The sequence below is a fragment of the Onychomys torridus genome, chromosome 1, assembly GCF_903995425.1.
Source record: "Onychomys torridus chromosome 1, mOncTor1.1, whole genome shotgun sequence".
Classification (NCBI taxonomy): domain Eukaryota; kingdom Metazoa; phylum Chordata; class Mammalia; order Rodentia; family Cricetidae; genus Onychomys; species Onychomys torridus.
This window is the reverse complement of record NC_050443.1, coordinates 168,503,168-169,567,905: the sequence shown is the minus strand read 5'-3', so window position 1 is coordinate 169,567,905 and position 1,064,738 is coordinate 168,503,168. Positions and strand designations below refer to the sequence as shown.

Here is a 1,064,738-nt window from a genome sequence, read left to right as displayed (position 1 = left end):
GCTTAATACTCTACATATATATTGTCTATCCTGTGACTAATTATTAATTTCTGTATTAAATGTCATCCACTGTAAAAATAAACTTTTCTGATGAGTTCTGAGAGATGCACTAACCTATAGGTATAGAGATAAGAATTTAGGAAGACATATGATACTATATCTATTTAGCAAAATAATAGTAGTAGGTTCATCCTGGGATTCTGTGTTACAGTTTCTATTGCTTTGAAGAGACACCATAGCCACAGCTACACTTACAAAGGAAAACATTTAATTGTGGTGGATTACTTACACTTTCAGAGGTTTAATCCATTATCATCATGGTGGGACATGGTGACATACAGGCACACATGGTGCTAGAGCTGAGAGTTCTTACATTTGGATATGTAGGCAACAGAAAGTTCAAAGTATCTTTTGAGATTCATGCAGTATCTTAGTTGAAATTCCCTACAAAATTAAAATAAAAAAGCAGATCACATACTTCCAACATATAATGGCACAAGATATACATTACCATTCTAAAACACAAGAGAAAGAAAATAGTAAGAAATACTGGATCAAAGTAAGACCAAAACCAAGCTGGACAAACTTGAAACTATGTATCTACATGTCTTTAGTGAGTCTTTTTCTGTCTCATCAGCCAGCACCCAAATCACTACACAGACTTGTTATTAATTATGAAACCTCAGTTGATAGCTTAGGCTTGTTCCTAACTAGTTCTTGTAAGTTAAATTAACCCACTTCTTTTAATTTACATTCTTTTATGTGGCTTGGTTACCCTTACTGTACTCTCCATCCTGTTTTGTCTCTGACTGGCTGGTGATTCTTCCCTTCTCCTCCCAGAATCCCCTGTGCTTGGAAATCCTTCTTAGCTGTTGGTCATTCAGCTTTTTATTAAACCAACCAGAGTGACATGTATAAAAAGATTATTCCACAACATTTCCCCCTTTCTATCTTCTCTTGATGAATTTAAAGTTTTATACCTAAACAATTTTTCATTATAATTTGTATCACCATCTTAAAACTATCTTTTTAGACCGAAATATTTTTTTAATAAAGAATTTAAGTTCTTATGTCTCTCAACCTTATAAACTTTACATATGCAAACTGTATTTTTTAAAAATTTGGTAACAAGGAAAACTGTAATACTATAACTACCTAGTCTTTGACCTCCATCAGAGACCCAAGAAGGATAAAATATTACCTGAGCAAGCAACTTCTAAAACTATGAAATGACAGAGACATTTGGCAATGTGGACAGTCATCCCATGGTTTCTCTGTAATGCTGGGACATCCATCTTCAGCCAACTGGCCTAGAATATCTGTCAGACTTTTTGTAAAGCAGGAATTTTAAAGGAGTGTCCCACTTTGTTTAGGCAAAATTAAGCAGTCACTTTCCTGTGTATCCTGCATCCTCCTTTGGCCTACAAGCCTAGGATATCTGACAGACTTTTCTATGAAGCAGGAATTTTGAAGGACTGTCACACCTTATCTTGGCAAAGTTCAATAGCCTTTTTTTCTTTTTGTCTTGCTTTTCCAATTTGCATAGAATACTGTCTCAGCAGTCAAGACAAGAGCAATTTCTTGCCCAAATTGCTAGTTTTGCCACATTGAAAGGAAACTCCATATGGCATTTCTTTGATGCCCATCATCTCTGAAGTAAATTGGTGCTGCCAATAGCATATATGTCTCATTGTCATGAAAAGCCCTGTGTTAACAAAACATTTTGAATGACATGTTCTGTGGGTCTTTAAAATGTTTGAACACCATCTCTATATCTAAACTATATTTGTTTGACTTTGAAAACATACCTAACATGACTACAAGTTTGATTATCATACATGACTACTAACCTGCATTTCTTTATGATCTTAAATAGTTTATAATAATAACTTTCAAGGACTAGAAATTTATATTACATTGTTAAATGAGCTGCATAAGCACAATACCTTGAACAAGAGTAGAAACATATGTACAGTATGTCCTAACAAAAATAACCTTAAATTTTTATCAATATACAAAAATACACACCAACGTAAAATATTTGAGACTAGTAGTTGTTCAAAAGTAGACTCAACAATCCACCCTTTTATCTCATCACTTCTGTACTGTATCCCCTCCTTTTCTCTTCAGAAAGAGATCCTTAGATCTAATATTTTTTAGCTTTTTTTCCTGACCATGACTAGTAATAATTTGTAACCAGCTCCCCTAAATGATGATGAACATCAATAACCTACCAACCCCAAAACCATTCACCCCATCTGGGGAGAATGTGGGCATCACATTCTCTAGACTGCTTCCTGTTGTCTGGTGTAACATCTTTAATGAATCCTGAAAAAAATGAGATAATTGTCAAGTCCTGGGGAAGCTAGCTGTTCAGTCTTTGTGTGATGGGATAATGCAAGGCTTATCTAAAGTTTGGTTGGAGTAGTCTGTGAGGTTTGCTCATCTCAGCCAGCTGTCTTGAAGCTGTTGTGGATGCAGAACTCCTACAGCTACACTACACAGCAAGCCATGGAGTAAGATGTAAAGAAAGGTGTATAGAATAGAAAAAGATAAAAGCACAGAGGCAGATGGTAGATGGGATAATTTAAGAAAAGCTGGTAGAAACAAGCCAAGTTAGTTCAGGATTTCATAAGAAAGAATAAGCCTCTGTGTGTTTATTTTGGATCTGGGTGGCAGGCCCCCTAAAGGGCAAAGAGTAAAAACAACCAAATATACCTAAGGACTAACTGAAAGAACAAGCAGTCTTCACAAAGTGGAGGAGATCTTGTAAACGAGAAAAGAAAGAATGCTGTGTGTGAAAGCAGAGGTGTGAGGAAGAGCAGAGGTGTGCATCAGTGAATAATCAATATTTCATGACACTCAAGTACAGGCTTCAGGGAAGTAGACAATGGAGGAATGAAGTTAGCAGCAAGGTCAGATATCAAGCTCACAAACCTATGTACTTGGTACTATTCCACAGTGAATATTTACACACACACACTAACACAGACATAGAGACACCTATATCTCTATAGAATCCATATGCTTACATATTTTCAATAAAAAAATAACCAATTAAATAATGCCCAGAAATAAGGAAAATACACAAGATGAGTGAAACATTAATTTTGCCTCTTTTTTGAGTAAATGTATCTATTTTCAATATACAAAACAGATCTCCCTTTTTTAGCAACCATTAATTGCTCGTTATCTCTTCAGCTAGAGAAGGGGCCTTCTCCATATCTATGTTGTGTGTCAACTGATATTATCACAGTGTAGGCTTGTTTATTCTTTATTCTTATAAGAGATACAGTCATAGAGAAACAACTCTCTACCCAAGCCTGAATGCAAAATTATCAAAAATTGAATAATTGCCACATGTTTTTAAAGTTAAGAAACCATGGGACCCATCACAAATTATAAGAGAAGCAATGAAAACTCAAATTGCTGCTATTAGCAATCACTTAGTGCTGAAGAGACAATAGCTGGAATTCTAATATTGCCAAGACAGGCGGCATACACTCCCTGAGGTTTCAGCTGATAAGATAGAGGGGCTTGTCCTTTTAACTGAGGAGCATTCACTAGGATTAAGTGAAACGGATCTACAGAAGATGAAGCTGAACCAGAGAGGATAAAACTTATCTGCTGCAATATGAACCAACTGACCAACAAATGCAAGCATCTCTGAAGGAAGAAAACATCACCAAGATCTCTGACTTTTGGTTTATAACTCGAGCAGAAATGGATACATATTGCTATATGAGAAAACTGGGTACCAGTTGGCATGTTACCAGTGAACAGTAGATGGAAACATGAGAAGAAAGTGGACTTTTCAGATATTAGCTTCAAAATAACAGAATGAGTACATTCAAGAAAGTAAGAAGGGAAAAAGTTTTAGAAAATACTGAATAAATGAAAATGTGTTAAATTAAAATTTATACAAATAAAATAATAATGCCTAAGTTTAAACATTGTGGATGACAGAAAATTATACTATAAAACATGAGCTGTATTTATAAGATTTATAATGTATATTCAGTCAAAAGAAAAGTAATAAGAATTAGCTATCTTTCTTTTCCTAATATGCAAGATGCATTGAGCTAGAAAAGCCTCAAACAGTTTAAAAAAAACAAACAAACTCCATCTAGTTAAATTGTATATAAATGATTAAAAATCAAAGAACATGATAATAAGTTAAGAGCACCCAGAAACAATAAGCTATGGCTTGTGGGGAGCCCATTACCTTCATAAAATAATAACAAGCTTATGGCTAATCTAATTGTGTAAATGATTAAAAAGACAGGCCAATTTAACCACATATATGGGAGAAGGAAAAGATAATAATATGCCATCTTAGAATTTCATTCCAGAGAAAACATAACCCCTGTCCCACAGAAAATCATAGGTATTTCAGATTAAGGTTTCAGTAGATCTTCCAGGTTTTTCTTTCAATCATAGGTGAAGTTCCCGCTGGGCATAGGTTTAGACAAGAGGGCTCCCTTCAGCTAGTCCGAAGGCTGTGAAGAGAAACCAAATTTCAAGGTGTTGGCTGTTGGTACTCCCAGCATCTGAGAAAACAAGTGTTGCATCCCTATAGCAATTGGATCTTGGCAATGTAGTAGTGTTTCTTATAATCTAACTTCTGGGCTATTGGTTCCATGGTAACTTACTGGTCTTCAAATGACTTATAATGGCTTATAAGCTTGAACAAAGGTTTAAGGAGATTTGAAATATTAATTCTCCTTCACGGTTGCAGCTGCTTCCTAGCCATAAAATATCTTGTGGTCATCTGCCACAGGTTTGAGAGTTCCTGGTGGTGTACAGGTAATTTCTGGGAGAGCAGGTGATTCTGAAGCAAACTCTCTTCATTGGGCCTTTCTCCAGGTAGAGTTTGAGTATTTAGGAAGCAAAGAAGCTCTTCTGCCACCATTTTATCCCAGCATCCTTAGCTTCTCCTGGTCATAATAGGCCCTGACACTACTCCTTGCCTGATAATTTCAGGTGATCCAAGTTTTGGACAGAAGGTATAGTTCGTTCTTCCCTGGATATTTTGATGTTTAGAAGTTAAGACACCTGAACTTACACACAAACATGGACTTCCTCAGAAGGTTCTGGGCATTGTGAAGTGGTCATGAAGGAAGCCAGTTTTCTAGATACTCCAGCAGTATGTGCTTATTCCACATGATCATGGAAACACCTGCTACAGCCTTCTCCCAGGAAGAAAATGCCCTGGCTTTCTCTCTTCTCTGACTTTGAGCATTAGAAACTACAGGCAGGAAGCTGCAGTGTTTGCAATTCTTCCCAGAATGCCAGAACCAGTTATTTTCTCTCATCTAACAAGCTGCACACAAGGGACTCAGAGACGTGAGATGTTTGCCACATGAATCAGCCTTCCATGCAAGGCCTTGCCTCTTCTTGATGTTGCTGGGTTCCAGCCTGGCTCCCAAGACATGATCTGCTATTTACCAACGGACATCATTGAGACTAAAGTGAAAAGAAAATCAATAAGCTGTCTGTGAAACATCTCATGCTAATGATATTTGTCTCTTGGTTCACCCACCTCCTCTTACTGCAGGCTCTGTAGACTTGTTTCCACTCCTGTAACCTCCTCAGTGCTCTCAGTATGTGGTAAAGAAAGCCACCAAACTTGCCTGTTCTGACTCACTGTGTATTTCCTCATCCTCGCTGTGCATTGTGTGCAGCATGGAACTGATAGCCACAGGAATACTACAAGGAGATAGAATTTAGAAAGTGGTAACATAATCCTTGCATCTTCCAATGTAGCTTTTGGCAAGACATTTTATACTTCAAAACATCAGCTCTAACTAGAAGGAGTTAAATTAAAATATATTCAATTTCCCTTCCAGCTATCTAATTTTGTTATACTGTGATCAAAGATATTTCAGGGATTTTAATTTGCTTGAGATGTTTCAAAGAGAAATAGATTTCTTATCTGACCTTGAAGCAGTCTAAGAGTGAGTGACTCTGGTTTCATTGTACCACTTTGTCCCATCATGTGCATGGACCAGATTTTAACTGCTGATGTGTGAATGAATTTGGGTAAGTTTAGTCAGCTCATTTCCCCAGCCTTATATAATGAAAAAACATTGAATCAGGTCAATTTTGGATCAAATACAAGGTGAGAGCTATAACAGGTAAGTGGTCCTAGTTAAAATTTACTTCAGTCCCTATAAGTTAAGGATTTCATCTACCTTGTAAGGTTTTCATAAGGATTATATGAGATTATATGAGTTAATTGCATAGCACAGTGTCTAAGCAAATTATATTTTTCACATAAGTAGATGCCTCCCTGGCGTTTTAAACATTGCTGCATTTGCAAGGTCAGCAATTTAAGAATACAAAACTATACCCATGTTTGCCAAGCTTAGTAAGATTTACATGTTCTTGCTCTCTTTCAGTAACCAACCATCATAAATGGGACTATCACAACACAAATTTCTGAGTTTCCCCACATGTGGTAAGATAAATGGACTTTTAATGTTCAGTTCTATCATCACTGTAAAAGTATTGTGAAGAATTGGAATTCAAAGAGTTTTAATATTTTGTGAACTGTTCTTTGGAACAATGGGACCAATAAAACCACCATAGAAGCCTCTACCTTTTGTTCCTTATGTAAAAACACACATCTTCAGTATATCACTTATCTTTTCTCCAGGAGGAAGGTTTTGGTGTCCCTTTGACATCTTACAGAATATGTTAAGCCTGCTTGCTCTTGTCTCCTTTGCAGTTCTTGTTGCTTAGGACCTGTCCCTGACTATAATTCACTGGGGATTTTTCTCCAGTACTTTGTTAAAATTGTGTAGTTCTACTTTAGTTACATGATCCAGCTTGAGAAAATGGTTGGACATCATGTAAGGAACAAAGATGTTCCAGATAGATAGCCAGTTGTTTCTGCTTTATTTATGTAAAGATTGCTTATTAAACTTTGAATTATCTTGTAAATTTCACTTAAACATAGACACACAATCTGGTGACTTTGTTCTATTAAATTCATATATATAAATAATTTTATTTCCTCTGTGTATGTGCGTGTGCACTTGCATGCACATTATGTGCATGCATGGGTACAAGCATGTGAGTACCACTGCTGGCAGTTGAATTTCACCTCCTTCTGTGGGACTGAGGAACCAAACTCAGGTATTCAGGCTTTCAAAGTGAGTGTCTTTACCTCCTAACCCAATTGTCCAGTCCTGTAAATGTAAATTTACTAACTTCTTTACTATTGTATGTTTATAGAAATATTGAAATAGGGCAGTGCATGTACTCCAAAATATTCTTTTAAAAAATATTTTTATGCATCTAAAATCTTTCATACCTTTAGACCACATGAGAAAAGGAAGAATCAAAGTGCTAAAGAGGTCCCCAAAAATCCACAATGATACATCCATTGTAGACTACTGGCAATGGTGGTGAGAAAGCCTGATCTGACCTGGTCTGGTAATTGGATGGCCAAACACCCTAACTGTCATGCTGGAACTCTCATCCAATAACTGATGGAAGTGGATGCAGAGATCCTAGGCCAGGCCCGAGGTGGAGCTCCAGGAGTCCAATTGTCGAGAAAGAGGAAGGACTGTAACAGTGTGAATTGTTGAGACCAAGATTGGAAAAGCACAGGGACAAATAGCCAAACGAATGGAAGCACATGAATTAGGAACCAAAAGCTGTGGAGCCCCCAACTGTATCAGCCCCCCTAGATAAGTGAGACAATTGAATAGTTTGAACTGTTTGGGAGGCACTCAGGCAGGGGGATCCGGACTGGCCTTAGTGCATGAACTGGCTGTTTGGAACCTTGGGCTTACACAGGGACACTTTGCTCAGCCTGGAAGGAGGGGACTGGACCTGCCTGTACTGAATCTACCAGTTTGAGCTGAATCCCCAGGAGAGTCTTGACCCTGGAGGAGATGGGAATGGAAGGGAGGGGCTGAGGCAAAGGTGGAGGCAGGGGTGGAGGACAGGGGAACCCATGGCTGACACGTAAAATTAAAACACAAATATACTAAAAAAAAAAAAAAAAAAAAAAAAAATCCTTCATACTTTTATAAAATATATTATCAGGTTGCATTTGTTTTATTCTCAAATGCTGCTCAGATATTTTCAAGAACTTATGCTGACTCTATTCACACATTGTAACAGACTGATCATTTATAGAATAAAGTCTTCCAACTCATGAGTATTTCATAGAGCTCCATTTATTTCAGGTTTTTTCGATGTGTCACAGGAACTGTAGTTTTAGCTTTTAGTTTTATGCCTATGTGACGTGCAGTATTTTCTATTTAATCTGTTTGTGTCTAAGTACTTTGTATTCTGATGTTCTTATAAAGGCTATTGTTTTTATAATTTTATTCCTAAATGCTCATTATCAAATGTGGAAATTAACTAGCTAGCACTTACATTCATTATAATATTAAATGGAAGAGTTCAGAATATATAAACTTGTACTATTCCCACTTAAAGGCAGATGGCATTCACTCTTCTTTTGTGAAGTATGACGTTAAATTTGAGGTATTACTATGTGTGTGTTTTTTTTTGGGGCAGTCATGCAGTTGGAATCAAGTATCTTCGACATACTAGGCAAGCACCTTACCACTCAGTACCTCCCCAGCCCACCTGTGTTATTCACACTTGCTTTTTTATCCATTTAAGGAAGATGATTTCTATTCCTTTTTTGTTTTGTTTGTATACTGAATGCATATGATTTTCTCAAATTCTATTTCATCATTTACTGAATTAATCATATGACTTTTCTCCTTATTTTGTCAACATAGTAAATTAAATTGATTTTATTCAAATATTAAAACAATCCAATAAGTTTGTTATAAATTTTAGTCATCATACATTATTAATTTTACATGTTTTCTGTTTGATTTTCTAATATTATCTTAAAGATATTTTGTTCAAATTCATAAATAAATGATTGGAAAATTTTATTTCTCTGGCTAATTTGCTTTTCAAGAAAATTTGGTCTCATACAAAGCTTTTGAGAATATGTACTTGTACATTGTGATGAGTTGGTATAGGGCTCGTGTTATTTTATCCTGATGTACTGGACATGATTAATTAATAAAGCCATCTTCACCTACAGGAGATCTTAAAGTAAATAATTAATTTTGTATATTTATTATATACTGGACTAGCTAGAATTTATTATATCTTGCCTTAGTTTTCTTGCTTGTAAGTTAACTTCTTATCTAAACATTTGCTCTATTATGTTGGTGCTCAGGTGGATACTTCCAACAGAATGTACCTTGAATAATGAAAACTCACAGAAAGTTGGACTAAAAGACAAAAAAAATACCTATTATAGAAATATCAAAACCAGAAGTTTCTTACCTACTTTGTTAGGTCTATAGTGATCAGAGAATACATTTGAATTATTCTAAAATTACCATTCCTGAGGCTGGTTCATCAACTAAGAGTGCTGTGGGATGTCTTTCTGTACTCTGAATATGTGTTGCTCTGATTGGTTGATAAATAAAGCTGCATTGGCCTATGACAGGGCAGGATGGAATAAAAGCAGGGAAGAAAATCAACCGGTGATTTGAGGGTGTGATCTGCCTGTATTTTAATACATGTTCTCCCACCACAGTCACCCCAGCTTTTCTTCAGCTTGACGAAATGATGCAGCTTTTTTGCCCTCTCTGCTCCTACTTGCTTTATAAAACTTGATTATGATTTCTCTCTCTGCCCTTTTGAGATGGAAATATCCTGCTAACCTTTGGCTGGTTTTACAATCACAAACTTAGTTAAGGAACTCAAAGTTTTACATGTGTAATGTAACCATGAAGAAAAATAAGATAGAGCCTCTGACTGCATGAATCCATGAGAAAGTAGGTGCCTAGTTTCAATTAAAAAAAAAAAAAGCATATACAGATGGCCTGATCACGTCGATAGACCAACCTCTTCCAGTGCTCTGTATCAGTTAGATGTGTGCTGCTATCATAAAGCACCATGAGCAAGGCAACTCAAAGAAAAAATAGTTTAATTTGGCTGCATTTCCAGAAGATTAAGGTCCATAGTAGGACAGCAAGGCATAGCAACAGAAAAAGGAAACTGAGAGCTCACATCTTGAGCAACAAGAATGAATCAGAGAGAATAAACTGAAAGTGGTGAAGACATTAATCTCAAAGCCTGACCCCAGTGACATTCTCCCTCCATGTAGGCTATACCTCACCCTCCCCAGACAGCAGTACCAACTGGAGACCAAGTTTTCCAATGCCCAAGTTTATGGAGGACATTTCTTATAGAACAACCAGGCCCTCCAACAAATTTCCACATGCTCACTACAGGGTTTAGAGTCTCACCTGTCTTATAACAGTGAAATTGATTTCCATTTCTTAATTGTGCATATTTTGTTTAAAGGTATTATTATACATGTATACATATATGTGTGTAAAATTGTAAGATTCAGTTTGCAAGTTTGCATCCTGACTACTCCTGCCTCCCAACTCACTACCAATCTATCCATGATACTCTCTACCCACAGATTTCTCTCATCTGTTCATTTTATTTTGTGACCCATAGGATTAGTAGTGCCAAGAGTATGATTGTGGGTTTGGAGCTGTTAGAACCCAGTGAGCAGAGCACACCATATGAAAATAGATACAGTGACCCTTCCTCTCCCAGAATCTACTGATAGCCAATAGTTCAAAGGTAAGTGATAGGATTTCATGAACTCCTCTACCTTCCTTCACTGGTTGTAGGTAAATCCAGTCTCATGACAGCCAAGTAATTACAGTTGATGTGAGTTCATGATCCCAAAAGTTACATGAAATCTGGGATTTCCAGACATTTTAGCTCATCTTCCTGACCTACATACTTGCTTATTCCCTTAACCTTAGAGGATGTGGTAGAACTGACTTATTTAGAGCTGGATACATGCCCATCACTTAGCATCTGCATGTTGGGCAAAGGTGAATCTTTGCATTCACCACTATCCATTGTAAGAAGAGGCTTCTTGGATTAAGGCTGGGAACTGCTTGTGCCTGCTGGTATAAGCACAGATGTTTAGAAGGTTGTTTGACTCTATGTCAGTTTAGTTAATCATCAGAAAGAAGTATGTTCCCACACTTAGGTTGTTAGATAGCTTTACAGTACTGGGCACCAGTCTCCTGTGACCTATGATGTGGGTCCTGAATCCATTAAGAGAGCAGTTACCACAACAGCAGTGACACTTATACTGCACCAGTGGGCATCTCTTGCTTTCCAAATTGCTTTATATTCCTTTTACCCCAGTTAATACTTCTTCCTCTCATACTCCCACCTCTAGAGTCTCCCCTCACTTCCCTCACCACCTGACCTTCCCACCCACAGTATTCCCTTTTTTTTTGGGGGGGGGGGACTATGCTACTATCTTCTTCCCTTAAGATAATTATCTCCCCTGTTTTCTGGTTTGCACAGGTCTCCTTGTTAGAAACCATTGTAATGAGTTGACATCAGGATCTTCATATGAGAGAGCACATGTGGTGTTTGTCCATTGATTTCTGGGACTTGGAGTAATTTTTCCATCAATTTCACTACTATCTTATATCTCTGTATGACTGAGTATCCATTCATTGTATATGTGTACCATATGCTCATTATCCATTCAATGACTCTTAGGCATCTAAGCTGCTTCCATTTCCTAGCTATTGTGAATGAGGAAACAATGAAAACAAATATATAAGTATCCTTGTTGTAGAATAGAGAGTCCTTTGGGTATATGTCCAGGAGTGATATAGTTGAATCATATGGTAATTGTATTTTCAGATTTTTGAGAAACCTCCAAACTGATTTACTAAGTGGACACAGACAGTATAGAAAGTTGGTCAAAAACAGTGTATAAAGGTTTCTCTTTTCTCTATATCCCTGATAGTATTTGGTGGTAGTTATATTCTTGATAATAGCCATTGTGTTTATAGCAGTGAGGTGGAATCTTCAAGTGGTTTTAATCTACATTTTCCTAACAGCTAAGGGTGTTGAACACTTTTTAAAATATTTCCTAGCCATTTGAGTTTCTTCTTTGGATAATGCTATGTATTGTTTTATAGTCTATTTTTTTATTTAGTCATTTATTTTCTTGGTGTTTCATTCTTTGAGTTCTTTGTAGGTTCTACAATTGGGAAAGAGTTGTTCTTTCATTGTGTGTTGCCTGTTTGTATAATTTATTATTTTTTTGTCGTAGGGAAGCTTTTAAATTCCACAAGATCTCATTTGTTGATTTGGGGTCTTATTTTTTTGTATTGCTGGAGTCTAATTCAGAAATCATTACATCTACCTATCTGTTAAAGTTTACTCTCTAATATTTTCTCTAAGAAGTTTTAGAGTATCAGATCTTATGTTGATGATTTGATCCATTTATAACTAAAGTTTTACAAGTAAAGATAAGGTGATGTAGCTCCATTCTTCCACTCTTCTGTGTGATAATGTTCATTATTTGCAGTGTCACTTGTTGAAAATTCTATGTATGTTTTTGTTTATCTCTTTTACTTCCTGAGGGGGTTGTTTGCTTGTAGACACAAAGTCTTATATTGTAGACCATGCTAGCCTTGTAACTCATTACAGTTATCCTACTTTTGTTTGCTAATGATGTCATTACAGGCATAAGTTACTATGCCTAGTATGATACAATTTTTCATCAACATATTAGTTCAGTCTTTCCCAAAATTGGGGTTTAACTAATTATTTTTGTTTTATAATATATCAACCACATACTTATAAAATGCATTAAAGCACTATTTATAATGAACAAAAAATTTCAAATGACAATGAACAATAGAAATGAATAATATACTTACAAAATAAATATTATATACAAGTAAACCACAACTGTATGAAGAACCTTGGTGGAATCTCCTAAACATAATTTTAAGATAATATAAGCAGAAGAAAGCTTTAGAATATAAGCAATAGAAGAAAGCATTCTAGAGTTCATTCACTAACAGAGAACATAAACATAAGGGTGGCCTTAGACTAGTAAGAACAGAGGGAATTTCTGGTGGGATTCTGGTGTGGCCCAGATCTCAGCTTTGTTTGGGACAGTAACCTGTATGTTTCAGACATGAACCTACTTTCCCTCATGTGACTGTTGAGAAGACAATCCATGTTCACTGTTTCTCAGCTTGTGATACAGTCTAGTGATACAGAATATTCATGAACACCATCAACATGACATAAAAGTATTAATCACTGTAGTAAAGAACAAAAGAAAATGAGGACTCATCACCAGCCAGTTCCTATGGTCTCAGAGCACTCATGACACAGAAAAACCTTTCTATCTTCTAGTACTCTATTTGAAGGACTGTGGTGATATTTTATTTGTGCTGAAATGTGATTTTATTTGTATGTTAATAAATAAAGTTTGCTTGGAGATTAGAGGTCATAGCTAGCCATAAACAGAAGTCAGGAGGTGGTAGTACAAGCCCTTAATCCAATTATATGGCAGGCAGAATCTCTGTCTGGTCAAAGACACAGCCAAGCCTGGTGACACATGCCTTTAATCCCAATACCAACTATAGAGACCTGGAGGTCTGTATAGACAGGCAGTGATGAAGAAGTGATGTGGCTGGGCTTAGATCCAATGAGAAGGCAATAAAAGTGCAGGTTAGACAGGAAGAAGCTCTCTCTTGGGAAGCTATGGTGTGGTGGTAAGCTAAGGTTAGTCAGTGGCTCTTGGCTATTTTTCTGATCTCTTCAGCTATTACACTTGTATTTGGCTCATTTTTCTTATTTAATAAGACTGTTTAGAAATTCATCTACAGGGTTGGGGATTTAGCTCAGTGGTAGAGCCCTTGCCTAGCAAGCACAAGGCCCTGGGTTCGATCCTCAGCTCAAAAAAAAAATGAAATTCATCTACAAAGGACAGATGCAGTCGATATATCCTTGAAGTCATCTCTCATGAATATTACTTGTGGCCTTAAATGACATCCAGTTTCTAAAAGAGACAGAAATTAAGTGAAGGCTGTTGAAATCAGTTCCTTATTATCTTATTATAAGATTTATTACAAATACAACTTGTAAACTGTTATTGTAACTGTAAGAGATGGGAAGGCTAGATCAATTCAAGAGCACAAGTCTCCTACATAGACATAGACATTATATACATATACATATACATATACAGGCATATGTAACTATGTTGTAACTATGTAACAGATGTAGGTATATCCTACAGATCAATATATCATACATACCTCATAATGAATTGTATAAGTAAAACATAAGGATGTAGTTCAGTTAGTAGATTATTTGGCTAGCATGCAAAAAGACCTGGCTTTGATCTCACCAAAGAAAGCAGGAGTGACAGTGCATGCCTGTAATACTAACAATTGGGTGATGGGGATGAGGGGATCAGAAGTACAATACCATCCTCAGATGCAGTTCACAGCTATATTGGGCTACATTTGATTCTGCCTTCTGCCTAAAAAAATAAAATGCAGAGACAGAGAGAGAGAGGCCTTTCAGTACGTCTACCTGCAGATTAGGGCAACTTTTGCTTTGTAAATTCAGAACAGCATTAATTCAATCTCTCTCCATCTTCCTCTCCATCTCCCTCCTCCTCCTGCTGCTACTGACACTTTCTTCTCCCTCTTCTTCCAACTCATTTCAACAATTATCACAAAATAATAAAATATTATTTCCTTTTTAACATTTTTTGTATACTGGTAATATTTGAAAAGTCAATATTAGCACATATGCAATACTTACCCTATTACATGTATATTGAATACAAAATGTTGTGGAATATTATTTTAAGATGGGTTATTTTTGTTAATGTTGTGGAACATTTGTTTAATTGTGCGAAAATATGTTTGATCCTTTTATGTTGCATTTGTTTAACTCTGTGAAACTGTGTTACTTTGCCTGTCTAAAACACCTGATTGGTCTAATAAAGAGCTGAATGGCTAATAATGAGGCATGAGAAAGGATAGGCAGGGCTGGCAGGCAGAGAGAATAAATAGAAGGAGAAATATAGGAAGAGAGATCAAGGAATGAGAAAAGGGGGAGGAAAGGAGGACATCAGGGGCCAGCTACCCAGCCACACAGTCAGCAAGCTACAGAGTAAGAAGTACAGAAAAGATATACAGTAAAAGGGAAAAGTAAATGCCCAGAGGCAAAAGAGAGAGAATAATTTAAGTTAAGAAAAGCTGGTTAGAAACAAAACAAACAAAGACCAGGCATTTATACATGAGAATGTCTCCATGTGTATTTATTTGGGAGCTGAATGGCAGGATCCCCAAAGAGCCAAAGAGTAAAAGTTAAAACAACCAACTACAACAAAATAGATATATGCCTGCCTTACGTGCAATATTTAAAGATCCTTACTATAGTCAGAAGCAAGTGATTTCCTTCTTGAAGTGTTGTTCACTCTTCTTGTTTATCAATTTCTGATTCAAAACTGTAATTAAAAATGCTTATAGTTTAAAAGTCACTATAACTAAAACGATGTCTCCACTTTCTACAGATTCATTTCTAGATATGATTTTCAACTGTTTTAGTGAGCAATATCTGATAATCATCTCACGTCTTTACTTTCCTTTAACTTGAGCAAACAATGAATTTTGCTTCAAAGATAATTGGAAGATATTGTTCAGTTCAGCAGTGGAGAGTCTTCTCATGTAGCTAGATGTGATGGAAAAGCAACTAACGACAAAGAGCAACTATTGTCACATGAGAAACCAACTGGTTTCAGTAGTCTGTTTCAGTGTGTATAATTATAGGAGGCACTCTGAAATGCAAATGTAGAATCATTTAAAAGTCAACACTACATTTACCCATCTCCAATTAATTCACACTTCATATGTGAATTGTTTCTCTATATAAAAAAATAAAGCAGCATAATGATAGCATGTCCTTCTGGAGTTGAAAAAAATACTTTCCTGTAACTGCAGTTATCATCTACAATGTCAGAGAGATGTGCCCTTGAGATGGTCTTTCAAACTGGAGATGTGTCCTTATTATTAATAAATTTTAGAAAATTCACTTGCTTGGTATTGGGGATCCTCCGTTCCTGTCAGAATTAGAGATAGTGTGTGATTTAATGATGCTGTAACCTCTTCCTATCATTATAAAATATTTTCTCAAGGGCTGAAAACTGGAGAGAGTTTCTCTTTTGCCAGCAGTAAGATTCTTCTGAGGGCAAGATGGCAGGGGAGTAAGTTGGCAGAGCTCTCCAGCTACTTTAGGATTAGGATGTATTATTTTGCTACTTAATCCTGGCACTTGTCATCATCTATTAATCCTTGGGAACACAAATACTTTTCTTAAATGGGAAACACAGTTGTTTACCACTGCCAAAGCAACTCTTGCAATTATAAATCTAGTTCTAAGGAAAAAAAGTAATGGGTAAAAACTACAAATGAAGTTCTTCAACAGCTTATTGTCAGTAAGCATTTGGACATGAGCACTAATGGATACTTATGACATTATATTTTAAATACCATTAGTAAAACACTTCATGAAATGATATCCACCTAACTCCAGATAATTTTGATATTTAAGCATCATAAAGGTATGACTTTAATCAATTAAACAAAGATGTTTCTATAATTTAAGAATACAATGAGGAAATTTACATGTTTGCTTGACTAAATTACTAATAAAATTACTTCTATCAGTTTTTTTCTCTGATTGTTGTTTGTTTTATGAAAAATATAGTTTTGTTCTACCTAAGTAATTTGTCTACTTTAAGGATAACTGGCCCTTAGTTCATAAACATCCACAATATCTGATGTTAATTCTAAGGGACATTGCTCACAGCTTAAGCAATTTCTTAGAGTGGCTTCTATTACTTTTGAAAGCTTTGTAAATAAAATTTATTTCACATTAAATATATTGGTGTACTATAAATCCAGCTGCAACATGAGAAATTCAGATAATTTTTAAAAATAAATGTTGGTATTGTTATTTTACTGGTTAGCATAAGCCTCATCCCCAGATCCTTTATGTCCTTATCCTTTGCCATTAGAAAATCCAAAGAACTCAATTTCAGAAGCTAAGTTAGCTCAAGTTCTTTTAAGCTAATTTTGAGAGATGTGCTCATGAGTTTCAGTGTGCTTCATAACTAAAACAAAGCTTTAAATAATGACAAGGTTAGGTTAAGATGTTTTTGTTAATGGCTTTGAGGTAGAAAATCTTGGAAAACAATTTAAAGTTTAGAAAGGCACACAGTTGAGTGAGGGACTTGTTGAGGTCAAGGATCAAGAACAAAGCAGTTAATTATTATTAGCTGATGCATCTTGATGGGATGGGTTGATGATCAAAGGGTGATGATTAATTCCTTGTACCCATTTCTGCCCTCAGCTTCCTGATATAAAAATCTGTTGATGAGTGGGTATGTATCCTGAGGGTTTAAAATAGAGGTAACTGATTCTTTTTCATATATAAACATTTAGATTTGTGATTCTTTGAAGATTTCTTGTGAGGTTACCTTTTGAGACAAATAGTAAAATAAATGGTCCTTTCCTTGTAACCACAAAATGCAGCCTGCCAGTAAAAGAACTGACTGAGAAAAAAATACAAAGAAGAGCAGAGAAATGACACAAAGGGGACTCTGTAAACATACTATGGTGGCTGGTATTTCTCCTTTCTCTTCCTACAAGCACCTCTACACCTTTTTCTCCCTCACCAGAGTCACATGAGAACACAGGGGCTTCACCTGTGGTGACTGGACAAACCCATGCTGGATGATTCTCTCTGATCGCACTTGCTCTGGATCTGAGAGGAGAGAACATCACTAGATTTTTTTTTCTGGGCTGAAATCAGCCATTGGTTTACTAGTTCTAAGACTTCTATGAGCCAGGACCCTCTACTTGCTGAATCCACCCTTTCCCAAAACTCTTCTCTCCACAGAAGTCACGATAATGGATATAAAAACCAAGTTGTCCAGGAGAAATACATACTAGCATTTGGCAGTCCTGAAGAGGGAATGCAGGTTTTAAAATCTGTTGTTAGTTAGAAAAAGGAAGAGATGGAGGGATAAAAGGAAGAGGGAATTTTTTTTAATGAATTAATTTATTATTTTGCACCCCAGCCACAGTTTCCCCTCCCTCCTCTTCTCCAAGTCCTGCCTCTCCAGCTCCCCTTTGTTCCCATCCTCCAATCTACTCCTCATCTGTTTCTGTTTAAAAAAGGACAGGTCTCCTGTGAATATCAACAAAACATGGTATATCAAGTTACAGTAAGACCAAGCACCTCCCCATGTATTAATGCTGGGCAAGGTAACCCAGTAAGAGGAGTAGGGCCCCAAAGGCCAGTAAAGAGTCAGAGACAGCCCCTCTTCCCACTGTTAAGAGTTTCACAAGAGGCCTAAACTACACAACTGTCACATATATACAAGTGGCCTAGGTCAGTCCCATGCAGGCTCCCTGGTTATCACTTTAGTCTCTGTGAGCCCCTAGGAACCCAGGTTAGTTGATTCTGTGAATTTTCTTGTGGTGCCCTTGACTCCTCAGATTTCTCCAATCCTTTATCCCTCTCTTCTGCAGGATTCTCCAAGCTCCATCTAATGTTTGAGTGGGTCTGGATCTTTTTCCATCAGTTGCTAGATGAAGCCTCTCTGGTGACAATTGGGCTAGGTGCCAATCTCTAAGTATAGCAGAATAGCATTAGGATTCATTATACTGACATTTTCCCCTATAGTCCTGTTAGGTTATGTCCTAGTTCTCTGGGTCATCTATCCTGCGTGGGCTAGTGCTTCAGACAGTGTCAGGGATGAGATAACTCTCCTGGCATGGGTTTTAAGCAAGAGTGGTTGACCACTACTTCAGACAGGTAGATCAATGAGATGGAATTGAAGACCCAAACATAAATCCACACACATATGGATACCTGGTTTTTTTTTTTGACAAAGAAGTCAAAACTATACAATAAGAAATGAAAGCACCAACAAATGATGATGCTCTAACTAGATGTCAGCATGTAGAAGAATGCCCAAAACTCAAGTCCAAGTATATCAAAGACTTCAACATAAATCCAGATACACTAAACCTGATAGAAAAGACAGTGGGAAATACCCTGAAACACATTGACACGGGAGATAACTTCCTTAACACCAATAGTGCAGATACAAAGATCAACACTTAGTAAATGGGAGGAACCTCATGAAACTGAGATGATTCTATAAGCCATAAGACAATGTCAGTAAGACAAAACAGCAGCCTAGAGAATGAGGAAAGACCTTCACCAACCTCATATCCAAAAGAGAGCTGATCTCCAAAAGATATAAAGAACTAGAGAAACCAGACATCAACCCAAGTAATCCAATTTAAAAATCAGCACACAGATCTGAACAAAGAATTCTCAACAAAAGAATCTCAAATGGCAGAGAAACACTTAAGGAGATGTTCAACATCCTTAGCCTTCAGGGAAAAGCAAATTAAAATGACTCTGAGATTTCATTTTATACCTCTCAGAATGGCTAAAATCAAAAACACGTGACAACTCATGTTGGAAAGGATGTGGAGCAAGGGGAACACTCCTCCATTGCTGGTGGGAGTGTAAATTTGTTCAGCCACTTTGGAAATCAGTGTGGTGGTTTCTCAGAAAACTGAAAACAATCTACCAAAAGACTCATCTATATCACTCTTGGACATATACCTAAAAGATATGCAATCATACCACAAAGACAGTTGCTCAACTATGTTCATAGCAGCTTTATTCATAATATCCAGAACCTATAAACAACCTAGATGTCTCTCATCCAAGGAATAGGTAAAGGAAGCATGGTACATTTACATAATGAAATATTCAAGGGTTAAAAACAGTGACATCAGAAAATTTGAAGGCAAGTGGAAGGGACTAGAAAAATAATCATCCTGAATAAGGTAACTCGGACCCAGAAAGACAAACATGGTATGCATTCACTCATAAGAGGCTATTATCTGTAAAATAAAAGATAACTCTGCTACAATCTACAAACCCAGAGAGAACAGGCAACAAGTAGGGTATAAGGGCAATGGTCACCTGGGAATTGGAACATGGGTACTAAGTTTTGGGGAGGAATGGAGGAGGAGAGTACTGAAAAAGACTATGGGGAAGGGGGTGCATTTCAGGATAAAAACCTGACACAAGAGAGTCTCTCAGGAATCTATAAGGATGATCCCAGCTAAGACTCCTAGCAATAGCAGATATGTGGCCTAAATGAGCTATCTCCTGTGACTAGGCAACATTTCAAGTGTAGGGAGTGGTAAATCAACCTAGTCACATAACCTTCAATATATAGTCTGTCCTGCCTATGGGATGTGTTGGGGTGAGGGAGATGTAAGGAAGGGGGGCTTGAAATGAAAAGTTCAATTGCCTAACATGATTATCACACATTGCACACATGTAATTATTACAGGTACCATATACATTTGTACAAATATAATGTCAATTAAAAAGAAAAGTAATTAACATTTTTTCAAAGAGTGGCATTCTATTCTATCTTCATATGCTCACAGGTTGTCTAAAAGATTATTTAATTACTTATTTCCTCTTACGTTTCAGTTAACAATTGGTCATTAATATATGATTGTGTGACATACATTTTTCTCCTGCTTAGTACATATCCAATAAATGTAACCATGTAAGACCACAAGGGATGTATAAATTACGTTCACGGCAGCTTTATTCAGCTGAGAATGGTGATAATGAGAGTGCCGTGGATGTAGAGGTCAGACTTATTAATGTCAACTCCATTGACAGCATTTCAAAATGTATTTCTATCAAAGAATGAACACTGTGACAGAGATGTGGAGCTAAGTATTCAGCCACTATATCTTTCTCCTAGAGGCATCCAGGATATGCTAAGAGAATGAAGTCAGCATACCTTCATAGTTCACACATCTTCTCTATTAACACATGTCCCTCCACAGGAGTTTTCCTCCCTTTATTTTGTTGAATGTTTTCCTGAGGAAGTGCATGAATGAGGAACTATGTGAATTTAAAATGCATAGACCAATAATTACTTAAACCCATACACATTTCCAGGTTTTACATCCTTTTTCTCGCTAAGACTCACCCACAATTAGTCATCACTCTATTTCCTGTCAGTAGTATTGCTTTTGCTTATTCTTTAACTTTGTTTGTGTGGAGTCACAAGACACTAATTTCTTGCTTATTATTATGTCTGTGTGAGTTAAGTCATATCACTGGTGAGCTTCGATTTTCATTGCTGAACAGTGAGCAGTTTCACATACGTACTGAAAGCTGGTTGTTACTCACAGCAGGAAGCATTTAGGATAAAGTACATTGTGTTATTGGTGTCAGTATCATGAAGCATTTTCTTCTTCAGCTTTATCCTTCAGAAGATAAGACCCTGTGTTTCAGAAGCAGACCTAGTCAGTAACATATATATATATATATATGTTTAGTAGAATATTTTATTCAAAAATTACCTAGCTACATCCCACACCATTCCACACAATGTAACGCACTTATAAAAACTCCAAAACATACATCTTCCTCTTTCTAAGACAGAATGTTTGTATTTTCTCCTCCTTGTTGAGAAGCTAAGGAAAGAAACTGTTTTCACCACATCTAGCTCCCAGCTGTATCAACAAGCAAGCATCATTTGTCCACTTTGGAGTTCCACACGACTTATATACACACAAGGTGCATAGTAGTTGGCCCCAAGTATTCATATGTATTATTTCACTTGGGTCTTAGAAAAGCCCCAAAGCAGAAATACTATTATGCCCATTGCTGTGCAAAATACTGCAAAGGTAATGTTGAGCAAAGCACATTCTTCTGTGAGAGAAATTAATAGTCTCTTGCTAAGTGTACATTATAAACATAAGAATTAAATTCATAGCATTATAAGAACCTTAATAGCACTATACAATTTTATGTGCAGGAGAATAGTAAATGTTAAAAAATATCATTATTATTCATAGATTTTTTTTATAATCAACTTTACATGGGTTATCAAAAGGACTGTATATCAAAGGTAAAGCTTGAAGGGAAAAGAATTTATCAAGGAGAACTTGGGAGAGTGGAATGGAGGCCTCTTCAACAGAGGAGGATACCACAGAATGATAACCGCAAAACACTGCAATATACAAAGTTCCATGTCATAAACCATCCCACAGCCATGTTACTATTCAAGAACAAAGTTTGGGCCCACAGGATAACTCAGTGGGTAATGATGCCTACTTCCAAGCCTAAATTCTATGCCTGGGGCCTACATAGTAGAAAGAAATAGCTGACTCCCTCAAGTGGTCCTCTGACCTCCATGTATATGCCACATATGTACACATATAAATATATGCATGCAAAAAAAAAAGGTAAAGAGAAATCTTAGGGTAAACTTCAGTGCTCTTAATGCAGAATCTTTCTACCCAGCTAAGTGATCAAGCACTGATGAAAGTGCCTTGATCTTCCCAAATGAAATAATACCTAATAAATTGCCTCTGACCTAGGTATCCAGAGGAAGCCATTGATAGTGTTCTTAATTTTAAGGCATACTAATTTTAAGAAGAAATATTTCTGAACTGACAATTCCCGGCAGTTATAAATACAGCAATAACAAACCAAATAATAAAATGAACTTAAAATGGAAGTGCCTTAATTCAAGCCAGATTTCATTCAAGTTTAATGACCTCCATGACTTTTCTGAAAGCTGTGATAGCCTAGCATATACAATTTTCTTTGGTTGGCAATTGATGTTTTCAATCTTATTTATCTGCTGATTACAAAAGGAAAACCAGTCTCCATATTGTTATGTGGTCAGCTAGAAGATGGTGGTGAAAGTTGAACAATTCATAATTCTGTTCATTATATTATCATAAGACTCAATCTGAATTATATGTATATATATGTAATCTTTGAGAAGAAGTCTGTTCAGTGGCTGGGTTCCTTTGTTGCTTTCCTCAGAATAGTGAGAGATTATTGAATTTTTGCTAGGGTCAATGATGATTCCATTCTGGTTGTTAGAGCCATGTTTATATTTTTAGTTTGTAACACCTTCTGTCATACTTTGGGCCATGTTGATATTTTTAGTTGGTAACATTTTCTGTCATATTTTTAAAGAAAGAATATGGTTGAAAACAGGGACTACCAGACAGATTTTAACAAAAAAAAAGTTCATGTGGTGTTACCCTATAAGGAGGCAATACTGCCCTACCAGATACCAGAGACTGACAAAAAGCTCAATAATAAGAAAATGTTACTTTTGAGGTGGTAGCTGTCCAATAAGAGCCCATAGACATTGTATGTCATTGTCATTGTCCTGATTAAGGCCCCATTGCTTAAAATATCACATATTTGAGTCATAGAATATGATTGATACTGATCTAAAAGCTTCATTCCTACTTGCTAGGTTCCACAGTGATTGAAGGTGTTTTGCAAACTATTGGAGAAGAAAGACAATCATCAATCACACACAGCTATGAACTGTACAATGTTTAATAATGACTGGTCTGGAAAGATACGCCCACTGATGTAATAGTGGCATAAGCATTGTGGGGGTAGCCAACTATTTTAGGATTATTTTTAACATCTGTTCTAAAAGATGAAAAACTTATACCATCATTGGGATAAGAATCTCTCCCTTTATGGGTCATGGACTGCAGAGAAGCTATTACTATTATTCTGCTAAATGGACATAGTATTAAACTGAGTTCTAATGATTTATTGTTATAGCCCTGGGTGTATGAGAAACTTCTACTTGCAGGAGATGGTGATTAACACAGAGATCTGTAACTGGCTAAGGAGAGCTACAGAATGAGATTGTGGAATGCTCAGCCTTAAGGAAACCATATATATCACACATCTCCTTCCAAGGCTAAGGTATCATTGGGGAAAGGGAAGTGGAAAGAATATAAGAGCCAGAAGAAGTGGATGACCACAAGGAAACAATGTCTTCTGGACACAGGATAGCTGCTGACACACAAACTAACAGAGATTTTGTGACAGAATGCACAATATCTGTGGGAACCCAAGACAGACTCAATCCCATCACAGAGATGAGTGGTGGACACAAAATCTCACCACTAGTCATAGAGATATTGACAATTACTAGCTGCTGGAAGAGGAAGAGAGTGTTTTCTCTAAGAGAGTAGGTTCTGGCAAATTAACAAGGCTCCAGTGGAAGATAACACACACAAATATATCTAGCAAGCACTCACTTGTCTTGATGGGATAAAAACCAAAAGGACACAAAGTTGAGTAGAAAGGAAAATGGAAGTACATATGAAAAGAGTTGGGAAAGCAAATGAATGGAATGAAAACATTGTACAAGACTTTCAAAGAACTAATACATTTTTTAAGACAGAAGGAGAACATAAGGAACTTTGGTGGTAGTGCCAGAAATTCCACAAGTCACCAGTCAAGTACCACCACTGTCTGGATCCAGATTTCTGTGTCTTAAACTGTGAGTGGAACCAACTCATCCAGTGGCTGACTTGTGGCATAATAACTATGGACACATTCTATAAATAACCCCATGAAGAAAGACGTTGAAGCTGAAGAAAATGATAGCATTCCCTTCTGTAGCTTCTCTTTCATTATTTGTGTGCATAAAAATAGCAGTAAATTCCTTTTCTCCTTTCTTTTGAAGACCCAGTGCATACCAGCAGAAAGACTGCTACTGCAACTGAGTTCCTAGCCCACTGTTTTTTCATTGTTTTTTGTTTGTTTGTTGGTTTTTGCTGACAAAGAAACAAATGTGAAAACACTAGATTGGCAAATTGCAGTTAGTTATTGGACCCTTTTAATCTGGCTAAAGTTCTAGGAGGCCTTTGAAATTTATGACTCATTAACCTTTGTATCAAGGATGTGTCTTTTGATATAACTAAGTCACTGTTGTGTAAGGAATGGCCAGGTCTCTCTAGAGACCTATCTATTTCACTTCATGGATATAATAATGAATCTATCATGACTCATCTACTCTACTATGGCTGAATGCTAATGATGCCCTAAGGAACAAATCCATCCAAGCATCTGGACAAGAAGGAATAGATCCTATAGGGTGTTAGGGTATGTGTGTGTGTGTGTGTGTGTGTGTGTGTGTGTGTGCTGACATTTTACTCTTCCATCAAGCAAGAATGCATAGTTTACTATAAGATAGTGTGTCATAGATGATAGCTGAAACATAAGTGTCTGAAAGGCATTCAAATAAGACATTCATTAATGGTGAATCTCACTAACACAATCTTCTCTTGTTTCAACTGATACAGTTCACTTTCTGATTTTTAATAAAATTGTTCTGGAATAGAGTCCATGACAGAGTGAAAAGTTATGACATGTGACACCTATGGTCATCAATACCATAAAAACTGTCTGATCCTTTACCCCCTATCTCCCTAAAAAAATTGGCTCCATCTTCATTCTAGTAAGATTCATAGACAATAATTTCATTCCCCTTTGAGTTGTTTATAGAACAAACTGATAATGGGAGCTATACTATTAGAAATTCTATTTTTCTTGCATTTCTAAGGAACCAGAGAAGTGATGTAGGATGAAACCACTAACCTAATCCTAAACTCACAGTCCTGAGAGAGCAAAAAGGATAGTGAGCCTTATTGGTTTCATTGTTATTAACAGTGTTGATATGGTAATTACACACATACTTGTAAGTTATTCTGAATTACTTATCAGCTAGATAGTGAAATTACATCCATTTTACAAATGAGGACATTTAAATTCATATCTGTTCTATAAGTTTCTCAAAAAGAACATACCCCTAACTATTCACTAGGCCAAACCAGGGGATCTTATAACCATTGGGCCCAGGACTTATCACTCAAACTACAAAGAGAAAGCACAAAGTGCAGTATATCTCATGGAATGACATTTCATAACTTTAAACTCATTTGATTGCAGTTAATCAGAACTTTACTTGAATTTTCACCTACTCTAGGCCCTACAGTAAATACTGGGGCATACAGAAACTTTAATAAGAAAGAGTTACATCTTCTGGGAGCTCAGCATTGGTTATACTTACATTCCTATAAAAAGTAAATATTTCATAACTAGTAAAGCTTCATTCTTTCCTCCAGCTGATTCTCCTTCACTAGTTTTCTTTTATCTCAGAGATAAAGTCCTTCCTGTAAACATACAGTTGGAAGATAGCAATAGCACTTTCTGAAGACATTTAGAGAATAATAATATGGTTATTAGGACACAGAGGATGTGGATGAAAGGCACAGTACTAGAAGAAAAGATGTGATTCTGCTTTACAGAAGGCAGCTTGAATGCCCAGGAGATCTATGGAAATGGATAAGTGAGAAATAAGAAAAGGCCAAGACATGGACTGGGTAGCAAGTAGAAAACTTGCTAACTAGCTGTTGTAATGTAGATCAAGCTGGATGGGTGTCTTGGAGTGGGATGAGTGAGTGCTACGTCAGCTTCAACGTTTCAATACTCCTAGTATATTGGGAAAGTTTAAAGCTTTACAAGCCTAGGTAATATTCAGATTCTATGAAACACACTCTGATCTAGATTGGGGCACTAAAATATGAAGAGTGACATGATGCTGCCTTCAGAGATGCCACTGGTAAAGGAGATTTGGGGAGTTCACCACTTGAGTAATTGAATACTCACCTTGCCTAGTATATTTGATGGAAAAGTCTCTTCTCTTTGGTTTGTTTGAGACTATTATGGATGTAGCTCAGGGATCTACTCTACATTTGTAGACCCCTCACCCTACCTCAGTAATGATGAAACAATCCATGGACATGGCACTCATCCAAGGTTTGTACTTAGAGAGTTTCAACAGCGGTGGACAAAATTCTTTCTTTTTCTGTTATGCTGTCAAGCTTCATTTACACTGATGTCTGCATCCAGTATCTTGGGTCTCATCTCAAGATGTCAATCTGAAAATAAAGGCTATGAATTCACCAAGTACTTCTTTCAAATTAATGAAAAGAAAAGGGGGAAAGCCTCTTAGTTAGAAATGGGTACTGTACTGAAGCCATCAGAAAAAATGAAGACCGACAGTTTAATTTTGCTAAATACTATAAGAGAAAAGATGTCAGATGGGATGAGTGGTAGCCCTGCCCTAGGTGACAGTAATAGAGTATGCTGAAGAACATCATAGTCATTTCCTTTAAAAGTATTTTCAAAAATTTACATGAGAAGAGCTGGGAGTAATCCCTCTAAATGGGGACTAAATGTCATGCTTCATCTTTTCTCCCCTATATTCCTCAAAGAAGCTGGAGTGGGCTTATTTATTTAAAATTCATAATTCCAAAATGCCTCTTCATGTTCATTTCACTTGATGGGAAGCTCTCTATGCATCCTCAGCTCATGCAGTCTTTGGGAATGATGTCTCAGCAGTGACAGCTACATTTACCTGGCTCAAGTCTTCTCCACTCAGATGCTTCTCAATTTAGAAACTGTCAAGCACATCAGGTGCAAGAGAGTTGGTATTATTGAAATAGGCAGATATATGTACTGTGTTCTTAACTTTACTTGGACACAGGGACTGTAACCTTAGAATTAATTGCAAAGGGTAAGTTTACTAAACTGGCTGAACAAGACCAGCATCCCAGATAGAAAGTCTACCTCCAAGTGGTGGAGGTCAGTTTAAAATTAGGAATTACACATAATTCGATCTGCATGCAAGCACATTAGAGAAATGGAAGACAGTTTTGAGGTAGGAATGATGCAATTTTTGGAAGAACAGTTTTCAAAAGAAAAAATAGCTCACCTAAGGAGGGTACCCAAGAAGAGACTCCAAATGATCTTTTAAAAAAGAGTCTAAAGTTTCAGCATATAAGGAAGAAGGAAAGGAAACAGCATTGTTGGCAGAAATACAGTTTGAAGACGATATAATTAAGAGTTCAAAGGGTTTCTTTGGAACCCCTAGGACTGGAATTTCTCTATAGAAATCTTCCAAACTGGGATGAGAGCTAAGCCTTTTTGTCTCCCACGCTTACCACCAGGGCAAAGTGAATGCTTTGGATGAGATGTTTCTAAGCAGTCACAAGATCCAGAGGATATGTGGCTGAAAAGTCTTAGCTTACAAAACTATAATCAACTACAGCTATGAGGGATTGGGTCTTGCAGTGGGGGAATCACAGATTTCAATGCAGAAGATAACTGCATTGCTATTAGTCCCTCAGATTCACTTGCATATAAGTTCTATTAGCCATTTTTAAGATTCTGGGGTTTTCTTTATTAAAGTATATTATAAGAAAAAAAACTACAGTATATTCAGTTTGTATACACCACACATACCAACTATCTAAGAACTAATCTTGGATTTCAGACTCCTTTAGCATATTATCGTGGAAAACTCACCATATTGACACAAAGGGTACTTGTAACAGGCATTGATGGAATGACTGTGGGTGGTCAGAGAGACTGCTACATTTGCTCACTAATATTATTTAATCCTCTAACCTGTTCATGTCCAAGTTCATATAATCTGCTTTAATTTTTTTAATGCATTGTTGATTGCATTGTTGTCTTTCCTGTTTCTTGTTGGAGCTGACTTCACTTAGTTCATGATGAGCATCCCTACCTAAAATGACTTGAAGATCCAATAAAATACAAAATCTCAGTAAAATCCCAGCATCCTTCCTAGGGTTGTTTTTTAAAGTTTATTATATTGCTGTTGGATTAGATGGTTTTGCTACTTTGAGTTGCTAGAAATTCCTCATGTATTTTTCCCCACTATGTTATTTCTGATGCATAGAGTTGTTTGCATCAGTGCCCAAGACGATTACAGGATCCTTTTCTAATTTTATTAATATGGCTCAATTCATGTGTCTACTCAGTAATTCCAAGTAGAGAGCATCAGAAAGAGATAAGACAGGCATTATGCTTCCTCCTTCATGGCAGTCATTGTATGATGCTATAGTGTCCTTCACGTTGGAGGTGATGTTCTGACATGGCTCATTGAATTCCTAAATAATTTACTTGTATTGTAATTTCTTGAATATTCATGGATTTTTTTGTCCTTGACTCTGAAGTTCATGTCCTTAACTAAATCCTCTAGTAAAGTTGTCACTTTTCTTTTATCAGTCTGATTAGCATGATGTCACAAGAAAGTTCAATACTGCAATGTTGTGTTGGACATCCAGATGTTCAGTCTCTTCAGGGTATCTAATTGTAGAGGTTAGGAGAGCATAGTGGCCTCAGAACTTGTCAGAGATGCAGATCTCCTACCCTCTATTACATATCTTGCCAGTTTGATTAGTGGATGGTCATTCAAGTTTCCCCATGGAAAAATACTCACAGGATGGACTTTTAAGGTTTTGATGGTGTAACAGTCTAACAAGTCCACTTCTTTTGACATTATTTTTTTTTTACTTAGCTACTCCCATAAAATGTTAGTCATTTCTTCTTCATTGACTTAGATATTGTTGCCTTCTTTACTCCAAGCAGAGTATTCCATATCAATAAAGTTCTCAAAACCCATCTCTGTATGTCCAGAATCTCATTTTAGTTCATATATACTCTTTAAACTGTATATGCTTATTAAGGCCTTCAACTCACTTAAACAGTGTGATAACTGCTCTTGATTGTCACTTTGAGAAGACTTGGGATTATCTAGAACACATGTCTCTGGGCACTTCTGTGACTGTATTTGAGAATGGGATGGGAGACACACTTCAAATAAGTGACAGCTTCACATAGACTGAGATCCAAGATTGAATATAAAGGGAAAGAGAAGAAGTTAGCTACTCAACAGCATTTATCTCCCTCTGACTGCTAAAATGTGGCAAGCCCGCTGGCACAACCTTCTTGCTATGATGGACCCTCAAACTGGAAGACAAGGCAAAACAAACCCTTCCTCATTTGTTTTATCAGGCACTTCTCACAGCACCGAGAAAACTAATACAACCAGACCTTTCAATAATCACAGAGTTTTCAGTGTGAGTCACCAAACTAGATACTGATCAATAGAGAAAAAGGGAGGAGAGAGAGAGAGAGAGAGAGAGAGAGAGAGAGAGAGAGAGAGAGAGAGTTTATGGAGAGATAGAAAGAGGGCACACTATGTGGAATTGTAAAGATCTCTATATTAATTTTAAGAAAGAAAATAAGTGAACTTTGTAGGCATAGAAATTCATGGGTATCTAAACAGTTAATGATTTTAAATTAATCAACTAAATCCTATGTCTGAGCATCCTATTCCTTCCAAAATAGGATGTTGATTATTGGCTTTGTTGACCTATAAGATGTGAGAAACCCTAAACCCTCTGAAATTCAGTGGGTCTTAGGAGTAATTCATGAGGATCAACCTCTCCTCCTTCTCCCTTTTGGTCCTCCCTCCCCCAATTCTTTCATTGAAAAAAGTGAATCTCCTAAATGCCTAGAAGGAAGTCCTCTGGCTTTCTTTCTTTTCTTCTTTCTTTCCTTCCTTCCTTCCATCCTCCCTTTTCTTTGTTTACTTGGGTTTTTTGTTTGATTGATTGATTGATTGATTGATTGATTGATTTTTACATCCCAAACAAAGTTTTCCATCTCTCCTCCCCTCCCAACTTCATCCACTCTTTTTCTGTTTCTATTCAGATACAGGTAGACCTCCCATGGATATCAGCTAGCCATAATATATCAAGTTGCAGTGAGACTAGGCAACTCCTCTTCTATTAAGGCTGGATGAGGCAATCAAGTAGGAGGAATAGATCCCAAAAGCAGGTCACAGAGTCAGAGATAGCCCCTGCTCTCACTGTTGGGAGTCTCAAAAGAAGCCCAAGTTATGCAATTGTAACATATACGCAGAGGGCCTAGGTAAGTCACATGAAGGCTCCTGGTTGTTGGTTCAGTCTCTGTGAGCCCCCATGAGCCCAGGTTAGTTGATTCAGTGGATTTTCTTGTGGTGTCCTTAACCCCTCTAGCTCCTATAATCCTTCCTCCTCCTCTTCCTCAAGATTACCCAACCTCCACCTAAAGTTTGGGTATGGGTCTCTCCATCTGTTTCTATCAGATGCTGGGAGAAGTTTCTCAGATGAGAGTTGGGATAAACACCAACCTATGGGTAAAGTAGAATATTGTTAGGAATCATTTCATTGACTTTTTTGCCATTCATATCTAGTTCTATCCTAGATCTCTGGGGTACCCCACCTCTGGGTCCTGGCCCTCAGTGGTAGGCTCCCTTTCAAAGTATGAGTCTCAAGTTGGGCCAGTCATTAGCTGATCACTCCCACAATTTCTGCACCATCATTTTCTTGGCATATCTTGTAGGCAGGAGAAACTGTAGATCAAAGGGTTTGTAGCTGGGTTGGTATCCCAGTCTCCCCACTAGAAGTCTTGCCAGGTTACAGGAGATAGCTGTTTCATATCCTCTATAGCTTGGAGTCTTATCTAAGTTCACCTTTATAGATTTCTGGGAATTCCCATTACGAACTGAAGACCCACAAATAAATCCATACACCTATGGACACTTGATTATTGACAAAGATGCCAAAATCATACAGTGGTAAACAGAGCATCTTCAACAAATGCTGCTAGGCTAACTGGGTGTGGGCATGTAGAAGAACGCAAATGGATCCCTACCTATCACCCTGCACAAAACTCATGTCCAAGTGGATAAAAAACCTCAACATAAAACCAATTACACTAAATCTGATAGAAAAGAAAGTGGTAAATAGCCTTGAACTCATTGGCACCGGAGGCAACTTCATGAACAGAACACCAATATAACACAGGCACTAAGACTGATAATCAACAAATGGAACCTCATGAAATTGAAAAGCTTCTTTAAGGTAAAGGACACTGCCAAAAGGACAAAACAGCAGCCTACAGAATGGGAAGAGATCTTCAACAAACCCACATTTGACAGAGGATTGATTCCCAAAATATATAAAGAACTCAAGAAACTAGGTAGCAAAAACCCAAATAATCCAATTAAAAAATGATACAGACCAAAACAGAATTCTCAACAAAGAAATCTCAAATGCCCAAGAATCACTTGAAGAAATGTTCAACATCCTTAGACATCAGGGAAATACAAATCCCAATGACATAGATATTCCATCTTATACCAGTCAGAATGGTTAAGATAGAAAACACAAGTCCTCTGGCTTTCATACACAGATTTAGTAAAAGTAAGTAGCCTTCAGCATATTATCTATTGTTCAAAGTTACTGTGTCCATTAACAGCTTTCTCCCATTTCCTGTCTCCCCTTATTTCTCTCAAATAATTGATATGTGGTCCCTGCTAATTAATTTCCTTTCATAATACACCTGATTAGATCTCCACCTTAAATCTTAAGTTGCTCTGTTGTCTGAGACAGTCTCTCAATGCTCAAACAGGACCAGTGATTAGTCCTCATGGGCAGTCTGCTGGTGGGTGCATCAGCTACAAAACCAATCTTAGCATTTGCCCTGCTCAAAGAACTGAAGAGCACTGAAGTCTCCAATTTTGCCTCTGGAAATCAGATTCTAGAAATGATTTAGGGTGCAGGAAGAACTGTGAGCTATTGTTAGAATCAACTCTTCTGGGGAAGTGAAGGACATACAAAAGAGAGAAGAACTTGCTGAGAGGCTGTCATAGCAAAGCGTAAGACACTTCTCCAGCCTTTCAACATTTCCTAAAACTAGAGCTGGAGGGCTGAAATGTTTGTTTGTTTGTTTGTTTGTTTGTTTGTTTTCACAGTAAAAGAATTCCTTTACTTGAAGGGAAAGCATGGTGTTGGTAAAAACTGGAATGACCAGAACAGGATGCTCTCATACTTATCCAATAAATACACAGCTATTCTGACCTCTAAGCAGTTCCTTTATAGTATGTGGAGCTTTTCCTTAGCTACAGAAACAACTTGTCTTAAATTTTTTAAATTTATTTATTTTATATCCTGACCACACTGTCCCCTCTCTCCTCTCTTCTCATTCCCTTGCCCACCTCCTGTCTGCCCCCCAATCCATTCTTTCTCTGTTTCTGTTCAGAAAGGGGCAGGCCTCCCATGGGTATCAGTGAAGTATGGCATATAAGTAAGACTAAGCACCTCATCTTGTATTGAGGCTAGGCAAGGCAATCCAGTACTAGGAACAGGCTCCCAAAAGCCAGCCAAAGCCTTAGGGACAGCCCCTGCTCCCATTCTTAGGAGTTCCACAAGTAGACCAAGCTACACAACTGTCATATATATGAAGAGAGCCTAGGTCAATCTAATGCAGGCTCCCTAGTTGTTGGTTCAGACTCTGTAAGTTCCGATGAGCCAGGTTGGTTGTTTCTGGGGTGGAGGGTTGTGATGTCCTTGAACCCTCTAGCTTCTACAATCCTTCCTCCCTCTTCTCAGCAGGACTCCCCAAGCACAGGCTAATGTTCAGGTGTGGTCTCTGCATCTGCTTCCGTCAGTTACTGGATGAAGGCTCTCTGATGACAATTGGAGTAGTCGCAAAGCTGATCACAGGAGAGGACCAGTTCAAGCTACAGATCCACTATTGTTAGGAGTCTTAGCTGGGGTCATCCCTGTAGATTTGTGTGAATTTCCCTTGCATTGGATTTCTACCTGACCCTGAGATGCACACCCTTTCCGGTCATCTCTTTCAGTACTTTTCCCCTACATTCACCCCCTAAACCAGTCCCACAGTTTCCAATTCTTACCCACCCTCAGTCCAGACAATATAAAATACCTTTGAGTAACTCTAACCAAGCAAGTGAAAGACCTGTATGACAATAATTTCAAGTTTTTGAAGAAAGAAATTGGAAAAGCTATCAGAAGATGAAAAGATCTCTCATGCTCATGGATCAATAGAACTAACATTGTAAAAATGGCCATCTTACCAAAAGCAATTTATAGATTCAATGTCATCCCCATCAAAATCCCAACACAATTCTTTACAGACATTAAAAGAATAATACTCAAGTTCATATGGAAACACAAAAAACTCAAGACAATGAAAGAGCTTTCAGAGGGATCATCATCCCTGATTTTAAACTCTACTACAGAGCTATAGTAATGAAAACCAAATGGTATTGGCATTAAAACAGATACTTAGATCAATGAAATTGACTCAAAATCCCAGACATAAATCCACACACATACGGACACCTGATTGACAAAGAAGCCAAAATTATACAATGGAAACAGAAAGCATCTTCAATAAATAGTGCTGATCTAACTGGAAAATGGCATGTAGAAGAATTCAAATAGATCTCTATCTATCACTGTGCACAAAACTCAAGTCCAAGTGGACCAAAGAACTCAACATAAATCTAGTTACACTGAACTTGATGGAAAAGAAAGTGGGAAATAGCCTTGAACTCATTGGCACAGTAGGCAGCTTTCTGAACAGAACACCAATAGCACAGGCCCTAAGATAGACAATTAACAAATGGGACATCATGAAACTGAAAAGCTTCTGTAAGGCAAAGTACACTGCCAAGAGTACAAAATGGTAGCTTACAGACAGGAAAGATCGTCATCAGCCCCATATGTGACATGGGGCTAATCTCCAAAATATATTAAAAACTCAAGAAACTAGACATCAAAAAGCCAAATAATTCAATTTAAAAATGGGGTACAGACCTAGAGAGAATTCTTAACAGAAGACTCTCTAATGGCAGAGAAACACCTAAAGAAATGTTCAATATCCTTAGCCATCAGGGAAATACAAATCAAAATGACATTGACATTCTATCTTATATCTGTCAGAATGGTTTTAAAAAAAGAAAAGAAAAAGAAAAACATGACATCTTATGCTGGAGAGGATGTGTTTCAAGATGAACAATCCTCTATTTTGTTGGTAGTACAAACTGTACAGCCAGTTTGGAAATCAAGGTGGTGGTTTCTTTTTTTTTTTTTTTTATAGGTTTCTCTGTGTTACAGCCCTGATTGACTTGGAACTCGCTTGGTAGACCAGGCTGGCCTCAAATTCATAAAAGATCCATCTGCCTCTGACTCCTGAGTGATGAGATTAAAAGTGTGTGCTGCCACACCTGGCTTATATGACAGTTTCTTAAAAAGTTATATTCGTGTCTGTCAAGGTCAGAGGTCATATCCTAAGTCTTCTATCACTTCCTACCTTTGAGACATGGTTTATGATTGATGGATTGGCAAGACTAATAAGACTAATTTGTCAGTAAGCTCTAGAGATCCTCCATTCTCAGCTTTAACAGTGGTACAGTTCCGGGTCCATTGTACCATACCCAGATAATCTAGATGCTGGAGAACAAAATTCAGATCCCCATGCTTCCACAGCAAGCACTTTACTAGCTGAACCAACTACGTCTCTAGAACTCAGATATGTATAGCACTTGTGTCAGTTATGAGATACGGCTATACCTAGGAAGGACAATGCAATCTAGACAAATGCCTTGCATTAATCAAGGATGGTCTCTGTAGGACACTTGGGAATAAGCTACTTGTAGCTCTCAGCCTCTAAGTGAATGGTTGCTACACCCCTTAAAAGGAAGTTCTAGGCATAAGAGTACAATGCCCAAAATAAGAATAGAAATATTGGTAAAATAGCATGACTATGTTCTGTTCTGCCAACTAACATGAGGTAGATCAAGGCATTTAACTCAACAGAAAAATTATATCTTAACTCAGTCTTAAAAGTAACATTAATGCAAGCACAGTCTATGGTAGGAGGTATATCAAATTTTAAATAAATACGGAGTTGTTTTTATTTTGTATGAGGCTCTTATGTAGCTTAGTATAGTACTGATGTACATGACTGGTTTTGTTTTATTTGTAGATAATTCTTTCTTAAAATATACCCAACCATTCATTAACCCTGGAAATGGTGCAAATAATAATGAAAATACAATAAAATTTTACTGAGGACATTTTTATGCAGAGGTTTTTAAGCAAAGCACAGTCTTTGAAATTCTCAAATTAGTATTGTAGTCCCCATTTTACAAAGGAGGCAAGGACAGTTCATGATTTACAGATTATTGTCCACAATATGTACCCCCTTTTCACAGGAATTATACCATAGCATTTAATAAATCAATGTCATTAATTCATAGTCACTTTCTAAATTACTCAAAAACCTTGATCAAACTTTGCACCAGCTACTGAAAATTCTGCAAATAGGAGCTCAGCAAAAGATTTTTTTTCTTGACACGTGATGCATTTAAATCCACAGCTATTGAGATGTTTTACGTGTTTTCTGCTAGAATTATGCTTTAAGGTTCAAGGTCTATATCACATTGCAAATTCCCAGTGGGCTTTCAAGAATGAAACAACCCCAATTCCTCGATCATCTCCCGCAATGAAGATGGAACGCTCATCTTTCCCCCAGCACTCCTCATGGAGGGCCCTGTATGAAAATTACTAAAGGTCAGATCTTGAGTTTTCAAAAAGTACATATAGTGACTTACTCATCATCACCCCACAGATGCATCAAATAGACAGTGGACATACATTGAAATGCATTAAATAATTATCTATGTCTTCTGTGTTTTTATGTGTGTGTAGATATTTGGACAGAAATAAAATCTTACATGACATTCCTTCAGAAGCATATTTTAATCAAGCATATTTTAATCAATTCCAAACATTCTATCTACACAAGCTATCTGCATGTGTATTGTTCAAAATAAAGAACAAAATAATATCTATCTTCAAAGGATCATGTCTCTAAGTTATTTTTTTTTTTAAATTTAAGTCCTATCTTGTATTGTAAAGCATAGAATATAGACGTCTCACAGGTAGCCTCAACTAAAGATAAGTGAAAAATTTAAAATAGGCATTGCACATATGTTGGCCTGTGCTGCACTCTGTTCCCAGTAGTCCATGGAATGAAGATTCATACCTACATCTATTAAGGATGTGTTCTCAAAAGAAATGGAACAAAAATGCAGTATAACAGCATTTAGGAAAGAAAAGAAAGTCAGAAAAGATTGTGACTACAGACTAAATAAATAAATGATAGATAGATAGATAGATAGATAGATGAATTAATGAATGAATGAATAAATAAATGAATGAATGAATAAATAAATAAATGAATGAATGAATGAATGAATAAATAAATAAATAAATAAATAAATAAATAAATAAATAAATAAATAAATAAATGCCAATCTCAATATAATCCCATAGGAGAAGCTGGAACATAAATACATGATTCAGAATGTGTTCCACTTCCAGGCAAGAAAGTTTTTATTCCTACACCTGTCAGCCAGAGACTAAAGGCTGCTCATTACATAAAACTCTCTGGGTCAGAGCCTGCAGGTGAAGATGCTCCAAAGGCCCAAAGCAGACCCTCTGAAGAAAGACACAAGGTGAGCCATTATGAAGCAAAACACACAAAAACTTGGAATTGCTGTGTGAACCACGATACTGGTAAGCCACGAGCCATGTGGCAACTTATAGATTAATAGAAATGGGTTAATTTAAGATATAAGAACAATTAGCAGGAAGCCTGCTGCGGCCATACAGTTTGTAAGAAATATGTGTGTGTTTACTTGGTTGGGTCTGAGCGGCTGTGGGACTGGGGGGTGAGAGAGATTTGTCCTGACTGTGGACCAGGCAGGAAAACTCTAGCTACATGGAATAGGTTCAGAGAATCAGGAACCTGCCTCCGAGGCAGCTAGATCAGCTTCTCCTAAGTTCACCATTGCCATGGCTAAAATGTACTTGAATTCTATGTAGGCTTCGTTGCATCTTGTGACAGGTTTTCAAAATTATCTTTGGAAACAGTTTCTGAGAAAAAAAAATTAAGAGGAAATTTAGCAAGAGGAAGGATAACCCCAGTTCTAGAAGTTAATCTCTAGGTTGTACCTAATAGTCATATTCCCCTCCCCCAAATAGTAGACTCACATTGTACCATTTCTCTGCATATACTTCTATAGGTGACATCTGAATCCTAAGTGAAAAGCACCTTTTGGGAAGTGTCTAATTTAATACTCGTCACCTGAGTTGTAAATTCTACCCTACCCTCTGATATAGCAGCAACATCAACACCTCACAATGAGAAGCAGATTCTTTCACCAGCATGCTACTCCTCAGTTGACATTCTGGCCTGTCTTGAGGAGACTAAACAGAATGGGCGGCAGCAACAGTCTTAAATTCACTGATACTCATAATGTATATTCTGGTTCAACTATTCCATTGACATGGAATCAGGACCTAGATTAACCACCTGTGCCTTCTCAGTACCTGAGATAAAGTTAATGTAATTGATGAGCAAATTTTAGTAAGAATTAATTTAAACTGAACGACAAATTTAAAAGATAAAACAAAGTAATTTTATGTATTTAGATATTTACTTACTTTTGTTGTTCTTAAACACAATCAGATTATTTTGGATGGTTCAATTCCAATTTTGTACTATACTAGAATATTTTGTTGTTATTTTCTTTTGTGTTAATGCTCACCTAAGGCATCCATATATTTTCTTGTACATTGCCACTCTAGGCAGTATCAACAAGTTGTTTCATATAGGACCATTTCCCTATACTGATGTAAGTTTGCAATGTGCTTACTTGACTATTTTATGCAGACACTTTGAATTATAGGAATGCCTATATGAAAGAAAATCAACACTTAATTTAAAATACTAGTTTTAAGAGGAAATTTTAATTAGTTTTCAAGTATAAAAAAGTATCTGAAAAGTATTTTGCATTTTAAATGTAAACATATAACTATTGCATAATATAATAGGAATAATATAGAACTACAATCAGTATTTTCTACAAAAGTATTTACAAGTTTTTATAGGGAAAAAGACTGGAAGTGTGCCATAAATTTTATATTGAACCATTATTGCATTTTTCCTTTTTTACTTAATTTATTTTATATCCTGACCACCGTTTCCCCTCTCTCCTCTCCTCCCATTCGCTCCCCTCCCCCCTCTCCACTACTCCTCTGTTTCTGTTCAAAAAGGGGCAAGCCTTCCATGGATGTCAACAAAGCATGACATATAGAGTTGCAATAAGACTATGCACCTCCCCACGTATTCAAGCTGTACAAGGCAATCCAGTTTGAGGAATAGGTTCCCAAGAACTAGCCAAGGCATTAGGGACAGCCCCTGCATCTATTGTTAAGAGTCGCACAAATAGAACAAGATAGATAACTGTCACATATTATTGAGATGGAGCAAAATGAAATTGCTGTTTGTTCCTTGAGTAAGAATTAACATAATAATGTAAGTATGAAAATAGCAGAAATGTAGTATATCTACTACATGATACAGTGTATTACAGAAGCAGTGCAGCCTATGGTCACTGCCTACAATTTACTTTCCTCACCATAAAACCAGTAAGTAATGGTATTCAGTGTATGGTGTTGTTAACTCAAATACTGCAATAACTCTGAGAATGATATGAGATATCACAACCAAGAAATGTACATGTATTCTCACAGTGCATATGAATCCTATGTAGCAAAAGCTCTCATTTCTTCCCTCACAAGTTTTTGTGATATTTGCTGGAAATATTATAAGATGCTATCATTTCAGTTGCTAGAGATTTGCCTTTTATCCTAACAAGTTGAATTTCCACCAACAGCAGTGCAACTCAGCTTCAGGAAGGTAGCCTAGCCTGGGATGTTGGCAATTGGAAGTAGATGCTAATCACAGGGGTGGTGTTCCAAAGTATCTTGTGATGAAGATTCTCACTTCCACCAAGAAAGAAGCAATGATTTAAATGACCTCATCAAAATCCATGTTGAAAGTTAGTCTCCATTGTGAGCTATTAAAAAAAAAAAAGAGTCAGATAAGGCCTTTAAGATAAAGGAGGCATGAGGGCCCTGAACCTATGATGAGTTAATCACTTCAGGGACCAAAAGGCTAATGAGTAGAAGGATTATCTTGAAAATGATTTTTTTTTTTTTATAAAAGCCAAATTGGATACACTCCTTACTTGTAGGGATGCCCTCCATTACCTTAGGAATGTTCATGGAGTTCTCATGAGAAAGAAAACCCTTATCATCTATGACCTTTGGTCTTTCAAGAGCTTGAAATAAACAAATCTCTATTCTTTGTTTCTATTAGTTTAATTAATTCACTTTATTTTTATTTATGTGTAGTGTGCATGTATGTGTTTGTGTATGTTTATCTGCCTGTGTGCAAGTACCTTTGAAGTCCAGAAAAGGGTGTTTGATGTCCTTGAACTAAAATTACAAAAATTACAGGCAGTTCTAAGTTACACGATGTGGGTGTTGGGAACTGAACTCAGGATCTCTGCAAATTCAATATGCACTCTTAACACTGAGCCATATAACCCCCACAGACCTTTATTCTTTATAAATACTTAGTCTTTTGTATTTGGTTACAGTAAAAGAACGGCAGCTGAAATAAGGGAATTGGCCTGTTTTGCATATGCTTAGCATTCCTGGAGATACAGCAGTCCAAGATTCCAAGTGCATTTACCTTTACATCTTTATCTCAGATTTCATTTTTACTACCCTGTTTTATAATGGGACCAACTTTAAAACTGCATATTGTAGATAATGAAAATTCACCTTCTCTTAGAATATCCTTGCAATTAAGCTCTGGGCATGACCTTCAACACAAAAGGCCCTTCAGCTGAAGAGATAAATGCCTGCTTTGTGAATTTCAAATCCAAGCGAAACAAGATGTTCTAACACAGAGACAAAATTTGAAAGGCAAATACTCATGGAACTAGGATTCAGATGACCCTCATTCATGCTAATATGCAACTGATAATTCAATAACTCAATTTTAAACACACCTCTGGGAAAATTCTCATATGATTAGAAATTAGGATTTTCTGAAGAAAAAAAAAATAACTTCTGTAGAATGAAAACTCTGACCCAGTCTTTACTCTAATGGCTCAGACATTGTGGTGAGATTTTGGTAGACTCTGTGGCCATGGCCCATCTACCAGCAGTTCGTCTGACCAGAGTACCAACTGGGAAACTTCAGTACTACATTTGTGAGGTTAATCTTGACTGTCAACTTGATGCGATTTATAATCACCTTGAAAACAAATTTCTGTCCCTGTCTGTGAAGTGAGAAGACTCATCTTAAATGTGGATAGGACCACAACCTTGGCTGGGACCTCTGAGGGAATAAAATGGAGATAATGAACTTTAAGCATTTATAGCTCTTTGCTTTCTGACTATAGATGACACATGACCAAACAGCTCCTATTCTTGACATTACATCCCGACTCCCATGATAGCCTGTGTCCTCTGGAACTGTAAGATAAAAGAAACTCTTCCTTTCTAATGTTCCTTTTGTTGGGTAGTTTGCTTAAAACAAATAAACAAACAAAAAAAAAAAAAGAGTAATCAATAATCAATCCATTTTATTACCTGTTCACAAAGGTTGTGGTGATATATTGTGCACCCCAATAAAACTTCTCTGGGGATCAGAGGACAAAGCCAGCCACTAGATTAGACATAGAGGTCAGGCAGTGGTGGTACACACCTTTAATCCTATCACTAGGGAGGCAGAGATCCATCTGGATCTCTGTGAGTTCAAGGCCTCACTGGGAACAGAGACAGGTATAATGGCTCACACCTTTAATCCCAACATTTGAGATCTCATGCATTTGCTTGGGAAAAACACACACCTTTAGTCCCAGGAAGTAAGATGGCAGGGCAGAAAAAGGTATATAAGGAGTGAGGAAACAGGAACTCACTTTCTTGCGGCTGCTTGATTTCATAGAGGTAAAGACGCAGCTGGCTTGCTGTTTCTCTGATCTTTCAGCTTTCACCCCAATATCTGGCTCCATTGTTTTTTATTAATAAGACTTTTTGAGATTCATGTTAAAAGGTGAAAAGGCTCTCTTTCTCTGAAAGTGTTGTATTTTCTCCCTTTGTCAATGTGAACAGTTCAGTCTACTTTCTGTTCTGAGTCTCACTATGTCCTGTGTTCACACCAGCATCTCCTTGTGAACAAAGACTCTCATTTTTGCAGAAGCTCTATGCTGTATATATTACAATATTAGGCCACATATTTTTCCTCTGCTATAAAATAAAAATGCTTCTGTAGTGGTTTGAGAGAAAATGGTCTCCAAAGGGAGTGGCACTATTAGGGAGTATGGCCTTGCTGTAGTAGGTGTGGCCTTGTTGGAGGAAGTTTGTCACTATGGGGGTGGGCTTTGAGGTCTCCTATGCTGAAGCTACATCCAGTGTCACAATTCACTTCCTCTTGCCTGTGGATCAAGGTGTAGAACTCTCAGCTCCTTCTCTAGTACCACGTTTGCCTACCATATCCCACCATGATGATAATGGACTAAACCTCTTAACTGTAAGCCACCCTAATTAATTTTTTTCCTTTATAATAGTTGTTGTGGTCATAATGTCTCTTCATAGCAGTAAAAACCCTAAATAAGACAGTCTCTAAACTTCTCTTCATCCAAATTATCCATAAACTTTCTGATTTTAGAATGTCACACTCTATTTTAAAAGTAGAAAAAATAAAAATAATGTTTTTCCCATGGTAAAGGTTAATATTTTTTTTAATAAAGTTAATACTAGTTACTTTACTTAATGTGATTTGGGTCCTATTGAATTGTTCTGTCTAATGAAAGAAATGACCTACTGAGGAAGCATGACTCCACAGTGCTCTGACATAGAATTTATAACATAACTGTTCAGTGAACAACTACAGACAAACACAGAATGAGGGACCATTTATTAATTAAGGGAGAAGGCGATGCTATTATTGTAAGATGGAAATAGTATACACCACAACAGCAGTAGTATAACTGGCTGTGGATGTATTTTGGTTTAGAAACCACTAAGAAGTTTGGTCAATTGAGGGCAATAACTGACTCTTGTGGAAGGGAAAAATTCTCTGAAGCATATTCTTCAGATAAACTGACAAAATTGGAAAGTAAACAGTATTGGAAAATAATATTGAGCTACTATTAAATTTGCTAAAATGGGTAGCTTTTGTGGTTGTTAAAAATAATTAAAATCATCATTGCATGCATCATTATTATTCTTAGCATGATCACTGCTATTTATTGAACACACATTTTGCTAAAAGATTTTTATGTTATTTCCCTCAATCCATGCAAATCCCAAGAGAAAGACAACCCAGTGGAGACTTGTCTTTGTAAAGATTTTCCAATATAGATGTCCCTGGGATGGCAGCCAGCTGATTATCGAATCTGGACAAGTGGAAGTGTTTCTGTTGTGTTGTGTAGTTTAATTCTGCCTAAAAACAAATCCTGCCCCTCATCAAACCCAACTGCATCAGAGTGGATTTAATGAAACCTCCATGAGAAACACTGGAAGATGTACTCTGCTCTCATGTGAAGTGGAAGTCTGAGAGGGTCTAATGATCACAAGAAGATGGTGCCAGTAAGTACAATAGGGGCAAAAGAAAAATAAGGTAGCCATGGTTAAAATGCTTCTGCACAAACAATAAACTCTATAGTGGTCAGAATAAGCTTGGTTGTTAATCTCATTTTACTCCTTTCCTATGTCCTTTGACTCTCAAGGCTAATTTTTCTGTAATAACTAATATAATGGGCTAGGGAGATGGTTAAATGGTTAAAATCACTTGTTTATGCAGAGGACCTGAATTCTATTGCCAGCACCCACATGGTGGTACATAATTTTCCATGATTGCAGATCTAGGGAAACTACCAGCCTCCAAAGGCTCTAGACATGGACCAAGACACATACATACACATATATACACATATATACAAAACACCCACACATCTCAAATAAATAAACAGATAGATAGATAGATAGATAGATAGATAGATAGATAGATAGATGATAGATAGATAGATAGATGATAGATAGATAGATAGATAGATAGAAAGAAAGAAAGAAAGATGAAACAATTCATATAACACGTGACTCAACTCTGGGTGCAGACTTCCCTCAACCAAGGGTTGTTTCCAATCTTATATAGCATCCAGGCCCAAAGAAGAACAATTCAGATATGCTCTGAATAGTAAAAGCTAAGGATACTTTCATACAGCAAATGTAATATCTCTTAGGTAATTTTATATACAATTTATTTGATTATATCATTTATGAAGAGTCCTGATGTGATTTTTTTTTTTAGTTTTATTAAGTCAAAACATACATGCAATAAAATGGACAAAACTTAGGGCTTCAGTACAAAGACATTTTATCATGTGTACACTTGTGTGACTACATTGTAGGAAAAAATATAGTAGATTAATCCCATTATTCTAGAACAGTCTCAGCTTGGATCTCAGTCTATACTCCCCACATTAAATGAGTCACAGGATGGTTTCCAATACTGTGCTTGCTTTAACTTTATGAAACTGTAAGTTTATGTTGTGCGGTAATACTTTTACCAATTATTAAATAGACACAGTTTAACTAACATATTTTTTGTAGCTTATTCATTTATCACCAATGATCATATTCCATTATACAAAGATAATATAATTTTAAATCCATATTATTGATAATAGATATTGTGTTTCTTTTCAAATTTTCCATTATTATAAATGGTAGTACTTCCTCCCTTCCCACAAGCAGATCCAGAGATCCACATCTAAGCACTGGGCCAACCTCCTGGTGTTGGAGGAGAGGAAGGAAGGATTATATGACAAGGGGGGGGGGTCAAGATCATGATGAAGAAACCCTCTGAACTGACAGCTGGGGAACCTGCATGGGACTAAACTAGGCCCTCTGAATGTGAGTGACAGTTGTGTGGCTTAGGCAGTTTGTGGAGTCCCTGGCAGCGGGATCAGGATTTATCCCTAGTGCATGACCTGGCTTTTTGGAGCCCATTCCCTGTGGAGGGATACCTTGCTCAGCCTTGATGAATTGGGGAAGAGCTTGGTCCTGCCTCAACTTGATATGCCCAGATTTTGTAGATTCCCCATGGGAGGCCTTACCCTCTCTGAGGAGTGGATGGGGGTTGGGTTGAGGGGGTGTGGAAGGAGTAGGAGGAGGGGAGGGAGGAGGAACTGTGGTTGGTATATAAAATGAAAAAATAACTTTAAATATAAATAAATAAATGATAGTACTACAAATATCCTCATCAACATTATTTGGAAAGTAAACACTGTTTAATTTGAGCTATACCTCCTGTGGTGTGTGTCAGAAGGAAAGATGTATAATTACCATTAGTGCATAATACAAACTTTTCCAAAATAGTAAAACAACTTTCCCTCTCATCAGCAATATGTAAGTAATTCCAGATACGCTGTATCATTGCTGATACTTTTCAATGTCAACTACTATGATTTTAGGTTTTCTACTAAATGAATGGTGTCATCACCTTGTTTTGTTTTTATCTGTTGATTTGGAATTTCATTGAGGAGTAGATAATAGACTATGATAGTATGTTTATACCTGTCCTATCTAAAGTAAGTTAGTTCTCAATTTTGAATTGGTTGATCATAAATCTGTTGAGTTTCTTTATTCTAGATGCAGAACCAATTCCAGATACCTCTCTTGAAAAAAAAATCTTCCACGTAATATTTGCATTTTGCTTTCTTCCTCTATTGATGAATATACTTTGAATTCGAATGATCTCTGAACAGTTTGGGCTTTTCAGACAAGAGACTAGAGTTTAGTGTTTGTGATGTCTATAAATGCCTATGGATAGGAACAGAATAAATAAGTAGAGAAATAAGAAAACAATGCAAGCCAAGCCATCCAAGAAAGATTCTGGAACACACATACACACATGCACAAACACACACACATGTACACGCACACAGGCAAAGAGTTATCCAGTTGGATCCCGTATTGTAGAATGCAGAATGTTATTTAACTTTCCCACCCTTTCTTCAAAAGTTTTAAATTAATCTTTCATATACAGATCTTATAATATGTTTAACTTTTGTGTACAGTATGAAGAAAAGGTCAAAATTTCTTCATTTTTGGTATGTAATTAAACCAGCACTGCTAAATAAAAGACCATTGTTTGCTTGAGGTATTTCAATGCTACTTTCAATATTTTAACATACCAACAATGATTCTACATATAAAATGTCAAGAATTTAGATATAGGTAAAGAAAAGTTATTAGCTTAACATGTGGTCAGTGGTAGAGACATGTAATACATAGATGCTATGGCAACCTACAATATTTATGGAAATGTGAAATTATTTCCAAACTGGTAACATGCTGAGTGTGAAAGTGCAAAACAGAATCAATAACAGAAGATTCACTCACTGAGTGCAAGTTTCAAAGTACAGGAAAACAAAAAGGAGATGTGGATGCTACTGATAGCATCCTTCTGGGCTACTGGAATAAATGTCCATTTGCAAAAGAACATTACTAATATTTTCCTTTGGATAGTAGGAAACAGTTTTTCAAGTAGACACTACTTTAATAAATAGTCAGGAAAGAATGTATGAGAATTTCAGTTGTGAAGAATTAAGACTCTTGATATAGAAGGAACTTCAGCAGTTCTATCCTCTACCAGGCAGCACTGGTCTCTCCATACTTTGAACAAATATTTTATTAAATCAATCCCTTCTTTAAGAATTGTCTCCTCTGTGGAGATTATTACTTCTCCTGCTCTCAGGATTTCTTAGTTACCTATAGTTCTTTTTCCAGGGTTGAAGCCTCCCGAGCTTCCCCTATTCACATTACATGTCTATTGCTGTCATCCTTGTGTAGGTCATGCTTAGGTAGTCATGGGTGCAGCTTCTGAAATTTCTAGGAGACACAATTTCACAGGAAACTCCCTACTTCTCTGGCTTTTACAGCCTTTCCTCATGGCTACTGCCTGTGGGAAACCATTTCTTCTCAGTCTCTCTTCAAACCCACCTCTATCAGTTACTCTTCTATTGCTATGATAAAACACAATGAACAAGATAACTTACAGAAAAGGAGTTTATTTAATCTTATAGTTCCTGAAGGATATGAGTCCATATTTGTTGAGTAGGGACACAGCTAGAAGCTGAGAACATACATTTTAGATGTGTTTCAGAAGCAAAGTGTCTGAATGCAACAATGGCATGAGTCTTTAGACTCTCAACACTGCCTCTTCTAACACACTTCTTCCAACAAGAAAATACCTCCTGAGCTCCCCAAAATAGCAATATCAACTAGGGAAGAAGTGTTCAAAAGACTGAGACTATGGGGAAATAAGTGTGTGGAAAATGACAACTCACACAATTTGATTAATTTGACGTGCTTGTGAATTACAAAAACAAGGTAAATGGCCAAATTTGTGTATTACCAAATCATAGAGGAAGAATCTGTCCTTAAATATCAAATGGCTATATTTGCTATTGGGATTTTGTATTTCTAAGGAAAAATGTTATATACACACACATACATGCACACACATATATTATATATATGTATATATATATACATATATAATATGTGAGATAGATTCTTATAAAGTTTAAGAACTATCTAATTTTTTTCCAGAAATTTTTCTTTCAGAAGAAAGTCAGGTCTTCTTCAAAACCCTTTATAACCAAAAAATGAATTAGCTGTGGCTTGGCATTTTAGCTATCAAAATTTCAAATATACAAATAAGTGAGGAGAATTTGTTTATCCAAAAGTGACATACTCAAAAGCTTTCACTTTCTACAAAAGATAAAATATCTGGGCATGGTGGTGCTCATCTGTAATTCCAGCACTCTAGCAGGTAAGGTAAGAGAGTAAGTTTTGCAACATAGCAAAACAGTGTGTGTGTGTGTGTGTGTGTGTGTGTGTGCGCGCGCGCACGCAGGTGTGCACATGCATGTACCACACACACCATATTTCAACAGCCACTGATTTTAAAACATCTTAGAATTAAAGTCATAGAAATATATAGAAAGATGATTTCTTTTCCTGACTTTATGAAGTTTCTATCCTTCTTTATAAACTTCAAGCAAGTTATTTTCCTAGATTTAGGCACTGACACATTAAAGACACCTTGCCAGGAATACAAATTGGGGAATTCCCAGCAACACTCACTGGTGGAGCTGGGGGCGGCCTGGTTCCACAAGGAAGACAACAAAACAACCAGACATAGAGATTTGTCCGAGTTCAGCCAACTCAATGAGTGACTCACATAAAATGTTTGTAATTCTTGTTTGCCATTAAGAAGAGAAAGAAGAAGGGTTTAAAGTGAGCCTCAAAATCTGAGCAGTTGAAATGCCCAGTCCTGAAATCAAGAGATCTAGACGATCTTTCATATCCAACTCCTGAGTCTCATGACACTGGGTGAGTCAGTTGTTTGAATCCCTGGGCCTCAGAAGCATTTTATTTTATTGTTTGGGAAAGGTAGATTTTAATTTTGTTTGGCTGCATTCACTTTTTGTTTTTTTCTAATATGTGAACTAACAAAAATTAGGAAAATAATTTATAAAAGTCTTGCTTTTTCAGTGTCTCTAACATCAAACCTTAATAGTTGTGACATATTTGGTGATACCAGTTGACCATGCATAACTTGAGAATGAAGAATGGATTATGATTATCCCATTTTATAAGTGAGTCAATTAAAGCTCTTCTCAGCCAAATGAAATATGACTGGCAAAATAATTAATTAATTAAAGTATGGCTTGATTCCAGGCTTTATGAACTATGAGATTTTTTTTACTCATAATTATAGAAAAGCAAAAAGTAATTGCCCTTCTAGTAAGTGATTTAATCAAAGTCCTCTGTTACTACAAACCAGAGAGAGGCTGACAAAAGGAAGTGGCATCAAAATGACAATTTCAGCTTATTTCCTATTATAGACTGGGAGTGTTCACAAGCTGCATGTTTTTGAACCCAGAGTAGATGATGGATCTGCTCTCTCTTCAGCAAGTCCTTCTCCAAGTTACCCTAAACAGGGATCCTATCCAGCCACTCAGAGCAATAGTGCCTACAGGAGAAGCTAGGAGAGTTTCTTATGGAGACCATTTTTAGAAGTACATCACATTCTTGTTCATACTTCATAACTAAAAATTGGCAGCACATAAAGCAAGATGTGGGTTACAGTCTTAAGCCACACTCATTATCAATACATTCTCCTTTCTGTCTAGTAATAAAGCCCCAAAGGACTGAAGAAATATCTCTACCTATTCAGATATTTATTTTCACAATGGACTAATTGTTTTCTCTTCAGAAGCATGCATGCTACTCCCAAGTTTTACAGATCTGTTCTTTTTGTTCTATTGCAATAGAGTGTTCCAAATTGTAAGATACTGAAGAGAGTACTCAGAAATTACTGGGTTTTTCTCCTTTATGGTTCCCTCCTGGAAATCAGAAGTATTTGGGTTTTTTTGTTTGCTTGTTTGTTTGTTTTTTTAAATAAATATTTTTCTTTATTATTATGTGTTTTAAATTTTATACATTAGCCATGGGTTCCCCTGTCCTCCCCCCTCCCGCTCCCACCCCCACCTTCCCCCCAGCCCCTCCCCTCCATTCCCATGTCCTCCAGGATCAAGGCACCCCTGGGGATTCATTTAAACCTGGTAGATTCAGTACAGGCAGGTCCTGTCACCTCCTTCCAGACTGAGCAAAGTGTCCCTGTGTAAGCCCAAGCTTTCAAACAGCCAGCTCATACACTAAGGACAGATCCTGGTCCCACAGACTGATGCCTCCCAAACAGATCAAGCTATTCAATGGTCTCACTTATCCAGAGAAAGAGGGGAAAAAATGACTTCAGAGAATTTCTCCTTGCTCACAAAATATAAGAGATACAATCCTAATCTTGACTTTCTGGTGCGTCCAACTTGTTTTGTAGTGCTTTATCAGTTTTATCCCAACAATTATACAAGTTAATGTTTCTGCCTCATAGTGGTCCAACATCATGTTTTTGCTCACACTGTTTGCTTTGTCTAAATAGTATCCAACTGTGCATGTCAAAAATTACAGTCTGGGGTTAGCAAGATGGCTCAGTGGGTAAATGCACATGCTGTGAAATTCTGGAGACCTAATTTTAATCCCCAGAACCAATGCAAAAGTGGATGGAGAGGACCAACTCGAAGAGCATGCCATAGCACATACAACCACACACATATGTCACACAGTCACACTCATTCACAGTAATAATAACCTGATAGTCTGAATGAGAATGGCTCCTATAGACTCATACATTTGAGTGATTAGTCATCAGGGAATGGAACTGTTTGGGAAGGATTGAGCAGTGTGGCCTTGATGGAGTAGACATGGTCTTGTTAGAGGGGGTATATCACTGGGAATGAGCTTTGAGATTTCAAAGTCTTATGCCAGTCTCAATCTCTTGCTTTCTGCCTGCTGCCTGCAGATAAAGATACAGCTCTCAGATACTCCTCCAGCACCATGCTTGCCTTCTGCCATGCTCCCTGATGACAATGGATTAACATTTGAGGACACTTTGAACTAGTTTAATAGTTATTAATGATTAAAACTAAATTCTCAGTATTAAATATGTATCACTTAATAATTGAATATGTTTCATATTACTATAGTCAACAATTACCATAAATTTAGAGGCTTTTATATAAAAACAAAATTAGGTTGGCAGGATGACTCAGTGGATGAAGGTGCTTTGCCGTCAAGCCCTAAAGGCTGATGACCTGAATTTGACCCCTGGGACCCACATGGTGGAAGAAGAGAATCAAGTATACAAGTTGTCCTCTGGCCTCCATTTGTGTAAGTAGCATATTTATTCAAACACACACATACACACATAAATAAACAAACAAAAAAATAAGAGATGCCGCGGGTCTGAAATGGTTTTTTTCTGATTTAAAACCAAGTGGTTAGCAGAACTGTGTTCCTTCTCTAGGTCCCAGAACAGCCCATTCCTTGAATTGGACACCTTCTGGAACTTTTCTAAATTGTTAGCCTGGCTTCTGCTTCTGTTTTGGGGCAAGTTGTATGTCACCTGACCAGCTGAGAATGATCCAGGGTCTACTGTCATCCCATCCCATGCCACAATCTTTAATTTAATCACACATGAAACTATTTTTATGATATAAATAGCATAGTCACAGGTCTAGAGATTGAAATATGGATACCCTTAAGGGCTTTTGCACTGGATACCTCAGATATCAAAACAAGTGTGTCACTTAGGAGATAATTTGTGGTCAAAATTTTTACAGAGATAGAAATTATAATTTTTAATGCTGAATGGGGAAAACTGTAGATCAAGACTTGGGACTCTTGGGGCTGACAAAATGACTCAGTATATAAAGGGACTTTCCGGAAAAACTTTGCTGAGGTCTATTCCTGAAACCCACATAAAGGAAGAATGAAAGATGTAACTCTATTAAATTTTCATTGGATCTTTGACCATGGCAAAGATGATTACTATCATATGCATACACAAACATAAGTAAATATATATAGAATTGAAAATAATAATACAAGTTAAAAATTTAAAAATGCTTTTAACTTGGGACTCCCTTTCTATCTTTGGTATCATGTAAAGAATTGTGATGATTTGAGCCTTAATGTATAAGAAATGAAAGGAACTTTATGACCTACTTTTAGAAGTCCCAGATAAAGCCAAGAAAAGTAAACTTTTCTTTTTCTTTTTGATGCTACAAAATATCATTCAGTTAACTACTAAAATATACTTACTCATGGACCATTTATAAAGCTGTGAAGTTTATAATCCAATGACTCAGGCAGATTTCATATAGTGTTAGCATTGGTTCCACTGTGCCATAAATTGTGGCTACAAATACCCCCAATTGATGCTTTAAAGCATGTTAGTGTAAACAAACCTTTACATAAAAATCATTTTTTATTGAAAGTTTTTATTTTTCCTTCTGAAGCATTCTGTTTCTAGATGCTCCTAAAATGACACCAACAACTTAGCCCAAGGACTCTCCTTTCAGATAGTCAGCGTTTCAGCTGCAGCATTTCCCTGCAGCCCAGGTAAGCTGATGGTTTGTTATCTGCTGTGGGATATCTTTCTGTATGTTGTGAATATGTGTTGCTCTGACTGGTTGATAAGTAAAGCGTCATTGCCTATTGCAGGGCAGGATAAGGTTAGGCAGTATATTCAAACTAAAGACCAGCCAAAGATGGGTGGAGTCAGGGGAGACACCGGCCCACTCCCTAAGGAGAAACAAGATGCCAGTAAACCAGTAATGTCACGGCCACATGGCAATATATAGATTAATAGAAATGGGTTGAGTTAAATTATAAAAGCTAGCTAACAAGAAGCCTGACCCATAGGCCATACAGTTTGTAAATAATATATGCCTCTGTGTGTTTATTTGGACCAAGTGGCTGTGGGATGTTGGTGAAAAGAGATTCCTCCTAACCACAGACCTGGCAGGACTAGGCAAACTTCCAGTGACAGTTATTTGCCCTGGTTACTCTGTGGCACATGGTTTAAGCAGGTAAGCAAACTTTCACATATATGCCTATAATTATTCTGAATTTATATAATCCCTAGTCTCATTTTCTCAAAGTTATGAATCACATTCCACTATCATTCTAGTGTTTTAGAAATAATTCTGGATACCTGAGTCTTGTGGGACAAGGGTGTTGTACACTGGTTCAATAAAACACTGACTGGCCAGTAGCCAGGCAGGAAGTATAGGCAGGATAAGCAGACAAGGAGAATTCTGGGAAGAGGAAGGCTGAGTCAGTCTACATCCAAGGAGCAGCACATAATGGTACACAGGTAAAGCCACAGAATGTGTGGTATCATACAGATTAACAGAAGTAGGCTTAGTTTAGGTGTAGAAGCTAGTCAGTGCTAGGCCTGAACTAATGGCCAAGCAGTTTTAATTAATATAAGTCTCTGTGTGTTTACTTGAGTCTGAGCAGCTACAGGACTGGTGGGTGAGAGAGATTTGTCCTGACTGCAGGCAAGGCGGGACACAGGAAAACTTCAGCTATGAATGGCACAAAAATATGGGATCTAAAACCAGAGAAAGCTTTTTTAAAAAAATTCTAAAATGTAGCTAAAAACAGCTTCCTAATTGTGTCTCTCAGGCCAACCATGAGCTACAGTATGGCAGATTTCCACCAAGGTACACAGTGGCATCTCCAGGCTGCACAGTGCACTGTGTCATGACCGATTTAGCTTTTTCTAGTTAAAAAAAAAAAAAAAAAAAAAGAGGTTTCTGGGCTACACGCTGCTGGATGGAAGCATAGACCCACTGCTTCCCATAGGTTCCCAGAGCTGGCTGTATACATAGTTTTGTCATGTTAGGAAGCTGAGGTGGGTGGAGCCAGCAACTGAAGTTGCCATTTCAATCCTAGTAATGCTGCAATTTAAAACAAAAGATTCACAATAAGGTAGATTCAGATGGAACAAGACTTTAAATGGTTTACAATGGGTGTAAAAATGTATGTAGGCTTGGAAGAGAGAAGAAAATGAATATAAAAAATAGTTTTAAAAAGACAATAAAAGTTGTATAAAAAATAAGCCATGTAAAGATGGTTATTAAACAGAGAATATGAATTGTGTTGTCTTTGATATTTTTAACTGCAGAAAGACATTTGATTGTAAAGGCTGCTAAATTAAGTCAAAATATATATTTTAAAGGTATCTTGACTTCAAAATTTGGAACTAAGGACATGTTGCTTTGAAAAGGAGGCTCTGCTTTGTTTCCACAGGAAGCAAGAGTCTATGGATTTGTTCCAGATTAAGATACATCAGGTTTGACCATCCAAGAATACCTGAAAAGTCTCCAATGACACCATGGCCCAGATGATCCATCATCCAGAATGGTTTCAAGGTAACTGGCTCAGACAATGCAGCTTCACAGACTACTCCAGTCAGGACTTGACCATAATTCTTAATTTTCTAAGGATCCCCATTAGATTGCAATTGCCCTTTTCCAGCAGGAAGTACTTTGATAAGCCACTCCCAAATTCCCAAAATATTGTTTATGAATGTTTATTTTTATTTAAAGCAGGTTGATCATAAATGCAATCTCTTTCTAAAGAAGAAAAGTGGATGGTGCAGATATGATAGGATGAAAGGGTAGATTAATGAACCTACTTTTAAAGAGCAATAACCTGTTTAGAAATGTTTTACATTGGTATAGATTTTAGTTTATTGATACAAATTTAAAGTTAATTTTGTTATTCTGTATATATATTTCTACGCTTGTTTAAGGTATTATGTTTGTGCAGCTCATTTAAATTGCAATGGATAATTAAAAAGTACAGATCAATAATTAGTCTTCTATGATACTCAAACTTATAGTCATGTTAAGTTTTCTAGGTATACATAGATCTAATTCAATCAGGTAGGTAATCTTCAAACACTTCAAAGACCTATAGAATATGGCATTTAAAATGTTTTAAAAACTTAGACTTTTCTGGACATTGAGATCTGTCTGCTCCTGGCAGCACCCATTTACTTCAAAGAGAAAGATGGGCATTAAAGACACTCTATATGGAGTTTATCTTCTTCTTGGCAAAAAGAGCTTTAGACAAGAAAATGTTCTTACCTGGACTGCTTGACAAAATGTGGTATTGATTGGACATGCAGGACCCACAGGAAGGCGACCACTGAACTTAGTAAGGGGAGATGGTCCTTCAGGTTCCTGCTTTGCAGAAGAAAGTGCCAGACATTCTATATGACACCATAAAAAGCTATTGAGAGACTCTAGGCCTGTGGGTTGAAGATGGATGCCCCAACTTTGCAGAACATTGGGTGACTGTCCAGGCTGACAGCTGTCTGTCATTATAGATTTTTGGATGTTGCTTACAATGCTCTTCTTATTTACTTGGATAATATTGTATCCTTCTGATGTCTTGGATGTAGTGAAAGACTAGATAGTTATAATTTTCCTTAGTTATGATAAAAGACAAGTTAGATATGAAACCTTACACTCACAAATATATGATAAATAGAACATTTTCTTTGAATTTTCCAAATATAAATAGACTATATATTGTGATTGTAGTACTTGCTTGATAACTCCTTTGTTATATATAATTTTACACTGTTAAAGTTAAAACTTTCCTTTTTAATTAAACAGAAAAGGGGAAATGTTGTGGGATAATGCTTTTGTACACTGGTTTAATAAAATGCTGATTGGCCAGTAGCCAGGTAGGAAGTATAGGTGAGATAAGCAGACAAGGAGAATTCTGGGAAGAGGAAGGCTGAGTCAGGAGACACCAGCCTGCCATCCAGGGAATAGCATGTAATGGCACACAGGTAAAGCCATGGAACATGTAGCAATGTATAGATGAACAGAAATGGGCTGAGTTTAAGTATAGGAGCTAGTCAGTGTTAGGCCTGAAGTAATGGCCAAGCTATTTTAATTAATATAAGTCTCTGTGTGTTTCCTTGGGTCTGAGCAGCTGAGGGACTGGTGGGTGAGCAAGATTTGTCCTGACTGCAGGCCAGGAGGAACACAGGAAAACTTGAGCTATACCTGAATACCTGAATAATGCTGGATACCTAAATATCTATATAGTGCTTGGGTTAGTGAATGTCTTTGCCAATAAATACACATTGGAGGGAGAAATCATCCTGTAAATTAAACAGAGTCCAACTGAGAATGCAGTATGTTTGGTTACCTCCACTATCTCCCTCTCACTGTTTTCCCTCCACTTTCCAGACTCTAGCAACCTCAAGTCCACTTCCACTTTTACATGGTCAATGTTTTTGGCTTGCATAATGAATGAGAGATAATGTGAGCTTCTTGTTTTTCTCTAAAAAAATAATTGCACTTATATACTTACATTCATGTAGTCTTAAATACTTAGTTACTTGTCGTCACAAATCTTAAGAGTTCTTCATTGTTATGGTTGCATAGTAATCACATTTGTGTGTGTGTGTGTGTGTGTGTGTGTGTGTGTGATCTTTTCTATATGTGATATATAAAAAATGAATACCAGTTGGGGTGTTTGGCCATCCAATCACCAGACTAGGTCAGTTCAGGCTTTCTCTCAACCATTGCCAGTAATCTACAGTGGAGGTATGTTTGTGGATTTCTGGGGACCTCTCTAGCACTTTGCTTCTTCCTATTCTTATGTGGTCTTCATTTATCATGGTCTGTTATTCCTTGTTCTCCCTCTCTGTTCTTGATCCAGCTGGCATCTCCCGCTCCCCTACCCTCTCTTTCCCTCGAACCTTGCCCTTCAGTACCCCTACTCATGTCCAGGTTGTTCATGTAGATCTCATCCACTTCTCTGTCATCAGGCAATCCCTGTGTCTTTCTTAGGGTCTTGTTTTCTAGGTATCCTCCCTGGAGTTGTGAGTAGCAGTCTAGTCATCTTTGATTTACATCTAGTATCCTCCTATAAGTGAGTACATACCATGTTTGTCTTTCTGAGTCTGGATTACCTCACTCAGGATGATTTTTTCTAGATCCATCCATTTGCCTGTTTTTCTCTGCTGAGTAGTACTCCATTGTGTATATGTACCACATTTTCTTTATCCATTCTTCAGTTGAAGAATGTAGACTACTAGCAATGGTCAAGAGAAAGCCTGAACTGACCTAGTCTTGTGATCAGATGGCCAAACACCCTAACTGGGGTGCTAGAACTCTCATCCAATAATTGATGGAAGTGGATGCAGAGATCCCCAACCAGGCCCCAGGTGGAGCTCCAGGAGTCCAATTGTCAAGAAAGAGGAGGGATTGTATGAGCGAGAATTGTTGAGACCAAGATTGGAAAAAGCACAGGGACAAATAGCCAAACTAATGGAAACACATGAACTGTGAACCAAAAGCTGAGGAACCCCCAACTGGATCAGACCCTCTGGATAAGTGAGACAATTGAATAGCTTGAAGTGTTTGGGAGGCACCCAGGCAGTGGGACCCAGACCTGTTCTTAGTGCATGAGCTGGCTGTTTGGAACCTGGGGCTTATGCGGGGACACTTTGCTCACCCTGGGAGTAGGGGACTGGACTTGCCTGGACTGAATCTACCAGGTTGAGCTGAATCCCCAAGGGACTCTTTTCCTGGGAGGAGATGGGAATGGGGGGTGGGCTGGGGCGAAGGTGGAGGTGGGGGCAGGAGCGGGGAAGACAGGGAAACCCATGGCTGATATGTAAAATCAAATTAAAATATAAAGAAAATGAATAACATGATACAAAATGAGGAAGGTGACAGAACTACATAATCAGGGAAAAGAAGTATTAATTGAAGTATGTTACCAATGTACTAGTTACTTTTCTTGTTTCAGTGACAAAATACTGAAGAAGAAATTTGAAAGAGGAAAGTGTCTTTTGAATCAGTGTTTGAGAAGCAGTCTCTCATGAGGAAGAAAGCTTGGTGGCAGCGATGGCTCATTGCTGTGATTTTGGAAACATGGCAGCTAGATTGCTACTGGGCAAATCAGGAAGCAAGGATGGCATACGTAGGAAGTCAAATTAGAAACCTCAAGGTCCATCCTACAATAACCTACTTCCTCCATCTAGACACCACTTATCTGAGGGTCCACAACCTCCCAAAACAGTACCACTAGCTGTGGACAAAGTAGGCTCCAGGCTCCAACACATAAACCTGTAGGAGACATTTAATTTCCAAGTCTGTCTTCCATGGGCTTCTAGCCACCCTATGACACAAAATGCATTCAGTCCAACTTCAGAGCCCCCACAATCTTAACTGCCTTGATCTTGTTGAAAAGTCCAGAGTCTTTTCTGAGAATCAAAGCTACCATTTAACAGTGAGCAAAACTGTCTTAGTTAGGGTTTCTATCATTGTGGAAAAACATCATGACCATTTAATTGAAGTAGCAGCTTACAGTTTCAGAGGTTTTGTCTATTATCCTCATGGTGTGGAGAATGGTGGCATGCAGGAAGACATGGTGCTGAAGAAGGTGTTGCTCCATGTTGATATTCAGGCTACAGGAAGTAGACTGAGATACTAGCTGGTATCCTGAGCCTAAGAGACCTCAAAGCCTGCTTTCACAGTGACACACTTCCTCCAATAAGACCATAGCTACTCCAACAAAGCCACACCTCCTAATAATGCCACTCTCTATGAGCTTATGGGGACCAATTACATTCAAACTGCCACAACAAAATAAAAAATAGAAGTTGCACACTTCCACTATTCAGTAACACAGTAGCCATACCCATTCTGAGAGTGAAGAATAGGAAAGCAAAGAAAAATCAGACCAAATCCCGAATCTCTATGTTTGCCATCCAGGGTTCAAAGGGACATCATCAGGACTCCTACAGACTTGGGGTCTCACTTTTCTAATAATGTGGCTTGTAGCACACATGCTTTCTCTCTTGAGCTGCCTCTACTTGGTGCTTATAGATTTCCTTGAGAGATTATCTAAGTTCCTGACATCTGCAGTGTCCTGGGATCTACAGTGCAGCTCGTGTTTCATCTTTTCTTTCACCCAGAGCCCACAAGGAGCTTCATGCCAGGATTCTGATCTTCCTTCAAGTTACCTAGGCTCTGCAGCTTAATGGAGCCTTGGTGCAAACCACCATGGTCCCATAACTCTTTCATTTTACATGCCTGCCTACAAAACTAGTGCCATACAGAGCATGCCCAACACTGTAATCAGCTTAAGATACAGCCTGACTCTCTTGGAACACAATTGCAGCTCCCTAGGTGTACCTTCACTGCTGAATCTTAGAAACACTTCCTTGGGCAGCAATTTCCAAGAAGGAAATCCAGTAGGCTTTAATGAACCTATTCTCTGTGATGGCGTTCTGAGGATTTGAACTCAGGTCCTCATATTTGAACAGCAAGCACTCTTACTGAACCAATTCCCAAGCCAGATACTTTTCTTTTTAGTGAATTTCATATAGAATATCATGTAGTATTAATATTGGTTCTACTGTGCAGTAAAATGTGTATATAAATATTCAAATTGATGCTTTAAAGCATGTTAGTGAAAATAAACTTTTATATCAAAATCACTTTTATTTGAAAGTTTTTATTTTTCCTTCTTCAGCATGCTGTTTTCTAGATGTTCATAAATTACATCAATAACGTAGCCCACATAGGCTCTCCTTTTAGATAGCCAGCCTCGGCTAAAGAATTTCCATGCAACCCAGGTAATTTATGTTGGTTGATTTGGTCTTTGGTCTTTGGGGGCCCAACACTCAACCCCCAAATAAATCACACACAGAGGCTTATTCTTAATTAAAAATGCCCAGCCTTAGCGTGGCTTGTTTCTTGACAGCTTTTCTTAACTTTAAATGATCCCATCTACCTTTTGCCTCCAGGGTTTTTCCTTCCCTTACTTCTCTGCATCTTACTCCATGGCTATCTGGGTGGCTGGGTGGCTGGGTGGCTGGGTGGCTGGGTGGCTGGGTGGCTGGTCCCAGGTGTCTTCCTTACCTTGTTCTCTTCCTCATTCTTGTTCTTCCTGCTCCTCCCAGATTTCTCCTTCTATTTATTCTCTCTGCCTGCCAGCCTAGTCTATCCTTTCTCCTACCTCACTACAGGCCATGCAGTTCTTTATTAAACCATCAGGTGGTTTAGAAAGACAAAGTAACACAGCTTCGAACAGTTAAACAAATGTAACATAAAAGAATGCAACACATCTTTACATCATTAGACAAATATTCCACAGTATAAACAAATGTAACACATCTTAAAATAATATTCCACATAATTATTATATCCAAATTTCTTGATGGATAGAATTATGCCTATTTCCCAAATCAAAGTCCCATGTTTCTTCTTAATGACATTATTCTCCTTAACAATTACAGCCAATTTGGTTGATCCTATTTGCTCTCAGTTTCAAACAGGTTCAATTTCCTTTCCTCCTCAAACTACACATTTCTGTGTACAACTTTAACTCAGACCATAATTCTTTCTTTCCTAACATTGTTTGAATCTTTCTGCTTCACTCTTTTTTTTTCTTTCACCTCCAATCTAGATAAAGAGACTAAATGGAAACTATGCCATAGCCTGTATGTTATATAATCTTAAAACTTCTTTCACCAAATAATTGATTTTTTCTTTTTAATATTTATTTATTTAATTTTATGTATATGAGTGTTTTGCTTGCATGTATATCTGTGTACCATGTGCATACCTTGGAGGTTACCAAATAATTTAATCGATTACTTTTTAATTCAGTCCTACTCAAATTGTCAAGACAAAAACACAAACATACTTTGCTAGCATATGACATTGATTAAATTGGTTAGTTCCTGGTAGAGTCCTTTTTCCCCTTTGAAACTTCATGCCCTCAGTGGCATTTCCACTGGCCACCTTCTGTTCTTCAGAGCGCCCATCACAATGGCCCAGTAAACTCTATTTACAGAATTACAGGGCTTTGTTAGCATGCAACTGTAAACTCTTTTACATTTCTCTTGTAAATCAGCACCAAAGCCTTTTAAACAACACTGTTAGGTTTATCACAGAATTGGCACTACTTATCAGTAGCAATTTTCTGTGGTTCTGTAAATGCCTCATGTGGCTGTGATGACTGTCCTCTTTGGATCTTCAGACTTTTCTATGGATTATGTCATAGATTGTTCTCTCTGACAATTATCCACATGTTTTTCACAGCAGGTTAATAAAGGCAGAGATTTCAGTTCCACAAATACTTAGCACAACATCCTTTACACTCTTTATGCAGTAAATTTAGCCAATTTCAAGAGACTCTCAAGTTTTAAGCAGGGACCTCCTGTACTGACTTGCCTTTATGGGAAGGCACACCTCTCTTGTTAAAACTGAGCCAGGTCCCCTTTCTGCTCCATTTAGAATTAACTTGAACTCCAACCTTTTAATTTAAAAACTATATTTAGTAGAAAATATTTGAATCCATGTATCTGTATGTAAAATAGCTCAAAATAACAAACAATACAAATTATTGTGTATAAGAGATTTATTTTCTATTTTATTTTTAAAATGCACTCTTTGTGGAATTAACCTTCTTTTATTCTAAGAACATGACAGGAGAGGCAGTGGAAAGATTGTAAGTAACATATATCTGCTTAGAGATAGCCATGATGTAAGATAGTGAAGTTGCACCCAAGAAATTTCAACAATACAGTTGCCTAAACAAAGTAGCACAATGACAAGATCAGCTGGCATGTCAACACAGACAGAAAAAAAAAGTTCTTTCTTCCTCTTTTAAAAGTAGCAAGGCAATTGCCAACCTAGGGTATGAACAGGACTGAACACATAAATATACAGTCATGGATGGAGAAGGGGTTCGAGGGGTACAGATCTATTTAGAAAATCTATTAGCAAGCATAGTTGAGAGCTTCTGGGAGAGGGGAAGTCATAGTCTTTTATATAAAATAAAAGATACATAAAATAAAAAATAAGAATTGTTTATAAACAATTGCCTTACTACTCTTAAATAAATCCCTAGGAAAGCAGGAGGGCTTGCTCTTGATTGTTGTTTGACAGATGGATTGTTTGTTTCACCACTTATCTATTTATTTTTGGTTTTGGGACACAGGGTTTCTCAGTGTAGTTTTGGTGCCTGTCCAGGATCTTGCTCTGTAGACCAGGCTGGCCTCGAACTCACAAAGATCTACCTGTCTCTGCCTCCCAAGTGCTAGTGCCACCGCCACCGCCACCACACTTGTCTCACTACTTTAATAATAATGTGCTTAATTCTTTAGTAAAATAGTCATGATTAAAAGCTTATATAAAAAGATTGTGATGTACAATTTAATATTTATCAACGTGTTGGCAAGAGTTTCCACCTAAGACCTGAGAAAAAAGATTCTAAAACAGAGCTAAAAACAGCTTCCTAGTTGTCTCTCTCAAGTTAGTGGCAACCTGCCAGTTTTGGCTACTATGGCAGGTTCCTGGCATGTGCGTCTGACCTGCAGTGTGGCAGAAATGAGGTGTCTACAAGTAGCACTTTACTCTGCTGCATGGTGGATTTAGTGTTTGCTAGTTTAAAAAAAAAAAAAAAAAGTTTCTGGGCTATGCACTGCTTTGATAGAACTGCTTCTGATAGTTGATGGTATACATGGCTCCAGACCCAGAGCTGGTGGTAAACTGTACCACCGCCATGTAGAGAAGCTGAGGTGGGCAGAGCCAACAGCCACAGCGGCGTTTAAGTCTTACTAAGATGGATATTACACAGAGAATCTGGTTTGTCTTGTCTTTGGGATTTTTAACTGCAGAAAAAGATTTGATCATAAAAGCTGTTGAGTTAAACAAATATGTAAATTTTAAGATACCTTGACTTCAAAATTTGGATATAAGGATATGTCACTTTGGAAAAGAGTCTCTGCTTTTGTTTCCACAGAAAGCCAGAGGCTATGGATTTGTTCCAGATTAAGATACATCAGGTTTGATCAGCCAAGACCACCTGAAAGGTCTCCAATGACACCATGGCCCAGATGATTTGACATCCAGAATTGTTTCAAGGCAACTGGCTCAGAGGTTCACCCTCCCGGACTACTTCATAATCCTAAAATTTTCTTTGTGTCCCCATAAGATACAGCGCCCCCCTCCAGCAGGAAGTAGTAAGAAAAACTATGCCCAAATTCCCAGCTGGCTTTGGAGATGGAATTGACTCACTCCTTCTCTAAACCCAAACATACTGCTAAAAGAAAAGGTTAAGAGATTTTTGTGTCCCAAATCAGAAGAGCCCTCTGGTGTGGGACAGAAAAAAACAGTATTTTTATTCAAAGCAAGTTGATTATAAATGTGATCTCTTTCTAAAGAAGAAAAGGGGATATGATATAGATATAATAGGAAAAAAGGGTAGATTAAAAACTTACTTCTAAAGAGCAACAACTTGTTTAAAATGTTTTACATTGGTATAGATTTTAGTCTATTGATACAAACTTAAAGTTAATTTTGTTATACTGTGTGTGTATTTCTACTCTTCTTTAAGGTTTTATGTTTATATAGCTCATTTAAAATTGTAATGGATAATTAAAAATAGGTTAATAATTATTGATAATCATACTCATAGCCGTGTTAGTTAAGTCTTCTAGGTATACATAGAGATATTTCAGATAGATAGGTAATCTTCAAATACTTCAAAGACCTACAGGATATGACATTTAAAATATTTTTAAAATTTAGACTTTCTGGACAGTGAGACATGTCTGCTCCTGGCAGCCCCAATTTACTTCAAAGAGGAGGATGGGTGTTGAAGACACTCCATACCTTATCTTCACCTTGGCAAAAATAGCCATTTGGGCAAGAAACTGTTCTTGCCTGGACTGCTTGCAGGACCCATAGAAAGGTGACCACTAAACTTTGCTTGACAAAATGGTCCTTCAGGTACCTGCTTCGCAGAGGAAACTGCCAGACATTCTACAGAACACTGAAAAAAGTGACCAAGAGACTCTAGCCCTGTGGGCTAAAGACAAATGCCCCTACTTTACAAAGGAACATTAGGTGACTGTCTAGGCTGCCAGCTGTCTCTGTCTACCCTGCAAGACTCCCAAAAGTTACTTACATCCTTCTCCCGTTTCTCAGGTAATAATATATCCTTCTGAGGTCTTTGATGTGGTTGAAGACTAGATAGTTATAACTTCCTCAGTTATGATAAAAGATAAGTTAGATATAAAAACCTTAGACTCACAAATATAGGATAGATAAAATATTATGTTTAATTTTGCCAAAACAAATAGACTAGATATTGTAACTATAATTCTTGCTTGGTAATTGTTTTGTTATATGTAATTTTATTATGTAAAAGTTAAAATCTTCCTTTTAAAAAAAAAAAAGAAAAGGGGAAGTGCTGTGGATATCACTCTGTATAAATAAAATGCTGTTTGGCCAGTGTCCAGGCAGGAAGTATAGGCGGGACAAGAAAGAAGAGAATTCTGGGAAGTGGAAGGCTTGGGGAGAGACACTGACAGCCGCTTCCATGAGAAGCAACATGTAAAAACATTGGTAAGCCACAAGCCATGTGGCATAGTATAGACTAACAGAAATGGGTTAATTTAAGATAGAAGAAGTAGATAACAAGAAGCCTGCCACAGCCATACAGTTTGTAAGCAATATAAGTTTCTGTGTGCTTACTTGGTTGGGTCTGAGTGACTGTGGGACTGGTGGGTAAGAGAGATTTGTCCTGACCATGGGCCAGGCAGAAAAGCAGTGAATGGTAAGGTTTTCTGCTCTTGCTCTGACCTCGTGGTTTTTAACTCTGCAATTGGTTCTGTGTTTCTTATTTAACAAGCCGGTTACATCTACAAATATGGAGGAAAAATAAAATTAACTTCACCAACCAATCAAAAAGTATATAATGGACATTTCTTTCCTGCATCACTATGGGATGGCTTAAAGTACAAGCAATTCTATAGAGATACTATTTGGCACTGTTTGAAGTCCTTTAATATCTATTTGCCTCCTACATCCTGTTTAATCATTCAACAATATTGTGAGTCCTAGTCAATCTTTACCCCATTTTTTAAGATGTTCTTTAATGTGTATGAGTGCATTGCCTGCTGAGTTTAACCAAGGTCACCAGCACAGACATAAGTATAAAGCTCTCTGATGGACCTGAATAACTAACTCACTAGTGGCAACATAAGTGAAGACTGTGACTTCCCCTCTCCCAGAAGCTCTCAACTACACCTGCTAATAGATTTCCTGAATAGATCTATGCCCCTCAAACCCTTTCTCCATCTGTGACTGTATGTTTATGTGTTCAGTCTTGTTTATACCCTAGGTAGGCAACTGCAGATCTGTGAGTTCATGAGGGTCATGGCAATGTTTTGCCCATAGGCAGCATTTCACAACTTCCTCCTCATTGTCTTGATCTTCCTCTGTGCTATTCTCAGAGTACTGAAGGAGCAATGTGGTTGTCCTGTTTCAGATAAAGCACTCAGCAGTCACTTGTTCTCAGCTCTTTGACCAGCCATGAATCTCTACATTAACTGTTATTTTTTTGATACCTGAAGTATAGACTATAACACTGGTGATCTGTAGTAGATTATTGGAAACGCCCCTTAGCTAGCCTCAATAATATATAAACAAATTTGGCTTTGAAAACAAATATTTGAACTATGGATGGGTCCAGTCATATGCAAGTCTTCTGTAGATGCACACAACTGTAGTGAGTTCATGAGTGCAAAGACCAAGTTTTATCCAGAAGATGCCTTTTCACTTCACATGCCCCCATATTCTGGTTTATATAGTCTGTATACACTCTATTCTGTGATGTTGCCTGAGCCTTTGGAAGTGGTATTGCTATCCCATTTAGGGTAAACATACTCAAGCACTCCACCATCACAACTTTGTTATCTTTAAGGGTATACCATGGAAATTGCTAAATTCCATTTTCCTATATATTTCCCAGGTATCTTCAGGTGGTTAGCAAAATTATGAAAAATTGTTAGAGTATTAACCATTTTCTTCTCCTGTGAATTTTCAGTTATTTTTCTCCCAGGTGATTGTAAGATATATTCATTGGATTCTGAATTATAACTACATTGAAGAATAGGTATAAGTTGGGAAATCAGGATGGGCATGCTCCTTTATGAAGTCTTCCAAGCTAAAGTTATCATAAGACTTTTCTTTCAAGCAAGAGCCATCTAGATTTTGGTGTCTCCATAATCAAGAGGGATATACTGTTTCCCTCAGTAAAATGTGTTAAAAATAACTTCAGAACCTATGGCTCTGTCTCATCTAAAATCCTCCAAGCTATTTTTCCTCCTAAATCAAAGGATCAATACTTTTCTCAAAATGTATTATATTTCTCCTGAGACACTTGGTAATGATTTAAATCCAATACAAATTGAAATTCTCTAACTATCACAATTAGTGGGCATGTCTAGATTAAATTTAACTCTGTGATATGAGTAACAAAATTTTCTTCTACAACAGTTTTTTAGTTGTGATGGGAACTTATGAAGTTTTCTCCAGTCTTGCCCAGGCCTGCAGCCGCTCAGGCCCAAATAAACACACAGAGGCTTGTATTAATTATAAACTGTATGGCCTAATGGCTCAGGCTTCTTTCTAACTAGATCTTACATCTTAAATTAACCCATTTCTATAAATATACACTGTGCCACGTGGCTCATGGCTTACCGGTATCTTTACATCTTGCTTCTCTTGGCTGTGGCTGGCAGCGTCTCCTGATTCCCAGAATTCTCCTCTCTGCTTGTCCACCTATACTATACTTCCTACCAGTCTACTGGCCAGTCAGCATTTTATTTATCAACCAAATCAGAGCAACACACATTCACAGCATACAGAAGAACTTCCCCAGCAATCATTTCTTCCTGGAAGCTTTCTGCAGCACCCAGGAGCCATTACTTCACACAAAATCTTTACCATCTATCAATGTCATGATCAAATACAAGCATTTCCACTCCCCCAAAGGCCTTGACTAGCCACAAACCACCATTAGACACAAAAGCTCAGTATCATTCTCTAAATGCCATGGAGAGCATTGCAGCTTCATCTCAATAAATATAGTAATATAAATCTTAGCCTTACAAGTGCTAAATCATTTCTCTATAGCACATGTTGCTTCCCATAACGCATCGGATTGAGATTATATGAACCCACAATTATATACACATAAGATGATATATAAGGGGTTCTCTTTTAAAGGCTACTATAGGACACATTATTATGCATGTACTCTTAACCATTTCAGATCAGACTGACCCTTCCATTACTCATAACTAAACATGTTGGGAATATACTTCAATAGAAACTATCTAAATAAGATTGTAATGAGGAGTAGAGAAATTCATACTGTTGGTCAAGAATGGGAATTCATGTAGCTTGATGCAGGTGAGGGTTCAAGTTGTTCAAAGAATGCTAGGCATATTGTTTGGAGATAGATTAGTATGCATAGTATATAAGATACACCATTTTAACAAAGCAAATTGAATGTAACACATTTATCCACAGTACATGACAGGGCAGCAGTCATTTCTAATGCAGTCGTCTCAGCAAGTAGCTGCAACCCTAGGGGCTGTGATAATAGAAAGAAGATGGAAGAACAGAGTACCTCAGAGTAAAGACTACCCAGAGGTAAATGCAACCAAACCGATGCTCTTGAATCACCCTGCAAAGATCTAACTCAAATCTCCAAGGACAAATATGTCCATAGTGTTCACATTTCTGACAGACACAAGGGTGCTATCAATAGCAAGTTGAGCCCCAAGGTATTGATGTTCACATCTAGAATCCCAACACCAAGTGAAGAAAATACCTGCAAGTTGAAGGCTAACTTAGGCTACATTGTAAGCTCAAGGTCCACCTGGGATACGTGGCTGGACTATGACTCAAAATGTCAAAGAAAGAGTGGGAGGGGTGAAGAAGAACTAAGAGAAGAAAAGAGGAAAGGAAGAATAAAAGACCAGATCCAAAATAAACTACTGTCACAGAACTAACCACAGGTCAGTCACCATAGCCAGGAGCAATTGCTGTAGTAGCACATAGAAACAGCAAGTCTGCCTGTCATTCTTACCCATTTCCAGAGTCAATTTTACTTTCATTATAAGTTGAATCCAACAAAAAGCCAGGCACCTAAGGACAAATAAAATTTGCATCACTATTGACTGTAGTTGGACTTTCTTTGAATCACCAGCTCCTGAATAATGAAGTAGAGAGTTTTTCTTTTTTTATTATTAAGAAATTTTCTATTCGTTTTACATACCAACCACAAATCCTCCTCCCTTGACTAACACCTCCCAGCCTCCCCAACCCCACAACCCACACCCCAATTTTACATCCTCCAAGGCAAGGCCTCCCATGAGTAGTCAGCAGAGCCTGATATACTCAGTTGAGGCAGGTTCAAGCCCCTCCCCCTGCATCAAGGCTGTATAAACTGTCCTTCCACAGGCAGTGGGCTCCAAAAAGCCCACTCATACACCAGGGATGGATCCTGATCCCACTGCCAGGGGGCCCCTTAAGCAGATCAAACTACATAACTGTCTTGCTTATGCAGAGGGCCTAGTCCAGTCCCAGGGAGGGTCCACAGGTATTGATCCATGAGTTCCCATTAGTTTGGTTTGGTTGTCTCTATATGTTTCTCCATCATGATCTTGATATTCCTTGATCATAGAATCCTTCTTCACTGTCTTCAACTGGACTTCCAGAAATGAAGGCTTTTTATTAATTATTTGGGCTTAGCTTAGGCTTTTTCCAACTAGCTCTTAAAACTCAAATTAACCTGTTTACATTAATCTATGTCCTGCCATTACCTCTCTTCAGTACCATATGTCCAACTTCCTCTGAGTCTACCTGGTCAACTCCCTACCTCATATTCTTTCTCTGAGTTTCTTTCTCTCCCCAGAAATCATCTCCTGCCTAGTTATTGGCAGTTCAGCTCTTTATTAAACTAATCAGAAGATGCCTTAAAGCAGGTGAGGTAAAACAGACACATCTCCACACATTGTGTTGAAATATCCCACAACACTTAACTGAGCATTGTAGAGCAGAGTACAAAGAGGTATAGCTGTAATCTCTTTTTTTCCTTTCTTTCTTTTCTTTTATTTTTTCTTCCTTTCTCTTTCTTCCCTTCCTTTTTCTTTTGTTCTTTTGTCTGTCTCTCTCTTCTTCCTTCCTTCGTTCTCTCTCCCTTCCTTTCCTTCTTTCTTATGCTATTTGAATTTGTATTAAAGTTATTTTTCACTAGTGCATAAAAACAAAAACTACACACATCCATAGTGCCCCAGGCATTGTTTTGTTACAGGTTTACATTATATAAAGCTTAATTAGGTTAATCTTCCCAATGTCCTACAAAATTGTTGGAACACTCTTAAAAGAATGATGCCTAGTGAACGATACCTTGAGAAACTGTGAGAGAGGCTACAGGAAAAAAGGCAGAGGGCCTATTGCCTCAAGTGCATTTTGTTTCCTGGATTATTCTTGGACATGATATCAGACCTCCTGTGACAAACACTTGCATTGAATTTATAAGATATATTTATTCTTGCTGGATGTCAGAACATAACTATAGAACCAATCTGGTCAGTGTACCCAAAATCTGGATATGGCCTTCTGTCTTGTTTTCATGCCTTCCCAGATATAATCTATAGTATGGGCCAGGCAATTGCTCTGTCCTGAGAAAGTTCTGGGAAAGGACTGCTCTGTTAGTACTTACTATGTGCTTACTAATGTTTTTCTGAACTCAAACAATCTCCCATGGATCATTGCTTTCACTGTTACATCTGTGTATAAATACACTAAAACTGAAGTTAGGTTGTCTATAGCGTTAGACTGTAGTCTGCTCCATTCATTCAGGTTCTGAGATCCCAGATCTTGCAGACCCAGATCTGCATGGGTTGGCAAAAGTCAACAAACACAAATCATTTAGAAATATAAAGACATTCAGAAACCTTTTCTTTAACTTTTTATTATTTTGATATTACATATAGTTGCCCTACTGTGGAACAGTGTACCAATTCTTTTTGTTCCTAATTGTAATTTAGTAAGGAGGTTGGATTTTAAGAGAGGCAGCACCTTAATATTCACCACAAAGTAAATAATCTAAATGGACAAATACACAAAAAAAAAATTGGGTGTTATTAGTTGACATGTTATTTAATGTGGGAAAAGTTGTCCATATAAATGTTTAGATACGATCTTTTCTGCATAGTAACACATCTATGAATAAATAATTATGTGTTTGTTTTTTAACTGTATTAATGAAATAAATTTTTTGTAATAGAAGTGTACTATTTCAGAATTGGTGACTAAGACTATTTGAAGGATTTATGAGCATGAAACATTGAAGAAAAGAATGTACTATCAGAATAAGAAGAGTGAGACCTGGAGGAAGGAACAATTTCTCTAGACAGCATTTGGAATTTCTTTCTATTCTTGGTAGCATTCTGGCATGCATTCCTTAAAAAAAAAATCAGTGTTCTATTTGTATCATTTGAAGATATCTGTCTTAAACCCCAGGGAAGCCTGAATTTATATGGAATTCACCAGATGTATCAACTTCCTTTGTCTGTCATTATAAATTAGCACGCAGAGACTTAGGCATCATACATTTATTATCAGTCAGACGGCTGGGCTAACCTCACTATACAAAAATCAAAGCATTGAAGAGCTGTGCTCTGTCTTGGAGACTCTAGGGAAATTTCTTTTCTCACATTTTCTTTCCCTAGAGGTTACATGCTGTTTGCCATGTGGATCTTCTCCTCTGTTTCACTATCTTTAAAGCATCATCTTAGCATCTCTCTGGCCTAGCATTCTCCCTGCACTGAAGAGTTACTTTAATTCAAGAGAATGTGTAATTAGATTAGACCCAAGTAGATAATCTAGGGTACTGCACTACTCTCTAGGTACTTAATCAGTGAAAAAAAATCTCTCATTCTATGTATAGTAATGTATTAATAACTTTTAAGTACTGTAGCATGAACTTTGGGTCTATCATTATGACTATAAAAACACTATTTTAGCTTTTTGAGTATCTTGTAGAAAAGCAAGGCAAGTTTTACGAGTAAGGCAATAGCAACATAAGTTTATGACTTACATATAAAATGTCCCTCTGAAGGCTTAAGAATTGAAGTCCTGGCCACAGCTAATAGATCTAATCACTGAGATATGATTTGATCTTGAAACCTCTCAATTCAGTATTGGATGGTTTTACTGAGAGGTTTTTTGTGAAATGAACATCTGTGCTTCACCATGCTAATGTATCTCTTTCGTGATTCTCTGCCTCAGCATAGGCTCAGAACAATACAGCCAGAAATTATGGATGGAACCCTCAATGTTCTGTGCCCAAACAAATCCTTCTACTTTTAAAACTGTTTGTCTTAGTGAGGGAATAATCGAGGGCTTCACATACCACGCAACTGCTACATCACCAAGCCACACCCTCTGCTCACTAATATTTTAGTTAGATGGTAATTTCAGCCAGTTTTCTGCTCTCTGAACTGGGCAATTGCTGACAACAGATTTGTTTTCTTTGGATACAGGCAGCCACTATCTGGAATTTTTTTTCCTGGTGATGTCTGTCTGTAGAGACCAGGCTCTGGATATTATGCCATAGATAGTGGTTTGCCCTGATTGCAGGAACATCTATTTATCCAGGGATGCACATTCCTTCTAAATGGTAAAACCTAAAACTCTTGATTTTTGAAATCTCTTAGTTATTGAACTAGACTAATTAGATATTCTCCCTCATGGTCCACTTCTAGTCCAAGAGAAAGATCCAGAATTCTTTGTAGTAACCAATTCTCATACTGTGGGTTTCTTGCAAGATCATAACAAATCTTTCAGAATTCTCTTTTTCATGAGGGTAAGACTGCAACAGTTAATGACAACAGTCATGTTTTCTTACTTGTTTCAGAACAGCCTAATTATCAAAGATTGGTGCAAAAAAAAATGAGAAACCCTATTTTCCAGAGTTTTTAGATCTATCTTACAATCCTCATTTGATACAGTTATACCTATATGAAAAAAAAATACATGCACAACAAACACTCACAAATACACATGCATATACAGCTAGAGAGAGAAAGAGAGAGAGAGAGAGAGAGAGAGAGAGAGAGAGATCTAGATGAACTGTTCAAGTTTGATAAATACTAACTTAAACAGTTTCATTTGAAATTTAATTTTTGTTTTATCTGGAAAGTGAGCATTTCAGACACTCATACTTTGGCAGCACTTGGTGTACCACCTTTAACTAGCTTTGTCATATGAAACACTGCCAACTTACAAATACATCTTAGACAAATACATTGTCTAAGATGTCTCTGAAATTGACATTTCTATGTGTGTGAGACTCCCTGGAAAGTCTATGTTTTCTGACTCAATGTGCTTAGATGATTACAGATAGTTTTCATTCCTGATATTTGTACAGAGTCCTATTGCCTGTTGAGAAGACCACTAACCAACACTGCTCCATGGCAGCATAATGGAAGGACAAGTCTCCTAGAGTACAATTTTGGAGTTGTTCAGTATTGGAAACTAGAGAACACTTGTATATATATGAAGTTACACAAGACTTAATAAAATTAATCCATCATCCCATTATTTGTGATAAAACTACTTACTATATTTAGAGATAGGAATCTAGCTTCCAAATGAGGAACAATTATAAATAAAAGCAGAAATAATCTTGTTAATTATTCACATCTATCTATTGTTCAGTAAACACCAGCTGACTATTTACTGCATGGCTGGTGTTGTTTCTCTTGGACAGTGTTTCTCAAAGGTGGACTCTGGAGTAGCAGCACAGCATGTGTTTCTCAGTCTTCAGCCATCATCAGCATCAAATGAAAGAGTGTAAATCACTGATGCTCGACTCAGTCCTGAGAGACTCTTATCCAGCAAGTACTCCATGGGTTTTAACAGTTTCTACCCCTAAATGATACATGGTTGTTGCTGAACAAATATACTTCTAAAGACACTTACTGTATTTGTGTCTGCTCTTCCTAGGTTGTAAAAGAACTAACACTATTTTTATTTAAAATAAAAGTTTCCAAATGAATTGTTTTGAAATCATTGAAAAAATTAAAGAAAAAGTAGGATCACTTGTAGGTGCAAACCAGATCATCTTTAGTGACAAGATACTTCAAAGAGAGTTTATAAATAAGGACATGCTCTGTGGTGAGCCAAAAGAATATGTTATGAGGAGTCCAGCTATGTATTAAAGCTATACCTTGACCAGGCCAAGGGTCAGTCAAGTGGTAAGCCATCTAGCATGGACTATTTGGTGTTGAACAGCTTAATATTCAGCTGTGCCTTGTTATGAATTTTTTGTGCTCACAATTCCCATAGAATGTGTGTGTGTGAACTTCTTTGCTCCAGCCAGTACATGGATAAGATCATGTTGGCTGGTTGGAGACATAGCTTTGTTTCTTGTGCAAATGAAGCTCAGACCATCCCCTGACCTTGAGGCCTACTGACTCTCCAGAGCAAGTGACTGAGAACAAAAGAGGTTTTTACATATCAAGTTGTGAGGTAGGGTGGAGCAACTTTCCTGAGAAGACAGAGAACAAGAATGCATGGCTAGGGGAAGAAGGAACAGGTATTTTCTGTAGAGGTAGACAGAATGGCATGACCAGGGAGAAGGGAAGAACACAGAGGTTTTGTAGATGGTAAGGCAGAACTCTTGCAGAATTCATCAGAGGCAGGAGTAGAGAGCAAGAAGAGATAGAGGGCAAAGAAACAGAGGATGAAGATGAGGCTGAAAGCATAAGAGTTTAGCTGTTAGCAGGACTAGGAGAGGGCAGTAAATGAGGGGACAAAGAGGAACTGAGTGTCAGAATGGAATTGAAGCTATGTAGACAGGATTTCATCCCAGAGAAATAAAGTAGACAGTCAAAGAGCTTGGTGTATCTAGATTTATTTCTGCCCTGAATGCCTGACAGAGCTGAACTGTAAAGACAAAATTTTGTCTTAGAGGAATAAAGTTAACAGACATAAGAGCATAGTGTATGCAGATTTTTTCCCTCAGATATCCCACGTGTCTTTCCCAGACTCTGGGCAATCCATAATGGTCAATCTCCTTTTCTTCATTATTTCTTTACTCCAATTAGTTATTTCAAAATCAAGTCAAGGGCTATAGGTGACAGTGACAGGAAAGAATTTCCACTACTTTGTTAATATAAATAAATCCCACCATAAAAATGTCACACTACTGTTGGCATTGACTAAACTCCAGTGAAGTACTTAGAAGGGTCAGTGGAGACATAAAAACTAGAGAGCATTACAATAGTTTGGACTTCTGGTTATAACCAAGAAGTAATAGCTTGAATCAGAAGAATCCCCATGTTGAAAACAACTATAAAACTTAGGTTATAACATAAAATAACTGTTTAAAAGGCCTTGGAAATAAACTATGCATAGAGCACTCCAGGGGTTACAATTCACACAATGAATTGAGCTCCAAATTCCCAGGGTTTTTATTCTTGAGTTCATTTGTCAATTCTTCCTTAGGGGAATATTTTCATAACAAAAAAAATAGCAATCACATTGGGCCAAAGAAAGCAGGAGATGGGTATAGGTAAAAGCAGCTAGGGCTTTAAGGGCATATAGCATCCATAATAAAGAAATCATATAAATTGAAACAAAATAAGTACTCATAAAATTTCCCCTTCGGTTGTTTGCACCTCTAGATTTGTACAGAGCAGGGTAAAATTTCAAAGAAGCAATGGAAAGGAACAGATTCTGGAATTAAAGACCGGAGCTATGTCAGGATACCAGATACCACCTAGTAACAAGGAAGGAAACAATTGGAATTCAAACCCACCAAGGTGCAGCACTGCTTTCTAGGGCTGGAAAGCAGACCCTCAAAGTCACTGTGTCTTATTTGTAAAAGCTAAGGTGACACAGAGTAGATAACCAATGCTAAGACCAAATATCACCAGGTAAGGGTCATGTATTCTATTATCCAAGCCAAAGATACATGTGTGTATTTATAGCATCACCTAAAGGGGTGACACACTTGTGTTTTTGTGAGATTGAAATGAAAGAAGGTAGCATGTAACAAATTAAAGCCAAAGAGTGAGAGATAATAGAAACAGACCAATGAGTCATATTTAATAGACAAGCACTGTAAAATAATTATAATTGATATGTACTAGGAAACAGTGGAAAGGGTAAAAAATGCCAGAAGAATCCTATAAACCGTTGTAGTCTATTGCAACTTCTACAAGCACAAGAATGCAATTTTGAACCCCACAATTCAATAAAAAGTTTTAATAGAAGAAAATGATGCTGTTTAACTAGAAATTATGTTAGAATAACGTTATCCAATTAATAGTCTGAGAGAATAAGGATGAAAATAAAAGAGGGAAGCACAATGATTTTAACATTCTTTTCATAATAAGCAGCAAAAGCTAGCAAACAATGAAATGAGACATCAAGAACAATGCAAGACCTGGGGACCAGGAGCTTCGAGAGAGATGGCTCAGCTGTTAAAAGCACTTATTCTTGTAGAGGCTCTGCATCAGTTGCTAGCATCCATGTGTTGTTTCACAACCACCCTTAATTAACAGTTTCATGCAATCTGATGCCCTCTTCTGACCCCTGAAGGCACCAGGTATATACATAGTGCAGATACATGCATGCAGACAGAATACACACACACACACACACACACACACACACACACACACACACACACACACATGTGCTCCTTTATAGCATCATTACTAAATTAAAATGTGAGAGTCTTAAGTTAGCTACATGAGTTCCTTTGATTCATTCAAGACAGAGGAATCCTTCTTCGTCCTCTATTAGGACTCAGTCATGCAACTTGGTTAGTCTTATGAGAAGACAATATACAGAGCCTAGAAACTTGAAATATAATTTCACAGTTGGATTTACTTGCTGATTCTTCTGACATAAACGTAAGAACAGAATTATGAAAGCCTAAAGGCCCCAAAGATATGATGTACATGTGTCTACCTAGTGTAATAAAAAAATGCTTCTTTTATTAATTCACCAGGTATCAGCCATCCTCAATCTATCAATTATGATTATGAACAAGAAAGACTGGTCTTAAGGTTTTAAATTTTGGTTAATGATTTGAAGGATTTATTACACAGCACTTATGCATTAGAAAATGTTATAAAATCATGGCTATGAGAGGCATGATGAAAAGTCAGGCTAAGCTTGGTTTTGAGGAGGATAGGTAGGCATACCTTTTTCCATTCCTGTTAGTAATGCATTTAAAAGTCCAGGTTTCTATACATTGATTATTCAACCATAAAATGCATCCACAGGTAAAACAATGATGGTGGTTAAGTTGACAATCTTGGGACCCAATTTATGTTTTGATTCCTGGTTTCATTTTTTGCCTCATGCACTAATATGTAGATGAAAATCTAGAAATTCCCACAAACATGAACCAAATAAAAACAAATGATACCACAAGCCAAGTTCTTTCACAAAGAACTAGATAATATGCAGATCAACCTAAATACAAATCCTTCACTGAAGAGCAGCAGAACTTCAAGCCCAAATTGTGGTCCTCATTTTGTTTATACCAGAGAGAAGATGGCAACACTTTTGTCAGGCTATATGGAGCTGCCAAGACTCATACCAGAGAAGACAGTAAGGACAGGATAAAAGCTTACCATGTTATAAAAGACAGTGAGCGGAGCCAGGAATTTAATCTCCAGCATTTAGTGTTTCAGAGACCACGTGGGCATCCTGGACTAGAAAAGTCTAGAGCTTTTGGACTTATATCACCTTCCAGTGTGATCAGGCTATTCTCACTAGGGAGTAACAAAAAGCAGTGAAAGGAGTATGACAAAGATGATCCATAGTAGACATCAACATATATTTCCATGAGCAATTTATGAACAAACCTGAAACAAAAGTCAGAAGCAAAATGCCTCAATAAAAAATAGAAAGAGCAAAGAAATAAAAGATACAAAGAACAAACACATGTTGTTGCTGAAATAATAACCAAAATTTAATTAACAGATTCAATCAAGGAATTCTGGGAGTGGGATGAAAAGGCAATAACTAAAGAGAAGCAGAGAAAGTGAATATCTGAACAGGATAAAAAGATAAAATGCACTGGTTACAGCCATAGTGACTTGGAGTCTGAAACTAAAACATTAAGGAACTGAATTTTCAGAAACAGAATTAGAGGAAGATTGGGGAAGGACTAAAAAATCACCAAAAAATGACTGTAAAATACATATGCAAGATCTGAAAAAAATAGAGAACAATGAATAATAAATACACTCAATCTTCTTCAAATGAATATGCTCAACTATCTACCTTTAAATTTTCTTCTCTTATATTCTTTTTTTATAACAAGAAGACAAGGTGTTATCTACAGTAGATATACTTTAAATGTATGGTACAGCATGACTGACGATGGGCATAATATTTACACCACGTGATAGAATTTACTCATTCATGTATCTGAAATTTTTTACCCACTGAATAGTAATTAAGACCCCACCTTCGTCTTTTCTCAGACCCTGTGAACCACCACCCTATTCTCTGCTACTTTATGAGTTTAATTATATGTCCTATGTGTGAGTTAATAAAGTATTTGTCCTTTGATAGGCTGATTGAACTTTGAAAAATGTCTTCAAGGGTGAACAGTGTTGAGTTACAAGTAACAAGATTCCCTTGTTTCAAAGCTGAGTAATATTCTATTTCATGTTCATATTCATTGGAGACATTTATATTCATGTCTTTTGTCCACTTACAAACTAGGTTACTTTATTTTGCTAATGACATGCATGATAAACATACGTCTTTAGAATTTACCTGTTTTCACATATATAGTTTGCAAACATTTTATCAAATGTTTTACATTTTCTTTTCCCTTTGTTATCATTATGTCTGCAATCAGTGATGTTTAGTGTGTGTAGTTCTACTTATCTATTTCTTGTCTTGATTTTTGGTGCCAATTCTAAGTATTTATGATCTTTTAATAAACTTTTCTTCTATGATAATTAAGTGTTAAAGTCTCCTGTTTAATTCTTTTACCTATTTTTCAATTTATTGTATAGGGTATGAATCCTCTTTAATTCTGCCATAGCTCATAATTTTCCCAACACAATTTATTAATTTATAAGTTGATATTAGGCTAAAATCCACAGACCCAGAGAAATTAGGTAAAGAGAAGGGCTCTAGGATGGATCCATGGATCTCACTGGGAAGGGGAAATAGAATAAATTTTGCAGGTAGACTGGGGTAGGTGGGACCTGGAGTGGGAAGTATTTTTAGAAACTAGGAACAGTATGAGTGTTTACTAAAGGTAACATGGGATAGCAATAAAATAGTCAAGGCAGACCAATTAGCATATCTAACACCTTAGATGCTTATGCTTTCTTAGGAGTAAGACTATCACTAAGCAATTAACATCTTAAAAAGTAACAGTATACTGTTTTTAACATAGTTACCATGCTGTAAAGTTGAAACCATTCACATAATCATTAACTAATTAAAATTGAAACTGATCAAAACTATACTAACAGGTGGCACACATGTATAATCATAGCACTTAACAGGCTAAGGCAGATGAGTCAAGAGTTTGAGGACAGGCTGAACTAAATAAATGGTGTCTGAGGGATAAGAATCTCCGTGCTGGTCACACAAACAGTACTTTGATCTTACCAACTATATCCTCATTGTAATGGTATACTATTAATTAAATAGACCAGTGCAATTTGGAAAAATTAACCAGGGTACATGGGAATTCTTTCATAAATGTATTTTATAAATGCTTAAAAAAATTAACAGAATCTAGAATTACCAGAGAGATGTGATAGGCCTGTAGAAGGTTACCAAGATTGACTTAATGGATGTGAGAAGACTTGTGTATTATATGTGAGACTATTCTCTGGCTGGGAGGGATCCTTAGCTGAATAAATGAAGGGAGCTGAGCAGTGAGCAGCCATCTCTGTCCCTGGGTATGGTTGTGATGTGGCCACCTGCTTCCAGTTCCTACCACTGTGACTTCCTTGTCATGAGGAATCATATCCTTGAATTGTAAAACCAGAACAAATTCTTTCTTCCTTAATTTTTTCACAAAATTCCATCGTAGAAAAGGGAAAATACTTGGTGAATCTACACTTATCTCAAAATAAAAGGCTTAATTTTCAAAAAACAAATGACAGGCAGAACACAAAATATTACTTTAAAAGGCAGGTCATTGGTGTATTGTTAGCTTAGTATTTTTGTGGAAGAGAAATACTCTTAACAGTAGGAGCAGGTGTTTCTCTGACTCTTTTGCCTACTGAAACTATTTTCCTTCCATTGGGTTGCACTGTCCAACCTCAGTATGAGGACTTTCGCTTGGTCTTAATGTGCCTTTTGTCCTGTTTGGCTTTCATCGCTTGGAAGCCTGCTCTCTTCTAAATAAATAAATACAGGCAAACTTCAAGATAGTAAAAACAAAAAAGATAGGAATGTAGTGAATTTACCCAAAGACATATTGCTGGCTAACACAAAAATTTAATTTTAAGCAAAGAAATAATCTTGGAGACTGAGGTAATTATTTTATAATGATAAAATATGAACATAAAAAGATATGACAATTTAAAAGTATTCTTAATAATACATCTTAAGAATATTCATAATACATTGATTTTAAAGTTAAAGAGAAATATGCAATCATAACTATTTTATCTACTTCTAACAATTAAAACTTAAGCAAAAAATTAATAAAATCATGAAGTATTTGAACAGCTTGATTAATAAACTTAACCCAATGAATATAAATACAATACAAACTATAAATATGGTGTAATATAACTTTTATGTTAAGTTTATTAGAACATTTATGTCTATTGATCACATAATAGATCACCAAACACATTTCAAAATAATTTCAAAGATGAATTGAAATGATCCAATAATTTTTCTGATTGCAATTAAAGTATACTAGCAATTATTTTTAAAAGTAATTAGTTCAAATACTTTACAATTAAATAGAATGCTTTTAAATGAGCTCACAAATCAAAGAAAAATTTATAAAGGACATTTAAAAATTCAATTAAATGATAATCAATAAACTGTATTAAAATTTGTGGGAAACAGCTGAGCAGTGAATAAATAGGAACATAAAATAGCAAAGATATGCATATTTATATATATGCATAGCAAACAGTTTTAAATTGAAGCAAAGTATGCAAAACCAGAGTAACTAAAGATCACATTTAACAATTAATAAAATTTGTAAACTTCTGGTAAGACTTATGAATAAAAATGAGAGAAAAAATGACCAATATCAATGATCTAAAGAAGACATGAGTCTAGGTTTAACATATGCCAAAATGAAAATAAAAGTAGTGTAAAAGGATTATTAAACAAACATACGTCAATAGACTTGAAGGTTTGGCTTAAATGGATAAGTAATTTCATAAACCTTTTATTAAATGAATATAACAGTAAGTGAGGAGCCTAAACAGAGATGGTATTGATTGATGTGACTGTGTATGTGAGTAATATTTCCCACAAACTCCAGTGGAAAGTGACTTGAATCTTTTGTTGTTGTTTGTTTGTTCGTCTGTTTGTTTTTCAGAAGGATAAAGAAGAGTTAATACTGGTTTTACAAGAACTCTTTCAGATCATAAAGAAAGTGTATTGAGAGTGGCTGAAAAGTCCATGAGAGTATACAGCAGTGACAACTAGTGTTCAGAAGGTCAACCTATCAGAACTAAGTGTTCTGTTAGAGGAAACCATCGCTCAAGACATTATGGAATTACTGCCTTTTGAATGAACTGGCTGTGTCTTGTTGAAAACTTCTTGTGCAATAACAGCTATGATTCTCCCCATTTACTGTGCATCACCATGTTATGTGTACATGTAATCTCATGATTGCATCTCAATCTTGGGCACAACTTTCCCTATACATTTGGGGTAATTGGACAACTGTCCCCAGCTGTGTTTATTTTTCATTAACATATATCTGGCTAGGGCCATTCTCTAGACAAAAGTATTTCAGCAAAGATACCTTTTTCCAAGGACAAAACTGCATATAAACATTAGCTCATCTCACCCACAGATAGAGAAAAGAACCACTAACAATTAAATCCTCAACCCCTTACCTTCACCCTGGGTTATTTACACAAGACCCTAACTTAAGAGATTTTCTGCTCACATTCCTGGGATGCTGTTTTAGCCATTTGCTAGATACTGAGTTAAGGCAGTTACTTCCCACTGACCCAAGGAGATTGCCTCCTGGCCAGGCAGGCAATAGGTGCCAAGCTTCTTTCTTGTGCAAACTAAGTTTTGATTCCTCCTCAGCCAGGTGCTATTCCTAGATTTTCTCCTCAGCAATTACTCTGAGTGAAAGAGCTTTTACTAACCAAATACTACATGGCTCTGACACAGGTTGCTTAGCCACCTAACATGTGTTCCCCTCCCTATCAGAAAGCAGCTGCAGCAGGGATGAGCAGGAAAAATGGCGCCAAAGACAGTTTACTTTCTTGTGACCTACTGACCCCTAACATTCTACCTAGCCATTTCTAGATTATAGTTTGAGCACATAGATTACTCTTTAGAATTCCCCAATTTCTCTTAGCCTTTAGTTGATCCTACCAGAGAACTCCCCTTTAGTCACTCCCCTTTTGGGTTGTAATTGGAAGCTGACAATTAATTGCTTTATGTGTGGATCCTTATCACCTCTCTCTGAGACCCTGAAAACTTCAAGCCTCACATTGCTTTACCAAAAAAGTACTGCATGTGTGTATGTACTGGTTCTCTGAGAGCACTGGGAGGCTTGATGGAGAAGAACAAAGATGAGGACGGAGATGGAAAGCACTAGGTAGAATGAGGAGAGAAGAGCAGGAGGACTGAGGGGAGCGAAGTAAGAGAGCAGACAAGAAACTGTGCAGATAGAATCACCATAGAAGAATAAAGTGAATGGACTAAAGAACTCAGTGTGCTTAGTTAGCTTCACTGAACATCCCTCAGATTAGAATGCTCAGCTGGTTAGCAGACTCTTGCGAGGACCTTGGGAGCAAACAATATAGGCTGAACCTATTATTGTTGGCATTAAAAGTGTGACTCTTTACAAAATTCTTTATGAAGCTGACATAACCTTGAGTTTAAAACCTGACAAAGACAGCACACCAAGCAAATGAAAGAGATTGGGCCTGGCATCTGGTAGCCCACACCTTTAATCCAGGCACTTAGCAGGCAGAGGCTTAGTCCATGTAGTGAGTTCCAAGCCAGTCAAGGCTACATAGAGAGACTCTATCTCAAAAAAAAAAGAAGACAAAGCATCTCATGGCTCTGCCTGCATAAACCTCAAAGAAAATGTAAGCCAATCAGACTCTCTAATTTCAAATAGTTTCTCCAGGAATGCAAGAGTACCTTAATATTTAATAATCAATATTTACAAAACAATAGAATATATGAAAAGATGCACAACAATCATAAAATAAAACTCACAACTCTTCATATTTTTTAAAAGTCAGGAAGTTAACAATAAAGGAAAACTAAGGCTTATGATTTATTCGTTTTCAAGGGAATTCCCAAAAAGCACCATATTCATACTTCATAGAGAAATAATGAAACATTTCTCGCACATGGGGGGTGGTGCTGCCACCACATATGCTTGATCATTGCCACATTTCTATAAAACATACTTTTTTTCCTAGGTGAACTCAGGGCAATTTATCAAGCAATAATAGATAGACAAATTTGAAAGAAATGGAAGTTTAATTTACAGAGGCCAGGATTAGATATATAGAAATTCTTTTAAAATGAAATTTTTTGTAATTAATATGTGTATTTCTTTTTTAAAGTAACTATATTTAAAATCAAAGTAAAATAAGTTTGATTTTACATACTAAAAAAGTCATTGGAAAGTAAGATAAAGTAACAATAGTCACAATGCCATCAAAAATATCAAATCCCTAGGATTCGCTGAATGATTGAAAACTAATAAATACAGCTGAAAGAACCCGAAGATTAAATAAGTGCAGAAGACTAGCACATCCATCAATAATAGGGTGAAATCATTTCAGATGTTATTTTCTCCCTAATTGATCTATAGGCACAGTGCAATTCTGTCTTAAAGTCCGGGTGGTTTTAGAAATTGACAAGATGATGCCAAACAAAGCAGGAAAACTAAGTAGGGACATCATGCTAGATTTCATAATTTTCTGTAATACTGCCATAATTAGAACCTATTTGGGACTAGGGCTGTAGCTCAGTGGAAGAAGGTTGCTTAGAGTACATGAGATCCCAGGTTCAATCCCTAGAGCTGCAAGAGAAATCAACAGTAACAGCATGGATATTTTGCAATCAAAACATTTGACAACTGCTCTAACAATAAAGAAAATTCAGAAACAAAACACACATTGTTAGTGATTTCTAATAAACATTCCAGGGCATGTAAAGAAAGAAAGAGAGTCTTCTCAATGAAAGGTGTGTCCATAGGATACAATTTTCACCTTCAATTTCATATACACATAAGGCAATTCCAGATGCACTGCAGATATCTCTATAAGTAAAGACAAGGGTTATTAAGAAAAAGTACATTATGATTAGTTTAAGAAAAAAACCTTGGAACTGAAAATAAAAAGTATATATCCATAGAAAAGACTTTTGAAGTTATTGGCAAAGCCTATTATTTAATGATATATTATTAAGAGCTTCATATTTAAGATAAACAAGATAGTGCTTTGATATACATAAATGTTTATTACAGCCAAGCAAATAAATGTTACTTTACCTGTGTGTGTGTGTGTGTGTGTGTGTGTGTGTGTGTGTGTGTGTGTTGGTAAAGCACCTAAAATCTATTTTCCTCAAAAGTCTTGATAACATAATGTATTATTGATAAGTATGATGTAGTATTAGGTATCTCTGAACTTACTTCTCTTATATAACTTGAAGTTTATTCCTCTGGGCTACATTTCCCAATTAACACCTTTGTTACCCCTAGACATGTGTGTAAATTGTTGATTCTATCTCAATAAAATTTCAGTTATTGTTATAGAAATCCCAGTCAGGATTATTTTTGTGGGCCAGAATGGGTGAATACTGTCAGGAAGTTATGTTCTCAGGACTGGAGATTTGTGTGTGAAACACAGTGAATAACCAAATCTATCAGAATTTGAATAATTTAGTAAAATTAAATTTCAATGTAATTTTTCAATATTTAAAAAAATATGAACAAATGTCATTCATGTGATTGAACAGGGTTCCCTAGAAAAGCTCCATGTGATGACAATAGATTGGAGGAAGTAAGTATTTTCAGTTAATGACAGTTTGCATTAAATTTCTTTATTCATTAATTCAGCTTTTCTTGTAGGTATAAATTTAGCTTTGCATGACATCCCTGGTGGGTGTCTTTAATTCATCCTAATGTTGAATATCTGACCATATAAAGAAACACGATCAAAGATGTAAGAGCATTAGTTGTGTCATTCACTCGATCAACCAACACTTATTGAATGTCATCATGTGCCTCACCTGGATTAAGAGCGGAGTCCAAGAGACATTTATATGACAGAGTCCCTAACCTACAAGAGTTCATATTCTAATGAGCAAGATAGGTAAGTGAAGACAAATGACTGGAATAATAGAAGGGCACTATCTAAGTAGCTGCAGAGAGCTAAGAGAATGTAGAAAATAGATAAGGCTTACCTATTTAGCACTTATGAAGAAAACCTGTTAAATTATATGAATAAATTAAAATGTCCCCTCATATCATGCCAGGATGTAAAATATGATGTATTAAGACATGACAGGTAAGAACCAAGAATTACGTTTCAGGGGACAGAGATGGATAGGTATCAGAAGTTTGGGATCTTAGGATCAGAGTCATGCAGAAGGTACCAAGGAATTGAAAATTGATAATGTCAGTTTAAATGGCAGCATGAAAACTTGGAACCATCAGGGAGGTTTATGAAACATGGAAATGGTTGGAGACTGTGACTTAAGGCTTCTATGAACCTTTAGGCAGCAAGGACGGGGTTTCAACCTTACAATAAACCCTTACTTTTTAGACCGGCATGCTGTTGAAGATATCTGCACAGGAGAGCAACAGAGCATACACTTGGTCCAGATCAAATAGAGACATGTGACACAGTAGAACTCTGAGTGTGCTGCCCAGGTGTGCTGTGCATCCTTCTAGTTGCTTCTTCTTTGCAAGATCCACCATGTGCTCTGATTGAACAGTCTCTAAAATCGTGATATTTAGTGGATGCTGTGCACAATACAGTAGAATTTACTGTGCCCCAGAAACCTACAGAATTTGGTGCCAGAACTAAGCCCATTTGTCTTTGGATCAATTCTTTGTAAAACAGACCTCCATCTTCTTGTGAGATGGAAACATTGATTAATCTATCACTGGCCCTGAATGAATCCATAGTACCACCTTCCTGTTCTCTTACATCACCCTCTAGTCCAGAGGTTCTCAAATGTTCCTAATGTTTCAACACTTTAATACAGTTCCTCCTGTTGTGGTGATGCCAACCATAAAATTACTTTCACTGCTATGTCATAGCTGTAATTTTGCTACTGTCATGAATAGCAATATAAATATTTTTATAAATAGAAGTCTTTGAAAGGGGTCATGATTCTTCGGTTGAGAGCTACTTTTGTAATCAGTATTCCTGAAGAAACCAAAGGAAATGTAGTTACAACTTTTGATACCTACATTTATTTATTGTTATTTGTAGTTTTAAGGAAATTGGACTAAAAGAAGTGTACAATGTTGATTTTGTAACATAAGGCATCCGAGCCTTTATTATGCATTGGATTGATAAGCTAGAGGATTTCAGGAAAGAGAGATCTTAAATGTTACTCGGGATAAGTGAGACAGTTGAGTGCCTTGGACTGTTTGGGAGGCATCCAGGCTGTGGGACCTGGACCTGTCCTTAGTGCATGAGCTGGCTGTTTGGAACCTGGGGCTTACACAGGGACACTTTGCTCAGCCTGGAAGGAGGGGACTGGACCTGCCTGTACTGAATCCACCAAGTTTAAATGAATCCCTAGGGGAGTCTTGGCCCTGGAGGAGATGGGAATGGAGGGGAAGGGATGGGGGGAAGGTGGGGAGTGGGAGTGGGAGGGGGGAGGACAGGGGAACCCATGGCTGATGTGTAAAATTAAAACACAAATATAATAAAAAAGGGAAAAATATAAATGCTATCCCTTTAAAATAGAGAAAAATGTTACTTGTGAAGGTTTTAGAGCATTTGAAGATTAAAAAGAAGTTATATTAGTGCATTTTTAGGCTTTTGGTAAAGATATACTTTTTAAACCTAATGATATCACCTCTAAACAAACTCACTTTGTCATATGTTCTTTTATTTATTTTAGATTAAGCCTGAGTAAATAGGTTAATATATGCTTACATGAGTTCACAAGATGACAGTGATGTTATTTCATGCCTCTCTTTTCCTAAATAATTATACAAATCAGTCTTCAAAGCTTGAAATGATTGTGTAAGCTATGCCTGATAGCCAAATAAAAATAATGTGGGGTTTTAATTCATGTATGTACCAAATGGATGTGACAAAATAGGAATGAGTTGGGAAATAGATAATAAGATTCTCTGTTAAGTTTGTTTCTAACTCCATGACCTTGGATAAATGTATATTTATTCTGTAAGATGCAGGCAGAACCTGCCCCCTACCTATCTTCTGGAGCTGCTGCAAGATTTATTGAACTAGAAGAAAAAAAGTGGTTTATAGGTCTGGAGAGACTGAAGTCACATAAATGCAAAGCAGTAGGATTCATTCCATGAGATATACAAAGATAAGCTGGCTTTCATAACATCCCTATGTGTCAAGAGATAATCTTAGCTCTCCTTTCCCAAATATGAGGGTTTAAGTACTTCTGCTAAAACAACCTAGATTGGGTGTCTGAGAAGAGACACAATGACTGTATTAAGACTGTGCCCAGTATTTATCTGATACCTGAAAGTGCTTTAAAGGGCAGCTTAAACTGTCCCCAACAGTCTCTTGGCAGGATATGGAAACAGTCTGTATATTTTTCTACCTGGTTTTCCTCTGCAGTTCTTCATAACATTCATCTGAAATGGAAAAACACCTGTCTCAATGGTATTCCAGGAGAACCAAGTATTTGGGAGCTATTAAGAGACATTGTTCCAGTGATGAAGCATATAATATTTAATGCAAGCCCAAGTCAAGGTATCCATCAGAAAAGGAGCAATGGAAGACAGATGAAAGAATGTAAGAATTGACCTGAAAGCTGGGAGTAGTGGCACTGCTTATAATGCCATAAATGGTAGGCTGAAGAAGGGAGACCACAAGGGTGAGGGCAGCTCGATCTGTATAGTGAGACCTTGCCTTGAAAAACCAAACCAAAGAAGAGTTGGTTAACTGTGGCTCTTGCAGTATTGTTGTGGCAGTGATGAATATTCCACCCTACTTAGCATCACCTCCTCATGCAGAGCAAATAAAGGTAAGCAGATGTAGACTACTGATACACTTGCCTCCTCTCCCTCCACAAAATAGCCCCTTACTTACTTTTTACAGCATTATTTGTTCAATGTTACTGATATAGACTAAGCTTGAACTGAGTGCCTAATCCATAGAAACTCCCCACCAAGTGTGGTCTGCCAGCTGAATTTAGAGTAGGAAGTACTCCAAGAGGAATGGAATGCAGAAGCCTTGCCTTGGGCACTAAATGGCAGTGTGACCCTGGGTGGCAGTTGTTTAATATCATCTGCAAAGTGGATAAAATGGTAATATTTAGCTGAAAGAAAGTTCAGAGGAACCATGTAAACTGGAATATTTAAAGTCTGGAACACAGGTTCTCACAGAGAGGATACATCTGATTTACAGTGTTCCCTGCCAGCTGAGATGTGGGTAGTGTTTCTATAGAGCTAGGCAGTTGTTCTTTATTGAGCTCTTAATGAAAAGGCACTGAGGGAGACACTGAGGAAAGAGCAGATTAATAAGGCTTCTATCATCCTTATCCTCACGTTTTGAGGGGTGTTACTAGCAAAGAAAGCAACCACAGGATTAAGTAACACCAAGAAGTCACTATTAAGAGAATGATACAGGACAGAGACCATAACACTATTCCTAATGAAACATTTGATGGTGACCTAGACAGCAGTGGCATATTTTCCATGTGCAAATCAAAAACCCTCCTCATAGGAATCATCAATGTATAATCCCTTCAGTCTGTGACATTAGTTTTCTAATAACAATTTCACAGTACAATAATAATAACACCTATTAGGGCCAGTGAGATGGCTCAGCATACAGGCAATAGCTGGGTTGGTAACCTAAGGACATGAATTTCATCTCCCAAATTTGACATGGTGGAAGGAAACAATCCTCTATCCACATTGGTCCTCTGAACTCTACACTCACACCATGGCAAGTATACCCACACACATATACACACAAAAATGCTAAAATAAATGTAAAAATGTAATAACTTATAGCATATTGATGAACTGAACATAATGTGAAACAGAGTTCCCTGTGATTCACCTGTTGCTGTGGACTTTTGACAATGAGGAATGCATGGCTTAGGGGATTCTGCTACTTTTTCCTACTACTTGTTGAGAAAAGTCATTTGGGAAATAAAATGAACACATACATACATACAGTATTACATGGGGCCAATTTTATCCACAATTGTGTAATTTTATCTTCACCAAAGGATAACGAAAATTGGGGCTTAAAATTTTTACCTATCCACAATGAAGTCTCAGTGAGTGAACTGTAGTCACCACTTTAGAGTGATTATTCTTGAGATATTTTTTGTTTTTGTTGTTGTTGAGATATTCTATTATTTTTTTCTGAGACAAGATTGTACTCTGTATCCCAGACAGCCCTAGAACCTATTATATAGCACAGGCTGGCTTCAAACTTGGGGCAATGCTCAGCTTCTCCATTGATAGAATTACAGACATAAGTCCCACACCTGGCTTTCCTGGGATCATCTTTTTTTCTTATTAAATTTTTTTTATTCATTTACATACCAAACAGAGAACCCCCTCCCTTCCCTCTTCTTGCCCCCCAGCATGCCTCCCCCAATTCCTCCCCCATCTCCTTTTCAGACAAAGTAAGGTCTCCCATGGGGAGTCAGCAGAACCTGGTACATTTAGCTGAGGCAGATCAAAACCCCTCCCCCTGCATGAAGGTGGTGTAAGGTGTCTCCCCCCATAGGCAGTGGGCTCCAAAAAGCCAGCTCATACACTAGGGATGGATCCTGATCCTACTGCCACGGGGGCCCTTAAGCAGATCAAGGTACATAACTGTCTCGATTATGCAGAGGGCCTAGTCCAGTCCCATGGAGGCTCCACAGCGAATAGTCTAAAGTTCATGAGTTCCCACTAGTTGGCTCAGTTGTCTCTGTAGGTTCCCCCATCATGATCTTGATGCCCCTTACTCATTGAATCCCTCTTCTCTCCCTTTGACTGGACACCTGGAGCTTGGCCTGATGCTTGGCTGAGGATCTCTGCATCTGCTTCCTTCAGTGACTGCATGAAGGCTCTGTGATGACAGTTAGGGGATCATCTTAACACATGTTTGTGGAAAAGATGGAATGTGCATGTTCTAGGAAGAAAATTCCACTCCATTTGTTTTTAATTCTTTCAGGAAGAGATCTATTTTAAACCTAAAATTTTAGTGAAGCAACATCCAAGGCCAGGAAACTCAAGCTAATTTTTGTTTCCCCATTTTGCTCTTTTTTTCCGGTCCTCTTTTTTGGATGGGAATTTATTGGGTTCTGATTCTTTACTCTGTGTTTTCTCTTTCCTGGGGTAACTCCTACTCATTTATCCAGATTGCAAAGAAGGTTAGCAGAGTATAGAAACAAAGCATTAAGCAAAGAGTAGCCCTGCCTTGCTCTAAAATTCTTTCTAAGGGGAGGAACAAGGCCATCCAGGACTTCGGAAGAGTGGACTGGAAGCCTAGGGAGGAGAAAAGATTCCTGACTCTAGCCTCTCTGTAGAGGCTACAATCTGCCGAATGTGTTTCTCTTTCAGGTCTGTAGTTGTAGAATGATGGTATTTTTCAAAGAGTCCTTGTCTTTAATATCAAGAGGACATGTGTAGGTGATTCCTGATATAAGTGGTCCCTATGAGCTTACTTCCTTGCTGCTTTGGTCTTAAGAACAACTTAGACCCGTTATTTTATTTGTTTGTCCCACTCGGTAGCCTAGACACATCTGTAGCTCTGCTAGGTCCTCTCCTAGGCTTGAATCAGCAGAGATCATCCCAGCTCAGTATCCCAGGTGTTCGGATTACAGGCTCGAGCTGTAGGAGCCATCACTATGAGACATCTCTCTGGAATACATTTTTATCAAAAAAGTTGTCCTCTGGAGCATGGTTAGAAAAGTTTCATTAACTGAAGATTAATTATCACTGTGTATCACTTTCAAGTGGGGTTCATTACAAACTTAGACTTCTATAGAGTAATATGATGATTCTAAGAGTGAACCAACGAAAATCAAATTGAAACTGAAATTGACACTATTTTACAGCATGTTTATCCAATCCATAAATATTCATTCAATAATCTCATACTCTCATGTGCTTAAGAGGATATCATCTGGTACATGAAAACTCTAAAGGGATTCGAAGGCATTTCAAACCTTAGAAATAACTATCAGTTTGAAAAGGGCTTGGTTTTTGAGAAACTCTGTAATTTTCAAAGCCCTCTCACCTACTATAAATCCTTATCTGAACTTCTGAACAGTATCAGGGGATTTGGGGTAGGTTGATATTACAATCATAGAATTACAGAATTTTAGGATCAGAAAGGATTTTAAAGGTCAACTAATGAACTACTTAATTTAACATGTAGGAAGCTCAATTGCCTGATGTCCCACAGCAAACACCATTAAGCACTGAGTTGCTCAGGGGGTTCTGAATGAGTGTGTTAGCAACCCTGGGCGTGACACCGGTGACACCAGGTACATATAAATCCTTCCCTATATTTGTTGGATATACAGATCTGTAACAAACTCACACTGGCTAAGTCAATCCTACCATTCAGTCCACTGTTGCCAAGCACCGAGAATAAAACAGCAAACAGGTTACTTCTTCCAACTTTAGTTTCCCTTTATAGCTACAAAATATTTGGGGAACCTTAACTTTAAAAATGTGTTGTTAAGTGCAACTATTTTCGATGACTGGGGATGCTAAAAGAGGCCAGAAAAGGAACCTTAGGAGGGATCACAGAGAGGGGAAAAAGGAAAAATCTTCCCAGCTATAGACACATGCTTAGACTACGAGGACACACACACACACACACACACACACACACACACACACACACACACACACACACACACACACACACACACACACAGGAGGCACACACAGAGGCAGTTAATTACATCGCTCTCTGGGATCTTCCGCAAGCCAGAACACCCAAGCTCTGCTCAGAGTAAGGACTAGATGCCAACTCACCCAGTTTAAGAGGGGAAAAGAGCAAGAGCTCACACATCCTCATCTCCTAAACTGGAAAAGACCAGAAAAAGGAGAGGGCGAGAGAGAAAGAGAGGAAACAGCCACAGAGAAGAGAAAAAGAAAACAGAAATAGGAAACCCGTTACAGCGCCTGCTCGGGAAGGCTGGAGCTGGCCGCCCCCAGGGGACGAGTGCGCGGGCTGCTTGCTGGGACTCCGCGCACCTAGGGGAGGGTCGTTGTCTGCAGAGCCGGTTCCCGCAGCCCTGTGCGCAGCGCTCGGAGCCCCGGCAGCGCCCGCCCTCCCTGCCGCGTCGCCAGCCAGCGCACGGCGCCCGCTCCGCCCGTGACTTTCAGTTCGGCTCCACCCCCGCGCGGCGGAGGCTCGCAGCTCGGTCCCAGCCCGCGCGCTCCACACTAGACCAGCCCGGGCGAGCGGCAGCCACCTGCCCGGCGCCGCCTCAGCGCGCCCCGCCGCGGCCCAACTTGCATGGAGTTGGGGTCCTGAGCGCACAACCTTCCGCCGTCATCCCGGAGCCCGGCGCCGCCGCCTGCCTTCGGTTTGGGATCCCCTCTCCGTTTCTTTCTGCTCCCGCGATGGGAAAAGTTGGCGCCGGCGGCGGCTCCCCGGTCCAGCTGAGCGCGCTCCTGGCCGGCGTGGGGCTTCTGGTGCTCTTAGCTCCCGGAGTCTGCAGCAGCCGCTCCTGCTGCCCCTCGCAGCACCCTGGCTCGACCCCACGCTGGACCCTGACGCCAAGAGGTTTTCCTCACCCGGGACCGCTAGGTCGGGCTCCTGCCACGCCCCCGCCCCTTCTCATGAGACCCCTGTTCGAAGTGGCCCCCGGGGACCGGGCGCTGTCTCTGGAGCGAGCCGGGGGCAGCAGGGTGTCAGTGGCCACCGCTGCACGCTCTAGCCGAAGGAGACGGAGTGGAGCGGATCCTGAGAAGACTGAACCCGGAGAGGGTGCGAGTCGGAGCCGCCCGGGCATGCTAAGGGATGGAGGGCAGAAGGGGCCTGGGACTGGCGCGCGGGACCCGGACAAAGCCACCCGCTTCCGGATGGAGGAGCTGAGACTGACCAGCACCACGTTTGCGCTGACTGGAGACTCAGCACACAACCAAGCTATGGTCCACTGGTCTGGCCACAACAGCAGCGTGAGTAGAATGGAATTGTGGGGTAAGGGGTGAGAGAAGGAAAGGGTTACTGTCCACTAGGAGATCTGATGGAGAATTTGGGGGAAAGAGGTTTCTGGACTTGGGAGATTGCTGCACTATGAAGTCTTTCCAGCGGGGGCCTCCCTCAGGAGTTAATGGTGCCTACTAGGGAGCCCTCCCGCTCTCACCATCGGAGTCTTCTCCAAATCACAAGGTTCATACTGGAACTGAACAGGCAGATCTTTTTTTTTTTTTTTTTCTTCAGTACCACTGGAAGGTGGAACTGAAGACCAAGAACCATGGTGGGGGAGTGATAAAGAGTTTTAAGGCAGATCTCAAAGGGTTAATATCCAAGCCCACTGAAATTCCTTAAGGGACTTTTCCTTACCTGGATAGACTTATGGAGTGCACGGAGAAGTCGTGTGTGGGCTTTTTATTTTATTTTTATACAGAACGCATAGCCCCTTGTTCCGCCCAAGAGAAGCGAACTGCAGTGCGATATAAGGTGCCCTTTAGTATTATTATCTTTTTGTGGACCAAATGGATGCAAGTTTCAGTGCATAGCCTCCCCAGCATCTTCCGACAGTATTAGCAAGTGCGTTTTGAGAGCGAGGGCTTTTCTAGCCCATGAAAGGGCAGTTGTTCTCAGGCATGGTCAGCCTGGGGACGATCAGATAGATAGATCTCAGTGACAACAACTCCCTGTTTTCCCACGACTGACCTCCTCTACAGAGGAGCTCAAATAAAGATTTGAATTTCCCTTATGAAGCCAGGGAAGAGATTTCAGTCCCTGAGAGATTTAGGGTGAAAGCCGCTGATTCTATCAGGAGCTTCAGACTTTCAGAAAACCCTGGATGTTTGAAATCTGAGGCAACTGTACAGTTTAACCCAAATGTAGAAACTTCAATACTCTGAAACAGTAAAGAGCCAGTTTTGACGGTGATAATTGAAGACGATTTAAAAGAGTGTAAAGTTCTCTAGGCTGCTGTGAAGCCCACACGAAAAGTTAAAGGTTTGTGAAAGGGGGAGCGTCTCAGTTGCAGCTTCCATTGGATGATGGAGATCGTGTCTACACTGTGCACAGTCTATGCAACCTGGTACCTTTGAAAATGTTTCGTGTTTGTGGTGCGCATGCCAGGAACTGTGCCAACAAGTGCCACCTCACTGAGCTATGTTCATCGTTGGGTTTTTAATGAGAGCTGAGAAGGTTTTGAAATATATGGTGTCATGCATTTGGCGATCTAGCCTATCCTGTACTGAGGACGGCCCCTGGGGTTCTTTCCAGTGCAGCCTTCGTGACAGAGTGAAGGAGGCTGCTGTTCAAGCTGGTTCTCAGGAGTGGCTTTAATAACTAAAAAAAAAAAAAAAAAAAAAAAACTAAAGCTAAAATTCTTTCTACTCAAGTTCTGGACACTATTATCCTGGTGCATTGCTTTAACTACCTCATCTTTTTGTATCATAGCTACTAAAATTGATCCTTTAATTTTAACTAGAATCTTCCTATGATGGCTGATTAACTCAGGCTCCCTTAAGTGATTAACTCAAAGCTCTGGCTTTAGGAGGAGATTTTGTATACAACAAATGCATGAGCTCTTGTTGTATTAAAAAGAAAAAAGAAAGATAAAACTTTGGACTCCAAATATTTCTGGCTTTTAGTGTAATTCAAGTTGTAAAATATTACTTACCCATTAGACCTCTACTTTAGTTCATCTCTTAAAAGATCTTGGAGAGTACATCTTTGGCAAATTATAACCTCCATTTAAGAAATGGTGCCAAGCATTGCCAGCTTTCCTTCTTGTTCTTGTTCTTGTTCTTGTTCTTGTTCTTGTTCCTGTTCCTGTTCCTGTTCCTCTTCCTCTTCCTCTTCTTCTTCTTCCTCCTCCTCTTCTTCTTCTTCTTCTTCTTCTTCTTCTTCTTCTTCTTCTTCTTCTTCTTCCTCCTCCTCCTCCTCTTCCTCCTCCTCCTCTTCTTCTTCTTCTTCTTCTTCTTCTTCTTCTTCTTCTTCTTCTTCCTCTTCTTCTTCTTCTTCTAGATGCATATGAGTTGAGTTGGGCTTACTAGGGGTAGGACTTAGACAGGAACCTAAGAAAATGTAGGAAATAATGAAGACGGTGAGTGTTAAAGGTTTGAACACTCAAATCATGTTAACCACAGGGTGAGATTTTGATCCTCTGAAGTCTCATATTCCACAGTTACCTCCACTCCCCTCCCAAGTCCTGACCTGAGTATCTCACAAGTAATTTTTCTGTCATATCATGTATTTATGTAGATGATGAAGAAAGAGAAACAGTGTTTATCCAGGTTCATTAAATAAAGACAGTCCTGCTTATCTGGATCAGACTCCTTGGAGATAGAAAGATTAAAATATTTTGTAAAGAGAAAGGTTTCAGAAAGATACTTTTGGACAACATTGTGCAATGAAATTAGAGGGAGACCTGAATTCCAGATCAGCTCACTAGTGTTTTACCACAGTATGTTGTTCATGCTGTGGGTGTGGAATCCGTTTAAGGTGAGGGATACTTCTTGATTACTGTCCAAGAATTATATGTCAAGTTACTCATAAATAGGTACTATGACTAGAAATCTTTTGGACTTACTTTCAATTTTATCATATTTCTCCAGAGTGAGAAATCTACTTATTTAAACCTGAGGGCAATATTAGGAATTCCCATGTTTTCACACTTAGATATTCCCACTGTCCCATGAGTCTTTTTTCCAGTTCTCAGGGACACATGTGACACAGTGTCTAAAATCTTGTGCTAAACGGAGCCTTTGATTACAATAACACCTGAGTTCAAGGTGCAAATGCATGATAATTAGGGGCTGCCCCTCAAACCGGTGAGCAACTCTGGATTGGTCTCTCATCTCCTTCCCTTCTTTTTCCTGCCCTGTCAGCTGTTGGATTTGTGCAGTTGTGTAGAGACAATGACTGTTGTGCCTCATCTGTGGGAGGGATGTACTTCCTCCACACTGTAGTCTTCTCCCTTGATGGAAACGGTTGCTAGAGTTGGTGGAACACCTGGGGGGAATCTTCTGGCATGAAAGGTGCTGGGTATGAATCATTTGTCATAAGCTTAGTGTCATAAGCAAGAACATATTGTCCCTATCCTACTCATTCCAGGCATGCTGTGCCCTGATCTAAATTTATATAGTAATCCTTGGAGTGTTACAAAATGTATTTGTCTATATATGTGTTCATGGTGTTGTATGTGTTGATACTTTCATCCCAAGGGATTTTAAAGTGCTATATTCACTAATCTATAAAATCACTCGTAGATGGTAAGTAGGAGACAAGTGTTAATATCTCCCTTTCATATCTTTATGCTGAAGTGAATTTGAATATTTCAATTCATCACCCAGGCTCTTTCTCACTGGCAATAGTGTTAAGTGATTTGTTAACAGAACTTTTTACTTAGATTTTGCACCATGAGATCTTTGATTTGTACTCATCAGAGAATATGATGGCCTGATCAGCCTTCCTGTGTCGCTTTGTGTGGTGATATATTGTGTACCCTAATAAAGCTTGCCTTGAGGACCAGAGAAGCAGAACAGCCAGCCACTAGCTTACCTCTATGAAATCCTCATCCTCAAGAGAGCGAGTTCCTGTTTTCTCATGCCTTATATACCTTTCTGTGTCCTGCCATATTACTTCCTGGGATTAAAGGTGTGTGTCACTACTGCCTGACCTCTATGTTTAATTTAGTGGCTGGCTCTGTCCTCTGATCCTCAAGGCAAGCTTTATTAGGATACAATATCACCACATCTTTCCCTTTAATGGTTGCTAGAGTTAACATTTATACCCAACCTTACTGAATAAATTGAGTTCCCACTGGGGCATGGCAGGTACCTTCCATTCACTATCCCCCCTAATCCTCTTGAGTAGAATCTTACATAGACGAGGAAACTAAGGCTCCAAGAGCAAAGGTTGCCAAGAGAAAATCATTCATGAGTGCACAGAGCAGGAATGGGGTGTCTGTAGTCACATGTTCTGACACCCCCAAAACAGCTTGCCTTAGGAGATTTTAGGTAGACAGAATACTCAAGCTTTTGGACTCTTTATAATTCATAATCCCAGTTTGAGTTGGTGTCTGATGGTAATAGGAAGGCATCTTCTGGGCTAAAGGCTTCCTCTTCTAGCCTTTACTGTATGCCTATCATCACACAAGTCACTGTGAGTAGGGAGTTGGTTGTTCTCTCATCCACCCACATCTTCATCTTTTGTGAGAGGTGGAATCTGCACCTGGTGATTCAAGAAGGGTAACCTAAGATCATTCAGTTCTGTGCTTATCTTTAGGAATAGACTTTTTTCTTTTGTCTTATTTAATGACACATCAGATCTTATAAAGGGGTAGAGTGTCAGTAATTTGGCAAAATGTTTTGATACGGTGCCCCCCTTCTTTCTTTTCTGACCTGACTCATTTTTATTTTTAAATAAAGTGAAAAAAGACTTTCAGTTTTTCTTAGGAAGCTCACATTCTTACTTCTCCAGTGGGTCCTTTATGCTTTTAACGAACACTGATTTGACGTAATATGGTGGTGCTTAGCAGGCAGCTGTATTAGAAATAGATGGATCTCAGTTCCTTTCTTAACTCTCCTGATTTTGACCACATTGCCTTGAGAAATCACGTGAGCTCTTTGGGGCTTAGGTGCCTCATCTGAGACACTGGAGTGATATGTCTTCAATAGTTTAATTTTTCCTTGAAGATTTAATGTCAAATATATTAAGTACTTTGCATTAGCAAGTACTTGATAAGCAATGCTTCTTTAGATGAAAAGAAAACTTTTCTACTGGTAATTAAGAATGACAAAATAGAGAGTTAGTTACTTGTATGCAGTTACATCATGCTGTAATTTCATATCCTCGATTTCATCCTCTGCGATGATTTGAATAAATTAGAATATTCCTTACGGTGAACTCCATGTGGCATGCAACATGCAGACCTCTGACACCCACCACATTTAACTAGAGTGAAGTCAGAGAGGCTGAGATATGGACCTGACACAATGACCTACATCTCTCACCAAGGAAACAGACAGAGCTCTTATTTCACGTGGTTCTCTTTCCCCCCAACACCCATGTACAAATTTGTTTCTGAGTTATCACATACTTTTTGAGCTCTACAGAAACATTCATTTCAATCTGTGCTTATAGATTCACAGTAGCATATGGTTTACTGGATTTGTTTTAATCACATCTTTGTGTTAATAAATGTGCTATTTTTGTATTGAAGGCCAGAAAACATGGTAAAATTGGAAAATAAAAACCTCTTAGATGTTTGATGGGCATTTTTTAGAGGAAATTAACTCTAGGGAGTCCATCCATATTCTTTTAAAGTAGTTCCTTAGACATCCATAGGCTGGGCTGAGAAGGCAGGTGAGATAATGAATTTACTAAGGAGAAGAATAACTACTCACATGCTAGGACTGATTGACACATGTCAACATTATGATGAGAGCCTCACATGAATTTTATTTACTTTTAATTCTACAAATACTTGCTGAACTCCAAATACTCATCATTCCCTGGCATGGGGATGTCTGTGAAGTGGAACACAAAAATAAAAAGAAGGAATTCTTACCCTCACAGAGCTTTCAGTCTTGTACTCAGAGTTCTCACAAGAGACTAGAGCAGATCCGTGGTCTTTGGAGCAGAGGAGCTTACAGTAGGATTTTAAAGGTGGACTCAATATCTTCAAGCTTTATTATAGGGCAAATGCTCCCTTGGAGCCGAATAAATGGAAAAATTCAAGTAATTAGAGAGTATAATAAAGGCATTTTGAGTTGAACAGATTGCATAAAAAACAGTTGAGAAGAGGCAGGCCCATTACTACCTGTATCTAGGAAATCTAACTAACTGTATTAAATCCTGTGTTGCAAGTTTATGTAGAGGGTAGCCATTCCAGCCTTGGCCTGGAAGTTCCAATCCCCATTGAGGCTTCAGTAATGGTCATGCCTACAAGGCGGGTCTGAGAGAGGAGCTGAAGACCCCGGATCAAAAGGAGAGGGATCTCTTGGTTCCAGGACCCTGGATGCTGGGGGTAGACTGAGCAGAGTTCTCCAGAGAATAATGCCAGACTGTGCCATACCTTTCCCAGACCCTGCAACCTATCCCTTCATTTGTAAGCTACCCCACAAAATAAACCTCCCTTTTAACTACGTGGAGCGGCCTTAATAATTTCACCAATAAGTTTAAATCCTAACAATAGTCTTAAAAGAATAATGGAAGAAAAGAGTATTCATATCAATCTTGCAGTGAGTTTGTTTGTATTCCATGGCTAGTAAATGAGCAGAAACTGCCATGGTCACTGAAAGCCATAACAACTCTTACATTACATATCAGTTGGAGTCATCACTCTTTCATTTTTATTTTGACATATTTTTCTCTATATACTACGACTGCCACCACAAAGTGACTTGCCATTGTTTAGGTTTTTAGTCAAATATATCCTCAGCTCTGCCATGTGGAAAATTAATTTGCCCCTTACTACCGGCCAGCTTATGTGAGTCACTAAATATATGTTAAAAGATTTGTCTTGTCTAACTGTATATCTCAATGCACCCTGCAGTTCTTCATGGAGAGTGTGGATACTGCACCTCCTACTCCTGATAGCAAAAACTGTCCAAATAGCCTCTCTGCTGTGTCTGTGTCTGCAGTCAATGCCAGAGAAGAGATGTGATCAGGGTGAGGCAAGGCCAAGATCCATGAAAACTTAAAGATTGTTCTTGTGGAGCTCAAACTCTGCTCAGATGGGATTCTTGGACTAGTCAAGTAACTGATGGCACAAAGGTGGGACCTTACTGTACAACACTGATAGTAGGAAAGCAGCCTGTTCTAAGATGTAGGTGTGGAACAAAGAAAGGATGTGAATACTCCTATTTCTTCCTGCTATTCTACATGTATCTAAAGATATTGTTTCTGTTTCTGTAGCATGTCTGAATGTTGCTTTAACACTTGAGATGAGTTACAGCCCATTTTTCCTTTTACAAAATGCTTCAGTTCTCAAAGACTAGAACATTACTTCTGTTACCCTACTTTTATTCTAAGCACAATCCTGTGAGGTGGGAGAGACTACTTTAGTCTACATTTCTGAGAGAGGGAAACCATGGCCTTGCTGTTAAACAGGTCATTTTTGTATACTAAGAAATCCAGAAACATTTGGCTACACTGTGTAGCTACACTGCTTGCAGCCCCTTGCCAGACAGGTGTTAGAATATAGTTACATCCTAGCCTCAGGGGTAGGTAAAGACTGTGCACCTGTAGCCATTGTGTTGAGAAGTGTGCATGTGGCCACGGGACTCCAAATTCTATGCTCTCAACTTTAGCTGAGCTCAGCTGTTCAGGTTATTTGCTTTGGCTTCAGAGAATGAGACTTCATCTAAAGTCATGTTCTTTGTATGCTTTAAACCTTGAAATAGTGATTTTAAAAAGAGATGAAGGGACATTCTGGCAGTGAGCTTCCTGACAGTACCCCATGTGAAATCTACATTCCACTGTTAATGTACTGCAGAGAAGCCATTACATAGGACTGGGGTTACATTAGCTGGGGTGGGAGGGTGAGGAGTAGAATACTGCTACCACTTCTCTCCATAACTGTTTTACACAATTGAGTTCTAATTAAAAATAATACTAAAAGTTGCCTCAGTTCAGGGAACCTAGAGTGTCAATGTGAATTAATACTAATGGATTTTATTTGCCTATGAATTAAACTGAGTCACCAGTTATTACTTTCTTTTTTTCTTTGTACAACTTATAGGGGAGAAGAATCGAGGTGAGTTTGCTGACTATTGGGGGCAGTGGTCTATATCCAGTGAAGACAAATTAATGGACAGCCCAGAGACCTCTCTTGATAATATAAATAGCCATCAAGTTAGTGGGCAGCTGCTCACTGAGAACATGCTATGGGCCATCAGTTTGTGACATTCGGTCTTCATGGTGCCTTTACAAACTAGTTGCCACTGTTTTGTCTCTAAATCTGTGACTATCCCAGCCTAAAGAACTCTCACAAGGTTGCCCAGCTGAAGTATATCCAAGAAAATATTTGCCTTTTGCCATATTTGAATTCAAAGCTTTAATTGCTAGATGGGGCTACCTCTCTTAGGGGTTTGTTTTTGATATTTCTGAAAGTGAGAGCTCCAGAAGTCAAGGAAGAGGACTTAAAAGGAAACTCTTGGTACAAATGACACATTTTGGGGCACCCTCTTTGGCCTTACTCCATTCTCAGGTCACTGACATATGATGCTTTGCTGAGAAGTCAGTTGCTTCAGGGCACAGATTGATCAAATCCCTAACCTCTGCAAAAATCCATGACAGCCTCCCTGGGTTCAGCTATGCCTCATCATGCTATCAAGAGAAGATGTGTAGGATGTGTGCTTTGCTTACTCTCTGCTGGCTAATGACCCTAGAGTGACAGTATGGACAATTGTATCTTTTTTTTTTTTTTTTTAAGAAATACTAATAAGAATCATGTTATCAGACAACCAGCTATCATGTTATACCCTGGAGCAAATGGATTGATTCCTTTAGTCATCCCTTCCTAATAGAGTAACTTGGGCTATCGAGGAACCAAATCCTGTACCATCAGTCCTGCTCCAGGACTTATATGTATGTGTGTGGGTGGCATGTGGGGTATTCAAGGAAGAGTGTTGTTGGGCATGAAAAGCCTGTCTGCTTTCAGCAGTTCCACCACGGACTCTCCATTAGCATCTTTAAAGGGCTTTAAAGGCTATTTTAGACATGCCCAGCACTCTGGTTTAGAAATGCCTCTGCAGCCTGCTTGCTCTAACTTACATTTTGCTGAAGTGATGGAGAGATTCTAGCTGCGTGGGCACATACTCATTACAGGTGCCTCCATCAACATTTTCCAAAGGACTGTCCTCCTGTGATTCACTCTTGAATTCACAGGTGAGAAGTAGATGCTGGAATCTTTGCATTTGGAAAAAATCTCTTGGAAACTGATGGGATTATTCAGTTTGAACATTGTTCACATTAGATACACAGGAGTGAGCTTTAGGATTCATGAAGCTTTTCCCTGTTTACATGATTGTAATTTTTGTTAACATGTTATGTTTTCCCATGAAGAGCTGAGGCACATAGATTTTGCCAGCTTCTTAGAGGAAACTCTCAGTGCTTGAGACATGGTAGAAGGTCTTATTGATCACATGGGATAGCACATTCTCCTCAAGCAGTGTTTCTGTCCTCCAGTATATGCTAGAAAATTATCTTCCCTTCTGGACAGATCCTGGGTCAAAATGTATTGAAAGTGGCAAAAGCGTATATAGTCTAGCACTTAGAGACTGCTTCAGTTTCCTTCTTCATTATCTGGTACATATGTAAATTTGGCCAACTGTACAGTCAATGCTTCAATTTCCCTTTTAAAATGTGGATAATTATGTATTTGTTACATTTTTAAATAAGTGTTTTTGAGAATAATATAATTACACTATTTCCTCCTTTATAGGTAGGTGATTAAACGTGATGATAAATATTAAAATGTGTAAAGCAGCCCCTAGTATACATTATGCAACGAGTGAGGGTTTCTATTGCTGCTGTAATTATCATTGTTGTTCTGTTAATATTACTTCTGTTGTTAATAGTACCCAAGTATAGCCTACTTGAAGATGTTTATAATATGTTGCTTACAACATTGCCTCTCTCTACATTAATCATTTAATTGCATTTGAGTGTCTATGAAAACATACGTAAGTATGTGTAGGTCAGGGAACAACTTAAAGAAGTCAGTTTTCTCTTTCTACCACTGAACACGGGAACTGAATTGGGTTATTAGGCTTGGCAGTGGGCATCTTTACCTGCTGAGATGTCTTGCTAGCTCCATGTTTTATAACTCCAGTTCTTTTACTCTGTGATGAAGTCTGAGATGCTGACATTTATTTTGGGAAATTGAGGAGGCATCCTTCTCAACTTCTTTACATCTTTCCATGTGATACTTACTTCTTATAATAGTTCCTGTTTTATTTGTTGTTACTTAGCAAAACAAAAAACAAAAAAATAGCTTTCTGGGTAGAATAGTGGTTCTTAACCTATGGGTTGCAACCCCCACAGGGGTCACTTATTAGATATCCTGCATATCAGATATTTACATTAGGATTCATAATAGCAGAAAATTACAGTTATGAAGTAGCAACAAAATAATTTTATGGTTGAGGGTCACCACAACATGAGGAACTGTATTAGGAAGATAAAGAACCACTGGTGTAGAACAAATAACTTATGACCTTGTACAAGTATTATCAGAGACTATTAAAGCTTACAAGTATGTCAGAGACTATTAAAGCTGTGAAAAGACTGGTTTCATAGGCACATATTTTGAATTGTGATACCTCATAGAAGGCAAGAAAGAGAGAAACAGATTATAAAACAGTACCAAGGAAGTCAAGGGAATCTGGGCTTTGCTGTTCCCACATGTATACCAAGTTCTATAAATGTACTTGTATGCAGTAAGGGTTTGAAACCCTTTCAATTACTGTATACACAACATGACTATGTTTTTATTAAAAAACTATTTATGACTCAAAATATTTGCTGTGGTTATGATGAACATTGGGATTATATGTGGTTTTTTTGCTGTTTCTCAACAAACATGAATTGCTTGAGTTCTTTTTAAAAGTTACTTTAAAAAGAAAAATAAAACAAAAAAGGGCAAGCATGCTTGTGAACTTGGCCTCATTAGAACTGACTTCAGGCACTGAGCTGGACAAAGCACTCACATCCTGTTGCCTGTTTGTGTTCTAATCACTGCTGTCAGGAGACAGTTCAGTGCCCAGGGTTTTTTCAATAACAAGAAGACTCCTTGTCTCTCTCCTGACAATGCAGCAGCTGGTATTACTGGGCTCCTTTTCTGCCATACCCATGCTTATTCAAAGGAAAAAGAATCCAGAGGTAGTTTGTCATCTGACAGCAATTCCCAGAAATTATGGAGATCTCAATTTTCTCAATAAGTCACCACATATTTTAGTTGATATATCATTTTCTATCTGGATCTTGGTTCCTACCTTACAGCATAGCTAGCTAGACACATAAGCACATTCATAATCAATGGGTACAACTGTGTCTGTGTGTGTGCAATGTGTACCTGCATGTGTGTGTGTATGTGAGATTCAAAGTAGCATACATATTACTTGACAATATTAATGTCTCTGTTCTTAAAGGTGAAATAGGTAGACTTGTATGTCAATGGAATAGATTTTTAGAGACTGCTGGTCAGAACTCAGTATGGTGGTCTCTAGAGAAAGGAGAGAGGAAGAGAAACAATCAGAAAGAGAGGGGTAATGAAAACAGAAAATGGAGAATGAAGGTCCACACAACAGAGATAGAGAGAGAGACAGATACACAGACAGAGGTATCACCAACATATATGCTCTCCTGTTTTATGTTTCATTTTCAAGTAACTTAAAAATAACTCAAGCACTCAAGAGATGTGTGTTTATTAAGAAGCAGATAAAAGTCACATATAATCCTGATATTCATCACAGCCATAGGCAAACATTTTTAGTCATGAATATTCTTTGTACAGAAACATAATGATATTTTTGTAGTATATAATAGGTGAAAATGTTTTAAGCAAGAAAGAGAAAAGAGGGCAGGGAAAACAAGTAAAAAAGAGACAGAGTTATAAACGGACAAAACAGGGAGACTGGAAAAGAGAAGGAAAAGAAGTGAGAAAGAGACACAGAAAGGCCATAGATTAGCGAAGGCATTTTGAAAGCTGAGTTGTAGTAGGGTCATGTAGACTCATGGAGAGTAGGAGATAAAAATAAGAAAAGGGAAGTGGCAGTGAGTGGTGAAGACTTGGAATATAATCAGACCATCAAAAGTGCATAGCATTCCTGGTCCACGGAAAACTGCACTCTTCATGCTCTGCAGGGTTTCTCCAGCCTCTTGTTTGACAGCATTTAGCACCCAGCCCTGCAAAGTAGCTAATCCAGGTCTGGAAGCCCTGCATGTGTTTGTTGTAGGTTTGAGAGCCACATGTGTGCTGAGCTCTCTGTGGTTGAAGCGGTGTGTGCAGTATTTACACGCAGCTAAGAACCTCTTGAGAGTGTTTGTTTGGAGAAGTGGGCCTGATCGGTTGGTGTAGAGACAGCATTTTAACCTTTTCTGTTGTAACTAGTCAGTGTTACTTTGGACACTTAACATGGATATGCATTTTATAATACTGAAAACAGTAAAGCACTTTTTCAGTGGCTGTCACGTCAGTGCTGAGTGCTAGAAAACACAAATACCTGATCTTTGGCCCGGAGGGTGCACATCCAGGTAGAAACAGACAGACATATAACAGGATGGAATACAGTTTAGTGTGGTAAGTGCATAATGGCTTAATAGAGCTTTATGCAAAGTACTCTCAGAGCAAAGAGGGCAGGGACTATGATTTTGCCTGAGAGTAGGAGGCTGTGTTTTAAAGGGAAGTGACATTGATCTGGGACTTTATTCAAAGTTAAAAGAACTATAGATGGAATATATTGTGGTGGGAGAAAAGGCTGTTTGAGCCCACTCTTAACCCCCTGGATCTTGGATCTTGAGTTCACCATACATTGTTAGCAGTCAACAAGCTGTCATTGGTTTGACTCCTCATTCTTTATTATTTGCCATTTTAATGTATGAAATACTTGAGACAAGGGATAATAGGCTTTACAATAACAAATTAGATTCCGTGTTTTATAGTTTTGCATTAGATTATTGACCACAAGCCAGACAAAGGAATTTGATTTTCCAAAGGAAACAAACTCATAAAAATTTCCCCGACCTTTAATGCACACGTACATGTCCTCATCACCACACCTGCAGACACACAAAAGTCTCCAGAATATAATTTGATTAGCTGAGCAGTGATGCTAATTTGTTTCTGGTTATTCTGTGTTTCTGGTTTTAAAAGTTTAAGGTGAAGGTTTGTGTCATCTTAATGCCTGCCCTATCAATGTGGAGGGTGAAATACATCAGGGCTCGATGTCCATACTTTCTTATCATCAACTCGTATAACAAGATTGTGATTTTAAAGATAGTGAGAGTACACAGAGAGTTATGCACCAGTGTTACCCACTCTTAATTGCTTATTCCTTGGAAAGAGGAGTCAGCATATGTAAGTTAAATTTAAAAACAAACAAACAAACAAACAAACAAAAAACTCCCAGAAAGCAGACTTAGCTTTTTTCTTCCTGTTTACTTTCTAGGTAATGGGGGGAATAGATACTAGGAGGATGGAACTGATGAGGAAAGTTCAGCTGGTGGGGATGGAGTACCTCTAGGTTGAAAGTGGGCACTCACAGGCTGTGAGAAGTTGATGACCAAGAGAATTTGCATGTAACTCCCAGACTAAGTGTGACTTGTGAGGATGTTGCAAAGTCCAGATCTGTACCTTGGGTGACGTGGGAAATTTTGCCTGATAATTTGCACTTCTACATTCAAAGACTGAATGCTAGGTTTATATCATTAGAAAACAAAAACGGCTTGAGCAGAGGTTTTCCAAGTGATGTCAGATATGCCCTAAATTGGGAGTGAGTTCCCTTTCTTCAACTTAAGCTTTGACTTCATTTCATATATGAAACTCTTTTTTTTAAAAAAAATATGCATTTAAGTTATATTAAAAATCTTAGGGAAAGAAAAAGAAAGTTGAAGTTGACTTTAAAGTTCACTAGGTTTACAAGCAAGCACCCTAGTATCTCTTATTCAGCTTAATTTGGGTCTGTAAAGAATATGAAGGGAGACTGAGGTGTAAGAGTATGGCTGTCAAGCCTGATGACCTAAGTTCAATTCCCACGACTGCACACTGTAAGGAGAGATCCAACTCTCCAAATTGTTCTCTGACACACACAAGTACCTGTACACACGTATCCAAGCACACACACATACACACACATTTGCTTGCTAAATAATGTTTTAAAGAATATGTAGGAAACAGTATTTGTCTGTTGCTGAAGAAATTTTAGAAATAGTAGGACAAACTTGCTTTCTCATCATCTGTTTATATAACTTACAAGTTACTAATGGTTTCAGTATTTTAAAGTGACTTGAGAAATTAAAAGAATACTTTGTGACATATGACTGCTTCTTGATACAGTTGGAATGTGGGTAATTCATTCACCTGATGTCTGTGCAGTGTTGGATGACAACCACAAAGCTGAGTAGTTGTGACAGTGACTGTAAGTCCATCAACCCCAAATATTTATTCTCTGACTCTCTATAGAGGAAAATTTGCTAACTACTCATTTGAGGGCTTGGGGAGAACATAAATGGTCAAGCACAATTGAGAGCCGGATGTTAGCTGAATGGCATGTTTTGAGAGTGGTCAAGTGTATCATCCATTCTCTGTGCAGTCTGTCTGTTCAGCTCCTTCTTCTTTCTGGAAACTTCGTCTGCATGTTAAATCCTTTGCATTTGGAAATCATCTCTTTGCTGACATTTTCTCCAATACTCCAGGAAGAAGGAATACATGACCCTTATGAACTAAAAGTCTGATATTATGTGCTGGTTCAGTCTGCCTCCATCCAAGCAAGCAGAGCTGTCTTGTGAGAGCTCCTGGAGGGAAAAGCTCCATTTTCTTCATTTTTATATGCTTCTGTGTGGCATATAGAAGATTCCTAATAAGCACATACTTATATATGGCATAGGATTTGTAGATGTAACTGGCTTGTTAAATAAGAAACACAGAACCAATTGCAGAGTTAAAAACCACGAGGTCAGAGCTAGAGTGGAAAACCTTACCCTTCACTGCTTTTGCTGTTCTTCCTCTCCACAAGAGAGCTACCTCTGTGTGTCCTGTCTTTTTTATAGATTTTCTGTTCTGTTTTCTCATTGGTTGTAAACCCAGCCACATGACCTCCTCGTCACTGCCTGTTTGTACAGACCTCTAGGTCTTCTATGGTTGAGATTAAAGGCGTGTGTCTGCCATGCTGGCTGTGTCCTTAAACACACAGAGATCTACCTAGCTCTGCCTCCCAAGTGCTGGGATTAAAGGTGTGCACCACTACCGCTCAGCTTCTGCTCTGGCTTGATCTGACCTCAAGGCAACTTTATTAACATACAAATAAAATCACATTTCAATACAAATAAAATATCACTATAAGGATTGTTTCATTTTCCTTTTATTGTATCATCAGCATTTAGATAACATAAACATAGACCATTTGGATATTTTCATTATCTTGATTCAAGCAGTGTAGGATACCTGATGTGTCTTGTTGAAATGGGTGAAAAATGGCCCAAGATGAAACAAAAGGGAACAGGTACAAGAGAAGGAAAGGGAGGGAGAGAAGCCTAGATATGAACCAAATCAAATTGCCTTTGAAGCTACAGCTTTCCTGTAGCAGGAGTGGGTAGGATACAATCTAGCCGCCAGGACAAGCTGCTGGCAGGTAGGGGCTAGCATTACCATGAGCCCCAGGGAGAAAGTAACAACATGTTCCTCATCTAAGGAGCTAAGCTAAGAACCAGCCCCCATGCTACAACGTCTCAACCAGGCAATGTTTGAGAATGGATGAGGACATGTTACATTTTGTGTGAGAGAAAACTGCATTTGTGGTAATGGAGTGACAATGAGGAAACAACTATGGGTTTCACCTGCATTTTCTTCCTGGCAATGTACCTGAAGGGAAAAATTGAGTTTCTGGGAGTTTCTCAAGTGATTTGGGCAGGACAGAACTTCAAGTAAAGGTGGGGAATGACTACTTTTTTGAGAACTCAGTAATAATCTATAACAACAAATATTTACTGATTGCTTAGTATCTTCCAGACATTATTAAAATTGATTTATATACCATCATCAATAGGAAAGAGGTAATACTATTCTCTATAAATTACTACTATGAATTGTACTACTGTTAGTATAACAAAAAGTAGGTATGGTTATTATTCTCTATAAAAATCTAAATGTAGTTGACCTACAATGAGAAATTTAGTAGCTTTCACCCAAGGTCACATGAATAGCAGGTGTTAGAAATTAGAAGTAGGAAGATGGGATTTAAAACTGCAGACAGTTAGGGATCTACAAGCTTATTTTTAGATCACTGTATTTTACTATATTTCAATATTATGGCATTATCTTCAAATGACCACAAGGTTTTCCTGCATTTAAAATTATTAATTGACTGCTTAACCAGGAAGAGATGATTTCCAAATGCAAAGGATTTGACACAGGCAGGAACTGAGAATGTATTAAGTAAGTATCAAAGCCAATAGTTGCCTGTAGCCCTGACTCTCTCTGACTGGACCCTTCTTCCACTGACTGTCTATGGGATTTGGGAAGTTGTGATGTATGTATGTCCCCTTCATGATGTAAGACTCTTTCAGAATCCAAAAGATTATTTGTTCTTCAGAAGAAAATGGACAAAATTTAGAGGTAACATTTTTGTTTTGTTTACAGTATGATAGACACCTTTTGACAACAGGTAAAGTATCAGGTATCATGATTATAATAGCATAAAATGCATTCCTAGCAGGGCTGGAGAAATGGTTCAGTGGTTAAGAGAACACAGGTTCAACTTCTAGCATCCACATGGCAGCTCACAACTGTCTGTTACTCTTATTCCATGGGATCTGATACACTCACACAAATACACATGTCAGCAAAAAACAATGTATATAAAATACAAATAAATTATTTTTAAAAATTCATTAATAAAAACCCACATTCAAAGAAATAAATGCTTTGATTTTTGTTTACAGTGGAGATTAGTGAATTAGTGTTTGTGGGTGTGAAGATGTATGAAGGATATTTTATACACACACACACACACACATACACACACACATTATATGTATCTCTGCTTTGTCTTAATGTTGGTATCATCAGCTGTACAAGCACCTGTAATTGAAGAGTTGCGTTCAATGTTTCTATTTTGTGTTTGTATCTGAGGGAATTTCTACTTTCATGTGAAAATGAGGATGCTTGCCCACTAAATGACTAAGGAAAGATTTTATATGTACATGAAAGCATTATAAAATTATTTAACATCCAGCAGTAGTTTATGCACCAAATTAAAAATAGAAACTAAAGTTTTAACTATCTGGAGAAAAATCAGGGTCTTCAATTTTTGCAACACCTTTACCTTGTCTTTGGAAACTGTCCACTTCTAAGGAGGGTTTTTTTTTGTATTTTAAACTAGAGACTATTTAGCTTAGACTGCGTGTGTGTAATCTGCTGTATTTCACTCTGAGAGCTAAGTTGCCTTAATTTAATCACAATAAACTTTAAAAGTTTGACCTTGATTTATTATTTAAACTGCCCTATAGCCAATTTGTTTGTATTTTTAATGGACTTTTTTCTTATTTTTAGGCCTCCTTAAAATGTATTTATGGTAGCTCATTTGAAAAATCATGAGTATATAATTAAGACCTATTCTTTTTCTTCATTTAAACACTTCATGCCCGCAGGTAAATTTTCCTGCACAGTGATTTAGTGTAGGATGCAGTTTCTTAAAATGTAATAGTTGGCCCAATGTCAAGACATAAAGACTGCTTAAAAAATGGCTTTGAATCCTTTAGACAAGATTATTTCTGTGATCTGCCATTCTGGGATAACATGAAATATTTCTTTCCCAGAAGTCTCTGGGCTCTGGCCCTTCTCCACATGCCACAATTTCTTCAGCAGCAGTTACTTTTTCTTGTATTCCTGGTAGTTTACATAACTGGTACCATTAAGAAATTTTTGATATGTCTGCTGAGACTTGATTATCATGCCATTTGTTATACCATTATTAGGTCATCAGATGCCATTTACATTGATTCAGTGTTTATTTCACTGGTAGATACAATGAGAAATCTGAGTGCTTCCACACCCCTTCCTGTGTTGGTGTCCAGCCCTAACCTGTGGAAGGGTTCTTGGAGGGAGGAGTGAGGAACTGAGAAATAATAGGAAGAAATATAGATGTAGGCAGAAAGACAGAGACACAGGATAGCTTTGGGAGGGCCCTGGATCAATACCCAGTAGGCTCAAGTTTGTTCAGGATGGGCTTTTTATATATCAGCAAGGGGAGGGGCAAAAGACCTCCCCCTTTATAGGTCAAGGTGTAAAGTACCAACAAGTGTAGACCCTTCAAAACACCTGGTAATCATGTCTTTGGCCAAATCATCGTATTATGCAGCCCTGCTAGGTAAAGCAAGCTCAGACTTTCTGACCTTACTAGGGAGCCTCTGTGGGCCCCCACATTCCGGCATGGGGAAGATGAGCATGATTGAAACTTTACTAAAAATGGAGACAGATTAAACAGCACCACATATACTGATGACTTAATTTCTCAAAGGAGGCACTGCAGGAATCTGTGGTATATTGACAAAGCTATTCTTTTCTTTTTCTTTTTGGAAAGATAGTGTGGAATTTGTTACTCACATATCCTTACAGCGCTTCATGAAAAGCAGGCAAAGGAATGAGAAACCCTTCCCTGTCCCCACAGTCATCCTGCTGTTTCTAAGTGATTGTGACAGCTTTTGTGTAGGAAAGAAGAAAAGTCACCAAAGAGTGTCAAGGAAGTCACCAGGTGGAGCTGTTTCCTGTGTGATGGTACTGAACCAGGCTCTCCAACTGGGATTTAACATCTCACTGTAGAATAAGGACTAGGACAAAGCCAAGTGGTCTTGCTTATTTGTGGGACTTTTAAGTGCAGAATTGTGCTTTGGTTGGAAAGCCAGGTGATTTTCTATGAGCATGCCTGAGATGGAGTGACGGTGTGCTCACCTCTGTGGCAGCATCACCTCTCATGAGTAGCGAAGCCCTAATGGTATTTTAAGTGCTGTTTCCCAAACCTGTACCTCTTGCTAGTAATTGTACTGCCATCATGCTCTTAACTTTTGTTAGGAGTAGGGATACAGAAATATTCCTCTTCTTAACTTCACAGATTAAAGGGGGACTTTAGGGGCAAATAGGGGGAATATTGATAAGTGCAGTATATATATTCTTATAGAGGAGAGATATCTAGCCAGAGGGGTGAGATAAAGTATTAACAAAGATTTGTAAGAAGAAGTTGTGCATGAAGTTGCTAATGAATCAGTCATAGCAAGAATTTATTTAGATGAAGAGCTGAAGTGGAGAGAATGCCATGTGTAAGAACATAGCAGATATGTCAGCCCATGAAAGGAAGGATGTAATAGGGTGGACATGAGGATGGAGATCTGGCTTGAGAGAAATGAGCTTCTGGCATAAAGGGCCTTGCAGTACAGACTGAAGAGTATGGACTTCATCATGAAGGTGTGGAGACTGACATGATCAGCATGGCAACAGTGAACTAGATGGAAAGGCAGTGAATTGTGAAAGACACAAGCTAGGAAGCTGCTTATAAAGTCCATTCATCTATTGAGCCCACTGTCTGTGTGACCAGCTGAATGACAGACCATGGATACTGACACTGCCTTTGATTCCAAGACATGTTCTTTCAAGATAACACCAGAGAGGGCAGGGCCAATGCAGCTTGACACAAAATGTGTATATTTAGTTCTGATAGCTTTGGTGTGTTAAATGTTCCATCTTTCTTTTTATAAATTTCTGAATACCTCAGTTTACCTGAACCTACTAGAAGAAGACTTGGCCTGAGGTCTGAGCACTTGGGGTTTCCCCCCCAGGTTTTCAGTGACTCTTGTGTAGTGATTTCAGTTTTCTTCACTTCAAAATGAAAATGCTATCATTGACTACAGCTGAGATGTTGCCAATTCTAAGTTCTTTAATGGTGATCCTGTTTATCATCTGGCGATGAGTGGGATATGAAATAGAATTTAAGAGAATCTGAGAGAAGAACCTCATAAGAAACTGGGCATTAGACTGAGCTACTAACAGCTGAGAATCATTTGTAAAATGAGATAGTGCAGATCATCCTGGATATTTTAATATAGACCAGTGCATAAATAAATTATATAAATAGGGTTTAAGGTATGTGAGAAATCTATTGAGTATACCTGAGGTACTTAATAAATCCTTGACCTGACATTAAGCAGCTGTTAGGAGCAGGTAACATCTGTTTTCTTGTACTAACCATGCCTAACAAAGTGCCTTTCTCACACTAGTGTTTGAGAGGTATCAGTTAATGAGAGAGATTTAAGTATCTTTTGAGCATAGTGAACATTTATGCAAGAACAGAACCTGTGGTTTTAGCTTCATTTTGTAGCCGAGGTTTCTGTTCCACAAAATCCAAGTTCCCACCCCAAAGTGACACTCATAAAATCAGTCACCAGTAGGAATTCTGCTAGAATTCATATCTGCAGGGCACACTTTAATATCTTTCCTGCTCTTAGCCTCTGCCAAAGGCTTCACTTGGAAGCCACGAGAAAATGGAGAATGGCCCATGGGAAACAGCAAATGAGAGTACTAACCTGCGTTCCATTTTGCTAGAATTGAATAGGAAAGCAGTAGGAGACTGAAGCAGTTAAAGTGCTGGGGTAGGGTAGAAAAAGGTGCTCCATCTTCTTTCCTCCCACATCACGTGTTCCCTCTCTAAAGTATGCTGGAGTTCTGTGGACTTCGGGTTAAGTACTACTTCACATGGCATTGCGTTTCATGGGGGATAACGGGGCTGTTTTACATGAAGATGAAGACTACAGCTTCAGTAGAATAAGTAGGAACTGTGAGGGATGGTGTTGCAGATAGAGAATGGCACTGCTGTCTCAGCATCGTTCTGAGAGTGCAGGACTCTGCCTCCGGGACTGTGGTAGGGAGGCTCTGTGTTCAGCATGAGGCCAAGCATCTGGGGAGTTGTGATCAAAGGCAAAACTCCTCTCTGCAACAACCAGTCTTTAAAATAGATCCAATTAGTCCTTAACTAGGAACCCAAGGGATTCCTCTGCCCCCTGCTTGTCACTATTCCACACCACCCAGGACGTCTGAATGCACAAAGCGAAGCCACAGTAATAATAACTTCTTTGTATCATAAGACAGAGTCAGGAATGATTTTTAATCACCGAGCTGAGTTCCTCCCCAGCATGTCTGTGTTATGTAACTCCCACCCCCTTTGAAAATAGTCCTATAATCCCTCCTGGTCACATCTCATGCTTTCAGTTTAGAGGAGATTCAGTGTTAACAGCTGGGTCTAAACGAAAATGTCAGTGTTTATGTTAAGCTGGAGGAAAGAGTAATATATTATAAATTTCCAGTGTGAATAGTGTGTTCATATTGCAGCATTTTACAATTTCCATCTCTGGAAAAATGACCAAAGTTTAACTTCATCTAGGGGTTCTCAATGCAATTTCTTAGTTCCACAATTTGAGTGAACAAGGGATTTTGTTGAAGTCTTTAGCACTTTAGCTCTCTGATTTTGATCATTGTACATGGTTGACTACTGTGTCTCTTATGAAGCAGGAAGATTTCTGAGATCTTTCCCTCCAGTGCCCTCACTTTTCAGATGAGGAACCCAAGAGCTGTAGATACAAAACTAAAGGACTTGCCCCATGGATACCCTGGTTATTCACAAAGGGCTTAATACTCTGGTGTTGTAATATAGGGGTTAAAGACTGAGTTTGAGTTCCTAGCTGGGAAATATAATAAATGTCTCAGAATTTCTGCAGCATAGATTCTTATTGCATGGAATGACAACTAATACTCTATCTGTCTAGAACAGTTAACTTGAGTGTGACAAGGGGCTTGGGTATGAAACCTTTTGGCCCATATACAACCCAAGTTAACTACTAGGGATCATTTGATCTGTCTATTAATTGATCTATCTATCTATCTATCTATCTATCTACCTACCTACCTACCTGTCTGTATCTTCTAACATCTATCACTTGTCTATATCTCTTTTGCTGGCTTTTGTAACACAGGAATTTTCTACCAGATGCAAATTAAAGAATACATTTCACTTAAGAAAAAAACCCATTATAGACATTCACTGGAAACGTTCAGAGACTTATTTCAGTCTGTGACAACATGATCCAGTATAAAAGAATGTTTGCTCATTTATTTGAAAACTCAACACTTACAAGCCAGCAAAGCATCCAAGTGTAAAGATGACAGTGTGGAAGTACTGCTAACAGTAGAGCCACGCCTGTCATGACATTAGAAGTTTCAGTTTTACCAAAATACTCTGAAGCATAGAATTGCTAGAATCATTATATTGGAAATAAAATGTTGATGGAAAATGCTGCAGATAATGTAAATAAAATTTATTTGTCCAAGTTTGAAATGTTTATTACATGTTCAGGTTTATATATATATATATACTTTCTTCTTAAGTGATAGGCACAAAAAGGATGAAACAACGTAAGATTTTTTTTTTGAAACTGTGCCTCTCTGTATAATTCAGGCTGCCATGGAAATCGCTACACACTTTGGACAGGCCTAAAGCTCTTGATTATCTTCCTGCTTAAGCTTCTTCAGTACAGAAATTATAGGCATGGACTACCTTGCCTGGCTGAGAATGTTTAATTACTCCATTTGACAATATTGATGCTTCATTGTTGCTCAGGTGGAGGACCACAGCCTGACATGTATAACCTTTTGATATCACATCAAATCTTGTCATTAGCTTGAGAACAACACAATCAAGTTACTGAAAATACCTCATATGTTTTAAGTAGTTTACAATTTTGTATTGGTCAACATTGTGGCTCACAGGCCACTGGATGAACGTCTGTCCCTCTACATTTTAACAAACAGATAGTCTTGGAAATTTTACTTAAATAAATTGGATGCCTCATGTATGTAGTCTTCACTCAACTGTATGTTTGTGTGTTTGTGGGGAGGGTGACTGAGACTGAGACTATACCTTATTAATTTTTAAAAGTCTACTCATCACTTTGCTCCCACTATCATTGATTTGTTGTGTTTTTCTTTCTTCTCTCTCTTCAAAATCTTTTGGTACCTCCTTGCCTGGAATTCAAGGCTAACTAACCAGCTAATTTCAGACCAGACAATTGGCTAAGGGAGTAGCAACCTTATTTCATTTGGAGAGATTTTAGCATCTGAGCAATAGTGAAAATTGCATTTTAGTTAGCCTTTATTCTTCCTTCAGATTTCCTAAATAGACTGGATATGCAGTCAACAAAGCTGAATCCAAGGGTGTTCCTTAGCCTCTTACTAGCTTGGTGATTTTAAAACTTGTAAGTATGTTTCTGAAAACTGGGCACTTAAATATCCTATTTCCATCTGGAATTGCATTATGAAGAAAGAACCAACATGCAGATGATTTAGGCAAATAGGAATTTAATTCATCAGATTTAATCTTATTTCTGTGCTTAGATTCATAGCTTTAATCTGTAAACAAGCTCATCACTAGAGAGATAGGTAATTGCACAAATTAGACTAGAGAATCTTTGTTAGGGGAGACGGATTGTGTTTACTCTCATGTGTTTGGCAGTACAGGAATTTCCCTCATGCACAAGCTTCCATTTTGTGTGACTGTGGGAGCACATGTTAGGAAAGGAACTTCTTTGTCCCTGCATCTAAGTCTTCCAACCAGCACTGTAGCATCCTGTTTAAGGGTCATACTACAGACAAGGACAACATAGTCGTGTAACTCACTAAGGCATTAAGGGTCTCCCTTCCCAGGAACTTGCAATACTTTTCTTGCTCATGGTTCTCTGGCTTAACTGGAAAATCTGAAACTTTAAGCTGTGTTCTGCAAATGTGAGCACTCACCTTTGAACAGCCAAGGAAATTACCCGAGAGTCTTTACTTTTAAAAGCCATTTCCAAGTTAAGAGAAGATGTGATGACCTCAGAATCACATGAAAAATAAAATCTAAATGTGAACTGATGTCTCTATCTTAAAAGTAGGACTGGTAAAAGATTGATGAATGGTGTAGACTGTCAGCAGTTGAAAAAGTTTACAAGATGTGAGGATTACTGAACATTGGAGCTGACAGAAAGAATAGGAGTAGCAAAACATGTAAAAAGGGCATAGTGAAGAAAGGCGTGGACAGATGAAGAGTTACAAAAACTTAGTAGGAAGCATGCAAAAACAGTTCTGACCCTGGGCAGATCTCTTATAGGTCTTTTATGGGCTTATATCAAGAAGTTAGTAAGTATATCTTTCAGTTATGATCCAAGGAAAATCATTTGCTCATAGGAATGGCCAGGCTGATAGATTGGAAAGAATTTGGTGGTTTTATTTAAAACACTTATTTAACTATCTACCATGGGCTAAGCAACACACCAGAAATGTAGACTTAGCAGTAATATGAGATATGAAATTGGGGCGTGGGGGAAAAAGATATGAAATTTACTCTCAAGAAATTTATATTCATGAAAAGAAAGGCCCAAGAGGGAGGAAAATAAGCAGCTGGTCAATGAGTCTCAAATATCTTATTGCCTCAGTCTCTGCAGCCCTGGGCAATGGGTACATGTTATTGTGCCTGGCCCTTATGCTTGGGGGCATGGATCTGAAACCAGGTCCTCACGCTTGTGCAGCAGGCACTTGACTGATTGAGCCATCTTCCCAGCCTCCCAAACTATGTGAGTTAATGTAATCCAGCCAGAAGGAATGGTGTGTACTGAAATCTAGGATGGGAGGGGTTTGTTTTACAGTCTTCCTTTAGAGCAATGGTTCTCAACCTGTGGGATGCGACCCTTTGGGGTCAAATGATTCTTTCACAGAGGTTGTCAGTTATGAAGTAGCAATGAACATAATTCTATGGTTGGGCAGCCATCATAACATGAGGAACAGTATTAAAGGGCTGCAGCATTCAGAAGGTTGAGAACCACTGCTTTAGAGCAAGAATGGCTGGAACTGAGAGGAACAGTATAGGTTCAGAACCTCTGTATAGGTTTAGAACCTGTATAGTCTGCTCCTGATATAATGTCCAGCATCTGCACTATCCTTCCTGCCATTCCTGCTGCCTCCTGCCTATACATCTCCTCCTGTGCCTGTTCCTGGACTGGAGGAATGACTGTTCTCCATGCTGATGAGGAGGGTATGGAAACCCATGACCAGGAAGCACCAAGTACATCTGCTGGCAAAGCACTTCCCTTTCCAAACACAGCAGTGGTCCTTATTATGGGAGAGTTAGATCATGGTCTTGAATTGTTAATGTGGAGAGATATGAAGAGAATTTGTTCTGCATTGAAGTTAGTTGGAGTTTATTTCCTGCAAGTGATTTTGTAAGTTGATAAACGGGAAGGAGAGAATAGTCAAATGAGGTATAGCATGACTGTTATTCTGTACTAGGTGAGCTGAGAATATGAGTCCAGAAGTCAAATGGCCTGATTCTGAAATTTCTCACACTTTTTCTCACTGGCTGAAGAATCATTGGTATGGTATTTACTTCTTCCATTTTACATTTACTGGTATTTAACTTTGACATAATAATCAAGTGGTTGTGAGTATCAGCCAAACCATGAGGCATTTTGAACATTTGTCATATCTAAGCATCTTGCAAATGTTGGATATTGTTATTAATTGGACATCGTAACACAGCTGTTATTTCGGACAAGTCATTTCCCCTGTCAGAGTCTCCATTTCTTCCACATTCAAGCTCTTCTACTTCTCCATCTGTGTAATGTAGGATTCTTCAAAGCAAAGTGAAGAAACAATCTGGAACAGAAATACTTTTAAAAATTATTCACACATTTAAATTTCAATTTTTATCGTTTGAGAATTTCATATATTTATATAATGTACTTTGATCAAATCCATCCTCATTCCATCCCCTTCACATCCTCCCCAGCACCTCATGTTTTCCTCTAAACATCATGTGTTCTTCCTTCCTTCCTTCCTTCCTTCCTTCCTTCCTTCCTTCCTTCCTTCCTTCCTTCCTTCCTTCCCTTCTTCCCTTCTTCTTCTTCTTCTTCTTCTTCTTCTTCTTCTTCTTCTTCTTCTTCTTCTTCTTCTTCTTCTCTCTCTCTCTCTCTCTCTCTCTCTCTCTCTCTCTCTCCCTCTCTCTCTCTTTCTTTCTTTTTTAAAGCCATGTAGTCCAATTAGTACCACCTCCAGGTAATGTATCTCTGATAGAAAATGACTCTGACTCTCCTAGAAGCCATCAATGCCAGTACCACCTCAGATACGGGTGGACCTTCATGCTCCTCCCTTATCATACTGGAATTTTATATGGCTTCACCTTGTGTAGGTCTTACCCATGCAGCCATAGCTGCTATTAGTCCCTGTGTTTAACGTCATTGTCATGTTCAGCAAATACTTTTTATTGCAGACATCTGTTCCCTTGGCTCTTGTCATCTTTCTATCTTCTCCTCCATGATGATACCTGAGCCTTTTGCAAGGGGTTGATAACAGATATCCTTTTTAGGGTTCAAGACTCCATAGTTTCTTATTCACAGAACCCTGACCAGTTGTGGGTCTCTGTGTTCGTTGCCACTTACTGCTAAAGAAGCTTCTCTGATGAGGACTGAGAGATACACAAATCTGTGGGTGTATAAAGATAAGAGCTTAGGGGGCAATTTAATATATGTCCCATTTAGTAGAAAACTGTTATCAGGTTCATCCCTAAGGCTTATAACCTAGCCATCTGTGGAATGTTGGCCTAGATGATGGTACTGGGCATAAATTTTGTCATATGGAATGGCCTTTAAATTCGAGCAGAAAGGGATTGGTTATTCTCATGATGTTTACTATTCTACCAGTGAGCATAGAATGCTGTGCCAGATTTTGTTGAAGCTTTTATGGTTCAGCACTGGGTAATATTGTTAATTATTTTTCTTCCTGGTAACATAAATGGTACCTCTCAGCACTATACAATTTAGCTAGTAAGGATAAAGCTTCTAGTTTAATACATGCTTGATTTTTCCATGTTCTAGGCTCAAATATGTACTGTCCTACGCAACAGGGTCTTACCATCAAGTTTGTAAGGGTAGCCAAGAGCAATGGCAATAGTCTATAATGTTTAGAGATCTATAGAAACCCAACCCACTGACCAATGACTGGAAAAGAAGTAGCCCATCTCTGGCACTGGGCTTTTGATTTGACAGCCTATGGTTCCTGGGAGAGTCACTATTACTCTGTTTAAGGTAACTCCAGTTAAACTTCTTTTATATATGTAGATTGTGTTAGTTTTATGTCAAGTTGGAACTAGCTATAGTAATCTGAGGGGAGGGAACCTTAACTGAAAAATAATCCAAATAATCTAGGTGTATGCAAGCCTATAGAGCATTCTCTTAATTGGTGATTGATGGGGGAGCATCTGTAAGAAAGCAGGGTAAGGAAGCTGTGGTGAGCAAGCCAGTTAGCAGTATTTCCCCCATGGCTTCTGCATCAGCTGCTGCCTCCAGGTTCCTGCTCTCTTTGAGTTCCTGTCCTAACTTCCTTCAATGATGAATACATGGAAGCATAAACCAAATAAACCCTTTTCTCCCCAAGTTGTTTTTGGTCATCGTGTTTTATTGCAGCAGTGGAAACCCTAAGGCAGCTATTAATATGTTTAAGAAGCTTATACAGTAGGAACTTCCCATATGACATGTTCTTTGGTGTTGGTTATTCTTCACTATCCTCTTTTCTTTTCTCTGCCCTCCCTACCTTGAGAAGTGCCTTTTGTATGATACATTGCTAGGAATTATTGCCCCAAGTTTGTCTAGCAAACTGAACTGCTTCCAAACTTAGATAACATGTAATCTGAATGTCATCCTTTTCTTTTCTTTCTTTTTAAAATTTCTTTTTTGTCATGGGCTGTGTAGAACCCTAGCATGGCTCAGAAAACAGGGATTTATTGTTTCTATATCATTCCCTTGTTCCCACTGAATCTTTAAGATTTCTATAGAACATATTGTAAAAGGGGTTATGATCTCCTACTTTGTGTGTGTGTCTTTGTGTTGTGTGTCTGTCTGTCTGTGTCAGTCTCTGTCTTTCTGACATGCCTTTGAAACTCACTACTGTGTGAAGAATTTTTCATAAAAATACTCCCATCACTTTTGCATAAATGATTGCTTGATGTCCTTTCAAGTTATCTTTTTTCATTTTCAGCCCATTTGAGAAAAAAAATACTACTTCCCTGGTGACTACAGTTTTCACTACTAAGGAGGAATCACCATTTTCTTTCATCTTGATGAATAACTTAAAGGATTGCCAGAGGTTATTAATTTGAAAACATGATAATAGCGAAAGTTGGGAAAGAATGAGAGGGAGATCTGGACATGCATTTGGTTGCTATAACAACCATACATAGTGTCTCTATTTCTTTCCTCTTTGCTTTGAGCAGCTTCTCTAATCTATCTTCTGCTTTCTGATTCTAAAAATCACCTGGGATCATCTGTGAAAGGCTGTGTAATTTTAACAATACTTGAAAAGAAGACATAAATGCAGCAGGGGCTATCAGGAATGCTGGGTCTCATATCTGCCAAGCTCCTCACTCTTCAGGAGATATTTATTATATGTAATTTCTTTGTTACTTTGTCTTTCTTCTGTTGCAAATATTGCTAGCACATAATTGTTTTCTAGATAACACTGTGTAAACTGGAAACTAGTGAGTAGCTGGAACCACTGGGAAACAACTACAGTTGTTCTCCATCAGAATTTGTTATACACATATGAGGGTTTTTTCCCCCTTCTCTTGTTCTGCTTACCCTGACAGTGAGAGTATGGCAGGGCCTTTGCCAGTAAAACCCTCCAGCCTTTGCATACTGTCATCGACAGTAATAATAACAATAGCAGCAGCGGCATGAGAATGAGAATTAAGGTGACTTGCAGCAGTGTTTGTAATTGTAGTAAAGGCTGTTGAAACCTACAATGCAGAATTCTTTTCCTTCTTTCAGCAACCCCTTGGTGCTTAACTGAAGTGTTTCTTAAGTCAGATACTTGTGTTTGCTAGAGAGACAGAAGATTGTTGAAATGAAATGTAAAGCTGAGAATCCATTAAAAATCATGTTATTTTTCAAGAATGTGTCTGGATCCTAATTCAATGTGCAGGTTTTTGGATTTCTGATACTTAATGTTACAGGATTTTGCCAATGCTAGGAACTACCCAGGTCAATGAAAAGAAAATAAAAAAAAATAAGGACTTTGAGAACAATGGTGCTGAACTGAGTGGTTTCTCCTACAGTATCCTTCCTGCAATAAAAATGTCATAATGCATTAAGGACAAGAGGAGTAAAACCCAAAACTCCCCCAACTATGGATATTGATTTAAGGCAAAAAACAATGCTTAAGTATATGAGGAGGTGAGATGTTCAAGGACTCATTTATTGTGACTTGATTATTAAAATACTTACATAAAGTAATATAAGAAATGTCTTTGGAATCATAGACCATCCACAGGGCTTTCAAGGATGCTGATCCTAGTGACTCTTATTATTGCTCTAACAAGCACACAATGTTTACAGTCAGCCACTGAATCTTCCGATAGAGGCAGGCACAAAAATACTGTTTTGATTTTCACATTAAAGTGGGCCGGACTCTCTTTGTTTACCGCAATAATTTTCTTAGCCAGCCATTTATGTCATTGGCAGTACAGAGATAAGGTTCAACTCAGCTATGACTGAATTATCAGTCAAAAATAAGTATTTGTGGCCTACTGTCTGCAAAAGATTGCCAGATATTAGGACAGAAACAGAATATAAATAACATATAACAACCATAGTTTTCTTCATTGTTAAAGATTTACTTTTGTTTTTAAATATTCTGTATGTGTATATGTCTCTGTATGATTATATGCATATGATTGAAGTTGCCAGTGGAGGCCAGAAGAGGGCATTGAATACCCTGGTGATAGAATTGCCAGTGGTTGTGAGCTGCCTGCTGTGGGTGTTGGGAACCTACATTTGGTCTTCTGTAAGAGTAATACATGAATTTAACTGCTGAGCCATCTTTTCTACCCCATAGCTAGTCTTCAAGGATTTTGAGTCTAGAACTAAAGAGACCATGTTAATTAATTCTAAAAATATGTGCTACATTGTTTAAATGAGCACATACAATAAGAATGGAGGGGCAAAATTGTGGCATAGTACTTTCAAGAACTAAGGGAGTTCTCCCAGGATGCTAGCTTTTGGTAAAGACAAGAAATATAAAGTTCTAGAGTTAGAATAAGAATTAGCAAAGGCATTGCTTAGGACGTTTGGAAATTTGACTCTGTTGAGATAAACTGAGGATGACTGTCATGAGAAAGAGAAGGGAGAGAGAGGATAGGGAAGAGTCAGAGAATGACTAGAATTGAGAGCCTTTATGTTAGGCAAAAGAGAATTGTCACAATTCTAACTCAACTGAGTTGAAGAGATTTAATTTTAGGTTTTATTTGAGAACATCTCTTGCATAGAATAGGATGCTAAGAAGGATCTCAATAGAAAAACTAAGAAGTCTTTCCTAAAAATGCCATAGTTCCTAAAAAAGGCCATATCAGGGAAGCAACAGCTTTTAGAAAGGAGCTGATCAGTAATTAGATCAGTTACAAGAGAGAAGAATAGGCAGAGGAGAGTGGAAGCTTTCAAAGAATAAGGCAGAAAACAGACCCAAAAGCTTAGTAAGAGACTGAGGTAGGAGATGCTGATAGTATTATTGGCTGGGACAACACTCATCCATAGGAGCATGTGTATTGTCAACTGCTTTTTATTTTTACAGTGGCAGCTCCTTAAGCGACTGCTGTCCTAATCTGAGAGGAAACTCCATCACTACCAGCAGCAATTCACTGCAAGGGCCACAGCCTGAGGGAATTCTGTTCCCTCAGGCACCAACTCTTCAAAGCTATCAAGGGAAACTTTATACAGATCTCCATCCCTCCAAAGAACTAACAATTCAAAGGTTGAAGTGGAATTCTGCTTGCTCACAGGGGCTCAATATCAAGTAGTTAGTTAACCTTCTCTCTTTGCTGGTGTCTTCCAAAAAACTCAACCATTCTGCTTATCCCCACTTAAGAACCCTTGCTACACAAGGTTTCTCCCTACCACTTCCTGTCAGCTACTTACTGACTCATCCTCTGCCTCTCAAGTTAATTTTATTTAATCAAACAAATGTAACACATCGTTGCATTGCTAACAAAAGCAGTAGGAGTTTAAAATAGTATCCCACAACACACATCTCCATCTGTATGTATGTGAAGGGCAGAAAGTGTGAGTGAAAACTGGTGTTAGTAGGATCTGTGCCTTCCTGCTCTCAGGGGCAGCATGGAAGCCCCATCAGTACGGCACTGTCATCTTTTAGTATTGAATTATTCTTGGGACTCTAATCAGCCATAGCTGTATCTGGAGATACAGAAAATTTTCTTCTGAGAAAGTTTTGTTAACTTTTGAGTTCCACATTAATACATGGTTTGAGTCTCAAAAATGTTGTAACTTTGTGTAATGCTTTGAAAATAATTATTTTTTAAATTTAATTATGAGTATGTGTGTGATAGTGTTCTGTACCTGCCTGCCAGTATCGTATTCATGCAGAAGAGACAAAAGGGTTGAATCTTGGACTGAAGTTACAGACTTGGGAGCTGTCAAGGTGAGTGCTGAGAACTGAACTTGGGTCATCTGGAAGCACAGTGCCTGTTCTTTACTGCTGATCCGTCTCTCCAGCCCTATAATTTTTATTTTAAAGATATAAATATCAAGCTTGACTTCAAGGAATACGAATGCTAGGGATACTATTCACTCTCTAAACCTAGCTAGGCTAAGGGCTTGTTTTATAGTTAAAATCACTCATAAGATGATAGCTTAGCTCTTTTGATAAATGTCTTCTACATGCAAAGGCCTCCACTGTTTGGTTTTGAAGATTTGTTCACTAGTTTTGTATCTTATTTGAGTTCCCTAACTTGCAACAAAAATTTAATGTTAGAATTGCAAATCAGCACTTCAAGTTGGACAGTCCTTTATTTATTTTATTATTATTATTATTATTATTATTATTATTATTATTATTATTGTTATTTGTGTGAAACTTGACTTTCCTTCCCCGAGAATCTGGTCTTTTTTCTAGAATACATAGGAATCTTCAATGTTTAATGATTAAGTCTACATTTGTTTCTGGTATAGAGCCTCTTCTATCATGCAGAATCACATAATTCCCTCCTCTGGTAAACAGGCTTATATTGACACACTCAGAAAGTCCCAATTGAACAAGACAAAGCTTTTGTGAAGTTAAGAAAATGATCAATGGTTTCTGACATAGACTCCATTGATAGCATTGGTGAGTGATGGGGAAACTAAGATCATTCAATAAAAGAGGTTTGGGCCAAACCATCAAAGAGGTTGTCAGTTCTACAAGAAAGGAGTATTAAAAAGAACATGTGGAAAGGGACTTAGAGATTTTCCCTTTGAAGGCCTATGTTCAGAGATGAGATCACACTCCCATTTCTAACTAAATGGAAAGTAAGGAAGAATGGTTAAAATCTGAAAATCAAACCATGATCACATGAATCATTCTCCTAACTAATAAGTTAAATTCTCCCACCTGCCTTCTGCCCAATGGACAAAGATACTCCTATTGTTGTTCAGGCTTGTGGAACCTTTGATTACGAGAGAATTATCTGTAGATTATTTTTTATCATTCTTTCTTTTTATGTCAGTGAGAAATTGAGCCCAAGTCATTGCATTTCTCTTAACTGGCAATCTTACTTGAGCCTGACTGATTTATTCCATCTTCCTTCATCCCATGGCAACTAAACTCTAGTTAAATTTATTTTTGAGCAAAGATAGTCAGCCTCTGAAAGTCCTCTTTTAAATGAATGACAGCCGATGGTTCTAAGAACATTAATTTGCTTATATCTATTTGCTGTATCTAGACAGCTATTATCATGCCTGTGGTACTTTAGAAGAATTTCAGTGATCTGCTCTCAGTAGCAACCAACTGAAGCACCCTGCCTCACATACTGAATCTGCACCCAAAATTTTCAAAATTACCTTGATAGTTATGCCCAGAGACTACTATTGTGAGGATTTTATTTGCAAAATAATATATTAGATGAAAGGGACTGAGTGTGTGTGTGTGTGTGTGTGTGTGTGTGTGTGTGTGTGTGTGTGTGTGTGTCTGTGTACATATGTACATGTATGCAGAGGCCAGGGTTCAATGTCAGGTTTCATTCTCTGTCATTAGTAATGATAATTTATATGTTGAATATCTTGAATGTGTATAACTATATCAGTGTTTCCCTAACTATCATTTTTATTTTGGAGGGTATCTAGCATGAATTTAGTATTATTGTAGTAATCATGGAATTTAGAGGATGCAGTCACTCTAATTCATTGTCAGTTTATAATCAAGCTGATGTAGTAAGCTCACATGAAGACCAATTATTAGTGTCTATGTAGTTCATAATTGATAACCAGAGAGGTGGATCCTACTAAGGAAAATTCTAGGCAGGCAGAATGCTTCAAGTTGGTATCAACTTTTCTTTGTGAAGCTTCAGCAATTTTCATGTTGCGATAGGGAAGTTTCACTGTAATTCGTGAGACTTCTAGCTGAGCAAATTGGTGAGGCTTGCAAGCCTTTCTGAAATAAAGAAAATTGGCATATTTTAAAAAGAAAGTTGGCAGATTTCTTAACAACTGCTTTTTACTGAACAAAAGGCAGATATTTTCCTTGATCAAGTTGCAGAAATGCTGTCTGCTCTGTGAGTTTTTTAGAGAGGAAAAATTACACATTTCATCAACCTGGTTTTCTGTTTTGATTTTGGTTTCTGATTCTGCTCTGATAAGACCTGGCTAATGAACTTGATGGATCATTGACCCATAGTCTCAGATTCTGCTCTTTGTCCTTCTCCTCCTTACCCCATCCTGCAATCACTGTGCTAATGTTAATGCCTAGATGATCTTGATCACAAGTTCCTAAGCAGAGGCACATAGGGTGGAGCTGAGGACATTAATAGTTCGCTTCCTTCTCTTCCTTTTCAGTTTTCTTATTAGATACACAATGCTGGTGCTGACATTAGAGTTCCCGAAGAAACAAGATTGAGGGTATTGCAGATACTACATCAGAGTTGGGGGACTAGATTTGGAACATGCCAAGGATTTGGGGGCTAGACACACACCTCTTTTCTCTTCTTGAAGATGCAGTGCTCAGCAAGAATTGTGAGAAAACATGTGCCATGGAGTCAGTAGCACTAAAGCATGGTGTAATGTAGGCTTCATACATTATTTAATTGTTATTTTGACCTTCAAACTAGAACTCTGGAGCTTCAGCATGGATAATGTATTTAAATAAGCCAGCTGGTCCAAAGTAAAGCATGGACTGACCACAGATTTCTATCATCTGAGACCAGAAGTTTAATCAGGAAGGTAAATCATGTCGACCAAAGAAAATTATGCTTTAAGTTAAATTAAGTGGTCTAAAAATTGTCTAGTAATCTCATCTTCACTTTTCAACACATGTCAAATTTGTGTTGGTACTCTCAAAATTAATTTGCCATATGTGTCTATCTCTTGTGCTAGACACTGGAGCAACTGTTAGAGTTTAAGAAACAAATTTTGACATATTTTATACTCTCATGGAGTTCTGCCTTTGACTCAATCTCCCTACTTCAAGTTTCTGAACTTGAACTTCTTTTCAAGAATTAATTAAATAATCTCACTCCAGTTTAGCTTCTGCCTACTTGTAGATTAGTATGGTGCTCCATGTCTTCTTAACTTTGTCATATGCATGTAGAGTTTTCTATTCAAAATGTTTGACATCAGTTGTGGACCACACTACAAAAACAAGTACATACCCTTGCTTAATGTACAACAAACATTCCTTCAGAATATTTGCTAAGCATCCCTTACAAATTTGGAACTCTTTTTCATTGACCAAAACTTTGGGACTCATTCAATTCTCATTTTTTTTTATTGTTCCCCCTGTATCTCTGCCCCATATTTTTTATATGTTAGAAGAAAGGGAAAAAGAGAATGGAAACAGTGAGTGGGGTAGTAGGTGTTTCTTATCTCAAAGTGAAAGAAGCTGTTGCTGGGGAAAAAAATCAGAGCAAAATGACTGACACTCTAATACCATCTATGAGTAGTACATAGTCAGCAGCACTGGGCAGTACTTAACACTACTCCTCTTGGAATTCTCTTTCTCCTTTGTGTCCAATTCATAGATAATCCCTAGTAAAGAACTCAGACTACAGGAGAAGGGATAAATAGATAATTTGTTTTGAATTAAGAAACAAAATATATTTATAGTTTACTTATTTATAGTCCCTGGAGTAGTGGTCCTCAACCTGTGGGTCATGACCCCCTTTGGGTCAAGCGACCCTTTCATAGGGGTCTCCTAAGACCATTGGGAAATACAGAGATTTACGTTATGACTCATGACAGTAGCAAAATTACAGTTATGAAGTAACAATGAAAATATTTTATGGTTTGTGGTCACTACAACCTGAGGAACTAACTGTATTAAAGCAAAGAAGCATTAGGAGAGTTGAGAACCCCTGCCTTAGACACTAGGAAACAGCACAGATATGTTGCTTGAGTGCTGTTGTAGCATTAATACAGATCTAAAGAAATTCAATAAAAATGTTTTATCCATAAAACTAGCAATGCTTTAGCAATTCATTATGTATCATTTAAAATGAGAGTTTTATGCTTTGTTCAGTCAGACAGAAACACACACACACACACACACACACACACACACACACACACACACACACACTCAAATGCTGCACTATTTTTACCTGTAACTAATCCGGTAGTGTCTGTCTACCCTCCATGGTTTAACCAACAGAGAGGAGTCAGAAGAGTGGAACCTGATATTAGAATGGACCTTATATGACTTTCTGCTCAGCATTTCTTTCTTTTGACTGCAAGAAAGAAAACAAAAGTGAAAGGAATGAAAGTTTTGATGATTTTACTTGAAGAAAAGAAAATGTAGAAAAAATATCAAGGTTGCATAGGGCCAGAAAGGGCAGGCACATTGGTTGTTGGGAGTCAAGAGGTGAGAACAGAAAGATGGAAATAAGATGTCATTTGGAAGGGTATTTTCCCTCGTGAGATAACCTCTCTGTGGCCTCTAGAAAAGATGATGCCAGAATCAGGATCCACAGCACTTCTTGGGTTAGGCAAGAAACATGGACAGACATATTTTACATTCATAGGGTCAGTGCTTGTCCTTCCCCTGGATACATGCCATGCCCACCAGCTGTTCGAATCTTAGATGGTCTTTTAATAAAAATCCAGAGCCAAATATCAGGGTGAAAGCTGCAAGATCAAGGAAACAGATCAGCCAGCTACTAGTTCTTAACTCTGTGCACTCCTCAGCCTAAAGAGAGTGAGTTCCTGTTTTCTTACGCCTTATATACCTTTCTCTGTCTTGACATATTACTCTGGTATTAAGGTGTATGTGCTTTCCAAGTAAAGGCATGAGATCTCAATTGCTGGGATTAAAAGTATGTGCTACTACTGCCTGACTGTTTCTCTCCTATATTGGATCAATCTCATGTGGCCTTGAACTCACAGAGATCCACATGGATCTCTGCCTCCCAAGCAATAGGATTAAAGGTGTGTGCAACCATTGCTCTACACCTATGTCTAATCTTGTGGCTGGTTCTGCCCTCTGATCCTCAGGCAAGTTTATTAGGATACACAATATAATACTATACCCACCCACCAGTCATTGACTGTAGACTTCATTTTATTTTATTATTTACTTAATATAGGAGTATATTATACTTCGTAGTATTCAATAAATAATGCATAAAAACACTTCTTTCAGGTGATGATCCCTCCCCCATATTCCAAACATGGTCCTGATACTCTGTGTGCTCTGCTGTTTTTTTTTTTTTTTTTAATTTTTTGTTCTTGTTGGTATATATATATATATATATATATATATATATATATATATATATATTTAAAACCATGCATTTTCATATCTGTCTCCAAACTGTCCATACCACTAGGTAGTCTTTTTTTTCCTCTGAGTGATACTTTCTTGGCAATTGCTGTGATTTCACCTAAATGAATAGCCCTGTGGCTTTCCCTCTAAACTGCCATTAAATTACAGTTAGCTGCTTAACTTTTAATGTCTTTCTCTCCAATCTTACAATAATGTGATAACAAGCACCTTCCAACTTTCTCTGTTGTACTTTTCTTTAAATAACTTAAAAGCTACATAGAATAGCCTTAAATATGCCTTTGAATGGATTTTACATTTGAAAGCCTAAGTCCCTGATTAAGAGCAGGGAGGGTACTTACATCTTTATGTCATTTCTGGGTGCTCCTGCTTTGCCAGTATTGGGGTAACTTTTATGTTTCTTTCTTTCTTTTTTTTTTTTTACAACATTTTATGTATTTTTCTTTTATGAACAATGGCTCTTAGGATAAAGATGAAGCGATTTTATTTTATGAGTGCCTACTGTGCTACACAAACATGTACATGTCATCTTACATCCTCTGAGAAGCAGGGGATACTGCATTCAGTTTGTAAGTGAAAGTGAAGCTCAGAGATAGGACAGAGACTGCTTGAGATTACACGGTAAGGAAGCGTGCATTGTACATTTAGACTTCTGGCTCTTTACTCTGCCTTGTTACTGTCTAAATCGAATCCTGTCTTCAGTGTTGTTTATTTTTTCTCTGTCCTCTTCATTTTGACACATATGCCATAAACAAACCCAGTAATCCCATCCCTCCTGTTCTCTTGCATAGAGCGAAGCCTCCTACTTTTTGTACTTAAGATGTGGAATATGGAAACGAAGGATTTCTTTGCTGTGACCTCCCCTACAAGAAGTTTTCTATGAAAAATTAAATGAGTTTGCTTGAATGTGGTTAGCCTGCTTCCCGCATTTTCAGTTGTATCAATTTGATACCAGTGATGCATGGCTGGTTTGGGTGTCCGTGCTTTGCTTCCCAAATCAGCAATCTCTGGATGGAAAGAATCATCTCTGAGAGAAAAGCAGGTGGGAAGGACCTGTTAGTCTACCTTGTGCATTATTAGATACTTGCTAGGTCTTTGTTTGATCCCAATTCTGAATGTCTTATGTTATGAGCTTTGGCCTCTTTTGATAAACTAAATAAGTATTATTCCTGTGGTTTGTTTGCTGAGTCTGAATATCTTTTTGCTTATTTTGAATCTGCTAGCCTAAATTACATTTGCACAATCAGATAATAAAGTTGTATTATATAGTCATTTCTTCCAGGCACTTACTTATAGCCACTGATTTTTTTATATTAGTTTCTTTATTTGTTCATGTGTTTATTCATTCAACAAATATGAGCTCCCTGTGTGTTCTATCCATAGCACTGTAGAGGATGTGTTCAGATGCACCAATGCATGATGTATGATGACACAAGACACTTTCTCTTTACTACCTACTCTATAAAACCATGATGTCTAATTGTATCAGACCTTGGATGTATTCATCTGCAAAGAGAGCCCCAAATTAAATAGTAAACATGATAGTAACACAGATATACAAGTCAGACTATGATAACAGTGTGATAATCACCTTCTATGACCTGCATTTTTGCTCTGAAAAGAGTTTCCAGAAGCTTTGATATGTGAGAACAGAATTCACTTAACCCTGATTACTATTTTCTCCACACACAGAGATACTGTCCTCCTTTATTTTCTGTCTTCCTATGTGTATGTGTGAGTGTGTGTTTGTGTGTGTGTGTGTATACTTGCAGGGGTGCAGGTGTGGATCAGAGCCCAGCATAGGATGACTTCCTGTACCATCCATCTCTACCTTATTTTTGAGACAGGATCCTACTTTACATGGGTGGCTGGCAAGCTCCTTATATCTGCTTGCTTATGCCCCCATCAGCATTAAGGTTACAGGTATGTGATACCACACAAAGTTTTATCTATGGGTATTGGGCTTGCACTCTAAGGATTTTATACATAGAGCCACCTCCCCATTGCCCACCACTATATTTTATTAATTATTAATATAATAACTTTTTAATGCAACTTAACCTACTTTGACTTAATTTGTTGAAAATCTGCTCTTCTGGTGACCAAGTAATGTATACTATAACAAAATCCTGTAGGTAATTAGAATACTTTCTTTGGAATTTTGCATGTTGTCCCAAGCATTAAGGATCTGTGGTAGCTTCTTTTTTAAAAATTTATTATACTTGTTTTTTAATTTTACACATCAGCCATGGGTTCCCCTGTACTCCCCCCTCTCGCCCCCAATCCCTCCCTCCTCTCTCCCCTTCCCCCTCCCTTCCATTCCCATCTCCTCCAGGGCCAAGACTCCCCTGGGGATTCATTTAAACCTGGTGGATTCAGTATAGGCAGCTCCAGATCCCTCCTTCCAGACTGAGCATGTGTCCCTGTGTAAGCCCAAGGTTCCAAACAGCCAGCTCATGCACTAAGGACAGGTCCCAATGCCCGGGTGCCTCCCAAACAGTTCAAGCTAACCAACTGTCTCACTTATCCAGAGGGCCTGATCCAGCTGGGGGCTCCACAGCCTTTGGTTCATAATTCATGTGTTTCCATTTGTTTGGCTATTTGTCCCTGTGCTTTTCCAATCATGGTCTCAACAATTCATGCTCTTACAGTCCCTCCTCTTTCTTGACAACTGGACTCCTGGAGCTCCACCTAGGGCCTGGCCAAGGATCTCTGCATCCATTTCCATCAGTTATTGGATGAGAGTTCCAGCACGATAGTTAGGGTGTTTGGCCATTTGATCACCTTATAACACATTCCACATGTAGATGGGATTACTGTGGCAGGAAAATACTTCTTATTGAGATAAATAAATGTAGGTTAATAAGCAGCTTTCAAATTTGTTTTTATCCAAAATGAAATGGATTTTGCATTCATCTCTCCAGAGAATCCATTCAACAAAAATATTACATGCCAGGCAGCGGGCTATGTTTGCGAAATCACAGAATTAGGAAGTCCAAATGAAGCTGGATTGGTTGACCTACTACACGATTACTTTTGGAAAAATGTTTTGCTCCTATAAATAGTGAGATGTTCAAGTTTATCCAGTGCAATGCTATCTTTATTATTATTACTGTTGTTATTATTGTTGAAAATAGAATCTTCTCTCACACAATGTACAGTTTCCCTTCCCTCTACTCCTTCCAGCTCCCCCTACTTTTGCTCTTCCACAGATTCATTTCCCCTTACTTTCCCTTCAGAAAAGAGAAGGTCTCCATGGGACAACAACCAAACACAACAAAACAAGATACAATAAGACAAGGCAAAAGCCCTTATGTTGAGGCTAGACAAGGGAACCCAATAAGAGGAAAAGAGTCCTAAGAGCAGACAAAAGATTCAGAGACACACATGTCTTCATGTTGTTTAAGTTTTCTAGAATTTGGCTTCTGTCAGTTGTGTCTGAAAGGTTTCTGATTCATAAGGCAGAGAAAGACCTTGTCTGTAATCTTTTGTCCAAATAGAAAAGTAGCTTTTGAGTTGATTTTCAGTGAAAAGATCACCAGCTGTACTTGGCGATTGCATTCTTCTGAGAGAAGGCCCATGGCAATGGCCACAGGTGGTTGCAAGAATTTGGCCTTTGAGTCATGCATGAAGTTGCACAATGAGACATTATAATGACTGACTCTCTGGGATTTCCTTTTTGCCTCCTACCAAAATGCAAAAGCCTACACACACAGATGGCATATTTCATTAATACAAACAAACGTCCAGGCAACAGATGCTTCAGGGACCAGGGGAAAAGAGATCTCTATATTTCTCCAACAGCAACAACTTCAATGACAAATTTTTCCCACTGAGCATATTGAACCAAGAGCAGAGAACCATGTAGTTTTCAAGCCTTAGGCACTCCATGGTATTTAAAAGATGGAATATCAGAGTCATTATTTTCGTACAAAGAATGCTAATGCATAAGAAGCTGTTGTTGAAGAAAAGAAGAAAAAGAAGAGAGAGAGAGAGGAGAATGCCCAAGAGAAGCTGAAATATGCTATGTGGATTACATAGACTGCTACTCCTGGAGTTCAGTGATTGTCAAAAGTGCATACATTAATAAAAGCTCATCAGGGATATTGACCTCTGCAGTAGCAAAAACGCAGCCTGGCCAGTTGTTTGCACATCGAGAGCAGTGTTAGGATGACTGTGTTCTTTTCTTTCTTATGTTATTGACTGCAAAATACAGTGTAGCGATAATTACTAGCAAGCAAGAACTAATTCTCTGTCTACCTGTGATTAGTTTACATCAAAATTCTCTTCTAAATCTCTAAGCTAGTTCAAGGAATAGTACTAAATCATAAAAATCACACAAGGCTTTCTGATCATACTCTCCTATGATGAGCTTGGCTTTGAAAAAGCACCTGGGCAGGAGTGTAGACAGGAGACATGACGGAAAACAAAAAAAGCAGACAATGGCTTTGTACCATTTTGATGCTGTGCTGAAAGACTGAGAGCCAACCATAGTAGGCAATATTAAGCAGAAATTTTTATGAGTAATAAAATATTTTCAGTAGTGGTTACAGAGTATTTTTCTGTTCACAGACATGAAAAAATTGCATTACTTTTCATACTTTTTAACTTGCTCACTTTGGTAGTGTGCGCGTTTGATGCTGATTCAGTTGTCAGTATTTAAAGGTCTGAGTTAGGCTGAAGAACCACAGTCCTTTTGCATGTAATAGGAAGCTGCCTGGATTCCACTGGCTTTGCAAGGCTTTTCCTTTCTTTCGTTTTCCTTTTTATGCTGAAGGAAAACACTAATGAAATGTCCACTGTTCTGTAGGAAGCAAAACAACAGAACCTTTAACAAATCCTGCTTAGGTTTCCTTTTTGTGTGTGTGTGTGTAATTCAAATACTGATTTATTAGAAGCATCAAACCCTGGTGATCTAAGACTTGTCCTCCATTTGGAAAATGGTCCCAGTGCATAAAACTTGCTTGTCCCATATGTCCTGACCCAGATCCTCAGCTATTATTCCAAATTTCCTACAGTTAGAAGTCCCCTTAAATGCAGCTCTGGTAAGGTTAGGCATGCAGTTGAGTTTGCATGAGATGGGCCACAGTTTATTTTTTTCCTTTCTGTCTTAAATTTTCTTATAGAAACAATCCATGGTCTCATTGAATAGATTAAGATAATAATTTGTCAACAATTATAAGTGTCAAAACTTCAATCATGTCTTACCAACTAGACATTCATTCCTCCTTTATGATTAAATAAACATAAGTTGTACTACACTTCTCTTTGAGAAAAAGTAGGGAACAACCAAGAGTCCCTTAAGGTGCTCTAGACCTAAGCATTCTACTTAATACTTTCTAATTTGAAGTTATAGCTTTCAGTTAAGAAAATTTTGTTATTTCGCAGCTGAGGAGAGAGGAAAGTACATTCCTAATAGAGGGTTTTAAAATCATGGTAAGAATTTTGGCAAATAAACTTTTGATCTTATGTGCTATTTCTTTGTTCCTTTCCCCAGTGTTTCTGTAGGAATGAGATCTTAAAATAATGTCAGAAGAGAGTAATATGGATACAGTCTACTAACTGCTGAAGTCCCGGGTTAGGCTGGCGCTCACTGCTTTGTGCAGTGTTCAGCTTGAATAGTTCAAGAACAGAACTGCTCTCCCACCAAGGAGGGTGACTTTTAAATCAACCTAACCAAAGGCTAATTTTAGACTTCTTGCTTGAGAGTTGTGCTAAATGATGCTTTTTCTGGTGTCTGTAGATATGGGGTAGCTTTGACTGTGGCATAAAGATCACCTAAGACATTATTTACCTGTGTACAATCGCATTTATGCAACATAACTCAGTTTGAAAAATTAATATTAGACACTGAGATAAAAACAACAAAACAAAACAAAATCCAACACATTTAAATATATTGGCATTATGTTCACATCCCCGAAACCCACAGATTTCTTAAGGAAATCTCTCATATTTATCTTATTGGTCTGCAAGTCATTGAATGCTGTGGCTGCCGAGGTAATAGAAAGTTCTGTTCTCTTTGCATATGCAAATGTGAAGACTTGTCTTGTACTGTGGTTGCAAGGAAGCTAGTCGAAGGAGTAGACAACCAACCCCTTTGTCTGAAGTTGTCAGTGTGCTATGTGTGCCCTATCTAAATTTTATGATGAATGAGGTCAGAAACCATGTCTGTTTTGCTCGTATGTCTCCTTCTTCAAGTCGATGCCTAGAACATAGTAGGCACTCAATACACATTTGTTAAATTCATCTAAAACAAAGAGCAAATCTCAGTCATTTCAACTCTACTACTATGTATCTTCAAGACTTCACTCTGAGTGCATGGTTCCTTTAGTAGAGAAATTTAGAGTTTGCAGATTCCAGTGGAGTGGCATAGCTCATCCGTGGCCTGATTGACAGGCAGGATTGAAAGAAGGGTGGGATGAGTGTGAAGTATTTGCTTTTTCAGCACTTGCTATCCTCAGAACATGTGCCTGTTCCTCCTATGACCATAACCTGTGGCCTTGTGGACTGTGTTTTCAGTCTCAGTGTATGCATTTTAAGACACAGGTTATGGGCTAGGAGTGTGGGAAAGGATCTGGAGGGAAAAATGGAAATGACCCTTGGTTTTATGACATTGTATTGCAGACATGAAATTGGAACTAGAATAAATGAATGATTTGCTTAAAGGCCTGCAAGAGAGGAATTATAAAAAGATTTCTGATTTAAAAGATTGAGTTTGTAACTCCTTCCTGTCTGTTTTCCTTCCTAAAATAAAGGAAAAGTTGGGCTAGGCTGCTCACTTCCATCCTCTGAGTGTAGAGAGTTTTACTCAGGTTATTGATTGATGAGTGTGTTGTAATCCTGGGCAATCTCCTCCCCAAACTACTTCATGACAAGTATGCACAAAGATATTTCTGTGTCTTATGAAAAGATACTACTGAAGAATGGGGAGTATTTTAAAGGTGCATTAATTGTTGTGTAATAGAGTATGAAGGCATGGGGGGTTGTGGTTGTGATGCAATTGAAAAGTGAATATGGGGAATGATATATCTAAATGAGAAGTGGGGAAAAGGGCATACTTGGGTTGAAATGAGTTTATAGCTGATGATATTAGGAGTTTGACTTTCAGGGACAGTTTTCCAAACCTTTACGGAGTGTACATTATTTGGCAAGATGTTTTGTTAAAGCCAGATCCTTTTGGAAAAACAGGACACTTCAGTAGTGTATGAAGAAAGACAGAATTTGAAGTTGATTGCATAGCTTACCAAAAAGCCAATCTCATCTACACTTGTTTAAGCAAAATGCAGTACCTTCAAGGCATTATTCTCCATTCCATAAATGCAGATGAAACATAACTTTATCTGCTTATTGTATTTAGGGTGACTGCAGTACTGGGACAGAGGAAGTTAGTTGCAAAGCATGCCAATTTAGTAAAGTTTGTGGAGGATATGGTTGTTTCTAGTTGGATGGGAATGGGAATGAGCCAGCTAGAGTTCCATAAACATAAGAGGAAAATTCCTGGGCAAGTTATGAAGTATCTTTATCCTTGAGATTTTATGTTGAATCCCACACACAATTTGAAAATAACTGTTCGAATTATATGTTTCATTATATGAAGAACATTGAGTATTTTCATATTTGGCTTTATAATATTTTAGTTGAATCACTTTTTAGCATGCTTTTCCTTGGTAGAGAGGCTAACATTTTATTCATCTAGTGATTTCTGCCCTGTACTTAGCTATTTGGTAACTTTAAAATGTTTCTTTCTACTGTAAAACTTAACACTGTTAAATCACTGGCCTTACATGGAGAGTGGATTTAGAATTTATACCCTGTGACTTAGGTAGGTAGAAATATAACTTTATTTCCTTATAACTAAATTCTGCTTGCTCACCAGCAACCATTTCTGTTTGAAGGGGAGACACTCATAGGACATTTGAATTTATCTTACTCACTCCCAGTTAAAATCTATCACTTTTAGCTTAAACTCTATTCTCTAGAACAGACAATCTATCAAGATTATTTCCTGACATCTTCTTTGCTCTGGTGCTTGAGTTTGGGAGAACTATGACGTTAGGGGCTACCTATGGCAGGATAAAGTGGGGACATGTCAATATATGCCCTCTGGTTCTGGCAGACCTGCACTTGAAAGTGTTTCTTCTTGTTCATACTGACTGGTCACTGCATCAGTCACAAGTGAGGCCAATTGTGATTTGTTTCTTCGTGTTACGGATTGAAATCACTCTGCTGGGAGGCAGAACCCCTATCATAATGCTTGCTGGTGCTGCATTTTATTTATTTATCTATTTTTCCCTAAAACCTGGTGTGTTTGCATTTTAATCCCTCGCTTGGGTACTGATGCTAATTCTCTCTTCCACTCGCACTCCACCTGATCTCGGTGATATCAGCACCACATATGGTAACTGCCCAGGTAGGAAGAGACCCTGAAATACTGACTTCTTCCCTGTTCCACAAGGAATCAGGTAAAGGAGTCTTTCCTGCTCACTCTCTGTGAAGCTCCCATTGCACACAGGACTGAAGGTTTTCGGTTCACAGATGGCAGGGTTGACCATTCTCAGGTCACTATAAATTTCTTAGGACCATTTGCCTTCAAGATTCTTAATCTTCCCACCTCTTCCAATGTTGTTTGTTCATCACTCAGCTGGTTATCTGTGCCATTTTCTGCACATAGCTCCTTATGCTCTCCGATTCTACCAAACACTGGTAAGTGAAATCAAAACAAAAACCACTTATATATTTCATGTATCCAATTATTGATAATCAAAATATTTCTATTTCAAATTTCTTTTGTCGCCAGTCATTTAAAAAAAAAATAAGAGAATTCTGGAAATCATATCTAGATGATCCCTCTCCCCCACCTTGTGCTCTATTATCTGTTGTGCCCTCTTTTGAGACTATCTGCCTCATTCCCAGGTTTTTTTTCTGTATGTGTGTGGGGGGGGGGCACGCATGTGTGCATACTCATGCATATTTGTGTGCATATTCATGTGAAGGCCAAAATCAACATTATGTGTCTTCTTTGGTAGTTCTTCATCTTAGTTCTTGAGACTGGTTCTCTCACTGAGCCTGTCGTTCATCCATTCTGATATGCTGCTGGTTAATGAACTCCACTAATCCACATGTGTCCACCTGCCCTATGCTGGGATTTCAGATGTGTGTCACTGTACCTGGCTAATGGGTGATAGAGATCCAAACTCAATTCCCCATGCTTGGGAGGCAAGCCGTCTTTCCACCCTTCCTTTTTCCGATTCCTCATGACACTTTGAGTCTTCTTAAGGGGAAGATAGCATATTTCTACTAAGTAAGAACATGACTTAGGCAATATGAAAACATCACCTGGAATAATAGATTGGCCTGATTAATGTTAATTTAAAAGAAAAGTTGATGGAAAGGATTTTTTTTTTTTTTTGACAGTTTGACATGACACGATGTAGTGGGTAGCCATCCCAGCTTTGGCCTGGAAGTTCCAACTATTGAGGCTTCAGTAGTGGTCATGCCCACAAGGTGGGGCTGAGGGAGGAAGCTGAAGACCCAGGATCAAGAGGAGAGGCTTCTCTTGGTTCCAGGACCCTGGATGCTGGAGGTAGACCCAGCAGAGTTCTCCAGAGAACACTGCCGGACTGCGCCATACCTTTCCCAGACCCTACAACCTATCCCTTCATTTGTAAATTATTCCACAAAATAAACATCCCTTTTAACTATGTGGAGTGGCCTTAATAATTTCACCAATAACACAAATCTTAACAGGTCTTATTAAAATATCAAACCTGAGGCCAGTTATTGGGGTGAATGCTGGAAGATCAGAGAAGCAGAACAAGCCACAGCTACCTCACCTTGCCAGTTCCTCAGCTGATCCTGTTTCCTCAGACTAGAAGCCTCTGAGTCCTTATCCAAATGAATCTCAGCTGAACTGCTTCTCGAAAGCCTGAATGATTAACCAGGCTAGTTCCTGGTTTTCACGCCTTATATAACTTTCTGCTTTCTGCCTTTACTTTCTGGGATTAAAGGCGTGTGTCACCAGGCCTGGCTGTTTCCAATATGGCCTTGAACTCACAGAAATCCAGGTGGATTTCTGCCTCTGGAATGCTAGGATTAAAGGTGTGAGTGCCACCATTTTCTAGCCTCAGTAACTAGTGGCTGTTCTGTTAACTGACCCTAGATAAGTTCAATAGGATGCACAATATTTTGGAGAACACAATACCACCACAGTTTGGGTTTTGTATAATTGAAAGCTATTCCTTAGAAGACTAAAACTATGTATTTTGCACCCATACAGTAAATATTTACCGTGTGTTACTGTGTGAATGTGTTACTGGGATGTAACAAGAATGAGAGAAATAAAAAGATTTTTTTTTTTAATGATACAACTTATATCCTAGTGGTAAACAAAGTATACACACACACACACACACACACACACAGCATGTATTACATCTATCCAAAGAACTAGTTTAAGATTATATATGTATATATGTATGGATGCAATGTATGAAAGATTATATAGTCATCACTGTTGTGGAAAAATAAAGTAAGGAACAACGATGGATAGTTTGGTAGAAGCAGGATTTTGCAGTTGTATAAAGGATGAACAGAACTAACACATTTTTTTCAGATGCAAAATAGTTAGCCATCTGTACTGCCTGGTAGACAGTGGAGCAGTAGGTGAAAATTTCTGGGGCTGGAAAGTACATACTCTTTTCAAAAAGAAGCAAGGAGGTGCGGTGATTGCTACTGAAGCAGAACTAGTATGGAAGAAAAGAGGAAGGATGACTATGTAAATGCCAGGATGACATATCAAGGCTAGGCAGACTGTGTAAGACCTTGTTGCCATCACTGACTGTGGCATTTTGTCTGAGTGAGATGGGGATGTATTGGAAGATTTTAATTTGGTAGGGACATGCACACAAAACTTTCTTTAACAGAGTAATTATGCTTGATTAAAGAGTGAAGGGAGAGATGCCATGCCAGAGGCTGTTTCAGAGATGGAGACAGTTGATATTCATAGCTTTTCAACCCGTAGATGCTCCAGAGAAAATAGAGAAAGTGCATAGATGCTGGATGTATGTGTGTGTGTGTGTGTGTGTGTGTGTGTGTGTGTGTGTGTGTGTGTGTGTGTAAATCACATATACACATAGAACCAGTAGAAAAATGTATCACCATTTGGGTTCATGTTTTTAGTTCCAGCACTTAGTAGCTATGGACCTTGGAGAATTCAATGAAAGCCTAACTCATATGAGGCTTGTAAGAATTAAATGAGGACTGAAAAGCATCAATGACAGTTTCTAAAGCTGAAGTCATGGGTGGGCATTATTCAAAATAATTGTCATTTCATTTCTGTTCTTGTCTTCTTTTGTTGTTGTTGTTCTTAAACTGCAGAAATGAAAGTTTGAATCAGATAGCATTTGGTGGGGTTTTTTTTTTTGTTGTTGTTGTTGTTTTGTTTGTTTGTTTTAGGGGAAAGAGGGTTAGTTTGTTGATTTTATTATTGCCTTGTTTCAACCTTTGAATCTGGAGATTCATTCCAACAAGATGAAAGTGTCTTTAAGAGTTGTCTGCCATAGGCGCTTAGAAGTAAAATAGAGGACCACTTGATTCTCAAATCCTACTTATTGGCTTTCCAATCAAAATCCTCGAAAAAATTCCCTTGGCACTGTATGGTATTGAGAAAGGAGGTATAAAATCAAAGCTGTGATAGCTCTCTGTTGTTGTAGCACGCTACCACCACCCATTCACCATGTCCGGGGGTGGGGTGGGGGGGTTGGGAGGGCTGTGGATAGAAAAACGGAGACAAAAGACAGCAGGTCATTGGTGCTAGAAGATGCCAAACCGTTTATTGAAGAAAGGAGGAAACCTTAAATACAGGCTTACAGCACAATTGAAGAACCCCTGGAGGGCAGAAGTATGCTATTGAATGTTCTACATTCTTGCATCTAAGCTGTTTACACAAACAAAGAACCTCTGGGGAGCATTCAGGAGGGTGGAGACAGGCAGGGAATCACCATAGGGAGGACATCTGGTCCAGATCGTCAAGCGGGGAGGCAGTTACCCAACTTGGGAGTTCCAGCTCACTACAGCTCTCTTATCTCAAGTTGCTTAGTTCTTCAGTCTGGGTACTTGTATGTATCACTTGATCATTTTCTGAAGGGAAGCTCAATGAGAAACAAGGTGTACTGGACCACAACTTAATGTCCAAGATGTATAGCTGAAGTTTTTTTGGTTCCGCCCAGCTCCTGTGGTCCTGCAGTCCCTCAGTCCTGCTGCAGCCTTTCAGACCCAAATGAATATACAGAAGCTTATATTAATTAAAACTGCTCAGCCATTAGCTCAGGCCTACTACAGACTAGCTTTTACACTTAAATTCAGCCCATTTTTTGTTAATCTATATGTTGTCACATGTTTTGTGGCTTTACCTGTGTGCCGTTACATGCTGTTCCCTAGATGGCAGGCTGGCTTCTCCCGATGCCTTCCTTTTTCCAGCATTTCCTTGTCTGGTATCTCCACCTCTACTTCCTGCCTGGCTATTGGCCAATCAGCGTTTTATTTATCTACCAATCAGAGTAACACATTCACAGCATACAAAATGACATTTCCCCATCAAAGATGGGAGAACAGTACTACTGCAAACAGATCAGAAGTAGTTGCCCTGTGTTCAGAGCTGAATATGTATCAAGCCTTTGCTATTTCATCACCTTTCATACTGTGATACAGGTACTGTATCAGTTTTCCAGATAACAGAGACTCAACATCCCCCATTTTCACAGTGTTGTCATTCTGATAAACTTTTGCCTCACATCCTGGTTTTTACTGTAGAGATAACCCACTTTAAAATTGGGGAAAGTCACTTTCTGGAATGTCTTTGTCATTGTACAAGATGGCAGAGGATGTATTTGACAGTCAGAGAGTCTGTTTCCTAACCTCACATATTTCCATTTACATGTAATATAGCTAGTAATCTTCCTACTTGATTATGCACAGACTTCAGAAATATGCACATGCCGGCTTTGCCACAGTTCTACAGTTGGCTTAAGTAAGAGGCATTTTGATCTTACTTCATCCATCAACTTTCAATATTCTTAAATCACCTTTGCAGCTCTTCTCGGAACTGTCTTGAATTTACTGGCATCTTTTGGTCCTTCAAGAGCTCCAAGATGTTCTGATGCACTTTGATGGCATTACTTAAAGGTCCACTCATACACAAAGACAGGATTTTCAGACAGTGAGTGATGGGTCATAAGACTATACGTTAGCTACTTGGAATTAGAGGATGCTAAGATTTTTTCCTTTTCACCATCTGAAGAGGGAGATGAGTTGAAGTAAAGGAAATAGTTATATGAAGCATTTAGGATTTCACAGAAGAACGTCCAGCTGCTGGAGACAGGTGGTCTCTGGTGGTTATTATATCTGCTGCATTCAGAAGCTTTTAGGCAAAAGCCTCTCAGGTAGACATTACTGCGGAAGGCAATTGAATCCTGGTGACTTATTCTCCACCTGGCTCCCTTAATGTAGCAGCAAATGAACTTAGTCAGTCTCTAGAATTTCAAGTCCATGCCCACGCATAAACTGTTTTAGATGACTTTAAAACCGACACTCCATTCATCTTCCTGAGTTTATGGGACTGTCAGAAGTTCAGAGGCACAGGCTTAGAAACAGCAGAATTATCCTGCAGGAACTAGAAGTTGGTGTTTTATCTTAATCTCACCATTCTAGTCTGGATCATATAACCACACTAAATGATAGAACAAGAAGAGGTTAGCACCAGATGACTGATTTCATAAACAAGGGGGTAAAGACAGTAGCGTTCCCTCAGCCAAAGGTGTCGGTCCTCTTTGATACCAGGATGTCACAAGCAGATATTGAGGACAGTTCTGTTTATCAGGAAATGTTCAGATACAAAGCTCCCCAGCTCCACTGCTCTGACAGGATGGCTTATAAAAGAGTTCATGCCACCAGCAGCCAAAAGGAAAGATTTATGACAAAATGTAGCAAAGCAGAGTTGAAGTAACTAATCTCATTGGTGTTTTCCCTCACTGAGCTTTGAGAAGGCTTGGATTTCCTTTGCTTTACACTTTAGGAAGCTCACAGAGAATACTTTGTCATGTGAATATTCTCTTTTAGGTAGCCAAGTCTTGTTTCTTTTTGTATACTTTCTAGATTGCTGTTTTAGGAAAACTATGTGTTTGTATACAACATACAAGAGTCTGACAATGTAGTTTGGGCCTGTGAAAGTAGACCCAGCATTGCTGCTGCTGATTTCTTTCCTTCTATTACTTCAGTCATGAAATCCCTGTGTGGCAAAGAAAAGGAACACGGAACCAAAAGGCATGGCTGTTGTGTCCTACAGACCTGGATTCTGCATGCTGTTCCAGCTGCTTCCTGTCTAACCTTTCCACAGTCACATTCATAAAGATGATAAAACTGGTTGTTCATGTTGTAGGTGCAGTTAATGTAGCTATCATTTGCTATCATTTTTATCACCTTTCTCATGTCAAGAATTTTCCATCCTTTTAAAAAAATATTTATTTATTTATTTGTTTGCTTGTTTATTTATCTATCTATCTATCTATCTATCATCGGCTTGATACAGTACAAATTCATATCCTAATAGTGAAATGTTTCACTGAAGCTTGCCCAGTAATTGAGTAAAACCAAAGCTCATTATAAGCCACAGTCATCCTAGGGTCCCCCCTGCTATATAGCCTCCCTGGTTCTGTGGGTTGTAGTCTGATTGTTCTTTGCTTTATATCTAGAATCCACTTATGAGTGAGTACATACCATGTTTGTCCTTTTGGGTTTGGGTTACCTCATTCAGGTTGATATTTTCTAGTTTCATGCATTTACTTGCAAATTTCATGCTGTCATTGCTTTTCTCTGCTGAGTAGTACTCCACTGTACATATGTAGAAGGAACTCGGTTGGCTTTGGCTTACATGGTGATGAAGGAGAATGATTAAATTCCACAAGAGGGCTGAAAATGCTCTTGCTAGGCTTCTCATCAAACTGGCAGTGAGTCCCTCCAATATAAAGTGGGGATCACTGGTAAATTACCATCATTAGTATGACCATTTATGCATGAGAAAGAAGAGGTTATGGTAAGTGATGATCCAAGCCAGATTACAAATGCTAGCCATTCTGCTCTATTCCTACGTGACAGTGCTGAAATGATTAGTCACACTAGGGTAATGAATCTGCCCCCCCCCCCCCCCACACACACACAGCCTACATGAAGACTTCAGGGTGGTACCTCTCTCTACATATACTCCCCTCCTGTACTTCTTTCCTCATGGGCCATTGGGCCCATTCTCTTATGGCAGAGTAGATACTGGCCAGCCACTGCAGGGTAATGTATTCCCTGCCCTCCTAACAGGAGGCATAGAACCTTAAATGGGTGGGAGGAGATCAAAGAGGCCTCTTCATCTCAAAAAAAGGAAAGCTGCAGGGGTTGGAGTAAGCCTCTGTGTGCAGCCATTTTAACTCCCCACTGCCTTTGCTCTGTGCCACTGTCCCTTGAGTAATGAAGTCAAATAAACACAGTTTTAAGGGATTGGAAGGATCTACAGACAATTCTTTTCCTTCCTAGCTTCCTCTTTTAGGTCTGAAAGGAGCTTTAGCAATCTTAAAGCCCCTCTAAAAAACTGTAAAGATAGATGGGATGAGTATTTCTAGGCTTTGGTGGTTTTACTTTAAGACCATAAATAAATCACAAAAACTTGAATTGAGGGTGGGTTTGTGGGTTGTTTTTTTTTTTTTTCTTTTGCCATTTTTCTTGAGTTCAGTGCTTTATGTGAACAGAGAAAGGATTTTGAATGACGGAAAGATAACAGAAAGCTGTGATGCCAGTTGTATCCTCAGGTAAACTGAGTTTCTTTCACCTCAGAGCATCACACTGAAACTCTGCTGCCTTTTGAAATAGCATTTACCTTTCCCTCTCACACATTTGTTCACCTCTCCATTCCTCTTTCCTTTCCTTCCTTCTTTCCTTTCTCTCTCCCTCCCTCCCTCCCTCCCTCCCTTCCTTCCCTTTCCTTTCTTTCCATACCTCTTTCCTTCCCCCCTTCTTTGTATAAGAAAACTAATTTGTTTTATTTCTAGAAAGTATTTTAAGTAAGATCAGTTCTTATGTATTCATGATAGTTTTAACACTGGTGCGGAAGGTCCAAAGAAAAAAGACAGGGATAAAAGTTAATATGTTTCTGCTACTTTTTATTCACCCCAGTAAATCTTCATAGCTTGTGTCAAGTAAGATTTGCTTTCCTATTTGCTAGTTCTGTGAAACATTGACCTTGTTGGGTTTCTTTGTTTTGTTTTGTTTTTGTTTTTGTTTTGTGCTTCAGGAAACTTGTTAACAAAACAAAGTCATCAAATTAAAAGACTAAAAATTTTATCATATGCTTCAATAAAAATTATATAATTTGATTCTAGAAAATCATGATTATTGGTGTTTTGAAGTTTAGCTGTTGGCTGGTTTCACATACTTTTCAGGAGTAACTTTCGCCTATTACAAGAGTCCAAGATTCTAAATGCAACTTAAGGAAAATTAATAGTCAGAACAGCAATTAAGAATAAAAAATTACTAGTGCAAACTGGTAGTAATTTGTTCTATTAACTTATATAAATGAATACTATTTGAAAAGACGTCTCTAATCCTAAACAACCCTAATTACAAAGTTTCCAGAGAAACTAAAACTAAAACTATGATAACTTCAAGAATTTCAGTAGAAATCATCATTGTAATTTTATTCTAAGGCTTTACCATGAGTGTAGCCAAAACTGCATCCAAGTCCCAAATGAATATGTGTGATTGATTGGACCACCTGATTTCAGGTGTCTCATATCTGCATTCAGAGGGGCAGAGAAAACACTTGAATGAATACTCAGCTGTGGATATAAGAGTTGACGTGAGAACAGGTGGATTGGACAGTCAACCAACAGGCCTATTTCACTATTCCTCAGGTCTCACCATAACCAAGGCTACCACATTTCACATGCATTAAATACAGTCTAATTTCCATAAACCAAACAGCAGCCAGGATGTCTGGCACCCAAGCAAGAAAACACCACCGTAGCACTACGAGGTACTTGTCCAGGTGCTGAGCAATGAGCAAAAGCTGCTCTTTGGGGTCTGGCTTTTCCAAAGCATACATTTGCCCCTCTCATGTTTATCTTAATTGAGCTTTTCAGTTCTGAGCTTTATAGGTAAAATGGTGAATGTAAATACCACTATTGCAACCAGAACACAGTATTTTGGAGAATCAAGTAGAAAACAACAATACAAACTTAAATCATTTAGACAAACAAAGAATTCATTTGGTCAGACAATTACATAATTTGCATCAAGTGAGAAACGGTAGCATCTGAAAGGAAACTGGCTGAGGCTGGCAGAAGGTGTCTATAGATAAGTAGGAGGTCTTATTTAATGTTTCTTTTTCCCCTCACCTCTTCTTTTTATTTTGATTTTGCCATATCTTCACAAGAAATGACACTATTATCCTATGGTTGAATATTTGATGGCCATCCATCAAAGAAGGGTCCTGTAATCTTCCATTTAAACTCATTGCCTGTCATTTTATAACCATTGTTACTAAGTGTTGAGTGTCCAGAGGCCTTGAGTTGAGATTGGAGTGCTGTATGTGTGTCCTTATATATACACTTGCAGGTGATCAGTTCAGTTTGGAGAGGAGTTAGTAGATATTGAAGGATGTCAAATGCCCAGTAGTGTTTTTTAAGAAGTAACAAGCTCAAGCTACATAGATCTGTTAAGGTCTTTGCATTACACTACATTGCCTTTTTGCTTAATTAAAACATCTTTCTCTAGAAAAATTGCTCAGAGGGTTCAAAGATAAAGCTACTTAATAAGTCCAGACTGGCTAGTGTCTGTATGAGATGGAATATTTTTTAGAAAAATCATGGGCTGACACAAACTTCTAATACGCTTCTATACTTGAGGGGCTAGCCATCCACACTGTAGCAGGTTAAATGTACTGGCCTTTTTCCTTTTTGTGGTGAACAGTTATTTGGTTTCATAAAAGTCTAGGTTAAGACTCACTTAAAGTAGAAAAGATTAAACCATGGAAAAATAAAAATAGCCTGCAAATTTTAGAACCCTCCTGCTGATGTTTTATTTTTTCTTATTTTCCTTTATCTGGTAGTGTTTTCTAAGTAGAATTGAGTACTGCAAAGGATTGCTGCAATCCAAGCCCAGTGGAGACCACCTCACCACCCAGTATTAATTCTGATGGTATTACTTCACTCTCCTCCTTTTAAAAAGGTGCTGGATATAGACCTTGCAGCCTCCATGAACTTGGGTATGTGCTTTGTCCAGCAAGCCACACTCCCAGCTAAGTCACTTTTCTTAAAGCTGCTCTAAAAGCACATCAGTGTCAGTGGCAAAGTCAGATACTGAACATGATGAGTGCACACTTGTCTGAATCCTTATTCATGCTTTTTGACTTTCTAATGCTTTCTGTGGTTTGATAACTTAGCTGTTGGAAGAGCTAAAGCATCTAAAATAAGAATTCCAAAATGTTCAAACAATTTAAGCTTCTCTATATAAACTTCTCAGCTATTAAAAACTAATATCTTAGTGGGTTTGGATATGCCAGTGCCACCCTCCCAAATAATCATCTGTGGCATGAGATGATGGCTGCATCATCGGCTCACACAGGAGGTCTGAGAAGTGCATTAACTTGGGGTCCGCCTGCGCTCACACCTGGGAGCCTTTGTGGCTATAGCCAGGTTTTTCAATGTTTCACAGTGGATTAGGACTTCTGTGTGAATTGTGAGACTATGAAATGACTTGTCTCTGCAAAGCAGTGAGCCCGGCAGGTATTGTGCTTAGCTGGGCTTATGTAGATGCTTCTCAGCTGCCTGAATCCTCTTCCCAGTGAACACAGGCTTTGCAAATCCTTATTTTGACAGCATTTGTGAGAGTGCTTTGGCTCTAAGTCACTTCCAGCCTTTGGACTTCTTTATTCAGCCATATTCTTCTTCTGAACAATAGGGCTTAGAAATCTGTTTGGTAGTAGGGAGAAGGCCTTGGTTTGTTTTATTGTCAATTCCAATTGCTTTGAGAGTGATTATAAAATATAGGGCTAGTGTCTGTGCTGTTTCTGAGGCATAATACAAAATGCTCATTGTCGACGCCTCTTGAGAACAGCCTTGCATAGCTGTAAGAAGATTCTGTTTATACTTACACTGTGTTCAGCCAAGTAGGATCTTCAAAGACTCATCTTAATTGTGTGACATACTTTTGGGTGCCACCGAACTTCCGTATTTCCCAGACTGGGAAATGGAGAAAATGCTCTTGGGAACTTGTTTTTGTTGTCCTATTTCTCTTCAAAAGAGCCCTTAGCATTTTTCTCACTCCTGTAGTCATGTTGTGTGTCCCTTCCTGTAACCTCTAATGAGGGCGGCCTTTGATAAGAAATGAATTATTTAAGAGCTTAAAAAGAAATGCTGCTTAAGTTGTCCAGAAAAGACAAGTTACCAAATGTGCTTTAATCAAGTTCTAGTGCTTTGCAAACAGATTCCACTTTTGTTTGTAGTATGATCATTTAAGTTTCCATGATGCCACTTTGATAGAGGAGACCCATGTTCAGTCAGCTCAGATGCTATATGCTGATTCTACAGCACGTTGTTGCTTTGGAGTTACCTAAAGGCTCCTTGGGCTTTCTTCAATTTGGAGTATAGTTTTAGAGTTCCTTTACATCTAATGGTTTTTTTAAGCCTAAGAGCAGAAAGGTTGTTAAACTTTAATCTCCACTGCCCCTCCTCCCGTGTGTGTGCACGCATGCATCCATGCTTGCATCTGTCTGTCTGTCTGTCTCTCTTGTCGCTCTGTGTGTTTATGTCTTTGTCCTGCCCACTCCCCCAAGTCTGAATAGATTTGGGCATTTGCTGCTAGACTTTTGTGGACTTGGATCTCTTCAATAAAGCAAAGCCTTTGAGGCCTTCATACCATCCAAACTCTCACCATGATCCAACATTAATCCAGAAGCTGAGCTTCTGAAATTGAACATTCCCTGGCATTTATATGTGGTGGATAGCTAATGTTTTAATAAGCTTGGAATCAAGAGTCTCATAAACGATTGATTCTAGAGCTCCCCAGGAAGTGGAATAGATTTTGGAAGTGTTAGTTCTGTTTAGAAAATCCTAGTTTTTGAAAAAAAGTGTTAATGCTTTTGTAGCATTTATTTTCTATCACTCAAGCAAGAAGTTATTTGATAAATACATCAAATTCTTGCATTACTGTACTTATATTTGCAATAAGTGAGTTTACATGTAAAATTTTCATATCCTTTACACTGAAAAAATTCAGTTTCTTCTGTCTGTTTCTCTCTCTAATTCCCCATGCATACTTCTTTCTACTCTTCTCTTCCCATGTATATACATACACACACATGCTAATATTTGTGGCCATTATATACATTGTGGCTTAAATGGTTTGGCTTTAGATTAACAAACAGTATTGTACTTATTCCTTTTAGAACAATTTTCCCCCTACTTTGATCATTGGGTTTATTTTAGATAAGATTTCTTATAGTTTTAACTATGTTTACTTTAAGTTTCTCTTACCTGGATTGTAGGACAATTTATCATAATCACCCTGTCCTGGGTGGCTGGGTGGACATTCAACATTTTTCTTTTTTTTTTAATTAACATTTTCTTTTATTTAAAAATTCCTTTTCATTTTACATACAAACCACATTTACCCCTCCTTCCCCTTCTCCTGCCCCTCACCTCTCCTGTCCCTACTCCCCATCCACTCCTCATAGGGAATAAGGCTTCCCTTGGGTAGTCAACATAGGCTGGTATACTAAGTTAGAAGGAAGGGGAAATGGCTAAGTCCTTCTGCGTAAATTGGGAGAGGGGCAGAAGGGAGAAGATGGGGTTGGGAACACGAGGGGTTGAGATGGCCAAGTTGGGAAGGAGGTGGAGAAGGACAGTAATGAAAGAGTTTTCTTGACAGAGGGAGCCATTAGGGTGTTAGGAGGAACCTGGTGCTAGAGAAAGCCCGGGGATCCACAAGGATGATCCCAGCCAAGACTCCTAGCAATAGTAGAGAGAGTGCCTGAACTGGCCTTCCCTGTAGTCAGATTGGTGACTACCCTAACTATTATCATAGAACCTACACCTGGTGACTGATACAGAGACCCACAGCGAAGGACTTGGCCATCCTCTTGGAGTTCATTTGAAGAGAGGGAGGAAAAATTATAGGAGCAAGGACGGTCAACATCTTTCTTAAGTTGTCAATGTCCTGAAAGCCAAGCCAAGAAGCCACATGCAAGGCTCTTCAAGTCATGCCCACAAGTCCTTTCTAATCAGAATGAAGATTGGATGACAAAAGTCCATTATTCCACTCAAAGGTTTCATGTTGAAATGCTTATTTATAATTTGAATTGTTCTTAAAATGCTTTAGCATTCCTGTGACAAGAGAAAGAAAACCGTGCATATTACATCTAACATCCCTGTACTTTAGGAGTTTGTATCTTAGTACTAAAGGGTATTAATTAAAAATATACTCATCAAAATGAGATTTAGTATACCAATTAAAGAAAAATTTTTTAGAAATGAAAGGAAAGTAAAATCACTTGAAAATGTAGCTGAACAAAGAAATACTAAAGAAAAGTCAATCTCCCTTGAAATGAGTTACAAGATTGACAACCTTCCGAGAGCCAAAGGATGTTGTTTGGATTTACCTTTTCCTGTTGGTATACTCTCCCATTCCTAGCCCCCCTTGGTGATGGAGGCCATCAGCTGAGGAGCATCTCCCTTCGCTTTTAGTGTAAGCCAAGGCAGCCTTGGCTCTTGTCTGTGCTTCTGCAATGCTCGTCCTTTCAGGTGTACAAGTCACTGGATGCCGTAGAGCCTAGCTCACATCTGCAGTACAGCTCTTACATTCTGCCCTTCAGGATTCCTGCTGGAAAACAAAGGACAAATGGCTCTCTGTCATAAAACTAAATAAGCCACACACCAAAACACCCACTGCTCTTCACTTCTGGATGGGACTTCTCTAAGAATAAAATGTTAATAAAAGAGAGAAACCCAACAGAAGTGTTTTAAAGTTTTTTTGTTTTGTTTTTTGTTTTTGTTTTTGTTTTTTGTTTGTTTTTTTGTTTTTTAAACAGACTGTGTTTTAAAGCTTATCTCATTGAGGCTGTTTCTTTTTTGCCACAAAGCTCCAGAGGGCCAAAGAGGCTCTCTTCGGACAGGGACAGCTGTAACACCAAGCTTTGAGGACAGGCAGCTATTTGCTTTGAGAGTTTCTGTAGTGCAGATGATATTTATTAAAACACAACGCGACCCTGCAATTAAAACGAAGGAAAACGGTGCAGTTCCACAACTAATTGGGTGATTTAGAAATGGTGCCACTGCCTCTAACATGACAAACAGGAAAGAGCTCTTGTGGGATGCTTTTCTCAGCTTTAAAGGGATTTTCTTTCCTTGCAAACACAGAATTACAATGCGTTGCATGTGATCTTTTGTGAGTTGAGAAGCATTTCAAGGGATTTTTTAGCATTTTTCTCCTAGTATGTGTAGATCATGGAAATGTTTTATTTTGTGATTTTTTTTCTTTTTCTCTATGGCATTTTGCATCTTATTAATAGCCTCTGATACAGCCAGCCACAGAAAGGCCAATGGTCATTGGGCAGATCTTGTTTGATACTATTGATATGATTCTTTTATTTAAAATTTCTGGCTTGTTATATGTCAGCTTTTCCCCTGTTTCTTGTGTCCCTTCCATATCTGTATTTACACCCATAAACACAATAGGTGATGGCTGTGCACAGGCACTACATGAGGTATGATTCAAGGTGAGAATCAATTGGTCTACACTACAAAAAGAGAAAGCAGCTTTGAAGGGCTTGTACTCAGGTCTTCCACCCACAAGATGAAAACTTGAGCTAAAAGTATTTGATCACTGTCCTCCGGATGGAGGATCTTGTGAGTGAATGTCACAGTGCTTCCTTCAGTATAGTGATCAGTTTATTTGCTTCACATATAACTATATAACTATATAACTATCTAACTATATAACTATATAACTATATAACTATATAACTATATAACTATATAACTATATAACTATATATATATATAAAACTATATATATATATATATACATACATATATACCTTACTTATAAATGTATACCTTACTTATAAATGAATGATAATCAGGTCAACCTTCAATGAAAGTTCCACTGGAAAGAAATTCACAATGAATTTCTCCTAAGTAAGTCAATTGTATTTACTTTCTGTCTGTGACTTGGTGACCTGAAATATTTTTCAGAAAAATTCCAGATATTTTCTTTTACTTCACTGAATTTACAGAGCTGATGGGATAGGATTCTATAGGAGAGATGAGTAAAGGTAAGCAGGATACTTAGCTGTGCAGGTTTTACAGTTACACTTGAACTTAAATAGTAGCTGTGATTCCAGCTTTGTATTCAAGATTATTGACTTCTAAATCTCCATTGGCTTATTGATCAGATGGAAATATCAGTTATAACTCTTAATAGAGTTGTTTGACTAAACAGTAATGGTTTGGTAAATGTGATCTACTTAATATGTTATATCATGGAAGAAAAATATGTCATAATAAGAGGCTTTGAATGATACCTAACTTAGTGAGGACCAAAGGGATTTTCTGAATTTCCTGTATGAATACATTTAAAAGGCAACATTTAAAAGCCTTTGAGATCAACCAGCATCTTCAGGTTAAAACTGAAAGGAGATTGGGTGTTACATCTCATGTGTTGATAATAAAGTTTCAGGCATGGATAAAGACAGGAATTTGGTACTCTTTACTTTTCTTTGTATCATAGCAGAGGAACAACATTAGCTCCTTTCTATGAATGCTTCTGATGGAAGTACTCATTTCTCTCTGTGTTTTTTCTTGTAGAATATCTGAAGGCCTTTCCCATGCAAAGCATCTTATAAAATGATGCACTATTAAGTATGCAATACTCAAACCTAAGCTCTTATCAATACATATGTTGTTAACAGACCACACAGGAAGTTGGGTAAGGAAGTTGCTCAAAGAATACAACATCTTTTGATCTGAGGAAGTAAGAAGGTTTTAAATCACAGGCATTGATTGGTAGTAAAAAATCCCTCTAGCTAATGCTGCTGTGATTTGGGGTCTAGAGTCATAATCTCATTTTACTTGTTTCCTATAGCTAGAAGAAGAAATTTCAGGGGGAGATTTAGTACAGGGGAACCTCATAGGAAGCTCTGGCTTGGCAATGGTAAGACTCCACACTGAAAAAACCACATTATGTTTAATGTTAGCTACTTAGACAAAGCACCGGGGGTTCCCTCATTCATAGGAAGACTTTGAGGGAGCTCATAAAATACATTAGAAGCAGGTTGTTCAAAATGATTCTAAAAATGGAAAAGAACTCAAATGTTTATTGCAGTAATTTCATTGCCAAAAAACATGGGCTTTACGACCAGAGGGTTGGTAATATATTCACTCGGGTCTCTGAGGAATTTCAGACCAATGAGAGTTATTTGGATTGCATGAGCATAATTATCTTAGAATTTGAAAGCTGAATCTCTTTGTTGTTGTTGTTTTTACCATACATTTTATTTTATTAATCTTTTAGATGTGAGCGACTCAGGAGGAAAATTGTCAGCCTGCCAAAGGCAAGAGCTGGGGGCTGTCCAGGATGGCTTCATTGTTGATGGGTAAATCCAACTTCCTAAATATTCAAAGACCTGCTGTTGGTGGTTGAGAGGTCTTAGTTAGATGGTCAGGTGGAAAGAATTTTTGAAGAATGGCCTTGCAACCTGCTTCTGAAGAATTTCATCACTCGAATCTTTCATTATTCATATTCTAGAATTGCAGAAAATTTCTTCATCAGGCTAGCTAACAGGTATATGAGGGTCTAGCAAGCTTTTCCTCTCCTGGCTCTTTGTTTTATACTGGCAAGATGGAACAAATACTACACATCAGATGTGATGAGTATGGTAATAGGTGATTTTCACTTTTTTGCTGTTTATTTTTCAAGAATAAGAACTCTGTTTGGAAGAAGCATCAATGTCAATCCTACAGTACATCAGTCTTGTACAGCACAGTTATTTAAAAGGTGAAGTTTTGGTGGCTTAACATTGATGACTCAGTTCTAGATAAAATCTTTAGTGACAAGCTCAAACAGCTCTTCAAAAACAAAAACAAAAACAAACAAACAAAAAACAAAGATAAAGATCCTATATTCAGTGAGAGGTTTGTCCTTTAGAATATTTTCTCATGATCTTATTATTATTTTATATAGATTGATAGCTGGAGTATGTTTTGTGTAATGTGTGAGGTTGTGGTGGATACAATACAGCAGTTACCTTCACTGGGTTTCAAATAGTTATAGAGTGCACTCAACAAACACAATTACAATGAACATATTGATTTCTTTACTGTTAATTTCTTAGCTTATTGTTAAATGCTCAATTATGAAATATGGGGTGTGGTGGCCTTAAAAACTTATGAAAAAGGAATGTCAGTTACTTAGTCTCATTCATTGATGGTCCCCAAAGACAGCCAACTACAAGAATTCCTAGATACAGATGTGGGGGGTGGGGTGAAGAAAGTAACTTCCGCATGAGGATATGGTGCTGAAGGGATGCTTAGGAACTGCGATGAATGGAAATGTGTTTAGACTAGAAAGTGTTTGCCATTGGAGAATGCTTTAGTCTAGACAAAGCTGCTATGCAGGAAGAGCTCACATCTGATGTCCATATTCCATAATTCAGTGTTGAAGACAGTCTCCTTTCTCTTCTTGATAAATTACCTTTGTGCCTCTAGTCTTGTGAATTATTTGCAAGTTGAGCTAGAACTGGCTAGATTGAATGTCTTCTTAATTTTCCTTTGAAAAAAGTTGTAAACATGTCTTACCCAAGGTGGAATCCCCCTTCATTAGTTGCATGTTATTTCATACATGGTCTCCTCAGAAATCTGGCATAGTTACACTGAAGGATTTTGTTGGAGACTGAATGAAGAGGTAATCCTAAATCCTTTACAATAGTATTTAATGTCATGTACCTCATAGGGAAGACATTTGAAAATTAATATTGGATATTAATTGCTCTAATTTCCCTTTGCTCCATTTATAATTTATATTGATTATAAGTGATTGAAAAACAGTAGCTCCACTGGACAGATGCAGCCTTGAGTTTCTTAGACCTTAAATGATTGCTTACAACTTCAGGGTCAATAAAGATATATTTCTAAATTTCTCATTTTGTGCCCTAATGCCCTTCTTTAAAATTTACTTAACTTTCTTAAACAATATTTGCTTATTCTATAGTTACTGTATCTCCTTAAAATCTTTGTTTTTCCTATGAGAAGGGCATGTGGACTAGAGTGTTATTTTCTGGAATCCGAAAAGCATAGCCGTGAGGAGGGAAAGGTCTGGACCCAGAAAGACCAAGTGTGCAGACATAGTCTTGTATTCTGCATAGCCTTGGCCTTTTCTTCATTTCTTCTCTTATCCAGCTCTCCCTTTATTGACTTTTGAGATTACGTTTATTCATTTATGTGTATGTGTGTGTATGAGTATGGGTATAAGGAGGTCAGAGAAAAACTTATAGGAGTCAGTTTTTCCACCATATGTGGACGGGGATAAACTCAGGTCATGAGGTTGGCTGTGCGTACATTTAACTCTTGAGCTATCTCTCCATGCCTTGTTCAGTTTTCTTATCTGTAAATTGGTTATAGTAATGGCACTTACATAAGACATGGATTGAGATTTGTTCTGTGAAATGCTTAATATGATGCTTACTATGAAATGTGCTGAATAAACATTACCAATTAGCAATAACTGACTGTATGAGGCTCTCTATATAGTAAACATCCAGTTAGATTATAAATTTGACAATTGGTAGTAGGTAGATAGTAGCAGTTTGTAATAACTGTATGATTTAATAGTATTTCTTAAACATTTCTGAGACTGAGTTTACAGTGTATACTATAAGTAGGCATAAATATGCCACCCAATTGAACTAAAATATTAATATGAATGGTGCTCAGTGTTGGAGATTTGATTACTCAAATATTTGCTATAAAACTACAAAAATAAGTAAACCATATACAGGCTCTCAAAGACATTGTAAAAGAAAATAGTAACAAAGACTAGAAGGGAAAATAAGAGAATACAGGATGCTCTGGGTCAGTGGAGACAGTGGAAGAAGCAAGTGAATGAAACAGAGCAAAACCCTCTGAGTCTTTCAGAGTTACCATTGCATGCCATGGAGCAGCTGCTTCCATCCTGAAAATGTGCACCATGTGAAGGACAAACATCACATATGAGCTCTGCAGCATATGCTTTGCACAGAAGGGCCAGGTATACTAAATAAAGATGCTGTTCTCATGATGAAATAGTTTCATTCCTTTCTATTTCAAGATACCTACAGAGCTGTGAAAAATGACTTCAGGGATATGGGTGGAATAATACCACCAAAAGAACAATCAGTACACAAACCAGCCCTGAGGAAGGGCTTGAGGGATTTATCCGACTGTGATGGTCATCTCAGTGAGAGACAGGTGAAGAGCCTTCCAGCAATACTAGTCTGTGGCTGCAGTCCCAGCCACTTAGAAGCAGGTGATTATGGGAGGCCAGGAGTTTGAATCCAGCCTGGATAGTTTAGGGAGCTAGTCTCTGAAACAAAGTTTACCTCAGATATTGTACTCCAAAAATCTCCATCTGTAGATCTGAGCACTGGAGAGTAAGTTGTGTATAGATGTAGTCATGTGAGTAAGCAACTTACCCTTATGTATGAGGAGTGCATTAAAGTTTGTTCAGACATAATGTGTTAGTCTGTGTCCAGACTGCTGAATGTGATCCTTGCTATGATGAGATTGCAGTGAGGAAAATTCCCATAATATATTAGTAATTGTTATTAACAATGTTAAAAAGTCGTCCTTAATCAGGTAGGTTTGGAATATTCTGCCTCAGGAAATATTAAGTTGATCTCTTGATCTGAGAGACTTTCATATGCTGCTGTGCTCTGTGACTCAGGAAGAAGATTATATTGCTAATTAATTTTACAATGGCTTAAATATTTAAGGAACATCTCATGGTCTTGAAGTTCCACCAAGCATGATGCTGAAAACTTAGCAACAGGCTGGTATTTTCATTGTCCCTTGTTACAGGCAGATTCTGGAGGGACGTGATCTGAGACAGTTTGTAAATTTGTCAAGTTAGTGTCTGAATTTCAGGAACTCTGAAGAAGTAAGCTAATTAGGGGCAGCTAGTCCTCAGAGCCTCCACCTTTCTCCCCAGTGCTGTCACCCACTGGAAATAATGAAGCTTTTATATAATTCTGTATTCTAACCAAAGGGGCATCAGAAGAAACTCAGTTCATGTGTTTTATGAAAATAATAAATCTCCTTAAGAAATCTTGGCCATTCAATAAAATTGTAGAGCTACTGAAGAGGGGAATTCAGTTCGGCTATGGCTTTTCTTGATACCATCTGATCAGTGGGGAAACAAGTAAGAATGACTCAAGAATAGATTTTACTAAGTAATCTATCGGGTGAAATAAACAAACAAAACCTGTCTCTTCACTTAAAACAATAACTACTGAAGGGACAAAGGGAAGTAAGTGTGTTTTGTTTTGTTTTGTTTGTTTGTTTGCTTTGTTAATCAGAGCATAGAAGCTCGTAATGTTAGAGAGAGATGGACCAGGAAATTTATCACACTGGCACAGTGCCTGTGTACTGTGAATTCAAGGATTCCTGACAGCCTAATATCCTGTTTAGGAATTAATATCTGTTGTCTGTGGGCATACTAGCCTGACCCACCTGATCTCATCTGCTTCTTGAAGCTGGGAGGGATACAATTGATCCTTAGTGGGAGAGCATATCCAGTCCTACTTTCGTAGGGGAACGCTTATTGAAGACTTCTTGTCTTCTTCTATGACAAGATATTTTGTTCTAAAGAAAGTATTGATGTCCAGAAATTGAGATCCAGAGAGGCTGACACACTTAAGCACCTTCTGAGACCCAGGCATTTAAAGCCAAATCTGCCACTCTCATGTTGTCATCTGCACCATCCTGTTCTTTGGTACATAATGGCTTTCTGAATTGAGATCAATGTCAGAACCCAGGTTTATAGCTTGCGGAATCAATACTTCCATTCTTCTATTTTTAACATAAATAATTAAACATGTTCTTATTCCTGATAAATGGAATTGTCTAGTTTGCAAAATTCCCAATGATTATCCTGTGCATTTTCTATGTCAGTGTAGTTAATGAGACAAATCAATGGGGCTGAATTGTGTAGAGGTAGGAAATTTCATTTGCTGTGAGATGCTTTGAACATCTGCAGAGAACATTCAGTGGAGATGAAGAACTGGCATCCATAAAAGCTGTTATACATACATCTCAATTAAAGGTGTACTAATAGCATCATGAACAATAACAATAGTTTCTTCAAAATAATATAATTAATTGAAGAGGAAGTAAGGAATATCCTTGAACTCATTGGCACAGAAAAAGATTTCTGAACAGAACACTTTTGCACAGGCACTAAGATCAACCATTATTTATGAAGCTTCTTCATGGCAAAGGACACTGTTATTCAGACAAAGGGGCAGCCTACAGAATGGGAAAATTTTTCAGCAACTAAATATCCCAAAGAGGGCAAATATCTAAAATATATAAAGAACTAAAAAACTAGACATCAATAGAACAAATACCCAAATTAAAAATGGGGTACAGAATTCTCAAAAGTGGAAACAAATGGCTGAGAAACAGTTTAAGAAATGTTTAACATCCTGAGCCATGAGGGAAATGCAAATCAAAACTACCTTGAGATTTTTTTTTTTTTACACCCATCATAATGGTTAAGATAAATAAAACAAGTGACACCTCATGCTGGCAAAGATGTGAGTAAGGAGAAACCTCACTCATTACTAGTGGACCTGCAAAGTTATAGAGCCACTGTTGAAATCAGTGTGTGGCAGTTCCTTGGGAAGATGAAAATCAAACTATCTCAACATCCAGCTGTGTGCCCAAAAGGTGGGCATATATGCAAAAGATACTTCATCTTACCAAGGAAACACTTACTCAACCATATTCATTGTTGCTCAATTCATAAAACCAGAAAATGGAAAAAAAATAGATGTTCTTCAACAGGTAAATGGATAAAGAAAATGTGGTACATTTACACAATGGAATATTACTCAGCCACTAAAAAATAAAATTATGAAATTTTCAGATAAATAGATGGAACTAGAAAACAATCATTCCGAGGTATCCCAGACCCAGAAATACAAATATTATATGTATTCACTTTTATGTGGACATTAATTGTCAATCAGTGATAACCAAGCTACAATTTGTAGAACCACAGAGGCTAGGTAAAGGGTAAGGGACTTGGAGGTGGGCAGGGGAAGAGGGGGACAAATAGATCTCATTAAGAAATGGGAATAGAATAGATAGTTGTGGATGGATGATAGGGGTGTAGAACAGGAGGGGCAAATGAGGAGAGGGAGGAAAGAGAGGGATGATGGAGGGAATATAAGAATAAACAGCTAAAATTAAGGGCCATTTGAAGGATGGTATAGCAACCTAATACAATAGCAGCTTCCTAAAATATGAAGCATATATAAATGAAATCACAAAATAATGGGGAGGGGGACAGAACTGGCATCTATTGTCATCTAATAAAGCTTCCAGTACTGGGAATGAGTTCATCTAATTGAGTTGTTGGCCAAATGGGTCCCATGGGAGCCCCCAAACTATTCAGGATGTTGCCGAGACTGTAGGTTGCTTTCCACATACTGACAGCAAGGCCCTATTGCTGACAACATCACCTACACAACTAATTGAACATGGAGAAACCAGGCTGGTGCCGACATAAAGCTTTCACCCCTATGTGCTAGTGTCTTGTACAGGAGGATACTATGCATGCAAACAAAAGAGAAGTGTAAACAGCAACCTAGTCACCGAATCTTGATATAGAATGGTATGCTAGTGCAATGGTGGTACAAAGCTTATGGGAGTAACCAACCAGTATGTTATTTGACTTAAGGTCCACTCTAAGAGATGGAACTCATACCCAGCATTGCTTGGGTGACCTATAACCTGAGACTAAGTAGCTGAGGGACCTAGAGTAAAATGAAATATTACTGTTCAACTAAAGGAACACAGCAATAAAATGATTTGCAATAACACTATGCTATACTCATAGATCAGTGCCTTGCTCAACAACCATCAAAGAAGCTTCCTCCTGTAGGAGATAGAAAAAAAATACTGAGACTCACATGCAGACAGTAATGGACTTTGGAACATACCCCTAAATGGGATGTCTTCATAAAATTCCTCCCTTCAGGACACAGAGAACCCAGGGAGAGAGGAGGTAAGAAAAGTTAAGAGCCAGAGAGGCTGAAGGGCACCAAGGAAACAAGGCCTTCTAAGTCAACAGGACTGACAGACATGTAAACTCACAGTGACTGGGGCTCACAGTGACATGGATAGGACCTATACAGGTCTGCAAAGGTCTGCAGTTTAGCTCCTAAAGCTGAAAGGAGAACTGGACACATGTCCCCAACCCTGGTTCAGAAGCGATCTCAAGTGATAACCACTTGCAAATGAAAATTTGGTTTTCTTGAAGGGAATCACACTGGGAAAACAAACTACTCTTAAGGGTAGGCTGCATGCCCATCAGAAGATGGTCAACAGAAAAAACTCAAGTGCATCTTTAGAGGTTCCTTGTCTTATGTCTTATAATGGCCTTTCAGTGCTTTGTTTGTTTACTTGTTTTAATTTTTAAAATTTATTTTGGTGTATGTGTGTGTATTCTTTTTCTTTTTGTCCTGCAGGTCCTTTGCATATATATTAATGGCTTCCAGTTTAGTATTTTTATGGAATTCCCAAGTTTATGAACTCATATCTCTGCAACTATATCTGTTTCTTTTGCCTTTACTCAGGTTGTCTTCTGTTAGTTCTTTGTCCTTTTTGATGTGAGTTTTTGTTCTATCTCATTTTATTTTACTATTTTCTCTTAGAAGCTTGTCAGTTTTCTGAGAGACATAAATGTGGTGGATCTGGATAGGAGGAGAGTCAGGGAAGAACTGGGAGAAGTAGAGGGAGGGGAAACAGTAATCATCAGGAGATACATACATGTGTGTGTGTGTGTGTGTGTGTGTGTGTGTGTGTGTGTGTGTGTATGTGTGTAAAAAATACTATGTTCAATAAAAGGGAAAATGGCAGTTAATAATTGCACCAGAGATGTTAATGGATTTCTTACCACAGATGAAATACAGAGGGCAAGTGAGCACATAAAAGAAACTTCACATCTTTGGCCTAAGGAAAATTGAAATTAAAGCAGAATATATTTAAGTACATATCTGAGTAGCTAGAATCTGCAACCCAAATAGCCCAAATTCTATCAAAAGTGTGAATAACAGTATAGTTATTTTAAAAACAGTTTGGTGGTTTCTTTTTTCTTTTTTTCAAAGAGCAAGAAACATTTTAATGCAGATGGAGTAAGGCATGTCAAGTTGCTTCTCACTTTCACTAACTGATACAAACACCGTATATAATTATTGAGAGGAAGTTTGTGCTTGAGACAGGAGTGAAAATGGGGGGAAAAGAGTGAGGAGAGGCAGAAGGAGATGAGGGAGAATTAATATTCATAGGACCAGTATGTAGTTGGAGAGCTTCTCTCCAGGATCCACCAAGTCCCCGCGGTCCCACAACCTACGTATAAAACAATCATACAGACACTTATATTATTTAAACTGTTTGGCCATTAGCTCAGACCTACCATTGTCTAGCTCTTAATTTTATATTTAGCCCATTTCTGTTAGTCTATACTTTGCCACATGGCTTGTGGCTTACCGGTGTCTTTACATGTTGCTTTTCATGGCAGTGGCTGGCAGTGTCTCTTCCCAGCCTTCCCTTCCCTGCCTTTTCCTCTTCCTTGTCCCGCCTACCCTATGCTTCCTGTCTGGCTACTGGCCAATCAGCACTTTATTTATTTTAACCAATCAGAGCAACACATTTGACATATAGAACATCCCACAGCACTTCCCCTTTTCTTTCTTTATTTTTTTTAAAGCAAGGTTTTAACTTTTACATAGTACAATTACATATAACAAAACAATTATCAAGCAAGAATTACAGTTACAATATTAAAGAAGATATCCTATCTATCTTATATTTGTGAGTCTAAGGTTTTATATCTAACTTACCTTTTATCATAACTGAGGAAATTATAACTATCTAGTCTTCAACCACATAAAAGACCTCAGAGGATATAATATTACCTGAGAACCGGGAGAAGGATGTAAGCAACTTTTGGGAGTCTTGTAGGGTAGACAGAGACAGCTGGCAGCCTGGACAGTCACCTAATGTTCCTTTGTAAAGTTGGGGCATTTGTCTTTAGCCCACAGGGCTAGAGTCTCTTGGTCACTTTTTTCAGTGTTCTGCAGAATGTCTGGCAGTTTCCTCTGCGAAGCAGGAACCTGAAGGACCATTTTGTCAAGCAAAGTTCAGTGGTCACCTTTCTATGGGTCCTCCATGTCCAGTTGATCGAGCAGTCCAGGCAAGAACAGTTTTTTGTCCAAATGGCTATTTTTGTCAAGGTGAAGATAAACTCCATATGAAGTGTCTTTGATGCCCATCCTCCTTCTGAAGTAAATCAGTGCTGCCAGGAGCAGACATGTCTCACTCTCTAGAAAGTCTAAATTTTAAAAATATTTTAAATGCCATATTCTGTAGGTCTTTGAAGTATTTGAAGGTTACCTATCTATCTGAAATATCTCTGTGTATACCTAGAAGACTTAACTAACATGGCTACAAGTATGATTATCATAGATGACTAATTATTAATCTATTTTTAATTATCCATTATAATTTTAAATGAGCTGTACAAACATAATACCTTAAACAAGAGTAGAAATATACACTCAGTATAACAAAATTAACTTTAAGTTTATATCAATAGACTAAAATCTATAGCAATGTAAAACATCTTAAACAAGGTGTTGCTCTTTAGATGTAAGTTCCTTATTCTACCCTTTCAGACTATTATATCTATATCATATCCCCTTTTCTTCTTTAGAAAGAGATCGCATTCATAATCAACATGCTTTAAATAAAAATATTGGTTTTTCTCTGTCCAACACCAGAGGGCTCTTCTGATTTGGGACATAAGAAACTCTTAACCTTTTCTTTTAACAGTATGTCTGGATTTAGAGAAGGAGTGAGCCAATTCCATCTCCAAAGCCAACTTGATAATTTTGGGAATGTGGGCATAGTTTTTCTTACTATTTCCTGCTGGAGGCGGGCGCTGTATCTTATGGGGACACAAAGAAAATTTTAGGATTATGGAGTAGTCCATGAGGGTGAACCTCTGAGCCAGTTGCTTTGAATCCATTCTGGATGTTGGATCATCTGGGCCATGGTGTCATCGGAGACCTTTCAGGCAGTCTTGGCTGATCAAACCAGATGTATCTTAATCTGGAACAAATCCACAGCCTCTGGCTTTCTGTGGAAACAAAAGCAGAGACTCCTTTCCAAAGCAACATATCCTTATATCCAAATTTTGAAGTCAAGGTACCTTAAAATTTACGTATTTGTTTAACTCAACAGCTTTTACCTTTATGATCAAATTTTTTTTTTTTTTTTGTAGTTAAAAATCCCAAAGACAACATAAACCAGATTCTCTGTGTAAAATCCATCTTTGTAAGACTGAAACACAGCTGTGGCTGCTGGCTCCGCCCACCTCAGCTTCCCAAAGTGGTGGTGGTACAGTTTACCGCCAGGTCTGGGTCTGGAGCCATGTGTACCATCAACTATCAGAAGCAGTTCTATCAAAGCAATTCATAGCCCAGAAACCTGTTGTTGTTGTTGTTTTTAACTAGCAAAGCCTAATCTACCACGCAGCAGAGTAAAGTGCCGCTTGTAGATTCTTCATTCCTGCCACACTGCAGGTCAGACACACACACACCAGGAACCCGCCAGGAGCCCGCCATAGTAGCTCAAACAGGCAGGCTGCCATTAACTTGGGAGAGACAACTAGGAAGCTGTTTTTAGCTCTGTTTTAGAATCTTTGTTGTTTTTTTTTTTTTTTTCAGGTTTTAGGTGGAAACTCTTGCCAACACGTTGGGCGCCACCAGTATACCTTTTTCTACCCTAATAATCATAGGAATTCTCCCTCAAGTATAGATTACCATCCTCAGCTGTGCATATGAGAAACAGACACTTGTGTCCTTAATGGACTCAGACATTTTCATGAATGAACATGTTTTACGAACAGAGAAACTAATGCTAGAACAAATGATTAGACCTTGTGGAATCTTTGAAGATGAAAAGCTTAAAGGGAGAAGTGATGCTTAGTTAACAAACACATAAACACAGTATCATCAGATAACTATACAAAATCTTATGGCATGCAAATTCTCCTGGTCTATTTGGGCCCTTACAAGTTCACAAAGTTTACTTCCAACAGGATCAGGATGTTATTTTATGTGTTTGTGCAACTCATTCCTTCTGACACCACACTTTATTTTAAAAGGAAAATCTTAGCAAGCTCCATCTACTGAAGGTTTAAACATGATACTACCTAGCCTGTGTTATGAAAATCATGAAGAACATTACTATGTGCCTTCAGTGTGACCACTGGCATGCCAGTTGGTCATGGATTTAATAATGTATTTGTAGATAGTTTGGTGGTTTCTTACAAAACTAAACCACACTCATCACCTGATTCATGAATTATGTTCCCTGGGATCTATATAAAGAATTGAAATTTATATATGCACTAAAACTTGCACATGGATACCTATAGATCAGATTTAAATTTGGCAACTATTAGAAGCACTGAAGCAGTTATATGCTAAGTTAATGAACAAATAGAGCTCTGTCCAGACTGTGGAGGACTGTACAGTACTGAACAGAAATGAACAGAATTATGTCAGGCAAAAAATAAAGGAAAATGAAAGGCGTTTTAAAGAAAATATCTGTAAAGGCTGCATAATGTTTCATGCTAAGTACATATGGTGCTCTTGGAAGGGAAAATTACAGAGATAATAAAAACAACCAGCCAGAGTCTGGGAGTGTGAATGGTGTGTACAAGATCGCGCAGCTATCCTATAGGAGTCTCATACAGGATAGAAACATGACTCTAGGAACTTTTCCAGAAATATAGAATATGAAATATCAAGAGTGAACATTAGCATTGGCTATGTTTTGGGGGTAATAATGATGTGTCAATGTGGACTTGCTCATTGTAGCAAGGTTATCATTCCCATGGGGAGATTGATAGTGAGGAAAGCTGTAACTGTGTGGGACAGACATTTTATGGATTGCCATATTACCTGCTTCTCAATTTTACTGTTAACTTCAAATGGATGTAAAAGATAAAGTGTGTGTCTGTGAGGTATCCAAGGCTTTAATGTCTCTCTTTTCTTATCTTACATGATATCTCTTAGAACTCTAATAAATGAAAGTGCACACAGCTATTTGGCATGTAGCATTTCTTGCTATTACTGTGATAGGCAATGTGAGCTAGGTGAGTCCATGGAATTGGAAATCAGAATGCCTAGATTTAAATCTGTTGTACCTTGTGACTTAAGCAGAGTAGCTTAAGTTCTGTGTGCCTCAATTTCCCTTTCTACAGAACAGGAATGCTAAGAATGTCTGTCCCTCAGGTTGGTGTATTTATTGATTTATTTCTTATTATGATTGTTCATTGATAGTGTCTATCACATGGCAGCTATTATTGAACCAATATCTTTACCCCAAGGTGGACTGGAGGCTCTGTGAGGACAGGGATTCTGTCCCATTTCTGTTTAGTAAAATGTATGCACCAATAAATATTTTGTTAATAAAATATACTGAACAGATGTCTAGTTAGATTTTTCTCACAGAGTTTTACTGTATTTTTTTAATCTTCTTAAAGTAATGTAAAAGTCATGTGAACACTTCTTAGGAAATTGCTTGCGTGTCTCTTTACCCTTTTATTAATGGCCTTTGCACCTTGGCTGATGCTATCTCTTCAAAGTTTTCCCTCTGTAAAAGTGCTGTCCTTGGGGAAGAAGTATATGAGAATATCTGTGTTATATGCAATTGAAGCAATAGCTCACTGTAATTAAATGTAATTGAAACCAGGTAGTGAACAGATCGTAGTGAGAGTATGGCAGGTAACAGCTGGGGCAGTGTCTGAATACATTCCTAGCCCAGTGAATTCCAATGGCCCCAGCATTACCATACAAAGAGCTTTTATATCTTTGTCATCCTGCCTTTTAGATGAGATCTAGTGTCTCTCACTGGCTAAACAGAATACAGAGAATTTAAAGGGAAAAGGCTTGACGTATTGTCTAAATGTAGGTGCTGGACAATTTATTCAAATCATTCCTTTTGAAAAAAGATTTCCCCCCTTTTCTTTTTTTTTCTACGTATTTCTATACATGTACACTATTTTTGTGTACATGTAGGTATATGCATAGATAAACATTCATGGCATTTATCTGTGTGTATGGATTCACCTTAATGAGGTTAAATTTAGTAGAGATTATATTAACTATGTCATCACAATATTTAGCACACAGCAAGTGTCCAGTGCACACATAAGTGCTACTGGACATTCTAAGACAATTGCATGGACTATACAGATGGGAAGTTTTTCAGCTGTTGATTTCAGAGTTCTCTTGTTATAGCAAGAATCTGTGATACAGTTATTATTCTCTCCAAATCCATCCTTCTGCACTCTGCCTTGAGAGCAGCGGGTGGTATTCTGCTGCCTGTGTGCTGGTCAGGTTAATTCAGTGTTGAATTTTGCCAATCAAGGGTGCTGGTGGGAAGCTGCCAGGTTGGAGGAGGTAGGGATGACTGGTCCTTCCTCCACTCTCTGTCTTTTCTTCCTGTTACCTTAAACATCACCCCAGCAGTGCTTCTTCACCAGGTCTGTAGGAGTTCTTGACTATCATTCTAGCTGAATCCTATCTGCCCTCAGAGGCTCAGCCTCATTGTACTCTATTAAGGATCCCACAGGGACTGTGCATCACCTCCTTTACGGAAGTTTATGTTTACCATCATGGGTTGCTCTTCCAGCTTACATTTGGACTATTCCCAGTTTATTTGCACTTTTCCATTAGCCCTTAGATAGTAGCTTTCTGTAGTACTTTTGCAATTGTCTAGCAACTTCATAAGAGTTAATTCTATTTAAATTCTCTCCGTTTGAGTAGGTGATGTGATATCTTTCTGAGGACTAGACTGACTGATGGTGGCCCTAGGCTCAGGCTTTGTTAATGGTGTCAGATTGCTCACTAGTTGGCAAGATGTCATTTAACTGGTAGTTTGCTAAGTATAGGTCTTAGGTCTAAGGAAGTGGATTAACCTACAGGGACATTCTTCCAGATTTGTGTCATTCTCGGTGGTACTAAGCAAAGAAATGACAGAATTTGTCATCTGCACAATTGTTAGGTGGCATTCTTTTTCACAGAGCAGGTACTCCAGGGGTGAAATCATTTCTTACAAAGCAGATGATTGTCCTTGAAGAGATTCATAGGCTGATTTCCGAGGCTGATAAGCTGAGTGACAACAGGAGTGTACCAAAAGCAGAGTGCACAGAAAGTTTTTGCAGAAGTAAATCTTCAGTGGAGTCTTGATCCATTAAAGGGGACATTCTTGTAGCGGAACTCACTGGAAAGAAAATAAAGATGGATTGCAAAATGAGCCTGGGAATTATGTGGGGGAATGAATAAAAATAAAAATAAGCACTTAAAATATCAATGCTTTTCTTTGCTCTGGAGGCTGATGTTAGAGAGGACAGCTAGCTACTTACCCTGCCAAGGCCTAGCTCCTGTTTTGGCAACATGGTTTTGAGACAGATGGGCTGTGCTTCTGACTCCTGTGGACATTGCAGTGTGTCCAGCCTCATGCTGGAGGCAGCCAAAGCAAATGTTTGTGTTTTGCATCTTTGTGTTATTCAGTGTTAAGTCCCCAGTAAACGGGAAATGAAAACTTCCTGGTCACTGGAATATAGTCAGTGGTACCTCATGGGGCTGTTTGTTTGTGCTTGGGCATTTTCTGTTGCTGTGTGAGTGTGTGTGTGTGTGTGTGTGTGTGTGTGTGTGTGTGTGTGTGTGTGTGTGTCTGTCTGTCTGTCTGTCTGTCTGTCCATCTTTATCTGTGTGTCTGTGTCTGTCTGTCTGTCTGTCCGTCTTTGTCTGTGTATCTGTGTTTTGATTGGTTGGTGCTCTTTGATATCTTTCTGTTCTTTTTAAAAGATATATTTAATTTTATTTTAGTTATGTGCATGTGTATATGTCTCTGTGGTTTGTGAACAGAAGTGAAGGTTCCAACAGTTGGCAGAAGAAGGCTCTGGTGCTAGAGTTAAGGCAATTATGACCTGCCTGATATCAGTGTTGAGAACTAACCTTGAGTCTTCTGTAAAAGGAATAGGTACTCTTTGAACCAATTAGCCATTTCTCCAGCTACTTACATTCTATTCTTTATATAACATGTGTATAACATATAAAATGATGTTTATGTGTGTATCTATAAATTAATTATTCACAAACATTCAGTAACATTAATTAGCGATTTTTATTTTGAACTGTTTACTTCAGCCATATGCAGTCCTTATATACAATGTACTATTTTTTTTGTATTATCACCTTTGTGAAAGCCAGAAGAGTGGGTTAAAATAGCTTTGTAAAAAATGAGAGAAAAAAGTAAATTATTTGTCTTTCTTGAATCTTTGCTTTTTGTCATTGGCAAAATGTGACCACAGTAGGAGGCTTGGAGAAAGTACTCTAAGTGAGGCATAAGTGTTTGAAATTGGGGTTTGGGATTCTGCAGTTCTCCTCTTATTTCTCATTAACTCTTATTTCTCAGAGTCAGGAAAAGTCAGATGAGAGAGTAGAAAATTGTTTCTCTGTTTCCCAAGATTTGAAAATAGAGTTAACTTGTGATCCAGCTATTCCTCTCCCATGAATGTACCAGAAAGACTTGGAAACATGTGTCTATGTATAATGCTATATAAGAGTAATATCCACAGCATCATTCCTACCAGGAACTTGTAAGAACTGAATCAAATACAAGTATCTGATGAACAGGTAAACAGACTATTCCCTATACATAGATAGGATATTATGTAAGCATAGAAAGGCATGGAATACTGTTGAATATTCAAAGTAGTATGTCTTGTGCACAAAAGTCAACAAGGTCCTGTACTAGATTATTCCAGTTATGGAAAATATCCAGAATAGATGACTCCACAAAGAATGTGTGTAGAAGGTAGATAACTGATTTGCAGGGCTACCACTGGGTAAAAAAATGAGTGACTGCTAAAGGGAAGAGCTTTCTTAAAGTTGATAAAAATTTTTGTGATGTTGGTTTATGAGGACAGTATCTGTCAGTATACTAAAAGTCACTGACTTTTATGTTTTTTTTTTTAAAATGGTCAGTTTTAGTCTATGTGTGAATTCTCTCATTTTATTTAAAAGTTAAAGATGCAATTGATAAAAATTAGTGTTTAGCCTTGAAAGGAATACTTATTATACAAACATTGTTTGGGTTCTACATTCTTTTCAAAGGAACATAAATTTGCTTAATTCAAAAGCAATGCTATGAATAGGCCCAGGTGCTCAAAATCTAAACTGCAATATGGTTTTAGAAACATGAAAAGCATAGAGATATGCATTGGTTAAGCATGGCTGTTGTATACTTTTGTTACCACACCCCCTTCCCCAGGTCATAGATCTCTGTGCACAGACTGGAGGTTCACTTTACCTGGAGAAAGCCGAACAACTGTAGGAGTGCTCATTCGATTAATAGCTACTTCTATAATGTAAAGCAAAATTCAGGATACTATTTGGATTAAGGACACAGTAATAGCCATAGAAATAATGAGATTACCATCTGCAACCACAAAATAGCAAGGGTGTTCCTTAGAGCTGAAGAATGTATCAGCCATGAGCTTGCTCTGCAGCTGCGTTTTGAATATCATTGCTTGTCAGGTGGTGGTGCTGCCGTTGCTCTTTAAGGAGACTCCTAAGTTGGAAATAACCCATGGAATTTAGGTTCAGGCAAGTTCTTTGGTGGAACTAATACTTATTCAAACACTAGTCCTTCAGTGCTCAGAAAATTACTAAACGCAGTAGTAGTTGATTGTTTGTACTGTTGCCACATCTAACTGGTATAGCAAATGGGTGGGTTTATAATATTCAGGTGGGAATATTCTCTGTTGATCCTCTGTGTTTCCATTCACTGACCCAACAAATTCAAACAAGAACTGTGCCTTTTGTTTTTTCGAATTCTTAGGGTGTTTGAGTTTCCCAGTTATTAAGTAACAATGATTAGTGCAGTGGGTACTGGGACTTCTCTGTTAGCTTCTCTTCCAGTCTTAGGTGAGGCAGGCTTCTGCTAGAGAAAGTCTAGCTACAGCCACAGAAAACACTTTTTGTCAGCGCCTGTCAGTTCTCCTTTCCCTCCACTGAGATGGTTGAGAACACACTATTTATTCTCCCTCTTTTTATATCTCAGCCTTTTTTTAGAGGACCCAGTCCTGTTTTAAATTTCTTCCCTAGAGAGATTTGAACAATGTTCAAAAACCATAATAGAAGTGATTGAATTATTACAACATACCAAGCATTTGACATTAACAGTGTATGGGCCAAGACTTACTCAGGATTAACTACATGCCTCTTGATGGTTGCACTTCGTTCCTTGTTAGCCCTGGGTCTCCAGTGTCTAGTGCAATAGGTTCATTTGTGGAGTCTTGTAGCAGATGGCTGGTTTTTCACTTCCAGACAGACATTATCTTTGAAAAGGAATACTAAAGATACTAAGTAATACTTCCAGATTTCCTTTCAGTTTGCATAACACATTCTCATTTCCCTCAAAAACATTTTTATTTGGTAAAGAAACTGAAGGATAATGAGCATGGTTGCAGCTCACAGGGTGGTTTTCTGCCTGGAGGGATGTGAGGCTCTTAAATCATAGCAGAGCCCAGGACTCCAGAATGCTGGGTGGAGACTACTTCATGGCTAACTGGCAATGGAGAATACTTTTGGTGTCTGAGACTTGAGGAGTAGACTTAGGTTACAAATCTCTCCACACTGCAGAACAAAGGAGCAATGAAGTCATCTAGACTGACTTGCTACAACCTTAGGACCTGAAAAAAAATATCAAAAGCCATTAATAAGAATTAGAGTTCTTACTTCTCTTAAAGATTCAGCCCCTGACTAGGAACTGAAGTCTTCTTTGATGAAAACTGAAAAAGATGTTTTGTTTTGTTTTTATTTGATTTTTTTATGTGTATGTATGTGTGTGATATGTGTATATGTATGTGTGTTGGTCTAGGTGTTGGTCTGGGCTCTGCTATGATTTAAGATCCTCAAATATGTCTAAGGAGAAAACTACCATGTGAGCCACTACCATATCCATTGTCCTTCTGTCCACATTCCACAATGTGTGGAGACCAGAAGATAATCTTGGGTGTCACTTATTGCCTTCTGCCTTGCTTGAGATAGGGTACTTGCTTGAGATAGGGCACTTGTTTGCCAATGCATATGGCAGGCTAGCTGCTCCACAATCTTTTGTCTCCTAGAACTAAACACTTTGGTTTTGAATTCTATCTTTTGCATTACTAAGCAGGGGCCCTTAGGCATCAGGTTTTAATTCCAACCAATATTAAGGGGAATAATACTAATCAATAACATTTTGGCATTGAAGGAGATCACGAGAAGCTTTGAAATACACACTGAATGTTGACATTGACTCAAAGTGTCCTTTGCCACATTCATATGACAGTGTCTGAGAATATCCTGAAGAATGCTGACTATGTGAGAGCTCTCCTCAGATCTGAGAGGTATCTAGGGACAGAACACTCACTGAAATTACATGCATTTCTCAAATAATAAAGAAGATCATATTACCTCTGTCTAGAATCTGTTCTCTGTCAGTATAGAGGTAGTGTCTTTAGGCAAGAACCATGAGTTAAGTTTCAATTTCTTACTCTGTAAAATGGGAAGCACATTTATTGATCCATTGAGGGTCCTGTGCAAATGGATGGGCTCATAGGGATGAAGGCCATTTGGAAAAGTAATACTATAAAACACTACTGTCTTTCATTTGAACTACATTGAAGTGTATAATAAAATCTGTAGACAGAGCTTAGGGATACTATAAAAGCAGAAAGTGCCAGTGCACCTCTGAAACAGGTTGCTATGAACAGAAGAAGAGAAAACCCATTGGTGTTTGCTGAAGCTGGGTGGGACTAGGAAAGTAGATCCACCTCTGGATAGAGTGTTTTAGTAGGCACAATTTTGGAGGATTAGGTATGAATCAAATTCCAACATATATTGGAATTGGATGGCAGCTAACCTGGAGGGAAACTTCAGAGAACAGTCTCTGAAAGTCAGTTCTTTTTCCCCGGCTGTTTTCTTAGTAACTTGTTGCTTTCACTGTTTTCCTAGTGTAGGGAATGTCTATTTTTAACAGGATAGTAACACATTTAGAATTATTCAAAGCAAATGTATTGACTGATTATTAGGGGTATGACATATAAAGTTAAATTATTTCTCAATATCTCTCCCAGAGTGGGATTTAACTTTCTCAAGTGGCAGGATCTAGCTGCTGGTACCATAGTCAACCTTTTTTTCTATTCTTAACTAATTGTTTGAATGTTAAAACAGAAATGGCTTTAACTCTACAGGAAAGTGGAATTTAAAACCATAGTTTTCTGTTTAAAAATATTTTAAATATTTGTGTGAACACAAACTCTTAGTAAAGGGATTGAGGATGGGGGATGGGTATCAATCATGAAATCAGTGGGTGTGGATGTCTTTCAAGCCCAGTGAAGTTCATCAAATGTTGAATTCCACTCAATATTTTAAATATGATATCTTTATTGCTGTCTACATTCTATATTCATTTTAACTTACTTTAAAATTTACCCAGACTTCATTCTAACCAGAGAGTTACTGTGATGAACTTGTAGAAAATGCCAGTAAGTTTCCATTTTTAGTCATGAATGTTAGGAGTGAAGAAGTTACAAATTCATTGAGCTATTGAACTGTAGTGGAATAAAGCAAAGTGATAATAGATATTAAAATGTTATTTTCTGTACATACATGCCCTCACACAAACTACAAGCTAACAAACATACAAAGCCAAGTCTTTTTTAAATAAGGAATAAAAAAAAATGAAAGCCCAAACACTCAAGCATACTGTGTACTCATGATCACTCAGGATTTATGCTTATTATGACCATGAGGAACCATAATATTTTGAATTGCCTTTCAAATAATCAAAAGGGTATTAAATCATCTTAAACATATTTTAGTGTCACAGAGCATAGTGTTTGAGAATTGATTTTCTAGATATGGTACACATGGCTACTTTTTATTACCCAGAATTGGAAAACCTGCTAGCTTTTAAGTGGTTTTATTTGTTCTACAGAATTTCGTCATTGAAGCATAAGTCTGGAACTATCTTGTCTCAGAAAAATAATAATATAGAAATGTTTGTAATCCTGATTTCCTGCAAAAGCTCTTCTAAAACATATATACAGTGAAAATATCTATTTATTTTGTAAAATAAGAGACCAGAGAATCAAATAGAAAAGAAGAAATAAATCATTTACTTCCATGAATGAAAATGAGAAATAGCTTGCATGTAAATTCATTCCTTACATATTCATTGTTACCTTGGCATTTATGATAAATTGATTACTGATTTGCGTGTGTATGTGTATGGTACAACTATGCATGATTACAGACTCACAGGCACACACCCTATGCCAACTGATTTTTCTCTGTCCAGCAGTCATTCCTCTAGTAATATCCTCTTTTTAAAGGAAATGATTTTATGTGTGTGTGGTGTTCCTGTGTGTGAGATGTGTGTGTTTGTGCAGGTGCACAGAGGCCAAAAAAAAAAAAAAAAAAAATGGTATCAGGTGTCCTGTGCTATTGTAATCTGCTTGTTCCTTTGAGTCAGGGTCTCTTACAGAACCTGGAGCTCAAGTGTTTTCTTGGGATTGTTGGTTGGCAACCACAAAGCCTCAGAATCCTCTAGTCAGCTCCTCTTTGGTACTGCAGTTATAGGTGTATACAGGACAGTGTTAGACTTTCATGTGGCTGTTGGGATCTGATCTTCCAAATCTAGTAAGATTCATGAGCCAAGGAAAAGCCCAGTTACTTTCACTGTCTGATTATTTGGCTTTGTGGGATGTAGTTTTTAGTGGGTCATGTAATACAAGCATTGTAGGTGCTTTCTCCATGGTGCAGATAACTTTGAGAAAAAAAAAAAATCAGGAACAAAGCCACTGAAAACAAACAAACAAACAAACAAAAACCCTGTCGTAGCCACATCTTTACCACTGAATTAACATGTCAGCATGCAATATCTCTGACTTTGTTGAGTTATAAGAGAAAAGTGATTTTTAGTGGAAGGAGGAAGGAAATCTTAAACTCATAGCAAAAATCCAGATGCTCTGCTAATCTGCCACAATACAATGGTCCATACTCTTTGTGTTAAAACCCCCTTGAGATGCTAATGAGTGACTTCTACTTTCTTGGCTATTAAAGCATGAACTCATACCCCAGCCAGGTTGTATTAATTATATTTAGCTATACCAGTTGGGTTATCAATAGCTTTAGTTTCATGCAATGTTTGAACATTATATCTTCTGTTTTTCAGGAATTTTTGATGACAATTGTGGCTTTTGGTAACTCTGAGTACAATCTAAATGTAATTTAACCAGCTTAATTCACCCAGCCTCATTCATATTCACAGTTGTATTTGATGTAATAAAAAGGACTAAAGCAGTATTAATAAACTTCACAATATTGATGTTAATAAAAATATGCTTACTTGAAAGGAATGGCTTTTAATTTTTCCATTGACTTTAGAAAAAGTTAGAATCAATGTTCCTTCCTCTTACAATAAATATTGCTGTCAGTGGAAGCTCTCTTAGGTTAAATAAATAACTGCATATTAAATTATATGCATGTTGCTTGCTAGTCATTTGGGTTTGGGTAGGTGACCTCTTTATGTTCTACTTAGCTTTAACTGTCAAGTTGACCCAACCTAGAGTTATCTGAGAATGGTATGATTACTGTTTGTTTGTTTTCAACTTGATACAAGCAGGGTCATCTGGGAAGAGGGAACCTCAGTGGAGAAAATGCATCCACAAGATCAGTGTTCGGGAGAATCTGTGGGGCATTTTGTTGATTGATGATCAGTGTGGACACTGTGGGTGGGGCCACTCCTGGGCAGGTGTCTGTGTTTTATATAAGAAAACAGGCTGAGCAAGCCACAGAGAGAAAGCCAGTAAACAGTGTTCCTCCATGGACTCTGCTTTGGTTCCTGCTCCCATGTTCCTGCCCTCACTTGCTCAGTGATGGACTGTGAACCTGGGCTTGTAAGCCAAATAAACCACTTTCCCTTACAAGGGGCTTTTTGTCCAAAGGTAGTCCTACAGTAACAAACGAAACGAAAACACTATGCCTCATCTAACGATGGTTAATTTGATGCTTAGTCTTGGTTGTCAACTGGATCAGGAATTGAGTAAAAAATGTGGAAGACCAAAAGTTAAGTTAAAGGCCAGCCTAGGCTGTACCTTTTAGTTGATTCCCACCGCTAATCAAACTGACATGCAGGAATGCTGACACATTAAAGGGCTTGTGTGGGGACTCATTGACTTAAATGTAAAATACATTTAATCATGCCTGGGACAGGGTGAAACTTTCAGTCAAGGTGAGCTACTGATCTTATCACTCACTCAGATCAGCACCTGATGTTTGCTTCCCTTAGGTTATCCTTCTAAATGTACTCTTAGGTATATCACTATTAGGATTATTTCTCTAATACAATCAGCACATTCATAGTTTTAATGCTTCATTGATGTATCTGTTATGCTTTACTTATTTTCAAAAATATATTTGGGACATTTCAATACATATAAAATAAAGTAGAAGTTATATGAGTGATATTTAGTAAGTAAATAATTAAAAGGGTAAAAGAATGATTTTGCCAGCACCTATGTTGAGGAAAGCTTTGAATTTGTTCTGATTGGTCCACAACAAAAGGAACAACAACAACAAAAATAGAAGGAATTATACAGATTTACATTTTTAAGGAACATGTTCATTTTTGAATATATTTTTCTTTTGTATTGGCATCTAAAAGAGATGTCTTGCCATTGCACAAGGCTAGTAAAATCCCTAAGAGATAATGTCTTCATTATCAACTTTACAAAATACAGTAAATGTCTTATGTTTTTAACTTTTACTATAAGGTAGGTTCTTTTCACTGGCTCTTATAAACTGAAAGTAACTTTAATTTGATCGACACTGGTATTTTTTTTGCAAAATTATTCATTTCATTGTTACCTTTATAAGCATTGATTATGGTCATTTTTTGATCAAATTATCATTTCCTTGGCCCTTTGATCTATTATTTCAGTATGATCTTCCCTAAGATAGATTAGTAATACTAGACTACTTGGCAGACAGTTTGAACTGGTTCATTTTTATGTCTAATTTTCTTTAAAGTTATCTTTCCTTTCTCTTGATGGAACGTATCACTGGAACAGCTCTTAAACTTATCAAGTAAAATTACTGTTATTTTTTACTCATAGATGTATCTGGCTTGAATGGAGGCAGAAGATAAATTTTCCTGATTTAACTTAGAGGAAAGGGTTATTTGGAAATGTGGGGACTTGCATAACTGCATTTATTGAGAAGTTTAAAGACATTGGTTTAGATGTTGATGGTTCTATAAAAATATTAAAAACTTGATTTTTAATATGTTTATTTTTATTTTTTAGTTGTCTTCAAGTTTAAAACAGGATTTGCATGCCTGTATGTCTGTGTAGGGGAACATGCATGTGACTGGTTGCCAGTGGAGGCAAGATGGCTTGGTTCTTCCTGGAGCTATATAGGTGGTCCTCAGCTATATGGTGTGGGTGCTGGAAATTTAAGTTTGCATCCTCTGCAAGAGTAATATGTGCTGTTCTCTAACAGAGCCATGCCTCCAACACCAAAATTTGTTGTTGTTTTTTTAAATACTTCTCTCATATAATTTATCTCAACTTCAGCCTCCACGCCTACTAGCCCCCAGATCCATTCCTCTTGTTTCCCTTCAGAAAAGAGCACGCTTCCCATTGATATCAACTGAACATGGAATAACAAGATGCAATAAGACTAGGCATAAGCCCTCACTCATATCAAGGTTAGATGAGGCACCCAGTAGGAGTAAGAGTCCCAAGAGCAAAAGAGTCAGAGTCACCCCTTCTCCCACTGTTAGGAGTCTCACAAACAGCCTAAGCTAACCAACCACAGCATGTATGTAGAGGATCAAGTGCAGACCCACGCAGGTTCCATGATTGCCACTTCAATCTCTGTGAGCCCCAGTGAACCCTGCTTAGTTGATTCTGTGAGCTGTGTTCTTGTGGTATCTCAATCTCTCTAGCTCCTACACTCCTTTCCCCTCTCTGGCAGGGTTTCCCGAACTCCATTTATTCTTCATCTGTTCCCATCAGCTGCTGCAGGAAGCCTCTCTGATGACAATTGAGCTAGGTACTGATCTATGAGTATAGCAGAATATGAAATTCAATTTCTTAGTCTGAAAAACTATGATAGAAAACAACAACAACAACAAAAAATAACACAGGTCAATAAAGAAATTAGGAAATGGCAGTGGATTTGGTGTTATTCCATGTAAAATGGTATTAATTGTTAGAATAATGAGATTGCCAGTATTAAAAAATGAGAAAATTGTGAACTGGGAACTCATGGATGCAAGTATATGACACAGAGGAGTTCTTGGGAGAAATACAGAGTGGACAGCTCCTCCGTATAACAGGATCTACTATCAGTCAAACAGAGGTGTTGGAAGGCTAGGGGCATGTTTGGGACATTAGGACTGACCATTATTTTCCAAGCTGAGGGCAGAAAGATCTAATGATCTCAATTTTGGGGTTTACTACATCTGAGACCTCACTAAGCACAGGGCAATAAAAACGATGGCAGAGGAACTTGCTCCACTGTAAATTTGCCATCTTCAAAGGTTTTCCCCATCTATTAATTAATTTTAATTTCACTAGAGCCCAACTCATTACTGTTATCCCACTTTTATGGATGAGGAAAGCATGATGGTTGGATGGGTTGTAAATTGTAAGGACTACAATAGATAAAATGTGCAGAAGATGTATAGAATGCAGACTTAAATTTTATTGCCTATTCCATCTACATTTTAATATTCCAGTGGGGTGTGTGTGTGTGTGTGTGTGTGTGTGTGTGTGTGTGTTTGCACACTCGTGTGCACATGCACACATTTATGTGTAGTGATTTCTGGCAGATTTGTTAACTACACAGGAACTGGATGCTAGTACCAGGAAGACATCTGTAATGAGGACACATGACTGTCTGTCAGTACCATACCTCGATCTTCATAATAATCAAGCCTCTGGCATGCTGATGCACTAACAATTGAATTTTATTTCATTTGGTAGAGCATTAGATCTTGAGTATGTTGCTGAGTTTTGTAAACTACTATTTTTGAGCATCCAAAAGACCTAAAATATTATAAATGATCTGTTATCTGTATTGTGGAATGTAGTCCCTCTTGGGCCAGATGGACTTCTGTGTCTTTTTCATTTCACAGAATTCTTTATTGTTTTGTCTCCCATTGCTACAAATTTCTCTCAAAGCTCACTGCTGAGGTACTAAGCAGGCCCATTTTCCATGCATATTCCCCTGAGTTCTGTAGAGCATTACAATGACAGTCCTCCTTTCTGACATTGCTAGCTATGTTCTCAAAGTGAACTTCTTGTTATACTAAATTTTGTACATATCTTTAGTTATCTGAACAGTTACAAGGCAGTACCATAGCCTTTGTTTTGACCAGAGATAATGCCTCTAAGTAGCATTAAACATATCAAAGTAATTGCATTTGTTTTAAGGTCATTATCTAGAATAGAGCACATTACAAAACAAGGTTGTATGGGACACTGTAGCCATATCATATCAGCTTTAGTAAAACTGGTCTGTTGGAATTTGTCCTGTTTTCTGAAAGAGTGTCTTTATAATATATGCCTGGGATTTGCTTTTGCCCTCGTTGTACGAGCCAGCTCTGTGCAGGAGAGTTCCTTGTTGTGACCTTATGGCTGGTCTGCCTGATTTCCTATGTTCCAAATGGAAGACCACAAACCCAAGCTTTATATTCCATATTAGAGATGAGTTATATTATGATAAGAGTTTTTTTTATATAGACACTGATCATAGAAAACAAATGCAGGTCAATGAAAATATAAACAGCATATTGATTTTCCAATTATGTGATATGGAGGAGTTTTAGTCTATGATAAAAACCCAGCTCAGTGCCATTAGCAATGCTCTTTTATGCTTGGTAATTTTTCTTGTTCTAAAAAGTTGCAACTATCCTTTTTATCTCACTGCATTTGACATTAAACATATATAAATTTTCAACTGTGTTAAATTTAAATTTAAACAGATACAAATTTAAATTGTGTTAAAAGTAAATTCCTAGACAATTGGAACTATCAGCCCAAACTCCCAACCAGTGCCTTATATAATGGTATATTTGCTAGTGTGAATTTTCTGGGTGCAGTCTACCAGACACAGTTCTACATATACTAACTCCTCATGCAGTGAGGCTAGTATGATTGCTGTCATCTTAATGAAAAGTAAACTCAAGAAAAGAAGTGCTGAGTAACTTGCTTAAGACCACACTGGTAAGTAACAGGGATAGGATTCACACTCAGGTATTTTGAAATGGTTGATCTTACTTCCTGAGTCAATACAACCTGGTGTGCCTTATTCATTAAGACACAATTACAGTCCAAGAAACTCCATTTTTAATGATACTCTAAGACATCGTAATTTCTGAAAGACAAGCACGTTAACTATTCTTAATTCTCTATTACAATACATATTTATTACTCAGAAATCTCCTTGTCTTTGTTGTATTGAATGAAAGTTGACTTTATATCTCAGATATGCTCTTAAAATTGGGCCAATAGATGCATTTCCACTGCAGCAAAGTTGTTGCTCTTGTCTCACTTGAAGATCTAATTCTGTGGTGGGTGTGGATTCAAGACAAGGTCTCACATAGCTGAGGTGTGCCGGCAACTGACATAGAGCAAGGTGACTTTGGAGCCCTGGTCCTCCTGTTCAGGAGTTATGAGGCTATCAAACCTAGGTCCTTTGGTGTGGTCTATTAGCAATGAGCCCACAGAGCTACATCTTGTCTTATGATTGTCACATTGTAGAATGATATATATGTTTTTTTTTTTTTCCCTAGCAATAACAAGAACAAAAGCTCTGTCAATATAACAAGTTTCTTTTAATGTAAGTTGTACTGAGGAGGTTCTGGGTTAGGGGAGTTCACTGAGGTGGATCAGCTTTGGACATAAGTGCTACAAGGAACTCAAGGAATTCAGTGAAATTAGTGAAGGAACAAACTATGAAATCCGCTATTTCAGCTGTTATAAATTTTCTCACTTTGCATTGCACCCTTAATTTAGAGAGAATAATTAGTATTGATATGTTCATTGCAATACATTGCTACTTTCATGCCTCAGGTAAGTGTGGCACTTAGAAGCTGACTGACTACACCGAGTGTGTTGATTAGTTTTTTGTCAACTTGACACAAACTAGAGTCACCTGAGAAAAGGGAACATCATATGAAGAATTGTTTCTATCAGATTGGGTAATGAATCTGTCTGTGAGGAATTTTCTTGAATAATGATTGGTATGAGTCTAGTCCACTGTGGACAGTGCCAACCTTGGGCAGGGGATCATAGGCTCTATAAGAAAGGAAGGCTAATCTATGGAAAGTGAGCCAATAGGCATCTTTCTTGAATAGTCTCTGCTCAGTTTCTGCCTTGGCTTGCCTTGATAGTGGACAATGAACTTTAGGATGAAATAAACCCTTTCCTCCATAAGTTGCTCCTCATCATTGTTTATCACAACAATGAAAAGCAAATGAGGACACTGGGCTTGGAATTTCCAAATTCAAATAAAATTTTGGCCTTACTTCAGCATTACCCACATTATTGCTTTTTTTTTTTTTAAAGCAGAATCTATTGATAAATAAGACAGTACAGTTCAGTTTCATTACACACTGTAGGAAATGGCTTGAGGCTGAATAGGAAAAGAAAATAGGGAAAGGAATGAAGAATAATTGAAGAGAGAGTAGAGACGTATATAGCTACTCTGTACCTGACTCTAGTTTAACATAAAGAAGTGCTTTGCTCACACACGAGTCAGGCTCTTGATGGATGAGATACAAAACAGGAAAGGTAAGCCCTTGATTTGAGAATATCATCTCTAAAAAGCAGACTGAGTAATATATATATATATATATATATATATATATATATATATAATCAAATTTTCTATAGGAACTAATCCTATTTATGGGCTTATGTGTCTGTGTATATATAAGAAATAATATGGTTGCTAAGTTTATTAATGAAGATTGCTTACAAAGAATATTTCGTTTTCAATAATAATCAGTTATTTTCAGTAGATACTCTCTTAGAATTATTGGCTATTCACTTATGTTTAAGAATACATAATGTAGTCTTTACACTTTTCTTGTATTCTCTTAGGGGAGGTTGCTCAGTCAGTGATGATAATTCAGAAAGTACTTAAGGCAGTGGAGACTTTAGTTAAGGGAGATTGGATGTTAGAACAATAAGGAAAATCTTAATATGTGTGCTGACAAAGACACCAGCCTGTCCTGCATTTGACAAAATAAAAGCAGAAGGTAAAGACAAACACAGTTTCAGAGATCTCATTTGAGGGGACATCCACAACATCTACCTTCTTGGTACAATGGAACTTCCCCCACTCTGAGAGTGGGGACATTAACTACAAAACTACAGTAACATCCGAAATAGAATGCTAATCTCACCCATTCACTGGGAGTATATTTAGATCAGCAGAGAGTAAATGTTATTACTGTATCAGCTACTAGTTCAATTTGATTCCTTGTCCTTGCCCTTCATCACCTACAAATGGTATGGTATAAAAGATAATCCTTACTCTGTTCCAAACCTTGAAATTAGCTATCAGTGGTAATATGGTACTTATATAACAAAGGAGCACCTTCTCTTGTCTTTAAAAGCTAGTTTGTTCTACAAAACAATGTTTTGGTACATTAAAATATATGACACATTGTTCACTTTCCTTTAAATCTGCCAAAAAACAGTTAAAATGGAAATAAAGACAGTGGAAAATATCTCTGTTATACGTGAAGACTGAAAGCCTATAATTCTACTTGTGTGCCACCCTGTGAGGTGGGGCTGTAGTCATGCCCCATGCTTCATCAATGAGGCAAGAGAGAAGAGTGCAAAAAATGACTTGTTCTCTGAGGACACGACAGTGGTTTGGAATCTCTTGAGTCCTGGCTCATTGGTGGGCTCATTGAAGCAAACCAGCACATTCCTTCATTGAGGCTGCTTTATTAGGTCCTCTTTCATTCCTGGGCACATCTTGTATAATGTTGGCTACAGTGTTCACCCTGATTAGAGCCCCCTGGACATCTGTTCTCTGTAACAACTAATGTTTCTCTGCAAGGAGCTCATTCTACAACTTTTCACATTCTCTTTCAGCCAAATTTACTGGGTCCTGAAATTAAATAGATTTGCTTCTCCATTGCTAGAGTGAAGATTATTAGGAAGGTAACCTTTCTAAGAGAGTCCCCTCAAATGACTAGTTTTCAAAGGAGAGAGGTTGTTGTTCACTGGGTCTGAGTCAAAGCAACTCTCTTGAACAGCATTGTTCCCTTTGTTTCTGTCCTGACATGGCCTGTGATGAAGTAGGCCATTCTCTTGGCACACTGCTCCCTACTATGTCCAGAAAGCATCTGCATTTTTGAAGCACCCACAATGTAACTGTGGGGTTTAATTAGAACTATTTACCTGTGTTCTCTTTCTGGTATTTAACACTCAATGAGTCTCCCTTACCTTTGGCATAAACTGCTGTTGCCTCTGCCTGGTATCTAGAAAGCACAGAAATCTGTGTACTTATAGACACGTTCTCTCACTTGTTAAGACCACCCTGCAAAGTCTAGTCCCAGGATGTTCTTATACTCAGAACAATCTTCCCTGCTCCCATGAATGAAATTGTACCAATCGAATTGCTTTAAATTAATATTTTTTTTTTTTACAAATATTTCTTGATAAATCATGTAAATTTGCTACAGTCATCTCCGTCACAAGTACTAGATGACAGCTTTGGATGTGAATGGAGCACTTGAAGGTATAATCATGCCTGTGTGATTTTATTTAGTTAACTATTACCTTTTATTGTATCTCCATCCTGTGTTTACTTAGTAAGCCATGGTAGAAGAGTCCACTATTTATTTCCTTTTACAGATTAAGGGAATAGATGGTAGATAAGTCCCTCAACTCAGACAGGGACTAGGAGCTGGCACTGCATTTGAAAACTCAGAACTCACTCTGGCCAGCACCTAGCATAGCTCATGCCATACAGTTACAGCTTGGCTATTGACTAATAAATGTCCTGGGGAGCAAGGTTCTAAGCAGTTAGCCAACCCATTTCACTTTCTGCCCCTAGCCATCAAGTTAGCCTCTCAGTAATGGTCTGAATGTGACACTTCCTGGATTACCCTTAGCTCTCATGTAAAATCCCTCTGATTGCACTCAGTCCCAGCTAGATTCTTTTTCTTCCACCTGTGGCACACGCATGGTACTTTTCTACCATACAGGTAATGTACACATCTGATTTCTGTGCCTCATTCTAATTTCTCTACCTGGCTCATTTCTTCTCATTTTCCATAGGTTCACTGACTCTCCCTCAGGAACCCCCCAGCAAAGCTCTCAATTGCATGCTGTCTTTCTCTTGAAAATGTTACTGCAGCAGGAAATTTTAATTGTTCATTGTCCGTGTCTATTTTTGCTAATTGCTGAATCCTCATTGCCTCTCAGAGTGAAAATATTAAAACCAAAAGTATCCATGCTGTTGGTCACATTTCCACTTGCATCTGAACTCTCTGAAGATTTTTACTTTACCTCCTATCTTATTGCATGTTGTACCGAAGCCCTTTATTGGGGAGGCATCTCAAAAAATGACAATAATGATCAAATACTATGTCTTTAATACTTATTGCCAATTAGATTATTTTAAGGCATCTCTAACATTTTTGGTGTCTGGGACTTTCTTTCTGAGCAATTAAATCTGAATCTGTTTGAGATGGATCCCCTGTATCTGCATATTTTTTATTCTGGAATTAAATGTGCAGTTAACATTGAGAACTAGTTACTTCAGTGGTGAATGTAACAAGGAAGGACTTTATGTAAGTGCTGTTTGCCAAACAGATATGTGGGTTTCAGAAATGCAAGCATAGTGTGCATGTCAACAGGTGACTTATTGGACTAAACCTCTTTGGAGGTTGAAAACGTTTTCACTGTGAGTCTCAAATACTGTGGCTTTCAAAGTTACAGGTAAACTTCCTTTTCTATGTATAGAGTCAGTTTTCCAATTGACTAAACAAGTCTTTTCTGACTCAAGGAACATCCACGGTTTGTAGGAAATCAGCATTCACATTTGGTTCACTCTGCAGTTGGTGCTCCAGGAGTCACCTAACCTCACTCTGCCTAACCTCATTTACCTGTGGCTAATGTGACTGGGAATTGTAAAAATAAAGATTTATAAAGTCTTCTGGTAATGGCAAAAGCCCACTAAAAGCTGTTCTTATTTCAATGTGATAAATCATGAGTGTGTAAAGTGGATTTCTCTGGGAGTATGCTTTCTAAAATCTCTCAGTGGGGGCTAGATATTTAGAGAGGCTAATGTATCAGAACTCTACTATTGAAAACCCCAATTAGAGTTTAAATAAGAGAATTTAACTTGGGTGTTGTGAATGGCTGAGTGATGAGTTAAGTGAGGAAAAAGCAATGGTTTGCCTGAAGGCTTTTAATTTACGTATTGAAAGTGTGCTCTGTAGTCTGTACCATTGACCCATCATAGTTTGTATCCAGGAAATAGGTGATAGTTGCTTTCCACAAATTTGTCTTTAACAGTGAAGCACATGACTATCAGTAAAAATGCTCAGAGGAGGGTGAGTAGACTTTCTCTCCTTGGTATGAGTTTTCTTAGACAACAAGAAAATAAGGACACCTCTTTCATTTACTGATTTCAAGTTTTTCCTGCCATTGATGATCTGATCAGAGCCCATTTTACTAGACTGTAACATAACTTCCAATTCCCATTAGGGAAGTTGACAGGTAACTGAAGATGAGTTCATGGAAACAAGTGAGAGGAACACAGTAATAAATGCCTGAGAGTCAGGGAGCAGGGTTAAGGCTTCTGTCATGCTGCTGCTCTGATAGGATTGCATAACCAGAATGACTGGAGTTTAACCTGTGTCTTTGTGTTCATTCTCCTTTCAAGAAGTAGTGACATAAGTAACCTACAAGCCAGGTGCTCAGTTAAGCAGTATTCAAATCAGAGGAGCACATTTACTGGTGTTTTCTGTGGATTTTCCGTGTACATCTGTACACAGGGTTTTTTTTTTTATAGTGCTCTTTTGGTTTTCAAAAGCATCCTTATAACTTGGTAATTTATGTGGTTACTTTCCTGGGAATAAATATATCATCCTCTTAATGCTGTGGGATGTAGTTATTTGGACAAGTTGTGGCACTTGAATGAGCTTCTTGATTTGGACTGGAGTATCATCTCTATGACGGGCTATCCAGCAGTTCCCACTGGTGAGAAATGATGTATAAGTCTCACCTTAGTAAGCAGTATGCTTTCTTTTGGAGGTCTAGAAAGAGACCTGGAAGAACTGTATCATCAGCTTGCAAGTTAAATCTAGAAATGTCTATAAATTCTAAGTTCTTTGGAAACCAAAAGTTCAAGAATGTGTAACATATGACCTGGGACAAAGCAGAAGTGTCACACAATCCATTTAGGGAGACTTCATGAATCAGTTATGTGAAGCCTCAATAATCCACAAGATGAAGGAGGACAGTGTTTAAAGATGATGTATACTATTTAAAATTTCTTACAATAATAGTCTAGCATCCAAGTCAAGGAAAGAATGAAGGGTAAGACAGGATTAGCATCACTTTTTATGGTATTACATTCTTTGCCATGATTTAGCATGTCTTGAGCAATCCACTGAATCCCAGAGATTCTGTTTCTTTTTGTAAATATTGGATTAGTAATATACCTGAAAATTTTTGCCACAGCATGCATTTCTATGTGAATTCCTCCAATCTGCTATTAAGAACAGCATCATGACACCAAAATTCAGTCTATTTTCTGCTGTGGATATCGCTCTGTGTAAATAAAGTTCTGATTGGCCAGTGGCCAGGCAGGAAGTATAGGTGGGACAAGAGAGTAGAGAATTCTGGGAAGTAGAAGACTGGAGGGAGACACCACCAGCCACTGCCATGGAAAGCAACATGTAAAGACACTGGTGAGCCACAAGCCATGTGGCAAAGTATAGACTAACAGAAATGGGTTAATTTAAGATAGAAAAGGTAGATAACAAACAGCCTGCCATGGCCATACACTTTGTAAACAATGTAAGTTTCTGTGTGCTTTCTTGGTTGGGTCTGAGCGACTATGGGACTGGCAGGCAAGAGAGATTTGTCCTGACTGGGCCAGGCAGGAAAACTCTAACTACAAATGGCGTCCAACGTGTTGGCAAGAGTTTCCACCTAAAACCTGAGAAAAAAGATTCTAAGACGGAGCTAAAAACAGCTTCCTAGTTGTCTCCCTCAAGTTAGCAGCAGCCTGCCAGTTTGAGCTACTATGGCTGGTTTCTGGCTTGTGTGTCTGACCTGCAGTGTGGCGGAAATTAGGAGTCTACAAGCAACACTTTGCTCTGCTGCATGGTGGATTTAGCCTTTGCGAGTTAAAAAAAAAAAAAAAAAAAAAAAAAAAAGCAAAAAAGGGTTTCTGGACTATGCACTGCTTTGATAGAATTGCTTCTGATAGTTGATGGTACACATGGCTCCAGACCCAGAGCTGGCAGTAAACTGTACCACCGCCATGTTGGGAAGCAGAGGTGGGTGGAGCCAGCAGCCACAGCAGCATTTCAGTCTTACAAAGATGGATATTACACAGAGAATCTGGTTTATGTTGTCTTTGGGATTTTTAACTGCAGAAAAAGATTTGATCATAAAAGCTGTTGAGTTAAACAAATATGTAAATTTTCAAGGTACCTTGACTTCGAAATTTGGATATAAGGATATGTTGCTTTGGAAAGGAGTCTCTGCTTTTGTTTCCACAGAAAGCCAGAGGCTATGGATTTGTTCCAGATTAAGATACATCAGGTTTGATCAGCCAAGACCACCTGAAAGGTCTCCGATCACACCATGGCCCAGATGATCCGACATCCAGAATGGTTTCAAGACACCTGGCTCAGAGGTTCACTCTAATGGACTACTCCATAATCCTAAAATTTTCTTTGTGTCCCCATAAGATACAGCGCCCCCCTCCAGCAGGAAGTAGTAAGAAAAACTACGCCCACATTCCCAAAATTATCAAGCTGGCTTTGGAGATGGAATTGGCTCACTCCTTCTCTAAACCCAGACATATTGCTAAAGAAAAGGTTAAGAGATTCTTATGTCCCAAATCAGAAGAGCCCTCTGGTGTGGGACAGAGAAAAACCAATATTTTTCTTTAAAGTAGATTGATTATAAACACGATCTCTTTCTAAAGAAAAAAAGGGGATATGATATAGATATAATAGTATAAAAAGGTAGTTTGAGGAACTTACTTCTAAAGAGCAACAACTTGTTTAAAATGTTTTACATTGGTATAGACTTTAGTCTATTGATACAAACTTAAAGTTAATTTTGTTATACTGTGTGCATATTTCTACTCATGTTTAAGGTATTATGTTTGTATACCTCATTTTAAATTGAAATGGATAATTAAAAATAGATTAATAATTAGTCATCTAGGATAATCATACTTGTATCCATGTTAGTTAAGTCTTCTAGGTATACAATAGATATTTCAGATGGATAGGTAATCTTCAAATACTTCAAAGACCTACAGAATATGGCATTTAAAATACTTTTAAAATTTAGACTTTCTGGACAGTGAGACATGTCTGCTCCTGGCAGCACCAATTTACTTCAGAGAGGAGGATGGGCATTGAAGACACTTCATATCTTATCTTCACCTTGGCAAAAATAGCCATTTGGGCAAGAAACTGTTCTTGCCTGGACTGCTTGATCGACTGGACATGCAGGACCCATAGAAAGGTGACCACTAAACTTTGACAAAATGGTTCTTCAGGTTCCTGCTTCACAGAGGAAACTGCCAGACATTCTGCAGAACACTGAAAAAAGTGACCAAGAGACTCTAGCCCTGTGGGCTGAAGACAAATGCCCCAACTTTACAAAGGAACATTAGGTGACTGTTCAGGCTGCCAGCTGTCTCTGTCTACTCTTGCAAGACTCCCGAAAAATGTTTGCATCCTTCTCCTGGTTCTCAGGTAATATTATATCCTTCTGAGGTCTTTGATGTGGTTGAAGACTAGATAGTTATAATTTCCTCAATTATGATAAAAGATAAGTTAGATATAAAACCTTAGACTCACAAATATAAGATAGATAGGATATCTTCTTTAATATTATAACTGTAATTCTTGCTTGATAATTGTTTTGTTATATGTAACTGTACTATGTAAAAGTTAAAACCTTCCTTAAAAAAAAAAGAAAAGGGGAAGTGCTGTGGATATCGCTCTGTGTAAATAAAGTTCTGATTGGCCAGTGGCCAGGCAGGAAGTATAGGCGGGACAAGAGAGTAGAGAATTCTGGGAAGTAGAAGACTGGAGGGAGACACCACCAGGCACTGCCATGGAAAGCAACATGTAAAGACACTGGTAAGCCACAAGCCATGTGGCAAAGTATAGACTAACAGAAATGGGTTAATTTAAGATAGAAAAGGTAGATAACAAACAGCCTGCCATGGCCATAACAGTTTGTAAACAATGTAAGTTTCTGTGTGCTTTCTTGGTTGGGTCTGAGCGACTATGGGACTGGCGAGTAAGAGAGATTTGTCCTGACTGGGCCAGGCAGGAAAACTCTAACTACAATTTTCCACTTTAACCAAGGCACCATCAATCTTCAGTTAATATACAAATGAGTTTCAAGAGACCCTCTGAGAAACCAAGTATTGGTTGTGTTCTTAGCATCAGCATTAGATGTTTCTCTTGGTAAGTGTCAACTTTCAGAGCATATCCAATGATATTGATACCTCTGTGTACATTTATAGTCTCTACACCAGACTGTGAATGTTTTCCAAGTTTCTACTCTGTACTCCAGGTTGACAGTTAGCTTTGTGTGCATTCAGCATCCCAGATAGCACTGAGCTCGGGGCCCAAAATCATTGGCTAGATATTTTAATGGCCTGTGGCATTATACAACTCATAGGGCCTTTACTGTTATCTTCATTAAAATATGAAGATTAGAAATGTGAAATTTTCTGACTTTCCCCCCCTCATTTATGTATTATCATCAAACATGTAAATTTCCTGAACATAGTATTCTAGCATTTCTTTCCTGTTGCTCTGTCTAATATCTAAAGCAATTTCTGGTGCCTGTTAGGTAGTGTTCAGTTTTTATTTGTGAAAGGAAAGAAAATTAGGGGCTGATGATTAAGTGGAGGAATGGGTGGAAGGAAGGATGAGGTAAAAAGGAGCTTTATTGCCTATGTAACCTGGTAAATGATTTGAAGAATCAAAGACTGAAAGGAAGTATAAAAAACAAGTAAGATTCAGGTAGGTGTTCAAAAGTCTTAGAAGGATGAATGCTGGTTGAATACTAGGAAAAGTCTCTGAATTATCGCCTGGCACCACAGAGCCTCACTGTGTACCCTACAATGCCTTTGCTAGTGTGTACTTCTGTAGTTAGAGTTTTCCTACCTGGCCCAGTCAGGACAAATCTCTCTTGCCTGCCAGTCCCACAGTCGCTCAGACCCAACCAAGAAAGCACACAGAAACTTACATTGTTTAGAAACTGTATGGCTGTGGCAGGCTTCTTGTTATCTCCTTCTTCTATCTTAAATTAACCCATTTCTGTTAGTCTATACTTTGCCACATGGCTTGTGGCTTACCAGTGTCTTTGCATGTTGCTTTTCATTGCGGCGGTGGTTGGCGGTGTCTCTCCCCAGCCTTCTACTTCCCAGAATTCTCTTCTTTCTTGTCCCGCCTATACTTCCTGCCTGGCCACTGGCCAATCAGAACTTTATTTACACAGAGCGATATCCACAGCACTTCCCCTTTTCTTTTTTTTCTTTTTCAAAGGAAGGTTTTAACTTTTACATAGTACAATTACATATAACAAAACAATTATCAAGCAAGAATTACAGTTACAATATTAAAGAAGATATCCTATCTATCTTATATTTGTGAGTCTAAAGTTTTATATCTTTTATCTTGTATAATAACTGAGGAAATTATAACTATCTAGTCTTCAACCACATCAAAGACCTCAGAAGGACGTAATATTACCTGAGAACCGGGAGAAGGATGCAAGCAACTTTTGGGAGTCTTGCAGGGTAGACAGAGACAGCTGGCAGCCTGAACAGTCACCTAATGTTCCTTTGTAAAGTTGGGGCATTTGTCTTCAGCCCACAGGGCTAGAGTCTCTTGGTCACTTCTCTCAGTGTCCTGTAGAATGTCTGGCAATTTCCTCTGTGAAGCAGGAACCTGAAGGACCATTTTGTCAAGCAAAGTTTAGTGGTCACCTTTCTATGGGTCCTGCATGTCCAGTCGATCAAGCAGTACAGGCAAGAACAGTTTCTTGTCCAAATGGCTATTTTTGTCAAGGTGAAGATAAACTCCATATGAAGTGTCTTCAATGCCCATCCTCCTCTCTGAAGTAAATTGGTGCTTCCAGGAGCAGACATGTCTCACTGTCCCGAAAGTCCAAATTTTAAAAATATTTTAAATGCCATATTCTGTAGGTCTTTGAAGTATTTGAAGATTACCTATCTATCTAAAATATCTCTATGTATATCTACAAGACTTAAATAACACGGCTATGAGTATGATTATCATAGATGACTAATTATTGATCTATTTTAATTATCCATTACAATTTAAAATGAGCTATACAAACATAATACCTTAAACATGAGTAGAAATATGCGCACAGTATAACAAAATTAACTTTAAGTTTGTATCAATAGACTAAAGTCTATACCAATGAAAACATTTTAAACAAGTTGTTGCTCTTTAGAAGTAAGTTCCTTAATCTATCCTTTTGTCCTATTATATCTATATCATATCCCCTTTTCTTCTTTAGAAAGAGATCGCATTTATAATCAATCCGATTTAAATAAAAATATTGGTTTTTCTCTGCCCCACCAGAGGGCTCTTCTGATTTGGGACACAAGAATCTCTTAACCTTTACTTTTAACAATACGTCTGGGTTTAGAGAAGGAGTGAGCCAATTCCATCTCCAAAGCCAGCTTGATAATTTTGGGAATGTGGGCGTAGTTTTTCTTATTACTTCCTGCTGGAGGGGGGCGCTGTATCTTATGGGGACACAAAGAAAATTTTAGGATTATGGAGTAGTCCATTAGAGTGAACCTCTGAGCCAGGTGTCTTGAAACCATTCTGGATGTCGGATCATCTGGGCCATGGTGTGATCGGAGACCTTTCAGGTGGTCTTGGCTGATCAAACCAGATGTATCTTAATCTGGAACAAATCCATAGCCTCTGGCTTTCTGTGGAAACAAAAGCAGAGACTCCTTTCCAAAGCAACATATCCTTATATCCAAATTTCGAAGTCAAGGTACCTTTAAAATTTACATATTTGTTTAACTCAACAGCTTTTATGATCAAATCTTTTTTTGCAGTTAAAAATCCCAAAGACAACATAAACCAGATTCTCTGTGTAATATCCATCTTTGTAAGACTGAAACACCACTGTGGCTGCTGGCTCCGCCCACCTCAGCTATCCAACATGGCGGTGGTACAGTTTACTGCCAGCTCTGGGTCTGGAGCCATGTGTACCACCAACTATCAGAAGCAGTTCTATCAAAGCAGTGCATAGCCCAGAACCTTTTTTTTTTTTTTAAACTAGCAAAGGCTAAATCTACCACGCAGCAGAGTAAAGGGCCGCTTGTAGACTCCTCATTCCCGCCACACTGCAGGTCAGACACACATGCCAGGAACCCGCCATAGTAGCTGAAACCGGCAGGCTGCCACTAACTTGAGAGAGACAATTAGGAAGCTGTTTTTAGCTCCGTCTTAGAATCTTTTTTCTCAGGTTTTAGGTGGAAATTCTTGCCAACACGTTGGACGCCATTTGTAGTTAGAGTTTTCCTACCTGGCCCAGTCAGGACAAATCTCTCTTGCCTGCCAGTCCCACAGTCGCTCAGACCCAACCAAGAAAGCACACAGAAACTTACATTGTTTAGAAACTGTATGGCTGTGGCAGGCTTCTTGTTATCTCCTTCTTCTATCTTAAATTAACCCATTTCTGTTAGTCTATACTTTGCCACATGGCTTGTGGCTCACCAGTGTCTTTACATGTTGCTTTTCATGGCGGCGGTTGGCGGTGTCTCTCCCCAGCCTTCTACTTCCCAGAATTCTCTCCTCTCTTGTCCTGCCTATACTTCCTGCCCGGCCACTGGCCAATCAGAACTTTATTTACACAGAGCGATATCCACAGCATACTTCTGAGTAGTTCTGGGACTTAGATATTGGCTCCAGACTATTTTCTCTGTGCAGGAGGAATGGACAGCCTCTTTCTTGGAAATTTGTCCAACCAAGGCTTTGGCTCCACTGTGGACATGTTTAACTTCTGTCTAGGGTTCAGTTTTGAGGAAAGGCTCCACTAAAACCATTTTTTTTTTTTTTTTGCCTACTTTTAGTATGACTGGAAGGTTCCAGAAATAAAGCGCTTAAATGGAGTGGCATTCTTGTCACTGGGGTTTCTATTCAATTGCTCTACAATCAAAATACATTTTCCAAAATCAAAAGCAGTATTGTAGATTCTTCTCACAGAAATCAACTTCTTCTGATTGTAGAAAAAGGGAATTTTCCTTATGGTGGAGTCCCACCCTCCTGTTCTTAATTGATTGACTCATTTCTTACACTTGAATTTCTCTGTAAAGTGTTCAAAATTAACTGTTTTCTGTGAATGCCTGTCAGCTGTAGAGAGTGGCAGAAGGAAAGTGAAGGAAGGAACAAGGGAGAGATGGAGGGAGGGAAGAAGGGAAGGGAGGAAGGAAAGAGGAGGCAGATAAAGAAGGGAGAGGGGAAAAAAGGAAGGGAGCCAGAGAAAGGAAAGGAAACAAGAATGAATAAAGAGAGTGGGAGGCAAGAAATGAAGCAAATAGAAAAGGGAGGGAAGATGGAAAGAAGGAGATAAGAACAAAGAAAGGATGGAAGGAGTTTCTCATTCATACATAAGCATCGGTGCAGAGTCAAACCTGCCAATATCAAGGCCATAGAGAGATTAACAAATGTATTTGTTTTGGCTGAATCTCTCCTTCAGGCTAGTTTTTTAAAATTACATTTTCTGGCTGATTAGATGTCTTACTGCAGGATCAGGTGTCAGTGGGCCAGGTTCCTTGAAACACTTGGGATCTGCATATGTACTCGTGGAAAACAAGTCAATTTAATATACTGATATCCCTTATTAAAGCCTGAAGCCAAAACTCTGAGCTGAGGCATATTACATTTGTTTATTGCTTATTCCCCTCTTCACATGAGACACTGGCCATCACTAGAATTGTACCAACACTGTATGTGCCCGAGGGACTGGAAACTTTTCTATATTTCTCAAAAATCTATATTCATTTCTTTTAGACTCTTGTAATTTTAATGCATAATTAACAATGATTCTCAACACTGTCATCCTCTTGACGGGATCTAACTTGGAGCATCTGGTGTTATTTAGCCGAGAGCCTAGTTCTATTCTCCCAGTACAAAAGGGTTCTGATTAATTCATCAGACCTCAACCTGAATAATACATTAAAGATAAACTTCAATGCTTAGTTAAAAACAAAGAGAAAGGTTTTCTTGGTTTTAGAATATGGAGTTCCCCAGTAATAGAAATGTTAAAAACAAGAAAGTTTCACTACCATGAGTCAAGGAAGTTCAATATGTAGAATAGCCTATTAAAAGGCTGTAATTCAGGTTTAAGTCACAGAGCCCTGGTTCACACCTTGTGGACCTCCTCCCTGTTCCTCTGTCAGACTTCCGCTCTTGCACTGATTGACTTTGTGGTGTCCTGTTCCATCCCTTGGTCACTTGCTCTGCATGATCACAAAGACTCAAGGAAACAACAGGCCAGTGAGAATCTGGATTGTAAATTCTGTGTGAAGCTCATGTGTTGCTTTCTCTGTCATGCACATATTTCCAGATGGAGTCCCTGATGCTAGTTGAAACTTGCTAGTATTTGTTCAGAGAGCTGGACAGTAGCAGCTGCCCAGAAAAGGGCATGGGCCCAGGTGCAGATGGTATTCTAATCTCAGGGGAGATCATGAAAAAGGACAAGGTGAAGGAAAGAAAGTGTAAGTATGGTGAATTAACAAAATGCCCACATTGAGTGAAATGTGTGGAAGAATAGGATACCATTGAGAGAGATGAATGCAAAGGGAGCCAGAGGCAAAATGTTGCAGGTTTTAGTGTCAAAGGATAAATGTGAATATAAGAGCAAGATCAATTGCTTTTCATTTTAAAAATGTATGTGTTTTTGTCTGTGCATGTGTGCCCACACATGCGCGCATGAATGTAGGGGTTCATACATCCTTAAGTCCACATGCAGAGGACTACGAAGGAATTCAGATGTCTTCCTCTGTTGCTTTCTACTTTATTCTTGAGAAGCAAGGTTTCTCCATCGAAGCAGAAACTTAATGTTTTAGCTAGGCTAGCTGGCAAGCAAGTCCAGAGACTCTTCCTGTCTCTACCTTTTAGTGCAAGGTTACAGGTGCCCACAGCTATGTTATGCTCAGCTTTTTCCATGGGTGCCAGGGTTTTGAACGCTGATATTCATGCCTACAAAGGAAGTGTTTTTTCTCACTTGGCCATCTCCCCAGCTCTATGAGCAATTTGTGTAAAACTGTTTGAAGGATAATTTTCTAATTATAAAAGAATGCACTGTCATTGTATGAAGTTAATACAATTTCAGGTGGAAAGGTACAAGTAAATTAAGGCCACATTCTAACCTATAAGGCATATATAGACAGTCTTTCATTGAAAGAGTTACACTACACGATAAAAACTTCTTGACATCACCTACAGAAGTTCTGTTTTGCTTTTAATTACTTCTTCTTATGACTTCTGGAATCCTCATAATACAGAACCAGATGGCCTTGTCTCTGAAACCTTATAAAATCCAAATGTGGAATCACCATCATAATTTAGGGATCATTTGAGAGAGATCACATCTTCTTTCCTTTATGATCTTTCTGGTGCTTTTTCCTAATAGTAGACCCAGAGTGTTGTAGATCTTCAAGGGAATCTGATCCTAGTTAATGATTGCATTTCCTGCCAGGTTCATAAATCCCAGCAGGTAATACAGGAATTCAGAAACCCAAATGACCTCTTCCCTGGAATTAAAGTCCTTTCTCTATTCTAGTCCTTTGCTTCCTGTTGCTGTGATGTATGTTTCTCCGTTTGCACACTCTGACATGCATAGAACAGACAGCAGTGCCCAGTATACAACATTTCAGTCATTTGTATTTTTCACCAATCCCTTCTGAACTGCAAGTTGACTACTATAGACCATTGGCCCTTTGGCCCTTGAATCTTCTTTGACTAGGAAAGTACAATGAAAATACATTTGTGAATGCATTGCTATTGGAATAAATAAATAAATAAATAAATAAATAAATAAACAAAGAAAGAAAGAAAGAAAGAAAGAATGTGATTTATTTAAACATTTTTTTTTTCAAAATTAATTTTCTTTTCTGGTTTTGAAATAAACCAAAAGATTGGTATGGCTTCTCGGACTGTTGACCCTCAGGAACTCAGAATAATGTGTCTGGTGAGTTATGTTGGCTCTTTTCCCTCCCTGTGGAGAATTGAGGGTAAGCTGAATTGAAAACTAGAATGCATGGCTAGGTCCAAAGTTGGTCATGCCTTGTAAGATTCTATAGATACCGACTTCAAGTCAGATATTATAGACTTTGAAATTACCTCCCAGTTGTATAGTAAGAATATTGGGAAAGGTCAGATCCATTTAACTAACCTTTTTATTATGCTTAGTGTTGGCCGCTGGAATTTCCTACTTGCAGTGAATGTAAGTGGGAAGGGGGCGGGGAGCAAAAACTTCACAGTCTTCCTATGAGAACAACAGCAATCAATTAAATTCAGTGTCCCAGGACCTTTCTAATGACATCAGGTGTTTTGAATCAGAATCTCAGTGTTGGAGCCATGCATATCTTATACACATTTATGTTTGTAGCTATTCTCAAACAAATCTGATTAATTCCTTTCCTCTAGTAGTTGTCATTGCAGGATAAAGTCCAGTGCTTGTGACTAGTAGCCAATGTCCATGATGTGGTCCTGTCCATGATGTTCAAAGCCCAACATCCATTCCTCATCCAGGCTTCAAGAGCTAAAGCCCTTTAAACATTCATGTGTCTCTCACTACCATGAACACCTTCTTTCATGGTGTATCAGCTTTACATGCATTCCTAGGACCCAATGGCATCCCCGTGTCTGTGTGGACCCCTCCATGCAAACTGGCTCCTCTTTCTTTGAGGCCAATCTATGTATGTGTTTTCTCACCTATAGGACATGGCTATACTTGTGTTTAGTTGCTGTGTTTCCCTTAAAAATAAGAATGAAAATTTCTTTAAAGTGGGGCCTGATTCACATTTATTTATTTGAAAAATTGTCATGATCTTTTCCTAAAAGAAGCATACATTTTATATCTATATCCATATCATATATTGATCTGTATCATGTCTGTCTACCTACCTTCATTTGTAGGTGGGCTGAATGCAGAAATGTTTATCTGCATCCCCACTTGTTTCCTTCTCTTTTCTGTTTTCTCTGTAATGACTTATTGCTGTGGGATGTTCTGTGTGTTACATGTGTTGCTCTGATTGGTTAATAAATAAAACACTGATTGGCCAGTAGCCAGGCAGGAAGTATATGTGAGACAAGGAGAAAAGAGAATTCTGGGAACAGAAAGGCTGAGGCAGAGAGACACTGCCAGCTGCCACCATGACAAGTAAGATAAGGTACTGGTAAACCATGAGCCACATGGCAACTTATGGACTAATAGAAATGGGTTAATTTAAGATATAAGAACTAGATAACAAGAAGCCTGCTGCAGCCATACAGTTTGTAAGCAATATAAGTCTCTGTATGTTTACTTGGTTGGATCTAAATGGCTGCGGGACTGGTGGGCGAGAGAGATTTGTCCTGACCGTGGGGCCAGACAGGACTAGAGAAAACTCCAGCTACAACTGATGACTAAGTCAGCATTGAGTTAGATAAGATTGAAGTTGAGAGACATTTTGTAAAGCACTGGGAAAATACTGAAAACAAAGGGTCAAATATGAAAGATTGAATAATTTCATTATGTATAGTTTTCCATGTCAGATATCTCCTCCTCCTCCTCCTCTTCCTCCTCCCCCTCCTCCTCCCCCTCCTCCTCCTCCTCCTCCTAGTCCTGCTCCTTGTCCTCCTCCCCTTCTTCTCTTCCTTCTCTTATATTTCATAGGATGGGAAAAAAATAAGAAAACAGTCAATGATTATCCACTGCAGGTAACCTACTGGTGTTGGTGACCCACTGGTGTCAATGTCTGAAGCTGACATTGGAAAGAGAATATAAAAATGGCCAACCTGTGGAATCCCTACATTTTTGGAACATTTGTGGTAAATGAAAAGGTACTATTACTAAAAACCCAGAAACAAGGAGTATCACACTTTTGGAGAAAAAGTTTAGTTTGTTTCAATGAATATTTATTGGCCAAAGACATGTCTTTGACTTTCATCATTAGGATTTTTAATCTGGAGAATCTTTGTGAGGACTTTTACTGTACTAGGGAAGACATACATTGAATAAAATCATTGTTGAGCCCAGAGTTGCAAAGCATAGCAAGAATTATAGGCACCTTTCCTATAGAAGTTACGGGACAGAAGTGCCTGATGGGAATGGAGATCAGCTAGTACTGGGTTAGGACACAAGGGAGGGAGTCTGAAAGGCTGTGATAACTAGAAAGATTGGAAGCCAATGAGAAAATAAATACCTCTTATGTTTTAGAGCCATGAAAGGAAAGAGTGAAACAGCATAGTGACTGCTAGGAAAGACGAGTTAGGTAGTTTTAAAAAAAAAAAAATTAGGAACACTGTATTGTTTTGTGTTCTCCACAGTTCTTATCATTACAGTGACACATTTTCTATTTCCCTCAAGCCTCTGTGAAAAGAACATCATTTCTGCCCATAAGACAAATGAATCATTTAATGGCAAAACTAACATAGAAATCTTCCAACAGAAAACTAGCACAGTGGTTGAAAATTGTATCAGGGAACACCCGTTAAAATACCATTCCTAATTCCTCCTTCCTGAGGACATGGTGACCATTCCTAATTCCTCCTTTCTGAGGACATGGTGATTTTTTTTCTCCTTCCCCTTGATGCTTTTTCTGCCTGGCCTAGATTTTAATGACTGAATGCTAGAAATATTTTCTTGGTATCAAATTGGCTTGTCTCAAAGGATTTTCCTCTTTTTTTTTTCTTTCTTTTCTTTTTCTCCTACTGACAAGGATTTCTTTGCTTGATTTAATTCTATATTTAAAGGGTGACAGAAGATGAAGAGGACCAGATTAGAAGAGTAGATTCTTTGAGAGAAGTTCTGAAATCTATTTCAAATATTTTAACAAGTTTTTTGTTGGAAAAACCACAAAATCCGTAACATCAGAGTTCTTGCCCATGCTGGTTGCACCAGTGTTTAAGAGTCTGTCATCATTGCCCCGTGGGGAAAATGGAAATCTGAGCTAATGTGGGGACTTGTTGTTTTTTTAGAGACAGGGTTTCTGGGTGTAGCCCTGGCTGTCCTGGAACTATCTTTGTAGACCAGGCTGGCCTCAAATTCATAGAGATTCATCTGCTTCTGCCTCCCAAGTGCTGGGATTAAAGAGATTAAAGAGGTACACTTGATATGGACAACTCTGCCTTCCTTTGCTGCAGAAAAACATCACTGTGCCTCAGGACCCACACAAGTGGAACTAGGGTGGCCTCAAAAACCTCACTAACAGAAGACTCAAATTAGCATAAGAGAGGAAGCTCCCTGGGTCTAGAGAGATGACTCCTTCAGTCAAGTGTTCAAAATGAAAACCTCAGTTCAGTCCCCTGAGGACACATAATAAAAAGAGCCTTGTATGGTGGCATGTAATTGCAATCCCAGTGTTAAAGAGGCAGGAATATGTAGGTCCCTGAGGCTTGAGTTTACTGGCCAGTTAGGGGAATGAGTGAACACTAGGTATAAGTAGAAGAGCATATCTGAAAAAAAATTCAAGTACAAAGTTACTGAAGAAGATACCTGAGGTCCATCTCTAGTGTCCACATGGGCACATACTCACACACTCACACATACATGCACTTGCACACATACAGTAAGAGGGGCAATGGAGGAGGAGGAAGACAGAGGAGAAGCTTGTCAACCTGGTCCTGGATGTTAGCTGTTCCTCAGTATTCTTTTGACTTTGGTGGGCTCTTGTTTAAGAATTTATTAAATTCTTTGTCTTGTTCAGGTAGAGAAACATATTATTATTTTTCACACTTCTAGGCTTTGTGGCGATATGGACGTTTTTTCCCAGGACCAGGCTAGAAATGATTTCACCATATCACAGATAGAGTAAATGTTATGTGTAGAGGTTTTATAATATAACAGGAGGTCCATAACTGCCTGGTTTGTCTGCACCTTTTACTTTCTTTGCTCATTCCAAGCACTATAATTATGGTGGATGTGCTTAAGAGTTCACTGTAGTTTTGGCTTGATGGGATAGGGAGTTGTGGAGACTGTTTTTCACTTTGTTTGAGATGGTGTGTTTTAGGGTTATGCATCATTGTTATGGACTCAGATTTGAAACTAGAGCAAAGAATTTTAATTTAGAAAGCTTTATATTTTCCCAAATGCCTTAAGAGCTATTCTTCTCTGTTTTAGCAAAGTCTAGAAGATAGACAGAGAAGATAAAGACACTGAGATGCTGAGGGGGTGAGTGATTTGTCTAGAGAGAATCAAATACAAACTGTGGAAACACTTAACCCTCCCTCTCCCCAAGGCTGTTTGGTGTGATCTTGTCCTCTTTAGTTTGTACAGCTGGGTTTACATACCTGGCTTCTGCAGAAAATCTTCTTCACAGGGTAGAGCTGAAAGTATTTAAAAACCATATGTGTAGTGGAAGGAGAATTGAACTGAGTTAAGTGCATCTCTTTTGCAAGTGAAAAATCCCAAGTCAAGTGAAATTGACTCTTTAAACAGCCAGGAATCCTTGCTTTACAACTAAAAGTCAAAAGATAGGGCTGGGGTGTTGCTCTTGTGGAGGATCACTTACAGGGCACCTGTAAGGTCCTAAATTTCATCCCCAGAAACACAAAAAGATGCATAAGAGGAAGAAGACTGAGGGGAAGAGGGCGAAGGGAGGGAGGGAGGAACACATCAGCGATACGCATCAAGAAGTAGACCCTGTCTTTAGATGCCTTTTGACTTGGATCTTAAGTCATCAGAAATGCTCTGTGTCAGCTTCATCTTTGTTCCTATGTTTGTCTTTCATTTTGTCCTGGATGCTTCAGAAAGGTGCCAGAGGTACCTAAAAGTGACGGAGCACTTGATCTAAATAGCAGAATGGAAGACCCTATTTCCTGTGACTTTAGTCTCAAGTCTCTGAGTGCATTGATTAAGGCCACATGCTACCTCCTAGGTAACTCTATCTGTGAGAATATGCTCAATTGGCTATATTGTATTTCTTTTTCCTAAGTGTAAATTATTTCATCCCACACATTTGTTCTGAGTTTGTGTTTTCTTTCCACTTAACAATGACCAAATATGTGTGTGTTCTTTTCAAATATCAGAAAATCTTGCATTAAATAAATAAAATATTTGATTTTTTCAATAACATATTTTAAGTTGATTTATCAGTATATTACACCAAACCAGATATTTTATTGAAAATTTTTTACATACTTCCTGGATTTTTATGAGACTATTTCTCCAGAGCAGGTTGATAGAAAATATGTCTTCTGGAATAAATATCATAGGCATTTCTGACTTTTTTGAATACCATTTGACCTCCAAAGAGACTTACTAGTGTCCTTAGTTTTTCAGAGTACAAGGATGCTGCTTTTCCCAAAGGCTTATTCTCGTCACCCTTGGTTAGGAGCTATGCTCCGTGTTCCATAGACCAGATCTCATCTAATCCTTTACCACTCACATGCCTTTACCCTGTAATGCTTCTACATTAGAAGTCATTGAGATCTTAATAATGTTAGTTACTTGTCTAAATTTTGAAAGGATTTGTCTTGTCTTTACTAAAGGTGGGTTTCCTATACTCACGTGGAAAGATACTTGTTTTTTTAGACCATCTCAGCTGCTCAAGCATGGATTTTGTCCTTGAGTCTTAGATCAGATTTGAAATGTTACATCCCAGTCTTCTTGCTGTCTGCGTTGGATTCTATACAGCTTTCTGCACTTATTATTTGGGATAATTAAGTGTGCAATAAAAGCTCAAGTGTATAAAAAAAATTACTTCTGAGCTTCTTACTGATCTGAGTGTGACCACCCAGAGAAAAATAACATGACAAGAAGAAAAGTAACACTCTGACTATTGGTTAAAAGTAGCACACATATCTCATGAAAATGGGCACATCTCTCACTGGAGTCATTAATTCTTGCATCAAAATGATCCTTGTGAAGTCCATCATTTGGGAACTCTGTAAGGTTGCAAGCATTACCATTCTGTTTGGGGCTTACGAGATTCATCTGGTGATAAGGAATCTTACTTTATTTAACCCTGTGAAGAATTATGTTTGTTTAGCCTTCAATTATTGTGGTCAGATGTTTAGCTCTATTTAACTTAGTTTATAGTGGTGGAAGTTTGTCCTTTTAAAGTATAGGTCAGCTGTTGGGCTCTTAGGGGGTGCTTAATCCCTAGAAACTGAAGTAGGAAAGAGCCCATCCTTTCTGATGAAGCTAGGGGGCATCCAGGAAGATTGCTACCATCCCATCCAGAAAGAATGGAGCTCAGTCAACTGGAGAGACAGGAAAGGACCAAACCAGTTAAGTCATGATTAAAAACTATGAATATATTTTTGGCTCATTTGAAATTGTAAAATTTTTATGGGACAGAGAACATCATTATATTGGACCAGAATTCCCAGTCAGCTTGAGATGTTTATAGAAGTTTTGTGTTTTAAAACAATTTACCCTTTCAGCCTCACCTTCACACTGTTTCACTGTATTGTGCTTAGTAGTTTATCTATGTCTGAGTTTATGCAGACCCCTTCAATGTTTTTCATAAATTCATAAGTCATTTCCTTGACATCTTTTCTAGTGTTTTGGGTTCTAGATTGAATGTCTAGAGAGCTTTCACTTTCATGAAAGCTATCCAAAAAAGAAAAAGAAAGAGAAGAACAGATTACTGCTGACTTGTTATCAGAGATTAGAAGACAAGACATCATATTAATTAGCTTCTTCATTCAGTAAAAAGCTGATTTTTCCTTTAATGTGTGCTTCAGGTTTAGTGGGACCATGCTTGTCAGTAGCTTTCATGCAAGTGTTTACCCATATTTAATGAGTACTAGCATTAATAGTCATTGTCATACTTAAAATGTGTGCTGTGCACAGAATGATATTGTGTGTGCTTTATTCCACTTTATAATCACTTTCTCTAACAGGGAGACTCCATCATACTTTTTTCCCTTTCCTACCTGTGGAAAACAAAGAGAAATGAAGCCATTTGCCTGAGAATCTTTGTTGTAAGGAAGTCAATTCAGACCTAAGAGACACTTCAAATAACACAAGAGACTATGGTATTGGGTCTTTGCCCAGGCCATTTTTTCTCTGAGTTATATTTTTATCTAGAAAATTTTATAAAGTCCCAAGTTCAATATTCTTTGATGACTCCTCTGTTTCCTTCTCTAGCTTTGGTAATAATTTAACAGGAGAATTTGGAAAGGAAAAGAGTCTTCAAGTTGAAACAAATATACAAAATTCTTTCAAGTCCTGTTTGGGACACATTTCTTTTAACTTCTCTAGCTAAAGCAATTAGGACTAATTATCGTTCAGGGATATTTATCTCAAAGGAATTTTTATAAGCATTGGATGAATCATTTGCAGAAAAGATACAATGTTCAATATTTACAGCATTGTAAGTTTTTCCTAGATTTTGCCTCAGATTTCATCTGAAAGACACTTGGTTTCCCGACTCCCATAGCTCATTTATAAAACATGCCAATATTTATTCATGCCTTTGTAAGCCTGGGAGCCAGATTGCAATGCAAACAGATTATAGTTGTTTAATACATCTAGCCCTACCATCAAGGTTGTATCTAGTCTTGAAATGAGCAGCAGCCCTATCCCTCTTCCTTGTGAATTTATATATTAATGGAACATCATTTACTATATAATTGCTTATATAACTCACAACACATGGGACCATGCTATACACATTCAGCATTTTGAAAGACTAGCTTAGTATCTTTGGGTTCCAATTTTAAACATAAATGACCAGATAGAGAACAGCAAGAATCAGCCTTCTTTATAAATAGAACCTTCCTGATTAAGAGCAGATGTGCCAGAACTTGAAATACTCTTAACCAGTAATTTCCTTGACCAAAATGAGACATGAGTTGGTGTCCAGATATTTTACCTGGGAACATTCAGGACATGTAGAAAGGGGGAAGGCCATTACCTAAGGAGCTCTTTGTCACTTTGAATTGGAAGCTATAGCTGATTCTAGCAGCTGTATTTCTTTCTTAAAATTATTCATTCTTTTGAGATTATATTATAATTACACCATTTTCCTCTTCCCTTTCCTTCCTTCAAGCATTACCATATTCCCTACCTTAGTCTTTTTCAAATACATTCATTGCCTCGCAAGTGCACATGTGTATTTTTACATAACTATAACTTATCAACCCATATAATATTATTTGATTGTATGTATGTTTTCAGGACTGACCATTCTGTATTGGATAATCAACTGGCATGCTCTTGTTTGGGGAAGACTATTTATCCCACACTCAGCATTCCTTAGCTGCTTGTGGTGGCTTGTGTGGGACTGAGGTCTCATGGTCTTTCCCCTCCCTGCAGCCCACTTTAGCATATCTATTGTCTTTGTTCAGCTCCTGTTCAGGAAGTAACTTTGATGAAACTTTAAGAGTGTAGCTTCTGAAACTCCTCAAAACACAATCTGACAGCAAATTTCCTGATGCTCTGGCTCAGGGAATCTTTTTATCCACCTCTTCAGAAATGTTCTCTTAGCCTTAAATCTGGGAGTTATTTTGTAGGTGTATCTGCTTGGACTGGGTTCCACGACTCTGCATTTTGATTGTTTGTGCATCTCTGTAATGGTGTCTGTCTGTTATGAAGAGAAGTAAGTTTCCCTGATGAGGGGTGAAAATTATCTCATTGTTTGTGGGTATAAGGATAAATGTTTATAGAATGTTGTTAGAGATTATGCTAGTCTAGTAAAATTGTGGTTCTCCAATAACAATGACTTCACTCACAGTGAGTAGTTATCCAGGTTTCCCATTAGACTAGTCTTAAGTTCAGTTAGAGAGCTTATCACTAAAGTATTTATGTCACTACTGCATCCTTAGAGTTATCATGCCATGCTGGCCATTGTCATGGTTCATAGGTGTCATACTTCTGGAGGACTGTGGGTTTCTTCTCTTCAATAGTAGGTGTTTGCATGGCACCATCTGTTGCCATGGAAGCTAATTCACAGAGAGAAGGATGTCAGATCACTTCCAGCTCAAGGGCCTCTTTAGCTATATATCGTACAACTATTGAAATATCCTTTGAGAACAAATCATGCAGATGAAGTTTTCTAAACAATGAATCTCTGTGCCAGATGCCAAAAATCTCAAAAATGTTACCTCCCAACATTTTGGGGCAAAATATTTAAATTCACTTATTTGGATTTAGTTGCGCTTTGATCATTTCACCCCCTGTGGTGCTTTGAGTAAAATGGCCCCTATAGGCCCATAGGGGATAGAACTATTAGGAGGTGTAACCTTCTTGTTGTAGGTGTGGCTTTGTTGGAGGAGGTGCATCACTGGGGGTGGTCTTCAAGGTCTCAGTAGTTCAAACCAGGCTTAGTGGCCCACAGTCTCTTCCTGCTGCCTAAGGATCAAGATGTAGGTTCTCAGTTCCTTCTCTAGCACCATGTCTGCCTGCATGTCACCATGTTTCACACCATGATGATAATGGACTAAACCTCTGAACTATAAGTAAGCCAACCACAAATAAGTGTTTTTCTTTATAAGAGTTGCCATTAGTGTCTCTTCACATCAATAAAACCCTAACACAGCCCCCATGAGATGTCTGGGTTTTTTTGTATGTTTGTTTTTGGGGTGTGTGTGTGTGTGTGTGTGTGTGTGTGTGTGTGTGTACAAGAGAGGTATTGACATTAATTCAAAGTTCCTCATTTTACTTCAAAATTATACCTTTCATAACAAGACCTTCCCAGTAAAGCACCTAGCTTGTTAATGTTCTTGAAGTGCTATTCTTTCACCTATTTGTCTGTTCTATTCCTTTACCTATTTGTGTATCCTAAAAGACATTAGAGGTTTAATGATCCTCAAATGTGAAATAGTTATATAAGAGAGATAAGTCTTTCCATTGACAAGGAAAACAAGTTAGAGGAGTGAGAGCCAATATTGCAAGTGACTCTCACAATCAATGAACCCTTTCTTTGCATATAGAAACCTTCTGGACCCTGGAACTCCAAATGATGTAACACTATAAGTAGTGTCCCTATTAAATTTTAATCTGTTAAAATGGCTCATATGATGGCTTTTTTTTTTCATTCTTCTGCTAAATTCTAGCTGTACTAGCATGGTGGTTGCTGAATGGTGTAGCTGTTTTTATGAGCTACTGGGTCCATGCTAAAGTACTCCCTCTTAATTAGGAGGACATAACACATTGCTTTTTCCTTTCAAGTAACTCCATCTTGTTGTGTGGAAAGATTTATATTCAAGCTTCACCAAAACATGGATACCTAAGTTACTTTTAGATAGGGAATGAGATTCAATATGTACATCTGGAAAGAATATAGAGATAGTTTGCATTCTTGTCTTCTGTTCAGTATGCAGATTAGCTCAAATGAAACTCAGTTGCAGTAACCACCCTGAGCTTTTCCTGATATTCTGTTGATGTCCAATGGGAGCTGTGCATGCATCTTAGTTCTTGTCTGTATAGAATACCTAAGTCACAGCATTTTACCTATGCATTCTTTCAACTCAATGATAATTTCACTGGCTATGTCAAGATGATCTGGTGATCATATTTTCAGATTACATTGAAATATAAAATGGAAATCAAAACGACTCTGAGATACCACCTTACACTTGTCAGAATGGCTAAGATCAAAAACACAGAAGACAGACAGCTTATGCTAGGGAAGATGTGGAGCAAGGGGGACTCTCCTCCACTGCTGGTGGGAATGCAAGCTTGTACAGCCACTTTGGAAATCAATATGGTGCTTCCTTAGAAAATTGGGAATCCATCTCCCCCAAGACCCAGCTGTAGCACTTTTGGGCATATACCCAAGGAATGCTCAATCGTACCACAAGGGCATTTGCTCAGCTATGTTCATATCAGCATTGTGTGTAATAGCCAGAACCTGGAAACAACCTAGATGCCCTTCAACTGAAGAATGGATAAAGAAAATATAGTACATATACACAATGGAGTACTACTCAGCAGAGAAAAACAATGACATCATGAGGTTTGCAGGCAAATGGATGGATCTAGAAAAAAATCATCCTGAGTGAGGTAACCCAGACTCAGAAGGACAAACATGGTATGTACTCACTCATAGGAGGATACTAGATGCAAAACAAAGATGACTAGACTGCTACACAACTCCAGGGAGGCTACCTAGAAAACAGGACCCTAGGAAAGACCCAAGGATCACCCAATGACAGAGAAATGGATGAAATCTACATGAACAACCTGGACGAGAGTGGGAGAAATGAAGGGCAAGGTTTGAGGGAAGGGAGGCTTGGGGGAGCAGGAGATCCCAGCTAGATCAGGAACAGAAGGGAGAACAAGGAATGGTAGACCATGATGGAGGAGGACCACATGAGAACAGGAGTGGGCAGAGTGCTGGAGAAGTCCCCTGAGGTCCACAGTGATGCATCAACTGTAGACTGCTAGCAGTGGTCAAGAGAAAGCCTGATCTGACCTAGTCTGGTGATCAGATGGCCAAACACCCTGACAGTCCGGCTGGAACTCTCATCTAGTGACTGATGGAAGTGGATTCAGAGATCCTCAGCCAGGTCCCAGATGGATCTCTGTGTGTTCAGTTGTCAAGAAGGAGGAGGGACTGTAAAAGTGTGAATTGTTGAGCCCAGGATTGGAAAAAGCATGGGGACGAAAGCCCAGACGAATGGAAGCACATGAATTGTGAACCAAGGGCTGTGGAGCCCCCAGCTGGATCAGGCCCTCTGGATAAGTGAGACAATTGAATAGCTTGAACTGTTTGGGATGCACCCAGTCTGTGGGACCAGGACCTGTCCTTAGTGCATGAGCTGGCTGTTTGGAACCTGGGGCTTACACAGGGATACTTTGCTTAGCCTGGAAGGAGGGGACTGGACCTGCCTGTACTGAATCCACCAAGTTTAAATGAATCCCCAGGGGAGTCTTGGCCCTGGAGGAGATGGGAATGGAGAAGAGGGGATGGGAAGAAGGTGGAGGTGGGGGGGAAGGGGTGGGGAAGGTGGAGGTGGGGGCGGGAGCGGGGAGGACAGGGGAACCCATGGCTGATGTGTGAAATTAAAACACAAATATAATTTTAAAAAAAGGGGAAAAAAGAAATATAAAATGGGTAGATAGATCAAATCATTCTTATATTTGAGTTTTCAAGTAGAATATGATATCTACTTGAGAAATCATGAAAGGAATTTTTGTAGAAAGAAAGCTGGGAGTCATTGGCTGAGTAACTCTTCCATCAGGTTTTGGCTGAAACTGCCAAGCACTCTTATTTCTTAGAATCATAGTTAGCGCTTGATCGATCAACCATTGTTCAACTTCATTTGTCACTCTTATAGTGGGGACAGTGGCATGTATACCATAGAAATCATGCTTTGATTTTTGAATTTTAAAGATTTATTTTAACTATGTGTCAATAGACAGGATGTGTACTGATGAGTGTAGGTGCTTTTGGAGACCAGACGTGTAGGGTCCCCTGGAACTAGAGTTACAGTTGGTTGTAAGGTAACCATAGAGGGTGGCTGGGAACTGAACTTGGGTCCTCTACAAGAGCAGTGCACATTCTTAACAGTTGAGTCATCTTTCCAATGTCATGGACATAGAATCCTTTCCCAGCTAATAGTACAATGCAGCATGCTTTCCTGCTATGCTAGAAGGAGGCAGTTCAGCCAGGTGTTTATGAGGATATCCAGCCAGTACTGTATCCTCCAGAACTTAGCTGTATTTTAAGCATTTTTAACCTAGGATATTTTCAACATATTATAGGTTTCTCATGACATAGTCACATATGCCAAGATAAATATCTGTAGTCTGTTGGCTATTCATTGAATATGACAGAGAAAATGTATCAAGTTCACTAAAGATTTTACTCCCTACTCCTTTCCTCTAACAGTTTGTTTTCCCGACCTTCAGCTCTTATAATGGCACATGACCAACAGTATTGCCTCAGCAGTCCTGAACTCTCCACCTTATTTGCTATTTCTGTACATGATCTCTTCTTTACTACCCAGTCTAATTAAGACATAATCTGGGTACTTCCAGATGTGACAAATAAGAGATTTCCTGCGAAATTGATTTGCCCATATTTGTTCCTCCAAGTTCTCTACTGGAAACCTCTTTCCAAATGTGTTTACAATTCCAATTAACCATCTCTCCACCTCAGTGCCAATAAAGCAGAGGATGAACTGATTTATAATGTTATCTCACTTCTTCCAGAATATTGAGGTGGTTTATATGTCTCATGGAGCTGTTTCCCTAACTCTGTATTTCATTGTCAGAAGCCTCACTGGCTCAGACTCCCTCCTTGCATGGCTGGAATGATCTCCTCCATTCAGTAACTTATAAACTATACACAAGTCCGAAAATATGGAAATGGGAATTAAGATTTCAGGAGAAGTAAAAGGAATTTGTAAACTCAAAAGAGGCAGAAATAACCCAACAGGATAATCCCTAACAGCTTTGGGTTTATTCTCTTTGAGCTGTTGTTTCATCTTCAGCATGAAGAAATTTTTGGATTTGTAGAATTGTTATATGGACTTTTGTCAATGTAATTGGAGTAAGAGCTGAGCATAGTTCCTAGCATATAGAAATGGCTGTTTTGTTCAAAGTTTTCATCATCACCTCTTTAATATAGAGTCAGAACCTTTACAGACCCCATGTGATGACCAATTTAAGAATTGTTGAATGGTCTTTGAACTTTTCATACTGATGCTCAGTGGAAAGTAAGAACTGGGAAGGTATGGTATACTGTAGTAGTTCTTAGAAGCATGTATTCCATTAAAAAGGCAGATAGTAAGCTTGTTCTGCACACAGACTTTGGTACTGGCAGATTTTACTATGCTTGGGGCAAGATTTGTCCCATTAACCATCTCTTTATTTCCAGAGCAATGAGTGTGGTGGTGATTGGTAGAGATTTCATAGTTTGAGGTGAGCTGAGTGGCTAAGTGGGGGTGGTGGTGGAGTTATGGTGTGTCCTTTCAGCAGCAATAGCTCTCTTCTTTTATCACTAGACATTGTTAATTATATCCAGTTGACAACAGGTCCGTGTTCTGGTTGCATATCAACATATGGGTGGGACAACCAGGGAAGGATCCTAGCAAGCTTCTTTAAAAGGAACTGCTTCCCCTCTCCTAACTCCTTATTGATTGAGTCCAGTCTGATTTCTAGGTGCTGGAAAATTGAATTGCAATAGAAGGAAAGTGGACGTGTTTTTATCTAAAGGAAATTCAAGGAAGACCACTATCTACCACCGTGTGGGCTGAAAGCAGAAGAGGAAAATGCAGATACAAAAGAAAAACCAAGGAAAGACAAAAATGAGTGTTACTCTTGGGACTTGTTTGTGTTTTTGTCCTGATTTCAGTTGACCAGTCATTTAACTTATGTATGCCCTTTTAGGCAAATAACAACTTCCCTTTATTTTTCCTTTCTTGCTTGAACTAATCTCAGCTTTTTGATTACTGCAACCACAAGAGTCTTTAGCAGTAAACATATTACTCCATGTGTTTGATGTTATTTTATGTATCTGAAATGTAGTTTATGACAAAAAATACTGTTTAAATGATATCCCTCAGATTACTGTAGGCTCTTTTCCCCCAAGACATCATTAGACCGTACAGATACATGATAGTCTCAAAATAGAATGTCATGTAGGGAAGAAGCATATTTTAGAGTTCAGGTTTCTGATTAGGAACATTGGTTTCTTATAGATAGGAACTGGGAAAGGGGAACAGAGGATTAACTAGGCTTAAGACTGAACAAAAATAAGGCTTGAAATAGCTAAAGGAAGCTCAGTAAGGATGACAGATAAGTAGTCAAAAATAATGACCAAGGAAAGTAGAAGGGCAACTATAGACTTGGTGTCACTCATGCTTTAAGGCTGCCTTCAATTTTTTTCTGTGCTTTTTTTCTCTACAAATATTTCAGAAACCATCAAGAAAATCCAGCCATTTCAATGAGAATAGAAATAAAGACATTCCAGGCAATTTGCCAAATGATGTTACTCTGTGTCTACCAGCACTGAGCATTGAGTCCTAAAATGATTATAGATATGATCAACTGCTTTCAGATTGCTAATTTGATGGATGTTATGGGATAAGCTTAAAATGATGTCTTAGAAATGAAAAAAAAAATCTGGGAGAGTTTGGAAAGGGTCACAGAAAAGTTGCTTTTTGGTGAAACAAAATGAAGCAGAAGAGAGTATGGACCCATGATCACTCTTATGATTTCCAAGTTTACAAGGGGAAGGTGAGGGAGAGATCATTTTCTGTGTATAAATGAGCATGCATGTACATGTGGTGTGCATATTCAAGCATGTTCATTTTACTATCCTCCAAGCATACCTTCAGAGACTTCATAGCCCTATTATTCTCTCTGCATCAAAGATGTCCTCACTGCTGTCCTTCTGTCTTGACTGTGGCTCACGTTTGCAACATCAGTAAATATCTAGTACAGAAAAGATAAAAAGCGAACTTATGTAAGTGGGAGATAGAAACAGGATAACTTTTAGGTATATGTGTACATGTCAGTGGGTGTGCATGGTATTAATTAGTGTCTGATTTTCACTCTTATAACATTATAACATTGGGAAAACCAATGACCTAATTCTTTACCTCCTCCAGTCTTCAGAGAACTTAGTTTTGGCCTGACATATATAGTAAGGTTTCAGCACATCTGTTGAGAATTTACATGTTCATTTAAAAGGAGTCTTCTCCACCCACTTTGAAATTTGGCTAGAATTTGTAGTACTATTTGTTATATGTTTACTATATACCATGGTTTCAGAGAATTCAGCAAGGAAAACAACAGGCAGGTCTAACTTCTGCTGCTAACCCCTTGAGTGTAAAGGATATAGAGTATGGATGATGTGAGTCTCTCTGTAGGGAGGTGTAGTGGAATTTTTGTAACTAATGTGCTCCCAATTTCTGAGCTTATTGGCCTGACTCAAGATAGAAAATATTTACAGCAACACAAGTATTCCTATGGGTCTTCTAAGTATTACAGAAAGTTATCAGTTTCTCAGTAATGACCCTTGTCCTCTTATAACAACAAGTAGAAAGTCAAGCTTGCCTTAGGGACTTGATTTAATGGTGTATAACCATTGATTGAAGCCACATAGGAGTTTATACATATATTCAGTGCAAGAACATCCTATGGGTTTAGTAGATATTAATCTTCTCATTAGAGCAAAGTTAAGAAAATCATTGCACTTCATTTAGTTTAGTAGCTTCAGCTGAGTTGACTTCTTGACTTGGTATCCAGAAACCAGAATATTCTTTTTCTAGAATCACAGATCATTGATCTGAAAAGACTTCACAGGTTGTTTTGTTCAACCAATTCAATATTTTAATCATAAGCAAATAGATGCAGAGAGAGGCAAAGTGATTTGTAAAGCTCTCAAATCAGGCAGCTTTCTTGATTCAGAAGTATTTTGTTATGAACTTGGTGAAAGGAGAATAGGAAGAGAGTTTATTAGTTATTCTTCTTATTGCTAAGACTTATTTCCTGACAAGGAACTTAAGGGAGGAAGGGCTTAATATGGCTCACAGTTAGAAGGTACACAATCAGTCATGCTGACAGGAAGCACGAAACTGCTGGACACATTGCATATGCAGCAGGAAATAGCCAGTGAATGGGAAATATGGTTAGACTCTAAAACTTTAGGCTCCCTCTCACTGACCCACTTCTTTCAGCATTTCTGGAATTTTCCATAGCTTCCCAAACAAGTACTACCAACTGGGCCCAAGTATTCAAACAATTGAAACTACAGGGGACGTTTTACACCCAAACACAAGCCAAATATGTGTTCTTGAGAATTTCGGCAGTATAGCCAACTAGTTGCACAAGAAAAATTTTGTTGTTTTGTCAAGAAAATGGGGTGATGAGCAATGTCATCTTCTACATAATAGGGTTCTACTAAGTCCCAGGCAATATTTTAAAAACTTTAAAGTTAGCATTTCATCTACAGTATATAGCAGTAATTCCTGTTGCCTGTGATCTGTATTGGTGCTGTGACTTTCTCAACCTCCCTAATGCTGTGACACTTTCATACGGTTCCTCATGTTGTGGTGACCCTCCAACCATAAAATTATCTCCATTACTGCTTCATAACTGTAATTTTCCTACTGTTACGAATAGTAATATAAATATATGTTTTCCTTTGGTCTTAGGTGACTCCTGTGAAAGAGTCATTCAAACCTCTTCAAAGGGGTTGCAACCTAGATGTTGAGAACCTCGGTTTTATTGCCTCCTTCCAGGATTTGTTCCTGAGAACTCTGGGTTTTCTTTTGAACCATCAAAGATACAGTATATAGCGACCTACTGTCAGTGCATCTCTGACACATTCCCTTTCCATGAAATCATGTTAATTTTTCTCAGTTATGAGGATAAAATAAGAAAATGAGAGAAGAAGAAAATTCATCTCCAAAGTCCTGCCTTTACTGACAAATAGCCATTGTGATATCTAGCAAATTCACAGAGCTGTCTCTCTTCCACTTAACAAACATCTCTTAAGGATAACTTTTGGGGGGAAAAAAGAAAAAGAAAAAAACCAGCAGGTGGAAGATTTAGGATACAAATGAAAGGTCTTTGTTCTTTTGATCAGGAGTTGCCATTATCTCAGGGGTGCCAGACAGGCTCCAAAGTCACACATCTTTACAGAAATTCTTTGGCCAAAGATTATTGTGACTGGGGAAGTTCGGCATAGAACACCTGCAAGAGAGGCCAAGATCTTTCCCTGCAGCACCTGCTGATTGAAACATCTGTGGTGTCCTTGCAGATCCTGTTCATAAGTCTCAGGCTAGATCCACAGTGTGGCTTTCCCTGCCTGTCCTTGAGGAAAAGTGTCACACAGCTGTTGGAGGATGAGGGTAATGGTTTATGACTTCCGCACCTGAAGTCCTATCACATGCGAGTTCCCTGGAGATGGTGATCATACAGAACAAATATTGCTTAGCTAGTGATAATGTCACGCTGCCATGCTGAGTTACACGGCTTGCCTGGTACCTGCAGCTGAGAAAAAAAACAAACAAACAAACAAAAAAATCTCCTGGCTGATTAATCCCAGTGCCATGTAAATAGACCCTGTGTCAAAGAGATCATAAATGAGAAAACGGATGCCCCAGTGGGAACATTAGTAAGGAAGAGAGTCACTATTCCCCTCACTCATCCTCCAGTCGGTCCCTGACAGCATCATTATCCAGGTGAGGGAAGGTACATCACTCAGCAGGATTCTGGAAGGCTTCCCATACCTTCCTTCCCACACATGCCCCAGCCTTTTTCAAGCTGTAAACATCTTCCAAATTGTGTCACTGGGCTTCCTTTTTCCATTCATGCCTTCAGGAAGTGGTTATGGGACAATACTAATGTGAGAACCCATAGTTGAACACCTTAATTATCAACTAGATAAATTGGGGCATGATTTATTAATATTGTCAAGGAACTCAGGAAAGAATCTAAGAAATGATCTGGTTGACTTATAGAAATTTAATTGCATGCAAAAGCCAGATTTGAAGTTTGCTGACACTCAGTTCTTTAATTGGATTTTACCCAGAGACACAAAAGTGCATGTCAGTTATCTCATAAGTATGGTAATTAATTGCACTGCCTGTTTGAAGGGTCCTAGTGCGGCTTCACCTCACACTTGGCTTGGCCTTCTGTCCTCACATTTGCTCACCTCTTTTGCTTTCATGGTTCTTTTGTTCTCTCCCTTTCTCCACACCTGTCACCCCTTCTATTCTTTGTCTCGCTAGCCCCCCTGCCTCTTTCCCCTCTGTCCCCTCCCTCTTTCATCCCATCCAGTCCCATCTTTACTCTCCCCACCACGTCCTTCCCTCTCTTTATGCTGCGTCTCTGGCATGATTGATCAAGGCATCCCTTCAAAATTAAGCTATTGCTTTCTCTCATGAACTTTCATTCTCACTTCACAGGAGTAACACTTTTTTGTCCATTTTGTAATACTTCGACTTCAGTAACATCCTGGCATGTGAAAGAAGTTGAACTGAATTTTGTTTTGCAAAATGTGGAGGTCTAGAGTCATGTCTTCCTTCTCATGAAGTCTGAGATTTCTGCTTCGTGTGGATTGTCTCTTTTCTTTAGCAGATGGTGATTTTTCAGGGTGACAAACATGGGGTCGTGATGGGAGAGAGAGGAGCACTTTGAGAGGGATGTTATGACTCTCAAGACTGACATTCACTTGACCTTCTTCAGGCATTCCAGGGCTTATCTCTTCGGGCCAGGATTATTTCAGCATCCCTTCCCTGGTCCTCCCACCTGTGAGATCTCACTCTTGCTGACTGCTGTTGTCACAGGTACCTTCCCAAAGGGCTGTTCTTATCGAATCAAAGACTGGGTGGATTTCTCCTGCCTGTGGAGTTAAGTTCTTGCTCCTTAGACTGACATCTGGGGCCCTCCAGAGATTAACCTTCATCTGACTACCTGACTTTTTCTTCCTGAAACTGCTACAGTCGTTAGATTCCACTTTTAGTACCCTTTCCATTCAGAAATTGACCATTTCACTAATATTCCATTTTCAGCTGATTTAGTTTTGAGCTGTGTGCCTTGTGAAGCCAGGAGTCTTCATTTTCTCTATATCCAAATGCACTGAACATTATAAACTTAATGCCACTATTTTTTTTTAACCTCAGTGTCCTAAATAGCTTCTGATATATTATTTCAGGCTTACACAGTAGTTTTGGCCATCTGACTTATGACAAGGAGACTCCCTTGATAGTGCCTGAGGTTAGAAGTTTTCCCTGGGGCTTCTTAATCCCTCAATAACTATTTAAACCCAGTTTGCTCTTTCTTAGTTCTGATCTTTTCTTTTGCTAGAACATCAATTCTAAATTTCTAATTTGTAGCCTTATTTTTTTCAGGAGGGGTTATAAAATCCATATTTGCAGACCATTCCCCATGTTTTTATTGTGTGTTTGTGCTTTAACTTTCAGTAACTTATCTGGAAAACTATTTACATAAATGAACTTATTGTTTTATGGAAGGATTTGGCTGTGTTCTTCTCACATAATGCCTGAAAAAGTTATTTGACCTATTATTGATAGAGCACAATGCTTTATATTAGGAAATGTTGGGTTCTAAATTCCCTCCTGCTAAGAGGACTTTCATTGCTATGTTGGTTATAGATCTCTACTAATTATTCTCCAAACACAATACACTTCTTTACCTGTGCAAGTCAGTGCAGACCCACTTAGTCAGGAATTGTATTTTTAGATGTGGTAAATGCCTTGCAGCTATTTTAAAGTGACTATTATTTTTGAAGATGCACTCTGTGAAAAAAAATTACCATTTGCATGACTGAGCCTATGGGGGTTACTTTAAACTAAGTTTTAAAGGAGGGGTGGAGTTGGGCGGTGTTACAAATTAAGCATGTGTTGAAAGCTGTTAAACTGGGTGTTAGGTCTCCTGTTCTTAATGCTCTTTATTGTCTCAAACACACATCCCCCCCTCCCCCAGGTGGGCTGGGCATGAAATTCTGCCCTTTTGAAAGCTTGCAGATGGCATTGATTTGGCCGAACTTATAACTTTAATTTTTTTAAAAATTTGTGTGTATCCTTGTTTGTCTATGTGTATATATGTGAACTTTGGGTATGCTTGATTCCTGTGGAGGTCAGAAGAGTATGTTGGATGCCCTGGACCTAGAGTTGCAGATGATTATAAGCTCCCATGTGAGGGCTGGGAAATGAACCTGGTTCCTCTGCAAGAGCAGCAAGTGCTCTCAATCACAGAGACATCTCTACAGCTCCCTTATCATTTTGAAAACTTTAGACACCATATTATTTTAATCAACCTTTTTCATTTGTAAATATTTAGAATTTCCTTATGTGACCACGGATTCCTCCATCCTTCTTAACAAATACAGTGTCCATGGCCTTTCCCAAACCTTTTCTTCCATTCCTAGACAGATTGCATGTGGAATTGTTTTTCCTTTTATCACTGTTTTTGTTTCAAGCTTCACTAGAGTCCCTGATCTTTACTACATATCGATATATTAACAGTAGACTGGCTTGAATTGGTAGTTTAAGTTTACACGTTTTGTTTCTGAGACTACAACAATTTTCATGTCACAAGCTACAACTCATGTTTTTTATATGCTTATCTATGGTGGCACATGTTTATGGGTTTAGATTTGACTCATGAAAAAAAAAATAAGGGTAGATATGTGCTAAACTTTGTTGCTAAAATAGAATATGGCCAATTTAAACTTGGAGGTTGTTTGAGGACACAAGATGACAGGAACTGTAAGAAAACTTCTTGTTAATATGAGCAGAAGGCACTTGGCCATTTCTGTTTGATGTAGGTATATCAAAAAGGGAACCGTTACGTGAGGAGAAATGATCAATGTAAGGGGAATGGAGATACCTGAGGGTGAGGTCCTTATTCAGGATAATGAATGATGTCTTCTGAAGCTGATGGCAAAGCTTAATAGATAGATGGTGCTAACATTACCTACCAGGCCCTGGACTCAGCCGGATGGGTGGGTAATCCAGTAAAATTCTCAGGGCAGCACTCAACAGTTATGATAACTTTCTTTCTTCTGAATGCACACCTCACTGTAGATTTGTCCAGGCAAAATTAACCTTTCCAATATGTGTCCCAGTAGGATTCAGGTGTAGCTCTCCCATTCTGTGTCCCAAACCTTTCATTACTTGGGTCTCAGTAGTAACACTTGACTGATGTATGGTCCTCTGTACTAAAAGAATGGCAAACTGAATTAAATAGCTTCCTTATTCTCTGAATATGAGTTGGATCCAGAAGTCTTCATTTTGGTTTATTCAGGTGGATATGACACAATTAAATATGAGACATGGCTTTGTTGTTCTTGCAATTCATTTGCCGTGTGTTACTATAGGCTTCTGATATCCTGTTAGCAAAGTGAATGTGATGTTGAACTATTTAATTAACAAGGTGTAACTTGCACTACTTCGGGTGGATTAATTTTCTTCATTCCATAGTGATAAAATGCCGGAACCAAAGAGCAACTTAAGTGGTAAAGTGTTTATTTTGGATTATGGGTCCAGCATCCATCAAAGCAGGGGTGGTATGGCTCGGCAGGAGGAGCAGAGAGCCACATTTCAGTCACAAAAAAAGAGAAAAGGACCAAAAAGCTGAGTAAGGCAGTGAGCTCTAAAATCCTATACCCAGTGATGTAATTTCTTCAGAAAGACTCTACCTCCTAAAGATGTGGTAACCTCTCAAACAGTGCCACCAAAAGAAGAGCAAGTGTCCAAGTGCCAGAACACATGGAGCCTATTTTCTCATTTAAAATACCATATTAGGCAAGTTAAGTAAGCCAGTCTGCTATTTGCCATCTAATTCCCTGAAGCTATGAGACCTGTATGTTAAGTAGGTGATCTGTGAACTCACTGGGTGGGGAATGACTTTCATGCAAGGATACCACCCTTAAGGAGCTCCAGAAGCTCTGCACCTGTAACCTAAAGCCTAAGGGACTTCTTCTTCAAGCTAGCATTTGGAATGCTGGTGATTCACCTCTCACCTGTCCTTCACAGCTGAAGCTGAGACTCAGGCATGATATATTCTAAAGTCTTAGCCACCCTTTGATACAGACCATGGAAGAAAGAGTATCATCATTTGTAGTGTTATTTATGAAAACCTTCAGTGAAGAAACATCCTTAAAACAAAGTAGACAAAGCCCACCTACTTTGTAGTCAGAGTTCTTTCTACTCCTTCCCTTCTGTTTCTTTGTTTCTCCTTCAAGAAAACAGAGAGATAGAGAGGTATATCAAATGTTGCTGCACCTTCAAGTGGTAACTGGACAAATATTGGAGATCAGTATCGTTTCCGTAAATTTGTTTGGCAGAGCTGTTGCCCTTCTTTCTCATGAAAACGCCACTCTTTTAAATAACTACATTTCATGAAAAGTCTTCTCATAAAACATTTTTTAAAATATTATTCCTGAATCATGCCAATTTCATTATTTTTTCTTAAGACAAAGGGAAAAGTGGTAAATATGGATCCTGAGGAAGCCATATAAATAACTTCATGAGGCTAACAAAAGAGTTTGAAAATTCATTCCTGAACATTTTTTTTTAACTTTTAGGTAAGATACTACCTCACTTGATCGATTATCCATCACAAGATTGATGGGGGAAAATTGGGTGTCAAGTCTAAACCTACCTTTCTGACACTTTCGCTTTCAACCAATTTTTTTTAGATCAAAAAGATTACAAAGAAAAATGAAATTTCTAAACTTCAACATCTTTGGCAGAGGAATTGTGCTTAAAAAAATTATCTTTAAATCCACAGAGTTCTCCTGCAGAGGATGCATTCTGTAGCACCATGGGGCTATTTTCTCATCTTCCTCTAAAACACAAGGCTGTTGGTTCATGGTGTACAGTCCGTGAGCACATAAAGGGCATTCTTTCCTCCCCCATGCTCCATAAAACACACATACACACACACACACACACACACACACACACACACACACACACACACGCGTGCACACACATGCACACACACGCACGCACACACACGCACACACATATGCACACACACGCATGCACACACACATACGCACACATGCACACACACACACACACACACACGCACGTGCACACATGCACACACACACACACACACACACACACACACACACACACACGCACACACATGCACACACACATCCCTCAGCATTAATTTGTAATCCAATCCCGAGAATTGTAAGCATGCTCTCTATGTCTGTCTCCTTATTTCACTTTCCTGTATATGTTTCCTGTATATATATCGGTATAATTTTAATCAAGGTTTTCTATGCAAAATATCTGTCACAGAGTGGGCACTCAATAAATACTAAAAATGTCTATTTTTTTTACTTTTAATGAATTTTGTAGAGAGAGTTAAATTGTGAAAACTTCAGTTGAGAATTTTGTTGTTGTAGGGGGAAATGTATATATGGAAGTTTAGGAATTGCTGGGATATGATGTCTAAAATTCTTTAAAGTGGCTTTTCTAGTGAAATTGTGCATACGCTCCAAATACGTAGAAAAATCTGCCTTTGACATGGGGGAAAGGTTATAACTGAAAGAGAAACAAGACACAAAAATTTAGTGCAATTTCCAAACATTCTAATGGTTTAGGTTGAAAGCATACATCCCAGAAGAGAATTACCTTGAAGTACATTGTGAGGGATTTTGATTTGATAAGTGTTGATATATTATGTTAATAAAACAGCATCCAGGTATGTTAAGTGGGTTTCTTCATTGAAGGATATCACTGTTCCTTTTTCTATTTTCTTTCTTTCTTTTTTTATTAAATGTGCTAACAGCTAGCTAGTCTATAGCAACAGAAGTTAAATTCCCAAAGCATATGCTGTGCAGACATCCCCCTCCCAGTTTCTTAAAGGATCTCAAAAAATAGTTATTCCAGAAAACACTTTCAAGTATCACTTTGGAACAAAATTCTATGGGCCAAAGCATCTTGAGATTATTCTGATTCAGTACTACAGTCCATTTACTACATGCAAGTCTAAAGAAAGTAGTATTGGCTTTTTTTCCCCCCAAAGCCCATTAGTACAGTTCTGAGATTAGAGACTGTACATTTAGCTAGCATAAAAGGTAAAGGCTTTTGTCCTAGCCCTATCTTATTTCCTCCATTCTGTCTCAGTAAAGTGACTTGGATAATTTGAAGTAAAAGCTCTTGTCCAGAACTGACTTCAATTCATTGGTCATCACCATTAGGGACCTGAGATGCCTTTGCCTAGGAAGAGGCAGCAGGATATCCTTGGCTCACTGAATTTTAGGTCAACATCTTCAATGATTTGATTGCTTTTAAAAAGCCTCCTCAGATTTTCTGTAGTTTAGTGATTGTTCCTTTCTGGGAACCCCAGAATACTTGCTTTGTTGGCAACTCTTATTCTGGCCTTTGCTTCTCTTGTCTGCCCAGCAGACTCTTGTACTGGAGCTGTCTCCCAAAGTACCAAAAGGGTGGATATAGACATGCTGCAGAGGACTCAGCATAGTACCACACACAGTGCACATCTGAGAGATAGCTGCTATTGGCATGGAAAGCTTGGCCCATCTGCACTTGCCTTTGATATTTGCAAAGTTCCTGCAACACATTTGATAGAACAATACTCTCTAGCTGGGCAGTTTGTTAGAGCCTTCCCCGGGTGCTCTGCTAAAGGGACATGCAGAAACTAAAGGGAAGTGGAGTAAGTGGCTTCCTCCTTTCCTTCCTCCCTGAACTGAGGATTTAGTCAAGAGCTGTATAGTGTGTGTCTGTGTGTCTGGGTGTGTGTCTCTGTGTGTCTGTCTGTGTGTATTTTAATCTTAGAAATAATATGTATTAATCTCAAGCTCTTATTGATATCATAACTATCCTGTTAATAAAATGAATGATGAGGGAGAGATTCTGAGGGAAGAACGGGGTTGACAGGATTGGGAGGGAGATAGGAGAGGATGTGTGTGTGGGAGAATAATCAGAATATATTATATACATGTTTAAAATTGTTAAAAGTGAATTTAATTTTATAAGGACCAAAAAGAAATGAAAGTTGTGGGCAGTCATGAGACAAAGAACATATGTTCCCATGAGAAGGGAACAGTTAGTATTCAATTGTTGCTATCAGGAACTGCTACCAAAGATAGCAAGATCTTAAATATTAGAAGGTAAAATAACTGATAGAAGTGGATGCAGAGATCCTTGGCCAGGCCCCAGGTGGAGCTCCAGGGGTCCAATTGTTGAGAAAGAGGCGGGACTGTAAGAGCGTGAATTGTTGAGACCAAGATTGGAAAAAGCACAGGGACAAATAGCCAAAAGAATGGAAGCACATGAATTATGAACCAAAGGCTGTGGAGGCCCCAGCTGGATCAGGCCCTCTGGATAAGTGAGACAATTGAATAGCTTGAACTGTTTGGGAGGCACCCAGGCTGTGCGACCAAGACCTGTCCTTGGTGCATGAACTGGCTGTTTAGAACCTTGGGCTTACACAGGGACACTTTGCTCAGCCTGGGAGGAGGGGACTGGACCTGCCTGCACTGAATCCACCAGGTTTAAATGAATCCCCAGGGGAGTCTTGGCTGGAGATGGGAGTCTGGAGGAGATGGGAATGGAGGGGAGGGGCTGGGGGGAAGGTGGGGGTGGGGGTGGGAGGGGGGAGGACAGGGGAACCCATGGCTGATGTGTAAAATTAAAACACAAATATAATAATAATAATAATAATAATAATAATAATAATAATAAAAATTGGAAGGCAAACAATATGTATATATAACGACAAATATTCTTCTTTTTTAAAAAGTGTTTAATTTAAAAGTACAGACCATGAATAATGCCCACAGCTAATACTTGTAGTCCACATCTGTAATTTACTTGACTTCATCATCTAATTATGTGATATTTGGGAGAATTATCTTCAGTTAGTAATTGAAGCTGCCATGTGAAATGGACTGAGATTTCCTTCATGGCTGAGATGCCTATCACAAAAATCAGACTACTGAGTGAAAAGCATGGAAATTCATTTACTATCTGTTTCATGAGGAAGCATTCAGAAATGAAGAAGCAGGAATCCGGGAATGCTGCCTGCCTAGGCACGCTGACGATGAATAGTTACAGAGAAGGAGAGTTAGATAAACTGGATAAATGGAGGTATAGTCTGATAGTAATAATTGAAGGGGATATTGAGCAAGACTTGTTTTCTGTATTCTTCTCAGTACCCAGAACTTCAGAGATAAGTGCATTCATGATTTTTGCCATATGTTTGCATGTCTCACTGAGGATCTTGTGAAGAACTTCAGAGAAAAGTCCGCAGATTCCTTTATGTAGCTTTTCAGAGAAGAGTGACAGAAGATCAGAAAGTGAGCACCCCACTTCTGGGGTTTCCTCTGGTGCCAAGCTCCCTGCCATATTATGGGATAGCATATCACACAACCTATTGCTATTTTAGTTTTCAAAGATGATATTCTAACTCCAACTCAATATATTGATTTTGCCTGTTTTATTTAAATAAAATATTACATGTAAAATTATTTTCTGTCTTTGTATTTGCCCAGAACTGCTATTCTGAGGTTTATTAACATTGATTACTCCTTGTAACAGAATTAGGCTTATTTCATTCATCGTCATTGTTGTCCTCCTCCTCCTCTTCTTCCTTGATTGGAATTTATTGTGTCTCTCTGGCTATCCTGGAACCTGCTTCATAAGATCCATCTGCTTGTTGGTATTAAATTATGTTTTTATTTTTAGATTAAAATATAATTACATTATTTCTCTGCTGTGGAATGTTGTTCTGTATGCTGTGAATATGTGTTGCTCCCACAGGCTAGTAAATAAAGCCACATTGGCCTATGGCAGGGCAGGATGGAGCCAGGAGGGAAAATCCAAGAGAGTCAGTGAGAGGAGAAAGGGGAGTAGGGGGAGATGCCAACCCACCGTCCAAGGAGCAACATGTAATGGGATGCAGGTAAAGCCACATACATAGATTAATACTTATGGATTGATTTAAGTTATACGAGCTAGTCAGTAAGAAGCCTGTGCCATAGGCCATATAATTTGCAATTAATATTAAGCCTCTGAATGATTATTTTATAAGCACCTGTGGGGCTGCGGGGACCATGGGGCTGGGCGGGACAGGAGAAACTTCCCTTTAAATTTCTCCCTCATTTTCTTTCCTGGAAAATAATTTGTATACCACTTTGCTTGCTTTCAAATTCATGACCTGTTTCACTTTAATCATATATATATATATATATATATATATATATATATATATATATATATATATGTGGAAATAGATAGACAGATAGATGATAGATAGATAGATGATAGATAGATAGATAGATAGATAGATAGATGATAGATAGATAGATAGATGATAGATAGATAGATAGATAGATAGATAGATAGATAGATAGATAGATAGGCAGTTTGGCACCAGAGGAAACCCCAGAAGTGGGGTGCTCACTTTCTGATCTTCTGTCACTCTTCTCTGAAAAGCTACATAAAGAAAACCTTACCCTTCACTGCTGCTCTGTCTTTCCTCTCCACAAGAGAGCTACTTCCAGTGTCCTGTCTTTTATATAGACTTTCTGTTCTGCCTTCTTATTGGTTGTAAACCCAGCCACATGACCTCTTTGTCACTGCCTGTCTGTACAGACCTCCAGGTCTTCTATGGTTGGTATTGAGATTAAAGGCGTGTGTCGCCATGCTGGCTGTATCCTTGAACGCACAGAGATCCTGCCTAGCTCTGCTTCCCAAGTGCTGGGACTAAAGGCGTGCACCACCACCACCCAGCTAATGCTCTGGCTTGCTCTGACCTCAAAGCAACTTTATTAATATACAAATAAAAATCACATTTCAGTACAAATAAAATATTACCACACTGCTTAGTCTATATAAAGTTACCTGAATATGTATATTTTCAGAATTGACCATTTGTTATTAGATAACCAATTGTGCTTTCCCTTTGGGAAAACTATTTCTCCCATTCTCACTCTTCCTTAGATACTTGTAATTCTTTGTCTAGGATTGAGGTCTCTTGCACATTCCCCCTTTCACTTTAGCATGTTTATTGATCTAATCCTTGTTGAGGTCATGTTTAGGCATCCATGTTGATGAGACTTTGTGAGCGTAGCTTCTGACACTTTTAGGAGATACGGTCTCACAGTAAGCTCCGTGTTCATTTGGCTCTTATAGTCTTTCTTCTCCTTCATCTGAAATGAACCCTAAGTGTTAGGTGCAGGAATTTTGTTGTAGATGTTTCAGGTACAACTGAGCTCTACAACTCTGTGTTTTATTTAGTTGTGGTTTTTGTAATGGTCTCCTATAGGAAGACTTTCTCTGTCCCGCCAACTAACTCCCAAATAACGACATGGAAACTTCTTATTAATTATGAATGTTTGGCTTTAACTTAGGCTTGTTTCTAATTAGCTCTTATAACTTAAATTAACCCATTTCTATTAATATACATGTTGCCACTTGGCTCATGGCTTTTACCTCTCCTCCTGTATGTCCTGCTACCTCTGCATCTGCCTAGTGAATCCCCCACCCTTTCTCTTCCCAGAGATCTATCTGTCTGGACATCCCGCCTATATCTCCTGCCTAGGTATTAGCCATTTAACTTTTTATTAAACCATACAGGATCCAGGCACCATGTATATTTCCCATTCTTATATGGCTTATTTTTTTAATTATTACCTTACTCTTTCTTTGAAGACTTCACCTTATTATTTTTAAAGTATTTTTGACTGTCTATACCCATTTTTAAAAAATTTCTTCAGCATTTAAGCACATTTTAAAGCATTCTGTACCTATTTAGAGATTTGTTTTTGTTTTTGTTTTTGTTTTGTTTTGTTGTTGTTTTGGCCTGGACCTGGTTTTACTAAGTGCTCATCATGTTCTTTGAATGCTTGAGCCAAAGCTTAAACTGCTAGGTAATGGCTAGGGCCTCCATTGCTTGATTCTGTCAGCTGCCTCCACATCCCTCCATTCCCTGAGAGCCTAGCCTCATGCTGCTGGATACTGGCAGGAGCCATGTATCACCCCAGCTCTAGGAAGTTGCTGAGCCCATTTTTCCAGCGTCCCCCTATCTTCTTCCCAGAGATCTCTCTGTCCAGAAGTCCCATCTATAGCTCCTGCCTAGCTATTGGCTATTTAGGTTTTTATTAAACCAATTAAGTGATAGATCTTTACACAGTGTAATCAAATATCTCACAACAAGAAAAGTTTCCTTGCTGAGGGGTGAGAACTGCACATATCTGCGGCCATAAGGACAGAAATTTAGAATGTAATGAGGGATTACGCTTGTTTAGTAAAGTGTAGTTGTGGGTTTTCCTCAAGGATTTATGATTTCCTCAAAGATCTATGATTTTCCTCTAATATCTATGATTTCACTAGCCCTGTGTGTTTGAATACTCTTTTCAAGGCAGGTGAACACCAACAAACCAGGGATAGAGAATACCAGTGACTCCACATGATATTTTTATTTATTTCTATTTTTTATTTTGTATTAGACCAGTTTAAACATTTTACTATGGATTTCACTGGTATTCCCTTAAAGAATTATGAAATTAAAATGTATCAGTTATCCATTTAGCTTCTTTTGTTGCCATACTCCTTTCTTTCTTTTCTCCTTCATCTTTTCTTTCAATCGAGAAGTTATTCCTTGGTGGCCTTTGAGATCGTCTTGTCTTTTTATGTAGCATTGGATGGCATTGAACTCACAGCCATCTTCCTGCCTCTGTCCCCAAGTGCCATGACTTCCCAAAGCATTCTTTATGTCCTTGAATTTGAGTACTCTATCAATTATATGTATTACAGGTATTGCCTCCATTTGATGTTATAAGTTACGGCTTGACAAAATCAATTTACCTCTTTTCCTTCATGTGTAGTTCTGTTTGTGTGCCATTTAAAAAAAAAAAAAACAAAAAAAACAAAAAAAAAACACTTGTCTCTAAGGTCACAGTCATGTTGTCTTATAGAAAAACATTTTATTGTTTTTCACATTTAGATTTACAATCCATGTAAAACTGATTTTTGTGTATTTTTGTGTAGTGTTAAGTTAAGGATGAGGATTTATTTTTCCCTATGGATATCTCTAGTTGATTCAGAGACTTTTATTGAAAAGGCAATTCTTTATCCACTATTCTGTGGATAAAACACACCTTTTTCCCCTGTAAATCATAAATCTATGTCTGGTGAACCTTCTTCTGAATTGTCTGTTACTTTATTATTTGATATTATTCTGTTTTTGTATCCTTTCATGCTGTCATAGCCATTAGATTCACAAGATATCAGTTTTATAATGGGTAGCACAATTTCCTTAAATTGTTTACGTGTGATTCTTTTAGATATTCTTAGATTCTTAGAAGGATATTTTTATATTAATTTATATTTGGAGCTGCTAGTATTTTTGACACATGTGTTTTGTAGTTTTTCAGATGCTTTTTTGGTTTGAGAACATAGTTCAGTGGTAAAATGTTTGTATAGCATGTGCAAGGAACTGGCTAAATCCATAACATATCACACACACACTCCCACACTATAAATAAACCTTTATAAATATATAAATATTATATCTTGAATCAGAAATTATAGAAATTAAATCTTTACTCTTAACTGAGGAAAATAGTCTCAATTAATTATTGCAGCTACTCTTTGCAAAACATCTTTCTTTATTCATTAAAACCATGGCTCATTTGGATAGCTAAGAATCCATTAACTTCATGTTACTGTATCATTTTTATGTGCTTTTAGGAAATTTTGTCTAAATAATGTTTTCAGACATAACACATCTATTCACTGTCTATGATTTTGGGATCGACTCTTTGTCCTCAGCTTCAAGTGCTGTTCTCCCAAATACTGGCATCACTAAATCTCCATCTTGTCAGTAGCTTGATCAAATAGCACTTTCTCAATGAAACCTTTAGAGGTAACTTCATTGAACTTCATTGTTTTGCTCTACTTTGGGGTGTATAATCACATTTTCCTGCTCTGCTTTGGAGTGTATAATCACAAACTATACACACACTCACACACACACACACACACACACACACACACACACACACACAAACATGTATATATATATGTATATACATATATATATGTATGTATATATATTTATGTATGTATAGTTCTCTTTGGTGACAGAGATCTTTGTGATTGATATGTTTTCACTGAAGGACAATTCTTTGCATATGGTGGATGTTCAACAAATATTTGTTGAGTGGATTTAGTTGTGGCAAGATTCCTTTCATAGAATAACAAAATTGAGCACAGTCCACTTCTGCATGTGTTTTTAGACACATGGGAGATATTTTGTTAAAAGGGTGTGAATGTTCTGTAGGAATCAGTTGATGGGCATAGGCGACTATGGAGCCTTGTAGAAAGAACTCATCCTCTTCTTAAGTTCGAGACCATGATTTAATTATTTATTCTCCTATTGCCTGCAGGGGAAGGTGATTCTGATAGCATTTTGATGTTGGCTATTATTTGTGTCAGGATTCAGACGGACATGTTCCTGTAAGGGGAAAAGACAAATTAAATCTACCTGTGCCTTACTTACAAAATTATGTATAATAAGTATGTGTGTGGTTAAAAATAGTGATCCTCAGTTTTAATTGTGTATTAGAATAATTTGGTGCAGCCTATGAAATATACACTAAAGAGGATAACCTGAAATATATTCGCTATTTTTTTTTTTATACAGGGCAATAGTCATCTGCCTTTCTTCCAAGTTCCAAGGTCATATAGGCTTTACTCTTCCTGAACCACACTCTAAGATCAATGCTGTAAAATAACTCAAAGCATGGGAGTTATGCTTCAGTGTTCTTTTGGATATGACCACTAAGAGACAAGAAAAAATTAGCATTTCCTCCTTATTTTCGCACTTTGACACAGAAAACACAACACAAGTTGATACTTTTAAATGTTCTATGAGTTTGGAGGCATCCACAGAATGGACAGTGATTCCCTCAAGAGGCACAGGGCTCTATAGCTCGAAGCAAAGGGCATACAAGGGAGGAAGTGTCTCTTTAACCTCCTTTATTCTACAATAATTTATATATTCATATCCTCTCTCTCCTTGTCTCTCCCTGCCCTCCTCTCTCCTCTTTTCCTCTCCTTCCTCTCCCCTCCATTCTTCTAAGTGACAGTAATAAGGTGAGTAGTTTGGCTATCTTCTTTGCTCTTTCTGGATATCTTAACATCATTAGTGAATAGAAGTGAGATTCCTGGTTAATTCACACAGGTTATTTGTTTTTACACACCTTTCCCCCTGACAAGCATGTTGAAAACAAATCTTCAGCAAGCTGGACCTGCATCTTTGAAGCATGAGGCTTTCAGACTCACTGGCAGGAGGCCTGGAGGGAATTTATAGTGTCATTGTGCTGCCAAAGTTTTATTTAATTCTGTTTTCAGTGACTGGCCAGAGGTATCCTGTAAGCTGAGGTGGCTCTGCATGCTAATAAATATCCCAAAGGAGCTCTTAAGGTTTCACCTAGGCTTAATTACAATGTGTAAATATGAAGACAGCCCCGTTATTGATGTTAATCATACTGCTAATGCAGGAGGGGAGAGGCTAGCAATAAAATAAAATTTGATCAAGGAATGGCCTATTAGCCTATCCAAAGTGAAAGAGTCTTCTGCTGGCCACACATGATTCTAGATTACCTCAGATCTAATTACTGTCTTCTTCATGCCAAATTCCATCCCAGTGCTCTGTGATGTTCTGGGCTGGGTTTGAAACTTTTTCATGCCATTTATTTTAAATTCTGTGAGGTATCTTATGAGTTTCATAGAGGTGTTGGCTTCGATGAAATGTGATCCAAGTTACTCAATGGTTTTTAGTGACTGCATTCCTTGTGCTCCATCCTTCAAACATACTTTGGGTAGATATGCTGTAGTTCTATGCGAAAGCATGTTGAAACCTTCAGGGCAATACTTGCTTTTTTATTTATTTATATTTTTTTGAGATAGGGTTTCTCTCTGTTGTTGTCCTGGAACTTTCTCTACAGACCCATCTGGCCTCAACTCCTGAGTGCTGAGATTAAAGGTATTCACTAAAATGTCCATGTCCAGCCTTAGATTTCTCTATGGTATCCATTCAACGTCCACTATCCTACCTACTTTGTTGTAACTCTGTGAGAGTCACAGTACATTTTGTTAAAGGATCTCAATCAGGGGAGGCAATTAGATGCTCAGAGGAAGAAGCTGGGGGCTTGGAAGAGGTGATACGATGATGTGCTACTGACAGAGGCATGAAGGAGTACTAGGAAATAAAGAAGAGTAACAACCTATTCAACATAGAAAGGATAGACAACAGAATTCTTAATGGACATAATAACCCAGATATAGCACCCATATTTAGGATGGCTTAGAGAATTAGTTAGAAGAGTTTATCAGGTACAAACAGGATGACACAGCTGGTACACAAAGGTAATCCCCACCTGGTGTCTGTGGAGACTGTTGGGAAAGTAAACATGTCCTAGGTTCTGCGCATGATATGTTGGTGTTACACAGAGAAGAGGCAGATTACATGGGTTCAAATCTTGGTCCTTCTATGAACTTGTTCTCAGACTCTAGACAGGTAATTTAACTCTTCAGTTTTATGTGGCGTAACCTTTCTGTGTTTCCTTGTCACATGAAGAATGGGAATGATATTATTTTTCTCAGAGCCATTTCCAAGCAAAAATAATTTATTATGAAGAAAGTGTTTCATATAATAAGTGAATACTACCAGCTACTTTCATTTTATCACTAAATTCTTAACAATCATTTCCATTCGTTTTGCTTACAATCATCAACTATAAATATGTATCCCAGATGTTTTCATATCACTTTCAAATCTATCCAACTCTAGGACTTGGAGTGTTCACAATTATGGTACATTTCTCTTATGCAAAACATCTCTCAGTCTAGTGAAAAAGTGGGACAGGGTACAAGAGGAGTAATTGGATTAAAACTCAATGATGTTCCTTGGGGAAGGCAGGTATGAAATTGTGGGCAACTAAGTTTTCTTATTTTTGCTTTAGACATGGCTTCATAAGAACTCATGAAATCAAAGACTGTTGCAAGCTACACAGTGAATATGTTATCCTCATACAATTGCTTCTCATGTTAAGCTTTATCACAGAGGATGACACAGTGGGCATATTTACAGTTGTGTTTGTGCTTCCCTTTAGAGGTTAATAATGAAGATCTCACCACTTTGATTCATATACACATAAAATCTCCATATCTTAATATTTGAACACTCAAGTTTTCAATCCAGTGCCTTCCAGCTGTGAGAGATTATCGAGGTCATTATTTTAGACCACTGTGGGATAGGATGAATGAGTCAGAAGAGAGAAGTCAAGGACTTGGTGTTTGGAAGAGTAAATAAAAAACCCAGTAGCAGTTAATGGAATTTTGTAAGGGCTTGTGGGTTACAAAGCAAACCTCTGGGTGTGAATTTTGCATAAGAGTCCACACAGTATCTGAGATATGGATTACCAGGTGGCTTGCAGGACAGAGATAATGAAGGCAGCATTCAGACGAGCAGAGGGTTCTTAGAAATGGGCATGGATTTGTAGAAAGAATACAAAACCATGCATTCCACTCTTTCACACTAAGAGCACCATTTCTCATAAATCTGCTGCTGCAAGTTTACCCTTCTCTTCCCTGGAAGATATCTTCCCTTAAGAGGCAGTATTGGAATGTGGGGAAAATAGCTTGAGAAATGGGAACCAGCAATTTTTCCTTCCACTGCAAATGATGCGCTGTGAGGTGACAGTGCCACTAAAACATGCCTAAGAAGGTTTTATTTTTTTCACGACTGAAAACCTTGCAAAGTCAATAACTGGGGCTACTGCTGTTCACTAGTCAGCTGTCATGAAATGCCAGTTCAGGCAGTATTAGTATTTCTTCTTTTGCCCCAGAGTTACCATCCCTTTCCTTAGCTCAGCATGTGAGAATCACCCTTGTCAGTCTAAACAGACCTCATAGTGTTTTGAAGAATAGCAGGCTCAGCCCCATATGGCTCAGTTGATTTGTGCATTTTCTGGTTGTGTGTGTGTGTGTGTGTGTGTGTGTGTGTGTGTAAAGTCATTGTTTTCCTATCTCTGTTGGGGATATTCTGATTAGAGAGCTCCAATATGAGAGCAGTTAAAATTATCTGCAAGGTATGTTCGATAAAGTGGGGAGAAAACTCCTATACATGGCATTTCTGCCAATAAATACTGCCATGGCCAGTTATCTCCATCTGAAGCCTCTGTGAGCTCTGCCTTGGGGAAGGAAAGGGGCAGTGGGCTCTGTCACTGATGTGCCTACTCCTTAACTGATGATGTCTCCAAGGTGAACTCAGTTATTCTATCCCCTCCCATTCCACTTTCTCTAACAGAGGCCTGGTTTTCCATGCTTCAAGCTCTGTGTTTCACAGAGAAAACAGGATGGAGATAATTCCTGTCTTCTTGACATCAAGGGCTGTGGATAAACACATTCGTAGGAGAGACGAGCAGAATGAGGAATGTTCACCGAAGCATGGTATTTAACTGAATGCCATTTTCTTAGAACTACTCGGAGAGTATAAAGGAAAGAAATTCTCTGCCTTGTGAGCAAGTAAGAATGTCTCGGATCACTGGAGCAGGAGCAAGCATGGCTGGAACTTCCGCTCAGACACAGTTCTGCAGAGTAACTGTGGGAACGTTTTTCTGGCCCAGTGAATTTTTAGACTTAGTTAGTAGAGAACTAATTTGATATGTGAAACCGCCCTTACACCACACATTAAAAGATAATCTCATTTAACAAGTTGTAAGTTCAGATGTGCAGATACTTACAAAGTCTTTAACTACAGACACTTTGCTTAAAAAATATTGGAAAACTGATGTGATAAATAGGTATTATTGATGTGTGAAATACATTGGATCTGTATTTTAGGTTATTTTTTCCAGAATTGAGAAAAACTGGCTCATATCCCTGTCATACACCATAACATATTGTCTTCAACTGTGTAAACCACAATACCAATATCTACTGATAATTTGTATTTATCTTTCCAAATTAAGTTACTAAAACATTTAATATTTATTTGCGGGTTGGGGAAGTGATTCATAGTGGGTAAAGTTCTTGCAGAAATAAGCATGAGAATCTGTGTTCAGATCCCCCACACATACCAAAATGCTAGGCATGGTGGAGTACAGCTGTAATCCCCGCCATAGAGCGGGAAGACTGGAGGGCTCCTACTGCCTCCTGGTCACTATTCCAGCAAACTTAGTGAGCTGTTTAGCTGCTTCAGTTAAAGCCCTTTCTAGAAAAAATGTAAAGGGACAGCAACAGAAAAAGACACCAGTGTCGGTCAGATCATGTTATATAGTACACACATCCACACCCATAAAAATAAGATTACATGATCAAGTGATCTTTGTGTCCTTAGTAGGGGAAATTCTAATTAACAGAAGTTAGACAACAGGCTTGTTTGCAAGTTTAAAACTTAGAGAACACTTTTGGTGTATTATGAGATTATATTATTCAGTCATATATGTTTTATTACTTTTTATTTTTAAATTTCTTCATACTATATATTTTGATTCTATTAATTTCCCTCTTTAAGTCCTCCTTGATCCTCCTCATATACCTATCCTCCCAACTGCATGTTCTTTCTCTCTCTCAAAAAAATAAAATCCAAGGAAACATACAACCCCCCCTAAAAAAGACAAAAAAAAAAAACAAAACAAAACAAAAACAAAAACAAAAACCCAACCAAACCCAAACCAAACCAACCAAACAAACAAAAAAAGAAACTACAGGCCATAGTCAAAGAAAGCATACGAGAGTGTAGTCTGTTGTATTAGCCCACTTCTCCTGAACTGAGGCCTGCTGTGGAGTATGTTTGGTATAGGCAGTGTCGATCCTTGGGGAAAATTGATTTTCCAGTTCCCAGCCAGTATCAATTGTAAGTAACTTCATTTAAATTTTTATTAAAGTTTTTAATGTAAGGTATTCTGTTCACCATTTCCCTTCTCCAAACTGCTCCCAGATCCTCCCCAACTCCCCACCCATCCAACTCCACCCAAGTTCTTTCTTTTTCTTTAGAAACCAAACAGGCAAACAGACACACAAAAATTAAGAAAAAACACAAGAAACACACACTTAAACAAACAAAACAATAAAAACAAAAGATCAAAAATGATTGTATACATGCAGAAAGATGGGCGGGGGCTGAGAACAATGACGGGACACACACACACACACACACACACACACACACACACACACACTCTCTCACACAAAATATGACCAAACAAAGCAAAATGAAACAAAACATTTACACAAGTACCATTGAGTTCCTTTTGTGGTCATGGGGCCTAACCTAGAGTGTGGTTTAATATACCCATTGAGACTCCATTGGAGAAAACTGACTTTTCCTTTGCAATCAGATGTCAGTTGGAGCAGGCTTTTTAGTTAACATTGGAAGCTCCATCTCTGTCTCTGCATCTCCGTCTCTGCTTCTTGGCACGAGGACCCCATCTAGCTTGATCCTGTGCATGTCTTCTGCATGTTGCCAACGACTCAGTGAGTTCCCATGTGCATCAGTAATGTTGTGTCTTGAAGATCGTGTTTCGCTGGAGTCACTCATCTCCCCTGGGTCTTACAAATTCCTGCCCTCTCTTTCTTATAGTTCCCTGAACACTGAGGGGAAGGATTTGATGAAGACATCCCATTTAGGACCGAGTGTTCCCAAAATCTCTCCTCTCTGTGTATCTCCACTTGTGGGGCTCTGTGTTAGTCCCATCTACTGCAAGAGGAAGCTTCTCTGATGGTGGCTGAGTGAATGCATGGTGACATCATCTGAGCAGCTGTGACAGATTTTTGTAATATAGAATTGTTTTTATTATAGAAATGCTGGGAATATTGACAAACCTCTTTAAACCTGACATTCTGAAGGTTGGTACAGAAGGATGGTTAGTTTGAGCCCAGCCTTGGCTACATTGTGAGACCTTGTTTGAAAACATAGAAAAACACAAAGAAACCAAAAAGAGGATTTATTGTTATAAAAATGTAAGATGACTTATTCAAATAAATCTTATCTTTTATATGACTATGTTTTTTCCAAGCAAAAGTATGGACTCACAGTAACCACTTTCATGTTCAGTTTCACAGAACGTAAGCTCTGGCAACTGCCGTTGGTGTGTGGAATTCACTGTGTCAGTTCATCTTTGCACTGGTCCACCAATATTATTTCTAGTCAAACTTTTTAATCCAGCCTATTCACCTGTGCATTCTTTGTGATGGCAACAGAAGCATGAACTGTTTGCTGTGGTTTTGGCTTCTTTCCTTATAAGAAAGCAATTTCCCTTGAACAAAGCGTTGACTGTGTTATCTCTAGCATATTTGAATTAACTTTGTTTGCATCTTTCTATAACATTCCCATGCTTAATTGCCCCAGATAAAATCTGGGTTATGTGTTTGTATTTTATAGAAAAAAATGACCTTGTGAAAATTGGCTGGAACATAATTGTATGTACTCCCTCTTGAGGGCTTCTATTATCTTAAGAAAATAAAAGTAATGACTAATACACACTGTGCTATCTCTTTTGAGTGACTTTAGGAGAAATAGAAGGATGCCCCTCTTCATGTTTTAAATGCCAGTGAAGTAGCCATCTGTAATTGTTGAAAAACTGCAATGCCCACATTGTGTAATTTCCTGCATAGGTTTGAAGCTGGTGAGTGACATCATAGTCATTTTTATTATTTTAATTCTCAATAAAAACCCAGGGGTCATTTCTAACATGATTATTTAACCTTCAATGAATTATTGCTGAGTTAACAGAAGAGATATTGCAACTCATACTCAAAAGTCCTAATATAATATGTTCCAGGCTTTCATCTGGTATTGTAGCTGCTGTAACATACCCCTGCCCCTATAAATAATCCCTCACCCCTGATCCTATACCAACCCTCATTAAATTCAGTGGAAATAAAAGTTCATTAAAGGAGATGAAAGGGGAAGGAGAGCTAGCTGCCTCGAAGTGTATCAGTGAGAAAGGGACAGGGGTGAGTAATGACAGGTGGACATGAATAAATATGCCTTGCACCCATAATAGTGAAATCTTAATCATATACAGCTATATAGGCTAATGAACACTTAGTAAGAAAAAGAATGTGTTCTGGATTTGTTACTGAACAGTTACCAACTGATCATGCAACAGGTCTGATACATACAACATCAGCTGGATGTAGCATAGAGGGCTTTAGGGGGAAAAGTATATTCACTGTGAACATTGGACACATTGGATTCAGAAGGCTCTGTATTTTTAAAATATGTTAAAACATTCCTCCAAATGCACCCTGTCTTATGTGAGCAAGCACTGAAAGTTCTTATGCCTACCACACTAGTTCTTTCTTTCCATTTTCTTTTTAGTCATGGCCTGTAATTCGTGCAGGGCTCATTAGCCATGGTTTTCACAAGGTGTTAGTTTTTGCTTTCATGAGGTATTAGTGAGGCTTCCTGGGGCTGGATGATGCACCTTAAAGTTGCTTCTCTTACCTGACCAGTGCTGTTACCTGGTCTAGAAACTCTGCCAAGGTTTGAAACTGGCAGGCTTCTTCCTTTGTCCTGGGGGCTTCTGCACAGTATTTCTTGGGCTTCCTCGTAGCATGGAGGTTCTTTCTCAAAGACAGAAGATGAATACTGACAGTCTGAAATGCCTCTTACTGAATATGATACAGTATCTTTTCTGTCACATTTCATTTGTCAGAGCAAAGAAAACCTCCACCAGTCCACAGTGGGAAACACAAAGACTTTCGTTTTTCTTGGGAGGATAGTGAAAGACTGAGTCCTTCTTAGTGGTCACCACAGAGTCATGACCTCAGTGGGCAGAGCAACTGGAAAACAATTTCCAAGTACAGGGGAATTGTGGGAAAATGAGTTCAAGGCTTACCAAAACTAGCCACCACAAACTAATCTAATGTTCATAGGAGTGAGTAGGTTGGATGCAGAGCCATAGGGAAACAGTTTAGCCTACTAGGAAAATTGACATACTAATTATCCCCGGAATGCTAATATTTGCTACAGAACACATTTCTGTATATGGGGGGGTGGGGAGAATGGGTGTTAAATACAAATCATTAGAAAGAAATAGTACAGGGGAAGAATCTAGAATTCTGTAGAGCATAATTTTAAAGTTAGTTTCCATATAGCCCTGCTGGGGTCCCTTCATTTTTCATGGCTTATGGTTCATTTTGTCAGCTCACCTTCCCCTGTCTTCCTTCTTTCTTTCTTTCCTTCCTTCCTTCCTATTTCCTCTTCCTTCCCTCTTGTTTCTCTTCCTCTCCCTCCCTCTTTCGTACTTTTCCTTCCTTATTCCTCTTCTCCCTCCCTCCTTGGCTCTTTCCCTCCCTCCCCATCTTTCTTCCCTTCTTTTATCCCTCAGTCTTTCTTCATCCTCCCTTCTTCTCTTCCTCTTTCCCTCCTTGCTCCCTTCTCTCCTTTCTTTATTATTTCCTTCCTCAGTTCCCTTCGCCTTTCCTCATCTAACCAAGGCTTATTTAGTATCTGCTACTTTTCCAGCACAGAGTCAGCTGGTACACAGTCTGTTTGCTCCCACTGCTGCTACCTAGATATAAAACAGGTCAGGCCTTACGTTCACCGATTCTCCTGTCTCAGCTTCTTGAATAACAGATTACAGCCTGTGCCACTGCCCCCACAGTACTTATGGACTGCTTTTGAATTGTGGTTTTTAGAGTGATAGTTTTCACCCCCTTCCTTTCCACAATGATTCGGGGCTGTGGTAATTATATAACAATAAGCAAGATGGCATTTATCCAAAGGTCAGATCTGTGAGGTAGTCTCTGTCTGTAACAGCCTTCTTCACAATATGCAGGAGACTCCCTGTGGGACCACAGAGATACTGAAGAAAAGTCATTACCCAGAGGATTTTACTTTCTTATGTCATTCATTAAAAACATTAAGAAAACATTGGATTGACTATTCTCCTTTAGGCATCAATTTAAATAATTGATATCAACTATTGATATTCAAGTAATTTATACAAGTAGTGACTGTTCAGATTATTATCATCATTCCCTCTTTCTCTCTCTCTCTCATTCTTTCTCACACACACAGACAGTTCACAATGAATACTTGTATATTATTATTTTATTTGGAAATGCAAATATAAGGTGAAAATCTTTTATTTGTACATTAAAGTATGTTTTATAGAACAACATCTTTACAATAGTGAGGGGCTGAGTGCTACAACCCACCTATGATTTCTGTCCATATGTCAGTCCTCTAGTGGAACCTTTTCAGAAAAGCCCATTCTCATGCATGTCTGTAACACAAGGGCAAAAGGAACATGGCACCTTTGTCCTGCCTGTGCTAGCTCCTACAGGAGTAAAGAGTCAGACATTCTGAGGAGCCAGCAGTGGAAACCTACTGGTTGAGCTCTTGATGGAAAGAGATGAGATTCTCTGGACAGAATGAAGCCTGGATCTGCTAGCCCTAATGGTCTTAGTTTGTGAGAAGGCATGTCCCCTTTACATATAATCTGTACAATATGTATGATTTGGGGTTACTGTGCTGTGTTTTCTTAAACTCTCCCAGGTTTTTCACAGCTGTAGAAATGAAAGCTCATTAGCTCTAGTTTGTGCTTCACTGTGCTGTGTAGGTTGCCTGAAGCTGTTCACCATGAGAGAGGAGGCTTCTAATGATTCCCACAGTGAATTCATCTCAGGGTTCCCCAAATGAGTCTCTAGTAGGAGTAACTTAGGCTCCTAGTCTGACACAGTAATTAAAGGAAACCGGGGAGATTCATTCAATTCATAATTATTTTTAGGTCCAATATAGCTTGACCTTACTAATTCAGAATTATGGAGAAAGATATTAGTTTGGCTTAATGAGAAGCATGAAAAATGTAACATTTTAAATTGAAACAGAGCTTTATTACTTGAGGCCATATTCAAAAACCACAGACTAATAGCTCAACACCTTTTGTGGATGCTTCTGGGCCTGCTTTAATGATGAGATAAGAATGAGTCTTAATTTGCTCCCAGCCATTCTTCTCCTTGGCATGCAAACCCAGTGGCCTTCATTGTGTTGATTTGCAATGGAACAAATTATTTTAAATTTATATATTCATGAATCTTTTCCCCTTTAAAATCATAAAAGTGACATATCACCACCACAAGAAACCAAAGCAAAAAAGTCCATGAAGGAAAAGGATAATAAATTTCTCCTTTCTCCTTGGATCTGCTCTGTATCTGGTGGTAACAGCTTGTTGTGAATCTGTTCAGAGCCAGTTTAGCTGCCTTAGTGAGAGTATGCAGGAGATGGTCACCAAGCATCAGTCAAGTTGACTTGGAACAAACCCCAGCTCATAAACAGCTGGATTTTTATCTCACAATGACTGACTTATTTTCATTACTACTTCCTTGTACATTTGATTGTACCTTTGTGGCTTTGCTTCTAAGAGACTATGATATTGGCTTCTATAAGACTTGCCCATCAGCAGATTCCTCATCTCTCTTTTCACAAATGAGGTGGAGTTATCAGCCTAAATTGTGCTTCATTCTGTATTTCCTCAATGAGAATTACCCCACTGTATTTTCCATGGCCTAAAACAGATGATGAAAATCTGTTTTATAACACTTTGGTGCTATATATGTGGCTCAACTGTATAGTGTTTGTTTAGGACATACACACCTTCAGTTCAGTCTCTAGCACTGCATAAACCAAGTGTAGTGTCCTATGCCTGTAATCCTAGCACTTTGGAGGTGGCAGTAAGGTCATTCTCAGCTACTTAGAAAGTTGGAGGTCAGTCAGCCCTGAGAGAGACTCTGGCTCAAAACAAAAACAAAACAAAACAAAACCACCCAAAACTAACAAACAAAAAGAGATCCTTCCATGTGACTCTAGTCCAACATAACTATTACTAATCAGATGACCTGGGTCCTTTACCTCTATAGACATAGAAATCATGGGCAAGCAAAGAGAAGTGCTGGTCCTTGGCAGTGTTTGTGACTCCTGCATGCTGACAACAATGAGTGGCAACAGTAGATATTGAGAGTACAGGAAGTGGTGCCATGTAGTGTCAGCAGCTCTTGACTGGGCCTTGGGTGCTGAGATGTTCAGCCCTGCAGTGACAAACTGTATCATTTTGGTGTAGGTCTAAGAAGTCAGGAATCCCCAGTACCTGACAGAAGCTAATGTCATAGCCCCTGCATTTGTCTAAGGTCCTTGGTCCTTGAAGCTGCTGCTGCTCCCTTCACTGTTGTGCTGATGGCATAGCTATCACTGCTGTCTTTGCTACTGCTCTGTGGCTGCCTTCTGCCACCATTGCCACTGCTGCTTCTCTCCAGTGTCACTGCTCTCCTGTGCGTCTGCAGCTGTACCTGCACTGATGTCAAGACTGCAGCTGCTCGTGTGGATCTACCACTTCTAAAGCTCTGCCTCAGGCATACATTTTTACCATGTCTCCTGGCACTCTGTGACCACCATACTGCAGCTTCTTTCCTTCTGGTACCAGCTGACTTAACTTTACTAAAGACAGATGTCAAAAGTAGACAACAAAAGGCTCCATGAAAGAATCCTTTTAGGGGGTTAATGTTGCAGCACTACAGGCCGTATTGCAGGAAGTGTCTCATAGCTGGCTCATAAAATAAGGAAAACAGTCTACTTAGATAGCCAGAAAATGGATATTGATGCATATGAAGGGTTGTAGTTACACTGATTAAAGCGCTGTTGCTTTTATACCAATCACAGCTGTCCCCCTATTAGGCCACTAGGGGAAGTGGTACCCTATGGTCTTTGTGGAAAGGGCTAGAATGCCACTGAGAGTTCATCAATGTTACTGATGGCAAAAATGTGAAGTCTCTTGGCCCTGGAGGAGATGGGAATAGAGGGGAGGGGATGGGGGGAAGGTGGGAGTGGGGGCGGGAGGGGGGAGGACAGGGGAACCCATGGCTGATGTGTAAAATTAAAACACAAATATAATAATTTTAAAAAATGTTAAGCAAACAAAAAAATTGTTAAACAAAAACAAACAAACAAAAAAAGATGTAATCATCTGGACTGTAAAAAAAAAATGTGAAGTCTTTACACAAACTCTAAGGTAGCCATGACTGGGGTAACACCTATAGTACATGCAGCTGTGTTTTAGCAGCAAGAAGATTGTCAAGTAACTTCAGGATACCTATGGAGTGTTCAAAATGGCGAGTCTTGGCATAAATTCAGTCTACCTATTTTCCTGAGTAGTAGTCTTTCTCAAGGGAACCAAGGCACCAGAGAAGAGTCTAACAGCTTTTAGTTATGGAATCAAATATCTCATCACCCAGGGTATTCACTTATTTTACATAGAAAACAAGCATCAGAAGTAGTAAATGGAACAACAGGGATGATAAATATTAACAATGATTAATAATGCTTTAGCAGTGCATAACATCTACCCCAGACCACAGAGAGTATTAAGGTCCCCAAAGTTGCATCATAGCCACATTTTACTTGTAGTTTCTGCCTTCACAAATTTAATATTCCAGGTAAGTTAGCCTGTTTGAAATTCCTGGTTTGCTTTTCATCCTCATTTTGCCTCTCTGCTTATATTTGTCCTGAGTATCATCTTAGGATTCAATTAAACAATAACTTTAAGTAATTCCTTTTCTTGGGACATTGAATTTGACATTCTAGAGACATAGCTAGCAGAGATTAAGAAAGTATTCTTATTATACTTGTATCTAAGATGGAAGATGTCAAGTTCATACAAAGAATTCTTATAAAATTATTTCTGTCCTACCTCCCACTGTTTGCATCCACAAATAAATGGATCTTCCATCTTCATCTCAAAATGGTTATTGACATCTTCTTTCCCTAACCCATACTTTCTCCCTTTCTATGTTCAACTCCCACACTTTATATTATACAAGGCATTATAGTGTATCTAGTTTACTTGATACTCTCTCTCCTACATAATATTGTATCTTCCCCCACTAGATTGTACATTCCTCAAGGACAAGAACTATGTGTTCTTTGCTTAAAGCCTCTGAAACACAGTACTGGAAAGAACCTTAAAATACAAGCATAGTTTATGCACACTCTTCAATTGTGTATATGCAAACTTTTAGAAACATTTACTTTGGATGAACTGGGTGTTAGCTTGAATCTTCTGCAAACTGAAGTTTGAGGTAAAAATGTCCATTACAGTTAAAGATGGTCTTTCTTTCAATTTTCTGAGGAGCTGGGAGCATTGTCTTACATATGTGACCACATTAGATGACCAGTGTAGTAGCCCATGAGATAAAACACAATATAGAAACCTATAGTTTCTCCAGTAACAAATTAAAATAAAAAAGAAGTCAACTTCCAACCTTTATAGTTTTTTGCTCACAAGTAGATTCGTTGTTCTTCCTTTCGTCCCTCCTCATTTCTCCTCTTTTCTTCCTTTCTCTTTTCTTCTTCCTGAATGGCCCAGATACTCCAGCTTTTCTCTCCCAAAATGTCTGATTCAGCTCTTGCCTCCTAAATCTTATCCTAGCTAACGGAGCACTGTGTTCCAGGTGCATTTCACTCAAAGCCAGTTGTTTTCTGAGGAGGAATTTTGATGTCATCTCTTGACATAAAAATGTTCCTATCTTGTCACACTTGAACAATCCCATTTTTGTCTTGTAGAAGTAAATATGAGCTCGGCTTCTGGCTGAGTTTGTAAGACCTAAATGAATGAGGTATAATCTCAAAGCTACAGCCTGATTTGAAGGAAAAAAAAAAAAAGAATGGTTCAGAAGTCCCTGAAGCTAAGTTAATGTTTGCAAGAGCCAAGCATCTGCTGGTGCAAATGGAAACAGTTCATCTTGTAAGTTGTCTCAGAGTGATTTCTCTCTGACAAAGCAAAGAGATGGGAAAGGAAATATGGACCATGAACTCTGGAGTCTTATTCTTGCTATGTAATTTAAGGTCATGGGCTAAGCACATTTTCTTAAATGAAACAAGTAGTGCAATAAATGGTAATGGAAACAATACATCTTCACTTTTGGATGTGGATCTAATGAGATACTATTGATGACAAAGGAAACAGCTGATGCAAAATTGTTACAAGTATAAGATGGGAGATGGGATTCTACATGAAATACAGACTCTAGTTGCTGGACGTCTGTATGATAGAAAAGAAATACCTCTGAATCTCAATGTTTTGGTCTTTTCCAATCTCCCTCCTTCCCTCCCTCCCTTTCTCTCTCCATCCCTTCCTTCCCTGTATGTGTGTTTAAAGTACATGTTTTGTAGTTCATGTGTATACATGCCTTCATATGTATATTATTTAAAGATGCTGAGCATCACCTAAGCATTTCTGTTGAATCTCAACCCCTTAAATGTGCAGCTATACCTTGACAAAGCCTCTTGAGAAAGTATTTTTATACCTTCATTCATTTGACCAAATACATTGCTTCAGCAGTGTTTTGTTGGTGTAGACATATTTGTTTTTATAAGTAAGAAACTATCACTGCATGTATATATGTGCACCCCACATATGACCAGTGTGCTCAACAGGCTAGAAGAGACACACAGATGGTTGTGAGCCACCATGTGGGTTCTGAGAACTAGGCAGCAAGTGTTCTTAATTGCTGATCCATCTCCCTGGCACCATATTTGGGAGTTTTATTATTAGTTATCATTACAGATTTTACTTAGTTTCATCCCTTGCTAACTTGATATCCCAAGAGTTATTTAGTACTAAAGTTCTACAGTCAGTGACAAATGGGAGGGATGAAAAACAATGCCAGTAGACGCCTTTTAATTGCTTATTTATTGTCTTTGCAGTCTGATTCGAATTCAGAGATTGTTAGTTTTCTAACCACAGAAATTAACTTTTGCAAATTCTAAAGTTTTAGAAGCTCAGTGTATCAGAGAGGTTATTTTTAGAAGAGATAAAACCAATCCTTGTTTAAGATGAGGTAATGGCATGTGGAGAGAGGGGGCCGTTTGGAAACATTCAGTGCTAATGAATAATGCAATTTGATTTACTGGAGAAATGAAAGGGGATGGCATTCTGCCCTCTGTTAATGTACAAAAGATAATGGCTTTAACAGTGTATCTGCAAGTATCTAATACAGCATTTTAAAAAAAAAATCCAGGTCAAGTTGTCATCCTTTAAAACTCATTTAAGACTAGCTGTCATATTAAAGTGCATTTTTGGAAAATAAAGAAAATCTAACATGAAATTGTGCTCAGTTGCTCCTTCTCATTCCTACCTAAGACTCTACACCAAAGCCAAATGTGTTTCTTAAGTGAATGTTTAAGACATTAACAATTGAGTATCTTGGTGACAAGAAGATCCAAGATTAATGACTCTAGTAGTTCAGGCAACAGTGCTATCCTACCACTGCTGTTAGGTTGATGCTACAATGACTTGGGTTTTCACAAGTGGAGTTTGTATTTGAGAGCTCTTACAATGTACATAGAGCTTTGTTATCTCCTGGCTCAGGTATGTTTCAATAAAAGAATCACAAATTATGTGAAATTGAGAGATATGAAATATGCATGAGTGTTAATGTATGAGAAGAAGCTTATGAAAGTGTGGAGCCTGAAGTCTTCATAAAAGAGATTTCTTGCATTAAGCTTCAGGTCTTCTGTCTGCAAGAGTGTGCATCTGTCATATTCAACAGAGGTCTTCTTAAGAAGGAATAGACAGTAAAAGTATCTATTAGAGTTCTGAAAAGCAACCTGAATAACTTGTTTGCAATACAAATGCCTCCCTCTGCTGCTATGGGATAATGCTCTTATACACGGGTTTAATAAAATATTGATTGGCCAGTAGCTAGGCAGGGAGTTTAGGGAGCAGAGCATACTAGGAGAATGCTGCAAAGAGGAAAAGGTGGGGTCTAGAGAGTCACCAACCACACAAAGAGGAAGCAAGATGACAAAACAGAACTGAGAAAAGGTACCAATCCACGTGACTAAATATAGATAAGAATTAGGGGTTAATTTAAGTGTAAGAGCTAGTCAGTAATATGCCTGAGCTAATGGCTGAGCAGTATAAGTCTCTGAGTGATTATTTTATAAGCAGCTGCAGGACTGCAGGGCTGGGTGGGGACAGGAGAAACCTTCTGAACATACATTGTCTTCTCCATACATGCATAGTTGTGAGTACTGCAGTTGGGAGTGGGAAAGGATCTTGGGAGGAAGTGGAAGAGAAGCTTGGCCACAGTTGGAAGATTGTTGTTTAGTATTATGGAGAAAGAGAGGCAGGTCACCAATGAGAAGTATAGTTGTGACTTCACTCCCTGATTCTTTATCTGTAAAGTAGCCAGTTATACTCTCACGTGTTAACCCACAGTTTATATTGTAGACTTTGGGAAAGTCATTAACAGGGTATCACATCTTTATTTTCTAATTTTTGAGGTCTTTTAGGAGGGTTATTGAGTAAGGGGAATCTCTCAGTTATAACTTTTCTTCAGGTGACTTCGAACTCAGTTCCTCCTTGCATGAGTGTAGAGTGCTTAGATATGAGAAAAACTGATAGCTGATGGCTTGAGAGCTTGAGTTGGAGAATTGTTTTGTGACAACAGAAATAAGGCATACAGTTCAGTTTCAGTCCAAAAGAAAAGCAGTGGGTCAAAGTCAAAGAATGCATAGCCAGCTGCAGAGCTTTGTGAATGAACCAAAACTGCAGGTATGGAAATGTGAGGTGCAAGATCAGGAGCAGAGGCAAGGCAAGGGCAAGCACAAGAGGAATGATTCAGCTCAAGTTCACTAACCATGATAGCACATCTGCCGTGTGCCAGGCACAATGCTGAGGGTGAAGATAATGCCCAGAGCTTATGCTTAGGTAAGTGAAGTTCCTGAGAGAAAAAGTAATGGAGGATAATTTTACATGAAACCAGTTTTGTGGTTTCATGTAATGTTCAGCAGATGAAAAGAAACAGACTATTCTGGTACAGTCTTATAAAGAAAAAAAAAAAAAGGATGTAAGAAGAACATTATTCATTCCTCCCACCTCTTTCCTTTTCCCTAAACGAGGCAACAAAAAATCCAAGAAAAAAATAGCAATGGAAATTGAGTCCCATATGTTTCTCTTGTGGTTTTAAACATATTTTCTTTCATTTTTAGAAAACATTATGGACATTCCTTTATACTTCCATACAGGCTCTAGGCAAGCTTCCTTGGATATTAGAACCAAGATTGAGTGCCTTACAAACAAGGTACATCATTTCGCCAGCAAGTATAGGTACTAATCGAATTATGTTGCTGACACACTGGAATTGAAACATCCAGAATGATCAGCACATGCCTGATGTTATATCATTTTGACACCTCATTTGCAAATGGGAAAATTCTACCTCAAGTCTGATTTCTGATACAAAAAAAAAAAGGGACAACTGGTAGCCAGGGTAATGCCTGAGACAAGATGTACAAGTGAGTCGCTTTGTAATTCATACATATCCTAAGGAAACTAAGGGTATACAGATTGGGTTCAATAATTGACTGATGTAGAGGGGAAATTGTATGTCATGGAAAGATTAGGTATTGTCTATAATTTCAGCAGTTACTTGACTCTATAATTTTGATAATTACCTGATTCTCATCTAAAGGGAGTTATTTTGTAGCTTTATACTATGGAAGAATGATAGTGTAGAAAAATAATTCTTGTCTGTGGAGAAGCAAATTTCACCCCATGTTGTAGAGCCCTCGCTGACTCCCTTCCAACTCTTCCATCCCAAGATAGATTTGCCTACATTTCCACATTCATATTCACTTTTTCTTTCTTTCTTACTTCTTTTGAAATGGGTTCACTTATTGTCTTGTAACTCAGAAAGTAGGCTTAATTGACTACCAAGTGAGTGCCAATGGTTTGCATGTCTCCATCTGCCCAGTGCATGTCACAGTGCCCAGGTTTTATTACAAGGGTTTTAGGATTAAACTCTGGTCCTCATGCTTGTAAGACAAACAATTTACAGACTGGGCTATCTCCTCATGCCCCCATATTCACAGTTTAAAAACTCTGCATGAAGTGAAGCCTTTTGGAATATTCTTTTGACTGCTCAAGTCATCGGCCAGGTTTCCTGTGTTATAAGTAAAATAAAATATTTGGCCCATGCCTTTTTATGCCCACCTGAGAGTCATAACTGAGGCTTTGCTTGAAGATGATCTTTAAAGCCCTGTGCTACCTACGGTTGCTACCATTGTGGGTGTCACTGCCACGGTGACGGCATTCCATTTCTCCTGTGACTCATGATTTTGTACCTTGTCAGGGTCCAACTTAGCCTTAAAGTAGGAAAAAAGAGCAATGCGATACCCAGAAGAGCAATATGTTAAGTGGCTTTGATTGACATACTCCACCTGGAGAAGCAAAGGCAAAATACCATGCCCATACAGCCCTTTTCTCCCAACCCCTTTTAGGACAACCAGAGTTAGATTCACTTTGATACTCCACAGCAGAACACAGTAGAAAAACGTTTCTTATGCAGCACATCCCATTAATTTTCCAGCCCACCCAGACAGATGTGATATTTGAAGAAGCAGTGCCATTTGATTCAAATTCTTGCTTCATTTCTAAAGCTTTTCCACAGGCTGTGATTTTGCTTTTTAACCACTAATACCTTTTCCTTTAGCATGTATGCCCCCTCTTCTGTTAGCTGTCACGAGTAGCCACTCTGCTGGTGAGATTTTTCAGATAATTTTTGCAAGAAAAGCTTATGGGTTCACTCTGTTGTCCTGGAGATGAGAAAGCAAAACACATTTTAGTGTTTGCTAATAAGATATCTGCCAACTTCTAGGCAGATTGTGATCAAGGAGTTATTGCCTCTTTATCTTTCCTTTCTCTTCAGAAAAATATTCAGCAGTTTCAGAATATTATGCCTGGAGTTTTTAAACCATCACAGTATCTTCATGTTGAAATGATGCTAAATAGCATATTTGCCAGGAAATTTTAAATTTAGTCTGAGCCATTACTTTTACTTCAAGGTAAAACCAGCCCAGTGGCATATATTTATGACTGCAATCATTTTAATCAGCTGCTAAAATCAAAATCACTCCCTTAATTGATAGCATTTTCAATGATTTCTGCATCTATGACTCTGCTGTCTGATGGCTTTCATAAGAATCAGTTGCTGCCTTTGTGTTCCTGCAATGTCCATTTACCACTTAGGTAGGTATTCTTAGTCTTTTAACTTCCTGGTTACTTATAACAGAATCATGTAGTGAATACAAATATATGCTAGGATATGTTTCTCATGACTTCTGAATTTAAGTCATTCAGAATATCCCCAAACTCTTTCTAGTATGCTGTGGTCCTTCACATAAAGAGCTGACTTCCAGAATTGTAAGTTTCATAAGTAAAACAACAACAAAAATCAGTACCATGCTCGTACCAGAAAATCTTTGGGATTTGAATTAGTTATTTAAAAGATTTTATTAGTTCTTTGTGACAGCTTCATACAACCTGTTTTGATCATATTTATTCCCACTCCCTCAGTCTTCCTAGATCCACCCACTAACCCTACTCACCCAACCCCGTGTCTTTTTCTAATGTACAAAAGCTAATTTGTGCTGCCCAGATATTCTTGGATATGTGATCTTCCACTGGGGCTACAAGCTTAGAGAAAATTGGCTGTGTTCAAAACACACTTTTTGTTTGTATTCATTCAGTGCCTCTGCTTCTTACACTTTTTCTCACTGTACCTCCAAAATGATGCCTGAGCTTTGGGAGGATGCAGTGCAGTATGTATGTTTTATTTAGTTTAGGCCTGGATATTCTATACCTTAGTCAGTTGTAGGTCTTTGTGTTAATCATCATCAACTACAAATAAAAGCTTTTCAGATAAGATTGAGAGAGGCATTGATTTAGAAGTAGTTTATATCATAGTAGGAGTAGGTTTAATATTCAGTCCCATTTGGGAGAATAATAGTAGTAGGTATTTTCTCAGAGCCTATGACAGGTCTAGCTATAAGTTCTTGGCCCAATAATAGTGTAAGGTATGGCTTTCATATTGTGGAGCAGGACTTAAATCCAATCAGAAAGTGGTTGGTTACTTCGTGATGTTTGCACCAGTATCATACCAGTTTGCTTATCTTGCAAGGCCAGTCACCATTATAGTTTCCAGGCATTGTAGGTAGTCAAAATTGGCTTCTCCTCAGGTCGCATACATAGCTCCCTCTAGCACTATGAACACCAGCTAGTAATAGTAAAAAAATGGTTTATTCTCCTTTTAAGGACTATGAACAAGAAGACTATTTCTTAGTTTCCTTTCCACATATCAAAATCCCCAACCTCTCCCTTTTTTTAGGCTGTATTTCTCTGTGTAGTCTTGGATGTTTTAGAACTTGCTCTGTAGACCAGGCTAGTCTGGAACTCAGAGATCTGCCTGCCTTGCCTTCAGAGTACTGGGATTAAAGGTATGAGCCACCACATCTGACATAATTTCCTGTCTTTATAACACATCCTTAAAGACACTAACATTCTTTTATCTGGCTGATTCTTAGGCCATAAAACATTGTTTATTCTCATACATATATATATAAATATATATTCAAATAAAATGCTGATAGTTTCAACTGTGGATACAGGGACATGGTCCCATGCAGACTTGAACATGTTTTATTACAGAAAGAGATGAGAATGCTCTCCAGTGCTCAACTTTTAAAAACTGTTTGTTTAAAATAAAAATTCATCTGTACTCCTCCATTAGTTCAAAAATTGTCTTCAGGATGGGCGTCCACCATTCCCCTTGGAGCTTTGATGGACAGTTACATCAGATTTCTTGGTTAGCTTCAGTGTTTTCATCTGTAAAACGAGAATGACAAATAGCATCAGGGCTGCTTTAAAGATTAAATTGACTGGGGAATGTGTTCACACTATAATGTATAACACGAGTGTCACACAGAAGCATGTGAAAGTTTATTGTCAGCATCAACGTAGATAGACACCTCCCACCTGTGCAAGAAGAAATACATGGGTAATTTGTCTGAGCCACTGGGTATATGAAGAATAGTGTAGAGTAATGGCCTGAGATATAGCATCTACATTTGAGATAAAAGCCCTAAAATAAATTGATTGTGTTTTGAACTTGAGAAAGAAGCATAGTAAGTCTGCAATATAGGTTTTTATTGTTGGCTGAAGTAAATGCATGCTATTTTCACTCTCTTATACTATATTGATAATAAGTCCAAAATTGGCTACCATTTTCCTAGTTTGAGTCTATACAGAAGTCCACTCTGGTTCCTTGTTATCATGACAAGGAAAGGAAGTTTGTGTGTCCTGCATGTAGGGGAAGCATGTATGGAAGCTGGGACATCTTTGTCACTGTTGCTGCCTTTAAGCCTTTTGCAGACTCCAGCTCTTGAGAGACAAACAGAGTAGCTTGTCACAAACAGGAATCCAGCAGCCAGGCATTGTGCCCTGTGCTGATTGCTCAGCCTTTGCTTTTTGCTTCTTTCTCTTCACTCTAAGTTGCCAAGTCGTTGTTCACACCAAGACACATAGTAACATACAATGCTTAATTGTATGAAATATTTCATCTCTTTCAGTTCTGTCACTGGTAGAGGTGTAGATAAAAGACCCAAAAGAGTCATTTACTTTTGCACTCAGAATCAGATTCTAAATGTAGAAATTAATGAGACATTTGGTTAGTTCTGAGATGAATCTGCAAAGGGGAAGTGAAAAAAAAAATGACTTCATACTACATCAACCTTCTGCTCTTTCTTCCTCTTTCTCCCTTCTCTCCTGTTTTCCTACTTATTATTTCTCTCTCTCCCCTGTAATTTTTTTTTATATCGCATTTGGGAATTAAAACCCATCTCTGCTTCAGAGGTAATGATTTTGTAATCAAAGACAGCTAATTATTAATGAAAACTGTGCATTCATCCTCTGCTTCTGTTGTGTCTTTCCTAAAACCTATAAATGCGTTTGTCAGTGAGTCTGTCAGGCATATGCTGAAGAATCAAGCAGAGAGGCTGTGCTCAGAAAAAAAATCAATTTTTCAGTAAGAATTGCCCACTAACATTGAAATCAGTGTCCCTTCAAACACTGCGACCCAGCTCACAGTGAAAGACAAGGAAAAGTTTTCTTACTGTTTCAGGTTTTAATTTCATACATGTGAGGAATGGAAAGGCCAGGATGTGGGTGTCATCCCTGTCTTCAGCTTGTCAAACATATCACCATGGAATGAATGATTGAGCCATTTGGCTTCTGCAACCAAGAAACATGAGAACTGAAATGTTCTCAATCCTAGAACGCGTGCTGAATAGGCATTGGTTAAGGCAGCAAGCTCTCGTACATCCCCAGGGCTTACATGTCAAATACAAAATGTAAGTTGGAGGCAATGGGACATAAAGTTCTGTGCTGTACCTGGTACTTGACAAATGGCTGAACATAAGCATAAGTCAGATTAGCTAGTCTCAGGGAATACTGATCAGGTGACCGAGTGACAGCTTGCTTTTTGTCATGAGGTAGAACTGAGCTGCAGCAATCCCTGGCTGTGGATAACAGACCCTTAAGCAAAATCATCTAACAATTGCAACTTTGAAAAACACATTTTTGCAAAGAAGCTGATATTTTAATTGTGAACATATTACAGTGCCATAATTTACACATCACTGAGTGCTACAATTATAATTATAGAGTTCAGTGCTTTTTCTTTATTTTTTAAAATTTTTAGTGGAAAGGTAAGTTTATTTATTTTCCCCACATGTAGAAATTTCCATGTAATTATTTCTTTCTTTGAGAATTTTACACAACATATTTTGATCATATTCAACCCATTAGTAACCCCCATCTCCTCCTAGATGTATTCCTACACCCCGGCCCCCAACTTCACATCCTCTTTTGTTTATTTTTTGAGTGATATATAAAGTCCAATTATATGAAATATACATTTTAAAATTCATTGTGTGGGCTAGGGAAAATGGTTCAGTGAGTAAAGTACTTGTCCCACAAGTGTGAGGACCCAAATTCAGATCCCTAGAATGCACTTAAGACCTGAATGAATCTAGAGGTCTGCCTGTAACCTGAGAACAGGAAGCAGAGAAAGAATTCCCAGAATCAGTTTGATGGCCAGACAAGCCAAACCCACAAGTGAGAGACCCTGTTGCAATAGGTAAAAGAGAGCAATTAAAAAGACACCTATCATTAACTTCTTAACACACATGTGCACATGTGTACTACATACACAGGTGAGCACATACATGGACACAGTTGCCCACATGCTATACACATGCCCATATGCAAAAATGTCCATCATTCATTTTATAACAGTTTTTAGCATAAACTTCTTTCAATTTTAAACTTGTTACAAATATTCCTTTTTTCATTTTACTAATGTTTGTTTCTGACCATTGAATGTCAGCTGTGTACCTCACGGTTTAAGCAAGTGCAAGTATGTAAAGTGCATAGGATAAAAGTAGAAATGGGAATAGACAGATGGGGACTTAAGCTTTCTCCAGTTTTCCTAAAGGCTGTCATTCCTGATCACATCCCTTTGATTTCTATTTGTCCTTGCAATTTGTACTCTTACACACTTTTATGCATGTAGTAGCATTCACTTTGAATAATGGACTACACTCCCAAAGCTGTGCAGGCTGAGGAAGACTGTTTTTAGGATAGGATGAGCATTTGAGGTCGAGGCTTGACAGATATGAACTTTGGAAAGATCTGGCAAGATTTTTTCTTTCTGAACTTTCTAATAGGTTCTTTCTTTCTTTTTTGGGGTGTGTGTGTGTGTGGTTCCAAGACAGAGTTTTTCTGTGTAATTTTGGTGCCTGTCCTGAATCTCACTTTGTAGACCAGGCTGGCCTCGAACTCATAAAGACTTTTCTAGCTCTTTCTCCTGAGTGCTGGGATTAAAGGTGTGTGCCACCGCTGCCGCCCAGCTCTAATATGTTCTTTAGAAGATGGGAACTGGGTGGGGCTTTACATTATTTCAAAGGATGTCTTCATCACAAGAGAAATTTTGCAAGGCCACACCTTTATACCTGTTTAAGAAATGGCAGAATCTTGATGAGGTTTGAATGAGGAAAATATGGGCACATGAGGAGGAAGCTTGCCTTAGAATGGTTATATAAATGAAGAACTACTTAGGACCAGTGATGCAGCCAGGAAGCCTTACCCAATAAAGAAAAGAGGATGGTGATGGTGGATAATTAGAAGCTCTGCTGGGGAAAATTGCATCAGGAGTGAACCTTCAAGTGCCAGGGATGTCCTCCTCGATGCAAGCAAGGAACAGACCATGCTTCAAGAAGGGCAGTAGGGAAAAGAAGGGAGAGCATTAACTTCCCATATGTCAAGGTTACTGCTGACTATCAGTAAACTTGACAGAATGAGGGTACCACCGAGGGAGATAGACAGCCTTGAGGAGGGTGTTTGGGAGCTCACTTGAGATTGTCTAGCGTCATTTCAATTAGAGGAAAAAGCCCCTCCTGGGGAGATTTGAGCCTCGTCTCATCAGTGCAGCTTGTGTTTTATAGAATACTTCTAGGCACTCTGCTTTGTATGCTGCTGTTTTAAGTGATGGGACTTTGGGCTGTTTCCCTGGGGAGGTTATTACAAGTTGTAAGGATATTTCTATGTGACAATTGTCTTCAATAGGAACATTTTGAGACTCGATTTTATTTACTGTAGAGCACTGCAACCATTTGTAGTGTTGTAGGAATGTTAAATATTAATGATGTTTCTGGCTCTGCTGAAGCCCCAAATCATGTGAGTGTTTAATTACAGAAAAGTAGTCCAAAAATGCTGCTGCTCTACTACACCCTTAAAACATTATCCTCTTGCAAATATTTCTAATCAAAAGAATTATCTTTGTTTGGGAGAAGGCTCAGTTGGTAATGTGCTTCCTGTGTAAGCATGAGGACACACATTTGTATCCTCAGCCCCCATGTAAAAAGTCACATGTGGCAGTGCACACACTGAGAAGGGAGGAAAAGGAGTATCCCTGAGGCTTGTGGGCTTGCCAAATCAGTGAGCTTAAAAAGCAATGCTGAAATTGACCTCTAGCTTCTATAAACATACCCACATATGTGCTTATTCATTTGCATACACACAGAAACATGTACACATGCATAAGTTATGCACAAGAAAACAGTAGCAGTTAACGACCTGCTTTTATATACAGTGACACCATGTAATTTCCTTTAAAAAATTAGACAGATTGTCTTGGATACTGGAGTTGGAGATAGTTGGGGCAAATATACTATTCCACCCTAGTTCCAAATTAACTGGTTGTACCCTAGCCTGTAGCATCCACAGATCATATTTTTTCATCTATTGCCATTCTTATTAGGCAATATACAGTGATTTCTCTCTCTCATTCATCCCTATTAAAAATTATAGTTTTGAATACACTCCATTTTAGAACTTCAGAGCAGGTAAGTAGATCCCTTTACTCTAAGAGAAAATGTGTACAGTGATCTCTGATTTTAGGTGAATTTCAGCATTGATGAGTAATAGAAATCAATTTCTGCTTTTCTCATTACTTCCTTTTAAATTTTTTATTATTTTGAAATTAAAATACAGTTATGTCATTTTTCCTTTCCCTTTCCTTCCTCTAACCACTTTCATGTACCCCAATTCATGTGTTCTCAAATTCATAATTTCTTTAGTTTACCTGTTACATTATATATTCCTAAATATACAAATAAAACCTGCTTAGTCTGTATAATGTTGCTTTTACATATAAGTTTTCAGGACCAACCACTTGGTATTGGATAACCAACTAGGGAACTCTTTGCTGGGGAAAACGGTTTCTCTTGTTCTCAATATCCCTTAGTTGCCTGTGGTACTTTGTCTATGGTTGGATTCCCATGAAATTGCCTTAATCAGACACAACAGAGTAAGCTTATGGAGCATGCAAAAATGGCAGACTGATAACTGCCTATATTTGTGACAGAGGAGAGAAAAGGATGGTCCTGGTGAGTTGGTCTTTTTCCATTAGTATCACTATATTTTCCCTTTAATCATTTTCTATGGACATTGATTTAGAAAGAAGTTATCTTGGATAACATCAGGAAAAATTAAAAGAAATTTTAACAAAAATAAAGAAATTATTTTTAGTATAGTAATGGAAAAGATGATGATAATTATATTCCAAAAGTAATTTAAAATTGAGTTAAGAATATAGATTGCACTTTGGAAAGGAGTTATTGTAGTCTAAAAGAGGACATGAAGTTGATAGCAGATCACTGGTAGGCTAGCCTTTCTATAGATGATAAATATAAGTTCTGGAGAAAAAAATATTGGAGGATCAGGAGATGAATAACAATAGGAAGACGTGGAAGGAGACTCAAACCTTGAAAAGAGAATAATACTGAAATGTGTAGTTCCGCAAACATACTGTATTCCATTGGTCTGCGTCTGTTTTGTGACAATATCACACAGATTGTGTTACCATGGATCTGTAGCTTAATTCAAACTCAAGTTTTGCTCTTTCTGTTTGAAACTGCTTACACTACCCAGAGTCTTTAGTGCTTCCATTTGAATTTTGAAAATTTTTGTCTAGGTTTGTAACTAATACCTCTGGAATACCTGTGGGGTTTCATCTCTCCCTTTTCATATATGACACTAAGAATGTGTGTTTCTTGAACTCCCTGAATTTTGAGATGTTTGATTAATTTCTTCTCTTTATATAGTATAAACTGACTCCTCTTACTCAGCACCATCTCCAATCAACTTGTCTCTGAAAACTCTCTCCTTCCCTACAAATCTCTTTCTTACCTTCAGATCTCTTTATTTTGTTTCAGGACTTGAGTTTAACCAGGGCTGTCTGTGTGACTGTGAGCTTAGAACTATCTATCCATTGCAGCTTGATAGGTTCCACAGAGGAATCTCAACTGAAGACATGATTCTTCCTTTCCTAAAATCTATTGCATCAAGTGGTTAATAGTAAGGGACAGAGACTCCTGTGGGCCCTGTGCTGCCAACTACAGATATAAGTTCATGACTGAAATGGTTTTATCAAGACCAGAAAATGATACTTTGCAATCCTTCACCTTATTGCTTGGCTCTTAATATGTCTGTCTTTCAAAATGAAGACTTTGTTTTACTATGTCTAAAAGGTTTTGGTACTTTCATTTGAATCTAGGATTAAAAGCCTTTTTACTCCCTGATTTTTTTTTTCAATGACACACTTTGCATTCTCAGGTGTATTGTTCTATCTCCCAACATTAGTGTAGATTCTCTCTCTCTCTCTCTCTCTCTCTCTCTCTCCCTCTCTCTCTTCATGTCAGGGTTTCTCTGTGCCTTTCCTGGATCTCACTTTGTAGACCAGGCTGGCCTCTAACTCACAAAGATCTGCCTCCCGAGTGCTGGGATTAAAGATGTGCTCCACTGCCTGGCTAGCATAGATTCTTTAATTTTTGTTACTATTGATTTCCAATCTTATTCTGCTGTGATTTTTTTAAGGCATGAGAAATTATTTGATTGTTTTGAATTTGTTAAGACACGTTTTGTGACCTAGAATGTGACATATTTTAGAGAATATTCCATATTTATTGATGGATTATACCATATGAATCTTTTAAATCCATGTCACCTGTGTGGTAGTTTAATTCTGAAGTTTATGTGTTGGCTTTTAGTTAGGATTTATCAAAATAGGAAATTATGGTACTAGCACCACCTAGTATCATTGGTTCAGTATTTATGTCATCTAGTATGTCCAGTAGTGTTTGTTTTATGAAATTTGGAGCCCTACCATTTGATTTACATCTGTTATTGCTTCAGAAATTTGTTTTGTTTCTTGTGCCCCCTGGGTCTAGACTGTCTTCCTTACTCCTTTGTATGTAATATTCCTCTGAGGATCTGCTGCAGTTCCGGTTTTGTAGTCATGAACTGTCTCAGTCTGTGCTTGCTTGAATTTTCTTCATGTTTTTTTTTTTAACTGACAGAAAAATAATCTTGGTTGGTAGTTATTTATTTTCAGGGCTTGAAATATCATTCCATCCATTCCTGGCTTTGGGGTTTGCTGATCAAATAGCTGTTGTTATTCTGATATGTCTACCTTTGCAGGAGAACAGGTGTTGTTCTCTTTCAGGTTTTAATATAATATTGCTCTGTAGTTTTGACATCTTGACTACAATTTGTTGTGGAAAGGGTCTTTTCTAGTCATTTCTATTTGGACTTCTAAAGGCCTCTGTGTTTGAATATCCATTTCTTTCTCTAAGTATGTATAATGTCCTGATAATATCTCATTGAAAGTTTGTTCTAACCTAAAGCATTAACTCCTCTTTTCTATGCCATATATTCTTATACTTAATCTGTTGATTATGTTTCAGAGTTCTTTGACATTATGGTAGGGCTTGTTTAAAAATTTTATTTTTTTAATTTATTTTTTATTGAAAATAAATTCTTCTCTTATACAATACATCCCAACTACAGTTTCCCCTCCTGTCACCGCTAGCTCCTCCCCTATCCTCCAGATGTCTCTCTTTTCTGTCAGAAAGGAAGAGGTCTCCAGGAGGCAACAACTAAACCTGACAAGACAAGATATGATAAGACAATGCAAAAGCCCACATATTGAGGCTGGACAAGGTAACCAAACAGGAGGGAAAGAGTCCTGAGAGCAGGCCAAAGATCCTGAAATAAGCTTGCTCCCACTGTTAGGATTCCCACAAATGTACCAAGCTAACAGCCATAACTTTTATGCAGAGGACCTGGTGAGTATTTTTCTTTTTTATAGCATTTGAATTTGGTATTTCCTCAAGCTTCTCCTGTGTCCTTAGTGTTTCTTCTGCCTCTGTTAGTCTACTGGTGATTGCTTCTACTGTGATTTATTCTGTCATCTTTTTATTTTTTTTAAGCACTCCATTTACTTGCCTAAATTTTCTTCTATGTTGCTGACCTTTTTATCCATATTGTTGATTTTTCTGATGCCTTTTCTATTATTTTTCTTCTATGTTACTAACTTCCATCTTTGCTTTGTGGATTGAAATTCTGTACTTGTTTGTATCCTATTTGAGTAATTGATCACTTTTGCTAGTAAACTTTTGAAATCTTTGACCAACATTTTATCTTTGCTATATTTTTGAATTCAGTCAGTACGTGGTGAGCTGTGATCTTACAGAAGAATTGTTGTCTTGCTTCTCCACATTTCTCTTGTTGTGACATTTATATCTATTTATTTTAATGTCCCCTCTAGTTTTATTTCTGGATCTCTTTATTGAACAATCCACTCTTGAGTACTCAGTCCTCAGTATTACTCAGAAAGGAGAAATAAAACTTTTGTAATAGCAAGACCAATACACACCAGATATGAAAGCCACTTAAAAAGAATTCAAGACAACTAATACGTCACCAGTGACCATGAAACAGAAAGTGAAAAAAGTTCAAGTGCAATATGAAGCTAAAATCTGTTTATGACCAACATGGACACAGGAAGTGGATTGGGTAAAGGAAGGAGAATGAGAAAGGAGGAAAATAGAAGAGATTCAGGGCTAAGTAAAGGAAGGACAAAAGCGTAATGAAGAATATTATAGAGAGGAAGAGAATAAAGCAAAAGATAAAATAGAATTATAAAGGAATACAAAAGTGATTACTCAATAGTGAAAAGCTCAAAATTAAAATTAGTTAAATGTAAAAAGAGGATAAAATAAAAATAAGAATTTTTTAAAATTTAAAATAATAGTTAAAGTAAGGAAAGGGGAAAGGAGCATGAACACAAGGTGCTAAAGCAAAGTGGAAACAAATGAAAAGGAAGGGCAAAAGTAGAAGGGCTGGAGCAGCTGCTTCACCTTCTGCTGACCAGACCTTGGCTTTGCAAGTCTTTGATGTCAGCAAATTCTTCCTGTCTTCAAAGACTCCTTACATTATCCCCTCCCCTACAAGAAGGGTGAGATGTGTGATGGAGAAACCATCACAGCGATGGGCTCTTTGCAGGAGGAGGATGTACCTTCCTAGATCACAAACCTGAGCATGAATTTCTGTTCTAGAAGAATGCAGTGTTGGATGTCAAGAATGCCAGGGTTCTTAAGCTCTGTAGCTGTGACTGTTCCGCTTGAAGGCCTCTGGTTCAGGGCTGTCAGATTCCAGAGTGATACCTAGTTGGATGAGGCATGATGCCAGCTCTTGAACTTGGAGCAACCTTTCCCTGACTTCCTCCGCTGAGCCTCCTGCCTACTGCCTGCACTTCCCAGCATTATCAGCATCTGCCCTCTCAGTCATTATGATTCCATATGACAGGCTGTCTTCACCTGGGACATGTGGCAGTGCATTCAGACTTCCTGATTTGGAGTATGTTTCCTGATTTCAGGTAAATGGAGCAGTCCAGTTTTAAGAAGTAGAATCTTCTGTAGATGGCAACCAGTATTTACCCTCTGAGTTATTTAGAGTGAAAAAGTGGGAGTGTACTCCATTGCTTCCCAATCCAGAAGAGGAACACCTACCTCATGACAACCTGTAACTGGGATCCAGGCCTGTGTCGGCTGTGCGCTTGTCCTGAAGCTAATATTACTGGTCCCTTTGAGCACTGCTCTACCTTTTAGAGAAGGATTCCAGTTTCTCTGCAACATCCAACCACTGCCCTTCCAGCCCCAGAAGCTGCATGGCTAGAGCTCCCTTTGGCTTGGCTCACTTCTCCTCAGTTAGAAATTTGTCTTTTCAGCTGTCCTATTGCAAGAATGCCAGAGTTCTTATTCTGGATTTCCAGAGCTCTTCCTCCTTGGTTTGGAATAGACTGCATTCTTTCCCATACTGATTCTTCTTTTTCATTTTTTTATTAGACATTTTCGTCATATAGTATAATTTGATCACACTCCCCAAAATTTCTCCCAGATCTTACCCACCTTCACTTCCACATTGCTTCTTAACCAGGCCACAGGAAATAAACTTCTATTCCACCATTTTACCTGGAAGTCCTAAATTATGGCTTGTGTGCTCAATAAATAAACCTGGGAATGGGACACTGTGTGTGACATTTTCATCACTTGTGAGACTATCAATAGCCAAAAACTGTTGTGAAGCATATGTGAGGTAATACAAATACTTTCAACATAATATCTAACATAGAGGGAGTGCTCTGTAATGCTTCCTTTTCTGTCTTCTTTCTTGGGCATTTAGAACATTTGAATATAAATGATCCTTAACATAGAACAGAAGGGAATATTTTATGAGAGTAAAAAGAAACTAGTTTCTGATTTTTAAGTCAAAGTCCTCTGGCAATTTCAATTCAGAGTTTAATATGTTTTACATAATTCTTCAAAGTTCAAGACTGTGCAAGCCATGTGTAAGAAGCAGTGGTCACTGAGGATATGGCTATGTATCTCTATGTTTTTATACAGATGGTAAAAAGGAGAGTTATGCTTACAAGTGTTTATAAATCATTCAGGTTGTCTAAAGGATTGTAAGATTGAATCTGTCACAAAATTATAAATATTTGTTCCTAGAGATAAAATTCACTTTGAGATGTCTTCATGTAAATGATACAGTTCTATGTCTCACTAATTTGAGTCTGTACAAGTCCAGATCAAAGGTCCTGAAGATTTAATGTCTGATAAAGTTTGACGCCTCCCAGACCTTGCATTTCTGAGGCAATTTCACAAGGTCCCTCCCAGATATTTGCTAACAGTTCTCTTGCTACTGTGTGGAGAACAGGAATTCTTTTTTTTTTCTCTTATTTATTTATTTATTTATTTATTTATTTATTTATTTATTTATATGTGCTTTAATTTTATACATCAGCCATGGGTTCCCCTGTCCTCCCCCCTCCCGCCCCCACCCCAACCTTACCCTCCAGCCCCTCCCCTCCATTCCCATGTCCTCCAGGACCAAGACACCCCTGGGGATTCATTTAAACCTGATGGATTAAGTACAGGCAGGTCCTGTCCCCTCCTTCCAGGCTGAGCATGTGTCCCTGTGTAAGCCCCAGATTCCAAACAGCCAGCTCATGCACTAAGGACAGGTCCTGGTCCCACAGCCTGGGGGCCTCCCAAACAGATCAAGCTATTCAATTGTCTCACTTATCCAGAAGGTCTGATCTAGTTGGGGGCTCCACAGCCTTTGGCTCATAATTCATGTGCTTCCATTCGATTGCCTATTTGTCCCTCTGCTTTTTGCAATCTTGGATTCAACAATTCACGCTCTTGCGGTCCCTCCTCTTTCTCGACAGTTGGACACCTGGAGCTCCACCTGGGGCCTGGCTGAGGATCTCTGCATCCACTTCCATCAGTTATTGGATGAGAGTTCCAAGACGCCTTTTAGAGTGTTTAGTCATCTGATCACCAGACTAGGTCAGATCAGGCTTTCTCATGACCATTGCCAGCAGTCTACAGAGGATATATCATTGTGGATTTCTGGGGACCTCTCCAGCACTCTGCCTATTCCTGTTCTCATGTGGTCTTCATTTATCATGGTCTGTTATTCTTTGTTCTCCCTTTCTGTTCTTGATCCACCTGGGATCTCTTGCTCCCCTAAGCTTTCTTTCCTTCAAATCTTGCCCTTCATCACTCCCACTGTCATCCAGGTAGTTCATGTAGATCTCATCCATTTCTCTGTCATTGGGTGATCCCTGGGTCTTTCCTAGGGACCTGTTTTCTAGGTAACCTACCTAGAGTTGTGTAGCAGTCTAGTCATCTTGAGAACAGGAATTCTTATTAATTGAATGGCTAATATTGGGGATGGAGAGATGGTTCCAAAGCCTGTCACACTTGCTGTTCTTATAAAGGACCTGGGTTAGGTACCTAGAACCCATGTAATGGCTTACATCCTTCCATAAATCCAATGTGAGGGGATCTTGCACCTTTTTTTAAACCTTCCTCTGTACCAGGCATCCACACAGTGTGCATGCAGACATAGAGGGAAAGCACTCATTATACATGAAATAAAAATAATAAGCAAGTCGTTTTAAATATTAAGAATGGTAAATACTATTTATTATATATTTATTTGGCTATGTCTGGAGCTTTGCATTGCAACCTGAAGAACACTTCAGTCATTGCTTAGGCAATTGCCATGTTAGTGAATAAGTTTGTGCCGCTGTAAATTTGCTTGTTGCACTTCAAATATTTTTAACTGGTCGCTAAGATAAATGAATTGGGTTTCATCAATCAGCTGTCACTCTACCCTCTTGGAATCTCAATTTTCTAGAAAAAGTAAATTATTGAAATCACATTTCCTTAAGACTTCCTATCTTTATGGCTCTCTTTTCTAATTGAATAAAATATCACAACCTTCTTAAATTAAGTGGTCTGGGTTGTGGGTTAGAGTGACAATTTCCATTAACCGAGGAATTGGCGAAAGCCATTAAATCCTGTGTTTGCAATTTCTTAATAAGTGTCTTTTTAAAAAGGCACTTGCTTTCTTATTAATTATTGCTCCACTGTGAACACGCAGTAAGATGTGGCCTCTAGAAATTGCCTTTGGGGCCCTGGATAACTTTAAAACACTTCATGGCATCTCTTCTCCTTGATGGACAATACACATGATGCCTCCTGTTTAGGTGACATAGCCTTCCTTCTCTCTGTTGCTGCTGCTCTTTTGTACTGAGTTCTTCATTTCAGCATTTTCAGTAGAACCAGATACAGAGATGATGATATGCTACATGAACTTAAATGCTAATCAGGGTAAACTCTTACTAAGAACTGCTACTGAACTGAGCCGAGTCTTCTCTTGCAGACCATGGGTATCGTTACCCATGGAGCTCGAAGTGGTGGCAGAAGGGCAAGCAGACCCTTCAGAACGAAGGATCACTTACTTGTCCTCCCCACTCCATCAGCTTTGTGTCAGAGAAAGAAACCCAGTATTTTGGTTTGGTCTCCATTGTTACATAGAAAGAGAAGAAATGCTGCTTCTCATTTTTTTTTCAGAATTCTATTAATGAGGCTTTCTTTTGCTATCTACAGTGCAGATAAAATAAGAAAAGCATACCAGAATGCAACTTCACATATAGTTTTGATGAAATGAAGCAATAACTTGCATACTGATGCCAAAATAAGTATTTGAGTATCAGCAATGATCTGCAGATCTAATAGTATCTCTTATATTTCACTCGTTTGAATGAGTTGTATTCAATTCATCCTGTATCTGATGATATAGGGTGGCTATTATGTGATCTTTGGCATTAGAGTCTTGTTGATCTGTCTTTGGGAACAATCAAGTGTTCTTCTTTTCATTATTTCTACTAACACTAAGTAGAAATCATAGAAATTGGTGAATTTTAACCAAACTCTGATGCAGTTAAAGTATAGAAACATAGTTCTGTTGAACTTAATCTAGCACCCAGAGCCTTATCTTTGGTAGAATATTTGTTAAGTGTTCTTCTATGGATCTTTTCTAAGTGTTATTGACCTCATGAAGAATCAGAGACCAAATCAACCCATTAGATGATGACAAAACACAGTGTTTGTTCTAACCCAGACAGAAAGTTTTTCTCTTAAACATTGAGTTCAGATGGATTTCTGGAAATGCAATAGTTTTATGAAAGATGTGTGTCTACCCACCCTTGAAAGCTAAACTAGTTTGCTCATCCATGGAACTAGGCACAGTTCTCTGTTTACATTTCCACATTCCATGGACTAACTTACTGTTAAATCTCAAGCAAAGCTGTCTTGGATAATAAATATACAATACATTGAAAAAGGATCATCTTTACCTTAGAAGGAAGAAACACAATTCTGTTAGTAATTTCTCTGTCAGTATTTATTTACCTCTATGTGTATATGCATATTGGAATTTTTCTTCTAAATAAACACAGTGATAACCAGAGACATTATGCCATGATTGAATCAAAATATTGTATTTTCCTTGACTATATTTTAGTAATAGCCTTTTTGTGCTTTCAAAATCCAATTCAAGCTCTTATAACAATGCAATACAAGAATATGCTGCAACTCTTAGTTAAATGTGACCACTTCCACTTACCTAAAGCCTTATGGAAATGAATTCTGTGTCTTGGCTTATATATTGATATTTAATTCTTGGTGACGTGAGGTTTGGAACTCTACAGAAATGTTTGGGCCAGTATGCTTCAATGAGTCTTGGGACAAAAATTGCTTTGGGTGGTTGGGTTTTAGTATATTTTTTTCAAAAATTAAAGTTCTTGTCATATAGGTCCTTCACATGCTTAGTTAGAGTAACCCCAAAGTATTTCATATCATTTGTGGCTATTATAAAGGGTGATGTATCTCTGATTTCCTTCTCAGCCTATTTGTCTATTGTATATAGGAGGGCTACTGATTCTTTTGAGTTGATCTTGTATTCTGCTATGTTGCTGAAGGTTTTTATTAGCTGTATCAGTTCCTTGGTTTAATTTTGGGAGTCATTCATGTATACTATCATGTCATCTGCAAATAGAGAAAGCTTGACTTCTTCCTTTCCAATTTGTATCCCCTTAATCTCCTTATGTTGTCTTATTGCTCTGTCTAGAACTTTAAGTACTATATTGAATAAGTATGGGGAGAGGGGACAGCCTTGTCTTGTTTCTGATTTTAGTGGTATTGCTTTGAGTTTCTCTCCATTTAATTTGATGTTGGCTGCTGGCTTGCTGTAAATTGCCTTTATTATGTTTAGGTATGTTCCCTGTATTCGTGATCTCTCCAAGACCTTTATCATGAAGGGGTATTGGATTTTGTCAAATGCCTTTTATACATCTAGTGAGATGCTCATGTATTTTTTTTTCTTTGAGTTTGTTCATATGGTGTATATTACATTGACAGACTTTCGTATGTTGAACCACCCTTGCATCCCTGGGATGAAGCCTACTTGATCCTGGTGGATAATTGTTTTGATGTGTTCTTGGAGTCTGTTTGCCAGTATTTTATTGAGTATTTTTGCATCAATCTTCATGAGGGAGATTGGTCTGTAGTTCTCTTTCTTTGTTACATCTTTGTTTGGTTTAGGAATCAGGGTAATTGTAGCCACATAGAAGGAGTTTGGTAATATTCCTTCTGCTTCTATTGTGGGAAACAATTTAAAGAGTATTGGTATTAAGTCTTCTTTGAAGATCTGGTAGAATTTTGCACAGAAGAATTCAGTTGTTGGAGAGTGGTAATTTATGTGGAGGAAGAGACAGTCAGAACAAATAAACATTAAAACACATTTTGAGTTACACACTTCCTGATACTATAATGGGGAGCCCTGAGCCACAGTTATTCTGGTGGTTTTGCCATTTCCCTGAGCACTGGCATTTTTATATAGCACAGTCCAGTGTTAGGAATAGGAATTTAATTCTCCAAGATGAAAATGTGAGCTAGTCTTTCAGAATTGCCTATGATCCTAAGTACACAAGTGGAGTGATTTTGTTCCTCTTATCTCTTTTGTATATTTTTTGAACATGCATTGCTTGTATTAGGAAAATCACCTGCATCTCTGTAACATAATTTTCCTAACTAAAAATTAAATACATTGGAATGTCACCCTGTGTTTTATTTATACTTATTCACTAATTGCGATATAGGTAGCATAGTCATTAAGTATTCAAATAAGTTCATAATTTCCCCCAAAGACTTAAGTGCAACAAACTCAGTAGCTAGAATTGTATTCAAATTTCAACTTAATTATTTTTCTGAATAAAATATTTGGGACAAAAATAGGCATTGCTTAGTAGTCACAAGTTCATACTTGTTTGTGGATAAGAACTCCTTTTATTTCCAGTATTCAGTGCTTCTCAGAAACTTCTCCACCTTGTTTATTTATGTTCAGGAGTAAAGGTAGCTCTTAAGCCTTCAAATGCTGAAAATATATGCATTTCCTAGAACACTGGACTCCAGGTTTTTTTTTAGTCATCCCTTTCTAAATCATGGTATTATGATTGGTGCCACCCCTTGACCCTTGTTAAGGAATTACTTATATTTTTATCACCATGGATTTCTACCCCTTCTCATAAACAAATGAAACCTTTAGCTCAAAGTTCAATGAATCAAGTTCAAATGAAATAAATTAAAACTCTTAGGAGAATGAGTGATAAGAAGAATGAAGCATTAATGACCTCTTAGCAGTTGTAATTCTCCACATTGAATTATTGACAGCATGTGACACCATAACCTCACAAATTGCAATCTATAAACAGCTTAGAGAATATGACCTTTGGATTACTGTGGATCTTGAGAGGGCTTAAGCTTATTACAAGCAGCTGCCCACATTGTATTTCCTTGTAGGTTGCAGGAGAGAATGCATTTATCTAGAGCACTGGATACTATTTAGACAGACCTCAACAATGCCATATCCAGGCAGAAGTGATAGACAGCGAATGTCAGAAATCTCCTCAGCTAGGGTGGAAGTGTTGGAAGTTTCCTCATCATTGATTTGCAGTCACTTAGTACAAAGAACTAATTAGTTGAACTTTCTGTCTTAGGCACTTTTCTCCACTTTTGCAAGAGTAGAGATAGAGAATTCATAAATAGGATGTCGATGCTTTGCCACATTTTTGTTGGTCTTTCTCCCTTTCATTATTTTCCAATAAGCTATAGCTAAAAGTCTCAAATCTCAGGTCTTGCACTCTATTACCAATGATAAAGTCATCTTTGTGTTAATTTACATTATTTTGGCACAAAATAAGAAGATATAAAATCTTTACATATTTATTCTTGTGTGCTGAATTTGGGTAACACTCATGGAAATGGTTCATTCTATTAGCCCATCATTATTTCTGACTTGTTTCTTCCACATCCTCCTCCTAGTTTAGGTCATGCTTTTATTGGGTTTCCACCATTGTATTTGTAGTGAAACACATCCGAAATGTTGAAAATAGGCCTGGAGTCTTGAGAAAAGTTATTTTACTGGTTCTTTTGTGAATGGGCAGTGTGGGTTTGGGCAATTCATCTAATGTTCCTGGGCTCCAACCTCCCTTCATGGTAATTATTACATAAAAAAAAAAAATGTTTGAGCCAATACTATCGGCAGAAATTTAAATATACTGTCTCACTTTATCCTCAGGATAACCCTATTAAATAAAATCAGGCAATATTCTAAACTTTGGCTTGAGGTTACTAAAGGTTGCAGAGGTTATGAACTGTAAAAGTGGCAGAGTTAGGACACCAGGTTGGGAAAGTTGAGTTTCAAAGTCAGGATGTTAAAAACAGGGTATGCAAATACAGCTGCTGACAGAACCTTGCAAGTGATACCAGTGAGTTTGCTTGAATAAATGGAGACAATATCTCTAAGTGGAGATAGCTTGCTGCTGCACTTCAGCTGACTGTGTGACTTCGGGGCGCGGGTGGGGGGCCCTATAATGTTTCATTTTTAATATAGCTTATTATAAGAAATAAGTTTTTCTCAGTATACTAATTGATGGCAATTGATCTACTTTGTTTTGAAAACATGTCAAGAGTCTAGAGTGTGTAGGATGAACAAAACATTTGGGTTATTTTGGTTTTCTTCTCATAGCATCTGCTTCCTGATCTCTTCCTCAAATCTTAAAAGTTAACATACATTCTTCCTTAGTTTTCCCTGTGCTATCCAACTGGCCATCTTTTCTGTCATATTTTGGTATTTTCTCTCCATTTATACTCTGATCACTCTGTAAAGAAAGTTCAAACTTCCCACTACAAATAAATAGATTGCTGAATGTCTGTTTTGCTTGTTTGCTTTCACTATCAGAAACTTAATATGCTAATAGTTGGCAAATTACAGCAAGATGTCCAAACAAAGACAACATGCTGTTTTTGAAAATGAAGTTTTATTGAAATAAATGTGAGCTAATTGTCTATATGTTGCTTTTGCAACAGAATTGAGGAACTAAAATAGTTATCACAAACATTTGGTAGCCTACAAACCTAAAATGTTTACTATTTGATCTTTTAAGAAAGGAGTTTTATAATACTTGCTAATTCCTTACTTTCAGAACTATCAAATTAAGCTCTGTATTTCCAGTTATCACATTTATCATCCCTAACTCAAAACTCGCTAATTGTGCTTATTGACCATACAAATCTACACAAAGACTTCTAAGGCTTTTTCAGCCTGACGTTAAAGAACATCAAAACTAATTTTCCTCAGTCTTCCTATTCATTTTTTTTTTTTGAAATGACAATATATTCTCTAGACTGGATTAAATGACAAATCCCAACTGTACCATGCCAACACCAACTGTGACATTTGAGAATACAGCACCATTGTACAACACAATTTGGAACCCACCACTATATGACCTAAACTATTCAGTAGGCATTTATAATTCTGATTAAAATTATTGCTAAAGAATTATCACATGACAAGGTTGATGGTAAAATTGTACAAATAAACTCATTTTTCTCATATACATTCATATTTTAAAACATGAATGTCTTTTTGTATAATCATTCATTTATTAACAATATCCTGGCAAATTCTTTAATTAGATTTTGAGCTAACTGGCAAAGGCTTATTTTCATTTTTAATTTAACAGCAAACAAATTTACAATTGAAAGAAGTACACAAGCAACATTTCATGAAAATAATGTGCCCTAGACTTAACATCTAGAAGCATCTTGCTAAATTTAAGATAGGGCAGGAACCTAATCCAGGGAAATTAGAGAGGCTTCCTGGAGGAGCTGAGACTTGAGCAGGTTATTGAAATTTTACAAGACCCCATGGCTCAAAAATTTCATAATGGTTCTGAAAGATGAATTGCTAAATGATCTTATTAACAAAAAACCCATAGCCAGATATTGGGGTGAAAACTGGGAGATCAGAGGAATAGGACAAACCACAGCCAACCTCACCTCACCAACTCCTCAGCCTCTAGAGAGAGCTACTTCCTATATGCTCATGCCTATATGCCTTTCTGTCCCTGCCCTCTTACTTCCTCTCTCTGACCAGCTACACCACTTTCTCTTTCTACTCAACTCTATCACTTCCTGTCTGTCTGAACAGACCTCCAGACCTCTATGGTTAACTAGTACTGGGAATTAAAGACATGTGCCACTACGCCTGGCTCTGTTCCCAGTGTGGCCTTGAATTCATAGAGATCTGAATGAACCTCTGCCTCTTGAATGCTAGGATTAAAGGCATGTGCTACCATTGCCTGACCTCTATGTTTAATATAGTGGCTGGCTTTTTCCTCTGATCCCCAGTTAAGCTTTACTGGGGTGCACAACTAAAATATCACCACCTTTCCCCTTATTTGTCTAAAATAAAAGTTATAACTAATATAAGTAAAAGTATATACAGTAAGTACAATAACTATATATAATATATACAGGAAATAAATACATCACCAATGTCTAGTCCATTTGCATTTGACAAATTAAGTGAAAATATTCCATTATCTATCCTATTTTTGGTGAGTCCAAAATGTACCTAATTCACTTTCTATCCTAACTTGTATTACCAACAGAAAAATATCTTTTGATGTCTTTCAAAATAACACAATTTATACCTCTTAGTGAGTTTCTTTTCTGAGTTTATTAACAAGGAAAACTATAACTATCCATTCTTCAACTCCCTCAGACACCAAGAAGGAAATAATATTACCTAGTAAAATAGGAAGTACAAACAAAAAAACTTCCAAAATATGTGATTTATGACAGAAACAATCAGCTTCCTGGACACTCACCCAAGTTTCCTCTACAACACTGGGGCATCCATTCTTTGGCCTACAGGCTTAGCATATCTGACAGACTCATATGTGAAGCAGGATTTTCTAAAGTGCCTTCCTACCTTGCTTGGCAAGGATTGGCAGTCCTTTCTTTTGTGTCCTGCTTGTCCATTTTGTACAGACAGCATACTGTCAGCAGTCAAAGTAAGGGCATTTTCTTGCCCATTGGCTAACTTTAGCCACAGTGAAAGTAAACTCCATATGGAGTTTCTTCAATGCCCATCATTTTTTCTGAAGTTGACTGGTGCTGCCAGGAGCAGACATGTCTCATTGTCATAAAAAGAAAAGAAAAAATATGCTATTAAAACATCTTAAATGCCATATTGTGCAGATCTCTGAAGTGTTTGAAGATGACTTGTCTATCTAAAATGTATTTTTACTTGACCTTGAAAACATATCTAATATGACTACAAGTTTTATTGCAATGACTAACTACTAACTTACATTTCTTTATATCCTAATTAGTTGGTAATAATAACTTTAAAGGACTAGCAATTTGCATTACATTGTTAAAAGAACTGTATTGGTACAATACTTTGAACAAGATTAGAAACATATGTACAGTATTTTCTAACAAAATCGATCTCAAATTTTTTATCAATACACATAATTTGTATACAATATACAGAAATCCAATCCACTGTAAAATATTTAAAACTAGTAGTTGCTTTTTAAAAGTAGGTTCAATAATCTACTATTTATCCATCATAGTTCTAAGATTAGACGGAAGTTAAAATTGCAGGATTCAGGACTATAAGAATTGTGAACAGGTAAAACTGGGGAGAAGAAATTTGTTATTAAAAAAGAAAGAAAGAAGAATGCTGGAATCCTGGCTTCCATATTGAATGGGGAGTTAATCCTGCACTGTTTCTAAGTAGGAGAGTAACAATTAGATTATACCTAAATCGTAAATTCCAAAGGGTCAGAAATGACATTGCCTGCATCTGTTTTCCTCCCACAGGGATTGCTAGCTCTCCCTTGAACATAGTAAGCATTTAATAGATACTTGTCCTTTGATTAATTTCTCCATTGGGTGAAACATTTCTCCTTGACTGGTAGCCAACAGAATCTTGATTTTTTTTTCCTTTGAGCTTGAAAAAATGCTTATGCCATGAGAATTTAAAAAATAACTGCAAGTAACATCAAAGTGATGTAAAGTACAAAACTCATGGCACTTCTAATTCCATGTCCTCTTCATTCTATGAGCTAAAAGTTTTGTTTTCAGCTTCAAGCATGAGTTTGGCAAGTTCAAAACTACCCAAGGTAGAAATGCTATTCTCACATAAACCCTTTAAGATAACATTGGAAAATGTTGGTTCTTTAAACTCCTTGAGGGTGATATACTCTTGTTGCTGTTGTTTGGACCAATGGTAAATGGAATGATCTTTCATCTTTCCAATGTTGTCAATAGAATGGGGTATTTTGCTCTTACTCCTGAGTTTGAAACCAAGAAATCACCAGCTCACCAGCTTGTAATAGTTGTTTGTCATTATCAAGAATGATGACATAATATCTCAAATTATGTGTGTGTCATTGCAGCATAAAAAGAAGAGACATTTTAGAATTCATGCTCTGTAGACCTTTTTTCCTATGGGTACCGTTTTGTTTCCTTCTTTGAGGAGACCTAATATGGAATTTCACCTTAGGAATTTTTCATAGCTATTTCCCTGTTTGACATTATTATAAGAGGGTCAAGGTCATTCCCTCTTTGACATAATTCAGTTTCCCTCACTATTGTTTTGATGTTTAGCTATTAGCAATGTCTACAAGTAGCAGTTTCAACAGTCTTATTTTGGAGACCAACTACTACTACTTTGGATTCTGGAGTCTGGGGCTTATCCAGTTCACAGTGTCTGGGGCCCATAGGAGTCATGCTGGATCTCTGCATCTCTGCTAATCCTCTTTATTTCTCTAATGGCTAATCTCCTGCCATTCTTCTCTCACTTCATGTCCAACTTCAAACTGACTTGTCCAATGTCAACATAGTTATTCTATGCCCACAATTAATATGATTCTGCTGAGTAGCCATTTCTTCAGAACTGAACTGGTCCTTTAACAGGGAAGCTCCTGAAACAAGATTCACAAGGCCCTTTCCCAGGGTAACATCAGCAGTGATAATTGCTACAAAGAGAGACTTGCCCACCAGTAGAGCCGCTTGCAAGCAAGTTGTACGAGGAGTTTCAGGGATGCAGCTTTGTGGCTTCTTACCCATGTTTGAGTGAGCTTTTTTGGTAATACATGTATGTTTAAGTTGTCCATGCTCCTGTAAGTTCCTCTTCACACAAACTCCAGTAAGTAACCTCAATAAACTCACTTTTTTAGTAAGTTAGTATTGGTGGAGTAATTTCTTTGGCCTACCATTGTTGCCTCTCTGTGGTAAATAGACAAGCATTCATGTCTTCCCAGGAAAAGAGCATGACAGCTTCACATTTGTAGTCTCCCATGCATACTTCTATGGAGAATCTTGCCTCTTTTTTCCTTGACTGAGTAACACTGGATGCAATGATACCATCCAAGTGAAACATTTTATATTCCCACTGAGCAAATATTACATCATTTTCTATGCATTGCCCTCATACTATGCTCATCAAAATACCAGATACGATCTCACAAGTGTTAGGGTTTATGTGGCAGAGTACCTTGGCAGGTCAGGGCCAAGGTATTTCACAGAGATCACAACATGCAACAAAATTTCACTCAAGACATTTATTGCAGGTGAGGTAGGATGAAAGGCCATCTTGGAACAAGGATGAGAGAGAGAGAGAGAGAGAGAGAGAGAGAGAGAGAGAGAGAGAGAGAGAAGCAAAAGGACAGACAAGACAGACAGACAGAGCAAAAGTGAGCCCTGATGGTGGAACCTTTTAAAGGGTATATGAGTTGCATTTGCTGCTGGTGATGACACTTAGTCCTTGAAGGCAGGCTGGGAGAACACCTGGTTTCTACCAGGTAATAGTTGCTCAGTTAGCCCTTTAGTGGAAAGGAAAGGGTCTCACACTCTATAGCCTATCTTCCTCCTTCACATACAAGTGAAATCTGTCATATAAGGACTTAACCTTTATCTATATTGTACCTGCCACTCTGCCAGGCACTGCCATTCAATAATTCTGCCAACTGGTATCTTTTCCTCATGACAGTGTGCTAAAGAGTGATTTATTGCTTGAATACACATTGCCTTCATGGAAGTGATTTGTTTAAAACAACAGTAAAGAGCTAAATAAATTATTCATTCCATGCTAATTCTTCACTTTTATGTGCTGTAGTAAGTGTCAAAATAAGCAGCCTGTAGGGCATTTTATTTTTGCCACATTAATCTTGGACAGTTTAAAAGAAGGGTGGGGAGGCAAGGTGGAAACGTAAAGAAGTCCCATTTTCAAGAGAATAGATTTCGTTTTCCCCTACAGCCTCCTGCAGAGGTTCTAGCAGATCTGCCTGCTTCCTCTGCCCATAGTCACTTTGTGAGCCACTTACTGGCACCCTCCAACTGAAGACAAGGACCCCTTGGTGCACCTGTTCAATATGAAGAATCCTGCTGCTCCTCTTCCCAATTTTCTTTCACTGTGGCCAAGTCCCTGTCACAGGTCCAGGAAGCAAGTGAGTTCTTTCCCAAGAGATTTGCATTTCCAGGAGCAGACAGAATGTTGGGTTTGTAAATTTCACTGATGTTTATTTTGAATTGAAGGCTTATGAAGTGTGAGAAGCAGTGGTGACATAGTTCTCTGCTTCTGCAGCTGATCTCCAGGGCAGCATGGAGGTGCTCCCTTGACTCTCCTTCCAGAAACATTGTCCTCTGTGTTTGAGCCAGAGACTGAGGGTTGATATTCAATGCATGAAATCTCATGTTAGCAGAGGAGCAAATGGATGGCTGGGTTGTGGATTCTCAGCAGGTTTCACACTGTTTTTGTTTGTTTGTTTGTTTGTTTGTTGTTTTGTTTTGTTTTGTTTTTTTCTAAGTAGGACTCCTCCATAGACCGTGCTTGCTGATGGGCACTGCAGGAGGTGGGATGTTTCCTGTCACATCTACAGAGGTCACAAAGAATGCAATGCAGAGATATACCTCTATTAAGGTCTTCTAACTCATAACACAGCCCGTTGTCTGCTTCCACATCAGAAGTCAAGAAAATCGAGGTTTAAATATGTACCACCTGAGCCCCAAACCCATGCATACCTCTCAGATTCATAGCTTATAGAATGGATCTAAAGATATGTTGTGAGTAAAGTTCCAAGACTGTTGAAAGAGCTGAGCATGAAAGAGCTCTACCCACATTTACCCGAGGACTGTTCCTTTGTCTTTATTTCCTTGGTGCTGAAGACTTGCACAGTCTCTAAATCGTTCATGTTATAACTGTGTAACTGTGCCCTGGGGTTCCACCTGGCTAGAATGTGTTAGGAGAACAGGTATCTTTTTCATTTGCATTCCTGATAGCACTTATCAGGACAAAGAGTATGGGGTGGTCAGTGAACCTAAGAAGTTAGATCAACATTAGAGGGCCAGGGGTTAATTTGAATCAAAAGGGAAAGAACAAAAGACCAGAAAAGAAAGAACAGAGAGAGAGAGAGAGAGAGAGAGAGAGAGAGAGAGAGAGAGAGAGAGAGAGAGAGTCCAGCATTTTGTTGTTTGAAAGCAAATATACTTAAAACTTTCAAGCTCTTGCTTTTCTCCCCTCAAAAAGATGAACATAGTTTGACCCATACACATTTGAAGTTAGAGTCTGATTGTGGAAGTTCAAACCCCACTTTTCCCATCTATGTTCTACCTAGCAAATCTAGATGAAGGAAGGAGGGAGTAAGAAACAAAATCTTAGTAGCTGAGGAATAACAATACAGATTATTACTCAAAAAGTTTAAGATACAAAAATACTGAATGAATTAATGATACAATTCAGATAGTAAATGGGACTCTAATTTCATCAATGAGTATTTAATAAGAAGTGATGAAGGTTAGGTGAATTAACTAAGGTCTTAGCCAGGGTACCAAGGTTTATTCTGTTATCAATTCAGTTCTGTCAACCACTGAAAAGTGCCACATGGGCACTATACACACGTTTTGGCTGTCTCCCCATTACACAGAGCAGGAGATTTTGAGGATTTCATAGAAAAAAAGATGAAAGACTCCAGATTGAGGTTTAATTCCACATCTGGACCCTGAGGTTTTTTTTTTATTGTTCAAAAACAATTTAATAAAAATTGGTACAAGGCTCAAACTAAGCACCACATAATCAACTTGGATTTGTCCTTAGATCTGTAGCTAATTTACAGAGTCTACTAAAACATAACCGTTACTCACAATGGTAAAACTTCCAATGGAAGTTTCATAATTTATGAACAAAGATAAACATGTAGAAATTCCACTCAAATTTGATGATTCTATGAATATTGCAAGTCACATGAAGGTCTAGTTAGATGGTTCAGTGGGTAAGGTGTTCACCACACAAACCTGGAGACTCTTTCAAACCTGAAGGAGAGAACCAACTCTACAATTTATCTCTGATGGTCACACATACTTCATAGCAACCTTACTCATGCACATGTGCACACATACACACACACACACTAATAATGATCACAATTTCAGAAAAAAGAATCATATGAACTTTTATTGTAATGATGAGCTATATCATCACTATACCTTTATATAATCAGGTTTAAACATCCCAATGTCCCATTAGGAACTATGGCATTCAAGATAATCTCCAAACCTTATGACTCATGCTCAAGTAGATTGAAAAAGGTCAGAGCAAATAACTTATTTTCCTTTTTTTAATAATTTAGTTTACTTTTACATATCAGCCACGGATTCTCCTGATCCCCCTCCTCCAGCCCTCCCCCCCCCCCCAGCCCATCCCCATTCCCATCTCCTCCAGGGCCAAGACTCCCCTGGGGATTCATTGAAACCTGGTGGATTCAGTACAGGCAGGTCCAGTCCCCTCCTCCTAGGCTGAGCAAAGTGTCCCTGCATAAGACCCAGGTTCCAAACAGCTAGCTCACACACTAAGGACAGGTCTGAGTCCCACTGCATGGGTTTCCTCCTGAACAGTTCAGGCTATTCAACTGTCTCACTTATCCAGAAGGCCTGATTCAGTTGGGGGCTACTCAGCTTTTCGTTCATAGTTCATGTGTTTCCATTAGTTTGGCTATTTGTCCCTGTGCTTTTTCCAATCTTGGTGTCAACAATTCTTGCTCATACAATTTCTCCTCTTTCTTGCCAATTGGACTCCTGGAGCTCCACCTGGGGCATGGCTGAGGATCTCTGCATCCACTTCCATCAGTTATTGGATAAGAGTTCTAGAATGACAGTTATGGTATTTGGCCATCCGATCACCAGACTAGGTCAGTTCGGGATTTCTCTCGACCATTGCCAGGAGTCTATAGTGGAGGTATCTCTGTGGATTTCTGGGAACCTCCTAGCACTTTGTTTCTTCCTATTCTCATGTGGTCTTCATTTATCATGGTCTGTTATTCCTTGTTCTTGATCCAGCTGGGATCTCCCACTCCCCTAAGCACTCTTTCCCTTGAAACTTACCCTTCATTACTCCCACTCACATCAAGGTTGTTCATGTAGATCTCATTCATTTCTCTGTCATTGGCGATCCCTGTGTCTTTCTTAGGGTCCTGTTTTCTAGGTAGCCTCCCTGGAGTTGTGTAGCAGTCTAGTCATCTTTGTTTTACATCTAGTATCCTACTATGAGTGAGTATATACCATGTTTGTCTTCCTGAGCCTGGGTTACCTCACTCAGGATGATTTCTTCTAGATCCATCCATTTGCCTCCAAACCTCATGATGTCATTGTTTTTTCTCTGCTGAGTAGTACTCCATTGTGTATATGTACCATATTTTCTTTATCCATTCTTCAGTTGAAGGGCATCTAGGTTGTTTCCAGGTTCTGGCTATTACAAACAATGCTGATATGAACATAGCTGAGCAAATGCCCTTGTGGTATGATTGAGCATTCCTTGAGTATATACCCAAGAGTGCTGTAGTTGAGTCTTGGGGGAGATGGATTCCCAGTTTTCTAAGAAAACACTATATTGATTTCCAAAGTGGCTATTCAAGCTTGCATTCCCACCAGCAGTGGAGGAGAGTTCCCCTTGCTCCACAGCCTCTCCAGCATAAGCTATCTTCTGTGTTTTTTATCTTAGCCACTCTGACAGGTGTAAGGTGGTATCTCAGAGTCGTTTTGATTTGCATTTCCCAGATAATTAGGGATGTTGAGCAATCCCTTAAATGTCTTTCAGCCATTTGAGCTTCCTCTGTTGAGAATTCTCTTTTTAGTTCTATAGCCCATTTCTTAATTGGACTGTTGGGCATTTTGATGTCTAATTTCTGTAGTTCTTTATATATTCTAGATATCAGCCCTCTGTCAGATGTAGGGTTAGTGAAGACCTTTTCCCATTCTGTAGGCTGTCCCTTTGTCTTGTTGACAGTGTCCTTTGCTCTACAAAAGCTTCTCAGTTTCAACGGGTCCCATTGTTTGTTTCTCTCAGTGTCTGTGCTACTGGTGTTATGTTTAGGAAGTGATTTCCAATGACAGTGCATTCAAGGCTACTTCCTACTTTCTCTTCTATCAGGTTCAGAGTAACTGGATTTATGTTGAGGTCTTTGATCCACTTGGACTTAAGTTTTGTGCATGGTGACAGATATGAATCAATTTGCAGCCTTCTACATGTTGACATCCGGTTATGCCAGCACCATTTGTTGAAGATGCTTTCTTTTTTCCATTGTACAGTTTTGGCTTTTTTGTTAAAAATTCTATGTTTGTAGGTATGTGGATTAATGTCAGGGTCTTCAATTTGATTCCATTGGTCCACGTGTCAGTTTTCATGCCTGTACCAAGCTGTTTTTATTACTGTAGCTCTATAGTAGAGCTTGAGGTCAGGGATCATGATGCTTCCAGAGGTTGTTTTATTGTACAGGATTCTTTTGACTATCCTGGGTTTTTTGTTTTTCCATATGAAGTTGAGTATTATTCTTTCCAGATCTGTGAAGAATTGTGTTGGTAATGTGATGGGGATTTTGTTGAATCTATAGATTGCTTTTGGTAAGATTGCCATTTTTACTATGTTAATCCTGCCTATCTATGAGTATGGGAGATCTTTCCATTTTCTGACATCTTCTTCAATTTCTTTTTTCAGGGATTTAAAGTTCTTGTCATATAGCTCCTTCCCATGCTTAGTTAGAGTAACCTTAAGGTATTTTATATTATTTGTGGCTATTGTAAAGGGTGATGTATCTCTGATTTCCTTCTCAACCTGTTTGTCTATTGTATATAGGAGGGGTACTGATTTTTTGAGTTGACCTTGTATCCTGCTATGTTGCTGAAGGTGTTTATAAGCTGTATCAGTTCCTTGGTTGAATTTTTGGGGTCACTCATGTATACTATCATGTCATCTGCAAATAGAGAAAGCTTGACTTCTTCCTTTCCAATTTGCAACCCCTTACCTCCTTATGCTGTCTTATAGCTCTGGCTAGAACTTCAAGTACTGTATTTAATAAGTATGGGGAGATCGGACATCCTTGCCTCGTTCCTGATTTAGTGGAATTGCTTTAAATTCCTCTCCATTTAATTTAATGTTGGCTGTTGGCTTGCTGTAAATTGCCTTTATTGCATATAGGTATGTTCCCTGTATTCGTGATCTCTCTAAGACCTTTATCATGAAGAGGTGTTGGATTTTGTCAAATGCATTTTCTGCGTCTAGTGAGATGATCATGTAGTTTTTTTCTTTGAGTTTGTTTATATGCTGCATTACATTGACAGACTTTCATATGTTGAACCACCCTTGCATCCCTGGGATGAAGCCTACTTGATCCTGGTGGATAATTGTTTTGATATGTTCTTGGAGTCTGTTTGCCAGTATTTTATTGAGTATTTTTGCATCAATGTTCATGAGGGAGATCGGTCTGTAGTTCTCTTTCTTTGCTACATCTTTGTTTGGTTTAGGAATCAGGGTAATTGTAGCCACATAGAAGGAGTTTGGTAATATTCCTTCTGCTTCTATTGTGGGAAACAATTTAAAGAGTATTGGTATTAACTCTTCTTTGAAGATCTGGTAGAATTCTGCACTGAAAGCATCTGGTCCGGGGCTTTTATTTTTATTTTTGTTTTTGGTTGGGAGACTTTTAATGACTGATTCTATTTTCCAGGGGGTTATTGGACTATTTAAATGGTTTATCTGGTCTTGATTTAAGTTAGGTATGTGGTACCTATCCAGAAAATTATCCATTTGTTTTAGATTTTCCAGTTTTGTGGAGTAGAATTTTTTGAAGTATGACCTGATGATTCTCTGGATGTCCTCATTGTCTGTTGTTATATCCCCCTTTTCACTTCTGATTTTGTTAATTTGGATGCTCCCTCTCTGTCTTTTGGTTAGTTTGGATAAAGGCTTGCCTATCTTGTTGATTTTTTCAAAGAACCAACTCTTTGTTTCATTAATTTTTTGTATTGTACTCTTTGTTTATATTTTATTGATTTCACCTCTCAATTTGATAATTTCCTGTCATTATTCTTCCTTGGAGTTTTTGCTTCTTCTTGTTCTAGAGCTTTCAGGTGTGCTGTTAAGTCACTAGTGTGAGATTTCTCCAACTTCTTTATGTGGGCATTTAGTGCTATGAATTTCCCTCTTAGCACTGCTTTCATAGTATCCCATAAGTTTGGGTATGTGGTGTATTAATTTTTGTTGAACTCTAGGAAGTCTTTAATTTCTTTCTTTATTTCTTCCTTAACCCATTGGTGATTCAATTGAGCATTATTCAGTTTCATGAGATGGTAGGTTTTCTGTAGTTTTTGTTGTTGAAATCTAACTTTAAACCATGGTGGTCTGATAGAACACAGGAGGTTATTCCAAGTGTTTTATATCTGTTGAGATTTGCTTTGTGGCCATGTATGTGGTCAATTTTAGAGAAGGTTCCATGGGGTGCTGAGACGAAAGTATATTCTTTTTTGTTAGGATGGAATGTTCTATAGATATCGATTAAGTCCATTTGAGTCATAACATCGGTTAAGTCCTTTATTTCTCTGTTAAGTTTCAATTTGGCAGATCTGTCCAGAGGTGAAAGTGGGGTATTGAAGTCTCCCACTATTAATGTGTGGGGTTTTATATGTGATTTAAGCTTTAGTAATGTTTCTTTTGGGGCATAAATGTTCAGAATTAAAACTTCATCTTGGTGGATCTTTCCTGAGATGAGTATTTTATGTCCTTCTTGATCTCTTTTGATTGATTTTAGTTTGAAGTCTATTTTTCTGGATATTAGGATGGCTATACCCACTTGCTTCTTAAGACCATTTGATTAGAAAGTCTTTTCCCAGCCTTTTATTCTTTGGTAGTGTCTATCTTTGAATTTGAGGTGTGTTTTTGGTATGCAGCAGAAAGATGGGTCCTGCTTTCATATCCATTCTGTTAGCCTGTGTCTTTTTATAGGTGAATTAATTCCATTGATGTTAAGGGATATTAATGCCCAGTGATTGTTCATTCCTGTTATTATTTATTTATTTATTTATTTATTTATTTATTTTTGGTGGTAGTGTATGTGTACTTCTCTTCTTTGTTGTTTACTGCTGTGGTGTTATCTATTGCTTGTGTTTTCGAGAGTGTATCTGAGGTCCTTAGGTTGGAATTTTCCTTCTAGTGCTTTCTGTAGGGCTGCGTTTGTGGATAAGTATTGTTTAAATCTGGCTTTGTCTTTGAATGTCTTGTTCACTCTGTCTATGATGATTGAAAGTTTTGCTGGGTATATTAGTCTAGGCTGGCATCCATGGTTTCTTAGTGTCTGCATTACATCTTTCTAGGTCCTTTGGCTTTCAAAGTCTCCATTGAGAAATTGCGAGTTATTCTGATGGGTTCGCCTTTATAAGTCACTTGGCCTTTTTCCTTTGCTGCTCTTAATATCCTTTCTTTATTCTGTATGTTTATTTGTTTAATTATTATGTGGCAAAGGGACTTTTTTGGGGGTCTAGTCTGTTAGGTGTTCTATAGGCTTCTTGTATCTTCATAGGCATTTCCTTCTTTAAGTTGGGAAAGTTTTCTTCTATGATCTTGTTAAATATATATTTTTTGTGCCTTTGAGTTGGTATTCTCCTTCCTCTATCCCTATTATTCATAGGTTTGGTCTTTTCATGGTGTCCCAAATTTCTTGGAAATTTGACTTTGTTAGCTTTAGTGTTTTCTTTTACTGATGAATCTATTTTTTCTACCATATCTTCCACACTAGAGATCCTCTCTTCCATCTCTTGCATTCTGTTGGTTATACTTGCATCTGAAGTTCCTGGTAGTTTACTCAGATTTTCTATTTCCAGCATTTCCTCTGCTTGTGTCTTCTTCATTTTTTCTATTTCCCTTTTCAGGTCTTGGACTGTTTCCCTCATTTGTTTCATTGCTTTTTCATGATTTTCTTTCAGGGATTTATTGTTTTCTTTGTCCTTTCCTCTAGTTTTTTATAGTGTTCTTCCCAGTTTTTGTTTGTCTGTTCCTCCACTTCATTTTTTTATTTCTTCTATATAAAGCTCTAGCCTCTTCATGATGTTATTCATAAGGTTGTGTTCTTCTGTTTCTTCCATTTTGTGATGTTCACATCGAGCTGTTGGAGGAGGACTAGGTTCTGGTGATGCTGTATTGCTCTTTATTTTGTTGTATGTACTTCTGCCTTGACGTCTGCCCATCTCCTTGTGGATTCGTTCTTGGTCTTATCAGAGTACTTGGTCCAGACAGAGCTGACAGATTCAGGAAGCCTCTCTCTGCTCTAGATGGAACCTCTGATTCAGATGGGAGCTCTGGTCCAGATGGGACTGCTGGCTGGATGGGAGCTGGGGGCTGGTCTCTGAGTCTCAAGAAGTGGGTAGGGTCTCCGGCAGATCGGTGTGGGGGCAGGGTGTGGAGATTGCAAGGTCTGCCTGCAGTCTTGGAAAAGGGGAACCTTCCCCAGGGCCACCGGATGGCCAGAAACTGGGGCCAACTTGGGCAGGTCTTCCCTGGCATGGCTGGTGCCCAGGGGTGGGACCTAGGGGCAGGCCTCTCTGGATGTGACCCCAGGCACTCACCTCTGGTCCAGAAGGGAGTTCCAGGGAAGGATGAAAGCTGGGGGCTGGTTTCTAAGCCTCAGGAAGTGGCTGGAGTCTTGGGCAGATGGGTGTGGGGGCATGGCATGGAGATTATAGGGGCCCCCGAGAGTCTTGGAGAAGGGGAACCTTCCCGGTAGGGTTGGGTGGTCCTGCCCTATGGCCAGAACCTGGGGCCAAGTTGGGCAGGTCTTCCCTGGAATGGCTGGTGCCCAGGGCTGGGACCTAGGGGCAGGCCTCTGTGGGTATGACCCCAGGCACTCACCTCTGGTCCAGATGAGAGTTCCAGGGTGGATGGAAGCTGGGGGCTGGTCTTGGAGTCTCAGGACGTGGCTGGGATCTCCATATCTTGTCCAGATGCTAGCTCCAGCACAGGATGAGAGCTGGGGTCTCTGGTCCAGATTGGAGTTCCAGGGCAGATGGGACCTGGGGGCTGGTCCCCTTGATGTGTTTTTATTCATCCAAGGCTGTCTTTTCCTACATAGAAGAAACTCACTGAATGATTACAGTTCTCAGCAGTGTCCCTGCCAACCTTCAGGTACCTTGCAGATTTGTGCATGAAAGCTAACACTCTTGAATTAAAGGACAGAGAAATCAATAAACCTTTGGATAGGATCATAGACATGTTTTACAACCACTTGTCCCTCACAAAAGAGACACATGGCATTGAATTATCTGTGGCATTTAATCTTTTAATCAGTCTCAGCTTTCGAGAGGAAATCCTAGGCGTTTGAAGTACCATTCCTGAAGTTGAAATTTGATGAAACAGCAATGGTCTTGTCATGCATTTACCGGATGTTTCCTAATTCCACTCAACTCTAGAGGTTGGCTGCAGCAACTGCTGTGTAATTGGAACATGTTGTGAATTCCTCAAAAAGTTCAGCCCTGATAGAAAAGCCTTCGGCCTGTCAGATCTTTGACAAACACTGACACTCAAGGGCAGGGGGGAGATATTTTAAGTTCACCTGTAATAGAGACAGTAAGGGGGATTTTGGCCTGATGCTGATTTAAACACGAGGGTAGGCAACAGATTGTGTCTGAGTCAGCTGTTTTCTAAAATTTGAAACATGGCATTAGTGTAAAGCCCCAATCATTTGAAAAGACGGAGAAATGTAATATTTCATTTTTTTTTTAAACTGGTGGGAGCAGCATAAAGGGAGAAGCAAGTAGACCTATGGGCACTGTGCTCAGAGCATCCTGAAAACTGGTGTTTCTAAAGCTTGAGTGAAGTTAGATCAGCATGGAACTTAAGGATTGGTGATATTTGGAGGGGACAAGGGGGTTATAGAGTTAAGGAAGACACAGAGTACTCAGCAGGATGAATACTAAGAACTCTGAAGATTAGAGCAAGTCGAGGCATTTTAGCACTGACTGCTTTTCCAGGAAGAAGAGGTCCCAGCGAGCACAATGTAACCATGGAGAAAATGCAAGCCTGAAAAGGCACATTGACTTTGTCAGTGCCATGGTGTTTACAGCCGAGTCTGGGCTCAAGTCCATGTTGCCTGATTCATAGCATAGGACTGCAAAAGGCTTAATGAGCATCGAATGGGAAATCCTGTCTGAAGGTGAATTTACAGTGGAACTAATGAAGTTTAAGGTTCAGAGTCTCCATGGGCAATGCTGGAGTTTGGGAGCTGTAGATTGTTCCAGGTGGGACAGGGAAGCTGCCAGCCATCAGAGTATTTTTATTTAATCACTTCTGCTAATCCTTCTGAAGGCTTTTCATAAGAGAAAATATGAATTATTAAAGACCTATGATCACTTCTGGTCTAACAATTGTTGAAGTAAATATTCATTCTGGGAATTCATTTTATTCTTCATTTTGTATCATTTTCTTAGGAGTCCTAAAACACTATCACTGTGTCCCCAGAAAATCTCTTGTCTATGAGTGATGCTATACAGTGTTGTTGTAGACCTATCTGTTTCTCCCAATGTCATAAATCATATCTGTTCCCAATCTTATACATATAATCCCCTGATTTATGTACCAAATCAGCACATAGTATATGAGGATTATCCTTTAGATATCCCTCATTCAGTTGCTGGATCTTTCTAAAATATGACCTGCATCATTTGCCAAACATCACACTTAGGTAGTCTTTTCAATCTTTTCTTAAAAAAAAAATTAGTTTGTGTTTTTTGAAAGAATAAAAACATGCCAATCTTTATACCAACCATTACCCATGCCATTATAAAAGTTTAGAATTAGAATCTTATGTATTTTGGTTCTGTGACTAAAGGATGAAGAATATGTTAGAATTGCTTCACTTCTATGAGTTTTTTTTTTTTTTAATATACTTTACTTGACATGTCAAGCTGTTATTTAAGGAGCTGAAGAGATAGCTCCTCAATGAAAAGCAACTCCTATTCTTGCAGAGGACTCAGTATTGGTTCCAGTATCCAGATGGTGGCTCACAACCATCTTTTTTTTTTTTAAAGACAGGAATTGAGAAGTTTATTTAATATATAAACATCCATGAAATAGAAGAGGAGTTAAAATTACTTAAAAATTTATGTCAAAATTAAAATACAAAAATAAGGGTTCCTTTCTTATTTTCATTTATACTTTTAGCAATTATCTTAGAATAATTTTTTCAAGATTTTGTTATTAAGAAAATCTTTATTTATTTTACATACAAATCACAGACCCCTCCTCTTCCCTCCTCCCACCCTTCCAGCCTCCCCCCACAACTCACCCCTTAGTCCCTCCTACAAGAAGGTAAGACCTCCCATAGGGAGTCAGTAAAGCCTGGTACATTCAGTAGAAGCAAGTCCAAGCCCCTCCCTGTATCTCAAGCCAGGTCATGCACCAGGGGTGGATCCTGATCCTACTGCCAGGGGGCCCCTTAAGCAGATCAAGCTTCACAACTGTCTTGCTTATGCAGAGGTCCTAGTCCAGCCCTGTGGAAGCTCCATAGATATTGGTTTAAATTGCATGAGTTCCCACTAGTTTGGTTTCAACCATCTTCAACTCCAGTTCCAGGGGATCCTGTGCCATCTTTGGCCTCTGTGGAAACTGCACGGACCTATTATACATACATACATTTATGCAAACACTCATATAGATAAAGTGATTTTGTTTTAATTTCAGTTTCATGCCAAACATTTTAATCTAGGAACTTTCCTTTAGACTAACTGTGTCCCACAATACGTATGTACTCAGAAAAAGTAAACAAAATATCTAGTGAACAAATCAGTTGCTATTGTATTGAGTATTGTTTATAAGTGTGTGTGCATTGTTTTCTGCCTTTCTCACCTTCAGGTTTTCCTGTATGAAAGGGATTGTGGTGACTACATCTGATTTGACTAATCTCTGATGTTTTATTCTTGATGCTTTTCTTTTCATTCTCTGTGGCAAATAGAAGTACATTTAGAAGTACAAGTATGGCATTATGTGTGTGTATATATACATATATATGATGCATATACACATATACATATGATCTAGTATTATTTTCATTTTTATTTCAATATCCTAATGCCATTCATATTCTGATACTTGGATCATCATAATATACATGTTTTGTTTACTTCTTGCACTATTTTTGGAAAATTATATCTTTTAGAATTGACTCCTTAGAACCATGAATGACAGTGTAAAACCAAGATGGGGAGGAGAGAAGGAAGGCTTGCTGCATCCTGAGGTGTTAAATGTTAGTAACAGGAAGCACGGGAACAGAGTGCCCCTTCATCATTAACATGTAGTTTGCTGCCTAATAGCGTGTTCACTTTGTGTATGAGCTACACAACAAGAGGATTAATATTTAGAGTACGATTCTGTTGGAGAATGATTTAAGAACCAGGAAATCTGTCTTTCTCAGACCATTGCATCAGGAAGTTGTGAGGATATGCCCATTGCTCACATCTCTTCTGTCTTCTCCTATCAAGTGCAGTGTATACCCCTCTGACTTAAACAACTGGCCTTTCTCTTTCCCTGTGTTTCTGTCTCTCTTTACTTAATGACTCTCAGAGAGGAAAGGATTCAAGGAATATTCTCTTATTGTCTTGAGAATAAAATGATCTGTATTCTCTGGTTTGTGCTGATGTGCCAAGTGAATCAAGTTTTATAAAATTTATTCATTTCTTAAAGTTTCATAAAAATTCATGTTGTATGTTGAGTATCATTTTCCCCTCACCTCAAGAGCAGGAACTGACTTAAAGGAGGATACTTTGAATATGATTTCCCTTCCCTCCTAGCAGTCAAGGAACAGAGGAACAAGGATATGATGTGTAGTTTGTAGTTTAGGGCAGACTAGTCCACATAGCTTTTAGGAACTACAGTCCCCAAACAGTACATTAACTTGCCTACTTTTGTCTTTGTTCTTTAGACCAAATTATCTTTATGTCTTCAAGATTTGGCTTTGGATATCTCTAGCTATTCAATTATTTTTCATATTATTATCCATGTGTAGAGAAACCTTGTTATAAAAATACATTTTCTTCATATTCAGTGTAATTGCTTCATTTGACCACATTTTTTACTTTGTTCTTGTGGAAATATTTGATTCTTTTTTAAGACAAATATCTGTTTTAGCATTTCCCTTTTCCCAGCTCAAGGTAGAAGATGCTACATAGAAAATCATTTGAGTAGAATGAGTCACAAAGAGAAGAAAGGAGAATATAAGGCAGTTAACATTATTGTAGCATGAATCTTAAAATATCTTAAATGAATGGAAGCACATGAATTATGAACCAATGGCTATGGAGCCCCCAGCTGGATCAGGCCCTCTGGATAAGTGAGACAATTGAATAGCTTGAACTGTTTGGGAGGCATCCAGGCTGTGGGACCTGGACCTGTCCCTGGTGCATGAGCTGGCTGTTTGGAACCTTGGGCTTACACAGGGACACTTTGCTCAGCCTGGAAGGAGGGGACTGGACTTGCCTGTAGTGAATCCACCAGGTTTAAATGAATCCCCAGTGGAGTCTTGGCCCTGGAGGAGATGGGAATGGAGGGGAGGGGAGGGGGGGGAAGGTCGGGGTGAGGGCAGGAGTGGGGAGGACAGGGTAACCCATGGCTGATGTGTAACATTAAAACACAAATATAATAATAATTTAAAAAAGAAAAAATATGTTATTAATAAAAACAAACCTGGAGCCAGGTATTGGTGTGATAGCTGAGAGATCAGAGAAACAGAACAAGCCACAGCCAACCTCATTTTGCCAGTTCCTCAGCTGATCTTGTCTCCTCAAACTGAAAGCTTCTGAGACCTCACCTGAGTTGATCTCAGCTGAACTGCTGCTAAAAGCTAAAAGCTTAAAAAGACTCTAGTTCCGAGTCCTCATGCCTTATATACCTTTCTGCTTCCTCCCATCACTTCCTAAGATTAGAGGCGTATGTCACCATGCCTGGCTGTTCCTAGTGTGGTTTTGAACTCACAGAGATCCAGACCGATCTCTGCCTCCTAAATGCTAGGTAAAAGGCATGTGCTACCACTGCCTAAACCTATATTGTCTATTGTGGCTGGTCTGTTCTCTGACACCCAGATAAATTTATTAGTGTGCACAATATATCAACCACACATAGTTCCCTTGACATGTACATACGGTTTTGACATTGTGTCTCATTATTCGAAAGCAGAAAAGGAGGAGGGAGAAATGCAGTGCTTAAGTACCATCAGATTGCCTTGCTTGGTACTGTAACATCGATAGATTTTGGAGGGAAAGTATGCTTTTGAGTTATCCCTCAATGTGGGGAACATCATTAATGTTCTGTTTTGAAAGATTTCTTTGAAAAAGCAACTTAGGTCAAACAGATTTGATAAGCTTGGGTTTGTTTGCTAATATAAAGATCTTATTTTAGGAGTAGGTTCTAATTGTCAGTTATTAAAAATCTTCTCTTGCTAGTCAACAGGCTGGAAGAGGTGTGTAAGACCTGAGCAAGGGCTTATTTTTCTCATGTGATACCATCTGGGATCCTCCATAGCTGTTGGGGATGGGACTATTGCCTTAAGTCTTAGCTACAGATGACCTCTAGTTCAGCAGGGGAACAAATTCATATAAAGAACACAGAAAATTTACTGATAAAATTTCTGCACTTCCTCCATGGGCTATTCACATACTGTGGCTTGCTCCGTGTCTTGTGTTCATTCAGCTAGCTGCACATCCCTGTCTCCACAGCATCACTGTGGGTTGTCTTGTCTCTTAAGTTCCCTAGAGGAGATGTTGTAGTGGTTTGACTCGCTTAATTTTAGAGTCATGCAGAGGATATCACATAGATAAACATTACACTAAATCATGTGGGCCTGCCACAAAACATGAAGGTCATTTGGGGATTAAATAATTTCTAGAGGCCAAAAAAAAAAAAAAAAAAAAAAAAGTGCTTTTACATTCAGTTCACTTTTTATACTGATTTTTAGTTCTCTAATTGTGTTTCATATGCTAGATTACTTTTGACTGAGTCGTGTGTGTGTGTGTGTGTGTGTGTGTGTGTGTGTGTGTGTGTGTGACAACCTTTTTGTCCTCTTTGGGGCACCTTAATGCTGTTTAGCCATTATTGATCCCTATTCCTTTTAATGAGTCAAAAGATGTGCAATTACACATTCACTTACATCTTCCAAGATAATGATAGCACAAAATAATCTCTTGGAATCTTCAAAAGAGACTATGTTCATTCACCATTGGGAGTCCTTGTTCTGCTGTCAGCCAAGTTCTCCAGGAAGTTAAATGGAAAGATCAACAACTCCTGAGGGGACTTAATTAGGGTTCCAAAAGTTTAAAGATAAAATTATGTTTAAAATGACCCAAAGCATTGGGGTTGTAGCTAAGTAATACAATATGTGCGAGATCCTGTCATTGATCCTCATGGTCAAAAACACACAGAGACATACACAACAGTGATAAAATAAAACAAAAGACCCTAAAATACTATTATCTTGAAGTCAATAAAGATATAATCTTATACCTTTCTATTAAAGAAATACGTTTTCCATAACTGAGTAAAGGAAAGCACATGCAAATTAGATGGAAATTATGACTACCACCATGTGTGACAATGCATGGTTTTACAAAAATTATTTTGACACAGCAGACAGTGAGGGCACATCAGTGATTCACACTTAGCTCCACCAGTGGTCATACTCTGTGGACAGTTGCACACAGTAGTTAGGACCATGAATATCATCTTAAACATGTTCTCCAATTACTGGTTTAGATTAAGGTTACTAAGCTTTTCTGGGCCTCAGTTTCCTCATCAAGAAGAAGTGAGATAATAACTTCAAATATTACAGATATTGAAATTTGTATGCACATAGGATAAACATTCAATATTGATGATATTGATAAGAGAATTCAGTTTGGCATTCAAGTGACTCACCAAAGATCACATCCTAGATGTTGCGCAGAAAGTGGCTACTTCTGTTAATTTCTTTGTTGGCAGAATCCACTTCATACCACAGAACTATAGACTGAAACTACCTGGTGCTCATTTTCCAAGTCTCCATCACATCCATGGTTTGGGTTTGCAGTTTTATCTTCACCAATGAAGGTAAAAGGAATTTGCTAGAAGGAAGTTGGGTGAAAGAGGTTTCCTTTCTCTAATGGCTTGGATCCCCAAAGGCACATATATGACAGGCTTGATCTCAGCCTTTTTTGCTACAGAAAGTGGTATAGCCTTTAAGAGATGGGGCTTAGTTGGAAGGATGGTGGATCAAGGTTCTTGTCTCTGAAGGGAGTATTGAGATGCGGGCCACTTCTCTCTTTTTACTTCCTGATTACCATGAGGTAAACAGCTTTGTTCCACCATGAATTCACTGCCATGATAGTATTCCTTGCCACTGGCCTCACAACATTGAGACCAACTGACCATGGAATGAAACCTCAGAACCTATGAGCAGAACCAAATTTGTCTGCATTACAGTAATCACTTTGGGCATTTTGTCAGAGTGATAGAAATCTAGTCAGCTCCATACATAAAAACCAATAAAACAACAAAAGGAAAATGTATTATGGAATACTAAAGGCCCTGTTTTAATCTGTTGCGTATGGTGAAATCTAAGAGTGAGGAAGTATTGTGGCTGCCTCCAGATATGAAAATAAAGAGTACAGAACATTGACCTTGTTGGAGAGGACAAGTGGTCATCACTTGGGTCTGATGTCACTGACATGCTCAGTTACTTCTGGAATTGCACCAAATCTGGGCATCCTTCTATAAGAATAACAAAACCTCCTTTGGGGGAATTGTAGGGATCTGGATTTTGTGCTAAAGGCGATCTCTTGGATGTTGTGGCTAGCTCAGAACTCCAAAGCTGGTGTACTGATTCATAAACTCTTTCTCTTTCCAGTAAAGAGCACATCCAAGCTAATGCTTAAGGATCCCCAAAAGGAGTCAAAGCCTGTCTTCCAGTTCTGATATTCTGTGCACTCCTACCCAAAGCTATAGGTAAACCAGAGTTTTCTGCCAAAGCTTTGTTGACTTCAAAGCCTCTGTGCTGTCATATTCAGGTTCCTTTTCCTTAAAATATAGTATCTCTATCCTTTCATCTCTGACCATATTACATGCACTCAGGGAATGCCTCCTCTTCTATAAGTTCATCACTGATGACACCTCTCTTGATTGCTTTCTGAAAGGTATGGGTGTGTTTTGCTGCATTTTCAACTTTTTTCTCTTCTGGTTTCCAGGTTGTGAGTCTCTAGGGATTGGTAACAACCCTATTTCCTCTCCTGCTTTTTCACACTACATTTTTTTGTTCCCAGCTTTTAGCAAGCCTCACGGAATGTTGATTGAATTAAATGCGCAAAATTTTCAAGCTGAATGTTCTTTCTTCTGAACAAAGCTCTTATGTTCCTGAAATTACATAAGTTCTCATTCTTGAATTTCTTACCCTTTAGGATTCAGAAAAGATCAATGACATCATTAAACTTCTATTCATTATTTTATGCCCATAGATTTTTATCAGGTCAGATTCTCAAAGGATTCACAACTCCTCCAATGAATAAAAATGTCTAAGTTGAAAAGTTGGATAAATACTTGCTGAACCAAAGACACAATCTGGAACATGTATATTTCAAAGGAAGGCAGTATGGCTAGTTTGCTTCTTTTACTAAATTTGGAGTACAAAGAAAGTAATCCAAACCAGAACACCTATTTTTTATCTAGCCGTTCAAACTCCAGATCTCTTGAGACTCTTTATAGCTCTTTGTCCCTGTATTGGTTTCAGTCTTGCACCCACCCAAATGTTCTGTAGCAAGCTGTTAGAGTAAGCAGATAGATAGCCTTTTTCGATAGATGACAAAGAAACCTCTAGACCTACTAGAAGCTGATGAGGGAGAGGGAACTCGCTAACTTTAATCTTGTTCCAGCCTGCTGTCTTCTTCATTTAGGCCTGTTCCTGCTTACTAGAGGCATACAATGGCCCACCTCAGGAGACGGAGATTATGAGCATTAGCTTGGTTGAGCTCTGTAAGTTCTCCTCAGGTACCACAATTACAGAAACACCTGCCTATCCAAGTCTGAGTTATGTTACTCTATAGACTAAGATCCTGCCATCATCTGCATTATTCAGATATCGAGCTACTGAGCATTGGGGGAGAGACTTCAGGATCTTGTGGCACAGATTGCTCACTCTTTAGGAGCCTGAGACACAGTTCATTTGAGATTAGTTTCCATAGTTGGATCCATAGAGAGAGAGAGAAAAAAGAATACAGATTATTGGCAATTGAAAAAAAATAAATAGGTATATCCCCATTTTCTTTTCTGATGTTTTTATTTTTATTAATTTTTAATAAATATTGTACTACTTCTTTCAGAATTTAATACAACTCATTTTGATCATATTTGCCATTCTATCCCCAACTCTCCATCCACCCCTGTTTTTCTACCCCTCCAACTTTGTCATCTTTCCCCTTCACCTCCACCACCATGGCCAATATATGCTTCCCAGATTTTTATAGATATATGGCCTTCTACTGGCAGGTAGTTGGCTTATCATGGGCTATACTCAGATAAAACTACCCCTCTCCCAGCAGCCCACGACTGTCAATAGCTTCTTTGCTAGGGGTAAAACTTTATGCTTATCTCCCCTCTTCATGTTGAGCTTTTGGTCTAGCTTAGGTTTGGACACATTTTGTGCATACTGTTCCAACTGCGGGGAGTTCACATGTGCAAGGGTCCTGTGTTGTTGGTTTTTCTTTACTCTTACTCTTTGGGTCCTACCACCCAACTCCCAAATAAATTCATGGAGTCTTGTTTCTAGCCAGCTTTTCTTAACTAATTATCCCATCTATTTTTTGCTTCTGGGTTTTTAACTTTCTCTATTCTATATACCTTTCTTTACTTCTTACTTTGTGGCTTGCTGTGCAGCTGGGTTGCTGGCCCCTGATTTCACCCTCTCCTTCTTTTCTTGTTCCTCAATCTTCTCTTCCCAGAATTATATTTCTCACTCCTCAATCTTCACTTCCCAGGTTTCTCCAATTTATTCTATCTGCCAGCCATCCCCGCCTATCTTTTCTCTTGCCTTGGTATTGACTGTTCAGTTCTTTAGACCAATCAGGTGTTTTAGACAGGCAAAGTAACAAAGCTTCACAGAGTTAAACAAATGCAACATAAAAGATTGCAACACATCTTTGCATCATTAAACAAATTTTCCAGAGCATAAACAAATGTAAAACATCTTCAACTAATATTCCACAATAGTTCTGGTATGTCTATGGTCATTTCCCTAAATACATCACTCTTTCCCATACAGATGAATAAGGAATGGATGACTGCCACGCAACAGCTCAGTAGATGAGTGCTATAGTTTCTTTAAGTATGAACAAAGTAAGGTTTTGTAAGGCAAGAATGTGACCAAGGGGAAAAAAAAGGAGTCATAACAAGAGACAGATTTCATGTGGTAACAGGAGTTCTGAGACTGGTTAGGAAGGACACTTCTGATATGCTACTGTGGAAAAGTTCCAGATATGACTTCATGCTAAAAATGTAGATATTTTGTTAAGTGGAGGTTACTAGCCCACAATTATTTGGATTATTATTATTATATAGTTTGAATAGCCATAGACGTTTGAAAATATCCTGTGATTTGGAGTGGAACATAAGAATGTTGTCATTTGGATTATGAAATCAAGATATAGTAATAAATAGGAAGTTTATAGACATTATTTCATATAGATGTATGCTTGTCAAAATAACCTTCAAAGAGTCTGGGGAGATGGTCCCATCAGTAATGTTCTGGTTATTTAAGCCTGAGGACCTCAGTTTTGATTCCCAACACCCAGGACAAAACGAGGTGTAGTGGCTTGCATCTGTAACCTCAGCACATGGAAGCAGAGATTAACACATCACTGGAGGTCATTGTTCAGCCAATCCAGCAGAATCAGTGAGTTACAGCTTTAGTGAGGAACCCTATCTCAGAATATTAGGTGGAAAATGATAGAGCAAGAAACCTGATATTGCATATTTGCAGGAAAAACCTCCTCTCTCATATACACACATCTACATGAACACATGCATATAACACACACAGACACACACATAACTGACAATATTCTTGCTTACACTGAATTTATAGGTAAGTATTATATACTTAAACTAATAAAATCTATACATGAAAATCATTTATGGAGTGAAAATAAATGATCAGTCATATATTATTTAAATAAATTTTACCACAGTTTTGCTGATTTCTTTAACATCTGAAAATATAAAAGCCGTTAAGATGATATATTACCAGGATAGGCAGACAATTAGGTTTTTCAGCTTATCCTTACTTTGGAGCAGTGATTTGGGCTGTGACCCTTTTAACACGTGAAAATGTTATTAAATAGCACTACTAATCAGAAGACAGCAATAACTCACCAATAAGCAATTTAGCACCTCCACATAGTATCGCATCAGTTAACTGTCCAGGAGCGAGGCGGTGAGTAATGCATACACCCAAAGGTGAGAATGAAGGGAAGAGAGACCTTAGATAATCGATTGAACACATCACTGAAGGCTGGAAGTTCGCCTTTCCTTTTCTCTCTTGTTCTAAAAACAGAAAGGTTAGATTGGTTTGAACAACTATGCTGCGAAACGTTAGAAAGGACGCCTCTTCTGTGTGGTGCTGATAAACTGCTGGACTGTATTACTGGCGTTTTCAGTTTTCTTAGGCCAGCAAGGGGAAGCAGAGAATAGATTTCCACTTTTGTGCCTTCCTGCCCTGAGAAACTCTTAAACAATCACCGTGTGTGTGGGCGGGCTGGCTTACACCGTTTCACACTGGGTTAAAGGGCTCCTACTCCTGAGCACCTCTGAAGTCCCTTGTCACCTGAGTGGGAGATATAGCCCCTAACCATCTCAACTTCATTATTTAGTTTATTGCTATATTGTGTCATAAGAGTAGCTACCTAGAAATACTTTCTGCCCATACCCCCATTTTCTTGGTAGGGGATTTATAGACCTATTTGGCAAAATCACAGTGAGGTGGAGTTGCAACATCATTCTCTGTCTTCAAACAAACAGCCACCCTGCTGCCACTGATCAGCATTCCTGGGTTGGCTGTGATTGAAATTTAGCACTTAGAGTGACTTAATTGGCACAAGGATCTGTTAAGCATATGCCCCACCACAGGCTTGCCATCTGATATACCCATAGGGTGCCCCACACCTCACACATGCTTATGTCTTGCTGAAGAAGGGAGTTTTGAAGAGATCATTGATGGCAGCTCACACTGTGGGTTGGGAGAGAGTAGCCTTAGAAGACAGGTCTTCAGGAATCTCTGTTGATCTTCTGGGTAATATAGCTCTTCATTTCCTAGAAAGGAGTCCTACTTGGCTTTCTGTGAAGTGTTAAGGATCACTGATGCTCCTGTCTTCTAAATGAGGCACTGTGCCAGTAACCTGAAATTTGGAAGGATTTAGCACGCTTGGGCAGCCACTGCCTCAGAATTCAAGGTTAGAACATTGTGTGCTTGCTGTGGCTATAATTGATCCCAAAGCCTTCAGAGAAAATCCAGGACATTGATGTAAATGGATTTTTGCTGGGTTGAAACATTATAGCAGGGATAAAAGTTCTAGTGCTAGGCCATGTATACCAACCTGAACAGAACCACAAATAGGCCCAGAACATTCCTCCCTCTTGTCCAAAAAGTTAACAGGCAGAGGAAGAGCAGTGGTTGGGAGCAGGTGCCCTGGAGCTTGGGTACTCCATAAAATCAGGTGGAGCCTATTCATGGTTACAGGTACCAGCGATGCTCGTTCTCATCTCCATGTGTTGTGATGGCCAAGCCTGGCAGGAGCACTGAAAAGCAAGGCTCGGGTCTCTGAAACTCCCCTTTTCTTTTGAGTTTTTTGTTTGTTTGTTTGTTTGTTTTTGTTTTGTTTTGTTTTGTGTTATATTGTTTGGATCACAGACCCCAAGCTTTACTGTCCTGTTTGGGTTCTCCTCTGGCATGGCGGAAAATTCTGGATAGTCAATTAATGTTTCCTACATTCTGATCAAATGAACTAAATAGTTCGATTTCCTCTAAGTGAGGCTGGAAACAGGTAACAAACCAAAGGAGCCTTTGCTGTGAAGCTAAGGGAAATTTGTTTGGGGTACATTCTTTCCCAGAACCTGTTCCTAATTTGAAGGCCTCTCCAAACCCAACTTTGTAAGTCTCAGGGATCATGTGTTCCAGAACTGCTCCGTTACAATTACAATGCCATTGCCTTGCCCATCTGTGGTGTGGTAGCTCCTATCTGACTGTGAAGTCTTAAGAAATAATTAGTCAAAATCACAAAGAAAGGCATGGAGCTAATGCTGAGGATACCTATACTAATTCATATGTGATTTGTACTTATGATCCATTTTTATTCTTCACAGCAATGGTTCCTGGGAGTTAACATCTTGCTCTCTACTGCCAATATCAGTTAGGCATACTGAGGTTCAGGAATCAAGGACAGTGCTTGGGAGGTGGGAACTTTACCACTGACATTTCAGTAATATTTACTCAGGAGATAAATTGAAGTGTACATATGTGACAGTTTTGTAAACTTCCTGGAAAACAGTAAGTCCACCAGGGCAAGACATTCATGGACAAAACAGTCATGTATGGGACAAAACTGGCTGTGGGGTAGCACTGAGAAAGGTGGGCAGGGAAGCTGGCCAGAGAAGATCAGTACCAGGCTGCCAGCCCTTTGCAACAGAAAAGCAGTAACAATTTATTCAATTATGTTAAGCGCCCATTAAATGAATCCTAAGCCCTCCCTTGGGCCATTTCATTTCTAAGAGATTGTAATTGTTTGAGACTAACCATGATTTCTTCTTCTGCCTTCAGGTGATTCTCATTTTGACAAAGCTGTATGACTATAACCTTGGGAGCATCACTGAGAGCTCACTTTGGAGGTACGTAGATAAATTAGCCCATAATTACTCTGTTGTTTAAGCTTAGTGTCTGCTAGTGCTGTCTCTTGAAGTCTCATTTCCTGGTGGGAAGGTTTCTGGTTATATGCATGCTTTTCTTTCTTTTCATTCTGTTTCCTCTAAAGACTCAATGGACTTTGTCTATTGGCAGGCAGGAGAAATGCCTTCTTTTCTTGGTCAATAAGATTGTTGTGTTCTGCTCTTCCTGAAGTGCTAATGTATTTTGAATCCTATAGTTCTCACTGATCTGGGAACTCATGAAAAGAAAAGGATTCGGCTTCCTGCTGTAGAAGCCTTACCTCAGCCTCTAAATCTGCAGGAGCCAGCCTCCCCTAGGCTCAAGTTTCACAGTTTGCTGTCCATGGTCCTGCAGCTCCCTAGCCGCACACAAGTGAGCACACAACATTTGTTATGCATATACACTTTTATCTCAGGGCTGCGTGTTGTACTTTATACACATACAAATTGTGTGGAAAAAAATACTGTGTCAAATGGATGTATACAAATCATTTAGGGAAGAATTTCTCATGAACAAATATGTTTTTGAGGTGTTATTAGTCTGAATAAAAAAAAAATCCTCAGTAAACCAATGCAGTCTATTTTACTGTATATTAGGTTTTTTAAATAGTGCCTGATTCTTGTTAATCTAAATTCTGTCCTTCCCACCGGCCTATTTCAGATGGCCATGCCCCCACCAGCCTCTGGAATCCAGGAGAGCACTGTCTCTGAATGGCTATTGCTATCTCATCTGGTAATCCCAGAGAGACTATGGATGGAGCTTTGTTTAGATGCAGTTGAGAGGTGGGCCAGGGCTAGTACTCAGCAGTGTGCTGAAAGCATGAGCATTTTGGTTGGTGACTTGATAATCATGAAGTTCTTTACCACATTAAGTGCCCAGTGCCTAGTGCATTATTTAAATTCAGTAAATAAAACCTTGATCAGAATGTTCATGACTCAGTAAGTTTATATCTCCTGACAGTTTTTTCTAGTGTATGTGCATCACAAGAATAAAAGTCCATACCATGCATCTGTCATAAACAGTGCAGACTGTACATTAGACAATTAAGAGACATGCAGCCTTGTCTCAGAGAGGCAGAGGGCATTAGCAGACAAAGGCCTACCTACACTGTGGGAAATACACAGAACTACATGGGAGAAGGTGGTAATAGACCACTAAAATCCAGTGTCAGCATGCTTCTTTTTCTCTAATGAGACATATTAAGAGTGTTTTCCAATCTTAGGGAGGGAGGTTAATGAAATAAAAATGGCACCCACCATCACAGTGTTGGAGGGGCAGAGACAGGAGCATTACCGGAGCTTGGTAGCCACCCAGACTAGCCATGTAAGTCAGCTCCAGATACAGTGAAAAACTATCTTAAAAAATAAGGTGGAAAGTGACAAGGATGCATCCAGTAAGTTGACCTCTGTTGTCCACACAGCACAGGCATACATGTTCATATTCATCCCCTACCACACATAGAATCAAACACACACACACACACACACACACACAAAAAAAAAAAAAAAATTAATATATATGTAATACTATATAAATGAGTAGAATTTTTTTAAGTACTGAGATACTTATCAGCATATTTTTCTACTTAAAAAAACTAAGCAGCTGAGAAATGTCCAAAAGATCCAAACCCTCAGTTGAGCCTTATTGTTTGAAGGTTCTACCAGCTGAATAATCAAAAGAGTCAAGTGTCAGATGCCCTCTGGGTATTGGAGTAGGTGGAGGCCAAGAGGCAGTTGACCTTGTACTAAAGTCCTTAGGACTTATAGCTCTTTGGATCTATGAGATAGGGATGACAAACTACTATTGTACCCAATTAATGAGATTTACTCCCTGTTTGGGCTGCTATCGATTGCTCCTTAATCCTACAGCAAGTTGCTGATTTTGTTTTGTGTTGTGTCGCTGTTCACTCTGGGAGTCAAACTGAGAGGGCAGGGTGATCTGACACAGAACAATTAAGTGCTCCTGAATACCAACTCTAACTGATAGTGGATTAAGCTTTGAGACTTGTGGGGAAGCTGGTTTTACCATTTGAAGCAAGATAAGCTTAAAGGTTTAGATAAATAAAAATGTCAAATCAAGAGGCAGTATCTCCAAGAAGAAATATGTTCATCTTTCCACTCTCTTGTCCAGGGTAATCAGCACTCAGCTGAGAGAAGCTTAGCTGGTGAGAAAGCCCTAGGCAGTTCTGAGGGAGATACAGGAATGTGCTTTTAAAGGCACATGCACCAGCAGTGCCTTTGCCTGTAACACAGATTTCTAAGTGGTCTTATTAAATAAAAACTCAGGGGAGCCAGGTAAGGGGGTGAATTCTGAAAGATCAGAGAAGCAGAACAAGCCACAGCCAACCTGACCTGGACAACTCCTTAGTTGATCTTGTTTTTTCTGAGTCCTTATCCGGAATGGATCTCAGCTGAACTGCTGCTAAAAAGGCCCTAGTTCCTGGTTTTCACGCCTTTTATACTTTTCTGCTTCCTGCCATCACTTCCTGGGATTAAAGGTATGGGCCACCACTGCCTGGCTCAGTTTCCAATGTGGCCTTAAAAATCACAGAAATACAGATGGATCTCTGCCTCCAGAATGCTAGGATTAAAGGCAGGCATGTGCTACCACTGCCTAATCTCTTTGTTTAATATTGTGGCTGTTCTGTTCTCTGACCCCAGATAAGTTTATTGGGATACACAATATATCAACATTTCTCCTTTTTTTTTTTTTTGGTTTAAAATAAAAAAGTTATAACTAATATAAGAAAAAGTACATACAATAAGTATATACAATATATACAGTCAAGAATTACATTAACAATGTCTAGTCCGTTAACATTTGACAGGTTCAGACAAAAAACAAAACAACAACAACAACAACAAAAAAACTCCATTATATACATTAACAATGTCCAGTCCATTAACATTTGACAGATTTAGACAAAAAATTTCATTACTTATCCTATTTAAAACAAATAGTTCCTTTTAAAAAGTAGATTCAATAATTGACCTTTTATCTTATTATATCCATATTCTCTCTTTTTTCTTTTCTGAGTAGATTAAAAAAAAATCTGCCTTTTATTGTATCATTTCTGTATCTTCCCTTTTTCTTTTCAGAGTAGATTCAATAATCTACCCTTTTATTCTATTATTTCTATATCTTTTTTTCAGAGTAGATTCTATAATCTACCTCATCTATATCCTCTTTTTTTCTTTTTCTTCTTCCTTTTCTAAACAAAAACCCTGAATCTAATCTCCTTTGTTTAGCTTTTATTTGACAATTAACAATTAAAAACTTGCAATTAACCATCATAAACAATTACAATATCCATAACTCTTTAAATGACCCTAAAACACCCACCCCACCTCTTGAGAACGTAGGCATAGTGTTCTTTTTTGTTGTTATTTATTATATTTGTGTTTTAATTTTACACATCAGCCATGGGTTCCCCTGTCCTCCCCCCTCCCATCCCCGCCCCCACCTCCCCCTATCCCTTCCCCTCCATTCCCATCTCCTCCAGGGCCAAGACTCCACTGGGGATTCATTTAAACCTGGTAGATTCAGTACAGGCAGGTCCTGTCCCCTCCTTCCAGGCTGAGCAAAGTGTCCATGTGTAAGCCCAAGGTTCTAAACAGCCAGCTCATGCACTAAGGACAGGTCCGGGTCCCACAGCCTGGGTGCCTCCCAAACAGTTCAAGCTATTCAATTGTCTCACTTATCCAGAGGTCCTGATCCTGCTGGGGGCTCCATAGCCATTGGTTCATAATGCATGTGCTTCCATTCGATTGGCTATCTGTCCTTGTGCTCTTCCAATCTTGGTCTCAACAATTTATGCTCTTACAGTCCCTCCTCTTTCTCGATAATTGGACTCCTGGAGCTCTACCTGGGGCCTGGCTGAGGATCTCTGCATCCACTTCCATCAGTTATTGTATGAGAGTTCCAGCATGACCTATAGGGTGTTTGGCCATCTGATCACCAGACTAGGTCAGATCAGGCTTTCTCATGACCATTGCCAGCAGTCTACAGAGGATGTATCATTGTGGATTTCTGGGGACCTCTCCAGCACTCTGCCTATTCCTGTTCTTATGTGGTCTTCATTAATCATGGTCTGTTATTCCTAATTCTCCCTTTTTGTTCTTGATCCAGCTGGGATCTCCTGCTCCCCTAAGCTTTCTTTCCCTCAAACCTTTCCCTTCATTACTCCCACTGTTGTCCAGGTTGTTCATGTAGATCTCATCCATTTCTCTGTCATTGGGCGATCCCTGTGTCTTTCCTAGGGTCCCATTTTCTAGGTAGCCTCCCTGGAGTTGTGTAGCAGTCTAGTCATCTTTGTTTTACATCTAGTATCCTCCTATGAGTGAGTACATACCATGTTTGTCCTTCTGAGTCTGGGTTACCTCACTCAGGATGACTTTTTCTAGATCCATCCATTTGCCTGCAAACCTCATGATGTCATTATTTTTCTCTGCTGAGTAGTACTCCATTGTGTATATGTACTATATTTTCTTTATCCATTCTTCAGTTGAAGGGCATCTAGGTTGTTTCCAGGTTCTGGCTATTACACACAATGCTGATATGAACATAGCTGAGCAAATGCCCTTGTGGTATGATTGGGCATTCCTTGGGTATAGCGGGCATCGTTTTCTTAAAATTACTTCTTGTTGTCTGGGGGTGAAGGCATCTTTAGGGGATCCTGGAAAGACAATTTTGAGGTTAATTGTCAAGTCCTGAGAGAGTTGGTTATATCACTTGTCCACTATTGCATAATGGGAAAGTGCAGGGCTTGTCTCAATTTTTTGTTCGAGTAGTCTGTGAATCTGGATCGTCTCAGCTAGCCATCTCAAAATTGTCCTGAGCAGTTTGTAGTACAAAGCCAATCTTGGGGTGGTGTTAATCAGCTTAATGGCTTTATCATAGTTTGTGTTGAATCCTTGTTGTGGGAATCCAATCCTCCCCTTTTTCCAGATTATAAAGTCGCTGTTAGGCATAGTCATGGTTCCCGCAGAATTTTTTTTTTTTTTTTTTTTTTTTTTTTTACTTTTTAAAATTTTTATTAGACAAAAAAGTGAAAATATGGCGATATATATTATTTGTATGTTAATAAATAAAGTTTGCCTGGAGATCAGAGGAAATAGCAAGCCATTTTAAGTAAACACAAAAGTCAGGCAATGGTAGCACACACCCTTAATCCAATCACTTAGCAGGCAGGGTCTCTGTGTGTTCAAGGCCACACTAGGGAACACAGCCAAGTGTGATGACATAAGCCTTTAATCCCAGTACCAACCATAGAGACCTGGAGGTCTGTACAAATAGACAGAAAGTGACAGAGCTGCGTGGGAAGAGTAGGTAAGGTAGCTGGTAAGAGAGTCAATGAAAGGGCAGAACAAGAAGGCAGTAAAAGCCTCGGTAGATAGTAAGTCAAGTTGTGGCATTTGGAAGCTGCAGAGCTGGTGACGTAGGTTGGCTGGTGGCTCTCACTATTTCCCTGATCTAAGGCTTTCATGCCTATATTTGGCTGCGTGTTTTTTTATTTAATAAGACCATTTAGAAATTCATCTACAATTGTCAGAGAGGTTTACTGTTGAGGGTGACTGGTCAAAATCATTGTTTACCAAATCCCACCACTTGGATGGCATGATCTTTCCTCTTCCCACTCCAGAAGCGCCAGGGGGACAGCAAAGAGTGCCTTGGGCCAGATTGTTAACTTGCTGTGCTGAAGAGTATTTTCCTGCAAAACTCAGTTTGTACTCAGGTGTAAATAAAAGGCTATGAAATGGAAGTACATATTCTAAAAATGATGTGTGAAAATGGGAATTTCTCATAGTATCACACACCCAATCATATAGTTCATTTCTGTGTTTGCTGCCATGTACCACCGCTGCCCTAAAGACCTGCAGGCTGCCATTGCACACATGGTCTCTATCACTATCCTTTGCATTCAGGATTCATCTGAGTGTTTTATCTTCTACTTTTCAGGCCGTATCTATATCACATGACAGTAGTTTTGGTTTCCAGACTTCCATATTTATTTTATTAAGGTTAAATTGCTAAGTTTCTAAATCAAGGAAGTAGTATGTGTTTGTTATAATGAGCCAGTCAATGCAGCAATGTATAAAAACAACTTTCAATACTTGTTCACTTTCCACACAGGTCTAGGTTTCTTGAGGGTGGTGTTATTAACAGTTATGGATGATTTTGTTCAATGTTTAGGGCCCAATTTAAGTGTTAATCTATATACTCAACAAGGAATAATTGTGTGTGTGTGTGTGCTTGTTTAAGACACAGGAGTACTCTATTTACTCAACTCTGGCAGCCTATTTTGTTTCACTTGAGAGTAAATCATGGGTATGTATCTAAAGTAATACATTTAAAAATAATTCTCAGTTATATGTTCCCCAATATGTATAATACCCATATTGAATTCAACTAACTCAAGAAGTGCCTTCCAAGGAACAGGAAATGTTCTCTGTATTTATTCTTAAACCAACCCTATAAAATCAGCCCTGTTAATATCTCCAGTTTCCAGAGGAGAGAAATGAAACATAGGGAAATTAAAGAGCTTGTTCAGTGACTGTATGATTGTACAGAGATGGCACTCCTCAGTCTGTTTTCTTAATGTGCATGCACCTGGCTCTTGTTTACCTTTTTGATGTATCTTTAGGGTCATTAGTCAATATTAGATATGATGTACAGTACTTTAAAAACATATTTGTAGACTTGTCCTTATATTTTAATAGCTTGATCTATGTAAAGTACCAAGGAGTTCTAAAAATGCCATCACTATACTAAAACCTGCATTATAATGCAAGTAACTATCTGAAATACATTCTAAGAAGGTTGGAATAATATATTCAGTAACAATAATTGAATGCAAAGCTCTTTAGGATTTCACTAGGATTGAATGGTCTCAATACTTGTTTCCCCACTGTTTTTCTCACAGTATATTCTAATGAATATGATATACAGTATCTTCAAATTTTTGATATTGCAGTCTTGTGGACTGCCCTTCTGAACATACAAAGATACTTGCTTGTTCTTCGTTAATGCCATGCTGCATCATGTATCTTTGTCTTCTAGTTGATCAATGTTTGCTTACTCCATTAAATTAAACAAACAAATACCCACTTCTTTACACCAGGCACCATACTCAGTAGTCAGGGGAAATAAACCTTCTTTCCAGAAATTCAAAATCTGATGAAAAGCAGCAATTCTATGTAGATGTAAGTATGGTAAGTTCAAGATAAAGTTGTGTGCAAGATACTTTCTTTCCACTAGAGTTTAGAGAAAAAGACTGTGATCATGCATGACAGTGTGTAGTATATAAAATGTCTCCACAGCCTCAGGTGATGAAGGATTGCTCCAGCTAGTGCTGGTACTGAAAGGCATTTGTATCATGCAGACTCTGGGTTAATCCTTTGAAAGGGTCAAAGCAGAATGAACTATGAGGAGATGGCATGTAGTTGAGTAGAGAAGTCACTGATGACATGTCTTTAAAGGTTGTTATATATTGTCCCTGTTCCTTTTTCCTCTCTCCCTGATCCCTGGGCACTACAAAGAGATCAGCTTCATTTCACCACATACTCTTAACATGATGTCCTAAAAGCAATGCAGCCAGCTAAACATGGACTCAAATATCTGAAACCATGAAGCAAAGTAAATCCTTCAGTTAAATTGTTTATCTAGATATTTGTCAGAGAGACTTAATGATGAATCATATCATTATGTCTTAGTTTCCTCTTTGTTACCCTCTCCACAAAAAGAAAAGGACTCATACTAAGTATCAATGAACTCTTTTTTTTTTTAAACAATATATTGAGAAATGGCTTAGATGAAGAGCTATTAGGGGAGTGAGAGGGAGTTTTCTTTAGGGGTGTGATCCCTTGTAGATCAACCATGCTCTAGTAAATGACCCCACATTTATGTGGAGCTGGGGAGCAAATTGAACTAAGGAGGTTATTAAATGTAAAAAGGGCTTGGGGAATGGGATGAAATGTGGATATGGGGAGAGTTATAGGAAGTATTGGGAATGGGATAAATATTCTCAAGTGTATTATATGTGTAATGTATACATATGAACTCACATAGACAGTGACAGTAACCACAAGGACAGGTTTAAACCAGATACAATCACAGAACTGAGCAGAGGAGGTGAACATAAAATTCTAACCCTAACAAATTAGCTATTTGCAATAGATATCTGCTGGGACAGTAAAATTAAGTTTTCTCCAACTGAGTGTCATGTCACTAGGTATATGAGCCATACTCCAGGACAGTCACCAACACAAAACAGACTCTGTATTCCTCTTGTGTGCACTTTGTCTTGTCTTGTCTTAGTGGTTTTCTGTATCATTGATTTTTTTTTTCATGACAGGGTTTTTCTGTGTAACATTCCTGGCTATCCTGGAACTCACTTTGTATACTTGGCTGCCCTCAAACTCACAGAAATCCATCTGCCTCTGCTTCCCAGGTGCTGGGATTAAAGGCATGCTGCTACCAGCCTGGCTCATTGATTTTTTTTTTTTTTTTTGTAGTTTTTGTTTTGTTTTGTTTTGAGGGAAGGAATGAGGGAGACAGAGGAAGAGAGAGAGAGACAGAGAGAGAGAGAGAGAGAGAGAGAGAGAGAGAGAGAGAGATTGAACATGAATTTGGGTGGATAGGGAAGTAGGGAGGACCTAGAAGGAGTTGGAGAAATGTAAAGAATATGATGAAAATATATTGTATGAAAATGTATTTATTTGCTTTTTCTTTCTTTTCTTTTTGAGATAGGACCTCTCTATGTAGCCTTGGCTGTCTTGAACTCACTGTTTAGATCTGGTTGGCTTCTAACTTGAAGAGATCTGCCTGCCTCCTAGGTGCTGGGATTAAAGTGTGTGCTACCACACCCATACCATTTATTTTTGTTTTTGTTTTTTAAATAAAAAATTTAAAATATAAAAGTGTGTGAATTTCTCAAAAAACTTCTAAAAATATTTTGAAGAAAATAGAAGGAATGGTTTAGGGTTGTTAAAATCTATGTTTGTATCTTAAAATTATTTACATCCTAAAATTTTTATATTCTAAAATTTAAAGTAATATCTTGTATATAAGAAAAACAGTTTTGAAGACAATGCAACATGATCTCGTGAAATTCAAACATGTTTCACTCCAAGAAGAAGAACATACCCAGAGCTAAGTGTGAAGATCCCAGGTTCATGTAGAGGATATGGTCACATGTAGCTTTAGGGCTCAGAGAACTGATGTGAATCTTAAAACGTCTTAATAGAAAACACTCAGAAGTCAGGTATTAGGGTGAATTCTGAAAGATCAGAGAATCAGAACAAGCTACAGCCAACCTCACCTTGACAACTCCTCAGCCAATTCTGTTTCCACAAGTTCTCAGACTGAAAGCATCTAAGTCCTCACACAAATAGATCTCAGCTGAACTGCTACTAAAAGCCTAAAGGCTTAAAAGCCTCTGGTTCCTGGTCCTTATGCCTTATATACCTTTCTGCTTCCTGCCATCACTTCCTGGGATTAAAGGTATGTGTGTTTTCTGGGTAAGATATGAGATCTCAAATGCTAGGATTAAAGGTGTGTGTCATCATGCCTGGCTGTTTCCAGTGTGGCTTTGAACTCACAGAGATCCATCTGGATCTCTGCCTCCAGAATGCTAGGATTAAAGGCATCTGCTACCACTGCCTAATATCTATGTTTAATATAGTGGCTGTTCTGTCCTCTGACCACCAGATAAGTTTATTTGGGTCCACAATATATCAATCACAGAGACCTTATTACACACTCCATTTAGGTGATTTTGGTGATGCTCTGGCTGTGTTCTACTGAGCTCTGAGAGACTGAGGGTTGGATCTAGAATCAGTATAGAGCCTGTACTCTTCAGTGATTGGCACTGTGCTGAGTTCTCCTTTTATCCTTTTAGCAAGTAATAGATAAGATACACAGCCAGGCAAGCAGTATCCTGATGAGATAATAGCTTTATCAATGGAAGCCAAGGAAGTATGTGCAGAACATTCTGATACAGGAAGCAAAGCAAATGGCATTCTGATGTCAAACACAGTTATAGACTCAGGAAATGTGCAGGGAATTAATTTCCTTTCCTTACGTAGTCCCCGTGCAAGAGTTTTCACACTGTGAGGTTAAATATTAGATCCATGGAGTCCTTGAGATACAGATTACCACCCTCCATCCCTTCGCAGGCAAATGAACATGCATCCTCCTAGGCTCTCAGAGGCTTTTCTCCTCATGGCGTGACCCCTTTGATTATGTATAATCTTGAACATACTATGAATTGGAAATTAAACATGGAAATGAATATATAATAAAATATGAATATATAATATAATATAATGAATATATGTATATAAGATTGAGACACAAAAGATATCAAGAGTACCGGGACATGATTTATTAACTTGTAGGAAAATTGAATCTAATTATTTGTCAAGAATAATTAACAGCCCATTTTTTCTCAGATTTTAAATGTGAATTACCAGCTTATTGTTAAAAGGCCATTCTTGTCTGCAATTCTACCATAGCTTTTTGCTGCTTTCATTTACTATACACCACAGTTTGTAACTGTCTTATCATTTTCTGTTGTCTGATAACACCTTTAAAATATTTCCTGGTACAAGAAATGTTTGTATCTTCTGGAAGCCAAGAAAAATGTTTAACAAATGGAATTTCAAGTGAGATTTAGCAAATTAATTGAATATACAAATAAATGCATACCCAGATCCATGCCAAATGGTATTACCCAGATGTGAATAATCTGACCATTTCCTGTAAGCTTTTAACAATTTGATGGGGGAGAGTGACAGCTAATGAGAAGTTCTTTTAATATCAATAACAGTGACTAATAATAATAGTGATGATAATTAACATTAATTGATGTGTCCTGGTGTTCTGGCAGAGGAAGGAAAACTTCTAGAGGACATGTGAACTGAATCATACAGAGGAAGTGGGGATAGCCTGAGAAAGATATCTGTACAATTCTTGAGTACATACTCAGTTCTAGACACCTTCAGGTGTTGTTAGCATAGTAGGTGGAGAAAACCATACTATATTCACATTTCAGTTCTGCAAAATCAGTTTGTTCAAATTATTCTCTAGTATATACCCTAAAATGTAACTCAGAGCTAAAAAAAGCATCTTTTTAAAAGTTGAGACAATGGGAAGAGTGGATGAAACAAATTTCAAGGAAATACAGTGATGGCATATATAGAGTATTACATTATATTCAGAAACATAAAAGTACAATAACAAAAATAATGGTAATCAGTGAAGTGAGGAATAAGAAAAGTCTGAATTTTTAAGACAAGAAAGAATGGACTATGGAAGGTGGAAAAAGCATTATTTAAATGTTTATATTTATTTTGTATGTGTATATGTAGGCATGAGTGCCATAGTGCATTTGTGGATTAAAGTATAACTTGTGGGAGTTGTTTCTCTCTTTCCACTGTGTAGGTTCTGGTGACTTGAACTCAGATAATCAGTCTTAGCAGCAAGGACCTTTACCCAGTGAGCTATCCCCAAGCCCTTAGCATGTTCTATATTATGGATTGTAAATGACAGATCCTATTAGATAGTAAGAATTCGGTAGAAAGGGAAAGCAATAAAAAGTGACTTTCTCATTTTTGTCTTGGGATGGTGGGTGGGTTGAGTTGAGGAGGCTATGATTTCTTTTCTTACATGTTGAAGCTGTGTGTTTTAACAGTTCCAATGGAAAATTCAATGGGTTGTGGTATGTATGTCTTTGGATCATAGGCAAGAGGACTATTGTGAAGACATATATTTGGAGGATTCCTTTATAAATGTTTGAAGTTTCATTAATAGGTAAAAGGCAGTGAAAGGAAGAGTGGAAGAGATCAGTGCTGAGTCGTACTTGAGAGCCTGAGGATTTGAAACAATTGAACTTGAAAGTCAGAATAAAAATGATGCTGACACACTCACATTGAAAACAACAGAACAGGAATTGGAGAGAGTGCTCAGTGGTGAAGAGTAGGTACTGCTCTTGGAGAGGACCAAAATTCAGTTCCCAGTACCCACATTGGGTGGCTCACAATCTCCATAGGTCTAGCTGCAGGGAATCTACCACCCTCTTCTAGTCTGCTCGGACAACTCTACTCATGGGCACATACTCACATTCACACACGAACACACATATACACATAATTCCCATAATTTTAAAATGAAAAAAGGTGAGATTTAAATACACACACACACACACACACACACACACACACACACACAGTATTTGTAAAATTAGTACTAGATTGTTCAATGTGGAGGGCAATGGCTCAACAGAAGTAGTGGAGGGAAAGATACATTCCACTGGGCTGAGAATGTGCACATGACTGTGAATGTCAAGTGAATTCTACTACTGATAAATAAGTAGTAAATTAATGAGAAAGATTATGGGGACTACTATATCAAGGAAGAAGTTGTCTAGAAAATAAAATGAAGAGATGATTGTTTCACTCTATTGTATGTATAAATGTAAACATGTCTGTATTTTCAATTGATACCAGTGGGGAGAGATTGAAATCCTGGGACAACAGATATTTGAATTGTCAAGAGGGGTCTGAAAGATGATTGGCAGACATTGGAGCAATGTGTATTAGACATTCCCTGCTGTTGGGTGCATACTGCATGGGAAAGCCACTGGAGAGGAATGGATGGAAACTTCCTTGGGGCAGGCAATTATTGTGATGAATTCCTCTGCCCCAGATGGGCTTCTGCCTGGGTAGGTGGGACTGAGCTTTCCTTCATTGATTTCCATGAAGCATATAAGATGGCAGTTGGCTTTATAGCCCTGGGATGTTTAGAGAAAAATAATGATGTGTGTTGCCCAGGCTGAAGAGTTTGGGGTAGTAAAGGATTTGTGGTAGAAGTAGGAAGAAAAAAAACAGTGGAACAATGAGACCCCCACCCAGAACCAAACATTTTTAAAAGCCAGAGAAAACTTAAGGAATAACATCCAAATGATCATTTTTTTTTTCTTTCTGTAAAACTTAGAACAGATCTTAGTTCCCTAGGGACTATGGGAAAGGGAAATGGGTAGATTGGGTAGAATTATTTACAAAAGCTTTGCTTGGAGCTACTGTGAATCTGCTGTTCTATGGAGAAAGGTGCTGCTGTTTTCCCATATCTATATCTGAGCATCAGCATCTGCTTGTCAGATGCCTCCAGACTCCTGAAATGACAGTGAGGGACAGCCAGTCTCTTCATCAGTCAGAGACTACACTGCTTTTCTAATTCTGGTTAAAGTACTTTTTGTCAGTTACCTCTCAGCTTAAGATGTAAAACTTGCCTATTGCCCACAGTTCTGGCACATTAACACCGTTTAAAAATGGAACTTCTGGCCTAGATGACATGCTGACATACCATTAGACTCCCTCTGCCACTACATTAATTTCCTCCTGAACTCTCTTTGGCCCAAGACAAACATTTGCTTGCTTGTCACTCACCGCCTGTGTGTGTGTGTGTGTGTGTGTGTGTGTGTGTGTGTGTGTGTGTGTGTGAGAGAGAGAGAGAGAGAGAGAGAGAGAGAGAGAGAGAGAGAGAGATTGGTTTCGATTGCCCTTCTATTACATGCCTACCTTTCTTTACCATCATTACCCCATTTACTAAAACTCTCCAGAAAGGAAGACCAATGTGTATTCCATCTTATAGCAGCAATAATGTTCGTAGGTCGTACCAAAATGACAGGTGGTCTTGGAAGGCCACTTCATCTATGGAGCCTGTCCTTGGGTTTTAGTCTTAATCAGGATGAATGTAAATCCAAGTCCTATTGACTTACTAGTTTTAAGAAAAGGGGAATTTATTTAAATCCCCTTTTATTTTTTTCTCATCCAAAAATGTGTTTTTGTCTCACAGGATTCTGGTTGCACTGTGATGAGCACATATATCCTACTCAACACACAACAAACAATGGAAACAATCAGACAAAAAGAGGGCTTTTACACTTACTTGGTCATTACTTGAAATAGTTCTTCCCTTATATAATTTCCCTAATAAATGGTACTAATAGCCATCTATGGTAGTTTGAATGAGAAAGGCACTATCAGTTCATATATTTGAATGCTTGTTTCAAAGCTTGTGGAACTTTTTGGGAAGGATTAAGAAGTTTTACCTTATTAGAGGAGGTGTGTCACCAGGCATGTCAAAAGTCCATTGAATTCTCAGTTTTCCCCTGCTTTCTCTGCCTTGTGACTATGGAACTGAATGTAATCTTTCAGCAACCACTCCAGTTCTATGCATGCTTGTAGCAGGAATCTTAACAAGTCTTATTAGTAAAACTAAACCTAAGCCAAGTATTGGGGTCAACACTGGAAGATCAGAGAAGCAGAACAAGCCATAGCTTCCTCAACTTGCCAGTTCCTCAGCTGATCCTGTTTCCTCAGACTGGAAGCTTCTGTGTTCTCATCCCAATGGCTCTCAGTTGAACTGTTGCTTCAAAGCCTGAAAGCTAAACCAGCCAAATGATTCTAATTTCTGGTCCTCATGCCTTATATATCTTTGTGATTTCTGCCATCACTCCCTGGGATTAAACGTGTGAGTCACCATGCCTGGCTGTTTCCAACGTGGCCTTGAACTCACAGAGATCCGCCAGGCTCTGCCTCCCAAATGCTGGGATTAAAAGCGTGTGCTACCACTGCCTAACCTCTATGTTTAATATCATGGCTGTTCTATTCTCTGACCCCAGAGAATGTTTATTAGAGTGCACAATATTTTAGGGAACACAATACCACCACACAGGCTTGCTTGTATGCCTGCTTGCTTGCTGCCATATTCCTTGCCATGGTGATCATGGACTCTAATCTCTAGAGTTATGAGCCCCAATAAATGTTTTTTGTTTATTGTTTTTTTAAATGTTCCCTTGGTCCTTGTATCTTATTATGTCACTAAAGTAACTAAAACACTGTGTTTTGTTAATTCAAACTCTCCTGAAAGAGTTATCAATGTATGCATTTAACTCATTCTCAAAAGAACTCAGAAGATTGGCTCTAGCCTTATACTATTCGCATATATGAGTAAACTGATGGACAGAGAATTAGCCAGCATCAGGTCATCAGGAGGTTAAACAATAGCACAAATATCTGACTCAGGCATACTAGCTCCTGAGCCCAGGCTTAGAACGCACAGGAACCATCTCTTGTCATAGCTCTCCCCTAACCACAGACAATGAAGTACTGGTTATTTGAAAACTCATTCTTATTCCACATCTAATTTCCTTTAGAATATTATTTTCTGAACATTTCTTAGCCTTACTGGGAGTTGGGAGGTTACATATTACCTCATTCACCATTGTATCCTAGCACCAAGTACCACTCATCTTTTATAGCAGATAATTGGCATATTGATGAATTTATTGTGGAAATTTTTCATTGAAAATTATTTTTGTCATGTGTGGATTTAATTAACTGATATCAAACTTGCTCCATCCTATATATCATTGGAAATCAAAGGTTTACAGTAGTTTGTTTATTCAAATGTCAAGTTGTTTTAATTCATTGTCAGTGCACATGTATGAGCTGACAGATATTAATTTAATCTCAGCATGTAATTGACACTGTCATGCTGTGTGGCTGCACCTACACCCCCATGTGCTAGAAGCTAATACAATGTGAAGGGAAGGCAAGTATACGCAACTAGCATTCAAGGGTTGTTTAAGTACCATTGTAACAAATGTCCATTGGTTTCTTATTCCAACCCCACCATACTATACTGTTACTTGAGATCATAGAATACAACTGTAGACAGTGTTCATCTGTGAACAGTCAGGCCAGCAATGGAGCCTTCATGCAGGGAGGCCCGGTTAGGCTGTGTGTATCACAGGGTGTCAGGAATGAAGGCCGAGGTATTGGAGAACTTTAGAAAACCTCTTTTCTTATTTCAGGTGAAGTTTCTGATATACTGTTCAGCCATAAATCATGCAGAGCACTTTTAGCTCTGTTCTTCTCTTTCCAGAGAGAAATGGTGCACTGAAGAGTTATTCCTCAGCACGACTTTCTTTCTCCTGCTGGGATGTGTTAGCAAGGTCGTCACCTTTGGTTTATTGGCTTCAAACAATCTGTGATGGTATGGGATTATGACTTCTTAGCTTGCAGAAGCAGGAGATGCAATCAATTCATGAAAGGCACAGGGCTTTTTTTTTTTTTCTTTAAAAAAAATATCTGTATTTATTTCTGCCAGCATTTCTAGGGACCAAGACTTAAAAAAATGGCTTTTGATAAGAATTTGTCTTTGAATGTCTTGCTTCATCACACTTTCAAATGCGAAAGCTGAAGTGGGCCAATGTGAGCTCTGCTCTAACTGTTGGTAAGATGACATCACAAAAGTCTGTCTTTGTCATATTCAACCCTTAGCCAGAGCAACTTGGAAGTTTGTACTCAGTATATATCCAAACATATATCTCTTGAAATGACCACACACTTGTATTAACCATGATTTCGGGTAGAGAATAAAGCTGTTCTCATTGGAACAAGAAATTTTTTTGTCTGGAAACTTTTGGAATTTATTGCAATATAAATTTTCTTACACAATTTTGCATCATTTCACAATTTCCTACTCCATCCCTGCTCACTTTGTTACCATTCTCCTCCAATTGGAAATCTGTCATTTCTGACCTCCAAAAAAAAGTTAGAATTCAAACTACCTTCTTCTTTCTAAATTGAATGGGGACATTTTCTACTTAGGGTTGCAGAAAGCATAGACATGCCACACCTTCTGTCAGGCAGCAGTGGCCATGGCTCATAGTACAGCCTTGTCAATTGTAATTTTGCTGACACAGGGTACCTGTGGTGGCAGCTGCTTTTTTGTCAGCTCTCCAGAGATTACAGGCTGGTGCTGTGGGTCTGAGGTTACATATGAACCCATGGACTCCGCTTGTCCTGGTTGCTTTGTTTTCATTAGCTTTACAGTATTTGCAGAGCTGGTAGAATCCTACCCCCGGTTCAGTTCCTTCATGGAGTGGTTGAAGCATAGGTTAAAATTCTTCAGTCAGTCACAAGGAAGCATGTAGGGTTGGGGCTGGGGTGTAGAAGTCAGCTCCTTCCTGAACTCTAGGTAGTAGGGAGCATCTGAGGCAGCTGCTGTTATAACTGCTGATTGGCTCCTCTGCCCTCACCAACATGAGGGTCCCAGGTCTTTGGAGCTAGAAGATTAATTGTTATACAGGTGTCTCATGTCCTCTAGATACAACTCTGTGGGAAATAATCAGATTGAAAATTGGGGACATTTCTTTTATTGAGCCCACTATAGTGTGGTAAGGGTCAAGGTAGAGTTAGCAAAGGAGCTCTAAATGTCCTGTTATGGGTTAGGTCTGGAATAGACCTTTGTAGACCAGAGTAGAAAAAGCCTGGTCCTTGTCTCTAACACTCTAAGCCTACTTTTTTGTTTATTTGATGTTATCTGTCACCTCCTAGTCCCTAGGCACACAAGAAACAATGCTGCCCAGAAGGATCCATATGGAGTCTTTTTTTTTTTTTTTGTCCCTTTGTTTTAGAACACTAAGTTTGAATGCAGAACTTTGTATATTCTGTATAGGCACTCTACCCCTAAACTATCTCCCTAGCTCTTTCTGTTGCTATTTTCGTTGTTTCTTTTTTGCTTATTTAACATTTATCATTCAAAAATCTATACGAAATACTTTCTTCCTAAATTGACAAGAGTAGTATTGAAATCATTCCATAGCCCAACAAACTGTATCCCCATACCTCTGCCTTCTAAGCTATTGAAACTCCAGGCCTTCACCATCCAACATGATTTCCTTATGGATTCTTTGTCAGTATGACAAAAATAGTTTGAGATAGTTATTAAATTTAATCAAACATTGGTTAATATTTCCATTCTTGGGCATCTTTTTCCTTGTCTAGCAAATTAGTTTGTGGATAATTCAACTTATTTCAGTTAGAGAGATACAATGTGGTCATTTAAGATTTGATGGAACTTCTGTGTATTAAGCCAGGAGGTTAATTTATGAGAACAGTTGTGGTCATAAAGAATAGTTGTTGAATTATTTTGTGATCAGTAGTTTCCTACTGAATCTGAGAAGTCCATTTTAGGTTCCCATGGTGTTTGGGGCATTGAGTCTTACACCATAGTCAATGACCATTCTACTGTTGCTGCTTCTTCCCAACAGTACGAAGGTGCAGCTGTCTTCTGGGGCTTATGTTTAAATTCCATCACAGAGACATATCTGATACGTGAAGGGAATCAGTGTTAAGGAAATCCCTAAATGAGACCTATGCTTTCAGCTTCCTTTTGCTCATGAAGACGTTTCCCCAGAATATAGGCTTCCTCCATGAGAAAAAAAAATACTCCAAGTTCCAGATGAATAGCAGGAGCTCATTAAATGTGACCATTCTCCATTTCTAGTATTCTCCACAGGTTCTTCTTTTCATGACCACAGTATTAGTAACTTGCCTCATTGCTGTGACACAATACCCAAAAAAGGAACATGACAAAAGCAGAGTGTTTGTGTGGCTTACAATTTCAGAGTTTAGTCCGTAGGTGCAAGAAAGTCATGGTGACAAGAGATTGGGATCATAGTGCAGCTGCAACCGAGTAGTGGAGAGTGATTATTGCTGAGATCATTCCCTTTCTACTTTGTATTTAATTTGGTACCCCAACCCATGAATTGGTACTGCTCACATTTAGATTCTACCTCCCCATTTTAGTTAACTTGAATTAGGAAACCTGTCACAGGTGTACCCATGGGCTTTTTTCCGTGACAATTCTAAATTCTGTCAAAGGTTTGATCTTCACAGTCCCTGAAAACATGTGTGCCAACCCATTGTGAAACTGACTGAGTTAAAGAAAAAAGTTGCCCTTTGACTTTCTAACAAATCCAAACTCCTGTCTTGACTCAAGTGCCTCTTTTCTATGTTTCATCTCAGATTTCTACTGTTTATTGGGTATACAAATCTAGTGAAATGAGTGAGCAACCATTTTGTTGCTTTGCCTTAGAAAATCATGAAACTGAACACCCATGAGATTCCTATTGGGACCCAGGTGGAAACAAGAAGGCGAAATCTCTGTGAAGAGCTATGTGCCAAATGCAAAACACAGTGTCGGCTTGAGGCCAAGTCAAAGATTGGAGCGGGAGCAAGTGTGATTTTCAGCACTGAATCAATATTCAAGAGTAGTTATTTCTCTATACCCTATTGCAAAGATCACTTTGCAGCTTTTCAGATGGTAAGACATAATGGCTGGCATTCAGATACACTCCAGTCTCATGGCAATAAGGGACGTTTATTCAAAAGAATTGAGTTTACAGGCTGCTAGTTCTTCAGTTTAATTTTTACATTTTAAAGTATGTTGCAGAAAGGTTAGAAATTGGAAATGGAAATTGCTTTACCTACTTGAGTTTCCTGCATACTCTTGCAAATAAAATCTAAACAGTCAACCTCCTGAAATGATCACTACACTGATGAGTCCTTTGAAATGGCATAATCTGCGCATACCGAGGCTGTGTGAATAGAACAAGAGATCCAATCTTAATACTACCCCTACTTGTCTAACCTCAGAAAAGTTGTCTTACACTTAGAACCTTGGGTTCCTCATTTCTAGGAAAAATACTGTACTAGATCAGTGGTCCTCAGACTTCTTATGCAGTGACCCTTTAATATAGTTCCTCATATTGTAATGAATTCCCAACCATGAAATTACTTTTATTGCAACATCATAACTGTAATTTTGCTACTGTAATGAATCATAATGTAAATATGCAGCATATATGATATGTGAACTCAAAAAGGGTTGAGACTCACAGGTTGAGAACCACTGTACTAGATGAACTTGGATTAGATAAACTGATTCAACCTAGCTTCAACATTCCAAATTAGTAATTGTTACCCCAAGGTATGCCTTCTTCACAACACATGCCTTGGTATATTTTGCAGTGTCAATGGAAAAAGCAGGAGTGTTCCTACTTCTTTGGAATTTCCACATTACATGCATCAAACATGTAATCTTAACATGCATATGTTAAGAGATGATTGAACGATACTGAGGCAGGTAACCTGATCCACTGTGGCTTTCTAGGTCAAAGCATGGCATTTCAGAGCCATCAGAATGGTATACAGTAGAGTTGTCTCCACTGAATTAGCTTATCTCTTTGAACCATGAATTCCAAATATACTGGAAATAATAATTTCACTACTCAGGTTATAGCTGTTAAAATGTGTTAGAAACATGATAATTTATTCAAGATAGAAACAACCAAAATGTGAGACCTCTGATTATAGAGGTAAAGAGGAGTAAATATCAGCTGCCATCCTTTGAAAAGCCTCTGTAAGCCTCAGTTTCACTTGTAAATAGACATTACAGAAAAATTTTCCTCACTTTGAGCTGTTACAGATCTCTGGTATGTGTGTACGGTCAACATGCTGAAAGATATAAAGGCAGTCTCAGATATTAGTTATCATTAGAAGGACAGAGAATATATATGCTTGGCAGTTTATTCTATTATAGCTACAGTGGGGCCCATCAATGTCTGTTTCAGTGTCTCTGTAAATCACTGGAATTTAGGATCGCTGAGAGTGTTTAGCTTGCAATTTCTTTGCTAAGTATAATCAGAGCAAAGAATAGTGCTGATCATATATAATGGTACTCAATAACTCACTTTAATGAATCAACACACTAATAACCAGTTTTTACCTTATCTGATCATCTATTGATCATATACCTGACAGTAGGCTAAGGACATTTTTATACTCAGTGGCTTTCCATCTTGGATACAATAGAATCTCCTGAGTATCATTTTAAGTGTATGTGACCCTACCCAAAACTAACCAACTCAGATCTTTTAGACTAAGCCAAGTAATACAGATAGTTTACAAGCAAGACTTGTGATTTTAATATGCAAAAGACACAGAAAACCAATGAACATTTGTCCACTGTTTTTGTGGTGTTTGTTCACCTTAGCTGCTCATTAATATGGCTGGCTGATAATTTGCATCTGGGCATCCAAATTTCCATGAACATCTTCTACTATCTTGCCATTTGCCATGACTAAGACATTATACATTAACAAGGCTGTCAATTTATTACTCACAATAAGAGTCCAATTTCTTTTGTATCTACGCCTAAAACACAAATGTGTTGTCCATGTAAATCATAAACTTAGATTCCTTTGTGGTGATGGAATCAAGATAGATAAAAATTACTGATGAAAAAGATTTCAGAAGCTCCAGTTTAGACTGTTTCAGTCACAACTCTCTGTACTTGTGCCATGGCTTCTGGGGTGTAGAGGCAGTGTCTAAACAGTAGCTTGAATTGTTGATTAATAATGATGCATTCTTTCCAGGTATTTCAAAGAACATCATACAGTTTTCAAAATAATAATAAACTTTTAGAATATAATAATATGATACTACATCTTTATCAATGAAGATAAAGGTGGATGAAATTTCCTGCTCTTATAAATCAGGGACCTAAAGGCTACTGATCTGTTTGACACATCATTTCAGTGTGAGATTACTCCCAGTGTATAACTGTCAGATTGCCACCCCTGTGCTTTGTAGAGACTGCTGGAAACAGGTCTTATGAGCATTCCTGTGGCTTGGGAAGAATCCAACCCCTCCCCATTCTTTCCCATCTTACTGGTAAATAGGACCAGAATTTGTAGTGTGTTTATCTTCTATCAACTGTTTCTTTGTCTTCTTGCTCTTACCTTAGATTGTAGAGCTGTTTGTAAAGTAATTGATGTTAGTTAATAAATAGAAAGGCAAACAGGAGAAAACTATCAGTTAGGAGCCCATTTTGATGGACTGTGCTTAAAAAATTTGCTGCGGCAGAATGTGACAGCTCCAAAAAATGTCTTATCCTTATTTTCTAGCCAAAATCATTCTTGAAAGTTTCCATTATTCTCAACGTACTATCCGTGAAAATAGCAGGAGGATGTCCTATGATAATGCCTCTGAACTGGTGACTATTCAGTTCAAGAGCAAAAAACAAGCAAACATCTGTATTTGTGCACTTGGAAAGATCCCCAGCTTTCAGAGAAAGAACTTTACATTGGAGGCCAGTTCAGTGAAGCCGAGTTTTCTGCCCTCATTCTACGTCCTTCCACACTCTTCTTGGTGCATTCTCAGTCCTTGCTCTTGCAGCTGCTTTCTGATCCATCAAATTGAATATATTTCATTACTTGCTTGTCTTGTTGTTCCTGTAAACACCATGATGGTAAGACAAGTTTTGCTTTGTATGTCCCTAGCCTTGTGGAGTGCCTGGCACATTAAGCGGGCTCATTAAAATTAATTAAAAGAATGAAGGAATCAGTGAGTGAATAAGGAGCTAAAGATATGTTTCTAGAATTTTCTAAATGATATCTAAGTAAATCACTTCAGTATTATTTACTCAGGAAGTTCTACTAAGGGAATACATGAAGAACGAGGACTTTCACACTTATTTTCAACATTAAGGAAGGAGGCATCTTGGGTCTATGACCCAGGATTTCATTCCACAGCATGTGGGGTTTCTAGATTCATATTCACATTGTATTTATGCCATTTCTGCATCAACACAGCTCAGTCCTGGTTCTACAACAGTTGCACCTTAGAAAATCCTAATTGCAAATGTCATTGAGGTCTGTTGAAATGATCTTATATTTGAGTGGCAGACTCCTTCCCTTCTTGCTTGCAGAAGGCTTTTGAGCAAATGTGGCTTCAGCAGAACACCATGCTGCCTGAACTTTTGATGGAAATTTGACTAGAAGACTTGCTTGACAAGCTGTATGATTAAAAAATAACTGTTCCTGATTCCTAAGTGCCACAGCGCCTTCCCAGATTCTAATAAGGAAGAAATAAAGCAAAACATGAAATACGATGCACCCAGTTCAAACACATGAATCTGTAAAATGCTTTATGTAATAAAAAGACAATAAGTTATGATGAGATACACAAGCACACACACACACACACACACACATGCACACACACACATCAGCTTCTGTGCATCCCTTGTAGCAGAAGGAGATGAGGCTAGCAGAAAGCCCTGCCCAGAATTTGTATTCAGATATACACCAGCTCTGCCACTTATCTGCAGGGTAAGCAGATGACTGTTTGCTCTACGCATAATGACTCTCTGAGGAGTGACCTTTCCCGGTGATTTTCTAACCAATTAGTCTGAGCCCTTTAATTAATTAATTTCCTTAAGCAGAAGTGTTCCTCCCACCCTTTCTCCCTTAGCAATCATTCATTTCACACTATCCTGAAAATTATTAGCTTGGGAATTTTAATGACCCTGCACCATTTATATTTATCTTCCTTGCTGCCATCTCAGCAAGTGACTACTAAGATCTACACTGTGCGTGTGTGTGTGTGTGTGTGTGTGTGTGTGTGTGTCTGTCTGTCTGTCTGTATGTATGTATGTATGTCTGTCTGTCTGTCTGTGTAAGGCAGGCACACACAAGCATGGATGCACATGCCCTCAAAATTCTGTGTGTCCATTTATTTGTTATAGGGACCTTGCTGACTTCTCTAAAATTAGACAAGACCAGCAGTCTAAGTGACAAAGTCTGATTTTCTACCAGGCTACTAAAGCAACTGATGGCAGATGGACCAGAAAGTCTGCAGTATAGACTTTTTGGGGGGTGGGGGTGATCTGCTTTTCCTCAAGCTGACTCTATTGTGTCCCAGCATGACTTCATTAATAGGGAGCAGGGGATGGGATGAGACTATGTCATTTTTTTTAATATAGCAAGCCCATTTTAATGGGGGGGGTATAAACATAAGCCTTATTTCTGTCTGTCTGTCTTCCCCACTGTTCCTCTTCCTGTTTGTTTCTGTTCTCAAACTCCAGGGCTCAATTTACTTCCTTTTCATATCTTTCATTTGTGATTTGAAATTCTATACTAACTCTACAGGGAGACCTGTAATATATAATGGCAAAGAGAGAGGAGAATGAGCAATGCAAGTTTCTAAGGATTTCAGAAATCATTTGTTCTGGAAAAATTCATTTTCATCAGACCTCCTAGTATAATCCCTACGAATTCCCTCCTGCAAGGCTTAAACACCCTTTTACATGAGCAGTTCTTAATCAGAGAAACATATTATGGAGACAAAGTGACCCAGAGGGAGCCATTGATTTACCTTAAGAGACTGTGCCTTCCTTATGTGATCATTAATTAATGTGTATCCTTATCAGTATATTTTCCTGTCATGCTTCAATGAATGCAACTCAATTAAAAAAAGAGTAGGGGTGCGGAGAGATGTGTAAGTACACTTGCCATCATTTCTAAGGACCTGTGTTCCATCCCCAGGACTCATAGAAGAAGGAAAGAAACAAATCCACCAAGTTGTCCTCAACACTCCACACTGCACCTTGGCATATACACCCCCTTCCACATGGAAATAAATAAAATACTAAACAATCTTTGAAAAATTCTTTATTCTTTATGTATATATGGTTTTGAAATTATATAAAAATTCTAACAATTTATAGTTTATATTGATTGTATATTCATATAGAAGGTAGTATGCAGCAGGAATCTTAAAGAGTCTTATTAATAAAATCAAACCTGAGGCTAGTTATTGGAGTGAATGCTGGAAGATCAGAGAAGCAGAACAAGCCACAGCTTCCTCACCTCTCCAGTTCCTCAGCAGGTCTTGTTTCCTCAGACTGGAAGCTTCTGAGTCCTCATCCAAATGAATCTCAACTGAACTGTGCTGCTCAAAACCTAAAAGCTTAACCAGCCAAATGCTTCTAGTTTCTGGTCTTTACGCCTTATATATCTTTCTGGTTTCTGCTATCACTCTATGGAATTAAAGGCTCACTTTTTGGGATTAAAGACGTGTGTCACCATGCCTGGCTGTTTCCAATGTGGCCTTGAACTCACAGAGATTCCAGAGAGATTTCTGCCTCTAGACTGCTAGGATTAAAGGCGTGTGCTACCACTGCCTATCCTTGTGTTTAATATTGTGGCTGTTCTGTCTCTGACCCCAGATAAGTTTATTAGGGTACACATTATTTTGGGGAACACAATACCACCACAGTAGTATGAATTAAGTTTAAAATTTATGTATATTAATATATACATATACAAATATAACTCTGAGGAAAGAGAATTAATGGATTTCTATGCACCAGCTCTAATGTGTGGGAAATCAGTTATGGTTTAGACAGGATCATGTGTCTGACCAGTATTTCCTATCTGGGCACTTGGCTCCAGAGAACTCTGGCTACAACTTAAGGCATTTGTTTTTTTTTTTTTTTTCTCTTTATGCTCCTCTCGTAGTAGCTAGGCGGATAGAATATGTCATGATTGAAATAAGTAATTGTCATTGTCTCTCTCATACATATATAAGGATATATACATATATATATATGTATATATATGTATGTGTGTGTATAAGTGTGTGTGTGTGTGTGTGTGTGTGTGTGTGTGTGTGTGTGTGTGCTTCATGTACACATCCTTTAGAAATTTAGGAGAAAAAACTGCTGTGATTTGATACCCTCCATCTAATACCATAATAATATTGAAATCCATTATCAATTCTCTTTTGGTAGTTTTAACACCATTGTATCTGTGCCAATGTATCTCTCTGAAATGAGATTTTGTACTCTATTTTCTAATCTGATTTTTTCTTAATGTTTTACTATGTTAATATTTACCATATGAGATTTTAAGATTGACTGTTTTTTAACTAGAAGAATAACAAATATAGTCTAAAATAATTTCAAAATGAATGTGTTCTATAAAATAAGTGTTTTTCTTTCATATAAACCCATTTTGAGTAAGAAAATTGATTTTAAATTTGTGTGTAAGAAATTATATGAAGCTTATTAAAAACAGAACAAAAGTACTAGAAGATTTACCTATTTACTGAAGTCGTGCAAAATGAAAAAAAAATCTTCATTTTAAAATATAAAGACCAATAAATAAATATCTGCAAAGAGGGAAGTCAACTCCTGTGTTTCTCATACTTCCAGTTATATCCTTGACATTTTCAAAAATACACAGAAAAGATGCTGGGTAATGATTTTGAGCGTGTCTTTCCTTGTATACTGTCTATCCCTGGTGCTTTTCCTCCATATCTTCAGGGACAATCCCTGCCTAAAGTATGTTAAATAAATAGGTAAAGATATAGGGTCTTTATAATATGTTCAAATGTCATTTTTTTTTTATTTCTTTCCCTTTTATTCTTTCCATCTTCTGTTATTTTATCACAGCCAATAGACTTTCCATCATTGAGCATTTCATCAGACTCTTATTTCTCACTAAAGCAAATTATCTTTGTGATACCTAATTGTTAATGCGACATCTATAAGACAAGCCTCCAGGCATGCCTGTGAGGAATTGGGTAGATTTAGATTGTCCTCCAAAATTTTTCTGTGAGGGACCTTCTTAACTGTTTTAGTTGCTATGGAAAGGCTTGTCTTAATTGTGGTCTGGACCATTCCCATAGTAGGAGATCCTGGACTCCATAAAATGGGGAAGTGAAGCTGAGAACCAGTGTGTGGGCATCAGTTAATGGCTCTCAGCTATTTAAAATTCTGGATGTCACAAGACACATTTTTCCAAACTCCTGATGCTGTAACTTCCCTCCATGAAGGACTATAGCCTATAGTTGTGAGGCACATGAATGTCTTTTTCCATAATTTGCTTCTGTCATGGTATTGTTTCACAGAAACAGAAAAAGAAACCATAACCTTAATTAAAAGGTAGATGTTGCTGCTGTAAGTCTTTGTCTCCACAGAGAAGACAAGTGAAAGATGAGGGAAAATACTGCATCAAAGACATACCTGGCAAACGACTCTCATCCAAACACAAAAAAAGCTGTTAGAACTCAGTAATAGGAAAGCAGATCTCTTTAAATAAGGGTGGGGAAAAGAAAAGATAATTTTTCAAAGAGGATGAATTATGGCAAATCAGAATGTGAAAAATGTTCAGGATCATATTCCAGGAAGGTATTATAATTAAGCAATAATGATACACAACTAATACTTGCCATACTAGCTAGTCTCTAAATGTAACTAATACCAAATGCTGGCAATACAGTGGAGCAGTGATAGTTTGTGTTCATCTTTGATGGTGATGCAGAATGGAACAGCAAATTGCAAGGCATTTTGGCAGTTTCTTTCAAAGCTAAACATAATCGTCTGATAAGATACAGCAGTCATGCTGCCTGGCATTTACCCAGTGAATTCAGAATGTATGCCCACAGTAAAACCTGCCCAAGAATATGAGTAGCAGTGTTATTTATAGTTGCGAAATTTGGATGCAACCAAGATGTCCTTTAGTAGATAAGAGGTAAACAAACTTTAGCATATCCATACAGTGGGATAGTATTCAACTAAAAAGCATTGAGCTATGAAGCCAGAACAGACCTGGAGAAGGTTTAAGTGCATGTTACTAAGCAAAGGAAACCAATGTGAAAGGACTGTATAACGAGTGATATGATGTGTGCCACACAACAAATCGGAGAGAGAGCCACTATTATCATGGGCAGAAGGAACAAAGGAATGTACATCACACAGAGTCTTTCTAGGAGTGAAATAATTCTGTAAGACACCAACAAAGTGTGCATACACCTCATTAGACATTTGAAGAAGCCTCTATAACATACAACACCAATACATAAAAATGTACTTTTTAGGTTTAGGGGATAGTGGTGTGTCAATATATATTCCCCAGTTCGAAAACTACTCCAGGGCAGATGTTGACAGTAGAGAGATTGAGAGGAGCTACAGGAAATAGATGGGAACTCTGACCCTCTGTTTTGTCTTGCTGTGAGCCTAAAGATGTACTAAAAAATAATAAAGCCTTTGAATAATAATTATATTTGATGTTCTCAGTGATTTGATTCTGATCAACAGTTGGTTAGTTATTGTGTTTTGTTCTGATTGTTAACTTTGCAGAGGAGGATGAAGGATGTAAGCAGAGTACGAAGCCTGCCATGTTGAAGCTAAACAATCTTATCTTTTACATTCTTAATGATGCAATACTGTACTTTCCTACTCTGTTGAACTTCTGAATTAGGACTCATTGGTGGTCATATGTTTAGCACACATCAATGACAAGTCATAACTTGGTCCTTGGCCCAGGTGTCCAAAGGAACTTACTCATTTCATTCTTTCTTTAGCCTTAATGCAAGCTTTGTTTGCTGCCTCAGAAAATTGTGTCTACCCAATAAGACTGTCCATTTACAAGTGGCATTTTCAGATTCTTGACCTTTTAATATATTTCTTAGTGTTTCCTCCTTCTGGGATTTGGAAAGTTCAGCAGATCTGAGGGGATTTCTCAACTCAGTATGAGACATAGCACACAGGAAAGCAATTTCTTAGATTTCCCTTGTGGGAGTAAGGTGCTCAAATTGTATGAGAAGGGACCCTAGAGATACCTTTATGGAAACCCAGGTAATGCAAGAAAGAAATAATCATTGCATGAGTTGAATTTGTAATGGGTAAGGAATGGGTCTCATCTGACTTACCTGGAATCCAGGACATAGTAACATTAGTATTCACAGAAGGTTCCTGGTTTCTTAGAGTTTCCACTCAGTCCTTATGGATACTTTTTATTGAGGCCTCTGCTATGGTTGAATAAGAGATATCTCCAAAGGCTCAGGTATTGAAGGTTTAATACTACACTGGTTTTCAGAGACAGTTGGGTCACAATGAGCTCATTTCATGAATCCACTGGTATGTTCAGGGTTGAAGGAACTATGAGGGGGCACTGACTAAACCTCTGAAAGAACGAGTTAAAATAAGTAATTGCTCTCTTTAAGTTATCTTTGTTGTTTAAATGTGGTAATGGAAAACTAACTAACATGTCTGCCTGCCAATGCAGCAGAGCAGAGAGACAGATGCCTGCTATAGGGCTTGTACATTGGAGCTCCATGAAGATCACTGTTAGTTTTTCTTACTCTCAGGGCTGACTTGCTCAAGGAAGGCAGGGAAGGGAAGAGGGCAAGGAGTTAAGGCTGTTCCCTTTCTCCATCATATGGAGCTTTGAAGAACTCTTCCTGCTACATTGATCCAAGTAAGGAGTTGGATATCAACCTGTATTCCCTCAAATTTAGATATATAATGTCCGGAATTTAACCCTAGGCTGAGGCAAGTGAAGTGATTTACACCTCAGGGTCTTATTCTTGTAGGAAATCTAACAGGAGAAGTAAACACTGAGTTACCTCCTAGGTCACAGGTCAGGAAGGAAACCGGGACTGGTATGTTGCAGCTGGGGAAATGAGGACATGGAATACAATTCTGCTGGGGTTCTCTCTGGTTTTATACGAAGATATCTCAAGACCCCGTGAAAGACCAGGTGCTAGGAACAGAGTGGTAAAAATCATCCACTTCATAGAAAACCCTACCCTCTTCTCTCCCTCCTGCCTTCCTGGAGCCAGACAGCATGGGAATGTGAGAAACTCATTAGAATCAAGACCTTACATTCTGTTCATAATACCCATGTCAGCCTAACTAGGTTGGGGAATTCAGAAACAGAGTGGGTAGAGAAGGTAGAATTAAGAAGCAAGCCTGATGAAGTTAATACAGTCAAATACAGGCTGTTTGTTATTATCTTCAATGGGGCATTTATTTCCTGAATTAAGACAGTCCGTGTGATTTAAAGTGACTGTGGGACTATCTATTACATAAGATTAAACAGAAAGTCAGATACCTGCCAGAAATTATACATAGAAGCAAGGGATGATTGCTCCCAAAGAATATACTTTTAAGGAATACAGAAACAAAGACCATGTTTCAAGCTACCACTCATGCTTGTCCATCACAATGGTTACAGGTACACACACACACACACACACACACACACCAGAGTTCCTGGACAAATGTCACTATAGCCCCTATAGACCATACTGAAAGTTAAGAGAGAAAATGGAGCACCAATGGCAACTAAGGGAACGAGGGATGCAGTATTAGGTGTGATTTTTGTTAGCAGTTGGTAAAATGTAGGGAGGGGTTAGGTATAAAAAATTTAAATCCAAAAACTTGAATCTAAATATGAGGTTTTGTAAATATTTTATTTTTCTCCATTGAAAAAGACAAAATATCCCATCAATATCTCTTCATAAAGAATGTTTAAGTATCTCCACCTCCGGATAATGACTCTTCTGCTGAATTATATAATTTGTTTTGTACTTCATTGACTCCTGTGCTCTTTCACTGACCCCTGTGTTCCTCCCCTCTCTCCCCCCCTTCTCTCTCTCGTGTGTGTGTGTGTGTGTGTGTGTGTGTGTGTATGTGTGTGTATACCTTTCTTGGGTCAGTGCACATATACACACTGATTGATGAGATAATGCATGTATGTGTGATTAGCAAATGCCCAGGTTTGACCAGGGCTATTCATCTGCCCAGTTCCCTCAGTTCTCCAAGGATATTCAGAAGGAATTGTGGCTATTGATAAAAGTTACCAAGGAAGAAGTTAGCACTGGGTACTGGCCAGTTTGGTTGCAATTCCTAACAACTGAATTAAGTACCACTCATAAGAGCTATCAAGTAATTTTAGATGTTTATTCTGCACATTGGCTGGAAATATTCCTCTATGAGATTTTGGGACATGAGAACATGGTCAAGGCCACCTGCAATCCATTAATCAGCATCAATTAGATTAAGATGTTAAATCCATTGATTTGTAGCAGACTGTTGGAAGATGGACAGATTTGGCTTGTGGAAATTATTTCGAATGGCCAGAGACATTTTGTGTTATCATAGTGGGGCATATTGTACACACTTAGCATGTGGCAACCCAGAAATTCGTAGAGTACTACATAGGGTAGCTATGCATGAAAAAAGCTATCTGGCCTCTTGATTTAAGAAGCCTCTGCCTTTTCTAACTCTAGATTTAATACTCTAGGTGTATGCCAAACAGACAAGATATATGATCTCTGTCTTTAGAAGTTGTAGAGCCACTATGTTGAAGGAGACCAGAATAATATGGTCATTAGTTGAAATAATTCCTTTCACATTTATTTATTAAGGAACTACTGTATGTTAGGGGCTAGGGAGATGGCTCAGCAGCCAAGAGCACTAACTGTTCTTCCAGAAGATTGGGTTCAGTTCCCAGCACCCACATGGAAGCCCACAATTGTCTGTAACTTCAGTTCCAGGGAATCTTACACAGACATATGTGCATGCAAAGCAGCAATGCGCATAAAATAAAAATAAATAGATCTTTTTAAAAAAAAAAAGGAAAAAAGGACCTACTTTATGTCAAATGCTCTGCAAAGCTTGATGTTGATCATAATTATGACATGATAGATGAACTCCTTTCTCCAGTAAGCTTAGAGTATGCTGAGGAAGACATTTAAAAAGGTAAACAAAGACAAAATTCACCTTGTGTTGGAATAATGATATTTGAAGGCAGACGTCAGAACTGGCTTGATGTAGACTGATGAAAGTCTTTCATGAGATTTGATGGGAAAAGGACCATTTTTGAAAACAGGACATTTTAGTTGAGAAATAACTAAGTGAAAATTTTGCTTTTTTCTTTCTTCAAAGTATTAATATGTGAAATTTTATGGGAAAGATATCTCAAATTCAGAACATAATCATGTGTTAGAAACAGAATTGGATCTTGAATGATGAGCAGGATGCCAGGAGAAGCAATAATACTGAAATCAACAACTGTCAACCTATTCATTCCATAATTATGCCTGAGTGTCTTCTGCCTGAAAACATTTTAGTCAGCAAAACTGGAAATAGTTTCAGGTCTAAATATATTTATGTTTTACTAGAAGAGGGTCCATATAAATAAGAAAAATTAGAAACAACTCAACATAAACATAAGTACTCAAAGGAACAGATCTGTTTTGTGAGAACCTATGGTGAGAGAATTCTACCTAGACAGATGTGACAGGGAAGACTTTCAATAAAGCACTGCAAAAGTGTATTGTTTGATGTTGTGAAGTAGGACATAAAGAAAAGTGTGAGTTGGACAGTAGCTCAGTAGTAGAGCCCTTACCTAGTATGTACAAGACCCTGGGTGTGATCCCCAACACAAAAATACACACAGAGTCATACCAAAAGAAAAAAAAAAAGCACCCAGAAATGAAGGTACAAGGAGAGTTCTAGAAAAAGGAATAGGCATGGGAGCTAAGAAGCATGACAAGATAGAGAAACTGAAATGACTCTGCCATGACTAGAATGGACACAAGAAAGAGTATGTGCAATGAAGCCACATGTGCAGGGAGAAAAGATAGGCCAACTGTAGGGGAGTATGCTGGAAAGAGGAAAGAGGGGACAAATATTCATGTTGGAAAGTCTAAGGAGAAATACTTTTAAATTAGGAGATTAAATATTACAGAAGCATGAGCAGGACAATGAATATATTAGAGTGGTGTTACGGACTAAAATATTTATTTAACTATGTAAAGTTGTGATGTATTTGTTTATTTGGCATTTGTTAAACTATGTAAAGATGTGTTACTGTTTTAATTTGACTGCCAAATTGGTCTAATAAAAAGCTTAACCAATAACTAGTCAGAAGAAAGCTAGGCAGGGCGGGCTTGTGGGCAGAGAGAAAAAGTGACCCAGTCAGCCAGCTGGAGGCTGGCCAGTCAGACATGGAAGAAGCAGGAAAGCATTATGGACAGTATGTAGATGAGATAAATGAGCCTCAGGGCAGGATATAGATGAATAGAAATGGGTTCATTTTAGTTAAAAAAGAGCTAACTAGAAACAAGCCTAAGCTAAGGCCAAACATTCATAATTAATAATAAATCTCTGTGTCATGTTTTGGGGGCTGGAATCCTAAGAAATGTCCACTGCATATGGATCATAACCATCCAGTTCTAGGATACTCAGTGTCCTCTTCTGAACTCCTCAGGCTCCAGGCATGAATGTGGTACATAATCATGCATGTAAGCAAAACACTCATGCATATAAAATAAATAAGTTTAAGAATTAAAAAATAGAATTAGAAATCGTTTTTTGAGAAAGATATTCCTGAGCATGAGTGTTTACTCAAAAGCAATGTGCCAGGCAGCTCAAGATCCTTTATAATTGTTTATACAGTTTCTGATTTCTTTCCTGTCTGGATAGCATGGGTTTGTTGTACATGCTGTTTGTTATATGTAGCCCAGATGTGCAAAGGTTTCCAGTCTGTTTTTGTCATACATTTATTCTGCTACTGTTCTTTGGTCCCCATTCCCCTGTGACAGGGGTCTCTCAGTAGTCATTCGTATACATGCTGAGATAACTAACTGGTTAATATTGTACTGGCCAATGGGTAGCCCAGATGATAAGCCTGTGGCAGAGAAAGAGACCCTTAATATTACCTAGATCAGTCATTTTTTGTCTTACATCAAGACTTTTTATTCATTGATAAAAAAAGAAAAATAAAGGAGAACAGTCACTTTCTTCTCCTGGATCAGAACTGAAATACAATGTAAGAATCTGGAATCATGGTGTTTTCCATTTAGATTCGACATCATTTTTGCTTCCGGTCTAGTGAACACAATTCTTCTCAACAGTAATCACAGTGGAAGGGATCAGATAGTCATGATACAGAAATGTGAAGCTGATTTGTAAATGCTTCCAACCGTCACATGCCTTTAGTCCCAGCACTCGGGAGGCAGAGCCAAGTGGATCTCTGTGAGTTTGTGGGCAGCCTGGTCTACAGAGTGAGTTCCAGGAAAGGTGCAAAGCTACACTGAGAAACCCTGTCTCAAAACAAACAAACAAACAAAAAAACCCAAACAACAACAACAAAAAAAAACCCTTTAATTAATGCACATCCCTCACCTTGAAGTCTCCCATGAGACTGTCATGGGTTTTTAAAGTGATCATTTGAGATTACAATATAATTATATTATCATTTCCCCCTTTCCTCCCTCCAAATTCTCCTGTGTACCCTGTCCCCCTTGATCTCTTTAAATTTCATGGCCTCTTTTCCTCTTTAATTGTGTGTGTGTGTGTGTGTGTGTGTGTGCATGCGTGCACACACACACACACACACACACACACACACACACACACACAGGAGCCCACTTGGGTAATTCTAGATATAAAAATACAACTTGCTCAGTCCATATAATGTTACCTCTATGTAAATGTTTTCAGGGCTGACTGGAGACCATTAAAGCCATAATCCTGTCCCAACTGATACACCTACAACACAACTCCTTCACCTAAAACTCAGGGTTTGAAGTAGAGGAGAGTCCAGTAGTATTAAAAGTGCCAGAGGAGCAAGGAGTTTGCCATGAGGCTGGGTTTCCTGGAAATGACATCCCATGTATTTTACAGTTGAAGCTACAGTCTGGACTTTATAAAGGGCTTATCCAAGGTCATCCTAGATAATGACAGAGCTTGATTGTCAGGTGCCCTAGTTTATTTCCCTGTCCTATTTGGCTCTCTCCTTCAGCATTTCAAATGTGAAGGCAGTGGTGTGCGGTTTTATTTTACTGCTGGCATCCCAAGTACATCTATTGGTCAAATAGCCTCAGGCCCCTTTACTTAAACAGGGAAGTTTTTCCTGAGTTTTCACTAGCACATCCTTATAAATCACTCCACTGAAATCTAGAATAGCTTCGATAATGATATGAAACTTAACTAGGAGCTTAGCAGTGCGTCACGACATCCAGCAGTTTTAGTTTATCGCTTCCCAGGGGAAGAAAAAAACAGCATAAGAAACAAGCTAATAAATTCATTTTTAAACCTAGCACCCTCCTCCCTCTCCCTGGTAAATGTTGTAAATTCTAGCCCTTTATGGTTTGCTTGAGGAAGCAAGCTCAAGTCAGACTATTTTAATAGCCTTTGATTTACCTTTTAAGTGCTTATTAGAGTGATGAATGACAGTGTTTTGAAGCCAATTACAGTCTTGAGACAGGTGGGAGCTTCATGGCCTTTCTCCCAGGGACTGGGGTTTGTTTAGGTTTGGGGCAGACACACATGCTGAGCAGAAACCCACTCTGCATTTCCTTCCTTCTGTGAGTGGCAGGTGGCTCTTTATTTTCCCCTGCTGTCACTTAAAAGAATATGGTGACACAGGACATTTTAGAGTCTCCTGTTCTCCAACGCAAGTTCTAGTAGCCACCAATGAGTGGGAAATAGAGTGACTGTTCTGGGAGTCATCCACCCTACTTTCAACACATGCAGGAAGAGAAATCCTCCAGTGTTAAGACAGGGCCTCAAATAAGTATGCAGAGTTCTTTTAGCATATCTCTAAGTTCTGCTAAAAAGCAAACCAGGTGGTTGCGGTGGTAATTGGCTTGCCTTGGCATTTGTTCACATAATAACTGCCTCACCATGCACAGCACCCAGCAGGGTGAACTCTGAAACCCCTCTCCTCAGCAGACAGAATTAAGTTGCATTTCATCCTGTGCTCATTCAGGAATCCTCAATAGTCAGGCTCACTGAGAGGGATGCAGAGTGGCCTTTTGAGATGTAAATACTATCGCCTGCACATGAAAATCCGTGAAGTCAGTTCCTGGGTCTTTACTTACAAGAGTTTTCAATGAAGAATCAGTGGATTTCAGTTCCCGCAGCATTTTTCTTGCCTTTAAATCCAGCCTCAGTGTTCATCAATTTGTTTAATAATGCCTGGGGAGCCTTTGGTCCCTGAACTGAATAATGAACATTTAGAGTGCCCACTGCCTCAAATGCTTTCTCAATGTGTGCTCCCTTCTGTGTGCAAAAGAGAAACTGACAGGGAAAGGCTCCTCTTTCCTCACTGACAAGCATTGACATGGAAGAATTTGTTTAGGAAATGATGCTTGGCCAAAGCAAAGATTCTTTAGCACTTCAGTTCTTGAATCTTTATCACCTCTTTATCACTATTATTATTTTTACAGCCCAGTAACAGCACCAGCCCTCCATGTGATTGGTTTTAGAATCCCATATGAAGCTTTTCAAAAACTTAGCAAAGTGGGTACCGCAATCAAAGGCCTGGATTGCAACCTCAGAAAGGATAGCTTATATCTCTCTTTGTTGTGCAACCAGGTGGAGAACTCCAAGCATATTACATTGCCAAAAGAAAATGATTTTGCCGTTCTCTAATTAATGCAATCTCTTAGAAAGCTGTGGTGCCACACTTTTGTGTTCTTATATGCTCTGGGAGGCCTGTTGAAATGCAAATTTTCTGGTCAATAGGAGCTCTGATTCCCGAGGTTGGGGTAAAGATCAGGAAGCTACATTTTAACCAGATCTTCCTGTGCAAAAAAGTAAAAGGGCCATCTCAAAAGAAAGAGCTGTGCGGGCAGCCTGTCAGGGGTTGCTGCCATTGCTTTGTTTCTTGTTGAGTTGCTCTGATTTAAGGGAATTGTTCAAATTAAGCACACTGATTGTATTTTATTCTCAAGTCTCTCTGTGTTCAGGAGGTGTAGTCTGCCTGTCAGACAAGGTTCACCTAAAACAGGCAGAAAACTCCCAAGGCATTATTATATTTCCAAAACGATTCCATGAGGTTTAAAACAAGCTCTGCATTTGAGAAGCTTTTAATGTAACTTGACACCCCCATCTTACCACCACCAGGAGATCCAATTAAATTGGCATGAGATGACCACAGATTGGCATCTTTTAACATTTCTCCATGTAAGCATGATAAACAACAAGGTTGAGAGCCACTGGTATAAGCATTGTGCAAAGCCACAGGATTCTCAGCCTGGCTGTGGAATGTCAAGTAATGTGCTGTGTCGAAACCACAGGGACTGGAAGAGCTGAGTCCCTCAGGTGTTCTGTCTGCTGTGACCACACAGCCCCAAACTGAGCTCAGGACTGCAGTTTCCTGGCACTGATGGTAGGAGATGAAATAGAGGTTTTATGTTCGTCCTGTCTGGGTTAGATTTTCTATTGTTCTACTGTCTATTGCTGTTATGAAATACTAAAATACCCTGATCAAAAGCAACTTGGCAAGGTAAGAATTTATTTAATTTTACTCATCCATATCAAAAAAGAGGAGTCAGGACAGGTACTCAAGGCAGGAACTTCTAGGCATGCACTGAAGCAGAGACCATGTTGGGACTCTTCTTTTTTTTTTTTTTCTCCTCTCTGTGTAACTGCCATCACTGTCCTGGAACTTGCTCTTCTTAATGCCTTCACTCTGCCTGCTTTCTTCCAACTCAGGACTCACCTGCTCTGGCTTAGTGTCACCCAACAGTTGTTCCTGTTAATATTAAAACAAACAAACAAACAAACAAACAAACAAACAAACAGTTCTCACTTTAAAGTGATTAAAAGTTTATCCTGGGGCAATTTTGAATGCATATATAGACTAGCGAGAGAGATTTAGTTTACTCCAAATTCCATGTTCTGATGTAGAAGCAGATCTGTGAAATCTTAGAATTTATAGAACAAAGAAAGTTGTAAATTTAAAGTTTAAAGTACACTGGTGATAACATGGGGGAGGAATGTACAGTAAGATGGGGAGAGCGCTCTTATAGGCCTCCAGTGCAATAACATGGCATTCATAGCATTCAGGTTTGAGGAAGCTAGTGGTCTGCTTGGTTAATAGATTCCAAAAGTTTTTTTATCTTACAGGATGCTAGCTTACACACAGAAGTGGGGAAGGAATAACTAACTATTCTAGGGGCTAAATCTAGCCCTAGGTAAGATTACTAGTTTCTGGACCTACAACCTTCCAACCTCTCTACACCTCTGCAATTCTAAACCCCCTACAGCTTCTCTCCACATTACTTTGATCTGTGTAAAAACTATGCACCACAACAAATGAATTTAAGTGATTTTTATCTACTGAAAAACATCAAGAATATATATATATATATTCAGAACTGGAGCAATAATTCCAAGTTGCCTCTCCAAAACTAGTTATTTTTTTGTATTTTAAATATCAAAATACATATTTTAAAAGTTACTGCTACTTTCTAATGCACATTAAACAATTTTGTTACATTAACACATTAACCACATATTAGTACTAAGAGGTCAAGGTTATTATCTTAAAGTCAAACAAAGAAAACAACAGTACAATTGCCATAGCTGGGACAGTGCAGCTCCAGTCAGATGTGTGCCTGTGTGTGCACATGCATGTGTGTGCATGTACATGTTTTTATCCAAGACATAATAGTTTGATAATAGTAATAGTTTGTACTAATGGAAAACACTGAACTCCAGCTACCTTGACCTTCCAAAGCAGACAATTACATTAACGGATATCATTGGTGATATTTTTTGTCTAGTATACATTTCTTAGCTACTGATGAGATAGATCTTCTGTGTGACCCTGTGCATCTCAGGGGAACACTTTAAGGGGGTTGAGTCTGTACCAGTTAAAGGTGAGTGCCTTCCCTGTGTCTTCTTTTAAGCTTCCCCATAATTTGCTACTGCTGTTACCCATATTATCTATTCCAGCCATGTGTTATCTGAAGTCTGCATATTTCTATCATCTATCGATTGTCTGTCTATCATCTATCTAGCTTCATTATCTATCACATATCATCTGTGTAAATGAAGAAACCAAGATAAAAATGTATTGAATTGCTTACCTGAATTTCACAGTATGAGAAAATTGTGTTTCATGTATACAGAGCTCAGTTTTCTATTTCTTACCTTAAGTTTGACCACATTTGAAGCTGTTTACATTTGCATACATACCAGAGTCAGATATGGGCTTATAGATAGCAGCCACAGAACACAAAATTTTTCTGGTTTATATATGTGTAGAAGTTGTTCTCTGCTAAAGTAAAGAGGTATTGCTGAAAAAAAAAATACCCTAAAGTAGGAAGAAGTGAGTAAAAATTGCTAGAAAAGTTTAACAATTACTATTCCTGCAGTGATTGATAACCTCAACTCCTCTTCAGTGTGCTACCGTCTAGAGACTTAGCCCTCTCCCCATGTCAGTAACTACATGCAAAATGCCCAGGAAAAAATTGTGTCAATATTTTTTTCAGTATTGTATAGCCATATACCCTAGAGTTTTATGTACACACACACACACACACACACACACACACACACACACACACATTTATATGTATACATATATATATATATATATATATATATATATATATATATTACATACACATATATGCAGATATGTAGGTCTATAGAGATATATCAAGGACTCGATAGAAGATTATAGCTAAAGGAAGTAATTTGTAAAGAACTTTAGATAAATCACATTAGAGCTGGAAGTAATTTTTAGGATTAAGATATTCTTGTAATACACAAAAAACTTCAGAAGTACATGGGCTAAAGAAAATTTAAAGTAATCAACTTGGATAATAGCACACATTGCCACTCCACACAGTAATTCATAACAACCAAGAAGAACATGTGCAAATGCTATTTGTCAGAGGTAAAGTGGGAGAATGACTATGTGGATTTCAGAAAGGAAGCGCTCTCTCTCTCTCTCTCTCTCTCTCTCTCTCTCTCTCTCTCTCTCTTGCTGTCTCTCACTGTCATACACATATGCACACACACACACACACACACACACACACACTGTGTATGAACATTTCTGCTGTACTTTCTGTTTTGGGGAATATTGCCTTGATTTCATTTGTAGTCCCCTTGTGCCCTATGGCTACAGCCAATTTGCAAGTGAAGGTTGGTGACTTGTCAAAAGAAAATGCATCCTTTTCAGACCAGTGAAATCAGCAAGGATCCTCAGCAAGAGAGAGATGGATTGAGGGCAAGTGAGGCATCCAGGCAGCCAGTATAAAATTACATGAGGTCCTTAAGGAATATGGATTCTGCAGCCTTCCAAGAAGCTGTACCATAACCTTCTTCTCATTGAACAAAGGGCTAAAACTCTGCTGCCAGGAAGGAGGGTGGTGTAAAGCTCAAGCCACTGCCTCCCTGCTGACTATTGCATAGGTAGCAGGAATGCACATCTTGAGGACACTGTGATCACAAAAATAGAGGTGCATTTCTTCTAGAATATCTGAAGGAGTGAAGTTGGAGGAACTGAAATTGAGAGCAGAGTTATACTTCCCAGGGAAGATTTTAGTGTTGTCCCTAGAATTGGATAGTTGTTGAAGTCATAAATGGACACAGATCCGTAGGCAAAGCAGACCAGTGCAGCCCACACACCTAAGATCGCTTCCACTGCCAAGAAAAGCAGATCTCTTATGAAATCCTTAAGCACCCCTGTTCTGGGGAGCTGTGTTTAAGGGCTCAGGAGAATTGAGCAATGTGGACAGAAGACTCTGCTGCAAATGCATCCAGGTTAGACCTTGAAGGGACACATTTTTACAATCAATGGACTTCCTTAACTATACAGTCAAGACAGAGACACTCTAAGAGTCTAAATCCATAGAGGAGACACAACTAGCCATTGGAATGAAAGATGGTATGGCTTAAGATTCTAGGAAACAGAGCAGTAGTATATAGTACTTAGGTTTGCATGTTAATCAAAATCAATTTACATCATTTTTTTAACATGGTGATATTCACAATGTAAATGTCATGCAATATTTATCAATTCCTTCACTATTAGTATTACATGAATATTAGTGTTATGCAGTGCTGTGAAAGGAGGGTAAAATAGCAGTAAGAATATCTTGAAAGTCACAAGAAATCATACTATTAACTACTTACCTAAAGACAAGAACCTATAACATGTATACATCTGTGTATAACTATACACATATGCTTTAAATTAAAATGTCATATCTAGGTGGACAATGCTCCTTCCAAGAGCCAAAGACTGATGAACCAAAGCCCCAATGCCTTGTGTGAGAAGCCCTCTTTTGAGTTGATGGTTAGGGTTATCTACGAGCTAGACTATTGCTATAGCCCTTGGTTACCTCCTCCCCCTCCCCTGCCCATAAGTGGAAGGTAAATCCCTACTGCTTAGGACACCATCCACATCAAACACAGGGCCTAAAGGCCCTTGAGCTCAAACTGACCTGAATGCCTCTGCCATGAGAACTAGCTTTTATGTTACCAGAAGGTATGATGTATACTTCCAAAGTGGAATCAACCAGCAGTTCTACTCAGCTGTGAAACATGTGAACCACTATCCAACAAGCATTTCTCAATAACCCTAAGGGTTCAATAATGGAAGAAATAGTAACTAAACTCTCTAATGGGACTTAAGACCTACTTATCAAGAGGGAAATTATGCCCAGTGCTAGAAATCTATTCAGCTCTCCAGGGCTAATGAAAACGTGGATCTTGGAGGAGAACTTACAACTGCCACTTTATTAAACCAGCATAATCCCTAACAACATTCTAAATGTTTGTCCTTACACCCACTGATGACTGCAGTTCTCATCTCTCATCAAATAAACTTATCTTTTCAGCAGTTGGAGACCATTACAGAAAATCACAACCAATCAAAATTCAGAATTGTGAAAGACAATGCCAAAAGGTACATCTATAAAATACCTCTACACCTAGGGCTCAGGTAAAATTGCTGAAGAGGGGGTGGAAAGAACCCCTCCCTTGATAAGAGTCAGAGTATCAGGGAGTTTACTGAGAGTTTGTGTTTCTTAGTAATGTCAGAAGCTACACCCATACAGTCTTAGCAATATAACTGCCTAAGGAACAAGGACCAGGACAATAGATGTGGCAAAATGAATGGAGGCAGCAACCCTACACCAAGTTCCACAGCAATTAAAGGATACTGAGAGTGGGATCAATAGTCTCCCCCAGGGAAGAGCACACCAATAATTATCAGTCCTGAAAAAATACATACATGTAACATACAGAGTGAGAAGGGTATATATTCCTAAATATAAATGCATGCAACAATAATGAAAGAAGAGGCTGTTAATTTGAACAAGAATAAGGGAGGGTAAATGAGAGTCTTTAGAGGGAGGAAATGAAAGGGAGAAATGATGTAATTATATTAAAACTCTAAAATGAAAGAAAAATTTCTATGAAAATTAAAACAAGGTCATAGCTGGGAAATATTGAAAATATTTTGTAAAGACTCAAGCCATATTTTCTGCATGGATGCTCTCCAGATAGTTAGTTTAAACACAAATGTGGCAAGTTACTCAAATGCCTGTTGCCACATACACTTCACAGCTTCTGTTGATATTGTGCATTTTTTTCTTGTCAGTCTCTTAGCTTGAAGAAATAAGGTAATAAATCTGTTGTGATTATTTAAGAGAAAATGAAATGACCTTTAAGTGTGTCTGGCTGGCAGAATTTTAAGGTGTTCTTCTGCAGACTGATCCTTTCATATTATGTCAAGGTAGTCCCTTGGCATACCCTCAACTGCCCACTCAACCCTATCCCCAATTGTTTGTTAGACATAGATACTCCTATTATATATACATTAGAGATGTTTTAGGATCCAAGGAGTCTCGTGTTTGTATTTTAACCAACTGTTACTATAACATACAGATGTTGTATGAGCTAGATAGAACTTCCCTCATAAGAGGATAGAGATTGAGTTAGTTATTATCTCAGACATAGTACAAAGAATTGTTCATTGGTCTTAGGAGAGCCTGATAATAAATTGTGAGATTGTTTTTTTTTAAAGCATTTTAGAGCCGTCTGACTAAAATACATAGTCTTTCAGTAGTTGATAGTAGAGATAGCAAACATCTGATATAATTCATCCTTCTAGAGGACACATAAGTGCACACATATTTCCAACAACTGTGTTACAGAAGAAGAAAGAAAATCAGAGAAGTCAGACTACCACCACCTTGTTTGTATATGTGCTTCACTCTCTCAGAGAAGTGACCATTTTAAGGTAACATGCACTGGGATGAAAATGTCACATTACATTTTCGTGCATCTGTTTGTTCTTTTATAAACCATTTAAGTCACTAACCAAATATATCATAATCTTATAGCTTTATATCAGGGAAGAAATAAGAAAAAAGGAAATAATGTTGTTATATTTCATAATCTGGCTCTATAATTCTGATAAGATTTAATGTTTCTTCCTTTAAATATGGACCAATTATTTTTTTCATTTTAATATCTATTTGATTAGGACAGTATTTGTTTCCCCTAGATTTTGAAATGCATTAACATTAAAGAATGTAATTTATTTTTATTTTAAAGTTATATATTTATATTTTATTTGTTTTATTAATAAATTTCTCAGAACCACATTCTAATCTTATTGCTAATTACTAATTGTGCTTCTCTTAGAAATAACTCAAGTTTACCAAGCATTTTAATGTTTCTCTTTTTATTTCTTCTCACAGTCCATTTTTTTTCTGCCTCTGTTGTCATTTACTTCTCTCTGTTTTTGTTGGGACTATAGTTATCTTTCTACTTTTCAAAATTTATCATTTTATAAACTTGCATTTTACTTAGGAAAGTTTTTAAATTAAATATGTTTTATCTACAGAGTGGATTTGTGGTGTCTTCCATGTTTAGGTATAGAGGCTCCCATTTTCATTATTTTCAAATTAAACTGTGATTATAGTTTTTATTTCTCATGTAGTCAATGCTGTTCTTTGAAGAGTGGTTTTGCCTTATCATCACATTGTCTTATTTAAAAACTTATCTAGTTGTTTAATTCTGCTTCTTGAAGCTAGTGTTAATCCCACCAGTTGAGAATAAGACCACTACCACAGTTTAAAGACAAATTTGAAGCAAGCTTTAATTAAACACTGGCTAAGTGAAAGGACTCTGGCCAGGTCCATACCCAGGTTCCCAGGAAATGGTTCAAAATCAAGTATGGCAAGGGCTTAAGGAGGGAAATCAATAATTCATTTTACTTCCCATCAGATCCAATCAGAGGCAAGCCTACATCCTGACATATTTTCTGCCTAAGTACCTCCAGCCCACATGTGGTCAATCATATCCAGTGCAGATGGGCCAAGCAAATTTGTTTAGGGGACTGAATAAATGTGGCTTGTTATCTTCCATAAACAATAGCCTCTAGCATTTCAGAAACCATCTGTCCTTGAGCAAGAGGCTTACAGATCAAAGACATTTTGTGTCATAGATCTCTGTGGCATAATAATGAAAACTTAAAGTGTAACTTTACCTATCACATTAGCAGGCCTAGTTCTTGAAAGAGAGGGTTCAACCCATTCCCTTGTTCTGGTACCAGATGTCTCAACCCAGATTGTGCAGCAGAAATCAGTTAACCAGGCCCTTCTTGTGGAACAGAGAGGTAGGAATTTTCCAAACTTGACATAGTTGAACTAGAATCTTATCTGTGACTGTGTGTCATCCTGTGGTTCATAAACTGTCCTTGGCAGAATGTGTTTTATTTTAAGTTCTTGCTTAAGCAAGAAGCTACCTCTGCCCAATGCTCCTAGGCTCATGAGTCTAGTTCTACTCTTTGTCATCTCCTGAGGAATTCGGGCAGATTCCTCTCACTTGTCCCTTTACCTTTCCCTTGAACTGATGCATTAATATGATAATGTGTTCTTTGTTATTGGAGAATGAAAAAAAAAAACAAAACTCTTGCACATTTTTATATATTTTGGTATGGAACTGGTCATATATCCTTGAAGCATTAACTACTAATGAGGCTCTTGAGAAAATGTTGAAATCAAGCATACATTTTAAAGTTCCTCTAAATTTGGCTGATTTGACAAACTCTTTGCCTAACTATGAGGCTGTTGGGAGTATTGAAAATTGTGCCTTTATTGGATGAAGGATTTCTCTGGCAGAAAAAAATATTGAAAGTATTCTGGAGATAAATGTGAAGCAGCTGGATTTACATCCATGATTCCAGTAGCAGCAGCGTAATGATAGACAATGTCGTTAACTTCTCTGCTTCGTCTGTGATCACAAGGAAACTCTATTTCTAGAGCAAAGTTCCCTGAGTTCAGGTCTCTAGAACTGAGGATGGAAGGAGATGGATGAAGAAGAAGGAGTTATTACAAGGCAAGTGATGGCAGCGACACAACCCATCACTTGTTTGAGAGAGACAACAATAAACTGACCAGAAACCATCCAGCCCCATGCACATCCACATATATCACCAGGGTTGTGGTGATCTACAGTTGGTTATCAAAGATAAATTCTACAAAAGGAAGGAAATTTCACAAGCCAAGGTGAAATGTCACATCTGATTTCTGTTCCCACTGATAATGTTTTTGTTAGTTTTGTGGTTTAAAGGAGATTAAAATACATTTGCCTTTCTTATTGCTTTCCTTCAAATTTTCCACTTTTTCTTCTTACTGAGATGGTCCTTCTGAGTCAGTTATATCTTCCCAAACAAACAATATCTATGCATCTACAGCATTCTGGGCAGAATTGTTAAAAGGACCACAGCATAGGGAAGCATTGTAAAGCCAAGTCACAATAGGACTGCCTTGGACTGTAGTTTTCTATTTTGTAACATGTACTCTGCTGCAACTCTTAGAGATGACAAAAGGCAACTGGCACCCACAGCGTACCTCATTCTTCTCAATCCAGGAAGGCAGTTCATTACCAGAAATGTGGCACCAACTTCTCTATTGTATGAATGTGAGTTACACCGTAATTGAAACCACAAACCAAATACTTTTATGTTCTCTCATAAGGTCCTAGGTTTAGCACATACTCATCAACCACACCACTCCAAAGTTTCCTATGAAATTGGAGGTTTTGAAATGGGAAGACAGAGGAGGTATGGTCCATAGGACTTTAGAGGATGAATTGGGCAATTCATTGAGGATGAATACTGCACACACATTTTTGCTTATCTTACCTCCTAGTATCTTTTCTTTTAGTTTATGCCTAGGATCTATGTAGCAATAAAAACTTATATTTTTACCTCATTGGCATAGTTAACACATATTTTAAAATAGGTTTGCATAACCATAGAATGTGAACATATGTAGCAGACAGTGTGGAAATTTCAAAATGTAAATAATAAAACACGTTACACATAAAGCTATCATCAGTTATAATCACTGATCACTTTCTGTATCTTTTTTTGTCCTTTCTTAAATTTATTGATACAGTTGATACATGTATTATCAATCATATATCTTTTAGTACTTTGTGTGTTCTTACCTCATTTGATGCTATAGCTTTCAGAATCTCAAACCTCAAAGTTTACTGTATTTTAATTAATGGCTAATTTTTCTTATCTTAATGGACTTCTGGGTAACTACTTTTTAATTGGTTATAATAATTAATATTGGGATTATTTTCAGCATACTATTTTGTTTATATACAAATATATGTGTGTGTGAGGGAGTGAGTTATACCCTTTACTCACTTCATAGGGGGAAGTGCTAGATTAAAGTTTAAAGTTTCATTACTTACTTTGTACTTAATATATGATAATAAAGTTTCATAAAAGATTGTGAGGAAAAATTAGGATCTGAGATAAGTCACCTGTTATAAAATGTCAAATAATTTTCAGATAAATTTCCTGCCAATTTATACTCCCATTCATATTGTACCTAGGTACTTGATTTACTAGGGTTCTAGAGCATCATAACTTAATCTATGTTAATATTGTAGCCATAAAATCTTATTCTTAGCACTAGTCTATCTTGTGAAGTTGTTCACTTTAATATGCTCTGTCTTTCATTTTCTGCATGAACTTCTGTCTTTTGCACATCTTACCCTCTCTCACTTAAATGAAATACATGAAAAGGAATGGAATTTTGTTTGATGTATTGTTTGGGGCTGCGTTCTGAATGCTATCATAGAATAACATTTATGGTGGTCAGCAGGCTGGTAGCACTGCACTTGTGCTCCCATGGGTGAGTTCATACTCCCTCAGGGAGAAACTTATCTGAAGTCTGACAGAGCTGGCTTTGGAACCAAAGTCTCCATCCAGAGCTGATGGGAGAGCTTCCTCATCGCCAGTGTTAAGAAAGAAGAATTAAATGTGTAGGGAAAGAGGGAAACAGAACCTAACATGTGTCCAGTTTTCGATAGATTATCTTTTCAGTTTCCCACTCTGAAATGATAGAATTTGAACTCATCTGTCCCTTAGTTTCCTTACCTGTGTGGTAAAGAAAATAGAGGTATATAAAATGAGTATTTCTAGACAATGTCTTAATTGAATTTTCCTAGGAAGAAAACAGTGTAGGATTCTGGTTGAATGTGTTATTTGGAGATGATCCCTAGGAACAAACTTTGGAGAATGAGAAAGTTAGGCAGGATGTCAGCTAGTTAGGAAGTTAGTTAGAATGTTGGAAGTTAGAATGTCAGTTAGTTAAGAAGTTAGTTAGAATGTCAGTTACTTTGGAAGTTAAGAAGAATGTCCGATAGTCAGGAAGTTAGTTAGAATGCCAGTCTAACAAAGGGAAAGTTCAGAGCTGGCTGTCACCAGGAGGACTGGAGCTTGATGTCCCCATGGAAACTGGGAGTAAGAAACTTCTGATTCATTCTGTAAAAGGGGTGACAGCTAAGGTGGAGGGAAGTTCCCCATGCCAGGGAAGAGCTATACACAGAAGGAAGGTTATTGAAACGTTATAGAACTAAGGCAAGACTTTATGATTAAACGACAGGCAATATGACTCCAGTTCCAACACCAGAGGGAATAAAGATCATGGGACAGTCCATCTCTGTGATCCTCACACTCTATTTTCAAAGCCAAATAACAATGATTTTGATCAATTATTTTAACAATATTGTCAGAAACCTTGAATGGCAGTGACTAAGGAAAACAAAAAACAAAAACCAAAAAACCTTTGAACCCAATACTCACAGTTTTGCGTGCGCGCGCGCGTGTGTATATATATGTATGTGTGTGTGTGTGTGTGTGTGTGTGTGTGTGTGTGTGTGTGTGTGATAGTCAGTTAGTCAGTCATACATGTAAACATGTATCTAGAGAAGAAGCATAAAAGGATGGACAAATCCAGGAATAATGGAGCATGCCTATAAGCCTAACACTAGTGAGGACAGCAGTTTAAGTCTACTTTGAACTTCACAGTCCCACACACAGATGTGTGTGTGTGTGTGTATGTGTGTGTGTGTGTGTGTGCGTGTGTGTGTGTGTGTGTGTGTGTGTGTGTGTGTGTGTGTGTGTGTATGTTTGTAGAACAAAGTAATGAAATGATAGGATTTACTATGATTCCTATATACTACAATTAAGAGTTCATTTGGTCAAGACAGCCAGATTATGATAGATCGGTGCAAAAGAAATTTAAATTTACTCTGAAGTATTAGAACAGACTCTTTAAATTTTACTTATTTGTTTGCTTCTTTATTTATTTTACATGCATGGATTTTTTGTTTGTTTGTTTGTTTTTTGTTTGTTTGTTTTGCCTGCATATGAGTCACCACATAGGTGCCTAGTGGCAGAGGAAGTCAGAAGAGGGAGTTGGATGTTGTGGAATTAGAATTACAGATATTTATGATCTGCAGTGTGGGTGCTGGGAATTGGGTGTGGGTCCTCTACAAGATTAGTCAGTGTTTTTAATCATTAAGCCATCTCTTCTGCCCTAGAATAGATTCTTAATGTGGCTATGCTATACAGTACTTAAATTCACATTTTTCTCCTTATTTATTATTGCTAATTACTTATTATTTGCTGATTATTTTATACAAAGGAAATGATGTTATACAAAAAATAAGTTTGAGGGATATTCTATTTTTTATATCAAAATTGGTTGTAATGTGGTGGCAGCAACTGGCAACATTGTCATATTTGGCTTAGGAATTGCCAATGAACAAAAGTATAGTAGTCATTCAAAATGTTTTGTTGGGTTTTGAGAGATGGCTCAGTGCTTAAGAGTTCTTGCTTTTTTTTGTAGAGGATTGTGGTTTAATACCCAGCACACACATGGTAGCTGACATCCATCATTCACTTCAGTTTTAGGGGTCCAGAACCTTTCTCTGGCCTCCACAGGCATGGTACACACACACACTACCCGTATATACATGCAGGCAAACCACTCATTCAAACAAAATGAAAACAATGGATACATCTTACAAACAAACAAACAAACAAACAAAACCAGAGCCTTACTGATAAGGAGTACAGTAGTTGGCCTTTGGAAGTTGATAATGAACAATCGAAAGCTGTTCCTCTTACAATGACATAAGAAGGAACATTTGAAACAAACTGGAAAAGTGAAAAGTTTCAACGAGAAAAATAGTAATTTTCCCTCTCTTCTATTACTCTATACAACTCACTTCTTGGGGTTGGGGATTTAGCTCAGTGGTAGAGCACTTGCCTAGCAAGAGCAAGGCCCTGGGTTCAGTCCTCAGCTCCGGGGGGGGGGGGGGGGGGGGAAGACAAAATAACAACTCACTTCTTTTTATTTTTAATTACAATAGATTTATCTTATTATATAACTTTTTTACACTTATGTGTATGTGTGTGGGTGGATGTGTGAAAGCCACATGTGTGTGTGAATGCTTGTGGATGCCAGAAGAGGGTATCAGATCATTTAGAATTATAGGCAAGTGTGGGTACTGATCATGGGTACTGGAAGCTAAACTTGGGTCCTCAGGCAGTATGCATTTTAACCTCTAAGCCATCTCTCTAGGCCCAAGCAAATCATTGCTTGATCGGACTGAGACATGATGAAAAAGTCCAGCTCAATAGTTAGTCTCAGAAGAATCTCCCAAGTACTTCCCCAAATCAAACTTGCACCAGGAAAAGGTGGGGTGGGAGGCATGGTAACTGATTTGATCCACTACAGTTGTTAAAATCCCATCAAAATCTTTATGAGAAGTATGCTCAGAAAATAGATGAGCTACAACAAAAACTGTAATGCTTGCAGCTATACCAGGTCAAAAAAGGAATCAACTTTCTCCATGACAACACCCAACTACACATCCCACAAGCAGTGCTTCACAACTTGTGTTAATCACACTGAGAAGTTTTGCCTAATTCACCATATTCACCAACTGACTGCTACTTCTTTAAGTATCTTGATAAGTATTTTTGAAGGTGGGGGTGGGGCAGGGAAAACACTTTCACAACTAGCACATAAGAAAATCCTTTTCAAGAGTCCATTATATCCTGAAGCACAGATTTTTATGCTATAGGAAAAATTCAACTTGTCTTGTTAGTAAAAATATATAGATTCTAAGGGTTCTTGATTAGTAAAGATATGAACCTAGTCTTAATGATCTAAATTGAGTCTAAGACTTCAATTGCTTTTGCTCCTCGGTAATAACATGATGGAAAGTCTGCCTTGAAAGAGTTGATGTGTTGTTGAATGACTTCACAAATGCTGTTTGTAAGATACTCTGTCAAAATGCAAAAGAGAAAGTATGGAAGACAGTTCAGAGGCTATTGTAGAAGGTACTGTAAAATCCTGTCATCTGTTGACACAGAGAATGCTAAACAGAACCACACCTTTCTTCCAGAAGGACCTTAGAAAGAGTTCTCATCACTTGTAGAGGTTGTTGTGCGCAATGAAGAACACCCAGAATAAGAATCAATCTGCCTGGTGTCATCTAAAAGTAATCCACATGTAAAGTAAGGAGAGATTATGTAAAAATCTTGCTCTACTATCACAAGAGGAGCAGGTCCCTGTGCCTGTGAGTTGGGAACAGAATAAAAGTGAATTTTGCTTCAAGAATAGGCAATGATAACAAAAGGTCCTGATGCATGATTTAGAGCAGGACAAAAAAAAAGTATCAGAATTGACAACTGAAATCAGCAGCTATTGCTTTGGGAATAAATAAGAAAGAAAAGACAATTAAAAAAAAGAAAAAAGAAAAAAAGAAGAAAAATGATGTCATGGGGCTGGCAGCCCTGTGTGTCTTCCACTCCCCCACAAGTCTGGCTCTGACTCCTGTCAGCTGTACCACCTACATCTTCTCAGCAATGTAACCTAGATTTGCACCCACTTAGGCACCCCTTCCTCCCCCATAACAATGTGTCTCTTAATCAATGATGATGCCCATGTGTTTGGCACTGTCAGGGCTGTTTCCTGTGCAGAGTGGATGTAATGGCTGCAGTGGCTTTCCTTTTCAGGTATAGAGATGATAAATGTGGATAGCTACCCTATTTCCAATCTATCTGTGAAACATAGGGAAATACACACACAGGTGCACACACTATTTCACACTTAGCAGAAGGACAGAAATCCTGCAGAAGAACTTGGCTGTCAGACATGTAATTAGGTAGGAGGCTGATTAGCGGGCTCAGTGCTGTAGGTGGGTTTATTTTAATAGTGTTTGGGACATCTTTGGGAAGAACAGAAGATGATTAGCATGGCTTTACAGAAATCTACACACAAAATGACAAGAATGTAAGTAGAAACAGGAGATATTCCTAAAAAAACCTTTGCAAAGACAAACAATGCAACAAGAGGATTTCTCGTTGCTCTGGGGACTTGGTTGCAAGCTTCAAGCATCAGGCTTTTGAAAGGTTGTGCAAATAAACATTGTCAGGTAATGCTTTCTGCTTGAAAGCAACAGCAACCAACTGGCTAATTAAATTGAAGGGGAATTCCCTTTGCAACGGATATCCAGTGTTCACAGAAACAACGAAAATGGAATCTCATCTTAAAAACCACTAGTGGCAAAAACTGGAGTTAGAGGGTTAGGAAACAGTAATGTCCACAGAAATTGATTAACAGTCTTACTGGCAGTGTGCCAAAACTCCCGCAGTCTGTTCCATTCTTATGTTTACAACTTGTAGGTAAAAGCTTTCCTGGGCTAATGTGTCCCATTGGCCAACCTGTGGTTCCAGGTTTAAGCTGTGGCTTTGAAGAATAGGAGGAAAGTCTATTGACTCATTGGCTGGCTGACCTTCCACAGTGAGGGGCAGCTCCTTTTGTTTTTGGTTTTTTTTTTAATTTTTATTTATTTATTTATTTTTTTATTTTAGACAGAGCCTCTCTCTTTAGACCTGGCTGTGCTGGAACTCACTATGTAGACCAGGCCAGCCTCAAATTCACAGAGCTCCTCCTGACCCAGGCTCTGGAGTGCTGGATTAAAGGTGTGGGTCTCCATGCCTGGTCAGAAAGCTCTTTTTAAAGTACCCAATCTAACACATTTTCTTCTTAGAAAGAGATAATCTCTGAGAAACATTTGGATATTGGGGAGAAAAAAATTGATTTTGAATTGTTCCTGTGTGTGTGCATACACACACATTTCCATTTGGTAAATAGTATAAGGCCATTATAATCAACTCAACCAGAAGCTAATTTTTGAATGGTCGTATTATAAAATAATAAGATTTAGGTCAAGGAGGAGTGAACGTAAGTGCTACATCTCTTTTTCTGTAGGATGTACTTAAGAACACAATGAAACATAAGGTAAGACTGTGATTGTAATTGGAAGCTGATCATAGACAGCTACCTCCCCTCTGATCCACAGGCATTTATGTGTTCAAGCAAATAAATAAAACTGCATTTGTAGCATGGGCCATGGAAGTAGTGTGGGCAGTATACAAAATGACCTTAATCTGTTACTTTGAGTTGGTTTGACTCCATGAACTCCAATGACTGTGGTCCAGCTACAATATGCAAATATCATCAGTCTCTTCTGGTTGGTGCTTTAGAGAAAGTTTCCATATTAGGAAAATAGAGTGTGTCTGCCATGTCCATGTTCATTTTAATCCTTTTTTAAAAAAATTCATTAAAACCACCTCACACAACATAAAATTTGTTGTCTTAACTATTTCTAACAGTCCAGTTTGGTGATGTTCAGTATATTCACAGTGTTCTGAGGCAAAAAACCAGGAAGATGTCTCATACACATCTCAAACTCATATTCATCAAGCAACAACCATTTCCTTCTGCATGAAAACTGTGAAAACTGCTCTTCTACTTTCTATTTCTATGGATTGACTGCTGTAGGTCTCTTAAATATGTAGAATAAGGCAACACTAGTCGTTTTACTGCCACATTATTCTTAGCACTTTATTCTTATAAAGTTCAATCTTACTATAGCATGCCATGATTTCCTTCCTGTTTAGCAGGGATCATAGATGGTCCCCTACTTAACAGTGATTAGACTTGCATTTTTGTTTATCATTATGATGTCATGGGAGCACTTTGAATTCAGTAGAGATCATACTGAGATTTTAAAATTTGAATATTTTTCTGTGGCAGCAGTACCTAGTTTTACTCTCTCAGCTGCAGGCATACATAAGCTTTAGAAGCATATCTAAGTTCTGCAGGGCTGAGCTATGATGTTTAGGAGCTTAGGTGAATTAAGTATGTATGCAATTTATGATGTTTTCATCTTATGATGGGCTTATGGGCACATAACCTCATCTTAAATTGAAGAGTATCTGTAGATATGCATGTAAATGTGTCTATATAGTCACATTTTCTTTATTCACTCATCCATCAGTGGCTATTTGGGTTAATTCAACAGTTAGACTTCTTCAGATACTGCTACTGTGAATATGGGTATGCAAATTGGTTTGAGAACCAGCTTTCACTTTTCTAGGATATTCACCCAAAAGCAGGATTGCCAGATTACATATTCTATTTTAAAAACATTTTTGAGGAAATTCTGTGCTATTTTCCAGTATATATATATATATATATATATATATATATATATATATATATATATATGAAACATTTTTCAACATTGTCCACAGTCTAGGGTTGCTTCCACTCTCCATATTCTCTCTAACTCCATATTCATCTTTAAAAAAAAATCTACCTGACCTAAAAGTCACAGGCCATGTACAGAAGAACTATTAGGTGCCTGGTAAAGGTGTGGTGGGGTACTCTGAGAATGGATGTGCCATATGATTTCCTGGGATTTGCAAATGTTTCAAAACCCTAGCTGAAAATGAGAAGACAGAGTAAACACACAGGAACTTGAGGAAAGTGATCAAGAAGCATCCCATCTTTGGGAATAACAAGGAGAAAATTAATGAAATCAAGTACATGCAATCTAAACCTGAACTAAGAAGGGAATAGACAACCTCAGCTCAGTTTATATAAAAATATTATGAAGAAATATGTTACTTTCTAAGATAATTAGAAAATAAAACATAAGACAGATGAGATAAAACATACCATGATAATTTCTCTAGAATTTCTCCCAGTTGACACTGGAGCTATATGTAGTGTGAGGAAAGGAAATGTTTCAAAATTTTCTCCAAACCAGACTGATGTAACTCACTTCTCTGCCTCCAAATATCACACTGACTATTACAATTTTATAGTTTAAGAAGTCTGAGGCTCAGAATATAGTTTAAGAAGTCTAAGGCCCAGACCAAAACAATTTGCCAATATTTCAGTAAAAATAATTTTGCACCTGGTCAGACCACTTGACTTTTTTTCCAGTTTGATATGTTTTATAATGTCCACAATGATACCTTTGAAAGATTTGCCTGTTGCTCTTGTCCATAATTTAAAATTAGACAAAACTTTTTTTGAAACTCAGAACCAACTGTTTTGATGATGGTGATTAATGATTCCTCTGATTCCTATTTACCTTCACAGGCTACACCAATTTTTCCCATACAGCCCTGGTCACTAAGGCATGGAGGTCTCCTTTATTGCCTGTCAGTTTGGAGGTTAATTATGAAAATATCTTTCTTTAAGGTCTTAGGTCAAAATCACCACATCTCATTCAATGAAGATGATATCTCTATTCCTTACAATTGCTGTCAGTATAGATTCAATCAATGACTTCAAATCAAAGGTTCCTGTATAGACCTGACAATAGTAATATCCTTCTTGAATAACCTTTATAAGAAAAGTCTTGTGGTATTCTCCCTATACCTGCTCACATGCATGAGTACACACACACACACACACACACACACACACACCCTGCACGCATGCACGTACCACCACACACACCAAATATCCACATGCCCCACTAACTTAACTACATAGTGCTGTTTCTTCCCAATTTGCTGTTTATTGAGTTATATCAACCATGGAAGTAAAATACGTCACGTGATCAAATGTTGCTAGATTAAAATGAATTTGCCACCTGCTGCCTCCACCCACCAATCTGGAAGATAAAAGGAATTGAATTTACTGGGGAAAAAAAATCATCTTGACATTTTTTTTTCTTTTAAGAAACTCCATATGGTAGAGACAAAACCACAGCTGTACTAGGTAGCTGCAAGTCCACCACTATTATTAATAAAGAAGTGTCTATAAAAATAAAATAATGTTTTGTAATAGAAACTTCCTGTTTACATGCAAACTTATGTTTTCTGTAAAAATTGATGATGTATTCAATCTCATGCTTCTGGCTTGAAAATCTGGCTAATTACTCGTTTTTGAAGAGTATGAAACATTGAATAAAAATTTTTTGTGTGTCATTCAGGCTGTACTCCTCAACTCTTTCTCCTATTTTTTTTTCTACTCAGAATTTTCCTCCATAATCTTGAAGGAAATAAAGACTGAAATTAATTGTCCTTTCTCTCTGAAGTTATCAGAAGTATTTCTATTTTTTCACTAGACAGGGTGTGTTATGAGACAGTAGAATCTCAGAATTTTAAGGCCAATTAGACATTTATAACTCAAGTTTATATGATTAAATTGCGTGAGTTTTAATTATTAGCTTCTTTTATTCATCCTATACCTTACTACTGAGTAAAGAACATGCCATAATACATGCTAGTACATTGAACGCAAATTTATAAAGCTTTTGTCATTACTATGCTTAGTAATGACTAAGGATGATCCAGAAAATGTTTATATAAATCTGTATAATGTATATAAATGTTTACATACATATACACACACACACACACACACACACACACACACACACATATATATATATATATATATATACCTATCTATAATGTATATGTCTTCCTTGGAACTGAGATATATTAAATAATTTAGATCACAAGAAGTGGTACACATTCATTTTATTGGCCTAGGCCATTACACTTTTAAATGCATCTATTAAAGGTATCCAAATTAGATATCTGATGACAAAGATCATCATTGGCTGAGGGTAGGGGAATGAAAGCTCATTTTAATTTTCAAATAACAGTCTTTAATTTGTTTTTATTAAAGTAGTTTTTAAAAACACATGCTCTATGTTTGGAACCTTGGGCTTACACAGGGACACGTTGCTCAGCCTGGAAGGAGGGGACTGGACCTGCCTGTACTGAATCTACCAGGTTTAAATGAATCCCCAGGGGAGTCTTGGCCCTGGAGGAGATGGGAATGGAGGGGAGGGGCTGGGGGGAAGGTGGGGGGCGGGGACGGGAGGGGGGAGGACAGGGGAACTCATGGCTGATGTGTAAAATTAAAACACAATTATAATAAATAACAACAAAAATAACACACATGTTCTAAACTCTGCACAGGTTGAGCCTCTGTATTTATATATGCATCTTTATTCAGGGAAGTTTTGTAAAAACCATGAAGAAATTTGAATGAATGTATAGATAAATGGCTAAATGAACAGATGAACCTAGGCCTCCATATATATCATGGGGATGGTTCTGTTATCTTGGGTACTTAGATGCAAAGGCTTTGAACTATGAAGATGTTTGGTAAATGCTTCTCTGCAATAGTGAGGTATGCTAGGTGTTTTATAGTAGGAAAGATGACATATTTTCTGAGCTTCCTAATGAATAATATACTGTGATTGTAGGTAGTGTTCTGTGTCTATCAGGAACATGGAAAATAAACATGTCTGTGTAAAGTAAGTAAAATTAAATGTGATTCATTATAAAAGAATGTTTGCAAGTCAGAGAAATCACATGAAGTTTTAATCTTATTTGAAGTGTTGTTTAAGTCTAGAGTCTCCAAAAGTGAAGGTAACCTGCTGACAGGTATCACAGGTGGTTTCACTATATAGGAAGTCTTAGACCATGGTATTCAGTTTCACATGTATAAGACAATGTAAGTAGAAGTGGCCTGTTGATAGGTAGCACAGGTGATTAGCTGTAGAGGAAGGCTAAGACTATGACATTGAGTTTCATATCTGTCTTAGTTCTGGTTTCTATTGCTGTGGAGAAACACTATGACCACAGCAACTCTTATAAAGAGAAATATTTAATTGGGGTGGCACATTTACAGTTTCAGAGGTTCAGTACATTATCATGGTGGGATATGGTGGCATGCAGGCAGACATGGTTCTACAGAAGTAGCTGAGAGTCCTACATCTCAGGCAACAGAAAACAGTCCGTGACTCTGGGTGATATCTTGAGACTAGGAGACCTCAAAGCCCACCCCCACAGTAACACACTTCCTCCTACAAGGCCATACCTACTTCAACAAGGACAGGTCTCCTAAATAGTGCCACTCCCTGTGAGATTATGGAGCCAATTACATTCAAGCTACCACAATATCTAAAGAAAGCCTAACATATCACAGAGGATCTAAAAATTCAGAAGTTTTGCCTAAGGATATGGAGGTTTTTTGCCAGCACATTTCATGTTATATGAAGAACATAGTCTGCTGTAGAATATTGCAGCTGGAATGTATTGGTCAGGAGAAAAGAGATGCTGACACTGAATTAGGAGAGCTAGAGTTGAAGGGATGCTTGCAACAGATGAGACTAAAATCATAACACATCTTCACTGAGATGGCATGAAGATATAGCAGGAATCTTAAAAGTTCTTATTAATAAAATCAAACCTGAGGCCAGTTATTGGGGTGAATGCTGGAAGATCAGAGAAGCAGAACAAGACACAGCCACCTCACCTTGCCAGTTCCTCAGCTGATCCTGTTTCCTCAGACTGGAAGCTTCTGTGTCCTCAACTGAATGGGTCTCAGCTGAACTGCTGCTGAAAAGCCTAAAAGCTTAACTAGCCTAGTTCCTGGTTTTCGTGCCTTATATACTTTTCTGCTTTCTGCCATTACTTCCTGCGATTAAAGGTGTGAGTCACCATGCCTGACTGTTTCCAGTGTGGCCTTGAACTCACAGAGACCCAAATGGATTTCTGCCTCTGGAATGCTAGGATTAGGTAGGTGTAAGTGCCACCATTTTCTGACCTCTATTTCTAGTGGCTGTTCTGTTCTCTGACCCCAGATAAGTTTATTAGAGTGCATGATATTTTGGGGAACACAATACCACTACATGAATAATTATTGTCAAATATACCTGGAGGTCTTCATTCTTCTTTGTGATTTTTTGGTAAAAAAAAAAGTTGAATTGGTTTATGGATTAGTTTACTTAAAGCACTACTTTAGAGCAAAGGTCTTAATGGTGATTTCTTTCTTTCTTTTTTTTTTTTTTTGTTTAGTTGTAATCTGCTAATCAATGTATTTTAAAGATGGTCACTATACTCAATAAATATTGTTTGTCTATTCATGAAGCCATTTGACAATTGCTATATGCAAGGGATTAGCATTCTTCTAAATTCACTATAAACTTTGTACTAACTCATTTATCTTTCTTTTAAAAAATTCCTTTCCTTTAAATTTATAAGGGGCCATTGGTTAATAGCGCAATTTACCAGGTGCACTGTGAGAACAGCTTCCTACTCCCTTCAGACCAATCATCAACTTGATTAATTAATTTGATCAAATACTCCAGTGTGACAGTTCATACTAATTAGCTAATAATGTTCTATTTCTTTGTACCTTTGGGACCTAGATGTTATTGTTGCATGCAGTTACAAAGTTACCATTTTCCCTCCTATTTTTGAAGGCCTGGGGTGGGGTACCAGTTATAGATCAATTTTGAACTGCTCTCCACAGGCTCCTGTGTACAAACACTTATTCCCTAGCTGCTGCTGCTGTTGTGGGAAGTTGTGAAAACATTGATATATATGAGTAGCTATAGGAGATAGATTTTCTCTGTAGGTGGACTTTTGAAGGTTACACTGGAATCTGTTTCCAATCTGAACTCTCTGGTTGGTTTAGTTACCATGGTATGAAAAGCTAGGCATAGAAAACCTCCTTGGAGATGTTGGTCAAGGGAGTTGAAGATTCTCAAAATAATCTAAGCTATTGCCATTTCCCTTGGTTGCCTCTCAACTTGAAGATAAGATACTATTGTTGATACCACACCCTTCAGACACAGGATTGGAAAAATGGAGCTGGAAAGGAACTGGAAATCTTCTTTCTTAGGACTATCTCTCATAGTATCCAAAGATGCTCTGAAAGATGTCAAGGAAGAAAAACAATCTATTGTCCTTCCCCTCTATAAAGCCTCCAAACCATAACAATGAGCCACAAAATGCAAAATATCCACAAGGGTGTCACTTGTGTCTTGGAGATAACTTTCCTACACCAGTATAATTTCTATCTATATTCCAAATACTTATACCTACATATATGTGTAGTTTTCACGCTTCATCAGAGAAACCTCTTTTTACAGCAGATACAACCCATTGCATCAGTCTGTAACTGGTCAAAATATAGAGAACTAGTGACCATGTAGTACCAATGCCAACTGATGCATTCACAGCACTACCCTTACACCTCAGGCTCAGAAGACATCCAAAAGAGGAGGCAGGAAGGTTGTAAGAGCCAGAGGACCAGGGTATCACCCGCAATAGTGTGTCTTCTATTTATGACACCTATGAAATCTTAAAAATACAATTATATAATCACTTCAACAGGACCTATACAATGACAACACCAGTTTACATACAATTGTAGATGGAGAAATCCCTTAAGGCCTCACCTCTAGCTTCAGAACTATAAGCAATCAATAGTTGCTAAGAGAGAATCTATCTTCTCTCAGGACAAGACCAATGCTAGGTTATCCAGTCCCAGGGCTTTGTGACATTGTGTTGATGCTTTGGACTTTGTTTTCCCCAGGGCGATTTATTAAATTCCTCTCTCTGTTTAGACTCAGCATTCTGTTTTCAGTGCTGGTGTCCCCAAAGAAGCATAAAACCCCATATAACAAGCAGTGGCACTGGTGCTGGTATTGGACCTGGGTTCATGGCGCCAGGGATGTAGCTAGTGATCTATTCTCTCCCATCGCAAACCAAGGATGGCTTTTCATGAACACAAAACTGTTGGTGAGGCAGCAACCAAGACAAAGCTCTGGTGGCTCTCCTCAGTATTCTCAGGATACTTCCCTAGTCTCTTGCTGATTTCTGTGGCAACAGTGCTTGCCTTTCTAGAATATCACTTAAAAAAGTTTTGCCTTCACTGATGCCTCTCAGGCCAGATTCACATTTTAATTACATGGGTCTTTGTTTTCTTCCTCTTAATAAGGGTCTGCTGAGGAAATCAGCCCCTCTCTGGGTCTAATCAGGTTGTCAAGTCAATTAGAGTAATTGACAGCAGGCTTTATCACATTGCTCAATCAAGAATGTAACCGTTTTATTAGAGGAAAACAATCCGCAGTTGATTTTGAGACACAGAAAAGACAAAGGTTAGATATGTGTAAATAGTGAGGGCAAGATAGACAACCTGAAATGAGAGAGTTTGTTCTCATGATGGGAGGAGCTGGGTAGAAAGTATAGCAGAGACCTTCAGAGCAGGCTTCATGGGAGGATGGTGTGGCGGGTCCAGGAAAAACATTTGTCAGAAGCGATTGCTTAAACTCTAGATTTCAAAAAGTTCAGTAGAGAGTGGAGTCCAGCTGTCTTTATTTTTCCAACTCTGTGTTGATTTATTCTAATAGGTTGCCTGTTGGTTATTATTACATTTTTAAGAATGTTGATGTTATTGGGAAAGCTGAATACCCAAATATCAAGTTTGGCTTAGGACTGTGCTGTGCTGTATTTGCTTTTATGAACACACATCACCTATGATCATTGTTCTTATGGTCTGCTTTCAAGTCAAGAACCTGTTCTATTTTCATTGGTTCCTTTGTAGTTTGATGAATGGAAAGTTGTCAGGAACAGTGGCCAGATTGTCCATTTAGAGCTAATAAATATCATGAGGCAAGGAGATGAGACTTTCTGCCAATGTCTGGGCTGTCTGGAGAATAAGAGAACAGCATGTCTCCTCTTACTGTCTCAGAATATACTGAGTCTTCCCCACAGTTATCTAAAGCTATAGAAGACTACAACTAATTTTTTAATATATAACACAAAGATGTTATACCAAACTTTTAAAGCTTTATTGTAATGGTCTTGGTGGCAAGGAAAGAAAAAAAAAGAAAAAGAAATTCATTTCTCTAGCTATTGTGCCATGCAAACCTCTCTAAAAATAGCACTGAATAAATGCAAAATATTTCTGATGGTTTATATCATTGCATATTCATAGTTAATTAACTTGTTATCATAAGCTCTCTCTTACTCTTTCAGTGGCATGTATACTGCTTAGAGCAGCTGCTTAGATATCAATTCTACTACCCCTAAACAGCTTACAATTTATTTTAACAGATAGGAGATCATCTGATTCCTTGTATTGTTGGTTATATTCTTTTTTTCTATATTTTTCTCATGATATATAAATAGCATATTCAGTACTATTGAGACTAGGTTATGTCTATTTGAGATGGCTGTTAAAGTAAGATTTGAATTGGTTATGGTATAAAACCTTGAGAGGCCAACAGGAAAAATATTACATGTTTCATGTTATGGGATGTAGCCAGGGATAATTGATTCCCTAAGAGTACCATAGGACTGAGTACTTTAGTTCAATGCTAAGTGTTACCCATCTTGCACTTCTGTGTACTCAACAAAACCACCCACCTTTTTTCCATGTGCTAAACAGGACAGTGTTGGTTTTTCTCTTATGATGAACTAGATATTTTGCCTTTTATTTTTAATGCTGTTTTCACACTAGTTATTTAATTAAAAATGTTAAGTAATTTAAAAGATTCTGCCTACTTAATGAACAGGTACTAACCTCAAATATCTTCTCATTTTTTGATGGGGCCTTGGTTAATTAGATCTAATTAGAGAAGCTATGAAGGTAAAGGGCGACAGGTATGGTCTCTTTCTTAGGTGACTGACAAATTACTTCTTCCTTTTCACACATTTCATATCCTATGTGCTACCTCAGGCTAGCTTCTGAAGAACTGAAAACTAGTTGGTGTTCTGGGTGTTCTCTTTGAAGCATCTAAAGATCATTCTCAAATTATGTTGCTTTTCCTGCTGCAACTTTGTGGGAGGCAGGAGTAGGGGAGCCTGCTCCCATTAATACTCCATAAAACCAACCCAAGAACAAGGAGATGGAGACTGGCTGCAAGAGAGACAGAAGGAAGAGCAGGAACCTTTTTTTGAGTTAGTTTGCAGCTTTTAGCTTTTTATGTTTAGCCAACCCGTTGTTAAATAGAGTATATCTATCTGTATGCAAGCTAAAGACCACAAGCAATGGGGCATATCATGGAATTGTGCATCACATAAGAAACAAAGCATTTGTAATGAAAATTATAGTTTATGTAAACAAAATTCAGCTTTAAAAAGCAAACCCCTGAACTAGTCAATGCTAGATTTGTTTGTTTGTTTGTTTGTTTTGGATTCTTTAGTATTCAAAGGAATATTTTTTTTACACAATATATATTATCTTTTTTAAAATTTTATACTTTAGTTTAATTTTACTTATCAGCCATGGATTACCCTGTCCTCCATCTTCCCGCACCCCCACCCTCTCCCCAGCCCCCACCCCCAGACCCCATTCCCATCTCCTCCAGGGCAAGCACTCCCCTGGGGATTCAGCTCAACCTGGTAGATTTGGTCCAGGCAGGACCCTCTTCCCAGGCTGAGTGAAGTGTCCCTGCATAGACCCCAGGTTTCAAACAGCCAGCTCATGCACTAAGGACAGGTCCTGGTCCCATTGCTTGGGGAATATTTTGTGAGCAGAATAGTTTTCCTACTACTAATAACTTACTTTTTGAAAGCCCACTATGTTCTGAGCACAAAATATGTTTCTTTATTGGAAGGTTTATTTACTATCATGGTTCAGCACCAAAATAATAATATTTTTCATTTTCTAACAGCCCTCTAAGTCTACTGAATGACAGATGGATTTTGCCATTTTGATATCTCTTTTTAACACATCATGCAATAAATGTAGTGCTATAAATTATTGTTATATTGGAACTGTTATTTTTGGAAAGTAGTATGAATCAACATAATCTCTGATTTTCTCTTTATGTAAACTTCAATTCGATGATTGTTGGACTTCCTGGAGTACTATAGTTGTGATCAGTTAGTTGTTAATACTGCATTACACTAACTAGTATAAATGCCATCTTATATGTCTACTGGAGCCGGTAGATATCTGGGAATATTTCTGAGACTAGTTGTAATTGTCTACAGTAATATTCAGAATATATTCTGTGTCATCTATAAAGACCCTGTACCCCTCACCTTCTAAATGTTCTGTTTCATGCCTGGTGTGACACATGATACTCTAATACATGCTGATTATTGAGTCCAGCAACTCTGGTTCTTGCTTTGCTGAGTTATTTTCAATATCTAGTAAATCTGAACTTCATGCTACATACTTTGACAACAAGTATTTCTACTTTGAGCTATGAAAATTTATGGCAGTAGGTTCTGGGCTCTGGAAAGTCTGTGTCTGCTACACAACCTTTCTGTATGCCTGAACATTGGTATTTTTAGTTCATTCCTAATGACTGATACCTGCAGAGGAGGAATTCAGGATCTTTAATAACATCCATTCTTCTTTCATGACCAGCCAGGTAAGGCTGAGTTGCAATGAGCTGAACAGATCAATAGTAATCACAGGGTACTTCGAAAGGACAGCCTCCTCAATAATCTTAGGACAGCTCAGTTAGCATTGTCACTCAACCCAAAATACAGTGTGTGTGTGTGTGTGTGTGTGTGTGTGTGTGTGTGTGTGTGTGTGTGTGTGTGTGTGTGTGTGTGATATCTGACTATAAGAATCTCTAAGGAACACATCCTCATATTCCAGGATATTTGTAGATCAGCACGTTAGTGGTATGCTGAGCACCCTTGCTCAATGAGGCTATTACCTGTCCCTCCACTTTGCCCTAGTTTTTCTCAGCAATATCTCTGTTACTTAGATTAACAGGAATATCAGAATAATAGCAGTTTTCTTGGAAGAGACCTGTCAGAGGCTTTACCACTGACCTCATGGGCAAATCAGTTTTAGACATTTGACCTATGAATCTTTTTCCTCAGAGTAAATTATCAGAGATTTAATAATTGAGGACAAAGTGGGAAGAATCCAGGTCATTCAGTCCTGTTTGATCTTACGTTGACTAAAGGAAATTGAAAAGTAACATTTTCTCTTTTCTCAAATGCTCTCTGTCCCCTCTAAAATTCTATTCCATTTTAGTGAAATAATTCTTGTCTGATACAGAAAATTATAAAATATGATAAATACAGTACCAACTATGTATTTGTCTAAACTAATAGTTCATGATACCTATTCACTCCATAAAACTTTTCCCAGAACTCTAAAATAGCATAAACTTTGTTCTTTTCAAAATGCATACATCTCAGCATACCATATGCTATGATTTCCCTAAACTTTGCCCTTGGTGATTACATACTAATTTCTCATTGTTGAGGTGATTTTTCTCCCTAATGAGAATCATAGGCTGCCATAAAGGCTTAAAAGCAAAGCTAGGCATTGTTGGGAAGACATGTAGTTTGAGTATTTTGGAAGGTAAGACAAAGGAGGCTAAGGGGAATTCAAGTTCAAAGCTAGTTTAGACTAGGTGGAAAAACCATGTCTCAAAAGTACAGAAAAAATAGAAATTCCTTTATCTCTTTCCTCTCTAATGTGTGTTCAAATAGTTGAACTGATTTAATTTTAATTGTATTTATTTTCTATTTTTATACCTATGAGTGCTTTGCCTGCATGCATGTCTGTGTACTGTGTGCATGCATTGCCTGCAGCAGCTAGATAATGGCATCAGATACCCTGGATGATGGAGTTACAGATGTTTGTCAGCCTCCATGTGTGTGCAGGGAACCAAACCCTGGTCCTCTGGAAGAGTAGCCAGTGGCCTTAACTATTGAACCATCTTTCTAGCCCCATGAACTGATTATTAATTATCCAGTAAAATAATGCTTTGCTTTACACCCACCATCATGAGATTAGCTGTTTCTAGAGGAACAAGTATCCTCACTGTTGAATAAATAAGTAGTTCTGTCTTCTTTAAAAACAAAAATAAAACCCTTCCCATTGTCATTTTGTTTTGGGTGCTTGTTCTAATTGACAGCCACTAGGGATGTTAGTGTGGAAAATGTTTGCACTGTGGACAAGTGGAGGTGAGTCTAATTTGCCTTGTGCGGACTTTAACTGACAAATGTTAGAAATTGACCTTTCAAACAGAAATTTACTTGAAAGTCCTAAGTAAAGCTCTAATTTAAGCTAAATTTGCCACCAAGACATGATTAAATTCTCTTAGATGTAGATAGATCAGTTGCTCATATTGTTAATGGGATTTGAAACCTCACTAAATGCTGTCCATAAATTTAAAAGGGAAAAAAATTAAAAAAAGAGAAAGATGTGAAGGTCAAAGTACCTCATCTGTGTAGTGGAAAACTTTCCCCAGAATGTAATGTTAGGCTGTGTTTATGTTCCTAAGGTGGATATAGCTGAGGTAAGCTTGTATTACCTGAGAACCCTCTTTGAAATAAAATCCCTTCCATGGTAAAGAGTATTTGAAATATTCTGTAATGAGTTTGAATGCTACACTTTTCATCTCATTAGTAACCAAGAGTCTAGCTAATATAGCAAGAGTGTCATAGATATATTTAGGATGAGCAAGAGAATAAGAGTGAATAGGAGAGAAGTGAATGGGGGAAAAGGAAGGAGCTTTGCCAATGTCTCTAGAGGCATAGTGGTTCACAGAACCAGGGGTAACCGGCAACACTGTGGAGATATATTGCTGCCTGAGAAGTGACTGATGCTTTCAGCAGGGAACAAAACCATTTATTGGCTCAGAACTCCAGCTATGATCTATTACGAAGTTTGAACAAGACTTTGTGCCTTGATTACAGATGCCAACATATAAAAAGCCAGGTCTTTCCTGCTATGCCACTGTGTGAAAGGTCAACATATCTCTGCGAGCTTGGGAGTGTTATCATTTTCTTTCCTGGAACTAGAAAAGCTATAGTCAAAGAAGTGAGTGGAGCTGATGGCAGAGAGACAACCAGAAGCACTGGTTTAGATATTTTTTTTTTTATGATTTTGCATACCAGCTTCTGTATTTCTCACACAGTTTTTGAGCATGGCAAAGATTTGATGATCTACAAGATAAAAGAGACATAAAAGCCAGTCAGAATTCTGAAGAAAGGGATATAAAGGTATCATTAACACTGCTGAAACATATCCTCAACTCAGGGGCCCAACTCCTCATACAGAGACATTCAAAGCATCATAGCATCCTTATGTCACTGAGATGCATATCTTAGGCTGGTTTTAAGTAGCTCTTTTCAAATCAAACCAAATTGAAAGGCATTTTTACACTGAAATGTCAAGGGCTTTCTACACATAGTAAGGCAAGCAGGCTGGGTATGCTGCCACAGACACTTGGGGTCCTTGATACTGGATCTCTCTTGTGTGCATATGGCTTTTGTGGTTCAAGAGTTATAAATTCTAATGCTTATGTACTATATATGGTAACCTATATATTTACTATAATCAGAAAGAAGCTACCCTATAAATATTTTATGAGGTGTGTATGTGTGTGTGTGTGTGTGTGTGTGTGTGTGTGTGTGTGTGTGTTATTTTGATTCATTAAGTTTTCTACCTCAGCAACGACAGATTGCATACCTCTGATACAGCCTGGGGCAACAACTCCATCCAGTGTAGATTGTTGCTTATCTCACTCAGGAAGTTTCTTAAGAGAAACTCTTTCCTTATAACAGCTATCTATCTATCTATCTACCTATCTACCTATCTATCTATCTATCTATCTATTTATTTGGGTTTTCACCTACCACATTTGTGTGTGTGTGTGTGTGTGTGTGTGTGTGTGTGTGTGTGTGTGTGAAAGAGAGAGAGAGAGAGAGAGAGAGAGAGAGAGAGAGAGAGAGAGAGAGAGAATACTCCAAGATAAAACTTAAAGGGTCATCAATGAGACATTCTAGTTAAAAAGGCTTAGACTAAGATCAATAAACCAAAGCTGAATTCTTAACCACCATCTTTTCTTTTTTTTTTAAATAAAGCTTTATTGGAGCACAGCTTCATCCATCTCTTTACATATTGGCTATAGCTGCCATTGTGCTTTAATAGCAGAGTTGTATAATTCCACAAAAAACTCTGATACTCATAAACAAACAAACAAACAAACAAACAAACAGAACAATAAAAAATTCAGTTTACAAAGTTTGTTAAATACTGATCTAGACCATCACCCCCTATTTTGGCAAATGTTTATCTGTCAAACCTGGAGAATTAGTTGCAAGCATTTCTATAGGTATATTAGGAGAATGAGGATGAGACACTATTGGTGAAACTATTAAGGCCTCTCCACGTAGTTAAAAGGGAGGTTTATTTTGTGGGGTAACTTACAAATGAAGGGATAGGTTGTAGGGTCTGGCAAAGGTATGGTGCAGTCCGGCGGTGTTCTCTGGAGAACTCTGCTCGGTCTACCTCCTGCATCCAGGGTCCCAAAACCAAGAGAGACCTCTCCTCTCTCGATCCTGGGTCTTCAGCTTCCTCCCTCAGCCCCGCCTTGTGGGAGTGACCATTACCGAAGCCCAAAGGGGGTTGAAACTTCCAGGCCAATGCTGGGGTGGCTATCCACTACAAGACACTGATGACCCAGAAGCATCTGTAGCAAATCCAGAGTCAGAGGATCTGGGAGAGGGAGTAACACTGACCTCTGCAGATGAACTTGTCCTCAGAGATTACAGAAGTGGTTATGTGACTAACATAACATCATCTTTTCATTCCTATGACAAAATACTTGAGGGGGTGTGAAGATAACTAAAAGGAGAAAGTGCTTCTTTTTTTCTTTGACTTGGGAGAGATGCCCCTCCATGGTCAGCTAACTCCACTGCTCTTAGGACTGTGTCAGGCAGAAACATCAGAGATGAAGGGCATGACCAAGGACAGCTGATCATCTCATGAAAGCCAGGAAACAGTGTGAGAAGAAACTTCCTGGGACAAGATAAAATATCAGTCAGACTATCATCAAGCTATCACCTCTATCAAAGCCCCATTATCCATGCAACCACAGTTCTGATGAAACTATGGCCCCTATAATCCTGTTAATCCTCAGTGGTACCACTGGCAGGCAACCAAGCCTTCAGTATGTGTGTCTTTTTACAGGGCCACTTTATGTCCAATACAAAGCACCAGTCCACCAATTTCTATTTGTGTTTTTGCCTCCTATATTTATGCCAGTTGCATGAAGAGGAGCCACTTAGGACAAGTTGAGCAAATGGATATAGCAATGTCAGAGGAAGATTATTATCATAAATATTATCAGTTTACCCCAGGGAGACAGGAGACCTGGGGGCGGGACGTAGTCTGTTGATGGAGTCTGAGTAGAGTGGCTGTGATTGTAATTGTGTCGGCTCCTGTTGCTAAGCCCTCTTGTCTATGACTACTATAGTTGTGGCATTTCTATCCCCTCTCTTCTCCATGAGTACATTCATAGACGATAGAGTCAAGCTTTACTAGGTGGGGTCTGAAAACGTCATTCTAGGTGTAAATGATGTTACTGGAACAAATGACTAAGAGATGTTAATGAATTTCCTTTTCTGGCCTTTCAAAAAAAAAAAAAAAAAAAAAAAAGGGATGCGAGCTGTTCTCTCTGAAAAGGTTAAAGACCAGGCCTGGGATTAGCCAATCTGGAATATATTTATCACCCTTGGGGCTTTTGTCTCAGAGAGCAGATAGGAGAATAGATTTTATTAAATAGCTACACTGTGCCAAAATCATGATGGCACTCTTACGCTTCAGTGTTTCACTAGATGTCAGGGACTTCTGTTCCCATTTTGGAAAGAAAGACACCAAGTCCTAGAGAAGATGGAGTAGTGTCTTTAAATCACATTGTAAGTGAGCCATCTAGGATGCTAATATAGGTCTAATTAACTCCAAAGCCAAGGTCTTTTTCCAACCCGTGTATCCTTTCTGTTTGAAAGAATTCAGCTTTATTGTATCATTTATTTCAGGGGTCTCATTTCACATTTAAAACTGTCATTGATGTTTGGACCTCAGAGTACCAGCTGATGCTGCAAGTTCCCATACAATCTATTCTGATATTTTTGTTTCATTTTCTTTTTCTGTTTTGTTATTTATTTGTAGACTATTCCTTATTCATATTTTATATTCCAAAAACCCTTCCCATAATTCTCTTACATGAATTGTTTCACAAAATAAACTGTTATAATTCTAGGAAGCTTTAAGTTGTAGGTATTTAGTTAAAGATGAGTGATAAGTATAAATGAACATTTGGATACCAGTTGGATTACAGGCTCTAAGAAAATCTTCAAAAATTTGAATCTCTCATAGATTTTTATCCTCATTTTTCCTCTCCATAACTGTTGGACAGACTTCAGTTAAGAGAAATGTTTCTTTAATGCCTCTCAGTGACATCATATTGAAGAACTGAGGCATGTTGTCCTTCCAAGTCTATCTGTAAGTACTTTCCTTTTTGTAACATAAGAATATTAATTTGTGAATCTGCAACTACACAGCTTGCCTCAATTTTACATTTTTAAGTGTGATATGGCTGAGGTGCGTTCACTTTTCAAAATGCTAATGGTCAGGAAGAACAGAGCATGCCTTCATGATAAAGAGAATGGGATTTCATGCACAAAGACTTTGGGAGGCTGTGCTTGGAGCCAGGTCAACATCCGACCCAGGATCCAAATGGGGAAAGTGACACACTTTGCATTCCAACTGTTCTAGCCTTTGCCTGTCCAATGCTGTCATTGTCATACTTACTAGAGCTAATATCTCCCATGGGGCAGAGTTAGGTTTCTATTGCTGCTGAGCAAATTACCATGCACTAAGCAACTTTAAAAAATTTCCATAGATAACCTCACAATCCTACAGACCAGAAGACCAGAGAGCACAGTTTGCTGTGTAGAACTTCAGAAGACCTAGTTATCAACTGTCATTCTTCCCACTGGGAAGAGGTGCATTTCATGCTCTTTCAGAATATTGGTGAATCACAGTTCTGACAGCATAGGTCTGAGGTCTCTGTGTCTTATCTGCTGTCATTTCCAGCCAGTTCCCTACTCCTTCATAGTGGATAACTACCCTCACCCACTCCACTCTGTTTCTAATATAGCAGTTCTAAGCAGTCATTGCTTGCACTTGGAATTCAACTTCCTCTTCTGCCTTGAAAGCACATACAGTCAAATTACATCTGTACATAGACTCTGGGAAAAAGTAATGATTTTAAAGGTCACAGATTAGTAACCATAGTTATACCTGCAAAGGACCACCTGCCCTGTCTGGTAATATAACATATTCATTAGGGATGATTGTCTTTTAGGTTGCAAGCACCAAAATTCTGACCTACATATATAATTAAAATATATTTAGAAATCAGAACGTTGTATCTTTATTATAAGGGTTAAATGAGTATAAAAGGTATTGTTATGAAATATTTTAGTATGGGACTGTTGTAGCATTATATTTTTAAAATTAACAATGTAAGATAAAATAGGGTGTGTTTAGACTGATAATTGAATGACTTCTGATGTTGTGAGCACTGTATAAACATGAAGATATGGTTTTTAGAAATGGTTGCTCACTACTATTTACTATTACCAGCATGCACTTAAAAATCATTATATAAAAGAGATATTCAATGAAATTCAATATATCTTAAGATAAAAAATTATGTTTATATATAAAATGTTGTTTGGATCAAGAGATATTTTCACCCACATGAAAGCACTTGGTTGGACATTTGATAATTATGCTACCCTATCTAGTTCCTTGTCCTAGATTGTTTAGGCTGATAAAAATATCTTATGAACAATAATCATGGTTCTGATGAGTAACCCTTTCCTGGGAAGCATTCTCTAAGTTCCTCCCACCCCTCTGTATGTTCTGTGTGTATAAATATATATGCCTTTCTCCCCCCCCCCGATGTGTGTGTGTGTGTGTGTGTGTGTGTGTGTGTGTGTGTGTGTGTGTGTGTTCATGCCTATATGTACCTGGAGACCAGAGGAGCATGCTGAGTGTCTTGATCCTTGATCTACATTCTCCTTATTCCTGAAACACAGTCTCCCACTGACCTTTTACCTATAGTGCCAGTCAGTAAGCCCAGTAGTCTTCTTGTTTCCACTCCACTGCACTGAGATTGCAGGTTTCTGTTTCTATATTAGTCCTGGAGTTCTGAACTTGGGTACCCATGTGTGTGTGTGTAGCAAACATTGCTCTCCATTGATCTTTGGGGGAATGGATTGCATGTACTCAGGTGTACATGTGGAGGTCAGAGGACAGTGTTTAGGGGTTCCTTCTGTCCTTTCACCATAGATTCTGGGTCTTAAACTAGACAAGAGCTTATGCCCACAGAGGCTTCTTTCCAGCCCTCAAACATGTTTTAAAACGAATAGCAGAAGTATGTCAGAGGTTCAGAGAGGTCCCTCATCATCCCTTGATTTTCAGAAACATGATGTCAATTCTGAGAACACTAGGCCTTTAAGTAGGCACTGACCAAAGGAGACAAAGAACATATTATAAGGCCAACCTTTCCCCCAGGATGCTTGCTCTAGGGAAAAACTCTTCATGACATGAAAATATCTACTTCTTTGTGTGTCTAGATGGAAAGACTGATTTAGTTGGTGTTCATGGTGGTTTATCTCCCAGGTTCATAAGAAATGGCCCTGTAAATGAGGAGAGAACTTTAGGGCAGAGCCATCCCCATCAATTATACTCAGTGAAGAATTAAAGATCAAGTGAGTTAATGAAGGAATCTTGAAGAATTTTCTCCAGGTAATCTCTGTACAGGACACTGTGAGATCATAACTTTCCTTGAGAAAATTAGGCTTATGGTCTCATGCTGAAAGATGTGGGATCCTTCTGTCATCCCTCTGCCCACCCCTGGGTAATTTTGATGAACTACCCGCATTACTGACCATATTTCTTCTGAGAAGCATCCAGAGAGGGCATTCCCTTGAGTGTCTGGACTGGCATTAATCTCCAGCTATGTGCTTTGATTTTACTTCTTGCAAAAATCCATCTCTAGATCCTGTACCTGACCTAAGGTTAGATGTCAGGGGAGGAAATACTGATTCTCATTTCACAACACAATTGTTGTCATTAATAGCAAATTTTATAGCCCTGTAGATGCAAGGGATACACAGTAATGGATGAGCTTTCTGCTGATTAAAAAAAAAAAAAGGAGTCCATAACTTTGAAACTATAGTTCAAACTGAAGTAAATGATAATAATAAAGTATAACTGATACACTGATGAATTATTCATGCTAATTATAAAGAGCACCCTCAATGTCAGAGGAGCCACACTTTGTAGAGTGCATGTACAGCCAGCTGTCCCTGGGACTTCCAAGTTTCTCAGAGAAAACCCAGGGCCAGAAATGGAATTTGGGTTATAATAAAGAAGAACAGAAATTGAAGACATTATTCTAAGTTATAAGTGGAAATTAGTATAAATTATAAATAGAAAATTTTAGGACTTAGAAATTATATATATGTGTGTTTTACATTTAAAGGCAAGTGAGAACTTGATCATACCTTTTATATACTAAGAAAAAAAGTTACAAATTAAGCTCAAGAATTATGGCTGGCACAGTTCCCTAGTCTCAGGCATCTTTATCACTTGACTGATCTCCCCACTTCTTTGTTTCTGCCACTCTGTAATCTTGTCATAGCAGCCAAATGACCCTTTAAAAATAGTGTCAATTCCTGACACCCTGTCATTTCCTCCTGTGTTTTCCTAGCTCATGCACAATTAAATCCAGACTCTTGTTCCACACTCCACAGATCTAGCCCCAGCCTGCCTCTTTCTATTTGCTGATAGCAGAGCTATGAGAAGATGAGTCTCTTGGGGGTTATTCCAATGTACTGGAAGGCTTCTGCACTGCAGGTTCCCCTATGTGGATGTAGTCATACTCTCCTGATAGGGTCCACTCAGGTACAAACTCCAAAGACATCCACAGTAGCTGCCACACTGTCATGTTTTCTTTTTAATGTGTCTATAGTGTGTGTATGTGTGTGAGTGTGTATGTGTGTATGTGTGTTCATATATTTTAGATGCAGATGTGTATGTGTGTATTTGTGTACATATCTGCTCTTTGGAGGTCCAGACTGGCATCAGCTGCCTGCCTTCCTTGATTGCTTTGTTGTCTTCTTCACTGAGGCAGGTTTCATCTGTTAAACCCAGAGCTCACTGATATAATTAGTCTAGTTAGGAAGCTTACTCTGGAAATCTCTGCCACTGCCTTCCCAGGGATGGAATCACAGGTGGGCGACCAAGTCTACCCAGATATGTTTCCATGGGTGCTGAGGATCTGAACTCTAGTACTTACACTGGCATGGCTACTGTTTTGCTCACCGAGCCATTTCCCAGATCCCACAATGTCATTTGAATGCAACACTGTTTTGTTTTCATCTGGTTCCCTGTGTAATAAGAAATACAGGAGTTCTATTACTGAGTCTCTATTTTTTTATGCTATGTAGGCTCCCAAGAGTAATATAGTTGCTTATTGAATATCTTACAGTACCTACAGTACTGACTATCTTATAGTATATTTTGTTCATCTGGTTTTTTAAATGATTTATTTTATGTGTATTGGTGTTTTGCCTGCATGTATGCCTGTATGAGGGTGTCGGGTCCCCTGGAACTAGAGTTACAGACAGTTGTCAGCTGACATTTACGTTGATGGGAATTGAACTCAGGTCCTCTAGAAGAGCAACCAGTGTTCTTAACTACTGAGCTGTCTCTCTAGCCCCATTAATATTTTTTTTGATAAATGATATGTCTGTGTACACACATTATCATAGGAATGTGCCCATGCTGTTTTCTTTCCTCTACATACACTTTCACCACATTGATGGAGTAGAATCTTTGTTTGCTTTGCCTAGTGGGTGGCACTGAAGCTTCACTGATGTGATTCATTTCCTTCACTTACAATAAGAAAATGAAAGTATACTACAATGTTGGGCATCTTTAAGAGGAAAGGTCCATTTCAAGCATAGTGTCAACAATTATCCCATCTTTCAGAATTTTTATTGATTGTACACCTCTCTCTTCTCTCAAATGTGGTGAGATCATTGTATATTAGTAAATATTTATAAAGTGTTCTATATCCACTAAGCCTTTCACAATCAGGTTCATTAGTGATTCCTCCTAGCAACTCTGTGAGGTCAATCAGTATTATTAAAAAACAGCCCAGAGAGGCTGGGCAAGTTGCCCAAGGTCACCCAACAGGTCTTTGGCACAGCCTGTATTGGCAATGTCAGAGAGTATTAATATGACAAGCCCTGGAACAGACATCTTTGGAAGGATGATTCTTAATCATTTTTCTTGTACACTCGGCATATAAACACTAACTGTCCTAAAGCGAAGGCAGTACAAAGGCCTTGAGTTGAGGGAGTTATTGGTGCAAGTAAAAATTGGAACCAGCTGCTGAAAAAATGAATATTGCTCAATGGAGAGATGAACTGGATGATATATTTTTTGAGAGTGTGAATGTCAAGATCAGGGATGCATATGATTGATATATGTAAACAATCAGTGTAGGTGACTTGGAGGGAAAGTAAGAAATGTTAAGTTATAAAACCAAAATATTTTAGGAAGAAAGTAGGTAGGTCATGATGTTGAACATATGAGCTCTCCAGAACAGGGTGCTGCCATTCAGACCCACCAGACAACTCTCATGATGTTTCCTATAGATAGAGTTTGATTTCTAGGTGTGTACTGTGTTCATCCTCAAGAACAACATGTGAATTACATAGACCTCACTTCATAAACAAATTCTTATAAAGATTCTACAGGAATGTCTGACAGAAATTACATCAATTATAAGAAATCTCAACATACCTTCATTTTATATTTATCTGTTTTTCCTATGTGTTTGTGTCTTCCTTTGGGATCTAAGATTGCAAAGTTGATCCTGGTAAGTGATGTTCCATATAGTTTTGGTTTCTGGTATGTTCATCCTGCCAGTGTTCTATTGAGACAGATTATTATGAGCTAGACATTTCAAATGTAGAATTACACTCTCAGCTATAACCATACCACCTTGCAGTAGTCTGATCAATGCCATAGTAACTGCTTATACTATAGATGCTGACCAAAGGCTTGCAGCTTCTCAAGGAGTCATCTTATATAGCCCTATCAAGAATCTTGTAGGGCAGATATCATTGTCCCCATTTTGCAATAGAATAAGCTCCAAGTGTGACTCTACAACTTCCAGCCACTTCAAACCTAGTGTGATACTGTTTTCCCAATTCTCAGAACCCTGCTATGACTTCATGTAGCCAAGGCTCAGTGTGATCATGGGATGCTTATCAAGGCAGGGTTGGCACCTGGGTTACATCTCTATTCCTTTTTTTAAACCTTTGATGGAGACATGTCCATCTTACCATGTCACATGTCCTGTGTATCAATCTCTACTTTTGTCTTTGTGTGTGCTGTCCTTATCCTGCCACACTCTTGTTTGGCATACAGACATGGTCTATGTGTATCTTTCATGTTTATTCACAATTGCCTAATCAGAGAGTGCTTGTTTTATTGTATCCAATAAAATACTGCACCTCTCTATTTTGCTTTCTTCTGCTTTGTACTTAACTATACCCTGAAAAATATTCACTCATGTGTTCATATTCTGTCTCTTCAGAATTTAATCTTCATGAGAACACTAATTATGTGTTCTGTTTGTTTCACTGACAGTGCCAGTTCTAGCTTGGAACATGGGATTCATTCCATGAATAATTGTTGAGTGAATGAATAAAGGGACCATCTCCCAACATTGGTACACTGAATTTTTAATGATTAGATTGACCCCAATACGCTGCATGTATGCCTGGTTGCACAGAGTCAAAGTCTTGCACTTGGGTTAGTGTTTTGAACTATGTGATATCAACTCTTCAGATTCTTCTGGTGCCCCAGAATGAACCAAACCAAGGAAGAATATGAGTACTTTATTTTATATTATGTCCATCTTGAAGCAATAAGAATCCAAGGTAGGCATTGGAGACATGAGTTAGCTATTAATAATGCTTGCTCTTCTTCCACTTGACCCAAGTTCAGTACCTAAAACCTACATCAGATGGCTCACAACCACCTGTAACTCTGGCTACAGGGAATATAACCCTCTTTTGGCTCCCATAGACACCTGTGCACATGAACACACACACACACACACACACACACACACACACACACACACACGAATAATTTTTTAAGAAAAAAGAATGTATTGATAGTCTTTTAAGCTCTTCTTGAATCCTTTTTTCTTACATTCTCATATTAAATTGGAAATTCTGTGGCAATGGGCTTAACAAGGCTCTTGATTAATAACAACCCCAGTTCACGTAAATGTGCTTTAGATAGATTTGCCTTTTCAAGTGGGCAGAGGTAAAGATCGGTGATTAAAAGAAAACTGGACTTCAGAATATTTTCATTTCATTACACAGTATGGATTCATTCTCTCAACAGTATACACATTTGATTTGAAGTATCTTCACTAATGGCCAAGAATACTCTCTGCCCTTTCCCATATATGATTATAATTTTCAGTTTGATGTGGGTCTGTGATGGAAGCAGACAAAACATTTTTATGTGTCCAGATCTGCTGCTTTTTGTGTGTTTATGTGAAGGTTGACTTCTTCATGCATAGTGCACCTTCCATTTGTATTCCATCAACAGATTCTGAAATGTTTAGACTTCATGTAATGTTTTGCCATGATGAGTTGAGTGTACTTTTGTGTATTTGATACTCTGTGATTCTGAAAAATATTTTGGCATGAGAAATAGGAAAAACTGAGCTCTCTTTATGTTTTGGTTCTGAAATACATGCTTGACTGTGGAAACAGAATGTTGGACTTAGCATGTCATGTAGACACTATATTTTATTAATCTTAAAAGTGTGTGATGGGCCAGGCAGTGGTGGCACACACCTGTAATCCCAGCACTTGGGAGTCAGAGGCAGGTGGATCTCTGTGAGTTCGAGGCCAGCCTGGTCTACAGAGCTAGTCCAGGACAGACTCCAAAGCTATAGAGAAACCCTGTCTCTAAAAAACATAAAAAACAAAACAAAACAAAAAAAAGTGTGTGATAGAGTTAAGAATTACTGAGAGAGGTAAACTAGTAGATGAGAGAAGACTGGGCTCTATGACGAATGTTTTGGTGAGCACAACCTTATGCAGTGCTTGGCCAGACTTCTATTTTCATTCTTTTACTACTCATCAAAAGGGAAAACATCAGCCATAAATCAAGATTATGCTTGTTAATTATGCAAGTTCTTTACTTTGTAGTTTTAGTCCCTAACTGCAAAATATGGGTCTTGCCACTACTTCAGTCAGAATATTTATAATTATGTATAAAGGTCAAGCTTATAAATCTATAGCTCAGAATTTAGTGCTTGGGCCTCAATATATATTCACTATTACTATTCACAGTCTATTTAGAATAGTAGTTACATATAGAGGATCATATTGGTTGTGAAGACCTGACCTCAGTATGATAATTGGTCTTTCCAGTTAGATGAGTAATGCCTGAATATTAGACATCTATCATATGATATAATATTTTATAAAACTAAACAGATATATCTATCCACTCTCTAATGTATTTTACCAGTGGAGTTAATGGATACATGTATTATCCCTAACGATATATGCATGTTCATGCAAGTATTTGTACATGTCCATGCATATGTATGTGGAGACCAAAGGTCAAATTCAGGTGTCGTTCCTCAAGCCTGTTTTGGTTTCGGGACAGGATTTCTCACTCCTTTGGAGTTTGCCAAATTGTGTGAGGTTGGCTAGTCAGTGATCCCAGTATTTGCCTGTCCTACCTCTTCAGCTCTGAAGTTACCAGCACATACCACCATACCCTGCATTGTCACATGGGTTCTGAAGACTCACATCAGATCTTCATTCTTACAAGCTTTCCTCTGAGCTATATCCCCAGCTCTCATAGATATATTTTAAGGTACTGTAATATGTAATATATTCAAAATGTATATTGTATATAGTATTCCTTAGTGTGTCACTAATTCCTGCAGTATTTGCAGCACATAGTTATCCTTACCTCATCATCAACATCTCCAGAAGATACTTTCTCTCCCTTTTCTATATCTCCAAATGCAAAAATCAAAGGTAAAATTTCTCAAATTAGATTTCCTAGTGACAGCAGACTTTTTAGGGTAGTTTGTTCAACTCAGATTAGCAGCATTGTTTAGATATATGTTAGTTCTTATGAAGTAGTTACGATGGAGTAGAGAGATGGAGAAAAGTAAGCATACACCATGCTTTCTAATAGAGGATGGAGAGCTCAGACTTGTAGAATGACATATTTCGTAGACTAGATAAAGGAATAAGGAGAAGTTTGAGTGAGTTACTAGGGAACAACAGAGAGTGTCATTCAGCAGAGCAGAGGGATGTGAAAGAGTTCAATGAAGGAAGAGATATGTAAGTCCAGCTTTGAAGTACATAAATGAGTTATGATATAAAGAAGTGTGAAAGTGTAAACATAGACCTACTTTTGAAGAAGGGTGTCCATTAATACAGTAAACTGCAGATAGTGGCAGCACACTGTGGAAGATCCTGAAGTGTCCCAGACAAGCAAAGACCACTGCTTAATTGACAGGGTCAGGAAAGGCATGACAAGGAAAAGAGCCATAAAATGGAAACTCCAAAGGTGAGAAGGAATACAGGTCCCCTGCCTCTGAAAAAAGTATTAGTTTGTCTGCTTAGTAGTGGGTTTCACATTCCCAAAGATATAGCTATGAGAGAGGCCACATCTATGAAAAGAAATCAGTAGTCACTTTACCAAGACTAATACAAAAAATTCTATGTAAGTAGAAACAGCATCTGCCTGCCCTGGGGGTGCAAATAGACCTAGATTGGAGGGCACAGGTAGAGGGGTCAACAGGTATATATTTGTGTGTGTTTGTGTTTATGTGTATGTGTGTAAGTCAGAAGTAATGATCATTGACCTAACTAACAATAATATTTCTAAAGGCCTAGGGACATGGCTCTGTGTTTAAGAGCTCATACAGTTCTTGCAGAGTACCAGATTCAGTTTGCACCACCCACACCAGGAGGGACACAACTGCCTATAACTCAAGCTCCAAGGGATCCAATGCCCTCTTCTGGAATCCAAGATCACTTGTATATACACATATACACACAAAATGAAAAGAAAGTAAATCCTGCAAAAAGAACAATGCTTCTTCCTTTAATGCTGAATTAGAGATGTCTACTAAAATTCCTTCGATTTTTGTTTTGTTTTGTTTTAAACCTATATAGTCGGGTATCAATATAAATTTTGTTGATTTTCTTACACTAAAAAAATAGACTGTCGGTTAGGCTAAAGATATGAGTAACACTTATCTTCAATATTCTCTGCATCCTGGAAAATCTACAGAGAAAGAATTGTCACTATTTTTTACTATATACTGTAGGGCCATATTTTCTTCAGAGCAATGCACTTTTAACCCTAATCAAGTGCTCCAGCTAACTTATCTAACCTACTCTAAATCACCAGAAACATCAATAGCACAACATGAAGATACATCTAGAAGGATATGGCATAGGAAACCCAGATAGATGAGAAAGTTTAGAATGTATTAGCATATAAGCACCCCTTTCTTTCACCTAGTAAATTAAACACCTTTTTATGAGCTACTACAAATTCTGTAAAATGTAGTTTAGCAGGAATATCTTCATTTTGGAATATATGTAACTTCCCATAAACTCAATATTTAACCCCCTGAGCTAAGTCTGCAAGTTAACTTAAGAAGCTTAGTGAGTCCAAGGAAATTTGTTCAGTTGAGAATGCACCATAACGTCTGAACAAAACATTTAAATTATACGTTTAGGCTGACAGCAACTGTATTTCAGGGAAGAATCCTTAGAAAGCAGGAGACAATTTCCTTCAGCTTCACGTCATCATTTGATGTAGATTGCCTATTATATTCTTGAGGTATTATGAAAATGGATTTGGAGGTATTTTTTGACAGTGGGTAGGCTAATGGAATCTGGTGACTGTATTTAAAATGTGCAGGGGTTTGTTATATCATGGTAATAGAAATATCAATTGCACTGACAGGTTAAAAAAATCTGTCAATGAATGATAATGAAGTTATTTAAATGTCGACTCACTTGCAAACATTTTCAAAACCCTAAATTATTCTCACTGCTTTAACCTCATGCATCCTAAGTTATTAAGAAGCAGAGTCTGCAAGGCAGCCAATGAGCCTTTGGCTTTGCAAGCTATTTTTATGCCGCCAAATGCACAAGGAGCAATGAAAGTGGCTGTTCTTAATGATTTTAGGAAAGAAACAAAATACAGATGTCACAGCTGCATGATTTAGAGGTGAACACTGTTCCGCTCTCAGGACATCTTATTGGCAATGATTTGAGTAATGTCCGGATGCTTCCTTTCCCCAAGCCTCATTTGGTAGCCCTAGTCCTTGCTTTGTGACCTTGACACTATTACTCTGTGTATCTTCCTTCTTCAGAGATTGTGCTGAAGAGAAGTCAGGGTTCTTTGGATATTTCTTAAGTTTGTTGACAGAACAGCTCAGCTCATTGTAGGTTCAACGTTTGTCCATAAGACTTCATGCATCATTCATTTCTCACTTGAGGAAGGCACCTGACATATGTCCACACTGCCCTTGAGATCAAGAACTTATGGTTGAACAAAAAGAAGTCGACCACCCTTCAAGAGCTTAGAAAGTGTGTGTGTGTGTGTGTGTGTGTGTGTGTGTGTGTGTGTACTTCATTTTTAATTGCAAAGCTCAGAAGTTGCCACCCTCCTAAAAACAAATGAGGAGAATCAGAAAACTTCACTCTTTAGATACTCTTCATAGAAGTTAGGGCACAGGGCAAATATTATCCCCTTCAATGGCAGGTCAGTTAGATAGGCCTGGGGAATTACAGTTTGCTAGTATATAGATACACAGGCAGTGACTTTTGCAGGAAAAATAGTGAATGTTTGGAAATTGATTGAACTGAAGAATTGTAGACACTCAAGTGGCCCAGTATGAGAGTGATGAGGAAGAGAAGATTCCACTCTTGTGAATTTTACTTTCACAGACTCTAGCACCTTCTTAACAATGAACAGTGGAGAAAGGTCTTTGTGCTTTTGCATTTCAAGAAATGGAAGAGAAAATATCAATCTCAAAATTGACCAGCACATTCTGTTCTTTTGTTTTAAATCTTTGTACAGAATTTATTGTTTGTCTCATTTCTCTTTTAAGCATTTTATCAGAGTATATTAGTTGTATATTATAATGGTTTTCACTGTGAAATTTGTTTTTAAAATAAAGTTTTATTTATTCTTTGAGAATTTCATATGTGCATACAATACTTGATAGTATATACCTCTTACTCTCACCTCCAACTCCTAGACCCTCCCTTAACTGCAGTTTCAATTTCATGATTTCATGTGATTTTATAAAATGCATAAACTCATCGAGTCCAGCTAGTGCTGCCTGTGTGCCTATGGGTATAAGGGCCATCCCCTCAAATACAAACAACATTATAGGAACCATATCTTGGCAGAAAATGACTTTCCCTCTTCTAGGAGCCATCAGCTTCCAATAACCCTTAGCTAAAGGGAGAGCCTGGTAAGCTTTTCTTCCATGCATGCTAAGACTTTGATGGGCTTGACCTTGTGCAAGTCTTGTGCAGACAAGCACAGCTACTGTGAACTTATGAATACAATGACCCTGTTGTGCCTCAAGTAGTGTCCTCATCATGACTTCCATAGATGTATGGCTTTCTCCTCTCAGGAAGACCTGACCTCAGGAATAGCTATTTAAGTTTAGGCCAACCAGATGAGAATATATAAGACCTAAACAGTCTGTGTCAGAGAGATAGACCATTCTGTCTTACTCTTGCTGTCTTGTCAGATATAAACACAGGAAAAGACCAAGACACAGTGGTAAGTTCACAGTGTAAGCACAGGCTACCCAAATCCTAAGAATCATAGTCTAGCTTATATCCATTCTTTCCCACATTATATTGCGTAAGGCCTACGGACTACAGTGCCTTTAATCCATACTGCCTATCAGAGTGAAATGCAGAAAGAGCTAAAACAAAAATGAAGATAAGAATTAAAACCAAGAGAATTTTGGAAAAATGCATATACTCTTTACACCTACCCATCTGAGTTTTGTATATTTAGTAAATTGTTCTAAAAGTCACTGTTAAAACCTGTCACAGGGATTGAAGATCAAAAGTAAAATTAGGCAAGATTTTATTTCATCAAGTGCCACAGTTGTTTTCCAGTAATTAATTTTTAAGCACTTGGCTTCTTTGGTGCTGGTTATTGAAAGAAGCTATGTTGTGTGTGTGTGTGTGTGTGTGTGTGTGTGTGTGTGTGTGTGTGTTATTTTTAATCTACCACAGATAGACAAATCTGTGAACAATCCTACAGAGGAAAATGCTTGCTTCATAATATATCTTGGAAATGATACAACCTGAAAATCCAGGGCCACATATATTCTGTCTTAGATAGATCTCTGTATGATCCACATTTAAAATCCTTTCTTTTTATTTGTTTAAATCAAATCACCTCTTTATCCTTATATTCACATTGTGGTTAGCACAAGTTGAAATTTCTGTTTTCAAATTTTACTTGTTTAAATTTTGTTGCTATCTTTCTTTCATTATGAAACCAAGTTTACAGTCTTTTTTTTTCTTTGTTGTCAAGAATATTGTGTTTCTCAGCTGGGCAGTGGTGGCATATGTCTCTAATCCCAGCACTTGAGAGGCAGAGCCAAGTGGATCTCTGTGAGTTCAAGGCCAGTCTGGTCTACCGAGCAAGATCCAGGACAGGAACCAAAAACACACGGAGAAACCCTGTTTTGAAAAAACAAAAAACAAAACAAAACAAAAAACAAACAAACAAAAAAGAATATTGTGTTTCCCAAAGTGTGGTGCTTAGAACACTAATCACATTTTATAACACTTAAGAAAGTATTCTGTAATCAAATAGATTTTTAAAAGGCTACATGTACTAGACAGGCAAAGGGGTTAGTGTATAGTAGACTAATAAAATCCGTGAAAAATTTTAATGTAAAGGAACATTAAATTTTGCCTACTCAAGCATTTCTCAACATTTTGAAAACTATTCCCTTTTCCCATTTTTAGAGACACCATTTCACAAGTTTAACAACTGCTGCATTGGTTCCTAGTCAGCTTGTTGCTGAGCCTGTCTGTCTCCTCTATCAATCCAAGTCCATCTTTTCGGGGTACTCCCACTTTTATGTCTCTGTCAAGAAAACATCATTGGGAAGCTTATGGGGACCAGGGATTTTCTTCTGGGACATAGAGCCAGGCAGACACTCTCTCTCTACTTGGATGCAAGCTGCTCTATATAGACATTGATCCTGTACCACCTGTTGTAATCTTTCTGCTTGAAGAAGGTTTTTGAGACCTTAGCTGTGTCCACCCTAAATCTTTCCTGACTTGGGAGGAAAATGGGAGTGTGATTAGCACAGAAGCCATGGTGGTGGTGGTGGTAAAGCAATAGGAACACCTGATTCCAGCACTAGTGCAGTGACAAGATGCCAGTAGGATTACAAGTGGTTAGTGCTTTCACCTCTGTGCTGCCACACCATTGTTAGCTCCACCCATGATACCTACCAATACTTCCATTACATTTGCAAAACACATGGTAAAACGCTATACACTTGGGTATGAAAATGTATTATCATTTATTTTTTAGATCAATTCATTGTTATAAGAGCCATGGTATTTAGACATCTGAACTTCTATGAATGGAAAATTGGTAAGTGTTGGATCTGTCTTTGAGCTTTGGATAAACAAGATAATAGAACTGACACAAAAATAATAGCAGATACCTTAGAAGATCCAGGCCTATGAGGAAGAGATACAATAAGGGAAATGTGCCCAGTAAAGCAGTATAAACCCTGAAAATTTTTTGCTAATGTAAATATGTGCTGCTCATTCCATTACATCATGCCATGTTAGGATAGCAGTTAAACACATACTTTCACACATTTCCACACCCATGCTCATGCACACACATGTACAAACAAGCACCAAGCAGGAATGTGAGTATGCATACCCAGACACATGCACACACCCACACATAGAGGAACTCATGCACTCATACACATGTGCACACAGATAAGCACCTGCATGTGCTTTGCTAGAGGAACTTTATAACAACAATTCTTACTTGCTATTTTAGAATGTTTTGGTTCAGAAATTATTTTAAAAATGACTCTTCATTCCACCCATTATGTACTGTCTACCACCTCTCTAAGCTCCGATTTTAGTATTTTGCTAGAATATTTGAGTCTCCTGTACATCTTCCGTGAAGTATTATATTTTCACCTGTCATTACATGATACTTACTAATGTACTAACATTGGCACATTTCATCTTTCTCTCACCAGCACCCAGAGAGAGTCTGTATGTTTGTTTTTTCTTGAACATGAAGTATTGTTCAGGCAATAAAGTAGTAACATGAATATCTATATTTTTCCTGAATTTTGCCAATGTAAATCTGAGTTATATCTCCATTATATCTCATGTTAGGATAATAGTTAAACATGGACACACTCATGCATACTTGCATGTACACACACAGGCATGCACACACGCAGTTGAACACTAGATTGTGATATAACACCATCTAGCAGACAAGGAAGTCCTAGCAGAGAAATGCCCATTAAGGATGACTAAGGAAAGAACTGAAAAATCCAAACATCAATCATGGTCTGAGTGAGGAAAGAAATCTTAAACATTTCTTTGAAAAGAGCAGCATGTCTCCTCACACATAGTGGGAATTTGAGGAGAAAAATGATTGGTGTGAGAGGACTATACCAAGAAACATTCTTTTGAATGAATTCTGAAGCCTGTTGTGGCATTCTTTGCTGTCAGGGGATGCCTGTCTGACTGTGGAGGTCCAGACACTGGTCCTGGGTAAACCCAGTTATGCACTGTGTTCCCACAGGCTAATTGCTAGTGCCTAAGATTTTGCCGACTTCTCCTTTCTAAATTGTCTCCTCTGAAAACATCCAAATTATCTCAAGCAGTTTCCTTTAATGCTCTTTCTTCCATGCTGTGGGATGCTATGTAAGCCTTGTAAATTCCTGGCTTTTTGGTACTTATCATTTGTGTAACATTTTCAGGTGAACTATCCTAAATACCAAGTCAGAAAAATTCTTATTTCTAGTAATACCTTTATACAGCTTTGTGGATCCAATGTCTAGTTTGGAGTACATCTTCGTGTATGGTGTGTGTACACATGTGTGTGTGTGTGTGTGTGTGTGTGTGTGTGTGTGTGTGTGTGTGTACACCTGAAGGCCAGACTTCAACACCTTGTGTCTTCTCAATTGCTTTCTATCTTGTTTTTTTGTGCGGGTTTGTGTGGTCTATGTGTGTGCATACATGTGTGAGTGTGTAGAAGCCGGAAGTTAGTTAACACTAGGTGTTTTCTTTTGTCTTTCTCCACCTTATATTTTGAGGCAGGGTCTCTTACTGAATGTGGAGGGAGCTAATTCCATCTATGCCAGACAGACAGAAAATCCTTGGACCTGCCTGTCACCTTCCACCTTATTTTGCATGGGTGCTGGAGTTAATATTTGTGCCATCATGGTTGTGTGGTAAGCACTTGGGTGGCGGAGCATCTCCCTAATGCCCAGAGTTGGCTCTGAATGTAAGCGAGTAAGAGAGTTAATCCATCTGTCTCTCACTTTCACTTGTTGTGTCCTATAGATGTTTGTGAGTCTTCAACATAAAAAAAAAAAAAAAAAACCATTTGAAATGCTATTGTTTTGCTTTTCAAATTAAACCAATTTTATTCTCTAAGTATTATTAATATGTTTCTTGATCATTGTGCACAGCACACTATACCCATTATTTTTTTTGTTTTGTTTTGTTATTTGGGTGAGCTAGCTGTAAGGTACTTGAGAAGGCCCTGTGTGTTGCATCCTGCAACTTAGCACAGAGTCTGGTCCATTTTATTAACTCCACAAAGATAGATGACACAGTGGATTTCACTGTAAACTTCCTTTGTGAGAAAAAGAGGCTGAGAGGAAATTATAGAGCTGCATTCTTCCATAATGATTTTTTAAAAGCTGAAGTAAAATTAAAACAACCTACAGCAAAGGGACAGAACCTGGATTAATTTTTTTTGATAGCCTATTTTTCAGCTGTTCTCTTTGCATAGGTCATTTGAGTCTTATTGATCACTTTATTCCAACTCTGATAGCCTCTCCTGTGCTGTACTGTCTATGATGATGCCATGGAATTAAAACTTTAGTCTACAAAGTAGACCTTCATTAAAAAGTTGATCAAGCCTACTTTATTTAACTGAATTAATAGTTCGTTGATAAGTGGTTAAATCCTGACAGTACTTTACAAGAACCTCAGAGCCGAGAGTTTATGCCCTTCAAACTCGTGCAGCTTAGGATAGAAAAGGGCATCAGGAAGGTTGTGAAATTTTACTTGTTCTGAAGACATTTTCCTCGCTCTTAAAAAGGGGACAGAGACCAAGACAAAAGACCTTGGACAGAACTAGTAATCTATATTTTCTATGACCAAGGATGAAACATCGTTTTTAGACGAATCAGGACACCCTGATTTTTATACTGTGTCAGAGATAAAGCAAAAGTTTAGAAATGTATCTACTAAAAGTGCTTTTATTTTTGTGGTCAACTCAAAGGATGTCCTCAAATATTAATCTTTTTAAATTAATCTCATCCATTATACAAAGTGCATACTTTAAGGAGCAGTTGAGGGATGGTGTTTTAATTTCTACCAATTCAATTTAAATGCAAATGTTAACCACTCACATGATGCTACTGTGTACATAATTAAGCATCATTATATACTGCATGAATCATTTAGAAGCCTCCTGAGAGCCATTCTACTATGTAAAACATGCATCACACTGACAAGCAGCCAAATGACGTACACTTCTATGCTCATTAAAGCATTTTTTGAATTACAGGTCAACCGATTATGGGACAACCTATGAAAAGCTGAATGATAAAGTGGGGTTGAAGACAATTTTAAGCTATCTCTATGTGTGTCCGACCAATAAGCGTAAGGTAAGACATGGATATATAGCTTGCTACTGATTCATGATGTGACTTTTGTTTTGCTTTGAATAACCACTCTTGCTACCAAAAATTCCATTAAAGTAAAGCTAGGATAGGAAACGTAAAATTAAGTTGATGGTGTTAAGGTAGCAACATGCCTGACGTCTCATAATTTTCTTATCAGAAGCTGTGAAATTGAAGGGTCGGGGCCAGCCCTGTTGTTTCCATTTAAGAAAGGCATTTAGTATCCTCCAGTGAGTGAGTACATATCATGTTTGTCTTTCAGAGTCTGGGTTACAGGGTGAATTTTTTCTAGATCTATCCATTTGCCTTCAAACCTCATGATGTCATTGTTTTTCTCTGCTGAGTAGTACTCCATTGTGTATATGTACCACATTTTATTTATCCATTCTTCAGTTGAAAGGCATCTAGGTTGTTCCCAGGTTCTGGGTATTACAAATAATGCTGCTGAAAGACAAACACGGTATGTACTCACTCATAGGAGGATACTAGATGTAAAACAAAGGATGACTAGACTGCTGCTCACAACTCCAGGGAGGCTGCCTAGAAAACAGGACCCTAAGAAAGACACAGGGATTGCCCAATGACAGAGAAATGGATAAGATGAGCAAACTGGACGTGGGGGGAGTAATGAAGGGCAAGGGTTGGGGGAAAGAGAGCTTAGGGGAGCAGGAGATCCCAGCTGGTTCAAGAACAGAGAGGGAGAACAAGGCAAAGAGACCATGATAAATGAAGACCCCATAGGAACAGGATGAAGCAAAGTGCTAGAAAGGTCCCCAGAAATCCACAAAGATACCTCCACTGTAGACTACTGGCAATGGTCAAGAGAGAGCCGGAACTGATCTACTCTGTTGATCTGATGGCCAAACACTCTGTCATGCTAGAACTGTCATCCAATGACTGATGGAAGAGGATGCAGAGATCCATGGCCATGCCCCAGGTGGAGCTCCAGGAGTCCACTCGGCAAGAAAGAGGAGGGATTGTATGAACAAGGGTTGTTGAGACAATGATTGGAAAAAGCACAGGGACAAATAGCCACACTAATGGAAACACATGAACTATGAACCAAAAGCTGAGCAGCCTCCAAATGGATCAGGCCCTCTGGATAAGCAAGACAGTTGATTAACTTGAAAGGTTTGGAAGGCCCCCAGGCAATGGGACCCAGACCTGTCCTTAGTGCACGAGCTGGCTGTTTGGAACCAGGGACTTATGCAGGGATACTTTGCTCAGCCTGGGATGAGGGGACTGGAGGCTGAGCTGAATCCCCAGGGGAGTCCTTGCCCTGGATGAGATGGGAATGGAGATGGGTGGGGGAAGGGGGGGTAGAGTGGGGAGGACAAGGGAATCCATGGCTGATATGTAAAATTAAATTATAAAATAAATTTTAAAAAAGAAAGGCATTTGCTGAGACAAGCCTTACCAAGAAGAGGCTGCTGACTGTCCTGCAAACCTTGGCTTGCCGGTCTCGAGACTTAGAAAAAGTCTTAATGAGGCAAATAAAAGGCAAGCTTTCAAACACACATCCTTGTTTTCTCTTGACATGGCATATGTAAATTAGCTAGAGTTCCAGGGAAGGCATAGTCCCATAACAATCAGGGAATTATAGAAGTTTAGTTTATCAGGTTTGTTCAGGTTGCACCTAGTGTCAGGATGGAGGTACAGCATGTCAAAGAGAGTGAAATTTAGTGAAGAGGTGGCTTTAATCTCTTCATAGATCCTAACTGTGAACTGCCTTAGGAATTATCCTCATTATTTAAAATGATGAAACAGGTTCAGAGAAAATAAATATCTTGCTTTTATCTGAGAGTTACAGCTAGCAATCAACTATATAGTCTGTACTTCCTCCTTGGTAATCATAAATATTCTACTATATTAGTCTTCTCTGTTTTCTCCTACCAAGTGGGGTGAACTTATCTTCAGAAAGCTTTGTTCTCAGAAGAAAATCTTTGACTGTAATTGACAAATGTCTCAAAGGTAGAGAAATGTTATATCTACATATTTGTTTTATAAATTTATATTATCACATCCTGAATCCTGTCATGAGAAGCAGAAGCATACCAGCCTTAGGAGAACAGATAATATCCACCAAGAACCAGCAGAGAGCCACCCATCATTGTTTCCTAAACTGGTTCTGTTACCCTGACAACATTGTTACCTAGTCTCTCCTCTTAGAGTCACCATTGGATACTGTTAGCATAATTCAGCATTTCCTGTCTTCTGGTCTGCCATCCTCAACTTGAGTATAATATCAAAAGTACTAGGTGGATGTCAAAAGTGCCATTCTGCTTCTGCCAGCCTCTGTTGCTCTGGATAAGGTCTCAAGTACCTTATGATGCAATTCACATACTTTGGATGTGCATGTGGTATTAGACACACTGATGTAAAGTTACTATTCCCACTGGCTCTAATCATGTTAAGTTCTCTAGTAATTGCTGCTTCACAGATGGATGTGGACTCTGCATTTGAGTGGTGGGAGTGGGGACCCATCTAAGCTCAACGCTGAACAGATAACTGTGATGACTTACTCTATCTACCCAAGCACAGTATCCTTAGACTAAAAGTGGGCATAATGATAGCACTTGTCTTGTGACTACAGTTGTAAAGCATGTGTGACATTAGACGTTTTAAGTGCTTAGCACAGAACAATACAGGCTTAATCAATGTTTGTACTTCATTTTTCTTTCTTACCACCCTGTTCCTTCTGCTTCATAAAATTATAGGGAGCAATAGTAGTGATTATCCCCTATAATTAAGAGTGTCCAGGAGAACATTGTGTGATAATCAGAATGTTCTTCAAAGATGTCTAGTGCTTTAGATACTAGCAACCCATGGCTACTGGATATTTTAAAGATGACTTAAATTATTGAGGAACTGAATTTTAAACCCCATTTAACTTTTATTTACATAACTATATTTGGTGAGGATCACAGCATGGGACAGCACAGTATGAGAGCTATACTCTCAGCATTGCTTATTGACTAGTTACTTGGTCTTCATCAATAATTTTATCTAACAGTTTTGGTCTGCTGTATACAGCCTTGGGATGTGGAGCTGAACTTCTAGCCTTCAGTTTCATAATGAGATTTAGTTGTTTTCTGGCTTTAAATTGATTCTATCTTCTCTATTGATTTTAGTTCTAGTTCACATTATTAGTAAATTTGATTTAACAATCAATAAACTGTATGCTAGGCAATGGAGGTTGAAGTGAGAAATAAAGGCAGTGAGACAGCTTAGTGGGTAGAGGTGCTTACTGTCAAGCTTGACAACTGGAACATATGTGCTGGAGGGGAGAACAGCTTGTCCTCTCACCTCCACACTAGCAGGATGCCATGAGTGCAACAAACAAATGAACACAAAAGCCAGCGCCCCAAATTCCAAGACCCCATACCACAATGGTAAAAGCCAAAGTGATGTCTAATTGAAAACACCTTGAACTGAGATTCAGAAATCACTGCCCCTGCCTTGAATATGTTTCTACTTGGCAGTTGATTTGGGCAAATCATTTATATTTGTAACATGTTATGTGGAAGATGTAAATTTATAGCTGAAAGAGCCCTTAGAACTGATCTTTTCCAGTGATAGTTTCTGCTTTAAAGATAGTGTTTGAAATGAACATGATTTTTTAAGACTGCAATGCCTAATATTGATTGCAGGAATTTCTATATATGCTGGATGCATGGTGATGGTCCCCAAACCAATACTTTTTTAGGAACTGGATTCAGTGTGGCTTTCAGGCACAGATAGGCTACTGGAGACAAGGAAACCTGAAGGGAGGACACAAAGAGCTATATAAAAGGCTAATAATACAAAATCCATTCTGCCAGATGCATTCGTACCAACGGGGGCGTGCATGGTTAACCTGTACTGACCATTCACTTTACACTAAACATCTGGCCAGGGACATTTAGATGTTCTGAATTGATGCTTGGAAAAGCATTTTTCTAAAAAAAAAAAAAAAAAAAAGGAACAGGCTCCCCTTGGCTGTGAGAGAATAGCTTCTCCAGGACTGATGCTTCCCACATGCAGAGTTGGCCCTGTGATGTTTGGGATACAATGTTCCTGAGTAAACCTAAACCAAGGCATCCCAAGGTAAATGGAACCTTCAGGGCCACTGAGGTTCTGACAGACTTAAGATATACTGGAGCATGATGAATGCTTTTCACAGTGGTTCAAAAAAATCAATAAAGTTGGCATAGCAATGTATTTGTATACAGTTTTTTTGCTTTTGAAGAAAATTTATCACTATGAAATATATACCTACTGAAATAAGACATTTGAACCAAAGAGATAATACCTCTGCAACACCTTAAATGAGAATATGCTTTCCACAGAATATAAAACTGATGTAAAACGAGGAGGAAGAGACATAACACATCATCAGGCTTTACTAATTATGAAAGACAAAGGCTCTCAAGCTTACTTCAGTTCAGGATTTCTGAAATTCTCTAGTGAAAAGGAGAATCCTATAAAGGATGTTATTAAGTCTTTTAGCTCTCTAGTGTGTTATCTGACAAGTTAGCTTCTCACGTCCAGATCTTCCTTTCTGTGTTTTGCATCAGTTGAACAATTGAAATAAAGCAGACAAATTCCGCATAGCTGTCTGTGTTCCCAGAAACCTGTTTGTCTTCACATTCTTGTGCTATTTTTAGCTGTTTGTGAGAACAAGAGCGGGTCTTTAATCATTGAGTCTCAAACAGTGGGCACTAAGCCCTTGCTTTGCAGGCAGCTTGTTAAGGACATCACTGGGATCAGAGTCCAGAATAAAACAGACCCTATTTACACTTTAAATTGATGATCAAACACTGTCTGTTTCTTTGTTGTTTGAGATAAATGACAACAGATTCCTTCGATATGTTTGATAGAGTAAACATTGTCCCCACATTGTATGTTAGTCTAGCATATCTTGACTAAGAGACACAGAAAGCCTGCCCCTAAGTATTATGTTGGCTCACTCATTTGTTCTTGTAGAAAGAACCCTACCCCTTCTCTCTGATATATGAGATGGTCTCAAGGGACAAGGCTGAGTGGGCCCCAGTGCCAGAGGAGAGTCAGGGTAGCTACCTGTTATCATGTCTATACAGGAGAACAGTTCCACACGTCCAGTTCAAAGTACATCTCTGTAGTCTATGTCTGCAGAGTTTTCTAGGCTGCACATACAGTCTCCTCTGAGAATGGATGATTTAACTCATACCTGAAAAGAACAGCTGTGGTCCAGAGAGTGAAGAGGAGAGCTAACATTCATGAATACAAGGCAACCCCAAAGCAATGTTGAAATCTCCATTCCATTTTCAAATTCTTTCCAGCATTTATTTGCATTGTGTTTAAAAAGAAAAGGTCTTTGTACTCTGCCTTATTTATCAGTGATACTTGTCTTATTGTTCCCAACCAACTCTAGCTGCCCTCCCTTCAAAGGTGCGTAAAACATCCTCGGGGATTAAAGCTACAAAACTACATGGAAGAGAAAAGGGAAAAAAAATCTAGTTTAATTTTATCTTGCTGCAGTCAATTCATTTAGTTGCTATAATCTTGTGATCTCTGCACAGTGTTCCTCACAGAGAGATTAAAAAAAAAAAACAAAAACCTAGACAGTGTTAGATTTTTATTTCTTGTGTCACTTTTCCATCCTTGCTCCTTCTCTTTTCTGTTATCACATCTTAATTAATATTATGCCTGCTGAGAGATGCGTCTAAGACTTTCACCCTATAAATAGGACCCTTGTTCGCCAGAACACATTGATCATCCTTGCTCGTCTCCTGGTACCTGCCAGCATTAAACACTGTTTGCATTTTCTCCAGATGTTTAGGTTTTAATCACCATGCTGCATGAGGCACTTTCTAAATTGGTGTTTGATGACTGACTCTCTGAGTCTCCCCCACCCCAGCCTGCTTAATTATTTATATCATGTGTTTAGATAGTCCACATGCCACTCGTGTGACTTGGGGGTCAGGAAAGAGGTAGGACTGATAAGATCTCGAAATTTGTTGAGGAAGAACTCTGTCATTGAATCAGATCTTAAAAGAAGGTGATTTACAATAGCTATTCATTTATTTAATGGTTACAAAAACAGAATTTATAATAAATAGTTTAGAGACTTACATGCATCGGGCAAAAGAGTAGCAAAGATTGTGGGACCTTGAAAGAAGATGTTAAATGCCACTTACTCTGTGTGGTAATAGTGCACTGGAGAGTCTGTGCTGTGTCCAATCCTCCCTTTAGAAGGTGAGATCCTGAAAGACACAAATAGCGCTAATCAGTCTCTACTCTCCCACATGACATCATTCTTGGTGTATAGAGTAGGTGTTCAGCACATGGCTAAGTAAATGTCTTGAACTTGTGTTAAATGCTGGATTCCAGTTGTAACAAGCAGTACCCTGTGAAGACAACCTCCACTCATTTCCCTTTGAAGTGACTAAACAAGGGCCGCAGAGAATCCCCATAGGTTTCACCCATTTCTAGGCCATGCTGGATAATTGTATGTTCCCTAAGAAGAAGAGCATGATTAATCTTTAAAATGCCAGGACTTTGCATAGCACTCACTCCACATTATCTGGAGAGGCCAAGAGGAACTAGAGCATTGTATAATACATCAAAGTGCTTCTGTGACATTTCCCTTGGTGGGCACGCAACACTTGCTCACTTTACCCTACCCCTTTTATCTGTCCCTTTGTACACAAGCTCATCCGTTTTCCTCTAATCTTCTGAAAAGAGTATGTATTTCATTCATAGAGAAGTGCTGTGGTGCATGAACTCCAAGTAGAATGGAAGTGGCATTTTCAAAACTTCAATGAAAGTGACTTTATTTTAGTGAATAAGGGCTTGCTAGCCTCCACCTAATCCGAGTTACTATCGCTGAAGGCAAAGACCATCTCTTTTGATTCCTCCTAGTTACATCTGATTGTTTATACTGTTCTGGTCCATTTAACAGTGTCCAACTTTCTTCCTGGACACTAAAAATATAAAATCCAAGAAAATATGTTTTTGTTTGTTTGTTTTTATGTGTGTGTGTGTGTGTGTGTGTGTGTGTGTGTGTGTGTCTTTTTCCTGTGAGTGATTTTCTAACAGTTTTCCATACCTTTGGCTTTTAAACAATCTGCGTTATATTTGCAAGGTGTACTCTTTGAAGCAGAGGCAGAGTTTCAGGAATCTTATCACTCCAAGGTGGCCCTAGGGAGCTCCTGGACTCTGGAGAGCATAGATTGAAAGGGACACTAATAAATGTATACGCAAGCACAAGCACACATGTACACACACACACACACACACACACACACACACACCTGATTGCGGATACTCCTGTCTCCGTGTACCTGCAAAAGCCACTATTTTGTATAAATTAAAGGACTTTATTGACATTCAAAAATAATGGTTCATAAAACCACTCTTTTCAAAAGTTAAAAATTGTTTCTAAAACTGATGTCTAGAATTTCCTAAATATAAACTATATCTTAAGGTGTTCTAGTTTCATTTGATCATTGTGCCAAATACCAAAACCAAGAGAAATGTAGGGGACTAATAGGATTTCATTAAGCTTCAAGGTTAGAGTCTATTACTAAGGAATGTTAAGGCTAGAAATCAAGGTCAGAAGCTGAAGAAACAACTGTCTATAAACTTAAGAAGGAACATCAAGCAGAAACCCTGAAACAATGTTACTTATTTGCTCACTTTGAAAACTGTGTTTAGCTAGCTTTATTGTACAGCCCAGGACCACAAGCCCAGGGAATGGTGCCGCTCACAGTGGGCTGAGCGCCCCCACTTCAACTGACAGTCAAGGTGGGCCTCTGCTAGTGTACTCACGTGACAGTCTGACATGTGCAGTCTCTCATCTGAGACTCTCTTCTCAAATAATGCTAGACTGTGTCGTGGTGAAGGTTAAACCAAACTAGGAAGTCAGGTTCAAAACTGAATTGGGATGTTGGGGCATAAAACTCACTTCCTTCTTTCTTCTGCCTTTATCCCCCCATGTCACCTAATTATTCAAAGTTCACAGAATTGATCATACAAACTTACATTTTATAGTTTTAATTTATACACCATTAAAAGTAGTATTTAGTAGTTTTGGTGGGATTTTCTTTCATAATTAGCATTCCCTGTTTGTTATTCCCCATTGTAAGATACAATGTCTATCACATTCATTTTATGCCTACTACACTACCATATTAAAAAATAACCATGAATCACAGATTCAAAACACTAAGTTCCATGTATATGAAGATCATAAATATGACTATGATTATTGAGAATTTACAGTCAATACTTTAGTAACCACATTTGTGCTTAAATAATATATATTATACATGTATGTAGCTAACTAGAGAAATAAATATAAAGATGATAGTTAAACAGAGTAATCTTTTCTAAGTTAAAAGATCTTTATAAAACTTAAAAAATTCTGTTTTTATGTTACTTTTAACAAATGACCTTAGTGAAAATAATGAAACATAAGTAAGCCTTCTGCAAACTTTATGAAGTAAGATTTTCCTGGAAACTACAAAGTTGTTTTTTTTTTTTTTTCCCCCCGACTGGATCTTAGAAGTTAGGTGGCACAAGGTGACCAGATTGTCACGGTGAAAAGATAGATACACTGCAGATTCTGACTGTTTTCCATGTCTACAGCAAACTCTGTTGTTCTTTTGTGAAGCAGATGTTATCTACTTCTCTATCTTGCTTCTTATTTATTTATTTTTGCCTCCTCATCTGTCCTTATTAGAGCTCTTGTTTGCTGTAGTCTGGCTGCCCTACTGTTAAAAGTCCATCCATTACCCTTTTATGAAGGTCAGATGCATTATTTCAGGTTAGGCCCAAGTCATGCTCTGCTGTGGAAAATGGTTAGACTTCCTTTCAACATTCTGATCTGTTTGCTTCCTGCACACTCCCTGTGGCTTCTCAGGGGTTTCCATCATCTGGTGTTTGACATATTGTTTCTGGAACATTTGTTCCTAGTGAGTACCCTGGGCTGCTCTCATGATGGATGGCAGTGAAAGCCTACCATGGTAGGAAATCTGCCATATTTACCCAGGTGGGGATGCCTCCCTCTTAATGTATGAGAGCTGCCCTGAGCATTGTCATGACGCTGTCAATCAAAGCGAGTCAATGTGGAAGAATCTTTTATGAAACCACTTCTTCTGCCCTGGAGAAATTAAGTGACTACCTGCAGCCTCAGGGACTAAATGGATTTTCTATAGAAACATTTCTGTTGCTGCTGTTGACTTGTCCTTTCTCTTGAGGAAGTCTTCCTTTGAAAGTTTATCTCACTGTTCCTCTAGACTTGCGTTTTCCTGACTTACTGGCCCCTCACCTCTAATGTGCATCTTGTCTCCTAATATTTCAAGTATTTGAAATAAATTTGGCAGAATGAAAGTACTATAGCTTGTAGAATAATAAAGCAGGCTTACATATTCAGAGGTAGAAGGCCTTCATGGGAGAGTATATGATGTACTGGTTAGTAGAGATATCTACTTTGATTGATTACAGCTATGTTTATTTTGAGGGGGGACTAGACTACCACACATTGCCATGGTGCCTGTAGTGGAGAAAAGGACAGTGTGGATGAATCTGAAAAATAAAGAGTAAGGTAAAGAAAACATTCTGATTACGCACACCTCTCACAGAGAAGAGGTGTGGCCAGTAAGGTGCGGATGGGGAAGCCAAGACGGAAGGAAGCAGAGGTTGCTGCATGAACTGGAGGTAGCCCTATAGCAGTGAAAGTGAACACAAAATGCACGGAGGACAATGAGCAGAAGAAAAAGAAGTAATAAAGCAGTAAATATTTTCAGCAATAGAAATGAAGGAATCCCTTGAGCTGTCTCAGAGAAAGGAGAGCTAATTTAGCGGAAACTTATGAAGGCTTTCAGAGGGAGCACAACCCACCCTTATCTATCTGTCCTCCCCGATTGGTTTCAAATGTGGGTGGCTGTTTCTGAAACTGGTTAACGAGGCAATTACGCTTCAAGTATGGGGCTGCTGCAGGCCTAGATGTAGGCTCCCCAGTGGCCCCCTAGCAGCAGATTCAAATATAACTGGGGCCCTTCCCTTCAAACTTCTGTCCTTTGAGTGCTGTCTCCTTAATGTGCACACCGTTTCCCCCAGTGGCTTCTCTCGTTTCCACACACAGCTTGCGTTTTTTGTATGTGTTCCATCACTGTGAAGTTATGCTTTATTTGAATTTAGCCATGTGTCTGAACTCAATGCTTTTATTAGTCTTGAGACAATGCATAATTAGAACGGACTGTGAGGACACGTTCTGGTTTTGTATTGCACTTAAGCCAATATTCTAGCTGGATACTCTTGGACCAGGCTTTGTTTGTTGACTGGTTTCCTTTGAGTCTTTTTGTAATATTTCCCTTCCTCTTTAAAGTAAACTGCAGTAATTGTGTCAACATCATAAGGCAGACAGAACAAGAATCAAAACAAGCCATATACCTGAACACAAGCGTCTAGAAAATGTTAGTTTTGTTGAACTTTTTCTTTATTTCAATTTACATGGCGTGCCTTATCTTGCCATTTGTCAATCAGTAGTTAAAACGTATCTATTTTGTACCCTTTCTAAAGAATTAGGATCTAGAAAAGAAACATATGACATTATTCTAACTCTTAAAGATCATACAGACTGGTAAAGAAAACAAACACACAGTCAATGCCAGTGCAGAACTTACATATTGTAATAGCTGTGTACACACAGCACTGTCCCTGGGGACTCCATGAATCTTTCTCAGCGATGCAAATATTTGTCAAAGGAGAAAGGAAAAAGACGATGAAAACTGTCTTTTAGTGCATGTGCTGCAAGAAAATGATGCTCGCAGAACACCACAGATAAATTGGAGTGATTTACAATTTTCAGTGTCTATTTTCAGACTTAAAGCATACGAATTTGCATTACTATTTAACCATTACAACTAATTGGACCTCCCCAACATATCTTCATGAGCATTTAAATTGTAAGTCTAATGTGATAATGAAATTTACTTCTAATTTTGCAAATTTTTGTATTATCTTGAATATAAAATCAGGAAACAGATAATGCTCACATGATTTATATTAAACTAATAGATCTAAAAAACCATCCTCTTATGGATTTTATGTATTTACCATTTATCCTAAGCAATTCCTCAGTTAGAACCATTGATGAGCTTTGGAAGTAAAGTATTAAGGACAAAAAATTAGCACACATTTATGCATAATTCTTTCCAGATTTTTTGAAAGATTAAATGAATGTAAATGTAAGATATGTGGACCTTCACCCCCCAGTGACCTTATGGAGTTTACCATCCCATTACAAGAATGCAATAACATTGTATAAGATGGTGGATGCAATGATAAGGGCCCTAATAATTTGCAGGGGACTGTATGCTAGAATTGTCACAAAGTCATCATGAGAAGGCTTCACTCGTTCAGTGGAGAAGATGACTGTGAAGTGGTATCTTAGTTATTAGTTTTAAGTACCACAGCACAGGGTCATCTATGAAAAGAAACTTAAAGAATTGCTTAGATTGGATTAGCTTGTTGAAATATCTGTGGGGGATTTTCTTGTTTACTAATTAGTTAATAATCAAATGATTATTAAAAATATGAAGTTATTAACAATAATCACCATGGGACAGCACCATTTCCTGGGCAGGTAGTCCTGGGCTGTATAAAAAAAAGCTGGTTAAACACTGAGAAAGCCAACAAGCAGCTATCCTCTGTTTTTCACTTTCCAATTTCTGCCCTAATTTCCCTCAGTGATGGAATATACAATGTCAAAGATAAAATAAGCCCTTTACTCCCCTGAGTGAGGATGGCTTTTGGCCATAATGATCCTCAAAGCAACAGAAAAACTAGAACACGTGTGATCATTGACAGTAGAAGGAATATAATTTGGTGAAAGCAACATTTTGACTACTCGACTGTAAAGATTCTGAAGTGTATTAAAAGGGCTCCATGCATACATAGACTCTTTACAGATTGAGATACAAAGGTAGATGTGAGCATGGGGTTTGTATAGATACAGATTCTATATTTTTTATATCCTGGAATCTTAATTATTTTGTAGGATGTCTTCCATATCTTGCTCTTTTCTTAGAAGACACTCTTTGGCAGGTCATTTTTATGCTTATGGTTGTTTTAGAAGATATAGTCTTTGCCAACATATTAAATGATGAGGAGGCATGCTGGGTCAGGGCTGTGGGTAAACACTGGGAAAGGGAGAAAATGAAAATGATGGATGGAAACACAGCAGTGAAAGAGCCACACATTTTTGGGGGATTGAGAGGGTCTATGGTGTGGCAGTGTATAGTACTTGATCTTCCTTTCCAGTGCTTTCCAAAACGAGCCCATATTTCCTGAAAATGACAATAGTTACAACTTAAATGCTTGTGTTTTCTCCCTACATCAGCAAATACACTTTTCACTGCATAGGGCAGCTTTTCTTAGGAATTAAGCCCATCCAACTTAACCCGCAGCATTGCACTATTTCAGTTCCAGAAAAAGAATAAAATTTGTCCTGGGGAAAGAGATGCTGGATCTTGAGAAAGTTACCTGGAAGCTGTCTACTTTTACCTGGGTTTATGTTACATAGTTTAACAGTGTACAGTGTGCTTGTGTATGCTGACCTTGCATGCTTTACTGGTGCATTATTTAACCAAAAGATTAAAGTGGAGAAACCCGCTGCCTAATGTTGCCTTTGTTCCTTTGGCCCACAGCCTCTGTTCTTGCATTTGAAAGTTCATTGCTGACATTTACACACTCCCACAGAAGACTCAGTCACTTTTGACCATAGATGCCCATTGTTCCGAGAGAGGTGACCTTCACCCCTAGGCACCAATTAAAATCTATTGCTTCTCGCCCCTGCAGTGCTTGGTACTCCATGTAATTCTGGCTCAAAGCCCAGGGAAACTGGTGGGATGCATTCTTCTCAGTCCTGTTCTTACTTTTATTCTCCAAACAAGAAACGAAGAAGGGTATTTCTCTGGAGGAAGAAGGGGCAGACCACCATAGTAGTGATCAAAAGATTTTGGTTAAATACCCTCACTTTAATAAGGCCTTAAATAAATGAAAGAAATGGGGGGAAATGGGATATTACCAGTAGGTTTATTCTAGACTCAAGCGTCCCAGCTCTCCAGTTACTTCATGATAATGTGTAGCTATTTGCAGGGCCATTTGCTGCTAGGCATGGCTAGGCATACTCTATAGAAAGTTGGCAAAGGGCAAAGACCCTGAGTACTGGAAACGAGACATAGATCCTTCTATTTGTCAAATTCTGTGAGTGTCTAGCACCTCTTTTGGCTGGTAGGCTTTGGAGTAAAATTAAGTTCTTCCCTATCATCCTATTTAGGATAAAAATATTTAGAGCTTGAAGTCATTTGTTTAAGATCTTCAACATCGTGGTAGGAAGATTGAAGTTTCTGACAAACCAGAGCCTTAAAATGGTAATCTACGGATCCCAAAAGGGATGTGTTACCCTTCATCATTTCTCCACTCCTTAGCATTTTCTCTTTCATTTTATGTTCCTGGAGGTATGATGCTGCTGATATTTTAATTGGGTTTGAAATTAAATTCTAGCAACTAACTTATGTTGGTATACATAGCCATAGGATAAACACAGTGGTCCACAAACAAATCTGACTGACTACGCTTGGATGGAGTCAAGAAAGTCCCAATTTACTAAACTTAAATGGAGCTTGAAATTGGTCTTTCCCTATTCAGTTTTGCTTCGTAAGTCTAAGCAAAGCTAAAGCCGGATGAAAGATACTGTCCTCTTCTGTGGAGAGAAGCTCTTCTTCCACCTTTTACCACAGCCATCACAACCATAAGCAGTTCTTAGATCTGCATAGGAATTGCTGCCTGCAGTTATGTTCTCCAAGCTTCACTATTTGAAATTTCATAGACTTGCAAAGATTATATTTCCAGGAGAGTTTAAAATTTCCTAGGGACCACAAACATTCAGTTTTTCTCATCTCATGAACTTTGGTGATAGACACTGGGAGTCTAACACAATGAGGAGGAAGCTGGCCAGCTCCCTGGAGAGTCTTGGTCAGCATTCTATTACCCAGTAACTAGTGAAACTAGTGACACACTTGTGGTAAAGCTGAGATTATGGAGCCCAAACTAGGATTCTTATGTTCTTCTTATACAAACCTAACTCAGGGGACTCACAAAAATATTTAAAATAAATATGGGGGGTGAAAGCAAGCTGTATGAAAATTGGCTATTACCCATCTGCAACTGTTTAGTCTATGGCTTCATTGTTTACCTTTCTTTCTTCTCTCCTTTCCTGATTTTCCTCTCCTAACATCATTTATGTCAAAGGGACAATAAATGGCAAGACTACCTAATTTGCTATAGAAATAATGAGACCACCTCATGTGCTTACAATATCATAAAAAATTAAAATAATCTTAGAAGTTTGTGTGTGTGTGTGTGTGTTCAATGATCTCATCCTTGCAAAACTACTGTGAGGTAAGAAGATGTTTTGATACTGCTTGGTATACCCAAGACTTCATGGGTAACTGTAACACAAATTGCTAAATGGCCTTATTAATAAAAAATTCTGGAGCCAGCTATTGGGGTGAAAACTGAGAGATCAGTGGAATAGAAGAAGCCTCAGCCAACCTCACTGTACCAACTCCTCAGATGATCCTGTTTCCTCAGACGGGAAGCCTCTGAGTCCTCACCCCTGAGGGTCTCATGTAGCAGGAATCTTAAAAGTTCTTATTAATAAAATCAAACCCGAGGCCAGTTATTGGGGTGAATGCTGGAAGATCAGAGAGACAGAACAAGCCACAGCTACCTCACCTTGCCAGTTCCTCATCTGATTCTGTTTCCTCAGACTGGAAGCTTCTGAGTCCTCATCCAAATCCATCTCAGCTGAACTTTGCTGTTCCAAAACCTAAAAGCTTAACCAGCCAAATGCTTCTAGTTTCTGGTCTTCACGCCTTATATAATCTTTCTCTTTCCGCCCCCACTCCCTGGGATTAAAGGCTTGCTTTCTGGGATTAAAAGCTTGTGTCACCATGCCTGGCTGTTTCCAGTGTGGCCTTGAACACACAGAGATCCGCCTGGCTCTGCCTCCCAAGTGCTGGGATTAAAGGCGTGCTTCACCACCGCCCAGCTTCTGCTGTGGCTTGCTCTGACCCATTTTCTAGCCACCATTTCTGGCTCTGTTCTAGTGGCTGTCTGTTCTCTGACCCCAGATAAATTTACTAGGGTGAACAATATTTTAGGGAACACAATACCGCCACAGTCTCAGTTGAACTTCTTAACAGCCTCTAGTTCCTGGTCCTTATACTTTATATACCTTTATGCTTCCTGCCATGACTTCCTGGGATTAAAGGTTTGTGTTCTCCCCAAGCAAAGACAAGAGATTTTAAGTCCTAGGATTAAAGGTGTGTGCCACCAGTGCCTGGCTCTTTTTTCTAGTGAGGCCTTGAACTCACAGAGATCCAGACGGATCTCTGCCTCCCAAATGATAGGATTAGGATTGTGCATCACCACAATCTGGTCTCTATGTCTAATCTAGTGGCTGGCTCTGTCCTCTGATCACTAGATAAGTTTCATTTGTTAGAACACAAATAAAATATCTTGCCAGGTAATCAGTCTTGAACTAGAACCAAGGTCTTTTCATTTCTGGCCAATGTTTCTATAGTTGTAATTAATAGTTTTCTAAACGTATTCTAGTTTGCATGTCTGAGACAACCTCTTTTCACTAGTATTTTTAAAGCAAAGACCTGGTTCCTCCAGAGACCACTGCCACGACCGCCTCGACCAGCAAGGAAGATGCAACACTGAGCTCTTCTTTCAGCAGTTTACTCAGGAACCTTGAACAATCTTCTGACCCCGGGGAAAGCCCGCCCACGACCTAAATAGTCCCTGGGTGGCCAACCACAGCCTGCCACTTGGGCACTGCAGATAGGTCCAGGTTCACGGAAGCAAGCCAGATCCTAGGACTAAGCCAAATATGGAGTTGTTTACTCCCGAGAGCACTCACCATTGGGAAGGTGGGGGCAGAAGCCAGCGCCATCTTATGGGTGCGGCTGTGCACAGCTCTCTACAGACCACTAATAATTTTGTTTTAGATATAAGTTGTAGAATGGCAGTGCATATGTTGTGTTTTAAGTCTGCTTGTGTGAAGCCATTGAGCCTCCTGCCCATCACTTCAAAAGAGCAACCTTGACAGCTTCATGGGATGAGACTGATGCTTTTCAGAGGTCTGAAAAGGATTCCATACACATCTTTACTCCAAACCCTGTACTGACCTATTGTAAGAACTCACTAAACATTGTGGTACAGATATGTATGAGTAAACCAGTGAAAAAGTCAAAGGACTCTGCTGGACATCTTTGTTCTTTATTTCTGAGTTGACAGTTGCAAACAATGACCACAGTAGACTTTCCATGGCAGGAAGATGAGCAGAATGAGACTTCTCTAACTCACCATCTTTATAACTGGGCACAATTCCTTGTTCTGGCTTGGTGTTCAACTGATAGGCCAAGAAGATATCTCTCTTCATGCACAGTATTTCCCTGTGCCCAGAGGCAAGAGGAGTGATGTTCCTGGCAAATGGAAGTATCTTCTTCAAAGCAGCCTCTATTGTTGGATGGATGTTGCTTAGTGGAGTCACAGCTGAGTAATGGCCTTTTCATTTTTGTATGGACATACTGGGTCCTCAGAAGTTATTCTTTCCTGGTCTAGCTTTGTTCCTTGACTCTGATTAGAACTTCTGGCCCCACTGTTATCTTTAATCTTTGAGCTGTAGCATCGTCATGGGCCATAATGAATAAATTAGCCCACCTTTCTCCTTTTATCTTTTATAAAATGTTTAAGTAAAACTATTAAAATCAAGGGAAAAGAAGTATAGAGAGAAGTAAAAGGAGTTGTTTGGAGTAGACTTAAGCCATGACAGGAAATATCTATACCTCTTCTACTGAGCAGCATTTTGAGTGGCTATGACTCATGCTTCTCAGTGAAGGAGGAAAGCAGTAAAGGTTTTTGCTCCTCAAAGCAGTGATTGTAATGAATTTCAAACTGTAAAGTGTATCTGCAAGATGTTCTGTGAGTGTTGACACAAGGATAAGAGCTAACACCAAAACAAGAAACCCTGAAAGTATGAGGGTAGTCTTAAAACTCCACTACAAAGTGGAGGAAAATGAACCCACAGGAAGTGTATTTGTGGAGGCATGTCTCTAAAAAGCATTCTTTTTGGTAAACACGTTATACACACATTACCAAAAGTTATCATTTCTGTTAGGCCACAGTCATTTTGCTGGAGTGCATTGGCAGTGTCAGGGAGGGTACCTTTCTCGGTATGCAGAAAAATGCTCAGTATATGCCAACCTCCCTTTGAGGAAATTGATGGAATAAAGAGGCCAAATTGCTGCAAAGTTTTTAAACCATAGCACATTCAAACACCACCATAGTTACTTGTAAAGATGTAGATTCCAAGGTTCTAATTCTCAGGAATTCTAATAGAATAACTCTGGGAACCTGCATTCTACCATTTCCCCACGTCCTTCATTTCTGCTGCATGTTCACAAAGAACTACATTTTCCTGTACCCAGATGGCAGGCACACTGAATTCACAGGAAGACATTGCTTTACGTGAAAATTTGAGTTTCATTTTTTTTAAAATGTAAATAAAGGAAATAGGTAAGGTTCCTGATTTCTGAAGTTACGATTTTAGAGCCAGCTGCCCTCTGCTGGACAACATAGGATTTGACTTGAACTGCTATTTGTACTTATGACAAATTCTTAGGCTCATTATTTTTCTTCAAGAAAGACAACTCTATTTAATATTTGACTTCTGGGTAGGACAAAAGTCAGGGAGCCCACAGATGTGCCCAGCTGTGAGGAAATGGGATTCACAACCTGTAGGAATGAAGTAGGACAGTGCTGGGCTTCAGGCAGACATTGCCCCTTTGCTCTTCTTACCCAGTAAGGAAGGGTGTAGCGGCAGCTGGGATGAATAACTCTTAGTCACTTCATGGCAAAGAATGCTTACAAGCAATTGAACTGTGCAGAGCCCTGGGAGGGTACAGCTACAGTGTTGTCAAAGCCATTTGTTCAGCCCAGGGAGGAGGGCCTCTTGGAATGCTGTACTCTGAAAGTTCTGCTCCATTATTTCAGGGCACTCACTTCATTCCTTTGCACAGCAAGAGGCTCTGGCTTGGTGTGTACCACAGGCATCCCACACAGGCTTATCAGAGGCAGCTATTCAGAGAGGCCTTGAGAGAGAAACTTGAACAATGTAAAGCACTTGCAGAAATTTAAAAAAAAAAAAAAAAAAAAAAAAAAAACAGATTTGGGAACAAAACTCTAAACTTTGGCATTGGATGATTAGTAAAAGGAGTTATCATTGCTTTAAGTTCAGACTGTTAAGAATAGGGTTTTATATGGTTGTTGTATTTCTGTTTATTTTTTATTATTAAATTTGGCTTGGGGTTTGCCTCTGGGCACCAAACCCAGGACTTCAGTCCCAGCTCCAGAAAAGATTGACTTTTTTAAATTAACGTTTTTTAAAATGAGTATACAAAATACTGGGTTCCATTGTAACCTTTTCTTTCTTTCTTTCTTTTTTTTTTTTTTTAAGGAGGAAACCTCCTTTTTTTTTTTACTGATTTTTTAAAATTCATTTTACATTATCAAACACAGAGTCCCTCCTCCTCTCTCCTCCCACTCTCCCCACCCTTGCCTTCCTTCCCAGCCCCTCATGCCCTCCTTCAACAGGCTAAGTTCTCCTATGGGGGGACAGCTAAGCCTGGTACATTCAGTTGAGGCAGGGCCAAGCCCCTCCCTGCATCAAGGGTGAGCAAAGTGTCTGACCACGGGTAATGGGATCCAGAAAGACAGCTCATACGCCAGGGATAGATCCTGATCACACTGCCAGGGGCCCCTCAAACAGACTCAGCTACACAGATGTCTCAAATATGCAGAGGGTCTAGTCCAGTCCCATGCAGGTTCCACAGCTGTTGGTCTGAAGTTCTTGAGTGAGTTCCTTTGAGCTTGGTTCAGTTGTCTCTGTAGATTTCCTCATCATGATCTTGACTGCCCCTTGCTCATATAATCCCTCTTCCCTCTCTTCACTGGACTCCTGGAGCTCAGCCTGATGCTTGGTTGTGGATCTCTGGTTCTGCTTCCATCAGTTACTGGATGAAGGCTCTATGATGACAATTAAGGTATTCACCAATCTGATTACTAGGGTAGGCCAGTTCAGGCACCTTTTCCACTATTGCTAATAGTCTAATCTGGGGTCATCCTTGTGGGTTCCTGAGAATTTTCCTAGTACCAGCATTCTCCCTTACCCCATAATGTCTCCTTCTATCAAGAAATATCTTTCATTGCTCTCCTACTCCATCCTTCCCCAAGCTGGACCATCCCATTCCCTCATGTTTTCATCCCTTATCCCCTCCCCAAGCTCTGAGAATGGAGAGAGAAGCATTGATGGCTGAGGTGGGTGTGGCTGTCCGGGAGGATGATGATACTATGGGTGTCTTCTTTCCAAAAAGGACTCCCCACCTGGTAAATCTGAATGAAGACCCCTTGATGTCTGAGTGTCTTCTCTACCACATCAAAGATGGTGTCACCAGGGTTGGCCAGGTAGATGTGGACATCAAATTGACTGGACAGTTCATCCAGGAGCAACACCGTCTCTTCCACAGCATCCCCCAGCCTGATGGAAAAGTGACAGTTACATTGGAGCCTTGTGAAGGAGCTGAGACATATGTTAGTGGGAAGCTTGTGATGGAGCCATTGGGACTGAAGTCAGAAAACAGGATTTTAATGGGCAAGAAACACGTGTTCTGTTTCAATCATCTGGAGCAAGCATGGCTCAAAGGAGAAAAAGGGGTTCCCCCCACCCCCAGGACCTCCCTCTGAACCTTTGCTTAAAAGGAGCAGCAAGGCATAGATAAAGCTGGAGATGGTGAAGAGGCTGCAAGACCTGGAAAATCAATACTGGAAAGAAAGGAAGAGGCTGAGTTTCTGCAGGAGCAGCAGAGGCTGTATGCAGACTCTGACAGCGGGAAAGATTCTGACATTATAACTTTCATCTGTTGCCCCTGCTCCATGACCCTCTTCTGCACCCTCTTGTTGGTCACCTTCCTCCCTGAAGTCGCTTCAGCCTCTGCTGTCACTTCATGTCATGTTACTATTCTGTTACACGCCCTACCCCTGCCCCTTTTTGAGGAAGGTAGGGAAGATTCAAATTCACCTTAATATTTCTTTCTTTTATTATTTGAGATAAGTTCTAGTTGTCTAGCCCTTGCTGGTCTGGAACTTCCTGTGTTAACCAGGCTAGCCTCCAACTCACAGAGTTCTACCTGCCTTTCCTTGCCAAACGCTTGGATTAAAGACATGTGTCACCATGCTTGGCTTAAAATTTCATTTTAATGAATTATGAGTGAAGAAAAAATTATGATTGAGTTCGGATTTTCCCACCCCCTTCAAATAAAACAAACATGACATTCAACATAGTCACTTTTTAGTCTACACCCTGTTGTTCTCCTAGCCCACCCACAAGCAGGAGATGTGCCTGGAAGTAATGAAAATAACCAACACCAACAAAAGCACCTCATACATGAGAACACTGAGACATGAATGTACAGAGGAAATTTCTCTTCCCTTTTCAGAGAACCAAATGTCCAGATCAGCACACCAGACTCTAGAGGTATTTTTGGTGGAACAGAGTCCATGAATTCATAGATCCATTGGAAAATTCATGGCATGATATCACCCCATGTCCCTGTTCAATTTCTTCCTTTGTACTCAGTGGCTCAGCCTTTCTCTGCCCTAGTGCTGCCAGAGCTAGGCTGTCACTCATTTACAGTTCGAAATTTTGGCTGCTGTGTCTCAAGGTCCTGCAGTGACAAGTGGAATTAAATAGGGCTAGCAGAGATATCCTGGCATCATGAGAAGGCCTTTCTGGGAGACCAGTGCAGGCTAGATTATGCGGTCTTCTCAAAAGAGCAGTCTGGCTGCAGAGCATCTCAGCCAAGAGAAAAGCAAGTTCCTTCCTCTCTGACGTTTCCTGCCCCTGTACACAAAGGTTCCAATGTCTGTGAACCTGGCAAAGCCATTTTGTCTAGGACTCTCTATCTGAAGGAAGATATTTGTAGTTTGTTTTTATTTTGCTTAATTTTTGGTATTTTGGTTATTGATCTTCCATTCTTTTTTTGAATATTAGGCAAGCAATGTAACCACTGAACTTTATTCTAACCCCATTATTTTCTTTTGTTCTTACGACAGAAGAGAGAGAAGTAGGGAGGGAGAGCAGCGTGGGAGCTAAGGCAAGAGTATGCACTGGCAGTAAGAGAGTCAGAGACAGAGAGGGAGGGAGGGAAAGAGGGGAGAGACAGACAGACAGACAGAGACACACACAGGGCGAGAGAGACAGAGATAGACAGATAGATACACAGAGGGAGGAGAGAGAGACAGAGAGAGAGAGAGAGAGAGAGAGAGAGAGAGAGAGAGAGAGAGAGAATATTTGGGATAGGTGGGTTAGAAAAAAGAAAGACTAGGCAGTCAGTCTAATTCACACAAGGCTGGAACATCACTTCTTTTTTTTCTTTATGACTGGCAGTAAAGTGGACAACAGCTTTGAGACCCTCTTGGCTTTTCTCTGAACAAGTTCGCTATCTTTCTTATTTCCTTTTTGTCTTCTGGCCAGCTTTAAAATTTTGCAACAAACAGACCAAAAGCAGAGTGAACAATGTTATTTGGCAAAGAAAAGGGACTGAATGGAAGGAGGAAGAGGAACACATCCTCCTCCCTGCACTGGGGCAAAGGGTAAGGTCTGTTGAGGTGATGCTCCTCCATGCAGATCCCAGAGAGTGGACCTGGAGAGTGTACCTCTCTGTGTTGTAGGGAAGACATCATGGCGGGAATGATGACCATGAAATAAAGTAATGCATACAACTATATTTCCATATACTTTTTGAACAAAACAGAGTGAAGTCATTTAGTGCATACAGTGAGTTGGATCACCACAGACTATGTTGTCACCTACAAACATCTCCATTGATTTGCAAAGTGAACATATTCTTTTATGTCTTCTGAAACTCAAAGGTCAAGCTTAAGTTCTGATGTGCCAGAGTCTTTCAAATTTCTGTCGTGTTAGGGCAAATCATATCATAGCTAAACCCTTGATGTACTGTGAGATTTCTTACTAGCACAAAATTTTGCTTTTCTGGAATTAAAAGTCAACTGGATATTTATTCTGGTATGTCTTATGAAGAAACGGTCATAGCACAACTTCCAAGAAGGATAATTCCACAGAACTTATCTTATCCATGTTATTATAGGAAAAGAATCACTGTTTCTGGGGATAGATGGCCGTATGTTAGGCTAAAATGAACTTAAGAGTGTATGCTGCACTGTCTAAGCAATGTTAACCAGGCTGGCCTCCAACTGACAAAGGGACATTTGCAGGAATTTGAGTTATTTTTTTTTCCCTCAATTGCATAGTAGGTTGTATTTCATTTCAGAACCGGTGCAAGGATCTAAAAATCATGCTATCTATAAAATGGTAAAGTGCAGACTTTCTTGTCTCTCATGATTATTAAAATAGTAATAGGCAACCACCTATGAAAAGACAGTTCACTACTTGGGAAATAAGGGCCAGGGTTGCTCAGTTGATGCCTTGGTTTCTCCAGCAAGCTTGGAGAAGGAAGCTATGTCCTTCTATATTAACAAAAAAGTCATTGATTAAGATATGGAAAAAAACATGAAAATGGAGAAAACAATATAGCAGGAAGTTATTATTCTGAAGTTGTTCCTCCAAAAATGTACTAGGAAATTACCACCCATAGAGCAAAGGGAGTTTCACAATAAGAGCAGAGATTTCCATATACTTTTGGGTGCCATGCTTTATTTTTATCATGCATATTCATGATAATGCATATCCTATTAGCTCCTTGCAAGGGTACAGAATCCAAGAAATCACAAACACAAAATCATGTGTATTTATTCAACTGATTTTAATATTTACAAATGACATTAACTTCATATAGAGAAAGCTTTGGGAGAATGTGTTTTACCCCATTGGAGTAGGCATTTAAAGGATGCTGGAAGATATGTTAAGACTGGACCTTTGAAATTAGGAAGACTAAAGAGTGTATTGACTTTGCAAACCAATCAAGACTTTTCCAGATGACAAAGTAGACAGAGAGTGGCAGTCCAGACTCACAGCATTCTCCAAATTACTTCAGTGCAGAAACTGTTTTGACCCAAAAGTAGTTGGAGCTAAGCTGCCCAGTCAGTGTATTCCTGGCAGAGATGCTGAAGAAGACTGCATGGAAAGAGGCTTTTGTTACAAACTGTCTAGTGGAATGCAATTACTCGGAATGGAATCCAGCCAGGGCAATCGCTGTTAATATCAGTACTCTTGCAGAAAGTTTCCAGGGAGCCATAATGACTCTGAGTGGTCAGGACCTCTGTTTTATATCTCAGTGAAAAGCCTGCAAAAGCACAGCCAAGAATCACCAGCCAAGAGAAATCACTTTTCTTGCATAGATCTGCAAACTCAACATCTGAGCTGAAAAGGAAGGGACACGCAATAGGACCTTGGGGCTCTTGGAGGAGAGATGTAACCCAGAATCCCAGTGCTTAGTCAATGAATCTGTTTATTGTATCATGTCTAAGTGCTATTAAAGGGGAAGTTCACATTTTCAACGGAAACAGCTTAACATTTACTGTTGCTACTTGGTTCCCATCCAGACACAAACATTAGGAGGAGAAAGTTCTTTATCTGGAGTCTGCATTTTCCTACTGGCGGAAATACTCTTCTCTTGCCTCTCACTCCTCCCTCCTTTCTTCAAAGGAGACTGTTATTCTAGCAGAATCCTTTTGATGGTAATGTTGTTGTATATTGTAGGACAAGCTAAGCAGTTGGAGAAGTGACCTAAAGAAAAGAAAAGAAAAGGAACAAGGCTGGGCAGTGGTGGCACACGCCTTTAATCCCAGCACTTGGGAGGCAGAGCCAGGTGAATCTTTGTGAGCTCGAGGCCAGCCTGGTCTACAGAGTGAGATCTAGGACAGGCACCAAAACTACACAGAGAAACCCTGTCTTGAAAAAATAAATAAATAAAAAGAAGAAGAAGAAAAGAAACAAGAAAAGGACAGCTAGTTGGGTATCCTTGCGTTAGTCAGAAAGGAGTGGCAAATGTTCTTCTCTGATGCCTTTATTGGTTTTCTATTCAAGACTACTCAAGTTAAAACACAGGGTCTCAGCTTCAGTTATAGCACGATAAAAAAAAAAGTGAGGGAGAGAGGGCTTGAAATGAACCAAGTAGTTACACATGTGTGGTGGGTAGCTAGGAAGATGGAGTTTCCTCATTCTTTGAAAAGCCTCTTCTCAGATTAGATGTTAATCCTAAAGTACTACTATAGTCAGTGTTCAATTTACAGTTTTGCATTATTTTAAACACCCAATGTTACAAACTTTTCCATGAAGCTCTTTTTTTGTTTCCTTTAGGTCATTGAGACACATAGGTACATACCTGGAACTAATAAATGCTATGCGTAGATGCTGCATGGACCTATACTAGTCTTTTCCCTGTGAGCCAGAGCTCAGGATTAGGGTCTACAAATGGCAAACCAGTCCACAGACTGAGTGCCCTTGGGCAACTTGTCACTTCTTCCTAGAATGTGGGAATAAAATACTTAGCATCTTAGAATCCTTTTTAAATGACTTAAATGGGTAGTAACCTTAAGATTGCACATAAATGCCACAGGGTCCTTTCTACTTAACATATTTTAGTTCTTTTGATGTCTACTGCAATTTGCTCTCTTTCCTTGACCTTTACTTTGTAAAACTAAGTAGTAATTTGCAGCTGTTCTCTTTCTGCATAGCAGCCCTGAAGGCAGTGGAATCCAAGCCTTACAGGAGCCAAGCTTTCTTTGCAAGGAGTGAGTTAATCCTTTCAGATCTCCCTAGCTAATTCCTAATTACCTTTATCAGGCTGTCCAATGCTTGCTTGGAAACACCCTTTAATCTAACAAGTTTATTTGTTATCTTTAAATCTTTAAAAACCCTTTTAGTTTAATTTTTGGCTATCGTGTCTATTAGCAACTGAACACAGTGAATGATCTTAAATTTGTATATTCAGATTAAAATATCTTCTCATGTTCTTTGGAAGGCTTGGAAAATGATATAATTTGTAATACAAAAGCTTCATAGGTTCAGACAATTGAATCACAATCACAATTGAATCATATAAATAGTTTTGCAATTCCATTTCTCATACTCTTTGTTTTTGTGTAATCTTAGTATATCCCTGAAAGGTCAAAACAACGAAATAACCAAGAGTTGGTGTGCAGATGTCTATATAAATGAATACCATTTTATAATGAACTTATTTCCCATGTAATGGATCAGCATCTCTGGAAAGATGACTTTTTTTCTGTTACATCTTTTCTGAGTACAATTCAGTGCTAGGGGCTACTGTGATGCATGTCATTAAGCAGTAAATATACTTGAGACTGGAATAATGGCAGTCAATTGGCAAGGACCTGCATTGAAATTTCAGCACCCATATACAAACTCAAAAAGCCTAAAGCACTGCACGAGTGAGTGTAATGCCTCTGCTGTGCAATGTAGAGACAGGAGGATGGCCTGGGCTTGCTGACCACCAGCTTATTTCCAGATGCAGTGAGTATTTTATCTCAGAAGAAAGTAGCATAAAATGATACCCCTTGATATCTGATATCTTCTTCTGACCTATATGGATGTGTGTGCATGGGGGTGTACAGTTATGAACCCTCCTTTGTCACTCACACACACACTCACACATGCATATATTGCTTGGTGTACATAATGTTTAGGGATTTTTGTGCTTTAACTATATTTTCTAGGCTGCTGAAATTTATCTTGTATTTTTAAAATCTTTAAAATAATATTCATACTTTCTCACTACATATTTCTATATGTGGTATTTCTTTCATTTATATATATTTTAAATGTTCTCTTGTAGGAGCTAATTAAAGATGAGGATATGTAATTATATATTTATTTTTTGAATGAATTTAAGACATGTTTAACATTTTGTGAGTAACTTATTTTCAGCTTTTATTTGTGAAGTTTAAGAACTTATCCTTGACCAAATACTTGAAATTAGTTACATTATCAAGGGTCTTTTTTTCATTATCAAGGTTTTAATGTGATAAAATTGTAGTTAGATTTGGCTGCTTGAGACAATGAAAGGCTTCTATTGGCCAATAAAATAGAGCAAGGCATGTATCTCTCTTCCTGAAAACTTTTTTTCTTACCGAACGTGTTAACTTCCTCTGTCCATTTGCCCTTTAACCTGCAATACTTTCAAAAAGTGGTATTTGCTCAACATCTGTTGTCACACCATTAAAATTCTAGCTGGATTTATTCAGATCTTCACAATATTATTTTGCTAATGTGGTTTCCATATTGGAAGTTCTATTTTGAATCTTCAGAGTAGATCTACCTACTGTGCCTGAAGAAAAAATCTGATGGCATGTTTCTGTACCTAATTTCATGCTCCTTGTTATTTCTAAAGTTGATGACATATGAATCTTCCTTCTATCTCTATATATATTACTATGTTAGGCAAAGAGTTTCTATTTTTTCTTAATTAATTAATCAATCAATCAGTTAATTAATTGTCTGTGCATAATGTATGTGAACCCACTTGCCGTAGAGCACAGTGGAGATCAGAGGACAACTATGTAGAATCAATTCTCTTATAGCACCTTTTGTGTGGATCCTGAGAATTGAACACATCTGATCCTGGTTGCACAGAAATGGCCATCTCTTAGCCCTAAGAGTTTTCTCTTGAAGAAAGAATGACCTAAAGTCACACATGGTCCTTCCTCTGTGACAAGGAACTATGTGACTTTGTTTTCTCCTCTGAAGTAGCAGGAAAGGGGAGAGTCAGATTCCCATTAATATCTTTAAATTGTATTTAGACTATTGAACAGTCTTCATCAGTGTTCCATGGTCCTCATTTCTGTCTTCAATGAGGCCACACTAATTAGTTAATTCAGCCAGAATTTATTGAATATTTTCAATATATAGGGTAATATTCTAAAAATAGGATATGATGAGCAAGGTACATCTTCTCTATAGTTTCCAAACTATTGGAAAACACTTATAGAAAAAGTTTGTTATTTTAAGGTTTTATAGAAAAGAGACAGAGTTTCTCAGAGCTTCTGATCAGAGTCCAGTTCTCACCATTGGCTATAAGTTAAATAAAAATCATTATACAAGAGATAACCTCTAAATAGGATCATGGAAAATCAGCTAGTGTCTTCTTAGTGGACAATGCAAAAAGTATGTCTACATGAGCAAGAGACAGTGAGAATCAAAACCTTTGAGACACATGATGATCTCTTTGGGACCCAAGATGATTCCTGCTTGCATAGCAATGGCCATCTCTTAGCCATAAGAGTTTCTCTTGAAGAAAGAATGACCTAAAGTCATCAAGACCTGTAAGCTGTGAGTAAGAGAAATTGAGTTCATGAGCTTGAGGAAGAAGTCAGGCATCAGATCATAAAAACCTTTTGTGGAAAATGTGGAAAAGTTTGGATATTATATAGACACAAACAGGAATCCATTAGAAATTTGTGCAGCAAATGCACATGATCATTGGTTCATTCTGGAGAGCCAGGGATGATCAGATGTGGAGGCACTGCATTGTTTACAGGCTTGATAAAGCATGTACTGACAGAGAGGAAGGCACATTTCTGTTTAACCAGGTAATTCTGAGAAAAAGAGATCAGCAAATAAAACTACTCTTTTGTGGAAGCACTAGGTCTACCCCACTCATAGTTAAAACATAAATAACTCCTGTAATGGAAGACATAGGATTAGAACCAAGGAGTTAATGGACTATTATGAGTCCAAGCATTTTTAAAATCTGAGAATTTCAGGTTAAGGAAAATTAGAAAGATAATTGCTATTGTGTTCAAAGGAATAAGAGACAAGTGGAATCTGCATCCCTTATTCATACATTGTCTCTCAGCCCCAAAAGACAAATACATCCTTTTCCATGACCAAATTTCTAAATACCTAGAGTTCACTTTGAGACTTCAGGGGTAGGATTTTGCTTTAGTGATTTATACTCACAGTCTACTGAATATGTGAATAACTTTACTAGGCTCTGTATTTTTATAATGTTATGGAATCTGTGGATATTTTGCCTCCACGGATTGAGGGTAGGATAGCTAGTTTATCTTCTGCTTATTGTCATAACAGAAATGTGAGAAGCATGGCAACCAGCTCCATATCAATGACCTAGAACTTTCTCCTTCAGAAGGAATGTTTACAGATGTCTAAATTCCAAAACAATCCCCCATTGTCTCTTCTGACAAATAGCATTTCACTGAAATTTTCCCCAAGAGCAAGAGATTAATTATTTCCATTCACAGTTGTTAATTATGTTTCCAAACTGAAGTTGATAGAGCAACTAGCCAAATTAGTCCTCAAGCACAATATCTTCATTTAAAAAAATAAAATAAAATAAAATACTTTTGTTTGTTTGTTTGTTTGTTTTTCAAGACAGAGTTTCTCTGTGTAGTTTTGGTGCCTGTCCTGGATCTTGCTCTGTAGACCAGGCTGGTATCAAACTCACAGAGATCTGCCTGACTTTGCCTCCTGAATGCTGAAATTAAAGATATGTGCCACCATCGCCTGGCCATACTTTCTTAAATGCAACAATTATTACCTATCTCCTTTCCCTCTTTCTTTTCCATCCACTTGTTTAGATTTTCTTTATCTTGTTCAACACAGAGGTTTAAAAATATTTCCCTAAAAATAGTTTTTATTTTTGGTGCTACTCCTACATGTTAGCTCCATATCCACCTCACATTCAGCTTGTAAGGTAAGCTGACTGTTAAATGGTTGTAATGCCATTTTCTCTAACAGTAGTCATCTGTACTTCAGATGTTTGGAGATTTTGATATGAAAAATGTCCTTGCAGAAATCAACTGTAATAGGAAACTTTCTCCAGCAATTCTTTACTGCAAACCTATATTGGGAGCTGAGAAGATCTCCTCATCTATCTCATGGTAACTTATCTCATGGCATCACTGTGATATTTGGAACCTTTTTTTAATCAATGGCTTATAAGTTTAGAGAATGATCTACTCTGCCTTCATCCTTCAAGTCAGTCAATAAATAGTATACAATCTGGAGAGAAGTCAAGATGTGTCATTGAGATAACAAGACCTAAAGAGCTGATAGATTGGGAGAAGACATAATGAGCATCACCCAGACCCAGAGCAGCTTGAACTCTAACCACATTCAGCCATGCTAGTAGAATACAATCTAATCATTTAGACGTACAGTGTACTGGGATCTGCAAACTATCACCAAGCCTCAAAAGAACTGTGCATGCTTCTGTGTGTGCCTTTGTACACAAGTGGATTTGAGTTAAAAACTAGCATCAATAAATGAGATTTAGGTGTTCTGTTTTGTGTATATCCTCATTGTTTTTTATTATCTAAATTAACATGTTTCTTTCTTAATATAAAATATACTTCCTAGATGAAAGGTTTATTATCATACATCTGTTATATTGAGAGCTCTTCTTTCTGTGGGTTAGATATGATCAAATACACTGTATATGTTATAAAACTATCAAAGATCTGATTAAATAATAAAAAAGACTCAGTTGATCATTGAACCATGAATTTGATCTTTTGGTGCGTTGGGTTAAATTCCTCCTATTAAATTGTTCAAGCTGATTGATTCTGCTCTAGTGAGTGGGGTTGTGGGCCTATGGTCTGTGCTCTAGATTGGTTTCATATTATGCTGCAGGCAGTGAGGAACAATGTCTGTGATCAGTGGGAAAGAATTCTCCCACTCTTCCTAATCAGAAGCCAGAATATCATCTTTGGGTGAAGGATAAAATTTATTTTCTTGTCATCACCAGAATCAAAGTGGCACTTTATTTTTCTACTATTTTAGAGTCAAAACTTTTAAGCCATTCAAATTTATTTTACATGTTTGTGGTGGTTACTTTTAACTGCCAACTTGGCACAACATGAAATCACCTGAGAAGGGAGTCTCAGTTGCAGAATTGCCAAGATCAGTATAGAAGTAAAGTATTATAGGACATGATCAGCTATAGGTCAATCTCAAATAAGACAATATATGCAATTGCAAATGAGTCAGTATCTGCTGTCCCATTGCTGTATTGAAATCAGAATCCCCACCTCTCTATATTGCAGCCAAGTAGGACAGCAGATGATTTTGAGTCTTGTAATAAGCACTGCTTGGTTCTTTAGCTAAATACGACATTTGTGAAACATGTGCAGCAGTTCTGCCTTCCCATGCATAGATCCATTCTTGAATTTAAGAATCCAAGGGCATAGTGAGATGGCCCAGTAGGTAAAGAGCTTGCTGTACAAGCTTGTTAGACCGAGTTCAATCTCAGGTACCCACATGGAAAGAATGAAGCAACCTTGACATGTTGTCCTCTGGCCTCCATGTGTCTGTTGTGATACAAACATGCTCATATTCTCTCCCTTCCTCCCAACCTCTCACCCTCTCTCTCACCCACACATATACACACAAAGAATCCTAGACTTTTTGTAGGCCATAGTTGACCAAAGGGACACAAAGCAGTTCCCCCAGTAGTATCAAGGAATGGCACCTTGTATCTCAAATAGGTCAAGTACAGATTAGATACCTTTACTTCTTAGTTCAGTGCACCTACTATTCTTTTATAAAACTTTCTTCTGAAGGATTTTATGAGTCAGCTTTGTGATGGAGGAGTGTCTTTTTTGTATCCTGTGAAAATATGTTATTCTGATTGGTTGATAAATAAAGCCATTTGGCCTACAGCAAGGTAGTTTAGGGGCAGGCAGAAAATACAAACAGATAGAGAGGAAGGAGAAAGACAGAGCAGGAGAGATGCTTCTAGCTGCTGCCAGAAGAAGCAAGATGTAAAGGTACCTACAGGTAAGCCACAAGCCATGTGGCAAAGTATAGATTTATAGAAATGGGTTAATTTAAGATATAAGAACTAGATAGCAAGACGCCTGCCATAGTCATAGTTTAAAAATAATATTAGCCTGTGTGTGTTTATTTGGGTCCTAGCAGATGTGGAGCTGGTAGATGAAAGAGATTTGTCCTGACTGCGGGCCAGGCAGGACGCAGGAAAACTTTTAGCTACAGGTTTGCTTTCTATACCCAGTGCTACTCAGACACGATGGTCTCCATATACTCAGATTTACAAGTACACTGAGAAAGCCATTAGCTGGTAGTGGTTGAGTACATGGATAAAAAGTGTGAAAAGCAAATCAGCCTCCTGTCCATGGCTAGTGTAGACACATAACAGAGATGATGCTTTGTAGTATTTGGATTGACATTTTATCCCAAAAGTTGCTAAAGAGTTTTGTTTTGCATGTATTTTTTTCTAGCAAATATGGTTAAAAAATTCATGGGTGCACCTGGCTGTTTGTCGCTAACAAATCCTCAATGCTATACTTAATTGGAAAATGGTTGTATTTGGAGCTAGAGGAAGGAGGAAGAAGAGGAGGAGGAGGAAGAGAAAGAGGAAGAGGAAGAAGAAGGACAAGGAGAAGGAGGAGAAGGAGAAGGAGAAGAAGAAGAAGAAGAAACTGTGCAGTACAGTATTTCAGGGAAATTGTGGAGGAAGAGATACTGAACTGAGAAAAGAGAGGGTGCTTGTGAGGTCAAGTTAACTATCACAAGTTAGCAGCTTCACATGGGAAGGATGCTAGTCAGTCAGTCTCAGAGGAAAAGGATATCTCTGGCAGTGAAATGGTATGTTGGGGTTGGAGGATGGACATTTAGCTTAGTTTCCCTTGTCTATGCATTTAAGATGTTGGACGGCACTCTAAGTGCTCAGCTTGGACAAAGATTCAGAGCCAAATGGCATTGTTTCTCCTAGTAGATAATCCAGCTGTGTCTCCTAGAGTAAGGATGGTCAAGTGTGAAAAGTGGTTTGTTATCCTAGTTGAGAATACTGCTGCTTCTGGGTAAAACTTATTCTTGGTTTAAAGTGAAAACTCCATTTTAACTATGGATAAGCCAAATTAATTTAATTTGAATCCAGTTTCATATCAATTAATCAATGAGTTTCCATTTGCAAGCAACTCCTCCTCCCTCTCTTCACCCTCTCCCTTCATCGGGAACAGTGAGAAAGATATTTAGCTTCAAGGCTTAGCTTTAATAAACAGAGTGACCTTTACATTTTAGCTCAAAGAAGTAAATATAATCTTAGAGATGCCATTGGCAATTGAGCTTTGGTTAGAAGGGAATTAGAGTCCACTGTAGCACTAACAGACTTTACCTTCAGGGAAACACAAATTGGATAAAGAGACTGGTGAGAAACACGGGGTGTCAAGAAAAGCCACATCATGAAAATGTGTGATTGTGGATTTAGAAACATCATAAAGTTTGTATAATTTGGAAACTCTCATTTATCCTAGACTGCCGTTCCCCTGTCACTTGTTCACCCAGACTTCAGGAAATCTAAACTGTCAAGATATAAATTAAGAAATACCTGGGGTTGGGGATTTAGCTCAGTGGTAGAGTGCTTGCCTAGTAAAGGCAAGGCTCTGGGTTCAGGCCTCAGCTCTGAAAAAAAAAAAAAAAAGATAAGAAAGAGAAAAAGAGAAAAAAATCCTCCTCACTTTACACAAAGAAAAACCATGGATTTATTTAACTAGCAAGCAGTCTTTGTATACATTGCTGAATAGAGACAGAATATAGGATCTGAACACTATGATCTACCATCACACGATTATTAGTGGAAGTATTAAGGCAGCTCCATGTAGTTAAAGGGAGGTTTATTTTGTGGTGTAACTTACAAATGAAGGGATAGGTTACAGGGTCCAGGAGAGGTGAGGTGCAGTCCAGCAGTGTTCTCTGGAGAATTCTGGTCTATCTCCAGCGTCTAGGATCCAGGAACCAAGCGAGCTGGCACATCTGGGTCTCAGGTCTTAAGGGCTCCTATCTCAGCCTTGTCTCATAGGCATGACAGTTACAGGAAGCCTCAATGGGGTTAGTACCTCCAGGTCAAAGATGGAATAGCTACCCACTACACATGATGGTAAAGAATGACTTTCTGTGAGATGTAATATTTGGTATATGGGGTGTAATACACTAAAGTTTAATTTTCCTACAACCTGAGTAGAATGTATCTTTTAACCCAGGAAATGTCATACAATGCTTGAGTTGAGAGGGAGACTAGAACCTATCTTTGTTTAAATATAGAATTTTAAAATGTTAAAATTTGGGCTCAGGGTTGAGGATTTAGCTCAGTGGTAGAGCGCTTGCCTAGCAAGTGCAAGGCCCTGAGTACGGTCCTCAGGGGGGAAAAAAAAATTGGGCTCTTGAATATTAAGCGAATTCCATTGACCCTCTGCTGTGCAAGAGCAGTGTTGGATCCTGTTCCCTGTTCACCAACCATTGCCCTCTCCCACTACCTCTCTGGATGTTGACTCACCTTTTTCTGTATTCCCATTTAGACTACTTTGTAAGTGTTGGAGTTGCAGCATGTGTTCTTAATTTAATCTTGTTGGATAACTTTAACAAACTCAGCAGACATCTTGTTCCACCTCCACCCCCAAGAACCACAGATAATGGCATAATCCATGATTATAAGGATGTTACCACATGTTGTAGAATATTATTTCAAGGTGTGTTGCTTGTGTTTATGTTTTATTTGTTTAACTCTGTGAAGCTGTATTACTGTACTTGTCTAAAACACCTGATGGTTTCATAAAGTATTGGCCAGTAGCAAGGCAGGAAGAGAAATAGGTGGGGCTGGCAGGCAGAGAGAATCTGGGAGGAAAGAGAAAAGAAGAGATGGAGGAGAGAAAAAAAGGAAGTAGCTGGAGAAGGAAGAGGACTCCATGGGCCAGCCACCAAGTTATATAACAGGCGATGGAGTTAAGAGTAAGATTTATAAAAGAGAATGGAAAAAGCCCAGAGGCAAAAGGTAAATGGAATAATTTAAGTTAAGAAAAGTTGGCAAAGGCAGAGCTCCAGGAGTCTAGTGAAAGAGAGAGAAGAGGGATTCTATGAGCAAATGCATCAAAATCATGATGGGGAAACCTGCAGAGATGACGAACCAAACTAGTGGGAACTCATGAAAGTTGGATCAATGGCTATGGAGCTTGCATGGGATTGGGCTAGGCTCCCTGCATGGCAAGACAGTTGTGTAACCTGATCTGCTTGGGGGGCCCCCTGGCAGTAGGTCAGAATCCATCTCTGGTGCATGAGGTAGCTTTTTGGAGCCCACTACCCATGATGGGACACCTCATGCAGCCTTGAGGCAGGGGGAGGGGTTTGGATGTGTCTCCTCAGGGGAGGCCTTGCCTTCTTGTGGGGAGGAGGTGTGCTGGGTTGGGAGGGGGAGGCTATTGGGGCAGAAGAAGGGAAGAGGGGGAATCTTTGATTGGTGTGTAAAATGAATGGAAAAATTTTCTTAATTAAAAAAAGAAAGAAAGAAAGAAACACTGGCTAGAACTAAGTCAAGTTAAGACCAGGTATTCATAAGTAATAATGAGACTCCATGTGTAATTTATTTGGGAGCTAGGTGGTGAGCCCCCTCGCCCCCAGAGTAAAACCTTCCAACAACAACCACATGTCATTGTCATCATGTTATCACAGAGAGGAGCTCTTGTTATTTCTCTACACAAGACGGTCCATTAGCATCAGAGCTTCTCACTACTGGAAAGCAAGGGACACCATGTGATGTTAAAATCACTCATTGTACTTAGGGAAATGCTATCTCTGCACCTTGTTTTGGCTCCATTTAATATCAACACAGCTTACTTTATGAGTTGTGCGTTGTTATCATTCCACAGTTGCCTGCAGATAAATGATTGGCATAATAAATGATTCTAAATGTCACATGACTGGGCAGGAGTGGAGCTCATGTGCATTTCAACTGAAAAAAAATCAATTAACAGGTACGTTCATCTGAGCCAGTTAACTAGGGATTCTTTGAGCACTGACTTTTCATATCAAGGAAAAAACAAAATACAAGTGAGCATACCAGTTGAAAAAGTAAGAGAAATTGCCAGTGATTAAGATTTGCTGTCTCCCTTTTCACTTGACCATTGACTATCCCATCTTGACTATAGTAAGAGTATGACAAAGAAGTGAAAAAAGCCTGTGTATTTATCTATAGTTTAGAGTAAATGGTCTTTACAATCAGTCATACCCATATCTCTTTGCATGGTTAAAAAATCTCATTAAATTGGCTGCAAACTGCTTTGTCTTACCTTTGCCATAGTGAGGAACTTCCTACCTATTCATGCAATGTATGCATGTATCTCATGCCTTCCCCATCTCTGTTCTCTAACATGAAATCATTGCCACTCATACACACACACACACACACACACACACACACACACACACACACACACCACAAACACACACAAACACTCACATACAAGTACTCATCTTCAAACTTCAAAATTCACGGAAGTTTCAAATGGTCTATTGTTCATCCTCTCTTACAGCAGGAAAACTTTTCTATGCTCTATAGAACTTAAATGTCAATAATTACAGCTTTCTACATTCTTTTGAATAGTGTTTTTCATATCTGTGTCACTTGTCACCTGTATACCAGTTGTTGTAAATCATAGTGTCTCCTTCACTCTCTGATTTCTGTCAATTCGGCATGAAGATTGTCACTTGGTGCTAAAGATGACTGAAGTAAATTGTAGTAAAAAGAAGAAATGAATAGTCAAATGGTGAACATCTAGCTATTCTACAAGAAACTAAACCTTTCTCCCCAAAATATCCATATTCCAAAAATCATATTTCCTCTAAAAACTGAATGGATTAAAATGTTTTAATATTTAAGGGATATTTCTATTTTTCATAAAAATGTTTTTGCAGGTAAAGCAGCTAATAAGGATTGATTATTCTATAATTTATTAAATAAATGCAAAACATATATATGAGTGAATCTATGTTTATTTATGTTTATTTTACATATTCTTTAGTGATTTCTAATGAGTAGGCTAGTAACCACATGGACTCCATGATCATTTGGCAAAAGACCTTCTTACTGTGTGATGTGAGAAGCAAGATCCTGAGTGTGAGCTCTGGAAATGACAAGGATGTACTGTAATATTCTTAGAGAAAAGATGGCACCCCTGTACCTAATTTCACTATCTTGAGGATTCTATTTTCAGATAGAACATGCTCATTAATGTTTATAAAGGGCTGTGTAATACTTAAATGAAAAATGTCATATTGGTATAAAATATTCTTAAATGTCAATTAAACAAATTTTAATTTTTATGCAACACTTAATGATAAATGGAGGAAAAGATGTTTGTGGATTGGTGGATGGTGGTGGCACATGCCTTTAATCCAAGCACTTGGGAGATAGAGGCAGGTGGATCTCTGAGTTCCAGGCCAGCCTGGTCTACATAGTGAGTTCCAGGCCAGCCTGGTCTACAGAGTGAGTTCCAGGCCAGGCTCCAATGCTACACAGCAAAATGCTATCTTGAAAAACCAAAACGAACAGAGAGAGAGAGAGAGAGAGAGAGAGAGAGAGAGAGAGAGAGAGAGAGAGAGAAAGAAAGAAAATTTGTAGATTGATGATATAGTAGATAGTGGAGAAAATATATGGCCACGTTCCTCAGCCCACAGCCTCTGAAATGCTATGTACATGAGAATTTCTAGTATTTTCATTGTTTCTAGCTTGAAATAGGCAGATGGGGTCTCCTGTGTGTATATGGGAATAGTAGATACAAAGCATTAGTTTATGGAGTTTTTCCCCAAGGTGTAATTGAAAATAGAAACTGCATAAACAGCAGTATAAGTAAATAAACAAAAATGCCTATAATTTTTACTGGACAAAGCATATGATTGACAACCTATCTATCTGTCTTAGCTAAGGTTTCTATTGCTGTGAAAGAACATGACCATGCCAACTCTTATAAAGGAAAGCATTTATTAAAATAATAGATATCAATATAATAATATTAATAATAATATTAAAACACAGAGCTGGCTTACAGTTCAGAGGTTTAGTCCATTGTCATCATGGTAGGAAGCATGGTGGCACACAGGCAGGAATGGTGCTGGAGAGGTGGTTGAAAATTCTACATGTGGATCCACAGGGAGCAGAAAGTGAGAGTGAGCCACTGGGCCTGGCTTAAGCTTCTGAAGCCTCAAAGCTCACTCCCTGTCACACACTTCCTCCAATAAGGCCACACCTACTCTAACAAGGCCACACCTCCTAATAGTGCCACTCTCTATAGGCCATGTGGACCATTTTCATTCCAACCACCACACTGTCAGATGGCTGTATTTGAGAGATGATAACCAAATGACCAAAACATAAAAAGGAGGAGAGAAGGAAGATAAAGCTTCTCTATCATGAATGAAGCCAATATGTACTCATATAAAGTGCACAGTTTCCTGTAGTTACCTAGAAGTTTTATTTCAAAAGAGATGGAACCCCAGGACATGTGTTTTAAAGTTCTGGATAAAAACATATACATTTGTAATTTCTTTCCTTCCTATAAATGAGATGGTATATCTCAAAAGAGGTTACAAAATCCATACTCTTTTAAACATTAATTCTACTTCCATAACTTGAAAAAATAACAGTTGATGTGCAAAAATATTAATCTATACTGAGTCATAATATATGAGTGACCATCAGAAAATGAGTGATTGATGAATTATATACTGGCATGTTTATGAAATTAAATTATATAGAGACCTTTAAAATAATATGAGAGAATATGTAATAACCTGGAAAATGTTTGCAGTGTTATTTTATATATGTATAAGAAAAAATAAGGAAACAAGGAAACCAAGCATTGAAAGTATTAATGATTATTTTTTTCTGCTTAGTTATATTATAGTGAATTTTGTTTTTCCTGTCCCAGGAAGCATTATCATGAAATAGTAGAAGGAATTATTTAAAATGTAGTCTCACAATCTTAAGTTTTGAGGAAAGGTGAACACTTAAGAAAGATCATAGATTTATACATTTTTCCTTAATGAAACATGGTTACTATTTCTTAAACATTTACTCAATTTATCTGAAAAATTAACTTTGGGAAGCAATTTTATAAGGCTGACATATAAGGAATGTTTTGTTTGTTTGTTTTCACAGGGCTCAGGCTGACCTCCAGTTCTCTAGTTGAGTATTATCTCTTTGACTTGTGATGACTCTGCCTCCAGTTCCTAAGTGCTGGGATTACAGGCTCAAATTACCATATCTAGTTCATGTGGTTCTGGGATCAAACTAGGGCTCTGTGTATAGTAGTTAAGCACTCTACAAACAGAGCTACATCAGAGCCAGTAGACTTTCCTAACATCAGTATGAATAGATAATTTTTTTCTCTGAACCATAAATATCAGCATAGTAGTGTATTAATTACTTTTGTGTCAGTGAGACTAAATACCTTACAAAAATAATTTAAAGGAAGAAAGGTTTATATTTTAAGTTACAGTTTGAAAGGGGAAGTCATGGTGAAGTCCATCGGCAGCTGGAGGGTATACTAGAGAGCCTGGGACCCTGCGAGGGACCCACTTTCTTAGAGGTTCCATAACTTCCCCAAATAGTACGTGCTAGCTGGGGACCAAGTGTTCAAACACAGAAGCCAAACCCTACACCAATGATAGTATTTATGACTGTATGAAAGGGATGCCTTAGTTTCATTTCCTGTATCTTTGGTAAAAATACACTATCAAGAAACTAAAGTAATGGTGAAAGAGTTTGTTTGGCTCATGGCTCTGAATACCAATTCATCCTAGCAATAAAACCCCAGTGGCAGGAACTTAGAGAGCTGGTCAGATGGCCTCTGTAATTAGCAACAGAGAGCATAGATGCTAGTATCCAGCTCACTTTCTCCACTCTTACACAGTTCAAAATTCCCTGCCTAAGGAATGGTGCTGCCCACAGTAAGCAGGTCTTTCCACCACAATTGAGGTTAATCAAGTCAATCTTCCATTGAGAAGCAGACAGCCAAGCCTACTCTATACTATTCTTCATTGAGACTTCTTTCCCTAGTAACTCTACATCATGTCAAGTTGATAATAAAGTGACTACCACAGGAGTAAGCCAGAAATTCCCAAAGCAATATGTGATATACCGTGTTTGTAATGCAATGAAACAAGTCAAACTGTGAAGTGTCTTTTGTACACTCACAGCAGCACCTAAATAAAGATCAACTAACTTTCAGGTCATATCTTTTTTTTTTTAAAGATTTATTTATTTATTATGTATACAGAAGAGGGCGCCAGATCGCATTACAGATGGTTGTGAGCCACCATGTGGTTGCTGGGAATTGAACTCAGGACCTCTGGAAGAACAGACATTGCTCTTAACCTCTGAGCCATCTCTCCAGCCCAGAAGGTCATATCTTTATAGACTTATTCTTTCCATCATGACAGTGAACCTTGTCCTGAAAACACTTCTGTACAAGCTTAAAACAGATTGGAACTCTTAGAATTTAATTGCACTGCCAGCACCTTCATGAAGAATCATTCAGGTTCTTAAGAACCTTGACCACCAAGTAACTCTATCTGTATGAGGAAATCATGTCAGAAAGTAGAGTATCACCATGGCTGATGGTATGTAGGTCTGAAATTTTACTGCCCAGTTGGACTCCTCCTAGATTCTTGAACCAGAGACCTGATCCAGGAGGTAAACTAAATGCTTGCTTTTAAACCACTAGGCTGAAGTACTGCATTACAAAACAATGCATTTATACAACAGATATTCCCCTCTTTTAAAATATTCTACACCATTTGTGCTGCTTCTGAAAGATGAAATTAGCCCAAGACACAGACATATTTTAGTAATGCAATCACAGAACATAACTTCTTCAGATAAGTTTTACATAGTTACCGGCTGCTTCTCTAAAGAAAAGAAGAAAGGAGAATGGAAAAATCAGCAGAAAATGTGTGATTATGCTCAGCAACATGGCCATTAAGCACATTCCCTCTTTATTTCCTCTCAACAACAACTTGAGATGATCAAATGCCTGTCATTAAATATTTGAAGGATAAGAAAAATTTCATATGATCTAGACCTCCTCCTTAGCAGGAGGCTCTTCTTCCTGGATGATCTGCCATTGCCATATCATCTAAGGAGTCCTACTGAGGAGCAGCAGAAGGGATTCTCACTCCACTAATCCTGGGATCCTCTCTGAGAGAAACCCCTGGTGGTCTATATAATCTTTTCAGAAAAGCTTTAATAGTCAAATACATTAGCAAGGCCTCATGCAGCTGAAGCCTCATTAATCTTTTCCAATACACCCTGGTATGTCTGCTAGGTTACCATAGTGTGTTAATATAAGTAAAACTAAAACACACTTATCAGGACATTGATGCAACCAGAGTGGATGAAGAATGTAGGTACATTCCAGTGACTCATTTTCAGAACTGATTTATTAGTATGGGTTTTTTTTTTTTCAGTTTCTTGACTTTCAACTTGACATTTACTCAAACTAAAATTAAGCACACACCTTGAGAGTTTACCAAAAATATTGTTGTCCTCACCTAACTCAGTGTTAAAGTATACAGATAGCTTTCCTTTCTTGTTCTCCCCTCCTTCACCCACCTTTATCATTTCTAGTGGAATAAGGAGATTTCTCATCATCAAGTGAACATCAATCCTAGTAAAGTTTCCTATGAGTGAAGAAGACAAATGCTTGTCTCTTCCATCACTGTGGCTTACTCTGAGCACAGCTAACATTTGTAAATGATGCAGCCTGTTGTCATTTATGGATCTTTGGGGATTTAAAGGAGAGTTTACTCTGAGGTTTGTAATGACCATGGAAGTGTGTTCTGTTTGCATCTGGGGAAAAGAGGCAATCAGTAATCCTGGAAATTTTAAGGTAGCTCAGATATTCCCAAGGTATAATTGGTTTCTTTACTGACAGTAATAAAAATGTCCCCTTAACTTGTACATTTTCATTTAAAATACTATGCTTAGGTTTTTGTAAACTAGATAATACAATCTTAACCATTAATCGATAGTACATATTACCTATTACCTGGTATTTGTTGTAGAATAATAGCCATGTCTCCAGCAAAATGAGACTATATTTTTCATATGTAAATTACACACAGAATACATCTATTTGGAAACCAGTTATACCACAATGATTCTTACCAGTTTTAGCATCTGCTTCTTAAGAGCGAGACTGTGGGAATGTATTTCTTTTGTTACCTAAGCTGTTATTTGACCAAAGCTTTTTATGTCTGTTTCTATTGTTTCTTTCTTACCCATTTTCATGAGAAAACATAAAATCATTCATGAGAAGAAAAATGCTTAAAAGACAAGAAGGAAAGAGACCAGGGCCATTATGGGAATTCTGACATGAGTGAAGATTGGGTCTTTAGCTTTATGTTGAAGATCCCATTTCCTTTCTTCAGGGATATCTTGTTTTGGTTGTAATACCATGCAATAGTTAACACCTTGTTATTGAATGCCCTTTGACCTTGTTCACACTTTATTGTTGTCCCCTCTGTGTCCCACTAGGGAATATTATTCCCCTCTCTTCCTTCTTTCCATTTCTTCTTCCTCCTTCCTGCTCTCTTTTCTAAGAATCTGTTCTTTCTTTTCTTCCTTCCTTCCTTTCTTCCTTCCTTCCTTCCTTTCTTTTCTTTCTTTCTTTCTTCCTTCCTTTCTTTCTTTCTTTCTTTCTTTCTTTCTTTCTTTCTTTCTTTCTTTCTTTCTTTCATCAGAATATGTACCTGTAAATGTGTGATTAATTAATTAAGACTCACACAAATAAGAGCAGTGTATGCCTTAGGCTACATTACTGCTGACTATTTGTGTGACATTGAGTGAAATACTTCATTGCTCTGAGCCTTATCTCCTTACCTGTCAAATGGGCATAATAAGGTCTATTAGAGTTAGTATTTGTTTTAGTACAAGTGACTGGAATACTTGTTTTCTGTTGTAGCATGGTACCCCATGTGAAGTACATACATGCTTAGTAAATACCAACTTGCTTATTGTCACTGCCCTTGTAGAGGCAAGAGGCTCCAAAATATTCAAAGAGCTACACCTTCAGAGCACCACAGGGACAGAAAAATTATAAATCTATGTCTCTGGACTCAGGTCTTATGACATTAACTGTTACTGGAGTATACACGACAGAATTCCCAATTTTTCAGAGTATCAATATCCTTTCTTAAAATCTCTCTTTTTCTCCTCAGCAAGTAGGGCATACATCCATGATGATTGGTGATAGAATTAGACTTAGTCCTGGATCTTTTTTAAGACAAGCCCCTGGTGCATGCATGCTCAGCCCTGCTCATTACCCTGCTGGTATATGCACATGCATCCCCTTAATAGAGGACCAGCAGAGCCCCTGGTAGGGACCAGTAGGAGCAGAGCCTCATGATGACTTCTTCTTCTAGAATCAGGATTCTGTAAGAGTCTCAAGGGATAGGATTGTGTACAGTTATCTCACGGGACCTAAACTAGGTGTCCTATATAATTCTCTCCCTTGAATTGTCTTCCCAAGAGTGTAACCCATTTCTTGTGAACTTACATATGTCTTGTGTATGTTGGAAGGTTTCACTAATGAGCTTTTATAGAAAGAATTCTCATTTTTGTTACATGTAGAGATAATGGGAAGGGTCTTCTGATAAGCAATGAAGACATATAAAGAGGACTAAACTTGTATGCTGCTTGAAATTTTTTTTACTAAACATTTCAAATTTTACTAAAAATGAGAAAATAAGTGATGAAAGAAACTCACAGAATAAACTTCAGAGTATAATGCCAAAGTTTTCCAGCAGTTTCTCAGGTCACAAGTAGACAGATAGCCTATTGAAAAAAAAAATGTTGTCTTCATCACTTAGCATTGATTCTCACTGTTTTGTGTTAACAAACAAAGATGGTGCATTATGCAAGCTTCACTGGGCTGAGAGAATAAAATGTAGGGCAAGTGGTTGTATTGCTGCTGTTTTACCACAGACTCTCTTCTATCAAAGCATATGTGGTTTAAATTTTCTTCCTTTAATCACCCACCTCCCTTTCTTTCACTATTATTTCAGCTTCAGTGACTTTTCTTTCCTTGGTCATTCTGGGATCTGGTATAACATTCACTAATGCTGTTCAACAAAGAGCTGTCAACTGATAAACACTTACTGCCCTCACCCACAGCTATTGAGGAGGATGGTATTCATCCCACACTGGGAATAGGCAGTTTTCCCACCCACATTGGTCAGCAAATTACTTCCTTGCTCTGATTACATTTTGCTTAATTTGTTTTTAATTTCCAGGCCAGAGGCTTGCAAGTGGCCTCTTGTTTCATGTGTAGAGAAAGTATTTGTGCTTGAACAAAACAGTGTGTCCATTGGCTGTCTTTACCACTTTGTCATTTTCAGGATCATTATGAAATTCATTTGTTAATGCACCGTGATGTGGCCATTTGTAGCTGAGCTAAGTCTTGAGAGAAGCAAGACTGATATCACCTAGAAGCAACTGTATTACCCCTGCTTGAGTCTAACCTGTAAATGACAAACAACAGACAAAGGAACAAACAAGTCATGCATAACACATAAACTGAAACTGTTTACATTAAGATTAAACAAATGATGGAAAAATATACCCAGAAGTCGTGATATTCTCCTTATTAGCCCTGCTTTATCTAAGCAGGAAGGTGGTCAAATTCCAAAGCAGTATGCCTAGGATAAGAATTGTAAAACTAAATATAGTAGTATTTCTTTGGCAACAAGGACCACAGTAGATACCTAGAAGGATCATAAAGTTGTCTGCCAAGTTTTGAAAATTGTGTCATGGAGCCATATGGTGATTCTAGAGCAAATCAAAAAGTGAAGATGCATTTAATTTTATGACAGTTTTTGTATTTGCATGCATGTGCTTATGGACATGCACATGCACATAATATATGTTATGGTATTCAGAGGGTATCTTTAGGAATCAATGGTCTCTTTCCACTCAGGGATCAATTTCATGTAGTCAGGCATAATGGCAAGCACCTTTGCCCAATGAGCAATCTTCCTGGACCACATTCAGTTTTTGACTATACTAAGCTGTCAGAAGGAATACTACCAAGAGAAGAGAGAAGTGATATATTTGAAATCTATGAATTGTATTTCATGTTCATTTGTCACCTCCAGGAAAAGCAAATAAAGTCCCTTTCTTCTCCTGACGTAGATGATGAATGATTGCTTATAGCTAGATTGCAGAAGCCTGCGTTGCAGTATTGACTTCCTATGGAAAACAATTCATCCACAGATGCAGTCAGTGCCATGTCTGCACACCCCGCAAGGCATAGGTAAACGGGTGCTAATCACCCCGAGTCCATCTGAACAGAGAGTAATTACTCCTGTTCAGAGCAATCACTTCCTCTTGTCTACCCCTTTCCTATCCAAGCAGAACAGCAGAGACTGTAAGATGACTGAACTCCCAAGGCTGCAGGGATCCCTGGGTTATGTTCAGTGTAAGGTCCTTACTAAATGATTCATTCATTCATTTATAGATCATTTTGTTCACAAAGGTATATGGACCTAAGCTTTGTCTCAGGTAGAGTCTATTCCCCAGAAAGCTACTCTTGAGAGTGAGAAATAGTAAGATTCATGACTTTTGAAAAGTTCTCCTGAAAGCCTATTTATCTCATTAGTCAGGATGAAGATTAAACATACTACTCATTGGAAAACATATGGGGAGTCAGAAAAGGGTAGAGTCATTGTGACCTAGTTGAAAACAAGAATCACTGGACATTTTAAAGAAATGCAGCCTAAGGGAAAGATAGCTATGTGGATAAATTGCTTGCTGCATGGGCATAAGGATCTGAGTTCAGATCCCTGGCACTCACCTTAAAAGCTGGATTCAGCAATGTGTAGCTGCAGTGACAGCATAACAAAGTGATGACCTAGTTGGTTAACTCCAGGTTGAATGTAAGACAATGCCTCAAAAAATATAGTAGAGAACAATAGATACACTTATCATTGTCCTGTGGCCTGTACATATGCACACACTTACACACACACACACACACACACACACACACACACACACACACACCATATAAATAAACAAATCTAGATAGATACATAATTAAACAGATAACAGATAGATAAATAGATAAGTAAAAATGAGAAATGAAATCTGGTATTTTGGAAAATTATTCATTGGTTTGAATGTAACCATTTTGAAAATATTAAATTTAGAACACTTTCTTGAGAAGACAGAACTTATTTTTGGACCAGCAACACCACCTATGTCTGAAGACTGAATTATATTAATTATGTGTTTTTCCATATATGTTAAACCTTTTCTCTATAGATCTTGATTACTTACTTACTTACTTATTTATTTAGTGTTTGTAATTGACAAAATAGGAAAACAAAGCTCAGTTCATTTAGACAAAATCATGGAAGAATTTAAGGCCAAAATAACAAGGTTTCCTTAATCATCTAGCAACTCATTAACGTTGCACTATATCCCAATCACTACACTAAGTACAGCCTAATTATTTGAAGGTTATGATTAAAGAATTAAAAAATGTTGTACATGTCTTTGTCTTTCAGAATTGTGCAATGACTTGTATGTTTGCAACTCTTTACAAAATTACACTGGTTGTGTGGCTGAAAACCATCTGTACTGAGATCTGGTTCCCTCTTGGGGCCTGCAGGGATACATGTACGCAGAATACTGGATACATAATAAATGAAAAAAAAAGAAAGAAAAAATTTACATGGGTTGTAATTTTAAATAAAAAGATGAATATAAATCAAACTTCATGATGCACTATGTAGCTTTGGATCAAGAAATCAAAGGAACAAGTACATATTAAGATCTTATTTAATTGTTAGGTTGATTAAAACAAAAGTGGGTAAACAAAGATAGATCCATACTAACCTGTTTATTTTGGGGAGATTGGGCACAAACTGGCCTGTGTGGTCCAGACTTGCTAGCTTTACAGGGTGATCACCTACTCTTCTAACAGTTCCAGTATGCAATTTCCCAAGTATAAAGTTTCAGGTGAATACTAAATAGAGAAGATGGGGTTTTGCTCAGCTTACTTTGGCTTTGCAGGGTCAATAAGAAGAGCCCTAATCTCTAGTCATTTTATTTACATGATAACAAATATCCATGTATTAAAAATTATTTGAAATATTTCAGCTTATTTCTAATGTTACAAGGGGATACAACATAATTTCATATAGCCTGGTGAATTATATTAAACTAGTTTTGGTAAACAATAAATAAAAATCACATTAATTTGTGGATATTTTGTAGTCTTAGGTTAAGGTTTTTTTATTTTATTTTTTTTTTTAAATTTTCATGTTAGGGGAAGCAAGTTGTGAAATCAGAAGACAGAGCATATTCTAGTTAACCTGGAGCTAGGAAATGAGAAAATGGGGGAGCATCACCTGGCTTGAAACAATGATGACTGTTAAGCGGGGCCTCCTCATATTACGAAAATCATGTTTTGGCAGTAGGACAAGTGGTAGTTATACTCTATAGTTAATTGTGGTTAGGAACAAAAAGCAGTATAACCATTGGATGGCATAGTTGTGTTTTGAAATACAACAGCCTTTTTTATGTTGCAATAAATATGAAATCACCTGGAAATATTTCTTTCCATTTAGGAGCCATCTAAATGTCCTTGTTTATTACATGCACTAGATTTTAATGAATCCATGTAAGTTTGTATTTAGCAAATTACCTGATGGCCCCATGGCATTCATCAAACAGAGGAAGCTGTCTGTTTCATGAACATGTGGTGAACAAACCCATAACTTCTGTCAGAATTTATGTGCTGTGGGATGTCATTCTGTATGCTGTTAATATGTGTTCCTCTAAATGGTTGATAAATAAAATGTTGATTGGCCAGTAGCCAGGCAGGAAGTATAGGCAGGATAAGCAGACAAGAAGAATTCTGGAAAGAGGAAGGCTGAGTCAGGAAATGCCAGCCAGATATAGAGAAGGCAAGATGTGAAGGCAGAGCTGAGAAAAGGTACCAAGCCATGTAAAGAAGAATTATGGGTTAATTTAAGTATAAGAGCTAGTCAGTAATAAGTCTGAGCTAATGGCTGAGCTGTTATAATGATTATAAGCCTCTGTGTGTTTACATGAGGGGCACGAGTGGGAGATGTTTGTCTTGACCACTAGCCAGCCAGGACACAGGAAAACTTCCAACTACATTTATGGACAGTGGCAGGGTTTCATGCTATGTGAGAGACATCAGACTCCAGTTTTGCATATGTTTTCCACCCTTCTTTCTTGTCTGGAGTGCAGCTGACAACCACAGCATTCCTTGTCTTCTCCAAGAAAAAGAATGACAAAGAACCTTGTTCATCCCAAATAATGGAAACAATCCAACAGGGTGTCTGTTATGCACCATATCACTTGCAAAGGTGGCATGAACTGCTATGAAGTTTCAAAATGAGTGCCTTCAAATTGATAGGGAGTTTGCTTTTACCTAGTATTCTTCCCTTTTATATCATAATTCAATATATCTCCCTGTTTCTTTGTCTCTCTCTTCTTTCATCCATCCTTTCCCACCTTCTTTTTTCTTTCCCTCCTCCCACCTTTTCTTTCTCCACCCCTACTGATAAATCTAGGCTGCAGTGATCTTTCATCACATACCCATACATTGAGCACATCTTTCAAACTGAACCAGACTCCAAGAGTTCCAAGTAGTAAGTTGACAGGGAAGAAGTCAATGGGTAGCATTAAGGCAGGCTGTCTGAAAATGTTAGATGCACACTTTGATGGAGTCAAGGAGACCTATAGAGAGTTAGGAATGAGGTACTTCATCACATATTCCTGGAGGCAGAAAATTAGAGGAAACAAGCAGTTCTCAAGGCAGCTCATTCATCTTGCATCTATTGCGGTTATTCAGAACACTCTGGCCAAGGGTAGGCATCCCAATGAGAGTGCAAAACAAGCACCTGAAGCTATGAGTTTACATGGATTTATAGCCCATGGGTGAAACATGGAGAAGCACATCCAGCTATGCTTTCTATGGAGCTTACATTCATATCTTGGCAAAATTCAAAACATATTTCTAACTCTACATGACTGCTTTTAAAACCTACCTTCCTTCCTTCTTGCCTTTCTTCTTTTCTCCCTCCTTCCTTCCTCATTCTCCTCTCTTACTCCCTTCCTCACTCCTTCCTTTGCTTCCATTCATTCATTCATTTGGCAGGTATTTGTTAAGTGTATAATACATGCTGACCTTAGTCTAGCTGCTAGGTGTACCCCTGTGAGCAAAAGATGTACACTGACTTTTGTAAAGCTTATGTTATAGTAAAATGTACATAGAAAGAAGCAAAATAAATGAGTAAATGATACAGTAGACTAGAAAGTGAAAATGACAGTGGAGTTAAGTAATGTATGCATTAATACTGCTAAGAAAATTTTCAAGGGCCCAGACTTTGACTCATATAATCAAGCTAAAGGTAGAATGACAGGGAACTGTTGATGTGAAATAGGAGTATAAGGCAAGAAAGAAAAGAATTGGGCTCATGCTCATATGTCTTCTTTTCCTATACAGAAAACAACCAGACCAGTGCTTTTGTTTCCCCTAGGTGGAGTGTGAGCAAGTTACATCATGAGGGAGGGCTAAGATTAAGGGGAAAGGAGGAAAGTTTCAGGTTAAGAAGATCACTTTATAGCTGAGGAGATGGCTCAACAGCTAAAGGTGCTTAATGCCAGGCCTGATAATCTGAGTTCAATGCTCAGACCCACATAGTGGAACAAGAGAACCAAAACCCTCAAGTTGTCCTCCAACCTCCACCTGTGTGCTATAGCACTTGCATGGGTGCATATAAATAAGTAAGCAAGCAAGTAAGTAAGTAAATAAATAAATAATACAATTTTTATTAGAAAAGAAGAAAAATAACTGAAAAAGAGACAACTTTCTCCTGAACAGGCCTATAGATGGGAAGAGAGTATGATCTTCTGATTTTATTTCCTTTTTCTGACCAGCTCCTCTGTGTCTTCAAATAATACAAGTGGTTTTATGACGTTGTCTGAGGTAGGAGATTCAGCACTGCAGAGCTCAGGTGCTTGTCTGGCTGATCACTCTGCCTGCTCTTACGCGCTTCTTGTGTCCATGTGGCAGTTTGGTACCATGCATTGTGAGTTTATAAGCCTTGCTCTCTCTTGCTTTACTGCAGATTATGTTACTCACAGACCCAGAGATTGAGAGCAGCTTATTGATCAGTTCGGATGAAGGGGCAACCTATCAAAAGTATCGGCTCAACTTTTACATCCAGAGTTTGCTTTTCCACCCGAAGCAAGAAGACTGGATCCTGGCATACAGTCAAGACCAAAAGGTGAGCACACTTACCTTGCTTCACACAATGGTGCACAGCTACCAGAGAAAAGACCACTGGTTACCCATCTGTGACTTTCACCTCAGTGATCATTTCTTTTTCTTTTTTCTTGTTTTCTTTTCTGTACAGTAGCCTGAACTCAATGCCACTGAGAACATCTCAGGTTGCTTGCTGTAACTATGCAAATCTATGAAAAAGCATACAAAAGAATGCTGAGATACCAAGTGGGATAGTATAGAAAGACAGTATGTAGCTTGGATGCCATGTTGGCCACCTTTCCATCAAATAAGTGAACTGCCACACTTAAGATTTGACAATACATGATTTAGTTCATAGAACTGAAGGTTCCAGTTTGCGGGTGAATGATCTTCACTTTGGGCCTCTAGAGAGCCGGCACATCACAGTGGGGGTATAGGCCAAATTCTGCTACTCCCTATCAACTAGGGCAAAAATGTAAGACTTACTGTGGTCCAGAATACCACAGGAACTATGTAACCTAAGGGCACCATGGTGAATGCCACCTGCTAAAGTTCCACAGCACCAAGAAAGAAAACTTTAATACAACTTGCTCAACTTCCAGCATCTGTACTGCAGTAGATGCTGAAGCATTTAGGATGCACCAATTTTCATGGAATTTGAGGCTGTTTTGGGAGTGTAGATAGATGATAATTTTTTTAGTTCAAGACCTTCAAAAAGAAGCTACTTCACTAAGGTTTAAAAATACCAGGGGATGATTTTTAAAAGTGAGAAAGATATTCAGAGTTCAGTATAATCTTAAGGCTTTTATCTTACAGATTTTGTTCACTTGGTGACAACATTGAAGAAGTCCACTTCTTCTAAAGCATTAGATTAAGTTGTACTGCACATGTGTTCAGCTGCATGTATATGCCCCATAAACATTATACTAATCTTAAGTGTTCTCTACTATCTATATTGTGTAGGTACTATATAAAAATACATGGATTTTGCCTTTAAGTAACTTACACAGCAATGCAGAGTGTAAGGCTTGCAAAATGGAAAGTAAAAATGTAATTAAAAATGATAATAAGTGTAGGCAAACATAAGAGAAATCTGAGCCATAAAATTTCAAGGGAAAATAGGTGAGACACTGGCATACCCTTTATGCAATCTGTCAATCCACAGAGTCATTCTGAAAATCTTCTTGAGAGGAATCATAACTTACATATTACATGTGTTTGAAGACATGTTGGGTTTCCATTAGTTGGAGGAGATACTAAATGTGCTGACTAGATTTATTGTCAACTAGACATAAGCTAAAGTCACCTAGGAAGAAGGAACCCCAGTTAAGGGTTTGTCCTGATTATATTTGCCCGTGTCTGTGTCTGTGAGAGAGCGTCTTGATTGTTTATTGATGTGGGAAAGCCACACCTGAGCGGGGTGAGCCTGAGCTCTTTAAGAAAGTTAGCTAAGCATGAGCCAGTGAATGAGCCAAAAGGTAAAACAGCAAGCATTATTCCTCCATGGTTCCTGTCTTGACTTCCTTCAGGGATGAATTGTGACTTGGAAACGTAGGCCAAAATAAATTGATTCTTCCTTAAGTCATTATTTTGTCAGAAAGAAAACTAGAACATTGGGGTTTTCTTTGTCTGAGTTGGTCTCAATATGTGGGGTTCTCTCTGAAGGCAAAGGGAGGCTGTAAGCAATTTCCCAAAGTCTCTAGTGACACTAACATTTTGAAGTAAGCAAATTAAAATCATAGAATTGGAGTTTTATTCATGCTACCCTTACTGACAAGTAAAAGCTGCATTAAACCCGAAAATGGAAAAAGTTTACCATTAGTAGTGTTTTTTTCCTCCTGAGCAGCCTGGCTACCCTTTCACAGAATGAACAATTTTGCTCCTGCAGTTGAGTCACCATGTATTTGATGCAATTAACAGGTGAAGACGGAGTTGCCCAGGACATGGGGTACCTCTCATTTAATCCATTGTTACTGTATTTTATTCAGCTCTAGGCTAATTTCCTCCCTGCCTCCCATGCCTGAGGCATAGTGAACAGCGGGCTCACTTGGATAAGTGAAAACTAAACACCTTTGCAATTATGCTAGAGGAAATGCTCTGAAATGTAACCCTTGAGGTCCCAGTACTTCATGCTTTTTATATTCACTATGAAAAAGTAAATAGCCCTTTAGGAGTGAGGACACATAGGCAGTGGTCCTAACTCAGACACTTACAATGAACAGTAGTCTTAAATGTGTTTGTATGGCTAGTTATTTTTTTGCAGGTGCACTTTCCATAGGAAAATGTGGTTTTTGTCTCCCTAGTTTAAAAGCTTTGAAAAGTTGAAACAGGACTGATAAATTATGAGCCATGGATTATGGGGTTAAACAGTAGAAATAGAAGGATGAATAGAAGTTTGTGAGAGTCTAGACTAAAGGTTTATGTTTTGAGCACAGGTTTGATAAATCCTTTGATTTCAGAGCTTAGAGAATCCTAATCAATCTTTATTCTATATAATGTGAAGAATTCAAATTCATCCGATAATTCAGCAAATATTATAGGAAAAATTCAGTTGATCTCATGTGTAGGAATAAGTGAAAAAAATTGCATATAATTTGGTGGGACTCTCACTTTTGATGGTGATATTTTGAAGGGAACATGTGACTAGAAATAGTCTTTCTACTTTTGTCTTGGGTTTCTCAAGAGAGAATTAAGGATAAATCCATTATGTGGTGGGAAAAGACAATCTGCTGATGTGTGTTGAGAACTGAAGAGACCTCAGTGTCTCAAGACTTACATCAAGGTTTGAGGAGCATGGCATTATCTGGAAGGGAAGTGGTCTGCCACCATCAGGGAAGCCAATGGTATTCTCCAGAGTTAAGTGAGTGATACTGGTATCAGAGCTCTCATTTACAAACCATGGAATTTTTAGAACTTAGAAGACTCAACTCTGGGCACCAAGGAGAGCTCAGTGTTGGCACTGGTTGGCCAGCATCTGTGTATTTTAGGAAAGAGGAACATTTGTTCTTGTGTATAACTATTGTTCATCAGTTTTTCTCTATGACAGCTGCTAGTGCTGCTGTTGCCAAGCTCTCGCTAAGATCTTAGCCCCAGAGCAAGCTTTCCATCTGCTGGATGCAGTTTCATGTCCAACTCAGGCAAACATAAAGGAACTGACTCTTATAAAACACCGTGGTGAGGTGCTGGCACCTACACAACTTATCTAGGAGCAGCATCCTTGCCCTCCCCGCTCCCTTACTTCCTATCTTCTTTGTACTTGAGGGCCGACTTTCCGGCTTCTAAACATACAGGGATTTTGTGTTTCTCATTTCTCTGACATTGATTGTTTTCTCTACTTTAAGAAATGATACTTTTAAAACCTGGAAAAAAGAATTTGGATCCATGGTCTGAAGAATGCCCCAAAGGTCTGAGATGCCTTTTTGTGCTTCATATCGTGTGTACAAACACCTTGTGGATGCTGTCTGATATGAGCATTAGAAGGCACTCAAAGACTTCTGTTGACTACCTTTCTTTCTTTCTGAGACATGAGAGATTTACTGGCCACCAATTCAATGGAAATTTTAAACATAAATAACTTAGTTATTTTTTGAGAAATTTTCATGCCCAAATGTCCTCTTCAGAATTAAGAGGATTATACTGTTTTCATAGCTTAGAATTTCTTTTACTTAGATGGTAAAATCTATTGAGGATATTCAGTATCTCAGTGACTGTGTAGTTGTTTGCAAAAATAAACTGAAGAAAAAAGAAAATAATGAGTATGAATGGGATTTTATAAGGATTTTCCTGTACAAGAATAGGACCAGGAATCTTAGATCTGCCATTTGCCAGCTGGAACACCCAAAAAACCAGTGCTATGATTTGATCTAAGTCTGAATTGTTGAGAATTGCATCGTGGTGAGTGTTAGAGGAGTATCCCTGGTGTCTATCCTATTCAAAGTTCAGCAGTTGAGAACTAGGGGTGTTGACTGATACCTTGAAACCTTAGGAGATAGGTGTTTCATCTCAAAGGAGAGAAAGAGCACATTCATACCCCAGAGCACTCCCTATCCTCACTGGGGAGGGCAAATTTCTAACAGAAGATTTTAGGTTGAAAGTCTGGTCTCCAGGAGATCCCCAAAGTTAGGCTCACTCTTTGTTTCACAGATTAAAGTGAAGAGTAACTGTAGAAAGCAGCATAGAGCTGAGGATTTATTCAATGAGGCCAAATTGGTAAAGGAACCAAATAAATGGGTTTAGTGACCCCAGATCCATATTTGGGTACTGATATTGACTTTAGGTTGACACAGAAGAAGGGTTAGGGTGAGAGGTAAGACATATACAGAGTTAAGCATAGTCAAGGTGCAGGTTGTTAGATCAATGTCTCAGTTGTGATTCAGCCAGGTGGTCACAAAAAGCTGAATTTGTCACAAGGGACCATTGTGACTCTCAAGATGTCACTTCTGATCTGTGTTGTAGCTTCATCATAATGGATGATAACTATCCTCACTGAGAGGAAGCTGTCTGTCCCTTCATGTTATGCTGTTTCTGGAATACAAAGTGACTGCAGGTTTAGGGTGGTGACTTTCCTGTACCTTCAACCTTGAAGGAAAATGAGATAATTAAACAAGCACTCTTTGAGAGATTAACATGCCCAAGTGCAGAAGTTAACAGGTTATCCACAGTAGAAGAGGGACAGGAAATGGAGACAAAGATGTCAGAGTAATCTTGTTTTGATTAGTCTGTGGGACAAAGTGAAAAATCAATGTTGTTTTGTTATTGTTGTCCTATATTTATTTATCTTTATGTGTGTGTACTTGTGTGTCTGTATGTGTGCATGTGTGTGTCTGTGTGTGTGTGCATGTGTGTGTGCATGTGTGTGTGCATGTGTGTGTGTGTGCATGTGTGTGTGTGCATGTGTGTGTGCATGTGTGTGTGTGTGTGTGTGCATGTGTATGTGCGTGTGTGTGTGTGTGTGTGTGTGTGTGTGTGTGTGTGTGTGTATGTGCGCGCGCGCGTGCGTGCATGCCATGGCAGGTCCTAGAAGTCAGAGGACAAATTGTGGGTTTTGCTTCTCTTCTTTTGCCAAATTGAACTTGGGTCAGGTTTGGTACAAGCATTTACCTTTAGTTGTACCTAATAAGATAGCCAGTACTTTATTTTATTTATTTTGAGTTAATGCTTTTTAATAGCATAAGCTTCCAGGTACCTCTTTCAGATCTTCTTAGACCACTGCTTCGAATGCTAATATATTTGTTCTAGAAACAGTATAATGGATGGATCCACAGATAATGTTTCTCAGCTATTTCATCCCTTAGTCCAGATTGGTTGACATATAAACTTAATGTGGTTGCCTAAATAATGCTCTACTGAATAGACACGCACATTTCTGAGCACCCACAAATTATTGACAAGGAAAAAAGATGCAAATTCAAGATGTTAAGGAAATAATCTGAATTCTTAGAAAACCCATGTTGAAACAGGATAAGCTTCCTCAGCTTCTCAAGGGTCTATGAGATGATGTACCCTTGGGAAACCCTGTGGTTCCTAAAACAGCATTAGATTTTAGTTATTAGAGTCCTGTGGAAATGGGCAGAAGCCCTGTCCCTTAGATGTCTTACAACATCAAATCACTGTGGGCAACACGGAGAAGCCACTTGCATTTACTATAGGGATTTAAGAATGCTGTTCTATACCGTTAGTTTATTTCTGCAGCTTAAACAGGAAGCACATTTTGTCCACTTCTTTGTATTTGAAAACAGGACAGACAGGAGAATGGACATGCATTCCCTTAATTCATTCCTGTTTCCCCTGACTTTCTTTCCTTAATACAGGAAACCTCCAAAGGAAGCCTTGGCAGCAGGCTGAGGCTGCCAGATTACATCTTTATTTTAATTTGGCAATAAACTAGTGTACAAACTGTGCTATAAAACATTGCCTCCAACTGCATCTCTCAGTCTGTCTTAAACACCTCACTAAACATGATGTGTTGGGAAACATTCGAAATGAGAGAAAACAAAGAGCAGATGTGACTGTAAGAAAAAAAGAAAAAGAGGAACCACAGCAAATCAGAGGAATGTGTGCATACCTCAGCCACATGGAACAAACCAGGTATTGGGCTCAGTGAGGGCTTATGCTGTCGGAGCGATTTGCTAAGTGGACAATGCCCATCATAGTGCCACAAAGCCACCATGAATGCTGCCAGGACTTGGCTACTACATAACTTTTGTGGGAGGCTCCTGACCTCTTCACCTGGCTGGCAAGGCTCCTTCCTCAGGGGGTTGCAGAAAAGGGCCTTCTGCCACTGACCTTCATTCAGTCCAAGCAGCTTCCTGGCTCTCCCTTCTCTGTACATGTCCAAAAACATGTAAGCCATAGACTCCCTTCCTTCTCTGTTGGGAAAGTAGCGAAACTGAAGAGAACAGGCAGGGGCTGGGCAGTATTCATGTGGAGAGCAGGTGTCAATTTACAGAGAGGCCCAGGCAACATGCAGCATCCAGTTGCAGCCTCTGCTTTGTTTCACAGGATGACAGTGTCAGTATCCAGACCTCCTGGTTATTTGGGAGAAGCAATCAGGCTTCATTTGTCATATTAATATATATTTTTAAATGTACATGTGTTTACAACTAACTCAGAATTTTAAAAAGGTGTCTTATGGTCACTAAAGAAACCTCATCAACTACCCTGAATTGCTCCCTCCCCAAGCCACTTTCTATTTCTTCTTTTTTATTTTGTTTTCTTTTATTTCTGTAACATTTCTTTAGAAGATGTTAATTTAAGGTTTTTAAACATTAAATTGAAAAGGGGAATCACTTGGGAAGAGGAGGGGCCAATAGGAGGATTGAAGCAAGAGCAACTAACAATGAAGTTAATTAGGTCAAAGGCTCGCCTTCGAATATATGAAAATGTATGAATGAAACCGATTATTTTTACAATTAACACATGCTTATCCAAACAAAAATATTTGCATTCAAATGGCTGATCTATTCAGTACCTGAAAGACAAACCCTTTAAGGTAGTTTTGGGGTACATAACTTATTTTGTTCTAGAACATTCATAAGTTTATATTGTACCACTTTTCCTTTTAGGAATTTTAATATATAGTTTAGTATATAAAATAATGGGTTTCATAACTGCATTGTCAGACAAATGTGACATTATATTTTGTTCTCAGTTATATACTTGCCCCATTCCCTTCTCCAGTATCTCTCCCTCACTCTCCCTGCTTCTCTTTCTTCCCCAGTTGGTCCAGTCTTCTACCCTCTTACGGAGAGGACCAGCTACTCCTTATATCCAATCCAGTCTCTTCCCTAAGCTGTGAAGCCAGAATATAACATCCCCAAAGCGGGATGTGACAACATGACTAACATCTTAGGTCCTGGCCTTATGTCTTCCCTAGTACTTTCTCTGATCTTCTAGACTCAGAGCTCTCTCCCTCAATGTTCTCTAAATGCAAGGACTTCCTTTGTTCTGCACAATGTTGTTGGATCTCCTACCCACCTTCCCCTGGTGCAAGTGGCTGATGCTACTAAAGGATATTCCACCTCAAATACATCTCAGGGCTTCTCTATAGAACTAAGAAAGACCTTCATTATTTGCAACACCCTGTTTCCTTCTTGCCTTGTGATCTTTACTGGTTTGAGTGAGAGACCTTGGAACACTCAGCCACAAGTGGAATGTCTCCATCAAGCCCTCCCCTCAGAGCTCAGAAAACCCATGGAGGAGGAGGTGGAAAGGGTATAAGAGACATAGAGGAAGGAGGGTACAAAGAAAACAGAAGCCTCTACAGCAGCATGGGAAAAGCTCATATGAACTCACAGAGGCTAACTCAGCATGCGCAGGGACTACATTGGTCTACACCAGATCATCATATATTATGACTTCCTGCTTTCAGTGTTTTTATGGTATCCCACAGTGTGTGAACTAGTGAGTCTCTGACTCTTGTTCCTTCTCTTGGGATCTTTTCCTTCTGTTGGTTTGCCTTGTATATTTAAATGAATGTATGACTATATGAAAACCTAGCTACTGGGTTAAAGGTTAACAACTGAACTGTTGCTGGGCAGTGGTGGCACACGCCTTTAATCCCAGTACTCGGGAGGCAGAGGCAAGTGGATCTCTGTGAGTTCGAGGCCAGCCTGGGCTACAGAGTGAGTTCTAGGAAAGGTGCAAAGCTACACAGAGAAACCCTGTCTTGAAAAACCAAAACAAACAAACAAACAAACAAACAAACAAAACAAACAAACAAAAACCCTGAACTGTCACTTACACCTGCTGGGAGAAGGAAAATCAGCTTCCTCCAATGGAGTGACACTGGGTATATCAACCATTATAGGACAGACCTCATGGTCAAGAATAATTGACAAAGATACAATGGACTCCATAGGTTTTTGTTTTTTGTTTTTTGTTTTTTTTTGTCTATGCTTTTATATGGTTACAGTTTAGTGGGTTTTTTTTTTTTCTTTTTTCTTTTGCTTTCTTTGTTTTGTTGCTGTGTAGGGTTTTTGTTTGTTTTTTGAGGTAGAACTTAAAGTTGCGTGGGTAGAGGATCTGGAGGGACTTAGGAGAAGAGAAGAATATGATCAAAATACACTTAAATTTTGCTCTCTCTCTCTCTCTCTCTCTCTCTCTCTCACACACACACACACACACACACACACTCACTCACTCACTCACTCACACTCATATAAATGCACACATATAATTTGAAACCTGAGTTCCACATATGAAGGATGCCCTGAAGCATTTGTTTATCTGAGTCTGGCTTGTTTCAGATAACATCATGATTTTCTTTCTTTTTTATAAAATAAATTTATTTTAATTTCCCTTCCCTCCTCTCTTCCCAGTCCCTTCCCTCACCCCTCCCCCATTTCCACCTCCCAATCCACTCCTCCTCCTTTTCTGTTTAGGAAAGGGTAGATCTCCCATTGAATATCAGCAAAACATGTCATATTAAGCTGCAGTAAGGCTAAGCATCTTCCCAGGTATTAAAGCTGGGCAAGGCAACCAAGTATGAAGAGTAGGGTCCCAAAAGTCAGTAAAAGAGTCAGAGACAGTCCTTGTCCCCTCTGTTTGTAGTCCCATAGGAGGACCAAGCTACACAACTGTAACATACATGCAGAGGGCCTAAGTCAGTCCCATGCAGGCTCCCTGGTTGTCAGTTCAGTCTCTGTGAGGCCAAGGAGCCCAGGTTAGTTGATTCTGTGGGTTTTCTTATGGTATCCTTGACCTCTCTGGATCCTACAATCCTTCCCCCCTTCTCTTCTGTTGGATCCTTGGAACTCTGCTTATGGTTGGCTGTGGGTCTGCATCTGTTTCCATCAGTTTCTGGATGAAGCCTCTCTGATGACAATCAGGCTAGGCACCAATCTGGTCACAGGAGATGACCAGTTTTACTATATATAAGCTATTGCTAGGAGTCTTAGCTAGAGTCATCCTTGAAGATTCCTTGGAGATTACTTTGGGCTAGGTTTTACATAACCCGGAAATGCTTCCCACTCCCATTTCCAGTAGTCTTTTTCAGTACTTTCCCACCCACCTCCCCCAACCTGATCACTCATGTTTCCATCCATCCACTCACAGCATACTCATGAAATCCCTTCCATTTCCCCTTCCCAGGGAGATCCAGGCATTCCCTCATGAACCCTCTTTGTTCCTTATTCTCTCTGGGTCTGTGCACTATAGCATAGTTATCCTTTATTTTATAGCTAATATCCATTTTTATTTATATCTATTTTCCTGCAAATGTCATGATTTTTGTATCACTTGATTTGAAGCTATTACAGCCAGAAATCCACATAATAACATGAGAAATCTACTTCATTCTCAACCTCTTACAGGTGCCAAAAGATTACAATTTAAGTCAGTATAGGAAATCCTAATTCTATACATTGGCTGAACTTTTAACATTTGGTTTTAGAGGGAGGAAGCAGGCTATTGGTAACATAACAGAAATGCTAAACATTAACAGTTGACTTTGTATGTATATATATGAAGGTTGATTTTAACTTAAAATCATTTGTTGATAAAAAAGGAAAAATGTACTTGTAACATATTTGATAGGCAACAACAGAATTTTAGTCACAAATGGATATTTAAGAACTGCTTTACCCTCCCCTCATTTCTTCAGGTTTTATTAATCAGTTGTCTCTTTTTTTCATGTATTTGTGTATGTTTGTATGTTGTTTTCATGTGTACAGGTGAGTGTGTGTGTGTGTGTGTGTGTGTGTGTGTGTGTGTGTGTGTGTGTGTTAGTTGTCTATGAATGCTTGAAGTTGATATCTGGTGTTTTCTTCTCTAACTCAGGTTATACTTTATTCCTTATGGCAAGGTTGTTCCCTGGTCCCAATGCTAGTCAATTCTTACTAGTCTAGCTATTCAGCGTGCTCCGGAGACCCTTTCTCAATGCCTCTCAAGTATTGAGATTATAAGCACCTGCTAGACAGTCTCTGCTTTTACATATACAATGGGGATGCAACCTGAGGTCCTCATGCACTTTCTTCAGTCAGCCATCTCCCTGCCCCAGGAACATTTTATATTCCTTTAAAAATTAAACATTCACTGTTTCATTTCCTGACTTCTCAGAATATAGGGATCATACTTATCATGGTTCTTTCAAGTGTTGTGTCTTCTTTGGGAAATACCACTATTTGATATGAAAATAGATGAGCTTTTGCACTTTAGGAGCCTCAGTGATAAAGTTTTCTCAACATTGATGAGCAATGGAGGAAACAGATGAGATTCCAGACCCTGGCACTGGCTGGGTGATGAACATCATCAGAGCCACTAATTTTGTCATTTCTTCAGTCAAAAAGCAGAAGTAATGATGGTAGAACCTGCCTTGTGGACCAGGTTGAAGAGGTAAAATAATGTAAAAAGTGCACCCCAAGTCTGGCACATAGCAAGCATTGCCTAGCTGACAGTGTATTATATAAAGATCTAGGAGAAAGCAGATCCAGTGAGCTGTAACTGGAATTATCCCCAGGCAGAACCTACCTCCAACCACCTTCTAGTGTGTGTGGTATGGACAGTTCTTTAGTCAACCAGGAAAAGCACCCATGCACCCAGAATGAATAGAACTCAGATGAAGCAGTGCAAAGGGCTTGGAAAATAGTATTGATTATAATAACATTAAACCACTCAATATTAAACTATTGATATACACAGTAATGCTACTTCTTTTTTAATAGAGTGGGCATCCTCTTAATGTCATAGGATAAGATGAAGATAAAAGACCAATGGAGCTTGAACTCAACAAGTTTTCCAATGATTTCTGTACAAGCAGTTACAAAACTGATATCCACCTAATGCCATTGCTTTAAAGAAAAAGGACACATGCTTATTTCTATGAAGTAAGTTATATACGCTATACCAAGCAGATTTGGCAGGATTTCCATGTGCTTGAAATTTCCCAATGTCAGAGCTGATTTCTAATCTCATGAATATGTAAATAATTTAAGTATCCAAGTTAAAAACTGGCAATTAGGGTGGAAACCAGGGAGCTCAGTAAATGTCAACCCTTATCCTTGTTTATAAAACAAATTCTCAGGCTGAAATGCCATCATATGCAAACAAGGATGGTGTGTGTTCAATGAGGATACCTTGTTTAACAGGTTGTATCATCATTTGCAATTGCTACACAGAACAGTTTGATCTAACTGTTCCTAAGGATTTGAACGAAATTGACCACAGGAAGAAAGGTAAATGGAAATTTCAAAGCAGTTAATTTGGAATTAACATTTGAATAGATATCATCCTATTTAGTGGCTGCATGGGCTTTGAAATACAGGAAATAAGTTTGCAACTTTTTAGTCAGTTCTTATCTGTCCTATGTAAACCCTTACTTGTCTTTAAGAACTTTTAATGCACAAATTCTACTTTTCTTCCTCCCTCCCTCCTCTCTTTCCCTCTGCTTCTGTGTGTGTGTATGTGTGCATGTGTGTGTGTGTGTGTGTCTGTGTGTCTGTGTTTAAAGTACCTTAAGATGACAGTGCATAGCAAAATCTCCAAATCAAAATAACTGATGGCCACACATTGACCTTTCCTTCCTTGACAGCTTTCATTTCCCCATGTCTAATCCCCAGTCCTCTGAGTGTCAATCCCAACCGTGGAGCCTTTGACAGATTTCAGAGACAGCCCAGGAATGACCAGTGACAGACTTGATAAATCCTGCCACAGGAGAGATTGATGGAGCCTGCAGCATATGTCATCTTTTCCACTCACTCTTCATCAGAAAATCCTGACTGTTCATCCTCCATGCTCTGTCCTTTAACTTCACTTATATTTGGATCTAGTCACCATTAGCCCCCATAAGTTGTTAAGTGATGGTACCAACTTGTCAGATTCCATCTGTAGCTCCAGTTCCCATCTCATTTTAATTTGGGCATCCAGTAACAGTGAACCTCTTGATGGAGACCAAGGAAGAGAAATACTATTCTTAACTTTGCTGCTCTTTTTATTTTCCCAGGGTGACCCGTTCTCCAGAAGCATTCCCTTCCCCCAACATCCTCAATGCTTAGCAACATTAATTACCCTCAAAAGCCCACCATTAAAGACTTTATAAATTAAAATTTTTCCCTCCTAAATAAGCTACCCTAGCACTCTGAACAAATATATAATACATTGTTTGTGGTGACCCAGAAAATAGTCTATTTTGAGAAACATCTGCTCAGATAGGAAGGTAAAGGAGTTTTGGGTGACAGTTGAGGTTCTGTCCTTGGAGACTCTTGGTATCACCCAGAGAGAGTTAAGTTTCCCCAGTCTAAGCAATGCTTTGTGGATGGAATTTATGCACTACAGACTTTGGTTTGCTCCTAGGCTAAGTTCAGGACCTCTGACACTATGGAAAACCAGAGCATCATTATTGATCTCTGAAGCCTACATCTATAAATGGACTCATTTTGCTCTTGTTAAATATGGTAGGGAAAAGGAACTTGATATTTGTAATACCTCTGGTCTGGCATCAGGAATTTATTTTAAGTCCTTGAGGTGCTATCTCTTTATTGCTGAAGAACAACAAGAATTGGAGAGCTAAGAGGTGGATGAGTGCTTTGTACTGAGGCCACCCCCAGGGCAGTATTAGGATGAGGCAAATAAATAGAATTGGTAGGCTTTTCTTGCAGCCTTCTCAAGAAGTGCATTTTGCAGGCCCCCTGCCTCCAAAACATCAAGGGTGTATTAAGAAAGAGAAGAATGAGCCCCTGAAAAGAGCTCCACTGCAGGAAGCATGCCACCAACTTAAGCCTTTGAAGAGCTGTGTGAGAGAAGCCCAGGAAACTGCCCCTTGGCTGTGGAAGTCACTCTAAGGGGCTTGTGGTGAACAGTCTTAAAACCCTTAGCTTCCCTAAGCTGATTGTCCTTGCACCACTTTCTATGGAATTGGCCTCCTTCCACCACATTCCTAGTGACAAAGGACAATCCCAAATGTGCACTCGTCTATTCATCTTAAAGGGGAGATAACTCATCCGATTTAGGAATACTGAAAGACATTCCAGGGCAGTGGTAGCTGCAAACATGTGTGCAAGAAAGTTGAATTTCCCTTCTACCAACTGAGAGGATCACTTGATTTTGATTGAGCCAATATGAAAAATGAGAAATAACATTAGAAAGTGGCCACCCTTATTCTCTTCTTCTCTGGCCACATTTTTGTGTATTTTAGGAAGCCATTGTAAAGCCAGTGCAGCTCATTCCTTTTCATGGTCAAGCTCTTGTATCTTCCTTTGGCAATCTGCTCTGTCACACTTGTCCATCATCTAACTCACAGTTCCCGAGACTTACAAGGGGTGACTCTATAGATAGCTGACAGTTGGTTCCAGATCACAAGAAAACTAAACCTTGGTACTGTTTCCTTGCCTTTTTACCATCTCCTTTCCCACAACAGACAAAAACAGACATGAAAACAAGCCAATGTGAGAATTCTTCCCCCTAAACCCTCAGAAGATGAGTGTGACAGAAAAGAGAAGTGTTGACAGCCCAGACCAGCTGACAATAAGCCTTGAGCTTGGAGGAACGATGGGCTCTTGATTGTTATGTTTGCTGAAGCAGGGAAGTGATCTCAGATACTGTGCACTGGTTTTTAGAAAAGAAAGGTTTTCTGCCTCACATTCTTGTTAACCAGCCTCTCTCCCTACTGCTCCTTCTACTCTTTCCCCATATTTCATCTCATACAATGTTAGTGGAATCAATTCAAAGACTACATAAGCATTATTTCTGAGCCCAGGACAGAAGGTTAGTATGTGAACAATGCTCTCCTGAAAGCAGCTTAAATGCTCTTCCTTTCTCTTCCAAGTCCCTCTTCCCTCTTTTTTCTGGAGGCTTGGCATTGTTGGAGAAAGCAGCTGCTGTTTCCTTGCATGTGACAGATAGTAATGATACTTCTCAGTTCTGTGTACTGATGGTCAAAGAAACCTTGGAGCTGGAGAAAGGCGGGGAGGGAAATAAATCTTATTTAGGTTCTGTCAACACTATGAATTTTATTAGGGGCACTGACTTCTTCAGCAAAAGCCATTGCACTAGTAGCTGAGCCCTAGTCAGGGCATAAGATTTTTCAATACTGTTCTCTTCCCTTCTTTGCATAGAACTTAGCTGTCAGACTCTGTAGGTTTAATTAACATATTAACACAAATGGCTGAGAGCTGTTGTTTTCCTCCTTTCTTGCTGTAACACCAGGCTGGACAATTAACTTCCCAGGGAGAAAATGTTTAGAGTATTCACAGTATAGAAGGCAGCAAGGACCCACATGAAAATCCTTAGGACTTCCAAATGTACTGAAAGAGATTTTTCTTTGAAGATACTGACCTTGGACTTTATATCCACTTAAACAAAATGTGTTTCCCTATATAGATTATAATTGTCCAAGAACTGAAATCTGAGCCTTTTATTATGCATTATTATGCCTCCACTGTAAAACATCAATACTTTTTGCCTTGAATATCCACTATGTTCTAGAAATCTGTGGATGTAGAAATGTAGGACTGGTAAGATTTGAAATTTTTCTGTCTCTTTAAAAAGTGGAGAATATTCTCAGACATTTAAAAGTATTTTTTTATGTAGACAAGACTCCCACTTTTCACTGTTAGAAGGCCACTGAAAAGTCATTGGGGACTACTGAAACAGTTAGTACTGATATATATCCAGTAGGTGGAATGTATATTGCTAGAACACAGATCTTTGGAGAAGGAGGCCAAAGGGAACCTTGGTGTATAAGAGAAGGCTTACAGAGAAGGTACCTTTAGAGGAAGATCAGCACTAAAGGACAGAAGTCCTAAAGCAAACTTTGACAACATAGCAATGTTGAAGGCATAGCAGGCCAAATGTGGCCAGATGTGTGGGAAAGGTGAGAAGACCCACCCACTAAGACTAAAGGGTGAAGAGTGGCTTCCCAAAATGGAACTTTGAAGGATGCCACTGAGCTGCATAAGACACAATTGGTTTATTGGATTGCTGTGTATGCCTGATATTTGTGGGCCCTCTAAATGCTCACAAATAACAAAGCAGCAATTTGATAGCACATACCAATATCAGGAGACATAAGTGACTGTTCCATGGGATCTGAGTCCAGGCTGAGTAGGTGAAGTTTAAAAGTCAAAGACAAAGAACAAACAAACAAAGATGGTAGCACCCAACAATTCTTCACAGAGATGAGTTATATTTAAGAACTTACCTGGTGATGCCTGATGTCCTACATGGGCCTTCAAAGCTTATATGTTATTATAGAGAATCTGCGTGAGTCCAGCTTTCATGCAGAGAACTATTATTTTAAGTCATCTTGGTTCTTCTACTACTGAAGTACAGATATCAATATATATTTAAATATAGACCACAGTTGCATGAATTATGTTCAATTTAAGTCATTGAGAGAGAGAGAGACAGAGAGAGAGAGAGAGAGAGAGAGAGAGAGAGAGAGAGAGAGAGAGAGAGAGAGAGAAGGAACTTGGTATTGTGGTATTGTTCTACTCTGTATCAAAGTGCAAGATGTTCAGAGCATGATTGGAACAGGAACTGAGCTGTGCATTCACAGGATCTTTGGGTTCTGAAAATAGAAAGAGTAAGTTGTCTTGCCCTTTCTTAATTCTGTGAGGAAAGCTGTCTTTCCATCTTGCTATGGTATTCTTAAAATGTATCTAGCATGGGGTGATGGCTCAATGCAAAAAACATTTGCCATCTAAGTATGAAGACTTGAGTTCAGATACACAGACCCCACACAATGGCAGACACAGTAGCACACACCTATAATCCTAGCTTTCCATTGGAAAGCTGAGGAACTGAAAGGAGAATCCACAGGAGCTTACAGCCCAGGTATTCTGGCATGGAAAGTATGAACAAGAGGCCTCATTTTAAACAAGGTGAAAGGAGAGGGCTGATACTCAGTTACCCTCTGACCTCCATGTAAGCACTGTAGCATGTACATGCCTGTAATTAATCACACACAGAAACATTTTTACAACTATGCACAAAAGAGAGAGAGAGAGAGAGAGAGAGAGAGAGAGAGAGAGAGAGAGAGAGAGTGTTTGTAGCATGAAGTATCCCAATAACCCAGTTTTTTGCCTTGCCTTGCATGGCTGAAAACATTGCTCATCACCGTAGTAAAATACATGACTTAATCAGTTTATCAAGAGAAAAGATTCTTTGACTCAGTTTCAGCCTATCATGAGAAGCTGAGCAACACTGCTAACTTTATGGACTGACATCACAATAGAGAAAGAAGAAGCCACTATGGTGACACAGTAACATTTAGGATATGCCCCCAGTGACTAATGGTCTTTCTATGATGCTCCCCTATTCAAAGATTCCACTACCTCCCACTGGTATCACTGAGGGACGCTACCTTTTACAGGTGAGCCTACTAGGAACACTCAACATCTTTGGCAATGAACGATAGAAGTAAAGTTATACAAGACTTTGAAACAAAATGTCATACTTTCTTTTGTTAGAGGATCAAATACTATACAGTGGAGCCAATGAGTAGCTTGCTTTAACAGCCAGGTATCTCATCCTTTCTAGATTGCAGGATGTATCTTGAACAAGTGAACAGTGTCATGACCAGTTCTTCCAAGAGCCAGTAAATACTCAGTTGAAGTAAGTTATTCTTTGGGCATGCTTGGTGCATCAACAGCTTTGTTGAGTCACCTGGTGAGTCATTTGACCTTTTTTATTGTTGTACAGTCTGTGTGGCTGGAAAAAGAAGAGGAGGCAGGTAATGCCTCTACTCAGTACAATGACTCACCATCCATTTAGTGTGGGAGACAGCAAATGCAGAGATTAGATGTTGAGGGTCAGGTGTATCATACACCAGGTGTAGACAGGAAAGAGATATCCTACCTGTTGTTTTCCTAATAAGTAGCTGACCACTCTGGACACATATACCTAGAGACAAAAAGATTCTTCAAACTTCCATAAGAGGACAGTTGGGTACACAGGGTCCTGGGATGACATGGAGACTATCAGAGCAGAAATGAGAAGTAGAAATGAAGTGCAAGTCATAAGAGAAAGAAATAAAAGACACTTGTGTCATTGAATGTGTATGGAGAGTTAACCAATGCCTCATGAGCAGTGACTCACAATGCAGTTGCCCTTGCAGAGTGTGGCAGTGTGAAATGTTACCCCCTGTGTAGCCATCTATAGAATGGTCACAACAACTTTATACATCACAGCAATGAAGTGACAAGCGGTAAATGTGATAATGTATGGAAAAACTTGAATTACAGTAAGAGCCTGGTCTGTGTGGTCTAGGGTCTGATAACCTGCCTTTCCTTTGTTTGCTCCTATAAAGCCTAGCAGAACTTGTGAGAGTAGCCACTCAATGCCTGTTTTGACTTAAGGCCCACTCCACAAGAAAGAATTCATACCTGGCTGTGCTAGGGTAACAAGAACCAGAGACTAGATAGTCCAGAGACCTTGGGTAAAACGAAACACTACTGGTTTAAAAAAAAAAAAAAGAATCAATTCAACAGCTCCTAATGATATTCTGCTATACTCATAGATCAATGCCTTATTTAGTCATCATCAGAGAAACTTCCTTCTGCACCAGATGGGAACAGATGCAGAGACCCACAGCCAGACATTAAGCAGAGAGAGATAAAGAGAGTCTAAATGTGATGTCTCCATAAAATACCTCCCCTCGGAGCTCAGGGAAGCCTACTGAAGAGAAGGTAGAAAGAGCAAAAGAGCCAGAGGGGATGAAGGACATCAAGAGAACAAGATCCTCTGTATCAACTGAGCAAGGCACACATGCACTCAGAGATTGAAGCAGAAAGCTCAGGGCATGCATGGATTTGCACCAGGTCCTCTACATATATATTATAGCTTTCAGTTTTATATTTTTACAGGACTCCTGACAGTGAGAACAAGTAAGTTTATGATCATTGGGCTTGCTTTTGGGACTCCTTTTCTCCTGTTGGTCTACCATGTCCAACTTTGCTATAATAGTTTTTGCTTTATATTATTTGGTTGTGTTTGGTTGCTATCTCTTAGAAGCCTGTTATTTTCTAGTGAGAGACAGAAAGAGAGTAGATCTGGAGGGGAGGGAAGATGGGGAAGAAATTAGGAGGAGTAGAAGGAGAGGAAACCATAATCAGGATATATTGTATGAAAAAAGAATCTATTTTTGATAAAAGAAATAAAACAAAAACAAACAAACAAAAAGCAAAGACTAGTATTAGTTCATTGCCTCTGGGATTGAATGTGTTCTCCTTGAATTGATATTCTGCCAGAGTCCAGCTCTGGATGAGGGCAAGGTCTGAGGATGGATGGATTCAGGAGTAGCAATGGAGAACTCAGACATGGGACACTTCTGCGTTTTGTGCTTTGGGAGATGGACAGAGAGAAAGCACATCTCAGCATGGCTTTTCCTACTCTGATCAGAGCCATCCCTGGAGGGACAGGTCCCAGCATGGGATGTGAGGAGTTGAGTAGGATGATGGAGTGAGGTAGGCCATGGTGGTGGGGAGAATCTTGCAGCCTGACTGACTAGCAGCCAGAGTGCCTTTTTATTTATACAGAATTTAGTAAGCAGTGATACATTCATGAAGTTCCAAAACATAGATCATATCATGTTTGTCCTTGGACATACGTTTCACTTCTTATTGCCCATCTTTTAGTCATCATTATTAAATGATAACAGAACAGAGTTATCATTTCCAATTATTCTCCCTGAAGTTTTGACATCATTATAAACAAAGTTATCATTTTTACTCATTAACCCTGTAACCTAACTTTTTTTGTAGAATTCTTTTTCATTTTATTTTTATTTTTATTATAAATTTTCTATTCATTTTACATACCAACCACAGATTCCTCTCTCCTCCTGTTCCCCAGCCTTCACCCCAACCCACCCTCCATTCCCACCTCCTCCAAGCAAGTTCTCCCATAGGGAGTCAGCAGAGCCTGGTACATTCTACTGAGGCAAGACCAAGCCCCTCCCTACTGCACCAAGGCTGCTCAAAGTATCTCACCATAGGCACTGGGCTCCAAAAAAACAGCTTATGCACCAGGGACACAGATCCCAATCCCACTGCCTGGGGGCCCCCTAAACAGTTCAAGCTCCAGAGCGCCTAGTCTAGTACCATAGGGGTTCCACAGTTATTGATATGGAGTTCATTCATTTCCACTAGTTTGGCTGGCTTTCTCTGTACATTTTCCCATCATGATCTCAATGTCCCTTGCTCATAGAATCCCTCCTTTCTCTCATCAGTTGGATTTCTGGAGCTCCACCTGGCGCCCGGCCATGAATCTCTGCTTTTGCTTCCATCAGTTACTGGATAAAGGCTCTATGATGACAATTAGGGTATTCACTAACCTGATTACCATAGAGGCCAGTTCAGGCACTCAATTGACTATTGCTAGTTTTCTAAGGTGGGGTTATCCTTGTGGATTCCTGGGAAATTCACTAGCACTGTTTCTCCCTATTCCCATAATGTCTTCATTTATCTTGGTATCTGTTTCCTTGCCTTCCCGCTCTGTCCCTGTTCCAGCTGAAACTTCCCATTCCCTTATGTTCTCATCTCCCATCCCTTCCCCTCTATTACTCCCCTCACCCCCAGTTTGCTCATGTAGATCTCATCTATTTCTCTATTGCTGGGTGATATATACGTCCTTTTTCGGGTCCTCCTTGTTAGCTAGCCTCTGTGGAGCTGTGGGTTGTAGTCAGGTTATCCTTTGCTTTACATCTAATATCCACTTATCAGTGTGTACATACCATGTTTGTCCTTCTGAGTCTGGGTTGCCTCACTCAGGATGATATTTTCTAGTTCCATCCATTTGCCTGCAAACTTCATGGTGTCATTGTTTTTCTCTGCTGAGTAGTACTCATTGTGTATATGTGCCACATTTTCTTTAGTCTTTGGTTGAGGGGCATTTAGGTTGTTTCCAGGTTATGGCTATTATGAATAATGCTGCTATGAACATACAACCCCAGATATAACAGAGGGCTGATCTCCAAAATATATAAAGAATTCAAGAAGCTAGACATCAAAACACTGAACAATCCTATTTAAAAATGGGCTATAGAACTAAACAGAGATTTCTCAACAGAAGAATTTAAAACAGCTGAAAGACATTTAAGGAATTGCTCAACATCCTTAGTCATCAGGGAAATGCAAATCAAAATGACTCTGAGATACCATCTTACACCTGTCAGAATGGCTATGATAAAAAAACACTGATGACAGCTTATGGTGGAGAGGATGTGGAGCAAAGGGAACACTCCTACACTGTTGGTGGGAGTGCAAACTTGTACAGCCACTTTGGAAATCAGTATGGCAATTTCTCAGAAAATTGGGAATCAATCTACCTTAAGACCCAGGTATACCACTCTTGGGCATATATACCCAAGGAATGCTCAATTATACCTTAAGAACACATGCTTAACTATGTTCATGGCAGCATTATTCATAACATCCAACTTTTAAAAGTCTAGAGGTATATGACATCCTGTTCTCAGCCTAGTAGCTTTTGTGACTACAAAAACACTACACCAAAACAAAATCTTCAAACCATCCCAGGCATATTGCCATGTCCCAAGCAGTGTATTATTAACTTTTAATGGTCAGAGTGCCCAAGAAAAATCCTCAGGTCAAAGCTGCTGCAGTTATTATTCATAATACAAAGTTTATATTTTATGTCTTTATAGAATTTGTTTATATGTGTAATCCTGGCATTCTGTCATTCCTTGATTATGTGACACCACAGTGGTTCTGCATGTGTTAAATTTTCTAAGAAAGAGAGGTCCTGGCATCTCTTTCTCTTATCACCTTTCCACTCTATACTTTGCTCATCAATATAAGTCTCTGTGTAGGGCTGAGGTAATTTCAACTAATCTAACATTGTTGCTGTATATGCCACATAATTGCCTGAGTGTATAAAGGGAATAGGCTTGCAATCTGAACTGTGGCCAACTCCTCTAGCCCACTGAATCTTGTTGACCTTTTAAATTTTGTATTGAATATCTTGTTCCTGTATAAGTACAGTGACAGATGTTTCAAGAATGTCTCATAGCCTCATAATGAGACCCCTGGCTTCTTTATGTGTGTCACAACATCCAAGGCATAAGGAAGACCTTCAAGTAGATAAGGATATTACCCTAAAAGTGGGAGGGGTAGTATGTTCAGGACTTTCCTGGGGAAGCTTAGAAGCAGTACTTCTGGGAGAAGGGATAAAGGAATCACATGAAATTTCCCATCAATCCAATATCCCCAAATTGTGCAAATATTAAAAGTCCCTCAAGTATGCAACAGGTGGAGATAAAAAATCAAAAGTGGTATGGAAAACATCATGTGACTCAGCTTTGTTCAATCTTTGTCCAGCAGCTCTGCTGGCTTTATGACTTTTGCCATTCCCATCAGATATGGCTGTGCCATTATTCTGTTTCCCATCATTGGCTCATCCAAATGTATAGAGATAGACTCTATTTATTCATATGTTGGCCCTATGTATCTTACAACTTTGACTCCCTGCTCACCCTTTTGTAATCAATGTGGATTTTGTCAATTTGAATCCCCATTTGTTTCTCCAGACCTCTATAAGTACCGTCTGCATTCCTTCATCTTTAGTTGTTTAAAGAATCCCACAGTTTCCATAAGGATCAGGTGTCATAGTGGGCTCTTCAGAAACTAAGTACTGATTTTACCCTAGATACTTCCAGTTATATGTTGCTAATGCTATCAATGGGGGCAGAAGACATTGCCACCAGGCAGAACACTGTATGAATCCCAGTTTGCTTCACTGTTTACTGAACCTATGATTCACAACACATCATATAACCCCTTAGTCCCTCTCCCCTTAAGTGTTAAAATAAGATGTTGCTATCTGACTTGCAGAATTGACATGAAAAACAGAGATGATGTCTTTACCTGGAAATTACAAGCATTGGTACTGATGAATTCAAGAACAAGAGCAAGGTGGCATAATGCTGATCTATTTCTTCTCTCTCTCTCTCTCTCTCTCTCTCTCTCTCCCAGTTGTATAGCTCTGCTGAATTTGGCAGAAGATGGCAGCTTATCCAGGAATCAGTGGTTCCAAATAGGTTCTACTGGTAAGTCTGACTCCATTTTCAGGCCAATTAAGGTATCATCACCTTTATGAGCACAGGATAAGACCCTGGAATAATAAACATCTTCAGATAATCTTAAAAGTTGTGTCACCATTTTTTTCATAAACCTGTAGTGGATCATTAATATTAGTGAACTGCAGGGACTTTGTAAGTATTGCTTTGGTATTTAGTAGTGTTCAACCTATCTTTTTTTTTTTTTTTTTTTGAGTTGAGGACTGAACCCAGGGCCTTGCATTTGCTAGGCAAGTGCTCTACCACTAAGCTAAATTCCCAAGCCCAGTTTTCAACCTTCCTAATGCTGTGACCTTTTAATACTGTTCCTCATGTTGTGTGAGCCTCAACCATAAAATTATTTTAACTTCAATTTTGATACTGTTGTGAATAGTAATGTAAGTATTTTTGGAGATAAAGGTTTGCCAAAAAGGTTGTGACCCGCAGAACGAGAACTACTTGTTTAGATGACCTAATGAGACATTTTGAAGTCACTGTAATTGTTATTGATTAAAGCATCTTATACACATTTTACATATTCAAATAAAGGTTTCCAGTATATGTAAGTAGATCTGAATTAGTGTAACAGCAGATCTTGTCCCTCTTCCTTATTTATGGTCTTCTAGGCATGCTTTTTATCTTGTGAGATATAACCAGCAGTCCTGTTTTCTCAAATAGCATTCCCTGTAGACCTTCTCTCCAGCTCCCACCAAGCCCTGGCAGTCCTGCAGCCCACTTATAAAATAATCACACAGACTCTTATATTATTAAACGGTTTGGCCTAATGGCTCAGGCTTCTAGCTATCTAGTTCTTACATCTAAAATTAACCCATTTCTATAAATCTATACCTTGCCACATGGCCCGTGACTTACCAGTATCTTACATGTTGGTACTCATGGCGGCGCTGGCAGCATCTCTCTTCCCCAGCCCTCACTTCCCAGAATTCTCTTCTCTGCTTGTCCCACCTATACTTCCTGCCTGGCTACTGGCCAATCAGCAATTTATTTATACAGAACGATATCTGCAGAAATTCCCACTGTGTTCTATGAATTGTCAAACACATAAAGTCACAAGGCTATACTCTGCTCAGGCTGTTGGGACAGAATGCTATGGATTGGTGACATAAACAGCAAATGTTTCTATGTGCCGTCCTGAAGACTGGAAAGACCAAGGTGAAGGTGCAATCAGATTTACTCTCCAGTTTTGGGACTCCTCCTGACCTGCATATGGCTGTACCCTCATGTAGCAGAAAGAAGAAGGGCCCTGATCTCTCTTCTAATTGTTACATGGACTCAAATTCAGCCATTGTTACCTCACCCTCATGATCTCATCTAAAATGAGTTATCTTCCAACTTCAAATGCTATCACAACTTCAGTTTAGGACTTTAATTTTGATGTTGGTGAGAGCATAGACATTTAGTCCATGACTATAATTATAGATATAGATGATATAAGTATTTACATTTGCATGAGTGTTAGCTATAGCTACTGCCCTATGCCTTGTCTTTAATACTGTGCTGAAATTATGCATATAACTTCATATTTTCAATAGTTACAAATAAGTTTACAGTAAGAATTCACATACAGATATATCATAATGTCTATTGGACATAAACAGTAAACTACATGTTATAAAGAGTTATGCATATGAAAAAAGAAATAACAGAATGGGAGGAGAAGGAGAGAGACAATATAGAACAGAAATGAAGCCAAGAAAATGATAATCTTGGTTTTCTTAACTGTGCTCCCAATTCTGTTAGAGGTAGCCTCCTCCATGGCAATAGAGCTCCATTTGAAAATCAAGCAAATGACAAAAGTTAATTTTGGCTTTTGTGTTCCCAATCCAAAATCCAGGAAAAGAACAAGGTCTGGAACTTTCTGGTGTGATTTTTATATCTAATTGAGTTAGAGTTAGAATCTATATCCTAATGAGGTGGAAGAGCAAACCCAGATCATCCTGAGCTTCCCATGGAACAGAGACGTCACCTATCTCCAGGCTTTTGCCTCTAGAAGTAGTGTTAGAGAAACTAACTCCCAGGAGAGTTAATGTATTCCTTATTTAAAGAACACAGAATCACCAGGACAGTGGTGTTCAGGAGCCAATGAGCGCTACAAGGGCTGGAAAAGTATCTCTCTCTGTTATCATGAAGAATCTTCTGAAATCACATTGCCTCTCATAAGCCTCTGGGATGACATGATGGAGGGATACCTGGCTGGTCATGGGCCTCTGGAATGACACCATGGAGGGACGCTCAGCCGGTTCACTCCAGCTGCCCACTGCCTTTCTGCTTCCTTCACGTCTACCCTTACTTCAGAGAAGAGTACATGTTTACCTGTTGCCTCCTCTTTGTTAAGGGTTCTTTGTTTATTTATTTAGATGAGGTCTCATGAAAGTCAGAGTGGCCTCACAATACTTATGAAGCTGTGGCTGCCCTTGAACTCATGATCCTCCTGCATCTACCTTCGAAGCACTGGAAGTATATATATATGCCACCACATCCAGCCCTTTCCCTTCATATTTCCAAATACTTCCCTAAAGTCCTTGTGGTCTTTGAAAGCTGGAGAGCTGTGACAGAGAAATTTCCTTTCCTGCTGTGGATATCACTCTGTATAAATAAAATGCTGATTGGCCAGTAGCCAGGCAGGAAGTATAGGCGGGACAGCAGAGAAGAGAATTCTGGGAAGTAGAAGGCTGGAGGAGACACCACCAGCTGCTGCCATGAGAAGCAACATGTAAAGACACTGGTAAGCCACAAGCCATGTGGCAAAGTATAAACTAACAGAAATGGGTTAATTTAAGATAGAAGAAGTAGATACCTAGAAGCCTGCCATTGCCATACAGTTTGTAAGTCATATAAGTCTCTGTGTGCTTTCTTGGTTGGGTCTAAGAGACTGTGGGACTGGTGGGTGAGAGAGATTTGTCCTGACTCTGGGCCAGGTAGGAAAACTCTAACTACACTTTCCTTTTTGAAAAATGTCATACCTGTGCACTGTTTTTACATCATTACCCCTCTCTCCACTCTAACTCCTCCTGTGACCCCCAACTCCCTCTTAAATTCATGGCCTCATAGCCTTTTAGTTTAATTATTATTTATGAATTATTATGTAACTAAATATATAAATACAACCTGATGAGTCCATTTAGTGTCACTTTGTAGTGAGGCAGAATGACTGTTCCCCAGAGTTGAGCCCCCTAATTGACTACCCAATACCAATGGTAAGCCCTAGAGAATTTTTTCACAAAGCTAACACAGTGGCTGGGGATTTGGCCCAGTAAGTAGAATGGTTACTTAGCAAACACAAGGCCCGAGTTCAGTCCTCAGCACTACATAAATTGGGTATGTGATACATGTCTGTAATTTCAGAACTAAGGAAGCTGATCACAGAGTAAGACTGTGTCTCAAAAGAAGGGTGGGGAGGAGAAAGGAGCAAGAAGGAGAAGGAAGGGGAGAAGGAGCGGAGGCCCTGAAAAAGTTTCAGGCACGTAATATAGAAATGTCTACTTGGAGTGAGGCCACTTACTTTTCTTCCTTTCCTTCCTTTGTTTTGTGTTTCTGTGAAATGTGTGTGTGTGTGTGTGTGTGTGTGTGTGTGTGTGTGTTTGTGTGTGTGTGTGTGTGTGTGTGTAGGAGTGCACAGTAGGACATCAAGTGGGGTGTCTGTTCTATCACTCTGCTTCATTTTCTTGAGAGAAAAATCTCTCACTGAACCTGCAGCCAGGCTAACAGTCAGCTAGCCCCATAAATTCTTCTGTTTTTGCCCCAACACACACACAGTACTGAGGCTACACACATTCATGGCTTTTTACACAAGTTCTGAGAATTTGAATTCTTGTCTCCTGGAACATCTCCCCAAACCCAAATAACAACCTTTATTTCTCTATCATAATGAGCCACTTCTGACTAACCAGTTGCACTGAAGCTTGTTTATGCTTTGCCTTGCTAGAGACACCCTGTTAAAAACCAAGTTGACCCCTCTCAGGTCTGGGAATCCAGCTATATATCTTCTTCAGTCTCCCTCTCTGGTCAACATGTTTAAAGATTTGTTTATTCTTATTTTATGTGTACAACTGTTTTTGCCTGCATTGTGTATGTGTATCATGTGCATGCAGTGCATGCAGAGGCCAGAAGAGATCAACCCATAGCTTGGAACTGTAATCACAGATGTGGGTGCTACAAATCCAGCTGTGTCTTCTGTGAGAGCAGCTCTTATCTGATGAGTCATTGCTCCAGACCTTTATCAACAATTTTACTCATTTTGTCCCCTATTCATGAGTAATGATCATCTCTATGTGTTTATCTAAAAATTATAGTTTTTTTTTCTTCTTTTTTTTTTTTTTAAAGAAGAATCATCTTTTATCCCCACTATTTTCTGTCTTCTTTTTGTTGGTTTGCTGTTGCTGCTGTCATTGTTTTTTGCGTGTGAGTGTGTGTGTGTGTGTGTGTGTGTGTGTGTGTGTGTGTTTTCTGTATATAGAAAGGACTCAGATAAGTAACTAAAATAAATATAGTCCTCCCACTTTATCATGGAGATGATGGTGATGATATGTGCCAATAGAAAGCTCTGAGGAACACATCTTTCCCTAAATAAGGCTTACCACAGGCTGCAGGTATATGCACATGGACTAAAGCACTAGAATGTGCATAGTAGAATCCAGGAGACCTGACAGGAGGTTTGGTGTTTTGTTTTTGTTCTTTAGTGAAATAAATAAGGGAAAATGTTGCTTAAAAGGATAGACAAGAAAGAGTATAGGGATGAAGGTATGTCTAGGTAACTGATGTTTGACTTACCATATTTTCAAGCTGACGTGAGATCTTATTTTCCTATGACATTGTTGTAAGAAAGACAGACCCCATTTCTATGTTACCCATGCTAATCTGTCCTTTCTTATTAATCATTTGAAGGAGAGTTCTATTTTAAAAATAGATTTCCAAAGCTCTGTCCACCAAATGTCACAAAAAGCATTACCTTTTAAAAGCATTGCACACAAAATTGTTTGTGAATTCTAGCTTGTCCATCCAGTAAGTAAAATAAATAGAGCCATATTGTAGTTGGAGAGCTTCTCTCCAGGTGCCACCAAGCCTCCATGGTACCACAACCCACATATAAAATAATCATTCAGATGCTTATATTACTTATAAACTGTATGGCCGTGGCAGGCTTCTTGTTATCTATTTCTTCTATCTTAAATTAACCCATTTCTATTAATCTATACTTTGCTGCATGGCTTATGCCTTACCAGTACCTTACATTTCGATTGTCATGGCAGTGGCTGGCAGTATCTCTCCACCCAGCCTTCCACTTCCCACAATTCTCCTCCTCCTTGTCCCGCCTACCCTATCCTTCCTGCCTGACTACTGGACAATTAGCACTTTATTTATTTTAACCAATCAGAGCAACACATTTGACATACAGAACATCCCACAGCACCATATTGTTTTTTCTGTTATGAGCATGGGAACATATCTTCCCCAATCAAGCATTAGCAGTGTGAGCATGTTATTTAAAATTAAAGCTCTTCAATTCTCATAACAAGCTTCTAAGTGAAGCTACTTAATATCATCATTAATAGATGAGAAGACTATGACACAGGATGGTTAACTGAAGGGACCAAGGTCACATAGCAGGAAAGTAACAAGGCCATTATTTAAGTGATGGGAATCTCCAAAGTTCAATTATACTCAATCTATTGATGTTATTGCCTCTGCTGCTCACCCTGTAGCTGGAAATCTAATGCCTTAGACAGATAAATAATAACAACTCAAAGGTCTTTTAGACAAAGTGTTTGTTTTTGCTTCTCTTCAAATATATGTGGCATTTGGCCTCTATGAGTCTCAATCTGCCTCACTTTTCCACAGAGGACACGAGACCCTTTGCAATGCACAACACCATAGCTACTGGTGAAAAATCTCTTGATCTTTGGCCACATGGTCTGTTTACTGATACTAAGCTACTTCCAGAGTCCAGGAAGAAATCTGTCAATCAAAGCAATATGTGTTATTACATTCACTCCTGGAAACAAGTTGCTTCAAATTGCATAGAAACTGTTGGGGAGTTTTCAGCCTGCTTTAATTAAAAGAAAAGTCCTTTAATCATTGCTTCTCCAGCCTAGTAGGAGAGTGCGACTAGTTCTCAGGTGGTTTTCTCCAGTGTTAAATTGAATCATTAAATGACCATGGGTAATAACATAGCATTTTCCACAGGGGTGGAAACATGAAGAGGAAATCATAGGTTTTACACATCATCAAGCTCTCTTCAGAATTATCTGTGAGAGGCAATAGTCACACCACTCCTGGAAGCAATCAATGTCAATTGTAAATAATTATGGGATGTAACATCTTATTCTTGCCTTATCTAGTGATTGCTAGTAACACCACCATAACTACTATAAATAGAAACTTTCATCCCAGGATATTATATTGATTCCAGAAGTAACTTAAGACCTCATATAAAACATGTCTATGCTCACCACTATACCACCAACACTGCACACTCAAAGCAATACCACTAAAATCAGGAACAAGGCAAGGCTGTCCCCTCTCCCCATACTTATTCAATATAGTACTTGAAGTTCTAGACAGAGCTATAAGACAACATAAGGAAATTAAGGGGATACAAATTGGAAAGGAAGAAGTCAAGCTTTCCCTATTTGCACATGACATGATAGTATATATGCGTGACCCCAAAAATTCAATCAAGGAACTGATACAGCTTATAAAAACCTTCAGCAACATAGCAGGATACAAGATCAACTCAAAAAAGAAAAATAAGTAGCCCTCCTATATACAATAGACAAACAGGCTGAGAAGGAAATCAGAGATACATCACCCTTTACAATAGCCACAAATGATATAAAATACCTTAGGGTTACTCTAACTAAGCATGTGAGTGACCTATATGACAAGAACTTTAAGTCCCAGAAAAAAGAAATTGAAGAAGATGTCAGAAAATGGAAAGCTCTCCCATGCTCATGGACAGGCAGGATTAACATAGTAAAAATGGCGATCTTACCAAAAGCAATCTACAGATTCAACACAATCCCCATCAAATTACCAACACAATTCTTCACAGACCTGGAAAGAATAATTCTCAACTTCATATGAAAATACAAAAAACCCAGGGTAGCCGAAAGAATCCTGTACAATAAAACAACTTCTGGAGGCATCACAATCTCCTACCTCAAGCTCTACTATAGAGCTACTGTAATAAAAACAGCTTGGTACTGGCATAAAACCCAACATGTGGACCAATGGAATCGAATTGAAGACCCTGACATTAACCCACACACCTATGAACAAATAATTTTTGACAAATAAGCCAAAACTGTACAATGGAAAAAAGAAAGCATCTTCAACAAATGGTGCTGGCATAACTGGATGTCAACTTGTAGAAGGCTGCAAATAGATCCATATCTGTCACTGTGCACAAAACTTAAGTCCAAGTGGATCAAAGACCTCAACATAAATCCAGTTACTCTGAACCTGATAGAAGAGAAAGTAGGAAGTAGTGTTGAATGCATTGGCACCAAAGAGCATTTTCTAAATTTAACACCAGTAGCACAGACACTAAGAGAAACAATCAATCAATGGGACCTGTTGAAACTGAGAAGCTTTTGTAGAGCAAAGGACACAGTGAACAAGACAAAGCAACAGCCTACAGAATGGGAAAAGGTCTTCACCAACCCCACATCTGACAGAGGATTGATATCCAGAATACAAAAAGAACTCAAGAAATTAAACATCAAAATGCCCAACAGTCCAATTAAGAAATGGGCTATAGAACTGTACAGAGAATTCTCAACAGAAGAAGCTCAAATGGCTGAAAGACATTTAAGGAATTGCTCAACAGCCCTAATTATCTAGGAAATGCAAATCAAAATGACTCTGAGATATCACCTTACACCTGTCAGAATGGCTAAGATCAAAAACACAGAAGACAGCTTATTTATGCTGGAGAGAATGTGGAGCAAGGGGAACTCTCCTCCACTGATGGTGGGAATCCAAGCTTGTACAGCCACTTTGGAAATCAATATGGCACTTCCTTAGAAAATTGGGAATCCATCTCCCCCAAGACCCAGCTGTAGCACTCTTGGGCATATACCCAAGAAATGCTCAATCATACCACAAGGGTATTTGCTCAGCTATGTTCATATCAGCATTGTTTGTAATAGCCAGAACCTGGAAACAACCTAGATGCCCTTCAACTGAAGAATGAATAAAGAAATTATGGTACATATACACAATGAAGTACTACTCAGCATAGAAAAACAATGACATACTGAGGTTTGCAGGGAAATGGATGGATCTAGAAAAAATTATCCTGAGTGAGGTAACCCAGACTCAGAAAGACAAACATGGTATGTACTCACTCATAGGAGAATACTAGATGTAAAACAAATATGACTAGACTGCTACTCACAACACCAGGGAGGCTACCTAGAAAACAGGACCCTAGGAAAGACACAGGGATCACCCAATGACAGAGAAGTGGATGAGATCTACATGAACAACCTGGACAACAGTGGGAGTAATGAAGGGCAAGGTTTGAGGGAAATAGAGCTTAGGGGAGCAAGAGATCCCAGCTAGATCAAGAACAGAAAGGGAGGACAAGGAATAACAGACAATGATAAATGAAGACCACATGAGAACAGGAAGAAGCAAAGTGCTAGAGAGGTCTCCAGAAATCCACAACGATACATCCACTGTAGACTACTGGCAATGGTCGAGAGAAAGCCTGATCTGACCTAGTCTGGTGATCAGATGGCCAAACACCTAATGGTCATGCTGGAACTCTTATCCAATAACTGATGGAAGTGGATGCAGAGATCCTTGGCCAGGACCCAGGTGGAGCTCCAGGAGTCCAATTGTTGAGAAAGAGGAGGGATTGTAAGAATGTGAATTGTTGAGACCAAGATTGGAAAAGCACAGGGACAAATAGCCAAACTAATGGAAACACATGTATTATGAACCAAAAGCTGTGGACCCCCAGCTGGATCAGGCCCTCTGGATAAGTGAGACAATTGAATAGCTTGAACTGTTTAGGAGGCACCCAGGCAGTGGGACCCAGACCTATTCTTAGTGCATGAGCTGGCTGTTTGAAACCTTGGGCTTACACAGGGATACTTTGCTCAGCCTGGAAGGAGGGGACTGGACCTGCCTGTACTGAATACACCAGGTTGAATTGAATCCCCAGGGGAGTCTTGGCCCTGGAGGAGATGGGAATGGAGGGGAGGGGATGGGGGGAAGGTGGGGTTGGGGGCAGGAGGGGGGAGGACAGGGGAACCCATGGCTGATGTGTAAAATTAAAACACAAATATAATAAATAAATAAAAAAACATGTCTAAGCACAGTGTTTCCTTTAATGGATTAGTCTTTCTTCTTGCATCACTGAGGATTGTCATGAGTATGTCCTCTCCTATGTGAGAAATCCATATCATTGTGGTGATACAGTTGATGGTTAAGAACCTTAGGAACACCAAGGTTTGAGTTCAAACTCTAACATCTACTAAGACAGGGACTATTGGAACTTAAGTCATTTCTATATCCCTGAGAATTTTTTCCAGATTCCACATACCAGCAGTAATTCTATTATTGATAATGGCTGACTTTATATATGTTGGCTCTATTTCCCCAGTGTTGCCTTTAGTCTTAGATTGGTCTTCTCTGCTTTGGGGATATGGAATGGGCATTTTCAGCTTTAGGCTTGCAGCCTAACAGTTTATAAATTTCATCACCTGGCCTACATGTTCCTTCCCTGTTTTCAGAGATCAATGTGAATGGCCTGACTATGGTTATAGACATATAAAGTGAAAAATAATATTATACATGAAGATAAATTATTTTTCCTGGGAACTGAACTGGGTTTCAGTCAAATGATATGATTTATAGCCAAAGGGAGATGTGACATTTAACAAGGAAAATAAAACCTTTATGAAGATTCTGCTACTAAGGAAGGAAGGATTGATTCTCTCTCTTTTCTTAAAAAGATACTTATTTATCTATTATTTATGGAGTCTTCTAACTGCGTCAGATCTCCTTATAGATTGTTGTGAGCCACCATGTGGTTGCTCTGAATTAAACTCAGAATCTCTGGAAAAGTAGCCAGTGCTCTTAAACTTTGAGCCATTTCTCCAGCACCTAGGATTGATTCTCTTTAAGGAAAAAAAAAACAGATTGGAGTCCTGAGTGTCATTTAAGGCCATAAACAGGTTTTTATTTAAGTACTTGTAGTTGTATAGGCACACAACAAACCATGGTCTTTGATCCTCATGATACCATTGGGAGGTAGTAGCTGATGCCCCATTTTAATGAAAGAAAAAAGCTGTATAACTTATCCACCAGAACAATGATGATATGTAACAGCCTTGAAATTTAAATTCATATGGCTTTATGGCTCTTACTTGTGGTACTAGAGATTAACCTCACAGTAAAAGTGTATTTCCATTCTTCATCCCCCAATTAAAGAAGATTGAAAAATTGTTAAACTTATAAAATTGTATATTCTTCATTTTAGTCTAAAGTAAGAGCCAAGTTCTTGCATTAAACATTGAAAAACAACACGGACTTGGAGACATCATACCCAATGCCCTTTAAACTGCATTTTTTCAACAGCCTGATTATTTAGAAGAGTTTGAAAATGTGGTTTATTGGGATCTGAATAAAGTTTAGGATTTAAAAAATGGAGAATTGTAGTTAGAGTTTTCCTGCCTGGCCCACGGTCAGGACAAATCTCTCTCACTGGCCAAGCTCATAGATGCTCAGAACCAACCAAGTAAACACACAGAAACTTATATTGCTTACAAACTGTATGGCCATGGCAGGCTTCTTGTTATCTACTTCTTCTATCTTAAATTAACCCATTTCTGTTAGTCTATACTTTGCCACATGGCTTGTGGCTTACCCGTGTCTTTACATGTTGCTTCTCATGGCAGCAGTTGGCAGTGTCTCTCCCCCAGCCTTCCATTTCCCAGAATTCTCTTCTCTCTTGTCCGGCCTATACTTCCTCCTTGGCCACTGGCCAAACAGCATTTTATTTATACAGAGTGATATCCACAGCAGAGAATAGTTCTCATTACAAAAGATGGAAGTTTATTAAGTTAAAAAAAGATAAAAATGTTAAGAAAATTCCACTTAACTGAAAAATTTTTTAAGCTTACTTTGTTATATTTGTTTATATACATGGACTGGCTCTAACAAGATCAGCTCAATAGTTATTGAGTTTAAATGATTAATTAACATGAAAATTAGGAATTGTTAAAAAATTAGCCTTTGAGTTAGCGAGATGGCTCAGTGAGTAAAAGCACTTTATTCAAACCTGACGATTTGAGTCTAGTCCCCAAAACCCATAGAGGAAGGGGATAGTGAAACTCTGTACACAGCATGTACTAAATTATAAAGAGTCTCATTGTTTTCCATAGCTCAATGCAATAAGCATGATTGACCTTCTATGTCAATCTTAGACAACAGGTAACAAATCCTACCTGTATGTTGATTGTGTTTCAGGCTTATTAAGTATTTGCATTAATTGCTTAAATTGACCAAGGCTTTTAAGGTATAATAAAAATACAGCCTGCATAAGTAATAAAACAACAGATGTTTGGTCGTAGTTCTAAAACAGAGGGTCTAACAGTATATTCCTCTTATCAACAGGCTTATTAATGCATCAGATTATGTCCTCTCTCTATCAACCCCACTCTCCACTGTGTTTCCAGCTCTGTCTTTGAAGTACCCTCTGGATAGCTTATGTCTCCCTATGAAAAACTTGGTCTAGCCAAAGTTCTATAATTAAATCTTATGGGCCTGATTAGGGGATATGCCCTTAGTTAGACCTAGGGGTAGAGTCAACTATAGCAAGTGACATGAAAAGAGAGGGTAGAATAGCCACGAAACAAAAATGCCTTAATGGCTTTTAGCAACTTAAGGGGAGAAGATAATGAAAAGTCATCCATAAAAGATGCTCATTATGCATACATTTTCATACTCATTTCACACAAGGAATAAACAGAAAGCTAAATAGAAAACCCTCATAGATACTTTACCTTAAGATACACATTGGTAAGCAATGGTGATGGATTTTAAAACTAGTAGTGCTTGACTAAGGACATGCTCACTGAACCTTATACTGTAACCCTATCTCCAATATACCTCCATGTCCTCCATGATGCTATGGGTCAGAAAAGCTTTTAATCTTAGACTTCTTATAGCCTGTATTCTACATATGTGGACTCTTATCCTAATTCAGGATTCTCCTTCTCTAGTCTTAGCTACCAAGTGTATACACAGATCATGTGCAAAGACCCTTTCCACAGTTGGATGAGGATGTTGACACTTGAGCTAAGATCATTCATTATCAGTAGAAAACCTGGAGCCAGATATTAGGATGAAAGCTGAAAGATCAGAGGAATAGAACAAGCCAGTCATAAGTTCTTACCACTAGGAAATCCTCAGCCCAGGAGAGAGCTACTTCCTGTATACTCACAGCTATATACCATCCTGTGCCCTGCCATCTGACTTCCTCTCTCCACCCAGCTACATCACTTTCTCGTTCTGCACAGCTCTATCACTTCCTGTCTGTCTGTACAGACATCTAGACTTCTATGGTTAACTAGTGCTGGGATTAAAGGTGTGTGCTGCCATGCCTGACTCTGTTATGTGGCCTTGAACTCACAGAGATCCATACGAATCTCTGCCTCCCAAATGCTAGGATCAAAGGCATGTGCTACCACTGCCTGACCTCTATGTTTAATATAGCAGCTGGCTTTTTCCTTTTCTCCCCAGGCAAGCTTTATTTGTTAGAGCACAAATAAAATATCACCACAATTATCTGCCTCTTTCATGGTGTTCTGTTTAGTTCTTCAAATTTATGTGTAATTTCTGTTATGCCTAGACCCCCAAAAGACCACCATGGTGACCAAATCCCTCATGTGAAAGCAAAGAGCCTTTATTTTTCAAGCTCCAGGGCTTGATCTCTCTGTCTGCCAGATGCAGCTGTGAGGGCAGAGAGCCCTGAGCTCAGGCAGGGTGGGGTTTTTAATCATAGCAGAGGTTGAGGTGAGGGGATTTCCAGGGTTCAAGACCCTGATTGGCTGACATTTGTCTAGGCCTCTAAGCCTGTCTTGGCAGCTGTGTGGTCAAGCTGTTTTGGGACCCCCCCCCCAATTTTTGTCCTCCCAAAAATATAATACAGCCTAGCATGAACTACAATGGAGGTCTGTTTGGTTGTTGGTTAGAGAAGTCTAAGTTTAGGATCAACATGTCCAAGTTCAATCTCAGATTCAGTTCTGTGGGAACCAATGAAGTTTGCCCAAATGTCAGTTTTCTTCTACAAAATCTTATTTTGCAGACTAAAAATGCCATAGTATTTTTATCAGCAAGTAAATTAGTATTTAGTATAGTCTACAAATATGTCTTTTTATTTCCTTCTTTCCAGTTCCTGCTAAAAGATAAGTTCATTAACAGACGAATTTCTGTCTTTCACATTTCTGTCCACCTTGTATATACTACTCTAACTGCAGCAGAATGTACACGTATGTGTGTACGTGCATGCACACAAGTAATGATACCCCTCACACCTTCTTGATACAGTATCTTGAGAAGTCAGAATTATCAGAAGCCATCTTCTTGGACTTCAGACTTTCCCATCTCTTCCTCCTCTCTCATCATTGTTGACTACCTCTCCTGCATGTGCCCCCCACCCTGTGACCTGACAGGTGGGCAGTTAGGTAAGGAGCATGGTGCAGTGACAGGAAGGTGTTCTGAGACTCATCCCAGGAGCTGTGCTGGGATGTTAACTGCACCTGCACTAAGAGAGCTAGATAAGAGCATTTCATTATCCTGGAGAGGCTTGTGTTTTATCTCTTTTCTAGAAGTTAATGATCTCCACATGAGTGCTGTTTTCCAAGCCTCTTGCACCTTCCTTCACTCCATAATCTTTTCCTGTGATTAGCATGTGTTCCTTGCAAATTAAAATGAATGTACCTTTGTGCTATGAGCTCATCACTTCTCCTGTAGCCTTCTTTCACTAATGGTCATTGTTGATCCCTGTCCCTATATCTTGATGGTTTCCTGTCTCTCTAGGCAGCAGCTTTTCTATCTTTGCCAAATAGAGATTCAATCACATCTCCAGATTTCCACTAAGAATCCTTCTGATGCTGAAGGACCCACCATCGCCATGAATGAGAGGGAAAGAGGGAAGGGACATGATCATAAATCCGGCTTCCTAATTTTTAATGATGTTAGAGGAAATTAACTTAATGATAGTGACCATACCTCACTTAAAACTCAAAGGCTCCTAAGATTACCCCATGTGTTTGCACATAACTGTGCTTATTGATTCAGTCTTGAGTGCTTCAATGCAGTCACAATGCCTTTTCTGGAATTTTGCTTAAAAGGGCATGGCATAAAGCTACACAATTACATTAATTCTAAAAGTGTTCCTCAGTAAAATAAACAAAATTATGCTTCAACCTGACGGAGATTTCCCCTCATGTAATGTAAAGCATTTATAAGTATATAAAATATGAGAGCATTTGCATATGTCACATTATCCATTTTTGATGATGTTTAATTCTCCTTGAGTCATACTTCTTTTCCTGTTTCCTGTAACAAACTACTGAGGTATAGGGTAACCAGTATGACCTTGTATGTAAACACCAGAGGGGGGGGGGCATACAGAAGAGCAGAATAGATTCTTATATGCACTCAAGCACACAACACACACACACACACACACACACACACACACGATTTAAACAAAAGCTTAGTACACTGAAGTGCTTGGAACACTGAACAATGCCCGGCAAGTACCACATATCCTCCATTACTATTGAATCTAATATTTAAATAAATAAATATGTACTATTATTTTGTGAATCAGTTAAAAAAATGTCTTCACCTGAACATTATGATCATCATGAGACACCTACTGGTTTAAAAGGTATTAAAATTAAAGAAAAACTAAGTATTTGAGGGATAGATGAAACAGGCTTTCTATTGCTGTTTGATGAGTGACCATGAGGAGTGGATTTGGGGATGAGTTACCTCTAGATATTTGTTTTTTCTATTAAAGGTTAGATGAGGCTCTCTTAGTACCTACTCAGTAAGATGAAGAGGGTATAGGGTAGAGAAGATACAGCACTGAACAGTTGATAATTCGTCAGGATAGGTCAGGTGACCATCCCTGACACAGTTATACATCAGAATCTCAGCACTCAAGGAGAATTTAGAGGGCATCCAGACTGACCTCCTTTGACTTGCAGGGATCTCATCTACAAAGTGCTAGAGAAATGGTTGCCAAAAGCCTTTTAAAATGAGAACAGAACTTCACTGTCTATCAAGATCTATCTTCCTCTAAGTAGAATAACAAGAGGAAATGGACCTGTCCTGGTGTTCTTTATTGTTGGCCCTGGCACTTAAGACATCAACACCTCTAAGCCAAACAATCCCATAATTTAGAGAAAAGTGTCAAGGCTTCACAGGCATGGCAAGATGTGCCCCAGGGTGTGTACAGAACCTGCATTCATAAGATTTATGGTAAAGGGTTTTACATGAGCACCCACATTTGAGGCAGATAAATCCTAGAAGACATTACTATTACCAATAATTGAATTACAAAGCCATTATCATGTGCCGAGCAGAGCAACTTTAGGACTCCATGGTGACGGGATGAAACTTGTTAGAATATTTATGCCTGTATAGTTTCTGAATTGCCAACATATAGAACAAACTGACTAGCTCATGTCCCTCCTCTGAGAAAATACATTCCCAAGCAATTTTGTAGCCATGGAAAACAGGATACCTAGGAAAGGGGAATATAGTTCATTAGCATTCAGCCCCATTCAAAAATTTCTTATATGTAAGCATCCACTTCCATAGCCTTTGTGCTTAAAATAATGCAGTATGTGAAAATTGGGCTTTTTCTGTGTTAAACATGAGTAAATAAGAACATGGTTATCAGTGCTATTTTCTACAGAAAAAAAAAAACTTATGTATAATAGCCTTATAGAAAAAAGCATTATTACAAGGCCAGAGAAATTGTTCAGTGTATAAGAGTATGTGCTGCTCTTGTAGAGGATCTGAGTTCAGTTTCTGGGATCCACATCAGGCCACTCACAACTACCTGCAATTAGAGCTCCAGGGAACTCAACATACTCTTTGGATCTCTGCAGATACCTGCACTCCATAGCAGACACACATGCATACCATACACACACACACACACACACACACACACAAAAAAAAAAAAAAGGAAAGAAAAAAGAAAAAACATACACTTTTAAAAAATCTCTTTGAAAAGGACAATTCTGTAATTGTATCACTTACAATTACAGCTTTATTTCTGTTATTCTGAAACCCATGAATCATGAATTTTTTTAAAAGCTGAAATAGTGCAGCTATTTCCATTTACTGTCATTACAAGATGAATGGCAAAAATGACCCACATATACCAAGTGATCATGCTGAGTTTCTAAGGTGAAGGTTGTTTTCTTATTTAGTTCCTTTACAATTATGTCCTTATAAGCTTTGGATGCAGTTTTCCTTCTCACAATATTTAATTTTTAAATAATTTCAGAATTAAAGAACAATGTGGTGATATTTTATTTGTGCTGCAGTGGGGTTGATATTTTATTTATGTTTTAATAAATAAAGCTTTCCTAGAGATCAGAGGAGTAGGAATAGCCATTATAAGTAAACAAAGAAGTCATGCAGTGTTAGCACACGCCTTTAATGCTATCACTTGGCAGGCAGGAATCTGTCTGGATCTCTGTGTGTTCAAGGCTACACTGGAAACAGCCAGGTATGGTGGCACATGCCTGAAATGCCAACACTAGTTAACCATGGTTAACTAGTCTGGAGGTCTGTACAGACAGACAGAAAGTGACAGAGCTAGGCAGGAAGAGGAAGTGATGTAGCTGGACAAAGAGAGCAAAGCAGATGGCAGAATAGCAAGACACACACACAATTAAATAAAAAAGATTTTTTAAAAAGATTCTAGGAGATTTCCACATACACTTCAACTAGTTCCAACAAGTGTTAAAATAATTTACATAGCTATGGTACAGTTTTTACAATTAAGAAATTTGCATATTATCAACTTGAGACCTTATTTTGATTTACCCTGGCTTTCTTACAGATACCTTCTTTCTTCTAATGCAGAATCCTATATCTAACACACTATTTCAGTTTCCTGAAGTCCAGTTTTCTTTATCTCTAAGGGTCTGCACAATTTGTGTGTGTGTGTGTGTGTGTGTGTGTAGCATTAAGTGTTTAATCTTTAGATTTAGAAATAGGAAGGAAAAATCAAAGCAAACAGGTATTATTAGTAAGCTATCATATGACAGACTTTTTGAGAAGATATAGCTGAAGTTTTCCTGTGTCTCAGCCTGCCTATGGTCAAGACAAATCTTTCTCACCCTCCAGTCCCGCAGCCGCTCGGACCCAAGTAAACACACAGAAGCTTATATTATTTACAAACTGTATGGCCATTAGCTCAAGCTTATTACTGACTAGTTCTTACACTTAAATTAACCCATAATTCTTATTTATGTTTAGCCATGTGGCTTGGTACATTTTCTCAGTTCTGCCTTCACGTCTTGCTTCTTATGGTGGTAGTTGGCGGCATCCCTTAACTCAGCCTTCTATTTCCCAGAATTATCCTCTCTCTTTATTCCACCTATACTTCCTGCCTGGCTCCTGGCCAATCAGCACTTTATTTATTAACCAATCAGAGCAACATATTCACAGCATATGATTAATATCCACAGCAAGTAGATATATAGACTTATTGATGCGGCGAGCTCCTCGACCAGCGAGGAAGAACGACCACCATTCGAGTATTCTTCTCAGATCACACTTTATTGGAGCGCTTCTTGATTGAGGGAGAGCAGGAGGTGAGGGGCCCCAAGAACCAAAAGGCAGCTGCTTATATAGGGAACCAAGCGAACGGGTCAATCTGTGATTGGATCCCACCAGAATGCAAGCACGGGGAGCCACGGGATAGGCTGAGGACATAAGGCCAAATTACCATATACGCGCATGCGCAAACCTCGAGGCTCACAGCCCAGCAAGCATAGCCAAATATGGAGTTGTTTACAGCAAAGCTGTCAGGAAGTCGGTGCCATCTTAGAATGGTGACTCCCTACATATTGAGATTTCAGGAAATAGAGACTATTGCATGTTATTCCTGGGAATGTAATTTGTATAAACCAACCAACCAAACAAACAAACAAAAAATCCCCAGATATTTTATACTTTGGAGGAATGAGAAACAAGTATGATCAGGGTGTAACTGAAAGTTTTCCTGTGCCCACATAGCTCCTGTGTCCTTGTGGTCCCACAGGCACTTAGGCCCAAATGAACACACAGAGGCTTATATTAATTATAACTGAATGGCCATGACTCAAGCCTTTTGCTAGCTAACTCATATCTTAAATTAGTCCATAACTATTAGTCTATTTATCACCACACATGTTCCATGGCTTCACCTGCATCCTATTACATGTTGCTCCTTGGGCAGCTCTTTGGCATCTCTCTCTGCCCTCTTCCTTCCTGTCCCTAACTTTGAATTTCCCACCTGTCTCTAAGCTGCCTTGCCATAGGCCAAACAGCTTTATTTATCAACCAATCAGAGAAACATATATCCGCAGCATACAGAAAGACATTCCCCGATCACTTCTCGTTTTCTGTCTAAACAAAAGGAAGGTTTTAACTTTAACATTAAAATTAAATGTAACAAAACAGTTATCAATCAAGAATTACAGTTACAATTTCTAGTCTATCTGTATTTTGTAAAATTAAAGAAAAATATTTTTATCTATCCTTTATTTGTGAGTCTAAGGTTTCATATCTAATTTATCTTTTATCATAACCAAGGAAAATTATGGTTGTAACTATCTAGTCTTCAACTAAATCAAAGACCTCTGAAGAATACAATATTATCTAAGCAAACAGGAAATGCATTGTAAGCAACTTCCAAAAATCTAGAATGATAGAGACAGCTGGCTTTTTGGACTGCCATCCAAAGTTCCTCTGCAACGTTGGGGCATCCATCTTCATCCTATAGGCTTAGAGTCTCTCAGTTACTTCTCTCTGTGTCCTGTAGAATGTTTGGCAGTCTCTTCTGTGAAGCAGGAACCTGAAGAACAGCCTAATCTTGCAAAGTTCAGTGGTCACCTTCCTATGGGTCCTACATGTCAGCATTATAAAACATACTGTCAAGCAATCATTGCAAGGGCACTTTTTTGTCCAGTGGCTAATTTTTGCCACAAAGAAAGCAAATTCCATAATGAGTTTCTTCAATGCTCATTATTTTCTCTGAAGTAGGTTGGTGTTGCCAGGAGTAGACATGTCTCAATGCCCAGAAAGTCAATGTTCTTAAAACATTTTAAATGCCATATTTTGTAGGTCTTTGAAGTATTTGAAGATTACCTACCCAATTGAATTATATCTATGTATACCTAGAAAACTTAACCTGATTATAAGTTTGACCATCATAGAATACTAATTATTCTACTAAAATTTCAAATGATCTGCACAAACATAATACCTTAAACAAGAGTAGAAATATACATACAGTATAACAAAATTAACTTTAAATTTGCATCAATAAGCTAAAATCCATAGCAATGTAAAAACATTTCAAGCAAGTTATTGCTCTTTAAAAGTAGGTTCAACAATCCACCTTTTATCCTATCATATCTGTATTCTATATTTCCATATCATATCCCTTTTCTACTTTTAGAAAGGGATTGACTATGACCAATAACAATTTGTAACCAACAACATAAACAAAGACAAATATCTGTAATCTGTATTTTGGAATGTGGGCTTAGTTTTCTGGGCTACTTACTGCTGATTAAGGGTATTGTATTCTTATGAAGATCTTGAGAAAATTTGAGATAATGGTTGAGTCCTGAGAAGACCAGCTATAACCTTTGTTTATAGGTACATGTGTTAAGGTTCAGGAGGTCTGGCTTGTTCAAATCTGATCTATCTTAACCTGGAACAAATCCATAGCATTTTGCTTCCTGTGGAAACAAAAGCAGAACTTACTTTCCAAAGCAACATATCCTTAGATCCAAATTTTGAAGTCAAGATACCTTTAAAATATACATATTGGTTTAACTAGCCTTTATAATCAAATGTCTCTCTCCAATTAAAAATCCCAAAGACAATATAATCCAAAATCTCTGTGTGATTTCCATCTTTATGTGGCTTACTTTTCATATTACCTTTATGGTCTCTTAAAGACTTTATCTATCTATCTATCTATCTATCTATCTATCTATCTATTTTATTTTTTGGTTCTTCAAGACAGGGTTTCTCTCTGTAGCTTTGTGCCTTTCTTGGATCTAATTCTGTACACCAGGTAGGGCTCAAACTCACAGAGATCCACCTAGCTCTGCCTCCCAAGTGCTGGAATTAAAGGCGTGCGCCACCACCACCCAGCAAGACTTTGTTTTTTAAAACTATTTTTTAATATAACTGTCTATATTCATTTTCTTCTCTCTTCCAAGCCTACATACATTTTTACACACACTGTAAACCATTTAAAGTCTTGTTCCATCTGAATCTGTCTTATTGTTAATCTATTGCTTTAAACCGCAGCATTACTGGGACTGAAATGGCAGCTTTAGCTGCTGGCCCTGCCCACTCCAGTTTTCCAACATGGCAGTGGTACATTTACAGCAAGCTCTGGGGGAATCATGCCTTTCAAAGTGGGCCTATGCTTCTATCAAGTAGCGTGTAGCTCAAAACAACTTTCTTTCTCTTTCCTTTTTTCTTTCTTTCTTTCTTTCTTTCTTTCTTTCTTTCTTTCTTTCTGTCTGTCTGTCTCTGTCTCTGTCTCTGTCTCTGTCTCTCTCTCTCTCTCTTTCTTTCTTTCTTTTGTTTGTCTGTATTAGCAAAGACTGAATCCACCATGCAGTGTAATCTGTAGCTTGGAGATGCCTCATTCCTGCCATGCTGCAGGTCAAGCCTGCAGGCCATGAACCTGCCATAAAGTAAATAAAGCCCACATGCTATGGCTAGCCTGAGAGAGACAACTAGGAAGCTGCTCTTGGCTCCATTTGAGGACCTTTTTTAAATATTTCTCAGGTTTTAGGTAGGAAATTTCACCCCACGTCTTGAAGCCATTTGTAACTGGAAGTTTTCTTGTGTCCTGCCCGGTCTGCAGTCACTCAGATCCAAGTAAACACACAGAGGCTTATATTAATTAAAACTGCTTGGCCATTAGCTCAGGCTTGCAATTGACTAGCTCGTACACATAAACTCAGCCCAATTCTGTTAATTTATATGTTGCCACATGTTCCATGGCTTTGCCTGTGTGCCATTACGTGCTGTTTCCTGGACAGTGGACTAGTGTCTCCTGGATCAGCCTTCCCCTTCCTAGAATTCTCCTTGTCTGTTTATCTTGCCTATACTTCCTACCTGACTACTAGCTAATCAGCATTTTATTTATCAACCAATCAGAGCAAAAATTCACAGCATACAGAACATCTCACAGCACCTCCCCTTTTCTGTCTAATCAAAAAGGAAGGGTTTAACTTTAACATAGTAAAATTGTATGAAAATTGTATAAAACTCCTAAATAATTAGTAAAAATGTTATATTGGGCAACATGTACATTCTTTACAATCCATTGTTCTGTCATTTCATAATACTAGAGACATCAAGCATGTGCATGTAAAAGTAATCATTGCCACAACATTTGTAACACAAAGACTCGGACACCACCAACACCCCATGATGAATTAGGGCTGACTACATGATGTATTCCTTAATAGTTGTCAAAGAACTTATCAAGTGTTCTGTTTTAACATATTCTATTAATGACATTAATGGTACAATAACTTTATAAGAAGGAAAGAATGCCTATACAAGAATAGACACATTACTATAGAATCAGTAATGATGTGCTAAAGGTGATGCTTTCCAGGAGGAGATGAGTCCACGTTCTGTGGAATTTGGCAGCACATAGCATCATCTCCTCCTTGTGCTTCCTCTCCATCTGTCATCCTCATCAGGGTCTTCACTCTCTCTTGCCTCTTGTGTTCTCCCATCTCATCATCTCCATGCCTCCCTTTCACTTGTTCTTCTTCTGTATGTTCTTTATTGCTATCATACTATAAGGTACAATCACATCCTTAAGAATTCACATCTATGGCGAAATATTAGCTTAAAAACAAACTACAAATCAAGTGATGAATAAAAAGGTGTGCTTTTCATTTCCTGTTATCACACTGGTCTTTACTGCCAAGCATTGGATAGAGGTTCAGAAAGCAAATTAGTAGGGCTTTTAAAGTCTTTTCACAGAAGAAAGTCAGTGCCTTCACCTGGCGCCAAATCCCTCACACTGTGCTTAGAACTCAAGAAATTCTTCATAAACAAAGTTCTTTTCCCCCCATTTATCTTTATTAAGAAATTTCTACACACTCTACATACCACCCACAGACCCCCCTCCTCCCATCTCTCATCCCTCCCTCCCAAGACACCCCATATCCTCACATCCCCCAAATCAAGGTCTCCCATGGGGAGTCAGCAAAGTTATAAGAAGAATAGCTGCATTAAAGGCTGCAGGAACCTTTGTCTCTGTGATGAGGATAAATGTAATTTCTTCCTGTCTTACCTAATTCTATTCTTCTTGCCCTCTAGACCTTACCAAATGGATCTCTTTTTCTCTCATTTAGGTACATTTGCACAATAATTTCTTAAAGCATTTTTCCAGAGGTTTGTACACCAGACAATAAAGCCATAGGACATCCTCATGTCAGTAGGCTAATAAAGTATGGAGGAGTGGCTACATGGATGTTCAAGCCAATCTTCCTGGGGTCCTGGCCCTACTGTTCTAGTTCAGTCTGACCCTGTGTTACTGTGAATTCTTGTATTTGAAAATCATTTTGCTATTGTTATTGTTGCTCCTGCTGCTGCTGCTTGATACAGGATCTTGCTTTACAACCCAGGCTAGCCTTCTACCCATGATCATCTGCCTGATTACAGACATACATATCTGACTTATTTGAAGGTCTGAACTGAAGATAGTATGCAGGCTGCTTCCAAACTCTTGAAACTGCATTGTATGCCTAGGAATAAATTGTACAAATCCTGAGATAAATGACTCTAGAACAGTTGTTCTCAACTTTTCTAATACTGCAACCCTTTAATGCAGTTCTTCCTCATGTTGTGGTGACCTCCAACCATAAAATTATTTCCATTGCTACTTCATAACTGAAATTTTGCGAATGTTATGAATCATAATTTTAATATTTGTGTATTCAGATGGTCTTAGGTGACCCCTGTCAAAGGGTTGTTTAAACCCCAAGGGGGATGCAACCTACAGATTGAGAATTGCTATTCTAGAAGACAGACAAAGCTTCAATTGTTTATATATATGTGTGTGTGTGTGTGTGTGTGTGTGTGTGTGTGTGTGTGTGTGTATATGTACATATACACACATACATATACATACACACACACACACACTCACACACACACAAACACACACACACACACACACATATATACCTTCCAAGATGCACTGTCTTTTTGGAGATGCAAAATGACAAAACAAAAAAGGAAATATTTTTATTTATTCACATTCATCTCTGCTCCAAGCCCTCTGTCTGTATTTCTTTCTGTCTGTCACCGGGCCTAGACTGAAAATTCCAACTTTTGAGGAGAAGGTGTTTGTTGTTCAGAAGCCTTAGCTTCCTAAACTATAATATGAAGAATCTGGACTTCTTCATCTCTAATGTACTTTCCATTTTCAAGGGATCCTGTGTTGAGCATAGTGCTGCTGTTCATAGTTCCTGTACTTTTCACACAATTTTATTATTTATTATTGGCACTGAAGATTGAAATTAGGGCCTTCCAATCTTAGGCAAACACTCTACCATTGACCTATATCTCTAGTCCTCTTATTATTAAAAACTCTTACTAACATTATTCTTTTTACTCCTGATATATGGAGCCATGAAGAAATTAGAAACACTAGGTTCTGGTCTGATTGTACCATTTGTTAGCTAGGCAAGTGAATTGCTTTCAGAATTAAAACTGCCTCTTTGGTTTTCATTATTTACCCCATTTGTGCTCTGTGTGGATTTTGAAAGGAAACAACATGCATTCTCATCTAAATTGTTGACAGATGATGAACAGACCACTGACAAGGGCACAGCCTCACTGCCCTATCTGACATCACTCTCACATTAAATAGATAAACACCAGCTATGATGAATAGTATATGACAAGAGGCTGATTTTTCTGATATAGTTAAATCTCATGGTTTCTATATTTTATCTACAATTCATCCCTCTGGAAATGTTCTTACCACTTGTAGCTAGAGTTTTTCTGCCTGGCCCACAATCCGGACAAATCTCTCACCTGCCAGTCCCACAGCCACTCAGACCCAACCAAGTAAACACACAGAGACTTATATTGCTTACAAATTATATGGCCTTGGCAGCCTTCTTGCTAACTGTTCTTATATCTTAAATCAACCCATTAGTTTATAAGTTGCCACGTAGTTCATGGCTTACCGGTACCTTACATCTTACATTTCATGGTGGCGGCAGGCAGTGTTTCTCTGCCTCAGCCTTCTACTTCCCAGAATTCTCCTCTCTGCTTGTCCCTCCTATTCTCCCTGCCTGGCTACTGGCCAATCAATGTTTTATTTATGAACCAATCAGAGCAACACATTTGACATATAGAACATCCCACAGCACTTTCCACTCTTCTTTCTTTCAAAAAAGGAAGGTTTTAACTTTCACAGTAAAATTGCAGATAACAAAATAATTATCAAGCAAGAATTATAGTTACAATATCTATTCAATTTGTGTTTGGCAAAAATTAAAGAAGATATCCTATCTATCCTATATCTGTGAGTCTAAGGTTACATATACATCTTATCTTTTATCATAACTAAGGAAATTATAACTATTTGGAAATAACTGTTTCTAAACATCAGAGTTGTGTTTGCTTATGAGACGTAATTTCTGCTGGTTAGGTTATTTCCAGGAGACAGATGCTCAGGTTTCGATGCCTTTAAACTTCTGGCTGTGCTGGCCTCTCATCTGCAGTTCATGATCCCTACACAGAGATTGAAAGAAAGGAGGGTACAAAGGTCATTTTCCTTTTGCTCCTAGGTTAACATGGCCTTTTTTGCCCTAGCAGGACCATTGGCTTCTGCTCTCACTCTGAGCTCAACATCAGCACAGCCACTGTCCTAGTGAGTCACCTAGTTATTTTCCAGCCACAATTTGTCCATAGGTTCAGTGATCCATCCTAGCTTTGATAGTAAGATGGTCAGCATTTATGTCTGAGATATGTGGAATTTCTTGTCTGTCATCTACTCCAAGAAAACCTTGTCTCTCTCTACATTTGTTATTAATATACATACTCAGTTTACATAGAGACTTCAGTTTCTGTACTGAAACAACTCTTATTTTTATTCATACTTAACACTTAATAATTATAAGAATGTTGCATAAATATATCTCCATTATTGACACTTGATGGTCATTCATAAGGTAGGGATCTAATTGTCACCCCAATGCCAGAATTTTCCCCAAAATGCTGGCCATTATTTTCATGTGTCTTCCCAGTGGATTTTCCCCTATCAATGTACACCTTTACTTTGGGTCCCTTATTAGACAATAGCTCAGTAAATTGGAGATTTTCATTTGATACATTGTAATAAAATACTTAGAGATGTACCCCATTAGTTTTATGAACAGATAAGAAACTGTCTCCTAGATACATTATTAGGCAAAATTAACATGTAGCTAAAAATATAAAGAGAATGACACCACTAAAGTTTAAAAATGATTAAAAAAGAAATGTTAATAAAACAGCAAAGCTCTTCTTTAACTGTACTCACTGATTATTTTGGATTTATATCTCTGAATCTCACTGGCCTTATGATTTCTCTTAGGGAATCAGATGTGTTGTCCACTGAAAATCTTTCTTCTGTATGTCATTGCTCTATAATTTTTATTTGGGACTTAGGTCCATTGACCTGGCCATGTCAATGGTATATAGACTCTCATATTCCTGTCTATTCCACACACATTTAGGAAACCATAGAGACAAAGAGGAGTAGGAAATTGGGAAGTATGGAGAACACATGAAATGTTTATCATAACTTAAGAAGCATATGGAAGGCAACTGACATACGTGGAGCAGCTAGGTTTGTCCTGGGCTGCTCACACCACTCAAGTCAGCCTCCAGAGTAGACATGAAAATGTATCCATTATTTGACCAAGAAATATTTACCTGACTCCAGGTATGTATGTTTGTAAAATAAGTATAGAAAGCAAATATTTATTGATAACAAATAATAGGTAAAGGAATTTATATTGAAAAAATTATATATATATTATTAAAGACAAAGGAGAGAAAATTCATGCTAAGGGTAGATCTGTTTATTTAAGTCTTCACTGAGTATTTGATACTTCAGGACAATATCAGGTAGATTTGTAAGACAAAAAGTAACAAGTATATTTCTGATCACTTGAAGACTGATTATATATTTTATCCTAATCCTAAGCCAAAATTTATTTAATTTTTTTTTTGTTGTTGGTCTGTATGGAATTCTTGTCAGCAACTCACAAATAGAGAAATTTTAAATCAATAAGTATATTAATTTAATACTTACATGATGAAGAATGATGATAGAAAAATATTAAAAGCCTTTGTTTTCTCGAATCAGACTGTTACATTTCCATCAGAGCAGAAAGCAAACAGTAAAGACACTGTGACTATAACAGGCTGTAATCTGGAACCTAAACTGGTGTTGGAAGTGGCGTTCACTGGCAGGCTTAATGACACACACAGTGTAAAGTACATGTCTTGTATATTCAGAAAGCCAGCAGTGAACCTGCATGGTATCTCACTTGTGAGTGCTTTCCAGAGCACCTGAGATCCACCTCCCATTTGGTTTTGAATTGGTTTTTGGTTGTTCTTCATTAAGAAACCCTTTGTGGTTGCCACTCTTTGTGCCTTCACCTTCAGTTATGCAGTGTCATGTACAGCCAAGACACACAACAGGAGGCTCTTGAAGCAAGCTGCTTTACTTCTACAAAGCAGTTTGTACAAAGAGTGTCTTCACATTGTCATTACCATTCTGAGCTCTATGAATTCCTCACTCTTCATCAGAAACCCATTCCTCACTTTGCGCGCACACACACACACACACACACACACACGCACGCACGCACGCACACACACACACACACGCACACACACACCACACAATTTATGTAAATCAGCCTTTGTGTGAATAGTTAGGCTTTTGGCTTGAGGAATATGGATGACAAGATGCAGACTTTGAACTTGCGAAGCTTAAGGTTGCTGCCCATGCTGACTACTCAGTAGGTCATTACACACAGGAAACTATCAATAATTTTTATTTGTCTTGTCTACTTATTGGCTTCTTTATTTGTTGTTCATAGGAGGTAGCTTTGTTAATGGGAAAACAATGTGGCAGAATGAGATCCAGACTAAAAGAAATAAGAAGAAAGTATGTCTCTCTGGATAAAGAGAGAGGGTAAAAGGACTTCAGGCATCCTTGCTTTCACACAGCTTGTTTTTCCTGGTTGTGCAGCAGATGAGACCTCAGCCTAAGTTTCCTTGTTCAAGAGTTAAAGTTGTAGTTTGCTTTAGAAACTATCATGGCAGGTGAAGAGCCAACCCTGGCTGTACAGAAGGAAATCAAGGAGTCCAACTGTTAATATCTTCCAGGCACGCCACTGCCTCTGTCTATAGCAGAAAGGATTACTTGCTTCTGATGAAGTGTTTATGGAGAGGTCCAGGGAGTACATGAATACACCATTAAAATAAAGAAAAGGAAAGCAGAGGTCTCCTTCCCTAGCAGCCTCTGTCCCTCTGCAGATACCAGTTCCTTGGAGGCTGTAACTGCATTTCTAAATCTGAATAAGTAGGTGCTATCCAGTCGCAGTATTTATTTTTTAATACTTGCTCTGTAGTTATCTACTTCAGGACATTTTGTGGCTCTGCAGCATTTATTGAGAACTATATTAAAGTGGGATAAACTCAGACAAAATGCCAGGAGAATGATAAACTAGTGACATTTCTGAGTTCCTCTGTAGAAAATGTCTACAAAGGTTGCATTGGGCTGATTGTATTTCACAGGGCTGACATCGCACTGCCAGGATTCGTGGTGTACTCTGTCAGGTTGGATTTAGTTTTCTTCATATCCTTGGCTCTGGTGATCCTTAGAGTTTTGTTCTAAAATAGCTCTCAACGGGAACACCATCTTGAGATACCAGAAGCACAGAGGTGCTGTGCTACTGTAGGCTTGATTGTGCTTTTATTGGTGGAAGAGCTCTAGAATGGCCAGTCAGCTTTAACTTCAGTTTCCCTCAAGGTCCACACAGCGGCAGGGATGCCATTCTTCCATGTGAGGGATTATGTATTTTATTTATTCCATTTTTTCTCAATGCTGAGGATTACACCCAGAGATAAATGCATGCTAGCCAAGTGCTGTATCTCTCAGCCACATCTTCACCCATACTTCCTCAACTTCCTTCCATGCCATCTAATGGCCCTAAGGGTCGAATGCAAAGCCTTACCATTGTACAATGGTGCTTACTGATAATATCTAACAACATTTCATCATATTTTTATTATTCTACTTACAAAACCCCAAATCTCTTGACTCACTAACAGATGGCCCAAGTGGATAACTCTCTTTTTTATCTCATAGATTAGGGCTGTATCTGCTACTTTTATTTAAATGGAATGTGCTTCCCCTACCACTATTTACCAATCAGCTACCTGAATATTCCTGGAGATTTGATTCCGTTTCATTCACAATCAGCCTGGGCCTGCTGCTTCCTGAGGTTCTAGCTACAGGAAAAACAAAACCAAACCATTTTTCCTAGGTATCCCAACGGCACCCCAAAAGTTATTCATCATTAACTTGGAATCCTGAATGAGTAAATAAGTGATTTTCACTTTTCCTATAGCTGTTGTCTGGTCCATGGACTATTATAGATAGACTTTATTATTTTTTGACTATTGACATGTGAAAACAAATAATTTTTTATATATCATTTCTGTTAGTAGGCAACCATGATAAACCAAAGAATATATTGTGCCAATATCGATTTTAATTTCATGGGTGATTACTAACTTCACTACTCATCTCTTCAAATAAAATTAGATGATAGAAAAGAACAAAATCAGCAACATTTACTGAGCCCTTGCTCTATAACAAGAGTATATTTTGAGTAGGGTTCTAAGAATTAAACCTATGACCTCAATATCTACCAGAGTTGGGCTCAGTTGGATATTAGCTAACCTTCCTTATCACTCACAGCATTGACCAGGCTAGCTTGGATCATTTTGGCCTTAGGCTCTCCGGAGGCTATGATGATAGGCCTGTACTACTATCCAATTGTGCCAGGAATTTTTCCTGTGAGTGTGTGTATTCCCAGAAATCTTACTTTTCCATTAAAAATTTCTGAAGTATATGCATGTCTTTTTGTTGTTGTTTTTGTTTTTTTCGAGACAGGGTTTCTCTGTGTAGCTTTGCACCTTTCCTGGAACTCACTCTAAAGACCAGGCTGGCCTCGAACTCACAAAGATCTGCCTGCCTCTGCCTCCTGAGTGCTGGGATTAAAGGCATGCGCCACCAACACCCGGATGGTTCTAGAAGTCTTGAAGGCCTAACTGACTCTCTTAAATGACACCTGAACTAGGAAAGGTATGTTTAAATTCAGTCATCTGTAGCTGAGTCTCAGAAATGAAGACAGAAGGGTGAGGTTGGGGGATCCCAGGCAGATATACCAACATGGTCATAGGTCTGAAGAATTTAATTCAAAAAGGAAAAAAGTTTCACATTAGACTTGCAGACAAGGTAAATAAAATCTTCAATTGAACAATCCTAGGCCAGTGTTTTTCATCATTTATTGAAGAATTCTTTTGGAGTCTCAAAATGGAGAAACATCATATATTTGAAATAATAGAAAATACTATCTACCAGTACTTTCCATGTCTTTACTATTACTGCATGCACAAACATTTGCACAATCACACATGAGGTATCTGTGAGTGTGGTACAGGCATATGAGTACGTAATGTTCATAACCATGAATGTGCATGAAGGTGCTAGAACAGACAGGACATCTTGTATATTTTCTGTCATTCTCAGTCATATTGACTTGAGGCAGGGTCTCTTACTAACCCAGAAGCTTGGCCATTTTAGCCTAGGCTAGCCTTGCCACAGGGCTGTCTGGTTCTTATTTTCTCCCTCCCAATGCTGTGCATGTTACATGCATATGAAGCTGAACTTAACTTTTTATGGGAGTGATTGGAACTCAAACTGAGTTCCTCCTGCTTCAAAACAAAGTCCCTTACCTATTGAGTCATTTTATCAGCTCCTCTTGTTAATTTTTAATGCTTGTGGCTGGAGATCTTGTCTGAAGAAGAGACCTGTGGATTGGCGCTCTGTCTCAATGTTGCGAGATGGAGAACCATGCTTATGGACCAGTAGTTCTTGAAATAAATAATGGTCGAGGGGTCACCTTCTGCATTTGTTCAAGCTATTTCTAGTGATGCAAAATGTTCAAATTCATGTTACAGGTTTCTTTGAGTGAAATGATAAAAGCCTTATTAGGAAATGTCTGCTTCCTGGGAGAAGAAAGCAGGATTTAATGTTTAGAGCATAGATTTTGAATTTCAGGCCATGTATCAATCAGAGAATCTTACTGACAGTGATGATAATAGGTCCATAAGGAGCCTGCTTTTGTAAAAGTGAAGAACAGCTAAGCTGGTGAGGCCTCAGACTCTCTGAGATGGGAAAATGAATTCAGATGAAAAAAGAGTTCTGAGAATGCCCTTAAGACATTGATTAATTTACTTCTTTCAAAGAATCTGCAGGTCTTTGTATTTCTTCATTCTCCCTTCCCCTCCCTCTTCTAATCATTTTTTTCTTGTTTCTTCTCCTGCTTTGTTTGCATTCCACAATTTACAATTTTACTATTATAGGACAAGTAAATGCTTTAAGACAAAATTCCTCCAGTAGCTTTATTTGTTGTGTTCACCTGTGTGTGTGTGTGTGTGTGTGTGTGTGTGTGTGTGTGTGTGTGTGTGGTGGGGGGACATGCATGTGTTTGTGCTTGCTTTCCTGTGTTTGGTGCATGGATGTGATTGTTGAGGTAACAGGCTAGTGTCACATTTGGGAAAACACACAAAGAATTATTTTTGAGAAAATATGAGTGATATTTTAGGGTATGTACATAAACATGAATATTTGTTTATAGGAAATGCTATCATTGCTATAAGTAGGGTATATTTAGCAGAAGTGGCCTTTCCATAATGTCTTTGAAAGGAGTTCGTGAGACTACAAGGAAGCTTGAGCAGAGCATTCTAAACTGCAGGGAGAGCCATTGAGAGGCTCACAGAGGAGTGTGTAATGGATGTGACACTTCAGAATTGGCAAAATCTTTTTGTGTGTCTGATGATGAGGTGGTGAAAGTGAGATAAGGCCTGTCGTTTGCAGTCTGAAGCTCCATGTGAAGTCCTGAGGTGATGTGCACTTTTGAACTCCACATCTTCAAGGATGCTACGTTGTTGAATGGCTGGGGGCATACTGCATTACAGCATATGACTCTTTGCTTTATAGAAATTGAACCAATTAAATTTCTGTGAATCATGCTTAAAATGAAGCACAAATGTTCTTATGCTTAAGTGATCTTGTTCTATAAAAATTCTGGGGCTAAAGTGTGATTGCCTGTCTTATTTATATAACAGACTAATCCTTTCTATTCAGTATGGTCTCTGAGGAGTATAAAATAGATTTTCTTTTTACATCAATACATGTATTTAGGACATATTAGATCTACATTTCTTTTTAGTTACATTGGTCCAATATTGCTGAGAATGGTTACAGGTGTTTTTGAACTGGTTGGGTCCCATAATGTAAACAAAAGTTCATAGACTTTTCAAGTGACAAACTTTAATTAGATCAGTTTGCTCTGTAAATCCCTCTGCAAGTCAGTCATCTGAAGCATATACCTGACATCTTCCTGCCCATCAAGTCTGATGTGAAGTTGATGATGTGATGATATGGGTGCGCGAATTCCATGTGTAGGACATATTTTGAAGCCTGAGCTAAAGGACACACAGTATCCTTGCTAGAGTTCAGCCTGGCCTTAGTCAAATAAAAGATACATTGTTGTTTTATTTTGAGTAGAAATTTCCCTGTCAAGCTCTGTACGTAGAGTGGTTATGTTCCCAGAATTATGGTCTTTTTAGAAACCTGTGGGCATTAACAGTCTGTGGGCTTTAGTAAGATAGATGTGAAGTTATTAATGTCAAGTGTTCCTTCTTATGTTTCTCCATTTTTTAGGTCTGTGATGGGGTCGAACAAAGAACCAGACCTTGTGCATCTTGAGGCCAGGACCATAGATGGACGTAAGTAAATCAACCGTGTTCATGTTCATATTGGTATTATTTCTGTCATTTGGTCCTTAACCAAGTCTACAGCCACAGTAGTGATCATCAAGGCCATTTGGGGATGTAGATGTTTCCTGTGTCCAGCAATCTATTTGATTAATAATTTTCATAAACACATGAATTTATGTAGATTATGCCCTGGTAGAAAATTCTAGTACTCTGGATTCCCCTGGGACAGAGTGACATGCCTGTGGACACAGAGGACAAACTCAGAGTTACTCATTGCTATCCACCTTTTCAATTCGATTTCCAAAAGATCTGTCTTATTTTCTGGGTGTGAGTGTTTTGCTTTCATGAACGTGTGTGTGCCATGTGTGTGCCTGGTGCATATGGAGGTCAGAAGGAAGCATTAGATTCACCAGAATTAAGAATGGCTGTCAGCCAGTGCACTTGCTATCTGCATGTCAACTTGACACAAGCTAGGCAAGCTAAGACAGCTGCAGTGTGGGTTCCTGGAATCAAAGTCCGGGTCTTTTGCAAGAGCAAACAATTATCTATACCACTGAGCCATCTTTACATCCCCCCCCAAACATTTTTTATGAGACAAGATGTTTCACTGTCCTGGAAGTGCTCAAGTAGGCTCAACCAGCTGGCAAGCAAAGTCCAGGGATCTACGCATCACTACTTCCCAGCACTAGGACTGCAAGTCTGAGACTACCCATGCCCAGCTTTTGTTAAAATGTGAGTCTGGGGATCAAAATCATGTCCTCAAGCTTGCAAGGTAAGCACTTTGTCAACGGAACCGTTTTCCCAGTCCTGGGTTGCTTGTTTCTAAAGAGTTTTGTTGTTCCCATTACTGTTTTGTTTTATTTTTCTCAGTTCCCTCATTTTGTCAGATACCATCCAGGTAATACGTCACTGTTGTGTTTAGGGATTCTCACAAAATGCTCTGAAAGAAAGGAAAAATGGATTATCCCCTTGTGAGCCTCATCACAAGCATTAGACTAGATTGCCACCCTCTGCTAGGTCATGTCAGTTAGGCTACAGTGAAGAGCTTTAGTTAGTGAGGACAGTGGTGTTAGATACATGATATCCACGAAAATAATGTGAAAATCCAGAATTCAAACCCATGTATAAAAATTTCTCAAAATACTAGTCACTGTATCACCTTTAAATGCCATTTTAACCTTTTATTCATTCATTCATTCATTCATTCATTCATTCATTAATCTAATTTTATTTTGTTATTTATTTAAAATTATTTTATTGTTTTCCTGAAAATTCATACTAATGGTTCTAAGTTAGCTTGACTGAAAAATTACTTTGTGACACTTGTGCCAAGTATTTTATATAATTTACACTATTATTCCTCCTGACAGTTTTTTAGACTGTTAGTCACATTATATATGAGAAAAATAAAAGAGAAATTTAGGTAATCATATCCACAGGATATTTGGAGATTTGCAAAGGCCATTTAGGTGAGAATAGGAAAGCCAATACATATGAATCACTGTGCACAGAGACTTTCCTGTCCAACATTTAAGCAATGTTTCCTTCACCTGGTCTGGTCCTGAGGATCCTCTGCTGAGATACTTTGTACAATGCATAAGAGCACAAAACAAGTGAATGAGATGGATAGAATGAAGAAGGAAAAACGGTGTAGTAGGAGAGGATTAAGGGAGAAGAGATAGGGAGAAAGAAGACTTCATATGTAAAAGATAGTGAAATGGAACATCCAACTACTACCAAGTCGCATCCTCAGCACTAATCCAGAGGGTGAACACCCTTTGCTCCTAGAATGTTTCTCAGAGTTGGAAAGACACTGCCTCACTTCCCAAAATACCCATCTCACTCTCCTCAGCTCTTATGTTTGCAAAGATAGAGATAATAACTGCACTTTGTAACCTCATGCCAGAAAAGTATTTCACCTAAGGAATCCAAATACCAGAAGCCAAACATCTTCCAGGAATATTGTTTGCACTTTTCATGGCATATTTCCTGTCTAGAGACGTTACTTCTCCTTTGGAGCATGCATATCTTCTTGGGTATAGTTACTGGGAGAACAAAACTAGGTCCAAGATAGACCCTGCCTTACTCCTGTGCATCCAAGCAGGGCTGACATGCATGATATGCCCAGCATGAACCTGACACAGAGGCCTTAGCAGTTGGAACGTCTTTCTCTCTCATCTGGGCCTCCTTTTTCCCTACAGCAGGTGATATTATCTTGGACTCAAGGTTCAGGTTTAGACTGTTAGTCTCATTATAGATGAGGAAAATAAAAGAGAAATTTAGGTAATAATATCCATAGTATATGTGGAGGATCTACTGAAAACAGTGGTATCTATTTGCAAAGCACACTGAGGTGAGGATAGGAAAGCCAATACATAGGAATCACTGTGCACAGAGACTTTCCTGTCCAACATTTAAGCATACAGGGAAATCTTTTCCTGAGGAAAGACGGGCAGCCAACTGCTCTAAAGATCTCATGGACTCCTCTTGTGTTAGTGAGAGAAGTCCTTCCTTCCTAAGGGAGCTCAGCATAGCTTGGTGCCTACCCATTGCCTCAAGCTAGTCTCACCTTGTACCTTTCACAAGCCCTGACTGTAGGCATTTGACTTTTCTTTGAGCTGTTGGAACAGAACTTACCAGGTTGTATGTTTTGCTGATACATGACTTTTGCTGTCCCCTGGATACCTTCTTCTCTCCCTCCTACTCTGAACAACTGAGCACAGTTAATCATTGTGGATGGCCGAGGCTATGGGTGAAACATCTATTTATTTGGGGAGCTGGCCTTAAACTCCCAACTTTAACCAGCATATTTGATATTATCTAAGTATTTTCCTTCATCTTGAAATTTTATATTTCACATATAGAATTGTGGAATCATTTTTTCTGCCCATCATTCTGTAAGTACTGTCAGAGCAGGGAATCTGTCTGTTCATTCTTCTGTCTCCAGCACACGCTACCTCTATGTACATTAGGAGTTTACAAAGGCCATGTGAAGGAATGGGTGTGTAGGAAAATGATTGTCAGGGTCGCTAGATATCTATTTCACCTCACGTACTAGATAGCTTGGAAATGTTGAAGCATTACCGCTCAAACTTTGCATTCGTGTATGGCTCATCTAGGGATCTTATTAAGATCTGAACTCTGGTTCAGCAGGAGCCCACGATTCTGCAACCTCAGTGACACCAGTGGTGCTGGGCTGTGCAATAACATACTTTAGTAGCAAAGTTTCAGAGTAGAAAACTAATAAAAGAAACACTACACAGAACTTTCGAGTTGTGGGAGGATAATGCTCTTTTCCTGTTTGTGATTCTCTAGTCCACATAACCCTGTATCCTAGAAATAGCAAGGCCATCCCTTATTGCCATCTGCACACATTCTTACACTTAACATTATTCCTATGCTAATGGGGCACGGGGCTCATGATGGCAAAATGCCACCCGGGCTCCACTTTCACAAGGCATGGTAAATATCTCTTCCAATTTATTTATCTGTATTTACCTTATCTTTTCTTTATTTTTGCAAAGGCAACATTCACAGAAGCTACCCCAAAGTGAGAAAGACATTCAGATAAAGGTATTCAGTAAAGGTATTGAATTGGAGAAGATACCCACGTCAAAAGAAAACAGGAAAGAGTAATGCCTACCAATTGAAATAAAAGACTGAAGCACAACATCTGACCTGCCTCAGTAGGAAAAAAAAAGAAACTTTATTGATATTATAATCTCTCTGGTCCTCTCAGACTCTCTGTTGCTTACTGCTTCCCACGCTTCCCCTCCTCCATTTCCTTTCTCCAGATAGTCAGTAACCTTGGCTCCAGGTAACAGAAACAGAAGGGAAGACAGAAGGAAGGCACAGAGTTCAGAGTAGCCAAATAGAAAGCACATTTATCAAAACCAGGCTGCAGGCTGGTCAGGTGTTCCAAAAATTCAATTCTGTGTTATCTCTTCACATCCCTTGTCTGAAATACCTCTTTGTTTTTTCATTGTACTGTGGGAAATCCCAAGGTTAGCATTCCAGGTCATATATTCTGGGTTGTATCTCATATTTCAAGGTAATATATTTTTATACTTTAAGAAGGAATTTGTTTTTATTTTAATGAACTCAGAAATTTTGTTGCCAAGGCATTGAGATATTTGACATGGGAAAAATGCTTCGCTTGTCAATTCGGCTCATCTCTGTGCGGGTGGCCAAGGCTTCTCTGGGTTTGTTAATCTGAGTTTCATCTTGGTGTCATGTCAGCTGTCCTTAGATTATAATATAATTCATTTCATTTTTGAAGGAACATGAGTGCTGGTATGCTTCATTCTAGGACAGATAGAGATATCAATTACGTACATGTTTATAATTTACATATGTGACTAGGATGGTACTGTCTGCACACTCCTTCTTGCCTTGGCAAACTAAACTGAAAAGAACAAGCATAATTAGAATCTGTCATACAAAGTGTTACTGGGAAACCATGAACATGTTCAGTAGACATAGCTTTTGTTATTGCCCTCCATGTTCAGCTGTGGACAAATTGACAGACCTCCATCCAGGATGCAAAAATTTCACTGTTTTAATATCTATGTGTATTGGTGTGTGTGTGTGTGTGTGAGTGTGTGTGTGTGTGTGTGTGTGTGTGTGTGTGGTGTGTATGTAGGTGTGTTTACCTTATATGTACCCAGAACAGTAAAAAACAAAAAGGAAAATCTACATTCTATAATCATCATCTGTATATATATAAAATAAGTGCCATCAGAGAGAAAATGCTGGCCAGACCATTGTACTAAAAGCTTTGTGAAAAGTTATGTTTCATTTACTCCTTGCTTTCTATCTGAAACATAGCTCAGAGCTTGAAATATTCAAGATTTCCTGCACGAATGAGCAATGACATATAAGTATTATCATTGTCTTAGAGAAGGGTGTGATTACAGGGTCTTTGAGTCCATATGCATGAACCCAATCTTGCTAATAACTACCTGAAGTTGAATGTCATATTTCATGATTTTGGCAGGAAACAACATACCATTTAATGCTTCACATGACAAACATACATGTATGCACAGTTAAGCATGTGTGATGACCTGTAAGCACACATTGTGTATAGAGATCTACAGTAGCAAGTTTTGCCATCATTGTTTCCCTCTCTTTTACTTCTGACATTGAAACCTCAGTTGTTGAATTGAATATTTCTGTCCTAGTGGTGATCCGTGCCAGTAGGAACAGAGGACAAGGGACAATTACTAGTCTCGCAGTCATTATGCATGGCTAAGTAACCTTGTAACAACTTTCTCAAGGACTAATCTCCTTCACTGGGGAAAGCAGACCTTGGTCCTCTAGTGGAGTATGAAAAGGACTGCCCCCAAACTCTGTGAAATGAACCTCAAACTAGTTCATTCATTATAAATGTAAGTGAAGTAAAGTGAATCTCACAACTTTATTTCATTATTGAGCCCATTAATTCTATCTTGGGTGAAGCCTGGAAATCTCTCATATATTTCCTATCCTTTACCATTACAGTCTTTTGTTCACATTGAAGTATATGCATACTGGTGACTGGATGAGATGGGCTACATAAATGTCCTGGCAAGGGAATCCAGAGCCTAGCCCTGAAGGTCGTTGGTATCCAAGTTGTTGATCTGGTTTCATTAGAAGCACAAATTACTTATATTGCAGTGACAAGGACTTTATTAAGAAAACTAGAAATACAACAGAACCATGGTTGTCAGTATTCACACATTCACAAAGCAAATCCACTTAATGGCCATCATTCTGATTGCTCAGAAGTGGCAGTCATCATGGGAGAATTAAAAGGCAGGTTAATCACCTGGTTTTTAGGGAAATCTTTCCTCAACTCAGAGTCAAAAATGGTTTCGTAGTTTTCTTGCCTTTATCCTACTATTTACAGATGTTTCTTTTATGTTATTATCCCAGTTTGAAATTTTAAATGCTATTCCTGTAATTACCTGTTCTCAGCTTAATCGCTGTGAATTCTGTGAAAGCAGGGAATGCGAATCATGTGTGTGTCAGGGTGGGAGAATAAATTTGTATGTATATTCACAGACATACATCACACGAATATTCCCTTTGTAAACTTTGGGGCCACAATTAGTATTGGTGAACAGAAAGGCAAGTATGGAAATCTCAATATTTGCATACTGGTCTTCAGTGACTTATGGTTTATCATTACATGGAAACACATTACACAATGGACTATAATCTAATAATCACTATCTCAGTAAAAGATGGGTCTTTGCTTACTTTAGACAACTCTGATATGCACACATCTTTATTCTATTCAGTCCATAAGCACTCATTTTAGGCAAGAGTAACAACAAAAGGGTAGTTGCTGAATGTATATCCATAAGCCAGAGACACATGCATTTTAAATTCCTAAACATTGTCAGCTTATGTCCTGAAATGCACGCAGCCAGAGTCCCAAAATCAGCAGACCTCTGTGTTGGTTTTTAGACTCTTGGCAATCAAGGATGCTGTGAATGAGTTTTTAAACATAACCCGTCTGATGAGCAATAGGATATGACATGTTCTTATTGTTTAAATCTGTGTTCAATTTAGAATGAACAGAAGGATTTTCATTTGATCCACTTGGTGATTTTGAGTTCTTCTTCAATGAACTTCAAAAACAGCAATTCTCTGTAATGTTTTAGAGACTATTAACACTTCATTTTTTTGGACAAAGTATGATATGTGTCTATCATATCTACCCACTTTCCACAATCAGCGACACTTGGTGCTATTGCTTCCCACAGTGAGACTTTATGTTTTTCCTCTTTCAGTTTATGAGTAGTGACTAGGGTGAAACCTTGGAAGGGGTTAAAGGGTTCAATTCGTACTGAGCTTATGATTGTGATAGGTTCCCACCATTTTACAACAACTGAACAAATTCATCCTCATCTCTCTTCCACTCTCAAATGGAACATCAAGTGTTAGATAGGACAGAGGGGCTGGAATCAGTTACACTTCTTCTTGGTGATGTCAATTTGACCCATTTCCCATTGCAAATGTCTAGATTTGAGGTAATACTTATCTGGAATGAGGATCTCTGATGTAGTCTTCAAGATTCAGCCCCTAAAACTTATCAGGAAGCTATGAACTAGGGAAATGCAGGCCTCTCTCATAATGCAGTGAACACCTTATGATGACATCACCCTCAGAGGCTCAACTCATATTGGATGCTTCAGAGCCATTTTGTACCACTTCTCGATTTCCTATATGCCACCCATTTGCCAGGAAGTCTGCATTTCGTGAGTACAGATGCCCAGAGATGCTTAGAAAACCTATGCCCTGATTTGAGACCTCCATTTGTATTGGGTCCTTAGAATCTCTCAGGATTCAGCAGCAGCAGCAGTCCATAGACATCTGTGTGATGACTTCTAAGGAGGAGAAAATTATAGGGTTTTGACTCTAGCTCTCAGGAATCCAGGGTCATAAAGATGTTGGCAAGTCCACATGAATCTCTTTTTATCCTGAACATTTGAAAGAGAGAGGAAAAAGCACCATGCATTTTGTTTCTTGCTACTGTTGCCCTTAGCTTGTTTTTAGTCCTTGGAGGTAAGTGCTCTTGTTATATCCCTCATTATAATGGTAAAGGGAATAAGGCTTACAATGATTAAATGCTTTTCCTGTGGTCGCTATGCTAAGATTTAAGGCCAGGTCTGGTTTATTCCAGATCTTGTATTTATTTATCTAACAAATATTGTTGGTTACCTTTGCTGTGCTGAGTCCTCTTCTAGGCAGGATTGAGGAATGGAGGGATGCTGCAAAGGGCCTGCTCTCATAGAGGCTAACTTCTAGCTGGAATGACAAATTATAAATGAGCACATAATGTGTTTATATGAGAAATGTGTACACAGGTGTGTAAAAAAAAAAAGCAAAGCAGAGTGGAAGCACAGTCAGGGATTGGAAGAAGCTGACAAGGAAGACATCTTTGATAAGGTGGTATCTGATATTTGAGCCAAAACATTAAAGTAAAGCAGTGAGTGGTGTGGAGGAAGAACATTCCACAGAGATGGAACCACAAATACAAAGGATACTTAGTTTGTGTGTGTTAGTCAATGACTAGACTTATTAAGCGAAAAGTAAGTATGCCCTTTGTCTTTGTGCAGTCCATAATGGAAGATAGGAATAGTACTATGTTGCCCCTTATTGGACATCTGCCATGTTCCAAGTATGATATTTAGTATAGAGAGCAGTAGCAACCCAATATCGCTAAGTGAAGAATGGTTGATTGAATGTATGCATATCTCAGAGCTGTTCCTTGAATTACATCTCTTCTAGAATTAATCTTATGGCATGCAGATATATAAATATACATAAACATACTATACTCATTTCTCTAGTGAAACAAACAAACAAACAAGGTTATAGGAAAGAAACTCTGTGACTGATGCATTGGCTCAGCAGGTAAAGGCACTTGCCATCAAGAATGATAACCTGAATGGAATGCCATGCCCTGGAATTAACATGAAGTGGAGAACTGACTCTTACAAATTGTAACCTCTGCACACAGACCAACACACTAAAAATGAATTAAATACAATGTGGTTATAAAAATAAAGAAACTTTAGATATTTTCTTACCTATGCACTGAAATGTTTTCATTGTTTCTTGCTTCTTCTCATCCTTTCTAATTTCATTCTGGCTTTCCTTCCTGTGTCTACCTTTTCCTCTCTACCTCTTGCCCTCTCCTTTCTCCCACTTTCTTTGTAAGATTAATTTGGGAAGTTAAATGAACAATGTACTTACCACTTTGTCAGGGTTGAGTATGACCTATAAACATGACTGGTATCTGCTGAACTGGAGCTGTTTCCGATGTGGGCATCTGGTTGGCCGGATGGCTAGATGGTTCCGCATACACACAGACTGCTCTTTCTCTAACATGGCTTACATTCTATCTTGACTTTTTGCTCTTGGCTAGAAATCATTGTTTTTGGGGGGTGATGATGGCTTACCTTTGTCACCATGCCATGCTATCTTGCACATTTTATTGGACTTTTCTATGGCTATCCTTACCTGGAAAAGGTATTTTTCCCTCTTCACAATAGAGCAAATTATAAATGAGCCTTTGTCTTCAGGAGTCTAGATTGTAAAAGACATAAGCACAACATTCTGTGTGATATTAAGTGAAACAAATGCAGCATACCAGTCAAACTTTCTTTCCCTCAGGATAACATCTATGCAGAGACCTGAAGGTTGGAAGTTTCTCACTTGTGGACCTCAATAACTCACAAGATATACCCAGCACACTATTTCCAGAGATTTTAATTTTCTTTATTTCCCTTATTGTTTATTTTTCCTGATCTCTTCTATCCCTGGTCTCATGTTTGGCAATTTTTTTTTTTAATTCTAGAACATTCTCTGTTGTGTTCACAGCTTCTGAATGCCAATGGAGAGTATGAAAGACATCATTTGGTTTAGTAATACATTGCAGTGATAGAAGATGTGCATAGCATTTTCTAGGCCATTGCATTATTCTCCTACAATACAAGGAAAGGAAAAAGGAAAGGAAAAAATAATTCATACCTGTCACAAATAAAAATTTTAAACAATAAAGAAGGTTGAGTCACAAGGTCATCATGTCAAAACAGAACATGTCTCAACTTCAATGTACACATTCATGACTGATGTTGCTAACTTTTGAAGATGTCAGTGTTTAACTGGCACATAACATGAGGACAGAGAAGACAATTAAAAGTGCAGAGAAAACGGTGTGCTGCTGTTAATCTCTCTCTCTCTCTCTCTCTCTCTCTCTCTCTCTCTCTGTTTTGTGTATGTGTGTATGTTGGATAAGAACATTAATATAAAGATTTTAAAACAAGTAATAAAGCATCAACAAGTACATAAGAAGATTTTCTACATGGATATTTGGGTTTAAAATTTGTTCTGCTTTAAAGTTGAACATTAACAGAGAATAGGAAGGCATATTGCTTGTGCTTGCCTGCATAGTTTACAGTTCTGTTGACAGTTAATCTTTTACAATCCTAAGGCATAGGCAAGTCCTTGGTGATGAATACATATTTTTAAATAATAGAAGGAATGTGTACAGTCCCATAGGTGTGTGATATGTATTTTAGTTTTTGTTCTGTCATTTACTAGCATATGAACTTGCAGAAACCCCACTTCTAAATCTTGGTTTCTTCACCTGTAAAAGGAAAAAAAAAACAAAAAACAAAACAAAACAAAACAAAAAAAACCTCTGTAACTTTTGCAAAGTTTAAAAGAGGAAAAGCCCTTGTGATCCACTTGGCACAGTTCTGACCCAGAGGAGAGGCTGCTCTGGTGATTTTGGAGGTTAATGCTGCAGTTGCTGTCAATGGAGACATTCCGAGCTCTGCCTGAGCCTCAGGAAAAATGTCTATTAAAGCCCAAGGAGAATTTGAATGGAGAAACAGGAGAGGAAAAAGCAGCTCAGCCAGCAGAACTCTGAATGAATATAGGGTGTCTGCCCACTGGGAGAGTAATAACACTATTTTAAAATAGTAGAGGTCCTGAATACACAAGCTGCCCAGGAACATCAGAAATCTTAGTTTTGTCTTGGCATGAGTAGGAAAGAAACAGATAAAGACCTATCAGACCTTACAGTAAGAGTTTGAGTTTTATCATTGATTTGGGTTCTAAAATTCTAAAAGCCCTCCTCACAGAATCTGCAGACAAGCTTATGAAATGACCTAACAGTAACATGGCTTTTGGGTATGAAGCGAGGGCTGTGGTAGGGGGGAGGATCACTCAAGTGGAAGGAAAGACCATTTACACAACAAGAAGGCTCATATATTGAGTATAACAGTGATTTCCATGTTACTACCCATGGTTATTGATGTTTCAGGCTCAGCCTGCTGACTAATTTTTCACATTGCCCACACAAAGTATCTATTATCAATTAATAGTGCAAGAATAATATTTTTCATGGTGTATTTAAAATAACTTTTGTGTATTTTACTTTCAGCTGGCAAATAATAATTATATGTATTTGTAGAATACAATGTGGTATCTTTTTTAATTCTATTTTTTATTTTATTTACATCTGTATGTATGTAAGTGTATGCACATGTATGTGCATTCCAATCTGTGTGCACAGATCAGAAGCAGATATTATGGGGAACACAGCTTGTTACATGAATGCTAGGATTCTAACTTGTGTTTTCATGATTATGTACCAAATACTCTTAACCACAAATCATTTCTCCTAGCCCAGAATTTTTATATATGTATCTGTAATATAGAATCATTAAATAAGGCTAAGTGATCCCATTGCCTCCCATAAGTTTCATGTTTGTTGTGAAAATGGTTGAACTATATACTTACAGCAATTTTGAAACATTAGTAGTTACTGTGGCTGTCATTCTATGTAAGAGGTTACTGAATCTTCCTCCTGATAAGAATTTTGTATTCTTTGACAGTAATTCTGTAGCATGAATCTTAAAGAGTCTTATTAATAAAAATAAACCTGAAGCCAGGTATTGGGGTGAATACTGGAAGATCAGAGAAGCAGAACAAGCCACAGCTACCTCATCTTACCAGTTCCTCAGGTGATCCTGTTTTCTTAGACTGGAAGCCTTTGAGTCCTTATCCAAATGGATCTCAGCTGAACTGCTTCTTGAAAGCCTGAATGCTTAACCAGCCAAAAGCTGCTAGTTTCTGATCTTCATGCCTTATATATCTTTCTGCTTTCTGCCATTACTCCCTGTGATTAAAGGCTCACTTCTTGAGATTAAAGGCATGTGTCTCCATGCCTAGCTGTTTCCAATGTGGCCTTGTACTCACAGAGATCCAGAGGGATTTCTGCCTCTGGAATGCTAGGATTAAAGGCCTGTACTATCACTGCCTATTCTCTATGTTTAATATTGTGGCTGTTCTGTCTCTGACTCCAGATAAGTTTATCAGAGTGCACAATATTTCAGGGAACACACTACCACCACATTATTTCCCTGTGATAGTTAATTGTCAACTTGATGGGATTTGGAATTACCCAGAAGCATGGCTGTGGGATACTGTCCTAATTAGGTTAATTGAGGTTGAAGACTGGGTCACTTTGGTTGACACTGTTCCCTGACTGGAATCCCATACTTCATAAAAAGGAGAAAGCAAGTTAAGTACAGGAATCCATTGATGCCTCCTTCTTGACTGTGGATAGACTATGATCAGCTACCTCAAGCACTTACCACTATGACTTTCTTGGAGTCATGGACTGAAGGGAACAGAAGTTATAAGGATTAGTTCATGTTAAAATAGTGCCACACCTAACTGTTTTATTCCTAGGAGTCACCATGATCAAGGCAAAATATAAAATAAAGCATATAATTGGGGGCTTATGTATACTGTTGTGGACTTTCAAAAACAATGACTGCAGTTAAGAGACAAGTTCAAGACTAAAGGAAAATATTTTTAAACCACACATCTGATAAAGGGTAATTACCCCAAATCTGTAAAGATGTTACTTCAGTAATGAGAAAATAGCCTAGTTCTTAGGAAGAGGTGCATAAATGATCAACAGTTATATGACAGCATGCTCATAACCACTAATCATGAAGGAGATCTAAGGGAAACCCACAATGAGATAAGGTCAGCCCAACAGAATATCCATTATCAAAATGGGGTCCAATACATGTCAGTAACCATTAAGGGAAAATGGAGCCTTTGTATACTACTGGTAGGGATATAAATTAACATGTGTAATATAGAAAATAATGTGAATGTTCCTCAGATTATATCATTTGATTAATCAATTCCACTTCTGGTATATACATTAGGAAACTAAAAAGGTATACTGAAGAGATAATCAGCATTCTCATGTTCATTAGGGTGTTATTCACAATAGCCAAAGCATATATTTGAAGTAAGTGACTGTCAGATCAATGAGTAAAGAAAATGGCATAATTACCCAGTGAGTTACTCTTCAGCCTTTAAAATTGAAAAGTTCTGACATGAAAAAACCTGAAGGCCATGATAGTAAGTGAAATAAGCCAGGGAAAGAATGAACCACCTTATGCATCTCACTCATATGTGGAGTCTAAAATACTTGAATTCACAGAAGCCTAGAATGGAACCATGGTTATAAATAGCTTTGGGAAGAGTACCCTGACCAAGAAATTTGAGGAAGGAAGGTTTTATGTTGGAATACTGCTTTAGAAACAGTCCATGTGAGGTCTAAACTCCAAGGCCAAGAAAGGAAGACACTGCAAGGAGTCTATAGCAGATAAGATATACTTTATTCAGTACACACAGGCCTATATAGGATGGCTGTTTGCCAAAGATAAAGGCCAAGGTGGAGGCCTTTGTTCATAAAGCCGTATTTATACAGAATTATACAAAAATGATTTTCAGCTAGGGATGCTTACAAAGCTAATTATTTTTGGGTTCTTTGGACATCCAGTGTCTGCCATCATTAGCTAACTTGTGGTCCCCTAGATGCTGCATACTGGTCACGTTTTAGCCTACTTATACCAATGCCATGCTGTCTGTGCTGGATTGAATGAGAATGGCCCCCATAGGCTCATATATTTGAAAGTTTGGTCCTAGTTGGTGGAACTGTTTTGGAAGGATTAAGAAGGTTAGCCTAGTTTTGGGGGGTGTCTCCATGATCATCATGGTGGGAAGCATGGTGTCAGGAAGGCAGACATGATGGTGGGCAATAACTGAGAGTTTACATCTGATTCAAAAGAGGAGGCTGAAGGAGGGAGGGAGGGAGGGAGGAAGGGAGGAAGGGAGAGAGAGAGAGAGAGAGAGAGAGAGAGAGAGAGAGAGAGAGAGAGAGAGAGAGAGAGACCCTGACACTTGACTGGAATCCCATACTATATAAAAAGAAAGTGAGCTTAGCACAGCACTCCACTGGTGCCTCCTTCTTGACTGTTTACTGAAGCGACATCTCTACAGATTTCGAGTACTCACTCTTTATCAGATTGTTGTTTGCAAATATTTTAACTCATCTCTTACTGTAGTCATTGTTTTCTCTACCATATAAATGCTTTCTGGTTTTCTTTAATAGCATGATGATTTTGGCTTTGGTGGCCTGTGCTTTGGGTACCATTACTCTGAAATCTTTACTCAGACCAATGATATAAAAAATATTCCCTGTAGTTTCTTCTAGTAGTTTTCCTGTTTCAGGAATAACATTAAAATCTTTAATCAATTTTGAGTTGATATTTATATATGATGTAAGATAAAAATCTGATTTTGTCTTTCTGAGTTTGAATATACAGCTCTCCCACTACTTAATGAAGAGACCATCCATTCTCTGTTGTCTATTCTTGGGTTCTTTGTTGAAAATCATTGACTATGAGTGTTTAGTATTATCTCAGGTGGGGCCTGTATTTTGTATCATTATTTACTGCAAGTATACCCCAATACAGTGCTTCTTTGATTACAATGAATTTAAAAGTCAAATAATAGGATGATTCTTGCTTTGTTCTATCTGCTCAATATTGCTTTGGCTACTGGAGAAATTTCATGGTCCCATATGGAGGGAAAGCAATGCCAACCACAAGCAAACAAAATAGTAAATCCAACCCAAAAACTGAATATGAAGGAGAAACTGCCACAGAAACACCCATATGGGTAGTTTTTGTTTCACAAGTGGTGACCTCAGAAGCAGTAAGCAATACTGGCAATTAAACAGAGAAGATTGAAATAACAATTACAGACAGCTCCTGTCACCTGAGCACAGTCACCAGGCACCAGTGGGAGACCAGAATCTGGTTTTTGTTTTTTCACAAATAGTGTCTAGAGGGATAGTGTCTATTCCCATGATATGGATTAGAGCTTCCAGGGGCTCAATAGTCTACTTAGGTTTACCAAGACAACAGCCTTTGGCCTGCACTTAACTTTCCATTCCTTGATGCAGAGACTGGCTTTTAAAGGCAACATCTCCTCTCTGTATCAGCACAGGTTTGTAGTGGATGAGGAACACATTATTCCAAACAGCAGCTGTTCCAGAGTGAGGATATTTGAAAAGAACAGTGCAGTATCCTAATTACCTGTGGCAAGAAAAACATCTGTGTAAGAGAGGTAATGAAATTAATTCTAACATCTAGCAGTTCCATACATTAATTGACATTAATTAATGCCAAATTACATGAGACTTCCTATGGAATCGCATCACACACTCACCAGAACAGAATATGAAAAGAATTCATCATACTTAATGCTATTACAGCGAACCCTGAGGGGAATAAGAGTGATTGGTCCCTCATTATGAACTGCAGCCAATTTCTTTCTGTTTCATTAGAAGGAGAAAAGGAGCAAACTGAAACTTCACTAGGCTGAGAGCTCAAAACTGATCACTTCCCTTCAGCTTGCAAATTTCACTTTTAGCCATCCTGAGCAGAAACAGAAGACTAATTTTGAGGCTTTCCTCGTGTTACCTAGCTAAATGCATTATAATTCTCAGCTCAAAAATAGGCTTACTGTACAGGAAAATCAGAGTACACAGAATCAGAAAGTGGAAGGGATCAGAATGTTCAGAGGTGTCTGTGGAAACTGCTTATCTCTCAAGCCCACTGTGACTCCCCACTCACCCAGGTGAGAAGTGCTGGGTCAGCAATATGACTTCCCAGTGTCCGATTCTTTCACTGACTGTCTATGACTGTTGACATCTCATGTATGTTTTATACACTTTTCCTGCTCAAGCACACATAGATTGGTGTCTATACATACAACTTGCCAAAAAGTGGGTCCATATTATAATATTGTCTCATCCTATTTTTAAAAGCAATAATTTTAGGAAGACTGAAAAGTTACCAAAATTGTTCAGAATATGTGAACTCTACACAGTTTTATATGGTTTGAGCATTTTTATAGCCAAGCCATAGTTTTCAAAACAAAAAAAAAATCAAATATTATTCATTGGCAACTTCTTTTTATCATACATACTTTAAATGTTTACTTCCAGAAGCAAGAATTTAGTACTGAATTGAATGTTTCACACTTTACTTATTCCCTTTTTGTTTCTTCTGTTTATTAAAGTATCATTAAACATTCCTGTGGCTGGAGAGATGGCTGAATGATTAAGAGCACTCGCTGCTATTAGAGGACCAGAGTTAAGTTCCCAGACACATGTACTGGAGGCTCACTGCTACATGTAACTTTAACTCTAGGGGATCCAACTTTCTTTTCTGGCCTCCTTGGTCACTTTCACAACTTTACTCTAGGGAATCCAACTTTCTCTTCTGGCCTTCTTGGTCACTTTCACATGTACACACACACACACACACACACACACACACACACACAATTAAAACTTTTTAAGCACTTGGAAATTAATGATAGGGGTCCTGTGTGCCAGCAGCACATGTGAATATCAGAGGAAATTTCATGGATTATCTTATCTCCTTATACCTTTATGTTCCTCCAAGCATCTTAATCAGGTATCTAGGTTTGCATGTGGCTCCTTTTATCTGTTGAGTCACCTTGCTAGTCCTCATTAAACAGTTTTGAGTATATACTTGAGTGACCGAATCTTCTTATATCTCATAATTTTCTTAAATGAAATCCTTAGATATGAACCTGAGTTCCAAGGATACGACTTTATGCATCTTGCTCCACATTACTAAAGTACTCTATAACAGCATGATTTTCTGAGTATGTTCATTTTGTGTATAGATGTACTCACTGATACTTAAGTAGAAGAAGCCAAAGTCTAGTTCATAAAAGTTGGCCCCATACACATGGAGGTTTTCATGTAGTATAGTGAAATAAAAGTGAAGCAAATTTGGATTCAAGCAACTAAATCAATGCCACCCCTCTTGTGTGCTGCAGTTCTATAAACCACCATCTTTACTCTCTGTACCTCTAAATCAGTTGATGCATCATCCTCTTTAGTGTTGTGATCATTAACTGTACTGCATACTTGTGAACATCCATTAGAATGTCTAGTTTATAGACCAGTGGCTCTCAACCTGGAGGTTGAATGACCGTTTCACAGGAGTCTTTTAAGACCCTTAGAAAACACAGATATTTACATTGTGATTCATGACTGTAGGAAAATTACAGTTATAAAGTAGCAACGAGAATAATTTTATGGTTGGGGGTCACCACACTTTATACAAAAATGACCTATAGATATCATGTATATTTTATTTTCCATCTGGTGTTAGCTTAGGATCTTCAAAGAGGAGATTGTCATATAAAAGAACATGACCAGACATTATTATAAATAAAACAATGAAGCTTACTTATCCAGGAGTCTTCATTAAGTGTTACCTCTAAATCACAATGGAAATTATGCTTATCCCTAGAAGCCCAGGAAATTCTAATCTTTACATTTGATTGAATTCACTTTAGACATGGTTCTTTATTTATCATCTCATGTAGCAGTAGTAGGACAATGGTAGACGCAGCACACCCAATAGTTCAATGATGTCTTTAGGGACCAAATTCTTTCAGTCTGGTCATAATTGTTAAGTAAGGTTTTTGTTTGTTTGTTTTGTTTTTGTTTATTTTTACTTAACCCCTGGCTCCTTTAGATAAGAAGTCTATTAGAATAGTCTGCATGCATCAAATCGAGAATCGAGACCATATTGTACAGAGGTAGAGAAGACCCCTTCTATATCTCTGGTAACACCCCTCACTTCTCATTTAGCAGTATTAGATGTATAAATGTCCTGCTCTAAGCCAACAATGTGAAGGGGATTAGGAAGATCCAGAGTGGACTTAGTCCTAACATGTAGGAGCTTATGAGTCACATAGAGGAAGGATGACATAGCAAATGCAGTGCTGGCTTCTCTAGCAAATAGAAGAGAATGACATGTGGCAGAGTATGTATATAACCTCATGCTGGCATTTTCTGGAATAACAAAGGCCAGTTTAACTAGTCTTTTAAATGACTGATTATATTCCTCAAATTGACCCTATCTTTATGGGCAAAAAAACAAAACAAAAACAAATGAAATCAAGAAAATGATGAGTCATAATAATTGACATCTACATAGGTTTAAATTTCAAAACATGCAGCATGTTTATTATTTAATTACATCTTAATTAATTCTGTGTAGTAGCTAATAGACTAAATGGCTGATGTTATCACTGCTTAATAGCTGAAGCGATTTCCTCTGAGTGATGTACCTGGTACATGACTTTAGCTAGAAAGAAACCTGCTTTTCTTCTGTGGCCCCAGGCAACCTTTCAAAACTATGGGGCCACTCAAAGGCTACAAGAGAGAACTGTGAAATTGTGAGGTAAAGATTTGTGTGCTACAGATAGAGATGAACATTTTGAGAAAAGACAAGTCTCAAAGATTATTTTTAAGGTGAAAGATCTTAATTTGTGGTAAAAAAAAATGAAACTATGGGATGTCTGAAAAAAGGAGATGGAAAAGGTAGGTATAGGTTTTTCCTTTAATTTAACTTTGGATTTCACAAATACTCAATGTAGTTTTAGAATGGAGAGCTTCCTATGCTGGCAAAAGGTCCTCTACTGAAGGAAGGTTGGAAGTAGAATTCTTTTTTTATTAAGAGATTTTCTATTCATTTTACATATCAATCACAGATTACCCCGTCATCCCTCCTTCCACACCCCCCCAGCCGTCCCACCCAACCTACCCCCCATTCCCACCTCCTCCAAGGCCAAGTCTCCCATGGGGAGTCAGCAAAGCCAGGTACCCTCCTCCCTGTACCAAGGCTGCATAAAGTGTATCACCATAGAAACCAGGCTCCAAAAAGCCAGCTCATGCACCAGGGACAGGTCCTGGTCCCACTCCTGGGGGGCCCCCAAACAGTTCAAGCCAAACAACTGCCTTGCTTATCCAGATGGCCTAGTGTAGACTCAGTAAATGATGAATCAAGAGTTCTACTTTCAGAGCCCCCATGGTACTGGAAACTCTTGATTCACCATTTAGTTAGTCTACTAGAGTTTACATCAGTCAAGGGTCAGCTGGTATAAATGTGCATGCTGCCCCCTACTGACCCTTCTTGCAGAGTTTGGGAATACTCAAGCTTCTCATATGTTCTTGGGAAGTTCTTTGCTAATTTTAAGATAAGTCTTTCATGAACCCTTGTATCCACCTTAGTCCAACATTGCCCATCCTCACTTCCTGTCAATGATCAAGTTCTAATGTTTCATTTGGGAAAGATGTCTGTAAGCACCAAAGGTAAGTATAATAACCTCACTTTCATACAAAAACATACATTGAAATAAGCAGATGTGTTTCTAAGAATATTCAGATTTTTGCTTACAGTGTACTGGGATTACTGTTGTGACTTAGCAGTATAACAGAAGAAAACACACACACACCATCATGGGGATTGTATTTTAATTGGAGCAGTGTATAGAAATAGATAGTGATGAATCATTGGTATAGCATCTAAATTTTATTCAGGGAGTAATCATGGAAGGTCTTCAGAAGTAGCAGTGGGCCAAAATTGAAAACTTCATTGGTAACTTGGTAAAATTCTCCTTGAAGGAGAATTGGAAACTTGGTAACATTGATGAAATTCTCTGGGAAGGAGGGAGTATGGATAGAAAGTCTTTAAAACCATGGGGAGGTTGGGAATGCTTATCAACATAAATTAGGAGATTAGAAAACTCATTGGCAGAGCAAGAGAAACAGATACGTAAACAGGAGAGGAACGTAGGTATGGAGGCCAGAGGAGGGTTTGAATGTATTCCAGTGTGGGTTTATGTTTTAATGTGGCATTTTAAATAACTACTGCCATAAAAGGATTTCATGAAGGCCAGAGACTCTCTAATACAACATCCCTCCAGCAATAGAGCATGAACTGACCTGAGTCATCAGTACGATGTTGTGTTTATTGGCCACTGTGCTGCCTCAGCCGAAAACCTCGAGTTTCAATTTACTCACCTAAAATGAGAACAAAGATTTTGAATTGGAGATGTTGCTATCTTGTTTCATTTCCAATCCACAAAGAACCAACCTTTATCTTATTAAGGATCATAGTGTTCATTCTAGTGGAACTTCCATCAGAGATTTTAAAATACTGCATGCAAGTGTGTTTCCCTGCTTTTCAGTCAAAGATCGAAGTGTGGAGGTTAATTCTAATAAAGATGAAAATATGGTCACAAAATTTCAAGTCTTATGTCAGTTTTTGAAAATCTTTTGGTTCAGAAGAGGAAAGCTAAATAAGAATTTTTTTTGGTGTAGGATTATAAGACTTATTTGATATATCAGGTAGCAACGTAATAAAATAACAATGGAATTTGAGCAGTAGGGTGATATTGAGTGATCACTTGGAGAGGCTATGAGTCTTGTGTGAACACTTTCAGATTCCAAGGGAAATGTTCATTGACTCTGAAGGTTCTATCTTCTTCCGTTTTAGACTCACAATACCTAACTTGTCGGATGCAAAACTGCACAGATGCCAACAGAAAGAAGCCTTTCCCAGGCTACATTGACCCTGACTCCTTGATTGTTCAGGATGACTATGTGTTTGTTCAGGTAAGAAACCCCTACTTCTGTTTATTGGCTCAAGGCATTTCTAGTTTCTGTCTTGCTCTATATGCCTGCCTGCATAGCCTCAAAGGGAAGAAAGACATGGATCAGAAAGGGCAGACTAAGAGGATAAAGAGAAAGGAGAAGGTGGAAGGGGAAGGAGAGGAGGAGGGAAGAGACTAAAGGAGAGTGGAAGGGAGGAGGGAGACTTAAGGCTGTTCTTGAGCCTACTGTCTGTAGTAATTTACCAACCTATCTAAAAAGAGCTGCATTGACCCAGGAGTGATATACACTTCTATTTATCTGTTTCCCAACAAACCCAAGTCATTAAATAAACTGTGAAGCTATGTCCATTTCTCCATATCAGGGAAATGATCATTTCTCCAGCCCCATCCTCAGTGCCATTTTAAAAGAACAAAAGGTGAAAGGAAAATGGTATGATGAATGGAGATAGGACTAGGCAGAGGCCAACTAAGAATGATCCCTAGTGTGGTCAGAAACCACTGCAACTCCCAGGGAAATGTGGAATAAATAATTTCCTTCTCCTGCAAAAATGGGAAACCGTTTGAGAAGTTGAGATTTGATGAGTAGTGACAGGAACAGCTTCATTTAGCTCTTGAGGACAATTTTAGTTTCCTTTAGTTAATTCATCTAAAAACCATGTTATTACTTTTCAGGGGAAGAATGGAAAAGGTGTAATTGCTGAATAGGTGGATAAATGTATGTGTTTACAGCAAATCAAGTGTATACATCATATCGTATTTATATAATACATAAGGCTATACACACACTATAGTTAAGGTACATTCTAGTCAAAGTTTATTTGAAGAATAAATTGATATCTAATCCTATGTATTGAAATTAGACTGCCTAGCATCAGCCTATATAATTTTGAAATGTTTCACAAGTAATGATACACACATCCCTGTTCCTTTTTCTTCAGGGAAGTGTGTAATGAACACTGGGATAATTTCAAGTTATATTCAAATGGTTGCATGTGTTAGTCCCATCCCATCCATTTCTCTACCAGTAATGCTGTCAGGCATATTTCTCTTATTTCTGGCAACAGTTTATATTCCACATATCTGGCATACAAATCAAAGTCAGAATTTATATTTAGAATTATGAAAATAACCTCCTGTAACCTATTACTTCCACACATAACACTGAAGAATGTCTCTTTCCAGGCACTCCCCTGTGTTTGATGATCATTTACCACAGGCTTTGTTGACATTCCAAGTATGCAAACTCCAGTGACATTCAAACTGCAGATACTTACATAGGTCATGATTGCCTCTAAAGAGAAACACATTGTCAGAGGTGCCTTCCATTCTGCCTAGAGTAGTATTCAAGTGTGGATAGAAACCACAGCTCTTCTTCCTATTCTGCAAGCGCTTCAGGATTCATTGACCTGCTTTGGACAAAACAGTGCCAGTTTCCATGGTTTTCTTCCAAAAGATAGAGACGTAGAATTAATTTGGAATCCAAACCTAAAGTGGCATTCTGCTAACATTCATGGACCTACCCTTAGGCATCAGTGTGATGCCATCAAATAGGAACTTTGTGAGGAGATGAGAAGGCTTCTCTGTACTGTTGAACCTGGGTCATTTCCTTCTAGGCCAATATGGTCACTTGTATGGCATGGACTTGAGGCTGGAAAGCTAGACTGATGAAGGACTGTGAGCTAATCTCCTAAGGCTTCTAGCATTGGGAAGAACAGAGTTAATACAGTTTCTTAGCTGTAGAGTCACATTGCAATTTTATATCTAGTATACACAATATAGATATCTAGATATACATATATAGATATATTAAACATGCATATAATTTACATATGTATATATGTAAGATAATATATTATATGATTATATTGTATATATATTATATGATTATACACACACACACACACACAACACACACACACACACACACATATATGTGTGTGTGTGTGTGTGTTGTGTGTGTGTGTGTGTGTGTGTGTTACTTTAATTTACTTTTCTGTGTCAGTGTTTTTCCTTCTGCTTTGATGTCTGTGCACCAAAAGCCTGGCTGAGGCTAGACGAGGAGGAAGTCAGATCTCTTGGAACTGGAGTTACAGATGGTTGGGAGCTGCACTCTGGGTGCTGGGAATCAAACTCCACTCCTCTGGAAGTGGAACAAATGCTCATCACTATTGAGTCATTTCTCCAGACCCATTGTGCAAATTTTTAGATTACATTTTTGTCTATTAAATGGTTTTTGTTGGTCTTCTAAGCACCCCTATACAGTGAGTAAGTTGCTTTTCTGGTAAATACCAACCATTGGTAGCTGTCCTCCATAGGCATTTTTGGTGCTGTGTGGCAGCTTGATTCAGGCAGCTGTTCTTCTGTGACCCCAATGTTTTCAGTAGCTCCTCTCACCACCTTGTTTCTGTGACCCAGCTGACATCTGGAGGAAGACCACATTACTACGTATCCTACCGAAGAAGCACGTTTGCACAAATGAAGCTCCCAAAATACGCTTTGCCCAAGGTACACACTGGGTTGCTGTTTTGACCGTTCTCCTCTCAGGTACAGACCACCTCCACCATATTCTCAGGGTCGTTGCCAGTAATGTGTTCCCAGCTTCATCAGCCCTACTTCTGCATCTAGACTTCCCAGTTCCTCTTGGGTAATTCTGTCTCTCTTTATCTACCGGTCATTCCCCTCTGATTGTTTTCTTCTTTTGGAATTATTTGTGGGCATCTGAATAAATTAATAATACTCTTGTTTTTGCCTTTCAATATTAATTTTTTTCCAGGAAGTATGTTTGTTTTTAAATCAGAACAGAAAAAAAAAAAACAACCAAAAACAAAAACAAAAAAACAAAAACAAAAAAAACAAACAAACCCAAAAACATGTTCACTTTATGTTATTGCATGGCAGTTATTCTTAGTGGATGTTGGGAAACTGGTTATCTTCAGAGACCTGAGGCGCAGCTAAGTGTTCTGACGACCTCTCTAGCCACTCCCTTTTGAAAACAGTGGAAAAGAGAAGTGAGAGACCGTCCTCCTTGGCATTCTCATGTTCTCTCCACAATTCTGAAAAACTGTGTTAATATGGAGCGCCATCTAGTGGAAAACAGATGATGTGGCCTTTCAAAAATGCCTATTAGAAATCTCACGGTTTTCTGTGTTGTATTTTAAGTGGCCAAAATTTAGTCGATTATTGCTTAATTTTCAAGCAAATGAGATGTATGTGTTTGGGGGGAAGGGGTAAGAAAGTGATTTCTTTGATCTAAATAGAATTGTAACTCAACTTTGAAAGATTTAAATTGAACAAAGTATATAATGAGATTTATTTTGAGCCAAGTCTTGTCGTTTAATGAAATTCAAATGTAGGAGGAAGGCTGAGAATTGTTAAAAATTGTCCATGATAGTCTCCTAGTAGAGACCCTGAGGAAAATATCAATTCAGGGGGAAAAACAGAGTACCCTCCCTGGGCTGAGTACTGAGTACGGAAATGAATTGTGATTCATTCACTAAAATTTGAAGAAGACAACTTGAAAGATTTGTACTTTTAAGAACAAGATTTATACCCAGTACGGTGAGATGCCCTGGTTCAAGAGGCATGCAGAATTGAGCCTAAATCAGAGGACTTCAAATTTCATTCATTCATCACATGCTCAATCTTGGGTCTGCATATTCTTAGCAGAATAATTTCAGTCAAAACCAAATCCTATTTGCCGCACAGGGAAGGTTAGAACCCAAATTTACTGGTATCCATTCCTGTGATTTTTATGATTTTATTCCCTGGCAAGTAAATTAGTGACTCTAATTGTTAAAATGTAGCATGCTCCCCAAATTTCTTGTGCTACCAAAAAAATGGAGGAGGGCCTCACTGGTCTAGGAACCCAAGAAAGGTAGTTTAAACTCAAAGAGGCTTTTGTGGATAGACTGATGCAGACTGGGGGACAGGTATTTTATATTGTTTGTTCATAGTCATCACAAAGATCACTGTTGACAGCTCTCTTCAGTGGCCTCTAGACAATCTAGAAGGCAATATTTCCTTTGGAGCTGAATTGGCCATCTGCCCCACCCCCACCCTGCCACCAAGATGATCATATTCCATGATTTAGCTTCATTTGAGTTCTCAGGGTAAATGCAGTGATTAATTTGGCTTGTTACAAAAAAAAAGTGAGTGTAGCAAATAAATAGATTATTTGGTCCAGGCGGGTGTTTATTATGTAAAGCAAAGAGAAGCTTCATTATAATCCCATTATAGCTTCAAAGAGAAGTCCCAGCATGGGTGGAGTGATCTGCCTCAAAGGTGCTGTATTACATGGCCTTCTGTCAGAACCAGGGCAGCACCTACAGGTAAACAAAGCTTCACTGAAGGAATGGAGACACATCAACTCTCTCCTGATCAAATGTTTTTAATCACCTACTGCCGTTGTATCAGATGTTGAAAGAGCAGAATGTTGCCTTGAGCTGTGTTTAAACAATTAATAATGGAGAAGAAAAACCAACAAAGAGTGATGGCTAAATGTTGTCATTGCAAGTAAGAGTATGTGGATTGTTAGGCAGAGTGAAACAGTGTCAGTTCTTCCTTCCCCTAACTTACTTGGAGCCTATTCTTAGCAACTCCAGTGAGATAGATGAGGTAATACATACCAAAGTGCCTCAAGTGTTTTTGAGGACAGATACTCTATAAAAGCAAGGTAATATTATTATTACTATGGATCTAGTTGTCTCTATAGTGGAAGATGGATGGGTACCAGGATGCAGGAGGTACAAAGGATGCTCAATTTTAACAGGAGACCTGACTTCAGACCTGAGTCTGTCACTAACCTTGGCTATCTGGGTTTTATTACTTTTTCCTTTACTCATTTTTTAAAAAATAAAGAGCTTAGATTCAAAACAATATTTTCCCAAATTTGTCATTCAGCATAAAATATCCTTAGTGATATATTGGAAAAATTGGGTTCTGTAGTCAAATAAGTTTAAAAAGAAAGTAAACTTCAATTCATATGACTTCCTTAGAGACTAGGAGGAGGCCACTAATTTGAATGGTTTATGAATGAATGTTCTATGAGCAATGAAACTCTTTAGTTCAGCATTAATTCGATAGCTTAGCACCATACAAGATGGAATAAACCAATAATAACTCCAGCTTCCTGGATTATCAGTAGTTTGACTCCAGGAGCTGGAGACATGGTTCAGTATTTAAGAGTTTGTGCTGCTTTTCTAGAGGACCTGAGCTAAGTCTCCGCACCTGTATCAATTACCTCATGACCATCTCTAGCCCTAGCTTCAGGGTATCTGACACCCTGTTCTGGCCTCCAAGGGTACCCACCCATCCACTTAAATGAAATAAAAATAGATCTTAAAAAGAAAAACAGTTTGAGGCCAGCTTAGATGACATAGTGATTTCAAGGCTAACTTGGTTGTAGAGCTGACTATATAGCATGATTCTATTTTATAAGCAAACAGACAAACAAACTCAGATGAATAAATCACCACCACTAATAAGAGCAAAGTGTTCTAACAAAGAAGCTTCCACTCCCACTGAAAAATATATGAAAATCCAGTAATGCTAGTATCCTATAGAACAGACTCTGCAGGGTGTTCCAGTAGAACTCCAAATAAGAGTCTGTATTGGATCAGAATCTTGGGGATCAGTGAAACAGTAAGAACACATTTTCTTAATAAGGGGTTAAGGAAAGGTGAAATAAATTACAGGTGTATCAAATTTTTATGACCAGCATCATTGTGTAAAGTCTGTTTAGTGAAATTACATAAAGATAGAGATTGGTTTGCAATCTTTATCTAGACATGGTCATTTTACCCTGTTAACATCACATGAAAAGTTCTCCTCGCGACCTTGTTCAAGCCATTTAGAAGACCTGTGTTTTCAATACCACCTTAATTACTTGTCCTGTTGCTGTGATAAAATACCCTGACCAAAACAACTGAAGGAAGAAAGGGTTTATCTTGACTTACAGTTCAAGGCTACTCAGGGTTGAATCCTTTGGGGGGGGGGGGGGGTGGGGGGGGCTTTAAGCATCTGCTTTCAAGAAGCAGAGAGAAGATGAATTTTGTGCTTAGCCACCTTCCCCATTTTTATTTAGTCCAGGACAGAGCCCTTAATGTTATTCCTACTCAGGGTGGGTCTTCTCAAGTCAATTAATGCAATCTAGAGAATTATGGTATCCCTAAGGTAATTCTGGTCAAGTTGATAATTAATGTTAGCTGTTAACTACAAGTACCAAATCTACACAATGAATTATGAAGTGTGATCTGTAGAAGAATGACCATAGTCTCCCAGGATTATGTTCTCAATTCTGTTATGTGAGCCAATCAAAAGTTCACTGCTACTGAAATTCACACTGAAACCCATGGGTGGGAATTGACTGTGCTAGGCTCAGCTTTCACTTGAAACAATTTAACAGAAATCCAGGACTACAACATTCTTGAAGAGAGGAAACAAAAATAGTAGGTAGTTGTTCAACAATTTTAAAGATTTTCGGTTCTGTCCTATTATGAATTAGAAACCATGGAAGGTTTGTCCACATGGAGAAACTAGTGAACTTACGGATAATTTCCATAGCCAATTTCCTCCATCAGACAGGAAACAGTTGGATGAACCCTTTCTTGAGTATATCTGTGAGTGAATATTCAAATATTTCAAAAGCAGAGAAGCCAAGTTGATTATTTGTAGTCAACAAAAGGGAGAGACAGACTCCCCTAAGCAAAATACCACGTATAAAACATACCCTAAATGGTGAACACTATTATTATGGTATTTAAGACTTGCTGATTTTATCTTCACTCTCATGTGAAGGACATGTTCTTGCTATCTTGAGTTCACAGACACAATGTCTGAGCATGAAGTTCCACTCAGATGACTATATCACAAGCCAAGACTGAACTCAGATTATGAGAACTTGAGGTTAGTAGTATGACTCAAGTTACACTGAACAGTGTAAGTCAAGCTGGTTACCAGGAAGATTATAGTATCTAAAGCTTTGCAAGCATATAGACAGCATGTATTATGTTACATAAAAGCTAAGGGCCAACTGTGGTTGTAGCAGAAAGCAGGCTGAATAAGCCTTGGAGAGCCACATATTCTTCCATGGTTTCTTCTTCACTTCCTGTTTCCAGGTTCCTGCCTTGAGTTCCTGTCCCAATTTCCCTCAGTGAAGGAGTGTTACATGGATGAATAACCAATATTATTCTTTTGCTATGTATTGTTGGGTACCTTTGTTTATTTTGGGCCTTTTAAGTTTTAACTGCTTTACTCTGAGTTCTTTGAGAGTGCTTCTGTGTAGTCTCATTTGGCCACAGGATTAAAAAGCAGGCCAAAGCACACCAACAGGCTTTCTTTAAGGAAACAATAAGCCTTGGCTGGAGATAGCCACTTTAGAATAATGTTAGACAGTGGCTAGAGTCCTGAATGGGAAATGCAGAATTTGGAATTCTTGCCAGAGGTCAGAGAACAAGGCCTCCATGTTTCATTCACGTTATTTCTATATGTGTTAAACTTGGAGTTTGGGAACAACATCCTTTATGAAGACTCTTTTTCTCTCCTGTAGTTTTCTTAGAGAACTTAGCAGATGAAAATAATGGATTAGTAGTTGAATCTTTACATTAATTACTCATACAAACATTAATGCTTTGGAATTTTTCTGGTAGAAATTTTTCCCCGCTGGGGAATTTCAATAGTGTTACTGAACCTTTGGCAGTGTGTGTCAAGCTTTAATGTGCATATTATTCATGGAGGGACCTCATTAAAAATCATATTGTGATTCATTGAGTAGGGTCTAAGATTCTGTGTCTAAGGAACTTGCCAGGTGTACCATTTATGCTAATCCACAGACCATGGTGGAATCTGGTGCTTGTCTGGCTTCTTTCTGTCACTGCAGATTCTCCTTATGTTTGCCTTGTATAAGTCTTCTGAGCTAGTAGTGCTTGAATTTGTCATCATATAAGAATGACTTGTTCTCTAAATTCATACATTTTTAAGAATATTACTTTCAAATTGTCTAATAAGGCAATTAAATTACAATTAGGTTGCTATATATCCTTCTATCTCATATTGACATGGCCATACTGCTTCATTCCAAAGTGACAAAGAAAATGCACAATTAACACTCAGCCATTTTCACATATGTGAAAGGAAAGTTTCTTTGTCTCTCCTTTGCATTCCATCAAAGCTCTTCATCATCCACAGTCTTTCAATGCATGCCGGGTTAATGTATAAAACCCTTCTTCCCTCTTCACTCGCCTGTGTTCTTCTTTAGGATATGCATGTCATTAGCACAGATGAGAATCAAGTGTTTGCAGCTGTTCAAGAATGGAACCAGAATGACACCTACAACCTCTACATCTCAGACACCCGCGGTGTCTACTTCACTCTGGCCTTGGAGAACGTCCAGAGTAGCAGAGGCCCTGAAGGCAATGTTATGATCGACCTCTATGAGGTATGTCACCAAGTATATGTGGTTCTGGAGTACAGCAGCATCCAGACCAACTGGAGAAATATGGGTCATTTGATCATCTTTTTATTATTTAAAGTTTTTATTCATTTTTCATACCAACCACAGATCTCCCTCTCATCCCTCCTCCCTGCTGCCCTCAGCCTCTCAAAACCCAACTCCCATCCCCTCCTCCAAAAGGAAAATCAGATTGGTGACTGCCCAAACTGTCATCATAGAGTCTTCATCCAGTAACTGAGGGAAACAAATGCAGAGATCCACAGCCAAGCACCAGTATTTGATATATGATAAGATATTTTAAAATAGTTTCAGATGACTGACAGGGTTTTGTGTAATGAATCAGTGGGCAGCACTCTCTTACCTGACTCTGAAGTGTATGCTATGAGAATGCATCCTGTAGAACTTCCCTACACAGCTGCCTAGTGACCCACCAATACATGAGATAATATTCAAAAGATTTTTTTTTTTTTTTTTACAAAATCCTGAGAAATTAGATGAACAGAAAAACACAACAATCCAGTGCTTACCAAACTTCCCTTGGAGTTTGGTGGCTCTTTGCTTTTCTAATAAGCAATATTGAAAGTAAAATCATCTAATTTGGATCAATCAGTTGTAATGAAAAGCAGTACCAAAGATTTCATTATCTAACTTAGTTATGAACTGCAGTTGGTATTATTATGGTTACAAAGATTTCTACTCTAATAGAAACATAATGGATTAGTTACAGACTTAGTATTTTTCCAGATAGAATATGGTATATCACTCCATTTCTTTAGAAAACAGAATTAATATGTTCACATCCTTTTCTTCCAAGGCTCAGGGATCATCCAGAGGCAGTGGATAATTACAGGCAAACAGTGTTTTCTGGACATGATAGGACAGTTGTACACAGGAACTCACAGTGGCTGTTGACTGCATGCATAAGACCTGCACAATATCAAGCCAGGGAAATCTTAGCGTGGATAAGGAAGGGACTTGTGAAGTCCCACCCCTAACTGAGAAGCTACAGCTACTAAAGGCTACAGGAGCAGTAAGGAGAGTTAGTCTTCTTCAGGGTGGAATTGTCTTTACAGGAACAATAGATAGAAAATAAGCTACTCCTTGGGGATGAGTTTCATCTCTTGGTCAGTCTGGATGTGCGGTGATGGATTTAGAATGAGTTAGAATGGGTTATTTAAGAACATATTGAGGGTTAGTGAAATGCAGTAACAGACCTATATTCTATCTGAAAAAATTCTGAAATGGGTTCAAATATATGCAGTCATAAAGACACTGTCATTTTGTTAGGCTGAGGGATTCATAAGAAGCATCAGTGTTACATCCAGTGACAAAGAAACCAACTTCACTTAAGAAACTTAAGCCCAAATGTACATGCTTCTAATGTGTTGTTTCCTCTTTCCTTCAGAAGTCTAGAGCAACATTTTTCCTAGTAGCTAAACGTCTTTTTGTGTGCATAAAACCAGGTTCATAGATTGGTATGTCCCCAAAAATAAAAAATAAAATGAATTGCTTTCTTAATTGAGAATTTGACAGACTGCTATAGGATATAGTTTTTATATATATATATATATATATATATATATATATATATATATATATATATAAAACTTTTCATTTCATGTTTCAGCTACATATAGTGTCCAATATTTCATCCTCCAACTAAACATTTATTCTAGAAAACATTTACATAGTTTAAAGATTTAGTGTCAAGAATGTTCTAGATAAAATTCGATTTATATTATGACATTTTTAAAATCCATGCTCTCTGAATTTGCGTTCTAGTTTACTGCTATTCCTGTTGAAATGTATTCTCAAGACAAGTGTATACCTTCTATGCCACTTGTTTTATTGAGCGTATAGAGATGAACATAGTACCCAGTAAATTGCTCCAAGGATGAAATCAGTTAAACTTTATTAACTACTACCATAATGCCTGAAATACAATGTCTTTAACAAAGCATAGAATTATTAATATCATCTTGCAGTGTGCCTAGACCCCACTTAGCATTCTATTCTGATTATCTTAAATCATATCCACATTTTTAAATGCCCAGCACATCTCCAGCACTGAGGATTTCTGCTTCTTTCCATATTGCAATTGTCCTGACAATTTTAACACTGGGTACTTGTCTTACAAATAAGAATAAACTTCGGCACTCCTTTCCTCATTTGTAAATGCCCTATGAACATTTAAACTTGAAGTATATTTTGTTGAAATGTCCTGAATTCTCTTGCCTTGAGCCAGCCGCACAATAGACACATCTGTGAGTGTATAGCCCATGTAAAGTCCTAGGGGCTGTGCCTGCTTAAAGATCCAGTTCAGTTTCCTGAGCCTAGTTCTATCCTTTGCCTCACAGCCAAGCTTTAATATATGAGAAGGTGCTTAATCTTATTGCAACTTGATATGCCATGCTTGGTTGATACTCATGGGAAAGCTGCCCCTTCCTAAACAGAAGTGGAGGGGGGGGTGTGAATTGCAGGGCTGGGAACAGAGGGCTGTTGGGGGAGAGACTGGGAGAAAAGGAACCAGGGGAGAATCAGACTGGGATGCGAAATAAATAAATTAATTAAAAAAATAGAAAATAAGGAAGAGGAACGAGTAGATAAAAAACAATCAAACAAAAAAACCTGAAGAATATATATCCACTACTCCAGGAAAATCAGGTAAGTCACCCAAAGTGTCTTGCTGGGTATTTGTGGCCATATTTGACTGGAGAAGTAAATGGTAAATTTTAGTAAGATGCTAATGTCAGTCATGTTTTGATTTATACAAATCAATAAACATCTCTGGAACACTAAAAACAAATGAAACATAACACACTTTTAGGTTTTTTCTTCTTCCTGATTACCCCTTTCCCTTTTAATTCAAATGGGTTCTTCCCAAATCAATTAAAAAACAGATTCTCTTGATTAATTTTATTTTCTGTCAGAAATCAAGACCATATTCAATATTGGTCCCTTGATGATGGAACAGATGAATAAGCCAGGCAGGAGTGACTTTGTTATAAACTATTCACAACCATTTTAACACATGGCTTTATGAAGTCAGACATTGCAGGGGTATGGGTGAGCAGCAGCAGCAGCATGACTTCTGGACAAAAGACCCATTTGTCATCAGTCCTGCATTTGCCCTCCTGCCTCGTGCTGTTGACTACCTGTAAGGAAACTGCTGGCTCCTGTTAACATCACTCTGAGCAGTGGTGTGACTTGCATTATGTAAAGGTGTTCTGCATCCCGGGGCAGGAAGAGTCTTTGTTTGATTAGCTTGACAGTTCAGAGCAACTTGAATTGAAATTGATGTGAGCAGGACAGCAGTACCATATCTGCTGATTTCCTAGACAGAAAGAATATTGGCAGACTTGAGGCCTGGCCCAAGTGTTCCCTTAAATCTGATTGCTCTGGCTAGCAGGAAGCTGACATTCAGCCAGTGTGAATTTTCCTGTAGAACTGCAATGAATGATGAGCGCTTAGAGATAAATGAAAAGCAAGAGAATCCATAAATGAATTCATAAGTATCAGAAATGAACATCATATGAGGTGAGTGTGACAGAGATAGGATTCATGGAGTACGTGTCTGTTCACATTTGGGGTGCTGGAGGAGAATGCCATTCCTTTCTATGCTCCTGCATTCCAGTAACTTGTTATTCCTGAATGTGTGTGCTCATGAAGCCATTTTAGCAAATGCAAACTGTATAAGGGCATAGATGGGACTGTAGCTCAAGTATACAAACACATGGGGAGCTTTGTGGAAAACAGAAAAATAACTCAGTTCCTGTTAAATTCAATCATTTCTTTCACACACAGTGTCACTTGGGTGCAACTGCTATTGAGAATTGAGAATGCTCTCAATTCTACAACTTTGTGTGTATATGTAATATGATATGAAAGTGATGAAAACAAAAAATTAGAGACAATACTGTGGCTTAGTTAATGAAATAACAGAATTTTCTCATAGTATGAGTTACCTATTTGACATGTTCTCTATTCAAGGAGGAGTAGAAATGTGAGCTCAGAAATTTGGTTATGGGCCAAATATCCCAGAAATGGATTTTAAAAGAAAGTTTCGTGATAATAGTTAATATTTTGGGATGTCATGTACAAAACAATGTACAAAGAACTTTCCATAGTTCTTTTATTTGACCGGTAAATGAACTTTGGATGATTACACTCAATTTCTCCTTGTAAATTAAATAGAGGTGAGAAGGCCCAGGCACTCCCACAAGGTGACAGAGCAAACTTAGGGCTTAAATCTAAGGGTATGTAGATTTTCAGCTACAATGTACCATATCTCCCCTGAAAGGTTAGCATGTTGTGTTTGATTGTGGATGTTCAATAGTATAAAGATTGAAGGATAAATTAAGTCTAGAGAAATAGCTTTAGTCTTACCAGATGTGTGAAAAAAAAAAAAAACAGGAAGAAGAAAGCAGTGAGAAACACAATCAGTTGCTTCAGTCCTGTGTCCAGACTTTCAGAATCAAGTCCAAAGTTAGAAACAAATACAGATAATAATTGCATATAGCTGCCAACTTTGTCTTGTAGAAGGAAGTCTATATGTATGGAAATTATGGAATCAAATGTTCTAAAATTCCATTATTCCCAAAGAACATGAGTGCTTCAGTGACCATGTGGGTTGAATAACACAAGAGAACATGTTTCATTCGACCAGAGCAGAAGAGATGTAATAGGTGTGTCTAGGAACTGTGGTTTCCAGCATAGGTGTGTGTATGGGTGATGAAAGGGATTTGGACAGCTTTGGACAATGCCACTCCTCCTTTGGGAAGGGAAAATTAATTAATGATGATGAAGAGCACTTTGGCTTACTGGAAAATGATGGCTCAGGGCAGCTGAGTGCGAAGGACTGTGGTTGGGGGTGAAACTACTTGGCTGATAAGTGCAGAGTGCATAAAATGTGAGGCATGCCATGCACCATAAAAGTTATGCAGCAGGCAGGCTGTGTCTTCTGCACATGATATGCAACTCTTCTTTAAAAGAGAAAACTCAACCATCATGATGATAGCAGTATACCATAATTTCTTAAGAAAAGCTGCCTCTTAAAATCTTAGATCAGAGGCAGAAAATACAAACCCTGTCCCATCCAAGTCAGAATTATTACAAAATGTATAATAGGCTACTGTCTTTCTAGAAGAGTACTATTTGATCAGGTATTAGAAGAATAAATAATATTTATCTAGGGGTGTAGCTCCATGGTAGAATACTTGAAACAGTATGCACAAAGTCCCAGGTTCAATCACCAGTAGCAGTGGGGCAGTGGTGTGGGCAGGGCATGAGATGGAGGATCAGAATTTTCTTTTCCTTTTTTTTTTTTTTTTTTTTTTGTCAAGTAAGTACTTTGATTATAGTGGCATACCTAACTCCTTCAGAACACACATCTTTTCTGTCTAGGATATTGTACTTAGAGGATGGAAACAGCCCACCCTCCAACACAAGGAAAAATGACCATGAAAATGTCTCTTTCTCGCCACAGCTCTTTTATTTACTTTCTTCAAATTTGACACTTAAGATTTGCAATTTAAGTCTGAGAAGGTAGATATCATGGTTTGCCAATCAGCATCAGAGGAAGAAATAAGCAAACACTCCAGCACAAGAGGCCTCCCATTTTTACCTCCACTTGGAACACATGAAAATTTGACACAGGAGAAGATTTGCTAGACAATAAATGTTAAAAAGGAAGATGTCTGATATCCTTCCTTTAAATCATCAACGAATTGCCCAGCATCTAGCATATTTTAAATCTCAAAGACCATTTGATAGATGAAGAGACAAGTGCTTAAAATATTCAGGTTATTAGATCTTCAGTGGTGAAAGGAATGAAGCATACGTTCAGGAATTTCCTGAATGACTACAGAGTAAAGGCATCAAAGAATGATTACTGAAATGTCCCTATAAGCATGATATGCTAGTGTGATATTTCTCTCACAATACTCTAGAATAACAGGAAAATTTGTGTAAACAAGACAACCATGAGACATGCTCAGTAGTTGGATGGACTGATGGACAGTCTAGGTCTGTGGATGAATGGCATTGGGCAGGTGATTTACATTTGAATATTTACTTATTCACCTGCAAAGTGATCACAATTTTTAATTTACAGAATACAGTAAGTTGATTCATGTATTGAAGTTTTTAAAAGGCCTCTCACACCTAGCATTTATTTACTCAATAAATTTAAGTAAATTAATTGTTATAGTCTTTGTTTCATTTGATTTTTTGGAGACTATGTCATAGTTTATAGATATGGCTTGACTCAATTTATGGTAGTCCTTCTTCCCTATGCCTTCCAAAGTTATTGTTTTAACTAGTAAAGAACTCTTACTATCTATCTTGATAAAACAAAACTAGGATCCCTTATACAAAGTGATTGTACAATTAATTATTTTTAAGGAAGTTGTAGTGAATTATCATAGTTTATATTGTCTTTAAAGATCATGATGGTAGATGTCACTTTAACTTCCAATAAAGAGTTTAAAGACTACTAGAGAAACTTTTGGGCAGGTTATTACCTCTTAGATGAGTCCAAAGTACTGAAACCAAGACATGGTACTATATTTATGAGAGGCAAAATGAAGAACACCGAAGTGCTGGGGCAGTGAATGAGGATGGAGACATCCTGACTTCTGGAAGAGGTGTACTGAGCTGTCTCTGAGGAGCAAAGAGGGAGAAGTACACTAGTACATTGTCTGTGAAATTTCAGGGTGACCAGCATGAACAGAGAACAAGGCGGGAAAAGGAATACAGCACTTTGAAGACAATAAGTGTGCTGTTCAGCTTGGTGTTTGAGCTGTAGCACTTCACATTTAAAGTCAAATCAAAATGATATCTTGGCTTGAGATGTTAAACGGCAATAAATAACTTTGGATTGCTTTTGGGAGTTCTGGAATCAAACTCCTTTGTATGAGAAGCCAGAAGCGAAAAGTCGCTTCCGGCATTGTCAGCATTCTCAGAGATTATTCCGCCGAATTCAATAGGTATGAAATTTAACAGGTCTTTTTCCAGAAGAAGATACACTCCCAGTGTCAGGATGTTTCACAGAATATTTCTTGGTTAATTCTGTGTCTGTGTGAAGCTGTAACTTTGGATATTCTTTCCTGTATCTTCTGCGATTCCTCCACTCCATTCCATCCTAAGTATGCATGTAGTATAAGTACAGAGAAAGGTAATGTGGCAAAGTAAATATACTGTACTATTCCCAATATGATCCCATACATCTCTCTCTCTCTCTCTCTCTCTCTCTCTCTCTCTCTCTCTCTCTCTCTCACACACACACACACACACACACACACACACAAAAAAAAAAATAAAGGTACACACATGGATACCCACATGCACATACTTTGAGCACTAACTCTGCCCCTCTAATAAGAATTGATGGATAGTCTAAGTAAGATATGACAAACCCTTATTTGAATTTGTTGGAATAAGGAGCATAATTCAAAGGATTTCAGTGAGCAACATAGAAAAACAATGCCTTAATCACCCCACAGTGAGCAGTAAAAGACAGAGTTGACCATCTTTGCAGGCCAAGGTAAAGAAGCAAAAACAATTAAAACGAAAAACAACTCAAACGAGTCACCTTGGTTACAAGAGAAAAATAAGCCGACTCTCTTCAGCTTTTATCCCCATTGACACATGTTCCCTCTTCTTTGCCAAGTTTTTATTTCTCAAGATAAACCTGAAGGCCACACTTTCAGAGATGAATAACACAGCCCAGCTCTCTGCTCAAGTGGCATTTGATAATGCCAAGCAGTCAGGGGTCAATAAAGTCACCACTTCTACAAATCAATGAACCAGCTCCTAAACACATAGTCCTTTGCTCTGTGACTCTTGTCAAATAAGAAGAGAAGGCAGGTGCGGCGTGGGGGTGGGTGGGGAAGAAGCAGATAATGAAATAGCTAGAATAGGTAACATTAAAAAAAATCCTTTTGCATTTATTTTTGAAACCCTATAGAGGACTGAATGACTAAATCATTTCTCACATCTGGCTAGATACTGGTTGAGAGGGAAGACCAGCAGGGCCTTCTGAAAATTCTGATTTATACAATTTAATTCTTAAAGAACTGGCAGTGTGGTCATATTTAAGTATGTAACAGCCTCTTGAACATATGCAAAACTAACATTGGGTTTCCTGGGAAGCAGCCCTTATGGAGCTGTTACAGTGAATAACTAAATATCATTGGTAATTAACACTGAGTTGTCAGGAAGTAGAATGCTCCTGGAGTTTATGCCTTCAACAATGCACAGAAATTGTTCTGGCTGTTTGTTGCCCAGAATGTGGCTTCTTTCCCATGTAGTTAAAAGTATTCCTTTCAACAACTCATTTACACCATTTATTTGTTAAACAATCTTGTTCCAAAAAAGTACAGATTTGGCCCATCTCTAAATTATTACAGATGCCAATCCACAGGTAAAGGCTAATGAGATCTGCCTGTGTCAAAAACAGAATTGAAATGCATGTCTACTGTGGGTTGAGACCCAGCCTTTTAGAACTGCCAAACTCTGAGCTGTCTGCTGAAAGAATTTTGGAAGTCAAATAGAATATGAAACCCTGTTCTCTGTGATCAAAAAACAATTAAAATTTGTCAACACCCGTTTCCTTCTGCAGAGACTTGGAATGAAAGCTGTTACACAGGTTTGTAGCAATCCTTGTAAGGCGTCTATGCAAAAGAATGAGCATAGCGCTCTGTATTAACAAGGACAGGCAAAGCAACAACTTCTGCATATTTCTTCCACTTAAAATTAATCACATTACAGTATAAAAGGTCTAAGCTCAGTTAAACTACTCCAAAATTTCATTTAACTGCTTTTTTTATTCCCTGTGTATGCTGCAGCTAGCTCCAAATGTAATCTAAGTCTCCATTTTCTCATCCTGAAAATGTGGTTATTGACCACTGTGGTAATGATGGGCATTAAATGAGTGAATGTGTGTATACATGGGATGTATCATTCAACACATTTTGGACCTTTCCCTCACTGACCTCCAGTTTCACTGGATTGTAATCATTTCACAGGGATCAACATGTATTTGGTAAAGCTAAAATTCCTGAAAAGATAATCTACCAGTGATCTTTGACTGATAGTTTGCTAATTCTTATCCTTAGCACAGAGAATGAGGAAGCATTTCCATAGTTAATTGTTAGCAACATTTTTGTTTATTTATTTGTTATTTTTATTTTTTTGTTTATGGGTGTTTTGCCCAAGTCTGTGTGCCAAACATGCATGGTACCCAGGGACTGTAGAAGAGGGCATCAGAACCCCTGGAATTAGAGTGGCAAATGGTTGTGAGCTGCCATGCTGATGCTAGGAACCAAACTATGTCCTCTGGGAGAGAAATTGGTACTCTTAGTCAGTGAGCCATTTCTCCACCTCTGATATCAACTGGTTTTGATAAGAAGACAACATCACAAAACTGAAAGAATGGTTATTTGATAAGAAAACAGTTACATTTTTAAAATTTAATTGTTTTCTCTAATGTCCAGTACATTTGGTGAATTGAAAGAAAAAAAGAAATAATAATAATTAAGTAAGGAGCCTTTTGCTGGCCAGTGGTGGCACATGCCTTTAATCCCAGCACTCAAGAGGCATAAGCAAAGGATCTTTCTGAGTTGGAGACCAGCCAGGTCTACAGAGAGAATTTCAGGACAGCCAGGAGTGTTATATACAGGGAAACCCTGTCTTGGAAAAAAAAGAAGAAGAAAAGAAAGAAAATGAGTCCTTCAACTGCCTTTTTTCAATTGCTTGGTGCAGAAAATACCTCAATAGTTTAGATAGTCATTATAACCATGCACTCTGAAACTGTAGCATTCTGGGTTACAATCCCAGGTCTGACACTTACTCTGTGTCATTGACAGTGTGACCTGGATGTGAAATAGAATTAGCAATTATTTCCCAAACAGACTATTACAAAGATTAAATGCGAGATAAAATATATAATACCTGGCATGCTATCTAGCATACAATACAAACTGTCCCTATTTACTTATTGCTTGTCAAGCAACAGGCTTGAAAGTGTTGAGGTTTGTCTTTTGGAGACTGATGGCTTCAGCCATCCTAACATCAGATGATAAACCTATGAAAGTCACAGTTTACAGAAAGGACCACAGTTTCAGTTTTACATTTCATGGATTTGACAAATATCCTATAACATACATACACCATTACGTGATCATAACATGATGATTTCATTGTCTTTAGAATCCTCGGTGCTCCACCCAGTCACCCCCCCCACAGTAGACCCTCGCAACTGCTGATCTTTTTGTGCCTCCATAGCTTTGCCTTTACAGGATGCCATGCAGTTGCCATCCTTCACTTATTAGTGTTGTTTGGGTATTGCAGCCCCCTCGTCATGTTATGGCTTGATGGTATATTTTAGTGTCAAATAATATCCTGCTGTTTGTACATGCCACTCTTTATTTTACTTTCCTCCTCATAGTGAAATTCTTGATTATTTACCATTTTGGGTAATTGAATAAAGCTATTATAAGCATCATCAATAACAGCAAAACAGACAAAAGATGATAAACTTCTATCAAACTTGTGTTATGATTCACATATTGCAGGGGGCACAAGACTATTGGTTTGTGTCAAGCAAACTTGGGAGGTATATCTAAGCATTTACCCCTATCCTGCCTTTCCACTAAGATAAAAATTTGACAGTCAGTTGTTATTTTAATGTAAAAAAAAAATCCTTTCTCAAAATAATGTATTTTTCAGCCATGTCAATTTTTCCCAGGTAGCAGGGATAAAGGGAATGTTCTTGGCTAACAAGAAGATTGACAACCAAGTGAAGACTTTCATCACTTACAACAAAGGCAGAGACTGGCGTTTGCTGCAGGCTCCAGATGCAGACCTAAGGGGGGACCCTGTGCACTGTTTACTGGTGAGTCCTGCATGCTGGAGCAGCATACCCCACATGATGAAGAACTAGAGTTGGTGTCCAACATGATGTTGAAGATAGTTTTGGGACTTCTGTTCAGCTGATGAAAAAGATGAGCAGAATCCAAAGAAAAGAATGATTAGGCCTATCGTTTGTGATGGTCAGAGATGGGAACATGTCCCAGACTCTTGTTCCACTACATGATTCTTGTTTCTAGCCTGAATCACTTCTGTTTGATGTTTTGGGTGGTGGTGTTGGTGGCAATGGAATTTTCTGTTTTGTTTTTGTGCTAAATTGTTCTGTCTGCCACTGAGCTGTATCCCTAGCCTTCCATCTCAGCTTCTGATAGTACCTCCAGTTTGAGGGAAATACCGTGTTTTTCATCTCTGAGGCTGTGCCCTGAGTTTTCTTTTATTTTATTTTTTTCTTTTTCAAGACAGGTTTTACCTGTGTTAACAGTCCTAGCTTTCCTGGAACTCTTTGTAGACTATGCTGGCCTCGAACTCACAGAGATCCACCTGCCTCTGCCTGCCAAGTACTGGGATTAAAGGTGTGCACCACCAATGCCTGCAGGCTCCCTGAGCTTTCTGATAATTCAAGATAAATTACCAGTTACAGAACTAATAGTACATACATTTATCTGTAGAATTTGTGAAGTGAATGCCAATTGAGTGTATTTTCTTGCAGATACTTTTCATATAATTTTGAAAGAAGTTTATAATTCAACAAATGGTCAAGAATCATTGATTTCAGCATCCATTTCCTCCTTCTATATTCTGTTCAGTTTATCTGCTTGAGTCTATAATGCCTGGGCTGGCAAAAATCTGTGACATGTAGGGAAAACGTAGCCCAGTACTTGTTTTGCTGCACAATGCTTTGTTGGAACACAGTCACACTTACATGGTTATTTATTGTCCATAGCCATTTTCATTTTAAAAAGGTAGAATCAGTAGCCATATGCAGTCGAAGCAAGCCTAAGATACTTATTTTATTACCACTGAAAGGAAAGTTTGCTATCCATATCCGTGTTTTGAATCATGGCTTTCTTTCAGTGACCTTTCTTAATCAGATATGTTGGCAAGAAATTATTTGTATATTAAATGATATGATGGATACAAGGGAAAGAAGACAGATGGAGAGTGCTATCAACGAGTTTTCAGCTTACTTCTCTGAGTGAGACTAGATTTATAAACAAAACATTCCTTAGTTGTATCATATTGGCTCTGATGACCATGACATACTCAGCGCATCAATGGATACAGAAACAGAGGAGGAAGAGATAAATTTTCAATCTAAATATATTGTTAATACATACAATGTTCTATAAAACAACTCAGGAGTTATGTTTAAGATCATATAAAAGAGCTATCAGTGTGGGAAAGATTGCTTAATTTTATAGTAAAGTCTTGAGATATGCATATATGTGTCTCTGTCTAAATCTATCTCATCGAAATGTACATCTATTATCGTTACACTCTAGTTTTGATGTAATCTTCACTCTGCTTCATTCTGTTCCACTATTCTGGGGCACCCATTTCTCGGGTTCATCTCACATAGCAGTAGGCAGGTCAACATCTTTCTCAAAAGGATGCCAGCAGCTATAGCTTGACCTTATATTTAACTTGTCATTGTGCATCAGGAAAGCAGTCCTAAATTTCAACTCCAACTCAGACCCCATCGTTATTACTGGCTACTTACCGGGAGAAAAAATAGTCAGTTATGGTAGAATGTCCACAGATCCAGTGATTGACTAAGTAAAGGTAACAGGTATTTATTGAATATCTATATTAGTCAAGGTGTGGGTCAGTAACATTAAAATAGGTCAGCTTCCTACCCAACTATTACAGGTTATGGAACTATGTTGTTCAAAGATTATGGAGAAAAAAGAGTTCACATCTTTCTACAGTTTATAATGTATAATGTATAATGGGATTTCCTATTATTTCTTTTAAAACACCCCATTTTCAAAACAGGTCTTTTCTTTCCACTCAGATCTTTGCTTTTTAAGTGGTTTTCGTGAGTATACAGTGATGTCAAGTCTGTTTATTATCCTTTTTCTTTATAATTTTAGCTATCTTAAATCAGCACACTTACATGCTGACTTTCTTTCCCAGCTTCCTGCATTAAATGTATACTTCAGCAATATAAACACTATGGCCATTTTTGACAATTCTAAAAATTTGGATCAAGAATCATACAAACTTGCCTCATGAAGAATTCAACATATATGCTGTATTTGTATGTTTTGTGTGGTGGATGTAGTCACTTCATTGAAAGGTGTTTGACTTTCATATTTGATTTTAGCAAAAGCTGTGCATTTCCTGTCAGTTATACTGAGGGCTTTGCTGTAATATCCTCCTTCTGAACTCAAGTTGACTCCAGTGTTAACAAAATCAAGAGGTTCATTGAGATTAAGGACACATGAACTATTGGGATGTAGATGTACAGGACCAAAGAGTCTTTGGACATTCCTCCTTTATTTATCCTTTTGCACAAAGCAGTTCAACATAAGCTTCAAAAACCAGGAAACAGAGTAAAGAGGGGAAACTGACAAAGAAAATGGGAAAGAGAGGCCAAAATCACTTCACAAAATCATGCCAAAGGCACAAAATAGGAGAGAAAAATCTTTGAACTACAGGATACCTAGACGGAAAAAAAAAAAGAAAAAGAAAAGAAAAGAGAAAAGAAAGCTTCTAAGGCTTAGGAGGCAGAGAGGAGATAAAAGGTGATTTTAGATTGTGAGTACGTGGAAAGTGACAGTGCCACTGAAAGCAGAGACCGGTGATTAGAAAAGAGATTTTCCAGCAGGGCTGTTACAAACGTGGAACAAGTCCCGAATAACAGCCCCAAATGGAATGTCCCTGGCAAGATGTATTCTATAGAATGAGACATCCAGAGTAATTTGGGGCTGTATTTTTAGGACTTTCAGACTGATTGCCTAGAGTCTCAGCTGGGATTTCTTTCTTCAGAAGACTGTTGTATAATTAGATGTGGTATTAACAGGTCTTGGTTCACCTTCCCCCAAAGCCTCAGAATTGGACTCCTAAGAGGCAATATGTGAGCAACTTGAGCCTGTGGCAAATACTTGGGCCTCTGGGGAAAAGCACAGGGTTTTATGGAGAGAGACCCTGACTTCTTTGTCGATTCATTTCACCCTTATTAAAAACAACAACAAAAACAAAAAACAAAAAACTGGAGCTGAGTAGAGAGCTGCTGTGAGAGATTCTCAACTCTGTAGACTCTAGGACTCCACATATTGTGCTAAACTGAAGTGGTACTGGGTACCCCATATTCAAACAACTCCTTTTAGGATGTCCCTCTTTGTGTTTGAATCTTTACTGAACACAAAATGAATTATTTGCTTTAATTTAGAATAAGGAATGTACAAAATCATGTATGCTTGGGGAAGTGTTAGAGAGTGCTGTCGGGGACTTAGTAGCTGCCTTGTGCCTGCCAGAAGTACTGACTTGTGTTTATAGAATACCATTCATATTAGTAGCTAAAGGGATGGGTTGCCATAAGTATACGGTATAAAGGCTATTATTACAGAGGATGTGTCTTTTAGCAGCAGGTGATTCTCCATTGTACTTGAAAGGCAGAAGATAATGAACGGATCACTGGAAAACACTGTGCTAAGTATAGTAAGCAACAACCAAAAGACAAATATGATTTGCTACTTACCTATGAAATGCAAGTAGTGTGCTCTCAACGTCAAAGAGCAAAATATCCCTTAACAGAGGCTAGGAAGTTCTATAAAGGGGAAGATGTTAGTCAAAGGATGCCTATGCCTAAACAGGGGCTACAACTGAGACTCTGTCTCAGAAAACCAACCATCAACAAAGAAAATAAACAAAAAAAGATGGAAAGGCATAGTGTTTCAGTTAGACAGGGGTATTGAATGATAGTTATCTAAGATGAAGGAATAAAGCTTTGATTTAGCCCTGATGGGTATTTATGGAGCACTTACACTGGTCAAAATACTTTTGTTGGATAAAAGAAAAGACCAGGATAGGCAAAGAATGATAATTTGATCTTGAAGTTCACTAATGGGCTTCAGGGTTTGGGGACTCCCTGAAATCAATTGAAACTCTGCATGTGCCTTTCTTCCCTTTGTGTCGTCTTTTATGACATGCAATTCTCAAGGTCCCTTGTACCTCAGTAGGATAATGTTAGAAACTAAGAAGCTAGTATCTCAGAGACACTGGGAAGATTCATAATATGTCAAAGCTGATGAATCGATTAATGACACAAAGAACAGTTTCTGACTGTGGATGCTGGTGACCCCATCTATGAGTCAGCTGTCAGACCTCGGTTGGTATCAGTGTGCATTCTCATGTTTGCTTTGTATTGAAGGAAGGGGGAAATATCAGGAAGCACCCTTGAAACATCTCATTCTTTTGGGGTTGGAGATGATCCTGGAAAAATCACTATTGCAACTGGAGCTGTGAGCATAATGTTTGACAATGATCAAAATAAAGACAGGAAGGCAAAAAGAAAAGAAGTAAAAAGGAAAACTAAGTGCCCTTTTCTGGTGGAAATGTACATGGGAATTCAGAATACTCTTCCCATGTCTTCCACAAACTTGGAACAGCATGAGGTCCTTACAATATACCCTCATATTAGTTACTCATGGAATCATTTTTGACACAGCAGACTGGATACAAAATATTAACTAAAGCACAATCACTTGCTCATGGTTTTCTTGAGACATTGGTGTCAGCCATATAAACTCTTTGATAAATAAAATGAAAGAAACAGAAAAAATGGCATAGAAAATTCTTGAAGCACCAGATGGGGGCAATCCAGTACTGCAAATGTGAGAGAGAACAATTACAGAGATCATTTCTAAACCTTGCTACAGCTTAAACTGCTGCCTTTTCTTCTCAGATGAATGTGTTGGCCCTATGAAAGCCAGGGACAGAGAGCAATTCTGAGATAGCTGATTGAAACACCCCCTTCTCTTCATTATCACATGTTTCCATACCAAATAATCACTGGTTCAGATGCCAACTGAGCCTCACAATCTTCCAATTTTTGCAAGCAGCTGGCTTAAGACTGTGACCTGGATACTCCCCTGTATATGAACGCAGTGCTCTGTTGAGTGATTTAAATGGCCCTCCATGAAATCTCTATATCTAGGGATAATGCCCATGCACTCCTTTGAACACTATAAAGATTATGACAACAATACTCAGATTGATTTATACTCAGGTTCATGCTCAGTAAACCAATAATATATTCCATGTAACAACATAAAAAGCATCCTTGCTGTACATTATAAGCCTTTATTATCCTGTTAAAATTATATGTAAGATTCCATAGGAGATGCAATGTAGAACTTGATTTGTTTTCATTTCTAGATTATCTGAGCAAGATAAAATTGTACCATACCTGAAATAGATCATACAGGATTATTCATAGTAAAATAAATGTTGATAAATCAGGCAAAGGAAGATCTATAAGTTACAGGTGACAGGAAAGCTCCCATGGTGTGATTGCTCCATTTATCCTGTCTGAGCATGGTCTAGGTGGCTCACATCTTTATCCTTGGTTGTCTTCCTGATGGGCATAAAAAATCAAGTGTTTGGTATTTTCTCCTTCAGAGCTATCTTCTCTTTTTCAGAGCTTTATGAACATGAAACTTTCCTTGAAAGCTTTTCATGAAATTTTCATGCAAAACAAGTAATTCATTGTTCCTTAAAGGCTTCACTTTCTGTGTTGTTCGTGAGAATTCTGCTACCATATTGTGATCTGTGATTTCATTTTGTAGTGTTTGGCTGTTTTATTCCTGAGTTTCATTTTTGCTTTGTCATTTACTCCATCCTCTATAAATTTAATCATCGCAATCCTGAAGCTCCCTGAATATTTACACTGGCTGAGACTTACAGAGTAGAATAAAAGTAATAACTGAGACATACTGGTGGTTCCCAAAACTCAATTAAATAATACTAGGAAGTAATCTTCCTGAGAGATGAAAGGAAGTGAGGGTTCAGACACAAGCTTGTATTTTTGACAGTTCAGTATATGGACTATTTTAAACAAAATTCATATAAGAAATACTATACATTTTTTGGAAAATGTTGATATCTTAATCAGAGAATTTGATCAAGGCCTCTAAGCACAGAAAAATAAATTTCAAAAATTTTAATTTAAAATTATATTACTACTGCATTTTGCCTATAAGAATGACTTTTGTAATGAACAAAACCAAAAAGGAAATAAGAGAAGGGATAAATGTGATTAAAGTATGTTGTGTGTGTGTATGAAAATGTCAGTGATGAAACTCATTAGTTTACATAGTTAACATGCATTCATTAAAAAAGAAACAGAATCTGGTGACAATACCGTGTCAATTGTTTTAAGATGTTAGGCCGCTTAGACAGAATTTCCTATGCTGAGACCATGCACTGAGGTATTAATAGCTGAGCTGCCAACTGATTTCTTGCAAGTCCTCCTAGGTCAACTCACCCCCATTTCTTAGCTTCATGTCCCACTGTCCCTTTAGTCTTTCCTGGCTACATACTGTGATACTCAATCCACCCCCCTCTTTCTCTTTGTTATTGGTATTGCTCATGTCCCAAATGTCCTCTCAAATACCTTGATCATATTACCCGAATCCATAACCTACCCATCCTTCTTCATGTTTTACTTTCTCTTAGGAGCCAGTCTTAATTCCAAACTGGTCTTTGTTTCTTCACCATCTAGAGTTTTATAATATTTTGTTTCTATCTTCATTAGGAGGGCTAAAATACTTTCTTTACCCAGTAGCCAATGAAAAGATCTCATGTCCTCTTAAAAAATCTGTAATGGCAGAAATAACATTTTGGTCCATAATTGTTTTATGAGTTCTACCTAGTATTTTACAGTTGTTAAAATACTTATCTTACTACATATAACTTAGGTAAATTATGGCTATAATGGAGGTGTTTTCTTTTCATCAACCTAAAAGCTGCCACATGCTTGGTTCACACTAGACATTTGTGAACATAATAATGATGGGTTGGTGGATGGATGAGCACAATGGGTAGATGAAGATGTTCATAGATGGAAGACAGATTGGATAAGTAAATGGATGAATAGAGAGATTAGTTGCTCTGAATCTAAGCCTTTTTGTTTTCTATTTTTTTTTTTTAAATAAGATAGAGTCCCTCTAGGAATCTCTGGAACTTAATCTGTAGACCAGGTTGACTTTGAATTTGTAGCAGTGTTCCTGACTGTAGAATCTGGGCTTTAAGTGGTCATGTTGATTATGTGCCTATATGACATTCAGTTCTCTTCTTCCTAGCCTTATTGTTCACTACACCTCCATCTCAAGGTCTCTGAGAATCCTTACACATCTGGGATCATTGCCAGTAGAGACACAGCCCCAAGTATTATAGTTGCTTCAGGTAAGAAATATGCATGCTATGCTTGCTATTGTACCTGTGCTTATTTTAAGAAACAAGACATCTGTGTTGGAACTTAATGAGCAAGCTAAAAATATTTTTGAAAGCCACCTAAAGCATTGACCTGAAGCAAGTCTACTGAAAATCCCGGCTTAGATGGAAGTTTGCAGTTGATACCCATCTCAGGCGGTACAGACTGATGATGGGATCTGTTCCTGGCTCTTTCAGAACCCTCCTCCCACTAATGGCCGTGCCTTCTTTCTAGGTAATATAGGGTCTGCATTGTCAGACAGCGACATCAGCATGTTTGTCTCCTCAGATGCAGGGAACACTTGGAGGCAGGTAAGAAGACACCCTCGGTCTGGGTTTTCCTACTCAAGTTCTAAGTCACAGTTCAATTTATTTCAAATCTAGAAACCTAAAGACAGCATTGTACATAAATCCTGACACGAATAATGTGTTTCTTTTTCTCCTTTTAATGAAAGTTTGAATGAACCAATGCAGGTTGATGCTTTTATCCTCTGACAAAGATATTTCTTATCAAGGGTCTATACAAAAACACATCTGAAATCAAGTGGGAAAGGATTTTTATGTAAAAGAAAATGGAAACACCAAGTCTATTATGTAAGAAATTTGGATCCTTCTGGGTGGATTGCACACATAAAGCTTAGTTGTCTTTTTAAATTCTCCTTCCTCAAAGAGAGACAAAAATAGCCATTACCAAGGTGGTGTTCTGAGATGTTTAAATCTCATGTGTAAATGACAGAGTAATAACTATCAGCCTGCATATGGTCAATAAATACAAATGGAGCCACTTCAAAGCAATGCACTTAGCTTAACTGCTTCCTACCTTTCTTCTGAATGAAAATTAGATTCTGACAGCTGATAAAGCAGGCATTTAATGAGGCTTAGCTATCCCAACAAGGTATGAGCCTAATGTATGACTGTTACACCTCAATAAATATGTTTTAATAAGCCTCTGGTGCTTAATTATCATACAATAGCTAGCACTGTGAATTGAAATATAATGCACAGATAATCATACTTAACAAGGAACTCACTTTGCTTGAAATTTCATGAGAAGAGAGGGGAGGACATGATAACCAAGTGCTCTGTCTTAGCTTTAAGCCCTCAATGGTACTTTAATGTTTTGAGAAAAGAGGACATAGGAGAAATTTTGGGGGTTTGAAAGAAGATGGACAATCTTAAAGAAAATTTGGGGGAACAATGTTAGGATTCCATTTTTTTCTTCTGACACTAAGCAAGGCATAGAACTCTCTCCTTATACAGGCTAGGGTCATATATTGGGCATAAGAATTAATGAGGTGGGGAGTAGATGTGTGGGTAAGCTCCTTTCTACACTTTAGGGGTCCCAAGTTTCGTTCTTAACACCCACATCCAGATATTCATGACCACTTCTAACTCCAGCTTCAAGTAGTTCAGTGCCCTCTTCTGGCCGCATGCATTTATCTCACACACACACACACACACACACACACACACACACACACACACAGAGAGAGAGAGAGAGAGAGAGACAGAGACAGAGACAGAGACAGAGAGAGACAGAGACTCACAGAGAGACTTACTAAAAATAATTAAACAAGAGAGAGATTATATCTGTAGTACAACTTCAGATGAGTCCATTATAACATTTTAACTGAGAACCTAGAATGCATTTTATATAGAAAAATTTAGAGACTCTTTCCAGAATTTCTCCATTTGATTCGTTTCTCCACATCTTGTAAAAGACTCAATTTTTAAATGTGACCAAAGTTAATGATTTTATCTTAATTAGAACTATTTGTCACTTGGAAGGATATCCATGAGTCAAATGAGAAAACATCTCTGTGATCAAGTATGGGAATTTGGAGGTAATTAGATAATTATATCTGAAGAGGGCAATGCAGTGCAGTGAGCCTCACTTTTACCCATTGTTATCTGTGCATTCTCCATCTACAAATCTTAGCATACGAGTAAGAATATTGTACTAAACTGTCTCCAAGTTTCCTTTCATCTGTATATGTACACTATTTACAGTTTCCCAGTGTTCTGACATCATCTTCTGAAATAGGCATTGATAAGTACTACCACAAATATAAGAGAATAAAAAGATGAATATATGCTGTTCATGCTTAAAATTTATTTTGTGGAATATAAGATTATTTTATATAGTAACAGTGGTAGATGTAGTCCATGTTGAGAAGCATTGTTTTTTGGCTTACATTTTCTCAAAGATTTAGGGAAACCCATTTCTATGAGAGATTTTAATCTTCCTACATAGACTGATTCTCTGTACCTGGGACACCAGATGTAGATGTAGTTGTGTGCCTGTGTGTTGTTTTTCTCATGCAGATCTTTGAAGAAGAGCACAGTATTTTGTACCTAGATCAAGGTGGAGTTCTGGTTGCTATGAAGCATACGTCTCTCCCAATTCGACACCTTTGGTAAGGGTACTTCTTACTTAGGAAAATGCATATGGCGTTTATCTGGGCCAGCCTTTGAATCAGCCTTCACACTATTACTGTGTTTATTCTAACTACCATCATCTACTATCACATTATTTTATGTTTGTTCTGTTTAAATAAGATTGTGGCCTATGTTTTTGGAAAGGGGAAGTTGGGAGCAAACAGAAGGATAGGCAAGTGTTTCTACTCCTAAGAGAACAACTGTATTATGTTTTTCAAATGTGACAATGCCTGCATCAGTTCCTTAGTTCCTCAGTGCCATCACCTGCACAGCCTCATTCACACTCTCCCCTAATCTCTGAGCATCCTGTATTATTTGCAATCACTCCTCCCTAACAACATTTCATGAAGTTTAGTATCTGCACAGGTTTGTACATCCCACACAGAGACTTACAGTTCATGACTATTCTGCTCTTACCCTGTTTCACCTGTGTGACTTCCTTAGTTTCCTTTAATAAGGTGACAGTTCTCAAATCTACCTGTGTCTTGTACTGATGAATGTGCAAGGCCTAATGTCTACAGGGGTTTCCAACAGGCTTCTTCATCCGTATTTGGAAGTGGTCCACTGTTTAATGAGCTTGTGCAAAGTCAAAAACATGATTTTCCTTCCATCTTTGACTATATTAATGACTCTAGGAGAAAACTGCAGAAGACTAACAAAGGTTGATTTGAGGAAAGGCATGCACAGAAAAAGACAGAGTGAAACACACCCTCCTGTTCAGTTGTCTCAACAGTGCTCAGGCTGCTGTTACCAAATGCCATAGCAAGTTAACACATGAACATCAGAAATTGATTTCTCACAGTTTTGTGAGCTAGTAGTATAAGACAAAAGTGCTGGCCAAGTCCATTTCCCCTGGACAACCACTTTCACTTTCAGATTCCTAAATGGTGCCTGTTTCCACATAGCAAAAAGGACAGGGCAGTCTAAGACTTATTCTATAAGACAACAGTTCCATTGCTGAGAACTCTACCCTTTGGATCTTACTTTTACCCAAATATCTATTTCCTAATATCATTAGTGATTTAATCTTTAGCACATGTATTTTGAAGAGAACATAGGCGTTTATGTTATAACAGACCAGCAGAAATGCAGACTTCTCTTGCTCTAATCAGCCCATCCTTCCATATGTATTCATTCAGTGAGGTCAGCGAGGATGCATGTAATGTAAGTGGGACTTGCTTATGAGTTGGTCACTTAGAGATAGATTTGCTTGATTTTTGTCAAATTTGCAAAGCTACCTATGCTCAGCACCACCAATAGGACATTGCAGATTTGGAGACAGTCCCATGAAGTGTCAGAACTTATAAAATCTCTAAATTATTTCCTGCTATTAGATTATTACCATTTCATTTGACTCCCCCTTATTTATACCCCAACACATCTTTTCATAGTAGCTTGAGTACATCAATTTGTAATGAAGTCTCAATGTGTTACTATTTTTTTTTTCTTTGGGTAACTAACATCTTTCCTTACACAGAGATATCATCTTTTCCTTTTGAGATGTGAATACTGTTAAAACTGTTCTGCCATTAGGTTGAGTTTTGATGAAGGGAGATCTTGGAGCAAATACAGTTTCACATCCATTCCACTTTTTGTGGATGGAGTTCTGGGGGAGCCTGGAGAAGAGACACTGATCATGACGTAAGTGGTATGGTGTAATCCCATCTTACTATCACCTAGAGAGGTCTTTTGCAGCTAGGCCTGTTGGATTTGTTACTATTTGGAAGTTGTTAGCCATGTTAGTACATCATACTTCAACAACCTCCAGCAAAGAAGAAAAAGAATGAGAAGCATTTTTGAAGATTCAGGCTGAGGGATGGTAGGGAAAGGCTGTGATCTTTTCTTTCTGTACTCAGTCAGTTTAGGTAAATTAATAAGAACTGTTTTAATAGAAAATAGAACTATGCATTTTAGAAGTGTAATAATGCTGTGCAACCCGGATTTGTAGAAAATTCTAGACATTTAAGACCATGGCATTTCATTTATCTCTGACTGTTTGTGTTACATAATTGTGAGGCATGTTAAGGAAACCATAAGAGTAACTGGCTTTGGAAAATTGAATTTATGTTCATTCTTGTCTGGAAAGTAATAATCATTAATTAATGAAAGACTTGGTTAATGACCTAACTGCCTACTGGTTTCAAAACTTGGACTTTGAATTTGAAGTATGAAACTGTGATATTCCCTGCTCTTAGAAAATTGACCATGGAAAACCTGGAAAGATAGATAATTCCAAAGTAATTGAACCAGAAATCAATAAAAATGTCAAACTCAAAGTGAAAAATTGATATACATTTAAGCCTCCTCACTTTTAACATTGAGAAAAGACAAGAAAAATCTATTATGCTCAGTAGCCACACTTCCACTTTTGTACATGGCAAACACAGCTAGACTAGAAGTTTATTGAGTAGCTCACTTTTATTCAATCTTTAGGTTTTCAAAATGTTGTTTTGCACACAGAAAAGGTGGTCTGAAAGGCTACTTTGCAGCCTTTGTCTACATTAAGTCTAGTGACTAAATCCTGTACCAATTGAATCCCTTCATGAGATCAGGATTTATATGGTAAGAGGGGTTGTAATTACTTGGTCTTATTGTCCACTTTCTGTAAGGCCTGATGAGAAGGTAAAAGAATATGAAAGCCATTGGACCAGATATATTAGCAAAAGAATCTAGAAGTTTATGCTGGACTACCTAAAATACAATATTTGTGGTCATTTCTTTAGTCATTTTCTAAACCATTCTTGTGATTTAGAATAAAATATTTTGGGATCTGGCTTTCCTAGCTGCTAGTGATATGACTGTCATATCCACATTGAGAAAAAACTTTGAGCCCCAATTTATCCATCTGCAAAGTGAAGTCAGTGATAGTCTCTTCTTCATAAATGTGCTCCACAGTTAGGAGATGTGATCTGTGTAATGTGGCTCGCAGTACACCATCTTCACTGCAGACAATTTAATACAAACTTTTGTTATACTGTTGTCTTTATGGTTGTGACCCTTATCTATCACTGTAAACCCTATAGCGTATTTGGACACTTCAGCCACCGCTCCGAATGGCAGCTGGTCAAAGTGGATTACAAGTCCATTTTTGATAGACGCTGTGCTGAAGAAGACTACAGACCCTGGCAGTTACACAGCCAGGTAAGAGTTAGAGAGATGATCCTGAACCCTGGGAAGGAAACAGGGAAGGTATGGAAAAACAACTACTCCTTATGGCTTAGGAAGTGGAGTTCTCAAGTCCACAATGTCCACTTTATTCTTCCATGTTTTACGTCTCACAGAATAATTTAGCTCAATATTTATATCCTGTTGTGAAGTAGCTTCTGTTTATTTTATGCTAAGATATAATGATATAAAAATTCAAATGTGCTTAGCTTAGATTTACACCTCAAAATGAAATATCAACTCAGCACTGAGTTGCAAACACAATTTGTCTGAGCATATCATAGGGCTGCATGATAGAAGTGGAATAAGGGATGGTTCTTCAGTTTCAGTGAATAATGCATACAGAGCTAAGTCATAAAATAGTCAACCAATGCTAGATGAGTGATGCCAAAGAAGTCCTTCCACATCTCTGGCTCTTGCCTCCTTCAAGATACTCATAGCATAAGAATGTGAAATTGCTACTAGGAAACTGTCCTACATCACCCCTCTCAGTTATTCATCTCAGATCAAAATCCTTAGATGAGAGTTTCTCTTTTCGATTTACCAAGATAGACATCAATCTGCAGGCTATTCAAAGGATATGGTAGAAATGCCTGCTAAGAAGTTGTGCCAGTATTCAGGAAGTGAAACACCTTATACCCCATACACTGAGTAATGTATTTATTCATGATGTGAAATGGAGTCAGATAAAGTAAATTTCCTCAGTAAAGAGAGAGGATAATACATTTTAAAAATTCTGCTTTGATTTTTCAGAAACAAGAAGGTGCTATATTTGATAGTGGGTGCAGCATTAGCAAGGAACACACACTCTATTTAGAGGCAAACCAATGGAATTCTCACTCAGTTGCTGCTGTTTTTCTCTTTGGAATGCATACATGTTGTGATACTTGCAGCTTTTATTTGTTTATTGGAAAAAGACTGAACTGGGCTTTCTTATTTGTATGGTAGATGGTCATACAATTAGTGATATAAAGTCATGGAGAAAAAACAAATTGAGATAAAATAGGTATTTATATTTCTTAACTATGTTTTTTCATGTGCTCATGAATGACCAACTATATAAATATTTTGTTATAGGAAAACTGAACTTAATCATTACAGGTTAGTAGTCAATTTACTAGTAACAGGCTACCTTACATTCTTGTATACCCTTCATTGCACTAAGCCTAACACTTTGCAAAAAAAAATAGTTTACTGACTATATAAGATATTATGGCTATCGTTAGAAAAATATGCATTGATTACTGGAGCTGCCTTTGTGGTAATACTTCATAATAGACATCAAAAGGAAAATACCAATATCAAAAATTGGATTTCAAAACATCTTATTTATATTAAAGTTTGTGAATATCTTCCCAAACCACAGTGTTGTACAATAGGAAAAGTCTATGTGCTCAAATTTTGCATCATATTTCTCTCCTTACAGGGTGAAGCATGCATCATGGGAGCAAAAAGGATATATAAGAAGCGAAAATCTGAGCGAAAGTGTATGCAAGGAAAATATGCAGGAGCGATGGAGTCTGAGCCTTGTGTTTGTACAGAGGCAGATTTTGACTGGTGAGCTTCCATTCTATTTCACAAAGCTGTTCAGTAGTATGACATCCATGAAGCCTCAATAAAAGCTTAGATTTGAGAAAGTGATAATATACCTAAGGCTAAGTGGTAGCTCTCATTTTTTTAATAAAATAAAATTCTCTCTTGGCAGCATCTTGGTTTTTATTAGCTATGTGGTTGCATCTTTTAAAAACCAGCAGTTTTGTCTTTGGATTTTAAGAGGCCTTACAAGATGGTTGGCAATTATCTTCATATTGATGATATGTTCTCAGAAAGAAAAAGGAGAGGTCAGCTCCATCTTGAGGTGCTTTAGATAGCTACATGGGAAATAGTAATTGGAGTTCTCAGGAGCAAATATATTTATGTGCTACATAATATCTTCCTAGAATCTAGCAACCTTCGTAGGCATAATAACCTCAAAAGACATAAATCCTCTGTCCCTGAAAGTTTTCAATCTGTGGTGGTCAACCAACACCAGCTTATGAGAGCTTAAGAGAGTGACATTTATAAACTCAATGCAGGAGTGGACTCGATTTGGCCCTGTAATCTAAGTGGTTATAGAGCTAAATTTAGACTGGAGAAACAGAGAGACTGTGGAAGGTATCAACTAAAGAGAACTGTAGTGTTCTTCCCAGACATTAGCTAAGCACAAATCTATATTGTAGAGCCAACAATGTTCTTGACTTATTCTTGGTCAGTGTTTAATGTTCAGGTGAAATTGAAAAATTATTGATGAAGAATAATAATCAATCACATTTTCTGTTGCTCTTTCCCTCTTACATTTTTCTTATCTATCACAGAATATATACCAGAGGAAGCAATATATATTTATATAAATGCTAAACACTCAAAACTTGAACCATATATAAATTATTCATTCTTATCATTCTTTAGTTGTGTACCTATAACAGCTCATATATATAGTCATCAAAATGAGTGATTTATGTGAGACAGTGTCCACACATGTATCTCACATCACAGAAAAGTTAGTTTCCTCTAAAGGCAGACTACTAGAAATGTTCCCTGAATTAGTGTTACCGAGAAAGTCTGCCAGTTGTTAAACCAATAACCCACCATTGCTTTCTCTTTTGGTGTAGTGAACAAGGAAAACCAAGAAACAGTACTGTAACTCTATGCACTTAGCTCAAGGGCATCAGAGCTCATCAACAGTGGAACTCACAGGAGTTCTAGAGGGGCTTCCCCAACCTGGACTTCTGCAACGCTCCATAACTGCAAGAGCAAAAGTTCTTTATCTCTGCCCTGCCCTTGGGACTTACCCTCAGAAAGATACTCACAAGAATACCTACCTTGAGATTTTTTTAAAATTCCTTTTGTTTATCTTATATAGTGATTGTAAAGAACAATTAGCATGAGTGAAAATGAGTTTCTTTCTTTTGGTAACAATGGCAGTTTAAAACCATTGCCATCATAACAACAAAACATCCTGGAACATGTGGTCATTTTAAAATAGCTTAGATGCTTCTGAATATTTAAACTAAACATGGTTTAAATATGGTTTGAAGTGGCATAATTTATTATGAAATTATTTTTAAACCAACTTAATATTATTGCATCTTAACAAACTAAACCAAAGCAACAGCAAAAACAAACACTGGGCATAAAATGGGGGTTAGTGGTGGAGAGAAGTATCCAGAGTGGTTAAGAGAAGTAAACAAACCAGACACAGTGTTTAGTTGTCTGAGTTCTGTAGTTAATACCAGTTACACACATGGTTTTGGTAAATGTAGGGTACATACATACATGAGAACTATTGCTGGAGAAACAATTTTCAAAGCCTCCTGTTGAGTCAGTCTCTCTTAAGACAGCTCCGGAAACCTAACACCAAGCCCACTTTAGAGTCTAGAATTATCTCCACCAAGGATAAATAAATATGCTGATCTTCATGTCTGGAGAAAACTAAGAGATATTGTTGACGTCCAGAGGGGACACTTTATAGGGATTCAGACAAGGACTAAATCTTCTGCTACTCAGAGAGGCAACCCTCTTCCCTAAACAGCTAAGTTATAAGCTTTTATACATGCACCCTTAAAATATGCTGGTTTATAAATAGTTCTCATGTATGTATGTAACCTACCTTGAGATTTTAAGTCACCCATCACATCCCTCTTTCTGAAGTCTAACCAATTCATGATCACCTATTATATTGAAGGAGAATTCACAAAGGAGGTCAGCATAGTACATCAGAGCTATGGCACTGTGAAGCAGCCGATCTTCAAAAAGAGCAAAAATTTCCTCTGATGAAAAATCTAGGCAGGGCAGTGGTGGTGCACACCTTTAATCCCAGCATTTGGGAGGCAGAGGCAGGTGGATCTCCATAAGTTTGAGGCCAGCCTAGTATACAGAGTGAGTTCCAGGATGCCCAGGGCTGTTACACAGAGAAACCCTTTCTCAAACAACAAGTGTCCTAGTTGTTTTGTTTTGTTTTTTGTTTTTTTCATGAAAACATTTTCTACTTTGAATTTTTTCTTACAATATTTCAAAATAAGCCAACATTTTGGTTTTGTTCAAGGCAAAACAACATAAGGTAAGGAAATTAACCAGGCTTCCCTTCTTGACTAACCCCTATGTCCATCTTGTTCAGATCCTTGAATTCAATGGTTACTGGAGTCGGTTACCAATTCCTCAGGAATAGCGCTCTAAAGAGTAGAACATGAGTCTTACATAGTACTACTGTAAGGTTTACTGCTCAAATGGAAGTTTTGTGACTGCATGGTGTCTGAAAATATTTTGGAAGGTTCATCATGCCCTTGTTGGGCTTCTGTTAGTTGCTGGATTTTCTACAAATCTTATCTGACAGTAATCTAATGAAAGATACTGTCATTGGATGCTCCTTGTCATTCTCAGCTTTTTAAAGATATTTCCCTGGAGAGAACACTGGGTGTTCTAGAAGAGGCTCTTCTGTAGTCTTCTTATTCATGCTGTGTTGAACCAGGCCCTAATCCAGAGGGTATGTACAGAATTCTCAGTTCCAGCTGCCTAATGACAGACCCCTGAGGCTGAGCCCATTTCTCCCTCCATGCTCACCATGTGCCAGTATCTCACCTCTATTACAAAGATGGGCCAATTCATACTAATGCTTGCCCATTGCTGCCTGTGGTTTGTCTGTGCATGTGGAGGTACAATTTGTTGTCCTTTTCTATGCCCAGTTTTATCTTCCAGAAGCCAAGAATATTAAAGCCCTCAGAAGCAAGAATGAATAGAGACTGAGAGAAAATTCTTTTGAGCATTTTTAATGCAGAAGCAAGATTTTAGGCAGTTAGTACCAACTGGCACTGCTAACTGCAGAGGACAAAACTTTTCCTTGGGGAAGTGCTTGAGATATTCCTGAAGGGCATTTTCTTTTTGGCTGTAACTCTGAAGCATATGGCTTGTACACAGAGAAACCTGGCTATGCTCTACTTGTTACAACCAGATGTTTTAGAAGAACATCCCAAAGACATCACTGGTAATGAGGACTGTGCCACATGTGGCTGTGTTAACCTCCGCAATGATGTTTTCAAGCTTCCGACACTGTCAGGTTCCTAATTACTGGTCCTAATTACACGAGAACTAATCATTCCTATATCTTAAAGGTATTTAAGTGGGAATATTGGTTCTATGAGATTTTTTCTCAAGTAACAGATAATGTCTAGAAAAAATGTTTAGTTTTTAGAAAACATTGGTTTAGAAAATGCTCATTTTATTGACTGATTAGAAGTTGGTTATAGTCTAAAATGAAATAGTTCTGAGTAAGTTTGCCTCTGACTAAAAGTTTTATCTTGGGTATTTCCCAAACAGTGACTATGGCTATGAGAGACATAGTAATGGGCAATGCCTGCCAGCTTTTTGGTTCAACCCATCCTCACTATCAAAAGACTGCAGCTTGGGACAGAGCTACCTCAACAGCACTGGGTGAGTTTCTGTGGTAGTGGCCTTCCGGGGCTAAACTCTTCTGTTAATGAGCAAGTATTATGCAACATATTTCCTTCTAATCAAAGACCAGACTTTTTCCCATAACACAATACATTTCTTGATAGAACATTGTTTCTTGCCACTGTATTGCTGCCATTAAAGCATGCATTTAGCATGCATGTGTCTGTGTGTTTCTGTGACATGTATGTGTGTATATGCAGGTGGTAGGATTACATGCTTTTGGAAGCCAGGAGTTGAACTCATGTGTCTTCCTCAATTGCTTCTCACTGAATTTTTTGAAATAGTATCTCTCACTGAATATAGAACTCACCAAGTCAGCTTTACTGGTTGGCAAATGAGATTCTGGGATTCGTCTGACCCAACCTTGCAGAGCTGGGCTTAAAGATAGGTGTCACTGTGCTTAGCTTTCCACATATGTGCTAGGAATTTGAACTCTGGTAGTACATCATGCTTGTGTAGCATGCTGTCTTTCCAGTCCAGATAGTTAAGCTTTTTGTTTCACATATTTAATTTCAAAAGATATATACAGATATGTTTTCTATATTTACAAATATGATTTAGTTCATCACCTCACTCCTGGTCCCATAGCCCATTTAGCTGTGATCTGTATATTATGTAGGTTTCCAAACACTTCTTTGCATTTTTTTCCATGATTAATTGCTTCAAAAATACATAAAATCAACTTGGAATGTTGTTGTCTTATAATTCGCTATTAGGTATGGTGTTCTTTAATTTTCCTTTTTCATTCAAAAATGTATCTTAACCATCTTTTAAATCTGAATAGATTAGGATGCTAATTTATGCTTTTTATTACTTTATAATTTAATTTAACTTTACATATCAGCCATGGGTTCCCCTCTACTCCCCAGTTCCGACCCCGCCCCTGCCTTCCCTCCAGCCCACCCCCCATTCCCATCCTCCAGGGTAAAGACTCCCCTGGGGATTCAGCTCAACCTGGTGGATTCAGTACAGGCAGGTCCAATCCCCTCCTCCCAAGCTGAGCAAAATGTCGCTGCATAAGCCCCAGGTTCCAAACAGCCAGCTCATACACTAAGGACAGGTCCAGTTCCCACTGCCTGGGTGCCTCCCAAACAGATCAAGCTAATCAACTGTCTCACTTATCCAGAGGGCCTGATCAGTTGTGTGCTCCTCAGCTTTTTTGGTTCATAGTTCATGTGTTTCCATTAGTTTGGCTATTTGTCCCTGTGCTTTTCCAATCTTGGGCTCAACAATTCTTGCTCATACAATCCCTCCTTGCCAATTGGACTCCTGGAGCTCCACCTGGGGCATGGCTGAGGATCTCTGCATCCACTTCCATCAGTCATTGGGTAAGAGTTATAGCATGACAGTTAGGGTGTTTGGCCATCTGATCACCAGACTAGGTCAGTTCGGGCTTTCTCTTGACCATTGCCAGTAGTCTACAGTGGAGGTATCTTTGTGGATTTCTTAGGACCTCTCTAGCACTTTGTTTCTTCCTATTCTCATGTGGTCTTCATTTATCATGGTCTGTTATTCCTTGTTCTCCCTCTCTGTTCTTGACCCAGCTGGGATCTCCTGCTTCCCTAAGCTCTCTTTTCCTTGAACCTTGACCTTCATTACCCCTCCCCCGCCATGTCCAGGTTGTTCATGTAGATCTCATCCATTTCTCTGTCATTAGACAATCTCTGTGTCTTTCTTAGGGTCCTGTTTTCTAGGTAGCCTCCCTGGAGTTGTGTAGCAGTCCAGTCATCTTTGTTTTACATCTAGTATTCTCCTATGAGTGAGTACATACCATGTTTGTCCTTCTGAGTCTGGGTTACCTCACTCAGGATGATTTTTTCTAGATCATTTGCCTGCAAACCTCATGATGTCATTGTTTTTCTCTGCTGAGTAGTACTCCATTGTGTATATGTACCATATTTTATTTATCCATTTTTCAGTTGAAGGGCATCTAGTTTGTTTCCAGGTTCTGGATATTACAAAAAATGCTGATGTGAACACAGCTAAGCAAATGCCCTTGTGGAATGATTGAGCCTTCCTTGGGTATATGCCCAAGAGTGTTATAGCTGGGTCTTGGGGGAGATGGATTCCCAATTTTCTAAGAAAGCACCATATTAATTTCCAAAGTGGCTGCACAAGCTTGCATTCCTACCAGCAGTGGAGGAGAGTTCCCCTTGCTCCACATCCTCTCCAGCATAAGCTGTCTTCAGTGTTTTTGATCTTAGCCATTCTAACAGGTGTAAGGTGGTATCTCAGAGTTGTTTTGATTTGCATTTCCTGGATAATTAGGGATGTTGAGCAATTCCTTAAATGTCTTTCAGCCATTTGAGCTTCCTCTGTTGAGAATTCTCTGTACAGTTCTATAGCCCATTTCTTAACTGGACTGTTGGTCTTTTTGATGTCTAATTTCTGGAGTTCTTTATATATTCTGGATATCAGCCCTCTGTCAGATGTGGGGTTGGTGAAGACCTTTTCCCATTATGTAGGCTGTTGCTTTGTCTTGTTGACCATGTCCTTTGCTCTACAAAAGCTTCTCAGTTTCAACAGGTCCCATTGATTGATTGTTTCTCTCAGTGTCTGTGCTACTGGTGTTATATTTATGAAGTGATCATCTCCTATGCCAATGCGTTCAAGACTATTTCATACTTTCTCTTCTATGAGGTTCAGACTAACTGGACTTATGTTAAGGTCTTTGATCCACTTGGACTTAAGTTTTGTGAACAGTGACAGATATGGATCTATTTGCAACCTTCTACATGTTGACATCCAGTTATGCCATTACCTGTAGATGTATCCGGCTTGTTAAATAAGAAACACAGAACTGATTGCAGTTAAAAACCATGAGGTCAGAGCAAGAGCGGAAAACCTTACCCTTCACTGCTTCTGCGGTTCTTCTTCTCTGCAAGAGACCTACTTCTCTGCATCCTGTCTCTTTAAAAACTTTCTGTTCTCCTCTCTCATTGGTTGTAAACCCAGCCACATGACCTCCTCGTCACTGCCTGTTTGTACAGACTTCCAGGTCTTCTATGGTTGGTATTGAGATTAAAGGCGTGTGTCTGCCATGCTGGCTGTGTCCTTGAACACACAGAGATCCGCCTAGCTCTGCCTCCCAAGTGCTGGGATTAAAGGCGTGCTCCACTACTGCTCAGCTTCTTCTCTGGCTTGCTCTGACCTCAAGGCAACTTTATTGACATACAAATAAAATCACATTTCAATACAAATAAACTATCACTATAAGTACCATTTGTTGAAGATGCTTTCTTAAGGGGAAACAAATTGGAAAGGAAGAATTCAAGCTTTCCCTGTTTGCAGATGACATAATAGTATACATGAGTGACCTGAAAAATTCAGCCAAGGAACTGATACAGCTTATAAACACCTTCAGCAACATAGCAGGATACAAGATCAACTCAAAAAAATCAGTAGCCCTCCTATATACAATAGACAAATAGGCTGAGAAGGAAATCAGAGATATATCACCCTTTACAATAGTCACAAATGATATAAAATACCTTGGGGTAACTCTAACTAAGCAAGTGAAGGACCTATATAACAAGAACTTTAAGTCTATGAAAAAAGAAATTGAAGAAGATCTCAGAAAATGGATAGATCTCCCATGTTCATGGATAGGCAGGATTAACATAGTAAAAATGTCAATCTTACCAAAGCAATCTACAGATTCAACGCAGTCCCCATCAAAATACCAACACAATTCTTCACAGACCTGGAGAGAATAATACTCAACTTCATATGGAAAAATAAAAAACCCAGGATAGCCAAAAGAATCCTGTACAATAAAACAACCTCTGGAGGCAACACAATCCCCCACCTCAAGCTATACTATAGAGCTACAGTAATAAAAACAGCTTGGTACTGGCATAAAAACTGACATGTGGAGCAATGGAATTGAATTGAAGATGCTGACATTCATCCGCACACCTATGAACATATAATTTTTGAAAAAGAAGCCAAAAATGTACAATTGAAAAAAGAAAGCATCTTCAACAAATGGTGCTGGCATAACTGGATGTCAACATGTAGAAGGCCACAAATAGATCCACATCTGTCACTGTGCACAAAACTTAAGTCCAAGTGGATCAAAGACCTCAACATAAACCCAGTTACTCTGAATCTGATAGGAGAAAAAGTAGGAAGTAGTCTTGAATGCATTGGCATAGGAGATCACTTTTTAAATATAACACCAGTAGCACAGACACTGAGAGAAACAATCAATCAATGGGACCTGTTGAAACTTGGAAGCTTTTGTAGAGCAAAGGACATGGTCAACAAGACAAAGCAACAGGCTACAGAATGGGAAAAGGTCTTTACCAACCCCACATCTGACAAAGGGCTAATATCCAGAATATAGAATAAGCTTTTTATTCTGTGTATAGAACAATGATCCAAGGTTTATTCAATTCACCAGGATGGAAAATTTCAGCATAGTATATTATTATGCCCACTAAAAATGTTATTTTGAGGAGATACTAACTTTTTTTTTAAATCAACTTGACTGTGTAGAGGTGAATGGCTTCACATTTTTTTTCAGCTGATAGCCAGGATATAGAAGACATGGTTGTAATGTGAAATAAATGAGTGAAACTGAACCTAGGTGTCCTCCATCTTTGTGGTTTGGTCCAGTGATGTCAGGATTTCTAATGTCCACACGTATAGCAGCCCATCAGCAATTCTCTGCTGTGTTTCCTACTGTTGGCTCCCTGTATCTTTCTTCTTTTGTTCTTACAACTTTCACACATTATCACAGCCAGAATTCAAGCAATGAGGCTGAAACAGGTTCTCTGCCTAAAATGCACTGAGAGTTAAATATGATCAAGAGTTTTGATTAAGTTCAAAGGAGGGGTGTCTTGTTATTTGTTGTGATCTTTAGCATATGGTTTGTTTCTGTATGCCTCGGTTTCTTAACCTATGGGAATTTCCTATTTACATTGTGATTAAATGCAGTGCTATACAATGAACATATTGTCTAAAGCCCTAGAGAAATTCATTACAAAGTGCAGATCACACCTATAGCTACCAGCTAATCATTTCTCTAGACTAGAAGATTAAAAGAAGAAGAAAAAAAAACCTTTTATTTATTGTGAGTGGTTAGTCTAGACATGCATGATCCTTAATGGTCACTATAGTGTTTGTGTCAGTGACACATTTAATCTACATTGCAGTTTCTCATCTGTTAAACCAGAAATAGGGATCTCCAAAGGCCAATAAAGTCATGTGATTAGGAAGTAAAGTGCCACCACACTGTCATAAAGTCACCTGATTAGGACATGATGAAACACTCACTGTAAACCAGAAGCAGCACCACACAGAGCAGATAACCAGCTTGCTTGATTTTTAGAAAGGTTCTTTTGTCTCAAATAAAATGAAATCCACACTCATCAGTTTCTTTTGTGGCATGTAAATAATCAGATAGCCCTAAAGCCTCCTCTGACCTTTTTTATTTTCCCTCCAGCAAAGTTTCTATGCATTCCACATTGTGAATGCACAAGCTTATTTGGTTATAAATGTGTTTATACTCTTGGAACCAGGAAGGGAAGCATACTGAAAATTTAAGTTGTTAAATTTACTAAGACATTGCTTATTCCATGTTACAGTGGAGATGGGATGTTTTTTTCTAAGCTAGGCAACTTTCTTAAGGGACAGTTTTCTTCTTGATATTAAGTTGGAGATATTTCAAGCTGTGTTCAAAATAATGTGTATAGAAATCTCTATCTATGGAGCCATTAATCCCTCATGGAATGAACACTGTTGCTCCCGGTTAGTTGCTTAATGTATAATAAGGTTGTTTACTCAAGAGGATAACTTAAAAAATAATGTAAGTGAAGTATCTACATAAAAAATATTTAATAGGTCCATAGATAAAACACCATATATACATTCAAGTAAAAGAATCATTTTCATATCATTACCGTATACTGAGATATTTTTAAAATATTGTGTTTCTAAATATAATCCTCTTTCCACCAGCCATAGACACAGACCTTGAGTAATGTGCTGTTCCCATGTAATTTCTATTTCCAGTATAATTGTGGGGAAATTGTGGGTGTCCCAACTGACCATTCCAGGTGACCAGTGGGGATCCTGATGTTGTAAGATTTGCCAGTGTGCATCAAGGAGAATAATTAGCCTTACAAGTGGTGCATGCGTTGAAAGTGCACAGAAAGGAAATCACTTGCATTGTTTACAGACTGATCCCTGCAGGAGCCTGTCTAGCTGTTTTCTAGCCAAGACTCCTGTAGACTCACAGTGGTTACAAAATAATTGTTACCTGCTATGAAGTTGTCTCTTGAATGTGGTGTTTCATCTTTTCATGGGATAGCATAGCAGTTGGGAGATGGATAAGAGTCATGTTGCCATTGTGGAGGCCCACTTTTTCATGTGACTGCTCCTATCCACACTGATAACCTTGGAATAGCAGATTCCTTCATAGATGTTATGACACTGTGGCTTTGCTAGTTCATTGTGTGACCTTTGGGCAACTCCATAATCTGTCTCTCCTTTCCCTGTTAGGAAAAAAAAGGTACGATAGCAGATATTTTGAGATGCTTTCATTACTGGCATTTCATTAACTGGTTGGGATGATTCAAAAGTAAAATTTGGTCTGTTTAGGCTCAAGAGGAAGGAAAACATAATCAGAGTTAGTTGGACTAATTGACTCAGATGGTGAATTTGGGGAGTCCCACTCAAGACTGTTTCCAGGAAGTCATTTAGTTAAGTGTGTCCATAAAAACTATTTCATCAAACCTTTCTTCAAAATTAAGCTGTATTATTTTTACTTCCCAAATAGAGATCTGCTTCTATACTATTTAATAAAAATAAAACTAACTGTCAACCTAGACCTGGCTATGGCTTATATCAAGCCCTCAATTCCTATGTCTGAATGCTTGGTTTAAAGGAAAAGTCATGAGAGTTATTGTATTGAAAAATAAACAAAGGCAAAAAAACAAATAGGCCTCTGTCAGACACAGAAATCCATTCTTTCTAAATAGACATGTCATGGCTGCTATGAATGATCATTGTTAACTTGTGGACACCTTTCCACTACTAGTAAAGCATTGTCACATCACATCCTAATTAAAGCATAAATGCCCATTTTTGGTTGCATATGCATATTGAAAATAGCTGCCAAAAAGTTCTGCCACCCCGGGTACCAGGTACATTCCATACTCTCAGAGAAAGAAACAGTCTGTGTCCTCACCACACTGCCTTTCTTCAGTCTCTCGAGACGTGAGGATGAAATAAACAGCACAGTCAGTCATGCTTACTAAGCCACACTACTGTAGCTTCAGCTCCCTGATGCCAATGATCTGTGAGTATATAGATCCTTTCATTTACACTCATGAACATGTACATGTTGCTGTTTTCTTTTTGTGTACCTACCATCCTAATGTCTGGGAATATTTCAAGCCTTTGTCAAAGACTCCACTCAGCACTAGCCTTCATGACCTCTCCCTAACGCTTGCTGTTTTCCCTGCTGTAATAAGTCTAGAGTCACCCTTCAAGGAAAGGCACAAAGTACATTCCAATCATTGGAACTGCTTTATTTTTGTACTGCATTGTAGCTATCATTGTTTAGTGGCAGTATAGTCCACCTGGGGGACAACAAGACCTACAGCTGTACTTTTACCTTGGTCCTTACATGAATTAAATACTTCGAATGAAAAGAAGTGAGTTCGCAGAAAAGCATAACATTAGAGCTGAAGTTTAAAAGATGAGTCACATAATGACAGGAGGATAGAGCATCGTGCTCAGAATGAATGGCAGGGGGATCAAGCATCCTGCTCAGAGTGATCAACACAGGTAAAAGGAGTCAGGTAGCACTCTCACTGCCTAGCATAGGAAGTCCTCTGCAACAGAAAAAGCTGAAGCAAGGAAAACCAAGGATAGGATCAAGTTATGGACCTTTATTTTGAACCTCGACTTTTTTTTGAATGTGAACATCTTGAATAGAAATTTTGATTTTTTGAAATATAGACATGATTGGATTTGATCTTAAGATGGTCTTTACAATAAAGACTTCCATTTTAAAAAAGAATAGCTAATATTATATATATATATATATATATATAACCTTTTACTAGCTTTTGATATTTTTATATTGATAATTCCCAAAACAATATTGCTATGGTGTGTGTGTGCGTGCCTGTGGGTGTGTGTGGGTATATTATATTCACACGAGTGTGTAGTTTATCTACTTATGCAAATGCATGTGGAGGCCAGAGCAAGACATTGGGCATCTTCGTTCTGTTTCTCTCTCCTCTATTGCATTGAGACAGGGTCTACACTGAACTGGAATCACTTCATTACAGCTAATCTGTCTCTACTGCGCTCTTAGACCCAGTTGTCTGTGAGCCCCTGTCAGTGGGGTAGCAGACTGAGTAGGTGAACTCGTGCCTGTTTTTGGCATGGGTGCTTAAGATTCTAACTCAAGTCCTCATGCTTACAGAAAATGCTCTGCCCACTGAGCCATCCAGCCTGCCTCTGTGCTAAGAATGTTTAAAGTACACCTTCTTAGTTATTTCATTCTTTCAGAAATTTACCAAAATATTCTGCAATTGTCTGTCCCTATGTCATAGGAAAAAGTGCTAAAGATTTAGAGAGGTTATGTAAATTTTTCATGTTTAAGTTCATGAGAGCTTTCATTTTAAATGCAACAATTTGATTTTAAAACACTAGTCTTCGCCTCTGCAAGTTAAAATCATCAGGGAAAGTTAAAATTAAAACAAACAGCTGTCTAAAGTTTTCAGATTAGAATTTCCTATGGTCACTTTATGGATAGTCATAAATTATAAAATCTCCCCCAAGTAATTCAAGTATACATAGAAATGGTATTACTGCATTGTGGGATACTAAAGGGAAAATTGTGTTCTCATGATTACTTAAAGCATAAATCACAATTGACCTAAATAGAGAAACAAGCTAAACACTCATCAGTAGATGAGTTAATAAACAAATTGTGAGCTACACAAAAACTCTCAATTCATCAAGAGACTGAACCCCTACCATTTTCAACAGTATATTATGCCAAGTGAAACAGTTCAGAAACAGAAACAGAAACACTATATGATCTGCTTCACCTGTGACATCTTAAGACCTTGATCTCATGGCAGCTGAGAGCAGAAAGTTAGTTACCAGAGGCTATGAGAACATATAGGGATAGTTAAAAAGCAAATGTTTATTATTATTATTATTATTATTATTATTATTATTATTATTATATTTGTGTTTTAATTTTACATATCAGCCATGGGTTCCCCTGTCCTCTCCCCTCCTGCCTCCGCCCCCACCTTTCCCCCAGCCCCTCCTCTCCATTCCCATCTCCTCTAGGGTCAAGACTCCCCTGGGGATTCATTTAAACCTGGTGGATTCAGCACAGGCAGGTCCAGTCCCCTCCTTCCAGCCTGAGCAAAGTGTCCCTGTGTAAGCCCAAGGTTCCAAACAGGGGTTGGGGATTTAGCTCAGTGGTAGAGCACTTGCCTAGCAAGTGCAAGGACCTGGGTTCAATCCTCAGCTCTGGGGTAAAAAAAAAGTTGTACAAAAAGCAAATGTTAATCAAAGCACCCAAAGTTTTAAATAGTTTGAAGAAACAAGTTGTAGCGATCCATTGCACTGCATGTTGACCATAGTTAGTAATTACATATTACAGATTTAAAATATTCTTGAAACTAGTTTTTCACTGATTAATTTTGTTCTTAAACCGTCCCATACATATATACATTTTATATATTACTCTCTCCTTCCACCTTCCCTTCCCTTTATCAAAACCTTACCAATCTTGCTTACAATCTCCATCAACTCCCTTCTCAAATCCATGAGTTTTGGGTTTTATTTATGACCCATTTAGTTTGACCAGGATCATCTATCTGACTGGCCACTGGATTAGAACTATCCATTAGAGTTACATATTATTATTATTGTTGTTGTTGTTATCTATCCATAGAGTCAGTAGGTATTTATTGCAAAGCAATGGTGCCCTCTTTTCCTGAATCTATTAGACATAATTAGAGCTAGGGCCTTCAATGTCCCTCTTCCATCCATACCCAAGTGTTGAATGCACACAGTGCAGACACCAGAAGCTAATGTGAGTTAGTGATTTAGGTGGGTTTATTTTGCATGAAGACAGCATTTTGAAGTCCTGTTTTCTAGCTCTTACATTCCTTCAGACTTCTACAGTGTTCTATGAGACTTACAGGGATATCACAAAGGTCTACTTTAGAGTCAAGCACTCATTTGCCACTTATTCCTAGCACCTAGTACATCTATGAGTCTGCCTCACAATCACTTGAGTTCAATGGGGAAAAGGGGAGCGGCTTCTCTGATTAAAGGTAAGAGTAAGGTTTGTCCATGGATATAAACATTAAAAAGAAAATCCTCAATTTTGACATTCTTGCTACAAAAGATTAGATATGTTGGTGAAATACTGGACTTAGCTATTATCTTGGTTATATTTCTACTACGTCTCCATAGATCAAAGCATGATATTATAGCCCACAAATATAAAGTTTTTTCTATCAATTAAAAATAGATTCAAAGAATAAAGACACACCAAATTGAGATATGCTAAGATTAGGCAATAATGTCATGTTATTATATAGGCTCTAAACATCTGCAGTTCACTAATGTAACCACAAACATACAGGACAAATATTAAATTGAAAAATTGTGGACTGTAGCTGCTTTTGCTGTTTCTTTCCAGTTTTAGTTTCACAAAGAAAATATATGACCTTATTCTTCTAAGACTGTCAGGCAACATAGAAAGTAAAAATCGAGGAAAGTGTGAGTGCAAAGTAGAAGGTTAGAGAGGCATTTCAAGATGGGAAGGAAGAGAATAGCTGGAACTGGGGTTGTTGGAGTAATAAGACACTGTCTACTGATGAGCCACAGGTAATATCAAAGGCACATTTACAGAATGTTTCCTTTTCAGTAATTGTAAAAAAGACTCCCTTGCCATTACAAAGCACTTTTCTTTGTGGCAGATTAAAGAATGCTTTACCAACTAAATGCATCCCTGTAATATTCAGACCTCAGGTCCAACATAATCATAAGTTGCCTTGTTATTATGGAGATAGCAGCCCCATTTAATAACATATTAAATGCATTATTCATTTATGTAACTCAGAGCCAGGGACAGCTGCTGAGATCAAAATAGAACCATTCTATGATGCAAAAAGCAGGTGTGTGCTTACTTGAGTAAATTAACTCTGTATTTCTACACAATTTTCTTCTAAATTTCAGGGACAGGTCTGGTAGGGCTAATGTGATGCCATTTTCATCCAAGATATATAATGGTTTCAGAATGGATTTTAATGAGCATTAAAAAAAAATCGCCAATAGTCTTCTCTGTGGCAGATTCCCAGAGGGATAGATTCATGCTTTGGATTTAAGCAGAGTCCTGTAGTTACAGGATTTGGGAAAGCCTGAGTGATGATTGGTCAAAATAGCAGCAAACAAAAGGAGAGTTTTGTCCTTGATGATGCCAGTGATGATGAAGAGCCCAGGCTTCTATAGCTGCTTGCCAAGGCAGAGCCACAGGTGTGTTTAAAAACTAAGTAATTAAAAATCCTCACCACCTTCCATTTGCACAGAGCTTTGCTGGTGAAACATGGAGGAAGCTTTGATGCTGTTAAACACACTGAGGTGTCATAATTATCTCAGAAGACATTGCTGATCAATTTCTTCCCACCTTTGCTGGTACCAGAATGCTCCCATTTTCTAATACTTACACTGGAGTTTCTTTCCTTACTCCATTTTTTCAATCTTTCTCACCTGCCCTGATTTTCTTTCTCTCTTATTTTTAATGCCAACCTATATTCATGAATACCTAAACTGGTGTTCAAAACCCTCAGACATGACAATACACCATGACAACGGACAGGGACAGTGATCTTAATGCTAGTGAAAGGGTTGGAGGTCCCCTGTTGCTCCAGATGTATCTTCAACTGCTTATTAACATAGTGACACTAAAGACCATGTCTTTCACCTCTGTGCATATTTCACAGCTCCCAATGAAGAAATGATTCATCTTTTGAGTAGATGACTGAAAGAAGCTTATGGCAAGCTAGAAAGGTGGCTCACAACGAGCTGTGACTCCAGTTCCAGGAGATTAGGTACCCTCTTCTGGTCTCCACAGGTGCTTGCTTGTGGTGCACATACATACACTCATGTACACACACACACACACACACACACACACACACACACACACAAGAAACAAACAAACAAATAAATAAAGCTATAGTTTTTAAAAGTCCATGAAAATGCTAATTGGAGGTAGAATTTTTCTTGGTCTGTTTTTCCTGATGTTGGGTGTCATGTCCATTATTTTCTTTGTCTTTGTAACAAAATATATAATAAAAACAGCTTAAGGTAAGAGAGCATTGTTTTTGTTATCAGGTTGAGAGATATAGTTCCTCGTGTCAGGGAATAAATGGCAGTAGGATCAAGTAGCAGCTTGTTCACACCTTGATTGATCAAGAAACAAAGAATTCCATCAGCTTTAAGGCTCACCCTCAGTGAGAGTTTTCCAACTAGGCAGCCTGAAAAAGAGTTCCACCTCCCAAAGCAGGACCACCTGCGGGGACCATATATTCATACAAATAGCCTATGGAGGACATTCTACATTTAAACAATAACAGGGGCTTTCTATGAATCATCCCAAGTCCGGCTAGCAACATAAATTGTGGGCATTTAGGAAGTTATTGATCCTCATGCTACAATATAGGTCTAGTTTAAAATTTCAGTAATATGAGTTATATGAACTGATGTATGACTTGTGACTTTTTTTTTTTAAATTTAGGTATAGGAAGGTGGTCTCCAATAACTGTACTGATGGGGTGAGAGAACAGTATACTGCCAAACCACAGAAGTGTCCAGGGAAGGCGCCTCGTGGGCTCCGGATCGTCACAGCAGATGGAAAACTGACAGCAGAACAAGGACACAATGTCACTCTCATGGTGCAACTAGAAGAGGTAAGGCTGACTCCTGTCTGTTCTCTGCTTGGTAGGGCAAGTGATATTCTGAGCAAATCATGGCTTTGTTTAAATATCCTTGTTCACATTCTCAAGTTCTAGTTGCAAGTAGTTTTGTTGTTTTGTTCTACTTTCAGCTTCATGTCTGATGTTATCATCTCTCTTTCCCTGACACTTTCTCCAATTTCTTTCCATTACTGCAAATTGGTTTTCACTCCTTTACATCCTTGGCTCTCTTTGGATCTAACTCTCTTATCGGCATTGTTAAGAGAGTACATTCTCAAAGTGTGTGAATGGTTTCCACAGAAAGTTTTAGCACAGACTTAACCAAGTGAAAAAAGGATGTGCTTTTGCCTCTCTCAGCCTACCATCATTGCTTTTCTTTCCTAAGGCAACAGGATAGTTAAATATACTGATCAAATGCAGCACTGTTATAAATTAGTATAATGTCTTTCACAGTTGAGACTTTGTGTCTTGGTATCACAACGAGGATATCATTATGAGCACTGATTACTCTTTGACAAATGTGTTTGTCTGAAATTTCTGACTATGTAGGTGGTGAATAAAAGAAAAATGTGTTCTATGTACTTAGACTTTACAAAGGCACACTTGTCATCTTGGAACTAGGTAGATCGTTTCTAAGAATAAATGTATTAAATAAATTACGTCAGTTGTTAAACTTGGCTATCATCATGTCTTCAACCACATTTTTCTGCATACTAAAATTCAGGTAGCATCCTACTGACCTTGATGAAGATAACAGGATTTAAAATGAATTAATGAAATCAGCACCGAAGTATACAAGGTTGACTTCCAGCTTACTCTTCTGACAGCCAGTGCCCTCTGTCTTTAATATGCAAAGTTGCTTAGCACACACATGGCCATTTATGCACATTCTCATTAAGTTGATTGTGTTGGAACTTAAGAATACTCATTCATAAGTAATTTACAGTTACACACAGTCTTTCCAAAAAGTGAGCAATTAATACCAGGACAAGGAGTAAGAGTTGGAAAAGTGAATTCAGAGGATTTGGAGTGTGACTGGAGGGGAAGATGAAGAATTTAGGATTGTTTTGTTATGTTTAATCAAAACCATATGTATTTTTCTTATAATTCCTGTTATTTTTGAGATTGTAATTACATCATTTCACCCTTCCATTTTCTCTCTCCAACCCACCTCATATACCTCCGTTACTCATATTCAAATGTGTGGCCTTTGTTTCTTTGTTTCTTTAATTGTACATACAAGTAATGTACAGATTGAGTAGATTCTATGTATATATTTAGGGTGATATATGTATGTGTGTGTGTGTGTGTGTGTGTGTGTGTGTAGCAAAATCATCAGTATTTTATTTTAATTTAATCTTTCAAGTCATTGCCTTGGACTTTTCCCAGGCTTTTATGAACTGATTCTTAAAAATTCCTTATTAAAATTAGGAAGTCACAAGTCATTCTAGGCCAAGTAGCATTATTCCTATCAATGTAAACTATCTGGGATCCTCTGCTTCTGGCTGAGATTGATTAGCTTGTAGCAAACCAAACACACAGAGAGAATGAGATAGAAAAAGGGAGAAGAGAAGCAAACTTTAGGAGAGAGGAGGGGTAAAGAAAGAACTTTCCAAAAAGGCTGGGAAGCTGTGGTCTTTTCTGGAGAGATGGAAAAAATCATCAGGATGAATTCATTCATTATCTGTTTCACACTGAGTTTTCCCTGATAATTTTGATAGTTCATATGCCACATTATAATATATATTCTAATATATCAGATATTAAGTATTAGATCCCTCATCTGAAAATAGGCTGAGTAGATAGAAATAAGAGAAACAGTTTAGGTCACAAAAAAGAGACAATGATTGAGAAAACCTAATATTTTTAATTTTTAATGTATACCATGATTTTATTATGTATTCTATTGGGGAAATTATTAAGGCCACTCCATGTAGTTAAAAGGGAGGTTTATTTTGTGGGCTAACTTACAAATGAAGGGGTAGGTTGCAGGGTCTGGCAAAGGTACAGCGCAGTCTGGCAGTGTTCTCTGGCGAACTCTGCTCAGTCTACCTCCAGCGTCCAGGGTCCGGGAACCAAGGGCCAGACCTCTTCCCCATCCTTCGACTTCCGCTTCCTCCTCTGCCCTGCCTTGTGGGCGTGACCATTACCGAAGCCTCAATGGGGGTTGGAACTTCCAGGCCAATGCTGGGATGGCTATCCACTACAGTATTCCATTTTTATTTAATATATTTTTTTGCATTTTACGTACCAACCACTGTTTCTCCTCCCTCCCCTTTTCCCACTCCCCCTCACCTCCCGCCACCCCCCCCATCCACTCCTCATAGGAGGTAAGGCCTCCCTTGGGTAGTCAGAAAATGGAAAGATCTCCCTATGGTGGGAAGCCTTACACAAATCTAATCTTATGGGTAATTTATAGTGGCATCAAAATTCAACAAATATTTGCAGACAAATATGACAGTTTATTTTCAATTAGTTCTACCCTGGAAATTGCAATGCATCTGAAAAGTTTTAAAATAACCCTAAATGAACAATGAACTGTATCATGACCATGGATGAAGAGGTTCAATATTAAGATGTCAATTTTCTCCATATTAACCTCAGTACAAGGCAATCCTAATAAAAGTTTCCAATACTTTTTTGTGTTAATATTAAGCAGTTATCATGAAATATGTAAGAATTCAATAGCTAAACAATAAAGAATAGCAAAAATAATCTGAAAGATGCTTCATGAATTTGCATGATTTAGGGATGGATGATTTGTTTGGCTAATAAAGGTGCTTGCTACCAAGCCTGATGACTTAATTCAATCCTTGGGATTTTTGTGGTAAAACAAGAGAATCAACATCGGCAAGTTGTCTTTTGACCTTCACAAACAGGTTGTGGTATGTGTATGCACATGTGTATATACATACCACTAAATAGTAAATTAAAAAACTGAAGTCAGATGAGTTATGAATAGATTTATTATATAAATATCCACGCAAAAACCAAGTAGGAAATGAACAGATAAGAACACAAACACATGTTTGTAGTATATAAGTGTATATATGTGTGTGTATAATTTCAACAGACTGTAATATTTGCAATAAATTGTGTATATATTATGTAATCATATAGGAATGCACGGATTTTTATTCTCATATAATACACAAAATAATTCTAATTATATTATCAATATAATTTTGAAACATAAAACCAACTGTGGTAAAATACAAAGGAAAGTATCTTCATGATTCAGGTCAAGGTTTGTAAAGCAGCAAACAAAATCTACTAAGTGTGATGGAAAATGTAATTGTGTTAGACTCCATTCCAGTAAAAAATTCTGTACTTTATAACCTTATGCAGAAAATAAAAAGGAAATTCCCTAGTGGGTAAATATATGCTAACACATAGTTGAAATAAAAGACTTGTGACTAGAAAAGTGTAAATAATACTACAAATAAATAAGAACACTATGAACAGTTTAGTTAAAATGAAAAAATGCTAGTTTAGAAAGTTTTCAAAGATGGTGTCCTAGTAGGCAATAGGCTTGTAAGTATTGTCGTTATTGGAGGCTGGAGAGATGGCTGTGGTGAAGAGCATGTACTGCTCTTGCCTCGGATTCAGTCCTCAGGATTATGATGGCTCAAAAACAACTGAAACTCTAGTTCCAGAGGATCTGATGCCACCTTCTTGACTCTGTGGGTACCAGACACATATATGGTGTGCAGATATAAATGCAAGGAAAACACTCATACACAAAAAGTAAAAAATTTAAAATGTCTTAATATCAGTGCATATCAATGAAATGCAAATTAAAGCTGTAATAACTATAATAAAATTACTGCATACTCTCAGAAAAGTCTATGTTAAAAGACTGACAATTAAGCTGCAGAGAATGTAAAGTAACCAATCATCTTTGCAATGCTTGATGGCAGGTGAATTTGCATTGCCACTTTGGAGACATGTTAAACAGCAAGTTCTTCAGGTTACCTCTGACTCACAGCTTTCTACTTTTTCATGGTTTGAATTAGCTACAACTGAATAAGATCTAGAAATATGAAACTATTAATTTTCAGAAATAAGTACTCAGCTTTGAATAGCTTTTACTACAGTATATTATTATAGCTGTTCTATTTTAGTACGGGTCAATTTCTGATTGTGTTACTATGCCTGATTTAGAAATTAACTACTATAAATTACATATATAGTATCTTGTGTAGAATTTTATATATATATTACATTGTGCACACACATTTTGCATATGTGTCGAGAAGGTTCTATTTGTGGTTTCAGGCATTCACTAGAGAATTTGAAAGCTAATCTTGTCAGATAATGGGAAGCTATTGTATAAATCATCAGTGCATTTACATATGCACCAGAAAATATGTAAAATTGTCTATATACTATGTATAAGAGACCTAAGCTAGAAACAACATAAGCACAGGTAATAGATAATAGAATATTTATAGCATACTTAAAGAGTGGAATATTGTACCATAGTAAAAAAGAACAAACTCAAGCTATGAGCACATACTTGGAGATGAATCCCATTCCAATAATTAGCTATAGAAGTAAGGCTGGAAAAAATAATACATGTATGAATATGATTGCAAGTGGAGTTTTCTGTCCCACTAGCCAGCTTCCAAATAACTACACTGAGACATATTATTAGACATATTATTATAAATGCTTGACCAGTAGCTTAGACTTGTTATTAACTAGCTCTTACAACTTAAATTAACCCCCATTTCTTATCTATGTTCTACCACATGGTGGTACCTTTTATTCAGCAAGACATATTCATCTTGCTTCTTTCTGCCTCTCTTGGCAATTCTGCCTTCTCTCTCCAAACTCTCTTTTTGTCTGCAAGCACCACCTAACCTTTTCCTTCCTAGCTATCAGCCAGTTAGCTCTTTACTAACCAATCAGAGTAGTAGATATTCACATTATATGAAAAGATTGTTCCACAGCATATGACTTCAGGGTTGACCTCTTGGTTTAAATATCCATTTTGGGTGGGTGGGCTCTTCCCTGAGGAAGACTATTTTTCCTGCTGTTAATATTCCTTAATTTCTTGTAGTTCTTTGTTGAGGATTGGGTGTCACTTTCACACTTCCATTTTAGCTTGTCTGTTGGTGTCATTCTGAGCTGATTGTTTTTAAGAGTCGTGTGTGTGTGTGTGTGTGTGTGTGTGTGTGTGTGTGTGAACAATTAAAGAAAAAGAGACCATGAATTCCAGAAAGAACAAGAGAGGATGCATGGTAAGAGTTGGAAAGAGGAAAGGGAAGGGGGAAAATGATATATTTTAATTTCAAAAACAATAAGTAATAAATGTAGCATCATTCCACTTAATGAGACTGAAGAGAAAGCTAAGGCTAACTGCTGATAAAATAAGAGTAATTATTACTTCTGTTTGGGTGTGGGGGGGTTAACCAGCAGAAGGGATTTGGGCAATATAGGCAATTTTCAGTTACTTGATCTGTTGTTACTGAATACATATGCCCATATTGTCAAAATTAATTTGCAATTTAATATTTTATATTTAAATACATATTTTATTCTTAAAAACACTTTAGAAATTCACATAAAATACAATAATTTATGCTTTGGTCTTAGTATTGGCAAAGAAAACCTATCTTGGATTTTTGGAAGGTTCATCTTCCATACCAGTACTCTAACCTAAACTTATCTATATGTTACGTGTGGGTGAATTCTCCTCCTCAAATGCAGAAAAAACAAGCTTTGACTTTAGAAGAACAGCCTCTTAAAGTATCAGGTGCTTATGCCAGCATAGAATTTGGAGTGCATTCCATTATAAGAGCATAATACAGCCAAGCTCAGGGAGTATAACATTCTATCTAGGTAAGTTCTGTACTTTTCATCGTGATAGAGAATGCAGTTCAGAGACAAGAGCAAGGCTCTGCTTCCTCTCCATGTAACAAGAGCATCATGCATCTCATACTGGGATGAAGGTGTGGAAACATTAGAAAATATGTTTTTTAGGTATAGGAAAAACAATATCAAGTCAGTCCATTCCAGCTGAGTGCCCAGACCAAGCACAGCAGGGATGAAATGTGCTACCTTCTACTGCCAGACACAGCTTCTTCACCCTCTTTTTTTCTGGGGCAGAAAACACGGTGAAGATTACTCCTGTCAAATCAACAGAGCCAGGGATCTCACACGTGATTATAGGATTCTGTACTAATTAACGACAGCCTCGGGATTTACTTTTTCTCTGTTGGTTTTGTGCATCTGCATGGGTGATTTGTGGGATGAACAATGAAGAATAAATGAAAAGCCAATGAGCATTAACATCTACACAAATGATAACAATTCAGGTGTCAGAAACTTAGTGAATACTAACTATTCTGGTTTGTAAGAGTTTTCCCACAGAGTTTCTCACATGAGCCTTAAACACAGAGTCACAGAAAGGTGCAGTTACTTACCTGAGGTCATACATCTACTAAATGGTACAGCAATAGTCAAACTCAAGCTTTGGAGTATTTTGCCATTTTACCACTTCCCTGAGGTTCAAAGAATTAATTTTGTTGCTAGGACCTCATGTATTTTCCAAGCCTTTTTCAACATCATAAGCATTGGCTGATGATGGATGGCAACAGTGACTGGGCAAGAAAAGCTGAGCTCTCATGCACCAGAGCCAAACTGGCCTGTGACTGCCCACTGTGTTCTTACATGGTATTTAGCAAAGCTATCAAAGAGATTATTCTGGATTTTCTAAAAGTCTTCATAGTTTATGGAAGATGCCTACAAATCCAGACACTTTCTTCTCTTGCGTTTCCCCACTTTGTGTAAATTTACCTTTATTACTGCACACTTTATCCTAAAGGGTATTGTTAAAGAAGATAAGAAAGCAATACCCAAGGACTTTAATGTTCATTTACTATGTATTAAAAGTTATTCTAAATGAACTATCATTTAATAAATGAGTATTACCAGGCATAGTGGCACATACCTTTAATATCTGTATTTGGGAGAGAGACAGGTGGAGGTTTCCAGGTCAGCCTGGTCTAAAGCATGAGTTACAGGCCAGCTAGTGCTTTGCAGTGAGACATTATCTAAAACAAACCAAAACAAAAAAAGACTCCTAAATATTAAAAATGGCCTGTAAATAGTGCCTTCCTCTTGCTCCATACCTTGTACTATGTTTTATAACAAGAGAGATATTCATGTCATGCCTCTGATATTGAGAAAACAATAAGACTTTCAGGTGCTGCAGAGATCCAGATGTCCCTGCTACTTTCAGATACAGCATTACAGTTATGCAGAAGTGAGTGAAAGATTTGCCTCCTCATGTTGTATTGAAATTATTTTGTGTAACCCAAAACTTATGCTTCTGTCCCATGATTAATTTATGCTTCACCTTTTTTGTTTTCCCTCTGTAGAGCTAGGTGAGGCTGAAGGCTACTGTAGTCTACCTTTGTGCTTAGTGCCTTGCATATGAACTTCCTCCATGTTTCTGTGCATATCAACCAAACCACTGGACCTAAGGAACCAAGTGTCTTCCCAGATAGTTGCATATGTGTATATATTTGTTTTCAATAAATATTTTTCTAAGTGCGAATTTTTTATCATATACTTTCCATTAATTATTGACTTTGCTATGTGAATATATACTTTGAGTTTACCAGGAGCTCCATAAGATAGCAGTACAATTATAAAAAGAATAAAGCAGTAAAAACCCACAGAAACAAATCTAATCTGTTGCATAATATTGTAATAACATTTTGCATTCTTTCATTAAGGCATGAATATCACTGAAGTAGAAGCCATGATAACATGAGTTGCAACTTCAGTGTCTGTCCTCCAAATGCCTAATACATCAGTAGGAAAATAAAAAAATACAATAAGCATGCATGTATTTGGATCATTTGCCCTGGAGGAATAGAGATAATGCCCAAACTTGAAAGAAAAAGATTCTTAAACTCAAGTTGTATCCAAAACATCTTAAAACCTTCATCTGAAAGCAAAATCCTGCTAGTACATGTCCTAATTCTAACATAAGTGTGTCGATGCAAACACTGCTGAAAAAAAAAAGAGAGAGAATGTCTTTCTGACAGAAGGAATTCAATGGCAGGAAGTACTCATGCACTCATGTGTTACAGTATATACCCAAGTCAGAATGTTGGTGAGTTTGATATATGAATTAAAACCTCTTCATGCATATAGCATATGACATTGTCCTCAAAACCTAGAAGACTGAACATTTTAGTAACATAATTCAAACAGAGTCCCACAACATTCTTATCTGGAATTACTCAACTCTATAACTGTAACTTTGTTATAGTTTATTAGAAGTCCTACTGTGTTATCTATCCCATCCCTTTTGCTCTTAAAGTTATTTCACATACAAAGAAAGACCCTCATAAGGAACTATATTGCAGAGAAATGAGGATACTTTCACTTGTGACTCACTGTGGCAGATCCAAGAATAGTTTATACAAGCACACATACACAATAATTCATTAATAAAAATTATTGTTATTAATGACTGAAACAATGCATTATTATTTCATTAAAGACATGAAGGAATTGTTCAAGGAACCAACCCAGGAAGGAAATGGAAAAATTCATGATTTTTTATCTAAAAAGTCAAACATTTCCAGCTATGCCCGAATACTAAGAAGCCAGTCAAAAGTATTTTGCACTGAAATCCAAGCATGTCATTAGAGGTGGCATCACTGTTTGTAGACTCATTCAAGATAGATAGTCTCTGGACACTAATGAACACCTAATGAGCCCAAAGACTTCTACTACCATCTCTCAGCTCTGTAGAGAGATCCGGTGTAAGCACTGGCAGGCATGCAGTGACCAGGAAGGACCTAATCAGTCTTAGGAACTCAACAACACTAATTTGGAAGGCATTTATTTGAGAGTGCTACTAGCCAGAAGTGGTATCTGTGTGCTACAGAGGATAATTAAATCTATTGAAAACAGCTGTAAGAGTATGGAGAAGCAATTCTCTGCATATTTTAAGGCTTCAAAATTAAGTCTGAGACAAGGAACTAAAATTAAAAATTTGATCTGTTGTATCCCATTGTTTTAATACTTCAATTAATATACAAAGACTAGAACTCAATAAGCAAAATTTTTAGTTATAGGTTCCATGAGATTTAACTCAAAAGCTTGAGGACAGAGGACTGTCCTTATTAGACGGATTAATACCAACTGTAATCTTGGATTCTTTAAAGAGTTACAGGGACATAAAAGTCTCCAAAATGTAACAACACACACACAAATACTGTAGAATGCTTCTAGTCCTCAGATGATAGAGACCATTTTGTATGAAACTTCCCAAGAGACCCTCCTTTGTTTGGACATGTAACAGTATCTGACTTAATGCTTCCTCCACAGGAAGGCCTATTTGAAGCCGTAAGAAGTAGAGCAAAGAAACAGCAGAATGAACTAAGTTGGGGCAGGTGTCAGAGCTTCTGCCACTCAGTTCAGTCCTAGAAGCTCTCGTCATTTTTTCCTTCTGCACAAAGGAGTGGAAGCTGATCTCAATGAGCCATGAGATTGGAGATTTTCTCGTGTCTTATCCCTTGTTCCATTCTGCTTTATTCTCTGCCTCTGAGAATTAATTGAGTCATTTCATTTCTTTTCTCTTCTTGCCCAAGGCTAAAAGGAGAGAAATAAATGAGTCAGGCAATATGGGCTGATTTCAGGGAGTAGTCTAGTGTCTGCTGTTCATGTTGCATTGGTTAGTAGCTTTTTCTTGGGTTCCATTTATCTCCCCTCTCAAAACTGGGCCACACACATCAGATTGTTTATATTTATTAGAGTCAGAGATGGCAGATGCTTATAGTCTACCTAGAGAAGAAAAGAGAGAAACAGGTTTTTAGTGATAGTTCCAGTTCAGTGAACATTCCATAGTCTAGTAGTATGTGATAGTTTTCAGTTTGGATTTTTAATGTCCTACTATGCTGATTTAAGCCATCCCACTGCACCTTCATGGAAAGCAACCACCCCAGGATCAGAGCCTCAGTACACCATGTAATCCTTGTCTGCAAACAAGTCTCCTTTTGCAGTTTTCCACTATTACTTCATTTATCTGCCCCAGGTGCTCAGTCTTAAATCTCACCCACTGCTGATGTGAAACTAAATAAATATCTTCCATGTGACAACAGCATTTGAATGCACAGCACCTAAACATTGGTGCTACTCCAACATCCTGAAGAGATGTTGACATACCTATTTACAATATGACAAATTTTAAGAATAATGTCACAACCCCAGCTTATCTGAAATAGAAATGACAAGAGGGACATTCCCTACCCAGCTGGAATTTACAAGAGAAAAATTTGAGAGACATTTGAACAAAGTGTGGTATGAGTGTGACCTAACTGTGACATCTGTCACACCACTGGTCACCAGGGATGATTCAGCACATCTGACTGCATAAGAGGATGTTTCCATCCACCCTCTCTTCCCCACATCTATCTCTTCAATAGCTGCATGTTCATTTAAATAGGACAACATTCCATAGTACAGAATCATTCTTCAACCGAGGTTATAGGAATCTCCCCTGTTAGAAGGTTTAAACAGGGTTTCTAACCAGTATACTTTAAAGGATATTTATAATTGGCCTTCATAACAGAAGGTTGCATGTGGAGAATTTTAGGACACATTTTCTCCTAAGGTGGACCTCTACAGAACTCTGTAAACTCACTTCTATTTCACTACAACCTAATGATTTGGAAAAGGAGTTTAGTAACTTCCCAATGAAGAATTTACACATCTGTTCAGAGTATGGGTAACTTAGTTAAGTCTGACCACTGATGGTAGGTGCAAAATGCTGAAAGCTAATTTAAAACACTAGTAACAAAGTGAGAAAACAGCAAGGTTCTGATGCTATTATAGTTGTGTGTATGTGTGTATATCCGTGTGAATTCTTGCTAGTGAAAATGGTATTATCAACAACAAATTACATCAGCAACATAATTTGTATGTATAATTTTAGCTTTATTTTTCATCATTATATGCATTTCCACACACCCCCAGTGAATACTCCATACCTCTTCTCACTCTCTCCATTTTACTTTTAATAAAGCTGACACATTTCCAGTATATATCTTACTACTAGGAAAAGCTGGTTGTACAGGTTTATTCCTAAAGGAATCTTCCCACTACTCATTTTTTAAAATGTAATTTTGTTCTTATTACATAGCTGAGTGTTTTGCTTTATGACTGATTTTAAAATGTCATTCAAAAGCATTTATAAGATTTATGCCATTTAGTAGTCCCAGGGTTTTTCTTCTAAAGCCTATGGAGGTAAATCCTAAAGCCACTGTGCAGTGGTAATAATACAGCAAAAAGTCTCTAATTGCCTAAAGTATATGGATAGATTAAAGAAGCCTCAACTTACAGGCATCTGTCTGCTCACATCAGCCGTGTGCTTTTCTTGCCCTGTGTTCTGATCACTTTAAGTCTGGCCCAGAGCACAAAACACTTAAAAAGTAAATTAGGATAAATGGGTTATTAAACAAAAGATATGGTGCTTTAGACCATTCACAAGTGAAGAATTGACCCATTTTGTGAGGGAATTATTGGAAACTCTTCATCTGGACATTATATCTAGAAGCATTTGCATGTTTACATGAGCAAATTTCCAAAATCAGAGTCCTTGGAAGCAAGCCTGGAAAGCCAGGCCTCTACATTCTGTCCTCAGAGGTAAAATATATATGTTTTGGTGGTCCTGGTCTGATTTCTCTGGCATTCTAGCATAGGCATACCTGAATTTTCTGGTGAAATAATAAAATATGATGTCCTTTTTGTTGTGGTATCTGTTCACCTTTTGAGTCAAGCCATTATTGAGCTCATTATCACCTTGCCTACAGAGAGGCACAGGAAGTCTATATATTTGGAAAGATACCTGTGCTTTTGCAAAACATCTCTGAACTGGCAATGGAGAGACATTGACTATCTTTAGCCTCTACATTGGTGTTTTTTTCCTTTTAATAACTCATCTCTGAGGTGTCCATAGTTCTGTTTCTAAATGGAAAAGCCTATAAGGCATGATGCTAATGAGATCTGTCAGGAACAACCTCTGTTGTTTTGGGAGGTCATCTGAGATTTCAGTCCTGGCAGCACCTCTTGAAAAGAAGGCCCACAAACTGAAAATATGCTTGAGAAAAGAAGTGAGGGCAAGTATAAGTGCCCCTTATCCAGGACAGGTGTGTTTTGTATAAGAAGGGCTTGGTTTACACTTGCAAATTACCACATGTGTACATCCAACGTATCTTTCCTTCATCAAAGTTCCTTAGTGTCAGACACATATGCTCCTCTTGTATTTTAAAGTACATGGTATATGACACTGGGATACCCTTAGATCTCTAATCTCTGACGAATTGGATCTGTGTTCACAGGCTGCAACAGGCTTTAGTCTTTCTCAATCTTGTACTGTTATTAACAGAGTAGGTAACTTAGGCTAGGTAATTTCTATGTAACAGATATTATTTTATGCAGTTCTAGAGGTGGGGGAGTTTAAGACCCAGATGCTCACATCTGGTGAGAGCCTTCTTGACTCATTATTCTATGGTAGAGCATAGAAACAGGGAATCCCATCAAGCATGATGCGCCTCAGAGCTGCTGAACACTGGCACACTCAAGAGCATGCCTCCCTGCAATAGGCACACAGGCCAAGTTCACCATTTTGTAGGAATCCAGTTTTGTAACAAGTGACCTACTCCTGCAATAGCTATACTGATCCATTCATAAAGTCAAGGCCCTGCCTCTCAACACTTGAACTTTGAAAGGCACTTGCAAAGCCCAAAATTTAGTCAGTTTATGACTTTTTCCTATAGAGTTGTGCTTACTTTTTGCCACCCATCTTGGAGGAGTACAAGAGAGAGGTTTTCACATCTTCTTTGAATGAGTAGTAAGAGGGCTGAAGCTAAGTTAAGAACAGCCTGGCTCAAATTTGTGATTTCAGAAAAATTTGGACAGGTTTCAGTTTTTTAGGGTTAACATTTAAGTAGATAAATATAGGAAGGTATTGCTGTTACTTCTCACACAGTAAATATTCTAGAATTCCTCTGTTTTCTCCTCTAGTAAGCAGTAGTGGGTATCTTCATGGGGGCATATGTGCATTCCCATTTGTACACTCAAGCTTGATGATATGTCACCCATGTAGAATAAGTATAATTCTCCGCATTCTCTCATTCAGCAGTTATTAGCATACCCCATTTGAAGGTAAGGACCCATTGTACTACTGTACTAGGTTTTTCAAGCTATCATAGGTGACTTTATTTTGCATAAATATCTTCAGCAATAGGAAGAAAGGGATAAAACATCACATTATTCTGATTCACATTATTTTGTACCTTAATTAAGGTCTCACCACTATATTAACTAGAATCACAGCAGATTCCAAAACAAAAGATTTATTTTAGCTCCACTACCAATCAATATGATATCTGTGTTATCTTCTGGGTTTTGCCCATAATTTATTCCATATTTAAGTATGCACAGTAATAATAGATAAAGTCAATTCATTTTGCAATGCTTGTTGTATTAATATGACTTCTATCCCCTTTAAATGATAATATTTCATAATTTTCTCTCATCTATTCCTCTCTTCTCCCTCTTGCTGGTGTCCTTCTGCCCTTTGCTCTCACCTACAAAAGTCATCAGGCATTCTATATTCTCACTCCAATGCTCAGACCTATGAAGTAGATCCTGTGCTATTTTTGCTTATTTTGAATAAAACTTGGTGACACTAGTTATTTTTCTACATTGCATTTTGTTTTAGGATCTACAAGTTGCTGCCTCTAAATGAAGGGCTGCAGGATGTAAGTGTTACAGCTCAGATAGGAAAGATACCTTGGCGGTCAGTCAAAGACAAGGAATACCACAAAGTCACATTACACAACAAACCTCACACAAGAGATTATTGGGAGGGAAAAGCGCAGGAGAGTGGCTGCTTTTGCTTGGACAAGAAACAGCAGAGAACTGAGCAGAAAACCAGGTTTATATAGGGTTTCTTGCAGAGGAGGGGATCAGAGCTTTCCATGGTGGCCTGGAGTTGGAGAGATTATGTGGCCTGATCATGGGGCAAGATCAGGGATTAGTGGGCTATTCTTCTGTAGGGCAGGTTGTGGACACTCTGGCCTCAAGGGAGAGGGAGGAAAGGCTGTAATGCAATCAGAGAACTCTGGGGGTGGGGCCTGGCCATTGGAACTCCTTAGGTGGGGACCTAGATGCTGTGCACCTTGAGGGATCAGGCCTGGCCACCAGAGTAGTCTAGGAAGTCTCCAGGGGCAAGATTTAACAAGGGGGGTCTGTACACTACACGACAGGGAAAGCTGCATCTGCCCAGTGGCTTGAACAGCCAACATAGTTGGTCCAAGGCTGCTGACAGAGGGAAAATGGATTTCTTCCAGGAGTGAGCCTCCAACATTAGTTGTCCAATCCCAGGTAGTCAATGCTGTATACATGTACATATGGACAATGATAAATAGATTCTGTATGTTTTATATATGTACATATATATATATATATATATATATATATATATATATATATGTATGTATAGCATATATGCACATGTAAAATTAAAGATGAAGAGTTCTTGAGTTTGGGAGTAAGAGAGGGCATGGGAGTGCTGGAGGGAGAACAAGCAGTAGTGATGTAGGTGCAATATTCATATTTGAAAATCTCAAATTAAATTTTTATAAATGCAAGTACAGAGAAATGTACACTATTCAAATTGCATTGAACACAGAAGAATTTTCTGCAGGAATTGTGTTAAGCATTCTTGATACTGGAAATAGTAAAAAAAAAATCACAGCATTTAAGAGTTACAAAAATTTCCTCAGTACCTTCCCAATGCACAGTTTTCCTAGAACAGGTGGTGTTTCCTCTTCAGTTTTTGAGCATCAGTTTACTGTGTGCTCTAGGCTGGCCTGGAGCTTAGTATGCACCCAGAATGACCTCAAAATCATGGTAATCCTTGGGCCCTACACTCCCACTTGCTGAGGTTGAAGGTGTGAGCCACCATACCTAGCTAGGCAGCTGCTAATTCTGACTATGTGCCTCACAGAACTTAGGGACTGAGTTCCAGTCCACTAAAGCTGAGATTAGTTCTATGCAGTTTTATGGAAGCATATTTACCATCTACACTCCTTTTCACAATTAAATTAAAAGTTTAAAAAGCTTATGTTGTAGTCAGTTCATCCTTGAACAAACCCAAACCCAAGGAAAACTAGCATCCCCGCAGAGGGCATCAACATTTGGTACAGACCCAACACCTATGAATAATCTTAGACTATAGCAGGACTGAGCATCCTCCTGAGGGATCCTGAAACACATGAGTCTTGGAAAGCAGTAGGGTATCTGCATTAAAGGGAACATTAGTGCCAGGGATACCAGAGTTATTTTTCAGAGGAACACATGCTTTCATGATGAAGCTCTTTCCCATCTACCATCGTCTACTTTTGGATATCCCTTATTGGCTTCCCAGAACACTAGGATGCTTTTCAGCTCATATGTAGGTTGTGTACAGAGTGATTGTTTTGAATGAAAAATATAATTGTGTTGTTTCCCCAATACTCTTCCTTAAAAAAAAAAAAATGCTGTCTTGTTCTTCAAGGGAAGATTGAAATCAAAAACTTGGCCCACCAGGCCTAAAGGGCTTTTTCTTTTTCTAGTTATTGTATGGGTATTCTTATAGCCTTCCTTTTCATTCTCCTATTCTTATCACCTTTCTTCTTATTCTCCTTTAATCTATTCAATTTTACCATCTCCTTATGCTCCTGGACCCTTTAGCATTTGTTTCTCCATGTCTCATTGCCTGGGTTACATAATCTCCACATTACTTACAACTCTGAATTGTTTTTTTGTTTTTTTTTTTTTCCTTCAGGTCTTAGCTCACTTCCTGTAGGAGTCCTTCCTAGAAGTTTCCAATCAGAGTAACTTTTCATTTCTCTCCATGGCACAAGCTTATGACACCACATAGGAGTCCTTATTACTCCTATATTAGTATTTTAAATTTTGTGTGGTTATTTCATGTGCATATATGTCAATAGTGGTCCATAAAGTCTTCAAAGCTCTGACTAACATTTGCAATGTTATTGCAGTTATTTACTTAGCCACATTTTTCCATTTAGTATCTTTCATGAGATACTTTATCATATCTATATTTGATTGATTGATTGAATGAATGAATGAATGAATGAATGAATGAATGAATGAACCAGCTTGTCCAGGTAAGGGACTATCTAGGACTAAGCCTGTTATTGTAGTGGGTAGCCATTCCAGCCTTGGCCTGGAAGTTCATACCCCCATTGAGGCTTCTGTAATGGTCACGCCTACAAGGCTGTGCTAAGAGAGGATGCTGAAGACCCAGGATCAAAAGGAGAGGCCTCTCTTGATTCCAGGACCCTGGATGCTGGAGGTAGACTGAGCAGAGTTTTCCAGAGAACACCGCCGGACTGCACCATACCTTCCCCAGACCCTGCAACCTATCCCTTCATTTGTAAGCTACCCCACAAAATAAACCTCCCTTTTAACTATGTGGAATGGCCTTGATAATTTCACCAATATGTTATCGCCTTTGCTTGTATTACTATTATCTAAAGAGGGTTGTCATATCTGCCTCATGTGGTCATTAGAGTTTAGGAAAACGAAAGAAATAAATGGTAGCTGATGAATCCCCAAGTCATCATTGATCATAGTCTGTTTATCCACTATGTTGAGAGTTCCTGAAGGCTGGAACTTGGGGCCCAATTTGCCTATTCCACTGAATAGGCAAAGCTGCACCTACAGTGATTTTATCTGTTGCCTTTAACAGTAAGACATAGCACTTTGACATTCTTATCTCCTCATACAGAATTCAGACACAAAGGCCAGCCACTATACCCAGGGGCCTTTCTGGGGACTTCCTATTTAATTGGAATATGCCATGCTATTTCCTTCAGAGTTCTCAGTAATAGAAAGCTGACCTTTATTACTAATAGTAATAAGTGTGAACTAATATCACTAGTGTGAACACTGAGTCACTTCTTTCACACACAGGGACAACATTATCATGAGCAGAGAATTAAGAATGTTATTAAGCCCAAAAGCCAGCATAATGACTAGACAGACAGAGAATGGTAAGAGGTAGGGGTGTGTGTGTGTGTGTGTGTGTGTGTGTGTGTGTGTGTGTGTGTATTTGACTATAGAAATGTAAGGTATCATCCTCTATTGCTTTCTACCTTACTTTTGAGACTGGATTTCTTATTGGACTCAGAGCTTGCCAATTGACTAAGCTGGATTGTCATCAAACTCTGAGATCCCCTTGTCCTCCGACCCTCAGTGCTTAAGTTTAGGACATGTGGCAGTGCCTGGCTTTTACATGCTAGGGATCCAAACTCAGGTCTCATGATTCCATGGAAAGCACTTTACCTATAAGCCATCTCTTCTGTCCCTTCAGAGAAGATTCTTGTACGTGACAAGGTCCAAATGAAGTGAGTAATAGGAAGGTCAAAGAATTGTAGAATCAGGTAGTTGCTGTGGGTTGTTCTGTATGTTAAATGTGTTGCTCTGTTTGGGTAAAAATAAATAAAGTGCTGATTGACCAGTAGCTAGGCAGGAGGGATAGGGTAGGCAGGACAAGGAGGAGGAGAATTCTGGGAAGTAAAGGCTGGGGGAGTGACACTGCTAGCTGCTGCCATGACAAAAAAGATGTAAGGTACTGGTAAGCCATGAGCCACGTGGCAAAGTATAGATTAATAGAAATGGGCTAAATATAAGAGTAAGAGCTAGACAATGGTAGGCCTAAGCTACTGGCCAAACAATTTAAATAATGTAAATGTCTGTATGTTTATTTTATAAGTGGGTTGTTGGACTAACAGGGCTTGGCAGGGGCTGGGGGGTAGGTAGAGAGAAGGTCTCCAACTACAGGTAGTGGCAGCAGGAAAAAATCTTACTCTTCTGAGTTGTGTAGGTGACTACCCTCTCTTAGTCTCTTAGTAGAGGCTAAAGCACAGTTAGATGAAGATTCAGTCTCTCCATGTCATCTTACAAATGTGGACCCTGCTTGTTTCCTCCTATGTAATCCTGCCTCATACGGTCCCTTTGTCTCCAGTGAAATTTCTCTTGCTTGTCTTAAGCCAGAAACAACTCTATCTACCTCTGATATTTACCTCAGACACTTGCTTTAAAGTTTGGATTCCTTTTCCTCACCCACACCTGTAGTTGACTTCTCAATGACTCTGAAACCTGAGAAAATGTGGAAGTAGAAATGTACAAGGAACAGAAGGAAATGATGGATCAATCCACTAGAGCTGTCCACATACCAGACACGTTAGCAAGATTGCTGGCGTTTGTATTTATTAGATGAGGGAATTCAAATAACTACATAATATGTGAGCCTGTGGATATTTGTGTAATAGCTTAAATGGAGGTTTTTGTTATTGTTGTTTTGTTTTGTTTTATGTTTTTCTTTTTCTTTTTTCACCCAGAGAAAGATTTCAGCCTGTGATGCTCCTGAAAGCCCTACTCCCTCTGCCTGAGCATTGGCTACTATGCATGCCACACCATGCTACTGGGCATAGATTGAAGCTGTAGGTCACAGACACTCGTAGGGTTTGAACTGCTTTGCCTTTTTCTGTGTATTAATCCTTTAAATGTCAGCATTTTAAAGTTGGCCTTTTCAAAAGATATGATACTACATAAACCTTACTTAATCAAAAATACATTTCAAGTTCAAAGGTTTTTGGTGATTTAGTTTGTGATTTGTTTTGTTGTTTGCCTGAAACTGTGGAAGGCTATCAAAAAAGAAGGTATTAAAGGAAGGAAGCTTGATTTTGCCAGTTGGGTCTACACAATGTTGTTCCTTGAAAGTCTAAACCGTCATTCCAAAGGTCCTTTCTTTTTATGGGCCTTTGTAAATGCAGACTTCATTGCCTGACTACACAGGAGAAATTTAGAACAATAGATTAAAGTAAGATTTGAAGGAATATTGTGTGTCCTTTACAGCCTCATTTTAATATTTATTCAGCAGTTATTTTTTCCATATCACTGTATAAACTGCCATTTATATAGCTTTTATAGAAACCCATTGAGTTAAAATGGAAAGGTGCTCATATGCCCATTTCATAGGTTTAGTAACTAACACAGAGGGAAGCTGAATGATTTATATGAAGTCATATAACTTGTTAATGGTGACTAAGATTCAAAGCTGAGTGAGACCTTCAATGCCTTAGCCACAGTGCTAAGTCTCATTAACAAAAATGAATAAGAAATCAAGAGACAATGGTTTAGGATCCCAGAACTATAGCTTCCTCGTTGAGTTAACCTTCAGTAAATGATGAAATTTTCTAGACTTCATGTTCATTAATGAAGATGATGAATATTGCCTACTCTTCTCTCCAGGCTAATATTCTTTGATAGAGCAACATACTGAGATAGAAATCTATTTTCAATAAAAGAAAGCAAATGACCAAAAAAAATAATGATCATTATCATAAATAATTCTTAGTCTCATGTCATATCAGGTGTCAGGCAAGGTAGATTTCATTCTTTCTCCAACTTAGTTAAGGAACCAGAAATAAATAAGACAATTCATGGTTCTTGAAGACCTAGGAAGTGGTCTTCATGCCAGATAAGACCATTAATAAAGCCTTTCAATTAACTGAGTATTACAGTAACTGAAACTGGTAATCAAACACTTATTCCAAGACTTGAAAATTTGATTGTTGGTACCTCTTTGCCTTGGAGAGTATTCTAAGAAAACTATTCAAGTGTTACAGAGATGCTAATATAGCAGACACATGTTCTCAACTGTAGGAGGAAGGCAAGTGAGCCTAACCTCCAAGGCAAGAACAGCTAAGCACTAACTTCCTCCATTTAACACTGCCCCTTTTTTGCAGGGTGATGTGCAGCGAACACTCATCCAGGTGGACTTCGGAGATGGCATTGCAGTGTCTTATGTCAACCTCAGCTCCATGGAAGATGGAATCAAGCATGTTTATCAGAATGTGGGCATTTTCCGAGTGACCGTGCAGGTGGACAACAGTCTGGGGTCTGACAGCGCCGTCCTGTACTTACATGTAACTTGTATGTTATTACTGTTATTGACTTATGACATATCTAGAATATTGTGAGCTTTTAAAAATTCCTATGTATAGTGTCCTATCTAGAGGAAGTGTAGAGATATCTTTTAGGAAGGGGAATTGAAAGTAAGAGAATAGCAGAAAAAAAGAAGAAAGTCAAAAAGTGTGAGAGATAAAATCTTAGATAAAGCCAAATTATTCTCAATTCACCTCCTATGTATCTTCCAGGGCCCTCAGAGATACACAATCTGCCTTTGATAGGTGCTCAAGTACTTGCTTGAAACCTATGTGTTTCCATTTTTAAGGCAGGAATGATTGAAATCAATGCAAATGCCAGCTCAATCATTACAATGAAGTATTCCTCTCCCATAAAATTCGGGACAGAAATGGTCCTTTTAGTCTTTTAGTCTTTTTCGCCTTTAAAAAATGTGTTTCCAGGGTTTTGATCTATAAGTGATCTTTTATTTGAGAGAAGATGATCTAAGGGAAAGATTATATAATGTAAAGCATTCGCTATATTAGGAATAAGGTTCAAGACTCCTAAGTGCCCTCCACCATAAAGAATTTAAAGTTGTGAGTCACAAGGTAAAATAATAACTTCTAAATTTAATTGAGTAGGTTGGTGTCATTAGAATTTATAGATGTGAGGTTCTAGGATTTGCATTGTTATTACAAAAAATAGTTTATGCTAAAATGGAATGTACTGTTTTGTATAAATGGCCTTGTTCAAATTTCAAGTTCAAGGGCCAAAGTGTTAAGGATGGGCATTACTTCTCTCCTCTCCCTTGCACTTGGCCCACAGAATGAAACTGAATGTAGAACATCTCAACAAGAACATCTTTCTGTAGTGGTTCAGTGAAAGGATGGGACTCTTTAGGGGTGGCCAGCAGACTGTGCGACTGGATGATGACATCTCTGTGTATCTTACACAGGCGTGAATGTGCTTTAAAGAACACATTCCCTTCTCTGGTTCTAAAGGAAGTTAGACCTGATTTCCTGTTTGCTTATCCAACCTTTCTCATTTTGGTTACATTTTATTAAGCTCTTACTATGTATTCCAGTCAGACCTTTTTCTGTACATTACCTCAATTCTAAAAACCACCCATGAGGGAGGTATGGTTAGAAACTGTACTTTCCTAAGTTTCACAGAGCTAAACAAATGATTTAAAAGAGTCAACTCACTCCCTCATGCTGCCAGCCTCTATAGTCAGGTGTTCCTGTCTCAGCTCCTGATCAATAAGGTGTGTGTCAGTGATGAAGTTGACTTTAGTAGCCCCCATAAGCAATCCTGTCCTTTCACATATTTTCTGAAACAAAAGGAGTTTTAGGCCCATGACTTATTACATAGACTCCTATCACTCTTACTGCCTATAGGACCTTAAGCTTCCCAATACAGCCTAAGACACAATATCCTCTACCTACTGTGCTTATGAGAATAAAAATGATGGCAGGCTTGAAATAATCTGAAAATCTTTAAAAATATACTACAAAAAATATTAGTAAAAAACAATTTGCCAGTGAAATAACAGTATATTTGTTAAGAATGGCTGTGTATCTCATCTTACCACTTCTCATAGTGAGGCTATGATTGTTGCTGGAAGGCTACCATCCCTAGGAATTACAACTGCATTCTATGTCCCACAAATTTCACATCCATTTTCTATACTAAATTGTCAGCATGACGTTAAAATTTAGTCACAGCTTCTTGTCCACATTTCCAAGGATCTCACATCTAGTCTTGTTACTCAACCTTCTTGTACCTGGTAGATGCTTAGTCATTCTCCCACTTGGTCATGTGCATCGTGGTACCCACCACCTCTCCTCAGGGCCCTAGGTTTACATGTCTTAGAGAGGAAATGTAGACTTTACCTCTATTCAGGAAATTAAAACTGGGCAGCAGTGGCATATGCCTTTAATCCCAGTACTCAGGAGGCAGAGCCAGGAGGATCTCTGTGAGTTCAAGGCCAGCCTGGTCTACAGAATGAGATCCAGGAGAGGCACCAAAGCTACAAAGAGAAACTCTGTCTTGAAAAACAAACAAACAAACAAACAAAAAACCCCAAAAACAAAAAAAAAGAAAGAAAGAAAAGAAATTAAGGATTGCTAAAGCATTTACTTTTAAAAGGAAGGAGTTTTTTTGTTTATATGCAATTTTCTCATTTTATCAGAGTAGATAATTGGATAAAATAGTTTGCCTTAACCTTCATGGGAGATGATTACCATGGAGTGTTTATATTCTGAATTTAACTGTTTAGACTCATGTTGGTTGAATGGTGGGGTAGGCATTTCTTATATACTGTACCACTTTCTAAGCCTGGCATTGGGGCATAAGAACTAACTATTTTATGCTAATTATAGTGAAGCAGGCTATGTTTTAAATAGTTAGTGTGCATGCACTTAAATGCCATTCCATTAGTCTCATTTCAGCAGTTCTCAGGCTTCTCCCTAAAGGACCCATGTTCTGATCCATGCATGTAAACTCACTTTGCTCGTCTTTTCATATACACTACAAGAGATGGCATGGGTCACAGAAGCCCCTTATCTCAGAGGCAGAAAACAATGATTGGAAAAATTAGAATTATATATATATTTACATTGACAGTCACACTCCATGCATCTTGAGCACCAGGGTTGTTGTGACTGTTTTTTGGTGCCAGTGACCCAGGATATATAGGTAAAGAATGGACTGGCATTGCAGATGGAACACAAAGGCACTGGGCAGTCACGTTGTGGTTGTATTAGTTGCCTTGTGCAGTGCTGTGGCAAAGGAAGGGAAGGTCATTTTAGGTCACAATTGAAGGTGCATACACCATTGGCAGCAAGAATATGACAAAGCCGCTCACATTGCACGCACAGTAAGGAAACAGTGTGACAAAAGCTTGTGCTTGGCATGTATTTCCTTGTAGTCCAGTACTGAGCCTATGGAATGGTGGTTCCCACACTCAGGGTGGGTCTTTCTCCCTCAGTTATCCCAACCCAGAAGCTCCCTGGTCAATTATAATTTTTGAGTGTTGATGGGCACTGGTTATTTTAGTTGCTGGTTTCCTGAAACTTTGTGGAATTTATCTAGTTTTGACCCTTGGATGATTCTAGATCCTGTTGAGTTGACAATCAGTATAGCCATCACAGTGATATCTTTGGTTGGGTGAGTACTCTTTCTCTCTAAGCCTAAATTCTTTCCTTTGTCAAAAGATGCACATTTTGCACCCAGCGATTCTATCAAGCAAAATATGAGACATTCTGCCACTTCATAAAATTTGATTTTTCCTTCACTACAGGGTAGCAGATGTATTTGGACGTAGTGAGCTATGAGTTAGCTGAGAATTAGCAGCAATTCTTAGCTGTCACTGTTCTTCTCTGTTCCTGATTCCCCGTCCTCCTAAGGCTCTCCTAGGAATCACAGTGCTCGCTTGACCACACATTTCCCCCACTCACCAGAACAGAAAGGCGATTTAATTCCAAATCAGAGGTTTTTCAATGTGAGTTTGCAAAGGTCATCAGAAACAAATGGAGCTGATGTTTCCACTGTCGTATAGCCAGGAGTGAGTATGCAGCTCTTGCAGGATGCCAGGGTAATCTATTGAATCCTGACAGTTGGAAATTCCTTGGGGATAGTATTCACCGTGTTCTGCTACTTTGCAAACTAATGAGACACTTGGTGCAGACTTTCAGGCCTTCAGCTGGATGGGGCAGAAAATTTAGAGGGCATGAGGATTTCAGCTCAGAAAACTGCCTCATCATGACCATGTTTCAGGGGTGGTGATGGGGCTGGAGTGTCTGCAAATCTATAGTAGGAAAAGTAAACAATGACAGCAAAAAATGAACTGGGTGCTTTAATCCATCCTTGATCCTTATCTTTCACTCTCCCCACACAGGAGCAATGAGCCTATGTCTTTCTCACACCATCCTCTGATTTGCATGCCTTGAAAAATCACGAGACCTGCAATTACTATCCCGTGGTTATGTTGGCCTGGAAATGGTAGAGCAGAATCACATGATGTGTGGTTTAGTAGGTCACCTGCCCCAGAAGTAAATGATGTAAATGTAGTGATCTGGTTTCTAGCTTGGATCTAGTGAACTATCAAGTCTGGAAACATGACAACATAATATCCTTCAAACATACTTGCTCTATTTCTATGTACACTGAAGTCTTAGGAGTTTGGCTTTATCGTATCCTCCTTATAGTTTGAGTAATGTTCACTTCTAGTGGAATTTTCCTTTTTTTTTTTTAGCTGTTTAAACAAATAGCAATATGATATATACATGCAAGATTTAATTAGATAATTGCATACCTTTAAAACATAAGTCTAAGAGGTAGGCCACAGTAGTCATTAAACACACACATACACACACACACACACATACACACACATATACACACATACACACAGAGTGTTCATTCTCACAGACATCAGCTGTTTTGTGCATTCTAGAAAGTCTAATCAAAAGAAGGAAAATACAGTTCACTTAAGAAAGTCTCTAGTTTTTCAATGATAGGAAGTGATGCATCGCCACCTGCTGTCCCTTTTCTGTATCACAAGTGCTTGTATATCAAAAAACTGAACAGGCTTCCTTCTTCAACACATAACTGGGGACCTCAGAACAAGAAGTTTTACTTTCTGTTCATGACACATTCTTAAATGCTGGCTGACAAGGTTCAGGTGTTTTAAAACACTAAAAAGTAAACAAATGCAAGAGGCCATAGAAAATTGCAGTATGAATTTCATACCTGTACTTAGATACACACACACACACACACACACACACACACACACACACACAGAGAGAGAGAGAGAGAGAGAGAGAGAGAGAGAGAGAGAGAGAGAGATAAAGACACATACATATCTACTTCAGGGCCTACAAAGTCAGCATGCACTGGGTCCTCAGCACTGCTTGGATCTCCTTGGTTAGATCCCCACCCACCATCCTTTCACTGTCCTGTTGTTTTCTTGCTCTCCAGCTAGCATGGCAGGCACGTCTTCTCAGAGTGTTTCCACTGACTCTGTTCTCATCCTGGAACATTCCAAGTAGGTTCTCGGTACAATCCTTCTCTTCACTCATTGCTGCCTGACGCCATTTCTGAGGAGCTCTCCTTGAGCACTCTCCACAGCAGCCCCTCTTTCCCACTCTGCTTTGGATGTTCACTGCCTTCTTCCTTCAACTACCTACGCACCACCAAGCACCAGGTGTTCCCAGCACCTGAAACGACACCCAGTGCCCAGCAGCACTCAAACAATCGAATGAGTGCTTGGCCACAGTTCAGTAATGAATCTACCTCATCATTGCCACAGTGACAGCAGGACATTGTCCTCATGCTGATGTTCTGACTCGAAATCAAAAACAAAACTGAATGCTCAGCTGTGACATAGAGAAAATGAAAATTCCTATTGAATGAACCTGGGATTTCTAGAGTAGACTATCTCGTTCTTATGTTCCTTTTAAATTGACTCTCTCTCTCTCTCTCTCTCTCTCTCTCTCTCTCTCTCTCTCTCTCTGTGTGTGTGTGTGTGTGTGCTTGCATGTGAGTATGTGTGTGTCTTTGTGTGTGTGTGCATGTCTGTATGTGCCTATGCAAGGTGAGTTGTGAATATGCATGTTACAGCACATGTGTAGAAGACAGAGAACAACTTTGTGGAGTCTTCTCCCTTTCCACCTTTACAAAGGTTCCAAGGAACCTAACCCAGGTCACTAGACTGGCCTAACAAGCAACTTTACTCATTGAGCTGCCTCACCAGGTGTTTGTCTTCTGGCTCATTTAGCCCAGAGTAGGTAAATCAGAGTGTCAAAGAGGAAGGCCTGCTTGGTATAAGGGTCACAAACATCTGAGAGAGCTGTAAACAGAAGGTCCTGGGAAGACCAAGGCATGGCATGCTAGGAGAAAACTATGGGGTTAAGGGAGCCCAAGAGCTATGTCGTAAGTGAATACAAGAGTAAAGTGTATTGTCTAATGCCTGGAACCCATTTACATGGAACTTACTTTTCATATGTATGCAGCTCAGTTCTAGGCAAGCCTAACTCAACTCCAAATACCAGTGTGTTCTAGCCTAAGCAGATGGCTTTCTCTCAGGTGTAGACACAACCACATTTATACACATCATATCTTTAACACCTTAAACTGTAAGAATAATTATTGATGAGGAGTTTATGGCTTTGTGCATCCTCATCACCAAGAGCATTTCAAGAGACCCCTGGATCCTGTTTGTTTCCAAGAATATTGCCATGTGGGGAGAATTTATGTGTCCCTGTGAAATCTTACATTTTAGCTGTTGATGTGTGGACTTCATGAGTTACTTAACTTTTCCTTTTCCACATACATAACTTAGACCCAGTAGATGAATCAGTAAATTGAATTGGAACAGGTAGTTGCTGATGGACTTTTCTCCGAGTAGGGAAAGCAGCAAGCACTTCCCTTTGAGGCAATGTATGGGGGTTTCCAGGCTGAATGTGTGTCCTCTCACAGCAGAGAAGGTGGAGCTGAGGCAGCTCTTCCCTCTCTATGGCCCGTCTTTCTCTGTGTCCCAGGTCCGCTGGAGCATGTGCACCTGTCGCTTCCTTTTGTCACAACAAAGAACAAAGAGGTGAATGCAACTGCGGTGCTCTGGCCCAGCCAAGTGGGCACCCTCACTTATGTGTGGTGGTACGGAAACAACACGGAGGTGAGCCGGCCCTCCAGGTGGTGGCCACTGACAGAGGGGTGACTGGTGCTTGCTAAAGTCAAGCAGAATGAGATGGCCCATGGCTTTGAGTCTGAGTGTAGCCTGAGCTTCCTGGTCATCTGCACTCAAAATCCTCATTGGGTTCATCCCTTTCCTCTGCTTCCATCTATCTTTTCTAGCACCCTCTCCTATATCTCTACTTTCCTCCTCCATTATGTCCTCTAGATGAACCTTCCCTGATATAACCCTTAGTGGAGACACTGGAGATATTCCTTAAAAGTTCCAACAGAAAGTCTGCAGCTGGACCTCACTACCCAGACCTTCTATCATTGATATTAGGATGGGATTGTTATTTGTCTAAAAATTATCACTAGAAAATAAAAGAACCAAACAAAGTTCTTCTGTTTGTTTTCTCTACCTTAAAAATTAAAACAAAATTTCTAATAGATTGCTGATAAGACCTCTTAGACAGGACGTTAATGCTTTCTTTACCAAATATTGTGAATCTTGATTTTAAAACTAACCAAGAAAGACAGAAAAGAAGTATTTGTGAGGAATCAGTCAAAGGAGCTCAGTAGACTAATATTTATTTTTCTTATAGGACATGACTCTCTGATTGTGTTTTAGCACCACTCTTCCAACTCATTTTTTTCTTTAGAGTCCTTAAACTGCTATCCAATTAGAGCTTGTTTCTGTAGCAGTAACTTCCAAGAAACAGGTGAGAGTGCTGCTAACAGGATGGCATCACTCAGGCCACTCCTATCTAATCAGAGTTCAGTTCTGTGTTCTGGACTGCTGTAGTCCATATAATGCTCTATAAATGGTTTATTCTGCAGATGAATACCATAAAGCTTAGAAATTCTCACTGTTTGTTGATACAGTTGAGCCTCTGTTCTTCATTTACCCAAGTGGTTCATTGGATCAAAAGTTCTGCTGGGTAGGAGATGATGAAAGCTGAGACATATGTATCCTGCCAATAGGCAAGGCCTATCACACATATTGATTTCCCCAGTCCTGACTCAGGATGATAACAAGAGACAGGTGTTAATTTCTACGAAAGATACAGAATCCTTTAAGGTTACTTCTGCATTAGCCTTCACATGGACTTCAGCTGATGGGGAAGCATAGACAATTACAGAGTGGAGCACCAGGGTGAATCTGTGTCCATTCAGCACATGGGAAATGGGCGACACTTAGAGACAGAGGCTGTTTCAACTATAATTCAGACTTTCCCTTCACTCTTTGTCCTTGTTTATTTCAGCCCTTGATTACCTTGGAGGGAAGCATATCGTTCAAGTTTACTTCAGAAGGAATGAATACCATCACAGTGCAGGTCTCAGCTGGGAATGCCATCCTGCAAGACACAAAGACCATAGCGGTGTATGGTGAGTGCCCAGCTTTGCTGATGCAGCTCTGTCCTTACCCTCAGATGTGATTGGTCCAATGATACTAAAGACTCCCCTGAATTAGAGATGGCAGTACTTGAGAGAGAGAGAGTGATCTAGGATGGTCCTAGAGAATGCCATTCACTAGCAGAGCAGTGGCCATGTACACAACATTTCTGGGGCACAGAAGGAGAATCTTAGCTCCATCAGCATGGGTAGGATAGAATGGACCTCATCGTAAATAAGGCTAACTCGTTGATTTCATTTGGATTTTTTTCTGCTATTTGAGTAGCTAAAGCTGCTTGTTAGGAAATGGCTAATTGAGAGATATTTTGCTTTTAAATTCCATTTTAAGAAAACCTTTCCATTATCCAAAACTTTTAAACTTCTTTCAGAAATCTGTATTTGAAACAACAAAAAGAAAAACTTATGACACCATCAACAACAGGAAACCTTCTACTAGACTAAAAGCATTAGAGATTTTACAATAATCAGAGGCCAGGCATGGGCTGAATGCCAGTTGGAGAAATAATCGTAGAGTACAGTTTTGTGATCAGCTGGGGAAACTAATACATTCCAAGTATTAGATGAGATAAAATTTACTAAAATGGAAAGGTAGGATTATTGCTTAAAATGAGATTAAAAATAGTTTTTTTTACAGATTGATCCCACTTCGGTAATATTTTTCTATATAAAAAGCTAATCAGTTGGATATGAAGTGTTACCAACAGATAGAAAAAATGTAAATGTTTATTATTAATATGAATGTAGTACATATGTATCATGGGAAATTGAAATTTAAAAAACAATATTTTAAGACCAGATAAAAAATATATTTGCTGGAGAAGAAGAAATAATGCAAAAGTAAGAGAAAGAACTTCGACTTTTTTTTTTTTTTCAAATATCAATTTAACCTAGTTCCAGAATCAATTGATTCCAATAATATAATGTAGGTCTAGATTTTCTTTTGGGGCATACAGCTCTTTCTTTCAATTCCTTGTTGTTTCTCTGTGACCTTCAAAACCAGAGAGTAATTTGTAAGCAACTTTGAATGTCAAAAAATGAAAAGGCCTAAGGATGTTGTTCTAGAAATAGCTTGCTTCACGTTAGATCTCATAGTTTTGACCCTCCCTCCTCTTCGAAGAAGTTTGAATAGCTTAGACAGCAAGAGGAAATAACCCTAGATATGAGGGATTCACAACCAGAGGGCTACAGCATGAGCAGGCACAGTAGGGAGAGCTGTTGATTCACCTGTACCTATCTCCTTTCTATGTGCTTGGGATGTATTACATCTTTACAGAAACCCTGGCATAAGGGAAGTGATTGTGCTATTTGTACATTACATTTGTAATGGTTGGAATTAGGCCTCTACCCCACCTCACCTCAACCCTGGCCCATGGTCTGACATTCCCCTCTGTATTAGTTTATTTTCTGTTTCTGTGCCAAAATGCCCTGGAAATATCCTGGCTCAAAGTCCACTGTGTCAGGTAAGGGAAGTTGCCTTATAACATCACATTCCCATTCAGGAAGCATTCAGAGCAACAGACATGAGGTCAGTGGCGCATTTCCTCCAGTGAGGTTTCACCTAAAGCAGTGGCTCCCAAGCTGTGGGTCGCATCGAATGACCTGTTCACAATGGTCACCTGAGACCATCGCAGAGCACAGATGTTGACATTATGATTCATAACAGTAGCAAAATTACAGTTATGAATTAGTAAGAAAAATAATTTTATGGTTGGGGGAGGTCACCACAACAAGAGGAGCTGTATTAAAGGGTCACAGCATTAGGAAGGTTGAGAATCAGCGTTCTAAAGGTTTCATAACCTGTACAAACAGTGCTACCAGTTGAGGACCAAGTGTTCAAAAACATAAACATGTGCAGGGCATTTCACATTCAAACCATAAGACCCTAAATAACTTGCCTCGGATCCTTATCCATGGACGCTCTTCCCCTCCTAGATGATGGATCTGCCTCCCTCCTGTGTGGGATCCCATTTTCAGGTTCCTTGTGGCTTTACCCAGCAAGTCTGCATAGAGAGGATGATTGGACCACCAGCCTGGTGCAGGTGTCTGAGATGGTCTGCACTTGGCTGTGCTGGGGGTGAGATCTTTTGCTCCACCCCTTGGCATTTCTATAAATGCCTTAGGGCATAGGCAATCAGGGCCTGTTGGAATAGGTTCCAGGCCCCCTTGAGGCTATCCTGCATTTTCTGTTTATCTCCACACTCTAAATCCTTCTATCTAATATTTCCTGCTGCTCACACTCAAGAAAACTCTGGGGAACTGTGGGGTTGGTGGGTAAACACCTCGCACTCCTAGATGTAACAAGTTGCCCCTTTTGTCAGGTGTGTGGATGACCTTATTAGAATCTTGGAGAGATTCTTAAATCTAGAAGGTCTCTGTGTTGTTCTTATCCAAACCATCGTTTACTGCTGGGAAATTATGGACAGACATGGGAAATTGCTGGCTTAAAATCATTCTGCTACTTTGTGACAGCTCCATTAATAGCAGTGGTGTCAGTGACAGAGGCTAACATTGATGCCGCCTCTTCTAATCACCAGCATCTGTCCCCAGCACTGGAGATATGAACTGCCTTATTAAATCTTGTGAAAAGACTTGAGAGAAAAAGTCTATAATTATCCCTGTTTTACAAATGAGAATACGTGGCATAAGTTTAATGAACAAACACAGCCTAAGAATTCTGTCTAGAAGGGTAATTTCCATACCAGTGTACCCTTCTTATGCTTTGCCCCCACTCTCAGTCTCTTTGAAGGCATCTTCTAAAGGTAGTCAACCTGCATACAGTGTCGGGGGTCCATCTCCCTCTTCATTAAAAGCATTAGTAGAGCAAATGGACTGCTCTAACTATCCTTCATTTATTTTCAGACAGGTTATCCAGGGAGTCATATACATGGTTTGAAATGTTTTGTTTGTTTGTTTGTTAGGGCAGTGCTAGGACTGAACCTGAGTGTCACACCTGTGTGCCAAGTGTTAGATCACTGAGAAATAGCGTCTGCCCAGGGATCTGAAACCTTTATTACATTGTGACTTCTTCTTAAATAAAGATTATACTGGCCAGGGTTAAACAGGCAGCCTTGAACTCAACTGAGAAAAAAAGGAAGAGTGGGTTTTCTAATCCTGGAGTTAGCTGGCAGGAGAGGATTGGAGAGCCTTGGAGAGTCTGTGGGGTCATTAGTGTGGTTAAACTATCTGAAGCAACTACTGTCACCTAGAGAATTTAGTCTCCACCTTCCTATAGAGGTAGGAAGAGAGGAGCTCTGTCTTTTTTGGTTATGGCTCTATTTCAAAGGACTATCTCCCCCATGGTCATAGGAAAACATGTTTCTAAGTTATTCAAGATTTACTTCTTAAAAAGACAGAGACAGAATCAACAGCTGCAAGTTTTCTGACTGAATATCCTAAGAGGCCAGCAGCTGCACCCACAGGATACCTGCACAGAACTTAGCAAAATAGAGGGGAAACAGTAGGAGGCAGCCGATTGAGGCATGATGGAGGAAGGCTGGTCTACCCAAGGCCACCAAACAGACTGAAAGGAAGGTACTCTGCCTTGTGTTGTTTCCCTTCAAATGCTCTGGGGCACAGGTCTGCCTTTACAAATGGTAAGTGTATCCAATTCATCTGCTTTAACAGCTTCAAAAATGCCATTTAATTGGCATTTTATTTTTTTCTATCCCTCCTTCATGTATTTGAATACTTAGGAAGAACATTTCTAAGCCATTCTATCCTCACCTCTCATGCTGGTTCATGTGTTAAGTGATAATGAGGAAGTTACACCATTTATGTCCTTTCACAAGGCTAGATACCTTTCTTTATAGATGAAGTCACTGCCCTGTGATGGGAGGTAAGGAGAAAGTGAGAATGACATAAACCCTTGACTTCAGAGGGAAGTTATAACTCAGCGGGTGACTCTTTAATGCTGTCATTTGTCACACAGCAAATTCATATTCTTGTAATTATTCTCCACCAGAAATGAATTAGTGATGTTCACATGGATGACCAATGACTCACAAAATAGTCAAACTTTGAAAAAAATATCTTTGGAACAAAGCCACTGTCATAAATACACATTTTATTATGTAAGAGTTTTCAAAGCATGTGTTTGAAAGCTCATTAGCATTGTTAGGAAATGCACAAGAGGGTTTTTATGCTTCCTAGATGTATAATTCACATCACTGGTGTCACTTAGGCCCCACTGAAGCACAAGGACATGCTTGAAACAAGAAATGATTATCAAATAAGTAAATGCATAATAATAAAACCTTCATGGAAATGGAATCATTTATATATTGAATACATATCCACAAATTACATGGTCCATACATGGTCTTTAAAAACCTACAGTTGCTAAATACGGTCCCAAGGCCAAGAGCACAGAGCCTCTATCCTATTGGATATATATATATATCCAATGAATATAAATAAGACAAGAAATATCAGATGATGGAGTCAATTAAAAGAGAATGGGATGTTCTCTGTGTTTGGTGATCAGAACAACCTTTCTTATGATAGACTGAGGGAAATAGCCAGGTATGCTGTGATATGGGGCAAGTAGAAACCGCAGCTATAGAAAGTGGATGACATGATAGAGAAGCCATGGGATAGACAGAGCCTAGGAGTACAAGGTGTGCAGGCAGGAAAGCCCTGCAGGACATGAGGTTGCTGAGGTAGGCTACAATGTGTCATGTGGGATGAAAAGAATGGGGTAAGAAAATGCATTTTTTTCTATGTGCAGTGTAGAGCAACTAGCAGATTGGGGGAGAGAGTACTATGTTTTGCATGTTCTGTGTCCCAAGCACTGTGAGGTAGGGGTATTGAAGACATAAAAATACACCCTGACACTGTGTTCTCAAGCTCATACCAGCCTGGGGTCTTAGCTTCACTTTCTGGGTACAGATGCCAGCCAATGACAAAATGTCACAGAGCACTAAAGCTGACCCTTTTTTTTGGAGCACAGAGCTTCCTCTAACAGCTGAATCTTGTCCTGCCTGCCTTGGTCCAAATGTTCTCCATGCCTCCTCTGAGCACCTCCCCATTTCCTCCCAGAAAGTTCTTCTAATAAGGTCAATGTTACTTGAATCACCATCCCACTTCCTGGAGGATCAAAACTAACTCAGGAACTACAGAGAAAACTAAAATATCCCTGATGTTAGGAACAACATGAAATTCCATCCTATGAAACTTATGAGTAACCACCCTCAACAGTAGAATAATTATATTAATAAATATAAGTATGTAATACCATAATTACTATGCCTTCATAAAATGATAAAAGCATGTGTTCAATATAATAGTATTATTTAAAAACTGAAATTACAACATCAATGATAAGGAAGAATGGTCAGTCAAGAAAAACTTTAAATAGCTTTAGAACATTTATGTAGTTAGGTACTGGAAGGAGTGGGTATTCCTGTTAGAGGAACAGTATAGCATGAATCTTAAAGGTACTTACTAATAAAAACAAACCCAGAGCTAGGTACTGGGTTAAAACATGAAGATCAGAGAAGCAGAACAAGCCACAGCCACCTCACCTTCCCAGTTCCTCAGCTGATCCTGTTTCCTTAGACTGGAAGCCTCTGTGTCCTCATCTAGAATGAATCTCAGCTGAACTGTGCTGCTCAAAAGCCTAAAAGCTTAACCAGCTTAGTTCCTGGTCCTCACACCTTATATACCTTTCTGCTTTCTGCCATCTCTTCCTGGGATTAAACGTGTGTCACTGTGCCTGGCTGTTTCCAGTGTGGCCTTGAACTCACAGAGATCCAGATGGATCTCTGCCTCTGGAATGCCAGGATTAAAGGCATGTGTGCCACCATTTTCTGGCCTCTATAGCTAGTGGCTGTTCTGTTCTCTGACCCCAGATGTTTTTTAGGGTGCACAATATTTTGGGGAACATAATATCACCATAGAACCGGGTGTTCATATGTTCTGGCATCATAATATTGCCATTTATCCACAACCCTTGAATCATTTAATGTCCAAGATTTCAATGCCTAGAGCTGGGGATAGTGGGCAAAGGCTTTACAGCTAGGTAAACCAATGCCATGGTTTCAATTTAGCAAAGGAAGAGTTAGAGAGTAACAGGGACAGGGTAGTCATTTTCTTCTCTAGAAGGATCACTATAGTGAGTGTGAAAGGCTTTATATGAAAAACAATGTTTTGACTGTTTTGTGGAGCTATTTAACTTGTAGTAATGGACTTACTGTTATATCCACAGAGGAATTCCGGTCTCTTCGCTTGGCCTTTTCTCCAAACTTGGATGACTACAATCCTGACATCCCAGAATGGAGGAGGGACATCAGCAGAGTCATCAAAAAGTCTCTGGTGGAAGTGAGTAAAAGCATTGCCTTCTCCCCATAAGATATAGTCCTTCCCTGTCCTTGAATGGCTTCATGGAGAACAGACCCTTTGCAAAGGAAGAAGACAGAGCTGGAGATATCAGTTTGGTATCTTAATATTTGTCATAGATATATGCATGCCTGTCTTCATTATTGGGTAAGTACAGCCCTCAGAAACATATGGCCCTTGCCTCCTATAAAGCTAATTGTTCTTCAAGAAGGACATGGACATCTGTGGGAGTTATGTAGCTGAGTTTGGGATTTGGTAAATTTTTCATTAGTAAATGAAAAATCAATGACTGCATAACCCAGGGGAATGCTGGCTAAGTGTCTTCAAGGGTGAATGGAATGAATAAAAGAAGCCCAGGTTGCAGTTCTACATCTGTTAGCACCGAGTGTCAAGAGCACATGGTACAGGACACCTACCCCTATTTCAGTGTCTTAATTCTTTTAAAGATATTTCTTTTCCTTCCCACAAGAAGGTGATTAGTATCCTCCTTTTGTAGAAAAAGCAACTAAGGTACCTCCTCCAGATTCATGAATAATAGGTGACAAACTCCAAAACTGACCTGAATGTCCTGTTTCTCATGTTTGTGGTCTTATAATAAAACACAGCCTCTAATCCCCCTAAGCTTTCAGGAAGAGTAGCAAGGTGATGTGACTTATTCTTCAGTGGGCACAGGGTTGCTGAAAACTGGAGGAGACATATTTCTTAAACACCTCTTCTATCTGTCTCACTTGCATCAGCGGGCCAAAGAGTGAGGTATCTGCTCATGGGTTGGTCAATACAGTGTCCAAACAGGGGAAATCAGAAATATCCCCACAGTATGTTTGTATTAGGTAGGATTTGCTAGATAAACAGAGCTGTTAGAATTAATATATTTAAAGGAGATTTATTAGAGTGGCTTATAGGCTGTGGTCCAGCTAGCCCAACAATGGCTATCTCCCAACATAAAGACCCCAAATCTGACAGTTTTTCAGTCCATGAGACTGGCTATCTCACCTGATCATCCATATACCTTGGGATCCCAAAAAACTAGGTTCTAATACCAGTGAAAGAATGCCTTAGCAGCAGGCTAAATTAACTTGCCAGTAAGAGTAATGGCAAGCAGGCAAAAAAGCAAAAGCATCCTTCTTTCATGTCCCTTTCTATAGGCTGCTAACAAAAGGTATGCCCCAGATTTAGTGTGGATCTTCCGACCTTAACTGATCCAGATTTAGGTCAGATCTTCCCAGGTTAAAGTGGTCAAACTTAGAGTGATTCTTCCCATCTCAAATGATCCAATCAAGAAAAATCCCTCTAGGTCTACCCAGCTGCCTGGGTTTTAGTTAATTGCAGATGTAGATAAGTTGACAACCAAGATAATCCATCATTTGTTCCTAGCACAATATGGAGCAGAAAAGAACATATACAAATGATATATTGATATTTCCTATTGTGCATATCATTTGTATATGTTCTTTTCTGCTCCAAATACATGCTGGAGCTTGATGCAAAACAAAGATGGAGTAAAGACACTAAGATAATCTCTGATTAGAAAGGCGATTGCATATGCTGCCTGTTAGTATCTACCTTCTCACCTGTGAAAATACTTCAGTTTTCTTGATGCTTCATACTATTTAACTACATTTAGTAGCAAAAATAAGCCAATATTTATTTTATGCTCATTTCTAGTTTATAGGTGAGGAAGTTCAGCAAGGAGGCAAAAGCCATGGAATTAAAAGTCAGGGTTTGAAGTCAGACTCTCAGAGGTAGATTCTTAACTCTATGTAGTGCTAGTACTCTAGTCTTTGCCTTTTCTTAATAGAAAACAAGGATAAAGAGAGTATTTGAGTGGAGAAGGGAAAATTTTGGGTACCTCTGAGTAACTGTCATTTCATCTCTGTTTGCATTACTCTTAGCAAGTACCACATTAATGGTTCTATATCCTCGCCACCAGAAGGCTCAATTGATAGACTATTGGCCTGACAGAATTTAGGATTACTGTCTTTGGAGTTGCCTGTCACCAGGACCACAGCTGACTTATTTCTTTTATATCCAAGAAGATAGGTTATCCCCTTCAATGAGCCCTTTACCAGACCCTTACATCTATAATTTTCTAAGCACCTTGGTTCCCTGGAAACTGTGTGATTACCCCCAGTAATTCATCAACAAGGAATTAACTCAGCAATGCCGAGATTTCTGACACTTATTTCTATCCACACCAACTTTCTATGCATCAGAAATTGTAAACATCTACCTTACAACTAGCTTCCCAGTGGTCTAGAAACACTGCTCATTAGTATTTCCAGTCTGCTGCATATAATAGCCAACAGGATGCAGAATAACTGTGTTGGATCAACATCCCCCAGGACAGAGTGGTAGTGATCTAGAGACAAGAAATAATTAATGCTGTTTGATTTCCCAAGACACAACTGATCTGTTCTCTTGTCCCAGTTGTTACTTCCCCCATCTTTGAGATCAGTAATTACACTTGGCCACTTCATTAAGTCCTAAGGGACCTCATTAATTGTGCTGTTCCAACATGAAGGACAGCTTGAGTCATCTTGTTTACAGTTTATTATGTTGCTATGTGACAGAGTCCTCTATAAAATTGGTTACTATTTATTCTCCAAATTGGCTTTTGATATGGACATAGCATAATGGAATCTTTAAATGAATTTCTGTCAATAGATAATTTTTTGCATATGGGGATGCTTTGAACTTAATCTCAGAGTTTGAAACTTAGTAGGCACATACAATAGTATGTTGTCAGCTGTAATCAGTTATATTGTGGCATCAGGATAAAGGAATCACAGAAGACAGATTATATTTATATGCTTCACAGCTAGTTCAAAGCTCACAGTATTACAACCAACCCTTCCCAGATGATTTTGATCCATTGCTTGACCTTGCTGAGTTACTATCTGCCCTGGGCCCTAGATACCTATTATTAGCTGGAATCAGTATCTTAGCTGGAGTGGTATTGTGGGCTGCCTTGTTCTGATATACCTCAGAGTAGGTAATGCTGAGTAAATGTGAGTCTATAGAGTTAGTTTGAGACATCTCTGAAGAGCCTGTCTATCTCCTTTTGAGACTCCCATAGGGTCTCCATGACAGCCTAGCTCCTTCAGCCCATACCTGCTCCATTTCCTTCATTCTCATAGGAAATGAAGAGAAGATTTCTTCAGCATACTAGGGTCACTGAGTCAGCTTCCTGAGTACTCAACCTGTAGTGTATCTTCACTTGCAAAGTAGGGCATAATCATGCTTCAAGGGCTTATGGTGAAAAGCTGCATATAACTTTGCTAAGTTACTCAGCACACCTGGGTAAATCAAAAAGTACTAATATATTGGATTTACTGCCAATTTGGCAAAAACAGTTAAGAAATAATTGCTACAGTTGGAAATCATGAAAAAATGTTCTAAAATACATAGCCCTTTTGATAACTTATAGGAGATAGGTAGAAACATACCAGCAAAATATATTAAAAAAGACATTCTAAGAAGCATTGTAGGCATGCACAAATAAACCTATAGGAAAAGCTAAAAATGTGGAAAAATTGTTCAGAATTCCATTTGGCTAGAGCAATAAAAGCCCATGTGAGCTATAGGTAATTGGCTTGAAAAGGAAGAGTGGAACCACTTTATACAACTCCTTGAGCATATGCTTAATTCAGTAGCAATGGGATTGATTGCAAGCACTTTAAACAGAAGAACATGGCTGAAGTTGGACTATGGTAAGAGTAATGTGAACAGAGGAGCCTACCTCTTTGAGATGAAGATACCATTGCAGTACTCTAGGGTTATGACCTAAACAGCTGATTTGAGATCATCAACAGTAGATGGATACCCACAAGAAGGAATGAGATCATTCATGCAGAAGGCAACAGGTTAAATTATCACAAAGCAGGAAAAAAGAGGAGGGCAAATGTCAGAGGTGAATGGGTGATGATCCCAAACTAACATAACTGGAAAAAATGCCTACTTTAGGCCACAGAAATGTAGAATGAAGATATAAGAGTGATGAGAAGTTATTATTAATATAATTATTAAAATCCTAGTGAAAGAAACATATAGTATTTTGAGTGGTCCCAAGGGAAAAAGTTGATTCTATAACCAACTGTCTTGGGAATGGGCTCAGAGTGAAACCTAGTGTATCAGTATGAGAGCAAATGATTAAACAAGGAGGAAGTTTTTGAATGCTATTTGAATGTTTTATCTTTATGTTAATTTATATGAGTATGTATCAATTATATATAATGGCTTCATTGTGACATTTTTATTTCATGTATGTATGTAATGTTTGCTGATCAATTTCATCCCCTTTTAGCATTTGGATTCCAGCAGAAGTACTTCATGTGATTAAAGTCATTAGTTAGAAAGTCAGCTATTACTCTTAAAATTTTTCTACTTAAAGAAATATAAGTACAGGCATAAACAACTAAAAAGACAGTCACTGTGATGGCTCTCAGATTGGGTCTGAATCAAACATTCTGCTCTGAACCTAACTGATGACCCAAGGATGACCATTCTATCCCCTACTGCCTGCCGTACCCAAGTGTCTGCTCCTAAGTCACCACTTCTCACATTCCAGTATAGCTTCTGTCTGTATTAGTGCCTAATACCTGCCTCTTTGTCTTCCTTCTCCATAGGACTCATGCCCTCTTTGTGTCTCCCATAGGCCACAGGGATTCCCAGCCAGCACATCCTAGTGGCAGTGTTGCCCGGCTTACCCACCGCTGCTGAGCTCTTCATTTTGCCCTATCAAGATGCAACCAGGGAAAACAAAAGGTCACCAGAGGACCTGGAGCAGGTGAGTTGCCCAGAAGACATTTCCAACTTCTCCCTGAAATTTCTCCCACAATCTGAGAACAAGAGACTTATATGAAGGCTGTGCCACTTAGAATTTAGGGAAGTCTACATTTTGGTGAAGAGATGACAGTTTAGAGAGATCTATGCTAATTTTGTAGTTTTTGTTGCTGATATTCATGGATCTATCAGACAAAGAAATCAAAGACAATAAATTCTTATTAGTAATTTAGTTAAAGTCACAACAATCCCATAGGTATTTTTGTTGATTAAATAAATAATAAAAGAAAACACTTGGCCAATATAATTATAATAGGTGCTCATTAAATGTAACAATTATATATGTGGAAATAAGAAAACTTAGTTCTTTAGATTATTAAATAGACTGGGATACTGAAAGACATTTTTGGAACAAAGAATGTTGATAGTTAGAAAGTAAAATGATTAATGACTTGACTTTCACAAAGTTGAGAATCAAATGAAGACAATAAGAAAATGGAAGAATATATAGTGACAAAGTGGCTAGTATCAGTTATGAGGGTTTATAGTAAAAGAGGTAATTCTATAATTTCAGTGAAAAGCAAGCTACCAAGCTAGATGTCAAAACATTGACTAAGGAAGTTGTTATATTTTAGCCTGTCCAGAATTGTAGTCAAAGTAAACCCAGCATTATATAAAGCTCATGAGAAATTAATGACTTAGTTATGGAGAGCATTATTATCCTGATTGAAAAATACAATGGTGAAATTACCTTATAAGGCCAGGGTAGGCTGCCTACAAGTAACCTGTAGTTTTCATTCTATGTAAAGTCTGTTGATTGTTTTCTCAATCACTTAAACAACTGAGAAAATGGTAAGAGTGAGATTAGAAACTCTTTTAATTTAAAGGTCCAGAGATCCAGTTCAGAGAGCAATAAATTCTTGCAGTCATGTAGATATAGTACCACTGCTAAAATTTCGTATGTTTTTGCCCCATTGCAGATCAGAGGGTTAGATTGGTTCTTCCCAAACTGTTAATAAATGTGAAAGCAGAAGACAAGGTGCTTCATTGAAAAATGTGAAGGAGGAAGGAACATTGGGAAAGCTAAAACAGCTTCCAACCTAATAACATATGCAGACTTTTCAGACAAATACAAAAGATATAAGCAACAAAAGCCAGCCTATTGTGTGAGAGCTGACTCAGCAATGCTTCTCTGGTCCCCTCCTTCTAGACATTGTACTAAATGCCCTGTAGGATAAGAGCATGGATCCTGTCCAGTGGTTCCTGAAGAGTGGGAAAGAAAAACCACAGTGAAGTATCCCTAGCTCCTTTCCCTGAGCCTCTTCTGAGAGGACTCCCCAGGGAACAGAAAAGCTAGTTGAATGGAACTATCTTGTCAGCAAAATAAATTGAGAATTCTTCACAGCAAGAAGCACTTGACCCTTTATCAGGATGCCACCACTAGGTTAATCAAGTGCCCTCTATCTGGGAGAGCTCCACCAACCTTGCTTTCAGATCCTCAGAGAGTGGGAAAAGGGTCTCTTGCCCTCGGTGGCCTCATCAAGAAGAGCATATTGTGCTATCCTAAAAGCAGCTGCTCAAGTGAGCAAGCTCTGCCCTCTGGGCCCTTTATCCCATGCTTCTCTCTGAGTCTTCTGGGATGACAGGTGTGGATCTTCCACTCCTGGAAGGAAGAGAGACCGCCATGCTCTGAGAAGGCTGTGATGTCTTGCTGGAGAGAGAGGGGCTTATACTTGTAGTCTTTCAAACTCCTTAAATGTCATTATGGGAAGAACATACCAACTAGTTATCCAAAACCAAGTGCTCAACCATGAAAACATATATACAAATGACAATATATAGACTGAGCAGGTCATTTTTAGAAACATATATGTATGTACGTAAACATATATACATGACAATGAAAAAAAACATAAATTCAGATGACAGCTAAGAGAGTTATATGAGAGGGTTTACAGGCAGTAAAAGAAAAGGAGAAATATTACAATTGTGTTATAATCTCAAAAATAAAATAAAATTAAAAGGCATTTAGAAGAAACAAAAGGGACAGTAGAGAAATACCAAACACAAATAATGCATTTTCTGCTTAATCTGTGTCACTCCTTACAGATACAAACTGCAAATTTTGAGGGCAAAAAAAATGAAAGACATCTGCAAAAATAGATTAATCTATTGGTGACATTTAATAGGCTTACTATTCACTATTAAATATGTTCAAATAAGCACAGCTTCTTTATTTTGTGCACTTATGCTATTCTCCGTCAACTCTGAATTTGAAACATGAAGATCTGAGTTATAAAGATAATATTATATTGATTAGGAAGGTCATTAAAATAGGAAAGCTGTAATCAGTATAAGGCTAAAAAGAGGTGAATCAAAGGTATATGGCTAAAGGACAGAGAAGCTTAAAGCTGGAAATGAACCATCCAAAGAACTAGGTGAAGAAGCCTCAATTTGAATTTAGAATTTGGCTCCACAGCCTCTCCACCGTGTAGTTGTGTTGTATGTATTGGGGAAAAGTTTTCTCTGTTAAAAACAAAAACTTCCTCAATTAGTAGTTAAAGGGAACACCGGTTCAGGCTTTATCAACTGGGTCTTCTCCAAAGTCACCTTAGCTTGTATTTTCTCTAAAGATGGCACCAGAGTAGTATTTATATTCAGCAAGTTTTACGTTCCTCAGACCAACTTTATGAACAAGTGTTACTACTTGACATTGACAAATTTGCTAAAGACATTTTAAAAAGTATTTACTATTTGGGAATTTCAGAAAATGTGTATAAGAGCACCACATATCTGTGCTATAACCACAGCTCCTGCCACATAAGGGCCATTTAGGACTATATGTGCTTTCATAGACTTCTGAGGCTCTGCAGTGAAAACCTTTTAGCTTTCAGTGGGGGAGGGGTGTGCTCAGGAGCTGCACCTAGCCATAGCTGAGCTAGGACATTTCAGATAAACCATCTGCATTCAGTGTTCCTAAGAACAAACTGCAAGTTGATCCAAAACCTAACAAGTTGGGGTACCAGCAAATAGAGATCCAAATGCCCACTCGACAAAGGTGGGACAGATACCCATATCAAACAACACTACTAATATTGTAACTGCAGAAGCCTAGGTTTCAAAATAAAACCACAAATAACACTAAACACCAAGACAAAATGTGTCCTCCAAAGTAAAATATTATTTCCCCAGTGATGTTCACTGAAGGAAGCAACTCAGATTATGCACAGGTAATAAATTCAAAATAACAATTATAAACATGTTCAAGAAACATAAAGAGAAGGTGAATAAATTCTGGGATGAAGACCAAAAAAAAAAAAAAATACACAAACTTTCAAATAAAATAAGGAAAGCGATTCAACATTTTGCTTTATTTAAATAAGATATTTATTATTTGAAAATTCCATACATGTAAACAATGAATTTTGATCATATCCTATTTCCACATCCCCCTCCCAACTTCATGTGGTCTTTTCTGAGTCTACATCACCACTTTGTACCACCTGTTTGGACTGTTTCAAAAACTGACTAACTCATCTCTTCAGCTTCCCTTTTGTTCATGTTTCAATGATTGACATTTTTATTCCTGTTTGTGAATGTGTTTTCTCCAAATAATTTTATTAAAGATGGTCTAAATGTTGAATATGTTCCTAGTATGGTGGCCATCACCATGTGGACCAAATATTGACAGCCCACTCACTGTCTTTGGAGGCATGTAGAGTGGTAACGATGATTCTCTACTCTCTGGGGATAGCCTCATCACTTATTTAAGACAATTGAGTTGGAAGAAGAAATTCCATGTGTCTCTTCCAACCTGAAGAAATTCAATGGTTGCAAGTTCTTTTCCTCCTGTGCGATGGTAATGGAAACATTTGAAATGGCTTTTTTTTTTCCAGTCTGGTTCCCCATGTGATAGGAAGCATCTGCCCACCTGTGGTGGATATTGTGCATGAGGGGGAAAATGCCTCTTTTGTTCACATCCCTGAGGGTTTTCCTTTGTTACTTTACTCAAGCTGAGCTGATTCTGATTGCTACACTCAATCTTCATCTTTAGAGATAAAGATAAGGAGAATTGAATTGCTGTATTTCCTATAGTAAGGGTCTTCCAAGACATCCCTCTCTAGTGTCTGTACTACGTCACCATTGCCTTTTCAAGTAGTAATTTAAATGAAGTGTGAACTTCATCTGAACCATAGGCATATCCTACCAAACAGGCGGATACCAAGAATAATAGGGTGTTTCTTGAGCTGTGATTGTGTAGCTGAAGTAGGGTAGGAAATGGTCTGTGTGGGAAAGCGGCAGAAGAGGAATGCGGGTATGAATTACAACTGCAATTCACTTAGGAGGCACACTTTTCACTGGACAGCAAGAGAAGTAATTCATCTCACTTCAGCAAGTCTGCTCTCTGAGGGATCACATACAATTCCACTTGAGTCTTTATCAGGCAGTGCACTTGCCCTTCTCATCTAGGCTCTTGCTATGCTTCCTGTAGATTGTAGTTTATTATACTCTTTCTATTGTCCACACTTTCAAACATTACAATCTGTATAGACTAGTGGAATGAACACTTTCATGAGGAAAGTGTGTGTGTGTGTGTGTGTGTGTGTGTGTGTGTGTGTGTGTTACAGGTGGATTAGAAATGACAGTGTAGTGAATTAAATACTGTGCCATTTTTATCTCCTAAACTCAATTACCCAGATATATAACTAGACATCTTCCTTTCTTCCTCTTGGTCAAATAGTTCAGGAAATCTTTTTTTTTTTATTTTTAGTAGTGCTGAACTAGGATAAGGAGTCAAACAAAACTGAAGTCTAGTCTCAACTCCTCAAATATTAACTTGGATATGTCCTTTGAGCTCTATGCTCTTACATGGGGATGCCATCATAAACACAAGGAAAAATAGACAGACATAAGCAACATTATCAAAATAAACTGTTCAATGCATATACCATATATTTAAATAATAAATAACATCTCATGATCTCATAAAGACAATACAGAGTAAGAACTTCTGTAATTAACCTGGTAAGAGGTTTAAAGAGTTGTTGAAATTTGTAAACTATTTACTACTAATTTTTTGACTAGCAAAACGCCTGGTTCTAATTAAGGTTATACTTGTAAGGAATGTGAATTACATTAACTTTTGCTTCTTATGCATAATTTCTTTCCCACAGAGTACAGATTATTTATCAAATATCTTTTGATGCAAGATAAATAACATGAAACATATTCTGTTACTTGATTAATTTTTCATACCTGGTTTAGTTTTGTAAATGATATAGACAAATCCAATAAAGCAATGATAGAAACCAGCACACCTCTAATTATTTTCATGAGGGGCTCTACTGGAGATAATAAATTAAAAGTATGTTGTTCTGATAAATTATATTTTTTGATTTAGTTATTTATATGTCTCATTTGAATATAAACATGTTCAGGACTAAGAAGTAGTATCATTTCACCTGGTGAAAATGAGAAGTCCCTCTGTTGGAGATACATAGTTTGGTTTTATGTTTCTGATATTCTCTAGGAAACAGGCCAGTTTTCTAATTGCTTCTGAGACATCTTTCATGTTTGGACTAGAATGTTTTTTCATTATATATCTACATATGCCTGTTTTTGGATGTTTGCATGTATATGTATGTTAATAATCTATATGCATTTATAAGTTTCAAAGCCAAAACCTTTGTAATAGACATTTACTAAAAATCCATTGTTTATTTCCTTTCTAGACCCCACTAACTGAGTAGTAATCAGAGATTTCAGAGAAAACACCTATGATGAATTTGCTTGGAAATCTATTCTTTCTATAAACCTGGACTGCTAAGGAAAATTTCCCATGCTCATAAGAAAGGATCTTCACAGAGGGACCAAGTTGTTTGCAGCAAGGTTTTAACACAGCCTTGCTTTTTTTCATCGTTTCAAAAATGACAGCGTTTGAGAGAAGGGCCCCAGGTGCTATCCATGGGGCATGGAGGATTACCTCACACTCCTCTTGTTCATAGCACTGTAGTTACATTACCAACTAGTGACTTCTATATGGACTCCAGACTAAACCACCAGGCCTACTTAATTATTAAGGCTCCACAAGTTGCCATTTTGGCAACTTAGTAGAGAAGATGAAACTCAGCAAATAAAAAAAAAAAAGGAAAGCAGAAGAATTTAACTAGAAGAACAATGGTCAGCATCCATCTAATTAGACTTAATAGCATACTAAATAATATATTAACTTGAGGCTTAAAATAGTATATTAAAAATAAGGCAAGGATAGAAGATAAAAATAAGTAGTATGATTACTCTTCAGAGCCTTTCAGAAATTCCCCAAAATGTGTGAGCCAAGCATAATAAATTTCTATGCTAAACAAAAAAGAGCTTTTATCCTATCTATAATACCTTATGGTATGCAATTTCTGCCGAAACACCTTGCCTGGGCCAAATAGTCCATGGTCTAGAATTCCACGTCTTCTACCAACATGTAACAGCCTCAGAAATGGTTTAGCAAATGCCTACATGCATGAAACAAAGATTAACTAACTCATTGCTGAAACTGTGGCTGCATTGTGTTTAACAGTATTGTTCATTATATTATTGACATTTATTATCCAACAGTCATAACTTGCTTATCCATGAAAGCCACTAGATGGTTTAGAGAAAGTGAAGGAAGCAAAGTGAATCACACTCAGAATGTGTGGATTGTACCAACCCACTACTTTTCAGGTCTTATATATAATAGACTTTCCCTTTCTGTCATTTGCAGTATAATGTTAGCAGGCCTTGGTGAACATTCAAAGTATTTCTCAGTGTGGCTGTTCACACTCAATATGACTATTTTGGTGGAACTAACTATAACACTTCTTTCAGATATCTGAAGTTCTAATCCACAAACTCAATCAAAACTTGGTGCACTTCGAGCTGAAGCCTGGGGTCCAAGTTCTTGTTCATGCAGCTCACCTAACAGCAGGTCAGTTTTCATGTTTGGGGCTTCTTACCAGCTACTGTACTGAAGAGAAATCATATCCATTGTAATCAGGGATACATGACAAGTATAAATTGAACACAGTTCTTGAAAATCTACTTAAATGATGGTTCTGCCACAGTGAGGAACCAGTTTGGCAAGAGAATAAGATATTGCTTTCACTTAGTCTCTAGAAAACAGTTTAATAAATCATTTAGGTGCATGCTCTCATCTGATAGCATGCTTTGTTTCAACATACCTATAAATAGAGCATTAACTTTCAAATATTTCCATAAAGCCTTATTTTCAATCAATTCATTGCACAAAGAATTTTATTTCCTTATGTTCCAGGCTATGGTAGTACAGGTGAAGTAGAGGTGTGGGGAAGATAGAGAGGCAACCTTCATTTGGTCCTAATTTTGTAAATAAATATTCTTGATCTTCTGTCTCTTTACTTATAAAAAGTAGATAAGGAAATCCTCCTTCTAACCATAGAGAAAGCTTTTAATAAAAAATAAATAATCTCAAGCATTTATAAATAGATATCACTATGTATGTTAATAATTAATTAGATGAACAATAATTATCAATTACTTGTTTTGGCAGAGTATTACACTGATGCTTCATGGAGTACAAATGACAACTGGAAATAGTTTGTATACTGATGAAACTTACAATATGGGTTAGGGTAGGAATGTATAGTGGTGGCATTTGTTGGAGGTGGGCTATAGGATGGGGAGAAGATGTAGGCAGTTGGGGTGATCTCTCAACAGGTACATGTATGAGCGTTTGTGTAGAGAGTAAACACATTATATATAAGCATTTAACTTTTAAAGGCATTTTTGTTTTGTTTTGATTTCTTTTTTTTTTTATCCAGATCTTTAGTTTCCATCATTTTTCTAGAACTCACTGTGCACACCTAGAAAACAGATTTACATTCTGTGTACCATAGAGATGGCTATGGAATGTAAGGCAGTGGGAGAATTACCTTAATTTGGATGATACACTTAGAAGAATACATGACATGTAAAAGGCTGTTTTTCTTTCAATTCTTTTGTATTATTAACAATTGAAGCAATTTAAAAAATTAAAGGCAGAGATGAGTTTTATTTGTTCCAAATTAGATTGAATATTTTATTAAAGGAGGTAGTATTTGGGGAGATTCTTGAAGGATGGATAAGACAGAACTCATGAGATATTACAAAGACCAAAGCACTGAAAGTCAAATGCCTTAGGGTTGCTGAGGAAGCCAAACACATGAGGATGGAGGACAGAAGATGCCATCTCAATGCTTTATTGTCTTGGAGATTCCAGAAGGTTTCCAGGTCTAGAAGCAGGCTAAGCATATTGTCACTGTCTCCTATTTTTCTCCCACTGTCTTAAAAACTAAGTAGTCAGATTCAACTTTTATAGAACACAGGGAAGGGACCTAGATTATGGAACATGCCATATGAGCCATCTGTACTTTAGTGGACCCTGCCAAGCCATAAGAGCCTTTGAAAAGGGGTGTGAAATTTACTTAATCATTAATTAATTAAACTTACTTAGAAGACATACTGTGCAACATCATCTTCTCCCACAGTACATAGAGCTACTTGCTCATGTATAAATTTAGAGACTAATTATATTAGAGCCTGATATTCTATAAAGAATTCTTCATTTGAAAGAATATGTTTCATCTCTTGTAATTTAAGGATGAATTCAGAAAATGATAAATTCTGTTGTAGTGAGACTTGATCAGAGAATGTCCCTTTTCTATGTACATAGAGACTCTATTGGAATGGGGGTGGGGGGGAATAGCCCAAGGCAAGCTAAACAGAGAACTAGCTATATTTCTCCAGTTCCCCTCTTCTGGAAGCCAACTATATTTTGGCCCTCTACTTTTCCACACAGCTTTCTTTTCAGTTATTCTGTGTGTCAGCTTTTCATTTCACCTGTCATATTATACTTCCGATATGTCTCACACTATTTTGGTAAATTTGACATGCAGTAATACCAGCACTCAAGAGGTGGCCAGGAGAATCAAGGCAAGACTGATTAAAGACCCTGTCTCAAATACAAGAAGAATAGAAAAAGGAGTGAGTAGGTGGGTGGATTTCTTGTGAGAACTAGTTTAGAATGAAAACTAAGCTTAGCCATGAGAAACTGATGCATCAATGAAGTCCTAAGAAATGTGTGGATTCACAGCTCACATGGAAACTTCATTGTTGATAGCTAGGAGATATTCATTCCAGTGGAGCAAGTTTAGATGGCCAGGAAAAATACACAGTTGAAAAAAACCTGAGAATTTCCTCTATTTCATGCTTACAGTTCTTTCACAGGTTGGTGTTTGGGAGCAGAAATCAGGTTTCTAGGAAGAAAGGCTGGCAGAAAGAATATATGTAATTGGAAATCCACATAGCTATAACATTTGAAAGACAGATGCTATATCAAAGACATGTATGACCCAAGGTTGCCAAGACAACACGAAAAAAGATACAACTGAAGGCCAGGTGGGAGGGGAAACCTCTTATACTCAGTCAGCTTGATGAGAAAAAGAAAAATCTTTATCTCCCTATTATTATGGCTGTTTACATTCCTTTATATTAGACTTATTAGTAACATCTTCTGTTAGTCTGACTGCAAACTTTATCAGTCAATGTTATAAAGTTTGCATCATGAATAACTCAGCAGCTATATTGATGTAGACTTAATGTGGAACATTAGTTTCTGTACAGGAATAAAATGACCAAGACTGAAAGAATAACTAAACTTAAAATGCTGTTTGTTCACATAAGAGTATAGAACTGGCCATATGTGTAGGTACAGACATTCTGGATTGAACTTTCACTATAACAAGAACATCAAAAGATTTGTGTCAAGAATGACACTTGAATAATTATAATGATGAAGTATCAGTTTCTTATTTAAAATTGATCCTAAGGTAGCTAGAGCTACCTTATTTAGAAAAATAAAAATAGCTATCTGAATATCAGCATATTGGACCACATGTCTACCAAATAGAGTAGAGGGTAATTTCCTTTTATGTGTGGAAAACAGGGCATGATCAGTGAAGGGTAGGTGGCTTGAGGTGCTTGTAATGGTGTTTATTTAATTGAAATAAACATTTTCACATATAGGTGAAGAAGATTGTTTGATGTAGATATGGCATTTGGTTCCCGTTCTCTTCTCATCCTCTTATATCCCTTACAAAAAGGAAAGTCCTTTTGTAAAGGACCACTGTCTGCAGCATTTCATGTCTCCAAGCATGACTACTGAAACCTTTATGGGGACCATTATCACACACTGCTGCTTCCATTAATTGCTCAGCAGATGTTCAGAAGTCTCCTTTCAAGCCAGAGTATGTTGCTGGTGAGAGGCAGTGCATTATTTGGTTATTCTCCCAGGGAAATGCACTGTCTCCTTTCAGGAATTTACTAGCCTGATTTTGGTTTTCAAATTCAGTTCCCTATTTGCTTTCATGGGAATACAAGGTAAGCATTTGCAGAAATCTGGGTGTCATTAGAGACTGGATTTTGCTTATCTCCTCCTGTATTCTCTCTTTGGGAATTCATTAATTTCTGTAGCTAAGCCAAGCTAAACTTTGAATGCAGTGTTTATTTTGTTCATAGTCTTCCCTGTGCTTCTTGGAAACTGTGATTTCTCTTGAGGGTCTAGCCATACCTGACAGATATATTTCTAGAATTCTCTTTGCAGAAATAAGAGATTTGGTATTATGTGAGAATAGAGGGGAAATAAAGAACATGTTGTTATGAAGGTGGAGCCAAGGTCTCAGCTTGGACAAATGCTTTTGGCTTTTAGAACTTTGTTTAGCAGACAGAGGCTAAAGCATTGCAGAACCAGCCAGAGGGTTAGAAAAGGGTATATAAATCAGTCACATTTGGCATTGTACTAATAATACTGATGTTTGGGGAAAAGAGTAACTGTGTTCAGACTACCCACCTACCCCTGGCTTCTTTGGCTTTCTGTATTCCTAACTCTATTTGTAATTTAAGACTTAGCTATTATATGCCACCATGTGCTTGACATCTTTCTAAAGCCTTTGCCTCATTATCACCACCCTTGTCTGAAATTATTGATTTTTAAATCTCTATCTGGTGATGGTGATTATGGCTATCTTCATTTTCATCCTCCTCACACATACTTATTTCTTATGAGCAGAGTTCTTAACATCATCTTGTTGTCACTATTACTGAACCCAGCAGACAACTTGCAAGTCAGTTGCTCAACTAACTTTACTTTTACAAATATCAGTTGCATAATGCATAATGTATAGAACTATAGATATGCATATGAACCAATCTTCATGACCATTCTAGCTGAACACCTGGCTAGTGGAGCCTTTCATTATTTTATCCAATAGGCATCTAGAGAAAACCATTTTCTCTATTTTTTATTCCATATTATGGATATGAACATGAATGGACAGTTAGAAGGAAAATAAAGCCCTTTCTCCTTGGAGTCCTGTGTTTCAGAAAAAGAGAAGGCAAAAAGGATGGGCAGGAGAGCAAGAGTCTGTTACTAAAAAAAAGGCCGAGTCAAGTATAACTTCTTGCCCCTTGCTTAGTGATCAGTATCATATATTTTTAGAATCAAGATTGCATTGTGAGGAGTGTTTGCTGGCCACTTACAAAGGCTCAAAATCTGATGCCAGTCATTTGATTTCTATTGGTTACTATTGAAGAATAAACCTGATCCATTAATTAAAAAATCTATAAAAGATATATTTTTGCTTTTGTTTTTTCATTACTAACTTGGAATGTACTCAGGAGCAGTATCACTTTCAGATTCATCATTTTATTCCTCAATGCTTCTATTTTCTATGCCTCATTTTGCAATAATTCCTTTAAATTTATGGCTCTTGGGGAGGATATAAGACAAATTAGGACCCTCATTACTTCTACACAGGACAGAGCTGAACAACAAATACTCATGAATGAATACAGTGGACAGGGCAGTAACAATGGATAAGACAGTAGCAGGGAAGCCACCTACTGAAATGATTCCTCAAGTAGTAAATTTGAATAGTAGTTCACAATTCATTCTTTTTATAACACAGAATTTTTAAGGAACATTGCAAAAATTATGATTTCTTGTTTATCAAAAAAGGAAAGTTTAGTGGCTTGCATTGGATTTGGTGTCATTAAGAATAAAATCTACAAGCAAGCTGGAATAGGAGGTTCAATCTCAGGAGGGAAGATTAAGTCACTAAACTGTGAGCTTTAAGTTTCTGATCCTGTCAGATGTTATATTCTTAGGTAGGAGAAGTCCACTGCCAGGTGGACAAATTCTACTTGTTGGTGCAAATATTTCAGGCGCCATCAAATGTTCCATCTTTGCTCCTATGAGCATTCATCATCAGAATTAAAATGTCCTCACATGTGGCTGGCACGGGGACTATCAGGAAGTTACTGGGTTATTGGTTGTTCTATGATAGAATAGACAAGAGCCTACATTAAGATAGACAGTAAGAGGAAGAAGCCAAGGGGATAATCTGGCATATTCCATTTGAGAACACAATCCCAAATAGAATATTCCACATTCAAATGAAAAAAATTCAGAGCTATTCATATTTCATCAGTTTAGTTTATTGTGTAAATAAACTGAAATTTGGATAATGGGATCCCCTTAGAGGAGCTGAGATTGACTGGTTCTTCAGAACTTTGAGTAAATAAAGCTGTCTTTCTTTTGTTCTTTTTTTAAAAACATTTTTATTTTATAATTAATTTAATTTTTCATATCAGCCACAGATTCCCCTGTCCTCCCTCCTCCTACCCCCCAGCCTTCCTCCCCAATACACTCCCCATTCCCACCTCCTCCAGGGCAAGGTCTCCCCTGGGGGGTCAGCCCAACCTGGTACATTCAGTTGAGGCAGGTCCAGTCCCCTCCTCCCTATACCAAGCCTGAGCAAAGTGTCTCAGTATAGGCCCTAGGTTCCAAAAAGTCAGTTCATGCACCAAGGACAGGTCCTAGTTCCACAGCCTGGGGGCCTTCTAAAGAGTTCAAGCTAATCAACTGTTTCATTTATCCAGAGGTCCTGATCCAGTTCCATGGGGGCTCCTCAGCTATTGGTTCATAGTTCATGTGTTTCTACTAGTTTGGCTATTTATCCCATGCTTTTTTCCAATCATGGACTCAATATCTCTTGCTCATATAATGCCACCTCTCTCTCGCCAATTGGACTCCTAGAGCTCCACCTGGGGTTTGGCCATGGATCTCTGCATCTGCTTCCAAGAGTTCTATCATGACAGGGTGTTCAGCCATCTCATCACCAGAGTAGGTCAGCTCAGGCACTCTCTTGACCATTGTCAGTAGTCTATAGTGGAGGTATCTTTGTGGATTTCTGGGGACCTCTCTAGCAAAGCTGTCTTTCATGGTTGGAAAACCTGTGTCCAAGCCAAGGTAGGAGATCTTTGCTACAGACTACCTGATCCCCAGCCTGACCACATGGCAGTTAAACTAAGAAACACCACAAAAATAGAAAACAGAGGGTGTTTATTGTCTCAAGTGAGAAATTATATGGGGTAACCAAGAAACTGCAAATCCAGATCTTACTTTTGGATCAATAAGCATGATTTTGAGATATTGATCCAAAAGTAAGATCTGGATTTGCAGTTTCTTGAAATCATGCTTATATACCCAGCCCCTTTGCCAGTCTCCAGAATACTGTAGAAAGCACTCCATAAACATAAATCCTTCTTCAATGAGGGATGGTACAAGACACTTTCCTCCAGCATTAAGTCTGATTTACAGCTCTGGGCCTTCACTAAAACAGAGAAGGGCTTGTAACACTAATATAGTCATAAACATTAAAATCTAATTTCTTGGCATGGGTGGAGGCAGCCTAATAGTCAGAATAGGCAGATAACAGTGAGAGAAAGTAGGTAATAAATGAGACATACCTCTAAATATGGGATATACTATTTTCATAATCAAGATAAGTGGCCAAGGGCAGCCAAGAGGTGTGGCTGGGAAGCTTTTGAAAAATGATTAAAATGTGAATTAAAATCTAAGTGGCAGTGGAAATTGAAGAGCTGGGAGCTTTATGAGAGTTAAACAAATGATATTATCTACATGCAGTTCATATGCTTCTATGGGTAAAAATGCTGCATTCACCTTCCACTATTTCCACCTACATTTCAGTAATTCAGGGCTTTTAGTTTTCCTGCAGGTTCTTGGTCTCATAGAGTGTGGGGCACATATGATTAAAATGAAAAGGTATAAAGCTAACATTTTTGGAGAGGAAGAGCTTCAAAGCTCATATTGAATAAAAGCATAAAAATACACACTGAGAATATTGTTCCCACCCCTTCTTGTCCATTAGTGCCTTGTTCAAGAAGCAGCATTTAGGAAGACTGTCCTTTGTCAAGGGCATGTGTGGGTTTTGTAATAAAACTGTTATCTTGGCCTCTATGCTGTTGCCAACTGATTTAACTTCTTTTGCAGGTGCAATAAAAAGCTATCACAGGCACATTAGAAGATTGATATTTCCAGACTTCAGTTGCTAACACTGGAGAGGTTAAGAGTAAAAGATGGGGGTGGCGAAGAAAGTGTAACATTCAACCTCATTGTGACACAAAGTGAATTCTGCTCTCCAGCTCCATCTTGGTAAAGATGCTTTCCATGTGAGGTAGCAGAAGCCCCAGGTGGGATGTTGTAGAAACTACAATGTGTAATCGAAGCCACAGTATAATCGATGCAGATGCCAAAGAGTTGCTGTGGAGCGCTCAACTGTAAAGTGAAATAAATTGTTGCAATAACATTTTCCAGTTAGAGATGAAATTAGCACTAGTGAAGATCTTCCACAGTCAATAAATTTTTTCACCTCTTTACTATATGACCACCCAGCTATTATTTACAAGTAAGTCCTTTATAAGAAAGCCATGATGATAGTATTTTTATTTCCTTCTATTTTTCCTAGAGTTAAATATATTTTCCTCTTTAAATAACCAGATTGTTTCAGAGTAGCTTTCAACAGACATTAAATTGTTGTGATACTATAATGGATAATAATAGGTGCCAAGAGATATAAATATATCTTTTCCTCCAATGTGATTAAATGAATGTGACACCTTCATATACATCCATATATATGTATATATATATGAATACATACATACACACACACACACACACATATATATATACATATTACATACACACACATACTTTTATACACACATACCAAAGATGAAGTAACATTTCAGCTTGCAATAAACTCTTGATTCTATTCTCTTAAGAAGGCAATCTGCCCTTCAGATAACTAAGTGCTTTCCTGGCACACACAGAGCCCTGCCTATAATTGATTCCAGCACATAAGCCAGGTTGGGTGGCACACACCAGTAATCTCAGCACTCAGTGGTTGAAGGCAAAATCACTGGGCTGCTCCAAGGGAATAAGAAACTATTTAACTGGCTGGAGTGGAGTCAGTAGTTTACTGCATCGTTTCTGAGAAAGCTCTCAGGTAGAAATTGGTTGGTCGCTTTGGATATGCTACTATCTTTAAGGGTTCTTTTTTTCTTTTCCATTAGAATATGACCGTTTACAATAATCAGTGGTCTGGTAGTTTATATGGAAACTCAGGGTGCTGGAGATGCCTCAGTCTGATGCTTCCCAATTAGCTCTCAGAGGCAGACCAAGCATTGTGAAGCTCATGACTGGGACTGTATATGAACTGGAGGCAGAGATGTTATCCAAACTAGGGTGCACAGCAAATGGAAGTTCCTCTGTCCACTCTTCATTTAAACATCTTTTCTGTACCATTGCCATGTCACTAAAATCCCTCTGTACTGAGTTTCAACCCGACAGGTTCTAGAATCCCTCAGGAGACAAGCTTCTGGCCATGCCTGTGGTGGATTGTGTAGGTTGGGTTAGTGACTGGCACGTCTGTGGGGAATTTTACAGACAGGTTAACTGAGGGCTGAAGATCCACCTTCACAGTGCACAGTGCCTTTCTGTGGGCTGCATGGAACTCCAGACTGAATGAAAATGATGAAGTGTCTGACCACCAGGATTCATGGCTCTCATTTGAGGACTGTGGACACACTGTGATCAGCAACCTATGTTCTTGTCACCATGCCTTCCCCACCGTGTCCGACTCTCCCTGGCACAGGTAGCCAAAATAAACCCTTTCATCAAGGGGCACTGGTCAAGTATTTTGTTCCAGCAATGTACCAAGTAACTAATATGCCCCCACACATGTTCTTCCAAATGTTTGGGTTACCCAGTTTTTATTTTTGAAGTATTTAATATGAAGCCATGGGTCTGTTCAGAGACAGGAGAGAAAAAACTGAAAATTGAAACAAACTGTGCTGCTGCAGCTTCATGACCACATTGCTGAGCAGGACCTAAACTTACAAAAGGTCTGTGACTGAATGAGTGTGTGAAATGCTGTGGTGTGACTACATGTGTTTTCATCTCGCAAGACTGGACACTTTTCATATACTGATGTGCACCAAGAATCTTAAGGTGGGGAAATGTCAAGGGTCAAATTGACCTAACTTAGAAACTCTTCATCTTTCAGAACTCTTTAGGATGTCCTTTCAGGAATATGGGATATTAATATGACAGCATAAAGAATTGGCCATGTCTGTTGTGTTAGAGACCATCACGGGCAATTGCATCTCTTTTGACTTTTTGACTTTCATAACTTTACTAAAGCAAAGATTATTTTTCATTTGACTTCTTTTTTTCTTCTTCTTATTTATTCTTTGCATCTCCATCTCATTTATTTCCCCATCCCTTCATATCCACTCTCTTCCCTTGCAACCTCCCCAAAGTTGTCATTTGAATTATTCAAATAAAGAATTGGAGCTTCCATTAATTGAGTTATATCAAAAAGGCAGACCCAGAATCTGATCTATAGAGAATATATGAAATCCTGAACACCAACTATGGAGTTTTGATTTTACTTTCATGTACACAGCTATAACTGTTTGCTTAGGATTTCCTATATGTCTGTCACTCTTTTATGGATGTGGTAACATTTCTATTACTATAATCAACTCAGATCCTTGTGAATAGAATACAATAATTCAGAGCATAGCCTAGTAGTTCCTTGCAGGATTTTAGAAATGATGTGTGAGCAGAGTTGTGGGGTGTCCAGTTACCTGGAGCAGTGTTTATATCCATGTTATACACTATGCATTTATAATGCAAAAACCTTCTCAGCCCTTTTCTTCCTCATATCTACCTTGTTGAAGCTGCAACTAGAGAGGGATTAATTTATGCTAATTCCACACAATGAGCTCAAATCCATTTATCAGCAGTTTCCATTCCTTAGCAATGCATGCAAACACACCTAAATATTGAGAAAATTAAGATATTTGACTGCTACTGTGTGAAGCATTAATAGACACCTTTATTTGCAGGCACAGATCAGTAATCAGAGGCCAAACAAGGAACACAGAGCAGTGCCACTCAATCTCCCCACTGCTGTTGGCTCTATGCTGCTCCCCTGACTCCAAGAAGTGGCTAAGAGATTCAGAACCAGGAGATGGAATAGATAGTGCATTTTACACCTCAAAATGCAGAAACTCATATTCTCCAAAGACTGTGATAATTGCCCAGCAGTATTAATATGCTTCTTTAAGAATGATGATCTGAGTTTGAATGATGTCAGATTGAAAAATTCAACCTAGAAAAGAGGAAAGCTAAGTGAAATGGTGCCCAGTTGTGTCTGAGTATATGCACACATATGCATGTGTGTTTCCTTCATATGAGTAAGAACATAGTTAAGGTAATTTCTTCTTCTTATTTTCCATGTATTCCAAATGTTGTACCAGGTATAGTGGTGTACACCTTTAATCCCTGCATTCAGAAAGTAGGCAGAGGCAGTAAGAGCTCTGTGAATTAAAGACTAGCATGGTCTGCATAGTAAATTTCAAGGCAGCCAGTGAAATATGTAAAGACCCTGTTTCAAAAGAAAAAGAATAACAACAAAAAATTTCAAATGTTGTCCTTTCAAGTAAGTTTTGTGGTTTTCTTAGCTGCACCTCCCTTCTATTCTGCTTGTGCTACAGGGACCTTCTGATTAATATGTGGACTTTAACTTTATTCATGCCTCTGACTGTCCTCATTGTCTATGGCTCCTCTGGACCTCTGTTTGTTCACTGAAAATTAATGGTTTACATTAGATTACTTTTACATCATATTCTCATTCCTTTCATATGATAACGATATTGTGATAAAGAATGATGGGGGCAGAGTTATTTCAAAACAATGCAGTGGTTGAGCTTGTGTGGATTGTATGCAGATACAGAGAATAGGATTGGTTGTGAGAGAACAGTTGTTCTGTCATCTGTCTGTCTGTCTATCCATGGCTCACCTCTTCACATACACATGTCACCAAAGTTTAAAAGTGTGTGATCTAGGATCCTAAGCGCTCCTTTTAAAGCATAATGTTTAACTCCTGTCACTTGTGAATTTTTTCCTATGCTATCTATCACATTTGCCTTAACACCTTTCCTGATAAATGTCATTTTTAATTTTTTGGTCCTTTACACCAGGTGGGGCATATAGAATTGTGGGTATTTGTATGTGTTTGAATGGCTCACACTCAAGTATCCTTTCTTCTGTTAACTAGGTGAAGTCCTGTAGGGTGGCATTCAGCATTGAGCAATTACCTGCTTTTGTTTGTGTCATGTGGCTGATGGTCCTTGCCTTCCATCTGTTAAAAACAGCCAAGATAATATCTGTAACAATGGAAAGTGCTCTTTTCTTCTGTGATATTCTACCAATAGCAGCATACACTCAGATGCATTTCTGGGCTTTGCTGATGGCACCAAGAGCTTCATTTTCTTTCTTTTTTTTTTTTAAGTTTGGAAATTTTTTTCTTTTTTGTTTTTTAATTATTATGTGTTTTAATTTAGTAAGTCAGCCATGGGTTTCCCTGTCCTTCCCCCTCCCACCCCCACCACCATCTTCCCCCCAGCCCCTCCCCTCCATTCCCATGTCCTCCAGGATCAAGGCACCCCCGGGGATTCATTTAAACCTGGTGGATTCAGTACAGGCAGGTCCTGTCACCTCCTTCCAGTGCTCGAGAGGTCCCCAGAAATCCACAATGATACATCCTCTGTAGTCTGTTGGCAATGGTCAAGAGAAAGCCTGATCTGACCTAGTCTGATTATCAGATGACTAAACACCCTAACATTTTCTTTGTTTAAATATGAAGCACCTTGGCTTTGGGTGTTCAACTATACTGAGACTACCCAACCAGCTCTCACACAAGGACATGCTCTTGCTGCACAAAATTGAGAGACTTACAACAGAGACAAAGCAAGAGGGTTGCTTATATTCAGTGCCTGCTAAAAGCGGATCCTCCTGCATAAATTAAGTCCATTTCCAGAGAAAGGAACTTAGACTTTTACTTTGCACCAACTTTATGGTCATATGAAATATGGTCTCTAATAGTAGCTGAAATATAATCTTGCAAAAATCAGACAGAGCAGATGCAACCATGGGTATTGTCTGAGACTATTAATATTGTAGTCATTTACTCCTGAACTTTTCTGCTTGGATGACCAGAGCATCACCCTGTTGGCTCTCAATGGAGAAAAATCATAAAAAGGGTGCTTAAAGGTCACCTACATTTCTGGGTATTGGGCTTTGCTTAAATTGATGGAAGGTAAAGGTCACTATCCATGCTTCTGCAAGGTACAGGTGGATTGTTTTCAGGCTTGAGCTATACCACATTTGCCAATTGTCAGTTTTTGACATGGTAAAAATTAATTGCAAACAGTCACTGCAAGTACAGAAGGCTTGACTTTGAGGATGAGATTTGGAGTTGGGGGAGAGACGTTTCATAGAACTGCTATGTAAAGAAAACTTAGAGACAGAACCTTGTGCATGCAGATATTTCAGCTTTGTCTGTGAGGAATTTCATGTACTTGAGGTGCTGAAGTTCCTGGGGTGGGGTACCACTAAGCTCTTCTCCCCCAAAATCAGGGTATTGACCTTCCCAAGTATTCACTTGACCATCAGCTTCCTGGGTGAAAACAAAACAAAACAAAAACAAAAACAAAAAAACGTTAGCATACTCTATAGCTTTCCAATTCTTTGTCTTGCAACTGCCAAAGTAGTGATATGAGTAATTCATAATCCTCACACACACACACACACACACACACACACACACACACACACATCGTGTTTATGGTTTGACTGCTTTTCCATTGTGCTTAGTGGGGAAAGCTTACATACAATGCATAGGAAATAATTAATAATGATGATAATAATAATAATAATAATAATAATGCATACTATTCCTGACATAGATATTTAGCCTTACCAGGTGTCTACCCTATAAGAGTGTGGAAGCATACCTGCAGAGCCATTCTCCCACACCTTTTAGTATACTACTGGTAAATTACATAAAGCATTGAATGTTTTATTATAAAATAAGTTTTAAAATGATTTTACCCAACCAGGTGTAAGCTCAGGTAAGGGCTCTGAGCACAATGAAAGTGGGCATCACTGAGCTATATGGAGTAGGTTCCATGTTTGATAGTTTCATCTTACAGTGAGTGGCTTTTGATCAGGATGTAAGCCCATCAGTAACACGTATTGGTTAATTAATAATAATGACAGCAGCAATGCTAGAATGAAAGGAAATACGAAGAGATTGATAACTATATGTAACAACTCAGTCCTCACAGCCAGCCAGTGAGGTATGTACTATTATTGTTTAGCTACATTAGACACATTAAGGTGAAGCAACCAGGCCAAGTCTGTACAGCAGGCAATTGTGTGAATAGAACTAGGAGCTCTTCTGTTTTCCCTTGATCCACTGTAGGGCTTGTATAGACCAGCTGGAGCATTTTCAGGGCAGGGACCCACTTAGATGCATGCTTCACTGTGGACCATGCATTGGGCCTGTATATCCCACCTGGTTTCCTGGGATTTACCAATCTTGTGTGTGAACCTTATGGACCTGCTCAAGACTCTGCTGATGTTTGTCCTTTGTATATTCCCCCAGCCCCACTGGTGGACCTCACTCCAACCCATAGTGGATCTGCCATGCTGATGTTGCTCTCAGTGGTGTTTGTGGGGCTGGCCGTATTCGTCATCTACAAGTTTAAAAGGTGCGTGTCCCCCACCCCTTCCATTCCCCTGACCCCAGTCTCTTCCCTCCTTCTGACAGGTTCAGAAGCAATAAATCACAGCGAAACTCATCTCTGGAACAGAGCAGTGATGCTTTCTGTTAATGTTTTAGGAAGATCCCGGGGATTAATGTTTATGCCCAGATGCAAAATGAGAAAGAACAAGAGCTGATCAGTCCAGTCAGTCACACTGAAAGCAGGCCCAGTGTCCCTCACCCTGACCTCAGCTTGTAGATGAGAAGGTGGAATCACAGCTCCTAGGTAAATGATGCCCAGGGGCCATCAGCTGCCCAGGCTGAGTAGTCAACACTAACCGACCTTCTAACCCCTTTTTGGCTTTATATAACCACTTTTTTTTCTGCTCTAACACTCATGAGAGAAACAGCTAAAATGCCCCTTTCTTGCTCCTTTCTAGCTTTTTTTTCTCTCATTAAGATTCTCTCCCTTTAAAAAAATGTTTCTAAAACACTAAGCTTCAAAGTGTGTGAACATTGAGCATATAGTCTCTTAACTATTGCTACTTAAGGAGACAGAGCTTTAGAGTCTGGGGGAGGTAGGTAGAAAGGCAGGCAGTAAACAGGGCATGAACAGAACACAGCAATCTGTACTACAGATAGCTCTCAGACCAAATTGTTTTAGAACACCAGAAGAGCCCAATGTAAGAATATTGGCTAATCTGACCATTAGAAAGGGTTTTTATTGTTGTTTTGTTTTTGTTTTTGTTTTTTGTTTGTTGTTGTTGTTGTTGTTGTTGTTGTTCCCTTTTAGTCCAGTGGCTGTCTTGAAACTACTGCCCTGGAAATGAGGGATCTTAGAACAAGGAAGGACATGTAGTTGTAGAGTACTTAGGATATGGGGATGCTAAGATACCAGTTGGAGAATTAGGCTAGAGAGGAGCCCACAGATACCTTTTTCTGCGTTGACTACAAGTTTTGGCATTAGATGACAATGGAGCTTGTTTTCCTGGGGCCTAAGCATGGGAGTCTGAGACATAGCTGGAGGAGGCCTGAAGTTCTGTTGCTAAATCTTACTATGAATTATAGAAAATGTTTTTGAGGAACTAAGACAAACTCATGGAAATACCATCGCTGATCCCCATCTCTTCTTGGGTCCTGGGGCCTATAGCTGACTAAGATGGAGAAATTATATGATAGTTCATGCTTCAGGCTAAAGTTGTGGTGCCAGATCACTTAGAATGCCTTTACAGAAAAGATTTTTAATCTGTTACTTGGAAAAAATGAGTTTAAGTGGACATGAGAAAGGTCTGCGGCTGTATTACAGGAAATTTAAATGCAATGAGTAGCACTAGCCAGAGATAATAATAACAACTGCAGCCACATCTGGTGTCCAATTTTCACAATTAATTTTCTTTCATTTGGTGGAGACAGGGTGATAAAAAGACACAATAGCATTGGGATAAAAAGTACAGAAGCTTTTCTGTCTTACTGTCCAGTGTAGTACCACATACTCTGTCTATTCACTTCTAACGCATCTCAAATGCTGCTTTATTTAAGGGGTCGTTTGGTTCTTTGTCTCCGTTTCTGTGGTATGAATCACAGTGGCTGTTTATTAAAGTGGCAGTTCCCCCTTTGCTAGAGACATCTTTCAGCACATTACAGTTTCTGACACCGTTTCCTTTTCCAGTGTCATTAAATGAGTAAGTGTTACACGTTTTCTCTTAGGAGAGTAGCTTTACCCTCCCCTCCCTCCCCTTCTTCTCAACCTGGTGACTCATCTCTCCGGTTGCAAAGATCAAGACAAGCCACTCCACCTTCATCGCCAAAGCGGGGATCTGCTGGGGCACAATTTGCCATTTAAGGAAAACCCCCAAAGACTACAGGAGACCTGCTGATCAGAAAAGAATTTCGCTCTTGTCAAGTACATCATTCTTCATGACCACTAACTTTATGTTTCTTTTTTTCTTCTGTTGTTCTGTTTCCTATTTTGCCAGGAAGTATTTCCATAGTTGCTGAGAATCAAAGCACAAAAGAAATCCCTACCTATGTAAATGTTTGAATGGAGGACGCCAGTAAAACAAACAAAAATAAAATAAAAACAATCAAAATCTAAGCTAACAAATAAACACTCACTGCATCGGGACTTTTAAATTCTTCAGACACAGACAACAAGGGTTTTAGCTTTAAGCCTGTGCATGTGGACAATACCTTGAGAACACGTTTGGAGGGGCAGTGTACAGGTGCTCTATTTTAATGGAAAACACTCCCCTCCCTCTTTCTTCCCTTTTTCTGATCGGTCATGTTTGTAGAACATTCATAACATATAGGCCAAGGAAATCTGCATGTATTTTTGGAAGTATTCTTGGCTCTAGATTGAACAGCTACTTTAGCACTATAGGCTGAGGGTGGATTAGCCATCTCCAGCCTTTTCACAGGATACAAAGACATGCACAGGAGTTTGAAACCCTGAGCTGCTTCTCTGTTTTATTTATTGTTACTTTTCCTTCCTAAGTTAGTGTTAGTGGCTCTGTTGGTCAGCAGTGACCACAGGCTGATTTCTCTCCATTTTCTGTGGCCACAGGGACAACGATCCTAGTTAAAGATCCATACCCATGTAGGCAGGTTCAACAGGAACAGAAGGGAGACTAGGAAGCAAAGCATATCAGAAATGGACCTTTATTTCCTGCTCAAATTTTCTCCTTGCCCCAAGTAATGTAAAAACAAACAAAGACAAAAAAGTGGAAATTTTTTTCCAGTAGATACTTACTATTCTACCTTCCCATTTGTTTGCTATCTCTGTGTGGACATATTTCTCTTGATATCTTTCAATTTTTTCCTCCTTGTCCCCCCCCGATCATCTTTTGACTGCTCTCACTTTTTCTCCTCAAATGTGTTGCTAGAGTTTGGACTTTTAACCTGGTATTTCCTAACCCTGGCCCAGCCTAGGCCAACCCTGACTCCTCTCACAGGTTTTCATCTTTATCAATTTTCTACACTCCCACGCATGCCGGCTTCACTGCTCTCTGGCCAGCTTGCATTCTGCCCAGCTGGATTCAGTTACATTTCCCCTTTGTCTCTTCCTCTGGAACCCTCTTTTGTCAAATATCTCCATCTTTCCCACCTGGAAACTTATGCTGTGTGTGAAAAAGTTGATACATGCAAAGCAACCCAAATCTGGCCCTATACTTTGGAAAGTAAAACATAGATGAACAGTGGGGTTTTGCGCATTAACAAAAATCTTATGTGGTCTGAATCTAGAAGATTCTCTTGAGGAATGTTTTGAATGTGTGACTATACTGCAGGGTAATATGTTCTATGATAGTTGCTGTTATCTGATATTTCCTCTATAGAATAACCATATTTGTAAAATAAAATTGATTTTTAACCAGAAGAAGAAAGCAGGTTAATGAACTTAATATATGGAAATATTGAAAAAACTACAGAAAGCAATCTTCTCTTATATTTGGATGAGGCTTAGATTGTTTAAGATGATCTTGCTGATTTCATGTGTGCATTCCTGTCTTTGAGTGTCATGGTATTTATAAAGAAAAAATAAGTTAATATAAAGGAAGACTAAAAGCTGCTTACAGAAAAGTAAGGCTCACAACCCTCGGGGCCTCAAAGCAAAAGAAAATCAGTTTCCTCAAAGGAATTATGAAAGAAGGCCCACAGAAAAGAGCAGAGCTTGTACCCCTGCTGAAGTGCTTCTATATGATTGAAGTCTCTTTACTTTTCTGGACAGGAAAAATCCACTATCAAGTGAGGATGACAGATGTTCTGGTAAACCACTTCCAGAACCCAGCCTCCTTTTCGGGTGTGTCCTAAACCTAACAACAGGGTATTGTCAAGGGTCTTGTTGTATCCCAGTGATCAGTATGACTCCTGCCCTTTTGTGGCTGTATTAGTGATCACATGACCCCTACACATGGATGGTCAAGGAAAGGGGAGAGTAGGAAAGTTGCTGCCAGAGGTTACTCAAGCAGAAAGCTTTGTGGTAGATGTCCCATGTGAACCTGTGCAATAAATTATGCCTGGGGACATAATCAATCTATTCTTATTGATTCTGTTCAATTGGAGTCTTCCATATTTAGTCTGGAAGACAAAGGTTTTGAAATCCAAAATAGGTTCACTCAAACCAGTGCAGGGAATCCTCAGAGTTGCAGTTCAAATTATTCTAACTTGAAAGTCATTATTAAAAATGGAAGGGTTGGGGATTTAGCTCAGTGGTAGAGCACTTGCCTAGCAAGTGCAAGGCCCTGGGTTCGATCCTCAGCTCCAAAAAAAGAAAAAAAATAAAATAAAAATGGAAGACCACTCTTGATTTATCCCAGTGCCTTGCCTAGAATAATATTTTGAAAATTATTTGTCAATGAAATGATATGAATGAATGAAGAGACACAGGAAAGAAGGGGCTGTAAGTCTTCATTTAAAATAGAGATGGGCTTGAGAGACCTGGTATCCCAGAAAGTGAGCAAAAGTTGCTGGCGATATATTCAGCTTCTCCAGTGTCCTCATGTGCCTCTCCTCAAAGCTCCCTCCCACCTATAGGTGATTGGTGAAGCAAGCTGCTGCTCAGAGGAGAACTCAGGGTCCCTGTAACCTTGGCCAGTGGCTCTCAAATTGTAAATCTTTGGACAACACTATCAGTGTCACCTACACTTGTTGGAAATGCAGATTCAAACTAGGCTAAAACAGAACCTGCTATTTTGGAAATTTTAGGGGATCAACAGTATTGTTTTCTGTTCATGGGTCATGGTGGCCCAAACAGTCTGTTTCAATACCAATCCAGGTGATTATGATATATGCTCAAGTTTGAGAACCTCCATACCAGGCCTTGCAGTAGAATACCAAGGAAAAAGTAACCTTGTGAACCTTAAGTGGCAGGGACCCAAGTGCCTACTTCTCACTAATAGCAGGTACAAATACAATGAGGAGTCTGGCAAAGTTAAGGCCAAAAGAGTGTGGGGAGGAATACATAGAAGGGAAGATTCAGGGCAAGCTAAAAATTGGATACTGCAACATTTCTTAAAAGCCCAGAGGGAAAACTGTGCATGCTCTACCCTGAACTACCCATCAACATTTCCCCTTTGCCTTATTCCTAATTGGATTCACTGTCCAAATTGCAGAGGTTTGCTTTGATTTTTTTCCAGAAGTTCCAAACAGCAACTTTGAAAGCAATGGGGTGCTTGGCAGCTGTTCTGTGTTTTCCAGGATTCCAACTGAGCATTGAAACCCCTCATTTGCCAACTTATTTTTATAGGAAGCCAATTTAAAAAAAAAAAAATGAACATTTTCTTATAGTATTGGAACTACTTCTAATTTTAAAATGACTTTTTTGATGTATTTTTTGTTAAATACTATGTAGTGTAATGTATAATTGCTCTTGTTTATTGCTTTTACAATCATATTTATTAAACAGATAATGTCTCTAAAGTCTTGGCCTCAATGTGTTTATTTAATATCAAAACATGGTCTAGATTTTTATATAAAAATGATGCAGTTACAAGACTTCATAAATGCTAATTTTGTGAAAATACCTTTAACTCTGTATGCTTGAGTTTTTAACTCACAATGTGCTTTATTCTCTGAATTCTATTTGCATCCCAGTCGACTGTACAATACCTATCACTTTATTCAAGTACAGTATTACATTTAAAGATCACACCAAAATGGTTACTTTGGAATGAGCAATATATTTGTTCCTATTAGTTCAATTTTTATGCTATTAATAAGGAACAAAGATATTAAATCCTTGTAGTTACCAAAGGACAGAACCTGGATGCAGTGAGATGGAACTTGGGTCAGCTAAGGGCTCCTAGGGTAGGACAGAAAGAGCTTTGCATTTAGAACTGGAGAAGGGGCTTCTACATATGTTGTGCAGAGGTGCAAACTTGAGCAAATTGTTTTAACGTACACAATCTGCAGTGTCTTCTTATATATAATGAGGAGGAAGATGACCCCCTCCTAGCTTTGGTATTCTCTGGGAGTCATTCCCAAAAGAGCTAGATAGGTGGTTTAAAATTAGTAGAAGATAAAAACGTGGGCTAGATTCAAATATTTTCAGTCAGGTGGCTTGCCTACATAATGGAAATCTCATTAGATACATGTTGTTCCTCATATTGGGTCTACAAACACTAAACCATGCCTTGTCTTCCCAAAGGTCTATTGGGGTTAGGATATTGCTGCTAATTAGCCCAGTTTCAGAATGAGAATAAATATCCTGACTATTTTTAGCCTCCCTTTCACCTCAAAAATTAAGTGCTCTGATCCTTCATTCTTTTCCAGGCCAGAATGTATGCTGTTCTGTCTTATGGTGGGCCATTTCATGTGTCAGTCAGGGTGAAGTAAAAAAACAGAAAATGTCCATAGGTAATTCATACAGAAGTGATTAAACATGGGATTTGTTGCTTAATAACAAAAGCCAACTTGCCAACAAAGAACACATAAGCCTCAAGAGGAAGCCTTTGCAAACTGGAGGGACATGGGTATTTCAGAATCCTTGGGCCAGGACAACTAGGCTGAAGCTGAAGACACAGCACTACATCTGGCCAGAGGCTCATGCCATAGAGGAGACACAGCGAAGGCCAGTGATGCTGCCCAGGTAGAGGAGACTGGAAGAGATGGTCTTTTTTTTTTTTTTTTTTTTTTTTTTTTTTTTTTTTTTTTTTTTTTTTTTTTTTTTTACTCTTGCCCTTGTGAGCACTAGAGGCTATGAGATGCCATTTAATGAGACAGAAATTAGAAAAGAGAATGTGGAGAATGAATTCAAAAGAACAGACTAGAAAGTGAAACAATATCCCAAATCCTGTGTTCCTTTAGGCAAGGATTATTTTTGCTTATTCTTCACATTCCTTCAGCATCTAGCACTGGACATTGCCATTAGGGGGCACTAGATAAATGTTTGATGAAACTCAAACCTTGATTTTCAGCTTAGCATGTCAATAAGTCCATTTTATTTAGCCCTGATCTCTGAGGTGGCTTTATGGGGCAAGCCTAACCCAGCAAGCACCTCTAATTACATGTCCAATTGCTCTTTGTCAAGAATCAACACCTCCCTGCCCTTCTTCTTTGCTAGTGCTCAAACTGCTGTGTTCAAGGATCTATTCTTAGACATTAATTTAAGTAAAATAATTGCTGTTTAGATAAAAATGAAGGAAGGAAGAATGCTAGCTAGGAAGTAGAATAAAAATAAGAGCCCTAAATTTGGTTTCTGAATCATCAGTAATTTGTTTGCTTCTTTCCTAAAGAAATAATAAAATGGGCGTTTGAAAAATTCATATTTGAGACTGGTAAGGTAACTTTAGAGGGTAGAGATGTTTGTGCATAGCCTGGCAATGACCTGAACTCAATCCAGATCCCACAAGGTGGCAGAAGTGAACTGACTCCCAAGAGCAGTCATTTTACCTCTACATGTTCACTCCCATGTGCATGTACTTGCACACACACACACACACACACACACACACACACACACACACTTAATTAAAAAAGAAAAATGAATATTTAAAGAAAAATGCATGTTTGGATGTCTCTTTCATAATAAGAGAATTCAAAAATGATTCCAGGTGGGAAAACTGCAAGAAAATGGCTATTATAAATGTTGCACCCAATGATTAGAATCTGTGGTTTACAGAACATAGATATAAATTGATTTATATGTGTGTGTCAACATACCTATGTGATAACAGCAATAATACAACTGCTAGTAAGGCAGATATCTTATAGCTGCCTTCATAAAATATACATACTAGTAGGGAAAATTAAAGAAATCATATAATTCACTATAACATATATTGCTATTGTATATATCAGATAGTTTCAAGACACCAAGAGGTAAAAATAAACACAGTAGGCATTAGAGTGATAGGAGCAAGAGTAAGGGAGAGGGGAATTTGTCTTCAGAAGCAAAAATTTTTAGATGTCCAGGGAATGCTTCTCTTGGATCTGAAAGGCAGAAAAGCAACCATCTGTTTGGAGACAAAGTGCATTGCCCCAGTTTTCAAAGTTAGCCTTAGGACCACATCACCCAGAAATTAAAAAAAACATTGGGGATGCTTCTGAGCATATGGGAGAGTAGACTTCACATGCTCAAGAGGCAAGTGTGTTCCAAAAAATCACCACACTATACACTACAGCACAATAAAAAGTCCCCCAAATCACAGAGCATCACAAGGAAAGCCCAGCAAACACCTTCTCATACCTCAAGAGTCATATTTCTGGAAGTACAGAAAGATGTGAAACCTAATTAATAGGTATCAAACACATAAAATGGTAGGGACGACTGATGTTTTTGTTGTTTCATTTTACACAAAATAACACCAGTTGGTAGTTTAAAAGTAATTTGATCTGGCTTTGGTGCAGAGGCAGGAGGATCACCATTTAGTTGCCCTAGCTACTTAAGGATGCCATCCTAAAAGCAAAGCAAAGATGAAGTATTTGAATATAGTAGTAGAAGGAAGAAGTCCTCTCTGGCAGGAAAGAGGAAAGGTAAAAGAATAAGACAACCTTCATTTATCATCATTTCAGCCTGAGGCCCCTCAATAAGACTGGTAGCCTCACCCACTTCCCCACATCCAGAAGCAACACACAGTTCATAAATTTCCCAGGGACTCATATTTGACAACCTGATTCTGCTTCCAAGAATGTTGAACTTTTGTCAGACTCTGCCCTACAGAGCATTGTGTGAAGCCAACATTTGAGGTTCTCTATGACAAGACAGGTGAAGGGATTTTAAAGATAGACATACATTTCCAGATCATAAAAGCATCATGAATAACTATGGTATTTAAATATGTGAATATGTATGTGCCTGCTTAAAAATCGTGTGTGTGTGTGTGTGTGTGTGTGTGTGTGTATAAAACAGCTTTTATGCATAGAAAAAGACTTAATGAGTACATATAAACTATTTAAAGACATCGTAACAAAATTGTATTTAACATAGATGGTTTCCATTAAAATTATTTTTCTAGAGGCTGGAGAGATGGCTCAGCAGTTAAGAACAATGGCTGCTCTTGCAGAGGACCCGGGTTCAGTACTCAGCACCAACAAGGTGGCTCACAATCATCCGTATCTCAAGTTCCAAGAGATCCGACACTCTCTTCTGATCTCCACGGGCACCAGGAACACATGTGGTGCACAGATATACATCAAGTCAAAACACCCATACACATAAAATAGAAATAAAATTATTTTTCCCAAGCAAATGCATAAGAAAAATTCTGTGAGCTGTGAAGAGCTGAATTTAAAATGTCACAGGATGGAATAATAGTTTGAACAGAAACCACAGGGCGAGGAACCTCCTCAGTGGTAGAGCTCTTACTTGCCTAACATGCAGCGTCCTGGATTCAATCATCACTACTTGCCACAAATGTGAATATGTACACACATATAAATAAGGAGGACTGAATAAATATCTAAAAAATAATTGCCCTTTGTTATTTCCAATTTCTAAGACCATGGATGTTTTAGTTCCCTTCATCTTTGAAATGAACATGTAGTCCTCAAACATTTGAATGAAACCTACTTTAAATCAGGTATGAAAGAAATTATTATAAGGAACTCAATATGCCTATTAAACTATTAATATAATTGTAAACTGTATATAAAGGTCCCAGGAGCATCACAATTATTGAAGTGTGCAGTTATTCTCTTTAAGAACTAAAAATTAAACAACACTGAATGTCATTTTTATCAATTGAAATTCATATTGAGATTAAAACATTACTATTCTGTTTTTGTAACTATAATCCATGAACTTTCTGGATATATTTTATTAATTTTTAATTAAATTTTTAGGTTATCATGCAAAGTAATGAGTTTCACTTTGACATTTTCTTACATATATGTCCTTATTCTTTGCTATCATTTGTTTCCCCATTCACTATAATGAACTTTCAAAGTTTCAAAATACTTAAAAATGTAATGTTACTATCTATGTACACACATATATATACTTATTCATATAGAATGTGAATAACAAATTTTGCAGCATAATGGTGTGGTAAATAGATTAAATAAAATTTTATAGCATATAGGTAGATGTAAGTGCACACTTATACGTTATTTAGGTATATTCATACATATGTAAAAGTTAATTCATATGTTACATATGAAAGACAGTAACAGTGATCTGTTATGGGTCATAAACACACAGGAAGGTATGCTACAATGAGACCTAGACCTGTTGCTTACTCTGTTTTCTCTATCCAAACCAATGCATTTTGAAGACTGCCATTCTTCAATCACAATGATGAGCTCCAATGATAGGAAAAATGCAGGCAAAGTTATTTTGAGGTAGGATGTTGAAGTTGCTGCAGATGTCCTTCACTTCACCTTTCTTTGTCATCTTGTTGATTATCTAACCAGCCAGCTATTGCCTTTAGCCTGTTTCAGCATAAAAAGGATGCCAACACTACTTAATAATAGTACCAATGTGTTTATAGTACCTCCCATGTCTGAACAAGCATACAGACTCTACAAGTGGCTGGGACTGGCCTTGCCAAGTAAGTACTGAACAGTTAGGGGGAGGAAGTTCTCATTGGCTGGTGACAAGACACAGAGGTAGTACTGACAGTCCAGACAGAAGTGCATTTATTTATTAGTGGAAATCACAGATGCAAATGAAAGTGGGAATGTGTTAGAACACTAAGCTCTCTGCCAAAATACTATCAAGATTTTAATTCCCAGCACAGGACTTCTCGTTGACGTGAAAATAAAGAGATGAAACACAGATGTAGAAGGAAGAAATTGTGAATGGAGACTATAATAATGATAGTAAAGCAACTCTCATTTTTTCAAATTGTATATATCACTGTGTACTCATTATGTTATTTAATCATTGTGAGGACTCCAAAGAAGAGTGGTTGTTTTCTCTTGCATTAAGTGAAAGTGAAGGAAGCAGTGGGGACTTACTGTGATCATTGTTACATCAATAGAATCCCCAGAAGACCTGCTCCATCAGGGCTCAGCTGTGTGCTGGATTAAATGAGCTGCTCAAAACCATGCAAACCATTTTCCAACTTCTTCATGTGCCACATTTCATATGGCTCAAAAGGAGGGCAGATACAGTTGTCCTCAGCAATATGCCTGGCCAAGTTTCTGTCTGGAAGAGTGCCCAGAAAAGATTGAATTCACCCTTTTCCTCTTTGGATCATTGCTACTGTTGGAACCTTAATGGATCTTGCTAGGGACTATGGATACATATCCTCTCAGCATCCAGAGAAGAAGAGGTAGATGTAATCTCTCTCTCTCTCTCTCTCTCTCTCTCTCTCTCTCTCTCTCTCTCTCTCTCTCCTTTATTCCCTCCTTCCCCCCTCATCTCCTAAACTAGCAGCACAATGGGACTGGGTATAATTTTTCCCAAAGAAATAACCAAGAGAACTACTGAGAGACAAAGGGAAGATAACTTTTGTTTACTAATTTCTCGTAATTCAGAAGGCTATCTATTACATCATTCTTGAGTTCTACATGTGTTTATAAATTCACTACAAATATCATTTTTCCATTTCAATCCTCTTGAATTTATGTAAAAATAATCCAAAACATGTATGATGTGATTCAAGAAAATGCAAAGGGTTTGATAAAAACAGGGGCCAATGAGCCATCAGAAAGTAGAGCTAAAAGTGGTTGTCTGGAGGATACTTACCATGTGATAAAACAGAATATTTGATTAAATATGTACATATTGAGGTAGGTATGTTAATTTAATAATGAGGGACATAACACTAGAAACTTTAACCACACCTCAAATATCACACAATCTTTTCAAAATATGGCACAATATTTACACAAGGGAAAAAATTTTCATCCTTCTGAATGCAGCATCAAATTATTTGTCAGCCCTTGCTGTTGAGTTACACACATAAAGTGTTATTTCATTTGACCTACCTCTACATGAAACACAGGAGAAGTGGGCTATCTAAGCTCTCCAGGAAGAAAGCATTGGTCTTTGCTTCTGTCTTCAGGAAACAAGTGGATATACAGGAAGTGTGTTTCAAATAACAACAATAAACAATTTGACACCTAGCAGGACATACCACTTATCTAAAACACACACACACACACACACAGTCACTCACTCACTCACTCACTCACTCACTCACTCACTCACCTTTACTTGCTAGAAATGATTGCATTGGTCTGACATTCATGTTCATGCAGGAGGCTATTCTTTTATGACCACATTGCAGGGAAAGACTTTCCTTCCTCAGTTTTGCACATGGTGTAGAAAATTGCTCATAAGAACTCAGTATTAAGTCTTGTGGTTTTGTTGCAGGTGAAACACTTTTGATTGAGCATTTTCCTGTTTATTTGGCTTTGTTCTATTTTGTATTTGTTTAAATATATTTTATTTTTCTTTGAACATTTCATATTCAAAATATGTATTTTAATTATATCCAAACCTATATTTCCATATTTTCCCCCTCCAACTCCTTCCAGACTTCCTCCATTTGTCTTCCTCTTAACTTCATGTCTTTTAAATTTAACCACTGAGATTAGTTATTGCCATCCATATGTGCATGAGTGTAAGGACAATCATGGAAGCATGGGTAGTTTTCCAGGGATCACAACTCTAACTAAAAGTAGTATTTCCTCCCCAAGCAGCCATCAGCTGCCAATAGAACCTTCACTGGTGGTGGGGATGTGAGATCCCTTCTTTTCCACATGCTGAGATGTTAATTGGATTGAACTTGTACAGGTCCTGTGCAGATAGCCACAACTACTGTGAGTTTATGTGTGCAATGATGACCCTGTCATGTCCAGAAGATACTGTCTCACAGCAGTTCTTCCCAATATCTGGCTTTAGCAATCCTTGAATACTGGGGAGAAGGGTTGTAATATAGATGTCCCATTTTGTGTAAACCAATATGCCTTGCAAATAGGAAAAACCTAGTTTGAGATAGCTTGCTGTGTCATGGAGTATCTTGCACAGAAATGGGAAGAAATGAAGAAGACTATAAAAGAATGGTGAATTGGGATGGGCACAGCTGACATATTTTCTTAATTTAATATATTATACAGAAACTTTTCAAACACTTCTATTTTGCTAGAACAAATCCCAAAGGCAAAATATTTGTACAATCAATAATAACATCACAAGTCATGCTGGTAATGGCAATTCAGGTTGTGGTTGTTTAACTAAGGATGTCACTCATGGGATCATACATTTGAACACTTGGTCCCCAATTGATAGTGCTTTGGGGGAGGTGTAGGGGAGTGCTTTGCTGGAGGAGGTGTACCAATGAAGGCAGGCTTTGGGAGATAAAACACTCATGCCATTTTGAGTACACTCTCTGCTTTCTCCTTGTGGTTCAAGATGTATGCTCTCAGTTTCTGTCTCTAGCCACCAGCCACCACTGTGCCAGTATGGACTCATCTCTCTCTTGAACCATATGCCAAAACAAACTTCTATAAGTTGCCTGGGTCATGGTGTTGTATCTTCATAGCAACAGAAAAGTAATAAATACACAGATGGTTCTTAGGATTCCACACAAATTAATATTTACCTTTACAGGGCTTCTACTACAGGAACGACACTATCAGAAACAAATCATGATATCCTATTTACTGTTATGTTGGAGAGAATCTCAAAAGATTCCATTAAAATCAAGAACAATACAAGGCTGTCCATTCTCTCCATATCTATTCAATATAGTACTCTAAGTTCTAGCTAGACCAATAAGCCAGCAAAAGGAGATCAAGGGAATACAAATTGGAAAGGAAGAGGTCAAACTTTCCCTATTTGCAGTTGAAATAGTAGTAAACATAAGTGACACCAAAAACTCTACCAGGGAACTCCTACCGCTGATAAACAACTTCAGTAATGTGGCAGGATACAAGATTAACTAAAAAAAAAAAAACAACAAACAAACAAAAAAGAAACAATAGCCCTCCTCTATACAAATGATAAAAGGGCTGAGAAAGAAATCAGAGAAACATCACCCTTTAAAATAACCACAAATAATATAAAATACCTTGGGGTAACTCTAACTAAGCAAGTGAAAGACCTGTATGATAAGAACTTTAAGTCTCTGAAGAAAGAAATTGAAGAAGATAACAGAAAATGGAAAGATCACCCATGCTCAGAGATAGGCAGGATTACCATCGTAAAAATGGCAATCTTATCAAAAGCAATCTACAGATTCAATTCAATCCCTATCAAAATCCCAACACAATTCTTCACAGACCTGGAAAGAGCAATACTTAACTTCATATGGAAAAACAAAAACCCAGGAGAGCATGCCTTTCTTACACCACTTCCTTTGTGACAAGTGCATGGTAGCTTTAGGAGACAACATAGCAAATGTACTTGTAACTAACTCTGTTTTGTCTCGTAGCCAAACTTTTTATCATGTCTGAAGTCCTGTGTATTTTATATGGAAGCAAAACTGTTTTTTCTAGTCGAATATTCAGTAAGTAGTTTATAGGAGCAAAGCTAAAGTGTTGCCAACATTGATTATAAAACCTACAACAGTGGGCACACTTGAATTTCAGAATGGCTCCACCTGCCATGCACTCCTGGGAAACAGAGATAGGAAGCAACTTAGCAGAAGAACTTTCAGAGTTCATGGCACATTATTGTGAAGAATCAAACCTGCCAAATTTGTCTACTAGAATCATATCCTTGGAGAATTGTAGATTTTAACTGGACATTAACAATCATGTGTGTGTGTGTGTGTGTGTGTGTGTGTGTGTGTGTGTGTGTGTGTGTGTGTTGAAGATGTGTGAGTGTGTTCTTGGTCATGTGCATATTTATGAGCATCCACATGCCCAGGAATAAATGGATGGAAGACAGAGGTTGATGGCTGGCGTTTTCCTTTGTCACTTTTCATATTATTTTTTGAGATGGGAACTGAACCTGGGGCTCACCAATTGGCAGGGATTGAACATACACACAAAATGCTTGGAGCATTCTCTTAGACATCCCAATCTCTAAAACCATAAGCTTAATAGAAATCTTTCTTTATTAATTACACAATGTGAGGTAGTTTTCTATAACAATGAAAAAAATGATGGAAACACTTTCCTCAGAAAAGAAGTATAAAGAATAGCATTTAAGGGCTAGGTGTGGTGGTGAATGCCTTCAATCCAAGCATTTGGAGGCAGATGTAATCTCTCAGTTCAAGACCAGCATAGTTAACACAAAGTTCCAGGGTACCTAGGGACAGATATAAGAAAGATTAAGCCTTAAACCTAAAGAGAAGTAAGATACATAATGTAAAACATAAATCAAGAGCAAGTAGAAAAGAAGAAAGAAAAGAAGTATTACTTTTTTCTAGGCAAAATATACATAACACAGAGCAGTTTTATAAAGTGGAGGGGAATAGAAAGTTTTAAGACAAACATTGTGGTTGAGTAGAAGCCAGGGCAGTGAACCTTCCAACAAGGTGCTCCATAACCTGCATCTCTGAAGGAAAGAGCCCGCAAGTCATCAGAAGAGCTAGCCCCTCTCCTGTTGAAGCAAAGCAAAGTGACAGGAGTAGCCTCACCAGCAGAAATATCAGACTGCAGGAATCATATTCCTATTTCTATCATTGTGAAGTTATAGATAATGTCCTACTACCCTTTAAAATTTTTCCATGCTAACATTTCTTTAAGGATGATGATTGGAGATGGCGCTGAAAATAAAAGTCTCCATGATCACCATTAAAAAGCTCACTACATTTTTCTTTATGAACAAATAAAATCTCGGACACACTGAACATAACCTACAGAAAATAAAATCTTCCCTATTGGCTGAAACATCAACTACAGTGGAGTATTCCAGGCTGTGAAATGGAAGAGATGTGTTGGTAATATACTGTATAAAATGTTGAATACTTGACTGAAATGTTATGCCTTTTCTGAGTACAAAATTCAATTGTAGTTCCTCTGGAGAATTTTTGCATCTAGATGGAATGATCAAAACTTCATTGTCAGAATTCATTTTACAGCAGATATAAAATACACGTGTTATAGTAGTTATCTATTGCTGCTTTAAGCATTAAGCCAAAAATTTCCAGCTTTAAATAATAAGCACTTTTAAAATACAGTTTCTAAATGGGGAGAGTTCAAGAGTGAGGACAAGAAGCAGTCTGACTCAGGGTTCCTCATGAGACTGTATTTTAGCTGTCAACCATGATTACATCAATGCCATGGAATTCCCTAGAACCTTTATCCTCGCTTGGGCTACTAATCGATACTTACACACTTTTATGATGAGAGAAAGTGGATGGGGAGGTACCTTGGTGCTCTCAATGTCCAACCCTCTGAAGCTGCACACTTTGCTGTCACTTCTGCTCTTTCTGATTTATTACCCGGGGCTCTCCAAATCCAGCCTGCACTGAAATGTGAAGAAGGGCACATTGTACTCCACACCAGCAAGGGAGAAACAACACAGACATTGAAAACCTGAATTAAAATAGCCAGACATATTTACTTAGAGCCTTCTTCTATACTAGGAATAAAAACAGTGATAAAGGATATTAACTGCTCTTCTAGAGACCCAGATTTTGCTTCCCAGCATCCATCACTCACTACTCCAGCTCCCATGGCATCAATACCTCTCACCTCTACAGGCACCCACTCTCATATGTACATTTTTATACTCAGACACACATATTCACACAATTTTAAAAATTTGTAAAAAGTGAGGAAAGAAAATGTCAACAGTATAAGATAATCAACCTTTATACATTCAGCCTTGGAATATTCTAGGGATATTTTAACTCTCATGTGTCTCTAAAACCAACAGACATTTGAGGTATAGAAATAAGTTGAAGTGTACTGCCATGGTGAAGAGAAGCAAACAAGGTATTGATTGGGGCTTTGCTAGCACTTTCTAGATTCATGCATTTAAACTTTTTCCCAGATGACTAATTTTAAGCTTACAGTGATGTATTAATTAGAACATAAGTTTTTTGAATAAAATGCTAATATATTATATTTAAGTCATTCTTCGAATGATTTGCAAATAAACGTACTATCTCATGCCTCTCTGCCTTATGAACATATGAAGGTATGACATCCTCTCATAATATCCAGAGGTCATGGAAAATTTTAAATAATATTTTTATTAATTCTTGGAAAGTTTCATGCTTGTATATAATGTATCTTGGTCATATCCATCTACATTCCCTATTCCCAACCTCTAGCCACTCACACCACATCTCTCTTCTACTTGGTATATATTTAATCCAACTAATTTAATTAGTGCTGCCCATATGCACATAGCTGTGGGGCAGTCCACCAGGGCACATGCGACTGACTTATCTGTTGCTTGAACACTAAATGGTATAATAATAATAATAATAATAATAATAATAATAATAATAATAATAAAACAGAGCCAGATATTGGGGTAAGTGCTGAAAGATCAGAGAGACAAAAGAACAAGATACTAGAGAAACTTCTCACCACTACTGAATCCTCAGGCCAAATGGAAGCCAAATCCTATCTCCACAAATCCTCTGACTGAAAGCTTCTGAGTCTTCAGCTGAAAAAGCTTTTGAGTTCCTGTCCCCTCATGCCTTATATGCCTTTCTCTGCCAAACCATATCACTTCCTTCATAGTGCTAGGATTAATGGTGTATATGCTTCCCAAATAATGGTAGCCAAGGCATGAGATCTCAAGTGCTGGGATTAAAGGCATGTGCCACCACTGTCTGCCTCTGTTTCTCTCCTAGACTGAAACAATCTCATGTAGTCCAGGGTAACTTTGAACTCACAGAGAGATCTCTGCTTCCTGAGCGCTAGGATTAAAGGTGTGTGCCACAGCTGCCTCTATGTTTAATCTAGTGGCTTATTCTGTCCTGTGCTCCTCAGGCAAGCTTTATTTGATACACAAATATATCATCGCACCTCTCAGTGTCCATATTCCTAAAGAGAAGCAATTCTTTTCCTCCCAAGCCATCAACCCAACAGCTTCTCAGGTTGGAATCTCATGAGATTCCTCCATCTTTATCATCTGGGAATCTGCAGATATGTGGCACCTCAAGTTTACTATCTCTTCTTCCTTCCCATTAACCTTCCATATAGGATGACTTTACCTCAAAGGAGCAACATTTGCTGGCATGAATCTTTTGTATTAAAATCTCCACACTTTTCACGGATGAAATATCTCAAAAACAAGCCACCATGTCTCAGAAGCATTTGATAGGCCTTGCTTAATATTTAAAGCCTTTTTTTCACATCAGAGATTAAAATAGCAATGAAGAAAGTTACAAGGGCAGAAAAACTGTGCAAATGAGATTTTGTAGAAAAATAAAACTAGGGCCTGGAGTGGTGATGCATGCCTTTATTCCAGTACTTGGGAGGCAGAGCCAGGTGGATCTCTGTGAGTTCAATGTCCAGCCCTGTCTATAGAGTGAGATCCAGGACAGGCACCCAAACTACACAGAGAATCCCTGTCTTGAAACCCATCCCCCAAAAAAAGAAAGAAAAGAAAAAGAAAACTAGTACAGAATAATAAAGCTAGGGATACATTTCCCAGGACCTATGTCTGACAGAACAGTGGTATATTTCACCACCTTTCTGATTTTAGAGAGCTCTGCCCTTTGTGCTGTACTTCTATCTCTGCAAAGAATCCCTTTAAAGACAATTCAAAGACAGAAAGATTGATCTTCTAACCTGTACATTTTCTGTGCCAGGAGATAGTGGGCTTATTTGGGAACTCCAGATGAAAATGAGTGGCAACATTTATTCATGACATGTTCTTCTAAGCTCAAAAGTATTAAATTTGAAAGCTGTGTGATTTTAACGCAAATTGAGCAAGGCCACAATTGTTAATAAAATGTAAAACTGTATATTAACTAAGATTTCTCATGAACTATACTTGGGAAACACACACTGGTATTATACTTTTTAGTAAAGAATTATCTGATTTTAAATTCGACTTTATTGTGATTATTAACCTGTAGAAATTTTAATTATCCTTCAAATGCTTGAAGATTTATAATGGAGAAGTGCCAGAAAAACCCCAGTGCTAATTAAATCCAGTGAAATGTTTCCTTTACCTGAAGACAGGGAGGCTCTTGTTTGTCAAATCCCCTTCAGCCAAATAACCACTTAACTAATCTCAAATTGAATATCTTATTTAAGATTTCGAATTATCCCTTCTCACCAGGGAGGTGCAGTTGAATATTATAATAGCATCATCCAGGGAAATGTTTCTTACTCTCCTGACTGCAGGAATGAAAAAAAAAAAGTTTCTTTGTATCACTGAGTAGATTGAACTCTGGGAGAATGAGCCAACTGATATTTTTAAGGAAAAGAACATTAGTAAGAGCAGATTTGGTTTTCACTGATACATACAAATCCTGGTGCAGAGAACAAAAGAGGAGCTGGATATCTTCATGTGCAGAAAGACCTGTCTTTTCTTGCTGAGCATGCAAAGCTATGGCTTTGCAGTCATATCATGGTCATCAAATAATGGTATGAAGTCGCAGGGAAGAAGGTTGTGATAACCTATGTGACAGCATTACAAAGGGGAAAAGTGGGTCTGGTAGAGCATCTTTGCTTGTGTGTTTGTGGACAACTCACTTTAATACTTTGGATGCCAGCTGCAAAGACACCTCAGATACACCTGAAATTATTCTTGCATTTTTCACTATTTAGGATTATTTCAATTGGAATAATATTAATAATAACATATTGCCAGGTAACTTCTAGTTTTGTCTTCATAGCACAGAATGTCTTAACACGTTATGTAGATTAAAATCCAGTGGCATTTTACTGTGTTTTCAACTCCCAAGCAGAAGGAGTGCTACTCTTACTCTCTGTCCTTGGCAGGTTCCCTGCTTTGGAGAGACAGAGACTTCCACAGGGGAGGCTTGCTATCCTGCCACCTCTTCTTTGGATGTTTTACTAACTTTCCATGAGGTCTGTCTTCTCTTTTGTTTCAGCAAGGTCTTCAGAACTGCTGTACTTCAAAGCTTTCTGCACCTCTTGTTCCCCCTGTTAAGTGGTGATATATTTAAAATCTCCAAGTATCATAGACACATCAGTAATGTTTAATTTGATGTGGTGACTTGGTATGGTGGTTTGAATAAGAATGGGAACCATAGATTCATGTATTTGAATGATTGGGGAGAAGCATTATTAGAAAGGATTAGGAATTGTGGCTTTATTGGATTCAATACGGCCTTGTTGGTGTAGGTGCAGCCTTGTTGGAAGAAGCCCACACCAGGTCCTATAGTGGTATTTGCTCCACCCATGACTTTGAGCTATAGGCCCTGAAGGAGGTGATGCTTCCTGCTGTTGTACACAACCTCTTAAAAGAAGAGGGAGAAAAGTCACATGCCCCTTCTCCCTGCTGCTTGCAAGGTGGATTTACTTCTGGTCAGATGAGAGGATGACTTCAGCTGTGTACTCTGTTCTGTATTTGTGTGTGTATTTCTTCAATTTATATCTTAATAACTCTCTATCACCCATTAAATAGACTCACATGGATAGATCTTAATAAGTCGTGCCCAGCATGAAGCATGAACTCACAAGCCTGAGATTAAGAGTCTATCTCATGCTCTACTTACTGTTACATGTATCCCACCCAATCCCACAGGCCAAGCAGTCTCAGAAAGATCCAATCAAACTTTAAAGGATATGCTAAATAAGCTAAAACAGGTAAAAATGACTTCTAGGAATAGATTACATAATGGTTTATTAACCTTGAATTTTCTCAATGCTGATGAAAAAGGAACTACAGCTGCAGAGAGGCATTGGACAACAAAATAAACTGGAGCTAAGCCAACTGGTTTACTTCAAAGATGTGTTGACTTCAGAATGGAAACCAGGATACATTCTACATTGGGGAAGAGGTTTTGCTTTTGTTTCTGCAGGAGAGGAAAAGCTATGGATACCAACAAAATTAATAAAAAAAATTGTTTCAAATATAAGAAACCCATTGATGAGGAGAAGTAATAGCTCATCCACCAATCTGACAACACTACAAGTTGTAAGAAAAACTCAACAAACAATGGTCAAGGCAGAGTTCTATATTTTTGTCTTTACAGGATAATAGAAATACCCATCTTCAAAAAATCATAAAGCCTTGGACACCTAGATGTCTAACACATAAAGGAAGGACCTATTGGTGCCAATATACAGTACAGGGTAATATCTCAATGCCTAACTTCTATGTCTCTTTAACTCTAGAATAGTATAAATCAAACTGGCTTTGGAGTTAGAATGTGGCTCTCTCCTTCTCTAAACGCAAGCATATTGCTAAAAGAAAAAGTAGGAGATTCTGTTTCATATCAGAAGAGCTAACTAGTATGAGACAGAAGAAACCAGTAATCTAGGGACCATTGTTGTCAATATTCTATTTTTTCCATGATTATCCTTGATTTCTGGAAATCTTTTCTCAAATCACCTTAAATCCAACATTTCCATTTTGATATTAATTATATTCAAGTTTTCTACACTAAAAAATACATCTTTCCAATAACAATCTCTGACATCTCCAGAAGGAAGATGGGCCCTCACAACAGTGACTCTACCCAGTCCAGAAAGATGCCATTGTAACTGAGAACATTACTCAATGATCAACTTTGGACTGAAAATTCTTTAGGACAGTTCTAAGATGAGATGGTCCATCATACTACATTTTTAGACAGAATCTCAGATAAACTTACTCAGTAGTCGGAGACTGGCTGTAGACTCTATGTATATCCCTATTGAGACCTAACTATCTAAGCTTTCTTACAGGACGCCATAGAGATACCATTGTTCCTGAAGATTTCCTGTGTCCCAGCCTGTTGGTGGTCTGGACAAATCTCTGCCACACACATGCCCCAAGTAAGCACACAGAGGCTTATATTAATTAAAACTGCTTGGCCATTAGCTCAGGCTTACTACTCACTAGCACTTACACTTAAACTCAGACAATTTCTATTAAACTATATGTTGCCATGTGTTCCATGGCTTTACCTGTGTGTCATTACATGCTGCTCCCTGGACGGTGGGCTGGCATCTCCTCACTCAGCCTTCCTCTTCCCAGAATTCTCCTTGTCTGTTTATCCCACCTATACTTCCTGCCTGGCTGCTGGCCAATCAGTGTTTTATTAAACCTGTGTGCAAAAGCATTATCCTACAGCATTTCCCCTTTTCTGTTTAATTAGAAAGGAAGGTTTTAACTTTAACATAGTAAAATTACATATAACAAAGAGTTATCAAGCAACATTTATAATTGCAATATCTAGTCTATTTGTATTTTGTAAATTAAAATATTTTCTATCCTATATTTGTGAGTCTAAAGTTTCATATCTAATATTTATCATAACCAAGGAAAACCATAATTATAACTATCTAGTTTTCAACTATATCAGAGACTTCAGAAGGATATTACCTAAGTAAACAGGAAGAACATTGTAAGCAACTTCCAAAATTCTGGAAACGACAGAGACAGCTGCCTGCCTGGACAGTTATCCAAAGTTCCTCTGCAGCATTAGGGCATCCATCTTCAGCCCATAGGTCTAGTCACTCAGTTACTTTTCTCTGTGTCCTGTGGAATGTCTGGCAGTTTCTTCTGTGAAGCAGGAACCTGAAGGACCATTTTGCCATACGTCCTGCATGTCCAGTTGATGCAACATTTTGTCAAACAGTCCAGGTAAGAATAGCTTCTTGCCTAAATGGCTATTTTTTACAAGAAAAAGATAAACTCCATATGGTGTGTCTTCAATGCCCATCCTCCTCTCTGAAGTAAATTGTTCCTGCGAGGAGCAGACATGTTTCTCTTTTAAAACATTATAAATGCCATATTTTGTAGGTCTTTGAAGCGTTTCAAGATTATCTAACTACTTGAATTTATATCTATGTATACCTAGAAAACTTAACATGAATATAAGTTTGACTATCAGAGAAGACATTATTAATCTGTATTTCTTAATTATTCATTACAATTTAAATGAGTTACATAAACATAATATCTTAAATAAGAGTAGATATATATATATATATATATATATATAATAGCAAAATTAACTCTAAGTTGGTACCAATAAACTAAAATCTATAGCAATGTAAACTATTTTTCTTATATTTCTATATCATATCCCCCTTTCTTCTTTTAGAAAGCAATTGACTATGACCAATAACAATTTGTAACCAATAACCTAAACAAGGACAAATATTCATAATCCAGTTATTTGGAATTTGGGCATAATTTTCTAAGCTACTTCCTGATGATAGAGGGTGCTGTATTCTTATGGGGATCCTGAGAAAATTAAGAATTATGGTCAAGTCCTGACTGAAATAGTCTGTGAGGCTGCATTGACTGGGCCAATTGCCTTGAAGTTGATTTTAGATGTTGGATGATCTAGGTCATTGTGTTGCTGGAGACCTTTCAGGGAATCTTGGCTGGTCAAATCTGTTTTATCTTAATCTGTAACAAATCCATAACCTCTTGTTTCCTGTGGGGGAAAAATACAGAACTTCCTTCCAAAGTAACATATCCTTAAATCTAAATTTTGAAGTAAGATACCTTTAAAATACATACATAGTACACACACACACACACACACACACACACACACACACACACACACAGACACATACATGCTTAATTTAGCAGCCTTTATAATCAAATATCTTTCTCCAGTTAAAAATATAAAAGACAAAACAATCCAGATTCTTTGTGTAATATTCATCTTTACATGGCTTATTTTTAATACTACCTCTACTGTCTTTTTAAAGACTATTTTTTTAAAACTATTTCTTTATATAACTGTATATTCATTTTCTTCTCTCTTCCAAGCCTACGTACATTTTTACACATATTGTGAATCCTTTAAAGTCTTATTTCATCTGAATTTGGCCTTATTGTGAATTTATTGCATTAAACTGCAGGGGCTAGTACTGAAATGGCAGCTTTGTCTGATGGCTCTGCCCACCTCAGCTTCCCAACATGGTGGAACTAAGTTTACAGCCAGCTCTGGGAACCAGGCTCACCACTGACTATGGGAAGCAGTGGGCCTATGCTTGCGTCCAGCAGCATGTATCCTAGAAACATCTTTTTCTTTTTCTATACTAGCTAAATCTGTCATGACACAGTGCATTTTTTGGCTTGGAGATGCCATTGTGTACATAGGTGGAAATCTGCCATGCTGCACTCAAGCCCACGTGCCACTGTGAATCTGCCATACTATAGCTCACAGCTGACCTGAGAGACACAACTAAGAAGCTGTTTTTAGCTCCATTTTAGAATCTATTTTAAAAGCTTTCTTAGGTTTTAGGCCCCATGTTGGGCACAATTTGTTGCTGAAGATTTCCTGTCAGTGGTCTGGACAAATCTCTCCCACTTGTGTCCCCCAAGTAAACACACAGAGATTTATATTAATTAAAAGTGCTCAGCCATTAGCTCAGTCTTACAACTGACTAGCTCTTACACTTAAACTCAGACAATTTCTGTCAACCTATTTGTTGCCACATGTTCCATGGCTTTACCTTTGTACCATTACATGCTGCTCCCTGGACAGTGGACTGACATCTCCTCACTCAGCCTTCCTCTTCCCAGAATTCTCCTTGTCTGTTTATCCCAACTATACTTCCTGCCTGGCTGCTGGCCAATCAGTGTTTTATTAAACCAGTGTTCAAAAGCATTATCCCACAGCATACCATCATCCTCTAAACAGCAGGAAGCAATTCTAAGAAAATGACACCCATATCCTAAACATTCCACTTTTCTCAGGGTTATGGATGTATGGTTATAGGGTTGGGGGTGGAATAATAAATTTTGGCTCAGTATTCTCCTTTAGAAAAGGTAAAGTGGAATAGATAGGTATAGTATATTAAGACAGATTACTGCATCTATTAGTAAACTGATTTATCAAACTATCAGTCTTGGATAATTTACACTGATATGGATTTTTATATTGATATAAATGTAAGCCATTTTTATATTCCTATTTAAAATAATTTATATATAGATACAAAAACAAAACTATGTTTGTTATATTTTATATATATTTCTACTTCTGTTAGAAATATTTTGTATATTGATATATATTAAGAATATTGTTGTCATATTGCATATTGCTCTATACATTTCTACCTCTGTTTAAGATATTTTGTGTATTGTCACAATTTTGAGGTCATTCTCCTTATACAGTATGTCTGCTTACAGACTGTTATCTTGTTAATGTGAAGCTTTAGTCCTTAGGTTATTTAGGTAGATAAGACTTACAGAACTATATTCATCCATGCTTGTAATTTCTACAGTTATGTTAGTTAGGTTCTCCAGATTTACAGAAACATATGTCAGATGGACAGGTAATCTTCAAACACTTCATAGGCCTAGAGAATATGGCATTTAAATGTTTTGATAACTTAGAATTCTGTTGACATGAGACACGATTGTTCCTGACAGCACTGATCTGATCCTGAGAGAATGTTGGGCTTTTAGACATTTCCTTTAGAAGTTTGTCTTCTTCTTGACACAAAATGGTCTGCTGGACAAAGAACTGCACCTACCTCAACTGCTGACAGTATTAACGCTGTACTTTCATGATGAACAGGGCACAAGAAAAAGTGACTACTGAACCTTCCCAAGACATGGTAAAAGGGTCTTTCAAAATTCCTGCTTCCAAAAATGGTCTGTCAGATATCCCAAGCCTATAACCAAATTGGATGCCCCAATGATGCTGAGAAACTCTAGTATCCAGGCTGTCAGCTGTCTCTGTCTATTCTCACAAGAATTTCAGAAATTGCTTGCTTGCATTTTCTGTTTTTCCAGGTATTATAATTTTCCTTCTCAGGCCTCTGATGGAATTGAAGACTAGATAGTTACAGTTACAATCTTTTTGTATCTTGGCTAGAACATATTATTACTAGAGTTACAGTCTTCAAGATGGGACATTTATTGGAGTAATCTTGGTAATTTGTCATTTACCAATGTTCCAGACATTTCTGGATACTTAGCATGTCTTTCTTGTTTGATGTAATTCTTGTGGGTTGTAGTTCCATTTTTGTTTATGTTATTGCCTTTTGTTTTTCCTGAACAATACTTGATAATAATTCTTATTGCACGTAGTTTGCATTAAGTATAGAATGCTCTTATTTAGACAAAAGGGGAAATATAGTGGTATTTGCTCCATCTATGTCCTTGGGCTATATGACCTGAAGAAGGTGGTGCTTCCTGCCATTGTATGTGACCTCTTAAAATGAGAGAGAGAAGCATCACATGCCCCTCTCCCAGCTTCCTGTAAAGTGGATTCTCTCCTGGTCAAATCAGAGGACAACTTCAGCTGTCTATTCCATTCTGTATTCATGAGTATATTTCCTCAATTTATATCTTAATGAATCCATATTACCCATTAAATAGACTCATGTGGATTGATTCTAATAAGGTCCAGTGTCACTCTTCCTGCTTCTTGCAGATCCAAATGTAGAACTCTTAGCTACTTCTCCACCATCATGCATTTGGCATTCTGCAATTTCTACCATGACAATAATGGACTAAACCTTTGAAATTGCAAGGAATATCCAAGTAAATGTTTTCTTTTATAAGAGTTGTCAAACACACCAATAGAACACTAAATGAGACAGTTGGTAAAAATTTTGGGGTAATATTCACACTGGGACCAGTGCTGTTGGAGAGAATATATGGTTATCCAAAATATGCATCGGCATAATCCAACCAACTGATGTCTTGAGTAGAATAAGGAGCATGACTTCTGCCAATAAGAGGAAATTAATTCTCTAGAAGAGTGCCCTCCAAAGACAGCTGTACTGATGGCTCTCTCATGTCTTCTGTTAGTGGTCCATACTGTCAATTCTGTACTAGAAAGTAAGTATGTGAATCTATGTCTGACATAATAAATCTTCTATATATGTCCTATTGATTCTGCTTCACTGAAAAATTTTGACTAATACAACATTAAAATTGCAAGTGCCAAATATTTTATTTAACTCATTAGTAAATGAGTAGACCCACAAGATGTAAGGTCAGATTCTAATAAAAATTGCAATTGCAGTTTCTATGGGTCAGGATTTCAGATATGCCTTAATTGGACCTTCTGTTTTATGTCTTACCATGCTGTAATTAGATCATTATCTAGGGTTAGTTTGTAACCTGGGGGAAAAAAATCTACCTTCAAGATCAGCTGTTGGCAGGATCATTTTTCTATGATTGTAGAAGTGAGGACTTTACTGCTGTCAGCTAGAAGTAATCTCAAAATCCTATAGATTATCCTCAATTCCTAAAGACTAATTTCAGGTTTTGTTATGTGTGTTTCAATAATAGTCGATGAATGCATTGAGTATCTAAAGTGTATTAGCAAATTAGATACTTAAATAATATAAAACAATTATGAAAAATATGTATCATCATTGTGCCATATTTTACCAATGATAAACAAGATAGAGATCCAATCACAATTCAAGGAGGGGATTATTTAGGAGTATCAAATGGAACCTTATGTTTACTACAGAAAGAAAAATCAAAGGCTCAGACTCCATGGAATCCAATATTCCCCAAAGAGGCATTTTGAGGATAACTATTCACACAGTCCTACCATCTGTCCAACAATTACATCCTTAAGACATTTAATTATGAGATGAATCTTCCACAAAATTGTTTATAGTAGCTTATTTGATTTTCATTAAAAACTGGTTACAAGGGCTGCTGATAAAGAATGGGAAAAGACAGTGAAGTTATTATGTGACATTGTAATTATACATATATAACATTACTCATTTAAAAAATCCCATTGAACTTTCTGACAAAAATGTAAAATGATGTGTCCAAATTCAACAATAGCTCATTTAATAGTTTAAGGAATTTCTAGTATGGAATTCAGAATGTAAAGTTAATTACATTTATACTCATGTAAATTATTACATGTATTGCTAATGAGAAAACAGATCGGGAGACTAGAAGAGAAAGGGAAATTGTCACATACCTAGCATGTCAAATGCTGACACACTTGTCACCAAAACCATCCTCTCAGTGGTTCTTATTCACTCTAATTTTGTAAGTGAGGAGCTTGAGGATCAAGAAGTCCGTGCCAGTCTCCTAAAGATGTACACAGAAGAATGGGAAGAACTGCCATTTGAACTTTCACGTCCCTAGCTTTTCTCTTCACATCAGTCTTGTTGTTTCTTAATCATTTTCTGGGCTACTTGTCAGGCATTTCCTCATCTTTTAAAAACCATGCTGTCCCTTTTAAACTTCAAGGCTACTGCTGTCCTCTATACTTTCTACAGGAAAGAACATAATTTCTACTTTTATTCTTAGAAAGTGTGTATTCCCCATTAAAACAGAAAAATGCTGCTGAGAAATGAATGCAGTTATTGGCTCTGAGAATAAGTAAATGCATAGAAAGAACCAACAATCTGAAGGTAAATGTAAAGAAGTATGGATGATTATGTTAGTTATTCCTCTCATTGTTATGTAAAAATGCTTGAAAGAAATAATTGGAGGAGAGTGAAGGTACTTGATTTTGGATCATTATTTGAGGATATCTTACTCTCTCCTGGCAGGAAAGGAATGGAAGCTAGTATGTGGATGTAGAAGTGTAGAATTGTTGGCCACATCATGGCAGTGGACCAGAAGGCAGAAACAAGGCCAGAAGTAGAGCAAAGATGAATTTCTTTGTGAGTAATTGGTTAGGGAATGAGCAAAAGTCTACTTTGGTCAAGTATGCGTCAGTGCCCAAGATTAAGGCAAGTGAGGATTCAGGGCTGCATATGCTCCTTCTTACACAGTTAACAAATGTGGAGTAGACACTAACAGAGGAGCTGTCTTTTCTAAGTACACTGTTCCCTTGCTACTAGAACTACAGCTGAGAGAAAATATGTTTTTTTAACCAATAGTGGCATTGTTATTCTTTGAGACTGACATCAGAGAAAAATAATCACTTGATTAAGACGGTCATGAAAATACATCCTCCAATCCTGGATATCAGCAACTAGGGAAATACATATAGAAAAGCACACAGAGCAAAGCACATATAGAAAAATAGATACATATAGAAAAGCACATACATATAGAAAAGTACACATACATATATATGTGTGTATATATATAATCACTTATAGAAAAAGCCATTATTCTTGCTCTTTTGTTTTTGGAGTTGCTTTGTTTTAAGAGAGAAATAGAGATATGGGTAAAGGATCAAGGAAGGAAGAAGGAAAAAAGGATATTTTTGAGGAAATGAGCATGTTTTGATGCGTATTTTATTTCTTTGGTACATCTCTTGCCCTTTGAAAATTATCTTTATTCACTTTTACATTTTCCTATAATGTAAAGCTGACATTTACTCAGAATGTACACTGTTCAGTATTTTAAGTATTATTATATATACTTGATTACTCTATCCTCACAGTTACTTGAAGAAGCATATTGTATCATGAACCAATTTTACATTCAGGAAACTGGGTCTCCAAGGGTAGTAATACATTAGTCAAGGTCACATGCTAAGTTTCTGGTGCTGAAAGCCTTAAAGCTTGCCATCAAACACTCTCCATCAAAATCCTGGACTTGTAAGGTCAGTTGTACACTCAATTCCCATCCTCTCATTCAGCAATATTGCTTAGGTAACTTTGTTGTCTAAGACATGGTCACTTTTCTTTGTCCTGCATAAAATAGCTGAGGAAAACCTATTGACACCAATAGAAAAAACTAATGTATTGGTTGAGTGATCAACATGCTTATCACATTTTATCCTCTGAACCTTAAAAAAGCTGGCTATAATTTCCTATTTGTTCCTAGAGATCAAACAAACAAACAAAAACAGAGAACTAAAAACTGAGATACTAAGCCCTCTGTACTCACATCAGGGTTCCTTGTACCCTGATACAGAAGATAATGTTCAAATCATAGCAGTAGAAAAACTAGAACAAGAGGCCTGAAAATTTGGGCAGAAAGAGTATATAGCTGTAAATGAACATTTCCTGTCCCTACTGCCTGTTCACAAATACCTGGCAGCCACTTCCAAAATTATCACACAGAAGTATTATATTAATTATAAATGCTCAACCAATAGCTCAAGCTTGTTACTAACTAGCTCTTACAACTTAAATTAAACCATGTCTGTTAGTCTATGCATTGACGTGTGGCTTGTGGCTTTACCTGTGTTCCAGCATGTCTTACTTCCTGGGCAGCTGACTGATGTCTCTCCTAACTCTGCCCTCCTTCTTCCAATCATTTGCAGTTTGGCTTTTCCACCTAACTTTCTGTCCAGCTACTGGCCTGTCAGTTTCTTATCAACCGATGAAAGTAATATGTATTTACAGTGTAAAAAAGGATTGTTCCATAGCATATATAGTGAACCACAAATGTATCTAAATAAACTGCTGTTGTCATGTACATATGTCATGCATGTGAGTATTAATTTTTCTTACATTTACCTATCTATCTATCTATCTATCTACCTACTTATTTATTTATCTATATATTTAATCATTTATTTATGTACCAGAAGTGAGATTGCTATGGTATCCTTGTAAAGGCTAGAAGTTAACCTGTAGGACTCAATTCTCTCCTTCCAACTGTGGGTCCCAATGATCAAACTTAGGTTATCAGACTTTGTGGCAAGTGACTTTATCTGCTGAGCCATATTGCCTACCTGAGGTAGGTAGGAATTTATTTTTAATACAAGAGAAGAAGAGCACAACTTTAGGCCAGGCAATAGTGGCATACACCTTTAATCCCAGCACTTGGAAGGCAGAGCCAGGTGGGTCTCTGTGAGTTCTAGGCCAGCCTGGTCTACAGAGTGAGATCCAGGACAGGCACCAAAACAACACAGAGAAACCCTGTCTCAAAACAACAACAACCAATAAATAAATAAATAAATAAATAAATAAACAAACAAATAAATAAATAAATTAAGTAAATTAAGTAAAAGAATAACACAACTTTAAAAATAGAGTCTCAAAATTTTGGTTCCATAATATAGCAAACAAAATTTTTTCAGGGAATTTATAAGCCAGATGGAGATAACTCTGAGATATAGAACTTGTAGCATGAAAGGATAAGTACATAATGTCTTTGTGTATGTGTGCATAAGTATGTATACATACATATGCATATATACATACATACTTATAGGTGTGTGTCTATATATGTGTAATATATATATATATATATATATATATATATATATATATATATGGTATTATTTTAGATCATGTTCTGTGATAAGTTTTGGAATAATTCAACCAGTTTAGATATAAAGAACATTTTAATCCATGCAAATCTGAGGTTTCTATAGGCATCATCTGCCTCTGGCTCTGGCTCTATTCCATTAGTGTCTCTAAAATGGCTTCTAGAATATGAGCCTCACCTTTTCCCAACTATATAACTAGCTAAAGGAGTGTGCATTTCTCAATATCTACAGAAAATGAGTTTATTAAAACTGTCTTGAGGGCTGGAGAAATAGCCAAAAGGGTAAGAACATTGGCTACTCTACCAGAGGACCTGAGTTCAATTCTCAACAATTCACAACTATCTCTAACTCCCATTCTAGGGAATCCAGTACTCTCACACAAATATATGTCCAGGTAAACCACCAATGAACATAAATAAATAAATAAATAAATAAACAAACAAACAAACAAACAACTTAATTAATCGATTAATTAAACTGTCTTGAATTATGCAAATGCATACTCTACTTTTTTGTTGTTGTGATGAAATACCATGACAATGAATGCAAGAATGAGTTAATTTAAGATTATGATGTCAGAGGGCTAAAGTCCAAAATGTAAGAGTGAACATAATAGTAGTCAGTGGTGGCACCAGGAGAAGAAAGCTGGGTGGTTACACTTTCAACTGCACACAGGGAGCAGAGAGAGGACAACAAATGAGGTTCCAGTGGAGTACTTCCTTTAGCAAGCCTGCATCTCCTACGGGTCCCATATACTCTGCAAACTCAGGACAAAGTTTTTAAATATATGATCCTACTGGGTATATTTTTCTTTCAAACCACCCCATAAATTCTTGGGACAAAAAAAGCTAGATTCTTTGTTACAATATTATAAAATGGCCTCTATCCCTGTTGCTAATAGTCTTGTTTCCCTCTGAAACCCATGAGCCAAGCATTCAGAGAGTACCTAACTCTGAGTACTACTGTCTTCCAGGGTCCTACTAGAATGGCCATTAAGCTTTACTTACAGTAGTCAATGAGTGCTTTTTCCACAGTTCTGAAGCCTTCCACATTTCTCCAAGAAACAACTTGATGAAGATGTACAAAGCTTCACTCTTGGTACTAACTTCTGGATTAGTTGCTTTTGTGATGATGTGATGAAATACAATCAGCAATAACAATGTACAGAAGATTTTATCCTGACTTACAGTTTTATAGGGCTGTAATCCAAAATTTTTGTGAAGATATGACAGTAGGCCAGCATAGCAATGGGAGCTATATTATTACATTTTCAACCACACAAAGGAAACAGAGAGAGAGAGAGAGAGGACCAACAGACCAAGGTGAACAAGGCTATAAAACCTCAAAGCCTGGACTATTTCTTCTAACAAGGCTTCACCTCCTAAATTTTCTATAACCTCCCCAAACAGCACTGAAAACGGGGAATTAAGTGCTAAAATGCATAAACTTGTGGGAGACATTTCTTATTTAGTCCACAACAAAACAATACCTGAGTCTCTCTTGGTAGCCTATTGGAAGAATTTTTCTGATTGATGAACCTATATTGTTGGTCTACATAAGTACAGATATGGGCCAACACCATTCAACCCACATGTACTAGAATTATTAACTACATAAAATAAGAATCTAAAACTCTAACTAGGTAAGATAAAAATGAATTCTGTGTGGATATGAACAGCAGAAGCTTTCCATATGACTATAAAAGCATAGTATTTAGTAGTATGTGGTCACACTCAGTGACAGACTTGTGACATCAAAGCATGACTTACATTGTGGATGACATGAAACAACTCTTTCTATGAATAAAATATGTAGCTTCTTCTGGGGAGAGCTGGCTGATGTCCAGTCCAAGACGTTAACATTTTAATTTATACAGGTTCTTGATTAGCTTCCAAGTCTAAATCCAGTTGTTGATTTTAAACCAATGGAAAAATTTCTAAATATTGGATATGCTAATAGCAAAAGAACAGTTAATAGTTTGAGTTCACAGTCATTTATAGGCATTCATTACAGTAACATTGACTAGATGCACATCATTCTGTAAGGATTTCAAAAATGTTTCATTTTGCCCAAATGCAGTATCATATTCATGAAACAAATTTCCTATGCCTTGCCTCTTCCTACTCCAGCAAGGAAAATAATTTCTATTTTAAGGAATTCAATGAATCAGTGAATATTGTTTATGATTTATATGAATAACTAATGATCTCTTTAAATTTCATTAATAAGGCTACATATTCTATTCTTTACATAGATTGTATTTTTACTAGCCATTTATCTATACCTAGGTTGTTTCAACTTCTTAACTACTGAAAATAATGCTGCAATGTATATGAATTAATGAGGTCATGCTGCCATAACAAAATGACCCATACTGAATAGACAAACTAAAGATTGGGTCAATAACAAAACCATTTATTGTTATTATTGTTATTATTAATTTTATTTGCAGTTCTAGATGAAAGAACTCCAAAGTCAGGGTTCAATTGTGATCAGATTCTGTTGTGAGCTATCTCTATATTAAGATGCTTGGATGCATGACCTTTCTTTGTTTTGTTTTGTTTTGTTTTTCGAGACAGGGTTTCTCTGTGTAGTTTTGGTGCCTGTCCCGAATCTCACTCTGTAGACCAGGCTGGCCTTGAACTCACAGAGATCCTCCTGGCTCTGCCTCCTGAGTGCTGGGATTAAAAGCGTGTGCCACCTATACCTGGCGATGCATGACTTCTTAATTGTCCTCACATAGCAAGAGAGTTGGGGGGGTGAGACAGAAGGAGGGAGGGAGGGAGGGGGAGGGAGGGAGGGAGGGAGGTAAGGAGTGAGTGAGTGAAAGAGATTCTTGATTGTATTTTCTTTTAAGAATACTAACACAAACATGGGAACTCTTCTAAACCTAATCATCTTTCAAAGATTTTATATCCAAATTATTTCACTTTGGAAATTAGGATTTTAGCACATGAATTTTGGAGGTACACAGTCTGTATTAGTATATAGGGCAGATAAGTATATCTTTCAAATCCTGTATTAAGACATTGGGGGATTATTTCCAAGAGTAAGATTGCTAAATCACGTAATAATTTTATTTGTTAATATTTTGAAAAAAATTCAAAGTGTTTTTCATGGCAGCTATAATAGTTTACATTCTTACCAAAAGAATACCAGCATTTTAATTAAAATTATATTTTTCTACACCTCCACATACACCCATTTCTTGTGTTATTAGAGAAGTCACCTGAAAATTAGGTTAGATATTTCATTATAGTTTGTGTTATTTTTCATTTGTCCCCTGATTAGAGACATTTAGTCTCATAAGTTTACTGGTACTCTCTCTGTCTCTGTCTCTGTCTTTCTCTCTGCTGCAAATGGAACTCAGGGCCTCTTGCATTTAAATCAAGTAAAATGTTCTACTATATATCCTCAGAACCAGCCCAGAATCCCACCATTTTATTGATTGTAGGCAGTACATGTTGTGCTATATTTTAACATTTTATTTACACTCTGACATTTTTAACCAGTAAGCCAATACTTCTGCATCTCTAAAACTATGGAAAATGGAAACAAAAATCTTCAAGGAAACAAGAAGAGCAAAAGAGTTTCAGTACAAAATAGATGACAATTAAAAGAAAAATGTAAGGCTCTGTACATGAGTCCTTTTAGGATTCAGATGAAGTGGAGACTCAAGTGAGACAAAGAAATTCAAAGAACAGTGGAAGTTAAGGCTTGTTTTGTATTGGACTTGGAAGGAATACACAATGCTGAGATAAGCCAGCAAATAAAAGTCAGCTTACTGAGTTTGTATGTGGCATCAGAGCCTGAATACAGACAGCCATGTTCTCTTCAAATTCATTGCCAACCACATTTTTATCATATACTTCAAGAGGTATGTTTTATTTTGCTTTCCATTTCTTTGATAGTACAGTGACCAGAACCAGCTATAGGAGGACAGGATTTGTTTCATCTTACACTTCGAGATCACATTCATTATTTAGGAAAATCAGGGCAGGAACCCAAGGCATAAAGAAGCTCTGTTTATTGGCTCAATCACTCATGATCTTCTAGGACCCAAAGGGCTTGGACAGCCCTACAACTCTGGCTCTGTCATTTATAACACACAGCTTGTCTTATAGAGTCAGCCTGGCTCTACTCCATGCTTGTCTCTGCCTTTGGTAGATGTTCCATGATCCTGGCATCTTCAAAGGTGATTTTCTTTGCAGTGGAGGCTGAACCTTCACCAATGGCCTTTCCTGGCCTCTCTTTAGGGTCTCCAATCTTTATATATGAGGCAAAGCCTCTGCTTCTTGCTGTTGACTTTCAGTATTGAGGTTTGCACCTCAACTGAGCCTTCACCTTCAGCAACAGCCTCACTTCAGGGACTCTAACCACACCACACAGTGCCTAACCTCAGTGAGCTATGCTCCATGACATACTCTATGCCTTTAAAACCAGTACCAGCTGTTGCTCAACTAGAAGCTTTACCCTTAAGAACTAGAATGTATAGTGCTTGACAGTGCTATAGAGGCTACTATGGGAGTAAAATAATCATCAGTCTCACCCAGCTACAAACCTTACAACTTACAACAGCTACCTGCCTGTAACAGGAATCTTAAAGAGTCTTATTAATAAAACCAAACCCAAGGCCAGTTATTGGGGTGATTGCTGGAAGATCAGAGAAGCAGAACAAGCCACAGCTTTCTCACCTCGACAGTTCCTCAGCTGATCCTGTTTCCTCAGGCTGCAAGCTTCTGAGTCCTCATCCCAATGGCTCTCAGCTGAACTGTGCTGCTCCAAAGCCTGAATACTTCTCCAGCCAAAATGCTTAACTAACCACATGCTTTTTATTTTATTTTATTTTATTTTTTTATTTAAAATTATTTAATCTTTAATTCCCCCTTTTTATTTTTGAAAACCAAAGGCTTCATGTGCTGGGGGTGGGGTGGGGCAAATACTGGGTAAAACATTATTTTGGAAACCAAAGAGTTTAGTTCCATTCTTGGGGTAATAGAACAATAGACCGTTTATGATACTTACATTGAAGTCATTAGTAATGCGCTGCCTTTGCTTGTTTCTTGACCGTTCACAAGGAATACCAAAAAGGCAAATATGCGTGTCCATATATGTTTAAAATCATTTAACAATTTTTAAAATATCTTAATCTCATACTTGGAGGAAAAAAGAAAAGGAAAAAAGCTTAGGTTGGTAACCTGCCTTGGTTTTTGTTTTGGTTTTTTTAACGTGGCATATAATTCCAGATGCAGTAAACTTAAAATGATGCTGGACAGAACACACCTTGCCTTCTCCTCCCACAACAAACAGAAAACAGCACACATTCTTACTTGATGTGAGATACACCACGGCATAATCAAGATGTAGTAGGAATCTTAAAAATTCTTATTAAGGAAACCAATCCCGAGGCCAGTTATTGGGGTGAATGCTGGAAGATCAGAGCAGCAGAACAAGCCACAGTTTTCTCACCTCACCAGTTCCTCAGCTGGTCTTCTTTCCTCAGACTGCAAGCTTCTGTGTCCTCATCCCAAAGGCTCTCAGCTGAACTGTGCTGCTCCAAAGCCTGAATACTTCTCCAGCTAAAATGCTTAACTAACTAAATGCTTAACTAACCACATGCTTTTTTCTCTTTAGTTCCTGGTCCTCATGCCTTATATACCTTTTTCTTTCTGCCCCCACTCCCTGGGATTAAAGGCGTGGGTCACCATGTTTAGCTGTTTCTAAAGTGGCCTTGAACTCAGAGATCTGGCTAGCTCTGCCTCCACAAAGTGCTGGGTTAAAGGTGTGTACCACCACCACCAACTTCTGTTATGGCTTACTCTTCCCATTTTCTAGCCACCAATTCTGGCTCTGTTCTAGTGGGCTGGCTGTTCTCTGACCCCAGATATGTTTATTTCAGGGAACACACAATATTTCAGGGAAAACAATACCCTCCAAACCTGTTCTCTGACCCCAGATATGTTTATTTCAGGGAACACACAATATTTCAGGGAACACAATGCCCTCCACACCTGTTCTCTGACCCCAGATATGTTTATTTCAGGGAACACACAATATTTCAGGGAACACAATACCCTCCACACCTGTTCTCTGACCCCAGATATGCCCTCCACACCTGTTCTCTGACCCCAGATATGTTTATTTCAGGGAACACACAATATTTCAGGGAAAACAATACCCTCCACACCTGCCTACAAGAGACACTGGTGCAACAGTGACAACATGGTCATGGGAGCAACCAACCACCTTATTGGAATTAAGGACCACTTAATAATAAAGAACCAAACCTGACTCTGTTAATGACACTAAAAACTTGAGCCTAGTTATATCATGGGAGCCAGAAGAAATTTGCTGTTATTATTCAGCTAAAAGAACAAAGCAATAAAAAAACTAAAAACATAACATTACCTATAGATTAGTTCACTGATGCTCAGCTCTCATCAGAAAAATTTCTTCTTGCAACCTTCATCACATAGAGACCCACAATTGTACAATGGACATACAGTAAGAAAACTGAGAGCACTCAGACCTAAGAGGGATGTCTTTATCCACCCCCTATCCTCAGGTCTCAACAATCAGAGAAAAAGGAGTTAGGAAGGTTGTAAGAGCCAGAGATAGAGTCAGATGGTGGTGGCGCACGCCTTTAATCCAAGCACTCAGGAGGCAGAGGCAGGTGAATCTCTGTGAGATCGAGACCAGTCCAGGCTACAGAGTGAGTTTCAGGAAAGACGCAAAACTACACAGAGAAACCCTGTCTTAAAAAACAAACAAACAAAGTCAGAGATGATGGATGATTCCAAGGAAATAACATCTTCCAGACACAAGAGGGTTGATACATGTATAATCTCAGAGGGACTGTAAGAGCATGGACAAATTCTGCACAAATTCAAGCTAGATAAAAATCTTAGCATTGAAAGGGGAAGGGCACAAACTTCTACCACTAACCAAGAAGCTTCTTGCAATTTACAGTTGCTGGAGGAGGGAAAATATTTTCACTAATAGAGTTACTGACATGGGGTTTATCAACCACACTCCAGGGCAGGTCTCATACTCATGATTAGTTCGACAACATAAAAATTTACACTATATTTTTAGTGTAAATTTTTTTTGGTTTATTGTCTCCTTTTTTCTCCTCTAAAGCAAGGGAGAAAGAAAACTAAGTTGGTTGTACAAAACAGTATGGAGGGTCTAGGGGGGGGGGGTTGGGGAAATGGAAAGAATATGATAAAAATATATTATATTAAAATTTTAAGAAAAAAGATAACTAATACCATGTGGGAGGCCTTTACACATTATTTGCCAAGATATGTTCACAGCTTGGTGTGCAGGCCCTAGCCCCTCTAGAGAATAGCTTCTGTGAGGAAATACTTCTAAGAATAGTTCACCTCAATGATGCTGGTATTTTATTAAGAACAACTGATTCTTCACCTTCCATTGTTCTATCAAAGTGCAGAAGGTTTCCCATCCATAGGTTCTTAATCCAAAACTTATGAACAGTCTCAGTAGATTTTTTTTTTTTGCTTTCCTCTAAGACTTTATAAACTAGGCCTCTCAGAACAGACAATTAAGCTATGAGCAAACCTAAAAAATTCTCCACAATTCTCTCCCAAACCAACATGGTCAAGTTCATTGCCATAACACCACCCACCAATGCCAATTGCTTTCTGTTACCATGATAAAACACTGATCAAAACAGATTTGGGAAGGAAAATATCAATTTTATCTTATACTTCCAGACTAAGAAGGGACAGAAGCAGAAACCATGAAGCAAGAATTCTTACTGGATTGCTCCCTATGGATCATTCTCAGGCAGGAGATAAAGGTGGCATCATGCACCTAACTACTATACCACAAATTTGTCACCTATCAAGAGGAAACTCCAGTTGTGTTCTGAACTATGCTGTCTTTATGGAGTTTGCACAATGTAAATAATATCACTCCCATTTTAATATGTAAGAAGTCAACAGTCTTGGAAACCTGTGTATGGTACAGCCCATGCTGAAAATGGGGCTCTACAAGTATCTTGATAAGGGATAGTAATAAAACACATACAAATTTTTCATATACATAAAGATATACTGTTGGTTTGCTGAGGACTAACTATATATACATTTTGGCTTCAATATGTGTGACACATAAACAGATAGAGAAATTAACTCCCACAGTGTGTATCTAAAATAAAAGCAAGCATAGTACATAGAGTACACTGTTGTTATACAAGGTAACAGAAATGCTTGCTTTGCTTGTTTCTGAGAGACATATTCATGCATCAAATATCTGCCATACATATATTGGCATAGGCTGCTTCAAAATGATTTTCAAATTATTGAAAAATAAATAAATTGTGGAAAGTCATACTTAGGCAAGCACAAGAAGAAAGATTACAGGTCCATTTTAAAAAGTACCCAGAACAGAGTTAACTTATCAGAAGATGTGATTCTTCTGGATGGATTTAAGTATACACTGCTTCAGGTATTAAAATATAAGCTGCTAATATAACAGAATATTTTTCAGGTAATTCAAGCATAATTTAAGGATTAACTTACATGCCCCCTATTCTTCTGCCAACAGATTTTTTTCAGTAGTTTTACAAGAGTAAAATGTGTTTTATGAACTATTTGTCATCATATAAATGCAAAATTGGTACTTTATATGAAATTCAAAGTTGAAAATTCAAGTCTTAAGAGCATACTAATCCCTGAACCATAATGAATTTTATCAAAATTTAAAATACATGGGGGAGATATGTGGCTTCAATTTTGGCCAAATTAAAGTAAAAGGAACCACCATGAACAACTATAAATGTAGGACCTTCAACCCTTGAATAGGATGTTTGAGAGAAACAAAATAAATGAGGTGACTTATAATGAGGATTATAACTTCCACAGCCCAGAGTTGTTTTGAAGTATTTGACAACATAAAAGTAAAAGTAAACAAAGCCCTTATAATTTTGCTTAATGAAAGATACAAATCAAATTCAAGGGCACAAGGAAGCATATAGCACAACTCTGAAAGAGAGAGCAATATAGAATAAAGAACTCTAGAAGTCTGCTTACTAATAATCATAAGACAAAATTCCAGGAGGACAAACAAATAGGCACCACAGGGCGATAAACTGACAGGACATTGATCAGTGTTTAGACAGTGTTATTTGAGAGTATGTATTTGTTCAAGAGGCCCCTTTGTAGTAATCTAGGATAATCAATTAATATGGTACAGATTAATTTGAAAAACACTATGTTCAGAACAAAAAAAAGTGAGTATAGATTAATAGTGTACTTCTCAAAGAACTATTACACCATGCTGGATTTAGGGTTCTTTGGTAGATTCCATCTCCTCATTCAAGTAACGAGTCTCAATGAAGTCACAAAAGTGAGAGTCATTTTGTCACTGGCTGGTCTGTGCAATTCTAGGAGTGACCTCTTCACCCGCCTTTACAAGCACAGAAGACACTCCATTGCGGTCAGTGCTCTCTCATAGTTCTCATAGGCTGATTTCTGCTGCACCTGGCTTCTTATGTGGGTGCTTGGAGTTGAACTTAGAACCTCATCACTGTGTGGCAAGCAGTTTACCAAGTAAACCATTTAACCCTGGACTAAATTATTCTTAACTGTTTGCATAGGGATATAACTCTAATATAACTATATTCTCAAATTGTACAGTTTATTGCCTATATTATGTATTTTGATAAATTTTATGTTCAAAATGTTGATTTTTTTCAAAAGTCAAAACAAAACAAAATTCAGTAAAGTATAATACGTTAAAGATATTTTCTTTCCATGAATATAATTCCTATTCAAGTATTTGATTCTGTTATTAATTCTAAGCAATCTGTGCCAGTAGGCTAAGCCTATATATTGCTCCATGAAACAGGTAAGTGACAAGTCTTACAACTAAAACAAATACCATTGATTTCAATTCACCAGAAGACCCTTCACAGTCAGCTTTCAATTCAAGGTATGTACATTTTGCTATTTTTTGGTTTCTTACTTTCCCAAGGGAAAAAGTCTTTAGATGAGTTCTTTTGGATTAACTAATAGGACATGTGTGTCTTCCATGTATCAAAACCATTTGCTAGCTGGACTTTACAAGTTTGATCTTTTCGACAGCCCTCAGTGGTACTTGATTCAGTCTGAGACATGCAGTAGACAGCAGCATCCCTGGGAAGAACATGGCTTTAAGGACGGGCTCTTGAAAAGCACATATCCACAGTAGGGTGTGTAGTGTCTTTTTCCTAAGAACTGATGTCTCTTCTAGTGTACATGATTCAATATATATTAAATTTATTGCTCAATAAAATCCAACCATGTTATTAAAAAACCTTGGGTTATTTTGCACAGTTCACAAACCAGTGATATTCAGGGGTAAGGGTGTATTTTACAAGTTACTGACAATAAACACACTAGGTCAGATACATGCAGATAGACATTTTAAAACTTTAATTCTGTTGTTTAGTACATATAAAATATATCACAAAATGTAAATCTTATAGTTTTACCTGATGATATATTTTGAGACATGAAAGACAGTGATTCACACTTGAAACAGGATTTCTGAGAATTTGAGGCAAATGTAGATGTAACCGGCTTGTTAAATAAGAAACACAGAACCAATTGCAGAATTAAAAACCACGAGGTCAGAGCAAGAGCAGAAAACCTTACCCTTCACTGCTTCTGCTGTTCTTCCTCTCCGCCAGAGAGCTACCTCTATGTGTCCTATCTTTTTTATAGATTTTCTGTTCTGTTTTCTCTCTGGTTGTAAACCCAGCCACATGACCTCCTCATCACTGCCTGTTTGTACAGGTCTTCTATGGTTGCTATTGAGATTAAAGGCGTGTGTCCTTGAACACACAGAGATCTACTTAGCTCTGCCTCCCAAGTGCTGGGATTAAAGGCGTGCACCACTACCACCTAGTTTCTGCTCTGGCTTGCTCTGACCTCAAGGCAACTTTATTAACATATAAATAAAATCACATTTCAATACAAATAAAATATCACTATATTTCCCCTTTTCTATTTTAATAAAAAGAAAAAAAGGAAAAAGTTATAACTAATATAAGAAAACTATATACAAAAGTACAATAACTATATATACTATATATACAAACAATAAATACCTAAACAATGTCTAGTCCATTTGCATTTGACAAATTCAGAGAAAATAATTCCATTATGTATCCTATTTTGGTAAGTCCAAAATGTACCTGATTCACTTTCTATCCTGACTTATATTGCTAACGGAACTGTCTATAACATCTTTCAAATTTATACACTTACAGTTCTTAGTGAGTTTTTCTGAAATCCTTAACAATGATAATTATAACTATAACTAACTGATCTTCAACTCCCTCAGAGACACAAGAAGGAAATAATACTACATAATAAAAAATAAAAACAGGAAGTGCATGCAAGCAGCTTCCAAAAACAAAACAAAACAAAACAAAACAAAACAAAAAAACAAAACAAAAAACAATGTGAGTTGACAGAAACAGCTAGCTGCCTGGACAGTCACCTGAGGTTTCTCCATAGTGTTGGGGCATCATCTTCAGCCTTTTAAATAGATAACTATGAGAGGCCATCCTTTAGGTAACAGAGTAGCCAAAGGAATTCCAGATTGTAGAGATCCCATTGGCTGAATTACTTTGTTAATTGCTCTAAGGTCTGTTACCATTCTCCATTTACCAGATTTCTTTTTAATAACAAATACAGGAGAATTCCATGGGCTAGTAGATTCTTCAATATGGTGAGCATTTAACTGTTCTTCTTCCAGCTCTTCTAAAGCCTGGAGTTTCTCTGTTGTTAAAGGCCATTGATGAACCCATACAGGCTTGTCTGTTAACCATTTTAAAGGTAGAGCTGTTAGTGTCTTTGGAAGATCATCAGTTTTTGTGCCCTGTTCTTGTATAATATGGATGGCTGGTGACCACTCATTAGAATAACACCTTCTAATATTCCTCTCAGAAACATGTGCTAGTTTATGATTTATTTCTGAGGTTGGAGGGATGTTAATCTGAGTATTCCATTGTTGTAACAAGTCTGGACCCCACAGGTTCATGGCTATGTTAGCCACATATGGTTTTAATCTGCCTCTCTGTCCTTCTGGGCCTATACATTCGAGCTATCTTGCACTCTGTTTCACTTGAGATAATGTTCCAATTCCTAACAGTTGAACATTTACCTCCTGAAGAGGCCAAGATGGATGCCAAAATTCTGGTGCAATTATGGTAACATCAGCACCTGTGTCTACCAGACCAGACAACAAAACACCATTTATTTTTATTGTTAATTTTGGTCTTTGTTCATTTATAGAAGTTTGCCAAAAGTTTTTCTTTATGGTTTCTTCTGAATTTTCTGTTCTCTCTGTCTCAGTTGTTCCATTACTCTGAGTAGCCTGGTTTATTCCAATAGGCATTTGGTTATTTAACTGCTCTGAGTAGGGGTCTCCTCTATGATTGCAGGAAAGGTCTGAACTGGATTCACTGTAGGGGCCTGCCTGAGGCCCCTCTGGGAGTTTCCCAAAGACTGAGGCAAAGTATTACCTTGTCTGTCCCTTGTTGATTTACATTCATTGGTCCAGTATCTTCCCTTACCACACCTTCTACGTACTCTGGAAGGAAGGGGCATTCTGTTGCCATTGTTCTTTGAAGAAACATTGTTTCTAGAAGTGCCCTGTTTACAGTCCCTTTTCAAATGTCATTGCTTTCCACATCCAAAACATCTGACATTCCTCAAACCTCTTGAAATTGCTTCTCCTACCCACATATTATCATGATCATGAGCCTCAACATTAACTGTGTCTCTAATCCAATCTTCCAAGGGTGCAGATCATGCCTTTAATGGCCTGATTATTCTCTTGCATGCTTGCTTCATTTGTGTTCTCAAAAGCCAAAGATTCAATTACTATCTGGCTAGCTTCTGAATTTGGGACCATTCTCTTTACTGCTGAAGTCAGTCTTTGTAAGAAATCTGTGAAAGATTCTTTTTGGCCCTGTATAACCTTTGTAAATGACTCAGTTTTCTTTCCTGGTTCCTCAACTCTGTCCCATGCATTCAAGGCTGCCATTCGACATAGAATTATAGTTTGGATATCATATAAACATTGTGTTTCTACTGCAGCATATTGGCCTTCTCCAAAAAGCTGATCCTGGAAGATTTGTATACCTCTATCCCTACATTGTTTTGCTATGTTTTTAGCTTCCTCTTTGAACCACATTTGCCACTGGAGCTGCTGTATGGGTTCCAGAACCACCTGTGCCAGCTCCCGCCAGTTCTGTGGTATAATCCTATTATAAGTTGACCAGGAGTTTAACATTTGTTTTACATATGGAGAATGCCTGCCATAAGATACTATTGCTTCCTTAAACCTTCGTAAGTCTAACATTTCAACTGGAGTCCAAATATTTTGCGTATTCACTTGACCAGATTGCTGTTGTATGGTTACCGGATAAATTAAGGGTGATTGTGTGAAAACAGGCTTTCTTTCTGTAACCTTAAAATCCAATCCTGAAACAACTTCACTGTTAATTTCTTCTGTCTGAATCTGAATTTCTCTATAATTTGTTTTAACAGGTTTAACAAGTTTTTCTAAAATTTTTATCCTGGCACTTAAATTGACTATCTTTTTAAATTGTAAAATAAGGATAAGAATAATAATGTACATAATTCGATCAACATTAATCTTCTCATATAGTTGTTCCATTACCATACTGCCTAAAATTTCAAACAAAGCCCAATTTTCTTCCAATGTACACATAAAACCCATTTTTTTTTTTAATGTGGAAAAAAATCTCTTTTAAATAGTTTCCTTTAAAATATCTGATATAAATGACTTACCAATTCTGTGTAGAACAGTAGAAATCCGAGTGAATTTCCAAACAGCTACATAGCGTCCAAGGTGGAAATCCAGAGAGGGAGAGAGAGAGAGAGAGAGAGAGAGAGAGAGAGAGAGAAAGAGAGAGAGAGCAAGAAAGCGTAGCCACGTTCTGGCTAAAAGCTTGAATCCAACTGCTTCAAGTTCCCCTTTGAGCTGAGTTGAGCCTGGGCTCTGGCTTCCTTAAGCTCTGACTGACCACGTTGGCATTTCAGCCAAAAGCAGCCTATCTGCAGTTGTGTGTAGCTACTGCAATTAGTGGTAGCTCCCGCAGGCCTGAGTTGTTTGTAGCACTCGCTTTTTAAGCAACTAACTCCAGCTGTGTTGGTAACCGCTTGTAGCTAAGGTAGGTTGGGCCTGAGTCCTAAGCTGTCTGTGGAACACAAAATATATGGAAATTTAATTAAGAGCAATAAAGAAATGTCTTAATTATGAGCACAGGGTAACCATCTTTAAGACACACACTTATTTTAATTTATGGGTAAGATCTCAGTGCTATGTTATGTAACCATCCTTCTGCGGCTCTCAGCTCTAAGTACAAATATTTCTCCCTCCTGGCTCTAGTTATATGCTTACACAAAGAAACACACACGTACACACATGTACAAACACACACATTTCCATTGGTAAATATTCTTTGGTTATTAATAATCAAAAGTAGTTGATAGTCTAAAAGTTGAAAGCCCAGATTGTAGGGCTAAACCTCTGACCTCTGGCACATTCTTAACTTTATAGTTTATCTAGAAGAAGCTCAAATGAATAGTTTCATAGACTTTTCTATGATTTATGATTTTACAAACTAGGTCATGAGTAGGAAATAAGTGCCATTTGTCAACTCTCCAGCGCCAATGGCTCAGAATTGGAGTAAGCATAGCTGCTAGGGCCAGCAAGGAAATAACTCCCACTACCCAGCGGGAACAAGGAACACTGCCCTTCATTAGCCAGAAGCAAGAACTCCATCATATTTCTCACTAAACATTATTATGCCAAGTCATTTTTCAGTTCCAATCGGAAGTCTTAAAAAAAGAACATGTCAAAATTAATGCTGAGAATTTATGTTGTGAATAAAAAAAATGTGCCAAATTAGCACTTCAAATTTAATTTTATGTGTGGTACTCTGCCAAGTGACTTAGAACACTTGTAGGTTATTGGGAAATAGTTTCAAATGGTATCTTCTACCACCTTCTGCTTTCCTCCTCTCTCCTTCATGCCTCTCGGGCATGATGTGTGTGTGTGCACACACAACATGTGTGTGCAGTGCATGTGTGTATATGTGCAGTGTGTGTGCAGTACAGTGTGTGCAGTGCAGTGTGTGTGTGTGTGTGTGTGTGTGTGTGTGTGTGTGTGTGTGCGCGCGCAGTACATTAAAAAAAGGAGTGCTTTAAATTAAGTCTTTTTAAAATTAACAACTACAGTACCGTACATAGAAGAAAACACAGCCAGTTTTTATAACTGACTTTCCAAGATCCCAAGAAAAGATATCATCTGAAGTTTCTCTAACTCAAAAGCCTTAGAAGATGTAGGCAAGCAAGCAGATAAATGAAATATGCACCTTTCTTAATATCATTATTCAGTTAATGGAAAATTGCTCTTGTCATGAAATATTAACTTTTGCTTTTTGTTCAAGTCAACTGTTGTCCTGAAATAGGCTCTGAACTGTTTTACAGAAAATTTAACTTTTTCTTTATATGCATAGTTTGACTCCAAGTCAAGTGATTTCCTTAGAAAAATTAAAATCATGGCAGAATTGTTTCAAGAACATTAAATTTTTATTTATTCTGGAGATTGAAATTCTGCTATATTTAGCCACTCACTTCTTCATGCTAGACTACATCATTACATTATGTGTTATTCTCTGTATTACACATTTTATATTCATATAACTACATTTGGGAAGATCTAGGAGGACAATTGATTTTTTTTCTCTTTTATAAAAAAGGAACATAGATCCCTTGGAGAAATGGTTTGCCTATGCTGCCTTCAAGAATAATGAAGTCTTGTCCTTCCTTATTCTACTAATATGCCAAGAAAATCAGTGAAATCTCTCTGTCTTATACAGCTGGGCTAGGGTCTGTATTCAGTTGAAGACTTTAATTTGTTCTCTCTGGGAGAATAACTTAAATGTTTGGTGAGTACTTGTTTTCACAGTTGGACTCAAAGCTACTCCTGAAATTTTAATGGGCTTTCTTGTCAATCACCCAAATATTCAGACTCATGTTCTGCTCATGTGTCCTAGAGTCCAAGTGCCTTCAGCATTACCAGCATGAAGTTAGGCCTTTCTTAATGGACCTTAGTGCTATGCAGAGCTGAATGCTACCTGCCTGATCCATGGATCAGAATCTGAAAAAGACAATGGGACTCTGCACAGGTGGAGAGCTAATGCAAACATCAGACTCTCATGTGAAAGGAAGACCAAACACATGCAATATTCAGAAGCAGCATAGCTAGAGGTCATACTCCAAAACTAAATATGCCATCCGTTTATTTATGTTCTTACCCAACAAACACTGTTGAGCACCAATTATATAATGCATTCCTCTGATATGATAGAAAAATCAAAACAAATAGCTTGTGTGTTCTTGACTTCAGAATTGAACTAGAAAGTCATCCCTGAAAAACATTCCATAAGAGGAGCTACTACAAAAAAAAAATAGAAAAGTCTATGTCAATACCCAAATCCATGATGAAGAAGTTGTACTTTACATAAAGAATAACTTTATTTAAGTCTTGGGTATTGGAAAGGTAACTCCAGTTGAAAATTTTCAGTCTCTTAGCACACAGCAAACACTGTGTTAAGCATTGCATACTGAAGATTAGTTACATAGTAAATAAAAGTTCAATAGATTTTTAAGTAATTCATCCACACTAAATTACACATCTTTGAAATATTGGTATCAAGAGTCAAACTCTTGAATGTAGTTAGAGTTTTCCTGCCTGGCCCACAGTCAGGACAAATCTCTCTCACCCACCAGTGCTTTAGTTGATCAGACCCAACCACAAGTAAACACACAGAGACTTATATTACTTATAAACTGTATGGCAGGCTTCTTATTAACTATTCTCATATCTTAAATCAACCCATTTCTGTTAATCTATAATTTGCCACGTGGCCTGTGGCTTACCTGTATCTTAACATCTTCTCATGGCAGTGGCTGGGGCTGGCAGTGTCTCTCTGCCTCAGCCTTCCACTTCCCAGAATTCTCCTCTCTCCTTGTCCCACCTATACTTCCTGCCTGGCTACTGGCCAATTGTATTTTATTTATTAACCAATCAGAGCAACACATTTAACATACAGAACTTCCCATAACACTTGAACTATAACAAAAAAGCCATACTTTAATTAAGAGAGCCTACAAAGAAAGGGTGATAGTACAGTAACAATGGTTATTAATTTGAAAAGATGAAGATGACATGAGAAGGGCAAACAGCTGGGCAGAAACGCAGAGCCCTGCATGGGTTAGGAAGCCTGTACTTTACACTCATCTGATTGGTTGAGATCACATCATTGGCTTACTGGTGCTATGCCACAGCTAGTGCTGCTCCTGGTTGTTTGGAATAATGTGACATTGGAGCAGAAATCCAAATTGCATATCAAGAGAGATGACTTATGAAGGTACTCTTTATGTGTGACTACAACTTAGAAAACAGACAAACCCTTCCAATTGTTAGTTGTTGTTTATTTTGTAATTTCTTCTGACCTCAGCTCTTGGTAAAATCATTTATAAAATCATTTGAGCCTAAAGAAAACCAGCTTGGAGAAAAACAATGAAAAAAATAGGTCTGTCTTTTAATAAAAATGTTTTTTATCAACCAGATCTAGTGGTACAGGCCTGTAATTCCAACTATCTTTGAGGCTGAGGCAAGAAGATCCTAAGTTCATAGAATGATTTACAACCAGATAGGCAATATATTTGGTTTTTCGAAACAGGGTTTCTCTGTGAAGCTTTGCACCATTTTTGGAACTCACTCTGTAGTCCAGGCTGGCCTCAAACTCACAGAGATCTACCTGCCTCTGCCTCCCGAGTGCTGGGATTAAAGGAGTGTACCACCACCACCCTGCTAAATTAGGCAATCTTATTGAGACTTTGTCTGAAAAAGTGAAAAGAGGGCTGAGGCTGTCATGAATGTTGGAACACTTGTACATCATGGGTTCAATAAAAAAAAAACACAAGTGAATAAACATTTTCATCAAAATCAAAAGAGTTGCTGAGTGTGGTGGTCAACATCCCATAACCTCAGCCTTTGGGAAGCGGGGCAGAAGGATTAGAAATCAACCTGGGCTGTATACCAATTTCAAAACCATATATATTGGCAATATGAAACATGAATAATGAGGTTTATCATACAACAAGAGACAAGAATGCAGGGGTGATATGGATCATACAGCTGAAACTATTGCTAGCAACACCATCTATTTGGATAATGCTTTAACATTTTCCAAGTGGCTTCTAGTGTATTTTATGTTTCTCTTTGATGTGATGATGTATTCTCCTTATAGATGGAGGAGCTGGAAAAAGCACTAAGCATGCAGCCATGGTGGTGCTGATGTTAGTGACAGGGTCCTACAGAATCACAGGTTTCATGATTCTTCCTGGCCCACCTAGATGACTTGTGCCTTTGGAATTTTTTCCACTTAAGTTCCTAAACATCTCTTCTTAGCCGTATAAATAAAATCTCTCCAAATTCAATACTTTAATTTCTCATCAAGTAAAACTCTGAATTTATTAACTATTTCTGCCTTTTGATGTCTAGCCATTTCTTTAATTTGCAGTGCCATCACCCCATCTTGATGTATTTCACAGAAGACCACAGTGCAAGCATGTCTTGCTGTATCTGTTGAGTGAGAAACTACACATATAAGAACTACTGGGGCAGAGATGCGTCATCATCATCATCATCATCATCATCATCATCATCACTAATCACTTTGTGATTAACAGGAAAATAGACCTCAGTGTGTTATTCACCAGCTGTGAGATCTGAGATGAGCCATTTCACTTCCAAATTTTTGAAATTTTCTCATTTTAATTTGCAAAATGGGGATAGTAATAGAAGTTATTTCATTAGTTTCTGAGACTTGAAATTAATTAATGTGTACTATATGCCTCATGCCATTAGTGGATTGGGTATTTTCTTATTAATTGTGCTTTTATTGTCTAATTTCACTGAGGTCTGGAAACATCAGAGTGCAAAATTTTTGCCTTTGCCATAGTAACTTGCCCACAAGTTGGGCTGTACAATATTTCTATAGTAAAACTTGCTCCTTGAAGCAACCATTTGAACTGAGCCAAGTAACTGACAGGCAGGTGGTAGCTTACAAAGAAGGGCATGTGATCGAAAAGACATAGCTTAGAGTCTGCTGTCCTGTGTGTGAGGAAGTGTAAAAATTGGTCTCTTTTCAAAGGCAGAGAGATGGTCCCCATGGACTTCTATATTCTGCTTCTGCTCAGAGCATGGTGGTTGGTAGACTGTGAGTGAGTTGATGAGACTGACCTTCTCTCTCCCTGTAGCTACTGGGGTCTGTTTGTTTTCTTGTACAGATCCCTGGGTAGAAGGCTGTATAGCACTCCAGAATGACATCTACATTGCTACTAATTACTTTCCTAAAATGGAAAGGGAATTAAAATAAAAGCCTGAACATAGAAGGAGGTGGCAGGTTTTTGGAAAAGTGCATCGGCAATTTGAAACATGAATAATTAATTTTATCTTGAGATTAAGTTCAGCCTGTGTTTATGATCTGTGGGAAAAAAAACCCTCTAATGGGTTCTAAATAAATTCAGTATCAATTTAAACTATTAGAGGAAGTTAAATCAAAATAATTAGGATATTAAAATACTTTGTGCATTTCCAATCACTGCCTTATTGAGGCCCTGGATGTTTTCCAAGGAACAATAATAGCATGAATATATTACGATGCTCGCTTCCTTTAGAATGTGGCTGTTTACTCTTGTAAAGATGATTGAGAGCTTGTAGGAAATAGAAAGTCAGGCTGATGTGTTGACACAGTCAAGGGAGTTGGTTCTCTATATATGATGAATTATTTTGTATATACAGAAGTACTACAAACAGTATAGTGACATTCTACTCTTAAAGTGGTTAAGCTTGATTATTCTTTATGTTTAGCAATTGCTAATTCACACTATAGTAAAGGAGGTGTTAGTAGTTCTGTGACATTTTTTATTACTTTATCATGAGCCAGTAAATCTGACTGTAAGTAAGGAGAATTTCAAGGGAGATGAAAGCTTGCTTATTTGTATATTTTGCTTGAGGATTTCAAAACCACATATACCCTTTTCCACTGGCAATCAAGGAATCCTTGCACTGTAAGTGATTTCTGATATGACACTCCTACCTCACTATGGCTTCTAGGAGCTTACACACAGGTAGAAAATAACAACAAAAGATATAAAGATTTTTGAGATATGCCACTTTTATAAGGTAGCATCACATAATCTTTAAATAATTTTTGAAAAAAACCCATAGAGTGACTCCCATGGTAGGCTATTCATGAACATTAAACAGCTCATGAATTCTTGGAACTGTGAAATCAGAAAACTTGGTCTCCAAGTGATTTCTGGTAATTTTTTTACTTAAGCATTATTACTCATATGGGTGTGTGTGTGTGTGTGTGTGTGTGTGTGTGTGTGTGTGTGTATGTGTATGTACATATATATTCACTAGTCTCTGGAAAAATATTAATTAATAAACCATAAATATAACCTGGTAAATGTTTATCAATCTTGCCTGATAATTATGGGGATGTATGACCTGTATTCCTCTTATTTTTTTCCAGGGAAGACAAAAGACAGAATTTCAATGAATTCAAACTAATTTATACTAAAACTGAAATTTTGGATTGAATGTTCCTGAGAAAATCAGAATGGATAATAATAATTTGCATAAACAGAATCCTCCTACCCTTAGAGACATAATAAAATATAATCAGCAATAATATAAATGATTCAGCAAAAATGGTTTGATTACTAAGATGCTCAATGAAATGATAAAAGTAACAAGTAACTGCAAAATTTATAAAATTATGAAAATGTTTGCTTTCATTGTAATAAAAACAAATAAAATACACCTAATTGACTGTATGCTATTGAATTTTCCCTTGCTTGAGGTACACTTTTCATTTCACAGTGATGTTGGAAATACTCTGACTCTCTGCTTCATTAGAAACTGGTTGTCATAGTTCCAAATCATACAAAATCATACACATTTACATTTTCTAAGGTACAGCTGTGCATCAACAACTGGGGAATGACATTTGTTAAAGCTTTTATCTCACTTCAGGGATTAAACAGAGTGGATCTAGCACTGACACTGAAAAGCTTTTTAATGAATGGTTTTCTTCATAACATGTTTAACATTAAAATAAATAAAGTATACTTTGTTCTCACACTTTGATTACTCACTAGTGTCATTTTCTTCATTGTGGATCTCTATGTTTTAACTACTCATAGATAAAATGGAGATAGGATTATCTTCTAATCTCAGTTAGTCATGGACCCATACAATGTAAAAAATACATTACATGTTCACAAGGTAAACATCAATCACTGTGATGGAAATAACTGGACCTGGACTCAGATAGGACTTGGGTTTGTGGATGGCATGATCACTGACTTTGAGGAAATAACTCTTTTCCTTGTTTGTGAAATATATACATCAATAATCTTTTCCTTGTAATTTCTCATTAGAAGCAGTGATAGTTCACATGCATCTATCATAGTGCCTGGTAAATAATGAGTATTTGATAAAATGCCTCTAATAGGGAGTCAAGATCATAGTCATTGCATTGCAGTTGCAAATATCCATGTGGTAACATTCTCTGGGTGATCTCCAGTCATCATTCATACATGACTTTTTTGATTTCTAAGTCTTCTGACTTCAAAGCTTAGGTGTGCTGGGTAGACAGCTTGGAGAAAGTCTTAGTTAAGATATGGTGTAGAGAATGGCACACAACATTCAGAGTTTGGGTCAAGGAGGAAGCTGGCAGTTTTTCAGACTAGATTTCTGATAAATATCTGCTGTGGTGATTTGAATAGGTAAGGCACCCATAGACTCATGTGTTTGAATATTTGGCCCATAGGGAGTGCTACTATTAGGAGATGTGGTCCTGTTGGAGGAAGTGTATCATTGTGGAGGTGGCCTTTGAAATTTCATAAACTCAAGATACACCCAGTGTAGGACACACTGTTGCTTCTGTTGAGTGTGAATCAAGATGTAGAACTCTCAACTGTTTCTCCAGTAACATGTCTGGCTGTATCCTGCCATGCTTCTCAACATGAGGATAATGAACTAAACCTATGAAACTGCAAGCTAGCCCCAATTAAATGTTTTCCTGTATAAGCGTTGCTGTGGTCATGGTGTCTTTTCACAGTAAAAAAACATCCTAAAAAATCCACTATGTATAAGTATGGCAAGGTTACCAGCTTCCAGCTGAGGAAAGAATTATCAATCTTTTCTAGTATCTCCTTTTCTAAATAAAATTTAGATCCATGCAAGGTTATTTCTCTTTGAATGCTCACAACAGATTCACAAAGCATTGTGTAATGCAATATTTGTATACTGAGAGACAGCATGGTTGCCAGATTAGTTTAGCCTGGGGATACCAGACTGACATCTCTCATTTATCTACTAAAGAATAATTCATTAGTTATTTATAACTCACATAGCATTTGTTATATTCATAAAAGTTTATTTTTGTAAAAATATATCTAAACTTCTCAATAGCCTTGATAGAAATTGCTGGTAATAATAGTGATAATTACAGTTAGGTTTCAGGAAGTACAACAGACAGTCCATATATCCAGAAATGAGATGAAGATGGAGTATAGGAGAATTTCTAATGGTTAGATAAAAGCCAGCTCTCCTCAGGAACTTGTGGAACTGTTTCCCATTTGCCAAAAGAAGTTATTTCCCTTACCTTTGGCAGAAAATACATATGGCTATCTGTGACACCTATCAGAATATCAAAGCCCATGCTAGCCTCCATGCTCCCTTGTTATTGAAAGTACCTATTATGCATTTCAACGTTTAGGCCAGCTCCTGGACCGCCCTGTCCCCAGCTACTCATGATCTACATGATTTGCCCAACCTGCTTTTCTGTTGTCTCCTACTCCCACTCTCTCCCTTCTCATTCTGTATTCTCTTATTCCCGCTTTCTCTCCTCTGTCCTTTCTCTTGCTATACACTGTATCTCTTTCTTTCCTCTCTCTTGTTACACACTGTATTTCTTGATACTCCACTTTCTCTGCTCCTCCCTTCTCTCCCTCCCCCCCTCTCCCTCTCTCTCTCTCCCTTTCTCCCTCTCTGTCTCTCTGTCTCTCTCTCTGTCTCTCTGTCTCTCTCTCTCTCTCTCTCTCTCTCTCTCTCTCTCTGCTTACCCTCTTGCTTCCTTGCCATTCTCCATTCTCCCTCAGATATTCCTGGCTATGTCTAGTCTGTCTCTCTTTCTCTTTGCTCTGGACTCTTCCAGATGACTCTGGGTAGTTTCTCTCTTTTATTGAGAACAGAAATCTTCTCCTTATCCATAGCATGGACAGACCATTTCAGCTGTGTCTTTACTGTATACCCGCTACATGTGAACAATTACTGAGTTCACCTTGTACATCAAGAAACTGAGGAAAAGAGAAGTGAAACAGTTGCCACAGAACTGGGCTTTGAACATAGATTACTTCACTGAAAAACATTTTTTATTTAACTCCAGGGTTTATATATTCAAATCACAAGTTATGTTTAGGTATAGGAACTATTTCAAAATTTTATATGTACTAGGTTTTCCAAATATCTTAAAAGAGAAAACTCTATATAATTCTTAAATTTCATTTCAAGCATAAATCATTCAATAACATTGAGTAAATATTTTTAGGTTACACAGTCATTAATAACCAATGATTAGTGTAAAAAGATTGAGTCATGATTTTATCTTCCCAGGATAAATGTGTTCCTGTGGAATAATGCTTTTGTATACCAGTTTAATAAAATGCTGATCCGCCAGTAGCCAGGCAGGAAATACAGGTGGGTTAAGCAGACAAGCAGAATTCTAGATAGAGGAAGACTGAGTCAGGAGACGCCAGCCTGCCATCCAGGGAGCAGTATGTAATGGCATACAAGTAAAGCCACAGAACATGTGGTGACATATAGATGAACAGAAATAGGCTGAGTTTAAGTGTAAGAGCTAGTCAGTAATAAGCCTGAGCTAATGACTGAACAGTTTTAATTAATATAAGCCTCTCTGTTTTTACTTTGCTCTGAGCAACTGCTGACAGGGCAGGATACAAGAAAATTTCTAACTAGAATGTGTGACTACTGAAGTTTCACAATAGGTGAAGGAGCTTCATGGATGCTTCTGAAGATTCTGGTATTTAACTGGAGCTTTGAATTAGTATGTTAATGGATGACCTTACAATTATGGTGGTTTTATATGAATCTAAACAAATAGTTTAAATTTCAACAGACAGAGATAGAGGCTGTATAGGTCATTGTAGACAAATGCGTTGCACTGACAGAGTCAATACTATAGAAAATATAAGAGAATGGAAGAAAACACTTAGTATTTTTATAATTAGGATTATTAGAAGATAGAAAAGAAGAATGTGGAACTACATCCTTGTGCACTATATCTGCTAATATGTCCTGGTTTCCCATATTGTAATTATATGAGTTCATTTCCTAATCAATGTGCATGTGTCCCCGAATTCATGAGTACACTTATTCACTAACTTGCATTAAAGCAATAATACCACACATTCATCAACTTTCTGGAAGGACTAAAGTATCATAAATGGCTCTGTAGGATCAGATTTTGAAATGACTTACTATTGATGCCCCCATAACAAAATTGTGAACAATCAAAGACAGAGCAATAAAAATGTTGTTCCTTGTTTCATTTCTAAAATAAGAAAATCATAGGAAATAGAGAGAGATTTCAGAATGAGACTGTAGAAACTAAGATATATTTTAGAAAAGGGGGAGGGGACATGGATGGCCATGAGTGGGAGCTAAAAATTACTCTATCACTACCTCAACTGAACTGTAATTCTTGCTCCACTACAAGAATACCATAAGTGCTTTGCAATCTATTACTTGCACAGAATCGTTTAGGTAGTCATAGTGACTTCAAACTTAAACTAGCTTTAAAAAACAAAGGCTTATGCTCCATTATTGCCAGTAAGCAGAGAGAGGTAACTATCTTTTTCTCATTCTAAAAGTGTAAGCCATTATTTAAAAGTCTAAATACAATTTGAAGATGAGTTTATAGAAAACAATTAGACACAATGCATAATCTTTTTCAGAAGTAGAAACTGAGGCATGCTTCTCCTGGGTTTGGGCTCTTAAGACTCCTTGTTCTTGCAGCTACTCTAGCTCTTTTATTTTATGTATCTACAGTATACAACTGGAACTGCAGTTTCACCCTTTGTTTGTATTTTTATCAAAATCTGCCACAGATCTCCTCCCAGGATGCATTGGAAAGCCCATACTTTCAATTTATCTTGGTCATCAACATCTCCTGACACGGTAACAGATTCATGAATTCTGACAAGCCAGAGTTGGGACCATAATATGTGAATGGTCATTTCATCACCAGTTACTGTGTATCTGTTTATTTGATGCCAATGGCTTAATTTAATGTGTGAAATCACAACTATAAAAATTGTCAAAACAAATTTTCCCTATCAACTATAAAGCATTAAAATAAGATTACACATTAAAAGCACACATTTATTATTCTTTCTCATTTCTTTTCCTTCTACTTCATTTTCCCCAGGGGCTAGCAAAAGTGGTTCAAGAGGGCCTGTCTTTGAAGTCATTTTAATCTTTATCTAGTCTTTCTTAGACTCATTTAATCTACTTGATGTTTAAGTCATGATTATATTCTCTAGACACCAATTTGTGACATCCTTTCAAAGAATTGTTCATTAAAATCTAATTTTTACCTTCTAATACTGTTTTTTTAGCTAATGAAATAAATAAGTAGTAATTATAAACATCTATCTTGTGAAACTTCAGAATTATTGGCATGTATATATAAAGGCAAGCAGGGAGAGAAGGATATTAACTTTGAAACTAGCTTTTCTTTTAATTTTCATTGAATTAAAGTTAGTACACATATAGTTATGTATATTTAAGTAAAAGAATCTCATTTAGCCTCTCTCAATATTTTTACACTGTCATTAGGGCTCCTTTGAATGGTACCCAAGGGATACCACATCTAATTTAAACTTCATGGCAGGAAAGATATCAGGAAACTTCAGATTCATTATTTAATTTGATGATCTGAAAAGATGGAGAATATGTTTATATGATATTTGCTCTGATCTACCCAAGGTGCCCTGTAGTGATGGCTTCTGATCAATTTTACTAAAGTTTTAGATAAAATTTTATCAAGAGGACACTTTATTTGTAAAAAGTTGGAAGATTTCCCTGTCTCATAAGCTCATTCCATGCCTGAGCAAAGCATTAAGCCCTAAATTCCCTTGGCATTCACAATGCAAGAGGGAGAGCATACATCATGCACAGCAGAAATAAACCTGCAGAAGGCTGGGTACAGAACAAAACCCTGCATACATAGTCAAAGAGTAAAGACCTAATCATTGATGAAGAAGATCAGCAAGAGATGGAACTGATCCTTAGAGGGAACAATGGGCACACTACACAGTGAAAAGAGAAAATTCTCTAAGAATATAGAGTTGAAATGTCACAAACCAAGATTCAAATACAACTGTTTGATGCCAAACACATTTAATATGCACAACTTCTCACTTTGTTACCAGCAAAAGAAGAGTCATGCCTGTCTACATAGAACTAATCCAAAGGATACATAAAACAGTCTTCACAATTTATTGAATATTTTATGTATCAGTTTATTATTTTCATTTCATGTTAAGCAAACCTTTGAGAATAGCTTTGAAAATTAGATACTCTCCAGTGACTAAGTAGCACAGTAGAACACAGAATTAAATAAAGCCCTTTGTTCACAATATGACAGTCATAGTATTTTTGTTAATCTGGTGTTTGTATATGTATACTTCATATACTTCCATATGTCTTCCATATAGAAAATTTAATTGGAAATGCAAGATTCTTGATTATATTAATTAGAGTAGAAAGACTCACCATTATGTTGGAACCACTCCCTGGATTGTGATACTATACTGTCTCAAAAAGAGCAGTTAACCTGAGTATAAGCATTCATCTTCTTTGTCTTCTGACAGTGGATCCAATATGACCAGCTCCACTTGATTTTGATGAGGTCTCCGGTGAATTATATTTGCAGCTTTCCAATTTTTTTTTTTGCCCTATTTGTGCATTACTTAAAAAATCAGCTTGTAATGTCACAAGAACATAGGTCAATCAAAATAATTATTGAGATCTCCAGAGCTCATCCTATATGCTCTTATGAACTTACTCTATCTTTATTTGTCCTTCAATTTATTTTCCATAGAGGCCTTTAAAAAACTCGATATATTATTTTTCTGGCCCATATCTTTATCTTCTTAACATCTACTTTTCATATTTTCCAATACAGGATGAGGAAAGATATTTCACTCCTCCACTGTTGGTAGATTCTTCTTGAGAGATTTTTGAAAAAATTGTTTATATTTTTACCAATAATTGTAAAATTCTAATAAATGTACTAACTATACAAGGTAGTTGGATAATGCAGTTTTAAGTGATCAATAATATTCTCTACTTTATACTGCTGTTCCTTTTCAGTATATTCAAATTTCTTCAGACCAATTTATTATTCCTCAACTCTTTTTCTGAGATGAATTATTTTCAGAAGACTATTGAATTTACTTTATAATGATGCTTCTGGGAAAGCTGACTCACTTATATTCAGACCAGACAAACTTGAAACCTTAAAAGAACATCCTAATTTTCATTTTGATATCACCTTCTTTAATGTTTACTAATAAATATATGCACTATTATTAACATATTTTAAGTTTAATATGTTGAACACTGTGTCCAATATCTATATGTAAGTTGCAATGTTGGTATGGAAGCTCTTGACAGTCTTTTTTCATATATAATTTGTATTACATTTTTATTATAAAAAGAACAGAGATAGAATTTGTATTATTATCTTCAAGTTTAGTATTTCAATAATTTCAGTATTATGGACAACAATTTACTGACTTGAGTCTGGTTATCTGGTAAATACCTCTAGTGAAGATCTTGAGATTGATAATTAAATTGGCAAGCATAAGTGATACAAATGCAGGCCTACCATTATTGTACTTGAGTTTGAACTATAAGAAAAGTTTGTACTTATAATACATGAATACATTATTCAATCTCAAAAGTTTATCAGCCATTGTGTAGCATGTGAATCTCCAAACTGCATAATTGATAGAACCATTTCCTGTGGAGAGGAAAGGTTCATATTAAAATAGGCTACAAGTTCTTGAAGATCCACTAGCAATTTTACAGTGTGAAAACCTTCAATCCCCTTAAAATTATTTAATTTGGAAATTAAGAGCAAGGTTGAAGGCACAACTTGTTAGATACTGTAACTAGCATGCAATGACTCACAGTGAAGATCTGATTTATTATGTAAATAAGGAGGCAGGATTAAAATTCAGTTTAATTGTGTAGAATTTCTTTGTTTGATAGAGTGCCCAAGCATACAAATGAATATTCTGTAAGCCCCAAATCTGCCTCAGAAAGGAATGTATTGATGTGGAGTTAAAATACCAAGGTTTCAGAACTGATTTATAGATTTGCTTTCTCAATTTTAGGAAACAGTTCATCTTAAGCAGCTGAATTTTGTAATAATGAGAATATTATCCAAAGCCTTTAGCTACTTAGGTTAAGTGAAAGATGATTTAATGGGTTATGGACTGTAAACCCTATTGATTACTGCAGTTGATTACTCAAGTCTCACAGCCTGAGAATCTTGCTGACTGATAGCACCCTCCTTCAACCACAGTGTGTCATTGAATGACTTTACAATACTGCAGCTACACAGGTAAGCACTGTTCTCTTAAGGAACACAGGAGATAATTCACACAGACAAATGTCCCACTGTCAGATCACAGCCACAGATCTCTGGCAGCTGTTTGCCATCTCATACCAATGCCAAAACTTACGTCTCACATCCAAAAATCTGACTTGAGTTGGAGAATTGTCCATGCATAATTGTGTTTCCAACTCTTCTTTTTTCAGATTCCAAATGCCTTCTTTTAGTAAGATGATCCTTATGTAGTAAGGTTAAGAAAATGACCCTTTTTTTCTGTAAGGAGCAGCGCATGTGCTAGCAAATCATCATTGAAAAAAATCACCAACATGGAAGCCACAGCTAGCTCTGAGCTAGGTGAAGAATCTTAGGTGGATTTGCATTCCTTCACACAACTTTCAGATAGGGGGCATCACATTTGTTTTGTAGACAGGAAATCTTCGGAAGATTTTAGTTATCCCAAGACATACAGCTGAGAAATTGCAGGGCTATGATTCCAAAATTGATTCTGTTTTCCATTTATTTTTTTAGTATATGCAGAATGATGGGGCATCATTGATTTCAAACCTTGATCTTTTAAAATTGAAAGGAAGGCTGCATTACAAATAGGAAAATACCACAAGATCAATGGCAAATATGTTTATTCACTGCTAAAATGCCAATGTACTATTAATCTAGATAATCTAATAGTTTCCTTTTAGTTAATTTCACAAATCAGATCAGTAATGAAAACTTAGTAAAACACTGTTGTATTTATTGCCTTTATCTAATATCCAAACTACACAGACTTCCTCCTGATTTCTTTGTTTACACACAAAATGAGAATTCAATAAATTATTTCAAGAAGGAAATTTTGTAACTAATTTTTTTGAGAAGGCAACATAAAAAGCACAATTTGTTCTCATAGTGGTAGGTTTTAAGAATATGAGATTTGTGATGTGGCAATCCAACACCAAGATTAACTCATGATCTTAAACTCATGATGACCATCTGCCTTCTAGAATGTAAGTGCTGAGCCAGACTCTGAAAACTCTTCATTACTGAAATAATAATAATGCACAGTGTTGAGCAAATTTTGTTTATTTGATTGCTGAATCTTGAACAGCTTTCAATGCTGCAGGGCCTTTTCTAAAATAAAGTTCCACAATATTTTGAAATAATTCTGACTAATTTCTTGGTATAGCTTCTGCCACATACTATTTTTTTAAAATTTTTTCAAGGCAACTGAATGGGAAGAAAATGCTTTTCAAAGTTCATGTATTGCTATTATTCTAGTTTCACCTGAAGTTATAAATTCTGTTTTTATCATGAATTGTCATGGCGATGAATGAGCTGTATGACAGATCTGGTCCTGTGACTTAGATTCACAAACACTCTTTCAATGAGATAGAGAAGAGGATAGGGTAGAGGGAAGCATCAACCAAAGCTAACAGTGAGTGAGAAAGCCCTGCAGAAAGCTACTACTTTTTAAATGTATTAAAACAACAGTTAATAGGAAAATTTAAATAGAGGCACTCTGGTACAAATGTGCTTCTTGGGTGGTTAGTAAATGAAAATTATAGTAACAGGTGTGGGAAATCGTTTTAGGATTGCTGGTCAGAGAGCTTCTAGAGGTCCGCAAAATCATGGAAGGCATTGCCAGTGCCCTTAATTATTAACAATAACCGGAGTGCAAAACTGATTCCTAAAGATATTACTTTTTTTTTTTTTTTTTTGGTTGCATTATATAGTGAAAGAAACCAAGCTGAAACTGGCCTAGAATTTCTATCTCTTCTGGATAGCTTTCAGTGTACATGGAAGGGCAATGCAAGATGCTGGGAGAGAGAAATCATCATTCTTCTTAATCCCCTGTGAACTCAACATGCTGCAGTCCTGACTGAATATAGTACTATCTTTTAAGTACTTATGTTTATACTCATATATTATTGCTGCATTTACCCTTTGTCAGTGAAGCTACTTTTTGCAGTGGGTAGAAATGACAATTGGTCAAGGGGCTTAGAGTAAGTGACTGTGTGCACACCCTACAATGGTTACTTGCAAAAGACCTGTGTAGGATTGGGTCCATCACCATTTCACCATTTTACTGGGCTCAAACTCTATTCTCCAGCAATCTGATTTAAACTTAAAGGTTTAAACATGAGGGGGAGCATGGAGATAGAGATAAGGAGAGACTAGAGAAAAAGGCCCATTGTTGGAAAACAGGTGTCATTATTTTTAATGGTGTAACCATTGATTAGTAACCCATCAATCAATAAATTAACCCCTCACTTATGTTCATAAAGCAACTAGAATTAAACTCACTGGATCACATGCATACCCCACACTCACACAAAGACAGGAACCTAGAAGGGAGGCTTCTTGGGAAGAATAAGGACTTCAGTGGAAGAGAAAAGAAAATGAGAGAGGTTAACTAATAAGAACAAAATTACCAAAAATTTATTTCAACTCTCTATGTCTCTGTCTCTGTCTCTGTCTCTCTGTCTCTGTCTCTGTCTCTCTGTCTCTCCCTCTTCTTCTCCCTCTCCCTCTTGTCAAATAATAAAAAAATCCATTTTTTTCTCTAAATTAAGCTTTCCCTCATTTATACATACATAGGAAGAGCCATAAAATTTCACTTGGTTGATTTATTTATACTCCTTCATATATTAATGTAGATTGACATGATATGTATGTTCCCCATGTTTAAAGATCCCTCTTTATTATGAGAGAGACAGGGCAATGTGGTTACAATTATAAGGTGATTAGGTAGATAACTTACAAACAGGTGCGAGAAGGCAGTGCCTCACTTGTTTCAAATGTGTTTAAAATAAGTACCTTTATTTTTCAGCAAGTGAGGTTTTAAATCAATGTACAAATAATCTTCTAATCAATGGCTTGTGTCTGATCCCCTGGGTAAAACCTTATATTTCTTAGGGAAATTAAGTAGGTGTGAGAGTCATCCTAGCCCTTACCAGGTAGTCCCTCTTCCCTCTTCCCAAACAAAGCCAATCACTGCTACAAGACTCGAAAAGTTGGTACTTATACCTTGCAAACCCCACACATTCACCAAATAAATTATGCCAGTATCTGTACCAAAGAGGCATAGCAGGAAATTATGAAACATGATATATGGTCATACTTTCTAATTTTGTGGGAGTTGTCATCACAACCAGTTTGTACAATACTTTTCAAGTGTCTGATGATATATGTGTGTGTTCATGTTTATGTGTGTGCATATGACTGAGCACATGTGTGTGGAAGTTAGTAGGTAACATCAGGCATCATCCTCAGTCACTCTCCACCTTATTTTTTGAGACAGAATGTTTTATGGAGTCTATATTGACTGGCCAGCAAGATCTAGGACTTTACTACCCACAACCCCCATAGCATCAGTGTTATATATGCCAAAGCCTGATTTTCTATGTGAATGATGGGTATCCAAACTCAGGTTTTAATGTTTGGTTGGCAAACATGTTTTATAACTGAGCTTTATCCCCAGGCTGCTTTGTGAGTGATTTTTAACGTAAGTACATATTTGAATAGGACAAGGAGTCTTTAAGAGGGAAAATGCTCTATATTTTAAAAAAATCCAGATCAATTTGATAATATCCAGAGGCCAAACTCTCTTGGAAGGTAATTCTAATACCCATCAAAATTGAGACTTTCTGAAATAGACCAAAGCCATTTTTTTTTTTTTTTACTCTAAAGGGACATTTGGAAATATTTCAGACTTTGTGGATCTCTGTTAGATAAGACTATATTATTTATTATACTAATAAAACTTTATTTATAATCAATGGCACTAGACCAGACTTGGCATGACATTAAGATATTGTCAACTCATTGATCCTGATTTTAAACTCAGAATCCAACGATTCATTTACTAAACAAATCTCACTGTCACAAAAATATACTAAAGGCAGCAGAGTACTCTCCTGAAAAGACCTGAGTTGAAAGCCATGTTGGTGCTGCTACTGTTTGCTGTGTAATAACACAGAAGAGTCTTTAGCCTCTTTGGGATGCAGCATTTTCACTTGTAAAATGAAGACAGTGTTACTCAAGTCAAAGAATTAGATTTCTGCAGGCTTTGTCATGGCAATGCAGTAGTTCCTCTTGCTCCTAATGCCTCTAATTTACTGAGCATTTATCACATGTCAGGCTCTGCTCTAACTGCTACAGTCATTTTATATTGATCATTGTTTTTCCTTCTGTCATGATCAAGAAGGAGCAAAGTGGCCTCTACTTGTCATCAGTGAATTACTACCACAATGGGTAGAATATATTCTTAAATTGACATATTTCAAGTAGGAAAACTCTAAATGTTAAGCCTACATTAGATATCGAAAGTAGGGAGATTGTAATGAGTAGGTTATTTAAAATCCTCAAGCATATGATGTTAACAAAACTGATAGCAAAATATTGTGCACATATCACCTTGTATGTCTAGGGGAGATGGGAGGAAGAGTAGAAAGAAAATATTTTGCTAGGAAAGGCATAAGATGTGGGGTGGGGGGGAACAGAACCTGAGATGTAGAATTAGAATACAGGAAGAGAAGATGATGAAGAAAGGTGATGGTCAGAATGTGCAGACCTTGAACTTCAGGTTAGGAAGCTGCACTTAGTTGTAGATCAGGGAGGCATATTAAATATCATTAGAAATATGAGCTATGACAGAGCTTCATCTGAAAATGGTGGATGTATTTAAGACAGAAAGAACTGTCAAACATGTAAACATACATGCCCTCACAAACACATATGCACATGCACACAATGCTCATATTTTCTATATGCAGGATATCAAGGTGTTGAAAGGATTAGAGGCAATGAAGATAAAGTTTTTAAAGCAGTGTATATTATAAGGTAAGAACTATAAAATTGCTAGCTACTATTGTTAAAAAATCTGCTCACCTCTCAAGACTTCCCTGTAGAAGAGGGTTAGAAAATGGAAGGATGCAAGTGCCAGTTTATGTTTAGACTATATGTTACTGATACCTAGTATGAGTAAGCTAGTAATGGGTGACACTCTCTGCCTACGGAATTTAAAAGTAAGTGTATGTGATATACGTGTGTGTGTGTGTGTGTGTGTGTGTGTGTGTGTGTGTGTATGTGTGTGTGTGCATGTGTGTGTGTGAGTGTGTGTGTGTACATATATATGCTTATATATGTCATTAATATATACTTCATATTATTGTTGGGAATCCCTGCTCTGGTCCCACTCCTCCCCTTCCACACTCCACCCCTAAGAAAACAAGTCAACGGTCTAGTCGGCTCCTCCACTGGAGATGCTCAGGATCATGCCTACAAGGTGTTTATGACATGGTCTCCAGACTGGCAGTGATTTCTCTCCTGCTTTATTTTCCTGAGAATCACCCAGGGCAGGGGTGAGGTGGCCTTTGCTCAGACTAAACTAGGATTTTTAATTATAATTCAGCCTGATCTGATTTTTTGCTTTGGTGGAGAAACTCAATATCCAGGTATGGAAACCTTTCACATATATATTGCTAATTCCGGTGAAGTGTTACTCCTCTGTGAGAATGGCCTAGAGAACAGAAATGCATGCCTTTGCCTTTGTATTTTGCCATCACCTTGGGTCCTTGCCTTTTGCTGTTGCCAGCCAGCCTGTGTCTGCTTGTGGGAGCACCTGTAGCTTGCATGCTGGTTCATATCTGTTCCTGTGCTTGCTTGTGTGTGGCCTTTATGTGTTAGCATGTGCCTGGATGCATGACAGTGTCTGACTATCCAGCAACTTGTGTGGTGGTGAATAACATAAGCCTATGTGCCTATGGATTTTGCTCACATTTGATTCAATCTCCCAGCCTCTTGTGACCCTCCTATGTCATGACCTTGGCATTTGGAACTTAGTTTTTGCTAGGTGTGTATTACTTTTTTTTTTTCTACTGATTTAAGAAACATCAAAATTTGAGGAGAAGTCAAATGGTGGTAATGAGTTTGCCAGTCTCACACATTAACAGACTTATTCACAGAGGGTTTAATTTAGACCTAACACCTTTATAAATAAAGCATAAGGACACTTTTTGCACAGGGAGAATGGAAGAACTGGGAAATGAGGCAGTAGAATAGAACATTCAATGAAAGAGGGAGAGATAGAAACTTGAATTTAGAAACCTCAGCCAAAGGGTTACCAGGACCTTACTAACATGGTCACAACAGAATTGTAAAGCAGGGAATTGGTTCTAGATCATTTGGTAAGTTTGAAGATACCAAGAGGCCAAATGTGTGGGAAGACATTAGGAATAGGTTTGGACTCATTGTTTGTTAATAGTGCTGTTGATACCAAAGTGTTGATACCAAAGGAAAGGAAGTGTCAAGGCAAAAATGATTTGTGTTTGAGATTGAATAGAACTGTTGCAAACTTAGTACAAACATGTTAATTGGGGGGATTTAAAGAAAACCCATTTTGTAGGCAAATGACAATGTGAACCTCGACCCAAACTAGATTGGAAATGCATTTTCAGAAACTCGGTTACCATGGAAACTATGATCAAATCTCTTTAGGGACTATCTCTTCCTTTCTTTTCGACCATGAAATGGTCAGCAAGGCAATGGACAAAGGACACACTTTATTATACATGAAATAAATTTCCTCTGAAAATTACTCATCTATTTCAACAATACATCCAGGTAAGATTTTTCCCCAATTTGTCACCACTTACAGGTGACATTTAATGCAACACATCTCCTGTTTTCTCATTTCATCATTGATAGACTTGATACACTCTATTTTATTTACTTAAGAACAATGAGAATCAAACATTTGGAGGTATCAAAGTAATTCATCAAGCAATATCACAATGAGAATGTATGCAAATAAAAGTCCATTGGTCTATTCTGCCCTTTATCCCAGAATAGAAGACATGATTATATACTCTAAACATTTTGAATTGCCTGAGTTCCATATGAAACAATGTAGATATAAGGGAAGGTTGAAGGGACCAAGGGACATGTTAGCAGGTCATTGAAAAACAGGAAATCTTTCTAAGATAAATATGTGCACAATCATATTTCTAAAAATATGTAATATATTTAACAGTACATTTAATACACTAAAAGTACGGAGCTGAGTTAAGAAGCTCTTGAGAGGTGGCATGATATTGTGAATGATAAAAACTATATGTGAGGTATGATATGAATATGATATGTGACTTTCCAAGTGACTACATGAAAGTACAATGAGAAGTCTGAAGTAACAGCCAGCACATTGTTTGAAGTCCTAGTGGCCTAAAAAATGCCAATGCAATTAAACATTAGGGACACTGACTGTTCTTTCTTGCCCAAGAAAAGCTTTGAACACAAGCATTAGGTGATGTGTTATGAACACTTAGAGAGAGAGACAGTCATAAAGTGATAGCTAGGAAGAGGACAAAGAAACTCATGGACCTATTGCAGCTGTTGGAAAGTATGAGCTCTTTGTCAATGCATATATACCTGTCATGGACAAGCTTCTGTCTGTCACCTGTGTGTCTCATTGACGACCTTGTCTTTGTGAGGTGATAGAGAGAGGAACAGAGATCTGCACTTTGCTAAGCTTGATGGCATGCTTTAGCTAGGCTAGAAGATGCAATGGTGGGTAAAAGCAGAATGTGGTTATATTCATTGTCGAGTGGTGCTTTAGGATGATTAAATAAAATTTCCTATTATTCTGTGGCTATGACGCTATAACCTAATTTCATATCAACCTCCATGGAAACAGGCAATACAGACAATAATCCATTAAGTGTATAAATTACTGATAACTAGCTAGGAATAATTAATTAGAATAAACTCAATTGGCATTGTACTTATAATGTTTGGGTTATATTTTATTTGTTACTGTATTTATAAGAACACATAAAAACAACTCTTCCCTAAAGTTAATTATGTTTCATTTTCTGACCCTTTTGAAAAATTACCCTTCATATTACATCAAATTCTTGCCCCCTTCAATGAGCTAAAATTTTAGCTTGTATTGGTTTTATTTTCACAAAATGATGATCTGATAATTTTAAGAACTACAAATTGTTAATACAATTTACCAGACTTGTGCTGATAACTAATAACACTCATACTTCCTCAGATGATTTATTAACATGTTAAAATTTCCATTTTATAGCAACATATATATTCAATTTACATCCCTACTAATTTATTTCTTTTACCAATATTATTAGTGTCTTTTAAGTTTCTGGGTCAATAGCAATTTCTAGCACTGCTATCATGCAGATACTTACATAGCTATGTCTTTATATTGTTTTCTTAAAAAAATAGGTCTTTCATCCACTTGGACTTAAGTTTTGTGCACAGTGACAAATATGGATCTATTTGCAGCTTTCTACATGTTGACATCCAGTCATGCCAGCACCATTTGTTGAAGATGCTTTCTTTTTTTCTATTGTACAGTTTTGGATTATTTGTCAAAAATCATATGTTCATAGGTGTGTGGATTAATGTCAGAGTCTTCAATTTTATTCCATTGGTCCACATGTTGGTTTTTATGCCAGTACCAAGCTGTTTTTATTACTGTAGCTTTATAGTAGACCTTGAAGTCAGGGATTGGGATCATGATGCCTCCAGAGGTTGTTTTATTGTACAGGATTCTTTTGGCTATCCTGGGTTTTTTGTTTTTCCATAGGAAGTTGAATATTGCTCTTTCCAGGTCTGTGAAGAATTGGGTAGGTATTTTAAGGAGGATTGCATTGAATCTGTAGACTGCTTTTGGTAAGATTGCCATTTTAACTATGTTAATCCTGCCTATCCATGAGCATAGGAGACCTTTCCATTTTCTGACATCTTCAAATTCTTTTTTCAGGGACTTAAAGTTCTTGTCATATAGGTCCTTAACTTGCTTAGTTAGAGTTACCTCAAGGTATTTTATATCATTTGTGGCTATTGTAAAGGGTGATATACCTCTGATTTCCTTCTCAGACCTCAACATAAATCCAGTTACTCTGAACCTAATAGAAGAGAAAGTAGGAAGTAGTCTTGAAAACATTGGCACTGGACATCACTTCCTAAATATAACACCAGTAGCACAGACACTGAGAGAAACAATCAATCAATGGGGCCTCTTGAAACTGAGATGTTTTGTAGAGCAAAGGACATGGTCAATAAGACAAAGCAGCAGCCTACAGAATTGGAAAAGATCTTTACCAACCCCACATCTGACAGAGAGGACTGATATCCAGAATATATAAAGAACTCAGGAAATTAGACATCAAAATGCCCAACAGTCCAATTAAGTAATGAGCTATAGAGCTAAACAGAGAATTCTCAACAGAAAAAGCTCAAATGGCTGAAAGACATTTAAGGAATTGCTCAGCATCCATAATCATAAGGGAAATGCAAATCAAAATGACTCTGAGATACCACCTTACCCCTGTCAGAATGGCTAAGATCAAAAACACTGAAGACAGTTTATGATGGAGAGGATGTGGAGCAAGGGGAACTCTCCTCCACTGTTGATAGGAATGCAAGCTTGTACAGTCACTTTGGAAGTCAATATAGCACTTTCGTAGAAAATTGGGACTCAATCTCACCCACGACCCAGCTGTAGCATTCTTGGACATATACCCAAGGAATGCTCAATCATACCACAAGGACACATGCTTAGCTATGTTCATATCAGCATGATTTGTAATAGCCAGAACCTGGAAACAATCTAGATGCCCTTCAACTGAAGAATGGATAAAGAAAATGTGTCACATATACACAATGGAGTACTACTCAGCAAAGAAAAACAATGACATCATGAGGTTTGCAGGCAAATGGATGGATCTAGAAAAGAATCATCCTGAGTCAAGTAACCCAGACTCAGAAAGACAAACATGGTATGTCTCACTCATAGGTGGATACTAGATGTAAAACAAAAGATGACGAGACTGCTACTCGCAACTCCAGGGAGACTACCTAGTAAAGAGGACCCTAAGAAAGACACAGAGATCAACCAACATCAGAGAAATGGATGAGATCTACATGAGCAAACTGGACATGAGAGGGCATGGGTAATGAAGGGCAAGGATCAGGGGAAAGAGAGTTTAGGGGAGCGGGAGATCCTAGCTGGATGTAGAACAGAAAGGGAGATCAATGAAAGAGAGACCATGCTAAATGAAGACCCCATGGGAATTGTAAGAAGTAAAGTGCTAGAGAGATCCCCAGAAATCCACAAAGATACTTCCACAATAGACTACTGGCAATGGTCAACAGAACGCTTTTGGTAAGATTGCCATTTTTACTATTTTAATCCTGCCTATCCATGAGCATAGATCTTTCCATTTTATGACTTCTTCAATTTCTTTCTTCAGAGACTTAAAGTTATTGTCATACAAGTCTTTCACTTGCTTAGTTAGAGTTACCCCCAAGGTATTTTATATTATTTGTGGCTATTGTAAAGGTTGATGTTTCTCTTATTTCTTTCTCAGCCCTTTTATCATTTGTATATAGGAGGTTTACTGATTTTTTTGACTTAATCTTGTATTCTGCCACATTATTGAAGTTGTTTATCAGCTATAGGAATTCCCTGGTAGAGTTTTGGGGGTCACTTATATATACTACCATATCAACTGCAAATAGGGAAAGTTTGACTTCTTCCTTTCTAATTTGTTTTCCCTTGATCTCCTTTTGCTGGCTTATTGGTTTAGCTAGAACTTAGAATACTATATTGAATAGATATGCAGATAGTGAACTGTAGTGGGTAGCCATTCCAGCCTTGGCCTGGAAGTTCCAACCCCCATTGAGGCTTTGGTAATGGTCATGCCCACAAGGCAGGGCTGAGGGAGGACACTGAAGAACCAGGACGCTGGAGGCAGACAGAGCAGAGTTCTCCAGAGAACACCACCAGACTGCGCCATCCCTTTCCCAGACCCTGCAACCTATCCCTTCATTTGTAAGTTACCCCACAAAATAACCCCCCCTTTTAACTATGTGGCGTGGTCTTAATAATTTCACCAATGTCTGGCACCCAACGTGGGGCACAGACCCACAACCCTGAGATTAAGAGTCTCATGCTCTACCGACTGAGCTAGCTGGGCTGGTTTCAAACTTGTGATCCTCCTGCCTCCACCTCCTTCAGCAAATCCTAATGGTGTGTGCCACCACAACTGGTTGGATTTAAAACATGCTTCTAAGGCCCAGGGATGTGGCTCAATTGATTGGCTGGTAGAAGGAATACAATACTGTAGCGGGTAGCCTTATCTTGTTCTTGATTTTAGTGGAATCACTTTGACTTTCTCTACCAGTCTGAGCTGAATCCCCAGGGGACTCCTTGCTCTGGAGGAGATGGGAATGGGGGTTGGGTTGGGGGGAGGGCAGGGGGCAGAAGGAAGGAGGACAGGGGAATCTGTGTCTGATATGTAAAATCAAATATTAATTATAAAATTAAAGAAAAATAATAAATAAATAAATAAATGGATGGATGAATGAATGAATGAATGAATGAATAAATAAATAAATAGTTTCCATGCCCCATGATGAGACAGAGTCTCCTGAAGAAGGTGATTAAATTAACCCATGCATATTTTGTAGTAACTGTTAAGTCCACAATCTGGTGTCTTCTGACCAGTAATTATTATGTGGCAGCTTCCATGTCAGAAGCTTCCAAGCAATGGAATCATAGTAATCCATTTTAAACACTGCTACCATGCCAACAAAACACAGGAGAAATTGTAAAAGGGGTAATTCCCATGTCTGAAACAAAACCAAGGATGCAGCAGTCCCAGGAGACTGTCAGCACAAATAATATCAGCTTAGAGGTAATGACTCACACAAGTTGGAGTAAAGGGCTTCTTAGTTTTGGTTAGATGACTTACAAAAGCTAAACACACTATGATGGTAGGTGGCATTGATGATAGATTTTCTCTCATACAGGACTTTTATTTGAGAAAAAATGTTAATTCTTTATTCAATTGGGACCAAAACACTGTTAAATCTGTTTTAATTCCTAAAAGTAAGATGTTCACCCCTTATTGTTGTAAATTTACTGCTTTTCAGTTGAATACAACCCAATAAAAAAAGGCTTAAGATAAAGGGAATTTCATGTGCACCTACCCTTCTAGAAGCTAGGTAAATGAAAGCAGCATTGTTGGAGTTTCATTCACAGCTATGTTCAGGTCCTGAAATCCTATCATTGAGATTGGCTGTTGTCTTCATCTCTCACTCTGTCTTCTTTGGTTGTATTCTTTTTTGACAGGTTGGTACCATGTAGTCCATCTGGTCTCATGACAGTGATCTTACACTGCCCCTGAATGCTGAGATTATAGGAGTGCACCTTGTATAATTCCAGGTGTTTGTCCAATCAACTGAACAAAATCTTTTATTTTTTTAACTTGGGTGCTAGTGACATCTTAAAATCAATTTTTCCAATGAAAGAATATAATTGGCCAGGCATAGGACATTAATCAAAACTTATAATAAATGAAAAGGGTCCCGATGGTATAGTTATTCATGTATTAGATGCTCTGCACACATGTATAATTTCTCCAATAGCCTTTGGAATATAATAATTCCTGTGGGTTTTCTGCTTATTGTTTGTTTAGATTCATTTTATTTTACTTGTGAGGAAAGCTTATTGTATCCTGGATGGAGTCAATTCCCAATTGTGTGGAATTTTTCATCAATCAAATATGCATAGATGATATCTTCCATTATTTACCATGTAATTTTAATTGGCATTAAATATCCTTAGATGCTTTCCCACAGAAATTTAACATGGAAAAAAAAACAAAGAAAAAGCATTTTTATTCCAATCATACATCAGTTCTAGCTGTGATTACATAGGAGAAGCTCAAAAAGCAAACATCCACAGCCCTGGAATAGGCCAGTCATATATATGCAGTATTTCCTAGATGTCTGTTTTACTGTGAGTTCAGAAATTTTCAGTTCCTCCTCACTCCACCCACCCCCACTTTATTTCTCCTTTAGTTTTTTTTTTCTAACCTTCTGTTTACCAACATGTATAAATAAGAAAAATAGCAAGCAATTCCCTCTGTGAAGATGCCATTCATTTATAGAATATGTTTGGGTTATCAGTGAAGTGTAACTCTGATTAATATTATCATTAAAAACCAGGAGTCAGATATTAAAGTAAAAACCTGAAGCTCAGAGAAGCAAGGAAGCAGCCACAGTTGTTCCTACCTCCTCCAATTCAAAAGGGCCAAGATCCTATCTCTATCCCATCTTATCACTTCCTATTTCCTCTCTGGGCAGGCATTGAGACCTCTATGGTTAACTAGTGACTAGCTCTACCCTCAGACTCCATGCAAGTTTATTTGTGAGAATGTGTTTGGCTTATCATTGTGAGAACATAAACAAAATATCACACAACACATCATCTGTGTAAATATCTCTTCTGGCTAACATAACACATTTTTGTAAGTCTTTGTAAAAAAAATGGCTGTTGATATTGATATTGAACTGCCATATGTTAAATTACATTCTTCTCTCACTCTTCAGGGCCATTGTATGATTTCTTGGTTTATTTGTCACACTGTGAAGAGTGAAACATAAATAAATAGAAAATTAGATGATACTGTTTAAAATAGCTGGGAAGACTTCAGCTAAATGCATATTTTAGTGATACAAACTAAACTTTAGGCCAAAGTTGTCTGAAGATGAATACAGATAAATTTATTTCATTTCCCAGCTTTCTGTCACAGAAATATTTTTGTATATATAGCTAGAGAAATCAGGTTGTTAGAAACCAAAATGAGTTTATTCATTTATATAATACAGGTTGACTTGGTTTGTATAACACAGGTTGAATCTATAATATAGATATCTGTTATCAGTGTTTGTGTGTGTGTGTGTATGTATGTGTGTGTGTTTGTGTATGTATGCAGTTATATATTAATTGTAAAAGTAAGTTTAAAGAACAACCTTCTCTTATAATGTCTTTTTAAAAATTATTTTGTGATAGTGATCATTATCATCATGGAATTTTCATATATGTATAATATTTATCAATATTTGTTGTTATTCAGGTCACAGTAATTCCATTTTCCTCTCCTTTTTACCTCCTTCTTCCCTCACTTGAGAGCTTTTCTGCTTTTTCATGGTCACCTTTCTATTTTCAAGACAAACACATGTGCACACATACACACCATCAGAGGATGCACACATAAGCAGTAATCTAGATTCTGCATATGGGAAGAAATGTAGTATTTGTCTTGCTAATTTCTCTTAACATAATGATCTCCACTTCCATCCATTTTTTTTCTAGAAATTCTGTGATTTCACTTTTCTTTATGAATGAAAAGACTTTATTGTGCATGTGTACCACATTTTGTTAATGCATTCATCTGCTGCTGGTCATCTTAGGTTTTGTGACTACAGTAGCAGTAGACATGGGAATGCCTGTATTTCAGGGGTAGGTGACTTAGAGTCTTTTGGATATGTGCCCAGGAGTCATATAGCTGGGTCCAATTTTAGTTTTCTGAGGAAAATCCACACTGCCTTCCAGAATGGCTATATTAGTTTATGTTTCTACCTATTCTGACTTGACAGAGGTGAAATCTTAAAGGAATTTTAACCTGTGTTTCCCTGAAGTCTAAGGATGTGGAATAGTTTTTCAAATATTTACTGGCCACTAATATTTATTCTTTTGAGAATGTCTATTCAGTTTACTAGCCCATTTATTGCTTATATGATTTAGTTTGGGGCACTAAATATTTTTTCTTCTTTATATATTCTAAATATGAATACATTGTCTAATGTATAGTTTTAAAGTCATTTTTCATATTCTGTAGACTATTTCTCCCTCTAGCAGTTTTAAAGTTTCAGGCATTACATTAAGGGTATTTTGAATTGAGTTTTGTGCATAGTGGGAGACATAGATGTAGTTTTATTCCTTTATATATAGACATTCAGTTTCCCTAGTACTGTTTTTTAGCATTGCTATATTTTTACCTATGTATTTTTGACATTTTTCAACATTTATATGTTTATAGCTATATGAGTTTATTTCTGGGTCCTCTATTCTATTCCTCTATTCTATTCTATTCTTATTCCTGGTCTCTATGTCTACCTTTTGGGCAGAGCCATACACTTTTCCTTCCATGCGTCTGTAGTAAATTTTGAGATCAGGTATTGGGATACCTCCAACATTGTTTTCTCATCAGGATTTTTTTTTCAAAATATTTTCTGCTTCCATATAAGCTTTAGGATTTTTGTTTTCTACTTCAGTGAAGAATCTCATTGTATTCTTGACGGGAATTGCATTCAACATCTATATTGCCTTTGACAATATAGCCATTTAAACAATATGAATTCTACCAAACAATGAAGATGGTGCTTATTTCCATCTTCTGTTTTTGTCTTTAGTTTCATTTTTTTTCAGTATTTTAAAATTTTCACCATAAAGGTCTTTCACCTCTGTGGATAGGCTTAATCATATGCATTTAATTTTTTTCAAGCTACTGTGAATGAGATTTTTCCCCCCTGATTTCTTCATTATCCAGTTCGTGACTAGCATACAGAGGAGCTTCTGATGATTATGCATTGATTTTGTACCCTGCTTCTTTATGTGAAGTATGTATCAGGTCTAAGAATGCTTGGGTTGAACTGTTAGGGTTATTTAAGTACAGGATACTGACTTCTTCCTTTCCTATGTGCATTTCTTTTCTTTTTTCCCCCTCGACTTATTGTTGTAGCTAAGATCAAGGACTGGCCTGAAGTACAACAATGGGATATACATTTTGTCTTGCTCTTTTTTGGTTTTAACATCTCAACCTCAACTTCCCTTCCCTGCTCTATTCCCAGTCCTTCCCTTATCTGAGACCCCACCTACTCTTCCTCTATTTATTTCCAGAAAAGAGAAGCTGCCCATGGATTCTGTCTCATACAATCCTTCCTGTCACTCTTCAGCAGGATCCCCCAGCTTGGCCTAATTGCTGATGGCCATGGCTGAGAGCATCAGGTAGCTGTTGATGTTCAGATGTCAGCCCACTAGGAGGAAAATTCCTGATGGGAGAATCTCCAACAGACAAGGCCCCAGGAACAGAGGATCTAGAATGCCTTTTGCTTATTCTGTACCTTTACATGTTTGCTGCTGCCATCTTTATCTGGCATAGTGTGAATGAGTGTGGGGAGATCCATACTTCCTGTAATGTAGTGTGTTTATTCCATGGAAATGTCTCATTCCACTGGGCATTTTTACCTGTGGATTATTATGAAGAAGATTTCTTCTTAAGCTGTGTTGTCTGATAATAATAATGGTAGTTTAAATACAGTTTTGATGATAAAAAATAAAACAAGGAAGTGTGACACAGCTAGTACTTGTAAATCTTTTCAACCTAAATAACTTAAAGATTAAGGATTTACATTAGAAAAGTAAACAATATGTAAACAGATGTATATTATAAGGATAATGATTTTGAATTTGTGACAGTATACAAAATATCTAAATCAGAGGTAGAAATGTACCGTGCAATATGTCAACAATATCCTTAATATGTATCAATGTACAAAATATCTTAAATAGAGGTCAAACATTTATATAGTATGGCAAATATAATTTAACATTTGTATCTGTAGCTTGAGTTTCTCTCTGGGACCCACCAAGCCCTGCAGTTCTGCAGCCCAAATATAAAATAATCACTCAGATGCTTATATTACTAATCAACTGTATGGCCATGGCAGGCTTCTTGCTATCTAGTTCTTATATCTTAAATTAACCCATTTCTATAATTCTATACCTTACATCATGCTTCTCCTGGTGGTAGCTGGCCTTGTCTCTGTACTTAGCCTTCCACTTCCCAGTCTTGTCCTCTCTCTTTGTCCCACTTATACTTCCTGCCTGGCTGCAGGCCAATCAGCACTTTATTTATTAACCAATCAGAGCAACATATTCAGAGCATACAGAACATCCCACAGCAAAATATTTCAAGCAGAGTAGGAATATATGTACAATATGACAAATATAATTTTGTGTTTGTATCAATATACAAATTATCTTAAACAGTAATAGAAAAATAATTTTACATTTGTACGAATATATAAGAATTCATACCAATGTAAGTTATCCAAAGATGATAGTTACTGATTCAGTTTACAAGTAGATACAATAATCTATCTTATATTCTATCCAAACTATTCGCTTTTTTTTTTCTCCAAAAGAGAAGACTGAGTCTAAACTTTATTGTTTCACTCCCAACCCTATTACAACTTATAACCAACCCTAACAGATGACAATTATCTATAACCCCGAGAAAACAAAACGTTTTGGGACAGGGGGCTTTGCTTTCCTAAAATTGCTTCCTGCTGTCTAGGGGGCGATGGTATCTCTGTGGAATCCTGTAAGAAAACTTAACTAAACTAAAGTCTCATAAAGACTAGCTATAATGTATGTAGTCAGTCTTAGAGTAATGGGTAAAGTTTATTGGATGTTCTGGCTAGAAGGGTATAAGAAGATGGATTATCTTAGTTAGCCACCTTGGAACTGTCCTGAACAGTTTATACTCCAGAGTAGATCTTTGAGTGGTGTTTATTGGCTTGATGGCATCATTATGAACCAAGTAGAATGATTGTTGTAGGGCCCAATCTTCCTTCTGGAGAGTTCAGAGATCACCATTAGGAAAATTTATTGTTCATTGTGGAAAAATTAAACATTTTTAATATCAAAACGGAAAATTTAAATTTTAGAATAGCATTATATCTAAAGAATGTAGTCAGAAGTTTTCTCCAGTTCTGCCCAGCCCACGGTCCTGCAGCTGCTTATAAAGTAATCATTCAGAGGTTTAATATTGATTACCAATCACATGGACTAAGGCAGGCTTCTTGCCAGCTAGCTCTTATAACCTAACCCATTTTTATTAATCTACAAGTTGCAATGTGGTCATGGCTTACCAATACTTTTACATCTTGCTTCTCCTGAAGGCAGCTGGTGTCTGTCCCATCTCTGCTTTTCTTCTTCCTGTCTCCCTTCTTAGATAACCTGCCTGCCTCTAAGCTGCCTTGCCATAGGTCAATACAGCTTTATTTATTAACCAATCAGAGTAACATACATTCACAGCATATAGAAAGACATCCCACAGCACTTCCCCTTTTCTGTCTGATCAAAAAGGAAGGTTTTAACTTTAACATAGTAAAATTGCATATAATAGAACAGTTATCAAACAAGAATTAAAGTTACAATATCTAGTTTCTTTGTATTTGGCAAAATTAAAGAAAATACTCTATTATCTATCTTATACTTGTGAGTCTAAAGTTTCATATTTAATTGCTCTTTTATTATAATTAAGAAAAACTATACTTATAACTATCTAGTCTTCAACTACATCAAAAACCTCAGAAGAATATAATAATACCTAAGTAAACAGAAAGTTCATTTTAAGCAACTTCCAAAAATCTGGAATGACAGACAACTAGCTGCCTGGATAGTCATCCAAAGATTCTCTGCAATGTTGGGGCATCTAGAGTTTTTCAGTCATTTCTCGTTGTGTCCTGTAGAATATCTGGCAGTCTCCTCTGTGAAGCAGCAACCAAAGGACCATTTTGCCTTGTTTTCATAAATTCAGTGGTCATTTTTTCATAGGTACTGCATGTCCAGTCAATACAATATTTAGTCAAGCAGTCTAGGCAAGAACAGTCTCTTTCCCAAATGGCCAGTTCTGCAAAGAAGCCGATATACTCTATATGGAGTGTCTTTGATGCCCATTTTCTTCTTTGAATTAAATTGGTGCTGCCAGGAGAAGACATGTCTCATTGTTCAGAAAAGTCTAAGTTCTTAAAACATTTTAAATGCCATAATCTGTAGTTCTTTGAAGTGTTTGAAGATTACCTACTTAATTGAAATATATCTATGTATATCTAGAAAACTAAACTAACACGACTATAAGTTTGATTATCATAGATTACTAATTATTAATCTGTATTTCTCAACTATACGCTACAATTTCAAATGAGTTGCATAAATAAAATTTTAAAACATGAGTAGAATATGCATACAGTATAACAAAATTAACTTTAAATTTGTATCAATAAACTAAAATCCATAGCAATGTAAAATATTTTAAGCAAGTTGTTGCTCTTTATAAGAAGATTCAATAATCTACTCTTTCATCCTATCATATCTATACATTATCCCCCTTTTTTCTTTAGAAAGAGATCACATTTATAATCAATCCCTTTTAAACAAAAATAAGCATTTATAAACAATTTTGGGTGTAGCTTCTCACAGTACTTCCTGCTGGATGGGGGTGCTGGCATCTTATGGGGATCCTGAGAAAATTAAGAATTATAATCAAGTCCTGACTGGAATAGTCTGTGAGCCTGCATTGTCTGAGCCAGTTGCCTTGAAGCCATTCTGGATTTTGGATCATCTAGGCCATTGTGTCATTGGAGAACTTTCAGGGATCTTTGATGATCAAACCATATTAACCTGGAAGCAATCCATAGGTCCTCATCTTCTGTGGAAACAACAACAACAACAACAACAACAACAACAAAAATACAAAAAAAAACCCCACAGAACTTATTTTCCAAAGCAACATATCCTTAGACACAAATTTTGAAGTCAAGATATCTTTAAAATATACATATTGGCTTAATTCAGCAGCCTTTTATATTATAGATTATATCAAATACCTTTCTGCAGTTAAAAAATACCAAAGAAAATATAATCAACCCTTTTGTGTGATATTCATCTTTATGTGGCTTATTTTTATATTACTTTTACTGTCCCTTTAGAAGATTTTATATTTTAAAACTATTTCTGTTTCTTTTTTAAGATTTATTTATTATGTATACAGTGTTCAGCTTGCATGCCAGAAGAGGGCGCCAGATCTCATTACAGATGATTGTGCGCCACCATGTGGTTGCTGGGAATTGCCACTGTGAGTCCACCATACTATAGCTCATGGATTGCCTGAGACACAGCTAGAAAGCTGTTTTTTAGCTCTATTTTAGAATCTTTTTTTTTTTTTTTAAGCTTTCTCATGTTTTAGGTGGAAATTCTTGCTCCATATTGGGCAGACAAATGTAGCCATATGTTTTCTCTTGTCCTGCCCAGCACTGTGATCAAGATGAATCTCTTCCTCTTGTGTCCTACAGCTGCTCAAACACAAGTAAACACATAGAGGCTTATATTAATTATGAACTGTATGGCCTACTGACTCAGGCTACTTGCTAGCTAGCTGTTATAACTTAATCCATTTTTATTAATCTGTAAGTTGCCACATGGCTATGGCTTAAGAGTACATTTACATCTTGCTTCTCCTGGTGGTGGCTGGCCTCTGTTCTGTCTTTGCTTTTATTCTTCCTGTCCCTCTTCTTAGATTTCCTGCCTGCCTTTAAGCTGCCTTGCCATGGGCTAATACAGCTGGATTTATTAACCAATCAGAATAACACATATTCATACTGTACAGAAAGACATCCCACAAGGGGTGGGGTGAGGGGAGCTTCCAAAGAGTCAAGAATAAGTATGGAGAGAATTAGAATTTTGACAATGGTTTATAGATTTTTGGTTTTCTTCTGTCCCACACCAGGTGGCTCTTTTGATATGAGACAAAGACATAATTTTTTAACAACGTGCTTGGATTTAGAGGAGGAGAGAGTCACACTTCAACTCCAAAGCTGGCTTTGATTATAATTGAGTCAGGACTATAACTTTCCTTAGAAGTAAAGAGATATAGATGTTTATATATTGAGATTTTACTCTGTAGATAATATAAGTACCATTAAGTCAGATTTTTCTTTGCTTGGTAATTTTTTCTGGAAGTTTTCCCTTCTTCTTTAGATGTCTAGATATCCAAGGCCTTTTAATTTCTTGAAGATGGGTATTTATATTTTCCTGTAAAGATGAAAACAAAACCCTGCCCTGATCTTTGTTTGGTGAGTTTTCCTTAGACTTGTATAATTGTTACAGTGGTGGGTGTGCTATCAGTTCTCCTTATCAAGAGGTTTCTCTTGTTTCAATCAAATTTTTATTAATTTTGATGGTAACCATTGCTTTTCTTCTCCTTGAAAACAAAAGTGAAACCCCTTCCCCAATGTAGCACATACATTGGTTTCTTTTCTGTTTATAATACACAAAAAAAAATGTTTCATTTTACTGGAGACATATGATAGAGCATTGTGATTCTTAATTTGTACAGATATACCCATTATGATCATAACTTCTAATAGGTGTGTAATTGCCCATTGTAATTCTGAAAACATATCTGTTGTAAGGTGTACATATTTTAACTTTCCAAATTCTGCAAAATTAAACGCATCCATCTACCAAGTTTCATTTCTCTATATACATTTAGGACTGCTTCCTTCAGGTAATGGAGTTTGGTTATAGAATGAACAAGTAGATCATTTCTTCACTATTGCCTTGGCTTGTTGCCAAGTGATGGAAAAATCTCTTTTCAAACCTTTCTTATTGACAGGATGTTTTTTTATGAAATTTTGAGGCCCTCAGGATGCCTCCTATTAAATAACCAATCAATTTCATAATTATTTTTGCTAGAGGAGCTGACAGAACTGTATAGGATATGATGTGTTATATTTTTATTAATCTGTAAGTTGCCACAGTTCTGATTATTTCCTGTAATTGTACAAGTTAATTCTGTTATATCAGGAATAAATTCAGAAGTTTCAATATGTAAAAAAACTCTTTCTACATATTCAGAGTCAATAACTATATTGAGAGATTCTGTAAAGTCCAATAGTATCATAAGAATGGCATGCAATTCTGATTTTTTTGTACTGAACTATGAAGGCTATGAACCATTTCACTTAAATCTCCTGATTTATATCCTGCCTTTCTAATTTATTTGCATCTATATAGAACATAGTGACTCCAGAGATTGTTGTTCTCCATACAATGTGAGGAAGGACCCAACTGATTCTTTTTATAAATTTGATTATCTCACTTTTGGGATAACTGTTGTTAATCTCTCCCAAGAACTTACTGTAAGATCTTTGCCAATTCTCATTATTTTTTCATAAACAGGAAGGTTTTCATCAGTTAAAGGTATTACAATTTCTGCTGCGTCCATTCCTGTCAATTGACAGTGACTTAATTTTGCTTTTAAAATCAAATCAGAAATATTTCCCACAAATGTCTTTAATTTCTTATTTTTTATGTGGTAGAAATATACATTCCAATATAATATCTCCCCTCTGAATCAAAGTCCCTGTAGGGTATTGTCTAGAGGGTAATATAACCTGAATGTAATTAAACTCTGGACTCACATGATCCACATGTGTCTTGTATTTTCTTTTCCATTAGAGTCAATTCCTTCTCAGCTTCAGCTGATAAATCTCTCAGACTATTTAAGTCATTGTCATTTTCTAGGATATGGGGCAAAATTATCAGTTAATCAGGACTTATCCCAATAGTGGGCCATAAGTTGAAAGTGTCTCTTAGCAATCTTTGAAAGTCATTAAGAGTCCACAATCAATCTCTCCTGATTTGTACCTTTTGAGGTCTAATTTTTGGTAGATATATATTACATACTAAATAATTAATAGAATCTCCTCTTTTCAAAAGCAGTTTGTAATCCCCAGTGAGGCAAAACTTTCTTTACTTCATGAAAGATTTTTTTTTTAATATCCACATTTGAATCAGCTAGTAAGATATTGTTCCTATAATGCTAAATTATAGATTATGGAAACTGTACACAAATTATTTTCAAAGGTTTTTGCACAAAATATTGGCACAGAGTAGGGCTATTTAACATTCCCTGTGGGAGAATCTTCCATTGATATCTTCTAACTGACTGAAAATTATTATAAATAGGTACCATGAAGGTGAAATTTTCTCATCTTTTTCTTGTAGAGGTATAGTGAAGTCCTTTAAATCAATAACTATAATAGGCCAATCTTTGGGTAACAGAGAAGGCAAAGGCATCCCAATTGTAGAGAGCCCATTGGCTGAATTTGACTCTTAGATTTGTCAGTATTCTCCATTTTCCAGATTTCTTTTTAATGACAAGTAAAGGAGAATTCCAAATGCTACTGATTCTTCAATATGTAGAGCATTTAGCTGCTCCTGAACCAGTTGTTCTAAGACCTTAGTAGTTTTCTGACATCATAGGCCACTCCCCAACCCAAAAGGTTTGGTAGCTAGCCATTTTAAGGTTAAGGCCTTTGGTACATCTGAGATTTCAACAGGTGTTGTGCCCTGTTTTTGTTCAGCCTGAATGATCAGTGACTGTTTTTAATAGTGTCTTATCATACTATCCCAGAAATATGAATTGGTTTATGGTCTGCTTCTGAGATTGGAGGAATATTAATCTGGGATTCCATTGCTGTAACAAATCATAAACACATAGATTCACTGATACATTAACCACATATGGCCTCAGCCTTCATCTCTGTCCTTCTGGCCCTATGCATTTAACCCATCTCCTGCTTTGTTTTACCAGAGATAAGATTTCATTCCCTAGGAATTGAACATCTACTTCCCAAAGAAGCCAATTCAGATGGCATGATTCTGGTGTAATTATATTCACATCTGCTCCTTGTCCAGCAAGCCTTCAATTGTAATGTTATTCATTCATACCCTTAGCTTTTGTTTTTGTTCATTTATGGAAGTCAAACAAAATATTTGTTTTTATGGTTTTGCTTGGAATTTTTTATTCATTTTTTCTAAGCTGTTCTATCATCCAGTGCAGTATGTTTTGTTTTTGTTGTTGTTGTTTTTTTTTATGTTTGGGTAATGGATCATCTAATTGTCCTAGAGATGAGGTTCCTCCACAGTGACTTGGAAAGACTGGACTATGTTTGATTTGAGGGCCTGTGGGAGGCTCCCCAAGGCATTTCCTAGTGATAATGGATTGCCGCATTTGTCTCTTGTTGAGACAATGTCAGCTTCTGCCACAGCTTCTGCATAGTCCAGATGGTTTGGGCCTACAGTTTGGGTAATTCCTAGAAGAAATAGTTTTTAGGAGTGCTCTGTGTATAATTTCTTCTTATATGGACTGGTTTGCCACAATTAAAACATTTGACAATTTGGTATCTCTTTCTGCCTTTGAAAATCACCTCTCCTATCCAAGTCACATCACTATAATTATGAGCCTCGATATTGATTCTGTTTTGGATCTATTCTTCTATGGGTGCTGATATGACCTTTAAAGTCACACTTATCTTTTTGCATTCTAAATTAGCATTTTCAAAAACAAAAGATTGAATTAGTACTTGTTTAACTTCCTGATCTGATATTTTTCTGTTTACAACTCTAGTCAACCTTTGCAAAAAGTCAATAAAGGGTTCTTTTGGGCCTTATATGACCATAATATATCTCTCAGTTGTTTTTCTTGCTTCTGGAAAGCATTCAAGGCTGCCATATGGCATATGGACAAGGTATGTTCATCAAAGGTAGTTTGTTTATTTACATCAGCAAAACAGCCCTCATCAAGAATTTTATCTCAAGGAATTTCAAAATCCCTAATCTTACCTTACAGTTCAAGTGTCCTAGCTTCTTCTCTCAAACTAACTTTTCCATTGTAACTGATGACTATATTCTAATATTGCTGAGATTAATAGATCCCAGTCATTTGAAATTATTCTATTTCTTGAGGACCATGTATTTAATATATGTCTCATATATGGTGAATGTATACCACAGATAGCCATTGTTTCCTTAATGTCTTTTAAATCTCTCATATGTATAGGCTTCCATTTACAATTTGAATAACTTTTGTTATAATTTACATTTGCTGGCCTTTCAGAAACAGTAATAGGATAAATCATATTAGGTGAAGTCACAACCTTAGGGAAGTCTTCTTAACTCTATAAGGTACTAGAGAGGTTAATTCCCTTCTAACTTCTTTTGTCTGTGACTTAACACTCTTTTTATCAGTTTTAGCAACTTTTTCTAAAGCTTGAAAATGATTTGACATCACTTTTTGTAGGACCTAAACCTCCTAAACAGTAAATGATTCCAGTGACTTCATTCAATCAGTTTCTTGTTTTCATCATTCACATATGATTCTAAAGATTTCATTTTATCTACCAATGCTATTTTATCATTCTTAGAGATTATCTGTACAACATGCTGTAGGTGATTGGTTTCATGTGTCCCACCTGGCCCATAGTCAGGACAAATCTCTCTCACCCTCATTCCTTCAGCCACTTGGATCCAAGTAAACACACATAGGCTTATATTAAAACTGCTTGGCCATTAGCTCAGGCCTACCACTGAGTTGTTCCTGCATATAAACTAACCCATAATTCTTACTAATGTTTAGCCACGTGGCTTAGTACTTTTACTCAGTTCTGCCTTTATATCTTGCTTACTCTGTGTCTTACTGGTGACTCCTGATCCAGCCTTCCTCTTCCCAGAATTCTCTGCTTATCCTGCTATACTATACTTCCTGCCTGGCTACTGGCCAATCAGAATTTTATTTATCAACCAATTCAGAGCAACTCACATTCACAGCATACTGAAAGACATCCCTGCAGCATGCAAATTGCCTTTCAAAAGCAATGTTCTATCACTCAAATTTTCATAACCATTTGACATAGAATAAATTTTGTGTGCCAATTTTTCATTATCATTTTTTTGCCAGGGCTGAGGACTGAACCCATGGCCTTGTACTTACTAGGCAAGCACTCTACCACTGAGCTAAATCCCCAATCTGCATTATCATTTTTCAATGGAATGAATTCTTTGGGGTAATTTCTCGTTATGACTTCACAAAGTCTACATCATTTCAACAGGATTCTCATTCTTGGCACTGTTATCAAATCATTTTTTAAGCATATGGTATGAATTCCCAGGCTAATAAATAAGACTGTATACTTCCCAGGTAGGATATATATCTCTTCTAAGATTCCATCCATATCAGAAACAAACAAACAAAAATGCATGTATTTATTTATCAGTTTAAATTAGGAAGTTATCAAGTAATTTACCTCAGATAAAATCCTCAGAAGATTGTCTTATGTGTCATAGGTGTCCTAGGCTCTTAATTAACTAGGCAGGTATGAATGGTTGGTTTGCGTGGTGAATTTAGGATGTACTGATGATGTTTGAGCAACAGGTGTTATAGGTGTAGGTTGGTTTACCTAGTTGGTTCAGGCTGACTCAGGCTCACAAAATGGGTCCCTGTGAATTAAAGACTCACCTGGGCAACCCCCATTAATACTAGGCAGAGCTACAGGAACCACAGAATTATTGTATATTATTGTATTATTATATACCCCAATGTGGCATTATACCGAATGAGCTGGGGTCACTCGTCCACCATTAGCTGCCTGGATGGAGCCACCCGTCTGGGACATTTGCAGACAGCTTCAGGGCTGGAGGCAACCACAGGCAGCTAGGAACCAGGCAGCACAGGGCTGGTGATGTGCTTGTGCACAGTGGATCACAACAGGTATGCATAAAATGGTGGCAGCAGCATTGGAGCCCATGGGACAGGGCAGAAGGGGCTTGGAGCAGTTATTTCAAAGGATGGAGTTGGGCATGCACAAATGCCTGGATCCAGGGTGGGGACTATCTGGGATCCCCTCAGGTGGGTGGCAGACTGGCTAAATGTGGGTTGGCAAGTAGCTAGATACACTGTAAATGTGTGAATTTTGAGGGGATCCCAGGCAGTGCCTGGGGGTTGGGGCCATGGAACTCATACGCTGGGTGGGAGGGATGTTGCATGGCTCAGGGCTCAGTTGAGCTCACTTAGACTAGGGCTCTGCTGGGAGCTCAGAGTGTGGGAAACACCAGCAGCCACAAAGGCTGGAGGTGGATGTTATGTAGACTAGCTACCAGTGGTGGGGCTCAGATCACATGGGTACTAGATTATGTAAGAAATCCATGGATTTCTGGGAATAAAATTTATTTATTAAGGATTGAAATGTAGATCACACACTCATTTATACAAAATGAAGCAATGTTGTTGCCTCTTCCTTCCCAGGAAAAGATGCAGAAAACTCCAGACTACATTGCCAAACCATGGGCCAGGGAGCCTTCCACGTCCAAGAGAGAGTGACCTCTCCCTTTTCCCTTTTTAATAAGTATGTAGACAGGCAAGAAACACTTCCTATATCGGGCCAGATAGTGCAATGTAATGGCCGGAATGAATGGATACCCAGAGTGAATGAATACCCATTACAATGTAAGGTAGGTAAAAAACATGGTTTTAGCTGTATTCATTTCAGTCATTCACTTGAAAGCTAGAATGTAACTGCATTGTAGATTTTATACTGCCAGAAAGATCTTGGTGTGGTATATAAGGAAAATAATAAAGACAGAGGTAGAAGGAACTAGAAGGAAAACCTCAAGAATGAAGATAGAGTGAGAAAGAAAACATCAAGAATGAGAGAAGGAAATCACCAGGAAAATAAAGAATAGAGAATATGAAAGAAGAATAAAGAAAATGTCTGAAGAAAATCATCAAGAGAATGTTTGAGAGTGTTTTCCTCTTACCCCATCAGATTTAAAAAAAAGTCTTAATACCCCTATGGCTTCCCTTTGAGCCCTGCACTGCTGGAGGCTGCTTCGATGCAGCAGTACCTAATGTCTGGATGTGGGTCTCTGTATCTGCTTCCTTCAGTTGTTAGATGAAGCCTCTCTGATGGCAATTGGGCTAGGCACCAATCTATGCATATAGTAGAATATTATGAGGAATCCTTTGCATTGCTTTATTTTTTTATTGCCAGTCATGTTTGGTTTAATCTCAGATCTCTGGGCAGTGACAGTGGTGGGCTCCCTCTCATTGCAGGTCTCAAGCTGGACCAATCATTGCTTGTACTGCCCCTCAATTTCTGCCCTATGTTGTCCCTAGACCATCTTATAGGCAGGACAAACTGTAGGTGAAAGATTTTTGTGGCTGTGTTGGTGTCCCACTTCTTCCCTGAAAGTCTTACCTGGTTACAGAAGAATGGCCAGTTCAAGCTCCAAATCACCTAGTGTTAGGACTCCTAGGTAGAGTCATCTTTCTAGATTTTTCTGAGTTTCTATTGCATTTTTAGCTTTTCCCTGAAATGCCTCCTGCTGTAGGATAGTCTGCACACTGTGAATATGTTGCTACCATTAGTTAATAAAGAAGCTATTGTGGTCTATGGCAAGGAAGAATAGAGCTACCTGGGGAATCCAAGCAAAGAGACAAGGAGAAAAAGGCAGAGTCAGAGGAGATGCTGAGTGCTGCCAGGGAAGCAAGATGCAATGAAACACAGGTAATGCCACAAAGCTGCATTTCAAAACATAGATTAATAGAAATGAGTTTATTTAAGATGTAAGGGGTAGCTCTAGTAAAATGCCTGAGCCATAGTCCAAACAGTTTATAATTAGTTTTAAGCCTCTGAGTTATAATTTTAAAAGTGGCTGCAGGGGTGGGTGGGACTGCTGTGGGATGTTCAAGTACATCAAATGTGTTGCTCTGATTGGTTAAAATAAAACACTGATTGGCCAGTAGCTAGGCAGGAAGTATAGGTGGGACAAAGAGAGGAGATGTCTGGCAAGTGGAAGGCAGAGGCAGAGAGATACTGCCAGCTACCACCATGACAATCAAGATGAAAGGTACTGGTAAGCCATGAGCCATGTGGCAAGTTATAGATTAATAGAAATGGGTTAATTTAAGATAGAAGAAGTAGATAACAAGAAGTCTGCCCTTGCCAACAGTTTATAAGTAAGATAATCATCTGAGTGATTATTTTATACATGGGTTGTAGGACTGCAGGGACTTGGTGGCACCTGGAGAGAAGATCTCCAACTACAAATGGTGCTCAATGTGTTGGTAAGAGTTTCCACCTAAAACCTGACAAAAAAGATTCTAAAACGGAGCTAAAAACAGCTTCCTAGTTGTCTCTCTCAAGTTAGCAGCCTGCTGGTTTGAGCTATGATGGTGGGTTCCTGGCATGTGCATATGACCTGCAGTGTGGTGGGAATGAGGAGTCTACAAGTGGCACTTTATTCTGCTGCATGGTGGATTTAGCCTTTGCTAGTTTAAAAAAACAAAGTTTCTGGGCTATGCGCTGCTTTGATAGCACTGCTATGATAGTTGATGGTACACATGGCTCCAGACCCAGAGCTGGCGGTAAACTGTTCTACCACCACTTTGGGAAGCTGAGCTGGGCGGAGCCAGCAGCCACAGTGGCATTTCAGTCTTACAGAGATGGATATTACACAGAGAATCTTGTTTGTGTTGTCTTTGGGATTTTTAACTACAGAAAAAGATTTGATCATAAAAGCTGTTGAGTTAAACAAATATGTAAATTTTAAAGGTAACTTGACTTCAAAATTTGGATATAAGGATATGTTGCTTTGGAAAAGAGTCTCTGCTTTTGTTTCCACAGAAAGCCAGAGGCTGTGGATTTGTTCCAGATTAAGATAGATCAGGTCTGACCAGCCAAGACCCCCTAAAAGGTCTCTGATGACACCATCACACAGATGATCCAATATCCAAAACGGTTTCAAGGAAACTGGCTCAAAAGATATACCCTCACAGACTACTCCATAATCCTAAACTTTTCTTTGTGTTCCCATAAGATACAGCACATATTATTAAAAGAAAAGGTTAAGAGATTCTTGTGTCCCAAATCAGAAGAACCCTCTGGTGTGGGACAGAGAAAATCAATATTTTTATTTAAATCAGGTTGATTATAATTCTAAAGAAAAAAAGGGGATGAAAGGGTAGATTAATGAACTTACTTCTAAAGAGCAACAACTTGTTTAAAATTTTTTACATTGGTATAGATTTTAGTCTATTGATACAAACTTAAAATGAATTTTGTTATACTGTGTGTGTATTTCTACTCTTGTTTAAGGTATTATGTTTGTACAGCTCATTTAAAATTGTAATGGATAATTAAAAAGTAGATTAATAATTTATTAATCTATGATAATCATACTCATAGCCATGTTAGTTGTCTTCTAGGTATATATAGATATATTTCAGGTAGATAGGTAATTTTCAAATACTTCAAAGACCTTCAGAATATGGCATTTAAAATATTTTTTAAACATTTAGACTTTCTGGACAGTGAGACATCTCTGCTCCTGGCAGCACTGACTTACTTCAGAGAGGAGGATGGGCATCAAAGACACTCCATTATAGAGTTTATCTTCTTCTTGACAAAAATAACCATTTGAGCAGGAAAATGTTCTTTCCTGGACAGCTTGAAAAAAATGTATCCACTAAACATGCAGGACCCATAAAAAGGTGACCACTGAACTTTGCTTGACAAAATGGTCCTTCAGGTTCCTGCTTTGCAGAGGAAACTGCCAGAAATTCTACAGGACACTGAAAAAAGTGATCGAGAGACTCTAGCACTGTGGGCTGAAGACAAATGACCCGACTTTACAAAGGAACATTAGGTCACTGTCCAAGCTGCCAGCTGTCTCTGTCTACCCTGCAAGACTCCTGAAAGTTGCTTGCATCCTTCTCCCATTTTTCAGGTAATATTATATCCTTCTGAGGTCTTTGATGTGGTTGAAGACTAGATAGTTATAATTTCCTCAGTTAATATAAAAGATAAGTTAGATATAAAACCTTAGACTCACAAATAAAAGATAGATAGGAAATCTTCTTTAATATTGTAACTGTAATTCCAGCTTTATAATTGTTTTGTTAATTTTACTATATAAAACTTAAAACCTTGTAGTTAGAGTTTTCCTGCCTGGCCCAGAGTCAGGACAAATCTCTCTTACCCACCAGTCCCACAGTCGCTCAGACCCAACTAAGAAAACACACAAAAATTACATTGTTTAGAAACTGTATGGCCATGGCAGGCTTCTTGTTATCTACTTCTTCTATCTTAAATTAACCCATTTTTGTTAGTCTATACTTTGCCACATGGCTTGTGGCTTACCGGTGTCTTTACATGTTGCTTCTCATGGCGGTGGCTGGTGGTGTCTCTCCAGCCTTCTACTTCCCAGAATTCTCTTTTCTCTTGTCCCGCCTATACTTCCTGCCTGGCCACTTGCCAAACAGCATTTTATTTATACAGAGTGATATCCACAGCACTTCCCCTTTTCTTTTTTTTTTTAAGGAAGGTTTTAACTTTTACATAGTAAAATTATATATAACAAAACAATTATCCACAGCAAAACCTTGCTTTTTGGAAAAAAGAAAAGGGGAAGTGCTGTGGGATGTTCAAATATGTCAAATGAGTTGCTCTGATTGGTTAAAATAAAACACTGATTGGCCAGTAGACAGGCAGGAAGTATAGGTGGGACAAAGAGAGAGGACATGTCTGGCAAGTGGAAGGCAGAGGTGGAGAGCCACCACCATGACAATCAAGATGTAAGGTACTGGTAAGCCACGAGCCATGTGGCAAGTTATAGATTAATAAAAATGGGTTAATTCAAGATAGAAGAAGTATATAACAAGAAGTCTGCCATGGCCATACAGTTTACAAGTAATATAATCATCTGAGTGATTATTTTATACATGGGTTGTGGGACCGCAGGGACTTGGTGGCACCTGGAGAAAAGATCTCCAACTACAGTGGGACAAACAAAAGGTAGTCTACAATTGCTGCCCAACATGGGGCACAAACCCACCACCCTGAGATTAGGAGTCTCATGCTCTACTGACTGAGCTCCCTCTCAATTTCAGTTGACTCTCCCAGTACTCTCTCCCTCCATCTTCCTCCCACATGATCCCTCCTGTTCCTTTCACCCCTCCACCCATGATGTCTATTCTGTTTCTCGTTCTTGGGGATATTCATACCTGATTGAGCCCTCCTTGTTTCTTAGCTTCTCTGGGTCTGTGGTTTGCAGCATGGTTATTCTTTACTTTACATGATAGATGATGACATCATGGGAATAGAAAGAGGCAGGGTTCTGGGGAGGCTCTCAGGAATCCACAAGGTTGACCCCACCTTGGTCTGCTGGCAGTGGTCCAGAGGGTGCCTGGACCAGTCTACTCTGGTTACCAGCCTAACAAATAACCAAGCTGTCATCATAGAGCCTTTGTCCAGTGACAGATGGAAAACAGATACAGCGATCCACAGCCAAGCACCTGGCTGAACTCCAGGAATCAAATGGATGGAGAGAGGAGAGATACTGCAGGTGAGGGACGTTGAGATCATGATGGGAGGACATGCAGAGATGACCAGCCACACTAGTGGAAGCCCATTAACTATGGACTGGTGGCTCTGGAGCCCCCAAGGAACTGTACTATGCCCTCTGGATACAGAAGATGGTTGTTTGGCTCAAACTGTTTGGGGGGCATCTAGGCAGCAGGATCAGGATCTGTCCATGGTCTATAGGCAGGCTTCTGGAATCTGGTGCCTGTGGTGTGACACCTTGCACAGCCTTGGTGCAGTGGGAAGGGGCTTGGACCTGCCTAGGCTCAGTGTGCTAGGCTCTACTGACTCCCCATGGTAGACCTCGATTTGGAGGATGTGGGGATGCATAGTGGCTTGGGAAAGAGGGCTGGAGTTGGGAAGAGGGAGGAGGGGAGTCTGTAGATAGCATGTTGAGTGAATAGAAAATTTCTTAATAAAGAAAAATGGAAAAAATTTCATGATGTCATTGTTTTTAACAACTGAGTAATACTTCATTGTGTAAATGTAATTTTTCTTTATTTATTCTTTGGTTGAGGAATATCTACATTGTTTTCCAGTTTCTGGCTATAATGAATAAAGCTACTATGAGCATAGTTGAGCAAGTGTCTTTGTGGTATGATGAAACGTTTTGGGGGTATATAGCCAGGAGTGGTAGAGCAGGGTCTTGAGATAGTTTGATTCCCAATTTTTGGAAAAACTGCCACAATGATTTCCAAAATGGAAGTACAAGTTTGCATTCCAATCAGCAATGGAGGAGTGTTCCCCCTTGCTCTACATCCTTGCCAACATGAGCTGTCATTTGGATTTTTGATCTTAGCCATTCTGACAGATGTAAGATAGAATTTCAGAATCATTTTTATTTGTATTTCCCTAAGGTTAATGATGTTGAATATTTCTTTAATTGTTTCTCAGTCATTTGAAATTCCTTTGTTGAGAGTTCTGTGTTTAGATCTGTACCCCATTTTTAATTGGATTATTTGCTGATGTTTAGTTTCTTAACTTCTTTGTTTATCTTGAAAACCAGTCTTCTGTAAGATGTGGTGTTTGTGAAGACCTTTTCCCATTCTGTAGATAGCCATTTTGTCCTATTAATGGTGTCCTTTGCCTTACAGAAAGATTTTCAGTTTCCTGAGGTTCCATTTATTAATTGTTGATCTTAGTGTCTGTGCAATTGGTATTCTGTTCAGGAAGTTGGCTCCTGTGCCAATGAATTCAAGGCTATTTCCCACTTTCTCTTCTGTCAGGATCATTGTATCTGATCTTATGTTGAGGTCTTTGATCTATTTGGACTTGAATTTTGTTGAGGGTGATAGATATGGATCCATTTCCATTCATCTATATCATCTATATGCCAACATCTCGTTAGTCGAGCACCATTTTTTGAAGATTCTTTTTTCCAGTTTATAATTTTGGCTTCTTTGTCAAAAATTTGGTGTCCCTAGTTATGTAGATTTATGTTTAAGTCTTTGATTCCATTCCATTGATCCTCCTGTCTGTTTTTATGCAATATTATGCATTTTTATTACTATATTTCTGTGGTAAGCTTGATATCATGGATGGTGATACCTCTTGAAGTGCTTCTATTGTACAGGACTATTTTAGCTATCCTAGGTTTTTGTTTATTTGTTTTTCCACATGAAACAGTATTGTCCTTTCAAGGTCTGTAAAGAATTGTGTTGGAATTTTGATGGGGGTGGCAGTGAACTTGTAAATTGCTTCTGGAAAGATAATAATTTTTACTCTGTTAATTCTAGTGATGTATGAGCATGATTGATCTTTCAGTCTTCTGATATCTTCTTCAATATCTTTCTTTTTAGATTTGTAGTTCTTGTGCCTCCATTTCTGTTAATATGTTGATGTCTGCACCTGTGTCCACCAAGCCTTTAACAGCTGGGGAGTGTGGAATAATGGGCAGTGTCCAATAGACTTTTGGATTACCAGAGACTCCTCCGACTAGTGAAGCTGAGGAGTGGTCTGCCCGGAATTTAAAGAGGCTGATGCTTCAGCGGTTTGTGATCTACAATCTTTTGCTCAATGAAATTTCTTATTGCATAAGGGGTATCAGGGTCCTAGACTTTGCCAGAGTTGGGGGAGTCACACTGCAAATGGCTTGGTTTGCCAAACACCTAGCAAGATCTGTCTACTTGGGGGCCCTTGGGTATGTCATTGGCACATTACCTATCCATAAGAAGGGCATTCAGGGAAGCAGTGAGGGCAGTAATGGGACTGTTACTGGGGTCAAGTACTCATGTGTGAATGTCCTCATTATGGAATGCTGAGACCGCATTATGGGTAAAGGCATTAAGCCCTTCCCAAACCAATTATTTGATTAATATTTCCCTAGTGGGGCCCGGGTCTACTCTCTGCTCCACTGCCTCATTAACAGGTATGAGAAAATCAGTAAAAAGTTCCCCTGGCTGTTGAATAAGATTTCAGAAGGAAGCTGAAAGGTCCTGAGGGGTACATGCTTTAAGAGCCTTGAAGGTCATGTCAGAAACCTGTTGGTAGTAGGCTTGATGGCCAATCTGTGCCTGACTGACAGGATGGACAAAGTTACCTCATCCAGTGAGCATGTTAAAGGCCACTGGAACATTAATTAAGAGGTTCATTCATGTTTGAGCTTCTGCTTGATCATTGTAAGCTGATTTCCAGCTAAGAAAGGCAGCCAGCTCCAGCACAGCTTTGAGCAGACTATACCAATCAAAGTAAGTCTGTAGTTGCATTGCCCATTGAGTGAGAACCATTGCCCATGGAGTGAGAACCTTTTCAAAGTAAGATGAATCCAGGCCCAACTCATTTGCTGCCTTCTAGATAAGGGAGAATTCAGCTGTGGGGGTGAGAATCCATGGCTGGCAAGGGGCATTTTGTCCCGGGTTGACTGGAAAGGCTTCCAGTGGCTGGGTGGAATTTCTGCCTTCAGTGGCCAGTGGACACTGAGACACTTTACTCCAAGGGTACTGGGGCAGAGGTGGAGCCTCATGTGTTGGGAGTGGGACTAACAAGGAAGCAGCCCATAAGGTCTTAACTGTGGCCACACTTTCCTCAGCAGGTTTCTCTAGGCCTGAACTGTCTGCCTCCCTATCATTGGACTTACAGAGAAATCAGCCATGGAGGGGGTGGAAGTGATGGAGAGGGAGGCAGCAGGCAAGCAAACAGTTAGAGAGAAGATGGCAGTCAACAGGGGTGGAAAACTGTGTCGGACCTTTATGTTTTATGCTTAATGGGGGACTTCTGTGGTTTTTTAGACCACAGTTGTATGCCCACATAGTGTGTCTGGACTGACGTTCAGAAGCCTAGCCTTGGTTCTGATTCCTGGGGGTTCAGCCCTCATGTGGAGGCACTGAGATAATCACAACAGAAAAAAAAATGTGTCTTCCTAACCAGATGGGCAGATAAACATGAAAGACAACACAAAAGAAGGAAAGAAAGGGGGGGTCCCTATGCTTACCTTCCAAAGGGACTGAAAACACACAACACTGAGGGGAGTTCTCACCAAAACACACCATTTTGGGGCCACTGTCTGGTGCTGCAAGTAAGGGAAGGAAGAAGACTAGAACCTGTTTGGGTGCCAGATGTTTCTGGGTCCTAAGGTCTCACTCAGGGGAGGAGTGAGAAGGTGCAGTGTCAACGGCACTTACACCAGGAGTCAGGTAAAAAACAAACAGCAGACTCCTTTATTCAGCAATGGGGAGAGCCTTATATACCTACCCTCCTCCCCGCACCCAGGCTGTGTCCTGATCCAGTGAATTGCATGGTTGCCCCTTATTGGCTAAGCACGATCAGGACCTCTGACAGTGCCTATTGCTAGGCCCTCAGGCAGACTTCAGGTTGGCTCATCTCTTGGCCTCATAGGTCTTATCTTCCTACAATTTGGGGTGCTCTTTTGAAGGTTATATGATTCCTAGGCTCTTTTTTTCTAAGTCCTCTTTTCTTTGAGTTGAGTAACTTCTTCCCATGTATCCTCCTGACACCATAATGGTCTGTCTCATCAATGACCCAGAGTCAATGGAGCCATAGATCTTGAACTGAAATCTCTACAACATTAATCAAAGTAAACCTCTCTTTGCTTGAGAGGTTAATGTTTATGTTGAGGTTCAGTCAGTGACCAAAACAAAACAAAACAACAAACAAAAAACAAAACAAAACAAAAAAACTGTTTTACACATCTGCAAAATAGGAGAGCACCTCAGAACCAGCCCAATTAAGTGGTTAATAGTCATGTATCAGATGCCATTAGTCTTTACAAGGAAGCTGATCTTGACAATATAAATATAAGAACATGGGGATAGAGAAAGAAAGAGAGGGAGAGATAGGGGCAGAGAGACAGAGAGGAAGAGAAGGAAGAGATCATGTGATAAAATTGAAATCTTTATTTTTATGCAATGAAATGTAAAGAGAAGGTGATATGTAAATGGTCCCACCATGTCTGCTTTAGACTTTAGTAAATGATAGGAGATATAAAATAACCTAATTAAGACAGAATATCCCTAGTTCTGATACTAAGATCTGGGTTAAGCATATTTTCATTTGGTGAATAGTTATTTTAGCTGATTATGATGCCAATTCTATGCTTTAAAAATCAATATATAAAATTTGGAATACATTTTTAAAAATCAAATTGATGTGCTGTATAGTTAGTTACCATTGACTCCTTTCCAATTTGATACAATATTATTTTTCATATGTTTCTTCATTAACAACCCCAAATCATTGAGATCACCCTAATATATTATCAACATATTATCTTTATAAGCTAATGTGGTGTGTCTGGGTGAAAAAAAAATCAAGAGTTTTTAAAAGAACTTAGAATTAGATTCAAATTCTTTCTACCCTATCTAGTAGCTGTGTTATCTTATCAAACCATTTAATGTCTTTGACCCTCAGGCTCTCATCTTGTATATTAGAGGTAACATTAAACCTAAACAATATCTGGCAGTCAGATGAAGTACTTTAGATATAGCACAGCAGGAAACCCTCCACATAGTAGAGATTCAGTAAACTGCTGGTTTCCATAATGTTCTCACACAATGAACTGGAATTTAGTGATATAGGTTTTTAAATATCACCCAAGTAAAAAGCTTTAGAGCTGGGATTAATTCTGTCTCCATAACTAGGTGGCATATCACAGCACCAGATCATTCACTGATGTAAATCTGTGCCTCTGTTGTTCTGCTTGTAGATGCCACATCCACTTACTGGTAACTACAATTATTATCTCTGATGCAGGAAAGCAAGACCTCCTGTTGAGATCTATTATAATCCAATTTGTGTTTCAGTACCTTAAGTTGCTAATTAAGGGATTTTAGCACGAACTTTACATTTGAGTTTTAGCTTTCTTTGAATATATTCTCCTACAGTATCTTGAGATGATGCTGACATACGTTTAGCCTTCCCAGTACCACTTGAGTCTTATTAAATGGTGTCATGTAGGATTTGGTCTCTGAAACTAAGCTGTTAATATTTGAATCTGTTTCTATTATTTACTGACGGCATTTGTGTCTCAATGTCCTCATTTATACAGCAAGGAGAATACTTTTCCCTGAAGTTGATGTACAGACAGAAAAAGGAATAGCCATATATAAAAAATGTTTTAAATGCTTTGCTTTCATAGAAATCACCTTCAGAAAGGAAAAACTCTATTATACTTGATGTATCATTTTTGCCAAATAAAAGTCAATTTCTATACCTGTGGACTAACAGTTGTAGGGCCACAATATTCAGGTGAAAAATCTTTGTTTGGAATATTTAATCAGTTAACATAGTCTTTTGTGATTTTAATGAGGTTTTAAAATCAGAAAACATTTTGGATGGGTTTGAAGCAAATTCAATAAAAGGAAACATTGTACAGTGATAGAAATATAATAACTTCCAAGTGGGTATAGTCGGCATGAACACAGAGAAGCACTGTTGTTTTGAGAAAGAAAACTTGTACTTTATCAGTGTTTCTATAGTTTCTCCATATGCTTGTCATGGATGTTAAGACTCACACCAGACTGGTGTAACCCAGAATAAACTCTGAGAAGTCATCCAGCGAGGATCAGTATAACCAGAAGTGTAACACGTCGTCCAGTTCTGAAAGCTTCTGCACCCAATTTACATTATTTTTGTTTTGATATTTGTAGTTTGGTTTTTGAAAATTCTTAGTGCACTGTTCTTAGAATGATAATTCCTTTGCCAAGTCAAGATTCCGAATGGATTTAAACCACAAAGCAACCAGGTCCATATGATATTGTTCTGTTGGTGAAACATTCAAATAACAGATGCAGGAGAGGTAAAGAGAAAGGAAAATAAAGAAAGGCTGAGATGACTGCAGAGAAGGAAGGTAGAAAATACAGTACCCGGAAGGAAGTGGCCATTATATGAAGGAACAAGTCCCTTGTTCTTCCACTCAAGGCAAAAGACACTGGGAAAATGTAAACAAGGTTTATTCTGAGCCCTTGTCCCTGCAATCCTCTTTACCATAATTACTCTTTACTCCCCTTGTTTTTATAATACATTCATTGTGCAACAGAATGTACTTAATCACTTCATCATGATATTTTAATGCCTGCATATCACCCTTTATACTCACTCCTTGTTACTTTCTCCTCCCCCACTCCTGCTGGTCAACTTCTCCTTACATAGTTCCACTGTTTTTTCCTACTTTTATGATACTTATTTATTATACACATCTGCATATATTATTAAATCTAGATTCTGCATATGAGCAAATTCATATAATATCTGTCTTAAGCTCTCTGTCCATGATGTCTGACCACTGACTAACTTAACTTCTGTCTAACTTAGTTTCTTCATGACTCATAACAGATATTTCTTTCTTTATCCATACTTTTGACACTTCTGGACTTACCTATTTGTTAAAAAAAAGTGAACTGAGTAATATATGTATATATATATATATATATATATATATATATATATATATATATATATAGTACTTCTATTAAAATACTTCTTGTTTTAGCTATAGCATATTACATAATATAATTTCAGATGTTCTAATATTAAGTAAGCAAAGACAAGAAGTAAAATCAAAAGATACTTTAAGATATTATGTCCCATAAACAAACAGACTGGCCTTTCTCAGGCATGCTGCAATGGAAACTTACAGCAAGTTTCTCAGTGTTCTGAGCTTTACAAAAGAACAATACTATGATACTTTTCCTTTTCATTCTAATAGATTATTTGTGACATTAAATGTGGGATATTGTTAAGTCATCGTCAGTCATCTTGTGTTCCTTTCTGTTTCCTCTAATCTTGCAGTTTCTATCTGAACTGTGGTAAACATCCAGCAATCCTTAAATGTGCAGTGCATTTTCTCATCTATGCTTCTTCAAAGGGTCAAAACATTTAAAATGATTTTTATTATTGTAGTTGGAAGTTTTCCTGTCCTGACCATATACTCCTGGTCCTGTCAGCTGCTTTCAAATTACCACACAGAGACTTAATATTATTTATAAATCCCCAACCAATAGTTCAGGCTTGCTATTAGCTAACTCTTACATTTAAATTAACCCATATTTCTATTTATATTTTGCTACATGGCTCATGGCTTATTACCTCATTTTCTACATATACTGCTTGGTTGGTAGCTGGTTGGTGTCTCCAGAATCTGTCCTTCTTCCTCCCAGCATTCTCCTAGGCTGGCTCTCCTGCCTAACCTTACTGTGTTCAGCTATTAACCAGTCAGCTTGTTTATTAAACCAATCACAGTGACATATCTTCAGTGTACGAAAGGATTATTCTACAGCATATTATTTTTGTCATAAGAAGTAGAATATTAGTTTCTTCTGAAAATATAAAGCTGTAGCCATTGTATATTGACCTTTAACCTTTCATAGAAAAGGGCACTTTCAAGAAAATTATATACAAATAGGAGTCTACTTTTATAATATAAGTCCCTTTTCTTGACAACTTCAAATCTATTTTCAAATTGAAAACCAACTTTGTGTCTTTTTCAAAATAAAGAAAACCTTGTGAATTGGTCTTTTTGAACAACAAAAGACGTCAAATTATCAAGCAAGTTGCTGTCATTCTCCTGATGTTTGAGATAGGAAAGAGTCTGGGATGAGAAAGGGAGATTGCCAGCCATTGTGAAGATCAGCCTCCTGAAGTGATCTAGAAGGACCCAGACTTAAAAAGAGGTGAAAGGTCCACAGCTATAAAACAGAGAGATTTTGATTGTTTCAATGTGTGGTTTAGTCATTGTGTTCAGAAAAATGAGCATTAGCAGAATGTAATGAGACCAGAATTAAACAGCCAGAAACCCAGAAAGAAACTGGATAAAGAACTCTACAACCAGGCACATGAATCTGGGTAGAACATGAAAGAGGAGGTGAATATAGTAAATACAATGCTCTCCCAGAATCAGCCCCATTATTAGAGACTATCACCAGTAAGGACTGAGCATCAGATTTTTCAAAGACACTCCTGCAGGTCAGGGTATTTTCCTTTTTAATAAAATATAGAGAACCTGGAGAAAATGGTATCTTTTAAAAGACAAATTAAATTCCATTTGCAAATGAATTGGCAACAATGCCAAATTGTCAGAAATTTAAAACATATACAGAAAGATGGAAGACACTGGTTTCATTGTAATTACAGGAATTTGGGTGACATCACTGGGTGCTAATTGCTTCTTCCCAATTGAAGAAGAGGCTTGTTAAATTGATTTAGTTGGATTTAACACACAGTCACAGAGCAGGTGAATGGAAATAGTGTTCTCTATAAAGGGCATGCTATTAAAGGAAGTAGATTGCTGTTCATGAGGGGATTCCATAAAACAGACATAAAAAGGTGATGACCAATTATAGTCCAGAAACCATCAAGTCATGTCCTAGAAGACAAATGGTACTTTGTAATGTGTTTTTGATATCTTACTGAGGAATTCATAGGAATTTCAAATTGTATGGTTATTTTCTTCATTTTTAAAGTGACTGACTTCTGAGTACTCTTACACAGTTGTCTCTTTGATGACAAATTTGTATTAGAAAATCCTCAGTGGTCATCAAATGAGTGGAGATGAGAATAACATATCCTTATTCCTTTTAAGGAATGTAGTACATTCTATTTCAAGGGAAGAAGTGTGTTAAGTAACTTTGTTTTCAGAGCTAAGTGTACCCATCAGATGCTCAGGGGTGAAGTGGCACTCTCATCTTCTGAATCATCCCTAAGAAATTTACAATATCCCTTGTTCTAGGCTTGGCAGAAGAGGCTGGGAAATAAAATTCCAAGGAGAGCTCATTTTATTGCCAATGTATCTCATACTTCATGTCCTTTCCTTTCTTGTTCTGGAAGTGAAGGCTTCTGAAACTGTACATCATATCATGTGGATGCAGCTTTGGGACTGTATGACTATGCAAGGCAGATTCTAGTGGGATTTTTTTTCTATGATGTCTTAGAAATATGGTTAAATATCCTTCAAGATTTCACAGGTGCTGTGGATATTGCTCTGTATAAATAAAATGCTGTTTGGCCAGTGACCAGGCAGGAAGTATAGGTGGGACAAGAGAGAAGAGAATTCTGGGAGGCAAAGGCTGGGGTGGAGATATACTGACAGCCACCACCATGACAAGGTAGATGTAAGGTACTGGTAAGCCACAAGCCATGTGGCAAAGTATAGATTAATAGAAATGGGTTAATTTAAGGTCAAAGAAGTAGATAACAAGAAGCCTGCCACAGCCATACAGTTTGTAAACAATGTAAGTTTCTGTGTGTTTACTTGGTTGGTTCTGAGCTTCTATGGGTCTGGCGGGTGAGAGAGATTTGTCCTGACTGTGGGCCAGTCATTAAAACACATGCTGAACAGTCACGTGCAAGGCCACTTGACTTTTCATGTCTTTTCTTGTGTGAACTCAGAGTGGATTTGTTCTTCTTTTTAGCAGCCATCATCTCTGCAGAATTTTTAGCAGGTTTCTCTTACTCCCTTCCACATCCTTTTCTTTCATTCATCACACATCAGAGTTTCAAGAAATTATCCAACTTAATTCTATTCTGGAAGCATTTTACTCCAAAGAACCACCCTTCATCATAGGATTAAATATGATTCATGGACCTAGCTCCCTTTGTTACCCAAGACAGACACAATATAGATTATCTAAATGTCTATTATTTCTACCTCAGTGATTAGCTGGATTGCTGGCAGTCTCTATAGATCAATTTGAAGCAAATACTTGTTAAACAAAGTTTACTTAACTTTTTCTCCTTCCCTCAGGCTTCTGAATTGACCAATACCTAGCCCAAGGCAACAAACACCTCCTCCTTATAGCCCTTGCAGAAGGTGATAGCCTCAGGGCAAAACATTGTCTGATCTACCATCCACTAAGCCACCCTTTCAGTGCACCTTCCTTCACCTAGGTTTTTCTAACCTTGCTTACTCCTGTCTGTGAAAGAAAACATTATTTTTTTGCTTAACCTAGAAAAGATTTGCAAAACTTACAGCAGAATTTTTGTTTCCAATGCAATGGATATTGCTCCCTTTGTTGCAGTAGTCCCTCAGTTCTCTTTGACCAATGTAAAAATCCTTTTTACAGCATAAAAGAAACAATAAAAAGTCTTTGATTGCTAAGTGTCATGTAACTTTGCGTCTGGCAAAAGTAATTCTAAACTCCAAAGGAGGCATGACAGTCATGTATAATAATGCATGCCTCTACTCCCAGCACTCAGTGGGCTACACAGTGAAACTCTAACTTAACAACAACATTTCTTGTGTAACATGTACCTGAAGTTTACTGCCTGTGAAGGAGGATCAGAGACTAATTACTGTATAGTCAACTCTGAATTCCATTTATAATTTATGAGTGTATATGGAACAGGAATCTTGCAAAGTCCCTTGACATTGTTTAGTTTTATAAGCAATGAATTTGTAGAAATCTATTTATCTCCAACCTTGCATTTTCTTCTCTTTTACTCTTGCAATGCACAATAATAAGATAAACTATGAATGTGTTTTCCTTCATTAGCAGCATGTAATATTTTATTTATTTAAATATTTAAAAACTATTCTAAACTTTGAATTTTTAGAATTTTAGGACAGAATCCTATTCTTTTAATTATAAACAAGGAATTTTTTTAGAACATTTCTTTGTGAGGTGTGTGTGTGTGTGTGTGTGTGTGTGTTTGTGTGTGCACATGCATACAAGAGAGCGTGCATATTGGATGGAGAGGAAGAAACAAGAAAGGGAAGAAAAAAAGAAAGGAAGAACGGAGAGAGAGAGGAGAAAAGTGAGAGAATCAATGAGACTCTGAGAGAAAAAGAGTACTTCATTTAAAAAGACTAAGGATTTTCATCAGGCTCAGATTATCATTCATAATAAAGATTCAATTGTAAATTGATTGAAATAGATCTTGCATATCTTGGAAAACATTCTCCTGTAGTGTGATCTCTGAACCTAGACTTCCTGCCTTGAATACTGGTTCTACCATTTGGGTATTTTATAACCTTAGAACTAAAATCTTTATCTGAAATTGTTCCCTTGGGAAAGTACATAGAATAGATTGTTTATAAGAGGATTACATGCAATGATACACCATAGAATACTTCCAATGTCACATAATACATCCCACTGGGTGCCATTATTATTTTTGTCCCATAATTATTCAAAGATAACAAAAAAAATAAGTATTTCCTTTAGTAAATTCAGGCATGTTGCCTATCCTACTAAAAAAGTTAACCTAAAATCACTATATATTTTTTTGCCAAATTAGAGTAATACTTTTCAAGATGATTCTTCCCAGAGAGGCAAAGAGTACAGGTGGAACTACAGTTATTGTTGTGAATGAAATAGCTGCCATATCTTTATGAGTCAAATAAAGTGACTGGGAGATAACATCCTACATGTGTTCAACCATGGTTTTTCCAGCATCTCATTAAATATAAAGATGTCTAAAGAATTCTATTTTCATCTATGCCATAAAACTGACAAGCAATCTGTGGTGGTATTGTGTTCCCCCAAATATTCTTCACCCTAATTAACTTATCTGGGGTTAGAGAACAGAACAGCCACTAGATATAGAGGCCAGAAAATAGTGGCACACACACCTTTAATCCTAGCATTCCAGAGATCACAGGCGGATCTCTGTGAGTTCAGGGCCACAGCAGAAACGGGGAGGCATGGTGACTCATGCCTTTAATCCCAGGAACTGATGGCAGAAAGCAGAAAGATACTTAAGGCATGAGGATGAGGAACTAGATGCTAGTTAAACTTTCAGGCTTTTGAGCAGCACAGTTCAGCTGAGATCCATTTGGATGAGGACTCAGAAGCTTCCAGTCTGAGGAAACAGGATCAGCTGAGTTATTAGCAAGTTGAGGTAGCTGTGGCTTGTTCTCCTTCTCTGATCTTCCAGCTTTAAGCCAATACCTAACTCTGGGTTTGAATTTATTAATAACACCTTCTAAAATTCGTGGTACAGCAATCAATTTTATGACATTTATTGAAGGTCCATCTTTCTCCCCTCTGTCTTCATAGTAGCTATATGATGGTATAATCACATTATTATATTTGAATCAAGTCAAATTCATTTGAATGAGAGACCTTAATGTATTTCTGAAAGAATTTGATTTCTATGCTCCTACCTCTCGTGTTTATGGAAAGCCACTTATTTTTTGAAGGCATTCCTATAGTGATATAGTGTGTACCCCAGTAAACTTTCCTGGGGACTGTAGGACAAGGCCAGCCACTAGATTAGACATAGAGGCCAGACAGTGGTCCCACATACCCTTAATCCTACCACTTGGGAGGCAGAGATCTTTCTGGATCTCTGTGAGTTCAAGGCCACACTGAAAACAAAGCCTGTTAGTTTTGGCACACACCTTTAATCCTAGTACTGGGAAGCCTTTAATCCCAGGAAGTGGCATGGCTGGGCAGAGAAAGGGATATAAGGAATGAAGAAACAAAAACTAAAGCAGTTCAGCTGAGACCCTTTTGGGTGAGGACTCAGAGGATTTCAGTCAGGGGATTCATGGAGTTGGTAAGGTAATAGGTGGTGACTGTGGCTTGCTCTGCTTCTCAGATCTTTTAGCTTCCACCCCAATATCTGGCTTTGGATTTTTTTGTAAGACCATCTAAGATTTGAACAACACATTCCAAAGTGATTATTTTGCCAATGACTCTGTTATCACCTGATTTTTGTAACGAAGCCAAAGCATGCCTAGGAGTCACCTGTTATTGCAACTGTTGTAAGATAAAACCAGCAGGAGATCCTTAAGAACCCTCTTCTATCTAATTTCTACTGTCATGGTTTTCCTTAATAGCATGACCTGTAATGCCAAAGCCTTTCTGTAAAGGTTTATTAACCTGTCAGTGGCATATCTATGCATAGTAATGAAGTCAAAGAGACAACATTGCCTTGCAGCCAGAGTGATGTTAAGGAGGGCTTTCCTTGCCCTCAATTTTATCTTCACAATGTAATGAAATGGAGTAGTAGCCTCTTTACACTCTCAAGCATCCTCCCTGCCTTCTATTCCCTTAAAAACTTGACATCAGTGTTCAGAAACCAAACAAACAGCAGCATTAGCTTTTAGCAGCCACAACTCAGTGTGATTGTGAAGGATTATTTTAATTCCCTCAACAGCACAGGTGCATGCTCTATCAGCAGGAATTTATAGAGTCACGTCAGTTACTGTGACAGAACAAACCCAGATTGACAGCAAGTGTCACACAACAGATTCTCAAAGCGCTCTGCGTGCTTTTATGTGTCATTATTTACCTTTAAATAAAATACAGCTTACATTGGCACACAGGCTTGCAATGAGATGAGTGCCATTGATACTTTCTGTACATTGAGACAGGCAACAGATTTTGAATTTCCTAGAGAAGAGAACCTCTCATTTTTTTTTTTTTTTTGAGCTGAGGATTGAACCCAGGGCCTTATGCTTGCTAGGCAAGCACTCTACCAACTGAACTAAATCTCCAACCCAAACCTCTCATTTTTTAACAGGAAATTGCAGTCATCTGATATTTATTGTACATTTCTTTCCTTCAGTTTGTAGGTAAACATTGTGTGGGAGCAGAATAATTAAATGAAGTGAAATTTGGAATCCATGGTGAAAGTGGCAAAATGTACTCAATAAGATACATATTATATAATCACAAACAAGTCAAGGGCTACACTGAGCACATGAGGCAAATTCATGTGTGGATGGAAATGAAACAAATGTTAGAGAGGAAGGAAGAATGGACTTTGATCTGATATGGGTTGGGGACAGTCAATTCCACTCTAACCACACATACACACACACACACACAGAAGGAAATGTGTAAACATCTGTTCATACTGGATGGAGACAGTGAAAAAGTATCGTCATGAAGAATACCTGAGAAGGTTGAATTAGCCTCTTCAGTTTTTCACTTACAGGGAACCTATGGTATTGTCTTCTGCCTCACCCTAAGAACGAGCAATAATGGTTAGATAAAGCTCACCCAGGCTTTGAATAAGCAAGGAACACAGGAATGATGTCACAGCTTAGAAAGTGGTGGGTCTGGCATATTCAGCTGTCTTTATTGCCACAGTGATTAATAAAAAATGTAGTGACTCAACACCCATTTCTACCCCACAACTATGTATGTCAGTAACCTGAGTGAGCTGTTTAGGTGCTCAGGATGGAATCTAACAAACACATTATAGATGCTTGGTAAATAAGGCTGATCTTCCATCTAGTCCAGGCCTGTGTGTATTATCAGATTCACTCAGATTGTGTTACTTCTAGCTGGAAGATGGTAATCACTCTTTCTTTGCTGGATCCCTTTGGCATGCTTGCTATTTGGCTGCCTGTTTTTGTCTGGGGTGTTGCACATGGCTTCTCTGCTGTGATAGTTGAGTTAGCATGTTGAGACTGTTTCATGTGAGTCTATCCTTCTTTCTTCTATCAAGTCTCTGTGATGGACTCTTCTGCGTCTTATTCTGCTTTTAACACCTCTATGCATCAGAAAACCCAAGACAATACAACTAGCTTAAAGTGTCTGACTGGTAACTTTAATTCCATCACAAAGTTTTTTCCCATCAGGACCTTGGTTAGACTTTAAAGATAAAGTAAGGTAGAGGAGACTTCTTTTTTAATTATTTTAAATAATTTTTTATTATTTGAAAGTTTCATACATTTATGTAATGTATGTTAATCATACATCCACTGCTACCTCCCTCTTATTCCCTAAAGAGTACCCACCTCATCTTACTCGAGGGAGAGTAGCAAATATGGAAATTTATGCTGTTTGAATGAAATAAGCCTGGCCACATATATTTGGGTTTGAAATAGGAAAAAGAATATACAAGTCAAAGAAAAAACTGTAAGGAACTACACTCAGTAACCAGTCATGAAATTAATATTATATATTGGGCTAAGGGACGAACAAGTACTGTTGTTTTGTTTGGGAGAAGTGTTAGGAAAAAGAAATAGGTATTGTCATAGACTATGATGATTGTAAAAAGTTTTAATTTTCTTTTGGGGGAGTAATAGGAGACATATCAGGAAGCCTGCCATGGTCAAATTGAAAGAGACCATGGCTTCTGAATAATTAGAATGGAAATTAAAGGAGGAAATCAGGTCATGGATGGCTGTGATCTCAAGTGTCAGTGATTAATATTCAGTTATTAACTGAAATAGAAAATAAAATAAATGAGTAGAGGGCAAAGTTCACTCCTACAGTTTCAAAATAGAAGTATCTATCATGCATGTGGAAGTGGGTTATCTGAGGAACTGATGCATCTATGTCAGCTCTTTGCAAAGTGGTGAATGCCAAAGTCTGATGTGGAAGGAAGAGTAATTAGAGACCACACAGGGGATATAAAAAGGGGAGATGGGAAATTGAGAGCACAACTAAATAGTGTATGCATCTTGCAAGTAGAAATAAAGCAGGGTTTCTTAAAGAAATACAGAATGAAAGCAAAAAAAAAAGTAGGTATTGCAACAACGTGAGAATAAAGTAATCTGAAGTGATTAACGCTGCTGACAATTACGTTATGTCTCTGACAAGCATTAGAAGTTGACCAAAACAAGTTATTTTTCTCAAATAGACAGAAAAAAGCAACATCAGTGTGTGTGTGTGTGTGTGTGTGTGTGTGTAAATTCAGTTCTTCTTGTGTTTGTAAAACTAAGTACTGAAATGTTGGAAATATTGCTAACAAAAGGTTCTGATGTTCAAATGTCACTTAGCTTCAAAAATACATTTTCCAGGAAGCAAGAATTAATTTATTTTTCTTTGGATTTTTAGTTACTTCAGATACCAGAGAGAAAGAACAAGGCAGCCATCTTTCCCTGGCAAAGCACTCTTCAAAGGGCAGCACTGTGCCTGACACAGCCAGTTTAGGCTTTGTAAAATGTTACTGATGTTAAAAAGATTTTAAGAAGGTTTTAGTGATTTTTTTTTTGTTGCCATGTCAAAGCAACTGACAAAAGCAACATACACAAGGAAGAATTCATTGTGGTTTAAAACTGAAGGGTACAGACAATCATGGCTGGGAAGTCATGGCTGCTAGAGTTTGAGAATGTTGACCACACTGTATCTACTGCGTGTAGGCAAAGAGTGATTTATGGTCATGCTCATCCATCAATTATCTGTCTATCTATCTATCTATCTATCTATCTATCTATCTATCTATCTATCTAAAATCACACTCATCCATCAATTATCTATCTATTAATCTATCTATCTACCTATCTATCTATCTATCATCTTCATAATCACCATCAATCATCTATCCAGGCAGAGTCTCAATACGTAGTTCTAGCTGGCCTGGAACTTACTGTGTGGACCAGACCAGGCTTATGTCAAATTCACAGAAACCCACCTGGCTGTATGCTGAGATTATAGATAAGCTTCATTTCTAACCCTTCAATTCTTCTTTCTTTGCAGAAACCACAGCCAATGGAATGGTACCATCCACATTTAGTGTAGGTCTTCCCAAATGAAATAATGAAAACTAGAACATCTCTTACAGGTTTGCTCAATATTATATCTCCAAGGTGAGTCTAGAGCCTGTTATTTTGACATTAATCATCACAAAAGGAGAAATGCTTAAATTCTTTCTTCCAACTAAGAGAAGTATACATCTCTTTTCAAGTTATACAAAGCTGAATAGTCTTGTTGCTATGAGGCAAACACATATTTTAGTTTATTAAATCTTTAAAAATTAAGACAGATTAAATGAGACTATGGAGTGCTAAGGGAAACACAAATAGACTCTCATTTGTGTCTATTTGAATGTAATGCACAAAGAGATATAATTATATCAAAACTCAGAGTATGTGTCATTTCTTCCAAGAAGATGAGTTCTAGAGACAAGCTACATTTGTTAGCTTAAGGGCCTATGGAAGGATATGGCATGCGCTGTCATACAGATAGTATAGTGGTCATTTGGGTTATTAGTCACCTGTGGTCCTGGTTGTGGAAGTCTGGGAGAGCCTTTTGCTACATAGATAAGGTAAGGGTCATTTGGAGTTCTAACCACCTCCTGTCCTGGCTGTGGGAGTTTATATGGCCACCAAGCTGTTAATCACCTCTATTTCCCAGTCTTCTGGATGGAAAAACAGGTTATACTTCATTTTCTTTGAGAGGATAGTCCTGTGTGCTTAACATTCCTGGTTTCTCTGTTAATCTGTGAGCACAAAGACCTTTGTGTTCTCAAAACACACACACACACACACACACACACACACACACACACACACACACACATACACACACAATACCTGTATGTATATTTCACATATCTAAATGTGCATGAATATATGTGATATTATTTTATGAAATATATACTATTATATGTCTCCATACCCTGAAGATTCTTCAGTTAGTAGAATATTGGAACTCTAGGAATGGAATCCTAAGAGAATTCTGAGTACTTGTAAGAAAACTCCAAAAAATAAGACAAGAGTTTTGCGACCTCTGTTTCTTCAAAACACATTTTTTTCTTGGAATATATTTTTGTGCTCCTCTCAGATGTAGCAGATAGAAGTGGGTTTACTTTAGCTGTTATTATTCATATGCCTCTATGGAAAAACATGGGTTTTTTTTGTTTTGTTTTGTTTTGTTTTGTTGCCACGTGAGGCTTGTCCTTGTAATTAAACAACTTATTTCTGTGATCCTTCTTAACCATCAGAGTATAAATTGCCTGATGTTTTGAATAAAGCTGGCTATTGCATGAAACTTTAGTGCACTTCATTTTAAATCCTCTCTCCCAGGTTCATGCCACTAATTAGAATAGTAAATAGTAGAACACCAATTTCTCCGTGAAATCATTTGTATCAGGACGTCACCTTTATATATTTAGATTTTTCATGGTAGCTTTTGGTTTTTGATTAGAAGAATTAGATTTCAGAAATTCACAAAGTGGATTTGGTCAAGATTGGAGGGCAATGGCCAATGCAGTAGAGCTTAAGAGGTCACAATGTACAGATGGTATTCATGGTTGCTGAAATTTCTAGAGTTACGAGCCTTTGATTTTGAATGGGGAAATAGAAATTCAAATTTTAGCAGCTCTTGTTCCTCTCTGTCTCTATTGGAGCTACATCCCCTTCCAAATTTCATCTTTCTGGGTTTGAGTGGCACTCAAGTGCACATGCATTCCAAAGCCATGACTCTGTTACAAAACTTATCTTTCTCTCCATGTCACTGTTCCTTTTCCACAGTGTTGGCTGATCACCAAGAATCTACTGGAATGCAGCACAGCTGTGCTACTTGTTCATAGGCTTCCTTTAGAGTGCCAACATGTCTGTCTATGTAGCTGTCTCCCAGTCCCAGTCAGCTGCTTGCTGCCTCTCATAGTACTAGAGGTTACAAGAAAAGAAAATCTCTGTGTTCTATCTTGTCCATGTTTCTCAAGAAAAGGCATATATAAACAGTATTTAACTGTTCAGTGCAGCTCTTTCTTTCACAGAGCTCAGAGATTTGCACCATCTGGCAGGGATCAGGGTCAACATCATGCTATCTTAATTGATCTTTCTTATCTTTATAAACTTCTTCCCTTATTTTCAGGCAAACCAATGCTTATGATTAAATATATATTTTCCAGCCCATTAATCTACTTGGCTGTCATGTTTCAATCTCATTTTCATGATATCGTATATCTATGATAGCAATATCCATTTATGTTAAAAATGTGACAAAAATAGGTATGTACAAATAAAAATGGGAAGTGTAATATTTGACATGACTGTAAAAAATTTCTCTTTACCAAATGTGGCAAATTGAGTGTCAAACAAATACCAGCAAAATAATGTGTGCAAAACTTTTAAAGGCACCTGGTGAAGTGGTGCATGCTTTCAATTCCAACATTCAGGAGGCAGAGGCAGGCAGATCTCTTTGAGTTTGAGGCCAGTCCAGGCTATGAAATGAGTTCCAGGTCAACCAGGGCAACATAGTAGAAGACTTTGTTTTTAATGGAAAACCTTTTAGATGTTAAAAGCATTACATTGGCTGTTGTATTACTTTCTAAAGGTGTTACCACAAATTTCCATTAATTTTATGGCTTGAAATACTGTAGAAACAGGAATTTTATAATTTAGGTGTTAACAGAGCATCTACCTCTCTGCAGGCTGTAGAAGAGACTTTGACCTTTGCCTTTCAGCTTCTGGGAGCCACCCAGACTCCTGATCTCTCCTAGCTGCTCCATTGCCTCTTACAAGACACTTTGGCTTAGAGGCCAAGTCTTCAATGAGCTCCTTTTCTCAAGCTATTTGAGTGAATTACATCTGCAAAGGCTCTTTCCCAAATAAGGTAGCATTCACAGGTTTTAAAGATTGAGAAATGGTCTTACATTCTTTAGTGGTAAACCATTCTCTGGAGGTGAGCTACTATATACAGTAATCAACATAACAGTTCAAATTTGAAATGAATTTCACTTTGGGAAGAAATCTGTACTTATCCACTAGAAAGTATATTTTAAATAAAGAACTTTCATCATTTCTCAGAAATAATGGTCTGTGGTATGATTCTCTGATGTGAGGCTGGGTAGTGAGAGGCAATCACAGACCTCTGTGGAGAATGAAAACATGGGAGGAAAGCTCTAACAGTCTCCAGTACACTGTGCTGTTAAGTTGTGATATTTGGTAGGACACTTTTTTGTGATAATTAATATAAGGTTATGGGAGAATGAGACCTTTGGAACCACACCAAGGCCAAAGAATGAAGCTTTATTGACATATGAGTAGAGAAGAGAGAGCTGCCCCACCAAAAGTGTTTAGGTTTTATAGGATGTGTACAAGGATGGATTTAGTTGGATGGGGTAGTGGCAGTAGAGCACTGAGGGGTAAGGAAAGTACTACAAAGGAACTGTACTAAAAGGAAATTCTTATGAGGCAACCTCTGGTCAGAGCAGGATGCTGTGGGAGTTAACAGGGTCCTGTGATAATTAGATGCTACAGTCTTGGGTCAGATTCCTGAGACAGGCAGAACATGTACTTTTGATTTCCCTAGAGGGGCTGGTTCCCTCTTGGCCAGGGACTTGGACTAATCTACTAGTTAGTATTTCTAGCAACTTGGCAGGGTATAGAATTACCCAGGAGACAAAGCTGTGTGTGTGCCTGTGAAAGATTATCTTGATCATGTTAATTGAGGGGGGAAGACCCACTGTGTAGATATTTTATTTGTGCACCGCAATAAAGCTTATCTGAAGATCAGAGGAAAAGCCAGCCACTATATTAAACATAGAAATCAGGCAATGGTAGCACACGCCTTTAATTCTAGCATTCAGGAGGCAGAGATTCAGATGAATCTCTGTGAGTTCAAGGCCACACTGGGAACAGAGACAGGCGTGGTGGCACATGCCTTTAATCCCAGCATCAACCATGGAGGTCTGAAGGTCTGTTGTACAGACAGAGAGGAAGTCTTGTAGCTGGGCAGAGAGAGGAAGTAAGAGGGCAGGGACAGATAGGCATATAGGCATGAGTATACAGGAAGTAGGTATCTTGGGAGGCTGAATGTTGGTAAGGTGAGGTTGGCTGTGGCTTATCCTATTCCTCTGATCTCTCAGTTTTCACCCCAATATCTGGCTCTGGGTTTTTCATTAAAAAGACCACTTAGCAATTTGTCTTACAACTCACCTTAAAATAAAGTGGCATTCCCTAGGTTTGTCCTAGACTGCATAGAAAGGAGAATACTGACTGAGCATGCGCATTTTCTGCCCATTGCTTCCTTACTGAGATGCAATGGGAGACCCTGCGTGAAACTTTTGCAGCTGTGAGTTCCTCCATAATGGACTGAACCCTTCCTGAAATTACTTTTGTCAGTGTATATTATCACATCCATAAGAGAAGAAATATTACAACTGCTACAAGACATTTTTAATTTTACTGTGTTTTCAACATGGGTTTATAGATGTAACCGTGTGTTAAGTTGAGGGACATCTGCACATCTATTATGGTGGTATATCTGCATGTTGTAATAACAATTAAAATAATACTTAGGTAGTGTGGAAAAATGATGAATTAAAATGCTAATTAAATAAAAGAAGACATATTTTGTTGCTCTACAATTCTAAAATTTCATAATGACATTAAAGAAAAAGGAATAAAACAAATATACTTTAAATACATATAATAAAAGAAGTAGTGGAATTCATGATGAGAAATGTATTTTATGCTTACCTGTTTCTGGAAGCTATAATTTAATTTTGATTTCATTTTACTTTAGCATTTCAAAAGTATAAAACAGGTATTTATTTATAATGCATCATATTATTTTATTATGTTTTCAGATGCAGTAGAATAAATAGAACACATTTAAGAGTCATAATTAAGTAAACTAAATAAAACAAAATGATACTTCATTAAAATTATCCACTTAAAATGAATATTCAAAACCACAAGTTTCCCACATTTTTAAAATTAGAAAATACAATGGTGAAATCCCTACTATAATATATTTTTTAAAATACGACCTCTGACTGGAGGCTGGATAGCCTAGAGACCTATATAATAAAAGCCATCAAATGACTCCTAATGATATTTTGCCTTACTCATAGGTTAGTGCCTAACCCAATCATCATTAGAGAGCAGTTGGGAGCAGATGAGAGAATCTCCCTCTCTGTTCTTGATCCAGCTGGGATCTCCCGCTCCTCTAAGCTCTCTTTCCCTTGATCCTTGCCCTTCTTTACCCTCTGTCACATCCAGTTTACTCATGTAGGTCTCATCCACTTCTCTGTCATTGGGGGATCAATGTGTCTTTCTTAGGGTCCTGTATTCTAGGTAGCCTTCCTGGAGTTGTGACACTTTGTTCAGCCTGGGAAGAGGGGATTGGAGCTGCCTCAGCTGAATCTACCAGGCTAAGCTGAAGCCCCAGGAGAGTCCTTGCCCTGGAGGAGATGGGAATGAGGGTGGGTTGCAGAGGGGGGGGGGGGCGGGAGGAGGGAGGACAGGGGAATCTGTGGCTGATACGTAAAATTAAACTAAATTATTGTAGTGGATAGCCATCCCAGCATTGGCCTGGAAGTTCCAACACCCATTGATGCTTCGGTAATGATCACGCCCACAAGGCGGGGCAGAAGAGGGGGCGGAAGACAGAGGATCAAGAGGAGCTCTCTTGCTTGGTGCCCGGACCCTGGACACTGGAGGTAGACCAAGCAGAGTTCTCCAGAAAACACCGCTGGACTGCGCTATACCTTTGCCAGACCCTGCAACCTCCCCCTTCATTTGTAAGTTACCCCACAAAATAAACCTCCCTTTTAACTACGTGGAGTGGCCTTAATAATTTCACCAATAAATTATAAAATTTTTAAATATACAATAATAAAAAATATGTAAAAACCAAAATAGCTAATTTCAATAAAATAAAATAATAAAAGGTTATAGCACATGAGGAATGTCCCCAAGTTTGTCCTCTGGCCTCCCCATGGACCTACACTCATGCATATTCACACTTAAACACAAACGCACACAAATTCTCCATTTATAAATTAGTTCTTCTTTCATGTGTTCTTTATTTCTAGGATCCTTTAAGATAAACTACTCTTGGCATTTCACACACAAAAAAGAAATGTTAAATAGCCTCACGCTGTGTCAATATTTTGTACAACAATCATTACAAATAATTTGTAAACAGATTCCTCAATCTATAATTTACCATTATATAGGTAATATTTTACTGGCTGATTTAGAGGCAGATACCTTAGAAAAATGTTTGATGAAGTAAAGAGAATTTTGCCTTGTTGAGGAATACTAATTGCTCCTGAAAAAAATACAAAGAGGAGATTATGATAATTACCTGGGATATAAGATAGGTTTACAGAGAATTCAACCACAGAAAATACAAATCAGGAGAAATCAATTATGAACTCTTCATTATTTTCAAAAATTCCTGGAAGGTATTAACTGGATAAGGACCATAATTGGATTAGCTACTCAATGTGTTACAGTGATGTGACTTGGTCTGCTTGTGGGACTCCTGCCAGAGAAAGCAGGAGCTGCCTCTGATTCTGTTGCATGCTCTTGGGACCCTTTCCTCCTGCTGGGTTGCTCATCCAGTATTAATAGGAGAGGAGATGCCTAGTCTTGCTGCAACTTGATATCCCATGGCTGGCTGATATACATGGGAAGGCTGCACTTTTCTGAAGGGAAGGATGAGGGAGCAGATGGTTAGGGGAGAGAATGCTAGGAACAAGGACAGGGAGGAGAGGAGGAAGGGAGGGGAAACTGATCGGGCTGGGAAAATTAATTAATTAATAAAAAATTAAAATCTTAACCTCTGAAATAATTTAAAAATAAAAATATGAGATAATACATTGCATCTACATGAAAAAACCTTAAACAAATTAAATAATGAATCAGCTGAATTATTCAACAGACAGATACTATTGTAAAATGTAAAATCTTAAAGTACACAATGAATTATAAAAACCAAGGGGCAGTGCAAACTCTCCATCTTTTTGAAGTTAAGCGACATCACTGATCTTACGAAATTGCTGAAATAGTAAATCCTTGAACTCTGCTGTCAAAGTATTATTTAGAATACTTGAATTAATTCTCACCAACCTAAGTCCATTAATTTCTGAAATGGGTATGTAAACAACCATCAGCTTTGCAGGTGGAGTGAGGGTCACCATGCATAGACGCTAAAATACACGGAAATACACTAAGTATATTTTAGTCGGTCTTTCTTAACGTACTTTCTTTGGACCATCAGCCTCCAGATAATGACATGGAGACTTATTATTAAGCATAAAAGCTCACCCTTAGCTTAGGCTTGTCCTACTAGCTCTTAAAGCTTAAATTAATTCATTTGTCATGGAATAATCTTTTTTGCCAAGACACTTTCTAATTGGCTTAATAAGGAGCTGTATGGTCAATAGCTAGGCAGGAAGAGGTTAGGCGAGACTTCTGGAAATAGAGAGGTCTCTGGAAAAGAATAAAGGCAGAGTCACCAGCCAGATGCAGAATAACCAGGAGGCATAATGGAGAAGATTTAATGAGTGCATAGAAGAACATAGAAATAAAAATATGGGTCAATTTAAGTTGTACGAACCAGTTAGAAACAAGCCTAAGCTAAGGCTGAGCTTTCATAATTAATGATAAGTCTCCCTGTCATTTGTGTGTGTATGTGTGTGTGTGTGTGTGTGTGTGTGTGTGTGTGTGTGTGTGTGTGTGTGTGTGTGAGAGAGAGAGAGAGAGAGAGAGGAGAGAGAGAGAGAGAGAGAGAGAGAGAGAGAGAGAGAGAGAGAGAGAGAGCTGGCAGACCCAAAAGAAAAGTCCATTTGCACCCATTTCTTTTAATCTATGTTTTGCCACATGACTCTTTATCTCTCCTCCATTCTGTAAGTCTGACTTCCTCAGTGTCTCACTGCCATCTCCTGTGTGCCTAGATTCTATCCTTGAGTTCCTCTCTTTTCCAAAATGTCCTGCCAATTTTCTCTAGCCTAGTTATTGGCTATTCAGTTCTTTATTAAACCAATCAGAAGGCACATTAGGCAAAGATATATCTTTACAGTGTGCAAAAAGATTATCCCACAATAGTAAATCTCAAACTTTTATTGTTCTCTCTGTCTGCAATACATATATTTAAATGGAAATAACCTGAAATGTAGGAGAGTATTAACACAGATATTTTATTGAGGATATATTATGATATATCATTTATCTTAAATATTTGAAGTAATTTCAATTATTATTTTTCAGACCAAATTTTGATTCCTTTTACTTACAGACCAAAAATATCATTGAGCATTTAATATTTTTATCTTCTAATTTTAAAGATAGAAGAGATGTTTGAAATTCAAATACTTAGATAATAAAACTGGTCCCCAAGGATTAATCAATTTCCCAAAGTATACATAGCAATTGAGAAGTAAATGATTACAGTTGTGGTTCTGGACCTCTTTTCTGAACACTAATATTAGACTTCTACCCTACAATGAATGAAGTTGTCTGCTTTAGTGGCAACATTAACCATATCTCATTGAATAAATGTTGGGCAAAGTTTATCTGATTTTCCTCAGTCAATTTTAGCCCACTCTCTTATCCAATTAAGAGATACCCAGCCAGGTATGATGCCCATACCTGTAATCCCAGCACATGAAATACTGGGGTATGAGGACCACAAATTCAACAACAACCTCGTTTACACAGTGAGACCAAGCCTTCCATAAATGTCAGTAATACATATATATATGACAAGTGCCTCCTATTTTATCTAAATAATACAATTATAAGAATCACTAGGCCCTCTATGCTGTAGAAGCTGAATTGCAATTTTATCTTTAGAAGAGTTAAGAATAGGGACTCTTTTCAGTATATGGGCCCAGTACCCAGAGTTGTCCCCGACCTGAAATAAAGAAGATGTAACAGATATGGTTTAACAAATAATGAGAAAATCAATACTGCTTATGATATTAATAAAATTATAAGTTAAAATGTGTTGTGATGGCTCTGGCATTGGGAATGTCAAATAGCAGAAACTGAGCCTTATTTTTGTCTGGTCACCTATGAGCCTTAGCAAAGATATTGGACTCATTTGATTAAACAGATTTAAACATGAAGTCTAGAGAGCCAGCCCACTTTAACCTGTTTATACATATGGCATTCCTAGATCATTTGGTTTATAAAGTGTGTTGTTTTTTATACTTTAACTTAAACACTATTTGAATGCCTGCACCTAGTTGCTCAGCTATCTCACACAGCATTTAGAACTTCCGTTCTGATAAGTCAGAGAACAGACGGAAGTGATGGCTGTGAAATGTTTCCTTGGTAAAGCTGGCTATTGGATAATTCTCTTTTTTCCAATATATGAAAAATTAGATTAAGGGAAGACATGTATTTTTGCAATACTTTGTTTTTGTAGAATCCCATGTCCTATCCTGAAAATGCAGGATGAGGGCAAGGTGTTTTTGTGATCCATTAAGATGCAGTTGGTAGATAGTTCCACACAATGATGGTCATATTTAGGCTTGTTTTAATTTTCCTTCTTCATGAATCTTGCACTGCTGACAAACTGGCAAATCATGACAATGTTCTGTAAATGCTTTATATGTAGTTCTAGTACATTTGTAAAGACTACACTCCCCTGTGTCCTTCAGTATAATATTAAAATTATATTGAACATTTATTAAAAATTTAGAATCAGAAGAAAGAAAAATTTTAGAGAGTTATAAAAAAAAGGATGAGTCTTTTTATTTTTAAACATGACACTATTTACATTGATGAATGCCATATTTACATTTTACTAGAAATCTTGAGCCTATGATGGTCCATGTTTGCTCTGAAAAAGGTTTTCAATATCTCTGGGACTGTGAATGGCATTACTCTCTTTTTCTTATTTATCTGTGCCATTTTAGGCAGTTGGCATTTTTATCCAGGTTTTATTAACTACAGCATTAAAATATCATTGACTACAATTCTGCCAGATTTAAAATTAACTCTCTTCTCTCAACTTCCTTAGACTACCATGATTTTCCACCAATTGAAACACAGACATTTATTTTGTAAGTTTTTCAAAATTGGCAGATTTATTAATTTTGGTTGGGATTTCATTTGTTTTGGGTTTATATATTTCTCTTACAGGAGTCTGCAGTCAAATGTGAAATCTACATTACTTACAGAAAGCACAGTCATGAGGGCACTATCCAAATGGGCAGCAAATCTACAAATCCAGTCAATTAATTACTCAGTGCATTTACTCTCTTAACTATAGCCAAATATTTATCTCATCCCCTTCACCCTGTGGCTGATTTGGTAATACATGTAGGAAATAAAATAAAATAATACAAAACTACTTGCTTAAGTAGAAAAAAAAACATTCTAGTAGACTTTTCAGAAAGTGCATTGATCGTAAAAATAAACACAGATAGCAATTGTCATCCTTCTATGAAAATTTTTACATTGAAAAGTTTTATGGGCCAGGGAGATGGCTCAATGGGTAAAGGGACTTGCTACTAAAACCTGGTGACCATGATTTGATCCCTTGAAACTACGTAAAAGTGAAAGCTGTCCTCTGGTGTTCTACATGAACACTATTGAATGTGCCACCACCAGCATGAATGCTTTCTACTAACACAATAATAAATAAAGAAAATAAAAAATAAGAGTCACATGTATCATGACAACAAATGCAGTTAGCAATATGTAAATTGTGTGTATATATGAAGAATCGTTTTTATGTGATCTTGGTTGGATGAACACATGCCTAGATATTTGGTGAAACAGTGTTACTAACTGTGAATGTGTTTCCAAAAGAGATTAGTGGTTGAATCAGGAAACTAAGTATCACTCTCATCAGTGTGGTATCATCAGGTATGTTAAGGATTGCTTTAGTTACCATTCTATATTCAGGACAAAACATTAAAACCAAGGCAAATTATAGATGAAGAATTTACTTGGGAGCTTAGCATTTCAGAGGGTAGTCCATGACCATTATGGCAGAAAGCATGGCAGCAGGTAGCCAGACATGATACTGGGACAGTAACTAAGAGCTTATGTGCTGATCAGCATGCACAAGGCAGAAAGAGAGAGAAACTGGGCCTAGTGTGTGTTTTTTTTTTTTTATCTCAAAGCGCATCTATAGTGACAAACCTCCTTCAACATGGCCACACCTCCAAATTCTTCTGAAACTTCCAACAGCTGGAAACAAGGATACAAATATATGAACCTATGGGATCCATTCTCATGCAAACCATCACAGGAACTACAAGGAACAAATGTCAGAAGGGAAAATTTATTCCATATGTAGCACAGCTGAATGCTTCATCTTTCTAGTGCTTTGGACTTTAGTGTTCCTGGCCTACTGAGTTTGGATTCAGACTGGAGCTAAAACCACTGGCTTTCCTAGGCATCCAGCTTGGAGTGGGTAGACTAAGTCCCCAATCTGTTCAATCATACAAGCCAATATCTTAAAGTAAATTCTTCTATATACTGGGCCATATATCTTTTGGGGCCTGTTTCTGTGAAGAACTTTGTTAGTGTGAACTGCTGCCCTCAATGTTGTTGAGATAAACGTAGTGGGTATTTGCTTGGCCCATGACTTTGGGCTATCTGGCCCAATAGAGGCAGTCCTTCATGAACTCTCTTGGAGTGGAAGGCTTCCTGAAGCATGGTTGAAGGACTGGTCTGGAGCTTCCACATCTTTCCCTGGGAAAGGAAGAGGCAACAGCGTCACTTCATTTTGCATTTGTGTGTGTTCCCCATTTCATCCCTTAATAAATATCTGTGGATTTCTCACATTAACAAACAGCTTAGGAAGTGACTTATCTTGAAATTTCTTAGGACTGTTTCTCCACATTTTTAATTTATTTCATTTTTATGTGTTTGTATATTTTGTCCACATGTATAGCTGTTTACTGCATGCATGACTAGTATCTGAACAGTCCAGAAGAAGGAATTGGACCTACTGGAGCTGGAGATTCAGTGGTGTGGCTGCTTAGAATTGAACATGGGACTTCTGGAAGTGTATCCCGTGCTCTTAACTGCTGAGCCATCTCTCCAGCTCCATTTACTGCCACATTTTGAGTTATATTGAATGTTACCCAATCAAAATGCTATGAGAACTCACCTGCCTTTGTAGTCTCTAAAAGAAGATAATAGGAGTGAGCAAAAAGACAGAGAAAGAACCATGAGTATGAGGCAAAGGAACATGTTAACAGTGGCCAGGTGTTCCTTTTATTTTAGAAATTTTAAAAGCATAGCGAAATAGTCCTATTACTAAACGATAATATTTAGTCTTTCAGCATATTCCTATGGTAAAGTTTACTGAAAATGATTGTTTGCAAACTAAAGTGCAGTATGGTTAGCAACTGGTACTGATGAGACAACATCTCAGGAGTTCAACCAACCAGAACTTTGAATATGAGCACTTTTAACATGGAATATTCTAGGCACAGAGATCTCAGCAGAAAAGCCAAAACAGAAGGAGTCCACAAGACTCACAGCAGTAAGGGGAAAAGTATAGACTTGTGTGTTTCAACTTGTTCATTGCCTTGTTTTTAAGCGAGAAACTAGGAATCTTTACACGAATTGTTCACATACTTCATAAGATTTAGTTTAACACAGAGGCACAAACACACACACACTCACACAAACAATATTAAACTACTAGCCCAAATTAGAAATTGTTACAAAAATGGCATAAGATTTTGATGCAAGCTGAAGAAGATGTGGTATGATTACTGGTTAAACTGCATGACAGAAGAACTAGATTCCTGAGAAAATTCTGAGATTTTCCTGAGTACCCCACAGTGTCAGTGTCCTTGGCCATGGTATGAACACAAAAGCACATGGAAAGTGCCATCTTCCATCAATTCAACCATGTAATAATGATCTTGGGGGAAAATAACAACAACAACAACAAACATACTGTGGTGATGACCTCAGGGTGCCTGTCATAAGGACCCAAATCCTGGCATCTGCCTGAAAAATGGTTGGGGAAAAAGCTTTCTTTCAACAACTTTAAAAAATTAATACTCTTCATTATTGTAGAATAATCTTTTTGTACACTGTACCTCTGGCCCTGTCAGAGGAGCAGCAGGTGACAACTGAAGTTCGGGATGTCAGTCCACCAGGAAGTGAAGCCCTGATGGGTGAATGACAGTTATGCAAGGCCCCGAGACCACAGACTCCAGAATGTCCTTTGCTTCTGCTGTGCCTTCACATGTTTGCTGATGCCATCTTTCCCTAGTATCTGGAATGGTGTGATTGGGTGTGGGGAAATCCCCACTGCCTGTAAAGCAGTGTGTTTATCTCATGGAAATATCACATTCTACTGGGCATTTTTCCCTTGTATATTTATGAAGTTGACTTCTTCCTAAACTGTGCTGTCTAATTGATAATAATAACATTAGCTTAAATAGAGTTTTGATGACTGAAAACAAATGCAATGAAATGTCACACAGCCAGGGCCCATGAGCTTCATTTAGGGAGATGCAGGGGTAGCAGTTTAGGTTAATGATTAAGAAAAACAGTTGAGTCCCAGGAGCCAGGTTAGCTCAAATTCTTTTAATATCGATGTTGAAAGATGCATTCTCAGACTTTAGCATACATCATAGCTGAAACAAAGCCTTAAAATGATTTCACGTTAGGTTAAGATACCTTGATAATAGCTTTGAGAAGAAAAAAAAAAAAAACACCTTAGAAAACAATCTAAAGTTCACAAGGACACCTAGCTGAGTGATAGATTAATTAAGGTAAGGGATCAAAAACAAAGCAGCCTAACTATTATTAGCAAATGTGCTTTCCTTGCTAGGACTAGTCGGTGATCAGAGATGATGATTAATTCCTTGTACTCATCTCTTCCCTCAACCTCCTGATTAAAAACAAAACAAAACAAAACACACACACACACACACACACACACACACACACACACACACACACACACAAATTGTTGAAGAGTGGGTATGTACTGTTAGTTTTTACATATAAAAATTTCTGTTTGTGATTCTTTTACGATTCATTATAAGATTACCTTTCAAAATAAGTAATAATGTGGTTGATTCTTTCTTTGTAACCACAATATGCAGAGCCTGCCAATAGAAAAACAGGCTGAGAAAAATATCCTGCTTGCTCACACTCTGTTAATATATAACAAATTACTTAGATGTAAATATATATGGGTTCTTGGGATGACTTTGTTTTAATCATGTAAGGGAAATGGAAAACATGTTTTTACCTCTATTTATTATGATTATTCACTTGAAAAACAGAATGCAAACACACTGTAATTTTATACTTCCTGAAAGAGTTTGTTGAGGTATATAAGCTGTAGAGGAAAAATACAGTGAGAATACAGAGTAAGGAAACCATCAAGAGAATGTGTGTATCTTTTCTTTTCCTTTACCCCCTCAGACAAAAAAGTATTAGTATGCTGATTCTGTGGATCCCCTTTGAGCTCTGCCCTGCTGGAGGCTTGTCCTTATGCTAGCAGTAGTGAAGATGTGTCCCTCTGATTGTTTTAATAAAACAGCTCAGTGCTAATGGTTAGGCAGGATTTCCATGTAGAGATGATGCTGGGAAGAAGGTGGAGACACCAGGAGATGCAGAGCAAGCAGGATGGGCGCTATGAAGATGAGGTAATAAAGCCACAAGGAAGAAAGTAAATTAATAGAAATGGATTAATTTAGGTTATAAGAGGTATTTAGAAACAAGCCTAAGCTACCAGCCAAGCTTTCTTAATTAATAATGTCTGTGTCTTTTTTGGGGAACTGATGGTCCCAATGGAAAAGTCTGACCACAGTTCATTTTTATTGGGGGCTATGAACATAAATGTTAGTCTCTTTTCCTTTAAATTGAAGGTGATTTGTTGGTGGGGAAGGAAAGTAAAGAAGTCAAATACGTGTGTTTGTGTGTGGTATTTCTGTGTGTGTCTGTATATATACAATGTGTAGTGTTTGTATGCTGTATGTATTTCTGTGATGTGTCTCTGTAGTGTGTATATGTGTCTGTGTACAGGGTGTTTTTCAGTATGTGTAGTAGTATGTTGTATGTGGGTATGTTTGTGTTGTGGGAATGGGGTGTGTATGATATATGTGTGGTGTGTCTATGTATCTATGTGTTTGTGTGTATGTGTGTAGTTTGTGTGAAATGTGAGCATGGTTTATCTAATGTATATGTGTAGTGAGTCTCTGTATCTGTGTATGTGGTGTGTATGTGGCATGGGTTGTTTTGTATATATAACAGAGAGAGAGAGGTGGTATACCAAAGAGAGGTATATCTTTCTGGTGGTGTGCACATGCCTATGTGTGGGTTATAGAGTGTATATATGTATGCACTTGTTTGTAGATGTCTGTATTTTTGTGCCTATGCATGGAGGTGATGCTGCATTTCAGGAAAAAGTGGAGCTCATTTGATTTATGCTAAGGCAGGTTTTCAGTTTGTTCCAATACATTTTGCAATGGACAATTATCCAGAATTTTGCTACTTTTTCCAGCAGTGCAGGTTTACAGAGAATATTACATAGAATGCTTTCAGTGAGATTTCAGGAGACACAACACACTATGAGGAGAAATAAAGAGATGAGGTCGTTTAATCACAGGTTCCATGGGATCATTTAAAGTTCAGTTTCTTCTTGCCATTTGTGCTCCCATTGCTCAGCAAGCTAACTGTGTACTTGAAACCACATCAAAAGCAGAATTCTCCTGAACATAATATGGTAATTTCTGAAGAAGTATGCTTTGGATTACCTAGAGATAGCAAAAAAGATCTGCTCTTTCTTGTGTTGTGTTTGAAATTTCATGAGTTACTGTTCACCTTTTAGTGAGGCTGCAGTGGATACTTAAGGACACAGACTTTGGACCTGTGTAAGAACCTGTTTGTTGCTGATATAAACTGTCACTGGTGATTTCAAGCAGCATTTCTTGGAAACCAATCATGAGTTACATTCAGAGACGTATGGCTCCAGGCAGCCTCAGGAACAGCTGCTGGCAGAGAGTTTGGCTCCTCAGACAAAATTCTGAGGTATAGAGTACCCTAAACTTGGGAGGTGAAGGGAGGCTTCTAAGTGAAAACGAGTTCAAAGCTGGAAATTGCTTCAGTAGTCCTGGTAGAAGAGAAGGCCTTCCTTGCTTTTCCTAAGTCAACCCCACTCAAGGTTTTCATAAACAGTGTGAGACTTCTCTGTAAATCCTCATCACTATGGAGACTGACCTTGTCCTCTGATTCTTTCACTGTGAGGGCAAAGAGAAGAGGGTATTCCCACCAGAAAAGAGAGAAGTAATTGGCAGTGTGTGTGTGTGTGTGGGGTGAGATGGAGGCATTTGGCCTTTAATGCTGGGAAGCCTGGCTTTAGTTCCTTTTCTAATAATACTACAACCGTAGCATACAGCAGGCTAATTCTATGAATTTCAAGGCAAAGAGGCTGGTGAAAATGCTCATATCCTAAGGTTTTTATTAAGGATAAGAGGGTCAATGCATACCAAAGATAGTGTCTGGCATATCTATCTATCTATCTATCTATCTATCTATCTATCTATCTATCTATCTATCTATAGTGTCTGACTGTTTATTACTAAGGACATTCTTTGTTTGCTACATTCAACTTTCATTTTCTTTCTTTCTTTCTTTCTTTCTTTCTTTCTTCCTTCCTTCCTTCCTTCCTTCCTCCTCCTTCCTTCCTTCCTTCCTTCCTTCCTTCCTTTCTTTCTTTCTTTCTTTCTTCCTTTCTTCCTTTCTCCCTCCCTTCCTCCCTCCTTCCCTCCCTACCTTCCCTCCTTTCTTTTTTTATAGGTATCACTCACCTCTTTAGCTATAATCACACCATCAGGAAGGCACATGTCTTCATAAGCATGAAGCATTTCAGTCTTAAGGGGTAGGAGTCTATAACCCCTTGTGAAGGGCTCTTCAGCTTTTTACATCAAGAGATAAATAAGCCACTTCAAGCGAGTAAAAAGAGTCAACTTACTGTGCCAGAGTTTAACAAAGTGCTTAAAGTCATGGAAGTCTATGATGCAGAGGCAACATGTTCTTTCAATAAATTTTAATATTTTATCAGGGTATGATCATTTATGAAAAATTTGTCCATTCCTGAAATATCCCTCATTTTATTTTGGACATGTACTCAGAGTATTATGTACTATGGACATCTACTCTGTTGCCATAGTTCTTAATTCCTCTAAACTCTGTGGTTGTGAAATTCTTCTCAGATAATGTCAGTTACTGGGAGTAAACAGCCAGTAATGTGTTAACATCATGAGACAAATTAATCATGGTGAAGTGGCAGTCCTTGTGGCAGGGAGTTCTCATAGCATGCTCATGTTATGGGATTTAGCTGTCATCCAGGGGGGATTGATGAAATTATTTTCACATCCTCTAAGTAACAAGATGGAAACAGGCAGTTTGGCTGGCTCAAGGTCAGGTTTCATTTCTATGTTGTTATCTGAAACAGTGTTCTGCCAGCTGGACCTCTGGAATTTTTCATTAAGAACATTTTCATTAAGTATTTAAAAAAATATTAACTGGTGTCATGTTCAAGGAAGGCACTTTGATGAAACACTGTAGGCATGGGAAGTATTAGCTACCACCAATGACTTGAGGTTTCACACACTCCATGATTTCAGCTATAAACCTATCTCCTAAAACTTCTTGGGAAAGTGACGTGATGCTTCTGGAGAGATGGCTTAGCAGTTCTGAGTTCCTGTTACTGGAGAGCACACTGTATGGTTACCAGCACCCATGGTAGGAGACTCACAAGCTTTTGCAACACCACCCCCAGGGAATCTGACTTCTGGATGTTAGGTGTGAATATGGCCATATGTGAGTGAATTAGCACATATAAACAGACACATGAACACACATAATTTAAAAATTAAAATGACCTGAGATTCATTTCTCAGTCACATCCCCATGACATTCAATTAAATATTAGACACAGATGCTTCAAGATGGCTTTGTTTTGGGTCAGAGGTTAGAGAAAAAACTGCACCAGGCTGTGACCAAAGAGAAATAAAGATGTATGACAGAAACATGCTTATGAAGAAAGAATGACTAGTGAGTCACCAGTGTTTTAAATTATATTATGTCTTGCACAGCAATGAAGAAAATGTAGCTATTATTTTTTTAAATTTCCCTGTTATTGATTCTACTGTAAGATCTAGAACAATTGTTCTCAGATTTTAATGTAAGAATCATTCTTGGTGTCTATTAAAATATCATATTTCTTTGTCTACTTTAGAACTGTTAAAGACTGAATTTTATACTCAGTGAAGTTTGAGATTGACTGACATTAAGCATCTTACAATTGCTTTTCTGTTGTTAAATTTGTTTTTGCTGTAACTAGCATTAATTATCTTCCCATCTTCTTTACATGTGTGTGTGCCATGTATATACAAATGCATATAACCATTTTGAAGTTAGATTATTTAACCCAAAGCCTCTTCTATGTCAGGCAAGTGCTTCACCATTAAGCAATAATCTCAGCCCAATAAATTTATTAATAGATATAGAAAGAGAATTTGGTCAATAGGAACTTAAGTTAATCCTACATTTTATAAGACTTATTGATCATCAACTTCCTGTTAGGTATGGGACTTCTAGTACTCCAGCCCTTATATGATCTTTGTCTTCACAATTCTTATGCAGACAAGATGATAGACACCTGAGTATGGACAATAACCAGTGAGAAGTACTTTGAGCACATATTGAGGAAGGCAGCCAGCCTGGCATTGGTTGTGTGCCTTGTCAGGTCATACATTCTGGATAACAAGAAACTACAGTCTAAAATGATAAAACGGCTTTATCTGGAACTTGTCATATTGAGAAGTCTGAGGGGAAATCACTGGGACTGTGTGTGTGGTGTAAGAAGTAAGAGTTAGGAGGATATCAAAGATACTCAGAGAAAAAGCAAACAAAAAATAAAAGATGGATGGACACTGTGAAGTCCACAGGTATTATACAGTAGGTCTGTGGCTTCCAGAAATTATTAACCTCTTGTAATACTCCACTGTCTTGCTATTAAATGAAGTTAATATCATCTACATTATTGAGGTATCATGAGGATTAAACTAATGAGTATGCAAAATACTTAGCTTGTTTCTATTCTTTTCATTGTGCTAGACATCCATAACGATCAAATTACTTAAATAAAATGTGGCAGATAAAATCTATGATTTCACTAAAAACCTTTGCTGGGACCTTTTGTGTCAATAAAGCAGAATGTTCAATATGAGAGGTTAGACATGAGTAAAATGACACAATTTTGTTCTTTGTTCTTTGAATTTTCATCATTTGTATACATGCGTTTTCTATTAAGATGAAATTCAATAGGATGAAAAAGTAAGGAAGTATGAAAATAAAAGTAGTTGCTATCTGACCAGTTGAAAAGATTAAATGATATAATACATAAAAGGCGGCCTTTGCTTGACAAGTAGAAGTCTTCAAAAACCATAGTTACTATCACTGTTGATGGAGCAAATATACTATGGCTTGTCATATGACCATTGTATTGATCAAAATAAGGAGAGATTATGAAATGATAAAGCATTGGGATATGAGCCATGCTGTCTGTGTTGATTAGCTGGTCCCATTTTCAAGTATGGTTGGTCATGCTTTGCATGGTGTGCTTTATATATACATGGTGAATGTTATATTATCTCCTTTAACGTTCCATAATCATGCAGAAGCAACTTTTTCATTTTATTAGGCTAGAACGAGTTTACACAATGATTTCCAGGTGCTTCTGAAAGTTTTCACTCACAGGAAACATGTACCTGACTCAACATGTACAACTTGCCTCTTACAGTATGCTATGATCTCATTTCATGTTTAAGTAAAAGTTTGTAATTTCAGCAGGAATCTCAGAAGGGAGTGTATGTTTTGCAGTTAATATTATTAACATTAAATCTGGTTCTCCAAAGTAGATTGTCTAGCAAAAGAAAATTCTTTAAAGCTTTAGGTTCTTGCTATTAAGCAAAATTGTAGCAATATTAGTTTCTCTTTGTGCAGTTGGAAAGTGCTTAAATTTGCTTAAATTAAGTTCTAGATGTGTGTGCATGCATGCTTATATGCATGAGTGTGTGTGTGTGTGTGTGTGTGTGTGTGTGTGTGTGTGTGTGTGTTACAACTAGAAATCTTAAAGGTGCAATTCTTAGTTGTCTAACATATCACTATTCCCATATTGGCCCTTCATAGACATTTTTATTTATGGATTTATTCAAGGAGAAAGGGGGATGATACATATTCCACTTTCTGCAAGACAGTGCCAGAAATCTTATTTTGTTTCTTTTGTTGAATCAAGACCAATGAAAGGCAACCTTTACTTGGTGATTTGTGGAAAAACAACTGGACCATAGCTCATTAGAGTCTGAGCTAGTGGCTCAAAGGCCACTCTGGCAAGAAGCTGAAGCACTTTCTACCTGTTGCAAACCTACTATCATAGCACATCTAACCTTAGGCCATGGGATACAGTCTAGGAGAAATGCTTTGTTTTCCTTACATATTTTAATGTATTATACACATAATATATCACTCCATTTATACACATGAGCATACCTATTTCACCTTGTTGGCAAATGTATACAATTTTACTTGTCAAGACATGGTAGCCACCCAAGAGCACAAGTGACCCAAGAAATAGCAATAATTCCAAGCTTCTTTCTCTTTTGTGTTTCTGTTTTTAAGCTGTTCATTTTTTTCAAGTCTATATATTATACATTGCATGAGAAACCTAAGACTCAGTTAGTGGCAAAGCATGTCACTCACCACTTTTGGTTAAGCACTGCAGACATTTGAAGACATTTATCACTTTAGATTCAAAACAAGAATAATAGGCTTGCCTGTTCCCTTAGTTATTTTGGGAACTAGATGTGGTGGCAAGATAATTACTAGGTTTCTTTTCCATGAGGTTCTGTAATTCAGGTGATCTGAACTGCTCCTCTGATAAGTCTATCTGTGTCCTTACATGTCAATTCAGAATGAAACTCTGGTTCTGAAATTGCAGGATTGTGATCACTATATTCAATGTTCTTGTAACCATATTTTAATGCATCTATTCATAAATACACATTTGTTTTCAGGGTAACATTTATTGAACACTTACCATATTCAAAGCCATAGTCAGTATGACAGAAAAATGTGAATGACAATCAATGCAAAATCTTTTTTTTTTTAGGACTTTTTGGTTTAGGAAACAGATATAATAGAAATTTTACCATGATGCCCCAGTACAAAAATAGAATGTTCCAGGCAAATAAAGATGGACACTTAATTTAGATTAGAATAGGCTGGAGGATAAGAAAATGTTACAGGGAGTTGATACTGAGTTGAGTGTCAAATATACTTGGAGATCAGCTTGGTAATGAGTTATATAAATATAATTCTCTGGGGGTAGAATGGCTTCTCATTGTTTAGTACAAAACAGTATAAGTAAAACATATTGAAAACTCTTGTGTGATAAAATTAAATCTAATTTTGTAAAGAAAACATTGAGTCTAGAACTTGACGAATGAAAATCTATAGTGAGAATCTGAGCAAGAAGGGAAGATTGTAGTGGGTAGCCATTCCAGCTTTGGTCTGGGAGTTCCAACCCCCACTGAGGCTTCGGTAACTGTCACCCCTACAAGGTGGGGCTGAGAGAGGACTCTAAAGACCCGAGATCTGGATGTGCCAGCTCTCTTGGTTCCTGGATCCTGAACGCTGGAGGTAGACTGAGCAGAGTTCTCCAGAGAACACCACTGGACTGTGCTACACCTTTTCCAGACCCTGTCACCTCTCCCTTCACATGTAAGTTACCCCACAAAATAAACCTCCCTTTTAACTACATGGAGGGGTCTTAATAATTTCACCAATAGAATATGGCAAAGATACTATTATTGTTGAGTTGTAACTCAGCTTTTAATGACCTTAAGAATTTCCTAGCATACTTTTTAGATATAATTTGCTCTCTTCATGAATTCTGATTGGCATGTCTAGTGGGAGGGAAAACAAATTTGCAACATTTAACCAAAAAAGCATCTCTCCCCCCCCCCCCCACTGCTTTGATTGTTAGACCTTACACTAAGTACAATTTCTTTTCTGGATTTCCATTTCTCTGACTGGAGATCCTCATAAAGTTAAGATCATGCAAATGTCTCAAAATTCTAAAAAGTCTGAAATCTGAAACTTTCCAGGTCCTGAGAATTTCTAGTAAGAGAGACTCACTCTATGTGTGTTTGGAAGATGCATGCATTTCACAGTTTGAACATGCTTTTTCATGAACTTATTTATAAAGTATAAGAATGAAAGAGTCAGGTTGGTGCAAGGCAATCTACCAGGAATCTATAAGGATAACTGCTGTGGGATGTTCTTTATGTTAAGTGTGTTGCTCTGATTAGTTAATAAATAAAACACTGATTGGCCACTAGCCAGGCAGGAAGTATAGGCAGGATAAGGAGAGGAGAATTCTGGGATGTGGAAGACTGAGTCAGAGAGACACTGCCAGCAGCTGCCATGAGACGATGTTAAGGTACCGGTAAGCCACAAGCCAGGTGGCAACTTATAGATGAATAGAAATGGGTTGATTTAAGATATAAGAACAGTTAGCAAGAAGCCTGCCATGGCCACACTGTTTATAAGAAATATAAGTCTCTGTGTGTTTACTTGGTTGGGTCTGAGCTGCTGCGGGACTGGTGGGTAAGAGAGATTTGTCCTGACCATGGGCCAGGCAGGACTGGAGAAAACTCCAGCTACAGATAACCTTAGCTAAGACTCCTAGCAATAGGGGATATGTAGCCTGAACTGTCTATCTCCTGTGACCAGGCAAGACTTTCAGTAAAGGAATTGGAACACTAAGCCAGCCACATAACTTTTGACCTACAGACTGTCTAGCCTATGGAATATGCTGAAGTAAGGGTGACAGAGAGATTGTAGAATTGTCCAACCAATCACTGGTCCAGTCTGAGACCCAAGCCATAAGAATGAGACCATCCCTGATACTGCCTGGAGCTGATGGACCCAGAGGCTGGATGGCCCAGAGACCTAGGATAAAACAAAATAAAACTGAAGAAAAAATGTCAATGCCTAATGATATTCTGCTGTACTCACAGATTGGTGTCTACTGCAATTGTCATCAGAGAGGCTTCATTTAGCAACTGATGGAAACACATGCAGACTCACAGCTAAACATTAGGCAGAGCTTGGAGAATCCTGCAGAAGAGGGGGAGAAAGGATTGTAGGAGCAAGACGGGTCAAGGATATCACAAGAAAACCCACAGAATCAATTATCATGAGACTCAGGGAGCCTCCACGGGACTTACCTAGGCCCTCTGCGTATATGTGTATTGGTCTTCTTGTGGGACCCATAACAGTGGCATCAGGAGCTGTCTTTGACTCCTTTTCTGGCTTTGGGATCCTATTCCTCATCTTGGGTTGCTTTGCTCAGACTTAATACAAGGGAAGGTGCAATTTGACATGTCATGTTTTGTTGGTATTTCATGGGAGGCTTGCCATTTTCTGAATAGAAATGGAGGAGGAAAGGATTGAGAGGGTCAGAGGAAAGGTGGAGGGGAGGAACTTGGAAGAGATAAGAGAGGAGAAATGTGATCAGGACATAAAACAAATGAATTCATATTTAAAAATAGGTTATTCATTTAAGGATTATTACTGGACAAAATCAATTCATTATAGGAATAAACACACAGCTAAAAGTAAAGGGGGCATACATTTTTACTGCTACATAGAAACTATTAAACCTTTGACTAAATTTCTAACATGGAGCACAAGCTTTTTCTTCAAAACAAATGAACTAGGGTTGTCAAGATGTCTCAGTGATTAGAGGAGCCTATCATCAAGCTTGGTGACTTGAGTTCAAACTCCAAGACTCACACGAAGAATGGAAAAATGAACTCTTTCAAATTGTCCTCTGTCTCTGTCTCCTCTGTCTCTCTGTCTTTCTGTCTCTCTGTCTCTGTCTCTCTCTCTCTGTCTCTCACACACACACAGACACACACACACACACACACACACACACACACACACACACACACACACACACTCACACACACACACACACACACACCACATTCTAAATAAAAGTGTAATTTTAAAACACCTGGTCTTCAGAAAGTTCATTGACAGCAGTCATTCTGGGTGGGCAATATTGTCACCTAGTCAAGTGACAGAGTGGAGTCCCCAGATGGCCTAGCAGATTTAAAGATTGAGACAGAGGGTATAAAATTTCAATTTTAGCATAAAATCTTGACGACAACACACACTTTAAATCTTGAAAACGCAGGTCTCTGATATGCACATACAATGAGGGCTTCAGGGAGAAGCTCACAGCAGAGCCTTTGTGCTCCCTTGCTTCTTTTCTTTTTGCTTTTGATGTCTCTGAGGCGGGGCTAACAACAAATCATATGGGCTCCTTCTCCTGAGAGGGTTGCTCAATTAGGGGGAAACAGGAACCTTTGCAAGAGAGGGACTGTGTACTGATGAGCCAGCATAGAAATTAACATTCAAAATTGCTCTGCGTCAGCTCACAACATAGGCAGCAACAGTAGTTATCATTGCTATTTCAGAAAGTTGTTGGTCTCTGGGTGGGTTTGCAAAGCCAAGCCCAAAAATAAACTTTCTCACACTTGATAGATATTTTGGGAACAATTCTTTTTTACTCTAATCATCAGCTTAGATGTGAAGAAACCTGAAAAGTTGTAAACAAGTTCCAAAAAGATAATATCTGTTTAACTACAATTAAATAAGGGTCAAAAATAAAACCCAGTCTAAAATGGTTAGCTGTCGAAAAAATGCATTCTGGCTGTTCAGATACATGCAAGAAAAAATAGTTAATGCTTAATTCAGGAAGCGGAGAAAGTATCTATCACATGACACTTGCCAGTATAAAATTTTACTCTGTTATTAAGTGAATTCAGCATTATTTACTGAGATACTCTTGTAAATGCATTGAAGATGATGTCAGATTTACTAGGTTAAGGAAAACAGATATGGTACTTGACTTCTTGAAACTTATATTTCACTCCTCTCCAGACTCCACATCCTGCTTCTGTTTACTTACTATCCCATAATATCCAGCTTGTGATATAATATCACATATATACTGACTCCCAAAGTAACTTTGATTCTGACTCATCTCTTGGATTTCAGTTTCAGTGTTCAAGTTCTAATTGCTATCTCTACCAGAACAATTACTTGGCAATTTAGATAGATGTGATAGTAATCAAAATTTTGACTCTCAGCTTTATTAGATTATGAGATGCCTAGGAGGTTCATCAAACATAGTTCTGTGTGTTTCCATGAGTGCATTCCCAAAGAAGAGTAACTCATGAGGACCCTGAGATAAGGGATGATTTGATCCCTCGATGGATACAAAACATGAAGGCAGTATTGAGAGATAACAAAAGGTAAAATTAGGAACTCCTCTAGACTGAAGTTACTAGAGGTCTGCTCCTGGAAGGTAGGCTAACACCTTACCCTCACCCTTTCTGTCGACTTTTTCTTTCTCTCTGCCTTTTTCCTTCAAGAATTATGAAAAGGGTCCTGGCTATACCCTTCGTCTCCCCTGGCATTCTGCTCAAGCATATGAGGCTTATAGTTTATGGACTGAGCCCTACAAAACCTGGGGCCAAAACTCTCTTCTTTCTTTGTTTTCTACACTGTATGTTTTATCATAATGCTGAGGTGGTTAACTAATCCATCACCACAAATAGTTCTGTATTCTTTCCTCATCATCCATTTCCTGAAAATAGATTCTTTCTCATCTTCGTTGCATGAACTACTAGTGTCATTCTAGTCAAATTGTTTAAAAATTTTAGAATTTCCCTTTCTGTGTGTATCTCTCTGAGTTTTTCTCTCTTTCCCTCCCCACTCTCCTCCTCTTCTCTTTCTCCTCCCGTTATATCCAGTTTGTAACACATTCTATTAACATCGCCTATGAAACATATTCCAAATTTCCTGGCTTCACCATTGCTCTAGAATCATGCTTTCTGCTCTGGAATATCACACTCATTCACCATCAGCTCCTTAGCTTCTGCTGATGACACATACTCATTTTGGTTTGAAGCATCTATTTGTAAATGGCAGGTACTGATGGCCTTCTGGTCAAAGGCTACAGCAATTTCCCACCTCTTTCTGAATATTTATCACTCATCTCCCAAGAAAGTATCCAAGACTCTACATGGTTTGGCCTCCCCAAGTCCAGTTCTATCGTATCATCTACTTTCTGCCTATTCTTTCCATTCCAAGCACAACTTCTTTCTCAGTTTTGATACTTGATGGTCACTTTAATTGAAGTGATCTTTCGCACAAATTTCTCTATAACTCTCATTTACCTTTCTAATGATTATTTTGTGGAGTGGCCTTCCCTGACTGTACTTTCCTCATTCTGCTTTAAAACAAATTTTAAAGCATCTCTCATTCTACTCATCATGTGTCATTCATTACATTTGAATCTCAGTACTTAAGGATTGTGTATGTGTATTGTCCTACTTGCTAAAATTTATTGATAAGACCCTAATCCTCAGGTGTAGCACCTTTCATGGCATATCACAAATATATGCAGGGTTGTAATAAGTTAAAGACCTAAAATTCCCACTCCTACCTGATATATAAGACAAAGCTCATGTCTGCTGGCTGCAGCTCCATTTAGTGCCATGTTTTTCTCCTCATTCTCTTTATTGGTGACCTTGCTGTTTAAAAAAGCTCCCAAGAATAATGCTAAAGTATGGTCTAGATTTCTTGAGCAGAAAAAGCCTGTAAAATGCTAAAAAGAGAAAATACATGCATGTATTTTGGCCAAGCATGAGTCACAGTGATTTCAACAACAAGCTCCATGTTAATAAACCAATAACATTAAATAAAGTGCTTTGAGTAGAAGCGTTGTTTGAAACAAGGATATTTATTTATTTATGTACTTACTTATTTTAAATTTATTTATTTTACATCCTGGCAGCAGTTTTCCCTCCCTCCTTCCTCCTTCCTACTCCCAGCACCCCTCCCCCTACTCTTCCCAACTCCCAATCCACTTCTCCTCCATTTCTATTTAGGAAAAGACAGGTCTCTCATGAGTATCAACAAAACATGGCATACCAAGTTACAGTAAGACTAAGCACCTCCCCATGTATTGTCTAGGCAAGGTGACCCACTATGAGAAGTAGGGTCCCAAAAGCTAGTAAAAGAGTTAGACCAGCCCATGTTTCCCCTGTTAAGAGTCCTATAAGAGGACCAAGACACACAACTGTAACATGTACGCACAGTGCCTAGGTCAGTCCTGTGAGCAGTCAGCTCAGTCTCTGTGAACCCCTGTGAGACCAGGTTAGTTGATTCCATGAGTTTTCTTATGGTGTCCTTGACCACTCTGGTTCCTAGACTCGTTTCTCCCCCTCTTCTCAGGATTCCCCTAACTCTGCCTAATACAGCATCTGTTTCCATCAGTTGCTGGCTGAAGCCTCTCTGATGACAATTGGACCAGGAACCAATTTGGTCACAAGAGATGGCCAATTCAGGCAGCATAACCTCTACTGCTAGGAATCTTAGCTGGAGTCATCCTTGTAGATTCCTGGGGGATTCCCTTGTGCCAGGTTTTTACCTGACCCTGGAATGCTAGTCTCTTTTGGGACAGGACCCTCCCCTTCCCAACCTGCAACTTGATTGCTCAAGCTCCCATCCCTATCCACCCTTAGTCCACTCATGATATCTCTTCTATTTCCTCTTCTCAGGGTTATCTGGGCATCCCTCCAAGAACCCTCCTTGTTATCTATTCTCCTTGGGTCTGTGGATGGTTATTCTTTACCTTACACTAAATAAAGTTATAAATAAAGTTATTCTTTATTTATCCACTTATGAGTAAGTAAGTACCATCTATGTCTTTCTGGGTCTGGGTTATTTCACTCAAGATTATTATTATTATTGTTATTATTATTATTATTATTATTATTATTATTTTCTAGTTCCATCAATGTACCTTCAAATGTCCTGATATCCTTGTTTTTACAGGTGAGTAAAACTCCATTATGCAAATGTACCACATTTCCTTTATCCATTCTTCAACTGAAGGATATCTAGGTTGTTTCCAGGTTTTGGCTGTTACAAGTCAAGCTGCTATGAATGTAGTTGAGCAAGTTTCCTTGTGGTATGATTGACCATCCTTTGGGTATATGCACAAGAGTGGTATAGCTGTGTCTTGTGGTAGATTGACTTCCAGTTTTCTGAGAAACTGCCATAAAAACAAGATTATTTAACTATCAATTGATGAAAATGTTATGACTCAGAAGACTTTATTATTGGTGAAATTATTAAGGCCACTCCACATAGTTAAAAGGGAGGTTTATTTTGTGGGGTAAGTTACAAAAGAAGGGATAGGTAGGTTGTAGGGTTTGGCAAAGCACAGTCTGGTGGTGTTCTCTGGAGAACTCTGCTCTGTGTTCCTCCAGCATCCAGGGTCAGAGCACCAAGAGATCCCTCTCATCTCCATCCTGAGTCTTCAGTGTCCTCTCTCAGCCCTGCCTTGTGGGCGTGGCCATTACCAAAGCCTCAATGGGGGTTGCAACTTCCAGGCCAAGGCTGGAATGGCTACCCACTACATTGTAGAGCTTCAATTGTTAGTGTTTTCAACTGGACAGAATTTACAATCTTTTGTGGATTGAGTCTCTGAGCAAGCCTACGGAAGACTACCTTGATTATATTAAGCTATCAGCTATTGATGTCTGGTGTTAGAGTAGGAGATGGAAATTGTAATATTCCAATTTCTAATTATGCCTAAAATAAATTTTTTTCCTGGAAAGTGTGCATTATCTCCTATGGGATAGCTCCACCAAATACACACAAGAATAATACCATATAGAACTTTCTTTAAATTCTTGCAAAATCATTTTAGAAGCCTGCTTGCTTTTGATATGGTAGGACTTGGGGGAAAGGAAGGAAATGATGAAAAGGTATTTGAAGTTAAAATTTGCTTTAAATAATAAAAAATATAATTTAAAAAGTACATAAATACTGGTATCCATAAAAAGAGAAAAATACTGTCTACTCTACCAACTTTCATGTTTAAAATGATGATCAAGGGGCTGGAGAAATGGCTCAGCAGTTAAGAGTACTTGTTGCTGAGGACACAGGTTCAATTCCTGCAAACCACAGGGTGACTGCAATATCTATAACTCTAGTTCCAAGAGGCCTGATATCCTCTTCTGACCCTTGTGTACATGTAAGTGGTGCACGTACATACATGCAGGCAAAACATTCATACATAAAATTAAAAAATTGAATAAAATTTTAAAAAGCAAATGATCAAATAAGACAGTGGATATAAACACATACTTTGAAACTGACATACATTGGCTTCTTGTGCAATTCTATTTCTCTAATCTCTGGGGAAGAACATTTTGTTTGAAAGACTCAGCAGCTGCTTTTGGTTTGATGCTCCCTTTAGTGCAGCATCCATTGAATTTAATGTCTCCCTCTATTATTATCATCCTACATGACTTAACAGTGTATCCTTATCTTTCTGAAGTCAGTTCACATCATATTTGCTCATTTCTTACCAGAGCTACAAATGTGAGCTGAAATCCAAAAGCATTTTTCTTCAGAGTCTGCCCCCACTATTTGTCAATTCTTATCACATTGAAATCCTTCTGGAAATTCTGTCATCAGGAGATCTTCAGCTTTTTTTTTCCCAAAGACTATACTTTGTCATACATAAAATATGAAGAAGTTACTTATCTTTATTCCTCCTTGATATATCTGTACTTTAAGTGTCTGTGTGTAAACAAGAGGATTACTATTCTAAGATATGTGAGACAATTGAATAGCTTGAACTGTTTGGGAGGCACCCAGTCTGTGGGACCAGGATCTGTCCTTAGTGCATGAGCTGGCTGTTTGGAACCTTGTGCTTACACAGGGACACATGCTCAGCCTGGAAGGAGGGGATAGGACCTGCCTGTACTGAATCCACCAGGTTTAAATGAATCCCCAGGGGAGTCTTGATCCTGGAGGACATGGGAATGGAGGGGAGGGGTTGGGGGAAAGGTGGGGGTGGGGGCGGGAGGGGTGAGGACAGGGAAACCCATGGCTGATGTATAAAATTTAAAACACATAATAATAAAGAAAAAATGAAAAAAAAATACCAATGTCTAATGGAAATGTTTTAGGTGCTTGTAAATAAATAACATACTGTACCTGTTTTTTTTTTTTTTTTTTTTTTTTTTTCTTTCAGGTCACTAGCCAGCTGCCAAATCATGACATGGAGACTTATTATATCTTTTTTGAGTACCTCTTTTAACTTATATTAACCTGTTTCTCTTCATCTACCTTTTGCCTCAGGGCTTTTTACTTTTCTTTCTGTATTTCTTCCTTTCACTGCTTTTCATGACTGTCTGGCTGACTGCAGCTGCTCGGCTTCTTGCCCTGGGTGTTTCCCTCCTTCTTTCCTCCTTCTCTTCTTCATCCTCTTTTCTCTTCTCTCTAACCAAGCCTAGAATTGTTTTGCTGTTTATTCTTTCTGCTTGGCAGCCCTGCCTATCCCTTTCTCTGCCCACCTATTGGCCATTCAACACTTTATTAGACCAATCAGGTGCCTTAGGCAGACAAGATGAAGCAGATGCAACACAACTTTTCATAATTAAACAAATACAGCATAAACAATTGTAACACATCTAAAAACAGTTAAAGCAATATTCTGAAGCATAAACAAATGTAGCACATCTTTGACTAGTTAAAACAATATTCTACAACAGCATACTCCATAAATCAAAGCTCTTATTTCCTTACTCAGTAGATTCCCCCCCGACACTGCCTGGCTAGTTTCTATGGAGCATGTATGGCCTAAGCACTCTATAACATCGGCAAAGGTGGCTGTGCTCTGCTCTTGTCCATTGCTAAGAGATACAAGAAGGACAACAGTTGCATTCTGTGGGGTATTTGGCAAGTAGTGAGTGTAAAACGTACATGATAAATACAGAAGATCTAAATAAAGTCTCTCAGATTTTTGTGAAACTATCAGTGGCTTTATCAGAGGTCAATAAATTCAAACACTTTCTTAAGAAATGGAAGCATCCAAACACATGGAGTTGAAAGAGACCTAGCAAAAGCATACTCTCATAAAGTCATCTGTTCAGGCATGGAAGAATACGTGTGGCCTGATATTTGTAAAAGTGTGTTTGGGAGCGGTTTAGGCAAAAATTACAAGATTCATTTTGCTGCTTGTGGGTCATTGTAGCAGTTAATAAGATGTTATAATATTGAAAAACAAATAGTGTTAATTGATGGTAACAGTGTTTGACACTTATATGTAAGTTTCACAACTGTTGGGAAAGAATAACCTGTAAATATCCATTCAGGAATGCTTATGGTCAGGACAAGGGCATATATAAATGGATACAAAATATTATTCACTTAGTGAGTGTTCAGACAGTGCATGTGACCAGAAGATAAGAGAAGAGAGACAGATATACTACCCAGGTAAGGAGGGAAAGCATCACCAGTACTGGCAAAACCATTCTCCTAAAGGAAAGGAGGGTGAAAATTTTATTTTTAAAGTCTGTTCATTAGAAGGAAAGCACATTATAGGAGGTACATTTCTAAGCATTCTCATATTAAGCTACAGTTCAAGATTTAATGCAAACTGGACTCACTTTATCTGCACCCAAAGTTTCCTAATCTCATGGTAAAAAAAAAAAGAAAGAAAAAAGAAAGAAAGAAAGAAAGATAGCCTAAAGAATGGGAAAAGATCTTCACCAACCCTACATCTGGCAGAGGGCTGATCTCCAAAATATATAAAGAACTAAAAAAGCTAGACGTCAAAATACTGAACAATCCAATTAAAAATGGGCTACAGAGCTTAACAGAGAATTCTCAACAGAAGAATCTCAAATGGCTGAATGGCATTTAAGGAATTGCTCAACATCCTTAGTCATCAGGGAAATGCAAATCAAAACAGATCTGAGATGCCATCTTACACCTGTTAGAATGGCTAAGATCAAAACCACTGAAGACAGATTATGTTGGAGAGGATCTGAAGCAAGGGGAGCACTCCTCCACTGTTGATGGGAATGCAAACTTGTACAGCCACTCTGGTAATCAGTGTGGTGGTTCCTCAGAAAATTGGGAACAAGTCTTCCTCAAGACCCAGCTACATCACTCTTGGGCATATACCCAAGGGATGCTCAGTCTTACCACAAGGACACATGCTCAACTACATTCAAATTAGCATTATTCGTAATAGCAAGAAACTGGAAACAACCTAAATGCCCCTCAACTGAAGAATGGATAAAGAAAATGTGGCACATATACACAATGGTGTACTACTCAGCAGTAAAAATAAATAAATAAATAAATAAATAAATAAATAAATATCATGAAATTAGCAGGCAAATGAATATAGCTAGAAAATATCATCCTGAATGAGGTCACCCAGACTCATGAGGACAAACATAGTATGTACTTACTCATAAGTGGATTCTAAATGGGAGGCAAGGGATGGGCAGACTGCAACACACAGCTCCAGAGGGGCTAGCTAACAGGGAAAGACCCTAGGAGGGTTACATGGATTACCCAGAGAAGGAGAAGTGGATGAGATCTACAAGAGTGGACTGAGTGTGGGAGGGAAGAAGAGGGTGAGTAGTGGGTGATGAGAACATAGGGAAATGGGAGGGTCAAGCTGGAACAGGGACAGAGTGGGAGGGAAGGGAGGGAGATACCATGGTAGATGAGGACATCATAGAAATAGGAAGAGGCAGGGAGCTGGGGAGGCTCTCAGGAATCCACAAGGATGACCCCACTTTGGACTGCTGGCAGTGGTCCAGAGGGTTCCTGGAGTGGCCTACTCTGGTGTCCAGTCTAGCAAATGCCGTAACTGTCATCATAGAGCCTTTGTCCAGTGACTGATGGAGGCAGATGCAGAGATCCATGTCCAGGCACCAGGCTGAGCTCTGGGAATCAAATTGTTGAGAGAGAGGAGGGATTCTGCAGGCAGGGGAAGTCGAGATCATGAGGGGAAGACCTAGATTTGGGAGATGTGGGAATGAAGGGTGGCTTGGGAGGGAGTGCTGGGAGGCAGGAGGAGGGAGGATGTGGGATCTGTGGGTGGTATGTAGAGTGAGTAGAAAATTTCATAATAAAGGAAAATGAAAAAAGAAAAGAGGAAGATGGCAGATAGGCACACTTTTGGGCATATTGTTTAACATCACAGCATGACAAATTCAATTGAGGTGTCTGGAATAAGGATGACTCAGTAGCTTTGACTGGTCCTTTATTAGGGTTCTGCAAAAAATACAAGTAGAAACAAAAAGAAAGGATACATTTAAGGTTCGTTCAATGTAGGAATTTGCCCCTATGGGGGCCTGCCCTATTTAGTAACTGAAACATCTTACCTAGGTCTAGAATCAGAACAGTAATGGTTGGAATATAAAGAATATCAGACCTGTGAGCTACTTTTTGAAGTTAAAGCATGTAAGAATTTGTAAATTATTATTTTCATAAATGGCTGATATTTATACTTGTATATTAAAATAATTTCTGGATAAATAGACGTAAATATTGTACTGGTGTGCTAGATAATTTTATTGTAAATGTATTGTTGTTGTTTGTTTGCTTGTTTAAGACAGTTGTCACCATGTATCCCTAGCTTGCTTGTTACTCACTCTGTGGACCAGACTGGCCTTGAACTGACTGATCTACCTATCTTTGACTCTTCAGTGATTAGATTAAAGGAATGTGCCACTATACCTGGCTCTTTATTGTTAACAAATGAGAACATGATACATAAATAAATTACAAGCTTATTAACGTTTAAATTTTTCAACATAGTTGGATTGTGAATACAGGATTTCATATTCCCATATATAAAACAGTATGTTAAATTTATGTTAAAGAGAAGGAACGAAAAACTCATCAGTAAAATGTGCATATCAAGAGAGTGTACCCTCTGTACCATTTTATTACATTTCTACAGGTTTTTGGTCAAATGGAATTATTTATTAGATGCTACTAAATTGCCAGCTAACATGCATATACCTCTAATTCAGTCAACTTAGAAGGATTTATCACCTGGCTGTGGAATACCACATGAGAGGTGGTGTCCTGGTTCTTTCATGGCTTTGCTTGCAAAAGAGACATTAAGTTCATACAAGTATTGATTTTTTTTATTTCACAAATGCTTCTTAAGCTCCTAACTTGATCTTCTGTAGTACAGGGCAACCATTTCCCATTTGCCAATGATAATGTACAATTTCAAAATACTTTGCTCAGTCAGGTTGAATCTTTTCCTCACCATTTCAGTACAACTTAAATGTGTCTAAAGGCTGAGAGGGAATTCAGCAAGTGAGATTCCAATATCTAGATCAGATGACTGTGGGTTTCTGCATTATTTTGTACTATATGTTAACTAAATAGCCTTAAATAATATTAACTTTTTGGTTTATTTAAATATCATATCTATCTGTCTATACGTCTGTCTATACATACATACATACATACATTCATCTATCTATCATCTATCTTTCTATCTACCTATCATCTATAAATCACCTTTCTCTCTATACATTTATACAGAGGAAGATAGGCAGTCAGATAGACTGATAGATAGATAGATAGATAGATAGATAGATAGATAGATAGATAGATAGATAGATATGTGATAGATAGCAAGAAAGAAAGGAAGAAAGAAAGACATAAATATGCTATTAGTGAGAATAATGAAAATGGACATATAAAAGAATGTAAAATTTATCTCTTCTCTCAAATCCAACATAAAATTAATATTTTTGTCTGTAGCTTTTACAAAAGTTTACAGTTACAGATATTACATTTACTCTATGCTTTACTATATTAGACTATTATTTTTTATATTAAACTAGGTTTGTATAGGTCGACAGAAATACGAATTTTACTGTACAGATATTTTGCATGTAATGCATCAAACGAAGATAAAGAATAAAACTCCTTTTATGGCTTAAAAGAAAGAATTTTCTTATCACAATACTCCTATGTTGTCTTTTTATAGTTATACCTATCCCGTACCCCAATTCCTAGCTACTACTGATCCAATAGTTACTGTAGCTTTTCAAAAATGTCCTCTACATTCAGTATGAAAAGCTTAACTTTATATAATACCTCTGGAACTTATCCAAGTTACTACATGTATTAATAATTCATTTCTTCCCCTCCCCCAACTAGTATTTCTGATTTTGGCTCTATTGCCATTTGTCTATAAATTCAGCCATTTGCATATTGTTTTTCCACACTACAGTTTGTGTATACTTTAGAACTGCTATTAATATTTATCCAGATATCTTTGTGCAAAGTTGAGTTTTCAGTTTTGAAAGGTGACTGCCAGGGATTTTGACTATAGTGATTCAGGGCAAATGTTTAAGTAGATAAGAAATTATAGAACTATTTTCCTAATATATGAGAATTCAACTTGTTTTGGATGCTTTCAGCTCTTGGTTTCGTAATTTTTTGTCATCCTAATGCATTTGTAGTCATATGGTTAGGGCACAGATGTGGAGTCTGTGGGCTACAAGTACAGAAAAGGAAAAATAATCATAAAGAGAAGTGGATCTTTCCACTGGAATTCCAGCTATTAAGGTTGCCTAATATCTCTAAGCATAGAAAAACACTGGTCTCAAATGGTTTGCATTGGTTCAAAAATGCCCCTTATCCACAAAGTACGTTCAGCTGTCTGTATCTTTGGCCAAAGAATCTTGGATACTTAAATCTAAATTCATATTTTTGCACCTCAAACAAATAATGATAACAAAGTGGATTCTTTGTGAAAGGAGTCCCTACCCTATTCCAGGAGAAGGAATATCCCAGGCTCCTCCTGTGGTGGACTAAGGGAGGAAAAAACAGGAAGAAGATATGTGCTCTATGGTCCCACAGAAGAGAAGGCTGTTACTGCTACACCACATGGGCTCTTGCCAACAATAATGCACTTTTGCTTTATTACCTGATATAATAAAGTTTAGCTACTTGCTATATAACCTTGCCCACTTTAATTCTTCTCTCTTAGGAACAGAGGACCTAAGACTGCTAGGGCAGTGGGCACCTGGAATCATGAGACCTCTCCAAATTATATCTCATTGTGGCTTAATTTTTTATTCTCCAGGGACTATTTCTATTGATCATTCTTCTGCTCATTTGCAATTGATTTAGTGATTGTGTAAATATTTTATTGTTGATTAATTAGGTTTCCTTTTTTCTTGCTTTCAGTGATTTGTAAATTTGTCATTTATTTCTAATTGATGTTAGTTGTCTCCTTGTTCCCACAACTTTATGAATTTTACAAAGTTCAATGGCTTTGATGATTCTCCAGTCATCAGATATTGAAAACTTTGGCTGTAGATCAGTACTACTGGAAGAGCATCCCTGCGTCCCTGATAGAGGTCCATAGATCATTGAGAGTGACTGAGACAGGAATGGAGGACCCTAGCCTTCTTTTTTTGTCCTTTTGGTTCTGTGCACACAGCACAAGTGGTTTGTTTCAGCAAGCACTGCTTCAACATGTGCTCCTTCCAAAGTCTTAATCTGAAGGAAATCTAATGTAATGTGAGATGTTTGAATTCCACTGAAATGTAATTTATCAATAATTAGTTCAATATAACATGTTTTTGGATAGACATTATTTAATTTAAATTTAGAAAAACAGAGAAAGAATGAAGGGAGAAATAGATAAATTCATAATCATGGCTGGAGATTTTAGTGCTTCCCTCTAACACCTATCACACTAATAGTAAATAGAAAATCAGCAAGGATGTAGAAGAGCTGAGAAACACAAAGCCAATTTATTTAACTGATATTTCTAGAGCATACCAGCAAGTAGTCAAACATTCATTCTTTCTCAGACCACAACAAATATTAACTAAGATAATCAAGTTACACAATAAATAAGCCAAGTTATGTGATAACCAAGATAAGCCAAGGCCATGCAATAAGCTTTAAGGAATAAAAAAAAAAATGAACAAGTTTTTATATCATGCAAAATGTGATGACAAAGGAAACATTATAAACATAAACATTAAAAGCTGGAAAATTCACAAAATAATTTTAAATTAAGTAGTATGGGTCAATAAAGTATCAAGCATAATTAGAAAACATCTCAATTTAAAAGCTTTAATTCACAGCATGTGAAATTTTGTGAAATATTGTTTAAAATGTACACAGGAGGAATTTACAGCAATAAAGCTTATGTTTATAGCAATAATACTTAAATCAAGCTTGCTTTGAATTTATGTTGATGTTAATGGAGCTGTTCTAGCTATCTGCTTATTTTTTAATTTACATTTTACATTTTCCTTCATTATTTGTTCAATGATATATTTCAAACTCTATTTTAGCTATTCAGAGATATTAATTTATTAGTCCAACATATAGTAGCATTCTTCATGGTTTCTGTTTAAATTCCCACTTGACTTCTGGCCCTAATTTTTCTCAATGTCAGGTTGTGATATGGAAATAAAAGCCAAAAAAAAAAAAACAAAAAAAAACCCTTCTTCTGTTTTATTGCTTTTAGTCAGAATATTTAATCATAGCAACAAAGAGGCAAACTATGACACACACACACACACACACACATATACGCCCAAACACACACACACATGTACACACACGCTCACACACACATACACACACACTCATGCACACATACACACACACACATGGACATACACACACACACATACACGTTTTGTTTTTCTTGAGTAACTATTACTATTTGACTCTATTTCCTACATGAATGTATATTATATTTTTAGTATGTTGATATGTCATGGTTGTAGGTATCATTATCATCAATAACTGAATTTTATTTGGATTTTTTGTTGGACATGAGCAGAACTATTGTCTATAGCAGGACTTTTTTTGACCATCAGCCCACAAATAATGACATAGAGTCTTGTTATTAATTGTGAAAGCTCAGCCTTAGCTTAGGCTTGTTTCTAACTAACTCATAACTTAAATTAACCATTTCTATTAATCTACATGCTGTCTTTTGGCTCATGGCTATTACCTCTCCTCTTGCATGTTGTGATTCCTCTGCATCTGGTTGCAAACCTGCCTTTCTTCTTCCCCAAGACCTCTCTGTCCCTGGAAGTCCCACATAATTTCTTTCTGTTTAGCTATTGGCCATTCATTTCTTTATTAAACCAATAACAGTGATACATTTTCACACAGTGTAAAGGAATATTCTGCAACATTTCCCCCTTTTGTTTAAATAAAAAGGAAAGGTTTTAACTATAGCATAATAAAACTATAAGCAATAAGAATAATTATCAGGTGTTATCTAAATAAAAAGGAAAGGTTTACGTTTAACAAAGTAAAACTATATAAAATAAGAAATTTTCAAATAACAATTACATTCATAATGTCCAGTACATATGTATTTGTCCAATTTGAGAGAAGTACTGTTTATCCTTTCGTAGTGAGTCCAAAGTTCTATACCTAAACCATTTTTCCCAATATTTTTTCTCCTTTTTTATTTATTATATTTGTGTTTTAATTTTACACATCAGCCATGGGTTCCCCTGTCCTCCCCCCTCCTGCCCCAAACCCCACCTTTCCCTCAGACCTGCCCCTCAATTCCCATCTCCTCCAGAGCCAAGACTCCCCTGGGGATTCAATTCAACCTGGTGGATTCAGTACAGGCAGTTCCAGTCCCCTCCTTCCATGCTGAGCAAAGTGTCCCTGCATAAGCCCAAGGTTCCAAACAGCCAGCTCATGCACTAAGGATAGATCTGGGTCCCACTGCCTGGGTGCTTCCCAAAAAGTTCAAGCTATTCAATTGTCTCACTTATCCAGAGGGCCTGATCGAGTTGGGGGCTCCACAGCTTTTGGTTCATAATTCATGTGGTTCCATTAGTTTGGCTATTTGTCCCTATGCTTTTCCAATCTTGGTCTCAACAATTCACACACTTACAGTCCCTCCTCTTTTCAACAACTGGACTCCTAGAGCTCCACCTGGGGCCTGGCTGAGGATCTCTGCATTTACTTCCATCAGTTATTGGATGAGATTTCTAGCACGACCATTAGGGTGTTTGGCCATCTGATCACCAGACTAGGTCAGATCAAACTTTCTCTCCATCATTGCCAGTAGTCTACAGTGGATGTATCATTGTGGATTTCTGGGGACCTCTCTAGCACTTTGCTTCTTCCTCTTTGAAGGTGATCTTCATTTATCATGGTCTGTTATTCCTTGTTCTCCCTTTCTGTTCTTGATCCAGCTGTGATCTCCTGTTCCCCTAAGCTCTCTTTCCCTCAAAACTTGCCCTTCATTACTTCCACTGTCGTCCAGGTTGCTCATGTAGATCTCATCCATTTCTCTGTCATTGGGCAATCTCTGTGTCTTTGCAAGGGTCCTATTTTCTAGGTAGCCTCCCTGGAGTTGTGTAGCAGTCTAGTCATCTTTGTTTTACATCTAGTATCCTCCTATGAGTGAGTACATACCATGTTTGTCTTTCTGAGTCTGGGTTGCCTCACTCAGGATGATTTTCTTCTAGATCCATCCATTTGCCTGCAAACCTCATGATGTCATTGTGTTTCTCTGCTGAGTAGTATTGCATTGTGTATATGTACGATATTTTATTTATCCATTCTTCAGTTGAAGGGCATCTAGGTTGTTTCCAGGTTCTGGCTATTACAAACAATACTGATATGAACATAGCTGAGCAAATGACCTTGTGGTATGATTGAGCATTCCTTGGGTATATGCCCAAGAGTGCTATAGCTGGGTCTTGTGGGGAGATGAATTCCTAATTTTCTAAGGAGGCACCATATTGTTTTCCAAAGTGGCTGTACAAGCTTGCATTCCCACCAGCAGTGGAGGAGAGTTCCCCTTGCTCCACATCCACTCCAGCATAAGCTGTCTTCTGTGTTTTTGATCTTAGTTATTCTAACTGGTATAAGGTTGCATCTCAGAGTCGTTTTGATTTGGGACATTTCCTGGATATTTAGGGATGTTGAACAATTCCTTAAATGTTTTTCAGCCATTTGAGCTTCCTCTGTTGAGATCTATAGCCCATTTTACTTGAGTGACCCCCAAAATTCAACCAAGGAACTGATACAGCTTATAAACACCTTCAGCAACATAGCAGGATACAAGATCAACTAACAAAAAAAAAAATCAGTAGCCCTCCTATATACAATAGACAAACAGGCTGAGAAGGAAATCAGAGATACATCACCTTTTACAATAGCTACAAATGATATAAAATACCTTGGGGTTACTCTAACTAAGCATGTGAAGGACCTATATGACAAGAACTTTAAGTCCCTAAAAAAAATAAATTGAAGAAGATGCCAGAAAATGAAAAGATCTCCCATGCTCATGGATAGGTAGGATTAACATAGTAAAAATGGCAATCTTACCAAAAGCAATCTACAGATTCATCACAATCCTCATCACATTACCAACACAATTCTTCACAGACCTGGAAAGAATAATTCTCAACTTCATATGGAAAAACAAATAACTCAGGATAGCCAAAAGAATCCTGTACAATAAAACAACCTCTGGAGGCATCACTATCCCCATCCTTAAGCTCTGCTATAGAGCTATAGTAATAAAAACAGCTTGGTACTGTCATAAAAACCAACATGTGGACCAATGGAATTGAACTGAAGGCCCTGACATTAACCTGCACACCTATGAACATATAATTTTTGACAAAGAAGCCAAAACTGTACAATGGAAAAAAGAAAGCATTTTCAACAAATGGTGCTGGCATAACTGGATGTCAATGTGTAGAAGGCTGCAAATAGATCCATATCTGTCACCGTGCACAAAACTTAAATCCAAGTGGATCAAAGACTTCAACATAAATCCAGTTACTCTGAATCTGATAGAAGAAAAAGTAGGAAGTAGTCTTCAATGCATTGGCATAGGAGTTCACTTTCTAAATATAACACCGGTAGAACAGACACTGAGAGAAACAATGAATCAATGGGACCTGTTGAAACTGAGAAGCTTTTGTAGAGCAAAGGACATGGTCAAAAAGACAAAGTGACAGCCTACAGAATGGGAAAAGGTCTTCACCAGGATCTAGTCTGTTTGGTGTTCTATAGGGTTCTTGTATCTTCATAGGCATTTCCTTCTTTAAGTTGGGAAAATTTTCTTCTATAGTCTTGTTAAATATATTTTCTGTGCCTTTGGGTTGGTATTCTTCTCCTTCCTCTATCCCTATTATTCATAGGTTTGGTCTTTTCATGGTGTCCCAAAATTCCTGGACATTTTGGGTCATGACTTTGTTGGCTTTAGTGTTTTCTTTGACTGATGAATCTATTTTTTCTACCATATCTTCAACACTGGAGATCCTCTCTTCCATCTCTTGAACTCTGTTCATTATACTTGCATCTGAAGTTCCTGTTCATTTACTCAGATTTTCTATTTCCAGCATTCCTTCTGCTAGTGTCTTCTTCATTTTTTTCTATTTCCCTCTTCAGGTCTTGGACTGTTTCCCTCGTCTGTTTCATTGCTTTTTCATGATTTTCTTTCAGGGACTTATTGTTTTCTTCTGCTTTATTTGTCATTTCCTCTAGTTTTTTATTGTGTTCCTCCCATTTCTTTGTTTGTCTGTTCCTCCACTTTATTTTTGATTTCTTCTATATAAGGCTCTAGCCTCTTCATGATGTTACTTATAAGGTTGTTTTCTTCTGCTTCTTCCATTCTGTGATGTTCAGGTCTAGCTGTTGGAGAAGGGCTAGGTTCTGGTGATGCTGCATTGCTCTTTATTTTTTTGTATGTACTTCTGCCTTGATGTCTGCCCATCTCCTTGTGGATTCGTTCTTGGTCTTATCAGTGCACTTGGTCTAGACAGTGCTGACAGATTCAGGGAGCCTCTCTCTGGTCCAGATGGACGTTCTGGTTCAGACGGGAGTGCTGGCTGGCTTGGAGCTCGGTGCTGGACTCTGAGTCTCAGGAAGTGGCTGGGGTCTTTGGCAGATGAGTGTGGGGGCAGGATGTGGACATTGCAGGGTCTGCTTCAGTCTTAAAAAAGGGGAGCCTTCCTGCAGGGCCTACTGAATGACTGGAAACTGGGGCCAAGTTGGGCAGGTCTTCCTGGGATGGCTGGTGCCCAGGGGTAGGACCTAGAGGCAGGGACCTCTCTCTCATGATTATATCTTGATCTAATGGACATTTATCTGTGGATTGTCAGGAAGATGCTGTATAACTTTGACACAGCCTTGCTGATGCCATGGATTAAGCACTGTGTAAAGCCTTGGAACTGTTCCCATGAGGCTGCTATTGGAAAACACAAGGCTTATCTGTAGTCTTGGCTAGAATAGTCTGGGAGGATGAACCATCTCAACCAGCAACCTTGAAGATGCTTTGGATGTAGAATTCTGTGGAAACAGCAACAGAGGCACTCTGAGAGGCTGGATCACCTGGGCCACCATTTGCATTGGTGTCTGGTCCCCTTGCTCTGAAAACAAACTTTCAAAGGTAGCATATATATGTGTATTAACACATGTGTGGACTATGGGTTGTATACAGGTTAGCCAAAGATGATGTTTTGTTTTATGTTGGAGCAGGTAAAATATATGTCATCTATCTTTTTTTTTTTTTTTTTAGGTTTATTTCTTTATGTCTATAGCCAGGGTTTTCAGGATGTCTCCCCCTATACACACATCAAACCTGATCTCTCATATCCTTGCAAGAGTCCATAGCCTTTCATTTGCTGTGGAAACAAAAGCATAACCTCTTTCCAAAAGCAACAAATTCTTTACTTCCATTTTAAAGTTAAGGCATTCCTAAAGTATCTAGGCTGGTTTAACTCTGCAGTCCCTCTTACAATCCCATGTCTCTTAGCAACTGTCTTTCACTCATTAGCAATCAAAAATTCAAAGTCAACAATATGTCATATAGGATCTAGACTCACTGTATTTTTAATCTTTACATGGCATATCCTTTTTATGTTATTTTATTCTCTCTTCAAAGATTTTATCTTATTATTTATAAATTATTTTTTCTATGACTGTCTATATGCATGCTTTTTCATTTTTAAGCCTATGACACACTTTAACCTGTTTAGAGGTCTTTACTAAGCACCTGCAGAGTTCTCTAACCACCTGAGATGAATCTTAAACTGCCATGTGAGGTGCTTTATGGCTCAAATTAGCAAATGGCACTGACTACTGACTCCAGACCTTGGGTAGTCTCTCTGTATGTGGACCCTACCTGAGATACCTCTGTCATCAGGAAGCCCTGTCTGAGTCCATGTTTAGAACTTTTTATTTTAGCTTTCTCAGTTCTTATGTGCATGCACACAGCCCCACATTGTCTGCTGCTATGTGTATCAGGTTTCATTTGACTGCCAGCCCTCAAATCATGACACAACTTATTATTAATTATGAAAGCTTGGCCTTAGCTTAGGTTTGTTTCTAACTAGCTCTTATAACTTAAATTCACACATTCTATGTGCTATTGTGTGGCTCAAAGCTTTCACAACTCCTCTTGCATATTCTGCTTCTTCTGCTTCTGGCTGGTGACCCTGCTTTTCTTCTTCCCAAGGACCTCTCTGTGCCCAGAAGTCCCACCTAACTTCTTCCTGCTTAGCTATTGGGTATTCAGCTCTTTATTAAACTAAGCACAGTGACGTGTCTTCACATGGTGTAAAGGAATATTCCACAACACATGCCTCTTTTTCTTAACTGGTTCTGAGTTGGTAATATGTCTTATCCATTAGAGTATGCTCCTCTTTGTAGATCAAAGTTTATTTTCTGTGTTTTTATTTAGCTCTTCCATCTCTCCAGTTCCTCCACAAAATGCTTGGAAAGACTTTTTTTTTTTTTTTTTTTTTTTTTTTGCCAGTGGCATTGCTGAATATTATCGTTTTGTTTTATTTGATATTCTATATTAGCTTGAGAATGATTTCTCAACCATTCTAAGCACTGAAAGCATTTGTTCAGAGGAAGTGCCTTGACTTTGAAGCTAGTGAGATGCCTTTTGTCTGTCGTGGTGCATGAAATGAACTGTGATACATCATGGGGAGAGCTTAGGAAAGACTGTAGCCACTGTGTCTATTTCTCTGAAGATCTAGAGGAATGGTTTTGGATGAGCTGTTTTATGACTTCATAGTAAAATATATGCAACTTATGGTCTGTGAATATTTTAGCTTTTCTGTCAAGCAATGATGTTCACCAGAGGCCTTCACTTTTCCTAACTATCACTTTTTTATTTTTTATTTATTTTTTGGTTTTTCTCGAGACAGGATTTCTCTGTGTAGCTTTGCGCCTTTCCTGGCTCTGGCTCTGTAGACTAGGCTGGCCTCAAACTCTCAAACATCCGCCTGCCTCTGCCTCCTGAGTGCTGGGATTAAAGATGTGTGCCACCACCGCCACCATCACCCAGCCCTAACTATCACTTTTAAAGTTTTACAAGTGTTTTTATCATTTGTAGTCAATCTGTACTAAAATTTTTGTGATAAGAATTAGAATTGTGTCAGTAACTAATAAGGGAACATATATCTAAATAGACAAGTTAACTACTATTTTTTTAATACTTAAATTCAATCACTTTGACTTCCCACAATGTTAGGCTCTATTATTGAAGAATCACCTTTCCAACTTATAGGAAATCTATTCAGTTCTGGATGTAAGACCATGGCTGAAAAACATTGAGAACTATCTTCAGGAACATCATTGTGGAGATTCTAGTTAAAATTTGACATTTTTCACCTGAACAAAAAAGGATAAAGAGTGGAGGATCTGTCCTGGCTACGTCTCCCCTTCCTAATGTCAGTATTTATTTCTATAATCACCATAACAAATGATTACAAACTCTCTCAAAAGTTAGGATGCCAGGACTAGAAGATTAAGATAGAAGCAGGACTACTCTCACTTGGCAGATGCTTCAGGAGCCTTCATGCTGCAGGTATCCTTGGTGTTTCTGGGAGTAATATTGGTATAATTAGTTTCTCTCCATCTTAGATAACTCTGTTTCAAGTCTAAATCTACATTTTCTTGCACAGATAACACTATCAGAATCATTTCAAGACCCTGGACTTACTAATACCTGCAAACATCCATTGCCTAAAGGAGATCATACTCACTGATGTTGGACATAGCCATATTTTTTTCAGGGATATTATTCATCTCACTAAAATATCCATCACATGTTCAGTTGAATGTCACTCATCTCTATGTTTAGAAACTGTAATCTATTTGCTAGAGTACAAATAGCATATCTTCAATACAATTATGGAGAAAAGTTGCACATTGAAGCTCATGGCAGCATGGAGGTAGTCTCAGATCACAGATGTCATACTGTGTGTTACCAACCCATGTGTGTACTGCTTTAGAATATTGCTTTTCTCAACATACACTGTAAATAGAAATTATATTTCACACAAAGAAATTGCTTTACACTAAATCATTATTTTCACTCTAGGATTTCAATTTAACATAATGCTTTCAAAAATATCTGTTGATTAAAAAGAGATAAGTATACATTTGGGACAAATAAGCATGCAAGTTTTGAATGTTCTACCATCTAAGGTGTTAATGGATTTTGCTGAAATCTTACTGAACCACTGCTGAAGGTTATTTATGAAAATTTACAGAGAACTGGGAAATGACAGGATTCAGTGTTAACAGTGTATCAATTTTTCAAAATAGAAGGAGCTGCTATCAAGGCAATTATGGTTCAGTGAATGTAACTTAAATCTTTCAGTAATGGTACAACTATTAAAAAGAAAACCCCATAAAAACCTCTCAAAGGTAACTGAATCATGAACAATAAATAGAATTGGTTTATAAAGAAAAGCTTCTGACAGATGGGATTTAATCGCTTTTTGATAGGATTACCAAATTAATATACTATGGAAAAGAAGCAATTGTAATATGCTTTTACTTGTTATGTGCTATGGTCTCTAGTGACATTTATATCAGTTCAATTATCCTGGAAAACAAGTAGTCTTGTGGTTTGAGAATGATGTAAGTTCTCAAAGAACAGAAGCAGGAACAAAATATATCATGTGAGGAGCAATAGGCTATTCTGGTACATTTGGGTTAAAAATAAAGCCATATTTTAAGAAATCATTTGTAGTCTCAATGAGGCAATTTTATTGTCAGCAACTTTTACCATTTTAAAGAGTGGGAAATCTAACACATGAGTGCATGCCACTGAGAGTAGCACAAGACAGCTACTTCCTTCACTTCTTTCCTTTTTTAAGAAGAAGGTGATAGATTTTCAAAATAAAGGTATTGGGTAGCTAAAATTAAATCAAAGAATTTGGTCTTGGACCTTAATTTAGATATAGCCCTCCAATTTTTGTCCAAAGGAAATCTACTTTGATATTTGACCTTATTTTAATAAAAGAATAATTTTTATAAAGATGTTTCTGAGTTTGAAGGTTATTTGATGTATATTATATCCAGAAGAGAGAAAAGTTTGCTATTTAATGGATATGTATTATACTAGTGAGGTTGCAAAACCTATAAAGAGAATAAGCCTTGATGATTCCAAACAGGAATTATAACCAACCTATTGCATACAAGTGCTCCCAACTGACATGATATCCTAAATGTACTTAAAAGCACTACATAACTGCAAAATATATAGTATTAAAACTAAAATTGCAAAAAATAAACACAATGCTTTCTTAAAGTTAAAAAAGAAGTATATGAAAGGTTAATATTTTAAATATCAAGCCAGGATCCCTACATGCATGTCTTTTTTGTGTTAGAGCTGGCTTTTTGAAGATTAGATAGTATAGAAAAAGGACAAGAAACAATGGTAGTAAATGCATTTTCCATTTAACTTGAATGTTAGTATCAACTACCTGCTGCGGCAATAATTTTAAAATGATAGTAGTAGAACATAAGCTCAATATAATTTCTTATCTTCATTTTTGTAATATGACCTTGTAGTATGAAGAATTTTGAAGAGATTTATCCTGACCTCCTGATAACTCTCATGAATACATAAACAAAAATGGCCTTGGAAGATACAATTGAAGATAATCGTTTCCTTAACATTCAAATACAAAGACGAACCTATGCCATATAAATAAGCATAATATAATCATGTGACCTCCTGTAAGATTTTTTTTTAAGTCAAAAGTCAGGGATTCTTTGAATGTGCAATCAATACAATGTTGTTTGCTTAAAAATGGGAGAAACCACCATCATGCAAACTACAAGAAACTGAACTTTTCTTTTCTTTCTTTTTTTTTTTTTTTTTTTTGGTTTTTTGAGACAGTGTTTCCCTGTGTAGCTTTGCGCCTTTCCTGGAACTCACTTGGTAGCCCAGGCTGGCCTTAAACTCTCAGAGATCCGCCTGGCTCTGCCTCCCAAGTGCTGGGATTAAAGGCGTGAGCCACCACCGACTGGCAAAACTGAATTTTTCTAACCACTTAAATACGAATGGAAGTTTCATGTGTTCAGTACTAATTTGAATTGTGTACAAATATTCACATTCTGTCACAGCAGAAACTGATCTTTCAAGGGACAAACCCAAGGTCAAGAAGCTCAAAATCCAGTAACTGAGGAGGTAATAAATGCCACAGAGTGACCTATAAAAAAAAGAAAAGAACTCTGAGAGGGCAAGTGGGCGTGTCTTAAATCAATAAAGTCCTGATGTGTTCCTGTAGCAGTGAAAGGATGACGCCCACACCAATAATGCTTCTGATAAGATGATACGATTTAGCATTTTGATAATATACACATTTGACATTGAAAATTACACACTATAATTTTTTCCTATTGTTTATAGTTTTCTTTTCCTTTTACTTGTGAACTGTCCCCAAATATAAATACGTGTTGCCTTGTAGGGAGATCTGAAAGGCGGCGTTGCTGGTGACTGGTTTTCTGTTTTGCTCACCCTTTTCTATAACAGAAAGATAGATACATCCATGCGGAGTCTCTCGTGGTATTTTATTTAGGGATTAGAGATGAAGACAAACTCCTGATTGGAACACACTTGGAATTCAATTTCCCAATGGTTTTAAGTTCCTCCTGAGGTTGACAAAATTAAGCTTGGTCTTTAGTGTGTTCATTTTGGATATGTAATTTATACAAAACTGCTGATATGAAAATATTTCTTTCATCCGGAAGACATAGTGACAGAAAAAAGAAAAGAAAAATGGTATTGATGCTGAAAGTGGAAATTTAAAACAGAAAATGTCTATTGTTGGAAACAATAGAAAGTAAAGTAAGATTTACTTTAAGATACTAGCTAAAAGAAGTAAGTGTTATGGGATTGTATATATTAACAGGGGAGATTTTAACTACCAGTGGGAAAAATCAATGAGCATAACTGAATTTACTCTCCCTTCAGTCCTTCCTTATTTATTGGCTAATATATTTTATATACTTATTGTATTCACTTTGATGGTTTTAGATATATAATATGGGATAGATATATCAAAATAGTCACCATATTCATTCACTGTTTCCTATACTTACATCTTTTTGTGAAAATGAACTTAAAATATATTCTTAGCAATTTTCAATATGATATCTCTAGATAATTATACCAACTTCAATTAAATGCCCCCCTTTCTAACTTAATTCTGTATCAATTGACAAATATTTTACAACACTTTTGCAGCCCTAGTCTCAGATACTCACTGTTTGACTCTCTGTTACCACAATACTAACTGCTTAAGATTCTCAAGCTGGGTGGTGGTGGTGCACGCCTTTAATCCCAGCATCCAGGAGGCAGAGGCAGGTGGATCTCTGTGAGTTCAAAGCTAGCCTGCTCTACAGAGCAAGTTCCAGGACACAGAGAAAATCTGTCTTAAAAAGAAAAAAGGAAAGATTCTGTGCTATGTAAGTAAGTGCAGCTACATAATATTTGCCCTTCTGTGCAATTTACGGTGGAATTAAAAATGCTACATCCATAGTAGTAGGCATCATTGTGTAGGTTGCTATTTTATCAGACTGCATAACATCTCAGCATATAATGGACTGGTTGTACTCTTAGTATTTGATATGCTTAGTACGCCTACATGCTTATACAAACCTACCTGTAATATTGACCAAAGCTTGCTTTATAATTTTCACAAATTGAATGTATTCAAGGTAACTGAAATTAATAGATAAATAAACAAGCTGAGATTTATACAATTCAGTATAATTCATTGACAAAAAGAAAAAAGGAATTTTAGATGCTTCCAGGATAGAGAGCAATATGAGAAAGCCACCTGTTGTGTTTCCATTTATGATACATAATGGAAAATAAAAATAATGTGGGGACAGAAAAAGTACTAAGAATTTCTAGAAATTGAGGGAGCAAGGGCAGCTAAAGGGGTGAAATGGGATTTTTTCAAATATAGATATTCTGTAGTCTATTATTGTAGCTATGTATCAGAGTTTGCATTTTTCAAAACCTATTGAAGTTAATAGCAGGAAGAATGAAACTTAATGTATGTAAATTTAAAAACAAACATTTCAGAAGTTAGGAAGGGCCCATGCTGAACTGCATATGTGACAAAAAGTGTAAGTACATTAATATATGTAATCAGCCACTGAAGAGGTTGGGGGAAATGCTGACATAGTCACTTTTTAAATGAATGGAGTATGGAAAAATCACAGAAAAATAAACTGTGAGTACATAGTAAATCTGGTTGATAAGGCTGCTTCTCCTATGGATATGGGTTAATAAATCTGATGTTATACTGTATATAGCAACTACAGTTAACCAATAAAATAAATAAATGACAGACTACATGAGCCACGGTTTTCACTGCTACAGTGACACTTTAAGATAAGCAAGGGAAGGTAGTGAGAACAATTCTGGTGGTAGAAACATCAAAGAAGTTAGTATGAATATATACTTAGTGTAATACAGATGGCTTAATAAATACATCTAATACATAAGAATAACATGATTTAATATATACTCATGTAAGTTCAGCCTGGATAAATAGCTGCTGGCCCAGTAGTAATGAGCATATCTATTGCATAGATCTTGGTTTCTTTCTGCTTCTTGGTTTTTGTTTTTCTTTGTTTTAACTTTTGAAACTGGAATAACTAGTGTTAGCATCAGTCATTGTGGTGTTTGAACACATATGTGTCATTGTACTTTTTAAAATCTTCCTCTACTCCTTACTTTCCTCTTCTGTGTGCCCTGACCTCACCTCATGCTGATTCAGATTCTCCTTCTAGTCAAATCTTTATTTCTTGTGCTAATCTCCAAAAATTGAACCAGGAAGCTTGGGAAAAATGGCTGATTTTAGGAGTATATGAGAAAATTGGAACGGAAAATCTCGGAGTTAATTAGAGCTCAAGATTTAAACAAAATACAGTGATAATTGTTTGTCTAAGAGAGTCAAACATTAACAAAAATTGCTCCCTAGAGCTACCACTGGAACACTTTAAGCAACAAAAGGGAATAGTATTGGATCATAACTACTAAAAGAGTATATTAGATTATAAGTCAATGTACACAATATGTACAAATAAGGACTGACATGCATGAATAATTTAGTCTATGAATAATGGGAAATGACAAGTTTTATAAGCAAATGAAATTCAGGTGTTTTGTAAATATCAAACTCTCAAGAACAGTCTCTTTGATTTTATAGTTTTATTCTCTCCACTTTCAGAAAAAAAAAATCCTAAGAAAAAATGGCACTGTTACACATGGGGCATTCTCTATGAGATGGCCAGTAGATGTGATAGCAAAAATCTAAGATCTAGTCACATCTGAAGATAAGGCCTCTCTGGAACTTATTGCATAGCCCAGGGTGACATGAAACTCATGGAAATCTTCAAGTCTCCATCTTCCAAGACCTGGGATGACAGACATGAGCCACTATACCAAGCTCCTTGGCACTTTCAAAATTCTTTGTGACCATTTGTATCTATTATATGTTGAGGTGAGGAATCCATGCCTGTTAAATCTATTTGGGGATTTATGCCATGGATCTGGATGCTGGCTATTCTCCAAAGATGAGAAAGTTTTAGCAAGTATTCTATTATGTGCAATGGTCTGTGCTCTTTCCTGCTTCCTTTCTTTCTTAAAATGTCATAATGTGGTTGACTGTGTACCTACTTGGGTTTTATCCATCTGAGTTTCATAAGTCCCAGTGCTGTGGATATCGCTCTGTGTAAATAAAGTTCTGATTGGCCAGTGGCCAGGCAGGAAGTATAGGCGGGACAAGAGAGTAGAGAATTCTGGGAAGTAGAAGGCTGGGGAGAGACACCGCCAGCCGCCACCATGAGAAGCAACATGTAAAGACACTGGTAAGCCACAAGCCATGTGGCAAAGTATAGACTAACAGAAATGGGTTAATTTAAGATAAAAGAAGTAGATAACAAGAAGCCTGCCACGGCCATACAGTTTCTAAACAATGTAAGTTTCTGTGTGCTTTCTTGGTTGGGTCTGAGCGACTGTGGGACTGGCGGGTAAGAGAGATTTGTCCTGACTGGGCCAGGCAGGAAAACTCTAACTACATCCCAGACAATATCTTCTATTTTTTTTTTGTGATTGGGTCATTTTTATAAGATTTAGCTTCAAGTTAATTGGGTCTTTCTTCAACTTGACCTTTTCTGCTATGGGGGGAATTTTTTAATATCAATTTAATTTTCATGACATTAGTTTTATTCTTCAGCTCCTGGATTTATATATTGCTTTTTTTACAATAATTATTTCCTGGTTGAATTTGCCATTCAGATTATGAGTTATCTTCCTGAATTGTTTTATGTTATGTGTCTACATTCTCTTATCTCACAGAATTTCCTTAAGATAATTTTTCTGAATTTTTACAGATAAATTCCAACTCAAGTTTGAATTATAAATAGTGATTTCCTTTTAGATAGCACAAAAAAAAGATGAACACACACAGAGGGTTATTTTGTCATGGAGAAAGATGACAAGCACAGCCATGGCAAGCTAATCAAGGCCAAGATCAATATTAGAACTAACTATCCATGCACATTTTATGTGCATTTGATATGGTGGGATGAAATTGACATCTTGCATCATTACTCTGTATTTCTTCCTGACAAAATTAATAACCACATGCCTTCAATTGAAAAACAATCAGTCCTATAGAGGATAGTTCTGTAAACACCTTAACCAGGTGTAGAACAGTTCAGTAAACAACTTAACTAGGTATCATTACAACTGTGAAAGCATTAATAAGAAAAATCTGCTTAGAGTACCCCCTTTTGTACACTATGAAGATTTGTCACCCAAGTTGGTTTAATGGAATGCTGATTGGCCAGTAGCTAGGCAAAATATATAGGTGGGACAGCCAAACTGAGAATGCTGGGAGGAGTCAGGGGAGACACCAGCCAGCCACAGAGGAGGCATAATGTGTAGAAAATGAGATAACAAGCCATGAGCCACATGCAAACCACAGATAAGAAATATGGCCAAGCATTTATAATTAATATAAGCCTCAGACTGGTTATTTTGGGCCAGGTGGCTGAGACACGAAAACTCAGACTACAAAATTCTGTGAACTTGTCATAACCATGAATGACATAGGAGACTTGATTACATATACAAAGACACTTTATGCAGATTCCGGAGGCAGGTAACGACATTGTAAAATCTATAAGGAAATAAACAATATAGAATCAGCCTCTTTAATATTAACAGTATTTGCTTATTAATAGAAAAATGTATGCGGCAGTAATATATGATGCTAGTAACAGGAGAATCCAGGTTTGGCATATGTGAAAAAAAGTGTGTAGCTTTCTATACATTTAAAACTGTTCAGCTGGACGGTGGTGGCACACGCCTTTAATCCCAGCACTCAGGAGGCTGAGGCAGGTGGATCTCTGTGAGTTTGAGGCCAGCCTGGGCTACCAAGTAAGTTCCAGGAAAGGTGCAAAGCTACACAGAGAAACCCTGTCTCAAAAAAAAAAAAACAAACCAAAAACAAAAACAAAAAAACTTCAAATATACTCTATATACTCTATTGGCTTTTGAATTTTAATTTGTTATTGTTATGTGAGTTTATAGTTTTAAACATTTGTGGAGGCCAGAGGACAACTTTAAGTCATTGATTTTTTTTTCTTTTACCTCTATGTGGGTTGGAGAAATCAAACTCAGATTGTCAGGATGCATGATCAACAAATTGCCAACTGAATCAATTAACTAGTCCTCCCAAATGTATTTTATTTAGAAAAAGGTTTCATGAAATGTTTAAGTTACATTTGTAATACAACTATGAATTGTTACTAAAATTTTTAAAAATATGTTTTTAAAAAGAAACTAATAATTTCATGAGAATTATACAGTATGTGCCAGTGCTGGGATATTTGGAATTACTTTAGGGTTGATTATAATATTAAGGTTCTTAAAGAATTATGTTTTGGAATAGTTACAGAGAAATTAGGACTTGCTTCAAAAGGATCAATTTGGTAAGAGAAGGTCAAGAGTCTATTTGAGAAGGAGAAAGGAAAAACAGAAATTTATATGATACTGGACACGTTAGGAATGTTGGATGCAGATTATATGTACTGAGAGTTTGTTATTCTACTTTCTATATCTCTGTATTTATTTTAAATATTGCATTACCAAAATTATCTATTTGAGTTTGGAAAACATGTATGGGAGAAAACGGAAGAACAAGTATGTATACTCTGAAAATCCATGGCCGTTTATTTTAGGGACTGTAGTGCAAATATATTTTGAGTTTTATTCTTAAGTCTTTGCAATTCTGACAGAGTTTATGACCTAAATGGCTTTAGATGTCTTAGAAAAGAATGTATTGCTCATTTAGGATGGTTTCTAAGGGCAATGGGAAGTCTACAGAAAATGTTTGATTTCACTAGTTTCAAACCATTTCATTGGCAGCATCTTTGTCTCAAAACCATCCATTTTAGTGGTCTGCTAACTAATTCATAATCCGTTGAATGAGTTCATGGGTGGAATGAAATAGGCTTTTATCTTATCAATGAGCTTTAAGTTATATCTGCAAAAATAGACAAAATGGATTTCTCTTCACTTAAAGTTCTTTCCTGTTCACTGATGTGAATGCATGCACATACACATACTCAAACACTTACACACGTTTGAGTATGGAAAAAAAACCAAAACTTCTCTGACTACTTTTACTGGGGGTATACAATCATTAAAAACATTTTTACAAACATTTGCGAGATATGAATAATTGATACCTAACTTCAAGGTAAGTCTAGAGAAGCCCCCATTGCTCTGAATGGGATTTTGCCTTAGCTTGGTAGTAAGTTAAATATACTATAGGTAAATGAGTGTGCTATGATCAGTCATGATCACTTGATCCCCTTCCTTCCTTCCTTCCTTCTTTCTTTCCTTCCTTTCTTTTTTCTTTCTTTCTTTGTTTCTTCTTTCTTTGTTTCTTTCTCTCTTTCTTTCTTTTTTTTTTTTTTCATCTATCTTTAACAGAGGTAGACAAGGCCATGTGAGAAGAAAGGGTACATTTTCTTTGGAAAATTACAATCAGAATGTCATCTAGATAATCATATGTGTATTGTATATTTGAAAATGGAAATCTTATTACTTCTAATTTAAGAGAAGGCAAAGGCTATTCATTAAAAAATCTATCCAGCTAAGTCTTCCTATATATACAATTGTACATTATACATTTCTGAAAATATTAAGGATTTCATCTTCTCCCTGACCATGCTTATCCTCCATCATATCCTCTTTTTATTTTTTCTCTCCCCAACACCCTCTACTCCATCTCTCTTCTACCCCTGTGAAAACCAGTTCCTGAACTGAAAGCTAATTTCCTGTAGACACAATATTTATCAAAAGTAGAAAGCACCTACAATTTCCATCATCTTTGGATTAATTCTCAATATTTCTGTCCATTCTCAAATATTTTTAGTATGTGAATTTGTTTTCCAAATATGTGACAGAAGTGCTATTAAACAGATTTTAAACAGACAGGACTCTGATAAATGTGCAGTTACCTACACTGAGTATATGTGTACTCATATAACCTTCTGCAAATACTTTCATTATAAAACTTATCTTTTGTGCATGCAGTCATTTCTCACCTGAATGAATATGAAAATGTTTTCATTAAAAACAATCCAATATGATGCTATGTCCTGTTCACATTAAACATGAATACTGGTATTCAATGCTCTGCCTCCATTTTCTATCAGATCACAATGTTCCCCTCCATAAACCATGCTTACTCTTTCTTGAAGATGTTTTAATTTTTTACCTTTTGTGTCAGTTCTGGAAATATCTTTCTCCTTATTTGCTTAATCCATCTGACCCAAACTGCAATTTACATGTTTAAACTTGCTTTTTTGCACCTTCATAATCCCCAAGTACTTCCTTGCACATTCACTTGTCCTAATAATTTAGTATAGTGTTAGAATTAAAGGGGCATAGCACATAGATCACCTGACCAGTTTACTTGTAACCCCACCTATACTGTCCCCTGAATTCAGAATTCTTTTCATTTTCTGCCCAAAGGCTTCATGTTTTTCTAAGAATTTAAGAATTTTTTCCAAATCTGAAAGTAACCCTTAGATATTTTTCAATTCAGGACAAAAAAAAAAAAATAAAGACTAATTTTGAATCACCTGAAAGAGAAAAAAGTAGACACTTATTTTAAAATGAGCCAAACACTTGAGAGAATTTCTAGATTTCTGCCTGCTTACAGACAAATACAAGGGACAGAAATGATTCTGCTTGTCCCTAGGATATCACAGGTGCATATCAACCTCTGATAATTGCGTTGGGAAAAAAGAGAATGTTCTATATTGGCTGTGGTGGGTATTGTGTTGCCTGAAATATTGAAATAAACTTATCTGGGGTCAGAGAGCAGACAGCCACTAGAACAAAGCCAAAAATGGTGGCTAGAAAATGGGAAGAGTAAGCCATAGCAGAATTTGGGCAGTGGTGGTACACACCTTTAATCCCAGCACTTGGGAGGCAGAGAAGGTGGATATCTGTGTGTTCGAGGCCACTTTCGAAACAGCTAAACATGGTGACCCATGCCTTTAATCCCAGAAACCCAGCCTTTAATCCCAGGGAGTGGGGGCAGAAAGAGAAAGGAATTTAAGGCGTGAGGACCAGGAACTAAGTTAGTTAAGCATTTGGTTAAGCATTTTGGCTGGAGAAGCATTCAGGCTTTGGAGCAGCACAGTTCATCTGAGATTCATGTGGCAGACTCAGAAGCTGCAGTCTGAGGAAACAAGACCAGCTGAGGAACTGGTGAGGTGAGGTAGCTGTGGCTTATTCTGCTTCTCTGATCTTCCAGCACTCACCCCAATAACTGGCCTCAGGTTTGATTTCATTAATAAGACCTTTTAAGATTCCTGCAACATTTGGCCTTTGCATTCTAATAGCACAAAGGATATGCTTACTAGTTTTATAAATAAAAGTAATTTATGGCCAGTTTGCAAAGGCTCCAAGGTATATATAACCTAATTCCATTAGAACTCCCCTTGTTCTCTTATGCAAGCTTCTGTATGGGGTTGCATTTGTGTGGAATGTGAGGGCCATGGATTTCTCTGTGATGTGAAAAGTGCTCAGGAGGGATTTGTTTGTAGGTTTTGACGCGCCAGCACTGGTCATACACTGTGACTTCAGTAGTTTCTGAAGGAAGCAACCGTTAATCCCAAAGATGTGAGGAGAAAGACTCAAATCATCATGGCCCAAATGGATGGAATTAGGAAAACATCATTCTGAGTTAGGTAACCCAGACCCAGAATGACAAATATGCTACTCACAACTCCAGGGAGGCTACCTAGAAAACAGGACCCTAAGAAAGACACAGGGATCCCCCAACAACAGAGAAATGGATGAGATCTACATGAACAACCTGGACGTGATGGGGGGAGGTGTGGTAATGAAGGGCAAAGATCGAGGGAAAGAGAGCTTAGGGGAGCAAGAGATCCCAGCTGGATCAAGAACAGAGAGGGAGAACAAGGAAAAAGAGACCATGATAAATGAAGACCCCATGGGAATAGGAAGAAGCAAAAAGTGCTAGAGAGGTCCCCAGAAACCCACAAAGATGCCTCCATAATAGACTACTGGTAATGGTCGAGAGAAAGCCAGAACTGACCTATTCTGGTGATCTGGATGTCCAAACACCCTAACTGTCATGCTAGAACTCTCATCCAATGACTGATGGAAGCAGATGCAGAGATCCATGGCCAGACCCCAGGTGGAGCTCCAGGGGTTCAATTGGTGAGAAAAAGGAGGGATTGTATGGTTGAGAATTGTTGAGACCATGATTGGAAAAAGTACAGGGACAAATAGCCAAACTAGTGGAAACACACGAACTATGAACCAATAGCTGAAGAGCCTCCTACTGGATCAGGACCTCTGGATAAGTGAGATAGTTGATTAGCTTGAACTGTTTTCGGGGGGGGGCACCCAGGCAGTGGGACCAGGACCTGTCCTTAGTGCATGAGCTGGCTGTTTGGAAACTGGGGGCTATGCAGGGACACTTCATTCAGCCTGGGAGGAGGGGACTGGACCTGCCTGGACAGAATCCACCAGGTTGAGCTGAATCCCCAGGGACGTCCTTGCCCTGGATGAGATTGGAATGGGAAGTGAGCTGGGGAGAGGGAAGGACGGGCAGGAGGAGGGAGGACAGGGGAATCCATAGCTGATGTGTAAAATTAAATTAAATTATAAAATTTAAAAAATACAATAGAAAAGAATATCACAAGAAAACCCATAGAGACAACTAACCTGGCTCACAGGAAATCACACAGTAGGAACCAATAATCAGAGAGCCTGAATGAGACTGGCCTAAGCCTTCTACATGTATGTGACAGTTGTATAGCTTGGTCTACTTGTGGGACTCCTAACAATGGGAACAGGGGCTGTCCCTAATGGTTTGGCTGGCTCTTGGGAATCTATTCCTCATACTGGACTTCCTTGCCCAGCCTAAATACAGGGCAAAGTGCTTAGTTTTACTGCAACTTGATATGCCATGCTTTGTGGATACCTATGGGAGGCCTGCCCCTTTCTGAACAGAAACAGACAAGAGGAGATGTGAATGGGAGGAGGGCAGAGGAAAGGTGAGAGAAAGAATGGGAGAAGAGGAGGAAGGGGAAACTGTGGTCCTGATTTAAAATAACTAAATAATTTAAATAAAATCATGGCCAAATTAATTAAAGCAAAGAATTAATAAAAAGAAGCTCTTTTATTAGTGTTCTCAGTCTGCTTCCCCTTAAGATGGGGTTCAAGAGGTCAGCATTGGAAGTGGGCAAAATTTGTATAGAGAAGTGGCTTCCACATGGGGAATTTGGTGGGCAAATTAGGCAAGTTTACAGAAGCAGAACATAGAAAGGTGGCTATAACAAGGTAGTAGTAACAACCTTTTGAAACAAAGTCAGGTTGCAAGATGGTTTTAACAACTTTTTGAAAGAAAAACATGGTAGTCATTTCCTGGAACAGGCAGTACAGAACCCATTTGTATTTAAGGTTATAAGTGGGGCATACACCAATCCTTGAGAAACAGAGGTTTAATCATACACAAGAATGAACATAGTTTGTCTTTATTATAAGATGGCTTGTAAGCCTAAGATGGAGGCAGGCTCATTCATCATAATGTTGATTAAGTTATTGCAGCAAAACTGAGTCCTGGAACATGCCTGTCTCATTGTGAGAATAGAATTTTGAACCTTTATCTATTTGATGTGCACTTTTTAAATGTGGAAATACCCAAAAGTCAATGTGATGGGCAGACATGCACTGCTTGAAGGGTTTCTGCCTTCTGGATGGCATGATGTGTCACAGTCCCCTTCACCTTGAGAATGGGTAGTGCTATGGTTTTCCTTTAAATAAAATCATTATAATATGTAAAGGTTACCTCCATGATTAGTTTATGTTGAATGAAAAATATTTCCTTTCAGCAACTAAGACAGTGAGCTTCATGAGGAAGGTACAGAAATGCCAAAAGCCTCCAGGAACTATGAGCTTGTTAAGAGTTGAGGGTTTCCTCTATTGAGCAGTCAGCTGTGAGTTCTTCCTCATTCATACAGCCATAGTGAATATTCCAAATACCTAGGTGAGCTTGGAATTTGATTCTTCTCTTTATCTAGCCTTGAGATGAGAATTTTGGATTTATGATTATAACATCATGAGACCAAAAGCAAAATGCCAAGATAAGTCATTTCTGGCTGGCAGACCTCCACTGACTGAGAAAAAAAACAAGATGGACTGTGATAAATTTCCTATGTTGCAATAGAAAATTGATGAAATCACAGCCTGGTGGGAACTATTTAACAGATTATCTTACAATGTATATGTTTGTTTAAACCAAGTAGTTAATACATGGAAGCTTAAATATGCAAAGACATTTTGACCTGACTTGGCAGCAGAGTATAAGAACAGAAAGAACTTTCACTCATTATGACCAGAAACCAAACTTTTTTGTGGAAAACTAAACTTTTCTGTTATGCCCTTACTTGCTCTCACTGTAATACACTGGCTTGCTTTTTCTTCTTGCTGCATCTCATAAATTTTCATCATAAGGAAGAGAGGGCAATCTTCATTTCTTATCAATGAAAGTATTGTTTCCCATTCTGCATTTTCCAAGGATCACTTCTGAAGAGTAACAAAGGAATTCATTACAGAAGCTAGGCTTCTGGGGCCTGATAATTCATTCCCCTTGTTATTCAGTGTTCAGTGGGAGAGCTGAAGGCAGCCTTCTCAATCTTTAGTCAGACAATGATACAGTGTAATTCCAATCAGTGACTGGATGGAAGGTTGCATCCCACATAATGCAGAATTTAATTAAGTACATTGGTCGAATAAGGTATGCATGACTGTATTAAAATAGCCCAACTGCATCACCTTCTCTGATAGATTATATTTTCCTGTTCTGGTACTATTAAGATGAAATTTTGTTAATTTTTCTTTATATATTTACTAGCATACTAATTTTGTTTTCTACAATCATCTGAAGTAAGAACAGAAGGGTTAATAAATTTCTTAAAAATAGTAAATAAAAGTTTACTAATCTTACTAAGTATAGATAAAATTGTCACATAGTTTCAAGACAGAAACAAAGTGATTTCACAAATTACTGCACTTAACTAGCATGCCATCTATTTTTATCAAATGCGTAGGAGCACATGAGGCTTCTGAAGGTCTGATTCATTTTAGGTAAGATAACTATCCTTGAGATTTGGATATGCACCTGTGCAATTGTTTGGATCTGAAATGTTCCCCATAGAGTCCAGCATTTGAACCCAGCTGGTGGCTTATAGGGAGAGGTTTAGGAAGTGAGAAATGGTGTAGGAAGAATTACAAGAGGGGGGCTTTGAGATTAAAAGGCTCCACTACTTCCAGTTTGCTTTCTCTGCCTGCTGTGGGTTTGAAGTTCAAGATGTGCACTCTTTTTTTATGTTATTAGTATATTTATGTTTTAATTTTACACATCAGCCATGGGTTCCCCTGTCCTCCCCCCTCCCGCCCTCACACTCAACTTCCCCCCATGCCCCCCTCTCCATTCCCATCTCCTCCAGGGCCAAGACTCCCCTGGGGATTCATTTAAACCTGGTGGATTCAGTACAGGCAGGTCCAGTCCCCTCCTTCCAGGCTGAGCAAAGTATCCCTGTGTAAGCCCAAGGATCCAAACAGCCAGCTCATGCACTAAGGACAGGTCCTGGTCCCACAGCCTGGATGCCTCCCAAACAGTTCAAGCTATTCAACTGTCTCACTTATCCAGAGGGCTTGATGGCTGGGGCCTCCACAGCCTTTGGTTCATAATTCATGTGCTTCCATTTGTTTGGCTATTTGTCCTTGTGCATTTTCCAATCTTGGTCTCAACAATTCATGCTCTTACAGTCTCTCTTCTTTCTCGACAATTAAACACCTAGAGCTCCACCTGGGGCCTGGCTGAGGATCTCTGCATCCACTTCCATCAGTTATTGGATGAGAGTTCCAGCACCACTGTTAGGGTGTTTGGCTATCTGATCACCAGACTAGGTCAGATCAGGTTTTCTCTCTACCATTGCCAGCAGTCTACAGTAGGTTGTATCATTGTGGATTTCTAGGGACCTCTCCAGCACTCTGCCTATTCCTGTTCTCATGTGGTCTTCATTTATCATGGTCTGTTATTCCTTGTTCTCCCTTTCTGTTCTTGATCCAGCTGGGATCAAGCTTTCTTTCCCTCAAACCTTTCCCTTCATTACTCCCACTGTCATCCGGTTTGTTTATGTAGATCTCATCCATTTTCTCTGTCATTGGGTGATCCTTGTGTCTTTCCTAGGGTCCCATTTTCTAGGTAGCCTCCCTGGAGTTGTGTAGCAGTCTAGTCATCTTTGTTTTACATCTAGTATCCTACTGTGAGTGAGTACATACCATGTTTGTCTTTCTGAGTCTGGGTTACTTCACTCAGGATGATTTTTTTCTAGATCCATCCATTTGCCTGCAAACCTAATGATATCATTGTTTAGGTCTTCACCAACCCCACATCTGACAGAGGGCTCATATCCAGAATATATAAAGAACTCAAGAAATTATACATCAAAATGCCCAACAGTCCAATTAAGAAATGGGCTATAGAACTAAACAGAGAATTCTCAACAGAGGAAGCTCAAATGGCTGAAAGACATTTAAGGAATTGCTCAACATCCCTAATTATCCAGGAAATGCAAATCAAAACAACTCTGAGATACCACCTTACCCCTGTAAGAATGGCTAAGATCAAAAACAGAAGACAGTTTATGCTGGAGAGGATGTGGAGCAAGGGGAACTCTCCTCCACTGCTGGTGGGAATGCAAGCTTGTATAGCCACTTTGGAAATCAATATGGTACTTCCTTAGAAAATTGTGAATCCATCTCCCCCAAGACCCAGCTGTAGCACTCTTGGGCATATACCCAAAGGATGCTCAATTATACCACAAGGGCATTTGCTCAGCTATGTTTACATCAGCATTGTTTGTAATAGCCAGAACCTGGAAACAAACTAGATGCCCTTCAACTGAAGAATGGATAAAGAAAATATGGTACATATACACAATGGATTACTACTCGGCAGAGAAGATGTGCACTCTTAGCCTCCTGCCTCTATCCATGCCACCTACTGTGATGCTGTCCTGTTTTTATGGACTCTCACCCTATGGAATGGTAAGCCAAAGTAAACTCTTTAATCAATTTGCTTGGTCATGGTGTTTTATCACAGCAACAAGTAGGTAACTAATACAATCTTCCAGCCAACCAGCACTTCTTCATCATGGAACTGACCTGTGTTCAAAAGGTAATAATATACCTCTAAAAATCAAGTATGCTACACCACACACACACACACACACACACACACACACACACACACACACATATATATATATGTGTGTATCTGAGAGAATGTGTGTGTAGATGTACAGTCTAGCCCACACTGAATTGTATTCTCTGGACCAGTATTTCTCCCTCTCCCCAGGACTGCTGCTATGTGGATGACTGTGGCTTTATACAATATGTTTTATAACTGAGAAAAATATGTCTTTTGACATTTATTTATTTATTTAATCTTTCCAGATTAGTTTGGCTGCTTTGTTTCTTCAGCATTTCCAAATGTCTTTTAGCATCAGGTAGTCAGTTCTGCCAAAAACGAATTTGCAGTTTTCTGAAAGTTTTGATGAAGTCTGCAAATCAATGTAAGGACATTGCTATTTAACAATTAGGCTTCTACCTTCTTGAATACATGCCTTTGCACAGATTTGTTTTTATTACTTTATTTCAACAATATTTTGCAGTTTTCAATGTATAGACTCTGCTCTTATATATGTGGGAGGGATATGTAATCAGTATGTGTGTGGTGTATGTATCACAATATAAATTCAGTAGTGTGTCCATTTATGGGGAGGAAAGATGGGGACATTGGATGTTCTGCTCTGTCACTCATTGCCTCATTCCTTTGTTACACATTCTCTCCTTGAAAATGGAGCTAATAACTCTCCTGTCTCTGATTCCAATATTGGTATGACTAATGTGCAAGGTCATGTCTAGCATTTTATGTGGTGCTGGACATTCAAACTCAAGGAGCACACTAGTGCAGCAAGTCCTCTTACCCACAGAGCCACTCACCTAGCATCAAGTCCTCATTCTTACTGAATAATTTCTAAGTAATTAATTTTAATGTCACTATAAATGAAAGTACATTCTTAATTTAATTTTCAGATTTTCATTTCTCATATTTAGAAATATAATTGAAATTTCAATGTGTGTATTGCATCCTTAAGCCTTTTGAACTTATTACTTATGGATTTTAAATATTTAGACACATTTTAAGAATTTTCTATGAGCGTACTCTGGTTATTTGCAAATAGAATTTCCTTTCTTGTGCCCAGCATTCTTTTACTTGTCCAGTTTTCTGTGTGTGGACAGAGAAATATGTAGAGAAAGTTGCTGATTTTGGAGAGTCCTCGCTTATTACACAGTTTCAGGTGTTGTTTTATAATTTTCTTTATGCTCATTTAATTTAAGTGCCTATACACATATAAGTGCGCACATGGGGGTGCTCTGTGCCATGGCATACATGTGGATGTCATAAGAAAACTTACAGTGGTTGCTTCTCCTGCCCCTTGGGTTCTGGGGAGGACTCAGGTCCTAGAGCTTGGTGGCAATTCCTCCACCCACTGTGCCATTTTGCTTACTGAGATGTAATTTTTAGAGGTAATTTGTTCATATTTAAGGAAGTCCCTATATTTTTTGTGAATTGAGTATTTTCTCATGAACAAATGTTATGTTTTGCAAGATGACTTTCTGTGTCTATTTGGATGTTAAGTCCTTTTGCTTCACATTTATAATGTACTTTCTTCTTTATTGTGCCAAAAGCATGTGTTGTACTGATTGACTTTAATATTTGGAATTTATCTGCAGGTCTTGAGATAAAGTTCACAGCAGTGTTTTACACTTTTAAAAACCACAGGGCTGTGTTAAGTTCATCATGTTAATATTACTAAGAATATTGCTCTGCCATCATTTCTTTAATTTTGTGAGATGTTTCTTGTTTTCATAGGGCAACAAGACAGTAGCAGGAAGGAGCTTTCTTATGGCTAATTTTGGGAGAATTTAAGAAGGATTTAGTACATTTATAATTGAAGGGTAGGATCTTCCAGTGAGTCTGTGGCTGAGATTTTCCTTATATCAAGATTTTGAATTTTGAGTCTGTGCCTCAGCTTTTCTTTGTAGCAAGATTTTGTATTTTTTCAATTGTTAATTAAATTAAACAATCGATTTAACCTCTTGTTATATACTTATAGGAATTTCCATTTTTTTAAATTCAGTTTTAATGTTTTGTACATTTCTAGATACTTGTGCATCTATCTCATCTAAGTTATCTGGTTATTGAGAAGCAATTATTCATAGTGATAGCTTATCATCACCTTTTACCCACCTTAAAGTTGATAGTTATTCAACCTTATTCAACCCAATGTTTTTGATGTGAGGTGTCCCCTGCTTATTCAGTCTAGTTAGCTTGTTAATTTTGTTGCCGTGAGAATGTAAAACAATTGTTATGCTGATTTTCTCTATTTCTCTATCACCCATTGCAGCTAGTCATCTCTAGTCTTTATATTTTTCTGGCTCTGCCTGTTTGTGATTTTAGTTAGCTATTTCTGTCTCAGTCTCCTACAGTAGAGGAAAACTTTGTTGGTATGAGATCTTTACTCTTTTTAAAAACTAAAAGTTCTTTGCTGGATGCATTAAGTTTTGACTTAAATGGTCTTTCTTTAATCATGTCAAAGTGTTTCTCAATTTCAGTGTAATTTCTCTTCTGTGATCTTACTTAATACTTACTTAGGAATATGTTGCTTAATTCCCATATTTTTGAGTAGTCCCTTAATTTTCTTCTCTTTATTTTAAACCTTTAATTCCATTCTCTTGTGGTTTGAAAAAGTACTTAGTATGGGATTAAGTTCTTTAAGAAAAAGCATGACCTGTGTTATGGTCTTGTGGTGTAACCCATGTGCATTGAGAATAATGAGTTCTGTTGGTGAGTGGACTGTCTGTAAATGTATGTCAGGCTTTGATGGATTGCAGAATTAGAATACCTATCCTGTTAGATATTGGTGATGATCACCAGGTTGTTGTTATATATAATGTTGAAATTGTTACTAAAGAGTATAAAAGCTGGTGTGAGTATAGTCCCAACACTGGAGGTGGGGAGAGAGAGAGAGAGAGAGAGAGAGAGAGAGAGAGAACTAATTTCAAAGATTGTTTTTAACCTCAAAAGCTTTGGATGATTGGTTGGTAAAATTTAGATGAGAAGGTAATACATATATATATATATATATGAATGAATCTGATCCCCCTCCTCTCATACTGTATTTTCATTTGCCTCCAGCAGAATTAACATTATGTAAAAATAGTTGAAAGTGTTCAACTATATTGTTTCCAGGTGTATCATGTATTTGTGGAATATTTTTAAAGTCAGGGTGCTGATTCTATCTTACTACCCCTAAACTTATGCTAGCTTGTTGTGAAAAAGTCATGACCATGAGACATGAAGCTACTCTTTTAAAAGGCCATTCCATTGAGGTTTTAGAATCTTAATTTGTTGACACTGTTCAGATTAACTTCAAATTAGTAATTTCTAATGATTGAATTTTAATTCTATTTGATATAGTCATGCCTTAAGCATAAACCTTGACTTTTAGGACAAATATTAGATCTGAAATAAGACAATGTTACTTAATACGCTCCCACCTTTGTTTTCTCTTGAAAATTTCTCAACATGGCAGTTTCTCAGACACAGATCAAACTTAAGGCTTGGCCTTGTGGATTGGGAGCTTTAAAATGAAAAAATTTCATCCCTGTTTTGCTTAATCTAGAGGATACATTTATTGGAATGAAAGAAACCCTGACCTAAGGATGAGAGAACTACATTGTCCATTCAACTGGCCAACAGGGCTCCTACCTGACTGCAAGTGCCCACAGTCTTAGACTCCATAGCAGAGAGGTGGAGTGGGGCAGATGACACTGAAACATGTTTCCAAACCTAGCTTATTAGACACTTGATTAAATGACTGAAGGATTCACCTTCTGATGGATATATATTTATGAAACCTGATTAACTAATATTAATTTTGGAAATAAATGTTGACGGCATAGATTGAGTTGAACACCCAAACTTTATTACCTTATTTTTACTAATAAGGTAGTTTTGTAATTTGATGAGCTCTACATCTTAGAAAAAAATCCTTTTGGTTAGCCCATACATGAACTATTAGGCTTTTGTAAACTCTTCTTTTTAAACAGTAGAATTTTCTGTTTCAGAGGGTAAGAACTCTACATGATCTCAATGCTTTGCTACATGTTACCCAAGCTTTCAAAATCTACCAACTCAGTCTAACAACTGCCTAGAAAAACATTTTTTAAATTATTTTGTTGATATTTCTCTTTGAGCTTTGGTATTAACATCCCAACATAGCATAGTGTATATTCAAATGAAGAATCAATTTAATTTTTTCCCCCACAAACAAGTTTTGAGGTCAAATTCAAAGTCTGAATATGTCAATATTTTATGACAGTCAGTAACATACACTATAGGCCCCTGCTGCTTTTTATACAGTAGCTGATTTCTGTTATGTTATTTCTGGAAATATGAACATAAAGCATAATAGCCATTGGTGATAAATTTATTGGAGATGGTTTGGCACACTTAGCTTTAGAAATCAGCATGCATTTCGCTAAAAGCCTTTGATTTTTATATGTAATATGTTGTATTTATCTTTAAAATAGATGGACATTGGAGACTATCAATGTCTTATACAATCTCCTATATGCTTGCTTTTGTGCTGCACTTTGCTACAATTTATATCTTCTCTGAAGTGTTTAAACAACTCTCTGAACTCCAAGTGATTCATACCATGCCTTTTCTGAGTGTTAAGTGGAGCAACCCTGTTCTATAGGGTACCACTTCAAATTTCAGGAAAGCATCCATTCAGTTCAGCTCCTTAGTGGTATATAGTCTGGTAGAATTCAATTCAGATCATTTTATGTAGATGCAACATTGCTTCAGATGAGAACAAATGATTCATCTGTGTGTGAAAGTTAATTTTTCAAAGGCATACTTGATCCTATCACTGAATTTAAAATGCTCTTTGAGAAAGCTCTTGGAAATAAAATAATAATAAATCAAAGACCCTCAAGTACATGAAGTTTATTTCAGTTCTTTGCAGAAATTTTGCTAACAAGGAAACTTTATGGTCCTTAAGAAAAATGTTTCAGAAGACAGATCTGTAATTCTAATAAAGATATAATTCATGAGAAGTCATTTAGTAGGGAAGTATGAGTAAAGTTAGACATTTTCTTCTTCACATAAAAGGGATTTGGGGGGGTTGGGGATTTAGCTCAGTGGTAGAGCACTTGCCTAGCAAGCACAAGGCCCTGGGTTCGATCCTCGGCTCAAAAAAAGGGGGGGGATTTGGGGGAAGAAGAGTGAAGAGACATATCCTGAGTCGTGGGGTGGGCTGTATATCAAGAAACTGACATCATATAGACCTGACGGTGTTGGATGCCTGTTTTTGTAATGTCACTCACAAATGGGCTCATTTTCAATGGGATGACTCGTAAGTAAGGTGTAGTAGTTTTCAGTCCAACACAACAAGTATAAAGAATGTATTTACTATCAACAATGAGTGAATTTCTTAAGAAGGGAACTTCTACAAATATTGAGACTTTATGTGGACAATGTATGGAAGAAAAGAAAATTCAAAAGAAATGAGGTGGCATTTGGTGCTGCTTTTCCACTGGAGATAACTTCAGAATATTGACCAATTCTACCATTTTTCTAATTTTGTAGTTCGATTTTACTTTGAGACAGGGTCTCATGTATTTCAACTTGCCCTTAAATTCACTATGTAGCTGGAGGCTGTCCATGAACTCCTGATCCTCCTGCCTGAGCCTCAAAATGTTCCTACTATATTTGGAACTTTAAGTGGTAGCTAAGATGGTGAATGCAACACTAAATTATATCATGATAGCTAGGATAACAAAGCACTAGAATTCATGATTAACCAAAAAGGAATCGCCCTAAGAGGAAACCTGCTTAGAATTTTCATATGCTACATCCTGGAATGAAATTGAAGTGGAACTTCACAGCCTTTTCAAATACTGCAGCCAAGTTTTGAATAACCTCAAATTACTGTTGGAGTAAGACAATCAGCTTCTGGCCTAGCTACCTAGAAGTACCTGAATCATTTCTGAGATGGAAGTTATGCTTCAAATGTCTTCTATGGTAAATGTTCTATTGTTAAAAACAATAACCACATGCAAAGGAAGACAGGATTTGACTGAAAACCATGTAAGTAGTGAGCTCAATTGGATTCCTAGTAGACTTAGTTGTTTGAATTATCAGATACTATCTTGAAAATATCTATAATCAATATTTTTCACATGTTTATAAGTGTGTGGAATGATGCATATGCGTGTGTGTGAAGTGCATGCATATGTATGTATATGTGGAATGTGTATATGTACATGTATGCATGCTTATGTTTGTATGAGCACACGTGTATGATTTGTGTATATGTGTACATGGAGGTCAGAAACTGATAGGGCTTGTCTTGCTTGAACATTCTCCTTACTACTCATTAAGGAATGATCTTTAAGTTGAAGCCAGAGCTTGGCAGTATGACTAATCTAACTAGCCATCTCAGTCCATGAACTCCTTGTTCCTGCCTTGCAAGTACTGGGATTGCTGGCTAGTTGCTGTTCTTGCTCAGCATTTATGTGGGTTCTGGGAACCTGAAGGTGAATCTTCATGCTTCTGTGGTAAACACTTTAACCACTGAGCAATCTCCTAGCTCCAGTATAAGCAATATCTTTAGTGGCATTAAATGACATCATAGAGAATGTAGGTTTGGGTACAGAAACTTAAAAATGTTCAGTGTGTGTTCACAGAAGTAAAGTTTAAATATGAAATAACACATAAAAAGCTATTTATAAGAGTAAATGCTAAAAAATACACACTAAAGCAAAAAATTATATATATATATGTCTAGTTGAGAAATCAGAACAATTCTTTATTTCTTGTAAAATTACAAGGTAGAGGAAAGTAATTTTAAGTATTTTTCTTCTCAAAATTACATGTTTTTTTTTTTTTTTTTTTTTTTTTTTTTTTTTTTATAACATTACCACCTCTGAAAACATATCTTATAGAATAAAGAACTGAAAACTCTGGGATTTTTTATGTGTCAGTGTTCTGAAAAATAGAAGTGAAGTGTATTTGCAAAGGGACATGTGTTTTAAAAACAGAAACAGCTGACTGCATGCATTGGGAAAATGCCATGACTAAAGAGGGAACCATCTTCTACAAGGTCAAGCTCAGAACATTCAGAGAGAGGAGGGGCACTTTATGCTGGCTGCCAGGCTGGCCTCAAACTCACAGAGATCCACATGGCTCTGCTTCCTGAATGCTGGGATTAAAGGCGTGTTCCACCACCGCCTGGCTAAAATGGTAAGATCCACCATTGTTTTTTTTTTTTGTTTTTTTGTTTTTCCAGAGCTGAGGACCAAACCCAGGGCCTTGTGCTTGCTAGGCAAGCTCTCTACCACTGAGCTAAATCCCCCAGGCTTGCTGTACACATTTATCTAGTATGTTCTAAAATGAGAAGAAAAAAATGAAAGAAAAGGTTACCGATAATGTGTATATTTGATCGATTCCTTAAATTTGTTTATATATTTTATTCAAATGCATTATTTGGGTTCCCTGTAACCTGATAAGCAATTCTATAGCAAGAATGGGAATGTTTCAGTGTTTTGGCCACAAGACTCTCTTGGTCTGATTATGTTTCTGTGTTTTTCCAATAATCACATCCTTCAACCTAGCTTTATTACCATATAACAGTGTTCAATCTTGACTAAATAATTTGAGACTTTAATTGAAATGCATGTTTTGATATGTTTCAAAAGTACATGGATATACCAGAGTATAGTAAATAATAAATGCAAATATATTATCCTTTGTTGTCCATGAATGAGGTGACTACAATCTAAGAAATTAAGATTCCTCATGTAAAATTTTATAATACTTGCATATAGACTATGTGAATACTAGTTTATACATAGTCTTTAAGGTAACTTTTATCTACTGTGATGTAAATATACAAATACTACAAGAAAATGATTCTGCACAATGTTTTTGTTTCACAGGCATTTGGATTTGTCAAAGCAGAACCTGGGAATATTTAAGGTCTGACTGTGTAATATCCTGTTGACAATAAACCACAACTATTCACAGACATCCACAGCATTTACACACTACTATTTAATAAACTAACTTTGATTTTGTCAAAATATTTATAATACATTGATGCCACCCCATTCCTTGAGCCTGTCCTCAACCCAGAAAAGGTAAATAAGGGAAACTCTTTGAGCTCTTTGGGAAGACAGTTCTTCTAGAATTTATTGACAGAGAGAAGGGCAAAACAGAGGACAGGTAGAGAGATGAGAAGGGAATGGAATGAGAAGAGAAAGCTACCAGATAGTCCCCTGTTTGGGTTGTTGGCCTGGAGTGTGCACCACTGGGAACCTTAGAAGCAGTTAGAGACCTTGAGATGAGAAGGGTTATTGTATACTGAGGGCTCTGCTTACCTTCTTTAAAACTGAAAGGATTTAAATGAATCCCCAGGGGAATCTTGGCCCTGGAGGAAATGGGAATGGCGGGGAGGGGCTGGGGGGAAGGTTGGGGCAGAGGCGGGAGGTGGGAGGACAGGGGAACCCATGGCTGATGTGTAAAATTAAAACACAAATATAATAAATAAAAAAGGAGAAAAATGCAACACATCTTTGCATCACTAAATATATGTTTCACAGCATAAACAAGTGAAAAAATCAAAATAAAATTCCACAACATGAGAAGTGGGGAGGCTCAAAAGGTTTGTGTAGCTATTGGCTTTTGATGGTTTCTAGAGGGAATGTTCATTTTTGTCAAAGATGAAGCCCCTGAAATCTACCTATGCTCCAGAAGATGATCCCACAGCCATGCGCCTACAGGCAGCACTGAGTGGATTTAGTTCATTAAACAAAAAACAACAAATAAGAGCATATGATATTAGGAGAGAAAAATCAATCATGTGGAAAATATGGAAGGCATTAAATTTGAGGCAAAGAGGTAGATTGATCTAAAAACATTATATTTATGTATGCAATTCTCAAACAAAAATAATTCCAGAAACAGTAAAGGAATAAATCTAGTTTAAATAAATGAGACAATTTTCAGAAACACAAAAACTTGTATAGTTGAAAATACAAAAATATTATTTAGTTAAGTGAAATAAAAGTCTAACCTAAAATTCTATGAAAATATTTGTTAGGAAGTCTACCTAAATATTAATTCATTTTCATAGTATTGGAATATCTGTTTCAGCCAAAGCCTAAATTAGGAGCTCTTTATCAAAAAAAATAATTAAGTAGGTTATCTGGAACATATATTCAAAAAGAGTCTTTTGCTGAAGCTTTCTGTTTAAAACTTATCTGCTCAAAGAGTCATCCTCATATTAAGTTTAAGGGCGTCTTTAGTATTTTCCCTCCTCAGAGTAATAAAGCTGTTAAGAGCCACAACACAGACTGTGCATAAGCTTCATAAAACAATGAGCCATATGCTCAAGATGAAACAATCATAATTTGCTAATTTTTCTGAAGCACATGGAAAACCTTTGCACATTAATCTCTGTGATTCATAAAGAAGGGAGGTGGCTGGTGAGGTTTAAATGATTGAAAATGTTGCCAGTGGCCTTCTGTGAAGCCTGATTACATCTCCAATGATTGATCATTTGCCGTTAGCACAGAAGGGGAGATGCTCAGAAACTGAACCAAGTAAATCAGGCAAAATCTTTTTGGTTTATCGGGAACACCCAGACATGATTCAGAAATGTTTTAACCAAGATTTCATTTTCTGTAAATATATGTTGTGTTTGAAAATGACGTATTTATTTTGGTGACTTTTCCCTGGACTTCATTTTAATCTTGTCTTCTGGAGAGCCCAGCTTGCCCTGCCACTTTACCAAGCTTCAGGGATGGTGTGATTTACGTAAGCCACAGCACACCACTTTATTTGTATTCCTCTTTGCAATTGGCAGCTTCTGAGGAATGTGTGTTGCTGTTGCTGGGAGACATGAACAATGGAAAAAAAAATCAGAGATAAGCAGTGTGAGGAATCTGTTCTCTGCTGGGAAACTTTCCTGCATGTGTAAAACGTCCTAAGTCGATTTGACATAAGGGACAAACTGCCACAGATCATTAGCGTGAGCTTGAGTGCATTGATTATACTTTCATGCCTCTCCATAACATCAGGACCAGAAAAGAGACTTAATTGTATTGTACATCTAAATAAGAGTGCTTCCTAAAGAGTTTAAGCGGAGAATGGCTGGCTTGCTAGGATTTATCAGCTGGCAAGTGACATAGGCAAATTTCTGTTAATTTGTCAGATGAGTTAAGTACACTTATGAGGAAAACGTGTGTGTGTGTGTGTGTGTGTGTGTGTGTGTGTGTGTGTGTGTGTGTGTTTATTTATTGTTTTCTTGAGACGGGGTTTCTCTGTGTAGTTTTGGAGCCAGGCCTGGCTCTTGCTCTGTAGGCCAGGCTGGCCTCAAAATGCCTTTCGAGTGCTGGGATTAAAGGCGCTGCCGCCACGGCTGCCGCCGCCCCCCCCCCCCATGTTTGTGTATTTATATGCCACACAGTTGGTAAATATACTCAGAACTGTTTTTTTAATGTATTAATCACTTTATCCATTATGTACCAATTGGACTTTATCCTCATTGTGAACTTACTGTTTCACCGTTTCAAAGTCAGCATTTATTTTTTTATAAAAATTTATTTATTATGCCTTTGTGTGTGTGAGAGAGAGGGAGAGAGAGAGGGGGAGAGAGAGAGAGAATGCTTTTAAGTTTGCACTTACTCACATAAATGGAAATAAGAGGGCAACTTACAGGAGTCACTTTTCTCTGTCCACCATGTTGTCCTCAAGGATCAAACTCAGTTAATACTCAGGATTGACATCAAGTGTCTTTACCAGGTGAGGCATCTTTCTGGCTTACCAAAGCCAGCATTTTTAAGAGTTTACTATGTGTGAGACTGTAAATCCTTTCAAGATAGAAGCTATGTATTTATCCTTTAATTTGAAAGTTTAACAAAATACCTAGTATAATGCAGTTGTGGTTTTGGTAAGTAATTGTTTGACTAAATGAACAAATTAAACTGTTTAATTCTTGTTTAATCTTAACTGTGCCCCACTCATTTCAAAATTATTGAAATACCATTTTATTGACCCTTTTTTAGATTACAGAGGTAGAATCTGTAAAAAGCTTTTAACTTTCCATGAGTAAATTACTGATTACTGTCTTTATATGGGTTTTCACGAGGGCATAACATGGGTTTTGATAGTACATGCCTTCAGTCCCAGAACTTCATAGGAAGACAGAGTCACAAGAACCATTCACAAATTCAAGTCTGAAGAGAGCAACCTTGTATACATATATTTAGTTTACTTAATAACAATGATTATTATTATTATTTAAAACACAAACAAAATGATATTCTGAGAACATGAGCATATAGAGTTACTGAGAATGTAAAGAATGACTTCATGTATTTGATTCTACATGTAGTATTTATATCTTTAAAACCAGTTCAGGTAGAAGGATTCCATTTCTTTCTCTCTTTTAAGGGCAACAGTTAGAACCGTATGTACATTTTTGGTAAGAACTCTTTTATGATTCTGATCATACTGGATTTTTCTAAAATAAGATGTCTGAAGTATATTATAGTTCAACTAGAGTTACATCCATTTAATCACCTCTGCAGGCAATATTTTAATCCCCAAACCACACCGCTAATGTAATCCAGGTTATTTTTCATCAGCATACGATTTGTTTATATTTTCCTGCTAAAATTACACATTCAGTTTCCACTCTCTATAGGTTTGCTCATATTTGTACAGCCATCACTAAGTTTTCAAAGTGACTTTGTCTCAGGATCCTTCTCCTGTGCCAAAATTTGCAGATGTTCAAGTGTGGTTGTATTGTGTTCCCCAAAATATTGTGCAACCTAATAAACTTATCTGGGGTCAGAGAACAGAGGGGGCACTAGATATAGAGGCCAGAAAATGGTGGCACACACATCTTTAATCCTAGAATTCCAGAGGTAGAGATTCATCTGTATCTCTGTGAGTTCAAAACGACACTGGAAACAGCCAGGCATGGTAACAAGAGCCTTTAATCCCAGTAAGTGATGGCAGGAAGCAGAAAGGTATTTAAGGCATGAGGACAAGGAACTAGGCTGGTTAAGTATAGCTGGAGACCTTTTCTCCAGCCCCTGCCAAGCCCTGTTAGTCTGACAGCCCACTTATAAAATAAACATACAGACGCTTATGTTATTTAAACTGTTTGGCCATCAGCTCAGGCCTACCATTGTCTAGCTCTTACTCTTATATTCAGCCCATTTCTATTAATCTGTACTTTGCCACGTGGCTTGTGGCTTACTGGTACCTTACATCTTCCTTGTCCTGGTTGCCACTGGCAGTGACCCCTTCTCCCTTCCGTTTTCTCAGTTCTCCTGTTAGTCCTGCCTATACTTCCTGCCTGGCTACTGGCCAATCAGTGTTTTATTTATACATAGCGATATCCACAGCAGTTAAGCTTTTAGGCTTTTGAGCAATAGTTTAGCTGAGATTCATTCTGGATGAGGACTCAGAGGCTTCCAGTCTGAGGAAACAGGATCAGCTGTGGAATTGGCAAGGTGAGGTGGCTATGGTTTGTTCTGCTTCTCTGATCTTCCAGTGTTGACCCCCAGTACCTGGCACCAGGTTTACTTTTATTAATAAGACCTTTTAAAAATTTGTGCTACACTCAAGTCTATCATGAAAAACAGCATTCTGTTTGTGCCTAAGTCATTCACAGTCACCATGCACTTTAAACCTTTACCACTAGGTTGCTTCTAATATGTATTGTGGTGTGTTATAAAAACAATTGCTATACTGTTTTATTCATGCAATAATGGCAAGAAAAGCATGTCTATATATGTCCAATGAAGATTCCTTTTTTTCCAGAATATTTTTTATTCTTCAGGGGCTGATATTATTGATGCATGCAGAACATGTGAAGTCAACAAGCCAAGTGTATTTTTAAAATTTAAGTTGTTTGCATGACTCAATTTTAGACTACTAGCAAAAGTGGAGAGGATGCCTGAGCTGGCCTACTCAGGTAATCAGATTGGTAAATACCCTAACTGTCATCACAGAGCCTTTATCCAGGAACTGAAGGAAGCAGCAGATCCAGAGATCCACAGCCAAGCACCAGGTCAAGCTCCAATTATCCAGTCAAAGAGAAGGAACAGGGATTCTATGAGCAAGGGGCATCAAGATCATGATGGGGGAACCTACAGAGACAACTGAGCCAACTAGTGGGAACTCATGAACTTTAGAACAACAGCTGTGGAACCTGAATAGGACTGGACTAGGCCCTCTGCATATAGGATACAGTTGTGTAGCTGGGTCTGTTTAAGGGGCCTGTGGTGGTATTGTGTTCCCCACAATATTTTGCACCCTAACAAATTTATCTGGGGTCAGAGAACAGACAGCCACTAGATACAGAGCCCAAAAGCAGTGGCTAGAAAATGGGTCAGAGCAAGCCATAGCAGAAGCTGGGCAGTGGTGGTGCATAGCTTTAATCCCAGCACTTGGGAGGCAGAGCTAGGCAGATCTCTGTGTGTTCAAGGACACAGCCAACATGGCAGATACATGACTTTAATCCCAGAAAGCAAGCCTTTAATCCCAGGGAGTGACAGCAGAAAGGGAAAGATAATTAAGGCGTGAAAACCAGGCACCAAAGCTAGTTAAGCTTTTAGGCTTTGGAGCAGCACAGTTCAGCTGAGATTCATTCTGGATGAGGACTCAGAGGCTTCCAGTCTGAGGAAAAAGGATCAGCTGAGGAACTAGCAAGGTGAGGTAGCTATAGCGTGTTCTGCTTTTCTGATCTTCCAACGTTCACCCCAATAACTAGCCTCAGATTTGATTTTATTAATAATTACCTTTAAGATTCCTGCTACAGGTGCTCCTTCCAGTAGGATCAGGATCTATCCCTGATGCATGAGCTGGCTTTTTGGAGCCCATTACCTATGGTGGGATACCTTGCACAGCCTTGATGCAGCAGGAGAGGCTTGGACCTGCCTCAGCTGAATATACCAGGTTTTGCTCATTCCCCATGGGAGGCCTTACATTTTCAGAGGAGGGAATGGGGGATGGATTGGGAGGGAAGGATGGGAAGGTGAGTGGAAGAGAGAAGAGAAGGGGATCTGTGATTGGTATATACAAATGAATAAAAACTTGCTTAATAAAGACAAAAAAGAAAAATATATTAGTTATTATAAAAAAAAAACTTAAATTGTTTTCTCCCAGTTGAATTTTTAAACTTCAAATATTCTCTTAAGGAAAATTTTGTTTTTCTTTATTTTATCTTCTGTAGTCTGAAGTGTTAGTAGATCTGTAGATGCTTTGGAGCAAAAGATTGGGGTGATTTTTGAAACGTTTTCTCCAACTTCAATAGAAGTACTACATCTTTGTCTGGTTGAAACATTTGCTTTCATTGTAAAGCGATTGTTAAAGTATCTCTTGAGGTTGTAGGAAGTTACTGCATTGACTGGCCTCTGTGAACAGTTGATTCAGCTACATGGCCTTCTTGTGTGTGTGTGTGTGTGTGTGTGTGTGTGTGTGTGTGTGTTTCTTTCCTTTTTATTAAGAAAAAGAGAATTTTCCATTTTACATACCAACCACAGATCCCCCTCTTATCCCTCCTCCAGCTCCCCCTCAAGCCTTCCCCCCCAAAACAAACCCCCCATCCCGTCCTCCAAAAGGTAAGGCCTCCCATAGGGAGTCAGCAAAGCCTGGTATTTTCAGTTGAGGCAGGTCAAAATCCCTTCCCCCTGCATCAAGAGTGAGCAAGGTGCCCCACAATAGGTAATGGGCCCCAGAAAGCCAGCACATTTCACAAGGGATAGATCCTGATCCCACTGCCGGGGGCCACTCCAACAGACCAAGTTACACAACTGTCTCCTGTATGCAGAGTCAGATCCCATGCAGGTTCCATGGCTATTGGTTTAAAGTTTGTGAGTTCCCACTAGCTTGGTTCTGTTGTCTCTGTAGATTTCCCCAGGCATGGCCTTCTTTACCAAGGACTAAACAATTCATATGTCCACTTCTGTTCTTCCTCTTTCTGTTTATTATATCCTCTCCAGTTTCTTGAAGCATAACCATGAATAAGCTTACTTTTTCTTTTCACTAATCATTTCAACCAAGAGCAATCTCACCTTCTCAAAGATTATGCATCATGCTGAGTCAGCTACATATATCACCTGTTTCATTTTTCATTAAGGATTCCTCACATTATTCAGTGCTTGCAGGGCTAGAAATGATGTCTTAGCATGTGTTGTACTCATTCCTTCATGCCCAATGAGAAGCAAACCATCATTTTAGTTTCCAAATAAACATATGGAAAAGTGAGTATTCGGTCAAGAAGAGATTATATGAGTTTCATTAAATGACTACACTCTCTAAATCTGCTACTAATGGATCCATTGCCATGGCCTCAGGTCTCTGATACACACAAGTTTTATGATCAGATTCAATAACCTTCTGTGTGTATCCTCAGCTTTTGCAGAAGGAAATTAATATCATTCACAGAATTGGTGTATTTGGTCCAGATTTTGTACATAATAGCAACTCACCACTGATAGTAACACATACTACCACCTCCACCAATGCTTATTGGGCTTTTAGACATTGTGTTGGTGTATGCACTTCACACTTCCTAAGAGGACTGTTAAGGAGAAAATGTTACAGGGCACCCTCACCAATCAGGAAACTGAAGCTTGACATTAAAACTGCTTTTATAAGGTCACTTAACTAGGAAGACTCATTGTCAAAGGTAGACTGGATCACTGCCGATCCCTATTGTTTAAATTCTTAAAACAATGCTGTAAATACCTGTTAAGCATCCCATCTATTGGGGTTTGGATTTTGTGTTTAGAGCCTGAGTTTGTAGTATATATTTTAATATATCCTGGGCATCACAAACCCATTTCATCATACTCATTATGTTATGATTCATTCATTCATTTGGCCTCTTCAGTAGGTGTCTATACTGAATAATAATGCTAGATGTGAGGTCTAATCAAATTGGGAAAAGTAGAATATTGTCATTGACTTTCTTAGTGTTTATTAGTTTGGTTTATATCAACTACTTTGCACAGAGAGATGCACACGAGTACATGTGCAAAAGCAGAGAGATTGAGATGGAGACAGAGGCAGGGAGGGAGAGAGAGAGAGAGAGAGAGAGAGAGAGAGAGAGAGAGACAGACAGACAGACAGACAGAGACAGAGAGCACCTTGAGAAAACTATGGTATCAGAGAGGAATGGGATGACATCATTCAGTGGCATCACCTTGGGATTCTTCAAGTATCTTATAGCCCAGGTATATTTTCACTAAAGTAGAGCTCCTAGGAAGTGGTCATTCATCTTGCCCTTCTAAAACCAACTTATCAATGTTAGGAAGGATGTGAATTAGCTGCCTGGAAATTTCTCCCCCAAAAAATGGCCTAATCTCCACTACTATGAGATACTGTGGTGTGGTGTGCCCAGTGAACTGGAAGGGAAAAAAAAAAAACTCATGAGGCTTTTTCTTTCATAGTTAAAGCCACAAACCTGCTTGTCTTTATTTATCAACTCTTTCCTCCAAGGTAAAGAATAATACAATGATGCTTTGTTGCTGAATCCTAAGACAATTAAGCATCTTCTCTGCAGAAATGCCTACTGTATGTAACTTATTCAGTGTGTGTGAATACAAATATATATTCTTTTAATTTTCACATATGAGATACTTAAACAAATTTTCTACTTGACACTTACATTGAGGAGTTACTAATTAGGAGATTCATCCTCATTGTATTCAATCACTTTCTCTGCCAATTGCTACTGCAGAAAATCTGTTGGAATTTTTGTATAAGCATGTGCTTAAGAAGGCAATTCTGGTATCTGATAATGAGTACAAGTCTTCACTTATATTTTTTTTTGTTTCATTTTTGCAAGACAGGGTCTCACTATGTAGTTCTGGTTGTCCTGGAACTCACTAAGCAGACAAGGCTGGATTTGAACAAGCAGAGAAATGCCTGTCTCTGACTTCTGAGTACCGGAATTAAAGGTGTGAGCCATCATACCTGGCACACTTATAAAATTTTTATATCTGACCCTGTATGTGTATGGGTGTATATGCATAAACATGATAATAATTTGCTTAAATTAAGGAGTTGGATTGAATTTGGTAATACCTACTGAAGTCCTAGTACATTTCAGACCCTTGTTAAATGACAACCACCATTGTATCATTATTAGAAAATGGACTTTCTACTTGATTGTATACACTATTGCTTTATTCTTTCCCAAAAATAAGAAGTCAAAAGTAGCATAGCATTTTGTTGATAGGGCAACAAATAACTTTTGTTATTCATTGTTCTTTATTTTCATCTCACACAGAAGATATCACTTAGTTCCTTGTCTTCAGATACGATGCACTTGCTAATGGCCCTTTATTGTTTATTTCTGCAACATTATCTCTTGAGATTTAACCATGAAAAATTGTTGCACATTTTATATCTTCTACTAAATGTCGAACAGGTGTTTTGAACATTACATGTATCGAGTGCAACTTCTGATGCACCCTCCACACAGTCCTTGGTGATTTCTTGTATACAACTTCTGTGCTGTTATTGTCTCAACCATTTTTCAAGAACTTCAAAAAATTCACCCTTGGTTCTTCTTTCCTTCATACTTCATATGTAATCAGTATGTTCTAAAGCTTTATATTCAAATTGTATCCCCAGTCTTACCATTCTTCTACTACCCCTTAGTCCAAGCTGTCATTTCAGAGACCTGGATGACTGTTGATCTCTCGTCAGGTTTTGCTTTTTCTACTCCAGCCTTCCTTACATCACTTCCCACAGTAGCCAGTGTGACATTTAGAAAAGCATAAATCAGATCATGCTATTTATTTTCTCAGAGACACTAAATTATTTCCAATCATCCTCAGAAAGAAATATTTACCATGACTCAGCAAAGATTTCAAATTGATTCCCAGTTCCATTCTTGATCTAACCAAACATCTTCCTTCTCAGTCACCTTGCTTCAGAAGCACTGTTACTTGATTTATTCATATTTTTAGTATTCCTTCTTTATAAAACTCAGCAACCCCCCCCCCCGTGTAAGTGTGTGTGTGTGTGTGTGTGTGTGTGTGTGTGTGTGTGTGTCTGTACATGCATATGTAAACTTTCAAACACTTAAGATCTGGGGTCATTCCATAGTCTGTACCACCTGCAGGGATCAGCACTTAATAGTCATTCAATAAATGTTTTTGAAGTTAAACTGAATCAATGCAGTGCCCTTCACATTTATTGTCCATTTGCTTGCATAGATTTTTTCCAATCAATGAAATGATTGAATAGGGCATCTTTGCTGGCTAATATAAAGCCTTAAAATAGTTAAAATAGAAATGAATTAGAAGAAATTGAATTAGTTAAAATGAATTAGAGTTCCTTCTTTGCCTTCTGTGTAATGTCAATGCTTGCTTGGAAAGCTCATTCCAATAGTTTTCACATAGGTAATTTTTGAGAGAACTAGAAGATAATCATAATTTTTTTCTGAATTTCAAGTTTAAGGGTATTGAACAATCTGCTTTGATTTTACTATAATAAACTGTGAAAACACAAAAGAAAAGTAAGCACAACTAGATAATAATGATGAAGAAATGGAGGCTAAGCAAAGCTAACAATTTCTCAAGCTATCTTATATTTGAGACAAAAGGTCAAACTTTATTAATGATAATAGTGGAATAAGAAAATATGTTCTCTTTGTGCATATAAGGAGTCTTTATATGAGTCTTTCTTGTCTTCTCATTTGGAAGGTGGCTTTCTGTGTAGTGGGGAACCTTGAAATGAAAACCTTGTGGATCCAAGGCACCTATGGTCACATTAAAGAGCAAGTTTAAGCTGGATTTGGACAGCAGTGGCAATGATTTTGGCATCCACTGCCCTTGTTGTATTCTGTCAGTAATGTTACTTGTAATGCATCTATATTGATATAAGTGTGGTTAAATCAGCATTTTTTTTTCAGATGATGATATAGATTGTACATGAAATTGCTGGGTTTGGTGTTAGTTTTTTTGTTTTTTTTTTAAACATTATCTGGAAGGGATCCTTGTTTTGGAAATTTATCAACGTAAAAGCAAGACTAAAGCTGAATTAACCCTCAGTGAAGACCAAGTACTAGAGGCTATGGTACTTTAGTGTGATTAAATAGAGCAACTCTCAGTATTGTATATAAGGATCTTGTTCTGTATTTTTCTTCCAAATTAGAAGCTGGTGATAGTGCAATGAAATAGACTAAATTCATTTTTTTTCATATAATATATTTTGATCATATCCTTTCTTTTGTCCCAACTCCTATTTCCTCATCCATGCAGCATTATATTTCTTCTCCCTTTTGCTTTTTAAAAGCAAAACATAAAAATCAAAAGTGAAAAATCAAAACAATCACAAAAAAATCCCTTAATCCTGAAAGAACAAGAAACATCAAAACAAAACAACAAGCATGGAGTCCATTTTGTTTTTGTCTGGCCATAAAGCCTACCCTGGAGTGTGGTTGCTATTCTAAGTAACACTCTGTTGGGAAAAAAAATGATTTTTTCCTTTTCCAGCAGCTATAAATTGCAAATAGCTTCTGGGTTAGTAGTGCGATTTTGTGTCCATTTCCCTTCTCTGGGCTGGAAATTCCATGGTTTGAACCTGTACATGTCTTATCTTGAGTACCTTGAGTTCATGCACTGTTGTGTCTGAAAGACACTGTCTCTTTGGAGTCAGTCCCCACCTCTGGCTGTTACAATCTTTCATGCCTCTTCCTCATAAATCCTTGAACCTTGAGATGGAATGGAGTTTGCTAATGAAATTTCACTATGGCTGAGAGCTCCATAGATCTCACACTCTGTACATTTTCCTGCTGTGGGTCTGCGGATTTCTGAAATTAATTACAATCTACTGCAAGAAGAAGCTTCTCTGGTGAGGGTTGAGTGTTGCTCTGATATATGGGTAAAACGATATGTCATTGGGATTTATTTTATTGTTTTGGCTATTTTTCTTCATTTTCTGCTCATTAAATAGCATTTTAAGCAGAAGTCATTATTACTTATTTATATCATCTTTTGATTTTCAGTTCTTGCCATTGCTTATGTATTTATTAAAGTTTACTGTGAAACTTTTTTCTACCAATTAAAAATACAAATATCTAGGATAGAGAACAGGCGATATTATGACCCATAAAAAAAAATCACTAGGATTCTTGTTCTGGGAATAGAATTAAGTCTTTGTGAAATTTGAATCCATGGGCTACAGAATTTTCAAGACTCAAAGGAAGTCTAAAGACAGAGTTACCTTCCAAAATATATACTTTTATTATTACTTCTATTGGTATCCTTAGTATTCAACCTTCGTAATTGCTAGATCTTTATAAAATGACCAGCAGAAATTATCTAGCATCAATCAATCCCAACTTAAACAACTGAGGCAAAGTTGCTCAGCTGTAGATTGAGCAAATTGGTAAGATAACTATCTTTGCATGAATCAACATATCTGTAGATGAAGGCTGTTAGGATAAAGCAGTTTTAGGATTTGGTTATTAGGTTGAGCATAGTGAGAAGTTATCCCAAGAGGAAAGTTGTACGTGAGGCGGATACTGCAAAAGTCATGTTTTCCTATCTTTATGGGTCGCTTTGCTTCTTCATAGTCAGTGTATAAATGTCTTGTGAAAGTTAGTGAGTTGAATTCTCTAGATGGACATTTTCCTGTGTCTCACAGCCACTCAGTCCATAAAAAACAAACAAACAAACAAACAACATTCAGAGGTTTAATATTAATTACAAACTGTTTGGCCTATGGTTCAGGCTTATTGCTAGCTAGCTATTACATCTTAAATTAACCCATTTCTATTAAACTATATATTGCTACATGGCTGTAGCATTACTGGTCTACTGGCATCTTGCTCCTTGGGCAACTGGATGGCATCTACCATGACTCTGTTTTCTTCCCATCTCTCTTTTGGATTTCTGCCTGGTTCTTATCCTGCCTTACCATAGGCCAAAATAGCTTCTTTGTTAACCAATAGTAGCAACATATATTCACAGCATACAGAAAGACTATCTCATAGCAGAATTCTTTTGATTTTTCCATTGAATGTAACTCTATGCTGCTTAAATAAATCTACCTTCCAAATATATTGTAAATATATTTAATGGTTAAATGAAATAATCAACTATGTTGTTTTCTTTATTGTTATAAATATAATATACAATATAAATTGTTATATTTATTTCAAGTAGAATCACAGTATCATTTCACAATCATCTATATAATCAATTAAATATAGTGTCTCATTCTCCAAATGACTGTACAAACTTAGATATAGTTAAGTCTCCCCCATTTAAATAATCACTTTATCTCACCTGTAACTTCCCCTTTGGTTCACTAAGATAATAATAACCAGCAGGAAATTCTTCAGCTTCCCACCATAATATTTACCAGCTCAGCTGCATTTGTACTGACATTGTGTCTTTAATGTATAATGGCTGAACATATACTTTCTCATATACAAGGCTCATGATGATCTCTCTATCCACCTGCCCAGGGGTCACATCCTTTTCTACAATTGCTCATCTATCCCTGTCACTGACAATTCCCTGATCCCTAGCAGCTAATTATTAGCTAAATATTCCACAATTTCTTATCTTATGTAAGTTGCCATGAATGAACTTCCTCTTGTCAATATGATTTTCATACATTTCATTTCTAAATCCTTTAAATGTGGTCTACAATTGCTGTTTCACTTTTCTCTTTTTTCATTTTCTCATCAATGCAGTCTCCTTCTTCTCTCCTTGCTATCCACTGCAACTATTCTTGTGTCAAAGTTGTCAATAACAACCATGTTTCTAATGACTATTTCTCTGTTCTTATATCAAACCCTCATAAGCCCACAATATTACAGATAGCTACATGGCTATTTGAACTTTCTTGAGTTCTGTGACCATATTGTTCTGATTTTCCTCTCAAATTGGTAGCTACTTACTGTGGCCTAATTTGATAAATGTTTCTCTTCTGTTTAGTTTTCAAATGTTATTATCTCAGAAATCTTTCTTGAACTATTCTTACAATGACACAACAGAATATAAAATTGTGTACTTATCCCTTGATTAGATTTCTAAGAGACACTGAAAACTTAAAACTGAGACAGAATTCTTGACCATTGTTCATTCTCTCAAGATTCCCTACCAGAGTCTTTGATTATACTCTAAGATATATATATATATATATATATATCACATATGTATTATTTACTCTTTTTGCTCTCTGCTGCTGCTCTTCTCATTCAAGTAATCATTATCTCTTGCTTAGATTTTCTTAACAAATACTTTGTTTTCATTTTTGTTTGTTTTAACACAGACCTATATCTATGTAAAGTCCCTGCAAACATAAAGTGCTCCTATGAAGTTTATATTTAAATCTAACTCCTTGATGTGACTTACAAGTACTGTATGGTTAGGTCTCTGCTGCAGGATGTCTTTCTGTATGCTGTGAATATGTGTTGCACTGATTGGTGGATAAATAAAACTCCATCAGCCTATGGCAGGGCAGGATAAGGTTGTGTGGTACACTCAAATTAAAGACTAGATGAAGAAGGATGGAGTTGGGAGAGATGCCAGCCCACTGCCCAAGGAGCAACAAGATGCCAGCAGACCAGTAACTATACTATACTCTTCTGAAGAAATGTTCTATAACACCCAGTTCCTTTATATTGTTGCCCTATTATGCCAATGGCAGAGAACTTATCTCATGAGATGCAATAGTTTATATCTCATGTGTACATGCTAAATAAATATTTGTTATAGCTGTTTTTGCACACTACCATTGACATTTTTGTAGGGCATGATTTTGTTTATATTATTTTGCTTTCTAAAGAAATGAAAGAGCAACATCTAATTTGATTTGAATTATAGTAATTAAGACACAATATGGAAGAGCAATTGAAAACAAAGGAAATAGCAAATTGAACCTTAAATTGAACATTTTTGAGGCAACTTGTAATTAACCAGTATGGAATAAATCTTCTTTTGAGAAAATGGTTAAAAACAAGAAATCATAATGGTCATGAGTCTTAAGTTTCTGTTTTAAAATTTTATTTGTAAGATTTATACTAGCAAATTATCTTTACTCTTCACTGTCCATCAGTTTCCAATGCCATTATTCTGTCATTTTTTAGGGGATTGATATTAAACCTCTGCTTTCTCATTCACCTTATTTTTGGTACTAATAGCAACCCTGGATGATAGATTGGGGAAGTTCACTGATGCCACTAAAACACCTGGAGAGGACAGTAGGACAAGTAATGCAGAAGCTCAGTGAATTTGGATTCTCCAAAGAATTGTATGTAATTTTGTACTTTGTGTTCCTAGATAAATCCTTTAGGTGAGTTAGATTATTTCTCTAATTACAGAAGCTTGTGTTATCTATATTTCCCAATAGCAGTTTTCTGATAACAGCATTCCCCTGGGAACCACTTCTTTCTCCTACTTTAACCTTACAGTTTTTCTGTGCAGTTGGATATCATCAGCTTGGTGTGTGTGTGTGTGTGTGTGTGTGTGTGTGTGTGTGTGTGTGTGTGTGTCCTTAACCTGGCCAATCAGATTATTTCCTGACCTTGATATAGACATTGGTTGAGGGCTAGACATGAAATAAGCATCAATAAAATAAAATAAACATCCACTGGGCTACTAAGACAGAGGGGACCACTCTGTTTTCTTCTCTTAATCACAACAGAATTGAAGTTTTGGTCTGTTGCAGAAAATATTCCTATCCCAAGGACAGGCAGGATGAATGTGAATGATCTAGAAAACAGAGTATGCAGATTATAGCATTCAGTTCACCCCAGTCACAGTGTTTTATTCTATGAGAACCAGTAAGTTTCCATTCTGAATTGTATGCCCATCTATGAACACATTAAAGAAGTCTTGGAGGGTGTACCAAAATGCACTGATATCATATTAATAAAAATAAAAAAGAGACTGCCTCCTGAAATACTTTGACCAGGAACAAGCCCAAGCTGGAATTCCCCACTCTTCTTCCTGCTCATATAGTCTGTCTTCCCATCTGTCTGTAGACTCTGATTACTGGACTATCAGTTTTACCTGTTTATTGTACTTGACTGGTTTTCACTCTCTCTGTTGCCAGTGTATTGTGCCTGTTCATAACAAAGGGCTATACTTTGTATTTATTAAGCTGCACAGAAAATAGGGTATGGGAAAAATGAGGAAATTTTCCAAGAAAATTTTAACTGAGTTCTACAGAAGTTACTTTACTGACCCCTATTGACCCAGAATAGCACTCAAGATCACAATCAAATATCATCAACCTATATCCACATGGTTCTCTCAACGTTTAAGGAACATTTAATTCGTTTAAGGTTGATTTCTAACTGTTTCCCATTTTTAGAAAATGACTATGACCCCATACACATACACTATTCTGGATCAACAACATGGAAGTGCAAATAACAAGATTCAATATATACATTTAGCTTAAGTTTTAAAAGTCAACTACTTGGGAAATCCAAGGCATAATAAGATTGATGAAATTTTTCTCTTAATAGCAGATTAAACTTATGCAGACTAAGTACATGGTAGGACAACAGGTTAAGTATATAGTCTTAAAATCATTAAATTCTCTGAAATGTATGATAAATATTCAGGTTCTTTGAAGGCAAGAGATATTTTCAGAAACTATCCTAAAATCTTTTGTTATTTGCTGATAAAGTTATTCTGCAAGACATTTTCAACCTAGGGTATTTTGTCCTATTTTCTCACATTGTGTTTGTGTGTTATGTGTATATCGCCTTTTTGGTATTACCTTATAAATTGAATTCAAAGAAAGTAGATTTACTATTTTGCTTATATTGATGTCATAATTTATGTTAACTTGTATTGACTCCTATGTTGTGTTTATGGTTGTTCTGAGAGCATGGGAACATTTCACACTATATTTTTGAGAGCACTGAACATAAAATAAATGCTTATGAACTATGGATGTATTATTAGGGATTACCTTGAATTTTAATTTGTGTAGATTATGACACTGGGTTTCAAATAATCATAATGATGTTTAAAAAAACAACCTTATATTATCAAAACTTTTACATTAGTTGATAATTTAGAGTTGCTAATATGACATAGATAAATGAAATAGCTTGATGTCATTTTTCAAAATAGGAGATTTTTTTTTAAATTTTTTTTATTGTTTTCCATTTTACATATCAACCACTGTTCTCCCTCCCCCCACTTCTCCTGTTCCCCTTTACCTCCCCCATATCCCATCCCCCAATACTCTGTTCAATTTCGTAGTTTAGAAAAAGGGTAAAAATGGCTTGGATTATCCACATGGGAGGCACTTCAGTTAGACCTTAAGGGAAATATAAGCTTCATGAAGTTAGGGAAACTCATAAGGCCTAGTCTATTTAGTGATAAATGGCAAAACTTTTGTAGCTGTAACAAAGGATGTTACTTAAAACACCAGCTACTCTTATTATGATGTGTTGTAGACAGAATTCTAAATAGTCATAGAAACACAGAGCCAAATACAGGTAGTAGCCAAAGAGATCAGAGAGCCACAACTACCTTATCTTACCACCTCACCACCATCATTTCCCCAGAGAGAGCTGCTTCCTGTCTGACTTTTGTTTTTAACTTTCTGTTCTACTTTCTCATTGGCTCTAAGCCCAACCATATGATTTCCTCATCACTGCCTATCTATTCAGGTCTCTATGGTTGGCACTGAGATTAAAGGCTTATGTCACCACGCTTGGCTGTATCCCTGACCACACAGAGACTCTGCCTGCCATGTGATTGGATCAAGGGCATGTGCTACCACAACTGTACTTCTGCTTAATGGCTATTTGACCTCTGATCTCCAGGCAACTTTATTTATTAACATACAAATAAAATATCACATTTCATCACAAATAAAATATCACCACACTGTAATATCACAATCACAAAATTAGTGATTTTAAGAATATGATGTTTCTAGAAATAACACACTAAATTAAAAGGTTTATTTCTGCCTATAGTCTGCAGAATTAAGAATTTGTGAAGTTATATAGCTTCCTCACACTTCTCACTTTTTAAGTAGTTTAATAGTGCATAGAAAACGTATTTGTGGATGCCTTATGTGCTTTGGGAGGTGATCTTAGCTACTGTTCTATTGCAGTGAAGAGATACCACAACCAAGGCTACTCTTAAAAAAGAAAGCATTTAATTGTAGCTGGAGTTTTTTTGGTCCTGCATGGCCCATGGTAAGGACAAATTTTTTTCACCCACCAGTCCCGCAGTTGCTCAGAACCAACCAAGTAAACACACAAAGACTTATATTACTTACAAACTGCATGGCCGTGGCAGGCTTTTTGTTAACTATTTGTATATCTTAATTCAACCCATTTCTATTAATCTATAAGTTGCCATGTGGCTTGTGGCTTACCTGTACCTTACATCTTGCTTGTCATGGTGGCAGCTGGCAGTGTCTCTTTGCCTCAGCCTTCCCCTTCCCCAAATTCTCTTCTCTCCTTGTCCTGCCTATACTTCCTGCCTGGCTACTGACCAATCAGTGTTTTATTTATTAACCAATCAGAGCAGCACATTTGGCATAAAGACCATCCCACAGCATTTAATTGGGAGTTTTTCTATAGTTTCAGAGGCTTAGTCCATTATCATCATGGGAGAGAGTCTGATAACAGGCCAGTGCGATGCTGGAAAATAGCTACATCCTGATCCACAAGCAGAAAGATAGAGAGCCTGCCTCTGGCATGGGCTTTTGAAATTGCAAAGCCCACCTGCAATGATACAATTCCTCTAACAAGGTCATATCTGCTCCAACAAGGTGACACTTTCCAGTTCTTCTAATCCTTTCAAATGCCATTTTCTGATGATTATGCAATCAAATATATGAGCCTATAAGGGTCATTCTTATTCAAACCAACACAGAGGTTGTATGTGGGCTGTATCAGTTCATAGAAGCCTTAAAAGTTAGGCTGGGAAACCTGGTTATAATTCTCTGCAGGGACCTTCCTTGCAGTCTTCTAATTTCCCCTAAAGCAAGGGTTTTGTGTTGAGTTGTGACTTTGTTGTAATCTACAACATGTGTAATGAGGCCCTTTTTTGGATATAATACTGATATAGAAGAATCTAGCACATTTGAACAGACTTTAATTTTCCCCCCTTTATCTCAATTTTCCTGGGAGCACTTTGTCCTTATCCCTGGATCTATTCCCCACCAGGTTTCTACAGGTTAGAATCAAATTATAATTGCAATGAGGAAGTTAAAGCTTGATCTGCATTAGATGTATTTAAAGTCTGTTTGTAAATTTTTCTAACAGCTGCAAAGTGGCTTTTTAACATATCCAGTAATTGAAATTATTTTGAAATGCTAGTCTTGTCATACATCATTAAGATCACACTCCTACCTCTAGGCCAATTTAGGAGAGGCTTAGATATTTGGACTGCCCTGCTGAATAAATCCAATTTGTTTATAGCTATCAAGAATGCAACATTAGGTTTGGTGATTCCTGAGTGACTTGTATACATGAATGTTTACAGCCTTCCCAGCTTTAGAGTTGTTCTAAGTATGTCCTTGTCTGAGTTACCAGTGTGTGGGAATGCCTGTTTCCTATTATTTATTATAGTTGATAATGCTTTCCCATGAGATCTATGTCTCTGTCTCTCACCATTAAGTTTAGAAATAGAGAGTTGCTCCAAATGTTATCTTCAGTTGGAAGTAGTTTCTTTGCTCTAAACTCCTTTTCTTTCTTGTCTTGATTTTTCTGGTTAGCTCTGCTGCTGCTGCTGTATTGCTAGTGATTTGGGCTCTTCAATTCATAGTGATACTAAGGAATTCACAAGCTGTAATTATGTTGTTTCATTGGTCTAAGGAATGCCAGTTATATGCTCCCTTATCATTATGCACATGCTGGAATTATGCAGAACATTTTATTTCTGGAAAAGAATAACCAAACCATGAGGTGGGCATCAAAATATGAACTAAAATTAATATTCTTTCTTCCTTTAATGTGTCTGAAGCTGAAAAAAAGCAGAGCAGACCAAAGTGATGAGCAAGTGTCATAACAGGGAAGGAAGAACCAAGCCAGGGAAAGCCAGAGTTGGAAATTTTGATTAATTCAGGCCAACAGAGCAGCATAAACTAGGAATCCATTGTGGGTCAAAACCCAGCACAAGTTGGGTATTTATTTGGTTGAGGGAATTCTGTTATGTGGATCCTGTTGCTTAGAGCTTTTATTTTTACTTGTCATTTAAATCTGCTCTACATCTCCTTGTGGAAATGCTTTAAACATCAAGCAATTTATTCCACTCTTGATTGAGAACTGCTGCATAGTGCTTTGCATATATTAGCTCTCTAATCCTCCCAAGAACCCTCCAGGTAAGTATTTTTGCTTCAGTTTTCCTGATGAAGAATTTGTAACTCATAGTGATTTAGTAAAGCTATCCAGGGCTCTGCAGCTATGCTGTGTCACAGCCAGGATTCACAGCCAGTAGTGTCTGAGTCCAAAACAGGTTTGGTTTTCTATCAAGTCTCTTCCCTGACTTCCTTTTACTTAGTCAAATTACAAGTCAGAGCAACACCTTTCCAGCTGAATTCATAACTATACATGCAGAGAATATGGGAAACTGAAATGAAAGTATTCTAAGTCATTGTCTTTACAGGAAAACTCTGAGAAGTTAAATTAGTCTCCAGGTGGTTCATACCAGAATGCAAATGTCAGAACTAAAATCTGGGTCTCTATATTCCTAGGTCAGTATTATGCTTCTTGAATACATACCTCTTATACCATGTCACTGAACACTGATTCTGAGAACCTAGAGTTTTGTGAATTACTTTAAAAGATTTGTTTCCTTTTATTTTTTCTGAATGTATGCATGGGTACCACATGTGTGCAGTGCCCGTGAAAGCCAAAAGATTGACATCGAATTCCCCCTGGAACTAAATCTGTTTGTGAGACACCTGGAGTTATAGCTGTTTGTGAGATACTATGTGAGTGCTAGGAACCTAACCTGGGTTTTCTGCAAGACCATCCAGTGCTCCTAACTGTGGAGTCATCTCTCCAGCCCAGAAAAACTGGAGCTTTTGTCTTTTGCATTCTCTTCTGTATCATTCTTGATAGATTGAATACAGAAATATATTTACTGACTGATCAAATACCTGGATTTTATTAAAGCCCTGTTGCAATGGATATCCCTGTAGGAGAAGTTTTATATTATAGAGGTCCTAGGTGAGTGCCTTGTCTCAAAATTGATCCATCATACATGAACAGGGAGCACACAATTCTAGTTTTCTGTTATTTGATACCAGGTAACAATAAATTCTTTTAGCCTCAAGGGATTTGTCATAACTTGAGTTCTGCCACAGACAATTCCATCAATCTAGTAACATTCAACTACTTCTCTAAAAGAAATGTATAAATGACTTCTGATATTGAAAAAAAATGACCAACAGATTTAGTCATTTACATGGAAATTAGACTATGCCCTGTAGCTTGGGACCTGGCTTTGTTTTGGACATCATTGAAAAAGAAAAAAATACTTATAAGATGCCCAAGAGACCAAACAACATTTCCATTGGATCAGACGTCATATTTAAAGTGACAGGAGCAACACAAGTGATATATTTCTGAATCCTGCTTACTGGAATTCTTTTACTATCAAACTGCCATTTAAATGAATTCAAAGAGGCATTGTGTTTAAGGTGTGGTTTCTAGACTCACAGCCCAGCCAACCTGCTAGAAGTGAAATAACAGCAGAGAAGAGCAACCTTTTCAGGATATTTTAATGTTAATTAAATTTTAGGAAATTGTGTACTAAAATATGCACTCATTTGTCTTATGGGGCATATGTGTTTGAGTATTATGTTTTTTATTTGTGTCAGGAGCTAAGCTTAGTTTAAATCTAGAGGATTTTCATTGTCTTTTATAACTAGAAGTCAAAAGAGAAGTTCACTATGCTTGAGCTTAAATATCATTATGGTATTGTTTATCTATAGTTCTTGAGTCCATTTTCCTCAGTGTCCTCTCTATTTATTTATTATTCAGGTTTGTTGCATTTAAAGGGGCAGTGTCAGCTCTAGTTTTATGTAATTTCCATAATACTCTGTCCAGATGGCTTCAATGTATGCTGGCATTACTCTCATTGGCTTCTCCTGCATTATCTTCTCATCCTTGGACTGATTAAATCACTTTCCACCTAGAATCTTGGAGTAGTGTCAGAACCTCCTGAGCAACAGTTCTGCTGAAAGTCAGGAAGAACATTTGTCAAGGAAAGATCACAGTACCAGCAATAACTCAGAAGACTCGAAGTTTATTAGGAAATCCTTCTCCAGATTGGATTAGGTTAATGTATTTGTTCTTTCAGTATTTTATATTGGAGTCTTAACCCCAGTAACTCAGAATGTTACCTTATTTGGAGTAGAGTCATTGCTGATTTAATCCTAGATTCCGGTCATGCAAATCACTATGCCTGGTGTTCATGTAATGGTATAAAGGAGAACCATGGACAAGGACACACATTCAGAGATGCTATAGTCATACAACGGTTAACACACCACAAGCCACAGATCTTCCAGAAGTTAGGGAAGTGGCTTGGAATCAATCCTTCCCTATTACTTTCCCTTGCTGATCCCTTGAAATTCAGACTTTTACCCTCCAGAATTGTGAGACAATGAACTCATATTATTTAAGCTGTGAACTTTGCACTATTTTGTTACAGGGACTACAGAAAACTAATACAGGAGTCATGTGTTCATTCATTCTTTCTAATGTAATATAAGATTTAGATCAATGTTGTTCAACATCACTTCTGTATGAAAACCACTGAAGTAATTTGTTAATAGGGCTCTCAGAAAGTGTGGCCAACAGCAGAAGTAATTGGAGATAAGTTATCAGCTTATAGATGTGAGACAGAATTTTGGAGACTTCTAACTGCTAGCAGATAGTAATGTTTTCATATTTCCACCAGAAAAGATGGCTTCAGGAACTCTGCTAAATGAGAGAGATAACCTTTTTTTTAATCATATATTTATTACATTAATAAAGGCAAGTGTCTGAAACCAGATACATTAGTGGTTCCCTTGTATTTATTTATTTATTATTGCCGTGGAAAACATATTGATCAAGAGTTAGGCAGGTGATGTTGAATGTGAAATCTTATAGGTTAAGGACTCAGGTAGTAGGTTTGGGATACAAAGGAAAGTGTAGCTGGAAATAAGCACTAAGAGTAAAAAGTATACTTCATATTGAGACAGAGTAGGAAAATGTGTTTTCAGTATTTTCTTCTTTTCCTTTTATCAGGTATTGTCTGCAGAGACACCTACGAAAGATCTTGTCTCATGGTCTCTAAAAAGCATCTTGGAATGAGGGTACCAGGGCTAGGACTACAGACCTGAACAGGAACACAATAAGCTAGGTGGCCTGAGTTCTAAATTCTAACATGATTTAGAATTGTCATGCACTTGTTTTGCAAAATGTCTAAGGTTAAGATAAGATCTGAAAAAACAGCATGTATTTGTAACCAAATACTGACTTCCTTATATGTCACAAGGACCACAGGAAAAAGAGACAAAAGCAATGAAGCCCAGTGAAAGCCATTGTCATAGGCATGAACACCCAAGGAAACACTGGCAAAGAGCAGAGTAAGAGAAGTTACATCCAGTCTCTTGCTTTTCCATTGCCCAAATCCAAAAGAAGGGAGCAGATGAAGGAGCTAAGATGCAATTTGTGATTGTAAGCCTTCTAGACACAAGACAGAGCAGAGAAGAATGAGCAAGAAACAAAATAGAGCAAAATTACCACTTTCAACTTTAAATATGGACCTGTATTTGAGTATTTGGGTATTCCACTTGATAATCAACTGAATTTATTATAGGTAGGCATATGTCTTAGTATGTATATTTTAGAGAAAGGTTATTATTAAAATCACAACTATATTTTCCAAGTCTAGGGTTCAGTGAATGATTGCCCAGTGGATAAATCTAGGTAAGGACCATACAGTTGAGGGGACAAAACAGCATGACATTCTAGGAGGCCTATGTACATACCAAACTTACCTTATCCCCAGAGGCAGCCACCATCTTAATTGCTGATGTATCAAGATTATCTGTTTCTGAATTTCAAATAATAATGAGTTTAGGAAGAATCCACCATCTAGGCATCTTTCTCAGACTGAGAGAAAAGGACTTTAGACCATGCAGTCATGTGCCTCATAATGATGTCACTACTTGCCAATTAAAGATTTTTTTCCTGGATTATTTCTAAGGGTGAATCCATTTATATTTAGACTTGCCTAAAAGTAGAGACCCTATTTCCCAACTTCTTAGAAAGAAGAGGGGTATAGGTATAGTAGCATTAAATAAATATATTTAGGAGAATCAATTGTTACTTATCCCATTAAGCCAAATATAGTGTCACAAGATACTCAAAGAAGTCAAACCAGTGTACTTAAGGTAAGATAGCTTTGAATCACACAAGACCATCTCTAACAAGCATAGATGTGAAAGGAACTGCACTGACTTTGGAAACTATACAATTGTGTAAAGAACTTACTTTCTGAAAGAAAACAGGGCTTCTTCAATTCTGGGTTAGAAATACCAAGGAATTTTCTTCACTGTGGAAAGGACAAGTTATTTAAGGGGTTTGAGCACAAGGTATTGAGTTAATGAATACTAATTAATGAGTCAAGCTATTGAAATAATAAGTGTGATTTATATGCAAAACAGAAAGTGCCATAAATGAAGAATTGGGATAGTAAATTCTAGTTAATATTAGACCGTAAAAGATTCTCAGGTTTACCACTACATCAAAAGGGTAGCGTGGGTCATGGATGTTCTGTTGTTGGGAAAGACAGCTAATTAGTACACTTGCTGAGCATGGAGGATGTTATATAGCTCAAGTCTTATTTAATTTCAAGAAGTGGCCAGGATTTCAAGTTTTAAATCTAAATGAGACTTTTAAGAAAGTCAGTGTTGTGTGACTAGGACCAGTGTGTTGAGTTTGGTGGCTAAATCTAGTTAGTGCTGTCTTCCAGTGCAAATATAGTTAGATCTTAGTTTGAAGAGAATAATATTTGACAGAGACTTCAGATAGAGAGATTCATATTTTTTTAAGGAAATGAATACTTACAAAAAGCCATTTGCTCTGTCTGTATAACTACATAAAGTGCAGTATTACAATAAGAGAATTGGACTTCCTAGGAGAAATCTTTGTGTAGCAAATAATCATCAGACATTTCTTCCTACCCTCATAATCCCCTTTACACACATACACACTCAGGCACACACAAATTTAATATAGATTCTTCATATGAAAGAAATGTGGAAAGTTGGTTTTTGTGAGTCTGGTTTATTTCATTCTATGCATCAGCTCTCCATATTTCACCATATTCTTGTGAATAACATGATTTCATTCCTTAAAGCTATACAGAGTCTGCAGGGCAGTGGTGGTAGATATCTTCAATCCCAGCACTCAGGAGGCAGAGGAAGACAGGTCTCTGTATTTGATAATGCCAGCGTAGTCTACAGATTGTGTTCCATGACAGCCAGGGTTACACAGAGAAGCCCTGTCTCTAAGTAATAAAAATTAAAAAATTTAAAAAAGCTATATAGAATCCCACTGGGTATGTGTACCACATTTTCTTTTTCTGTGAATCTGTTGATGGCCATCTGGGCTGAATGTGTTTCTTAGTTGTTGTTAAAAGCATGCCAAGCAACATAAATGTGCCAGTATCTTTGTTATGTGTTACAAGTCTGTAACCATTCTCTTTCTAATGGTTTTATTTATTTATTCATTTATTTATTCTTCTCTCATACATTACATCCCAATCCCAGTTTCCCCTCCCTCTACTCTTCTCACGTCTCTTCCCTCCCCTCTCTCCCACATCCACTCTTCCTCCATTCCCTTCAGAAATGAGCAGGCCTCTCAGTAATATCAATGAAACACAGTATCAAGTTACAATAAGACTAGGAACAGACACTTATATCAAGGCTGGACAGGGTAACGCAGTAGGAGATAAGGGATCTCAAAATCAGGCAAAAGAGTCAAAATCAGCCTCCCCACTTCCAGTGCTTTGAGTTCCACAAGAACTAATGTTTGCCTAATGTATGGCTATGGGCTTCTGCATCTGCTCCCTTCAGCTGCTGAATGAAGTCTCTCTGATGATGATTGGGCTAGGCTCCACTTTATGATTACAGTAAAATTATCATTAGGAACCATTCCATTGACTTTTTTTCGCCAGTTGTGTTTAGTTTTGTCCTAGGTCTCTGGGCTGTCCTGCCTCTGGTTCCTGACAATCCAGGTAGTGCCAAGGGTAAGCTCCTTATCTTGATGTGGGCCTCAAGTTGGACTGTTTATTGGTTAGCCACATTCACAAATTCTGAGCCACCATTACCACAGTACATCTTGCAGGCAGGACAAATAGTACATCGACGAATATTCGTAGTGACTCCCATAGTGGCTATGGAAGTTTGCATTCCACCAGCTGGCCAGGAACAGCTTCCTTTCTTTCCATGTCCTCACCAGGAATTATTGTAATTTGTGTCCTTGATGCTAGTTGTTGTGACTATATTGAGATAGGATCTCAAGATAATTTCAGTTTGCGTGAGGGCTAAGGATGTTGAAAACTTATTTAAATATTTATTTGGTCATTTGTGATTTGTCCCTTATATTTATTCAGTTCATTCGGCTGACTGAAATTTTTTGCTGTAAGCATAATTTTTGCAAATAAACCTAACTATTAACTGCTGTCTGTTATATAATTGGTAAATCATCTCTCCCTCTCTGTATGCTGTCTCTTCCATATCCTGATAGTTTTCTTTGTGGTACAGATGGATTTTACTTTCTTGTCAATTCTTGAGATCATTTCCTGTACCACTGAGGTCCTTTCAAAGTTTTATTTCTGTGCCTATATCTTGAAGGGTTTTTCTCTATTAGTTTAGAAGTTCTGAGGCTTAAAGTCTTTGGTGTATTTTGAAACATTTTTATGGGGAACCTGAGTTATTTGTATGATTTTATTTGTCTGCTTGTGTGTTATCCAGATTTCTCAGCACCATTTCTGAAAAGGATGCTTTTCATACACTGTAGTTTTTTGACATTCTTATCAAAAATCAATTGGCTGTAACTTCTAGTGTTTAATTCTGGCTTCTCTCATATACTATATTTACATGTCTGCTTTAGTGCTAGTAGCATATTGTGGTGGTATTGTGTTCCCTGAAATATTGTGTACTCTAATAAACTTATCTGGGGTCAGAGACAGAACAGCCACAATATTAAACATAGAGGATAGGCAGTGGTAGCACACGCCTTTAATCCTACCATTCCAGAGGCAGAAATCCCTCTGGATCTCTGTGAGTTCAAGACCACATTGGAAAGAGCCAGGCATGGTGACACACACCTTTAATCCCAAGAAGTGAGCCTTTAATCCAAGGGAGTGATGGCAGAAAGCAGAAAGAAATTGTAAGGCGTGAAGATCAGAAACTAGCAGCATTTGGCTGGTTAAGGTTTTAGGCTTTGAACAGCAGTTCAGCTGAGATTCATTTGGTTAAGGACTCAGAGGCTTCCAGTCTGAGGAAACAGGATCACCTGAGGAACTGGTGAGGTGAGGAAGCTGTGGCTTGTTATGTCTCTCTTATCTTCCAGCATTCACCTCAATACCCAGCTCAAGTTTGATCTTATTAATAAGAACTTTAAAGATTCCTGCTACAGCATATTGTTTTTGTCACTATGGTTACTAACTTAATATGTTAATTCAGTTTGTAAATGTTTTGTTGAGAATTTTTTTGTGTCTGTGTTAATCAGGGACAATGGTCCATAATTTTCTTTTGATTGTTACATCTTTACTCAATTTAGTGTGGTAATTCTGCTTTTATATGATGAATGTAGCAGTCTTCCTTTTCTATAGTTCTGTGTTTGTGGAAAAATATTGTAAGTATTGATGTTAGCTATTCATTAAGCACTTGGTAGAATTTAGTGTTGAATCCATTCAGTTGTGGCCTTTCTTTTTCTGAGACACTATTCTCAGTTTCATTGCTTATTATGATCTGTGATGGTTAATCTCAATAGTCAACTTGTTTGGATTAGGAAACACCAGCCATGCAGCACACCTTTAGTGTGCCTAGTTTATGTCTACTGGAAATTTTCTGGAGAGAATTAATTGAGGAGAAATGCCGACTTACCATGAATGAGAATGACACCATTCATAATCTAGCATAGCAGATTGAGCAAAGTGACAAGTGAGAAAGCCAGTCAATTGCTGTGCAGCCTGCATGGGACTTGACTAGGCCCTCTGCATGGCAAGAAAGAGACAGTTGTGCAGTTTGATCTGTTTGGGGCCCCCCCCCTAGCAGTAGGATCAGAATCCATCTCTGGTGTATGAGCAGGCTTTGTGGATCCCACTATCTATGATGGGACACCTCATGCAGGCTTGGAGCATGGGGAGGGGCTTGGACAGGCCTCTGCTGAATGTGCCTCCCCATGGGAAGCCTTGTCTTCTTGTGTGTGGGAGTGGGGGAGTGTTTTGGGAGGGGGAGGCTGGGGGGCTGGAGAAGGGAAGAGTGGGATCTTTGATTGGTGTGTAAAATGAATGAAAATGTTCTTAATAATAATAAAAATAGATAAATAAAAAATAAATAAAAATACAAAACAGAGACCAGCCCCCAGCTCCCATCTAGCCCAGAGCTCCCATCTGGACCAGAGGTGAGTGTTTGGGGTCATAACCAGGAAGGCCTGCTCCTAGGTCTCACCCCTGAACACCAGCCATTCTGGGGAAGACCTGCACAAATCAGCCCCAGTTTCTGGCCATCAGCCAGGGGAGCCTCCTCCCCCTGCAGCAAAGCTCCCCTTATCCAAGACCCCCCCTGAAGACCCTACATTCTACACACCCTGCCCCCACCCTTCTGCCCAATACCTGTGCCATTTCCTGAGACTTAGTGACCAGCCCCCAGCTCCCATCTGACCCAGATAGCTCCCATCCAGCCAAGAGAGCTCTCATCAGGCCCAAAGAAGGAGAGATCTCTCATTGGACAAAGAGCCATCATTGGCCCAAGAGTAAACTCAGGAGACAGGGAATCTGCCAGCCCTGATTAGACCAAGAATGAATGGCTTTCTGAGAAGCAGAATCTGCCACCTCTCATTGGACCAAGAGAGGCTTCCTGAAACGCCAAATCTGTCAGCTCTGACTGGACCAAGAGTGCTGATAAGACCAAGAACAAATCCACAAGGAGATGGGTAGACATCAAGGCAGAAGTACATACAACAAAATAAAGAGCAATACAGCATCACTAAAACCTAGCCCTCCTCCAACAGCAAGACCTGAACATCACAAAGTGGAAGAAGCAGAAGAAAGCAATCTTAAGAATAACATCATGAAGATGCTAAAGGCTTTTAAAGAAGAAAACAAAAATGAAATTGAGGGAAAAGATAAACAAAAATGTTGAGGAAATCAATAAAGAAAATGAAAAGTCAAACAAAAATGGGAAAAAATGCTATAAAAAAAACTAGAGGTAAAGAGAAATAAAGCAGAAGAAAACAATTAAATACCTGAAAGAAAACCATCAAAAAGCAATGAAACATGAGGGAAACAGTCCAAGACCTGAAAAGGGTAATAGAAACAATGAAGAAGACACAAACAGAGGGAATGCTGGAAATAGAAAATTTGAGCAAATGAATAAGAAACAAATGGAGATTTTGAAAGCCAGAAGGTCCTGGACAGATATAATGCAGACACTAAGAGACCATGGATGCCAGCCTAGACTAATATACCCAGCAAAACTTTCAGTCATCATAGATGGAGTGAACAAAACATTCCAAGACAAAGCCAGATTTCTACAATACTTACCCACAAACCCAGCCTACAGAAAGTACTAGAAGGAAAATTCCAACCTAAGGAAGTCATACAACACAGGCAATAGATTACACCAAAGAAGAGAAGTACACACAAACACTACCACCAAAAAGTATCAGGAATGAACAATCACTGGTCGTTAATATCCCTTAATATCAATAGAATTAATTCACCTATAAAAAGACACAGGCTAACAAAATGTATATGAAAGCAGGACCCATCTTTCTGCTGCATACAAGAAACACACCTCAAATTCAAAGATAAACACTACCTAAGAATAAAAGGCTGGGAAAAGTATTTCCAATCAAATTGTCTTAAGAAGCAAGTGGGTATAGCCATCCTAATATGCAGCAAAAGACTTAAAACTAAAATCAATCAAAAGAGATCAAAAAGGGCATTACATATTCATCACAGGAAGGAATCACCAAGATGAAGTTTCAGTTCTGAACATTTATGCCCCAAACACAAGGGCACCCACATATGTAAAATAAACATTACTAAAGCTTAAATCACATATAAAGCCCCCCACAAAAGTGGGGGACTTCAACACCCCACTTTCACCACTTGGACAGATCTGCCAAATTGAAACTTAACAGAGAAATAAAGGACTTAACTAATGTTATGACTCAAATGGACTTAATCAATATCTACAGAACATTCCATCTTAAGAAAAAAGAATATACCTTCTTCCCAGCACCACATGGAACCTTATCTAAAATTGACCACATACTTGGCCACAAAGAAAATCTCAACAGATACAAAACAATTGGAATAACCTCCTTCATTCTATCAGACCACCATGGTTTAAAGTTATATTTCAACAACAACAAAAACTACAGTAAGCCTATAATCTCATGGAAACTGAATAGTGTTCAACTGAATCACCAATGGGTTAAGGAAGAAATAAAGAAATAAATTAAAGACTTCCTAGAGATCAACCAAAATGAATACACCACATACTCAAACTTATGGGACACTATGAAATCAGTGCTAAGAGGGAAATTCATAGCACTAAATGTCCACATAAAGAAGTTGGAGAAGTCTCACACTAGTGACTTAACAGCACACTTGAAAGCTCTAGAACAAGAAGAAGCAAAGTCTCCCAGGAAGAATAGACACCAGGAAATAATCAAATTGAGAGCTGAAATCAATAAAATAGAAACAAAGAGAACAATACAAAGAATTAATGAAACAAAGAGTCATTTCTTTGAGAAAATCAACAACTAACCAAACTAACCAAAGGGCAGAGAGAAAGCATCCAAATTAACAAAATCAGAAATGCAAAGGGGGACATAACAACTAACACTGAGGAAATCCAGAGAATCATCAGGTCATACTTCAAACACCTCTATTCCATAAAACTGGAAAATCTAAAAGAAATGGTTAATTTTATGAATAGGTACCACTTACCTAAGTTAAATCAAGACCAGATAATCTATTTAAATAATCCAATAACCCCTAAGGAAATAGAATCAGTCATTAAAAGTCTCCCAACCAAAAAAAAAAAAAAAAAAGCCCAGGACCAGATGATTTCAGCACAGAATTCTACCAAATCTTCTAAGAAGAGTTAATGTCAATACTCTTTAAATTGTTCCACACAATAGAAACAGAAGGAACATTACCAAACTCCTTCTATGAGGCTACAATTACCCTGATTCCTAAGCCAAACAGAGATGCAACAAAGAAAGAGAACTACAGACAGATCTCCTTCATGAACATTGATGCAAAAATACTCAATAAAATACTGGCAAACAAACTCCAAGAACACATCAAAACAATTATCCACCTTGATCAAGTAGGCTTCATCCCAGGGATGCAAGGGTGGTTCAACACACAAAAGTCTGTCAATATAATACTCCATATAAACAAACTCAAAGAAAAAAATCACATGATCATCTCACTAGATGCTGAAAAGGCCTTTGACAAAATCCACCACTCCTTCATGATAAAGGTCTTGTAGAGATCAGGAATACAGGGAACATACCTATACATAATAAAGGCAATCTACAGCAAACCAACAGCCAACATCAAATTAAATAGAGAGAAACTCAAAGCAATTCCACTAAAATCAGGAACAAGGCAAGTTTGTCCACTCTCCCCATATTTATTCAATATAGTACTTGAAGTTCTAGCCAGAGCAATAAGACAACATAAGGATATCAAGGGGATACACATTGGAAAGGAAGAAGTCAAGCTTTCGATATTTGCAGATGACATGATAGTATACATTAGTGAATCCAAAAATTTGATCAAGGAACTCATACAGCTTATAAACACCTTCAGCAATGTAGCAGGACACATGATTAACTCAAAAAAATCAATAGCCATCTTATATACAATTGACAAAAAGGCACATAAAGAAATCAGAGATACATCACTGTTTACAATAGCCACAAATGATATAAAATACCTTGGGGTAACTCTAATTAAGCAAGTGAAGGAACTACATAATAAGAACTGTAAGTTTTTGGAAAAGGAAATTGAAGAAAATGTTAGAAAATGGAAAGATCTCCCATACTCATGGATAGGCAGGATTAACATAGTAAAAATGGCAATCTTACCAAAAGAAATCTACAGATTCAATGCAATGTCCATCAAAATACCAACACAATTCTTCACAGAACTGGAAAGGACAATACTCAACTTCATAGGGAAAAATAAGAAACCCAGGATAGCAAAAAAAAAAAAAAAAAAAAAAAAAAAAAAAAAAATCCTGTGCAATACAACAACCTCTGGAGGCACCATGATCCCTGAACTCAAGCTCTACTACAGAGCTACAGTATTAAAAACAGCTTGGTACTGGCATAAAAACTGACATGTGAACCAATGGAATCAAATTGATTTTAATCCACATACCTATGAACATATAATTTTTGACAAAGAAGCCAAAACTGTACAATGGAAAAAAGAAAGCATCTTGGGCATATTCACAAGGAATGCTCAATCATACCACAAGGGCACATGCTCAGCTATGTTCATATCAGCATTGTTTGTAATAGCCAAACCTGGAAATAACCTAGATGTCCTTCAACTGAAGAATGAATAAATAAAATGTGGTACATTTACACAATGAAGTAAGCATTTACTCAGCAGAGGAAAACAATGACAACATGAGGTTTGCAGGCAAATGGATGGATCTAGAAAAAATCATCCTGAGTGAGGTAACCCAGACTCAGAACAACAACTATGATATGTACTCACTCATAGGTGGATACTAGATGTAAAACAAAGAATGACTAGACTGCTACGCACAACTCCAGGGAGGCTACTTAGAAAACAGGACCCTAAGAAAGACACAGGGATCACCCAATGACAGAGAAATGGATGAGATCTACATGAGCAATCTGGATGGGGGGGGGTAATGAAGGGCAAGGGTTGAGGGAAAAGAGAGCTTAGGGGAATGGGAGATCCCAGCTGGATCAAGAATAGAGAGGGAGAACAAGGAAAAAGAGACCATGATAAATGAAGACCCCATGGGAATAGGAAGAAGTAAAGTGCTAGAGAGGTTCCCAGAAATCCACAAAGATACCTCCACAATAGACTACAGGCATGGTCGATAGAAAGCCCTAACTGACCTACTCTGGTGATCAGATGGCCAAACACCCTAACTGTCATGGTAGAACTCTCATCCAATGACTGATGAAAGCAGATGCAGAGATCTATGACCAGGCCCCAGGTGGACCTCTGGGAGTCCAATCAGTGAGAAAGAGGAGGGATTGTATGATTGAGAATTGTTGAGACCATGATTGGAAAAATCACAGGGACAAATAGCCAAACTAGTAGAAACACATGAACTATGAACCAATAGCTCAGGAGCCCCCAACTGGATCAGATCCTCTGGTAAGTGAGACAGTTGATTAGTTTGAACTGTTTAGGAAGCCCCCAGGCAGTGGGACCTGGACCTGTCCTTAGTGCATGAGCTGGCTGTTTGGAACCTGGGGCCTATGCAGGGACACTTTGCTCAGCCTGGTTGAAGGGAGAAGGAACTGGACCTGCCTCCACTGAATCTACCAAGCTGAGCTAAATCCCCAGGGCAGATGGGAATTGGGAGTTGGCTGGGGGGAGGGAGAACAGGGGAATCTGTGGCTGATATGTAAAATTAAATAAATTATAAAATAATAAAATTCAAATCCAAATAATAATAATTTTTAAAAAAGAAAGCCAGTCAAATGCTGCCTTTTTCCTTTCTCTGCTTCTGGTTGCTAAACTGGGAACAACATTCTCTTGCCACTATGGAACAGAGCTTGTTCTATCCATGACACGCTTCATCTGTAAGGCATTAGCTGAAGTGAACATTGTCTCCTTTGTGTTGCTATTTCTTAAGTAGTTATTCAATACAAGAAAAAATTAACTAATACATAATATTGTTATAACTAATATAACCATACAATTTGTAAGCCTTTGGAATTTGTGGGAGTAATGTGTAATATGAAATTACATATAGAGAAAGATGTGGCAGTATGTGCATTCAACATTTCAGGTGTATGCAGCTGATATTCTACCCTTGTGTGCATCCCGACAGGCCCAGAAGTAAACAACAGAAAGAAAATGTGAAGGGGCTATAAACCTCAAACCCCATGCCTAGGGCCCATGCCTAGTGACCTACTTTTCCTATCAAGAGTCACCTCATAAAAGTACCATAACTCTCCCACATTATTACCAGCTGGGGATGAAGTGTCAAAACACACGATCCTATAGAAGACATTTCAACTTACACCAACCACCAAAAATAATTAATAATGATCACGCACACATACACACGACAGTAGAGGTTTCTCATAAGGCTTTAAAAGGGAACAAAGGACTTTATCAGGACTTAACACTGCTGTTGTATTCCTATATTTTGGTAAAGATTCTGAATATGTTCTGATTGTGTTCTGAAATTTTGGGTGAGGCTGAATTCAAAAATATGGACTAATTTTAGGCAGATGGAATTTTCAGACAAAATAACATATAGACTTTGACATGGTTACTGTTCTTAGATTTACAGAAAGATAGTCCTGAAAGATATGAAACTGTGCATCTTGGTGAGGAAAAGAGTCTCAGTGTGTATACAGTTGCAAACTAGGTGCATACTAAGCTTTTATAATTGCTAGAGATTAACACTATTAAGAATAAACCAAATATTTAATACAGAATAATAGGAAATATGCCACAAAAATCAGTACTTTATCCATTGAGAGCTCTATTACAATCAGTCCACGTGAGTCTATTAAATGGATAACAGAATTTATTAAGATATAAATTCAGGAAATACACTCACGATTACAGAATGGAGTAGATAGCAGAAGTCATCCTCTAATCTTACCAGGAGCAAACCCACCTCGCAGACAGCAGCAGGGAGAAGAGACATGTGACCCTTCTCCCATTCCTTATAAGAGGTCAAATACAATGGCAAGAAGCACAGTCTCCTTTGAGCAGTATAGCTCAAGGTCACAGGTGGAGCAAATACCACTGCAGAGCTCTAGTGTGTAACCATGCAAACTATTCAGAAAAAAAAAATATATTGGCTGGAAATGAAGTGCCTGAACAAAGACATCTTCCAGGTCCTCATGTTCCAGCATGCTTAATAAAGTAAGTCATTTCTCAGGCTCATCCATGAAGGCACAGGGATGGTGCATTTGCTTTGTTCCAAGCTGAGTCTAGAAATGGAACTAACACTTGTAGTTGCTTATGTGGTCTGGGATTTTAGGGCATGGAAAAGGCAAGAGGGCGACCATCATGGAGGCTTCTATGAGGGCTGCAGAATGGCATTGAGGTCAGACAAGGTGGAGAAGTGTCGTATCTGCAACATGGATCTCATTTGTGGCTCTTTACAGAACTTTAGAGATAAAGCCTAAGTTGTAATAGAGACCCTGGGATATTAGAACTGTCAGAAATATCCAATGTTTGTGCACCAAAGCTGAAAGTACAAAGTGGAACTGGCCCAAGATTACTGCTTGTTGTTATAAGCAGTTAAATGGAGGAGTGGGGTATGCAAGTTTGCTGGAGCACACATGAAGCCATCATTACTCTATGATGATTTGCACAGTGTTAGGTTTGGTGTCTGTCCTGCTGGATTCTTCCTGTTGTCTCCTGATCTTTTTTTTTTTTTTCCCCAGAGCTGAGGACTGAACCCAGGGCCTTGTACTTGCTAGGCAAATGCTCTACCACTGAGCTAAATCCCCAACCCTGTGTCCTGATCTTAAAATGATATAAACCATTTCCTCTGTTTTAGAAGGGGGATATTTACTCTGTGATGTTGTATACTTGAACTCTGTAGTTTGTTTCACATTTTATTATTATTATTATTATTATTATTATTATTATTATTATTATTAAGAGCTCACAGTTAAAATATTGACCTATGTCTAATGAGAGAAATTGGACTTTGGAACAGTACTACAATGCTTAAATACTTGAGGAATTTCAGAAATAAACTAACTGCATTTCATAATGTAAGTTGGACATGAGACTTTGAGAAATAGTTGTAGAATTTTGGCACAACCATATCTGATGGGAATGCAAAAGTCACAAAGCCAGCACAGCTGTTTGACAAAGAACCAACAAAACTGAGCCAGATGATGGCCACCACGGCAATTTAGGTTTGGATCTCCTCCAGTTGGACTTGGTGGACTTTTAATATTAGTGCAGTGTGGGGATATTGGAATGATGGAAATTTTTTATGAATCATTTATGCCTTCTCCTAGGAGTACTGCTTCTAAGCTTCCCTAGGAAAGTCCTGAACCATCCTGTGGTGGAAGATTCTAGAATTAATAGTATGGAGAAAGGACACATCCATCTGGGAAAAAGAGAGCTCCATCTAACCATAGGCAACTATCTTTCTCTGCTTCCTGAGCCATGGACATGAGACCTTTCAACCTCCTGCTGCTGTAGACAATGTGTCTAGGAATTTATCCACTTCCCTATATATCCTCAAGTTTCTGAAAAATGTTTCAAAGTATTGTCTAAGATCTTCTGGTTAAGTTTGAAATATGTTGTAATATTCTTGTTTTTTGTATCTGATTTTTGTAATTTTGGTATTCTCTCTTTCTATTAGTTAGATTGGTAAAGACATGTCAACTTTATTTATTTTTTCCAAATAAGCAACTTTTGATTTCATGATTTCATGTATTTTAGCTTTCATGTTTAAAATGTAAATATTTAAAATAATTAAAATAAAAATCTCTTGAAAAACAATTTTTATAAGAGAAACATGATTATAATGCCTCCTAATAAGCAGTACAGAGTTGTTGTTGTCATTTTGAGTCTCAATATTTGTTGTACCTTGTCATCTACTGTTTGGGGCATGGCTCTTCTCATTCTTTTAATACTGCATCAGCCATATGACATTAGTTTATTTCTTTGATATCTTTCTTAATTAATTAATTTATTTATTTATTTATTTATTTTTGTTGTTGTTGTTTTTTGAGACAGGGTTTCTCCATGTGGTTTTGGTGCCTGTCCTGGATCTCCTTTGTATAAAAGGTTGACTTTGACTCACAGAGATCTGCCTGGTTCTAACCCTTAATGTAAGCACCCATAAACTTACCTGTGGGAACTGCATTAATGTATTCCAAAACATCTGTCAAGTCATGATTTTATTTTCATTTGATTCTAGGAAGTTGAAACATTTCTTCCCTTATTTCTTCTATAGCCTGCCATGTTTCAGTCACAATTTTATAATTCATTCTATAGATATTAGTTTAATTTCCCTTGTTTTTGATTTTTAGTTGGTAGGCTGCCCCAAATCCCTGGCCACCAAAAAGTCCTCCAAGACACCAAGAAGGACAACCCATATGGAAACCATCCCCTTCAAGGAAATAGAAACTGAAGGTTCTGCACTATTCAGAAATTTTCTGAGCCTTATCTCAGCAGGGCAGCTTGGCTACATAATCTTGATATCTTAGCAACCAGAAATCCCTACATAAAAAATTTGCTTACATCATTTCCTGATGCCTGTAGCTGTTTTTTTCACCCTAATTCTCTAGTGTCACTCTGTCTCCCAACTTAAACCGCACTATAAAATACCCACACTCACTTTTGGCTAGGCTGCTTTCCTATCTATTGGAGACAGACTGCCAGTTCATGCCTCAATAAAGCTTTGCTCTTTTGCCTCAGTACTGTTTTGGTGGTCTTTAGTTACACTCATTTTATTATCTTATACAAAGCAATAAAAAATTCTATTTATGTTTTACTCATGTGAAAACTTGTTTTGTAATTTAGAATATAATATATTTTAGATAACATTTCATGAGCCATGGAGAAGAATGTGCATTCTGTAACTGCTGGATGAGATATTCTATAGATATTTGTCAAGGCAATTTGATCTCTGTTGAAGCATCTTTTTGAACTTCCTTTTATTTTTAGTTTGAATGGTCAACTAGACATCAAAGTGAAGTAGGGAAATCAAACAGTGTAGTAGAAAGTATTTAACCTTTTATATCTGCTAGTGTTTATTTTATTAAATTGCTAACTTCAATATTGAACATACGTTTTGCTTTATATATATAAATTGTTATATCCTCATGATTCCTTGTTTCCTTTATTGGCATATAATAATTTTGACCTTATGTTAATTATATAAAATGTCAGGATAAGTGAATCAGTTTGTTTGAGCTTCTAGTTTCCTTGGTAAATTAGCTTTAATTCATTCACTCTAGTTTTGTAGGTATCTTTGCCAGTGAAGTGTGTTTCTTGTACACAATATATAATGTTACTTTTTAATCCAGTTTACCTCTTTTTAATGGTGTGTTGTGATTATTCATATTTAGCTTTCTTTTCTATTTGTGTGTGTGTATGTGTATGTGTGTGTGTGTGTGTGTGTGTGTGTGTGTGTGTGTGTGTGTGTTTTGCTGTTTTCTGTGTTAGATATTATGAACTCCTTCCTTGATTTCCTTTGTTCATATAGCCCTGTTGGGACTTTATTATTTCCTGTGCTGTGAATGGAGACTGTATTTCTTCTTGCTCTCTGAATCTTCGGCTGTACTATTTTGGAGGTCTTAGACTGCCTTATTTTTCATGTTGTAATTTTTTCCTGAAAAGTCCTTTTAAATAGGTCAGTTTAAAAGGTAGCTTTGTGGAATATAGCAATCTCAGCTGACAATTACTTATTTTTTCATGCTTAAAATGTATTGTTTGGTGCTTTCCTGTCCACTCTTGTTGCTGATGAGTGATTTGATAGTTTTGATGTGTTTGCATTTTTCCCTGTGTTTTACTATGGGTGATTGGTTTTATCTTTTTGATATTTTGACTATAGTATCTTGTTGAGCAATTCTCCTCTTCTAATGTCTGTTTGGGGTTCTAAATTCCTTTGTCCATTTCTTTCTGTGAATTTGGGAAGATTTTCATCTAGTATTTGCATAGTTTCACTATGTCATTTGTTTTTACTCTTAGCTCTTTTTCTAGCCCATTAATTCTTACGTTTAATAAAAATTTTGAATCTTGTTGTCATATTTAACTTCTTTTTTTATTAGCATTTGACTAATTTTGGTTTGAAGTCTACTTTACAAAATATTAAAATAGGTACAAATGTTTGGGGTTGTTTTTTTATTTATTTTCTTGGCTTCCGTTTGCTTGAAAAATTGACTTATATCCTTTATTATCAACTTATAGGTGGCCTGTGACAAAATTGTTGAGTGCCACATCAGCTACAAAATTGTTGAATCTTCTAAAGTAATAAACCTCAACCCTTCTTCTCCATCTTTGGTGTTCCTGCTTTGATGAATCCACTGGTGATTTTTTCTACTTTGGTTTTCATTTGACTCATTTCTTTTTTAATTTACAACATTCTATTTATTTTTCTTCAATATCTCAATTTTCTTGCTAAATTTATCTTTTACTTCACTGTTTCATTAATTTTGCTGATTTTTAGTAATGGTTTTCACTTTCTCAGATGCAGGCTGTCCTCTCCATGCCCAGGACTAAGTTCCTTACATTAGTTTTTTAAATTTTCCTCTTCATGGTCACTAATCACTCTTGACAGGAAACTTTTAAGCTCTTATTTTGGTGCTTTTCCCATTTCAATATTGTTGATATGTGTAGTTCCTGTGTAATTCTACTGTTTTGCTTTTTGCTATTCTCAAGTTTATGTTTTACTAAATTTGCACAGTTGTTTTGAATATTGTTTTATTTAGGGATCTTCTCAATGAGAAGTATCCTCTTGGGGATCAGTTTCCAATAACAGAGAGACAAACTAAACTGTGCTTATAAAAATGCTTTTGCTCATGCCTGCTGCCACAAAAAGCCTCTGGTTAGAGCTGTTTTCCAACTTGTCCTCCTTCTTTTCAGTGTCCCACCCTTTTCTTTTTCTGCACTTTTCTTTGAGCATATAACTGTTTGTGTGGATTAACGAAACTTTCTCTTTGGAATAGATTCTATCTTTTTCTTATTTTGAAATAGAAGCAGCTCCTAGGTTAGTATTTTATTTGTGAGTGTAGACCATTTCTGCAAGTGACTGATCATAAGCTTCATTATTTTAATTATGCATGAAGTTAAAGTGAAAAGTTCATGACCAGATGATGTGTCATCTGAGAAACTAACTGGTGAATACTTGAGAGTTTTGCTCTCACTGTAAATCTTCCTTAAAGTGGAAGTTTTCCTTTATTATTATTTCCCCTCATAATTTCCTAGTATATTTTGTGTTGATAAAACAAAATAATTGAAGTTGTGTAACAGGTCTTTCTTTGGACCACCTGCTCCCGGGTAATGACCCAGAGACTTTTTATTAAGTATGAAAGCTTGACCTTAGCTTAGGCTTGTTCCCATCTAGCTCTTAAACCTTAAATTAACTTGTTTATATTAATCTACATTCTGCCATGTGGCTCATTACCTCTCCTCAGTACCATATATCTGACTTCCTCCACATCTAGCTGGCAAATCTCTCACACCTCAGATTCTTTCCCAGAGTTCTCGTCTCTCCCCAGAAGTCCTGTCTATCCTCTTCTGCCTAACTTTGGCCATTCAGTTCTGTATTAAACCAATAAGAAGATGCATTAGGCAACAGATGTTAAACAGATATGAATTCACACAGTATACAAAATGATTACCCCAATGAAGATGAGTTTTATTGTGATCACATTTCTAATGAATGGAATCGCCAAAACTCAGTGCAATTATGTTCTGGCAAGAAGCCTCATAACTCTGTCACAACATGACATAGAGGTTAAAAAAAAATAAATAAACTTCATACATTTATATGAGCAAGAAGGCCAAAAGAATATAGAGAGCACAGGCTTATTTGTTTTATAACAGCCCCTTCCCTTGTGATCTAACACACCCCTGTGAGACCTAATGTACTCCAAGAGATAAGCATTAATTTCTTTATGAAAACAGTCATGACTCAGTTGTTTCCTACTAGGTTCTACTCCTTAAACATGCTGTCAATTCAACATTACGGCAACAAAGACCAATCTTCAAGCATATAATATATCACAAGATATACTCAAGCCATATTCACAATATAGTAAAAAAGTATTAGCGATTTGATATAACATAAACTTTTTCCTACTTGATTTTAAACATATTATTCTGAGCAAATCCATCTGTTAAGTAATTAATATGATATACTTTACTTTTTCCTCTAAGAAAAATATTCCAAATGTTGACAAAATGTCGCTGATAACTGAAAAGTTTCTAATGGACCTTGAAGGCAAATATCCTCTCACAGATCTCCCTTAGGCAGTATGCATGCTCCTATAAACACACTCTGGCACACATGCTCCTGTATGTTGGGTCCAGGGTCACACAATAATGGGGGACAAACCATCAAAGTCAATTAAACCAGAAGCGGACTTTATTCAACAAACAAACAAACAAACAAAAAACCGGAAGAATGGAAATATCATTGTGGGGTATAAAAGGTTATTGGTGAGCTGAGACCAAAGCCAATTTTCGGGATTCTGAGGCTGTGGCAGCTGGAGGGGGGTTATAAGTCCCTTTTCATAGTATGAGGTAAGTGTTATATATGGACAAAGGAATTTATACAATTTTGAAGTTAAACTTTTAGAGACAAATTGTTTTTAGGCTTTACAACTTTCCATTAACAAGGTTTTAGTGGATTTTAGCTAGACAATATTCATATATCCCTACAGCCCTTTCTGACTCAGTTAATTGATATTTGTCCAAACTGGCAACTTCTCCTGACATAGCTGGGTTCCCACAGCAAGGAATATGAAACAATGCAAGGCAGGCTGTTATGTAGAACTCATTAAAAATTAACTTTGGTTTTGTTACTGAGTGGTAGAGGGTTATTGAAGAATTGCTAAATCCAGGGCTACAAAGGACAATCATTAGTGAAAGAAAACTAACATTTGGATTGTTGACAGAGCTGCCCATTATAAAACACAGAAGGGCCCAGTTAAAGGTTAATCCCCTTTTTCTGGATAAATTAATTAAGCTTATTCCTATATTGTAGTGGTATTTGCTCTGCCCATGGCTATAGGGCCACCAATGTTCATGATCTCTTATAAGGGAAGGGAGAAGGATCACATGGCACTTTTCCCTGCCTGCAAGATGGATTTGCTCTGGTACCACCGCCCCATGGATGCGCAGGTGCTTATAAAATAATCACTCAGAGGCTTAATATTATTTACAAACTGTATGGTCTACAGCAGGCCTCTTGCTAACTAGCTCTTGTATCTTAACCCATTTATATTAATCTATGTTTTACCATGTGTTCTGTGGCTTTCCCTGTCTGCTGGCATGTTGCTCCTTGATGGCAAGCTGGTGTCTGTCTGCCTCTGCCTTTCTTCTTCCTGTCTTTCTCTTGGATTTCCTGCCTGGATATAGCCAGACTCACCATAGGCTAGAGCAGCTTCTTTATTTACCAATCGTAGCAACACATACTCACAGCGTGCAAAAAGACATTCCACTGCAGTAACCAATTTAATAGACTTACATGGATTGATCATAATACTATAGTCCTATCTTAGTCCTACATTTCTATCTTATTCCTTTATTCATGGACCCTACACTGCACACATGCTCCTGTATACATCCTCCTGCTTTCCAACCCTGTTAATTAACTTAGACTAATGGTTTGGGAGGTAAGATTTGAAGAAATTTAGGAGGTTTCAAGATGTGAATAATTCAATAAATGCTGTGAGTGCATGTAATCTGAAGGACAGTTCCCTTTCCCAAACATAGGCTGATATGCTAATGTCAACAGGTTGGAGAATCCTCGTTATTGATATTATTATGTGAGTAGAAAGTCCCCAGAGTAATTTTCTCTAAATATTAATCTTTGGACTAGTACAGAGCTGTGAGACTATTTTTGATGTCTATAGCAAAGTAAGGCTGCTATCTACTCATTGAGGTTATTTTTTCCAAAGTTTATTCTTCAGTTATTCTCAGCTTAGTATTTTTAGTGTTAAAATTATGTGACTTTGCTAATGAAATACCAGGATACTACCAAGTATAAGTTGGTGTTAATTCTGTTGCTTTATTAGTGCCTTTATTTGATAATGATTTAAAACGATAACTTCATGTTGAGTGTCATTTAGTCCTTTCCTTTGTAATGTCTACTACAACACTGATGCAGCAAGGAAGATATACTCACGAGGTCATATTGGCATGCCTATTGGCAGGATAATCTGTAGATGAACAGTCTTATTAAATAAGAAATGTAGAGCCAAATGCAGAGTTAATAGCCCAAGAGGTCAGAGCAATAGCTAAGAGCTAAAAACTTTACCCTTCACTGCCACTGCTGTTCTTCCCTCAGCAAGAGAGCTACTTCCCGTGTATCTGTCCTTTTTATTGACTTTCTGTTCTGCCTTCTCATTGGTTGTAAACCCAACCACATGACCTTCTTGTCACTGCCTGTCTGTACAGACCTCCAGGTCTTCTATGGTTGGTATTGAGATTAAAGGTGTGTGTCTCCATGCTGGCTGTGTCCTTGAACACACAGAGATCCACCTAGCTCTACTTCCCAAGTGCTGGGATTAAAGTCATGTACCACCACCACCAACCCTCTGCTATGGCTTGCTATTAGCTCTGACCCCCCAGGAAACTTTATTTATTAATGTACAAATAAAATAACATTTCAGTACAAATAAAATATCACCATAATAATCAATACCTCTGTGGTTGAATTTGGGCACTCTCCCTTAGAGGGAATATAGACCTGATAAAAATAAACTTGATCAAAAGCCTGTGGCTAGGAGGGAATAGGTCCAAGGGAGCAACATATTACTTATGTTTCAAAAAATGATCATATTGTCAAACTGCCTTCTAGATTTTTTTATTTATACCCATTGACTAGTGTGGCTCTTAGCCTGAGGCAGAGAAGCTCCTTTTTACATAGAGTTAATGCAGACATATCTGGTCAAAGTGCTGAGGATAGTGATTGATGAGTACTCTTCCTTAAAAAGAACAACTGTATCACATAATTATCACCAGCACCAAGGTCCAGGGGACATCTTGGAGTTGAGGATCTGAGCAATGGATACGATTGCTTGAAATGATGCCATCCAGATATGATATCTAATGCCGCAATGAACACATTATTACTATGGATACCTGTACAAGACTGGATTTTTAACTTTCCACCATGAATGGCAGGTGTGCCCTGGAGGCCTCATTTTCTCCTGAGTAGCTACTGAATGTCAGTAGTTGATGGAGAATCAATGACATCTTCTCTATGGTTGTAGTCACTGGCAGCAGAGAGAAAGAAAGAGGAGCACCAGAGGGTAGTAGGGATAAGTACAGTCTCAACACATATCTGCTGGTATCTGTTTTTCATTTACCTACAGTAGCTGCCCCTTAAGCACCCGCTATCCTAGTCAGACATTGCAACTACCTGCTACCAGGAGCAGTTAGATCACAAGGGCCACAGCCTGAGGGGCTTCTCTTCCCTCAGGCCTCAACTCTTTCAAAGCTACTAAGGGAAACTTGACCTAAATCTAAAGAACTCAGGATTCAATGGTTTAGGTGGAATTCTGCTCCCTCAGAGAGGCTAAATAGCCCCTCCCTTGTCTTCCAAAAAACCCAGTGTCCTGTACTCAGCCCTCACTTAAAAAATTCTTGCTAGCACTTCCTGTCAGCTACTTGCTGACTCAGCCTCCTGCTAGCAGGTGAATTTTATTTAATCAAACACAGCTTTGAATTGTTAACAAAAACATTAGGAGAAAATGCAACATACTTTAAAATGTTACCCAACACATCTCAATCTCAACTATAAAATAATGGGAAATTCTTTAAAGGTCTTTTCTTATGCTTTTGATAAGAGATAATCTAGAAATCATTATCTTTATAATGTAACCTGCAAGTGCATTTAAAATGAAGGAAAGTAAAGTGTGATTCCAAATTGTAATCCAATTTGACAATTTCAATAAAGGGTAATTCTTCATTTGTTTACTATTCTCAAGGAAATACATTCTTAAGGACATGCCCTTTAGTGCATCATTGTGACTTTACCTAGACTATGCAGGGGAGTTGGTAGGTATCTGTATGATTCATGGTGTCTAGTTCACTTTTGTTCCCTATTACATACATATAGTCAAAAGGTAACAATGTAACAGTCCTAGAAGGGATCCTATTTTCAAACTCTGTCTCTCTTCTACAGTTATCTAGGCAAATGTTGAGCTGAGCACTTATAGCAGATATGAAGACTGTGCTTACCTTCAAAGAGAAAAACTGCAGTCATGCAGTATTGGGATGGCATTGGGGATTTTAGAATCCATACTACTATTGTTTAATAATTAAACAGTTAATAAAATAGGGTGGAAATATATTCTTAGGTAAGATCTAATCTTATCTATCTTTTCTGAAATTATTGAGTGTGAAGCTGAATTTCATTTATCCTTATATCTCTAGCAGCTGCTACATACAGTTCTTGGCATGTGATAGACATTCAATGAAATTTGTTTAAAGAAAATAGGGGAAAATGAGTGATTTAAATATTCTCAACAAATGTCAATTTCATGAGTTACAATACACACTTAGTTGTATTTTAAGATGCAATTATCCTTGTCCTTTTGATCGTAATCCTGTGAGCTGGCAATAGGGGCTCTATTTTCCAACTTCTACAACTTTACACACTAAAATTTATTTGATTTGAGTTTCTATTTATTATTTATTTGTTTGTTTGTTTATTTATTTAAGGATGGCATATCAAGTTTCTGTAAGACTAAGTACATCCCCATTATCAAAGCTGGGCAAGGTGAGCCAGTATGAGGAACAGAGTCCCAAAAGTCAGCAAAAGAGTCGTAGACAGACCCTGTTCTGCCTGTTAGGTGTCCCACAAGAAGACCAAGCTACACAACTGTGACATATAGGCAGAGTGCTTAGGTCAATCTCATGTAGGCTCTCTAGTTGTCAGATCAGGCTCTGAAAACCCCCTTGAAGCCCAATTTATTTGATTCTGTGAGTTCTCTTGCAATGTCTTTGACCCTTCTGGCTCCTACTATCCTTCTCCCTCTTTTCTGCAGGATTCCCTGAGCTCCACCTAATAATGTTTGCCTGTGTGTCAGCATCTATTTTCATCAATTGCTGGATGAAGCCTCTCTAATTACAATTGGGCTAAGCACAAATCTGTGTGTATAGCAGAATATCATTAGGCATCATTACATTGACATTGCCATGTTTGGTTATGTTTGGTTCTGTCTTCAGTCTCTGGGTCATCCATTCTGTGGATCCTGGTTCTTCAGGCAGTGTCAGGGATGGGTTTACTCTCTTGGCACAGGTTTTACTCTAGTCTGGCCATTGGTTGGCCAATCCCTCTAACTCTAGGCCATCTGTAAGATAAATTGCTAAACAGTCTTATTAATAAAAAACTCAGAGCCAGATATTGGGGTAAAAACTGAGAGATCAGAGAAGCAGAAAGAAGTCAGTGATATAAAAAACTCAGCCTAAGAGAGAGCTACTTCTTGTATACTCATATCTAGGTCTATATCCTTTCTGTCCCTGTCTTCTCACTTCCTCTCTCTGATCAGCTCCATCACTTCCTCTTTCTGCTCAGTTCTATCAGCCATCCTAACCCTAGCACATCCCATAGGCAGGGCAGACTGTAGGTTGTAGGTTATATGGGTGGGTTGGTTTTCTACTCCCTCCACTTGAAGTCTTCCCTGGTCACTGGAGCTTGCCAGTTCAGGTTGTGTAACCACTATTGTTAGGAGTCTTAGCTGGGCTCATCCTTGTAGATTCCTGGGAGAGTCCATTGTGGTGGGTTTTTACCTGACCCTGAAATGCCCCACCTTTCCAGTAGTGTCTTTCAACACTCCTCTCTCACCTCTCCCAACCTAATCACTCATGTTTCCATCCTCACCCACATTCAGTCCACTGAAAAAATCTCTTCTATCTCCTCTTTCCAGGGAGATCTGGGCATCCCCCCTGCCCATGAACCTTCCTTGTTACTTAATGTACCTAGGTCTGTGGATTGTAGCATAGTTATTCTTTATTTTATATTAATGTCCACTCATGAATGAGAACATATCTTTCCCAGTCTGGTTACCTCACTCATGATGATTTTTTTTTTCTAATTCCATCCATTTGCTTTCCTATTTCCTGATGTCCTTGTTTTTACCAGCTGAATAATATTCCATTGTGTAAATGTACCACATTTTCTTTATCCATTCCTTAGTTAAAGAGCATCTAGGTTGTTTCCAGGTTCCACTTACTACAAAGAAAGAGGACATGAACATATTTGAGCAAGTGTTCTTGTGGTGATTCCGTATCTTTTGGGTATATGCCCAAGAGTGGTTTAGCCAGCTCTTGTAGATTGGTTCCCAGTTTTCTTATAAACTGCCACAGTGACTTCCAAAATGGCTGTACAAGTTTGCACTCCCACCAGCAATGGATGAGTGTGTTCCTGGCTCCACATCCTCTCCAGGAAGGAGTAGGTATAGAAGTGTCAATCATTCTCATCAGTGAGTTTATAGTCCATTCTTTCTCTTATGTTTATGATGATTTTCATGTTGATGAATTTCAAACCAGTCTGAAGTACACTGACACATGAAATTGTTTGACTTTATCTTTATAATAAAGCAAATAAATATGACAGTGCATAGGTTAGATGACTTGCTCAAGAATTCAGACCTCATTGTATTTTCATTTCCGTAACCCACATTGCAAACACAAAAACTTATTTTTTCATAGTGTACCTATATACTTTATAAGGCCCCTCTCTACATGTTTCATCAGTCTTGTATTAATTTTCCTCAGAAACAAAAGGTTAACATAGAAGACATTTATCTTTTTAGTGCCTATAAATAGCTACATTATTGTCATTAAATATGCTGAAAGAAAGGGGAATATATATATAACTGATTTCCCCCTACTCATCATTAATTTTTTTTTTTTTTAGTTTGGAATGAAATAACTTTAGATCTTCTGGAGTTTTTATAATTTTTTGTTTGTTTCTACAAATTTTTTCCCAGTGCTAAAATGTGATGAATTTTAAAACATTTATACAATCTTCATATCATTGTTCCTATAAACTCTTATTGTGATACATGAAATCATTTCCCTGTAACCTAGTTTTGTTTTCTGTGAAATGAAGGTTTGGGTGAAAATTTCCTCCGACTCTGAAAGGGTATAAATATGTGAATATTTGTCTTTTCACTGCAGTAACAGCCAGTTCATTTAAGATCCTAATTCATTTATGCATTTGTCTAACATTACTTCCATGCTTACGTCACTGCAATTTTTAAAAATGCAGCCTCTATACCTTCAGTAAATGTACTAACAAAGATATAGACCCAATGACTAGGAACACAGCCTTGTTGGGAATAAACACATCAGCTACCACTCTTCTTTGGGCCTGGTGTTTCAGTTGAATGTAAGCATACTAATTTTTATTAGTTTTTTAAACTCATGTTTGTACTTTATATCAAACATCAAGAAGAACTTTCAGTGTTTTTCTGTAATCAAGTTCTATTTGTCAGTAAAAAATATATCATTTAAAGAGTTAAATTGTGAAAAAATGAAATATATTTATAAAGATGAAATAAATAGTGAGTACAGTATTGTAAAATTTCACACAGTATTTATGTGAATTGTGGTATGAAATGAATAAGGAACTATTTTTTTCTATGCATTAAATGAATGCAGGATCAGCTGGATGCAAAGGAAGGGGTAAACCACGGTGCTAAAAACTGTTCAGAAAGCAACAAAGCTCTAGAAAGCAAATATATTTGGGAGTGGAGAGAGGGCCTGTCAACCAGTTCAACTGGAGAAGATGGAGGCTTCAAAGGAAATGATGCATGTTTTACTGGATGGTGTATTGGTTTTCTATTACTGCCATAATAAATGATCTCAAATGTGATGTAACAAAACAACACATATTTATGCTCTCTCCATTCTGAAGGCAGGAAGCCTTCATGGGGCCCAAATCAAACAATTAACAAGTCATTGTATCTCCCTGACTCTGCAAGGGGAAATGTACTTTGCTCTCTTTTGCAGTTTCCAGCAGCCAGTTCTATCTCAACCTCAGCTTTGTTTCAAATGCAAGCACAAGGGGAGATAGTCCTTCCCTTTCTACCCCCAGTCTGAGCCACCTTTTTTTGAGGTATGGATTGGATACATGCAACTCACCCAGACAGATTTTCCTAACGTCTTCAACTTAACCATATAATCAAGGTGCCATATTAAGCAAAAATATTTATAGCTCCTAGAATTAAGATATTCATATCTTTCAGGTGGGGACTATTTTTCTGCCTACTGCAAATGAATTAGCTAAAAATAGAACTTCTTGGATAACTGCCTTAGGAGGTCACACTTAAGGTCCTGGAAAAGAGAATGAGGATCCACTGAGGGGATCTGATAATAAAGACACTCAAGAATCATCAAAGTCCAATCATCACAGGAGAAATGCCTCCATCATTTAAGGGATATTAGTATTTCATTTATTTTTTTCTAACATTTATACATCAGGAACTCATTATTTCCCTACCAGAGATGCTGAGTCCAGCCCAACCTTCGGATAGATCTTGGTATAGGGGAGTGTGGATTGAGAAATAATAGATATGAAAAATAGAGATGTAGACATAAAAGAAAAAGACAGAGACACAGAATAGTTTTTTTTTTTTGGGGGGGGGTTGTCTCTGAGTCAATACCACAATCGTTCTGAGTTTATTTCTCATGAGTTTTTATATACCAGCAAGGGGAGAGCCAAAAGACCTCTCCCTCTCAAGGACACCATGGTTCAAGGTACAAAGTATAGACAAGTGTAAACACTTTCTTAATTCTCAAAATATGAAGTAACCATGGCTTATGGCAAAGCATCCTGTAATTAGGCTTTGAAGTATAAGACACCTAGTAACCACACCTTAGGCCAAAACATCCTATTATGCAGTTTTGTGGGGCAAAACAAGCTCAGACTCTCTGACCTTCAGTCAAGATGGAATAAGGCCACACTATGGAGTCTCTGTGGGTCCCCACACAGAGACCACTGTGTCTGTGGCCCCTATGATACTACTATTGTGAAACTTGATTCAACCAGTGTCAAATTTTCCAGTGGTGATTTCAGTATTTATGCTATAAGGGATACTAGAAGATTAACTTAGCTAGAATACTTGGGGATAGGATCAGGACTCAGGTCTTCGCTATAAAACCGGACTAATGGGGGAAACAGAAGATCACATAACATATTCCTCCATAAAAATGAGATTGAAAACAGGTTAATGGTTGCAGATATTAAACAGATCCATAAAGAAAATCCCTGAACACAGGCAGTACGATAGCTGCAAGTTTATGCAAATATGTCACAGCCTGATTCTCCCTGTGCTACAGGAAACAATGACATTACTTCCTAAAATACTGTATGTCAAGACTGAAGCTCTCATGATTGCATTTCTCCCTAAGTCCTGTAAGACTGATGGGAGATACACAAACAATGATGTAAAATGTACTTATGTCCAGTAGTTTCTAAGTCTATGTTATACTATCCAGGAAAGATTTCTTAAAACTTATAGTTCTGGAGCAGCTTAACACGCTATCTCAGACTCTCCAAAACAGGCGCCAAGGTATTTATTTTCATATACATTCACCAATATCATTGCAGAGAGGTTGATACAAGTCAGTGTTCTTATAAACATGAATGAAAATTCTAGACACAAATATATCTGTTTTCTCATATAGGAGAAAGTGATATTGGTTTCTAAAGGAATCAAGAGGCTTTTTTTCCATTTACAGTCATAGATTTAATGAATTAGTCCTTAGCCAAAAACCCTTCAGTTCAATTACAGAGGAACAACAATTTGAAGCCCAAAGCTACATGAAAAAATCATCATCTGGTTAACAAAATACTTCACATGCAATGTTTCTGCCTTCCCAAGAGAGTTTTGAGTTTGGCCTTAACATATGGCAAGAATGGAAATGTGTCACTCACAAAACTGATGCATCTAAGTAAATTTATACTTTCATTTGCTCTGAAGCATATATGGGCAGTCTCCTGCTTTCACAGAGACTCTATCTCTACATTGTGATACATCTATTGTACTTGAAATATTAGATATGGTTTTCCTTGGGCCTGTAATACAGTCTCTGAAATCATTCCAGAGAATGGAGGTTTGATTAGGGTGGTGCATCTGAAATGTCAGAGGTTTTCTCCCTTATCTGAAGGAAATCAAGTACATTGACAGATGTGCTTAGAGCTAACAGTGGACCAGAACTTCAGAAAACCTTACAAACTACCTAAGCTATAAAATATTTCACTTTTCATAGTTTCTTTTTTGGAATTCAAAAATGTAAACATGCAGATAAATTTATAAGGTAACTTAACAAACCAATATTCTGTTTTCTTTATAATTGCTCTGTTTTCTCTCAAAACTTTGCATGCCATAAGAAGAAAATATATTCAACTTTACTTTTCCATTAAGGTAAATTAGCTAATGTCATCATTCTTGAAGGAACCACCAGTAATTCAACTTATAAAATTAAATTATGCCACTCTGTGACAGACTGACATTAGGTGGCCTCTGTGATATTTTTCTCCTGTTACTCATGCCCCCATGTGATCTCTTGAGTGAGCAAGATGTCTATCTGCTTCTACTTTTAAAAAAATTAAATATGGCCCAGTGATGAGGTGTATAGGATTGTGTGGTTTCATGATTGTGTGCTATTTTGTGCTAATGTACTTCTTAACTGGTATCTCTCATTTTCTAGCTGTCTGCAACAAAGCAAGTGACCTTTTATATTTAATTTTTTTCCACTTTTATATAACATTCCTAGTTACCCCTCCCTCCCCTTCTCCTGCCTACCCCATCTCCCCTCATCTTACCCCCTATCCACTCCTCAGAGGGAGTAAGGCAACCAAGTCTGGCATACCAAGTTGAGGAAGGGCCTAGCCCCTCCCCCCGTATCAGAGCTGAGCAAGGTATCCCACCATAGCCAATGGGCTGCAAAAATCTAGTTCATTCACCTGGGATATGTCCTGGTCTCCCTGCCAGAGGCCCCACAAACAGACCAAGCCTCACAACTGTCACTCACATTCTGAAGGCCTAGTTCAGTCCCATGCAGGTTCCCCCAACTATCACTCAAGAGTCGGTGAGCTCCCACTAGCTCTGGTCAGCTGTCTCTGTGGAGAGATGGAAGAGAAAGCAAGTGGCACCTTTGGAGAATTTCATGTGGTAAGGAATCATGAGTAAGGCCTGTAAGTAAATATCTAGTAAGTGGCATGGAAGAGTGTTCCTAAGTTTCCACACCCCGACACATCACATCAGAAGCCTTGAACTCAGAACCACCAATAGTGATAGACAAAACATGCTCAAAGAAAACACCTTCTGTAAACAGAGGACCTTTTTGATAATAACTGCTTTCTGTGGCTGCACAGCAGTAGGGTAAGAGCACCTAGCACTGTCCTTTCACTGTGGCCTGCACATGCTGTTTACCCTGTCTCCAGCCTTGGGAAATCAGGTGACACTCCTTGGTCAGGCAAACCGAGATGGCAGCAGCTCCTCTATCTCCTGCCCAGTGAAACTAGGCAGTGTTTAGACACTCCAATCCCCTTACCAATTTCTTCCTGTAATGTCTCAACAGACAGGTAGCAGAAACATGAATCTGGATTGCTACCTGGCAGTGGAACTTACCAAGATAATTCAAGACCAATGATCCCCCTGGGCTTCTCTCCTGCCTTCATACTGTCAGATGGAATCACAGATAGCTGATTTTCCTCCTCTACTCATATCAATAAAACTAAACAAGGTATATGAATTGGTGATTTTTTAGCATCCTATATTATTTTTACCATTTCCATCAGAATAATCTTGAACAAGGCATTAAAAGTAACATTATTTTTGGCACTGTGTTTCATCATGACTGGGTGAGTAAGGCCTAATGGATACTTGAGCCCTCAACCTAATAGCATCACTAGGTTCAAGGAAATAGGGATATAGGTTAATTGCCACTCTAAGGTGCAAAACCTACCTTTATCTATCATCCTTGAGGAACACTTGGTGAATGGAGATCAAAATGGAATTTAGCTGCTTCTTTTACCCTGAAGCAATAAAGCAGCTTAAATTAATTCTCAGATTCCCCCCACCACCCCCCACACACACTTTTTTGGGTAGCTGTTTGTAGAATGTTACAGAAACCTCAATTCCCTGCCCCTCCTGGAGACAATGATATCGTATAAGTTATCTCACTGCCACCAAAATGAAATCAGCAAGACTGAGAGTAAAACATGAATATCTACCCCACCTACCTGAGATGAGGCTATGTGTTCCAGCACTCTGCTTAAATAAGATAGCACTAGAGAGCCAAGTAGGCTTACACTGCATCTAATCAGTGAGATTGCATGACAAATATAAAAAGGTAAATGAGACCCACAGTCTCAAAACCATGAGTCTAAGATAAAATCAAAATTACTTATAAGAACCAAGAAAGTAAAAATGTGAATAAGAAATGCAAATCTTTAAATTTAAGTTTGTATATCAATCAGATATTAGCATTTTCTAATAAAATAATTTAAAACAATCACTGTAATGATTTAGCAAATAGTTACAAATTCTTTTGAACTAAGTCACAAAATAGGAAAATGCCAGGATGGAGATAGAAGCTATCAAAAAACTAATGGAAAATACAGACCAGAAAAATGAGCCTGGTAAAATTAAAAACAGAAGATTGGATAAGATCAGTAGTGGAGTTGATAAGCTCTGATTGAAGCATACTAGGTCTTTTTTTATGTGTAGCTCATATAGCGTAGTAGTAGTCCATCTATTCACACAAATCAGTTTCAGAGCCCCACAAGACACATGGCCAGCTGTAAATGTTGTGCCCTGGGTGCAAGACCCCTGAAGAGACCATCAGAGAAATGAACTCAACAAATGCAAGATCAGGGTTTATTGAAGCAGTTGAAGCCATGCGTGAGGGACCTTGTCAAGCCATCCAGCATAGTATAGGATGGAGGAAGTGCCCACCCCTCTGCAAGCTTAGTTTTTAAAGGCAAAAACCACAAGGTTACATCATTTAGGGGTGCTAGTACGGGTACAGTTCTGATTGGCTCAAGCTTTAGGGGCTTTTCCGAATTTCTGTGTTATCTTACTTTGTAGTTTTAACTGGTTATTTGTCAAACTTTATAGATTACCTCTGGCATTGGGGCATTCTGTGGTTAATCAATTGTTACCAGATAGTCCTTCAAACATCCTGACTTTGTAATTTGACCATCCCCAGCACTGGGGCATTCTATGGTTAATCAGTTGCTACCAGATGGTTCTTTAAACCTCCTGACTTTGTCCTGGGACGTATGTCAGCAGCTCTGAGAATTTTGAAACTCAGACCTGTTTCAAGCTGGGGTGAGGGTCTTGCTTGAAATGGGGGTGCTTTGGTTCTTAATGACAAAGCAAGGACCTTATGTCCAGTACCTCATCTATTTCTTTCAAATTAGTCTTCTTTTGGTACAGTTGTTTTTCTTACCAGTATGATCAAATATTGGACAAGAAACAGCATAAAGAAGGAGGGGCTGTTTCGCTCAGATTGACAGCATAGTTCATCATGGCAGGGAATGGCTTTTGGCTGTGGTGTCAAGAAACAGAGGCTCTGTCTCACATCCAGGCAGACCAGGAAGCACAGAGATGAATGCTGTCTTTTAACTTCTAAGTATCATAATTAAAATGAGGAGATCTATTCAATGTGTGTAAATTTGACAATTGTTAGGCTTATTAATTGTCTATTAATTGAGCAGACTGCACAAAAAAATCGTTGCTGAAGGCCACAATCATCTTCTCCCAACTCTACAGTTCAGCCTGAATTATAGTAAGGACAGTTTGTTTCTGTTCTTTGAAAAGTTGCTACTGTGTCTAAGAAGATTTGACCATAAGATGGCTTGTTACTATAATGAGAACTTGATGCCAGCTCTCAACTGCTAACCTTAGTCAGGACTATGGCTTCAGGACAGCCCATATGTACTTTTGATGAAAGTTTGGTTTCAATTATCTAATGTCCCAAAACATCCAATGGGAATTTTTGTTTTCTTTTATGAACTAGCCTCAGAAATCATTTATTATGCTATACAGATTGAAGTGATAAGAAAGCCTCTATTCCTGGCAGAGAAACTATCAGTGTAGAATATTTGGTAGAATAAATTTGTTCCAGTTGTTTCTGAAACACACAGGCAATGTTTCATTTTATTTCAGAAGAATACATGAATTAGACTACTAGATATAAGATGTATCTCCAAATATGAATTTTGTACCAGATTAATTATTTAATGGTCACCTTGTAGTCTGTTGTGAGGTGAGAGATGTAGAGTTTTGTTCCTATCTAAATATTTGTAATTATTTGAGTAGAAGTTTACATGGTCCTTAATATGTACAAATATTTTTTATAATCTCTTCAATTTCTGTTATTTTTTAAATTTTTAGTTCAGGAAATAGATGGAGAATTGATGTATGCTTTTCTTGAAGCTTACAAAGGGAGTCTCTGTTCGTTAAAAACACACTGGAAATGGAAGTTATGTGAACCTACTTGGAGAAATAGCACCAAAGCCTTGGTATGTCTGCTTGTACATCATGAGATTCTCCATCCTATCTCTTTCATAGCTATTTTAGACAGGACCCCTGCTTCGCTAAGATGCTTCATGGCATCTTCTGGCTTTGTCTCTAATTCAGTCCCCATTGCTCTTCATCCTCACATTGAAGATGATTTTACTGAGTTGATCTGTAATAGTAAAGACTTACTTATTGAGGTCTCTGTCTTAACCAGGGTTCCCTTCTTGCCTTTCTCTTTCAAATAGAATGCAATAGTGGGGTTTTGTCTAATCCCATGGACAACTTTCTAGACAAACTCCATAGAAAGAGTGATTAATATCCTTACTTGAGTGTGTTACAACATTACAGAAACAAATTCTTGAATTTCTTCTCAATTACTTCCCCATGGAAATGATTATATAGAGGCTTTTGATAAAATTTGCATCCACTCCTTAGTTTCTTAAGGGAAACTTAAACATTACTTCTAAATGTTTCATAGATTAAGTGCTCAATATCTCCAACCCATCGCCCTAATATTCCCACAAGGTCACTAACATGCATATTGCATAAACTTGCAACACATCTTTCCTGTAATCATTCTCTTCATGCAGAAAATTCTCTTCTATACTATTGGCTTTCATGTGAAGTATTGTTCTAAACTGCATCATCACTAGCACAAAATGATTACACAATAATATTTGTACCCCCTTTTCCATTATACTTTCTTTTAATGCCTAAACATTTCAGATATGATTTATTCTTCACAACTAGTACCTTGTGATTTTTAGCATGATTTTTCAAATATAATGAATATATTATATACCTAATTATATACTATGAATCTTTGGAAGTTAAAATCTATTATAATGCCTACATTTATTTTCATTCCTAAAAAATGTATTTAACTACTTTGGATATACTTTTTTCCTTATTGAGAACATAATGCAATGTATGTGCCAGGAAATGAGTTGCATACTTTATAATGATATTTATAATGCCTTTTAAATGACTTTTTGTATGTGACTGGTCATTACTTTGATTACAAATCAATATAGTCCTATTTTACTTCAATAAGATGCTTATTATTCTGCATTTTCTTGACTATTTCCTTTATCAGACATACTTTTCATGTACTTAAGCCATGAGGAATGTATATAGTGCCAGGATACAGAAGGATTGACACTACATCCTATCATATGGCAGTGAAGTAACTGAAATTGGGGTGGAATTTGTAAAATGTTAATCACATTTGAATTTTCTCATTAACTGTTTATTCCCTCTGGGTCCAGGTTTAGAGAAATACAAACTTACTTGCCTATTTTTGAGTTGGGATGGGCCGGGGAGATTATCATGTTTTCTACAGAAACATTATTTTCTATATGTGATAAATGGTTAATTCTGCCAATAGAGATATTTCCTAAACAACAAGAATGCCAGTATGCTTTGTATCAGTGTGTCCTCTGGAAACACACTTTAAATTATTTTTTTCAGATTAGTATTCAGTGATCTCTATACAATTTTTATTTAATTCTCTCTTCAGTGTCTACTATCGATTGCTTCACAGACAGGGAGCCAGCTTAGAGCTGGCATGTATTAATGGACTACTAAATTAAATTACAAGGTAACAATTTAAGGCAAAAATAGGGACCAAAGTCAGACAGTAGAGGACATAGAAACCAAAAATCATATAAATTAGGTCAAGAAACTAACTTTTAAGAAAAACAATGCTACAAGAATTTTGATAATAAGGTAGAATAAAAGGAAATAGCATTGCAGTAGAGATTGTGGGGTGTAAGTTGTATTAAAGAAAAGCAGAAACTCAAGCCTACACACCTACATGAAAGTAGATGGTATGATTTCTCAATGTTCTGTTCATGAAGTGGGGTTGACTACATGTATTTGTTCCTTTAAATAAACCTCTCTTAAGTTTAACTTCTTTGACTGGAAAAGGTTTTCTTACCCAGGGCCTTGTGCTTGCTAGGCAAGCACTCTACCACTGAGCTAAATCCCCAACCCAAAAACAAATCAGTAGAAAACTGGATCCCATGATAATCTGATAATCTAAATATTATATATTTTTATGTTAGGTGTTATGCTGACAGTTTTAAATTCTGGTTGTTTCAAGCAATGCATAGGATAACAAGTGTTTCATAGAAACTCAATGGGCTACTGAGAGAAGACTTGCATGACTGAGTCGTAGATGCAGTTCAGAATCAGCAATATCTTCCAGATGTTGAAGTAAAGACATGGGAGTTGTGAGGAGAACAATCTGAAGGTGAGGGAGGTTCCTTCTCTTGACCTTCCTTTATTTTTTTATTCTGGTGTGGAGCTGTCTTTGTTTTATTTCCTTTTTATGTATTTATAGATTGCAAGAAAGAAACTATATTCAGATTGTACCTACCAGAAAATTCAGTAAAAAGTCTTGATGATTTGAGCTGCTAAGAACATTTCTTAAAGAAAAATGCAAAAAACTATTCCTCTTATTGAAAAGTAAAAACAATTCTTAGTGATGTGGTACACTTGCTATTCAAATTTTAGCTGTTATAAGCTATTACAACTTCAGAAAGAATTTTCAGAATCCATTAGGGTTGCATTTTTCATTTATTCAAGTAAAAATCATTAGTGATTGGAAATGGAAAAATAAAAGCTTTACTTTATAATTGTTTCATTAAGAAACCAATGATACTAATAAATGTTAAATGAATATAACTCCAGAAGAGAAAAACAGCTATTAATATACTCAGTAAATTTAAAGGTCTGTGCTGGAGAGATTGCTCTGGAGGTGATGGTGCCTGCTGCCAACTTTGACAACCCAAGTTCCATCCCAGAACCCATATCATGGTAGAAAGAAAGAACCAACTCTGGAGAGATGCCCTCAAACCTCTACATGTACACTGTGGCTCATCCTCCATTCCCCAAAATAAACAAATTAATGCATAAAATAAAGTGATTGGAAAAAAAGAATAAACTTTTCCTGTAAATACAATATCAATAAGAATTGATGGATTGACACTTAAATGCTGGTTGCTTATTCCTTACTTGGTGCTAGAGACAAAAAAAGGATTTTTAGATTTCAGATAATTTGGGGGGAGATCAAGAAGAGTTTAGAGTACCAAAATTGCATAAGAAAGAGAACTCTTGGGAATTAGGTAGTCTTAATTTAAAATTTATTTATGGCCCCAGATACCCTGTCACTTGTATAGGTTGGAAGGAATTTCATGTGGCCTCTCCATTAGAACATACATATGGTTTCAAAGAGAGTTTACTTTGGCTACTTAACAGAAAAAGGAAAGTCAGGCATATGGTTTATTGATGAGTCAGCATAATATGATGTCATTTAGTGGAAGTGGGTAACAGCTGTTTTAGGGATCCTGCCATGGATGGATTGTAAAGAGTGAGGAATACACTCTTGGATGAATACACTAAGGAGACAAAGTCAGAGTACAATCCAGATACCTGGTATGTTAGTTGCTTTCTATTGATGTGATAAACAGGGTAGCCAAAGGCAACTTAGGGGATAAATGGAATTCTTCAGTTGTACTTCCAGACAACAGTCTATCACTGAGGGAGTAAGAGAAGGAACCTAGAGCACAAACCATGGAGAAAGACTGCTTACTGGCCTCCTCTCTCTACACCATGCTCAGTCAACTTTCTTATATAAGAAGACCAACTCCCAGGAATGGCAGTGCCCACAATGCTCTGGCTCTTCTACATTAGTCAACAATCAGGAGGATTCCCCACAGACTTGGCCATGACCATTCTGGTCTCTCAATGGAGACTTCTCTTCCCAAGCAGCTTTTGGTAGTGTCAAGTTGAGAATAAACACTAACCCAGATACCTGTGTACAAGTATATGTCATGTCGCTATACATAATGCATACACACTTCTGAAATGTATTTCTCAAGATACCAAATTATAACAACCCTCAGGAATTCCATTGTACTATTAATTCTGAAAGATTTCTTGCCCAGACTATTTTTTCCTTTAGGGATCAAACAGTGGAAATGATGACATAGCTAAACTTCTTTTTTTAAAAAGGTTTAATCAAGTGTTACCTCAGCAGACAACAGATGGTAGAAAACATTTGATAACAGTTTGGTAGCAATGTACTCAACACACAATATGAAGCACAGATGTTTATCTGGAACAGCCTTGAAGCTGAAGAATAAAAATTTGAAAGAAATCTGTTGAGTTCCAAAACTTCTCCAATACCATATTGTGAACAGGCAAGACAGCCTCTAAGGGGTCATGTTAACATCTGACTGTTATAATATTCTAGTAATAGAAGATACAGAGGTGTGCTTGTGTTTAGTCAACATCAAAACTTCCAATAAAGATGCCTTTCTGAATCTTATGAACAATATTTCCCATCATTAAGTTTTCACGACAAATTTCTTTACTTTTTCTGCGTCTCTTTTGAGTTTCATACTCAACATTTGATTGCACTCCTCATGTGTTATGTGATAAAAATCCTTACTGATTCCCATACATCTTTTAACCGCTTTTAAAATATGTAGCTCAGGATTAAGGTGTTCTAGTCATTGCATGTCACATTACCTGTAATATGAATCTTAAAAGGTCTTACAATAAAAAACTCAAGAGTCAGATATTGGGGTGAAAGCTGAACAATCAGAGAAGCAGAAAAGACAGATACTAGTTCTAGTTCTTACTTTTACAAAATCCTCAGTCTAAAAAGAGTGAGTTCATGTTTCCTCATGTCTTATATACCTTTCTCTGCCCAGAACTCACTGACTGAGATTAAAGGTGTGTGTGCTTCCACTGCCTGACCTGTTTTTCTCATGTAGCCCAGTGTGATCTTGAACTCACAGAGATGGATCTCTGTCTCCCAAGTGATAGGATTAAGGGTGTGTGCTACCCCTATCTGGCCTCTATGTCTAATTTAATGGCTGGCTCTGTCCTCTGATCTTCAGGCAAGTTTATTAGGGTACACAATATGTCTACATAATCCTTCTGGGAATTCCCACCACCTTATCTGCAGTTGTTGGATTTTTCCCTTGTTAATTTATATTTTGTATTTCACGGTCTTTACAGGATCTTCCCACTCAGAGATTTGGGAAATAACTGAGGGATCTGTCATTTGACAGCATGGGAATACACTGAAGTACTTGTATTAGAAGTAATTTATATATTCCAGAGGAAGTTAGGCCAAAGTATAACATTTGTGGAGCTTCAGGTACAAGGACTGGTGGTCAATTATCAGCATGCTTCCAGGATCTCTTATTAACCAAAGTTATCAGAAAGATAACTGCGTGGTGCAGGCACATGCCTTTAATCCCAGCACTCAGGAGGCAGAGGCAGGCAAATCTCTGTGAGTTGGAGGCCAGCCTGGTCTCCAAAGTGAGTTCCAGGAAAAGCACAAAGCTACACAGAGAAACCCTGTCTTGAAGAAAAACCAAAAAAAAAAAAAAAAAAAAAAAGAAGAAGAAGAAGAAGAAGAAGAAGAAGAAGAAGAAGAAGAAGAAGAAGAAGAAGAGAAGTTATCAGAAAGAAAATGCTGCACCTGTACTAACCATTTTACAGGGCTAGATAATGGATTAGAATTTCAATGATGATGGGGAGCTGAAGTGCCACAATTTGGGAGACAAATAATCCTTGGCTTAGCCCCTTAGCAGATGTTTAGTGGTCATACCTATCTTATATTTACATCCTCATGTCTATTAGATAAATTCCTTTGGAATTTGCAAAAAAGAACCCCATCTCCCACCAATTCAGAAGCTAAGAATATCAGCACACAGCATCTGAGTTTAGAGTAGAGGATCCCACACTTTGCTGTAGCCTGTCCACATGAAATTTCCACCAATGGACTTGAACAATGTCTTGATTTGTGATTTTCTTTGTTCAGTTACTATCAAAACCTTATAAAATTGTTAGCAGGTTGAAAGTAGTATTTGGAATAATCCATATCAATGTTCTAAGGACATGGCTTATTCCTTAGATGTCTGTTGTTTCCTTTGAGGGGAAAGGTAGATTTTAAGAAAACATGTTTTAAATTAAAATAGAAATACATCTCTCCTAAGTAAGATGGAAATATCAATAGTTGTAGCTGGAGACCTTCTCTCTAGCCCCTGCTAAGCCCTGTTAGTCCAACAACCCATTTATAAAATAAACATATAAACATTTATATTATTTAAACTGCTTGGCCATTAGCTCAGGCCTACCATTGTCTAGCTCTTTCTCTTATATTTAGCCCATTTCTATTAGTCTATAAGTTGCCATGTGGATTGTGGCTTACCAGTACCTTACATCTTCCTTGTCACCAAGGCGGCTAGCAGTGTGTCCCACCCAGCCTTCCATTTTCCATAGTTCTCCTCTACCTTCTCCTGCCTACCCTATCCTTCCTGCCTGGCTATTGACCAATCAGTCCTTTATTTATTTTAACCAATCAGGGCAACACATTTGATATACAGAACATCCCAAAGCACCTAGCTAAAGTTTTTCTGTGTCCCACCTGGCCTATGGTCAGGACAAATCTCTCCCACCACCAGTCCTGCAGCCTTTTGGGCACAAGTAAACACACAGAGGCTTATATTTTTTTTTAATTTTTTGTTTTATTATATTTGTGTTTTAATTTTATACATCAGCCATGGGTTCCCCTGTCCTCCCCACTCCTGCCCCCACCCCCACCTCCCCTCCCAGCCCCTCCCTTCCATTCCCATCTCCTCCAGGGCCAAGATTCCCCTGGGGATTCATTTAAACCTGGTGGATTCAGTACAGGCAGGTCCAGTCCCCTCTTTCCAGGCTGAGCAAAGTGTCCCTGTGTAAACCCAAGGTTACAAACAGCCAGCTCATGCACTAAGGACAGGTCCCGGTCCCACAGCCTGGATGCCTCCCAAACAGTTCAAGCTATTCAGTTGTCTCACTTATCCAGAGGGCCTGATCCAGCTGTGGGCTCCACAGCCTTTGGTTCATAATTCATGTGCTTCTATTTGTTTGGCCATTTGTCCCTGTGCCTCTCCAATCTTGGATTCAACAATTCATGTTCTTACAGTCTCTCCTCTTTCTTGACAATTGGACTCCTGGAGCTCCACCTGGGGCCTGGCTGAGGATCTCTGCATCCACTTCCATCAGTTATTGGATGAGAGTTCCAGCATGATTGTTAGGGTGTTTAGCCATCTGATCACCAGACTAGGTCAGATCAGGCTTTCTCTCGACAATTGCCAGCAGTCTACAGAGGATGTATCATTGTGGATTTCTGGGGACCTCTCCAGCTCTCTGCCTATTCCTGTTCTCATGTGGTCATCATTTATCATGGTCTGGGTTAGTTTAAATGTAAGATCTAGTCAATGGTAGGCTTGAGCTAATGGCCGAGAAGTTCTAATTAATATAAGCCTCTGTGCCAAATTGAAACTTAACACAGAGGCTTATATTAATTAAAACTTCTTGGCCATTAGCTCAAGCCTACCATTGACTAGCTCTTACATTTAAACTAACCCATAATTCTTATTCATGTTTAGCCATGTGGCTTGGTACCTTTTCTCAGTTCTGCCTTTACATCTTGCTTCCTTTGTGTCTGGCTGGCAACTCCAGCCTTCCTGTACCCAGAATTCTCCTCTCTGCTTATCGTGCCTATACTATACTTCCTGCCTGGCTACTGGCCAATTAGCATTTATTTATCAACCAAATCAGAGCAACACAGATTCACAGCATACAGAAAGACATGCCCAGCAGTTATGCCTACATGGAAGGGGGAATGTTTAACAGGAACCACCCTAGACAAACCACATGCAACTAACAAGTATTGGGAGAAATTTAGCCTCTCCCAGGATGAGAACTGTTTTTCTTATGTTGACACCCTCTACTCCCTTTTCCAAGTGCAGCTTGCAATGCAAAGATCCAAGGACATATTTGTGGACAGTTCAAATCATAAGTTCCACCATAGATAGCAAACACCTTAAGAAGAAATATCTCTTGAATTACTCACAAATATTGAGGCCATGCACATTGTAGAAACATACTCTTCCTGAGGGCAATAAGGAAAATGTCTCACAGCATGCTTTGTGCTGTCTAAGCAAGGCCTTCCATGTACCTACATGAGAGCAGGGCTTAGTGAGCTTGTCTTAGTCTGGGCTGTTGTCATTAAGTACAATGGCTTAAAATGTCATTAAGATCAGGTGGCTTCAAAAAGAAATATTTCTTATGGTTCTATAGGTTGTGATCTGAGTTAAATGTCAGCCTGCGCATAGTCTGAAGAGTATACTTCTCCTGGCTTTGATCCCCTGTGGTGCAGCAGTTCCTGATACTTCTTTTTTTATGAGTTTGAATCCTATCATAAGTACTCTACTTTCACAACCTAATCTATCTACACAATCCTGGGCCCCTCCCCAATGACCCTAATGCTAAATGGCACCATGTTAGGCATCAGGTTGTTTATCCTGATTGTTTATAATAATTTGCTTCATAAACACCCTTCATTTACTAATTCTTTGAAAATGAGACATTTATTATTTCTTATTCTAACTCCTAGTAGATAATCTTTCCTTTATTTTTATTCTGTGATTCTCATTTCTTGACAAAGAACACTGCTCTGTATGTTTATAAAACATACAGGGAACTTTAAATCTTCTGAAGGGAGTGAGGTCAAAAAAATCTTCAGTTTTTGGTTTAGTATGACCAAACAAAGATCCTTATGTGATATTTAAAGACACCTCACATTTTCAGTTTCTATTAATAGTGGTTTTCAGATATGCATTACAAGATACTTTGCTTTTGTTTACCACACTGTTACTTATATTGTCCTTGCTCCAGCAATGGTTCCCTCAGTGTTCCCTGGTAGCTTATACCAGTGTATTCAAGCTTGTCACTGTTATAGTTTTAAATTATATATTTGAGGGAAAATAAGAATTGTTCTTCTTTTATTCTTTGGTTTATAGTTTTGAATATTTTGCTCTTATTTTAGCTTACCCACTTTTATTCTGATCTATTCTCCAACTGCTTACCTATTCCTTTGACATTTTTTCTGATTCCTTTCCTAGGTATTTGACACAGACAGAAATACCTTTTCCCCCTCCTTTGACACATAAACTTACTTCCAAAATCTTTCAGGTTTGTTATTTAAAGTTAGTTTCTTAATTAATAATTTTTTGTGAGCTCTTTCTTGGCTAGAATTATGTTCTCTAGAGTGGAGGGACAGAATGATGTACTAGCTACACTTTCACTCCCAAGCACCTGGGATGAAGAAACAGATGGTTCTTTGAGTTTGTGGCCAACCAGGTTTGTACAGTGAGTTCTAGTACAGCCAGGGCTACACATATAAACCATATCTTGAAAAACAATACACAAACAAATAAGACTTAAAATATTCCATGTCTTTGTAGCTTACCCCAAATCCATCAGTCATCTGTTGGTGGCAACCTCAAACACAGGTGGTATATCAGATATCTTGCATATCAGATATTTACAATACAATTCATAAGAGTAGCAAAATTACAGTTATGAACTAGCAATAAAATAATTTTATGGTTGAGGGTTGTGATGGCTATTTTGTTTGTCAACTTGACTATATCTAGAATGAACTAGAACCCAGAAATGAAGGGCACACGTATGATCCAGATCTTGAGGCAAGAAAACAACATGCCTTTGATCCAGATTTTGACTCTGGGAGACACAGGATTTTTATTCGGATCTTGAGGCTGGAAGGTATACCTTTAATCTGTGTCACACTATCTGCTGGAAGTCTATGTAAGGACAATGGAAGAAGGAAGGGTTTGTTCTTCACCTGCTCACACTTGTCTTGTCAGCACATCCATTCCTTCACTGGCATTGGAGCCTACTTCTTCTGGATTCTAGCACATACAGAAGACCAGATGGAACACTCAGCCTTGTAGGACTGAGAAACTACTAGAGTCTTGGAATATCTGTTCACAGCTAGCTATTGTTGGCCTGTAAATCATTCCAATAAGTTAATATTTGTATATATATATATATATATATATATATATATATATATATATAGAGAGAGAGAGAGAGAGAGAGAGAGAGAGAGAGAGAGATTCATTCTATAAGTGCCATGACTAGAGAATGCTGACTAATACAAGGATCACCCCAACATGAGGAACTGTATTAAAGGGTCACAGCATTAGGAAGGTTAACTGCTCTTGAGTTAGTCCTATGTATAAATGAAAGTGATGTTGATGTGCATAGACTTCCTTAGAGGATAATAGCTAACAAAGAAAATCTAGAGGATGGTATTGGATAACAAATGTCTTGATGAGACCCAGTCACTTTTTACTATTCTGAAACTGGCATCCTGTTACTGATAAAAGTTGGTTCAGAAAACTGTTTATTTAAAAGTTGGGTGCCCCCATCGATCACTGGAGAAAAGTTTTGTGATGACACTCAGGATGTTCACTGATCTGATTACTGGGGCAAGCCAGTTCAGTTCAGGCACACTGTCCATTTTTTTTCTAGCAGTCCAAGCTGGGATCATCTTTGGTGATTCTTGGCAACTTCCCTAGCATAGGGTTTCTCTCTATCCCGATAACTCCCTCCATCATGGTATATCTCTCATTGTGTTCCTACTCCATCCCTGTTCCAGCTTGACCATCCCATTCCCTTATGTTCTCATCCCCAATCCCCTACCCTCCATTGCCCACAACTCACCCCTAGTTTACTCATGGAGATCTCATCTATTTCCCCTTCCCAGGGCAATCCATGTGTCCCTCTTTGGGTCTTCCATGTTAGCTAGCTTCTCTGGAGTTGTGGATTCTTGTCTGGTTATCCTTTGCTTTACCTTTAGTATCCACTTATGAGTGGGTACATACCATGTTTGTCCTTCTGAGTCTTGATTACCTCACTCAGGATGGCATTTTCTAATTCTGTCCATTTGCCTGCAAATTTCATGATGTCATTGTTTTTCTCTGCTGAGTAGTACTCCATTGTGTGTATGTGTCACATTTTCTTAATCGATTCTTTAGTTGAGAGGCATCCATGTTGTTTCCAGGTTCTGGTTATTATGAATAATGCTGCTATGAACATAGTTGAGCATGTGTCCCTGTGGTATGATTGAGCATTCCCTAAGTATATGTCCAAAAGTGGTATGCAGAGATCCACAGCCAAACACCAGGCAGAGAGCACCAGGAGTCCAGTAGGAGAGAGAGAGGAGGAATTCTAAGAGAAAGTGCACCAGGATCATGATGGGGAAACCTGCAGAGATAACCAAATCAAACTAGTGGGAACTCAAGAAAGTTGGATCAATGGCCGTGGAGCCTGCATAGGACTGGACTAGGCCCTCTGCATGGTAAGACAATTGTGTAGCTTGATTTGCTTGGGGGGTCCCCTGAAGGTAGAATCAGAATCTATCCCTGGTGCATGAGGGGGTTTTTTGGAACCCGCTACTTATGATGGGACACTGTGTGCAGCCTTGAGGCAGGGGGAAGGGCTTGGACTTGCCTCTACTGGATGTACCTTCACCATGGGATGTCTTGCCTTCTTGTGGGGTTGGGAGTAGGAGGTGGCTTGGGGGAGGGAGGATGGGGGGTCAGGAGGAGGGAAGATTGGGATCTTTGATTGGTGTGTAAAATGAATGAAAAAATTCTTAATTAAAAAAGAAAAAAGAGAAAAAACACAAAAGTTGAGTGCTATTTAAAATGTGGTGGTCTTAAAAGACATTGAAAGTGAATAATGGGTTTTATGTGTGAAAGAATTATACAGGTATTTTCTTTTAGGAGGACAGAGCCTAAATCTCAGTGGCAAAATGTAGCGATTGGCTCACATTTCTGCTCCAATTCTTCCCTTGGCTGGCAAGAGTCATATACAGCCTCCTGTGGGTTCTTGTTATTCTTGGTTGGAGGACTGAATATTGGCTTACTGTCCCCACAGGCAAAGTAAAAGGAAGGGTTGAGACAATAATGAGGGTAATTGAGGCAATATGTGTACTAATAAAGAAAACAGGTTCTTGGGGCTTAGTTGACCCTGTCTGAAATGAACACCCTTGGTAAATGGGATTCCCACTGTTTTCTGTCATGTGACTAGAGGCTATTGAAACCTCTTGCTTCTCAATGCTGCTGGAAATTAAACTGATGTCTCCTTATGGAAACACTCAATTGCCCTAGCTCAACCTACTTACAAGGACATTATAAACCCTAGCCATAATTGCAACATCTCCTACTAAAATGCAAACACTTCAAATAATTCTTTTAATCTAAGAATGAACAATTACACAAGAAATGGGTTGGGAACTTAAATGTCTGGTCAGTATAAAAAATAAAATAAAACAAACAACAAAAAAACCTAACCAGAGAAGCTCTGAGCATAAGTAATGACATTAACATCATTTGACTTGAAGTTTTCAGAGCTTTCTATTTTTAGATTAGGGGTACTATTGATGTTTCATAGGCATGACGGGGGATACATTTGCTGGGCAAATGTAAGAGAGAGGGTGTTTGATTTTACATGCCACTACCTTTTTTTAAATAGCAGATGACTTCACTCTCTAATTTTGATGTCAACATCTACTCTGGGGATAATGCAGAGAGTTTAGCCAATTTTCCTCAACAAGATGGTCATTAAAAGTTCAAGGGAATATCCGAAAGTATCCAAACAATATCACCACTTGATTTTAATACTCATTTACCCAAGTCTCATCAACAAACCAACAAGAAATGGCAGTGACATGAAAGGAGGAGTTCACTGGTGCAAAAATTCAAGTGAGAAATTTCATGATAAGAACACACCAGATCTCATGTGGTCTTCATTTATCATGGTCTGTTATTCCTTGTTCTCCCTTTCTGTTCTTGATCCAGCTGGGATCTCCTGCTCCCCTAAGCTCTCTTTCCCTCGAACTTGCCCTTCATTATTCCCACTGTTGTCCAGGTTGTTCATGTAGATCTCATCCATTTCTCTGTCATTGGGTGATCCCTTGGTCTTTCCTAGGGTCCCATTTTCTAGGTAGCTTCCCAATAGGCAGAGTACTGGAGAGGTCCCCAGAAATCCACAATGATACATCCTCTGTAGACTGCTGGCAATGGTCCAGAGAAAGCCTGATCTGACCTTGTCTGGTGATCAGATGGCCAAACACCCTAACGGTCATGCTGGAACTCTCATACAATAACTGATGGAAGTGGATGCAGAGATCCTCTGTTGGGCCCCAGGTGGAGCTCCAGGAGTCCAACAGTCGAGAAAGAGGAGGGACTGTAAGAGTGTGAATTGTTGAGACCAAGATTGGAAGAGTACAGAGACAAAGAGCCAAATGAATGGAAGCACATGAATTATGAGCCACTGGCTGTGGAGCCCCCAGCTGGATCAGGCCCTCTGGATAAGTGAGACAATTGAATAGCTTGAACTGTTTGGGAGGCTCCCAGGCAGTGGGACTAGGACCTGTCCTTAGTACATGAGCTGGCTGTTTGGAACCTTGGGCTTACACAGGGACACTTTGCTCAGCCTGGAAGGAGGGGACTGGACCTGCCTGTACTGAATCCACCAGGTTTAAATGAATCCTCAGTGGAGTCTTGTCCCTGGAGGAGATGGGAATGGAGGGGAGGGGCTGGAGAGTAGGTGGGGGGGGGGGCAGTAGGGGGGAGGATAGTAGAACCCATGGCTGATGTGTAAAATTAAAACACAAATAAAATAAATAAAAAAGAAGAGAAAAAATAAAATAAAAAAGAACACACCAGATCACTCAAGATCCATTTATAACCAGTATTTATTACTTCCAATGGCATTCCAAATGAAGTCTTTGTTGAGTCTGCAAAGACGTAACAGTGAATAGATCATGCAAATCCCTCTTTGCTTCACTATGAATCTCCTTGTTTTCTGTAATTAAAAGCCTTTTCTTTATTCTTGAGAATTGCATACAGGTATATGAAGATATATAATTATATCTACTTCCCATTTTCCTCCTCTAACTATCCTGCTGCCCCAACAAATCCCCCTTCAAACTTCATGTCTTCCTTTCTTCTTTCATTTTGATAACCCAGTAAGTCCAGTTAGTGCTGCTTTGTTTACATGAATGTGGGGCCATCTACTGGAGCAGGGGAATCTACCACTGGTCACCCCCTCCAAAAACAATAATTCTCCCTTCTCTTATAACTTTTCAAGGGATGGAGTCTGGAGCTTTCTATTGGGTAGCTGTTCTAGCTATGTCCTTGAAGCACTGCCTTTAGTGAGGTAACAGGTAACTGTTAAATCTGCCCATGACCTTGAAGTACATGCCCCTGCAGCATGGCAACTTGGACCTTTAAGATCTGGGATGCACAGATGCGGCTCTCTCTTCACTTCCCTGTGGGACTTGAATGCTGGGACAATCTCAGGCATAAGAACAGCATGGAACTATGCCTCACCCTTCCAGGATCCTACAATGATTCTTCTATTCTGTATTGTGAGTTTCTTTCTTTAATAAATTACTTTGTCCTTTAAGCAGACTCTGTGGACTGCTAGCGATATTTTTCCCATTAGAGAGCATCTACTCCATCAATCCAGAATTTTGGATGTCTTGAGTTTGTTCAGGCAACCATAGCTGCTGTGAGTTCACAGGTGGGGTAACCATGTCATATATAGAAGATAGTACTTGACAACATTGCTCCCCATCCTCCAGTTTTTACCTTCTTTCAGCCTCCCCTTCTTCAGTGTTCTTTGAGATGTGTGTGTGTGTGTGTGTGTGTGTGTGTGTGTGTGTGTGTGTGTGAGAGAGAGAGAGAGAGAGAGAGAGAGAGAGAGAGAGAGAGGTGGGGGGAGCGATACAGGTGTCCCACTAGGGTTGAATACTCAGCACTTTGGCCAGTAATGCAACTTTCCATTGACTGCTATTCACAACAAAAAGAAGCTTCTGTAATCAAGATTGATAGCAGCCTAGGTCTATGGATATAAAGATAAATATTTATGTCAATTTAGCAGAATAAACATTTAACTAAATTATAATATGAGGTTCTATTTTAGAGTCTATGAACTCCCCAGTCATGACTTTTGACCAGGATTATAGTACTGGGCATGAAATTCCCTTCCATGAAGCAGACCTCACATCCAATCAGAAAGTACGTAGGTACCCAGTAACAGCCATGAACTACTGAAGGAGTGGGCATATCTTGACTAGCATGCCATTTTGTAGCATGCAGGGTCTGTTGCTAGGGAAGACCATTTTGTCTTTTCTTCTCCAACAGCCTTCCAAGCTATTTACAGTTCCACAATTGTTAATGCAATTACTGGTTAAATTAGTAACTGTAGTGCAAAATTTTGTTTGTAATTTCTTTTGAATTTTTTGTTTGTAATTTTCTTTTGTTATAACTATGGTCTTTGATTATATAACTTCCATGAGGACTGTTTCCAGTATTAGTTTATTGTCAATAACTCTTACTTAATAAGAATGGATTTGCATATTGTGGTTAAAGATGTTTTGTCATTGAAACAAAAATATTAAAAACTTATTCTTGTTTGATTTGAGTTGCTATGATAAACACCGTGGCCAAAAGTAACTTGGGAAAGAAAATTTCATTTCATCCTTCTGGTTACACTCCATCATCAAGGGAAAGCAAGGTAGGAACTCAAGCAGAAGTTGAGGCAGGAACCATGAAGGGAAGCTGATATCTTGCTCTTTCTTCCTGACTCATGCACACTCAACTTTCTTATACCACGCAGGACCACCTGTCCAGGGGTGGCACAACTGTACTGGAATTGGAATTCCCACATCTATCTAATTAAGGAAATGACACAAACATTCCCATGTGGCAATCTGATGGGGGCAATCACCCAGTTGAGACTTCCTCAGATAACTCTGGGCTATGTCAAGTTGAGAACTAAAGCTAATTCAGAGGGGGAAGTATTCATAAAGAACTGAAAAATATATCCATCCCAACCTTTACAGCTATGTTTTTTAGGCATAACTATACTTAATATATTTATATGAGTCTCTCTACTGTTTCTTTCTATGAATATATGGATTTTTAAGTATACATTAGAGACACATATTCTTCCTTCATTACTCTTAAGATAAATGAAATAAGAGCTGATGTATTCATTGAATATTTGTGCATATTCTATATATTTCCTACTCACAATCATCATATTAGCTTTGCTGCGATTTACAAGAGTGTTCAATGATCGCACACACACGTATATAATATCCCTCATGTTAATGGCTCTAAGGAACTAGCAAGGCCAAAAGCTTCATATAAATATATAAATAAATAGTAATAGATACATAAACAACTTCAAAATAAGTACTTTAAAGCTATAGAAGAAATTCAGTCCCAAGCATATAACATGAGACTAAAAGCATCCACTCTTTCAGAAACTTAATTCTATTTTTTTTCACAAATAAGGAATAAAATCACTTAAAAAATTCCAAGACAGGGTTTCTCTGTGTAGCTTTGACTGTCCTGGAACTCACTTGGTAGACCAGCTAAGCCTCAACTCACTGAGATCTATGAGTTGCCTGCCTCTGTCTCTAAAGTACTGGCATTAAAGGTGTGTGCCACCACTGCCCAGCTGTATAAAAATGTTTTTAAAGATTGTATTTTTGAGCTGGGCAGTGGTGGCAGTGCACACCTGTAATCCCAGCACTCGGGAGGCAGAGACAGGCAGATCTCTGTGAGTTCAAGGCCAGCCTGGTCTACCAAGTGAGTTCCAGGAAAGGCGCAAAGCAACACAGAGAAAACCTGTCTCAAAAAACAAAACAAAACAAAACAAATAACAAACAAAAAGATTGTATTTTTGTATTCATCCTTGATTCTATTTCTGTAGCTTCCTATTGAAAATATTCAACTTAATTCTATTTCAAGAGAACAAGAGTTGACTTCTAGAAGTACAGATAATGGTCAGTGTATTAAAGGGAGGCAAACAATAGTAACAGAATTAAGAAATCAGAGATGTCAATTATAGTGGGGAAACACTAATCATCATTCTTGTTAGCTGATTGATCTGTCTTTGAACATATTTATTGATCATCTGCTACATCCCAAGCATGGTGTCACATATCATTGTGTGGAATTACACTTAGCCAATCCAACTTTACTAATTTGCAGCTTGATGGATAGAAAATCACTCATTCAAAAGTAGTGCACATATTCCATGAATTTCTTCCACAAGGCATTTATTTACAGGCAGTGTGACTTTCCTATGAAAAGGATACTTTTGGTATTAGTAAGTTAATAATCAGTACGGAAATGAGTGTAGAAAAAGTATCCAGAATATAGACATGAAGGATAAATGGTTGAATGAGAGTCCCAAAGTAATAGTGTATTGTTAAGATAATAGGCAATGCTTATCTACATACCCAGTACATGCATGATCTGAAATATAAATGCCCTGTTGAGGAGTGGTGTGCCTTTCATTATAGAATTTATCTCAGATCATAACTATACACACATTGGAACACATGTGGACTATGCTACACTTTGTAAGAGGTATTCTACAAAAGCTCCAGCAAATCACAATCTTCCACATTGAGAATTGTATTCTGAGTTTCCTTTGGGCCATCCACTCACAAAAAATGACACAGAGACTTATTATTAATTTTGAAAACTTGGCCTCAGCCTAGGATTGTTCCTGACTAGTTCTTATAGCTTAAATTACCCCATATATTTAAATCTATGTTCTTTCACATGGCTCGGGTACTTTTACTCTGCACTGCCCCTCCAGCTTCCTCCATGTCTACCTGATCACCCTGCCTTTCTTCCTCTCTCAGTTCTCTCTGCTTGCAGAAGTCCTGTGTAGTCTCTTCCTACCTAGGTAATAAAATTCACCTCTTTATTAAACCAATCACAGTGATATATCTTCACACAGTATAAAGGTGTAACACGAATTTTAAAAGGTCTTATTAACAGAAAAACTGAGAGCCAGATATTAGGGTGAATGCTGAAAGATCAGAGAAACAGAACAAGCCACAGCCAATATCACCTCGCCAACTCCTCAGCTGATCCTGTTTCCTCAGACTGGAAGCCTGAGTCTTCACTTGGAAGGTATCTCACCAGAACTGCTGCTAAAAAGCTTCTAGTTCCTGGTCCTCATGCCTTATATACTTTTCTGTTTCCTGCTATCACTTCCTGGGATTAAAGGCATGTGTCCTTCCCAAGCAAAGACATGAGATGTCCTGGGATTAAAGGTGCATGCCACCACTGCCTGGCTCTGTTTCCAGTGTGGACTTGAACTCTCAGAAATCCAAATGGATCACTGCCTCCCAAGTGATAGGATTAAGAATGTGTGCCACCACTGTCTGGCCTCTATGTCTAATCTAAGTGACTGGCTCTGTCCTCTGTTCCCCAGATAAATTTTATTTGTTATAACCCAAATAAAAATATCACCACATAAAGGGATATTCTGCAACATTTTCCCTTTTTTGTCTAAATAAAAAGGAAAATTTTGCCAGGCAGTGGTGGTGCACGACTTTAATCCCAGCACTTGGGAGGCATAGCGAGGTGGATTTCTGTGAGTTCGAGGCCAGCATGGGCTACCAAGTGAGTTCCAGGAAAGGTGCAAAGCTACACAGAGAAACCTTGTCTCGAAAAACAAAAAAACAAAAAACAAAAAAAGGGAAAAGTTTTAACTCTAACACAATAAAACTGTAATCAGTAAAAAAATTATGAGGTAAGAATTGCATTCACAATGTCCAGTTTATTTGTATTTGACATATTTGGAGAAAATAGTATTTATCTTAATCTGATGAATTTAAAGTGTTGTATCTAATTTATTTTCTACCATGACTAAGGAAAACTATAACTATCTAGTCTTCAACCCATCAAAGATCCGAGAAGGATATAATATTATCTGAGTAAACAGGAAGTACAGAGCAAACAACTTCTAAAACTAAGAAATAACAGAGATATCTGGCTGCCTGGAAAATCATCTCAAGGTTCCTCTGTAATGTTGGGCACCTATTTTTGGCCTCTGAGCCTATAATATCTGACCAACTTTTCTGTAAAACAATAATTTTGAAGGACGCTCCTACTCTCTTTTGGGAAAGTTGGACAGTTGTTTATTTTGTGTGTGTCCTGTTTGTCCAATTTGGACAGCATACTATTGGAAGCTGAGGCAAGGGCAATTTCTTGCCCAAATGGCTAGGTTTTGCCACAAAGAAAGCAAAGTCCATATGGAAGTTCTTCGATACCCATCATCCCTTTTTGAAGTCAATTGGTGCTTCCAGGAGCAGGCATGTCTCACTGTCATGGAAAGCCTATGTTATTAAAACATTTTAAATGCCATAATCTGTAGGTCCATGAATTGTTTGATGACTACCTAGCTATGTGAAATATATTTCTGTATGACCTTGAAAATGTACCTAACATGACTTTAAGTTTAATTGTTATAAATTACTATCAACCTATATTTTTTATTATCCTAAATAGCTTTCAAGGACTAAAACTTTATCTTTGTTTGTTTGTTTGTTTGTTTGTTTTCGAGACAGGGTTTCTCTGTGTAGTTTTGTGCCTTTCCTGGAGCTTGCTTTGTAGACCAGGCTGGCCTCGAAACTCACAGAGATCTGCCCGTCTCTGCCTCCCAAGTGCTGGGGTTAAAGGAGTGCACCACAACTGCCCGGCAACATTCATTTTTAAATGAGCTGCAAGGTATAATACCTTCAAAAAGAATAGAAACATATATACAGTATAACAAAATAACCTGAAATTTTCACCAATATACAAAATTCCATACAAATATACAATATTTGACACTAGTTATTATTCAAAAGTAGATTTAAAAACCCACACTTTCATCCCATCATTTCTATACTATATCCTACCTTTTTCTTATCAGAAAGAGATCCTTAATCTAATCTCCTTTGCTTATTTTTCTCCCTGACCATGGCCAATAACAATTTGTAACCATACACCCTAAATAATGACAAACATCCATAACCAACCACATGACCAAAACCACCACCCACCCCACCTCTTGGGAATGTAGGTGTCGTATTCTTTAGACAGCTTCTGGTTGTCTGGAGACCTCTTTAGGGGACCCTGAGAAAATTGGGATAATGGCCAACACCTGGAAAAACTAGCTGTAACATTTGTTTCTGAATCTGCAAAATAGGAAAGTACAAGAATTATCTGCAGTCCTGGCTAAAAGAGTCTGTGAGGCTGGACCATCTCAGCCAGCAGCCTTGAAGCTGTTCTAGATGTAGAGCTCTGAGGAAACTGCAGCAGAGATACTCTGAGAGGCTGGATCACCAGGGATACCTGATTTCATTGATATTTTGCCCCCTTGCTCTGAAAACACAGAAACTTTCAAAGATAGCGTACATATCTGCATTAACACTGTATGGACTGTGCATTGTACACAAGCCAGCCAAAGATAATTTTGGTTTTATGTTTGAGCAGGGAAAATATACATCACCTGTCTTGTAGTTTTTCTATATTTATTTCTTTCTATCTGTGGTCAAGATTTTCAGAGCATCTTCCCCAATCAAACATGGTCTCTGTCAGTCTTGCATGAATCTATAGCTTTTCATTTTCTGTGGAAACAAAAGCATAAATTCTTTCCCAAAGAAATTCATTTTCCTGCTTTCATTTTGATGCCAAGACATTCCTAAAGTACATAGTTAATTCAGCAGTTCCTTCCACAGTCCAATGTCTCTCAACAGTTGTCATTCCCATTAGCATTAAATTAGATGTTTATTAGCATTAAAAAAATTTAAAATTAACAAAACATCATATAAGGTCCAAAGCCCCGGTATTATAATATTTTCCATCCTTACATGGTTTATTTTTTTATATTACTTTACTCTCTCTTTAAAGACTTTACTATTTTTAAAGTATTTTTTCTATGGTAGTCTATACATAATTTCTTTCCTTTCTTCAGCATCTAAGCACATTTTAAAATATACTGTACCTTTTTAGAGGTTTTCTGCATCTGGATCTGGCTTTACTAAGCATTTGCAGCATTTTCTGACCTTGTGAGACAAATCTTAAGCTACCATTTCAGCCACTGCATGGCTCAGCTTAATGCACAGTGCAGGCACATGGCACTGCCAAATAAAATTCTTCTCTTCTTTCATTTCAATTTAAATTATTATTGTATAAGATAGAACTAAATATTAATGTGAAATATTAATATGAAAGCTTCTAGTTTGGCATTGATTTGGTTAACCTAATAGTTAATATTGTGAATATTAGTACCAATTGAAATGTTTACCTTCTCTTTGGAGAAGCACAATAGAGTGAATTAATAATATAAATTTGTGATATTTGTGGAAAAACAAGTCTTCTGGCATTGCTAATGATTCCTGCTTCCTAAAGTTTATACTTTATTGTGGGTATCACTTGAGACTTTCTTCTACCTGCTGTCCAGGTTATGGAAGTGATGGGACATATAATGGATACTTACAAGACATAAGGCAATGTGATAATAGTGTGTCATTGCGTGACACAGTCATTTTGAGAACACATTAGGGTAAGTTTACCCAAACCTAGTTGAGATAAATTAGTCTTTGTATATGGATGAGGCTGTCGCTAGCATAGCATTTTTTTTTGACAAAACCTTTTTTAAAATACATCATAGAAATATGTAAGGAAGCATCAGCAGAATTATGTTTTCATAGTTGCATGACTGTATGCTCTTCTACTTTCATGGAACTGGCAAAGCAGACGACTTGCTTCCATCACCATCACTGCTAATGTGAGAAACCTGTGATGTTATCATCTCTAAGGTGTCATCAGCTGATAGGTTTTCAGTTCCTTTATAATCGTATAAGAACAGCATTGTTAGTAGTGGGGTCTCTGTTTGTTTGAAAGTTTATATGGTACTTGGCACATGATAAAGCCAAAGAAGCTGGAGTTCTTGTCTTACTCGACTCTCTTTTACCCCCACACAATTTGAGGAAATTAGTGATCATGTCAGAGTCATCCACACTGGAAAACAGTGTCATCTAGTAGCTAAGATTAGACTCCTCTCAGCTGTCCACAAAAATTAAGCCCCATTACTAGATTTGAGAGTGGCTGAGTTCTGGCCACTGTTAGAGTGAATTAGAAAAGGAGAAACATTCCACTTAAGCTTCAAGTAAGACAAACTCCATGCAGAGCAGCCTTTGATGAGGCTATGAATTTACTAAGCAAGCAATCCCTCTTACCCACGTCCAGGTTACTGAGGGTGAGAACGAATGTATAGCGCTTTACCTTCTAAATCTGTGGTGATAATGTTACAGAGCAATTGTTAACTAATATAATAATGTTGCTAAAATCATGCCACTCATGCTTCTGTACAGTCAATAGACAGAACACTGAATTCAGCTTGGAAAATTGTTTTAAAATATTTATGCATTTCTCTGATATGCCAAGTTAGAAAAGGCCAGTTGTCTGACTCCAGAAGAATCATTATCAATTAGCTTGTGCAAATCAGTTTCCCTCTTTCAAGGTTTGTCCACCTCAGAAGGGATAGTTGTCCTTCATCCATGAAGGATTTCTGTGAGATAAACCAAGATCATTTTCAGTTTACAGTTAAGTTTATCACATGTGCAGAGTTTTCATGTATTATACATGAAAGCAAATGCCACCTACAAAATGCTAGCCATTGGAGCAGATGTATTAATAGTGATGATGAATTTCCCATTATCTGTGATCCATCTTTAAAGTATACATTCAACTTGGACAGTGGCAGGGGTATTATTCCAGGTCTAAGTTACAGGAATTCGTGCCAATTGTTTGCCTTTTTACCCTTAAACCCTATTCCTGGATGGTATGTTATTTGAAATTCCTTTTTTCAAATTCAGTACTTTCTACTTGTTCAAGTCTTGTATGGCTATCCACAATCACATTCACAAGCTGGTCACAAAATATAGATTTATTTTCAATCTTTCACAAATTATGTGGATGCTGTTGCCACTGAAGGGTGAAGATAGAGACAGAGTTTAAATGCATAATAACACAAATGTTTTAAAATTGCATTATTTATGCAGTTCCCAGCACAATTAACATAAATAATATTGGTTTTAGTTCATTGACTCTCAAAAGAATTAAGATGCATAAGCAGATCATGGAAGGAAAGTGTTTTTGTAGGAAGACTATGTCAGAGGCTGGCTACCATGTATGGCTCAAGTTTTGAGAGGACATTCTAAGTCACAGGAGACCTTTTTATGATTGGTCTCTGTCTGACAAGCTGGCTGATTTTTCACAGAAAGTCTTGAAGTATCTGTCCTGAATGGGTCAACCATCACCCACTTGGGATAATTTTCTTCTGATGCCAAAAATCAGCTTTACACAGAGGAAACTAAGCACCATAGAAGAGTTCTCAATTCAATGGGCTTCGTCACGTCTGAAAACCAAGGAAAGTTAAATCAAGAAACATCTCCCAAAATTGTGGCCCTCAAAAAATCAGTTTGTCAAGATACTGTACTCCAAATGAGTCATCTCTGTATCCAGTCATTAGCAAGAGAAACAGTCACATAAGGAGCTGAAAAATATCCCGAGCATATTTTCAACATCTAGCTGTCCCGACAAAAAGAAATTAGTGATGAAGGAAATGTATAATTAGTTAATGCAAGCACATTATTTCCTTAAAACATTAACACACATGCACACACACACACACACACACACACACACACACACAGAGAGAGAGAGAGAGAGAGAGAGAGAGAGAGAGAGAGAGAGAGAGAGAGATTCTGAGAAGTGACAAAGAGGATGAATCTTGGCTAAGACTGACTGGGTTTTTATGTGCCAGCCTAGACTATTACACTAATTACATTGTGTTCTTTACAACAAATCCTATAAAACATATGATATTATTATTATCTTCATGTTATAAAGAATTAGAGGTAATAAGATATTAGGCAATTTAGGAATCAATCAAAATTCAGGTAGTGAAGATGCTGGGAGTTCAGTTTAGTCAGATGTCTTAGTTAGAGTTTTTATTCCTGTGAAGAGACACCATGACCATGACAATGCTTATAAAGAAAACATTAAATTGGAGTGGCTCCCTTACAGTTTCACAGGTTCAGTCTGTTATCATCATGATGGGGAGCATGGTGGCATGCAGCAGACATGGTGATAGAGCAGTAGTTTGAGCATCCTCCATCTTGCAGGCAAGAGGAAGTCAACTAAGACACTAGTGGTATCCTGATCATAGGAAACCTCAAAGCTCCCTCACAGTGACATACTCCCTCCAACAAGGCCATACCTTCTCCAACAAAGCCATATCTCCCACTTGTACCACTCCATATGAAATTTTGGAGGCCAATTACACTCAAACTACCACAGCAGGTAAATAGCAATATGAACGAAATATGAATTTTTAATATAGTAGAAGGAGGGAATATTTCATAACTACTGAGGACTGGAGTTGAGAACTCACTAGTACTTAGTTAAGGACTGATCTGGAAGCTTTTATGCATAGGTTTCTGTCTTCTGCTGAGAAAGATGAAAGGCGATGACTGCCATTGTGAACAAGCAACCTAGAACCTACATCTTTATTTTAAAGGCCACGTTTTCACCACTGCCCCTTCCACTAGCAATACAATCCTTATTCAAATACATATCTACAGATTGATGCAGTTAACCTTCATGTAGCTCTCCACCAACAGATCTATGTCTATGACTAGGTTGAACTAAATATACATTCATACTGTCTCTAATTGAAAGCCCTGACTGCAATAAACGGTTCACTCTAATCTATGCCACTTGCTTTATTTTTTAAATAACTTCTCAGTTCTAGAAATCCTCAGTTCTTATCAATCTCCATCATGTGTTATCTACTAAATTGGACAAATTTGATACATGTATATATGTTAGTTTACCACTGCCAGGGAACAAGAGAAAGGCATTGTCTCACTGCTCTAGAAAAGTAAAATGTAAAATGCATGTACTGGCAAGGCCATGATCCCTCCCATTCTTTAGGAGAGATGCCTTCATTATTTCTTCCACCTTGTAGCAGCACCAGGCATGACTTGGCTTATGGCAGCATAACTAAAGTTTCTATATCTGTCTTCTCTCTGTGTGTCTCTGTCTCTCAGCCTTTTGTCCTTGTCTTACAAGGGTACCAGTTACATTAGGTTAGGGAACACTTTCATAACTTAGACTTGGTTATATCTACAAATATTGTTTGTATTTTGACCTGTTTCCAGATAAGGTCATGTAGTTAGAGTAACACGTTGGACGCCATTTGTAGTTAGAGTTTTTCTGCCTGGCCCAGTCAGGACAAATCTCTCTTACCCACCAGTCCCACAGTTGCTCAGACCCAACCAAGAAAGCACATAGAAATTTACATTGTTTAGAAACTGTATGGCTGTGGCAGGCTTTTTGTTATCTACTTCTATCTTAAATTAACCTATTTCTGTTAGTCTATACTTTGTCACATGGCTTGTGGCTTACCAGTGTCTTTACATGTTGCTTCTCATGGCAGCAGCTGGCAGTGTCTCTCCTGCAGCCTTCTACTTCCCAGAATTCTCTTTTCTCTTTTCTCGCCTATACTTCCTGCCTGGCCACTGGCCAATCAGAACTTTATTTACACAGAGCGATATGCACAGCAAGGTCACATTCACAGATACTGACAATTAGAACTTTAAAACATTTTCATAGGACTATAATTCAAATTATTTAAACATGCATAGTAGTTTAGGATTGCTAACTCACATAGGAAGGATTTTTAGTCTAAATTGACATATAATATACATATTGTTGTTATTGCTCTTATTGGTAATATCCCCACATCTTACAGATTACTTATTTCCATAGTTAATCATTACTTTCCCTTCATCTCGTTTATAAAGAAATTTTTACAAATTTTAAAAATACTTACTAGTTTTCATTCCTTGCTTAGATTACATGATCATTCAAATTACTCAAGGAAGATACATACAAATAAGTCCATTGGCTGTTATAATGTTCTTTATAACTTTTGTGCATATTGCCAGCTGGCTACTATTACCACCCCACAGAAGGTCATGCAGCATACCATGTATGCCCCTCTTCATGGGCAAATCTACCCAATCTCGTTCAACCTCTCATGTCCTTATATGTCTAATTTTTCACACTAAAGAACGCTGTGTAGCATAGTCCACCATGTAGCTTCTCAGGCTGAATTTTGTTCTTTATGTTTAGTAACCTTTTTTTTTTTAAATTGAGAATTTTATATGCACTTCTGTGTTTTGAGTAAATGTACTTCCCATTCCTTTTCCTGCAGTTCCTCCTCTGCCACCCAACCACTATTATTTACTTTTAAAGTCATAGTCTCCCTATTTTTTTCTCTCTCCCTTGACTGAGGCCACTTAATGCTGCTCCCTGTGTGTATCTACTAGAGTTTAGCTAACTTTTCAAGGACTGAATCCATGAAGTGAATTGACTTAGCTCCCTCCCAGCAGACATAAATCATTAACAGCTTCTCAGCTAGGGGTGAAACATCATGAGCTCCTTATGTATCCATCCTGGCATTTTGTCTGGCTTGAGCTTGGGCAGGTCTTGTGCATGCAATTGCAACTTTTGTGAGTTTAGTGTGCAATGACACTTCCCTGTCCATCAAATACTGTTTTACTGCAGATGGCCATTACTGCTCACTCTTACAGTGTTTATACCTTCTCTTCCACAATGATCACTGTGCCTTAAAAAAAGAAGCATGATATAGGCATCTAATTTAGAGCTGAGCCTTTCTCTGTCCTTTATCCTCTGAATTTTAATCAGACATAGGTCCCTTTGTTAATCAATATCCCCTGCAAAAAGAAATGTCACTGATGAGGGTTGAGAGATGCGCTATGGTGTATATGGGTGTAAAGATAAGACCTTGGGGGACATTTCAAAGTTATGTTTTTTTATCAAACAATACTATATTTAATCCAATCAGAAAAAGAGATTAGTTATTCCTAGACTATTTGTGCCACTATTGTATCAGTTGGTACATCTTACCAGCCCACTTGTTATTGAAGTTTGAAGGATTCACAGCTGGATAGGACTATTACTGTCTTCCCCCACCCCACTTATCTTAATAGAAATTTCTGGCACTGTGAAAGCTAGCCAGTAGGAATGAAGTCAATATCCCAGAGTGATATCTCTATATCCTATGACTCAAATATCTGTTACTTTCAGCATTAGAGTCATGCAAATATGTTCTGAATGATTGAATGACAACTAAGAACAATTACAAGCATGTAATGTTTTGAGAGGGGTCTATGGGACTCCATTGACTAACAAGTTGAAATGAGATAACCCATATTTCTTACAGGTCTATCTGATAACATGATATTTGAGAGAGGTATTCTCCACTTGTTATGTGTAATTATGATTGATCCTGCTTTTAGTGGTTTGGTAGTTTATGTTGTTTAATTTTTAGTATTATATTGAAAATCATATCATTCAATAATATTCTGTTAATTAGTGTTCCATAATTTGCCAGTCTGCTTATCTATGGAAGGATAGCTACTTCCAATTTATAGGTGATTTTTAATTAATCGGCATCTGATTTTAGTGTGTAGGGTTTATATAGATGCAATTTTTCAAGTCAATTGGCTAAATATTTAGAAATTCAGTTTCTGGGTCCTGCTACAATAATATTATATTGATTTGAAGAAGATCAAACCATTTTCAAAGACAATGCACTATTTTGTGTTCCCATCAACAATGAATAGGAATGTTTTTTATCACTTTGCAATGTCACCCAGCAGTTGGTATCACAGCATTTTGGACTTGAGCCACTCCAATAACTAACTAGTGAAATCTCATTATTGTCTTAATTTCTATTTCCCTAATGACAAGCTTTGAACATCTTATTGTGTGTTTATTTCTTATCTGTGTATCTTCTGTAATGAAACGTCTATTTAGATCTCTTGCTCATTTTAAAAATTCAGTTGTGTTCTGATTTTGAGTGGAAATCTATTTTTAATGTATGATTTCAAACTATGAATAATGGATCTAAGTATCATATATATATTTCTGGCATATATCATTTTATTTTAGGTCTTTAGAAAAGCATTTTTATAGATGTTAAGCCTGGGTTTGAGGGATAAAATTAATAATCAGAGACTAAACAACAAGAAAGCGATATGGTGATTTTTTTTCTAACATAGTCAAAAACATGGTTTTCAGATCCATCAAATCTAACAGCCCCTGTGCTACAAACATAATTTAAAAGTTTATTTTAATAATATGTTTTTCTGCATGTGTATATGTGTGAATGTGTGTGGATGTGTGCATAGGAACTCAGTCATATGTGGAGGCCAGAAGAGGTTATCATATGATCTGGAGCTAAAGTTTTAGGAGGTTGTGATCATCCTGATATGGTAGAGTACTGTGGGATGTCTTTCTGTATGCTATGAATATGGATTGCTCTGATTGGTTGATAACTAAAGGTGTATTGGCCTATAGCAAGGCAGCTTAGAGGCAGTCAGAAATCCAAGTAGATAGACAGGAAAAGAAAGGAAAGGAAGAGAGATGCCCACCTGCCACCCAAGGAACAACATGCCAGCAGACCGACAAGCCACAGAACACATGGCAAAACATAGATTAGTAGAAATGGGTTAATTTAAATTATAAGAGTTAGGTAGCAAGAAGCCTGCCATATGCCATGCAAATGGTAATTAATATACACCTCTGAGTAATTATTTTATAAGCAGCTGGGGGACCTCGGGGCCAGGCAAGACTCGAGAAACCTTCAGATTACAGTGGTGGGGGACAGAACTCCAGTCCCCTGCTACAGCAGTAAAAGCTCTTAACCACTGAGACATCTATGCTATGAATGTTTTTGCATTCACCTATCAACATAAAGTTATACAAGGAATATAACTTTTAAATAAAATAAATCAATATAAAATCTTCTTTGTCGTGTGTAGGGATGAAAGGCTTAAGAGGAAGTAAACTATTGTGCTTACTTTATGTGGATGGCTGTGCATGATTACAGCAGGCTACAGTATTAATACTAACAATGGCAACTGATTGGCTCATGACCTCCAGGACCACGTTATCAACACAAAGGAGATTTGTTTGCCCCCACGGAGATGGAGACAAGGGGCAAAGAATAAGAGACAAAGAAATGAGACAAAAGACAAGAGAGAAGGGGAGGGAAAAAGATAGAGGGGGCAGGGGTATTTGTTCCAGGGTGGACTGCCTCTGGGTAGAAAATAGACAGAGGTGGCACATAGGAAAATGGCAGTTTATAAAGGTAAAAGAGAAACCCTGCACTAGGATGAGGTATTTAATTTTAACTTTGCATGTTAATTAGGTGAGCTAAAGGAGGCTTTGGATTGCTAGACTTCAATAATTTTATAGCTGGACCTTGGTAGTCAGCTTTAGGAGGAGGGATTGGCCAAGTAAAGTAATAGACCTTAGGGGCTAGCTTTAGGAATGGAATCTAATTGTTTTTAGCAAGGCAGATGGAATTTGGGTGAAGAGCAAGGCCTGCCAGAGCCACATGTTCAAGTGGGCTACTTATAATAAATACAATTGTATTTGAAAAATTAGAAACCTTACTATACAAGATACTTGGAAAATTTAAAGAACATTTATAGCAGAAGATACTAGAATGCAATCTAATGTCAGATTAAGCATTTGTTGTTAGCCAACTCAATATATTTAAATGTAAAACAGAAAAAGAATGTAAGATTAGTAAATAAGCAAAATTTGTCAAGGTAAATTGTAAAATATAAGAGTAGAGAAATGAAGCAATAGGATGTCTTTGCAAAGAAAAAGGCTCATAGAGGACGTGGCACTAACCTTTAATAGATAAAGCTCTTCACTGCATGTACCAAATAAGCAGTTGCAGCCATATTTCCACTCAGTGTGAAGGCCTAGAACATATTTCAATCTTCCCCACTTTTCCCTTATTCTAAAACAATGTGTTTAATTGTTCCCATTCTCAGTGAGTAATTTGCCCTTTCTTGTTGACTTGGGTTCTGTAACAGTTTCCTCTGGAGTTTGAAACATTTCATCCTATAGGAAGCTCCTTAAATAGAACGATAAACAACACAAAAATAAATTCTGAAACTGACCAGATTCTCTACCAACTTCCCTGCCAGAGTAAACTGTAAGTAAATAATCTGAGAGTCCCTCTCAGAAGAGTAGAGCTAACCTTGAAGGAAGACTCTGAGTGGAGCCAAGCTGCAAAGAAGACTTGAGGCACAAACCAGCTGAGCTGCCAAGAAGAGATTTAGAACAACTGTGTCACCTGGAAAGCACACTCCCCACCTGTACAGCTCCCTGCAAGTTCTGCAGTGTGATCCGCTTTGCCAGCTTCGAGAGCTGTCAACCATGATGGGGTTGGCTTTGGTGATGCAGCTGCCTTTGAGTTACTTCAACTACTGTCCGTAAGCCCTTCCCCCTCTAAGTTACACCAATCAAACTCACTGGTCCACTAAGTTGGACTTTGGTGGTACTCTTACTTTGGTCTGTCATGAGCTCCCTCCTTGGGGTGAGTAGACTTTATGTTTTATTTCTTCAGGAAAAGTTTTGTCACACAACATATGGCAGGTCTGTTAGTCACATCTTTTGTTATTTTAACCAAATTTCTGATGAGAAGCAACTTAAGAGAGGAAGTGTTCCTTTGTCCTGTAGTTTGAGGATCCAATGCATCATGGTGGAGGGTGTGGCAGTGGGAAAAACTATTGTCTGTGGCAGCAGCAGTGTGAGATTGCTTGTTGATAGATAGATAGATTAGGAAACAGGAAAATTCCTATGCTCAGCTAAATTTTCCCTTTTTAATTCAGTCTAGGACCCAAGACCATAGAACGATGCCACTAATATTAAAGGGTGAGTCTCCCCTTGAATTAAGCCTCTGTGGAAAGTCCTCACAGACACATCAAAATTTGTGCCTCCCTATGCTGTGGGTGTTTCTTACTCCAATCAAGTGGGCAAAACCAAGGTTATACAATTGAACAGTATTTAAACATATTTAGTTTTTTTTAATTTATAGCAAAAGAAATGTTGAAAATCAATACAGAAAAGCTTAAATTTATTTAAATTATTGCCTTGAGTAAAATGAGTCTTGGATAGGAAAATAATTTTATGAAAGTTAATAAAATTGTATACTTCATATTTAAGCCCCAAATAGGCTGAAATTATTGAAATTAACCACTGGTTCTGCTGTATAGATCTCTTAGCTTCAGTAACGCTGAAGTATTGGCTGGATACATGTAATGTTCTCAATTTAATGACTATCTATTAAGTAATTTTCAACTTATTAAACATATGCCTGATAGCTATTTATATAATCAAAATATATCCGTCCCTTTAACTTTCTATCTTCATGAATATAACTTATATAACACATTCAGTATTTGTGGCAAATGGAATCCTAGCAAGGCAGCGTGACTGTCAACTTCATTTGAATTTTCTTGGCATGAGATTATAAATTTATCATGGACCAACTTTAATAGTCATGCATTTGATAGAGTCCATGTTATCAATCAAGTTTTGTGTCTATTAGTGCTAAGTTTTGCTCTTTTCCTTTTATAAGATGAATTTTCATCAAATTAACCAAGACTAGAAACCTAGTTTAGTTAAGCTAGAACAGGAGTGTAGGGTGCAAAATAAAAATAAGACCACAAGGTGGCAGTAAAACATGCAAGCTTTATTCAGGCTACCCTCTGACAAATGGGGACAGGCATAGTGAGAGACCAGTCAGAAGCCAGGATTGGGGGCAGAGGCACACAAAATGAACTGACAACCAGGAATTTCCTAGGGGTCGTTGGCTCACAGAGCTGCAGAAGTCAGCAGAGGCTTGGGGTTTTATTGTGCAGGGGCCTCATCTTATCTATGCAAGCAGATGTTGGGCACAGTTTTACAGAGCATGACATGCAGAACAAGCAGGCTTAAAGTGGCCCAAACAAAATCTGTCTGTTATGGTTATCTTTAAAACAATTGCAGGTTTAAAATTTTTAGTTTGGTGCCAGAGAGCTTTTGAGCTCCTGGGTTTCAGCCAGCTGTGTAGAAATAACAATGGAAGAAGTGATGAACTTCCTATCAAATGGGTCAGTCCTCTGTAAACTCTACTGTTAACAACTTCAGAGATTTAGGCTGGAGTAAAGGAACTGAAATAGGCAATATAGGAATGGCAAAAAGAGTAAATGAATTGGCATAGGCTAAACGCCAGGTTCATAGTGTGTGCCTAAAAGTGTTAATTGTTTTCATGATTCTCATATTTTGGAATATGAGAATATGTGAGTACCTGCTTCAGAATTTGAGTCTGAGATATGAAGAACTGGCACAAGAGCTTACAGTGCAACCATTATTTTGAAAGTGATATCAGAGAATAAGAGTAGTGTGCTGGAGAGAGGAAACCAAAGAAAGTGTAAGAGATGTAGACTATGGTTCTTTGTGGTGGCTACCTGTGATCTCATGAAGACACTGAATAGCCTCTGAACTATAGCAGAGGATCACAACAAAGATTAGACCAATGTGCATGTCCTTCCACCCTGCTCTGGTGACCAGGATGTATTTAGTGGGATGTGAATGCCTCACTTTTAGTTTTCACATTTGAGTTATGATTGGTTGCCCGAAGCCCTCTCACATCACCTCTACTGCATAGCCAGAGAAGCAGTGGGTACTTCCATTAAAAGGGGATTTTCCTAATACATGTGTTGAAAAATGGTTGCAGCAAATAATTGGAAATCAGTGTAAGAAGTTATAGAAAGGGAGGCATACAGTGTCATCCAAAGCAAATGCTGAGGTCAATAGAAGACCTGGAACTAATAACAGTCAAAACCATCTTCAAAAAGTGGATCACTTTTCAGAAAGCTGTGAGCCTTCACAGTGATTTTCATTTCTGGGGGGTTATTATGTATGCATGTTCTAGAGCTTTCCTTGATGAGTTTAGAACAGAGCTAATTTTACATCTCTTCCATTTTCCATATCTCTGTGAGCAGATGAAAAAATAATATACATAATTTCTCCATTGTGTTTGGATACTCTGAATTGCAAAACAGTAGTGCTTTCCTTAAGGTCTCTGTGGTTATTCAAGAGCATGAGCATGAACAGGAGTGAGAATCCAGGTCACATCTTGAGAAAGGCACATTTAATTGATGCAAATTGCATTTTATTGACTTTTCTGAGAAGGTAGAGAAGTAAGACATCCAGTTATAGAGGACAGTCTTGTTACCATTTTACCCAGCACATGCCCAGAGTTAAGCATGAGAAAGATGGGAATTTTCTATTTCCTTTGACATCATGTGAGTGGAAATATTAAATGAAATTTTGGGAGTGTTTAAATGAGGAGTTTTTCAAACATGATTTTCCTCAAAGCCAGGAAGCTATTCATGTGGTATACAATGAAAGAAACCACCAAATGGATCGAAGCTTAGAAGAAACAAAGTGTTCTATTTCCTTGTTTACAGTCCAATTCACCAATAGGATTTTCAAGAGAAATAACCACATTCATTCTCACTCCCACGCTACAGCTCAAGTTTTGAGTAAAACTCATTCCGTTGATTAGCCAGCCCAGCAGCCCGGTTGGACCAGTGACGTTTCCCAGCATTCTCCTCTTCTACTGGTTTACCTTTCCATACTGTGGCCCTTTCTTCCCTGTGATGCTTCTTCTTTTCTATAACTTTGATTGATGCATTCCTGAACTATTGGCTAGGTCTTGCATGGATAAAAGTCTATTCAAAGCGTTCTTTGGTCACGTGTAGCTGGAGAACTATTCTCCAGGTCCCACCAAGCCCCAGCAGTCTGGTATAAAATAAACACACAGACGCTTATATTATTTAAACTGTTTGGCCTGATAGCTCAGGCTTCTCGCTATCTACTTCTTCTTTCTTAAATTAACCCATTTCTATTAACCCATGGCTTACCGGTTCCTTACATCTCTCTTGTCATAGCAGCAGCTCCCAGTGTCCCCTTCTACATTCCTGTTCTCTTAATTCTCCTCTCTGTTAGTCCCCCCTATACTTCCTGCCTGGCTACTAGCCAATCAGTGTTTTATTTACTAACCAATCAGAAGAACACATTTGGCATACAGATCATCCCACAACAGTCACCCATCTATCATTCTTTTAGCTTGAATTCCCGAGAAGCTCCTTGCCCAAGGGAATGGTTTTCCAAGGTGTAGCACCTCAAGTACTTTTGGTTAATGTGTGCATTTACTTTTTGGTACCATTGTCCTAGAATCATAACATTCTTGAAGTTAAGGTGTGGACCTCAGATCTTCACAGGGCTTTGGGAACAACAAAAAGGAGAAAAAAAACAAGGATAAGTTCATGTTAGAGAAAACGGGTTTTGATGTTTTCCCATTAGTTATATAATACATAATGCTCTCTGCCTTATGGCCAATAGTCAGCTAATACCCTGTATGACAATCAGATAACATTACATCTAGAAACTTTCTAGCAATAATTTTGTATACCCTAGATGCATATAGTGTCACAGACCTTGATCTGTATACTTTGAAGGCAGGAGATAGTGGAACCTGAATTCAAGGGCAGCCCAGTCTATATAAGAAATTTAGAATCATCCTGATTGACATCATGAAAACCTACCACTTAAACCTACCACAGGCTAAGAATGCAGTTCACTGGTAGAGTGCTGGCCTGGCATGCACACAGCCTAGGGTTGATCTACATCATTGAAGGAAAACAACAAACAAATAAACAAAAACTCAACTGTATTCAAAATTACATTTGTATTTTCTTTCTTTTGTAATTTTTTTAAATTGGCTATAACAAATAAAGACTGTGTTATTGATTCTTTGATAGTCTCACTTAACTTTCTTTTTAATTAGTAAATATGTCACAAAATTCATATTCCAACACTTTTGAGTACCAATGGAGAAAGACTTATTTAAAGCCTATAGGTATCACAATTAAAATTCCTTCTGTCATTTTATGAAGAACCTAGACTGAGGAGGACAGGGCTTGGCTTAATCTTACTTAAAAGCAAAATCTTATATGATAATGTCATCCATATCAACTTGAAACTCATTTATTTCAAGTAATAAATAGATTTAATTAAAGTGAAATTTTCATTTAGAGCAAACTTTTAAATATCTTCTATTAAGTTTCATTTTGTAAAATAGTGAAAAAAGAATATTGTCTAATATTACATACAAGCCAATGTCTTTAGGAATCTGAGAATATCTCATGTGGACTACTTACAAAAGAATAGAAGGTAAATTATATGATATATTACATAGAAATAACAGACAAATTCACCACCATTTAATTTCTATGTTGGTTTTTAATTCATTAGGAAAGACTGAGCATGTTTTTTTAGAGTATTCTGCATAAATATATCCTAGGATTAAATTAAATGGCTTTGGGATTTCTATATCAGGTTTCAGGACATTGCTCATTCTCTAAGATAAATGGTCTGATTATGACCTCAGATTATGACAGTGTATGCAGCTATTTTAAAAGTGTATGTTAATGAAAATGTATATATTTTTCAAGCAAGGTGCTATGCCATTGAATTTTCAATATCTTAATCTATTGAAACAAAATAAACCATGTAATCATCCCATTACACCTTCATCCTTAAGTAATTAGTATTGCCCATAATTACTAGAAAAAGTATGTTTATATTTTAATTAGGTACAGAGGTTAATCAAAATGACACAATAGCACACACGTGCATGCACACACACACACACACACACACACACACACACACACAGACACAACACATGCAATTATATTGCAAACAAGCCATAGCTTAGGTAAGAACAGTGTAATTTTTTTCTTTAAAGCTGTTTCAGAAAAATATTCACTGGCTACATGAAGAAGATGAATCCATGAGAACATGTATATGCAAGATGGTATGAAGCAGTGGTCAGAGATTGTAAAGTATGGATAAGACAGAAGAGAACTATAATTAGGAATCAAGTGCAGAAGACTGAAATATCTGGAAAGTGTTTGGAGAAATTTATGGAAGGTAAGCTGTTGATTAAGGAATGTTTGGGGTGACAGAGTTGCAGAGGAAGAATGAAACCAATGTGCATTATTTTGAATGTGTTGCTCAGGAGTTTCAGTCATTTATTTTGTCCAAGTAATTGAGATGAAATTGACACAAGTGTCAACAGATAAGATATTACAAAAAACACATGAGACCTTTTTGAATCCCAGGTTTCCATAATGTGATTCAGCCACCACTTATTCAATTTTATCATAAAAATTAATTGAATTTCAATCTACAAATTGAAAATTATTTTTGAGAGGTATAATACAGCCTCAAAGAAGGAAAAGATGAATTATTTTTAAATGCCACATTTTTATATATTCATTTTTTTATAAATCAATGTGGGCATGAGTTTTTACTCATAATCTCATTACTCATTATCAGTGAATCACTGCAGGGAACAACCACATTCCTTCTCTTTTTATGTCAGACTCTTTTGAAGGGAATATATCAGTAAGTTGGGAAGAATTTTCTGTCTTCAGAGACAAGTTCCAGGAGAACAGAGTCTGGTGTCAGCAGGGACAGGTGGAGTTATTCTTTGGGCAGTGCAATTGGTTCAACTTGTAGGTGCTTAGAAAAGTCAAATGCTTGATTTGAGTAAAAAACTATCAATTTCCATGAAAAACGGATATGATATCTTTTAGGAGACTATCATTTATTGTCTGGTCTCACTGTTGGAGAAGTATAAAGGATGATGTGAAAAAATATTGGAACCTTCAAGTAAAGAATATTAAACACACTCATAATTACATATTGGATGCTTATCAATTTAGAGGGGTTTGAATATTTTTTAAGTTAACAAACAGAGAACAGTGTAGTCAGCTTAAGTGGTCTAGAGGATACTATGTTTTGCTGGAGTCATAAAGCTACATGCCAAGGCCCAAACGTGGCTTGTTGTCAATCTTTGTAACTAAAGTTTTGATAAACTCAGTCAAACATTATTTACTTATGTGGTGCCTGTGGCCATCTTTCAGCTACCATGGCAGAGCTATATTGTTGATACAGAAACTGAACAGTCTACCAACACAAAACTATTCACTCTTTATCTGTTACAGAAAGAGTTTGCTGACAAACATATTGGGTGTCTAGGAGAATTCATGTCAACCAGAGCCATAGGCAACCCTTTAGTTCAGAGGTGGAAAACTTGCATTTTTCACAAACATTTGTTTGTGAGGTTTGTGTGTACATACACAACAAGAATGACCAAGTGTCTTAAAAGTCAGTCTTTTCTTCTGAAGCTCAAATTCAAATAAACACTCTCCTTCATCTCCCTGTACAGTACTGGTACTGCTGTGTTCAACTGATTAGTTCTCTTCACTAACTTTAAATATCTCATAATTAAGGCAGACTTGACTGTAATATGATTTTTATGTTCATATTGTCAAAAAGTGGATTGGACAAAATTTTAATCTTTTAAATGTAAAACACACTGTTGAATATTCCTTTATACTATGTGAATATATGTCATTGTAATTGGTTTAATAAAAAAGCTAACTAGACTATAGCTAGGCAGGATAATGTTAGGTAGGAGAACCAGAATAAGCAAACACTATGAAGAAGAGTGGAGGCTCAGAATTTCCAGGAGACATGAAAAGAAGGAGATGAACTTGCCATACTGAGAAAAGGTGCCAAACCATATGGCAGAGTGTAGATAAGAAATATGGGTTAATTTAAAATGCAAAAGTTAGCCAGTAACAAGCGTGAGCTATTGGCTGAGTGCTGTGGGATGTTCTGTATGTCAAATGTGTTGATCTGATTGGTTGAGATAAATAAAGTGCTGATTGGCCAGTAGCCACGCAGGAAGGATAGGGTAGGCGGGATAAGGAGGAGGAGAATTCTGGAAAATGAAGGCTGGGGAGAGAGACAGCCAGTCACTGCCATGACAAGAGATAAGGTACTAGTAAGCCACGAGCTACGTGGCAAAATATGGATTAATAAAAATGGACTAAATATAAGAGTAAGAGCTAGACAATGACAGGCCTGAGCTAATGGCCAAAGAGTTTAAATAATATAAATGTCTATATGTTTATTTTACAAATGGGTTGTTGGACTAACAGGGCTTGATGACACCTGGAGAGAAGCTTTCCAACTACAAATGGTGCCCAAAGTGGGGCAATTAATGATAAATCTCAGTGTAGTTATTTCTGTCCCACCAGAAAATTCACCTACAAATAGCACCCAAACGTCCTGCAACTACATTCACATAAGACCTGATAAAGTTTTAAAAATGTTCTAAACACACAAAACCAGAGTCAAACATGGATTTCTAGTCTAGTGTCTCTCATTCCAGACTTGATATAGAAATGTATCTCTCAGCTGCTGCATATGGACTTGAACCGCCAGTATGAGCGCTGCCAGAGTGAGCCCTGCCAACATGGTATGAATAAAGCCATACAGCATGTTTAATTTTGCTCATGCCAAGAGAAAAAAACTACAAATATGCAGTAAAGACAGATCCAGATGGGCAAAACTTCTAAATGGGTTACAGTGTGTTTGAAAATATATGTAAGTGCTGGCCAGTAGTGACACATTTCTTTAATCTCAGCATTTGTGAGGCAGAGGCAGGTGGATCTTTGTGAGGTCAATGCCAGCCTGGGCTACAGAATGAGTTCTGGGATAGGCACCAAAGCTACACAGAGAAATCCTGTCTCAAAGCCCAGTCTCAAAAAAACTATGTATATAGGCTTGGGAGAACAAAGAGAAGGGATATGTACAGTCATAGGTTAAAAAATAGTTTAAAAATAATGGAGTCCATAAAAAAAGGAATAAAATAAAAAATATATAATAAGTCACTTAAACATGGAAAATACACAGAGAGTCTAGATCCTGTATGTTGTTGGGTTATTTTCAGATTTTCTGATTGCTAAAATGAATGAATGACAGCTACTAAAACATATTGGATTATGAAAATTGCTGGATTAAACCAATTTACATATTTTAAAAATGTTTTAACTTCAAAATTAAAGTCTAAAGATGTGTTACTTTGAGGAAGAGGTTATATTTTTATTTCCACAGGAATTAGAGGCTGCAAATTGATTCCAGGTTGATATGGATCAGGTTTGATTGGAGAAGACCACCTGAAAATCCTGGCTAGAGACATAAAGAAATAAACAGAGAAACTACAAAACATGTAATGTATATTTTACTTACTCACACAGAAAATGAAAATTCATCTTTGGCTAACTTGTGTATAATACACAGTCTATGCTTGTATCAATACACATATGTATGTTACCTTTAAAAATTCATGTATTTTTGGGGTGCTGGAGAGATGGTTCAGAGGTTAAGAGCACTGACTGCTCTTCCAGAGGTCCTGAGTTCAATTCCCATCAACCACATGGTGGCTCACAACCATCTGTAATGAGACCTGGTGCCCTCTTCTGGCCTGCAGTACATAATAAATAAATCTTTTAAAAAAAAGTTCATGTATTTTCAGAACAAGGGGACCAACCCAAATAAAAATGGATGGCCCAGATGATCCAACATTTCAGAGCACCTCCATTACAGTTTTGTCAAAATTGTGCAGGCAAAACAACTTCAAGGATGCTGGTTTAGACAGGCCAACCTCACAAACTACACCAGTCAAGACTTAACAATTATCTTGATTTTGTCAAGGTTCTACTAAAGATACCAGTACCCTCAAAGAACAGGAAATAGGGTATAGAATGAAGCACACAATCCCAAGAGGTGGGTTAATGGGTGGGTTTTGGTTTTTCAATTGATTATGGATATTTGCCATTGTTTACAATGGTTGCTTACAATTTGTTATTAGTCATAATAAAAAAAAGATACACAAAGGAGTTAAATTCAAAGATCTCTTTCTAAAAGAAAAAAAAAGAGGAATATGATATGGGAATGATGGGGAAAGGGGGTAGGTTATTGAATCTACATTAATCCAAAAAACAACAATTAATCTCAAAATATTTTGTATTGCTATGGATTTTGGTTTATTGACATAAATTTAAAATTAATTTTTTAGCCTCCCTGGAGTTGTGTGTAGCAGTCTAATTATCTTTGTATTACATCTAGTATCCTCCTATGAGTGAGTACATACCATGTTTGTCTTTCTGAGTCTAGGCTACCTCACTCATGATGATTTTTTTCTAGATCCATCCATTTGCCTGAAAACCTCCTGATGTCATTGTTTTTCTCTGCTGAGTAGTACTCCATTGTGCATATGTACCACAATTTTTTATCCATTTTTCAGTTGAAGGGAATCTAGATTGTTTCCAGGTTCTGGCTATTACAATGGTGATATGAACATAGCTGAGCAAATGCCCTTGTGGTATGATTGAGCATTCCTTGGGTATATGCCCAAGAGTGGTATAGCTGGGTCTTGGGGGAGAAGGATTCTCAATTTTCTAAGGAAGCACCATATTGATTTCCAAAGTGGCTGTACAAGTTTGCATTCCCACCAGCAGTGGAAGAGAGTTCCCCTTGCTCCACATCCTCTCCAGCACAAGTTGTCGTCAGTGTATTTGATCTTAGCCATTCTGACAGGTATAAGGTGGTATCTCAGAGTCATTTTGATTTGCATTTCCCAGATAATTAGGGATGTTGAGCAATTGCCTAAATGTCTTTCAGCCATTTGAGCTTCCTGTGTTGAGAATTCTCTGTTTAGTTCTATAGCCCATTTCTTAATTGGACTGTTGGGCATTTTAATGTCTAATTTCTTGAGTTCTTTATATATTCTGGACGTCATCCCTCTGTCAGATGTGGGGTTGGTGAAGATCTTTTCTCATTCTGCAGGCTGTTGGTTTGTCTGGTTGACCAGGTCTTTGCTCTACAAAAGCTTCTCAGTTTCAACAGGTCCCATTGATTGATTGGTTCTCTCAGTGTCTGAGCTACTGGTGTTATATTTAGGAAGTGATCTCTATGCCAATGTGTTCAAGACTACTTCCTATTTTCTCTTCTATCAGGTTCAGAGTAACTGGATTTATGTTGAGGTTTTTGATCCACTTGGACTTACATTTTGTGCACAGTGACAAATATGGATCTATTTGCAGCCTTCTACACATTGACACCCAGTTATGCCAGCACCATTTGTTGAAGATGCTTTCTTTTTTCCATTGTACAGTTTTGGCTTCTTTGTCAAAAATTACATGTTCATAGGTGTGCAGATTAATGTCAGTGTCTTCAATTTTATTCCATTGGTCCACTTGTCGGTTTTTATGCCAATACCACACTGTTTTTATTATGGTAGCTATATAGTAGAGCTTGAGGTTGGGGATTGTGTTGCCTCCAGAGGTTGTTTTATTGTACAGGATTCTTTTGGCTATCCTGGGTTTTTTGTTTTTCCATATGAAGTTGAATATTATTCTTTCCAGGTCTGTGAAGAAGTGTGTTGGTATTTTGATGGGGATTGCATTGAATCTGTAGATTGCTTTTGGTAAGATGGCTATGTTTACTATGTTAATCATGCCTATCCATGAGCATGGAAGATCTTTCCATTTTCTAATATCTTTTTCAATTTCTTTTTTCAGGGACTTAAAGTTCTTGTCATATAGGTCCTTCACTTGCTAGAACCCTAAGAAAGACACAGGGATCATCCAATGACAGAGAAATGGATGAGATCTACATGAACAACCTGGACATGAGTGTGGGTAATGAAGGGCAAGGTTCAAGGGAAGGAGAGCTTAGGGGAGCGGGAGATCCCAGCTAGATCAAGAACAGAAAGGGAGAAGAAGGAATAACAGGCCATGATTAATTTAAACCACATGAGAATAGGAAGAAGTAAAATGCTAGAGAGGTCCCCAGACATTCATAATGATACTTCCACTGTAGACTATTGGCAATGATCGAGAGAAAGCCCTAACTGACCTACTCTGGTGATAGGATAGCCAAACACCCTAACTGCCGTGCTAGAACTCTCATCTAATAATTGATGGTAGTGGATGCAGAGATCCTCAGCCATGCCCCAGGTGGAGCTCCAGGAGTCCAATTGTTGAGAAAGGGGAGGGATTGTAAGAGCATGAATTGTTGAGACGAAGATCGGAAAAAGCATGGGGACAAATAGCCAAACTAATGGAAACACATGAATTAGGAACCAAAAGCTGTGGAGTCCCCAACTGGATCAGGACCTCTGGATAAGTGAGACAATTGAATAGCTTGATCTGTTTGGGAGGCACCCAGTCTGTGGGACCCAGACCTGTCCTTAGTGCATGAGCTGGCTGTTTGAAACCTGGGGCTTCTGTGGGGACCCTTTACTCAGACTAGACCTTCCTGGACTGAATCTACCAGGTTGAGCTGAATCCCCAGGAGAGTGTTTGCCCTAGATGAGATGGGAATGGGGGGTTTGGGGGAAAGACTGGGGCAGGGGCGGGAAGGGGAACAACAGGGGAACTCATGGCTGATATGTAAAATTAAATTAAGTTTAAAAAAATTGTTATACTGTATGTATGTTTCTAGTCTTGTTTAGGGTATTGTGCTTATACAATTCTTTTAAAATGTAATGTTTAATTAATAAATACAGATTAATAGCTAGTCATCTATAATAGTCAAACTTTTTATAATAGTCAAACTTACAGTCATGTGAGGTATGTTTTCAAGGTCATACATAGATCTATTTAGATAGATAGATGGTCTTCAAAACCTGCAGAATTTGGACTTTAATATATTTAATAATCTAAATCTTTTCATAAAAATTACATGAGACAGTGAGACATGTCTGCTTCTGACAGCACCAATTTATATCAAAAGAAAATAAGCACTGAATAATCTCTATATGGAGTTTGCTTTCTTTATGGAAAAAGCTAGCCATTTGGGGGTGGGGAACCTGCCTTTGCCTCAACTGCTGACAGTATACTGTCCAAAATACACAATCAGTATGAAAAATAAAGCGACTGCCAAACTTTGACAATACAGTGTAGGACTGTCCTTAAAATTTCCTAGTTATTAAAAATGTCTGTCAGATATACTAAGAATCTAGGTTGAAAATTGATGGCTCCATTTTACAGAAAATCTTTGATGACTTCCCAGGCATCAAGATGTCCCTGTCATCAGTTAACATTTCACCCTTCTGAGGTCTTTGATGGAGTTGAAGACTAAATAATTAGACTCAAGGTTTTCCTCGGTTATACTTAAAAGGTATATTAAGTATAAAACTTTAGACTCACAAAGTTAAGCTGGATAGGTATTTTCTCTAAATTTTCCAAATACAAAGTGATTGGACACTGTAAATATAATACTTGCCTGATAATTCTTCTTATTGTCTATAGTTTTCTTAGGTTAGAGTTAAAAAAACCTTTCTTTTTTATTTAGACAAACAGGGGGAAATGTGGAATGTTCCTTTACCCTGTGTGTACATGTGTCACTGTGATTGGTTTCGTAAGGAATCTGACTGGCCTATAGCTAGGCATGATAATGTTAGGTAGGAGAACCAGACTGTGAGGATTCTGGGAAGAAGAAGGGAGGAGTCTCAGAATTGTGAAGAGACATGGAGAGAAGGTAATGAACTTGCTGTAATGGGAAAATGTACCAAGCCACATGGCAGAGCATAAACAAGGATGGGTTAATTTAAAATGTAAATTAGCTACTAACAAGCCTGAACTACCGTCCAACAATGTATAATCAATAATAAGTTTCAGAGTGATTATTTGAGAATGCCTCTGGGAAGCAGACGAACTCCACCTACAATGTGCATTAATTTATTGATCCTAAAACTACTCCAGCGTTTTTATTTGCTCCTGAAACAGACTACAGAAATTTTCTACCAAGAAAACTTCAAGTTGTCAAAGGGAGGTGATGGAAACTTTATTACTTGTGTTTTTGTTTCACAAGCTCTGAATATTTAACCTTGAAATTTAGAACTTTACTGCCTCCTAATTATTTGACCCTTATTCCACCAGAAGGTGGAGGCAATATGCTTCCCTCTCCTTCTTTCTATCATATGATTCTTCAATCAACAGGTGTCAAGTTTCACCTTGCACAGTACCTTACATCTATCCATGTTGTCATGAGTGCCATGATTTCCTTTTCTGCATAAGACATCTTTGAAACTCAAATTTTTGTAACATAGTCCAGTTATTTGTTCAGTTTCAATGAGTTGAATTGTAGTCAGTAAGGCAGCTGTACTTGGTAGGTATCAGTCATTATATTGCACACTTGAAATATGTATAATTTTATTTATCAATTATGCTTTTCAATATATTGGGCAAAGTAAAATTGGGCAGAAATAAGCTTGGTTATATATTCTGGCGATGTGAACTTGGAACTCACATTCCTTTGATGGGACATCTGACAACTTGTGTAAGAGAAACCGGCCCCTCAGGAGCCTTATTTTAAAATCTTCTCTGAGCTGAGCTCAACATGAGAATACAGGATAATCTCCAGCCATCCCATAGTTTAGTTCTGGAGTTTCCTAGGCCTCTAGCTAGAGCCAAGGTAAGTCACTCCTGCAAGCCACAACATATAAAAAATAAATAAAATAAATAAATAACTGATTGTAGTACAAAGTATTAAAATTTGAGATAGTTTAACATGAATAATAATGGAGCCTATTCTCCTCTCTGCCAAATGGGAACAGTATTTATTATAACATAACTGTGTTGTTACACTCTAGCAAATTTAAACATGCCGAGAACTGTAGCTATGAATGCATGCTTCCTGAAAATGGTTTTTAGTTTTTATTTCTGTCATTATGACTATGCTGTATATCCCCATTCCCACTGTCAGAAGCAATCCCATGCCCAATCTCTGTACCACAAATGGAAACTAGAGTCTTAAAACATGAAGGTCTGGTAACTAATTAACATTTTAATTGAGACAAAAATAGTATTCTAGAAAATTAAAACTCAAATGAGAAATTAATATTAGTTTTTGTCTACTTACTCATTTGTTTATGTCAAATATTTAACTGGTGCCAATAGCAGGTCAGATTAATATATCCTATCATGAGAGAAACGTTTGCTTGCCTTTGACCTGAAGTTTTTTGTTTTTTGTTTTTTTGTTTTGTTTTGTTTTGTTTTGTTTTGTTTTGTTTTTTTAGCTGAGAATCGAACCCCGGGCCTTGTGCTTGCTAGGCAAGCGCTCGACCACTGAGCTAAATCCCCAACCCCTGAAGTTCTTGATTAATAACAAATTTAGTTCTTGGGAGGAGTTTGTGATCTATTTTCTGCCTGGAGACCTAGTAATTACATACCAGGTTGACTTTGAACTTGGGTCCCAGAGAATCCCTCCTGTCTCTACTTATTAGGTGCTTAGATTACAGGTGTGCCTCACAATGCCTCATTTGTAGAATGCTACAGATCAATCCTTTCAAGAATGCTGGGCACACATTCTATCCACTGAGCACTAGTCTCAACCCTTGTTTTATTTTACTTCTAGCATACACTGCAAGACAACAAACACTAACCCTCAGGATCTCATTTTGAGGAAACAGATCCAAGTGATTACTCCAAATTCACCCTGTTCTTTTGAGTTGTCAGTAAACACAGGCTGGTAGCATTTTCATGGCAGACTGTGGATGAGCAGCAAGTGATTTCAATGCACAGTGAATTCGAGTGACATTTTTCATCCAAAGCAATTCTGTTCAAAGCCACATAATTTTAAAAGGACATCAGTACTGATGAGAATAACTGTGTATTGAGATTATTCTGTGTAGACAAATAGTCCTGCATTTACAGCTTCAAATAAGTCAAATATCCTAATATACAATTCTTTGCTTCAGGATCATAATTCTGCTTACTTGTCATTCTTTTTGACACTCATTCTGGGTTTGTTATTAGGCAGTGTGATTCATTGATGATGTGCTTCATCAATGGCTATACTTATTTTCAGAACTCTTAACAGATTAGAAGCTGAGCATGGTGTCTCATGCCTTAAATCCCAGCTCACACACACACACACACACACACACACACACACACACACACTCACACTCACACTCACACTCACACACACACACTCACACACATACAAATAGATACACAAACATAACTGTTTAATGTTACTATATGTATACGTTTTATAGGGCTAACCATTTGTTATGGATAACCACATAATGGGTTCATCCTAGGTGAAGACTAATTCTATCTTTCTTAGATGTTGTTAATTGCTTATAGCTCTTCATCTAGGATTGGACCCTCATGATATTCTCTCTATCCTGGTTAGCATGTCAACTGATGTTGTCATTATTCATGATTCCTTTAGGCAGCCATATTGTAGAGAATTCATGGATGTAACTTCCCAGTCTTGCATCAGACTTCTTGGTCCTTTGGCTCTTAAACTCTTTCTACAACCCCCCTTCATTCACAATGTGGGACTTTTAGAGTTATACTGTATTTTATATTATGGTATTAGTGTGAGAGCTTGAGGACAAATAAAAAAGAAAAGACTATGGATTAAGGTGATGTGTTTGTGGTCAAGTTGACAAGGATAGGGTCCTCTGATTCCTATAGCTATTAACTTGACACAGCCCACATTTATCTGTGGGAGCCACAACTGGACAATGGCCTTCATCATACTGACCTATGGTTATGTCTATGGAACATTTTATTGATTGCTAATTTATGTAGAAGGGCAGAGCACATTCTAGGCAATGTCATCTCTACTTAAATGGGACTAGGCTATATTAAAATTGTAGCTGGATGCAAGTCTTGGAGAAGTCCAGTAAACAGTATTCCTCCATGGTTTCTGCTTGAAGTTCTTGCCCTGAGTTGCCATCTTGCCTTTCCTAAATTATGGACTTTAACCTATAAAACAGTGATTCTCAACCTTCCTGATACTGTGACTTTTCAATACAGTTCCTCATGCTATAGGGACCCACAACCACAATATTATTTTTATTGCTACTTCATAACTGTAATTCTGCTACTGTTATGAGTGGTAATATAAATATTTTTGGAGATACAGTGTTGTCAAAGGGGTCACGACCCATAGGCTGAGAACTGTAATAAAATGAATTTTATCTTTTACTGCTCAAGTTGCTTTGGGTCATAGTGTTTATCACAGTAACATAAAAGCAAAATATAACCATGCATTTCCACAAAATTGTCCTCCTTCTGTGTGTGATATTTGTATGGTTATAAGCCCATTGTTATTAGCTTACTAGAGAAACCACCTACTTAAATCAGATTCATTGTAAGAGTAAAGAAGGGAAGAAGTAGAAAAGGAAAGAGTGTTAAGTGTGGAGAAATGGGAGGGGAAAAAGGAATGAGAAAGAGGAACCAGCTCGATTAATCAGTTTTTATCAGTGTGCATATCATCAACTGAACTAACTCATCTCCTACAAGATTTCTCCTTTACCTTCTGCAGAACATCACAGGACATGCCTCACTGTTGTCACTATCACCTGAACGTGGTGCTTCATCCTGCCAGGGATCCAGAATTTGTGTGTGATGTCCTCTAAAGCTCTCCTAGTTGACTTGTTTTGGTTTTAGTTTTGATATTTTTATGAAATAGAAAGAATATGAAGTTGGATGTATAAGAGGTTGAGCAGATATGGAGAAGAAGAAAGAATGTGATCAAAAGACATTGCATGAAATTCTCAAAAATAAAACCCACTAAAGTTTAAAAAGATAAAAAAAAAAAAATCAGTGCTCCAATTCTCCAGAAACAACTTCAAATTTCATTTTAGAGATCAGAGATTTGAGACCCTAACCAAAATTTCCCACAACCCAAAAATCTAAAAGTGAACTATGTTTTGAACCTAGATTTTCTGGCTTCAATTCTGGAAATCATGCTTCTTGATATCATCACTTAAGGGGTGTGGTCATTTGCCACCTAGGTTAGCAGTGCCATCTTGGCTGTAGAAATTTAAAATTTAGAATTTTAGAAATAGAATCTTTTTAATGTCAATATCAAGCTGTTTTTATTACTCTATAGTAGAACTTGAAGTCAGGGATGGTGATGCCTCCAGAAGTGTCTTCATTATAAAAGACTGTTTTAGTTATCCTGTTTTTTTTTTTTTTTTTCCCATGTGAAGTTGAGTATTGTTCCTTTGAAGTCTGTGAGGAATTGTGTTGGGATTTTGATGGGGATTTCATTGCACTGAATGTGCAGATTTGCTCTTGGTAATACTGCCATTTTTACTATGTTGATTCTACCTATCAATGAGCATGAGAGATCTTTCCTTTTTAGGATATCTTCTTCAATTTCTTTCTTCAAAGACATAAGTTCTTGTCATATCAGTCTTTCATTTGTTTGGTTAGAGTTATCACAAGGTTTGTGCATATACCCAAGAGATACTCAATCATAACACAAGGACAATTGCTCAACTATGTTCCTAGTATCATTAATCATAATAGCCAGAACCTAGAACTAACTTAGATGGCCCTCAACCAAAGAATGTATAAAGAAAATATAGTACATTTACACAATGGAGTATTACTGAGCTGTAAAAAAAAATCATGAAATTTGCAGGCAAATGGATGAAACTAGAAAATATCATCTTAAGTGAGGTAACCCTGACTCACAAAGACAAACACAGTATGTACTCTGTGGGGCCCATGAAGGCTCCCTAGTAAGGCCTAATCAGAAGATGCTTTGCCATGGGGAATGGTTACCAGGTGTTTTGAAGGGTCTACATTTGTTTGTACTTTGATCTTGAAAGCAGGAGATCTCTTGCCTCTCCCCTTGCTAGTATATAAAAGGCCCATTAGGAATAAATTCAAGGCTTCTGGGTATTGATCCAATGCCATCCTGAAGCTATCCCATGCCTCTATCTTTTTCTACACCCATATTTATATCTAGCATTAACCAATTTCTCACTCCCCTCTTCATGGGATCTTTCAGTAGGTCGGGGCTGAACCCAAACACTAATCCCCTGACAGTACTCACTCATAAGTGGCTACTAGATGTAAAGCAAAGGATAACCAGACTGCAACCCACAGCTCCAGAGAAGTTAGGTAAGGAGGAGGACCTTAAGAGGGACACATGGATCACCCTGGGAAGGGGAAATAGATGAGATCTCCTGGGTAAACTGGGGGTATGGGGGACAATAGAGGAGAGGTGATGGAGGATGAGAATATGAAGGGATGGGGTGGTCAAGCCAGGGGAGGGATAGAGTGGGAGAGCAATGGAAGAGAGATCTTGATAGAGGGAGCCATTATGGCCTTAGGGAGAAACCTGGTGCTAGGGAAATTCCCAGAAATCCACAAGGATTACCCTTGCTAAGACCACTAACAATAGCAGAGAGTGCCTGAACTGGCATTCCTCTGTAATCACATGAGTGAATACCCTAGCTGTCATCACAGAGCTTCCATCCAGTAACTGATGGAAGCAGATGCAGAGATCCATAGCCAAGCACCAGACATAGCTCTGGGAGTCCAGTTGAAGAGAGGGAGAAGGGATTTTATGAACAAGGGGAGGGGGTTGTCAAGATCATAATGGGGAAATCTACAGAGACAGCTAGATCATGGAAACTATGGACCGACAGCTGTGGGACCTACATGGAGCCTAACTAGGCCCTTTGCATGTGGGAGACAGTTGCATAGTTTGGTTTGTTTGAGGGTCCCTGGCAGTGGGATCAGGATCTATACATGGTTCATGAGCTAGCTGGCTCTTTGGAGCCCAGTCCCTATGGTGGAACACTTTGCTCATCCTTGATGCAGAGGGAGGGGCTTAGTCCTGCCTCAACTGAATGTACCAGGCTTTGCTGAATCCACATGGGAGGCCTTATCCTTTTGGAGAAGTGGATGGGGGTTGGGCTGGAGGGCAATGGGGAGGCAGGGGAGAATGGTATAGTTGGTATGTAAAATAAATAAATAATAAGAAAGGAAATAAAATCTTGGTTGAACCTGATGTTTTAATATTGGGCATGAAGAAAAATGACCCAAAAGCTGAAATGATTTGCCTAAGCCTACTCAAAATGCAATGGAATTGAATCACAAAGGTTTCATGTTAGTAACCTATACACTTAAAAACCAAACACTAAAAAGGAATGGCAGGATGGATGGTACTGTGAAATATAGTTGTCCTGCTCTTATTCACAGGTGATACATTCAATGACTCAGTGATGCTTGAAATTTGGTATTGTTTGTACGAGTGTGTGTACATGTGCTATATACTTTATATATAGTGACGTATTTTGTATGCAGTCACACTGTGGTATTCCATACATTAGGATATTATCCTATTGTCCATGCTCTACTCTGTGTACTACTCGACTGCAGTGTGTGCTATACTTTTTATAGATGTGTACTTAAGATAAAGCCCAATTTGTAACTTAAGCACTATAAGAAATTATAAGCTGTAGATGAATTGCTAAATGGTCTTATTAATAAAAAAAAAAATCCACAGCCAGATATTGGGGCAAAAACCTAAGAGATCAGAGGAACAGAAAAAGCCAGAGCCAACCTCATCTTACTGACATGTCAGACTCCAAAGAGACCTACTTCCTGTATACCTGTACCTATATGACATTCTGTGGAATGGTGATGTGGAGTTTAACTCCAGTACTTGCAGGAATTTTTCTTTCCATGCATAAGCCATTTAATCTCCCAACCCTTATTTATTCTGTTTTTAAAACAATGATAAGAATAAGCTCTACTTCAGAATTTATATCAAGACAAAATGGATAATCTTAACAAAATACCTGGTCCATCATTTTCAGTCAGTAATGAACTAATAGTAGTAGTAGCAGCAGCAGTAGCAATAGGAGTTATCTAAAGTCCCTTCAGGTTCTAACGTTGTAATACAACAGAAAATGCTGAATATCTACCACACCTCCAAGGTCACTCACCACTGAATACACTGCTTATAGAAACACTTCATTTCAACTACCCAGACTGCTAGCTTTTTAAGACAACAAATTTTAATTTGTGTTTTGTACAATCAAAGAAAGAAGACAAGAAAGACAACAGAAACCCTTTCAGGGTATGTTGCCCTTCACAAGGTTAAACCCTTTAATTAAATCTACACCAGTTCGTCTTGATCTTATAATTTGTATCTGATACTGCTTCATTGTAAGTATTGCCTAGACTTATTGATTGCTTTATTGTCTTGGGTCTCTTCTGGTTTACTCTGAATTTTTTATGGCAGAAAAAAAAGTTGATAATCTATTGTCTTTACCACCACTAGCAGGAGTAAGAAGTACACTCCGTGGATCCTTCTGATAACATCATGACATTTATGTCATTGGGATACAATGTACCCTAGAGTATGGCCTCCAAGTGATATTTTCTCAATTATATAAACTATGGGCACCTGCTGATGCAGTGACTACTAATAATTGCTGTTTTCAGCTTTGTTCACAAGTGTTTAAAGGAGAAGGCTGGTGTTATAGTCATATTTGAAACACCAGCTGATATTTCCATGTTAGGTTTTTATAGTCTTCTGCCTTTTACTTTCTTGGTGATTTACATAAAGATTCAGAGATGCGGGAAGTGCGGTGGGTATATGAGATTGCATGTGCACTTCAGTGTATTAGCAATTTGTGATCTGAAATGCTACTATTACACCCAGCAATTAACATGGTCTCTAAGCAAGGCTAAGGATCAAAAAGCCCTGCTCAAACTTGAAGTTACTTCCTCTAAACAGGATGGACTATTCAGTACCTAAGTTTATCGTTTCTTCTACAGAGTTAAGCTTTCTTAGATGGCAATGACACAGACCAAGATGGGGAAGATGTGAACTAAAGTTAGTGACTTAGGGTATGGGGCTATTATCCCTCTGCGACTTTTCATGGAAACATGAAGATTCACTCAGCTCATTCCTGTGGTACAAAACAATTCTAAAATTGTCTCATCCTCATTTCTTGCTTTTCTCATCTCTCTGCTTCTGCATCTGGACAAAAAGCTATTCCTAAAACTCATTTTATTTACTAGGATTAACCTTGTCCCAGCTGGAGTGTCATCCATTTGCCTAATTCAGATCTCTGTAATCTTGAATTTGCATACCATAAAAGATCTGATAGGTTTGGTAACTGATCATCAGTATGCAGCATTGAATGCTTTGTGTGGCTGTGTTCTTATCCCAAACACTATCTCTCTATAGATGACTTGAGCCAGGATTGAATCCATAGGCAACTGCATGTTTTTGTGACAAAGCACAGAATATGTCATCTTTAATATCAAGGAACCACCTTAAATGCCTTGCTTTTAATTTCTTCTGACAATAGAAAATATGAAAGACAAGCTTCTTTTGTGGGAAGTGCTAGTATTATCACCAAGTTGATAATAGTAGGAATTCAATTAAATATTTATCCTTATATTAAATACTTTCTCATGGAGATGAGAGTTCCCAACACGTGTTTATCCCACTGTGTCCTTTCTAGAAACATTTAAAAGGAAAATTCATATTTGCTTTGTAGGTATAAATAAAAATATTAGGGTTTGAGGAGATACTCAAGGGCTTGCTGTGAGGAATCTGTCCTAACTTGAGAAGAGAATAGTGGGGTGGTTAAAACAACACGTGAAGATGATGTTCATGAGAAGACGTAGTGCTGGGGCTTTTATTTTGACATTGGTTCACATTGAGTTTTATCAGAAATTTTCTCCCTTCTAAAGAATGTGTGTTTTTAAATATGTGAAATACTTTTCTTGTTTCTTGAAAGCTTCTATTCCTTTAAATGTCAAGTTCTTCTCATTAATATATGTCAATGTGTGAGTGTTATACAGTTTCTTAAGACAACACAGGGAAAGTCTTATTTGCATGAAATTTAAAGTTGCAAATTTTAAGCCACAGCCAGAAAATCATCAGATATTTTCATTGAAGGAGTTTGTTTGTAGAATGTCAGATTAAATAAAATTTAAAAATACAACTGTCAATGTGATCTAATGGAAATTAATTTTGAATACAAGATAAACTATCTGAGTGCTGGTTTAAACCATTACATTAACCATCTCGATAATTTGGGCAGTTATTTCACATATGCCATTTTGATTTAATTTTCCTCATCTGATAAAATAGTGAAGTTTGTTGAAATTATTTTTGTTTCTTCTACAAAGATTTTGGCTGCATGATAAACACATAATAGACACATGAAATCTTTGAGTCAACATTCCTCTTATAAAAAATTTCAATGAAATATTTCTAAATTTATTGAACAATATTGACCTGATGATCTAGAAGATAGAATTTACAATATGCTTGCATGTATTTTCACGTATATAAGGGTTTTCAGAAACTTTCAGAACCTAAAACATCTAATATCATTCTAAGATATCTTCCCAGGTCACTTAATGAACTTTGGATTCAAAGTATTCTTCAGCCCACCGTATATAAAATGATGCCCACTTCATATTCTATTCACAGTTCCTTTGTGACCTTTTATTTTCACTTTGCAGTCTTCTCCCCAATACCTCCCATATCAATTCTGAATCATACAGGACAGCATGCAGCAGTATTGGATGGTGAAGATCAATTCTTACAGGACAGGATTTCCAACACTTTGCAGATTCTATGCAGAGGGAAAAAAAAAAACCCAAAGGTTTTATAATTGCTATGATCCCTTAGGGGTAAATGTGACAGCTGTTTTAACAGCTGGAAAGTCATGTCTCCTGACAGCTCAGCAAAAGCGCTATAGACTGCTGAACATATCAGAAAGTGTGCATGAGCAAACTGTCTTAGAACTTCTCCAAGACAAATTGATCTAACAGCTTTGCTCCTCTGAATAGTTTATAGCCATAAACTGTCAGCAGGTTGGATCTCAGTCCTGGGAATGTTTCCAGCTCTCCATTATTCTGAAATCTCTCCTGGGGTCTCAGATTAGAAATGCTTTAAGAACAGCAAAAACACCTACTTGATACTATTACTGATTAAAAAAAAAAACCATCAGATAATCGGTTGGATTTAATGAGATCTAACAGAAAAGCTGCAGGGTCTGGGGGGAGGAAATACACTTGAGAAGTAGGATAGTAAAACTTACAGACTAAGAAGCAGCTCTGTGCTTAGCTATCCAGTGCTAAGAGAAATCTGAATGATCTTGCCTTATTTACATCACAGGGGCTTGATGCATTCCCATCAATGCTTTCAATTTTGCTTTCATTTGCTCCTTCAGTACTTCATTTTTCAATTCATGATTTCTATATACTTACATGTTGTAGAATATTATTTTAAGATGCGTTACATTTGTTTATGCTGTGGAACATTTGTTTAATGATGCAAAGATGTATCACATTCTTTTATGTTGCTTTTATTTAACTCTGTGAATCTGTGTTAATTTGTGTGTTGATATACTGTGTACCCTAATAAAATTTGCCTGAAGATCAGAGAACAGAACAAGCCACTAGATTACATATAGAGACCAGACAGTGGTGGTGCAAACCATTAATCCTAGCACTTGGGAGACAGAGATCCATGTGGATTACATGAGATGGACTCAATCTAGGAGAGAAAACAGAGCTAGACAGTTGTGGCACACACCTTTAGTCTGAGTACTAGGAAGGACACATGCCTTTAATCCTAGGAAGTGATTGCTGGGTAGAGAAAGCTTTATAAGGTATGAGGAGACAGGAACTAAAGGGTTTTGTGCAGAAGCGTCCCTTTCAGCTAGAGATTTTTTCAGCTGGAGTCTTTCAGGTGAGGTCTAAGAGGAATTCAGTGAGAGGATTCATGGAATGGTGAGGTGAGACATGGTAGTGACTTGTTCCTTTCTCTCTCTGATCTTTCAGCATTTATGCCAATATCTGTTTTTTTTTTAAAGACCATTTTAAGATTTGTGTTACAACTTTGGCTGTTTAAAATGTCTGTTTGGTTTAAGAAGGAGATGAACAGCCAATAGCAAGGCAGTAGATAGGATGGACAGGGCTGGCACCAGAGAGAATAAATAGGAGGAGAAATCTGGGGGGAGGGAGATCAAGGAGTGATAAAAGAGGGAACCAGCCACCCAGCTACACAGCCAGACATGGAATAAGGAATAAAGAAAAGATATACAGAAATAGAGAAAGGTAGAAGCCCAGTGTCAAAAGGTGGACAGGACAATTTAAGTTGAGAAAAGCAGGCTAGAAATAAGCCAAGCTAAGGCTAGGCATTTATAAGTAAGAAAAAGTCTCCATGTGTGATTATTTGGGATCTGGGTGGCAGCCCTCCAAAGAGTCAAAGAGTAAAAACAACCAACTACCCTTATGAGCATCTATTGTACAACAAAGCTAGATTTGGTGCTGATAACATGCTAGCCGCCTTAGTAAGACTCAATGAAGAGACACTGGTTAGCCACAGAGTGATAAGCAAAATAAAGAGTAGTTACAAGTGTAATAAGTACAATGACCTTGTGAACTGCAGGGAAGAAGATTGATGTAACAACATGTGCCAGCCAGAAGGCTATTTAAACCTGGGACTTCATGCTACATTTATTCAAGATGCACTAAAGATTATAAACAGACAAAGAAAGTATCACGTTCAAATTTTATTTTTCACAGATCTGGAAACTGGTGAGGATGAAGAAGGCTGGTATAAGAGAGACTAGGCATCTGGGAAAAAATTTTAAAAATACTGCTGTGGTCAAGGAAGGAGAGAATATTGGGAAGGTGACCACTTGAAGGACATTACTTATGTACAGCACATTTAAAGCTTGTATAAAAACCTATATTTTTAATATGCTAATCAAATAATCATTCTTTTTCCTGTAATAGTGGGATTGAACATGTGGTCTACTATATTCTAGACAAGCACTCTATCACAAGTTTTAGCTCCAGACCTCAATTTTATTTTGAGACAGGGCCTAAATTGCCCAGACTGGACTTGAACTCACACTGTCACCCAGGCATGCCTCAAAAGCCCCTTGTCTCAGCTTCCTGCTAGCTGGAAATACAGGTCTACACCACCAGTCTAGCCAATAAATATCTTAAAGCATGTATTTAATACCAACTGCCTCTTATTCCTTAACCATTGGCAATCTATGAGTCAAATTCAGTTCACCATTTTCTTTTGTAAGTACAGTTTTATTATAGCACAAGTATAGTTCTATACGTATTAGTGTCTGGCTCCTCTAAAGTGTAACAGTAAAGCAGAATAGCTGTGATTGAGAGTGAATGAACCAGGAGACCAAAATTCTACCTGGCTCTTTATGAGAAAAGTTTGCAAATTCTATTCATACATACACCAGCTTTATAATGTTCACTTAGATAATTACAATACTTTCAATTGAATGAGTTTTTTTCTAGTGCATACGAAATTAATTAACTTGAAGAATTATAATTTTAATGTTCATCAAAGTCTTCATTGCATTACAGAATGTATCAAGATGTGGTAATATTTACTGCAAAGGAAATATATTGCTATCAGGGACAAATATATAGCTGGATTCATTGCAAAATGCTACTGTTTTTAAAATCTAAGTAAGCAGATAATTCACATAGACATGGTGCTATTTTAGAACGCAAAACGTTGTAAAGAGATCTGCCCATCTCATATCTAAGACTTTTTTAAATGTGACAAATTGAAATCGTAAAGTATTTGTGCAATCAACAAATAAAGCCAAATGGAGCCGTGTGTGTGTTCTGTTCACAGAAAAGTAAGTAGACCATGCTATAACTACATCATGCTACTGTAACTAAGTATACAGATTTCTCTACCTTCACCTATTTAGTCAAGCTTGAATCATATATTGTGTCTATGCACTGATGGCTGCTAAAGTCTTTTTGATATTACCTAAATATCACATGAAGAAAATGAGGGGCTTTGAAAATTCCCCCCAAGCCTCCTTAAATTGATTGCTTGTTATAAAAATATTAGCCAGTGTCAAATCAATTTGAGTGGATTCCCACAAAAATAAAGTTTAGGTTTGAATTTTTTTACCAAATGGTTTTCACAAATCATGAAATTATCTTAGTGCTGAGAGTCACCACTTGGAATTATATCCTTGTCAAAATTTTCCTAATTAGTCATTACTCATGGCAACTTGTTCTTTTTCTGCTCTTGTACAACCGGAGCTCTTTGCTTTGAGAGATGAGGATGTTTCCACCCCTCAAGTGCCACTGAAACCTGACTGTGAAGACTCTCCTTGCAGCCTGGAGAGCCCTTGTGAGAGATGGGAAACACATCCTTGATGATGAAGCAGAGATAGACACATACTCATTGGCAGTAAGTATTGTGGCAGCATCATTAAAAATCTGTCTCTTGAAGCCTACATACTACCTCTGCATCAGTGACCTCATTCATAACTAAAAGTCAATTATCTTCACAAAGAAGTTGGAGTCTGAGTACTCATTGTATGCTATTTTCCTTGTTTTTTAAAAAATTAATATCTCACTTAATATTTCTGGTAATCTAAGCTACATTTTTAGTTCTTTTTACATTAGTACATTGTGCATATGAGTATGATAAAATGCATACACACATATGTGTGCAGGTACATGTGCCTGTGAACATACATGAAGAGGCTGACTGAGGATGTTGGGTTTCTTTCTTTATTGCCTTCCATCTTATTTTTTGAGACAGATTCTCTCACTGCACCTGAGGTTTGCAATTCTCTTTTCTGTGCCTGAGGAGTCTAAACTGGCTGAGCCAGTGAGCTCCCAGGGTCTGCCTGGTTTTATCTACTGTCTCTGGGGTTATACCTGTTCACAACTGTGCCCAGATTTCTGTTGGTCCTGGAGATTTAAACTCAGGTCTTCTTGCTTTCACCACAAGCACTCTTATGTGTCGATTCACCTGTCAAGCCTCAAAAGCACATTTTTTTTTAGTTATGAAAAATAAATAAATGTTTATTTGTGTGAAGGCTGAGAGAATTCAAGATAAAAAATGTAGGTATTAAAATTCTCAAGGCAAAATACAAATAATTAGATGTGGTGGTTGGTGGAGTTCTCTCCTTGAACCCGAGAATGTTAATTCTCTGTTTTGTGCATGGTTTATTCTTATTTGCTATGTTTTCACTAAAATTAAAAAGATTATTCCATAATGTATCAAAAGTTACACTGAACAAAAAAATGTAGTATCCATAAATCCATTATTTCTTTGATCATCAAGCTCATCCTGAGGGCACAAAATTGAACTCAGTATTAATGATTAACAATTGGCCAGATCGAAAGGGAATAAATAACATGGGACAACACAGAAGGGACCTTACATGCAAAAGCTTCAAGTGAAAAGAGAGCATGACATATTTTCTGTGTGCCTTGAATAAGAACTAAACTATTATTTAGGACCTGTGAACTCCAGTATCACACTGTTCCTTCCTTCTAACTGGCATGGTATTTTCTGTATATGGTAAACTACTGCACACATACTAATTATCCTCTGACTAACATTCAAAAATCCACTGGACTATTTTCCCCAATAATTCTATTATACTTAACCTGAAAGCTATTAGAAGGTTTCCATTTTTCCTTTTAGCAAGAATCTTTCCACTGAGCTAATCTGTTCAGGAATTCAGAGGCAGTGATTTTTCAATGCAGTATCCCCCTTTGTCCCCAGGTCAGAAGGCATCTTGTTAAAGGAGCAGAGCTAATTCCATGTCCTGCTTGATTTCATAGACCACCTTAATGCAGTCAGTTCCAGAGTAATTACAACCACGCAAACCTCAAAAACAGTTTCAGGACAAATTCTATCTGCTTTTCTTCTAGGAGTTCTTCAATTAAAAAGGTCTCAGGAGAAAACAGATCATGTTTCTATGGTGAATTTTGTGGCATGATGCACAAAATGTTGGCATTTTTGACTAAGGAGACAATTGTTTCTTGTAATTGTACTAATGTATCTTTCAAAAACTGTTTTCAGATACTTGGTGATTGAAATGGTGGAACAGCTGACTCTTTTGTGAGAAGATGTTAGGTCAGTGCGGTTCCCTTCCATAAACAAGCACAATGTCAACTCTCAGAGATGAACAATATTTACCTACTTTACTTTAAAAAGTGTCTTTGTTGACTGCCTCTGGCCACAATGCATTAGCCCTTGAAGTCTGCTTAGTGTAAAGTAAAAAGAAAGATAATTCTGCCATTGGAGAGATAAGCATCAGATTGAAGACAGAAAAGAATTAAATAATTCTTCAATAATGTCTAAACTAAATACTGTTTCAATATAAGGTCAAACATATGTCTCTGTGTTGTTACACAGACCACAAAGAATTCCATACTGCCTATACAAACTTGTATTTTAAAGAATGAAGCAAATTCTTCGTTTACTACATTTGACTGTATCTATGTTTTTTTTTTTTCCCTCATGTTAAATAAGAATGAGTCCTTTAGAAATAGAGCTATCACAGTGTGTTTCTGATTCCTCTCTGCATACCCAGGCATTATAGACAGTCTCTGGCCACTGGGGGAAGAAACAAGAAACAAACAATGAACACACACAAAACAAAACAAAACAAGCAAAACTTGTTTCTGTCAGTGGCCACAGAAGCCTCACAAATTCCTTGGCCACCTCCATTTTCCTCAACAAATGGAGTCAGTCTCTAGTAATGTCCTGAAAATTTTATGGGAAGAGACAATTTTCTTCTCGATTTTTAGAAATTTAAAATTCACTGGGCTGCATAGAAGATGCCCAGTTGTGTGAATTAAGTTACTTTGTGGTCAGAGAAGATAATGTGGCACATTTTCTCCTCACTTACAATTCACTTGTGCAAATTTAATGGAAAACATAAATAAATATACTAGAAACAAAAAACCCTAAAATGTACTATGAAACATTATAAAGGACTGTTAATTTAATTAAATGACCAACTGGATCCAACCTTTCATTTCCAAAACAGTTTTTCTTCCTGAGAATGATGACAAGAAAGAGGTAACTTATGTTTATATTAATTAAAGTCAGGAATTCCTTAAAAATATCATTTCCATAGCCATGCCCTAAAATCATTGGTTCAGCAGAAGGAGAAAATATCATTGATTATTTCTGTTGCACAAACATTAATCAGAGATTCCTATAGGTGGAAAACTAGAGGAGGCATCTCAAGTTACTTTTCAAGACGGTATGCTGATAGCACCATCATTTTGTTTCCATGAGAATTGAAAACCATAGTTCCTGATCTACATCATGGAAAGATTGCTGGAGGCATAGTGCATAAACAAATCAAACTAAAATAGCCCATTTGAACTAGCCCAGTTGTGAACCAAATCCACCTTAGATTGAGGAAGCATTGACATGAAAGGAAAAGCAAGCGTGATAAAAGATATGTCCAAAGGCCAGGCCAAATTGATGGATTTTTATAACAAAGTCAGCAAGCAACAGTAGACATAGGATGACATTAGACGACATAGGATGCCACTAGAAAAGACCATCTTATCTAGGAGATATAAATGGTAAGTTCACCTAAGGAGTTGCATCAGATTGGTGGAGCCCACACATTTTGGGTAGCCTTTCATCTGATCCACCAGCTTCTGTGATCTATATGTTGGAGGAGATTGGTTGTGTTGATTGCTCCATGAAAAAAATAATAGAATCTGCACTCGGTTTGGAGAGTGGAGTCAACATTCCGCTGGCCAAGATGGACCATACAGTTTCCTGGTGGACTCATATGGCCATAGAAGGACAGTAGGAGGAGTAAGAGCAGGGCCCAAGGTCGCATGGTTCTTTTGACCTCAAAAGTAAAGAGAAGCAAGGTTGTATTTCTGTCGTTCTGTGGATCTCTCGGGTTCATTCCTGAATATTTATTCCAGGATTTTATTTTTTAATAAAATGGCAAAAGAAATCTCTGTATCTATAAGCCATCTAAGTCTATAAATCTAAAGAAAAGTGACTGATGAGAAAGTCTTATGACTCACTTATTTTTAATGTGCTTTCCCAAGAAGAGTTAATTCTGCAGTTATTTATTAGGCTATTAAGGCTGATTTTCCTCAGGGAACAAGGGAAATAGAAAAATAGTAGATGGCAACTAACCCCCTGGAGGAGCAGATGGTTAGAAGCAGCTTTGCCCTGAAGGACATAAGCAGACAGCATTCTCTGGAGAGTGATTTTAGCCTGTTGAGTGAGTTTCAATCAGAGAGGCCTTTTCTAGGAAAACAAGTAGAAAGCTGCCTTGCCCAGCAGCATGACCCCTAAAATTAATGACTTTTAAAATTAAATGGAGTTAGAATGCTTACTTAGGTCTTCTTGTGTATATTCAATGAAAACAAAAAATAAACTGAAATAAAATAAAAACACTTTTTTATTTTGTTTGTCATAATTAACTTTTATTTCAGTTTTATACATTTATTAATTTTAATCACTTTCCACCCCATTACCCTCTTTCTTCCGTCCTCTCCTGATAGAACACTTTTCCCCAATACTTTTTATATAAAATGTTTCTTTGTGATTAGTGTGCATGAATATGTGTGTGTGGGTGGGAAACATGCATGTCACTGTGTGCATCTAGAGTTCAGAGGACACCTTTGTGGAGTCAGTTCTTAACTGTGACCCTTGTATGTGTTCTGGGGAACTAACTCAGGCTTGTACAACAAGTGCTTTAATCCGATGAGTCATCTCACCAACCCAGCACTCTTTTGCTTCTCCTTTTCTCTGGCCAGGCAATTTTGTAAATACTTTACACATATTTACTATTAGCATATATTGCAACCAGCTCACAACCTCCTATGCAGTTGAATAGTTGAGGTGTCCTTTCCTTTCTTAAGCTACTATGTTTTATAGGTGGCAGAGCAAGGATTTGAGTAAAGATTGTATGTCTACAAAATTTGTGTGATTATTCATTATGACTTGAACCCTGAAACGAGCTGTCTTCAACTGTTAATAAGGAAGAATTAAGGGGGGGATATTTAATCTATCTCCACTGTGATTTACTTAAAATTCTCATTCTCCATTTCTTACTTCTCTGTTTGCCCAGTTTCACAGGGGGGGGGGCTTACTTTTATTAAAGAAAACTTATCCAGATCATTGTATAAATGGTCAAGGAGGGCCTAGAGAGATGGCTCAGTGATTGAAAGCGCATGCTTCTCTTGCAGAGGACCTGGGTTTGGTTCCTAGCACCCATGCAGTGTCTTACAACTACCTTAAACTCAAGTTCCAGATAATCTGATGTCCTCTTCTTGCCTCACCAAAACTAAGCATGCAGATGGTGCACTTGCATGCAAACACTCATACACATAGAATAAAATAATAAAAAAAATTTCAAAAATAAATAGTCATGGAGGCTTTATTCAAATCTTTTGCATCAATAATTCAACTTTGAACATTGTAAAAAACAGCTGGGGATTTATAGTCAAGCAGTAGTGTAAGGGAGCCAGTACCTGGAAATGACTAAGCATGTGTTAAACCTAATTATTTTCCTACTAAATCTAGGCTTAGGACTTAAACATCCAAGGTGAACATGAAGAACTTCATCAAGTTCAAAGGTGGCAGATTCTCACTAAACTAACTAATCTGTTTTTCTTTTTAACTAAGTCAAAGTTAGACACGTGGAAGACAGAACAAGAGTAAAGTCAAGGTTTTGTTAAGAATGAGTCTTATTTTAGAACTGGTAAAGTGTCTTGGGCTTGCCATAATGATGCTCAATAGAGTCTGACTAAAGTTTGGCTAAGAAGAGAGCTTTTGATTTTATCTTTTCTCTCTTCTTCTTTTCTCTAAAAGGTATAAGCCCATTTTTATTTGGTCATGTTTTCTTCAATAAGAAACTTTCAAAGCACTGGATACACTGATTAATAAAGGATATTGGCTGTGAGGTACAAGACACAAGGCATTCAAGGCCTTGAGCCTCATCTTCAACAACTTCTGATTAGCTCCAAAGACAACTGACCCAGTAAAGAAGTGAACTGTCAAGGGTCAGCTTTGTGACACTGTACTGGGAGAAAAAACAGAAATGTTAATTTAGAATATTTCTAAGCTGATACTCAAGGAAGGATGAAGAACTAACAATATGGTGAAGATTGACTGTGGTGATATTTTATTTGCACTGAAATGTGATTTTATTTGTATGTTAATAAATAAGGTAGCCTGGGGGTCAAAGCTAATAGCAAGCCATAGCAGAAGCCAGGTGGTGGTGACATATACCTTTAATCCAGATCACATGACAGGCAGATCTCTGTGTGTTCAAGGATACAGCCAGCATGGAGACACACACCTTTAACCTCAATACCAACCATAGAAGACCTTGGAGGTCTATAAAGACAGGCAGTGACAAGGAGGTCATGTGGTTGGGTTTACAACCAATGAGAAGGCAGAACGGAAAGTCTATAAAAAAGACAGGACACAGGAAGTAGATCTCTTGCTGAGGGGAAGAACGGCAGCAGCAGGAAGGGTAAGGAGGTTTTAAGCTATTGCTCTGACCTCTTGGGCTTTTGACTCTGTATTTGGCTCTGTGTTTCTTATTTAATAAGACCATTCATCTACAATTGACAAAATATATGAGACAGCAAGATGCAGTCCATTCACACATTAATTACAAAGTGCAAGTTAAATGTAGCTTACAAGGAGATGAAAAACAGCTCTGAGACTAAAAATAACCTACAAAGCTGTGCTGCAGTCTTTAACTGTGAACATTTCTCTGTGTAGTCAGTAACTTTTTGATTAAAGATAACCAAAGACTGTTATTTTCATATAAAACTAATTATAATCTTATGAAATTTGGCCTGATTAATAAGTGCGGTAAGAATGAAAACTGAGCAAATCAACCTTTTTCTTCTGCTAGAAGTTTTTTATAAAGAATCTCAGTTTATATTTCTAAAAACATCTCAAGGGTAAGAAGACAGATTTCATTGCAGTACTTAACTATTTGGGTAACATTTTCTGCTGGAAATTATCAAAATATTCTTTGATATTTGGGTCTAATGTGAGTTTGTTCATTCCTGGCAGGCAGAAACCCTATAGTTTAGTTCAAGCTTGTTTTCTTATAGGGCTTTCACAGCATTGGAATCACAAAGCCTGTGTTAGCTCTGTGCAACTGTATGGTCACATCTGGTTATCAGCAGTATCACTCTCTAATGTGGCATTCCCATCAAACATTTGGTCACATAACAGTTTTCTCCAATTAGTTTTTGTTACAAAGGAGACAGATTCTTAATGGACTTGCACAAATAACTGTATGGCCATGGAAATTACAGCACTCAATGTGAATTGCTGAATTCTAAATGAGTAAGTCAGAGGGAAAATATTATATATTATATGTATTGTATATTTATATAAATATATATTTACATATAATAATATAGATATATATTGTTTCTGTTTACTAAAGAATATACTATGTATTGCTATAAACTGTAGAAAGTAAGAGGAAACAGTTTTGTTTATGTAAGAACAGAACAATAAGAGCTAACACGTCATTGTCCATCACCACTTCACTCATTCTTAGGCAATTAATTTCCCCCGATTGATGTCAATTTGTCACTTTTAAGAACTCTGTTTGCACCCAGAGTTCTAGCATTTCTTGCTTTGGCTGACCACGCATCTTTGAAGTTAGGTACGCTGTTTTGTCAAAAAGTTATCCCCACAGCACTTGTCATAATTTAAGGCTGTGAGGCTAGAAATCTTAAACTTGTATCATTTGAACCATTTTTTAAATATTTTGGGTAGTTTCTCAATATTTAGTTTAACAGCCCATATTCATCTTAGAACCGAATAGAACAGAGTTCTTTCATGTGGTTTTGTGAATGAATATAGTACTATGTGGAGGGAGAAAGATATCATAAATATTCAACATTTGTATACACACTACTATATACAGAAACGGCAGAAATTTCTACAACATTCATCCAAAAACTTTAATTATAAGGTAAACACAGTCACAAAAGCTCCATTGGGTTTACACACATTAGTTGATTCTTGTCTTTGTCTCCTTCCTTTTTTTCTTCATTTCTCTTTATTAAGAAATTTTCTACTCACACTCCATATGGCCCACAGATCCCACCCCTCCCTCCCCCCCCCCCAGCCCTCTCTCCCAAGCCACCCCACATCCCCATATCCCCAAAATCAAGGTTTCCCAGGGGGAGTCAGCAGAGCCCAGCACACTGAACCTAGGCAGGTCCAAGCCCCTTCCCACTGCACCAAGGCTGCACAAGGTGTGACACCATAGGCACCAGACTCCCAAAAGCCTGCCCATGCACCGAGGATAGATCCTGACCCCCCTGCCTGGGTGTCCTCAAAACAGTTCAAGCCAAACAACCATCTTCTGTATACAGAGGGCCTAGTCCAGTCCCATGGGGGCTCCACAGCCACCAGTCCACAGTTCATGGGCTTCATTAGTATGGCTGGTCATCTCTGCACTTCCTCCAATCTTGATCTTGATCTTGACATCCCCGACCTGCCATTGGATTCCCAGAGCTCAGCCTGATGCCTGGCCCCAGATCTATGCATTTGCTTTCACCAGTCACTGGACAAAGGCTCTATGATGACTGTTAGGGTGTTCACTAGACTGGTCACCAGAGCAGACTGGTCTAAGCACCCTCTGGACCACTGCCAGCACTCCAAGGTGGGGTCAACCTTGTGGATTACTGAGAGCCTCCCCAGTGCCCTGCCTCTTCCTATTCCCATAATGTCCTCATCTATTATGGGATCTTCCTCCCTGCCCTCCCACTCTGTCCCTGTTCCAGCTGGACCCTCCGATTTCCCTATGTTCTCATCCCCGACTCCTTGCCCTCTGCCACCAACACCCAACACCCAATCTGCTCATGTAGACCTCATCCACATTTCCTTCAATGGGTCATTCATGTGTCTCTCCTAGAGTCTTTCCCTGTTAGCTAGCCTCTCTGGAGTTGTGGGCTGCAGTCTGGCCATCCCTTCCCTTACATCTAGTATCCACTTACGAGTGAGTACATACCATGTTTGTCCTTCTACGTGTGGGTTACTTCACTCAGGATGATATTTTCTAGTTCCATCCATTTGTCTGTAAATTTCATGATATCATTGTTTTTTTACTGCTGAGTAGTACTCCATTGTGTATATGTGCCACATTTTCTTTATCCATTCTTCAGTTGAGGGGCATCTAGGTTGTTTCCAGGTTCTTGCTATTATGGAATAATGCTGATATGAACATAGTTGAGCATGTGTCCTTGTGGTAAGATTGAGCATTCCTTGGGTATATGCCCAAGAGTGGTATAGCTGGACCTTCCTATTTTTATACAAATTATATTTTTGAGAATAGCAAACTGCAACTTTTTAGTGAAGTAAATTCCAAAATCAAGAAAGCATTTCTGTAACTTTATAAAAGTTTTCAGCATATATTTATGCTTATTGAATTTATTAATAAAATGGTCTGACATTTAATATACATTTTTTCCATTTTGTTTTCCCTAATAATCCAAAATTAAATATCTTTAGTGGATATAAGGGAATAAGGAATTAATATGTATCCTTTAACATCAGTGGTTTGATAAACTCTGGTTTAGATCAGAGCTACAAATCTACAGACCTGTTGCATGAAACCCCAGAATGTGGTGATATGTGCATAAAATTCAATCAAACAGCTAAAATCCACCTTTCTCAGTCTCGTTTTAGCTCTGATTTTGCTACATTTATCAGATTACCAGGTTTTATCATAATCATGATATAAGCACGTTTTTTTCACTTATTTTTTTTTCAACAAGAGGGTTGCATTTCACACTCAAAACACAATCACAGTGAAGATAATAGTCATCACTGACAGTTTGGTGAAGTCTCTTACTGCATCCTATCTTTCTTAATCTTGTTGTCATGGTGGAGGAGCCTTTTATAACCTTAATCTTAGTTGGTATAGAGCATGTTTGTCAAAGATATTACAGGTTTCCATATCTTAAGAAGTGAACATCATTAAAAAATTACATACAATTTACCTGTAAAAATCATTGAAAATGGAATTTTGTGTCAACCAACTGTTATTTATTACCCATAGCACTGTGAATTTGCCTTTCACCCTCCTAATCAACTGATATTTAGAGCAGTTTGTATGTAGTCTTAATATCTGTTTCAAAGCCTTAATTACTTATTAAGGAATAAATAATCAAAGCTGCATATTGATTAAATTCCAATTATAATAAAACAAGATTTTAAAATATCTAAAAGCATGGGGTACCCTTAATCAAGCCAATTAAAGGTTTCATTAAATTTTAGTAATTTACAGCATTCTCTCATGATTTTTTTCCTCTGGGAGATTGATGCTGCCTACAATTTGGAAAGGAAATAAAGAAGTTATGCTTTTCCAACATGCAGTCACTACAATTTTACTTGAGCCGAATTATCTCCTTTCACAAAGAGTTTTAGTTTTCCCTCTGACTGTGAATGTGTTATTTTCTGTGTGATACTTTAATGCCTTTATAGTTTGATTTAAAAAAACTTTTCTGCCACAAACTTGAAAACACCTTTTGATCTTGGATGCATAATTATCCACTAAAGCTCCATCATTGTTCCCTTTTCATAATTTAGCAGTCTCTAGTAGGAAGCAATAAAGGTGATATATTTAGAAGAGTCAATGCCATTTTACTATTTAACAAGACCGTGCATTTGAATGTCCTTTTATACCATGTAAGAATAGTTCTAGTCCTATTCATTTACTCGTGGCTTTTTGTAACAATCACATGAGATAATGGCTATACAATCAGTCTCAACATACATTAGTGCATTGAAAATGCATAATAATAATATTTTCTCAGCAGACAGAGTCTAGGCAGGTAGATTTTTCCCTTGAAAAAAGTATAAATCAGTGCTGAGGAAGTAATGTAGATTCTGATGACCATGTAAACATACATTGGCAAGGGGGTACTGCTGTTCAAAGGTTCAGTCTGAACTTGCATTACATTTTTACAATTGTAGACTTCTATCCTTAGCTCCAGTCCTTATCACCATGTTGCAATACTGCTGTCTTGCAAAATCAAACTGACTCTACCTGCACTGGGGAGGAAACAGGCTCTTAGCCTTCTTTTTCTGGGACTACTATGTGGGAAAATCTTAAAGTAAGCAAGTATTATAGCACTTTTGTTCACTCTGCTAACTGTGTAGAAATTCATTGAGATGTGCAGATCAGGTTAGTTTTTTCTGCTGTGCTTACTTCACTTCAAAAATGTTTGTTTGTTTTATTTTATTTTTCAAGTAAAGTTAAAATAATTTTAAGGGAAGTAATTACTTATTTTGGTGCATGGTCTTAGAGGTTTCAAATTGTAGTCCTCAAAACTGGTGAATCTGGGCTCATGGAGAATTATGGAAACTGTACCATGTGTAGTAGCTTCTTGATAGAAAGGAAAGAGGAAGGGGAACAGAAAGGGAGAAGGGAGGAAGAGCATTAGGGGAAGGAGGAAGTAGGGAAGGGGAGGGTGGGAGATGGAGATGGGAAGGGGAGGAAAAGGAGAGAGGGAAACTCTCCCTCTAGAGTTCCATGTCCTAGAATGTCCTGTACTTTTACCAGTTTTAAGTTGAGCCTTTTACCGATGTGCCACTTTTGATGAGAGGAATTCACATCCAAACAAAAACATGTGCATTCTTATTATACCTTGTTTAATCTGGAATGTGAAATCCTGTTCATAGAACCAGGGTATTTAAAATGGGTTTGTTAAGGTGAAAACCAACTCTTACTTTATCACAGCTGCTGTGGGACAAATGCAGGAGAGGACCTGTAGCTTTGTCTTACTCTATTTTTCAGTCACTGAAGAGAGGTGCTTCTGATAAGTGGTTACAACCTCGTGTGAGGCGCCACCCAGAGGTCAAGTACAGTCACTGGAGCAGGACTCAGCTGAAAGACGCCAGCACTCCCTCCCCAGAAACCTGTGATTGAGTAGCTCCCCACAGCCTTCCTTAGAGGAGGTATGGGGAATTTTAAGAAAAAGAAAGCATTGAAATTATTTTTCTCATTTCATAAGTACCTTTCTAGCATCTGTTATCAGAAAGCTGAATACCGATAATATAATTCAAAGATGATTGCTGAATGAAAGTTATTGTTAGTGTGGGGGTAAGCGAAGCTAGAACCTACCTAGATATTGATGTAGCCAGCAGGATAAGTGGATGTGTCACATGGACAAGAAAAATATGGCTGATATCAAGGTTTATGAAACAAGGGGAAGGAGTTCCTGTCACATGAGTGTGGGAAGAGTGCAAGGTCAGCACATACTACAATCCAGGAGGGGACTCTCTCTGAGACATTCTTGAGTGAATATATAAATAGGGAAGTATGACTCTGAGAAGCAGATAGAGGTCAGCCATGTTTTTGTTTTTCAACATGAAAGGTGTCATTTCTGATATAATGAAGAACATTTCAACACTTCTAAGATTATTTGCCTGTTTAAATATCAGTGAATATAGAGAAGAATATGGAGACATCACTAACACTTGAATTTTAAAGTGCTTTTATTTGCCACTTTAAGCGTGGTCTGTATTTTCATTATTATTATTGTTGTTGTTTTCCTGTTATAGCTGAAGTTGGTGCTGTATTTGAGCTTTCTTCATATCATTTTCTTTTATAATCCAAAAGTAATTGATTACTTTTTTATCATCTTTATAAATATTTTCTCTTACCACCATTAATCTTTAAATATTTCTTTACTGACTTTGATATGTGGTGATAGACTATACATAGAAATACATAGATATGAATAGACAAATAGTAGATAAATAGATAAGTGCTCATTGCTTTCTATAAAAAGACCTAAGGGAATTTAGTAATTTGCATCAATGCTATTCAATATTAATTTGTTAATTAAAATAAAGAAAACACTAGAAGTTTTGCATCATTTCATCTTCTCAACCCTGAGTCATTATTGTGTTACACCCTTTGTCTAATTGCTGATTATAGTTTCTTTGTATTCATCAGTAATATTTTGTAATTTTCTTCGTAAAGTTTTATACATGTCTGTTAGTTTTTTTGTTATTTTCAATATTCTGAATGAGATATTTTTCTTCTTGGAAGTCATTAACATCGCTGAATCATTTACTTTTCTATGGTGAGATAAAACAACATGATGAAGGCAACTTATAAAGGAAAGCATCTACTTGGGCTTATGGCTTTAGAATGTAGACTCTCACCATGGTGGCAGGAACAGCTGAGAGCTCACATTTGATCAGCAAGCCAGAGAGCAGGAAGCACACTTGAAACCTCCAGCTAGCCCCCACTGATACACTTCCTCCATTAAAGTCACATTTCCTAGTCATTCACAAACAGTTTCACTGATTGTGGACCATGTATCCCAACACATAACTGTTAGACACTTTCTCATTCAGACAACCACAATAAGCATTGGCATCAGCCATCTACAGAAATCTTCCTTACATTATCATTATACACTTGCATACCTGTTGATAGGCAATTATGAATTGTGTAGGATCATGTAAGCTATAGACTTTCACTCAGTATCAGGTAATTGGATGGATAACCAAATAACAGGTTTAATTACTCTTTTTTCAGGTTTTAATATACCACCTAGAACTTCATGGTTTCATTTTTTTATACTGTTAACTAACCTATCAACTGAGGCTGGAGAGAAATTAAACTTCTAAAGCCTGTGGATGGCTATAGAGTTATTTATATTTATTTAGGCTTTTCATTGTGGACTTGGCAGTTAGAAGTAGAGGGTATTATATGCTCACCTCCCCCAACACAGAATTTATTGCTTAAATCTGCCTCAGATCTCCACTTCTGCAATACTCAAAGCAACTGCTGCCTTGACAGGTTTCTTATGCTGATTTATCCTTTCCAGGGATGAACTTGTTAAGAGATGGCTGTGCTGCCAATCAAGAACATGATATCAAAAACAGAAATGATATGATCCTGCACATGTGAACACTAAATCTTTAGTTGTTTCTCCAAATCTTTTCTGAAAATAGGCATCTTCCAGATTTATTTCCCACAAGCTCAGATGCAAGTCACTTTTGGGGAGGTCTGGTTGCCTATCAATTGCAGCTCTGGGCCCATGATTTCTTCTCATAGAGCAAAGCAAAGGTGATGTTTAAAAAGAAAATAGGAGGCATTTGAACTTAAATTTAAATAAAATTGTAAGAATAGGCCCTTCAAGTTTGGACAAAGACTTTGTAATACCAATCTTAAATTGGTCTTATCATAAAAAACCTGATACCAGATATTGGCGTTAAGTGCTGAAAGATCAGAGAGACAAAGGAACAAGCCACTGCTATGTCTTGCCTCACCTATTCCATGAATCCTCTGACTGAAATCCTCTGAGTCCTCACTGGAAAAGCTCTAGCCAAAAAAGCCAATAGCTGAAAGGGACACTTGTGCTAAAGAAAAACCCTTTAGTTCCTGTCTCCTCATGCCTTATATAGCTTTCTCCACCCAGCCATCACTTCCTGGGATTAAAAGCATGTGTGCTTCCCAGTACTGGGAATTAAAGGTTTGTGCCACTACTGCTTGGCTTGTTTATCTCTCCTAGACTGAGTCAATCTCATGTAGTCCAGAGTGGCTTTGAACTCACAGAATCCAGACGGATCTCTGTCTCCCAACTACTAAGATTAATGGTGTGTGCCACCACTGCCTGGCCTCTAAATTTAATCTAGTGGCTTGTTTTGTTCTCTGATCTTCAGGCAAATTTTATTAGAGTACACAATATATCTCCACAGACCTTCTCAAACTGAAGGCTTTTGTGGCCTTTTTACACTGAGTAAAATATTCTTAGGTGTGTTAGCAATAATGTACTTCTTGTGAAAAGAGTACTCGGGAAGAGACTCTTGGAACTTTTCTCTCTGCCTCTTCTTAGTGTTCCCTGTCTCAGGAAGACTATTTTGTATTCCATGTCACTGATTTCTCTGGTCCTGTTCTGCAGGAATGGTAAATCTGTACATTTCTCATTCTGGTCTTCTATTCTACTAAAAGAGATCATTAAGAAGTGTAGGGAATACCCTGGTGTGAGAAGGAAGGGTATAGATAATACAAAATCCTTGTCCCAAGCAAGGATATTTCTGTTTTTAACTAAGATGGATCAAGAAAATGTTAAAGTTGTTATGGTGTATGGGCCTCAAACTACAGAGGTCTCTATTTTAATTAAATAGTCTGCTATGCCTACCCCAGCAAGCAGAATCAATTTCTTGTGGGAAATAAAACTACCAGCAACAATATTAACACTATCATTAACACCCCCTTAAACAGTAAGAATAACAAATGATACTATACACATGAAGCCTGGGAACTACTTACATCATCTCAGTTAGTTTGAATGTCCCTTAGATTCTTTTATTATTTTTATAAATAAGAAACAGACACAAAAAAGCTAATTATCTTTCTAATATTATATAAATATAGTTGATTGTAATATCAATTAATGCCTTTCTGATTTCAAGGCAATACTTTAAATAAATACATGATAAAATTAAGTTTTATTTCTTCAATGGGGTTAGAAAATTAAAACAAAACACTATTTCTTTATGTTTGATGTCATGGTTGAACACAAGGTGATACATTATTCTTATTTCTTTAAAATTAATAGAGTCATTTTACATTTTTTAAAAGATAAAGGTTTGCTTTATCTTGCAACAATTTAGATTTAATTACATAACATTATATGACTAAGCAGATTGTATTTATAAATTTAGGAATCTATACACACATATATATATGCATATATAGGTATATAACCAATTGATGAAAAAGAGCACATGAACTTAAGAGACAACAAGGTGAGGGGCACATGAGTGGGATTGGAGGGAAGAAAGGGAAGAGATAATACATTGTAGTTGTATTTTAATTTTAAAAATTAATTAAAAGTAACATCTTCTATTAATCATAAATGTTATTGAGTCTGATTGTTTTCAAAGGTGCTCAGAAAGCTGAAGTTTGAGGATGACAAGTTCAAGTCCAACCTGGGACTCCCAATATAGGAAAAAGAAAACTGAGTATGTGTCTCAGTAGTAATTAATTTTCTTTATTTGTGTGAACTCTGGTGTTCAGACCCTAGTATTGTAGAAATAAATAAATCAGTTGAACAACAACAAACAAATACAATTTGCAATTATTCAGACCAAGGTACAGAAATTGCACGGTTTCCTTCCTCTCTTTTCTCTTCCCTTCCCTTCCCTTCTTGTGATAGCAACTGAACATGGCATAACAACTTACAATAAGGCTAGGAACAAACCCTCATATCAGGGATGGATGAGGCCACTCAGCAGTAGGAAAATGTAGATGTAACTATCTTGTTAAATAAGAAACACAGAGCCAATTGCAGAGTTAAAAGCCAAGAGGTCAGAGAAATAGTTAAGAGCTGAAAACCTTACCCTTCATTGCTGCTGCTGTCTTTCCTCTCTGCAAGAGACCTACTTCTGTGTGTTTTTCCTTTTTATAGACTTTCTGTTCTGCCTTGTCATTGGTTGTAAACCCAACCACATGACCTCCTCATCACTGCCTGTCTTTACAGACCTCCAGGTCCTCTATGGTTGGTATTGAGATTAAAGGCATGTGTCTCCATGCTGGCTGTACACACAGAGATCCATCTAGCTCTGCCTCCCAAGTGCTGGGATTAAAGACATGCACCACTACTGCTCAGATTCTGCTATGGCTTGCCCTGACCCCAAGGCCACTTTATTAACATACAAATAAAATCACATTTCAGTACAAATAAAATATCACCCTATTTCCACTTTTCTATTTTAATAAAAAGAAAAAAAAGGAAAAAAGTTGTAACTAATAAAAGAAAAACTATATTCAAATGTACGATAACTACAAGCAATAAATACCTAAACAATGCCTAGTCCATTTGTATTTGACAAATTCAGAGAAAATAATTCCATTATCTATCCTATTTTGGTAAGTCCAAAATGTACCTGATTTACTTTCTATCTTAACTACATTACTAACAGAACTGTCTTATAACATCTTTCAAATTTATACACTTACACCTCTTTAGTGAGTTTCTTTTCTGAAATTCTTAACAAGAAAAACTATAACTAACTGATCTTTAACTCCCTCAGAGACCCAAGAAGGAACTAATACTACCTTTTGCTATTGCTATGTTCCTTGATTGTCTACTAAAGATGGAAAGCAAGTCCTTGTTGTTTAATACACCATACACCATACACATCAGATACAGGGCCCAGAGGCTCCTGAGCTAGAACTGACCTAAAAGCCTCCTCCCTGTGAAAAAGCTTTGGTGTACCAGAAGGAGCCATGTGACTATCCAAAGGAAGAAAACAACCAATAGTCCTACCCAGCTTTGACTCCTATGAAGCACATCAACAATCAGTATGACTGATAACCCTAAGAGTGCAATAGTGGCATGAATACCTTGGTGGCAGCACTCTAATTGGACATAAGACCTTCTCAACAGTAGGGACACTGTACCTGGTACTGGAAGCATAGCTAACAACTCAGTGCTAGTGAAGAGATGGGTACTGAGGAAGAACCTACAACCAGTAATTGACTAAACTAGCATAATCCCTAAAAGCAAATTGAGTTCTAAATACTGTTTTGTAATTTCCAATAATTACGTTCACTTCCAAAAAATCTCCTTGGCCGGGTGGTGGATCTCTGTGAGTTCAAGGCCAGACTGGTCTACAGAGCGAGATCCAGGACAGGCACCAAAACTACACAGAGAAACCCTGTCTCAAAAAAACAAAAAACAAACAAAAAAAAAACACCCCCAAACCAAAAATATCTCCTCATTCTTTTGCAAATATTCTGATTTTTTTTTTTTTTAGTTGAGCTACAATTGAGGTCACCTCAAGGAGCATAGGGTCAGAAGATAGAGTCTCTTCTCTGTGGGACCTTTTAAACTGAGGGGAAAGAAGAGGTGTTTTACTTTGCTTCATCTCATGGCTTTGTGTGAGATGTTTGCCTTATCACTAATATCTGCTATTTTATTTTTCATTCTGAATTTTTGGCCACAGGTGACATTTTCAGTTTCTAATCAGATAAGCAAAGATGTTCTAAAAGGATAAAGCAAAGCTTGCTTTAACATGCAGTGCCCATCCTCCTGTAGGAGTTTCGTAACATTGAAGTTTATTTTTAAATAAATGTATTTCTCATATAATTAAATATTTCCTTTTATAAATTTCACATGTATGCATTTCGGCTGGATGTATGTCTGTGTATTGTGTATGAATACTGAGGCCAGAAGAAGGCATCAGATCCCCTATGCCTGAAGTTGTAGATGGTTGTGAGCAGCCATGTGGGTCCTGGGAACTGAAGGTCCTGTAGTAGAGCAGCAAGTGCTCTTAACCACTGTGCCATCTCTCCAGCCCCTTTTATACCACTCTGTATAGAGCAGTTACTGGAACTCATGTGTGCTCTTGAAGTCATGAAAACATTATGCATGTGAGAAGAAAAGAAAGCCCTGAATGTTAGACAATAAGTATCAAGATTTTATTCATTTTCAAGGCAGTGTGACTTACTAAGCTTCTCAAGAATTCAAAGTAGGGAGCTGTTCAACGTTTCCCTGCACGGCAGGCAGTCTTCTAAAAAAGATCAGACATTTAATGAAAATTAACCTTTAAAGTATATTTTTAAAAGACCAACAATTTACTCAGATATAAGTACACACATAGATCAAAACAAAATATATGCATTTATCTTGTGGCCTATGTTCAACTTTAATTTGTGACTTGCAATGGAGATAATAAATGAGCATTTCTGTTTTGGGAACTGAGCCCCGGTTATTTAATTATTCACAGTTTTTTAAGTGTTTAGGTGATCAGTAAGTGTATATTTTTAATTATTCTGCAAAAGATTTATTAAATTTGAAAGAAGGGGCCCTCTTGACATGTATCATGTGGTCTGTTTCAGCTTCATTACCTGGACTATTAGATTGTAAGTAAAGAGTATTTAAATACCTATTTATTATCTAATTGCTGAAGAAACCTGATAAATTTAAGTTGCAGCCTCACTGAAAATATAAGATAAATTGAGAAGTAACTGAATGATTGATTCATCTTCTCGAGGGTGAAAAAAAAAAATAGAACATAAATGTGTCAAGTCCAGTTACAGAGAATTGATGTTTTATGTAACTCCCTTTGAAGTCAAAATTAAATTTCCTTAAAAGGTTGTATTAAAAAGGAGATGGGATGGAACCATGAACCAACACACCATTACTTTAATAAATCTGGGGGAAAATACATTTTGAAAAGTTTTCTGAAAAGTGATATTAAATTGATTTATTCGGTCCTAAGCAGTAATTATGGAATGTGCTTATCTAGGAACCCTCTGCTTCTATTGATCCTCATGTTCTCTGATGAAAAGCTCATAATTCATTACATTCTTGAAGTTTGGGGTTGTTAGAATTATTTATGAGCCATAGCTTCAGGTGCTGGTAACTAAGGTAGTTGCGATGATAATTTTACAATGTAGCACACAGGCCATTTCCCAGAACCAAGTGTGTAGCAACTGGATTCTTGGAGTATGGATAGAAAGCAGGGTTGTAGGAGTGTAGGATTAGTAGGAACTCTACTGTACCTTGACACAAAGGAATCTTTAGGACATTAATTTTTTTTTTTAATTCAGTTTTCCTCTGGAAAATTCATTGGTTAAGGAGTAATGGCCATCTCTTATCTACTTTCTTTTTTAAAAAAATCTATTTACTTATTTATCTATTATTTGTTTATTACATCCTGGCTGCACAATTTCTCCTCCCTCCCCTCCTCCCAGTCCCTTCCCCACAGCTCACTCTGCTCCAACCCCCCAATATAGTCCTCCTTCTTAACTGTTCAGGAAAGGGCAAGCCTCCCACGGATATCAACAATACATGGCATGTCAAGTAAGACTATTCACCTCCCCTCATATTAAGACTGGACAACATAACCTATTGAGAGCCACAGCTACCTCACCTCACCAGTTTCTCAGCTGAACCTGTTTCCTCAGGCTGGAAGCCTCTGAGTTCTCATCCAAAATGGGTCTCAGCTGAACTGCTGCTAGAAGCCTGAAAGCTTAACCAGCCAAATGCTGCTAGTTTCTGGTCTCCACGCCTTATATATCTTTCTGCTTTGTGCCATCACTCCCTGGGATTAAAGGCATAAGTCATCATGCTTGGCTGTATCCTTGAACATGCAGAGAGATCCAGGTAAATCCCTGCCTTTGGAATGTTAGGATTAAAGGCTTGTGTTACCACTGCCTATCCTCTGTGTTAAATATTGTGACCTTCCTATTCTCTGACCCCAGATAAGTTTATTAGTGTGCACAATATTTTGGGGAATACAATACCACCACACAAGGCGTAATGGAATTACTGTCTTTTGAATGAATTGTCTGTCTCTTGTTGTAAACTTCTTGTGCAATAACAGCTATGATTCTCCCCATTTACTGTGCATTTCCATGTTATGTGTACATGTAATCTCATGATTGCATCTCAATCTTGGGCACAACTTTCCCTATACATTTGGGGTAATTGGACAATTGTCCCCAGCTGTGATTATTTTTTTATTAACATATCTCTGGCCAGGGCCATTCTCCGGACAAAAGTATTTCAGCAAAGATACCCTTTTTCCAAGGACAAATGCAGAGAAATAAACAGTAGCTCATCTCACCCACAGATAGAGAAAAGAACCACTAACAATTAAATTCTCAACCCCTTACCTTCACCCCGGGTTATTTATACAAGACCCTAATTTAAGAGATTTACTGCACACATTCCTGGGATGATGTTTTAGCCATTTGTTAGTTACTGAGTTAAGGCAGTTACTTCCCACTGACCCCAGGAGCTTGCCTACAAGGCCAGGCAGGTGACAGCTGCCAAGCTTCTTTCTTGTGCAAATTAAGTTTTCATTCCTCCCCAGCTAGGTTCTATTCCCAGATTTTCTCCTCAGCAATTACTCTGATCAAAAGTGCTTTTACTAACCAAAAGCTACACTCTCTGACATAGGTTACTTAGCCACCTAGCATATGTCCCCCTCCCTATGAGAAAGCAGCTGCAGCCGGGACAAGCAGGAAAAGCAGCACCAAAGACAGTTTACTTTCTTGTGACTTACTGACCCCTAACATTCTACCTAGCCATTTCTAGATTATAGTTTGAGCACATGAATTCCCCAATTGATCTTAGCCTTTAGTTGATCCTACCAGAGAACTCCCCTTTAGTCATTCCCCTTTTGGTTTGTAATTGGAAGCTGACAATTAATTGCTTTATGAGTGGGATGAGTGGGTCCTTATCATCTTTCTCTGAGACCCTGAAAACTTCAGGCCTCACATTCCTTTACCAAAGAATTACTGTGTGGGTATATATACTGGTTCTCTGAGAGCACTGGGAGAAGAGGATTGATGGAGAAGAACAAAGATGAAGACGGAGATGGAAAGCACTAGGTAGAATGAGGACAGAAGAGCAGAAGGGACTGAGGGGAGCAAAGTAAGAGAGCAGACAAGAAACTGCAGATAAAATCGCCATAGAAGAATAATTTGAATGGACTAAAGAACTCAGTGTGCTTAGATTCTCTGAACATCCCTCAGATTAGAAAACTCAGCTGGTTGGTACATTCTTCCGTGGATCCTGGGAGCAAACAATATAGGTTGGACCTATTACTGTTGGTGTTAGTAACCTATTATGAGGAAAAGGGTTCCAAAAGCTGACAAAAGAGTCAGAGACAGTCTCTGTTTCCACTGTTAGGAATCCCACAAGAACACTAAGCTACACAACTGTAACATATATGCAGGGGGCCTATTTCAATCCCTGGCAGCCTCCTTGGTTGTCAGCTCAGTTTCTGTGAGCTTCTGTGAGCTGAGCCCAGGTTAGTTGATTCTGTGGGTTTGGTTTTGTTATTATTATTATTATTATTGTTATTATTGTTATTATTATTATTATTATTATTATTATTATTATTATTGTGTGTGTGTGTGTGTGTGTGTGTCTATGTGGTGTCCTTGACCACTCTGTCTCCTACAATCTTTCCTCTCTCTCTTCAGCAGGATCCCACAAGCTCAGCCTATTGTTGGCTGTGAGTCTCTGTATCTCTTTCCTTCAGTTGCTAGAGGAAACCTTTCTGATGACTATTAGTGTAGGCACCAATCTATAAGTATAGTAGAATATTGTTAGGCATTATTACATTGACTTTTTTCCTCTCCAGTCACATTTGGTTCTAATCTACATCTCTGGGCCTCCCAGCCTGTGGGTCCTGGTGCTTCAGACAGTGACAGGTATGGGCTTACTCTCCTGACATGAGTCTCATGCTGGACCAGTCACTGGTTGGCCACTCCCTTAATCTCTAGGACACCCTTACCCCAACACATCCCGCAGGCCAGATAGATTGTAAGTCAAAGGTTATGTGCCTGGATTGGTGTCCCAGTCCATCCACTTGCAGTCTTGCCTGGTCACAGGAGATAGCCAGTTCAGACTATATATTTGCTATTCTTAGAAGTCTTAGCTGGGGTCATCCTTATAGATTCTTAGGAAAGTCCATTGTGCCATGTTTCTACCTGACCCAAAATGCCCCCACCCCAGTAGTCCTCAGTGCTTTGAATGGCTGTCTACTTTCTTAACTTTCACAACAACCTAAACACAGCCTATGGAAGTATAGTTACATAGATTCATTTCCCAAGTTCTCCATGGATGAGTATTTCTTAGTAGTAAAGTAAAGAGGTCATTGAAATATTACAGCACTTCCTAGCCAATTTGATGTCTTCATTGGTCATGTATCATGCCTTAAAGATAGACTATTTTCTCTTCTTCTTAGGATTACCTTTACAATTAACAGTCACCTTCAAATCCTTTTCATTTCCTATCTATATTGGTGGCACCCAAGGCTGTGCAGTCACCCAGTACTAAGCAGTTCGATCTCCTTTGACTTTTTCTGGTTATTCAACACTTGTGTCCAATTAGCCACACTATCCCATCAATGTGACTCTACAACTGCCTCCCATATGTTTGCTCTTTCAACTCCCATGCCACCGTTATTTCAGGACTTCTTTACATATCTCTGGGACAAAGGCAACCTTCTTCTAAATTATCTGTCTACCTCTAGCTTCCTCCTTGGCCAATGCTCCCTGCTGCCAAATTAATCTTCTTAAAGCATAGCTCTAATTATGTCATTCTCCAGCTCAAAAACCTGTAATCACTCCCCTTTGACTCATAAATTAAATTAAAAATCTCCTACTTGGCTATCTGGATGTTGGATAATTTGAGTACACTAACCTCATTTTTTAATTTTGATAGCGACTAATTTACTATTTAGTCCTGACAATGCAAACTTAGTTTATATACTTAAATTTCATAAAAGTATTTTCATTATTAGTTTCATTTAGGGTTTAGAACATTCCTTTAAGAAGATTAATAAAGAAATAATAGCTATTAAAATGCCATTTATTCTAAGCATGTCATTATTTTATTAAAATCAGAAGGCTTACAAGTTTGGAGATAGTAATTATTTCCAAATTAACCAATTTATCTTTAGAAAACATTAACTATTACTGGTGAAATTATTAAGGCCACCCCACATAGTTAAAAGGGAGGTTTATTTTGTGGGGTAACTTACAAATGAAGGGATAGGTTGCAGGGTCGGGGAAAGGTATGGTCCAGTCCGGCTGTGTTCTCTGGAGAATTCTGCTCAGTCTACCTCCAGCATCCAGGGTCTCGGAACCAAGAGAAGCCCCTCCTCTCGATCCTGGGTCTTCAGCTTCCTCCCTCAGCCCCACCTTGTGGGCATGACCATTACCTAAGCCTCAATGGGGGTTGGAACTTCTAGGCCAAGGCTGGGATGGCTACCCACTACAGACATGTGACCCAGATGACTTGAGTATAATACTTAATTTTTTCTATCTAAGATATTATATATATTAAGTTGTAACTATAACTGCTAGTCTTCAACCTCATCAAAGACCTGAGAAGGATATAATAATACCTGAGAAATGGGAGAAGGATGCAAGCAACTTTTGGGAGTCTTGCAAGAGTAGATAGAGACAGCTGGCAGCCTGGACAGTCACCTAATGTTTCTCAGCATCGTTGGTCCATTCAAATTGGCTACAGGCCTAGAGTATCTGACAGACCATTTTCAGAAGCAGGAATTCTAAAAGACCACCCTACCTTGTCTTGGCAAAGTACAGTGGTTGCTTTCCTTGTGTCCCGCTTGTCCAGAAAGGACAGCATTTGTACTGTCAGCAGTTGAGACAAGGGCAGCTCTTTGCCCAGTAGGCCATTTTTTGCCAAGAAGACAAACTTCCTAATGAAAATGTCTTAGAAGCCCAACATTCTCTCAGGATCAAATTGGTGCTGCCAGGAGCAATTGTCTCTCATGTCAACAGAATTCTAAATTATTTAAATGCCATATTCTCTAGGTCTATGAAGTGTTTGATGATTACCTGTCCGTCCGACCTATGTATTTATAAATCTGGATAACCTAACTAACATAATTATAGAGATGACAAGCATAGGTGACGATAAATCTATAAGTCTTATCTACCTAAACAACCTAAGGACTAAAGCTTCATGTAAACAAGGCAAACAGTTTGTAAGCAAATGTACAGTAAAAGGACAATGACTTTAAATTGTGACAATACACAAAATATCTTTAACAGAGGTAGGAATGTATAGTGCAATATACAGCATGATAATAATCCTAAATATGTATCAGTATACATAATATCTTAAACAGAAGAACATACATATAGTCTGACAGATATAAATTTACATTTGTATCAATATACAAATATTTCAAATAAGAGTAAAAATATGTGTACATTATAACAAACATAGTTCTGTATTTGTATCAATATACAAATTATCTTAAATAGGAATATAAAAAGTTTATATTTATATCAACATATAAGAATTCATTACAGTGCAAATTATCTAAGGCTACTATTTTACTAAATTTGTTTACTAATGTATATGATAGTCTACCATAATATCTTATCCCTATCCATTCCATTTCTTCTTTTCCCTTTTTTTTTTTGAGACATATTTTAAGGGGCTGGAGAGATTGCTCAGTGGTTAAGAGCACTGACTGCTCTTCCAGAGGTCCTGAGTTCAATTCCACATGGTGTCTCACAACCATCTGTAATGAGATCTGGCACCCTCTTCTGGCCTGCAAGCAAAACATGCTGTATACATAATAAATAAATAAACCTTTAAAAAAAAAAAAAGCCAGGCTAGCTCAGTCAGTAGAGCATGACACTCTTAATCTCAGGGTCATGGGTTCATGCCCCATGTTGGGCGGCAGATACTGATGAAATTATTAAGGCTACTCCAAGTAGTTAAAAGGGAGGTTTATTTTGTGGGGTAACTTACAAATGAAGGGATAGGTTGCAGGGTCGGGGAAAGGTATGGTGCAGTCCGGGTGGTGTTCTCTGGAGAACTCTGCTTCATCTACCTCCAGCATCCAGGGTCCTGGAACCAAGAGAAGCCCCTCCTCTCAATCCGGGGTCTTCAGGTTCCTCACTCAGCCCCACCTTGTGGGTGTGACCATTACCGAAGCCTCAGTGGGGGTTGGAACTTCCAGGCCAAGGCTGGGATGGCTACCCACTACAAACTATTCTATATGTTTTGCTACTATCAGGAACATGTAAATGACTCACCATGGTTTGGAAGTTGCAGAATCAAATTACTTAGCAAACACTTCTCTATGTTGGAAATTTGGAATGGAACATCTGTGCTTCATTCTTGCTGCAGAAGCATCCATGCACTTGAGGGAACCCCAATGACATCACAGCCCCTTAGGTATAACAACTAAAAGGGAGCTCTAATCATATACTGTCCTTAAAATTAGTTTATAGAGACTCATCCTCCGTTATTCAGTGCTGATTTAAATGCACATTAAAATTTGCACAATTCCCAGCTTATGATCCAGAAACAAGAGTTGGAATAATAATAAATTCCTGTTTTGAAGGTGACATCATATGAGCATCTTGGCAATATTCTGCCATTTCACTCTTCTGATGATTATTTGCAGTAGTAGAGAGAGCATGTTTTTTAAGTGATCAGGACACACTTGTTTATAATAGAAGACAGTATTTTAGGTCCCTCCTGTAGGTGGGAAGAATTGTTATAAACTTAGTATCCATGGTGTTTCTTAGAAATGTAACTTATGATAATTATTTTAGGTACAGCAAATGGGTCACAAAGTTTTGACATAACCACAGAGCCATAGGATAAAGAAGCCATAGCCAAAATATAAACAATTAAAATTACTGCTCCAATAAAATTTTATTTAGGAACACTAAAATTTGAATTTATCATTCTTTTACAGTTTAAATGTCATTTTAACCTTAAAACTTCAACTATTGTGAAATGTAAAGGCATTTTTTTAAACATGGACCATGTAAAAGGAGTAGTAGAGTGTCATTATCAGCTGTACATGTGTCATAAGCTTAAAAGCTATACTGACTCCTGCCTTTGGGGAACAAATGGGTAAAATAAAGTTAGGTTAGGTATCAGAGCTGGGGATGTGATCAGTGGTAGAGTGTTTCACTAAAATGCACAAGGCCATGGATTCGATAAGCAGTATCTAAAATTAACAACAGGTCACATTAGACTCAGTACAATCAATTTGAAATGAATATGTTATCATTTACTTAGCAATCAGGGATATACTTCGACCTTTCCTTAGCTGTAACTATTCTCTGAAATTGGGATTTCTAAACTCTATTCAGGAATCTGCAGCTTACAAGGCATAGAGAGAGACAATTGATTTTTTCCTTGTCCATCAATATTCAGATACCTGACAGTTTTATGTGGACTTCAGAATCATGTTAAATTGGAGATAGGGGAAAACTGCCTTGGATGGTAATCTCAGTCTTAAGACTTACATGATACATATATTTTGCTTGCTTGGATTTTATACTCAAAGCTATTTATACTTTGGTAGCCCATCTCTACCAAGAGTACATTGCATCTAGCTATTAAAGAGTCACATATTCCCTTTATACAATAATCTGTGGACTAAATAAGTGGGTAGATGAAATGTACTTACTGTGGAGTCCACTATGAGGACTGAAGTATTACTTTCTCTTACTTATAATTATTCCCTCTGATCCCATAGTTGGGAATGTGCAGCAGGTCACAATGTAACATGGCAGGACCTTCTGTTACATTTTTCAGGAAAAAGAAACCAGTGTTTTCCTTTAGATTTGAAGCGTTTCATAGTTTTCACCAGAACAGTTTGAGTGATCAAACTTGTCCTTTTGCATCCCCTTCCCACGACAGTGCTTGCTTTAGTGTCTCTTATTATATTCTAAGTGAATGGGGTTATTTTGGCCTTGAAATATTAAGTGTAGTATTAGGTGAAATAAAAAATTATCATGCCTGAAGGATATAAAAATATGTGCACAAAATGTGAACCTCATTACTTGACCAAATGGTTTAATTTTCGTTTCTTTAAAATTCTTAGTGGCTAAAGGAATTCTGCTCTTTGGTTTTATATTTTGGCTTATGCTACCAATATTCTTAACATTAAATGTTTAAATCCTTAGGAAACTTAGAAGTTGTGCAGGCATTTGATATTGTAGAGTGAACACATTAATGAATATGTTATATAAGGAAAAGAAACTCTCCTACTTTTTATTTTTTCCATAATAGGTTCAGTTTTATCACAACTTTTCCCTGAAAGTGTCTTCCTTCCTTTTGCCCATGGTCCTGAACATGAAATACTCATCCTCTTATCTCTTTCCCTTCAGGGCCTATTGACAGTCCAGCTTCCCTGTGTATCCTTGGGTTGATATTAGAAGGATAATGTTCAACCTATAACCAAAATGAGGAAAGACATTTTCATGTGAACATTTGGCTTCTATTATAAATACCTTATATTTTATTAGCACTTACCTTTTTGAAAGTGTTCATTTGAATATACCTTAGGGGGTATGTGGTATGAAAAATTCTTTCAGGAGAGCTGATTAGAGCTACAGATTCCTCATTTATGAATCTGCTTACTCTTTTGTCTAGAAGTTACTAAACATACACTATGAGCTAGCATTTTGCATGCTTGGATAAATGTACAATAGTAGCAGGGATTCCCTTTTGAAAGATGCATACTGTGAGTTCAAGAGGATTTAGGAATACTGATTCTGAACTTAAATTATTTGAATTCTAAATTCAGCCACTTACTGATTTTGTGACCATGGGGTATTACAATCTCAACACTTCTATTTCCTGATGTATGAATTGATTAATTAAGATATCCCCTTTATACAATAATCTGAGGAATAAACAAGTGGGTAGATGAAATGTACTTACTGTGGAGTCCACTATGAGGACTGAAGTATTACTTCCTCTTACTTATAATTATTCCCTCTGATGGTATAGTTAGGAATTGTTAGTACTCTTTATTATTTTCAGCTTGGCATTACAAAGATTCTGGGAAGACTTTTGAGGGGATGATATGTGCACTCTGTCTTACAGGAACTGAGACAAGTTATGCACTAAAGTTATTTTCCTGTAAGGATGGGGCTAATCAGTCATGTTCTTCAGGTCAATGCTCACTTACTCTTCTCTTTGCCTGAATCCTCCCAACCTACTGTTGAAAACATATGAACCATAACTGTACAGATGTGGTTTTCCCATTCCATACTCACTTTCTGGTAGGTTTACAATATTGTGTTCATTGATCCTCTTACATAGGCATTGAGCATACAGAACAGAAAAGACGTGTATCAAAAGAAACTGAAAAGAAACTTATAAAAAAAAAATGTCCACTGTCTGTTTTCAAGTTTTAATACTATTCAGAAACATTAAGTTCACGTGAAGATTAATAGCCTGGGGAGACAAATGTGCATCTTCTGATAACAGGTTTGTAACTGGTCCTGATAACTATCAGCATACAGATTACCCAAAAGGACAATCTAGAAATCAAACATTCACAGTGAATTTTTTATCAAGATACAACTTTGGGCAAGGTCCAAGGTCTTCAGACTTCCATGAATAACACAGTTAGGCTGTATAATTGGAATCTTGATTCCCTATTCATATTGGCAAATGTTATTTTTGTCTGCAAAATGATGGAAGGATGCTTCCTACTGGGAAAGGTGAGATGAGTCTAAATGAAACCTATAATTCATATGATTATAACCCTTGCAAATGAAAGAATCTGATTTGCCAGGTGTCCTAATAATAGTCAAGACCATGGGGCCAAAATAGCAATCAGAGATTAGTCAAATGTTTTCCACATTTATGGAGAGAAATCTGTTTCTTCTAATTCTGCTCGGAGACATGCAGTGACGCTCACATTTCCAATCACCTGTGGTGGCCACCACTCATATTTACATGGAAAGCATTTTTTTTTTTTTTCTTTCAGGAAAGCTGATTGTGTGGAGAAAGCTGACACAGTTCTTTTAAATTCTCAGTGTTGTTTTTGATTCACTTCTGTAACCTATTAATTACTCTTTGATATTTTCTCTTTTTCTCCTTAGCACCCAAGAGGGAGGAGATTTTTATCTCTATGGGCTTCAGGGGTCTCATCCTAAATACACAGGTACCCAAGACCCATTACAAACTCATACCCAGGATTTATTTCTGCAGCTCTCAAAGCAACATCACACATTTCATTTTATGCTGACATCCATCTGATTTAAATAAAGGCCAAATTATTCTTATTATCAAATTTTAATATATGTATATAATAGAATAGTTAGCAGCAGACCATATATGGGGTCTCAAGACAATGACTGATGGTAGCTTGTTAAATATGAGGCAATAGGACCCATTTTTGGACAACCTATTTTAAGTGATAGATTTTGAGATTAGAAACAGCAATACATGATTAAGCATTATTAATGACTTGAAAAGAAAATGTAATAAGCAAAATCACCAACATTCTTAATTTTAGAGTAGCTTGGAAAAACTCCTAGAAACTTAGCCATGTCTTTGTTATTGTAATTCACAGATCATTTTTTAATGTTTGATTAAAGAAAAATAACTCTTAGTTTCTTAGCTATGGCCTTTATTCTTTTTCTGCTTTTCTTTATCCAAAATTTCCTTCTCAAAGTTAAGCTTTTTAGTTTCCATTTATCTCTTCTATTTAAGAAAAAAATTCTATTCTAGTTCTCCTAGGTACCATAGAATTCTTTTCTCTCATCAAAATGTAAAACAAATGTGTTGTTCTTAGCATAAAGCTCAACAGATAATTTTATCTTTTACTATTTTGTGTGATTATACAAAGTTAAACAACAAAAGCAGTTATCACTGCATTTGTCAGGTAAAGATTGTCTCATTTAATGCTACACTGGTGTCTTTTGTCCCAGGAGTTTTCTTGAGAATTAGCTGAAGCCTTTTCAGTTTATCAGAATTATAATACAGTGTAAGTGCCATGATTTGGATGAAACATGTTCTCCACAGGCTCCTCTCTTTGAACACTCAGTCCCTGATAGCGATGCTGCTTTTGGAAGGCTGTTAGACTTTTGGAGGTGGAGCCTTGCTGGAAGGAGCGGGTCACAGGAGTGGGCTTTGAGGTTGTAGCACCTGATTTTCCTTCCTTCCTTCTCTCCTAACTGAGGACACCCTGTGAGTAGCTGCCTATTGTTCCTGCTGTTACACTTCCCACAGTGTGATGCATTTATAACACCTTTAAACCATGAACCAGCATTAGTCCTCTCGTATTTAAATTGCTTCTTCTCAATATTTGGTCACAGCAGTGAGAAAAAAAAAGTAAGAAATGAACAAATACACCATAAAATATGCAAACTGGCTTCTAGTTGGACTATATTACCTGTTACTTTCTGTGTGGTTATGGTTTTTGAAGTTGTCTTTTGTATTTTCATTTTATAGAACAACAACAAAATAATATAATTTTAAATACTATTTCCAGGAAGTCATTATTTAGCAGGCAATGGGTGAAACAGGAGAAAAACCTAGGTACAGAGAATCCCAAAACACATCCCAACCCCTACCACATTGACCTTCTATTAATGGAATGGTATGTTAATTAATGTTATACTAATTGTCAGCAGAGAAAGATCACTTAAATCTAAAGCAAAACAATTAAGGTGACTACAAGAAAATTTAAAAAAATCATGGTTGGTAGTTTAAAAATATCTTTGGTCTACCTTATAAGAAATAATTGTTTTGAGGACAAAACTGTCAATCAGTTAGCTCAAATGTCACAAGCAGGTGGTAACACAGGTGATGTTCTGATGTGGTTTTGATGTGATGTTGGTGACCTGGGGCTGTATCTTCACAAAATGAACATCTGTGGTTTCCTGAGACATGCGTGCTCATTATTGGATCACTACACTTCCAGCAAGCATTCTGTTTCCCTTCTTTACCTTGTAATAGGGTTATTTTACTAATATTTTACTAAGCCAATCAGAAGTGCTAGACCTTTGCATTCCTCCACATAGTGATACAGTGCCCATGAACCATCCACTAAGAATCTTTTAAATTTCACTTTCCTATAGCTATAGATTTTTTTTCAAACCTGAATTTCTATAAATTATAAAATGAACAATATTGGCTATTAGATAACAAACTATAAAATTTTAATGATTTAGTTTTTACTTTTAAAATTGAGTTCTTAGAGTTCCTTCAAAAGAAAAGAAAACAGTTTCTACATTTGAATACATGAAATCAGCATTCATTAGAAGATACAAGAGAGTTTTGTTTTGTTTTTGGTAGCTCAGTCTATAGTGAAAAGGCTTCAGAGCAGGCAGTGTGAGACTCTCCTGCAGAAGGTGAGAGCAAGAGAGGCAGAGTGAAGGACTATAGCCGCTCTTTCTGAGCAGACTCCTACCCAATGTACACAGAAGTGTGTTAGTGTGCTGGGTCTGCCTGTGGAAAGAAGAGATCTGCAGCCTTGAGCATTAAATAGATGAGGTCAGAACTTGTTTTACTAAGTGTCCTGAAGAAGTGGGTGGAATGCCTTCACAAAACCTCAGTTGTGGCTGTTTCTGAAGAATATAGTTGCTTCTAATTTCTCTCCCAAGAAAGTCCAAAATTTTGAAAACTAGTGAAGTAAAACTCATCCTAATGGTTTTTGAATAAACCATTTCCTCAATTCTTTCAGTCCTTGATTACCACTGATCCCTTCGCCTTCTAACACACCATTTGCTGTGCTCCTTTTCAGACCCTCATAGATTTGCCTCTAGCCTCTTTCCACAGGCCATATACTAATTTGGACCACTAAAAGCTAGGATGATTTAAGTCCCACCCCAAGAGATGAACACCATACCTGACACTTCTTGAATGACCAGGAACTTGAGATCTAGGGTAAAACCAAATACTACCAGACCCTCCCCCCGCCAAAAAAAAAAAAATAAAATAAATAAGTAAAGTAAAAAAGAACAATAAATTGATTCTTAATGATAGTCTGCTATATTTGTAAATCAATGCCTTAGTCAGGGAGGCTTTCCTCCTGCAACAGATGGGAACAAATACAGAGACTCACAGCCAGACATCAGAGAGAGGGTAAGGGAGAGAGAGACCAAAGCTTATATGAACTCACAGAGACTGAAACAACAACCACAGGACCTACAGGGGTTTGCAAGAGGTCCTCTGTATATGTACTATAGCTTTCCATTTAATACTTTTATGGAAATTCTTTCATGGGACTCCTGAATGTGTGAACAAGTGGGCCTCTTATTCTTGTTGATGAACCAATGAGTTTTATTGGAGTTACAGAAATATGGGTGAGGGGTTACTTACAGGCACAGAAATGAGTCAAAGACAGATACATCACTGGTTTTTGTGTCAATTTGACACACACTAGAGTCATTAGAGAGGAAGGAGACTCAGTTGAGGAAATACCTCCAGGAGATCCAGCTGTAAGGCATCTTTTCAATTAGTGATCAATGGTGTGGTGGTATTGTGTTCCCCGAAATATTGTGCACACTAATAAGGTTATCTGGGGTCAAAGAACAGAACAGCCACAATATTAAACATAGAGAACAGGCTGTGGTAGCACACGCCTTTAATCCTAGCATTCCAGAGGCAGAAATCTACCTGGATCTCTGTGTGTTCCTGGATACAGCCAAGCATGGTGAGTCATGCCTTTAATCCCAGAAAGTGAGCCTTTAATCCCAGGGAGTGATGGCAGAAAGCAGAAAGGTATGTAAGGCGTGAAGACCAGTTAAGGTTTCAGGCTTTGAGAAACAATTCAGCTGAGATTCATTCTGGATGAGGACTGAGAGGCTTCCAGTCTAAGGAAACAGGATCAGCTGAGGAACCAACAAGGTAAGGTAGCTGTGGCTTGTTTTGCTTCTCTGATCTTCCAGCATTCACCCCAATAACTGGTCTCAGGTTTGATTTTATTAATAAGTACCTTTAAGATTCATGCTACACAATGGGGGAAGTCTCAGCCCATGGTGGATGGTGCCATGTCTAGACTGTTAGTCCTGGAGTTTATAAAAAAGCAGGCTGAGAATGCCATGTGAAATAAGCCAGTAAGTAGCAGCTCCCCATGGCCTCCGCATTGGCTCCTGCCTCCAGGTTCCAGTCCTGCTTGAGTTCCTATTCTGACTTCCTCCAATGATGAACTCTGATCTGGAAATGTAAACCAAATGAACCCTTTCCTCCCCAGCTTGTTTTTTGTTCATGGTGTTTTATCACAACAACAGAAACCCGAAACAGGACAATCAGCAATCACCAAGGGCCACCCCAGCATGGGTGATGCTCACAAAGCAGAGAAACTGGAGCACACTGCACAGCAAGCAGGTAGTATCAACAGATTGGAGAGTATCCTTTCCAAGTGACTCTGCTCTAATTATTTTCCTGGCAACTTTACTGGTTTCTGCTTCTCCCAGGCAGCTGGGCTAGTCTGGGAGTTTTCTTTGCAGGCTGGAGACCTGTGATTCTTATGCCTTCTCTTGGGGCTCTTTTATTTTTCTACTGGTTTGTCTTGACCAACTTCAATTTGATGTTTTGGTTTTTCTTTTAATCCTATTGTATTTTACTTTGTTATGTTTTGTTGTTACTCTTAGAAGCCTTTTCTTCTTCAATGACAGATTAAAAAAAGGAGTGGATCCATACAGGAGATGTGGGGAAGAACTAGAAGGATTAGAGAGAGGAGAACTTGTATTCAGATTATATTGTATGGATCAAGAATCTATGTTTAATAAAAGGGGAAAATCAAAGAAATCCCCAGGCAGGCTGGCCTGGAATTTGCTATGCAGATCAGGGTGGCCTTGGGGGCAGGGGCAGAAGAAAGAAAAAAAAAAATGAAAAGAAAAGAAAGCTAGGAATATGGAAATTAACAATATATTTACAATGAAGAAAATAAACAATTATATTGCTGTTTTAAAATTAAGTCAAAATTTTCACCGAGGCCTATAAAACTCCAAAGCTTTTATGTGATCTTTCTATTATATTGTGTCTTCCAAGCCCAAAAGTTTAATGCATTGTCTGTTAGACAATCCCATATGGTTAAGATATTAGCAGAATATAACACAATAGCATTTTTTGCTATGAAAATAGCAAATTTTCTTATATGAAAATACTGCAAAAAGCAGTCTCATTTTTAGTGAGCAACTATAGGGATTCCCAAAATTGTCTGTGGACTTGATTGAAAATCTAAAATGGACAAATTATGTTTGAAATTCTCTTATTCATATGAGGAACTTTAAACCTTAAAGTGCTTTATTCTAATGCTGCCTTTCTGCTGTTCCAGAGCCTCTTCAGAAATATTTGCTTTCCCTGGAATTAAAATGTTCTTAATTGGCATCCTGGCATTTTTCACATTCTTTAATACTATGACATTAAAATTATTATTCATAGTGACTTTCTCTTCTGCTCTCTATGGTGGAAAGAAATACATAAGCTGGTCTGAAATAATTTGAAATCACTCAATGAAAGGCACAGAAGCAGTGCCTGATGCACCCCAAGAACAGATGGTAATAATAAAATCAGTTTTCTGAATTGATTGCATGTAATTTCAGACCAGAAATCATTGCTGCTTTGAGGGCACTATGAAAGCTATTTTGTAAGTTTTGCATACTAAACTTAAAGTTAGCGCTGCCAACTCTTACTCATAGTTCCACCTCACCAACATTAATGGATAATCTGAGTAAAACTGGCTTGTCTTGCTCTTTTCATAGACACAGTTTTGTCTTAACAAAGGTGGATAAACAAAGGACCACACAACAATTCTAAAAGCTTTGGAAGACATTAAGTAGAACTTCAGTGAAGATGTTCTTATGGGGCATCTAAAGAAAATATACCATCCAGAAGAGGAAAAGGTCCTAAAGACATTGTGTATGGCCATAAACCTCCCAACATAATGCATATTATTAAACAGCTGTTTTCAAGGCAAAGCTCCATAATAAATTCCCTGATCTTCACACCAGGCTTTACTTCTCACACTCTATATAGATGCTAGATCTCATAATGCTTTAGTGTTGCATAAAAATAGCTTCAGTTAACTATGGATAAAACATTAAAGAATCTTCTTCATTTCCCTTTTTAAATTTCATGATTGTATACTTACAGTTTCTTTAAATAGAGAATAGACTTTGTGATGTTTTGTGTGTGAGACTGTAGTCCCCCATGCCCTGCTTTGCTCACATCCTGATATCTCAGCCTATTAACTTATTCTCTTGAAATGTATTTGTGATTGTGAACTCTTAACACCACAACACAGGCAATCTGGCTCTGTTAAGAGTATTCTTATAAAAGATAAGCTTCTTTAATACTCTGAGTAGGAACTGTGCTTTCAAACATTTGAAGTTCAGCTAAGTGTATTAAAAAATGATAAACAGAGTTTTAGGTTTCCATATGTGTAACTGAAGTATGTGACCCTGTGTTCAAGATTACTTGGGCAGTGGAACAAAAATCAACTGTTAGTCCCATTCCTATATATTATTCACTGTTTTCCTAGCCAAGTGCCAGATAGTAAATGATTCTGCTTCCTGTTGTTTTTAAAAATAAATAAGGGTTAGAGTTTCAGGAAAGCTATTAATATAAAAATATAATTGACATTGTGTTTATATTTAGACTGTCATGGGGAGCAGAGCAATATTGAAACAATTCACATTTATCTTCCTTCTCCTTTGATTATTCTTTTGTTTAAGGCCAGTATGGGCACATGCAGTACATTGCCCTGTATGATGTGAATGTGTTGCTCTGATTGGTTAATAAATAGAGTGCTGATTGGCCAGTAGCCAGGCAGGAAGTATAGGTGGGACAAAGAGAGAGGAGAATTCTGGGAACAGGAAGGAGTCAGGAGTCACCAGCCAGACACAGAGGAAGCATGATGTAAAGATACCAGTAAGCCACAAGCCATGTGGCAAGGTATACATCTGTAGAAATGGGCTAATTTAAGATGTAAGATTTAGCTAGCAAGAAGCCTGAGCCATTAGGCCATATAACTTTAATTAATATAAGCCTCTATGTGTTTATTTGGGTCTGAGTGGCTGCGGGCCCAGGCAGGACTGGAGAAAACTCCAGCTACAGGCACGTTCTTCTATTCCTAGAAAATAGAAAAGAACTTTAGCTTTAGCTATTTGTGTCTAAAGAGGGCATCTGGAGCAATCCAATTCATTCAAATAACAGAGAACTAACACTGACACAAGGCTTAGTCATTACTAAATGTTAGGTCAAAGACTTTCTCTTCTCTCATTACTAAAACAGAACTGATACCTAGAACATACCAGGTCTTTGGCAGGCCTTCTGCACATATCTATTTAGTGCAATACCAGAGGGATTTGTTAATGTCTTAAATGATACCATTATGCAAAATCCTCGGTTCCTTGAATTTTCCCTTTGTCGAGTCCACTATATCAAACATTTTTTGGCTTCTGGCCCTCTTTTAATTGTCCCTGTCCATGAGGGAAATGATCATGCATATGAGATGAAGGATAGCAGATGGCTAAGCAGTTTAATATACTGTAAAGAATGGCAAGTCTAGGACACAGGAAAGTAAATCTGTATTTAAGATGAATGACTAGAAACAATTCAAGATTCATGGAGTTGCTAGACTATAAACTAGGGCAAAGACTTTAAATGCTAGAAAAATCTGTGAAATAGTAACAAGAAATGACAGACACTTCTACTTTAGTATTATACCCGAATCAAAGGGCTGACTTCAGCCATACACTGAACATCTATCTGTACCTCATTTAGATTTGTGTCTAAGAAAATCTAGAAATTTGAAATTAGAACACACATGTAAGGAGGCAATATATTAGACTACCAAAGACAATTAAGAACATGGGTACATGCATTCATTATCTCATTTTATGACTGATTCCATTACACATGCAAAATATATTCAGATTTATAATTTAGTCCACACGAAATTTATGGACATGTTGAAAAGAAGATTACAAATGGGACAATTTAGATAAAATTGCCATTGTCATTTTCATTTTGTTTATATAAATTCAAAGTGTTTTATGCCAAAGTACATATCACTGTATTATCTTAGAAGATAGAAATGACTGTTAATGCTATTATCTCCTGCTCCTTGTGGTACTTTTCTGTTTTCTCTAATTTCACTGATATGTGAACTTGTGTTGATAACAGTCAACTCTTATGGGACTAAGTATATAGTTATTCTCTTCCTAAACGTCCCCAGGTTATATGAAGTGAGTTATATATGCTCATTAATAATGTGCTCTGTGTTATTGTCCCACACTGTATTTCCAACTAGGCATTTAGAATTAGGCAGATATTGAAGTAGTTTTGTAAGTGCTACAGAAAAAGAAAGAAAAACTCAGAATCAAAAGAAACAAGAGAACTTAATAATCTCTCCTCATTCTTCAAGTGGAAGATTCAGAGTTGAATGTGTAATGTTCCTGAAAAACTTCTTGTTCTTAATGTGCTAAGAGAGTTGGCAGGCAAGCTTATTTCATCAAGTGAAAGAAAGAATTTACTAACAAGATGAATCACATTTTAAACTAGGCAGCTATTGGCACTCAGAGAATTAATGTGTAAGTCCTTTCTTTGTCTTTGGAGGCAAAAGTGGAAGACTCAACAGTGGGATGTGTTAGGAATTCTAAAACTAGCTTGTCCAATATAATAGTTATCATATATGAATTATTTTATGTTTAAATTATATATAATAAAATAAAATGAAAAACTAAGTTGCTCTAGTCATTTGTGAATTGTTCAATAGCTACCTGTAAACAATGGCTACCATACAGGTCAGTGGGGACCTAAGAGTTCCACTATGATAAATTTGCCTATCACACAGAGAATTCTCTATTGAAGAATATACAGCATACATGCTCTAAAGGTGAACACAATATCACCACATGTGTATGTTTTCATTATATATATTCATGATATAAAATATTTATCTCCTGCACTTGTAGTACTAGCACATTGATGGGTATCTCTGTGTCAAGCCAGTCTATATCAGAAGACATGAAACACTACTGTAGCTTCACCTCATGCATTTCTACATGTTTCATATTTTAACCAGTTCCTCAAAAGATCTTAGTTTGCTCCTAATTGTCTGTTTAATTTATAGATGTAAATTAAAATCCATTTCCTTAGGGCCTCTGAGGTGGCTCAGTGGGTAGAAGGGGTAGAAGCTCTTACCTTGCTAGCTTGATGAGCTGAGTTTGATCCCTGAAACACATGCACTTGTCCTTGGATACCCATATGTTCTAGTGGCATGCATGTTCCAGTACACACACACACACACACACACACACACACACACACACACACACACACGTTTTAAAAACCTGTTTAGTTTCTTTTACAATAGTACATTGATACTTATTTTAAGTGAGACTAAAGAGAAATAATGATTCTTTAGAGATGGTTTCATAGGAGTTCAAGAGCTGAAAGCACAGCAAAGTTGACCTGACAACCTATGGCTTTATGAGTTCTATATCATATATGCAGTTGGAATTAAATTGGCTATCTCTTTGAAACAAATGTGTACATTTACATAAGAACATAGATAATTACACATTTAGAAACTGAAAGCATAGTGCTTCTAAGATGTTACAATATGTAGATGGATGAAGTGTAGTGAAAATCCTGAATTCAGAGAGCAAGTGAGAATCAGTTTGATAATTCATGGTTTTGAATTACAAATGAAATTCAGAGTTGGATATATAGGAAGTCTGCTGACAGTCCCTTCCCTTCATCCTTGAGACCCTTGTCTCTCAACAATAGAAGAGGCAAACACCAAAGAGTTTCCTCCTTGACTATTTTCAGTGAAACAGTTGAGAGATAACAAATACTTATATATTAAAATTATTATTGTTTCTCTGAAAGTAAAGTATTTCTGAATATTTTGTGTAAGTCTAGCAGTGGCAATCATGGAGTTTTAAAAAGTTTTATACTATAATAGTGATATAAGTGTTGTTGGTTTCCAACAAGTTTACAAAGAAAAACACAAAAACATGTGATGCTAGCCAATGAGTGCAGGTTCTGATTCCCTGCAAAGTATCATTCCCAAGCATGCCATTTGTAAAGCTATGAGGGTGAAGACTAAGTCAAAATAGAGACACCAATGTACTGGACATGCCAGAACATGGATTTTCTAGCCAATGGTAAGTCTAAGAGAAGTGCCATGTAAGCTGGACTTAGCAAGGCCATGGATGGGACTGTCAAATACTACTGGAGGCAATGTCATGGTTCAAGTTCACCTGATGTTGGACATGGAGTTGCAGGATTTAATCCTTGTCCTGCTGGGTTTTGATTTCATTTGATTCCATCTCTCCTTCCTCTTTGGATGATAATGCTAATATCCTGGTCTTGCACTTTGAAAATATGTCACTTTGTTTTTCATTTTTACAGGGGACCACACAAAGTGACTTGAGTTTCTGTACACTTTAAACTTTGTGTTGAACAGTGTCGTAACTGTTGGCCCCCTGAAGTTGGACTAAATGAATTTTGGTCATGAGCCTTTGGGGACCAGGATTTAAATATGAATGGATCCCCATATAGACTCCTGCTTTTGAAACTTTCTCCTAAGTTGCTGACAGTTTTGAGGGAGTTTGAGGAAACTCTGAGAGTGTAGCCTTGATAATAAGTTTACCATTAGAGAAAGACCTCTGAAGATTATTCACAGTCCCTAGATCCTGAGTTTACCATTAGAGAAAGACCTCTAAAGGTTATACACAGTCCCTAGATCCTGCTGCTTTCCCTCTATATCTTTGCTACAGTCATATGATCAACATCTACCACAGGTTCCCACCACCATGACCTGCACAGCTGCTGCCCATGCATTCTATACTGTAAACACCCTCCAAAAACAGGACCAAAATCAAATCTTTTTCCCTAAAATTATTCCAATCCTTTGTTTTCAACACAGTAATGCAAAACTAACGACACAGGTGCCTTCAAGTACATTGATTTCTTTGGGCACAAGACCAGGAGCGGTATAGCTGAATCATATGATTTCACTTTTAGTTTTCATATGAATCTCCGTATTGACTTACAAGAAGTTGGGTTAATTTATATTCCAGACATTCTTCAATTAAATGTCTGTATGTTATTTAGAGGACCTTTCAGAAAATATTTTTGAAAAACTTTGATTCAAGAACTGCCTAGGGTCCTGAATATATACATATAAACAATACAGAAGTAGGTATTGTCTTTAAAAAAAATATTTATTTACTGATTTCATGTTTGTGTGTGTAAGTGTATCTGTGTGTTCTGTGTGCATGCAGGTGCATTCAGGTGACAGAATGGGCATCAGATCACCTGGAACAAGAGCTACTGATGGTTGTGAGCTGCCATATGAGTGCTGGAAACTTAATCCAGATCCTCAGGCAGAGCAACATAGGGTGTTAGTCACTAAAGCGTCTCTCCAGCCCTTGAAAGTAAGAGCTGTACATATGGGCTTTAAAATATACTGGGGATAGTTTCTATTTTTAGTTTCAGTTGCCATGTAGGCATGTTTTCCCCAAGTATGTCCATGTTTATACTCTCCGTTTTAAATGTCAATTCTTATAGACTAGTAAAAGTTGATTTTTAAAATTAATTAATTATTTTCCAGCCTGATTACACTTTCCCTTCACTGTCCTTTCCACCCCAGTCCCTCCTCCTAACCTCCCCCTGTCTACTCCCCCTTCTTTCTATTTAGAAAAGGAAAGGCCTCCCATGTATATAAGCCAGCCATGGCATATCAAGTTGCAGTGAGATGAGGCACCTCCTCTCCTTTTAAGGATGGACAAGGCAATCCAGTTGGAAGAAAGAGTTCCAAAGGCAGGTGACAGAGTCAGAGACAGCACCTGCTCCCACAAGCAGACCAAGGTACACAACTGAAACACATATGCAGAATGCAAAGGTCAGTCCCATGCAGCCACCCTGGTTGTTGGTTCAGAGTTTGTGAGCCCCCATGAGCTCAGGTTAGTTGATTCTATGGGTTTCCTTGTGGCATCCTAAATCCCTCTGGATCCCACAACCCTTTTTCCCCCTCCTCCAAATCCTTGAGCTCTGCCTAATATTTGGCCTTGGGTCTCTGCATCTGTTTCCATCAGTTGCTAGGTGATGCCTCTCAGATGAGAACTGGGGCAGGTACCAATCTGTGAGTATAGCAGAATATCATTAGGAATCATTTCATTGATTTTTTTTTTTTAGTCAGTCATGTTTTGCTCTATCCTAGGTCTCTGGGTTGTCAGACCTCTGGGTCCTGGCCCTCCAGGCAATGTTGGGATGGTACACACACACCACATGTTACAGTGCTTACAGTATTCAATAACTATAACCTCTCACAGTACGGGTCTCAAAGAATGATTATTTTTTAATGACTTAAATGTGTTTACTATGAATTGTTTTTGATAAGTTAGTTTTCCATATTTGAAAACATTCAGAAGACTTTTAGCTACAGTACACTGTAGTCTAACTACAGAATAATTAGTTGATGAGTACATTATAAAGACCCATATTAAAATCCTAAACATTTTATCTTTAGATAGTCATTTTCCTGATATTTATAAATACTATTATTAAACTCTATTTTTAATATCTGTTATATAAATGATATTTATTTTGCACAGTATTAAATAAACCACACCAAATATAAGAGGTATGTCCCCATTTTCTAATTGTGCTTTTATACTTACATCATGAATATTTTCTTTAATCTAGAGTGCTAATCTTGGAATTTTCTAAGGCTTATCTATTCTGTTATGTTAAAACTAACATTTCCTATGGATTTTGTGTGGACACAAGAATGTGTGAATTGAGAGCTAAAAATAAAAACCTTACTAATCCTCACGTTCAAACCTGGCTTTGTTTTATGAAAATATTTTCACATATGAAAAAATTTCCAATTGTTTAAATTATATGTGTATACATAATGTATAAGATATTTATTTTTAAAACAATGTGGATAATACCCAAGAATTTTAAAGCTTTTGAAATTTTAAATTAACTGTGTCTCAGTGCACATAAAGCTTTTTCCTAGATTGTTGCTTATGAATTCTACTAATATAGACACCAACACTCCCATGGGACTAGAAAATCATTTATATTTTATTATTATTAATAATTTTTATTAGTATTATTATTGTGATAAAAAACCCTGAACAAAATCCAGTAATTTTGTAAAGTACATAATTCTGTGTTGTCAATCCTGGAAGTGATGTCAACAATCTCTAGGGCTTAAATAACTTTTAGAATTAAAGTTTCAGCTTTTAATCTCATTTCCTTCACAGTTGTCTCTTCTGTCACAAATGTGCTAAGAAAAATGATAGTAACTGCAGAAATAACCTAAATAGCAAAGTTTCTTATTTCCTTTTTCAGAACATAACAATTCTGAATGAAATCATGCCTCACTTAACTGTGAAGAAGTATTTTGAGAAATTAGTCTTTAATTCATTACATCCATATGTGAGCATATATAAGTGCACCTACACAGACCTAGATACCTAGACATTAGACTATTATAGTCACAAGATAAAGATGATTTCACCAGAGATATAAACGTGTAGAGAGATCATGGTCCCACAGTACCATGTTATTGAATACTGTAAGCACTGTAACATGTGGCATGTGTGTACCTAAGCATATCCATACACAGAAAGTATACAGGAAAAAATTGATAATAGGAATTTTTCACCTTCATCATTATCTTATAGAAACATCATTATGTATTCAGCACATCATTGCTCAAAATGATTTTGTATTCAAGGACCACCACTAGAGAAATAAAATTGGGCCTTGTATAACTCAGTTCATCTAAAATGGCATGTGCTACCTATACCCCACAGTAAGTTTCAATTATCCCTTATGAGAGGAAGAAACCTGATGTGAATTTGCTTTTCCAAGATCTGAGAGAAGCAAATGGAACATGGGATGAAGTTATCACATGTAGAACCTTTCTTTCAAGAAAACCAATAACTCTAATTGAAGCATCTCACAGTATTTGATTTGCTTTCTCCCTGTAACCAAATGTTTCAATTAAACTCATTTGTATTAAAATAGCTGAGATAATTTCCAACACTTTGTTTAAATTACCACAGGCCTCAGCCTGGAATATAAAATTCAGACTTCAGAGGACACAGCCTAGACTCTGGGCAGCCTGTGGATTGAATGTAACCCTGTTCTTTATCTCCCTCATGGGAGTTCTCATTAATGACTATAAGCATTTTTTCCCTTATACTTGAAACAAAAAAATTCTTCCACAGAGAGCTAATCAGCATCTACAGCCAGGAAACAGGATTCCAAGGAAGTTTTCTATTTAAGGATATGTCTGGTTTCACACATATTAACGGAAAATGAAAATAATTGCTCTGCTTACACTTCAGAGCTATTCAAAACTACTAAAATGTTGTATGAGGAGGTCTGAAGTTCAAGGACAACTCATCCTTGAGATTCTTTGTCTGTGCATCTATTAAAAATATGAATAAGACTAAGTTCTAATATATTTATACAATTACATCTAAGTCACAATTTTAAACATTAATTCCAATTAAAATTTAAGCTACTAGGACTGCTGTGGAACACAATGAAATCCTAAAGTATATTTGAACTCTGAAGGAAACTTATAGTTCATTAAGTCAGGCCTAATTAGGTGAAGTGGTTTATCTACAGCAGTAATGCTTCTTATTTTTTTGTTTTTTTGAGACAGGGTTTCTCTGTGTTAGCTTTGCGCCTTTCCTGGAACTCACTTGGTAGCCCAGGCTGGCCTGGAACTCACAGAGATCCTCCTGGCTCTGCCTCCCGAGTACTGGGATTAAAGGTGTGCGCCACCACTGCCCGGCACAGTAACGCTTCTTAATGGGACATGGTAGCCTGTATAGTGACCCACAACCTAGGTATCACAGAAACTTAATCACTGATATGAAAAAAGAAAAGCAGTGTACACCATTTCAGGTGGAAATCTTGGGATATAGAAAAAGTGTTTTCATCCAAGATCATCATTTGAAGACATAGCTATCCAATTCCAATCTTGTTTTCTTGGAGACCCAATTGGCCAGAAAGTAGTAATTTCTCTTATACCTGAATTTAGGGTGAAGAACTTAAGTAAAAAACAACTTAGCAGTGATTGTACAGTGGCAAGAACTCAGCATTGTGACCATAAATTCATTGTTACTTTTAATGAAGGTTCAAAACAATACCTATAGCTGTGTGTATATTCATTCTCCAGATGATCATGGGATTTGAAGTCCAGCACTAAAATTAGTTGCATGGGGTTCTTTCAGATCCTCGTTCTAAAAATTCAACCAAGCTAGTTACTGAGAAGGAGCATCAGTACTTAGAGACTGGGGTATCTATACACTTCATTTATGATTAAGGATTATTTAATGTAAAATAAATCATCATTCTTGTCAAAGAATGAAATGTGATCCTAATTAGTCTTAATAGTAAACATCAGGAGTCAGATGTCAGGGCAAAAGCTGAAAGACTAGAGTAGAGCAACAGCCACTAAAGAGTTCTTTCCTCGGGGTTCGGGATTTAGCTCAGTGGTAGAGCACTTGCCTAGCAAGCACGAGGCCCGGGGTTCAAACCTTCAAAAAAAAAAAAAAGAGTTCTTACCTCTACACATCCTCAGACCAAGTGGGGGGTCCTGTCTCTGTGAAGCCTCAGACTGAATTTCACCCAATTTATATTCCTGTCTCCACCTCCCAAGTGCTGGGATTAAAGGTGTGTGCCACCCAAGTGCTGGGATCAAAGGTGAGATCCTCCCTAAAGCTAGGATTAAAGGCATGCACCACCACCACCTGGCTCTGTTTCTCACTTAGAGTGGATCAATCTCCTGTAGCCCAGGGTGGCCTTGAGCTCCTGATCTTCTGGCTTCCTCCTTCCAAGAACTGGGATTGAAGGTGTGTGCCTCTATGGTTAGATTAATTAGTGGCTAGCTTGGCCCTCTCATCTCCATGCCAAATTGTATCTGCCAGAACACAAACAAAATATCATACAATAATAGAAAATCATACTTCAGCATAATCTCCGTGTGTGTGTGTGTGTGTGTGTGTGTGTGTGTGTGTGTGTGTGCGCGCACACAGGACATATAAAAGGGGAGATGCATGTATTTCTATGGTGGCTGGCAGTGGAAGACTTTAGGAGTCCTCTTCTATTCCTCTCTGTCTTATCCCTCTGAGATAGGTTTGTTGAATATGCAGTGAGGCTGGCAGTTAGCAAGCCTCAGCCATTCTTCTGCCTCCTGCAACTCCCATAGTGCTGTGATTACAGGACTGCGCAACTACTCCTTGCCTTTTCCATGAGTTCTTGGGATTTTAACTCAGGGCCTCACACTTGAACAGCAAACACTTGTCCCACTGAGGCATCCCCATAGCCTTATGAACCTACTTTTTCAGCTGAGTCTTTGAAACTGTTCTTTCTTCTTTTCTTCTCCCAAGTATAAAAGATGTTGAAAATTTACAGAGGTTTAGCCCTCTTAGATGAGGAAAGGCTTGAAGACTTAATCCTTCACTCCAGTGCCAAAATAAAATCACCCAGTAAGGATCAGTCCTGCCTTTGAGGTTTATAAGAATTCTTTAAGCTAGAACATTTTATTCTTAATAACATATCTGAAGGATGGCTAACTCCTTAGAGGCACAGAGCTAGTCACTTGGTGAGAATCTCAGTACTATCCTCTTGTTTGCTAGGACTGGACACAATCTCCATCCTGGCTTTTGTCCTAGTAAGTAATAACCATGCTGCTCTCTATTACAAAATATGGCTTTTATCACCATGAAAGGCATGATCACTACAAAGAGAAGAAATGGGTACAATATGCTTGAGGCATCATTTTTAGTGATACCCATAAGAAAGGAAGGAGGCTAGCACCTATGTGTGAGGAAAGGCCCACACCTAAGGGAAACAGAACAAGCTGTTATGGCAATAAGAACAAACTATCAACATAAAAATCACAGGAGCTATCACATTATGCTATCAAATGTGTTTGCTTTGTATTTTAGATAAGCTTAAGGCATAGCTGTGTATCCTGTATATCCATGTCTGTGTCTCAGTTTATCCATCTATCAAGTGGAGTAAGTTGTGGAATTGCCCTATAGGACTGCTCTGGGTGTCTGAGACTGTGCTTTGGGTATGATGTGTTCAGTGAATGACAGCTGTTATTATTACCATCTAGTACCATTAATATGATTATCTCCAACCTCAAATATTCCCCAGTATCTAATAACAACTTGTTACATGTGACCCCTTTCTAAAAGTTCTAACTCTAAATTTTTGAACTGATGTCTTCAATTAACTGATCCATGTAGTAGGAATCTTAAAAGTTCTTATTAATGAAATCAAACCTGAGGCAGATTATTGGGGTGAATGCTGGAAGATCAGAGAAGCAGAACAAGCCACAGCTATCTCACCTTGCTAGTTCCTCAGGTGATCCTGTTTCCTCAGGCTGGAAGCTTCTGAGTCCTCCTCCACATGAATCTCAGCTGAACTGTGTTGCTCCAAAGCTTAACTAACTACATGCTTTTTCCTCCTTTAGTTCCTGGTCCTCACACCTTATATCTCTTTTTCTTTCTGCCCCCACTCCCTGGGATTAAAAGTGTGGTCACCATGTTTAGCTGTTTCCAAAGTGGCCTTGAACTCAGAGATCTGGCTAGCTCTGCCTCCCAAGTGCTGGGATTAAAGGTGTGTACCACCACCGCCCAACTTCTGTTATAGCTTACTCTTCCCATTTTCTAGCCACCAATTTTGGCTTTGTTCTAGTGGCTGTCTGTTCTCTGACCCCAGATATGTTTATTTCATGGAACACACAATATTTTGGGGAACACAATACCCACCACAGATCCAATATTAACTATTATGTTTTTAAAAAGTATACTCCCTTGATATTCATAATCTTCAAGCATCTGCTGCTGTCCATTTCATGGAGACACAAATAGATTGAATCTTTTAATGTGCTGAGGGCAACCTTTTGACGAATGGAAATGAAATGTTGTTAAATATAATATAGGAAGTTATTAGATATAATAATCTCAGTTCACTCTGAAGTATTAAATAAGGATATTTTGAACATATCTATAATCTTTATGTTAGTATTTTGCTTTAATTAAACATATAATTTAATTTTCCTTCCTTACAAATGGCTTCAAATTTAAAGCAAATCTCATCAAACCTATCATATTCAACCTTTACCAGGGTCTTCTCTTCTAATTAACTAACCTAAAGCTAAGGGTACAAAATGGTTCTTCAAAACAGCAACTATCTGGTTAGCATGAAATGGGACCTTTGCTTTTCATACTCTGTAGACACAGCAGGGAACTGCATATTCAGCATTCCTTGTAGATCAAATGCTTTATCTGAGAAGCAAACCACTACCCATAGGTTTGGTAAGACACAGCACTAATGACAGTAATGACTTTATTAGTCCTTTGAGTTGAAAAAATGTCTGTGGGAAGAAAACTCAGTTATGTGAGATTTTTTTAAATTAGCATTTTCCAAAATTGTCAGAAAAGCTAAAATATTCTGGCCAAGCACAAAGTTTACAGGAAAACGAAGGATAAATCTGAGGGAAAAGGAAAATTCCCTGAGGCTTTTTAGACATTGAGGCATCATCACTTCATTTGTATCAATGGCTATGAAGTATAAAAGAAAGAAGAAAATTCTAGAGCACAGTGGATGGGGAAAATAATATAACCTAATATTTTCATAGCTCTTTTTCCCTCCCCTAGTATCCAAGTTGTTCTTTTGTATTCTAGGGAAAGTCATCAATTCCTAGATATTTGAAAGACAGAAAACAGGCCAAAGAAAAGTAAAGCCACTTGGTTATCAGTAGAGCCAAGAGCAACTATGTAAATACTCTACCATGAAATTTTCTCTTCCAGAGGTATTCAGCTCACTATCACCTTGCCTAGCTTGGATAACTAGTCATCTTGAATGTCAGTTATCTCTGATCATGAAACACTTATCAAGATCTGCCCATGAGCTAGAACAACCTTAGAGAATAGAGAGAAAATCACCCAGTGCTGTTCTCCCCACAGTTTAGTGTCAGAAAAGATGTGAGCATTCAGCAAGCAGGGCCAGTAGAAGTCTGTGAGAAGCTAACTGTAAGATCATTCAAATCTTAGCACCCTGGGATAGGGCTGGTGTAATTCTACTACTCCTTTTTGTCCTAGGACGAGTCTTGTTTGAGATAAATTATATAACATAGCTTTATGCAATTAACATAGAAAAGAAAATTTTGACAAAATACTCTTACATGTATCAAATACCATGTACATTTTAACAAATGTTTCAAATGCTTATAAAATCTAAAATAATAATATAATAAAAATGTTATTATTACCTTTGCTGTCACTAAGAGATATTTCTGAATCCCATATTTTGGAATACAATATCTCACCTTTTAAAATCTTCAGTATTCTCTTTTCTATTGGATTAATTCGAAGCATTTTAGTACAGTACATTTGGAATTGCATATGTAACTTATATCTGTCCATATTCACTAGAAATAAAATAGACCTTTTAGGTTCTCAGCCACTTTAAACTACTTAGAGTCCTCAACAGTGCATGTTATGCCAGGACTCTTTTTTTGATACAGGCAGTTCCTAATGGTTGCATTGCTCTCTGTCTGACTTTACTGGCTGGTACATAGTACACTGAACAAACAAACAACAACTTAAAAAATTAAAAATCACCACCACCATCATCATAACAACAACAACAAAAATAAAACACATTCCTAAATCTTAAAGTTTCATTTAATCTTGATCCCACTCTTGCGCAATTCCTAAATAAGTGTTCGTTATACCACATTGCAAAGTTGGTATCTATGTCTGTCTCTTTGATATAGCTGTGATTATGAAGGGTACAAACTGTTTTCATTTATGCCTTAGGCGATATCCTGTGCCCATTTAATTAGTATTTGTAGAACTGGATTTTTTAATATTAAATGAGGAAGAGAGAAATTTTCTAAATGGGTTAAGTAGAATTCACTAAGGCATAGATGGTCAAGAATACAAGAGAAAAGCAGGGAAATGCATTGTATTCAATGTGACATGCTATGAAGTAACTATGGTTGAATATGTTAGGAGATGAAGATTCCTCTGTAATTGTAGTGTAGAAACATATATCCTCTTATGTGAGTTTTCTTAGAAGTTCATTTGAATAATTTGAGTTACAGTCCCTCTGGATAAGGGCCTTCTCCAGTTTACCTTGGACAACGTTGATCTATAAAAACCCATATGAATGACTTTAGATTTCAATATGTCCTATGCATAAAATGCAAAAAATAGACAACTCCTGGAAAGTGGTGTGCTACTGCTGTATTCTGTAGGCATGTCCACCTTGTGGATAAGAAAAGAGGGCTGTTCATTTGCCCTTGACCTAAAGGTAAATATGCTGACAGTGTTACTGAGGAAGCCAAATTAATGCCATGCTTGAAGCAAGTTATTCATATCATTTTTCACTTTTAATTTTCTTTTCTTTTCTTTTCTTTTTTTTTTTTTTTTTTTATTTTGAGCTGAGGACCGAACCCAGGGCCTTGTGCTTGCTAGGCAAGTGCTCTACCACTGAGCTAAATCCCAACCCTTACTTTTAATTTTCATTTACCATTTTTGTTTCTTTGACTTGGAAAATCATACACTCACACAGAAACACTCAATGACATGACTATAGGTGAAACTGTTCTCTTCAACAATTCCTTTGCTTTTGCTAATTCTAGTAATTGACATTTTAAAGTCCAAAGCCATAAACTCTAAAACAAGATTACAAGAATTTTCCCTCTTCTATGGGTTTTCTTGGAATGTCATTTTAAATGTGAGCTTTTTATTTTCTCTCTTTAGAGCTCCCCTTCAAGATTTTTTGAGGTATGTAAGACCACAGCTTTACTAGGTTATTGCCATTTTTTATTCTCTCATTTAAAACTGACGTTAGAAAAAATGTAATATCCAGGAAGATTCTCATGAGTTTTCTCATCAGCAGAGTTACCTATTTGCTGCAGAGTGACAGCTTTGCAACAAAGGCATTTGAAATAGGCATCCTTGATACAAAGTGCAGATTCCTTCCTCACTACTCCTGGCTGTGTCCTCCCAAATCAATGGAAATTCATGGCATCTGAAAATTAAATCTTGCAGTACTTTTTTTTTTTCATTCTGTCTTTATTGATAAGTTTATAATCCTTCTGCACCATTTTAGCAAGTTCAGGTGGAAAAGTATTAACATTGACATTTGAAAATGAATATGTTAGGCAGGAGAGGAGGAGGAGATGCAAGATTCCTCTTCAAATTTTATAGACTGCTCTAAGCTAAGTACATCAGAGATATTTTGCTGAAGTATCTCACTATTGTCCTGATTGTTCTTTTTAAATGTCCCAAAAGCTAGGGGCCATACTTAAAAAAAGTATCAATTTTCCAACTAAGAACCTGCATGTGTAGGTTGCCAAGAGATCTTTTAGAAAATCTGTTTGTCCATTATATACAGTGTCCACAGTCTCACATCCAAGGGCCAACTTTTGTGGCTTGATTAAATAAACAAATTGGTTAGGAGCTTAAACACAGGATTTAGAGCTCTATATCTTCTCCGTGACTGTAACACAGTATGCAGTAGGAAACAAGGTGTTTCCTTAGCTTTTCCTTTTGGCAAGCACCAAACTATACTATAGGTAGGCACTGTGATTCATTACCTCAAGCAGTTTCATGGAGGTGACATAATTCATGTTTATCATTCTCCAGAATATAATCTGGAAAACAACCATCATTATTTATAGATTTGGTTGACTGAGTAAACACTAGCTAAGTCTAAAATTACATTTCTACATCACAATGCATTTTCTATATGATTGTGCACATTGCATTTGTAATTCGATTTGATTCTATATGTTTCATTCCTACCAATTCTCCAATACCATTTAATATCTGTCATTGTTAAGTATTTTCTGTGTCTTTTATGCCATCACTTACTGTGGCACTTCTTGCCATGAATGGGCTACTTCTCCACTGTAGAGGTTCAATGATATCATCATTGTTTGTCTCTTTTGTTTTTCTTTTTCTTTTTCTTTTTTTTTTTTTGCCAGAGCTGAGGACCGAACCCAGGGCCTTGAGCTTGCTAGGCAAGCACTCTACCACTGAGCTAAATCACCAACCCCTTTAACACCTATCCCATATTATTTTTTACCAAGAAAAGCATATCATGACCCTCCTCATTTCTAATCTTCCTTCCAGTCTGGTTTCTTAAAGGACTTAATACCACACTTCATGGTCGGCTAGGCTTTCTCTTGCTGCTACCTGTCTACTAAGATTAAAAAATTACCACTTGTCTCACCATTTCTTTTGTAACTCAGTCTTCCTTAGTGGCATTAGTAGTTGTGAGGATTATCTATTGCAAGTTATGGATCTCATAAATTTACTAGTGGACCTCAATCACCAATGCATATATTCACTGCTCAGTCAATGTTACTAGCAATAACTGACATTATTCTAGGATAACAATTTTAAATCTTCCTGCCCTCATCATCTCTTATATTTTATATCAATTTTCTCAATCCTGTCTGTAACAGCAGCTTTATTCCTTTTGAATTTCCAACCCATTTACCCTGTTATTCTCCCAACATCTCCTGGCTTATCCATGTATTCTCCCATTTATTCAGTTTAGATACCACGATGATCCAATATATTAGTATGTTGTTTTTACATTCTTTCAGTTCCATTGTAACTCCATTCATCCCCACAATCTCAAATAAATTCAAACACTACTTACACAAACTTCCTTCTTACATTGTTGCTGCTTCCTTTGAATATCTTGGACACTGCTCCCAAGACTTAGAGAAACTACAGCATGTTGCTATTGGGGGTGAATTTAAACATGATTAAAAATTTAATCGAATATTCAGATATTCCTGAAAATGCCTGGGTACTATTCCTCATTTCCTGTAATAAAATTGTTATTTCCTGTTGCTAGAGTAAATCATTTGGTACAGGGTAACAAGGCTGACTAATAGAATGAGGTTTTATGGATGGGCACTAAAGATGACTTACTACTTAACAATAACAAGGTTTTAATAATTTAACATTTTGACAGAAGAGGGGCTTGAAAGAAAAATTTAGTTGCCCACAATTGAAATTGTTTTCTCTTTATTTTATTCACAAGTTTATGGTCTAACCTCCTCCTCCTCCTCCTCCTCCTCCTCCTCCTCCTTCTCCTCCTCCTCCTTCTCCTCCTCCTCCTCCCCCTCCTCCTCCTTCTTTTTTTCTGAGACAGGGTTTCTCTGTGTCCTTTGGTGCCTTTCCTGAAACTCACTCTGCAGGCCCAGGCTGGCCTCAAACTCACAGAGATCTGCCTCTGCCTCACAAGTGCTAGGACAGAAGGCACCTGGCAATACTCTTCCTTTTCAGTTAATTGTCTACTGTTATTTAATAAATTCTTTCTTATGTACAGGATCATGCAATGGAGTCTAGAGTGGAGAAAGGCTGCTTTTATCCAAATGGAATACAAAGAATTATATTTTCTTTATCATCCTCTTGATTTGGGGGTATGGGTTATTTTCCTAATACTACTATGCTTAACAGCATTCATATAACTTCATAAGTTCTTGTTATGAGCTAAGTCAGTGACTTCACTGAATTCTTGATGAAGTAATTATTCTTGGATAAGAACACTGTGAATTCTATTCTCTAAGGCTGGGTTTTTATCATCTTTGATAAATGTGTGGAATTATATCTTCTCTATTTGTCTTAATAATTCTTTAACTTGCAGGGTGGTGGGGGCACATGCCTTTAATCCCAGCACTTGGGAGGCAGAGGCAGACGGATCTCTGTGAGTTTTAGGCCAGCCTGGGCTACAGAGCAAGATCCTTAAAAGAGAAAAAAAATCTTTAACTTTTTTTTTTGTAGTGCTGGGAATTTAACCTACAACATTGCACATGCAGATAAGAACACTAATAGTAAGCAAATCTATGATACCTTTTTATCTGTCCTTACTCTCCCTCTGCTTCTCCAGCCCACCCTTAAATTTTGTGTTTTATTTTACAACTCACTGTTTTCTTCCCTCTCTTTCCTCCCCCTGTCTTTCCTCCCCATCCTCCATCTTCCTGCCTCTTCCTCCTTCACTCTTAATTTTTAATTTTTTGAGATTAAAAGATTATTACATCATTTTCCTCTTCTGTTTCTTCTCTCTAACTGGACTCATTCAACCTGTTTCTCTCTCTCTCTCTCTCTCTCTCTCAAACTCAGGGTCTCTATCTCTTTAGTTGTTGCTATACACACACACACACACACACACACACACACACACACACAAAACACTAGATAAAAACCAATTGGTTATCATTTTTAATTTTTAATGCCCTTATAATTTTGAGGGACAATGTTGTTGAGCTCAAAGTTAATAACAGATATAATACATTTTAAAGTTATCCATTGTTTTTACATAGAAAGGAATTTTGAATGTTTCATTAAAGAAGATTGACTTATGTTTCAGTTAAGTAACATTCTTAAATACATAAACACAACTTGCTCATTTTGTATAATTCTACTTTTTTGCATATAAGTTCCCAACTTGCAACAGATGGAGACCATTATAGAAAACCAACTATCATCAAAAGGCAAAGAACAAGTGAACATGTACTGACTAGCCCCAGGTAAAACATCTACAACACAACTCTGGTACTTACTACAGCTTGGGAATCATTGTAAAATAATAAATAAACAGAAAGTCTCTTTTAAAAAAAGAGAGAGAGATGGAAAGATTATAAGACCAAGAGAAACAGAAGTCAGCTGTGAGATTGTGTCTCCTAGAAATGTCAGGAAAGCTACACCCATAAACTCTAACAAGCATGTCTGCCTAAATAAGAGCTGAATAAGGATGACACCAATAGACATGCTAACACAGGAGGGGAAATCTCATGGGAACTCATAACTAAGCACAGAACCACTGGTTCTCCCTCTTAAGTTTTAATGCAAATATAATCTTGGGAGACCAAGTTGTTGAGCCCAAAATGAATAACAACTTTAATACATTTAAAAATTGTCTTTCTGTATCTGGGTCACCTCACTCATAATGATTATTTCTAGTTCCATCCATTTGCCTACAAATCTCATGATAGCATTGTTTTTTACCACTGCATAATACTCCATTGTGTAAATGTACCACATTTTCTTTATCCATTCTTCAGTTGAAGGGCATCTAGATTGTTTCCAGGTTCTGGCTATTATGAATAATGCTCCTATGAACATAGTTGAGCAAATGTCCTTCTAGTGTGGTTGAGCATCTTTTGGGTATATGCCCAGAAGTTGTATTGCTGGGTCCTGAAGTAGGTGGATTTCCAGTTTTCTGAGATACTGCCATACTGATTTCCATAGTGGCTGTACAAGATTGCATTCTTACTAGCAGTGGAGGAGTGTTCTCCTCTCTCCACATCCTCTCCCACGTAAACCGTCATCAGTGTTTTTGACCTTAGCCATTCTAACAGGCATGAGATGGTATCTCAGAGTCATTTTGATTTGCATTTCCTAAGTTCATGGACTCTGGACTGGCAGCTGGGGAGCCTGCATGGGACTACACCAGGCCCTCTAAATATGGGCGAAAGTTACATGGCTTGATGTTTTTGTGGGTCCCCTGGTAATGAGACCAGGACTTATCCCAGGTTTATGAACTGACTTTTTAGAACCCATTCTCCATGATGCAATGCCTTACTCACCCTTGATGCAGGGGCAATGGGCTAGGTCTGGCACCAACATGGTTTGCCATTCTGTGTTGACTACCCAAGGGAAGCCTTATCCTTATGAGGAGGAGATGGGGAAATGGGGGAAGGTGGGTGGAAGTGGGAGAAGGGGAGGAAGTGGGAATAGGGGTTGGTATGTAAAAGGAAATAAATATTTTTTTTAAATAAAACATAAAAATTGTCTTTCATTTTACATAGAAAGGAATTTTGAATATTGTGTTGAAAAGACTGATTCATGTTTCAGTTAACTAAGAGTGAGTCTGATCCCATAACAAAGAGCTGTCTTCACCATGTAAAAAACATGTCATCAAATGTAGTATGGGAAAGGAATGAGAAACTGCATCTTAATATTTTACAAGAGTTTCATGAGCAGTTGCTTTTTGACCTCACTGACCAAAACCACAATCAGAACCACAAACAGATGTTATAAATCTATACCTGAATGTTGCTTTCAACATTCCCTGTGGGACATTTGTTGCTCTTTACATTTTTAGTTTCAGTGGTGATCTTAGATAATTACCATGTCTCTGAAACATATATATTGTGTTGAGTCAGAACTCATAGAAGGATTACAAGAGAGAAATAAAGAATATAGTTTAAGATCAAAACTAAACATTCAGCTTAAGTTGTAAAGGTTGATTGCACAGGGAGTCCAAACCATAGTAAGATTGATTGCCTTGCTTTTTTAAAGGTAAGTTACATTTCAAAAAATTCAGTACATAGCATAAATACCAATTGAATTTATGGTTCTAAATAATCTCAAAGCACAAAGCCCATAGTTAACTGCCTCCAAAGTTGAATGAAAGTTTAATTTAGGTAGGCAATCTACAAGAGACATTTCAGAAAATTACACCCACAGAATATTATTAATATTACTTTATACAGAATATGAAATTTATTGAACAGAAATCAACATTGTTTTAAATTCTTTCTATTACAGGATATATTGTTCTAAGATGAATTTCTAGCTATAATCTCTCTTAGTCTATCTCATTATTTATGAAGTGGGTAAATACAATTACAAATCTTGTTTACTATTTATATGCTTCTGACTAGTTATGATGTCTTACTTACAGAGAGAGAATTACTCTTCAGTTTTAGGAAGTCTTTCTAGATTCATAAATGTGAAGATGTTGTTGGGACAAGCTATGGAGGATTGGTATCTGGGCAATGTACAGACACTGGGATACTGGAGAAAGAACAGCAACTTCATCAGAAGAGATGTGCAAACAGACAGAACAAAAGAACATTTAATACTCCAAGATAAATAAATGAATAAATCAAGGAATCTGATAAAACTGTTCACTCCAAATTCACATGGGTCTCAGGGTCTCTTGGAGGCTGGGTGAGGTAAATGATGGGTGCTATAGACTCCATCCAGAGGTTACCATTAAAGGGAGCTGATTTCTGGTCTGTGGATCCCAATGGAGGTATCCATTTAGAGACATATACTTTAAATATATTCATGTTAAAGACACATGACCCCCAAACAAACAGAAAATAATTTAATTTTTATATTTTAAAATACATTTTGAGAACCTTTAATCTTGAGTTTACTTACAGAGTTTTCAGACACATTAGTAAATAACATACCTTAAGTATCCATATAAGAAAATCCATATAAGTATCAGTGGGTAGCTTCCAATGAACTATTTTCAAAATCTTACCCTGCCAAAGGCAGGTGCTGTGCCCTGAGTCTGGGAGCTGTTTTCACGCATGAGTGTACTTCCTTTTACCCAATCCTTATCCTCTCACCTTTGTACATTCAACAAGTATGCTTATTTAAAGACACTGTGTTGCTGAGAAGATAAAACTGGATTTCTCTGAGTTGGAAACAGTCTCCCTTATATGGGAAAAAGCTCAAGTTTTCAGTGAACGGATGAGAAGCATTAGCATCTGTTCTGCTTACCCTGCAGTTGCAGCATAGGGAGCTAGCTCTGGGTGTACACAAAGAGATAGGAGCTTCTCCTCGCTCAGCCTGTTCTAGGATCAGTGTGGTGAGTTTTACTTCCAGTAGTGTTGTCTGTGGTAAATGCCTCCCCAAAGTCAGGTTGCATCTATTGACTGATTCCTACTCCCTATTCCTGAGGTTTAAATTAGCAAGTGCCATTTACCAGATCCCCAATGAAAGGTTGGCTGTGACAAAATTAAAAAGGATATTGCTTCTTGTTGCAAACTATCCTAGGGAGACACAAATTATACATGTGATCTTAGAGAGACTTGGACTTTTCCAGTGCCGTGATTCCTCTATGGCTTAAAAGAAAACAGAAAATAGATGCTTGTTTTAAGTCTTTGAAGGTGGAAGGTGGAAATCCATACATTCCTTAATTGCAAGGCAGCAGGGGAAGACAGAGCAGTAAGTAGCACTTGTGTGAGCACCTTCTGGTCGCCTTGAGGCACAGGGTGCTTAGATAAGTCACATCTCTGCCAGAGGAAATGACCAGGAAGTTCCTTGCCCAATCAAAGTCCTCATCATATGAAGCCTGCAATGCAGCCTTCTCCACAGACATGGAAATGCATAGTTGTATGAGTTTGCGTAGGTAGAAACATGTTAAAGAACATACTCAGCTTTAGGCTCCAGGGTTAACATGCAATGCACTGTGGGGTTGTTGCCTGTCCACAGGTCTTTAACTTTTCTCACTGGCAATGCACTTCCCTGCTCCCACATGTCCATATGACAATCTATTATATGGTTCTCTAGAAAAACACAGCCAGTAGGAGGAGAAGAAGGGGGAGGACATAATGTTGAGAAGGTTGAGAGAAAGCACACAGGAGAGTACAAGCACTATTTGGACATCCCAAGGCAGTGTCAGTAGGGCTACAGGGAGGTAGAGGGGAATATATGATAAAAAGTACACTGTATCCATATTTTAAAATTTCAAGGATAAATTTAAAAACAATCCTTTTAGTAAGTTTTCAGGGGCTGTATCTAACCTTATATTGTGAAGATAAAATCAAAGTCTAAATGCAAGGAAAAAGTCAAGCTTGAGATAAATTCCTGCCTTCTGAACATATTGTTCTCAAAATCATTAGTTTTGTTTGTTTGTTTGTTTGTTATTGTTTTTTGCCCTAAATGGTTACATATGTCTGTGACATCCTCCTGGTTTCTGTTCCTATCAACATGTCAGCCATTTCTATAAGTAGCTACATGTTATTTTCTGAAACAGTGACACAGCTTTCCAACATCAGAACCCAGCTGATGTTCTTTTAAGCAGAATGGAGACAAGGATCAAGGTCCTATGACTTTATCATCCAAGATGAGGTCCATGTGATGCAGGTGTGAGATCTTTCTCCATAGGAAAATCTCTCCATCTGCAGGATTATCTGCCCAGTCTCCATGCAGGTAGACTGTTGACACATTGTTTGTGTGAACTGTCTACACAGGCAGCATGATATTATAGCATCAATTAAGAATTCTCAGTTTTAATGTTTTATATACTTTCTCTGAAAAATCAGAAAGCATCATTGGAAAAAAAAGGATTTCTTGATAAAATGTCTTCCCTTTATTTTTTTAAATTTTTGTTATAAGATTATAATATAATTATAACATTTCTCATTTCTACTTCCTTTCCTCAAACACTCCCATATACCCCTCTTTTCATGACCTCCACTTTTCAATAAGTGTTTATATATATATATATATATATATATATATATATATATATATATATATATAGTGTGTGTGTGTGTGTGTGTGTGTGTGTATTTGTATATTCCTAAATATAACCTGTTAAGTCTATATAACACTACCTGCATGTGTATTTTCAGGAGTGACCATTTGGCCTTCCTTAAAAAAATGGTTCTTGCAATACAGTACCAAATCTATGTACACAGTCACCTCAAAACAATAAGCAGTCAAAAAGAAATATATACTATTTTGTAGGCTATTTCATTAAGCCTTTGATTTTCATGAAAAAGGAGTGTAACTCTAAGATGATATGTACACAAAGTTGAATAAACTGACCAATTAGATGGGAGGACAGAAAGCCCTTCCTTTCTCTGAATTTCCCTCTACAGTAGTATGGATGCCATTATCTGTTTTCCAGGGCACAACCAGTGACAGAATGGTAACAGACAGTTGTTAGTATCTAGTGATAGTGTTGTTTCTTAGGCACCAGATAAGCAGTTGCAGAAGTGATGTCATTTAAAATATGTGAAATTCTCAGACTACATTATTTCCTTCATCTATAAAAATGAAAAGTTAGCTAGGAAATGTAAATTTCTCAGTTTTGAACAATGAAGCCTGATGACCAAGACTTAAATATGGGCCTAATTTGAACCTACCAAATGCTAGATATCAAGACAGGTTTTATATCCCTGATATCAAAGTTTTTATCACTTTAATAAATGTCCAAAAAGCTAATCAATTTTATAACAATCATCTAACACAAACTTAAAAGCATCAGAATTTCTTTTGAACATCTGAGCTTTACTTAAAATATGGTAAATATACTTTGAAACTGATTATTAAAATTTAACAAGTTTACAACTTTGAACCTATAACCCCTTATCTACTGATTTCATGTATGATGATCAATGATTTGTCAAAGGGTTACTAAGGTATGATATCACCCATGCATTTGAAGAATCAATATTTACGTGCCTCCACACTCTCTCAGACCTACACTGACTAATAAATTTTGGCCTACATTTTAGGGCATTTTTAATGAGAAAAGAGGATAAGAAAATAAATAAACAATTTGCAAAAGAGATCTATATTTCTACAAACATCTTTGAAAAATTCAATCTTAAGTACCACTGTATATTTTAAAGTTTTCTTATTGGTAACCAAATACTGTAAAGACAAGTGTAAAGTGGATTCATAGAGCTATCAAGAACACTTTATGCTCAATGGGAAAGCACACAAAACAATGAATTTATGCCTTAAAACCATGTTTTTAAAAATATTTATTTTCATTTAAGTGTATGAAGGTTGTGTCCATGTGTAAATTTGTATATCACATGTGCACTATTTCTTCAGAGGCAAGGTTCCCTAGACCTGGTGTTATATATGATTTTAAGCCACCATGTGAGTGACAGGTCCTCTGCAAGAGTAGTAAGTGCTTTTAACTATTGAGTCATCTTTCTAGCCTTTAAAACTATATTTTACAAGTTCCATATTGTAACATCTTTTCTAGTGATTTATAGGCCATTATTCATAACATAGATTTAACAATGAATAATTGTATTTTTAGCACTTCCTAACAAGTCAGCATGAATCAAGAAAGATAAAAAAAAAACATTCTATGTTTGTATTTGTGAGAAAGAAGAACAAAACTGTTCTTATATGTGTCAAGATAGCAATTTATACTGTGTAAATTACTGAAATGATTAATGACTATTTTTCAGAATTTTGTGTAGAATTTTGATTAAGTATGGAAGCAGTGCCAATATTTTCATTTTGGGGAAGTGCTACCTTAATTACAAACAGGATACAATTTTAATAAAACAGTTTTCCCCAGAATTTCTGTGTGCAGTTTTCCTTTTGATATTCTGACACATTAGCTATGAACAAGTCTAGACTGATTTAATTGAAAGTGCATGTTATATTCAAATGAAAGTTTATCCTCCTTTTTGTCTTAGGGGTTGCTCCAAGGACTGGTACAGCTTTCCTTCATTCTCTGCTTTGAATTTGCTGCTCTCCAGTTTAATATTTGCAAGCTATCATTTGCTTGTACATTAGCAATATTTATGACAGATTTCACATAGGTATTAGAGATGGAGAAAAAAAAGACAGAAGTTGTAGACAAGTAGTGCTTATACTATACAAAATGATTGTTCACTTGAAATGCCTGCTGAAGCCAGGGAACTAAAAAGATGACATTGAGGGTGAATTTTATGTAGGAGAGATACTAGAACACAGAGGCATGAAGAGGGAAGAGAAAAAATGTGGGAGAGACAAGTAAGAAAGGGAATGGTAGGAAGGGGAGAGGGAGGGGGGAAAGGGTAACTAAGACATACATACAACAACACATAACACACACAAACATGACATGTTATACATAATATATTACATATACATTATATATAATATAATAGTAATATAATAATATATTATAGTATATATAATAGAGTTTCCTACATGGGCAATAATGCTTTTCCCAAAGGCCATAGGTTGCCAAACATCAAGCCTAGTGCCAGACACTGGATACCTCTCCTTGAGTTGCTACTTGAGAAGATTCCAGAGATCTATAAAATAATTCAGCCTGGCATTGGTCTTTGTTAGCAAGGACAACTGATATTAAGATCCTATTCCTGAAAACTCACTTTGGTCATAGGACTTAAAAGAAATTAAGCTGGCACAGACCCAGAAGCTTCTTTCCTACTAACTAGTTTTCATTGTTCTAAAAGGTCTTATGCAGACTGATATTGGAGAAAAGTGTTTAACAATAGTGATTCACCTGGTAAGATATGTCCATAGAGGGGGTAGTGGCATGATTGTTACAGAAGTGTTCAACCACTCTATGATTAGATTTAAGGCTTGCTCCACAGGTGAAAAGTCATGGCTGGTACTATAGATCTGGCTAAACACTCATCCTTTGAAAGCTCATAAGTCCTAGGGACAAACCTACTACTATTACTTTCCTAAATTATCTTAGTATCAAACTGTTTTCCAACTATACATCTGTAGCAAGAATCCTAACCAAATTCCCCAGCTCTCCTCTCAGAAGGAGTTCCTGAGTCTTGTGAGAGAGGATGTTTGTGTGCTTGGCAATGGCAGCCACTTTGTGTGAGAAAAAGATGTTTGAGCAAAAAGAGAATGGCTTGTTTGAAATATTAGATTATGAGCATGTAGAAGATGAAATTTTTTCTCCCTTGCCACCTTCAGACTCTCTCAAAAGAGATACTGCACAAGCTGAACCTGATGAAGAATTAGGGAGTGGAGTACTTGTTACTGTACCACCAAAGAGAACAGTTAAAAAGAATCTACCCAAGCTATATTCCACTAGATTAACTTCAGAGAGAGGGCTTTTAGTCTTAAGGCATGTGTTTGATAGGACAAAATTCAAGATCATTTAGCTGAAAACTTGAAAACACTAATCAGACACATGGAGCACTGGGCACATAGACTATTCCCCAAACTGCAATTTGAAGACTTTATTTACAGAGTTGAATATCTAGGAAATAAAAACGAGGTTCAGACCTGTTTAAAACAAACTCTACTTGACCTCCCTATTGTACATGAAGATTTTATTAGCAATAATGATGAAGCTGAAGAAACTATTACCCTCGATGCAACTGCTGCTGAATTTGATCCCTTTTTTATGATGGGATTCATGTAATGTCAATTATAAATATTATCTGTTTGACCATTTTTGCTTTATCATTTAAAAAAGTTGGTTAATATGAGTGCCAAGAGAAAAATTTTAGAAAAACTTATTGAAACATATCATATTCAGACCCAGACAGAGAAACTTAAAGGAGAACAAATCTCATCATTGCATTATAAGGCTACAGAGAAACACCCTAAGGTTTTCAAACAGACACTTTTAATTTATCCTGTAAGCTTACAGGAACTGCCAAATGATAGATATCCTCAAGGCTGTGGAAGATCTGAATGGACTTCTGTGCAATTGTTAGATTAGAGGCAATTAAAGGAAGTGATAGTCTCATGTGGCATACATTCACCTTTTATAAAGCAGATATTAAACTCATGATCAACTTGTAATAGAATTATCCTCAAGACTGGAGCTACATGGTTACAGGAATATTGGAACCTGGTCCTCAGTTACAGTGGAGTACCTGGTAGAACAATAAGGCTAAGACCATTGAACAACAAAGTAGGGCTAGAGGCATTGAAATCTCCCAAAACAAACTTTTTGGAGAGGATGATTATGCTAATGTACAAAGACAATAGCTATATAATGACTACACCCTGGATTTATGCTGCATAGCAGCCTGGAATGCTTGGGACAGAATTTAAAAAGTAGGAAAAAAATTGATCCATTTACTAAAGTTATGCAGGGACAGGAACAAAACTTCACTGATTACTTACAAAGATTAACTTCAGCAATAAGTAGAATGATACCATATTCAGAAGCTAGACAAATAATAGTTGAATCTCTTAGTTTTGAAAATGTGCAATGCAAAAAGGTAATTAGGCCATTAAAGGCAAGATCACACACCCTTAGAAGAATGGATCAAAGAAATAATCAATATTGAGTTTCCTAACCACGATGATGCTTGGACAGAAGAGGTGATTTCCAGTTAGAAGAAAAATTGAAGTGTTGAGTGTTTCAATTTTGATAAGCAAGGTCACCTAAAAAGGGATTGTGTAGATGTAACAATCTTGTTAAATAAGAAACACAGAACCAATTGCAGAGTTAAAAACCATGAGGTCAGAGCAACAGCAGAAAACCTTACCCTTCACTGCTTCTGCTGTCCTTCCTCTCCATAAAGGACCTACTTCTGTGTGTCCTGTCTTTTTTATAGACTTTCTGTTCTGTTTTCTCATTGTTTGTAAACCCAGCCACATGCCCTCCTCGTCACTGCCTGTTTGTACAGACCTCCAGGTCTTCTATGGTTGGTATTGAGATTAAAGGTGTGTGTCTGCCATGCTGGCTGTGTTCTTGAACACAGAAGAGATCTACCTAGTTCTGCCTCCGAAGTGCTGGGATTAAAGGCGTGCACCACTACTGCTCAGCTTCTGCTCTGCCTTGCTCTGACCTCAAGGCAACTTTGTTAACATACAAATAAAATCACATTTCAGTACAAATAAAATATCACTATAGGATGGTAAACAATGTTTTCCTAGAAACAATGTTATTTTCTAAGAATAATTCCAACAGAACTCGCCTCCCTTCTGAAGTAGATAGAAGGTATGGCAAAGACAGACATTGGACTAATGAATGTAGATCAACAATGGACAAACAAGGTAACCTTTTACCATTGGGAAACACCTTGAGGGGCCTCAAGCAGGCTTCCACGTCAAATTCAGATCAGTTGATTTCTGTCATCATGGAGGAAACTCCTTCCCAGAGCAACTAAAGAACATAATACCTATTGTAAAAAACCGTTCTGCTCTGGATAATAGAACAGCTATAGAAGAAAAGAACAAACATTTCAAGGAAAACCATAAAGCAAATATTATAAAGATTAGATTTGAACAAGAAAGACCTCTTGATTAGAAAAAGTGATAGTTCATCAAACAGCATGACCACTCAATCTAAACTAACCTATAAAACTAACAAATGCTTTTCATTTGATCAGATATAACTTCCTGAAGAAAAAATATAAATCATCCAGGAAAAAATGCCTCAAAAAATAGTAAATTGGCCTATTGATATATCCCATTTTTAACAGGATACAATTTCATAAATCTTCCTAAATGTTTGTTTATGCTGTTCTCTACAGACACCTAAAGCAAATGGTCCTTTTGTAGTCCCAGTCTAATAAAAAAATAAGGTGGATTTAGAGTTGGAGTGTGGCTCTCTTCTCTAAAACTAAGCATGCTTGTTAAAGTTAAATGCAAAAGTATCATGTCAGAAGAGCCACCTGATATGGAACAGAAGATAAACAAAAATTAAGGGACTATTTAATTGCCACTAATTTCATAATTCTTTGCTTTTATTTTAACTCTTTAGAGATTTTCTTTTCTTTTGTTCTTTTTTGAGCTGAGGACCGTATTATTCCAAAACTTATGATATATTTAAAATTCCCACCATTATATTAAAAGTAATATAGAGTACTAACTAATTCTAAAAAAGGGCTTCATCTAGCTTCCTGTATATGATTTCAGTTTTGAGACTCTATCAGGTAATTAGAAATTAAGATTTTTTTATTTCTTTTTTATTGTTATTATATTTGTGTTTTAATTTTACACATCAGCCATGGGTTCCCCTGTCCTCCTCCCTCCCACCCCAATCCCCACCTTCCCGGCATCCCCTCCCCTCCATTCACATCTCCTCCAGGGCCAAGACTCCCCTGGGGATTCATTTAAACCTGGTGGATTCAGTACAGGCAGGTCCAGGCCCCTCCTTCCAGACTGAGCAGAGTGTCCCAAGGTTCCAAACAGCCAGCACATGCACTAAGGACAGGTCCAGGTCCCACAGCCTGGATGCTTCCCAAACAGTTCAAGCTATTCAATTGTCTCACTTATCCAGAGGTCCTGATCCAGCTGGGGGCTCCACAGCCCTTGGTTCATAATTCATGTGCTTCCATTCATTTGGCTATTTGTCCCTGTGCTTTTTCCAATCTTGGTCTCAACAATTCACGCTCTTAACTCCCTCCTCTTTCTCAACAACTGGACTCCTAGAGCTCCACCTGGAGTCTGGCTAAGGATCTCTGCATCCATTTCCATCAGTTATTGGATGAGATTTCTAGCACAACACTTAATGGTGTTTGGCCATCTGATCACCAGACTAGGTCAGATCAGGCTTTCTATCCATATTTGCTAGCAGTCTACAGAGGATGTATCATTGTGGATTGCTGGGGACCTCTCCAGCACTCTGCCTATTCCTGTTCTCATGCGGTCTTCATTTATCATAGTCTGTTATTCCTTGTTCCCCCTTTCTGTTCTTGGTCCAGCTAGGATCTCCTGTTCCCCTTAGCTTGCTTTCCCTCAAACCTCGCACTTCATTACTTCCACTGTCATCCAGGTTGTTCATGTAGATCTCATCCATTTCTCTGTCATTGGGTGATCCCTGTGTCTTTCCTAGGGTCCCATTTTCTAGGTAGCCTCCCTGGAGTTGTGTAGCAGTCTAGTTATCTTGGTTTTACATCTTGTATCCTCCTATGAGTGAGTACATACCATGTTTGTCCTTCTGAGTCTGGGTTACCTCACTCAGGATGATTTTTGCTAGATCCATCCATTTGCCTGAAAACCTCATGATGTCATTGTTTTTCTCTGCTGAGTAGTACTCCATTGGGTATATGTAACATATTTTCTTTATCCATTCTTCAGTTGAAGGGCATCTAGGTTGTTTCCAGGTTCTGGCTATTATAAACAATGCTGATATGAACATAGCTGAGCAAATGCCCTTGTTGTATGATTTAGGATTCCTTGAGTATATACCCAAGAGTGCTAGAGCTGGGTCTTGGGGGAGATGGAGTCCCAATTTTCTAAGAAAGCACCATATTGATTTCAAAGTGGCTGTACAAGCGTACATTCCCACCAGCAGTGGAGGAGAGTTCCCCTTGTTCCACATCCTCTCCAGCATAAGATGTCTTCTGTGTATTTGATCTTAGCCATTCTGACAGGTGTAAGGTGGTATCTCAGAGTCGTTTTGATTTGCATTTTCCTGATAATTAGGGATGTTGAGCAATTCCTTAAATGTCTTTCAGCCATTTGAACTTCCTCTGTGGAGAATTCTCTGTTTAGTTCTATAGCCCATTTCTTAATTGGACTGTTGGGCATTTTGATGTCTAATTTCTTGAGTTCTTTAAATATTCTGGATATCAGCCCTCTGTCAGATGTGGGGTTGGTGAAGAACTTTTCCCATTCTGTAGGCTGTCAGTTTGTCTTGTTGACCATGTCCTTTGCTCTACAAAAGATTCTCAGTTTCAACAGGTCCCATTGATTGTTTGTTTCTCTCAGTGTCTGTGCTACTGGTGTTATATTTAGAAAGTGATCTCCAGTGCCAATAAGTTCTAGACTACTTCCTCCTTTCTCTTCTATCAGGTTCAGAGTAACTGGATTTATGTTGAGGTCTTTGATTCACTTCGACTTAAGTTTGTGCATGGTGACAGATATGGATCTATTTGCAGCCTTCTACACATTGACATCCAGTTATGCCAGCACCATTTGTTGAACATGCTTTCTTTTTTCCATTGTTCATTTTTGGCTTCTTTGTCAAAAATTATATGTTCATAGGTGTGTGGGTTAATGTCATGGTCTTCAATTTGATTCCATTGGTCCACATGTTGGTTTTTATGCAAATACCAAGCTGTTTTTATTACTGTAGCTCTATAGTAGAGCTTGAGGTCGGGGATTGTGATGCCTCCAGAGGTTGTTTTATTATATAGGATTCTTATGGCTATCCTGGGTTTTTTGTTTTTCCATATGAAGTTGAGTATTAATCTTTCCAGATCTGTGAAGAAGTGTGTTGGTAATTTGATGGGGATGGCGTTGAATCTGTAGATTGCTTTTGGTAAGATTGCCATTTTTACAATGTTAATGCTGCCTACCCATGTGCATGTGAGATCTTTCCATTTTCTGACATCTTCAATTTCTTTTTTCAGGGAATTAAAGTTCTTGTCATATAGGTCCTTCACATGCTTAGTTAGAGTAACCCCAAGGTTTTTTATATAATTTGTGGCTATTGTAAAGGGTGATGATTCTCTGATTTCCTTCTCAGCCTGTCTATTGTATATAGGAGGGCTACTGATTTTTTTGAGTTGATCTTGTATCCTGCTATGCTGCTGAAGGCATTTATTAGCTGTATCAGTTCCTTGGTTGAATTTTTGGGGTCACTCATGTATACTATCATGTCATCTGCAAATAGGGAGAGCTTGACTCCTTCCTTTCCAATTTGTATCCCCTTAATCTCTTTGTGTTCTCTTATAGTTCTGGCTAGAACTTCAAGTACTATATTGAATAAGTAGGGGGAGAGGGGACATCCTTTCCTTGTTCCTGATTTTAGTTGTAACACTTTGAGTTTTTCTCCATTTAATTTGATGTTGGCTGTTGGCTTGCTGTGGATTGCCTTTATTATGTTTAGGTATGTTCCCTGTATTCCTGATCGCTCCAAGTCCTTTTTTATGAAGGGGTGTTGGATTTTGTCAAATGCCTTTTCTGCATCTAGTGAGATGATCATGCGCTTTTTTTCTTTGAGTTTGTTTATATGGTGTATTACATTGACGGACTTTCGTATGTTGGACCACCCTTGCATCCCTGGGATGAAGCCTACTTGATCATGGTGGACAATTGTTTTGATGTGTTCTTGGAGTCTGTTTGCCAGTATTTTATTGAGTATTTTGCATCAATGTTCATGAGGGAGATTGGTCTGTAGTTCTCTTTCTTTGTTGCATCTTTTTTGGTTTAGGAATCAGGGTAATTGTAGCCTCATAGAAGGAGTTTGGTAATATTCCTTCTGCTTCTATTGTGTGGAACAATTTAAAGAGTATTGGTATTAAGTCTTCTTTGAAGATCTGGTAGAATTCTGCAGTGAAACCATCTGGTCCTGGGCTTTTTTTGTTGGGAGACTTTTAATGACTGATTCTATTTCCTTAGGTGTTATTGGACTATTTAAATGGTTTATCTGGTCTTGATTTAACTTAGGTATGTGGTACCTATCCAGAAAATTATCCATTTTTATTAAGGCCACTCCACATAGTTGAAAAGGAGGTTTATTTTGTGGGGTAACTTACAAATTAAGGGATTGGTTGTAGGGTCTGGCAAAGGTATGGCAGAGTCCGGTGGTGTTCTCTGGAGAACTCTGCTCGGTCTACCTCCTTCGTCCAGCATTCCAGAACCAAGAAAGACCTCTCCTCTCAATCCTGAGTCTTGTGCTTCCCCCCTCAGCCCTGCCTTGTGGGCATGACCATTAATGAAGCCTCAATGGGGGTTGGAACTTCCACGCCAATACTGGGATGGCTACTCACTACACATTTCTTTTAGATTTTCCAGTTTTGTGTAGTAGAGGTTTTTGAAGTATGACCTGATGATTCTCTGGATTTCCTCATTGTCTGTTGTTATGTCCCCCTGTTCATTTCTGATTTTGTTAATTTGGATGCTCTTTCTCTGTCTTTTGGTTAGTTTGGATAAAGGCTTGTCTATCTTGTTGATCTTCACTGAGAACCAACTCTTTGTTTCATTAATTCTTTGTATTCTCTTTATTTATATTTTATTGATTTCAGCTCTCAATTTGATAATTTCCTGGCATCTGTTCCTCCTGGGAGACTTTGCTTCAAGGGCTTTCAGGTGTGCTGTCAAGTCACTAGTGTGAGATTTCTCTAGCTTCTTTATGTGGGCATTTAGTGCTCTGAATTTCCCTCTTAGCACTGCTTTCATAGTGTCTCATAAGTTTGAGTATGTGGTGTATTCATTTTCATTGATCTCTAGGAAGTCTTTAATTTCTTTCTTTATTTCTTCCTTAACCCATTGGTGATTCAGTTGAGCATTATTCAGTTTCCATGAGATTGTAGGATTTCTGTAGTTTTTTCTGTTGTTGAAATCTAACTTTAAACTATGGTGGTCTGATAGAACACAGGAGGTTATTCCAATTGTTTTGTATCCGTTGAGATTTGCTTTGTGGCCAGGTATGTGTTCGATTTTAGAGAAGGTTCTGTGGGGTGTTGAGAAGAAGGTATATTCTTTTTTGTTCGGGTGGAACAAAAAGTCCATTTGAGCCATAACACCAGTTAAGACCATTATGTCTCTGTTAAGTTTCAGTTTGGCCAATCTGTCCAGAGGTAAAAGTGCGGTGTTGAAGTCTCCCACTAATGATGTGTGGGGTTTTATGTGTGATTTAAGCTTTAGTAACGTTTCTTTTACATATGTGAGTGCCCTTGTGTTTGGGGCATAAATGTTCAGAATTGGGACTTCATCCTGGTGGATCTTTCCTGTGATGAGTGTATAATGTCCTCCATCATCTCTTTTGACTGATTTTAGTTTGAAGTCTATTTTGCTGGATATTAGAATGGCTACACCAGCTTGCTTCTTAAGACCATTTGATTGGCAAGTCTTTTCCCAGCCTTTTATTCTTAGGAAGTGTCTGTCTTTGAATTTGAAGTGTGTTTCTTGAATTTAGCAGAAAGATGGGTCCTGTTTTCATATCCATTCTGTTAGTCTATGTCTTTTTATAGGTGAATTAAGTCCATTGATATTAAGTGATATTAATGACCAGTGATTGTTCGTTCCTGTTATTATTTTTATTTTTTGATGGTAGTGTGTGTGTACTTCTCTTCTTTGGGGTTTACTGCTGTGGTGTTATCTATTGCCTGTGTTTTCATGGGTGTATCTGCCTTCCTTAGGTTGGAATTTTCCTTCTAGTGCTTTCTGTAGGGCTGGGTTTGTGGAAAAGTATTGTTTAAATCTGGCTTTGTCTTGGAAGTTCTTGTTCACTCCATCTATGATGATTGAAAATTTTGCTTGGTATATTAGTCTAGGCTGGCATCCATGGTCTCTTAATGTCTGCATTATATCTGTCCAGGTCCTTCTGGCTTTCAAAGTATCTGATGGGTTTGTCTTTATAAGTCACTTTGCCTTTTTCCTTTGCTGCCATTAATATTCTTTCTTTATTCTGTACGTTTTGTTGTTTAATTATTATGTGGCAAGGGGACTTTTTTTGGGTGTCTAGTCGCTTTGGTGTTCGATAGGCTTCTTGTATCTTCATAGGCAGTGTTCTTTAAGGTGGGAAAGTTTTCTTCTGTGATCCTGTTAAATATATTTTCTGTGCCTTTCAGTTGGTATTCTCCTTCGTCTGTCCCTATTATTTGTAGGTTTGGTCTTTTCATGGTGTCCCAAATTTCTTGGACATTTTGGGTCATGACTTTGTTGGTTTTAGTGTTTTCTTTGACTTATGAACCTATTTCTTCTAACGTATCTTCAACACCAGAGATCCTCTCTTCCATCTCTTGCATTCTGTTGGTTATACTTGCATTTGAAGTTCCTGTTTGTTTACTCAGATTTTCTATTTCCAGCATTCCTTCTGCTAGTGTCTTCTTCATTTTTTCTATTTCCCTGTTCAGGTCTTGGACTGTTTCCCTTGCTTTTTCATGATTTTCTTTCAGGGACTTTTTTTTTTTTTTCCGCTTTAATTGTCCTTTCCTCTAGTTTTTTATACCAGTGTACTTGGTCCAGACAGAGCTGACAGATTTAGGGAGCCTGTCTCTGGTCCAGATGGAAGCTCTGGGCCAGATGGGAGCTCTGGTCCAGATGAGAGTGCTGGCCAGATAGGAGCTGGGGGGCTGGACTCTGAGTCTCAGGAAGTCCCTGGAGTCTCCTTATCTTGTCCAGATGGGAGCTCCTCTTGTCCAGATGGGAGTTCTGGGACAGGATGGAAGCTCTGGTCTAGATGGGAGTTCTGGGGCAGATGGTAGCTGGGGGCTGTCTGGTACAGATGGGAGTTCCGGGGCGGATGGGAGCTGGGGGCTGGTCTCTGAGTCTCAGGAAGTGGCTGGGGTCTCCGGCAAATGGGTATGGGGAAAGGGTGTGGAGACTGCAGGGTCTGCCTGCAGTCTTGGAAAAGGGGAGCCTTCCTGCAGGGCCTGATGAATGGCTGGAAACTGGGGCCAAGTTAGATAGGTCCTCCCAGGATGGCTGGTGCCCAGGGGTGGGACCCAGAGGTGATTGCCTCTTTGACTACAACCCCAGGCACTCACCTCTGGTCCAGATGGGAGTTCTGGGGCAGGATGGAAGCTGGGGCTGGTTTCTAAGTCTTAGGAAGTGACTGGGGTTTCAGGCAGATGGGTGTGGGGGCAGGGCATGGAGGTTGTAGAGTTTACCAGAGGGTCTTGGAGAGGAGGAACTTTCCCGCTGTGGGTATGGGGTCCTGCCCTATGTTCAGAACATTGGCCCAGTTGGGCAAGTCTTCCCTAGAGTGGTTGGTGCCCTGGGCTGTGACCCAGGTGCGGGCCTCTCTGGGTGTGACCCCAGCCACTCACCTCTGGTCCAGGTGTGAGTTCCAGGGCAAGATGAAGCTGGGGCTGGTCTCTGATCCTCAGGAAGTGGCTGGGGTCTCGCGCAAATAGGTGTGGGTACAGGGTGTGGAGACTGCAGGGTCTGCCTGCAGTCTTAGAAAAGGGGAACCTTCCTGCAGGGCCTACTGAATGGCCGGATACTGGGGTCAAGTTGGTGGGTGCCCAGGAGTGGGACCCAGGGGTAGTTGCCTCTCTCAAAATTAAGATTTTGTACGCTGGGTGTACATAACGTCCCTTTACCCTGTTTGAGATCTGCTGCATATGACATTTAAAATGTTTAAGTTTTCTGCTATGAACCAAGATCAGGCCTAATAGTGATCTTTGAAGTCTCCAAAAGGATGATGGGGCTACACTATGATGATTCCACATGGACTATGATAACACCACTAAACTGACAAACACCATCTAAAGATTGGCTTTGGACTACAAACCACTCAGGACAATCTGGAGGTAGCTAGCTGAAATGATCCAACCTCAGAAACTATTCTAGCCAGGACTTGAGACAAGCCCTGTACTTTTCCATTATGCAGAGACTGGACAACTAATGATAGAGCTACCTCTCCCAGTACTTGACAATTAACTAATTTTTTTCTTTTCAGGATCCCCTAAAGGTGCCATTGCCCCCAGACAGAAGGAAGTAAACTTAAGAACATGATGCTCACATTTCTGAGAGGTAGGATGGGTAGTTTTTGGTCTTTCAATGGGTTATTGGATATTTGTCTTCATTTAAGGTGATTGGTTACAAGTTCTTATTGTTAATGGTCGGGAAAAAACTGAACAAAGGAGTTTTGATTCAGGGTTCTTGTTTTGGACAGGAAAAAAGGGAATATAGATAAGATAGAATAAAAGGGTAGATTATTGAATCTACTTTTAAAAAGCAACTACTAGTTTTAAATATTTTACATTGATATGGATCTTTGTATATTGATACAAAGTTGAGATTATTTTTGTTAGAACATACTGTACATACATTTCTAATCATGTTCATGGTATTGTACCTATACAACTCATTTATCAATGTTATGTGAATTTCTAGTCCTTGAAAGTTATTATTCTCAACTACTTAGGATAATAGGGAAATACAAGCTAGTAATTAGTCACCTATTACAATTGAACTTGCAGTTATATTAGGTATGTTATCAAGGACAAACAAAGATATATTTTAGATAGATAGGCATCTTCAAATTCTTCAGAGATCTACAGAATATGGCAATTAAGATGTTTTAGTAACATATGTTCTTTTTATTATTATTATGACAATGAGTTATGTCTGCTCCTTTCAACCTCAGGGAAGATGATGGACATCAAAGAAACTCCATATGGAGTTTACTTTTTTGTGGCAAAAGTTAGTTACTGGTCAAGGAACTACCCTTTCCTTGACTGCTGACAGTATGCTATCCAAATGGACAATCAGGACACAAAAGAAAGGACTGCCAAACTTTGCCAAGACAAGGTAGGACAGCCCTTCAGAATACCCTGCTTCACAGAAAAGTCTGTCAGATATGCTAGGCCTGTAAGCTAAAGATGAATGTCCCAATATTACAGAGGAACCTTGAGTGACTGTCCAGAAAGCCAGCTGTTTCTGTCATTTCTCACATTTTTTTTTTTTTTTGAAGTCACTTGCTTATACTTCTTGCTTATTCAGGTAGTACTATTTCCTTCTCAGGTCTCTGATGGAGTTGAAGACTTTGTAGTTATATTTATAGTTTTGTTTGTTACCAAATTCAGAAAAGAAATTCTCTAAAGAGGTGTAAAATGTATAAGATTGAGAGACATTAAAATATAGTTTTGTAATACAAGTGAGAATAAAAAGTGAATTTGGTACAAGACTTTGGACTCACCAAGATAGGATAGATAATGGAGTACTTTCTCTGAATTTGTCAAATGCAGGTGGACTAGACATTGCTGATGTACTTATTGCCTGTATAGGTTGTTTATAGTTACTGTGATAATTGTATATAGTTTCTCTTATATTAGTTATAACTTTGTTTATTTTAGACAAAAAAGGGGAAATGTGGTGATATTGTTTTTATTTTAACAAATAAATCTTGCCTGAAGATCATAGTGTGGAGCTAGCCACTAGAGGCAAGACAATGGTGGCACAAACCTTTAATCCCAGTACTTGGGAAGAGGTCCTGCCCAGAGAAAACTCTAGATGCAAAGAAGTGATATGGCTGGGTGGAGAGAGGAAGTAGGCTGAGGATTCAGTAGAGGTAAGAAGTCTCTCCAGTGGCTGGTTCATTTACTGATCTTTCAGTATTCATCCTGATATATGGCTCCTGGCTTTTATTATTAAGACCATTTGGGATTCATGCTACATATATCTCTGTACCCAATGATTTATGATTTCTGTATCTCTCTTTCCTCAATGGAAAAGCTTCTTTGTGTAGTGGACAGTGGTTTATCCAGAGACTCACAACTGTCAAAACATAGAGAACAAATATCTTAAGCATAAATGAGATATCAGTATCATATCCTCTTCATTCCAGGCTCAGGGATCTTTGTAAAAGAAGGTATAGAAAGACTGGAAGAGCCAGATACCAGTGTATGCTACTGTGAAATGGTTGTCTTCTGGGCAAAACATGACTGTTGCAATCATAGAGTCAGAGGAACTGTAGTTATCTGGATAAGACCTGTGTAAGATCAAGCTTGTCAATATTTCAGCATGGATCAACAAGTAGAACGTTAGCCCCACCCCGAGATACTGATAATTGCTGCTAGACAAGGGAGAGTCAATTGCCTTTAGGAATGTGGTCCCTGGTAGGTTGACCATATGTATAGATGTTCAATCAATAGTTGGACTCAATGATTTTTTTTCCTCCAAGAGGACATGCAGTTGGGATGGGAACCTAAGGGTTGTGTAGAAGAGTTAGAAAGGGAAGTAGGACCTGAATATGATCAAACTCCAATGTATATACTATAAAGGTCTCAAAGAATAAATAAAAATACCCTGTTTAATGAAAAGAACAGCTAGGAAAGATGGCTCAGTTGTTAAGAACAGTTGCTCTTGGTTTTGATTCCCAACATCCACAGAACAGCTAATAACCATCTACAATTCTATCTCTAATGAATCTGAATCCCTCATCAGGCCATCATGGATATGCATGCTCATGGAGCAGACATATAAACCAGAAAAATATCCATACACATAAAATAAAAATAAATGAATCTTTTAAAAAGAGAAATGGCAGTTGAAAATTATCAAAAGAGTAAATATAATGTTGTAAGAGCAAATATCCAAGCAAAGTATGGAGCTGAGAAAGAAGAACCACTGGAGGTCCAAGAGACATTTATCTCATAATGTAGGAGAAAGAACAGAGTGAAGTGTATTTGGTTGTAGATGGCCTTGGATGCTAAGCAGAACAATTTTATTACTAAGCAATGAAGAATCACTGCTAGGTTTTTGAATAGAAAAATAACAGGAGTAGAGCAAGTATCACGAAGCTCACCATGGTAACAACATGATAGATGCATCAAGAGATGGTGCATTCAAAAAGCAGCTTAGAGTGCTATTGTAAGAGCTTAAGAGAGAGGTCACAGAAAACTGTGTAGGTAGAGAAGGTAGATTTTGGAAACTATGTGGGTGGATAGCTGTAAGGAAAATACAGATAAATTAGAGTAAGGACTCCTATGTAAAGAGAAGATACATTATAACAGCTGCCTACATTGACTTGTATCCTCTAGCCATGATATTGCTATGGTGCAGACACATCTACAACTTCCTTACATGTGCTGGTTATTATAGTAAACTCCATGCAACAAACTAGTGATAGACTGGTCAACCAGTGAGTGTGCTAGTTGAAAAATTATAAAAATACTATAGGGCCTCAAAAAACAAATCTTTGCCTCTAGACAGGTATGTTAAAAGTTTTAACTGTGTGAACAGGCTTAGAGATAAGGGTACCAGCATTTGTACACCATATGCATTATGTTTTGTAAGAAGATTGGCAGTGAGGACTATTGCCTTACCCAAGCTGTAAGCTCTTAAATTGAAAAGATAATGTATATTAAACTATGTATCACTTATCCTGTTGCCATAAACTATAGTCTCCTTAGAACAGTGATTCTCAACCTTCCTAATACTCTGACCCTTTAATATAGATTCTCATGTTGTGGTGGCCCCAATCATAAAGTTATTTCCATTGATATTTCATAACTGTAATTTTGCTACTGTAACGAAACATAATGTAAATATCTGATATGCAGAATATCTGATATATGTCCCCTGTGGAAAGTGTGCTTCACCCCTAAAGGGGTTGCAACCCTCAGATTGAGAACTGCTGCCTTAGCAAAACCTATGTTCTCACTCCTCAGCTGTCTCAAAAGAGAGATATATTTTGGCCAGGAGCATCCAGAGGCCTCCTGGTGGTTCTGATTGGCTGTCACAACCATGGTCTTGACATGCCCAGGGCATCTTCTCAAAAACTACAGTGACTTGGAAACAATTGATAGCTTGCAGCATATTAGAGAACTCTTCTCAAGACAAAAATGAATGCCCACACCTTTTGCTCTGTTATGTGTATACTCCTAGGTTAGGCAGACTTACAGCCCAGAGCTTCCCCTGTCAATAAAGAACAGCATATCATATCTTTGTGTATATCATTACAGGGTCCAAAAAGTATTACTAGGTGTAAGCAACTCAACATAGGCTGAAACATGTCTCAGAAACCACTCAGAAGAACTGGAAACTAATTTTTTTCTTTTCTTTCTTAGCAATGTTGAGGACTGAACTCATGGATGGCCTTGCCAGACAAGCACTGTAGTGGAGACAAGCAATGTCCCACTGAGTCATCTCCCTTCCCCAGAGCCGACAGTTGCTTTTACAGCACTAATTCTCAAGTAGGTTCTGTGTTTGCTCATCAGAGATTTGATGTCTCCCATGGAGGGGCAACATGCCTATAGAAATTTGTAGATAGGAAGGGATCTGGAGAAGCCTGTGATCTACAAGACCAGCCCTGCATGAACACAGCCAGAGTGGGTCAGGAGACTCAGAGGCTCTGTAAGATGCCTCTGCTGAAATGTTCTAGAGATCCACCTTGCAGTTCCAAATCCAGAGAATCTTCCCACCTCTGGGTCAGCATCCAGGCATATGAGGTTGGAAGTGACCACCTAGAAGAGACAATGGAAAACTCATGGGGAGACTTCTATTGGAGAAGTTACCATCTCAGAATCAGCCACCAGAGAGTCTCTAGCCTTTTACAAGGCCTTTAATTACAAAGACATGATTGTCATTCTAAAATTGTAGATAGAAAAGAACAAAAATTAGCATTGTGATGCAACAATAGTTTAATTTTATGGTAGTTGAACCACTAGGTTCCTGGGTGAGAGTGCCCATAGTGGAAAAAAGAATTCTAAATAAAGATCAAAGCAATCCTGAGTTCTGGTTTGATTTTCCCACTCTCTGGATAAATGACAGTAATCAGTCAGTCCAATTTCAAAGCTCAAAATTAGTACAGAAACATAGAAATAGAATCAGAAAAGATCCCTGAGCAAAGTTCATGTCATCAGAATAGGGAGCCTCTTTTAGAAGAATGTTGCCAGCCATTAAACAGTGCTGGGGCTCTATATTTTTCCTGGCTGAGGTACTACAGATGCCAAACCATGGTTCTCTTGGCTTGAATCTTTGACTTGAAAGAACTGGACAACAGAATTTTCTTTTAGTTTTTTTAACTGCAAAATGAAGATATAAGAGTGATATCAGCCAGGTGGTGGTGGCACATGCCTTTAATTCCAGCACTGGGGAGGCAAAGCCAGGTGGATTTCTGTGAGTTCGAGGCCAGCCTGGGCTACCAAGTGAGTTCCAGGAAAGGTGCAAAGCTACACAGAGAAACCCTGTCTCGAAAAACAAAACAAAACAAACAAACAAACAAAAAAGAGTGATACCACCTTTTTTATGATAATAAGAGCTACTAGAAAGATGTAAATGATTCTAAAGTTCATAGAATTACAACTGTTATATAAATATGATGCACTGAAGTTCCTATCATGGGTAAGTTTTGTGCTAGAAGATTCTTGTTGCTCTCAGTTTCCATTTTCTCCTCTGTGAACTGATACTAAACTGTCAGTGATCAACTTTGAAGCCAGGTTCAAGTCCTGGGGATGGGAATCAATAGTGACAGCAGCTAATTATGATGCTTGGACATGGGGAATCTTAATTGAAATAAATCATTGTAGTGCAGGAATGACTTATACACCCAACCATAAAGTCTTAAAATAGAAAATAACAAGGAGCAAATTGCACTTTAAAACTTGATTTACTCATAGGCCAACATGGAACAGGGAGTTTTATTACAGGAAAAATAGCCAGGCAACTCCTAGACAGAAAGGCAACTATGTTTCAGGAGTCACTGACTTGTCAAAAGCACTTAGCTGACATTAAGCCCAATTAGCAACTCTGCAGCCACTTTAGCCAAAAGGAAATGAAAAGAAGCCATTGAAGTCTGAGAGTGTGGGAGTAAAGAAAGAAAGCCAGCTTTCAGGCCAACTGCTGGTAATGAAAAAATTCAGTTTTGCTTTTCAGTCCTTTACTTTTGTATTGATTGTCTGGCCTTTCACTGTGCCCTTAGTTCACAGAGTAACTTGGAGCTTTAACAGCCCCAAATGCTCTACAGATTGTAACAAAATAGAAATTGCTCATGATTCTAAGAGAAAGCATAGTCAAAAATGAAAGATAACTTTGTTCATGGGTTTGTATACTGCAAAGAAAGTTTCAATAAAGAAAAGCTTGGACAGGATATCTCACAAAAGAATGATCAAATTCATTTCAAATTTTGAATATCAGCACTTGCTTATTCAGCTTTCTACCTCTTGTCATTTGGGTTTCTGCTGAAGGTGGTGGCACTGAGACCAGCAGTCAATAAATTCATTAGGAATTACAAGCATCTTTGATTAATACTCCTTGTCTAATTCCCTGAGAAATGTGCTATATCTTGGAGCTTAATGAAGACAAGCCTGAGTTATTTAGGTGTTTGTTAGTGAGACTTATTTGCATATAATTAACTAGATTCTCTGTTTATTGCAAGCAGTAAAAACTTTTCGTAGGTACACCTCCACCCAACTTCATGCATTAACAAAATGCTTTTGTTCCTCTCCCAACCCCTTGATGGGAAGAATTAATATTTCTGTCTATTACAAAACAGAGACTCACATACTAAAGCTAGTTGAAAGGTTTATTGAGAAAAAGTCTCATACTACACTACTCTTAACAACTAATAAATTTTATTTTTAGAAAAATTTTAGCATCACAGCAAAATTCCAGTGAAAATACAGTTTTTAATGTATCCACTTTCCTCCAAAAGCATAACTTCCTCCACACCAGCATCCCACATCAGAGTATTTGCTATGACAGATGAACTTAAATTGACACATCTTTATCATCCAGTTTGTAATTCACCTTAGGACTCACTATATTGACACTGTATACCTAATAGAATTTGACAAAAATAAAATGATACATGTGTTCTTCTGTCATAGCCTACACAATAGTTTAACTCTCTTAAAATTCCTCTGTTCTCCAACTTTCTCCCCACTGGCTCCTGAGGACATTAATGTTCTTACATCTCTACAGTTTACTTTTTCGGGATTCTTGTAGTTAGTTGGACTTATACAGTGAGTAGCTACTGAAAATGATTAAATCTTTTACATGGGAATACAAATTGGAGTGTTGGGAGTGATGTTTTATGACTTGACACCTTATTACATTTTTTTTTGCATTTAATGGAATTCTGTTGTTAGCTTTCTAACTAAAACGTTATTACTATCTAACCAGTTTCTTATGTGCTGGAGGACTTATTGAAGAAACACTCAATTATTTCCAAGCTCCAGCAATTACTTAAACTGTTGTGAATAGCTATGTGAAACAACATTTTGTGGACCAAAGTTTTTAATTCATTATGTAAATATAAATGAACAGGTTTTGGAATTGCATAAGAGCATGCTTGGTTTTCTAGGAACTGTCAAAGTACCTGCCAAAGTGATTGTATCATTTTGCAAACTCACCAGCAGTAAATGACATTTCTAGTTGTTCCACAGTTGTGGAAGCATTTGGTAGTGTAACTATTTTGAACTGTAGCCAATATAATAACTTTTTGGGAGAACTCATTATTTTCTTCACAAAATGCTAGTAGTGTAAGAGTGGTGAATATCTTTTCATATTCTCATTTACCCCCCCCCCAAAGAAGATATACATGCATCAGAGTGGTATCAAAGTCATTTTTAAAAATATTTTCCCTCTAAAAATAAAGGTGTTGCATTATTTTATGTTCTAAGGGAAGAATTTGCCCAAATTGTCAATTGTGTTTTATGTTGTATTACTGCCAAGTTTTAAGAGTTCTTTTCATGGGTTGGAAAACAGTCCTTCATCCAATGTGTCTTTTGTAAACACTTTCTTCCAATCTGTGGCTCCCTTCTCATACTTTTTACATTGTCTGTGGCAAAATTTTTTAATTTCTTAAATTTCAGCTTCATATTAATTCTTCCAATGATCCTGTCTTTGGTGTATGTTTTAAAAGTCTTTACCGTACCAAAGATTATCCCAGTTTTCTCCTATTGTCTTACTGAAGTTGTGAATTTTTAAAAAATGTTATGCTGTGTTTCTGATACAATTTTGAGTCACACTTTTCTTGGTTTGTTTGTTTTCAGGTAATATGCTGTGTACCATAGGCTGGCCTCTCACTTACTGAGTAGTAGAGGATTATATGGAACTTCTGGGCATCTGAATTCCACTATGAGTTCTGGAACTACACATATGTGCCCCTGTGCCCAGTTTATATGGTGCTGGAATCAAACCAGGCTTTTGTACATGGTAGGTAAGTACTCTGCTAACTGAGCTACATCTTCAGCTTGAACTAAGTTTTGGAAAGTTACAGATCTGTGTGTCAGTCTTTTTCTTTAGATGCATGCAGTTGCTCTAGCACCATTTCTTGAATAGATTAATTTGCTGCAATTTTTTCTGTCATTTTGGGAACAGTTCATCAAATATGTTTGTCTGCTGCTGGGTACTCTATTCCTCCATTGACTTACTAGGCTAGACTGTTACTAATTCTCACAATTACTGTAGCTTTATAGCAGTACTTGGAGTCAAGTTGCATCAGGTCTCCCTGCTTGTCATTCCATTTGAATATTTATTTGGCTATTCTAGCTCTAATGTCTAACTATGAAGTAACTTGTTGAGAATTTTGTTGAGACTGTATTCATCTTACAAATAAACCTACAAATAGTGAACATTATGATAAGATGAAATCATTCAAAGAATGAATGCAAATCTCAATTTATTTTGCTCTTCCACATCTTTCCTTAGATTTTCATGTATTTCTTCATATAGACCATGCGCTGTTTGTTTTAGCTTGATACATAAACATTTATAATCTAGGGTACTAATACAATTAATAGTGATAATCATGATCTTTTAACTTCAAATTTGACTTGTTCATCAATGAAACGTGGGCAAAATTGACTATTGTATATTACTTTGAAGTATTCAAATTTGTAATACTTGCATCTAAGTTGAAAGTATTCTTGGTTTTCTGTCTTCTTGAGATTATATCTTAGAATAAAATGTTAAGTCTTCTTTCCCAACACATATTGTGATGTAAATCCCTCAACCTCGAGCACTGCTTTAACTTACTACTACAGATTTTTATTTTCACTTTTTAAAAATAATTTTATTTTTATTTTATGCACTTTTGTGTTTTGCCTGCAGGTATGTCTGTATGAAGGCATCAGATCCCCTGGAACTGAAGTTACAGACAACTGTGAGCTGCCAGGTGGGTGCTGGGAATCAAACCTGGGTCCTCTGAAAGAACAGCTGGTGCTCTTAACCACTGAGCCATCTCTCCAGCCCTGGTTTTTAGTTTTATTTAGCTCAAAATATTGTTTTATTTTTCTGTTGAGATTTCTTTACTACTTTCTGTACTATTTAGTGAATTATTTTAAATTTCTAAATATTTGGAGGATGTTATAGTTATCTGTTATTAAAAGTGTTGTTTGATTTCACTCTGGCATAAGAGCAGATGGTATATGATTTCCATCATTTTAAATTTGGTATAGTGAGCTTTATGGCACAGAATCTGGTCACCTTGTTGAATGTTTACCATAAACCTGAGTAATTAACTTTGGTTAGATGTAATTTATAGATGTTGAGAATATCCAGTTGGAAATTTGATGGAACTTTCATGTTCTCCCTGTCATTTTATTGATTTTGTTATTGAATTTATTCATTTCTGATAGAAAATTACTATTCTGACAGTATAATAGTTAACTGATCTATCTTCATATTTCTGGCTATGTGTCATGCTTTCTGTTGCTATGTTGTTAGAACTCTCACACAAGACTGACATCTTCTTGAGTAATTGGCCACTTTATCATTTATGATGCTCTGCTTTATTCCTGGTAACTTTTCTTGTTCTGAGTAGTCTTTTTCTCTGAAATTAAATAACTACCTCTCATTCTTTTGTGTCATAGCAGAATATTTTTTTCCCTTTATCTTAATCTATTCGTTTTAATCTTAAACTTGATCCTTGTGGACCACACGTAGTTGGTATTTCTTTCCATACTCAATGATTTCATTTATTTTCCAAATTAAAAGACAAATTATGTCTTTTCATTTGTATATTTAAGATATTGTTATATAAAGTGTTTATTGACAGTTGATTATTAGTTATATTCCTTTCTGTTTGTTGACCTTATTTATTTTATTGTTCTTGACTCACATTTCATTTGCCTTTTATAATTTTAATTGAGAGTTTTCTTAACTTTCATCTTCTTAAAATATCATTTCTACATCTTATTTTTAACTTCTTTGACAGTTGTTTTGGATTTTAAATATGTTTATAATTAGTATAAATCAACTTGTCATTTCAGCAATAGTTTACAAAATTTAAAATAACAAATACTCAACAAATTCTCTTCTATTCTTATTGTATAGTTATTATTGATTTTACTTAATGATTTTTAATTACCAACAGTATTTTAATTTTTAATAAAACACAATTTTTAATAAAACACATTGTTGCTGTTTCTACTTTGACAAAGTGTTAGCTGTTAAATCAACTAAGAATAAAAGGCTCTATTTTACTCCCTTATTCCTTCATGCTCTATCTTTCTTTAGATGTTGGTGAAGTAGTTTCTCCTGGCATCTAGTCTTGCTAAAAACAGACAACTATGACATATTTCAATATAGTTGCTTTTCCCTTTTCTATCAGAATACACAAGATTGTTCTCTGATATTCACTTGAATATCTAATTTTGATCCTGGAGGTATTCTCTCATAGTTAGGTGGTCACATTTTTTCATCCTGGGAAAAGAGTCATAAGTCTCAGTATTTGTCAAACTGTCTCCCCAGTTTCAAGAACATCTTTTATCCTATGGATTTAAGAAAGATTGCTGATTCTTCAGTTTGGAAAACTTTTAATTTCTTTCAAGGAAAGATTGATGAGAATATATTTCTTCTATTTAAGTACACATGCATTTTACTTTATGAGAGTCAAGGAATGTATAATCATGGGATAAGAATTAAAAGATGATAAAGTCTAATATATTAAAGGAACATTGTTATTGGAACCCAAATCAGTTAAATCAACCTAGTTTTGACCTGTTTAGTGTTTTTGAGACAAGGTCTCACTATGTTACCCCAAGTGGCCTAAACTAGGCTGACCTTGAACTCATAGAGATATCAATGCCCTTAAAATGCTGAGAAAAAAGGCATGCCTCACTATGCCTAGTTCTATTTTATCTCTTGATGGTCTTGTTTGTTTTGTTCTTGTTTTACACACACACACACACACACACACACACACACACACACACCACTGTTTCCATAGGTTTATACTAACATAGAGGCTGTAATACCATTGGTTCGGGAGGTCAAGACAGGCAGCTCTCTGAATCTGACTTTTCTGGACAGCCAGCCTCGCTGAATCAATAACTTTTAGGGAAAGTCAGGGATATTATCTCAAAAAATAAGATGGAAAACAACTAAGTAAAACACTTGACATTGATCTCTGACCTTCACAGGTATACACACACAAATATACAAACATGCATATGTAGCAACACTCATTCATACATATACATATACACACAAAATTTGTGCCTACCCACACTGTACATATGTACATCAAAACCAGAATAATATAAATATAAATTATAAAGGACTGATAAAAGTAAAGAAATATTTTCAAATATCATCATTCAGTTATAAAGGCTACATAAAAAATGAAAATTCATTGGGTTTTGAGTATATAATCAATAATCAGACTCATTACTGTCACATAAAATATTTTTATTTGAAAAGCTTTATCAATGAGGTAAGGTGATGGCCCAGCAATTAGCTATTTATAGAGGACCCAAGTTCAGTTCCCAATACCTACGTTGTACAGCTAAACTGCCTGTAACTGCAGCTCCAAGAGATCCAACACCATTTTTGTCCTCTGGGACAGCTGTCCTCAACTGCACACAAAGACACATGCTCATATACATAAGTAAAAATAACATAAGTCTTAAAAAGGAAAGAAAACTATTTTAAATGTAGTACGAAAAGTAAGTATAAATGTTTTATAACCAATCTTTGTTGTAACACAAAATAAAGTCAATGATGCTTCAATAAGTGTTACCAAAATGTGTGTTCTATTAGTTTTGTGCCTCAACAGCTTGCTAGCCAGCTGCAAAGTAGGTCTAAGTTTTCTCATTAGAAGGCACAGCATAAACTCTCACCATTCTGTATTCATTTCACACAACTATGAGATCACATTACAGACCAAAGTATTCGCCTAAAAGAATGAATATTTATCACTCTGCCAAGCAAACATGCCACATGGCTATTTTATCAAATGATATCTTATGTAATCTAAGGGGTTTACAAAATTTTATAAAAGCTTTCTATAAAATCTGCCTAAACAGAATTTTTCAACAGTTTCTAGCTCTTAAATATTTTTAAGAACGTGTAGGAACTATAAGTGCTCTCCTGAGAAAAATAGTTGTAAGTGGATATACTCAAAAATATTTATTCAGTTTCTGTGAATCCTCTCTAGACCTAGACCTCAGACCGAAACCTTCTACTGTGCAGATAAAATAGAATAATGATAAACATAACATGCATTATGCATTCAGAAGAAAATTATGATGTGTAGTAACTTCCTTCTGCCTCTTTCTCTTTGTTTATGGTTTTTGTCTAAAAGGGCATCCTTGCTTTTAAAATGAGCACATGGTTAGATATTTACCAGTAAGCCAAAAGGATATGCAATACAAATTTTATCTCTCCTAAGATTTATAAGTTTTAGTTTCTATTTGTCTGCCATGATATATGTTACATACATACATTCATTCTCTGTATGTGTGATTTCTCTGTCTCTGTCCCACTCTCTCACACACATATACACACATGCACACATTAAAGAAACAATGCCAAGTTGCTTTTGAAGCTCTTGAAGAATGTTCTGCACTTTCCTTTTTTTCCCTCAATGACAGCCTGTCACTTTTAAACATACTCACCTATTCTTATTATTTTAGAATATCACATTTACACACCACTGTTTATTTTTTCTATGTCCTACTGATACATATTTAAGTTATAGTACTTTGCTATGAAAACAAGACAGCTGTAAACACCCAGAACCATGTCAATATGTGTAAGGATTTCACTGTTGCAGAGAGAGAGAGAGAAAGTGCTGTGGCACTCACAGGATGATTGGCACTTGGTCTCAGACTCTACGTTCAACACAGCACGTACACACATAATTAATACATTCTATTCATGCCACCTCAGGGTAACAATCATCCTTTCCATTCTTGTTTCAGTGCCTCTCATTGTAGCCTGATTCTGTAAGGAAACAGAAATGAGACTGAGCCTTAATTATGTTCCACCATCTAGTTTGCCTGAATTATAGGACAGAAAAGCATTTGAGCCTCTCGTCTACCCTGCCAGCTCACCCCTCCTCCAGCAGCTGTCCAGTATTCTCTTGTACATTATTGTTTGTCCCAGCAGCTGGCAAAATTTCTCACCCTGGATCTCTGTGGGCTGGTAACAATGAGTTGATGCCTCCTTGGACTTCTGATAAATGGATTTTTTTTCTAATAGAAAAAATAAAAAAGACATATTAAAGGAACATAAGGGGGACATGGCCATGTTTCTCTAATTGCTTGTGCAATGGACCTGTATCTAAATCTCAATTGCAACAGCCTAGGTTGTAAGAGGATGAGGTCTGTGCTCTAGAGGAAGCAAATATTTGTCACTTTGAGCATAAGAAGTTATTCTCATATCAGTGTCAGAGCAGAAGTAAGAACTGAGAAACTAGAAATAAGATACAGGTATCATTCATGTTGTAGGACAGGCTGGGACATAAACCATTTGGTAAGCAGCCAATTAAATACCTCCACACACATGTGTGCACAAGAGAGACCAAAACCATAGAATCAATAGTTGGCAGGTGAGCTAACAGACAGGCAAACTGACAAGGCATGTAGATGCTGTTGTAGGAAGGATTGAGGATGAGAATAGAGTTGGCTCCAATGCCAGTCAGAAGTTTATAACTCATGAACTGAATGTTCATCATGGACCTTCTATGTGTTGGAGGCACTGGGAAAGTAGTAAATTCAAGAAAATATGAAAATATAAATGCCCCTATTATTGTGGAGCTTATCTGAAGGATATTTTTAATAGGACTTAAGGATATGATTAAATTCCCTTGGATGAATGGCTTGAGATTATAAAACATAAATTATATGTAACACTAGGTTTAATAAGACAGTATATCTTAAAATAGCTTTCATGGAAAATAATTGTACAGGTATTTAAGAATGAAGATTTTTGAAATTCATGGATTCTTGGTACATTTAATAGTCTATTGTGGCTTGATAGTTTAAAAGGGGATAGACATTTTAAAAGTATCTAAAACTGTCATGTATGTAGTGGTATTTGTTCTGCCCATAACAAATAATATGTTTTAAGGGTTATATTTATTTTGTAAAACTGTTTAATCATTGTTAGCAGAAGTATATATTTCACTCTTTCCACAATTTCAGAGATGGTGCATCCACCTAGCAACCCTGATATATAATAGAGCCAGATCAATCCACTTATATAGTCATAATTATAAGAATAATCCTTTCATCCAAGTGTCCAGAACACTGACAATCAACTATATGAATTATGTCCCATATGGAGGGCACAGAGGGTGGATGCCTGTTGTTAGTTTCATTGCAGCATAAATGATTCTGAAAATGATGAAGAGATTAAAATGCCTTTATTCGAAGACTAAGATGACAGTTTCAATATCTATATCAAATTAGTACATTTCTCATTCTAATAAATTTTAATAGAATGTGGTTAACCTCATTGTTCAATAGACTGCAAGTAAAATAAGGTGTTGATTAGCCTTAGTATCTGTGCAATTCATGTCAGTATTTTGACAATCTGTATCCATTCTGGCACTAATTAATGTATGATTCACAAGGGAGGTGAGTTCAGTGGCTAAATGTCCTAGTTGTCACAAAAGATCTCTGCTTGGTATGACAAGAAGCAGAAGTGCCTGGAAAACACTTGTCTGTGGTGATGAACATCACAGTGAATTCAAGGGCAAAGATCAAAATCCATGTAAGAGAAGGTAACTGAAACAGATAGTGCCTCCTCTTGATATTTTTCCATCTTTATGGAGATGGTTTAGGAAAAGGGACAGGGAGACTTAATGGAAGTTAGCTGGTGAAGATAACCCCTATGCTTCTATCAGGGATGCATAACAAGGCACAAAAGTGGCCCTGAACTTCCAAGAAACTAAGCTCACATCTTAGTTCCAAAGTCACTTACTGGAATAGTCCTAGGGCAACACACATCTCCTCCTTGCAATAACATATAAAATCTGCCTACTATATTAATGATTATACAACAGTAAATGATTAATAATCCCTAGAAACATGATTCATCTAAAATATGCATGCATCATCTATGCTTATAATTTTCTTGGTTGTCGTACTCTCATTTTGTGTGACCCAAATTCAGCTTGATTTCATGTGATGAGTATTCTGACATGTTATGTAGGTATCTATATATGTGCATATATCTGCATAACATAGATTAATATAATCTAGAAACATATTAGAATAATCAATGTAACCTATCATATTATAAAAACATAATAGGACAGCATGAAATAGGATTGCTGATTGAAAGAGGTGAAAATAACGCAGGAGTGTCTACCTTAGGAACCACCAATCTCCTGATACAGTGGCTCCTTCTCTACTACACTGACTCCTTTCCTCTTCCATCTGATATCTGTAGCAAGTGCCATTTCAGTACTGTGGGTCTTCTTTCTTCTCCTTCCATGTACAAGCTTAATTTAGAATAGGGGGCAGAATGGGCAAAAATGTGGTTTTTTTTCCTATTTGAACAATTCCATTATTCATGCAGAAATAGTAAGAGTTCTTTTAAAAACTGCAATGGCCTTATACATATTTCTCAGCATATCTTTCTTATGAATAACTTTTTGCACAACAAATATGATAACATTAGCTGTCAGAAGGAAAAAGGACCCTCAAAGTATCGACAAAGCAAATTACCCCTTTACTTGCACAGCAGTGAAGAGCTGGTTAGAAGCTGAGCCTCTTGACACATTGGAGTTTTTTTACAGTTCCATCTTTCCTTGTTGGTCACCTTATTTTCCTTCAAATCATTCCCTCGGTTCTCCTTAGTAAGATCGAAAGCTAAAGGAATACTAACAAGGAGACTCTGGAGATGGAGAACATGCTAAAAATTCTCCATCTGCACCTCTTGAAAACCATTGACTTTAAACACATGTAATTGAAATGGTTGACAGGTCAATTAAAATATAATTCGACTTTCTCCCTGGCAGAATCCCACCTTTGTGACTCATTTGTTGATAACAACCAAGCAATAATCCAGGCCTTTTCAATCCCATCAAGTGGGCTATTGTAAACTGAAGTTCAGTTTTATGTGCTATAATCTGTACCAAGGCTCTTTGGCAGAAGGGCTTAGAAAATGTATTTCAGTATTAGACTTAATGTGAGAGTGCAGAGTTTTCTCTTCATTGCTAACCTTGTGTAAATGCAGGGGTTAGCTGAGTTTTAGGAGGGGAAAGTGGTTTAGTTTTTATGTTATTGAAACCCAACATTTCCCTGCAGAAAATGATTCAGAAAGGAAACTTACTACCCTGAGTTACTGCTACAAACTTGTTGTTTTAAACTTTGCTGATTCTTGACTCAAAAGTATTCTCTTCTCTTTTACTGTATTTCAATTTTGTAAAGTTAGCTTATCAACCTTTTAAAATGTATATTATAGATTTTCTTTCTTTCTTTTTTATTAAGAAAATTTTTTATTAATTTTACCTACCAATCAAAGATACCCCTCTTCCCTCCTTCCAACCCTTCAGCCTCCCCTTCCCAACCTACTACCCCATTTCCTCATACAAGAAGGTAAGGCCTTCCATGGGGAGATACATTTAGTAGAGGCAGGCCCAGGCCCTTCCTCCTGCCTCAAGGCTGTGCAAGGTGTCCCATCATAGGTAGTGGGCTCCAAAAAGCCTGCTCATGCACCAGGCATGGATTCTGATCCTAATGTCAGGGGGCTACTTAAGCAGATCAAGCTACACAACTGTCTCACTATGCAGAGAGCCTAGTCCTGTCCCATGCAGGCTACACAGTTGTTGATCTAAATTTTATGAGTTCCTACTAGTTTGGTTTGATTGTCTCTGTAGGTTTCCCCATCATGATCTTGATGCTCTTGCTCATAGAATCCCTCTTCTCTCTCTTCAACTGGACTCCTGGAGCTCAGTCTGGTATTTGGCCCTTGGATCTTTGTATCTGCTTCCATCAGTTACTGGAGAAAGGCTCTTATAATATACAACTTTTAGTAGCATAATCCAATAAAAATATGATATTTATAACACAGAGGATGTGGAGAGTTATAGAGCATATCTGACTGATAAGTACTGGATTTTACAAAGCATGCAAGATTCCTCTTACTTTGGATCAGTTTTAAAATTGTTGATATATGAATTTCCTTTAAGTAGTCATTTGATCTTTAAAAGTCGATTTTCATCATTCACTTAGAAAAGTCTACTAAGCTAATGTTTTATTGTGTTAAAAAGAGAGGATCTTCAAGATTTTTAAAGACACACATTCCCAGATGTGTTTTAGAATTAGTGTTTGGGTCAAAGCTTAACTCTGTTAGAGAAGTTCAGGAAGATAAGTTGCACAGAGGCCCAAGCAAATATCAAGAGGCATTCTAGGAGATATTGTATTTATAGAAACATACGGGAAGGTAAATCAACAATTAGGGATTCTAACTATACAATGCCTAAAAACTAAAGGCACAAGGTTATTCTGTTCATGATACCCAGGAAACTCACTCAGTAACCTCGGAGTCACTATAAATACAAAAGCTTTGGACATGATGCTTCTTGCAGGTACCGACTCTGGAGAAAAGTTGGCTGAATAGTTTGAGGCACTACCTGCTGTGACTCCACATGCTAGGGACCCATGGATTGTGCCCTCATCCTCCACATGTGTTCCCCACTCTTCTAGGATGAGATAACATGGAGCTAACAATATAGGCCCATAGATGGTTAAATATCCATAATCCATTCAAAATCATATGGTAAGTACCAAGGACAAAGGAATTCTCCTCTTCAACCCATATGGACTCTTTCAAGACCTGCTGATGAAAACCTTTCCAAGTTTATCCTGTTGAAGGAGTCTGCACCACTGTTGGTCCTAGTGTGAGTGGTGATGGAGGCTGGGTGTTCAGGTGGGTGACATTCAGCCTGGGAGAATATCACATTTTTGACCAAAGTTGCATGCTTAATAGTAACTAAAAATATTGTTTTTGCTGTCAGAAAATAAGATCTAAAGAAAATTCAAATAATATATATTGTATATATTATAATGTGTGTACACACATATGTGATCAAAACTGTTTTAGACACAACTTTATTATCAACAGACATAGAACACTCATTCCTTTATTATTCTATTCTATTTTCACTTTCTTGTTGAGTAATTACATTTATTGCATATGTCTAAAATAAAGTAATACTACTGACAATTTTAATGGAAGTGAAATTATTCATGAGTTCATAAAGAGACATGTAGAAGTGTTTATCATTATTGAATTCCTCTTATGTAATTAATCACAATCTTGATACCAAACAAGTTAACAGTGATGCAGGGAGAAAAACCAAAAGCCAATTCACTTATATGTATAAAATGAACAATTTTAAATTAATCTAATACAGACTAATAGCAGTATTATAACACTACATTATTGACCAATGGCTTTGCACCAGCAGTCAATCACATTTTAATATTGTCAAATAAAACTGTGCATAATAATTACTATTTTTACCTTACTACATGAGGGGAATAAGCATAAAATTCTCAAAATAAGAAATATTATTATATTATATTTGACTTCATAACAAAATAGACAATTTGAATGAAAGGCAATTTCCTTTAAAAATCTGCAAATGTTCCAAATTTACAAATATTAATACACCATAAGAATGTTGTCAGTGTTGTTCACTACTGGAATGTGACTAACACTGCAGTGTTCATAATGAGAAAATTTCTCATAAATGCATAAAGAAAGTTTTAGAAAATGTTTAATAACAATACTTGCTGGTAAAAGTTAGTTGTAAGCAACAACCTATATATCCATTTGGATAGGAATTATTAAGTACAATATGGTATATCATGTCTGTATGTGATAAAATATATTTCAGTGTCACAAAGAGTCAGATTTATAAACTGTGAGTATACTACATACACATACATAGCAAATTAGAATAGGAAGTGAGAACATTTATAACACCCTTTATGCAAATTAAAAGCATATGTTAATCAATACTATTACATAGTTTTGTGTATTTCAATAAATATCCAGAAAAGAAACTATAAAGGTATATATTAAAAACATGCACAATATGAGTTGTCTCTCCAATGGAGATGGATTGAACTAGGGAGAAGTGAAAGTGGAACTGTTTCACTGAATACAGAGAGAGCATTGCTAAGGCGATGGTGAGGAGGATGAGATTGAAAATCTTAGTGTGTGTCTGTGCAGCCCACAGTACAAATAAAATCCTTTTTAAAAAGGAAAATTGACTCTGGTATATAGTCATATTTTTTGAACTCCTTACCAAACTCTCCTACATAGTAAGCTCCCCAAATCTTTTGTAGTAACCCCAGGACCACATCTACAATAAAAGGTAAGTTTTATCAGCTCTGCTCTGAGTAGTACTTAACTTTAGGGAATCATGATATGTCTACCTTTTCTTTACCAGAAGTACAATTGGTAAGTTTTCATACTTATTTTGTCTCTTTAGAGGCTATGTGTAAAAAGAACTCTTATTTAAAAAAAAAAAAAAAATACTTCGAGGTGGTAAGTAGCCACCATGTATCTGAATTAAATCTTCCAATGGTCAGATTGACAACTTGAGCACTGTGAAGCAGGTAAAACTCAGGTCAAGACTAAAACAGCATCATCCAATCCAAGGCAGTATTGTTTCTATAGAGCGTTGTCTTCAAAAAACACTCATGTGTGTATGGTACAACAGCAAAAAGCATCATCAATATTTACAGCTGTGTATTACACTTTCCATACACTGGAGGTTTATAGGATGAAGTAGTTATTTATGTCTCAAGAAAAGACCCTTTAAACTACTTAAAGTTTTAATTAAATGCTAAATGCATTTTTTCCCTGAGATATGCACAGTAAATTTTATCTATTTGCTGCTGTCTAAAGTTCTGTGTTTGCAAATTATGCATCCTTGCTTCCATTTTAATTAAAAATTGTAAGCTTGACAGAATCAGCTTCCTTTTTTAGTTGTTTAATGAACATTAATAAAACAAAATTAAAGTACTGTTTAACATTCAGTCAATTTGTTAGTTGTTAGGTAGGATAACTTTGTTTTCAGGAACTAGAGTTGAAGTGGAATAACAGGGGAATCAACTTTCCCAGTAGCATTTAACAAATTCACAGTAGGGCACAGAGCCTTCAAAGTCATGTCAACACATTATTGATGCTATTCTTTATATTTAGAGGCATCTTGGAATCAGAGAAACTATTCCAAGTTTAATCAACATTTGCTTCCTCTTGATTAAAATGTTAGCATTCCCATAAGGTCTGTGTGCTGTTTTCTAATGACAGTGTTTACTGCTGTCTCCTTCATTTATATTTTTTTCTAAATTTACACCTTTTCTTCCCTGATACCTTTTTTTCTGGCTCATTCTCTGTTTATATATTAAATAACTTCAATGTCCTGAGTGCTCCAACAAACTGTATATCCAGACACTACTTTTTAGTATGTGAATGTTAAAAGTTTTATAGTAACCGTTCAAATGTTGATGTTCAGTGTGGTGATATTCTGTTTGTTTACCCCAATAAAGCTTATATGAGGATCAAAGGAAAAGGCCAGCCACTATACTAAACCTAGAGGTCAGGCAGTGGTGGCACACACCTTTAATTCTCAGCACTAGTTAACCATAGAGGTCTGTACAGACAGAGAGGAAATGATAGAGTTGGGCTGAAAGAGGAAAGTGATGTAGCTGGGTGGAGAGAGGAAGTAAGAGGCCAGAGATATAAAAGCAAATAAAGGCATGAGTATACAGGAAGTAGGTCTCTTTGGCTGAGGATTTCTAGCAGTAAGAATATGCCTGGCTTCTTTCTGCTTGCCTGATCTCTGTTTTTACTCCAAAACCTGGCTATGGGTTTTTTATTAAGACTGTTTAGTAATTTGTCTTACAGTCGAGAATACTTAAATTTGTATACTGGTATCTGTCCCAGGATTAAACATTTAATATTCGGTTATTAATTAAATTCATAATAATTTAAAGTAGTTCAAATGCTGATACCAAAATGCTTTAAGTTTAATTCTGGGGTGTCTTATTTGTCTAGTGTCAGATTCTTTAGTTGGATTCTTTTACTCTCCTGGAAAGAAAATAAAATCCTACTCCAATTTTAACTTTGGGGAGTTTCTCTTTTTTGGCAGAATCTGTCTTAATCAAATGAAAGATGTCTGTCAGTATCAAAAGTTAATTTAGATGGAATGGTCTTGCACTTGATGAACTATTGCCTCTCCCAATGAAGAGGTCTGTCCTGTTCAAATCTAATCTTTATCAATCTTCATGGTATTTGTATATTTCTTCTCCTGTAGAAACAAAATCTCTTCTCCAATGTCATTTAAATCCTGGTTTCCATTCTTAGGTTAATACATCTTTGCAGTATACAGGCTGGTTTAATTCAGCAGTTCTTTTTTTCAAAGTCTCTTTAATTTAATTTTAATTTTCTTTATCTCTTCAAACATTTTTTAAAGTATCAGAGTCTGAATCAGCTAAAAAGATATCATCAGTATAATGGTAGCTAATAGTTTGAGGAAACTATGAATTATTTCCAATGGCTGTTATATTATATATTGACATAAGGTGGGGCTGTTTAACCCCTTTTGTGGGAGAACTTTCCATTGATATCTTTTAACAATCTGAGAGAAATAAGTAGGTCCTGTGAAGCCAAATTTTTATTTATCATCTTCTTATAAAGGTATAGTAAAAAATCAATCTTTTAAATCACTCACTATAGACCTTCCTTTTGGTAATAAAGAAAGCAAGAGAATTCCAGGCGGTAAAGAGCTCATTGGCAGAATCACTTTATTTATGACTCTTAAATCTTTTAACATGATCTGTTTTCCAGATTCATTTTTAATTACAAATATAGGAATTCTGAAGTCCAGCTCTGGATGAGGGCAGGGTCTGAAGTGGATGGATACAAGAATGGTAACAGAGGAATCAGACAGAGAACACTCTTAGGTTTGTTTTATGGGAGATGGACAGAAAGGAAGCATGTCTGGGCATGGCTGTATGAACTCTGACAAGCTGCATCTCTCACAGTCTTTATTTATACACGGGCAAAATGAAACTTAACAGAGACATAATGGACTTAACTGATGTTATGGCTCAAATGGACTTAATTAATATCTACAGAACATTCCACCCAAACAAAAAAGAATATACCTTCTTCTCAACACCCCACAGAACCTTCTCTAAAATCGACCACATACTTGGCTACAAAGCAAATCTCAACAGATACAAAACAATTGGAATAACCTTCTGTGTTCTATCAGACCACCATGGTTTAAAGTTAGATTTCAACAACAGAAAAAACTACAGAAATCCTACAATTCATCGAAACTGAATAATGCTCAACTGAATCACCAATGGGTTAAGGAAGAAATAAAGAAAGAAATTAAAGACTTCCTAGAGATCAATGAAAATGAATACACCACATACTCAAACTTATGGGACACTATGAAAGCAGTGCTAAGAGGAAAATTCATAGCACTGAATGCCCACATAAAGAAGCTGGAGAGATCTCACGCTAGTGACTTGACAGCACACCTGAAGCCCTTGACCAGGAAGAAGCAAAGTCTCCCAGGAGGAACAGATGCCAGGAAATTATCAAATTGAGAGCTGAAATCAATAAAATAGAAATAAAGAGAACAATACAAAGGATTAATGAAACAAAGAGTTGGTTCTTTGAGAAAATCAACAAGGAGACAAGCCGTTATCCAAACTAACCAAAAGACAGAGAGAGAGCATTCAAATTAACAAAATCAGAAATGAAAAGGGGGACATAGCAACAGACAATGAGGAAATCCAGAGACTCATCAGGTCATACTTCAAAAACCTCTACTCCACAAAACTGGAAAATCTAAAAGAAATGGATAATTTTCTGGATTGGTACCACATACCTAAGTTAAATCAAGACCAGATAAACCATTTAAATAGTCCAATAACACCTAAGGAAATAGAATCACTCATTAAAAGATTCCCAACCAAAAAAAGCCCTGGACCTGATGGTTTCACTGCAGAATTCTAACAGATATTCAAAGAAGACTTAATACCAAACTCTTTAAATTCTTCCGCACAATAGAAGCAGAAGGTATATTACCAAACTCCTTCTATGAGGCTACAATTACCCTGATTCCTAAACCAAAAAAAGATGAAACAAAGATAGAGAACTACAGACCTATCTCCCTCATGAATATTGATGCAAAAATACTCCATAAAATTCTGGCAAACAGACTCCAAGAATACATCAAAACAATTATCCACCATGATCAAGTAGGCTGCATCCCTGGGATGCAAGGGTGGTTCAACATACGAAAGTCCGTCAATGTAATACACCATATAAACAAACTCAAGGAAAACAACAACATGATCATCTCACTAGATGCTGAAAAAGCATTTGACAAAATCCAACACCCTTTCCTGATAAAGGTCTTGGGGCGATCCAGAATAAAGGGAACATACCTAAACATAATAAAGGCAATCTACAGGAAGCCAACAGCCAACATCAAATTAAATGGAGAGAGACTCAAAGCAATACCACTAAAATCAGGAACAAGGCAAGGCTGTCCCCTCTCCCCCTACTTATTCAATATAGTATTTGACGTTCTAGCCAGAGCTATAAGACAACATAAAGATATTAAGTGGAAAGGAAGAAGTCAAGCTCTCCCTATTTGCAGATGGCATGTTAGTATACATGAGTGACCCCAAAAATTCAACCAAGGAACTGATAGAGCTAATAAAAACCTTCAGCAACATAGCAGGATACAAGATCAACTCAAAAAAATCAGTAGCCCTTTTATATACAGTAGACAAACAGGCTGAGAAGAAAATCAGAGATACATCACACTTTACAATAGCCACAAATGATATAAAATACCTTGGGGTTATGTTACCTAAGCATGTGAAGGACCTATATGACAAGAACTTTAAGTCCCTGAAAAAAGAAATTGAAGACGATGTCAGCAAATGGAAAGATCTCCCATGCTCATGAATAGGCAGGATTAACATAGTAAAAATGGTGATCTTACCAAAAGCAGTCTACAGATTCAATGCAATCCCCATCAAATTACCAAAACACTTCTTCACAGATCTGGAAAGAATAATACTCAACTTCATATGGAAAAACAAAAAAACCGGGATAGCCAAAAGAATCCTGTACAATAAAACAACCTCTGGAGGCATCAAAATCCCCGACCTCAAGCTCTACTATAGAGTTACTGTAATAAAAACAGCTTGGTACTGGCATAAAAACTGACATGTGGACCAATGGAATCCAATTGAAGACCCTGACATTAAGCCCGCACACCTATGAACATATAATTTTTGACAAAGAAGCCAAAAATGTACAATGGAAAAAAGAAAGCATCTTCAACAAATTGTGCTGGCATAACTGGATGTCAATGTGTAGAAGGCTGCAAATAGATCCATATCTGTCACCGTGCACAAAACTTAAATCCAGGTGGACCAAAGACTTCAACATAAATCCAGCTACTCTGAACCAGATAGTAGAGAAAGTAGGAAGTACTCTTGAACACAATGGCACTGGAGATCACTTTCTAAATATAACACCAGTAACACAGACACTGAGAGAAACAATCAATCAATGGGACCTGTTGAAACTGAGAAGCTTTTGTAGAGCAAAGTACATGGTCAACAAGATAAAGCAACAGCCTACAGAATGGAAAAAGGTCTTCACCAATCCCACATCTGACGGAGGGCTGATATCCAGAATATATAAAGAACTCAAGAAATTACACATCAAAATGCCCAACAGTCCAATTAAGAAATGGGCTATAGAACTAAACAGAGAATTCTCCACAGAGGAAGTTCAAATGGCTGAAAGACCTTTAAGGAATTGCTCAACATCCCTAATTATCTGGGAAATGCAAATCAAAACGACTCTGAGATACCACCTTACACCTGTCAGAATGACTAAGAACAAAAGCACAAAAGACAGCTTATGCTGGACAGGATGTGGAGCAAGGGGAACTCTCCTCCACTGCTGGTGGGAATGTATGCTTGTACAGCCACTTTGGAAATCAATATGTCGCTTCCTTAGAAAATTGGGACTCCAGCTCCCCCAAGACCCAACTATAGCACTCTTGGGCATATACCCAGGAATGCTCAATCATACCACAAGGGCATTTGCTCAGCTATGTTCGTATCAGCTTTGTTTGTAATAGCCAGAACATGGAAACAACCTAGATGCCCTTCAGCTGAAGAATGAATAAAGAAAATATGGTACATATACATAATGGAGTACTACTCAGCAGAGAAAAACAATGACATCATGAGGTTTGCAGGCAAATGGATGGATCTAGAAAAAATCATCCTGAGTGAGGTAACCCAGACTCAGAAGGACAAACATGGTATTTACTCACTCATAGGAGGATACTAGATGTAAAACAAAGATGACTAGACTGCTACACAACTCCAGGGAGGCTACCTAGAAAACAGGACCCTAGGAAAGACACAGAGATCACCCAATGACAGAAAAATGGATGAGATCTCCATGAACAACCCGGACAACAGTGGGAGTAATGAAGGGCAAGATTTGAGGGAAAGCAAGCTAAGGGGAGCAGGAGATCCTAGCTAGATCAAGAACAGAATGGGAGAATGAGGAATAACAGACCATGATAAATGAAGACCACATGAGAACAGGAATAGGCAGAATGTTTGAGAGGTCCCCAGAAATCCACAATGATATATCCTCTGTAGACTGCTGGCAATGGTCGAGACAAAGCCTGATCTGACCTAGTCTGGTGATCAGATGACTAAACACCCTAATAGTCGTCTTAGAATTCTCATCCAATAACTGATGGAAGTGGATGCAGATATCCTCAGCCAGGCCCCAGGTGGAGCTCCATGTGTCCAACTGTCGAGAAAGAGGAGGGTCTGCAAGTGTGTGAATTGTTGAATCCAAGATTGCAAAAACACAGGGACAAATAGCCAAACGAATGGAAGCACATGAATTATGAACCAAAGGCTGTGGAGCTCCCAGCTGGATCAGAGCCTCTGGATAAGTGAGTCCATTGAATAGCTTGATCTGTTTGGGAGGCACCCAGTCTGTGGGACCAGGATCTGTCCTTAGTGCATGAGCTGGCTGTTTGAAACCTTGGGCTTACACAGGGACACTTTGCTCAGCCTGGAAGTAGGTGACAGGACCTGCCTGTACTGAATCCACCAGGTTTAAATGAATCCCTAGGGGGTGCCTTGATCCTGGTGGACATGGGAATGGAGGGGAGGGGCCGGGGGGAAGGTGGGGTTGGGCGCGGGAGGGGGAACCCATGGCTGATGTATAAAATTTAAAACACATAATAATAAAGAAAAAAATATCTAAAAAAAAAAGAAAAAAATCATTTCCTCATAGACTTTTTTCATTGTTTACAAAGTCTTTTCATGGTACATACTTTTTCTAAAGTCTCCCTTGATTATATAAGCATATCAAAGTAAAAGAAGCAGTATAAGCAATCAGCAAATGTCATGAGAACTAAAATTTAACATTTGGATAAAATCAATTCTGTTAACTCATTCTATTTTTCTTAAAATCAATGTCATAACCCTTGTGGTTACTGAAATACTAGGGTGTCTCTATCTAAGTTTGACTAAGTTAATAGATCAGAAGTTACTTCCTACTACCTGTTATAGCAAGCTTCTTCTAAATTATTCCATTAATCTACTATAATGAATATCTGATCTTTCTATGGAAATCTAATTCCTCAGTCCCTAGTTTAATACTTTTTATGTCTGACATAAGACAAACATTTTTTCCTTTGATTTTTGAAGTGCTGTGCTCTGCTGTTTATTCTTTCTATAGTATAAGTCCTGATCTGACATGTTTGCTCAGGAAGCCAGGCAGTTCATTGAGCCAGAATGTTTCTTTTTGTGTCTTTGTCATAAACACTTGTTTCCAAATGTTCACTATCTTTATTACAATCATGCAAAGGGTAAAAGAACATCAAGATTCCTAAAACTGATTACTTTGCCTTCAGGCAGGTTCCAAGGCTTGTCATTAATTTTATAATCAAATTTTTTTCCTACACATGCTAGTTTCATATTTCTGAGACAAAACATGAAAACCTAATGATTCGGTTATAGTTTTTTCAGCTTGTAAAATTTGCCTAAGTTTTTCTTCTTCAGTGATTTTTTTTTCCAGATCCTGTCTCATGTTTACTGATACCACTTAGGTAGTAGGTTATCTAGAAGACTCAATTTCTTGCATAGATGACTCTCCTGGGGAACCACCATAAGTTTTATTCTCGTCAGCTTCTATAAAGTTTTCCCCAGAAAGGGAAGAGGGCTTAGATTTTTTGGGTAAACTGGGACAGGGGATTAGAGGAGAGGAGATGTGAGGTGGGAACATGAGGGCTCCAGATGGCTGAGTTGGGGGGGTGTAGAAGGAGATCAATGAAAGAGATATCTTAACAGAGTGAACAATTAAGGGGTTAGGGAGAAATATGGAACTAAGGAAGTCCCCAGGAACTCATAAGGATGTTGCCAGCTAAAACTCATAGCAGTGCTGGACAGGGTATTTGAACTGACCTTCCATTGTACTCAGATTGGTGTCTACCCTAATTTTTATCATAGAACCTACATACAGTGATTGATGGAAGCAGATGCACGGACCCACAGCCACACACTTGGCCAATCTACTGGAGTTCAGTTGAAGAGAGGGAGAGGGATTGATTATAGGAGCAAGGGGGGGGGGTCAGGATCATAATGGGAAAAGCCACAATCCAATCTATTGGGTGTGATGATCTTTTATTTGTGCTTTAATAAAGTTTGCCTGGAGATCAGAGGAAATAGCAAGCCATTTTAAGTAAATGTTGAAGTCAGGCCTTTATAGCACATGCCCTTAATCTGATCACTTAGCAGACAGGGTCTCTGCGTGTTCAAGACCATACTAGGGAACAGAGCCAAGCATGGTAACACACTTCCTTAATCCCAGTACCAACCATAGAGACCTGGAGGTCTGTACAGACAGGCAGTAACAAGGAAGTTAAGTAGCTGGGCTAAGATAGCCAATGAGAGGGCAGAAGAGCAAGTTAATGAAGGTGCCAGTAAGACAGGAAGTAGCTTGCATTTGGAAGCTGCAGAGCTGGTGCAGTAAGGTTGGCTGGTGGCTATTTCTATTTTCCTGATCTCTAAGGCTTTTACCCCTATATTTGGCTCCATTTTTTTTATTTAATAAGATGTAGTGGGTAGCCATTCCAGCTTTGATCTGGAAGTTCCAACCGCCATTGAGGCTTCAGTAACTGTCATGCCTACAAGGCAGGGCTGAGAAAGGACCCTGAAGACCCAAGATCCAGATGCGCTGGCTCTCTTGGTTTCTGAACCCTGGACACTAGAGGTAGATCAAACAGAGTTCTCCAAAGAACACGGCCGGACTGTGCCACTCCTTTCCCAGACCCTGTTACCTATACCTTCACTTGTGAGTTACCCCACAAAATAAACCTCCCTTTTAGCTACGTGGAGTTGTCTTAATAATTTCACCAATAATAAGACCATTTAGAAATTCATCTACAATTGGGAGCTGTAGCAGGAACCTTAAGAGGTCTTATTAATAAACACAAACCTGAAGCCAGTTATTGGGGTGAATGCTGGAAGATCAGAGACACAGAACAAGCCATAGCTACCTCACCTCACCAGTTCCTCAGCTGGTCTTGCTTCCTCAGACTGCAAGCTTCTGAGTCCTCATCCAATGAATCTCAGCTGAACTGTGTTGCTCCAAAGACTGAATGCTTAACCAGCCAAATGCTTAACCAGCCAAAATGCTTCTAGTTTCTGGTCTTCACACCTTATATAATCTTTCCCTTTCTGCCTTCACTTTCTGGGATTAAAGGCATATGTCACCATGCCTGGCTGTTTCTAATTTGGCCTTGAACTGGAGATCCAGAGGTATTTCTGCCTCTGGAATGCTAGGATTAAAGAGGGGTGCTACCACTGCCTATGCTCATGTTTAATATTGTGGCCGTTGTGTACTCTGGACTGAGAGCTGGGGAGCCTGTATGAGACTGCTTTAAGCCCTCTGAATGTGGGTGACAGTTGCATGGCTTGATGTTTTTTTGGGTCCCTGGCAATGAGACCAGGACTTATTCCAGGTACACAAACTGGCTTTTTAGAGCCCATTCCCTATAGTACGTTGCCTTACTCAGACATTGGTCATGCTCCAACTTGGTATGCCAGCCTGTTGACTACCCAAAGGAATCCTTACCCCCTGTGAGGAGGGAATGGGGGACGGTGGGTGGGATAGGAGAAGGGGAGGGAGGGGGAACAGGGGTTGGTATGTAAAATGAAAAAAAAAATATATGTATATATATATATATATATATATATATAGAGAGAGAGAGAGAGAGAGAGAGAGAGAGAGAGAGAGAGAGAGCTACAAAGAAAAAAAAAAGAATTGTTACATTATCCAAGCTCTAGCCTTTAGTAATGGGCTTTTAACAGCATGGAATTCAAACATCAAACATCTCAAAAGCACAGGCAGAAGTGGTATATATGGCAAATTCTACCAAGGGCAGTGAAGGGTTAGTCTATGTTGTCTAGTACTGGGGATTTGTCAAGCAATGCCTTCAAGATGCTTGGCAGCGCCATAGGAGAATTCCAAGGAATGGTCAATTTTTCAATATGTTGGACATCTAGCTGCTCCTTTACCAGCTTTTCTAGTACCTGTAATTTTCTGATGTCAAGGCTATTGTTCCACTCAGATAGGTTTGTCAGTTAACCATTTTAAAGATAGAGCTTTTGGTACCCTGGAAAGACCACCAGATGTCATAACCTGTTTATGTACAACCTGAATGATCTATGACTGACTGTTCTTGATAATACCTTTCAATATTTCTCTCAGTAGCATTCTTTATTTTATGGTTTGTTTCTGAGAATGGAAGAATATTAATTTGTGTTTTGCATTTCCGCAACAAATCATGTCTCCATAAATTCATTACTATGGTAGCCACATCTGGTTTTAATTTTCCTATCTGTCTCTCTGGCCCTATATACTCAACCCATCTTATACTTTGCTTTAACTAAGACAAAGTTCCAAACCTAAGAAGTAGCTGAATATTTACCTCCTGAAGAAGCCAGTCTGAATGCCAAGAGTTTGGTAAAATTACTGTTACACCTATTTCTATTAAGCCCTCAATTTTAATGTCATTTATATGTATTTTTAGCTTTGGTCTCTGATCATTTATAACAGTTTGCCAAAATACTTGTTTTCTTGGGCTTTTCTGAATTTTTGTTGTATATAGAAGTTATTCTGTCTTTGGTCACATGCAGAGCAATATGGTTTTTAACAACAGATATTAAGTCTTTCAATTGCTCTGTGCATGAGTTGCTTTGATGATGCTGAGAAGAAAAGATTGAGCCAAATTTGACATTGGGGTCTGCAGGATGCCCTTTAAAGCATTTCTCAATGGCAAAGGGTTGCCTTGCCTGTCTCTTGTTGATCTATATTCATTATTCCAAATGCCAGCCATTACCACATCTTTAGCATACTCAAAAAGGCTGGAGCCTTCTGTTTGGATTAGCTTTAGAAAACAAAACAAAATAGAACATTGTTTCTAGAAACTTCTTCGCACAATCCTTTTTCAAATAATCTTATCATAGTTAAAACATCTGACATTTTGAGTTTTCTTAAAATTTCTAGAAATTGCTTCTCCCACCAAAGCAACACCATATGCATGAGATCCATTATTAACCATCTTTCTAATCTATTCATCAATTACTGCCAATCTTCCCTTTAAAGGCCTCATCACATGTTTGCATTCTGAATTAGCATTTTCAAAAGCCAAAGATTCAGTTAGTATTTGTCTGACTTCTAGATCTAATTCTATTTACACCTGAAGTCAATCTTAGTTTTTAAAAATAAAAAGATAGCGAAAGTTTTACTTCTTCCTTTCCAATTTGTATCTCCTTGCCCCTTGATCTCCTAACATTGTCTTATTGCTCTGGCTAGAACTTCAAGTACTATATTGAATAAGTATGGGGAGAGTGAACAGCCTTGCCTTGTTCCTGATTTTAGTGGAATCACTTTGAGTTTCTCTCTATTTAATTTCATGGTGGCTGTTGGCTTGCTGTAAATTACTTTTATTATGTTTAGGTATGTTTCCTGTATTCCTGATCACTCCAAGACCTTTATCATGAAGGGGTGTTGGATTTTGTCAAAGGCCTTTTCAGCATCTAGTTAGATGATCATCTGTTTTTTTCTTTCAGTTTATATGGTGTATTACATTGACAGACTTTTGTATGTTTAACCACCCTTGCATCCCTGGGATGAAGCCTACTTGATCATGGTGGGTAATTGTTTTGATGTGTTCTTGGGGTCTGTTTGCCAGTATTTTATTGAGTATTTGCATCAATGTTCATGAGGGAGTTCAGTCTGTAGTTCTCTTTCTTTGTTTTGCTTGGGAATTAGGGTAATTGTAGCCTCATAGAAGGAGTTTGGTAATGTTCCTTCTGTTTCTATTGTGTGGAACAATTTAAAGAGTAATTGTATTAACTCTTCTTTGAAGATCTGGTAGAATTCTGTGCTCAAATGATCTGGTCCTGGACTTTCTTTGGTTGGGAGACTTTTAATGACTGATTCTATTTCCTTAGGGATTATTGGACTATTTAAATAGCTTATCTGGTCTTGATTTAACTCAGGTACCTATTCAGAAAATTATCCATTTCTTTTAGATTTTGTGGAGTAGAGGTTTTTGAAGTATGACGTGATGATTTTCAGGATTTCCTCAGCGTTACTTTTTATGTGTCCCTTTTCACTTCTGATTTTGTTAATTTGGATCCTCTTTCTCTGCCTTTTGGTTAGTTTGGATAAGGACATTTCCATCTTGTTGATTTTCTCAAAGAACCAACTCTTTGTTTCAGTGGACTTCTTCTGTGTCTTGTAAAATTTTTGTAAATGACTCAGTTATCTTTCTTGATTCTTAAATCCTATCCTAAGCATTCAAATGTGCTATATGACAGAGCACCAAGGTGTGATCATCAAATCTAGACTATCTTTGCAAAGCAGCATACTGACCTTCACCGAGAATCTGATCTTGGGAAATTTTCATACCTCTAGCCGTATTTTGTTGTTCTATGATGCTAGCTTCCTCTTTCCACCATATTTTCCATTGTAATGGAGGGACAGCTTCCAATATTTCTGTAGCTAAATCTTTCCAGTCTTATGGAATAATTCTGTGTGGAATTGACTGTGAATTTAACATCTGCTTCACACATTGAATGCATAACATATGAAACAGCTGATTCTTTAAATCTCTTCAAATCTAAAACTTCTACAGGATTCCAGTCAACTTCTGCATAGCCTTGAGGATGCCTATGGTCTGTGGCCATTCTTGTGTGGTAACTGGATAAATTAAATTTGGTTTTCTAATAACTTTGATCTACTCCTCTTTAATTTCATAATGCAACAATGTGGTAGATACTACTCTAAATTCCTCTGTATCTGAATATTTTTCTTGTTTTCATTAGTAAGTCTTTCTAAGTTTGTATCTTTTTTTTGTTTGTTTTTTTGAGACAGGGCTTTTCTGTGTAGCTTCGCACCTTTCCTGGAACTTACTTGGTAGCCCAGGCTGGCCTCAAACTCACAAGATCCGCCTGCCTCTGCCTCCCAAGTGCTGTGATTAAAGGCATGTGCCACCACCGCCCAGCTTCTAAGTTTGTATCTTATCAGAAGTGTTTCTTTCTAAAACTTGTATCTTATCAGTATTAAGTCTTTCTAAGATTTGTATCTCAACAGTCAAATTTCTTTAGAAAGTCTTTCTTAGTATCTTATCAGTACTAAGTCTTTTAAAAGCTTGCATCTTATCAATAGTAAGTCTTTCTAAAATTTGTATCTTAGCAATCAACTTTTCATATTTAACAGAGTTATCAAACCATTTTTAAGGATGTAATATGAATTGCCAACAGATAGTAATTAAAATTGGTATTTTGTCAATCCCAGCTAAGTGGTTTATCACTTCATTTATTTTTTTATTCATTTGCAAGCCATCAGTAATAGCACTAAACAGGTTCCTTATTCCCCACATTGTGATATTTCTAATTCTTTATATTGGAAAGATTCCCCCCTTTTGAAACTTTTTTAACCCTAATTTTAAACCTAATTTCCCCTTTAGCAATTCAGAGGTGTCTCAGTAGATATCTTGATGCCAACAGTATAGGTAGAGCTTTGTGTGTGTGTGGGGGGGGCAGTAATCAGCTGCAGTGATGTTGTTCTCCTGGTGACAGGGAGGTTGGGAGGCTGGGATGTGCCAAGCTGTGCTAATTTCATACTTGTGCCTGAAGCCACTGTGGCTACAAATGCATCCTGTGGGAGTTGGGGGTGAGCCATAAGAGAAAACTATGTGCCTGGGATGCAGCATAGGAGAGGAACAAGCCACCTGCCCAGAGTGGCAGTACTGGTATGTGACTGCCCAGAGAGTGCAAAGAAACTCTTGCTGTTTTGTCTCTGTGCCACATGGTTGGCAGTGAATGGTCAGGCCAAAGACACTTGTTCCTGTAGCTGTAGGGCTGAGAGGGTATGGCATGCTAGTGCACAGGACAGCTTGAACAACAGAGCCAGCAGGTGGGGGAGAGTGGAGGCCAATGTAGTTGTGGCAGCTTCCTGGCCAAGGGATGATCTGAGGCCACACATTGCACAACAGATATAGCATTTACCTAAATTGTTCTAGTATCAATAAAAACTCAGAATCAGAAAGTGAGATTAAAAATTGATTAATCCAAGGACCAGCAGAGAGATGATTGGCTGACCCTAGTCTCCATAATTTCCTGATCCAAAGGCCCTGGAAATTTCCTTCAGCCTCTCTTTCTCTCTTCTTGCTACTTTCTATTCATCTTCCTCAGTCTTCTAACATGTCTATAGCTAATCCTGGTCAGCCAATCACTGACTCATATTTGATTCAAGGTGGCTTGGTTGACACAGTGGAGTGGCTGTGCAAACAATTCTTCTGGAATAGTGTTCCATTATATGCTAGAAAATACTTTCTTTCATTGCCTTTTGCCAATTATGTGTTGCCTAGTTTCTTGGTCTATAGTATCCTTCTTAAGCTTTAAAACCAGGCATAGAGATTGAAATCCTCATGTTTAATCACTGTGCTTATTCCTCTTTCTCCTTCCAGTTTTAAGAATGCTTGTGATGATAATGGACCCATCTAAAACACCCTCCCAACCTAAGATCAGTTAGTGGCCCACAATCTTACAACTCACTCACCAACTGTTACCTCAGTTTCTCTTTTGAAACCATGTGACAAACTTATCCACAGCTTCTGGGACTAGGATATGGAAATATAGGGAGGAGCTCATTCTACCTTCCATGAGAAGGAAGCCAAATGGGATCTGATGTTAGAAAATGTCCTGCAGAAATTTGTGTACATTCTTTCAATTTAGCAATATTTATTAAGGTCAGTCTGGGGAGAAGTTAATTCTTTATATTTTATCTGGACTGTTAGCCCAAGACTAGATTTCCTGAGGAAATAGTGGTGAGTATTGGAAGAGAATGATAGTTTAGATATTTATGAGCTATTACTAGTTTAAGTAATACTAAGAAAATGCTGCTATTTAAACTGTATGAATTATATGTCATTTCTAATTTTAGAAATGAAATATATTTGAAAACCTACATCTTGCTATCAGTGAGCTGATACAGTGATGTTAGAATTCAATTAAGTGCTTATTACAATTCACTGACTGATGAACTATCTTTTCTGTTCTTGTTGATATTACTACTATATGCCCATAAGACTGGGTCATGATGTCAAATACTTCAGTCCTTCCACTTCTTTAAAACATTTGTTTAATCAATTATTTGTAGCCATCTTATACACTTATGTTGATATGTGGACATCGTCTATGCTACAATCTCTTTGAAGTTTTTGATGTGTTCTATTGTTTTGTTTGTGAATATATATATATATATATATATATAAGCTTGGCTGGTCTAGAACACAATGTGTTTTTACCAGGCTGGCTTTGACTTAATCATGGAGCAAATCTCTACCTCTACCTTCTGCATTCTAGGATTGTAGGAGTACACCATGACACTAAACTAGCTGAGTTATTCTTTTAATTAAAACAATACTTATTCATAATAGCAGACAGACACTGTCAATCCCTAAATACATTATTCTGGAAATTTAAGAGTCACAAATCTTTCTTATAGAGGTTGACAATATAATTATTTGCTGAAACTAGGAACTGATAGTCAAAATAAAAGCTATTAATATATACTTTTTTCAATTAAAATTAATAAAATATTTTATTGAATTTCAGGAACTTTGCACACATATCACCACTCTGCTTACTCTATTAACAGCAGATGCCTGGACTTCAAGATTGTTACTTCTCTCCTTGTGTCACATAGCATAGAAAACCCAAGTCCTGATACTTCCCAACCCCTTCGGAACTACTTCAGCTACTCTGTGACCAGCCCCCCTTCCCCCAGCAGAGGACAAGGAAGTGATGTGGGTATTTATGGAGACTAGCTGCTGTCTGGGAACACACTCTCTGGTGTGGAGAATATCTATACAAAGTATGCCACACACATTCTGGAATGCACTGTACCCAGGACACAGATACATTTCCCTTTGTGTTCCGTGTAGTTCAAGCCAAAGCTACTGAAGTTATCTAATTCCTGAGGGAGCTCAGACATTTGGTAAAGGTCAAAGAGAGACTCCTTAAGCATTCAGCACTGAGATGCCACAGTGGACCTGGGAATTGCTGCAAGCTACTTGTGGTATCAGGGTCTTATGTCCCCACATGAGACATTTGTTGGTGGATAAAGCACATGAGCCTAGCCCTGGTGTGTGGGGGCACTTCTGAGAACTCAGATTAACATAAACTAAAACAAATACAGCAGCAAGGAGAAAAAAAAAAACATGAGTGCATGCCTGTGGATGCATAGGAACCTGGGGGACTGGAGCCCCTCCAAGTGGCAGTCTGCCTCCTCTACCATTTTGCAAGTAACCTTGGAATATGTGTTTCTTGAGGGTTTTCAGTTTGCAAAATACTTTGGGTTGTATCATGCCCAGCATGCCGGTCCAGACTATGGGCTTCAGTTAATGTGGTGCTCTAGCAGGAGGCCACCCTAGTGAGGTGGGCTCAGGCACCACCAACTGAACATACTATGTTTCTGGAGACATCTGTATGTGTAGCATGCTTGACCAGGACTTGGGTAGATGTTCCCCATGTGAATGAAATCTGCAGACACATTACCTCTGAGCTCCAAACAGACCTTAGGAGTCTGCAGGGGTTGCTTTTGGGGGATCATAGAAAACTTTTGAAAATGGAAGGAGGATTTGTTTATTATTAATTTTGTCCTTTAAGGTCACATTCTCAGTCTCAAGTGAGTGAAGTGTTCCTATTAATACATATGTTTAAAAGAAAAAAAAAGTATGAAATGGCAATATCCCAGAAAAAAATGGGACATATCATTTTTCTAATTTAAAAAAGTTCCATAATCCACATCCAGTTGATGGAAATAAGCAAGCCTGCTGAACCTGTCATTCACCTTTATCTAGAATTAGCTATATAACTGGAAGCAAGAAAAGAAACTGTTCATGGACCAGGCACAGATGTGGCTATATGGTTCCTTTGAGGAATCCAGACTGTTGTCTCTAGCTGGTGCTCCTGTGTGTCTGCCCCTCTTCACACTGCTCTCTCTCTGACCCTCATTAGCTACAGATGCTTCACTCTGGTCTTATCTCTCTGGGACTCTCAGTGCTTGTTTGCTGAAGCAGTTGCTTTTATTTTCCTGTGGTTGACAGTTTCACTGTCCTTGTTGCCCTATTGACTGCAACGACTTGAGAGTCTCCCCAATCACAGTGTGAGGGATATTGATATGAGAGGTATGTGGAAGAGAGGCACATATTAAAAGGGAATAAACTCTTGACTGTATGAGACTGGCACTAGCAACACTGGGGATTTAACACTCTTCATTTGAAAGAAGCATAAATTTTTTCCTTTGTTTTTGATTAGAGATTTGTGAAAAGTTTAAGAGTTCTATAAATACTCAAAAGAGATGCAACACATCTTAAAGTGGGGTGAGAAAATAATTCAATTAAATAGCTTGATGTTTTGACAATATAATATGAATGATGTAACAACTGAAATATGTGGAAAATACAAATTATCTTGTTTCTTTGGTTCTGTGATACATTGTACACAATTAAACACCCACGTGCATGCAGATGCAGGAATTAGTGTAAGATGTTCTTTCCTTATTAAAATATGTTAGACCATAAATTTTGTTTTCTGACTCTGATAAGAAAGCAAGGGCCCCAGAGTTTAGAAACCTGACTAGCATACTTGCCAGTGCATATTAGTTGTGTTTTGTTGTTCAGAAATGAATTCAAACATAAACATTTCTGCTATATATGTTAAACCTGATGTTAATCACATAATATTCCCCAATAGTAAACAGTTTAGAAAGGAAGAAATCTGGCTGAGTAAGGTGCTTATTAGTGAGTATAGCAGAATAACATTAGGTGTCATTTTATTTATTTATTTTTAGACCAATAGTTTTTGGTATTCTAGATCTCTAGACTATCTGGTTCTTGGTTACCCAGGCAGTGTCCAGCATGATTTCCATCTCAGGGAGTTGACTTAGGTCAAATAAGACATTAGTTACTTTGTGCCACCATTGCCCTAGTATATTTTGAAGGAAGGCCAGATTGTAGATCAAAAGGTCTTGTGGCTGAGTTAGTGTTCATGTTTCTTTTTGAATAACGTGCAGAGTACCTTCCTGTACCAAAGAAACTAGAATGTAGGTTTTATATATGCACCATGTCATCCTTTCCATGTTCAGTAAATAATGTGGTGGTTGTCTAGCAATGGGGCCAGGTTGTCAGGTGCTGAGGACAGAATGAAGTACCAAGCACAAGTCCAACATGCATCTACACCATGTTCTCCACATATATAGTATAGCTTTCAGCTTAATATTTGCATGGGATGCCTGAATGAGTGAACAAGTGTGTCTTTGTTTCTTGGGACTTCTCTTGCAGCTCTTTCCCTTATGTTGGTTTTCCAATTTTGATGTGATGGTTTTTGTTTTATCTTACTATATTATATTATATTAAGTTTAAAACGAAAATAAGTAACAACAAATGCTTGCAAAAATAATATTAGTTTCAATGAAAAGACAAATCTGCAATGAAGGTTGGTAGAAAGAAATCACATTATTCAAGTGATCAAGGCTGACATCATCAATGCTTTGGTTTGTATATGGTTTGCTCTCCTTTGGTTACTATGTTGGAAGTTTCATCACTTCCTGTTGTCAATAGCACTGAGAGCAATGGAGCTTGAAGGTGATTTTGTCATGACTGCTCTAGTGAACAGGCTATTACTTGCCAAAAGAATCAGTTCCAAAGGATAATAATAATAAAGAGCAAGCCAGCCCCTTCCCTGGTCTTTTTCTTCCTTACACTATATGACCTCTCTTGAGACCCTGATACTCATCTGAAGCCTGTGTTATGCTGTTTGAACTCTCCATGTACTGAATCATGAGGCAATGCAACATTTTTCTTTATATGTCATCCAAGGTCTGATTTTCTACCACAGTAACACAAAATGAACTAAAACAACCAGTAATAAATTATAAGAACATGTTTATTGATAATACCCTGAAGATGCATAACTTCTTCACTGTTTGTGCTAAAACTGTACAGACTCCATACAACCATGAGAAGACACTGAATTAATTAATATAACTGAAAGTTATTTTATAAAAAATAAAATTAGTTGATGTCATGTGACACAGTCAAATATACTAAAAGAGAAGTCAGAGACTGGAGGAGAGAAGTATAAAGATGACTAAGAGTGTTTGCTGTGGACCTCAAATGGGTGAGATTTAACAAAGATGTCAGAACAGTTAGTAATAACAGTTAGTGATTTATGCATGTTAACTTTCTGATTGCTGTAATTCTAGTGTGGCAATGACTGATTTTATTGAGCAAAGAGTATAAGGGAAGTCTGTTATATTTGCAGCTTTTATTTGTCTGTTATTATTTCAAAAACTAAGTTTTAACATGGAGAGAATCCCAATTATATTACCACAGTTTTTAACTGCAAAACTGTGCTCTATAATGTCATACTAACTTGCAGACAAATGATATACATTTTACTTTAGATTTATTTGCTTATGTAAAGTATAAATGATAAAAGTATAAAAGATAACATATATAAATTAGGTAAAATCAGATTAAAAATTAAAAATCATCTTCAAAAAGTTGTCTTTGTTAGCAAAGTTGAATACTTGAACTATTATAAAAGATACATACTTATTAATTTCTTTAGAATGATTTTGCAATTGAATTTTTCATATATTATATTAAATATTTTAGATTCTCTAAACTGTCTTCATTATGTTTTCATTATCAAACCCATCACAGTTATGTCATCTAAAACAGTATTTAGAGCATATTATCTTCAATTTCCTTAAATTCTTTTATAATTGTTACATCAGATCTATTGTTTCTAAAACTATCATCCAGAGACATGACAATTAATTGCAAAAATTTCAGATAGTTTTTCCCCCATTTTTAATGTTTCTCTTAAACTAGAAAGGTTTGATTAAATTAAGAAACTTACTATATTTTTAAAATTTTCCTTGGTATTGTTAATTTTGGTGTGTTGTTTTTAAGTAAAATATCTAAAATAAAAGAACAAAGTTACTTTCATGTTCTTTATAGTTTTTTATAAAGCATTATTTAATCTAATTGTAAAAAAAAACTGTCCCAATTATTTGCTTTATTTTAAAATTTCCAGATACATGAATATTTCATCAATGCTAATAATTTACAATTACTTTTGTCGGATGCATAAGCCTACAACTGCCTGTTACCAGACAACACAGGTAGTTAAGAAAATACCCTACATTATAGAGTCCATGAAACAGAAGTTTAAGCCAAATGACTACGGAGGAAATGCCACAAACCCAATGGACTCTTTAAGACTTTTCAGAGCAGTGATTGAGCTCTGTGTGTGCCTTGAAAGTGGGGTTGTTATTTGAAATTGTGCCTTTGTGCATTGGACTCACTAGACTCCATAGATTCAAACCATCCTGTGCTTTTTCCTTATAGTCTGTAGTTCTGATAATGTAGAATGGCTCCAGAGAAATTTTACAGTAGCAGACAAAATATACACATGTTGGCAGCAATAAAGTGATGTCTGACAACTGGTCAGAGATAAAACAAGAGGAGCAAATGCCCACCTCCTGAAGCAGCCACCTCTAACATCACTACTCCGCAGCAGTGGGAGATAAATCTGTCACCTGAATTTTTATTTCCCTGTCTCTACATCTGCACAACTACTTCACAAATGGCTTTCTTTCCTTCATGGAGGTGAAGTATCAGTGTTTGGTTGGCCCTTGGGACTCAGTACCCAACACCATTGGCACAATCAGTCCCGTTCATCAATAAGAAGTTTATACGCTTCTAGGACCAACCAGATAGTTCTAGACGCCCTGTCATAATTGTCACTACTTGCTGTTTTACAGCTTGTAGCCTTCCTTAGACTGTTGGCTACAGGATTCCATGTAGCATAGCCGAGTGTGTGGTTTCTGATGAAGGCACTGATAACCAAAAGTCATGGAACAGGGACTGGTGTCCCACAGTATTCCAAACTCCACACTTGAGATGTTTCCCCAACATGTAAGAGTGAAGTCTAGAAACAGAGGACACACTCGTGCTACTTACTACCTGTAAAACTCAGACATGTCTAAATCTGTCTCATGAAAGGGAACATATGTCCTTTCTTTCTTATAAATTGCAAGGATAGAGATTCCACTTCCTCAAGGACACCAAGCATATTCTTCTCCCTGTGTTTGAGCTCTTAACAGTGATATGGGAAAGCATTTTACTTTGAAACTTTTGCTTTTCTCCCATGAAATCTCTGGACAATATGTGAAGCCAAAAACTAGAATAAGCTTTTCCTCCCTTGCATTGTTTTTGTCCCAGCAACAAAACCACTACCTGAGAGGGACTGCTAGTCTAAAGGAGCCTTCTCTGCTCATCGAACACTAATGCATATGTCTCTTTTTGCTTTTCATATGTGTAGAGGAGAATGTTTTCTCTTCAAACCTGATAGCTCCACAAAATGATAAACTTTGTTAGTTGCATATCTATAATTTACACAGTATTGAGCATGGAACTAAAGGCACATAAAGTACATTGGATAAGTTCTTGACATATTTCTTTGAATATTTAACAAATGGGAAAATATATGCTGACATTTCTCTATTCAAAAAATGTACAATAGTATATATTTCTTGTTGTCTCATTTGTACATTTTGGGATTTACCTCCTCCATTCCCACTCTGTGTCTCACCACTGTCTTTCCTAAATAAAATTCTAGTTTAATTACAAAAAACTCCTTGTCTGTAAATATACACTGAGTGCTCCAACACTGGAAGTATAACTGGCTACATTGAGTTATTTGAGGTATAACATGATACTGCTCTTTTAGGGGAACCTATGGCATACTCAAGGGTAATATATATTACAGACAATTTCACATCATGCCACAATGTTGAACTTAACACCAGGTGCAGTAATAGTTTGTATTGACTTTCTTAGCTTAATTTCTACTTACTGTCTCTTTGGAGAGACTGAATGCTTATAATCCCATTTTCCAGACTCCTTTGTAATTGGTCTTGATTAGAACCAAGTATTAAAGGCAGGTGTGTAGTAGGAATGTTAAAGTTCAAGTCAGAAGACATTATGCTTTGGTGATGACTAAAGGTATAAATTTACAGCAGCTGAATACATCACTCCAGTGAATTTTTTTTTAATCTCATTGTAGTAAATGTAATTAAAAACTGATGTGTCCTCAGGAATATGAGTTAACTTTTAAAATGATTTTTAACTTAATATGTATTTGGGTGATGTCATTTGCAAATTACCAATGACTAGGACAGTGGTTCTAAACATTCTTAATGCTGTGACCATTCTTCCCAACGATAAAATTATTTCATTTCTACTTCATAACTGTAATTTTGCCACTGTTATGAGTCATAGTGTAAATATCTGATATGCAACCCTTCACGACACAAAGGTTGAGAACCACTGACTTAGGGTATGCTCTAAGTTCTAACACTTAATTACAATGTAGATTATTGGAACTTTTTTTGCCTTTCTCTATCTTTTTTTTTTTTTTGCCTTTTTTGTAAATCATATGTAAACACAAGAGATAATAATAAGGACTCTCACATGATTGCCCATTCAGAGCAACATCACTGTTTTGATCATCTTCATCATAGAATTTTTTTCATTATTTCCATCATACTCAGTAATGATCTAGTGAAACTAGATTTACAGATTTGAGGACATAAAATGCAGCATTCCTGGTGGAGACATGGTATGCAGAAAGAATTGTGAGATGCTCCAAGCAGTTATTTGAGCAATTAGAATTTTCAAAAGGGGAAGGCAAGACATGCTCTTTCCAGTGACTGTAGATGACAGAAGGTAAAGAGCTTTTTGAGAGTTCATATTGCAGACCTGCAAATTTGACTATGAAAGATATTGTGAAAAGGTGTTTGTCACCTTTTCTGAGAGATTGGGTATTACTAAGATAACATATTTCCATAGTAAACTTAAAACTTGGATATAAACCTTAGGTAACAATATTCTCGGTATGTACTCTGCACTTAATAATTGGTTTGTCATCTCTTTATATCTACTATCTTGTCTTCTTAATATAAGAAAGATGTTATATTTTCCTCATGGGGATAAATCCATTTACAACCATTTTTCTTAGTTATCAGAACCCTGCAGAACTCAGCAAAGACAAGGTTCTATCATCCCAAGATGATTAAAGGCCTAAAGGAAATCATTTGCATCACTTACTAAAAGACAAAGTTAGGGCTGTGTATTTGGAAAAGAATTCATGCTTTGGCACTGATTTTGCATTGGGCTACTAGGAGCCATGCTCTATCCCAAGGAAGAAAAATTTAGTGCTATTTTAAAAAGTTAATTAAACCCACTGATGTATGACCAATTTATTAATAAAACGTGAGCATGTCAGAATGTAGTTAGAGTTTTCCTGCCTGGCCCAGTCAGGACAAATCTCTCTTACCCGCCAGTCCCACAGTCGCTCAGACCCAACCAAGAAAGCACACAGAAACTTACATTGTTTACAAACTGTATGGCTGTGGCAGGCTTCTTGTTATCTACTTTTTCTATCTTAAATTAACCCATTTCTGTTAGTCTATACTTTGCCACATGGCTTGTGGCTTACCGGTGTCTTTACATGTTGCTTTTCATGGCGGCGGCTAGCAGTGTCTCTCTCCAGCCTTCTACTTCCCAGAATCCTCTTCTCTCTTGTCCCGCCTATACTTCCTGCCTAGCCATTGGCCAAACAGCATTTTATTTGTACAGAGAGATATCCACAGCATCAGAATGCTGATATTGCAAGTAAGCACTCTGAGAGAACAGAGTATAAGATCCAATGAAGTCTTAGAATAGTGCCAAACTTGCCAAAAGTTTTTCAGGAAACCGTTCCTGTTCTAAATTGTGTATGTAACAAATACATTTATACCATGTATACATACTATCTATATCCATAGGTAGATAGATAGATAGATGATAGATAATAGCTATTCATAAACCTAACTTTTTTTTGGCAGTATGGAAAGCCTCATGCATACATGCCAGGCAAATGTTCCTGTCACCAAACTACATACCTATCTATTATAAATCCAGAGTTATTTCATAGAAGAAAGAATATAAATCATATCATAGTGTATAGTTCTTCTTGAATTCTTTATGGCAACAATGGAATAAAGTTGGATAGCAGTAATAACAGGAAGTACACAAATTCATTGAAACAACCAACAGCAGTGAATGATAAATGGGTTAAGAAAGAAATCAAGAAGGTTGTATGGAAAATGCCTAGAATTGAATGAAAGTGTCAATAAAACATGCCAAAATCTGTGGCATAAAAGCAGGCCTAAGAGCAAAGACCAATTAAATTGAGACATAACAAACTAATAACTTAATGATTTGCCTTCTATACCAACATCTAAGGGACATAATGAAGGCAGTCCTCCTAAGATAAAGGCTTGTAGCACTATATACCTACATTAAAAATAGTGAAAGATCTCTAATAAATAACTTAATGATGTACTTGAAGTTCTTGAGAACAAAAAAAGAGCAAACAACATCCTAAACAGTAGATAGGAATAAATTTAAAATATAGAAATGAAAAAATTCAAAATTAAACCATGGATTGATTCTTTGAAAAAATTGACAATCCCAAGCACTATTAAACAAAAGAAAGGAAACAGACCTATATTAATAAAATTAGAGATAAAAAGGGAGCAATACCAACAGATACTAAGGAAATTTAGAGAATCATTGAGATGTGCTTTCAAAATCTATATTACTTTGAACTTGGATACTAAAAGAAACGGATGAATTTATAGACATAACTGTCCTACCAAAAATTAAATAAAGATAAAGTAAGTAATTTACATGGATCCATACCAACCAGTGACTGAAGCTGCTAAGCAAAATTTCCCAACTAAAAAGTTCAGGGCTAGATTGGTTCAGCATTGAATTCTATCATCAACTGTCAAATAAGAACAGCCATGTTGATCAAATTAGTTAGTAAAAGAGAAAACATGAATATTTCCAATTTTTATGAACTTAGTGTCACCCTGATACCAAAGCCAGACAAAAATCCAACAACAAAAGAGAAAATTATAAGCCAATTGCTTTGATGAATATAAATGCAAAAATTCTCAAAAAAATGCTTATAAAATATTTGAATTAAGAAAAACATGACCATGATCAATTTGGCTTCATTTAAGAAATACAGGGTTTGCTCAACATATATAATCAGTAAATGTGATACAATACATAAAATAGATGTAAAGACAGAAACCAAATGATGGTGTAATTAATGCAGAAAAGGCCTTTGAAAAATTACAACATCAACATTTTTCATGATAAAAAGTCTTGCAGAGACTAGTGATCTAAGGACCATATACAACTGTAATAAAGGCAATACTACAGTAAGTCCACAGCAAAAATAATTCTAAAAGAAAAATTCAAAGCATGTCCACTAAAATCAGAAACAGGACAAGGTTGTCAGCTCCCTCTTATTCAATGTAATGTCTGAAATCTTTGATATAGGAATAACATAAGTGTAGGAAACAATGGGGGTAGAAATAGGAAAAGGAAAAGAAAAAGTCAATGTAAACTTATCTGCAGATCATAGGACATAAAAGACCCAACATATTCCACCAGTTTCTATATCAGATAAATATATTTAACAAAGTAGTACAGAATTAACAGACAAAAATCAGTAGCTATTCTCTACAGCAATAACAAATGCATAGAGAGATAAATAAGGGACACATCCCATTTAAAATAGAATAAAAAAGTCTCTTGGAACAAATATAAGTGAAAGATGTGTACAATTACAATATTTCTGAAACAACACAAAATGTGCTATACTATGTGTCAACTCTGAAAGGTACAGCACTCAGAGGAAAACAAGGTCTTTGCCTTTAACAAAAAAACGTAAAATGTGTCTTTCTTCTACTTCTATTTGTTGTACCATTCAGCAGGTTATGGGTTAATCTCTGTGGAACGGTTTCTTCATCTGTCAGTAGATAATTTGAAATTCTTTATATAAGACCCTTGGAAGTACAACATACAGACTCTATGCAAACAGGGTTATTCTGTCTCTATTATGTAATCTCTTCTAGAGGTCACAAAGAACAGGGTAAAGCAAAGAAGGGAAATGTTGGTGTGACATTATATGGTTTATTTTTTTCCCTTCATAAGAGATCATGTTAGAACATATGTCAAGGAGGAGCAGATCTGATATTGGACAACATGCAATACAAATTAAGGCATAGTGGGTCAAATACTAGGTGGAGAAGCACACTGGTCCAGTAAGAAGGAAACCAAGAGTAGAAATATAGGTGGAATAATTTGTCAAGGCTTTGAATTCCAGGATAAATGCTTCAACTTAAAAATCCAATGGTATCACATGTAAAAATGAAATTTTCTGTGCAATGCCATGAATTGAACTCTTCAGACTGACTAAAATCTGACTGGCACCATAAAACAAACTTTGAAATAGTTGAGGAAAGAAAATTTTAGTTGTAGTCCTTGGGTCATTAAAAATACAACAACAGCTACCTTTTTTAAAAAAAATGAAAAGTTTATATATATCCCAGTATGACTGGGAACTTGCAATGTAGTCAAAACTGCTCTTGAAGTTCTGATGTTCCTGTCTCCATCCTCCAAATGCTGGCTGGGATTATAGTTTCAATATATATATATATAGTTTGGGCTTGTGCATTCTAGCACATACTATTGCCAACTGAACTACAACCAACCCCACTTCCAAGGTCATAGCTTTTAGATTACTTCAGTTTATTATTTCTTGCTCTTTTCAAAGTTATTTTTAAGGACAATAGACCTGAAAAATGTTGAAGAGAGAAATCTATTTAGATTTCACAAATGATCTTAACCCTGTTTGATTTACAAAACACCTAACATTTCTTTACATTTTTCAAGACAAAAAAGTGGATTCCACCAATCAGAAACTGTTCACAAACTTATACTTACATAAGTGAAGATTTCCTAGAAGAATTTATCAAATAACGTTCTTGTAATTGTGACCAATCACATATTTTTCTTTGCTTTATTTCCATGCTCAGTTGCTTAAAACCTTTCTTTTGTATTTCCACCATGGAGCTTCTGAATGACTTTTCATTTGGAGCTATTCAATCTGAGAGTTGTAGTTGTTCAGACAAATACTGTGAAATTGTGTTGTGCTTCCATTTGCCTAACACCCACTATCTCCTAAGAAGATGTTGATGAGAGTCCTTAAGTTCTTTTAGAGCATGGGTGGCTCTGATTCCAGTCCACTTGGTTAACATATACCATCCATATTGTCTTATTATTATTGTGCTAAGTTCTGTATATCTGCTTGTTTAGTGTGTGTCCATGTTGCAGAAACTCAAATTCTTAGATAGATGTAGAGAAATACTATTTACCTTTTCACATTTTGCCTTTTCCTGTACCTTGGAATCGTTACAGAAAAATCGATATTTTATTTTATTTACCTAGAAAATTCTCTGGATATCTGAGCAGATATAACAGATTAAGCTGATCTGTTGACTGACCTATCAATTTTCATGTCACCTGAAGACCTCAGAAAATAAAAGTAATGAAGTAATAATAATTATCTCTCCTAGAATTATTCCATCACACTAATAATGCCAAGTGACACTTGGTCCCCAATACCCTCCAAGAAGGTCTCTGATTCTGAAGAACATGTTTTCAGACATGGATAGAGAAAAATATGCTCTACAGTAAGGCCCTGTCTCTGAAAGGAGTGTCATAACACTGTTCATCGCAGGTCTCAGAATAGTGTTCTCTCCAAATGACTGGGTAATATTGTCTGTGGATATCAAGTCCCAGCATTTTCCAGCTTGTCTTGAAGCCTGGACTGTCTCTGTATTTTATTTTGTTTCTTTTTTTTTTTTTTCTTTTTAAACTGAAATATCATTCAATGTCTATCTTCCACTAAAGTGATTTTGTAAGATTAGGTTTGTTGGACATGATGGCGCATGGCTGTAATAGCAGCACTCCAGAGACTGAGACTGGAAGACCATGAATGCAAGGGAAGCTGAGACTTTTAACCAGAAAGATACCACCTCAAGAACACAGGCTAACAAAGACAGCTCATAAAAAAACAGGTTAATTATGTTTTGATATTTATGACAAAAATGGAGTTTTGGCTGAGCGGTGGTGGCACAGGCCTTTAATCCCAGCATTCAGGAGGCAGAGGCAGGTGGATTTCTGTGAGTTCAAAGCCAGCCTGGGCTATAGAGTGAGTTCCAGGACAGGTTCCAAAGCTACACAGAGAAATCCTGTATCGAAAGACAAATAAATAAATAAATAAATAAATAAATAAAAAATAAAAAGAAGAAGAAGAAGAAGAAGAAGAAGAAGAAGAAGAAGAAGAAGAAGAAGAAGAAGAAGAAGAAGAAATGAAGTTTTCATTTTCAGTGTCTTACTGAAAACTAGGCTCTAGATTTAATCACTAACTAGGTGCATGCTCAAGAAAACCTCAGTAAAAGCAATGACTGGTTCTCTTTCCATTACATTGTACACAATAATTTAAAGGCAGAGTTTTCTTGAATGGGTGACATTGGGGTATTCACTAATGAATTTGGAGATTCTATAGGTCTCAAAAGCATTTTCAGTAAAACATCCTAATAATGTAGGTTACATAGCATATCCAATTTATTGTAAAATATTATTCATTTCATTATTTAGAGGAAAAATGAAATGGTTTGGCCTTAAATGGCTTTTGATTTTACTGGAATATCTAACTGAAAACTGTACTCCCAAACTATCCAAACTGTTAACTTAACATTCTATTCTAATGTACACCCAAAGTTTTTCCTTTTGTGTTCATCAACAAATATATCTTTATTAATTACAAAATGAGCCTTAACCTTCTTATGTTCAAACTATTCCAAATCAACACTGTGTTTGAAATATCCCTAAAATGAAACTATAAATATTCTCATTAATTTTTGAGATATTTAAGAGTATCAGGAACAAAGGTTCCAAGGTAAACATAGAGGGAATACTCTTTAGAGAGACTGCCCTTCTGCAGAGTCCAGACAAAACCAGTTTCTAAAAGAATCACATTAATTCTTTTCCTGCTTATGTGTGAACCCAAACGCAAATCCTCCTGAGGATTTTATATCGTCACTTTTATTATGTCCATAATATGCCTCTCCTGGGTTTGCTTGCAGCTCCTCTTCATTTTATTTTCTTTGATTATTTAATCATTCATGAAAGCCTCTCTCTCTTCTGGTGCTCTCCAATTCTATAGACCATGATAATAGAAAGATATACTTTTAAAGCTTTCAACCAGGGACTCTATACATTCCATCCATACTCAAGATATCACCTACTTTAAGACAATCAGAGTGTTTTCCTATTATGAGCACAGCTCCTGCTTCCTGCTTGTGAAAGTTTATTTGGATGAAAATGGTACCATGTCTTGTTTGCTTAATTCCTAATTCTTCCTTACTTAAAAACAACGACAACAACAGATCTCTGACAATATTCAGGCTCTGCCTTCAATCACTGTGCAAACTCTATGTTTAATTTTTACCAAGAACTACAGACACCCAGACAAGATCACATTTTGAGTATGGATTTCACATTTAAATGTTTTACCTTATTTATCTCAAAATGAACGTCATTGCCTGTAAAACCAAAACTGACTTTCAGACCTTAGAGCTCCACTTGAATGTTATATTGCTTATGAGCAGGACTGTTGAATTCGAATTATTTTGTCATCCCTTCCATCTTTTCTTAATTTCTTTCCTTTCTTTTGTTGCACGTACAATGGCCCTGCTATGAAGAATTGGGTATGGAACACAGCAGAAACATCAGGATGCAAATGTAATATGAATGTAGTTAAAGCTTATAGCCATTGAATCACATGTTCCAAGTGTAGGAAATATTAATACAATTGCTCAGTGACAAGTAGCTGACTATTTTCTCACTGTACATGTTTTAAATGCAAATGTTAGTTGTGTGTCTTTCCTTCTCTAGGTTGTACCCTGCAAATGATCTCTGCCAATAGAGATCAGAACCTTGTTCTGGTACCTTCTCACACTAGGAATTGTAGTCAGCTGTGAAGAGTTAAATCTGTGCATGTTTCACAAGGCACAACTATAAACTTTTGATCAGATAAGATGGAACTCTCACAGAACAGCATTATATGTGTGTGTGACAGATAAAGTCCTTATCCACTGCAATCCCAGCATTAAATCCTTTACCGAGCAATGTGGGTTATGTGTGAGAATATAGAGTGATACAAATTAAAAGGCTACCTAAGGTAAATAATCTGTGCATTCTTTATTTCCCCAAACTATTCTATGACATATATCAGTAAGTATGAAATTGTAGTAAAAGATTTTTAATCCTTGCAAGAGCACATATATCTATATGAAATAAAGAAAAGAGAGACAAAAGAGAGAGACAGCGAGAGAGAGAGAGAGAGAGATCTAGTAGAATGACATTAATAAAATAATAAAACAACAGCCATAGAGAAGATATGTGATATTTATTTGGTGCTTATTATAGGTCAGTCACTTCATAACTGGCCTAGAATAAACTAAGTAAAGTGGTCATTTATGAAGCAAAATTTAAGAAAATCATCAAGACTATTGATGGCTATATTTTAAAGCAATATTTGAAAAGTCAGTGTAAATACAAAAGAACCACAATGAGAAAATATTAAAAAATTAAGTAATTCAGTATTATACACTAAGTTCTTTGCATTAATCTTTTAGATTACTCTTCAGTCTGCCATATAAAGCTGGCACTAATATGCATTTTCTTGGTACAAACCTCAGGCTCATGACAGTGAAGATCAAATGGCCTGCCCCTGCCCCTACCCCAAAGGTACGGAGAATGTTTGTAGGGAGTTTTGTTCAAAACAAACACAGGTCTTGCCCACTGTTGTGCTTCAGGTAGTGCACAAGGATTTAGCTTCAATCAGATGCCAGATGAGCTTTAGTCAGATGCCAGATGTGCAAAGGGGCCTATATATTGTGTGTTCCCCAAAATAAACTTATCTGGGTCAGAGAATGGACAGCCACTAGAGCAGAGCCCAAAATGGTGGCTAGAAAATGGGTCAGAGCAAGCCATAGCAGAAGCTGGGTGGTGGTGGTGCATGCCTTTAATCCCAGCACTTAGGAGGCAGAGCTAGGCAGATCTCTGTGTGTTCAAGGATACAGCCAGCATCAAGACTCACACCTTTAATCCCAGAAAGCAAGCCTTTAATCCCAGGGGGTGACAGCAGAAAAAGAAAAGATACATAAGGCGTGAAGACCAGAAACTAGAAGCATTTGGCTGGTTAAGCATTTGTCTGGTTAAGTTTTTAGGCTTTGGAGCATCACAGTTCAGCTGAGAGCCATTGGGATGAGGACACAGAAACTTCCAGTCTGAGGAAACAGGACCAGCTGAAGAACTGGTCAGGTGAGAAAACTATGGCTTGTTCTGCTTCTCTGATCTTCCAGCATTCAACCCAATAACTGGCCTCAGGTATGATGTTATTAATAAGTACCTTTAATGTTCATGCTACACATGTATCTTTTCATTTGCTCATTCAGGCAATATTTATTCAAGCGTGTGTTTGTGCCATGTAATCTTCTGTGTTCTAAGGATGTAGCAGTGAATGAGAGAGTCACTAAATTTGCCATTATAAGACTCAGTAAAGGACAGATATTTATAGGTTTAAAACAACATCATTTTCCCACATGGTCATACACACTTTCTCTAGGTCTCTGTTGTGTGATCTCTTATCATTGACTACCAAACAAAATTAGAAGTGTATTTAAAACTGAATTAAAGCCAGGCCACGTATAGCAAGACTGGGTAGATGGAAGCCCTTGCTACCTTTTGCAATGGTTACATATAAGTCTCTTTAAGTCTCTATTCTAGCAAATCTTATCTTACTGTGGTTCCACAAACACACAATTCATTCCTGCTTTGAGAATATTCTTCTCTTTTTGGTAATGTTTTTTTTTTTTTTTTCCTAGAATTTCTCCACAAGTTTACTCATCTCTTAAGTCTCTGCTTAAATCTACCCATGGCAAAGAGTTTTATATGAACATGCTATGTAAAGTAGACGACTACATGATCATTTCAGTTCCTCACTGTCTCTTCCTTTTTTACTGCTACTGACTAACTATAGCAAGCTCACAAATTCACTGTTTTATTTATCTTTCCTTAATATCCTTTGACAGAAATTCAGATAGGAACAGTTTTGTTTTATTTACTAATATGTCTCTGGAAAATTTCAGAGTGTCTTGAAATGAAAAACAGAATAATTACTTGCTGGAATATGAATTATAATACTAATAATTATACTAATAACAGCTACATTTAAATCAGCATTTTATCTGTGTGAAGTCCCTCTGTAATTGCTCACAGATTAGGTAGAAGATCTTTTTATAGGAAACATCTTGCTTTTAAACTGTAAAATAATGAATGACCAATACTAAGAAATACAAATAGCACATAAACTCTGCTTGCAAATAAATCTATTGCTCAGTCCTACCATTACAGTGTGCTACATGCCATTGTAGAAATGTTTCTAACCCTATGAATGTTCAGACTCAGTTTCATCATGGGTCTAAATATGAATTACTTCATTTGCAAAGGGGCTTTCCAGGCCAACAACTGAGAACTTACAAGAGTCAGTCCAGAGCTTCCAATGAGACTTGAGCACTGCAATCTAAGTATCTTTTTTAAAAATTTTTTAAAAATTATATTTGTGTTTTAATTTTACACATCAGCCATGGGTTCCCCTGTCCTCCCTCCTCCTGCCACCACCTCCACTTTCCCCCCATCCCATCCCCTCCATTCCCATCTCCTTCAGGGCCAAGAATCCCCTGGGGTTTCATTTAAACCTGGAAGGCCCTTCCTTCCAGGCTGAGCAGAGTGTCCCTGTGTAAGCCCAAGGTTTCAAACAGCCAGCTCATGCACTAAGGACAGGTCCAGGTCCCACAGCCTGGATGCCTCCCAAACAGTTCAAGCTATTCAGTTGTCTCACTTATCCAGAGGGCCTGATCCAGCTGGGGGCTCCACAGCCTTTGGTTCATAATTCATGTGCTTCCATTCATTTGGCTATTTGTCCCTGTGCTTTTTCCAATCTTGGTTTCAACAATTCACACTCTTTCAGTCCCTCCTCTTTCTCAACAACTGGACTCCTAGAGCTCCACCTGGGGCCTGGCTGAGGATATCTGCATCCACTTCCATCAGTTATTGGATGAGAGTTCCAGCATGACCATTAGGGTGTTTGGCCATCTGATCACCAGACAAGGTCAGATCATGCTTTCTCTCGACCATTGCCAGCAGTCTACAGAGGATATATCATTGTGGATTTCTGAGGACCTCTCCAGCACTCTGCCTATTCCTGTTCTCATGTGGTCATCATTTATCATGGTCTGTTATTCCTTGTTCTCCCTTTCTGTTCTTGATCCAGCTGGGATCTCCTGCTCCCCTAAGCTTTCTTTCCCTCAAACCTTTCCCTTCATTACTCCCACTGTCATCCAGGTTGTTCATGGAGATCTCATCCTTTTCTATGTCATTGGGTGATCCCTGTGTCTTTCCTAGGGTACCATTTTCTAGTTAGCCTCCCTGGAATTGTATATCAGTCTAGTCATCTTTGTTTTACATCTAATATCCTCCTATGAGTGAGTACATACCATGTTTGTCCTTCTGAGTCTGGGTTACCTCACTCAGGATGATTTTTTCTAGATCCATCCATTTGCCTGCAAACCTCATGATGTCATTGTTTTTCTCTGCTGAGTAGTACTCCTTTGTGTATATGTACTATATTTTCTTTATCTATTCTTCAGTTGAAGGGCATCTAGGTTGTTTCTAAGTATGTTAAGAAGCAGATAAATGGTGTTGTTGTTTAAATGAAGGGTTTATATGGAGAAAACTGTTGATGGGGTGATTTTCTTTCTTTTCAAGAATTTCCTAAATAAAAGTAATTGTATGTCCCCTCTGATTTCTGGAACAACAGAGAGCATAGTATGTGTCTCAAAAATAATCACATCCTTAGAAAAGACAGAGCAAATACACAAATTTTTGTTTGGCTAGCTACAAACATTTGTGTGAAAATTCTATGGTAAATGAGTCCTAGTCAACAAATCACTTCTTCTGGGCTAACAAAACATAACAGCAAATTGTCTCATTTGGGAGGCAGACCCTTATGACAGATGAGGATTTTACAATGTTCATATTTATACTGATGATCAAAAAATGGCTTTCTTAGAATTTATTGCAATGAAAATCCATGACCTTGTAATCTTTAAAAGAAGAGAGAAAGAAAACTTCACAGAACTCTGTTGTGATTTTGTTGTTGTTGGAGTACTTCTAGGGTATTCATTTGTACTGAACTTTGACTTTCAGATCTTCTATGAACTGCTAACAAGCAAGCATTCCATATGCTTGTTTACATGACTTTTAACAACACAGAACTTTTAAAGAAGACACTCATAGAAAGTACAGTAAGGTAATACTTTGTACAACACTGTGACACCACCATCCAAAATCATCACAGCATTGGGGAGACATTTTTGCCAATATAAGACTCATCTTCAAGTTCTTGTGCTATGGGCTCAGTTGTCTCTCCAAGCTAATTCTTTCTAATTTCTATTACTAACCCCTAATAGTACTATTTTTTCAGAAAAAAACATTTCATGAAATAAATAATGTTAAGTGACGTTATAATGGTTAGATGATAATCCAGTAGGATTGTTTGTTAGAAGAGGAAAAGAATACAAGGAGTGTATGTGCACAGGGAAAATGCCACCTTGGGACAGTCACAGGTGGGTTGATGACAACAAGGAGCAAGTGTGTGTGTTTGTGAGGCTATGTTCAAAGGTGGCTGTCTAGCAGCAAGGAAAGAGGCCTTACAACAAAGTAGCCCAGCTGACACCTTAACCTTGGACATGCATCTTCAAAATAGTGAGAAAAACATTACTCTCACATAAGATGCCTAGTCCAGCATAATCTGTCTTCTGTGTTTTTGATCTTAGCAGTTCTGACAGGTGTAAGGTGCTATCTCAGTTTTGATTTGCATTTCCCAGATAATTAGGGATGTTGAGCAATTCCTTAAATGTCTTTCAGCCATTTGAACTTCCTCTGTTGAGAATTCTCTGTTTAGTTCTATAGCCCATTTCTTAATTGGACTGTTGGGCACTTTGATGTCTAATTTCTTGAATTCTTTATGTATTCTTGATATCAGCCCTCTGTCAGATGTGGGGTTGGTGAATACCTTTTCCCATTCTGTAGGCTGTTGCTTTGTCATGTTGTCTGGGTCCTTTGCTCTACAAAAGCTTCTCAGTTTCAAGAGGTCCCATTGATTGATTGGTTCTCTCAGTGTCTGTGCTACTGGTGTTATATTTAGGAAGTGATCTCCTGTGCCAATGCGTTCAAGACTACTTCTTACTTTCTCTTCTATCAGGTTCAGAGTGAGGTCTTTGATCCACTTGGACTTAAGTTTTGTGCATGGTGACAGATATGGATCTATTTGCAGTCTTCTACACATTGACATCCAGTTATGCCAGCACCATTTGTTGAAGATGCTTTCTTTTTTCCATTGTACATTTTTGGCTTCTTTGTCAAAAATTATATGTTCATAGGTGTGCGGATTAATGTCAGGTTCTTCAATTTGTTTCCATTGGTCCACATGTCAGTTTTTATGCCAGTACCAAGCTGTTTTTATTACAGTAGCTCTATAGTAGAGCTTGAGGTCGGGGATTGTGATGCTTCCAGAGGTTGTTTTATTGTACAGGATTCTTTTGGCTATCCTGGGTTTTGTTTTGTTTTGTTTTGTTTTTTTGTTTGTTTGTTTTCCATATGAAGTTGAGTATTTTTCTTTCCAGGTCTGTGGAGAATTGTATTGGTAATTTGATGATTGCCTCATGGAGAATGTCATCCTAGTTTGATGACATGTGAGAGACTGAGATCATGCTGCCAACCAGAAAGTTGGAGAGGCCAAGCTCAGGATTTTATAAATGACAATTGCAAGAGAAATATTTAGGAACTATTACACCTTAATGTCTTCCTTAGGAAAAGTCTAAGAGTAAAGAACTTTCAGGTATGTTGTTAAGTTGCAAGTATGAGATTGCTCCAGTTCTTTTCATGTATGAACTTAGTCCTATGAACTTGCCTATTAGAACCAATTGCATTGTGTCACATGGGTTAGGGTATGCTGTGCACTCAATTTCATTGAATTCTAGAAGGTCTTTATTTTTTCTTTACCCATTTTTCATTCAATAGTATGTTTTTCAGTTTCCATGAGTGTGGTGATTTTTAAGAAAACAGTCCCCCAAAATAGAGACACCAATGGGAGATGTGGCCTTTTTGGAATAGGTGTGATGTTGTTGGAGAAAGTATGTCACTGTGGAGGTGGTCTTTGAGGTCTCATGTATGCTCAAGTAAGCCCAATGAGACAGTTTACTTCCTGTTGCCTGCAAGATGTAGAACTCTGCTACCTTTCCAGCATCATGTCTGCCTATACACTGACATATGCCACCATAATGATAATGGACTAAACCTCTGAACTGTAAGCAAGATACCACAATTAAATGTTTTTCTTTATAAGAATTGCTGTGATAATAGTGTCTGTTCATACCAATAGAAACCGTGAGACAGAAGTTGGTACCTATAACTGGTGTATTGCTGTGATAGTCCTGACCATGTTTTTGTTTGGAAAAATTTGGACTTTGGTACTTTGGGTTAGGAAAGCAATGGAAAGCTTTAAGTATTGCTTAATGGGTCATACTAGTTGGAACATGGAAGACAGTAGTACTGAGTGTGATTTGAACTGTGGGTTCCTGGTTCATGAGGTTTTCAGAGGAGAAGAATGTGAGTATGTGGCTTAGAGAGCAAGCTGGTGTTATTTTGGTAAAGAATGTGGCTGTATTTTTCCCCTTGTCCAAAGAATTTGCCTTAGGCTAAAGTGAAGAAATTGGGATTAATTTCATTGGCAGAGGAAATCTCAAAATACCCTAGTATAGAATCTCTACACATACTGTTCTCAGCTGGAGGGTACAAGGAGCCACATTTGACATTCTGCTGTGCAGCAGGATGGAGGTGATCTGAAGGATACACTCGAGCTTCTCTGTAGATTGAACTACTTCTTCAGAAACTGTGTGCTTCCCTCCCCTTATTACTCATGTAATTAAAAAAAGACTTTTAAAAAAATGTCAGGAGTCTTTTTGTGTCCTCCATGTTCTGAATAGATAATCTTTGACCAAAAACTCAGGCTACCAGAGACTAAGTCAGAAGGGATGAGATGGCAGTCTATAACCAGGGGGAGGGCCATTTAGAAGTGGGAATACACAGAACAGGTCCCTGGAACAGAACTGGGCAAGGAAGAGAAGAGACACCATGGATGTACTCCAGTTTCCAAGGTGGGCAAACATGCCAAAGGCAGGATACTGAGGTTGCGCACCTGTACTTGGGACACAGTCACAGTGTCTGCTGGTCACCATAATGGCTTCTGAGAAGAAAATATTTCAAAATAATAAAGAGAGCTAAAAAGTAAAAAAAAAAAAAAAAAAAAAAAAAAAAAAAATCTCTCATGTGCTTTTTAGTGGTAATGCTAATGAAGATTTATAATGAAAGAGAACAAGCTGAGCAGAGTAAATTGCAAAGTGTAAAATTTGAGGAGAAAAGGAGCACCAGGAAGTGGAATAGAGGTAAATTCTGTGTTCAAGGAGATAAATAGGTAAAGAAATATAATAAAGGAAGTAATGATCTCATGGCATTATCTCACCCAGGTAAGTTTTCAATTTATAAAAAGGAATTAAAGAAAAGCTCAGAGCCAAGTGTGGTGTTGCATACCTTTAATCTAATCCTAGCAATATAGAGGCAGAGGTTAGCAGATCTCAGATTGAGGCCAACTAGTCTACAGAGCAAATATTAGGACAGCCATGCTTAGACAGTGAAGAAAAACAGAAAGCTAGTGAAGGTGGTATTGAATAAAGGGGGCCAGGTTTAAACCCCAGTGAGCAGCAGTAGTTGGCAGTTTTGGCAACATGGTTCAAGCTTTAGAGTCAAGGAATGACTAAGGAAAGCCCCTAAGACTAGGCATATGTCAGAGGTGTCCCTGTAAAGCTGAAGCCTGGATTGCCTAGGAGATCCCAAGAAATTGCAGATGCCAGAGCTGTGAGATACCTGCCCAGGAGAGCTACTAACAGCAAGTGGAACCAGCCCAAGAGAAAGAAGTATGTTGCAGAGCTGAAAGGAGTTGAAGATCTACAGAGTGTTTTGATATCAGACATGGAGGTATAGACTTTGGAGTTTGCCCGAATAGTTTTTGGGTTTGCTTTGGTCCAGTATTTCACCACTGTGCTTCCTTCCCTATGTTTTGGAATGGTAATGTATATCCTTTTCCATTATATGTTGGAAGTATGTGATCTGCTTTTTAATTTTTCTAGATGATTACACATAAGATATTGCATGAATCTCAGAAAAGACTTTGAGCTTTAGACTTTTAAATAAGCTTGAGACTGTTATAAACTATGGGAACTTTTGAAGTTGGACTGAATGCGTTTCTTGCATTATGATATGACTACAAGCATTTGGGGGCTAGGGAGTAGAATGTGATGTTTTGAAAGAAAATGGCCTGTGGTAATATATTGTTTCTCCAAATATATTGTGCACTCTAATTCTAATAAAGTTTATCTGAGGATCAGAGGAAAAAAGCCAGCCACTATAGTAAAAATAGATGTCAGGCAATGGTAGCACATACCTTTAATCCTATCACTTGGAAGGCAGAGGAAGGTGGATCTCTGTGAGTACAAGGCCACACTGGGATCAGAGCCAGATGTGGCACATGCCTTAAATTCCAACACTAGTTAACCATAAAAGTCTGGAGGTCTTTACAGACGGAAGAAGAGATGTAGCTGGGCAGAGAGAGGAAATCAGATGGCAGAACAGAAAGGCATTTAGTCATTGGTATACAGGAAGTAGGTCTCTTGGGAAACTGCAGTGAGTTTAGCTGTGGCTTTTCCTATTCATCTGATCTCTCAGGTTTTAAGCCCAGTATCTGGCTCTGGGTTGTTTTTTTATTTTATTTTATTTTATTTTTATTAATAAGACCATTTAGCAATTCATGTTACAATATCCTCCACAAGGAATAGCACTAATGGGAAGTGTGGCCTTCTTGGAGGAGGTGTGGTCTTGGTGATGGAAGTGTGTTACTGTGAAAATGGGCTTTGAGGTCTTATATATGCTTAAGCCATACTCAGTGAGACATTTCATTTCCTGTTGCCTGAAACATGTATAAGTCTCTGCAACCTCTCCAGCATCATGTATACTTGCACACCATCATTTCCCACACTGATGATAATGGACTGAACCTCTGAACTATAAGAGAAAAACCATAATTAAGTGCCTTCCTTTATGAAAGTTACTATGGTCATGGTGTCTCTTCACAGCAATGGAAACCCTAAGACAAGTGAGTTTCGGTTGTTGTTGGCAACCATATAATACAGTGGTCTTATATCAATGCAAGGAGTGATTTAAAGTTTCTTGTGTCTTTTGAGACTTGCTTTTTAAGAACTGAAATGCTATCTTGGCGGGTTTTTCCTTTGATGATTATGTAATGTCCTTCCCTATGACTTTTGATTAGCTTTGGTTTGAAGTCTATTTTGTTAGATATTAAAGTGGCTATACCAGCTTGTGTATTATTTACATTTGCTTGGAATATATTTTTCCAATCCTTTACCCTGTGGTCAATTTTATCCTTGATATTGAGGTGTGTTTCTTGGATTCACCAGGAGGATAGATCCTATTTTGCTTCCATTCTGTTATTCTGTGCCTTTTTATCGGGGAATTGAGCCCATTGATATTGAGCACTATCAATGACCAATAATTGTTGATTTCTATTATTGTGGTGGTAATGGTGGCAGTGGTGTGGGTATGTGTGTGTGTAGAAACAGAGAGAGAGAGAGAGAGAGAGAGAGAGAGAGAGAGAGAGAGAGAGAGAGCGAGAGCGCTTCTTTTTATATTGCTATTATGAGATTTTTTTCTGTGTTTTTATGGGCATAGTTAATTTTCTTAGGTTGGAGTTTTCCTTCTAGTACCTTCTATAGGGCTGGGTTTGTAGACATATATTGTTTAAATTCAGCTTTATCGTGGAATATCTTATTTTCTCTATCTACGATGATTGAAAGTTTTTCTGGGCATAGAAATCTGGGTTGGCATCTGTGATCTTATAGAGTGTGTAGCACATCTTTCTAGGCCCTTCTGGCACTGTACCTTTTCCGGATTGCAAAGGCCACTTCAGGGATGGTGCCATATTGTCCTGGCCTCAGAGGATGCTTGTTGCTAAAACCACAACCATACTTGTCTTGGCAAGAATCAGTAGTTCTTTGTTTTGTGTCCTGTCTGTATATTTTGTTCTGTTTGTCAGCAGTCAATTCGAGGATACTTTGTTGTACAGTGGCTAACTTTCAGCACAATGAATGTTAACTCCTTATGCAGTTTCTTCAATGCCCATATTTTCTCTGAAGTAGACTGATACTGCCAGGAGCCAATATGTCTCATAGTCAAAAAAAAAAAAAAAAAAACTAAGTTATTAAAATATTTTAAATGCCATATTCTATAGATCTCTGAAGGGTTTAATGTAGCAGGAATCTTAGTCTTATTAAATAAAATCAAACCTGAGGCCAGTTATTGGGGTGAATGCTGGAAGATCAGAGAAGCAGAACAAGCCACAGCTTCCTCACCTCACCAGTTCCTCAGCTGGTCTTTTTGCCTCAGATTGCAAGCTTCTAAGTCCTCATCCAAATGAATCTCAGCTTAACTGTGCTGTTCAAAGCTTAAAAGCTTAACCAACCAAATGCTTAACAACCAAATGCTTCTAGTTTCTGGTCTTCATGCCTTATATACCTTTCTGCTTTCTGCCATCACTCCCTGGGATTGAGTATGAGTTACCATGCCTGGCTGTTTCCAATGTGGCCTTGAATTAACAGAGATCCAGAGTGATTTATGTCTCTGGAATGCTAGGATTAGAGGTGTGTTCTACCACTGTCTATCCTCTATGTTTAATATTGTGGCTGTCCTGTTCCCTTACCCCAGATAAATTTATTAGCCTGCACAGTGTTTCAGGGAACACAATACCACTACAGTTTAAAGATGACATGTCTATCTAAAATATATCTGCTCAATCTTGAAAACGTACCTAATATGACTACCAGTTCAAGTGTTATGTCTGATTACTAACTTTCATTTCTTTATAGCCTAAAAGTTGGTAATAATAACATTCAAGGATTAGCAAATTGCATTACATTGTTAAATACAATATCTTGAAAGATTAGAAATATATGTAAACATTTTCTAACAATATCAATCTCAATATATATAATATGTATACAATGTAAAAAATCCAATCCAATTTAAAGTATTTAAAGCTACTAATTGTCTTTCAAAAGTAGATTCAATAATCTATATTTTTATCTATAATATATCCATATCTTCTCTTTATTTTTTCAAGTAGATTTAATAATCTCCCCTCTATTCTGTCATTTCTACATATCTTTAGTTAATTAATTAATTATTTTTAAACAAGAAACTTAAATCTAATCTCCTTTGCTTAGCCCTTTTCCTAATCCTTAACAACAACTTGTAACCAACCCTCTTAGGCAATAAATTATCCCAGATCCAAAACCCATTAAAAGACCAAAAATCCACCCACCCCACATGGTGTTGTGTTCTTAAAATTGCATTCTGCTGGATATGGGTGAAGGTATCTTTATTCTGAAAAGAAAAATTTTGGGTTAATTGTCAAATTCTAGGAAAAGTAGCTATATCCTTTGTTGTCCAGTCTGTGCATAATACCAAAGTTCAGGGCTTATTTCAAGTCCTTATTTAAGTAGTCTGTGAAACTGGATCATCTTAGCTAGCCATCTCAAAATTGTTCTGAACAGTTAGTTTGTAGTCCATAGCTGAGCTGTAGATGATTTTTGTCAGCTTAGTGGTATTATTATTGTCCATGTGGAATTGTTGTTGTTGAGGGGTACCATCTTCTTCTTGGAGACTTCAAATTTAATGTTAGGCCTGGCCATGATTTCCTGCAGAAAACTGATAAAGACTCAAACACAAAGACATGTACAGGCAGCTAATTGAAGCCTTTTTTCTATAATTAGTTAGTACATTATATGACCATTAATAACTTAACAAAGTTTAGAGAAAAAATACATATTAATCTTGTAAATTTTGATATAAAATTCATTCTTGAAGAAAAGTTTAAAGAATCAGAATAGAATTAAGGAACTGAGATTATTAGTAGTAATAGAACAGCCCCTAAATTTTTGTTTGTTTGTTTTTTGTTTTTTCTCCTGTCCCATATCAGAAGATGGCTCTTTCTTCCGGCATGATACAGGTACTTTGCATTTTCCTTTTAACAACATGCTGGGGTTTAAAGAAGGAAAGAGCCATTCTCCAAATCCAAACCCAGCTTTAAATTTTTAATTGAACTGGGACTTCAAAAGACCAATAGTGTTAAATTTCTTTAGAGATGAGCAGAAACAAACATTTAGGAAGACTTATGAAATTTTATAGATGATATACCAATAGGCCATTTTACTCTTTTACTTGGGACATTTTTTTAGATGATTTGTCCTTTTTCTTCAGTTGTCTCATTTGTCCAGTGTTTTTTTTTTTTTTTTTCAGATTCTTTAGCCTTCATTCTTCTAAAAGACAAAAACAAAAACCTTTCCTCAAGTCAGAACTGCAACTTTTCTTAGTAGTAAAGAGATGTTGATGTTTGGGTAGTGAGATTTTACCCTGTAGAGAGTATTGGTACCAGTAGGTCAGAGTTTTCTTTGTTTTATAATTTTTCTGGAAGTTTTCCCTTCTTTCGATGTCTAGACATGTCTTGATTTCTTCAAGATGGGTATCTTTATTTTCCTGTAAATACAAAAGCAGGACCCTGCCCTGACCCTTGCTTGGTGAGATTTCCTTATAACTTATAAAATTGCCTCTTTGGTGTATGAGCTATTACTTCTTATCAAGAGATTCCTTCTGTTAGAATTGAACCTTTATTAATTTTTATGGTATCCATAGCTTTTCTTGTCCTGTAGAAACAAAGGCAAAATCCTTTCCCTAACATAACACATATCCTGGTTTACATTCTGAAGTCAACAGATTTTTAAAGTACACAGGCTGATTTAATTCAGTAGTTTTTTTTTAATTGTTCAATGTCTCTCTGAAGCTATTGTTCCTTTTTCATTAGCATTAACAACATTCAAGGCTAATAAAGCATTATGCAATCTATCTTTTGAGGTTTTAGTTCCCCCTTTCTGTTTATTAAGCATTTCTTTTTAAGTTTAATTAGATCTTTCTAATACTGCTTGTCCTGTAGGATAGTGTGGTATACCTGCAATATGCTTCATATTATAATATGCAAAATACAGAAAGCCATGCCCTAGGGTTTGTACTTTCCAGCCCATTGTCAGAAAGAATTACCACAGCAGTCTTAAGTTAGCTTACTTGTTTTACTGGCCTGATCAGCTGGTGTGTTCTCAGTGAATGCCTGCTGGTATTGGAGGCTGGTGTCATGGACGCCTTTAGGGAAGGAAGTTTGGAGGCGAAAACCTTTGTGATCTGTTGGGGATGGGCTGAGAAAAAGGAAAGACCACAGTAGGTGTTCTGCTACAGTGTTTTGAATAGGGCTTGGGAGATTAGAATTGGAGGGGCAGAAGGAGAGATGAATAACTATCACACCATCTGCTTCCCTGGCAAGGGTAGCCTTTGAGTTAGCACAGTTACCTGCTGGAACTGGGGGCTGGGATAAACCAACAGAGAGAGTGAGGAGAGCAGGAGGGAAAGATCTGAACAATAGAGAGGGAAGGATCCTGGGAAGGCTGCAGAAGGTGCTCTGTTGCAGAGCTGGACATGAAATTGAGGGATTAGTTCTGGAGGAACAGAGAGGGTGAGGAGAGCAGGAGGGAAAGATCTGCAGGAACAATAGAGAGGGAAGGATGCTGGGAAGGCTGCAGAAGGTGCTCTGTTGCAGAGCTGGACATGAAATTGAGGGATTAGTTCTGGAGGAACTGACTGAGAGATGAAGATGGGCAGCCCACCTACTTGGTTCCCTGGTAGTTGTTGCTTGTGGGCTAGCAGGAGATGCCTGGTCAAGTTGGGCACTGGGACAGAGCAGCGAGTTGAGCACAGGAAGTTAGGAGAAGAAGGTCTCTGGGATCTACAGGACATATACGGGTGCAGCAGGCATTGCAGAAGGAGGGATCAGATTTGGGGAATGGATTTGGAGGATAGGAGGCAGTTGTGAAAGTCTTCATTATAACTATTTCCCTGGCAATTTTAATTCCATAGCTGTGTTCTTATTTGGGATAGGATATTATAGCAAGGTTTCAATTGAAAGAATCTCCACTCCTTTGAAAAGTGGGTGTAGCACAAATCTTAAAAGTTCTTATTAATAAAAACAAACCCAGAGCCAGGTATTGGGGTGAATGCTGAATGATCAGAGAAACAGAACAAGCCACAGCCACCTCACCTTGCTAATTCCTCAGCTGATGCTGTTTCCTCAGACTGGAAGCCTCTGAGTCCTCATCCAGAATGAATGTCAGCTGAACTGCTGCTCAAAAGCCTAAAAGCTTAACCAGCCAGTTCCTTGTTTTAAAGCCTTAGATACCTTCTTCTTTCTGCCATCACTTCCTGGGATTAAAGGCATGTGTCACCATGCCTGGCTGTTTCCAGTGTGGCTTTAAACTCATAGAGATCTGAATGGATCTCTGCCTCTCAAGTGATAGGATTAAAGGTATGAGTGCCACCATTTTCTGGCCTCTATGTCTGTCTAGTGGCTCTTCTGTTCTCTGACCCCAGATAAGTTTATTAGGGTGCAAAATATTTTGGGGAACACAATATCACCACAAGTAGGAGGAAAAGAAATTTTGGAATACAGGGCTTACAAATCTAGTAGAGTAAAATTGTCCAATGACACTCCAGTTCAGTTTTGGATGGTATAAAACACTGAGCCTCACATAAACTGTATACTGCCTCTATTGATAAGACAGAGACACAATGTGCTTAGCGTCAAACTGATTTCTAATGGCTACATTCTTTAAGATGCATGAGTCTATTATCAAACTCCATATATCTGTCTATTCTTGCAAACTGTTGAGACTCAAGCCTACTGATTGATGTCACATGAGGTTGCTTGTCGCCTTTTATTATAATTTATTATAATTGTTTACACAGCAAATACAATCCAGCTTTACTTCATTATGCTGAGTCCAGGCTTAGTTTCACTATCAGTTGTAGGGAGGATGATCCAAATTCAATGAAGTGAAGATTGGTTACAGAGAACTATCAGCCAGCCAGACCTCTTTGGAAAACACAGTTTCTCCACTAATACTCTGCCAACTGCTTCTTCCCCCTACTTTATTAAAATGGATCAACAACTTAGAATGGTGCAGTTTTTTTTCCATCAATATCCAATACATAAATTCAGTACTTAGCAGAAGATTGTATTAAGATATATTACATTGTTAGCATTGCGTATGTAGTTCTTCATCTTTCCCACAACTATGCATAAGAGGAACAGGCTACTTGAGTCTAAAGAATTCTCAGCACACAGATGGCTTGCCAGTTCATTGAACTGTCCTAATAAACACCACTCAGTGCAAGTTTGAATGCATCCCTTTATCTATCCATTTGGCTAATTCCCATTGCCTAAGGATATAGAACCTTGTCGCTATTTGACTTTAAACTTGATTTGATTAAACAGAAACATTCTCTCTCTCTCTCTCTCTCTCTCTCTCTCTCTCTCTCTCTCTCTCTCTCTCTCTGTGTGTGTGTGTGTGTGTGTGTGTGTGTGTGTGTTGCTCTCATCATAAAGACTGAAAGCAAACAGGAGCATCCTTCAGCTTTAGCGGGAGAAATAACAACAATCACATCTGACCAATGCATGGGAGTTGGCAAGGTGATGTGTAGTTGTGAAAAGAAATGAAAAGAAAAACAATATTTTTAAAATTGTAACTGCATGGGAAGTGAAATATCTTATCTGCTTACCCTGACAGGGATTTCTGCTGAGAGGGGCATGGTCTTTTTGTTCTCCCACCCTTAAGAAACTGTTTTCTGGAAATGGGGAGATTTTAGTCTCTTTTCTCCTATTAATGGAACATTACTGCAGTACTGCAGCAACACTAAAACCTAATAATAGAATGTTTTCTATTTGAAAATATGCTATCCTTTCTGGCAGACTTACAGAAACAAACCAGCATTGATGTTTTGTCTGGCATTTACTTCTACTTATACAATTTTTTTTTTCAAGCCAGTGCCTGGTAACATTCAGTATCACTTATTAAAATAGATGACAAGAATGTTAAAGGACTTGCAACTTCTGTGTTTATAAAACAGAAAAATGGTAATAAAGAAAAATTCTAATATGTGTACTACCATATGCAATGGCTTGCTCATTTAAATGCATAAAACGCAGGCTGACTGAAGCTGGCAGCTGAATTATCTGTTGTTTTCATGATCATTTATTTTCCCCACAAATAACCATGCTATTATTCATTTTAAAATTCTTAATAAGAAGAATGAAAGCTCAGGATCTCCTCATTTCTATAATCCTCTCTCAATATGTTCTCTGTGTTATTTGACATATTCTCCCCAGGGGATGAGAATAGATTTCAAACTAACTTGGTATTATGTATTTTACCTAAGACTACTAAAAAGTTATGTAGAGGGATATGTAATAGTTAGTGCTATGGTAGTTAGAAAATAAATAAAAAAGAATTAGCTCTTTTCTAGTGTATCTACTTTTAGAATATTTTTAAAACAATCCTAAATTTCAGTTAGACTGTGATTTCCTCCTCATGTGTTTCATGGTTTTAAAATAAGTGAATATAGTACTTTTTAATATAACTAGATATTTAATCTTATTACTAACAAGTCTTCCCTTTTCCCATTTGCTGTGTATCTTGTGTCCCTTTCCTTTCTTATTAAAAGCAGTAGTCACCTGATGCTGTTTCTAAAATGCAGCAGCAAGCTGGACCTCTTGATTCTTGAACTGTAATTTAGCTCCTAAAGAGTTTGTGTTTATTTGTTTTTTATAATGATTGTTGTGTCTAACTTTGTGATTTTGAGGATATATAATGTTTATTTGAGCTATTTTTGTGTAATACTTTTCTAAGCATGTAAAAGCCTAGTGGAAAAGAAATAGCACATTAAAAACAATGGCTGGCCATGAGTTTAAGCAAGTGACTATTTAGAAATTGAGGTAATCCACTAGAAGACAGTAAAGCACCTGAGCTGTTTATAGTAGGCCTTACTATCTCTGAGATATTAGGGAAAAATATGGGAGAGTGACTGTGGTGGTGTGAAAAACAAAAATGGACCCGAAAGGCAGTGGCACTATTAAAGAGGTGTGTCTTTGTTGGAATGGGTGTGGTCTTGTTGGAGGAAGTGTGTCACTGTAGAGGCGGGCTTTGAGGTCTCATATGTGCTCAAACCAAACCTAGTGTCTCAGACCACTTCCTCTTACCGGCAAGCCAAGATGTAAGACACTTGACTACTTCTCCAGCACCATATCTGCTGCAGACCACCATGTCACACCATAATGATAATGGACTAAGCCTCTGAAAACATAAGCTATCCCAATTAAATGTCATTCCTTTATAAGAGTTGCCATGGCCATGGTGTCTCTTCACAGTATTAGAACTAAGACAATAGCTAAACCTGGCCAAAGTGTAGTTCTGAAAGATTGACACTTGCTACCAACTTGGCTTTGGGTAGATGATTACAACATCACCTATTTGTAGCCTAATAGTTTATAAGGCAGAACCTCAAGTTTATCCTTTATATCTATCTACCTACTTTAAGAATGTTCCATTTACTAAACAGAGGATGTTTAGTCTTGAAGATGCACAAATTTTTTTGCAGGCACCATGGAGGAAAAAGAGTAGAAGATTAACCAGAGACTGACCACCTTTCTGTGATAACAGTAACTGGTCTAATTCTCATAGAGACCATATCATATAGGCCTATTATCATGTGTTATAGGTGAGGATGCTGATTCAGACATCTTGCCTATGGATCACACATCTTAAGATTAGCATAGCCTAGATTTATAATTATATACTCTATTTACAATCTGTGCTCCAAATATAAAAAGATCATTTACTTTTGTTGTGCTACAATCAAACATCAGACAAACAACTGAAGGAGAAGTGTATTTTGACTCATGTTTTGATATGATATGGCTCATTGTGAAAGAGAAGGAATAACAGCTGGTGCCTTGGTGGTAATAAATGCATTTGGCAGCTGCTTGCTCTTATCCCTGGTGACCAAAAAGCAGATAGAACACGGGAAGTGAAAGTAGGCTTTAACTCTCACAGCTGGCTCCTAGGGATTCATCTCTTCCAGCTTGACCTCACCTCCTAAAGGTTCCATAACCTTCCAAATGTTGCTGTCTATTGGGGACCAACAGTTCAATATATAAGCCTGTGAGAGATATTTCATTCTTAGAACATGACATCATGATTCAAGAAGACAACTAGCTACCTAAAGGCTTGATGGTATGTTTCTTTGCCTTGTTTCCTCCTTTATTACTATATTTTCAACCTTCCTAGATATGATGATATATAAATTTAAATTATTACTGTTTTAAAATGCCATAAATTTCATAGATGTCCAATACTGTATTGAGATTTTTTTAATTTTTAGGAATAAATTTCTGTGTCTTCTATCTTGATGAATAAAATACTGCTATCACTAATGCCCTATGATCCATTCAAAATGTGCCCCACTAGTGTGCTTCTTGTTATTTTTCAACTGAATTGAAGGCAAGAGGCTAGTGATAATATGTCTCTCAATTAACTATTCAGAATTCACCAACTTATCTAAATAAAATATTGACATTTGCATCTATTTTCATGTAATATAAAGACTATTTCTATTTTCCCATTATAAATCTTTTAAAATGTCCTGCAAATTTTCATTTTCTCCATTTATAACAGAACAGTTTATTTCTGCTTCATATCACCTATTTGATTCAAAATATTATAAAGCAAAAGGAAGCCCATATATTTTTTATGTGTGTTGTCGATAAATTTCATAATTTCTAATTTTGTTTTGATTTGTTTTTTTGAGACAAAGCTTCTCTATGTAGTTTTGGTGCCTGTCTTGGATCTTTCTCTGTAGACCAGGCTGGCCTTGAACTCACAGAGATCCACCTGGCTCTGCCTCCCAAGTGCTGGTATTAAAGGTGTGTGCCACCACTTCCTGGCTATAATTCCTAATTTTTAAGATGAACAAGTAGACTAAACATTAAAGGTAATGATTAGTCTTAGTTATCCTTAATTTTGCTATGCCTTCATTAATTCAATTGAGACAAAGAACACAGGTCTTGTTAACCTAAATTACAAATCACATCAATGGAATTAAGTGGCTTGCATTTAAAAGTCTTCAGATCTTACTTTGGAAAGGATCTATTCATTACACACATTTATTGTAGATACAAGCCCAACTATTTATATAGTCTAGAGAGGATTTAACATGAAACTGAAAGGCTATGGTTCACTGATCCAAAAACATCTAAATTTTGATCATTTCCTTTTCAGTATAATTGCTTTCTCTGAAACTCCTTGATTTGACATCTTATTTCTTTTATATTTATTCATGTATTTTTATTAGTTTGCATGTACATATGTACATAACATATTTACAGTGTCTACAGAGACCAGAAGAGGACATCAGATCCCTTGTAATTGAAATTGCAGAGTCTGAGCTATTATGTGGATACCAGAAACTAAACTCAAGTCTTCTACAAGAACAGCAGTGCTCCTAACAACTGAACCAGCTTTCTAGCCTTGTAAGAGCTAATTTCATTAAGTTGAATCTCCATCATGGTAGAAATTTTGGAATTATTTGGTAGTCACTGTTCTATTCCTGTGAAGAGACAGCATGACAAAGGCAACTTATATACATAAAAAAAACATTTAATTGAGGCTTTGACTACATTTTCAGAGGATGAGTCAATGACTATCATGGTGAGTAACATGACAGCAGGCAGGCAGGCAGGAATGTAGTTAGCAGGCACCAGGAGCTGAAGCAGGAGCTGAAAGCTTACATCTGATCTGTAATCAGAAGGCCCAAAGAAAGAGATGTAGCCTGGTAGTGATTTTGAAATCTCAAAGCCCACCTACAGTGACTTCCTTTAACAAGACTACACCCCCTAGTCCTTCCCAAACAGTTCCACCATCTGGAAAAAGCATTCAAATATATGAGCTCTGGAGGCCATTCTCATTCAAACAACCACATCTTCTGATCAAAACATGTTACACAGAAAAGCATAAGAAAAGTATATGGGGAAAAGAATATGTAGTAAATATATGATACACTAGATATTTTCAGATGATATTAGTGGATAACTTTCATTGAACAATTAGTACATGAGTTGAAAATGTGTATTATGTTACTTAGTCAATAAGCACAGAAAACACTAGATAGTCTAGTGCCCTTGTTACACACTAGCAGTTGAGGTTTAGTGGGTGAAAGTAGCCATTAAATAAAACTAACAGCTGTTGAAGCTTTAAATCAAACATCAGGAGTTGTTGTATGTCAAAACTTCTGATTACAACCAATATTTAGCTTTACCTCAAGCTTTATCACAAGATCACTACCTAAGTGTCACTACCACCATACTAGGTCTATAAGGGACTAAAAGAAATCTCATGGCTCACTCAGTTGTATGAGTTATAAAGGGCAGAACTGGAATCAGAAGCCATTAGTGGGACTCTGGTGCCACTTGTAATAAGAAGCCCACAAAGAGAGCTATTGTGCCACTTCATCATCTCATAAAATGGAGTTGCCTAGAACAGGTTATTTTCATTGTGTCCCACCAAACAAGTCAAAAAGGTTTAAGGATAATGTGAAATACTTCCTCTTCTGATAGACCAAAGGTGGCCCCAAGGGAGTCAGTCAGCTGAAGGAATGACACCTTTCTTGAACAGCATGCTTCATTTCCTGCTCTGTCATTGATGATATTTGCAATTTGTCAGATCAGGCCTATCAATTTAATTTTCAAATTAGTTATTGATTCAGATTCTATCATTTTATCCTCTAAGTGAAAATAAATTCACACTTTTCAGTGACTTCACAGTGGGGAAAAAAATCCCTGACAACATTAAGATGAAGAAAAGTCTCCTTCTATAGAGAGTTCCTATATCTCAAATCTCCATTATTAAAAAAAGATGGCTTTGGAATTACTATAAGGAGTAGCTCAAGGATAGGCTGAGTCTTTGTTTTTGTTTTTGTTTGTTTTTTTTTTAATTCTCTCATATGTTACAACCAGTTTCCACTAACTCTACTCCTCCTAGTCCCCCGTTCCCTCTCCCTCAGATCCACTTCTCTGTTCCTTTCAGAGAAGAGCAGGCCTCTCAGAGATATCAACCAAACATGGCATAGCAAGTAATAATACGACTAGGCACATGTACTCATATTATGTTTGAATGAGGCAACCTAGTAGGATGGAAATGGCACTAAAGGTAGGAAAAAGAGTCAGAGACAGGACTTGCTCTCACTGTTAGCAGTCCCACAAGCAGACCAAGCAATAACATACATGTAGAGGACCTGCATCAGATCCATGCAGGCTCCCTGGTTGTTGGCTCAGTCTGTGGGCCCCTATGAGTTCTGATTAGTTGCTTCTGTGGGTCATTTTCTTGTGGTGTCCTTGACCCCTCTGGTTCCTACAATCCTTCCTCCCCTTCTTCTGCAGGATTTGTTAAGTTCCACCTAATGTTTGGCTGCGGGTTTCTGCAACTGTTCCCAGCAATTGCTGAGTGAAGCCTCCCTGATGACAATTAGGCTAGGCTCTGGTATAGGAAAATAATAGTTTCATTAGGATTTTTTGTTTGTTTGTTTGCAGATCATGTTTGGATCTATCCTAGGACACTGAGCTATCCTGGCCCTCCTTCTTGTGGCGTGGGTCTCAAGTTGGTCCAGTCAATGGTTGGCCACTCATACAAGTTAAGAGCCACCTTCACCCCAATACATCTTGAAGGAAGAACAAATTGTAGGTTGAAGGTTTTGTGGCTTGATTAGTGTCCCAGTACCCCCGACTGGAAACTTCACCTGGTTACAGAGGATGGCTGGTTCAGGCTCCATAATGACTACTGCTAGGAATCTTCCCTAGGGTGACCAACATGGATTTGTGGGAATTTCCATTCCACTAGGTTTCTAACACTGCCCCCAATTCTAGTTTTCTCTCCATCCACCCTGTCCCCAGACCACCCTCTAAATCTCTTCTGCTTTCCCTTTCCAGGGAGATTCATGTGTCCCCCCACCACCACCACCCTTGAGCCTTCCTTCTACTTAGCCTCTCTAGGTGTGTGGATTGTAGCACATTTGTCTTTCACATTACACCTAGTGCCCACTTATAAGTGAGCACATTCCATGTTTGTCTTTCTGGGTCTGGGTTACCTCACTCAGGATGATTTTCTTTAGTTCCATTCATTTGCCTGTAAACTTCATGCTATTTTTTTTTTAACAACTGAGTAATACTCCATTGTGTAAATGTACCAAATCTATTTCTTTATCCATTCTTCAGTTGAGGAACATCTAGATTGTTTCCAGTTTCTGGCTATTGTGAATAAAACAGTCATGAACATAAGTGAGCAAGTGTTCTTGTGGTAGGATGGAGTAGCCTTTGAGTATATGTCCAGGAGTGGTATAGCTGGGTCTTGACTTAGATGATTCCTAATTTTCTGAGAAACTGGGTTAGGCTGAGTCTTGAAGTTAAACCCCCATTCTCTTCTGAGGATCTCAGTCATAGATATATTCAGATTCTATAGTTTGAATGGTTAGTCTCTTCCTATGTCTGTTTTCTATTGCTGATAGTAATTTAATAAATGAACAAAATCTTAAAGTAGCATTCATTAATACCTCCATCTCTCTGGCTTCAGACTACTGAGACAACTTGGCTAGACATTCAGATCAGGGTCTAGAAGCCTATCAGCATGTGACAAAATCCATGTAAGTGGGAGGCAGACTTGAAGAAAAAACTACTTTGCAGCACACTGGTTGTTGACAGAATTCATTAGCTTGAAAGTGAAGGGTGTATCTCCCTGGCATCTTGCTGAATGTTTGTGAGAAGCCTCCTTTGCCTCCACAGGCCAATTGTACATCTTTGTCACATGACATTTCCACTTGGCTCCTTTAAACATGTAGCTAATTTTCTAAGACAATCAAGGGACAAGAGAAGAGTGCCTAAGAACATAGATGCTCATCACTTCTGGACAAATCACCATCATCTTTGAAACTTCATTGGTTAGATCACAGCTTTTGGAAGTTTTCCCAACCCATTACTCTTTTCATCTGGGAAATTTTTGCATGACACTGGGTATACAGGAACATAAAGTGAGTATGCAAATAAAACATTTACTTATGCTGAATCTAAAGGAATTTATTTTAAAATAATCATTTGGTAAACATACAGTTCTATCATTTATTAAAAATGAAAGCAAATGCATAACTAATGAAATGGATGTGCTTATTTATTTTTACATAAATAATTAAACCTTGAAGATACTGCAGGATATAGAGCATTTTCAGTGCTTTTCAGGGTTAACTGATGTTTTGATCTTATAACTGCCAATGCTGAGAATACCATATCACACAGACACCCAGTACAAAATGGAAGTAATGTATTTATGATCATTTCAAAAATTGTAACTTCAAATTTTATTTATAATTTATTATTCAATTTAAGTCAGCAACTAAACTAGCAATTTTAAAACTCAAACATTGTAATGCAGTATCATAAAGACATGTACAAATTTGATGCCTAAATAGTGAGAGATGACTAGAAAGATATTAAATCTTTGTTTTTTATAAATAAAGTATTATGTTTCCATAGAGTAGAAATTTTTTGTATATACCGTGAAAGTACTGCATGCAACTGAGAACATACTTGACCCTGAACTGAAGTGTTTCAGGCAGCCTGTGTCAAGTACCGTTTAACATGATAGTGGCATAAGATAAGTGGAATGGCTTTAGGTTCCCAGGGTACTTTCTGTCTATCCTCAGGTGAGCTTTAACTCATCAGTTAGAGTGTCCACCCATGACCACACAGAACATCCACTTGAGTCAGTGTTCTTGGGCTTCTTGTCTTATGAACTCCCAGAAGTTTAAGACTTCATAAGACAAGTGGAATGGGCTAGCCAGTCCAGTTGGCTCAATCACTAGGCATCCAATTGCCTTCTCTCAAATTTCATTTGTGTCTTCACTTACAGATACCAGACAAGGATGCTCATTTGCAGAAGAGAGATAAAGAGAGATAGACCTCCCTTCTGGCATGCCTGGCCTTTGGCTAGAACAGAACCAAGAACATTTTGGCTTAAACATTTTTAGTGTCTCTAGTTATTGGCAAAGACAGACTACTCACAAGGCTAGGGACATTCTGGGCTTTAGCAAAGTAAAAATCACTTACTTTCAGGTATTCTACATTAAAACAGCCTGGGTAGTTTCTATTTCCTGTTCTCATAATTGACATTCACAGAGCAGTTTGTGTTCAGAAACAAGATTCCAAAGAAGCCAGTCAGTGCAAAACTGGACAGCATTGCCAGAAATAACCAGGATTCATTACACATTTGACATTGAAGCAACTTCTGAGTTTCAGAGTGTTCAAAACTGTCTACAAAACATTTTGTGATGCCACACTAAGGTCTCAACTACACTAAGGGTATGGGAATTTCTGTAAGTCATGAATAATGAGGTGGCAGTGTGGAGGCCATATTAAAATTTATCTCATCCTGTGAGAAGACAGAAACAGGATTGCTCTAAAGGCTCATAAAATAGTTTCAAACATATTGTGTCCTTCAAAGGACCAAAGTCTAGAGTTTTCTGGGATACAACCTTTAGACATGAGTAGTAACTAGATCCTTGGAGCTTCTTACTTTCTTTGCTCTAAGGCATTAGGGTCCTATTAAACTCAGATTAAACATTAAAAATAATTTATGGACATAATTATTATTCATAGTATCTGGACTTCAGGCACAGTTTAGAATCAGGGAGTAGGTCTTTGTAAGATCACAGAATTCTATCTCCACCTCTACTTTGTTTCATTCTGAAACTGAACTGTAATTTAATTCTATAACTACTGATGGATTTCCGTTTTGTATCTATCTACATGGAGAGAAAGGGTCAGCCTTGAAGAAGGGCTGTGAAGAAGTGATTATTGATGCGTATTGGGAAAGAATTGAACAAGACTGCAAATCCTTAAGGGATAGAATATTAATATATGACTACAACTTCTTTAATTATGCTCTGGAGTGAGGTAAACAAAGGAAAATGCCTCTAGGGAATGGAAGGGTAGTAGAGTTTTGGCATCCTCTTTGTATGATTTAATTGCCAGGTATAGTTTTTCCTCTCTCCCTCAAATTCTTTTTGTGTATATTTTTGTGTAGTTTAACTTTTAGGTTCCACCAGAAAGAATCTCTTACTATTATGCTTTTTGTAGTTAAGACCACCCACAATTTAAGTTTATTGTATTTGAACCAGGACTATGGGAAGATTCCCTTGGGTTCTTCTGTTCAGTAATCTGTAGAAAGCATATTCCTAGCATGTGCATAAAACACTAGATGGAAGTAGCAAGAATTGTTAAGTTTGAAAGAAGGCTGTCTGAGCTTCAGTCTGCTGTGATTCTATGGCCTTTGAAATTCTTTGCAATATAATAGTGTTGTTCATTGGTATTTTGTAATCTACTTGAGTGAGTCACATTTCTGGCCATGGAGAGCTATCTGTGTACTTTGCTTGCACTCTGCGTCTTTTTAAATGTAAACATTGAATAGAATATTCATATAACTAGCCCATAAAAGTGAATGTTGTCAGTATCAGAATTATATGCTGTAAAAATGACAATAAAAAAGCAGTCTTCTGGTTGTGGAAGTGATCTTCCACCTTGTTTTATTAGCCCTGAAAGAATTTTGTAAATTGGATTTATATTTCCTAATTTCTATTAGTTTGCTGTTTTCATTATTCTCAGCTTGGGCAATCAAATTAAGGCATAGGTTATGCTTCTCTGCTGTGTTTGCACATCTTTGCAGGCAATAAGTAGGAAAGTTGCTTCTATATTTAAGTCAGATTAGGGAGGAACTGTGCCTATAGTTTGTAGGCTTTGCAACTATTAGCCGACCTCACAGCCCTTCTCACTCACTAGGAAGTTTAGAGCAAATCAGTTGCTGGAGTAAAAGACCATCTTAAACTAGTTGGCTAATGAAGACAAATTATTCCAGGCTGTCAGAGAGACCATAAACATGCATTAATTTCTTTCAGGAGAATTTGTTACACCAAGCATTGCTTATGCACTATTTCTGAGCTTCTTGAGGAGATTTTAGGGGTTGAAGTAAGGGTGTGCACTCTACAATATAACGTATCCCAGCTCAAAGCTTCTTTTCACCTGAGTCTTATTTTGATGGAAGCTACAGTGACATATTAGGTGTGAACTCTGACTAGCTTCACATGGGCTGAATTCATGTTAGCTTTGCCCAGGCCCTCCTTGGCAGCACTGCTTCTCACAGAGACATGGAAGTCCTACCAACTAGGCTGGCTCTTTAACGTTGGCATGGGACCTTGGGTCTGCTACTAAGCCTGCAACTTACTGATCATATTTGTGAGACCTGCTTCTCATTTCACATTTATTTCTCTCAGTGAGGCTCCTGGGGATAGCACCCCGAAAATAGCAGCAGCTATATTGTATACATTTACATTTCACATGTACTATTTGTGGAGTAGGTAGGATTAAACAGTTGATAGCAGAGGTAGCTGTAGAAAGGAGACAGAAATGAACTATTCTGACCCAATGATAGTAAGTGTTCTCTTTCTGGAGAGAAGCTGAGTGATTATATCCCTTGAGGCTTTCAGTCGGGGATCTTAGGAATGAATTATAGGTGGAGAAGGCATCCCTGAATATGCAGTGGCTGAGAGTTTGAATGGAATAAGGTAAATGATAGCTATTTTATAGTTTATTGAAAATTTTTGAAATAAGGATAAGATGCATTTAGGATGATCATCTATTAACATGGATTTAAAGAGAGCTTCAGAGTTTCTGGAGCATGTGCTATGGACACCACAACACAGCCTGCAGAATGTGATCTCTGTATATGAAGTTGCACCTGCAGATCAACTGGCTGTGGAATGCCATGTCAGTTAAATTGAGTGCTTTCAATTCAGAAAGGATAAAAATTCCTTCTTGTAGGAAATGATTCCAAGTACTGCCATGGATTTTCATTACTACCTTCATGGTTTCTACCATAAATATGTAAGGATGTGTAAAATGTTCATTTCATTGTCTTGATATCACACATGTCATTATTTCAGGAAGCAGATTCTTTTACAGTGAAATGACTATACATAATAATTATTGCATGGAAAACACACACACACACACACACACACACACACACACACACACCTTTCTGGGCTGTGTCTATAAAATAGTACAGTGCAGTGTTGAGGTTCTGCTAAGCAGGGACTTGACACAAAGCCCTGAGAGAACAAGTAACGAATCATCAAGATGCAGTCAGTTTATTGAATCAACAGTGTCCAATAGCAAGTATAAACAAGTGTAATACTAAGGGATATCAGAAGGGCCAGTTCCTTCACCTTTACAGTTCTCCTACTACAATTTGTTCTTTGTATTCCATGACATTTGCCAAAGAAGTGGTCATAGACCACTGAGAGAAAATACGAGCAAAAAAAGAGCTTGTTGATATCTCTTTAGGGTAGAAGTGCAGGGGGAGGGGGAGGCACTTTAATCAGTGAAAGTGAGAAACCATCAGAAGTTATGTTTGACTTTTGTGGTTAGAGTTTTTAAGCCAACTCATGTTTCTATATCTATGGTATGTGTAAGTAAACACATAAAATTTTGACTCTAAAAGAGTAAACCAGTTAAGTGTATAGATGTGTCAGGATTAAATGCATGGCTCACATCATCAAGTAACCCACCCAGATCAGCTAAACTGGAGAGCAAGAATGAGAGGATTTGGATGAAATGATGGAAGCCAGAAATGATGTATTCCAAATGCAACCTCAGGAAAAGCTGTGACAAAGTACAGTAACATTTTCCATTAGTTCTCTTTGCCTAAGTTTCTTTAGATCTCAAAAGATTTTTTGGTTTTGTTTTTTGGGTTTTGTTTTCCTTGAATAGGGATTATGTTGTAGATGACATTTGTACTTTCCATTTGAAAGACTAAAGGCACCAGTAAAATTTTGTGCTTATTATAAATGGAAATTTCAAGGGTCAGAAGTGGAGTTATTAGTAGAATACTTATATGGTGATCATGGGGCCCTGGGTTCAATTCCCAGTGTTCCATGTTGCTGGATGGAAGTTTCATATTATGTTTCATGAGATATCATGGGTCTTAGCTATGTCCTTGAAAGTTGGATAGATAAATAAATAAATAAATAAATAAATAAATAAATAAATAACTAACTAACTAACTAACTAAATAAATAAATAAATAAATAAAAGAAATTTGAATGGGCTTTTATATTTACTTTCCAGGCTTGTTTATACTTATTTTTGGTCCCTAATGACATCTTATTACTAGTTTTAAAATAGACAATAGATATATATCCTGAGAGTGGGATGTAAAGGTTGAGACCTGAGAAAGATTGTAAACTCTGAAAAGACTGCAAATATGTCAAAACATTTGTGTTTTCTGAATTGTGAATTGTGTTTCCAAGTGAAAGTAGTGAAACTAGGACTATGAGCTTTATGTGATAAGATCTCCAATTCAGTGTAGGTAACACAAAATAAAATAAAATATAATAAAAACACTACCATACCCAGAAACATTTAAAAGTGCAAAGACATGCCCTTGCAAATGACAAGTTCCTGATAGTAGTACATCAAAGAATAGAGTGATTGAGTGACAGGGAAGATGTGAGGTGACTTGACCTTTCACAATGTGTTCCATACTTGCTTTTCAATGACTTGAGAGTTCCAAATATATATGTGAATATATTTAACACCTATCTATTTTGATCCCTCCACTATTTCATTTGGATACCATTTTTAGCCATCTTGATAAATATATGACTGTTTGATTCTCATACATAATCTCTTCTTATGATCTATCAGGTGCATAGAAAACAAGAAAAACAAAGTTCTCAAGTAATACCTAAGATGATAATTGGGTGATGATTAACTCTCAGGTTCAAAAATATATACACTTCACATACAGCAAGCTGGCTTTTAAGCAAAAGCTTTTTTTTTATAAGTGCAAATAAGGAGTTGGCTGATTTTTTAGGGGAAAAGTTGCGCGCGGGGGAGAGGGGCACTAACTAATTAGTGAAGGTGATAAACCAACTTGATAGACTAATGAGATGTTGAGCCTTGATAAAAAAAGATCCCAGAAGTAAGTCTTAGCATTAACAGATCTTCTGTGCCACCATGATAGGATGGTACTCAGCAAAGAGGAGAAATAAAAAGATGATGAACTTTGGTGGTGTGCCAGAACTGTAAGATGTCTAGATTTTCAGACAGGTCTTCTCCTCCATGACCCATTCTACTCCAGAATATTTATTATTTTGTTAGTTCTTTGGGAATTCCAAATGATGTAGTTTGACCATATCCACCCTTTCCCCTACTCTTCAAAGATATATCACTCCTGGCATGGAAAACAGGGAATGTGGCAAGAAGTTCCCCCTCTAGCTATTGGTAACTGATAGCTGCAGAGAGAGACATAGTAGGTTTTTTTTAAGGGTGAAGGCTACAATCCAAGAGTTTATGAACAGCAAAAGCTTTATTTGATGGGTTTTATTTATATTTTTCACACATGATACTCATTTTTTTTTGTATAGATCTGAGTAAGTCAGCTATCATTTCCAAACTTAGACCCTTTTTTACTCTAAGTTAAAAGATAATGCCTAATCTATTTAGAATTTATCTGAATACATTTCGTGTACCTGAATCCAGTGGGAATTTGTCAAAACAAATTACCAGTTTAGTAAAAGCAACATCTAATGCCACAGTATCCTAAATAAGTAATGGTTTCATTAAGCCATATTAGCCTGATCCCTTGCTTGTGTGTTGACAATCAGTATCTGAAGTGAACTTCATTCCTCCACATCAACATTTGAAAATGCATTTTGATATGCTCTCAGATAACAGACTATTTCTGGAATGGAAATCATCTCATTTATCCTTAGAGATGAGCAATCTTTGTCACTATTGTCTATTCCTTATTCCTGATAATAAGATATTCTTCTTTATGGTTAATTAGAATCTACCCTGGTTATAGGAGCCTATTTCTTCTGGTTTTATCTTAAAAAACTATTGTCCACGATTCTTATGTAAAATCCTTGTAAGTACTCTTGAAGTCCCATGGCTAAATGTCTTATTAAAATGACTCTATTGTGTTATACTGAGACACACAGGTTTGAGTACACATCAACACTGCTATAGATGCTATTCAATAGTAGATGCTATTCCACTCACAGGGAAGTGAAAATAGCTCTTTGCTAGGATTAGTCAAGAAAGGAGATCCAAGGAATGTGAGATTGTGCCCTGCCTGAAAGATAATGACTTCCCTTAGTGACCTGAGAGGGGCTTTGGTGAGGAGGTGACTTTGCTAAGTGTTATCCCATAGTCTTAATGCCTATAACAATAGGGGGATTGAGGAGAAATGAGGTATAAGACCATAGCAGTGGGAAGTGTGAGCTACATGAAAATTGTGTGAGTCCTTCAGTGGAATTGAAGATGAGTATTCAGCCATTCTGCTAAGTATAGTTCTGAACAGTTTGAAATTGGAACCTTGGGCTTACACAGGGACACTTTGCTCAGCCTGGAAGGAGGGGACTGGACCTGCCTGTACTGAATCCACCAGGTTTCAATGAATCCCCAGGGGAGTCTTGGCCCTGGAGGAGATGGGAATGGAGGGGAGGGGCTGGGAGGAAGGTGGGGGTGGGAGCGGGAGGGGGGAGGACAGGGGAACCCATGGCTGATGTGTAAAATTAAAACACAAATACAATAATTAAAAAAAAATTTAAAATTTAAAAAACGGAAATGGCAATTATTTTGAAACTAACATTTTAAAAATGGCTTGGAAGTGCCTTTTGATGATGACTGACTTTTTTAAATTAAAATTGTACACTTTTTTCTCTCCTTGATTAGAAAATATGTATAGTAAAGATACAGAATCAAAGCCAAAGGTTTCATAGGTACTATTTGTTGAATGGACATCTTTGGAAATTATGACATAGATTTTAGTTTTTTCAGTTATTTTCAACTCTGGAATATATACTATTTAGTCTATGGCAAATTACTTTTGGATTTTTTAGGGTAGAGTATAGCATGAATCTTAAATTAGTGATTCTGTATATTATAGAAACCGCGCATAGATCTGTTTTGCTGCATAGGTACAAAGGGCAGACACTCTTACAAGAACATGGGTACAAATACTACATCTTTGAATTAATCTCTTTTTTTCTAGTCAGATTTATTTTGATTTTCAGTAGCTCTATGCATTCACCTCTGAAATGGGCACTAATATAATGATTAAACCACTCTCTACTGTGGTGATATTGTGTTCCCCAAAATATTGTGCACCCTAATAAACTTATCTGGAGTCAGAAAACAGAACAGCCACTAGATATAGAGGCCAGAAAATGGTGGCACAGATGCCTTTAATCCTAGCATTCCAGAGGCAGAGATATGTCTGGATCTCTGGATCCAGCTACACTAGAAACAGCCAGGCTTGATAACAAGAGCCTTTAATCCCAGGAAGTGATGGCAGAAAGCAGAAAGGTGTATAAGGCATGAGGAGCAGGAACTAGAGTCTGGTTAAGCTTTTAGGCTTTTAGCAGCACTTCAGCTGAGACCCATTTGGATGAGGACTCAGAGACTTCCAGTCTGAGGAAACAGGATCAGCTGAGGAATTGGCAAGGTGATCTTCTCTGATCTTCAGTCTTTTCTGGCTTCAGGTTTGATTTTATTAATAAGACCTTTTAAGATTCATGATGACTGACTTTTGATAGTGACTTTTTCCTCTCATTTGAAAATATTTCCAAGAGATTAGCAAGAGGTTTACATAAAATTCCTGATTTTTTCACATCTAATTCTGCAGTGACAAGATGGCTAGATGTTTGGACAACTTCATCAAAATAATTACAACTCTCTGTAAAGGTCTGGGCTTACTTAGATATTCAGAAACAATTATAGAGACTATCCTGATTTTCTTGGTGTTATGACAAGATGTGAGGTAAAATTCTCACCTGAAAAATACAGATAAATTGTTATATCAGGCAGTAATAATAATAGTATCTACTGTCAGGGGCTAATCAGTAGATCATCCTATGATTACATATGTCATACATATAAATATACAGATTGTTTTCTTAATGATAAAGTGAAACCTCATTTCTTTTAAAAGCTCTTACCCATTTCTTGTTTCTTAAGCAATTATATACATGCTCAGTAAATGTTACTAGTTTATTTCACTTTCCAGAGTGGGTCAACCAGTACTCTTTATTAAGAAAGCTTTCAGTTTTATTAGATACTAGAACTATACAGTTACAACTATCCCTCCAGTTTAACTTAGAGTAAGGACAAAGTCTCTCTTCATGGTTCAGTGTTATTAGTTGAGATAAACTCTCTGTAGTTCACCCACAGAGAAGCAGTTTTGTTTTTAATTTGTTTTAGTTTGGTTGGTTTGGGTAGGGTTTTTGAGACAGTGTTTCACATAGCCCAGGCTATCCTCAATCTCACTATGACTGTGATGTTGCAGGTGCCTTTGAACTCATTTTAACTGTTTCAGCTCAGTGTCTCAAGTGCAGAGAATGCAAATTGCTTCTATAATTCAGCTCAGATGTAGTAGTGACTGCGAAAGAAGGCCAAGTGATGATTATCTTGCAGATACTTTTGGACTTTCTTACATTCCCATATGAATATATATATTTGAAACATAATAAATATACTTAAAATTAGTGTAAGAGTGAAGAAATTTGAAAATTAATTTAAAAAACATTGGGATTTAGTTACTAGTAAGTTATCATAACATAGACTTTTCCTTATTCAACATCACTCAGTCTGAGTGACATGTTAGTACCTTTACTGTGTACTGAAATGACCCACTTGTGAGTTCACACAAGAGCAGCAACACAAGCAAGCAGGTAATATCTTATTGAGATTGTCAATAATAATCTCTCCTATTTAATTTCTAAGGTTTTAGTAGTCTTTATAGGATCACCTCATCCATCTCATTGTATTATAATTATATTACTTTTAACAAAAAAAATATACCTAGACAGCTAAAGTTATCTCTTTAGGTATCCTTTTGAGTCATTTAAATTTAGTATAGTGTGTAACACATTAAGAGAATATTCTTATTTGTTTGACTCTACTGGTATTTTGAAATGACAAACACAATCTAGTTAATCAAAGAAAAAGATGCTAGTAATGATAAATGATAAATCTTTAAATATTTGAGACTGAAAGTTGATCACAGAACTAGCTGAAATGGGAGAGAACAGTGCAGTAACATTAAAGCAAGGTGCAGTGCAGGATGGGACCTCCCTTCTGGCTGGCACCATTTGCCTATAGGGCTTCCTCTGGGCTTCTGTCGGTCATACCCCTTCCAATGTAATTTCTTTTTGAAATGTTTTATTATTTATCAAGAGCATCTTAACGTAGCTCCCATTGCTCTCTCCAGCCAGAGGCCTGAAACCCCTAAATTAGATCCCTGAAATGATGCCACCAAGCTGAACCCATTTAATTTTGTCTGGTTGTGTTCATTTTCATAATGAATATTGAGCTCATTTGCAGTTCTATGAGAACACTCCATATTAGCTAGTGGCAAAATAAAACTTTTTATAAGCAGGATCTTCTAAGCAGCACTTTCCCGAAATAACTTGAGAAAAATATTAAAATTGAGAACTAGAGATAAACTTGTCTGCAAAATTTCAAACGTAAATAAAACATAAATTAAAGGTATACTTTGTTATTTAGTATAATTTAGTGATAGGATAAGGGGTACAGGAGAGATGGAGTGTTAAATTTGGTTTGCTCATCTGCACATTTTGTCAGCCTCCTAATTGGCACTGTGACTCATGAAGTAACTATAACTGGTTAGTCATAGTTACCTAGTCAGATGGAGATGCCAAGATACTCACAAAAAGAAAAGAAAAAGAAAAAAACCCTACAATTTAAAATTATATATATGAAGGAATGAAAAAGCTACAGAAGCCAAATCTAATGACTAGGCATTTAATAATTCTATGTATGTGAAGTTCTAAATATGTAAACATATGGAGCTGCAGCTCAGAACAGGGATTCATTAGATTTGTATATCTCCAAAACAACTCACCACAGAGTTAGTGCTTACAGCAACACATTTATTATCTCGACGTTTTGGTGAGGTCAGAGGTCAGGTGTAGTTTTAGCTGGCGCCTCTGCTTAGAGACTCACAGAACAGCAATTGAGGTGTCTAACTCAGCTGCATGGTTATCTGGAAGATTGCTTTGAGGCTATTAACATAACGCATTGACACGGTGGGTGCAGGAATGAGCCTCTTGTCTCCACAAGTATCTAAAGGGTGCATTGAATTTCTTACCATGTTGTTTACCACAATATTGTCATTTGCTTCATCAAGCCAGTGGTAAGACTGTCTAGAGTTAATCACTCTCAAGATGAAATAATGAACAACAGACACATAACAACAGCAGCTTACAGTGGCTGTGCTCTATTGGTAGAAAAAGGCTACCAGCCCTGCCCATAACCAAAGAGAAGAGTGATATTTTATTTGTATTGAAATGTGATTTTATTTGTATGTCAATAAAGTTGCCTTGATGTCAGAGCAAGCCTGAGCAGAAGCTGAGCAGTAGTGGGGCACACCTTTAATCCCAGCACTTGGGAGGCAGAGCTAGGCGGATCTCTGTGTGTTCAAGGACACAGCCAGCATGGCAGACACACGCCTTTAATCTCAATACCAACCAAAGAAGACCTGGAGGTCTGTACAAACAGGCAGTGACGAGGAGGTCATGTGGCTGGGTTTACAACCAATGAGAAAACAGAACAGAAAGTCTTTAAATAGACAGGACTCACAGAAGTAGGTCTCTTGCAGAGAGGAAGAACAGCAGAAGCAGTGAATTGTAAGGTTTTCCGCTCTTGCTCTGACCTTGTGGTTTTTAGCTCTGCAATCGGTTCTGTGTTTCTTATTTAACAAGCCGGTTACATCTACAAAAGAGCACTATACAAAGACATAAACCCAGGAAAACAGGGTTCTTGGAGCACAGAGGGTGCAAAGGGTTACTGGGGAGTTACTACTATGGGGCACTGAGAAGGATCATTTCATACTGAAGATATTGTATCTTAGTGCTGTATTGGAAGTATTCCTTCCTGGAAAATGTAGAAAACTATGTGGTGCTTACATGTTTAAGTCTTTAGAACAGCGTGTTAGATTCAGTTTCTGCTACAAGTGTAGTCTCTGGTAAGTTGACCACATTACACTGAAGGGCCATACATCCAAGAATATTTGAGTAGCACAAATTGGTCTTGATTTTTTGTTTGATTGATTGCTTATTTGTTTTAAGACACACAAACTTGGTTGCATGGGGGAGAGGTAGATCTGGGAAGAGTTCATGGGAGGTGGAGGTGTGTTGTGATCAAAGCACACTATGAAAAGTTCTAAAAGAACTAACAAT

The 1,064,738-nt window shown here is 37.8% G+C and overlaps 1 protein-coding gene and 1 pseudogene across 5 annotated transcripts; both read left to right on the top strand.

Moving 5' to 3' along the window:
• Positions 1 to 90,389: 90,389 nt before the first annotated feature.
• Sorcs1 (sortilin related VPS10 domain containing receptor 1) lies at positions 90,390 to 626,205 on the top strand. Of its 5 annotated transcripts, XM_036172182.1 has the most exons (27): positions 90,647 to 91,379; positions 294,073 to 294,140; positions 380,712 to 380,811; positions 429,899 to 430,057; positions 452,463 to 452,536; positions 484,911 to 484,975; positions 505,234 to 505,352; positions 507,767 to 507,856; positions 513,606 to 513,785; positions 524,548 to 524,694; positions 531,977 to 532,079; positions 532,342 to 532,418; positions 534,432 to 534,523; positions 536,079 to 536,186; positions 537,569 to 537,686; positions 539,137 to 539,267; positions 543,063 to 543,176; positions 555,991 to 556,162; positions 576,025 to 576,211; positions 582,730 to 582,863; positions 584,125 to 584,248; positions 590,481 to 590,593; positions 595,266 to 595,397; positions 602,255 to 602,354; positions 616,324 to 616,429; positions 616,561 to 616,708; positions 618,130 to 618,158. In XM_036172182.1, exons 1-26 carry the CDS (start codon positions 90,822 to 90,824, stop codon positions 616,679 to 616,681), a joined length of 3,492 nt encoding a protein of 1,163 aa, XP_036028075.1. In that variant the 5' UTR covers positions 90,647 to 90,821; the 3' UTR covers positions 616,682 to 616,708; positions 618,130 to 618,158. The 5 variants fall into 5 exon arrangements, with proteins under 5 accessions (XP_036028085.1, XP_036028105.1, XP_036028075.1 ...); XM_036172192.1 differs by lacking the exons at positions 616,561 to 616,708; positions 618,130 to 618,158 and adding an exon at positions 625,374 to 626,205 and having other exon boundaries at positions 90,390 to 91,379; XM_036172212.1 differs by lacking the exon at positions 616,561 to 616,708 and having other exon boundaries at positions 90,390 to 91,379; positions 618,130 to 620,646.
• A 342,600-nt stretch (positions 626,206 to 968,805) lies between these two features.
• LOC118578382 lies at positions 968,806 to 969,347 on the top strand (annotated as a pseudogene).
• The last annotated feature ends 95,391 nt before the right edge of the window (positions 969,348 to 1,064,738 follow it).

Excerpts from the sequence above, each read along its gene's own strand:
- Sorcs1 (XM_036172192.1), top strand. The coding sequence starts at position 90,822 with ATGGGAAAAGTTGGCGCCGGCGGCGGCTCCCCGGTCCAGCTGAGCGCG. Across the intron at positions 536,187-537,568 it reads GAAGAGACACTGATCATGAC|CGTATTTGGACACTTCAGCC; the intron begins GTAAGTGGTATG and ends TAAACCCTATAG. Across the intron at positions 590,594-595,265 it reads TCAAAAAGTCTCTGGTGGAA|GCCACAGGGATTCCCAGCCA; the intron begins GTGAGTAAAAGC and ends TGTCTCCCATAG.